This window comes from Dama dama, chromosome 32, assembly GCF_033118175.1.
Source record: "Dama dama isolate Ldn47 chromosome 32, ASM3311817v1, whole genome shotgun sequence".
Lineage (NCBI taxonomy): Eukaryota > Metazoa > Chordata > Mammalia > Artiodactyla > Cervidae > Dama > Dama dama.
The window spans coordinates 36430227-37583659 of NC_083712.1; the positions used below are offsets into that span (position 1 = coordinate 36430227).

The 1153433-nt window shown below is 40.3% G+C and overlaps 1 protein-coding gene and 1 non-coding gene across 3 annotated transcripts; one reads left to right on the forward strand and one right to left on the reverse strand.

Annotated features, from left to right (window-relative positions):
* Positions 1–10589: 10589 nt before the first annotated feature.
* TRNAC-GCA (transfer RNA cysteine (anticodon GCA)) lies at positions 10590–10662 on the reverse strand. The gene has a single exon. It is a non-coding gene; the product is annotated as a tRNA-Cys (tRNA).
* A 42258-nt stretch (positions 10663–52920) lies between these two features.
* On the forward strand, positions 52921–668561 carry UNC5D (unc-5 netrin receptor D). 2 transcript variants are annotated; one of them, XM_061134611.1, is made up of 17 exons: positions 52921–53310; positions 390236–390454; positions 406256–406399; positions 435570–435673; positions 546206–546386; positions 547264–547431; positions 549411–549575; positions 569693–569725; positions 587865–588050; positions 592241–592618; positions 597952–598036; positions 622661–622829; positions 624765–624992; positions 633704–633853; positions 641254–641418; positions 649102–649280; positions 662475–668561. In XM_061134611.1, exons 1-17 carry the CDS (start codon positions 53208–53210, stop codon positions 662677–662679), a joined length of 2862 nt encoding a protein of 953 aa, XP_060990594.1. In that variant the 5' UTR covers positions 52921–53207; the 3' UTR covers positions 662680–668561. The 2 variants fall into 2 exon arrangements, with proteins under 2 accessions (XP_060990594.1, XP_060990595.1); XM_061134612.1 differs by lacking the exons at positions 547264–547431; positions 569693–569725.
* The last annotated feature ends 484872 nt before the right edge of the window (positions 668562–1153433 follow it).

A 1153433-nucleotide genomic window follows, 5' to 3' on the forward strand; every position in this document is an offset into this window, starting at 1 on the left:
CACCAAGACCTATACATGTTTTTACTGTGAGATTTTGTTCTGATTTTTTTTATTCTTACATTTTATAGATGAATTGGTCATACTATTAACATACCATATAGTCTCAATAGATAATTACTACTTTAAAATGTATGTGATTATGCCTTTATACACATTTGAAAAAGAGAAAACCCTTGGTGAAAATTCATGGAGAGAAAATCATGCATTTTGAAATCTGTGTATTGTTACAGAGATCCATTGATATGGTATATTGGTATTTTCGTTTAATAAAAATAAAAAGGAAACTAATAGTCCTCCTGTAAATAGTGATTTTTGCATCAGTTAGGGGGCTAGATCTTGGGAAATACAAAGCATGTAATAAATAATGCTTACTTAAAGGAAATCACAATCCTATTTTTCGTAGCTTAAAACAAACATTTTTATTATCCCTCTTGGCTGTGAGAGTTGACTGGGCCTCATTGGATGGGTCTGCTTTTGGCCTCCCATGCTGTTGGAGTCTGGAGAAGGCAAAGGCACCCCACTGCAGTACTCTTGCCTGGAAAATCCCATGGATGGAGAAGTCTGGTGGGCTGCAGTCCATGGGGTCGCTAAGAGTCGGACAGGACTGAGCGACTTCACCTTCCCTTTTCACTTTCATGCATTGGAGAAGCACATAGCAACCCACTCCAGTGTTCTTGCCTGGAGAATCCCAGGGGCGGGGGAACCTGGTGGGCTGCCGTCTACGGGGTCACACAGAGTCGGACACGACTGAAGTGCTTTAGCAGCAGCAGCTGCAGCAGGAATCACATGGCCATGAGGCTGGAGTCCTCCAGAGGCTCCTTCCCTCCCCGGGTGGTGCCTGAGCTGGGTCTGCTGACGTGGCTGGGGGATGGCCGGGTGGTTGCCCTCAGCCTCATGCTTTCTGCACATGGCCTTCCACCTTGCCTCCTCTGCTGCATGGCCGAACTCTTGGTGTAGCCAAACTTCTCACATGGGCGCTGGCTTCCCCAAGGCAAGTGGACTGAGAGCTTAAAATCATTTTCCATGGGTAAAATGAAATAATAGTCATAGTTTAATGAACACCAATTCCCATGCCAGATATCATGGGTATATTTTATTCTATTCTCATAACAACCCAGACCCAGAGATCGAACCTGGGACGCCTACATTGCAGACAGGTTCTTTACCATCTGAGTCACCCAGGAAACCCTAAGAATCCAGGAAAGTATCACTATTCCTATATTAAAGATGAAGGAACGGAGACTCAGAATTGTTATCTAATTGCACCCCTGCACACAGCTGGAAAATGGGCAATTCAGGCTGTTTTATCCAAATCAAATCCAAGTTTGTTCTCTCTTTAAAACCCATCTTCTTTCTCCTCTGCTGAGCCACCTCTTATGAACCTAGGACAAGTTAAATGGCAATACAAGAGATAAAAAACAGTTCAATAAATGGGATGTCATGAATACGTAAGTTCTCTAGGACTTCAGCACAGGCGAAATTCCCTATGAACTAGGATTTCTGAGCTTTCTTACAAGGGAGTAAATGGTCTAAGTGCTGCAAAATTTTGTTCACAAACTGAATATAATTCTACAAGGTATACATTTTCTTCTTATCAGACATTTTTGCCTACTTCAAATTCTGTATCTTTCCCCCTCACACAGATATTAAAATTCCAGATCTGCTAAAGGCTGAGCAGATATAGTTTTCTTTAAGTAGCTTGGATAATAACTCTTGGTTATCTTGATATTTTTTGCTGATTTCCTTTTTGCTGTATTAGACTATACCTAGATGATATGAGCATTGTTATTTAAGCCTAAAAGAGAGTCCAATTCACTGATTAAAGCAGGAACAAAGGGCAATTCCGTTAGAAGAGGCAGTTGCTGAATTGATGGAGTATTTTCTCTGCTGGTTGCAGACAGAGAGAGATAGCCTTGTAAAATCCTAAAATGCACCTCAGACTTTGCCTTATGCCCACTGGATGTTACCACCAGGTTTAGAACTTCATGTCTAGTTGATTCTTATTTCCTACTATACCCCCATCTGGAGCAAGAGCCACATTGAGGGACTATTCTAGCAAGGACGGATTCCAAAGATGGGGAGAGAAATGGCACATACCCATATGGGACATGCAGCAGATTCATCTTCATGCTGATTTGTTGTTTTTCTGTTGCTCAGTCATGTCTGACTCTTTGCGATCCCATGGACTGCAGCACGGCAGGCTTCCCTGTCTTTTACCATCTTCAGGAGCTTGCTCCAACTCATGTCCATCAACATCATGTCCATGTCCATGGCCTCATGGACAGAAGCCATCCGACCATCTTGTCCTCTGTCAGCCTCTTCTTCTCCTGCCTTCAGTCTTTCCCAGCATCAGGGTCTAAAGAATCAGCTCCTCGCATCAGGTGGCCAAAGTATTGGAGCTTCCACCTCAGCATCATGCTGATTATATCACCCAAATCACAGAAAGTGGATCCTTGTCAAATTAGGCAGTGGAATCTTTGATGAGTTTGCAAGAGCTAATATCATTGGCTACATCTGAGGGAATTAAGGTGGCCTGGATAAAGGCTACACACAAGTTGTCCCAATCATTTTCTTTTCTCATGATGCTTTCTAATCCTAGGCTTGTTGTTGTTCAGTCGTTAAGTCGTGTCTGACTCTTTGTGATCGCATGGACTACAGCACACCAGCCTTCCCTGTCCTTCACCATCTCCCAGAATTTGCTCAAACTCATGTCCATTGACTCAATGATGCTTTCCAACTATCTCATCCTCTGTCACCCCCTTCTCCTCCTGCCCTCAATCTTTCCCAACATCAGGGTCTTTTCAAATGAGTCAGATCTTCTCATCAAGTGGCCAAAGTATTGGAGCTTCAGCATCAGTACTTCCAATGAATATCCAGGGTTGATTTCCTTTAGGATTGACTGATTTGATCTGCTTGTTGTCCAGGGGGCTTTCAGATATTTTAATATGTCTGTGCCACCATCCATAGTTTTTTGGTTTGGTAAAAAGAAGAATCCAATGATACTATCACACTTCTGGACTCTAAGTTACTAGAGGTAGGGATGTGGGCAAGACCACCAGATTCTTCTAGGCATCTGAGGTGGTGCTTGTACACATCATATTTTTATGTGACAATTATCTTTTGAAGGTCTGCCTGCTAAACACTTTACACTCAAGTGATACCAAACTCTTGTGTTGGCTTTACACCAAAGTTGGTCTCTGGAATTTGGTTGAGTTCTTTGCTCTGTCATTCTTTACTCCTCTTACTCCTGCCTAGCTTCAAGTTCTAGCTCAGATATCTTCTCCTCCAGGAAATTTTCCAAAGCCCCCTTCCAGGCCATGCACACTTCTGCATGTTCCTGAAATAGTCCACTGGAGGCATCTGTGTATCATTTCTGTCTCCATAAATCCATTAAGAATAAATACCATTTCTCACTCATCTTTGCACCCCAGTGCACACCTCCATGCCTGGCTTGTAGTTTGAGATCAGTAGGATTTGTTGAACTAAAGAATGAATGAGCAGGAGCTCAGTGAGGCAAACCAGAGAGCCATGTGTCCCAAGCACATGCACTGTTCTCTGTGTGGTTTAGAGAGGATCTCTTGCACAGGAATTCTAAGCAAGTTATTCCATGTTGCCTCACAGAAGCATAAATGCATTCTTTTAACCTTTAAATTTCAAAATTGCTGTGGAAAACACAATTGGGAAGTTCTAACAATTCACTGGGGGTTTCCCTAGTGGCTCAGTCAGTAAAGAATCCCCTTGCAATGCAGGAGACCTGGGTTTGATCCCTGGGTAGAGAAAATCCCCTGGAGAAGGAAATGGCAACCCGCTCCAGTATTCTTGCCTGGAGAATCCCCTGGACAGAGGAGCCTGGTGGGCTACAGTCCACAGGGTCACAAGAGTTGGACACAACTTAGTGACTAAACCACGACCAGCCAACAATTCATGGAGTCTATCCTGCTTCCCTTAGGAGTCATGGGAAGAACCAAGAAGAAAGAAGTAGAAACTGATGTAACCAACGTGGGAGTTTCTGATGATACCCAGACACGCACCAAGTCTGGGAAAGCAGACAGAACAGAGTGATACCAAAGTAAAGTGTCATGTTCTCCTGGCAGAGGGCAAGAGACAGCAAGCCAAAGGGGTCAGACAAATAGAAAGGGATTCAAGTTAATTTCCTAAAAGAACTGACACTATTTGAGACTTGCTTGCATGTGCCAAATTTTCAACAGCCACAGGCTGAATGGCTAATGATGCCGACTGCCTTGCTGCGCTTTCCAGAGATGGGCAGCATTCTCTGGCCAGCTCCATGGCAGATCGGAAATGAGGAACCCCGGGATGTTAGCTGTGAATGATCCCAGCGCCGACCCACCGGCAGATCACAGATTTATTTAAGACCAGCAGGAAATGAAGTGGGTATCATGGCCCCCTAAGGCTTTCTGATCAGCTTAGAAGGAAGGATGACAATGAGATACAGCAGACAGCCCTCCGAAATCAGTGAAGGGCTATTTGCATCTCTTTGGGGAATAAGAAATGGTGCTGATGGGGAAGGACAAGTGGTCATTTCTTTCACTGTCAAGCTGGGAAGCCCCTAGGAGCTTAATCCCAGCCTCACTTACTCCAATGCTGCTATTGGAATGAAATCTTCTGCAAAAGGCTGCTTTGGCAAAAGATGCTACTAATGTTTCTCTTTGAGTTTAAAGAAAGAGAGTCGAAGAATTGCTTTATCTCCCATAGCCTCTTCATCAGTGAATAGGATTCATGACCCTGGAGTGAGTGAGATTTGAGTTTCTTCAGGTCAAATACTATCCGTGAGAGCAGGCACCCGGGTCGCCCCAAGCTATCGAGAAATTCTTGTGGACAGAAGCAATGAACTGCAGTTCCCAGCTGCATACTGAATGTTTCCTATTAACTCACTATCCTTTGCAGTAAATCAACTTACTCTCCATTACAATAGATGGCAATAGTGTATTACTTGTCAGCAACAAGCTGCCATAATAAGGCTCTTTCAGACAGCCTCTCAGATACAGATTGTGATGTCTGGAGAAATAGAATTGCTTTTTTTAAAAAAGTGTGAGCCATGACTATGTAATGAGGTCAGATCCAGTATTTCAACAGGAGGGTCCCTGAATTTTCTTACATCACAACAAGAAATGGACTGCAGAGAGCATGATGAGCATTTATTACTTTAATTGAAGACTATTTATGAAATTGAGGTCCTATGAATTCAGCAACAGAAATATCTTGTCCAAAATGTTCAAAGCCTACAGAAACTACAAATTATCCAGTAGACTCTGGAAACAGCCAGAAGGCTTGGATTCATAGCTTGCCTCTGCAGCTTACCATCTGTGTGACCACAGGTAGGGTGAAAGTGAAAGTGAAAGTCGCTCAGTCGTGTCCAACTCTCTGTGACCCCATCGACTATACAGTCCATGGAATTCTCCAGGCCAGAATATGAGAGTGGGTAACCTTTCCCTTCTCCAGGGGATCTTCCCAACCCAAGGATTGAACCCAGGTGTCCTACATTGCAGGTGGATTCTTTACCAGCTAAGCCACCAGGGAAGCCCAAGAATACTGGAGTGAATAGCTTATCCCTTCTCCAGCAGATCTTCCTGACCCAGGAATCGAACTGGGGTCTCCTGCATTGCAGGCTGATTCCTTACCAGCTGAGCTACCAGGTTACTTGGACCCCATCCTTAACCTCCCAGGTCTTATGAAGGCAACAGTCATCCCTTCTATTGGAACACACGATTGTGGATTAAATGAGATGACATCCGTAATGTGCCTCCACAAATGCCTGTAACACAGGTATCTGATCAATGTCACTTAGTGTTGTCTTATGCCCAGTGTTTCTAAGTCTGCAGCATTGTACAGTCAGAAGCTCCTTTTAATTCAAGGAACCAGAAGATGCCTGCTCCTTATCTCTTGCCCTTCCCCTCATGCCAGCGCAGATTTGAACTCTCAGGAAATAGTCCATGGGGGTTGAATGTTGAGCTTCCCAAAGGAACAAATAAAGAGACCAAAGTCAGCTTGTCCCCACCGGGTTGGCATCTGACAAAGATTTGAAGTGGCTCTGAGGCATCACGGAGAATGGCTGCAAATCACGCTGTCAGCCCAAAGTGCGTCAAAGCCTTTCGCTGGCTTGAGCCACCCCAGGGAGTATCTCCGTTCAGCATCGTCCGCGCACAATCGTGCTGGGCCCGGCAGGACGGGGAGGAGCTCGCCATCCCATATGGCACCTAGTTTGTAGCAAGCACTTGACGAGGAAGAAATAATGACAGTAATAACCCTTCCTCACCCACAAACAGGACCCCTTTAGGGACATCTGTCACCATTAGCACCACTGACACAAAATCTGATATTACTTTGTGCTGCAGAAAATGGGAGGAAATGCACTTTGTAGCTAACGGGAGGTTCCCGTGCCTGAGGGGTGAACATGGAGAGCGTCCCCTGATGGCGAAGAGCATGGCCCGGCTCTCTGTGCATGTGTTGCTAATAGAAAGAAGAGCTGATACCTCCACTTGAAGTCATTTTGCTTATGCTTAGTTCTACTTTTCCAGCCACAATCTTCCTTATGATACCTTCGTAGAATCCTGATGCAGTGACATCCTTCTTTTTCCTCTTGTCTGGACAATGGATGCACCCCCTCCTATCAAAAAGGTCTCTGCAAACTTTGGGAGGAATTTCTGCCTAAGAGAACCATAACTGGTCCCTCCCTGCTCTCTGGGTATAAAAAGACCCTTCTGTCACACAAGTCTGGCTTCCCAAGTGGTTCAGTGTTAAAGAATCCACCTGCCAATGCAGGAGACCTGGGTTCAGTCCCTGGGTCAAGAAGATCCTCCTCAATCCCTGGAGGAGGAAATGGCAACCCACTGCAGTATTCTTGCCTGGAGAATCCCATGGACAGAGGAGCCTGGCAGGCTATAGTCCATAGAGTTGCAGAGTAGGACACGACTGAGCAACGGAGCAGGCACACACATCATACATCACATGAGCCTTGAATAAGTCAGCTTCTTAGTGACCAAGGGTAGACAGTGTCTCTGGATCAGTGGTTTGTAAGAAATATAAAACTATTTTCAATGTCCTTATAGGTTTAAGGCTGCGCTATTTCTGCGCAGAAGGAAGCAGGTTAGTAGCAGAAAGAGGCAGGTTTCCAACCTCTTGAGAATTTGACAAAGGTCAGCCCAATATGGAGCCAGTTTTTTTTCTTTCCTGATTTTTTAGCAGGTGTTGATATTCTGGTTAGCTAGGAGAAAATAAAATGTTCATGCCTGATTACTCCAAAGCAATGAGCAAGTCCAAGTCCAATGAAAGGTCTTCAAGTGGGACCAACATGATCCACAATGTACGTGATGTGTGATAAACCCCGTGTCCTGTTGCTTTGACACTGCTGTCTTTGGGTTGTACTTGGTGGTGTCTCCAGTTTGACCATCACACATTTTCCTGACATCCTCATCATTCTGCATAAAAGACTGGGCTAGTGGTACAATGATCTGAATTACAAAATCAGCTGGAAAGTTCTAAATTAGATCTTTCAGCTTGTCACTTCAAGCTATTAGCCTACATGAACCCAATTCCATAAAAAAAAAACAAAACTGCATGATGCAAGGTAATATATTTTACATTACATATGTTCTAAAGGGGTCTAAAGACAAATGTTCCAAAGGCCTGAAAATAATAGCTGGACCTTGGATGTTGTTGTTTATTTGCTCATTTGTGTCCAATTCTTTTGCAACCCCATGGACTGAAGCCTGTCAGGCTCCTCTCTCTATGGGATTTCCCAGGCAAAAATATTGGAGTTAGTCACCATTTTCTACTCCAGAGGATCTTCCTGACCCAAGGATCGAACCCACGTCTCCTGCATTGGCAGGCAGTTTCTTTACCACTGAGCCGCCAGAAAAGCCCAAGCCTTGTGTTGACTAGTAAGAGATTAAGTTCCATACTCTGCCTGTTGGTCAGGGGTGTCCTGCCATCTATCCCCCAAGTGACCTGATCCCTCTAAGCCTCCATTTTCATCTTCAAATGAGAATAATAATATTCCTGTTTCCTGGCGGTGGTGGTGGTTTAGTCGCTAAGTCGAGTCCATCTCTTGTGACTCTGTGGACTGTGGCCCACCAGGTTCCTCTGTCCATGGGATTCTCCAGGCAAGAACACTGGAGTCAGTTGCCATTTCCTTCTCCAGAGGATCTTCCTGGCCCAGGAACTGAACCCAGGTGTTCTGCATTGCAGGCAGATTCTTTACCAACTGAGCTAAGAGGGGAGCCCCTTCTATCCCCTAGAGTTGTAATAATGATTGAATGAGCTAATCTACAAATGGCACTTACCCTTGTGCCCACAGCAAAGGACGCCTTTATAAGCATCACCAATGACAATGGTGATGATTTCTACTTCACGTGGCATTTTACTGCACATTTCCATGTATGTGAGCGTGTGGGATCTTCTTCTCCTGACTGGCCCTGTCTCCAGGTACAGTCACATTGAGATTAGAACTTGAACATGTGAATTTCAGGCCAGCATAAATACTCAACCTGTAGCATATATCATTCTGCATGTAGATAGAAGTATTGAGAGAGAAATATATGGGTCTCTGCCCCAACATGTCCAATTCTGTGTGTTTTTAATGTTGTTCACCCTCTGGGAGTGATTCTGTCTGGGTCATTTTTGCAAACTTACACGGCTAATTTCCCATCAAAGGAAACACCATGCTAGGTTAGTAGTGGGCTCTGGACCCGCAAGAGTGGCTTTCTTGCATCCACTCAGCATGTGGTTTCTATAGGACCTATCTTATAGAAATATCCTTACATACAGTATAGCCTTACATACTGCTTATCTTATGACACCATCAATATACTGTAACTTTTAATATCTTGACTGATAGGGTGAGTGCAGTCTTGCATTTCTATTCCCACTGAGCTGACTGTAGCATTCACAGGCTGCTGGTTGAGAGTCTGTGCTGATGGGAATTTAATGTAACATTTCACTGTAGTGAGAACGAGCTGATTCAGAAACAGTGGATGGAAGCGACTGGACCCAAACCATGCACTGTGGACCCATCCTTCCAACTTTATCCCCCCAACAAGGCATCAGCTGACAAAGGAAGATATTTCCCCTTTTCTCTTTTCACTTAACATCTCCTGATGTGCACTCTCAGTGATCATGAACACTTGAAGAGATCCTCTTCATCAGGGCAATGAGCCACTTCTGTGAGAACTGTTGCATCTCCTTCCATTTATCTCCAGAGTTGCTCTTCAGGCTGATTCTTCTTCCCAGGGTTGTTTTACTCTAAGTCAGCAGGGGGCCCCCAAATCACCTCTACTTTCACAATTTTTTACATTGACTATATAAACACTTTTAGTAATTGTTTTTTTACTATTTATTTTTCTCAATCACCTTTCCAAAAGATATTCCAAGGTTTAAGTGATTTTGAAATAATGACATTTAAGGTGATCCCTTCCCTGCAGGACAGATTAAACCTTAAAGTGGTGTGGTTTTGTTTTGTTTTGTTTTTTCATTATTCCAGTTAGATAATGGATATATGACATCACTGCATATGCTTAAGATGTGCAACATGACAACTTGTTAAATGTATTGGGTTGGTCAAAAAGTTGGTTTGGGTTTCTATACAATGTTATGGAAAAACCAGAAAGAATGTTTTGGCCAACCCAATATATATTACAAAAAGATCATCACAATAGGTTTAGTTAATATCTATCACCTCTCACAGTTACAACTTTTTTTCTTGTGATGAGAAATTTTAAAAGATCTACAATCTTTGCAAACTTCGAATATAAATACAGTATTGTGAACTATAAACCCATGCATATATGGTGAACTAATATTTGACAATGTGAATCACAACAAACTAGAAAATTCTTAAAGAGATAGGAATACCACACCACCTTACCTTCTGCCTGAGAAACCTGTATGAAGGCCAAGAAGCAACAGTTAGAACCGGACATGGAACAATGACCTGGTTCAAAATTGGGAAAGGAGTACAAGGCTGTTATACTGTCACCCTGCTTATTTAACTTACATGCAGAGTACATCATGAGAAATCCTGGGCTGGATGAAACCAAGCTGGAATCAGAATTGCCAGAAGAAATATCAACAACTCAGATATGATACCACTCTAATGGCAGTAAAGGAAGAGGAACTAAAGAGCCTCTTGATGAGGGTGGAAAAGGATAGAGAAAAAGCTGGTTTAAAACTCAACATTCAGAAAACTAAGATCATGGCATCTGGTTCCATCACTTCATGGCAAACAGAAGGAGAAAAAGTGGAAGCAGTGACAGATTTTCTTTTTGTGGGCTCCAAAATCACTGCAGACAGTGACTGCAGCCATGAAACTAAAAGATTCTTGCTCCTCGAAAGGAAAGCTATGACAAACCTAGACAGCATATTAGAAAGCAGAGACATCACTTTGCTGACAAAGATTGGTATAGTCAAAGCTATGGTTTTTCCAGTAGTCACGTATGGATGTGAGAAAATGTTAGTCACTCAATCGGGCCCGACTTTTTGCAACCCAATGGACAGTATCTCACCTGGCTCCTCTGTCCATGGGATTCTTCAGGCAAGAATACTGGAGTGGAGTGCCATTTCCTTCTCCAGGGGATCTTCCTGACCCAGGGATTGAACCTGGGTCTCCTGCATTGCAGGCAGATTCTTTACCAACTGAGCCACCAGGAAAATCTTTGAGAGTTGCATCATAAATAAAGCTGAGTGCTGAAGAATTGACACTTCAAATTGCAGCACTGGAGAAGACTCTTGAGAGTCCCTTAGCTTGCAAAGAGATCAAACCAGTCAAATCCTAAAGGAAACCAATCCTGAATATTCATTGGAAGGACTGATGCTGAAACTCCAATACTTTGGCCACCTGAAGCAAAGATCCGGCTCCTTGGAAAAGATCCTGATGTTGGGAAAGACTGAAGGCAAAAGAAGGGGTCTGCAGAGGATGAGATGGTTAGGTGGCATCACAGACTCAATGGACATGAGTTTGAGCAAACTCTGGGAGATAGTGAAGGACAGGGCAGCCTGGTGTGCTGCAGTCCATGGGGTCGTGAGAAGTCAGACATGACCTACGAATTGAACAACAAATATTTGACAAGGGAGCCAAGAATACTTGATGGAGAAAAGAAAATGTCTTCAATAAATGGTGTCAGGAAAGCTGGATTTTCACATTGAAAAGAGTGAAACTAGACTCCTGTCTTATACAGCTCACAAAAACTCAACTCAAAATAGATTAAAGATTTAAATGTAAAACCTGAAACTATAAAACTCCTAGGAGAAAATATAGGAAAAATCCTTCTTGACATTGGTCTTGGCAATTATATTTTTTACATATGACATATAAAGCACTTGACACAAAAGCAAAAATAAAGAAGTTGGACTATTGCTTTGTAGATAATAATGATGATAGCTAATATGTACTTGTTCTTAGTATATGGTAATAATATGCTAATTAGTTAGCATGCCTTATAACATACAACCTTCATAACAGCTCAGTGAAGTATATGCCATTGTTATCATCATTATGTAGATGAAAAAATTTGAAGTTAAGAGGGTTTAATGACTTGCCATGTGACAGAGAGGAGAGATGGTAAAGTAAGGATTTGAACCTGGGTGGGTCCAAATTCCAGTCTCTGCTTGTAACCACTATGTTCAGATGATACCATGACCCCATATCTTTCTAGTCACAGTTTTTTTCTTCTATTGCTTTATTTCCTTTCCCTACATTGTATTAGGGCTGGTGGTTGTGATTCATTGTGGCGTAAGACATTCATGTGTTGAACAAATATTTATTATGGCCCACGAATGTGTAAAGGTGATTTCAGCTGGTAGAGAGGAAGTAAAGTGGATACATGAAGAATTATTTTCTAAATTCTCCCAGATAATTTCTTTCTCCACATCACATGTTAAGTACAGTTTCTCTATCCTACTTTCTCCTATAGAGACACTGCAGCTTTTTGTACTTAATTCCTATTTTACACTATGCGGTGCTGTGCAAAATAGTGTATAAGCTATTTTAAAGACCACCTTGGGTAACTTTCCTGTAATGTTTGAATCTGAAATATTTTCCCCTAAACCTTCAATTTTCCATATAGTCAAGCTGCTAAATTGCCTCTCTGAGAGGCAGAAATTACTCTGTTGATTTGATTTCCTTTGTTTTCTTAAGCAAGTATAAGATATAAGCAATTTCTTTTTAATCCCACCACTGGTGCCCTGTCTCTCTCTAGAGTTCTAAAACTCTAGACAATTTTGAACATTAAGTACTTGCAGGAATATTAACTTTTAACGAATGGGAAAAAAGTTGTGTGTTCTAATTTAATCAGCATCCTTAAACCTCTTTAAGGGTTTTCTAGCCCAGGTTCAAAACAAAAGTGAAGCCACAAACAAGCAATCATAACAACCAGGATTTGGCATCCTTGTCTTCTGTGCTACTGTGTCTATTGTTTCTCAAGCAACTATTATAAGGCTGCCTCAAAGATCTCCCTCAAGAACCAGAGGCAGCTGTTTTTGCTACTGTTTTTTCTTTTTTAAACTTCTCTATGTGGTAATGAGTCAATATGAAAAGATACAGACCTTTGTGTTTTGAAAATTTATCATAGAGGTGGCACTCCCTTTGGAAAAGATGCATTTGAACTCTTACTTTCTTTAGATCAAGGTTACTTAAAATTAGAAGCAAGCAAGCAAGCAGTTAATGACCAGTTCCTTCACTGAACCTGAATCATGATATAATTAAGTCAAGAGAATATCAAGTAGGGATCATTTCTCTTGGTTATAGAACAAGTGAAGTATTGTAAGGATTTATGCCACTTTAAATAACGGAATCTGATGATTTAAGAGCTCGAATTTGATTATGTGCTTGTGACTAGAATCTCAGCTCTGTACCTATTCTACTGACTATGGAGCACCTCCTATTATATTCTGCTTTAGTCAGAAGTTTCTCTATGGAATTTGGTCAGATTTTGAATGTCTGTTCACCTTCAATTTAAAACATTCTGCTTATTCAATCTCAGAGTGGGTTTGTGATGGAGGCCTATGTTGGCTTTGTTCTGTGCAGTCTGATTTGGGAAGTCTCAGAACCTCAAAGTAAGGATTTCATCAGTTGACATGAGACGTACAGTTGTGATTAAAAACCTGTGCACTTCTGTAAATAAAATCAAAGATTACTTGTAACAGAGAAGAACAAACCTGACTCCATATTGGATCTACCTATGCTCTGTTGCCTGTGCTGAGTCATGAGGTCTCTGCACCTTTTGTAAAAAGAATGTTGCCTATGGCCTGAAATATACAGGGTAGCCCAATCTCAAGGCACTGTTGCCTATGCTTGTCCTTTAAAACATAACACTTTTCCATTCACATAGAGATAAAAAGTCACAGAGCAGAAACCAAGTGTCCCATTGGAAGTTTATAGGAACACTGTGATCAGACCTGCCTGGATAGCTGCAAAAAGATTCCTGCACCAAGAAATTTGCCACAACCAGTCACACCCCTCCCCCTTTCAGTATAAAAGAAGTCTGGCGGCTCAGTGGTAAAGAATCTGCCTGCCAATGCAGGGGACATGGGTTTGACCCTTGGTCTGGGAAGATCCCACACGACATGGCGCAGCTAAGCCTGTGCACCACATCTACTCAGGCCACGCTCTAGAGCCCGTGTTCTGCGGTAAGAAGACACCATTGCAATGAGAAGTCCATGCACTATGATGGAGAGTAGCCCCTGCTTGCCACACCTGGAGAAAAACCTGCATGCAGCAATAAAGACCCAAGACAGCCAAAAATAAATCAATAAATGCAATTTAAAATAAAAGTCTGAATTCTACTAATAACTCTGGGAAGATAGTTCTTTGGGACACTAATCCACCACTTTCTCAGTCTGATAAATTTCAGGATAAAATCACTATTCCTCACCCCAACACCTAAGCCCTCAATGTATTGGACTTTTATGTGGTGAGAGGGACCAGCTGAGATGTGGCAACATATTTTAAAATTTCAGGCAAAACCACACATACATTTATATTACATAGGCATCCTAAACCTGAAATAAAAACAAATTTCACTGTCACACAGACACACACACACACACAACTTTGGATTTGTTCAGATTCAATTAGAAAGTACGAGAATATATTCTTCAAATAAAGTGATTCTTTTGAACCAAAATGTTTTCCCTCGTTTAAACATACCTGCAATGATTTTCATATTGAGATAAATCAGAGCACTTAACTAAAGAATGAATTGAGTATTATTGGCCATAATCTTTTATATAGAATTTTAAACTTTAGGTAATATTTATGTGGATGCTCATAACTATGAAAAATAGCCAGAGAAGTTCGTTTGTCCTTACATTATATCAAGCCTTTCTTCTTTATTACTGTGTAGGCTGAACAGAGTGGCGAATGACCTGTGGTTGATGGAGAGAGTTTTCAGTGGAGGCCAAAGTGCCAGACATGGGCAGACCCCCTACTCCGCCTCATGAATGTCTGCCATTTCTGTACCAATTCTTAACCCTGAGCCTTTCATCTTTCTTTTTTTTCTCCCAATCTTGTAAGGCCCAGAGGCTGAACCTGAAAAGGTGTGAAGTTTCCTTTTCTGTCATCTCTTAACTCATCTCTCCAAGTTCACGGAGGTGCCTGGACTGTGCAGATAAACTTTTATCTGTCTCTTGTTAACACTTTGAATGTCCCACAGGAGAGGTTCTAAATCCTTCCCAGAGTTACCTCCATCTGCCTAACGCTTAAGAGGTGACCTTTTCATTTTCTTCTTTACCTTGTTGAAAAGTGCCAGTGCATCTAGCATCAATTCCTAGTCTCCTTTCCACTTCAACTAACAACAAAGGCTTCCCATCATCTCAGGATCCACATGGATGCTGCCCTAATCTCACTTCCCTTCTGTCTCGGAGGACGAGACCTCTCTCTGTGTGTAGTCGTGATGCTGTGGTCTTTTGCATCTCTCACGCATTTCTTTCTTGAATTAAAAATTCTTTTTAAAACAATTAGTTCCTGGCTTTCTGTTGGCCTTTTTTTTCCTCCCTTTTGCTTTTTACGGTGTTCAAGTCTCCTCACTTATAACTAAAAACTAACCAATAAGAAACACACTAGTATGTACTTTTAAGAATATAAATTAGAATCTCCTCCTTTCCTCCTGGAAACTGTAGAAAGAAATAATGGGGGTGGGGGGGAGTGCAAGCAGAAAGTTTCACACACTCTGAAATGAAACAAAAATCTGGAAAGCTGACGGGGCAGGGGTGTAAGGGAGCTGGTATTTGACATCAAGAGTAGCAGTGAGTTGTGAAGGAAATGGTGAGGAATCTGAGTGTGGGAGACCCCATAGCACTGGTAACAGGATGCTTTCTGAGGATCAAGGGCATATTCCAAGGTACAATGGCTGAGAACAGAACTGAGCTTTATCCAGAAGCCCCAGTGAGCAGAGACGGCAAGAAAAGTGACAAGGGAGGCTAGGACAAGGCTTGGCTGATGTGAGAAATTATTTTATGAAATATCCCTGAAATAAATCCCATGGAAACAGCCTCCTGTGAGCCCAGAGCTGGTAGCAGAAACCCCTCCTGGACCAAATTAATTTTGGAAAAGGGTAGAAGCTTGTTGAGAAGTCACATAGAAAAACACAAGGAAACGTCATCCTGGAGTCCACAGTCTGTTTTGCAGGCTGCAGAAGATGGACCCTTGATTTGTAAGAGTTTTTTTCCTTGCGCCACGTAGCCCCAGTCCCACCCACCATGGAAAATTGCAAACAGCAGGTCTAGAAGCATCTAACCCATTTAACCTTGAGTCATAAAAGAACAGCGGCACAGAATCCATACAAAAATACTATTACAAAGGTGTAAAAAAGTAGTAAAGCTTTCCTACAAGAGAACAGTCACCAGAAAAATACTGCCAAGCTGCAGCTGAAGATTTAGCCAAAGATCCCCCCATTAAAATGAGTTATGAAGCAATCACGGTGAGAAGGGAGACAAGGCAGAAAAATAAGAACACGGGGGAAATGGGCACACGGCAGGCAGCGGCGAGCATCTGCAGACAGAATCCAGAGGAGAAAGGAGAAGGAAGACTCGCAGAAAGGAAGATTACAGGAAAGAGTACAAGAAAGATAGTTACTCTGGCTGTCAGGAGCCACTGCAGCACAGAGTAAAACAGAGAAAATAAAAGGAGTAAAATGAATGGAGAGTTAGAAGGGATACAGAGGACAGACGCGAAACGCAGGCAACCTCGTTATAGATGGAATTTTTAAAAAATTGAACTAGAGTTGATTAACAATGTTGTGTTAGTTTCAGGCGCACAGCAAAGTGATTCAGTTGTATATGTGCATTGGAATTCTTAAAAACAAACAAAAAAGCAAATATTTTAAAATGTAATTCGAAAGTCTTTTCTGGGAACTCCCCCGGTGATCCAGTGGTTAAGACTCAGTACTTCCACTGCAGGGGTCACAGGTCACAGAAAATAAAATAAAACAAGTATTTAAAAAAAACAAAAAACTTTTCTGAAAATAAAGAAACTTTGAACCTACATTTTGGTCCCCTGAAAAAAATGGGCCAGAATAGTCAACTCTATGTAAACTTTACAAGTAAAGTTTTTGAATGTTAAAGATAACAAAAGAATTTTTCCATATACGAGACACCAAAAAAGTTAATTCTAAGGGGAAAAAATACACTTTATATAATTAAACTAACATCAGACGTCTCTCTCAAACATGATACCTAGTGCCAGAACACAGTGAAGTAGCCCCTGAAAAATACTGAAGGTGGAAAGAGTGTGAGTCAAAGGTTTTCTGTCTAGCCAAGCTATCCTTTAAGCATATAAAAGATAAAAGCTATGTAAAATAACTACCAACTAACAGTTTATTTTATTATTTTTTAATTTTTTTTTTTTTTGCCATATCATGCAGCATATGGTATCTTAGTTCCAGGACCAGGGATCAAACTCTTACTCCCTGCAGTGGAATTATGCAGTCTTAACTACGGGATGCCATGGACGTCACCACTACAAGCTGTTGAAAATGGAAAAATTCAGAGAATACTTTTTCCGTAAGTTCTACTTGGAGAAAATAACTATAAACTTGGGAAAGGCTTAGCCGCAGACTAAATGGAGACTCTATTTTGCTACAATTAAACTTAAAACCAGGGTGCAAATAAGAGTAACAGAATCATTAGAAATATAAGGTGGCTTGAAAACAGAAAATAGCTAACATGAAGAAGAGAAGAAAGCAAGAGGGTGCAAGTAAAAACTTGCAGATGCCTCATCATTAGTAGCTAGGAGGCAGAAGATAGCCTTTAAAGCTGGCAAACCAAATAGTGGAAATATATGCATATTTAAGAGTACAGTGGTGTTGGAGAAGACTCTTGAGAGTCCCTTGGACTGTAAGGAGATCCAACCAGTCCATCCTAAAGGAAATCTGTCCTGAAAATTCATTGGAAGGACTGATGTTGAGGCTGAAACTCCAGTACTTTGGCCACCTGATGCGAAGAGCTGACTTATTTGAAAAGACCCTGATGCTGGGAAAGATTGAAGGCAGGAGGAAGAGAAGGGGACAACAGAGGATGAGATGGTTGGATGGCATCACCGACTTAACAGACATGAGATTGAGTAAACTCCAGGAGTTGGTGATGGACAGGGAGACCTGGCGTGCTGTGGTTCATGGGGTCGCAAAGAGTCAGACACAACTGAGCGACTGAACTGACTAACCGAAGAGTACCGTGGTGAACATGAAGGGAAAAGACTGTTAAGTCAATTAGGGGGACACTGCGGCAGAAAGGAGGAAGAGGAAGATAGATAAGGAATATAAAAGTATTAATTTATTTTTATGAATAGATACAAGATATGATTATAATGGTGACCACCTGAAAATGTAAACTTCTAAAATATTAGATGATGCACAGTTTTTGAAAAAAGAAAGAGTTGACATATGAGAGCTTGTCCTCAGAAGAAACTAGTAAACCAGAGCCTAACCTTCTGGGGTGTTAGCAGAGCTTACCTGACCTGGAGGAAAGCAGATACCAACTCCATCCAGCCAGCTCTTGCCATTTTGTTTCCTCTATACCCTCAACCCCTTTCCCAGGGAGTGTTTTGCAGTTTTTTTCTCTCCACTTGTGGGGAGAGAAGAAGCTAAGAAACATTTGTGACTTTCACAGTCCAGATACATAGATTCACGAACAGCGTGAAATCTGATCAATGACCATAGAGTACTTCTCCTTCCCTTCCACCTCACACCACGTGACAAAGAACCTATTTACAGTAGTAAAGACATCTATTCATAGTTGCTTATATCTGCATAAAGAAAAATTGGGAAGTATATTCAGGAAAATAATATACCTGCTAGAGCCAACAGGCAAAAGCCAAAATACATGAGGGTCTGCCTTAAAAGGAAATAGGACCTTTTTATGTTGGTTTCATTTTTTCCCTTACCAAAATGAATGCCTTACCTGCAAAAAAAAAAAAAGTATTTTTATTATTTAGAAGTTTAAAACTTAAACATCAACTATTTTAAAATAAAGTAAATTGCATTCCAACTGCAAAAATTTCATCAGAAAACTGTCCTTTTGGGAATTCCCTGGCGGTCCAGTGGTTAGGACTCTCCACTTCCACTGCAGGGGGCCTGGGTTTGATCCCTAGTTGGGGAACTAAGGTCCAGCAAGTTGCACTTACACAATCAAAAAAGAAAAGAAAAGAAAAAACTGTCTTTTGATCCTCTTGTTCCTTCACACTGCCATCCTACCTCTTTTTCATATACACACAGACTTGTTGAAAGAGTAATAAATATTATTTCAATCAAAGTGTAAGCAAATTACACCAGCTTTTTTCCACTTCCTCACCATCTGCTACTTACCACATAAATATTGCAGTTGACTTGACTTCCCAAGGCCATCCATGATCGTATATGGACAAAGCTATAAAAATTACTATCATTAATCAACCTACTTTTGGTGAATTGAGAATGCTAGAGAAGCTTGTTATTTAAAAGAAATCAGAAATGAATCTTTTTCTTAGTACATGATATTTAACTCCTAATTTGTTTTTTTCACATTGCAATTTTTGGTAATTTCAATGCTGTTAAAATAATCTCAGATGTAATGATTTTGATTCTTGAAATGAAACTTCAGGAAGAATATGACTTGTTGATTCCATTATTGTAAAAAGATCTGTGTATATAGTTAGGTGTGTAGTCACAAAATGTCCATACTCTAGTTGAGCAGTTCATGTATTCCAATTCAGCCACCCCAAGTACATACCACATAGTGTCCATTCATGGAAGCTCCTTCATTCTCCACTTCAGAGTCTCTTCTTAAATCTCCCCACCCACACACCCACCTGTTTTGAAAATGTTTATCAAATCCACAATTTCATTGGTATGTACTTGCTTCCTCTCGCTAATGCTAATTCCATTTTCCAGGCTTAGTGTGCTGTAAAAGAATCTGAAATTGCATTTTGTCTAAGGTACTTAAGGAGCACTCATTTTCATGACACAATTGAAAGGAAATGTGTTTTAAAAGTAAAAGAAGAACATATAGCCTGAAAAATGCCTTTGTTTTCCTCTCGGTGCCAGAGCTTACTTCATTATGTTAATTCCAGAGGGCCTGCAAAAGAAAACTGACTGCAGCTGAACAGTAATCCATAGTGAAATTGACTAATCCAGTTTCCACTTATTACCAACTCTGTTAAATGCAAAAGGTAGTACATTACACTGAAAATAAAAAAATAAAAAAAAAGCACACGCTGTCTCTAAATTGCTAATATATGGGAAAGTCAAGATCTTTTTTCATGGGGTGTGCATGAAGCAATAAAGGACGTGTGTGCAAGTGGGAATTTTGCAGCCTGTTCTTATAAACACCTGTAGGAAATTCTATCAGAATTCAAGAGTAATCTTCAACTCAGGCAAATCAAAGAAGCATTTTTATCTAGCAAAACCAGGCACAGAGAAGAGCAAGTAAAGAGAAATTAAGAATTTCATTAGGAAAAGCCATGAAACAATACAACTGTTCAGTATACTATGTAATGAATTTCAGCTTTGTATTTGCCAGATACCTCACATCCATACATTCCCTGCCCTTCACTGTGTGAAGCTTCTTAAGTACAGACACAAACGCAATTAAAGAAGCATTCTCAAAGATACAGAGAAGTCTGTATAGATTATCATGTTTTAAGGAACAAGGGAATATAAATACATGTGTGTATATGTATATATGTGTATACATCTGGGTATACAGGTATATACTTATAAATATAAATGTATTTGCTCATATTGTTAAGGGTACCCGTGGTAGGTAGGTGGGAATATGATAAAGGGAACAGAAATTGAAGCTAAACTTTTTTGACTATACTTTGCTTTAGAAATTAGACTTTGAAATCATGGACATGTATTATGTAATTCTAAAACAAAAATTTTTGAAAGAACTTAGAAATAAAAACTAAAATGAAATAAAAAATAACTGTGATTCAATTTTTGGCATAGCCAGTCAGATAGAAATATTTCAAGGGACTTTGAAACACGATAATTTGGCCGTACATCCACAGTGGAATAGATCCCAAAGGAAACGAACTACAAAATAAAAAATGTGGCTGTTTTTGCTAACCATATCATTGGTGGTAATGTGATATTATTCTTTGGAGAACTTTGTGTGTATAATGTGAGATGAGCAAATGAGTAATTACATTGGCATTATAGAGAACCAAGATTTGAGGCATGGGACAAATGAAATATTGACATAAGATCAATGGTATTAAGTAAAATCTCTATAGTCTTGATTTTTAATTGGAAAATCAGTATAAATTCAAAATGCATCTTATTTATTTTATTTTTTTTAATTAATTAATTAATTAGTTATTTTTGGCCATGCCACGCTGTATGCTAGCATACATAGCATTCCCTGGGCGGGTCTCAGTTCCCCGACCAGGGAATGGGACCTGCGCCCCCTGCAGGGGACGCCGGGAGTCGTCCTGAACCGCCAGGGAAGTCCCCTGTCCTGTTTTTTTAATGTGTGTTTTCTAGTTCTGCCTAAAAACAATGAATGACCAAAGAGTGGATAAAATCTCTAGGGCCTAACTGTGGTTTTGACACGCTAAAACCAAATGGAAAAAAAACAAAAACAAAAACAAAACAGGAGTCCTCAAAGAAATAGCTATTACCAGAAGGAAAGTGTCTTAGATACTTTTCAAAATAATCAAAGAGGGGGTGCCTTAGAAAGTGGATGGAGATATAAAGGAAACAAGATGAGCATTTCCACACCAGTAAACAAGGAAGCCATCGGAGAGGATCACACTGGGTCGAAAGAACTTAGGAACCAACCTGTTCAAAGATGAGCCAGTTTGAGCGTTGATCAAGAAAATAATTGCAGTGGCTTGAAAACTATTAAACCATTTAAATCCATGAGTTCATCATGTTACAAAAAAGTCAGTCATCATTTTTGGAAGATATTAAGACCAACTCATTATTTTGAAAACTCAGAGATGAAAGAAAATAGTCAAGCATTTAACCTTTAAGAGCTCTACCTTAGGGCAACCAAACTGTTGATGAAGACAAATTTCTCTTTATAGAAGTATTCACACTAATGATCGAAGAAAGAATGATAGATTAGCCTATCTCTAACCACTAATGAATTAATGCAAATAGTGATTTTTGGTTGCTATTACTATCATAATGAGTGGGAAAACAGGAAACTCTGTACCTTCTACCAGAGGGATACACTACCACCTGGGTATGAATTCGTCTGGAAAAAATCAAACTTGGATATGATAATTACCAATGCACATGAAACACAGAGAACAAGAGAGCATGTGAGTGTTATGGAGATGAACTCCACAACACAGTCTGCAAGAAATTCTACCAGAAAATGAAAATTCTATAACCACCACCAAAAAAAAGGTAAAAAAAAAGAAAAACAGAGGATGAATCCATAAGTCAGAAGACACTTAAGAAACACATTTCTGCAACTAACACGACATTATAAATCAACTCTATTCCAGTAAAAAATTTTTTTAAAATCTCTATACAATCCAAGGAATATATTTTGTATCTAAAATGTGGTATTAATTGAAATATGACTGGAGATATTTAGAAAATAAATTGAGCCTATTAAGAATTCTCATAGGATATCAAAATTTTCAAAGGAATGTATAAAAATATAATGTGAAATGACATTGCATAAACTTGAGGCAATTTATAAATACAATTTTTAAAGTTTCAAGCACTTAAAAAAAAAAAAAGAAGTTAACCAATCACAATGCATGGCTCTTGCTTGGCTCCCAATTCAATAAACAAAGAGTGAAATAATATAGAATTTGTGAAATGGGAGTGATGTATGGGATGCTGGCTGTGCCCCAGCAACTGTCTCTCAGTCTCCCCAAGAGATCAGAGTTTCTTGGGCTAGCCAGAATCTTCCTGAGTCTCTCTGGAGACAGGTCAGAAGTCCCAGGAGAGAACGCTCAACCTGTGAGATGTGACGGTGGATGAATGCCCAGTTTCCTTGACCTTCTGTGGCACAATTCTGACATGTGCCCCAGAGAGTGTCTCCCAGGGTCTCCAGGGGGAATGACTCCCTCCTCCCACGACAGTGCCTCGTCATTAGCACACTCTTTCTTGACTTCTGTCCCCTAGACTTGGCCACTTCCTCACACAAATCTGTGTTAGGGTCTAGTCTTTGGGGGACCCCAGGTTAAGACAAAGAGAATTTTGTAATAATAACATTTTTTCTTTGTCTGGAGTGTGATTTTAGTGTTGATGCTATGGTTTTATAAAGGAATTCTAGAGGTAATTTTTAAAATAATTGTGGATAAAATTATATAATGCTTAGACTTTGTTTCAAAATAATTTATGAGACAGTTGCTGGAAAAGTGGGTGGAGTTACAGACATGCAAAACTGCCTCTGATTTGATAACTGGCGAAGTTTTGTGATATGTTCATGGAGGTTTATTACACTTTTACCACTACTTTTTATAGATGTTTAATATTTTACATAGTAGAGCTTTATGAAATTACATCCACACCAAAGATATCTCTGGAAGGATTCAAAGAAAGTAGTAAAATTGGTTACATCTAATGAGGGGCAGTTGGGAGGGAGGGAAACAGGGTGGGAGGAAGATTTTTCAATGTATAATTTTTAAAAGCTCTTTGTTTTTATTTATATATGCTGCTTCTGGTCTTAGTGGTAGCATGTGGGATCTAGTTCCCTAACTGGGGATCGAACCTGCATCCCATGCATTGGGGGTGCAAAGTCTTAGCTACTGGACTACCAGGGAAGTGCCTGTGTAATATTTTTTAATCCTTTAAAGCTGGACCAATAGGAAGTTGACATTTTCAAAGAGTAGAAAAAATGTTGTACATAATAATAAAGGTACAGCAGTTAGAGGACAAAGTAAAATGCCGTATGATTGATCACAGCAGTTTCCTGCATAAAGCCTTTCAAATGTAACCCACTGACCTAAAGACAAGGACCAAAATCTTTTAACACATCCCCAAAGTCCCTACAGGATCTAGTCCATGTCCACCTGTCAAGTTTTAGCTCTTGAGTACTTGATTCGACATGCCCAAACATTTTTTTTTTCATTTTTGTTAATCTCTTTGTCTCCTCAAAACCTTTGCACAAGCAATTTCCTCTTCCTTAGTGCAGCATTCTCTAATCCCAAACTAAGTTCTCATTTCATGTACCTAAACAGTACCCTGTGTCACCAGTCATCACAACTGTGATTTCATTATTTTTATGTAATAATCTGTAGAAGAGTTGTGATTTTAGTCCACAAATCCAGCTATGTAAGAAAATAAACCTTTCTATAATGTCCTTTCTCCCCTGTTAGAACTTCATCTTAATGAGCACAGAAGCTCTTGGTCCCTTTGGAAATTCCAGAACATGGTAGGCAATCACTCAATATTTATTGAGCAGAGAATGATGAATGGATGGATGGATCGATGGGTGGATGGATGAATTGAAGAACAAATAAGTAAATGGATGGATGCATCCATGAGCAGAATCTTTTGAAGTCCAGCCGTCAGTTTTGTTGCCCAGTCAAAGATTTGAATTAACGTGTGGTTGATCTTTGTATGTCACTGTTTCTGAAATCTAATGAAAGCTTTGGTTTTATGCTGCAAATAAGGAGAAAAAGAATACCCTAACTGAAGCAGATGCCTCTACACTGGGGTTGCCCTAGTGGCTTAGATGGTAAAGAATCTGCCTACAGTGTGGGACACCTGGGTTCCATCCCTGGGTTGGGAAGATCCCCTGGAGGAGGGCATGGCAACCCACTCCAGTATTCTTGCCTGTAGAATCCCCATGGACAGAGGAGCCTGGTGGGCTACCGTCCGTGGGGTCGCAAAGAGTCGGACATGACTGAGTGACTCAGCTCAGCACACACCTCTACACTGAGGCCCCTGCACCCCCCTGTATCGTAGGAAAAATCACTTAAGTGTATTTAAACACTTAAATACAGCAGGCAGTGCGGAGGGAATTCCACCATAATATGAGAATCCTAAAACTTCTTTTCAGTATTATTATCAGTGTTGATAAATAATAATATATGTCAAACTGCTTTGCACATATCAAGGATTTTAAACTCTAAGTCTGTGCTAATGCATGGTCCAGGCTCCCTAGAGGCAGTCCCAGGTTTATTTCAAATAATCTTGCCGCTTGCATCATCTAAAGCAAAAACTAACATATCTGTTCAAATTCAGTCTGAGTTCAGTTCAGTTCAGTTGCTCAGTCGTGTCGGACCCTTTGTGACCCCATGAACCACAGCACGCCAGGCTTCCCTGTCCATCAGCAACTCTCAGAGTCCACCCAAACCCATGTCCATCGAGTCAATGATGCCATCCAGCCATCTCATCATCTGTTGTCCCCTTCTCCTCCTGCCCCCAGTCCCTCCCAGCATCAGGGTCTTTTCCAATGAGTCAGCTCTTCACATGAGGTGGCCAAAGTATTGGAGTTTCAGCTTCAGCATCAGTCCTTCCAGTGAACACCCAGGACTGATCTCCTTTAGGATGGACTGGTTGGATCTCCTTGCAGTCCAAGGGACTCTCAACAGTCTTCTCCAACACCACAGTGCAAAAGCATCAATTCTTCAGCACTCAGCTTTCTTTATAGTCCAACTCTCACATCCATACATGACCACTGGAAGAACCATAGCCTTGACTAGACGGACCTTTGTTGACAAAGTAATGTCTCTGCTTTTTAATATGCTGTCTAGGTTTTTACTCTGAGTAAGCAGGGATATTTAAGCGCACACAACCAAAAGTGGGACTACCTGCAAGACCAGTCAACTGAAAAATGTAAATTGACTGAAAAATAGACTTGAATAAGTAGATTCTTCCTAGACTTTCCTACTTTTGAATTCAATTAAACGGCTTCCCTGGTGGCTCAGACGGTAAAGCATCTGCCTACAATGTGGGAGACCCAGGTTCGATCCCTCGGTCAGGAAGATCTCCTGGAGAAGGAATTGGCAACCCACTCCAGTACTCTTGCCTGGAAAATCTCATGGACAGAGGAGCCTGGTGGGCTACAGTCCATGGGGTCGCAAAGAGTCGGACATGACTGAGTGACTTCACTTTCCTTTCTAAAGGGCTAACTTAAAAATCTCTAGTTTTAGTCATGCTCATATAACCCATTTTTCCATTTAAAAATATGTGTGTCTATACGGCCAAGAAGTACCCCCTCATTTCTTATTTTTAATATATTTTATCTATCTATCATCTATCTATCTATCTTGGCTGTGGCAGGTCTTTGCCGCTGCACATGGGCCTGCTCTAGTGCAGGGCATACTCCGCTCTTCGTTGTAGTGCTCTGTCTTCCCGCGGCGGTGGTTTCCCTTGTTGTAGAGCGAAGGGTCTAGGGTGCTCAGGCTTCAGGAGTTGCCATCAGGCTTAGTTGCCCTGTCGCATGTGTGTTCTTCCCCCATGATCAGCAAGGAAAATGGATGCTTCGACCCAGGATCTGGCCACGCTTCACTCCATTGATGTTGTAGAAGGTACACAGCTCTTGGTCAACCAGAGTTTTCAGCAAAAATGTCAACTCTTTACAGAAACAAAACTATCACCCAAATCACTGACTATTTTGAGCGTTGTCTCTGATGCTGTTGTACCATCGAAAATCATTGAAAACAAGGCCTTTTAATTTTGGTGCAAATTCTTTGTGGCAAGTCCTTGATGCTACAAGATATAATATATGCTCATGGAAACTATTTTCTTTTAATAAGCACTTAAGAAACTATTTCCTTTTAATTTCTTAAACCAGCAGAGCAGGTGCAAATTTATCCTCATGTACTGAAGTGTATTTTAAGTTAATTAAAAAACTTTCTAAAGAGATTGAATATGGTGATTCCCCTTTGAACTAGTTACAGTGACTCATAGACTCATTCTTCCTCCTTTTTCTTTGGTGCTCACCCATACATCTGACTCAGCCACAAAAATCAGTTGATTCATCAAGCTGAATTTCACTTTGAGATAATCCATAATCACTGTAGGAAGTTCTTCTTCATCTTAAGATGTTTATTTGGAGTTCCTAAGCTAGAATCTGTGCTTATGATGTTACTAATAGTTTGACCCTTGTAGCTATCTATTTTACTTGGTTATTGACACAAGGATTTTGATTGTATGCTTCAAATGGCTTCTTAAATTTAAATAACCTGCAACTTAGCTTATTCTCAATTCCTCAGCTTCAAGCCACGTTTTCTTGGGGAGCTTCCCTGGCGGTCTAGTGGTCGAGACTCCATGTTTTCACCGCAGGGGGCACAGATTTGATCTCTAGTTGGGGAACTAATATCCCACATACCACATGGTGTGGCCAAAAAACCATGTTTTCTTGGGTATTCAGGTATCAAGTTATGTCTGGTTTAACTCCTTGCCTTTTACTTGATTGTCCAGGAAGTATAAATAGGGTGAGATTGGTCTTTAAAACTTGAGTTGCCCAGGGCTCAATGTCATGGAATTCCATCTACCTTCATTATATGTGGAATAAACCCAGTTGATATTATATTTGAGGTTCTTCAACAGGACATATAGGAGCGATATTTCTGTGGTAACAACTGGAAGCCAGCATTAGCAAGACGATGTGAGCCAAATTCCAACAAGGCCCACTCACTCCCATATCCCTGGAATACAGGATGGAAAAGAACCTCACCATAGCCAAAAGGCAGATCTGTTTCACAGAAACACTACCATTTAACTCAGTTCAGCTCTCCACCACATAGGGATGATGGATCATTGTGACAACTTTTGCACCAGCAATTGTGACTGTTCACCAGAGAGTCTTGCACCCATGAATTATTCTGTCAGATCTTTGCTCTCAGGTCTTATATGGATCATAATAATGGGATTGTGAAGGAAAATACACTCAAAATGTCAGTTGGTACCGAGGCAGAAAGTCAGGGCTAAGTGAGGGTTAGTTTCTGTGGACATGTCTATATATCTATTACTTTTTTTAAGATTTTAAATATTTTGTTAATTGAAGTATAGTTAATTTACAATATTGTGTTAATTTCAGGTCCGAGGCAGAAAGTCAGGGCTAAGTGAGGGTTAGTTTGTGTGGACATGTCTATATATCTATTACTTTTTTTAAGATTTTAAATATTTTGTTAATTGAAGTATAGTTAATTTACAATATTGTGTTAATTTCAGGTCCGAGGCAGAAAGTCAGGGCTAAGTGAGGGTTAGTTTGTGTGGACATGTCTATATATCTGTTACTTTTTTAAAGATTTTAAATATTTTGTTAATTGAAGTATAGTTGATTTACAATATTGTGTTAATTTCAGGTATACAGAAAAATGATTGTTTATATACATATGTATATATTATTTTTCAGATTCTTTTCCTTTACAGGTTATTACATGATATTGAGTATAGTTCCTTGTGCTAGCTCTCCTGTAGGTCTTTCCTTATTACTTTTAGGTCCTAACTCAAGTTATTGCTCTCATAACACAAAGCCTATCACTTCCTCTATATCTAAAAAGTGAGAGAAGAAGAAAGCTAGATATACTTTTCTTCTTTCATATATATATCATATATATGTATATATATGTGCATGTACATATCATACACATATATCAATCACATGCATATATACATACATTATGGTGCTCCATCGCTCTGTCATGTCCAACTCTCTGCAATCCCATGGACTGTAGCCCACCAGGCTCCTCTGTCCATGCGATTTTTCAGGCAGGAATACTGGAGTGGGTTGCCATTTCTTTCCCCAACATACATTATACACACACACACACACATATACATAAGGACTGTCTGACTTCCAGTCAATACACTTGCATTTATTGAAATGTTTATTTCTAAAACTGAGCACCTTGATGCTTTACACCATTGAATTATATGCTAGTAATTACATAACTTTTTTCAGGGAGAAAAAAAAACATACCAAGCAGATGTCATATGCTCAAGGCATGTCATATTTATTTGACAGATAAAAACAACTGTACTAGTTAAAGTAGATATACATTTAGCACATTCTTCTCCATGCTGTGTTTGTGCTTTTTCTCAAACCATACCTATTCTATACCAGCAGTGTTTATCTATTTCAACCCTGAAAGCCTCTTCCACATTGTCAGGAAAGAGTGACCTGATTCCCCTGTCCATAGCATGATAAGTGAAGATCTGAAATGAACAAGTCACTTTCATAACCGGCATCCAACCATCTGTCCCTCTTTGTGTGTGTGTGTGTGTGGTTTGTAGTTCATACTTCTCAAGAAACAGAATCCTCTTATACTAATATTCTTGCATAATACAATTCATTCCATTGATTTTTACCAGATGGATTTGCCCTGACTTGTCAGTCTTTGCAATTCTACCTTGTTTACATTTATTTTTCTGAGTTTACTATGAGTCATGCTCATCATGAGGACCCCATAGATGAGAGAGAGACTTCCTGCCTTGTATTAAATAAAAACCAATTGGTTACATTGTCAAATACATTTTTCTATAATGTAGCAATAGCAACATTTATTGTGGCCAAGTTAATGCTGCAATACACAATTGTGTTCATTCTTTGATAGGATACACATACAATGTACAATAGAACTGCTTTAAGTTATAAGGCAATAACCATGTTGGCCCAACATAAACAACAGGAAAACAGACATAGTTCATTTTGAAATAAAATTAAGCATAATGTAATTGTATTAGATATTGTTTTGGCACAAACCTAATTGCATTTTGCTTTAATGTATGTAATGGATGCTAGTATATTGTTGTATCAAGTAATGTGACCTTAAGACTATAGAGGGAATCCCCATCTCCACCTAGGAATTTGGTTGTAAAGTTAGAAACTATTCTACCCTGACATTTTATTACCAAAGAATCAACAGATATTTTAGATTAGTCATTAAAAGAAATTTCTGTGCTCAATCGTTCAACTTATTGTGACCCCATGGACTGTAACCTGCCAGGCTCCTCTGTCCATGGAATTTTCCAGGCAAGAATACCCAAACGAGTTGCCATTTCTACTCCAGGGGATCTTTCTGATGCAGGGATCAAACCAGCGTTTCTTGCACCTCCTGGATTGCAGGCAGATTCTTTACCACGGGACTGCCAAATCTTTAAAAAGCAAGTAGATCAACTGGGATTGATGACATTTGGGATACCTTCAAAATTATTTTATATATACATTATTTGGTTATTGTCACAACACCAGAATATTTTGATGACTCAGCAGCAAGGAAAGGAAATCCATGAATTAATTTGACATTGTGTTTATGTATTTTCCAAAACACCCAGTGCAGAGGATGATTCTCTTGACCCTAAAATGAAGAATGGCAGTTTATGGTGAATGATAATGTGTCAGAGATGTCACAGGAGGCTCCCTCATCTTCAGTTCTGTGCCTTCCAATAACCACTGCCTACAGAGTGGGGGTTACTGATCAGAATTCTCCAACATACACACTGCGCACCACAGTCCCGCAGTAACGGTAGGATTATTTATTTAGATATTCCCATACATCGTAATAATTGAGCATTCTTGTCTGTCAGTTTCCTATGGGCTTGGAATTACAAAGCAGCCAAATCATTTCAGGTCAAACCACTGAGAATAAGTTCTGGAACCCATCCAGGTGAGACCAGACTTTGATTAGCAGTGACAAAAATGAAGTGCAGGTCATCCCTGTAGCCATGGTTTGAGTTGAATGCCAAGTTCTTTCTGTTCAATGTAGCAAAATTACTATTTTTTTTCACATGCCTAGTTAGTAAGCTGTTAATGGAAATACTTACAAATAACATGATTTTTTTTAAATAAAGCCAAGCAGATTTTAGTTTCTGTGTCATCAACTCACTTATTCTGAAACTGGCAGTATTCAGAAGTTTCCCTGATACTCTGTATTTCTTTATGATCATGATCATTATCAAAATCGTCCTCATCACATTTACGCAGACAACAGAATCCACTTGTGAAGACACAGGCAAAAAAGAAAAAATACTCACAAAGAAGTGCTTTCCTTTATAGCAGTGGAATCAAGACGTTCTTTTTTACCTCTAAGAGAATGACCATGAGTCTAAGGACTGGGGTAATTTACCCAATGATATAGCCTCAAAGATTAAAAAAAGTGTGTTTGGTGATAGAATGATGTTATTTACATAAAAAGAAATAAAATAAAATTTTGCAAATGAGTTTTAATAAAACTCATTTAAATAAAATTTATAATAAATTTATAATAAACCCTTAATAAAAATGTTAATTACCTATTAGACACAGTCTTTATTATTTTGTTTAGTGAGACTGACCTCCAGAGTTCAAGATTCTTGCACTGGAATTTACCAATGGGCTTCTGTCATGTGATGTGTTCTTTGAATATTCATACTTTTTAGATAGCTAGATAATTGGCTGTATCAAACCCTGAAGCACCTGTTTACCCTGTTAGAAAGGATGTAGTTGCTTCTTAGGACTTGTGGGGAGAATATTAGCTGTTGTGTCAAAGACATACATCTTTTAAAAAAGTTTTACCTCCATCTATTAACTCATATGACTATGCCAAAGCCTTTTGTGTGGAACACAGTAAACTGGAAAATTCTGAAAGAGATGGGAATACCAGACCACCTGACCTGCCTCTTGAGAAACCTGTATGCAGGTCAGGAAGCAACAGTTAGAACTGGACATGGAACAACAGGCTGGTTCCAAACAGTAAAAGGAGTACGTCAAGGCTGTATATTGTCATCCTGCTTATTTAACTTATATGCAGAGTACATCATGAGAAACTCTGGGCTGGAGGAAGTACAAGCTGGAATCAAGATTGTGGGGAGAAATATCAATAACCTCAGATATGCAGATGACACCACCCTTATGGCAGAAAGCAAAGAAGAAGAACGAAAGAGCCTCTTGATGAAAGTGAAAGAGGAGAGTGAAAAAGTTGGCTTAAAGCTTAACATTCAGAAAACTAAGATCATGGCATCTGATCCCATCACGTCATGGGAAATAGATGGGGAAACAGTGGAAATAGTGTCAAACTTCATTTTTTTGGGCTCCAAAATCACTGCAGATGGTGATTTCAGCCATGAAATTAAAAGACGTTTACTCCTTGGAAGGAAAATTATGATCAACCTAGATAGCATATTAAAAAGCAGAGACATTACTTTGCCAACAAAGGTCCATCTAGTCAAGGCTATGGTTTTTCCAGTGGTCATGTATGGATGTGAGAGTTGGACTATAAAGAAAGCTGAGCTCTGAAGAATTGATGCTTTTGAACTGTGGTGTTGGAGAAGACTCTTGAGAGTCCCTTGGACTGCAAGGAGATTCAACCAGTCCTAAAGGAGATCAGTCTTGGGTGTCCATTGGAAGGACTGATGCTGAAGCTGAAACTCCAATACTTTGGCCACCTCATGTGAAAAGATGACTCATTGGAAAAGACCCTGATGCTGGGAGGGATCTGGGGCAGAAGGAGAAGGGGACAGCAGAGGATGAGATGGCTGGATGGCATCACCGACTCAATGGACATGAGTTTGAGTAAACTCCGGGAGTTGGTGATGGATAAGAAGGCCTGGCGTGCTGCGATTCATGGGGTCGCAAAGAGTCTGACACAACTGAGTGACTGAACTGAACTGATTAACCCATAGGAAGTAAATCAGAGAAGGTGATCTTTTACAAAAATAAATACATAAGAATATGCCTATTATTCAAGTTTATGAATTCGTAGATTTGGGAAGCTGGAGTTTAATATATGTTTTATATTACTTTATATAATATCCTAGGATTCCCAGGTGGCACTAAAGAACCCTCCTGCCAATGCAGGAGACATAAGGGATGCGGGTTCAATCCCTGGGTCTGGGAGGTCCCCTAGAGGAGGGTATGGCAACCCACTCCAGTATTCTTGCCTGGAAAATCCCATGGACAGAGGAGCCTGGTAGGCTATAGTCAACAGAGTCACAACGAATCAGATACAACTGAAGCGACTTAGCATGTGCATACACACACAGACATACAAACACACACATACACAATATCCTATTACTAATCCCTCAGAATCTGAAGCACTGCATCTATTATTAAAATACCAACTTGAATTATTATCACTGGATTAGAAGCAAGAAACCAGTGTATACTCTGAGTCCAGAAAGGAAGGTTGTAACTGAGACTTAGAAAGATTTACCTGAAAAAAAAAAAAGAAAGATTTACCTGCCACTCATCGTAGGATTGGAGGGGAGAGAGAGACATGAGCAAAATCTTGCAGTGAAGATATGAACCTACTTGCAGGGCAAGAACAGAGACCCAGAGGTAGAGAAAGGACATGTGGACATGGTCGGGGGAGGGGAAGGTGGGATGACTGGAAGATAGATAACACTATATATATGTGTGTGTGTGTAAAACAGATCATTAGTGGGAAACTAAGGTATCGTGCAGGGAGCTCAGCTTGGCACTCTGTGATAACCTAAAGGGATGACAGGGGGAGGGGTTTGGGCAGGAGGTCTAAGAGGGAGGGAACATATGTATGCATATAGCTGATTCACTTTATGGTACAGCAGAAAGTAACACGACATTGTAAAGCAATTTTACTCCACTAAAAAGCAAGAAAAAGTGAGAGTGGTAGTCATTCAGTCGTGTCCGACTCTTTGCGACACCATGGACTGTAGCCCACCAGGCTCCCCTGTCCATGGGATTCTCCAGGCAAGAATGTGGAGTGGGTTACCATTCCTTTCTCCGGGGGGATCTTCCTGACCCAGGGATTGAACCCAGGTCTCCTGCATTGCAGGTAAGTCCTTTTACCGTCTGGGCCACCAGGGAAGCCAAAAGGTAATGAAAAAAGATCTGAGAGCTCAAACTAGTTGAGTTGTCTGAATAAAGCAAAAATAAAAACAAGAATGAAAAAGACATCATTAGTGATTTGTGCATCTTATATTGAAAATCAAAAAGGGAGTCTTTATTCAAGGCATAAACTATGAGAAATTCAAAAATGTGTAAAATTAAAACACATTCAAAATATAGAGTATTGGATATAGTTAAGGATATGGGCTCTGAAGTGAAGAAAATCACTTATTATATGGTTGAAGCTATTTACTGAGTTTTAAATTTTCATTGAAAGTGAAAGTCACTCAGTCATGTCCAACTCTTTGTGGCACTATGGACTACAGAGTCTGTGGAATTCTCCAGGCCAGAATACTGGAGTGGGTAGCCTTTCCCTTCTCCAGGGGATCTTCCCCACCCAGCGATCAAACCCAGGTCTCCTGCATTGCAGGTGGATTGTTTACCAGCTGAACCACAAGGGAAGCCCAAGAATACTGGAGTGGGTAGCCTATCCCTTCTCCAGCAGATCTTTGCAACCCAGGAATGAAACCCACGTCTCCTGCATTGCAGGCAGATTCTTTACCAACTGAGCTATTAGGAAAACCTGATAGTAAATTTACTAAATTTCATTAAATTTAGTAAATTTTCATTCAGTTGAGTTGAGTTCAGTTCAGTCACTCAGTCGTGTCTGATTCTTTGCGACCCCATTGACTGCAGCACACCAGGCTTCTCCGTCCATCACCAGCTCCAGGAGTTCACCCAAACTCATGTCCATTGAGTCAGTGATGCCATCCAACCATCTCATCCTCTGTCATCCCCTTCTCCTCCTGCCCTCAATCTTTCCCATCATCAGGGTCTTTTCAAATGAGTCAGCTCTTTGCATCAGGTGGCCAAAGTATTGGAATTTCAGCTTCAACATCAGTCCTTCCAATGAACACTCAGGACTGATCTCCTTTAGGATGGAATTTTCATTACTTAACATAAATTTCTAGAAATTCAATTTAGTACTTTTAAATGTATAACTTACAGAAGACAATATCCAGTTATTTTAAGTAAACCAGGCTTTTAAGAAAATGTATGAAGTGTTGTAATTATCATCACAATTCAGTTCTAGAACAACTCTTAACACCTCAAAGCATCACCACACATAGGTTTACAAGCAATTCTTGCTCCAACCCTGCCCTCCCAACCCGTAACCTCAAGAAAACACTGAAAAGCTTTGAGTGAAATTTCTAGATTAGATGGTAAGTGTATGCTAATCTTTTGAGAAAACTAGTGGTTTTCCAAAGCCACTGCATCCACCAGCAATGAGTGAGGGTTCCAGTTGTTGCATATTCTCAACCCATAGTTTTATAATGGTCTCTTGTTGTAGTTTTAACTTGCGTTTCTCTAATCACTAATAATGTTCAATGCATTTCTCTATGCCGTTGTTCATTCAGATATTTTCTCTGAAACTCTGAACATGAAAATGGACAAGGGCCTGACCATTCATGACAACTTCTGGAGCAGCAAGTCCAGGAAAGCCAAACAAAGACCTCTGGAGCAATTGGCCCAGAAAGGTCAGGAATTGGTAAATAACTGCCAGTTTTCCTTATTTTTGCTTCGGCTTTCAGCTCAGGATCAGAGGAGAGCTCTGTTCTTTTTTTCCTTTCATTTTGTTTTTAATCATCTTGCCTAGCCTTAAGCTGTGGAATCTGTCTCCTACTCACTGCAAGGGATGTTTCTGCTTAGTTTTTGATTTTTCCATTTCTTTTTTTTTTTTTTCTTTTGTCTGGCTCCCTAGGGCTTGCTCCTGTGTTTACATAGTTTAGTGGTTAGTCAATAATTTGCCAAGAGCTTATATTCAAACACCTGAAGCCCATAAGGCTGTCGTCCTAGGCAGTTAGATGTCTCTGTGGTTCCGGGAGCACATGCATATTTCGAGCCAGTTCCCACATCTCTGTCGCCTTTTACTTCTTGCTGGATTCTCTCAGGCCTACTTTGCTGTTGTGTGTAGATTCCCAGTCAGTCAGGTATATGCAAAGAGCCTCCTTCAGCACTTCCGGAGCTCTCGCCTTTGCAGAATCTCCCATTAATTTCTGCCTGGCTGCCTGCTTGCCACACTGGGCCCTCAGTCTTAGGGAAGCACGCTTGCAGGTGTTTCCCATTCATTTTCCATCGAGTTTGCCATTTACAGCTGACGGAGCTACACGATGGCACTCCTGCCCAACGTGAGTCTCCCACTCGCAGCAAATCTGCTCGGATTTGGGGCCAGTCTTAGCCTGGCAGACCTACAGTTCTCCGCAGTCAAACTGGGGAGAAAGGATAAGAGTGTCCTGAGGTCAGTGTCCCAGACTCCCACTGTTCTTGCTGCAGCTCTTCGCGCTCTGGCTCCTTGGTTTGTCTCACTTTCTCCCATTTCAGAGCCCGAAATGCCTCTTTTTATCCAGTTTTAAGGTTTCTTTTGGAGGGGAGGGCGGGGTAGGATTCACTGACACCCAGTGCTTCCACAGGCTGATGTTTGTCTTCTTTATCAACTTTGGAAGAGCCTGAACCAGCTGTATTCTACAGCACACCAAAGTTCAGTTAGATAAACCAATTTCTCTGTGGATTTTCTTCTCTTTTGCTTCTTAATGCTATTCATTTTTGGTTTCATACATTCTGCCCTGTCTTCAGTTTCTTTGGGGGCATCTATGTCAACCACAACCACGTAAGGAGAAACTCCTATCTACTAATTTTGTGCTGGATTGTAGTCATGTGGAGGAGACATTGAGGCACTCCTTGAAAGAGAATATCCTGCAACCCTCCTGAGGCAGGTGATCTATTTTGTCTCTTTTTCAAGTCTTTTTGTATGACGTTTTGGTCATTGCCCATGTTTTCAATTATTTTGCTTCACTAGGCAATGGCACCCCATGCCAGTACTCTTGCCTGGAGAATACCATGGACGGAGGAGCCTGGTAGGCTGCAGTGCATGGGGTCGCTAAGAGTGGGACATGACTGAGCAACTTCACTTTCACTTTTCACTTTCATGCATTGGAGAAGGAAATGGCAACCCACTCCAGTGTTCTTGCCTGGAGAATCCCAGGGACGGGGGAGCCTGGCGGGCTGCCGTCTATGGGGTTGCACAGAGTCGAACACGACTGATGTGACTTAGCAGCAGATACTATAAAAAGAGAATTATTTCCAATTTTATTTAAAAATTTCTGAATTCCTCAGTAACATGATTCTTTAGCTCGTTGATTCTGGTGATGCACTCCTTCTTTAAATTTTTATTTTATTTTTCAATTTTGGCTGCGTTAGTTCTTTCTCTACTTGCGGCGCTCGGGCTTCTCATTGTGGTGGCTTCTCTTGCTGTGAAGCGTGGGCCATAGGGCACTGAGGCTTCAGTAGTTGTGGTTCATGGGCTTAGCTCCCCCATGACATGTGGAATCTTCCCAGGCCAGAGATCGAACCCATGTTCCCTGCATTGGCAGGTGGATTCTTAACCACTGGACCACCAGGGAAGTCGCTGGTGGTACACCCTTATTGAGGCCGAATTCCTGCTATTCATCATGCAGAGTGTAAGTGCATATTTGTCTGGATTTTATAAAGGAAAATCCCTGTGTTCAAAGGTTTGTTCTCCAAACAAGACATCCTTTTCCTTGGCTGTATACCCTTGGGACACTACCCATCTTGCACAAGTTAATTTCATGGTTTCGACTTTCTGTAACCACATAGGTAATATATTTTTGACCCTGAAACCTATATTTAGAAAAGCCTCATTTAAAATTCTGAAAGACTCTTCTAACCTGGATCTTAGGCCAAGTCAGATGAGTCTTCTTGTGGCCTCTCTTCGTTAAGTGGATATTTCTGGTTCACATTTTCAGTTTTGTTGAAGTACTTTATGGGTTCCTGGTTTGTATACAGGTCTCACATCTAATTCCTCCCCTTCTGAAGTTCCAAGGATTAGTTTCATATGCCCAGAGTGAGCATTAAAATGCAATCCTATAGGCTGTAGACTTTGTTAAATTCCCCAGGACAACCCCAGCCTCAAAGTAAGCTTATCTTTCCAGATTTATTTCTGGCCTCTGCATCTTCTCCTTAATTTGAAGGGAACTTTGAACTAGAGAAGTATATGATATTTCATCCAGCATTTCTAGCTTTTTCGTTTGTTTGTTTTTCAGATGCCACAAGCAGAAATCTCCAGAGGGGTTTTAGTAATTTCTAGAATTTAGTTCTGGCATCTTCTAAGTAGGAAAATCATATATGTGTCAGAAATGTTTGTTCACTAGTCTCCTCTTGGCTCAGTAAAACTTTAAAATAATGTATTGCAATGGCTGAATCATCTTGAACATCGTTCGATACTGAGAGTGACAGCATTCTAGCTCATTCACAGTTTTAATGAGAATGACATGCACTTTGCTATATCACTTTGGGTCTGGCTTTGGAATAGTCAATCACAAGAGTGCCTTACTCTTCATAGTTTGATAATTTTTAGCCAGATTGTGTATGCAAAATGTCTCAGATGCCCTTTTATCCCCTCCTGAGGTGACGGCAAGGTTTCAAGTACTCAAATATTGTAATGTTTGTGTCGAGCAAGTGACAGCTATTATCACCCCCAGGGGAGGAGTCTTACTCCACCTGAAGCAACTTTCCCGCTGTTGCTCAGTCAGCTCTGCACTGCCAACTCACTCCATGGTTTGGGCTTGCTAGAAAGACAGGAGTCACAGAGATAGTACAGAGTAACAAGGCTTATTCCCCAACAGAACAGACAGAGCAACATCAGCTTCAATGGTGGGTGTTAGGCCCCCACCTCAAACTGACACTGGGTGATGGTCTTCATGCACCTCCTCTTTTTTTTTTGCAAGCAATGGACCCCAGCCCCTCCTCTGTGCAATCTGAGATACAGAAAGATGAGGGCATGCCTGAAGATCATATGATGCACACCATTAAGCTGAACGAAGGAGCGTATCTGGAACCTGGTAAGATACTCCTAAACTGGGTGATGTGCTCAGCACAGGGGGTGGGGCTCTTTATCTCTCAGAAATATCCCAGGCTCAAGGCTCTTATGGGGTCATGCAGGGGTCAAAAGACCACGTGCACAAAGGAGACAAACATCTTTCCCCAATTTTTTCATTGTTTACATAATATACATATATATGTAAATATATATATATATCATATATAGTCACATATATACATATACATATACAATGCAGTTGTTTTAGAGTTCTGTAATTATATTCATATAGAATTTATTTGGTATGAAGTTTCTGTCTCTGGTATATACTGTATATTTAAGTGTATGAATTATGTTAGTTTTATAATTGGAAAGGGATTTCTTTCTTAAATTTTCTTTGTTGAAATTTTAATCTTAAAGAAATAATGTTCATTTTGTCTAGTAGAAGAATACAAAGATGCATAAAATAAATTAGTAATCTCTTCCTACTCTCAAACTCTCCCCGCTTCATTTCCACATTTTTCTGTTCATCACAATACAACACGGTTTACATATTTATTTTTGGTTGTGTTTTTGGGTTTTGTTGGCTTGATTAAAATGGAATCCCTATGACTCATGATTTATTTTCCTAAATTATATTCAGGATCTTGTAATAACAGGCTTCCCTGGGGGCTCAGATGGTAAAGAATCTGCCTGCAATGTAGCTCAGTCATGTCTGACTCTTTGTGACCCCATGGACTGTAGACCACCAGGCTTTTCTGTCTGTGGAATTCTCTAGGCAAAAATACTGGAGTGAGTAGCCATTCCCTTCTCCAGGGGATCTGCCCGATCCAGGGATTGAACCCAGGTCTTCTACACTGCAGGCAGATTCTTTACTATCTGAGCCACCAGGGAAGCCCGTTATTACAAGATACTGAATATAATTCAGGAAAATAAATCATGAGTTGTAGGGATTCCATTTTAATCAAGCCAACAAAACCCCAAACAACAACCAAAAATAAAGACCGGGGTTCGATCCCTGGGTCGGGCAGATCCCCGGAGAAGGGAATGGCTACTCACTCTAGTACTCTTGCCTGGAGAATTCCACAGACAGAGGAGCCTGGTGGGCTACAGTCCATGGGGTCACAAAGAGTCAGACATGACTGAACGACTAACACACAGAAATACATCTTGTGGATGTACATATAGTGGAAAATAATCTGAGAAAAATGTGTATATACCTGATTCAATTTGCTGTATAGCCAAAACTAAGACAATATTGTAAATCAACTATACTTCAACTTTAAAAAGAAAAAAAAAAAGAAACAGTAATCTTATAAGTTTCAAAAATATTCCCCATTCTACTGTTTGTTTTTTGATGTTATACAATTAAGACATTTAGATATAGCTTTTAAAAATCACTTTAATGAAGTGTAACTTACATACAGAAAAATGAACAGATCATAATTGTACAGGTTAATGATTTATTACAGTGAACAAAGCCATAAAACCATCACCCAGATCAAGAAATGGGACAACATCTGCAGCTAAAAAATTCTCCCATTGTCCTCGTTTATTCACAATGCCTTTCCTCATTCCTCACTTTTAACAGATATGGATTTTGCCACTATTAAGATTTATATACGTACACATATTTTAAACACACTATGATTTTGTTTGATGTGATCAATTTTCATTTACCTAAAAATGTCACCTTTTTATTGCTTTTTTCTCTATTTTCATATTTTTTTCACATGATGTCACTGTCCTTCTGCCTGAAGGACTGTCCTTCTGCCCTTTAGCATGTTGATTTGCATCTGCTGATGATAAATTCCCTCATCTTTTATTTGTGGGAAAATGTTTACATGCTTTACCTTCATAAAGGTATTTTTACTGAATATGGAATTTAATGTGGAGGACTATACCAAGGTCACAGGTGTGGAGCCCTCTACCAAGATCACAGGACAAAAATCTTCAGAACTGACAAAGCTCCATAGCAACTGTTGCTATGTGTACCCCTGGCCTAAACCACCATCCCCTGACTCCATATTAGGTAAAATACCCACCTTATAGCACCATAACAAATCACCTAACACCACCCTTCCAGCAGGAATTTTCTTTGTCTTGAGGCTATAAAAATTGGACACCTTCCTAAAGGAATCGATCCTAAAGGAAACCAACCCTGAATATTCACTGGAAGGACTGATGCTGAAGCTGAAGCTCCAATAGTTTGACCACCTGATGTAAAGAGACAACTCATTGGAAAAGACCCTGATACTGGGGAAGATTGAAGGTGGAAGGAGAAGGGGATGACAGAGGATGAGATAGCTGGATGGCATCACCGACTTGATGGACATGAGTTTGAGCAAACTTCAGGAGATAGTGAAGGACAGAGGAGCCTGTTGTGCTGCTGTCCATGAGGTTGCAAAGAGACAAACATGACTTAGCGACTGAACAACAACATAAAAATTGGCTACTGACATATGATGGAACTCCAGTTGAGCTATTTCAAATCCTGGAAGATGATGCTGTGAAAGTGCTGCACTCAATATGCCAGCAAATTTGGAAAACTCAGCAGTGAGTTTTCCACAGGACTGAAAAAGGTCAGTTTTCATTCCAATCCCAAAAAAAGGCGATGCCAAAGAATGCTCAAACTACCGCACAATTGCATTCATCACAATTGCACGCTAGTAAAAGGAATGCTCAAAATTCTCCAAGCCAGGCTTCATCAGAATGTGAACCCTGAACTTCCAAATGTTCAAGCTGGTTTTAGAAAAGGCAAAGGAACAAGAGATCAAATTGCCAACAGCCGCTGAATCATCGAAAAAGCAGGAGTTCCAGAAAAACATCTGTTTCTGATTTACTGACTATGCCAAAGCCTTTGACTAGGTGGATCACAATAAACTGTGGAAAATTCTTCAAGAGTTGGGAATACCAGACCACCTGACCTGCCTCTTGAGAAACATGTATGCAAGTCAGGAAGCAACAGTTAGAACTGGACATGGAACAACAGGCTGGTTCCAAACAGTAAAAGGAGTATGTCAAGGCTGTATATTGTCACCCTGCTTATTTAACTTATATGCAGAGTACATCATGAGAAACTCTGGGCTGGAGGAAGCACAAGCTGGAATCAAGATTGCTGGGAGAAATATCAATAACCTCAGATATGCAGATGATACCACCCTTATGACAGAAAGTGAAGAAGAACGAAAGAGCCTCTTGATGAAAGTGAAAGAGGAGAGTGAAAAGGTTGGCTTAAAGCTCAACATTCAAAAAACTAAGATCATGGCATCTGCTCCCATCACTTCATGGGAAATAGATGGGGAAACAGTGGAAACAGTGTCAGACTTTATTTTTTTGGGCTCCAAAATCACTGCAGATGGTGATTGCAGCCATGAAATTAAAAGACGCTTACTCCTTGGAAGGAAAGTTATCACCAACCTAGACAACATATTAAAAAGCAGAGACATTACTTTGTCAACAAAGGTCCGTCTAGTCAAGACTATGGTTTTTCCAGTGGTCATGTATGGATGTGAGAGTTGGACTATAAGAAAGCTGAGCACTGAAGAATTGATGCTTTTGAACTGTGGTGTTGGAGAAGACTCTTGAGAGCCCCTTGGACTGCAAGGAGATCCACCCAGTCCATCCTGAAGGAGATCAGTCCTGGGTATTCATTGGTAGGACTGATGCTGAAGCTGAAACTCCAATAATTTGGCCACCTCATGTGAAGAGCTGACTCATTTGAAAAGACCCTGATGCTGGGAAAGATTAAGGGCAGGAGGAGAAGGGGATGACAGAGGATGAGATGTTTGGATGGCATCACCAACTCAATGGACATGGGTTTGGGTGGACTCCGGGAGTTGGTGATAGACAGGGAGGCCTGGCGTGCTGCAGTTCATGGGGTTACAAAGCGTCAGCTCGACTGAGCGACTGAACTGAACTAAACATATGAGAGGGGTTGGCTTTCCCTGGTCTGTCAAGAGGTTGACCTGTTGCTTTTGCATTGCCCTCCTTATCTCTGTTCTCTGCTCTTAATAAGGGCTTCCCTGATAGCTCAGTTGGTAAAGAATCCACCTGCAATGCAGAAGACCCTGGTTCGATTCCTGGGTCGGGAAGATCCACTGAAGAAGGGAAAAGCTACTCACTCAAGTATTCTGGCCTGAAGAATTCCACTGGACTCTATAGTCCATGGGGTTGCAAAGAGTCAGACACCACTGAGCGACTTACTCTCAATAAACTCATTCCCTTCTAAACTACTCTTGTGCTCTATTCTCCATTTATTTTTTTAGAATATATTTATTTTACTCCATTTATTTTTGTTGTTTTGTTTCTCAGTGCTTCATTCTGGGCATTTTCTTCTGATCTCTCTCTCATGTCACCAATTACCTCTTCATCTGTGTCTATTGCAATGTTACCCATCCCCAAAATTCCTAGTTTCAATGGCTCTTATCTTTAAATATGGAAATTTCAATGGATTATTTTGATTTCTTTTGTTCATTGCTGAACTTTTCCATATTTTCATGTAATTTATGAAAATAATAATCATATTGACATGTTAATCTGTACTTTATAAAGCCTCTTAATCTATTAAGTGTGAGAAATTCCTTTAAATGTTTTATACTATAAAGTCATCACATTTTACACCTATATTTATTTCACTGTAATAATCTGATGGTATTATTCTGTGGTCTTCAGCACAAATCTGCTTTTTTTCTACAAAATATTCTTTAATTTTAATACAGTCACTCAATCATTGGCATTCTATTATACCTTTGATATTCTATTCATTTATAAATCATTATAATGTCTTAGTGGGTTTATTTTTACATATTGTACTTAGTAATCTGGGTGTCATTTTCAGATGAATAATTATTTATACCTTTAATCCTAGAAAAATTTCATCTTGTAGCTCCTGAAAGGGCTTCCCTGATAGCTCAGGTGGTAAAGAATCCACGTGCAATGCCGGAGACCCTGGTTTGATTTATGGGTTGGGGCTGCCTGCATTGCAGGCAGATTCTTCACCAACTGAGAAATTATTTCCCCACCATTTCCTTTATGATCACTTTTTAAAATGTCTTATTAGTGGAGTATTTAAATCTGGGCTCAAAGTCTCTTAATTTCGCTTACATGTTTTAAATCATGCTTACATTTTTTTTCTATATCTGATGTCTCTTCAATATTATTTTTAAATTAACTAATTGCGTCTTCACTTTGCCAACCTTGAGCCCTGTGTTTTATTACTTTTCTTTCTTTAAAAAAAGTATTTATTTATTTTAACTGGAGAATAATTACTTTACAGTATTGTGATAGCTTTTGCCATACATCAACATGAATCAGTGATAGTTATACATATGTCCCCCTCATCTTGAACTCCCCTCTCCTCCCACCTCCCTCCTACCCCATTCCAAGAGTTATGTTTTCTTATCCACTAATATTGATTTATTTCAGCCTAACTTTAATTTTATATGATTTTTGTGATTTTATAATAAGTGTAGTTTTTCTTTTTATACTTTGGAGCTTTCCAAATAGAGATATTTGATGTCCTGTGATGTTTTTTTCATGAAGAGTAAATTAACATTCAAGTTGATTTTATTTTTATGTATTTTTAGCATTATATTATCTTTAAGTATTTTAGGATATTGGTTAGTATGATCATTTTAAGGCAGAGGATTCTTTTTCTGCTCCCCTCCCCCACTTCATCTCTTTTCAGTGATTACCATTCTGGATTTCAGATATGTGGCTATTTGTACCTAAAACCAAGTCCCTAAGTTTAAATTAGGTCTTATAAAAGTCATTCAGGACTTCTGAGTTATAGAATTATTGGGAGATGTGGCATTCAGCCAATATGAACCAATATATCAATATTAATATTAGGTTCACCTCCCAATGAGAGGTTTTTGTCTTTATAATTCATCTTTCCCTAAAGTAATTCATCTTAGATTGACTGAATTTGCCAGATGGGCTTTTCTTTTGAGTTGGAAAACTCTAACCCAGTTTCTTCAAGTTGCTCCAACTCTGATATCCCATGTAGCAAGAAACCATTGATTTCCTATTGCACTGGATTATTTGGACTCCCTCATACCACTTCCTGCTTTGGGAGCGAGAGACCAGAATGTGCATGGATTTAGCTTCACTCACCGTTTGTCAGTTCTGTTCTGTTGATGACCCATGAAGATATTCACCTTGGCTTTGAGCCAGGCATTTGTCTTCAGTGGTGGTTTTTTACTGTTGTTGCTTATCATTCCTATGTGTCTGAAGTAGAATAGGATTAAAGGATAAAATTACCAGGTCATCTTGGTCAGAACTCATTTCCTTTTCTTCACACACACCCATACCCACACCCACACATACACTCTAGGTATATGAACTAGTTCATTCATACACACACATACACACATATATATGTAGGCATATATCACATATGTGATGCATAGATGCATTTATATAGATGTGTATTAATTCACTCATTTATATATACACAAACACACTAACAATTCATTTGTACACATACACACACAGATCTTTGTCAACTTACCATGGGGGTTCTGTCCCATAAACCTATCATCACTGGAAATACTGTTAAGTTGAAAAGGCACTTACTACAGCCATAGAACATCCTAGCTTAGCCCAACCTACCTTAAAAGTGCTCAGAACACTTCCATTGGCCTAAAGCTGGTCAAAATCATTTAACACAAAGCCTATTTTAAAATAAAGCATCGAATATCATGTGTTGGTTGACTACTATATGGAAAGTGAAAAACAAATTGATTGATGGGTCCAGAATAGTTGTGTGTTCATTGTTCACCCTTGTGATGACAAGGCTGAGCTGTGACTATCAGCAGAGACCATCAGACTACCTTTCAATGGCTGTAGATCAGATTAGAATTCAAAATTGAAGCACAGTTTCTACAGAATGCATTGCATTTTCACATTATTCTCATAAAGTCAACAAATTATGTCAAACCACTGAAGTTGGGGACTGTCTACATAAATAAATGAACTGGCAAAACCACCTAGATGCCCAGTGTGTGTGTGTGTGTGTGTGTGTGTGTGTGTGTGTGTATACATGTGTAATTTGCTTCCTCTTCTCAACAGAGAAATATATTGTCAGTGACTGAGTGCAAGAGAGTAAAGGAATTCTACATTTATTTTGTTTTGATTAGTTTCTTATAAAAGCTCTAATAATGATCATTGCCCTCTAGTGATCCCCAAAATCTACTCTTGAACTAGACTGTCTCTCTAGGGAAGCTGATACTTGGTTCGGGATGAAGTCATCCTCATACCTGACAGGTTGAGTGGAATATGTGGTTGAATTAAATTGCAAATGGTACTCTTTTAAATTTTATTTTCGGTAAAATACCACTTAACATGTAAAGCAGATCTTTTCTCCTTCAGAATGCATGACAGCCATTTACTAATGAATGTTTTTAAATCTACTGCCTGAGCCTTAAGATATAACAAATTATAAATTCATAGTTTTTTCCCATAAAGATGGATAAAAGGAAGCAGGTATATAGTAGGATTTGGGTCAGAAAAGTCAAAGCCGTTTTTGAATATTGGAAATGATCCTGTGTGGTAAACTCGCATTTTCTCTTTGTACACCATTGATTAGAATCATGCAACAGTTACTTAAGTACTGCTTTGAAGGATCCAAACGAGTTGTCATCCCTCTCTTAGTGACAGGTAGTCATTTATGATGTTTTATTCCAGAAGGGAGGTCAAGGGAACTGAAGGAAAAAAGAAAGCGAGAGAAGAAAATTTAAAAAAAAATTAAAAGAAACCTTATTTTGCTTATTTCTTTTATTTTACTTCTCAGAGAAGCCATATTTTTCTTAGTGATTGGCATTTGTACAAGTGGCTTCTTAAGATCAAAGGCTCTTTGAGAAACTTCTTTGATAGCATAATCCACCCCCAAATGCATACACTACCATTCTGCTCATCATAATTTGTCCCAGAGGCCAGACTCCTTTTTCTTCTCTTGGTCCTGGTACTGCAAACAGGCACTATTGACCTTTCCAGTCTTCAACTTTGACAGATTGCATCCATCTATTCCTCAGCCCTTGTTTTTCAGGAAAACAGGCAACTTTAGTATGAAAAGAAAGCCACTGGCTCTGTTCATGGCTGCATACTGGAACCTGTGCATCTGACCTTACATTTCCCCAACAATTGGCTTTGGGTTCCAGGAAAACAAAGCAGCTCTGAATCTTGTAATATTAATGAGGGAATGGAGAGGTTAGAATATGAGTTTGTTCTGCTCGTCATATTTTTGGACTCTTGATTCTGTTCTTGACCAGAACCTGCAGGGCAGTCATCTCTTCATGGGTTCAGCAGTCTTCTATTTGGGGTGTGAAGGAAGAATGCCATCTACCAGGTCAGTAAACAAAGGCATCACGGTCATCATGCCATCAGTCACTGCCAGTACACCCTGAGGGGATTCAGGATGGAGAAGAGCAGGATACTGGCCCTAAATAGTTAACACGCACATCAAAGGATTGATTTCAATGAGCCCAGACTCTGCATCTCCCCATATATAGAAAAGCGCTAAGTTCATTGACTTGAGACATCTGATTTTTTTTTCTTTAATTAACAGTAATCTTTCAATGTTCCAGCTACCTGGTTTTTGTTACAAAAATTCCTAAATATACTGGCTCCTCACTCACCTCTTCAGAGCAGTCCGTCAGAGCTACCTGAGAGGCTGCTGCCTGGGCTTAAGTCCTCAGCAAGCCCGCTGAATAAAACCTCATTCTTGACTTCTAGATTCTGCTTTTTTTTTTTTTCAGTTGGCAGGAGACAGGTGTGTGGTGTAGTGAAGGTGACATGGCAGTCACGTCACCTGGAAATAGGCATTTACTTTATCTCTCGAAGTCTCTTCCCCTATTTTCTCTGTTCACCAGCAGGCATGTACCTACCAGCAAAGATCAAGAAGAAGAAATGAATGAATGAATGAATGAATGATGTCCCATGGCAACTTGTGGAAGGAATACACAGATACAACCTGGGCAGTAAAAACCTGTCACAGACACAGACTCCACAAAGGTTTGGTGGCATCTTCCACTCATCGGTTAAGAATCATAGCCTTTTCTCCCAACATGGAAAGATACCAGGCTCTCCCCGAGTTACCACAAGGTGCTGGGCTGAGAAACTGATGCTCCGTGCCAAGGTCAGGTAACTCAGGGGTTGCATGTTACACTGTCATCAGAGGCCACATCTTTTATGATTTAACACATCTCGTCTTTCTTCACCCAGTTTATTATTTTTTTAAAGAGCTAACACATTAATTTTACTGCCAAAGAATTGTGTTTCTTGTTATTATTTTTAAGTTCTTTCATTCATCTGTGTCAGCAGCTACAGCCCAAACTCCTAGATGCCTGATTCCAGGAAGAAAGTCCTGGAGTAGAAAACAAGGAAGGCATACTTGCAGTGTCAGGAAAAATGTGTTTAGAGTCTTATCTGAGTGCCCCACTGCCCTTCCTAAACAAATGCATTGGATTTCTGCACTTTATTGCTGCCTCGTAGCCCAATATCCAAAACAGACCTTCTCTAATTTTGTGTGTGTGAGACAGTCTCCTTAACAAACGATCCCATATTGCCTTTACCAGGGAAGGCTGTTAACCTGTATTATTGTACCCAGAGAGAACATCATATGGGGAGCACTCAAGCCTCCCCAGCTCTCAGCATCGTTTTCTCCCCCTGTTCCAGCAGTTTTCTGAATCATAAGCAGGTTGTGAGCCCATAGTGGTGAATGAAATCCTGTCTGCTCTCTGTAAGTCATGTGCATTTCTGAAATACACTGCTCTGATTGAACAAGACCTTTCTGGGGAAATGACTGACACCAAGGATTCCCAATAGCAATATTGCTTGCAGACTATCTCATTTAATTGTATTGCCAAGTTTACCCATTGCAGTCACCAGCTGTTGCTCTTTCTTCTGTTGATTTCAGGTCTTCCCCTATTAATGATCATAACTGTATGATGAATAGAGACAGGGGCTTTTATCAGAAACATCCGGCAGTAGCAGAGCTTAGAAACACGTGGGTCGAGAAATGAGAAATAGTAGTTAGGTTCCTGGAGGAGGAAAGCCACAAATGTGGGAAGACTGCCTCTCTATGGCGCATGCTTAGGAAAGGATCTGTGTGTAGCCTGCAAAGGCCCTAGAAACATTAAGAAAGAGTCTGACAGCAGTTGTAACTAAAGCTGCCTATTCAGTCCTGAAAGTAAAGCAAGAGGTACCACTATGTGGGGGAGTTCTTTCCTGCTCTTTTCCCCCTAAGTTTTCCCCTAATATTCCTAAACCCATCGTCTCCATCTCCTCAGCTACAGCTGAATTTTATTCCCAAAGGTCTTGATCTCACTGACTTCTGACACCTGGCTTTTGTTCAGATTTTCAGCAGGCACCTCATGCTCCTAAAATAATCCAGTACTATTGTTAGGGAGGCCCCGCAATGTCTCCAGACTTTCTGAAAGCTTCCTCATCTAAGGGCCTTCTTCTCTCTTCTGAGTGTGTTTTGTCTTTAGTAATTTAGATCCAAACTATAGTCCCTTTGCTCTTTTTCATAAAGAATACACTCGCCTCCATAACTTTCCTGATGATTTGGATCTCCCAGAAGAAAAGCCATGTGTTGGTAGGCATGGCTTTCCACTTACCCCTTGGCTTCTTTTTCCTTCTCCATCTCCTGGAACAAGTTCTTTCCCTTACTCTTGTTTTTTTTTTAAGATTATTATTATTGTGGTTTTTTTTTTTTTTGGAATGTGGACCATTTTTTAAAAAGTCTTTATTGAATTTATTACAATATTGCTTCTGCTTTATGTTTTGGTTTTTTGGCCACGAGGCATGTGATATCTTAACTCCCAGTCAGGGGTCCAACCCAATCCCCTGCATTGGGAGGTGAAATCTTAACCATTGGACCACCTGGGAAGTCCTACCTCTTACTCTTGCAGAATATCTCTACTTTATTTAATGTCCTTTGGAGTTTTACCACTTCTACCAAACAGGTGGGTTAGATCATTTAAAATGTTTTTTTTTTTTTTTCCCAGGCAAATACACAGGCTTTCCTAAGGAGTTATAATTAACACTTAAAAATCATTTATTATATTTGGAAGGGCATATCTTGCCATGCAAAATCTATTTTCTCCTCCAAATTACACTCAAATATTTTCTATTTTTTGAGACTAGTTTGGCTAGAGATAATCAAAAGGCTGCGAAGAAAGAAGGAACTCTTACCACTTGCAACAATAAGAATGGACCTGAAGGGCATTATGCTAAGTGAGGTAAGTCAGAAGGAGAAAAAGTACTGTATGTTCTCACTTAAATGTGTGATCCAAAACAAAAACAAAGAACAAAATGAACCAAACTCACACATACAGAGGACAGATTGGTATTTGCCAGAGGTAGGGGGTGGGGGCTAGGTGAAATAGGTGGACGGGATCAGAAGGTACACACTTCCAGTTATAAAATAAATAATTCCTGGGGATGTATGTATAGTATAGCATTGTGACTGTAGTTAAAAATACTGTTTTTCCTATGTGAAATTTGCTGAGAGTAGATCTTAAAAGTTCTTATCACAAGAAAAAAGATCGAACTATGTAAGGTGACAAATGTTGACTTATTGTGGTGATCATTTCATAATGCATACAAATATCAAATCATTGTTTTGTACACCTGAAACTCATATAATGTTATATGTCCATTATACTGCAATAAAACAGGCAATGGAAGTAGAAATACTCTACCTCTTGATCTCTAGGTATCAACTGCTAGAAAATAGTCATATTCAATTTAAGCAACAAAAATGGAGAAAAACATTTTCCTAAGCCTATTCACTAAATGAATATTCTTTGGTTATAGCTAATACTTATAGATCGGCTATGATCCAAAATAATTTCTCTAGAACACAACGCATTTTCTACATAATTGTCCCAGTTTCAGAAGAAGTGGCTTAATTTCCAACTTGATTGTACTGAGCATTCAAGATCACAATGTGCTACAGTTGAAAATGATGGATCTTCAGTAGGGTTGATCTTAAGCTCATCTAGTGAAATAGCCCCATTTTACAGATGAAGAAACTGACAACAGGGGCTGCTGACTTGCCTCCGGCCACACAGTCAGTCCCTGGCGGTGTCAGGGCCCAGCACCCTGGCGTCCTGATTCTCAGGTCAGGTCTTCCATGCTGCTCCTCAGCCAGAGGCAGTGATCTCAAGTAGTGACCGCTCCCTGTACTTCTCCCAATGGGTATGGGTGGTTCCCCAAATGGAACGGAGTATGATTCATGCATCTTATAAAGTAGCCAGGGTTAGATTAACAGAGGGTGTATTGAGATGTAGAACATGATTAATACAGGACCCAAAATGAATACATGGTCTGTGATGTGTCATTATACTGATGACCTCACCTTTCCCAACCCAACAGTCAAACAGTATTGAAGAAGATGAGGAGGAAGGTCTACGTCTGGTAAATCCGGCAGACTGAACACAACCTCAGACTTTATCTTGGGTTTAGAATTGTTCAAACTGATGCCTCATTCTTGATGGTCAGCCACTTGGTCATAGGAGTGAGTGAGTGAAAGTCGCTCAGTTGTGTCCGACTTTTTGTGACCCCATGGTCCATACAGTCCATGGAACTCTCCAGGCCAGAATACTGGAGTGGGTAGCCTTTTCCTTCCCCAGGGGATCTTCCCAACCCAGGGATTGAACCCAGGTCTCCTGCATTGCGGACCAATTCTTTGCCAGCTGAGTCACATTATTATGTGACCTTGAGCAAATCACTCTCTACTCAGCCTGACTATCTGCCCAACAGGGATAATAGTACCTGATTTCCAGAGTATGGCTCTTTTCTGAAACAACAAAACCAAAAATATATAACATATATTTATATACAACAAATATATATACATGTAATATATCCATGTCTGTATGTAATATACATATACTGAGTAGGGTATGCACTCAAAGATTCTTAGTTTCCCTCCTCTCTTAATTGTGATCCCAATTTAACTTGACTTATTAATCTCACCTGTTAACCTTATTAGCTCATCTATTTCCTAGATATTTTTTCAAAATAAAATTATTATACTTTTGCACCCCTTTGAAGTCAGTAGTACTTAAATACTATCTCAGAGAAACAGTCATTCCTTTTTCTTTTTTTTAAAGAAAATACTCATTTGTGATATACCTGTCACATAGTCTTGAAGAATAAGGAAAGTTGGAGGATGAATGACTATTTTCCAGGAGACAGGTAAAGCATAGTTGGTAGATTAATTCCCAATTCACCTTCTCAGAGGAAAAGGACAAAACCCTCATTTACCAAGATTCTAAAGAGATTTTCAGGCGAGTCCCTGGCCAGTCCCACATCAGTCTTTGTTCCAAAGCCTTCATTCCCCAGAGCTTGGTTTTCTTGACCGGGTCCCAAACCTTTTATTGAGCGGCAAGAAGACGTGAGGAAGAGATTGCTGACGGTCACGTGTCTGGTGGCGCTCCGGTGAGGAATGGTGTGCGTGCTTATCAAGGAATCAATCTTTCTGCCTATCATCCTCTTTTTCCTCGGAAGAAAGCTATTTATCGCAATTACCTCATCCAGAACAATTACCTCACTTTAAACTGTTTATTCTCCTGAGAAAGGTGTTTGGAAGCAGGTAACAACTTGACCAGAGAGATGGATTTTTTAAAAGTACTGTATCGATGTTGGATGTGGGCAGTGGGGAGCCGTTGGGAACTTTTTCTTTCAAACCAAGACTTCATTTTCTGTTGGGTCCACCAGGCAAAAGGGGACACATTCTGACTAGCTGAGTTTAGACACCATTCAGGGGGCTCAATACTGCAAGAGAATGCTATGCGCTGCCTATGGAGCCTTGAATTCAGGGCCAAACCCCCAGGGGCGTTCTTTGCTCTGAAACTGTGTGGCCTAAGGCAGTGTCTCTCAAATGACTTCTTCTGCAGTAGGGAGAATAAGAGGCAACCACAAGGTACTTTCAAAAGCAGTTAAATAAAGATTTGACAGTCTATTCAAAACAAACCACACTTTTAAGAGAAGTCTTCTTTCCCTCTTACAAAGCCCCAGCATGACTGCCTTTCCCTGATGCTTACGAGAAAGGCAATTGCCAGGGCCCAGATTAAAACAAAACAGGAGCTGTCAGAAACGAGGTAGCTTTCTGAAGAGTTGGGGGGATTCCAGGGTGATTAGAACCACAGACAAGGAAATTGGGGAGAAAAAAAAGAAAACTCGATCACATCATCCGGTTGCACCCAGGATCTCCCACCCCTTTCTGTACATCCTTGCATATTTCGCCTAGCTGCAATAATGGGTTTATTCCAGTGATTTTTTTTTTTCCCACTTGGCATTTGAGTCTTTTTTTTTTTGAATGCTTCAAGAGTGTTGCCTGATTTGATTTTAAAAAATGGAAGCTAGACAGGCAGGGCTGCGAAAGGGCTCAAAGTTGAACAAAACAGTGGTTTCCAGGAAGCAGGAGACTCAGGCTGCCGAGATGCCCACATCCTTCTGCACCGGGTTCGCCTCCAAGAGGCCCGCCGGCTCTGCGCACATCTTTGGAGGGCGCGTGACCTCCGCGAGCCCCGCTCAGGCCCGGCGTCCGCGCTCGCTGAGCGGAAGCTTTTTTTGCGGAACGTGCGGGAACCTGGGGCGGGGCGGGGGGGTGAGCGCAGCCGCCGCGGGGCTCACCTGCGCCTCCCGCCGCCCGCCCCACCCAGCGCCGCGCGGCCGGCCGCCCCCGCCCCGCCCGCCGCCCCGCCCCGGCCCGGCTCATTGGCTGCCGCTCGGAGGGGAGGAGAAGGGGCGGCCACGGGGGTCTCATTAGGGATGCGGGTTCCCTCCTTAGCTCCCTAGTCCGGATCCCGGCGCCGGCGGGAGAGCTGCTCGTGAGCGGTGCGGAGGGGAAGGCGGCCGACTCCGGCAGTGACCGTGGCGGCGTCGGTCGCCCCGCCGTGGGAGGCTATGGGGACGCGCGCATCCTCTGGGTGCCCAGCGCGCGGCGGCTCGGAGCGCCCTGCCCCGCTGCTGTAGGGAGCGGCCGTGGAGCAGTCACTCGCTGAAGACCCCTGGGACCCACTCTCCTCGGCCCCCCTGGCTCGCCGAACCTCTCCCGGGGCGCGGAAGAGGACCTGTTCTCCTGAGCGGGGCGAGCAGCATGGGGAGAGCGGCCGCCGCAGGAAGAGGCGCTGGAGGGGCGCGCCGGTGGCTCCCTTGGCTGGGGCTCTGCTTCTGGGCGGCGGGGGCTGCGGCTGCCCGAGGTAAGCGCGGGGCCGAGCGGGCGGCGGAGCCGGGCGGGGGCCGGGGGGGGACGCGACCGATGGGACCCTCACCTATGGCCTTGGCTTTCCAAGTTGCGCCGTGCACCTCCCCGCGCGCGCGGAGCGCAAGGGGTGGCTCTCGGGTGGAGGACCTCCGAGGGGACCACTGTCTCCCACCCCAAGTTTGCGATCAGCTGCAATCCTACAGGTTGTTGGGACCGCAGGGCCCCTACCCTGCCTTGATTCTCTTCGCTCGCTCCCTTTTCCGAGCCCTCCCCAATTGCTGCAGACTGGAGTCCCCCGTTCTGTCTACTCCAATCTCGTTCTCTCGAGTCCACTCCACTTCCTTCCGAAGCGAACCCGTTCTCGGGTGGGCGCCCCGAGGGGTGTCCGAGAGCTCCTGGGGAGAAGGGACCGGGTACTGGGAGACTCGGTAGGGTGGGCTTGAATGGAGATCGCGCCTTTTCCCTTTGGGGAGAAGCACCCACGTTGAGGTCCGCGAAGCTCGACACGCCTCGGTCGACACCAGCCCGAGTTCGTGGGCAGCACTGGGCTTTCTTTCGAGAAGGCCGCCGTGTGCCCGGGAAAGCTGCGTGCGCGGGCCGCGCGTAACTGCGCCTGCAGTGCCCACCCGGGTTCGCAGTTGGCCCGAGGCCGGTCACCCGGCGCCTCGTCTCCCAACCGGGTGCCCGCTCCTGCCCGGGAGCTCGCCAGCGCGGGGCCCCTGAGCGGCGGGGAAGCCGCTGCTTCTTTCTACTTAGGAACGTAGACCCCATTTTCCCTGGCTCCTCTGGACTCCAGCAGAGGGAAATTTCGCGACTGGTTTCAGCTCCACCTTGAGCGAGGACGGGGAGCATCAACTTAAAACCCGCGGACTTGTTTGAAGGTGATCAGAGGCAGTGTTACGCATAGCTTGAGGATTGTGCCTTTTACCTTTGAAATCACCAGGAAGCTTCTCCTTCCCGCTCTTCTTTACCTTTCTTTTTTTCCTGGGTGTCATCCATTAGGCTTAGAATTTGTAAATTACATTCAGTGATTTACCTAACGCTGGTCTGGCGAGAGGTGAAACTGACCTGCCCACCTCATTTCCCTGGAACATTCTGTGAGTAGCCGGGAGACAGAAAAGGGTGGAAAGGGTTGAGAATGATCATAAAAGAACCAGTATCATCTCATTTTTATAAAAGCTAACGGTGTGTTAAAAGCAGTCTTGCTGCCTGGAATGAAGAGTTAAAAAAAAAAAAGGTGGATAGAGGTTTTCCCCCTTTTATGATCCTGTTCAGTGACTATTTGCATTTCATTTCCTGAAAAGTTCCCCCCCCCCCCCCCCTTTTAATGGAGTAGGCTTTTTAAAAAGCAGGAAAGGCTTAAAAAATGAGCCCGTGATTGCACACACTGGTGGTGGGGAGCATAGTTCTTTTCCTTGCTGGAAGAAGCACAAGCTTCAGCCATTTAATTTACTACGGAGATTGCCTCCTTGCAAAGTCAGCTCTGAGTTGTCTTTAATACACTGTTCTGGGGGAAAGCGGGCCTTTTCTGTCCTGAATGTTGATTTTAAATGTCTGAGTTGCCACTTGCTATTCTATGCTGAGTACCTAAGAGTGACTGATGCCACATTACTGACTTTTGGAATTTGGTTGATGGGTCTGTCTTGAATCTAGCTTGAAACAAGAGGTGCGGACCTGCCAAAAAGCCTCTTGGATGGAGTTTTGCTGGCTGTGAAACTAAGGCTAGCACTTCTTGTCGGCAAGCTGTTCTTCGGAGGACTCCTGGAAAACACACTGTACACTCTGCAGGCTTATTTACAACAAATGTCTTGCGCAGATCATAGTAATGTTCGAGACACATGGGGTGGAGCTGTACATCTGCCTAATATTTCCCTTGTAATATTTTACTTGCTGGGGCAGCAAGCCCATTACCTTTAGCACTTGTCAGAGATTCCCCAAGAAATGAGCAGTAAACAGACTGCAAAATCTGCGGAGCCCCATGCGCCTGACTTGGGACAGGTGGACACAATTAAGAGTTTCTCAGAACAAAGGGTGGGTTTCAATGTTACTTCAGTTCTCCCAGCCCAGGAAGGTGCCGTTTCATTGAAAGCAAGATGAGGTCCTCCTGGGGACGTGTTTGCTAAGTGGTGATTATCTCTGGGGTTGGCCTCCTGTTTTTCTTACTTATCCAAGTAAATAGTTTTTTTGTTCTTTTCACATTGTTTTGAACTAAGCTACTCTGCTTTCCCTAAACAACATGCTGTTATTATTGACTATATAATACTATTGATTATTAGTAGCCATTTCTTTACAATTAGCTATCATTTATTTGTTTCCAAGATGATTGTACCAACTCCTTTCCCTCCCCTTTTCTTTCACTCCATATTTAAAGTAAAACTGTCTGAAAATTGGAATGAGATTTCAGGTGATTGGCTTTGAATGTCCTCAAAGAGGAAAATACTTGGGGCAGCAGACTGCCTGAAGAAACTATGTTCTGGTTCTGTTCTTTGTAAGCTAGACTGACTGCTTCAGATTTATGTTCCTGATGGATAGCATACTGTAAGGAAGGCACTTGGGTACCATGATTACTGTATATTTTAACACTTTCCAACTTAAAAGAAGGTGGTTTAAAAGTTATTCATGACCTGCCAAGTGCTAATTGAATCCCCATCATGCTGTCACACTGATTTGTTTTTGTTCTTTGAAAAAAAGGAGCACCGCTGTTGATCTGGTTGTAATTCCTCTGTTAGATACTGTACTTACGAGATCCCAGTCTGAAGGCAGGGAGGAAGATGATCTCAGATAGGCTAGGCTTTCATCCAGTTTCTTCTTTAAAAAATTTTTCTGGACAATGCAATCTTCCTTACCGTAACCATAGCAATGCATTAAGGGCAAGAGAAATACACGTCTACTTTATGGGCACAGTAGGTCATGTGGTTGGTGCATACTTAAATCCATTTACCTCCCTCATTCCTACAGTTTTAAATCTATATTCACTTTCTCCTTAATGAACATTATTACTGCCTCCCCCGCCCTACATTCTGCTGCTTTTTCCTCCCAAATCTGCCCCTCCACAGAGGGCTCTGAAAAAAGAGCCTTTTCTCCCAATTTCTTGATGGGCTTTTCTTTTTGTGACTCTTGGATTGTGCTCTTAGTTTGAGCAGTCCAGTGACACATTCTTTTTCTACCCAACAAAGGGTTCTGCTCAGGAAATCTCTTTAAGTATCTCAGTTGTTAAGAAATTTCATTGTTTTAACCTGGCCATATAATAGCAGCACCTGTCACCTTTTTTTTTTTTTAAATATTCTTACTAGGAAAATAGTAATGTCAGCCTTCCATTCTTCCTCACTCTTTGAATGACCTGTCTGTGGTTTTTTAAGTGGTACCCTGCAGGCTGGGAAAACCTGTGGAACCGCAGGAATCCTCAGTGAATTCCATCAAAACTCTCTAAGTGGGACTGGTAGGTCCATACCCTGCTCTCTCAGTAGTTGAGGAAACCCTTTCCTGTTGCCTCAATGACCCATAAACTTTTCACCATCCTCCTTCCACCAAATAAGAACCCAACTTAAAATATTGTCAGCTTTCAAGGTTTCTCAAGAAATAGCCTGTTCAGGAGTTGATGAAATTTGATATCACTTCCTTGGGTCTGTCTTCTTTTTTAAATATGGAGGTTGGGGACCCAGACCATAGGTGTTATAGTCTAATCCCAAAGACAGGTGGACCAAGAGAGATTTATTCCATGACATCCTCTTAAGGAAGGTGGTGGTGGTGTTACAGGATGTCTTCTTAGTGGGCAGACACAGGTGTGCACAGAGCCAGCACATGCCCCACTTCTTCTTACACCCTTGCCATGAATTCTGATTGTCCCTTTCACTAGGCGGTACCACTTGACTTAGTGCGTTATTGTCTGTTCTTCTGTCCTCCTCATTCAGCTGCCTTCATGAACAAGCAGCCTCGAATAACCAAAGGGGGCTTTCTCCTGTCATTCTTGGCCTCACGCTCTAGGTAAAGGCACTTACCTGCTCACCCACGAGTTGTCCAGTGCCCACCAGGCAGCAGACCTATCATTGTGTTGCTCCTACTCTTTATATCATGCCTGTTCTTTAAGAGAAGGTATTTTTGCAGTCTTGCTTGAATATTAAATAATACTAGTAGTGACTGTATTTACGGGCTTCCCTGGTGGCTCAGTGGGAAAGAATCCTCCTGCCAATGCAGGAGATGTGGGTTTGATCCCTGGGTCGGGGATGATCCCCTGGAGGAGGAAATGGCAACCCCCTCCAGTTTTCTTGGTCTGGACAATCCCATGGATAGAGGAGCCTGGTGGGCTACAGTCCATGGGGTCTCAAAGAGTTGGACACTAAGCAACAGAACACACATCCGCACATGTGTTAATTACTCTAAAGAGTTTTGCACGTGTTAACTCCTAGAATGCTTAAAATAACTCTCTGAGGTGAGCACTCGTAAGATTTTTCTGTCTAAGACAGGAGAACAACTTTACAGGGAGGTCAGATCCCTTGCTCAAGGCCACGGAGTTTAGTCTGTTGCGGTGGCTGGATTTGAACCCACGCAGTCCCGCTCCAGAGCCCACGGTAAAGAGGCTTTTCTAAACTGTGCCGAAAGCAAAACGGCTCTGATATTTTGGTGCCACGAGGGCTAAAATTATCTTTCTAACTATGAGATTTGCAGAAGAATTTAGAGGAGCTTAAATAAATCTATAAATGTATTCAGCTACATCTCAGAGATTTATGTTGTATGGAAACAGCCACCCTCTCACCATTCAGCTTAATATACTTTGGGATCAGATTCACACTTAAAATTCTGAGCGCCAGCTTCTAATGTGGTAGCTTGCCTGCCCCCCCCCCCCCCCAATTTTGAATTTCAGCACAAAATATTGCTCTGATTGAATACGCCATCCATGGAATGGCAGATCCCAAGAGACTATTTGTTGCCTGTCTTGTATTTTTAGCCTTGTTTGCCGGGGAAATGTGAAGCGTGAGATTGGAGACTAGATTGTTAACACCAGAGGTTGCTGTTTCTGCTGTTTTGGGTTCTCCTGCTGCTGCTTCTGCGAGGCAGATGGCTCGATTCATTTATAGAAGAGAGAGATTCGTTCTGTTTTGCATCTCCACTTTGAGAAGAACTTTTAATTGTTTTGTACCACATTGCGTTGTCTGCTCTTACTGTGCACGTAGACATGCCGTGCGTAGATAAGGTGCAGAAATTAGGTGGATGTTCCTGTATTCAGTTTGGACCACGTTAGAAATCCATGGCGCATTCCTTGTGCTTCTGGAGGATTTCTTTGAAAAGTGGATTTGTGCGCAGGACGGTGGGGACCACGTGTGTTGTGCTCCACACCCCCGCCCTCTCTGGACGTCCCTGGGCTAAGAAATTAGGGGCAGAAATATTAGGGTTGTGTTGATGGGGCTAAAGTAGAAACCAGAACGTGGAGTCCGCTTGTTGGCTTACGTCAGACCACGACAGGATGTAAAATGTTCCCTGATGTTTCAGGTTGTAAAATGTTTCGTAACACTGTTTTCAAGAGGGCAGGAGTTCAGGGCCGGCCTGTATTTTTCCTATATGATCAGTTTCTTCTGACAGTTTCCTTCCTAATTAAGGAAGCTGGAAGCCAAAAGCTGTCTTCCAAGTGAGGTCAGTTACAGCCTCACTTAAGGCAGGTATTGACTTTCTGCCCCCAGATTTCTGGTTCATAAAGTGCTAAAGAGCCTCTCTCCCCAGAATGAAAGACTTTGACACTCTATATGCTTCCGCTGGAACCTGGCTTGTAAGGATGGGAGGAAGCATATGGGGTAATTTCACTGCAACACCATGGAATTTGACCCAGGATGGGTTTTACAAGATGTGTTGTTTTACTTCCACTGAATGGTGTAACTTCTCAAATCAGGTAAGTCCAAGGGAAAATGACATTGCAGACATCCCCTGAAGGTAAGTGATTGGCAGACAGTCATAGGAAGGTGGAGATACTAGAGGTTAAAGCAAAGAAATCCTGGTGACTTCAGGGGCCCAACCTACATTGGGATGACTAGGCTTAACGTCATTCGTAGATTTTACTATAAAAGCAAGTGTATTTACTAAATACTGGATGAGAAGATTTGCCTCTATAACAAATTTGTGGCACACACTGTGGAGTTGTTTTCATGAGATTGGTGGTTCCTGCCTTGTCACAGTACTTGCTTAGTAGTTACGTCTTTATTTGAATTTAATTTAATAAAATCTCTTGGAAGAGGAAGGGAAACCAAATGATCACGGGTTATGAAAGCTAAGCTGGTAATATTTGAAACACACAAATCAGGACTTTTCAAATGTTAATGTATATTTGAATCACTGCACATCTTGGTAAAATGCACATTCGGATTCCGTAAATCTGGGGAGGGGCCCGAGTCTTCATTTTCTGACAAATTTCCAGATGACACTGTCTGACCACACTTTGAGTAGCAGATCATGGATGGTAGTAATTCAAGATTTGAAAAAAAATTTTTTTTTTTAATTTTCAGTATTGCTTTTCACTTGGAAGACAGTATGAAGTAGAGTCCTATGTAAGAGTATTGTAAAATGCCAATAAAAGAATAGGCAAAGACAAATGTCAGTTTTAACACAGAGAAATGTAGAACCACTTATAAAACATTCAGGGAGAGAGCCCCATTCTGATGGAATATCGTGTCTTGCTTCCAGCATTTGGAATGATGGGTGTAATATTTTCAAAGGCTCGGGTTTTGTTTTGAAGTAACGGAGGACTTATGTCTGTGCCTAGTTCATTTCTTTAGGAAGAAACTGAGTCCCTCAGAAGTTGAACAATTTGCCCAAAGTCAGAGTTTTGTTGAATAAGGACCTTTTCTACCTCCTTTCATCTTATCGTATCTCTTGACTTGCGCTATATTTAAAAATGATCCCGAGTGCAGAATATTGAAAGTGAGGCTGTACTGAAGGGAGAGGTCGAACAGAAACAGTTGGTTAAAAACAAAAGCGGAGGAATGTTCATATGGGGTACATGTGCTCCCCAAGCAACTGGATCCTGACATGATGTGGGAGTAGGTTTTGGGTCCTCCTTTGCTGTGTCTACTTGGCAATCGCCGTCTTGCTTAATGTTACTTAACCCAGCACTAGCAGGGCTGGTCCCGTAACACAGGCTAAACAATATTTTTACTTTAACCTTATTATGTTAAGGTATAAATAATAATAAAGATACCATTTCTAAAATTCACTCAATATTGCGATAAAACATTCAGGAAAAGTTAGTTGCCGTAAATAATTAAATAACTATAAGAGGGTTTTACACACACCACCCCCCACACACAACAGATTGTAAAGCCTACATTCCGGGATGGGTGCGTGCCTGCTAAATTGCTTCCGTCGTGTCCGACTCTTTGCAGCTCCGTGGACTGTAGCTCGTCAGGCTCCTCTGTCCATGGGATTCTCCAGGCAAGGATACTGGAGTGGGTTGCCGTGCCCTCCTCCAGGGGATCGTCCCAATCCAAGGATCAAACCTGCAGCTCCTGCGTTGCAGGCGGATTCTTTGCTGCCGAACCACCAGGGCAGCCTCACATTCCTGGATACATTATTCTAAAAAGATGATTAAGTGTAAGATGTGACACTATCACGGATGGCTGTTTTGAATAATTCATTTGCATGTAATTTGACATTTTTAGGTCCATTCACAGTTGGGATAGTTTTGTATTTTTACATCCACCGTGATATGGAACAGACGATGAAATTAAGGTTTATAGACTTTTTTTTCCCACCCAAGGCTGGACAGAGAGTCATAAATAGCACTAGGACCAGACGCCGAGTCTCCAAATGGTTTCTGGGACTTTCTGACTACCTCGTCAGTCTGTTCCATTTATTTTGGCCCCAAATAGGTTGGTTGCACTTAAGTTGGACCTTACAACATTCTGCTTGTACTACTTTTGAGACAGGACTGGGAGTCCACGAATAGGTGTGATAGAAGGAGAAATAAATGAGTAAAAATTTTCAGTGATACCTGTTGACTTCTTGGTTTATGTGGTGGTATGTTTCTCATGGTTATGAACATAAGTGTTCCCATCTGGGAAAGGGAACAAGTACAAAAGTGTCAGGAGTGATGGAGGCAAGTAAAATTGTGAATATATGAAAAGTGGTATACTGTGTACCGTAGTATGTGCTTCCCTGCTAGCTCAGCTGGTAAAGAATTTGCCTGCAATGGCAGGAGACCCCGCTTCAATTCCTGGGTCGGAAAGATCTCCTGGAGAAGGGATAGACTACCCGCTGTTGTATTCTTGGACTTCCCTGGTAACTCAGATGGTAAAGAATACCTGCTCAGATGGTAAAGAATCCTCCTGCAATGCAGGAGACCTGGATTTGATCCCTGAATTGGGAAGATCCCCTGGAGGAGGACATAGCAACCTATTCCAGTATTCTTGCCTGGAGAAGCCCCAGGGACCGAGGAGCCTGGGGGCCTACAGTCCATGGGGTCTCAAAGAGTTGGACACGACTGAGCGACTAAACACATGCACATATACTATAGTATGACCTCTGTGGTGTGTAAACTATCCGGAGGAATTTGCTAACTAAATTTCTTAAAGGGATTAAAATTTAGTTCATTAAAGTAACATCACAGTTTGTTCTTCTGCGGATTTATTTAAAGATTTATTTTATTTATTTATTTTATTTATTTTACAGGTATAAAGCCCTCTTTAGAAATACAGTACTGGCTTCTCAATCTGAATCTCTTTCTAAATATCTTGTGTTGTTTATTATTGGGTTGGCCAAAAGGTATGTTCATATTTTTCGAAGGAACCCTCCCTTGGGCCAACCCAATAATCTTGTGCTTTTTTCTCTCTGTGTACAGTGTTAAGATAAGATTAAAGTCTTTTGATTTGTACCTGGAAGTTATCTGGGAAGAGGAGAAGGGGATGACAGAGGATGAGATGGTTGGCTGGCATCACTGACCCAATGGACATGAGTTTGATTAATCTCCGGGAGTTGGTGATGGACAGGGAAGCCTGGCGTGCTGCAGTCCTTGAAGTCGCAGAGTTGGACACGACTGAGTGACTGAGCTGAACTGAACCGTGTATTTGGACTTCCAATAATAATTTTCATCAATGTCTCTTTAAGAATTATCCCCCCTATTTTTAAAAAAGAAATAGAAAAAAAATACCACAAAATAAAATTCTTTGCTGGAGAAATACATGTGTTGTAAACCTTTTGAAAGGAGCTGGGAAAACTGTAACTGTCCTTCATCCGAGTAGTCAACCCTTGTATCTCCCTCAGCCTAGGGACCTGCAGCTGCAGTGATTGTCAGAAACTTGCATCAGGAAACTTCCAAAGTTATCTCCCTTCAAAAAAAAAAAAAAGGCAATCAGGAGGTTCACAGGTTTTGTCAGTGTGAGGTGTGTGGGTGGGATGTAAGTGGGGGGTTTGCTTTAAAGGAAGAATGGTTTTAAAAATATTTGTCATTTTTTTTCACCTTGGAGCAAAGAGAAAATAAAAATAAAACCCCACCTGCCCATCCCAAATACAAAAATGAAAACTAAAACCCATTGGCTATTATCGCAAGTTTAGCAGACAGCTTGAAATGCACATCAATCTTGGAGAGCAATGTGAAAAGACAGCCCTCCCCTATCATATCCTGCAGCAGACAACACCATCACTTGTGCAGTCAATTATTAATAATTGTCAAGGGGATAAGTGCCTTAATGTGCAGATATCTGTATGTATGTATTATATATTAGTAGAATGTCATATATCATCATCATTGAAAACTTACATCATTAAAGTTCTATGCTATTAATTTAAATGCCATTAATAACACTTAAACTTGAGGTGGAGACACAGTTTTGACTTGGTCGCCAGGTTCTTAATTTGAATGCCCCCGTTTCTTGCTTTCTCCCTGATTTTTCCCATCCAACCCCCATCTGTCTCTTCTTGCTCCCTGTCTCCTCATCAAGTCAAAACTGCCTTCCTGGGACTTCCCTTGCGGTCCAGTGGTTAGGACTCAGTGCTTTCCACTGCAGAGGGCACGGGTTCGATCCCTAGTCAGGGAACTAAGATCTCAGATACCATGTGGCGTAGCCAAAAAAAAAAAAAAAAGTAGCTTTAAAAATAATAACAGAAAACAAAACAAAACCCTGCCTTCCTATTTAAGTGGTGTGGTCGGCTGCAAATTAAAGGCTGCATGTCCTGCAAAGGTCACTTTTTCCCTCTGGTTCTTTTATTTCTGAAATGAGACAACATTATCATCAAACTTCCTTCCTGCTCTAATATTATTGTATGATGTTACCTGGTTGTTTTCAGTACCATTTCTTCACAGTATTTTTGGCATATCAGGAGGCATTTCATGGTATTTTAAATGTGTCAAAACCTTCAATAACAAGTACTCTGAAAGAATTTTTAGGACAAGTTAGTAGGACTTTAGGAATGTTGTTGGTGAGCCTTGGCTCAAGTGTTTTCAAGAATCATCAGCCAAAGAAGTGTGATTTTTACATGTGAGTTTCTCTTAAATCAGTGGTTGTAAACTATTGCATGCATGTGCAGCTCCAGCAGCAGAAGTGGGGTGAGTGTGCAGAACGGCCGAGTGGGTTAGAATCCGTCCATGGCAGCCCATTGTTGCCCAGTTGGGCGCATGGGCCCACTGTTGGTAGGCTGACTTTTTATTTTTTAGCAGAAACCATCTCTATGCTGTTTCATGGTAAATTTCTAGATTTGAACCTTTCTCAGGTTATTTTAGTAAAACGCCTTTAATTCAAACAAAAGTCACAAGATATAGCACTCAACCTTCCAGTTTGTCTCAAGACAAGGACTTTTGCTGCCTTTTGTTAGATTTAAAGGGTCAGGGACTCGGTTGGTCCTCATTTTCAACGATGGTCTTTGAGCTCTGCTAATAAAGCTTTTTCAGCTTTGTGGAGGAGTAGTGTTGTTTATTGTCTTCCTTTCCGCTTGTGTTTTCTTGCAGTTTGATAACCATCTTTTAGTGTTTGGGATGCTTTTTCTTTTTGTGTGTGTGTATCCATTGTTGTTTTTAGGTTTGCTGTCCCTGTGAGGTTTTGATACAGCAATCTATATATTGGGTCGGCCAAAACGTTTGTTCGGGTTTTCCCATATCCGAACGTTTTGGCCAACCCAGTTTGTACAAGATTGGTCTTTTTCCTGTCTAGAGAAATTTCTTTAGCATTTGAGAAGCATTGTCTAAAAGCAGAAGATCGAAAGCATGTGAGTGGCCTTTTATTTAACACATGATAAACACTAATTTGATCAGTAAGTTTCTGTGTGCCGCTGCATCCCATTTGTAAAGAAGAAGCATAAAATTGTATTGCTGAAAATTTATAGGACCCTAAAATGTCTAGTGAGTGAGTGTCAGTTGCTCAAATGTGTCTGACTCTGTGTGACCCCATGAACTGTAGCCCGCCAGGCTCCTCTGTCTGGAATTCTCCAGGCAAGAATACTGGGGTGGGTTGCCATTTCCTTCTCCAGGGGATCTTCTTCACCCAGGGATTGAACCTGGGTCTCCTGCATTGCAGGCGGATTCTTTACCATCTGAGCCACCAGGGAAACCCCAAAATGTCTATGCTGAAGCTCAGATCTCTGCATAAGCAACTGAGGTATAAAGAAGCAGTGTAGATTGCTTGCCTTCTAGGAGGTCATTTCTATGAATGTTTGCCTATGAAACCAGATCTTCATTTTCTCAGTGTTCTTGCCTCTTCTCCTTTTTGGAACCATAATAGCAATCACAATGAATAGAGGTACCAAGGAATTCAAAAGAATGATACCCTGAGACTAAAACCTATTGATCATTTCACCCTGCTGTTAAAGGATGTTTCCCTTTTGTTTAAAATCTTTATGTTTATCTAAGTACCTTTGAAATAGGATAGATTTTTCATCTTTGGTGCTGTTCTGAATCATAGAACGATGAGGCTATGGTTTAAGGGGCTCATGTTGGTTTATCGTAGCAGAGCTAATGAATATTGCATTGTATTATTATCTATGTTACGTTATCTGTGTCTACATCATAGATTGGTTTTGTGTTTTTATGAAATTTAGGGTGAGTCAAGCTTTTGTTCCAATTACTTACCCTCTGCATCTTTGGTAAAAATTTTGTTCAGTCAGTATGAATTCACTAGGAGACCCTAAAAATGATCCAAATGTGGTTATTAAAAATTCTGTACATAGGATGAGAATAGTCACTTCTCTTCTGCTCAGACTGTGTGATGTTACTGCCATGAGTTAGAAGAGAAAACATTATGCTTTATCCAAGGAAATAATTTTAGTATTTATATTTGCCACACAACTCCTAATTCTTATCTGGATAAGGAAATTGCTTCCAGTTTCCATGTTTCCCTTTTAAATCTGGATATCCCTGTGTGGTGAGAAGGTCACACTTGGAATGGTGAGCTAGGTCCATTGTGATGTTAATTCAGATGGTGGTGGTAATTCAGATGGATTCGGAGGTTGGGCGCTTAGAGAACCACTAGATGGAGCAGATTCTCAATGTGCACAAGTGATAGACTTGTGGGCTTCCCAGCTGGCTCAGCTGGTAAAGAATCCACGTGCAGTGCAGGAGACCTGGGTTCGATCCCAGGGTCGGGAAGATCCCCTGGAGAAGGGCGTGGCAACCCACTCCAGTATTCTTGCCTGGAGAATCCCATGGACAGGGGAGCCTGGAGGGCAACTGTCCGTGGGGTTGAAAAGAGTCAGACACGACTGAGCAACTAAACAGAGCACAATTGACTTGCACTTCTTAGAAGAAAGCTTTCTGAGGCTGGCAGCAACTTGCCAGTGATACCCTCAAAAGGCCATGAATTTGGATCCAAAGAGAGTGACTGGATGTTATTTTGAAAGCCTCAATTTCTTCCCCTTCTTGCCGTCTCTGTTTTTTATTTTTGGCCACACACTGTGGCATGTGGAATTTTAGTTCCCTTACCAGGGATTGAATCCTCACCCCCTGCAATGGAATCTGAGTGCTAAACTGCTGGACCATGGTCAGGGAAGTTCCACTGATCTTTATCTTAAAGTGAATTCTGCATCTCTGATGGCCATGAAAACTTGCAAAAAAAAAACAATCCCTGTCGTTGAGCTGGAGCTTCTAAACTCCGGTGACTCTGTAATGATTATTCATGTTGAAGCTACCTTGTTGGGAAGGTGTTAGACATGGAGGGTGTGGAAAACTTCTGATTCTTGGAGATTAGGTGTCAAAATATTCAGGGTTTGGTTATTTTTAGCAGTTATCAGTGAAGGTTCTTGCTGCTGGAAATAATGATTAGGTTTTAAAGCTGCAAATTCCCAGCCAATCACCCAAAGGACCCCCTGCCAGCACCCCCCCCCCCCTTTTTTCCTCCCAAACTGGTAGAAATGCTGGCCTCTGTAATATTGTCATCCAGTTTAAGTGAAAAGATGACAGAGAAGTGCTTTGAATGTGTGTGCCTACCAGCTTTAAAGTTTGGAATTGATATTTAATATTAAACAGTTTCATTGAAACATAGTAGATTGAAAAAGGAGCGCCAAATGTTGAACGTCACCTCTATTTAGAGAGATACGTATGTGTGTAATTTAAATTTTGAAGAGAAAATTTAATCCTCCTGTTCTCAATCAGCTGATGCCAGGCCCTCCATCTCAGAAAAATTTACTCAGCATCTCAGGGGAGAGGATCCACTGATTACTGTTTTTAAGTTCCTCAGGTGAGTCTCAGTTTGGGAACCAAAGATTGGGAGCCACTGGTTTAATGGATGCATTGATTGTGAGCAAATGTAGAAACTGATACTGTTTTTTTTTTTTTTTTTTTCCCTTTGAAATTTAGAGAAGATATTTGACAATCCTGGTCATAGCAAAGTTTAAGGGATTAAAGTGGCCACCTAGGTTTCTCCTCCCCATTGAATCAAGCCTTAGATTTTCATGTTGGATCGCAAATAACTTGGATGACTGGCATTGGATAGTGGTACTCAGCATTTCAGTCTTTAGGAACTTGCCTCTTCCTGCTAGGATGGAGGAACTGAGGTATTGATCAAAAGGATGTGATTAAATAAGAAACATGATATAATAATGGAACAGAGTTTTAAGAACTCAGGGTTGGAGGTTGCACCATATGTTGCCCTTCTGACAAAAGCTCAAGGGCCCACAAAAGGAGATTCCTAGTAGCACCCATCTAACGTCTCCTAGGTCCAGGATATAAATGATAAGTGATCACATTTATGAGTGGGTTTATATCTATGTGCTCATCGTGGTGTTGGATGAAGGCCGCAGAGTTCCTCTTCCAGTGTTGGGCATGGCCCCATCGGCACTGTTGCTGTTGACCGAGTTGGGTGGGAACAGCTGGTATCTCTTTGCCAATTTAGGCACTATGACATAGCAATTCTTTCTAAAGCAAGTGTTTCTTATAGTTCTATCCTGCTCACAGCTGCCAGTGGTTCCTTCTTTGTCTGTGAAATCAAATAATCTCGTGACCAGTTGTTGCACATGAGTTTAGTTCAAAGAATCAACATGGGTATCTGTGCACCTCACCACCGTATTGATAGAACGTTATCAACCCTTGACTCATCTGTGTGTTTCCTTTATTCTCATCCTGCTGGTTCTCCTTCAGAAATAATATTACTTGAATTTTGTGCTTATCATATCCTGGTCTTTAAAACTATTTTAAACAAATATGTAGGTACTCCTAAACAGAGTTGACTTTTGCTTCTTTTTGATGTGTATTTATAGTCTTCAGGAATTGTTTTTTTTTCACCCAGTATTAGTTTTCAGCTATGTTCTGTTGAATCACTTCTCTCCTTTACAATATTTGGTGCTGTGACTGAACCATAATTGACTTATTTATTTTACTCTCAGTGATATTTGGCTTGTTTTCAGGTTGTTTTTTTCTATTATGAAAAGTGCTACTAGGACCATTCATGTACATGTCTAATGGCACCCACTTTTCAAGTGTTTCTCATCTAAGAGTAAATTAATAAGACCCAGAGCATGAATATGTTAGAATTTCCAGATAAGCCAAAGCATTTTTCAAAGATGAGTTCTCATCACTTCACATCAGCTAGCAGTTAATATTTCCAGGCCTAGAGATTTCTGCTAATTTAGTGGGTATAATATGATTATCTCTGAATGGACTTAATTTCCATATCCCTGATTACTAATGAAGTTAAACATTGTTTCATTTATTTCATTGCCATTTATATTTCTTCTATAAACACCTACTCAAGTCTTTTTGCTCATTTCTATTTGCCTTAATGAATTACAGGGGTTTTAAATGCACATATGTGTAAGTGTGTGTGCATACTAAGTCACTTCAGTTTCCTCCGACTCTTTGCGGCTCTCTGGACTGTAGCCGCCAGGCTCCTCTGTCCGTGGGGATTCTCCAGGCAAGAAGACTGGAGTGGGTTGCCATGCCCTCCTCCAGGAGATCTTCCTGACCCAGGGATGGAACCCACATTCTCCTGCACTGGCAGGCAAGTTCTTTACCACTAGCGCCACCGGGGAAGCCCATGTGTGTGTATGTATATATATTTTAATAAGCTTTAATATGTTATGTGGTTGGGATTTCTTCCAGTTTATTTTAACTTAATGGTATTTTCTGATGATTTGAATTTTTAATGTTCTTATGAACTCACTTTTAATTTTATGATAATCAATGTTGTCAATCGTTTTTTGCTCTTTTGTGTCATGTTTCGGAAATCCTTCCTGAATCTCTTGAAGTATATTCTTCTATAGTCTAAAATTTTATATTTTGGTCTTTCATATTTATGCCTTAATCCATCCAGAATAGATTTTTTTTTTCTGTGTAAAAGTTTGAGTTAGGGATTTAATTTCATTCTTTCATGTGAATAACCAGTTGTCACAGAACCATTGGTTGAGGGGGTCCCCCTCCTTTTTCTAATGATCTGTTGTGCCATCTTTGTAATGTACAAAAGTTGCATACATGCTCAGGGAGTTTTTTAGTCTGAGGTTAAGTGTTCTTCCAACGAACCTTTCTGGTTTCATTTCCCACTGCCCTTCCGTGTACCCCCTACTCATCCAGACTCCATGCTGTGCTTCAGAATTGTCTCATGATTTCCTTTGTCTTGTGCATTTTGTCCCTTTTCTTACATGTCTCACATCCTGCCTCATGCTGTTGTTTTTAGGTATATTTATTTCTCTTTTGCTTCATATTGTGTATCAGTTTTTGAAAGTAGGCTGTTTTGTTCACCTTTGATACTTGTGAGCAGAAGCTGGTGTCTTTTACTGAACAGCTATTTGATAAATGGTTGACCTAAATTGGGGTTTGGAATAGGAAGGATCTTAGAAATTATCCAGCCAGTCTCATTTTATTTGCCTACCTACCATCATTGGGATTTGCAGAGTTTAAATGCAGTGCCCAAGGTCATACAGCTTGGTTGGTCCCTGACTTTTTTTCCTTGAGCTTATTCTAGAACACCTTTCATTATCTGTTCTGTTAGCAAAGAACTACAGTATCAGACACTGTCCAGAAATAGGAACTAATCCTGAAAATCCTGGAAAACCAACATATGTGGTAGGTCCATGATCCCTTGGCTTGTTGCGTCAGTTTTGGACAGTGATATTCACACCACATCCAAATATTGAGCATTTCCCAAACATGCTGTACTGGCTTCCATCTCTGGGCCTTTGTCCATATTCCTTGTTCACCAGAACTGTTTTTATAGACCACTGTCCACGAGTCTTCTGTACTCCTAGAGGTTAATTTCTTGTTGAATGCTCTTTTTCCATACTGTGACGTCACTTCCGTTCCTCCACCAGTCAGACTGTATTTTAATTTACTTTTTTATTTTTAAATTTTTTTTTCTTGATTTTTGTCTCCTTAGAGGTGAGAGGCAATTTACTATTCTACCATGTCTTCTCAGAACCTGACCCGGGGCTGTGTCTGATCTAAGTTAGGGTTTTTTATATATAGTTTTTTAAAAAGTTTCTTTTCGGCTGAGCTGGGTCTTCGTTGGTGTGTGGGCTTTTCTCTAGTTACGGCAAGCAGACATGCCTCTCTAGGTGTGGTATGCAGTCTTCTCATGGCGCCTTCTCTTGGTGCGGAGCACAGGCTCTAGGGATTCCATAGTGGCGGCTCCGGGGCTCCAGCACAAGCTTGATCGTTGTGGCCCACGGGCTTAGTTTGTCCTTGGCATGTGGGATCTTCCCGGATCAGGGATTGAACCCCGAGGCTCCTACATTGGCAGGTGGAGTCTTCACCACTGAGCCACCAGGGAAGCCTTTAAGTTAGGTTTTTAAGATGTTCTATATGCAGAAATCAAACGAGCAAAAAAAAAAAAAAAAAAAAAGCAAAACCACAAAACCTTCAAGTGAGCTTATGAATATGTCCTGTCATTCCACCTTTAAGATGTGTAATTTGGGTAAAATCACGTTTTATTTAATTCACCTATTTAATGCTGGGAACTTCTGAGCAGGAGAACATCCAGAAATGGAGTCAGGGGGCTAGCAGGGGCTGACATGGGACGTCTAGGAGCTGACATACTCTTCTCCACTCTTTTAGTCACATGTGGGGTACGTGGTTAGAGTAACACAACTAATGAGCCTGGCGAGCTTTATCTGTACCTATTCCAAGTAGCTTTTTTGGGTGAAAGTTTTTTTTTTTTTTTTTTCTCTGACTTAGAAGGATGTTCTGTGCTCATTGTAAGAAGTTTGAAAATATGGGAAGGTACTAAAGAGGACAGAAATCCCCAACAGAGTGTTCAAAAATAGCCACCTTACGGGAGTTCTTATGGTGCCTCTGGTTGTTGGCAGATCTCTACTGGTCCCTCCTGTTCTTCATCTTTTGGAAGGAGAACCAGTAACCTCATTATTAAACTGGATACATTAGTTTAGCTGCCCTTGTCTTTTCAGAAAGTTCATATTGCGGTGGCAGACTTTGTGTCACTTTGCTGTATCTTCTGTGCTTTAGATAATGTGAAACGATCACATTGTTATTTTTTCTACAACTGACTGGAGCTAGTGTACACACCCTTTGTTGTGCCGGAGATCATGAGTAGCAACTTCTTTAGAAGAGTTACACAGTAGGGCTTTCTGTTAACTGAATCAAGATATACACTTGTTTTTTATCTCTCAGTATGAGAAAGGCAAAGTGATTGAAGTACTCCTTTGACATTCAGAGCAGAATTTAAAATTTTTTTTTTTAAACTCTTCAAACAGCTTTGAAGGATGGTTTTCTTATTCCCAGTATGTTACCATATACTGGTTTTATCTCAGCATCAGAATGAATCAAACTTTGGCCAGTATGAGTTCTGTCTACTGTAGACTTGGACAAACAGGGATACATTTATGGGAATATTTATTGTTTTGATGTGGTTGGGGCCTATCTCAGTTGTGGTAAAGTTGTATGTCTAGGTAGCCAAGAGCAGTGATCACATTACATATGCTCAAATTGCATTCTGCATTGTTTTATTTCTTGGACTTGAATAGGAGTTTTCCTAGGCAAAATTAATTAAGATTAGAGCAATTAGTCATTGCCAGGTCTCCTTCCCACCTTCTTACGCAAATTTATTAATAAAATGCATGTGAAGTGATTAAGATGTAGAAAATGAAAATCAGAAGACCGTATATTTTGGCACACCATGACTTAACATATTCTCAATTCATCCATCTCTCCATCACCTCCCTCCCTCATGGCCAAAGTACTTACCTCCAGAGTGAAAACATCAACAGTTCCTCACCTACAGAAGTGTTTCCTCTGTGTGTATGCGTAATGACATCAGAGTTCTGCAGCTGGTAGTGGTTTGGTAGTGAGCTGAATGTCTGTTTCCTCATTTGATACCTGATGACGGGCAGTTTGTTTTCTGAATCTTTGAATACTTGTTTGGCCCATTTTAGTAATTCAAGGAGTACAGGAAGAGTAGAATGGATGAATCATTAGCACCACAATGAGTATTTGCGTGTTAGTTGAGCTCCGACTTCTTGATAATTTTATGTTAATATGAATGTTTGCTATGTGTCACCCATCACACTAGAGGCTTAACATATATGTGCTTTAACTCCTACAACCACCTGTGAAGGTAGGCATTACTATCCGCTTTACAAATAAGGAAATTAAAAGTCAAGTATACTTAAGACCATACTACTGACAAGTATGAGTGTAGGGATTTGGCACAGGTCAGCTTTGGTCCAACACATGCATTCTTTCCTACTATCCTATCAGGATGCCTTCTAATTTTGACATGTGTGTGTGTATGTGTATATACATATATGTGTATACACACAATGGAATATTACTCAGCCATAAAAAAGAGTGAAATAATGCCATTTGTTGCAACATGGATATACCCGGAAATTATCATACTACGTGAAGTAAGTCAGAGAGAAAGAGAAATATTAGATGATACCACTAATATGTGGAATCTATAAAATAATACAAATGAATCTGTATACAAAACAGAAACAGTAACAATACAATTTTATGTTTATTGAAGGAGAAAGGCAGAGGGGAGGGATACATTAGGAGTGTGAAATTAACAGATACAAACTACTATACATAAAATAGATAAGCAGCAAGGATTTGTTGTATAGCATAGGGAACTGTGTTCAGTATCTTAATAACCTATATTGAAAAATAATCTGAAAACAGTAACTGCATATATTTTGTTGTACACCTGAAACTGACCCAATATTGTAGAAGTACTATGTGAGTAGTATGAAAAATACAATTTGTATCCTCCAAGCTAGGTTCTTGTCATTTTAATGCATGAAAGTAAATTTAAATTTTGTAAAATATGCCCTCTAACTTTGTAACGAAGATTCTCATGAGTGTCCAGGCTTCTTTGGATATCATACTCCTTTCAGAGCCAGCTATGGTTGGTTTTCCAAAGTAGCTTTCCTGAATTACTGTGCTGTCCAGATGAAACTAACACAGTATTGTAAATCAGTTGTACTTCAATAAATAACAATGGCAAAGAGCTTTCCCAGCCCCTTCTTAGTCCCCAGGTATGGTAGAGGTTTCCTAAGAAAACGTGTGTTGAAATCCAGCTTCTTGATTCTGTCTTTGGCTCCTGTCTCTGCTGTGAGCAGTTTATCAATTACAGTTCTTCCTAATGTGTAAGTGTCCTTGAATGTCAGTCTTGCTTTCCCCTTTGACAGTTTTAGCAATGAGCATGGATGTGACAGTGTGTGGCTCTCTGGGCCTGGCTGGATGACAGGCCCATTTTGCTGGTCTTATACTGGGGGAGACGGGACCCAGTTTCCATGCCATCCTCAGGGCCTGTCTGTGCTTCATATATATCCAAAAGAAGATTGCAACAGTAAGCCCCCTGCCATGGATATGGTATTATGTATGGCTGACCTTGCTTTGGGCAAAGAATATGCATGCGTTGATGTACAAACTAATAATAGTTGGCAATAGCAATTATAGGCCAAATGATTACCTCAGGTAAAATTGGCAACCTGCATTTTAACAGGGCTTTCATCGCCTGAAGTTCACTAATAGAATTAACCCCATTGGTGGGTACAGGGAATTCACATGTATTTAACACATCTGTGCATTGTGCTATCCAGATTATGGGACCTTTTAATTTTAGTTCTCAAAGGGAAGAAGCTGAGATTACAGAAAAGGAAATAAAATTGGAAGGTATTAGCTAGATTTTCCTGGGTCATTACAGGTTCTAAGTGACACATCTGAATATTAAAATCAAAGAAAAAAAACTCTTCCAAAAAACATTTATTGAGTATATTTAAGGTTCCCTGGTGGCTGAGACAGTGAAGAATCTCTCTGCAATGCAGGAGACCTGGGTTCGATCCCAGGGTTAGGAAGATCGCCTGGAGAAGGAAATGGCAACCCTCTCCAGTATTCTTGCTTGGAGAGTCCTGTGGACAGAGGAACCTGGCCAACTACAGTCCATGGGGTTGCGACTGAGTGACTAACATACAAGGTGTATAGATATTGTTTTTGAAAGAGGCAACGAAGAATATACTTACAAAGCACAGTCGCTACAATCAGACTGAGTGAGAATTTAGTTTTTAGCACTCATCAGCTGTGTGACCACAGGAAAATTAACTAACCTTTCTGTATGCTATCTCCTCATCTGTAAAATGGGGATAAGTAATAGTATCTGCTACTTAGGGATATTATGAGGATTAAGTAAATTCCCATATGCAAAGTACTTACAATTCTCATATGTAATATTTTTTCTATATTTGTCATTGTTACTTCCATATTGAATCACTGTGCAAGAGACTGGGATCTAGAAATAAAAGCTACTGTACCTGCTATCGAGGATCTTCCAGCCGAGTGAGGGAGATGCTGGAATCCACTCTACAAGGCATTGTGGGAAATTCAGGGAGGGAGTCGAACTTGGAACATGGGGTTTACTCCGAGGAAGTGTTAACCAGCCCAGCTGAGTGATGAATTTTGAGAAGGAAGGTTTGGGAGATAGAGGACATTCAAGGCAGGACAAGATCCCTACCCGCTAAGAAATGACTTCCTCTACTTACCCCAGCTGGCCAGGCATCTGACAAAATAGAAAACGTTATATTCCTTGGAGAGGTAAACATACAGATGTCCTTGGAAGAGGATTCCATTGACTCTCGTTCTGAGGTGTTAAGTCCTGAAATCCCACCCTCTTTATAAAGTAGTTTCTAATAGTGAGGTAGCAAGGGCAGACGGAAGCTGCAGCCATCCTTTCAAGACGAGACTTCTGACGGGAAGGAGAAGGCTCGCACCGAGGACCAGCCCCCAGGGAAGGGAGAGCCCGTGTTTGGCAGTGCTGGCTGGTGATCAGGATGGGAGAGGTCGGGAGTGGACCTTGGTTTTATGCAGGTGACAGTACAGTCCAGGGTGGAAATTAATGCAGGCTAGCCGCTCATCCTCATTGTAGCATGGAGAAGAGTTAATTCCATGAGAAACAGACCCCACAGACGTTTGAGAGCTGCCGATACCTCGTTTTGTTTTCCAGCCACGGACTCCGGGGGGCTATATATAATCACTCTAGATGCTGTAACTACTCCCCATCACATGGCTAGTTCATTTTTACCTTTTCCAAGTGAACACTTTAGGCAGACTTGATTTACTTTTTTCCTCCTCTCTGAAATAGAGAAGTGCTCTTTAGCACTTTTACCCTTTGAAAATATAAAATCACTCAAGGGCTTTCATATTTTCAAAGGGCAGAAGCAACTTTAGCGAGAGAGAAGAGTGCAAAAAGCCGACTGATCTTTTTTTTTTAAGTGCTATAATGAAAACATGTATAAGACATATCCTCCAGGCCTCTGTGTGTGGATGCTGGTAAGAGGTGGCCGAGGTAAAGAGGGGGAGAGGGCAGAGATGGATGCGGATCTGCAGGGTGAAGTGGCTTTCTCTGTGGCTGGGATTTTATTCTTTTCCTTTTTAACTTACTGGGGAAGAAACAGTCGTTACCATTTTCCCCAAAGCACATGCTAAGATCCGCCTGAGTGGTAGCCCTCCATATTTTTTGGGCTTCTTTGGATCTTAGTTCCCGACCAGGGATCACACTGACATCCTGGAAGTGAAAGGGCGAAGCCCCAACCACTGGACTGCCAAGGAAGTCTTCAGCCCTTCATATGTGCGGGGATCGGGATGGGGAATACGTGTAAATCCATGGCTGATTCATATCAATGTATGACAAAACCCACTGAAATGTTGTGAAGTGATTGGCCTCCAACTAATAAAAAAAAAATAAAATAAAAGATTTTTTCATATGGACCATTTTTAAAGTCTTTATTGAATTTGTTTACAGTATTGTTTTTGGTTTTAATTTTTTCTGGGGGGCCCTGGGGCATGTGGGATCATAGCCCCCACACCAGGGATCAAACCCACACCCCCTGCAAAATCCTAACCACTACCACCACGGAAGTCCTTGCCTTCCATATTTTAATTGAGAAAATGATGACTTCCTTCTTTGACATGGATTTGCCAAATCTCTGAACCCTGAGAATGAAATCATAACCATCGGGAACTTCGCTGTGTTATTCCTGAGTGAGTTTTGCCTTTGGCGTGACAGCTATAGTTATGTCTCCTCGAAGATGCAGAGAGAGCAGTTGACTTGTCAGGTAAGAAACGAATAACAGAACTACCAGCCAGGCCCATTATCTTAGCGCCGCACCACACCTGCGCACGGCAGACACCTCTAGAGCGGTCCATCATTCAAAAGGGCCATATTTTACCCAATGAGGTGCTTACTACGAACCGCTATAGAAATGATCTACTAACTCCAGCTTCGTTGGCAGTCCTGGATGAGGGCATTCTGTGTCTCTTTGCCTCCTCCCCAAATCACAGCAGAGTATTATCTGCAGGCAGGATTTTACTTATGTTTAGTATTAAATGTAAACATCAACAATGGCATAAGGCATTCCTGGCAGGTGTGTTTCTTCAATGCTGTTTGCCAGAAATGGGGTCCTCTGTTGGGGACCCCAGAGGTTACACCATTAACCAACAGGTCCTAGAATTGTCGCAGACTTTGTTCTAAGAAGATAGCCAGGACACTGCTGACTCTTTCCAGGTTGAGTTGGGTTAGAGTCTCTGCATGTCTGCTACGTCGCTTCAGTCATGTCCGACTCTTTGCGACCCTATGGGCCATAGCCTGCCAGGCTCCTCTGACCATGGGATTCTCTAGGCAAGAATACTGCAGTGGGTTGCCATTCCCTTCTCCAGGATTGGCGTTTACTGGAGTTTAAAGCCAGTGAAGGATACCTTTGCCATTTCCGAGACTCAAGGGTATTGTGATGACTTCTTTTCTTTTTAAGGCAGCCTGCACTGCTGAGGTCTGGAGACAGGGGGAATCTTCTGAATGGTGGAGTCCCACTCTTCCCTGGCTTTCCAGCAGCAAAGTGATTTAATTGTGAAACCATGTGAGAGTTTGTGATGTTACCTTAGAGAGACTTGCCCATCAAAGGGCAACTTAAAATTCATGCACAGTAGCCCCTGTGAAGGAATACCTAAGACTCATAAATAAAACAAACATACCTTAATTTATGGCCAGGACCTTCTCTACCCATTGAGCTATTCAGAACTCTGCACAATTGATGTTTCTTTCCTCCAGTTATTGCAGTAAAAAATGAACTCTATTTTATGCCATACAAGCATACTAATAAACCAGTGTTTTGCTGCTTATAAAGGCAAACTGTCACCTGTTAAAATATGTAACTGTCATAGAAAGATAAAAAAGGATCATTTAATAATGATGAACAATGTGCATGTGGCATAAATAGAATCCAAAAGGTAAACAGCAGTTTATTATGCCAGAGCCAGCCAGAGCTGTTCCTCAGTGTGGAGGGCTCTCCACTCATCTATGAGCTCTTCCTTTTAAGGGAAATATAACCTGGCTTAACAGTGATGCCTGTGTGTGTGTATTTAATGGAAGCTCATTGCTGGGGCAAAATCTGTACTGTTGCTCTCATGATGGAGGGGAAAAAGTGGCTTTCAGGCATATTTTCTTAACTGATGAGGAAAAGCTTCAGTGTTCCATTGTTTTCTCGAGCTTGATAATAGAGAGTGTTTAGAAGTTTCATTGTTCTGGTAGGTTTGGAAAGGAGGTTGTTTTTAATTAAGCTATTCAGCTGCTTCTCCGTATTTGAAGCCAAATATATCCCTAGCAAGAGTATATCTGATGTGACTAAATAAAGCCAGTGTTAGCAAAAAATAGAAGTGGGTTTATTGTAGCTGCCTGAGTTTCTTGATCTCTTTTTATCGACCCATACAAATAATCTGTCCAAGGTGTAGCATTGAAAACTCCAGATTGCCTTTATGATGTCAGGGGATGATTGTAGCCAGTGGATAGTATTAAAGTTGCATCCTTGTACACTGAATTTTAAGAGGCACTGAAGGGTTCCTTGGATTTGGTGCAGCGAACAAGAGATTGTAATGAAACTTTTTAAAATTAATGCATTCTTTAGTTGCAGTCTGTTCCACTTCAGGGATCTGGAAACCAGAAGGGTAGCCGCAAGAAGAGTTTCTTCTCTTCTGGAGTCATTTCTTCTCCCTGTTTCCGGTTAGCATGTATTTATATTGACTGAAGTCTTGGAAGTGACAATATGGTCGGCTCAATAAATATTGAATGTTTTAAAGATTTGTGTAAATATTTGCCCGGCAGACAGCTCTGCCTTCTTAAATATTTGGCATTTTATATTAGGTTTCGACGTGCAATGATTTAAAAGCTTATTCAACTGTTGAACAGAACCATACAGTTTTATTTATTTTTTTCATTAATTTTTATTAGCTGTAGGCTCATTACTTTACAATATTGTAGTGGTTTTTGCCATACATTGACATGAATCAGCCATGGATTTACATGTGTTCCCCATCCTGATCCCCCCTCCGGCTTCCCTTCCCATCCTATCCCCCTGGATCTTCCCAGTGCACCAGCCCTGAGCACTTGTCTCACGCATCCAACCTGGGCTGGTGATCTGTTTCACCCTTGATAGTATACTTGTTTCAATGCTATTCTCTCAGAACATCCCACCCTTGCCTTCTCCCACAGAGTCCCAAAATCTGTTCTGTACATCTGTGTCTTTTTTTCTGTTTTGCATATTGGGTTATCGTTACCATCTTTCTAAATTCCATATATATGCATTAGTATACTGTATTGGTCTTTATCTTTCTGGCTTACTTCACTCTGTATAATGGGCTCCAGTTTCATCCATTTCATTAGACTGATTCAAATGAATTCTTTGTAATGGCTGAATAATATTCCATGGTGTATATGTACCACAGCTTCCTTATCCATTCGTCTGCTGATAGGCATCTAGGTTGCTTCCATGTCCTGGCTATTATAAACAGTGCTGCGATGAACATTGGGGTGCACGTGTCTCTTTCAGAGCTGGTTTCCTCAGTGTGTATGCCCAGAAGTGGGATTGCTGGGTCATGTGGCAGTTCTATTTCCAGTTTTTTAAGGAATCTCCACACTGTTCTCCATAGCGGCTGTACTAGTTTGCATTCCCACCAACAGTGTAAGAGGGTTCCCTTTTCTCCACACCCTCTCCAGCATTTATTGCTTGTAGACTTTTGGATAGCAGCCATCCTGACTGGCGTGTAATGGTACCTCATTGTGGTTTTGATTTGCATTTCTCTAATAATGAGTGATGTTGAGCATCTTTTCATGTGTTTGTTAGCCATCTGTATGTCTTCTTTGGAGAAATGTCTGTTTAGTTCTTTGGCCCATTTTTTGATTGGGTCATTTATTTTTCTGGAATTGAGCTGCAGGAGTTGCTTGTATATGTTTGAGATTAATCCTTTGTCTGTTGCTTTGTTTGCTATTTTCTCCCAATCTGAAGGCTGTCTTTTCACCGTGCTTATAGTTTCCTTTGTTGTGCAAAAGCTTGTAAGTTTAATTAGTTCCCATTTGTTTATTTTTGCTTTTATTTCCAATATTCTGGGAGGTGGGTCATAGAGGATCCTGCTGTGATTTATGTGGGAGAGTGTTTTGCCTATGTTCTCCTCTAGGAGTTTTATAGTTTCTGGTCTTACATTTAGATCTTTAATCCATTTTGAGTTTATTTTTGTGTTTGGTATTAGAAAGTGTTCTAGTTTCATTCTTTTACAAGTGGTTGACGAGTTTTCCCAGCACCACTTGTTAAAGAGGTTGTCTTTTTTCCATTATATATCCTTGCCTCCTTTGTCAAAGACAAGGTGTCCATAGGTTCGTGGATTTATCTCTGGGCTTTCTATTCTGTTCCATTGATCTATATTTCTGTCTTTGTGCCAATACCATACTCTCTTGATGACTGTGGCTTTGTAGTAGAGCTTGAAGTCAGGCAGGTTGATTCCTCCAGTTCCATTCTTCTTTCTCAAGATTACTTTGGCTATTCAAGGTTTTTTGTATTTTCATACAAATTGTGAAATTATTTGCTCTAGTTCTGTGAAAAATACCATTGGTAGCGTGATAGGGATTGCATTGAATCTATAGATTGCTTTGGTAGTATAGTAATTTTCACAATATTTATTCTTCCAATCCATGAACACGGTATGTTTCTCCATCTGTTTGTGTCCTCTTTGATTTCTTTCATCAGTGTTTTATAGTTTTCTATATATAGGTCTTTCATTTCTTTAGGTAGATGTACTCCTAAGTATTCTTTTTGTTGCAGTGGTGAATGGTATTGTTTCCTCAATTTCTCTTTCTGTCTTCTCATTGCTAGTGTATAGGAATGCAAGGGATCTCTGTGTGTTAATTTTATATCCTGCAACATTACTGTATTCATTGATTAGCTCTAGTAATTTTCTGGTAGAGTCTTCAGGGTTTTCTATGCAGAGGATCATGTCATCTGCAAACAGTGAGAGTTTTACTTCTTCTTTTCCTTTTATTTCTTTTTCTGCTCTGATTGCTGTGCCAACACTTCCAAAACTATGTTGAATAGTAGTGGTGAGAGTGGGCACCCTTGTCTTGTTCCTGACTTTAAGGGACATGCTTTCAGTTTTTCACCATTGAGGATAATGTTTGCTGTGGGTTTATCGTATATAGTTGTTATGTTGAGGTATGGTCCTTCTATTCCTGCTTTCTGGAGAGTTTTTATCATAAATGGATGTTGAATTTTGTCAAAGGCTTTTTCTGCATCTATTGAGATAATCTTATATTTTTTATCTTTCAATTTGTTAATGTGATGTATTACATTGATTGATTAGCGGATATTAAAGAATCTTTGCCTTCCTGGGATAAAGCCCACTTGGTCATGATGTATGATCTTTTTAATATGTTGTTGGATTCTGTTTGCTAGAATTTTGTTAAGGATTTTTGCATCTATGTTCATCAGTGATGTTGGCCTGTAGTTTCCTTCTTTTGTGGCATCTTTATCTGGTTTTGGTATTAGGGTGATGGTGGCCTCATAGAATGAGTTTGGAAGTTTGCCTTCTTCTGCAATTTTCTGGAAGAGTTTGAGTAAGATAGGTGTTAGCTCTTCTCTAAATTTTTGGTAGAATTCAGCTGTGAAGCCATCTGGTCCTGGGCATTTGTTTGCTGGAAGATTTCTGATTACAGTTTCGATTTCCTTGCTTGTGATGGGTGTGTTAAGATCTTCTATTTCTTCCTGGTTCAGTTTTGGAAAGTCATACTTTTTAAGAATTTTTCCATTTCTTCCAAGTTGTCCATTTTATTGGCATAGAGCTGCTGGTGGTAGTCTCTTATGATCCTTGGTATTTCAGAGTTGTCTGTTGTGATCTCTCCATTTTCATTTCTAATTTTGTTGATTTGAGAACCATAACAGTTTAAAAAAGTCTTTTCAAGCCCAGTTAAATTTGAAAGTTAAATTTGGATTCAGTGAATAACAGATTTTCACAAATCAGAGCAGATAAGACAGTATTGAAAGGATTAAGAAGGGCTCCATTGGAGAGCAAGGGTGAACTAGTCTGGGATACGAATGACCGTTGCTTTGTGTCCCAGCTCCATACCCAGTGTCCGCTTCATTCCAAGATTTCTTGTCCTGGAAATTTCCCTTCTTAGCAAAATTCTTAAAATAACTGAGTTGTTTGCCACAGTGTCTTACAGACTTATAGCAAAACAATCAATTCATAAATTCAAGTTGGAATCCTGAATATTAGGTCCTAGGGCAAGATTTGGCTACCTTCTCATACCCCATGATCAAATGAATCTTTCAGTATCAGAAATCTTTCTTCAACCCTCATTTTTATTATTCTTACCAAATTGACAGCGGTTCTTTTTTGCCTTTATGATAAAGTACAGACTCCTTCATGCTGTAGTTTGGCCTCAGTCTACCCTTCTTTAATACAGATTTTTCTTAAGCCAATTCTTTATTTTTTTGGCCACACTCCTGGCATGTGGGACCGTAGTTCCCTGACCAGGGATTGATCTCATGCCCCCTGCTCCCCTGCAGTGAAAGCATGGAGTCTTAACCACTGGACCACCAGAGAAGTCCCTCAACTTAGTTTTCTAACTTCATGCCTCACCACTGTCCACTGTCTAGCTTACTCTTCACAAAGACGTACCATGAGCTTTTCACAGTCTGTACCTTTGCATATGACTATTTACCAAGACATCCATCTGCCTGACTTCTCTATCAGGCTGTTGAACACCTACTTAGTCTTCAAAGCCCATTTCAAAGATGACCACCCTGGAATTCTTCTAATAATTCCATTGTGCAGGACAAATCACTCCTCCCTGAACCCAGTACTTCAGATAGGGCATTGCTAGTGTTCAATGTCAGTTCGTAGTAAGTCTGTTGACATGTCATAGATACCTAATAAATTGGTATTCTTCTTTGTTATGAATAGTGGACTTTTTCATTCAACCTGGTGGTGGTGGAACTCCCTGTCTGTGGTTTTGTATCCGAACAGGATGGGTATATTTAGGCTTTCAAAGAACATTTGACTGTTAATCCTTGATCGCTGGATTGTTGGATGTGAGACTACAAACTGAATACGTCCTTAGCCCGTTAGCCTTGGGGCTGTCACCTAATTCCCTAGCCTGTAACTGTCTTATTTGACAAATAGGAATAAATAATAATATTCTTTCCCGCTGAACTGGATGCAGATTCTGAAGTGACAAAAAATTGACAGAAATTTACCTGAAAAGGATGTTCACATGTCAGTTTTTGGCTCTAATTAATACCAGTATTCATTTTAATACATTTCCTGGAAAAAAGCCATGTTTTTTTTTTTTTTTTTTTTTTGATGAAGCTTACATAGGTTGTCATTTATTTGGTCCAGGAACAAACATAATCAAACCAGGTTTTGTGATCTCTAAGATCTGGTGACATTTTGGAGAGTAAAAACTTGGGCTCATTTACATTCAGCCAAAGAATATACAGACCAGATTTACAGCATGACCTGTAGCTTATCAATTCATTGATCTATTTGCTCGGCACTGCAGATGGTATAAGTGCAAATGAATAGAGTGATAAAATTCCTCCACAAGCCTTTGAAGTGGAGCTTGCAGTATAATCTCTTGGGCTACAGAATATCTTTTTTGGTGAAATGTAGCCGATATAGAGAAAAACAAAGAGAATACTATATAGTGATTATCCCTATGGCTGTATGAAGCTTCATTAAATATCTACTTTGAATCTAGAAATAAATCTTAAAAATTAAGCTTTTTAAATATATAAACCACAAATTGATTCTTTTGCCCACTCAGCCTATAGGCAGGGCCATCCTGAGATGGAGGAGATAGCATGGAAGAGGTGGGATGACACAGTCCAAAGGGATTGCCGTGATGGTAAGTAATGTTCTGGTTTTCACTCATCTGCATGAAATGCAGACATTTACAAGATAGCTTGTAAATATTCCTGTGAACAAATATAAACAGTCCTAATAAGCACAGATGAAACTAGAAGAAAATGGCAGAGCTGTACTTCCCCAGATCTAAGCACAGATTCCCTGTCATCCAGGTTGGGAGGGAAAACAATAACAATCATACCAGGTTTGACAGAAAGTCAAATCATTTTATAGTGAGGTTATTTTGATCACAGTTAATAATAATTCCACCCCTTTGTGGTAAGACTGCCCCCTAATCATCAATTCAGTTCAGTTCCTCAGTTGTGTCCAACTCTTTGCGACCCCATGGACTCAGCATGCCAGGATTCCCTGTCCATCACCAACTCCCGGAGCTGGCTCATATTCATGTCCATCGAGTCAGTGATGCCATCCAGCCATCTCATCCTCTGTCGTCATCTCCTCTTTCCTTCAATCTTTCCCAGCAGCAGGGTCTTTTCAGAATGAGTCAGTTCTTCATATCAGGTGACCAAAGTATTGGAACTTCAGCATCAGTCCTTTCAATGAATATTGAGGACTGATTTCCTGTAGGATTGACTGGTTGGATCTCCTTGCAGTGCAAGGGACTCTAAGAGTCTTCTCCAACACCACAGTTGAAAAGCATCAATTCTTTGGTGCTCAGCTTTCTTTATGGTCCAACTCTCACATTCATACATGACTTCTGGAAAAACCATAGCTTTGACTAGACGGAGCTTCATAGTATGAAGCTAGTGTGATACCTAAATCATATCATACAGTATTTTAAGTATGGAGGTATAATAACTAGTAAGGCATTTTGTGTTACATCTTTTAAAAAAAAAATTTATTGGAGTATAGTTGATTTACAGTGTTGTGTTAGTTCTGGGTGTACAGCAAAGTGAACCAGTTATGCATATACACACATCCACTCTTTTTCAGATTCTTTTCCCATATATGTCATTACAGAGTATTGAGTAGAGTTCCCTGTGGTATACAGTGGGTTATTAGGGATCTATTTTATATATAGTATTATTTATGTTAATCCCAGTCTCCCAATTTATCCCTCCACCCTTTCACCTTGGTAACCATGTTTATCATTTTATTTCTGTTTTGCAGATAAATTAATTTGTACCATTTTTTTTAGATTCTACATAGAAGTGCTATCATATGATATTTGTCTTTGACTTTACTGAGTTTGACAATCTCTCCATTCATGCATGTTCCATTTTTTATTTTTTTAAAGATTCTGTATCTTTTAGAGAAGGATTGACATGCATTTTCTGAAAAAGGGCTAGATATTAAAAATTTTAGGCTTTGCCATAGGTTTTAGGCCACAGATTCACTACCACAACTACTTTGTTAATGAAAGCAACCAAAGACACCCCATTAATGAGATAAAATTAACATGTAGTGGCTGTGTTCCAATAAAAATTTATTTGTAATAGCAGGTAGCAGGCAGGATTTGACCTGGAGAATGTACTTCACTAACCTCTGTTAGAGATACATTATAGAAAGGCTTCTGGAAATATGATGTCTGGGATTAGGATCAAAATACTCTGGAAGTGTAGGGGAAGTTTATAGAGATATAAATGAAGAAAGCTGGACCATGTGGTGATAATTATTGAAGTTGGGTGATATATGAGGGTTAACGATGTATTTCTGACTATATATATTTAAATAATAAACCTCCAGAACATTAGGACAGACCTCATTTTTTTCCCTAGGATGTTTAAAAATCAAACTTTCGTCCAGTAACTTACAAAATTTCTCTGTTTTGGATGATAAATGCTCAGAAGCTTATTTCAGATTTCTTGAGACCAGAAGATAGTATGCCATATACCATTGGATGGAAAGTTTATTTCTTTTTCCTTGGTAAAAATGGCCAAAATAATGTGCTCCAAAGATTACAACATTCAATTGAAATGCATTCCTTTGTTGGCAAGTACTGTTGTAAAACAGATTGTAAATATACTGAAGACTTGAAGGAACAAGTATTAAAAGACACTGGACCACACGGGAAGCTGGCCAAAGAGTTAGATAAAAGTGCAGAAATTTCAACATCTCAGAGCTAATGTTTGTTAGAATATACTCCAGTAGTGATATATAGGAAGACCTATGTCAGTTCCTCTTATTATATAATGAACTTTACCAAATTTAATGACTTAAGACCACTGCTGTTTTATTATGCTCTTGGATTCTGTGGGTCAGGAATTCATTAGGGTTAATAGGGTGGCTTGTCCTCCACTGAAAGTTGGCTGGGGCTTTGGCAGGGAAGGCTTGAATGCCTGGAAATGAGGGGACTGGTTAGGACTGGAATCACTTGGTACTTGGTGTTTGCGTAGCCTCGGAGTCGTTGAGCTTCCTGCAGCGTGGCAGCTAGATTTTTTTTTTAGACTCACAATAACTTTTTATTTTTATTTACTTATTTATTTTTGTCCATAGCACATGGCATGTGGGGTCTTAGTTCCCTGACCAGGGATCGAACCTGCACACCCTGCCTTGGAAGCATGGAGTTTTAACCATTGGCCTGCCAGGGAAGTAGCTAGATGCTGAAAAGTAGCATCCCACATGGGGCGTCTGGAGAGTGAATGTTCCAAGGGAACAGACAGAAGACAGACTCTGATGCAGACTCTAATTTCAGAAATCACTTCTGTCAGTGTGGATGGAAGCCATCAGAAGCCCACCTAGATTAAAAAGCAGGGGCATAGACCCACGTCTAGATGGGAAGAGTGTCAAGGTATTAGGGGTCATATATTAACATAAAACTGGCTTCCCAGGTGGTGCTAGTGGTGAAGAACCAGCCTGAGACTTGGGTTTGATTCCTAGGTCTGGACGATCCCTTGGAGGAGAGCTCAGCAACCCACTTCAGTATTCTTGCCTGGAGAAGCCCATGGACAGAGGAGCCTGGTGGGCTACAGTTCATGAGGTCGCAGAGTCGGACACGACTGAAGTGATTGAGCCTGCACACACAAACTTTATAAATTTGCTGATTCTGGTTCTGACTGTATTGAGGTCCTTTTTGCCTTTTTCTTATGAATAACCCTAACAGCAACAACAATGATAATGATATAACAGACTGTCGTACTTAATTAGTTATTACGATCCATTGATGATTGTGTAATTGTCCTTAGGGGAGTGGTTGGTGTGATTTAGTGTATTCTTCAAATTAAAAGTAAAACCTTGTGTCCTGTCCGATCTTAAATTATAAGATCTAAGACAGAGCTGCACTGTTCATTTATATTTTTATGAACCTCTTCGCTTTGTACAAGTCTCCAGCAGACACCTGCTTCATGGCCATTTAAAACAGTGGCTCATAACATACAGTAAATTTATAGGCAGTCATTTCTTGCAGTTGCCAACTTATGGTACTGTACTTGTGACTGCAATAAAAAAAAAAATCACTATTTATTTCTTTAACTTTTCACATCGAAATGTGCCCCTAAGGTACATTATGGAGATACTACTGTGTCGCTGAGGATGGCCTCCTGCCATTTCTCATCAGTAGTACACATCTGTTTGGGTGAGCTTAATTTGTAAAATACACAAATGTCGCAGTAAACACCGGTGATCTCTTTTAAATTTTATATTGTAGTACAGTCTATTTACAGGGTTGTGTTAGTTTCAGATGTACAGCAAAGTGATTCGTTTATACACATACATATTCTTTTTCAGAATATTTTTTTCCCGTATGGTTTATTACAGAGTACGGGGTAGAGTTCCCTGTGCTCAACAATAGCTTCTTATTGATGAACTAGTTTATATATAGTAGAGACACCCCTGGTATTTTAAGAGAGTAATGAATTCTGAACTGTGCTTACAGGAAAGTCACTGATCCTAAAGAGAGTGTGAGAGCTGGGTTTCAGATTCTTTCATTCAAATACATGTATCAGGTGCCTCTAATTTTCTAGGTGCTTCTCTAGGCTTTGGGATAGATGGACAGATTTCTCCCCCCATGGGATTTCCCTTTGCCTGAATATGCTTAAAATGAGTTACAACTCTAAGGGATAGCTTTTTAGAAGCTTTTGTGTCTTCCTCTTTGACTTAGATAAAGATGAAAGCTCTTTTCAGCTACATTGTTCCGTGTGGCCATGGCTAGGTATAGTATATGGTCTGTCTACCCACCACGGAATTAAAAGTCCAGAAGACACAGCAGTGGTGGAGAGGAGTTATGGCTCTGGTGTTCTTGGAATTGTTGGATTTTCAACAAAGAAGTGATGTTGAATTGCTGAGTATTTGGGTAGCCCCAAACAAAACTGAAAATGATGTTTAAAAAAAATAAATGTTAAAGTATAATTTCAGTTGTCCAGCTGAGGAATGTGATCTTTGCTTCCACTTAAAACATTTTTCCTTTTAAGTGACCCTCATAGATTGGGTTCCCTGGGATGCAGGTACCAAGGATGCTACGGGGTGAGTGGGGGGAGTCGAAATGGAGGAAGGTGAAATTGACGGACATTGTAGCTGCAGCAGAGGTTGCAGAGATTCCATGGGCTCAGAGTGGAATGGGCCATTAGAATTGTCCCAAATGGAAGCCAGTGCCTATGACTTTAAGTACACCCCCATGGCCATCTTCTGTCCCTAAGAGTCCCCAGATCTGGCCTTCCCGTGGGGATGGGCAGGGCTTACTTTGAATGAGGAAGATTCTTGAGTGAGAAATTAACCCTGGGCTGGTCTCCAACGTCTACAGCTAAGTGCCCTCAGTTTCCCAGTGTATTCACAGGGACTCTGCTTGAACTACCAGGTCGAGATAATTCCCAGTTTCCACACTTTGTTGCTTTTTTCCTTTCAAATCCAGATTTTCAGCAGTCGGTATGAGCAAAAAAGTACCATATAAAAATCAATGCAAAGCAGAAAAGGAGGGTGGTGGTGTCCATTCTCCCAGGGCTTGAAATTAGAGTGCCCAATGGCTGCTAAGTGGTTAGGACTTCAGTACTTAGCAAGTTGTAAACAGTAGGTTGGGTGTCTCTTTAATTTGACTGTCATGAAGGACTCTCAGACGTTAGCAAGTTTGAGGAGCTCTGGCCTTAGAACAGTTGTTGGGAGAGAAGGGCTCAGCTGAAAGCTGTCAGCCACCAATGCTTCCAGCTGGGAGAAAAGGTGTTTTGTCCTGAAGCTGGAATCTGGATACAGCCTCTAGTGTTTATTACAGGGAATCAATATTGAGTAACCTCCTTGCCAGATACAAATCTTAAAAGTCAGACATAGCATCAAACCAAACACTACTTCTTCAGTTAATCTACAGGAGACGTTTAAAGCAATCATGAAAGGATGGAGAGGCGTGTGTCCTAAGATTCTCTGGTTGCCGTCCATCATGTTAACATGTACTTAACAATGAGGAAACATGTAGGCATTATCAAAATGGGATCAGGAGGTGTGATTTTAGTGCCCAAGTTCCTGGCTGCAACTTTGTGTTTTGGATCTTTATGTTGGATCTTGTTAGGTTGAAAAAGCGTATAGCCAAGCCTCTTTTGGACTTAAGGAATCCAACTTCCCTCAATGGGAGGGAGTTGAATTCTGAATTTTGCTGTGAAACATAGTGTTAAAGAGTTTCCTCTATGTTGGAAAGTTTCCCAAAATGTTGATTTCAGAAATATTTTTTTTCCCGACGGAAGTTAGAGAAAAAAAATAGCAAAAACATCCTCAATGTTGAGGTTTTAGTTTTACAACATTGCCCCTTCTGGTGTGTGTGTGTATGTGCTCAGTACTTAGTCATCTGTGACTCTTTGCAACCCCATGGACTGTAGCCCACCAGGCTCCTCTGTCCATGGAATTCTCCAGGCAAGAATACTGGAGTGGGTTGCCATGCCCTTCTCCAGGGCATCTTCCCAACTCAGGGATTGAACCCTTCTCTCCTGCATTGGCAGGCAAATTCTTTAGCAGTGAGCCACTTGGGAACCCTCTTCCAGGTGGATATATTTGAAAATCTCCTATGTGACAGTTACTATTGGTTTATGTAAATCCAGTTGTTCTTCCATTGTAGCTTGGATTAGAAAACTCTTACTAAGGGACTGCAGAGCCTGAGAAGTTTGTTAAATATAAATTTACCATCTTCCACATAAATTTTATTTATAACTCTGGGGAAAATACAAGCCTTAACAAATAAGGCATATCATTTTTCATAGGTTTCCTAGTATGATTTTTATGCCTATTATGGACTTTTAATCAATTTGTAATTTTTTTTTTTTACTTTTTTACTGATGGAGTATGTGTTTGTCTAATTCAATTGATTGAGCATAAATTGTGGTTTGAATGGTGCTCATGTTTACCACTGAGAATCCCAAATCTTGTCTCTTAAAGTTAAAAAGACCTTGCTCATTACCAGCTGGCATTTAAAGAGTAAAATCTTTTCTTAGTCATCATAATATATAGATTTCCTTTGATGGGGGTGTGATTATTATTATTTTTTTTAATTTTTGGCTGTTCTGGGTCTTCATTGCTGCATGGATTTTTTTTTTTCTCTAGTTGTAGCAAGAGGCGCCTACTCTAGTTGCAGTGGGCAGGCTTCTGATTGCAGTGGCTTCTCTTGTGAACCACAGGTTTCAGGACACCCAGACTCAGTAGTTGTGGTTCACTAGGCTTAGTTGCTCCCTGGTCTGTGAGGTCTTCCTGGACCAGGGATCGAACCCATGTCTCCTGCATTGACGGGGCGGTTCTTTACCACTGAGCCAGCAGGGAAGCCCCAAACACAAACTTTTTTAAAGACACCTTGGGAAAAAAAAAATAAAGACAGCACAGTGCAAAAGGGCTCTCAGAGTGAAAAGCTAAGAACAGATTGTTTCTTCAGATGATTTAGCGAATCTCTAGAGCAGGATTTTTCATAAGAACCTGTTGCCTAACTCAAGCACAGCAGTGGTCATGTCTTAAGAAGCTAAACTGCCTCTCAAGGGTCAGGGAGAAAACAACTCACTAGCCAAATTGAATTTGTCACCTGTAACTCATCCGGCTCATATCGGCAGAGGTCCAGGACCTCTGGGGTTCAGTGTGTGTGAGTCTGGGTGTGTACAGGCACACACGTGTCCAGCTTCCATGCCAGTGACTGGTGATTCATGACACGTCCTTTGATCAGCCTGGAAACTCCAGATCTCATTGCTTCGTGAGACACCCCATTTTGTCCTTTGGTGGCAGAGTTTGATATCAACTTTAGTTCGTTATATATCCCTTAAAAGAGGTGGGTGGTTAGCAGCAGCTTTATCACCTCAAAGTTTGTCTGTTTGTGTCTCAGACATTGAATATGTATATGAACCATAGGTGACAACAGCCAGAGGGAGTTTTAGTAGGCAAAACGCCTTAGTATAGTGTTAAAAGTATTTTATGTTTATCAATTCTAAAAATCTCTTTGATTACAATGAAATAGGAAGATAAATCTGTACATTTCTTCTGTCACTTTTGTTTCTCATTTTGCCTTTCAGATTTTCACCAAATTTCTCTTTATCCTTGTACTCTGGTTTCTGTTTTTGCTGCCAGGATTCTTCCCAAAGGCCCAGGGTAGAAGAAATCTAATATTTTGGATTAAAAGTTCATAACATATGTCACCATCTGTTATAAGTAAATTAGTGTGTTCTAATTTCAGGCAAAGTGTGTTGGACAAATAGTTTTATAAATTCAAATCAATATTATTGTGACAAAAAATGTGAGAAATCGTGTCTTTCATGCAGAAAAATGTGATCTGTGTTTCTTGTCTCTGGGGTAATATAATTGAAAATTGGTATTCCTGTTCTTGGGGCTTCCCTGGTAGCTCAGGGATCGCCAATGCAGGAGACCTGGGTTCAGTCCCTGGGTTGGGAAGATCCCCTGGAGAAGGAAATGGCAACCCACTCCAGTATTCTTGCCTGGGGAACCCCACAGACAGAGAAGCCTGGTGGGCTACAGTCCATGGGGTCACAAGAGATCAGATATGACTTAGCAACTAAACAACAATCTTCTTTTTCTTGGTGTATTTTTATTCATGTTTCATCTCCATGAAATTATACTTGTTTCATTTTATTTTCATTATTTTTGGAGTCAAGGTGACAAAAAGTATGAGCTCTCAAGATCTAATCTCATCTTTAACATTTTCTCTCTGTGTGACTTGGAGGACATCAGCGTGCCACGGTTTCCTCATCTGTAAAATGGGTATCACGATACTTCCTAGGGCTTGAGTCAGCTACTATATAATGTAACATTGCTTTGCCTCTAAGAGCTGCTTTGTTTGCATGGCCTACCTTTCACATACCTGTAGCTATCAACCAATCTGTATTCTAAATCGTTTTTATGTGTAGTTTAAATTTTTTCCCTAGTACTCAGACCTTTTGTGAACAAAATAGCGCAGAATTTCTAAAGGATTCGGGGCAGTATGGCCAGAGAACTGGAATCTGTGCAAAGTCTGATTTTTTTTTTTGGAAGACGGGATAGAGGTATAATACTTCCTTTGTGGTTTAATGTATGATCAATTTTGTTCGTGGTTTTATGGAAATCAGAAATACTGTAAAATTTGTTTTTGACAGTTTATATATGTTTCAGAGTATATCCATCTCATCGTGCCTTTTTGATTTATGTTTATTGGAATATAATTGCTTTATAATGTGTTAGTTTCTGCTGTACAGTGAAGTGAATCAGCTACATGTATACATATAACCCCCCCCTTGCTGAACTCCCTCCTCCCCACTACCCCATCTCACCCGTCTAGGTCACCAGAGAGTACCAAGCTGGGCTCCCTGTGCTATCCAGCATCTTTCCACTAGCTGCCTGTTTTACACGATAGTGCTTTGATGTCAAACCTAATTTCCCAGTTTATCCCACCCTCCCGTTCCCTCCTGTGTCCACACATTTTTTCTCTACATCTGCATTTCTATGCCATTTTTCAAGTCCTCTGCATAAGTTGTCAGAACAAGGGGTTATACTGATTGCTCCATAACAGCATGGTTATATTGGCAGTGAACTTGCTCTCTGAATGTCAAATATTGACATGTAACAGATCGAAGGTTAGATGTGGGGAAGGTTGCTTGGGTGGTGGTGGGGTTCAGAATTGCTTCTGGGCAGGCAGGTTTTGACTGAAAGTTGATTGATTAAATTAGCACAACTAATAAATAACCCATCAGAATGTTGGTCAGACTCCAATGCATAGACAAGTGAGGTCAAGAAGCCCCGCATGAACCCTGGTAATACAAGTACTCTTCAAGCTAGGGTGAGATTTTTGCCAGTGGATTCAAACATTTTTGAGCCATTACTGTAGCTGGGAGTATTTTGAGATGGCTGTATCCAGCTACGTTAAGCAGATACCATTAAAAATTTGATTATCCATCTTTTCCCACTTGTTTTGATTTCATATTCACTAAGCAGTTTTTTCTGAGTTATATAATTTCCCTTGTCATTCTGTATATAAGGAGGTGGAGGTGATTTTTGCTTGAAATAGTGCTTGGGATAGTTGTCTATCATTATTAATTAATACATAAGCATTGGAATGATTGGCCTGTCCACTGGCAGGAATAAATCTTTAGGATAGTATTTTAAAAATTGGTAAATAGATGGTGCATTTTCAGAGCTTTTTCTCAGTGAAGACGAGTTTTCAATTACTTTTTCCTTTAGTGATTCTTTTTTCTGTGTTTGCTCTGGTCTCTGTGTGGTATTCCTATAATGCATGTTGACTGTCCTATACCTGTGTTCCTGATCATTTAGCTTTTCCTTTTTGATCTTCATCTCTTTACCCTTCCCCTTGAGTCTTGAGAGACTTTCCTTGAGCTTTTTCCTTGACTGATTTGGGTTTTTCCACAGTTCAGACTGCTACTCTCTGCCTTAACTATGCTGTCTTAACTATGTAGGCTGGTCTTTCTGTTTTCCCCCTGTTCTTGACTGCCTCTTTTCATGATCCTCTCTTTTCAGAGATGCAGTGTCCTTTTGAGTTGTATTTAGAGAATACATTTAAAAGAAATTCTCCCATTTCTTATTGTCACGGTGTTTCTTAGGAAGATAGTCACTTTGTCTCTTCAGAATTTTGCTTCTGTGCAAGCAGAAACGTCTGTGCTTTTCAAAGATTGGCATTGGTAATGTATTCTTTCAGAGATGGTATTGAATACTTTCCAGTGTCTCGGTCTCTAATGAAAGTGTTCAGAGATGCAGCGGCAGAGGTGGGGATGACCCGAACCCCAGGCAGCTTGACCTGTTTGCCAGTTTCTCCATGTAGAGCAGTCTGTAGGAGTTCACTGGACTACTGCTTTCTTACTTGGCCTGGTCTGGTTCTTCCAATTAGCAGCCAACCAGGACCGTACTCCATTCTTCATGCCCAGGGAAAGCCAGGTTTAATCTGTCAGTGACTTCTGATCTCAGAGGGCTCTCCAGATACACTGGAGAAGTCACCTGTGCCTCATACCACACCCACGCTCATCACCAATCCTGCCACTGGTACCTAATGGGTGTTGGCAAAACTCATTTTCTGGGATCACTTCTGCGACCCTCCGAGGTAGCTAGTTCCTTTACATTTAAGATGTCTTCCTTTGGGTGTACTTTCCTTAATTTATTTCCATCTGTATTATATCTGTAAAGTCCTTGAAGTTTCTCGTGTAAAAACCATAAGCAGATTATTCTTTATTTTTTAAATAATCCAACTGATGGTCGTTTCAATGCATGTCTAAACTAGGGAATGGAGTTTCATGGGTTCGAGGAAATGTCTGCCTACTCCAGTATTCCAGCCTGGAAAATCTCATGGACAGAGGAGAGACTGATGGGCAGTTCATGTGGTTGCCAAAGAGCTGGGCGTGATGAATGACTGAGCATGCATGCATGCATTCTTTATTTTTAAAAAATCCAGTTGATGGTTATTTCAGTGTGTATCTGAATTAGAGAATGGAGTTTCATGGAATTTCTTTATATTACCTGGAGAAGTGTCTTTTCACAACAATCCCCTAAATGTTAATATTTTTTTGCTATTTTTATTGCTATTAATTTTTATTATTTTTTATTTTATTGGAGTATGGTTAATTTACAGTAATGTATTAGTTTCAGGTATATAGCATAGTCACTCAGTTATACATAGACATATGTTCTTATTCAGATTCTTTACTCATATAGGTTATTACAGAATATGATACAAATGTACTTATTTATAAAACAGAAACAGACATGCAGATTTTGAAAACAATCTTAAAGTTCCCCAAGGGGAAGTGGAGGGCTATAAATTAGGAGTTTGAGATTAACATGCATACATTCAGTTCAGTTCAGTCGCTCAGTCGTGTCTGACTCTTTGTGACCCCATGAACTGCAGCACGCCAGGCCTCCCTGTCCATCACCAACTCCCGGAGTCCACCCAAACCCATGTCTATCAAGTCGGTGATGCCATCCAATCATCTCATCCTCTGTCGTCCCCTTCTCCTCCTGCCCTCACTCTTTCCCAACATCAGGGTCTTTTCAAATGAGTTAGCTCTCGCATCAGGTGGCCAAAGTATTGGAACTTCAGCTTCAACATCAGTCCTTCCAGTGAACACCCAGGACTGATCTCCTTTAGGATGGACTGGTTGGATCTCCTTGCAGTCCACATTATTATATATAAAACAGACAACCAACAAGGACCTTACTGTATAGCACAGGGGACTCTACTACTCAAGAAATGTTAAGTTTTGTACACTGTGATAGGGTCTAGTTATTAGTACCAGTAGTGAGTGATTATCTTCCCTAAGAAAGATACAGGATTTACAGCCTTGGAGAAATCCAATTTCTGCTTTACGCCGGGCTCCCTGCTATGAGTCCAGGAGACTGCGGAGTCTGCCAGAATCTCCTGTACCCTGCTGAGATGCTCTGAGGAGGACCGGGGCATCTCCTGCATTCTAATGATGCCCTCCTTTCAATGCCTGTGTGCTCAGTCATTTTGTAAATAGCGACTCCTGCTTATAGACTTACAGCATTCCTTCTGCAAGAGGAAGATAAATAAACTCAAGAGGAATAGTTGGGACTTGACTCAATTGTCCGCCCACCGGCTACTCGGGGTGTCCATATTTACCTCGGGGAGAGATGGTGTTGGGAAATGAGGGCCAGCTGTTTTGTGAGATTTAATGATGGACTTGCAAACTATTCAGAGAACGTAAACACAGTATAAATTTTATGTGGGTGGCAAATTGCTCCCAAGCCGAATGACCCTTTGCAATGGAGCGGACATTTGTCAGCATCGTATTTGTGTTGTAGGTCACACGGGTGATTAATGAACATGGTTCCCGAATGTAAAATATGGAGAAGTGAGTCCTCCGTGGCCCGTTAATAACCAGGGCTCCTGCCGCAGTAAACCTCGAGGGGTTTTGGTGGCTGTTCCTTCTCACCTTCATTCCAGCTACCTCCACACACACACGTGTAAACGCTCTGGTGGTGAATGCTGCTGAAATGACCTTGCTTTGCTTCCAAAAGACTCTGGGGCTAGAGACAGACCGAGGCTGTGGGTAGATTGGGTTCTCCCATCGGCAAAATATCCTTGACTTCCAATTGGCTGCAGCAAATTGGAGTCAAGACCAATAGGAGGTTGACACTATACACCCCACCTTGTAAATCAAGAAAAATTCAGGATTCTGGGTGCTGCTATCATGGAAACGGAGCATTATCTTTTCAGTCATGCAGGTAAAGACCCAAACATACTAGTCCTCCCTCAGTGTCCCCGAGGGATTGTGTCCAAGACCCCCATGGATCCCAGTATCCTTGAGGGCCGAGTCCCTTGTCCGCTGAAATGGTAACATACTGTCAGTCCTCTGCAGCCGCAAATTCTGTATCTGCTGTTGGTTGAATGTATACATGTGGAAGCTGCAAATCCAGGGGAATGAATGTATCAATACTATCTATGAAGGAGTGGTACCTTCTGTGTAGAGGTTGAGCTACACTTTCCTCTGCTGGAGGAACTTTTTAGAGAAGACAGTAGTGAAGTCTTGATATTCAGTCATTTAGTGTTTAATGAGGGTCTGTGTCCTGTGTTCCATGTTAGATCTGAAGTTGACCTTCCTGATGATATGTTTTTTCAAAGCATCTGCTTTGATCTGTGAAATTGTGTCTGTTCCCACGTGCAGGTGGCAGGGGTGATTGTTAATGTGAGGATGTAGGTGGCGTCACAAGGAATGCATCTATTTCTTGTTGATGACTTTTCACCTGCCGTCAGCCATAACAGATCACACTGCTGTCTGTCAGTATTTGAAACACGCCTCTGCTTCTTATACAAATTGTATCTTTAGAAATCTGCGTTTTCTAATTTAGCATGGCCGCCTCATCCTTTGGACTTGACCAGGTGGTAAAGAACCTGCCTGCCCATGCAGGTTAGACATAAGAAATGTGGGTTCAATCCCTGGATTGGGGAGATCCCATAAAGGAGGGCACAGTCACCCACTCAGATATTCTTACCTGGAGAATTCCACGGGCGGAGGAGCCTGGCTGGCTGCGGTCCATGGGGTCATGGAGAGTCAGACACGACAAGTGACCGAGCATGCGCACACACTTCTTTTCCTTCCCCTTGCCATCCAGTTTCCTCTTTGCCCAGAGGCTGTCTGGAAGTGGACTCCTCTCCTTGATGCTCTCCTCCGTCAGTTCATTCTTTCCTGGGTTGCCAGGTTCATCTTCACGAGGTTCAACCCTGATCCTGTCTCTCCCTTCTCAAATTCCCTGGTTCCCCATTGCCTAGCAAATGAAGTTCCAGATGATATTTATTTAACGCATAAGCATGCCTGCCTCCCCACTCATTTTCGGATTCCTTTTGCCTGTCACTGCAAGCACAACGCCGCCTCCCTGTGCTTCCCCGGCCAGAGCTCACTCTTTTCTTTACCAGCTCCCCAGGTCTTTACGTGGCCTCAGATCTCTGCTCTGTGATCATGTGTCGGTGTACCCTCCTCCCTGTGGGCAAACTCCTCTCTGGGCTGAAGCCGTTGCTTGGCATCTTTCTTCTGACTCTGCCCTGATGAGACTGTACGTCTTTCCTGAACATCGCCACGTTTCCGCATTTTTGTCTTGGCTCTCAAAGCCCTGATTGAAGGAAGGAGAGATCCCTCCAGCATCACAGCTGAACGGGGCACCGTTCGTTGACGATCCATCCCTCTGTCACTGGGCGTCCATGTTTCTTGCACTGAGTCATTCTAGCTCTTTCCCTTTAACACTGTTTTTTGGCCAATGTTCTCTTCTTTCTGAAACTCTCTCATTGCTATACCCTCTAGCTAGAAGACACTCCTTCAAGTCACTTATGTGACTTTCTAATTTGTTTTTTGATTGGAGGAAAATTGCTTTTCAGTGTTGTGTTGATTTCTGCCATACAACATGAATCAACCATAAATGTACATACATTCCCTCCCTCTTGGATGTCCCACCCCTCTCAGTCATCACAGAGCCCGAGCTGAGCTCCCCGTGTTATAGAGCACGTTCCCACTGGCTATCTGCTTTACGCACGGTGGTGGGTATATGTCAGTGCTGCTCTAGCAGTTGGTTCCATTCTCTCCTTCCCCTGGTCTGTCCTCAAGTCCGTTCTCTACATCCGTGTCTGTATTCTTGCCCTGCAAATAGGTTCATCAGTACCAGTGTTCCCCTATGGGCCTGCCTGAGAACTGAGGTTTAGGATAACCCCCGTCCTCTGCCCCCTGTGACCTGCATCTCCATTATTACAGGAAATAAATCCTGCCATGCCTTGATTCTTCTCAGTGGATATTATTTTCCCATTTCTCGCCTACTTCCTTCATTTCATTTGGTGAATGGTGTTATGATAGTGTCTTAAATCTAGGTATCCTTCTCACTTTTATATTCTCTGTTTTATGAATTACTTTTATATCACTTCTTGAATACCCACATTTAATGACCTTTCCCCTCACATGGACTCAGTTATTCTTTTAGGTACTAAAATATTATATTATTTTCCGTCACTTAATGTCTGTCTAGGCAGGATTCTCTTGTAAAAACAGTTCTAAATCTCCAAAGGCTCAGAGCAATTTGCAGAGGCTGGAACTTGGTCTCAATTTTCTTTTGCTTTTCTTAAAATAAATAGGAGAAACAAACCTGGGCATAGTTGGTCTCTTTTTAAAATATCTTGTGAAATGGTGGCCAGTTTCTGAATACTGCTTTCTGTGTTACCAGAGCAGCCAACACTCAGAACACCATGCCCTGGGATTGCTGACTACCACCCCTTTTGAACAATTTTGACACAAAATTTTCTTTATGCCTGTTTATTGCTAATATATAGTTGTAAACTATGTAAAGATAGTAGATAGCCTACTCTTTTAGAAACCATCAGATCAGACTTGACTGTAAAACTCTATGACCCTCCTTGATATCAATTTTCATCCTTATTTTATGTGAATCATCAGAAATTTTGGTCACGTGTGAGCTGTCTTCAATAAGGAGGAGGGGTTGTCAGGGAGAGGGTAGGATTGCTGTATTTCTGTTCCATGTGTATGACTTTGTGTGAATACCTCTATGTTGCTGAAGGTGATGTACAAGAGAGTTTATGGAACTTGACTCAGCATCATCATTTCTGAGGAAAAGATGCCCCCAAGTTCTTTAAAATGTGTTATCTCTGCGCTTAACTGTATTTTGCTATTCTTAAAAGGTTGGAAAAACAACAGCAACATATTTCCTCCTGGGTGTGTCTTATGCTGGAGTAATAATTTCAATCAGTTAACTTAAACTCAATTACTTGAAATAATCCTCATGGAAGTTTAACTGTATTGGTGATGGACTTTCATTTTGGAAGTTTAGAGTGAAGCAGTTTATAAAGGAGTCCCTCTTTTTTTTTTTTTGGCAAATCTTTGACCATATGGAAACATTAGTGTGTTACTAGTAATAGACATTCAATCTTGACACATGCTCTTGATGTTTTATGAATTCTGTAGTTGGCTAAAACCGAAACTTTCAGTGTCCATGTGGCCTGTGTACATGCGTACTGAGTCACTTCAGTCATGTCTGACTCTTTGCCACTCTGTGGGCTGTAGCCCTCCAGACTCCTCTGCCATGAGATTGTTCAGGCAAGAATACTGGAGTGGGTAGCCTTTCCCTTCTCCAGGGGATCTTCCCAACCCAGGGATCGAACCCAGGTCTCCTGCCATTGCAGGCACATCCTTTACCAGCTGAGCCACAAGGGAAGCCCAAGAGTACTGGAGTGGGTAGCCTATCCCTTCTCCAGGGGATCTTCCTGACCCAGGAATTGAACCGGGGTCTCCTGCATTGCAGGCGGATTCTTTACCAACTGAGCTATCAGGGAAGCCCAGGATAGAGTACATACAAGTAATTTGTGTTCCTTTGATCTATAAAACCAATTTCCAAACAAAATTGAATTTCTAAATATAAGTTCAAAATATTTTAGTAAAAATGTTTCTGGAGATAGTTTTAATTTAATGCCTTAAAGCAAAACTACCACATCGTGTAAGGGAGAATAATTCTTGATAAAATATGCTTATATAGTCTTTATTTTTTTAATAGAGTATTGCCTGTTGGTGTCCCTTGGACCCTCTTTGTCCTCAGTATACAAAAAGAAGAGTTGATTTCTAACTATTCATAATAGAGTCACGGCTGCCCGTCAGCATTGAGTCTCCAGTTCATCTGTAATGATGTCTGGGATCCAAGATGAAGGGTTAAGTTACTCTGTTTCTGAGATACGCCCTTGTCAAGTCCCAAATTAGGCTGGGGCTGAGTTCTCAGATTTGGGTTGAAATCATTTGCGGAGGTTTGATTACTGATTCCCAGGCCCCAGCTTCAACGGTTCTCATTAAGTTATGCTAGAATGGGGCCCAGAATAAGGATTTCTTAAGAGTTCCCCAGACAATTCTAGTAGAACCAAGGTTGAGAACTACTTACATCAAGAATCATTCAAGCACCAAGACTCAAGAAAAGAAATCTTAAAACCTATTTTTTGGTCTTCAGTCAACCTTTTTTATTGGAGTATATTTGCTTTACAATGTTCTGTTAGTCTCTTCTATACAACAAAGCAAATCAACTGTATGTATCCATATAAACTGAAGTAATTTCTATAGGTGTAGAGAGGAAGTCTTATTGAGGATGAATTTCATTTAAAACTGAGAAACAATTTAGTGACAGAACCAACAGAAACTCTTGGCCTTGGCCAATTCTTTGAATAAACAGACAAAGACCACGTGAAACTACATCAGACTGTATTGTGCTTGTGTATACTTTTTGCTGAAATAATCATACTGAGTTTAGAAGTTATATGTACAAAGGAATGCTAGACTCATAGAAAGTATAAGCGACTTTTATTAAAAGTGAAGTCGCTCAGTCGTGTCCGACTCTTTGCGATCCCATGGACTGTAGCCCACCAGGCTCCTCCACCCATGGAAGTTTCTAGGCATGAGTACTGGAGTGGGTTGCCATTTCCTTCTTAGCAAATATTTCTCTCTTTAAAATATAGTTTATAAAACCTTCTTTTAACTGATTTTTTAAAAATTCACAACTTTTGGAACTTCCCAGGTGGTCCAGTGGTTAAGACTCTACTTTTCTGTTACAGGGGGCTCATGTTCTATCCCTGGTCAGGTAACTAAGAATCCACACGCTATGTGGCATGACCAAAAATTTTAAAAAAGCATTTGCTACTTTTGGTGATAGAGATTTTCTTTGCACAAGAATGGCAAAGTATCACCTCCCTTTGTTACCACCAGTACCATTCATCTAAACTCCAGGTTTGATGCAAGCACTTACAGATGATTACCTCCTGGCGATTTCAATTATATGTACCAGTTGTCACTGGTAAAGAAACCACCTTTGTTTTCCATGTAGCAGTAGAAAGTCTGGGGAAGTTATTTAAAAATATAATTTGTATTTTCTGTAAGTAAAACATTTCTATCTCTGAGTTAGATGTTGCAAAGTTATTTTAATCAGTTTGCATCCCCTGACCCCAGAGGGCATTCTTTCCTTTTTGATCCTCCCTGACCAGTGAGTTTAAAAATAGACTCTTTCTGGCTATTGAATGTGTTTGAATTCTTGGCCTTGAAATAATTATTAACACCTCAGTGATACACTCACTAAACAGTGACCTTTGTGTTTCTGATTTTTTTTTCTTTTACATTTATGGTGTCATATAGCACTAATATGACACATATATGGTGTCATATAGCACTAATGTATAATCATAAGACTTTCCCCTCTGTGTCTACAAACCGCAAACTGTACCCAGGTAGACGTGAAACTGTTTTAACAGTGTTGATAGCCTCATTTTCAGACTCAGATGAGGAAAAGTCCTGTGGGTTTCCCAGCTCCTCCTCCGCAGAAAAAGACCAATTCATCTTCAGGTGAACACCCTTGTGTGGGCCTTCCTAGGAAAATTAGAGCATTCATGCTAGAACATTCTGTACATAGGGGAGATAACCATTATATCTGAATGTTTGGCTCTAGTTTTGTTTAGAAGTAGTAACTGGTTTCAGATGAAGCTTTGAGTAAGTTGTGTGTTCTATGAATCTGTAAATAAAATTAAATTCTCTCCGTAGGAGATGATTGTTGAATCTGAGTGAGTTGCTGGGTAGCATTCATTTTGCTATTATATGAGACGAAGGTGAAAGGAAAAGAAAATCAAGCTCATAGGTCAATTACATTTCTTTAGGGATCTGGAGTAAGCAATTTGCTCTTTTGGTCCAAAGCACAGAATGGTTTAAAAAAAAAAAAAAGTCACTGTTCCATTTCAAATTAAGCTTCTTGTTGAGGAAACCTTACTGGGGTTAAGCTCTGCAAAAATTACCCCCACGGAGGGCTGACAAAGTCACAGATCTGTTTCCTCACTCATGATCTTGACAGTGAGGCTCCCAACATTGTCCAGAAATTTCACATCTGTTTCCCTCCAGTTTGGAGTTTCTAGGTCACAGAGGTAAGAATCTTAGGATGATTCACTTAGGAACTTTTATATGACAGTATATACTTAAAAAAAATAACATTAGAAACATAAGTCACAATTTAGTGTCTGTGTCATTTTTTAGGGAAAAAAATTCAAAGTGATAACTATTCATGGGGCCCCAAAGTTTTACGTAAAGATGAAAAGGCTTTTTGGGAGTTAAGAATTCCTATAGCCTTCTGTAAAATCTGTCTTGACAACTGTTAAAAGGCATTATCATCAGAAATAGGGCTGCATTTCACTGTCTGTCAAATATAACCCACATAGAGGACTTTTAGAAAGTATGACAAGAAGGTGTGTCAAAGCAATTGGAAGAAATCACCAAAGATCAGCTACTTCTGGCTACTTTTAGAAGAGACTTCAGAATAACCCCCCAAACCAGTGCCCAGGACCTTCAGTGGAAACTGGTTCAGAATGGGCATTCATGCACTGTGAGCAAAAAGGAGTGAAGGAATTTAAAACCACTTCTTTATCTTTGTACAAGTCAACCAACCAACCGTTCTAAAAATAAAGTACCTTAGAGGAAATGTCTCTCCAAGGTCATGTGATGTCCTTGGTGGTTTGGGAATAATTTGCAGCCCAAAGCTGGCATCTCCGGGGGTCTGGGAGCTGCTGGTGGGAAAGTAGACACGCTTTTGCACCAGAGAAATCTTTGAGCTGGGAAACTGAAGAATAGTAGTTTCTGGACTCAACTTCACTTGTCCCGGGGGTTGGCTCTTAGACACTTGGGTGACTTATGGTCTCTTGTTTCTTTTAATGCTTAAATGAGGTGGACAGCAGATTGCATGACCTTTAAGGCCATCTGACCACTGATAGGCCTTGAGTCTAAATTCCATTTCTTCCATTCCATTCTTCGGTCTTTACCTTTTATGTTACTGAACTTCAGCGAATCAGATAGAGGCATAGCTCACATTTTTTGTAATGATGAGGTTCAGTTAGAAGTCTAACTGGGTCCTTGTTTTATACTTAATTTCATCTAGTCAGAGCTATGGTTTCTCCAGTAGTCATGTATGGATGTGAGAGTTAGACTATAAAGAAAGCTGAGTGGTGAAGAATTGATGCTCTTGAGCTGTGGTGTTGAAGAAGACTCCTGAGAGTCCCTTGGACTGCAAGGAGATCCAACCAGTCCATCCTAAAGGAAATCAGTCCTGAATATTCATTGGAAGGACTGATGTTGAAGCTGAAACTCCAGTACTTTGGTCACCTGATGTGAAGAACTGACTCAATGGAAAAGACTCTGATGCTGGGAAAGATCGAAGGCAGGAGGAGAAGGGGATGACAGAGGATAAGATGGTTGGATAGTATCACCAACTTGATGGACATAAGTTTGAGCAAGCTCTGGGATTTGGTGATGGACAGGGAAGCCTGGCATGCTGCAATCCATGGGGTCACAAAGAGTTGGACATGACTGAGCCACTGAACTGAACTGAATTATGGAAAGATTTATGCAGCCATGTCTGGAAGGATATATTTTCCCTAAAACATTTATCCACTGCTTTTCATTTAGTTCCTGAGACCATCGATTGTCTTCATCATTTTGGCCACCTAACTGAATTTAGACTATTTCTAAAGTGGAGAGATTGTTGCATTGTAAGCTGGCCAGTTTCTTGGGAGTTTAGGAAGTCAAAATCGCTGGAAGGATATTAACAATTCTCTAGCCCCAAATCCCTTTATGACTGATACAGTTCCTATTTTCTCTTATTCTTTTTCTGATTTGTTTTATTTCCTCCCTTTGCTAATTTTCCATCTCTGAAGAAGGAACTAAAGTGTCCGAATTGCATGCAGGGCATTTAAAAAGAATTTGTTCTGCATCTCTAATTACCTTTATCTATTATGTTAGGATTTTACTCACTTTGCCAAATTGCACTGCTACAAAGCCCATTAGGGATTTTAAAAACCAGGATTAGTGCATACTGCATATTCAGAACTTTAGTTATTAATTCAGTTCTGGCAGAAAAATTTTGCTCTAATTATGGTAGCATTGCAATATTGGACATTGGTCAAAGCTTTCAGAGATGGTTATAAACAACTTGAATTTATTTTAAGATGAATTAGTCGATTATATTCTGGAGTCAAAAATAAGTATACCACACCAGATTCCCTCAGATCTCACACTGTATACTGTATTACCCACATTTTTAAGTCTAAGGGCATTCAGCAAGTAATGTCACGCCAATTTGTGATATTCAGAGTCACATAACAATATTGATATTAGTGGGTTCTTTAGAGTTGAAACTCCTATATGTGAAATTAATTCAGTTAAAAACACAAAAATATTTTGCTAGTCATGGTAAAAACCAATGTCTAGGTAATGACCATCCCTGGGAAACTTATGTTTGTCTTTATTCAGTTGAATCTACAGAGTTGACCCCAAACAGAGACGTGAAATTTTATCAGTAACTACTTCTATCTGACCATTTTTTAATGCCTCCTACAAAAATAAATGTTTTGTATCTCTCACTTTCCTTCTTTACTTAGGAAAAAATTCTCATAACTGGTCCTATTTTTAGTATATGTACTGCCGAAGTGAGCACTCCTAACTAGTCCTATAGAAACTTTTCGACTGTTGGATTAACTTTTACAAGAAAAGTTTACTCTAAATTGTGGCTCAATCACCCTTTCCATTTTCCAATAAGTTATAGGATCTAGATAGCAGAAAATTATTTCGGTAGAAGAGTGATTGTGCCTCTGAAATGATGTTGTGTCCAGTTACTGGGACCTTCCTTTTCAGTGATCTGCATAGCAGAGAATAGAAAGATTTAAATGATGGAATCACACCTCTTTAGGAGATGTGATCCCCTTAACAGGTTGGCTGAGGCCGCTTCGAGCAGAGGAACCTAGAATTCATGCCAGGAGGTCTCCTATCCCCCTACTAAGGACATTGTTCCAGTCTGTCCTCCCCAAGACCTAATCTTAACTCCATAGTTACTTTGGAGGACTTACTGATGAGGGGGCATAGAAGAGTTCCAGTCCTTGTTGCCCTAGCAATTAACGCTTTAAAACTATGACAGGAGTTCATTTTGTTCTCTAGCGCTCTGCTGTAAGATGTCTTTATTGTTTCCAGTTCTGCATCAGCAGATGCTGAGTACTTAGATCCCAGATTTATTAAAATTTGGCAGGGTCCTGTGACTTCCACTGGGTGGGTTCAAAAGTTAGGGGGCTGCTTTGGCGTCTGCAGCAGAGGGGATATGAGCCTGGGTTTCTTCTTGTCTGTATGAACAGCACGGGTAACTGGTATTCTTTTCCGTCTCAGATATCCTGCTGGTAGGGTTGCCTTTCCCATGGGTCTCCTTTGCCCACCACAGGCTTAGCCACAGGGGCCTCCTCTGCTGTTCTGGGAAGTTCAGCTCTATGGAGCGGCATCTGCCTTTGTCTCGAGCCCGTTCCCTCGATGGAGGCTCTGCCTGCCAGTGGAATCCAGCCTTTGTTACAGAAAGTGAAAGTGAAGTCGCTCAGCTGTGTCCAACTCTTTGCGACCCCATGAACTGTAGCCTACTAGGCTCCTCTGTCCACGGGATTTTCCAGGCCAAGGTACTGGAGTGGGGTGCCACAGAAACACCTCCCTGTCTCCTGGCTTCTTCCAAGGAAAGCCAGTCTTTCTTCTAGGTGGAGCCACTCTGGCCTTCTCTCCCTTCAGACATTCCCGATCCAGTTCACCCCTAAAGTTTGGTTCTGTGGCCTCTTTGAAGTTGTATTAAAAAACACACACACACACACACACAACTGTTAGTTCTCACTTGGGAATAGGAAAGGTCCATTTCTCTTACCTTGAAAAGCTTGTGTGTTCTTTTGAGAGTGTGTGTCGTGGAGACCAGCGGGTGGGAAGGGCTCCTGGGGTACCACAACAAGAGACACATTAATATCTCGGTAGAGGATACTGTTCCTTGACTCTTTGTCAGAATGAAGATTAATTGCTGAGACCTGTACAGAATGGCTATCATTGAAAACTCTGCAAATAATAGATGTTAGAGAGGGTGTGGAGAAAAGAGAACCCTCCGAAAGCTGTTGGTGGGAAGGTAAATCAGTGCAGCCATTATGCAAAACAATGTGGAAGTTTCTCAAGAAACTAAAAGTAGAGTTGCCTTGTGATCCAACAGTCCCATTCCTGGGCATGTGCCCAGGCAAAGCGTAATAAGAAAAGACGCATGCACCCCTGTATTCACAGCAGCAGTATTTATAATAGCCAAGACATGGAAACAGCCTAAATGTTTATCAACAGATGAATGGATAAAGAATATGTGGTTTTTTTAATATACAATGGAATGTTACTCAGTCATCAAAAAATGAAATAATGCCATTTGCAGTGGCATGGATGGACCTAGAGATTATCATACTTAGTGAAATAAGTCAAAGACAAATATTGTATGATATATCACTTATGTGTGGAATCTTAAATAGGAAACACATGAACATACCTATGAAACGAAAACAGGCCTACAGATAGAACAGACTTGTGGTTGCCAAGGATGTGGGGAGGAAGAACTGGGAGTTTGAGATAAGCAGATGCAGACTAATGTATATGGGATGAAGAAACAACACGGTCTTACTGTATAGCATGTGTGTGGGCATACTGAGTCACTCAGTCGTGTCCAAGTTTGTGACCCAATGGACTGCAGCCCTCCAGGCTCCTCTGTCCATGGAATTTTCCAGGCAAAAATACTAGAGCGGGTTGCTGTTTCCTCCTTCAGGGGATCTTCCTGACCCAGGGATTGAACCCACGTCTTTGGTTTCTCCTTCACTGGCAGATTCTTTGCCACTGTGCCCACCTGGGAAGCCCCTTACTGTATAGCATAGGGAAGTATATTTAATATCCTGTGATAAATGATGATGGAAATGAATCTGAAATGGTATATATATATATATATATTTGATACCCTGTGATAACCCATGATGGAAATGAACCTGAAAAATGAATAATGAGATCATTAGATTCATTTCCATCATGGGTTATCACAGGATATCAAATATATAAGTAACTGAATCAACTTTGTGCTACAGTGTAAATTAACACAATGTGAATCAACTATACTTCAATAAAAATTTTAAAACGTTGCTTAGACCTCTTATTTATTTGTCATCCTGAGGAAGTAATGGGAAATGCTCATGAAGTATATACAGGGTGTGGGGTTCAGACCTATCGATTCAGCAGCAGCAAGGGTTGCAGAATATCTGAATGAAAATAAAGCAAAGAAAATAGAGCACATTTCCATATATTGTCAGGAGGAAAAGCCTTGGAAGAACATGTGTTTGGTAGCCTTGGATGTAAGTATCAGTGTTTGTTCTTCCACAGTGAGTGTGTTAAGAGAAGTGGTACTTGAACGTTGATAAAACCGTTAGACTAGAAGAGCTCTGAGAAAGAGAAGTATGCTTTTGAATAAAGAGCAATGTTATTTGCATATCTTGTTTATTCATTTTCACCCATTTGAAAACTTGTGCACCTGCTGTATTGGCACTTCAGGGTTAAAGAAGATAATGTCCCCGTTGTCAAAGTGTGCAAAGAAACCAGATTTCCCTGGAGCCAAGCCTAGCACAGTTGGTTCAGTGCGGTCAAGATGGTGTCATTATAGTAGCCGAGGCAAGGAAACAGTCTAAATGTAGACCAACAGATGAGTGGATAAAGAAGATGTGGTACAATGGAATTTTATTTGCCATTAAAAGGAATGAAATAACACCATTTACAGTGACATGGATGGACCTCGAGATCCTCATACTAAGTGAAGTAAGTCAGACAGAGAAAGACAAGTACCATAGAATATCACTTATATGTGGAATCTAAAATATGACACAAATGAACTTATCTATGAAGCAGACAGCCTCATAGACGTGCAGAACAGATGTGAGTGGCCAAAGAGGAAGGGAGGTGGAGGAGGGATGGATTGCATTAGCAGATGCAAATTTACGTGTAGAATGGATAGATACAAAGTCCTACTATGTAGAATGGGGAACTATATTCAATATCCTATGATAAATCATAATGGAAAAGAATATGAAAAAGAATGTCTATGGGTGTTATAACTGAAATACTTTCCTGTGCATTAGAAATGAACACAGCATTGTAAATCAACGACACTTCAATAAAATAAAAAAGATGGTGTGAATAGAGAATTTCTAGAATGCTCTGTCAAATTAAACCTGTTCTGAGGAAGCGGGATTGACATTTGAGCTTGAAGGGTGAATTAGAACTAGGGCATATCTAGTAAGTGGGAGTGGGTAGACGTGTGGGATTGCAAGTGAAAAAAAGAGTGTGGGCGAAGCTTTGACAGTGTGCACAGATGCTGGAATGTTTGGGGAATGGCAAGTCCCCTGATGGAAGGAGCATCAAGAGACAGTTGCTGAAGTTGAGGCTAGCCTCAAAGCTACCTGGAGAGAGCCTTGTTGGCACTTCTAAGATGGGAGAGCTTTATTTCACAGACAGTAGGGAATTATCTATTATTTTTAAGCTGGAGAGATCTCTGTGTCAGTACTTTCTTCTTTCTTCCCTTCCTCTTTCTTCCTTGGAGAGGATTTTATGTGCTTTGTGGAGGGTGTGATAGAACAAAAATAAAAAAAATATGTGGAGCCTGGCACTGTCATACCGTGCTCCTGGGGATGCAAGCTGGTGCAGCCCTCCTGGAGGAAAAGTTGGTGATATGTGACGAAGCTACGTATGCACTCACTTTTTGTCTCAGAATCCCACAGCTAGGAATTGATGCAAAAGGCCCACCTCCAACAATGTAAAGATGTGTATTATATGAATAAGATTTCTTACTGTAGTATTTGTAAGCACAAAATACTAGGAACAACCTAAATTTCCATAGAGAAGTGTGATCGAATAAACTACAGCCATGCAATGGAGTACAATACAGCTGTAAAAAAGAGTAAGGATGATTTCTTTGAAGTGATTGCTATTGAGTAATTTCTAGGAATTACTTTTAAATAGAAACTCACAGTACAAAGGGTATCCTGAATGAAAGAGTACCTAGGAAAAAAAATATATAAAGGTATCTGCTAATTTGTGTCAAAGAAATATGGGAATAAAATCAGGAGCTAATGAGATTACCTATTGAAGAAAGGGAATGGGAATGAGGTAGTAGAGATGAGATGGAAACAAAACTTCTCTTTATATTTTTAGTTTGACTTTGCCTTTTAGAATCAGAGTAATGTTTCATATATTTTAAAAAATGAATAAAATTAACCAGAATGTGGATGGAACCCAAAGAGAATTCAAGTAATGATAAATGAATGTAATTGTATCATAAGTGACTTAAATAACCTTGTGAAGGGTGAAGAACTAACCTAAATAACTTTTAAGAACATTTTAACTGGATCGATGTTAACGTTTTAACTTAAAGACTAAAGTCAAAAGTGTACACAAAGGCCTTGATCTATTTAGTGAATTTATTTCCCACAGAGATATGGGTTAGTGGTTGTGAAAGTATTTTGAGTATTCTAGGACTGAACAAATAAGCAGATATTTTGTAGATAATGGAGAGCTGGATTTTTCATTATTGGAAAAAAAAATTGTAAAGAGTAGAACGAATGCTTTGGTGTTGTGTTGGAATTAGAGGTATCAACATGAGCACCATATTGGGGAATGGAAGGTAAAATTAATTTTACATTTTAATGTCATCTATATCAATCAAGGGCCTCTAAGGTGGGCCTAGTGGTAAAGAACCTGCCTGCCAGTGCAGGAGATGTAAGCGATGTGGGTTTGATCCCTGGATCAGAAAGATCCCCTAGAGGAGGGCATGGCAACCCACTCCAGTATTCTTGCCTGGGAAATCACATGGACAGAGGAGCCTGGTGGGCTGCAGTCCATGGGGTCGCACAGAGTTGGACATGACTCGAGTGATTTAGCACACATGCACTATCAGTCACAGCGAAGAAAAAATATTAGTGGTTTTGATAAATGTACAGATCGACACAGAAATACGGATGTGTGTGTGTGTGTGCATATGTATATTTATTAGCTGTGTTTGTTGAGAGGGAAAGACAGAACAGTGCTAGCTTAGTAACAATGAGCACCCACAGCACCTCGATCCTGGTTACTAAATACCATTTTCAGTAAAAGAAACTATATTTCCTTAAGAAACAATTCTAGAGCTTGAAGAAATATAAGATGAACTTGGACTATCTTATAGGGTCAGCAGGTCATTTTCAAAAAAAGAGGCATATGTTGAAAAGACAAAGGTGCCAACCTGAAAGAATTCCCAGTGGTCAAAGTCAGAACAACTTGAGCAAGTAAATGAATAAACAATGGCAATATTACATTATAACCCATAGGATAAATAAACATCCCCAAGTCCATCCTGATAGAAATATTTAAAAACTAAATGTGGGAGAAGGAACTTTTTCAGAGAATCCCATTTCGTAAATGTAGAAAGTGAGGGAAATAGAAAATTACCAGTGGGAACACAACACAGTAGTAATTGATGCAAGCTGGATTCAGCAGAGGAAGCTGAGGTTTGTGGGTGAAAAGCTTGAGTCGAAACAGGGCATTTGCAGCATCTCAAACTATCTCTTTCAAGGTATTCATTGTGTGACAGATGGAAAAAATAAAAAAAAAACAGTAGAACACACCCAAAGGCAGGTACTTTCACAAAGTGATTAAAGTTAACATCAGCAGTAATAAGGCATTCACATCACGTATCTCTTAATATGCACTGAAAAGAACCCAATGTCATTTTGTGCCATTCTTGTCAAAAATAGATAACCTCAAATCTAATCGTGGGACAACATCAGAGAAACTTGAGGCATATTCACAAAATTTTGCTTTTGTTTTTGGAAAAGTGTCAAGGACTTGAAGTGTAAGGGAAGCCTGAGAATTGTCTTTAACTATAAGAGACTAACAGAGAAGGCAATGGCACCCACTCCAGTACTCTTGCCTGGAGAATTCCATGGACGGAGGAGCCTGGTAGGGTGCAGTCCATGGGGTCATAAAGAGTCGGACACGACTGAGTGACTTCACTTTCACTTTTCACGTTCATGCCTTGGAGAAGGAAATGGCAGCCCACTCCAATATTCTTGCCTGGAGAATCCCAGGGACGGGGGAGCCTGGTGGGCTGCCGTCTATGGGGTCGCACAGAGTCGGACACAACTGAAGTGACTTAGCAGCAGCAGCAGTATAAGAGACTGAGCAGTTATGACCACTCAAGGCAACGGGGGGTCCTGAACTGGCTCCTAGAAAAATAAAGGACACCCATGGGGAAAAGAGTGAAATTTTGATAAGACCTATATTTTAGTAAATAGGGTTGTGCGTGTGTTACTGTCTTGGCTTTCGTAATTGTATAGTGGTTTTGTAAGATATTAACACTAGGGAAAGGAGAGTGGGGAGTGTAGAGAACCCCTTGGTGCAATGTAAGTTTCAATTTTGAAGAAGGACGGATGGGGAGAGAGAGACGGAGCCTGAGAGAAGAATTAAGAAATTCAGCGAAAATGAAGAAACATAAGAGTTTGAGAGGCCTAAAATGTGCCAGATTAAATGGGATGAAAGATAGTGGGGACTGAGGATGAGGCAAAGGGGTAGAATTTGACTCTAGTTAACCCAGGTTGGATAAATTCCACAGCTCACCGTTCTATGTGAAATATTTATTTGGCATTGAGCAGCTCAGCAGTGCCACTGGGTTTCAAAGAATTCAGAAACCCTGCCTCTCCAAGTGGAGATGGGCTGAGAGCCAGATCTAAATATCCTGTCTTGGGAGAAATTCAGTCTCTTTTTTGTTTCCTTTTCTTAGGATTCTGGATGTTTGCTGTGGTACAAAAGAGAAAAGTTAACCGAAATGCAATTGAAATGTGATGCAACCTCGTAACCTTACTACCAAGTGGGAGAATAACAGGGCTCGCTCTCTGCATATATTCTTTTCCTGAGATGTTGCACACTATGCAGCCTTTTAGAGGATTTTTAGAAGCTGCTTTAAAGAACTTTCTTTTCATGGTCAGATATAATAGTGTTAGCTATACATGTGTGAGTGTGTGTGTGTGTGTGAGAGAGAGAATACACATGGTAAAACAGAGTGGGAATTGTTTTTTGTTTTTTTTTAAGAGTGGGAATTTTAAAGAGATGCTGTATGAAGGCAGGATGGAAGATGAGATAACTTTTATTTATTTATTTATTTTTTTGAGATAACTTTAAAAAATTCTTTTACATCTTTGGAGAACACACATTAGGCATTCATGAAGATCTTATATTGCAAACTGTTAAGCAGAAAAAGATCATGGTCTAGGAAATTCAGGAATTCTGATAGTTTATTAAGATCTTAAGGCATAAATGTTGTTGTAATAAGTAAGCCTTCTTTACCTCGTAATAGAATTAATAAAAATTACCATTTGTTGAGTGGTATGCCAGATCCTGGTGGCTCAAATGGTAAAGAATCTGTCTGCAGTGCAGGAGACCTGGGTTCAATCCCTGGGTCTGGAAGATCGATCCCCTGGAGAAGGAACTGGCAACCCACTCCAATATTCTTGCCTGAAGAATTCCATGGACAGAAGAGCCTGGTAGGCTACAGTTCATGAAATCTCAGAGTTGGACATGACTGAGCAACTGACTTTCAGTTTTCATGCTAGACCCCAGGGAATATGCTTTATATTTGTGAATTTTAATTTTTACAAAACCCTGCAGTGTCATTCTTTACTATTTGATTGTTAAGGAATCTAAGATTTGAAGCAGCATCGCTCAGCAGAAACATAGTGTGGGGCACCAATGTAAGCCAAATACATAATTTTAATTTTAGTAGTGACTTTAAAGCAGGTAAAAAGAAACAGGGGAAAATGAGTTTAATAATATATATATATTACTTAGTTCATCCAACATGTCATTTCAATATGTAATCAATATACAAACATTATTAGTGAGATATGGTTTACATTTTTTATACTAAGTTTAAATTGGAACCTATTTTTGCAGAGAACATATCTCAATTTGGATGCTAGATTTTCATTGGAAATACTTGATCTGTATTTAGATCTTGTGAAATGTACAAATTTGCATACCTGAGTTGTTCCAACATGCTTAAAAGTTGTTCCAATAATTGAACTGAGTATCTGCTTTTAAATTTAATCAAAATGAAATAAAGCTGAAAATTCAGCCCCTGAGTCATATTTGCCACTTTTCAAGAGCTCTGTGGTAACCTTTGACTGACGTTACCTTTGAGTGGTAACCTTTTTGACTGACTAGCTTAGGGGATGGTGTAAGTTTAGAGAATTAAAATGAATTACCCCCAGCCTGTGAGCCCCTAAGTCCTGGAAACAGCAGTTATATCTAAGTTAGCGTGGCTCAGAATTCCATGCTCTTAACTCTGACTTCCAATATGAAAATATTGTTGCTTTGAATGAGAGTTTGCTTTATTGAATGTGTGTCTTCTCTCCTTTTAGATAATTCTACTTAAGCTGATGGGCCTGAATGCCTAAAATCAATTGTTCACTGTTAAAGCAGCTTGTTTATAAGCCGGAGGAAATGCCGGCCCTGAGAGCAGCAAGTACATTTCACATTTCAGCAAGGCCAAAATGCTAATGTATTTCTTAGTTATTCTCAGTCTTTGCCGCCATGAAATGGGGACTGAAATGCAAATGGTCAGCTGAAGCCATTTCGCTCTGGAGGCTAGCTTTGTATTTACCAACCTCCCTTAGTAGTTCTTCATTAACAGTCTGAGTTGTCTGTCCTTGTCACAGTGCTTTTATTTTGTTTTGTACATTTGGAGGGCTCTTTCATGTTAAAAAACAAAAGCCATTAGACTCCTTTTCTCATGAGAGTCACATTGTTCTCCCTAAAGAGGAGTTTTGGCTTCTAAAACAAGAAAAATCAAGACAGAGTCCTTTGATTGGCAGGGAACATTGCCATGATTTGATTTTTTTTTTTTCCCTTCAGCATCGCTAGAGAATTATTTTGATGCTTTCAAATTTTTGACTGATAATATATTAAGAAAACTGTAAACACAGTAGTTTCATTTCTTAGTGCTGGCCTGCTACAGACCTGGTTCCCGGGGAGGATGCTTGCTTGTTAGTGATTTGTATTTTTAAAGAGCGTGTTTTCCTCTGTTTGGAAAGCAGAAAACCCTGTTTCTTGACTTTGTCCATTCTTCAGATGGTGGATAATTGTTTTTGTACAGAGGGAAGGAAAAGAGTAAAAGAAGAGAAATTGAATGACATGCCAGCAATTTTAGTTAATTTCATAATAACTTAATCTATGTCAGACAAAGTAAAATGAATCACAACCTAAAAGGAAATGACTTTTTAATGAAAATTGTTCAGGCATGTCATTTATACTTTGTGTGTGTGTGTGTGCGCATGCCTGTTTCAGACAGAAAAGCCGTTAAAGAGAAAAAAGAAGAGTGAATATTAAGAGGCCGTAGTAATTTTGTAAGCCAGTGTTTTGTTTTCCTCTTTAGTTTTCTATGTGAAATGTTGGATGCAAATTATATGGGATAAAATAATTGTTCTCTCCCTGAACTATAGTCACAGTGTGACCTATTGGGTTTGCTCTATTTACTGTGTCTGCAGCGTAATTATGAAGACTTAGCTGCTCTCTCAAATAGTTACAGATGTGGGAGAAAAATAAATTACTTTTGCATGCTAGCCCTGGAAGTCGTGCTGTTGTAATATAATGTAATCGGCCATGAACAAAAGGAAGTTATTATATTCATTTATATTAGTTTGAAAGCCACAGAAATGTATTATATTATTTTAGGCTGAAGAATTGAAGCAGGGCCATTGATGGTATTTTTTACCCCTGATCATCCAGCTTTCCTCTGAAGGTCATTTTCATGAAATGTGATAATTTCAGCCTTTTCATTTTATTTTAAGACATAAGCAACCTACGAGACCTCGTCATCAAATGTTTGAAGATGTACGGAAGAAGCATATTTGGTGGGTATGGTTTCAGGTGGGGAGAAATAGTATCAGTGACAGGACAGATTTTAATTGAATATAAAGAAGAAATGATTGTGGACAGAACTGTCTAGAAGAGAGAATTGCATGAGAGATGGTGAGCTTCCAGAGTCTTTGGTCCTACTTACATGTTCCCTTCTCGGAGATGCTCTAGAATCAGATCAGTGGATCTTTTGAAAAAGCAAACAAAATCATCCAATGTTCTTTTCCTTCCAGCCCAGTGACCCAAGAAATCAAAACTCTAGGGGGAGCCTGGGTTTGTAGCCAAGTATTGCAGAAGTGTGAGTAACTCTTAAGTATCATGACCTTGGGGGAATTCTTCTTGTGACTATTTCAGAATTTACATATATGGAGAGGAATATGATACTTACCCCCTTTACATGCAGAAATATGATGAGGTTAACATGGCTTTCTGTGAGATGTATTGGTCTATTTACTGAAACTTAAATAAGTAAACCCTACTTCAGTATAAAGATAACTGTTTCATTTTTCACTAGAAGTGAAGAATAATAGTAAGTTGATTTACACTTGGGTGGAGAGGGCGGTGGGAGCGGGGATCGGGATGGGGAATACGTGTAAATCCATGGCTGATTCATATCAATGTATGACAAAACCCACTGAAATGTTGTGAAGTGATTGGCCTCCAACTAATAAAAAAAAAAAAAAAAGTTAGGCAAATATACACACACACACACAGAGACATATATATATATATATAATTATGAACTTTGAAATAGATGGCATATTTTTGCATGTATTTTTTTAATTTATTAGATTACTTACATGTTCTTACCTAAGGATCACCCTGTGACTTCCTTGTTTAAAAATGTCCCTTGAATTTTTTCTCAGTTTAACCAGTATATTGTCAGATTTGAAATCAAATTTTATAAGCAGAATTTTAGTTATTTCTTCAAGGGAGAGGCACTGTAAGTGGTGAGGTTTTCACCGGCATATGAAGAAAAATATTTATTCACACATGAACACACACACAGAATGGAGAACGGGGAGAACTATTCCTTCTAAGGGATTATTCTGAGTGAACTTTCTTCATTATTTAGGTTTTTAAATTCTTAATGAAATGCTAGTAACTCTTGTTACTAACCAGCCTATGAACTATCTCTGGAAGTGGAGGCTGTTTTAGATTTATGTAGGGGATTGGAGGAAGAAGCCCTTCTGTAATATGTCATCACCATAATGAGTTATCTCTTAAATTTGACATGGAGTTTTTTGGTTTTTTCTTCCAGAATGTATCTACTTAAGTTGGAATATACTTCTGGGATGAATAGACATTGTCCCAAGACAATATACTTCTGGGATGAGTAGACATTGTCTCAATGTTCCATTTATGTTTCCTGTGGTTTAAAATTGTTTAATTGTAAATTTGAAAACATTGTTGATTGCCTTCATTCTGTTGTCATTTTTGGTTATTTGAGATTTCTAGTTGAAAGGCAGTTTGGCAAATCTCAAATTTTGTTAGTACAAGGTATTCAAAGTTGGGCTGATAAAAATGGCGGTCAACATCGTAACGTAGAATTCAAACCCAGGTCTTACTTGGCGGTCATTGCATTGACTCATTACTACTAAGTGATTACAGATCATCTGGATAAGATTCCTTATCTGCCTGACGTTCTTTGATCTGGATTTTGCTTTCCCAAGGGACTCAGGTGAGAAGGCATCATTCATGTAAGCTGTAGGTGGTCTTCAGTATTCCATGAGATGGTTGTGACTCCATCATTTGCCTGGTTCAGTCCAGTTCAGTCACTCAGTTGTGTCTGACTCTCTGTGACCCCATGGACTGCAGCACTCCAGGCTTCCCTGTCCATCACCAACACCCGGAGCTTACTGAAACTCATGTCCATTGAGTCAGTGATGCCATCCAACCATCTCATCCTCTGTCATCCCCTTCTCCTGCCTTCAGTCTTTCCCAGCATCAGGGTCTTTTCCAGTGAGTCAGCTCTTCTCATCAGGTGACCAAAGCATTGGAGTTTCAGCTTCAGCATTAGTCCTTCCAGTGAATATTCAGGACTGATTTCCTTTAGAATGGACTGGTTTGATCTCCTTGCATGCAGTATAAGGGACTGTAATGGGACAGTCAGGATACCTAAAAGTTCTTCTTCAGTTAAATGAGAGGTTCAAGAGAGAATGAGATGAAGGGCTGAGTAGTGTAAAATCATGTAAATTCCCTTAGATTAAAATGATAGAGATTGAAATAGAAAAGGCAACACACCATCATCTGCTGGGTACCTGGCTAATTAACCTTGCATTTCTACTTGTGTGGTCTTTTGGGGAGGCCAGGAGAGAATGCTCTGGGATGAAATTGACCTTGCTTTTCCTCCACATGCATATGGAAATGCCGGGCAAGGGCTTTGCAATTAATATTGATTCCATGTCAGAAGCACAACATTGATTGCAATGAAAAAGCCTGACAGGGGTGTGTGGGGGGATCTCCTGAAGCTTTCATTTGGAACATGTAAAAGTGCAAGCCCACATTATTGACTTAGGTGGGGATATTGAGGGTATTTGCTGGGGCCTGTGATCACTTACTTCCCATCTGCTATGAAGGCAGCTTTTTTGTACCACTTCGATTATGCCTTACATATTTTGTACTCAAAAAGAAGGCCATGTTTGCAGTGGAAGCAGCAGAGTTACCTGCCTTAAGCCTTTTTACATAACGATGGAGTACATGCATCTATAAACTTAGAGGGCAGCTTTATTCCAGCCGATGAGTTTTGTGTATCATGCATGCATGGTCAGTTGTATGCAACTCTTTGTGACCCCGTGGATACCTGGCCCACCAGGTTCCTCTGTCCGTGGGATTTTCCAGGCAAGAATACTGGAGTGGGTTGCTGTTTCCTACTTAGAGGATCCTCCCAAGCCAGGGATGCACTTGGCATCGGCAGGCGGACTCTTCACCATTGAGCCACCTGAGAAGCCCTTTTCGTATCATGGGTCTCTACCAAAAGGACATTCTGTCAGCAAGTAATTAACAACGCCTCCCATTGAATAGATGGGACCAGATTCTGATTGGTTAATATAATGGCCGTATTCTCACCTGGGACCGCCTTTTGTGACACGAATCCAAGGACACTCTTCCAGTGAAACTATAGACGTGTTTTATGGCCAAACAGTCCTGGGTTAACAACTACCATAGGGAAGTCCAATTAACAGATCTATTCATTTGGGCCCTATTTGCACTTCTGCTGTCAAGTCTAATTACTTCTTTTTGAAATAAAAACTTTGGCCTTCGCTCGGGTCTCTGGTGCCTGTCAGTGAATGATCATCTGTTTGCATCTCCTCAGCTATATTCGCATTTCACAGGTCTGCCATCTGGTCATAGGAACCAAAGCTCCGTCAGTATTTATACACACAAAATGGAAATTCCTGAGAAAGGATGGTTTCAACTTAAGTGAACGCGTGGCTTAAAGTTGATACTAGAATTACACGTGGACACCATGCCTTGCCAGTCAGTAGCGATTATTCTATGCCATGGATGTTTTTTGTCTTTCATAGGAAAGAGCCATGGTGCTGCAAAACTTAGAGGACCTGAAATCTGTGCTTTTAGTGCTTGAAGAGGGGAGACGAGGAGGGAGAGAGCTGGGTTGGATAGATGACAGCCCCCGGCCACAGAGGGGTAGTAATGGCACGACAGCCTTGTCTGTACATCACTTGTTTCATGCTTGATGCTTCCAGAACAGCTGCTCTGCTGCAGGGACATGGGCTGAGAGCTGATCCCTGCTCAGCTGGGCCCTTCTTCCTCAACAGGAAATAATTCTGAGAACTTTGAGTATTTGGGAAGTTCCCCCATAATAATTACTGCTCTTGCAAGCCATCATATTTGCCAGTAAACGGAGCTCTGTTTCAACCTATAGATTTAGAAACTGAGGCGCGATGACCTTGCTACCCAGGATCGTATATTTTTAGGGTAGAAGGAATTGCAGTTAAAAGTCTTAAACACTCATGTTGCAGACAGGATGCTGAGTGCAGAGGAGTTAAGCTGATGGTTAGATGCCCTAGTCATTGCTTCCTTTGCTTGGGGACAAAACCCAGGATCACACTATTGCGTGTCGTGGTTTTGCCCATAGATCATTCAACTTCTTAGCCTTTGTGGGTATTTGACTATATTAAATGGGAAATGTGCATCTGGAAAAATAACTTTTTAAAAAACATTTTATTTTGTCTTGGGGTATAGCTGATTAACAATGTTGTGATGGTTTCAGGTGAAAGCTAAGGGACTCAGCCATGTGTATACAAGTATCCACTCTCCCCCAAACTCCGCTCCCATCCAGGCTGCCACATGACATTGAGCAGAGTTCTCTGTGCTATAGAGTAGGTCCTTGTTATCCATTTTAAATACAGCGGTGTGTCCCTGTTGTTCCCAAACTCCCTAACTACCCTTTCCCCCCATCCTTCCCCTGGCAACCATAAATTCATTCTCTAAGTCTGTCCATCTGTTTCTGTTGTGTAAGTAAGTTTATTTGTATCATTTCTTTTTAAATTCTCCATATAAGCAATGCCAAACAATATTTCATTGTCACTATAAACACTGTTTAATCATGAGTCCTGTTTGAAACAAACCAAGAACACTAAAATGTAAGTTTTATTCCAAAAGGTTAATTGTGGATACTTAGCAGTGACTTTTAAAAATTGTTTGGGACTGATAACAACCAGAATTCCTGTAAGTCATTTCTCTTACATTTTTGTCGATATAACATACAGTTTTTACCTAATAATTTAAAATGTTCTCAGACTTTAAAAGACATAAGCCCCTTCTATGGGCCTTACTGGAGATACAGACTCCACAGTACAGCCCGAAGAGATGATTTGAGTAATACTAGGGTCCAAGAAATCCCATGTTCAAAGATTCCAGGTGGGTGTGTTACATATAGATCATCAAAGGGTCCTCATCAATGAAGTGTGCTAATTTTGAATTCTGATTAATTTTTAATTTTAGTCATTGCTTTTTGAGAAATTATGTGTTATGGTATTGTCTTTGAATGCACTAAAGATAAGTGTTTCTATATTTTTCGTGCTAAAGAAGATTTTTCATGTCTCTGCTTCTGTTTTGATGACTTGACTTTTATACTTGGATACTTTATTCAAGTATTCCTTGAAAGTTACAAGTGTCTTTTTTTTTTTTTTTAGAAAGACCACCATGCCATAGCAATAAATAGTTTAACATTTTTTTACATAGTTTAGTTTATAATCCAATGTGAAAGTGGAATTCTATTTGTTTTTACATCTTTTTAAAGAAATTTGTCAATAAATAAAGTAAATCAAAGATAAGAAAACAGGGGGAGCCTGAATTGAATTTCAGCCTTAAATTACCTGAAACTGTTACATTTTCAAGAATTTACAGCTAATTTGCAGAGCTCTCTATGGCAAAAGATAGGCAGCAGTGAGAAGAGCATTTTTCAGAGTTAAAAAGAAAATTGAGAAAGAGAGGGAATGAAGAACTAAGTATGGGAGCAGAAAAAGGGAAAGGAAGGAAAATATTAATTATATACTGCAGATACATTTGCATAGAAGCTTGTCTCTCACTGTATATGGAGTATATCATGAATCTGTTTCTGATTTAATTTACTAAGTGTTTACAAGTGTCCTGTAAATGGGACAGATTTCCATGGATGTATTGCTTTGCTAGAGCTGCCATAACAAAATTCCACGGCTAGGCAGTTTAAACAATAGAACTTTATTTTCTCAAAGTCTGGGGGGCTGGAAGTTCAAGGTCAGGATGACTGCAGGGTTGGTGGTCCTGAAGCCTCTGTCCTTGACTTGTCTTTTCACTGCGTCCTCACATAAACTTTCCTCTCAGGGCCCACCCCGCACCCCTAGTAAGTCTCTGTGAATTCTGATCTTTTAAGGTCCAGTCAGGTTGGACTAGGACCATCCTTATGACCTCAAGTAACATTAATTACCTGTTTAAAGGCTCTATCTCCCAATCAGTCATATTGGGGGTTAGAAATTCAGCTTATGAATTTTTGATCATACACAATTCATTCTGTAACCAAGGATATAACGAGTAAGAGTAAGAGTTAGAGACACACAGTTTGATGGGCTAATTGGACTAATGGCAATGTCCATTCTAATAAATAAAGTGAAAAATGTAAACAGTGCTTGTAAAAGCCTGGGGAAGAATGATACTGTCCTTGAACCCAGTAGGAAAGGTTCATTGTGGGAATTATGTTTGATACTGGCCGATGAGCTGAACCCAGTTGTGAGAAAGGAGGGAAAAGTTGGGGGATTGAAGCAAGGTGTGTGGCAAATGGAAAGTGAGCATGTGAGCATGCATACAGGCAAGTCGTGAGTCATGAAACTGAAAGGTTATTTCAGGGAATATTAGGAAAAGGGTCAACTCTCTGCGCAGGAGGTGGGACCATAGATGCTAGCTGCTTTGTGCATGGGATAGTAGATCCTACAGTGATGATGGTCGGCGGTTCCAACTCAGATGCTGGGCAGGCTAGAGTTTGGTGTTATCTTGGTTCAAGAAATTACTGAACTTCAGGAAACTTTTGCTTCCTCATTTCTTAGACAGTGATAACAGTTTCCCCTTCTTCATCAGCCTGCTGAGAGAACTAACTACGATAATGCACGCAAAGTGCAAGCAAGCTATATCGAAAACACTCAACCCGTGCTGAGTGGGCAGTATTTGTTTCATTCCTCAAGTAACTCAGCAAATATACAGCATAGATTTGGTGCTGCAGCTGGGGTTTAACTGTGTATCAAAATGATGAAGACTGGGTAGAATTTAAGATAATAGGCGACAAGGTCCTATTGTATAGTATGGGGAGTTATATTCAGCATTCTGTGATAAACCATCATGGAAAAGAATATAAAAAAGGATGTGTGTGTATGTGTGTGTGTGTGTAACTGAAATACTTCGCCATACAGCAGAAATGAACACAACATCATAAATCAACTGTACTTCAATAAAATTTAAAAAATACAATACATTGTCACACCAACAGCACCAACATGCATGGCAAGTAGTTTGAGGCATGGGGGAGAGGAAGGCGTAGAGGGGGACTTCCCAGGTGGCGCAGTTGTAAGGAATCCGCCTGCCAATGTAGGAGACGCTTGTTCAATCCCTGGGTCAAGTTCCCGGAGGAGGAGATGGCAGCCCATTCCAGTACTCTGGCCTGCAAAATTCCATGGACAGAGGAGCCTGGTGGACTACAGTCCATGGGGTCACAAAGACAGCATCAGGAGTAGAGGGAGGGCTGGAAGCAAAGAACAGATCAAAGCGGCTTGAGAAGTATGAGGAAGAGAACCTTCCATCGGGTCCTGCAGGATTTGTGCGGTATGTTATTAACCTGTTGTACCTGAAATCCTTGCATCGGCACTCCTGACTTCACATCAGCATCATCGATTTCCATCTGTTTCCCAGTTCTTTTGTTTTATTAATTCCCTCATTCTTCTTAAAATTCTGGGCTTTTATGCTCATGCGTGCTCTGTTCAGTCAGTATTTCCTTCTCAGAGGTAAAGTCATGTTTCCCAAGCTAACATTGTTTTGCAATTAATTAAAATCAGTTAAGAACAATTTAATTGAATGCTGTCATCAGCGCCATAAATCATTGTGATGCTTGGCTGTCAGCACCCCGCTTTTGAAAACACCTCTTGTGGCAAGATCCAACACAGTGTATAGTTATATCCAAAATGTTTAACCAGGATGACATAATTGTCAAGTCTGTAATTGTGCTTTTACTGCCTGGAGCATTCACTCCTATTGGAAAATGTCAGGAATTGCTATTGCAGGCAAGTCAAATGTTGAGACATAGGTCCAGAAACGAATCCTCTGCCAATATTAAAAAGCATCATGATTCCTTGGTGACTTAAAGTTGAATGCCCTCGGTATCAGGAAATATCTTCTAGGGGTGTTCACATGACATTTCAAGTTTGGAGAGAATGCAGGGGAGTCTAGCCCTGTCTGTGCGACTAAGAATTATTAGGTGTGGAAATTGGATGCAAGGATCTTTCGAAGGGAGTAAGGATGGGTTTGTCATACTGGGTCATATTTTAAAATGAATTTTGACATGTTCAATAGGCTTCATCACACATGATTAGCATCTCCAAATACTTTATGGACTCCGGTGACACCCACTGTGTTAGCCGGGACATCAGATCAGAAGACAGATTCACGGATGTCAGAGGAAGTGTTGAATTGGTGTTGAATTTTCCCCTCTGTTTTAGCAACGAGTGTTTCAATTCAGGATGGCATTCCATGATATAAACTCCCACTAAATTGTCACTATTGTCTAGCCTTTATTTACTGTTTTCCTTTATAACCTAAATGGTCAAATTAGTAGCCCCCCCACCCCCAAACCAACTTCCTGCGCCCATTGGCAGAATGCCTAGCTATATCAACATGCACTCACTTGACAACTGTGTATCAGATGACAAGAGGGTTCTGTCAAGCGCTGGGTAACCACATTAAAATAATTCAGCAGGTCCTTTGAAAGGAACAATCAGTTCAAATTCAATGGAAATTTCCACTTAAAGGGGGTACAGCCATCACCACTGGAATAGATATTAGTCCACATTTATTTGATTAGAGCTCACCCATGATATGTCATTAGCATGAACCGTGCTTTTCTTAAACTACAAGGAGTGCAAGTCTCATGTCAATTGCAAATATGATGCAGCCTTTCAAATATTTATTTAGAAGGATATAGTTCATGGCAGTCGTTTCTTTGACATTGAGTATGATGCTCTTTAATATCATGGTGCTTTGTTCCTGTGATCTTGTATTTGACTGTGCCGAACTGCTGTACAGAAAACATTTGAGCAGATTGTAGACTGCTCATCAGCTTTTCTTTTAGATGACATGGAGCCATGTCGCATATGATAGGAAATTGCTATGATTATCCTGTCCCACGTGGAAGTTTTGTGATTATTTGCAGAAAGGAAACTGAAGAGCCTGTCAAGCCTGAGATGGGCAGGTTGTTTTGTTGGTCTTCCACTGACGTTTCTTCTAAATGGAAGAATGCAGATGGAGGGCTTGGTCAGTTACACCAGAGACTTATCGAGTTGGCTCTCTTTGTTGCTTTCCTCAGTAGTTAAGAGGATGGACACAGGATAGGGCTGCCCAGGGCCAGATTCTGTCTCTGTCACTTAGGAACTCTTGACTTTGGCAAGTTGCAACCTGTTTAGATGCACTTCTTCATCTGTTGCATAGATATAATAATAGTACATAGGATTGTTCTGAAGATTAAATGAGTTTATGTACCTAATAAGCTTAGAGCAGTGCCTGGCACCCAGTAAGAGCTGAGTAAATTTTAGCCATCACTGTTGTTATAACTTCTGTTGATTTGAGTTGATGTGTGGAAGTTCAGTATTGTTACATTTTTTGAGGCTTCATTGAGCACGAGAAAGATGTCATGAGAATGGAAAAATATTCTAATTTTCTAAATTGATGTAGCATTTGGATTTTGAAAATAATTGTTACAGTTTCTCCTTTGAAAAGTTCTGGTCAAAATTACCAAACAGATGGCTTTTGAGCACTCAGAAGAAACTTTGGTGGTCACTAATCATCATGATGTGTTAATTGTCATTCCCAACTAACCTGATATCATTTTTTGGAAAGAGGTACTAGGTTGTTGAAATATGAGATGCCCTGTCTGGATCTCTGCAAGCTATGTGGATTCATTAAATATTTGGATCAAAATGCGGAAATATAAGCTTAATCAACTGGAGTATTTCATGGATAGAATATCACAAAAGTGATTATTCTCAAGAGCGATATCTCAGGAGTTAAAGTACAGTTATTTGGTTCACCTCCATATTTATATCCGTGGTTTTTGAGAAGATTTGGAAAATATGCATCATATGTGAGTGATACATGTTTGGGAGAACTTAATGTTGGTGACAAATACAAGTTTCATAGCAGTTATATACTATATGTAGGATAAGCAAGGACTTACTGTATAGCACAGGAAACTATATTCAATATCTTGTAATTACCTATAGTGGAAAAGAATCTGAAAAAGAATACCCTGAATGTTCATCACAAGGACTGATGCTGAAGCTGAAGTTTCATTGCTTTGGCCTCCTGATGCGAAGAGATGATTCATTGGCAAAGACCCTACTCACTGGAGAAGACACTGATGCTGGGAAAGATTGACGGCAAAAGGAGAGGAGGGCGGCAGGAGAGAGATGGTTAGATAGCTTCACCAGCTCAGTCGACATGAATTTGAGCAAATTTTGGCAGATGGTAAAGGACAGGGAAGCCTGGCATGCTGCAGTCCATGGGGTCACAAAGAAGAGTCACATAGGACTTAGTGACTGAACAACAACAAAAACATAACTGAATCACTTTGCTGTACATTAAACAAATACAACATTGTAAACCATACTTCAATTAAAAAGTGTCTCAAAGAATAGCAGGCACAGTGGTTGAAACAAACAAGGTAACATTTAATAGAAATATGGTATATGTAAGGTCATATTAATATATTTTTAAAAACTCACAGTAGTAAAGTAGACTAGGCTTAACAAAAGTTTATTTAAACATATTTTGAACCTTGAAATACAAATAATTTTCTTTTGGGGCGTCAACTCTTATTGGTTAGATAAGGTTGACTGAAGCACCATGATAAGGAGGAATCTAAAGTAAAGCAACAGTTAATTTCCAATAGTGACACAGTCCCTACCCTTAAGTAGCTTATAAAATAGTGTTGGTGGTAAGTATATGAGTAACAGTTGTACAGTATGGAAATAGAGCAATGGAGTAAACATAGAGTTTACAGAATTCACAGAAGGAGCTTTTTTCTATTTAATGTCTTTTAATTGAAGTATATTTGCAATATTGCATTAGTTTCAGGTGTAAAGCAAAGTGATTCATACACACACACACACACATACATATATTAAAAAACCCTAACCCATATATAATATATATATGGTATGTATATACACACATATATTCCTTTTCAGATTCTTTTACATTTTAAGTATTAGAAGATATTGATTATATTAATAGTTCCCTGTGTTGTATAGTTGGTTCTTGTTGTTTACCTATTTGATATATAATAGTGTGCATCTGTGGAGAAGGAAATGGCAACCCACTCCAGTGTTCTTGCCTGGAGAATCCCAGGGACGGGGGAGCCTGGTGGGCTGCCGTCTCTGGGGTCGCACAGAGTCAGACGCGACTGAAGCGACTTAGCAGCAGCAGTGTGCATCTGTTAATCCCATACTCCTAATTTATCCCTCTCCCCGCTTTCCTCTTTGGTAACCATAAGATTGATTTCCATGTCTGTGAGTCTATTTCTGTTTTGTAAGTAAGTTCATTTGTATCAGAGACATTGAACACCACGTAATGATGGCAAGAAATGATCCTCCAAAGAAGATATAATTTAAACTAAGAGGACTAGGCCTTTGCCACCTGATGGTAGGGACAGTGGTATTCCAGGTTGCTAAATTACAGATGGGATGTGAGTCCATGTGTATTTCAGGATGGTTTCTATAGCAGTGATTCAAGTGGCAGTAGGAAGCAAGGCGGAGGCCACTGAGTTATAATAGCTAATGTTCATACATGCCTGAAACTTTTAAAAATGCTTTACCTATATTAACTCATTTAATCCTGTCATATCCATTAGCTTTTGCTGCATAACAAAACTCCTGTAACTTAGGGGCTCATAACAATTATTGTTACTCATGAGTCTAGGAATCAGAAGCTTCATTCTGCTGGAAGAGCCAGGCGTGGTCCATCATGGCTGGACTTTCTCATTTATTAGTTCTCAGGTGCTGGTTCATCTAGTCTGGATGATCTAGAATGGTCTTGCTCCCATGTTTGGCATGTGTTTTACTTCTGGTTGGGGCAGTGGAGATGACCTGACCCTTATCTGGTCATCCAGCAGGTCAGCCAGACTTGTTCATGTGATAGTCACAGGGACTCAAGATTAGCAAGATGACAAATCTCAGTGTTCAAGCACCTTCCAAGCCTCTGCTCAGGTTCAGAGCAAGTCATGTGGTCCACCCACAAGGTGTGAGAAGTGATTCCATGTCTTGAGAAGAGTGATAGCATGTGTGACCAATTTTGTCATCTGTACAACTTTAAAAATCTCAGTGAGAAAGGTACTGTTACTATAAACCTCAATTACCTCTTAGATACAGGGAGGTTTAACTTGGTCAAGATCACAGAGCCAATGAACAGCAGGTCTGCAATGAGACAGTCTGACTCTGTAGTCTGATTTTTTCCCTCTCTACTGGCTCCTTGGGGCAGGCATAATAAGATAGGTACTGACCTCGAGAAACACTGTGTGTCATTGTTGAAAGTTAGGATTTTATTTTGAGAGCCATGGAGAGCCAGTGAAGAATGATCAAAAGATTGACACGGTCAGCTCTACAGCTTAGGAAGCTCCCTTGAGCTGCATGATGGCGAATGAATTATAAGGAGGGCCATATTGGAAATTGATCAACTGATTATTGGGATGCTGATAAAAACACTGGTCTAGGGGAGTGGTAGTTGAATAGCTGTATAATTTTATCTAAACTAAGGAAACATATTACATTTTTTTTCATATAAACATGACAGTATTGACTAGGTGTCAATAGCTTGGGGAAACTAGTAACACATTTGAGCTTGTAACACATTTAGAGAAGTAGAATTACTTTGTCATTTGTTAGTCAGTAAAGAGTAATAGAGGGAGATGATGTTTGTTGATGTAAATAAATGATTGGAGTTGACAGCAGAGGTGCGAAAGGCATTTTAGGGCATGCATTTGCTAATTGGCGTGGTGAAGATGCTTGACCCCATTCTGTTTGTATAAGTGAAACATAGATGGTAGTTATCCAGTGAACACAAAACTCCTTTGTGATTGTCCATCTGCCAAATTAACTCACAAAGTGTGAAAAAAATATTTCTGCAGAATACTGACTGACTCAGCAGCTGAGAAAAATCAGATATGTCGCCCTATTTGAGGATGAAAGGAGGATTTTGTTATCTTATTTGATTGAGCGATTTCTGGCCTCTCGATTTCTGGAATGGTTCATGTGAGCCTGAATGAAAGTGATTACAGATTTAATCGAGAGTATAATTATTTAGGTTAAATTTTTATTGAGCCTGCATTTCGGTGTGATGAGTAGGTGAGGTCAGAGAGAATGCAGAGACTGTGCAGATTCCTTGTCTTCATGGCTTATATTACTTTGCATTTTTTAGGAAGCATACTGTCAGATGGGTTGTTGGGGGCTACAAGGACATTCATTTAATCATTGCGAATAGCCATGACAATCAAAAAGCCAGTCTTTGAAAGAAAGTGAAATTGTACAACATAAAGTAATTGTTCTGACTTTCAGAGGATAAACTAATACCTAAACTTGCAGTGGGAGAATATTAGAGCTTGCAGAATCCTTAGTATATATTTCAGTCCTCCATTTTGTGAATAAAGACATTGAGATTAGAACAGTTAAATTACATTTCCAAGGTTATGTAGCTAATTAGCAGAGTTGAGAAAATAAACCAACTTTCTAGTTCCTGTATAATACATCTTCTGTCACCATTTGTTGTTGCAGTGGTGCATAATAGTTATGAGTAATTCATCCCGAAATAGTATGTGTCAAAAGGGAATTGGTGTACCTGTTATTGCTAAAATTTACAAACAAACCTCTGTCCATTCACTGGTATAGAATGTCTGAAGATGTTTAAAAGAAAGGGGTTTTGGTTGTTCTGGTCACCAGCTAATGAACAGCTGACTCTGTTTACTACAATGGACATTATAACAATATCTTAGTAAATTTACCATGGCCAAAGGTATAATTTTTTAGCTTACCACCCAAAAATGAAATGATAACAGTATCAGGATGAACTCGGCTAAGGATGCTGAATCACATTAAAGTACTTGAAAGAGACTAATAGGTAGAAAGTAGATTTGTTGTTCAGTCGCTCAGTCGTGTCCGACTCTTTTGTGACCCCAAGGGCTGTAGCCCGCCAGGCTCCTCTTGCCATGGGATTTCCCAGGCGAGAATACTGGAGTGGGTTGCCATTTCCTTCTCCAGGGGATCTTCATGACCCAGGGATTGAACCTATGTCTTCATTGGTAGGCAGATTCTTTACCACTGAATCTACCTGGGAAGCCCCAGAAAGCAGATATGTGGTAATACCATCAGGATGAACTCAACTAAGGATGCTGAATCACGTTGAAGTACTTAAAAAGAGACTTTACAGATTCAAAGCACAGTGCCCAACAATTAGCAATGAGAAACACAACCATCTGTCAAAGTAGACATTCCTTTCAACCTGTTACATGTACTCTCTTGGTTCCACTGATGTGGGAAACCAGGTTACTTGGTGAGTTCGGGGTTAGACTGAGGGTAGGTTTAGGTAATTGACAAGTATTTTATGGTTCCAAGCTTATATTGCCTAGTGTGTCCATGTTCACTGTAGGAATTTCTTCTGCTGGGACCAGGCTCTTCAGGCTTGGGGTGAGTATGACACAGCTTCTGGTCAGTAGGGGGACTGGTCCTGCCTGAGCTTGTTCTGGTTTCTGTCTTCCCTTTTGTCAATTTCTGACTGTCCTCTCTTCTGATTAATACTCTCTCCTGGTAAAGAATCTGCCTGCAATTCAGGAGACCCGGGTTCGATCCCTGGGTAGGGAAGATCCCCTGGAGAAGGGAATGGCAACCCACTCCAGTATTCTTGCCTGGAGAATCCCACGGACAGAGGAGCCTGGTGGGCTGTAGTTCAAAGAGTCGGACATAACTGAGCGACTAACACTTTCACTTTTCCCGCATCCTGACTACCATATGTGTTAATATATTTTCAAGTTTTGTTGGGCATAAGAACTAGTCTTGTCTCTGAAAGGGGATTTTACATATGTCTGGTCTAATTTTACTATCTCGTTCTTAGAAGACAATGTGTTACTTTTTATTTTGTGATTCTTGGAAGACAATCACATCACCTCACTGTTACTCCCATGTTCTGCTCCCAGTCTGTAGGTTGGTGTCCAAATTCTACATTAATGTCAAAGTTCCTTGGCAGGGTTTAGATGGACTGATATAGAAAGAGTGGTCTTTTACCTGATACCCAGTCAAGAACCAGAATTACTAGTTCTCATTCCCCCATTAATAGTAATGAGATGGACAGATTACGTTGCTTGTAAGTGGTAGGACAAGTAGGCATATGATAAATGTAAGGATCTATAAGGTAGGATTACCAAGGATAGGGTTGGAAATCAGATTCAAGGTTTGAAGTGGGTCCCACTTCTTACCAGCTGTGTGGTCTAGGGCAGGTATTTTTGCGAATGATACTGTTTTATCATCTGACATTTTAATGATACACGTCTTTTACAGTTGTTTTAGGACTGAAAGTGGTTTTGTACACTTAAAGCTTTACAGATGCAGCTTCAATGTAGGTGTTTACTATTTGTGTATTTTCTCTTCCATCAGAGAACTGGAGATGGTTGATACTTCAAGACGGAGAAAGTCACTTCCCATTGGATAACACTTTAGTATTATCCAATAACACTTATTGTTATCCAATAAGCAAGTCAAAATAGCCTGAATCCAAATCCCAGTGTGGTATGTTGTCACTAAGAGCACAGATTTTGAGCAGTGACCTTTGTATTCCAAAGCTGCAGATGTGTGCGTTTCTGGAATAGCTATAACCTTTCCATTCAGAGTGAGTCTGAGTATCCTCAGAATGTACAGAAATGAATACTCAGAAGGTTCATGTAACAGAAAATCTACCCAAGTCATAGAATCTTAGAGAAGGATCTCACTAACTTTCACTGAAGAAGGTATCTACTCTTCCTTCAGGTCTTAGGGTGGAAAGAAAGGGATTCTGTGTTCTTCCTTGGTAGCATTTCATAATCATAACTCATATGCATGCAGTGCTTTAAGCTGAGGAGGCATCTTCAAGCTCACGTGCACGAGTTTGGTGACAAGTCTGGATTTTCCCCTTGTCTGAGACATACAATCACATTATAGCTTCCTATTAAAATACACCCTTCAGGCCAACTTAACTTCTCCTTTATGGAAACATGAGTCTATTTCCCTTTGCTGTGTGTGAGGCTGTTTGAATTCTTGATCCAGTGTGCACTTGGATAAAGGTCAGATTAATCTGTATTCCTTAATAGGATTGTCTCTTTTCCTGTGACATAAGAGGTTCTTGTCTCTTTGAAATGTGTATTCTGTTGAAGACCACTCCACAATCACTTACTTTCTGTGAGCTTCTGCATTTTTTTCTTTTAAAAGTGTCTAGCTAAGAGAATCCTTAGACTGAAATACACTGATTTCCGTTCCATAGTGAGGAAGGCAGAAAAGAACAAGATGCTTTTTTGACGATAAATTTCATGGGTGATCAAGACGAGCCACAAAATGTTCTACCATGATTTTCATGACCAAAGAGAAGTGAGGACTATATATTCTTGACATCACCATGTGCGTTTGTGAAGTTGGCTATAATGAGAGCAGTTCTTAGCAAATTCTGTTCAACATATGAATATTTGTTAGCAGCCCCAACCTGTCATGCTGCCTTTCCATACACTCATGTAGAACCTGATTGTGTCCTCATGACTGCAGCAGGCATTGGACATGAAGGGTGAACTCTGTAGCAGCTTCGTGAATATGCTGATCCACTGTACTACAACTAAGACATAGAACCAACCTAAATGTCAATCGGCAGATGAATGGATAAAGAAGATTGTTGTATGTATATACAATGGAATACTACTCACATAAAAAGAATGAAATAGTACCATTTGCAGCAACACAGATGGACCTGGATGTTATCAGACTAAGTAAATCGGAAAGAGAAAAGCAAATAGCATGTGGTTTCATTATATAGGACTTCCTTGGTGGCTTAGGCAGTAAAGAAACTGCCTGAAATTCAGGAGATCCAGGGTTCAGTCCCTGGGTTGGGAAGATCCCCTGGAGAAGGAAATAACAACCCATTCCAGTATCCTTACCTGGAGAATTTCACCGACAGAGAAGCCTGGTGGGTTACAGTCCATGGGGTCATAAAGAGTCGGTCATGACTGACTGCCACTTTACTTTACATTTATCACTTATATATGGAATCTAAAATACAACACAGATGAGCTTATCTACGAACAGAAACAGACTCACAGACATAGAGAACAGACTCGTGGTTACCTAGGGGAGAAGTGGGGGGCAGGGAAGGAGGGGAAAGAGGGCGTTTAAGGGTTGTACGTGCAAACTCTTATTTATGGAATGGATAAACAACAAGGTCCTACTGCAGAGCCCAGGAAACTGTTTTCAGTATCCTGTGAAAAACTATAATAGAAAAGAATATGTATAGTTGAATCACTTTGCCATATAGTAGAAATGAATATAATATTATAAATTAACTATACTTCAATAAAATAAATTTAAAAAAAGGAACATGCTCATCCCAGGGCCAGATACCCACGTAAGCAGACCAGGGACAAGAGTCTTCCTTGAAGCTGGGGGTCCCTGGGTAACCAGGGTTTCAGACTGCAAGTACTGCCTGACGTTATTAGGAGGCTGCTCACTATGTGTCTCATCACCTCTCCTTTCACCATCCCTTATGCTGGTTAACAAACACCGTGGTGCAGTTTAACAAAGCCTTTTGAAGTGCTCAGTGGATATTTTGATCCCCATTTTGTAGGCAGGAAATGAAAACCCACAGTACCTACTTCACAAGCTTCTAAAGAGGAAAACATTAGGAATGTGCATGTGAAATCCTCAGCCCAGTGCCTTCAACATCATAGATGTTACCTTTCATCATCCCCTGTGTAATCAGTGGCTTTCCAGGTGGCTCAGTGGCCACCTGCCAATCCTGGAGACACCGGAGACAGGGGTTTGATCCCTGGATCAGGAAGATCCCCTGGAGGAGGAAATGGCAACCAATTCCAGTATTCTTGCCTGGGAAAGCTCATGGATGGAGGAGCCTGGCAGGTCACAGTCCAAAAGGCTGCAAGGAGTCGGACAAGACTGAGGACACTCGTGCACACACATGAAATCAAGAATTGGTTTTTGGAGGGAAAGCATTTTTAATAACAACCATGAATGAAAGGCGTAATATCATTATGTAAGCAGATTCTGGTGTTGAGTTACCTATATGGAAGGGGTTATTTATTTTCTGCTGGGTGCAGGATTTAATTTTTCTTTTAAAGATGGCACACATTAATATTTATTACCTGCTCATTTCTTAGACATGCTGAATTGCAAATAATTAATGGTTTGTATTCCTCATGTAAAGAATTGGGGAAAAAAAATAGTTTTCTGTTTTTCCTTCCTTCTTTCCTTCCATTTTCCCTTCCTCCTTCCCACCTTCCCTGTCTGTTTTTCTTTTCCTTTACATTAGAAAACTGTTCTTCTGCCAGCATAGCTCATAAATTGGCTAAGAGAAAAACATGTGTAAATCTTCATTTTACAAACTCACCTTAGCTTCTTGGGATTAGCATCGGCTTTGGGTCCATCCCTTTCCCTGTGGTTTGATATGCCCTGTGTCAGCCTGTTGCTTGCACATAATATTGTTGAATTCCCCTGGGGGACTGAATGAAACAGGATGCTTTAATCCCCTCTCTGACACTGCCTTCTCAGGAGGATTTAATCCTGATAGGAATAGGGGATAAGTGTATGCGAATATCCCTCATTTGCAATGCATGTTGTGTCTGCCTCTTTAAATAAAGTAAAGGTTAATATGTTGATTTCCTATTTATAGGTAACTTAATGCTTCTAATTTTTTCTAATCATGGCACACGGTTTTGGCTCAGTACTATGATTTCTTAAATGATCTTTCTAAATCGCTGTAATGATATGATGAGTTTACTACTCTCTGAAGAGGTTGGATTGACAGGTTTAAAGAGACAAATCATCCAGGACTCTTTTTTTGCCACATAATATCTAGTTACAGCGGCAAGCCCTTCCGTTAAGCAAGCTGTATTTCTCGATGATGTATCTTTAGGCATTTTTTATTTTAGCCCAGGCGTTTCTGCTTTGGCAATCCAGATTTAACAGTAGGGCCAATATGATCTTCACATAGATCAGAAGAGAATCAGATAATATTAATCTAAAAACTGAACTAATACACTCCATCAGAGGAAGTGGATATTAATTCATTACATCATTTCCATTTTTGACACTTAAAAAAACAACTTGACATTTTGCTGTTTTTCTTTCTTCTTTCCCTTTATCCATGGATTAAACTTTACAAAAACCTTTCTTCAGTCAGTATGAGACCTGGGGCTACCTTAGAGAAGCGAACTTTGCCTCCACAGGCTAGCACATGTTCTCTGAAAGGGAATGGGCTGCCTAATTGGTGTCTCTATGTTTTTGTTGAGTCTGCTTGACACAACCTTTCCTTGGAGTCGCTTGGTTTCTAAGGAAATGCCATATACCATCTTTCATGAATTTCCAAATCACCTGTCTGCCCACCTTCCACTCTGTCCTTTACCATTTTTGAGTGATTCCAAAAACTATAAACTATGAAAAATAGACATTTCTTCCAAGTAGAAACAAGTCTAAAGGTTTATTCGTTTGACAAATAGCACATTATCAGTTCTTTGTGGAAAGCATTCTGTTGGGCACTGGAGATAGGACTGCTGCTAACTCAAAACATGTATATGGCACCTGTAGGGTACAGAGTACGGTTCTAAGCATTTTTACCTACATTAATATAGTTTTATTTGAAACACCTACATGTTATTATTATTATTATCCCATATTATTATGGGATAATTATCTTATTATTCCCATATTAGTGATGAATAAATTGAAGCCCAGAAAGTTTTCTTATTTGTCCAAGGTGTTTCTAAGAGGTGGAGTTGAATCTGTACCCAAGCAGGATTTATGCAAAACTGCTTAGTGGCTCAGTCATGTCTGACTCTTTGAGATCCCATGGATTGTAACCCACCAGACTCCTCTGTCCATGGGATTTCCCAGGCAAGAATACTGGAGTGGGTTGCCAGTTCTTCCCCCAGGGGATCTTCCTGACCCAGGGATCGAACGCACGTCTCTTCTTTCTCCTGCTTTGGCAGGTGGATCCTTTGCCACTGAGCCACCAGGGAAGCTTTGAGAACCAGGAGAGACTCACTCACATCCGTCTGGACTCCCTGAAGAGGCGGCTGGGCACAAGGGGCCTCTGCTGGTACCAAGGCCCCACAGCCTTGAGTTCAGACAGAGGAGAGGGATCTGCTCTGGTCCTTTCTTTGGTGTCTCTGGAATCGTCTATCAAATACAGTATGCATTTAACTACTTGTACAAAGATGATTGATAGCAAAGTCATTGACTTTCCCAGATTTCGTAGGTTGTCATTTTGTCCAGTTTTTGTTCAGAAAAGTCCCTGTTCAGTCTCTTAGGAGCATGTCGTGTGCACACAGGTTCTGGGCAAACATAATAATGGTGAGTCATTCCATCTATTCACCTAATGGGTGTTTATTGAGTACTTACTATGTACCAGGTACAATATGAGATGATGATGTTGTTTAGTTGCTAAGTTGTGTCCAATTCTCTTGCCCCATGGGTTGTAGCCCATCAGACTCTTCTGCCCATGGGCTTCTCCAAGTAAGAATACTGGAGTACCATGCCCTCCTCCAGGGGATCTTCCTGACCCAGGGATCAAACCTGCATCTCCTGCACTGTGGGTGGATTCTCTACTGCTGAGTCCCCAGGGAAGTCCACGATATAAGGTACTTGAAGACAAAAAGACGAATAATAAAAATTCTTTTCCCAATTTCCTATGCCATTTAAGTTGTCCCTTGCTTCATTTTCATCTTTTGTTTTCCTGCTGTTTTCAAGTATTTAAAATGGGTAATGTAGATATTAGAAAAGCACTTCATAAATTCTAAACTGCTGTGAAAGTATTCACTTTTATTTTTATCATTGCTTATTATATTGGATAAATTTCCATGTGCCTGCCTCATAGGTAACGTCAGCCATTTGTTAATTCCATTTGTATTCTAGCCGAATGATTCAACTTGGTGTTTGTGGTTACTGAGTAAAAGACACATAGTCAATTAAAATTTCAAAACTAATATTCAGCATGAGATGACCGAGTTGCTAAATGAAAATGAATATTATATGATGAAGGGAAGCTGCATATTTACTTAAGTTTTTCTATCAAATTAGCAACTTGCTTGTTACAGAGAGTGAATGCTAATTAGTTCTCTGAGCTACAGAAAGCAGCCCATGCCTGTCCCAGGATAGTGTTTGTTAAGCGGCCTCATTTCTTTGAGGTCTTGGCCCCCTTTTTTCTGATACTGACATAAGAGAAGGGCAGAGGACCATGTCATGTGCCAGGAACGGTGTCGAGTTATAACCACCCATCACCTCTTTAATCAGCATCTGAGATAGTCCTGTTTCTTTAAGTAGGAGCACACCTTGGAAACACTGGCGGATCTTCCCAGCCAGTGAAAAGCTGAAACTAATAAAGACCCAGAGATAGAAGACCCTTGGATTCAGGCCTAAAGCAAATGCGTAGACTCCAGTAGGGCAATGACAAAGCCATCTTGTCAGCCTTTGACGTTAATGATAAAGAAACTTCCTTCTTCAAACACATTCACTATACAAACATGCATAAAAAGGTTGGAGATGGAAAAACAAAATTTCTAGTGATTGTTTTAAAAGGATCTTACCTTGATCATGTTCCTTAAATGTTTCTAGGTTGAAAATCTGAGACCACCAGTGAAAATTTTAACAGGAACATCCATGATTTTGTAACAAAGGGAGACAGATTCAAGTGCCAGGACAAAGAATACAGGCAGAAAAGTATGATTGAAAAAACTTTGAGTGACGTGGCACGTGGGTTGGGGTGGAGAGGGGATTGAACCGGAGTCTGTGTTAAGTGATCAGGCTTGGTTCTAGTTTACACTAGCCTGAACACACGTGAGGCAATGCCTTCCATCTGGGTACCATGTTCAAAACAGAGTCATCTAAAAACAACAACAACAACAACAAAAAAGCAGAATCATCTAGAACATGTTCAAGGGAGAGTCACCACTAGTATTAAGAATTTGAAACCAAGAAGCCATTTAAGACCTCAAATGCATCTGAAACATTGAGTTTCATGTGGAAGGAGAAACAGAAGAGTAAGATCATCTACTTAATGTCCTCTGTGTTCTGATCCGTCCAAGGACCAGAAATCACCCCCAAATCATATTATGGTGGCCCAGTATGTAGTTGAGGCTGGGTCTTATGCATCAGCTTGTATAGCAATACCATGGTGTTACTAGAATCCTAACTTGGGTCTTTTGATCTTTAAAGCCCGTATTCCTTACTCTCCACTTTGTTCTCTCTTGAATGGTTACAATGAGATCAGTGAGTATAGACTTTAACAGTGATTTGGATTCAGTATGATGAAGACTTTTCTACTATAGTGTTTAATGGTAAACTAGGTTTTTGTAGGAGAAAGGAATTATTCAGGCCTCAGCAGGATGTCCTCTTGGCTGGAGTGCTGGCCTTTAAGATCCTTTTAAAAGTGTGTGTCTGTCTTTTTTTAAATTAGAGTTGCTTGCCCATGTTGCATTAGTTTCTAATATATAGTAAAGTGAGACAGCCACGTGTATACACATATCCCTGCTTCTGTGAATTTCCTGCCCATTGAGGTCACCAAAGAGCAGTGAGTACAGTTGCCCGTGCTATGCGGCAGGTTCTCATCAGTTATCTGTATTTATATAGTAGTGTACATACGGCAATCCCAGTCTCCCAGTTCATCCCACACCCCCTCATCCCATTGATATCCACGTTTGTTCTCTACATCTGTGTCTCTGTTTTTGCTTTGTAAAAAAAAGTGTATGCCATTTTCCTAGATTCCACATGTATGCATTAATGTATGAAAGTGTGTGCTTCTTGATCTTATGAATAAACCAACAGAATGTCAGAGTGTAGTAACACATCACTAAAGAGAATAAAGGCAGGCAGAGAAGGGACGTGTCATGGCAGGAGGTGAGAAGCCAGAAGACACACAGGGAGGGAAAGCCCCACTGGTAATTAAGAGGCAGCAGATCCAGAGGACCCCACAGACCAGGGTTTCAGTTTCAAGTGGAAAAGAAATAAGACGGAAGCCATCAGCACCCTGAGAACTGATCCTGAGGTGACGTTCTACAGAATCAGCCCCTCCTCCCCACCAGTGATAGGTACTGTAGCAGGGCATGTGTGGTCCAGGACCCTGGGTGATGACAGGTGTGTAAGTGTGGTCAGCTCCCAGAAGTTGCATCATTTTCATGTTTGTTTGTTTTAAAGATTCATCCTTAGTAGAGCTGTAATGGACATTGCATGGACAATGCAGTAGATTGACTTGTAGAGGGGGAAATTTGTCTGAATGAGTCAAGATGGTCAGATGTGTATTTCTAAGAACAGCAAAGCAACGAAGGTGCATTATTCCTAGAGCCTCAGCAGAGAGATGAAGGGAAGAAATGGCCATGAAAATCAGATGCCCACTGAGTTCTGAAACATACAGCCATAATGATACTTTCTAAACCATGTTTCCCAATGAGTATTGCTGTGGTGAGCATACAGCTCCATCACTTGAAACTATGTAAATCACACCAGGTAAGTTTCACCTGGACCAAATGGCCTTTCAAGATGATGGTGAGGATGCTCTTGACTCTGAAATGTCCTCTTTGCATGTGCTCCCACAGGGGTGTGTTTGCTGACCCATCTCCTACCAGTGACCTGGGCACACCATTGGTGTCAGGCCACCCCAGCATCCTAGAGAGAATTCCCGGCTGATGGAAATTGCCACATAGTCTGTATTTGGCAGGAAGACAGTTTCCCTTCATCCAGGCTCCTGTGATGACAAGTGGGGCTTGGCAGGGCTCCTTTGCCAAGCGAAGTGTATGAACTCTATCTTCTCCATGGGTTCTACTTATGTCTCCTTTGAACAAGAGGCTTCTCTGTTGGAGGAGGAGCGTGGGAAGCTGGTTCCCAACCTGTCTAATTGACTGCCACTGCTCTTTCTGAGTTTGGCGAGCTCCCCAGTTGGAGAGCTGTGATTCTCTTGCCATCCACAATGATGGATTGAAGGTGACAGCCCGAGTTAAAGTTCTAAGCTCCCAGCTGGCTAGTGGATTTCACAAGTACAGTGTTGCAAGAGTCATTTATCAGAAGTGTGAACCCAGAGATTTGGATGTTTGAGGTTGACAGCTGTTAGACACACTAGTTAGAGAAATAACTCACAGAAGATTAGGATAAGAAGGTCTTTGATTTTTTTTCATCCATGTGATTGGAAATTTGGAATAAGGAAAGGTCTCAATGGACACTTCTGCTGTTCAAGCACCAGGAAGAGATTTGGGTGACCTCACATTTCAGTGGAGGCAGCCTTCAAATAAGATGTGTGTGTGTTTGTAAATAAATTTAAAACCCTGGAAAAGATATCCTAGAAAACATTAAGAAAAAAAAAGATTTACTTTTGTGTATGAATCTAATGCTGTTATTAGTAGTGGGTAGATAATCCCTGAGCAAAGTCACAGAAAGTAGTGGGTCCAGTGTTTTTAGTCACAGATTGTAGAGTCCATGACAATTTTGCACTTCAGACAACGAATATGTTTATCCTCCACAGGGAAGTAAATGAAATCATCATTTGCAATGCTGTCTGTTTTGTTTTTTTTTTTATTGTCAAATCTAAACATCAGTGTTCAACGTAAGACATTCATTCATTTCCTGGCAGTGACCCAGATTCGGTTAATTCTTGGGAGTTAACAGCTTTGGTCAGGACAGAGGTTCGAGCTTTTTTCCTCCCCTTCCTGCTGTAAATAATTATCCAAATTCCATTTCAAAGATATGTCTATGGATCTCTCTTCTTGTAAAGTTTAGTGGATATTGGGCCTCTTGATGTAACATAGCAGTTCCCAAGGCAGACGAGACTCAGTTTTCAGAGAAAATTTTAACGTGCCAGCTTACACATCCCATATAAACTTAATAAAACCAGATTGGCCCACTGTGAAAACTCCTTCTAAGACAGGCTGTCTGTATCAGGAGCTGCCTTTATTCTTGGAGGCCACAGGGGTATCCTTCTGTATGTGACCCTTGAAGTGAATTGGTTTTTTCATAATACATTTTGGAAGGACTCTATTTCTGCTTCTTCCCAATCACACACCCACATGCTTATTACACTGTTTGTCCTTCTTTGTCTTTTTCACATCTCCTTGCCCCAAATCCCTGCTTTATGTATTTAATTTTTAAATTGGTTTTTATTGGACTATAGATGTTTTCCAATGCCGTGTTAGTTTCTGCGGTACAAAGTGACCCGTTCCTGCCCTGACCTCTTATCTCAACTTTATTTTCTGAGATACTGATGAGTGAGTCGATAGAGTTCCTTTACTCATAAGGTCAACTTTTTCTCCAGGTTTCCTTTTTTAATTTTGTGGATTAAGAGCCTTTAAAAAAAAAATCTCTTTTGTGTATTACATCCTCTAATCATCACTAGCCCCCATATAAGAGGTATGATTTCTCTCTTGTACAGGAAATTGGACTCAGAGTGCTTACGTCATTTGCTCAAAGTCAGAGCCAGAATTTGATTCTGGAGTTGTTGACTTCCCGTGTCCTGTGTTTTTATTTTCTATGCTGTAGTCTCCAGTGTGTTGGCCCATTTTCCCATCATATAGGAAGATTCCTTATTTCTTATCAAGAAAAAATAAGATAGACCTCTTTCAGCATATAGAAGTGATATAGGTAGAGAATATTCCGAATTTCTTGGTTTTTATAGGGGTGACTTATATCTGAAAAAAGAAACATGAGGTGACAATTCTTAAAACATTAGATTGGAGTTCTAATCAGACTGGAAAGTAAATAATCACCAGAAAAATGCTGAACATCATATGAAATTCTGTTAATAGTGCCTTATATCTTGCCTGTTATTTTTTTTTTTTAATGTTTACTGTATTTTTTTTCTTGGTTGTGCCATGCGGCCTACAGGATCTTAGTTTCCTGACCGCGAATTGAATCCGTGCCCCCTGCAGTAGAAGCGTGGAGTCTTGACCACCAGCATGCTTGGGAAATCCCCTGCCGATTATTTTAGCTGTCTTTCGATATTTCCTCATCCCTGACTCCTTCTCGTATATTAGGCCATGATTAAGTTTGCTACAAAACTGAATCAGTAAAAAATTAAGTAAAAGTTATAAAAACAAAAAGTCTGTACCTGGGGCCCAGCCTAGCTTGCCCAAGCGTGGCCTCTCCATCAGCAGAATCAGCAGCTTTGTTCCCGTTGCATGTGCCTCCAGGATTGAACTCACTCTTACTATTCACGTTTCCCTGAATATTTCTAGACTTGGATTTCTGGTACTTGAGCAGGTATGAGCAGTGCTTTCTTCAACTTGTAGTAATAATAATAGGTAACATGTACTTGATTCTGGGAAAGATTGAGGGCAGGGGAGAAGGGGGCGGCAGAGAATGAGATGGTTGGATGGCATTACTGGCTCATGGGGCAGGGGTTTGAGCAAACTCCAGGAGATAGTGAAAGACAGGGAAGCCTGCCGTACTGCGGTCCATGGGGTCACAAAGAGTCAGACATGACTGAGCAACTGAACCGACAGCAACAACATGTAATGAATCCTTAAATTCTGGGCACTGGACTGAGCATGTCAGTTGCATTATCTCACTGAATTGTCCATACTTACAAAGGAGAGAATGAAATCACGTTTGGAAATTTCGTAACTTCTGAACATTCACAGCTGCTAAGGCATTTGTTCAAAGCCACAGAGATGGTCAGTAGTGACCTTGGATTTAAAGCTTTAATTTTTCTGACTTCATTGACCAAGTCCTTCACCCTAGTTCATATTCGATTTCCATGATCCAATGCAGTATTTGTTACATACTAATTGCTCAACAAATGGTTCTTGCATTGCCAAATAAGATAGTCTCTATGCTGCTGAAACACACTAGACTAATAATTAGTAGATGAAAGATTCAGTTAGAAAGATGCTGCATTTGGCTTTGTGATCTCAACAGTTCACATTACCTGTCTGGACTATGGGTTTTCTTCATCTGTAAAATGAAGGGGAAATGGTAAAACGAGCCCTAAGATCTCTTCTATACTCCAGTGAATAAAACCACAAGTGGTGACTAGAAAAATAATTCAAAGCCACTCGCTGACACACCAGTTATTGGGCAAATAGCTATTGCATTATTCCAGTTGCTCTTCAGTTCAGCTGTAGTGGTATAATTCCATTTAGATCCAATCTAGATACGTTTTTGCAGGGCCTCTATCATTTTTCAGACTCTTTGAAAAACAAAATACATGTAGGCTTCAAACCCTGAGTTTGGAAATCTGAAATATACATAAGATGATATGAATGAGCCTGACTTTGATTATCATAGGGCAGCAGAGCTGGGGGCGATAATAAAAAAAACCTATAAAATTGAACTTGATCTGACCCATGGCAGGTCTTCTTAATGTGGGGATGCTTTGGCTTTCAAGTGGATTCTTTCACTGTATTATACCAAGTGTGGATAAAGTGATAACTAAGTTTAAAAGTGATTGTATAAAGTGAAGTGCACTGTCGCACAGGAAAGCATTTTGCCCCAGGGAGACCAAGAGTGTAACCTCATTTCCTTTCTTTTAAGGACTCTCTGGGTTGCTTGTGGCTGCCACAGTTGGGTGGGTTGGTTTGTTGTTTGCCAAGTTAAGATAATCTTTGCTATTTTTTTTTTTTTTTCTTTTTTGAGGAATTGTTATCCGAAAGGACTGTTTTAAGAGGCAGAAGAAAAAGGCAGAGAAACTGGGAAAGAGCCAGCAAAAAGGACCAGAGACAAAGATGTGTGTGTGTGTGTCTGAGAAAGATACATTAATTCATAAGCCTTTATAGATATTTGGAAAAACGACATAGGACAGTTATATTGGGGAGGCCACTGGGTTTGCTTGAAGGTCAATGATGCAAAAAAAATTAAAACGCAAAAGTTGATGGCTTCGGCAGCTGCCTTCTCTCAGAGTTTATAGACACTTCCCCACCCCAGCACTGACACAGTCCCTCCCCCAGCCGCTATGGCATGACTATTCAGCACAGATCCCCGTGGTCAGAAAGATCCCCTGGAGAAGGGAATGGCTGCCCTCTCCAGTAGTCTTGCCTGGAGATTTTCATGGACAGAGGAGCCTGGTGGGCTGCAATCTATGGGGTCGCAGAGAGTCAGACACTGCTGAGTGGCTAACACACCGGTTCTCCCTGCATATGGTAGAATGCTTCATCCGTGCAGGTGGCAGTGATCATGAAGGTCAGGGTGGCCTTTGGACTGATGGACAGGTGAGTGTTGTGCCACTTGTCTGACTTTCTCTCTCCTGTTGTTTGCACTGCTTGCCTGCTGGTTTGGTAGTTAAACAGAGACAATAAGCAGTGTGAGCTTGCACTACCAGTCAGGTTGGAAGCCATTGAACACGGTCCAGGCTTTACATATAAAGCATTCTCTTGTTTCCTTTGTAAACCAGTTGTTCTCCCAAAGAAGGATCCAGAAAGTGCACTGAACACAGTCAAACCACCTGATATAAGCCAGTAAGTTTGGGCTGTGGATTCAGCCTGCCCTCCTGCTTATATCACTATAAATTGTAGAACATTTGCCACCTACTTCTAACAGTTTGAAAATAAGATTTCCTTTGCCTGGATCTTAGGAAAGCTGGTGGCACAGGTGTAGTTCCCAGCATAAAGCACGTGTTCAGTGTTTGATGATCATTATTATGATTTTGATCCCTCTTGTTTTCTCTCTTCCCTGAGGTTAGTTGATTTCTACTGTAAGGATGCTGTCTGTTGACCTGTCTAATAGATGGTCAGGCTTCAGAATGACTTGATGAGTACCCTTTTGGAGGATAAAATCACAAGCTTTCTAATTTCAGGCAAAAAATATGCTAAAAATAAGGTGAATGCTAGTAGTATGCTCGGCTTCCCTTGTGGCTCAGCTGGTGAAGAATCCACCTCCAATGCAGGAGACCTGGGTTTGATCCCTGGGTTGGGAAGATCCCCTGGAGAAGGGAAAGGCTTACCCACTCCAGCATTCTGGCCTGGAGGCTTCCATGGACTGTCACATACAGCTGGGTCCAAACAGTTGGACATAACTGAGCAACTTTCACTTCACTTCTAGTAGTGTGCTAACCTAGCAGTGTTGTAAAATAATAATGTTAGATTAGTGTTTAGCGTTCAGTCTGAATCCATTTTGGAGACTTTTACTGTTCTCCTGCAAAGCAGCACAGCAGGTTTATGAAAATCTCACCTTCAGAGTTTTTGGTTTCATATTCTTGGAACTTCCCTGGTGGTCCAGTGGTTAAGACTTCGGCTTCCAATGCAGGGAGTGCAGGTTTGATCCCTGCTTGGGGAGCTAAGATAACCACATACCTCTTGGCCAAAAAACCAAAACATAAAACAGGAGCAATATTGTTACAAGTTCAAAAAAGACTAAAAATGGTCCACATTGAAGAAAAAAAAAAAAACACCCCCAAACAAAAAAGTTCTTGGTCTCATATTCTCAACTGCAAATCTTCAGGTTCATATAAGAATATTGGCGGTAACAACCCCAATGAGAAGCACTCTCTCCCTTTGTTTCTTAGGGAAACTTTGTCAAGTATTGTTTGAAAATGCAAAGATTTCATCTGAGTTCTTGTTGAATTTTGACAGCTCTTTTGTTCTCTCTCTTTTTTTTTTTTTTTAAGCTCTTTTGTTTTCTTTGCTATATTTGAATATGTTGGATTCTGATGACTGGTCAGAACATGGTTATCAGGAGAATTCTGTGGTTTTAAAACATAAAATATTGGCAGTTGAACATATAATTATAATCGTGCATGTGTGCTAAGTTGCTTCAGTAGTGTCCAGCTCTTTGCGACCCTACAGAGCATAGCCCGCCAGGCTCCTCTGTCCCTGGGATTCTCCAGACAAGCATACTGGAGTGGGTTGCCATGCCCTCCTCCAGGGCATCTTCCTGTCCTGCATTGGCAGGCAAGCTGTTGAGTACTGACGCCTCCTGGGAAGCTCATAATTATACCCAATCAACTATTAATTGGAGTTGGTGATGGACAGGGAGACCTGGCGTGCTGTGATTCATGGGGTCGCAAAGAGTCGGACATGACTGAGTGACTGAACTGAACTGAACTATTAATTGTAGAGAGGCAGGTTAGTCATGAGTAAGACCAAACAAGTTCTAGATACCTTATTTCTGGGCCAAGGCATTTGATAATTGGGCCATAGGTGATTAGTGCCACATGTTCACCTCTGTCCATCTTCACACAATAACTGCAGTGGTATCAGGAAGAGGAGGAAGTGAGTTTGACATCTGGGCAGCTGGAGTGTCCTCATTCTAGCATTAACTGAGCTGACACGCTCCCAGCCTGGATGATGCGTCTGAGTGGGGTTGATCCACAGTTCTAATCAAGCTCTGACTACATAATTCTCCAACCAGGCAGGCAAAAGAAGCTGTCCCAGGTCTCTGATGCTGTTATGAATAAGCTGCTCTGAGATCAGAAGTGCATTTCCCATGTAGTTAAAGCCATATAAGCTTTAAATCTCTTCCTTGTATGGGCCCCCTTCCAAATTCTACTTTGTGTCTGACTTGTAGGTCTCTCAGAACCTGGAACATTAGCATTTGCTTCAATCATGACTTCAGGGTAAATTTCTTCCTGCAAAACTAAAATTAGAACATGGGATGCTTTACTGCAATGTTTTAAAATGTTAATACCATAACTTGTGTTGGTTAATTGCCAATTACCCAGCATTCAGATCTTAGAAATTTTGGGAGGGTCTCAGATGCATCGCTAAGTACTCTAAATGAATTAACCGTCAATGTCAATAAAAATTCCTATAACAGAGCATTTTTCCTCCATAGAAAAGGTGTGGCAGAAGCCCTCCTTCAGAAGAGAACCTTTTTGATTTTTTTTTAACTTAATTTTATATGCAGTGGAAGCTTACCACTTTTATTTAACTTCACAACCCGAGGGATTGGAATAGCAGACAGTGGAGAAAATAGATTAAAAGAATAAGTTAAAAAAAAATCTTACCTAAACAAGCAAAAAGTAACAGTAAAGATCAGAGGCAGCTGGGAAAAGACAGAAGCTGCATGAAAGAAATCAGTAGGAATGTGGGGTCATTTAAAGTGTCCAGGCACATGGATCGAAACCAGCTTTGTCCTTAAGGATTTAATTTGCAGGCAGGTAACAAAATCACTAATTAGAACATCAGGCATCAAGTAGCCCTTTATATTCTATAGACTAAAGGTAGTGAAATTGCACTAAAGTAAAACTGGATTAAAGTCAGTACTCTCCCCTCCCATTCAGGATGCCGTATAACGCTGAGCAGAGTTCCCTGAGCTATACAATTGGTTCTTATTGGTTATCTATTTAAAATATGGCAGAACGTGCAAGTCCATCCCAAACTCCCTAACTGTCCTTTGGAGGGGAGTTTGGGGGAGAATGGGTACTTGTATATGTATGAGTTGCTGTGGTCTGTACCCGAAACTATCACAGCATTGTTAACTGGTTATTCTCCAATATAAAGTAAAATGTTTACAAAAAGTAAACTCAGCATTGTTTTTCTCAGTAGGACATTTTATAATATCTGAGGCCATATACTTTGGTGGTTAAGGGCACAGATTTTGGAGTTGGACTGCCAAGATTTTGAAATTTGGGTATAATCAATGTATAGTAAAGTCCACATCTTTAAAGTGTCCAATTGGATGAATTTTTGACCTGTATGGTGATGTGTGAACATCACCACAATTAAGATAATATGCCTAACCATCACCCCCATCATTTCTTCATTCCACTTATGAATGCATAGCTCCCTTTTCTGCATTCCCTTTCCACTGCAATCACTGATCTCCTTTGTATTACTATAAGCTTGCTTTTTCTAGAAAATTATATACATGGAATCATACTGTGTGTGTTCTTTTTTTGATCAAAATTCTTTCACTTGACTCAATTGATTTTAGATTCTTCTATGTTGTGTGTTTGTTACTTTTATGCCTCAGTAGTATACCATTGTGTATCTGTGTGACAGTGTTTATCCATTGGCCCACTGATGACATTTGGATTGTTTCCACTTTTTGGCTATCACAAGTAAAACTGTTAAGAACTCTCATGTGCAGAATCTTTGTGTGGACATGCTTTCAATTGCTTGAATAAATACCTCTGAGTGGAATGACTGGGTTATATGCTAGATATATGGTGATTATACTGGGCTTAAATCTGAGTTATATCATCAACTCGCTATGACATTGTGTTAGTCACTTAATCTGTTGGATGGTAACCAAGGCACCAGTTTATTGGAAGGATTAAATGAGATGATTCATGGAAAGCACTTAGTAAGCATTTACAGTTTTGCATAATTATTTCTTTTAAACTTTAACAATTTAAAAACAATTTAAAAATTTTATCAGTGCTGAAATTTATTTTTTTCTTCTCAGGAAGGTTCATTCATGTGAAAAATGATGATTCCATCATACTGCATCAGAAGGGTCTAAGTCTATTTTTATTATATTTCCTTAGGACATGAGCCGTGTGCATGGTTACCAGCTAACAACATACAGAGAATGATAGGCAATCGACCTTTGAAGTGATAGGTTCAAATGAGTAATTCCAGTTTCTGAAAGACTATTCATAAATTAAAATGCAGGGAAGGTGTAATCAGTCTAATAAGAGTTAGTAATAGATACCCATTTCTGTGTGGAGAGTCAATGATAAAAGAGCTAAGATAAAGGAAATGCAATTCTGAAGTGTCTCCTTTAGAGTGTGGTAAATTGAGGAGTGATCTTTAGATTGAGGGCTAAGACCACTTTTCTTATCAGTTGCGTTGCTTTGGGAACATCATTTAACCTCTCTGCTACTTCGAAGAATGAGCCTCCAGCTCAAAAATTTGTGAATCTGTGACATATGATGTGACGAGATACTTCCTTAACATTGCTGGCACTCCCTAAAATCTAAACATTGAGTTGAATCATGGTTAATTATGCCCATGGGGAGTTTTATAATTGCTTATGGAGAGGAGCAGTGTTTTAATGGATTTATGCAGGAGTCTTCACTGGTGTCTGGATTCAGTGTTGTGATCTCTTTTCCACGCTAGTGATGCTGAGGACTCGCCAAAGGTCACAGGTGATGCAGCTGAGCTCTCAGGCTATAGAGAGGGTCAGAGCTGATCCGCCATGCCCACCCATGTCTGCCTTCAAGTAGGCCAGACCTGGGTGGTACCGAGACCTCTTTCTTTTTCCCAAGAGTAATTGAAGAAGAGACTCTCTGCTAAGGATGCAGTTTTTCAGACACCAAGCCCAGATAGAGTCAGGGACGTGGTGGTTTTTCTTCGATTTTATGTTTAGTTTTACTGTTGTTTTGGATATTCTTTTCAGCACTGCCTTCTGTGAAATTAACTCTGATGCGGCACTGAAATTGACACCTGCTCTCTGTCTTCTCCGCGAACAGCTGGGTGAACAGATGCCTGTGAGCCACTCCTGTTCAGTAACCCCCCTGAACTATTTTGTCAGGACGATCACGTGCATTTTTCACACTTATTTATTTATAAGTTTAGATGCTTTTCTGTGAGTAACATTCAAAATGCTGACCCCATCATGGGAGAGTAATGATTGAGAAATTTTGCACTGGTTATAAATTCTGATACAGTACATCATGGGCTTCAACTGCTGAGTGATCTTAATGTTGTCTTTTTTAGATGTACGCTTGAGGAGACATCAGTGTCTTTAATACATTTCCATCTCCCTATCCTCTCATCTCAACATCACCACCTAGCAGTATGCAAGAGAGGGGTTTTGATAGGAGTTTCCATGGTTCATGCTAATGTCTTTTCAAGTAAAATTTGGTTGTTTTCTTGGAGGAATCCTCAGAGGCAGGAACAGCTTATTTGTCAGTATCTTATTTAGATCTTGCTTTTAGACAGAGTGCTTTCTGTCCATTCTGACATAAGGAAGGAATGTTTTGGGTCACTACTGACATTTTGCTTATTGTTGTTCAGTTACTAAGTCGTGTCTGACTTTTTGCTCTGCCCCATGGATTGCAGCATGCCAGGCCTCCCTGTCCTTCACTATCTCTTGGAGTTTGTTCAGATTCATGTCCATTGAGTTGGTGAGACTATCTGACCATCTCATCCTCTGCCTCCCCCTTCTTTCCCTTCAGTCTTTTCCAGCATATGGGTTATGTGTTTAGCTTATTCAGTGGGTCTGTGGGGTTGAAGTACATGTATTGACTTCAGTTTCCAATCATTGAGAAAGCAGTCAGCTTTTTCTACCAAGTTAGGAAAATCTGCCCAATTGTGGGCAGTTCCTCTTAGCATTCTGGTGTGTACACAGTACACATTGAATTTTGCTCCCTTCAGTAAGTTACTCGAATGCTTTCTCTCAAACAAACCTAACTTCTGATTATCTCTGTTGGAAAAGCTAGAAAAGCCTCATCCTATGCAAATATGGAAAAACTATTATCTTTACGTATTCCATGGGGGTAGTAAAAGCAAATCAGATAGCCAAGAAAGTCAACTGTTGATCTAATTTCAACATTTCCAGAGTGGTAATCATATTTTTAGTTATTACTGTCAGAATTATCAATTATTAAAGGTTTGTGTTTGTTATTTTTTTCACTCCTGCATTATCCAAATTGATTGGCATGCGGTAAAAATTTTATTTGCCTTTTATTTTCTCATTGTTGTAAAATGTTTACAGAATACAAATGATGGTATTAAAATTATTGTGCAGTATTCATAATCAGAGTTCTAAATTAAAGTTTTAAAAGGAAACGCGATGAAACTTCTCAATTTTGTGTGTGTGTGTGTGTGTATATATATATATTTTTTTTTTTTTCAATAGTTTATAATGACCTATAATGGAAAACAAAAGATTCAGTTTAACGTTGGAAAGCAAGGAAGGAAATCAACCCTGAATACTATTTGGAAGGACTGATGCCGAAGCTAAAGCTTCAGTACTTTGGCCACTTGATGGGAACAGCTGACTGATTGAAAAGACCCTGATGCTGGGAAAAATTGAAGGCAGGAGGAGAAGGGGATGACAGAGAACAAGATGGTTGGATGACATCACCAATTCAGTGGGCATGAACTTGGGTAAACTCTGGGAGATAGTGAAGGATAGGGAAGCCTAGAATGTTGTGTTCCATGGGGTCATGAAGAGTCAGACATGACTTGGCAACTGAACAACAACAAAAAAAAATGGAGAAGACTCTGAAGAAGGATGTGTGTGTGTGTGTGTGTGTGTGTGTGTGTGTGTGTGTGTGTAATCATATCACTTTATTATATACCTGAAACTAGCATTGTAAGTCAACTACAATTTTTAAAGAAAAGTACATGGAGAGTATAGGCGACCTGGGGCAGTTGTGAGCTGCTGGAGCAGAGAGTGAGTGACAGAGTTAGAACAATGGTCTTCCTGGACTGGAAGACCAGGATGGATGACTGACAGGGAGTTTTCCAACCTCCATTCCCACAAACACACATAAAGCACTTTATCCCAATAGAAAAGAGGACTTCTCTGTCTGACTAGAGGGATGAAGAAAGAAAAGAAAGTGAAGTCACTCAGTTGTGTCTGACACTTTACGACCCCATGGACTATAGCCTATCAGACTCCTCCGTCCATGGGGATTTTCCAAGCAAGAATACTGGAGTGGGTTGCTGTTTCCTTCTCCAGGGGATCTTCCCAACCTAGGGATTGAACCTGGGTCTCCCGCATTGCAGGGCAGAAGCTTTACCATTTGAGCCACCAGGGAAGTCCATTGATTAAAGGGATACGTGCTTCTAAATAAAAATATTCTTGGGAATGCCTTGGTGCTGAATACCCTGTACAAGGTCAAGAAAGAATACGGCAGTCCGTTGAATGACAGACACAGCAGTTAGTAAATGATTGTGTGTGGACTAGAGGAATTTTCACTCTGTGGATTTTTATTTCATAGCTATTTGATTTAAAACTAGTCACTTTACTTGCAGTGTGGTCACTAGTTTGATATGTTGGGGATTCTGCATGGGTGTTACAATGTGGGGGTGAAAAAATAAAGCAGCAGATGGGATTGGAGGAAGTGAAGATCCCTGCATGGTCCACGGGGTGCCCCGGGATCTTCCATTTGCAACTTACAGAGATTTATTCCGTGCTTTGTCTCTGGTTACCCAGGTCCCCTCTTCACAATATGTTTGGTCATTTGAGATGTACAATTGAGAGAAAAAAACTGAATTTGTGTATACTAGTATGCTGCCTGTTGGTAACAAGTAGCACTGATTTGGTAACCCCAGAGTTGAGGTTTACCTAACAACCACCCCAAGAGACATCAAACTTTGTTGATTCATTAGAACTTTGCAACTCACGGGCCAAAAATTCCCAGTTAGATGTTAGGTGGGCAAAAAGTATTTTGGTTAAAACTTTACTCTTGATACTCACTGTCCTAAGAGTAAAGTATAATTTCAGGGGAAGAGAATAGTTTTCTGAAATTAATATTCTATAGTTTAAAAATGGTTGATTTCAGAACCTGGGAACATACCTGACCTATGAATATTGTAATAGTGATTATAATTACACGCCTATTGTAACTATATTGACATAACTTAATCACAAAGATAACAATTTTTGGGAACACTCAGAGCAAAATCCTTAATATTTCTACTGTATAAATCATGTTGGAATAATACAGATTTTTTCCATTATAATCTAGACATTTTTATTTATGAGTACTCAAAAACTAATAATGGCTTTTAATTGGACATTTGCCACCCATTTTTGATCCATGCCTAAGGGGATGGAAAAGGTAAGGCATACTTGACAATTTTCTTTGAGTAGTATTGCATGTTACATGGATTTTAACCACTGGACCACCAGAGAAGTCCCTGGATTTTAATTCTTACTTGATCTATTACTCAAATAGCCTTCCACATAGATAGCAAACAGAGTAGCCAAAACCAAAATGGTGTGGTGGGGGTGATGAGGGAGAAATCTTTATTTTTAGAGGAGACACATTTGAAGTTGATGGAACTAAGGGCCATTGTATTTATTTCTTCCTCTTCTCTTTGCCATTTTAAAACATTTTTGGCCTGTCATCTTGATATAACCTTTATACAAGTACTCAGAAGAAAGTTGAGATGCTTAATAATCATGCAAATTAGGCAGAACAGACACGTCTTTGATAGGAGAATTAACTAAGAGCAAAACATGTTATTAACAAGTGGCCAGTGATGTGACAAATATTTTGTGTAAATGGAATTAATAGTGAAACTTGTGGCAGCCAGCTTTTATTTTAAAAATGAGAAAAATCATAGTTAATCCAGCTTTATGAGACAAACATATATTAAGCAGATGTTGTGTTGATGACTTAGGCAATAGCATGCAATTTTTTTCCATTTTTTTTTTTTTTTATGTTTGGAAAAAATAGGGCAAAATGTCAAACACTGCAGGTTTACAATAGCCTATTTCATGGTATCAATACTGCAGAGTATGGGTTTTATTTTCTACACCCCCCCCCCCCCCATTTTTAAGACTCTTGGCTATCAATCTTGTAACATGCTGAAAATTTTAACTTACCATTGATGTAGTGAAGTGATTTTTGCCCCTGATAATTTGCAGTCTAAACAGATCCATTCATGGAATTTTTAGGACTCAGTGGAGCTCAAGGATAGGAGTCTTGTAAATAATATAAAATTCAATGATCCAAGTGTGTGAGTTCTGACTTTTCCCTGTGACCTCAGTATCCCAAGTGTTTGGATTAGATGTTATCTCGTGGACGGACTGGAGAAGGACACGGCAACCCACTGCAGTATTCTTGCCTGGGAAATCCCATGGACAGAGGAGCCTGGTAGCTACAGTCCATAGCGTTTCAAGAGTTGGATAGGGCTTAGTGACTAAACCACCATGGAAGGCCAGACAGAAGGGAGGATGCTCTCATATCCCATTACTCATTCTTATTCATTGTGTGAGACTTGATCCTCTATTGAGTGACCACACACTGTGTTTATAAAATTGCTTGCTGTGTTGTGTTGCTTTCTGAATCAACAAATGTTGAATCCACATTGTAAAACAACTATACTTAAATCGAATTAAAACAAAAAATGCTGAGTATGATCTTCTGCCATATATGCAGAAATTTCCCAATTCATCCCATCCTCCCGTTCCCCCTTGGTATCTGTAAGTTTGTTCTCTACGTCTGTGTCTCTATTTCTGCTTTGCAAATCAGTTCCTCTGTACCATTTTTCTAGATTCTACATATAAGTGATCTTATATTTGTCTTTCCTCTTTCTGATGTACTTCACTCTGTATAACAGTGTCTAGGTCCATCCACATCTCTGCAGATGAGATTAGTGTTATCTTATAGTACTTCTTTTTCAGTTTGAGGGCTTTCCATGGGGATGGGATATCCAAGGAGGGAACTTCAAGGGCAGTGTGTGGCATTGTTATTATGTAGCTGATGCATCATGGTCTTCAAAGAAATAGGAAGACTGTACCCAGTCATCTGCTCACGTGAACATTCTCTGGCTAACCTTACTGGACCTGAGGGGCAGGTGGAAATGCCACAGTTAGTGCAAGGGATTTGGTGAACAAGCATCTGAGTCCAGGATGACTTGGAGAGTACCTGACAATCTTTCCCAGGGCAGGCCTGGGCTCCAGGGTCAGGGTAACCCGCTCCGGTTCTGTGTATCAACTTCCTTCCCTTCCCTGCATCCCCTTGATCATGCTGTACCTGAAGGTGTGTCATCATTCACGGTTTGGAGCTTCCTAGGAATGTGTCTTCGGAGAAGGCAACAGCAACCCACTCCAGTACTCTTGCCTGGGGAATCCCATGGATGGAGGAGCCTGGTAGGCTACAGTCCATGGGGTCACTACGAGTCAGACATGACTGAGCCACTTCACTTTCACTTTTCACTTTCATGCATTGGAGAAGGAAATGGCAACCCACTCCAGTGTTCTTGCCTGGAGAATCCCAGGGACGGGGGAGCCTGTTGGGCTGCCATCTATGGGGTCACACAGAGTTGGACATGACTGATATGATTTAGCAGCAGCAGCAGGAATGTGTCTCAGAGAAACCAACTTTCAGTTAAATCCCTGTCACGTGGATTGCTTTGGGGGTGAGGAGGAAAGACAACCGGTGCTGCTGAAATTTGAATACCACTGGGAAACTCAAGTGGACATCCAGGGAGCGTTTATGTAGTGACTTGGGCTTTCCATAATTTTTTGTCAGGTATACTTGTTTTATTAGCGATGAGTGTTCTTAAAAGAATTAGAAAATTCAGGTCACCCAAACCTAAATGTTTAAGTCATCCAGCAGCTAGAGGTAAAGGTGGCATAAAATCTTACACCGACACACATCCCTTGCTGTGACTCAGGGCCCATCCAGTTTCAGAGCAGCATTGTGTTCAAAAGAAACGTCCGTCAAAAGAAGGGAAAGTCAAACTAGCATGAATTCTTTAGTTTCTTGGGGTGTTTAAGGGTTAAGTATGTGAAACGTGGTCATCACCTCTAACGTATGGTTGCTTCTTCTTCACAGCCTTCAAATACTAGGGCAGCTCCCACATCTTCTTGTTTTTTCTTTTACATACAACTTCTCCCCAAATAAAGTGAACGTGAAGTCACTCAGTTGTGTCTGACTCTTTGTGACTCCATGGACTGTAGCCCACCAGGCTTCTCCATCCATGGGGTTTTCCAGGCAAGAATACTGGAGTGGGTTGCCATTTCCTTCCCCAAATAAAACTCCCAGTGAAAAAAGCCCACCCGTATCAGATTGGTGCCACTTATCTTCCACTTCCTTCCATTTTGTTCCTAAATTTACAGGACTTAGAAATCTTAAAAACACCTGCTTGACTTGCTGGTTCCCTCCTTAGAAGGCTTAGGAGAGAATCAATGCAGGAGTGGGTCCCCAGCCTTCCTTAGCAGTTCAGGGTGGGGCTGCAGATCTGAAGACGTTAATTAATAAATAATGTGTGTCCTGCTACAGAGATATTTAGACCATGCCTTAGTTTTCTTCGACAGTTTTTTTTTTTCACTTAGCAGTGCATTGTATAGTTTGTTCTTTAATAATTATGTATGCACAGTCATTTCTGTTGGATTTCACAGATTCAATTAAAGTATAATTTATTTGCCTAGTCTGTTATTTCTGAATATATATGATACTTCTATTTTTTTCTCCCATTATAAGTTGCTGTGTGTATATATTTACGTACTGACTTGCTACTTTCCTTAGGATCATTTACAGAAGTGAAATTACTAAGTCAGAGATTGCACTTTTCAAATCTTATGATAGACGTTGCCATTTTATCTTCCAGCAAAGTATGGGTATAGTGACTTTGCCAGGACCTCAAAAAACCAAGAGGTCAGTATTCTGTTTTCATCTTTGTCAGTAGATAGGCAAATAAATACATAAATAGCATCTTGTGAAACATCTGGTTTCCTTTTTCATTAATTGAATTTTATTTGGGTAACATTGGCATGTAACATTATGTAAGTTTCACGTGGACAACTTTTTATTTCTACTCTTTGTACACTATAACATGCTCAACCACCAAAAGTTTAGTTTCCATCTCTCCTCATATGGTTGATCCCCCTTACCTGTTTTGCCTTCCCTCCCAGCTACCCCCAGGACATTGGTAATCACTGCCCTGTTCTCTGTACTTATGTCTGTTTTTGTTTGGTTCAGTTTGTTTATTTAGTCGGTCTTTTAAATATTATACATATGAGTTAAATCATATATATGTGTCTTTCTTCCTCTGACTTATTTCTCTTAACATATAACTTCAAGATCCATCCATGTTGACACAAGTAGCAAGGTTTCATCTTTTTATGGCCAAATAGTGTGTGTGTGTGTGTGTGTGTGTGAGAGAGAGAGAGAGAGAGAGAGATACCATCTTTATCCGTTCATCCATTGATTGGCACTTAAGTTTGTTTCCATATCTTGGGTATTGTAAATAATGGTGCAGTAAAGATAAGGGTGTGTATATTTTTTGAATTAGTGTTTTCATATCTTTTTGGATAAATACTGAGAAGTGGAGGATCGCTAGATCATATGGTAGTTCTCTTCTTAATTTCTTCTGTATGTTACACAATCTTCTTTGCGTTCCATAAATTACTCTTCTATCTGCAGCCTACTTTTTCATTGAGGTTTTAGTCTTGATACTTTGTAAGCGTGCTTAATAGATAAAAGAAGTTATCTGTATATCTGGGAAATATTTCCTAGAGTGGTATTGTCTTTGTAAAACATAAATCTTTTACACTGGATACTTGAAGAATTATCATTTTAATGAACAAATCAGAAATCTTTGCTAAATGATTCCTTTTTACCTCATGGCCACCACAGGCATCCTTTCTTCAAGTCATAGCACATGTGGTATCATCTCTCCTGTGCTGGCCCTTTTACAGAGCTTCAGAAATGAGAAGCCACTTTATATAATTCTGTAGTGTCGCTGTGTTGAATATAAATGAATGTGTTTGCAAATTCCACTGAAGGATCGCTTTTATCATTCTCATGATTTAAAGTTATTATATTGCACGAGAATTTCATGAAGGATCCATCGGAAGATTATATTAGATTGCCTATCAAAATGGGTGTTACTGACAAATGCTGGAGGATTTCAGAGAAGACTGTGAGACCAGCATCAGCCTGGGCAGTTGCTTCTTGTGGGAGGCAGTGGCTTGAAATGGCTCTGCTGTGATTTCAGTAGGTAAAGAGATAGAAAAAGACATTGTGGGTCTTGTTCTTTTTTTTTTTTCTTTTTGTATAAGCAGGAAAGGCCTCTTCCAACACACAGCAAGTAAATAAAAATAAATGGCAATGTCAGTACGCGGGCCAGCTGCTCACCCACAATTGAATTGCCCAGGAGCAAGATTCAGCTGCTTGTGGAAGCGCAGATGACCTTCTGTGCTACTCTCCGCAAGCCAAGCACACAGTGGCCTTGAGTCTTGGGTCAGACTTGGCAGTGAAATTACATGATCTCTGTGCTTCTGCTTGGATGGAATTTTGTCCTGTTCTGTATCTTTATTTCAGGTTCACATGCATGGGCTCAGATAATCATACTGTGTAACTGTAGCAGACTGTAAGTGATATTCCTTGATATGCTGAATAACTGTGCAGGAATATAAATGATATTTATGAGGACGCTGGGAGTGCTTTAAATATTGTGAAAATGCTGACTTTGACACATTGGGGATAATGATGCAGAAACACTAGGCTCTTTGTAAACTGTTTAATGGCAACAATTTTCTAAATCAAAGCAATCTGCACGTCCCCATTTACAATTTCATCTCTAACTACTATAGTCTCATAAAGAGGTTTACTACACAAAAGTTTTGCCTTTGTGAATGGTTGTCCCATACTCTGATGTTTTAAACCATTTATATTTTGTCTTTTAAGGCAGAAATATTATGTGGGGTTAGAAGGATATGTCATTTTAGCTGAAATATGGTTTTGTCAATACATGCAGAATTTAAGGAGCACGGGTTTTAAACATGTGAGATGCTTTCCTTCTATAGTGTTTAATATCCTAGATAAATATCAGTACTTAAACCAGCGGGGTTGTGTGCCTACACAGAAATAATGCAATGGTAATGTACATATGTCTCTAACCTGTTGAGTAATGGGTGTGCGATGGTAAATGCCAGAAGGATTACATGGTGTGACTGAATTTCATTTAATTTTTCAAATATGGCAAAGTTTAATCTGTGTATTAACTTCTGTATTTGCTAAATTATAGACATTTTCCTTTAAAAGCACATTTTTCTCAATGTGTGAGCTGAAAAGAATTCTTATAATCTAATTATATTTGATTGTAGCCAGTGCTGTTTACATTTCATAATGCCTACACTTATTTCTGACCTGCTGTATCTTCATTTAATGAGTTTTCCTCTAGAATTTTCTATGACCCCCTTTGTTTGCAGCAGATGAAAAAAATAAGTTAATAAAAAAGACCAGAAGGCCGAGTGAAAAATACCCGCTGGAAGACACTGGAAGACTTGTAAAAGGAGCAGGAAAGCAGTTTCCTACTCTTGTGTTCTTTCTGTCATGTGGAACATTTCTAGAAATAAAGATTCTACTGTATTCTGTGCTGAGTACATTTGAATCACCCATCTCAATGTTAGTAACTTCCCTCTGATTCCACTTTTCATGTTCATTGGCACAGAGAGATTTCTTTCATTCGGCAAAGTAATTTTCATCTTCTCTGACGGTATAAGACATGGGAAGAAAAGTAAACCTAGCTTTGCGCTCAGAAACGCAATATGCTAGCCTTGTATCTCTGGGAGTTTGCTATAAACTTTTATTTTAAATGTTCTTCTGTGTGCTCACAAAAATTTAGAGGATATGAAACACATATTACATTTTTTTTTTTACCCTCAAACACTGAACAAAAACTCATGCATGAAAGTGCCTGATAACATGGATAATGTCCAAAGGAAGGAAGAAAGGTTTTATGATTCTGATACAGACCTGACAGAAGAAAATTAGGTTAAAAAGCAGGATAATCTCTTGGTGAGGAGTGTGACTAACCAGTGGAAAGATAGAGAAGATTTGTACATTTAATTTCTGGGGATCTTGACTCTGTATGATTTTACCCTGAACTTTAGGTTCATGGTATGTATATTCTCTGGAGGATTTCCATGTCATTTTTATGTTGGGATTCTTAAAAGAGAAAAAAAAAATTCTCTAAATTGAAAAACTTTGGCTTTACCTGACTCTCTTTTTCAATTTTCTATATGCTTTTGGGGAAAAAGAGGAAATGAACTTTAGCTGGGGGTATGGGAGGTAAAAAAACTGTTAGTGGAAGCCATGATATTATCATTATTTAGACTAGTAGGAACACACAGGTACTGTGTAGAAATAATTGTCTTTGTGTGGAGTTGCAAATCAGATTAGAGGCTTTCAATCATAATGACTAATTAAATATTTATTTATATAGAAAATAATGAAAACTCATTAGGACTGCAAAGAATTTTTTTTCCATAAATATGCTTAAGGAATCATTTTATTTTTTTTTCTTTTCATTTATTTTATTAGTTGGAGGCTAATTACTTTAGTGGAGGATCACAATTCTGAATATATATTTTTTTAAATTTAGAGTTACAAATGAGATACTGTGAGAGGGCAGGAAGACTTCACTACTCCTTCATTTGCCCAGTTGGTTGCCCCACATTGCACCTCTTCAGCATAACACAGTACATCACTGCAAACCAGAAAATTTATACATTAGAGGACAGTGTACACACCTTTAAAATTGCTTATGCAAATATATTAAAGCAAATGTAGTTCCTATATCATTGGTGGTGTTTTACCAAAATTAAAAAAAAAAAAACATTCTATATACATTAATTTGCCTTTTTCACTAAAGAAATATACCATGGAATGAACAAAGTGAGTACAAGTCATGTAATCAGAGCAAGTTTGGGAGTGTCTGGAATGTCATAAAGCACAGTTGGGAGAGAACCAAGTTCAGTGGTTACAATGACTATTGCTTGCTACAGGATAAGGTGGATATACCAAATACTAATTAATAAGTAAATATTAGCTTCTTTATTTCCTGTGATCACAGATACAGACATTCTAGTTGAAGCTTTAGATCAGCCTGGGAAAATCGGTGTGGCGTTACCATGTTGAGAAGTTCTCCTCTATTCATGAGAAAAAGAACTTTAGGACAGGAATGAATGCTGCTTCTCTGTGACAAATGATGAACATGAAAAATTCTGATAATTCCAAAATTTGGAGAGGATGAAAAGAAGATTAATACATATGCTGCTGGCAGTAAAAATTGGGAAATATTTGTTTATTATCTAATAAAGTTGAAGGTTATGTGTATCCAAATTCAGCATTTTCATTCTAGAAATATATCCGAGAACAGAAGTTCTCAAATGCTGCTGTTTTGTCACTAGAGTCTAAAACTTTACTAGGAGACCCAAAGAGCTTTTGCTTCTGTAGGTTTTACCTATTGATTTTTTCTTTTACATTTTGGCCGTGCCTCAAGGCTTGTGGGATTTTTGTTCTCTGACCAGGGATTGAATACTCGCTGCCTGAGGTAGAAATGCGGAGCCTTAGCCACTGGACCACCAGGGGAAATCCTATCTGTTGATCTTTACCAAACATAAGCATTAAATTTTAGAACATTTTAAGATGTTTATTACCATATCTAGAATAACAAAAATATACCCACCACATGTTAACATAAGCAGGAATTTTTATGAAAATGAGCTATGTTTTACAAAACAAAAATGAACTGAAAAACATGATGTTTTTCATCTTTGCAAATCTTTTTAATGCAAATCTTTTTAATAGGAAGCAACTCATATCTGCTTCTGGATTCAATCTGTTGTGGTATGTTGTTTTGGTCCCCATATATGAAGAAAATCTAGGCCCACATTGATGTAAACTTGATGAAGGAAGAGGTGTTTTAACAATCATTTTAGACATTTATAGGCATTCTTTTTGATACTATATAAAACTTGACCTATAGTAGTTTTGTAAAGTTTATGGCAATATAATAAAACAATATCAAAGAACTTTTACTCTGTGTTTCTGTTCTGGTCGCCTGCTTTTTGATTGGGTGTTTATCCACAATAATTTTGTGATATCATGCAACACTCATTTAGAAAATATTGATTCACTTAGTTCTAAAGACCTTCCAAAGGTGGACCCATTTCATAATGCAACAGAAAGATTACCTTCATTAATATTACTACTGATTTCGTCTGAATAGTCTTTGATTATTAGGAAGCTGTAACTTTACAGCAGCAGATTAAAGTTTTCAACAATTCTAATTGTCAAATGAAAGCGCACACTTTTGTCATTGTCCATGAGTATTGTCAGTTGTTTTGTTTGAAATGATAATTTCACTGTTTATTTTCAAGACAATTTCTGCTAAATACTCAAGTCTGGATAATAGTGTTTTCAGTCTTTCAGTGTAACAGTGTTCCATGAAAAAAAAGCTAGTTTAGCATATACATCGGTGACTTAAGAGTGTTTTTTTTACTTCAGTATGCAAGAGAAGAGCTTTATGCATACTTTTTGTTATTTAAAAAGCATGTGTTCAAGAGTAGAGACTGAATAAAATTAATGATTGTTATTACTTTGTTAATGTTCTGAGGCTGACACTTTGTATCACTTTTGCCTCCAGTTTACTCACCATTGGTTTTACACCATGAGTTCAGTGTCAGTGCAGTGAAAAAAGAAAATCACACTTTAATATTGTTAGTAAAATAGATTTTTCTTCCTGGTCATGTGGATGTTGTGAAGCCTCAGGATTCTATGGATCACATTTTGAGAATGATTTAAAAAATTTGCATGTCTTCACCGCATGATAGACACAAGTATGTGTATAGTTTCAGTTCAGTCTCTCAGTCGTGTCCGACTCTTTGCGACCCCATGAATCATGGCTCGCCAGACCTGTATAGTTTAGTTGTAATACAAAAATACCTGGAAATAACTCCAGCAGCCGTTAACTTGAGGATGGAGAAATAAGTTGTAGTGCAAAGGCATGAAACTGTGCCATTTGCGGAGATGTAGGTGGACAGAGAGACTGTCATACAGAGTGAAGTCAGAAAGACAGGAACAAATACCTTATATTAAGGCAAGTATACAGAATCTAGACAAATGGTACAGATGAATCTATTTGCAAAGCAGAAATAGAGACACTGACATAAAGAACAAACGCATGGACATCCAGGGGGAAAAGAGGGTGGTGGGATGAGTTAAAAGGTTGAGATGGACATGTATACACTACTATGTATAACAGATGACTAATGCGAACCGACCATATAGCACAAGGAACCCTGCTGCGTGCTCTGTGCTTACCTAAATGAGAAAGAAATCCAAAACAGGGATACGTGTATACAACTAGCTGTTTCACTTTGCTGTACAACAGAAAATAACACGACGCTTTAAGCAACTATACGCCAATAAAAATTTAAAACTAAATTGTCGTGCACACGCATACCTCACTTGACTGCACTAACCTTCATTGTGCGTGGCACATACTGCATTTTGTTTTCATTGAAGGTTTGTGGCAACCCTGCCTGAAGCAAGTCTGTGGTGCTGTTTTTCCAAGAGCACTTGCTCACTTCATGTTTCTGTGTCACGTTTATTGGTAATTCTCTTAGGATTTCAAGTGTTTTCATTATTGTTGTGTTTGTTATGGTGGTTTGTGATCAGTGATCTTTGATATTACTATTGTAATTGTTGGGGGGCTGACAAACCCTGAGAGGCCACATTTAATTGATAAATGCATGTGATCTAACTGCTCCACTAACCGGCTTTTTCCCTCTCCCCGTCTCCTCTGGCTTCTGTCTTTGGGGGTTGGAGAAATATTAAAATTAGGCCAATTAATAATCCTTCAATGGCCTCTCGAGTGTTCAGATGAAGAATCCCATGTCTCCCACTTTAGATCAAAAGAAACAAATGATTAAGCTTAGTAAGGAAGGCAAGACAGACTGAAAGCTAAGCCTCTTGTACCAGTTAGCCAAGTTGTAAATGCAAAGGAAAAGTTCTGGAAGGAGATTAAAAGTGCTACTTCAGTGAACATGTATGTGATAAGAAAGCAGGACAGCCGTATTGCTGATGTGGACAAAAGCGTGAGTGTTCTGGGTATGTCAGTGCAGCCACAGCATTCCCTAAAGCCAAAGTCTAATCTAGAGCCCAAAGCCCTATCTATCTTCAATTCTGTGAAGGCTGAGACAGGTGAGGAAGCTGGAGGAGAAAAGTTTGAAGCTGGCAGTAGTTGGTATAAGGAAAGAAGCCATATTCATAAAATAAAAGTACAAGTTGAAGCAGCAGTTGCTGATGTAGAAGCTGCAGCAAATTATCCAGAATATCTAGCTAAGATAATGACGATAATACAGATTTGTTATTGTTGTTGAGTCACTCAGTCATGTTCAACTCTTTGTGACCCCATGGACTGCACCACACCATTCTTCCCTGTCCTTCACCATCTCCTGGAACTTCCTTAAACCCAAGTCCATTGAGTTCACAGACAGGCTTCCCTGTCCTTCACCATCTCCTGGAGCTTGCTCAAACTCATGACCATTGAGTCAGTGATGCCATCCAACCATCTCGTCCTCTGTCATCCCCTTCTCCTCCTGCCTTCAGTCTTTCCCACCATCAGGGTCTTTTCCAGTGAGTCAGATCTTTGCATCAGGTGGCCAAAGTATTGGATCTTCAGCATCAGTCGGCTCCAATATACAGGACTGACCTCCTTTAGGATGGTCTGCTTGGAGCTCCTTGCAGCCCAAGGGACTTTGAAGAGTCTTCTCCAACACCACAGTTCAAGAGCATCAATTCTTCGGTGCTCAGCTTTCTTTATGGTCCAACTCTCACATCCATACATGACTACTGGAAAAACCATCACTTTGACTATGTGGTCCTTTTTCGGTAAAGTGATGTTCCTGCTTTTTAATATGCTGTCTAGGTTTGTTATAGCTTTTCCTTCCAAGGAGCAAGCATCTTTTAATTTCATGGCTGCAGTCTGCAGTGATTTTGCAGCCCAAGAAAATAAAGTCTGTCACCGTTTCCATTGTTCTCCAGTCTATTTGCCATGAAGTGACGGGACATGGTGCCATGATCTTCATTTTTTGAATGTTGAGTTTTAAGCCAGTTTTTTCACTCTCTTCTTTCACCTTCATTAAGAAGCTCTTTAGTTCCTCTCCACTTTCTGCCATACTGTAGTGACATCTGCATATCTGAGATTATTGATATTTTTCCCAGTCTTGATTTCAGCTTGTGCTTCATCCATCCTGGCATTTCATATGATATACGTCTGCATATAAGTTAAATAAGCAGGGTGACAATATACAGCCTTGACTCCTTTCCCAATTTTGAACCAGTCCATTGTTCCATGTCCAGTTCTAACTGTTTCTTTTTGACCTGCATACAGATTTCTCAGGAGGCAGATAAAGTGGTCTGGTATTCCCATCTCTTTCAGAATTTTCCACAGTTTGTTTTGATCCATGCTGTCAAAGGCTTTAGTGTAGTCAATGAAGCAGGTGTTCTTTTGGAATTCCTTTGCTTTCTCTCTGACCCAGTGGGTGTCGGCAGTTTGAACTTTGGTTCCTCTGGCTTTTCTAAATTCAGCTTGAACATCTGGAAGTTTCACAGTTCATGTACTGTTGAAGCCTAACTTGGAGAATTTTGAGCATTACTTTGCTAGCGTGTGAAATGAGTGCAATTGTGTGGTAGTTTGAACATTCTTTGGCATTGGAATGAAAACTGACGTTTTCCAGTTCTATGACCACTGCTGAGTTTTCCAAATTTGCTCGCATATTGAGTGCTTCACTTTACCAGCATCATCTTTTAGGATTTGAAATAGCTCAGCTGGAATTCCATCACTTCCACTAGCATTGTTCATAGTGATGCTCCAAACTCTCCACCACGACCCGTCCATCTTGGGTGGCCCTACCTGGCATGGTCAGAGTTTCATTGAGTTAGACAAGGCTGTTTTCCTTGTGATCAGTCTTAGATGATACAGTAGCAATGAATTTTTCAATGTAGACTAAGCAGCCTTCTGCTGGAAGAAAATACCATTTAGGACTTCCATAGCTAAAGAGGAGAAGTCAGTATTTGGCTTCAAAGGAGACAGGCCAAATCTCTTATTAGGTTCTTCTGTATTTGATGACCTTAAGTTGAAGCCTACAGTGGTTAAGCATCCACTTACCAATGTAGGAGACGTTAAGAGTGGGTGCAATCCCTAGGTTGAGAAGATCCCTTGGAGGAGGAAATGGCAACCCACTCCAGTGTTCTTGCCTAGAAAATTCCTTGGACAGAGGAACCTGGTGGGGTCCAGTGCATTGGGTCGCAGAGAGTCAGATATGACTGAGCACCAGCACCTCCAGCGCTCATTTACCATCCTGAAAATCCTAGGGCCTTTAAGAGTGATGCTGCATCTACTCTCTGCCTTTGCCCTATAAGTGGAACAACAAAGCTTGTATGACAGCACACCTCTTTACAACATGGTTTACTGAATATTTTAAGCCCATTTTGGAGACCTACTACTCAGGAAAAAAAAAAAAGATTTATTTCAGAATATTACTGCTTGTTGACAAAGCACCTGGTCATTTAAGAGTCTTGATGGAGATGTACAAAGAGATTTATGTTGTTTTCATGCCTGCTAGCACAGCATCATTTTGTAGCCCATGGATCAGGAGAAATTTTGAATTTCAAGTCCTATCATTAGAGAAATACATTTTGTAAAAACTCTCATTTTCAGAGATAGTGATTGCTCTGATGGATCTGGGCAAAATAAAGTAAAAATCTTCTGGAAAGTATTCAACATTCTAGATGCTATTAGGAACATTTGGACTATAAAGAAAGCTGAGTGGGGAAGAATTGATGCTTTTGAACTTTGGTGTTGGAGAAGACTCTTGAGAGTCCCTTGAACTGAAAGGAGATCCAACCAGTCCATCCTAAAGGAAATCAGTCCTCAATATTCATTGGAAGGACTGATGTTGAAGCTGAAACTCCAATACTTTGGCAACCTGATGTGAAGAACTGACTCATTTGAAAAGACACTGATGCTGGGAAATATTGAAGGCAGGAGGAGAGGGGGATGACAGAGGATGAGATGGTTTTGAATGGCATCACCGACTCAATGGATGTAAGTTTAAGTAAACCCTGGGAGTTGGTGATGGACAAGGAAGCCAGGTGTGCTGTAGTCCATGCGGTTGCAAAAAGTCAGATACAACTGAGCAACTGAACTGAGGAACATTTGTGATTGAAGAAAAGGGGTCAGAATATCAACATTAACAAAAGTTTGGGAGAAGGTGATTCCAACCTTCATGAATAACTTGGAGCGGTTCAGAATTTCAGAGGAGGAAGTAACTGCAAAGGTGGAGGAAATAGGGAGAGAACTAGAAGTGGAGCTGAAGATGTGACTGAATGCTTCAATCTCATGATAAAGCTTCAAAGAGTGAGAAATTGCATCTTACAGGTAAGCAGAGAAAGTGGTTTCTTGAAAGGGATTCTACACAGGCTGAAGATTCTGTGAAGACTGTTGGAACAACACAAAGGATTTAGAATATCACACAGACTTAGTTGATAAAGCAGCAGTAAGGTTTGAGCAGATTGACTTCAGCTTTGAAAGTTCTACTCTGGGTAAAATGCTATCAAACAGCATTGCATGCTACAGAGAAATTGTTCATCAAAGGAAGAGCCAATCAGTGTGCAAGCTTCATTGTTGTCTTCCTTTTAGAAATTCCCACAGCCTCCCCCAAATTCTGCAACTACCACTCTGATCAGTCAGCAGTCATCAACATCAAGGCAGGGCAGACCAAAAAAGATTATGACTTGCCAGAGGTTTAGATGATGATCAGCTTTTTGTAGCTATAAAGTATTTTAAAGTAACATACATTTTTTAGACATAATGCTATTATGACACATTAATAGACTACAGTATAATGTAAACATAACTTTTATATGCACTTAGAAACCAAAAAACTTGTGTGACTCACTTTATTGCAATATTTGCATTATGGTTGTCTGGAACTGAACCCAGAAAATCTTCAAGATATATAATAGAGTTCTATCTCAAGAGCATAACGTTAGATGAAAAGAGAAAAATGAAAAAAATTATAGCAGACCACTAAGTATGCCTCTACTAAAATATGATCACCACGAAATTGAGTGTCTTTATGTATTGAAATCATGTTTGGATCTCAAATAACCACAAATTCCTAGCAAATAACAGGTACTCAATATTTTCTAAATGAATAATTGCTATCAGTAAAACCCACGAGTATGCAAAACTCAGCAATATAATGTTTAGAGAACATCAATGGAAAAAAAACTCCTTCACCATTTTTGATTTCAAAACATTTCTAGCTTTAAAATGTACCCTGAAAGTGAGTTGACATTTTCTAGATAACTATTTTTGACGTAATTGCTTAGAAACAGTCAAATTTTCTAGCCTCCATTTTCATTCTAAGTACTTAGGGAAATGAGGTTTACAGTTTATTTAATAAACTAGGGGACAGGAGGAATTATGTTTACAAAAATGTTTAAGAACATTCTGTCTTCTGTTTCTGAGGTTGTTTTGATTTTCAGTCTGTACACCCTCTTCTTTTGTGACCTTCCAGTGCCTGCAGATCATTGTATTTGTTACAGTTTTTTTGTTGCTTTCAGCCCAATTCCCGTTATGCATTAAGTAGACAATGTCTGGGCTTCATGACGGCTCAGATGGTAAAGAATTTGGCTGCAATGCAGGAGACTCAGGTTTGATCCCTGGGAGAAGAGAATGACCACCCACTCCAGTGTTCTTGCCTGGAGAAGCCCATGGACAGAGGAGCCTGGAGAGCTACAGTACATGAGGTGGATGATGATGATTCGCAAAGAGTTGGACACAACTGAGCGACATAACACTTTCATTTTTCAGATAATGTTTCAATTTCATTTAATGGGAAAAGAAGGATTTTGAAAACTAATCTAAAAAGTTCTCTTAAATGGAAGCTTATGTCTTTAGATTTCTTATTATTCTAGGGAGGATATTTCTTCTGGTTTTAAAACAGGTGTGTGTGTGTGTGTGTGTTTAGTTAAACTTTATAAACTGCCAGATTGAAAACACTAGTATGAATATGCGTAAGCATTTGGCAGTTGAAAATTAGCTGCAGGAATCCACGTATGTGCAAGTACTTTTAACAAAGACCCCTATTCCAAAACCTTGAGATTCATTTTTTTCCCCAAAAGGTCATTGAAAATCCTTTTTATTTTTCTCTTGCTCACCAAGTCCCTATGTGACTCATGAAGCCTTTAAACGGTGATAAACTTTTAACAGTTATAACTGATCTTATAGAAGGTTTTCTAAAATATTCCTGATGGAGATATTTAAGGCACTTGAACTCATAGTATTAAATATATCTATACAGTTTGATTGTATTTTATAAAGGTAGACAGGTTGACATAGGTCAGTGTAAGTGTTTTTAAGTCTAAGAAATTATGGAAAATGGCACCATGTTCCTTGATAAATTACAGTCAGGACCATCCTCCCTCTGTTGTTTTTGAAGACTGTAGAATCAAACCACTGATCTGCACATAGAGACTAAGAATTGTTTCTCCTGGAAAATATGACATTAAATAAATATCATTTACAAAACATGAAATTTACTAATCTCATTACCCCCAAGGAACATCCACTGGGCCGTTGCCTAATATGAGATGTGGTTTGTGTTACTAGAATTATAAATGGTAAGACTTTAATTTTATTTAATATTATTAATAAAAATTCAGGTTGAAAGATGGAAGTGCTATTTTTCCCCTTTTAAGATTAAAAGAGCCTTAAAGGTCTAATAAAAGCTGGTGCTTATATCCTCAAAACATCTTTTTCTCATGACCAAAAGTTTGTATGTGTGCATGCTCAGTTGTGTCTGACTCTTTACAACCCCATGGACTCTGTCCTGCCAGGATCTCTGTTCATGGAATTTTCCAGGCCAAGAATACTGGAGTGGGTTACCATTTCCTAATCCAGGGGATCTTCCTGACCCAGCAGTCGAACCTATGTCTCCTGCATTGGCAGATAAATTCTTTACCACTGCACCACCTGGGAAGTCCAAAAATTTGTCTATCTTATCTTTTATCTCTGCATCTCTCCCTCACCACAGTCCAGACAACCACCAATATATTCTGTTTGTGTGAAATTCACTTTAAAAAAATATTCTTCATATAAGTAATAACATCCATTATGTGTCTCTCTTTCTGGCTTATATCCATTAGAATGATGCCCTGCATGTTCGTTCATGTTGTTGCAAATGGCAGGATTTCCTTATCTTTAATGGATGAATCATTACATGCATGTGTGTAGATATATATGTATGTGTATATTTATTACATTTTCTTCATCCTAGTTTATTTCCATATCTTGTCTATTATGAATAATGCTGCATTGTACTTGGAATTGAAGATATCTCTTTGAGATATTCATTCCCTCTGGATGTATACCCATAATTGGAATTGCTAGATCATATGGTAGCTCTATTTTTAACTTTTAGAGAAATTATTTGCTGTTTTCCATAGTGGCTGCACCAGTTTATATTTCCTGTAACAGTGAACAGTGGTTTCCTTTTCTTTGTATCTTTGCCAACACTTAATATTTCAAGTCTTGTTGATAATAGACATCCTAACAGATATGAAGTGATATCTCATTATGATTTTGCTAATCTTTTAAAATTTATTAAGACTTGTTTTGTCACCTAATCTATTATCTATCTAGGAAAATGTTCTGTGTGAGCTTGGGAAGAATGTGTATTCTGCTGCTGTGGGGTGGAATGATCTGACTATGTCTGTTAGGTATATTTATTTGGTTGAAAGTGTAGTTCAAGTCCATTGTTTCCTTATTGATTTTATGTGTGAATGATCTATCTATTGTTGAAAGTGGAGTATTGAAATCCCCTATTGTTATTGCATTGAGGTCTATTTTTATCTTCAGTTCTGTTGGCTAATAAACATCACTCATTATTAGTGAAATGCAAATCAAAACTTCAATGAGATATCACTTCACCCCAGACAGAATGACCATAATCAAAAAATCCCAAAACCACAGTTGCTGGAGAGGGTGTGGAGAAAAGGGAACCCTCCTACACTGCTGGTGGGAATGTAAATTGATACAGCCACTATGGAGGATATGATGGAGATTTCTGAAAAAACTAGGAATAAGGGATTAGATCTGATAGACAGAGTGCCTGAAGAACTATGAATGGAGGTTCATGACATTGCACAGCAGACAGGGATCAAGACCATCCCCAAGAAAAAGAAATGCAAAAAAGCAAAATGGCTGTCTGAGGAGGCCTTACAAATAGCTGTGAAAAGAAGAGAAGCAAAAAGCAAAGGAGAAAATGAAAGATACACCCATTTGAATGCAGAGTTCCAAAGAATAGCAAGGAGAGATAAGAAAGCCTTCCTCAGTGATCAGTGCAAAGAAATAGAGGAAAACAAACAGAATAGGAAAGACTGGAGATCTCTTCAAGATAGTTAGAGATACCAAGGGAACATTTCATGCAAAGATGGGCTCAGTAAAGGACAGAAATGGTATGGACCTAACAAAAGCAGAAGATATTAAGAAGAGGTAGCAAGAATACACAGAAGAACTGTACAAAAAAGATCTTCACGACCCAGATAATCAGGATAGTCTGATCACTCACCTAGAGCCAGACATCCTGGAATGTGAAGTCAAGTGGGCCTTAGAAAGCATCTTTATGAACAAAGCTAGTGGAGGTGATGGAATTCCAGTTGAGCTCTTTCAAATCCTAAAAGATGATGCTGTGAACGTGCTGCACCCAATATGCCAGCAAATCTGGAAAACTCAGCAGTGACCACAGGACTGGAAAAGGTCAATTTTCATTACAATCCCAAAGAAAGGCAATGCCAAAGAATGCTCAAACTGCCACACAACTGCACTCATCTCACACGCTAGTAAAGTGTTGCTCAAAATTCTCCAAGCCAGGCTTCAACAGTACATGAACCATGAACTTCCAGATGTTTAAGCTGGTTTTAGAAAAGGCAGAGGAAGCAGAGATCAAATTGCCAACATCCGTTGGATCATTGAAAAAGCAAGAGAGTTCCAGAAAAACATCTATTTCTGCTTTATTTACTTTGCCAAAGCCTTTGACTTTGTGGACCGCCACAAACTGTGGAACATTCTTAAAGAGATGGTAATACCAGACTACTTGACCTGCCTCTTGAGAAACCTGTATGCAGGTCAGGAAGCAACAGTTAGAACTGGACATGGAACAACAGACTGGTTCCAAATAGGAAAAGGAGTACGTCAAGGCTGTATATTGTCACCCTGCTTATTTAACTTATATGCAGAGTACATCATGAGAAATGCTGGGCTGTATGAAGCACAAGCTGGAATCAAGATTGCAGGGAGAAATATCAATAACCTCAGATATGCAGATGACACCACCCTTACAGCAGAAAGCGAAGAACTAAAGAGCCTCTTGATGAAAGTGAAAGAGGAGAGTGAAAAAGTTGGCTTAAAACTTGGCATTCAGAAAACTAAGATCATGGCATCTGGTCCCATAACTTCATAGCAAATAGTTGGGGAATCAGTGGAAAGAGTGACAGACTTTATTTTTGGGGGCTCCAAAATCACTGCAGATGGTGACTACAGCCATGAAATTAAAAGACACTTACTCCTTGGAAGGAAAGTTATGACCAACCTAGACAGCATATTGAAAAGCAGAGACATTACTTTGCCAACAAAGCCCGTCTTGTCAAGGCTATGGTTTTCTGGTAGTCATGTATGGATGTGAGAGTTGGACCATAAAGAAAGCTGAATGCCAAAGAATTGATGCTTTTGAACTGTGGTGTTGGGGAAGACTCTTGAGAGTCCCTTGGACTGCAAGGAGATCCAAGCAGTATATCCTGAAGGAAATCAGTCCTGAATATTCCTTGGAAGGACTGATGTTGAAGCTTGAAACTCCAATACTCTGGTCACCTGATGTGAAGAACTGACTCATTTGAAAAGACCTGATGCGGGAAAGATTGAAGGTGGGAGGAGAAGGGAACGACAGAGGATGAGATGATTGGATGGCATCACTGACTTTATGGACATGAGATTGAGTAAAATACGGGAGGTGGTAATGGGCAGAGAGGCCTGGTGTGCTACAGTCCATGGGATTGCAAAGAGTCGGACAGGACTGAGCAACTGAACTGAACTGAAAACCACTATATGACCCAGCAATATCACTTCTTGGCATATACCCTGAAGAAAGCAAAACTGAAAAGAGACACATGTACCCCAATGTTTATTGCAGCACTATTTACAATAGCCAAGACATGGAAGCAACCTAGATGTCTGTTGACAGATTGATGGATAAAGAAGGTGTGGTATACATATACAATGGAATAGTACTCAGCCATGAAAAGGAGTGCATTTGAATCAGTTCTAATGAGGTGGATGAACCTAGATCCTCTTATACAGAGTGAAGTTAAGTCAGAGAAGGAAAAACATATTATATCAACACATATATATATGGTTTCTAGAAGGATGGTACTGACGAATCTATTCTCAGAGCAGCAGTGGAGATGTGGACTCAGAAAACAGACTTATGGACAAGGTTGGGGGAGGAGAGGGAGAGGGTAAGATGAATGGAGAGAGTAGCTTGGGTGCATATACACTCACATATGTGAATAGGTAGCCAATGGGAATTTGTATATGACTCAGGAAACTCAATCAGGGGCTCTGTAATAAACTAGAGGGGTGGGAATGGGCAGAAGTGGGAGGGAGATTCAAGAGGGAGGGGACACATGTATACCTATGGTTAATTCATGTTGACCTATGATAGAAATCAAACCAATATTCTAAACCAATCATCAATAAATTAAACATTTTTTAAAAAGTTAAAAGTCAGTATCAGCTTTATACATAATAGCTAAAAACCAGTAAAAATTTGGATATCCTTGAACAGGTTAATGGTTACACTGTGATATGTCCACAGCTGGAAATATAACTCACCAATAGGAATGAATTAAAAAAAGTTTAATATGTTTAGATACTCCAATATTGGGTGTGTATATATTTACAGTTGTTACTTCCTCTTCATAAATTGACTCCTTTATAATTGTATAATGATCTTCTTTTAAAATTAAATTTACTGCTGCTAAATTTGCAGTATACTAGACTTACCTGTGTTCTCTTGTATGTGATTAGTCTTTTTTCTCTTGCTTGCTTTTGAAATTCTATTTTTTGTCTTTGATTTTGGAGAGTTTGATTATAATGTATTTATGTGAAGATCTCCTTGTGTTGAACCTATCTGGAGATCTTTGAGTCTCATGTACCTGTGTGGCTGTGTATTTCCAACAGATTTGGGAAGCTTTCAACTATTATTCCTTTAAATAAGTCTTCGTTTCCTTTCTTCTTCTTCTGGAACTCCTATCACACTAATACCGTTTTCTTTGATGATATGCCATAATTTATGTCAGTTTTCCTCTTTCATTCTTAGCTCTTTTTTCTTTGCTGTATATTGTTAAGAGATCTGTATTCACGTTCTTAGATTTTCTTTTCTTCTGTTTGATTGAGCCTGCTGTTGAAGCTCTCTCTGTCACGTTTCATGGTATTCATTATGTTCTTTACTTCTATAATTTCTGTTTAGTATTTTAAAAAAATCATTTATATCTCTGCTGAACGTCTCATTTTGTTCACACATTATTTTTCTGAGTTCTCTGACTTGTCTCTCTGTATTTTCTTGACCCTTGAGTTTCTTGAAAATAATTGTGTGAATTCTTTTTTCTGGCAACTCACAGGTGTCCATTTCTTTGAAGTCAGTCACTGAAAAATTATTATTTTCCATTCGTGGTGTCATGTTTTTTGCTTTCTCATGCTTCTCATGGCTTTGCATTTATACCTGTGAATTTAAGGGAGCAGTTGCCTCTTTCATCCTTTTATGAACTGACTTTGATGGGGAGAGACTTTCCTTGAAGCTGAATACAGAAGCACTAGCTGGGTGGAGTTCAGTGTCTCTTGGTTCTGGGATGCCACCGAGGCAGAGTCTCTTGAGTATCTCCCTCAGCTGAAATCTTCTGCTATAACTTCTGGAATTTTCTGTGGCCAAGACTGCAGCGGTTCTCTGAATGGCAGTGTCAGCTAGGGCTCATGTCATCCTCAGAGGTGAAGGCTGCTGGGGTTCTTTTGTTCTACTTTATTCCCTTGGGGAGGATATTTTATTTGAGGTTATCCTTCTTGGCCCCAGGTCTGGTGTGCTGGCTCTCCATACAGAAGTGGAGCTGTGGTTGTGGGATCAGGTTGTGGGATCAGCTACCGTAGCACCTGGGTCCTGGGACAGAGATGTAGTTTTTATGGTGGTGATGTTGGTGTCTGAGGTGCAGGCCTGTGCCCATCTCCTTTGGAACCAGGGTCTGCATCTCTGGGACTCAGGCCAGTGGTCTTGCCTGTGTGTGTGTGTGTGTGTCTGGGACTCAGGCCAGTGGTCTTGGCTGTGTGTGTGTGTGTGTCTGGGACTCAGGCCAGTGGTCTTGGCTGTGTGTGTGTGTGTGTCTGGGACTCAGGCCAGTGGTCTTGGCTGTGTGTGTGTGTGTGTGTGTGTGTTGGGAAGGCCAGCAGAGCAGCCTGGGACCCCAGGGGCTGGATACAGGGAAGCCCCAGTGCCCTCCCCCACCTGTGTGATGACACATCGGAGCCACAACTGGAAGCTTTGGGTTGGGGCACGCAGCTGCAGCAGCATAGCCCTGGCACAGCCATGATTTATGACCCACAGTGGGCAGTCACAGAACAGTAAGCAGCATGACCCTGGTGATGGTCCCATTAAAGCCTCATGTCAGGACCCAAAGGCGGAGAGACAGCAGCAGCCGTTCGGTCCCAGTGATGCAGGTCAAAGCAGTGACTTAGGATCTGGATCTGCAACTATGACAGTAATGCGTACGCATCGGCAGTGCCGCCCTGGTTACTGGGAGTCGAAGCCTGACTTGAGCCCCAGAGGGTTGATACAGAGCAGCAGCAGCTCTGGCCCCTGGAGGACCAGGAGGAGACACATTGGTATGGGCTCCGGGCAGCTCTATCAACTGTTTAAGACCGTGGGATCCTTGGTAGCAAATGCTGCTGAGGTTCATGACCTCTTTTTCCCCGCGTGGTGAAATCTCTCCCAGTGGATCTCTCCTGGTGCCAAGCTGCTTTGGACTCGGGAAGGTGCTGATGCAAGGAAGATGCTTCCTACATTTTTCTGTGCAGACATCCTTGGGTTTTGAGCTCTATAGGGTTTCTGCTGCTTTTCACCATAGTCCTGAGCTTTCCCAGAGCTATTTTTGTTGATTTGTAATTGTTTTCATACTGTTTTTGTGGAAGAGATGAGCATTGCAATCCTCTAGGCCTCCATCTTTCTGACATCATCATCTTAACAATTTTAAATGTAAAAAGTTGTCAACATCAAAAATTATAACTGAAATTCTATTGTCTTGTGAAAGCCAAGAAATTTCCCCAATGTTTCTTTTTAATTGCACTATAATTACATTGATTCAAATGTTGCTGAAAATAAATAACTCACTAAAAAGGATCTTAGAAAATTTTTATTCTATCAAGATTTTCTCGATGATAGTTCTTAATGACACTTGACTAATATCTTTTAGCAGGATATTGGACTCATTACAGCAAAATAGATAAACGAATAGTCTGTGCAAAAAAAAAACTATGACCCTAAATGCATAAACCATTGGGAAAAAGTCTGATAAATTCAACTGCATTAAGAAAATTGTCATCGTAATATCCTGATGAGCAAATTCAAAATATAATTTGGGAAAAAACTTTTCAAAACTCCTTCCAGAGCCAAAGTGATAGTTTCTTTAAAGAATCCCTGAAAATCAGTAGGAAATGGACCAATACCTCCTTGCAAGAGTAAACAAAGAATAAGAGCCAGTGACTTACAGAAGCGGAAGTGTAAATGGCTCTTAAACACAGATAATACATAAAAGAATTATAAAACACGCCGAAACACCAATTTTCACCTGTTAAATTACCAAAATCTAAACAGAAGTAATAAAATCATGTCTATGGATAAAATAAATCATTGACTTTGGTATTGTAACTTTATACAGTCTCTGTGTAGGCAAAATTGAGAGAAATTATCTAAATTATGAATCCATATACCCTCTTTCCCAGAACTCTTACATCCAGGAAATAAGTGTCCTGTGCGCTAGGAAATGAAGAGCCATTACAGCAGAGGAGCAAAAACTAGAGGCATCCTGATATTCATCCATAGGGTTCAGAGTAAATACAGCGCAGTGGGCTAGGCACCACTCTAAAACAAGATCTTTCCTTGTGTATTTTTAAAATTTTCAGTACTTGTATGATTCTTTTTTAAAATTTGTTTTTAATTGGAAAATAGTTGCCTTACAATGTGTTGATTTCTGCCATACAGCGACGTGAACGAGCCTAAGTATACATACACCCGCTCCGCCCCCATCCGCTCGTCTAGGTCATCACAGAGCATCGGGCTGAGCTCCCGGAGCTGCACGAGTTTCCACTAGCTCTCTGTTTCACACATGGTGGTTGTATGCATGTCATTGCTACTCTCTATATGTATTAATGTTGAAATATCTCCAAAATATGTACTGAGAATGGGAAGGTTCAGGAGAGTGTATAGTGATTGTGTAGAATAGGGGGAAAGTTATACACCTCTGTACATCCATACACCTATACATAATTTTTATATAAAATGTACCTATATATGTATATAGGTGTTTATATACAGTTATATGAAAGCATATGTGCTATCATTGAATGAAATATTTCTAGAAATATTACAGGAAACTGAATACACTTTTTATCTTCAGGGAAGGGTACTAGGTGGCTGAAGAGAGGGTTGGGAGGGTGACTTTTCTCTATTTACAGAGTTTGGAGTTTGGATAATGTAAATATATTACTTAGAAAATAAGTGAAATATGTATTTAAAATAGCATAGAAATAAAATATTAATGTGACTCCTACAGTTCATTTAGGTACGTTTGGTAGTTATTTGCCAAGTTGTGTTGAATACAAGAAAATTTATTGGACTCACAGAGCCCTATTATTTTTGTCTTGCCTTTTTTACAGACTGAATCGGGTGTTATACTGCAAATAGAATAAAATAAGTGGGTCATGTCTTTTGGTGTCAATATGTTTACTCTTTTTTTCACCTCTTCTTGTTTTTTCTCCTGATACATTAGGCAAGCAGGGGCAATGCTCAAATACATGAGTGACAGCTTGTCACTGGAAAAGTTCATTGTGGGAATTTTTATGAGTTTATGACATCTTTGTTAATAAGCACTTAAAATGAACATCTGACAAGATGTTAACAGAGGGATGCAGTGAACTCAAGTGCAACTGGAGCTATTTCATATGCATGTGTTTTCAAGGTAACTGAATATCTTCTGTATATTATGCAAAATGTATTTTGTTTTGCTTATTCCATGTAGTAATTCCTGTTATTGGTCTGGTCAGTTTTTATGCTGCCGCTGTGCTTTCGCCGAGGTGAAGGAGAGGTTCTCTTGAGACCAGAGAGACAACCTTTTTTTTACAGAGGATCCTAAAATGGTGGTTTTGCTTTCTTAGTTCACTGATAATTTCCTCCAAGATATTCTTTACTGCGTAACAGACCACCTCAAAGCTTCTTGGCTTAAACAAAGTTGTTTATATAGCTCATGATTTTCCGAGTAAGGATGTTAGCAAGGGCCGGCCTGTGTGGTTTGGTTTGGATCCAGAGCTGGGTCTGGAACATCCATTTCTAAGATGGTTTCCTCACTCACGTGTGTGGCGGCTCAGTTTTCTGTGGCCCCTCTCCCCCCATGCAGGGTCTTGTCCTAGCGGCTCTCTCTGTGGCTGTGATTCCCACAGTGTGTTGGTGTCCGAGTAGTCACTCTGCTCTGGCAGCTGATTTCCAAGAGACCGAAGTGAGAGCTACCTCTCTCCTTCAGGCTGGACCGGAAACTGGCAATGAGTCACTTCCGCCCGGTTCTGTTATCCAGTGTCTGCTTGGATTCAAGGGGAAGGAACACAGACCCGAGCTCTAGGTAAAGGGCGTGTCAAAGAGTTTTGAGGCCAATTCCTTTCTTTTGAAGAACTTGGACAAGATATTGAGGGATCTGTTGGGAACTTTTGAATGCCCTCATTAAGCTCAAACCCCAAAGGGTGCCTTCCTTCTTCCTTAGCAAGTAACCTGAGCTTCTGGGCCAAGTCAACGGGACTTAACTTAACTTCTTTCTTTAAAAAACAATTTTCTCGTGGTAAGGTTGGATGGCATCACCGACTCAATGGACATGAGTTTGAGTAAGCCCCGGGAGTTGGTGATGGTCAGGGACGCCTGGCGTGCTGCACTCTATGGGGTTGCAGAGAGTTGGACACGACTGAGCGACTCAACTGAGCTGAACTGAAAAGTCACATAATATAAAACATATTATTGTAACCGTCTATAACTGTACAGTGAATGCCCTAAGTAGATTCGCTGTTGTGCAACTTTCACTGTCTGAAACGGAAACTCCGTTAAGCACTTTACTCACCATTCTTCCTCCCCATCACCGCACCTGGTGCCTGTTAGGAAGTACCTGCCCAGATGAGAACTCTGAGCATTGTGAGTCAGTCTCTGTTCTTCCTCTCCATTCCCACAGTCTGTAACCTGACCCTCAGAATCAAAGCTGTGCTTTCTCTTTCCTGATAAAAAGCCTTTTAAAAATAGCTTCCTTGGTCTTCCATCTTGATATGCCAAGCAGATTGAAGTAGCCCCTGAGAACCTTGTAATGCAATGCCCTCATCAACAGGACCAGGAAGCTTGTTTCCAATTCCTTAGCAATCTTGTCACTTAGCCAGTGTATGAGTGTGCATAGGGTCTGGGTCTGTTTTCCCAGCACCGTGCAGCTCTGAGACCATGGTCAGTGCTGACTGTAATAGCTATGGAAATAGATGGTGATAAACAGTTTTTCTTTGTTTCAACTTCTATGATCCTAACCCACCTTTTTATCTCCTTTTCACTACATACTGCCTCTGACTTCCTTTATATCTTGTCGAGTTCATGCAAAGTCTCCTGCTTGTCTTTCCTGATACCAGTCTTGCCTGTCTTCTGGTCTGTTCTTCACATGCTTACCGAAATGAGCATCCTGATGTGAAAATCTGGATCTCCTCACTTGAATTTCTGTAATGACTCTGTTGTCACCAGAGTAAAGTCAAGTAACTTCCAAGCCTCTGAATGCTTGGCCCCACTTTCCTCGAGCCTCATCTTGATCGAGTTCACCTTCTCACCTGTGGTTCCAACTACAGGGTCTCCTTTTAGCCCTTAGAGTGTGCGTGCTAAGTCACTTCAGTTGTGTCCGACTCTGTGTGACCCCATGGGCCGTAGCCCTCCAGGCTTCTCTGTCCATGGGATTCTCCAGGAAAGAATACTGGAGTGGGTTGTCATGCCCTCTTCCAGGGGATCTTTCCAACCCGGGACTCGAACCCGCAAATCTTGTCTCTTGCATTGGCAGGTTGGTTCTTCACCAGTAGCATCACCTGCGAAGCCCTTAATATGTGCTGCTTATTCTTGACTGTAAGCTTTCCTCATGATGCTCTTCTGCCTGCAAGTCTCTCCCCTTCACTTGTTTTTTGTTTTTTCCTGTTTTTAACAGGAACGTTTTAACCCCGAATCATTCCATTTTGACTGAGTTTTAACCCTGAATCATTCCATTTTGACTATCATTTTCTTATGAAGCATTCTTACGTTTGTGATACACATGCTTACGTGCAGTGACAGTCATTCTTGCTGTCCTTTTAATAAAATTTTAGGAGCTGGTACTATTATCTATCTTTTGGTATTACTGTGGAGCTTATATCACTTTAAGCCTTTGTTGAGTTAAGTGGAAACTGGGTCTTTATATGAGTTAAAAACTAACCTGTTACAAATCATGATTGCTTATGAATATATAAGATACAGGTAGAAAATGGACCTAGGGATTGTAAGTCTCTTTAAGCAGAAACTTTATTTCGATTTGAATGCTTATATTTTTGTTTGCTTTTTACATTCTTGCTGTTACACTTAGTGAAGGTCTGAACATGTCTGGGATCCTCTTTTTTTTTTTTTTCTTCTTGCACTTGGGCTATCAATGTTCTCCAAACAGAAATTCTTTACACAGCTATCAGCTTCCATATTTTTGCCCAAAATCTCTTCTGAGTTTGTTGCCCCTTTAGAATGCACATCTCATTGAATGTATCTTCACTTGTGGACATTTACAGGGACTTCCCAGGTGGCATAGTGATAGAGAATCTGCCTGCCAATGCAGGAGACACAGGGAGATTCAGGTTCAGTCCCTGGATCGGGAAGATCCCCTGGAGAAGGGAATGGCAACCCACTCCAGTATTCTTGCCTGGAGAATTCCATATACAGAGAGAGGAGCATGGATGGTGGGCTACAGTCTATGGGATTGCGAACAGTCAGACACGACTTAGCAACTAAGCAACAGCAAAATTACTAAAGTCTTTGTGGGTCATGTGGCAATCATCTGTAAACTCTTTTTTGATATGAGATGTTCTGGTGAATTGATTTGTTACTATTTGTTATGTGGATTATCAAGTTTTTAAAAATACAGTACAGTATCACTAGGTCTCTCCTTTCTTTCAATTCCTACCTTATGGCCCTTATCTTTTCTGGTCCCTCAGCATTGAGTTCAGTAGCTTCTTCAAAGATGCCCTACATTACATTCATTAAGTGGATGTGTTTCTAATGATCTTCTGTGATGATTCAGAGAGTTAGGATGGGTTCTAAAATGATGAATACCAATTATCATATCATAAAAGCTTGGAAGTGAGGGTTAATGGAGAGTTTCTGTACATTAGCTGATTCTCTGATCACTTTCCCCTTTTTTTTCCCTGAGTTAGCTGAGATTATTCTAGTTCGTCTGCGAACTCAAATAATAACTGCATTACAAATGTGGTTTGTTCTAGGATTTTTGTGTGTGTGTGTGTATGTCCCTGCACCATTCCCAGCGTCTCACTCTGTCCTTGAAGTCTCTCTGCAGTGCATTTATCACGCCCAGGTCAGTGGCTGTGTTATCTCGTAAGGTCCCTATATCAGCATTGTCTCCTGTTTCCTCTGACATATAAATGTATCTATCCGTTCCAAACAGTAGTAGCATGTTTAATTCCTATAACTCACACCAGAAACTTTCTCTTTTGCTGGGAGTGCTTTAATTAGAGGCTCTCTTACCTTTTGTGGAATGCATCTTCCTTTAAAGTAGCTTTTGCCATCTTCGTTAAATCAGTCGGGGGAGATGTGGTCTCTGATACTGGGCTTTGCTGAACTGCTGATTGGTTTGATGTTCTCGGCATTTTCCCTGGAATGCTGAGTGTGTTGGAGGATTCTACAATCTGTCTTGTTTAGTGCCCTGTCTATAGGTTACCAGTTATTAGTCAGAAAGGAAATTGTCTTCTCTGCTCCACGTATCTGAATCTTAACCGCAACTCTGTTAGAAGTCAAGTATGTGCATTTCTGAATTCAATCTATTAATTTCTGCTCTCTTGAGTGTATATTTCAGGAGTCTGGGAGACTCTATGGCCATGGTAATAGATCTAAACTGTGGCTGTAGTCATATGAATATATGTTCTAAGAAAAGATTTGGAATTGACAATGTAGGCTTTTAAAACTCCAACTGAAGCTACTGACAATCATTTAAAACTCCTCATGTGTTTTCTTTTTTTTTTTTTTTTGCATATTCATTTTCTTTCTTTTTTTTTTTTTTCCTTTTTTTCTTTTTTAATTTTTATTATTATTATTTTTTTTTTCCCAGTGGGTTTTGTCATACATTGATATGAATCAGCCATGGATTTACATGTATTCCCAATCCCGATCCCCCCTCCCACCTCCCTCTCCACCCGATTCCTCTGGGTCTTCCCAGTGCACCAGGCCCGAGCACTTGTCTCATGCATCCCACCTGGGCTGGTGATCTGTTTCACCATAGAGAGTATACATGCTGTTCTTTTGAAATATCCCACCCTCACATTCTCCCACAAAGTTCAAAAGTCTGTTCTGTATTTCTGTGTCTCTTTTTCTGTTCTGCATATAGGGTTATCGTTATCACCTTTCTAAATTCCATATATATGTGTTAGTATGTTGTAATGTTCTTTATCTTTCTGGCTTACTTCACTCTGTATAATGGGCTCCAGCTTCATCCATCTCATTAGGACTGGTTCAAATGAATTCTTTTTAATGGCTGAGTAATATTCCATGGTGTATATGTACCACAGCTTCCTTATCCATTCATCTGCTGATGGGCATCTAGGTTGCTTCCATGTCCTGGCTATTATAAACAGTGCTGCGATGAACATTGGGGTGCACGTGTCTCTTTCAGATCTGGTTTCCTCAGTGTGTATGCCCAGAAGTGGGATTGCTGGGTCATATGGCAGTTCTATTTCCAGTTTTTTAAGAAATCTCCACACTGTTTTCCATAGCGGCTGTACTAGTTTGCATTCCCACCAACAGTGTAAGAGGGTTCCCTTTTCTCCACACCCTCTCCAGCATTTATTGCTTGTAGATTTTTGGATAGCAGCCATCCTGACTGGCGTGTAATGGTACCTCATTGTGGTTTTGATTTGCATTTCTCTAATAATGAGTGATGTTGAGCATCTTTTCATGTGTTTGTTAGCCATCTGTATGTCTTCTTTGGAGAAATGTCTGTTTAGTTCTTTGGCCCATTTTTTGATCCTCATGTGTTTTCTGATTGGTCTCCTCAGATGGCAGGCTTGTGATTGGGATACTGTTGCAGAATTGCTATTGCTTCAGACAGTTCTATTTTTCTACAAGTTGCCTTAAAAATATTTTAAAAAATAATACACTGTCAAACATCAGAAACACATTTGGACTCTTTTTTTTTTTTTCAAAAAGAAAGTAAGTTTAATGGATGTTCAAATATCTGAGAACTAGCAAGTTTGCCAGGATCGTGATAAATGGTATGTAGGTATTGGAGGAGTTTTGGGGTAGTTGCAAGTATTAAACAGGATTCAGTCCTTTACATAATGAAATGTAAAGAGTTTTGGACAAGGAGTTAAGGGACCTGGGTTCTGGTCTGGGCTCTGCTTGAGTGTTTCTCACTTTCTTTTTTTTTTATGTATTTTTGGTCATGCCAGCCCATGGGGGATCTTACTTCCCCAACTAAGAATCGAACCCAGGTCCCCTGCATTGGAAACACAGGGAAATCTGTTAATTTTTCTTTTTAATTGAAGTATAGTTGCTTTATAATGCAGTGTTAATTTCCAGTGTACACAACAGTGATTGAGATAAACATATGTGTATATATAGTCTGACTCTTTGGACCCCGTAGACTGTAGCCCACCAGTCTCCTCTATCCTTGGAATTTTCCAGGCAGGATACTGGAGTGAGTTGCCATTTCCTACTCCCGGGGATCTTCTCTAGCCAGGGATCGAACCTGCGCCTCCTGCATTGGCAGGCGGGTTCTTTACCACTGAGCACCTGGGAAGCTATATTTCAGATTCTTCTCCATTATATGTTATTACAAAATATTGAGTCTAGTTCCCTGTGGGATGCAGCAGGTCCTTGTCGGTTGTTGGTTTTATATTTAGTGGTGGTGCATGTGTTACTCCCGAACTCCTAATTTATCCCTCCCTCTTCTCCCCCTTTGGTAATCATACATTTGTTTTCTATATCTGTGGGTCTGTTTCTGTTTTGTAAAGAAGTTCATTTGTATCTTTTTCTCACTTCCTTTTCTTATGCAAATATTCTCATCTCTCCCTGCTTCTGTCTCCTTTGTGGTCTAAAGTAGCCAGAGTGGATGTTATCTGAGACCTAACTTATGAAACCCCATGGCTACCCTTGATTTTAACAGGGGCAGTAAGCAAATAAAGCAATAAATAGGGCAGTTGGATCTTATGTTATCAGACCATGTAACCTCTAGGGAGCAAGAAATGTTTAGGATAAAACTCACAAGAAATTCGCCACTTATCCCAATGTCTTCAAGATGCCAACTCTGAGTGTTAAGCAATCAGCCCAATGGACTGCTTTCTTTCAGGTGGGATAGTGAGTGTCATTGATATCAGGAGCAGAGAGCACAGAAATGCAGAGATGTGTGAAAGGATCAGTAGCTTGCAGCCTATGGCATCTATGCAGGAGGTAATTTGAGTTCTCAGAATGGCTTGTGCAAGCTTCTTTCCTTTCACAGAACTGAAATTTTCCAGTTTTGACCATCATTCCCAGTAGTATGAGTCTTAGTAACAGCTTTAACTAGCCATCTGGTTTAGTCATTTTTGTTTGTTGTTGTTGTTAAATTAGACCTGTGATGCCACTCTGCATAGAACAATCCAAAGTAGTAAAAGTTACTTCCAAAAATAGGAGATTATCATATGAAGTGAAGTCAGACAGAGGACAGATATCATATGATGTCACTTACATGTGAAATCTGCAAAAAAATGATCCAAATGAACTTATTTCCAAAAGAGAGATTTGGAATACAAACTCAAAGTTACCAAAGAGAAGGGTAGGCTGGGGATGAGGGCATATATTAGGAGTTTGTGATTAACATATGCATAGTACTGTATGTAATATAGATAAACAACAAATACCTATTGTATAGCACAGGTAGCTGTACTCAATATCGTATGATAACCTATGATGGAAAAGAATCTAAAATAGATTATATGTATAACAAACTCTCTTTGCTATACACTTGAAACACGACATTGTAAATTAACTATACTTCAGTTAAAACAGAAACCAAACAACTATATGCTGATCATATATTGAATATATATTATATATTTTATTCTATGGCATACATTTTAATCTCTGAATTTGAAATGTTTATTGTTGATGACATTTTCTAGTTAAAATGGGCAAAACATTTACCTTCAGGGGTAAGTAAAATATAGGTGCATCTTGCAATCAATGATAGCTTAGATTTGATGGATTATGGTATTAAACTTTATCCCCAGTCATGATATCAGTTCCTTTTTTCATGCAGCATTCATAGTGAGGTAGAGATAGAAAACCTTCATAAATGTATTTGGGATGTTGGGCGTGGAAGAATTTCACTAAACTTTTCACAGGTTGCAATTGAGAATTGAGTCACTATCGGAGGTTGGTCCTCTGTAGCCCTGTTTGCTTATTTTACTATCTACTAGAAAGTTTCTTTTTAATGGAATTAGAAATCTTGAAGTAAGTGGATTTCCCTTTTGCAAATGCACTCCTTTACAAGAGTAGGTGTAAAAGCACTTAGCCCAGAGCCCATAATGAATGGCAACCATAAAGCGCCTTCTGGGTAAGAGCGCTTTCTGGCTAAATGTATGGGTTTAGCATTTTCGCATTTAGTCTTCTGTGAGGGTGGCCATCTCTCACCAAAGGCAATGAAGGGCCACACTTCAGTGGATGAAACCAGGGAAGAATCTCTCTCTATCTTACAAATGACTGGACCACTGTGACAGTGGAAATAACTAGGCTCTGAGGTATAAGTTCTTTTTGAATTTTTCATTTTGAAATATTTTAAGATTCAGAGAAGAGTGACAAAAACAGATTTCCTGTAAACCCTGCTCTCAAATTCCCCAAGCTTATTAAAAAAAAAAGTGCAGCAATCTAAATCATGACATTAACTTTGATTCATGATTATTTTCTTTTAAAAATTTTTTTTCACCATTTTTTATTGGAGTTTATATTTAATTTAAAATATTGTGTTAGTTTCTGGTATACAGCAAAGTGATTCAGTTATAGATCTATGTGTATATATCTATTTTTTTAGATTCTTTTCCATTATAGGTTTTGTGGTTGTTCAGTCACCCATTCCTGTCCGACGCTTTGCGACCTCATGGACTGCAGCACGCTAAGCCTCCCTGTCCCTCACCATCCCCCAGAGTTTGCCCAAGTTCATGTTAATTGCATCAGTGATGCCATCAAACCCTCTCATCCTCTGATGCCCTCTTTTCCTTCTGCCCTTGATCTTTCCCAGCATCATTTTCCAATGAGTCATCTGTTTGCATCAGATGACCAAAATACTGGAGTTTCAGCTTCAGCATCAGTCGTTCCAGTGAGTATTCAGGGTTGCTTTCCCTTCAGATTGGCTGGTTTGATCTCTTTGCTGTCCAGGGGACTTTCAGGAGTCTTCTCCAGCATCACAGATCGAAGGCATCAATTCGTTGGTGTTTGCCTTGTTTATGGTCCATCTCTCACAACTGTATGTGACCACTGGGAAGACCGTAGCCTTGTCTATATGGACCTTTGTCAGCAGATGATGTCTCTGCTTTTCAACACACTGTCTAGGTTTGTCATTGCTTTCCTGCCAAGCAGCAGTCATCTTCTGATTTCGTGGCTGCAGTCACGGTCTGCAGTGATTTTGGAGCCCAAGAAGAGGAAATCTGTCACTACTTCCACCTTTTACCCTTCTATTTGCCATGCAGTAGTGGGGGTGGATGCCATGATCTTAGTTTTTTTATTGTTTAGTTTTAAGCTGGCTCTTGGACTCTCCTCCTTCACTGTCATCAAGAGGCTCTTTAGTCCCTCTTCACTTTCTCCCATTAGAGTGGTATCATCTGCATATATGAGGGTTTTGATATTTCACCTTCCTATCTTGATTCTGGCTTATACCTCATCCAGCCTGGCGTTTCTCATGTTGTCATCATATAGGTCAAACAAACAGGGTGACAGCAGGCAGCCCTGTTGTACTCCCTTCTAAATCTTGAACCAATCAGTTGTTCCATACAAGGTTCTAACTGTTCCTTCTTGACCCATATACAGATTTCTCAGGAGACAGGTAAGATGGTCTGGTATTCCCATCTCTCTAAGAACTTCCCACAGTTTGTCATGATCCATACAGTCTAAGGCTTTTGCATAGTCGATAGAAACAAAATTTTTCTGAAATTCCCTTGCTTTTTCTATAATCCAGTGAATGTTGGCAATTTGATCTCTAGTTCCTCTTCCTTTTCTAAACCCAGCTTGGACATCTTGAAATTCTTGGTTTGCATGATGGCAAAGCTTAGAATGTAAGATTTTAGCGTGACCTTACTAGCATGGGAGATGAGTGCAATTGTACCGTGATTAGCACATTCTTTGGTGCTGCCCTTTTTGGGAATTGGGATGAGGATTGACCTTTTCCAGTCCTGTGGCCACTGCTGGGTCTTCCAGATTTGTGGACATAATGAATGCAAAACCTTAATGGCATCATCCTTTAGGGATTTGAATGGTTCTGCTGGAATTTCATGGCATCCATTATTTTTATTAACAGCAGTGCTTCTTAAGGCCTACTTGAGTTCACACTCTAGTATGTCTGGCTCTGGGTGACTGACCACACCATTGTAGTAATCTGGTTCATTAAGATCGTTTTGTACAGTTCTTCCATGTATTCTTTTCATTTCTTCTTGATTTCTTCAGCATCTCCTAGGTCTCTACCAATTTTATTCATTATTTGCCCTCTTGGGGCAGAATGCTCCCTTGAGGTTTCCAGTTTTCCTGAAGAGATCGCTAGTCTTTCCCCTTTTGTTGTTTTCTTCTGTTGTTAAACAGTCTTTGATGAAGAAGGCCTTCTTGTCTCTTCCAGCTGTTCTTTGAAACTCTGTGTTTTTATTGGATGTACCTTTCCCTCTCTCCCTTGCTTTTTGCTTCTCTTTGTTCTTTTGCAATTTGCAAAGTCTCCTCAGATAACCACTTTGCCTTCTTGCTTTTCTTTTCCTTTGGGATTGTTTTGTTTGCCGCCTTGTATACAGTATTATGGACCTCTGTCCATAGTTCTTCAGGCACACTGCTACCTAGATCTAGTCCCTTGACTCTTTATTACCTCTATTGCAAATCCGCATGGGATTTGATTTAAGTCATACTTAACTGGCCTAATGTATTTCCCTGGTTTCTTTAGTTTAAGCTGGTGATCTGAGCCTCTGTCAGCTCCAGGTCTTGTTTTTGCTGACTATATTCAGCTTCTCCATCTTTGGCTACAAAGAATATGTATATAAATTGATTTGATTTTGGTATTGACCATTTGGTGATGTCCATGTCTCTTGTGTTGTTGATAAAGAGTATTTGCTATGACTAGTGCATTCTCTTGGCAGAATTCAGTTAGCCTTTGCCCTGCTTCATTTTCTTCTCCAAGGCCAGATTTGCCTGTTATCCCAGGTGTACCTTGACTTCCTACTTTTGCATTCCAATCCCCGATGATGAATAGAACATCTTTTTTTTTTTTGGTGTTAGTTCTAGGAGGTCTTCTGGGTCTTCATACAACTGATCAGCTTCTTCGGCATCGGTGGTAGGGGCATAGACTTGGATTACTGTGATGTTGAATGGCTTGCCCTGGAAACGAATCGAGATCATTCTGTCATTTTTGAGGTACTTGCACCCAAGTACTGTACTTTGAGCTCTTTTGTTGATGATGAGGGCTACTTTGTTTCTTCTATGGGATTCTTGCCCACAGTAGTAGATGTAATGGTCATCTGAATTAAATTCTCCCATTCCTGTCCATTTTAGTTCACTGATTGCTAAGATGTTGATGTTTATTCTTACTATCTCCTGCTTGGCCATGTCCAGTTTTGATTCATGAATCTAACAGTCCAGGTTCCTCTACAATACTGTTTTTTGTGGCATCGGATTTTACTTTTGTCAGCAGACACATTAACAAACTGGGCATCATATCCACTTTGGCCTAGTTGCTTCATTCATTCTGGGGCTATTGGTAATTCTCCTCTGCTCCCCAGTAGCATATTGGACACCTTCAGACCTGGGAGACTCATCTTTGGTGTCGTATCTTTTTGGCTTTTCATACAGTTCATGAGGTTCTCATGGCAAGTATACTGGGGTGGTTTGCACTCCCTCTTTCTGTGGATCACGTTTTGTCAGAACTCTCTGACAAATGACCATCTGTCTTGGGTGGCCCTGCGTGGCATGGCTCATAGCTTCATTGAATTATACAAGCCCTTTCACCACAAAAAGGCAGTGATCTGTGAAGGGGATAGGTTATTACAAGATGTTAAATATAGTTCCTGTGCTATACAGTGGGTCCTTTTTGTTTATATATTTTTTTAGATCCATGTTATATTCTAATATAGAGTTTATCATACTTTTTCTATTTTTTTTTTTTTTTGCATACAATTTCTGTTAGCAGCCCAAGAATAAATATTTTTTGCTTTCTTGGCTATAAGTTTCAGTAGCTACTACTCATCTCTTGTTGAACAAGAGCATCTGTAGATAATACTTAGATGAACGGTAATAGCTTTGTTTCAAAACTTTAATCATAAAAATAGGTGACCAGCTGGCCTTGGGCTTTCCCAGTAGCTCAGTTGGTAGAGAATCTGCCTGTAATGTAGGACACCCAGGTTTTAACCCTAGATTGGGAAGATCCCCTAGAGAAGGACATGGCAACCCACTCCAGTATTCTTGCCTGGAAAATCCCATGAACAGAGGATCCTGGTGGCCTACAGTTCATGGAGTCACAAAGAGTCGGACATGACTGAGTGACTATTAACTTTGCACTTCAGCCAGCCTTCATTGGCCAACCCATGAAATCCAGAGACCTTTTAAAAAATTTGACAATTTTCCCATGAATGATTTTTCTTTGGTACAGAGTCTAACCTCAGATCAGATGTTGCATGTAATTGTTATATCTCTTAAGTCTCTTTAATTTGGAACAGTTTATTGGTTTGATTTTGTATTAATAACCATAAAACTTTTGAAATATAATGATGAGTTATTTTGTAGTTTAGATATCAATCTGGGCTTTTGTGGTATTTTTTCCTGTTCATATTTGGCTTATACTTTTTTATTTTGGATCATGCCACACAGCTTGTGGGATCTTAGTTTCCCAACCAGGTTTTGAACCCAGGCCCTTGGCAGTGAAAGCATGGAGTTCAAACCACTGGACCCCCAGGGAATCCCTGGATTGTACCTTTTTTAGGAGCAACACAGAGGTAATAATTGTGACCTTTTCTATGCTTTATCTCAGAAGGCCCATTATGTCTGTTTATCCCATTATTGGTGATGCTAATATGGGGCATTTGGTTATTAGCATGCCATTTGCCACATTTTCCCACTGTAAGGTTATCCTTTTTCTATCTGTAATTGAAATGTTACCAGTTTCCCTTTGTACTGTTCATTTGAGACTGTACTCATAATACTTTCGCCCATCAGTTTTAGTGTTCATTAATGACTCCTTCCTTACACAATTATATTAATAATCTGTTGTGTACCAGGTGGTAGTTTTTAAAGTTTCATTATTTCTTCTACATTTGTCGGTTGAAATTTTATGGTAAGAATTTGCTTTACCCTCATCCCTTTTTTTGTTGTTGTTGGTTCATATTTTAATTTGAGCTGATGGACTCTTATTTCATACTTTGGAATGAGTTCCTTTGCTGTCATGATTTATGTCGTTTTTCAAAACTGCCCCAGATTTGACTGCTGGGAGGCCCCTGCAGTTAGTTGCTGTATCCTTTTGAATGTCCCTATCATTTCTTTACGGGCTTTCCTATGTTATGGCACCACAAGATGATCCTGGCTCATCTTTTGTTTTTGCTCTAGTCCTGGATTCAGGGCATTTTATCACAGAGTTCTGGTTCCTTTTTGTAAAAGAATAATATTCAGAGACCATGATCAAAAGAGTTAGGCACTGTATTGTCCTGGAGTGCCATTGACTCCAAGCCCTAGAGAGCTAGACAGTGAATGAGCAAAGTGTACATACACACACACATCTGTATTTATGTTTGTGTCTGTGTGTCTGTATCATTATATAAAAGTCCATGAGTTTATACCAATACCTCTTATATCGATCCAACGTAACAGAATTCATCTTTTCCTTATTCCTTATTTGTAACAACCTTCTTTTCCAGTGAGTAAGCTGTCTCTCATTATCCATGATATAGTTAATTATTTAATCAATCCTAGAATAACACAGAATAGATTCGAAATTGCTAGCCTATATCCTTGTGAAAATAAACCTGTTATTTTGGTGCAGTTCTTTGGTTTTTAAAAAATGATTGAAGTATAGTTGATTTACAATGTTGTGTTTATAATTAATTGCTGCCGTATAGCAAAATTATACATGTATATATGCTTTTTCATTTTTTTTCCTATCTTGGTTTAATCACAGGATTTGAATATAGTTGCCTGTGCTGTATCGTAGGACCTTGTTGTCTATCCATTGTATTTATATGAGAGTTTGCATCTGCTAATGCCAGACTCTCACTCCGTCCTTCCTCCACCCTTCTTGGCCCTTGGAAACCACAAGTCTGTTCTTCATATCTATGGGTCTGTTTTTGTTTTGTAAGTATGTTCATTTGTGTCGTATTTTAGATTCTCCTTGTAAATAATATCATATGGTATTTATCTTTCTTTTTCTCACTTACTTTCTTTAGTATGATAATCTCTAGTCCCATCCATGTTGCTACAAATGGCATCATTTCATTCTTTTTAATGGCTGCGTACGTTTATACACTCTGATATATCCAGCAAAAAAGAAATGTACATTTATAGATTATATACAAGAAATGCACATACATACATATTTATAGGGTATTTTTTGTATGTAGCTTTGTTTGTAATTGCGAAACAATGGAAACAGCCTCCATATGCCTACAGAGGAGAGAGACCAAATTAACCACTGTATATTGTACATTCACACCATGAAACTCTATGTAACCATAACATAAATGAAGACGATCTCTATGAACTGAGTTGGAGATAATTCTGAGACACATTGTTAACTAAAGGCAAAAATATACATAAGGAGTAGTTTTAAGAGAGGGTGTGAGCGGGAAGCCCCTCGAGTACGATGTGTCTCCAACACCATTCTTTCCCTAACATTTTTTTTGTCCAAAATTTTTCCTTCAGAGGATCCTCTTTAGCTTGTAGTTTTCATACAGATAATAAAAAGAGCAAATGTGAAGGGTGAAGTGATGATGCAATAACACAGTTACCAGTCACTCACAGTCCAGGAGATAAAGTGTTGGAGAATTGCCCTTGGTCAAAGAGGAAAGGAAAGATTCCTGCAGTACCCAGCTCTGAAGGCATGGGGAAGGGATCTCTGGTGGGAAATAGAGTTGTTGTATTGAGTTTTTCTTTCTAGACATCAGCTAGGTGTCGGCAATGCTTTGCATGTATTCTACTGAGTAAAATAAGACTTTAAAGGACAAGTAATAGTACAGATGCCTTGGCATAAAACTTGAAATGTTTCAACTGTAGTTTATATTAATTAGTCAGTGAAAGAACTATCCTCAGTTTAGGGGCAAGAAAATATAAGCATAGTAAAATATAATTGAATCTCTAGGCATAATAAGCCAGTGGAACAAGAACTGTATCATTTCACACTTTATTTGCTCCTCCCAAAATGTCATGCTTTTGGGTGGGGTGGGGAAGAAAAAAAGAGGAAAGAAGAGGTGACTCATACATGGGCTTCTAGGGCGCTTGACCAAAATGTACTCACGCTTGGAATTAAATCGCCTTTTAATTAACCGATTGCATTTTTTCTCCTGAAGCAGGCAGAGATCTAGTGTGTGGGAATGCATAGACTAGTACAGTAGACCATACCTGTGGGCTCCATGTCCATGGGCTCCTCGTCCATGGAGTCCAAGGGCCAACTGTGTTTTTTCTTGCTCTTGTTCCTCTTACTTTGCGCCTTCTTTGATGGAGCTGCCCATGAACTTCCACTTTTCTCTAGTGTTCCATTTCCCTCTGGCCTCATACTGATGCACATTACCTGTCTCCCTCCCCCCAGTGCACCCACGAAATCACTCCTATTGTGACTGATTCTTCTCAGTCTTCAGCTTTCACTTAGATGTCATTTCTCAGATAATTTTCCCCAAACCTCCAGAACTAGTGAGGTTTTTCTGTTATGTATTGTTTTGTCTGTTCTTCTAGAACTCCTCCTGTCTTTGCTTACATAAATGTCCATTTCCCCTTCCTCTAAGGTCTCTGAATACTAAAGCTCTGTCTGTCATCTTGCTTTGATTAAATCCCCCTAGAGCAGTATTTGGGCTTCCCTGGTGGCTCAGGAAAGGAAATGGCAACCCACTCCAGTATTCTTGCCTGGAGAATCCCATGGACAGAGGAGCCTGGCAGGCTCTAGTCAGTGGGGTTGCAAAGAGTTGGACACAACTCAGTGACTAACACGGGTGGCTCAGATAGTAAAGAATCCTCTTGCAATGCGGGATACCTGGGTTCGATCACTGGGTTGGGAAGATCCTCTGGAGGAGGTCACGGCAACCTACTCCAGTGTTCCTACCTGGAGAATCCCGTGGACAGAGGAGCCTGGTGGGCTACAATCTATGGGGTCACAAAAAGTATGGCATGACTGAGCAACTAAACATAGCGTAGAGCAATATTTACCACCCATCATATATTTACTAAGTGGAAGGATTCACTAATGGCCCAGCAATCCAAGATTTGAGGGAATGTAAACCATGAGTCCTCCTTCCCTTGAGTCGTTTAGAGTCTATAAATATAATGTATTGAAAAGCAGTTAATAAAAGACAACAGGGTTATTAAAGCATGATTACCATCATTTAAGATATAGTACATATTCTATTTTTCCCCCCGTGGTAGACAGCTTGGTAAAAAGCCTAATCACCTAAGATTAATGGAAATTATTTTCATAGCTCATGTCATAATAGAGATTATCATTAGCCTGGTGCAGTCTCCTTTTGTACAGCTCCAAGTGGAAAAAGATTAATAAAATAATTTGAAATGTAGAGCTGTTTGATGTGCCTATAGTGGCTCTAATTTAGTTAGTGGAAGTAACAACAGACTGCAGATCTATTGACTTAAAATGGTACTAGTAATTTTTTTTGCTGCATGACTTCTTAGAGCTTGTCATATCCTCCTCTTTACTGTGCATCTTGCAGAGAATATTTTTTTTATTTGTTTATTTATTGGGCTGCACCAGGCATTAGTGACTGTAATGGCATGTGGGATCTGATCCCCTGACCAGGGATTGAACCCAGGCCCTCTTCATTGGGAGCATGGAGTCTTAGCCACTGGACCACCAGGAAAGTCCCAAGAGAATGTATTATACAGCATTTCTATAAATGATCATGGAGCAGTTTTTTTCCTCCCTATAAATGAGCATCTTCTAGAATTAGTGATTATTACTATGTATCTATCATCTGTCAACTGATTATCAATCTACCCATCTACCTACCCATTAAGAGAATTATTATTGAATTCTTACTTGTTCCTTTCTCTCCCCATGTTTTTATGCCCTTCTGCAATTTCTTTCTGCCATTATACTTTTTCCCCCCTAACTTCTGATTTCTTCCCTATAGCAAAAGAGAAATAGTTCTCTTTTGGGGGGAAATAATTCATTATTTTTAAATTAATATTTATTGGAGTATAGTTGTTTTAAAATGATGCGCTTGTTTCTACTGCATAGCAAAATGAATCAGCCACACATATACCTACATCCACTCCCTTTTGCACTTCCTTCCTATTTAAGTCACTACAGCACACTAGTGAGTTCTGTGCGTTATACAGAAGGTTCTTGCTACTTATCTGTTTTATACATAGTATTAATAGTGTGTATGTATCAATCCCAACCTCCCAATTCCTTCCATTCTCCCTTCCCTTCCCCGTTAGTATCCATACATTTGTTGTCCACATCTGTGTCTCTCTTTTTGCTTTGCAAATAAGACAATCTATATCATTTTTCTAGATTCTACATATATATGTTAAGATATATTGTTTGTTTTTCTCTTAATGAAAAAAAGAATATTTCAGATACAGAGGGCTTTGTCCCTTACAACAGGAACCTCGCCCTCCCCAGCTGATAACCTGATCATAAATGGATCATGTTGGGGGCCCATGTGTGTGACAATATGTCCCTCTAACTTCCCCGGGGGGGATGCATTAATAATTATTAGAAATGTAATAAAACTGTTGAATGTTCACATCTCAACTATAAACTCTAAAATACGTCAGTTCTGATTCGATAGCAGTATAAAAGAGCGAATAGAAATATAGTGAAGTCAAAACTGAAAACAAAAATATATGGCATTAGTCCTATGACATCCATAAAACAAAGAGGCGAGAAGGGTGAATTTATAATGGCGGCACTTTGGGCCGTGGGAGCCTTGAAGTTTGCTTTCCTCGGCTTGTCCGACCAAATGAACCAAACCAGTTACTCTTTCTGTCGTGCGTTGTGACACAGAAGAGAAAAGTTGGTGGCTCTGGAGTCATTTGCAGCACCCCCTGCACCTTCCTCTCTCTGCCTTATTTGTTTCTCCCCTGTCTGTCTGTCTGCTTCTGTCCTTGCCTCTGCTTTTAATTTCTTAACAAGCAGATTATCCTGTAAAGTGTGCTGGTGCACACAGTTGCCGCCCTCTGCTTTTGCTTTTCACTGGAAGTAAAGGTTCTGTGATGTGGCAGGGCTTATGGAAGAACAGAACAGTCACCCTATGAACCTTCAAGTTGCAAACTTTCAAAGATGCAAGCGTGTGTTCACATGTCCAGTCACGGAAGTGAGTTCACGCATCTGGTGTACATCATCCCGTGTGTTCATCTCTACAAGTGGTTGTGATGTGTTCTTTGCCACATGGTACGGTATAGAGGACACTGGGGCAGTATCTTTGTCTCTAGCCCAGGATGTCTGGAAACAAGAATAAAAGCGTTGGGGATGTAGCTGGTTCTGCTAAGAAGCTCCAGCTATTGCACAATACTATGGTACTTTTCAAGGTACTGTACTGTAAGATTAGGAATGTTTTATGTATGTTTTTTTTATGTATTATCAATCTGTTAGTACAGTACTATATGCTCGATTGTGTTAGTTGGGCACTTAGGCTGACTTTGTTGAACCTCCACACAGGTTGGACTCACAAACACGCTCTTGGAATGGAGAGTGTTCATACATAGGGGATTTACTGCATTCCCTTAAGTAGTCAGGCCATAGGGCTTTTGAAAGAGATTTCGAGTATAGACACACTTGAGAGGATAGCGCTTTACAGTTAAGCGGAGAACCCTAATAGAGGCTATTTATGCAGAGGTTGGCAAGGACTCTCACTTCCTTGGATTTTTTTTCCCCCTCTGTCAGAGAAGGCCTTGTCCATATTAAGTGTGTACATGTAATGTCTGAAATGTTTCCACGTCTTAGTCCAGTGGTACTAGGAATTTGGCTGGCTGTGTCCATCCATAGATGGGTCCTGGCGAACTCTTCTTTCTCTTCTGGTTTGTTTCCATTGGTTGCAAACAGCTCCCCTAGAAACACGTGATGGTTGCTGCAGGATGGTATATATAGACAATTCCAATTTCCCCTCTATTTTTGTCTTCTTTATTTGCCTCATAATAAGCTATAATGAGCAGACCTAAGTCTCTGGCACTTCTGTTTAGTAAGGATTTCGTTAGGACTTTCTTGCCATGCTTTCAGTGTATGTTCAGTATTTATCATCAGTGCATAAGGATGCATTTTTCGGGTGGCAGTTTTGTATCTTTTTGCTTTATGTTTGGAATGTCTCTTCTTCCTTTTTGTTTCCGACTCTTAAAGTATTCTAGGTATGTTTCCCTTCCTTCATTTTTCTTAAAACTTGAGACCAATCTATTTTTTAAAACTTTTAAAAAAATTTTGTATTGGGGTATCAGGGGTTAACAATGATATGAGAGTTTCATGTGAGCAATGATGGGGACTCAGCAATACATGCACATGTATCCATTCTCCCCCAGTTGAGACCAGTTTAGAGAGAAACTTTTAATCCGGAGTTTCTAAGAGGCTAATGTTCCTTGGGAGGAAGAAACCTTTTTCTAGTTAAATTGTATCTGTGGTCTTCCTAAAATGACCTCGTGAAATATGACTCTGACATAATCTGTAGCACAGTATAAATACTCTATATCAACTATTCATTTCCAGAACGGTTTTCAAATCGAAAATTAAGAAAACAAAAAAGCTTGGGTTTCTGTCATGACATATGGCAGAATGCTAAGATAAATAAAAAATATAGTTTGTAGTAACAGATGGATTTGAACCGCACTTGGATCTGTTGAATACTTTTTAATATTTAATTTACAATGAATCTTTAATATAACATTTAACTAAATGTTCTGTCATATTCTTTTTAAACGTATGAGGTCTTTTCAATGTAATTGTGTCTAGAAAATTTCATAAGAATATTGAGTGTTGAAAATTAAAACTGTCTCTGAAGGGAAAAAAAAAAACAGTAATTTTCCTGAGATTTTTATGGCTCCCTTTTATTTGCGCTGCTCAGAATGTTGTATATTTTTTTAAACAGTCTGTCAGCCTCTTTATTTTCAGTTTGCTGAAAAAAATGGAACCAAACAATGAAAGTAACTTTTAGTCAAGAAAATCAAACACACATGCTGAGGCCATTGAATCCATTCTGTTTGTTGGGATGGAGCCAAATACTACAGTAGTTTTCTAGCAGAATTATGGTTGTGGTATAATCATGGTTACTATCCTTCATGGAGATAGTCTGAATAAATGAAATCACTAAGGAAGTGATAAAGCAACTTAATCAATCACATCTAAAGAAAGCCAATGAAAAATTCTATAGAGCTAACTTATAATGTTCCTTTTAGAACATTTCATACAAAATCTATTTTTATTTATTTTCCAAGAAGATTGTTGCAAAGACGGAAAGGGTCAGTAGCAGTTAAGATGTGTTCTGCTTTATACCTCATGCATTTGTGTTGATCAGTGAGTTTACTAGAGATTTTCCATAACATCTAATGGAAAAATCCGAATGAACTTTTTTGACCAACCCAGTACTTTCCATTGGACGGCTGTACCTCGGTCATGACTTTAACACCTTGGTCCCATTAATGTGGAAGTGGGGAATATAGAGCTGTGTTCCAGGCCAATACTTATTAAACACTTTCTTCCCTTGAATTTGATGATATTCTTTATTTGGGCATGTGTTAAGTTGACATTATCATTTAAAAAAAATTTAGGTGTTAAGGACATGCAAAGCGTATAGAGGAATATGTCTGGAACTCAAGTCTCTGTCTAGTAAACTCCTGTTATAAGAGGGAATAACCCTGATTGTGGATCTCTTCTTTCCTGGTTTGGTAAGTCAACCTTGAACCTCGTTCTGGTGTCTTGTGTCTTGGTAGCTGTTGTCACTGTAGAAACACATACTGGATGCGAAGGTTGGTCCAGGTCATAATTCTTGAAATCTGTGTCTCTGGATATTTTGTGTACATCCTTTTATAACTCTGGATCCTGGAGCTTTTTTGTTTATAGTTTTTTTTTTTTTCTTTTTCTTTCTTTTTTGCCCCACTGTGGTGGCACTAGTGGTATAGAGCCATCTGCCAATGCAGTAGACTGAGAGACAGGGGTTTGATCCCTGGGTCGGGTAGATTCCCTGGAGAAGGAAATGGCAACCCACTCCAGTATTCTTGCCTGGGAAATCCTGTGGACAGAGGAGCCCCAAGGGCAATAGTCTAGGGGTCACAAAGAATTGGACACAACTGAAGTGACTTAGCAGACACTGTATGTTATGGTATTTCTGCATAGCGTCCCATTAGGAAGCAGATGTTTAGAACTGAAAACAGTTCTAAAACCCTTCCTCCTAGCTATAACTTGTGGGCTTATGGTTCCTTTGAATGGGATGAACAAGGAAGAACAATGAATTGTTGTCTAACTGGGTGGGTGAGGAGGAATGAAGATGACCTAGTGATGATGACCTAGGAATGATGATGACTCTTCTGATCTTTTATCTTAGCCTCTGTTCTGAGTCTGCTATTTCTTTCATTCTTCCTGCCTTCCCAGACCATTTGATAATGACTATAATAAATCATGTAACACTTGCCTTGGTACATCACTTGTTTTTGACTTGTTGATATCACGTTAATCATGTCCATTTTTAAAGATATTTTTGATGTGGACCATTTTTAAAGTCTTTATTGAATTTGTTAGATTATAGCTTCTATTGTTTATGTCCTGGTTTTTGGGCAGGAAGACATATGGGATCTTACTCCCTGACCAGGGATTGAACCTGTACACCCTGCACTGGAAGGTGAAGTCTTAACCCCTGGACCACTAGGGAAGTCTCTTAGGTGTTAATACACTTAAACAGAGAAGCAGATGCGTTTTCCTACCCTAGCCATGGTTTGCTAGTTGATGCTGAAACTTCAAGATGGAAAAGAATACCTAAATGGGAAGGAAATCCAAAAGAGAGGGAGTACATGTATACATATGGCTGATTCACTTTGCTGTACCGTAGAAAACCCATCATTATAAAGCAACTGTACTCCAGTGACAATTTTTGAAAATATTTATGGCTGCGCTAGGTCTTTCTTGCTGCTCACAGGCTTTCTCTAGTTGCAGAGAGCGGGAGCTACTCTCTAGTTGCAGCGCTAGGGCTTCTGATTGTGGTGGCTTCTCATGTTGTGGCCCCAGGCTCTAGAGCACCGGCTCAGCAGTTGTGTATGGGCTTAGCTGCCCTGAAGCACACGGCCTCTTCCTAGATCAAGGATTGAACTGGGGCCCCCTGCATTATCGCAAGGTGGATTCGTAACCACTGGACCACCGGAGAAGCCCCTTCCAATAACAACTTTTTTAAAAAAGGAATACGTCCCCAATTTCATAGTGGGTCAGACGGGCTGAATATTTTCCGTTCACCCATCCCCCTCATATTTTCTTTGACTGAATTATTTCTTCCTCCACACCAGTGAATGCCCAAAGAGGTTTCATCCCAGCACCAAGGTTTTGTTTGTTTTATGTGCCAGGTAAGCAGTTCTCTCCGCCCTGTCCCCTCCCTTTCTCTTATATGGGCTAACTTACATAACTTTTCCAGAAGGATAACCTCTCCTCTTGTATTTCTTCAGTGGCTCCATGTGTGACAAAGAATAACTTCACTAGGAGGACCCAGACTGTTCTGATTCTCAGGAACATCAAATGGCAGTGTCGCATCTCAAAACAGTTGCACTTTTGAAACTAATAAGGGTCCAAAGTGAAATGAATTGTGAGTTATTCGTGCCCCACTGTTCAGCGACAATTAGCAAACCATATGGTGCTGTGTTGAATGATTCCAAACATACTGGGAAATGCTACCTACTCCACAGTACAATAGGCACTTCTTTAAAAAAATACATGTAGCAGTAAAGCCTGGGCATATTTATCCTTCTTTTCTCCTGTCAGGCATCTTTTTTATTTTTATTTTTTAGCACAGCTTTTATTTTCTAGTTAATAAGCATCCCAAATTATGAAGCAGCACATTTGTCCTGCTTGCACTGGGCTATCCACCTGAGCTAGTGAACGTTTCATGTCTCTCTCAAATGCAATAAAACTGACAGTTCATGCAGCCGGGGGTTGGGGGTGGGTGGTCCCCTGATAAGGCAGATAATGTTCTTATTTTGAATGTACCCTGTCCTGAGAATGTTGCCAGTGTTGCACTGAGGTTGCCTTATCGCAAAAGAGACTTTGAGGGTTGAGAGAGAAGAGATGAGAATCAACTCTTGGCAGCTGTACACTATTTGAAAGTTTAAACCCCAGGGTAGGGACTTTCCTGACAGTCCAGTGATTGAGTGTTTGCCTTCTAGTGCAGGGTGTGGGTTTGATTCCTGGTTGGGGAGCTAAAATTCCACATGCCTCGCAGCCAAAAAAATCAAGACATAAGACAGAAGCAATGTTGTAATAAGTTCAATAAAGGCTTTACAAGTGGTCCACATGAAGACATCTTTAAAAGAAGAGGAAAAACCCAGAGTTAACTCAGAATTCACGAGTGTAAAGTCATCTTCACTTTTATTATAGATATTATAGGAAAAAAAATTAACACTGATGAATACATCAGTACAGACTCACCTTTATCTCATTTAAGAGCCAGAATTCCAGAAATCAAACTGATTTTTTTTCTTTCTTCTATGTGCTTTATTTTTCAAAATGAGTTGGGGATTATTCTGTCTTAGGGGAAGGGATCAGCAAGTATGTGATAATGTAGATTTACAAAGCTGGACTTTTCTTAATGCTGTGTATTAGCTTCTAAAATACTATGAGCTTTCCAGAGAAATTGTGGGGTTTTTTTTGGTGACATACTCATCATTTTATGTACGTCTTCAATGTGTATTGATGATATTGCATTTCACTTGGAGAAATTACCACCACACCTATTCTTGGCTTCTACCATAAACCGTTCCTTTACTGTTCAGTAGAAGTAATTCAGTTCAGTGATGACAGAAAGTATATTTTTTAAATTGAGTTTGTCTGGTGTTCTGAGCCAGGTGTCCGAGAAGGATGATGTAATGTTTGGAATGGAAAGTTTCTCTTATCAAAAGAAGTTGTAAGAGAGAATTATAAGTGAGAATGATTCTGTGAAGGGTATTCTCCCATTTCTGGTTGAAATCTGTCTCCTGAGAGGTTCCAAGAAGGGGCTATGCAGCTCAAAGAAGACATAAAACTTTTATGTCTAAAGAATTGGCTAAGGATGGTAGAACTTGGTTGAGTCCATGAAGAGACCAAACCAGAAGGATGCTGTTAATAATTAACATCATTGGCCCCTCTCCACTTCCTTCTGCCCACATTCCCATTCCTGTTGAGCATCAGCAAACTCCCATATTTGTTACATCTCAAGAGGATATGCTGAATTCTCATTTCAGTTATACATAATTTTCCTCTACATTCTAATAGATTGCAGAGCTATACCAAAGTCTTCATTGGTTCAGACCCTTTGTGAGGGAAGTGGGGTTGGTGACAATTTTGGATTATAGAATTTAAAATACGGAACACAGTTATTGCTGTGTAATACATTGAGAATTAAATGCTCTCAGCTTTATCTGAGATTCTTGAGGCTCAACTTTAATAAGGAGGTAAGATGTGTTTTAATTAGCTTAGCGGATCAGATTTTCACTTAGAAATGAACCTCCTACAAAACAAGAGAAAATTTTATTTTACTCTAAGGAACTGATTGTTCTTTTTATAACCTTTTCTATATTGCTTATTTTCATCATTGAATTTTTTTATCATGTATACTGTAAAGGTGGAATTTAGCTAAAGATTGTATCTGAATTATTAGAAACTGTCATGAACAGTTCAAAGTAATGAGATTGTCTTATAGGGGAAGTAAGATAATCACAATGTAGAATGAAAAAAAAAAAAAGCTTTATTTACATGTGAGTTTAGACCATCTCTACCACCTTGAAGGAAAGTTATGACCAACCTAGATAGCATATTAAAAAGCAGAGACATTACTTTGCCAGCAAAGGTCCGTCTGATCAAAGCTATGGTTTTTCCATTGGTCATGTATGGATGTGAGAGTTGGACTGTGAGGAAAGCTGAGCACCAAAAAATTGATGCTTTTGAACTGTGGTGTTGGAGGAGACTCTTGAGAGTCCCTTGGACAGCAAGGAGATCCAACCAGTCCATCCTAAAGGAGATCAGTCCTTGGTGTTCATTGGAAGGACTGATGCTGAAGCTGAAACTCCAGTACTTTGGCCACCTCATGCGAAGAGTTGACTCATTGGAAAAGACCCTGATCCTGGGAGGGATTGGGGGCAGGAGGAGAAGGGGATGACAGAGGATGAGATGGCTGGATGGCATCACCGACTTGATGGGCATGAGTTTGAGTAAACTCCCGGAGCTGGTGATGGACAGGGAGGCCTTACGTGCTGCGATTCATGGGGTCTCAAAGAGTCGGACACCACTGAGCAACTGAACTGAACTGAACCACCTTGAAAGATGAGAGGAATCAAAGCTCTGAAATTTTGCTTTCTAGGCAGGACCGGGGACTTAGTGCAGAGTATTTAAGGTGAAAGATGTCTGTTACCTACACTCTTTAAAGGCACCAGAATATTAGTATGAGTCACTAAAGTGTGCCTTCCTAATGTTTCCTACCTTGATACACGCACTTGCTAGGTGCTGGTGAAGGAGAGATGAAGAAAAAAGTTCACGTGATGTGAAAGTATTAAATACAAAATAGCCTTGTAATGAGGGTACCATATCAGCCATTGAAAATGGAGGGAACAAGACTGGATGAAGAGATTTACAAATGAGAAATATATCAGCAGACAGATTTAATGGGCAGCTTGAATGGGGTTGCTTTTTTTTTTTTTTTCTTGTATAAATGCTAAGTTTTGTTAACAAAGAAAGGACACACAAAATACAATCCTTTAAATGTTAGTATGTGTGACCATGAAAACAAGAAAAGCCGTCTTATAACACTTACACTGTTAGCATAGCAGACACCATTGCTTCTGCTAACAGCCTCTGATAGCATGTGCCTACTCCCTTTCCTAGGTGTAAGGAACAATTTCCTCTAAGAAATACGAGTGCAGCATAACCCTTAAATAATATTTTATTTTTGAAGTTATTGGTACAACCTCCAGAGATAACTAGCACCTATAGAAATTAGAGATGGTCAAGAAACCCTTCTCCCACAGTTGAACTTTTAGCTAAGAGAAAACATGCACACAAAAAATAAACAACTTACAGTTGAGTCCGTGCGCAATGATGGCAAACCAGCCTTTATACAATAACAATTGTGACCAATAAGATTAATGGTAGTGGCTTTACAATCTATATTTAATTTTAACACTGGGAATTCCATTTGTTAGAAATCACCAACATTTTAAGGGAAAGCAATAGAATAAAGAAAGGTCATTGAGAATTTTCTTCTTTAATCCAAACTATTGATTCAGCGGAATTTCATGGAGTCGGCAGTTCCTCAAGCTATAGAAGAATGGCTGGGCCGTTGAATTTGTCCCATTAGTTCAATTGTGTTTTTGAAAAGAGGAATTATGTTTTTAATCCCTGTAAAAAAAAAGTAGGAGCTCAGGGTGGTATTTGGAATCCCAAATGCTGATCATTTTTAGATTCTCTTGCAATGTGAAAATTCCAGGTGAAACCACTTCTGTGTATGCTCCCATTTCCTGAAACTCAAAAGAAATGTGAAAAATTCCTCATAGTTGGTTTTTGCCAGTTATGGTCTGTATGCTGTTATGCTGAAGAAGTTTTTCGTTTGTACAGATTTTTCATCACAAAAAATCTGACCACTTTCTGTCTTAAGTAAAATTGAGATTACAAAAAATGAATTAAAATGTGCTGTTAGTGGAGCTGATTTCCTTGATGCCTCAAGTGATAAAGAATCTGCCCACAAGGCAGGGGACACAGGCCGTGTGGTTTCGATCCCTGGGTTGGGAAGATCCCCTGGAGAAGGAAATGGCAACCCACTCCAGTATTCTTGCCTGGGAAATCCCATGGACAGAGGAGCCTGGCGGGCTACAGTCCATGGGGTCATAGAGAGTGGAACATGACTGAGAATGTGCACACACATTAGTGGAGCTGAAAGTAATATATGCAGAGCATACTGACTACCGTTTTTGTGGGGGATTCCTTTGATTTGGGGTGATCACGGTACCGTGCACTTTCTCTTGGCACTAGGAAATATGTAGTTGCCGGTGATGGAGTGAAGATGGGCACATATGAATTTTAAGCCCCTCCTAAAAGCCCTCTGCTGAAAAAACTTTGCTTCTTATAACTCCATGAGAATGGGCCAGAGAGAGTTTCTGCAGAATGAAGTGTATTTGATGAAAATGACGTTGGCCCGTGAGATGTCCTTTGCAAGACAGAACAAATGTAGGGTGCTATCGTGAGTTAGACCCAAGGAGTGGTGGCTAGTGAGCTTAGCTGGGAAGAATTCTGGGCTAAGAAGTTCTGGTTAAATGTGCATGAGTAAGAGTGGCTATTTGGAGGGGAAGGAGGCAAGGTGTGTGCTTTTTGGCAAGTGTGTGCCACTGAGATAAAGAGGCCATTGATGGAAATAGGTGAAAAGACTTTTTTGGTTCTCCTTGGAAGTTATTCTTCAACTCCAAGCACTTTCAGAGACTCCTCAAACAGGGCTTGGGCTCTGTTCAAAGCCTTCTAAAGTGTGGTCCCAAGGTGCCTCTGCAGTATCCACTTGCTCTCCAGGGTGGTCTCTGGGTTCTATAACCAGCCACCCTCTTTATCAGTCTCTGTTGATAGTATTCCATCAGCCAGGAACACTCACTCCCACCCCACCATCAATCCTCATACTTGCCATCTTCTGTGGGCAGCCAAAACCATACCTTTCTCATAGAAATTTCTCAGCTGCCTCATTTCATAACACTTGTCTTCTTTTCTACATGACGTTGAATAAACTGAGGTCGCCATCCACTGAGTGCTTTGCTGTTCTGTTGCTAAGTTGTGTCTGACTCTTTACAACCCCATGGACTGCAGCTTGCCAGGCTTCCCTGTCCTTCACTATCTCCCAGAGTTCGCTCAAATTTATGTCCCTTGAGTCAGTGATGTCATCCAACCATCTCATCCTCTGTCACCCCCTTCTGCCCTTAGTCTTTCCCAGCATCAAGGTCTTTTTCAGTGAGTTGGCTCTTTGCATCAGATGGCCAAAGTATTGGAGCTTCAGCATCAGTCCTCCCAATGAGTATTCAGGATTGGTTTCTTGTAGGATTGACTGGTTTGGTCTCCTTAAAGTCCAAGGGACTCTCAGAAGTTGTCTCTAGCGCCACGACTCAAAAGCACCAGTTCTTTGATGGTCAGTCTTATGGTCCAGCTCTCGTATCTGTACATGACTACTGGAAAAACCATAGCCTTGACTAGACCGAGCTTTGCTGGCAAAGTGATGTCTCTGCTTTTGAATACACTGTCTAGTTTTATTGTAGCTTTCCTTCCAAGGAGGAGGGGCTTTTTAATTTCATGGCAGCAATGACCATCCACAGTGATTTTGGAGCCCAAGAAAATAAAATCTGCCACTGTTTCCATTTCCCCATCTATTTGACTGGATGCCATGATCTTCGTTTTTTGAATGTTGAGTTTTAAGCCAGCTTTTCTTTTTCTTTTCTTTTCTGCATGACCTTGGGTAAACTGAGGTTGCTATCCACTGAGTCTTCTGTTGTTGTTCAGTCGCTCAGTCCTGTCCGACTCTTTGTGACCCCAAGGACTGCAGCACGCCAGGTTTCCCTGTCCTTCACCATCTCCCAGAGTTTGCGCACACTCATGTCCATTGAGTCAGTGATGCCATCTAACCATTTCGTCTTCTGTCGTCCCCTTCTCCTGCTGCCTTCAGTCTTTCCTGGCACCAGGGTCTTTTCTAAAGAGTCGGCTCTTTGCATCAGGTGGCCAAAGTATTGGAGCTTCAGCCTCAGTCCTTCAGGGTTGATTTCCTTTAGGATTGACTGGTTTGATCTCCTTGCTGTCCCAGGAACTCTTTTACCTCTCCTTATATATTTCTTTGTGTGCCGGTCATTTTCTCCAGTGAGAGGTGAGGCTTTTCTGTAAAAGCACCACACACTGTATCATTTTGTCTTTTCCTGAGATCACCTGCTTCCTGATGCCTGATTGCCCAGCAGATACTTTTTGTTCAGCCACAGGGATCATCGCAGACCTTGATCACAGCACCCCTTTGAGGCATCCAGCCCGATCTGGGGCACAGGAGACCTTTGGAAGGGAGATGCTGTCAGACAGCCCCTGCCCAGACTCAGGCGTGGGGTGAATGTTGTCCTGTGCTGTGGAACTCAAGTGTCCTCTTTGCATTGGAAATGTTCCGGGAGCCAGTGAACCCAGCTCACAGTGAGAACAGCTTCCCGCTGAGCCCAGCGGGTATATGAGAGAGTGAGTGGTGTGCCTCTGTGGGTCCTGGCTTTGGGGTCATGAAAGCCAGAGTGTTTCTGTAATTGCAGCACCGCGGGAAAGCTCCCCGGGTCACCTTTCCTGGCTGGGAACCGCAGCCTCCTGCCAGGCAGCCTGGGACTACATTAGTAAACCTCTGTAGGACCACAGGGACGGCTGGAGTGCCTTTGATTCATCTGCCCTTGTGCCTCTGGTTTATCTGTGTTTACTGTAGAGAGGTGGTGATATTTACCGGCGGAGCTCCAGGTGGGCCGAGCAAAAGATAGTCCATATCTGTGGACACTGCAGGGTCCCTGGGACGTGGGGGGTCACTTTTCTGCAGGATTTAGCAACAAGGTCGCATCTGGCCTTTCTTTTTTTTTTTTTAAATGTGCTCTTCTTCTGAGCCTGTCCATTTGCTCTGAGCTTTGAGTTTTCCTCCTGAGAAAAGTTGTCTGTTTCTCTTACATATGCTTTATTTCTGTGTTCCTTTTTATGAGGTGCGTCCTTTATTTTCTCAGCATATTACAGACACTCCAGGGTCGCCCAGAGTGCCTGCTGCTTCTGTGTCGTCCTCGCCAGAGCTCCTTGTATCGTATTTGTTGCTTAGTGATTAGGTGATTAGGATCACTTCTAGCAGCTGCTGTCTCCTCATTCACTCCCTGTCCATCTCTACTCCAAAACATTTAGTGTGTTTTTAAAAAAAAACTTTACTGTGATGATCAACTGGCTGGCTTCCTAATCCTGTAATCACATACAGGATCCTTCATAATCCACATCTCCTTGCCTGTGATATCTTGTGACAGCCTTTCTACAAGGGCATACACATGTGGTCCTTAAATTGTTGTTGTTCAATCACCCAGTCTTGTCCCACACTTTGTGACCCCATGGACTGCAGCACACCAGGCCTCCCTGCCCCTCACCATCTCCCGGAGTTTGCCCAAGTTCATGTTCCTTGCATCGGGGATGCCATGCAGCCATCTCATTCTCTGATTCCCTCTTCTCCTCCTGCCCTCTATCTTTCCCCACATCAGGGACTTCTCCAAAGAGTCATCTGTTCGCATCAGATGACCAAAATACTGGAACTTTAGTCAACATCACTCCTTCCAATGAATATTCAGGGTTGATCTCCCTTAAGATGGACTGGTTTGATCTCCTTTCTGTCCAAGGGACTTTCAGGAGTCTTCTCCAGCACCACAGTTCGAAGGCATCAATTCTTTGGTGCCCTGCATTCTTTATGGTCCAGCTCTCACAACCGTACGTGACCACTAGGAAGACCATAGCCCTGACCATACGAACCTTTGTCAGCAGAGTAAAATCTCAGCTTTTCAACACACTGTCTAGGTTTGTCATCGCTTTCCTGCCAAGAAGCAGTCATCTTCTGATTTCACGGCTGCAGTCACTGTCTGCAGTGATTTTCAAGCCCAAGAAGAGGAAATCTGTCACTACTTCCACCTTTCCCCCTCTAGTTGCCATGCAGTAATGAGGGCTGATGCCGTGATCTTTAATATTTAGTCTTAAGCTGGCTCTTGCACTCTCCTCCTTCACTGTCATCAAGAGGCTCCTCACTTCCTCTTCCCTTTCCACCAGGAGAGTGGTATCATCCCCATGTCTGAGGTCCTCAAACACACCTCCTTAAATACAGAATGAGCTGCATGAGTGCTGTTTTCTGCCAAAACAAGGCCTTTTGCCTTGGGACTCTGTTTTCATTCGGTCCCAACCCCTTTGGGTCTCTTGTAGTATTTCCTTGAAGCTTTCAGCCTCCTGCACAGGCTCCAGGCAAAGCAAAAGGGTTTGAGGGAACTGACACAGCTCTGAAGAGCAAGGCCAGTCTTGGGTTTCATACGTCAGGCTGAAAGAGATGGGTCGCATCCCACTGGGAGTGGAGGCTCCTGGACTTAAGAATCCATGCTGTTTGCCGCCCGTTCTCTGGCCTGCCAATCTGGTGACCCCAACAGGTGCCTGTTCTTCCTGTAGGAGGCTGACTCCTGCGCCTGCCCTCCGAGCCCCATTGTGTCAAGAGATTCGTCCCCCCCAGTTTGCCCCATAACCAAACACTGCCCGACCCTGTGAGGGGGCCATTCAGAGTCTCCTGCTAAAAGTAGGGAGTGAACATCCCCCACCCTCGGTGTCCAGCCCCTGGTTTCCGGTTCTCAGCACTCCTGGAAAGCCCTGTGACCATCAGGGCAAGCCAGTCCCTAAGGGTTTCTCACTTTCTCCATTTATTTGTTTAATTAATTAAAGTAGGGTTGATTTACAGCATTGTGTTAATTTCTACTATACAGCAAAGTGATTCAATTTAATGTGATTCAGTGATATGTTTACATACACACACACACACACATACATACATACATATATTGGGTTAGTCGATATATATATATTGGGTTAGCCCAAAGGTTCATTCAGGTTTTTCCATACAATGCTATGCAACAATCCAAATGAATTTTTGGATCAATCCAATATATTCTTTTCTGTAGTCTTTTCCATTATGGTTTATCACAGGATATCGAATCTAGTTCCTTGTGTTCTACAGTAGAACCTTGTTTATCCATTCTCTACAGAGTAGTTTGTATTTGCTGATCCCACACTCCCAATCCATCCCCCTGTCCCCTCAGCAAACTGTTGCTAAGTCCCTTAGCTTTCGGACTCTTTCTGATCTATTGGCTGATGAGAGCTATAGAGAAAGTGGAGAAGTCCGGGTGTTTCTCTTCCACTCCTGGGTTGTAAAGGTGCTGTGGGATGGTGGAGCCCCGTGGAAGGAAGGCTGAGGAATGGATCAGGTGTGGCCTGGGATTGTAATGCTGGGCTGGGGGCTTCTGACCGTGGTCCTTGTCAGATTGCTTTATCATGGTGGGGGGCATTGGTAAAAGCAAAGGGCATCATCGTTGGTGGAGTCAGGTTGCAGATGTGGAGGGGCTCTTTGGATTTGCAGGGGAGAACCCTCGGGAAGAGGATAGAAGACTATTCTCCAGTCTTATTTTTCCAGCCAGCCATTCTCTCGTGTCCAGGAGAATAGATATTTCTTTTGATTTCCTATGTTGCTGATTGTGGAAATGGGAGTGATAACATGTGAGCTGTAGTCTGTCTCTTGAGCAGAGGAAAGGATGAAAGTCATCTAATTCAGCCTGCTCACTTGACAGGAGATAGGTGAGCCTGTGGGGATTTTCACGTCTGTTAGGGTCAAACAGCTGCTCTGTGAGGGCACCTGGCTTCCCCTCTGGTGACCCTCCTGTTGGCGGTGACATCACCCAGGTTGTTTGGCTCCATTTCAGCTTATTTCCCAGCAGCCTCCATTAAACAGTCCACCTTTCTCTTTTCTCCTTTGTGTCAATGACATCACACCAAATGGTTCATCCCCCACAATGAGGATCTGAACATCATCTTCACCCTCTTTACACCGTCAGCCACTAAGCCAGTGAATTCTATCATCTCTCCATCTGGTGTTATCTGTTCTGTTCCTTTCTTTCTCTTTGCTTTTATTTTAATATTTTTCAAAAATTATTTATTTATCTGGCTGCTCCCAGTCTTAGGTTTGGCATGTGGGACCTTTGATCTTCATTGTGGCATGCAAACTCTTAGCTGCGGCATGTGGGATCTAGTTCCCTGTCCAGGGATTGAACCCGGGGTCCTTGCATTGGGAGCGTGGAGTCTTAGCCATTGGACCACTAGGGGAGTCCCTCTCTTCTTCTCTCTGTATTCCGTGTACTTGGCACTTAGGTCTGCATGACCCTTTCCAGTCACGGCAGTGGTGGGTTTTCCCATCACTGCAGTCAGTGGGTTTTTCTGACTTTGGGGGCCTCTTGCCCTAAAATCCATCGCCAGGTTCACCTCTGGTTACATGACTGCAATCCCATCTGTGTCCTGCCTTACCTGCCGTCTGAGACCCTCTGACTCTCCATTGCCTAGGGTCTCCACCTGAGACCCCAGGTTACGGAAGCCAGTGACTTAATGAGAAGAAAGCAAGCCCTACAGCTCCCCTTTCACAAAGGCTGTGTGAGGAGGGACAAAAGGGGTATTGAGGCTTCATAAAGTTAAGGCTTCCTGTTTATATTGGCCCGAACAATATACACTTTGACATATTACATTATATACTTGTTTATATTAATAGATACGCTGAGTGTGCGATAAGTTGCTTCAGTTGCATCCGACTCTTTTTGACCCTATGGACTGTAGTCCGTCAGGCTCCTCTGTCCATGGGATTCTCCAGGCAAGAATACTGGAGTGGGTTTCCATACCTTCCTGCAAGGGATTTTCTTGACCCAGGGATCGAACCTGAGTCTCTTAAGTCTCCTGCATTGGCACGTGGTTTCTTTACCACTAGGGCCACCTGGGAAGCCCATGTATATATATGCATACACAGAAATATGTCTGAATATATTATAATATGGGGGACACGAACACTCCATCCTGTCTGAGCGAGTAATGCTGCTTTCTAAGTCCTGATCTTTTATTCAGTGGGATGTTGAAAGCTTTTGGAGAGGAATGCCACTGCAGGATTCCTTGGGTATGATTTTTATTCATAGTGATGATAATTTTTAATTATAATTTCATGCTTGTAAGAATCTGGCTTCTAGATTAGAAGGTTGAAAGGAAGGCTTACTTGAACTTGTAAAGCAGAGGAAGCCAAAAGTTTACTGTAAAATCTCAAGTCAGATGAGGAAGGAAGATTTGGGTTCTTAGGCAATTAAGGGTGATATCATCTGACAGTTACAGTTGTATGTTAGTTCATCAGAATATGTGGTGTGTAAACTGATAGTACATATGTGTTAATATTTGCATCATAGTTCTTATCTTAAGCCTAAAAGAGTTTTTTCATGACGATGTTGAAAAGAAATAAAGAATTCCTGAAGATGATTGGTGTGTTTAATACCACATTTGCCAGGACCTGCTTACCATCTTCTTGTTCTGACATTACCTTCCAATCAACCAAAAGATGTTTACTGGGGGAACTTCCCTGGTGGTCCAGTGGCTGAGACTCTGTGTTCCCAAAGCAGGGAGCCCGGGTTTGATCCCTGGTCAGGGACTAGATCCCACAGGCTGCAACTGAAATATCTTACATGCTGCAGTTAAGACCCAGCACAGCCAAATAAATAGATAAATTTTTTTTTTTTTGAAAAAGATGATCACTGGATAATGAGTAGAAGGAAAGTCCTGAGTTCAACTCTGTGGATAGACACAAAAGGCTGTGTGTGTGTATGCAAAAAAATTCTGCCAGAGAAATTACTGGTTTGCTTATGTAGAGTACCTTACAGGTAGTCAATTTGTATAATAATCAGCATTAAAAATTAACTTCCTAAATGTTCCGAATGACTGGAAGAGAGAACTCCTAGGAATCAGAATGAGATCTGTGTGCATTGACTGGGGTGATCGTGAGAGATTTTATGGAGCAAATGATACTTAAATTTTGCCCTCAGAGTCCAAATGATTTATCTTGTTCTTTTTAACCTCTCCAGGTACCAGGGCCCTAAATCCTAGGTGATTTATAGCTGCAGACATAGGAGCTGGCCAGCTGTCTGAACACGTGCCCCCAGCTATCCACCCCAAGCAAGTCACTCAGGGATTCAGTTTAGCGAGATCCTCACCGTATCACCAAATCAGCTACCCCATTGTCCACTGGCCTCAGCTCTGGGCCCTTGGGATGTTTTGAAACTATTATTATTTAGAATGAGTAATTTAATTCCAGAGAGAATGATCTGTATTCTTTTATTTAATTAAGTAGTCATTAGAATGCTTAGTTTCAGGCATCTTTTTGCATGGTCTGAAGCACCGTCATAAGTATAGATGGCACTTGTTAAAGTTTTAGCTCTGCCAAGCCATTGTTGTTCAGTCGCTCAGGTGTGTTTGACTCTCTGTGACGCCGTGGCCTCCAGCACACCAGGCTTCCCTGTCCTTCAGTATCACCCAGATTTTGTTCAAACTCCTGTGCATTCATTTGGTGATGCCACCCAACCATCTCATCCTCTGTCTTCCCCTTCTGCTCCTGCCTTCCATCTTTCCCAGCATCGGGGTCTTTTCCAATGAGTCAGCTCTTCTCATCAGGTGGCCAAGGTATTGGAGCTGCAACTTCAGCATCAGTCCTTCCAATGAATATGCAGGGTTGATTTCCTTTAGGATGGACTGGTTGGATCTCCTTGGATCTACAATTTGGTTGGATCTGCAGTCCAAGGGACTCTCAAGAATCTTCTCCAACACCACAGAAGATAACATGAAATATTGAAGTTTTGCTCCTTTGATTTTAGCCTTATCACAAAGCATATAAGTCACCCTGTGCCCCACACACCTGCCGGTGCTTGATTTAACAGAACCATCCCTTCCTTTCCTTTTCATGCTTTCTTGTTGCAGATATCCCCTGCTTTTTTGTGCTAAAGTTTTCATTTCATATTAAATCTGTATTAAAAGGTGAGTAGATGTGGTTCAGCCCCACTGGCAGGATCGCGTGTTTGAAGGTTGGTTGTGATATCAAAAATAGTGTTGCAGCACTTTGAGGGGATTCATTTGCCTTTGGGATTTTAATAGAACTTTGTAATTATGGATTATTTCAGTGCAAATACATTTTTAAGTAACAAGCTACTGCACATCTTAACACTGTAAGCCCAATATAAATCAATCATAAATAACCTTCAGGAGTTCTTCACAGCTCTGCACAGGCTAAGATAAAATCTGTCAAGGTGAATTGAAAGGCATCTAGAAGCTTCGAATTTTAGGTTCTGTGTTTTCCCCTACAGGAGCTGATGACATTTTTTGATATGTAACTCGGGTCAGACAACTGTATTTCTTATCCTCCTCTACGTGTCTCTGATGTCCTTAAACAGAAAAGAAAAAAACATTGGCGAGATTTTCAGAATTGCCTCAAGTCGCGTTTTCTAAGAGAAAACTGAGCTTGTTTGGGGTCCTTCACTTACACAGTTGTGAGAGATGCCCCTTTTTATTTTCTGATTAAACAATAAAATGTAACACTTCCCTTTGTTGATTTGGGATTTTATGGATCTATTATTTATGTAAAAATACAGTTTTTCACTCACCTTAGAGTTTACGTTTTAAAGTACTTTATCTTTTGTTTTGTCTTGAGACGGAGCTTTAATATTTTATTGGTAATAAATTCCAAAAGATGAACAGGAATTGCAAAGGAGGTTTTTGCTTTGTAGATTTATAGTGACTGTGACTAGACTTGGTTCCTACTGTCATGCCTCAAGGACATTCACACCTGCCAGCGAAAATGGAGCTTGTTCAGGGAGACCTGTATGCTGGGTTGCCTGTGCCCCCGGATTGTGGGCATGGCTTTGAAGTTTCTGTGAAAGTTTGTGTCTCACTCTTATATCCTTGATCATAACCCCTCTCTTAATTTGTAGATATTATAGGCATTTTGTTAATATTACATCATCTCCTTTTGACCGAAAGTGCCAGGAATTTGGAGCCATGAGACTGCACAAGCCCAGTAGCTTCAGATGTAGATGGAACCTTGCTTAGAATACTCCCCACTGGAAGGTACCAGGGAAGAATATGCATTTTGTGATGGTTTGGTAGCCCATTATCATTTTTATTTTTTAATTATTTTTCTTTGAAAGATAATTGTTCTACAACATTGTGTTGCCTTCTTCCATACGACACGACAAAGTGAATCAGCTGTAAGTACGTATGTGTCCCCTCCTTGAACCTCCGCCTCCACCCCATCCCACCCCTCCAAGCTGTCTCGGAGTACCTCGCTGAGCTCCTGCATTATACAGCCACTTCCCACTAGCTATCTGTTTTATAATTTGTCCCACCCTTTTCTTCCCTGGCTCTGCCTAAAGTCTCTTCTCCATGTCTCTATCTCTATTTCCTGCCCTGCAAAGAGTTTCGTCAGTACCATTTTCCTAGATTCCACATATATTCGTTAATACAAGATATCTGTTTTTCTCTTTCTGACTTACTTCACTCTGTATAGAGGCTCTAGGTCTCTCCACCTCTCTAGGACTGATTCAAATACATTGCTTTTTATTAGCCCATTATAATTTAAAGAACACTTCGTATCAATGATCAGATTTAAGCAATTCTGTAGTTTAATATCATCCTGATTTTCTGGACAAGGACCTAATCACAGGGGCATCACCAGCAGCTCACCCCCAAAGGAGCCAGGGCTCAGGTTACGACCCGAGCCTTTTAACTTAGGACTTGTGTTGCTTTCACTAATCTGGGCCATTTCCCGCAATGCCTGCCACAAGCAAGTCTTCCAGTTAAATGTCTTAGCTAAGGGTGGGGAAAATCTCTATATATATTATAGTCATTAGACCATGCCTTTGAAGAGCCTACCGTCAAAAAAGAAGGGGATGAAAATTACAAGGCAAGTTTGAGAAGTGCTGTTGGAATTAGGTAATTTTATATCTATTTCTTTGCATTCATAGAGGGAAAACTGACAGATGTTACCTTAGAGGTTTCTGGGAGAAAAAGTCTTTCCATCTCAACTTAAAGGATGAATAAGTAGGTAAAGCACATCTCGGGAAGTGGGTTGGTGTGGGTGTAGCGTGGCAGCCTGGATGAGTGTGGTCTGCCCTTGAGCATAGGCAGACCTGGAAAGAAGTAGAAACTGAGGCTGAACAGGGAGGATTTAACATGGGTTTCAGGGACTTCCCTGGTGGGCCAGTGGTTACTGCTCTGAGATTTCACTGTAGGGAGTGTGAGTTCGATACCTGGTCAGGGAACTTAAAATCCCACATACTGCCTGGTGTGGCCAAAATAAAACGTAAACTAAAGCTTGTCTTTCAGGTGGCAACCTTATTTTGTAGTTGCTGCTCAGTCGCTTCAGCCATGTCTGATTCTTTGCAACCCCGTGGAGCCTGTCAGGCTCCTCTGTCCAGGGATTTTCCAGGCAAGAATACTGGAGTGGATTGTCACGCCCTTCTTCAGGGGATCTTCCTGACCTGAAGATTGAACCTGCATCTCCTGCATTGCAGGTGGATTCTTTCCTGCTGAGCCATATAATTTTTTTTTTTTTAATATTTTTCTGGTAGGTCCTTGTTGGTTACCTATTTTAAGTAGAGCAGGGGGTACATGTCGATCCCAAATGTCCTGAATTTTTAATAAAGCTGAGTCCATCACATATACATGCGTGTGTGTCAACATAAAGTTCCAACCATTAGAATAATGTTGTCTAAGAAAAGTACGGGTGTGTTTATAAATGAGCTCTGTTTCCCGCTGTGATTTGGATAGACTGTGCAATAGAGAAGGGATTCAGTAAATACCTGATTTGAGAGATTTGGCATTGTCAGTGTAGGGACATCTATTTCTGTGCATTCAGACACGCCTTGCTTGTGTTCCAGTCTTTCTCTCCTTCCCCCTGATGTAGCTTGGAAGTACAGTAAGTACTGCCTTAGTAAGTAGGAAGTACCCCTACCTATGAACCTTCAAAGACTGGAATGTGCATTCCATCTGCATCAGAATTGAGTGAGATTGCAACCTGCCCTCGTCAGCCCCACCGTCTCCCACCTCCTCTCCCACCTCCTCTCAGTAACTCTCCTTGCCTGTTGATGCCAGTTCCTGTATGCCAACTGTTGTACTGTACCACTGTACTTTTCAAGGCGCTGTCCGTGAGATTGAAAATGTGTATTTTTGTGCTTTTTTTTTTTTACGTATTATTTGTAAGAAAAGTGTTGTAAGCCTATTACAATACCGTACTATATAGCCAGTTGTGTTAGTTGGGTACCCGGGCTAATTGTGTTGGAGCTACGAAGAGACTGAAATGACAAAGATGCTCTAGGAACAGAACCCGTTTGTATGTAGCGGCATTAATGTATTTTGTATCTTTCAAGTTCCTGTTGACAGAGTCAACTCTCTAAAAGCCCATTCTGTTGTTAATGCCTATTTATATGGTTGAGCTTTCTTTGGAATGAGTCTGCTTGTTCCTTCAGCACTTTGGGCTGCCTAATGAGATGCAGGGCTCTTCATCAGAGTTACAGTTGGTAGGGGCTGCACAAACCCAAACTGGGACAAAGGGAAGAAAGAGGTGAGCCATTGACCCACATTTATGGATTGTGCTACTTAATTAGCAGGTGAAAGTGGCATTCTATTTCTTTCTCATTTTTTAACTTGACAGGCTGAGCAGAGATATTCATGCCCCCCAAGGAAGGTTTTTTATCTCCCTACTGTAAATGCCACCCTGGAGTTTGGTCTGATTGGGGTTTACATTTTTTTTTAGGTCTGTGGATTGATAGTCTGCCAGGAGCTCAACCTGTCTAGATGCCCCAGAAGGCATGGATCTTCCCTTTGGAAGCTGAGGGAAAGGACAGTAAATTATGTGGGAGCCCTTTGGGAGAGGCAGTGTGTGTGGAAGACGCACCCCAAGTGGTCTCCTGAAAAGGCCAGTGTAAAATCAGAGCAGACCTCGGCCAGAAGCCACATCTCAGCATGCTGCTTCCCTGGTGAAATTGACTTAGTTTGCTAGTGCTGTGGAATCAGAAATTAAGATGGGAACGGTCTGTGCAGTTTCACCACCCCCTTCCCCACCTGCCAGTCTAAGGAATTGTTCCTTACAGTTGAGCCTCTAGTTCCTTGTCCAGTCCACTTTTAAACGATGCAAGTGATAAAGTATTGATCTTGCCCGGTGCTGAATTTCTTTGGATTTGTTCAAGCTGTCATTCTGCACACAAACTCATGTAACTCCTCGTTAAGATTCTTGCACCACCTGAAACCTACATGCCACAGATTTTCCAGCAGGGATGGTTACTCTATTAAACAGGGTCCATCTAGTTGTTGTTCTTTTTTTTTTTTTTTTATGTTTTGGCATCATTTTATTTGTTTTATTAATTTTCTAGCCTCAAAGTCATTCTCAGATGATTCCATTAAAAGGAGGTGGGATATTTGCCATTTTCCAGCACAAGAATGATAGATGGTTGGAAAGAGAGATTATTCATGCCTTGTTATGATCAATATGACTCCATTCTATAACTGCTTTTTGCAAAAAAAAAGTTATTTAATGTACTTTTTGGCTGTGCTGGGTCTTTGTCACGGCCTGTGGGCTTTCTCTAGTTGCAGGGAGCAGGGGCTACTCTCTACTTACTGTTGTGCATGCTTCTCGTTGTGTTTCTCGTGTTTCGAAGCAGAGGCTGTAGGCGCATGGGCTTTGTTAGTGGTGCACAGGCTTAGTTGCTTCGTGGTATGTGGGGTCTTTCCAGACCAGGGATCAAATCTGTATTCCCTGTGTTGGAAGTGGATTCTCAACCACTGGACCACCAGGGAAGTACAATGACTGCTTTTTGTGCACTTAAAAGTGATCTTGTACTTCTTAGTCGCTCAGTTGTGTCTGACTCTTTGTGGACTGTACCCATGGACTGTAGCCCGCCAGGCTCCTCTGTCTATGGAGATTCTCCAGGCAAGAAGACTGGCGTGGGTTGCCATTTCCTTCTCCAGGGAAAGTGAGCTTACACCCTAGTTATTTGTGCCCACATCCTTCTGTCTTCCTTTACTCAGCAAAGATAGTAGTTGGTATTCTCTTCAGCTTTCCTGTTCTATTGCTCTTGTCTCACCCCCTCACCAATACTGCGTTCTTTGGATGACTGTCCTTTTACACTAAGTCTTGAAACTGGGTCAAGTGTGTCCTCTAGCTTTGTTCTTTTCCAGAATTGTTGACTGTTGAGACTATTTGATGCCTTTGCCCTTCCATACAAATTTAAATTCAGCATGTCAATATCGACAGAAAAGTTACTGGGATTGGAATTCTGCTGAATCAATAAATACAAAGGAATGGTGTTCTTTCTAGCTGAAAATTTTTCTCATGTTTTACAAGAATTCCTGACGTCTCTGACTCTTTACAAGCAACAGTTTTGTATTTGTTTGTAGTAGATGGCCTCAGTTTCCTTTCTTGATTTGATGGTGTCTATAATTGGTTTATTTTACTAGCTTAGTTCTCAGGCATGTCTGAGGGCATGAAACAATTGTTGTATGTACTTAAAGTTGTAAAAGAGACTATTCTATATTTGAAATGTCAACATTCAGGCCTAATCTGACTTTAACTTCTTTCTCCCTAGTTTTCTTTTTTTCCAGTAAAAATTTGTAAGGAAGAGAAGAAAGTAGCTGTCACCTATTTTCAAACTATTTAATTTAAACTCTCTAAGAGCATGATGTGTTCAAATTTAAATATAGAAATTATTAACATTGTTAACTAAAAGCAGAAACAGAATACATCTTTCTTTAGACCCGCACGATTTGCATAGTGAAATCTCTCAGCTCCGAGAGCCTGTAAATCAATTGCTTGCCTTTCTAACAACAGTACCCCATTGTATTTTAACTGGAAGATTGGGTGATTTCTTCTGTTAATTATTTTTTTGTAAAAGGAGACTCCATGCTGTGAGGGGAAAATCGACAAAAAGCCTGAGGAGGGAAGAGAATCATCTAGGTTATAATTTTCGAAGTGCTCTGCTGTATTGTTAACCAAACTCTGGCTACACCGTATGCACTGAATCTCTAACCTATGAAAAATTGTGTGGATTCCCCCCATTTATCTTGTTTGAGCAGTAAAGAAAATATAATTGAAGAAATGGCATTGAAGTGTGTCCTGGGTTATTTGTTATCAAAAGTGACACTTGGGAGGCTTTTCACATGAAATTTCAACATAAAAAGTGGCTGAATCTGTGACAGTGGGGATGGGGCAATTTGAGTTTAGTTTTATTTTATTTTTTTTGGAAGTTTTGGTTGAAAATGATATGGGCAGGGCTTACTTTTTTTTTTCTCTTTTAACACTGACTCTTCTGAAGGTGATGTTGGTGAGGGGATAGTTACAGAATGACAATGAGAAGTCACCTCTGAAATGTGACTATTGTAATTTGCAGAAAGAACCTGCCTCATCCCGATAGCGGGGGCATCAGTACCCCCTGGTTGTCTGTTAGAAATGCAGAGTCTCAGGCCCTCTGGGTCAGTCTATTGCACGCTGATGGATAACAGCCTCAGGCTTGAGCAGTTTTCAGTGATAAGTCCCTTCTCTAGTCCGCTAATTTGCCTTCTTCACCTGCTCAAAACACTTCTGTTTGCTATCGTGGCAAAGTGCTTTAACACCAAATAAATAATTTCAGTAACTAAAAGATCATGGAGAGACGAACAGAACTGATATTCCATGTAAGGCTCCTTGAGCTGGGCCATGTGGTGGCTGTGCAACTCTGGATAACTTCCTCAACATCTCTGATCTTCAGTGTCTTCATGGGCAGGATGGGGATAATGCAGTGATCATTAGAGTGTTCATCTCAGTAGGTTTAGTGAGTACCTTTTTTAGAGAGGGTGACTGGCACCTGGTTAGTATGCAATAAAAGTTAGCTATTATTTTAATTATGACTAACACTAAAAATAATTTTTGAAGGGGTGCTCTGTGTATTTAGGATTATACAATTATGCAAATAAATGCTATCTGCTTCTTTTTTTTAAAAAAAATTATTTTTATTTAGTTATTTGTCTGTGCCCGGTGTTAGTTGCGGAACTTGGGATCTTATCAATAGTTGCAGCGTGTGGAATTTAGTTCCCTGACCAGGGATCGAACCCTCCTGCATTGGAAGCATGGAGTCTTAGCCACTGGATCGCTGGTTCTTTTTCTGAAAGCTGGCTATGAAAGGATAATCAGCTGGGAAGAGAAATAATACCAAAATTATTGTAATAATAATTAATACTGAATAAATAATATCAAGATTTCCAAGAGAGTAGCGCACACAACTATGTGATAAGGACCAAGAGTGGGTAAGGAATAACGCTGCAAGGGAATTTTCTTAGGTCATGTTCAAGAATCGGCTTTTTCTTAAGATGGAAGATTTGGAAATGGAAGCTCTTTCACAGCTTTTAAACTAGCCCCTTTCCCCAAAGATGTTGAGCACTGAACTTTCCATCTGCCATACTCTGAGCAGGTTCAATGTGTTTCCCTTGCTTACACAGCTTCAAAGGTTTAAATCAGAGTGTCCTACAGTCTTGGAATAGCAGCCTGAATGAAAGGGCTATAAGATCAAACAGATCCCTGGCAAGTGCATGGCGTGACTCTAGTGTTTTGATAGGGGGTGGACTCATAGCAATCTGTATGCATGTTTTCAGTGAATTCAGTTCAATGCAAACGTTCTCCCTATGTGTAATCCCCGTGTTCAGTGCTGTAGACACATGAAAGATACGTGAAAATTAGTCCCTACTATCAAAATTCTAACAGATTCTTTTCTGCAATGGCTGTCCTCTTTTGTTTGTCTGATTTTTCAATTGAGAGTTACTGATTGTTCTAGAATGTGTTTGAATGAACTATCTTTGGTGGTAAAAATTTAGGCATTGCCGAGAGAGTCAATATTTAGAAGTGAAAAAGCATGCTCTCATGTTGAAATCCTAAGATTTCCCAGCTTAGTAAAATGAGTAAGGCACTTTTTAAGAGAGATTTCAGTATTTCATGGGGTGACTGGCATGGTCCCTTTTACTGAATCCATTCATGGTTTATTTGGGTTGCTTTTATGTTTTTTCATGAACTTCAGAGTTGACAAGTAGACAGAGGAACATTGGGGTATATGTCATTATTTCTTAACTGAGTGGAAATAAGATTCTTTAAACTTTTACGTGTGGTTTTCAACGATAAAGACACGTCAGAACTATCTGTGTGGAGTTTTCTATAGAAATACAGAAGCTCAAGGTCCATTTGTGGAGATGCTGAATTTGTATGTCACGTTCCCCCAGGGTGTCTAATAGCAATTGAGTGTGTGTGTGCTAAATTGCTTCAGTTGTGTCCAACTCTTTGTGACCCTATGGACTGTAGCCTGCAAGGTTCCTCTGTCCATTGGATTTTCCAGGTAAAAATACTGGAGTGGGTTGCCATGCCCTCCTCCAGGGTATCTTCACAACCCAGGGACTGAACCCGTGTCTCTTATGTCTCCTGTGTTGGTAAGGCAGGTTCTTTACTAATAGTGCCACCTGGGAAGCCCCAGGATTGAGTAGCCTTGCCTTTTTCTTGATTCCTATTACTTCTGGCTTTTTCAAGCTGTAAGAGGAAAAAAAAAAAAAAAATGAGGGCTTTGCACTCAAAGTTTAATGTGCATGGTAGTCACCTGGGCATCTCATTAGAATGAGGAGGGGGCCTGGGGCTTTGCATTTCCAAGGAATTGGAGGTGATACAGATGCTATAGGTGTCTAGAAAGTAGAAAAGAACCAGATCAAGGTTTGTACTTTTGGACTTCCCTGGTGGTCCAGCAGTTGAGAATCCACCTGCCAATGCAGGGGACATGGGTTCGATCCCTGGTCCGGGAAGATCTCGCATACCTTGGGGCAACTGAGCCCGTGCACCCCAGCTACTAAGCCTGCGCTCTAGAACCTGTGCTCCACGACAAAGGAAGCTACCACAGTGAGAAGCCCAACCCTGCACCTAGAGAAAGCCCTCATGCAGCAAAGAAGACCCAACACAGCCAAAAAATAAAGTAAAGCAAAAAGAATTTGCACTTTGGCCACCATACTATGACTATAAATAAGAGAATCTGATACCCACTGTTTCACCTGCACCCCGCCATGTTCTTCCCCCACTTATTTTATAATCAACAGAAAAGAATGTTGTGACTTGCTAAGTGAGTTGCCCTTTCTACCTTTACAAGATTAAATATAGCTATTACCAATCCTGATAACTACTTTGTGGTATAGATAGAGTTTTGCAAGCACGGTTCACCTCCTTAATGGAATTCCAGAAGTTAATGTTCTGACTGATAAAAAAAAAGTCAGTCTTGTGGGGCAATATATAGAAGCAATGAGAAGTTACAGGAAATGAGAAAGAACGTGTGTGGACATCTAGATACAGTTATGTCTACATAATTATACTCATCATTGGCTATTAAAAGAAGGTACCTACTCATTATACCTACCTGTTAAGAGCATTTACTTCAAATAGGTTTGAGAAACTCACTGTGCATAGTAAATCCACAATAAATAGGAGGTTTATTTGCCAACATTACTATTGTTGTGGCTGGTGTTATTATCAGTGATGGCAGTGCTCATTTTTCACAAGATCCTTTTAAGAGAACTCTCTTGGTGTTGGGTACAATATAATGTAAAAATAATTTTGAAGACAAGAATTCTGAGAATCAGAATCTTTAAGGAAAGATTTAAGATCTAATTGAAATATGGAAAATATTTTTAAAGGAAAACAAAAGCAAAAATGCTGGTTTTGTTAAGTAAACGTGCAAAAGAAATATTTCTCCTGTTCATTGATGTAATATTCTGGCATATTATTAATCTTAGCAAAGTCTCTGTAAATGTACTGATCCATGTATTCCATTTTCAGATATCTTGTTAATTCATCTTTATGGATTGAATGGCCATGTTCTCTTGGGAAAACTGGGTTCCAACTGACAGATGTAACTTGGATGTAATGAATGATTACAACTCTTCATTGTCTTCTGTGCTGGTTGCACTAATGCATTGATCTCCTCTCCTCATTGTTACGAGAGAGTTAAAACACATACACACAAGAACAAAAATGCAAGATATTTCTCCTATTGCAGGGCCACATCTGCAGAGCCCCCTTTGCTATGTAAGGGTGTCATAGTCCCAGGTTCTGAGGATTAGGGTGACAGGTGAGGCCCATCTTGAGGGGTAGGCAGGTTGCATTATTTGGCCTACCACGTGGGAGATAGATTCCACAGATGGTGGGTCAACCTTGTCCACCTGCAGCTTTTGGCTACCAGAACCACCTCACGGGACAGATAATTCTTTGGTAATCTTTGGAACCTTTATTTATGTTCAAAAAGCAAGAATTATAGGGCTTCTTCTTGTAATAAGTTGGATGTCAATGGGATCTACTTGATAACATACATATAATGTTCTTTTTCTTCTTCATTTATTTGTATTTTGGTCTGTGCTGGGTTTTCTTCGTTACATGGGCTTTTCTCAAGTTGTGGCAGGCAGGGGCCCCTCTCTAGTTGCGTTGTGCAGGCTTCTCGTTGTGGTGGCTTCATTGTTGTGGAGCGTGGGTTCTAGGGGCTTCCGTAGTTTTGGCTCCTGGGCTCTCGATCACAGGTTCAATAGGTATGGCACACAGGCTTAGTTGCTTCTCAGCATGTGGGATCTTCCCAGATCAGGGATTGAACTCAGGGTCTCCTGTGTTGGCAGGCAGATTCTTTACCACTGAGTCACCAGGGAAGCCCCTGCCCCACCTTTTTTTTTTTTTTTTAAAGGAACTGCTATTCTTTTTATGCTCGTTAGCTCCAGCAGGACATAGAATACACTATTGATGCTTATGCAAATACAAATAAATATCGAATACCTATTCCTACCGTTTATTCTCTGTAATCGAATGACTCCCTTGATACAATGCTATTTCAGATGATCTTTGGAAGGAAATACTTGCATTTGGCTTTATATATCACGCTGTCATATAGGGCATTCTCAGCAATGCTTTCCATAAATTTAGGAATTTTTTTCTTTCAGGCACATTGCTAATAGTACTCCCCAAATTAAAGACCTCTACAAGTGTAGTCCTTGCGTGAGATGAAAAGCACTGAAGACATGCATGGATTTGAAAGCCTGACTTCAGTCAATGAAAATGAAGAGCACCTTGATTCAGGGGTGACTCTTTTCTGCCCCCTTTCATTATCTTAGGGTCTTTCAGCCATGGGTGCTATTCTCATTAAACCTGAAACCACCTCATGACTATTTTGGCTCTGAAGTAAAGAGAAGGAAAAAGAACTTGAGTTGTAACTTGTAGCTTTATAGAAGTTTTGCACTAGATTGAAATAAGCCACTGGAGAACTTAAACCAAGATGATCTCCGTTTCAACTTTCATGTGAGTAAAAGAATAAGTATACATCTGCTTTAGGAATTTCTTTTCCTTCTCTCTTTTCTCCTTTCCTCCTCCCTTTCTTTCTTCTTGTTTTCTCTTGCCCACTTCTCCTTTCTTTGTTCTCTTTCTCATTTTCCCGGATTTTTTTTTTTTTCTTAGCCCTACATGTTAAATGATGTCAGTGTGGTTTAAGCAAACCGCTTGACCACTCAGTCATGGAGCCAGTGAGGTTTGTCCCAGGACTAGTTCTCCCTATGCAGAAGAAAATTCTATGCTCAAGACTATTTATTTTATGATTCTTTACATGGTAAAAGAGCTTCCCTGGTGTCTCAGATGGTAAAGAATCCACCTGCAGTGCAGGAGATCTGGGTTCGATCCCTGGGTGGGGAAGATTTCTTGGAGAAGGGAATGGCCATCCACTCCAGTATTCTTGCCTGGAGAATTCCATGCACAGAGGAGCCTGGTGGGCTGCAGTCCATGGGGTCATGTACTTAACTGAGTGACTAACACACATGATGAAAAATTGGAAATTACCTAAATGTTCATGAAATACAGTTAAATAATTTATGAAAGCACTGCAATATAGGTGAATATATGCTGTCGTGGAAAGTTACAAAACCATAGAATCCAATTCGTGGTGTATTTATGTTTCTTCTTCTGGGAACTGGTTACAGAGTTTGTACTCTAACACAGTTTCTTCACTAATGACAAGTGACTTTTGTGTATATACAGTTCATTTGAAATAATATTCATAAAACCACTTAGTTCCATGTATGCTGAGAAGAATATGGAAGGATGTATTAGAAATTAAGAATAGTACTAAAATAGTTTGGAAGCTTTTATTTCCTGCTTTTTATACATCTAGATAATTTGAAATTTATGACCAGCATTTATTTTTGCTATCTAAAGAAGGAAATAAAAATTACAGAGACTGGTGAATTTGTGGTTTTATAAAGTAGACCTTCATAAAGCTTGAAGCAGAGATAAAAGCGAAAAGTATGATGCGATATTACTTCAAAAAACTGAGCCCAACTATTGCCAGCTTCTGTGTCATCAAGATGGTATGAACAGTAAAGAGATAGGAGAAGAATTTCTATATGACTATGAAGAGGTATTATTTCTCCCATTGCAAAAAATCTTGTCATTATATCTATTTTATATATAAGGTCATGTTAGTAGTGAGAAATGCACAAGGAACAATCTTGATCAAGGGTAATGTAAGTTGGGTTTCATATTCCTTTGTACCTCCAGAATATACATGAAAATCTAGCACCTCCCTCTAGTGCATTTGTTAGATGAATAGGTAGAGAAACGGAAATACCTTGGCCCACGCTCAGCTTTCTCTGACAAATATTCATTTGTTTTCCCTTTAAAATGTTTTAGATTTTCATATTTATAAACCAGACAAAACCCCCCAAATATAAGGGCTATTCTTTCTTCATAGAACTAGTGGGAAATTACATGGATAATATTTATGAGTATTCTGAGAACCTCAGGTCAGAAGGGAGACCTTTTATTCAAAGCAGTGATGCTCCAATGTGAACATCTTAAAAAACAGGGACTATTTCTGTTTTTATTGTTTTGTGTTAATATCTAGCACTCTGGTAAGTTGACTGTGTGGACAGTTCATAATGCTGCTTAATGATAAAAATGAAATAAATATCATTTTCTCCTAAAGATACAGCTATCAAAAAATAGAGGATTTAGCCCAGTAAAGTACTGGCAAATCTGATAGGGGTAAAAGACAACTTTCATTTGACCAACATCTTCAACATCCTTTAAAAGAAAAAAGGAATAAAGAAAGGTAGCCAGGAGAGATTGTGTGGGGTAGGGTCAAGGCTACAGTATAATTATATTGAAGTCTGGATTTGCTTTTGCCTTTGTTGCTATAATTATTATTCCGTATTTAAAGAAGATTTTTTTGAATAATGTATTTTGGAATATAATCCCAGAGAAATAATCATTTCAAATGCTTGGAGAGGTTATAAATAATCAACACACCATCCCCTAAATCTGCCCAATATTTACATCTCTGTGTTCAGTGCTTCCATCCAGAATAGATAGGTGATGGCTAATTCTATATTTTCACAAAGTAAGAAAGTACCTTTTAGTCAGAAAAAGAAGGAGATCCACAAGCACTTCCTGAACCTCTGGCATCAGCAGGTCCCAGCTTCTTTGTGTCACCATCACCAGGCATTCTGTGTGGCCCACAGCTGCAGAGTTAAACTTGATTCCTCTGCTTCGTGCAGAGATCAGGGCTCCGGAACACTGGGAAATTTACCCTGCATGTCAAGATGTTGTTACTGGTAACTTCTTATGATGACTTTATCTCCCCGAGGAAGGGAAAGAAAGGTCCAAGAACATGAACCATGTGAAGTTCCGTTTGGAGAGTGTGTAGCTTTGATAGTCACTAGATGAAGTGGTCCATGCAGTTGTATCTCTGAAGTATTTATCTTATGTTGTCCCCTCTCCCTTCTGAAATCTTTGTCTTGGCTATGTGATCATTGTGTCCGGGGTCTGCCCTGGGTTTAGGAGTCCCTAAGAGGACCCAGAGGACTCAGCGCGTGGTCATACTCACAGCTATGATGTGTTACGGTGAAATATACAGAGTGAAATAGGCAAAGCCAAAGGGGCATGGCGGACTCCAGGGCCGGCAGACATCAGCGTGCAAGAGTCTTCTTGCAGTGGGGTCACACCAGAGGCACGTAATCCCTCCAGAAACAAATTGTGACGACACATGTGAAGTGTCACCACTCAGGGAAGCTCGTTGGAGACTCAGTGGACAGGGTTTGCACTGAGGCTGGTAGGGTGGGTACCCTGTACCTGGCATGAACCACAATTCCAGACTTCCATAAGGAAAGCAGATGTTCCACATAAACCATGTTATTTACGTCAGCAGTCTAGTCCCAATGGATCATTGTATCAGTTCTAGGAATGGGGAAAACCCTCTTGAAATCCAAGTAGCCAGAGGCTAACTATGTTAACATTACTGTCCTTTTAAAAGAAGAGTAATCTGACCTGCTAGGCAAACCCTTTTCTACACAGTCTGTGTGTTAATATACAAACTTCTCTTGTGTCCCAGAGATATTGCCACCTGATACACAACAGGCACTTCTTGAAAAAATGTCAGGTGACACCTAACATCTTGCTAAAACTTAAGCTTTCCTTGCCTGCTCTTTCATCCCAACACACAGTCATCTAAAAGATACCTGGAGTCGGGACCTCCTGGTGGCCCGGTGATTAGGACTCTGCCCTTCCACTACAGAGGACCACCAGTTTGATCCCTGATCAAGGAACTAAGATCCCACATGCGGTGCGGTGTGACTAAAAAATAGAAAGAAAGAAAGAAAGATAACCAGAGTCCACCCAGCGTTGTTCTCTCTCTGCACTGTTCTCAGCTCAGTTCAGTTGCTCAGTCGTGTCCAACTCTGCGACCCCATGGACTGCAGCACGCCAGGCTTCCCTGTCCCTCACCAACTCCTGGAGCTTCCTCAAACTCATGTCCATCGAGTCGGTGATGCCATCCAACCATCTCATCCTCTGTCGTCCCCTTCTCCTCCCGCCTTCAATCTTTCCTAGCATCAGGGTCTTTTCCAAGGAGTCAGTTCTTCACATCAGGTGGCCACAGTATTGGAGTTTTCAGCTTTAGCATCAGACCTTCCAGCTCATGCCATTTTTATCTCTATATAAGATGGTCATGGTAACCTCCAGAGTGCCTCTCTGTTCCAAGATTGCCTTCTTCTAATCCATATACTAGCGGATTCCCTGGTGGCTCAGATGGTAAAGAATCCACCTGGCAATTCAGGAGACCGGGCTTGATCCCTGGGTCAGAAAGATCCCCTGGAGAAGGGAATGGCTACCCACTACAGTATTCTGGTCTGGAGAATCCCATGGACAGAGGAGCCTGGTGGGCTATAGTCAGACATGACTGAATGACTCACATTTTCACTTTTTCAACCCATACACTACAAGGCAGTCTGACACTGTTTTCTTGAAATGGGAGAACATTATTTCTTAAAATTCTCCCTTGACTTCACATTGTTCTTAAGGTGAACTCTGATGTCTGGAATATGACATCAGCTGGGAATGTGACCCATCTGGCTCCATCTAGAACTTCTCTCATTTTGCAGCTGCACAGGTCCTCTCTGATTTTATCAAATTCACCAAGCTTTCTGCATCCTGAGACTCTGAACAAGCTCATTCGGACACCAAGAACAGCTAGTGTTTCTCTCATTGTTAGGCTGTTGTTATTCAGTCACTAAGTCCTATCTGACTCTGCGACTCCATGGACTGTAGCCCGCCAGGGTGCTCTGTCCATGGAATTTTCCTGGCAGGAATACTGGAGTTGGTTACCATTTTCTTTTCCAGGGGATCCTCTGGGCCCAGGGATTGAACCCATGTCTCCTGCACTAGCAGTTGGATTACCACAGAGCCACCAGGGAAACCCATTGTTAGGCTGACACCTGTTAATTGTTAGAGTTTACCCTCAAATGTGGGCAGCCACATAGTTTATCATCCAAACCAGAACGCTTCACAGTAAAAAAGGGTGTTATTTATAATTATTCTGCATCAACAAGGGTAACCTTGGAGATATAACCATTCTGCTAATTGATCTCTCCCCTGGAGGGTCCTTTTTCAACCACATCCTTTTAAATTGGATCACTGTCTCTATAACAACCATTTTCCTTCATACTGCCCACCTCATAATCACTCATTTTATACTAATTTACATGATCATTTGCTTAACATCTTTTACCCCTACAATGGTATGAAGTTTTACAAATTCACAGGCAATATAACCAGCATTTGGCAATGCCAGCAGACCTTTTATAAATAGTCTCTAAATTCATAATTACATAATAGCACTGGTTCCAAACAGGCATGTTTTGATCTGTCTTTTCTTCATTCTACTTGCCTTTTTTTTTTTTTTTTCCTCACTGATGTTGTATTTGGGAAACTCTTCATTACATTCTTGGGTTTATCTTTCAGTTGCTGTCTTACTGAATGTGTAAAGAATTAATTCGGTTATGTGTTGGAATGTTTCACTTCTGCAAAAACTCTCAAGCATATTGGTTCACTAGTGATTTGTGTGTATTTTAAATCAAATGGGCATGCTGCAAATTTGATTCATTTTTTTAGAAAAAACAAGTACTATTTAATAAAGTTCTCTTTATATCAACTAATTCATCTCACCCTGTAAGAATGAATTTGCTCTGATCTTCTGGAAGTGGTCAAGCGAAAAATAGGTTTCTGTGAAGACCTTTCGGCATTTCCAGCCCTTTAGGTGGTGATAGAGACAACACCCGCCTTCTTCTTATTCTTCAAAGGCCTTAATAGTCAATAGCTCTTACAAGTTGTGGGTTAAGTTAACAATTTGGCTTGACTGCTATCATCCCACTAGTCTGATACCATATTCTCTAGAGAGTGAGCACTTCTATTTTGTTTCAGATTCAACCTGAAGTGAAGGATTTGCCCATCAATTTTCAAGCCACGTATTTTCTGCTGCCTTTGGGAATTTGTTTACACACTTACTTCTACATCTGGGCATCACAAATTTACATGCATACGTATGTCAAAAGTTAGTATATTTAACATCTGTGTCTGTTTAAAAGATAAGAAAAAAATGTGAGTTGGAACTGAGATTGCTTTAATTACAGAATAAAAGCATTTCATTGATCTTAATTCAATATAACAGATTTAAATTTTAATCCTCAAAGCTGGGTGTAGACACAGTTGATTGCCTTCCCAGTAGGGGTTCCTCTTTGGCAGCAGAGCTATCCTCAACTCTAGGGCTGAATGATGCAATGCTTTCTTCTTTTGAAGCCCCAACAGCCAGGGAAAAGGCATATCCACACAATGAGACCTGAGGGAAAGTCCAGCAATAGGGTCTGAGTGTAGACAGCTTGGGAACCACGAGACATGTTTTACTTATGGTCAAAACAGCTATGTGTGGAACAACTGTCTTTTTTCTATCTTTGGATATGATTAAAAGCATGTGATACCTGGGGCAATGGCAGCCCTCTTTTGACCATGAAAATTAAACCTGATGATAGACAAGCAGAAAGATGGAAAGAGATGGATCTTTAATGATACCACTGGGCAATTGTATTAGTGTTGGCAGCCACTGCTCCCTCCCTTTCTAATGTAAGATTATAATGTCCATGTAGTTTAAGCCATTTTTGGTTAAAATTTTGTTTCTTAAGGGAAAAAAAAAAAGCCAATACACTGGGAAAATTAAGCATCCAAATGCATTTATAATAAATTTACCTTTAAGATGTTCATTTTGAGTGTGTGCTTGTGTGCATACTCTGGTGAAGTATTCCAGCTAGTATCTGAATTGAGATAGCAAATATTTACCACTGGGCTTAACAATCAAGCTATTCATTGTCCTGGATTCTGCTAACCTCAATTAAGGCAAAATTTTGTTAACAAGATTCTTTCTCCTCCACTGGCCTTTTCTCTTCCTTCCTGATAGGCCTAACCAGAGGTGGAGTTTTCATTTTTTTGGTTCATAAAGAAAAACCCTACATTCATCTCTCCTAATTGTGTTTTCCTTTGGGTCATGAGAGCAACAGAAGTTGATGTGTTGGATTTTTATCAATGCAGGTGTCATTTGAGTAGTCAACGCAAACTTCCTAGACCAGCTTTTATGGATAGCGATACATTTGGACAGTTTTGTAAGCATTCTATCACCATCACCATCTCCCTGCACACTCAAAACTACAGTAATAGTTGTTTACAGCCCCTTCCTGTTCACTTTGAGGAGTGACGGAGAAAGTTAGGAGTCTGTGATTGTCATGGTTGCCATTATTTCTGGGTTATTTGCCTTCCTGAATCATGTATGCTTACACAGTGGAAGGGGTGTATGTATAAATGATATAAAATCTCTATTCATTAGCGCTAGGGGTCCCCAGGGTGAGTCAGCCCTACTGTTGTGTTGGCATCAGTAATGCAATTTACATTCTTAATATTCCCTAGAATTACCAGAAATGAACACCAGGATTACATCATCCTTAGGATGTTAGCTTAGATCAGTTCTTATAAAAGGGCTATGTTGTTGTTTAGTTGATAAGTTGTGTCCGACTCTTCTGTGACCCCATGGACTATAGCCCTCCAGGCTTTTCTGTCCATGGGATTTCCCAGGCAAGGATACTGGAGTGAGTTGCCATTTCCTTCTCCAGGGGATCTTCCCGACCCAAAGACTGAACCTGTGTCTCCTGCATTGGCAGGAAGATTCTTTACCTCTGAGCCACCTTGGAAGCCCTAAAGAGCATACCTTCTTATAAAAGAAGATAAAATACTCATAATTGAAAATAGAACATAGATTCAAACGATTATATAGAGAAAGGGTAAACAACAAGATCTTACTGTAGAGTACAATATCAGGTGCAGAATCACAGGATATTAAATAAATCAAACCAAAATAGAAAAGAACTTAAAAAGAATATATATATGTGTATAACTAATCACTTTGCTATACAGCAGAAATTAACACAGTAAAGCAACTATCCTTCAATTAGAAAATAAATTGAGCAAAGTCCACTTAACCATGACAAAGATACTGCTAAAACCATGGGGGGAAGAGGCCGAGAAATAGTAGATGTGATGGTTCTGAGATTAGAAGGAAAACTTATGTCTGCTTGCATATCTCTCATAAAGCCTTCCCACCATCAGAGATTTCCTTTAAAAAAAAAAATTGCAAGAGGGACAAACACATTCCTTGTTCCAATTTTTCTCTTTTCTTTTCCTTCCTGAAAGGTGGTACTGATGGCTTACGGTGAACAATGTTGGAGTCGACGTCTCCGAAGATGATGATTTAGCTTCAGGACCAGGGACCAGACTTGATCACTCAAGAGCTTTTGTGTAGCAGAGTTTTATTAAAGTGAAAGAGGACATAGAAAGCTTCTGACATAGACATCAGAAGGCGGACAGAGATTGCCCCACTCGCTAGTCTTAGCAAGGGAGCTATATACTTTTTAAATTGGTTATTACAATAAATCAAAAGAATGTCTCAAGGCTGTAAAGATTTTACTAGTCCCACTCCCACAATTTACATTTTAAAATAACAGGATTAGTTGCAAGGTTTTCAAGGAGGAGAAACTGGTCTCAAGCAGGGTACACTGTTGTTATATAATCCTTAGTAAAGAGTTTAAACTGAGTTATTTTGTTGTGTAATCATCAGCTCTGGACTTAAAGAAAAAAACATTTTATGTGACTAAGATTAAGGAATATAGGGAAAAAAAGTTTGTCCTTTTCTTCTCCTTGAGAACATCAGATCCCTACCTCCTCTTTGAGAGCCCTGGACCGCTCTCTTCTCCTCAGGGACCCCAGACTTCTTATCAACCTACCTAGAAATTGACTCTCTCATTTCCCCCTTTTAGGAGAATTACATTGTCAAGGGAAAGGGGTATCGTTTTCGTTCCATAACTACTTCCTGTTGTTGAGGGATGTCATCCCTAAATTGTTGAGCCAACATAAGTCTCCTAACTGTCATATTGAGGGTCTCTGATCCAGGGGCCCCAGGTAATAGTTGGAGGAGGCTGTGGCACTCGTGGAAGCCTGGACAACCAGTTGTAACTTAAAAGTTGTTAGGCGGTTAGAAGCAAATCACATTTTACAGTTACAGATGTAAGGCAAAATGGTCATTAAGCCAAGTTAAAACATAATCAAAAGGAAAAGTTACATTGTGTCCATAGTTACAGTACAGTAGATCCTGGCCCAGAAGGGAGTCTTACTAAATCCCTGTGCATGCTGAGATCATCACCTGAGTTCATATTCTAGAAGAAATTAAAGAGAAAACATGTCTGATATTTATGAGCCTTCTAGAATACTGCCTTGAATGAAAATAGATTGCCAGACCCTTTTGGAAACTTTGGAAAGAAACCAGCATAGTCGGCATTGTCCTTTGCAGATACTGCCATTCTTTATGCTTACTTTCAACTGTTAGGCTGTCCTCTTAGTGAAATGCGAGAAATATTGATCTTAATTTTGCCTCATAAATTATGGATTTGACTTGGACAGCTTTTGCACAGTTGCATACCTTGGCACTCTCTGATCAGTCTTTGTATGATTGCATTTCTGCCCCATTATTCTACTTCCAGGTGGGTCATCCAAAGGCTCCACATCTCTGAATGTTAAAATCTAATCTGCAAGGAATGTGGTCTGATAATGCCATGTTGAGAGGCTTACAGAAAATGGGATGTGTCTCTCAGTATCTCCTATCCTTCTTGGTTGGAATTTGAAATTTATGCAAACTCTCTGTTCTTATGAGACCCTAGGAGATTGGTTTTCTTAGGCTATCCACCCACCTGACCAGTTCATTTGTCTGGTAATGGCTTTCATCTTCAACCCTCCAAATGCAGGAGGCATTAGGATTCTCCATTAGAAGCCTGTGTGATTATCCTTCCTTTCTTCCTACCACTTACTCTTCCGTCTTTATTATCCTTAACTCTTCTTTGCCCACAAAGAATAGTGAGAGGTTGAGAACTGTAACTGTTAAGGCATTGGGGGGAGTTTGATGCCCCTCAAATGATTCCATCCTGTTCTTTGTTCACCTAGGAGTTCTGCATGAATGTGGTAGCCCTCTTGGATTTTAAGGATCCAATGCTCATTTCTAGTGTCACCCCAATCTTGGAAAGCCACACCCTCGTGAGCATTTATTTTGCCTCTTAAACCTGTTCTTTCTTCCCAGCGTCATCGTCAGATCTGCTAAGTCATTCCAAGACAGGCATTAACAGGTCCTCAGCAGCAGGGAATACGTGAGTTAACGTTTGTTAAGTGTTCACTGTTTCTGCTCTCTGTCACCTGTATTTATGAATCAGGCCGGGTCATCACATTCCACTGTGTAAATCACGGACGTGAAAGCATAAGTCATTTGTAATGCTGTCCCCCGATGCCGAAGCTCCTTGGTCAGCCAGCTCTCGTCACCATGTCACGTTTATATAAGCTGCATTCAGGCCACCTTCTCAGCAGAGATGCTGTGTGTTAACATGTTCGGGTTGCTGGGTGTTCTGGGCAGTCAGGACGGGTGGAGGAGGGGTGCTTCTGGATCCAGCCTGGAGCTTTATCCTTCTCTCCATTCCAAGGGCCACCATGTCGCATCTACTGTGAGTGACAATATAATAGTCACTGGAAACAGCCTTGAGAGTTACTGGATGCACAAGAAAGTGTAAATACTTCAGTGTCTGGAATTCAGCTACAGTAAGAACATTCTGCTGCTGATGTGGAGGATTATCTCAGAAAGGATAGTCATCACCATCTTCTTCAACCATCCCCAGAATGACTCAGTTCAGTTCAGTTGCTCAGTCATGTCCAGCTCTTTGCAACCCCGTGGACTGCAGCACGCCAGGCTTCCCTGTCCATCCCAGCTCCTAGAGCTTGCTCAAACTCATGTCATCGAGTCAGTGATGCCATCCAACTATCTCATCCTCAGTCGTCCCTTTCTTCTCCTCCTGTCTTCAGTCTTTCCCAGCATCAGGGTCTTTTCCAATGAGTGAGTTCTTCTCATCAAGTAGCCAGAGTGTGATTAGACCAAGCTAAATCCACATAATCACTCCTGGTGGGGCAGGGTGCCCTGTTCCTGGACCATCTTCCCCTCTGTTCCCTCCTCTAACTTTTCTCCGTATCCTCCCACCGAATCTAATCTGCTGCCAGCTCCCCGGTTTGCTTGCGTGGAGATGCCGTGTGGGTGTTGACATGTGCTGCTTGCGCTTGTTCTGCTAGGCTGAGGTCCTGCAGATGGTGTTTCCTCTCCAGGAGTGGCTCCCTAGGGCCTGAGACAGCCTGGGAGAGGACATGAAGTCCCCATAGCCTCTCTCATATTGAAAACCGAAAGATAGTCATTGCAATAAATGGCAACTTCTGGAAGGTCTATTAGAAAATGCAAGGGTTTGTGGAGATGCGGTGGAAGGGAGGGTTTGCCCAGCATGGTTAGAAATTTCTAAGGGGCTAGACCTCTTCATGGTTTGGGAAGAGGTTGGGAGAGGTGATGAAATTTGAGTCTCATATGTGAGGGACACACTCCCATCCTGATGCCCAGCAGTGGGTTTGAGAAGGAAGAGAAGAAATAGATACTGGTAACAAAGGGGGCAGGAGGAGAACGGGGAGACAGAGGCTGAGATGGTTGGATGGCATCACTGACTCAATGGACATGAGTTTGAGCAAATGTCAGGAGATGCTGAAGAATAGGGAAGCCTGGTGTGCTGTAGGTCATGGGGTTGGCTTAGTGGGCATGACTTAGTATCTGAGCAACAACCACATAAAGGGAGCAGGCTTCTGGGGTGCTTGGATTTGGGAGAAAACTGGGGTTGAAGAGTGTCTATACTTTTGCTCCTCACATTAGGACCTGGGAAGAGCAGATGTGATCACCTAGTGGGGTCTTAGAAATGCAGATTCCTAGTCCCTATCGCAGAACAGTATCAAATTAGAATCTGCACCAAAAAAGTTTTTATTGGCATATAGGTGATTTACAGTGGTGTTAGCTTCAGGTGTAGAGCAAAGTGCATCAGTTCTACATATACGTATATATGTGCACATATACATATCCTTGGTAAAAAAATTTAGAATCTGCATTTTAGCATGATTTCCCGAATGACCTTTAGACACTTTTAAATTTGATACACGCTGGTCTCTACTAATAGTGGCTAAAGTGACTTTATACATTAGGCTCTTGTGCCTTATGTTCTTACCTACAAAATGAGAATTATTGTAGCTGCTTTACTATTGTTATAAATACTTATAAAATAAAGCACTCATGCAACCAGAAACATTTTTGAAACCAATATGTGATCAGTGAGCTGTCAAGAGTTCAGAGACTTCCTCCAAAGAATCTCATTTTCAACCCCGGCAGCAATTCCAACCCAAGTGATGGTGGCGGCTGTCACCCAGGTGATGTTGAAAAGAGGAATCTTTGACTTCTAATAGATGTCAAAGATGGGAGCGAGGGGGTGGTGTGTGTATTAGAAATCAGGCAGTGTATGATAAGTGTGCATTGGTTCCCAATAAAAATGAGCCCTGAACTCTAATTGATATGTTGCATTGTTGTGAAATTTCAGCAATCTGATGGACCAGATCTCAGCAGTGCTTGTGGATTCATGCTGACTGTATGGTTTGACCCATTGACTTTAAGTTGCATGCGGGGACTTGGTGGTGGTCCAGTGGTTAAGGCTTTGACTTCCAATGCTGGGGGTGGAGGTTCCATCCCTGGTCAGGGAGCTAAAATCCCACCTGCCTTGTGGCCAACAAGCTAAACCATAAAACAGGAGAAATATTCTGACAAATTCAATAAATGCTTTGAAAATCGCCCACATCAAAAACATCTAGAAAAATATTACATAGAAAGGTGACCTGGCAATGGCAGTATATATTTGATGCTAATTGGAAATAACCAGTGTTCAATGTGCAAGGAGTTTTAAAAATATTTCCCTAAATATGTTATTTCCAGAAAGATGCATGTTTCTTTGGTAATGAAGGTTCCCCTAATGTTAAACTGTTTCCAGAAGTTGACATTCTCTGTTTACAATGTTTTTTTTTTACAGGTTCTGAAATCATATTATCACAGTTTATTCATTTTCTAATTTTCAACCTCATTTCTAGTTACAGCTCTGACCAGCTTTTAGCACTTCTTTCCTGTAGGAAAATATTATTACATGTGACTATATCTTTCCTTTTGGTGTGCTGAACTGGAGTATGTAAAAATAATATCTGTGTGAATATAATTTGCTGAATTTAGAATTCTGACATACGTAACTCAGAGTTTTAGTTGTATTCTAGGTTTGCAGCATTAAATAGACTGAAAAGATAAATATGAAATTAAATGTTTCTGAGCATTCTGTATTTATTAATATAGGATTCATTTGATTTAGTTATGGAGTACAAATTGGTTCAGGAGGTTTTATCTCTCCTTTCATTCTGTTGTATTTGACCTTTGTTAGAAAATAGTGCCTCTGATAGGACTAGAGATAACAAGTTGGTCCTCTAGGTTATAATTATTAATACCTTTTACTTCTTTAAAAAAGAGATCATCATACTAAGTGAAGTAAGTCAGACAGACACTATCATACAAAATCACTTGTAAGTATAATCTAAAAAAAAAACAAAAGCAATGATACAAATGCATTTATTTACAAAATGGAAAGAGATCCACAGACATAAAAAAAAAACTTATGGTAACCGAAGGGGAAAGGACAAGGAGGGATAAATTAGGTGTTTGGAATTAACAGCTATTAACTCTATGTAAAACAGATAAACAATAAGGACCTACTGTATAGCACAGGGAACTATATTCAGTGCCTTGTAATAATCTATAATGGAAAAAATATGTATATATACACATACATATATATTAGCTGGAATCACTGTGCTATACACCTGAAACAAACACAACATTGTAAATCAACTGTAATTAAAAGGAAAAAGAAAAAACCCCACTGACCCTTCAACACTGTAAGTTGTTGCTGCTGCTAAGTCGCTTCAGTCGTGTCCCCATAGACGACCCCATAGACGGCAGCCCACCAGGCTCCCCCATCCCTGGGATTCAGGCAAGAACACTGGAGTGGGTTGCCATTGCCTTCTCCAATGCATGAAGTGAAAAGTGAAAGTGAAGTCGCTCAGTCTTGTCCGACTCTTCGCGACCCCATGGACTTCAGCCTACCAGGCTCCTCCATCCATGGGATTTTCCAGGCAAGAGTACTGGAGTGGGGTACCATTGCCTTCTCAAAATGTAAGTTGAATGCTATACAAAAGAAGACAATAGTTGGTAAGCATTAATTATTTTTACATTGCATACTGGGGTATTGATAAATGATACATATTCTTAAGAATTCATGGGAAATATATATTTTCAAGGATATCTTTACAGTGATAATACTTAGTCATCCTAATTTTCTAAGACTGCGCTTTATCTGTCCTTTGAGCTGGTCCTGAAAGATCAGTGGAGAGTCACTTGGCATAGAAGAGTTTAAAGAGTAAAGGATACTCCTGCCTCGACTTTCAAAAATGCACTTTGCACAGAGTATTTGGTACTGAAGGAGGGGAGAGGAGCGGAAAGTGCTTCAGTTTCCTTGGAGGGCTTTGTGAAGACTTTGATAGGACTTGAGATGATCTTCTAGATTTAGGAAACAGAAGAGTAAGGAAAACACATGAGAAAAGTCCCACAGCAGGTCAGTGGCTGTGAGGATGCTCAGTTCAGTTCAGTCACTCAGTCGTATCTGACTCTTTGCAACCCCATGGACTGCGGCACGCCAGGCTTCCCTGTCCATCACCAAGTCCCGGAGATTGCTCAAAGTCATGTCCATCGAGTCAGTGATGCCATCCAACCGTCTCATCCTCTGTCAGCCCCTTCTTCTCCTTCCTTCAACCCTTTACAGCATCAGGGTCTTTTCCAAAGAGTCAGTTCTTTGCATCAGGTGGCCAACGATTGGAGATTCACCTTCGGCATAAGTCCTTCCATGAATATTCAAGACTGATTTCCTTTAGATTGGACTGGTTGGATCTCCTTGCAGTCCAAGGGCCTCTCAAGAGTCTTCTCCAACACCACAGTTCAAAAACATCAATTTTTCGGTGTTCAGCTTTCTTTATGGTCCAATTCTCAGACCCATACATGACTACTGGAAAAACCATAGCTTTGACTAGATGGACCTTTGTCAGCAAAGTAATGTCTCTTCTTTTTAACATGCTGTCTAGGTTGGTCATAGCTTTTCCTCCATGGAGCAAGTGTCTTTTAATTTCATGGCTGCAGTCACCACCTGTAGTGATTTTGGAGTCGAAGAAAAGAAAGTCTGTGCCTGTTTCCATCATTTCCCCATCTATTTGCCATGAAGTGATGGGACCAGATGCTATGATCTTATTTTTCTGAGTGTTGAGTTTTAAGCCAACTTTTTCACTCTCCTCTTTCACTTTCATCAAGAGGCTCTTTAGTTCTTCTTCGCTTTCTGCCGTAAGTGTGGTGTCATCTGCATATCTGAGGTTATTGATATTTCTCCCGGCAGTCTTGATTCCAGCTTGTGCTTCATCCAGCCTGGCATTTTGCATGATTTGCTCTGCACATACGTTAAATAAACAGGGTGAGAACATACAGCCTTGACATACTCCTTTCTTGATTTGGAACCAGTCTGTGGTTCCCTGTCCAGTTCTAACTGTTGTCTTGATCTGCAAACAGATTTCTCGGGAGGCAGATAAGGTGGTCTGGTATTCCCATCTCGTGAAGAATTTTCCACAGTTTGTTGTGATCAATGCAGTCAAAGGCTTTGGTGTAGTCAATGAAGCAGAAGTAGATGTTTTTTTGGAACTCTCTTGATTTTTCTATGATCCAGCGGATGTTGGGAATTTGATCTCTGGTTTCTCTGCCTTTTCTAAATCCAGCTTGAACATCTGAAAGTTCTCAGTTCATGTACTGTTAAAGCCTGGCTTGGAGAATTTTGAGTATTGCTTTGCTGGTGTGTGAGATGAATGCAATTGTGCAGTAGTTTGAACATTCTTTGGCATTGCCTTTGTTTGGGAATGGAATGAAAACTGACCTTTTCCTGTCCTGTGGCCACTGCTGAGTTTTCCAAATTTGCTGGCATATTGAGTGCAGCACTTTCACAGCATCATCTTTTAGGATTTGACATAGCTCAACTGGAATTTCATCACCTCCACTAGCTTTGTTCATTGTCATGCTTCCTAAGGCCCACTTGACTTCACATCCCAAGATGTCTGGCTCTAGGTGAGTGATCACACCATTGTGATTATCTGGGTCATGAAGATCTTTTTTGTATAGTTCTTCTTTGTATTCTTGCCACCTTTTCTTAATATCTTCTGCTTCTGTTAGGTCCATAGTGTTTCTATCCTTTATTTTGCCCACATTTGCAAGAAATGTTCCCTTGGTATCTCTAGTTTTCTTGAAGAGATCTCTCGTTTTCCCCATTCTATTGTTTTCTTCTATTTCTTTACAATGGAATAACAGGCAAGTTTGGCCTTCGAATAGAAAATGAAGCAGGGCAACTTCTAACAGTTTTGTATAACTAACATTCTCTTCCAGCAACACATGAGATGACTCTACACATGGACATCAGCAGATGGTCAATACTGAAATCAGATTGATTATATTCTTTTAAGCCAAAGATGGAGCTCTATACAGTTAGCAAAAACAAGACCAGGAGCTGACTGTGGCTCAGATCATGAACTCCTTATTGTCAAATTCAGACTTAAATTGAAGAAAGTAGTGAAAGCCACTAGACCATTCAGGTATGACCTAAATAAAATCCCTTATGATTATGTAGTGGAAGTGACAAATAGTTTCAAAGGATTAGATCTGATAGACAGACTGCCTGAAGAAGTATGGATGGAGGTTCTTGACATTTTGCAGGAGGCAGTAATCAAAACCATTCCCAAGGAAAAGAAATGCAAAAAGGCAAAATGGTTGTCTGAGGAGGCCTTACAAATAGATGAGAAAAGAAGAGAAGCAAAAGGCAAAGGAGAAAAGGAAAGATATATTCATCTGAATGCAGAGTTCCAACAAATAGCAAGGAGAAATAAGATAGTCTTACTAAGTATGTGTGTGTCTATGTGTGTATACACACATATGTGTGTATACACACACATAGACACACACACCCACATGTAAGTAAAAAACATTTCCTAGTAATATTTTGGGGCATAACTCTTTTTGATTGTTCGGTGATACACTTTCAGACAGACACAACACATACACACAAAGCATTATGCTGTATTTGATCACTTTCTGAGAAGAACCCCTAGACCACATGATAGAAATATAGGTTTTTAAAATGGAAGACTAAACTGTAATTATTCCTCTACTTTTAGATCATTTGGTGTCAACTGTTTACCTAGGAAAGTTTGTGATCGTTCATATCATTTTTGAGAAAAACTTTTAATGAAAGTATTTTAAAAATTGTTATTTGGAAAGAAACCGACAAGATTGGTTTCAAACGTTCAGATATAATGATTTGTTTTCAGTGTTTCTCTTTTTCTAGTTCACTCAGATTTTAAACATTAAAGAGCTGTTTTGTTCTCTTGCCTTCTTTGTAATTGCTTGTGTTCTTGATAATTTTAAAATTATATAATGTATAAATGACTATCTTGGAATGCACATCCTTATTTTGAAAATGGTAGAGTCTTAACTCGTCAGGCGAAAAGGACAGACTATCAAAGTCCATTCCAGTAACCAGCATCTTTGTGCATGTTTGTGTGTGGTCTTGTTACGCTGTGTTAAGCTACAATTACACGGCAAGTCAAATCTGGACAGTGAGCCCCAGCGTTACTGCCTTCTGCTCGTGTTTGCTCTTTCCTTTTACATGGCTGGTAGTGCATGGATGCAATGTGTTATTTAACAGAAAAATAAAGGAAAAGCAGAAAGAATATTTCTTGTATTAAATAGAAGTGCATACAACTGTTGAATCCTCCAATGCAGCCACCAATTAAAACTCACACTCACTTGCAAGAGTTTAGAATGTAACCAAACATTTAGATAAGTAGATAGATAGAGATAGAAATAGAGAAAAAAATATATATATATATATTTTCACAAAAACCCATGTGTTTAAGTTTCTTAAAATATATTTGTAAGTTAGTTAATGTATAGCTCAGGCCTCCTGGTCATGCCCAGAGTCATATAAGCACCGTCACATTCAAGATGCTAAGCAGTTCTGTTATCCCCAAAGGTCTCCCTCCTGCGACCACTTTGTCGTGAATCACTCACTCCACTCTTTATCTGTGGTATCCACTGATCTCTATCGTTCTGTGTTTTCCAAAATTTCCTGTTTAATTAATAGAGTAGGTAGCCTCGTAAGTGTAGTTTATTTCACTTACCATAACGCCTCTGTGTTTAGTCCATATTGTGATATATACTAGTAGTAGCTATTCCTTCTTATTTCTAAGCTGCATCCCATTGTATGGATGTACTGCAGTTTGTTTATCCAGTCATTTAAAGATATTTGAATTATGTACCATTTTGGACAACTGTGATTGGAAATGCTTTAAAAAGTCTCATACAGGTGTTTGTATGGACCTAAGTGCATTTTTCCTGGATAAATATATATCATTGGAAATGCTAGGTCTTATGGTAAGTATTTATGAACTTTATTTATACACAAACAGAAACTGCCACACTCTTCTCCAAACAAGCTATACCATTTTGCATTCTTGTCAGAGGTGTATGAGAAATCCAGTCTCTAGACCTAGAGAGGTCTATTGGTATTATTCCTTGGTATTGTCAGCTTTTGTTGTTGTTTTAATTCTTTATAAAAGCTAGCACTGATGTCTTATTATGGTTTTATGTTTTCCTGAAACATTTTTGATAATCTTTTTTTGGACATATTCATATCTTACTAGACATACATGTATCTTCTCTGGGGTTGTGTATGCTCACATCTTTCACCTATTTATAAATTGGGAGGTTTGTTTTCTTGTTTTGTGGAGTTTGGAGAATTTAAACATATATTTTCTGAATACAAGGTTGGTTTGTTTTTACTGGATATGCAAGCTGAAAACAGTTTTTCCCAGTCTGTGGCTTATCTTTTTTCCTTTTAGCACTGTTGGGAAAGTTCTCAACTGTAGCAACGTCTGATTTATTGAGTTTTTCTTCTGCAGTCATGCTTTTTATTTAATGTCATATCTAACATCAAAACTAGCTCACCAAACCCAGGGTTCAGTGTATTTTCTCTTAGGTTTTCTTCTCTGAAAGCTATAATTTTACATTCTTATATAGCTCTACAGTTCACTTTGAATTAATTTTTATACAAAGTATGATTTAGGAAGGTTCTTTTCTTTGTTCTTTTCTTCTTCTTCACCTTTTTCTTTCCCCACACAGACTATCCAGCTGCTAGAGCACCATTTGTTGAAAAAACTCTTTTCTCGATTGAATTGCCTTCATATTTTGTGAAAAATCAGTTGACTGTATTTGTGTGATTCTATTTCTTGGTTTTCTTTTATGTTCCATTGGCCTGTATCTCTATTCTTTCCCAAGTACCGTATTCTCTTGATTACTGTCATCTCATACTAAGTCTTGAAACTGGGTCGGGTGTGTCCAGCTTTGTTCTTTTAAGTACTATTGATTATTGAGTGCCTTTGCCTTTCCATAGAAATTTTAGATTCAGCATGTCAATATCTACAAAAGAAATGTTACCAAGACTGGGATTTTGTTGAATCAGTAAGTAAAATTGGGGAGAATTGACATTTTAAGAACAATGAGTGTTCCTGTCCATGAGCAGGGATAACCCTCCATTTGTTTAGCTCTTGGATTTACATTTCACTCGGGATTTATATCTAACTGTGCTTCAGAGACAACCTAGTTAACTCCAGAGAACAACTAGTGTCTAGTATGTTGTAAACATTCAGTATATATGTATTGGATAAAGTAGCAGCTTAGCAAAGATACAGTTGATTTTGCCTTTTCTCCTCATGCCCTTGAAAGAAGGGAAACCTTTAGGGGATGAAGGAAAGTGCACTTTTTTTTTTCTTAAAGACAGAAGAATCCTTTGGGAAAATCACTCCAAAACTTATTAAGCTCAGTAGCCAAATTAAGTTTTGGTATAATAATCATTATCATCATGGTAGTACCTTTTATCTTTTAAGATTTTTTGATGTGGAGTATCTTTTTTAAAGTCTTTTCTTGAATTTGTTACATTATTGCTTCTGTTTTATGTTTTTATTTTTTGACCACAAGGCATATGGGACCTTAGCTGCCCAACCAGGGGTTGAACCAGCATTGCTTGCATTGGAAAGTGAAGTCTTAACCACTGGGCCACCAGAGACGTCCCAATAGTACCTTTTACTTTTAAAAAGGAGAAGGTGGCAAGTGGCTTTGTAAGGCGGGGTAAGTTTGTTTTTCAAACCATTCCCTGCCCCTGCTCTCCACGTCCCTCAAGCCTGGGCAATGTTAGGAATCTCTGTATGGTGGAGTAGAAAGAGGCTTCAGTGACCGTCTCTTCCAGTGATTATCACGTTGTTTCATTTCATCAGGACACCTGTGTTTCCAGTGGAATCTTACCCAGACTTGCAGTCAGAACAGATAAAAGCAGAGCTGGTCAGGCTGAACTAGACTCCACAGAGAGATTTGAAAGCCACGTATCATGACTGCAATGATGAGAAAACTGAGCCTCAGTGAGATTATATAACTTCCCTAGGGTCAGACAACAGATTGTTTTTAAAGGGTAAATAGAGTTGCCATCTCCTGACTTTTAGGACAAGGCTCCAAACGACTGCCTTTTCAGATTTTCCTCAAACTAAAGTCCGTTTCTACGGGAACTATGTTTCTTATCTCCTTTGTCCTATGTCTATGTGACTAGACCTTAGTTAATTAATTTATTAATCTTAGCCTTAATGTTTGATTCAAGAGGAGGATGTTGGAGGCCCCTCCCCGCAGAGTGAAGACACCCTTGTCGATGGCTAAATATCTGCAATGAGTGTGTTACTATTTTATGTTTGTCTCCTGATGCAGGTGGAAAATACTGACAGACTTGGGAGAGAGATTCCTGGAAACTAGGTGTCAGGTTAGTTTAAGGACCCTTCCTGGAACAGGGCAGTGCTTTTCCGCCTGGGACCCCTGGCACCCCGGGCAACACTGCTGACGCCTCCGGGCTTCCAAAGTTTGTTTTCACTTTGGAGGGAATGGTCTCCTGCTATCTCTGAATGGAGGGAAGGTCATCCTAAGATTTAACAGTTGAGCTGTTTAAACTGGTTGCATTTGCAATTCTTTAATCACAACTAAAAAAAAAGAAAAAAGCACAGCCTAAAGTTGAAAATTATGTTTTATTTGGCAGTCTTAAGCCTGGAAAGCAGCCTGGCAGATCACGCTGAGGGACTGCTCTGAAGATGTCAGGGAGGAGCCAGGATGAATAGGAGTTTCTGCAACAAAATTCAGGGGGTCGGAGCATCAAAAGATGACTGTTAATGAAAGAAAACCAGATCGCCCAAGTTAATGAATTTAGCACTGCTTTATGGAAGGTGCTGGGCTCATTGAAATCATTCTTATGAAGTGCGCCTTAGCTAACTCGGGCCGATGTCCTGCTTTTCTCAGTCCAGAGGCCCCTCAGGGTATGCCCTTGTGGGCAGCTGCAGAGGCCGACAGCTTGGTGACAGGAGGCCTGTTTGTCTCTGTCCTGAGTCCCCTCCGGGCTCACCATCGGGGCAGAAGGAGTGGCCGATGGCTTGATGGCTGCAACATCCTTTGTTTGCTGATACTGCAGGTGGCCTTCCTTGTCTATAATATGAATTGGATTTTCTTGATATTTTATGAAGATAGAGAAAAACTGCAGACATACCTTGGATGAGTCTTATCTGAAATTGCAAATCCCGTTCCTGATTTCAGAGTAGCTGGTTATCTCTTTTCGACCCCTCCATGTCTCTTAGGGAGCAGAGGCTTTGCGAATGTCACTTGCTCATGTGCAGTGCTGGGCACATAATAGACAGTGACCACATTTTTCCTGAATTGAACGACTTGAGTGAATGGAATAGTTCTTATTGAGATCTCAGGTCGAACGCTACCTCTGTAGAGAAGTCCTCCCTGGCCACCTTACCTGGACAGAGACCCCCTGTCACCCTCAATTTCATTACCCAGCTTTACATCTCATCTTAGAAATAGCACTGACATTGTAGTCCATCTATGTTTACTTATTTATAGAATTTTATTTATTTATTTATGGCTGCGCTGGGTCTTCATGGCTGCATGAGGGCTATCTCTAGTTGCTGTGATGGGGCTGCCCTTCATTGTGGGGTGTGGGTTTCTCCCTGCAGTGACTCCCCTTGTTGCCAAGCAGGGGCTCTAGCATGCAGGCTTATTATCTGTGAGCATAGGCTTAGTTGTTCTGGGCCGTGTGGGATTTTTCCTGGACCCGGGATCGAACCTATATACCCTCCACTGGCAGACGGATTCTTAACCACAGGACCACCAAGCAAGTCCCTATATTTGTTTATTGTCTTTCTTCCTCCTCTAGGATATCATCTTGAGGAGGGCAAGGACTATGTCCATCTTGTTTACCAATGTGTATGCACAATACTTTGAAAAGTCCTTGGCGTCTTGTGTTACAAGTGTGTGCCGTAGGTGTTCCTTGATTGAATGAATGATGATTCTTACCTGCTTGGAATGATTCTACTCAAAATGAAAGAGGCGATCACATATCACTTAGGTCCTATTCTATCCCTGTGACACTAGGAAAATATTGAAGAGATGGGAAGGGGGCGGGCTTTCTCATTCCCAGAACATCTTTTATTGAGAACAGTTTGTTACGTGCTATAGTTTAACCTCCTTGTCTTTCCTGATGGTTTTTATATGTCTGTTACTTTATTGGTGTCTAAACAGCCTCTGGTAAATGTCGGTGTTCTATTTTACATCTACTTCAGTATAAATGCTTCAAGTGTACCTTGAACACAATATTGGCTCTTAGGTTTCCTGAGAGTCTGCCATGTCCTATTTTTAAAACTCTCCAATGGGCACCAGTGAGGAATATCCTGAAACTGTCCACACTGACAGTAATAGAGATAAAGTGCCCAGGTGGGTGGTCTTGCCTCTTCTGATTGGATCTTATGCTAAAAATATAAGCATTACTGGGTTAAGTGAAAACAAATGATTTGGCAGAAACTTCAGAGAGGTTCCCTGGGGCTAAGTTTTCAGTGCCTACATCCTCTGCTCTTTGCATGCAGTGACAGAAAAAAAAAAACATGTACTCCAAATCAGAATGAGCTGACATCTTATCCTAAACACCAAGGGTTCTTTATGACCAAAGGCAGCATATTTAACCTCTCATTGCCATGGTTTTATCATCTTTAATATGACAGAATGGAGTCTTTTTTTCCAGAATGAGAATCCTAAAAAATGAGTCAATCCATGCAGATAAAACACTCTGAGCATTTCAGAAAGAAAATTCTTACAGTAAGATAAGACATTGGTAGACTGGCCATTCCGTTCATTGTTCTGATGAGTATTTTCCTACTGGGTAGACTGCTTGTTATCTGGTTGGGGAAACTGCTCTGGTGTGTTCCTTCCTGTCTGCCTTGCACAACTAGTTGGATGTTTGTTCTAACTCCCAGGTCTAGTAATCTAGAAATAGAACCCAACTCTGATTCCACCAAGAGCCGCAGAAAATTCTTTGGAGAGGAAGGCAAGTATGCAGTCTACCGAGAAAGAGTTCTACAAGTCATGTGTGGGTCTCGCTGGATTTCTTTTCAGCATAGAAAATGACCTGGTTCTATTGAATTTCATTGTCAGGGTGGTTTCTTGTTTACCTTGAGCGGCAGCAAAGGCACCAGCTAGGGGATTGTGCCAGGAGCTGTATACAGAGTTTGGCAGTTCTGTTTTGTTTATTTCAAGGAGCAACCATGAATTAATCTGTGCAGTTAATGCAGAACAAATCTACATTAGCCGTGTTCCATGTCCCTGACTTCTAGTTTTCTGAATATATTCCTCTTAGGTTTCCTAATTAGGGATTTTGATTTCCAATGACCCCTTTTTTTGCTATCTTAGGCAAATTGAAGATGGACAGCTGGAGACTAGGATTTTAATAGACTTTGGGGAAAAAAATAAAACCCCAAGCCTTTCATCTGTTTGTCCCTTTCCTTCTGAAACTCATTAAGAATATAGTCAGAAGCCTGGTGCTACCTAGAGCTTTTTACAACATCATTTTAAGTGTAAAGATAGCAACTGGCACTGTCCCGATGACAGGCATTAAATGGGCTGGTGGTTGGTGGTGGTGGTGATGATAATGGTGATGATGATGGTTATCCTTTGGCTTTCTGCCATCAACTAAGTCACATGACAAAATGTAAAAGGAGACAATTTGATCCTGATGAAAGGGTCTCTCTGCCCAGGGAACTTGTAATCATGCTCCAAGCCTAAAATATCTAGAGTTCCTCGGATCATCCATTCAACTCAAGAGAATGGCTGAGGTCTTTTCTAATGCTATGTGAAAGTTGTGAGCCTGGCCTAATAAATCAGAAAACGTGGAACTACTTTAATCCATCTCTTAAATCAGTAGCAGAAGAGTTTTTCTTCCTAGTAGAACATTATAGCATTGAATTTCATAGAGCATAGATGTTACATCAGTGGGTCCTAATGCTGGCTGCGCATTAGGCTCATTTCAGGAGTTTTAAGAATTACCTGTGTCCTATAACGTCACGGGTCCTCAGATTCTTGATTGTGTTCAGACCCAGCTATGAGTATGTCATTTGTAAAGCTCCCCAGCTGGTTTTAAAGCACCATTAAGGTTGAGACCCACTTGTTGTGGCATTAACTTACTCTACAAGCTCAATTTCCCTCCATTTCTTTTATATTAATCTTACTGGAAGATCTGCAGTAAAGATATCACAGAAATCCAAAAGAGATCCAAGAACCTCTGATAAAATTATGTTTTTAAGTCACTCAGTGGTGGACATTGAGCCTTATGTCTTCCTTGTGATCTCTTGAATATTTACATTAAATGTTATAGAAGAGGAGATGCTTTTCTTCTATCTTTCTAGCTTCTTTGAGTTCAGTTCAGCTGCTCAGTTGTGTCTGACTCTTTGCGACTCCATGGACTGCAGCACATCAGGCCTCCCCATCCATCACCAACTCCTGGAGTTTACTCAAACAATCGAGTCAGTGATACCATCCAACCATCTCATCTTCTGTCTTCCCCTTCTCTTCCCACCTTCAATCTTTCCCAGCATCAGGGTCTTTTCAAATGAACAATTTCTTCGTATCAGATAGCCAAAATATTGGAGTTTCAGCTTCAGCATCAGTCCTTCCAATTCAGGTCTGATTTCCTTTAGGGTGGACTGGTTGGATCTCATTGCAGTTCAGGGGACTCTCAAGAGTCTTCTCCAACACCGCAGTTCAAAAGCATCAATTCTTCAGTTCTCAGCTTTCTTTGTAGTCCAACTCTCACATCCATACACGGCTACTGGGAAAACCATAACTTTGACTAGATGGACCTTTGTTGGCAAAGTAATGTCTCTGCTTTTTAATATGCTGTCATGGTTGGTCATAACTTTTCTTCCAAAGAGCAAGTTTCTTTTAATTTCATGGCTGAAGTCACCATCTGCAGTGATTTTGGAGCCCAAAATAATAAAGTCTCTCACTGTTTCCATTGTTTCCCCATCTATTTGCCATGAAGTGATGGGACCAAATGCCATGATCTTCGTTTTCTGAATGTTGAGCTTTAAGCCAACTTTTTCACTCTCCTCTTTCACTTTCATCAAGAGGCTCTTTAGTTCTTCTTTGCTTTCTGCCATAAGGGTGGTGTTATCTGCATATCTGAGGTTATTGATATTTCTCCCGATAGTCTTGATTCCAGCTTGTGCTTCATCCAGCCCAGAATTTCTCATGATGTACTCTGCATATAAGTTAAATAATCAGGGTAACAATGTACAGCCTTGACGTACTCCTTTCCCAATTTGGAACCTGTCTGTTGTTGCATGTCCAGCTCTAACTGTTGCTTCCTGATCTGTATACAGATTTCTCAGGAGGCAAGTCAGGTGGTCTGGTATTCCCATCTCTTTCAGAATTTTCCACGGTTTGTTGTGATCCACACAAAGGCTTTGGCATAGTCAATAAAGCAGAAATAGATGTTTTTCTGGAACTCTCTTGCTTTTTCGGTGATCCAGCGGATGTTGGGAATTTGATCTCTGGTTCCTCTACCGTTTCTAAATCCAGCTTGAACATCTGGAAGTTAACAGTTCATGTACTGTTGAAGCCTGGCTTGGAGAATTTTGAGCATTACTTTACCAGCGTGTGAGATGAATGCAATTGTGCGGTAGTTTGAGCATTCTTTGACATTGCCTTTGTTTGGGATTGGAACGAAAACTGACCTTTTCCAGTCCTGTGACCACTCCTGAGTTTTCCAAGTGTGCTGGCACATTGATTGCTACACTTTCACAGCATCCTGTTTCAGGATTTGAAATAGCTCAACTGGAATTCCATCACCTCCACTAGCTTTGTTCGTAGTGATGCTTCCTAAGGCCCACTTGACTTCACATTCCACGATGTCTGGCTCTAGGTGAGTGATCACACCATTGTGATAATCTGGTTCTAGCTTCTTTAGGCAAGTATAATAATTAAATGGACTTATGACAGTTTAGTGGGTGAAAGACGACTTTAATTACATGTGTATGAGGCCCCCCCCATAAGCGTCTGAGATCCACAGCCATCTGGTAGTTGAAGTTTATATGCCATCCTGAGCTAAGGAGAAGAGGGGCAGGGGTTTGGAGCTTTAAAGGGGGGAAGAAGGCAGTTCACATGGAGATGGAGATATTTGCCATGCTCTGTAGAGATCGTGGGACTTGGAGAAATTTGGGGAGGAAAAAAAAAAACAGGTGCACTGACCCCATACCTTGCCCACACTCTTGTAGTTATCATTGGTGATAGCTCTCTTCCTGGACCAATCTCCCTGTCTAAACTCTTTTAAAAGTGAAAGTGTTAGTCATTCAGTCTTGACTGACTCTTTGTGACCCCGTGGACTGTAGCGCATTAAGAGGCCGTCAAAAGCTCTTCCTGAGACTTTGGGGCCATAACTGTCTTGTAGGCAGAATAATCCACATGCTAGAGTGGCACATTTGGGGGAAGCTTATTCTGAACCCCTTCCATGTCTTAGCACAAGACTTTGGTTGTCATTAAAGTTTAGAATTTATGGTGATGCCTTTGTTGGAATGTAGCTATAACACATGATATCTTATCTGCATATATTATCAAAATGTAGTCTTTCTACCATTGATATTATTATTAATATAATTTTGTTACAGTCTTCATTTGTCTTATTTTAAAAAAAATCTTCTAGCCTTGTTGTTAGCCTAATGGAAGTCTTCCAGTTCCTTATTCACCACCCTAAAAGTTTGGAATGAAAACAAACACTATGATTTACTGTTATTCAGATTTCTTTTTTAAGAAGGGATAGTTAAGAACAAAAGCTTTAAAATGACCATATTGCAAAGGAAGTTGAGCTTCTTGAAAAATTATAAATTGTATTGTTTGTCCTATGTCTATGAAAGCTCTGACCTGTATGGAAATGTGCAGACTCTCACCTGTGAAGAAATTCTCTTGTCCATCACACTGGTGGTTTCATTTATTCCAGATTTTCCTCCAACCCCCAATCCCCACCCCAGCCATGCAGAGCAGCATGTGGTATCTTAGTTCCTGGGCCAGGAATTGAACCGATGCCTCCTGCAGTGAAAGTGCATAGGCTTAACCACTGGACCACCTGGGAAGTCCCCTCCAACTGTTTAAGTGTCAGTTTTTCAGATCACAATAAACTTGATGTCTTTTCCAATCTCAGTAGTGAACATGGAAATATGAGCTGGTCCCTGAACAGGAAGACTCATTATTTTTCGCTATCTCTTGTCACTTGTTAGAAAATATTCTCTGATAAACTGTCACTTAATGGAACTTAACTAGGACTGTGAATCCAACTTCTGTGGGGAATTTCTTCAAAGAACTTATGGCTAGACATTACCTCAGACCAACTAAATCAGAATTTTGTTTGGGGAGGGGAAGGTTTGGGAGTTAGATGAATGTATTAAAATTATCCAAGATACTCTGCTCAGAAAAAAAATTGCTTCTCCCAGTATTATTACAAAAATTATTATAAATTTTCTGGTGATAGTCTTGTAATTTATTTCTAAGTCTGTAATTGATCTTGACATAATTGTATAGGCTTACAATCTGACAGACTTCAGGATCTTGTTTTATTTATTTTTTTTCTAAATGGGTAGTCAAGTGAGTCAATATAAGTAGGTGATTCTGATGTGAAGTTAGGGTTGAGAAGTAAATTCCCAAACCCTCCTTGACCATGCAGTCCATCTGATTTGTTTTCCCTTCTAATTGTATTTATTTATATATTAAATAAGCAACAAATGCACATCATGAATTATTTACAGTCTGTTCACAGTGACACAGAGAGGAGAAAGTCTCCCTCCTCCCTTTCCTCTCCCCTCGTCTCTTAGTTTTCCTTTACCTCCCAAAGCAGTCACTCTCTGGTTTCTCAAATATTCTCCATCTGACTCCTTTTCAATGAGTCATCTATATATCAATACTTCTCTTACCCACAGATCTTGGAGAGTGCCTGTAGCACCCTCTCACTTGCTATTGGAGAATTTTCCAGGTCATTAGTTTGAATTTCCAGTTATCAATTGTTTCTGCTACTTCTATGATTTTTGTGTCCGCTTTTAGTTATATCATTTCAGCCTTAAGTATTTCAGAACATACACCATTAGTCATGCAGGCCGTGGTGGCTTCTCCTTTATACTCCCCAACTTTCCTCACCTCAACTGTGTAAGCCACATCAAATTTAAAATTATTTTATGGATCTAAAAAATGAATGACAAAGGAATAGGAAGACAACTGAGCTTATATTGAAGGATTTGGGTTTGATTTCTTTGGGAAATGCATTTTGTAAGTGGTAAAGTACTTAACAAAGTGGAGTTTCGTTATTGCCACTGCTGTTGGTATCACCCTTATCGGATGCAAGATTCCAGGATACCCGAAAGGGTTAGGCATAACTATAGGAAGACTGACTTGCTCTAGGGATTGTAAGTGCTGCCCACATTGTTAGATTAATCACTCAATCAGAAAAAGAAGAGCAGATTTTAGGCACAGAAAGGAAATATAGAGAGTAAGATTAAAAAGGAAACAGGTAACTCAGCCCCCTCCTGCCCCCCAAAAAAATTAGTTTCCTATTGTCTCTGAGTTTTTTGACTTAAAAATGACTAATTAAGAGCAAACTTGAATCTGGCATTTTTAAAATAAGTCTTTCATAAGCAAGTAGCTCTCTAAAGGCCTGGATGATGTAAATGTAAAAAATCAGTAGTTAGCCATAAAATAGAAAGTTGATGACAGCCCTCAAAATTTCTAATTAGGATAAATACATGAAGAAAACACAGGTGGCCTCACTGTATTTAGTTTTGTTGTTTTAGCAAGTATTTGAGTGTATGATGTTTCTTTTCTCATAATAGAATCAAGGCCTAAGTAACTGTTGTTATTTTTCCAACTGGGAGAGAAGATGTGTATGACCTTGATTTACAAGCGATGACATGCCATATTCAGATTTGTTTCAGTTGTAGGCAAGCTTCTTCTGAAAGACAGCAGATGAATATATTACTATAACAATAATTGTATAGGTTTCTTTAAGTGAGTTGTAAAAACTTGTTAAAGTATTATTGCTTTATAGTATTGTGTTAGTTTCAGATGTACAACATCGTGATTCAGTATTTTTGCCTATTATATTCTGTTATAAGTTGTTTTAGATAAGGGGGATAAATTCCTGTGTGATACAGTAAATCCTTATTGCTTATCCATTTTTTATATAATTGTTTGTATCTGTTCATCACATACCCCTAATTTCTCCCTCCCAACTTCCTTTTCCCCTTGGGTAACTAGTTTGCTTTCTGTGTCTGTGAGTCAAATTGGTGCAGCCACTATGGAAAACAGTATGGAAGCACCTTTAGGAACTAAAAATAGAACTAGCATATGACCCAGCAATTCCACTCCTGGTTGCATATCTGGAAAAAATGAAAATGCTGCTTTGAAAAGATACATGCACTCCCATGTTCTTAGCAGAACTATTTGCAATAGCCAGGTGACTCAGAAGATGAAGAACTTGACTGCAGTGTGGGAGACCTGGGATCGATCCCTGGGTCGGGAAGATCCCCTGGAGAAGGGAATGGCTACCCACACCAGTATTCTTGCCTGGAGAATCCCATGGGCAGAGGAGTCTGGTAGGCTACAGTCTATGGGGTCACAAAGAGTCGGACACAACTGAATGACTAACACACAAGATATGGATGTGCCTAAGTGCCCATCAACCGAAGATGTGGTATGTAATTATATAGTTTTTCAAGTCCATGATTATCATTGAGATGGAACTTGCTCATTTGAAAATTATTTAAAAGGAACTGAATGTGGGATAATACCCAGAACTCTGCTGAGGGAAGATGTGCTGGGTGATTTTTATTCAGTGGGGCAAGATGAATTCAGGTACTTGTATTAGGTTTGGATATACATTTTAAGTAGGATTGATGTGGCTGAGGAGTGGGCTGTACAAATGATTTATTTTCTCCAATAGAGCCATTTGGGGAAAAAAAAAAGTGTGCAGAAAAGCAATATAACATGAAATGGATCAGCCAGTATAGCACTCCTTCTTATTTTGCTTGAAGTAATAGGTCAAACATATATGATTTTTTTTTAATGACATAAGTCTAAGTGTTACACAAATAAATTTTCTCTTTTAAACATGCTAATGTCTTTTCATCTGCTTATTTATTATGACATGTGTTCACCTCTCAGTTATTAAATTTCCCTGTTGAAATGGAAACTGTCTCTTTATTTTAAAAGTGATTGCCAGAGAGATACCCCAGGCATGCTTATATTTCTGCTTTCGTATTTCTAAGTCACCCAACAAAAGAGTCATTATCTCAGATCCACAGATGTGAGGGTGTCCAAGGCAGCATATTTGTGTCACACTGTATGAGACTTTTGACTCTGATGTCTGGGTTCTAACTGTGCTCATTTCCAGCTCCAGTGAACGGCACTAGGTGAGGTAGTTTTAATCAGGTGAGTGCATTCGTTTCTTCTGGAAAGCCCGGAGCTCTCCTTTTTCCAGACCCTAAGCCTGCTGCTGAGAGTGTCGAGTTTTGAAAACAGAGTTGGGAATCAAACCGCTTTAAAGCTAATTGGTGTTATATATTATTTCTATTTAATTAAAAACAAGCCTGTCCTGTTCTTTTTGCTGCTCACTGCCCAGGGCTCACATCAGCAGTGTTCAGAACTAATCTCAGTGGTTTATTGTAGTCACCCATGCCCCCCTTAGTTTTCCAACAGCTATCTCGCAGCCTCTGGGGAGCAGTTGTTATCGGAAATTCAACCTGTTCCCTTCCAGGGCTGGAGAGTTGCTGCCAGAATTTCGTTTCATTTTTGTCCCATCTGCAGGTGCCAGAAGCTGGCTTCATACTTGACATGTAGTGGCATTTGGGGCATATTGTTCATTTCAATAGATATTAATGATGATTTTAAGTCCTTTATTGCCGACCGGCTTTTCCACATGCTGTAGACCCCCATTACAGGCTGGCTGAACACAGAAGTACCTCTGCTGAATTGAGCAAATGCTAAAAGCTTTTTATCTCCTGTCTTCACAGTATATGATAGAATGCCATTCACAGTCTGGGCAGGATTCCTGATTGTGATGCCAACAAATAAACAAACCAAAAAAGAAAATCAAGAAAAGGTGGGAATTCATAGGAACAAAAGCCGTCTCCCATTGCTATGCCATATCTCATCAATAGTACCAGTTTCTATATAAGACAACCATGGTATATGTAGAGGACAAACTTATGGTTGGCAGGGGGTAAGGCAGGGGGTGAGCTAAATTGGGAGACTAAGATTGACATATACTCATGACCTCATATAAAATGGGCTTCCCAGGTAGTGTCAGTGATAAACCTGCCTGCCAGTGTAGGAAACGTGGGTTCGGTCCTTGGGTTGGGAAGATCCCCTGGAGAAGGAAATGGCAATCCACTCTGGTATTCTTGCCTGGGAAATCCCATGGACAGAGGAGCCTGGTGGGCTACAGTTCATGGGGTCACAAAGATTCGGACACCTCGAAGTGACTTAGCATGCACATATAAAATAGAGAGCTAATAAGAACCATCTGGATGGCATTGGCAACTTGACTCAATACTCTTTAATGACCTATATGGGAAAATAATCTAAAAAAGAGTGGATATATGTATATGTATAATTAAATCACTTTTTTGTGTACCTGAAACTAACACAACATTGTAAATCAACTATAATAAAAATTAAAGCAAACCAAATCTAACATGTTAAATAAGCCTATTTTCACCAGCAGACTCTGAAATATTTGTCTTCCCTCTGTCTCTACAATGTCTTAAACATTATGTTTAAGAATACACATTGCTAGAATTTTCATGGTTGAGTCAAGGTGTTTGGAAGGATGAAGGTGTACAGGTGTTAATATTTTCATATTTGGTTTCATGTGGACGTAGCCTGAAAGCCCACAGGATGGTGGATGGTCACTGACTTCTGCTAGGCGTTGGGACTTTGAAAACGTGAACCCACTGTTTGGGTGCAGTGGCAGAAGCCGCCAGAAATCTTCAAGAATCACTTGTTAGTAGAAGAATTCACAGCTCTGCATGGTTCCCAAAATACACCCAAGAGTATCACAACAAACTGGCTCATTAGCACCTAGTTTTAAACTGCTGCACTTAAGCGACGTCACTGTCTTACAGCGAGGGTGATATGAATCACGTGTGAGTTTCTGTGTAGCCAGAATTCTCCAGCATCACAAGTCAGGCCAATTAAACAGCTGATCGGACTTCCTGCAGGGAGGAATCTCTTGCATCTCTGTGGCCAGGTAATGAAGGATCATTTCAGTAACTGTGTTTTTCCTTACCCCTCCTTTTTTTGTTTCATAAGGAAAGAATTTGAAATTAAAGAACCTTGTAGAAGCTGTGCAGGTTTTATAAATACTTATTTAATTTAATAGCTTTCACGAACCTGATAAGTAACTCACACACACCCTCTTGATTGGAGATTGAAGAACAAGATCTGACCTCCTAGGAAACTCCTCCTCAGAATCTACTGACACAGCATCTTCTCTTATTGTTTCTTTCCCCTGTACTGATGCTTTTCTGGCTGTTCATAAAGGTAGCCGCCCACGAGGTGCTGTGCCCGTTGCCTCATGTATGTCTCAAAGTACGATGTGAAAACGGAACCCAGGATGAAATGTCTGTTAGCTCCATCCATTTGAATACAATTAGTCTGGAGTCTGAGAAGCTACAACTCAAGAATAGATGACCACATGTATTTGTGAGGATATCAGATCCCCCTTAGGAAGCAGGAAGGAGATGCTTACTGTTTTCCACTTCCTCCCCTAATAGCCTACAGTTTAGGGTATAAGCGAGTGGAAAAGTAAAACTGATGTCCTATTAAAAAGATCCATTAATATGAGGAGTTTTTTCTGGAGAGGCTGCTATTTCAGTACGTTGGAAGGGAGTGTGTATTTCTCTCATGCCTTAGTATTGAAAGTGTAGACCTGGGAGAGCTATAGAAATCAGCATTCTATAAAGTGTCCGACAAGTCAAGTAGGATACAGGTCAGAAATAATGTGTGACTCCTTTGTTCTGGAATTACCTTGAGACTGACTTAAGTTAGAGCCTGGTCTCTGCTGTCTTTCTTTGCAAGGTTGGATCTGGGCTACATTGTGAAGGCACACAGTGTTCCCTTTTCCTACCCGCCAACCCCCGTCTAAGGACTGTTTGCCACAAAGGGCTACTTTATCCACCATCCCCCTTTCTTCTTCAGTAGAATTTGTTTTCAGGAAAAGTTATGACATTAATCGGAGTATGCGTCAATGTTTTATTCTCTCAAAAATACGGTAAGGGTAGGTGAGAGAGCTGTGGCGTTTGGGGACCGAGCGTGGCTTCTGTGTACATTTGAAGTGGCACAGGCTGAAATGCGGTGTCCTCCTTTGCTCTGTACCAGGATAGAAGACTTCTCCCAGCTCTGTTAGCCTTGCCCTGAGAGTTGGCTGTGGCATTGACCTCAAGACCTCACCTATTGACTGGGAAGGGGAGAAGATAATTACTAGTATTGGGGGATACACAGGATTTAGGAAGGGAGACACTTTGGTGTCTTTACACTTTGGTATAAAGAAAGCTGAGCGCCGAAGAATTGATGCTTTTGAACTGTGGTGTTGGAGAAGACTCTTGAGAGTCCCTTGGACTGCAAGGAGATCCACCCAGTCCATCCTAAAGGAAATCAGTCCTGAATATTCATTGGAAGGACTGATGCTGAAGTTGAAACTCTAATATTTTGGCCACCTGATGTGAAGGACTGACTCACTAGAAAAGACACTGATGCTGGGAAAGATCAAAGGCAGAAGGAGAAGGGGATGACAGAGGATGAGATGGTTGGATGGCATCACCGACTCAATGGACATGAGTTTGAGTAAACTCCGGGAGTTGGTGATGGACAGGGAGACCTGGCGTGCTGCAGTCCATGGGGTCGCAAAGAGTTGGACTCAACTGAGCAACTGAACTGAACACTTTGGTGACAAATATACATCAGATCTCCACTGCAGTGATTTGCGGAACAAGTACAGCTCTTGTTTTTAGAGACTTTTAAATTATGTTTTCACAGTGGGAATTTGTTGTCATTTATCCATTTATTTGGCAGCAGTGTTGTGTGCAAAGCAGTGTAATTTATATGCTTCAATATTGATTGGATTTTTCTTATAAGCATGTATTTTTACAGCCAAAAATATGTGTTTATCAGATATACATATATACATACATGTGTGTATCCAAATAATTCCACCATCCAGTTGTAGATTGCTTTTGAGTAATCTAAACTTTTCTGTATATTGTCATTTAGCTTTTAAATGGTGAAAAAAACCTTTTAACTCAGCATTTATATACACGCATGTATATATGTATACACACACACATCTCCACATACTCTGCAGTGGGCCTTTCTGAAAGACATTTTCCATGATGACCCATAAAAGACACAAGATAAAAATCAGACTTTTAATAGGGTAATGTACCTTCTGCCTTCTTCATGTCCACTAATAGAAGACTTGTTCAACACTGACTTTCTGGCTCTGTTTACCTCTGCCGAGGTTATTTGTGTGTAGTTGACTGAGATTGTTGGAGTTGTTTTAAGTGTAGAGGCACCCACCCCTTATGCTTTCCATGTCTCCGTCAGTTATAACAGACCTCATTGCCGCCCCTTTTTTGAAAGTGAATGGCTCAAGGCGACAGCTTCCGTTGGGCTGCTGATGGAACTCTATGGAAACTGTAAGACAGAAGAATATCCCATAGATATGTGTCACACTGCGTCTTGCTTAGAAAGAACTCAGGACTGGGTTGTGTTGGGAGATCATTCTCTCAGTTACTCTTTGTCTTGCTGAGCAGAGGGTGTTTGAATCGTTTCTGATGTGAGAGGGGGTCTGACTCTTCTCTGAAGAATCATCTTTTGGCAGTGATGTTCTAGAAACTTAGTTGCCATGCTTCGTGGGAGACCATTCATTGGACCCCAGCACTCATCAATGGATGAATCCCCTCCATAGTACACAGTGAAACATGATGACATGTCCCCATGAATGTTGCTCTTCTGTTGCCTTTAAATATCAGTATATAGGTACACAGAAAATTATTTGTTCATGTTTAACTAAAACCACTTCCAGTTTTGTGTGCCTGTAAATTTGGATGTGGCTTGATGTCACTTGGAATAATAATAATTGGAAGACAAGCCCTGTCAATAAATTTATTGAGTACCCTTTCCTGCTGGCTCAGATGGTAAAGAATCTGCCTGCAATGCAAGAGACCTGGGTTCAATCCCTGGGTCAGAAAATTGAAGGAAATGGCAACCCACTCCAGTATTCTTACTTGGGAAATCCCATGGACAGAGAAGCCTGGGGGGCTACAGTCCACAGGGTCACAAAGAGTTGGACTCAACTGAACGACTAACATGTACCTTACCTTTAAGCGCTTTATACAAATGACCCCATGTAAATTTCATAACAACCACCAGAGGTACACTGCATTTTCTGTCTTTTGACATTTAGAAACTGGGACTGAGAAGTAATGATTTACTCAACCATCTCCAGTGACCATGCTCATGCATGTCCTAGGAAATTCAAGTGGCAAAGAGCACAGATGTCTTACTACAGGCTCTCAAAGAAATACCCCACATGGTGGACACAAAGGTCTTATGTTTTTGTGGCTTGCTTTGGATTATATGGTTACTACTTAAATGCTGGTGCTGGCATCTGGGTCTTGTCACCTTTCTTTCACTACTGACCTCCAGGACTTCCCTGGCAGTCCAGTAGTTAAGACTCTGTGCTTCCACTGCAAGGGGCATGGGGAACTAAGATCCTACATGCTGAGCACTGCAGTTAAAAAACAAAGATGACCTCCATCAAGTGCAAATGATATTTTGCTTCTGGGAAGCAGCTGCAATGTGACTTAGCCAGTGGGTTGGTGGCCTAGTCCCTTTTGTGGCAGGAGGTAATTCCATCTACGTGGGGAACTGTGCTTATAGTTCCGTTGGTGGTGCAAGAACATAGTGGGTGATTGTCCTGAGCAGGGCGCCTCCTCAGATTGTTCTGAACCCCTCCGCTCACACACACATGAACCATTGTCACTGCTCGTGTGTCTTTAGGTACGTTCACGGGAGCCAGGCTGGCCAGGTCTTGCTCTCTAGGTGCCATCCTCCAGACCCTCCCTCTGGACATTTCTCCTCTCTGAAATATCCTCTCTCTTCCTGTCAGCTACTCCTACTCTTGATAATAGGGATCAACTCTTACACATGAGCAAAGGTCTTCTTTCCTGATAAAACTAACTTTATTCCCATTAGAAAGAAAACATATTTCTTTCCTTCTGTGGATTAATAGACCCATGGGCTTAGAAATTGACTCAGATTGTCATTGATGGGGTACGATACATAAGAAGGTGACAATTACTTGCGCTAACCTCAATTTCGGCAAGTAACGATTGATCACCCACTTTGTGATTATGACAAATTTTTAATAGGTGTCATGTTTTGGAGATAAAGCCATTGGCAAATGTCTCCTGAAAGATGGAAATCTAGGTAGGCTCTTTTCCACAGAAGCATGCAGGGTGACTACTCTTGGCTTTAATTGAAACTAAAGAGCTCAAAGAAGCTGCAGTCAGTTAAGACATAAAATAGCAGTAAGGGGTTTATAAACTGAAAGAAGTTAATAAAGAAGGTAGGAGTTCTGAGTGAGCTTGAGTGATTTCTTTCTGTTGTGCTTTTCTACGGATAATGAGCCAAGTGAGATAGTCAGTGACAAAGGATACACTTTGAAAATGTGTAAGTGTATAGGAATGTAAGAAATAATTAATACAGTGCCTATATAATGAGGTAATTAATACAGTACCAGGGCCAATATGTAATTTTTAATTTACCACATTAAAAAAAGGAATAAGGGAAAGTCATTTTAATGATATATTTTATTTAACAGGAAATATCCAAAATATTATCACTTCAACATGTAATCAATCTTTTAGGATCACTTTAGTACTAAGTTTGGGGACTCTTGTGTGTCTTTTACATGTGCAACAAATTTCAATTTTTTTTTTAACAGTAGAAATTGTTACTTGTATACGTATTTAATTCTCTACTACATGTAATTTAAATTTTAAATTTTTTTCTGCAGAAATTGTATTATCTTTTCATGAATCAGTTTTCCTGGGCATTTTTTTATCAAGTACTAGACTTCTGTACTATGTTTCAGTGTTCAGAAATTGCTTTGGTTATCTATTAAAATACCATTTTGGATTTCCAGCTATTTTTTTTGATCACACATACATTTTTCATAGACACAGTTCTGTTACAGAGTAGGAATTTTTCTTTCTAATTCTTTTTTACGTAATTTGAAACCTAGTTCGAAATTGCCAAAGCAATACAGTGAAATTCTAACTTAGATTTAATATTTGTTTATGTTTTTTCATTCCATTTTTAACAAATCTCAATTTGTATTAACCATCTTTCCAGGGCTCAGTAAGTCATGTGGTTACCATATTGGACCCAGCGGATACAGGGTATCTGTCTAGGAATGAGATAGAAAACCTGTGATTCTTGCATGAGCTGTAAAATCTATAAAGCTGTAAAAAACCATAAAGCTTTTTACAAAATAAGCTTTCCTAGGCTCCATTCATAGAGGTTTTGACTTGGTAAACCTGTTAATGAAGCTTTGCAGGTGACTTTAGCAGTGACTTTCAGGGTTAGCTTCGCCCACTAGCCTCCCAAGGGTGTCCTTTGGCCTCATGCCTCTCTCCCCTTCTAACTGCTCTGCTTTTTAGGAGGTAACTCAGCAGACAACAAACTTGTTTTTATATAAGTAAGGGATTAGCGTATTAGCTGCTGCAACTTAAACAGTGAATTTCTAAGAGTGCTAACGATTTCTCTCTGTTTAACCCTTGGTGATGAGAAGGTGGTTGGCGGGGCTGATTGAGAGGTGGGGTGCAAGCCTGCAGCGTGTGGGATCTTAGTTCCTCAACCAGGGATTGAACTCGTGCCCTCTGCAGCAGAAGCACAGAGTCTTAACCACTGGACCGCCAGAGCAGTCCCGAGGGGCTATTTGTTTAGAGTGCGGGTGGTCGAGTACAGAGTTGAAACCGCCACTCTTCTAGCAGAGCTGAGTGCCGGGGACGTGGTCTTCACTCTGCCTTCTGTCCCCTCGCATGTCCATGATTTCTTAACTCTCTGCAGAGAAACAGAGTTGGTAAAAAGGCAGGCCTCTGGTGAGGTTCTGTTTCAGCCTGTGGCTAAATGCATTTTTCTCTTAGCTACCCTTTTAAGCTTCTTGGTGCTTCTGTTTATCCAGCCACAAAACTTGGGAAATGCTGATGTGTATGCCCTCGGAGACCCCCAGGTTAAAACACGGCTGCGCTCAGTATGTGGCGTCACCTCAGGATGATGGTAAGCTCCATCGCATGCCCGGGAGTTAAGTAAGTGTTCATAGAAATTTGGACAAAGCTGTACTTGAGAAGGTCAAATTGACTTGCTCAAGGACAATACTTTTTTCTCTAGGGCTCTGACCGCTGCCTGAGAACCAATTGGCTTCCCCCTATTGACTGCTCTTCAAGTCATTGGCTTCCTTTTCTTCCCTGCCCCTGCTCACCGCTTCAGAGAGATTCGGCAGGCTGTGTGTATGTGAAGGTTTGCTTTCTGGTGACACTTCTGTGACCTGTTTTCTAACCCTCTCAGGGTTGGAAGAAACCTCAAAACCATTTGGTGAACCTCTAATATGATCTTTGCACATCTTTTTGACTCTCCTGACGCTTCACCCTTTCGTTTATTTCTTAGCTACACCAAGAATGGGCATTTCATCATCTCCTGAGGCAGTCCATTTCATGTCTAAACAGCTCACTTTCCCCTTTAATTTAAATGAAATGTTTATTTCTGTCATTTCCACCCTTTGAAGCTGTGTAGGTCATCTGAACAGGACAGCCCTTCAAGTGCTTGAAAATAATGGTCTTGGCTACGGCTCTTTCACCGTTCATCAAATAGTCCACCTGCCTTTTTAGGCTAATTCAGAGTTCTTCCAAGTATTCATGAGAAAATGTTCTCAATGTCTTTATTCTCCTCTGAATGGGCTTCAAGGACTGTATGTTAAGTGTGATACTTTAAACATAACCTGACCAACACAGATTTATAAAAGATGGATGAAATACAGAAAATAAAGGAGCAAATGAAAACTTATGTGAAGGTTTTCTTTTCTCCTGTGAGTGATCATAGAATTCACAATGTAGATGATAATCCTATATTTTCCATGTCTTACATGCTTTATGAAACCAAGTAGAACAGTGTGACCTTTCTTTTGCTCAATATTCCTTTCTAGTATTATACTAGGAGACTTGTTTTCAGGTTGATATAATAAGTTAACTACCCTATGATGGTCTTCTGTAAGCATCCATATGCTTGTGTTCATAAGTTGAAGGCATCTTTCTCTTATTTATATAGTGAGCAGCCTTAAAACTATTAAAAAGTTGCATTTTTAACTTCAGAGTTTTGTTGCCCCCACATACCCATTTCTAGTGTTTGAATTTAAGCAGCAGGGAGATTTAGGCTGAATGGTCCAGGACCATTAGAGTGAGCTAGACCTCTGAGATGCATTCAGCTGCGTAGTGCTAACAGACTACTTAATCCACATCATTGCCTGGCCTCTAGGGTGCGTGCCCAGTGGAAGGCATTTATTTACAAAATTAAAAGCACAGCAAGTAAAAGCCAAGGTTTTATTTAAGCCCATTTATTGACTCCTATTCTGCTACTATTTACTAAATTTCTCAGTGATGGAAGATGATGAGCAAGTTGATTCTTGCAATGACTTGGCTCCACTAAAAGTGGATACATCTTCCTTGATTTATTCCTTTTACATTGACAAAGCAGCTTTTTGTAGAATTGGAGGTTATCCAGCTGTTACTGGAGAGAGTATGTAGAATTCAAGGTTTGGTTTTTGTTTTTTCCTTTTGAATTCTTCTGTCAAGTCTGCTTAATGAAATCACCTATAGAGAGAGGCTGGCATGCTTGGGATTCAGTGCCTGTTTTCACCTCTGTTTATCTAAGTCCCTTCTTGCTCTTCCAGTGAATATTCTCATATTGTAGGTGCACACACACACACACACACACACACACACACACACGTACATGCACAGATGAACACAGATCTCCAAAAAAACCCCACCTGTGGTTACCTCTGGTAGCATCCACCTAGTCAGAAAACAGAATGAAAAGTCTAGGGATTCTTCAGACTACCACTGTGTTATGTGTTAAATTCTACTTGCTGAAATGTTTTTATCATCAAAGTTTCTCAACCTTTTTAGCAGGGTAGATGCCAAACAGAATTGGCTAGCTTTGTCCACTGTCAACCTTGAGAGAAAAAGGGATTTTTATACTGCTCTTTTTAAAAAATTTTGTTTTATTCAAGTAGAGTTGGTTTATAGTGTTGTGTTAATTTCTGCTGTAAAGCAAAGTGATTCAGTTACACACACACACACTTTTTTTCATATTGTTTTCCATTATGGCTTATGCCAATATATTAAATATATTATAGTTCCTGTGCTGTTTGGTAGGACTTTGCTTTTTATCCATATATAAACTATTATATTTAATAGATTGCATCTGCCAATTCTAGACTCCCAATCCATGCCCCCATCCCCCTTCCCCCTTGGCATATGCTGCTCTTTGAAAAGTGGGTAGACATTTTAGATCCAACAGTGATGAAATGTGGGTGATCTAGGGAGAAATTGTTTATGACAGATGATTTCAGTTAGTATCTTCCTGCAGCATAATTCTGCGCTATGATTTCTCAACTCTTCCCCTTTGCTGTGCACTGACCACACTGGATTAATTCATTCTTGGTTCTCTTTGACAGTTTTCCCCTCCCTGATAAAATCTCCAGTATGAAGTCAAATTGATCAAACCAAAGTTTTTTCTGGCATATTCATTCATAAGTCACGTGCTTCTGAGATACATTTGACTTTTCCTGCTAATAAAATTGTGAGACATTCTGTGCCAGGGCGACTTAGAGCTTTTGCATCTAAGACTCAGAGATACCCTGGGTCTGGTGAGTGTATCATAGAATTGTAGTTTACAAGTATTTTCAATAGCAAACTTTTGTTTTTCCAGACTGTATCTTTTCTGGAAACCCAATATTCGGTATAGATAAATGAATTAGTTCTCAGGTGGAATTGAGGATGAATAGTCCACAATCCCAAGGCATGATATACTGAGAAATTGGCTCATATGGTTTCTCTCTCATTCACTGACACAAGACTGAGAGACTCGAGGGTATGTCACATCATATTTTTAATCCTGCTTCTTGCAGAATAATGGATGATGCTCCTTCCTGGCATGCTTGGACCCCATCAGGACACATTTTGTGTTGTGCAATATAAGGAAACCATGCTGGTGTTCATAAACTATGACATCAATTCAGTCACTCAGTCGTGTCTGACTCTTTGCGACCCCATGAACTGCAGCACGCCAGGCTTCCCTGTCCTTCACCAACTCCCGGAGTTTACTCAAACTCATGTCCATTGAGTCAGTGATGCCATCCAACCATCTCACCCTCTGTCGTCCTCTTCTCCTCCTGCCTTCAATCTTTCCCAGCATCAGGGTCTTTTCCGATGAGTCAGTTCTTTGCATCAGGTGGCCAAAGTATTGGAGCTTCAACTTCAGCATCAGTCCTTCCAATGTATATTCAGGACTGATTTCCTTTAGGATGGACTGGTTTGATCTCCTTGCTGCCCAAGGGACTCTCAAGAGTCTTCTCCAACACCACAGTTCAAAAGCATCAATTCTTCACCCCTCAGCTTTCTTTATGGTCCAGCTCTCAGACCCAACATGATTACTGGAAAAACCATAGCTTGACTATGGTCAAACTATGACATGCACACATATATAGACCACACACACAGACACACAATAAATCCTTGTTGGATATCTATGTATTTCATTGGATGCCTGAGGTTAGTTAACAAGTGTTGAAATCTTGATCATCAAGGACTCAGCTATTAGAGTTTTCTGATGAGCTTAACTTGGGCAACACAAAAGAGAACAGAAACCTGCAGTAGTGAGAGATAGTTCACTCACGAAAAATGTTAACAACACTAGAAACCAACACTCACTAGGGAGGTGGTGGCTACATTTCTGACTATTGAAACTTTTTGTAAAAAGCTTTGATGTCTTCAAATAAGAAGTGAATAATCATTGGAAAAGTAGGCAGTTTACAAAGGAATCTAATATAGTAATTGATTTGTCATTGAGAGAGTGGGAGGTGTTGCTAAGCTGGAGTAAATCTCTTTGCCTCAGTTTGCTAGTTAAATGGAAAATGTGGTAGCAATGAAAGTGAAATCTTTTGGCTATTTTATGCTTCATTTACGTTTTATAAAACACACATCACAGTTGATTGTCAGTATGAATATGGACTATGTTTTTAAAAGCTATGTTTCCATGTTTTTTTTTTTTTAATCCCTTTCTTCTTTGGTGATGCAGAACTGAGGTGTATTGGGAGTTAGTGGCATTAAGAAGTCAAAAAGTGGTGTGCTAGAGATTTTTAACTATAATTTTTCATAGAGATGGCAATTATCTGAGGCTATAAATTGAGCAGTTAATTAGATTTTTCTCTATGTAACCTGTTCTTCTTAGATAAATATTTTAGCAGATAGTCAGTATTCTTGCCTGGAAAGTCCCAGGGACAGAGGAGCCTGGTGGGCTGCTGTCTGTGGGGTCGCACAGAGTCGGACACGACTGATGCAACTTAGCAGCAGCAGCAGCAGAGTACCACTGTCTTAGTATTTTATCTCTGTGGTGATGATCACGGTGAGTTTTTTTCTACCCAAATTGTTATTTACAATGTCAGTCTCAACATTTTAGATCTTTATGCCATAGCCTCTCTAATGCATTGAACTTGAACCCTTCCTCAATTTATTTTATGATAATACTGTTATTTTTTATTATTTAACTTTGCAGCTTGAAAATATTCCTTGGGGAAATGAGTTTCATAAGCTTATTCTACAAGTCGTAAAATAAAAATTTCCCCTTTTGTCGGTGTTATCACAGTATGGTTTGTTTGTTTGTTTTTTTTTTACAATAAACTATATCCATTTAAAGAATACTCTTTTATGAGTTTTGATACCACCACCATCAAGTACAGAATGTTTCTGTCATCTCCAAATGTTTCTTGGTGTTCCTTTCTGGTCTATTTCCTGTCCCAACCCTCGGCCTGTGACAACTACTGAAATTACTTTTTTTCACTAGACAGCCTAATATTGTGTTTGAATTTTAAAACTACCTTTAAAAATGTTGATAACCCAGCTTTTTGCTGTTGGCAGACAATGATAAAAAGAAAAATAGAGTAAAAATAATATCCTATTTGGCTTTTCATTTGGGAAGTATACAGATTCAGTTAATATAGTAGATTGTTTATAAAGAATTTGAAAATAAAACCTGAAAGGCTCTATTATGTCATCATTTAGAACTAACACACAGGCTTTATAAATTTATACAAATTTAAATAAGCTTATAAATTTATAAAAGGATTTTTTATGAGTAAAGTACAAGGATGGTGAACATCAGATAGTGAAAACAATTTTGCACTATTTTGAGATGGTGATACATTAGTTAAGGTTCACCCTACATTAAAAGCATTTTGGTTTCCAAACTTAACACAATGTAATATTCAATTAAAAGTAATTTATAAATTGTGCTTTATCTCAAATAAAGTAGTTACAATAAATTATTCTTAAAAGTGACATGGCGTGCATATATGTGTGTATGTACAGTCATGTCTGATTCTTTGTGACCCTATGGACTATAGCCCACCAGGTTCCTCTGTCCATGGAGTTCTCCAGACAAGAATGCTGGAGTGGGTTACCATTTCCTCTTCCAGAGCATCGTCCAGACCCAGGGATTGAACTCACGTCTTCTACGTCTCCTGCATTAGCAGGTGGATTCTTTACCACTAAGCCACCTGGGAAACCATGAAGTGGCCTGGATCACTTGTTAAATCGAACAGCATAAATAATTTTCTGTGCAACTTATGATTAACTTTAAATATATAGAGTATTAAAAGGAACTTTATGATATAATATTTTAAAACATTGATTATGATTTAAACTGTCTTCTATGTTACGTCACATAGGAATGATTAAAAGGATAGGTTCTAGAGTCAAGCTATCTAGCTTGGAATCCTGGATCTGTAATGTACCTGATGTATAACCTTGGGCAAATCATTTAATTTCAGTACACTTATCTATAAAATAGGGAAAGTAATGCCAACCTATCTTATAGTGTTGTTTGGAGTATCAAACAAGTTTAGCCATGTAAAATGTTTGAAATAGGACCAGACACCCAGAAAGACTTCTGTTATTATTATCCCTCCCCAAAATAGTTATTCTCGCAGTTTTGAAACAATAATATATTGTTATGTCATGGTTCTATAAATCAGAAAAGCTTGGGAAACACTCCATTGGAAGATCTCTAATCCTTATTCTCATATATACATATATGAATATATATTTATACACACATAAATCTATGTTTATATAATATATATATTATATATGGTTAAATGGATCTTTGTTGCAGTGCTGAGGTTCTTTATTGCAGCATGTGGACTTTTCCCTAGTTGCACCATGGCTTCTCCAGTTGTGGCCCACGGACTTAGTTGCCCCACAGAATGTGGGATCTTAGTTCTCCCACCAGGGATTAAACCTGTGTCCCCCCTGCACTGAAAGGCAGATTCTTAATCACTGGAACTGCAGAGAAGTCCCTCATTATCTTTTCTTATGAAATATTTCCTCCCTTTCTGACTTTATGGTACTGGCCAAGGTGCTGAAAAGGCCCTGTCTCTCTTTACTCTACTACCCTTTATCCTGAACACTTCAAACTAGAATCATTTGGGTTAGAGCATCCTGGAGTTAGTGCATAATTCTATGAAATCAATGTTGTCCACTTGGTAGAAGAAAAAAATGGAGGCGTGTTCGATGATAGAAAGATGTGGGAAAGTGGGTCACTTGTCAGTTAAATAACAAACCATCTCTTATGACACTTATATTGAAACCACATTGTGTATATTTTTTCATATTTACATGAGAGTAGCAGTTTCCAATTTCTCAGTTCAATTTGCCAAACAGTTGGCTGTCCTGCCTGAGTACTTTTGATCTGCAATCACTTTCAAGACCAAAGCAGCTTTGCCTAGTGCCAGGAACAATTAATTTCTCGAGATGCTAATAAAGGATGTTTCACTTGGTTGCACAAGTTAAATAGTGAGTTTGTAGTCAAACAAACAAATGTGTAACCAAATAGAACAGATACTCACAAATTATTTGATTTCTAGAGGTCAGTGTCTATGACTTATATGTTATTATATCCTTAACAATGAATAGTGTTGGCATATATTAGGCACAGAAATTCTTATGTAATTAAATGGACTACTTACTTGATTTCCAAAGCAGATTCTGAAAGCCGAAATTTATCTTCATTGACTGTCTTTTTCCTATGAAGAGCTTCGATGATAAAATTCTATTAGTATACCAAATTTCTCTAAAAATAGCAGTAATCAAATTGTAGGATGGATAACCTAATGTAGTGGTGAGAGCTCACAATGAGATCATTCTACCTGGTCAATAATATTTACAGGCACCTTGGAATTTCCTGTTTTATCTCAAAATGTATATGTCCTTCATTTATTTGTTAAGGATATAATATTGAGTCTTAAATTATTTATAATATTTTTCATATGGATTTTCTAAAATTTCTTTCTGGTTTATGATGTGAATAATATACAAGAAGAAAAAGTCACCAATTAACTCCTAGAGAAGGAAATAGTAGTTTATACATGTTTAAATGTGTAATTTTTATCAATCTCTCCCAACAGAAACAGTCATAAAAATTAATTCTTTTGTGAAAGACTAGTATTAAAAATAGTTATGTAATTGTGATGTCTCCAGGGGGTGCATATACTGAGTTTATTATTTCAAATGTCCTAGAGGCAGTGATCTCAGATATAATATGAGGTTCCCCCGAAGATACCAGTTCCTTTCACAGGATTTCTGTATATTCTAAATTTGTTCCCCTCATGGTACTGAAATATAGAAAGGAATTTAATACTATTTTAGTGAAAATGTAACAAGTTCTACTAGTAAGAATCTGTGGTTCAGTTTTGATTTTAAGAGCCATCAATTGTTGCCTTAGAATTATTCCAAAATGAAAATATCTTTCAGTAGTTGTGGAAAATTAAAAGGAGTAGTTTTAATATTATTTTAATTTTAAGCAAGAGCTGTGTAACAACAGAAATCATCTCTTTTTAACTTCTGAAATAAAAATGTGGAACAGTTACTTTTAGCTTTTTTAAATAATATGGGTTTTTTGAAAAGAAACTGTTTTCCCAGAAATAAAATTACCATTTTTCTTTCTCTAATTTCTTCTCCTCTTCCTCCTTGCATAATTGTGATTCTCTTGCTGTAAATCTTGGATGATTATCTACTAGTAATCTACTATCATACTTTTGCATGTGGCTGTTCAGTTTTCCCCACACCTTTCAGTGAAGAGACTATCCCTTCATCATTGTATACTCTTTCCTCCTTTGTTGTAAAGTAATTGGTCACAGATATGTGGGTTTATTTTATTACGGGAATCTCCTTTCTGTTTAATTGATTAATATGTCTGCTTTTCTGCTAATACCATACTGTTTTGATAACTATAGCTTTGAACTGTAGTTTAAAGTTAGGCTGCACAGTGCCACCAACTTTGTTCTACTTTGGGCTTCTCTGGTTGCCCAGGCAGTAAAAAATCTGCCTGCAATGCAGGAGACTCAAGTTTGATCCCTGGGTCTGGAAGATTCCCTGGAGAAGGGAGTGGCTACCCATTCTAGTATTCTTGCCTGGGAAAGCCTATGGACAGAGGAGCCTGGTGATCTGTAGTCTGTGGGGGTCACAAAGGGTCAAATAGGACTGAGTGGCTCACACTTTCACTTTCAATGTGTTCTTCTTTCTCAAGAATCCTTTGGCTATTTGGAATCATCTGTGGTTCCATACATGTTTTAGAAGTATTTGGTATATTTCTGTGAAAGAGGCTACTGGAACTTTGGTGGTGATTGCACTGAGTCTATACATTGCTTTGGGTAATATGAAAGCTTTAACACAATTAGTTTTTTAGTACATGAGCACAGAATACAGTTTTACTGATTTGTGTCTTTAGTTTCCTTAGCTAGTGTAAGTTTTCAGCATCTTGACCTTTTGCCTCCTTGGTTAAATTTATTGCTAGGTATTTTATTCTTATTGGTGAAATTGTAAATCGATAGTTTTCTCAATTTCTGTTTCTGGCAGTTTGTTGTTAGTGTATGGGAGTGCAATAGATTTTTGTATATTAATTTTGTATCCTGCAATTTACATGAATTCTTTTTTAGTACTAACAGTCTTTTGGTGAGATTATTTTGTTTTTCTTGAAGTGCAGTTAATTTACATTGTTGTGTTAATTTCTGGTATACAGCAGAGTGATTCAGTTTATATATATATATATATATATATATATATATATATATATATACACGCACACACACATATATAGTTTTTTCATCTAGGTTATTACAAGATATTGAATATAGTTCTCTGTGCTTTAGAGTAGGATCTTGTTTATCTATTTTATGTGTAGTAGTTTGTGTCTCCTAATCCCAAACTCCCAATTTGTCCCCCTGTCCTTTCTACTTTAGTAACTAAAAGTTAGTTTTCTATGTCTGTGATTCTCTTTCTGTTACGTAAATGAGCTCATTTTTGTTGTGTCTTAGATTCCATATGTAAGTAATATCATATGATATCTGTCCTTCTTTGACTTTATTTATAATAATCTCAAGGTCCATCCATGTTGCTGCAAATGGCATTGTTTCATTCCTTTTTGTGGCTGAGTCGTATTCCTTTTAAAACATTACTTCTTCATTCATTCATCTGTTGGTGGATGCTTGGCTGTTTCTATGTCTTTGTTATTGTTAATAGTGCTGCCTCAGATATGCAGATGATACCACCCTTACTGCAGAAATTGAAGAGGAGTCTTTTGATAAAGGGGAAAGAGGCGAGTGAAAAAGCTGGCTTAAAACTCAACGTTCAAAAAACTCAGATCATGGCATCTGGTCCCATAACTTCATAGCAAATAGATGGGGAAGCTATGGAAACATTGACAGACTTTATTTTCCTGGGCTCCAGAATCACTGCAGATGATGACTGTAGCCATGAAATTAAAAGACGCTTGCTCCTTGGAAGAAAAGCTATCACCAACCTAGACAGCATTTTAAAAAGCAGAGACATTACTTTGCCAACAAAGGTCTGTCTAGTCAAAGCTGTGGTTTTTCCAGTAGTCACGTATGGATGTGAGAGTTGGACTATAAAGAAAGCTGAGCACTGAAGAATTGATGCTTTTGAACTGTGGTGTTGGAGAAGACTCTTGAGAGTTCCTTGGACTGCAAGGAGATCCAACCAGTCTATCCTAAAGGAAATCAGCTCTGAATATTCACTGGAAGGACTGATGCTGAAACTCCAATACTTTGGCCACCTGTTGCGAAGAGCCGACTCTTTGGAAGGGACCCTGCTCTGGGAAAGAATGAAGGCAGGAAGAGAAGGGGATGACGGAGGATGAAATGGTTGGATGGCATCACTGACTCGATGGACATGAATTTGAGCAAGCTCTGGGAGATGGTGATGGACAGGAAAGCCTGGCATGCTACAGTCCATGGGGTTGCAAAAAGTCGGACACAACTGAGCAACTGAACTACCCTGAACATAGGCTTGCATGTATATTTTCAAATTAGAATTTTCTCCGGATACATGTCTATGAGTGGAATTGCTGGATCCTATGGTAGCTCTTTTTTTTTTTTTTTTCTTTCAGCTTTTTGAGGAACCTCCATACTGTTTCCCATAGTGCCTGCAAGTGAAACTATTTTTAATTGCATGTTTAATACCAATACTTGAATGTTGTTCAATTCCCTACTATCATTTACTATAACAGACTTCATTAAAAACATCTCATTTTTCATGCTTCATTATTCTAAGTGACAAAGCATGCCCTCATGGGATTAGGATGGATATTGCATATATAATTTTCATTATAAAAGTCTAAACATATGGCATGACTGTTAGGTATTTCCTAGAAAAATGTCACTTTTTGCTCATATCAGTGGCTTCTTGATTTAATATATTACATATCTTCTCTAACATTGAATAAATAGATGGTACATCTGTAAGATATAGATGCAATAAAAAGTAATCCTTTTGATCTGTGAAGAATGATGAGTGAAGTTCTTATCTGGCAATAGATAGACAAACAGGTAGTCTTCCTGATATCTATCAATGTTAAGGGAAATAAAACAATATTTATAGATGATTGCCTGATAAATACTCATTAAATGCTATAGACCATTAAATGTGCTAATAGCTGTTCTAGGGTTAAATTGAATCAAAATTCACATACCTGAATAGTATGTCATTAGCTTCCTCTCTTCTGATTTACGCCTTATAGTGGTGCCATTAGCCAATATCAAAAGATCCTATAGGAAAGAGACCTGTAAAAAAATTTCGAGTCTACTTTAAAGATGCTGTTATGATCTTTCTTCATGGGATTGCAGTGCCACTTTCATGAGTTCCTTTGAGGAGAGGTGGTTTACTGCTTTCTGAACTTTAATATCAAGAACAGTTGGATTTCTTCTGAGCAGTTGATTTTTTGTCTTCTAATGGATCCCTGGTTTGTAAACTGATTAGCTTTCTCTTATGGGAAGCCAAAATACTGAATTGCATGTTAACTCACTTGATATTACAGTTATATATGGCTTCTTTTAAGACCTTATTTCATGTTTCTCTACTTTCCCCCCTATTTCTTCAGATGTATGTTATCTTGGCATATTTTATTTTTTAAATTGAACTTTAGCAACATTTAAAAACTCATGTGAAAATGAAAAGATTAAATGAAGTTATTTTGTAGAGTGCCTTCACAATGCCTCAATAGTGCCCATGATTAGGAAAATCTTAAAATGTATCATTCAGAGCGAGTCTGCGTTGATGGTTAAATGGGGCACTATTAATAATCATTCCAGGACAGTCAGCGTGAAATCAGGTCTGTTGTAGGCAGAGATGTATGGTCACCTTGTATATAGGAAACTGTAAATGCCTTTACGCTCATGTATGCTATCAAGGATCTCTCTCTGTACATATATATATGTGTGTGTGTGTGTGTGTGTGTGTGTGTGTGTGCATATACTTAGTTGGTCGGTCGTATCCTACTCTTGTGACCGCACAGACTGTAACCCCCCAGGCTCCGCCGTCCATGGGATTCTGCAGGCAAGAATACTGGAGTGGGTTGCCATTTCCTACTCCAGGGGATCTTCCCGACACCCGGATTGAACCCAGGTCTCCCACATTGCAGTCAAACTCTTTACCGACTGTGCTATGAGGGAAGCCCATATATGTATATACATATGTAGACACACACACACACATTCACACACACACATATATTTAAAATTTTTCTTTTTGCTGAGACTATTTAACATAAGACAGTCAAACCACCTTTACTGGGAGATCTTCTTTGATCCTGGTTTTCACATAATCTGACTTGGCAAAGTCTTTAGCAAGTGGGAAGGTTTAAAGTACAAGGTTGAAGTTTAGGTTAAGACTTTAGTTAATTAACGATCAAGAACATAAAAGGTAGAGAGAGAATCAGAGTTAGAGAATTTGGGCTATCAGTTTCTCCAAGAGTAGGGAGCATTTATCAGAAACCTGTTGACCAGAATTAGGGCGTTAGGTTATACTCAAATGTCAAGAAATTCAGAGCTGAGGTCTGACTTTAGAGAAGGCAGGGCTGAGCTTGTATTTGGGACCTGAGAGAGCTCCATTTAAGGAGAAAAGGGAGGCAGAAACTGGAAATCTGAGCTGGTGAGTGAGACAGCCTGGGTTCATATATTGATTTTGCCAAGCTGAGTGACCACAGGCAAGTTAATTAAACCATCTGAGCCATCTTTCTAGATTGTATAATGTAGATAATAATACCTGCCTCACAAATTGCCCTAAAGATGTGAGAAGTACTTAAAATAGTGTCTGCTATCCAGTGGGATCTCAGTAAATAGAGATTGTCATCATGTTCCAACACAATGGCTATGTTCTCGGGCTGATCCTTTATGTGCCATGATGAATAAAATAGCACGGGGTAACCGTTTCTTAATTTGGAGGAAACCCAATGTGATTGGATTATTCTCAGTTGGCGGTTTCCCTGAGATCGATGTTTCCACCCTTTGGTGTTTACTACTGCTTCTCTGCCAGTGGGCGGCAATAGATGACAAAACAAACGGATGAACAGTATCAGGATTTCATACTCTTCTTCCCGAATCAAGACAGTCCAAGTGTTCCACCGTTTGGGTGAGTTTAAGAACCCATGCCTGGGTTAGAACCCTGTGTCTGGAACATGGTGATGTTTGTTTTAGCAGAAGTCTCTTGGGGCCATGGAAAAGCAGCTTCCTCAATCCCTGGGCTTTATTTTTTGCTGCCTGAACTGGGACTGGTTGGACAGAAGTGTATCTGAGATCCCTGTCATTTCCAGGAAGGGCAGGCATCATTTGCCAACTCTGAGAAGTCTTTTCCTAGGATAGTTATGCTAGAAAGCAAAAAAACCCCACAAAACATAAAAACTATAACTGTACTGAACTCCTCACTAGGTCAGAGTGTCAACATTCTCTCAGGCTGGCATAATTCACTTTACTAAGGTAATCAAAAGGAGGCAGGGAAATTATTTCCAGTTGGAAGAAGATAGATCCGGTGGTACAGTGCAGGGATACAGAAGGTCACAAGGCGGATATCTGCAGCTGAGGATGCTTTTCCTCCAGCTACTCACTAATTCTCACTGTTTTCTAACTACGCTTGTCCCCAAGTTTGCCTCTGTCACTCTGATGACCTGTATTGCTAAGAAGTAGCAATAGGCCCCAGGGGCCTCTAACGAACTCTATCGTTTCTCTTGGAGAAATGTTTCTTCATAGGTAAGAAACTAAGCATCGCCATCTGGGCTTATCCGAGATCCTAAAAGCCCTCTGAATGTGTGTTGATGGCCTTATTTTAAAGTCCCCAGTGCATCCTTGGAGCACATCACAGGGGCATAAATCACTCTTAGGATGTATCTTCTTCCAAACTCTGTCAGCCCATGTCTCTCAGAAAATACATTCACTTTCAGCAGCTGTTTATGAAGCCTCGCTTTATGAAAAAATAATAGTGAAAGGGGAGCTTAAAGCTTTCTGTATTCTCTCTCTCTCACTTTTTGTTTAATTTATATTTTCAGCTGGTATCCAGGCAAGCAGTCTAGTGACTGTGTCCATTGGTGGCTTCCTGGTGCATTCAAGGCTGTTGTTCAGTTTGAACCACACTGGACGTAGAAGCCCGCTGGATCTCACCTTCTCCATGTAGCCTTCCGTGGCTCCTCTTTGTATTTATTTATTTATTTTTTAAGATTGATTTATTTATTTTTCGGCTGTGGTGGTTCTTCACTGCTGCGTGTGGGCTTTCTCTAGTTGCAGCGGGCAGGGGCTGCTCTTCATTGTGATGTGTGGGCTTCTTCCTGCAGTGGCTGCTCTTGTGGAACATGAGCTCTAGGCCATGGGCCCAGCAGTTGTGATGCAAAGGCTTAGTTGCCCTGTGGCATGTGGGATCTTCCCTGACTGGGAATCAAACCAGTGTCCTCTGCATTGTGAGGCAGATTCTCAGCCACTGGACCACCAGGGAATCCCCCTTGGCTACTCTTGGTCTGATTAAAGACAAGGAATAGCGATGCTCATGGCGGTGCTATGCAGATTTAGTTGCTGTCAGCAGTTTTTATCTTTGCTAAACTACTCTGTCATAGAAAACATTTGTCACAGATTAATTTGCATATATTCTTTGATTAATGACTGCTGTGTTTGTCTTCCTAGTATTGTCCCTCATCCATGTATTTTGTAATAAATTGTTCGGGGATTCATACATGGTGATCTTATCACTATGGCTGCACTAGAAATGTTCTCAAATGAGGGCAAGGACCAGATTGTATCTGCTCTCTTAACTAATGTTTAATAAGGGTCTGCTGCTTAGATGTTTTCTGAAAATGTTGGCTGGCAGAAGATGGCGGCTCTTCAGGGCACGCAGTTTCCTCTTGGTATAACTAACTTCCCACTGTCGGCCATGAGCGTTTGGTTTTCTTGTACAAGAAGATCAGTGTCTTATTAATCACTTTATTGAGGTATGATAGACAAGTAAACAGTTGCACATATTTAATGTGCACAAGTCAGGGGTAGGTATGTGCCTGTGAAACCGTCTGACATCAAGGCCATAGATGTAGAATTAGTAGTACATGTTTACTGTCATTCCTTTATTGTTACTTTTTGTGTGTGTCTCTGTGTGTGGGTTTTTGTAAAGATTACCCACTTGGAAAATTGTAAGTATACAGTACAGTATTGTTAGCTCTAGACACTAGGCTGGGTAGTAACTAGGCCTAATTTATGGATCTTGTATAATTGTCACTCTGGACCCTTTCTTCATCTTTCCATTTCCCCCTCCCCTTAGCAACTGGTAAAACTTTGCTTTTATGAGATTAACTATTTTAGATTTCACGAGTACTTGAGATTGTGCTGTATTTGTCTTTCTATGTCTGGTTCATTTCACATAATGTCCTCCAGGTTCATCTATGATGTTGCAAAAGGCAGGATTTCCTTCTTTTTTAAGGCTGGATGTTACATGTGCAGTGAATTTCTTTATCCATTCATCCTTCAGTGAACATGTAGGCTGAATATATATCTTTGTTGTGAATCACACAGCAGTGAATGTGGGATTATAGATGTTTCTTTGAGATCCTGATTTCGATTCCTTTGAATAAATTCCCCAATGTGAAATGACTAGATGATGTGGTAGTTCCAGCTTTGATTTTTTGAGGATCCGCCACACTAATTTCCATAGTAACTGTGTCAATTTACTTTCACACCAACGGTGTACAAGAGTTCACTTTTCTCCACATCTTCTCCACACTTATTTTTTTATTTTTTAAAAAATAACCATCCTAACAGGTGTGAGGGTGTGGTTTTTATTTGCATTTCTCTGATGATTAATGGCATTGAGTACCCTTTCAAATACCTGTTGGCCATTTGCTTGTTCTCTTTAGAGAGGAAAGAAAATTGTTACCACTCAGTCATGTCCAACCCTTTGTGACCCCATGGACTATAACCCACCAGGCTCTTCTGTCCATGGGATTTCCCAGGCAAGAATACCGGAGTGGGTTGCCATTTCTGTCTCTACGGGATCTTCCTCACCCCGGGATCGAACCCATGTCTCCTGCATTGGCAGGTGGATTTTTTTTTTTTTTTTTTTTTACCACTAGTGCCACCTGGGGAGCCCTTAGTTATTAAAATCTTATGAAAGTGTGACTAGATTCAAGATTTTTTAAAAACCAGAGTTATGGTCCCATGTCTAAGGAAGTCTTCATACAACTTATTTACAGAAGAATATATTTAAATTTTCTTGCCTATCCATACTCTTTGAGGACCATAACATTTGCCAGTGAATACCCATTTCAGAAATAGTTTATGCTGTTTAATAAAAACCTATTTTGCTGATCAGAGATAAAGTGTTTGCAGTAGTTACTGTAGCTTTTAGATTATATGAGCCTGCACAATTCAAGCAATTGATTGTCTTTGTAAATGGAAACTGTTACACATTCAAACAGACACACACACATACACACACTATTTAAGTACTTTAAAGTGTATTACAGGCTTCCCTAATGGCTCAGTGGTAAAGAATTCGCCTGTAATGCAGGTGACACAGATTTGATCCCTGGATCAGTGAAGATCCCCTGGAGAAGAAAACAGCAACCCACCCCAATATTCTTGCCTGGGAAATTCTATGGACAGAATTGCCTGGTGGGCTACAGCCCAAAGGGTCAGATACGACTGCATGATGAAGTACACTCAGACATCATAATACCATTTTATAATAGGAGCCATTGGGCTCAGAGAGGTTAAGCAATTTGCCTTTGATTGAACAGCTAGTGTTGGGAAAGGAGAGCAATGACCCCGTGGCTTTGGACTCCATGTTCATACATAGTAGTAACTGTATTTTTTAAAGTTCCTTTGTGTGTGTGATTTTTTTGTTGAGTTTTTTTTTGGGGGGGGTGGTGCATTTTAAAAATACTTATTTTGCTGTGCCGGGTCTTAGTTGCCACACGTGGGACCTTCAGTCTTTGGTGTGGTGTGTGGGTCTTTAGTTGCGGCATGTGGGATCGAGTTCCCTGACCAGAGATCGAACTCAGGCCCCTTGCGTTGGGAGCGTGGAGTCTTTAGCCCCCGGACTACCAGGGGAAGTCCGTATACATGTTCTTCATGCCATACCTTACATTGTGAGCTGTTTCTTTCTCTGGGTACTAAAGACCAAAAGCTATTTATTTGACTGAGAACAACCTACTTCTATTTATCAAGGAGGAAATTCTAACAATGCTTGTAAAATATGTCCCTATGCATTTGCTTTCTTGGGGCACGTAGAGACTTCCGTATCCTTGAGTCAATTTGCTGTGTGTGGCAATGAGGGGCGCTCTCTAGGGGAAGGACGTGGAGGAGATTCAGCAGGGGTTGCAAACTCAACAGATTTCTAAATTACTGCAGCCACAGAAGCTGGCATGCTCAGACTCGAATAAATGGGAAAAAGGAAGATGAGATGGGAGTGTAAAAGCTCACAGCCAGACGTCTTCTCGCTCCATCGTGATGCAGCTTGGTAGCAGTGATGCTGGTGACTTTAGTTCTTTGGTGAGTCTCAAAATATAGATTATGGATTCCAATGGGAATGTGGTAAATATCCAGTGCTAATCAAGAAAGAAAACACTGCATTGTATCTGCTCCCGATCTTTGCCTGTTGATGGTAGTATTTTCACGCTATAAAGTATTCTCTATTCTATCAGATTTTGGTGAAAAACTACACTTTTTAAAAATGAATTGGTGCTTTCTGATGTTATTCCCTTGAGGTCTGATAGTTGCCATGAAGTCAACACCTGGAATGTAACACAGAATTTGATTTGCATATGAAAGTCTATATGTAAATGTACCTGAAGGTGATGTATCCGAAGTAGCTGATCATCTTTCATCATACTGGAGCTGTATGCCCTTTGTAGATTATCTTAGAATAGAAATACAAGAAATTAAAGGAAGCATTTTAAGTCAACTTTACTTCAGTAGAACTTTTTTTAAAGTTTTAATACAAGAAAAGAAAGGTCACATTCTTCACTGCTTCAAATATGGAAATTGATGGTATTGATGTATGTATTTTTTCCTTCCTCATTCTTTAAACACACATTTTATTGAAAAAAATGAAATTATTTGGCACAGCCTAATAAAATAATTTAATTTGTTAGTGTCTCTTATCCAGTGTTTAAAGGCATTTTAGAGGATTGTTTCTATTTTTTTTTTCAGTTTTTTCTTTTATTTGAAGAACATTTATAAGCTATTAAACAATTGTCCCTAAGAGGTTTATGAGTGCACACTCATAAACCCACTGGGGCTGATAATTATAGGAAGGGGAAGTCTTTTAACATTTCAGTTTCTTTAGAACTGAACATTTGAGGGGACCGTTTCCTAACCCATCTCTGAATGTTCATCTTCTTGCCAGAAAGTGAATGAGTTTGGAAGCATCATTGAAAGAAGTATCAATTTCCCCATTCTTCTTTCGGACCTGCTTAAGTACAGCTGTGTTCCAGGGCTTGCTTTTATGGTTAGCTTCATACCCTTCACATCATCTGCTACTTCTTCCTACTGAACCAAGTGGTAAACTCTTTAAGGGACTTGAGTAATTTCAGTTTGGAAGCACATTCCATCTGAGATTACTCAGAACATTCAAAGAATACACACCCTCTGAAAGTAATCAGTCTGTTGTAGCAGATTTCCCCCCAGTCTCCATAGAAGGACCTGATTTGTTTTCTTTTCCCCTCTCAAGTAATACGTAGAATGAGCATTCTCCCCAATTAATTCATCTTCTGAAATCAGATTAGAGGAGAAAACTTTTCTTGAATAATCTCAGCCTTAGGAAGATCAGTGGCAACAGAAATTATAGAATATGAGAGTATAGTGTATACATTTCTGACTTGTTCTAACCCTGAACCTAGGTCTCTGACTTCCAAATTTCTGTTCTATTGTAGGGTAGAAAATCTTTTCCTTTTTTCTTTTGTAGGTTCTTTTGTCCAATGATGAAATTGATTTAAGAGATTACTAGAAGAAAAATTTCTATGTATGGGAGCTTACAGAAGTATGAGACTCAAAGATTTGACCAAAGCGGGCAGCTGTTTTTAGACATTTTTAGACAAATAAACAATAAATGTCTGAAGTATTGGCATGAGAAAGAAGTGTGGCTTTGGAGTAGTAAATTAATAAGGAAGTAACGAAGTGTGTTAATACAGAGTTATCGGTCTTGAATTCCCTATTTCTGATGATAAGGATGTTTCTCTACCTTCTCCTATGGGAAGGGCACCTTTCACAGGGGAGATTTATTCCCAGCCTTCAGGGGGACAAAGGAGGGTCAGAGTGACCTTCTTGCATCAGCTGTTTCTTAAGTAACTTTAATTTGAAATAATCAGTATGCCATAGTGGAGTATTTAGGGTGGCCTGTCCTGAATCCCATCACCTTCAACTACGCCTTGCTTTCTCTGAGTTTATCAGAAACCCAAGTGCCCAAAGTAACAGAAAACTCATGAAAATTATCCTTTCTGACTATATAAAAAGAATAAGGAGTTTTTATTTGGTGATTTTTATGTCAAAGAATGGAGGGAGGTACTATACCTGGAAGTCTCATGTATGCCCATTAGCCCATTGTAACAATTCATATGACTGCCCTCTGCTCACTTTTTATTTTTAATTGGAGGATGATCGCTTTACAGTGTTGTTCCCGCTGTACACAGAAGTGAATGGGCTGTAAGTATGCATATATCCCCTCACTCTTTAGCCTCCCTCCCACCCACTCACAGAGCCAAGCTTTCTGTGCCTTATAGTAGCTTTCCCTAGCTAGCTGGTTTAGACATGGTAGTGTGTATATGTCAGTACCAGGGTACCAGTTTGTCCCACCCCCTCTTACCCCTGTGTCCACACATCTGTTCTTTACATCTGCATCTCTGTTTCTGCCCTGAAAATAGGCTCATTGGTACCATTTTTCTAGATTCCACATATAAGAGAAAAATAAATATCATATATTAATGCATGTATCTACTCACTTCTTAAAAATATTTTTAAATTTAATTTTCGTTAGGTATTGATTCATTTTTGGCTGCCCTGGGTCTTCACTGCTGTGTGTGGGCTTTTCTCTAGTTGCAGTGTGCAGACTTCTCGTTGCAGTGGCTTCTCTTGTTGCAGAGCACCGGCTCTAAGGCACTCCGCCTTCAGGAGCTGTAGCGTGCGGGCTCAGTAGTGGTGACGCACAGGCTTATTGCCCCGTGACATGTGGGATCTTCCCAGACCAGGGCTCAAACTCGCATCCACTGCATTGGCAGGTGGATTCTTAACCACTGGACCAGGAGGGAAGTCCCTCTGCTCACTTTCTACATGTCCCAGTTGGCACGAGAAATGATGAAGTCATGCTAGCTCTGGGTGATGTTTTCATCCTGGGGTGGCCCTGTATCCTGTGAGTTACATCTCACCGGACCCAGTGATGAGTCCATCAGTCCTTGCCTATTTCTTCCACTGACTTCAGAGCATAGCATCCCAGCTTTCTCTCCTTGTACCTCCGTCTAGCCCTTCATAGGTCCACTATTCACCTGGCCTTCCCTCTGACCTCATTCACTCCCTGCCCTTCAGTAAGGACAATTCTTTTGAAGAGTCTGAATGACTTTGTGTCAAGTAATTATGAAAGGATTAGAAAAATAGGCCTTATTAACAAATATGAGTACGTTCGAAAATGTGATAAAATTGTAAAAGCTATTACTTGACATTGTTAGTGAAATAGGAATAGTGATAGATTTACATTCCTACTAAAATAATGCATGTAACATTTACTCCATAATAAATGTTATTCTGAGTCTCTTACACCTGTTAATCCATTCAATTAATAAATGAAGGCTATAAATGTTAGCAATCCAGCAACAGTTTTGAGGGTTAGGTACTATTATGTAATCTCACTGTTTTTATTTTACAGTTGAAGGAACTGAAGTTCAGAGATTAAGTATGGTACTTTTATACACTTAGGAAGCATCAACACTGCGATTCAACCCTAAATAGTCTGGTTCAGAAGTCCATGATCTTACCTGTTAGCCAGTGTGGTCCCCAGAGTATAGGAACATTAGTGTCACTTGAGAAACTGCTAAATCAGAAACCTTTTGGATGGACCCCATTGGCAAACCCTACTGGTTATTCTGATGCCTTATGTAAAGTCTTTCATTGACTGGTCTCTCTGATCTCATGATTGTTCTTACTTTGCTTTTTAACAATAGCAACAAAAGTTTTAACAATTCTGTAATCGAGAGTTGATTTCAGAAATTTGGAAAGTATATAAAAATGTTTTTTTTTTTTTAAAGCTGAAATCTAAGTGGTAATCATGATTGTAATTTGTTGCTTAGTAGTTAAGTAATGTCTAATTTTTTTTGACCCCATGCACAGTAGCTTGCCAGGCTCCTTTGTCCATGAAATTTCCCAGGCAAGAATACTGGAGTGGGTTGCCATTTCCTTCTCCAGGGGATCTTCCTGTTGCAGAGATTGAACCCTCATCTCCTGCATTGGCAGATGGACTCTCTACCACTAATTTGCTTGCATTTATGTAGTACACTGTGAACATGTTTTCAGTCATTGACAATTTTAAAATACCATTGTAAGTAACTCCCTGCATTTTCAGTCTGCAGAAATTTTCCTTGTTTTTTGTTTTGATTCCTACATTTTTGAGAATTTTTTATTGGCATATATTTTGCATACCATATTACATTGTTTTTACACAAAAAAGAGTCTACAACTCAAAAACAGATAAGCATTCACTTAGAGTTTTGAGTAGCTGATTCATAAATTTGATGTTTACATTTAGTTCTTTAACCCCCCATGTTTCATTTTGATATTAGATAGAGAAGATCAAATTTTGAAAAGTTTAAAAAAAAAAACACAACAGAAAAAGTCAGTAATTACATTTATCCAATGTCCCTAATTGACATTCTTTTTTTTTTTTTTTTAATTCTTTTATAAAAGTCCCTCACAAAATACCTGCATCAACTCAGTAAATCTATGTGGAATTCATAAATAAATGAATGAGCCTCATTCGACGTCTGTGAATTTCAGGCATTTCTGATCTTAAAAATTTTATTTTTTTAGTTGAGTATAATTGTGTTAACAATGTTGTTTTTCTGCTGTGTAACAAAGTGAGTCAGCTATATGTTTACATATATTCTTTCCCTCTTGAACCTCACTCGCACCCATCTAGGCCATCACAGAGCCCTGAACTGAGTTCCCTATGCTACACAACAGCTTCCACTACTTATCTATTTTACACATGGTGATGTAAATATATCATTGCTAGTCTCTGGATTGTTCCCCCCCCCCACCATCCTCCCCTGTGTACACAAGTTCATTCTGTACGTCTGCATCTCTATTCATGTCCTGCAAATAGGTTCATCAGTACCATTTTTCTAGAAGGAATTTCTTTTTTAATGAAGATTTCTATTTCTTACCTCATTCCCTATCTTTGTAGAGTCTGCGGTCAGATACTTGTTGTTTAGCCACTCAGTCATGTCCAACCTTTGTGACCCCATGGACTCCAGCACACCAGGATTCCCTGTCCTTCACCAACTCCCAGAGTTTGCTCAAACTCATGTCCATGGAGTTGGTGATGCCATCCAACCATCTCATCCTCTGTTTTCCCCTTCTCCTCCTGCCTTCAGTCTTTTCCAGCATCAAGGTTTTTTTTTTTTTTTTTTCCGATCAGTCAGTTCTTCGCATCAGGTGGCCAAAGGATTGGAGTTTCAGCTTCAGCATCTAGTCCTTGCAATGAATATTCAGGACTGATTTCCTTTGGGATGGACTGGTTTGCTCTTCTTGAAGTCCAAGGGACTCTCAGGAGTCTTCTCCAACACCACAGCTCAAGAGCTTCAATTCTTCAGCATTCAGCCTTCTTTACAGTCCAGTTCTCACAGGAGTACTGGAAAAACCATAGCTTTGACTAGACAGACCCTTGTCAGCAAAGTAATGTCCCTGCTTTTTAATATGCTAGGTTGGTCATAGCTTTTCTTTCAAGGAGCAAGCTTCTTTTAATTTCATGGCTCAGTCACCATCTGCAGTGATTTTGGAGTCCAAGAAAATAGTCTCTCACTGTTTCCATTGTCTCCCCATCTATTTGCCATGAAGTCATGTGACCAGATGCCGTGATCTTCATTTTTTGAATGTTAAGTTTTAAGTCAACTTTTCACTCTCCTCTTTCACTTTCATCAAGAGGCTCTTTAGTTCCTCTTTGCTTTCTGCCATAAGGGTGCTGTCATCTGCATATCTGAGGTTATTGACATTTTTTTTGGCAACCTTGATTCCATTTTATCCATCCCAGCATTTCACATGATGTACTCTGCATATAAGTTAAATAAGCAGGGTGACAATATACAGCCTTGATGAACTTGATTCCCAATTTGGAAACAGTCCATTGTTCCATGTTCAGTTCTAACTGTTGCTTCTTGACCTGCACACAGATTTCTCAGGAGGCAGGTTAGGTGGTCTGTTATTCCCATCTCTAAGAATTTTCCAGTTTGTTGTGATCCACACAGTCAAAGGCTTTAGTGTAGTCAATAAAGCAGAAGGATATGTTTTCCTGTAATTCTCTTGCTGTTTCTATGATCCAACGGATGTTGGCAATTTGATCTCTGATTCCTCTGCCTTTTCTAAATCCAGCTTGAACATCTGGAAGTTCACGGTTCACATGCTGTTGAAGCCTTGCTTGGAGAATTTTGAGTATTTCTTTGCTACTGGTGAGATGAGTACAGTTGTGTGGTATTTTCAACATTGTTTGGCATCGCCTTTCTTTGGGGTTGGAATGAAAACTGCCCTTTTTCAGTCCTGTGGCCACTGCTGAGTTTTCAAATTTGCTGGCATATTGAGTGCAGCACTTTCACAGCATCATCTTTTAGGATTTGAAATAGCTCAGCTGGAATTCTGTCACCTCCACTAGCTTTGTTCATAATGATGCTTCCTAAGGCCCTCTTGACTTCACATTTCAGGATGTCTGGTTCTAGGTGAGTGATCACATCATCATGGTTATCTGGGTCATGAAGGTCTCTTTTGTATAATTCTTCTGTGTATTCTTGCCACCTCTTTCTTCTTAATATCTTCTGCCTCTGTTAGGTCCATACCATTTCTGTCCTTAATTGTGAACATCTTTGCATGAAATGTTCCCCTGGTATCTATAATTTTCTTGAAGAGATCTCTTGTCTTTCCCATTCTACTGTATTCTTCGTTCTTTGCATTGATCACTCAGGAAGCTTTCTTATCTTTCCTTGCTGTTCTTTGGAACTCTGCATTCACATGGTTCACATCCTCAGAGCTTTTCTCCTTTGCCTTTCACTTCTGTTCTTTTCTCAGCTATTTGTAAAGCCTTCTCAGACAACCATTTTGCCTTTCTGCATTTCTTTTTCTTGGGGATGGTTTCGATCACCGCCTCCTGTATAATGTTACGAACCTCCATCCAAAGTTCTTCAGGCACTCTACCAGATCTAATCCCTTGAATCTATTTGTCACTTATACTGTATAATTCTAAGGGATTTCATTTAGGTCGTCAGCTGGTAAAGAATCCTCCTGCAAAGCAGGAGACCCTGGTTTGATTCCTGGGTCAGGAAGCTCTGCTAGAGAAGTGGTAGACTACCCTCTCCAGTATTCTTGGGTTTCCCTGATGGCTCAGCTGGTAACGAATTTGCCTGCAAAGCAGGAGACCTGGGTTTGCTCCCTGGGTTGGGACGATCCCCTGGTGAAAGGAACGACTACCCACTCCAGTATTCTGTTGGAGAATTCCATGTGTATGTGCATAGTCCACATGATCGCAAAGAATTGGACATTACTGAACAACTTTCTCTTTCACTTTGATTGGCCTAGTTGTTTTCCCTACTTTCTTCAATTTAAGTCTGAATTTTGCAATAAGGATTTCATGATTTGAGCCACAGTCAGATATTTGTTGATGACAAAATCATTTAACTTACGCAGGAAGTCCAATTAGTTCTTCATATCTAATGCCTTCTTGTCTGAGACAGTGAATGAATAGTCCATTTTGGCTTGATCACTTCTTCCCTGACAGATTGCCATTGTTTGTAAACTTTACCTTGAAGATAAATGGGAAATACTCTTTGTGAACTATTCTGCTGTGTATGCTTTCACAAGCATGAGTCTCTTTTATTTTTGCACAGAGATATGGAGGTTTCTGGGCTGGTATTGGTGACACTTAGCACCATTACCATCACTTGTACTGTTACCGTTGTTACCATCATCCTCAGAGCTAAGAATGAACATTATGGTATGAATACTTTGTGTCAGCCAGGTAATTCTAAGTGCTATGTCATAGCTCATTGAATTTATGCGTGCACACACAGACGCACACACACATACTCTATGAAGTAAATATTCTTATTTTCACAATAGCACAAGGTGGAGAAAATTGAGGTCATATAACAAACAAGTGGAATTGCTAAGTGTTTAGTAGATATAAGTATTTAAAAAATGCTTATCTCAAAACGTACTAAATGCCTCCTAAATGCTTGATGAATCGATGAGCTTTCCTTCTATGTATGAAAAATGTAGCAGACAGAGAGGTTAAGTGATTTGCTCAAGGAGAAATCACTAGTTGTTTGGCAGAGAGCTTCAAGTTCAACCACGAGGTTCAGATTACAAAATTCTTATCATCTATGTAAAGGAATGGGTCTAGGAGTGCCCAAGTGTGACAGTTCAGGCTTTGGAACTGTGTTAGAATTCTTCTATTGGGTTGACATTTTTCCGTAAGATGTTACCAGAAAAACCCACATGAACTTTTTGGTCAACTCAATACTAACATGTATTCTTTTTTGATACTCAAGTCTTTCTAAACTTGTTACCTCATGTGCAAAATGGAGAAAATACTGATGTCTTTCTGGAGATATAATAAGGCTTAAATGATATTTAAAGTACTTGCAAATGTATCTTTTGGGCAATAATGTCCAATAAATGGGCAGTTGCAATTAAAACAGTAGGTGGTTTGGGTGAGCTGAGTTGTGGAGACTGACATGGCCGGGAGAGAAAAAAATTACCTTAGAGGATTAATTAATCACTCCCTCCGCTCCATCTAGATTTGAGATTTTTCAGAAAATCTAGTTCCGAGTCTTTTCTCTGCTTCTATAATTAGTCTTAAACCAGTTACAGGAGGACATCAGAAGATACGGAGGAAATTCAACAGTATCCTACCAGGAAATAATACTCCTCTGTCTGTAAGTGTCTGAAATTTTTTCCCTTTAAAAGTCCTCTCATGTTTAAAGCGCTTTTCCAGCATTATCCAAAATATCTTCCTCCTGCCTCTTCCTCTTTTGCTTGTTTCAGAAGTTTTTAGCTGTAACAGCAGCACATTTTGTTATCAGTTTAGCAAATTAGTTGAACCCAGGAAGGGCATTGGGGGGGAATCTCTTGAGGCGTTTCATCAGAAGTGCAGGTAACAATGTGTGTTTGCAATTGGCATCTGACGTGAGAGGCAGCCTTGTGGGATTGAGCCCTAACCTGTTGGACGCAATGCTGTTGCAGGGTATGTAGTTGTCAGAATTGTAAGACATCCAGCTGGTGCTGGAGAATTGCTTGGTGGTGTGGGGAGAAATCCACAGGCATTGGCTTGGTCCTGGAATCTTTTCTCTTTCTTCTCCACAATGCTTTGTTAGACCATCTTGACTCATGCCGATTTCTTTCTTATGAAATACCCTAGTCTGGCTATTATTCTGTGTTTTTCTGGAACTATTAACGACACATCTTTGTTGAGTTGTGTTACACTAGACATGATACCTCAGTTAAGATTTAAGCTCCTCGAGGGCAGAAAATGCAAATGTAACCTGTATAGCACTTAGTAAGATGTCTTGTAGATAAGTGCTGAATACATCTGGATTGATAAAATACACACTAGTGAACTCTGAGGGTGTGCTAAGAATGTCCTCCTTGTCACTTCTTGTTTTTTTAAGTCTTTATTGAATTTATTACATCGCTTCTGTTTTCTGTTTTGGTTTTTTGGCTATAAGGCATGTGGGATCTTAGTTCCTTGACCAGAGATTGAACCCACACCTTCTGCATTGGAAGGCAAAGTCTTAACCACTGGACCACCTGGAAAATCCCCTCCTTGGCACTTCTGATGACCATTTTTTACATGATTTGTGCCTTACCCAAAGTAGACTAGTGCTGTCCTCTACAAAGAAAGTAAACAATCCTCTGTAAGACAGCTGGCCATATACTTAATCTGAGATTTCCTCTTCTGGGTTTACTCTTACCAATTTATAACATCAGTACCTATAAGAACACCTCAGTTGGTTCTTTAGCTTAGAAATTAGAAAGGCAAAAATGCTTTTGAGTATGTCTAATGATAAAGTAATAATTCTTCTGATGCCTTATGAAACAGATACTATTATTATCTACATTCTCTAGGGAGAGCTACATACTGATATCAAATATCCTGACCAGCAAATGAAGATTAACTACTGTCGTTTCTGAAAGCAATCTGCCTTTCCTCAATAAGACATTGGTAATAATCTGTACCAACTAGGAGACTAAGTAAATAGTTCATTTATTAGCAGATCCTTCCTAAATAGTTTCTAGGTACTAGGCATCATTTTAAGTTCTTTAAATGCATGAAGATACTGTGTTTTGACCATAGTCCAAAGCGGTCGGCATTATTGCCATCTTAATTTTATAAATGAAGAAACAGGCACAGAGAGGCAAGAGGATGTGCCAAGGTCACATGGGAGGTTGAGCTAAATTCCAGCCCCAAGAGTAACCTCATACTCATTTTTTTTTTTTTTTTTTTTGGTATAGACTGAGTTGTTATTTTTTAAAACTTTATTGGAGTACGGTTGATTCATAGTGCTGTGTTAGTTTCTGCTATATAGCAAAGTGATGCCGTTACATATACATACTTTTTCATATTCTTTTCCATTACGGTTTATTATAGGATAATGAATGTATTCGGTTGACCAAAATATTAGTTCACGGTTTCCCGAACGGACTTTTTGGCCAACCAATCGCTCCGTACGCTGTGCCGTGGGCCCCTGTTCATCCCTCCTCACACTCTTAAGCGGTACGCTGCCGTGTAACGTTGTTCTTTCCGTGTTCTTGTCTGGGAGTCCCTGTGGGTCTGGGTCCTGTGATGATGCCTCTTTCTCTTCCCTCTTATTACCAAATATAGGTCACTATAAATCTGCACGTAGTGCTGGAACTCTCTAGATCCGTCCCTAAGAGTCCTGGGCCTTTCGTCTTCCTGATAGCTGAGTTCTCTCTCCAGGTGCGGCTGGCTCTACACACTGTGATATTAGGAGAAGAAACCTGAAGTGCCTTTGAATAAGGGAAAGCCACTTCCTGCTTGGCAGCCAACCAAGCTTGGCGCTTTCTTCGTGAAGCCTTTCCCACCCCCTGTGATCCCTTCTTCCTTTATCCCCACTCTCACTAGTTTAACACATTTGTTCAATTCAAGAGTTACAGAAGCTACTTCTCCCTCTGTGGTGAGTTGTTAATCAACATGATGGTTACCTACCCAATGCAAAGAGCAGTGTTCAGGGACTTTGCTGGTGGTCCAGCGGTTAAGACTTCTCCTTCCAACTGACGGGGGTGTAGATTTGATCCCTGGTTGGGGAGCTGGGATGCTGCATGCTTTCGGGCCAACAAAACATGAAACAGAAGCAATCTTGGAACAAGATTCAATAAAGACTTTAAAAATGGTCCACGTTGGAAAACCTTTAAAAACAAACAAATGAAGAAAACAAAGTTCAGTGTTCAGTGCCTGGCACAGGAAGTGAGAAGTGAAAGTCAAAGTCACTCAGTAGGGTCTGGCTCTTTGCGACCCCGTGGACCGTATGGTATTTTCCAAGCCAGAATACTGGAGTGGGTAGCCTTTCTCTTCTCCAGGGGATCTTCCCAACCCAGGGATTGAACCCAGGTCCTCCCGCATTTCTGGTGGATTCTTTACCAGCTGAGCCACAAGGGAAGCCCAAGAATACTGGTGTGCGTAGCCTATCCCTTCTCCAGCGGATCTTCCCAACCCAGGAATCGAACCAGGATCTCCTGCATTGCAGGTGGATTCTTTACCAGCTGAGCACAGAAAGAAAGGAAGTGGAGTCGCTTAGTTGTGTCCGACTCTTTGCGACCCTATGGACTGTAGCCTACCAGGTTCCTCCATCCATGGGATTTTCCAGGCAAGAATACTGGAGTGGGTTGCCCTTTCCTTCTCCAGGAGATCTTCCCGACCCAGGGATTGAACCTGGGTCTCCCGCATTGTAGGCAGACGCTTTACCGTCTGAGCCATCAGGGAAGTCCTGAGCACAGAGCAATCACTAAGTATTTATGTAATTGATGTCTGAACTGATGCTGTGAGTTACAGGGCCCTGTACGTATTTAACTTAGTTGCTTCCAGTTTCAGTTCGTTTGTGTGTGTGTGTGTGTGTGTGTGTGTGTGTAGAAGAGATTTCTAATTTCCTTTATTAACCAACATTTTCAAGCGCCTAATCCACATGATGCTATCCTAATTACCAACCAAAGTTAGATAAAAAGAGACATAGTAGTAGCTTTCTTTGATTTTTTTAGGATTTAAGGCTCAAAAAAAAAAAGTGTCACTGATGAATCTGCATAAGATATGCAGACAAAGAAGGGCATTACATAGAAAAATAAATGGATATTACTGTCCATGAGCTGCAGGTATTTATTGTCCAAATGGACTTGTATGAAAGGTTTCTAATGGAAAGATAACAGACTTATGGCCTCTTCAGATGGAGGCATTAGTATTCTGATCCAAGAGTTTCAGAGGCATTAGTTTACTTTGAATATTTTCATATCTTTTTACCATTGGGGCCTTTAATATTGGAACAAATTGATGTCTAGAGTCCAAAAAAAGCTGTTTAGTGTGTGATAGTGGAGAATTAAATAATGCATTTGTCCTGTGGGCTTCTGGCTCTTACACTTACACAAAATCAGAATACCCACAAGCCCCTTTTGTGAATCTGGATGTCTTCATTGGAAAGTGAGGAAATCTGTTTAATTACTGACCTGAAATGAATGGCATGAGGATGAAGTTGCATTTTTTTTCTATTTGAATTTCTGTTCCTGTCTCCAGTAGCATTTGCTGGTACAGAGAGCCGTGAATAATCATCCCAGAGTTTCAGAGTTCTTTTTGAATCATTACCAGTGGCATCCATTCTGTTGCATCCTATCTCCATCGAAATGGAGATTTGAGATTTGTAAAACAAATGGATTGTATCTTGTGGGCCTGGAAAAATGGGAGCATGACATAGGCAAAGTTAACTTGAAAGTGCCTGACATGGCCTGTGAAACTACCAATTTCTGGCCACCCCCAGTGAGAGCAATCTGCCTTTGTCTGATATAATAATCTGATAATTAGAATTTGCCGGATGTATGGGGACCATCTTGATGAAAGAGTCCTAAGGACAGTTAGGGGGAGAACAAATCAAACAAGAGAATAATTGTTTCTTTAATTGTAAAATTCTGTCGGAGAAACGGAGCAAAGAGAGGATCAAGTCCTCTGGCATTTTCTCAGTTAATTTCTTCTAATTGTGGTTGGCCTAGTTCTTTTTTTGTCTGTGTTCCCTCCTTGCAGGCCTCTTTGCTGCTTCGCATCTCATGGGGGTAGCACATTCAGGACTCCACTTTCCAATGTGTGTTTCTAAAAGGCAGAGTAAGACATCTGGCACCCACCCACTCTCCAGCCTACCAGGACATTCCTCATCCTTCTTTAGCTGCAGTGTAAAATTAACCTCCTGCCCACACTCAGTCCAAGGGGATGGCTTTGTTTTTTTGTGAGCTGTCTTTTCTTTCTTCCCTTCCCCCTGCCGTTTCTTCTAATGGCAGAAAAGTGCAGCATCGGAGAAATAGATGAAAGCTTAGAGGAAGGTGATGAATACTGAAATGGTTTCCCTATAATTACATAGCACATTTAATTGCACATGATACATTTGGATCATGGAGTCTTGGGTTTGTGACCTGCTATGTGATCTACCCACTTGACAGACCATCTCTCTTTTGCCTCAGTTTTTCATGTGATGTAAAACAGGGGTGGAAAGGAGAGGCCATAATGTTGCCACAGTTGTTCTTGAACCATTCCAGCCTGAAGAGGCAGGGTTCTAGATCTTTAAAGGGAATGCACACAGGAACACACAAGAGAATCAGCAAGGAGGAGCCTTTTCTCCACCCAGCTCAAAGATTCAGGTAAAGGGGTCAGAATGTTGTTGTTGCCCAGTCGTGTCCGAGTCTTTGCGACCCCATGGACTGCAGCACGCCAGGCCTCCCTGTCCCTCACAATCTCCTGGAGATTGCCCAAGTTCATGATCATTGCATTGGTAATGCTGTCCAGCCATCTCATCCTCTGTCGTCCCTTTCTCCTTCTGCCCCCAATCTTTCCCAGCATCAGGGACTTTTCCAGTGAGTCGTCTCTTTGCATCAGATGACCAGAATACTGGGGTTTCAGCTTCAACATCAGTCCATCTAGTGAATATTCAGTGTTGATCTCCCTTCAGATTGACTGGTTTGCTCTCCTTGCAGTCCAAGGGACCTTCAGGAGTCTTCTCCAGCATCACAGTTAAAAGGCATTGATTCTTTGGCATTCTGCCTTGTTTATGGTCCAGCTCTCACAACTGTACATGACCACTGGGAAGACCATAGCCTTGACTATACAGACCTTTGTCAGCAGAGTAACATCTGCTTTTCAACACACTGTCTAGGTTTGTCATCACTTTCCTGCCAAGAAGCAATTGTCTTCTGATTTCATGGCTGCAGTCACTGTCTGCAGTGATTTTGGAGCCCAAGAAGAGGAAATCTGTCACTACTTCCACCTTTTCCCCTTCTGTTTGCCATGAAGTAGTGGGGCCAGATGCCATGATCTCAGTTTTTTACTATTTAGTTTTAAGCTGGCTCTTGCACTCTCATCCTTCACCGTCATCAAGAGGCTCTTTCGTTCCTCTTCACTTTCTGCCATTAGAGTGGTATCATCCGCATATCTCAGGTGGTTGTTGTTTCTCTGCCTATCTTGATTCCAGCTTTTAATTCATCCAGGCTGGCCTTTCTTATGATGTGCTCAGCGTGTAGGTTAAACAGACAGAGTTACAGTAGACAGCCCTGTGATACTCGTTTCTAAATCTTGAACCAATCAGTTGTTCCGTGTAGGGTTCTAACTGTTGCTTCTTGACCCACATGCAGGTTTCTCAGGAGACAGGTAAGATGGTCTGGTATTCCCATCTCTCTAAGAGCTTTCCACAGGTTGTCATGATCCATACAGTCAAAGACTTTTGCATAATCGATGAAACAAAATTTTTCTGAAATTCCCTTGCTTTTTCTATAATCCAGCAAATGTTGGCAATTTGATCTCTAGTCCCTCTTCCTTTTCTAAACCCAGCTTGGACATCTGGAAGTTCTTGGTTCTTCACATAATCCTGAAGCCTAAAATGCAAGATTTTAAGCATAACCTTACGAGCATGGAAGATGAGTGCAAGTCCGATGGTTAGCACATTCTTTGGTGCTGCCCTTCTTGGGACTTGGGATGAGGATTGACCTTTTCCAGTCCTGTGGCCCCTGCTGGGTCTTGCAGATCTGCTGCTGACATAACAAATGCAGAACCTTGATCGCATCATCCTTTAGGGATTTGGATAGTTCTGCTGGAATTTCATCACAGAATATGGGGTCAGAATATGCCACCCCAAATATGCCACTTTGGCATAAGGATTATTTTGAACTGAAAGCAGTTGAGAAAAAGCAAAAGCAAGAAGAGTTCTGCCCTCCCCCTGTCTGCCTAAAAAAACAAAGCATCAATTTGCCTGTGTGAAGTCTTCTGTCTCCCCTCTACCAAACTAGGAGGGGAACCACCACTGTTATTACCAGAGATGGAACATCAGACCTGAGATAAGTCTGTACAGACATTATTTAAATTATCATTATCTTCCACTAGCTTCCCTATAACTTACCTTTTCACAGTTTACTGTCTCTAGAAACTCAAACCCTTTTTCCTTCATCTAGTCACTTCAAATACAATTTATCACGCTTTGTTAAAATGGTACATAAGCTCTCAAGCCTGACACCTTCTTTTTTCACTTCTTTTCTGTGAAGCCCCCATGCACATAAAAATTTAAAACATGAATAAGATTTGTTGATCTATTCTCCTGTTAAACTGGCTTTTTGTCAGTTTAATCCACTGATGCCAGTTTAGAATTTAAAAGTGTATAGGAAAAGTTTTTCCCTACCCTGGTGAAGAATCATTTCTCATTTGGCAGCTTCTCTTTTCTGACTCAGGAAACCTTCTCTACAGCTCATTTATAAGCCTGAGTCTCAAATGAAAAATATCCCACATCATGGATTTCATTCTTTCATTCCACAAACATTTACTGAGCACATTTATAAATAAAGCTTGCTTCTTACTCTTATATAGTTGACAAGGTAGCAGCGGCAAAATTTTAGGGTTCATAGAGACTTTAGATTTTCTCCAGTACAAATTACTGTAGAGATAAAAGGTCCCATGCATCAACCTGCTTTCTCTTTCTTTCCTTTCTTTCTATCATCTTAGCTTATCCTGATTTCATATATAATGTATTTTATAAAGTAGTAACAAATGTTTGACCTTCCTAAGCATAATTTTATTCCATAAAATAAAGTTTTTACATTAGAAATGGATAATCTAACATCATATAAAAAAATACAAGATGGCTTTTGAGAAACAAATGCACAAAACAGCCAGGCATTTAGAGACCAAATTTCCTAGCAGTTAAGGTAAATCCCCGATGGCCTGCATAATTCAGATAGATATATTTTTTATTTTAAGAAAGAGAATCTATTTGTCAAAATAGGCAAGCATATTTCTGATTCCATATTCTGGAAGGAATTTCCTTTGAATATTACCTAGCATTGTAATTCAATGGATATTCTGTCGCTACCCCATCTTATTTAGAAACCGGGCTATTAGACTGTTACTCTCATTTGGTTGGTGGTTTTCAGACCTGAGTATGTATCAAATACATGTGGAGGGCTTGTTAAACACAGATTGCTGGGTCCCATCCCAGGATTTTTGATTCTGTAGATCTAGGATGGAGCCAAGTATTAGCATTTCCAGGTGATGCTGAGGCCACTAGTTTAGGAAGCACAGTTGGAGATTCACTACTTAAGGACATAAGAAGTCAACAGTTATATAATTTTGGGTGAAATTAGCTCCTGTTTGTGGATCCCTGCAGGGTTTAGTATTCAGTTACAGATCTTCATTTTTATCTAACACTTAGCATTGTCTTCTTAAAGCACTGTAAGAATGAAGGGATCATGCTGCTTCAGAAAACTTTCAGTCTGACTTGTGATACCACTTTGCTTTAAAAGTACCAACTCCAATGAGCTTCCCAGGAGGCTCAGTGGTAAAGAATCCGCCTGCCAATGGAGGAGACATGGGTTCCACCCTTGGGTCAGAAGGATCCCCTGTCGAAGGAAATGGCAACCCACTCCAGTATTCTTGCCTGGAAAAATGCTATGGATAGAGGAGCCTGGTGGGCTGCAGTCCTTGGGGTCACAAAGGGTTGGACACGATTGAGTGACTGAGCAGGCAAGTATCAAAACCGCTGAGCCAGGTGAGGCAGGACCTGACCGCAGTGGGATGCTGGAGAAGGACTCACTGCTGGAATTGACAGAGTAACTGCAACTGCGATTACCATTGCTGCTGTAATTGTAGCCGTCAGAATATTTGTTAAGCATTGTTAAATTCAATAGTGCTTCGCTTCATTCCATAGAAATCTGGGCCTTAGGGACTTCCCTGGTGGTCCAGTGGTTAAGAATGAGTCTTGCAATGCAAGGCATGTCAGTTTAATCCCTGGTCGGGGAACTAAGGGAGAAGGCCATGGCACCCACTCCAGTGCCCTTGCCTGGAGAATCCCATGGGCGGAGGAGCCTGGTGGGCTGCAGTCCATGGGGTCGTGAAGAGGCGGACACGACTGAGCCACTTCACTTTCACTTTTCACTTTCATGCATTGGAGAAGGAAATGGCAACCCACTCCGGTGTTCCTGCCTGGAGAATCCCAGGGATGGGGGAGCCTGGTGGGCTGCTGTCTGTGGGGTCTCACAGAGTTGGACACGACTGACACGACTTAGAAGGGAACTGAGATCCCACATGCGTTAGAGTAACTAAGTCTGTGAACCACAACTGGGAGTCCACCCATGGCAATGAGAGACCCCACATGATGCCACAAATAGCCCCGTGCTGCAGCTAAGGCCCAGTGTACCCAAGTAAATAAACAAGATCTGGACCTTAACGCTGCAGTCCTTAGTAATGCTCTCTGGCTTGTTAGGAAAGGACAGTTACGGGGTGGTTATCAGACGACTCTCTGGGATGGTTGCACGATCACAACTGTAATGCATAAACTGTAATCCATAAAATGCTGCTACCTGTTCTACTAGTAGTTCATTTAGACAAGGTTTGGGGTCATGGCTCAGAGTTATTCAAGTATGTTCTTGAGCAAGTTGTCTTTCTCTGACTAGACCTCCTTTTCCTCTTCTGTTAAGGGCATAAGAATGTCCACTCTTAATTAGGGTTGCTCACAAGATTAAATGGCGCAGTTTTCAAAATGATTGGCTGGTAATAAACACTTAATTCTTCCCCTTTCTCTTTTCGTCATTTGCCTAGTAAATTTTTTTTTAATGAATTGACATTTTCTTTGTAGTCATAAGGGGAAAGGTTCTTGAGTCTTATGGTATTGCTATTTTATTCCAGCCTCAGACTGTGGAGGCTTTTCCAGTTTAAGAATTAGTAAACTTCAAATACTGACTTCTGACCTCTTCCTCCTTTTTTTTTTTTTTCTTTTTTTAAGTTTTTTTTTTGTGTGTGTGTGTGTGCACCATTTTTTTAAAGTCTTTATTGGATTTGTTACAGTATCGCTTCTTTTTTGTGCTTTGGTCTTTTGGGTGTGAGGCATGGGGATCTTTGTTCCCGGACTAGGGACTGAACCTGTACTGCCTGCATTGGAAGATGAAATCTTAACCACTGGACTACCTCTTCCTTCTTTAATTGTTTTTCCTTTTCTATCCCAACAGGATGACAATGGCCAAGGTCTAAACTGTTGATTCTTATCATTTAGCATTCCCACAGTAACAGGTTTGAATGTACCTTCACAGTTGTGATAAGTACAGATAGCTAATCAGGTTCTATTGGAGTAGACATAAACATTTCCCCTTTAAATCAATCTTTCAAGCTGCTTGAAATATATGCATCCCTTTTGGTTCAGGTGCTACCTGTAGGCAGGGATATGGAACCTGATTCTAAGTAGGTGAATTGGAGAGGGGTTGGAATAATGTCTAGGGCCCAAATCCATGGGCAAGGGTCATGTCTGAGGGCAGCTCTCTGCTGTTTTAATAAGTTTCTTGGATGTTTATCCTTTGAGTCTCTTAGGAGCCCAATGGAAAAAAACGAATCGACTTGAGAACATTGACTGGCTCATGTTTACTTTCTTACTCTCAGTACTTAACCCAGTGTCTGCACAGTATGAGCTCGGTCATTACTTTTGAATGGGAGAGCTTATTAAAATAGAACATCCTTGGAATTCCTACACCACCCCGAGTCATCCAGAAATCTCACGAAAGAAACATTGGCCCACAGTTTTTCCAGAGACCTATTCAAATTGGCAACAAAGCACAGAGCATCCAGTAAAGACCTTGTGAGGCTTTATTATTTGATGAGCTCTGTGGTGAACTGGGCATTGAGCCTTCTGGGGATTGCTAAAGCACATTGCTGCCTGCTCTGTGCCTTCACAAGGCAGCTGCAGGAGAGAGAGCCCGCTGGTACAGAACAGGAGGTCAGAGCAGGACCTTGGAGAATCCCCAGTGCAACCCCTCCACTGCATAGAAGAGGGAGCTCAGTGCCTTCCTGGGGAGACTGTTTCCTGGCACAGAAATGCCCACTGATCCCTTTCCCTACCTTGTAATGAACCCAGAAATGAGTTGTGTAATTGAGCACGAGTGATGTCAGGGTATGTTCCGCAGTGAAGCGTCGCTAATGGTGGTTATCGACCTTGTCAGTTGCTCGCTGCGGAGGGCGCACCGTGATTGGTAGTGGGGTAGGGCTGCTATTTCCTGAGGCCACCAGCACTGACCCGTTGGCCATGGGATTTGGTCCCTCTTCAGTCCAACATGGTATCTTTAATTAATAGTGTTTAGAGGAAAGCAAACAAGAGAACAAGGCTGGCATGGGAAGCCCTCACTTTATGCCACTAAGGAAAACCGTGATGCCCATTTTAAATAACAGGACACTTACAGATGGATAAAAACAGGTTTAGCAGGAGCAGAGCCCAGAGGTGTTGGGGCTGTTTGGTACTCACCCAGGGTCAGAGGCATGCTCCAAAAGGAAAGCAGTAGGATGAGACCGAACGAGGAGCCTTTTTTAAACCGAGGTACCTCGTGCAAGAGTTTCCCTGGTGGCTCAGTAGTAAAGCATCCACCTGCCAATGCAGAGAGACACAGGTTCCCTCCCTGGGTAGGGAAGATCCCCTGGAGAAGGAAATGGCAACCCATTCCAGTATTCTTGCCTGGAGAATCCCATGGACAGAGGAGCCTGGCGGGCTACCATCCATGAGTTTGAAAAGAGTTGGACACAACTTGGCAGCTGAAAAACAGCAACCTAGTACAAGCTTCACACTTTATTGGGTTTTCCTGTTATATCTTAACTCTTATCCAAACAAGTAGCAGTTTCATCATCTAAGTATAAAATCTTTTCTCCCTTCAGTTTTCTGTACTTTTTCCCTCTGCCCACCCCCCTCCTCTTGGCCTTTTCTTTCATGCATGTGGGGGCGAAAGATTTCAGAAAATCCATAAGCATTGGCAGGCAAATTCTTTAGCACTGGCCACTGGGGGAGCCCCCCATGAGTTGTAGAGTATCTCAATTGAAGTCATTGATTGATGTATTAATAATTCATTTTCATAGCTCTTTAGCAGGGTGGGACGATGAAATGAGAGATATCATTGGTGAGGTTAACTCATCTGATTTCACTGAGGCTAACTCATCTGGTTCCCTATGGATGACAACCTTTGGTTCCTTATGCGGACGAGACCCTGTACCATTCCTTCTTTGGGGAATCTTCCAGGGTTAGGCGAGGCTGGAGGATTTCAAGCAGCAATGCTGAGCCTCAAACCAGAAAGGATAGTGGTGCCACTAACAAGGAGAAGCAGGCTAATGACATTTCAATTTTTAAATTCTTGGCCGCATTTGTCTCTCATGCGGCAATGTTGTTGAAGTATAACTGCTTGTTGAACACACATTAATTCTGGAATCCGTGGTGAATCCAATCACACAGAGCTGAGTTTGCCGGGCTCGCTACACAAGCCTTTTGACATTTGAGGGCAGATGTTCAAATCACAAAGCTGAAGGTCGTGGCGTGTATTAGACAGGGAGGAATTAAGAAGATGCATGCCCTGACAATCTCTTGCAGAGTCTTTATAAACCTGTCACCATCACCAATGCATTATTTATCAGATTAGGTGAGGAAATGTTATCTTTTTAAAAAATAGGTCTTAGTTATGGGGGGGTTGGGGTCCACTTGTACTCACTGTCAAGTGGGAAAGCATCTTATTTCCATCCCAGACCCTTCCTGTTGCACTAATGAGCCTTCCTGTTTTGATTTCCAACACGTTGTTGCAGATATTTTTAGCTTGATTTTATGCCATTGGATGGTCTTTCTGTAACTGACAAACATTTGCATGAACATAGCTCTCATTAGGCATTTTTAAGTCTGCCATGGCCTTTAGACAAGTGTAACTAAATGGGCGGGTTCTATCCTGTAAGGTTCAGCTCAGTAACTCATCAATATTGGCAGTGGTGTTGGCATCCAGTTAAGTATCAGCCAGCTCATCTGAGCAGGAGAGCTGGTCCCTGAATAGTGTGGAAGTTTGGAGTGAAGTGAGAAGAAGAACAAGCTCTATTTTACATCCACAAACTGTGCATTTACAAAACTTGGACTGTTAAAGTGTTTTTACTCCCAGAAAAGTTAGGAGATTCTTAATTGGGCAGTAAGATGACGAATGCTGGCTCTGCCACTTTCGGAGCAACAAAGGAGGGAACATTCCCTTTTTCAAAATGTTCCTGAGGCTTACTTTCCCTAAAGGAGGTTATAATCCCCCCAGGGAGACTGACTTGACAGCTTGAGAGACACCAGATTCAAGATTCCTTGTGGAAATGTCGGTTAAAACAAACTCCCTATCAGGAAATAGTCCAGATGCTGCCGCATGCAATGCAAAGCCTGGACTTGTTAACGTGAAATTACACCAGGACCACAAAACCTCTGAAATACACATGGCTTCATCAAATTACTCCAAATCCCCCGGGGTAGATAAAGTTTAAACCAAGGAAATGCACTGGCTACAGTGCTACACCACAATGCCAATTAATTTTTATTCATTGATCTTTGAGGGTATGTTTTATTTATCACTCCTGCATTTTTCCTCTTCTTTATTTAGCATGTGATGCAGAACCTTTTAAAGGTCTGCAAGCTGCTTGAAACCTTTGCTCCCATATTGGACACAATGTTTTGTTTTTTTTCCTTATCGGTGTCTTAACCGGCTGTTTTTCTCTTCTTTCTTGCTCTGCTCTGTACTTATGCCCTTCAGACTAGCTTGGATCACCCTTCTCTCTTCTTCACATTTAGAAGGCTCGTTTGTCCTTACCCGCCAGCAGCCACAGTGATTTTTCCAGACTTTGACCATCTGGTGCTCTATGTAATTAGAAAGTGAAACAGGGAAGGTGGTCAGGATGAGTTTCACTATTGGTTCCTGGGCAGATCTATGCTTTATTATTATTATTATTATTCCACATTTGCATTTAGGTGCCAGTAAAACAAGCAGATTGGATTTCTGTGCATGGCGTTGCTGGATGTGGCACTGTGTTTTGAGTGTGAGATGTGGTTCTGAGAACAAGACCACCCCTCAGAGGCTACTGAAAGGCTGACATGGTTGATGTGATGAGTTCGTTACCTGGGTAGTCAGCAGAAAGTCCAAGTGCAGGGAGGCCTGGTGTGCTGCAGTCCATGGGGTCGCAAAGAGTTGGATACAACTTGGCTACTGAACAACAGCAGCAAAATGCACTATATACTCTTTGACAGGAGTGATGGTGGGTGAGTTGGGTAGAGCATGGATTTTGAATGGAGATTTGTTGGCCAGTTCTGTAAACCATTGTTTTTATAGATGAGCTGGAGAGTTTTAGTTGCAGAACTCCTGATCTCTGGGTTTATATTTCATGCTTCCATGTTGCCTTATCTTCTGAATCTCCTGCTTCTGTGCTGTGTCCTAATAAAGAGGAAGGACTGCTCAGGGTTTCATCTGGAAGGGGTCCATGAGCAGAAAGCAAAGCAGAGCTGAGTGAGGTGATTGACAAACCTACCCATCACTTGGAGGAGGTGCCAAAACTCTAATATACAGGACCAGGAATGGATCCTGACGCATAGAAATTCCATTCCTGCTGGAGGAGATGTGCCCTTTGGACATTGTTCACACATATTGTTTAGCATTTTAGGAACAAACAAGATTACAGAAAGTTATGAGCAAGTCTTAGAGAGATACAGTCACTACATGAATGAACAAACCATGTTTCATTTTTGCTCAGGACAGCCCCAGGGAACAGGTGCGGGGAAGTCTGTAACAACTTCCTTAAGGTCATAATCATGGTTCTGTGATAAGAACTGAAATGAGTCCTGGTTGCCCTTTGTAGAAGACCATGACCAACTATGAACCCATATGACCAAGTGAACAAACTAACAAACTTCCCAGCAGGCTGGACACAAACCTTCAGATGCTTGGAAGGGAGTTTAGAAGTTCTTTAATCCAGACCTTTCATAATGGATGAGGAAACAGACTTTCTGGGTAGTTCATGATGTCTGGGTGAGCTTTTTAGTGTTCTTAAACATGGCTTTAATGCTTAGAAAGATTATTTAAGGGCTACTTTCACTTTGAATAGTAATATTCAATTTATTAAAATTACAAATTCAAAAATGGAGTTCTTTCTTAAGCCTTTAAATTCAATTTACAAATCTCATTATTCTTTTACTAAATTCAGCAACTTTAGTAATTGCTTTGAAAGGGTTTCTTTTTTTACAACCTACTTAATGAAATCACTTAAATATTTTAAACTGCACTTATAAATTTAATATATTTGATTTTCTTTTTAAGTACTTAAATTGTCCAACAAATAAACTTCCCTGTGTGCTTAAATAACACTTGGAAATCTCATAAAGTTTTAAATATGGTAGATCTTAATTCTTTTGTGTGTTACAGTATTACTTGTAACTTTAGAAAAATTTTCTTAAGACTTACCAACTTCAGTTTACAATTTTAAAAGTTATTCAGTTAGGTACCATTTAAAGCTTAAAGATCATGAAGATGATCTCTTGTATATTCTACAATGTTGAATTCTCAAGCAATACAAGTTGTATATTTAAAATACAAATATGCACATAATAGTCTTAAATTTAACAAAAAAATAATAATGTGCTAAAAATATGTACTTTGTTATTTTTGTACTTTATTTCATATTTCCCTAGGATTAAATGATTCTTTCAACCAGTAAGAGAAAGAAAGTATCATACCAAGGTCAGCTGGATCCCTATCTTAGCATAGGTGACATATGGACCGAAAAGAACAGGATGGGAGAAGCAACTTGATTCTTGCCAGAGACATTGCTCTAATGATGGGTGCAGTAAAGTAGTGATTCCAGAACATGAAAAGAGATTCAATCTCATAGCTCAAATCTCAGATAATTTTTTGGTCTCTTCTCTCAACTTGTGTAGCTAACACTGGTGGCTTTTTCATTGTTGGCACTTTAAGACCTGGAATGTCTTTCCCCTCTGAAATACCACACCCTTATGTAATACTCAGGACTGAATAGATGTTGGATCTGGATTCTTGACAAATGTTTCCTTCCTGGCAGAACTACAGCTTACTGAGGTAGAGAGTAAAAGTATTTCCAACTGGATTTACGTCTGTCGTGGCGTTGCCTGAATGTGTTTCCAGAAACTGAAATGAAGTCCCATTTCTACCACAAAGCCTACCGTGTCTTCTGTGCTGTTGATTGAGGAGTCCTGGGAATTTTTCTTCATTTGTGTATCTATCAGCCTTGAAAAGAAAAATTAGTTACAAGGAAGTACAAAGGCAAATCCTTGCAGGAGAAATCTTGCTTGTAATCTTGCTTGGAGATTCCAATGGACAGAGGAGCCTGGCAGGCTACAGTCAATGGGGTTGCAAAGAGTCAGATTTGACTGAACATCTGAGCACATGATATGCAAATTTGGAAGGTGCCAAGGCCATTATGGAAATACAACTATTATAAAAATTTGTTAGCTACCACTCTTTTTCACACTAGGTACTCATTATATCATGTTTCCCTGGTGGCTCAGTGGTAAAGAAGCCGCCTATCAGTGTAGGAAACACGAATTCAGCCTCTGACTTGGGAAGATCTTCTGGAGAAGGAAATGGCTTCCCACTCCAGTATCCTTGCCTGGAAAATCCCATGGACGGAGGAGCCTGGCGGGCTACAGTCCATGGGGTCACACAGAGTTGGACATGACTGAGGAACTAAACAACAACAACTGACCTGCCGTGGTTACTCTGAAGCCAGATCTGACTTTGCCTCCTTCTCTGCCTCTCATGACCCTGTCAGCAATACCTGCTTCCAGTAACTCATCCAGAAAACAGTAACAAGACCTGCCTTAGAGGATTATTGGGTGGGTTAAATGCACTAGAATGGAGGCGTTACAAAGTTAGCCATTTTGTCTCGTTATTGATTTATTCTCAGCACCTGTAAGAGTGCCTGGATATTACATATGCTGAAAAAATTGTTTCACTAAATATAAAGTGCTTCAGACAGAGACTAGAATGTAGGAAATGTACAATACATGTTGACTCTTGCCTTTGATGACAACTTGCCCACAGTCACTTGCAGAATTTTAATTTTGTACTGATTTATTCATTGTTGACTAGTACTTCCCGTGAAGGTAGTTTCATAGCTGTGTTAACTTCTGATATTACTCTAACCCAAACAAAAGCCTTGGGAAATCGGAATGACTCCAGCACTTGGGTGCCCAGCTTATTTGTAATTTTCTGGGTTTGAAGGTCTTCTTTCTTATCTTCCTTAGCAGATGTGCACCTTTTATTTTGCCCTTTTTTTCTTCCTTAAGCGAGCTTGTCTTTACGTCCTCCTTGACACGCAACCTTTTCCCTGTGGGTTTTTTGTTCTGTTTTTGTTGCTGTTGTTGTTTTCTGTGTGTACACCCTTTAAGGGGAGGCAGTCTTTGAAGGGCTGTTTTTGACTGTTTATGTCTGTAATTCATCTACATTCCTGGCCAATCTCCTCGAGGTCTGTAGCTTTAAGTAAACCTCCCTTTATTCCTATCTCCGACTATCTCCTAAGTCAGAGACGCTCCACCTAAGAAACATCTGCTGTGTTCTCCAACTCTGACAATAATATTTTTATTACATTTGAAATTTGAATGATGTGGGACTCTTTGTTTCTCCTCTCCAGAACTCAGAGTATATTGAAAACTTTGTCTGTTCTTCCTTCACCCCATCAGTGTTAGTTGAGACCCATATCAGTAACCATGTGGGCTCTTTGATCCCCATCTTTCTGTCCTCCCCAAGCTGATAGGTGCCTTCTCCTTCTTATGGTCTTCTCCCACTGTGATTAAGTAGAATAATACCTTTCCTTTCCCCGGTTCCTAATCTCTGGAACCTATGGATCTGTTAGGATATGTGAACAGGAGGAATTAAGGTTGTGAGTACAATTGGAAGATGCTGATCAGCTGACGTTAAATTAGGGTGAGGTTCCGGGCTGGCTCAGGTGTGCGCAATGTAATCACAAGCGTCTTTACAAGCAGAAGAGGGAGGCGGAAGAGGGAGCTCGGGAGTGTGGCTGTAGGAGGAGGTCCAGGCGAATGGATGCGAGATGAGCTCCGTCCTGCGTTGCTGCTTTTGAAGATGGAGGAAGGGACCCTGAGCCAAGACGTGTGAGTAGTTTTCTGCGTCTGGAAATGGCCAAGAAACAGACTCTGTGCTACAGCCACTGGGAAGTCAAGCTGCCTTGCCAGCCCTTTGCTTTCGTCTAGTGGGACCCGTATCAGACTTCTTAACTAGAGACCTGTAAGATAATGAGTGTGAGTTTTAAGCCACTGAGTTTGTAGTAAGTAATTGATTACAGTAACATCAGGAAAGTAACACACCCACCTTCATGCTTTTACTCAAGTTGGTCATAATGTTGGGAATAAGCTGCTACTTCACGTGGACTTACCGAAGTCTAATAAACACTTCAAGGTCTAGTATAAATCTCTCCTCCTCTAAAACTTTCTAGGTTCTTACAGTCAAAATTCAGCTCTCTAACCCTGCTTATTTAAAACCTTATGTCCTGTATCAGCACTTTCTCTCTTTTACTAGATATGTGTGTCTCCCTCTTTCAACTTGGACTCTGGATATTCAGAAAATAAGACCCATATATTATTTATCTTTGGATCCCTCCATAAAAGCTTTACATTCAAGCCAGTGGTTTTTGAATCAAATTGTAAAAATGCAACATATTGGAAATGGTGCTGAATATGAGTCCTAAATGCCCACAAGATGGAGATACTCTCTTAATAGAAATGATCTCCATTATCCCATGAGATCATTTCTCTTTGACCCCTTTCAAAACCAGAAATTCAATCCTTTTTAGTTGAAAGTGAGAGTAAGAATTTCAGTCCTGTGTTAACAGTCATAATATGGGCTTTTTAAAGAAGTTTAATGAGAATGTCATTGACCATTTTAAAATAGAAATATATGCACATATATTAAGAAAAATCTTTTCCTAACAGCTTCTGTAAATAGCATAATCACGTTCACAGGTTCTGTGTTCACAGGTTTTGTGTCTTATTGAGCATAGTTGTATTTATGTACTAGTTTCCTGTGTTTCCTTTAGTTGAGAGGTCATGAGAAACTGTGGAAATTTCTTCCTTGCAGCCATCTAATTTCACTTTTTCAATTGGAATACAAATTGCAGTCAAGGATGCTCTCTCCTAGAAACTCTTTGACAAGGGGTGAAATTCCAGGTTGTGTGAACATGTAGGGCTATAATAAAATTAGCCTGTGAAGCCACTGAGGGTGTCTTCCAAAGCTGCTTCTGACAAGCAACTTCTGAATTTGTGAGTTCAGAAATTCATATCTTCTCATGAGTTCTTCCTTCAGATGCTTTCCTTAAAAATTGCTCCTAACTCAGGTGCTAGTTGTCTTTCCATTAAGTAATGGATGGCTGGTTCCTAATCCCGTGAGAATCCAGGTGAAACTACCTGTTCTTTTCTTTGCAGTACCCACTTGGTCATGGAACTGTGTTTGGAAAGAAGAGAAGAAAGATTGGGGAGGCGGATGGACACATGGAGTTAGTTGGTTTCAAAGAGGGTGGATTGACCGTTTGAAAGCACAGGTTAAGCTGTGAAGGCAGGGTAGATGGTAACTTACATCAGCTGGAACACATGAGATTGCTGGATTCATCCCCTTAGGTGAACAGTATTAATGTTCACAGTCATTTAGGGCCATTATCTTACATCTGAAAGCATCCCAGCTGTAAATGACACTATGACAGCCCTCACACCAGATAAAATATTTGTTAGAGTAACCTTTCAGTAGCCATCCGAATATTTAAAGAACTTGAGATAAGGGAGAAAATACATGCCCTTGAGTGTGGCATTTTAGGACAAAGCTAAAACTTACAGGCAGTTTTTGTTAGGAGGTAGAGTTCACTCACTATCACAAAGCATTGTCTTACAACAAGAGCTGTGTAATCACAGAGTAAGCTGCTGATAACCAAAGTCTTTCCCCTCAAAGTGGAATGATTCATTTTTAGCAAAATGTTGGGTGGCAAGTGGTATTTGGTGACATTTATTCTCTTTTTTTCCTACCAAATCTGAAATTCTGTGATGTTATCAAAAGGATTCACACACTAGATGAATTTGTATGCTTCTTTACAAGAAATCCAGAAATGTGCCAACTTATTCCTTAAGGATAATAACGCTAAATTAAAGTAGTATTAGAGCAGATCTGACCTGCTGGTGATTTTAATCCTCTGTTGCAAAATCAAGATGGCACCTCCAACTCAACAGGTGATGAAACCAACTTAACCTGGAGGCCCAGGATCTGTCACTGCTGGGGCGATGAATAATCACAGAGAACATGTGAAAATGAAGCCTTTGGTGAATGGAAATAGGCAGGAACTTCTGACCATCATCACCAGCTCTCTCTACCAGCCAGTTCTTCTCTTTATTCTGCCTGCTTTCTTTGGGAAGCCAAACTCAACCTTCAAGATGGATAAAATGACCCATTGTGGTAAATGTTGTTTCAGTGCTTTTTTTCTTGAAAAATGATTTTGGATTAATATAATCCAAATATCCAAATAAAATAATATATAGCCAATATAACAGATAATAAATATCCCATATAATATCCCAAAACTTGGATATTAAATGCTGAGTTCTCTTGCACAGCTTTGATCTCCATGTTGGAAATTCTGTTAACGTCTTTGGCCTCTGTTTCCTCTGTTTCCTGGAGGTCGGGCTTCTCCAGTCTTTCAAGTTAACGTCACCATCCAGAATGGTTGCCAGCACTCACTGACTTCTCACCTGGCCAGTGACAGCCAATCGCTCTGGGCCTTTTAGTCTTGCCAGAGTGACGAGAGAGTCCCGTTTTGCCATCATTCCCAGAGAGCAATACAGAGCGACTCTGAAACGCCTCCTGGCAAAGTAGGTATAATTTTCAGGAGACAGTGCTGAAGACTTTTTAATTAGGATTCTTCCCTTCAGCACGCTGCGTTCACAGGTGGGCTAGGAGAAAAGTGAGGGTGTAGGAGTGCTTGGGAAACGGGAGGGCCCTTGTTAATTGCAGTTAGAAATGGGGAAAACAGTGGCCAAAGAAGCCTCTGCAGAGAGAGAAAATACACGTGTCGTGTGCAAGGTGGGAGTTGCAGAGGGTGGTAGCTGATAATATGAAATAATCTATTATTACACCTTTCTCAGCAAGTTAAAAATGCTCCAGTGATGTGACAGGAGCTATTAGCTTATTATGATCAAAAAGAAAACAAGTTTTATGAACAACATTCATTTTCAGACTGGTAAAAAAATCTTCTGATTATCAGGATGACATATACTTGGTTAAAGTTTGGAGCCAACTGGATTTGACTTAAAACTTGGGCAATTCATTTAGGCTCCATGAGGCTCATTATCTTTAGGGAATAATACTTGCCTAAGTGTATTATCTAGCAAGTTAAGGTATATGAAATAATGCATAGAAAACACTTGGGCTAGTATCCATTTATAGGTAGTATTCAATGAATATTATTAAATAGTATTTCTCAGGACCCAAGCTGAGGAACCTATAAGTTACCAAAAATACTGTCATCTTTTACTGCAACAGCCAATATTGACTGCATGTGTATTTTTTTGAGTGAGGAGGTGGGAACTATGCAGGCTTGATTAAGTAACTCAGAATAATTTGACCTCAGATTACCTACTTGATATCATTTCTATGCATTAATTTCCCTACCATTCCAGGATCTTGATAGCATTCACTACTCCCTCATCGGGCAGAGAAGCCAGAAAGGTTAGATGGCATGAATCTGCCTAATATTTCCATTCAACCAAAAAAGGGCATGTGAAGGAAGCTATAATGCATTTTCCCAGGAAGACCTGAATGCTCAATATCAGGTTCTCAGCTCAAAATCAGATCTCCCAACCCCATTACTGCATTTATGCCCTACATACATCAGTTTTTGCACCTTAAGAAGTCTTCTCAAAAATATGATGGGAGAGATTTAGGAATATGGCAGAGGCATTTTCTGGAGGTGTGGAAATGGAGGAAAGAATGCTGAAACTTCTTGCCCTTCTCAAATGCGTGATGGCTGCCTAACTGCTCACCCATTCCTTCCTTGTCTTCTGGGTACCATTCATGAAGGATGCTGTTATGAAGATCACTGGTCCCAGTAAATACATTTTAGATTTGATTTTAAAATGACTTCTCAGCAGAATATTAAGTAAAATCATGAACAAATAGTCAGCCAGGAGCTAAGGACAAAAGAGTAAATATATATTAGTAGTAATCAAGAAGCAAACATCTATTCTAATAGTTCCAATTAACTGAGGCATACATTAATGCAGGCCTGCTTAAAATAATGTGGAAATACCACAGGTATGCAGGATCTTGGCAAAGACTCCTCCTTTTTAAACATGCCTTTATGCTGACACATAATGTATCTATGCAATTCTTTTCATAATACAGGAGGCATTTATTAAGCATCCTTTCTGCTATTTATGGCACTCTGTTGGCCTGAGGAAAATCGATTGTGGATTCTCATTAAGGAGGCAATGGTTTGGCTGGGTGAGGAAGACATACAGTTTGGGTAAAGAATTAGCATGTGGTTGGTAGGGCATTGGCTGGTGAGGTACAGCTTGGCAACACTGAAACCCATTTCTCCACCCCACCCCTCAGGGCCTTTTGTCTTCTCCATGTCCTTAAAACGTGCCTTTATAGAAATGATTGCACTTCAGTTTGCAGCCACTGTTTGGAGTTCTTGTCTTGAAACTTTTCTGAGTTAGTTTTTGTAGTTACAAGAAGATGGTTCAGTTCACACTGCAAGCTAACAGAGGTCCCAGCGCTTGAACCTGAATTTCCCGCTTCTAGTAGCATGGAGCCCAGCCCTTGATCACGGCTATCAACTCAACCCCCACACTGCCTTCAGAACTCTTGCTTGAAAAGGACTATTTGGTGGTCATTCTCTGTGGCTAGAACTGATAATGTTTAGCAGCTTACTACCTCACATTTATTTCAAAACTTCAATATCCTGGGAATGGCCATTCCAAGAGATTCCTTCTGTTAGCAAATCTTTCTTGACTTGTTTTTATGCTGTAGATGATTTGATTAAAGTGTTTCACCAGAAATAGAGAATTCTGGAATTAGACAAAGCGTCTTCCTGCCATCCCCATCCCTGAAAATGGAAAGGGTTGCATAAAATTCATTTTTTAGTTAAGCAGGAAGTTAAGCAAGGAAGTTAAGCAAGGAAGACTGTTATAATTAAAATGAATTGTAACCCCTTGCAACCTAGCGTGAAAAAAATTGATGAGAACCCTGCCTAGTTTTGTTTTGTTTTTTTTTTTAATTGTACTTAAGTTCCCTCCCTCTCTCTCATTCGTCACCAAGTCATGTCCGACTCTTGCAACCCCGTGGACTGTAGCCCACCAGGCTCCTCTGTCCATGGGATTCTCCAGGCAAGAATACTGGAGTGGGTTGCCGTTTCCTTCTCCAGGGGATCTTCCTGACCCAGGAATTGAACCCCGGTCTCTTGCATTGCAGGCAGAATCTTTACCAACTGCGCTATGAGGAAAGCCCATTTTAAATTCCCTAGTGGAACTTAAAGCAATTCATACCAAAAGAAGCACAGTAGAAACACCCAACTGATGCTTTATCATATAGTGTCTTATTACATCTTCCTGGTGTACACCCTGGTTTCCTCCGTCGTGATTAAGAATTAATATTCTGGGATCTAGGGATGTTATCTGAGATGCAGTAGACAACCACTTTTTAATGATTTACTTAATAAATGTATAATGGTGGACACATTTTTGCCTGTTGGCTTTGTTACAGTGTGGTTTGGTAATTATTTAAAGATCTATAGAGTTATTAAAAGAAGAAGCTGCCATTCCAGTAAGATATATTTATGCTTTATTGTAGATCACTGCCAACAACTTAATGGCTGTATAAATTAAAACAAGCCGACACTCAAGTGTTTGCTTTGTAATTCAGTGCTGGATGGACAAGGAAAGCTGTTACTTTCATTGTCTCTGTCTTTAGGGAGTTAAGACCACAAGAGCAAAGTGTAAAGAGACCGTAAGACAGACCTCAAGTATGTAGTGTTTAAATGAAGTTTTCCACTCAAGCAGAAACTAGGGATTGAGTCTACTATAAAGAAGCCAACGGGTCTTGAGATTTATGTAGTTGGCCAAAAAGATCACCTCAGGGAGTGCTTCACTCTTCCCACAGGTCGAGAGAAACTTCATGGGAAGCAGAGTCGGTGAGAAGGGCTAGGGAAGTAGTCAGAGAGAGGGCACCAATGCAGGAATAGGCAGTAGTAGCTTATTCCTTAAATTTTATTTTATTGGAGTATAGTTGATTTATAATGTTGTGTTATTTTCTGGTGTATGGCAAAGTGATTCATTTATTTATATATATATATACACACTCATTCTTTTTCATTTTCTTACCCATTATGGCTTATCACAGGATATTGAATATAGTTCCTTGTGCTATACAATAAGACCTTGTTGTTCATTCATTCTACATACAATAGTTGGGCAGCAGTAGTTTATTGCTTAATTTATTGAAGTATAGTTGAGCTACAGTGTTGTATTAATTTTTCCTATACAGCAAAGTGATTCAATTATAACACTGATATATTTTTCATTTTCTTTTCCATTACGGTTTATCACAGGATATTGAATATATTTCCCTGCACTGTAACAGTAGGATCTTGTTGTTTATCCATTCTATATGTGATAGTTGAACCGCAGTAGTTTAGAACCTGAACTAACAAGAGAGGGAGGGGTTTGGTGAATATTAGACCAGGCAAACAGTCCACAAAGGAGGGAATCAGTGTCATTCCTGGAGACGAGTAGAATGGTGAGTTTGGCAGTAAGTTGATAAGAGGTCTTAAGCTGAGATGGAGTGGGAGAAAGTTTAAAAAAGAACTATTAAAAGGGGGGGGGGGGGGAAACTTTGAGAAAAGTGTGAAGCTTTTGATCTGAATACAGAATACCCTGGTAAGCACCTTATGAACTATAACTGGTGTTTTTAATGAAAACAAAGACACAGACTAACAAGCGTGATAGTTTACTTATGGAAAGGGATGTAGGAAAGAGATCCTTCTGGGAAAATAAAAATAGAGCATGTGGTCTCCGTCACCATAAAGCCCCTTGGTAAATAATCGAGGGAGAAAATGTTCTTGGCTCAGAAAATGAATCAAGAATCCTCATGAAGCAAAAAATAGAAAAAAGTGCCTTGCTTAAATTAACAGAAGTTTTTAGTTGCCAAGATGAATATAAACTTAAGTTTCCTCTCCCTCTGGATCTTTCCATGACACCAGGATGGAAGGCATTGCGTGAAGGTAAGAGTGTTGGAAGTGGACTTTTCCACGTGGGTTCAGTGGCACGGGTGTGTGAGGAGCAAGCACAAATCATGGAGGTAAACCTGAGTTCTCATCCTATCAGGCAGACAGAACAATGAAGCAAGCAACGCATGATGTGAAAATAATATTCAAGTTGTCCGTTGTAGAATGTGGTGTTTTGTTCAGTGTGATCGCCCTGGCAGCTGGTGACAGGGCCTCCAAGAAACAAGTGCACCCATGACCTCAGTGACAGGGGACGTGTCAGCCTCAGCTGACAACGTGAGAAGGACAAGATGGTGAAGAACCTGGAAATGGACCTATGGGGCTCAGAAAAGGGAGATGAAAGGAAATGCCCGGCTAGAAAGACGTCTTATAAACAATGGAATCCAGATTTATTTTAGAAGGTAAATCCCATGAAGACAGGGGCTTTTGTAAGCTTTGGGCAACGCTGTATCAGCAAACTTTAGAATAGTGCCTGGCATATGGCGAGTGTTCAATATTTGTTGAATGATTGGGTGGATGGATGATGAGAAGATGGGTGGGTGATGGAGCATATTCAGATTCTTTTTTTTTTTTTTTTTCTGCCCCAAGCATTGACAGTAACAGGCACTCATCCAGAAGTTGAACGAGTTCCCTTCGCAAGCTCAGGAGCCCCATACAGCTCTTAAGAATGGCATGAAGGACATCTAAGCTTTTAAAGTCCTTACTCTCAACTAAAAACCCTGAATGGTGGAGAGTAGAAACCACCAAGATAATGATTAGATTCCATTTGCTTTAGAGTGTTAAGAACCTACCCTGTGTGCAAACGACTGACAGTATAAAAGTGTTTTGGCTACTTAGGGGTGTGTGTGTGTGTGTGTACACATATTTAAACCTAAGGAGATATACATTCGGATACAGGTTTGTGTCATCTGTTCATCAGACTTCCACCTGGACTTTTCCCCTTTATGTTCTCCTCATCCCTTTTCTGATTAATTACCACAGGTCACTTTACTTTTTTTCGATTATTTATTAACTCTTTATTTTATATTGGCGTATAGCTATTTAACAATGTTGTGATAGTTTCAGGTGAAACTATCCCTTCACTAAGGGACTCAGCCATACACATACACGTATCCACTCTCCCCCACACTCCCCTCCCATCCAGGCTGCCAAATAACATTGAGCAGAGTTCCCTATGCTGTACAGTAAGTCCTTGTTGGTTGTCTATCTTAAATACAGCAGTGTGTACATGATTGATCCTAACTATCCTTTCCACCTACGCTTTGTCCCTGTCCACCTTAAGTTCATTCTCTAAGTCTTTGAGTTTGTACTCCCACACTTCATTTTAAACTTGCCTGCATTCTTATCCTCAGTAGATGCATAAATGAGAATTTTTGATTTGACATTAGTTTGGTTTGATTTTTTTTTAAATGATATTCAACTTACCCACACAGCATCAGAACACCAGAGGAGAGTGTTGTCTAGCTCCCAAAACAGATGATACCTGTTGAGATATGGGTTGTGGGAATATGAGTAAAAGACCTTTTCAGATGTGATGTGTATGCTGCCTTTATATACAGATAATTTCTGCTATGTTAGAGTCTGTGCACACTGAGTATTCCACATGCTTCCTCGCTTTCACTGCCCCCTCTCACAGTTAGGGCAGAGCTGTGGGAATAGTTCTGGTCACTAAGAGGAATGTGATACCTTACTTCCAAGTGAAGGTAGTTAAAAGCCAGCACGGTGCCTCCTCACTTTCTCTGCCTCAGCAACCTTAAAGGCCACATGTTGAGACAGTGGCCTCACAAGATGGCAGTATCTTGGGTTCCTGAGTCCTGGATGGAGCATCATCCCCACTGACCTGCTTTGGATCTTATGGAAGCAAGGAAAAGCCCTTCGTTGTAGGAGGCCTATGAGATTTCATGGCTCGTTGCAGTGGCTAAGACATACTATCCCGACTCATAAAGTTTTGTATAAGGGTTTAGTGAGCTAAACTGCTTCACGGTGGTGGAAAGGAGGGCCACTAGAGGACTAAATCATAAAAATCCCCATAGGTGGGTGGAGTTGATAATCTGAGCCTCAGTAGGTGAGGTCATTCATTCTGTAAATTACTTAACACATGATTGACCTGAGACATATCAACACATTTTTAGAGACTGATAGAACTAACATCACCACGTGAAGTTGTAAGAGCTTAAAATTCATCAAGGGGTCATTATAAGACTTAGGATTGTCGTTATCATTCACATTTTGCTCCAATAAGGTTTTGTTTCAACCTTGTGTATATTATAAACATAAGTTTATTACCGTAAAATTTTCCAAAATGATGCATTGCAAAATTTTTGAGCGAAGAATTTTTCAGTGTATTTCATGCAGGTATTTTCTGTAGTCCAAGCAGTGTATTTACTGGTGTCTCAGAAAATGATTGTTCTTCAGAATATAGTTCTGATTTAGATGATGTGAATATTAGACCAACAAAAAGATAAAAAAAAAAAAACAACCTTAGTGATTGATTCTGATACAGAAAGTGGAAATGAAATGGTGCTGGAAAAGACTGTATAGATGTGCCAGATATAGCTATTGAATATAATAACCCGCCAAGTGTTAGTGAAATAATTTTTGGTTAGCCAAAATAAAAATGGCCCCTATAGTCTTTAGTTTCTGCAAAAATCCCGCAGTCAATAATGAGTTAAATCATAGGGGATTAAATGGTAGGAAAGAAACGGGCTGAGGCCTGTCCGCTGCTGTCACCGCCTCCCGCTGGAGTTCAGGAGGCTGAATCTGGACTTTCAACATTTGGAGGAATAAAAGAATATCCAGGGGAAAGGAGTAGAGTGTGTGTGGCTATATTTGTTTTTGTTTCATTTTTCCTGGGCATTGACAAAAGTGTTAAACAAAGGAGTTTAACTCAGGAGTCTGCCCTTGCTGTTGACAGTGACCAGCAAAATAAAGCACCCCAGTGAGACATTGGGCTTCCCTGGTGGTTCAGGTGTAAAGAATCTGCCCACAATGTGGGAGCCCCAAGCTCAATCTCTAGGTTGGAAAGATCCCCTGGAGAAGGGGAAGGCTACCCACACCAGTGTTCTTGCCTGGAGAATCCTGTGGGCAGAGGAGTATGGCGGGCTGCTGTCCATGGGGTCGCAGAGAGTCAGACGACTGAGTGACTAACATTTTTACTCTCACATTGAGACACAAGAGCATGACTCTGGTCGGTTGGGTTGCACGTGTAATTTTCTCCAAGGCCTGTCCCTTTTTGCTAGGTAGTCACATGGAGACCCAAAAGGTGACATAGAAGCAGTTATCGCAGTCCCCGAGCCTGGCCACCTCCTTCCCTCTTGCTGGCTCTGTAGTACCAGGAACTGAACTTCCTGCTTGGCTGTGCATCTGTCCTTTGAGTCTAGGATTTTCAGCCTTCTAAAGAGCTGCAGGCTTATCTTGAGACTATAACTTTGAACAGTGTCTCCCAAAGGACCCAACCATAGCCTCGTCCTGGCCTGTCTGAACAGGGGTGGAAGATGGGGTAGAGGGGCCCACTTGTCACCTTATTCTGGGATTTTGTTTGTTGTCTAGCTGCTAAGTCATGCCAGACTCTTTGTAATTCCATGGACTGTAGCCCGCCAGGCTCCTGTCCATGGGACTTTCCATGTGAGAATGCTGGAATGGGTTGCCATTTCCTTCTCCAGGGAATCATCCCTGACTCTGGGATCGAACCCACATCTCCTGCATTGGCAGGTAGATTCTTTACCACTGAGCTACCTGGGAAGCCCTCTTCCAGAATTGCTTGTCCTGAGAACCTTCTGACTGGTTTGCATTTTGTTTTGACAAGGAGTGGGGACAGATTGATCTTGGTCCTAATATCTTGTTCCTCAAGTTTTTAGAAATTGTGACATAGATATGTGCTGTTGACACTTTGCTTATGAGCAGACCCGTCCTCATTTCCATTTTGAGTATAGGTAGGGGGTTTGCACCCATGTTATGCTTGGAAAGGGATCCTTTCTTTCAACTGTGGAGCATGTGTTGAGCCCCAGTTGGCAGGTTCTAGCACCATCCTTTTCAACTTCTGTTTGTAGAGGGCTCATTGAATGCTTGACCTGAAATAAATGTGATTGCTGGAGGGAAAAGTGTTTGAGGGCAGTGCTTTTTCATCAGTGACGCTATCGTTGGACAATATCTTATACCCAGAAGGCTCAGCTGTCTCTTGTATTTGCTGTAAAGTGTTAATGTTGTGAGATCTGCCGTCGTCAGACCTTCGGGCTGATTCTTGCTGTTAAATTAGGACGTGCTGGTGGAATCACCTTTTAACTAGCCTCTGAATGTAATTGTTCAATAACTAAGTCGTGTCTGACTCTGTGCAACCCCATGGACTACAGCACACCAGGCTTCCCTGTCCTTCACTGTCTCTCCCAGAGCTTGCTCAAACTCACGTCCATTGAGTCGGTGATGCCATCCAAACATCTCATCTTCTGTTGCCCCCTTCTCCTCCTGCCCTCAATCTTTCTCAGCATCAGGATCTTTTCCAGTGAGTCGGCTCTTCACATCAGTTGTCCAAAGTATTGACGCTTCAGCTTCAGTCCTTCCAATGAATATTCAGCGTTGATTTCCTTTAGGATAGACTGGTTTGATCTCCTTGCTGTCCAAGGGCCTCTCAAGAGTCTTCTCCAGCACTGCAATTCAAAAGCCTCTGAATGACTCTGCTGCAGATGCAAGTTTTGAAAACCAGTGAGTTGGGCCATGACCTTTTGCAGGTATACTACAGTCACAGAATCCCCACCTCCAGGAAGCAATTCCTGCTCTCTAGTCCTGAGTCCACTGCAACATCAGCTAGACACCTCACCTCTCTTGGTATTAATATATTCATCTGGTCATAAAGGCGTCCTGCTAAACGCTTGCAGAATTTTCTTCCACCTCTAAAATTATGACTATCTGATCTTTCATTCATATCAGTATTCTCCCAGAAGTGTAACTTGAATGTGTGAAGTCAGATGGGAAAAAAGGTATCTCCTGTGACTGAGAACTGGAACATTCTCTGTCCTTAACTTGGAACCTCATCACAAGGGCTCAGAGCAGTGTCTGTCCTCAGCATCACCACTGATAAATGTCTGTCTTAGTTTATTCTCCAGGTCAGGTATCTTCTCTGTTTTCTCCTGACCTGCATTCTGCAAGACCTATTGTTGTAGGTGAGCCTCAACTGAAATTCGCACCTTTTCCTGAAAGTTAAGACAGCTCCCATCTGTAGAAGTTCCTTCCTGTTTATTTCTCTCTGCAGAACTCCGGCTGGAAAAATAAATGAAGGATTATACATATGTATCTTTTCATTGCTTTCAGGCTTCATAGCCCAGGGTCTGGATGCTTTGATCAGCTATTCTGGCATTAATATTGATTTCCATTCTGCTCTTCTTTTTTGTTATTATTTTTCATCCCTTTACTGCTAGAATTCAGCCTGTCTTTCCACTGTCTGCATTTCCTTCCTTCTGTGATCTTTCTAGCATGGCATTCATTTAAATGTTAATCATATCTACTGCACTGACCAGGCAGCCCCCTTGTGGGTCCTACTAGTTTACCTAACGTGCTGCAAGACACTCCTAATCTTTTAAGATAATTTTCTTTGAACTTTAAGATATTTGTCTGCTTTTGTGACTCATTTCACTTAATTTTGAACTTCTCTGAGGGCTTAATTGTAATGTGTTGAAATCTTAGGATGTAGCTTTTTTTCTCTTTCTCTTTGATTAGTTTTGAGTTTCCTTCTCACTTTGCATAATAATTATTCTTATTGTATATATTGCTTCTGTAAGCTGACATTCACTGTTATTTTGTCTTCTCTTTTGTCCTTTTCCTCTTTCTCATCCATTACATAGCATTTGGGTATTTACCTGGATAATTTCAAAGTCTGTATCACATTATTGAAAATCAACTCCTTTTCTCTTTCTTCAGATGATTTTTATGGTACCCATTGTTTAAAGATGCTGCTGCTAATGATGATGCTTTCTGCTCAGAAAGAATTATTCTTGAATTTGAGTATGGAGAAAATTTGAATGGAGCATTTCTGACATCCAATCAAAGATAATCATGGGTGGCTATTAAGCAACAGGGGAAGAAAAAAGTAGTAAAAATGAAAAACTAGATTTATTCAGAGTCTCATGGACCAGAAACTTAACATCATGTTATTCTTCAATACTTTTTACCAAGAATCCATTAATGAACACTCGGTGGTAACATCTGGATACACAGTGCAACTGATAAAAATCATACATTACTATGTCTTGACTGTTTGATCACACAGATGGAAGTAGTTAACCATTTTTATTGAGTTTCTGTTTATTTCTGTTCTCAAAAGCAGCAGTTTAAGTAGGAAGATAATCGTTGAACATGATCCTTGATAAATGAAAGTAAATATTCATAAGGAATTTTGAATTCCATGCCAGAGAGCTGACATCACTGATGAAGATGGATAAAAGGCTTTATTAAATCAATGGATACTTTCATTTTAAGAAGGCCCTGGATGCAAATGTCATAATTCATGCACTTAACAATGTTCTTCCCTGCCATGGCCGTTAGATAATGACATATCTTAGGGCAATAGTCAGAATCTTGAGTTTGGATTTTTGGCCTTATTTTATAATAATCAACACAGATGGGTTCACCACTTCAAAAGTTTTTAAATTTTTATTGAGCTGTTTTTCACAGTGTGACAGAAACGAAGTGGGCTGCCCTGAGGAAGCCAACACAGGGGCCTTAGCTTAAATGTTGATATACAGACTTTGTTTCGTTGTCAACTTAGAACGATCTGTAACCAGATTAACAGTCCAGATGTTAGAAGCACACATATGAAAGCCCCCTCTCCTTCAGCAGCTTTTACAGAAAATGACTTGTTGGCATAAAATTGTTGCAACCTTGTACTTTAATATTCTGATACAAACATACAAGCACACTTAGCCTTCAACATCTGTTCTAAGATTCTCATTTCAAAGGGCTGTATTTCTTAACCTTCACTAATTGCTGCTGTTATTTATCCATAAGGGAACCACAGTTCAAGCAGACGACCATGCTCGACATATAGACATGTGTCTGTCTTTGAAAGGAGAAGCCAACATTGGGTTTTCATCTTTAGTTTGGGTTTTCTTTTCAGTGTTTTTGCATGTCAGTTCTGAAGCTGATGGTATTGTGATGTGATAATGTTAAACATTCTATGCATTTTGATCAAGGGTGAATGATGTATCCGAGGAAGCAAAAAGTCAAGTACAACAGTTTTCTAACCTGCTTTTAATGAGATCATTAGGGAGTTAAGGCTCTATTGGTTGAATTACACTGCAGTCGTCCCTCTTCGCTACTGAGTTTATTTAAATTACGTTTCAAACTAGTCACTGTAGAAGAGTGTTTTGGAAAAGGAGTGAAATAAAGGGCAAGTCTTTCAAGAGTATGATGTCTTTTTAGATTGGGAGGTTTAGAGAAATGGTGTTTGTCTCTGGACCTCAGAAAGAGGAATGTTGTTGATAGAAATATCTTCAGTACTGGACTGCTGCATTTTCTTTCAAATCCAGACTTTGCTCTTGCAGGCTTTGAAAAGCTTTGTTTGTACCTTCTGATTTGGAGGATACAAACACACAAACCAGGTAAACCTGCTTTGCCCAAAACCTGGGGCAAAAAGTCACCTGGCATTTCTAATAAATGATTTCTTAGTCTTTGAGAGGCTTTGGTTTTTGATGAAGGTATTCCCTTTTGTTAGAGAAGGAGCACAAAGAAGTTGAAATCAGCTGATGGCTGGAGCCAAAGTGTCACTGTTATGAATGTGCAGGCTTCCATTAGCAGTGTGCACGTTGACTTTGTAGGGAATCCATCCCTCTTTGCTCTGGAAGACACTAGCTGTTGACTTGCCTGTTTTATGTTATGTTCTAAAAGTGATCCCTGACAAACTGTTACTGTCTCTTCCATGGTGCTCAGCGATTCAGTTGAGCCTGTCTTTTGCAGCCCCACAGACTGTAGCCCACTAGGCTCCTCTTTCCATGGGATTTCCCAAACAAGAATACTGGAGTTGGTTGCTATGTCCTTCTCCAAGGGAATCTTCCTGACCCAGGGATCTATCCTGGGTCTCTTGCTTGGCAGGCAGTTCTTTACTTGGGAAGCCCCAAGTTATCAATAATATGCTCAGTCTATTCAAGATCATTTCAGTTTTTAATATTGTATTTCAATAACAAATTAGTGATTTAAATGTAGAGTGTTGAACACATGATCTTTATAGACAGAGGGTTTCTTTATATTTGCTCTTAAAGGTACATGATAGCACTATCAAAACAATGTTTTTCCAAAGAATAGGGAAACTAACGTTACAGCAATACACATTCCGTCACTTAACAAATAAATTTTACCAAGTTAAGGAAGAAAATTGAAACCCAACAAAGCAACCCTGTGGCATTTTGGAATACGTGGAAGCAGAAAGGGTCTTTGTTCAAGTTTTCAGTGAGATTAAGAACTGAAACTAGATTTTGAAAATTATTTAGGCATCATAGGGATCTGATCCTTGTTCTTTGGTGTTCCCTAGGAAACGTCAGGAGGTTTCTTGGTAAAGAGAAAGACAGAAATCTTTTATCGTTCAGATTTTTCAATTCAGATTGATGTGATAAAACAGATCATCATTAAACAAAATTTATTGGCAGTTTCTTATGTTTGGGGATCTGTTCTAGAATGCTGGGATATGTCGGTGATTAGGTAAATACAGATCTCTGATCCTAGAGGGCTTACATTCTAGCAGGGGCAAGGCAGAAAATGTATAATAAACCTCATAACTAAGTGAATTGCAGAGAAGGACAGAGGGGATAAATGCTATTAAAAAAAAAAAAAAAACACAAAAGGACAGGGCACAAGATAAAGGAGATGAGAAGAGGCTGCTATTTGCTTTGAGTAGGTAGGGTGGTCCTTATTGAGAAGATAATGTTTGAACCTAAAGGGGAAAGTCAGCAAGGTGGATATTAAATGAGAAGACTCCAGGAAAAAGGAAAAGCCCACGCAGAGCCTCTACAGTGGGAGAAGCAGGGGGGGTTAAAGCAGAGTTCAAGTAGGGGGAGTAGATGGGAAAGAGGAGCTCGTTGGAAGGTTTTAAACCAAGTATGAAATAATGCAACTTACCTTTTCGAACCATCACTCTGGCTTCTGTCAAGACCGTTGATGCCCAAAGGAGAAAGCAGTGGGATTAGTTATGAGGCCATTACAATGATTTGTTCAAGCAAGAAATTATGATTGCTTTGATCAGGGTGGGAACAGTAGATATGCTAAGAAACGGGTCCAATTTGGGTATACCTTGAAGGGAGGGCCCACAGGGTTTCCTGATAATTGGATTTGAGATGTGAGAAAGCAGTCTACCAACAGTGACTCAAGGCAGCTTTTTAAAATTTCGTTTTTATTTTATATTGGAATATAACTGATTAACAGTCTCGTGTTTCAGGTGCCCAGCAAAGTGATTCAGTTATATATATATACACACACACATACACATCCATTCTTTTTCAGATTGTTTTCTCATATTGGTCATTACAGAATGTTGAGTAGAGTTTCCTGTGCTATACAGTGGGTCCTTGTTGATTATCTATTTATATATATGTATATGTTAATCCCACAATTCCTAATTTATATCCCCCTGCCACCATTTTCCCTTTTGGTAACCATAGATTTGATACAAGTTTGATTTTGAAGCTTGTGAGTCTGTTTCTTCTTTGTAGATACGTTCATTTGCATCAGGTTGGATGGAGAATCATGTTGCATCATGTTGGCTGGAGCGGGCAGGGGATCCAGTTGTGGATGTTGATAAGGTGACAGTTGGACTCCCAGATGGAGAAACGCCATGTAGGGAAGTGGTGTTATGTCAAAACACCTATAATTTTGGTGAACGGAGAGCACAAGAAGTTAATAAGACCTGCGACAAAGTTTCTTTGCTGATTCTGTGGATGAAATCATCTTTGTTGAAGCCAACTGACTTTATTTGCTTTTTAGCATGTAAAGCTGTGTGCATATTTTATCAGGCAAACATATCCTACCAGAAAAGGGAATTGACCTTTAACGCTGAATAAAGTGCTCACAGCCCATTTGACTGGCAGAGGATTAGGGAGCAGAAGGCAGGGAGTAATGTCATTCCTGTTATCAGAGCTGAGACAGTGTGTGTGTGCGCACGCGCATCATGCCTTCATGCTGTTAACACCACAATTTGTGTAATGAAAAACAGCCATGAAAACAAATATTAAAATCCCCATCTTATACAATAGATTTGTACTAGCCCTTCAACACCCACACACTTAGCAGTTTTCTGCATAATATGATATTAGATTCTAGAATAAATACTCTTCAGTGCCTGTATATTCTCATCTATCTGAATTCAAGTATAAATACAGAATAACTTTTTGAAAAGTATAATATTGAAAAATAGTTAAAACAATGGATTTTCATCACCTACTCAAAAACAACAAAAATGATTTTATTTAAAGAATGCTGCTTTTTAATTATCCTTCATATATATTTAGTATTGGGCTTCATGCTAATATGGATAGAATTTTGTTTGTGGGTTTTTAAAATTTAACCTTAGAATATGCTGGTCTTTTTGTTTGGTTGGGTTTTGGTTTGCTTTTAAATATCCCATTCCAACACCCTCCAATTTCCAAGATAACCAAATGTTAATAATCTGGTTGGTGTTTAGCCCATCACACATATATATATGGTGTTGGGTATATATGAGTTGACTCATTGGAAAAGACCCTGATGCTAGGAGGGATTGGGGGCAGGAGGAGAAGGGGACGACAGGATGAGATGGCTGGATGGCATCACCGACTCGATGGACGTGAGTTTGAGTAAACTCCGGGAGTTGGTGATGGACAGGGAGGCCTGGTGTGCTACAATTCATGGGGTCGCAAAGAGTCGGACACGACTGAGCGACTGAACTGAACTGATATGTGAGAAAAGTAGGTCAAAAGAATTTCCCGAAAATTTGGATTTGAGGTGCAGGACAAATGTGAAGGTAGGTAGAGTATTTACATAATTTGTGGTCCTTTCAAAATCGTGCTATCTAAATTTCTCTAGCTAGACTGAATATTGAATTTCTCTCCACACCAGAGATGCACATGTAATCATTGTTTTTATTACCTAGTATTCATATTTATTGTTATAATTGTTCCTCCATGGATGGACAGTCAAGATTTTTTTTTTCTTTCAGTACTAACTGTAGTGTTTATAAAGTACTTTATGCCTTATCTGGCACAAAGTCAGCACACTAAAAATGTTAGCTATTTTTATTGATCAATTTGCCATAGTAAGTGGTGGAGCTGCTGCGATTGGAACAGATTACCATTTAAGAAGACTGTCCTCTGACACTGTTACTACATCTCTCCTCCTGCTCCTTCTCTTTCCTTCTTTGTAACAGCTGTAACATTTACTGAGTTCTAAGTTTATCCTTGAATTGAAGACAAGTGACTCACCCTGAGACAGGGAAGTGGGTAGGGTAAAACCTTTAAAATGAAACAGCCTGAGGACATGACATAAACTGATTAGATCCAAGTAGGTCCAAGATGGCCACCAAGACAGTCCCAGGGTTGGCCATAAAGGTCAAAAGTGGGTGGTGGCCTAGTTCCTGGAAATCCCCACCCCTTCCCTAGAATAACTGGAATACTTCTCCCACTCATTAGCCTGTGAAGTTATCCACCCCATAGACATTGACAGTCCTAAACCTTGGGGCCCCTCTTGCCTTCCGAGATGGCCCACCACCGAGATGGTCTGTGGCGTGTGTTTCCTCCCTGATAACCCTTCTTTCCCTTCACTGTGACTCGCTCTTGAATTCTTTCCTGCGGGAACCCAAGAACCCGTACTTGGCAGCTGTCCCAGGGACTCAGACATGAGCTGGGACGTGATTGTCCTCTAAGGCCCACTCTCTTGCCTGCAACAACCTTATGGTGGATATTCCACAGTATTCACAGTACATCTATGATTTCAAGACCAGATTTGAGCTTTTCCTCCGAAGCTAGTTCTCCACCACATTTTAAAAGATTCTTTTGATATTTCCAATCTATGTCTACTCATTTGTGCCTAGAACTTGCTCATCCTCCTGCACCTTTTGACCTCTTGGTCTTCACATCCAGTTTATCACAAGAATAGGTGGATTAGATTCCTTCTGTGTCCCTCAAATCTTTTATTTCCCCCAATTCCTTGCTTTTAGCATCCTAGTTAAAATATGTATGATTTCAAACTTAATTCCATGCTTTTGTCTTCATCCCATTGAATATATCCTGTTTGTATGCCAAATGAAATGGTTAGAGTATGCTTTGTATATGTCACTGTCTAAAATAGTGACATCTTTTACCTACAGATCAAAAGATAACTGAGTCCTGGCATTTTAGGAGGAAGCAGTATTAGTTCAAGGCATCTTCTCTGTAGCATCTCAGGTGGCAATGATCTTTGAGCTACAGTTTGAATAATACACCTCCGAAAGGAATCTGTACCTCTTCCCAAGGAAGATGATGAATTTTCAGTTAATTCAGATTATGAGCATATTCTTCCTCAACTTGAGTTAATAATGCCTTTCATTGCTTTCCATACTTATTTTCCCTGGAAGTTTGCCTTTTGAAGTTCCAGAATAAATTTAATTTCTCTAAAATGTAACTTTCAATTCCATAAAGAACACTGCCACATTGCCATCTCATTCCTAGATGAAACTGCTGACTTTTATGCTGCTGGTATAACAATCTTTCTAGTTTACCAGTTCTGGGCACGCTAAAAGTTCTCTTAAAGTATGGACCTTAGACTTGATAAGAGTTGTTTAAATGAGGCCTGAGGAAGAATTTATTAATTTACCAGGATTTTTTTGTTTGTTTTCTTGGCATCTACTTAGTGCAAATTCAGTGCTATGTGTTGGTTAATGAAAGAAACAAACCTTAGGAAAGTTAGAGGCCACAGATAAAATTTACATCTAAAAATGAATGATTTACAAAGTGACTAAGAGATCCAGTTTTTTTAAGGCTACCACCAATCCTACAAGAATTAGGAAAGAGAGGCTGCTCATCTGGAGTCTTCGATCTTGGTGGACAGGCCTTGAAATCTGATTCGTGAGTTGACAGCACAGGACGATACAGATCTCCTCTAAGCATTGTGAAATAATTAGGTTCCAAAAGACCTGTCCTGAGTTCAGAAAGATATCTCACGTCCAAACCACTAGTGCTCTGAAGGTGACCAAATTAGGAGTATTTGTTTACCTGCTAAGTTTACCTACCATAAACGGATCAAGATATTCAGTCTTTATACACCCCCAGTCATCAACAGGAGATCTGTGTGTTGTGTGTGTGTCTCTGTGTCTGTCTGCCTGCCTGCCTGCCTGTCTCAGAGGTCACTAGCAGGCTAGTCTTCCTGAAGCATAGATTGGATTGGGTCACTCCAGAGGGGGGTTTTGTTGACAAACTTTGGCTTAAAAGATGGAAACTGATCCGAGAACTAGAGCATCTTAATTTATTTACCTCTACCTCTTAACAGCAATATTGTCCTTCCTTCAGTGTTGAACTCCCTACTAACAGCGTGACCCAAGAATGTTTATCCCACTATTAATTGTAATGAGTAAATTGGCACAAAGAAAAATTAAGAGGTTTTTTTTTGCTCTATTTTATTATTATTTTTTTAACCTACTTTCAACCTCCATGGATCCTAGGAGATATTGATTCATAAGCAGCATTCAGAGGAGCAGTGGTTAAATCAATACATTAGCCTAGGATGAGTCTCAGGAACAGATAAAAACATTGTAATTAATTTTGTCTTTAGGCAGTCACCTACTCTGGTTTTCTGACACCAGAGGCTCAGAGTATGGTTAACAGAGGGCAGCTGGAGTTGGGATTCTAGGCAGGAAACTTGTGCTGCATCCAAATGCTGGGAGGCGGGGAGGGGCCTGTGAACCAGCCAATCGATCGCTGCCTCCAGGGACCTGGCTTCAATTTACAATATAATCTTATCTAGATAATGACCCTTAAGGGGAAGCTGAGTTCCTTTATCTCTGCCTGTAATGAATTAAGCATATTTATATTCAATCACCAAGACATCAGTGTCAAGCTCCTTGTCAAAAGCCTGTTAAGAGGAAAGGAAGGGGAAAAAAAAGGAAAAACCCTGCAACCCCATGGAACGGCTCAGCTCTTGTTAAACCTTCCCATTGAGCTGAAACTTGATGCTGCTACAGCTCACTGCCTGGGCTTCCACTGGGGCAGCCTGACCAGCTCTTCAAGCCAGAGTCTCCAGTTACCCACATTTTCTCTTTCCTTCACTCTACCCCAGTCTATCAGTAAGCTTTATCACTTATGCTCTAAAATATGTTTTGGTTGCCTTTTTTGTTTTTTCATCCTTCTCACTGATTTCCTGTGCTGGGCACCATCTATTCGTTCCTGTCATTGAAGTAGCTTCTTGGTTTGCTGAGGGTCACCGGTAGACACTGCTGAGGGTCATTCGTCACCCAATAGAAAAGTGATCTGCTTAAAAGATTGGTGGGGTTGGGTCATTCTTCTGTGATGGCTTCTCCTGACTTTACAGTGAAAGGAGTCCCCTGTCTCTCAACTGCCTGCGTGATTTGGCTCCTTGTTTTTCAGTTGCTAAGTCATATCTGACTCTCTGCAACACCGCAGAATGCAGCACGCCAGGCTTCCATGTCCTTCACCATCTCCAGGAGTTTGCTCAAACTCATTTCCATTGAATCAGTGATGCCATCCAATCATCTCATCCTCTGTCACCCCCTTCTCCCCCTCTCAATCTTTCCCAGCGTCAGGGTCTTTCCAGTGAGTCAGCTCTTCGCATCAGGTGGCCAAAGTATTGGAGCTTCAGCATCAGTTCTTCCAATGAATGTTCAGGATTGATTTCCTTTAGGATGGACTGGTTGGATCTCCTTGCTGTCCAGGGGACTTTAGGGTACTAATATGGCCCCTCCTTGAGTCACTCTTTTTTGTTGCTTTGAAAACACTTCACCTCTCTCTCTCTCTCTCCAGTCTTAGGACCAGTGCCATTTCCTCTGCTTCATAGTTTCTTCCCTCCACTGTGTATAACAGTCTCCTTCTCTTTCAGATCTCAGTTGAAAGATTATCTATTCAGAGAGGCAGTCTTGACCATCCTATTCAAAATAGGTCCTCCCAGCAGTCTTCATGGCATTTGCATCTCTCTATCTAGTTTTCTTCACACTGTTCATCATACTAATTATTTGTGCTTTATGCACTTTTGGTCTTTCTTCCAGAATAAAATGTGTGTGTGTGTGTGTGTGTGTGTGTGTGTGTGTGTAATTCATGAAATCCGGGACCAAGTCAGTCTTAATTATTGTTTTCCCAATAAAATAAATGGCTTATTGGTAGACTTTTCAGTGCTCTTGTCTGCAGGTGGAGCCAGAGAGAAGAATGAATTTAACAATACCTCCCATGAGAAGGTAGGGCAGTTCCGTTTCCTGCCAGTGAATCTATAGCAGAATCCTAGGACAGTTCCTTATCTGGATGCATGTGCCCCATTTTGGACCGTGGTCTGTTTCATGATATATGGTGCTGGTAAAGGTACAAATTGGGCAAGTATCATCTTAGAGATCTTAAAGGTTCTCTTTGACTTAATTGACATGGAGTGTAGTATCACAGGGTCACTGGTGGCTTAGACAGTAAAGACTCTGCCTGCAGTGCTAGGCGACCCGGGTTTGATCCCTGGGTCAGGAAGAGCCCTGGAGAAGGAAATGGCAACCCACTCCAGTATTCTTGGCCTGGTAAATTCCACAGAGGAGCCTGCTGGGCTACAGTCCAGGGGGTTTGCAAAGAGTCAGAAAAGACTGAGCAACTAACACTTTAGTGTTACAGGAAGAAGAGCTAAAATGTATCAAGTATATATTATGTGCCTACCAGGATGCCAGGTATCGCTTGCATCGCTTGCTTAATACTTAAAACAACCCTTTGAGTACCGTGGACAATTCCATCAATGCTGATATAGCTAGCAAGACCTGAGTTATAAACTAGGTAGTCCAACTCTAATTCTCAATCTTTTAACAACACCCATAAATGCATTTGCCTTAAAGAGCCTCCTCTTAAATTGTTTTGTTTTTACTGAGGCAAAGATGGTATGATCACAGCACTCTTAAGTCACCCAAATAATACTTCATATAATTTCATTGGATATCTCTTGATCACTCTTTGATACAGCAGGAAAAATCCATAGATTCATGAGAAAAACCCTGAAAAGCTAAATGCACATAAAACAGTAGGTGGAGGGCAGTGACATAAAGACTGATACACTCTGTCTTTTGCCTTAAAATTCATTCTGGTACTGATGGTCAGAACCAATAATAGTTTCCCTACATCCCTAGGACTGAGCCAATATCTGTTTCTAGAATACCTTCAGGGTAATCTTTTGAGAGATGACAAATTGGCTAGACTATATTCCTCTTGAATGTGTTAATATTCTCAATTTAGAGGGTTGGGAAGAAACCATCTGGTTTATCATATTCTTACTGTGGATTAAACCCTAACTTGATGGGGAAAGTATCTCATTTAATTTCTGTAACATAAGCCAAGCAATTGTTACTCCATTATGTGGTGGTATAACCTGATGCATAGAAGGCTTTAAGTCATTTTATGTTTTAGATCCTGCACTAATGGCCAGTGTGTTGACCCACTCACCCTGCTCGTTTGTGATACCACCTGCCCAAATAGCTCTAATCTCCTAAGTAACATGCACAGTACAGGCATTAGAAAGAAAGGCTTTGAATTCAAACTATGCTTGTCTATCTTGGTTCCCCCGTTTCCTAGCAAGGAGTACCTGAGTACAGTTTTGATTTTGCTATGGTTTGGTTTTCTCATCTATAAAGTGGCAATAATCAGAATTTAAGAGTTGTTCCAAGAGTCAGATGAAATATTATATGTGAAACCATGGTGGACACAGGGGAGATGCTCAAATGATGGTTGTTCTCCATGGACCCCATTGTTGGCACCAATGTCTGAGGCATAAGCTGCACATGACCTGTCCCCAGCTCTGGCATCACCATGGGGCTGATTTCACTCAAGACTTCGGGCAGCTTGGAGATTGCTCAGGGGGCCAGCTGACTGTTTCTTAATACTTTAAATGTTGTACTGCTTTTTTTTTTTCCTTCTAGGCAGTAATTTACCTTTGACAGTGATGGATTATTATTCAGCTTTGATTCATAGCAGCGTTGCCATATAAGGAGAGAGTAGCATATCAATGAGGAGAGGTGCTGTTTTAAATATGGGAAATATTTTCAGTAATTTCCTAATTAGCATGAACAGAGAGGAAAGCCATTTGCTGAGCTCTGTGAGGGGGCACGTTCTAATTCCTGTTATGCATATGGAAGACTGAATTCCCTCTCCTATAGTGATTCATTCAATGCATGCTGTCTCATGGGATCCATCCCCCAAACACGCACCCAAGTGTGCCGAGTGGGGACAGGGAGCCAGAAGCGGCTCCATCCTGGTGCTGATGCTGAGTCGGAATGAGACCCGAGGAGATGTCAGAAATCTCACTCTGAGCTGCTGCTTCTGGTAAATGTGAGAATGATCTTTGACCTTCCCTACTCCAGGGGAAACTTACAAGGATTTGAATCCAAAAGGAACCCAGAGTTGATGTACAACAAGTGATTATTAACTTGGTTTTGTTCTAATCACCATCGTTGTCTGGTTTGTTCCATGAAATCAAAGCCAGTGGTAAGTCAGAATATTTGCGTTTTGTCACCAGGGAATCAGGAAAAGATACGTGATTGAATAATGTCTGTCTTAAAAAAAAAAAAACAACAAAATGAGTACCTACTTCAGTGGCTTTAGGATCATGATCATCCATATGAAAATATCATGCCTTTCCAATATGTAGCTCAAGGAGGTTTCCGGAGATGTTTGAAGGGGCTACCCTGAGTGTTGGGATTCCCTCGTAGCTCAGTTGGTTTAAAAAAAAAAAAAAATCTGCCTACAATGCAGGAGACTGGGGTTCGAGTCCTGAGTTGGGTATACCCCTGGAGAAGGAAATGGTAACCCACTTCACTGTTCTTGTCTGGAGAATCCCATGGACAGAGAATCCTGGACGACGACAGTCCGTGGGGTCCCAAGAGTCGGACACGACTAAGCGACTAAACCACCAGCATTCTGAGTGTTAGCATGATAGAGATGGAAGAAGTCCTAACTCTTCCATGCACCCTTTGAGCAGTTCAGGAAATGCAGGCTGAAAGATGTGAAGGGAACTTCTCTGGGTCGTAGAACTGAGTCTTAATGTTAGTCTTAATGAGTCAATGCCAGCCAAGATTCTTGCAGAAAATAATGATAGGACCCCAGGCCATATTATCTTAACTCTAAGATTCAGTGGATGGTTTTATTACGCTCAGTTCCTGAGAAATTTTAGTCCTGTTGCTCTTTGAATGTAGAGGATATCAGTCTTTAGAACCTGTCCATCACTGCTCATTTCATTATGGATCACAACACTCTACCTGACACATGTTGAAACACTCAACCTTACAAAGTTGAAACGATGCTTGGTGTCATGGATGATTTTGTGGTAACATGACTAGACCATGGTGCCCAGATATTTAATTCAACATAATTCTGAGTGTTTCTGTGAAGTTGTGTTTGTGTAATGAGATTAACGTTTAAATTCATAAGTTTTAGTAAAGGAGATTACCCTCCATAAAATAGGTGAACCTCATTCAATAAGTTGAAGGTCTTCATAGAAAAAAAAAGAAAAACACTGACCTCCTCTGAGCAAGAATGAATTCTGCCAGCAGACTGCTTTTGGACCCCAACTGCAGTCTGTCCCTGGGTCTTCAATTCACTGTTCATCCTTGCAGATTTGGGAAAACTACCCGAGAACAGATGTATATCCTGTTGATTCTGTTTCTCTCCTGAACCCTGATTAATACAGATTTTGATCCTGGGGAGTAGGGTCATTCTATACTCAGTGCCTAGGAATGTGGAAGTGTTTTTGGAACTGGGTGATTGGTAGAGGCTGGGAGAGTTTTTGAAGCACATATTAACTGAGAAGAAGCCTAGACTGCTTTGGAGAGACTGTTGGTAGAAATAAGAACATCAAAGAAAAGGATGACTCAAGTGGTGATTCATCACTTTCATGAGTCAGGACTCAGATGGAAATGAGGTGCATGCTATGGGAGGAAAGGCAGGCCTGGTTATAAAAATGCAAAGACCTTCGCTTGAGTTGTGTTCCAGCATTTTGTGGAAGGTAGAATTTGTAAGTGATGTTGGAAATTACTTGAGGAAATTTCTAATCACAGCATCGAAGGCATGATGTGGTTTTGCCCCAATTTAGGATAAAATGCCAGTAGAGAAAGTAAAGAATTGATGAGCAAAAAGAAACCAGGACTTGGATACTTGTAAAACTCTCAGTGTATCCATGTTGGAATAAAAGAAATGAGAACACATTTTCTGGAGACAACAGCAAGGGGGTGGCTGAGTAGTCATTTGATAAAGAGATTATAATGTGACTCATGGACCAATTAAGGTGTTGGCAGAAGACAGAAGTAGAAATGGGGTTGCACCAGCAGAAATACACCCAGCTTGGGCTATCGGGGGGACAGATCTGGGATAAAATGAAGGAAGACAGTCAGATTTCTGAGCCTTTAGTGAGTGAACAATACAGGTGTCTAGCTGTGGCCATGTCTTGTCCTTCAAGAAATGGGAAAGATAGAATACCCCAAAGGTGATTCAGAGATCGGCAAAGGTGCCTCTGCCACTGTGAGCATAGGCCCAAGGAGTGAGGCTGTTTCCTCCTTGATTTCAGAAGGCAGGGCTACCTCTTATGTTTCAGCAGATCAGCACTGCCAACCCAGTGCACCTGGAAGGTGGGACCACCGTCCTGGTGGTCCTAGACCTAAAAGCATCAAACCAAAGAGAATTATTCTCAAGCCTTAAAAATCAAGTGGAATTTGCCCTAGTAGGCTTTCAGACTTGCTGATGACCCTGATTTTGTTTGTTTGTTTTCCCTCTTTTTCTGATTCTTCACTTTGAAAAGGAAATATCTGTCTTCTGCCATCTCACCATTGTATTTTAAAAATAGATGATGAAGGAAAGTTACAAGGCTCAAAATAGCCTGGAGTTAAAACTCCCCTCCAAGTCCTCCCCACCATTCTATGCAAAACAAAGAACTCTCTCACCCAAAGAAGAAAAAAAAAATGGACCTTAAGGTTGATTACACCCAGCTCCCAACCGGTCCAGCCTCTGGCCGATCTCCAGAATTCTTTGCCCCAGCCGTTTAAGAAAATAACTACTCCGAACAACCTTGGAGAAGAATAGGCCCCCTTAAGACAGTAGATTTCCACATACATGCCTATATATACTTACTCTTTCCTTGGGTTAGTGCAGCAGCTCACGAATCTGACTGCTGCCCCTCCTCGCCTCACTAAAGGTGATCTATTCCTGTAAATTGCCAGTCTCCTCCTTTTTCCAAACTTCACCTTCTCTAACTCCCTTACTCTAGAGATAATGTGTCTGATTTCAAAGGTTCATAGCTGTAAGGAATTTTATCTCATGATGAATTATACCTTGAGTTGTTCCCACATTTGATTTAGATGAGAAAGTGAAAGTCATTCAGTTGTGTCCGACTCTTTGCGACCCCCTGGACTATACAGTCCATGGAATTCTCCAGAGCAGAATACTGGAGTGGGTAGCCTTTCTCTTCTCCAGGGGATCTTCCCAACCCAGGGATCGAACCCAGGTCTGCCACATTGCAGGAAGATTCTTTGCCAGCTGAGCCACAAGGGAAGCCCAAGAATGCTGGAGTGGGTAGCCTCTCCCTTCTTCAGGGGATCTTCCTAACCCAGGAATTGAACCAGGGTCTCCTGCATTGCTGGTGGATTCTTTACCAACTGAAAAACTATCAGGGAAGCCCTTCGATGAGATCAGACACTTAAATATGATGCTGACGTGGTTTAAAACTTTGGGAGTTGTCAGGATGGGCGAATTTATTTTGCACAGGAAGATGTGAAGCTTGGAGGGCAGAGTGTTCTGTTCTCAGCACCTCAGAATGTAACTATAATTGGAGACAGGACCTTTAGAAAGTGTGAAAGTGTTAGTTGCTCAGTAATGTCCAACTCTAGGCAACCCCATGGACTATAGCTGCCAGGCTCTTTGCGACCCCCTGGACTATACAGTCCATGGGATTCTCCAGGCAAGAACACTGGAGTGGGTTGCCATCTACTCCTCCAGGGGATATTACTGACCCAGGGATTGAACCCAGGTCTCCCACATTGCAGGCAGATTATTTACCGACTGAGCCAGAAGGTTAAGTTAAAATAAGGCCATTAGAATAGGGATGAGCAGTATAGAGAAAAGACCATGGTGTGAAACAGAGAGAAGGTGGCCATGTACAAGCCAAGAAGAGAGGTCTCAGGAGAAAGCACACCTGTTTATACTTTGTTCTGGGTCTGCTATTTTGTTACGGCAACCCTAGGAAACTAATACACTTGGAAACTTTCCCATTCTATAATTCTGGACTGTTCACTTGCTAGACTTGGTTGTATCTGTCACATCTGCTTCGACAGACATGATGCTTCATACTGCAAAAGTGGAACGTCGTGACCCGCAGTATTCCATCTACTCTGGAATCATGAGGTGTCGTCTGAGGCGAGTGCATGAAAGATTTATGCTTACTTGGAATCACATCCACGGCTTCCCAGGTGGCGCAGTGGTAAAGCAATCTGCCTGAAATGTGGGAGACCCAGCTTCCATCCCTGAGTTGAGAAGATCCCCTGGAGAAGAAAATGGCAACCCATTCCCAGTATTCTTGCCTGGGGAGCCTGGCAGGCTACAGTCCATGGGGTCGCAGAGTTGGATAAGACCTAGTGACTAAATAATAGCAAAATCACATCCAGCTTTGATTTTATGTGTATGTTTGTTGTTGTTGAAGACCATTTTTGAGTTTTTACAATTAGTAAATACTGTCCATTTGAAAGAGAGAGATCACTATTCATACATAAGTTGACTTCACTTAAATATAACCCCAGGGGAAAGGATCCATTATAAGGATACTATAGCATATTATAATAAGTTTTCTTAAAATTGTGAGTTGGTTGTTACAATAACGAGAGATTTTTGTTTTATTTAGCGATTTTCTTTTCTTTCTTTGGGTGGCCATCAGAAACAGGATTATAGAAGTGTGGTATCTGTTTGCCTTATTAAGGATTTTAGAGGCTTATGGAAGAGAAATATGTAGATAACCAAAGCTTCCTTTGTACCAAAACTGAAACACTTGGTGATCTTAGATAGAAATGTCTTTAAAGCGCATTATATGAATCCTTGGCTTGGTATGTTAGAGAGTCGCCCTGCCTTAGATGTTGTGGGTGATTTGGGGTTTCATTATGAACTTTATTCTTCTGGTCTCTGAAAGTGAAGCGGATGTTCAGAAGATATTAAAAGGTTTGGCGCTGCTTGTCATTTCATTAAATGGCTTCATGTGGCTCACTATACCTTGAGTTCTTAGGAATAGTTTTATCACATTTTTTTAAACAAAATTTTTAAACTATTTTCAGCTGTTTCTTTTCCTTTCCATTCACTTACCTATAGCATTCCTTACTTGATTTTTTTTTAAATGACTGTGTGCTTAAATAATTGACTACAGTTTGTAAAGTAAGCACATGTAGGCTATGATGATAGATTAATTTTAGTGCATAAATTTTATAGCATTAGTGTTAGTTATTAGGTTGCCAGTGCTTTCCATTTGCTTGTTTCATTCAGATGAGGCTGCTGAGTGAACTTTAGGTAAAGTAGTTTTTATAGTAAGTATCATCAAACAAGGACATCTTTCCAAAAAGTGTCTATGATGTTTGAAGCCTTTGTGGAAGTGAAATATAGATGCTCTGTTTTGAGAAGGTATGATCATTTATTTAACGTGTGTAATTTTTCAAAATAAACATGAACTGAATTAGGGAGATACTATTAAGAACATTAATATGACAGACTTGACTTTAAACAATGGGCTTATGGTTGATAAATTGTTTCACTTGCCATAAACAAGAGATTCATTATTTAAAGATACCTCAACTCTAGATCATTCCATCACCATGTTCTTCCATTTTAATTTTTAAAAACTAGATGTTTTATATGTTTATTTCCATAAAATAAGGAATTCCAACATTATCATCCTTGGTCCCTACTAACACAACATACTCAAATGTACTCCAAGAAAAGACAGCACTTAAGGAATTATTTCCCTAGAAGAGGAGTTCCACAACTCAATTATTTCTGTTTTCCAGCCTCAAGGCCTGGTATTTGGGGCTTAATAAAATTGTTACAGAACTCAGGGTCAAAAGCCAGTAATTGAGAGGCAAATGTTGGTAGAAAGGAAAGATTCGGAAAAGCCAACAATCTGGGGAGAAGGTAGACCCTTGTCCAGAGACCAACTCTGAAAATTCTGCTCAGCCATGATAATTTTTTAAGGGGAAATGAGCTCAGTTGATGATTAAGGTAGGAGGTCAGGTTCTTTGTTATTTTCCCACTGTGTGCAGACTGCCGGCTTCTCATCTTTCTTTGGACCCTGTCTTGCCTGCATAAATTAACTAGGGGGAAACTGAGGGTAGAGAGGCAGTCATTCTTTAACTACTTAATTCTTCATTTTTACTTCTTCTAACCAGGAAAAGATCAACAGGTTAGGCAAGTCATTGTGTATATCCTAAAAAGCAAACAAACAAACAAACAAAAAAAAGGTTAAATGAGACCTAGGGGTCTCATTGCTGTGATTAAGGTTTAAGGGGAGCAGTTTACATAAAGTTACTTTGTGACAAACGTATCCTTTGGCTTGATTTCTTCTCTCCCCTCAGTCTAGCATGTTTTGAATATTTAAATTTCTTTTTCTTATTTATTCTACACTCAAACCTTTATTTGCAGACACTAACTGTATATTGCTATCACTAGCTTTTGTGGGAATGCTTGTTAATCAGATCTCTTGTTCCTTCCCCTCCTTTTTTAAAAACACATTTCCCTTATCACTCTTGTAACCATATAAGGGGACAAGCTCTACAACTTCCTTTTGGTGGATGGCTTTGCATGAAGCAAGTACTTGGTAATCAATAATTAAATAATCACAAATATTTTGTTAGCTAATTTTCTTTATTTTCTGTTTTTCCTGAATGCTGCACTTTTCTTTTTTGCTTTCTTTCTAGAGTCTAAATATAAGTGTCTACTTTCTTGCCTTTGTTAAAGAATGAGCTTCAAGCTTAGGTCAAATGAGACATTGTTATGCTACTATTCTACCTCAGAGCTTCTTAATGTTCATCTCTTAGCTATAAGAAGATGTAAATTAGAAGAAATAACTTTATCAGGGTGCAAAAGGAGGGTGATATAAAGGGACTGCTATCATTTCCATCCTTAATCAAGAAAAAGCTCCTGTTGGTTGTCAGTGGTTAAGAACTTAGGGTCACAGAAGCTGTCATGTCCATGACGACGCTGAAAATTTCCTCTTATCTCCACTTTAATTTCACTAACGATTAAGTTTTGCTTCAACAAAGCCTGTGACCAAAAAACAAAACACACACATACACACACAAAAAAAATAATAGTTCACTTGACGGTTAAGCATATGTTCCGAGTCTTGAAAACAGGAATCCTGTTATGTGGTCCATTTCGCTGAAGGGGAGTGTCTAGGTTGTGTATGTTGTGTAATGTTGTGTTGTGTGTGTTATGGAAAGTTGTGTCACGGTGGCTGTAGAAGCCAAATGCTTTAAATCTCACTAGAATTGCCTTACGTTGTTGATCCTATGTTGACAATGACTGAATTTGCTTTCCCAGTTGACAAATAATTTCATGGTATCTGTAGGTTGTTTGAATCAAAAAACACAAGAAGACAAACCAACAAAATTCCAATCCCACAAATGTCATTAAAACAAAGAGTTGTTGGTATTATTAATAGGAAAGAAATTAATACTGAGATTTTTTATATTTTTAGAGTTAAACAAATTTCTGGACTTCCCTGGTGGCTTAGCAGTAAAATATCTGCCTGCAATGCATGAAATGCTGGAGACAGGGGTTTGATCCCTGGGTTGGGAAGATCCCCTGGAGCAGGAAATGGCAATCCACTCCAGTATTGGTGCCTGAAGAATCCCATGGACAGAGGAGCCCGGCAGGCTACAGTCCATGGGGTCGCAAAGAGCTGGACATGACTGAGCGTCTAAACAGCACTAAAGAGAATATTCAGTTACATTAAGTTTGGTTTGTAGTATTCTTTAGAAGGATGGTTTGAAGCAGACTTTTTTTTTTTTTAATTTATTTTTGGCCACACTGTGTGACTTGCGGGATCTTAATCCCCTGACCATGGATTGAACATGTGCCCTCGACAGTGGAAGTGTGGCGTCTTAACCATTGGACCACCAGGGAATTCCCTACATTTTCTTTCTTTAATTGATAAGCTTTCTATAATATTTCTATGAATAAGAGACTTGCCTTTCTAGGTTTTTCTAGACTATAGCAAGAAAAAAGTTACTGAAAATGATAGTGAATTTTTTCTTAAGCAAAAGGAACATCCATGAAAATATTTAGACATTAGCTTGATTTTAGTTATTTTGTTTTTTAATAACTAACATTTGAATACATAGATGATTTAAGTAATATATTACTTGTAGGTGGATCCCTTTCATAAAATGGATGCCAAGAGTCCAATTACCATCTCACTTTCTTTATCTTGTCTGTCTGTCCTTAATGTCTAAAGTGCCCCTTTGGTTGGTTTTCCCTTTCCTGAACTCTAAAGAAATATACAAACTACATTCTCTATGAGATTATTTGCATTTAGTATTATAAAGTTAAATATAAAATTATGCAGTTTCTAATGATAAGGAATCTAACTAAATCTTTGACGTCTCTTCAGAACAGCTCTGAAGACTTGAGTTCAGTATGTTTCTAAAGAAAATGAAATGATGTATTAAACATGCTTTTATACTCCAACAACACTTTACATTATAATAAATTTTTTGACATGCTAGATGTATTTACCTAATGGCTAAGTATGATATTTTTCCTAAACTCCTAGAAGTTCTACTTATACTGTAATATTTTGGTTACTCTTCAGAAAATCCTCTGAGAGAGCCAAGTATTATTATGTTTATTTTTCAGTGAGAAAATCTGTCATCTCTGGAAAGAATTGATTTGCTAAGAATTACAGATAGTGACTATGATAAAAAAAAATTTCTCCATTCACTATTTGCTATTCCAACCATTGGTACACCCTGGCAGAATTCTAATTTTTAAAGTGTGTGCCTTGTGCAAGTTGTGTCGAGTGGAATATTTTATTCAGATGTACTTGTCCAGGATAATTCTGACAGATCAGAATTTTGTCCCCATCTCCAACATCAAAATTGTCGGTTACATTTTTGTGATCTTAGTTCTGCATCTTTCACGTACATTTTTTAATAAAGGGACTTTCCTTTGTCCTGTTTTCATTGTATTTTTCAGCAATTTTCTTTTTAAAGTTTCTGACAGCAGAATCTTAGAGTGTGGTTTTGGCACTTTTCCTCTTTCTTGGAAAGACCATTTCAGATTTGTTTCTCTGTCTGGTCTCCAGGTTTTGTATTAGGGAGTGATATTCAAGGAGTGGGCCCAGTGAGGCTCAGAGTTGTGCCCAGGGCATAAAAAGAGGAACTGAGTTGGAACTAGACGCCTGACAGCTCACCATATTGCCCAGTGATGGTTGGGAGCTCATTTTTAATCACAGGAAAGAAACTGGCTGAGGACTCGGGCCATGCTGCAGGGGCTGTCAGACAGAAGCTCCTGGAGAAGTCGGTGTATGTAGAGATAAGGAAAGGATGTCAAAACATTTTTTCCTAGCAGAATTTCGGAGGAGTGTGAACATTTCTATTTGGCTGGCGGAGGCTCATTCTATTAAGTAGGAGAAAAGTCTTGATTTAGAGACAAGCTTGAAAGTAACTTCTGCCTGATATTTAGGGAGGTGGTACTTGGCCATATCTCCATCTGGCTGCTCCTCTCTGGGCCTTTGGGACCACCTCCACCTAGCTTGTTCATTTCAGTCCTCAGTTTACCTGGGTTCAGTAGAGATCAGGAAATTAGATTATTTCACAGGTGTATTAAGCATGGTGTGTCTATGAACATGTTAATTGAAATGCCAAAAGTAATGGTGGCCATCTCCTACTCGTCCTCTCGTCAAGAGAGGAATTTCTCATTCATTAATGAAGGTGATATTAGCTACTACTATCAGAAGCTATTCTTTGACCAAGTATTTACATTCAGGTACCAGTCCAGGTGCTAAAGTTAGAGTGGTGACCACATGGGCAAACACATCTCTTCTCCCTGCTCTCATGCAAATTCCACAAGTGGAAAACAGGGCAGATATCAACCCAAATCATCATAATGGTGGATGTTTAATTACAAAATGAAATTGGTTTTCTTTTTTGTTTTGTAATTTCTAAATGTATTTTATATTGAAATATAGTTGATTTTAAGTGTTGTGTTAGTTTCACGTGTATAGCAAAGTGATTCAGTTACACATAATACATATATGTTGTTTTCAGATTCTTTTCCCATATAGATCCTTACAGAGTATTGAGTTCCCTGTGCTATACAGCGGCTTCTTATTAATTATCTATTTTATATAAAGTAGTGTGTTTATGATAATCTCAGACTCCTAGTTTATCCCTTCCTATCTCTTTAGTAACCATAAGTTTCTTTCCTATATCTGTGAGTCTATTTCTGTCTTGTAAATAAGTTTATTTATATCACTTTTTAAATTACACATATAAATGATACCATATATTTGTCTTTTTCTTTCTGACTTACTTAGTATCATAGTTTCTAGGCCTATCCAGGTTGCTGCATATGGCATTATTTCATTCTTTTTTGTGGCTGAGTAATGTGGAATTAGTTTTCCAAAGACAGGAAGTGTGGTTCTATAAGGGGAGTGAGTGAAGTTGCTTAGTCGTGTCCGACTCTTTGCAACCCCATGGACTGTAGCCTGCCAGGCTCCTCCATCCGTGGGATTTTCCAGTAGCCAATGGTTAATTCCCCTCAAGCTGACTCTTGGATTGCTACCCAGAGGGGGAGATAGAATGGAGCAGATAAAGGAGGGGTGGAAGAACATAGCAGGTAGAAGCATGTAGCTGAGCCAGGAGGATGGAGGGAGGGAAAGACTGGTGTGAAAGGCTGGAGAAGGTTCAGATGGCCAGTCACGCTGGGTCTTTCAGGTCATTCAAGGCACATGATCTTTGTCTAAGGACTTTGGAAGTCCGTAAGGGATTTCTAAGCAGCAAAGATCTTTCTTGCCAAAGTGTGAAGAACAGTTTGATGTGGGTGTCAGAACTAAAGGGAGACACTGGTGGAAAAGTCTGTTGCAACAGTTGGGGGAAAGACGATGCTTATTTAAATTAGAGCACTATAGTCAGACATGAATGTATCAAGAAATATTTTAGTCTGATGGGTGGAATAGGTTGAAAATGGAGGTGAGAGAGAAAAGGAGGGGAAAACATAATTCCTACCTATATAAGTTTTTAAAATTGTTTTATAGAGATACAAATTACATGTCACAAAATTGATCCATTTTTAAGTGTACCACACAAAGTTTAGTCTGTTTTTAGAGTTGGACTGCCAACGTCACAGCCTGATTCTAAAATACTTCCATCACCCTAAAAAGAAACTTCATGCCCATATATAGTCACTCGTCATCCCTATCTCTGGCCCTCGGCAACAGCTAATCTGTATAGATTTGCCTTTTGTGGGCATTTTGTAAAAATGGAATCACACAATCTGTGTTCTTTTTGTCTGGCTTCTGTCACTCACCAAACTGTTTGAGGTGCATCCAGGTTGTGGCTTACCTATGCAATTAGAAACCTGGTCAGACCTTTCTTTTCCAGGGGCAGCACCAGAGAAGAGGCGGGGTTGGCAGTGAGGAGGAAGAGATGATGAGTTAGGTTTTGGACACATCAAGTGTCAGATGCCTTTTTGGTAATTAAAGCTCTGAGCATGGATAAAAAACACACGAGGAAAAATATGACTTGGGCAGGACCTCAGGGTATTCCAACCTTTTCATAATCAATCCAGGGACGAATCTGAAGGAAACCAAGAAGAAATATCCCTTGAAATGAAGGACAAACAAAAACAAAATAACATTTCAAGGAGAAGGGAGTTGTTAAATGTGTCAAATGATATAAATTTGTCAATTAAGCAGAGGTTGAAAATGTTCATTGGCGCTATCATCATGGAAACCATTGGTGATGTTGGTGGGATCTGTGTTGGCTGAATGTAGATTATGCAGGTTGAAGATTGAGTTGCAAGGAATAATAAATGTAGGTCACTCTTGTGAAGGAGGAGAAATGTAGTGGGGTGTAGATCTGTATACTGTTTCGATTAACACGATAGAGATTTAATCACAGGTAAATATTGACCAGAAGCAGCAGTACAGGAAAACTGAAAAGCTATATGTTATAGAAAGGAAAGGTGAACATGATAGGTGAGTATCCTGGACGAGCAGGAGGAGTTGGACCAGATGCACACTTGCAGGAAGAAGATGATGGGCCACCTCCAGTAGGAAGAAACTGGAGAGAGATGGGGGCAGATTGATGTTTGACTTTAGGACTTGTGTTTCAACTCTGTTGGCACATCTGTGTTGCTGCGGCTGAACTGTTTACTTTAAGGCAGTTGGCTGGATTTAGTCATTGGTTGTGACCACAAAGTCATGGTTGAGTGTGTACAGAGGATCAGCAAACCCAGCTTCATTAGCTTGAAACCCACAATCATTTTAGAAAGTGTGTGACTCACACATGACAACAACTAAAAGTTGTTGATTTGACTATTACTCTGAAGAGAATCTACTCTTTGACCAATTATTTACATTCAGGTACCAGCCTGGGTGCTCAAGATACAGTGGTGACCACAAGGACGAAAGTATATGTCAAACCCACTCTCCTGCAAATTCCATGGGTAGAAAAGGGGGGATGGGGTGTTAACGCACATCATCAGAGAGGCAGATGTTTAATTACAAAATGGGAAAAGGTTTCCTTTTGTTGCCGTTTTGTTTGTTTTTCTAATTTAGTTGGCAAAATTTCAGTTTTTATGAACTTTCCCTGTGTTTTCTCATTGCTTTCATCCCTTTTCTCTTCTTTCCTTGGATAAATCCTGCTCCCCCCGCCCCCTGCCCGAGCCCCCCCGCCCCCACTAGCTTCCAAGCATTCAGCAATTTTTTGAGACTCCTTGCTGGGAAATAGGAATTCAACCAGTTTAGTCTAAGGCAGGATGTGAATAACACTGCTGTAAGCACCTCAGTCGTTTGAATCAGCATTTGGCTCCTTCAAATCCGTTTACTTTAATCATGACAATTGATCTACAAATCAAGTTGAAGAAAGAGCTTGGGGATTGGTTCAGACAGATAGCTTCGGTAAATGAAATGTTTCTCCAGTTCACACACCGCAGGTCCAATTATGAGGAAGGCAGGATTCCGTTTCCTTCAATACTGTCCTCCCGTCACTTGCAAGTCCACATATTAGCATACAGTTCAGACCAGAGGCCTGATAAGCACTTGCCTTATGTCTATCATTGCACTGGGAAAGAATCTTGGTTTTTGTTATCCTTCGTGAAAACTGGGTATTAGCCTTGCTCTCCGTTAATTCACCCTCATGGAAGCTTGTCTCTTTGATTTATCATAACTTAACTGACCAAGATGACAAATCTCCCGACTAAACAAACCACACGTGATTCAGTGACCTCAGCTTACTGGTTGGGAAAACTTTGTGTTCTCTGGGCTGAAGACTTAAACCATTGTTGTAAATATATTTTAATTATATCTGTGCTGGCATCATCTAGCCAGAGGAAGCAATTTTTCAGAAGCCCATTTCATCTCCCTTGAAACTTTTGGTCTTAATGTTGAAAAGCTTTTGAGATAGGTAGCTTGGAGGGAGGGAGAAGGCAAGGGCACCCCACTCCAGTACTCTTGCCTGGAGAATCCCATGGACAGAGGAGCCTGGTGGGCTGCAGTCCATGGGGTTGCTAAGAGTCAGACACCACTGAGCGCCTTTACTTTCACTTTTCACTTTCATGCCTTGGAGAAGGCAATGGCACCCCACTCCAGTACTCTTGCCTGGAGAATCCCAGGGACAGAGAAGCCTGTTGGGCTGCTGTCTATGGGGTCGCACAGAGTCAGATACGACTGATGTGACTTAGCAGCAGCAGCAGCAGCTTGGAGGGAGAAATGGAGGAAAGCAGAAGCTACAGGAGCGAAGGAGCCGTTTATAAACAGCATGTCGAAGGCCTGCTTTCATTCCCAAGCAGCAGGGCATTATTAATATGTAACAGTTAATACCCTATATTGCTTCTCAGCTATGACTTATTAGTGGGAATATTGCATGATTTTGGAAAAAAAAAAAAATACGTGAATCATGGCAATGCAAACATCTCATTTTCTCATCCTCCTGCCCCCACCCTATGTTTCATAAATGTCCATGCTGGAAGGCCAGAATGTCTAATATTTCAACTGAATCTTTGTGCAAGTGAAAATATCAAATTGGGGAGGTGTAAACATTGTCTTGCCCCACTCAAACCCAAGATAACATTAAACAAGAGACACAAGTTAGTACTTCACCTTTCATTGTAAATCCGGTTGGTTGAATCCATGGGTGTGGATCTTGCAAATACAGAGGGATGACTCTGGGACTTGAGAATCTCCAAATTTTGGTATTCATAGTGGGTCCAGGAATCTGTGCCCCACAGATTGCAAGAATGGATGCATGCTAAGTTGCTTCAGTCCTGTCCAACTCTTTGTGACCCTATGGATCATAGTCTGCCAGGCTCCTCTGTTCAAGGGATTCTCCAGGCAAGAATACTACAGTGGGTTGCTATGCCCTCCTCCAGGGGATCTTTCCAACCCATAGATCAAATCCATTTCTCTAACGTCTCCCGGATTGGCAGACAGGTTCTTTACTTCGGGCACCACCCAGGACGCCTGCTGATCCCAAGGGATGACTCTAATTGACTGCATGTTTTGGTAGGGCATTAAGCTATGTATTCTAATATTAGTTTTCAGAGATACTTGTTTTTATCTCTTGTTGACTTATGTTAGGCTTGTAAGATGTGAAATGCTTCTATTAACCCCTTTATATTTCTAGTTCAGCATGAACCAATGACTTAACTCTTTCTTCTTCTGTGAAGCTATATTTAACATCTCTTTCTTGAACTTCCCATCGTTATACTCACTCACTGGAGGTTTCCATCTTGCCTACTAGGCTAAGAGCATCTTGAGGTCCGATGGTATCCTCAGGCTTAGCAAAAAAAGGAAAAAAATACCTGTATGCATATACCGTGGCTGCTCAGTAAAGGGTGATTGATCGAATGCATGCATGTGAAAATTAAACGATTGGGCCGAATCATTGTGAAATTGAACAGATATTGTCTGTTGGGGAGTGAAGATGGGTAAATATGACCTTTTAAAAATAGATAAAAAATAAAACCAGGAACTCTATAATAGGGGCTCATACAACTGTTATATAATAGGTGGTAGGACCAGAACAGTAGAGAGAAAGACTTCTTTAGGCATTCTTAGCTGCTCTGGGTGCTTTACCATAAGCTTGCTATCAGGGGATGTGTCTCATTTGTGTTCTGGTGCTTAGCACATTACCTGCTATTTGGTGGTTATTGTTCAGTCACCACGTCGTGTCCGACTCTTTGCCACACCATAGACTGCAGCACACCAGGCCTCCCTGTCCTTCACAATCTCCCGGAGTTTGCCCAAGTTCATGTCCATTGACGCGGTGATGCCATCCAACCATCTCATCCTCTGTCACCCTGTTCTTCTGCTTTCAGTCTTTCCCAGCATCAGGGTCTTTTCCAATGAGTTAGCTGTTCACATCAGGTGGACAAAGTATTGGAGTTTCAGCATCAGTCCTTCCAAAGGGTATTCAGGGTTGATTTCCTTTAGGATTGACTGGTTTGATCTCCTTGCAGTCCAGGGGAATCTCTAGAGTCTTCTCTAGACCACAGTTTGAAAGCATCAGTTCTTTGGTGCTCTGCCTTCTTTATGGTCCAACTCTCACACCTGTACATGACTATGGGAAAAGACCATAGCCTTTACTATATGGACCTTTGTCAGCAAAGTGATGTCTTTGCTTTTTAATACGCTGTCTAGGTTTGTCATAACTTTTCTCCCAAGAAGCAATCATCTAATTTCATGGCTGCAGTCACTGTCCACAGAGAGTGAAAAAGCTGGCTTAAAACTCAATATTTTAAAAAAACTAAAATCATGGTATTCAGCTCTATCACTTCATGGCAAATAGAAGGTAAAAAGGTAGAAGCAATGACAGGTTTCCTCTTCTTGGGGTCTAAGATCACTGCTATATGGTAGGTGCTCAATAAAAGTGATGTCTGATGGCTGGAAGCAGGCAGGCAGTCTGACATGAAAGTGCTCTATGGAAAAGTTTACAGGGATCACAAAATGTGATTGCCCAAGGCAGTCAAAATAAGTCCGTCTATGTAGAGGGGCTTAGTGTCAGGAATAAATTCTAAGGACTTCATCGCTTCTGGGCGCTGCCTGACGAAGGCTAAAAGCAAAAGTGCCCTCCCTGGCTAGCCTGCAGCCTGCTTGGCCCTGAGATGTTGCTTTTGTGCTGAGGGCTGCTTTCATTAAGTGTTTGTACAAGGGATCTCAAGAAGAGGAGAGCTCTCAAAGGCAGATCACAATGGGCTGAACCCCAGGTAGAGGCAACCGAGTGTGGTGTGGGAGAGAAAAATGAACTCCTTTTAGGAGGGAACCTCTCAAGTTATCCACAACCAAAGCTTCACAGCATTTGTCTTGATTTTTGAAGTTTCTGTGCAAGGGCAGATGGAAGACAAAAAAGAAGGTGAAAAGAAACATTTAAAGTCACCTCTCTCCTAATTCAGAATTAAACCATTTGGATTAAATTACCCCCACTCTTCCCATCATTAGAGTCTATTTCATGAACATAGACTATTCTCCTGAGCTTTATAGACTTCCTGATATTTTACCTATGAGCAGATAGCATCTTGTGCTTTATTTGATGTCTTAACAAAGAAAAACCTTGTGTTTGAGAGACTGATTCATGCTTATTCAATGTGATTTCCTTTCTTAACTTCAGCATTAAATAAGTGTGGGAGACATGATGATCTGTGATAACTCACATTCTACTTAATATTTAAAGTCTGACTGTTTTGTAAATATATACATAGATAAAATATGGGTTTAAATACAAAAGAGACTGCAATGGAATAAGGCTTTCTTCTCAGCTGGTGAGAGACAGCTACTACTGGTGTGTTATGAGTATATTAATCCTCATTGGTAGATATAAATGCATTGGTCTCCCATAGCCAATTATAAATGTTTTATGGGAAGTCCCCTCTCTCAATTTCTGCAGAGCCTCACTGAGGTAAAGATATCATAGCCTAGCTTACCTGAGGCACATAGAGAACTAGGTAAATGAAGAGAGTTCCAAAGTGGGGGTGAACTTGGAGATAAGGGCAGCCCATAAACTTATCATTCCTACAAGCCAAAGTCATTTTTATTCTTTTTATTTTTTAGCCTCACTGCACTGCATGTGAGATCTTAATTCCCTTTCCAGGGATTGAACCCGTGCCCCCCTGAAGTGGGAGCGTGGAGTTCTCATCCTTGGATAGCCAGTGTGCATGGTCGGTTGCTAAGTCATGGATGACCCTTTTTCGACCCCGTGGACTATAGCCCATCAGACTCCTCTGTCCATGGGATTTCCCAGGCAAGAATACTGGAGTGGGTTGCCATTTCCTTCTCCAGGGGATCTTCCTGGCCCAGGGATTGAACCTGAGTCTCCTTCATTGACAGGTAGATTCTTTACCACGGACCCACCTGGGAGGCCCTCTGGACCACCAGAGAAGTCGCCAAAGTCCTTTTTTTGAAGTTCAGAGACCTTGTGCTGTTCAGATCTAAGCAGAATTGTGACATGTGCTTGTGAGCAGGAACACATTTCAGGACTGGTCTTACCAGCCCGGATGAAAGGGAAAATCCCCTGAGCTGCAGTGCTCCTCATATTTAATGACTAGTCGTCTTAAACATACATGGTTGACCTTCAGACCGTGTGAGGAGCAGGGGAGTCCACTCTGTGCATGGTCAAAAATCTGCATATAACACAGTTGGCTGTTGGCATCCACAGATTCAACTGACCACAGATTGTGTAGATTGGTAGTATTTACCATTGAAAAATATCTGCATGTAAGTGGACCCTCACCGTTCAAACCCCTATTCTATTGTTCAAGGGTCGGCTTTGAAAAAAATGCAAGTGTTAGTCTCTCAGTCATGCCCAACTCTTTTCAACCCCGTGGACTATAGCCTGCCAGACTTCACTGTTCATGGAATTCGCCAGACAGGAATACTGTAGTGGGTTGCTGTGTTCTCTTCCCTAGGGGATCTTCCCAACCCCAAGGATTGAACCTGGGTCTCCTGCACTCTATAATGTAGATACCTATATTTTCATGTTTTTATATGTTTTTATTAAACTTTTAATTTTGTACTGAGATATAGCCGATTAAACATTTTTGTGATAGTTTTGGGTGAACAGTGAAGGGATTCAGCCATACTTATACACATAGCCGTTCTCTCCCAAACTCTCCTTCCTTCGTGTATTTTTTTTTTTTTTCTTTAACAGATGAGAAAACTGCTTAACCTCCTTCTCAAAATGGATCTGTAGGCCATGAGCATCAGCATTACTTTGGAATTTGTAGATAGAGAAAATGCCACGATTTTCCCCAGAATGACTTCATCAGAACCTGCATTTTCACTCCATCCTTCCAGATGGTATTCGTAGTAAAGAACCTGCCCGCAATGCAGGAGAAGCAGAAGACCCAGGTTCCATCCCTGGGTGGGGAAGATCCCCTTGAGGAGGGCATGGTAACCCACTCCAGTATTCTTGCCTGGAGCATCCCATGGACAGAGGAGCCGGGTGGGCCACAGTCGATGGGGTCACCCAGAGTCAGACACGACTGGAGTGTCCTAGCTTGTAGTACTGAGGCTGATCTGCAGAAGTGCCCATATTCACACAGATGAACAACATGGCAAAACCAGGACTCAAACAGAGGTAGAACTGGCCCCAGAATCTGCCCTTTGGTGAAGTGACCTGCCCAAGATCAGAGCCGGCAGATCTCAGAGGTAGGATTTGATCTCTCCTCACGAATTGGTGCTTTTCACTCTCTGTTAGAGCTGCATTCTCTGATGGAGAAATTAAGAGTAATGAGCAGCGTAAGTTTTTGTTAATTAGAATGCTTAAAGGCTGTGCTGGAAGTTTTCTTAATAGGAAGGGAGTTGGAATGTTAATTCCCACGCCCACCCGTGGTGTGCCTCCCTCTGAATCATCATTGCAGAAGAGTGTATATTAAAAATGCTTTCTTGTCTGATGCTATCTTGAGATCTAAGGAAAAAGGACAGTGAAAAGAACATTAAATATAGCTACCTATCATGCAGGCGAGCCGTGTGCCTGGCAGAGTGTTCATCAGCATGGAACATTTGTAATTTAAATTCAAGAAGCAAAACCATAAAGTAGGAAATATATTATCTCCTGTGATTTTTGACACATGAAATGGTTGCCATGTTCGAACGGCTGATCTTAATTAGCTTTAATTCTTGAAGGATGAATGAGAGGCAGATAGATAACAAAGATCTGAGGGTCTCCCAGGCTGGGGGAGTTGTAAGGTAAAGTTCAGAGGGAGGTTGTGTCACATGTTCACAGGAGTTTCTGGCTGGAAGGAAGCAATGATTATTGATAAATTCTCCCTTTCTTCTGGTGTTACAGCTGTTTGTTAACTTCTGGTGTTAACTGTTAAAGGGTATTGACTTTGGACCCAGATACCTAGGTTAAATCCTGGGTTAGCTGTAACCAGCTATGGGGCTTTGGGCAACATATAGTCTGCCTTTGTTATATGGAAAACTAGCAGTAAGTTAGCATTGTTGTTTAGTCGCTAAGTCATGTCTGACTTTTTATGACCCCATATAGCCTGCCAGGCTCCTCTGTCTGTGGGATTTCCAGGCAAGAGTACTGGAGTGGGTTGCCATTTCCTTCTGCAGGGGACCTTCCCAGAGATCAAAACCATCTCCTGCTTTGGCAGGTGGACCCTTTACCACCAAGCCACCAGGGAAGCCCAAGGTAGAATTATAAGGGTGGTTAAAGATGGTTAAACGGTGGTTAAAAGATAAAATATATCCTTGGTTGGGTGTTGCCATCACAGGGGGTCTGTCAATGCTAGCTAGCTCTTAGCTTTCAAGCCACTTTGGGGATACCAAGAAGTATTAGATATACTTGCTATAAAACCGTAGAGCTGAGGACTTAGGAATGGATGAAGAAATCCCGAAGTGGAACGAGTTGAGCGTAAGAACAAAGGAGTAGAAGATAAAGCAATTTGTCACAGGCTTAAGTATCATATGAAAGTCTTAGATACCATTCAGACCGTCTATTCTGTTGGCTCCTTTGATTTTGTCATTCTGAAGGAGTCTCTGATTTTCGTGTGTCTCAGAATCGCCTGGGGAATGGTTTCAGATGTGTACCGCTGAGTTCCGCCTCTCATATGTTGATGTGTTGAGCCTGCTGGAGGAGTCAGACATGTACATTCTGTTCGTCCCTCTTGCGGTCACGGTGGTTCTCTGCTGGCTCTTCCTCACAGTAAACCTTCGCCTCACCATTCAGCGACCTGTTTCCACCCTCAAGCGCCCTCTGCAAATAGAGGAACAGTTGAGCCAGACTTGCATGGGCACTTAGAGAGAAGAGCCATTGTTCTAGACTGGGTAAGGATGGGATTATATGAACTTATTCAGGATCCAGTTACTTGGGAATGATGGATAAGGATGTCAGAAAATTAGAGGAAAATTTAGAAGACAAAAAAAATAAATCCTAGTACAGTTGAATGGCCAGAATCTGTTCTGCCACTCTGGGTTAAAGAAACTAAATCAAGTGTTCAAAAAATAATTTCAAATCAGTTTAAAAGTTGAGGGTCAGAGCTGAGAGTCTGAGTCGCATGCAGCATTTTAAGTTAACAGACAGAAGGAAAACAGCTTTGAGAGTCAGGGTAGGTCAGGGCTCATTAGTGACAGTTTGGTGACAGCAGCGTAGACCATCGAGAAACCATTGGGAGGACTGTGGTGAGGGTCAGTGAGAAAAATCAACTCAGAGACAGAGATACGAGGGGATGAGATGAAGCAACTACAATGGTGAGGAGATTCTAGATACTGTCAGAAGCATATGAAATACATCATCATCATTGCAAAATTGCCAGCATATTTAAGTTCCTCCAACTGTACGTTAGGGACTGTCTGGATGACTTTATTTTTAAAGCTAAGCATATTATCCCCATATGAGATAGTGTATGTAAATAAGAAAAGATTTTTGCACAATGCTTGGCTCTGACCCAGATTGCCTATGTTCAAATGCCCCCATCCTACTCGCTGCTGAGTGAATTGAGCAGGTTATAATACCTCTCTGTGCTGTTCCCTAACAACCTGCAAGGACTGTTGTGATAGTCAAGTAAGCTTATATGCTGACATGTTTCAAATAATACTTTGAGACATTTATTGATGTTTGTTGTCCTAATATTCATTTAATATGCATTCTGCCATCTTTAAGTGGTAGGAAAAAGCCTAGACTTGGATGATCTAAACCAAAAGAATATATATTAGATGCAACTTAAATGATTAATTCAGATATTCAGTGAGGATGTCAGAAAACCAGGTACTTTGGAACGTTACACTGCATTAATCCTCAGTGATTTGCCTGTGTGCTCAGGCTGGCTGCACTCTTGGTAACAAGATAGCTAAAGCTGTTCCAGCCATCACATCCAGACACAACATCATGTGGTAGAAGAAAGATCCCTTCTTCCTGAGTGTATCTTTCTAAGTCCCCTAGCGTATTGTCATTCACATCTTAATGGTCAAAATTGTTTTCCATGCAGATTACTGGTAAGGCCAATACAATTGGAAGTATCTTGATTGGCATAAGAAATTGCAGAGCCTTGCAAAGGAGAGTACCAGATGGGGTTCCTTTTCAAAAAGAAGCAGCAGCTCCTAAGCAGTGGTATCCAAAAAAAAAGTTTGTCTAGTGCCACACAGAAAGTAACGGGCCAGGTTTTGATTTGAAAGCTCACAACGTAAAGATTGTAACTTACAACACAATTCAGAGACCTGTTTGCTTTGGGTCTAACACCCATCTGCTGAGGAGTCTGGGAGTGCCAATGAAGTCATTGCAGGGGATATGACGACGGGGGAGTTCAGAACAGGGCAGCTTTGGTCCGGCACAGACTAATGACTCTGTGCTCATCCAAGGTCTGAGATGGAAGGGACCTGTGGGTCCTGAGTGGGACAGGTATGCCTTTGGGGGTCAGCGTTGTTGGAAGAGGGCTCCCAACCTCCAGGAGTAAATGAGAGGTGCCATCATTACTGGTGCCATTAGCGGCAGTCTGGCCTTGACTGTGGAATTAAGAATGGCTTTGTGGACAGGGTGCCAGAGGGCAGTCTAGCAGATGGAGAAATTGTCACGGGTCTCTGTGATTGATAAAAGACAAATCAAGAGGGAAAATACATAGAAACCTTGCTTTTGGAACTGAGTCGGTCGCAAGGACTTCGATGGGAAAGTGTTGGGGCTGAAGTCAGAAGCCCTTGTTCTGTCGCTCCCTGGTTCTGAGATGGCAGATGGGGCACTTAGATTCTCCTAGTAAAATGAACTTGCGAATGACATCTCCCAGGACTGTTATTGGAGAAGGAAATGGGAACCCACTCCAATATTCTTGTCTGGAGAATCCCATGGACAGAGGAGCCTGGTGGGCTACAGTCCACGAGGTCGCAAAGAGTCGGGCACCACTGAGGATGCACACACATAGGGCTGTTACAAGGGACCAAGGGGTTAACACGTGGGAATGCTTTGAGAAATCGAAACTTCCATCCGGTAACTTCTTGACACCCTGATGCTCTTTCCTCAGCATGTCAACTCCAGTGCATTCATAATACTGTGACTTTGGAGGGTCTTTTGTTCCACTGAAAGTTGATGCTTATTTTCAGATGCAGCTGGGAAGAAAAGTTGAAACTCTGACTCAGGTCTAGATCGTTTCCATTGTTTTAATTATCCTCATCTGCATAGGGCCTGACATCCTGACTTGATCAGAGAGCACCAGGAGTTTCTTAATAAGAAAGATTATATTTCTTTTCAGAGAGCAGTCAGTGAGTGACAAAAACAGGGCGAGTTTATACCAAGCCACTGCCTCTGAGTGTTCTCCCGTAGTTACTAAACGGGCAAGTCAAGAGGGAGCCCTCCAAAAAGACGAACGGCACATTTTTTGAAGTCTCTCTGGGAAGGAGAAACTGGCTCGTGTCTCTTCCAACGCCCTCTCAAAAAAGAGGATTTTAGAGCGGAAAATAGCAGAAAACAAATTCTGGTAGATGGCCAGGTGGCCCCAGGGCAGGGGCTTTGCCTCTCAGAATGGCAGTGAAGCACTCAGCCCCTTAATTACACACACTGGTGATGAGCTTAGGCAGAGCAGAGAGGGAGAACGTTGGAGAATAAAGATGTAGGACTTCGTCTGCAGTCCTGCAGTGAACTGGAGGTAGCTGGCGGAATTCTGTCGCCTTCGGAAAATAAAATTCAGCAATGTGCATGCTTCAGATTTGATTCTGTAAGTATATTTTTAACACATAAACATAGCCTGCATTAATCATAGCTAACGTCTGATGAATACAGGATGACTTCTTTACTGACTCTACCACTCCTTAAGGTAGATATCATCGACTCCATTTTTCTAAAAGATTTTTTTTTGACGTGGACCATTTTTAATGTGTTTATAGAATTTGTTACTATATGGCTTCTGCTTTATGTTTTGGCTTTGTGGCCTCGAGGCATGTGGGGATTCTAGCTCCCCAACCAGGGATTGAACCCCCACCCACCTGCGTTAGAAAACAAAGGCTTAACCACTGGACCGCCAGGAAGTTCCCTAAACTCTTATTTTAATATGTTAGGAGGCTGTGATGGCTCAGGATGGCCAAGGGACTAAGATCATGCAATTCAGATGTGTCTGATGACACATTCTTTCCTGCCAGTTAATACTGTGTCATAGGATAAAAACCTATATACAGAGATTATGTTGACGCAAGGAAGCTCTATGGGACGGAATGTGAGACATGAGGGAGTAATCGATATCCTGGGGGTGGGGGTGGGGCAGGGGAGACAGCTTCATTTCTTGTGAGTTGATCAAGGAAAATAGACTTCTTATTGTGTCACAGTAGCAGGAATAAGGGCAAGTGGCCTGGCTGCAGCCCTTCGTGGGAAACAGGGTGATGCCCCAAGGCCAGGAAGTGGGAAGAGAGGTCCAGGAAAGGCTCCAGATGAGTTCGGCCCTGATGCCAGAGAGGGGACACAGAGCCTAATATGAACTCCATGTAGAGATCCTGAGTTTGTTTAGCTTGTTAGGGGCATTATGAATTCTTTATTTTATTTAAAAAAAAATTTGTATTGGTGTGTAATTGATTTGCTTCCAGGTTGCGCAGTGGTTAAGAATCCACATGCCAAGGCAGGAGATGTGGGTTCAGTTCCTGGGTCAGGAAGATCCCCTGGAGAAGGGAATTGCAACCCACTCCAATATTCTTGGCTGGAGAATCCCACGGACAGATGAACCTGGTGGGCTACAGTCCATAGGGTCACAAAGAGCTGGGATACAACTGAGAACACACACACAGTTGATTCAGTGTTGCGATGGTTTCACTTACACAGTACAGTGGAACATACACATGTATTCATTCTTTTTCAGATTCTTGTCTCATGTAAGTTATCACAGACATATTCATAGAGTTGCCTGTGCTCTATGCTAGATCCTTGTTGGTTATCTGTTACATATATATATTAAGAGTAGGATTTCTGTAAGTGAATCCCAAGCTCCTGATTTATCTCCCACACCATGCTTCCCCTATGGTAACCATACGTTTGCTTTCAGTATGTATAGGTCTATTTTATAAATACATATGTGTCATTTTTTTTTTAAAGATTAGATTCAGCATATGAGTGATATCATGATATTTGTCTTTCTGTTTTACTTACCTCACTTAGTATGAATGGATGGAATCTCTAGGCCCATCCATGTTGTTGCACATGGCATTACTTCATTCTTTTTTAAGGCTGAGTAGTATTCCATTGTACGTAATTGAGGCAGACGTGGTTCTTGGAGACAGTGGGCCATAGCACATGCTGGATTTCTTCTCTTGAATCCTCCCCCGCACTTTCCCCAGCCTTTCTCGTCAGCTCCTAAGTTAAAATAGGGGTCATTGGTTGTGTACCAGCTTGTTGCACACCTGTGACCAGCGGGCCCCTCCTGGCTCTGACTTGTTCATGGAAAATAAAGCTTCAATGTTGAGCTTGTGACAAAGAGCCTCTTAAAACCTCTGCACTAGGAGGTTGCCCTGGACCCAAGAAAGAGATTATTCAACACCACCATAGCCTCACTAGTGAACTCAAATGCAGACAGCTTGCCCAGCATCTCAGCTTGCCAAGATACATCATGTTTACAGTCTATAAATTGGAATCTGGCTCCTTTTTCTCTTTTTTCAGGAGGTAATTTTTGCACATTTTCTGGGTCCATGTGGTTCGTACAGTTCCTTCAAAAGTTCCTGCTAATGATCATGTCTGCTCTCTGCTTTTACCACATCAAGGACTTACCAGGAAAACTGATGTATATCAAAGATGACACTCATGCATCAGTGTCTGGTATTTCTATAATGTCACACTTAAATTATTCATTCACTCTTGACAGGGACAAATGTACAGTGAAATTTACTAATTGGGACTAATTGATAGAAAGGCCAATTATACAGCAAAGTCTCTGTTTGCTGGAATCTAACTAGCAAGACCCCAATCCATCAGTTGTTGGGTTTTCACGTCTAAGAGAATTCACAACTCTTAGGGAAATCAAGCTTTCAGGGACATTGCCTCTCCAAAGTGATGGCTAGATTATTCCTTAGGGTCAGTATACAAGTAGCACTACTTTGACTGAACTCTGACCTACCAGGCTTCCTGACATGCCTAGAAAATAGAGATGAGTTGTATAATTATAACTGTCATGATTTCTGCTTAATTCTCAGGAGCCCAGGACCAGTGTACAGAATGATGTTCATAACAATAGCAAAATGACCCTGGTTCCAATATCCTAAACACATTAATAAGCCTTTTATATGGTTTAAATTTTAATTTTGACATCCATCCTAGGAAGAACGTTCTAAGTTTACCGTATTTTATATATAAGAAAACGGAGATGTAGGGGTTAAATAACTGAAGGTCTCACAGGAGTAAGTGATATGGGGGTATCTGAATCCAGGCTCTCTGATTGGCAAAGCTGATTCACTTAACTGCTCCCAGAATCTTCTGGGCCCCTGACCCTTAGACAGAGAAGGAGACTGGCTTGAGAGGCAGAGCTTGCCTCCTTATCAGGTGTACATTGGCAGAAGATGGACAATGTGTTGATTTGGGAGTTCAGTATGTTGATTTGAGAGTTCAAACATCTAAAGGATATTGATGTAATTATATTTAAATTTTATATTTAAAGTTTATTCCAACTCAGAGATGCTGTCATTCTGAACAGAAAACAAACCTGACTGAAACGACTCACCCGCTTACAGTCTCAGTTTAAAGGTGCACTATGGTAAGACAAGTTAGAAACAAAAAGTATAAATGAAAAAGGAAGACGTTTGATAGCATTCTCATTTCATATGTGCACTCATGCATGCTTAGTTGTGTCTGACTCTGCAACCCCATGGACTGTAGCCCACCAGGGTCTTCTGTCCATGGAATTTCCCAGGCAAGAATACTGGAGTAGGTGGCCATGCTCTCCTCCAGGGGATCTTCCCAAGCAAGGGATTGGACCTGTAAGTCTCCTGCATTGACAGGTGGATTCTTTTACCACTGAGTCACCTGGGAAGCCTTACAGTGAAAAATAGCATTGAATTTGCTGGATAGATTACAAGTAGACTTACTTGGCCCTCATGTAGAACAGAGGCTTCTGAAGTCCTTGAAAAATAGGATTTTTAAACTAGTTTCAACAGTTTCTTCCCCCCGTATTATTTACATTTAGAAATTTTACTTAAAAAGAAATTTTATTTGGGAAACTCTCCTTTTAGAGGTGTTTCTAGCTAGTGTCATTTCTAACTAGTTCAGTTTCTAACTATATATCATTTCTAACTAGTTCAGTTCAGTCGCTCAGTTATGTCTGACTCTTTGCATCCCCATGGGTGCAGCATGCCAGGCTTCTCTGTCCATCACCAACTCCAAGAGCTTGCTCAAACTCTTGTCCATTGATTCAGTGATGCCATCCAACCATCTCATCCTCTGTCATCCCCTTCTCTTGCTTTCAATTTCTAACTAGGGCGTATGTTAAGAACACACTACTATAAAATGCATGTCTGTTAAATTACTGACTGTGGGAGCAGATTGCGGAAGTGTTTGTACTGTACCTCAGTTCACCATGCATTCTGAGGACTCATTACTCAAACACATACACTCACAAAGGAAATATGGATAAGGCAAGGAAATCTGTCTCTCCACTTACAAGAATGCTAAAAGAGTAATCAGGCCTGCAGTCACTTCATTAGTTACCTGGCTGCATTCTCCTTAGTCCTCAAAAAGTTTTGCCATTATCTAGTTTAAAAACTAATTGAATTCACTAAGAAGAATTTAAATTAACATTTCTTCCCTTGCGATTTAGGATTCTTATAGTCTGACCAAGAGCAATGTCTTGAACTTTGGAGGATATTGCAATCTTGAGGAAAAACACTGGCAAGTAAATCATCGTAGTTTCTTTCTTACTCATTTAAGGTGAGAACTCTCAACTTCATTCTACCCTTTCTCTTCACTCTCAGAAGCCTGGATGTTTAAGAACTACTCTTGTTTCTTAGTGCCTACTTTCCCCCAAATTTCCTTTTATCATTAAAAGTAGAGCAGCTTGGGACTTCCCTGGTGGTCCAGTGGTTAAGACATTGCCTTGTAAGTGGTGTGGCTTTGATCCCTGGTTGGGGAGCTACAACCTTACATGTCTCAGGGTCAAAAAACCAAGAATAAAACAGAAACAATGTTGTAACAAATTCAGTAAAGACTTAAAAAAAATGGTCCGCATCAAAAAATCTTATAACCGAGAAAGATGCATGTAGCCCAGTGTTCATAGCAGCACTATTTACGGTAGCTTGGACATGGAAACAAACTAGATAACAATGGAGAGATGAATGGATAAAGAGGTGGCATGTATATACAGTGGAATATCACTTGATGATTTAAAAAAAGGACAAATTTTAGTCAGTTCTACTGAGGTGGGTGAACCTAGAGCCTGTTATAACAGAGTGAAGTAAATCAGAAAGAGAAAAACAAATAGCATATGTTAACACTTATATATAGAATTTAGAAAAAATGGTATTGATGAATCTATTTGCAGGGAAGGAAAGGAGATGCAGATACAGGGAACAGACTTGTGCACACACTAGGGGAAGGGGAGAGTGGGGTGAATGGAGAAAGTAGCATCGACATGTATAAACTATCACGTGTAGAACAGATAACTGGCGAGCAGTGACTGTATAACACACAGGGAGCCTAGTCAGGCACTCTGTGATGATCTAGAGGGTTGGGATAGGCGGGGAGAGAGGCTCAAGAGGGAGGTGGTACATGTATAATTACGGCTGATTTGTGTTGTTGTACTGCAGAAAACATCACAACATTATAAAACAATTTTCCTTCAATTAAAAATAAATTTAAAAAATCCTAGAAACAAAATAGAACAGCTTTCTGGAGCAGTTTGGAAATCATCCTTAGCATCTTTAAGATCTGTTTTCATGCCTTAAGACAAAAAACAACATGTAAGTTTCACAGCCTCACTGAGCCAGGGCCTTGTCTGATGTTTGAGATTTGCCAATGACCTGGAAATAGGTCCTTGTGTCCCTGACATTCTAGTAGAGAAATAGGAAATAGACAACATGCTTTATAAATAAGAAAAAAGGTCTATAAACTTAAAAGGTGAAAGCACTATGAAAAAAGAAGCAGCAGGTTGGGGCATGGAAAATCGAGAGTGAAGGACACAGGTTGTCATCTTGAACAGAGCTCTCAGGGTTGGCCTCAGAAAAGGTAACATCTGCTGCTGCTGCTTCTAAGTTGCTTGAGTCATGTCCGACTCTGTGCGACCCCATAGACGGCAGCCCACCAGGATTCGCCATCCCTGGGATTCTCCAGGCAAAAACACCGGAGTGGGTTGCCATTTCCTTCTCCAATGCATGAAAGTGAAAGTGAAGGTGCTCAGTCGTGTCTGACTCTTCACGACCCCATGGACTGCACCCTACCAGGCTCCTCCGTCCATGGGACTTTCCAGGCAAGAGTACTGGAGTGGGTTGCCATGAGCTAATAATGGAGAAAGTGAGGGGACATCCCTGGTGGTCCAGTGGTTAAGACTTTACCTTCCGATGCAGAGGATGCAAGTTTGATCCCTGGTCAGGGAACTAAGACCTCACATGCTGTGGAGCAGCCTGCAGCCACTGAGCCCATGGGCACGGAGAGAGCCCACGTGTGAATCTGTTTGCCACAGTGATGGAGCCAAATAAGTAAATATTAAAAATGAAAACTTAAAACACAATAAACCCCCCCCCCTTTTTTTTTTTTTTTAAGAAAAGGGATATCATGACTCCAAAGGTTTGTCATCACCCTTAGATTCAGACGCAAAGTCCAGGGCCCTCAAGGGCCCCCGTGTGTGCTATCTCCTCTCTCTTCCTTATTCTCACCTCCCATCTCCTCCTCACTGCCCTTTGCCCCCTGCCTTCCCCCCATCTCTCCACATCTGCTTCCTCTGGTTCCTCTAGTATTAAAGTCATGCTTCCCACCTCAGGACCTTTGTACTTGTTATTCCCTCTGCTTTTGAACTGTGGTGTTGGAGAAGACTCTTGAGAGTCCCTTGGACTGCAAGGAGATCCACCCAGTCCATCCTAAAGGAGATCAGTCCTGGGTGTTCATTGGAAGGACTGATGCTGAAGCTAAAGCTCCAATAGTTTGCCCACCTGATGCGAAGAACTGACTCATTTGAAAAGACCCTGATGCTGGGAAAGATTGAAGAGGGGAGGATGAGGGGATGACAGAGGATGAGATGGTTGGATTGCATCACTGACTCAATGGACATGAGTTTGGGTAAACTCCAGGAGTTGGTGATGGACAGGGAGGCCTGGCGTGCTGCAGTCCATGGGGTCACAGAGAGTCGGACACGACTGAGAGACTGAACTGAGCTGATTCCCTGTGCTAGAAATGTTCTTTTCTAAATATGCATATGCAATGCTTCCCTACCTCTTTTGCCCTTTTCCTTTCTGAGCCCTTCTAGCCACACTACCGTCAATTATAATTCCCCCTTACCCAACAACCTATTTCCTGCTTTATTGTTTCCTATGGAATCTATCATCATCTAACATGCTATATATTTTTAGGTATGTCATAAATGTGAGGACTTCCCTGGTGGTCCAGTGGCTAAGGCTTTGCCTTCCAACGCAGGGAGTGTGGGTTTGATTCCTGGTTGGGCAGTTGAGATCCCACGTGTCTCACGACCAAAACACACAAACATAAATCAGAAGCAATGTTGTAACAAATTCAATCAGAAAATTTAAAAATGGTCCACATCAAAAAATATTTAAAGAAAATGTGTATATTGTCTGTCTCTCCCTGGCCCCAAGAATATCAGTTACTTGAAGGGGTTGGATTTTATCTCCTGATGATCGGTGAATATTTCACTCCCAGCATAGTGTCTGTCGCAGAGAAGGCATTGAATACGTTGTCCCGGACTGACTGACTGGAGTGTCTATAATGGTTGCTTGCCTGTTAAATAGGTTTTTTTTTTTTTTAAATACCTCTGAAAAGAGTTTGCTATTTAAAACTAAATAATGCATGCAATTGGTCGTTTTGTTTACCTCATTTGTTTAACATTTTTAAGCATTGGAGAAATACACTACATTGATGGATTGGGTAACATTCCAATTCGCTGAATTGGAATCCATTAGTTATCCTTATAAACATAGGCCACTTAAGAAAGCTATTGGTGAAAAGGATGTGGGGGCAGGAAGCGCCTCCAAATTAAACACAGTATACTGAATTAATTTGTTTGATGTTTGTTCAGTATGGTGTTTCAGTGGAACCTTCATTCCCCACCAATCCTGAAACTGGCTCCATTATGCATTTTAGCAGCCAGGTGACCTAAGAAGTGTAAGTCCCGCATAGGAAAGAATGGTTGGACACGTGCAGAGTTGAGGACCCAGAGTGCTGATACGCAGTCCCCTCTCCCTCATAATGTGCTGCAAATGCTTTTAGCTTTTCCCCTTGTCATCACATACCCGTCCGCCAAGCTTTTGCACAGTTAGGAAGTGAGCAAATAGAGCTTTTGAGAGAAGCTTTGAGAAGAAACGTTATCAGAATGCCAGAGTGATCCATCTCTGCATCACAGAGCAGATGGAAGTTGTTTCAACGAAGCAAGAAGAGTCAAGCCCGACATCCACTCTAGGCTGGCTTTGTGGACAGCATCCTAATCTGAGCAGATAAGCTCCTGTCTTCAGGAACCAGGTCATGGTAGAAAATGATCTTTGGGTCCTTGCATCCTGAGCTGGGAGATGGCTACTAACCAAGCTTTCAACTTGCCTTTATTTTGTTTGAATGTTGCATTTCGTGGGCTTTAAAAGTCTGAAAATATTTTCTCCTTCCTTGCGGCCATTCAAACGCAAAGCGGAATCAACATTTTAACATTCAGGTAAGCCAGAGTTCGTTTACAGTTCGAGATTGGGAGTGCACTGCTTTTGTGTGATAATATTGGAAATTTATTTCCACAAGTTATTGCACATTCATTCCTGAAGTTTTCATTGCAGAAAATTGCCAGAAGGAATGGATTTTGTCTTCTTCAGCTGGCAGAACAATTTTCCACCTGTCGCCCAAATATTTGATGAGAAGGATTATGTTGCCGGCTCAGAAGTTTATACTGTGGATCCTTCGGAAGTGAGAGGGTCTAATGAAACCACTGCCCTGATATCAGGTCTAGCTTGCTAAAGTGTCCATGAAGCTGTGGATGGATTTCTGATGCCTAGGGCAATTTCTGAAAGACTAGCTTCAATGATACATAAGCCTCACACATATACAACACAGAGTTCTCAACTTGCCACAAATGAGGTTTTTCATCTTTTTTGCTGTAACGGTATTCTTGTATTCAGCAAAACTCTTGTGTTGCCTTGCCAGAGATCTGGATTAATTGCCTGATATTATTGTTGTTCATCTTCCTGTTAAGTGGAACCAAAAAGAAGCACCAGTCCATGGGTATTGATGAAATTGTCATTTGATTTCAGGTTCAAGTAATTTATCGTCTCCAATGAGTTTTACATTCCTCTGTCGCTGGTGAAGTATACTCAGCATAGTACAATCAACAAAAACAGATTTCAACATTCCATGCATAATGGCAGCAACCTTTTAAACTGTCAGAATAAATATAAAACTGTTTTTCCCTTGTTTCTTCAATCGCTTTATGGACTTCATAAGTAATAATAATATTGCTGCTGTCAGGCAAATTTTTTCTGGAGCATAGATTTTATTGTGCCATATCAGGACTCCTCAGTTGCCTCAGAGGAAAGGCTAGAATTCTTGGGCTGGCATTCCTGTGCCTGGATAATGAGATTCTGACTTAGCTATTTTAGCTTATTTCCCACTTCCCCATGTACCTTCCAAGCCAGTGACAGCGGTCTATTCTTCATTGTGCGTTCTTTGTAGATTTCTTAATCCCGACACTTTTGTTTGTGCTGTTTCTCATCTTTCTTATTTTTCAAACTCAACTTTTACCTACCCATCATGACCTCCTCAAATTCTTCTCCCCTCCAAAAGCCTTCCATGAAACATGCAGCTGGAAATATTACCTTCTGAACTCAGACCTCTTCTTCATAGACGTTGTTTTTGAAGTTTTTCTGTTTCTTTATTTCCATCAGTAGCATACAAATCTTGAATAAGATAGATTTCATCATTAACAGCGTTTTGTTGTTTTGTCATTAATGTGAATATAATAGCCTTGCTCCAAATGGAATTGTGTATTTCTCCTCTGAAAATCTGCTCCAGTTTGTACGAGATGTTGGTACAGTTGATACTTGAACAAACAAACCTTCGAGCTGTGTGTGTTCCACTTCCCCAGATTTTTTTGATATTAAATACTGCAGTGTCTGAATTGGCAGATGTAGAAATGCAGATGTGGCGCAGATATTCCTATTGGTGGGCAGTGATACTTCTACATGGATGTTTGCTTTCACAAAGCGTGGGTGCCTGTAGCCCCATGTGGTTCAGGGTTCAACCATACCCCCCTCAGCTCATTAGTGTCAGCTCGATCATTGGCGTCAGGCCGCCACTAATAGAGCTTCAACAGTCTGCAAAAAGCCCTGTGTTGACCATAATCTTTCCCATATGATGTTTTCAACTGATGGGAACAACAGCATTCACACCAGGAGCACCCAAGACAGAACCGAAAAGCTGATCAGGTCTCTGCCTCACTCCTTCTCTGCTGCCCTCCCAAAGGTACCTGCCCAGACCATGCCCCTCCGACTCGGCCCCTGAGATGCTACTTTGCCCTCTGTGTGGGCACAGGTCCTGAGGAAGCCTTTGCTTTCTGCATCCCAGGAAGCGCTGTGCCATCCTGGGGCAGTGGTCATGTGCAAGTGTATCAGGGATCCCAGGTGGGATGTGCTGCATCTTTTAGTGTCAATTTTACTTAAATATTGGCTCAGCTGGTAAAGAATCTGCCTGCGATGTGGGAGACCTGGGTTCGATCCCTGGGTTGGGAAGATCCCCTGGAGAGGGAAAAGGCTACCCACCCCAGTATTCTGGCCTAGAGAATTCCATGGATTGTGTAGTCCATGCAGTCACAAAGAGTCAGACATGAGTGAGCAACTTTTTCACTTACTTAAAAATATGAAGTCATCCTTTTCTGCTTTGTTTTTTTAATGAGTTACATTATAAAGTGAAAATCAAAATGAGGCTGAATTTTAAGTGGCATTAGGTACCAGAGAGATGTCTTGTTTGTGGTCATGCTGTTGTTTTGCACCAACACTTCTCTAAGAAAGCTACATTCATTCTCCTCTGCCAGCAGGATGATTTCAGTATAATAATTTAAAACTTAGATGTCATCTAGCCTTTTTGGTGTTCAGTCGCTCAGTGGTGTCTGACTCTGTGACCCCATGGACTGCAGCACGCCAGGCTTCGTTGTCCTCCGCTATCTCCCGGAGTTTGCTCAGACTCATGTCCGTTGAGTTGACGATGCCATCCAACCATCTCATTCTTTGTCGTCCCCTTCCCCTCTTGCCCTTTATCTTTCCCAGCATCAGGAGCCTTTTGGTAGTTGATAGGTTTTTGTCCCCTCTCTGCCTCATTTTCTAAAATTTCCCCTTCACTTTTCTTCTCCCCAAACCTTTTCTGCCCCAACTTCAGAAACATGCCTGCTTTTATATCTCTGGTTGAGGCAGCTGAAAGGCTTATTAAGCGTCTAGACTGTCATGTTGTCAAGAGAACTGGGGATCCAGATGTATGAGTGAAAGAAAGTGGTAAGGGCAGGACCTGGTTCTTGCTGGTGTCAGGGCAGATCTTAACATGAGGGACAATTAAATACAGGCAGCCTTGCTGTTTCCATTCTCTTTTAAAGAGAGGAAAGTGAGGTTAGGAAAGGTGAGGCTTGTTTGTGTATAGAGTTGTGCTTCTCCAGGGCTGGGAGAGACGGAAGAGAAGGGTTTGCCTGGACTTTAACCTAGGGTCCTCGGACACTGCAGATTTCTAGAGCAACTGGGGACGTGACTATTTTCAGCAGTTCACACAGCATAATGAGACATGTACATTTACTCCCAATCTATTTGTCTGATTCAGGCTGTAGCTTTTGAAATCCAGTAGAATTATATTGGTAATCATGGATGAATAAAAAATTCTGACTATTGTTGTCCCTGAGAATTTTAAAAAATACTGAAAAACTGAACACTTGTATACCCATCTTTCACCCAGCTGTTTCTTAATTATTATTTATTACTAATCATAAGGGTATTATTTTCCAATCAGCCTGATAGATTTTTAACTGGAGAAATAAGTAGTACAGATAAAATTAAAGATAAATTAAAATTAAAGCTGCTTCTTCCAAACCCCTTTCCATCTTATTTCCCTTCACCATCTTCCCAAAGAGCAGCTTCTGTCTGTAAGTTAATAGCTTTCTATTTTATTTTCGTATTTTAGCATACATTTATATACTTGTGAGTACATAATTTTCACTGCATCGCTTTATGACTGTAATTTATAAAAGTTTGCAAAAATGGAATCCTACAGAACTGATCCTTCTGTAACATGTTTCTTTTTCGTTCTCATGTAACATAAATTGAAATTTATCTGTTGGTAGATGTTCACGGTCGTTTCTTACTACAAGATAGTAGTCTATTCCTTGAATACGCCTTATTTGATTAGTTCTACCCTTGTTACGTATATTGATTTTATGTTTTCTCTAGACAGCATCTAGAACATACTTGTGTGTGCTTATTTGGGCTCATGTCCTGATAGAAATTTCTGTATGTCTTTTTTTTTTTTTTAATATTTATTTGGCTGCATTGGGTCTTAAGTGCAGCAGGAAGGATCTTTGTTTTTGTCAGACATACTCTTGTTGTGGCACATGGGCTTATTGGCCCCACAGCATGTGGGATCTTAGTTTCCTGAAGAGTGATCAAATCCACATCCCTGCAGTGCAAGGCAGATTCTTAACCACTGGACCACCAGGGAAGTCACTACGTCTTTAATTACTAAACCGCAGTGGGAGAAATTATTTCACAAATGTCGTTAGCTAGGCAGAATCCTTTCAACCATGAACTCCAAAGGAAGAACTAGTCAAAGGAATTGGATGCCATTGATGTAGTGCACCTCTCTGCCCATGAAGAGGGCTAAATTTAAGTCATCTTAGAAATTTCCTCTATACCCTTTGAAAAAAATGCCAGAGTAGGAGTCCACGGATCCCTTTGGTGGTTTCATATTTTAGTTTCTCAGAGCGCTAGAGTTCAGAAGTTTTTCATAGCATTTGACCTAATTTCCTACTTCTGTCATTGAAACCCCCATTGCCTCTTGCTTTCTCCAGGAGTACTAAAGCCCAGGGACTTACCTCCACTCTTACAATAACCCTTTCTTTCCTGATAGGCTATTTGAAGTTCTTTTTTCCCTTAGCCCAGAGTGCGGTCTCTTTAAAAAATCCTCCTTCTTAGATTTCTTCCTCTAGATCATCTGTGTAGTTCTATTCCTGGCTTTTGGAAATTTATCCATATCTTTAGTTTTATAACATGTGTGTGTGTGTGTGCTGAGTTGCTCAGCTGTGTCCTTTTCTTTGTAACCCCATGGACTGTAGCCCACCAGGCTCCTCTGTCATGGGATTCCCTAGGCAAGAATACTAGAGTGGGTTGCCATGCCCTCCTCCAGGGCATCTTCCCAACCCAAAGATCAAACTCATGGCTGCTGAATCGCATGTATGGTCATTTTATTTTGTTTTTCTTTATTATTGAAAACAATCCTGCTATGAACTTTCTTTACACATCTTCTGGCATGCTCTAGTCACTTTTTTTTTTAATCAACTAAACAAATGCCTACATATTAAAATATATGGCTTTGTGCAACATATCAAAAGGCATAACTGGTCTAAAAGTTCACATGCTAAATATAATCTAGCCATGAAGTACTATCATTTTATGTGACTGTGTATACATGTGTGTTCTAAACATGTGAATCTTGCTAAGCAGAAGGAACACAATAGATCATTTCCCAAATAAGAGATAAAGAAAACCAAAATAAAATGGCCATTAACAGGAGAATGGATAAGTCATGATACATTCACACCATGGAATAGTCAGTGAAATGTGGGAACCCCAACCACATATATTGGCAATGATGACTTTTAAAAACAGTGTTGAGGCACTTCCTGGTAGTACATTGGATTCGAATCCACCTGCCAGTGCAGAGGACACAGGTTCGATCCCTGGTCCGGGAAGATTCCATGTGGCTCAGAGCAGTGAAGCCTGTGTGCTACAGCTGCTGAAGCCCAGGCACTAAAAGCCTGTGCTCCACAACAAGAAAAGTCACCGCAGTGGGAAGCTCTTGCACTGCAAGGAAGAGTGACCCCTGCTCACTGCAACTAGAGAAAGCCCAGGCACAGGAACAAAGACCCAGTGCAGCCTAAAATTAAAAAAAAAAAAAAAAGTGTTGAGAGGGGAAAAAAGCAAGAAGAGTAAGAATGGCCAATAAACATATGAAAAGAGGCCCAAAGCATGAGCCATTATGCAAATACAAATCACAATCATGAGATAACTACTTCATAATAACACTAGGATCAGTTCAGTCATGTCCGACTCTTTGCGACCCCATGGATTGCAGCACGCCAGGCCTCCCTGTCCATCACCAATTCCTGGAGCTTATTCAAGCTCATGTCCATTGAGTCAGTGATGCCATCCAACCATCTCACCCTCTGTCATTTCCTTCTCCTCCTGCCTTCAGTCTTTCCCAGCATCAGGGTCTTTTCCAATGAGTCAGTTCTTTGTATCAGGTGGGCAAGGTATTGGAGCTTCAGCATCAGCCCTTCCAATGAATATTCAGGACTGATTTCCTTTAGGAGGGACTGGTTGCATCTCCTTGCAGTCCAAGGGACTCTCAAGAGTCTTCTCCAACACCACAGTTCAAAAGCATCAATTCTTCAGCATTCAGCTTTCTTTATGGTCCAACTTTCACATCCATACATGACTACTGGAAAAACCATAGGCTTGACTAGACCGACCTTCGTTGCACTAGGATGGCTGTATTCAAAAAAGGATAATAACAAAGCTATATTCAATAACAAAGATAAGGGGACTTCCCTGGTGGTCCAGTGGTTAAGACTTAGCCCTACAGTGCTCAGGGTGTGAGTTGATCCATGGCCAGGGAGTTAAGATCCCACATGCCTCATGGCCAAAAGACAAAAGCATGATGTGTGCTCAGTCACTTCAGTCATGTCCGACTCTCTGTGACCCCGTGGACCACGGCCTGCCAGGCTCCTCTGTCCATGGGATTCTCCAAGACAAGAATACACAATATTGTAACATTCAATAAAAACTTTAAAAATAGTCCCCGTGAAATAATCTCTAAAAGTAATCTAAAAAAATAACAAAGATATTAAGAGGATATGGAGAAATTTTAATCTCTATACATTTTTTGGCAGAAGTCTACAGTCAGTGTAGAAAAGAGTTGTTCCAAGAGTTAAGTGTAGGGTAATCATGCAACCCACCAGTTTGACTCATAGATATACCTGAAAGAAACAAAAACACATGTCTGTGCAAAATCTTGTTTATAAATGTCCGTAGCAACATTACTTATAGTAGTGAATAGGTCCCAGATATCCATCAACTGATTAATAAACTATGATTTATCCATACAATGGAATGTTCCTTAATAAAAAGGAAGCCTAGAAATATGCTGCATGGATGTACTTTCAGAATAATACAAATGGTGGCATGTTGTGATTCCATTTCTATAAAATGTCCAGAATGGGCAAATTCACAGACACAGATTAATGATTGTCGAGGGCTAGGTTGGAGAAGGAAATGGCAACCCACTCCAGTGTTCTTGCCTGGAGAATCCCAGGGACAGGGGAGCCTGGTGGGCTGCCATCTATGGGGTCGCACAGAGTTGGACACGACTGAAGTGACTCAGCAGCAGCAGGGTGGAGGGAAGAAGAGGAGTAACTGTTCATGGGTACAAGATTTCTTTCGTGGGGTGACAGAAATATACTGAACTTAGTTTGTAATGAGTTACACAAATCTGTGAATTTACTAAGACATATTGGCTTCCCTGGTAGCTCAGCTGGTAAAGAATTCACCTGCAATGCAGGAGACCCCAGTTTGATTCCTGGGTTGGAAAGATCCCATGGAGAAGGGATAGGCTACCCACTCCAATATTCTTGGGCTTCCCTGTGGCTCAGATGGTTAAAAATTTGCCTGTGATGCAAGAGACCTGAGTTCAATCCCCAGGTTGGGAAGATCCTCTGGAGGTGAGCATGGCAACCCACTCCAATATTCTTGCCTAGAGAATCCCCACTCCAGTATTCTTGCCTGGAGAATTTTGGGAGAATCACCAAAAACAACAGTGTGGAGTGGTGGTCATCAGCCCCTGGGTTTCAGACAAGGAATCATATCGAGATTATAGACACATGGTGTTGGGAATATTCTGTTTTCTTAGGTTGGATAGTGTATTCCTTTTACTATCATCTTTCTTTCTGATGTTCCCATATATTGTTTTTAGTCAGTGTGTTTTATTGAAAACTTTATATGCACCAAGTACTTTATAGTAAAATTCTGAGTGCATCCTTTTCTGCCTTATAAAGGAGCTGTATTATTCCACTAATGTAAAGTGACTTATGTTTATACTACTCCTGTACCCTAAGACTAATAGGGTGGGGCTGAGGGTGACCATTCCCTCCCCCCTCCCCAAAAGGTGGCCCATTGCTTAGCCAGCACATTTATGAGCTTTTGGGTTATAAAAATCTGAGTTGTTTTGTGTTATAAAGTGGAGATGGAAGTTTTTTTTCCCCCTAAAGGTCAGTTTTGTTGTTTTGTTTTTTAAGAAGGACTAGGCAGAGGAGGACTAGGTAAGGGTGAGAAGTGAGAGAAAAACAAAACTACGTGGAGGAGTAGAGAAGTTGTTTTTATGAAAATAATGATCTGATACTGAGTTTAACTTATGTTTTCCTGAAATTGAAATTGAAATGCCATCCAGCTCCAGGGACATTGATATAATACTGTTGTCTAACAAAGACTTTGTATAAGTAAACTTCATTGAGCACTTAATGTTTTGGTTGTTTTCTAATTGAAATATACTTTACATATGACATATATTAATTTCAGTTGTACAACCTAACAATTTAATGTTTGTATATATAAAATGATCATAAGTCTAATTAACACCCATCACCATCATAGATACGGGTATTTTTTCTTGTGATGAGCACTTTTCAGATTTCCTCTGTTAGCAACTTTCAAGTATGCCGTAAATGTCATTAACTATAGTCACCATATGGTATGTTACTTCCCCAGTGTGTGTTTTATAACTGTACCTTTTGATCCCCTTCTTCCATTTCACCCATCTTTTACTTCCTGGCTCTGGTAAATGCCAGTGGATTCTCTATATTGATGAGCTCACTTTTTTGTCTATCTGCTTTGACTTTTGAGTTTCAACATACAAGGGAAATCCTAGAGTATTTCTATGTCTTTGACTTTTTTTTTCCACTTACTGTAATACCCTTAAGTTTCAACTATGTTGTCATAAATAGCAAGATGTCCTTCTTTGTGTTGGTGGAGTAGTATTCTATGTATACATGTTATATACATATCATGTTTTCTTTATCCATCTGTCCATCATTAGCCAGTTAGGCTGTTTCAATATACTGGCTGTTTTAAAACAGTACTTCAATGAAAAGCCTATCTTTTTGAGTTAGTGGTTTGTTTGTTTTTTTTTTCTCTTCAGGTAAATAGGCAAATATTGCTGGCTGTATTTTAAATTTTTGAGGAATCTCCATACTGTTTTCCATAGTGGTTGCACCGATTTATATTCCCACCAACAGTGCACAAAGTGTCCCTTTTCTTTGCATCCTCAGCAACACTTTTCATTTCTTGTCTTTGTAGTAATAGCCACTCTAACAGGTGGGAGGCGATAGCTTATTGTGGTGTTGATTTGCATTTCCCTGATGATTAGTGATGCTGAGCACTTTGTCATGTTCCTGTTGGCCATCTTTGTGTTCTTTGGAAAAATGTCTATTCAGGTCTTCTGTTCATTCTTAAATAGGATTTATTTTTTTGGTATTGAGTTGTATGAGTTCTTTGTACATACTGAATATTAGCCCCTTATCAGATATGTGATTTATAGCATTTTCTCCCATTTGATAGGTTCCATTTTTATCTTGTGGATGGTTACTTTTGCTATGCAGATTTTTAAAAGAAATAACTGGAAAAAGCCATGTTTTAGGACTAGTGATTGTGTCATAAGAGGAGTGGCATCACTGATTTAAAGAGATAGCTGATAAACTAATTTAGGGAGGAAGACAAAAGCTAAGAAAATGTTCATTCTTCCAACTTCTTGGATAGGTTCCATATAGAGAATAGGAATAGTTTATCCTGATGTTATGATTTCCAACCCCATAAATGCACTCAATTTGGTTGGTGAGAATCTCATTTGAAATCCTTTTTGAATCTTAAAAAAATAGTATATCTCTGGGTACAAGATTATTCTTCCATTTGAAGCATCCTTCTTGACTTCTTATATATGTCTTTCTGTTGTTATATGCTCACTTTTCAAAATTATAAAAGTTAAGTGACATTTTTAGTCGCTGCTCTAAAGTTATTACACACGAATCTAAATTGGGTCTCATCAGTACCTTAATGAACAAACTCCTTATAACCCGGCCTTAATCAAAATGTTTTTAAAAATTAGAGCAATGATCAGCTATCAGGCTCCAAGTGCTTCACTCAGATATTAAATTTCAGATCCCCCGAGGAACAATTCACATGACTGTTGGAGTACCCCAAGTCTTAAATAAATGCCCCATGTTTCCCATCCCCTGAAACACCGTACACAACACCCCCACTAATCCTAATATCCTCATATAATATCTGCTGATTATAATAATTATCATTTAATCATGTTTATTTCACTCTGAGTCTATTTTTAGAATAAATTCTGTGACAATGCTTTAGCTAACTGTCACAGTACTTGGATGCCTAAAATCAGATTCAAAGAATAACTTTTCTCATCAGTTTTGTACCCACTTGGCAATAATCTGATCCAGACTCAATTCTGGTAGTCTTTGATGAGCTCTCATGTGGAGCCAAATCTAAATTCCCTCAAAGAGAGATGTTTCGCTTGCCCGTTCTCTGATCAGTGGAGCCCTCACCGACCTCCAAGAGCTTTCTAAGATGGTTACAATGAGGGCTGCGATTGCAACCAATTCCTGAAATGCCTTGGGATATTTTTACCCTATATGCTGTTTATGCAAAAAGAGGAAGTTTCATCTAAAAGGAATGAAATAGTTCAAGGCAACTTTGGGTTTAAATGTCAGATTTTTTTTTTTTTCTTTTCATGTGAATCTCCATATTCTGTGGTAGAAAGAACTTCATTTATTAAGAGACATGTTTCCAGTTCCCTAATCTCGACTCTACCATTATGTAGGTTAGTGAACTTGGACAAATTACTTAGAGTCCATGACGGGCACTTTGTCTCTAAAATATAAGTTAAAATGGATGATTTCTAGAATGTCTTCTAGCATTAACATGCAATGTGTCCAAAGAAAGGTTTAGGACACTCTGCCCCTTTCTCTGTTTTTCTATAATAGACACCCCAACTATTCATCTAAGGGGCTTCCCTGGTGGCGCTAGTGGTAAGGAACCTGCCTCCCGATGCAGGAGACACAAGAGACACGGGTTCCATCCCTGGGTTGGGAAGATCCCCTGGAGGAGGGCATAGCAACCCGCTCCAGCATTCTTGCCTGGAAAATTCCATGGACAGAGGAGCCTGGCAGGCTACAGTCCATGGGACTGCAACTAGTTGAACATGACCAAGTGAATGAGCACGTTCATCTAAAGTCCCTTTTTTTTTTTTTTAACTTTATTTTGTATTGGAGCATAGCTGATTAACAAGGTTAGTTTCAGGTGAACGGCAAAGGGACTCGGCCATAGATACACGTGTATTCATTCTTTTTCTTAAAGGCCTTTTTTCAAAACACGATGTGATGACTTTTACCTTTGCTTTAAATCCTTGCTTATAGAAACTTAGTTGAGTGCATTTACCAAGTAATGATTATTTGACATCTACCAGCTTAACATAGTAAAGTATATCAAACAGGTCTAGGAACAGTTCCTTCCTCTACTTTTGTGATTCAAGGCCTACTTTTACTTATTACAATGGCATCATTGTTTTGGCTGATTTTAGAACATTAATTCACAATCAACAAAGCAAGTAGGAAGAAGTATATCATATCTGTATCAGTAGGTAAGTATATATAAATAGATAATTTGCAAGAAATGACAGAAATGCTTATTTATTTGAAGGATCCCATGGAAAAGATCAAGTTGGAGTATCAGAGCCACTTACAATCCCTTTTGAAACTCTTTAACTTGTTTTAATTGGGCAGAAAGGCAATGTGTTACTTCCAAAGTATTTAGTCATAGTAAAATCCAGTTCAGCTATTAAAAGAGAAAATCTTCTATTCTCTCCCTGCCCTAGAATGGTCATAAAGAGTCTACAAATATGGTCTTGCTTTGTGTGTGTCCCAAATATAACTGGCCTAATTTTGTCCCTGTTTGGCTCATTAAACATTACATTCTTCTGTGACTTGCTGCGTGACAGTGCCCATGAAATAGTGGCCTGTGAAACAAAACACAATTCCATTCTAGTAGTTTTACCTTCAAGTCTGTCGTTGGCAATTGAGAACATTGCTTTGAGGTATAATTAATCTCACCGAAGTCTAGTGTCTTCCACTTATTAATAGAAAACCCGTCATCTGCATTTGTGGCTAAGCCCAAACCTTCATCCAGACCCAGGGTCCACATTTATCTTGAGGGTTTGCCTTGTTGCCTGCAGTCATAGGGAGAGGAGTACATTCCTCAGAAAGTGGCTCTTTGAGACCTTGGACACTGGAGTTATAATAAGAGGGGGAACTTGCCTCATCAGTCTTGCCTGGTTCTGCGAAACGCACATGGCCTCAGGAGCATTTAGTACTTTGAAAGCCAAGTAGGTGTCTCGCCAGAGGAATATTCCACCTGAGTTGTTGAGGTTGTCATAGCTGTTTGATTTGGGATTTGTATAGGGTAGGTTGGGGACCTCAGACAGGGTGATGTAGATGATGAAGTCAGTTATTTTGGTTCTTTTGGAACGTTAATTTCATAATCTCTGAAGGGTTATCTCCAGGAATTTTAAATGTTGAGAGATGAAGAATTTGTTTTCTCATATATAGAAAATATGTCTACACTTTCTACCATGCAAGAAATGGAAATTAACCAGCAGAGAGAAATGCTTATCTTAAATATGTTGATATTTTTTGGAGTACTCAGTTGTCACTTCCCCAATTTTTTTTAATGACCTGTGAGTGCCCAGGTTACTCCAATAAGTGTTTGCTTATCAATATAACTCACCTTTCAACACCCACCATGATTGCCTCGGTTGGAGCCACGTGACCAGACACACTAGCTTTCTTCTTGACTCGGTCCCATTCTGAATGAGTAACTGATTGCTTTTATTCATCATCGGTCAGAAGTTTGTGTGCCTTCATTTCTGTGTTCATCACAGTTTATTATGGGGTTTCTCTCTTGTAATGGAATGTCACTTGGAAAAATAATGAAAGAAACACCTTGTAATCTGCACTCTAACAGATTGGGTAGTAAACAGTTGTTGGCTCCTTGGTTACTTTTTTTCTCCTTGTTGCAAATAGAAACTTTAAGGGGCTTCTCCTTTGCCTTTATTTTAAGGACCTCCAGAACCATTCCCTTGTCCTGCTCGTGGTGCTGTATAGAGCAGATGACCACAGTGGTGATGTTTTGATTTGAATCCCTCCTATGTGGTGATAGTCACTGTGCTTCAGGAGCTCTTACCCAAAAGATGGACAACATCCAATCAGGTTTCCTGGACCTCTGGAATCAAGGAGTCATTTTTAGAGTTGATTTTATCATCTATTCGGTGGAAAGAATCATTTCCACATAGGTTTCATGAAGCCATGTTCCCCACCCCCCTTAAACATCCTACATAGCCCCTACAAATCTAAGTACCCTTCTGTACTGCTAATTCTAAAAATTAACATTTGAAAATGTTTATTTGACCCTGAGATTCACGGTCAGATTTCCTTGTTCCATTTTCCATTCTAGGTGTTATGTGTTAGTGATGAAATGGTAACATAGCTCTTAACTAGGTTTTTTTTTTTTCCCCCCAATAAAGTATCATCCAATTTTTTCCAATTGTAGCATCGTCCTTGTCAGCTTCCTCCAGCATTGCTGTGCTGTGTGCATGTCATGCTGTCAGCTTGAAGCACCGTCTTGACTCTGAACTTTAATGTCTTGACATTGTTGTTTTCAGATGTAAGTTCGAAGTTTGCTTTATTTCTGTTTTGCAGCTACATTAAATCCTGACTCTAATTGACTGTAAACACTTTTGGCCTTCTGATTGTTAGCCTTTGTGTTGCTAGTTCTAGATGATTCTAGAATTTAATTGAAGTAGAGTTGATTTACAATGTCTTGTTAATTTCTGCTGTTTAGCAAAGCGATTCTGTTACAGACGTGCATACACGCTTTTTCATTTTCTTTTCCATTATGGTTTGTCACAAAGTACTTCATATCATTCCCTGTACTCCACAGTAGTTCTTGTTTATCCACTCTCTATATACGAGTCTGAATCTGCTAATCCCAGGCACTCATTTTATCCCTCCTCCATCTCTTCTCCCTCTTGGCAGCCAAAGTCTGTTCTCTCTCTGCAAGTCTGTTTCTGTTTTGTAGATAAGTTCATTTGTGTCATATTTTAGATTTCACATGTAAATGATACTATATGGTATTTGTCTTCTTCTCTGACATACTTTACTTTGTGTGATAATCTCTAGTTCTATCCATGTTGCTGCAAATGGCATTACTTTATTCTGTCTTTTATGGCTGAATAGTATTCCTTGGAAGGACTGATGTTGAAGCTGAAACTCCAGTATTTTGGCCACCTGATGTGAAGAGCTGACTCATTTGAAAAGACCCTGAAGTTGGGAAAGATTGAAGGCAGGAGGAGAAGGGGATGACAGAGGATGAGATGGTCAGATGGCATCAACGACTCAATGGACATGAGTTTGGGTAAACTCGGGGAGTTCGTGATGGACAGGGAGGCCTGGTGTGCTGCAGTTCATGGGATCACAAAGAGCTGGACACGACTGAGCAACTGAACTGAAGTATTCCTTGTATATATATTTGATCGATTTGCCTAAAAATTCATTCTAAATAAGTGTGAGTCACCTCATTTAGGTACATCTGATGGTTTAGGTATACCTGATACTATACCTGAAAATTATATGGTCCCATTTTTCATTGAAAATATCAAAAAATCTTTCCTTCCTATGATTTTGCAGTGCTATTGTTTCTCTGATTTAAAATTTGAAATGGTCACAGAAACTGTATGTGCCTAGGAGAAAACGGTTGATAAGCTTGTTTGAACATAATAAGGCTACAGAAAAGATTGAGAGAGTGTAATGTTATTGACCCCAGGGTTCTTCGCCTTCCTTAATCAAATAGAAACTGTTAAGAGGCCAGACAAAAAAATTTAGGCATGGCTTTATTTGCTGCAGAGGGGAGTGAAGACAAATGCCAGGTTCCCTCGTTGCTGGCTCCTTATACGGGGTGAGGGTAAGGGTGCATCCAGGGATCAGGCTGGAGGAGGGGCTTAGGCAGTTTGCCCACCCCTTCGGTGGTGTTGGTTGCAGGGGGCATGCACAGTACCCTGCTCTTGCTCCCAACACCCAGTTTTTGCTCCTAGATCTTCAGAAGTGGTGGTTGGGTTTTTGGTCTTTCTGTGTCTTCTGTAGTAAAGAACCCACCTGCCAATGAAGGAAATGTGAAAGAAGCAGTTTCAGTCCCTGGGTCGGGAAGATCCCCTGGAGGAGGGCATGGCAACCCACTCCAGTATGCTTGCCTAGAGAATCCCATGGACAGAGGAGCCTGGAGGGCTACAGTTCATAGACAGAGTCCAACGTGGCTGAAGTGACAGCATGCAGAGCAGCATGCCTGTCTCTAGTTTGCCCCAACTGTGCATGCGTAATTATCTTTAATCCCATGGAGTTTCTTTGTATTTTGTTGCTAGAGGAGTTACTTTTCCAGGTGCAGGTATTGCAGAGGGTTCCAGGTCCCAGCCTGTCTCGATGATATCAACATTTATTCTTGCCTCTTCCTTCCTAACCTCCCTAACAAGGACATGGTGTTGATCTCTGGACTGCCCACATCTTTGCCCTGTGCAAGTCACCTCTAAATGTTGGGGAAGGTCTCATTCCTTCCAGAGCATGTGGACCCGTTTAATTGATGGTGTAACCCCTGCCCCCAAAGTACCAACTCTAGGGTTGCTTGTTTCTTGTAGTTTCAAAATCTTTTCCATAGTCGCAAGGGTCATTACTGCTATCCTCACCCAGACCCTGGGAACTGACAAAATTAAATGCTTGCTAGAAGCGATAGGTGCCTGCAAGCTATCCATCTGTTGATGACAAATAGCAAACAAGAATAGCCTAACGATATTCACATGATTGATTAATATTCATTTATACATGGAGGAGGATGCTGAGACAGCTAAATAATTAAATCACATAATGCAATTAAACTTACTCTGTTCGAGTGCTCTTTTTCTCCCATTCTTCTTGCTGACAGTATGCATACTGGGCCTCACCCCAGTGCAGTTAAGCTGATTAGGTAATACTAAGCTGCTCGAGTATGTAGTAGGCTTTTTTGTTGTTGCTTTTTTTTTTTTCCATGAATTTTTTTATATCAAATGCCAGATTCTCAAGGTATAACTTCAGGTCTTTAAATGACGTCCATCAAGGTTTTGTCTGATGCATTCCAGCAGACACGAGTGACCTTAATCCTCTAAGAACACCCAGGCTCCCAGAATTGGTCACTGGATTTCGATCTTTAGATATTCCTTTGTAAAGCAAAAATATGTAAAACTTTCAGGCATTTCTTGAAATGCTGTTGAGTAGATTGGGCTCTTGCTCTGACAATTTCTTCCTCACAAAGAAAATAATCTACAGGATGAAAATCTACTTCTTGATCCTTTGCCCATCCCTCCATCCCTTAGTTTATATCTAATAATTAGCATAATCTGCTAACAATTTATATTATATATTGATTGCCTAATATATGCCTTATAATACCTTAAGAAACTCACTTTTCTCTACTTGAATGTACAGAATAGGCTTGTAATACTATATTATTTACTCTGTACAAGAAATGATTTGAAGGATAAAGTAGCTATCTGGCCTAAAATCATATAATTCACTAATAAGAAAACCTGGATTTGAATCTAGTTCTAACTCCAAAGTCCACATCAGTTTCCTTGCATCAAGCTGCCCCTTGATAAGAGATATCAGAAGGAACAGTATCTTGTGCTTCCAATACAGCTTGGTACAAATCTGTTTCTGACAGTGTTGAGCAGCTTGTCTAAGGAGGATGAAAAAAAGTAAGCCCCTTCTATTGTACACGTTCCACCTCCCCATCAGATAACTGTCACATCTAATCGGGACACAGCCTCTGTTGTTGGTCACCAGTGCCATTGGTGTATTGTCAGTCTTTGCTGAACCCCAGATCCCAGCAGGCTCAACTAAATCTGCGTATTAGGTAAAATAACAAAGGAATTAAAGGCTTTTACATGAGCATCAGAATTTCATCCTCCTATCAGTGTCTTAGGTGATTTTCAGAAGGACTTTGTTGTGCAAAGAAGGTCATTTTATTAAGCAATGAAAGACAAATCCTGTTGCTTTGGCTTTTCTTTATGAATCTTCTGCATAAAATACTGATTTTTTAGAAAAGATGTCAGGGTTTTCCTTTGTAAGACCTTTTTCGTGTGTGTAGAGCTAGCCATCCTTATCAAAATGTTGTTGTCTTTTAGAATAGTGAAACTGATCTCAACTGCTGTTATTACATATTGGAGATGAATGAAGAAATTAATGCATTGGAGGCAATAACAGAAAAATCAGGTGTTGTTAGTATTATTAAGCACTTAAAACAATAGAATCTATAAATTGTTTAGAATTGTTGTTTTAAAGATTATACAGCTATACTCTTAAAAAATCTAAAACAAAATAAAAATGATAAAAATAAATGAATATACAGTTCATAAAAAGTAAATGAAAATAGTTGGATATTCCTTAATATTTACCTTGACTAGTAATCAAAGTATGTTTTAAACAATATTTTATGCATCTATTAACAAATATCCCCAAAATATGTTTTGGTGATGAGGATAAAGAAAATTGGTAAACTCCTCTAAAGCTGGTGGTTGTGTCAATTTGCATGGTCCTTTAGAAAATAACTTTAGTCACGCGTGATAGGCACTTAGTTCATTTTTATTGCAAAGATCGTGGTCATAAACTTTTACCACCTTTTCATTTATCTATATACTTATTTACCCTTTTCCTTCATGGAACTTCAAGTCTAGAGGAAGATGCAACAATATATATGAATAACTGTGTATTAGTACATATCGTTATGTAAGGGCGAGGAAAAGGTGACCCAGAATCGGAATTTTTGTTGTTCCAGAAAGGCTTCATACATAATCAGTATCACCTAAGTGAAACCTGAAGGATAAGAATAGGCTATAAGCAAAGTGGGAGGGTGGTACTGGGGCAGAAGGGAAAACATGGGTGTGTTTCCAGGTGAAGATCATTTGACCCTTGAAAGAATTGAGGGAGAGTCTCTCTAGCCTCCTGGAGGTGAAGTGACTGGTCACAAAGCTAGAGATGTTATGTGTGGACCAGATCATGAAAAGTCTTGCTCCAAAGCCATGCCACAAAATAGGAGTCTTAGCCAAAGGATTGACAGGTTTTAAGACAGAATGACATGTTTGAATTTGCATTTGACAGAGTTCATTCTGCTTATAACATGGATGTAAGGAGGGTAAATAAGAATGATGGTGAAGACAGGACCAATTGTCATGATTGAGAGGAGTGATGGTGGTGGCTAGCTTAGTAGGAATAGAGATATAGGGCTAGTAGTGAATTTAGGAAGTAGAACCAGTAGGGCCTAGTGATGAATTGGATGTGGGGGTGAGCAAAGGAAAAGTAGGTCATGTCCGGGTTCTAGCTTAGGGAACTCAGTGAATGTTAGGTTTTCTTCTTTGTTTGTTTTTAGGGCAACTGAGCCAAATAGTGGATGTGAGGGGCTAAGCTATGCATTCTGTTTTAGGCATAAGGAGTCAGTGGGATCTATGGGAAATTTAGGTGAATCCACCAAGAGGCAGAGCTGCAGAGGGAGAACTCTGCTAGGGATATAAATTCATGTGTAATCAGGATATGGATGGTATAGATGAAATGTCAGTGCTATAAATCTAACATTTAGAAGTAACTAAATGGGGACTTCCCTAGCAGTCCAGTGGTTGAGATTCAGCTTTCCAGCACCGGGAATGTGGGTTCAATCCCTGGTCAGGGAACTAAGATCCCACATGCCATGTGGTGTGGCCAAAAATAATAAATTATAAAAGAAAACTCACTTGTAGTATTTAAAAAGAAATGATGAGATGTTAAATAGTGAAGAAATTAGCAAAAACAAAACTGATATATCTACTCTTAATCATTAAGAATTGGTTTAATGAAAAATTAACAAAACCATGACAAAATGAGATAACATCTTGAAATATATCTGAAATATATATGGGTTTGTATATGTATATACACATGTATACACACCCTATTCACAGAAAGCCAAAATATTAAATATATATTTGAAAGAGAAAGATCTGAAAATGAAATATACCAGATTAGTTTTGGGGAACTTGGTAACAACGGATGATGATGTCTTTTTAAAATACACATATTATTTGTACCTTTCTATAATTTGCATTTTATCAAAATAATAAGCCATGATTTTCAATACAAAATACATTATAAAATGTTAAAGATGTTTTTGCATTGTATTTGACTTTGCTAAAATACTTGCCAGTTACAATGTCCTCATAAAAGAAATTTTACAAGATTGTTTCCTCAGTAGAGTTTCTCAATAGACAGCAATGCAGAATGTAGTTGTAAATTTAATCTTTTGTGTCCCACCCAAACAAAAGCAGCATAGTATAATGGGGAAAATACTCTTTTAGAAGTCAATAAGAGAGATTTCCACCGAATCTGCTCCTTGGAGTTCTTTAGCAAGTTGTTTAACCTCTGAGGGCCTCGATTATTTGTAGGATAAGAGAGTTGGCCCAGATTTTATCTAAGGTGAGCTCCCACTCTGTTTTGCCAGGGTCCAGGTCACAGAAAAAAAAAATTATATCAAACTGTGTTCCAGTCAAATCAGCCCTTATTTATTCAGATATGTGCCTAAATGATCACAGTCTAAGTTGTTTCTTTGTTTAATGTGACCTGACATCTAATGGAAGTGTATTTATTTCAAAGGGAATTTAGTGTCTGTCCCTTATGTTTTTCTTTTTGTCCTACAAAGATTGAAAGTCCCTGCCATATTAATGTGCAGAACATAAAACACCAAGCTCTTCCTGAGAGGTAATTTTCCAAGAAAGAAAAATATGAGAATGGTGCTGGATTGTTTGCTTTTCTATCATTCAATGTTGTATTAAAACAACCATTTTTCCATAGCTATGAATGGCTTCACTCTTGAAAACTGTCAGTTACAAATGAAAAGTGATAGCACTCTGAAAGCAAAACCATTCCCAAATCGCACTAGTTTTTCACATGAATTTGAAGTTTAATCAGTGGCCCACATTCATACATAAACGTATCTATTGTGGGGTGAAAAATTAAGAAATGATCTTTAAACTTTATCTCAAACCTGGTTTTCAATAAAATATTACCCTTTTATGTTTACATTTTAAAATGAATTTTTATCAACCTGTCAATCAAATTCTTTCCATGTTTCCCCCAGGGACATATTTACCATTTATTTCTGCTCTGATGCATGAATTTCAACATACTAGGAGTTAGACACCATGAAGTTAAATCTAGACGTTGCCATAGTATAGTTTACTGAGACTTCCATACTCTTTCACTAGAACAGTGTGTATGTGTGTTTTCTAAGTGTTTATTTAAGAATGCATTTAAAAAATACTGAAAAAACAAAACACCTAATAAAAATTTAAATCATCAGTAATCCCATCACACATTGAAAACCACTGGGCTAAATTTGGCCTCCTTTTAGAGTCTCTTTGGACAGACTGTTATTATGGGAACAGGTGTCTCATGCTGAATCTGATTGCACATTGCCGGTTTCCATTAAGGGACAAGGCGCCATCAGAACTCGTGTAGAATGTCTGGCTTCATCCCAATTTCAGAAGTCAGTTTTGCAGATGACTCAAGCAAGAGCTAAAATAGTGGATGATTTAAAAACCAAAACAAAACAGAACAAAAACCTTCCCCTGTGGCCTTGGGAGAAATGTCATTTGTGTTAATGTGGCTGGAAAAAAAACAAAACAACTCCTTCCTCAGTATTGGAACAAGCATGGTTTCTTCCCCACTGAAAGCATGCACATGGAATGACTTCAGACTGGCCTGAGGGCTCATGCAATAAACTGAGACAGTTGTCTTTCTTGAATATGGTGATTACTCTGCGTCTGCATCTCAGAAAACTTAATGAAAGGCACATAGAAATAAGAGATGTTGGAGCCAAGTTGACCCAGTAGTTGAGTACCAATGTCAAAGTCACCTCTTTATAAACTGAATTGTAAGGAACACGATGCTTTGCTCTGCCTAACTCTTCAGTGCCCGTTCGTGGCACACATGGGCACCCACCATGCTCTCAGCTGGAACACCTTCCCCATATGTTGCCCATTTCAACTCCTACACGAAACTAGGCTGAAATGTAACCTTCCCACAATGGCTGCCACAGGCCCTCCTAAGGAAAGCTGGGCTTTCTCTTCTCTGTGCCTGGTGACGTTTTGTACATACTTCCAGTCTACTTTTGGCATGCTTGTCACTGTTCTGTAATTATTTGTCTCCAATTCAGTCAGAGACAGATAGTACTTTGGCCGTCTGATGCAAAGAGCCGACTCATTGGAAAAGACTTTGATGCTGGGAGAGATTGAGGGCAGGAGGATAAGGGGACAACAGAGGATGAGGTGGTTGGATGGCATCATTGACTCAACAGACTTGAGTTTGAGCAAACTCCGGGAGCTAGAGAAGGGCAGGGAAGGCTGGTGTGCTGCAGTTCGTGGGGTCGCAAAGAGTTGGACATGACTGAGCGACTGAACCTACAACAAATTCGACCAGGGAGCTCCTTGGGGAAATTGACTGTCTTAGTTATCTTTAGACTCAATGTCCAGTACCTAGACACTGCCTAACCTGAGTAAGGATGCACCCGTATGTCAGTTTAATAAAAAGATTGAATATATTAAGGCAAATTTTGGTAGTCTGTGGAATGATGAATGTGCTTTCACAACCTCTACTGAAATCTGAAGTTTCTTGTGTGAGGAACTGAGAAGGACTTTTCAGATTTCTCTGGATACATTGTCAGTGTTGTTTACCATCTACTCTGCAGAATTTAAAATCTGCTCAATGGAATAATATCTTAGACCATGTATAAGAATGACACAAGTGAGGTGAAGTATGCAAATGCAATGATATAAAACATTTCCATTTTTATTAGAGGTTGGGAAGAAGGCAGATCATTTCTGAGTTTAAAAAAAGAAAACTTTTATTGGAGCCTAGAGAAAGAGTCTGTTTCATAAATTGCATTAAATATTTGGTATGTAAAATTCCGGCTGTTGTTCTGCATTAAATGGATACAATGCACCCCTTACCTAATTAAGAAACCATATGGAGACAAGACACATTTACATAAACAAAAGCAGAGAAGCCATCTCTATTGTGTTGTCTTCGATTATGTAACTTGGTTTCCGTGATGTGGATTTGTTCTCTGGCTTAAATATTGCCATGGACCAAATAGTTTCCAGACATTGAATGAAATTTAAAGAGCTATTTCTACGGTGCCTTGACTTCATTTAAATATTGCAGTGAAAGGGACCCTGGAAGACTATGCAGTTTCCTACATTTAATAACTGCTTGCCTGTTCAAGCCAGTAGTTTTGGAATCTGGCCAACAGGAAATCCATTGTGTATTATTACATAGCTTTGCAGGATAACCATGTGCCTGGTGTATGGTTTAACCGTTTACTACGTGTTTGTTGAATAAATAAATGCCTCAGTGTGTTTTCAGAGTTGGTGACCTAACACAATTGCTCTAGCCTACATATGGGTAGCAAACAGTCAAGACATGGTATAAACAGTTTGTATCATGACGAGCACTGGGATGAAAATAATAACCATCACAAAACAAATATAAATATTGGGGTAATATGTTTGGAGTGGAAGTCTAAATCATAGTTATAATTCTTTCTCTTTTGTTTGACAGTCTTTATCCAGTCAGTGATACTGATGGCAGTCAGAGGTGGCTAATTAAATGCATGTAACATTTTATTACTTACTGTATGTTATCACATATATTATCTCACTTTACCATCACAGAGTACCCATTTTATGGATGAGAAAAATGAAACCTCAGAATTAAGTTCTTCACCCAAGGTCACAAAATTAAACCAGACTTTAAATCAGGTTATTTGATTCTGAAAGATCTTTTGTTTTACCAAATTTAGTCTTTGCTTTATGGCAGAGTTATTGGTGGAATTTGCAAACACAAATGCATATTTTGTTGCAGCGAGAAGTGTTCTTTGGAGATAGAAGAGAAAAAAATGAAATGTATTTCAAAATAGTCTTGGGGAAAAGGTATGAAAATAATTTAGAATTTCTCAAAATATGTTAAAGCTCAACTTTGTTTTTACTCTAACCCCATGAAATGCCAGCACCCTTCACTGATCGTCCAGGGTTTTTATGAATCCCAGTTTGGAATGACTTTTCCTCTGCTGTGCCCAGTCCTGTTATAGATTTCACATTTCAAACAGTCCAACATTGGCAGTTTTACCTGGTTAAATATGTTAAAATGACAAAAGCCCTGGTTCCAGTCCCTTTATTTTTACTGACGTTCACTGCATCTTGGTATATTCCTTGTATTTTAATTGGAGTTTTAGTTGTTAAATATTCCTGCTTAGAAGAAGGGAAACTATTTCTAAAGGAAACATTGCAAAATCCTTCTCATTATTTTATTCTCAACCATGCTTGTTCTATGACTGCTTTGTCTGTTGCTGACTTTAGTGAAGATGCCTAGTCAGTTGACTGTAATTAGTTGAATGCTTACTGTACTGTTCTCTCAAATATTTTCTCGAGACCTTTCCTGGGTGTGTCCATAACACACTCATACAGAACTGGAATTACAGTCCAGCCAAGGGATCACTGAGTGACCTTTAAGATGGATGTAATGTAAGTAGGTGAGGAACCACACAGATCCTTTAGCTTCTCATATTTTGGTTTTTTGAACTGTGTATCATTGACTTCTCTGGTGGCTCAGACGGTCTGGTAGGCCATCCGTGGGGTCGCAAAGAGTCAGACACGACTGAGCGACTTCACCTTCCCTTTTTCATTGTTGCCATAATGTAGGCACTCACTAAATGACCCTAATCAGACTTCTAAGGGTCCATTCACTTGAACTGAAATGGAATTGTGAGGCTTTTGAGTCAGATTTGCATTCAAATTCAGTCCCCACTTACTAGCTACATAACTTTAGATAAGACACATATTTGAAGCATTTTCTCAAATGCAGAAAGTGGTACTCAACAAGCCGCCACTTAGAGAGATGCTGTAAAACTGAAATGACTTAATCCATGTAGAAGGCTTATTACCATCACCTATAACCATTCAATACATGGCAGCTCTTATTTTTTACTCTCTGCTAATGTAGTTCCCTGGTAGCTCAGATGGTAGAGAATCTTCCTGCAATGTAAGATACTTAGGTTCGATCCCTGCGTTGGTAAGATCCTGACCACTTGGAAATGGCTACGCACTCCAGTATTCTCTCCTGCAGAATACCATAGACAGAGTACCCTGGCAGGCTACAGTTCATGGGATCACAAAGAGTTGGACACAACTGAGCAAGAACAACAGCAACAACCTAGTTTCCATGTTCTGTTTCATTTTTTGCTTCTCCAAATACTTGACACACTGTGAGCATTGGGATTTGATAGAGTGAAGCTTCACACTCTGGCTTTAAAACAGAAGATCTTGAGTATCAGTGAGTGTTTTCTGCAGAAGCAACAGAAAAAAAAACTGAGTTTGAGTTGCTTCACTAAGCAGGGATTAAAAATAATAATAATAACAAATTCTTTGGAGGTGAATGCCTCCTGATGTGTGTGCAGCCTCTGTGTTGTCAGAGCTGGCCCTCTGCCCTTTTTCCCTTTTCCCTTGTGCCCTTCCCCAGGTATAACAGGAACAAAAGATAGAAAGGTAGATGCCCACCACATGTATCCCTTCTATCAGGAAAGTAAAAGCTTTCTCAGAAACGTCTGTTTATGATTCATTTGCCATCGATGGGTGTCACGTGGCCATTCCCGCCTGGGAAGAAGTAAACTCAGTCTGTGACTTTTCATCAGCATTTGTGGTTGGCATCAGCATTTGTCACACCGAGTTTAAAAGTACAATCTGAGTTATAAAGCAGTGGTCAGTGTACTGAGATTCCAAGTTAATTTACCTTGAAGTCTAAAATACCCATGCGGTCTTCCATATGCTCATTTATTAAAGTAAGTCATCCCCGCGCCACCCTCCTCCCCCGCCAACTCGCCTCCAGGCCTAGGATTTGTCAGTTCAGTTCAGTCACTCAGTCGTGTCCAACTCCTTGTGGACCCCATGGACTGCAGGACGCCAGCCCTCCCTGTCCATCACCAACTCCTGGAATTTATTCAAACTCCTGTCCATTGAGTCGGTGATGCCATCCAACCATCTCATCCTCTGTCGTCCCCTTCTCCTCCTGCCTTCAGGCTTTCCCAGCATCAGGGTCTTTTCCAGTTAGTCAATTCTTCACATCAGGTGGCCAAAGTACTGGGATTTCAGTTCAGCATCAGTCCTTCCAATGAATATTCATGACCGATTTCCTTTAGGATGGACTGGTTGGATCTCCTTGCAGTCCAAGGGACTCTCAAGAGTCTTCTCCAACACCACAGTTCAAAAGCATCAATTCTTCAGATTTGTCAGTAACATGTGTTTAATGTTATTTACATGTAGTTGATTTATGCTGTTGTGTTTATTTCTGTTGTATAGCAAAGTGTTTCAGTTTAACATATATATATATATACACACACACACACACACACAGATTTTTTTTTTATATTCTTTTCTATTACGGTTGTCAGCAGCTTCTAGGCCCCAGCTTGGAACTTCTATTGGTGACTTCCTAGTCCAGTGGGCTAGGAAGGGGTTGTCTTCCAGGGGAGCAGCCTTTGCTTTATGAGGGGAATATCTGAAGGGCAGGGTGCTGCTGCCCTGGGAATTCAAGCCTGAGCCCAGAGAGGGTCCTCAGGAGGGGAAGCCAGAGATAATCAGTGTCAGAGAAGCACCGCCCCCAACACCTTACTATGCATGCAAAGCAAACCGGGGAGAAAAAGGAAAATATGTAACTCTTCCGTGTGCCTGCTAAGTAGCTTCAGTCTGTCCGATGCTTTGTGACTATTCTCCAGGCAAGAATACTGGAGTGGGTTGCCATGCCCTTCTCCAGGGGATCTTCCCGACCCAGAAATTGAACCTGTAGTCTTTTTAAGTTTCCTGTGTTCCCAGGCAGGGTTTTTTTGTTTTTGTTTTTTAATCACTAGCACCCTTCCATTTTCACTTACTTCCTTTCTTTGTCAGAAGGTTGCAAAGAAATGGTAATATGTATACAAATGTATATCTACAATCTCTTACCTTTCCACTCTCAGGGGCATAAATTGACTTTTTGTTGTTGCTTTTTGTTTTCCTGGAACCTGGCCTCTTCCCTAAATATACATGATATCTATGTGGCTTCAATAATAGTTAAGATAGAAAGTTACATTCAGCCTTTTTTTTCCTCCTCTGAATGTTGAGATGGATCCTTTTAATTTTTTCCTTTTTTTAAATATTGAAGTTTAGTTAGTGTTGTGTTAGTTTCAAGTGTACAACAAAGTGATTCAGTTATACGTGTGTGTGTGTGTGTGTGTGTGTACACATACATATTATTACCCTGTACCGAGATTCTTTGCCATTCTAGGTTAGTTGTTAAAAGGTTCCCTTCCCTGTGCTGTTCTATAGGTCCTTATTGTTTACCTGTTTTTTAAATAGTAGTGTATATCCATTAATCCTAAACTCTTAGTTTATACCCTGCCATATCCCCTTTGATAAACATAACTTTGTTACCTCGGTCTGTGAGTCTATTTCTATTTTATAATTAAGATTGATTGATTCTTTATGGACATCCTTGGAACCGCCAGGACACTTAGAGCAGACATTCCCATTCCACTCTTCTACTCTCTGAAGACTGAACTATTTTATCAAAAGGGGCTTTATTAAAATAGCAGGAAGGTATCCTAATTGCATTCAGATCCCTGTGTTTTGGGACTCAGATGGTTAAAGCTTGATTTATCTTATATTCCAGTCATTTTACTTAGGCTGGTTTACTATTGTCTGTTTACTTAGAAACTGTTTTCTGTGACCACTTACTCCATTTCAGTAGTTTCCGCTCACATTTATGCATTGTTATTAGTACTAATTAAACAACAAAGTGTCATGTCCACCTGTGTTCACTTGCGCTACCGCTTTGGGGCTCTGTATTTGTTCTTTATCGGGTGACCCTTTTCTATAACAGTGAATTACTTTGGACAAAACTCAAACCCCTGATGGGAGTGTGAGCTGTTTGATGCCCATATAAAATCTTTTAATACCTTTGTCATTTCCTCGAATGCATGGATTTACAGAAGCCTGAGGAGACTTGGTATGTATTGAAGATGGAAATTGCCTTGAGCAGTCAGTAACAAAATGAATTAACATGTGACATATTTTTGTGAAGCCCATTGTAAATATAATTTAAAACATTAAAAAAAAAACCACTTCTCAGAATCTCTCCTGAAACCCTTCTTTTTCCATGTGATAGATACATATTTTATTTTTTAAAGGAGTTTATCAAACTTTTATGACTTAAACTATTTGCTCTCTCATTATTTGGAATATTGGCTTTAGTGATGGTTTTTTCATCTTGTGAGTTAACTTTTCTATTAACATGAGTTAACTTTTCTATTACAAATGTATTTGAAAACATAAATCTCAAGCTCTTTAATATGTGAGCCCCCCACCACCTTGATTTGATACATTTAATGAAAAAATAGTTTGTGTTTATTTCAGTGGCGTAGTACTTATGTATTCCTGTTGGTGAACAGTCTTTCCCATAACTCAATGTCTTTTATTTTTTCTTTACACAGACACAAAATTATAGGCAGTCATTCCTCCTATGTCCTTTTGTCATTGATGATTCCCCCTACAGACTCTTTAAAAGGACATTCCACCTAATATTGTGAGTTTTGTTTACCCTTGACAGTGCTTAGTCATTTAGCTTAATGATTTCAGTGTATACAAATGTCTGTGTTTCTTCAGAATTACAATGATGACACCCAAAAAGCCAGGTTAGGACACAGACACCTCCTGGTCTCCAGACTTTCTCCTGATGACCTGGATTTTGTTCTGCTGGTTTCATGAGGTCCCTTTTTCCAGCTAGTCATAAAGACTGGTTTGCTTTGAATGGGAAGAGCCCTCTCTGGGGCATAGTTGATCTTGGTGTTGAAGATCAGTACCAGTACTTGGTATTTGCTTACTTTGTTCTTTCTCCGGAATGCCATGGGAAGGCACAAAATAGGGTTCTTCTTGTTTATGCTCCACATTGCTCAGTAGTTACATGTTTCTTCCCCTGACTGTGTGCCCATTTCCTGGGGCTCAAGTCCTTGCTAAATAGAGTAAAGCAGCAATGGAACAAAGTCTTGGCTCCTGCTTTTTCCTTTCCGTATTATTTCTCTCCACTCATCACTTCCCTATACTTGGGGAGACATATTTATTTCTTCACTTTGAGCAAATGTTACTATAGGTCTTAAACTATAGCTTGTCAGGGATTTGTTTTGGTTCCTAGCCGTCGAAATGAAGTCATCTTTGGGCAGAAATGTTGGGGCAGGGAATGATGGTTTAAAACAAGCAGAAGAAATGCACATTCCGTTTAGAAGGTTTGGTAAGTTTGGAAAAGAAACTATATCCAAGGTTGAACACCAGTCTCCAAGGTTCACAGGTAAAGAAAGTGGACAGTTGCCAATCCTTTGGACATGTCTTATGACCGGCTATTCTCCACCAACATCACCATTATTCATACTCATGTATGGGAGATTCAGATCTATTCCTTTCATTATTTCAGCATTTTGAGGCATCTGGGGGCCCTCATTGAATACTTCGAGGTAACCACTCACCAGGCTGGATCTCAGCCACAGATATCTCTCTCAGTTCTCTCAACGAAAATATAAAGATTAAAAGCTGTAGTTTGAGGAATACTCCTATTCATTACCTTCACTTGTCCAATAACCCTGGATGTGTGTTGGGCTAAAGGTACCCTGTCATGCTAATTCAGTCTCTAGACACTAATTCATCTGCACAGGCCTTACAGGCCTGCTGGTTAGGATTCAGAGTTTTCCAGTACAGATTCTTAGAGCAGGTTGTGGTTTTGGCCTTGATGCAGGTGCTGCCAGTGTAGACTGTGTTCTAACACCTTCTTCCATTTCGCAGGAACCGACAATGGTGAAGTCCTCCCTGATTCCATCCCATCAGCTCCTGGGACGCTGCCTCATTTCATAGAGGAGCCAGATGATGCTTATATCATCAAGAGCAACCCCATTGCACTGAGGTGCAAAGCAAGGCCAGCCATGCAGATATTCTTCAAATGCAATGGCGAGTGGGTCCATCAGAATGAGCATGTCTCTGAGGAGAGTCTGGATGAGAGTTCAGGTAAGAATGGGAAGTGATAGAAGAATCTATGGTAGCTTCTCAGATTTTTAGGTCAATATGACTGGGGAAACCTGTGTTCAGTCACACACCTTATTTGAGTGAAGTCACATTAACAGTATCCCAGGAATATAAGAGGGAGTCATGTCTTGAAATGACTCCACAGCTCTCCTGCTAGTCTACTCCAATATGGTAGAGGAGCATTTTTTATTTTCCTGCTCTATATCACGTTAAGACCTAATTTTGTATAAAAGTTAATATTCTCCTTGGAAATAAAATCAGGCAGTCCCTGTTTTCATTTTCTGAATTCTGAATATTTTTTCATGACATGAATCTTTCAAGAAGCACCCTTTTAAGTAGCCTAAATTCAGTTGCTCTAATCTTTCTTCCTGGATATTATTCTTGTATGCTTCATTCTCCACAGCTGATGGTTTCTGAGTCGTCTGAGCTCTTTTGATTACTGTGTAATGATAAAGAAGTTCAAATTAGAAGACCAGATTTGAATAGGATCTCCTGTATAAAAGAATTTCAGGACTGTCTTTATTAGCTGGCTAATTTGGCTGATAAGGGGTGATGATGAGAATAGTGATCATATTAGCTAATATTTGTTGAGCACTTACTATATAACCAGACCTTATCTAAGCTTCTGATACACATTATCCTACTGTCTTTTCAACTGCTCTCTGGGATAAATAATGCTGTCATTGCCTTCTTATAAATAAGGAAACAGAGCCTCAAAGAGATTAAGTAAACTGTGGGCTTGTGCTGGATATCTCAATAAGATCATTTGACTCAAAACTTTCAAAATGTATTACTTTTATATTTTAGCATATAATAGAAACAGTATATGCTTTTGAACTTTGGCTCCTCAGACTAACAGAAAATTTAGCCTCATCCTAAATCCAATTTGATGTTACTCTATATTATTGATTTTTATTAGTTCTAAACTTACTAGATGTCAGATTTTGAATAAAGTCATGAATAATTAGGAAGTTGTGTCAGCTTAATTTATTAATTAATATACCAGTGCTGTTTAGTACATTAGGCTAAATCTTTCAGAGTATTTCAGGAAAGGGAGGAGGCAAACTCTGATCTAGACCTTCATACCTGCTAATAAGTTTATGACCAGTATAAGTGCAAATGAAGTTACAATAAATGTCTACAGAGAGGTAGATGGTGCTAGAGAGGATTTAAAAAAATCATGTCTGACTGGGACTCTCAGGAAAGGTGTGGAAGCAACAGCATTTGAAAGGAGCATTGAATATGTGTTTCAATTAAGCATAATTGATGATACACTCTATTGAAGAGAGACAGGTCTCAGTGGTCAACATTAGCAAATGAAAGAAAGCTGAGTGTGTGTTCCACTTAGCCTGCTTTGGTTCAAATATAAAATTGATACAGGAGATAGCAGCTGATGGCTGGAAAACAGCTCAATCCGTGGCATGAGAGACCTCAAATATCAGAGCAAGATGTTGTTTACTCAGTTTTATGGATATTTTTTGTTAATGGTAGGGATTGATTATATTGACATATGGGAATCCAATGGCTTTGAAACTATACTTCAGAAGATGAATATGGAGCAAGTCTTCGGGATGGTAAGGAGAAGCAGGAATGGAGAAGTTAAGAGACTTGAGTAATTCAGCTGAGAAAGTAAGATCTGCTTCTTGAGGAATGGCCATAGAAATAGGAATAGATAGCTGATGTGAGAAGCAGTGTCACAAATCAGACTTAATAGCTGAATGATTTGAATGAATGGAGAAATAAAAACAAATCCCTTAACAGAAGGAAAAGGGGTATGCAATTAATATTAGTAATCACATTAGCAAGGAGAAAAGTCTGAGGTCATTGTTTGAACAAACTACACTTGAAATACGGGAGAATGAAGAGATGTAGATCTGGAACTAAGGTAGTCATCAGTAAAAAGTGAAGCCATGCAGATGGAGGAGTTGTCAAGAAAGAATGGGCAATATGACAAGAAAATGAAACTAGAGATACAGACACACCTCCTTAGGAGTCATGAAGAGGAACATTAGCATCCAACAAAGAAGTAAGCAGGGTATGCTGTATTCCAAAGCAAGGGAGGAAAATTATTTCATAAAGATCTTAAGATATTACTCTTATCTCTGCCTAGGAACAATGAAGGAGGCAAAGAACTGAACATATATATCAACAGTGCTAATGATTATGCAGTTTTGAGCTAATTTGGGTTTGTAGCATAAATGCATCAAAAGGTAGAGAATCACAATTCCCTAATCATTCCACTTTGGAATTAGAATGAGGAAGAAAGCAGAAGTGCTTGTTTTAGATATACTATTCTTCAGACCAAAAGCATGCTTAGAATTCCAGTTTCTAAATGTGAGAATGGGAAGGGATCTCAGTGGTAAACATAACAGCTCTGTTTTGTTTATTAAAATAAAAGGTTCCAAGAAATACAAGTAGTTCATGGCATAGCTATTGCTAGAACCCCTATCTCCTGATCTTCATATGGATATATTTCCTTGATACTATAAAGGACCATACAGATTCCTGTGGTCTCCTTCCCAATCAAAATATTGAAAAATTTTCCTTACTGGCATCAGGATGTGTTTCATCACCTGTCTCAGCATTTTCTATCATCAACCTGTTTAATGTTTAATTTCTCAAATATAATCCTTATCGCTACTCCATTGGAGTTTGTCTGTTCCTTATCATCTCGCCAAGGGCTAATCCCTTATTCTATGTTGTGTTTATAGCACTGATAGAAGTTTGTAACAATTAATGGTATAGAGACATTTCCAGGCTTCCAGCGATAGTTTCCTTCCTTGAAGAAGGGTTTGGCAAAAACCGAAACAAATGAAGAGAACAAACTGAATCTTTGTTTTGGGAAAGTTTTTGCTTCTGTGTTACAAAGATTGGGATCATGGAGACCTGGGTGAATAGATTTGGTGTTGAGAGAGTTTGAGTCACAAACAGTAGCAATCTCATTTACCTTTGCATGAAGACTTTCAAGAAAACTCTTGATTTTTGGGTAGAGAGCAGCAAAGGGAACAGCATTATCCCCAGGACAAAAGCCTATAGAACAATGTGAAATATGAAAGGTATATGTCTCTTAAACTCAGCTAGCCTAACTGGAGAAGAACTCAGATACTAGTGGCTCCATAGGGTTGTGTATTTTTTCCTCAGACATTTCTGTCCTGGATTTTGCCCAGTAATGAACTGAAAACAGCAGAAAACCTTTGGGTAAACTGCTGCAAGTAAAAGATAGGAAGAACATTGAAAAATGGTCAGCTATTTTTTTTATACTACTGCTAGAAAATCCTATATCCATTCTCATTTAAAGACCTCTTGATAAATATTGCAAGCCCATTTAACACTCTACCCTCTTGTAATTTCACAACATTCAGTTTTGTTATTGCTTCCTCCTTTTAATTCCTTTCTCATTGCTAGGCAACTCCATGTCTTGAAGACAGCAGCGTTGATTACATTCTCTGCCTCCATCTAAAAGTCTCTGCCTTTGCTTCCTTTAAAAAACATATAAAAATAAAAAAGACCATTAAAAGTCACAAATTTCAAAGGAACTGGGAAGAACAAAAAAAAATCATAAATGAAAAAATCTGAAGAGATTATACACTGATTTTGAAAAACAAGCTGTTGAGAAAGAACTTAAATTTTAACAACTACCTTTTGAAAAGAATTTAATAAGCACAACCCTTTCTTCCAAGTTATTTTGATTGAATCAACAGAAAAGAAATGTCTCTCCCTAAAACTGTTTTTTCTTCTGTGTGCTTAATGAAAATCGCTGTCTACCACACACTGCAATTATGTTTTCCTAAGTTCTGTATCCATAGTGGAAAAGTGGACACTGGCGCAAGATGAGTGGAGATATTAGACCCCAAACTAATGCATAAGTGCAATTAAGGTTGGAAACAAAATGGCCTCAGGTATTGAAAAATAGATGCATTACCTCCCCTGGGTTTCTTCATTGTGGAGCTGGAGCACAGGAATTGGCTACCTTACAGCCTTAATGGCTTTTGATGGGGTCTGAAAAATAGTTCCTGCAAAGTCCAGGGGGAGTGAATGACACCAGGAGACCCAGAACAGTGGGACCACATTTGACCAGGGGTAGAGAATTATCCGTGCTGTTAAGAAGCTGAAAAGTATCTGCTTCAGTATCTTTGGCCAACACAGTCTCCATTTTTAAATCCCAGAGAACTTTGGTATCTTTTTTACTTACAGGTTTTCTTTCTTCACCAAACTAATGGGAAATGCATAGGACCTGGGAGTGTTGGGAGTCAACACAGTCAACACAGGATCTTTTGTATTTCCAAATTGGAAGCAATAAGTCCTTTCCGTTGTTAAAGCCTGCAAACTGCCTTTGGTCTTTTCCGGTAATTTGGCCCCGTCATCTAACAGTTCAAATAAGAAGAAAAAGGACTGTGTGTTTTCATGCAATTTAGCTTGGAAAACCCAGAGCAAGAGTTCTTTCCTGCAGAAAGCACAATTTATTTGACATGAGTTACTGTGTTTGCACAGACATGGCTATACCTCTTAGTAATGTACACTTTTAGTTCTCTGCACAAGCCGAGCGGTCCTCTTTCATTTGTTCTGCCTCATTTCATTTGGAAATATGGGAAGTCTTCTTCCTTGTATTTTTCTTCTGTTAACATCTGGAGTTGAGAGGCAATCCCAATTCAGGCATCATGCCCGTGAGAAAAGGGTGGATTGTTCCAATAACCCAGAAATTAAGAGTTTTAATATAATAAGCAAGTACGTGTGCACACACACACACATACACAGAGAGAAAACCAACAATAACCAGGAAAACTCACTCTTGGCAATCAGGATAATGTAGCCTGTGGGAAGTTTGGGCTATCAATAAGCTTAGCTACTTCTTTATTGTTCAATAATAATGGAGTTCCCTTAACAAGCCTCCCTGGTTCTTATTCTGCCTTGGAGATATCGAACTCTAATGAGTGAAATAATGTGTATTTCAATGCATCATGGGAAAAGTCTCAACTCCAGTAAACTAATATTTTTCTTCTTAAAGAATATCATTTCAGGGATTTCACTGTGTGATTTCCTTATTAAAGAACTAGAGTCACTCTCTGGGGAGAAGAGGTTAATGGATTGTGTTGAGAAAAGGGAGAAGAACAGAAATAAAAATGTGTTAAATCTTTAAAATTTATATCTAAGAACTTTGCTATGCTGGTGATGGGGATTTGGATATAGTATCTTCCAGAAAACCATTAGTTTGAAGTTACCTTCAGTGTTCACAAATCACCAGGGTACATTTGGGAAGCATATATTTGAGACCACGGAACACAGAAAAATCCATCTCTCAAGTGTTCCATTGCCAGTTTGTTGGTTTAAAACTCACATTTATAGAAACAGTCTTCCACCCCACCCAGGTTTTATCTTGTTCATTACTCTGCTTCTCAGAGAGGACCGAGCTATTCTAAAAAGGTGTTCAGGAAAATATTATAAATTCCTTCCCCAAATTTGTGACAGAACATGCAGAGCTTGTCTTGTGTGTCTGATTTAAACCTGTCCTACAAAAAAAAAAAAAAAAAACCAAAAAACTGTTTAATATCATTTCATTCATAGCAAAGACAGAAGGCAGCTAACCATCTTGTATAATTTAATGTCAATTCATGATATCTGCCTGATATTTGTTCTAAACCCTAAATTCTTAAGCAGTGTCTTTGGACTTTTGTAGTCTTTTCTGTTCATACAGCATTTAGAAGTGTGTTTCTTTATGTGAAGTGGGAATTATAAAGATATTTTAAAAACTGAGGATAGTCCAGTGGTTAAGAATGTCAATATTAGTGCAATAGGACACCTACCATGTTTGAGATCTGTTTATCTATTTACAGACTTTCTTCAGGTAGATATGTTACTTAGTGTCCTTTGACCTCAGCTTTCCCTTGTATAAAATGGCAGTTATAATTGTATCTACTCTGGGAACTATAGTGGGGGTGGTAGAACCTAATATGTGTGACATATTTAGCTCAGGGTCTGGTATATAGTAAATTCCCAATCGAGGTTAGCCTTCAAAATGATAAATATAAAACTGCTAAATTTGTTGTGTTATTTTGTCTTTTCAGTTATAAAACATTTTATTGTGTTTCACAGTATCACCAATGTATAAACAGACAGCAGTAATGGTTTCTACGCTTCTAAAAACAAATAGAAAATGATGAACTTTTACAGTTCCAAAAAGCACTAGTATGTTGTTGTCATTCATTCACGAAGTCATGTCTGACTCTTTGTGACCCCATGAATTGCAGCATGTGAGGCTTCCCTGTCCTTCACCATCTCCCAGAGCTTGCTCAAACTCATGTCCTTTGAGTCAGTGATGCCATCCAACTATCTCATCCTCTGCTGCCCCCTTCTCCTATCCTCAGTCTTTTCCAGCATCTGTATCATTAATAGGTAAAGAGTTGTCTGTCGTGGAATGACATCTCATGTGCCTAGGATTCACTCCATTGATTTATATTTTGTCTTGGTGATTCCCAGAGCCCCTGGTATCACCGAGGGAGATAGAATTGGTGGGGTGATCTCAGGATGATTTACTACCAGGAGGTTGTTGTGGTGTCTGCAGGAATGAAAAGCCATTGACTGGGACAACAGGGTTGGAAATCATGAGTGGGTTACCCACAAGCTGTGAGTGTGAGGTCCCAGTAATTCATTCAGGGATCCTGTCCTCTAAATAACTCTCCCATCCCTACTCCAGCCTCTTAAGTTTCTCTTCTGTCTGTTACCAGACCACGCTATCAAGTTAATTTGCTTTCCTCTGCCAGACACCTCTGTGATGATTAATTCTTATCTCCAGTGAGGATGAAACTGGAGAGCTTGGGTGTATTCTTAGTTTCTGTACTTAAGACTGAACTTGCCATACTTCTGAGGGATATGTGGAGTGGTTATTATCCAGGGGAAACTAAAGAGTATTCATTAGGCATAGTGCACTTTCAAAGGAGGATGGGTATTTTTTATCAAAATACATTTTAATCTTGTTGCTAGGATGAAGTGGCAAAAGACATTTAGCCCTAATTAAGCATCTGCCAGTAAAATGAAATATGGATCTACCTTTCAATTATCTCCATTTAATTTGCTACTTTCAGTAGCATGTTGGCCTGAAGACATGTAAGCTCCCTTAAGAAATGGAAGCACAGTTCCATCAAAAGGCTTCCTTGTATCTCAGAGTTTTAAAACTTCAAATATGGATCCGATTCATGTGTCTTTACCAGAGCCTTGCCCTAGACCCTGAGCTAAATACTGGGTGAGGACAGAGCCTTCAAGTTGTAGGTAGGATGGTGCCCACCCTAGAAGCTTTTGTTGATGCTATAGAGAGATTAGAAGCCCATCTTGTGAGATCTTTGGCAACCTATGCTTCTCCTGTTGCAGAATTTGTCCCACTTCAATGTTGGGGCAGGTTGAAGTGTCTCCCCCTCTATCCTGCAAGCTCCTTGAGAACAAGAATCTTCATCATTTGCTTTGTCACAGTATCTTCAGCGCCTGGCAAAGTGGCAAGCACATCTGAGGCCTCAATACAATGTTTTAAAAATAATGTATGTTGTCAACTGTGTGTTGGATCTGTTTCTTATGATATGGGACCGTCAGCAAAATAATAGGAATAGTAATAGCACAGTTTTAAGATAATGGATATGATGACATTAATAAAAGTAAAGGGACATACAAATGATATAATGATTAGTCAAGAAGGATAATATGTTCTTCAAAATTTGGAGAAACTTACTGTTTGAGTCTACTTTGTAGGCTGCAAACCTTGGCTTGTTGTTGTTCAGTCACCCATCACGTCCAGTTCTTTGCAGCCCCGTGGATCACAGCATGTTCGTCTTTCCTCTCCTTCACTGTGTCCTGCAGTGTGCCCAAATTCATGTCCGTTGCGTTGGTGATGCCATCTAACCATCTCATTCTCCATCGCCCGGTTCTCCTCCTGCCCTCAGTCTTTCCAGGCATCAAGGTGTTTTCCAAAGAGTGGGCTCTTCGAATCAGGTGGCTGAAGTATTGGAGTCTCAGCATCAATCCTTCCAATGAATATTCAGGGTTGATTTCCTTGAGGATTGACTAGTCTGATCTCCTTGGGGCTCTCAAGAGTCTTCTCCAGCACCACAATTCAGAAGCGTTCTTTGGCGCTCAGCTTTCTTTATGGTCCAGCTCTCACATCTGTAACGTGATGACTGGAAAAACCGTAGCTTTCGCTACCTTTGTTGGCAGAATGATATCTCTGTTTTTAAATTTTAATTAATCTTTGCTGTCTAGGTTTGTCATAGCTTTCCTTCAAAGGAGCAAGCATCTTTTAACTTTATGGCTGCAGTCACTGTCCACCATGATTTTGGAGCCCAACAAAATAAAATCTGTCGCTGCTTCCACTTCCTTCCCTTCTATTTGCCATGAAGTGGTGGTACTAGGTACTACATTCCATAATCTTAGTTTTTCTAATGTTGAGTTTCAAGCCAGCTTCTTCACTCTTCTACTACCTGGACTAGTAAGAGACAAATGGAAAATGGCCCCTCGTATACATGGCGGATTCACTTCTTCAAGCGAAATGGGCTGTTTTCCATCTTCCTAGTAGACAGTGGAATGAGATGGGGCTGTGTCAGAGCAAAGTATACGCATCAGAGGGACTGGGGGATCTAAGGAGATGCTGGTCTGTTAAAGGAGGTTCTTGAATAAGAGGTGGTTACTTCTCATGGGGAGTTTGATTTTTTTTTTTTCTCTCGCCCCAAATTGAGCAAGGTCCCATGCTACCCATGAAGTATTAGAATAGTTCTTTGGAGCTTTATCTGTGGAAGCTAACTCAATAGAATCCTTCTCTGGGTTAATTCCCAATCATGAAGCTGTACAGTGTAGAAAACCAGGCATGGAATAGGCATGACCCTGGGCTAAGACAGTCCAGGGAAATGGGCACAGAAATTAGGGTAGAAAACAGTTCACCAAACTCTAGTCGCTAGCCTCTTAACTACTTTTGTGTGGTTTGAAAATATTACAGGAGGAAGAGGGACGCTCCTTTTTTTCCCTTGAATCCAGTTATTTTGTTATCTGAGTATCCTACTACAGAGAACTTCCAAAGATTGAACGTCCAGTTGTGGTGACGTGTTTAGCCTCAGAGAACCATGGGAAACCCTCCCCATGCCCCCATCCCCAGGTACATCTGAGAACTGGTTTGCAGCAAAAACCATGGCAGGATGGTATTGATGGGCTTCGTGGAAGTCTGATAATAATCAGAAGATGAAAGGCAGGGGGACAGCTGTTAGGTACTGGCTGCAGCTGGCATGGTGCTGAATGTTAAGTACTACTCTAGAACCCATTTCTAAAGAACAAGTTAAGACTAAAGCTAGAGCCCTCTTGTTAAAAGTGGATCAGAAATAAATACTCGGTATCATCTTAGGGAAAAACTCAAATGGGCTTTTTGGTCAACCCAATAATTTTCAGCCTTTTTCTCTATGTTTCCTCCTTTCTTCTATATTTCTCTTCTCTGAACAGTGAAGCATATACTTCAATTAGTTTGAAAATTCCCTAACTTTTATTCTCCCAACAGGATTAGACCTGCTAAGAGTAACTAGTGTTTCCTATCTGATAAATAAGGGGATTATAGCAATAACTGCTGTCAGCATTTTTCTCATTTAAACAAATAAAGGTGACAAATGATGAAGTTCTGTGCAGCTCTGTTATGTTTAGTACATGCGGAGCAATTACTCATCCGCTGCCAACATTCGTCTCTCTACAACTAAACCATCCACAGCGTCGAAAGCTTATTAGCATTTCAGTTCCATAGTCATATTTTTATCTTCCGTAAGACTCTCCTCCATAACAAAGGCTGATGGTTATAATTTGCACAATAATTTAAAGGGTTGGACTTTTCCGTGCCTATTAGACTTGCACAAGTTATCAGGTACCATGCTCGTCTTATTTATGACATGCCAGCTTCTATTTGCCTGGGATTTTTGTTCCCCTGTAGCACTTCCTCTGAACAAGTTAGCTGCCATCTCTGGAGATGGAGAAGTAGATGATGATCTCTGCAACAGTACTGGATGAACTTCAGTGCAGGGACTGGGGGGGTGAGTAAAGGTGTCCCAAAATAGAGCTGCTTTAGATGAAGGTTTCTCAGATGTGCTTTCTCACGTATATATGTAAATGCACACATTTATATATGTATGCATATACATTTATTAATGCATACGCACATTGTGCTCAGTCGTGTCTGACTTTGTGACCCCATGGACTGTAGTCTGCTAGGCTCCTCTGTCCATGGGATTTCCCAGACAAGAATACTGCAGGGGATCTTCTGGACCCGGGGGTCAAACCCTCATCTCTTCCGCCTCCTGCATCGGCAGGTGGATCCTTTACCTTTGCGCCACCTGTGTGAGTGCTATGCTTAGTCACTCAGTCCTGTCCGACTCTCTGCGACCCCATGGACTGTCAGGCTCCTCTGTCCATGGGGATTCTCCAGGCAAGAATACTGGAATGGGTTGCCGCTGTCTCCTCCAGGCGATCTCCCCAACCCAAGAATCAAACCCAGGTCTCCCTCATTGCAGGCAGATTCTTTACCATCTGAGCCACAGGGGAAGCCTGTACCACCTGGGAAGCACTTTATTAATGCATATAACACACGCACGCACACACACGCACGCACACACACATGTAATATAGCACTCAAAGAACAATAGTGAAGATTTACGAGAGTATGTACTATTTAATTTTTTATTTTTATGAAATGTTTTTTCTTATGGTGGAGGAAAGTATAAGAGACAAACTGTGATTTCCCGAGGGTTTTCCTGGAGGGTATGGTTGACAAGGCTAAATAGTTCATGTTAGAAGAAAAAGGCCTGGTATGAAGGGCACACTATACTTTTTGGGAGAGGGGAGGTTAGCTGATTCACGTGTGGCCTTCTTTTTTAATTTGAATATGACTGTTTTCCAACGCTGTTAGTTTCTGCTGTTTGATAAGTGAGTCAGCCGTAAGTAGACATGTATCCCCTCTCTCTTGGACCTCCCTCCCACTCCACCCCCTCCCGCCCCTCGAAGGTCCTCGTAGAGAACCCAGTTGAGCTTCCTGTGTTATATAGCAGCTTCCCTATCTATTGTACATGTGATAGTGTAAATATGAAAATGCTACTCTCTCAATTCAGACCCCCCTCCCCTTACCCGCTTGTCCATGTGTCCATTCTCTATATCTGTGTCTCTATTCCTGCTTTGGAATTAGGTTCCTTGGTACCATTTTTTCTAGGTTTCATATATATATGCATTAGTATACAGTATTTGTTTTTCTCTTTCTGACTTACTTCACTCTATAGGACAGACTCTGGGTCCATCCATGTCTGTACAAATAACTCTCTTTCATTCATTTTACTGGCTGAGTAATATTCCATTGTATACATGTCCCACATCTTTATCCATTCATCCATCATTGGACATTTAGGTTGTTTGCATGTCCTAACTGTTATAAACAGTCCTGCAGTGAACGCTGAGGGTACATGTGTCCTTTTGAATTATAGTTTCCTCAGGGTATATCCCCACCTGTGCGGGTAGGATTGCTGAGTCATATGGTAGTTTTATTTTTAGTTTTCCTAGAGGGGATGCTCTCACACAAGGCTAAAGACCTCATGTTAGGATAAAAAAGGCCTAAGCCAGAGAGATGCTATACTAATTTTGGGGGCGAGGGGGTGGTGTGTAGATTGCAAAGTTACTTATAGCTTTTTAAAGAATCCTGACACCCCTGATGCTACCTTCCGAAGCATACTGTGTTTGGAAATAGTTGGTTGATACTCATTCCACTTCTCCAAACCCACGGGGAGCCTCTTTGAAGGACTTGAAACCAAGGCATTGTAATGCTGAAACTATGACTTCAGCCTTCCCCTTTCAGCTGTGGTTAGTCTGAATGAGAGGTTGCAAGACTTCCTGACATGAATGGGGTGAGATCAATTATGACCTTCACTGTGGGGGTCTGTGGCCGACTGTCTGTGCTTTCCAAAACAAACGTATGGCTGTCCATGTGTAATAACTATGTTTTTCAAGGTTTAGTGTTTGATTCTCTGACATCTCGGGGTCTTGCTGACTTTCAAGGGACTGTCTTACCCAGGGATAGCTCATTCCTAGAGGTGCAAACGACTTACCTGTGAGCACGTCCTTCATAAGCAAACCAACAGATACAGAGCTTTGACCCCAAATATTCCTTTTATTAAACTCTTATTCTCCTGCCCTAACCTGGGACCAGGTGCCAGACAGCTAGCCACAGCCATTCTCTCCCCGAGTCCACTGAAGTGAAGCAAACTCGTCCACTCTAAATCTTTTTACCTTGCCTCTCCAGTTCTTCCCAAGGAAACTGCAGTAAAGTCTCCTGCCCGTGTCTCCCGACACCTCTGCCTCCTGACAGACCCTGGTGCTTCCCCGTGTAGCCCTGGGCGAGGTGCCTCCTGTTTCTAGGGATCTGTGAGTGTAAACTTACTCCGTGTCTGAGTGTTTTCCTCTGTCTCACTCACTAACACAGGCCCCAGGTACCCTTTAAGCACCACAATGCCTAGGTTAACTCATAGCATGTTTTAAGGTTTGGATAGGGAATTCTCTGCTTCATAAACATGATGACCTTGAACCATTTTGAGATAGTGTTTATCTTCATTTGCAGCCTGGAGGAAGCTGATGGGTTTAGATATTCTTAAAAGACAGAGAAAGTAAAAATAAGTGTGTGTGTAATACACACACAAATATATATTTGTGTGTGTGTGTATGTATATATAATGTTATATATATATAATGTTATATATATAAAACTTTATATATATATATATATATAAAAACTTTGGGCTTCTCAGGTGACACAGTGGTAAAGAATCTGCCTGCCAATCCAGGAGACACAAGAGACACAGGTTTAATCCATGGATTGCGAAGATCCCCTGGAGAATGGCAACTCACTCCAGTATTCTTGCCTGGGAAATCCCATAGACAGAGAAGCCTAGCAGGCTAAAGTCTATGGTGTTGCAAAGAGTCAGACACGACTAAGCGCATACACACAATGATGATTTATAATTTGTGTATGTGTGTATTTCTCTCTCTATATGTGTGTGTGTGTATACACATACATATATATATATATATATATGGGCTTCCCTGGTAGCTCAGTTGGTAAAGAATCCCCCTGCAATGCAGGAGACCCCAGTTTGATTCCTGGGTCAGAAAGATCTGCTGGAGAAGGGATAGGCTTCTGGATACCCACTGGATACTGGGGTATCTGGATACCCACTCCTGTATTCTTGGGCTTCCCTTGTGGCTCAGCTGGTAAAGAATCCGCCTGCAATGCAGGAGACCTGGGTATATCAATTCCTTATTAGTCTGGACAGATTTTTGACTTATTGAATGCTTCTTCAGTGAGAGCTGATTGCCAAATGTCTGTCTCTGAGTCTCCTCATTCCATGACAGGGGAATTTGGGCATGTCAGTTAGCCACCTCACACCTGGACATGCTGATTTGGCGTTCTCTCTCTTCCCCTGCACAGTTCAAAGTAGATCATCCACCACTCGTCTCAAATCAGACCCAGGAAATATAAGGCCTCTTCTCCGCAGCCTAGTTCTTTATTTTTGTTTATTCAGCCTAACTTTCAAATCCCCAGTATGAATGGCACACTCCAGTATGCTTTCTGTCCTCAAACTCTTTTGTAAGCTTACTTTCTTTTCTCCTTCTCTTCACCTGCTAGCTCTGCCTTCTCCTTGCCCTGATCCGTTCATTCCCACTTCTTTTATTTAAGTGCAAATTAAAGAAAAGTAGCGACCCAATAACAATAAAAATCCCTCTAAGGCTTCTTTCCTGTTCAATGTAGAAGATGGCTTTCAGGACTTAGATCTCTGATAAGGTAGAAGGTGTGCTTCTGCGCCCTGTGCAGAGATGTGAATTATCAACTGTACTCAAGATGTTTTTCTATGCATGGTACCTCCCCAAAACTCAGAAAGTCTTACTCAGATTGTGTACATGCTGAATGATGTGACCCTAAAGCGCTCTCATCACACACTATAAATAACATGTCATCAGTTGAGTGGAAGGCAGTGTTTCCCCAGAATGACTAGTCCACCTCCATTCTTGTTCTTTAAATCCTACCAGCACCCAGGATATAATCAAATTCCACCTCCTCCACCAAGAGTCCTTGGCTCCTTTGGACTGTTATTGTTCTGTCCCCTGAATTTCTTTTGAACATAAAGGAAAAAGCCTAGTTATGCACCCAGATTTTCTTTAAATATACCATGTATCAGTCTTATTTCCATAATTAAGGTAAGTACCTGAAATACGAGGACTGAGTTGAATTTGGATGAGGGGAGTGTGCAGAGTCCTGGTTTGGGTCAAATCCTGGATCTTCCATCTCCAGACTGTGTGATTGCAGACAAATGACTCTTAAGTCCGTTCTTTGGTCTGCAGAGTGAGGCTTCAGCAGCCTCAGCAGTGTCAGGGCACTGCGGAAACGTAAAGAGGGAACAGATGAAAGGCTTATAGTGATGCTGGGCACTTAGGTGGGATTCAGTAGGCTTTTTTTCTCCCATGCCGCCTATACCAGGGCAGAGCACAGACTTGGCAGATGCCGCTGGCTGCAGAGAGCATGCTGACTCTAAAGGCTGCTCGCCTGCTTGTAATGGTTTACCTGATGCTAGTGAAGAAGGTGTCCTTTTCCCCTCTGCACTTCATGCAAAGTGGCTGTCCTTCCCCCCAAAAAGAAAGGTTGATAGTCCTTGGATAGAGGTTTGGAAGAAATTCACACTCCCCAATAAGATGCATCAGGCAAACTTTTTGACTATTAGATGGAGTATACAAAGATACAGTATTGAAAAAATGACAAGGTCGAGGTTTTAGTTTATCCCATTTCCTAAATGTAGTCTTCACCCCTCTTTCTATAAAAGCTTCTCTTTTTCTTTACTTCCTCATTCTGTTGCACCAAGAACCTTTCTTCCTGGGTTCTCAAGAAGCGATTCAAGGATTTAAGATCAACTTAGTTCAGCTTGTCTGCATTCCTTGTGTTGTCTGGAGTTTTTGGCTTTTCCTTGGAGTCCTGGACTCTTCACCATGCACGACCTCTGTCCCCTCCTTATTCTAAGCTGCATGGCTACAGTGACCCTCTCCTGCCATACCCAGAGGTGGGGCATTTAGAACCACCTGGAACTGTGTCCTGGCGTTGGTTTGTTGAGACTTCTTTAGTCTCTAGAATCCCAGCAATTAATTCAGTGCTACATTCTTCATGGCAGATTTTACATCAAGAGAGATAGAGTGGAAGGGGGAGAATAACTTGGGAGATTGGGATTGATATATGCATACTCCGGTATACAAAATAGATAACTATTTTGTTATAACAGATCCTCCTATATAGCACAGGGAACTCTATTCAATACTCTGCAATGACCTATGTGGGAGTAGAATCTAAAAAAGAGTGGATGTATGTATACGTATAACTGATTCACTTTTCTATGCACCTGAAACTAACACAACATTGTAAATCAACTGTACACTAATAAAAAAATTTCTTGAAGCAAAAGAAAAAAAAAAGAATGTTTATAAGAGCTGGGAAAAAAAGAAAGCATGGTGTCAAGGGAGTGTGAAAACGATTCTATTGTATGGGAACCACATTGGTTAATATTTTACACTTGTTCTTTTCAGCCTACTCAGCTGTTGGAATTTAATTAGCAGTAATATATTATTGTCAAAGTAATTAAAACCTCGCCTTGATTAAAAACGGAATGGTTTTAATTAACAGGAAGAGGTTGGGCTGGCCTTAACTTTCTCGTCGAGGAATACACCGGCCTCAGTGGATTGGCTCTGTCTCCTCTGCAGGCTTGAAGGTCCGGGAGGTGTTCATCAATGTCACCAGGCAGCAGGTGGAAGACTTCCACGGGCCCGAGGACTACTGGTGTCAGTGTGTGGCATGGAGCCACCTGGGGACCTCCAAAAGCAGAAAGGCCTCCGTGCGCATCGCCTGTGAGTATATTCAGGGTGACCCTCTGTCCTGCATGGGCACAGACTAGCCTTTCATAGAGGGGCTCGGGACAGGCCAGGTGCTTCTATAGCAGGGAAATGAGGGGCTGGCGAGAAACCATCAGAATTCTCTCCACCGCGAATCAGTCCCCTCTTATAAAATTGTGTTTTTAATGTTTGAGAATTCCCTCTGGAAGACAATCAGCCAGTGAGCTGGGCTAAGGTTCTGCCTAGGTTGTCAAAATGCAGGTGCCTCCACAATACCAGGAGAAATGGTTCCCCCCCAAAAAAGAAAAGAGAAAAAGTCACGCAAATGGATTCTGCTCTTCATCACCAGTGACACAGTTCAGGGTGCATTGATGGAAAATGTTGAGCAGTGACAGTTTACTGTACTTTGCCAGCAAATCTACAAAAATAAGACATTAAAGATTAAGGGAGTTTTATAGCCTCCTGTTAAACCTCTTCCCTCTGAATCTTAAAACATGGAAATGGGTTTTAAAACTGCATTTGTTTGACCCAAGTAGGACTGACAAAAAGGCTCTTGAGGAAAAAAAAAAAAAAAAAGATTGCCTTTCAGAAGAGCCTAAGGTTTCTTCATCACGTTTAGCATCAGTGTTTTTATCATCTCAAACATGTTTAGACATACACAAACTTCCTCTCTCTTCCTTAAATGTCTTCATCCCTTCCACCCCAATGAGTCTGCATGAAATCTCCTGTGCCAAGGAGTATAAAAGCCTACCCCACAGCCCCTCAAAAGAGGAGGCCAGAAATGGTTACTCTTGTTGTTATTGTATTAATACCTTTTTGAATGCTGCTTTTGAGAGTGCCGTGAAGAATACAGGACAAGGACCATTTATCTGAGGACTCAAGGAGTTCTTTGTAGCAAATGTGGATGTTTTGGGGATTGAGAATAAGAATAAATTGTGCATTGCAGAGACATTTCTGTTTCTGGGGAAATGAAATCTCCCTCTCAGCACAGGCCCATCACCTTCACTGTCCTCACACTTGGGGAAGCTCATGGTTGCATGTTGACTGGGCCCTTGGAGGCCAAGGAGGAGGTCATCTTGTAAGCTGTGCTTTATGTAAGAGCTGTGGGAAACATTTCCCCTGTACCTGTAGGTATTTAATTTTAGCCCACAAATAACTTTACGACTGGTCAGCTGAGACAGGGAATGTTTGATTTTATTCTTCCTTAAGATGTCCACCTCTGTGCTCCTAGCGTAGCCTTGGTCAGCCTCACCAAGGTGTTTGACCCTAGTCTAGTCAGGGTGAAGCAGATTATCCTCTAGAGCTCAAAGAGAAGAGATGCAAAACCGAGTAGGGAACTTCAACACAAGTCCCCTCCATTTCCTTTGTGTCTTCCATATCGCCTGTCCCCTTGTTTTTACTACTTCCTCTTGAGCCCCACATGTATGATATCCTATATATAGCATCTCATGAATCTGTCCATCTCCAAACTCTGTCACCTCCATACTTACTCATTCATTCCTGGCTATTACGTGCCTGCTGGAAACCGCCAAAGGTTTCCCCCTCCTTAGAAAATTTGGCAGAGAATGACTCAAACCCATCTTTTGTTAACTTCCGCAACCTTTCATTGTATACACTGTACGCTGTCCTTCTAAACACATTACCCGTATGCTCATCACCCTCACTTCTCGGACATGTGCCTTTGCTCCGAGAGTTTCCCGTTTCAGGAATGTGTATCCTGGTGACTGAGAACTCAGATACTGGAGTCCTGTTGGTTTCCACTTACTAAGTCCACTGCTTAGCGTTGCGATGGGGGCCAATTGATTCTTATCTCTGCATCTAATGTTATGATAAAAGGCTGCTGACTTCATAGGGTTATTATAAGAGTTAGAGGTATTGACAACTATAGTGTCTAAAATCATACCTCACACAGAGTTAACGCTTATCAATCATCACTTATTATGACATATTTGGTCCTACATATTTGTATCTCCAGCATCATTATCCAGGAACTGTGTTAATACTTAAACTAATTGAACTCAGTTACATTTCTAGTGCCTTAGTAATTTTTCTGTGGGTTATGGCTATGTAGACTCTAAAACTCCATTTGAGGCCAGCCCTAAGTACCCAATTCTCAAAAGTAGGATAGGATTAAAGAATGTTTTAAAAATGGAAAACACTTTTCTTTTCACTGCCTACTTTTTAGAGTCAGCAGATACTTTTTTGATAATAATCTTGCAAATCTCTTTAGGGATTAAAAAATCACTTGGTCATTCTTGTATAGGATATGCACACATGACTATAATAAAGATGTGATTTTTAAGTAAAAAAGAAAATCTTTAAAGCCCATGTTATGCACTTAGCTTAATATAATTAAACATATTTTGAATCTCTTCCTATGTAGCAAGTGACAGATTCTTTCATTTATTTAAAATTATTTATGCAAGTCAAGACATGATTTATCATTAAATATTGCATTTGACTTGGGAACCAGTGTACATTAAAATGTAAATTGAAACTTAACTATGTTTAATAGTATCAAAAGTGGAGGGAAAAGCTGTATTTAGGACCTTGCTTAGAATTTTTTTGATTTACTTACAGAGGGTTAAAAAAAAAAAAGACAGTTCTTATTTTTTTTTTTTTATAATTTTCATGTTTTGTTGAAATAAGGAATTTCTGCATGCTATTTGCAAGCATTTCCCAGCAAACAACACATTGCACATGAGGATAGTTTTTATTCCCAATAAATGAAAAGCCAAATTGGATATAATTGTCACTATATTTCTTCTTTTTAAGATTGGTTTTTGAAGTGCTAAAGGCCTCTTCATGTGCTAAATAAAGATTCTGATATATGAATGTATCTCATGAATCTGATGACAGTTGTCTCGAGGGGACTTTGCAAAATTAGGACCATTTTTGTATGATTGATTAAATTATTGTAGTTCAACATCAGAGCTTCTTATGCTTCCTGCATCTAACCAATGATCCATTAAAACTTTAGCAGTTTCAAAACTGCAGTGGGCAAAACCTTCATGGCATCTGAGCCATTCAACTGAGAGATGGCTTGTCATGATCATGTTAGCTTATCTCTATAAAAACACCAGGAAGCTTGCCGGCATGCTATCACTTAGAGATCATCTGATTCTCAAGGGAAAAAATATTGACACTATTATTTTATTCATGTCACTCATTTCATTTCATTGAAATGGTCCCACCTGGGGAATCAGTTAACTATGCAGATTCCTGGCTTCTACCCCAGCCCTGAGAATGAACCAGGGAAGCTGTGTTTGTATGAGGTTATCTAAGTGAGTCTATGATTGTATAACCTTGGGACAGCGTACCCAGGAACAGGGCTTCTCAAACTTTTAACATGCATGCAAGTCAGCTGAATTCCTATTAAAATGTAGACGATTCAGTTAAGAAGAGTCAATATGTCCAGCCCAAGGTCTGAGATTCTGCCATTTCTAAGTCCCAGATCATGCCAATGTCGCCAGTTGGTCTGTGGACCCTACTTTAATGTGGGAAGACCCTGAAACCTAGAACACCTTAGGAAGCACTGTTTAAGAAGTAGTTGGCACTTAATAGCTGAGAAAATGACATTCAGAAAAAGGTTAGATGGCTTGACCAGAGGTCTCCCAGGAAATAGATGGAAGGCATGGAACCAGATCTTAAATCCATCCATTCATCCTTCTGTTCTTGCTACTAAGCCCTGTTGATTGCATTCTTCTGTCAAATGGGAATTCGAGAACCATCATAAAAACACAAGTTCATGTGCATGTGAGTGTTTCCTTGAGGGAAGCAATGGTTGCTTTCTTACTCTGTTTCTGAATAAATAGAGTTCTTTCATTTGGTCAAATTGTATACACACACACACACACACACACACAATACGTATATGTGAATATATATATATGCACATGGGCTTCCCTGGTGGCTCAGTGGTAAAGAATCTGCCTATAATGCAGGAGACTCAGGTTCTATCCCGAGGTCAGGAAGATCCTCTGGATAAGGAAATGGCAACCCACTCCAGTATTTTTGCCTGGGAAATCCTGTGGTCAGAGGAGCCGGGCGGCCTACAACCCATGGGGCCATGAAGAGTCCAACATGACTGAGCAGTTTAACAACAGTATATGCACACATGTAAAACATATGTGGCTTCCCTGGTTTCAGATGGCAAAGAATCTGCCTACAGTGCAAGCGGCCCAGGTTTGATCCCTGGGTCAGGAAGATCCCCTGGCAAAGGGAATGGCAACCTATGCCAGTATTCTTACCTAGAGAATTCCATGGACAGAGGAGCCTGGTAGGCTACAGTCCCTGGGGTCTCGAAGATTCAGACACAACTGAACAACTAACACACACAGAATACATATATATATATTTATACTTATTATATATAAATGCATTATATATAGTTACATAAAATCATGAGCTATTCCTTAGTGGCCAATAAGATTTTGTTTTAGTAGCTGAAGTGCCCATCGTCTTAAACCGTTGCATTTTCCTTCATCATCCCGCCCCATGCCAGAGAGATGCTGGCTGCCCATCCAGCTGCCTGGGGCTGGAAATAACTGAAGCTCCATTTCAAAGTGATTTTCTAAAGGTAAATAAGTAAACACAGCCCAGCCACATTCCCCCCACCAGGTTGGCAGAAGTCCATCTCCAGGGAGCATCTCCCACGGGCCTCCTCTCGTTTGTCTGACTCAGTCGAGCTGGAGGTAGTCGGACCGCGGTGGCATCTGTTACTTCTGCTGCTGGACGGTTGTCAAAACGAGAAATATTCAGTTATTCGTAGTTGTTTATTTTCATGGGTGAACATTTGGCTGCTTAGCCATTGCTCTTCCTTCCCATTTTTCTTCCTCTTCTTCATCTGCTTACAACATGTTTGTCCTCTGTCATTAACCCTTTGGCTAGGCAAACTCTTCTTGACACCCAAACTACTTCTGCTATATGGGAATTGGGGGTTGAGAGAAACATTGGCCTGTTACAGTCACATAGCAAGTTGGCAACTTGAGATAAACTGAAGCAGGAACCCATTGTTCTGTTGATTATTTTTTGAAAGAGGAATCTATAAAATATGCATCCTGACTATTACTTAAATAGCTTATTGGAGACACTTCTCCTAAAATATCTATGCAGTTGTGCCAAGAATGAGTGAAAAACTTAGACGAGAATCCCTTTTAAAAGCTTTGAAACTCCCTACCTCATTTCACAGCCCCATAGCAAAAGCGGTATTATTTTTATTTGCTTTGGTGGGAGAGGGTGTTATCTTTTAAAAAAAAATTATTTTTGTTTACATATTTAGTTTTGGTTGTGCTGGGTCTTCATTGCTGTGCCTGGGCTTTCTCTAGTTGCAGCAAAAAGGAGCTACTCCTGTTGCAGGGCATGGTCTCAAGGGTTCACAGGCTTCAGTAGTTGAGGTTTGCAGGCTCAGTAGTTGTGGCACATGGGTTTAGCTACCCCGTGGCATGGGAGATCTTCCCGGACCAGGAATCAAACCCATGTTCCCTGCATTGGCAGGCAGATTCTTAACCACTGGACTGTCAAGGAAGTCCAAGAGGGTGGCATTTTTCTGAAAACTTAGAGGAGATATCCAATTAAACCTGTTATGAATCTTGGCTTCATGGCTTTGATGAAAATTTCGCATGCTAAAAGTGGTCCATAGCCCTCTCTTGATGGCAAAATTAAATATAAACCAAACATCTTCATGTTTATCTGGTGCTTAGAGCATCTAGCTAAGGAAGGGGATGGGCTTTGAAATGCAGCCTGCACCCCACCAGGCAGGAATGCACCCCAGAACGTGGTTGCAACCACATGAGTGAAGGGGCTGGGTTTCCTTGTGGCCGTTTTATAGCCAAGACCTTGTTCTCGTAGGTGTCCAATTTACACCAAAGTGCCCCCATAGGCTTGTGGCAGCAGAACTGGGTGCAAAATTTGTGATGCTGAGTGCAAAATGAAAATGTGGGTCCTTCATTCAAAAATCAAGTTTCAAGCCATCAGTATTAGAGCAATAAATCAACCATTGTGGTTCACATCCATGAAGATAGCCGTGATGGCAGTAATGGTGATGACTCAGGAAATCACTTTGTATGTGTAATGGTTTTATAAAAAGGGGCTAACTGGCCTCAGGGCTAGGGACACATTCCAAATGGCTCCATATGGAACTGGAGACAAGATTATTCTGTTTTTGCTGCAAAGCCAGAGGCCACATCACGGGAGCTAAGTTTTAAGATAGCATATTTGGGGTCAAGCCAGCAACTAGAAATGTGCATATACCGGAGCATTCTTCCTGGACTACATTCTCCTGCAAACTGTACATAGGCAAGCGAGGGCTGTGTGTCTGCTGGTGGTGATACTGGTAGAAGGAATTACTGCCTTGGGTGAGGAGGTGACTTATAGGGGTTTCTTTTAGAAAATGTATTGTGACATAGTTCAGACTTTTAAGAAAGTTGCAGTGTAGTACAAAAAAAAAAAAAATTCCATTAAGTTCTTTACTCACAACCTTCAAATGTTATCATTTGACCATACTGGCTTTGACATCATGTCTTTCTGTGTTTATCAGTGGATTTATTTGTAATTAGACAATGATGGTTTGTGTTTTGACTTACGATTAAGTTGCAAACATGATTCTCCCTTTGCCCTAAATACATTTCCCCTAAATGTTTTAAATACTGTATGTTTGTAAAAAACACATTCTTTGACAGGACTGTAGTATATTTATCAAGAAATTCACATTGATACAATTCTTGTTGTCCAGTCTAAAGACCTTATTCATCTTTTATCAGTTGTTCTGGAAAGTCCTTTATAACAATAACAAAAATCCTAGATCATGGCTTTCATTCAGTTGCAAGGTCTCTTTAGCCTTCTTTAATCCAAATAATTGCATAGTCTTTCTTTGTTGTTCATTACATTGAATTTTTACAAGTGTAAAGTTCAGTTATTTTGTGTAGTGTTCCTCAAATTGAACTTGTAAAAAAAGAAATAGTCACCTCGAAAGGACTTTGACAGGTCACATCTGGGACAATTTGAGTCTCAAAAGAGATCATAGTAAAGGTTATAACTTATTAGATAAGAATCCTTGAATCTACACTGATATATTTTTAAAAGAATACAAAAATAAATGGAAGGAGACAACTCGTTTATAATAGAATAAATGAATAAATGTAGAAGGATTGATGGAAATGGAAAGTCATTTAGCACCTGTCATAACACTCATTGATTTAGACAAGTGTCATGGAGGCTGAAATCAGTGGCTGAAAGTTTTAGAAGGTAAAGAATGTTTGTAGAACTGAACATGAGAGTGTTTCTCCACAAGTCACTGACTAATCACAAGGCGGGGGTTAGTAACTTAGCAGTAGGGATTCCCACCATACACCCCCTTATCAGGTGACATCACCAGCAGTGGGACAAGTCCATGGATCACTCCTGATGAGTTAGACTGAGGAGATAGCATCACTTCAGTGATAGTCCTTCCAAATATAGCTCATCTGCATTTAACCCTAGGGAAGCTGGACAAGGCTAAACGGAGGAACATTTTACATAATCGGTCATTTTTAACTACAGATATCTCGAAATTCTAGCCTGGTGTAGGAATGGGGATGGGGTGTCCTGGGGATATAAGGTACTACAAGATAGACTTGGTCCATCTTTCTGAAATATCAGTTGTATTTCCCTTCAGATAAGTAAAATATAAACATGAACACAAATACAGAAAAAAACTTTCTTGAATTGTGGAGATGCAGCTAGAAATGTCAAAGCCCTTTTGGGCATGCCACATCTTTCTAGGCTCTATCTGTAAATGCCTTGGGGATGTGACTTTATTTTCCTCTGCCAGTAGGTGTATTTAGTAGAAAGTGTGAGTAACACTGAATTGGAGGAAATTGTGATTCTGGGAGTAGAGTAGGGTGATTTCTATGGAATTGTTGTAAACTGTGCTACTTCTGCTTAATGTGTACATAACTGAGTACATCGACCTTAAAGATGGGAACTTCTGGGTAGCAGTGTGTGACTTCATAATGTTTCCTACTGTGGATGATGAAAAAAAAAAATCCCCCAATCAAATAACATTCCTTCATGTCATTGATTGCCAAGTATTATTTTATGGAGAAGAATTTGCAGAAATAGGGCCACCACCTTTTTTAGGAAATCACAATTCAGTCTGCCATTCTGGCGAAATAAACCTTAAACTTCCTAGAAAATGGCCATTTCTCTAAAAGGCCATTTCTCATAGAGCTTTAAGAGGAAGAGGATATAGATTTTGCTTCAATTCAGCTCTCATTTTCTTCACTGAAGAAACCTTCTGACAGATAGTCTGAACAGATGATAAGCAAACAAAAGAAAACCAAAAAACCTGCAAACAAAAACACGACTTATCTTTGTCCATCTCTAAGGACTTTTTGAGCCTGGTGATATGATTGTTAAATTAGTTCAGTATCCTTCTACCAGAATAAGTAAGGACAAGGAAGTGCATTCTAGAAATTTGTTGAGTGTCAAAGAAAAACTAACCAAGGTGTGAAAGTGCTGGATAGCCATGAATAATTGTCTACCTATGCTAGATATCACCACAATAAATAAAATTCCATTCCTTCCTTTGAAGAGTTTATACTCTAGTATAGTGAATAACATAGACTTATAAACAAGTCTTTTTCAAGGGAGTGTGGCTAGAGTAAGCACAGTGTGTTTTAATTTACTAATCCTCAAGTCCTGTGATACATTTTCTGGGCTAATTGCTTAGGAAGGAGGAGGGTTAATTTGAAAACCCCATGTTCAGGTTACGGAGAGAGCTTGAGTTGCAAGCCCATGCAGCATGGAAACTGCATGGAACTCTGTGGGAAACAAGGAGTCGGGGCTCTCGGGAGAGGTAGGCAGGTCAGATTGTGGAAGATGTTTGGATTCTCTGCTAAGAGTTCAGAGTCATCCATGACGTGTTCCAGGCCACTGCAGTGTCATGATCAGGCAGTGATACGGTCATACCTGCGAACCCCTGCCCCACCTGTTCAGCCACAGAGATTTAAAGGGGAGCAAAGCTCAGGACATAGCTTGCGCTAAGCTATGGGACTGCTGATGGGGCTTGAACTTTGCTGGATGGTATACTTTAAAGGGGGAGGGGAAAATGGAGATTCCAAGAACATGAAATGACCAAGGCTCTGTGGCTACTTGGATGCAGCGGTGAGGAGGAGTTAAAGTAGACATTGAGGAATTAATCCCAGATTTGGGTCTGTCTTGATTTGGGGTTAAAGTGACTGAATGAATGGTGACTTCCTGAAGTGAGATCATGAATAGAGTAGAAGAAATTAGTGTGGAGAACAAGATGATGAGTCTGGCTTTTGATCAAGTTATGTGGGAACTACCCATGGAATATATATGCACGGAATATACCCATGGAATATAGGATGAACCAGTCCATTCTAAAGAAGATCCATCCTGAATATTCATTGGAAGGACTGATGCTGAAGCTGAAACTCCAATACTTTGGCCACCTGATGTGAAGAACTGACTCCTTGGAAAAGACCCCGATGCTGGGAAAGATTGAAGGCAGAAAGATTGAGGAGAAGGGGACGACAGAGGATGAGATGGTTGGACGGCATCACCGACGCCAATGGACATGAGTTTGAGTAGGCTCCAGGAGGTGGTGATGGACAGGGAGACCTGGCGTGCTGTAGTCTGTGGGGTTGCAAAGAGTCAGAGCAACTGAATGAAACTGAACCCATGGAATGTTCAATGAATTGTCTTTATCAAGCAGTTGGGGTTATGAGCCTGAAGCCCAGGGATCAGCATCAAACATTATAATTTGGCAAGTAAGTTGGTCTTTAGGGTAGTAATGATCTTGTCCATCAGAAAGATAGGAGGAGCAGGTTTTTATCTGAAATACTTAAGATGGTGTGACTTGGACTTCCCTGGTGGTCCAGTGGGTAAAGACTTTGCCTTTCAGTGAAAAGGGTGTAGGTTAGATTCCCTGGTCGGGGAGCTAAGATGTCATGTGCCTTGCAGCCAAAGAGCCAAAATATGAAACAAAAGCAATACTGTAACAAATTCAGTAGAGACTTTAAAAAATAGCCCACATCAAAATTAAAAAGTCTTAAATGATATTGACTAAGAAAGATGCACAACCTGAAAATTGAGAGTTATGTTTTATTCAGCAGAAACTTTTTAGGACTCTAAGCCCAGGGCACAGCATCAAAGATAATGCCCAAAAATCTATTCTGAAGAGACAAGGGGAGAAGCCAGGATATATAAAAGTTTTTGCAACAAAGTACCAGGTAATCAGAATATCAAGGATTCAGTTCAGTTCAGTCGCTCAGTCGTGTCTGACTCTTTGTGACCCCATGAACCGCAGCACGCCAGGCCTCCCTATCCAACACCAACTCCCGGGGTTTACCCAAACTCATGCCCATTGAGTCGGTGATGCCATCCAGCCATCTCATCCTCTGTCGTCCCCTTCTGCTCCTGCCCTCAATCTTTCGCAGGATCAGGGTCTTTTGAACTGAGTCAGCTCTTCGCATCAGTTGGCCAAAGTACTGGAGTTTCAGTTTCAACATCTGTCCTTCCAATGAACACCCAGGACTGATCTCCTTTAGGATGGACTGGTTGGATCTCCTTGCAGTCAGGTCCGAGGGACTCTCAGGAGTCTTTTCCAACACCACAGTTCAAAAGCATCAATTCTTGAAAGCTCAGCTTTCTTTATAGTCCAACTCTCACATCCATACATAACTACTGGAAAAACCATAGCCTTGACTAGATGGACCTTTGTTGGCAAAGTAATGTCTCTGCTTTTTAATATGCTGTCTAGGTTGGACATAACTTTCCTTCCAAGGAGTAAGTGTCTTTTAATTTCATGGCTGCAATCACCATCTGCAGTGATTTTTGAGCCCCCAAAAAAATAAAGTCAGCCACTGTTTCCCCATCTATTTGCCATGAAGTGATGGGACCGGATGCCATGATCTTAGGATTACTGTTAACCAAAAGAAAACCCGAGGGAGGTAGGAAGAAGGTTCTAGAGGAAGGGGTATACTTATGACTGACTCACGTTGATGCATGGCAGAAACGAATGCAATATTGTAAGTAATTATCCTCTAATTAAAAAAGAAATCCCAGTATTTCAAGTTAAGGAATTTAGTGCTTTTCTCTGTATGAAAAGTGAAAATGTTAGTCTCTCAGTTGTGTCCAGCTCTTTACCACCCCACAGACTGTAGGCCCCTCTGTCCATGGGATTCTCTAGACAAGAATACTGGAGAGGGTAGCCATTCCCCTCTCCAGGGGATCTTCCTGACCCACGGATAGAACCCAGGTCTCCTGCACTGTAGACGGATTCTCTTCCGTCTGAGCCAGGAGGGAAGCCCTTTCTTCGTATGGGAAGATGCATGAGTCTGGGGTCATTGAAACCATTCCTTTGATACGCTCCTCAGCTACCTGGGGCCCATGTCCTGCTCTTTCTCATCCAGAGATTCCTCAGGTGCACTGTCGGGGGTGGCTGCCTTGGTTGATGCTAGATGGGCTTGGCAGCGGGCAGCCCTTTGTTTCCATCCTGAGTTCCCTCAGGGCTCACCATTCAGGCAGCTGTAATGTGATGGTTTGATGGCTGCCGTATCCTTTGGTTACTGATAGGCAGGCGGTATTTTAGTTCTCAATGGTTTCCCACACTACGCATTTTCCGTCCTACTCCCCAAATCCCCAAGTGCTGGGAGACCATGAGTAGACCATGAGTAGAATTCTCTATGTGGTTAAGAAGTGGACAGAGGGGAGCCATGGAGGAAACAGAGAAGGAAAAAAAAATTGACAAGTCACTGAGAAATCCACGAGTGGAGATTTTTCTTTCTTTTTTTTTTTTAATTATGAAAGTATGATAGCACATTTACAGGAGACTTGGAAAATTGCAAAACAAAACTGCATATAGTTCCATTATAGATTACAGTTATTTTTAAGTAGATAAATTAAAAGCTTTAGTTGGAGTTTCAGTATCAAAGGAAGAGTGGAGATTTTGATGAAGGAAGAAATGGCTCATGGTGTCAGTGTGCTCACCAGGTTAAAGTAAGACATAGGAGGGGTCAGTTTATTTGCTCCGTTGACTGGGACAAAGCAGTGTAATGAGACAAGGGTGTCAGGAGGTGCTCGTAGGTCCAGGAATCAGTGGAAGATGAGAAAATGGAGATGGTATGGATGCCCCTATCCAAAAAGTTGACCGCAGATGAAAAATCTAGAGCATTAGCTGGAGTTAGCCATTTGAGGAATAGATGCATCCTACTACAACCATGACATTTAGACTCATTTTAAAAAGTCAGAAGAGCTGGGTTTGAGTTCTGGCATCAACTACCCAGCTTTGTCCTCTAGTCGAGTGTCTCTTAAAACTTGCAGCCTACAAGGAGAAGCATACAGGGAGCTCTTAAAAAAAATTAAGGCTACTGGGCTTTGTTCAAGATCTGTTGAATCATAACCTCTAGGAGTAAGGTCCAGGAACGCTTTTGTGATTTTGCTGTCTTCCCACTGTCCACAAGTCCAGTTTTCTATGCAGCCTCCTCCTTCTCTTCCCATTTCTAAGTATGGTAATACCCTAAAGTCTCTCCTTCGCCCACAGGTTTTCCCTAGGTGAAATCTCTCACTCCATAGCGCCAGTACTGTCTGTCTGTTGTTGTTTACTCACTAAGTTGCATCTGACTCTTAGGCAACACCATATGGACTGTAGCCCACCAGGCTCCTCTATCCATGGGGTTTACCAGACAAGAATACTGGAGTGGGCCACCATTTCCTTCTCCAGGGGATCTTCCCCACTCAGAGATCAAACCCACATCTCCTGCATCACAGGGAGATCCTTTACCAACTGAGCCACCACACAATTAAGTGTCTCTTGATACATTGGTTTTTCTCGGCCCTGACCTTGCACCTCATCTCCTGATGACTTCATTGAGTGCCTCCCTGATATATTCATTCAGATATCTAGTCGGCATCTCAACATAACATGTCCCGGAGAAAACTGTCTTGGTTTTCGCCCCATCAGCGCTGCTGCAAACCTTTGTTTATCCCCACGTTTTCCAGTTCAGTAATGGTGCCTCAGGGCTCACGGCAAGACCTGGGTGTCATCCTGGACTCTTCTCTTTCCTTCAGTCACATCCCATCGAGCAACAGGCCTCGCCCCATCTGTATCCACAGCACATCCTGAATTGGCCCACTTCCCCCCATCTGGTTATTTCTTTACTGCCATAATCTCACTGCTCACTTTCTTGCCATCTTCAAATCCATTCTCCACACAGCAGCCAGAAAGATAAACAACAAAACATACAAGTCATATCATGTTCTTCCCTTGGCTGGACTTCTCCCATTGGATTTCCAGATCCCGTGATACTGGCCCCATAGGAAGAGCCAGCCCCTGCTTAGCTCACCTTGCTCCAAAATGCTCCCCTTTCCCTACATCAGCCCAGGTGACTTCTTTTATTACTCAAGTACCCCTAGTTGTCACTACTTCAGGCCTATTGTCATTCCTTTTTCCTAGCAAGAGTGCTCCAGACCTCTGAGTAGTTTGTGCTTACTTGCAAGCTTTAGTTTTATCTGCATTATTGGTTAGTCTCTTTGTCAGACTTAAGGTGAAATATAGAGTTTGCTACCAAAAAAAGTGAACAACTTCTGTCTGGAGTGATCTCTTAGATCCTTCCTGTTCGGGCAAGATTTATTTAAGGTCAGGCAAAATGCCACTCTAATTTCTTCCACTCACTTGGGCCGAGCAGAAAGCAGAGTGTTAGCTGGTTAGTGGCTTATTGCAGCGTTTAAGACAGGCTTAAGACGCATGGCCACATCTTGTCCCGATCGACCTTGCAGGCCTCAGGGAGAACTAGGGAAAGGGGAGAATCAAAATGCTAAAAATGCAGGATAAAAAATGTATTTCTTCTTGCTGCTAGGTTGACGTTTTCTTTTTTACTCTTTCTCCCTTCTATTTTTCTGCCCCCCACCCACCCCGCCCCTCCATCTCTCTGTAGTACTAGTACTGAATTACAATGAGATGGTGAGTATTGAAAGCATTAAGGTTCTTTTTAAGTCATGTCATCTTAAACTCTGCTAGTTCATATCCCTCTCATTTCTGGGGGAGGGCTGGGAGGGCACCCGGGAAAGTCAGGAAAGATTCTTCTGTGTGTGCTGTTCTTAAAACTCTGTCCCATCGACCTTGGAGTTTGGTGTTCACGTGCTCATCAGGGTGCTGGGCTGAAGATAAGCTCTAGTGCTGCTTGTAGGGGATGAGAGGTTTAGGCAGCACTGCAGGTGGAGAATCCTGACCATAGAAGGATAAGGAGTGCCACTTTGCTATCTACTCCTTGAGAACTGAGCAGGTGAGTCTAGTCAATGGCTCCTAGGATTGCATTGCTTTTTTCTCCATCAAAAACACTTCTGTTCAAGATTTGTGGTTACCAAGGGGAAGCGGGTGGGGGAAAAATGGTTTGGAAGATTGGGGTTAGCAGATTCAAACCATTATATATAGGATAAACAACAAGGTCTTACTATATAGCACAGGCAACTATATTCAATATCCTGTGATATACCATAATGGAAAATAATTTCTTTAAGTCACATATATATGTATGTATGTATATATAACTGAATCACCTTGCTGTCTAGCAGAAATAAACATAACATTGTAAATCAACCATGCTTCAACTTTTTAAAAAAGCACTTGTTTCAGTGGCTATTCCTGCATTCACCTAAAGCTCAATTTCCCCATTAGACTACCAGGAGAACAATAGTATTCTCAAACAGAAAGAAGGTGGAACTTACCAGTATTTTGTCCCCATAGCTGTCAGTAGAATGTGATGTAAAGATACAGACTGTGAGGTGTTAACTTTGTTTTAATTTGATTTAATACCTTGAAAACCAAGAAGCAGAGAATTCCTATGTTTTCACCTGATAGCTTTTGTTCAGATGTGCTACTTAGGTCTTGCTTCAGCTGTCCTTTGTGTATTGACATAGCCCAAATCAGTATAATCAATCCACAGAAATCACCTTTTATGGAACCTGGAGATAAAGCAAACCTTTGAAATTTTCCATAGATATAATTGCCTTATGGAGTCCCCGCCTATGGTCCTGCTAAGAGAAGTGGTACTGAGAGCCTTCTTAAGCACAGATGGCTATGCTCTGTAGCTCATAAATCTACTGTCGTGTCCACTGGACCAGGAATGCACACCTGGGCAGGTTAGCTGCTATAAGTAGACTCAAAATGAAAGACTTACGCAAGAAGGGTAAAGTGATTTTGTACTTGTGGATTCTGGCTCTTCTGAATTTGACTTGATCCTCAAAGAGAAGCAAGAGGTGATAGAGGCACCAGAAAGGGAAACATAACAGTTAAAGAAGCAGGCAATAGTGATCCTGAGATACCAGAGAGTGAAGTGAAAGTGTAAACCATTCAGTTGTGTCTGACTCTTTGTGACCCTGTGGACTGTAGCCCACCAGACTCCTCTGTCCTTGGGGTTCTTGTCCAAAGGCAAGAATACTGGAATGGGTCGCCCTTCCCTTCTCCAGGGCATCTTCTGACTCATGGATCGAACCCAAGCCTCTGCATTGCAAGTGAATTCTTTACCATCTGAGCCACCAGGGAAGCCAAGATGTGATTAAATACAGTTAATGGATAAGCAGCAGCCAATAAGACAGAACAGAGGGACTTCCCTGGTGATCCAGTGATTAAGAATCTGCCTTACAATGCAGGGGACTCAGGTTCAATTCCTGGTCAGGAAACTAAGATCCCATATGCTGCAGGGCAGCTAAGCCCCCGAGCCAAAACTGCTGAGCCTGGGCACTGCAACAGAAGAACCTGCATGATGCAACCAAGACTGGATGCAGCTAAAATTTATGTATATATATATATGTATATATATATATATATATATTTTTTTTTTTTTTTTTAAGCAGAATGAAAAGCAGTTGGTTAGGAGGGACACAACATCTGTGCTAAAAGGAGTATGAAATAACCCTGTTAACAGAATTGCATTGACTCTCTTTACCCCCTTGCTTGGCCATATTCCAGTCTGTTTATCTGCTTACTTTGTGATCTATATTCCGTCCTCCAAGCCTGGTGTGCGGTCTTTCTTGGTTTCCAGGGAGTCTTGGACGCAACATTGAGTCTTCCGCATATTCAGTTAATCCTCACATTTTGATGGAATCTGAATGGATGTTCGTGTGTCCTTGTAAACAAAAGAAGCCAAACACAATGGTATGCGTGGAGTTGGGAATGGCTCAATAGAGAGCAGGTTAAATTAGTACTCAAAGCGTTTTGTGAGCCTGCAGCTGTTTCTTCTCACCATAATGTGTCCCTGCTGTAGGATGCTGCCTTCCAACACCACTGTTGCCTGACAGACTATGCTACTTGTTGTGAAAGGGATAATGACACACCGTGCTAGTTATAAAACGATTTATTGACAATGGCAATTTAACAGCAGAGGAATTGCAGAGCACAGGGGAGCTAACGAAGCCCCAACGTTATTCTGTGGCTCAGAAAAGCAGTCTTCAGTATCCTCTGCACAAGAGGACCCCTGGCATCATCCGGACCCCTTGATGTCCCAATAAACAGACCCTGTGCATTGCACAGCACCAAGGTGGGATCAGAGGGAACATGGAAATGTTCACACCATCCAGCTTTCATCTAAGCTGTCCCTCCTTCCCTCTTGCTGCCAGATTTACTCAACAGTAGTTAAGGTTGTGGGCTTTGCTGGTGGCTCAGTGGTAAAGAATCCTGCCTACCAATGCTGGAGATGCAGGTTCAGTCCCTGAGTCAGGAAGATCCCCTGCAGAAGCAAATGGCAACCGACTCAAGTGTTCTCGCCTGGGAAATCCCATGGACAGAGGAGCCTGGAGGAGCTATAGTCCATGGCTTGCAGATGTGTTGTACATGACTTAGCAACCAAAGAATAAGTTAAGGCACACCTTTCAGAAATCTTAGGACAGAGAAATCTCCATGTGGAATTGTCCTTTAGGGTTGGCTGTCCTTCAGAAAGACCACAACGTCAGAACCAGACGATTCACAGCCAGGGCATGAAATGACAGCAAGGAGCCGCTTGGCATCAACATGGATTAGTGTGTTAAGGATGGGCAGAATTCACAGATGTAAGTAAGCCAGAGAGTTTAAGCCAGGCTGGCAAGAGAAGCATCTGTAAGTGTACCAAAATACAAGGAGATTATCACCAAAGAAAGAATTGACCTGACAGGAAGCCTTTTCTGTGCTTCCTTTGGGAACTGGAGTTAGGAATTGACTTCTCAGGTCATAACCTTCAGGGGCTGGAGCATTGAGGGCACCAAGCCTTGACTTTCCTTTTGCTGGCCTCCATCTGTTCTGCGTTTGAACTGGCCCTTTTATTACAGCAAATGATCTGTATTTGGCTAAGTTACAAATTCCTTTTATGTATGACAAATGTGGTTTGTTGTTCCTTTAGTAAAATATGGGTGGGAAAGATGTGGAGCTGATTTGAATGCCAGTGTGTTCGGCACTAATGGGACTTTATACCATCCTCCTGCAATCTTAACAAATGACTATGACTATTAAAAAAAAAAAAGACTATGATTTTTCACTGGCTGATTTGGTTTGAATGAGTAAATTATTTTTATTTCATTGCATTAACTGCCAGAACATTGAATGAGCCGATAACTCCCTGGTGTTTCTGAGCTGCAAAGAACTATTATTCGGAATTGAATTTTTATTGATTTTTCTGTGCTACAATGACTTTTCTAACATAGTAGCATGAAAGGAAAATGAGAAAAAGGCCAAATAGGGCAGAAGGTGAGGAAAGGGAGGCGGCTGCTTCCCATGGCCTGGCCGCAGATGGACCGCTTCTTGGCGAGTACTGCGGCCTGCTTGGTCTTGTTGCTGATTGTGTGATTTACAGGTTAGCCAAATACCTGGCTTCATCACCTCTCCCTCCTCTTCCCTGCCTTGGTTCCAGCCATTGTGTGCCTTCTTGGCATTCTGCTGAGGAACTGAACAGGGGACAGGGTGAAGAGGCAGCAGAAACAGTGATGCTCCACATTGATCAGCTCTGATGTTTGCTAGTATCCTTCACACTAGCTATGAAGATGAGAATGAGCATGCGTTACTTTAACAGCATTGTAGTACATTTATCTATTGGAGACGTATGTGGTATATTAATATATAATAATCACTCAGATGAGTTGACATGGAAACTCACTGGTCGGTTTATCCATTCAACAAATATTTATTTAGTGACTACTGTATACCCACCCAGGTACTGAAGGGAGGCAATGAACCAAACAGATGAAAGATCTCTTTATCTGCAGAGATTTCCATAAGTAAAATCACATTAGGATGACTATCTCAGCATGTACTAAAGACTGAAAAATATGGTCCTTCTTGCTTCCTTCTTTAATGGATGTCGTAGGAGTGAAACTTGGTACAATAAAATGAAACAAAATGTACTTCTTCCCTGGCTTCTGATTCAGTTTGGTCTAGTTTAAAGAATCTTTTGACAACTTGTAGGAAAGAGGGGCTTTTTTTGGACCTTTTTTTTTTTTTTTTTCTGGCTGTAAAAGAAATCCACATTCATCACAGAAAAATTTAGAAAATGCAGAAACAGATGAAGAGTATAATGAATATTCCCATAATTATCCAGTAGCAAATCTTTGAAATGCTGAGTGATTTCTCTTTAGGGCTTTTCCTATGACATATATAGCAATCCCATACCAGTTGATATTTAAACATTTTTAAATCTTCAGTCTTGATATGTGTGTGTGTCTGCTGCTTGGTTCAGTTCCCGTCTACAAAATAATAGGAAAATTATTATTTTTTCTTTCCATAGACGATATGAGTGTCAGTGAGATCAGAAGGTGGAAATCTATTTATATTCCATCCTTTCAATATTATATATGGACAGAAGACCCAAGTCTAAGAGAGGAGTGTCCTTATGGGATGTGCTAACTTATGGAAAGGGAGGTAGCTATGCAGGCATTTTGCAGAGACTTGTAAGAAAGAAACCAGAGAGCATGTATATATAAAACAATGTTTTAAGCAAGTAAAAGTCTGATGGAAATAGTAAATGAGGTATAGTGTGTCCGGCAAAGGCCTGTGAGATGCTCTGCCTCTTCCTACCTAGACCTTGCTTTGAAAAACTTTCCTCTAATGATTAAGGTACATCCTACTGTAATATAGTTTTATGGAACTTCCTACTTCTCTATTTCAACGCTCATCTCTTGAGTGTGTGCTAAGTTGCCTCAGTCATGTCTGACTCTTTGTGACCCTATAGACTGTTGCTCACCAGGCTCCTCTGTCCAAGGGATTCTCCAGGCAAGAATACTGGAGTGGGTTGCCATTTCCTTCTCCAGGGGATCTTCCCGACCCAGGGATTGAACCTGCAGCTCCTGCATCGTGGGCGGAATCTTTACTGCAGAGCCATCAGGCTTGTTTATTATCTATCCTCCCTGCTGGAGTGTATGCTATAGGAAGGCTGGAATGGTCTGGGTCAAGTTCAGTAATGTACCCCTGCTGCCTGGCACAGTGTCTGGCCATGACCAACAGTATGAGTGAATTCTGAATAAGGCTGTTACACATTTATGGAAAACCTGGAAGCAAATTAAGAGAAGGGTTACTCACTGAAACAAGTTTCTAAAGCAAATGTACCTACTTTCATTTAGATATAAACGCATTCTATAAAATGATAATTTTTACGTTTGGAGGAGTATCATCCTTATATATTAAAAAATAGATAAAAGAGATCACTCACTGAATACCATTTTATCTTACTTAGTAATTTATTCAAGCATTTACTTGTAATTTAAAATATCCTTTGAGCTTTTTTTTTTAAAGTTGGCATAGTATTACATTATATGAATGAACAAAAAGATATTAACCATTCCCATATGATTAAATATTTAGATTATTAGCAATCATTCAGCATTGTAAATGATGATTTGAAGAATATCACTATGCTACATATTTCTATATAGCTCTTTAATAGTTTTCTTAGAAAATTTTAGTAGTGGAATTACTTAATCATATAAATGAACTCTTTTTAATAATAGCTCTACTGAGATTTAATCCATATGACTTGGCAATTAATTCATCTATTTAAAGCATATGATTTAATAGTGTTTAGTTTGCTCTCAGAATTGTGTGATTATCATTGTTGTTTAGTTGCTAAGTAGTGTCCAATTCTTTGTGACCCCATGGACTATAGCCTGCCAGGCTTCTCTATCAATGGCTTTTCCAGGCAAGAATACTGGAGTGGGTTGCCATTTTTTTCTCCAAGGGGCCTTGCTAGACCAGGGATTGAACCCACATCTCCTGCATTGGCAGCCAGATTCTTTACCACTGAGCCACCAAGGATGCCCTGTGCAATTATAACCAGAGTCCAGTTGAGAATACTTTTAGCACATAAAATAGAAGCATTCCCAGCCCTTCCCCCCACCTCACCTGCAGCCCTAATTAAATGCTTATCAACTTTCTGACTATATGTATTTACCTATTTTGGACATTTTTTTTTTTTTTTAAACAAATGGAATCATACTATATATGGTCTTTTCTAACTCATTTTTTTCATTTAGCATTGTGTTTTCAAGATTCCTCTACATCATAGCATGTACCCATTCTTTATTTTTATTGCCAAATAATATTTGGTTTTATGAATATACCAGTATTTATTTATTAGATAATGAACTCCTAAATTAACTTTTAAGGACATTTGGTACATATTATAGGTTTCTTGTTTAACCGTTTTCAGTTCTCCTAGCAATGTTTAAGGCTATTCAGTTCTCTTAGTCAGTCAGTTCAGTCGCTCAGTCGTGTCTGACTCTTTGCGACCCCATGGACTGCAGTACGCTAGGCTTGCCTGTCCCTCACCAACTCCCAGAGCTTGCCATCAAACTCATGTCCATCGAGTCAGTGATGCCATCCAACCGTCTCATCCTCTGTCATCCTCTTCTCCTCCTGCCTTCAGTCCTTCCCAGCATCAAGGTCTTTTCCAATGAGTCAACTCTTCGCATGAGGTGGCCAAAGTATTGGAGTTTCAGCTTCAGCATCAGTCCTTCCAATGAACATTCAGGACTGATTTCCTTTAGGATGGACTGGTCGGATCTCCTTGCAGACCAAGGGGCTCTCAAGAGTCTTCTCCAACACCACAGTTCAAAAGCATCAGTTCTTCGGTGCTCAGCTTTCTTTATAGTCCAACTCTCACATCCATACATGTCTACTGGAAAAACCATAGCCTTGACTAGAAGGACCTTTGTTGACAAAGTAATGTCTATACTTTTTAATATGCTGTCTAGGTTGGTCATAACTTACTCCAAGGGGTAAGCGTCTTTAATATCATGGCTGCAATCACCATCTGCAGTGATTTGGGAGTCCAAAAAAATAAAGTCTGTCACTGTTTCCACTGTTTCCCCATCTATTTGCCATGAAGTGATGGGACTAGATGCCATGATCTTAGTTTTCTGAATGTTGAGTTTTAAGCCAACTTTTTCACTCTCCACTTTCACTTTCAAGAGGCTCTTTTCATTCAGTTCTCTGTACTCTTTCTAAAACTGGAAGCTATCCTTTAAAACAAAGAAACAAAACAGAGACTGCTTGGAAGAGTAAAGAGACATACTGATGCTTTTTAAATTAGTATTTCAGTAACAATTAGTGATATTGACACTTAAATATATTATTCATTTGTGTCCTTCTTTTGTAAGTTATGTTTTCATTTTATTTTAGGGTATTATCCTTCTCACTTTGTTCCAAATGTGCCCTTTATAATATATTAAGACTGTTAAACCTCTGCCTATAATTTTTCTTGTAGTGTTTTAAGTGAAAACAGGTCTCAGTTTTGACAAAACAGTATCTGCTGATCATTTCCTAAGGTATTCTTCCTCCAATTTTGGGTTTATAAAAGGCTTTCCTAACTTAAGATCCAATAAGTATTTTATTACTGCTGTGGCTTTGTAGATAATATTTTTATTAAGATGGGATTTATTTTGGTATGAAATAAGACATAGATCTCACTTTATCTTTTTATCCAAAAGGCCATCCTAATTTGTATATTTTATATTTAGTATATATCATATACTGCTGCTGCTGCTAAGTTGCTAACTTATGTTTTCATTTGAGTGCCTTTGAAATTGTAGTTTATTAAACAATTTGTATATTGATTAATGCCAAGGTCTTTTAATAATCATGGCTCTATAATAGGATATAATAATAGATGTGACCTTAATTAAGTCCTGTTATGTACACAGTGCTCTTAAAAGGATTGTACACATATTAGCATTTCATTCAGACCCAACTATATGTGATAGAAATTAGTATGTTCATTTTCCAGATGAGGAATCTGAGGCAAAGAGAAATAAAGGTACTTATCAAGTCAAGGTGCTAGTAAGTGGCAGACCAACAATTCAGACAGATACAGGCATACCTCATTTCACTGTGCTTTGCTTTATTAAAGGCATGAAAACAGAATTAATATTGTGCATCTCCATTAGAACTCTTGGATGACCAGGTACATTGTCAACAAAATCTCAACAATGGTCTTAAAATAGTCAGCAAATCAGGTTGTAGACAGATGAGTTATTATCCAGGCTTTGTTGTTCTGTTATAGAACACTGGCAGAGTAAATTTAGCATCCTTCTTAAGGGCCATCAATTTTCAGAATGGTAAATAAGCTCTGGCTTAACTGAAAGTCATTAGCTGCATTAGCCCCTAACAAGAGCTGATATTGGCCATTCTAATAGGAGTGGGTTGGATTTGATTTTTGCATTTCTTTATTTAGTGATGTTGAACACCTTGTCATGTACACACTGGCCATTTGCATATCTTCTTTGGAAAAATGTCTGTTTGGGTCCTTTGCTCATTTTTGATTTGGATTGGATTATTTTGTTTTTACTATTGAGTTGAATGAATTCCCTGTGTGTTTTGGATATAATCCCCTATCAGATACATAGTTTGAAAATATTTTCTCTCATTCCTCAGGTTGCCTTTCACATTGATCATTTCTTTTGCTGCACATAAGTCTTTTAATTTTATATAGTCGTTGTTGCTTGTGATTTTGGTGTCATATACAAAAATGTGATTGGCAAGGGCTGTTTTTCACCTCTGTTTTCCTGTAGGAATTTCACAGTTTCAGGTTTTATGTGTAAGTCTTTGATCCAGTTCAAGTTAACTTTTGTGTGTGATGTAAGGGAAAGGTTCTTCTCTTTCACATTTCATTCTTTTACATTTGCATATATCCAAATTTTCCAGCACCACTAGTGAAGAGACTGTCTTTTTCCCATTTGGTACACTTGTATCTTGTTTCAATTGTTACTTAGCTCTATATATGAAGGTTTATTTCTGAGCTCTTGATTCTATTTCTTTCATCTATTTGCCTGTTTTTATACCTGTACCATGCTGTTTGATTACTGTTGCTTTGTGGTGTAGTATGAAATCAGGAAATGTCATGCGCCCAGCTGTGTTCTTTTTTCTCAAGATTGTTGTGGCTCTTAAGTGTCTCTTGTGGTTCCATGCTAAATTTAGAATTTCTTCTCTTTTTCCATGAAAATGACAGTGGGATTTTGATAGGGATTGCATTGAATCTATAGCTGGCTTTGCATAAAAGACATTTTAACAATATTAATCCTTCATGAAAATTTTAGTTACTTCTGTTTATTTATTGTAAAATACTTGTAAAATTATTTTTTACAGTTTTAAAAATTTTGTTACAAATTTCAACTATGATATACCTAGAACAGTTTTTCTTTTTCCAAATTATTTTGCCTTGTATCTAGTGAGCTCTTTTGCAAACTCAAGTTTTTTCTCAACTCAGAGAAGACTTAATTTTATCATTATTAATTTAATTATCATTTATTTTCTTTACACTTACTGTCTCCTTCTAAACTAACTATTGTATTTAAATTGTATTTCTCTAACTCAGCATTTTCTTTTGTTATTTATTTCATCCTTTTTCTGGCAAACTCATTTATCATTTTGTCATTTCCTCCTAGCTCATGTGTTCAGCTTATGTTTATTGATACTAAGAACCTTTCCTATATCAGTAGGCACTGGGACTATAAGAATGAATATCTCAGACATAAAGCCCATACTCATTGAACTGATGATCGAGTGAGGAAAAGAGATATAGAATATATAATTATTAGAGTTCTCCTGGAGGACATTTCTTAAACTAGGGTCTGCTGGATACTAAGCTACTGCCATCTCTAACACAAATGGTTTGTATTTTGCCAAGCTAGGGATAGGACTCCCTTGCTAGACCCTAGCTCCCTGTAAGGTTCCACCAATAGGGGGCGCCAGAGAAGCCCACAGAGTGAAAGGAAGGGAAGGCTACTACTTTCTGTTCATTTTCTGTCTCTGTCAACATCATCCCAGCAGAATTTCTGTATAGAAGTGGCAGCAGCTTCTTGTTTCCCACGTACTTTTTAAAAGCAATTCCAGATCCAGCTTTATTACGTGCTGCACCCCATCCCTCTCCTCCAAGAGATGCCAGCACCACCAGCCCTTCTTCAGAGATCGAGGTCTTAAGTCCTGGGTTCCTCTTCCAAGTTCCTGAGATGCCAGCACGCTGTGCCCTCTCCTTGGAGAGTAGAGCCCTCTCTAAGCTTCAAGTTCTGTAACCTCAGTCTCTTCCTTTGGTTCCCTCACCCCCCATCCCTGGGATGGGAACAGCTCCTAGGAGTTCCCCTTTTGCCTATTTAGCCCTTCAATTTTTACATTAGTATTTTCTGTTAAAACAACTGTGTCTTGACTGGATCCTGACAAATCTGTCTTCTGTTTTACTATTCAATTTTCAGCAATCTTCAGTATGCTGTTTACTGTCTCCATGACATATAGTTCTAATTCAGCAGTTATGTTGTTGTTTTTTTTTTTATGCATAGTGGCAGTTTTCTTGATCTCAGATGTTATCCTATTTATAAATCCCTACTCTAGATTCTCAGTTACTATTTCCTTTTGATTCTAAATAAATTAGAAGCTCTCCAAAAGTGCCTCTTGTTTCCAGTCTTAGAGGAAGCCATTTCAGTTCTATGGTTTGTCTCCTTCATTTGTAGTCTAATTCTTTTCACAAGACTGGGGATGTTTTTCTTACTGTTGGAATTGACACAATTTTCTCTGTGAACCTTTCACGCCTTGGAACTAGCATAGGTGATAAAAGTATCTAGTTTGCTAATTCAGAAGTTGTCTGGAATTCCCTGGTGGTCCAGTGGTTAGGATTGTATGTTTTTCACTGCCAGGAGCCTGGGTTCAATCCCTGGTCGGGAACTAATATCCTGCAAGCTGCCTGGCAGGGTCAAGAAAAATACAAAATCAAAAACAAAAAGCCTAAACAAACAAACAGCAAAACTAGATTGAGTGGCCTATGGTGAGAATCATAGGTAGAGCTGAAATCATTTATTTCCATGTCTAAGAATTTATTTGTATAAATTTTGGTATCTTTAGTAGCAATCTGGAATTAGTCTGGTATGTTTGTCCTCCTGGGAATCGAAAGTACCAGAGTTCCTGCCACTAGTATTAGGCACAAACCAGAACTCGGACACTTGGGTTTCTTATTCATTGTGATACCTGGTCTGTGATGGGCTGCCTTTGATGAGTTGGATCCATGTTTATGACACCACAGTTGTTGCCTGACCCTCTGTCTTCTGCTTTTAACCTTCCTATCTCCACATTTAGAAGTGGATATATACTTCTTGTTGGAAAACTTCAACAGTGATTGCCAATGTCAATTGGAAAGATCAGGGCGTTGTGTGGGTCCTTTCTTCAATCTGATCCTGATTGTATGAGATCAAAAAGAAATTTCTCCTAGCTTCTTGCTTATAGACAATACTCTTTCCTATATCCCAGTGTCAATACAGGATTTTCCTTCCTTTTTTTTTTTTTTAAAGATTTATTTAACTGGCTGCTCCAGGTCTCCATTGCAGCACGTGGAATCTTTCAGTTGCGGGACATGGGATCTAGTTCCCTGACCAGGGATTGAACCAGACCCCCTGCTTTGGGAGCACCAATTCTTAGCCACTGGAACACTAGAGAAATCCTCAGGGTTTCCTTTCTTTATATTTGCTTACCTACTTCCTTAAGCAGGTGGGAGTGTGGAGGGAAAATGACTTCACTCTAGTTTCTTCTCATTCGCTGATGGGTGGAAATACCCAAAAACTCTGCATTTTGTTACCATTTCCATTTCAAGTGAGCAAAGAAAGGAAATAGAAGACAAAATAGAAATAGTATAAGATAAAATAGAAATTCCCATTGTCTGTTTTCTGTGCTTCATTGGGTTGAATGCAGATTATTTGCTGTTGTCAAAACTGCAATCATTGTGTAGCAGCCCTGGGTAAGAGTTCCTTTTTGAAAACAAAACAATCAAAGAAGAGGAAAAAGTGGCAAACAAACCCAACAGAATTAGGCACAAAAATACCACTGTTTCTTTCCTTTAGCAAACTGATGTGTCATGTAAGAGTCACCCACACTCTGCAACAGGCTCATTTCAGTACAGAGTCATCTCTTTTATCTGTGGCTTCAGTTACCCACAGTCAACCTTAGTCTGAAAATATTCAATGGAAAATTTCAGAAATAAACATTTCACAAGCTTTAAGTCATGTGCTGTGCCTAGCAGCAGGATGAAATCTCCTGCCATCCACCTGCATCCTGCCCGGGAAGTGAATCATCTCTCCGTCCAGCGTGTCCTGTGCATTAATCTTAGTAGCTGTCTTGGTTATCGGATCAACTGACCTGGTGTGACAGTACTTGTGTTCAAGTAACCCTTGTTTTAATTAATAATGGACCCAACACATAAGGATAGTGATGCTGGAAATTCAGGGACACCAAAGAAATGCTGAAAAGTGCTTTCTTTAAGTGAAAAAGTGGAAGTTCTTAATAAGGGCTTAGTAAGGAAAGAGAAAAAAATTATATGCTGAGCTTCTTAAGATCTGTGGTCAGCATGAATCTTCTCTCCATAAAATTGTGAAGAAGGGAAAAGAAATCCGTGTTGGTTTTACTGTCGCCCCTCAAACAAAAGCATTAGAGCCACCACACTGAAGTGCTTAGTTAAGATGGAAAAGTGTTCCATTTGTCCAGTAAGATATTTTGAGAGAGACTATATTCATGTAACATTTATTACAGTATACTGTTATAATTGTTCTATTTTAGTCTTAGTAGTGTTGATCTCTTACTGGGCCTGCTTTATAAATTGAACTTTATCATAGGGATTGTATGCATAGGAAAAAAAAACCCAGGATATATAGGATTTGGTACTGTCTGTGGTTTCAGGCATCCACTGGGTTCTTGGACTATATCCCCCATGAATAAGGGGGTTGACTGTAGCCTTGATGAGTAAATTAGTCATAAGGAATGAGGATTTTTTAAACATTTATTGATTGATTTGTTTGGCTGCATCAGGCCTCAGTTGTGGCACATAGGATCTTCTTTGCATTCTGTGAGACCCTTTGTTTTGGTGTGCAGGCTCAGTAGTCGTAGTCCACCTGCTTAGTTTTCCCATGGCATGCGGGATCTTAGTTCCCCAACCAGGGATTGAACCCACATCCTCTGCATTGCAGCACAGATTCTAAACCACTGGACCACCAGGGACATTCCTGGAAAGAGGTTTGACTCCGTGATCCTTTCTGGGAGAGCAAAGGAGAATGAGTGGTCCAATTATGCAGGAAGCATGAGATTTTTCATTCCAGGGCTTATTCACATCCCCATAACTCATAGTTTTGTTATCAATTATGTGAACTTCCTCAAACTTGGAATTAGAAATCCTGAGTCGTAAAGACTGTGGCAATTTGCAGATCTGCAGTGACAATTTACAGATCTCTAATAGAAGGAAGCTTGGTTTTATGATTTGGGAGGACAGCAGAGAGACGGGAAAATAGATCCTGCCACCTGCCTACAGTGTGAGTCCTTGTAAGATCCTTGGTTTCACATACACTCACGATGATCTCCAAGTAGACAGCCTAGCTGACAAAAGACATCAGTCGCCTCTGGGAGGGAAAACATGAAGAGTAAAATTCCAAAGAAAGTGAATACATGGATTGCTGGGCTTGTTATTCATGGCGTGTTTCTGACTTGCTAAAAGCAAGTTTAATGTATTTATACCGTTTATACAGATGTAACTGATTCTGAAGTTCTGCTCTTTACAGAGAACATATTTCATGTTATTGTAAGCACTAAAGAAAATTAAATCAATAAATCCACAGCCTGTAATTTGAGATCCTCGGTTGAAGAAAAATACATTTTCCGGGAGGGAGGGGGAGGTCTTGAGGAAGGCTTGTCAAACTGTCTTCACTCCACTATCCCAGGCTTTCAAATGACAGCAGAAATAAGCTTGTGAGGTTAAATTATCAAAGTGTTGTTATGACACCTCCAAAAGAAGTAGAGGCCAACTCCCACTCTTGTTAATGAAGCATATGCTTAAGTAGAAAGCCATGCAAATGATAGTCTTTCTCTTTCTCAACTGTCCCTGTGTGTGTCCTTTTCCCTGAAAAAGATTTGTTGGTGAGTACTCAGAGACTAATGTCTGGACACACGGTAAATTCTTCCCCATCCCTGGCGTTGATATTCTCTGTGACCGCTGGCAAGCCAATTAACCCCTCCAAGGGTCACCCATCTACGTGTAAAAGGTTAATGGTGCAGCTTGTTTGCAAACAGCCTGGAGTCTTCCAAGAAAGACACTACATGGATGCCCAGTGTTGTTGCTGGACTGGAGGGCGTTGTATTTTTTAATTATATGTTTGGTTGGATAGGTTATAGATTTTGTTGTGGTTGAATGTTGCCTCTTCTCCCTGGTTACAAATAAAAGACTAATAGGTAATCACACTCTTATTACCATCTTCTAGAGCTCCCTAGAGGCGAAGGGATGCAGAGGTTACAAATTAATAATGCATTCTTTAGTTAATAAAAAAAAAATCACGTGTACCTCAGCTGCATAATAGCTGTGGATGGCAATTTATTAGACCAAGTGTTTTATCAGATGCTAAGTAGATAATGCTAGCGAAGACTCATGAAGTAATGAGTTTTTTTCTTTCCTGCTCTCCTAGTAAATCTTCTATCCATCATATCAGTAGAGAACATTAGGGACAGTTTGATTAAGGCTTATTTGAAATGTGTTTGTGAATATTCAGGAAAAGGATTCTTAACTCCTGAAACCAGGGTGGGTGTGTGTGTGTGTGTGTGTGTGTGTGTGTCTAGATTGTGACATTAAGCTCACTGTTTTATCATCTTTGGAGCAAATGTGGATTTTCCTGGCCCCAGAGCAAAGTGTCATATCTTTCCCACTCTTTGCAGATTTACGGAAGAACTTTGAGCAAGACCCACAGGGAAGGGAGGTACCCATTGAAGGCATGATTGTGCTACACTGCCGGCCGCCGGAGGGAGTTCCTGCTGCGGAGGTAAGACCAGGCCAGTTCCCAAGAGCAGGGACTGAGTCCTCTGTGTTCACAGGAGACATAAGCCAGCCTGGGCCAGGCCTTCTCGCTGCCTGGACACAACCACTAAAGATGGTGACGCGGCTGATGGAAATAAGCTGGAAGAGGAAATTGTCTCTCCTCTAATTTCTTAAGCTCTTGCCAGCCAATCTGGGTGGAAATTGTTCTGTGCCCTTCCTGCTGGGGACCTCGGTGATGCACGCGCATGCTCTGTGCTCTCCATCCGTCACCCTGGGCTCTCTGCTTTGTACGTTGGTTTCTAGATCCATCTAACAGGCAAAGTCAAGTGAGAAAAGTGTAGAAAGGAGGAGGTCGGGCTCCAGTGCCAAGTTTCACGGGTGTTTGCACTTTTCCTTCATTTGCTTACGAAACAGACATTCCTAGAGTATTTGTTATATTTCAGGCGCTGCTCTGGCGTGGGGGACACACAGTGTTGGAGGTCCCAGATCTCTGATCAGTTACCTGTTGTTCACAGTGAGGTGGTCGGAATCCAGAGTCGTCATAGTTTTTGCTCCTTGCTGGTTTTCTAGAAGCTTCTCTCATACGCTTAGACTATAATTGTCATTAATAACACACTGTGCTGATAAGGGATGGTGTTCTTTAAGTCACTGATAAAAGAGGTTCTGATAGGCTAGTAATATCGGTATCAAGATAATACTGTGGGGTCTATTCAGAAGTACAAAGATTGCTTGGTCAAGTCCTGTTTTGGGGTTGGCCGAAAACTTCATTTGGGTTTTCCTGTATAAGTGGATGGAAAAACCTGAACAAATGTTTTAGCCAACCCAGTACATATGCAAACGTAGGTCTGAGTCAAACAGTAGAGAGGCCAGCTGTGATTCTGCTCTGAGCAGCTAGGGGAAGGTCCTAAGAGTCGTGGTTTCCTAATTGAGAAGTAGAGATATTAAAACAACAGGAAACTTTGTTGTGCATTGCTGTGGGATTTTGCCTTTGGAGGGGAAGAGGAGTAAAAAGTATCAAGGGGAACCGAAAACAGACAGACTTGCTGATCCAGGCAAGAAGCCTGCAGGGTGGATTCTATTCAAAGCTCCCAAACTTCCCTGAAATGAAGTAAACGGACTTGAAAATTAAAGTGAACTCTCCATGCGTGATGTGAAATGATGAGAAAGGAAAATGCTTATTTTTAGATGTGTATTTAATGGGAAGCAAACACATATTTGATCTCCTTTGGCCACTGCCTTGTTCTGTGCAGAGAGTGCCCTGGATTGCCGAGACGGGGAACAGGTGGCTGGGTGTTAGAGGGCCGGGTGAATGTTGGTATCATTGAGGACACCCCACGTGTTCCTGGGGGACTCACTCAGGTCCCAGGCATTTGCTATAATCACACCATCTTTCATAACCAGGCTCCCTTCCAAGCCTGGGTCACTGTGTCAACTTTGAAGCACCAGAGAGCAGTGAAGATGGGCAGAAGGTCATGGTTTTATTATCTGTTCTGTGGGAACCGAACATTCTCTAGATGTCTAAAAATCAATTTTTACACCTAGAAAAGAACTTAGATATTTACTTGGCATGGCCTTTCCATTTTAGGGGCAAGAAAACTGATACTCAGATCAATGACCCACCAAAGGTCTTGCACCCATTTAAGTCATAACTCTATTCAGTCTTCCCAAAGTTCCTCAGAACACTCAGAGAAAAGTCCTCTTTTCATGCCTTATGTGGTCCAGGATAATCTAGCCTGCTCTTACCTCTGACCTCATCTGCTGCTGTTCAATTTCCAGCCCTGCTTGTAGCCACATTAGCCTCCTCACTCTTCAACAGCTGCACCAGCCATATGCCTGCCTCAGGACCTTTGCACATGCTGACCCCTCTGCTGGAACACTCTTCCCCAGTTACTCCATTGTTTCTTCCCTTCCTTCAGGGCTTGCTCAGAGACCTCCTGCTCAGTGAGACCTGTTAAGGGCACTCTGATGACAATGTTGCTTCCTTACCCTACATGTATACTTTCAAGCCCCTTTCTCTGCATGTATTAACTCTTTAGCTCTTAGCACAACCATACTGTATTTATTCAACTTATTTTCTATTAGAATTTAAGCTATACAAGGAGAATTTTGTTTGTTTGGCCATGCTACACGGAACGTGTTTGACCAGGGATCAAACCTGGCGTCCTTTGCTTTAGAAGCACAGAGTCTTAAGATCAATGAACCTCCATGGAAGTCCGATGTTTATTTTTTTATCGCTTTGTCCCCAGAACAGAAAAGAGTGCTTCTCACATCCAGGTGTCCAATAAATATCTGTTGAATATGAATGAAAAGTAGTTTCCTGCTTTTATTCCTGAATATTGGAGGTAGTACTAGGACTCAGCCCAGACAAAACTGTGAAATACACTAGACTCTTGTTTTTGTTTTTTCTCCTGAGTGTTAGAAAATGGGTATAAGTCATTCTTCACTTGGTCTTTGAAGACACAAGTAAAAATAAAGAACAGAGATGAGAAAGGTAAGCAATGTGTAGCCTGGTAGGGTAAGAATCAAAAGGGAAAATATGCCTTGATATATAAAAGTGTCCATGAGTTTGTACACGTGCACACACACACATTGAAGTGTCTTCCCAGAGAGCTCAGGGATTTAGGAATTATAAGGACTCCAAGGCTCTTTGGGGCCATGGTTGGGAGGGAGGATTCTTGTTGAGAAAGCATTAGCCTCTAGGAAGCAAGCAGCATTCCTAGCTGGTCAACTGTGGGGTTGGCCAAAAGATTCATTCAGATTTTCCATACCATTTGGAAAAACCCAAATTAATCTTTTGGCCAACTCAATACCTGGGAAAGGCTGAACTTGGGTTGAATTTGGAAGCAGCTCTTGAAACATCCCTCCACCTTTCTTGCCCCAACACTGTCCTTGAAAGAAAATGAGTTGTCTTTATTGGCTCAGTTCCTTTTTCCATCTTTATATGTTTCTTTTTTTTATTTGTTATTGGAGTATAGGGCTTCCCAGGAGGCTCCGTGGTAAAGATTCTGCCTGCCAATGCAGGAGACACAGGAGATGCGGGTTTGATCCCCGAGTAGGGAAGATACCCTGAAAAAGAGAATGGCAACCCACTCCAGTATTCTTGTCTGGAGAATCCCATGGACAGAGGAGCCTGGTGGACTACCGTCCATGGGTTCGCAAAGAGCAGGACACGACTCAGCACGCATGCATAGTGGCTTTACGATGTTGTATTACTTTTTGCTATATCACAAATACCTGTTGAGCTATTAGATGGTAAAGAATCTGCCTGCAATACAGGAAACCTGGGCTTGATCCCTGGGTTGGAAAGATCCCCTGGAGAAGGGCATGGCAACCCACTCCAGTATTCCTGCCTAGAGAATTCCCATAAACAGAGGAGCCTGGTAGGCTACAGTCCATGGGGACACAGTTGGACACAGCTGGGCAACTAAGCGTGTGTGTGTGTGTGTGTGTGTGTGTGTATTTATATATGTCCCCTTTCTCTTGGGCCTCCCTCCTCCCCCGTCACTCCCCACCCCATTCTGATGTGATTTTCAGCTGTAACCACAGGAACCGAACAGTATGTGAAAAACTTCCAGTTGTCACACACCCTGATGTCAATGCAAACAGTATTTGGGAGAGTTCTTGGCCAGGGGAAGAAGGAACACAATAAGTACAAACTTCTCAGTAAGAAAGTGTATTTTCTTTTCTGGTGCTTCCCCTCCTGCCAGATTTCTACACTGGTAGGTATTTACTTCCTGGATTAGTTTCCTGGGGCTGCTGTGACAAATGACTACATACTGGGACTTCAAACAGTCAAACTGAATTCTCTCACAGTTCTGGAGGCGAGAAGTCTGAAGTAGGGTGCAGGCAGGGTTAGTTTTCCTGGGGGCTCTGGAAAATGAGCTTGTCTCTTAGATTCTGGTGGTTTCTGACAATCCTTGCTGCCCTTGGTGTGTAGATACATCACTACAGACTCTGCCTCCATCTTCAAATAGGTGTTATTCTCTCTGTATCTTTTTTTATCACTTTCTTTTTTAATATTTATTTATTTGACTGTGCAGTGTCTTAGATGCAGCATCAGGACCTCTGATTTTGGTGGTGGTATGGGAGATTTTGGGGGATCTTTAGTTGTGTCATGCAAACTCTTAGGTGGGGCATGTGGAATCTAGTTCAACACTGAGGATCAAACCCGGGCCCCCTGCGTTGGGAGCATGGAGTCTTAGCCACTGGACCACCAGGGAAGTCTCTCTCTCTCTTCGATATGTGTGAATTTTCCTCTTACAAGAACATGAATCACTGGATGAGGGTCAACCTCAATCCAGTAATGCCTTGTGTTAATCTTCTTGGTCACAGTACTGCTACAGTGACCCTATTTCCAAATAAGGTCACATGCACAGGTTATGTGTGGGCTTGAAATTTGGACTCTTGAACTCAGTCCACTTCCCACTCCCCCTTGACATATTAATACTCTTTTATTTTTAAGCACATAGGCGTCATTAGAAATAAATTTCAGAGCCAGGCTGGCTGAAAGAGGGCCATTTCAAGGAACAGCTGTGACTGTAATTTGGTTTAAAACAGAAATTCTGAGCTGAAGAGGGGAAGCTTTGTTTTCTTCCTTTTGTATTATGGATGAATATGGAGAATGTTTCAGCTGCACTGTGGGTTAATGGCTGGTGTGGGGCCCTAACAAGCTTTTATAGCATCTTCTTAAGGTGGGAAAGCATCTGGGTTCCAAACACTTGGGTTACTTTGAAATTTCACTTATTTATGAGATGGATACTACCTATATCTGTGCACTGATATTTATAGCTCTATAGTTTCAGCAATAGCTTACACACTAGTTATTACCACCAACATTTGTGTTTTTGTTGATGTGCAGGTCAATCTAGAGAAGAAAGCTGTGAGAGAGATGGATACAGATAGGGAAGGAAGGTGAAGATGTTCATACCTTCCGTGGTCAGGGTCTCTTGGTGAGGTCGGGAGGGGAATGTCTGCCAGTGCCTGTCATGGGGCCTTCAGATTGCAGAGTATTTTTGTGCTTACTGACCTCTTAGTCATGTGAGTATCCTAATGTTAATGACTCTTCAGAATGGCGGTAACCGGAAACTGTGCTTGGAAATTGATCAGTTACGTAATCGTCACTGTGAAATATCATCAGTCAAAGTTACCTTCTCTGAGCAGGATATATTCCACCCACTCCACTGCACCACTGGTTCCCATCTTGCCCACCTCCTGTGGGGCCCCAGAGGTCGTCACTAGAAGGAGTTGTGACTGGTGGGTCCAGTCACAGCTGGTGATTGGTCCAGGCACAACCAACTGATGTACCAGCTGGTTTTGTCCTGCAGTGGAATAGGAGGTCTCCTGCTTGGCACATTGAAAGGAACCTTGGGAGCAAGTCTTATTTTCACAAGACACCTCTGTCTTCTCTCTGTAAGATAGAACATACTTGGCAACTAACTCCATCTAGATGACCGGACAAGGTGCTTTGCATAAGAATAGAAAGAGTGCCTCTGTGTGCCAGGCACTGTGTTAAGTAGTCTTTTCTGCTTTTAATTTAATTTGCAGAAGATGGCTAGGAGATGCTGGAAAGCTCTTGGTAGTTTCATGTCCATCTTACAGGAACTTGTCCAAGCTTTCGGATCAAGGAGTCAGTCAAACCTTAAAGCTTAGACTTTTCCTCTCTGTGCTACTTGATGTTTCTTAGTGAGATGGTAGGGTTGGTTAGCTTCTGCAAAGCCTTTTTGGAAGCTTGGGACCCCTAGGCCAGTAAAAACATATCTTTTTGTTCTGCTGCCTCACAGTCTACCCTGAGAAATAGTTTTTTTCTTTGAAATCTCTTCCAGGTGATATGCTAATCCTAAAGTTTTTGTAATTGCTGTGTTTCTTCGTTTGAAATAGGTCATCTGGTGATAAAACTTATGAACACTGAGGGAATAGAGACTCTGGGGGCCAGGCAGTCCTGGAGCCCCTATGCTCCCAGGGACCAGGAGCCTGGGTTGGATGCGGTCTTAGGAAACAGGAAGTACTGAACGTCTTCAGTTGCGGAGAGGGTGCCTCAGAGGGGAAGGAAAGGGGGCGTATGAAGAGGAGAGAATACAGGTAGTCTCCACCCTTATTAAACTCTCCCCACATTTGGCCACGACCCCAAAAGATCTCATTGTTATAAAGGGCCCCGGTTATATCCTCGTAAGTGCATAATGATGTCTGGATCACCGGGTTCTCTCTCCTAGGATATAGTCATGGAGTCTGGAAATGGTAGAGAACTGAGGATTCTTAGTGTGGCATAATGAAGGGAAAGTAAGAATTTTGGAGTCAAACTGTGGCCCGACCCTGACTAGCACCTCCTAACACTATGACCTGTGGCAAATACTGGCCACCCTGAACCTCGGAGTCCTCATCTGAAAATAGGAACAACGCTTTTCCTGTAGGATTGCTCCAGCCAAAGATGAAGAAAACCCAAGAATATGCAAGACATCTAGCACAGTTTCTAATACTAAATAAATAGTAGTGAGGATTGTGGCTTCAGTTCTTCCTTCTCATTTTCTTCTTTTATAAAAGCATCCTGAACGTTGGTTCTCAGAGGAAGATGTAGGGTTCCATTACAGTTGAGGATCCAGATTGAAATTGAAAACGCTTGAGATTTGTAACACACTTTCAGCCCCATGGAGAAGGATGCTGCTAGGACCACCCCCTCCTCTCCCCGGGCAGCCCATGAGATCTTCCTCCTAGCCTGTGCCTTTTTCATGCCTTTCAAGTTCATCAGAGGATGAAGGCACCAGAATGCTTCCTGCCTTTCTCTCTTGTTATCTAGTACATATAATCTTTTATGGGCTTCCTTAGTGATTCAGTGGTAAAGAATCTGCCTATGAATGCAGGAGATAAGGTTTCCATCCCTGGGTCAGGAAGACCCCTGGAGAAGGAAACGGCAGCACAGTCCAGTATTCTTTTCTGGAGAAACCCATAGAAAGAGGAGCCTGGCAGGCTGCAATCCATGGAGTCACAAAAGAGTTGGATATGCCTTAGCATCTGAGCACACATGATCTAGTGCGTGGAGGAAATAAATGGTTATTTTGCGTATTTACAGAAGCTGGTAACTATCTGTGGTTTTACCGTATCCCTTGGAGAATCTTATGAATAGCATTCAGTTCAGTTCCATCACTCAGTCGTGTCTGACTCTTTGTGACCCCATGGACTGCAGCATGCGAGGCCTCCCTGTCCATCACCAACTCCTAGAGCTTACTCAAACTCATCTCCATTGAGTTGGTGCTTCCATCCAACCATCTCATCCTCTGTCATCCCCTTCTCCTCCCACCTTCAGTCTTTCCCAGCATCAGGGTATTTTCCAATGAGTTAGTTCTTCACATCAGGTGGCCAAAGTATTGGAGTTCCGGCTTCAACATCAGTCCTTCCAGTGGACACCCAGGACTGATCTCCTTTAGGATGGACTGGTTGGATCTCCTCGCAGTCCAAGAGACTCTCAAGAGTCTTCTCCAACACCACAGTTCAAAAGCATCAATTCTTTGGCACTCAGCTTTCTTTATAGTCCAACTTTCACATCCATACGTGACTACTGGAAAAACCATAGCCTTGACTAGACAGACCTTTGTTGACAAAGTAATGTCTCTGTTTTTTAACAAGCTGTCTATGTTAGTCATAGCTTTTCTTCCAAGGAGCAAGTGTCTTTTAATTTTATGGCAGCAGTCACCATCTGCGGTGATTTTCAGTTCAATTCAGTTCAGTCGTTCAGTCGTGTCCGAATCTTTGTGACCCCATGAATCGCAGCACACCAGGCCTCCCTGTCCGTCACCAACTCCCGGAGTTTACTCAAACTCATGTCCATCGAGTCGGTGATGCCATCCAGCCATTTCATCCTCTGTCGTCCCCTTCTCCTGCCCCCAATCCCTCCCAGCATCAGGGTCTTTTCCAATGAGTCAACTCTTTGCATGAGGTGGCCAAAGTATTGGAGTTTCAGCAGTGATTTTGGACCCCCCCCAAATAAATTCTCTCACCGTTCCCATTGTTTCCCCATCTATTTGCCGTTAAGTGATGGGACTGGATGCCATGATCTACATTTTCTGAATGTTGAATTTTAAGCCAACTTTTTCACTCTCCTCTTTCACTTTCATCAAGAGGTTCTTTAGTTCTTCGCTTTTGGATAAGGGTGATGCCATATGCATATCTGTGTTTCTGAGAAATGTTCATATTTCTTCCAGCAATCTTGATTGCAGCATGTACCTTATCCAGCCTGGCATTTCACATGATGTACTCTGAAAATAAGTTAAATAAGCGGAGTTACAATATACAGCCTTGATGTACTCCTTCCCCAATTTAGAACCAGTCTGTTGTTCCATGTCCGATTCTAACGGTTTTTTCCTGACCTGGATACAGATTTCTCGGGAGGCAGGTCAGGTGGTCTCATATTTCCATCTCTTTAAGAATTTTCCACAGTTTGTTGCGATTCACACAGTCAAAGGCTTTGGCGTAGTCCATAGGGAGAAGTAGATGTGTTTCTCGAACTCTCTTGCTTTTCGATGATCCAACAGATGTTGGCAATTGATCCCTGGCTCCTCTGCCTTTTGTAAACCCGACTTGAACATCTGGAAGTTCATGGTTTACATAATGTTGAAGCCTGGCTTAGAGAATTTTAAGCATTGCTTTGCTAGAGTGTGAGATGAGTGCAATTGTGTGGTCATTTGAGCATTCTTTGGCATTGCCTTTCTTTGGGACTGGAATGAAAACTGCCCTTTCCAGTCCTGTGGCCACTGTGGAGTTTTTCAAATTTGCTGGCGTGTTGAGTGCATCACTTTCACAGCATCATCTTTAGTATTTGAAACAGCTCAACTGTAATTCCATCACCTACATTAGCTTTGTTCATAGTGATGCTTCATAAGTCCCACTTGACTTACATTCCAGGATGTCTGGCTCTAGGTGAGGGGTCATGCCATTGTGGCTATCTGGGTCATGAAGATCTTTTTTTATATAATTCTTCTGTATATTGTTGCCACCTCTTCTTAATATCTTCTGCTTCTGTTAGGTCCATACCATTTCTGTCCTTTATTGTGCCTATCTTTGCATGAAATATTCCCTTGGTATCTCTAATTTTCTTGAAGAGATCTCTAATCTTTCCCATTCTATTGTTTTCCTCTATATTTTTGCACTGATCACTGAGGAAGGCTTTCTTATCTCTCCTTGCTATTCTTTGGAACTCTGCATTCAAATGGGTATATCTTTCCGTTTCTTCTTTGCCTTTAGCTTCTCTTCTTTTCACAGCTATTTATAAGGCCTCCTCAGACAACCATTTTGCCTTTTTGCATTTCTTTTTCTTGGGGATGGTCTTGATCACAGCCTCCTGTACAATGTCACAAACCTCCGTCCGTAGTTCTTCAGGCACTCTGTCTATCAGATCTAATCCCTTGAATCTATTTGCCACTTCCATTGTATAATCAGAAGGGATTTGATTTAGATCATACCTGAATGGTCTAGTGGTTTTCCCTTTCTTTAAGTCTGAATTTGGCAATAAGGAGTTCATGATCTGAGCCACAGTCAGCTCCCAGTCTTTTTGTTTGCTGACTGTATAGAGCTGCTCCATTTTCGACTGCCAAGAATATAATCATTCTGATTTCGGTATTGACCATCTGGTGATGCCCATGTGTAGAGTCTTCTCTTGTGTTGTTGGGAGCGGGTATTTACTATGACCAGTGCATTCTCTTGGCAAAACTCTGTTAGCCTTTGCTCTGCTTCATTTTGTACTCCAAGGCCAAATTAGCCTGTTACTCCGGGTATCTCTTGACTTCCTACTTTTGCATTCCAGTCCCCTATAATGAAAAGGGACATCTTTTTTGGGTGTTAGTTCTCAAAGGTCTTGTAGGTCTTCATAGAACTGTTCAGCTTCAGCTTCTTCAGCATTACTGTTTGGGGAACTATGAAACTATGAGCCATGCCATGTAGGGCCACCCAAGATGGACGGGTCATGGTGGAGAGTTCTGACAAAACGTGGTCCACTGGAGAAGGGAATGGCAAACCACTTCAGTATTCTTGCCTTGAGAACCACATGAACAGTATGAAAAGGAAAAAAGATAGGACACTGAAAGATAAACTCCCCAGGTCAGTAGATGCCCAATAGGCTACTGGAGATCAGTGGATAAAAAACTCCAGAAAGAATGAAGAGACGGAGCCAAAGCAAAAACAACACCCAGTTGTGGATGTGACTGGTGATGGAAGTAAAGTCCGATGCTGTAAAGAGCAATATTGCATAAGAACCTGGAATGGTAGGTCCATGAATCAAAGTAATTTGGAAGTGGTCAAACAGGAGATGGCAAGAGTGAACATCAACATCTTAGGAATCAGTAAACTAAAATGGACTGGAATGGGTGAATTTAACTCAAATGACCATTATATCTACCTCTGTGGGTAAGAATCCCTTAGAAGAAATGGAGTAGCCCTTATAAGCAACAAACGAGTCTGAAATGCAGTACTTGGATGCAATCTCAAAAATGACAGAATGATCTCTGTTTGTTTCCAAGGCAAACCATTCAGTATCACAGTAATCCAAGTTTATGCCCTAATCAGTATTGAATGGCATTTTGTTACTAAAAACATTTTGGTATATAAACTTTTTTTTATCACCCAAAGTCCATAGTTTACATTAGGGTTCCATTTAAGTGTTTTACATTCAGTGGATTTGGACAAATTAATAATGACATTTATACATCACCTGCTTCCCAGGTGTCACTAGTGGTAAAGAAACCGCCTGACAATGCAGAAGACATTAAGAGACTTGGGTTCGATCCCTGGGTCGGGCAGATCCCCTGGAGGAGGGCGGTGTCAACCCACTCCAGTATTCTTGCCTGGAGAATTCCCATGGACAGGGGATTCTGGCAGGCTACAGTCCATAGGGTCACAAAGAGCTGGACGGGACTGAAGCAACTCAGCACACACTCATGCATGTATCCACCTTTATAGTATCATAGAGTCATTTCACTGCCCTGAAAATCCTCTGTGCTCGTTCTGTTCATCCCTCTCTCCCCACAACGTCTGATTTTTTTTTTTTAACTGTCTTCATGGTTTTTCCTTTTACAGAATGTCATATAGTTGAAATCATACAGCATGTAGCCTTTTCAGATTGGTGTCTTTCACTTATTAATATGTGTTTGGCCTTCCCCTACATCTTTTCATGACTTAATAGCTTATTTCTTTTGTAGGACTGGATGACATTCCATTGTTTGGATGTACTTGGTTTATTTATTCATTCACCTACTGAAGGACATCAAGGTTGTTTCCAAAATTTGGTAATTCTGAATAAAGCTGATATAAATATCCATGTTTGGGGTTTTGTGTGGCCGTAAATTTTCAGCTTATTTGGGTAAACATCAAGGAGCATTACTGCTGGATCATGTGCTGAAAGTGTGTTTCGTTTTGTAGGAAGCTTCCAAACAAAAATATGAACTCGTGTGTCATTGTTGCACAAGGCCATGCTAATCTTCTCTGAATCATTCCAGTTTCAGTATGCATGCATGCGTGCTGAGTCACTTCAGTTGTGTCTGACGTTTTGCAACGCTATGGACTGTAGCCTGCCAGACTTCTCTGTCCATGGGGATTCTCCAGGCAAGAATCCTGAAGTGGGTTGTCATGCCCTCCCCCAGGGGATCTGCCCAACATGGGGATCGAACCTGCGTCTCTTAGGTCTCTTGCATTGGCAGGTACCACTAGCGCTACCTCCAAAGCAAGCGTGGTATATAAACTTGAAGGCACTCACCAGGCAGCAGACATAGGTTTAAATGAAATAATTAGTTGTACGCTTTTCTGAAAATACCTGAAATGTGAATGGATGATAATTCAGCGTTTTCTAAATGCCGTGAGCTCATCCCATTGTGAGATGTATTAGAATGCATTTGTCACTACAGTTGCTTTTAACCTCAACCTTAGGGCAGTTCTAACTAAAGATGACCACTTTTTAGTGTTTGACACCGTTGTTTAGCTAAAACCAATTTGCTCCTTTCAAAACAATTTGTTATCCCACACTGCACTTTTTTATACTCCCCAATTAAATGCAAAATCTATCTTTCATAAAAGTTAGAAATTATGTCCAATGAAAATCCGACATTTTAATGGTTTTCCACAGATTAAAATTGTAGAGTTCTCAATAAACCCTGATTTACTGATGTTGGTTGTAAAATGGTTATTGCTGTTAATAAAGCCTGTAAATCTTAACAGGTTATATTTGCCTTGGACAATAAAACTTGCCATAAAGGCTTAGTGTCTAAGGCTAATTCTGCACACATCAAGGTAAACAACCTCCTCAAAATAATTCAATATCTGAGAATTAAAAGCCCAAAGCCAAGCAACTAACAGATTGTAGCCTTGAGCCACTGCATGCTGGGCAATCTTATTGTTTTTATGTCACCGAGGAATCAAGATGGTGCTAGAATTAGAAAGGTCAAGGTCAAGGGGCCATGTCTTGGCTATTACGAATAGTGCTGCCGTGAATATGGGGACGCTTGTACGTTTTTGCATTATAGTTTTCTCCAGATATATTGGAGTGAGTGAGATTGCTGGATCGTATGGCACCTCTATTTACTTTTGGCAAACCTCCATGCTGTTTTACATTGTGAATGGATTACATATGTACAACGGACTACTACTCAGCCATAAAAAGAGTGAAATAATGCCATTGGCAGCAACTTGGATGGACCTAGAGATGATCATACTAAGTGAAGATGTGATATCACTTATATGTGGAGTCTAAAATATGACACAAATGAATTTTATCTACAGAACAGAAACTGACTCACAGACATAGAGAACAGACCTGTGGTTGCCGTGGGGGAGGGAAGGATTGGGAGCTTGGGGTTTGCAGATGCAAACTATTACATTTAGAATGGATAAACAACTACTGCATAGTACAGGAAGCTATATTCTGTGTCCTGTGATAAACTATAATGGAAAAGAACATGAAAAAAGAATACGCGTGTGTGTGTATATACACACACACACACACACATATATATATAACTGAATTACTTTGCTATAAAGCAGAAATCAATTATACTTCCAATTAAAAAAAATAATTAGAAAAAAAGGTCAAGGGCCGTAGTCAATGAAGTGTATTTTGGAGAATCTCCCCTTCTCTCTGTTGACTGATCAGTAGGTTGGCCTGCTTGTGTAACAAGGTGAAGTCCCAGGAACAGAATGAAAGAATGCACTTTTTGACTTATTAAGGATGTCAGAGTCACACCTGTTTTTGAAGCCAAATTACTGGTGAGGGTTGGGGCAGGAGGGTGGATTTAGGCAAAGTGTTAGTTACTCAGTCGTGTCCGACTCTTTGGGACCCTGTGGACTATAGCCCACCAGGCTCCTCTGTCCGTGGAATTCTCCAGGCAAGATTACTGGAGTGGGTTGCCATCTCCTTCTCCAGGGGGAGTTGGGGAAAGGAGGTCGTTTTTTCCTTCCAGATGCCCACGTGGAAATCAGAGGTTTTTAAAGAAGCTCTGTTAGTCTTGGTAAACTTGATGAACATTTGTCCTACTTTCTGATGTTTAGGGAATTTCTTTTAAAGTCTCACCTCCCTAAGGTAAAAGCTGAAAAGCTTATTTCCAAGTCTGTGGTTAGGCCCACTCATCGGGTGTTCTCACCCAAGGTGGGATGGAGAATTGAGCAACATGACGAGGTACTGGTATGGACATCCCTCTCTGGAGAGGATGGCGGTGGAGATGCCTGCCAGCAGAATTGGCGAGTCTTATAGTTGGGAGTCATGTCAATGTCATGAGTTTTAAACTGCGAGGACGCTGCCCAGTGACTCCCCCGTTCCCTATGATGTGGTGGCTCATTGTTCTGTTTGGCTGCCCATTATGTATCTTTGACTTTACTGGAGACTCTGGACACGTCTGTGTGTGTGTGTCTGTGTATGTGAGTCGCTTCAATCATGTCTGACTCTTTGGGACTCTATGGACTGTAGCCGGCCAGGCTCCTCTGTCCATGGGGATTCTCCAGGCAAGAATACTGCAGTGGGTTGCCATGCCTACCTCCAGGTGTGTCTGTGGCACAATCGTAAGCACGGTTGGCTTTTACCCTAGAAGTTGGTGGTTCGAGCCCACCCAGGGACGTTTCCTAACCTTTTGGGCTTCCCTTGTGGCTGAAGTGGTAAAGAATCTGCCTGCAATGCGGGAGACCTGGGTTTTATCGCTGGGTTGGGAAGATGCCCTGGAGAAGGGAAAGGCTACCCACTCCCAATTTTCTGGCCTGGAGAGTTCCATGGACTATATATAGTCCACGGGGTCACAAAGAGTCAGACATGACTGAGCGACTTTCACTTCACTTCACTTCTTCCTGGGAATCTGCCTGACCCAGGGATTGAACCTGCATCTCTTAGGTCTCTTGCATTGGCAGGCAGATTCTTTAAAACTAGCACCACCTGGGAAGCCCTGGAAGAACTTTATTAGAGATACAGTCTTTAATAAAGTCCTTTTCTACCTCAACAAGCCAGAGCAGAGTTGGTTGATTGCAATGAAGAATCGTGAGTATGACTCTATGTATGCCCTCTCTTACTGCTTCAAGGGTGCCTTTGATGAGTACCTGAAAGTGTCCCTTAGAACCAAGCAAGTCACAATGAGCTAAAGGCTCTTTGAGGGCTGTTGATCTCTTTTTCTTTATCTGTAAAATAAGGAAGGGGGCTGGAAACTCCTAAGGCCCCTTTTGTATCTCCAATTATTCCTGTTGTATAAATAGTAAAATCTGCATACTATCTGATTTGTTTTAATAACTCTGTTAGACTGGTGCAGACAGTTTTTAAGTCAGAAGTCCTTTTCCCTTCTCCCCTGTGAGAATATTCTTAATGAAAGGTTCATTTATTTCAAATTTGTTCATTGCCATAAAACCCAGGAGAGAATCTTATGACATTGAACTGTTTTGTACAAGAATCACTAGACTATTGTGTTTAACCTCAATCAAACAGACTAGGAAATGAGGATTTTATTTTAAAAAAGATTCTTAATAATCCACTGGAGAAACATTGAGATGCCCAAGTTCTGAAGCGGTGGACCTTAGGTATAAATAATTAATTTGGTGCAACCAAAGCAGAGAGAGAATGTCTGATAGTCCAGATAAACTTTGCTTTGAGGAGACTGACAATGAAGACCTTTGCAGAAAGCGACATTTGATTAGAATGTATAATATTGTAATAGAAACCTAATGGACTCTTAGAAAAGGGAATGTTGAATTGGTTAAATACTAGTAATTAAGTGCCAGTAAATTACTTCTCTAAAAACATTCCTGTGAAAAGAAATTTGCTATCGTAAGAAAGATGGGAAAATGAGGTTAGTATAAGTTATTTAAAAAGTGAATGTCTGCAGCCCGAATACCCTCATCATTAATACGGGTCCTTAAGTCAATCTTATTAATGGACTGACTTTTACCACAGCCTTATCTGAGAAGTTCTGGTTCCTCACTGAGGAAGAAAAGAAGCCATCTAAAGCTCCTGATTCATATTTCTTTTCTTTTTTTTTTTCTTGTTCTGTATTCCAGGAGGGGGTGAAATATGGAAGATAGAATTACATTTTTCAAAACCAAGGGTAGAGACCCATGATGAAGTGACAAAGGCAGTGTCTTGCCTCTTTTCCTTTTTTTTTTTTTTTTCCTTTTTCTGCATTCTTCTAAGTCGGCCCTATACACTCAGCTTCCTTTCTTTCTTACTACTTTCTGGCTGTATTATTTACAGCCCCATCTCTGTGTTCCCCCATTTTTCTTTGTCTGGAAGGTCCTTGACATCCCCATCTATCTGCCCTTTACACAGTCTGGGAGAAGCTCTTTTAACCCAGCAAAGTCAGACTTCCTCCCTGGCCATCCCAGGTGACACTGACTTTGCTTTCTTAGAAATATCTACTTTAATCAGTGTTGCCTGGTTAAGGGCTGCAGTTTCTCCTTTCCTCTAAACACTTTTGATTTTTTAATGTTTATTGGCATATTGTTGATTTACAATGTTGTGTTAGTTTCAGGTATATAGCCAGGTGAATTAGTTATACACATATCCACTCGTTTTTAGGTTCTTTTCCAACACAGGTCATTGCATAGTGTTGAGTAGAGTTCCCTGTACTACACAGCAGGTTCTTATTCATTGTCTGTTTTATGTATAGTAGTGTGTATGTTTATAAGCATAACGCTGTGAACATTTTTTTTTGTTTGTTTCTCTTTCTTGCCCTACTTCTTGTATTAACGTCTTATGACCTTATGTCATATTTCCTTGAGCCAGCTCCCTTCAGGATAGGAAATGCAAATGATGCTTTTCAGTATCCTTTTATACTCTACCCCTCCCAGCCCCATCCTCCCCATCCCTTTCACTCCCACCCTCCCACTCCCCTCACCCTTACCTTAGCAGATAACACTCGGCTTCTGGGAATAGTCTGGAAGCCTCTGTGACTTAGTGGATGAATATTCACACGACTGCTTTTTGGTATGTGTATGTGCGTGCTAAGTCGCTTCAGTTACGTTAGACTCTTTGCCACCCAAAGCTTCAAGCCCACCAGGCTTCTCTGTCTATGGGATTTCCCAGGCAAGAATACGGGAGTCGGTTGCCATGCCCTCCTCTAGGGAAATCGTCCCAACCCAGGGATTGAACCTGCATCTCCTATTGCTCCTGCATTGCAGGCAGATTCTTTACCGCTGAGCCTCTGGGGAAGCTCTTTGATATACATAATAATAAACTCTTAAATTCAAATGATCACTTTCAAATTTACAAAGATATTTCACGTATATTGACTCATTTGATCCTTAAAGCTACTATCTGTGGGAAGGCAAATACAGGAATATCTCTGTTTTATGGAATCGTTGATTCTGTGGATAATTTCATGGAAAAACTACTCTATCGCCATCATTCATTATATATGCACTCAATGCCAGGTACTCGTCACTAAATCCTTCCAGCAACTTTCTGGGATAGGTGACAGTTACATGCCAGTGGTATAAATAAAGAAACCGAGGCACAGAATGATTAAACAGCTTACTGAATGAGTCAGCCACTCATTGAATCCGGAAAGCCTGGATGCTGAGGCTGTTCTCTCTCTCTCTCTCTCTTTTTTTTTTTTTTTTCATTTATTTTTATTAGTTGGAGGCCAATTACTTTACAATATTGTAGTGGTTTTTGTCATACATTGACATGAATCAGCCATGGAGTTACATGTATTCCCCATCCCGATCCCCCCTCCCACCTCCCGCTCCACCCGATTCCTCTGGGTCTTCCCAGTGCACCAGGCCCGAGCACTTGTCTCATGCATCCAGCCTGGGCTGGTGATCTGTTTCACCCTAGATAATATACATGTTTTGATGCTGTTCCCTCGAAACATCCCACCCTTGCCTTCTCCCACAGCAGCAGACGAATGGATAAGGAAGCTGTGGTACATATACACCATGGAATATTACTCAGCCATTAAAAAGAATTCATTTGAATCAGTTCTAATGAGATGGATGAAACTGGAGCCCATTATACAGAGTGAAGTAAGCCAGAAAGATAAAGACCAATACAGCATACTAACGCATATATATGGAATTTAGAAGGATGGTAACGATAACCCTATATGCAAAACAGAAAAAGAGGCTGTTCTCTTAAACTCAACCTGATGAAGCTTCTTTATTTGCTGGATGTTGTGTGCTGAGCGTGAGCTGAGTAAGATAAGAAGGCTGTTGTTTTCTCACCCACCATCTTATTTCATGTGTGTGCTACTAAAAGTATGAATGCAAGATTAAGACATATGTGAACCTATATGTGTGTGTGCATACATGCCAGCCTTCTGCTTTTTCTTTTCCTCCATTTCTGTTTTTTTTTTAAATTTATTTCATTGAAGTATAATTGATTTACAACGTTGTGTTACTTTCTGCGGTACAGATGGTGGTTTCATGTATATACATATATGTGTACCATAGATATATTCTTTTTCATATTATTTTCCATTATGGTTTATCACAGGATATTGAAGGATATTCCTGTGCTCCACACCAGGACCTTGAGGTTTATTCATCCTAAATATAATAGTTTTGCACCTGCTTTTCTCAAACCCCCGCTTTATCCCTCCCTCACCACCTTCCTCTTGGCAACCACAAATCTGTTCTTCATGTCTGTGAGTCTGTTTCATAGATAGGTTCATTCATGTCATGTTTTAGATTACATGTCTAAGTGACATCATATGGTTTCCTCCATTTCTTTACTCTTGGCTATGATTCCATGGCTGAGTCTTACTATTCCCCCACTGCAGTGAAACTCCATCATTCAATGGCCTTGAAATCTGCCCTGTTTTCAAGATCCAGGGGGGCACTGGCAGAGTTGCTCAGTGCCAGTAACCACTTAGAATAAACTTTGAATGGAGAAGCAGTTGACAAAATATCTCTTTATCCTCCTCCCTCTCTTCCCCTCTTTCTTTTTTCCCCCGGGTGGGAAATTGCATCCTTTATCCTTTCAGAATTTTCATAGTATGCTTAAGGTTTCTCAAATTGGGAGAAGAAGCAAATGGATCAAGAGGAAAGGCAGTTTGGAGGGAAACAGGAGGTCAGCAGTTAATCAATCGATAGTAAACTCTGAAAGGAAAGCACAGACACAAAGGAAATGCGTGATTTCTGAGTTAACAGAATGAAGGTGTGGAGCGATTTCTCTATCCTTCGCCTTCTTATGCAGTTGAGCAGCCATAAACAGTCTTTATATCTTGAATTATGCAGAAGTAAAAGCAGTTTGGGAGGCTTCCCCATAAAGAGCTGCGGTTCTGTAATTCAGCAGTAATGCTCCACGGGCATGAATCAAGAGCTCCGTCCCCATCCTGCTGAGACAGCATGGATTTTAATGCTTCTCTGAAGCATGCCACACGCCATCCTGACTCACTTAGCCAATGTAGACTGCCTTTGTTTTTTAGGCAGAACTTTTTCAAATGTCAAACAGAAACCACCAACCACAGCCATCACAGCTTCTCCTGGAACTCTTTTGCCATGATTCCCAAATCCTAATTGTCATCTGGTCTCTTGGAGGAGAGAGCCAAGGGGTCTCTTTCTTTAGAGAAATGCCACCATCTGTAATACATTTTGTTTTTTGTATTAATTTTTTATTGGAGTAAAGTGGCTTTACAATGCTGCATTAGTTTCTCGCCATGCAGCAAAGTAAATCAGCTATGTGTATACATATATCCTCTCATTTTTAGATTTCCTTCCCAGTGGAGTCACCACAGAACATCAGGCAGAGTTCCCTGTGCCATAGAGCCTGTTCTCATTTGTTGTTGTTGTTTAGTCACTAAGATGTGCCCAACTCTTTTGTGACCTCATGGACTGCAGCCCACCAGGCTCCTCTGTCCATGGGATTCACCAGGCAAGAGTACTGGAGTGGTTTGCCTTTCCCTTCTCCAGGGGATCTTCCCAACCCAGGGATCGAACCTGGATCTCCTGCATTGGCAGGCAGATTCTTTACCACTGAGCCATCAGGGAACCCCTGTTCTCATTAGTTATGTGTTTTATACATGTGTGTTAGTTGCTCAGTCGTGTCCGACTCTTTGTGACCCCATGGACCGTAGCCCGCCAGGCTCCTCTGTCCATGGGATTCTCCAGGCAAGAATACTGGAGTGGGTTGCCATGCCTTTCTCTGAGGTTTTACACATAGTGGTGTGTGTATATATATATATATGTCAGTCTCAATCTCCCAGTCATCCCACCCGTCCACATGATTTTTGTTTTTAGTTAACTGCGGCTACTGAGAAAGTACACGAGTGCCCTGTGTGGTTTTTCACATAACTGCTAGTCATATAGAACCTGCGCGTTTCTCCTTCATGGGGTTCTTACAGACCCACAGAATAAGCACCTGCCCCCGGGTACTGTGGAGATACGCCCAGCTGATCTTACAACAGTTGTGCTTCAGATCCACAATCCGTGGTTGCTGCAAGAACCCTCGATGGCCTCTTTCATCGCCCTGTGTAGCTCTCACTCTTCTCCACTCTGTTCAGCGTTGAGGAGCCGTGATCTTCCCACAGAGCCGTCTCAGGATCGGCGCAGTCAGTAACCGAGTGCGCGGTCGAATTCATGAAACTCCCCAAGCCTCGGCTGGTGCAAGTCATGGTGGCTTCCACATTGCAGATGACAGGCCCGCTGCCCTAGCTTAGCACGGCTCACATCTGCACATGACTCCGCTTCACTTGGCCTTGTCAGTTAAGCCTCCAAGAAAAAACATCCAGCATTCAGAGCCGAGCAGCTCATCATCCCCTGCTGCAGTGAATTTTGATTTAAGTGTAACCGAGTCTCTCTTGGCTCTGGCTTAACTGAATTGGAACTGTTCTTTTAATTGTTGATTCAGTCTCGCCTTACAGATCTGGCTGTCAGTTCTCCCATCAGAATCTTTCTTGATGTGCTTATTCATCGTGCACAAGGATGCTCATCCTCTGTGGACACCAGCTCCGGCCCTTGCTAGTCACACCTGATGGTTTAAATGTTGATTTCTGTGTGCAGGAATCACATGGGTGATTCGAGGGCCAGCTCCATAGTAGCATTTGGAGATCACCTTTGCGGCGACAGCATCCCCTTTAGTAGAAGGGCTAGCCTAGTGACTCAGAGGGTAAAGAATCTGCCTGCAATGCAGGAGACCCAGGTTCTATCCCTGGGTGGAGATTCCCTGGAGAAGGGAATGGCTTCCCTGGTGGTGCTAGTGGTAAAGACCCTGCCTGCCAATGCAGGAGACATAAGAGACGTGGGTTCTGTCCCTGGATTGGGAAGATCCCCAGGAGGAGGGCATGGCAACCCACTCCAGTATTCTTGCCTGCAGAACTCCAGGGACAGAGGATCCTGGTGGGCTACAGTCCTTGGGGTCACAACGAGTCAGACACGACTGAGCGATCAACACTTTCCCTTTGGGAGGTAGCTGTGGAGTGTCACGGCAGGGGAACACAAGAACAGATCTGTCTAGTACCACCCCAGTTTAACAGGAGCAGTCACTGGGACATCAGTTCTGTATCATGAGCCTATCAGTGTGATCTTTCCTTGTCATCTATGTAGTGCTTGAAATAGTAATTACCTTAGTTACAATATCTGTATATGTTTAGAAGGAGTAAAGTGTTACGTGGTAATGAACATCCTACATTTGCTTGGGAAAATGTCTCCTTGATAGGCAGAGAAGTCATATTCTTATTTTTAATTATTCAAATATAACAATAGGCGATAGGATTTGGTGCTGTAGAGGCATGATGGTAATGACTGATCAAGGGAAACGATAACGGAGCTCATGGGAAGAAAAACCCTCAAGGGAAATGGAAGCTGACAAGTGCTAGATGATATGCATATGTCATTTCACTCAATGCCATGATCCTTCAAGATGTTAAATCCCCACAAACGACTGTGGCTGTTAGTTACCGTATGCTGAGGACCACGGGCCAGGCTCTCTGCTAGGCACTTGCCATGTGTCATCCTGTTTCATTCTCACAGCCAAGTTAGGTCCTGTGGTTGTCTTCATTTTATAGATGTCATAATTGAAGCTGACATTAAGTAACTTTCCCGAAATTTCTCTGACAGTGAGGGGCCGAGTTCTCTTTGGTTTCAAAGCCCAAATCTTGAGACAGCCCGATAGTTCTTGTTTTTTACCACACATCATGTGCTTGCTAAGTGAGGAAGCAGTGACTCCAGCAGGGGTGTATCCCATTCCAATACTGGATCCTTTCTGTTCCATCACAGGAGCCGCCCACGAGTGCTGGGTCAGCTTCGTTGTACTTGACATCAGAGTGTGATTTAAAGACAATTTGTGGGCAGTCTCTTGTTTGGTCTAATAAGCTTTCATCTCTTACTAGTTCCGTAGATGGCTTCTTTGCCTCAAGGAATGAGATCCAGTCTGTATTGCTAACAAGCCCAAGCATCCATCGAATGAAAGGAATATATAGATAACTATCTCAAGCAGAGTGTCCGGCCTATTACAATGTAACAGTGATAAAACAGAAGGGACATGACTATTTCTGTCAGCCAGAGTGGTCAACCAAGATGATGCCAAGTATAACTCCCATAGAGGTTTTGAAGGAAGAATAAGAGGTCACCATGGTGGAAAGTTACACATACTCAGGGTGTAGGATCAGCTTGGTTAAAAGCAGGCACATGTCAAAGAGCATGGTTGGACAGGAAGTACAGTGAGTTTTGTTTTGAGAAAGCCTGAAGGATATGGGGGAGCCTCAGTGGAGTGGAGACTCATGGAAAGCCGGGTTGGACATTGGAAAAATGTTGATTTTTTTTCCTTAAGTTTTCTAAAAAATTCTATTGAAGTGTCGTTGACTTAAAATATTGGATTAGTTACAGATGTACAGCAAAATGATTTGGTCATATGTATTTGTGTATATGTCTGTATTTTCCCCGTCCTTTTGCATTATACTTTATTACAAGGTACTGAGTATCGTTCCCTTGTGTTATACGGTAAATCCTTGTTGTTTAGAGAAACTTTGACTCTTGCTCACTAGTGACAGGGAGCCAGTGAAGGATTTGAATCAGAAGTAAGATGCTAGATTTATGTGTCTGTTTTTTCAATGTCCTGCTGCATTTAGTTCAAGGACCCAATAGTCAGACCACGACAGGGAAGCACATAGGAAGTTGTGAATGTATGTTCTCTGTGTCATCACTGGAAGTGACTTTTTTTTTAAGCTATTGATTTGTAAATAAATAACTTCAAACTTGCAGAAAAATCCCAAAGACAGACCCAGAAATCCACAGAGGAGCCCACTTTCAATAATGCCCTGCCAAGTGCTGGGAACACCATGCCCCCACTGTCTGGGCAAGAGCAGGCCTGTCTTTCCAAGCCCTCTTGGCATTTCTGCTGCAGGGGTTGCTTGGAGCCAGCGGGAGGAAGCGTTCAGGATGTAGACATCTGTGGTCACCAGCCTTGATGCTGCGGCCTTTGGAGCACGATGGCCTTGACTCACTCCATTCACTCTGCCCAGCTCACCTCTTGGGCGCCCTTCTCCCCTCTGCTCAGAACAAAAGTGGCAGCAGAAGAGAGGGGCCAGGCAGCCTCGGGTCCTTCAACGCCCTGCACCAGCCCTTCACCTCTGCATTCAGTGAGGACTTCCCGAACGACGTGACAGCACCTTTGAAGGTATCCTTTGCCTCCTTTGTACCTTGCTCCTCACTTTCCTTGAAACGGCCTGAGATCCTGCTATTTCCCAGAGACTCTGAGTCCATTACAAGCAGGCGTGAAGCTCGGGATTGTCAGGCTTCCCCAGTTGTGAGAGTGCTTCACGAAAGCCTGGGTTCTGGGCTGACAAAGGACAGTGGATGTTGTCATCATTGTTTCTGCGAGGCAGGAGCTTTTCAGCCAGACAGTGTAGGTATCCTCTCAAAGGCTCTTGGGTACCACGGCTCTGGAGAGAGCTTTTGTTTTCTCCCGTCTCACCTCTGCGACCAACTCATCTTGTGAAGTGAGCATCTCCTTGCACCCTCCCCCCACCATTTTCTCAGTTACCCTTGGTATCTGCTTTTACCCTGTACGCACTTGTTCCATGGGCCTCATCAGGTAAGCCTCCCTGATGCTATTCCAGCTTCCCTGATCTCCTGCATACGAAGTGCTATGGCTATTATTCCTTTCATTTGCCTGCTTTCAAGTCTGTAATTTCGCTCACATTCACTTCTGTACCTGGACCTAGTCATGCTCTTGTTATGAGCTTTTCATCCCTGAGTTTCCCAGTTTCTCTTGCCTTCCTGGTTTCCAGTAGCGACTCTGCACCCCTGAAGAAATTGAGGACAGCTTCTGTCAAAGCTAATCCTCTTCCCTTTTGTGATACTGGGCAGTCCTTACTTAGGCTCCACGGGGCATAAGACAGAGCTGGGATTCTCAACCTCAACACATCTGGGGCTGGATCTGCCTTTGCTGTGAGGGTCTATCCTGCTCCGTGTAGGATGTTTATAGCAATCTACCAGATGATATTAGCATCTCACACCTCATTTTGTGGCATCCAAAAATGTCTCCAGACATTGCCAAATTTGCCTGGTTGAGATTCCCTGATCAGTGTGTTGGTTCTAGTTTCAGTTCCGTTCAGTTGCTCAGTCGTGTCCGACTCTTTGTGACCCCATGGACTGCAGCACATCAGGCTTCCCTGTCTATCACCAACTTGCGGAGCCTACTCAAACTCATGTCCATTGAGTCGGTGATGCCATCCAACCATCTCATCCTCTGTTGCCTGTTCTCCTCCCACCTTCAGTCTTTTCCAGCATCAGGGTCTTTTCCAATGAGTCAGTTCTTCATATCAGGTGGCCAAAGTATTGGAGCTTCAGCATCAGTCCTTCCAGTGAATATTCAGGACTGATTTCCTTTAGGATTGACTGGTTAGATCTCCTTGCATCTCACTAAGATGCTACTCACAGTGTCTAAGAGAGTGGCTGCCCCAAAGTGGGTGCTCAAAATTTTTTTCTGACTTGAGCCCAGCATCAACAGATAGTTGTTAACATATGCACACTGACCTGGGATCATACTGTAGGTAGAGGAAACCATGGTGTATTCATCTCTTTATAGCCAGCCCTGAGTTGAGTACCTGGCATAGGCTAGACACTCATAAAACATCTGTTGAAGCAGTGTTTAAAGGAAAAGAGGAAGCAAAAAGTCCCAAGAAAAATGACTGTTAGGGTCTGCAGATGCATCAGGGAGTTCTGTGTGTTGGGTGGGTGTGCCCTGAACTGTGAAGGGTGTGACGAAGCCATATCAGAAGAGCTGGATAAAGAGGAAACCAGTGTGAGTGGCATAGTGAGTCAGGCAGCTGGAAGTTCGGTTCTCCGAAGAGATTGTCCTTGTCTACACTCTGTTACGTCTCAAGTAGCCCAAGTTACTCCACATGAAAAAATAAGAGCCACATTGCACAGGCCTTGCACCTATCAAAAATGCACGTCATGGATTAATCACATGTGGCCACTACCCTGCTGGGGAAATCATCTCAAGTAGGATGGTGGTACAACGTATTCCTGAAGGTTGCCTCATTCTCTGCTAGGGCAAACCCAAGATGGACATACTTATCCCATAGCTTCACTGGACATGACTATAGAGGAAATGTGACATGTTAAATGTGGGAGGGAGACCTGGGTTTCAGACCCCTTTCTCAGCCTCATAATTAGGAAAGCTAAAATCCATTGTTTTGTTTTAATGACATCATTGCCTTTTCTACTTGAAAGGCAGGAGGCTAGGGAAAAGCAATCTTTGGGGGACCCTTGAAATCCCAGCGAGGCATTGTTTACTAAATCACTATATTTAAAAGCATAGATCTCAGAATAAATCATAAGTCAGATAAGAGTTCAACCCAAGCATCTCCTTTTATTAGCTGTTTGGTCTTAGGTTAATTCTGTAAGCTTTCTGAACTTCCAAGTTTTCATGGCAAAGTGGGATAATAAGACCTCACAGGGATGCTGTGAAGACTCATTCAACTGAGATCATATCATTAGAACATTTACCTGAGTTCCTGGCACTTAGCACAGTCAATGGTTATTACTAATAGGAGTTGTGTTTAGACGATAAACTCCATTCGCATTTCACTGCTTTATTTTACTATTTCTCCGTAGTGTACGACTGGGGAGCCAGATCTGCCTCTGTCGTGTTCTCACGGTGTGAATATGCTGTTGACGGGAAGCCTTGTTTAAGTTTGCATCTGCTCGTCTCTCTTCCTAAATCGTGTGATTCCATTTCATCCCCACCCCAATTAACTTGTTCTCATCAGAATCCCAACTAGGCCAATGCATATTTTCCAAATGGTGGTGATCTCCCTCAGTTTTCAGGATGCAGAGACAGTGGGAATCATGTGTTCTCGGTGGCAAATTCATTTACTTTTCAAAGCAAAACAATGAAGCATGTGAACAACTTGATTTTGTCATTGGAAGTGCTCTGTACCAGTCAAGGTGGGAGATCAGGATCAATATGATGAATGGATCTGAGCTCCAAGTGGTAGAATCAGCAGAGAGGATAAATTATCACCTCCCTCCTGCCTCTTGGATGGTAATTTCTTCTCACTGTCTCATCTGTGATGGCCAACGTTGTGTTTGCCACAGCGGCTGTCAGACCAATCACAAACCACACCTGGGAAGCATTTGGTCAATACATCCAGTGTTTCAAGTTCGGAGTCATTTTTATGTTTGTTTGTTCCCCTTATTACTTTCTCTGGCTGAGTAAAATCTCTATTACTTTGGGTTCAGGAACAGAGAATGGACTGTGAACACCCGAGGCGTACATTTTATTTTATTTTTATTCTTTTTTGTGATGACTTCATTATTCCCTTATGCCTGAGTTTTTCCCAAAATTGTTATTCTTTTTCCCCTTTTTCTTTCTTCAGTATCGTCTTCTTTGGCTTGCCCATTTATTGAGTCCAGCTGCATGGAAGTGACCTGATGCCAGGGCTTGGCCTTTGTTCTTCAGAACAGCAAAGGACTCCCAGACTTCTGGATTTCATAGACAGTGTTAATCCCCTCCCGTCTCTGTGAGAGAATGGACTAGCTGAGTGTTGGTGCCTTTTTATTTTTTCCAAGAAAGGATGTTAAGACATAAGAACCTTTTTCTTTTTTGGCTGCACTGCACAGCATGTGGGATCTTAGCTCCTTGACCAGGGATCAGACCCCCACCCCCTACATTGGAAGAGTGGACTCTTAACCACTGGACCACAAGGAAAGTCCCAAGAGCTATTTTCTATAACTATTACTTCATTTAGAAAAAAAAAGCATTTCACAGAAACATACAGTCACAGAATTATACATTTTATTTTTTTTCACTGAAATATTTACAGTATTGTGTTAATTTCTAGTATACAGCAAAGCGATTCAGATATATATATATATACATACACATACATATACATATATGTATATATATATACACACACACACATGTTCTTTTCCATTATGGCTTATTATAGGATATTGAATATAGTGTAATGTGCTATACAGTAGGTCCTTGTTGTTTATTTTATATGTATTAGTAGTAGTGTGTATCTGTTAATCCCAAATACCTAATTTATCCCTTTCCCACCCACTTTCCTCTTTGGTCATCTTAAATTGTTTTTTCTGTGTCTGTGGATCTGTTTGTGTTTTGTATATAAGTTCATTTGCGTTGTATTTTTTAGATGCCACATGTAAGCAATATCGTATGGTGGTTTAGTCTCTCAGTCATGTCCAGCTCTTTGCGAACCATGGACTGTAGCCTTCTAGGCTCCTCCTCCTATGGGATTTTTCTAGGCAAGCGGTTTGCCATTTCCTTCTCCAGGGAATCCTCCCAACCCAAGGATTGAACCCAGGTCTCCTGCACTGCGGGCAGATTCTTTACTGACTGGGCTCCAGGGAAGCCAATATCAATATGAGTTCATCTTTGGCTCACGTCACTTAGTATGATCATCTCTCTGTCCATCCATGTTGCTGCGAATGGCATTATTTCATTCAGAATTATACATTTTAAATAAACTTAGCTTTACAAACCAATTTTTAAAATTATTTATTTTTTTAAATTGAAGGCTAATTATTTTACAGTATTGTGGGTTTTGCCATACATTGACGTGAATCAGCCATGGGTGTACATGTGTCCCCCTCCCTCCCCATCCCATCCCTCAGGGTCATCCCAGTGCACCAGCCCTGAGCACCCTGTCTCATGCATCCAACCTGGACTGGTGATCTGTTTCACATATGGCAATATACACATGTTTCAATGCTGTTCTCTCAAATCATCCCACCCTCGCCTTCTCCCACAGAGTCCAAGCGTCTGTTCTTTATGTCTCTTTTGCTGACTCACATATAGTCTCATTGTTACCATCTTTCTAAATTCCATATATATGCGTTAATATACTGTATTGGTGTTTTTCTTCCTGACTTACTTCACTCTGTATAATAGGCTCCAGTTTCATCCACCTCATTACAAACCAATTTTTATTGTTTTCATTTGTCCTCTGTAAGACTGAAAGTCAAATAGCCCTTGCATTTTGTGAATGAGTGGTGTATGGCACCTGTCACCTTCCTGCAGGCAGCAGTGGTAGATTAGAATTAAGAATACTGCTCAAGGCTAGCTATAATGGAAGGAGCAATTAAAAATCTCTTTAGTTCTTTAATCAATCCCTCTGTGTTATTCTTATTTTCAGGAATGCCTTTCTTCACACTGTGTCCATGTTTTTGCTATGAAATCAGTACTGCCTAGAAGAGAGATGAGCTTACATTTCTCTTAAAAGATACAGTAGTGATCATAGCATGCGAGTCTGTGCAGATATTTACTAGAACATGAAGAAAGAGCCAGACCCCGTGTTGCCTACAGGTTCTTCATGAACAAACGTGATGGGCCTTGAAAATTGATGTCATATATCATCCTCCACAACGTGCATGACCCATGATGATGGTTTTAGTTTTGTGTTTGATTTGCACCTTCGTGCACAAAAGGCCTGAGCTCTGGAATCAACAGCTGGGAGTTCAGACCCTGCTTCTATCAATCACTGGCTGTATGATCTTATACAACTTCTTCCTCCTAAACTCATTTTCTCACTTATAAAAACAAGTGTTGCCAATGCCCACCTCTGGAGAGTCCTGTGATATAAATGAAAGGATGGAGTTAACAATGATAGGTACACTGCTTGGCACATAACCTTTGGGGATATAAAGGCACGTCCTTATTCTTTTGTCATTGTAACTCCCTTTTAAAGGGAATAACACCTAAACAGGGAATTTCAATACCATTCGCTGCTGGGTCATATGGTATAGAGTCAGCCTGCAATGCAGGAAACCCAGGTTCGATTCCTGGATCAGGAAGATCCCCTGGAGAAGGAAATGGCAACCCACTCCAGTATTCTTGCCTGGAGAATTCCGTGGACAGAGGAGCCTGGTGGGCTGCAGTCAATGGGGTTGCAAAGAGTCAGACACAATTCAGTCTCGCTCTAAATTAACTAATTGCTATGATTCTTCCCCCTTCTCCACAGCCAGCTGTTTTGAGTCATGTTCTATATATATAGTTGCCTACATACTCCTCCTTATTAATTTATTCTTTAAAATAGGGCTCTTTTCAATTACAGGAATGTTAATTACTATTTTTCACCCTTAATTATTGTAATCTGCTACAGACTTACTTTGAGTGTGCGTGCGTGCGTGCGTGCGTGTGTGTGTGTGTGTGTGTGTGTGTGTGTGTTTTAACCCAGTAGTCTCTGAACTTCAGCAATCTCTCCTAGCCTTTTATCTGTTTTCCAACAACAGCGTTTCATTCCCAGCCCTGACAGGGCATTCCGCAGTGATGAGCTATATAGCTGCTTTCCTGAGAAACATAAACTTCCCTTGATTTTTGAGTGTTCTGCAGAGGTTGGTACAGTATTATAAAATATCTTTAAAACTCTATCACTTGCAAAAAAATGTTAGAAATGTGCCTTACAGATTCTCTTTTATCAAATGTTTAACATAGAGTCTGGCACTTTGATGGGCTCCCTTCGATGTTCTCGTGGATATCTACATAAACCCTGATGGTTTATTTACTACTGTAGCTTTTAATGGAAATGTAAAATAATTTCTCTTCTGGGCAGTACCGAGTTTCATTGAAAACCCATCCACCAAATGTGAAATTCACATAAAATGCCAAGTTGCACGTATCGCCATAGCTGGGACTCGTTGCTGCCTATTGTTGATGGGCTGGTGTATTTACGGTTCTTGTACACATACTGTAAAATGTAATGTGGCAGGATTGCTGTATTGTAATAAAACAACATGGTGCCCAAGGAATGAGAGAAAGGGGCTGGTGAATTACAGCCGTCATTGTACCTTGTTTCCCATTACTGAAAATGGAGTATGATTATTAAATGCGTGCAGTGTGCATTTTACACACTTGGTGATACATCTTGCTTTTTATGTGTGCCTCGAACATCAATATTTGCTTTACTTTTAGGGAACATTAGTTACAAATACAATAAGTGTGTTTCATTTTTCATTGAAGACATATGGGCTTCAGTTCTCAAGGCAGAGTGTGCAATCTCTGTCCCAATGATTATTGATCTAGAGACTCTGTTGAAAGTAAGCAAGACTGGTTTTTTTCATAAGCCAGCATGGGTGTTGCTGCTGCTCACTGAGACACACGAAAGTGGAGTGACTAGCAATGAATAAGAGTTTAACTAAATTGCTCCTTGGCAGATAGTGGGACTGTTTCTCAGCTTTGGTTTAGAACCTTTGGGGTCTCTTTTTCCCTTTGATGTATATCTGGTCTTCTCCTCAGTACTAATGGGAACTGTGAACTGACCCTGTGACCCATTGAGTCTGCCAAATACCATGTGGATTTTTCTGCCTTGGGCTACTCAATTTTTTTTTAACGTAAAGAAAGAATCAAAAGTCTCCATGTACAAGGAAGTGTCAAGGTACTCTCAGAGTATCTTATAAATGGTAAAATAATCACAATTTATTAGAAGCCCATAAAAGATCCATATGTGCTTTGAGTAGGACTTCGTTTCAGATTGTAATTACAACTGAAAGATTAAAGCATACCCTCCTCTTAGAATTTAATTCTCTGATGAGCTATATGCATGGACGTGACTATGGTGCTTGGTAAACCATGGAAACCGTGCTCCTAAGCTAGAAATGAGTGAACAAGATTAATTACATTCTGTATGGTGTTGCGTTGATAGCAGGGCACACGTAGCCTTCAGCTCATTTGGATTCAAAGCTGTATGAAAGATACGAGTGCTTGAAAATGATTAAAGTCAAGCTAGCATGGTACAATTTCCACTCGCTGTGTTACTGTTACTTTCCCTAGAGCACAGGCTGGGAATATGTATCATGCAGGCATCCTCAGTGCTCTTGCGAAAGAGACGTTTCATTATTTCTCTGTATGAGTTCAAACATACTCTGGGTAATACGATCAGGCAAACCTACATGTCCATGTAAGGACCAAATCTATTTATGAAACTGCCTTGCTGGTTTGTAATTGCTTGTGTTTTCTCCCAGACTTCGAATTTGTTGGTCCTGGCGATTAATTTGTTTAGTAAAGCTCTAGACTGGCTCTGAGCACATTGGGAAACAGTGCTCCTAACCAAGTATGTGTTAGCTCTACTAGTCTGTAGAAACTGGAGCCCCATGCCCACAGACCCCTCAGCACCCATCAATTGATATTATATTAAGAAATGGTTACAAAGGCAGCAACTTCATTTATCTTTCTAAATGGAGCACAGATGTAAATAAAATGTATTTAGGGATTTCTTTTCTCTTTATTTTTTAATTGAGGTATAGTTGATTTGCAATGTATTGCTTTTCAAGGGTACAGTAGAGTGTTATGCATATAATGCAGCTATTCTTTTTCAGATTCTTTTTAATAAGCTTTTTATATTAGAGTATATCAATTGGCAGTGTGATCGTTTCAGGTGGATAGCAAAAGGACTCAGCCATACATATGCATGTGTCTGTTCTCTCCCAAACTCCCCTCCCATCCAGCCTACCGCATGACATTGAGCAGAGTTCCCTCTGCTATACGGAAGGTCCTTGTTGATGATCTGTTGACATTTTATATATAGTAGTATGTATATGTCAATCCCAAGCTCCTAATTTCTAACCTCTCCCTCCCCCTTGTACAGTAGCCTTTTTTCTTTTTTTTTTTCTTGACCGTGCTGCACAACTTTTGGGATCTTAGTTCCCTGACCAGGATCTTAGTGCCCATAGCAGAGAGAGTACAAAGTCCCAACCACTGGACTGCCAGGGAAACCTCCAGGAATTTTAAAAAGTAAAACAGAAGCAAATTTTAAAAAAGCTTATCATGGAGTCCATCATATCAACCTCTTCCCCTTTTTCTTATCAGTTTTATGCACACTCTCTAGAGTGAAACCCGATGACCTTTAAGGTAGAGTAATGAGTTCCAAAAAAATAACATTCAGACATGATCACCTGGTTTAATTAATTTAGTAAATTCTGCCCTATTTGTTTGATTCATCATCTTATGATGACAGAGGAGCTGGCGGAGGGGGGAAGGTGCTTAGCACACTCAGGGCACCTTTATTATATTAATTTGTCACCATTCCCTTCATAGAAAAGCATGCAGTCTTTTCCCTGGTGGATAATTTATAGTCTGTGGGTCTTCTGTATGAGAAGGCAGTCATCTTTACTGAGCAAAATCTAGCCCTCCTGTTGTTGTAGAAAGTAACCCAGGATTTTCAAATAGTCACCATGGCAAGAAATTCCAAATGCCATTCTCCAGTTGATAACACTTTATTCAAAAAAACAAGGTGGGGTGGGTGGTTCTTTTTTCGCTCTTTTTGTACTTACTGCACGGTCTGTCTTTTGTTGTTGTCATAGGAAGAAAGTTGTGAGTTTGGTGTCCAGGTGACAGACAGTACTGCATTTCCTAGACTTTAAGACACCATCGATTGTAAGCATAACCATCACTTTATATGCCACTAAAAAAGGCCACTTTTTAATCATAAGATGTTATCAACTGTAAACATAACCAGATTTCCAAAATGTCAGTGTGCGAAGTGTGTATGTATATAAATATATATATGTATGTACATATATATGGTTTTTAGCTGTGCTGGCTCTTTGTTGCTGTATGCAAGCTTTCTCTAGCTGCAGTGAGTGAGGGCTGCTCTCTAGTTGCAATGTGCAGGCTCCTCATTACGGCGGCTTCTCTTGTTGCGGAGGACAGGCTCTAGGTGAATGGACTCAGTAGTTGCGGCCCGAAGGCTCTCAAGCACAGGCTCATAGTTGTGGCGCCCAGGCTTAGTTGTCCCATCGTATGTGGAATCTTCCCGGACCAGGGATGGAACCCTTGCCACTGGACCACCAGGGAAGTCCTGCAAGTATATCTTAGAATCAGAGAAATACTTCTGTCCTTCTTTCTTTCCTTTTCCTTAATACTGCACTTTAGAAACTTTACAACTCAGCAAGCAATTGTCTTTTTTAAAAACACTCGGAACTTAATGTTTTCAGAAATGGATTAGGTATCAAATGACTAGGTCCTGCATAACCTAGAGGGATCGGTTTTATGGGTTCACACAGAAGTGAGGTTTATGAAGGGGAAAAAGAACAAGCTTGTTGTCACAAGCGCTATGAGGAGCTGGCTTACTGCTGTATCACAGTATGAGACTCATTCTTGATGATATAATAATTAGAGGTTTCCCACCAGGTGGCCCCTTCCAGAAAATATCACTATGTAGTATCACAGAATTATCGATTGTTAAATCTGGAGAGAATCGCAATGCTAATCTAGACTTGTCCAACCCCTGTTTATGCAGATGAGGAAATCAACCTCAGAATTCAAACATGGTCAGATTCCAGACTGGTGCCACCCCCTTCTGTAGATATTCTTGTGGGTTTGCTTGCTGCAGAGATGGGCAGAAGATCCAGGGTATAGTTGACATCCAAAGCTTCTATCCACTTGCCTTTTGCGTTTGCCATTTTTCTTTCAAACTCCTAGTACTGTTTCTACAACAAGCCTATTTTTCCCTTAAATAATGGTGGTCATATTTTCTGTTGTTTTGACTCAAAGAGTGGATACGTGCTTAAATATGGGCACTTTTTAAATCACTCTGTCATCTCGTAAATAGGAAGGGGTATGCTTTAGTTTCATGAAAAGAAAGTGAAAGCATTAGTAGCTCATTCATATGTGACTCTGTAGCCTGTCAGGCTCCTCTGTCCATGGGATTTTCCAGGCAAGAATACTGGAGTGGGTTGTCATTTCCTTCTCCAGGGGATCTTCCTGACCCAGGGATCAAACCCGGGTCTCCCGCATTGTGGGCAGATTCTTTACCACTGAGCCACCAGGGAAGCCCTAGTTTCACAAAAGTACATACAGATTTTTTAGCACACAACTGTAATTTCTTCAAAGTCATGAAAGTGTTGAGATCATTATAAATGAGGTCATCTCTATGATGCTTAGATACTTTTATAATTTGGGGATCATCACTAGATTTTTATTTTCCTAACTATTTTTATTTTCGTTTCTTATTGGATTATTTGAATCCCTTCTTAAACCTGGCAACTTTCTTGAAATTTTACCTTGAAAAAAATAAACTCGGGAAGATAGTGAAGGACGGGAACCCTGGCGTCCATGGGATCACAGAGAGTCAGACACGACTGAGCAGCTGAGCAACAATAAATAGATACTTACATGTGGAAAAGGCTTTAATTTTGTCCTTTATTTTCTGGGTTGAATTTGATGAATCCAATGAAATAAATGTAATGTATTGCTTCCATGACAGCAGATGAACTCTGGATGTTTTATACTGGACTTGACTTACAGGGAAGAGTGTTAAAATATTGGAATTAGTGCTAAAGCAATTTCAGCAACTTGGAACATTTATGGACACTCTTGGATTCATTGATCCATACTCTTCCCCCCTCCCACCCTGCTTGCAATTACTTTGATCAGTATATGATCAAGGATTAATAGGCCCTCATTTAAATCTGAGCAGTCCTCATCTCATAAAATAAGGCTAACTCAGGGATAGTTTACTTTTTTTCTGACACTGGCTGAGTCACCCAGACTGGTTATACAAGGAGCAGAGGAAAACCAAAGCTAAGTCTTATCTACTCCTAAGAAGCAAGAGGTTTCTGTGCCATCAAGCCAGGAATATCATGGCAGCTAAGTGCATTGAGAATGGTCTGGCTCTCTCTAGGGACCACCTTGCAAACTCTTGTAGAATTTCTCAGAATTTTCTCTGTAATTTTGGGACTGTGCCATCTGATCCAGTTTTTCTCTTTCATTTAGTGATTCTTAGGGGTGGGGGCTAAGGCTAGTTGAATCTTCACAATCTTCCCCATCTAATTCTGTTAACTGGTTTAAAATGCTACCAAAGATATAATTCAGAGCCAGTTTACAGGGGGGGAAAAATCTACCAGATGCCGCCAACTTCATCCCTAATTTAAGCCAGGTGTCTCCCAAGGGCATCATTTTGGGTCTCAAGGATTTAAGACAGCACCTGGATATCTCTGTGCTCAGCAGTCCTCATTTGTGAATGACAGCAGTTTCTCTGGATGGTGGGTCGCTGATCTCCGCTTTGTGAAAATGAAGCCTATTTGAGCTGGAAGAAAGGAACCTAGGAAGTAGTTTGACTGACTGCCTCACCTCAGGGAAGGTGAAATGAGATCCAGAGATGCGGAGAGGGCCGGTGATTGACTCAAAGTCAGCCAGCTAGTTGGTGCCATGGCAGCTGCCCCACACAGCTCTTCTGACTCCGGCGAGTACTTCAATGATTTGCTCCACACGCCGCTGGATGGCTCCACCGTCCATGGTTGATAAGTTGTTGACCCTGTTCCTGCAGTTCATTCAGCATGCAGCCTCATTCGTCTTTGTCACCCCAGCACATGTGTGGACTAGGGGAATTCGAGTTTCCTGAAGCAGAAAAGTGCCCAAAATGTTCACATCTATGGCCAGTAGTCTGAACAGGGCAGATGGAGAGGAACTTACTCTGATTCTGCTTAGATCTCTTATTCAGCATACTTTACCTCCCTGAGACTCAGTTTCTTTACCTATAGTAGGAAGATATTGACGACGATCACCCTTACGTCTGACCTTATAAGGTGATGTGCAGGGATTAGGTAATAGCTGTGACAGCTTTGAGATCTACAGCCCCTCATTCTGGCACTTTTTTCTGAGCCTGTTTTAACATGACTAACTTCTTTTCCTATTTAATATGATTTTAAATTAACCAAAAAAAGAATTTTTCTGCATCATTTATCCAATTTTCCAAGGACAAGATGAGTTCCTAACTCGGGTCCAGGTAGGCATTTGCACTCGGCATGTGTCTAACATCACCCACTTTTTCCAGGTGGTGCTGGTGGAAAAGAACCTGCCTGCCAATGAAGGAGACGTAGAGATGTGGGTTTGATCCCTAGGTGGAGAAGATCCCCTGGAGGGAGGGCATGGCAACCCACTCTAGTATTCTTCCCTGGAGAATCCCATGGACAGAGGAGCCGGCAGGCTACGGTCCACAGGGTCACAAAGAGTTGGACATGACTGAAGTGACTTTGCACGCAGTTTTCCATCAGGCTAATGGTCAGAGCCTGGCCACTCTTCCCAGGATCAAGCACAGAAATCAACTGCATTGCCACAGAGCAATCAGGATCTCCTTGCACTTAAAACCAAGACCCAGTTATAACCAGACTGCTGTCTCTGAGATGAAACCAGCAGTAAATCTGTAACCCTGCCCTGCATCTGCATTCATTGTGGACAGAGAAGTTTCTGTTTCCCCTATTTGCAGTGAAATTTAGTGTCTTTAGTGTCATGCTTTCTTCGTAAGATGTAAGGAATGCCTACATCTTTTGGGAAACAAATTTCTAACATGGCATTGATCCCCTCCATAACTTGGAGCTGAAAGACCAGCTATTTCGTTTTATCCATTTTATGGAATGCCATAGAAATCTTTTCCTGGTGACCTCGGGGGTTATGAAGGCTGAGTGTCATTTGACTTCAGATCCATCTGTTTGTCCTCTGGTCCAGGTGACCTTTATCTGAGGAGATGAGAGAACCAGCCAGTCGCCGTGGTCTCTGCTGCTCTGGCTGTCACATTCAGAGATAGGAGGAGACGTGAAATTCTTCTCTGAAGGTCACATCCTTGAAGCCAGGGCTTGCTCCTTGTTTGCTGTCTTGTCCATTGTAGGACAGCATACAAGATCAATCCAAGGTCACACCTCAAGTTTATGCTGGGGTCCTCAGATTCACGGAGGACGCCTTGTCCCTCCCAGGTGTGACCACCTTCAGGCCAGAAGGGCTCACATAGGTGTAGGCTGACTCACCCTCTCCTGCCAGGTGAGTGGGTCCTCAGGTGCTCCAGGAGCCCTCCCAGTTCTCAGCAACAGACTGGGATTCCTTTAGAGCCCCTTTTCCTGGTCCAAAACTTGCCCTTGACATCCCACGTCTCTACAAACTGTCTGTCGATGAACTCTCACCTCTTTTCTTTGCACTCTAGCTTTTATTTTTTTTTTATAAATAATTTTTAAAGGTTGCTTTCCATTTGCAGCTAGTACAAAGTATCGTTGCTATTCCCCATGTTGTGCAATATATCCTTGAGCCTGTCTTACACCCAGTAGCTTGGACCTTCCACTCCCCCACCCCCGACCCTGACTAGTTTGTTCTCTGTGTCTGTGAGTTGGCTTCTGTTTGGTGTATTCACTAGTTTGCTGTATATTTTAGATTCCACATATAAGTGATGCCGTACAGTATTGGTCTTTCTCTAATTTCATTTAGCATCATGCCCTCCAAGTGCATTCATGTTGCTGCAGATGGCAAAGTTCTGTTTTATGGCCAAACAGTCCATGGTATATGTGTGTGTATATATCACATCCTCTGATCCATCTGTCTGTAGGCACTTAGGTCACTTCCTTATCTTGGTATTGCAAATAATGCTGCCATGAACATAGGGGACCATGTATCATTTCAAATTAGTGTTTGGGGGTTTTTAGAATATATAGATTCAAGGGTGGAATCACGGGCTTGTATGGTAGTTTCCAAGTGGGAAACTATTTTTGGTGTTTTGAGAAAGCTCCATGCTATTTCTCACAGCGGCTGCACCAGTGGAATCTAGCTCTAATAATTGGCTCCTTCCTTATAGAAGAGAGGTTGGTTCTCATCTACCAACTTGCAGTTCAGATAGCCTGGGTCCCAGTTAATTTTCACCGAGTCAGTGTGACTGAGGTCTCCTCTGTAGGGCTCTCCACCTCCCTTCAACAGCGCCGTTGACTCGAGGGCCTGCAGCCCTGACACCTGCAATATTCCTTGACATTCTCTGCTCCCCTGGGAATATGACTCTGTGCAAAAAGCTGGAATCACAATGCCAGTGTTTAGGTAAAGCAATTGTCTGGCCTTGTTGTTCAGTCACTACGTCATGCCCGACTCTGCAACCCCGTGGACTGCAGCATGCCAGGCTTTATATGCTTGTTAACTGGCTGCCAGGTTTAAAATCTAAATCCTTCCTTGTCGGTGGTCCCACTGTTTTCTGATTTACATTTTTTTTTTCTAAACTATAGTCCGTAATTTTAAGTGTACATTATTTAGCATGTACCTTCTGGCCCAATACTGAGCAATTTATTTTTTATTTTTTTTTTTGAGCAATTTGTTTTATCCTCTTTTTGTTTCTTGAGATGAAGAATTATTTTCTGCTTTGATCCCAGGTATAGCCTTTAAAATATCTAGTCTAAAATGACTAGACCTGCATTTTCTGGTGTTCAGTACATATTTGTCAAGTGAAGGCCCATAGCAGTGAGTCCAGGAAGCAATGTGTGTCCTAGGGCTGAGTTAGGAATGAGTCAGGGTCACTTATCCATGGGTGGGAATCCTTAAAAACGGTCAGGTGGAAGGTAGATTCTCAACAAGAAGCCAGATCAAAGCCTGGTGGTTGGTCCAAACCAGTTATCCACTGGAATGTACAGAGAAGAGCACAGGTTTTGTTAAAAAACAAAAAACTAGCATTTTATTTTAACTCTGCCACTCATTCATTGACTTTTGTGATCTTAAGATTTCTGGAATCTCAGCCCAGATAGTATCTGTCTCCCTATGTTATTATTAACATTTTAAATCAAGATTATTTGGCAAATGGTTTATAAACTCATGCGTGAATGCTAAGTTGCTTCAGTTGTGTCCAGCTCTTTACGACCGTAGTCTGCCAGGCTCCTCTATCCATGGAATTTTCCAGGCAAAAGTACTGGAGCAGGTTGCCATTTCCTTCTGCAGGGGATATTCCCAATTCAGGGATCAAGCCTGCGTCTCCTGTGCCTCCTGCATTGACAGGCAAATTCTTCACCACTGTAAACTTACAAATGAGATGAAAACAAACAAAAAAATCAGCCATTTTATTTATGTTGTGATCCTAAGCATTTTTCCAGAATCACAGAGAATTTCCATTCAATCAAGGCCTGTAAGCATGGTGTTTATTTTCCCCAAGAACCAAAAGGCTTGCTTATTTTTACTTCTGTGTTAAACTGTAAACTAAAGAAGGCAACACACACAGAAGTAGCAAAGGTTACAGCACAGAAATGCTGCAAAACACATCCCTCCTAATGGGAGCGCTGAAATGAGAAAGACCTCCATCCCCAGGTTCTCTGACAGGCACTAGAGAGCTCCTGATAGAGCCGTGTGAATTCATTTCCGACGCCATGGGTGACCTAAATGGATCTATTTGAGAGAATTAAGAGCATTAGAAGAAGAATACTGAGTTCCAGGGTATATAGAGACAAGTTATTTCATTTTGAAAGGTTACACACACCGATTCAGGGGAAGAAAAAAAAAAGTGATAGCATACATTGATTTTGAAGTGACTTTTGTGCAATTATATAGTAAATAAAGGAAGAATTCTTATATTCTGTCCCCCCCCTGGGTTTTTCTGCACGCTAATTCTCTTCAGTCATGTCTGACTCTTGGCGAACCCAAGGACTGTAGCCCACCAGGCTCCTGTGTCCATGGGATTTTCCAGGCAGGAATACCGGAGTGGGTTGCCATTTCTTTCTCCAAGGGATCCTCCCAACCCAGGGATCGAACCCGCGTCTCCTGCACTGGCAAGCAGGTTATTAACCACCTGGGAAGATTTCTGCAGAGTTGTACAAAACAGGTACAGGCTTCTTAGAAGAGTCCAGTAGGGCTTTATTTTTGTCCTGCTATCCTTTGGCACCAGAATCTACATCCCATTGTAGGGAGTGTATACCACCTCATTCTCTTCGGTCCTCCAAACTCTCCCCTCCCTGCCTTAGTCCCACGGTGTCACATTGCTAGTATTTACACATAGGTGTGTCCTTTGGGTTCCCAAGAGGCAGCTACAGAGTGATACTTCAGTTGCTATCACTTACCACATCCATACACAACAAAATATTATGACTTTGAAAGGGATGCACAAGTCATCTGAACTCATGAAGTGTGTGGCTTCCACTTTACCTGTCATTCATCCAGGGTCTACGCCCCTACCCAGAAGCCCACTCCAGCACTATGGCTGTTCAGCTCTTAATGAAGTCAAGCAGAAGTTATAATAAGTCACTGCCTTGCCTGCTTGGAAAACATGATAATGCTCCTCAGTTGTAAGAAATCATTTTAACAACAGTGACTGGTGGCAGTTCATTGATGAAGGCTCTGTGAAACGTGCTGTATGCACATGATGCATGTAGAAAAGGGTTCTTCTGTGTGGCATTTATTTATTTGTAATTTATACCCTGCCGACTTTCACAAAAGAATTTGAGCTGGCTGACAATAAAAGACACATATACAATAAGATTGTTATGTGTATAGAAAGGGGAAATCCAAAAACCACATGGAGAGGAGAGACGACAAGAGTTTCATTTGTCGGGTTTTCTTCCACATCAAGCGATAGGAGATTATGGTCTCAGCCTTCCCTCTCTCCAACTCACTGAAGTTCCCTGAAGAGGAAACATGCAATTCAGTGGTCAGAGAAATAAACCCAGTAAAATTATGATGGTGGACATAGCAGAGGAAATTATATTTAGAAAGAAATTAAGTAGAAATCTTCAATAAGCAAAATCTACATAGTGATTATATTTTCCCTAATCACTTAAGAGTTCTGATACCTGCTGCCCAATTCTATATTACACTTGCCTGGGATTATGCAGGACCTATTGATCTACAGTCATTTGTGCGGATCGATTTCATGGAGTAGGGGACAGAAAGCTGAGTCTCCCAGTAGGTTTTATATCTACAGGTAATAGTTTTTAGTGCCTGATCATCTGTCTCAAAGGAAATGGTAGATGACCTAAAATTAAACAAGTAAATGATACATTCTTGTGTGTGTGTGGGTGTGTGTGTGTGATTTGATGTCACCTTTTATTTCTTTTTCTTAATTTTTAATTTTATATTGAAATACAGTTAATTTACAGTGTTAGTCTCAGGCTTACAGCAAAATGATTCAGGTATTCTTATATCCAATTTTTTTCATATTCTTTGCCCTTCTAGGTTATTTTAGAATACTGAGGAGAGTTCCCTGTGCTAAACAGTCGGTCCTCATTGTTTATTTTATATTTATTAGTGCTCATGTGTTAATCCCAAACTCGTAATTTAACCTCCACACACATCTTTTCTCTTTGGTAACCATGAGTTTGTTTTCTGAGTCTGTGGATCTCTTTCTGTTTCGTAAATAAGTTCATGGATATCAAGGATGCATTCATTTGATTGAGGCTGGGTTTCCTGAACCTCAGCACTGTTGACATTTGGGTCCCAATGATGTTTGTCACTGGGGGGGATTGTGGGAAGTTCAGTAGCATCCCTGGGCTCCACCCACTCAGTGTCAGTAGAAACCTCCTCCCACCTCCGTTGAGCCAATCCGCAATGACTCCAGATGTTGACTGGTGGAAAAATTGCCCCCAGAACATCAGTTTAGGTAAAGACCTGTACAGAGACTGCCTCCATAGAGCAGGTAACACTGCAGAATCCTTCCTTAGCTCTCTCATTCCCAGTGAGAGAATCCCATAGCCAAGGAAAGTACCTGAAGATGTGAGGATTCCCAACAGGCCCCTAAAAGGATCTTCTTTAATCCTCTTCTCATGAGGCCTTTGTGTATCTTGCCCATCCAAACATTTGAGAGACCCTGACTGCACTCTTGCTAATTCAGCAGGTGCAAGTAACCCCAGTACCATTGCAGACAACCCCGGCTACATCCTGCGTGTTGAGTCTGGCAGTCAATAAATCCCAAGTCGTCTTCACCAGCTCTATTCCCTAATGGGAGCAGCTCTACGTGTCTGCCTGAGGTCTGCTCCTGCACTCATTCTGACTTCCTGTGGGGAAAATGCTAGTAAATCCTCTCCCATCCAACCAGTAGGGAAGAAATGTTTGAAACATAGAAAGTTGGTTTTTTAATAGGATCGTGCCCAAGTGTATCACAAATGAGTTGCTGGTTCCTAATATGTAGCACACTCTTTAAGGTACTTTTTAAAGTTAATTCATTTTTGGCTGTGCTGGGTCCTCACTGCTGGGGGGGGCGGGGCTTTCTCTAATTGTGGTGAGCAGGGACTACCCATTGATTGCGGTGTCCAGACGTCTCATTCCAGTGGCTTCTCTTGTTGCAGAGCACACACTCTAGACGTGTGAGCTCAGTGGTTGTGGCGCATGGACTTAGTTGCCCCCGAGTCATGTGGAATCTTTCCAGACTAGGCACCGAACTCCTGTCCCCTGCATTGGCAGGCTGATTCTTAAACACTGGACCTCCCAGGGAAGTCCACGTATTTTGTTTTTATATCAAGTCCTCAAACAGAATTGTACTCTGAAAGAGTTTACCTGTTTTGTCTTATTTGCTATAAACAAACGTTTTCTTCTTGATTGAATCACAGATATATTCTAGCCCAACTCAGGTCCAACTGTCACACCAAACGTTGTCTTATTTAGATGTCATATGGAGGTCAAGTTTCCCAGGTGCATAGAATAAATGAGTTTTTATGTAGTTCTGCCTCACCTTCCATCTAAAATCCCCAAAGCACTTTGTGGAGTAGTGCTTTTATCTTTATAATAATCTGGAAAATTGAGAGGGAGCTGGTGATAATGAGCCCATTGTAGAGATGGATGTGGCCAATGGGATTAGGGTTCCCGTTTTCATAGTCCTAATTGGTTTGGGAGAGTCAGGATTGGACTGTATCAGTATATTGAACCCTGATAATGAAATCAAAACGTGGTTATCATAGCTTAACAGAAGAATTCAGCCTACTCTGTTGGCATTGGTGTCTGTTGGTGCTAATTGGAATTTTTCACAAGTTTAAGTCAAAGGGATGGGGGCAAATGGTGTGCTCCGTTTCCCAGGCGAGAGATTTTTCACTCTTGCCTGGTAATGAGGATGCTTTTGAGAGACACTCACCCTGTGATACTATTTAAGAGTTGCTTTTTGAACTGAGTTTTGCTGACCTGTACTTTATTCTGCATGCACCAACCAACTGATATACAATAACCAACATACAACATGGTGGACCAAGTTCCTTCATTTTGCTTCTGATTCAGGACTGGCTGTCATTCGTGGCCTCTCCACTCTACGGTATCTCTGAGACAGTGCTCTCTGAGCCTTATAAAGGATGGGAAGGAAAAAATGAAAAAATCTTGTAGTATATCCTTGTGCAGTTTTTCTTCATATTTTTTTATTCCAAGAACTACATGTGTACCAATTTGAGGTTTTTCACACTTCTCTCATGTTTAAAAAAAAGACAGTTATTTGCTTTTTAATCCACAACAGTGAAGGAAGATATTTCACCTACATTTCCGCACATATTTTTGTTGTGAGAACAAATAGTTTTTCCATAGTAATTAAACCATAAGGCAGAGAAGCATCAATGCTCGGCTTTGAAAAAGATTCTAATGGGAATGAGCTAAGATAGGTTCAGTGTCTGCATGAGAAGGCCAGTTTGAGTACAGAAAGAGATTCCTGAGTAAGGATTCAATGCCTGCAAATGGTATCCAGCACGTAGTAGGTACTTAATTTGACTAAATGGATGACAACTGCAAGAATGGACTATGTCCTCTGTGTCTTGATTTTGTTATGGCTTGTTGTTTGTCCTCTAAGAAGGAAAGGATGAAAGTTTAATGTAGTGTACTTGAAACTAGCCTCAATCACAGCATCATGAGGAAGTGAAGAGTACTGAAATGAACATTCTTTTTTTTTTTTTCAAAAAAAATTATTGAAATATAGTTTATTTACAATGATACATTAATTTCTGCTATAGCAACAAAGTGATTCAGTTATACACACACACACAAATATATATTCTTTTTCATATTATTTTCCATTACGATTTAATCACAAGATATTGAATATAATTCCCTGTGCTATATAATATGACCTTATTGTTTATCCATCCTATATATAATAGTTTGCATTCCATAATACCAAACTCTGAATCAGTCCCTTCCCTACCACACTCCTTTTGGCAACCACATGTCTGTTCTCTTATGTCTGTGAGTTTGTAGAATGAACACTCTTAATATGGAAATGTATTGTAGTTAACAAAGAGTAAAAGCATTCAAGGGTATGTAAGTTACACCTACTTTGGTTTATTTCATTTTTTCCTGCTAACATTTGTTAAGTCCTCTGTAGGTCAGATTCAGGAAAAATGCTGTCGATATCATAATAAAGACAGTCTTCTCACTTTGAATTGCATACCCAAAGCAAACTTCTAAATGTAAGGGGACAATAAAAAATTTGCAAACACGTACTGGATCCAACATGAGAGATTGGTGAATGGAACTCAGAGAATGATGGTGAATGAAATCTCAGGACCATCACTAAGGAAATGATCTGGGCAGCAGGCCCAGAGGCAAGTAACCCTGGTTGGCATTGAGGGATGGGGAGAACCAAAAGAGTGTCTCGGAGAAGAAAATGAAATTGTAGCTTACTGTTAGGAAGGAAGAAAATTTCCTTCCACCCTTCTAGCTTCCTATGGCTGGTTGAAGAATTAAATTGACATGAGACAGATTAACAGGAAGAAACCAAATTTCATTGTGTAAGTCTGGGAGCCTCACATACATGAGAGGTTCAGAGACAGAAGCCTAAAATGAGGTCTGTATGCCATCCCGAGCTAAGGAATAGACTAGAGGCATGGGGATTCCAAGGACGGGAGAGTCATTCACAGGACGAGGACAAGAAGAAGAACAGATGTTTGGAAATTAGATGTTTGCCCTGCCATGGAGATGGAACCACTTAGATAAAATCTATATCTTCTGATGACTGTTCTCTGGGAAAAATCTCCAATTTAAAATCTTCCAGGGAGTTACAGGAGGGTGGTAATTTCTCTTGAACCCATAGGGTCTCTATTGCCTTTAGCTCAAAATAATCCTTATGCAAAATAACAACATTTAGGGGAGGCTTGTTCTGAACCTTTACATCACCTAATTCATTTGTACATATTGAAAGGTTTACAGTTCTTTGGGAACTGAATTTGGAAGAAAAATTGCCTGCATCAAAAATTAATGGAATTATTAACTCCAGGGGGAGGAAAGTGTCAGGAAAGAAAAGTAATCACAGCAAATTAAGTAACTTAAGTGCAAGCGGTGCTAAATATTTCCAATACTGTAAATCTTGAATGTTAATTTAATCAAATGTGTAATATATTTATTATATGGGTGAGCTGGTGATTGAGAAATGTTTTGCTGAGGGATAGTATCATACTAAATCCTCATCTTCAACAGCAAGAAGCAAATAATGACTACAGTCTATTTAAAATGGATAACAACAGGGACCTAGTGTATAGTACAGGGAACTCTGTTCAATGTTGTGCGGCAGCCAGGATGGGAGGGGAGTTTGGAGGAGCATGGATACGCGTATGTATATGACTGAGTCCCTTCACCGTTCACCTGAAACTGTCATACACTGTTAATCGGCTCTACCCCAGTACAAAATACAAAGTTTAGAAAATCCAGTTAGTAGTCAGAAAAGCACGTTATTTTTACCTAGTGATACAAATACTAGAAGATAAAACACAAATTTAGAGAGGAGTTGGGGAGGGAAACCAGTCTTTTTCTTTAAGTCATATAAAATCTTTTGAATTTGAAAACTATGTACATGGTGCATTTTCTTCTTTTGAAAATGATTTAAGATATTGCATGCAATTCATAAAATTTAAAAAAATAAATTGTAAATAGTGTTATATGAATTATATAAGCCTAGTTCTCACTTACACTGTAATTTCTATTTTGTACATAATGAGGCTAAACAAGCTAGGCCAAATATTTTCCAGCACTCAATGTTCCTTGGTTACACGAAATTGAGGATTCATTCACTCCCTGGCTGTTAATTTTTATATCCTGACCTATTTATGATCTCTGTACCCAGGATTGTGGAGTAAATCACATAGCCCTTCTAGAATTCATGTGCCCCAAAGAAAGTAACTGGAAATTAACACGCAGTCAGACTACTTTTGCTCTATGAGTAGCTTAAATTCAGATTCCAGACTTTGATCTTTGGAGGATTATGTAAAGCTGTCATGAGTGACTCTACATGCGCAAGAAGGCCTAGTTTTAAAAATGTTAGACATCTTAGATTATCACAGACCTGCCTGAAGAAGGATGACTTAGAAGGATTCAGTACTCAAAGATGAAACTAAAATACTGCTCATTCCAAATAATTATATCTTCCAAAGTCTAGAATCCCTGGAAGTTCAGATGTTTTCACACTTGTTGTTAACTGTCATGCCTCTTACATTCTTTCTTTTTTTTCTTTCAGGGTAAACGTCTTTCTATTAGAAGTGGTTTTTTTTTTTTTTTTAATTGTTTATTTTAATGATCTATGAACATTTCCTATTTCATAGAATTACGAATTTGAAAATATGTCAGAATCTCTCTTTATGAGTAAAGGAATATTTTCTATAGATATTTTAGACATTTTTCCTGTTAGTTGTCTTTAATCCCTTATATCTAACTCTCTGAATGCCCCCCTCCTTCTGCTCATTCTCTCTCTAATAATTCTTCAAACTGTAACTTTAACCTCCTGGATCTTGTCTTTCTTTGGGCTTCTTTTTATGTGTAAGATGGCCTTTTTGAGATATGAAAATGGTATTTGGGGCCAATATAAGCCTGGAGCTATAAGTTATTTAATATAGACATTCAGAAAGTATAGGTTAGGGTTTAGAAAGTTTCTCAAAGAGACAAATATCTCACACTTCTAGGGAAAAAAAAAAAATATATATATATATACACACACACATGCATATAATTGACATATATATCTGTAATATTTCTATATGACTATGACCATATGACATATGGTATCTGTATGACTAATGAGCAGAATTTTTTATATTCACTTCTTCATCTGATATGAAAGCAAACTCTATTAAGCAATATTTATGGCTGCTAAAATCTTCTAATCATGCTCTTCCTTTTCAGTTTTACAGGAGGATTGTGGCAGTATGATGTATTTTATAACTGGGGGTGGGGCCATAAGGTGGGAAGTGTGAAAGAAAATACAACATTTGGAAGTCAGCGGTCACTGGAATGGAGGCCTGACCAGATCTTGGCCAGTTGTTTAAGTCAATGGCCTGAAAGCGAAAAGTGAAAGTGTTTGTCGCTCAGTCATGTCCAAGTCTTGCGACCCCATGGACTGTAGCCCGCCAGGTTCCTCTGTCCATGGAATTCTCCAGCCAAGAATACTGGAGTCGGTAGCCATTCCCTTCTCCAGGGGATCTTCCCAACCCGGGGATTGAACCTGGGTCTCCCGCATTGCAGGCAGATTCTTTACCATCTGAGCCACCGGGGAAGCCCAGTCAGATCTTCACCAGCTGTTTAAGTCAGTGGCCTGCAGGGGCATAATTAGGTCTTCCTTTGTGAGAACACATAGAACCCTTATTTTAAAAGAAATGCTAGCCTTCATTACAGATTGTCCTTTACTGTTATTTGCAATGGCTTGTGGCGGTATAACACATTTTGTATTATTTCATAAAAGCAAGGGAGAAGTTAGGACTCAGATTCTTGGGGTTCATTCACAGAGCCAATGCAAAAATAGTACTATTTCAAGGTTACTTGGGAACATTGGAGTGACCTCTAAGGAGACAGACCTTGAAAACAATATTGTTTATCTGAAACTCTAGGCTAACAGATCTCAATTCCAAATGCTTTCTAAGATTTTTATAATGTAAATATAAAAGTGCAGGCACAGTCTCCTCGGGAACTTCTCCAGATCCTTTCCTGGGTACATAAGGTGGCATCATTTCATATTTTAATACCTTGAAAATCCTCTCACATACTGCAAGGCACATGGTCAAAGCAAGGAGCTGGGACATCTCTATAAAGCCCAATCCCATTAGTTTATATTTTCTGCCTGAGATTTTTTTTTTTAACATTTTAAAACATTTCATTTTTTATTGGAATATAATCGCTTTACAATGTCGTGTTTCTGCTGTACAGTGAAGTGAATCAGTTCTATGTATACACATATTCCCTCTCTCTTGGACCTCCTGCCCTCACACCCTCCCCACCCCCATCCCCCTGGTCATCCCAGAGCACTGAACAAGCACTCCCTGTGCTATATAGCAACTCCCCACTAGCTATTTTCTACACGGTGGTATATGGTAGTGTATATATGTCAATCTTACGCTCTCAATTCATTCCACCTTCTCCTTCCCTCTCTGTGTCCATGTGTTCATTCTTTACGTCTGCATCTCTCTTCTTGCCCTGGAAATAGGGTCAATTGTAGAGACATGGACAGACTTAAAGTCTGTCATACAAGTCAGAAAGAAAATAAATACCATATATTAATACATATGTATGAAATCTAGAAAAATGGCACAGATATCCGAGGCTTTTAACTTTTCCCTGACTCACTGGCCACAGAAAACTTCTCTGGGTGAGACTCACCTGACCACTCCTAGAGTTGATTTTACTCTTGCAGAACCATAGAAATGGTAGATCTCGGTAAGATTGTTGTTCAGTTGCTCAGTCATGTCCGAGCCTTTGTGACCCCATGAACTGCAGCATGTCAGGCTTCCCTGTCATTCAATTTCTCCTGAAGTTTGTTAAAACTCATGTCTGTTGAGTTGGTGATGCATCCAACCATCTCATCCTCTGTCACCCACTTCTTTTCCTGCCCTCAATCTTTCCCAGCATCAGGGTCTTTTTCAATGAGTCACCTCTTCACATCAGGTGGCTAAGGTATTGGAGTTTGAGCTTCAGCATCAGTCCTTCTAATGAATATTTAGGGTTGATTGCCTTTAGGATGGACTGGTTTGATCTCCTTGCAGTCCAAGGGACTCTCAGGAGTCCTCTCCAGCACCACAGTTCAAAAGCATCAATTCTGCAGCACTCAGCCTTCTTTATGGACCAACTCTCACACCCGTACATGACTACTGGAAAAACCATAACTTTGACTATGCGGAGCTTTGTTGGCAAAGTGATGTTTCTGCTTTTTAATACGTTGTCTCAGTTCATCATAGCTTTTCTTCCAAGGAGAGGGAGTCTTTTAATTTAAAAAAAGGTAAAATTTAAAGACGCCTAATATGATAGGCTCCCAATAATATAGCAAGAATTAATAGGAGTGCTATGGCCTCGCCTCATTCCATGACTATTAAATACTTAATCTGTGGGACCTGGATATTACTGAAAGCAATGTTAGAACCCAGGTCCTGGGATCAAGATTTTATTTTCTGGTATCTTTACATTTTTTCCATATTTTACTAACAGTAATAGATCATAATATTGAACTTTCATAGCTCTCTTATCATAAAAAGCAGTAGAAACAACATGAGGTACTATATTTTTAGAGGCTTTTTCTTCCTTCTCCCTTACCCCACTTCTTTCCATGGGCAAATCATAATTGTCCACCTAGCCTGACACTTGGCTTCAACCATTGAGCCTGTATTTTCTCTGATAAACCAAGTGACCCTGGCTAATAGTGTTCCTCTGGACTCAACCAAGTCAAAGTCAGTTCGGTCTACCCATCAAATCTGTTAAGAGAGGAGTTATACCAACAGATTGCTTTCCTAGCTGGGTTGCTGGCTACTCGCAAAGCATTTGCTAAATTTAATTAGTACGTACTCCACAGATTACTAGAAAGTACTGGTTTTTGGCAGGTACAGATTTAATTTTAATGAGGCGTTAAGCACCTAGAAGACATCTTAATGATGAACTAACCTCATAGAAGATATATCTTTGCATAATTACAAGTGACTTTCCCTACTCTCTTTAGTTACAGGGATTTTTTTTTTCCTTCTCCCTGTCCCATTCCAAATCTGCTAAAGTATGTGTGCTTTGTCGACCTAGTTTAACACCCAGGTTCAGTATCTCTCATTGAGAAAGATGCTAGCAAGGCATCCTTAATGGTAGAGATGCTTTGCTTCTGGCCATCCTGCTAATTCTTGTCTATGGAAAAGTGTGAACTTTTAAGACTCCCTAGTTCAGTGTTTCTGAAGCTCCGCACTGTTGACATTTGGGGTCAGATCATTCTGCTGGTTGGGGAGGATGGTTCTCTGTGAACACTTAGTAGGATGTTTAATAGCATCCCTGGCTTCTGTCCAATAGATGGTACGAGTACTTCCCTTCGGCTGTGACAACTAAAAATGTCTCCACACATTATCAAGTCCCATGGTGAGGGTGGGGGACAATTGTCAGTTGAAGAAACACTGTCCTAATTCTATCCTTTTCTCTTGACTTCTTGTCACAATTCCCATCTCTGTTTTAAAAGCCCTACAGTTGAGACCTTTGAAGCAGAGCGGTCCTTAAATGACTTGAGAATCACTGAATGGCTCCTATGTGACTAAAAATGTTTTGAAATGCTGATGGGCCAGGAAGGAGACTGGGGATGAGAATGAAGTCTGGAGAGGCTGTTTCTTCATTTTAATTTAGCTGTAGCAGCAAAATTGAAATGCGATAAGGGCTAAAGCCCTGGTCTTTATCAGTCTAATAATATCCTGAGCCCTTCATCATTTCCCTTGTAATACCTACAGAAACAAGGGGGCGATGATAAAGCTGTCCCAGGTGCTGGGCCATCTGCTGTGTTTGTCATAGCCACTGAAAGATTCTCTCCTACCCACAGCTCCACGGTGCACATTTCAAATCAGAAATTGTATCAAGGGCATTTGTAATCACTAATGAATTATCACAAATCCAACTTCTGCTGGGTTGACACTGAGGTTTGCATAGCATCAACGCTTTTGACCTCCTGATGCTTTTCAGTAAGAATAGGAACCAAGGATTGAGATATAAATGGTTAACAGAGAAAGGGTGATGGGGCTTTCTGTTGGGTCTGTTGTAGACATGTCTGTGGACATTTTCTGAGCATTTAAAGAAAACTCTTATTTCTCATCAGCATCTTTGATATCAGTCATCCATCCACAGGAAACCAAGAAATTTGTCTTCACCTAGCTGTATTGATTTATGCTGATTCTACATCTTCTTTCTCCCTTGCTCCACCTCCCTCGTTATGTTTAAGACCTTGAGAATTAAAGTTGATTAAAGGCTTCAGAAGGGAAAGCATCACATCACCCGCAGCTCCTGGGCCCACAATCTAGATCACTTTTGAGCACTTTTAAAGCTCTCTGGGCTAATTTCTCAGACTGAAAATGACTCAGTGAGCAGACTGTGAGCTCATGCCATAACCCGCACTCGGGTGGTCTACCTGCTACCAACCTATTTCTGCCCTTCACTGATGGAGACCACCTAAGCTTCTAGTTCAAGACAGTAGAGCATTTTCTCACTTCCTGTTAAAGTTCTTCTTGAATCCTATTAAAGGGTTATGGTTAATTACATTTCTGCCCAGCTAGCAGAAATGCATGTAAACTGCAAGACTCCTTGAGCCCACTTCACAACATTTCTCCGTTAAAAGAAATATATTTAAGTGAATTTTCACTCATTTCTAGTACTGTCCCTCTTCTTTTGAGTCTTTATAATCTAAGAGAGGTGAATCACTCAAGAGTCAGACGTTCTACACCTGTCATTTCCCTTGACATAGACACCTATCAAGCAGAGAGACTTGTAACTAGTGGAATTCTGGACATTGATACTTTTGGGAATAGCTGATATAAATATAATAATATCTAGGGTCTATAAATAAAGGTCTTTGGACCTAAAAAAAAGGTCCAATCCATGGATCTGGTTGAACAATTTAATAATCCGAGTAGACAATCAAAATGACTTTGAGGCAGGGTAGTTACAATATCCTCAACTGTGTTTAATGCGTCCCATGTGTGATATGATGAGAGTTCACACACACACACACACACACACACACACACACACACACACTGCAGCCTACACAAAGCCCCACCTCTTATTTGTACACAAATCTGATCTTGCTTTCTTAATATAAATATCTCTTGAAGACACCTTGGAACCCTTGAACAAGCTTCCCTAAGATAGCTGTAGAGAGGAATTTCCTCTGGGTGGGTGAGCCCTTATTTGGGCTTAATTTACTATTCTGGAGGAAGCTGAAGCAGCAGCTTGGTCTCGCTAATTAATCAATTATTGAATCCTTTGGGCATGCTTTGTGTGCTGTGAAAAAGATGCACTCATGCTGCCTGGTTTGCAGTTTTAGCCTCCAGGTGACCCTTTAACAACAATGAAAGAAAGTGGAGGAGGAAACACATGCAAATCATAAGATTCGTTGAAAAATGAAAGTTAGTCGCTCAGTCCTGTCCGACTCTTTATGATCCCATGGACTGTAGCCCACCAGGCTCATCCATGGAATTCTCCAGGCAAGAATACTGGAGTGGGTTGCCATTTCCTTCTCCAGGGGATCTTCCCCACCCAGGGATCAAACCCAGGTCTCCTGCATTGCACACGTGGACTCTTTACCGACTAAGCCACCAGGGAACCCATGTGCAATGCTTCTCTCTCAAAAAAGTAGGTGAATTCTCATTGGCTTTTAGTATTCCTACTCCTCGTTCAGCATATGTCATCTAAAGGGAATGTTTTTCCTGGACAAAAAACCTGGAATCTTACTTACTTGCAGGAGTATTAAGTGAGACTCTGAACTAGGACATCTCCAAGTAGCCATGAGTGTCCCTCAGAAAATTCATAGTGACCAGGCAGACGAATGGCATTATTCTCTTGAAACTTTTATTTTCATTTCTGCCCTCCTAGACTCTTGCTGGTCAAGGTCAAGACAGATGAGATATTGATAAGACTTAGACCTAGCTCCTTCTTGTCTTTAGCCCACAGGTCCTTGATAAAGAGTGAGGACTGTATTCTTCCAGGACTTGAATTCCTTAAAAGCTTTTTACATTTTAGAGTTTCATTTTTAAGAATATCTGTATATGTGTGTATGTATTTCCTTGACTCAAGCATTTCCAGATTAAATTAATAGTATCTTCTCTCTGGAGTTCAGTAGAGACTGTTGACCCAGGTAATGTAAATGATATGAGAACAGGTAGGGAGAAATAATTACAGTAATATTAAGTAAAGTTTTTATTTAAGGCAGGGCATTAGCTTACAATTTAGCAAATTTAATACTTTTTGAGCACTTACTATGTGTCAGATATCATGCTGGGTTTAGCAAAGGTAGATGAAACAAAATCTATACTTTAAATTCTCAGATGGCTAGGGGATAAATGAAGTTTAGAAATAGTTTGAATCAAGAAAGACTCTGGAATGAGGCACAGAGAGAACACTGGAAAGTGGCCAGGAGCCAATTAAAATCAGCCCATCATTGTCTCTGTTTTCTCCTTGATGTGCTCGTTAGTTTGGACAGTATTACTAACACACTGCTTCAACCCAGTCACTGCTTCAACCCAGTCATTTAAATAATTGGGGTTGTAAAATTTTGGACACTCTGTCACAGTTGATATACGTCAGTAATGCACTGAGAGAAGGGCTGGAATTAAACGATGGCATTTTTAAAATACTAATACTTCTAAATGTACATATACATCTGCTGCAAGAATGGGTACATATGTACATATAAATGAGTTTGTGTATCTGTCATAAGAAATAGCATAGACCCCAAAATTAAAACAGTGGTTATCATTGAATGATGAGATCATTGATGATGATTATTTATCCTTTACTTTCTGCATTTTTAATAAGAAACATGTTACCAGTGAAAAAGAGTAGTGTGAATTTTAAAGCAGTAACTCTGACTTAATAAATATCTTTAACGTAGCAATATAAATGTGTATTTGCTCAGGTAAAAATGGAATGTTGCCATTGATGTACTGTATTTTTCTAACATTTCAGACACAGTGCTTGCTTCTAGTTAGTATTCATCCAGCCCTACCATCTAAATGTAACACATTTGTTAACCAATAATTGTATTTCTTCAAACATAGATGTAGCGTTGAGTTCAAACACTTATTCCCAGTGCAAATAGGAAGATGATTCATTAGCAGATCTTAATGATGTTTCTATCTGTCTGACTTCACCTGAATCTTATAAACAAACAAAAAACATACCCTTTGAAGGTAACTGTTTATCAAGAGCGAGTGTCTTCTATCTGTGCCTTCCTGGTTAGCTGTAACTCTGAACATAATCACATGTCGACTCTATTGCTTTTATACGCTGTGCAGAAATATTCAAGTTGCTGCGGTAATCAAAAATAAGAACCACACAGGCCAGCAGTGGAAAATAATTTATTTATTGAGACCATGGTACATTTATCAAGATGCTTCATTATCATTAAAAATCCTGCTTTTGAGTTACTGTGGTATGTGTGAGAGAGAGTGTGTGTGTGTTTGTATACATTCAATGATGTGCCTTTAGGAACCTCCAACGTTATACAAGTATTTCATCTTGTCCTAAATTTTATTCAGTGTTTTTAGTATTTAATCTTCATGTTAAGGGGAAGGAGACCTGCAAGGAGATGTTTACTGTTTTCTATGATTATTGTCTGGATCCTAATCTTTGAAATGAGTGCTGTAGAGACAAGTGCCCTCTTTGTAGATTACATATAAAATAGAATTGCCACATTCTTATCTGTGGTTTTGACCTGGCTTATCTATTGGCAGTATGCAGGCACTTCCTGGTTAAGTTGAAATTAAGGCCAAGTTGAAATAAATATAGAGTATTGGTTTGAACTTCATCTTTTACTCTGGATTCAAGAAATCTGCTTACCTAAGCACTGTAGAGACCAAGGCTTCGTGTTTCTCTGCATCTTTACTTCCCAAGTTAGCAGGATAAAGTAATATCCCAAACACAACTCAGGGAATTTGCTGTTCTCATTCCCACTAACTATAGTAAAGGGATCCTGAGTTTCTGCATTAGTCAGGTCATTTATTCTTTACTAGAAAATAATTGAAATCAACTGATACACATGTTGTCCATCACTTTGGAGTGTATCACATACACCTTCTGAACCATCTGGAGTCTCTTCTACCAACAATGAATCATAAGACAACATCTCCAGAAAGGAAAGAATGAGTAGGTATTCCAGTTTTTTTTTAAGTACCAAATAATTCCAATTTAAAGCTCCAAATAATTCCAATTAATAAAAAAGAGTCAATAGCTCTTCTTTATAGACCATGATCTTGCCATTTGATTATAGCCATTTGATCTCGTCTTTAAAGTACAAAATTATTATGTAGTTCAGTTCAGTAGCTCAGTCGTATCTGACTCTTTGCAACACCATGGACTGCAGCATGCCAGGCTTCCCTGTCTATCACCAACTCCCAGAGTTTACTCAAACTCATGTCCATTGAGCCGGTGATGCCATCCAACCATCTCATCCTCTGTTGGCCCCTTCTCCTTCCGCCTCCATTCTTTCCCAGCATCAGGGTCTTTTCAAATCAGTCAGTGTGTTGCATCAGGTGGCCAAACTATTGGAGTTTCAGCTTCAGCATCAGTCTTTCCAATGAATACTCAGGACTGATTTCCTTTAGGATGGACTGGTTGGATCTCCTTGCTGTCCAAGGGACTCTGAAAAATCTTCTCCAACACCACAGTTCAAAAGCATCAATTCTTCAGTGCTCAGCTTTCTTTATAGTCCAGTTCTCAGATCCATACATGACTACCGGAAAAACCATTGCTTTGACTAGACAGACCTTTGTTGGCAAAGTAATGTCTCTGCCTTTTAATATGCTGTCTAGGTTGGTCATAATGATCTTCCATTAGCCATTTGATCTTATCTTTAAAGTACAAAATTATTATGTAGTGATGTTGGCTAAATCTAGAACTTGATTTTAGGATTATTAACCATCTTTAACAAGTAGGACATGGTTACCTGTTCCCACAGTGTCCCCATAGGTCTAAATTCTTAATGGACATTAAAGATCCTCAGCTCCTTCTAAAAAGTCATTAGTGAGAGAAGTTGCAGAGAGCAAGAATTAAGATAACTTTGGGAAATATTCAAATCAGGCTCTGATAATGTAAAGTTATGTCATTGACGAATTGAGTTCATTATATTATGGCATGATGTTGTGCCAAGGAAATCTACTGAACAAGGTGAATGATGCCTCTCTAGTTAATACTGTAGATTACAATCTAAACTTTACAGCATGCATGTAGAGTACAAGCGACTCTCTTAGATTCTCATGAGGCAATGTACTGTCAAGAATTATCAGACAGGGATCACTTTGCATTCTTGTCACGCACTAAGTTCTGGCTGATCTTTGAGATTATGTTGTTTGAGAAAGAACAAAGGAAAGGGATCTTGTCACATTTTCATAATCACATTTAGACATCAGATTTTTAGAACTGTCAAATGAGATTATTTCTGGAATGGGGACAAGTTCTCATTATAGAACTATCGTGATAAACAGGGAAAAGAAGTTGCAAACTTTCAACTCAGACCACGAAGACTGAGTTTAAATAAAGCAACCATTGAACCCAGATCTTAAAATTAATTCCATAGCGTCAGGAAATTGGGATATAGACTAGTTAATGATTAAGACTCAAGATTGCCAGGAGAAATATCAATAACCTCAGATATGCAAACAGCACCACCCTTATGACAGAAAGCAAAGAAGAACTAAACAGCCTCTTGATGAAAGTGAAAGAGAAGAGTGAAAATGGTGGCTTAAAAGTCAATATTCCGAAAACTAAGATCGTGGCATCCAGTCCCCTCACTTCATGGCAAATAGATGGGGAAACAGTGGCAGACTTTATTTTTTTTTTTTTGGCTCCAAAATCACTGCAGATGATGACTGCAGCAGTGACATTAAAAGACACTTGCTCCTTGGAAGAAAAGTTATGACCAACCTAGACAGCATATTAAAAAGCAGACATGTTACTTTGCCAACAAAGATCTGTCTAGTCAAAGCAATGGTTTTTCCAGTGGTCATGTATGGATGTGAGAGTTGGACTATAAAGAAAGCTGAGTGCTGAAGAGTTGATGCTTTCGAACTCTGGTGTTGGAGAAGACTCTTGAGAGTCCCTTAGACAGCAAGGAGATCCAACCAGTCCATCCTAAAGGAAATCAGTTCTGAATATTCATTGCAAGGACTGATGTTGAAGCTGAAACTCCAATAGTTTGGCCACCTGATGTGAAGAACTGACTGATTTGAAAAGACCCTGATGCTGGGAAAGAATGAAGGCGGGAGGAGAAGGGGATGACAGAGGATGAGATGGTTGGATGGCATTACCGACTCAATGGACATGAGTTTGAGTAAACTCTGGGAGTTGGTGATGGACAGGGAGGCCTGGCGTGCTGCAGTCCATGGTGTTGCAAAGAGTCGGACACAACTGAGTGACTGAAGTCTTAGAAAAATGAACATAGTATGTTAACACATAGATATATGAAGTCTAGAAAAATGGTCCTGATGAACCCATCTGCAGGGCAGCAGTGGAGACACAGACGTAGAGAACAGACCTGTGGACACAGTGAGGCAGGAGAGGATGGTTACGAGAGGAGAAAGTAGCGTGGAAAGATGTATTACCGTGTGTAAAACAGATAGCCGGCGGGAATTTGCTGTGTGTTTCAGGGAGCTCAGACCAGTGCTCTGACACTCTAGAGGGGTAGGAGGTGGGAGGGAGTTTTAAGGAGGAGGGGACATATGAATACCTATGGCTGATTCATGTTGATGTATGGCAGAAATCAACACAATATTGAAAAGTAGTTATCCTCCAGTTAAAAATAAATAAACAAATTAAAAATAAATCTCCGGCTTCTGCTCTGTTACTGATTTAATGTGAGCCTCGTGGTCACTTAGCCCTCTGACAGTCTTTTCTCTGAGGGAATGTTAACTTACAGTGGGTGTCAGAGGCTCCCATTACCTTTGATGAAGCAGTTTCTGATACGATAGATTGTTGACAGCAGGAGTATTTTTATTCTTCATTAATAATCATGGTGCTAGATTACAAAGAGAAAAGACACCGTGGAAAAAGATGGCTCTGTTTTGATGCAGTTCTGGGGGATGGCAGTTGCAGCAAAGAAGCCAGAAAACTAGAATTTGCATTGCTTAATACTCATCATGAACATCTTTACAAATCATGATTTTCAATGAGAATGAAATGCCTTGTCAAAATATAGGTTTTTAAGGGACTTCCCCGGTGGTCTGGTGGATAAGAATCTACCTTCTAATGCAGGGGACATAGGTTTGATTCCCTGGTTGAGGAATTTCAATCCCACATGCTGTGGGGCAATTAGAGAAGCCTACACACCACAACCAAGGCCTAGTGCAACCAAAAAGAAAAACATGTTTTTGAACAAATCTGTTCCTTTCAATTTCTTCAAGATCTTATATTTTCAGCCTGTCAGGATTTTGGCTCTGTGGTCATATGACAGGTCTGCTCAGAGAACCTTCCTTCACTCTTTGGGATAATGGGATATTCCTGTGGTCTATCTAGCCTCTGTGGTACTATTCAACACACAAAGCCAACATCATTTAGAGAGTGGTCCGAGGAAGGGGGTAAAAATACACAGTTTTTGTGTTTCTGGTATCTGTGTATGAGTTGGGCCAATGCAGGTAGGATTTTCCATAGAAACAGTGCATGTGGCCAGGACCTCCGGCCGCCTGCCAGAACCGGGAGGTTCTGTGTCAGTATCAGGGACCAAAGAAGAAGAAAAGCATGGACTGGAGGGACTCAAGGTTAGAAGCGAAGGGTCGACATACAAGATGCACGACGGACAGCAAGAGTGATGGAAGCAGGCAATGGAGAGAAAGTGACGAGAACCCGGTCAAGGGCACTTCCCTGGTGGTGCGGTGGTTAAGATTTTGCCTTCCAATACAAGGGGTGCGGGTTTGATCTCTGGTCAGGAAGCTGAGATCCCACCTGCCACAAAGCCGAAAAACCAAACCATAAAACAGGCAATATTGTAATAAATTCAATAAAGATTTTTAAAATGGTCCACATCAAAAAATTTTTTTCTTTCTTTTTTTTTTTTTTAAGAGAACATGGTCAAGAACAGATCTGGGATCTAGGTTTGGAGAGGCTGAGACCAAACAGTTTGAGAAATCAAATTCTAGTTACGTGGCATGAATCAGGCTGTGCTTTACTTGGGAAATATTAAAGAGTATATGTCATTTATAGTTTTAGCTTGTTGAGTTTTAGCTTTGCTGTTATTGTTCAGTCGCTAAGTCGTGTCCGACTCTTTGGAACCCATGGACTGCAGCGTGCCAGGCTTCCCTGTCCTTCATGATCTCCCAGAGTTTGCTCAAAGTCATGTCCATTGAGTAGGTGATGCCATCCAACCATCTCATCCTCTATTGTCCCCTTCTCCTCTTCCCCTCAGTCTTTCCCAGCATCAGAGTCTTTTCCATCGAATTGACTCTGCATCAGGTGGCCAAAGTACTGGAGCGTCAGCTTCAGCATTAGTCCTTCCAAGGAAAGTTTTGCTTAAATAAGAAAAAAAAATTCTTATTCCTAAACAGTTTAAAAAGTGAAACCCTACTTGGCAGACAACTCACCCTTTCTCTAGCCACTAAAGACTGCTCACCCTTTCTCTACCCACTAAAGACCGCTCACCCTTTCTCTACCCACTAAAGATTAATTATATTTTGATATTTGGGCCACTCATTTCTTTCCTTTTCTTTTTTCTTTTTTTTCTGTTTTACCTAGAAGAGACATCCATAAATGATACATTAGTTTTTTCTAGTTTTGAATTCTGCATAAGTGAAATAGTACTCTTCTACATCTTATTCAATGTCATTTTAAATGACTGAAATGCACCCATGTTGATGTGTATAATTCTTGTTCATTCATTCTCACTGCTGGTATATGGTTTTCCTGTATGAATATGTCACAGTTTATTTAGTCATTCTCCTACTTAAGAACCTTTGGATTGTATCCAGGTTTTAGATACATGCAAACAATGTTATTATCCCCACTCCTGACAGGCTTCCTGTGCAGATGTGCTAGAGTTTCTCTAGGGTACAGATGTAGGAATAAGCTGGATAATACAGCTTGTGCATATCCAACTTTGCCAGGCAATGCCAAATTATTTTTAAGAGTGGTTATGTAAAAGTCAACACTCACAAGCTACCCCTGATCCTTATGGCCCCACATAATCAATGCCACCTCATAGCTCACGTTTATTTAGAGTCAATTAGTTTAAGAAAGCTTGCTATAAAGTAAACCATTTCCATTGCTCCTCAGTGTTGATGACTTATAACCATTTTGGATTTTTTTTTTTTTTTTTGCTTTTTCCACTCATGTTTCTGTTCCTATGTCTTGATTTCTCATGTGGAGATAATACTGTCTTACTCATAGAAAAGGAGGATTTAGCTTTTTCTTCTCTTTTGATCTTTATTAAGTACTTTCCAGTCCCTTTCGTCTCAATATAGTTACACTGTACTTTTCATCAAATCATCTTATGATAATTTGTATGAGTTGCTCTTTCTGTTTAGTTGCCAGCAGTCACGTCCAACTCTTTTGTGACCCCAAGGACTGTAGCTCGCCTGGCTCCTCTGTCCATGGGTTTTCCCAGGCAAGAATACTGGGGTGGGTAGCCGTTCCCTTCTCCAGGGTCTCTACCTGACCCAGGGATCAACCCAATGTCTCCTGCTTGGCAGATGAATTCTTTACCATTGAGCCACCTGGGAAGCCCACAATTGATATGAGTCTATAAAAACTATTTGCAGAAGTCCAAGTTATTACAACATGAGGACTTTTATTATTCATTATCATGTTTTCCCTGGAGAGTAATGGCTAGATTATTGTGTCATTCTCTTAGTTTTCTACATGGTTTATCAGCTCTCCATGACCTCCAGCAAATCTTTTCCAGGTATGAAAATTTTCTTTTCATATATTCAAGTATATTAGGTATTGAATGTTCAGCAAATGTTACCAACTTGAAGAAATCTTTCCTCTAGCCTTATCTGCTTTTAAATGATCTCTCTCTGGACTACATTGGATTCTTTTTTTTTTTTGATGTGGACGATTTTAAAAGTCTTCATTGAATTTGATACAATATTGCTTCTCTTTTCTATGGTTTGGTTTCTTGGCCATGAGGCATGTAGGATCTTGGCTCCCCAACCAGGAATTTAGCCGGCACTCCCTGCGCTGAAGGCAGACTCTTAACCGCTGGATGGCCAAGGAAGTCCCTAGACCGTATGCTTGAGATCTCCTATGACCCTAAATTGAATTTTGTCACTGACTGTTTTTTTAAGATCTTCTTATTGTCTTTCTTCATTGTCACCATATGTGAGCATTTTATTTTTATTTATCCCGTTAGGGATCCATTGACTTTCTTGAGTATGAGGATTGGTATTATTTATTAATTTAATAAATTTTGAGCTGTTATTTTTGCAATGTTACCACTCCAATATTTTAGGTGTTGCCTGTTAGATTAGAGCTATATTAGGCCAGTGCTGCTCAAATTTAGCTTACAAAAAAGTTCATCTGAATGACTTGCAGAACAATTCCTGACACATGGTGAGTGCACTGTGTTTTGAGAATGTGCAGGAAAGGATGCTGTTAGTCTGTGGGCCATACTTGGAATCAGCTCTGGTAGAATCTCTTTCTCTTTTCCCATGCCTCTTAACCACTTGATCATATATGCCACATTTTTTCTCTCAGTGCTACTTTGCTTGTCATTTCTGGATATGCATGTGACAGTTTTACAGAGTTTTTCCTCCAACTATGTCACATTTTTTATTTTGAGTTTTATTCATTTGTTTTAAACTTGAATATTTTTAAGCCCCATAAATTCCATTTGTTACTATTTCAGTATTTGCTGATCAATTTTAATAGACTCGTTTTATTTGAGTAGATTGGGACTATTTTACATCCTGTACCTGTTAATTTACATGGCATCCCTCTTGAAAATCTGATAGTTCTTTTTATTGTTTCTACAGATTCATTTATAAGACTTGTTTGCTCATGTGCTTAGAAATACTTTTTTATCATGAATGTGTGTTTCAAGCTTGGGATTTCATCGAAAGGGATTTTTTGTGACCTATGCTTAGAATAGGACTTTGCTGGTGACTCAAATGGTAAAGAATCTGTGTGTAATGCGGGAGACCTGGGTTCGATCCCTGGGTCGGGAAGATCCCCTGGAGAAGGAAATGGCAACGCACTCCAGTATTCTTGCTAGGAGAATTCCATGGACAGAGGAGCCTGGTGGGCCTCAGTCCATGGGGTTGCAAAGAGTCAGACCCGGCTATGCAACTAACACACACATGCTTAGAATATGTTTCTCTAGACAGGATTTGGAAATTGTCTCTGCTAGGTACTTTAAGACACTGATTATTTGATAAATGTTTTTTTCCTTGAGATTTTTCTCCTAGGGATCCTGGCCTCACTGTTTGGAAAATGAACTCTGGGTGAGAACCTCTCAAGAGACTTTTTTCTCCCCTTTTCCACTATGTGTCAGTTACAAGAAAAGCCAAGTTTTCTGTGGACACGCATTTTCCTAGTGCATCTTCTCTGAGATGTTGCCGTCTGTTGGTACCTTTTTCTATGCTGGGTCTCTGATGAACTCCTACGCAGATGTCAGGCTCTGTGCCTGTCCTGTGTTTGTATTTCACTACCCAAGGGATTGGCATGCTGTTGGAAAATGCCCTCTTCTAGCTCACTTACCCAGAAAACACCTTGAGGTTTCTGGCCTCTAATTTTTATCTTACTTTATTGCCAGCCTAGACATGCTTTTAAAGAGCTTTCCCCCCCGAACATGCTACTAAGCATCTTATTTATTCTGTGCTAGTAAGAATGTCTCTGCACATCTGTTCTGTCTTGTTTACAGAAAGACTATTTCCAACCTTTTTTTGTGGGGGAAGGGGGCAGATCTTGGTATACCTTTCCGTGCTGTGAGTGTCTAACTTAACATATGCCAGAAATTACAGACTGGTTGTATAATTTCAAGTAACTTGCATCACTCCTTTTCCCCTGGGTTTCTCAGATCACAAGGGAATTGAGCTAGAACAATTCTTTGTCTCTAAAATCCTGTGACTTGATGGTGATGAAAATGATGCACAAAATCTGCTTCCTAATGTCCTGGCACATTCAGCAGAAACTAGTGGCCACGTATAATATGCTTGCTTATGAAACTGATGTCTTCGATTGTTCTTTTTTCTAATAAGAAAAACAGAAATAAAATTAGAAACGTTTCTTCCAGGCTACTTCATCTAGTCATTTTTCTAAGAGTTCATTGGCTCATCAGTTGTTTCATATGGATCCTAAAAATGTTCAAACTACCATGCTTTCCATAATTAAGTTTTTCGTATTCATCTGGTTTTAGCCAATTATCACATGGACATCAGCCAAAAATATATTGTCATCTTCTTTTATTGAGATGAAAGTCTCCTGGTTACGTACCAAGCATTCAGATGCGTTGCTTTCTCAGTTGGTGATATTGGGTGAGTGCCCACTTCCTTAGGGTATTTAATTGGTATCTAAGGAGTCATACATAGAAATAATGGACTTTACAACTCTTTAACTCCTTGTGTATTCCAGCTCCTCTATTGAAAAAGACATTGATCATTTCTGCACTTATTCAGGAAAATAAGCCTTGTGGTCATCATTTTAATAGTGACTACTTCATAGTAAACACAGCTAGACATCATGGATCCCCAGAGATCGATTTTATTCCTTTTAAGAAGTTTCTGATTTTGTTGAGGAGACAGAATTTATGAAAAGGTAATTATTAATAATAGATAGGCAGTTTGGGATGGACATGTACACTCTGCTATATTTAAAGTGGATAACCATCACAGACCTACTGTATAGAACAGGGAACTCTGCTCAATGTCATGTGGCAGAGTGAATGGGAGGTGTGTTTGGGGGAGAATGAATACATGAATATGTATGGCTGAGGCTCTTCACTGCTCACCTGAAAGTTTCACAACATTGTTGACTGATTGTACATCCCATAAAAAAGAAAGTTTTAAAAATTTTTTTGTGAAAGAAGATAGAAGATACTAAACCCCAGTTTGGGATATAGGACAGAAAGTGCTCTAGCAATGTTGAAGAGGAAGGTAAAATAGTCTGATGCAGATAAATAAGCCATTATGAGGGAAAATTGTCCCTCTTGATAGTATCATATAAATAAGAAAAGAAAAGGTGCCAACAGTCAGATTATAATAAACAGCTACAACGTGCAGTCTTTTGCCTAGAATTCACAGATTTCTCTAGGTGTAACTTTATATTCTCGGAGAAGGCAATGGCACCCCACTCCAGTACTCTTGCCTGGAAAATCCCATGGACGGAGGAGCTTGGTAGGCTGCAGTCCATGGGGTCGCTAAGAGTCGGACACAACTGAGCGACTTCACTTTCACTTTTCACTTTCATGCCTTGGAGAAGGAAATGGCAACCCACTCCAGTGTTCTTGCCTGGAGAATCCCAGGGATGGGGGAGCCTGGTGGGCTGCCGTATGGGGTCGCACAGAGTCAGACACGACTGAAGTGACTTAGCAGCGACTTTATATTCTAAATTGGAATAGTTAAAGATGGACCCAACTTTAGTTATGTATTTATATAAAATGCTCCCAACTTGAGTCGTATGTTTATATAAAATGCTATGTGAATTTGTGTGGGAATAATACTCATCTTGGGTACTATTGATATTAACCCGTGCAGCATTCAGCAGAAGGAACAGTTACTGTTTTAAGTTACATTAAGGAGACCCATGCATCAGCCTCCCCACTGGGTCACCTCCTTATTTCCTTGGGAGAGCCAGGATCTGTCTCATAGTCACTCCTGAGCCGTCTGCCTCTCAGCTGATATTGGGGTGCTGTGAACTCCTGCTCCCCACTCCCTTCTGATTCCTTGCTTGGCCCCTGCCCTCCTGAACTTGTCACACTACAGTCAACTTCAGGGCGGAGGATATGGGTTTAGCAGGACACACCTGATTTCACTGTCTCCAACCTTTACTCCTCCCAGTATCAGCAGACGAAGCTATAAGGCATGTCAAGGTTTACTGAGACATTGAAAGTTAATGCAAAGGGAATTCTAGCCTAGAAAGCTAAAAATTGAATACACTAGATGAAATAGGGTATTCCTCATCTTTTAAGGGAAAAAGCATGGAGTTAAACACATCACGGGGTTTCCCTTCTGGGATATACCCCACTTCCTCTTTCCTTGTTTTCCTTCCTTCCTCTCCATCAGTTCAGTTCAGCCGCTCAGTCTTGTCCAATTCTGTAACCTCATGGACTGCAGCACGCCAGGCTTCCCTGTCCATCATAAACTCCCAGAGCTTGCTCAAACTCACATCCATCAAATCAGTGATGCCATCCAACCATCTAATCCACAGTCATCCCCTTCTCCTCCTGCCCTCGATCTTTCCCAGCATCAGGGTCTTTTCTAAAGAGTCAGTACTTCACATCAGGTGGCCAAAGTATTGAAACGTCAGCTTCAGCATCAGTCCTTCCAGTGAATATTCAGGCTGATTTCCTTTAGGATAGACTGGTTGGATGTCCTTGCAGTCCAAGGGACTCTCAAGAGTCTTTTCCAACACCACAGTTTATTTATTTATTTTTTTTTCTTCAAAAAGTCAATTTTATTTATTTATTTTTTGGGGGGTTTCTTTTTTTTTTTCCATCTATTTTATTTTATTTTTATTTTATTTTTTTTTATTAGTTGGAGGCTAATTACTTCACAACATTTCAGTGGGTTTTGTCATACATTGATATGAATCAGCCATGGATTTACACGTATTCCCCATCCCGATCCCCCCTCCCACCTCCCTCTCCACCCGATTCCTCTGGGTCCTCCCAGTGCACCAGACCCGAGCACTTGTCTCATGCATCCCACCTGGGCTGGTGATCTGTTTCACCATAGAGAGTATACATGCTGTTCTTTTGAAATATCCCACCCTCACATTCTCCCACAGGGTTCAAAACTCTGTTCTGTATTTCTGTGTCTCTTTTTCTGTTTTGCATATAGGGTTATCATTACCATCTTTCTAAATTCCATATACATGTGTTAGTATGCTGTAATGTTCTTTATCTTTCTGGCTTACTTCACTCTGTATAAGGGGCTCCAGCTTCATCCATCTCATTAGGACTGGTTCAAATGAATTCTTTTTAATGGCTGAGTAATATTCCATGGTGTATATGTACCACAGCTTCTTTATCCATTCATCTGCTGATGGGCATCTAGGTTGCTTCCATGACCTGGCTATTATAAACAGTGCGGCGATGAACATTGGGGTGCACGTGTCTCTTTCAGATCTGGTTTCCTCAGTGTGTATGCCCAGAAGTGGGATTGCTGGGTCATATGGCAGTTCTATTTCCAGTTTTTTAAGAAATCTCCACACTGTTTTCCATAGCGGCTGTACTAGTTTGCATTCCCACCAACAGTGTAAGAGGGTTCCCTTTTCTCCACACCCTCTCCAGCATTTATTGCTTGTAGACTTTTGGATAGCAGCCATCCTGACTGGCGTGTAATGGTACCTCATTGTGGTTTTGATTTGCATTTCTCTAATAATGAGTGATGTGGAGCATCTTTTCATGTGTTTGTTAGCCATCTGTATGTCTTCTTTGGAGAAATGTCTGTTTAGTTCTTTGGCCCATTTATTGATTGGGTCATTTATTTTTCTGGAATTGAGCTGCAGGAGTTGCTTGTATATTTTTGAGATTAATCCTTTGTCTGTTTCTTCATTTGCTATTATTTTCTCCCAATCTGAGGGCTGTCTTTTCACCTTACTTATAGTTTCCTTTGTAGTGCAAAAGCTTTTAAGTTTCTTTAGGTCCCATTTGTTTAGTTTTGCTTTTATTTCCAATATTCTGGGAGGTGGGTCATAGAGGATCTTGCTTTGATTTATGTCGGAGAGTGTTTTGCCTATGTTCTCCTCTAGGAGTTTTATAGTTTCTGGTCTTACATTTAGATCTTTAATCCATTTTGAGTTTATTTTTGTGTATGGTGTGAGAAAGTGTTCTAGTTTCATTCTTTTACAAGTGGTTGACCAGTTTTCCCAGCACCACTTGTTAAAGAGGTTGTCTTTTTTCCATTGTATATCCTTGCCTCCTTTGTCAAAGATAAGGTGTCCATAGGTTCGTGGATTTATCTCTGGGCTTTCTATTCTGTTCCATTGATCTATATTTCTGTCTTTGTGCCAGTACCATACTGTCTTGATGACTGTGGCTTTGTAGTAGAGTCTGAAGTCAGGCAGGTTGATTCCTCCAGTTCCATTCTTCTTTCTCAAGATTACTTTGGCTATTCGAGGTTTTTTGTATTTCCATACAAATTGTGAAATTCTTTGGTCTAGTTCTGTGAAAAATACCGTTGGTAGCTTGATAGGGATTGCATTGAATCTATAGACTGCTTTGGGTAGAATAGCCATTTTGACAATATTAATTCTTCCAATCCATGAACACGGTATGTTTCTCCATCTGTTTGTGTCCTCTTTGATTTCTTTCATCAGTGTTTTATAGTTTTCTATGTATAGGTCTTTTGTTTCTTTAGGTAGATATACTCCTAAGTATTTTATTCTTTTTGTTGCAATGGTGAATGGTATTGTTTCCTTAATTTCTCTTTCTGTTTTTTCATTGTTAGTATATAGGAATGCTTCTGTGTGTTAATTTTATATCCTGCAACTTTACTATATTCATTGATTAGCTCTAGTAATTTTCTGGTAGAGTCTTTAGGGTTTTCTATGTAGAGGATCATGTCATCTGCAAACAGTGAGAGTTTCACTTCTTCTTTTCCTATCTGGATTCCTTTTACTTCTTTTTCTGCTCTGATTGCTGTGGCCAAAACTTCCAACACTATGTTGAATAGTAGTGGTGAGAGTGGACACCCTTGTCTTGTTCCTGATTTCAGGGGAAATGCTTTCAATTTTTCACCATTGAGGGTGATGCTTGCTGTGGGTTTGTCATATATAGCTTTTATTATGTTGAGGTATGTTCCTTCTATTCCTGCTTTTTGGAGAGTTTTAATCATAAATGAGTGTTGAATTTTGTCAAAGGCTTTCTCTGCATCTATTGAGATAATCATATGGTTTTTATCTTTCAATTTGTTAATGTGGTGTATTACATTGATTGATTTGCAGATATTAAAGAATCCTTGCATTCCTGGGATAAAGCCCACTTGGTCATGGTGTATGATTTTTTTAATATGTTGTTGGATTCTGTTTGCTAGAATTTTGTTAAGGATTTTTGCATCTATGTTCATCAGTGATATTGGCCTGTAGTTTTCTTTTTTTGTGGCATCTTTGTCTGGTTTTGGAATTAGGGTGATGGTGGCCTCATAGAATGAGTTTGGAAGCTTACCTTCTTCTGCAATTTTCTGGAAGAGTTTGAGTAAGATAGGTGTTAGCTCTTCTCTAAATTTTTGGTAGAATTCAGCTGTGAAGCCATCTGGTCCTGGGCTTTTGTTTGCTGGAAGATTTTTGATGACAGTTTCGATTTCCTTGCTTGTGATGGGTCTGTTAAGATCTTCTATTTCTTCCTGGTTCAGTTTTGGAAAGTTATACTTTTCTAAGAATTTGTCCATTTCATCCAAGTTGTCCATTTTATTGGCATAGAGCTGCTGGTAGTAGTCTCTTATGATCCTTTGTATTTCAGTGTTGTCTGTTGTGATCTCTCCATTTTCATTTCTAATTTTGTTAATTTGGTTCTTCTCTCTTTGTTTCTTAATGAGTCTTGCTAATGGTTTGTCAATTTTGTTTATTTTTTCAAAAAACCAGCTTTTAGCTTTGTTGATTTTTGCTATGGTCTCTTTAGTTTCTTTTGCATTTATTTCTGCCCTGATTTTTAAGATTTCTTTCCTTCTGCTAACCCTGGGGTTCTTCATTTCTTCCTTCTCTAATTGCTTTAGGTGTAGAGTCAGGTTATTTATTTGGTTTTTATCTTGTTTCTTGATGTAAGCCTGTAATGCTATGAACCTTCCGCTTAGGCACTGCTTTTACAGTGTCCCATAGGTTTTGGGTTGTTGTGTTTTCATTTTCATTCATTTCTATACATATTTTGATTTCTTTTTTGATTTCTTCTATGATTTGTTGGTTATTCAGAAGCGTGTTATTTAGCCTCCATATGTTTGAAGTTTTAACAATTTTTTTCCTGTAATTGAGATCTAATCTTACTGCACTGTGGTCAGAAAAGATGACTGGAATGATTTCAACTTTTTTGAATTTTCCAAGACCAGATTTATGGCCCAGGATGTGATCTATTCTGGAGAAGGTTCCGTGTGCACTTGAGAAAAAGGTGAAGTTGATTGTTTTGGGGTGAAATGTCCTATAGATATCAATTAGGTCTAGCTGGTCCATTGTGTCATTTAAGGTTGTGTTTCCTTGTTAATTTTCTGTTTAGTTGATCTATCCATAGTTGTGAGTGGGGTATTAAAGTCTCCCACTATTATTGTGTTACTATTAATTTCCTCTTTCATACTCGTTAGTGTTTGCCATACATATTGCAGTGCTCCTATGTTGGGTGCATATATATTTATAATTGTTATATCTTCTTCTTCGGTTGATCCTTTGATCATTATGTAGTGTCCTTCTTTGTCTCTTTTCACATCCTTTATTTGAAAGTCTATTTTATCTGATATGAGTATTGCGACTCCTGCTTTCTTTTGGTCTCCGTTTGCGTGAATTATTTTTTTCCAGCCCTTCACTTTTAGTCTGTATGTGTCTCTTGCTTTGAGGTGGGTCTCTTGTAGACAGCATATATAGGGGTCTTGTTTTTGTATCCATTCAGCCAATCTTTGTCTTTTGGTTGGGGCATTCAACCCATTTACATTTAGGGTAATTATTGATAGGTGTGGTCCCATTGCCATTTACTTTGTTGTTTTGGGTTCACGTTTATACAACCTTTCTGCATTTCCTGTCTAGAGAAGATCCTTTAGCATTTGTTGAAGAGCTGGTTTGGTGGTGCTGAATTCTCTCAGCTTTTGCTTATCTGTAAAGCTTTTGAATTCTCCTTCATATCTGAATGAGATCCTTGCTGGATACAGTAATCTAGGTTGTAGGTTATTCTCTTTCATTACTTTCAGTACGTCCTGCCATTCCCTTCTGGCCTGGAGGGTTTCTATTGATAGATCAGCTGTTATCCTTATGGGAATCCCTTTGTGTGTTATTTGTTGTTTTTCCCTTGCTGCTTTTAATATTTGTTCTTTGTGTTTGATCTTTGTTAATTTGATTAATATGTGTCTTGGGGTGTTTCGCCTTGGGTTTATCCTGTTTGGGACTCTCTGGGTTTCTTGGACTTGGGTGGCTATTTCCTTCCCCATTTTAGGGAAGTTTTCAGCTATTATCTCCTTGAGTATTTTCTCATGGCCTTTCTTTTTGTCTTCTTCTTCTGGAACTCCTATGATTCGAATGTTGGGGCGTTTCACAGTGTCCCAGAGGTCCCTGAGGTTGTCCTCATTTCTTTTGATCCTTTTTTCTTTTTTCCTCTCTGCTTCATTTATTTCCACCATTTTATCTTCTACCTCACTTATCCTATCTTCTGCCTCCGTTATTCTACTCTTGGTTCCCTCCAAAGTGTTTTTGATCTCATTCATTGCATTATTCATTTGTAATTGACTCTTTTTTATTTCTTCTAGGTCTTTATTAAACATTTCTTGTATCTTTTCAATCTTTGTTTCCAGGCTATTTATCTGTAACTCCATTTTGTTTTCAAGATTTTGGATCATTTTTATTATCATTATTCTAAATTTTCAGGTAGATTCCCTATCTCCTCCTCTTTTGTTTGACTTGGTGGGCATTTTTCATGTTCCTTTACCTGTTGGGTATTTCTTTGCCTTTTCATCTTGTTTAGATTGCTGTATCTGGAGTGGGCTTTCTGTATTCTGGAGGTCTGTGGTTCCTTTTTATTGTGGAGGATTAACCCAGTGGGTGGGGTTAGACGATTGGCTTGTCAAGGTTTCCTGGTTAGGGAAGCTTGCGTCAGTGTTCTGGTGCGTGGAACTTGATTTCTTCTCTTTGGAGAGCAATGGAGTGCCCAGTAATGAGTTTTGAGATGGGTCTATGTGTTAGGTGTGACCTTGGGCAGCCTGTATGTTGATGTTCAGGGCTATGTTCCTGCGTTGCTGGAGAATTTGTGTGGTATGTCTTGCTCTAAAACTTATTGGCTCTTGGGTGGTGGTTGGTTTCAGTGTAGGTATGAAGGCTTTTGGACAGTCACTTATTACTTAAAGTTCCATGTAGTCAGGAGTTTTCTGGTGTTCTCAGGTTTTGGGCTTAAGTCTCCTGCCTCTGGATTTCAGTTTTATTCTTCCTGTAGTCTCAGGACTTCTCCAACTATACAGCCCTGATAAGAAAACTTCTAGGTTAATGGCTAAAAGATTCTCCCCCGTTAGGGACACCCAGAGAGGTTCACAGAGTTACATGAAGAAGAGGAGAGGGAGGAGGGAGATAGAGATGAGCAGGAGGAGAAAAAGGGGGACTCAAGAGGAGAGAGACAGATCTACGCAGTTGTCTGTTCCCAGAGTGTTCTCCGTAGCCCAGTCACCTACAAAGATTCACAGAATTGGATTGGGAAGAGAAGGGGAAAGGAGGAAATAGAGGTGTTCTGAGGTAGAAAAAGGAGAGTCAAGATTGGGAGGGAATAATCTTCAGTTTAAAAATAGGGCTTCTCTTCTTTTTTTTTTTTGTAAGGTTATAGTGTATTGAAAATGAAAATTAAGGAGTAGTAGAGGAGTACTAGAGGACTTTAAAAGAAATAAGAGAAAAAGAAAAATAGAAAATAGAAGAGAAAAAGGAAAGAAAAATAAAGAAGAAGAAAAAAAAAAAAGATAGCGAAAGAAAAAAAAATTTTTTTTCCCTAATTAAAAAAATCGTAAAAATCTATGGAAATGAAAGTTAAGGAGTAATGGGGGAGTAATAGGGGATTTTAAAGGAAAATAGAAAAACTAAAAAAGAAAAAAGAAGAAAAGAAAAAAAAAAGGGAAAAAAGTAAAATTATATCTAGGAGTTTCTCTGGAGCTGTTGCGGTCAGTGTGGGTTCAGCTCAGTTTCAGATAGCTCCTCGTTCCAGCTTACACTTCTCGATATCTACAGGCCCCTTCCGGTGTAGTCGGTGTTTTCTACAGGGATTTTAATCTGTTGCACCAGTCCCTTCTGAAGCGGTTCCCTTTGTTTATTTGGCTTCTGTTTGCCGGTCCCTTCAGAGCCTCAGTTCCTCCCTGACACAGGCGGGCGGAGGTGGACTCTTATTCAGGTAGCTAGTTCCGTCGCTCTGCGGAGAGGGGCTTGCGCCGCGGGGATGGGCTGGGGCTGCCGGGAGGGGCTGACGCTGCTTTCTCCGTCTGCGCTGCTCAGGCTCCCGGCTGCTCTATATGGAGCGCACCCCGCGCTGCGCGAGGTTCCAGCCTTCGGGTGTTCCACAAAAGCGCGGAAGGAAAAGCTGCGCCTGCTCTCTGTGCCCTCGCCGTCAGAGCGGTCCAGGCAGCCAGGGGCTCGGTGGGCGCACTCTCCCCAGGTGTGGCGCGCCCCCTCCCTTCCGCGGACCCAGTCTCAGTTTCCGCTGCGCCAGTCGGGTGCGCGCGCCTTCTGCCCTCCGCGTCCCCAGCCCCAGTCCCCGCCCGCGCCGGTCGGGTGCCTGCGCCCTGTGTCTCGCCGCGACCTTCCCCTCCCCCCTGCCTCCTGCCTCCGGCGGGGCTGGGCCGGTCCGCAGCCTGCGAGCTCCTCTCTGGACCCTCTCGGTCTCTTTGTTCTGCGAACGGCCGGCACTGTGTTCGGGCCGGTTAATTTACTCTCTCTCCTTTGGTCTCCCACAGTTCAAGTTGGCAACTCACAGAAGCTCCCTCCGATTGTCCTCAGGGCACTCAGGCCGGGACCCTACCCCAAGCAATGCCGCCTAAGACTCCCTTCCCGGGACGGATCTCCGTCCTTAGCTCTTTTGTCTCACTTTTTATCTTTTATATTTTGTCCTACCTCCTTTCGAAGACAATGGGCTGCTTTTCTGGGCGCCTGATGACCTCAGCTAGCGATCAGAAGTTGTTTTGCGAAGTTTGCTCTGCGTTCAGTTATTCTGTTGATGAATCTGTGGGAGAGAAAGTGGTCTCCCCGTCCTACTCCTCCGCCATCTTGGCTCCTCCTTTCCAACACCACAGTTTAAAAGCATCAATTCTTCATCAGTCAGCTTTCTTTAATGTTCAACTCTCACATCCATACATGACTACTGGAAAAACCATGGCTTTGACTAGATGGACCTTTGTCAGCAGGGTAATGTCTCTGCTTTTTAATATCCTGTCTAGGTTGGTCATAACATTTCTTCCAAGGAACAAGCATCTTTTAATTTCATGGCTGCAGTGATTTTGGAGCCCAAGAAAATAAAATCTGTCACTGTTTCCATTATTTCACCATCTATTTGTCATTAAGTGATGGGGATGCCATGATCTTAGTTTTCTGAATGTTGAGTTTTAAGACAACTTTTTCACTCTCCTCTTTCACTTTCATCAAGAGGCTCTTCAGTTCCTCTTCACTTTCTGCCAAGAGGATGGTGTCATCTGCATATCTGAGGTTATTGCTATTTCTCCCAGCAATCTTGCTTCCAGCTTGTGCTTCATCCAGCCTGGCATTCTGCATGATGTTCTCTGCATAGAAGTTAAATAAGCAGGGTGACAATATACAGCCTTGATGTACTCCTTTCCCAATGTGGAACCAGTCAATTGTTCCATGTCTGGTTCTAACTGTTGCTTATTGAACTGCATACAGATTTCTGGGGAGGCAGGTGAGGTGGTCTGGTATTCCCATCTCTTTAAGAATTTTCCACAGTTTGTTGTGATCTACCCAGTCAGCAAAGGCTTTGGTGTAATCAACAAAGCAGAAGTAGATGTGTTTCTGGAACTGTCTTCTTTTCCTATGATCCAGAAGATGTTGGCAATTTGATCTCTGTTTTCCTCTTTTCTGAATCCAGCTTGAACATCTGGAAGTTCTCAGTTCACGTACTGTTGGAACCTCGCTTGGAGAATTTTGAGCATTACTTTGCTAGCAAGTGAGATGAGTGCAATTGTGCCATAGCTTGAACATTCTTTGGCATTGCCTTTCTTTGAGATTATCAAGTCAGACCATAGAGAGACTCAACTTCTTGAACTTCCATAATGCAAATGTTAACCATCTTTGGGGATCTCCATCTTCGAAGCTCTCCAGAGTTTCACCACTGTAAGCTTGAGTCTTAGTCAGAATCTGCTTCCTTCCCTTTGCTGTGCAGTCCCAGCGGCACTAGTACCAGGAACAACACAGTCCCTGAGGTCTGAGCTCTTCACTCTGGACTCCACACTGGGACGCTGCACAGCTCAGAATGGAATTTGGTGTCAAAGTTTGTCAATTTTTATGAAGAGTAAAGTGTGCATATACCTCCTCATTTTTCCTAGCTTCTAGCAGTTTTTTTTTTTTTTAAATAATAAAACAAACAGCCAGATACACAAAGACACAAAATGCTCGTCCCATTCTTCTTAGGTAGATTAGTCTAGAACCATGTTCAGCACTGTATCATGATGCCGTATGTAATTTTTATTGAGGTATAGTTGATTTACAATGCTGTGTGAGTTTCCGGTCTACAGCAAAGTGATTACATATATTGGAGAAGGCCATGGCAACCCACTCCAGTATTCTTGCCTGTAGCATCCCATGGACCGAGGAGCCTGGCAGGCCACAGTCCATGGAGTTATGAGTTGTACGCGACGGAGCGAAGTATAGTGGATTTACAATGCTGAGTTGGTTTCAGATTACAGCGAGGTGGTGTGCTGATGTTGAGTCACGAAGGTGCGTCCAACTCTTTGTGACCTCCTAGACCCCAGCCTGCCAGGCTCCTCTGTCCTCCACTGTCCCCCCAGAGTTTTCCCAAATTCATGTCCATTGAGTCAGTGATGCTATCGAACCATCTCATCCACTGCCGCCACCTTCTCTTGCCTTCAATCTTTCCCAGCATCAGGATCTTTTCCAAAGAGTCAACGCTACACACACACACATGTATACACACACATATATAATTCTTTTTATATTCTTTTCCATTATATGTTACTAGAAAATATTGAGTTTAGTTCCCCATGTTATACATACATATATATTTTTTTCTTTTTTTTTCCTGATTCTTTTCCATTATAGTTTACTACAAAATATTGAGTTTAGTTCCTCATGTTATACATACGTATGCATTTTTTTCTTTTTTTTCCTGATTCTTTTCCATTATAGTTTACTACAATATATTGAATCTAGTGCCCTGTGCTGTAAAGTAGGATCTTGTTGTTTTTTATTTTCTGTGTGGCAGTGTGCATCTGTTGGGCTTCCCAGGGGGCTCAAACACTAAAGAATCCACCTACATTGCAGGATACTCAGGTTTGATCCCTGGATTGGGACGAACCCCTCGAAGGGAATGGCTACCCACTCCTGTATCATTGCCTGGAGAATTCCATGGACAGAGTTGTCTGGTAGGCTACAGTCCATGGGGTTGCAAAGAGTCAGAAATGATGAGTGACTAACACACCCACACACATACCCCCGCCCCACACACACACTGTGTATCTGTTCATCCCATTCTCCCAGTTTATTCCTACTCTTCTCTTCCCTTTTGGTAACTGTAAGACATGCTTTTTATGTCTATGTTTACTTCTGTTTGTAAGTTCATTTGTACTGTTGTTAGATTCCATATATAAGTGATACCATTATAATATTTGCCTTTCTCTGTCTGGCTTACTTCACTTAGTATGAGCATCTCTAGGGTCATCCATTTCCATGTTGTTGCAAATGGCATTATTTCATTCTCTTTTATGATTGAATAATATTCCATTGTGAGTGTATGTATACCACAGATGATACCATACTTAAAAAAATAATAATAGAATCAGTTGCTCTTTCATGCCCATTCTCTGTCTACACAGAGATCTGGCTGAAAGTTTGAAATTCCTGGGAATTTTGTGTTGATTCTGTGCACCTTAGGTCAGATTAGATTTGCAGGTACAGTAGGTACTTAAACTAATCTCCATATGCAATGAATGGCCATATAAAGGTTTATAGTCCTTATCCAAGAAACCCAAAGGGCTAAGTAATTGTTATACACTGTAATTCTTGAATATTTCTAGAATTTTGCCTGTAATTGTGATTATTTTTTACAGTACTTTAAAATTAGCAGAACTTCTATAAATTTGACATCAAGAAAGGGGAAATTTTCATCTTTCAAGAATTATTAAATCAACCAGGCATTCTTTTATGACTTCATAAGTAAAATGGAAATTTAAATGATCTTGGAAAGCCAGGCATCAAGCCAAGAGAGGCTGGAAATAAAATGCTCTGTAATCTGTTACCCTCAAAGACATATGACTACATACATGCGACATAGGAAGATATCTCAACATTTTATGTGAGTTAGCAAATGTGTTTTGTTTTTTCCAATATCTTCCTAATCTTTAATAATCCCTGGTGGCTAAATGGTGAAGAATCTGCTTGCCAATGCAGGAGACATGGTTTTGATCCCTGGTCAGGAAGATCCCCTGGAGAAAGAAAAGGCAACCCACTCCAGTATTCTTGCCTAAGAAATCCATGGACAGAGAAGCCTGGCAGGCTACAGTTCATGCGGTCACAAAAAGTCAGACATGACTTTAGCAACTAAACAACAATAACAATCTTTAATAGAATTTGCATCTTCTAAAGTTGACTTGATTTTTTTTTTTTTTTTTTTTTTTATGTAGCTGAAGCATGACCTGGCCTTAATAGATTAAGGATTTTTTAGGGTTAAAATATTAACAACTTCATTTTGTCTGTCCAGGAAATTATTACTTTTAAAACTGTTTTAAATGATAATTAGAAGAATATTACATCCATCATATTACATCCATCTTTATAAAGGTAGTTTATAAGTGATGTCTGTTCATCATAGGCATGTCAGCATATATATAGCAATGTATAGAAAAATCAGTTTATTTGAGATTAAAATTAGGGTCTTTTTTTCCCCCAAAAATGTATTGCCTCATCATTGAAGCTAGGGAATATATCTTACTCTTTCTCATCCCGTTGAACATTGGATCACGTATAGGACACCCAGTAGATGCTCTGTAAACAGATATGTCAATGGTCTGAGAGTACTCAGATGTTACATGATGTTATAAAAAAGGAATATCTGATGCGATTAGATGGGGGGAAAATTAGGAAGTGACCTTTTGGAAATATTCATGAGCAAAATAGTTTTTAAGTGTCTGATTGCACAGAAAAATAGAAGTCAGCGTGATAGCCCATGTTGACAGCATGAACCAGGCTGAATCAACCATAGAATAAGTGGAGTGGCACGGTGGCCTTCTCTGAATGGCTGAAATTATGCAGTGCATTTTTATCACACTTTGTTGCTGTTTTTCTTCCTCGGGTCTTAGAAGCAGAAGTAGAAGCTGATTTATGAGTTGAGAGTCAGTGCCGAGTGTCAGATTTCTATAATGAGATTATATATTAAATCTAATGAAGGGAAAATATGCTTACCCAAACCAAATGACAACACCGTGATTAAACGACTCCAGTCCCGCGGTGGACTTGTTTAGACGATACAGCAGGTAAAGTGACCTCGCCTTCTCCTAGGTTTGTGATCAATGCTGTGAAATGAAGATGTATGTCCTTTATTATTCCGATGACATAACAATATCATAGAAGCACACAGGAACAAGATGGAAGTGGTAAAAACCAAGTGATGTGTTGTGGGTATTGGGAAGGTTTGGGTAGATTAATCACCTACGTTCTATTTGATGGCAACTGCTGACTTCTGCAAAATTGTTTGGTTATGAGCCTCTGTTTAATCCATGTACCTTTAATTCATGGAGTTCATGGTACATTTCTGTAAGCATGTGTGTGCTTGGATGCCTGCACACCCACATACATACCCATTCAGAGAAACTGGAGCTCATGCTTTATCTGGAAGGAGATGGTAATTACATGGGTATTGTCTTCACCGCAACTACAAGTTCAACAAGAATAGTTAGTGCTTCTGCATCGTACCTCCACATTACTGGAGCGATGGAAGAGGTTTGGGAAAGGTTTTAGTAGTAACTGGATTTTAATTTTTTTAATTTATTTTTTGGCCACACCATGTGTCATATGGACTCATTAGTTTCCTCACTAGGGATCGAACTTATACCCCCTGCATTGGAAGTGCAAAGTCTTAACCACCAGATGACCAGAAAAGTCCCCTAAGTGGACTTTTAAAGGGTCAATACTTGAAAACTTTAGTAAATCTAAGCTCTAATTACCCAACCACCACCACTTAAAAGAAAAAAAAATTATTCTTGAAAAAAAAATAAATGGAGTTAGACTAAAAGTCAGCCCTGTGGAAAGTAACTTTCATGAATGAAGGAAACCATTTACATGGAATGATTTAAATAAGATTTCATTTCCCAAAATGTCCATCCGTTTTCAGCTTACCTTCATCTTCTCATTCTTGCCTGTAATTTCACTATTAGAGAGTTATTTCTTAGATTAAACTTTTTGTTCTAATGAAAATGCAAATCTCCGAGGCTATGACATTTATGTACTTTCCGAATATTTAGTGTTCGATTTGGGATTAAGATATACATTCTACTCTATATGGGGAACTGTACTCAATATCTTATATTAATAATAATGTATAATGGAAAAGAATTCTATATACATTTTATACCACTGGCACCACGTGCTAGTGGTAAAGAACCCACCTGTCAATGCAGGAGATGTAAGAGACATGGGTTAGATTCCTGGGGCAGAAAAATCCCCTGGAGGAGGACGTGGCAGCCCACTCCAGTATTCTTGCCTGGAGAATCCCATGGACAGAGGAGCCTGGCCAGCTGCAGTCCGTGAGTTGCAAAGAGTTGGACACAACTGCAGAGACCTAGGGAGCATGAGTGTGTGCACACACATGCACGCACACACACATATTTTATATATATATAAAACTGAGTCACTTTGGTATACACCTGAAGCTAACCCAACATTGTAAATCAACTATACCTCAATAAAAATTTTAAAATAATTATTTTCAGAACCTATCTCTGTGGGCAGAACATGAGAGAAATGGATCAGTTAAAGAGCATAAAAAGAGAGAAAGGATGAAGCAATGTATCTAGAAGGAAAGGTTTTATCTATATTATACTTTTGCCTAGAGCCGACTGTGTGAAAGGAAGTTAGCCTGATGAATGTAGTTTTCTCTTGGAAGCTTCCTCCACCCACTTTCAGTTGCTCCACTGCAGTTTTCTTCTTTAATATTCATGCATTGGAGGTCTGTGATCTGTAACCGAGACATCATGGTATTTAGCATGGCCACATGCAGATATTTTTAAGAGCAACTCCATTAAAGATCGTTTTCTCCAGGAGCATTCTGTGCTCTCTGGTGGTGTTTATCACCCAGCGTTCAGCTTTGATCCCCGTAATGTATGCAGAGCCAAAGACACCCTTCATCACTCTGTGTCTGTTGGGAGTTGGTTTATGTTGTAAAACGGGGGGCATGGGAAAGAAGGAAGCAGAGTTGCATATATACAGTAATCGACTGAGATAAAATAACACCATGAGATTAGGCGATTAGAGAGGAGAGTGGGAGTAGATGGATTCTGTCTCTCCAGAGCTGTCTGTTTACAATAATTTCTGGCTAACAGCAACCTGCTGCCTACTGCCTGCCTCTGCTGGTTCTCACTTCTCTTATTCCATGAACTGAGTTTAGACCAAGCCACCATTCCCTTCCCCCACAAAATTTCAGGCCTAAGCTGTGTATTTTGGAGTTCCGATCACTTGGGAACAGCCCTTGGTAAGTAAGGATGACTTGTAAATCCTCTGCCATTCTTCTCAGGTTAAGTGTGGCAAGGCATGGCATTCTGCACATAGAGGTTGCCTCAGACAAGAAATGCTTGTGAGAATCATTGTTGTAGAGAAGAGCTGGTGTTTGAATGGTCCTGGCTTACTGGACCCCTTGCTCATTTCTAATGGTTGAAATACTGATACCTTCTTTGATGAGACTAGAGAAAACTCAGAATCTTGAATCTAAATTTTGGGTTAGGCTTGCCAGTTCTAATGTCTTCTTCTTTGCCTATGCTTTACTTTTAAATTTTTTTTTTTTAAATATTCTAGTGCAATTTTTTTATTGAATATAGTTAATTTACAATGTTCTACTAATTTCTACACCCAGAGACTATCATGCTAAGTAAAGTAAATAAAAGAGAAAGACAAATACCATGTGCCATCACTTATATGTGGAATCTAAAATATGACGCAAATGAACCTATCTATGAAACAGAAATAGAATCACACACATAAAGAAGAGACTGAAAAAAGGAAGAGACTGGTAGTTGCCAAGGGGGTGGGGGTGGGGGTAGGGGAGGGATGGAGTGAGAGCTTCGGGTTAGCAGTTGTGAGCTTTTATATATAGCTTATTTTTTTTTATTGAAGTATGGTTGATTTATAATGCTGGTTTCAGGTATATAGGAAAGTGACTCAGTTATGCATGCATATATATCTATTTTTTTAGATTCTTTTTCCTTACAGGTTATTACATAAAGGTTGAGCATAGTTCCTTGTGAAATACAGTAGGTTATTGTTGGTTATCTATTTCATATGGGGTAGTATCAATGGCACCCCACTCCAGTACTCTTGCCTGGAAAATCCCATGGATGGAGGAGCCTGGTAGGCTGCAGTCCATGGGGTCGCAAAGAGTTGGACACGACTGAGCGACTTCAATTTCACGTTTCACTTTCATGGAGAAGGAAATGGCAGCCCACTCCAGTATTCTTGCCTGGAGAATCCCAGGGATGGGAGCCTAGTGGGCTGCCGTCTATGGGGTCGCACAGAGTTGGGCATGACTGACGTGACTTAGCAGCAGCAGTGTGCATCTGTTAATCTCAAATACCTAACATTGCTGTCTAGTTTAATGTTTAATTTCTGTGTTTCTGGTTCAAAATCCCCAGGGAGGATTTGTGGCCAGGAAGGGAAGGCTTGGGAGTGGGCCCTGATTGGCTGAGTATAAAGGAAAGAAACCATCCAAAGAGAGGATCTCCTAGTGTGACACTTGTATCTGCAATGACTAGCTTTTCTTCCTGCCTTTATACTGCTTTTGACTGAATGCTCAGGACCCTTACCCCCACTTCTAGGTTGATCTTTGCATCAGGTTCTAGAAATAGTCCTCACAGACAGCCAATAGGCACATGAAAAGATACTCAACATCACTAATTATTAGAGAAATGCATATCAAAACTACAATGAAGTACCAGCTCACACTGGTCGGAATAACCACCATTAAAACATCTACAGATAATAAATGCTGGAGAAAGTGTGGTGAAAGGGAACCCTCCTACCCTCTTGGCGGACCTGTAATTTGATATACTCACTATGGAGAGCAGTATGGAGGTTTCTCAGAAATCTAAAAATAGAGCTATCATATGACCCAGCAATCCCACTCCTGGGCATATGCCCTCTATGTTCATAGTAGCACTATTCACCATAGCCAAGACATGAAAACAAGCTTAATGTCCATGGACAGATGAATGGACAAAGAATTTCTGGGCAGTGTGTGTGTGTATACATACATACACACACTCATACACAGTGGAACATAACTCAGCCATAAAAAAGAATGAAATAAGGCCATTTGCAGCAACATGGATGCAACTGGTGGTTGCTAAGGGGGACCAAGAAAGAGATTATCATCCTGAGTCAGAAAGAGAAAAACAAACGCAATATGACATCCTTTATTCGTGAAATTTAAAATATAACACAAATGAACCTATCTGTGAAACAGAAATAAAATGATGGACATGAAGGACAAACTGGGGGTTGCCAGGGGAGGCAGGGGGTGAGGGAGGGATGGAGTGGGCAGTTGGGGTTAGCAGCTGTGAGCTTTTGTATAGAGAGTGGATAAACAACAAGATCCCACACTGTAGAGCATGGGCAACTATATTCAATAGCCTGTGATAAACCATACTGGAAAAGGGAAAAAATAGAAGCAGATCTCTGCCCGGTTGGGGAAGTCTGAGGAGCCCTGGCCAGTCCACGAGACGCACGGCGCACTTTCTGCCCATCAGCGCAGAATGCAGCCTAACTCCGCATCCCCGTTCCTGTCTTACCACAGTGATTGCTGGCCTACAACCACCCTCAGTCCCAAGTTGGCATACAAATAATTTCATAAGCAAACGATCAAAGCAGTATCTGTATTTTGTTAATGATTTTCTCATTCTAGAAGGTTCTAGTGTGGGACTCCTGAGCGTCCCCCAGCAATGAAACCTGATGCTATCCTGCCCAAGGGGAGGGGCGTGCACTCATTTCCCAGCTCCAAGTACTTTCTTTCTGCTTTCCCACATTCCCTGGCTGGGGACCTAGCATTATTCTGCCAGCATTATCTTCTCCTAGGAAAAAGGACAGTGGGCTGCGGGACACGTTCTCTGCTGCCAGGCCTGAGGAGTCTCATAAACGTGTATCAATTCCAGCATTTCGTCTCTGTATGAACTGCCTAAGAGGCGTGCTTCCTTGTGTTGGATGCTTTTAGCTGAGCCAAAAAGGAACAAAACCCAAGCTTGGAGGGGGAAAAAAAACAACAACTTGCGCCCTGTAGCTTACACTGAGTTAAGTGAAATCTGGCTCTGTAATAAGATGTGTTCCAGCAGCCCCATCTGTGGTTAAGAGTTCCACACTAAAAAAAAAAAAAAGAGTTCCCATACTAGCCAGGTGGAGTGAAGGCAGGCCCTGCGCTTTACTGAAGCTGCAGTTCATGGAGCAGACGATGCCCCCTGGTGATGCTGCAGTTGACGGGGATGCCAAGGTCGATGCGGGCAGCAGATATATGTGAGGATGCGCGAGGGAACAACTCCACCCCGCCTGTGATTTGTGTAAGAAATACGAGCTTGTAAGAGAGGAGTCTTGCTTTAAAGCAAAATAAATACTTCCAGGGGAAAGGAAAGGGTTGTATAGCTCCAGGATCCTGAGGTGGGGAATGGACGGGAACGCAGAACCCAGAGCAGGTTACACCAAGCCCGCTCTCCGTAAATCTGTCACACCCCTGCTCACATTTCCACACAAGCAAATCCAGGCTAAAAATGAGCTGCTCTGAAAAGGAAAAGAAGTCATAAACGGTCAATCTGCAGTCACAGGTTTGCTGGAAGAGGAGAGACTATTACCATGCATCTCCTTTAGGGCGTCATTATGGGGATTTACTTATTACCAGCCAGCGTGTATAGATACATCAATGAATAAATGGACTTGAGCTACTTGATGTGTGCCTATTCGGAGCTCAGAGGGGAGGAAAAACAGCTGACACATTCCTCATCTTTAGACGGCCCAGATCCCAGCAGAAAATGATCTTTTTAGCACCTGCTGGCCAAACCCTCACCATTCTATCCTTTTTTTCAACTCATTGTAGTCTAAAGACAGATCCAATCAGCTTGCATTATTGCTGGTCTTAAACAGCAGACAGATTGACACTATTGATTGCAATGGCAGCCATAGCGTATTTGATGGTTTGGGCCATTTGGCCTAAAGGTACAATAAAATGAGTATTCATGACAAGCTAAAAATCCATAGGCAAATGAGAGAGGCGTCCCCTTTCAGGAATCTCGTATGTAAGTCTGTCTAGTGATGGTGGCATTCATCTCACTCGGATGAGGAGGGTGATGTGTAGGAATGAGGGCGATTTTTGCAGATGTTGGGGAGAGACAGAGAAAGACCAAGACGGGGAGAGAGGATGTTTTCACACTGGAGGAAAGAATTTTTGATGATAATTATTCTCAAACAGAATAGCCTCATTTCTATCTCAGGTACTATGCACTTTGTAAGATGAGTAAAAGAGGCAGTTGTTTTATTCAGCTGTGTCCTACTTACATTAGAAAATGCAGATGAGAAGTGGTTGGTTGAGAAATAAAGAACCTTCTACGAATTTGTATTTTTTAAAATAAGATGGTGATTTATAAACTGAAAAGAACAGGCTCTAAGAAAATGCCATGTGACTATCAGCCAGCTGCTGACCTTTTTTTTAATATTAAAGTGGTTCCAGTTTTATCTTGCACTCAGAGATTGATTGTTTTCTTCAAGTGTGCTGGTATTCCGGATGCAGTGTATCTTCACTCAAGTATTGTAGGTATTTTATAGTTTTGACCTATTAAATGATCACCACCGACCTTAAGTCTGCAAACAAACCTTATTTTCATTGATGAGGACTCTACAGTACCTAGTATAAAAATGTGCTTCATCCTCAAACTAGAGACACTGGCAGTTGCGTGTTTCGAGGATGTCTGTTTTGCTGGGTGAGTCCAGTTGCTTACGTCAATTATCCATTCTTGAAAGCATCCCACAGCACCTTACGAATAACATGTACAAAACAGGTATTTGAATTTGAAACTGTGGGGCCCCTTGTCTTAGTTAAGGGTACCAGTTGCCCAAGCTGGGAACTTGTGAGTTATACATGTTTCTTCAATTCCTTCATTCACCCTTCCTCTCATTTTTCAATTATTACTACTTATCAGTTCTATCCATTCTGATTTATGTCTTCTCTATCTTCACTGCTTTATTCATCATTTCTCATCATTTCCCTCCTTAATGGAGTAATGACTTTCTATCTTTCTATCTTACTGGAGTAATGACTTTCTAATCCCCAGTGTCACCAGATACCTTCCACATAGATGCCAGAATGATTTTTCTCCAGCAAAATTCCTTTAGTTAAAATCCATCACTCAGCCATAAAAAAGAAGGAAATAATGCCATTCATAGTAACACAGATGGATGTAGAGATGATCATACTAAGTGAGGCAAAGACAAATATCATATGGTATCACTCATATGTGGAATTGAATTTTTAAAAGATAGAAATGAATTTAATTCAAAACAGAAACAGACTTACCGTTATTGAAAAAACAAAAACCTTCGAGTTACCAAAGGGAAAACATGGCAGTAGTGGGAAGGGTTAAATCAGGAGGTTTGGATGAACATATATACACTACTATATGCAAGATAGGTAACCAGCAAGGACCTTCCATGTAGCCCAGGGAACTGACTCCAGTCAGTATTCTATGATAACCTATAAGAGAAAAGAATCGGAAAAAGAATGAATATATGTATATGTATAACTGAATCACTTTATACCTGAAAACACAGCGTTGCAAATCAGCCATGTTCCAATAAAATTAAAAATTAAAGGCAAAAATTGGAAAAAAAAAAAAAAAAAAGTCTGTCCATGTCAGTTTAGTGCCTTCAGGGTTGAGATCAAACTCTGAGTGGCATGCAGAACCCACGTCCAAGCTGCAGTTGTTCTGGTCTCCTCTTTTTGAACTGTTGACTCTGCATCACAAGTGAAACCACAGGAAATGATGTGTTTCTAGAACCTGCTCCCAGTCAGCGCTGTCAGTGTTGAGACGTGTCCAACTGCTTGTGACTCCATGGACTGTGTGGAGCCCGCAAGGCTCCTCTGCCCATGGAATTTTCCAAGCAAGAATGCTGGAGTGGGGTGTCATTTCCTCCTCCAAGGGATCTTCCCAACCCAGAGGTTGAACCTGCATCTCTTGCATCTCCTGCATTGGCAGGAAGATTCTTTCCCACTAGTGCCACCTGGGAAGCCCCAGAATCTGCTGCCACATTACATTAATTTATTGCTTCACTCTTCCACAAAAGTCCCTCCATTCAGATTCATGTTTAACCTCCCCAACTCCCCGTGAGGTAGAGAAAAGAAGGTACTTTTCTTTCTCATTTTACAGAAGAATAGGGCATTAACTCTATGCTGACATAATAATAAGTACTATGCAGAAGTGATTCTTGAAAATTCTTATGTAGATTATAGAATTTTTGAATTATAGGTGGAGAAAGTGCAATGTAAGCTTTTACCATCCAGCAGACTACTGGTCTTCTGCAGCTAACATTCAGCTGATTTTTTTAAAATTTATTTTATTGAAGTATAGTTGATTTACAGTGTTAATTACTGTTACATAGCAATGTGATTCAGTTATGCATATATATACACATTTTTTCATTTTCTTTTCCATTATGGCTTATCACAGAATATTGAACAGTATTCCATGTACTGTATAGTAGGACCTTGTGGTTTATCCATTCTGTGTATAATAGTTTGTATCTGCTAATCCCACTCCATCCCTCTACTTCCCTCCTCCCCTTTGACAACTGCAAGCCTATACTCTATGTCTATGAGTCTGTATTTGTTTCATAAATAAGTTCATTTGTACCATATTTTAGATTCCCCATATAAGTGATATATGATACTTGTCTTTCTCTGTCTGACTTCACTTAATATGATAATCTCTAGGTCCATCCATGTTATTGCAAATGGCATTATGTTATTCTTTTTTATGGCTGAGTAATATTCCATTGTGGGCTTCCCAGGTGGCACTGGTGGTAAAGAACCCCCCTGCCAATGCAGGAGATTTAAGAAACCAGGGTTCAATTCCTGGGTTGGGAAGATCCCCTGGAGGAGAGCATGGCAACCCACTTCAGTATTGTTGCCTGGAGAATCCTGTGGACAGAGCAGCCTGGCAGGCTACAGTCCATAGGGTTGCAAAGAGTTGGACACAACTGAAGTGACTTAGCACGCAGGATTCCATTGTAGACATGTACTATATGTCCTTTTTATCCATTTATCTGTTGATGGATATTTTGGTGGTTTTTATGTCTTGGCTATTGTACATAGTGCTGTTGTGAATATAAAGGTGCATGTATCTTTTTGAATTATAGAGTTGTCTGGATGTGTGTTCAGAAGTGAGATTGCTGTATCATATGGCAACTCTATTTCTACCTTTTTGAGGACCCTCCCTACTGGTTTTCATAGTGACTGTACCAATTTACTTACAGCTGATTTTTAATGAGGTATATACCCATTTATGATACACATATGTACATTTATTTTTTCCAAAATAAATAATCAAATATTTAATTCCCAAGAATATGTACTTTTTATCTTTTGACAGTTTTGATCATGACTTTCCTTTGTTGAGTGTGTTAATATAATTGACTCTCCCAGTATTCTGAGATGAACCTAGGTTCACCACCTTTTTCCCAACAACAGTTTATGATACACCAAGGCTTGCAGGGTAATTTTAATTTTTTGTAAATATATGTCCACAAAGCAGTGAGTAATACGGAAAGGTGGATTTTTTTAAGGCAAATAAACTGCTAAATATACTATATACAGGCATTGTAAAGTGATAGAACAATGAAGGATAGAAGCAGAGAGAATTGCAGACTAATCTCTACATTGTGCAGGAAACAAGTGTCTCCCCTAGTGATATTAATGGAATATTGTAAGCTCATTTCAGTACCAAAATTTAAATTAAAAAGGGAGGAGGAGGTTATGGAGTAAAAGCTGTTGAAAAATCTCATTTTCAGCAAGTTTGAAAAAAAAGTCATGAAGCAATTTAGTTTATTTTTTAAACATTCCCTGTAGTGTTGTGAAGACCAAACAGCAGGTTTGAGCTAGTTCATAAAAACCAGAATGCAAAGACGAGGAGGGGAAACTCAAGAGAAAACAAATAGGAAACTGTCCAACTTAATTGACCCGGCTGATTAAAATGAGAAACATAAACACCCTCCCCAAATGAGAAAATGTTAGATGTATAAAGTCACTTCTTTTTCGATTCCCCTTAGAATGTTTGTAATCCATGAAACTATTCGTGTTATTTAAAAAATAAAAACAAATGAAAAACTCAATTCTTTTAATGAAATTGTATAGGCAACTGAAGTTAAATATGACATGTGAAAGTAATATAATTTCATTTAAATGTCCCTCCATGAATTTAGAGCTTCAAGTTTTAACACAGTGACTCATTATCCATGATCTACACATTGCAAGATTATGCAGAAGTCATGAAGTTGTCTAAAATAGCTAGGTAAGGATAGCTATGAAGATAAAATACGACATGGGACAGTCACTTAGTCTTCTAGCCATCTAGAAACAGATTGTTTTTCTTGTTAATGTATTAGTTTATGGAGAAGAAAGATGCCATTTAAGACAATTTGTTTCATATCTTAGAGACTAGGAGTATTAGAAACCTTTTGGGAACATATATTTGTTTGTTCAATGAAAATAAGCTTTTTTTCCTGTTTAAAAACATAATACAGATGGTAAAAAATAGGGTAAACTAGATTACACTAAAGTAACAAGCAACCTGGAAATCTCAGTGGCTTTAAAGTAACAAAGATGTATTTATCACTCATATTACATGTCCATCACATGTCAGCTGGACATAATTAATATTTATTTAATATTTATACATTTATTTATTTATGGACACTCCTACTGCAGTTCCAAGGTTGATGGACTAGCCATTCTCCAAAAACTTGCGAGCTGTTATGGCAGAGGGAGAAAGAGAAAAGACAAGAGTATCTCAATGCAGGAAATTAAATACTCAGGCCTGGAACCGAGAAGTCACTTGCACTAACAATGCATTGGCCAGAACTAGTCAGATTAACCCAACAAACCAAAAAGGAACCAGGAAGTACAGCCATCCTTGTAAAGGAGATGGCCAGATATATTTGGTGAGTAGCTCATACTGAAAATTAAGTCAATCTAGGAATCACTAAAGAAAACCTTGATCACTGAAAATTCCACTACCCAAACAACAGTTGGTGAACTGCCTTCCAGATAGTTATGTGTCTTTGAATATAAAGATAATAAAAATATGGTTTTATGATCTACTTTTAACAATAATGCATCATGGAGATATTTTCCATTTTATTAAGAAATAAATTCATCATTCTTTTTGATGGTTGCATAGTATACTACCAAGTAAATGTGCATAATTGATCTGTTAATGAAAATTTAGATTGTTTAGTTTCTTCATTATATACGAGGCTGAAATTAACATCTTAGCACACTATTTCTGGATTTTTAGTGATGATTATTCAATTGGATGCATACTCAGTCATGTCCAACTCTTTCTGACCCTTTGGACTGTAGTCTACCAGGCTCCTCTGTCCATGGGATTTTCAGACAGGAATACTAGAGTAGGTTGCCATTTCCTCCTCCAGGGCATCATCCTGACCCAGGGATCAAGCCCATGTCTTCTGCATTGCAGGTGGATTCTTTACCTACTGAGCCATCCAGGAAGCCCTTTTCAGTTGCAACCAGTGGGAATTTGCATTAGATGATACAGTATTTTCAGTTTAGGTAAAAATGACAACATTAACCTGCAAAAGGGATATACTAATTGTACTATTTTATTCTGTAACCTAAAGTCACTGAAAACATCTATTTTTTTACACTTTTGCCAACCCTATATAATTTCAGTATTCACCAAAGTAATAGGCTAATATCTCACTTTCATATTCATTATTTGTTGTTGTTCAGTCTCTCAGTCATGTCTGACTCTTTGCAACCCCACAAACTGCAGCATGCCAGGCTTCCCTGTCCTTCACTAACTCCCAGAGTTTGCTCAAACTCATGTCAATGGTTGGAGATGCCCTGCACCTATCTCATCCTCTTGTCTCCTCCTCCTCCTGCCCTCAGTCCTTCCCAACATCAGGGTCTTTTCCAGTGAGTCAGCTCTTCACATCAGATGTCCAGAGTATTAAGAGCTTCAGCATCAGTCCTTCCAATGGATATTCAGGGTTGATTTACTTAAGGATTGATGGATTTGATCTCCTTGCTGTCCAAGGGACTCTCAAGAGTCTTCTCCAGCACCACAGTTTGAAAGCACCAATTCTTTGGCACTCAGCCTTCTTTAAGATCCAGTTATCACATCTGTACATGACTACTGGAAAAAAAACTGTATCTTTGACTATATGGGCCTTTGTCAGCAAAGTGATATCTCTGCTTTTTAATGCACTGTCTAGGTTTGTCATAGCCTTTCTTCCAAGAAGTAAACATCTTTTAATTTCGTGGCTGCATTTACCATTCACAGTGATTTTTAGAACCCAAGAAAATAAAATCAGTTACTGTTTCCACTTTTTCCTTCATCTGTTTGTAATGAAGTAATGGGACCAAAGGCCATGATCTTAGTTGTTGAATGTTGAGTTTTAAACCAGCTTTTTCACTCTCCTCATTCACTCTCATCAAGAGGCTCTTTACTTCCTCTTCACTTTCTGCCATTAGAGTGCTGTCATCTGCATATCTGAGGTGGTTGATATTTCTCCCTTATTAGAACAGTTGAAAAACTTTTCATATATTAGCCCTCTATTTGTATTTTTCTCCTCTAAATAATCTACTTGAGCTCACCTCATTTTCTATTGGAATGCTTGTTTCCTATTGATTTTAGCATGATCTTTGTATGTTAAAAAGCAGACTGGTATTCATTCAGTACCTTCTGGTAGAACACACTAACCAGCATCTATTTGTATTGGGTTGGCATCACAGTGTACAAAAGTTGCAAAATGTATTTAATATCTCCCTTGATCTTACGATAATAATACTTTGTCATATGTTACAAACGTTTTTCATATTTATCCTTGTGTATGCCATTTTGGGGTATATAGAACTTTTGCATTTTAGTAGTCAATCTTTATGGTTTTGGCTCTTGTGCAATGCAAAAATCCTTCTCCACTCTAAAATCACGAAAATATTATCCCATGCTTTCTTATGGTATTTCTGTGGCTGTACTCACTGTGTTTTTTAATATTTTATATGCCTGAAGTATGTTTTGCTGTAAGGAGTCAGTCAGAGATACCACTTTATTTTTCAAGTGGCCCACTGACTTTGGAGAAGTTTCAGTGAATATCACAGAAACTGAACAGAGGAGGACAGTGTAGGTTTATTATTATTATTTACATTTAAAATAACAAAGAGTGAAGTCCTTTAATTAGCATGCTGTAGAAGGAACTTCATGTTCATATGGAGCCTGGGTCTTAACTTATATTTGCCTTTTACTCCAGTGGTAGTTTTTAAGTTCTTAAATATTTTTCTTTCTTGACTTCCATGACACATACATTTCTTGTTTCTCCCTTGCCTCAACCTCAGCAGTGTATTTCTGCAGCCTCTTCTTTCCTCCCCTGCCACTTTTCTTCAGCATTTATCTTAAACTTTTTTATCCCCTATCTTACTTCCTGCATGATTTATGTGTACCTATAACCTTGGATACAAATTGTGCTGAAGACTGTGGAATAAATATGCCCCAAAAGGTGTTGACTATATAAGTGTGGCACTGGAGAGAGAGCTGGGTTGAATGTTTATTTCAATGTCTTATGTACATCATGTGACTGTGAGTGAAAGTCGCTCAGTCATGTTAGACAGTTTGCAACCCCATGGAATAGTCCATGGAATTCTCCAGGCCAGAATACTAGAGTGGGTAGCCGTTCCTTTCTCCAGGAGATCTACCCAACCTAGGGATCGAACCCAGGTCTCCCACACTCCAGGCAGATTCTTTACCAGCTGAGCCACTGGAGAATATAAATAAAGGCATCACTGAGTTAATTATTTGAGTACTTAGCCTATTTTTCCACTGCCATCCTTATTTGGTTTTTCTTTCTCTTTTGTTCTTTTAGTTTCAGACTGCTCCTTTTATATTAGGGACTAAGGGGAGGTTCACTCAGCCAATATCAGTGCAGCATCCGAAAATGACCTTTTCACCTGATATTCTCTCTGTCCCTTCTGCAAGTCAGATATATGTGCGCCAAATTTTGATTGCCCTCTCTTTAAATCTTAGTCAGTTAGTTCAGTCGCTCAGTCGTGTCCGACTCTTTTCAACTCCATGGACTGTAGCACACCAGGCTTCCCTGTCCTTCACTATCCTGGAGTTTACCCAAGTTCATGTCCACTGAATTGGTGATGCCATCCAACCATCTCATCCTCTGTCATCCCCTTTTCCTCCTGCCTTCAGTCTTTCCCAGCATCAGGGTCTTTTGAAATGAGTCAGCTCTTCGCATCAGGTGGTCAAAGTATTGGAGTTTCAGCTTCAGCATCAGTCCTTCCAATGAACACCCAGGACTGATCTCCTTTAGGATGGACTGGTTGGATCTCCTTGCAGTCCAAGGGACTCTCAAGAGTCTTCTCCAACACCACAGTTCAAAAGCATTCGTTCTTCCGCATTCAACTTTCTTTATAGTCCAACTGTCACATCCATACATGACTACTGGAAAAACCATAGCTTTGACCAGATGAACCTTTGTTGGCAAAGTAATATTCTCTGTTTTTTTAATATGCTGTCTAAGTTAAATCTTAAATCAATCACAAATTTCTATTCATTCTATGTTACCCTTTAACTTATTGTTAAGTCTCTCTATTGTACAGACATACCTCATTTTATTGAGCTCCACCTTATTGCAGATAATGGGTTACGGGGTTTTTTGTTTTATTGTGATTTTTTTTTTTTTGCAAATTGAATCTTAGTGGCAATCCTGTTTGGTCATATAATGGTTGTTGTTTTTTAGCAATAAAGTATCTTTTAACTAAGCTGTGTATACTGTTCCCTTATACATAATGCTGTTGCACACTAACAGTCCACAGTGTAATGTTCACTTTTATATGCACTGGGAAACCAAAAAATGTGTGTGACTCACTTTATTGTGAAATTTGCTTTATTGAGGTGGTCTGCAGCCAAACCCACAGTATCTCCAAGGTATGCTTGTATACCCATTATAACTTTGTAGTTCATCCCATCACAGCCTCTCAGTGATCTTTCTGCTCCTTGCTTTCCCTGTCCCCCCATCCCACATATTCTATACATCATATCAGTTAAGTTCAGTTCAGTCGCTCAGTCATGTCTGACTTTTGTGACCCCATGGACTGCAGCATGCCAGGTTTCCCTGTCTATCACCATCTCCCAGAGCTGGCTCATACTCATGTCCATTGAGTCGGAGATGCCATCCAACCATATCATCCTCTATCATCCCCTTCTCCTCCTGACTTCAGTCTTTCCCAGCATCAGGGTCTTTTCCAATGAGTCAGTTCTTCACATCAGAAGGGTAAAGTATTGGTACATCAAATCAAGTCTTCTTTTTAAATTTATTTTTAAATTAAATTTAATTTAATAAAATAACAGGTGCAGTTATGTCACCTGTCGTCAAATCTTTTTCAGTGAACCCCTATCTTCAGATGATGAGATTCAGATATTTTAGTGTCAGTCAGGTAAGGAAATCTATCTTTCTATAACATCTGCATGAAGAAATTCAAAAGCTAATTCCATCTGTTGAACTTGAAAAGCACATATGAATCTTACAAAGGTAGGTGCAAAGTAGATGGCTAAGTATGAGACTAAGGTCAGGTCTCTGAACTGAACATAATTTGGGAATGTTCTTGGGGCCCCAGGAAGTATATGCTTCATGTTTGGATAGAGAAGAAGCCAACGAAAAAGAGCATGAGTGGGCAGAGGACTGCAAAGAGAAAACAGGTGGTATCATCAGAACCAATGGAGGAGACAGTCCAAAAATGACTCTTCCTACATGTATGAATGTGAGAGTTGGACTATAAAGAAAGCTGAGTGCTGAAGAATTGATGCTTTTGAACTGTGGTATTGGAGAAGACTCTTGAGAGTCCCTTGGACTGCAAGGAGATCCAACCAGTCCATCCTAAAGGAGATCAGTCCTGGGTGTTCATTGGAAGGACTGATGCTGAAGCTGGAACTCCACCTCATGCGAAGAGTTGACTTACTGGAAAAGACCCTGATGCCGGGAGGGACTGGGGGCAGGAGGAGAAGGGGACGACGAGAGGATGAGATGGCTGGATGGCATCACCGACTCGATGGACACGGGTTTGGGTAAACTCTGGGAGTTGGTGATGGACAGGGAGGCCTGGCGTGCTATGATTCATGGGGTGGCAAAGAGTTGGACACAACTGAGCGGCTGAACTGAACCCCTGAAGGACAAGGAAGAATACAAAACAGTTTGCACTAAATGTAGTGATATGGGGAACATCAGTGAAATCAGCAAGAGTGATTTCAGTGAGTTGACGGGGTGAAAGTCAGACTGAAAGGTAATAATGAGGGGTGACTAATTGCTAAAAAATCCAAGAGAGATTCCTGTAAAGCAGAGAAAGGAAGGGTATTGTTTGCTTACTTGTTTAAGATGGCAGAATCTTGATCATGGTCAAATATTTCATTCAGTTCTTTCCTGGTGGGTATTTTCTTAACTGTAAAGAAATAGTTAACAATGCCCACTTTACCAAGTGGTTTAAGATGTGAAAGAACCCAAAATAGCATCTGACGCATAGCAGACCATTAATATAAATATGTTAATCTCTCTTCTCTTCTCTTCTTCCCCTAGTTCAGCTCCACTGGGCCTTATCCTTGTATGCAAAGTAAAATCCAATGCAGTTAGTTACAGTAGAAATCCTTCATCTTTCTTACTAACCTGCCATCTCTTGAGTATCTCTTTTTCTTTTCTTTTTTTAAAGTACAGTTGGTTTACAATGTTGCGTTAGTTTCAGGTATACGGGAAAGTGATTCAGTTATGCATATATAATCTTTTCAGATTCTTTTCTGTTACAGGTTATTGATAGATACTGAATATAATTCCCTGTGCTATATACAGTGGGCTTCCCAGGTGGCTCAGATGGTGAAATGTCTGCCTGCGATGCAAGAGACCCAGGTTTGATCCCTGAGTCGGGAAGATCCCCTGGAGAAGGAAATGGAAACCCAGTACTCTTGCCTGGAGAATTCCATGCATGGAGGAGCCTGGTACGCTCCAGTCCATGGGGTCACAAAGAGTTGGTCATTGTTTAATTTATATATAGTAGTGCATATCAGCTAATCCCCAAAAGTGAAAGTGTTAATCGCTCTGTCGTGTCCAACGTTTTGCAACCCCATGGACTGTAGCCTGCCAGGCTCCTCTGTCCATGGAACTCTATAGGCAAGAATACTGGAGTGGGTGGCCATTCCCTTCTCCAGGGGATCTTCCCGACCCAGGGATCAAACTCATGTCTCCTGTGTTGGCAGGTAGATTCTTTAGCCCTGAGTCACCAGGGAAGCCCCAAAGCAGGGGTAGGAAGGGATAAATTGGGAGTTTGGGGTTAGCATGGGCTTTCCCAGTGGCACAGATAGTAAAGAACCTGCCTGCAATTCAGGAGACCCGGGTACAATCCCTGAGTCGGAAAGATTCCCTGGAGAAGGGAATGGCCACCCAGTCTAGTATTTTTGCCTGGGAAATCCCACAGACAGAGGAGCCTGATGGGCTGCAGTCCATGGGGTCACAGAAGAGTTGGATGTGACCTAGCAACTAAACAGCCACAAGCCCTCCCTTTTACCTTCTGTTACTATGGCTTGTTTTTCTATGTTTGTATGTTTCTCTTTTACAAATAGTTCAGTCTCTTTTAGAAATAGTTCATTTTTTTTTTCATTTTTTTTAGATTTTGCAAATAAGTTATCACTTATGATAACTTACCGTATGATGTTTTTAATCTGACCGACTTCACTTAGTATAATAATCTCTAGATCTATTCATGTTGCTGTGCATGGCATTATTTCATTCTTTTTTATAGCTGAGTGATATTCCTCTTTAATGTCTGTTTTCCTAGGTGCTGGGCACATTGTATTGTATACAAGTATAATCTTGACTCATTATGCTGAATTGCCTTTTCACAAACATTTGGAGAATAAATTCATTGCTTCCTGTGCAAAATATATTTGACTCTCCTGGCCTCTTTCCAGGTTGGCAAGGGTTAACCAGGCAGCAGGTTCTATTAATAACAGAAAAGCAACATGGAAACAATAGAAATAGCAGTGGGGTTACCTTTGCAAAGGAGGGACATTACATTTGTGCACAAAGAACTTTTGTTTGAAGCAGGTAATGACAGGCTTACTCCTTGTTTTATTCCTAATCAATATTTTGGAGAGAACACAGGAGGTGATGTTAATCACTGTCTGCAATGTGAAAGCACTATCTGAACCACTGATCTAGAGAAATTATCCATACAAGACTTCAGAGTTTGAATTTGGCTATTTTGCACTTGAGTTATTATGCTAAGCATGACCTTTTTTTTTTTTTTTGGTACTGCATGTATTTTTTCCTCTTTCATGGTGGCTTTGTGTCTGTCAGGTAAAAGGAGACTTATATGGAGTGTACAGTCATCAAAGGGATACAAGATGAATCAGCAGACAGCTTTTTTTTTTTTTTTTAAAGCACCATTAACTCAGTGGCATCTACCTGGGCCGTAGATGCACTTAGCTGATTTCATTTTGATAATGCTGTAAGCTGGGCTCTGATAATTGCCTTCTGTAATTGGAACAAATTTATGATTATGCTAATTCATTCTCAGCCAACCCAGTATATGGAAGCTCAGCTCATCCATATCTGTCCCTGCATTTCCTTTGTAGATCATTACATGATTAGCCTTTCAATGTGGCTGATGGAAATATTTTTATTCTGAACAGATCTGGTTTCTCCAGTGGTGTGTGTCTATGTATGTGTCAGTGATCTGCGTTTGCATTTCCAAATTGCATGTAACTCTGATACCAGCTTTTAAAACCAGTGATGATGTGAACGTTTTGAGTCTTTAATGCTTTAATCCTTACTAAGATGGCTATTTTCTCAGCACTTGAGTATATAGTACCTGGTAGTAAGGAACAGGAAAGGGGAACTGTTAATTAAGATCCCCTCACCACCACTTTAAAACCTGATGTACATACCAGAAATTGGTATGGAAGGAAATGTGAATGCAGAGACTGCTTTGAGTCTCTCTGAAAGCCAACTCTTTGTTGGGGCTTTTTTGTTTGTTTGTTTGTTTTGTTTTTTTTATGGCTGTTTTGGGTCTTTGTTGCTGCGTGCGAACTTTCTTTAGTTGTGGCGCGTGTTCGGGGACACGTGCTTCTCACTGTGTTGGCTTCTCTTGTTGCAGAGCATGGGCTCTAGGCACGCAGGTTTTCAGTAGTTGTGGCACGCACGACATGTGGGATCTTCCCAGACCAGGGATCCAACCCGTGGCCCCTGCATTGGCAGGCGGATTCCTAACCACTGGACCACCAGGAGAGTTCCTGAAGGCCAACTCTTTGTAATCTTGTTAAAGAGTTCTTCCCATCCTAAAAATAATCCTTTAAAATGAAGAGGCAAATGCTACTATGTTTTAGGTCACTCGTTCAGATAGCCAATGCAGTTTTCAAAGCTTAAGAAGCTTTGGAAGCATCTCCAAGGTATTGCTTTATCAAAGGTTCAAAACCAGAATTCCTTTTCCCCTAGCAGGTGAGAGAGAGCAAATGTAGAATTAGCAACGAACGAGATCCATTCCACGAGGGAGAGCCTAGCTGAAAAGCTAATGGTAGCACACACCTCCTTTATGAATCATCTTTTGATTGCACATCTCTTCCCATTCTCATTTTTATGCTTCATCTGTTCAATGTTGTCTTTTCCCTCTGTTCATCACTCGTGTAAATGCTTTACATTAATGTAAACATGTCTCATTTCTCACTCATGACAATGTTACAGTTTCAATAAACAGTTGATCAGGGTGTTTACTTTCCCAGAGACCATTTACCTGTCAAAATGAATTTTTTAAAAAATAACATGAGGCTGCACTTGACTTTCATGACTGAAACAGGGAAGTTAAAGGACAACACTGATCTGACTAGAGACATAGAGTGTCGGAACATAACATTCTCTAATCAGAATTCAGGCTTCTACAGAGGAACTCTTGTCTGTCATTTCATTCAGCATCCGTGAGGGTGATTCTGTCTTTGATCATTAGGTTTCTCTCACTTCACAATTAAGCTGAATTTCTACCGCCTTTTGTGATGCATAATCAGATAAGTGTAGCTAAATGGCAGAAAGTGCAGAGTAGGAGGCTTTAAAGTCGATCTATCCAGTCTGGAAAGAAAAGGAAGACAAAAAGGGGAAACATGAGAGTACTGTTATAAATAACTTGAAGGAAATCATATCAAGGAGAGAGGGGAGGACAGGTGACATCTAATCTGAAAGTAGCAAAACAAGTGATGGCCTAAACTAAGATGAGAAGGTAATTGGCTCCGTTCTGAGTAGAGGCATGTCACTCTATTGTAATAGTTAAGTCCCAGGTAAGACTTACTTTAGGATGCCAAGCCGAATCACAGGAAACGTTAAGGAGCGAGCCTTCGTGTGATCAGCAAGACAAGAAAATGGCTGATGCTCTGTGGCAGGAAACTGATTTGAAAGCTACAACTCCTAAGTGTACCATTTCCCAAGTGTGTTGCTTTAGGTGAATCATGTAGTCTGTAAAATGGGAAGAATAAGATATTTTTTACCTGCCTTGGAACTGTCATGAAGATCAAATGAGATAAAGTACTGGGTAGCAGTGTGTTTGCTTTCAAGTATAAAGACAGTGACCATCACCTCTGTGAGTTCATTTGTCTTTTCTTCACGGTCATAAGATGGCTGCCTTAGCTTCACAATTGCATCCATGCCTAACCAAATAAAAGACCTGAAACACCTATCCCTTTTCTTAGGAAAGCTATTTGCTAAATATTACAAGTTAATTTCCTCATTATTTATTTCCTATAAGTCACCCAACAGATCACTGGCCTTCTGAAGTATTTTAAGACTGCAGGCTGTTATCACAAAGATTTTATGGATTGTTTTCATTCATTTCTGCTCATTGCCCCAAAGCAAAACCAAACACCTGATAACTGGGAGAGGACTTCCATAAATTCTGAATAGTTACATAGGGACAAATATTAAGTTTGAATAAGTTTTATATGTTAAAATAGTTCTGGCTACATTCTGAACATTTTGACATGTTAATATAACCAGAATGTGTGCATTCAAATAAGAGCTGGCCTTTAAAATAACCGTCTGGGAGACAATGTATGTATTCAACAATGTTGCTTTTGTCAAGATATTTTTTGCATCCCCCTGTCCTTAGGGATGATCATAAAATTCCCAAATATGTTTTTAAAATTATCTTCAGTGGTGTCAGTCCTCTGTATTTCAATGTAATTGTGCAAATAGCATGGGGTCATTCCACCCAAATCTGGAAAATAAGATGGATGACTAAACACAGTGGTTAAAAGCAAGACTTAGAGTCAAAACTTAGATTTAAATTCTGGTTCTACCATTAAAAAAAAAATACACACACACACACACACACACACACACACACATACATGTATACTTGGGCAAAGTACTTAATATCCTTGTTGTTTACAAAATGGAGATGGTAAAAATGGTGTCCACCTCATAGACACATTTTAACAGTGAAATTAATGAACATACATACAGTGTTTAAAAGAGTACTTGGCATGTGTGTGTGTGAAGTTGCTTCCGTCATGTCTAACTCTTTGTGATCCCATGGCCAGGCTCATCTGTCTATGGGATTCTCCAGGCAGGAATACTGGAGTGGGTTGCCATGCCCTCCTCCAGGGGATCTTCCCAACCCAGGAGTCAAACCCATATCTGTTTATGTCTCTTGCATTGGCAGGCAGGTTCTTTACACTTGCGCCACCTGGGAAGCCCCCTTGGCACAGAGTATACAAGAAATGCTAGGTCTCATTGTTTTAGGCTGGGAAATATTCATTTGATCAAAACTCATGATGTGACTCATGATGTAAATGAGAAATGTAGTGGTTAGACCAGTATGCTAGGTGTGGGAGTCAAGGGCTCCCCCGGGGTCCTCTGGAGCCCCCTCTTCACTTCTGCCGGGCCCCCTCCTCTCCACCCCTGTGTCCTTGGGTGCCATATCCCGTTTACCTTGCCCCCCCCGACCCCCCCACAACTGGAATACATGCTCCAGCCTTCTCATCTTCTCATTTTCTCACAGAAATCCAATCATACTTGTTACTTGGTAGGATGACAACTTACCAAAACATTTGAGAGGTTATATAGGGAATGCCCATATTGCGAATGACTGTGACTTTCCAGTGTTTGCCTGGCTGGACCTCTCATCCCCACTGGTGGGCTGTCTGTCAGACAAGGTTGCCTTCATAAGCCATCCTTAGTTGTAGTGGGGAGAAAAACCATTTTTTACTCTTATATAACTCATACCTTGAGCAAATACATGAAATTCAATATGAGACCCTATGGAGCCATTATGAAATATTAGTGGTTCCCCGAATATATTTAAGAACAACTACACTCAAAATGTCTCTCTTCCATTTCATATCTAGACTCCACTCTGGGATTTAAAGCAAAAACTAATATCCCCTTCCTAGGCCCAATCCCTGAAATACAGTTTGAAGTTGTATGTGTGTATGTATAATCACACCAGTCTCTAAACTTGCATATATGTTAATTCAGACTAAAAGCTCTATTCAACAGATACTATTGAATATCCTCAAAAGAAGGTTGTATGCAAGTTATAGGAAGATTTAAAATATTGTTTTTGTTCTTAAGGAACTTGCCACTTAAGATGACCCCCAGGCAACGAGTAGATGAATTAAGAAGCTTCTAAAATCAGAAATCTGAGATTACATCTTTAAGAGCAGCTCAATTTTACATTTCCTTTAGCAAATCCCAAGAGGACTGGAACTGGGGGGATAAGAACACTTGGTGAAACTGAACGTGTTTGTCGCAGTTGTATCCAACTCTTTGCGACCCCATAGACTGTAACCCACCCGGCTCCTCTGTGCATAGAGTTCTCCCAGCAAGAATACCAGAGTGGGTAAGCTATTCCCTTCTCCAGGGAATCTTCCCTACCGAGGGGTCAAACCTGGGGCTCCTGCATTGTAGGTGGATTCTTTACCATCTGAGACACCAGGGAAGCTGAGGGGATAAGAACACTTGGTAGATGACACCAGCTCATGGCCTCCATTGGCATTTTCTATGGAATGTGAAGGAAGAGAGTGTTCCAGGTTGATACTCTCTAGGACTCAAAGGACAACAGGCTTCGGATCCTGCATAGGAAGAGAGCTGGCCTGTTAACGTGCCTTTCTCTTTCTAGTCTAGATTTTACACTTTTAAGTGATTAATAACAGCACTCGCCTTCTCATGCTCTTATGGAATATTAAGAACAAGAACAGGAGCATTAGAATCTGACACGCTTTCTGATGGAAATAAACCTTTGGGTGTAAAGTTTATCTGTATAGATATACAGGATGTCTGACAAAAGGTCAGAAGAGGCAAAATGTCAAGACTCATGCAAACATTTTCAAATGTGACCCAGCTCTCAGATAAGCTGATCACCCATGAAACATCAATCCATCCCTTTTCCAAAGGAGGCAGCCTCCCCATTCAATTACACTATGCTGCCTATTGTTGCAGAAATCTATAGGGTTGTCAGTTATGTACCTTCTCTCCCCAGCTAACCAGAATGACAGATCAGGAACTCGCTGTCTGGCATGAAATCTTAAGTGTCTTTGAAGGTCTGTTTATCCAGATTTGTTTATAAACTGGAAACATCTACAAACTGCAGTCCATCTGCACATAACACTATGTTAATGAACTCATGTGTCCGGCAAATCCATAAGCTCATTACCTCTAAGTAACTGGTTTCTTCACACACTCCTAACTGGGATTATCCATCTAAGCTAAATAAGTAGAAACCAGATGAAAAAAAAAAAATTTTTTTTTCCTCTGAAGATGTGAACACCTTGCACCTTCCAAAATGTTAAGTCTTTCTGTCAAAGAGCTGACCTATTAGCGTGAGATCATTTGGATCAGTGATTAAAAAAAAAAAAATGTCCATTAGCCTCAGGGTGGTCAATGTATTGATCCCATACAGCTAATTTGAAAATGTGTATTGCTTTCTGTTAAGAGCTTAATTAGGGCTTTGTTGGCAACTTCTTGTAAAATAATTTCTGAATTTAATACTGATGCCCTTATGATACTTGCAGAATACTGTACAGAAGTTCAAAAATTCTTAGATGCTTGGCAGTCATTTTTATGAAAAAGCATTGACAGTAGCCCATGGTACATATGAACCAGAACATTCTTGAATGATGCGGGAAGCCGATTTGCTGAAAGGAACTAACTTCAGTGAAGTCTTCTTTGTGGTGGAGCTCCCAAGAGGCCAGACAGCGCTTATGTTGAGGTATCTGGAAAAGAGAGAATGAATAGTAAATCCCCATGCAGCTTATGGATGTGTTTTGTTTGATCCTCACAATGTATTTTGTAATGTGTGAGTCATCATGTTAGAATCAAGAAATAGTCCATTAAAATACACAGCCCTGGCTTCTCAAGAAAGACGGAATATCTGGTTACTTGGAGAGCAAGGAGATCAGACCAGTCAATCCTAAAGGAAATTGACCCTGAATACTTATCGGAAGGACTGATGCTGAAGCTCCAATATTTTGGCCATCTGGTGTGAAGAGCCGACTCATTGGAAAAGACCTGATGCTGGGAAAGATTTAAAGCAAAAGAAGGTTTTTTGAAAAAATAAACAAAATTGACAAACCATTAGCAAGACTCATTAAGAAACAAAGAGAGAAGAACCAAATTAACAAAATTAGAAATGAAAATGGAGAGATCACAACAGACAACACTGAAATACAAAGGATCATAAGAGACTACTACCAGCAGCTCTATGCCAATAAAATGGACAACTTGGATGAAATGGACAAATTCTTAGAAAAGTATAACTTTCCAAAACTGAACCAGGAAGAAATAGAAGATCTTAACAGACCCATCACAAGCAAGGAAATCGAAACTGTCATCAAAAATCTTCCAGCAAACAAAAGCCCAGGACCAGATGGCTTCACAGCTGAATTCTACCAAAAATTTAGAGAAGAGCTAACACCTATCTTACTCAAACTCTTCCAGAAAATTGCAGAAGAAGGTAAGCTTCCAAACTCATTCTATGAGGCCACCATCACCCTAATTCCAAAACCAGACAAAGATGCCACAAAAAAAGAAAACTACAGGCCAATATCACTGATGAACATAGATGCAAAAATCCTTAACAAAATTCTAGCAAACAGAATCCAACAACATATTAAAAAAATCATACACCATGACCAAGTGGGCTTTATCCCAGGAATGCAAGGATTCTTTAATATCTGCAAATCAATCAATGTAATACACCACATTAACAAATTGAAAGATAAAAACCATATGATTATCTCAATAGATGCAGAGAAAGCCTTTGACAAAATTCAACACTCATTTATGATTAAAACTCTCCAAAAAGCAGGAAGAGAAGGAACATACCTCAACATAATAAAAGCTATATATGACAAACCCACAGCAAGCATCACCCTCAATGGTGAAAAATTGAAGGCATTTCCCCTGAAATCAGGAACAAGACAAGGGTGCCCACTCTCACCACTACTATTCAACATAGTGTTGGAAGTTCTGGCCACAGCAATCAGAGCAGAAAAAGAAGTAAAAGGAATCCAGATAGGAAAAGAAGAAGTGAAACTCTCACTGTTTGCAGATGACATGATCCTCTACATAGAAAACCCTAAAGACTCTACCAGAAAATTACTAGAGCTAATCAATGAATATAGTAAAGTTGCAGGATATAAAATTAACACACAGAAATCCCTTGCATTCCTATATACTAACAATGAAAAAACAGAAAGAGAAATTAAGGAAACAATACCATTCACCATTGCAACAAAAAGAATAAAATACTTAGGAGTATATCTACCTAAAGAAACAAAAGACCTATACATAGAAAACTATAAAACACTGATGAAAGAAATCAAAGAGGACACAAACAGATGGAGAAACATACCGTGTTCATGGATTGGAAGAATCAATATTGTCAAAATGGCTATTCTACCCAAAGCAGTCTATAGATTCAATGCAATCCCTATCAAGCTACCAACGGTATTTTTCACAGAAGTAGACCAAAGAATTTCACAACTTGTATGGAAATACAAAAAACCTCGAATAGCCAATAATCTTGAGAAAGAAGAATGGAACTGGAGGAATCAACCTGCCTGACTTCAGACTCTACTACAAAGCCACAGTCATCAAGACAGTATGGTACTGGCACAAAGACAGAAATATAGATCAATGGAACAGAATAGAAAGCCCAGAGATAAATCCACGAACCTATGGACACCTTATCTTCGACAAAGGAGGCAAGGATATACAATGGGAAAAAGACAACCTCTTTAACAAGTGGTGCTGGGAAAACTGGTCAACCACTTGTAAAAGAATGAAACTAGAACACTTTCTCACACCATACACAAAAATAAACTCAAAATGGATTAAAGATCTAAATGTAAGACCAGAAACTATAAAACTCCTAGAGGAGAACATAGGCAAAACACTCTCCGACATAAATCACAGCAAGATCCTCTATGACCCACCTCCCAGAATATTGGAAATAAAAGCAAAACTAAACAAATGGGACCTAAAGAAACTTAAAAGCTTTTGCACTACAAAGGAAACTATAAGTAAGGTGAAAAGACAGCCCTCAGATTGGGAGAAAATAATAGCAAATGAAGAAACAGACAAAGGATTAATCTCAAAAATATACAAGCAACTCCTGCAGCTCAATTCCAGAAAAATAAATGACCCAATCAAAAAATGGGCCAAAGAACTAAACAGACATTTCTCCAAAGAAGACATATAGATGGCTAACAAACACATGAAAAGATGCTCCACATCACTCATTATTAGAGAAATGCAAATCAAAACCACAATGAGGTACCATTACACGCCAGTCAGGATGGCTGCTATCCAAAAGTCTACAAGCAATAAATGCTGGAGAGGGTGTGGAGAAAAGGGAACCCTCTTACACTGTTGGTGGGAATGCAAACTAGTACAGCCGCTATGGAAAACAGTGTGGAGATTTCTTAAAAAACTGGAAATAGAACTGCCATATGACCCAGCAATCCCACTTCTGGGCATACACACTGAGGAAACCAGATCTGAAAGAGACACGTGTACCCCAATGTTCATCGCAGCACTGTTTATAATAGCCAGGACATGGAAGCAACCTAGATGCCCATCAGCAGATGAATGGATAAGGAAGCTGTGGTACATATACACCATGGAATATTACTCAGCCATTAAAAAGAATTCATTTGAACCAGTCCTAATGAGATGGATGAAGCTGGAGCCCCTTATACAGAGTGAAGTAAGCCAGAAAGATAAAGAACATTACAGCATACTGACACATGTATATGGAATTTAGAAAGGTGATAACAATAACCCTATATGCAGAACAGAAAAAGAGACACAGAAATACAGAACAGACTTTTGAACTTTGTGGGAGAATGTGAGGGTGGGATATTTGAAAAGAACAGCATGTATACTATCTATGGTGAAACAGATCACCAGCCCAGGTGGGATGCACGAGACAAGTGCTCCGGCCTGGTGCACTGGGAAGACCCAGAGGAATCGGGTGGAGAGGGAGGTGGGAGGGGGGATCGGGATTGGGAATACATGTAAATCCATGGCTGATTCATATCAATGTATGACAAAACCCACTGGAAAAAAAATAATAATAATAAAAATTAAAAAAAAAATTAATTAATTAAAAAAAATCAAAAGGAGAAGAGGGCAACAGAGGATGAAATGGTTGGATGGCATCACTGACTCAATGGACATGAACTTGGGGGAACTCCAGGTGGTAAGGGACAGGGAGGCCTGGCGTTCTGTAGTCCATGGGGTGGCAAACTGTCAGACACAGCTTAGCAAATGAACAACTGGTTACACTGGTCACCATAGTCTGAACCTACCTGGTGGCTGCCTTTTTTGTACAAATCATGGAATCTGTGTTTTTTCACCGGCAGCACCGGGTCCCCATACATCTTGACACTGAAGCTATGTACTCCATAAATGTGAAGTCCACTGTGATGCATTGAAAGCAAAAAAGATTTTAAAGCAAAAATGAGTTCACAGTCATTTTTCATTGCACTATCATTGTTAATTTTTTAAAATACTCATGTCTCTATCTAAAGTGGGAAAAGACAAAAGGAGACAGAAAAGTGATAACATGTTTTAAGAAAAATGAGAGTGAGCTCACCTCTTCAAGGGAATGAAGAATAGGCCCTTGTCTTTAATATGCAAACAACGCGCGTGGATGTCTTGCACCCAGCGCCTCATCAGTAATTTATGTTACTTCTCTGGCCTTCAGGAACATCGAGTTTGCAACTGCTGCTGTAGGAAATGCTTTTTTTCTATTATCTTATTTATTAAACTATTCTGCATTAGGAGCACTTAGCTCATCAAAAATGTTTTAACATTTCTCTAAGTGACAAAAGCATAAATCCAAGAGCAATTCGTCACTTTTATAAGCCCAGAAAATACCAGACTGATTTTCTCATAAAGATCCTGCCATCAGTTAAATGGATAAACGATTAGTGTACGAATAAAAAACAGCCCTGCAGTTAGTGGTAGTAACGTGCCCATTGTTTGTAGACATAATTGGATTGATGGACCTCAGTCATGACACTGTAAACACCAGTTATGCCAGAATGTATATATCCTAAGATACCTCATTTGTCCTAGGTATGTTTTTTGGTTTTCAAGCTGTGTTCTGGGGAAACCCAAGTAGCAGACCGTTGTACAAGTTCACAGTGCATGTGGGTGGATGGGGGTAGATTGTATGGCAAGGATCAACTTATAACTTACGGCCCAGGTGTGCTGAACATTTCCATGGGGTCTGTTTTTTTTTTTTTTAATTTATTTATTTATTTTTTTTTGCCATGCTGAGGTCTTCATTGCTGTGTGCAGACTTTCTCTGGTTGTGGCGGGCAGGGGCTTCTCTCTAGTTGCTGTGCATGGGCTTCTCATTGTGGTGGCTTCTCTTGCTACAGAGCACAGGCTATAAGCATGCAAGCTATACATAAACACACAATATTATTTTTCAGATTATTTTCCCTAATAGGTCATTATACGATATTGAGTATAATCCCCTAAGGTATACAGGTTTTTTGTTTTTGTTTTTTTTTATGTCGCCAGTCATGTCTGACTCTTTGTGACCCCATGAACTATTTATTATATATATATAGATAGAAAGATACAGATATATATAGTGCGTGTGTATCTGTTATTCCCAAACTCCTGATTTGTCCATTCCCCCCTTTCCCATTTAGTAACCCTAAGTTTGTTTTCTGTGTCTGTGAGTCTATTTCTCTTTTGTATATAAAGTTCATTTGTATCTTTTTTTAAAAATTTCTACATGTGAGTGATATCATAAGATATATATATATATACATATGATCACATATCATATACCATGTGATCAGATAAGCTTTAATTTGAGGAAACAGTCTATGGCTAAATAGAAATTTGAATACTACTGTGCTATGCAAGTAAAAGACTTTTAGAAGCTACCGTAGTTGTTTTTCAGATTAATAAAGACCTTTTCCTTTATGTGCCACAGTTAACCACCAGGAGGATAAAAAAACAGCTGCCCCAAGTCTTTTTTCAAAACCTCTGCAGCATATTGCATTTTCTTCCAGTCATTTTTAAAGAATATGTATGTTTGTGATTTCTTTTTTTGTTGTTTTTACAAATTTATGATTGCACTAAACACACAGTTTTGCAGGTTGACTCTTTCATGCATTATGAGCATTTTCAGTATTTTCACTAGTTGAAATCATGACCTTTAGTGCCGTACAATATTAAATTGAATTATTGAATCATGATTTATTTAAATAGAGCTCTGCCATACTTTTTTCCTCTTTCTTTTTTGCAACTAAAAATAGTTTATTGTGTTTAAATCCTTGTTTGTAGCCCTGATAATTTTCTTCGTCAAATTCTTGAGATCACAATTACAAGAGCAAAAGACTTACTATCTTTAAGCCTGTTAGATGGAGATAATATTAGGAAGAAAATTAAAACAGGACACAGGCAGTGAGGGGACCTTGCTATATTAGAGAAGGATTGTCAGGCAAGACCTCTCTAAGGAGGCAGCATTTGATTAGAGACCTGAATGAAAGGTGGAGTTGAGCCTTAGGGACACTCGCAGGCGAGGTCTCCCTGGCAGAAAGCAGAGGAAGCAGCAGGTGTTAAGGCCCTGAGGTAGGACCTTGCTTTGAGTTTTCTAGAATAGGAAGGAGCCCAGCAGGGCTGGAGTAGAGTGCGCAGAGGTTACTTGGGGAATCTAAGGTGGGAAGTTAACTAGGGGGCAGACCAAGAAGGACTTTCTTAGCCATGGTAAGGATGTGCAGTTTTGTTCCTAGTGGAGTTCAAAGCTGTAGAAGGATTTGGACCCAGAAAAGGATATGACCTAATCCCTTCGTGGAGAATCCACGATGGAGGCAGGAATGGAAGCGCCAGACAGACCATAGTTGAGAGGCTCTTAGTGTCTTCCAGAAAGGAGATGATCATAGAGCAGCAATAGCAGAAATGCCTGGTACTCTGTAAGTTCAGTTAAAAACATACTGTATGTGTGTGTGTGCCTGTGTACATTGGTGAAATTTTTGTCGTCACTTTTTGGGAAGGAACAATGTCATTATATTGTTGTTCACCTTTTTTTTTTAGTGGTATAGAATATTTATTGAGTTGTCTAATTAGCGTGTGTTTTTTCCATCTTATTTTGGATGACATTTTATCATCAACTGATACGAGAGCATGAGTGATTCAGATTGTAACCCTCAGATCATCAGATTATTACCGTTTTATATGTCAAATCTGTGGCAACTATTTTCTTGGTGTGTTGACCACATCATTTTGTGCATGAGGCATTTTTATATAAGTTTTTAATTTAGAACCAGACCTCTGCTTAATGATTGTGGCTTTAATTTCCTCTGGGCCCAGATTTGCTTTGGAAAGCTTTCTTTGATTTCCAGGTGCTGGGCCTACTTTGGTTTCTGTTTCGAGGGCCACTGCTCCCAGGGTCATTTCCTCACTAGGAGTGATTTACTTATGGACTATGGCCAGACTTTCCCAACTTCCTGACCAGCTGTTTGTGGGGGAAGGATGGAAAAGGATGACTTAAGGTGGAGACAGGAAGGAATGGCTTTGTAGGCGCTAGAAATGGAAAAGGTAGGATATTAACAATTAGAAAACCAAACAGTTTGCACTCAGAATTTCTGGACCAGGAGGGGAGTGGAGTGGAACCAGAGTTCCCCAGACCCACTTTAAGCTGACCGATTCGTTCTCTCCAGTGACACAGCAGTGATGGTGGTTTAAAAAACCCAATCCAGTTGGCTTAACATAAATAAATGTTTTATCACAGATATTGGCGACAACTCTTACTTTCTGGTGGCAATGTGGATTTACTTATTTTCTTATAAATTTATTTGTTTGGAGATTCTGGGTCTTAGTTGCGGCATACAGGATCTTTTTAGCTGCATCATGTGGGATCTAGTTCCCCGACCAAAGATAGAACCCAGGCCCCCTGCATGGGGAGCACAGAGTCTTAGCCACTGGACCACCAGGGAAGTCCCTAGATTTACTTGTTTCCATCTTAACCATTAAATGTAAGGTCTGTGGAAGAAGAGGTCATGCTGGGTTTGTTTATCTCACTTTATTCAACTCTCTGATGTTCAGTAAATGTTGGAATATTTATCAGTTGAATGAATGAATGGCTGGAAAATATGCAGAGTTACTGGGGAGTGGAGGATATTTTGTAATGGACTTGTGGTCAGATGGTTTTAAAATTGGCTCCACTGTCCTGCTTCATTAAGCAGAGCAGTGCTTTTGGACATCATTAGTTCTTATACCCAAGGCTGGCACATGGTGATGCCTTGAGGATCTGCTGGGGTTGGTAGTCAAGCTTGCCTCCTTACTTCATGGTCCTGCATCATGTTGCTTTTTCAGCTCTTGTACATGTTTTAAAGCAGTTCTCAGATCTCTTTTGGCTATTTTGGCATCATTTTCTTTTCTAAAAATCTGCCTCATCTTGGATTGATTTTGGATTGACTGATGACTTTTGGTATTCTATACTCATTCTTGGGATGGTTCTTGGGATAAATATTAAAGTATCAGTACAAGTTTTCTTCTAGTAAATAAATCCCTTTTAATGGAAGCCAAAAATATTTATTAAACCAAATTGCTAACAGGTGTCACTTGATTATTGGAGATAAATTATAATTGTTTACATTTAAAGATGAAATGAGACATCTTCTAAAGCCAACTTTCAATTATCTATGTTAGTGGTGGGCAGGGTATGTGAAAAGAACCAGATGCATGTACTTCCATGTGTGGTCTTTTTGGTATAATGACTGCTTTCTTGGTTAAGTTACAGTTTTTATATGTCTGTTAAATTCCTGTGTATAACACATAATAACTAGAGCTAAATGGTTCTTGTCAAACAGGAGCTGTGTATGGTGCTACCAAGATGGCACGAGGCAGTGGAGATGTTGTTTAGATGTAGAAGCAGAGGACAGCATGGGGAAGGCAGGCAGCTGGATGGCCCCGGGAAGCCAGGTCTGCTTGATGAATTAGGGGATATAGGGACGGTGTGCCCCAGCTTCCGGGAGGATGAAGATCCAGGGAGCAGAAGGTCCCATCTGTGGCTTCCTCATGTGTCCAGGGAAAGAGTACTTTCGGCCAAGGATAGGTTTAAGGTGGAACTGGAAAGAGAGAAATAGATACTCTAGGAGCAAGCTAGAGGAAACAAACCGGAGATGGGACTAGTCTATACTCAGAGGACGTGAAAAGTGAGGTCCTTTGGAAGGAAGGCTGGGGCTTAAATGTGTCGGGTATCTGATCTGACCTAAACATCTGTTGAATCATTAAAGGAGTAACATAAACAATCACCAAAGGAACATGTCCCTGAAACCAGGGAGCGTTGAGATCTGAGTTCTGATCTGACCTAAACATCTGTTGAATCACTAAAGGAGTAACATAAACGATCACCAAAGGAACATGTCCCTGAAACCAGGGAGCGTTGAGATCTGAGTTTCATTTCTGTGTTTCTGAGTACCCAAATCTATGTTGTTGTTTAAATGCAAACAATATCAGCTTCAAACCTTGTCTGACAACATAATATCCTCTCTGCACAAAGTCCAAGCTCTACCTACATGTGTTGCTTTTTCTGATCTCCATTTTGGGCCAGTTACTGGAGTATCATCATCATCATCATCAGAGTTGTAACACGATGAAATATAATGAAATGACCTAATTACAGTCTTTTCTCTCTTCTATTGCATTTTTAGAAAATAGGTCAAAGTCGATAGGATGCTTATATTCTCTTCCCACCTCCAGTTTATTAACTGGAGTATTCATGTCCTGAATATACCAAATGAATGAAAAGGATGGTGTATGGGATAAAGATTAAAAAGATACCGTTCGTGTTGCCATTCTGTGTGTTATGTACATCTCTGTCCCATATGCTCTAACCACTCATCTTCCGATTCCAGAAAAGTATGTGTGTGTGTGCGTGTGTGTGTGTGTGCGCGCTCGCGTGCATGTTAATGACTTATAATCATTCCTGACTTCTGATAGGTGGAATGGCTGAAAAACGAGGAGCCCATAGACTCTGAACAAGATGAGCACATCGACACCAGAGCAGACCACAACCTCATCATCCGGCAGGCGCGGCTCTCGGACTCCGGGAATTACACTTGCATGGCGGCCAACATCGTAGCCAAGAGGAGGAGCCTGTCGGCCACAGTGGTGGTTTATGGTAAGACCAGCCCAAAGGCCCGGAGTGGATAGAGAGGATAGAAAGCAGAGGGGTAGAGGGAGGTGCATTTCCTTGGAACTTTCTGTATGTAGCACTGAAGGGACTCCGGCGCGTTTCCATTATAGCACCATCTCCTGCCTCAGCCCTTTGGCAGGTGACGCAGACCCTTATAGCTGGGAATGTGTTTGCTCTTTCATCCAAGATTGGACTTCTGGGGGACAGTGAGTGACATTTTCAATCTATTTTCAAAAGAATTTTAAAAGGCATTTCTTTGCCTCCATTGTGTTTACATTTGAAAAGAATTGAGGTGGGCGACTTCCACTTCCCACTCTTCCCAAACCCAACATTCACCCCATCCTCCCCAGACCTGCTATTCACAGTTCCTCTTCTGGCATATGAAATTCACCAAAAACAAACATGACTATTTGCTGAATAGCTCAGCTAATGGATAAGTGAAATTCCCAGCTATTGAAGTAAGCACTCCCTTCCACAATAGAAGAGCCCTGGGATTTACGTTTGAAGCACTGAAAGTTAATAGAAATTCAGATGCTGTTATTTTCTTCTTCTACTCTGGAATTTCAAGTGCTGTAGAGATATGTTGATGAGTTCTTCCTCTGGTTCATCATTTCCTTGCAAAGCAAATTCTCTGTATCCCTCCTATGGTCTACAGAAGAGTAGATCAAGAGATGGAGACTAGATCAGCCCCACCATGGCCACACAGTGGGGCAGCTGGTGAGGGTCCCCGCTGGTCTCTTGGTCCCTGGATGCCCAACTCACAACACCTGGCAAGTGGCTTGCACATAGTAGGCAATCAGTAAAAACGTCTTTCCTTTCTTTTTTTTTTTTTTCTTCTCCCCTCCCCATTTTTCTCTCTCAGTGAATGGAGGCTGGTCTTCCTGGACAGAGTGGTCAGCCTGCAATGTTCCCTGTGGGAGAGGATGGCAGAAACGTTCCCGGACCTGCACCAACCCAGCTCCTCTCAATGGTGGAGCCTTTTGTGAGGGAATGTCAGTGCAGAAAATAACCTGCACTGCTCTCTGTCCCGGTGAGATATGCGTAGATTTCCTTTTCCCTTCTCATCCACCACCACGATTGAGCTGGTGTGAAGCTTTCAGTAGAACCTACCTGCCCAAAGTCAACATCTTCCAGGTTCTTGGAACAGAGCGTTTGTCCAGAGTTCTGACGTGGAACTCATTGTACTAGCAAGAACATGGGTGAAATACCTCTATATGGGGGCATAGTTTTTCTCTTCATACTCAGATTACCCTAGATACTCAACATCAATAAGCCAAATGTTTTTATGTATTTTTATACTATCAGTGTTTGGTTGGGCTAAGCCATACCCTTCTCTCTTTGGGTTCCCCCACTATATAGTGTTCATCTGTTTAATAGGGTGTAGTGAAATGCCTTTGAGCACAAAACAGGTACCAAGTACTTGCCCTTTTATCATCAGTCACCATTCAACTAACCTCATCACGTTTGCCTTTGCATTTAAGACAATGCAATTGGCAGAGATTGCATCACAGCCATTTCTGTTTTGCATTTGGGCTATGATTGCCTTCCTTTCTGAATAGAGGCTTCATTTACCAAATATGGCTTTTTACAAGTTCTTTTGCTCATCTTACTGGCTGTAACCCAATTTATACAATGAGAAATAGATGAGCCAGAAGATGACTTTCTGAATGGGAAGCATATCCTCCCACTGAGAAATAAATGAATCCTGGGTCTCACACGCATGATCGAACATTAAGTCCAAGGATGCTGGACCAGAGACTTGTGTCTTTAAAATTGCAAATCTAGTGCCACTCAAAGCTAAGGCGAGGCTTTTGCCTGTGCTTGGAGTTTCATTTTGAATTTGTATTCAGTACACATTTATTGAGTGCTTACTATGTGCGGGTACTATGCAAGATACATTTACACAAACAATGTCCTTTAGTTTTGTGTTGTGAGTTTTATGATTCCCCAGTTGACAGAAATGGTAAAGTCAGGCTAAGTGCTTGCTTAGGGGTTGCTCAGCCAAAAAGTTGACAGAACCAAGACAGGGACTCAGATATTTTGATTCAAATTTAGTATTTTTATTTTACCCTACACTGGGCTTCCCAGGTGGTTCAGTGGTAGAGAATCTGCCTGCCGATGCAGAAGACACAGGTTCAATCCCTGGATCAGGAAGATCCCCTGGAGAAGGAAATGGCAACCCACTCCAGTATTCTTGCCTGGGAAATCTCATGGACAGAGGAGCCTGGTGAGCTACAGTCCGTGGGGTCACAAAGAGTCAGGCACAACTGAGTGGCTGAGCATGCACATGCACTTGACTAGTCGCTCTGGATTAAAAATGGCAATATCTTCAATAACCCACATAAGCATGGTTGGCCTATTCCTAGGAGGTAGTGGAACAATTGCTTCCAACAGCTGCCATAATCTCTAGGGTTGTTTTTTAGTGGAATTAAGTTCAGTTTTTTCGTTTCTACATACAGCAGCAATCCATGACCCAAGAAATTCTATTTATGTAAGTCTTGGTATCTTGGGGCTTGGCTGACCTGTTTTATTTTAACACTATCAATATATATGGGTTTAACTTTTTATTATTGAGGGATTTTTAGGACTTAAAGAACATTTATTCTACTTTCTGTTCTAAACTATCAACCCGTAAGGAAGTAGTGATTACCAGTGGTTCTTGCACAGAGTGTATCTGTCCATCTAAGATGCACTTGGGCATAAAAGACGGGGAAAGAATGGATAATGACATGATTAGCTAACCTGAGGGCATGGGTAATTCACATGTTTGCCCAAATTCAGTAATTGGTCTCATCCTGCAATAGCAAGAGAATTATACCACTGCTGTTGTTCACCTGTCTCTTTAGGAAAGAAACCATGGAGAGAAGATAAACGGATATATTATTTTGTTTCTGTGGTGGTGGTGATTTCTTTGAAATCCAGCTCTAAGAACCACAGTGGCCTTGGGGTGAGTCTCCTGACAGCTGTCAGATGCAGTCTAACGATGGCTCCTTCTGTTTCCCTTTGAAGTGGACGGGAGCTGGGAAGTGTGGAGTGAGTGGTCGGTCTGCAGCCCAGAATGCGAGCATCTGCGGATCCGAGAATGCACAGCCCCTGCCCCGAGAAACGGGGGCAAATTCTGTGAAGGTCTAAGCCAGGAATCCGAGAACTGCACAGACGGCCTTTGCATCCTAGGTAAGACTTTACGGTACACATCTTCTGTGTCTGTCCATCACAGGAAAAGATGCTATGATAACGCCAGGACCATTGATTCAGTGAAACCAGTTCCCAGAAAACAAAATCCCCCAGAGCAAAAATAAAATGGGTGGAAAGTGTCAAAGAGCAGACAAATAGGCCATTTTAAACATCGTTACCGCTGTCAGTTCCACCCATGCGTGTATTTACTGTGAACGTAACTAGATATGCTTGGGAGAGAAATGATGCAGGCAAATGTGTTAGACTTTGGGGCTTAGCAGTTCTTCTCAAAGGGGCCAGTGTTTTTAGGTTTGGTGAAATTCTGATGTGGATCAATGTAGGCTTATATTTCTCCAAAGAATTTTACCAGACTCTAAAGCACTTTGTAATCCTCAGAGACCATGGGACATGCAGTGTGACCAAGGGATGTGCGTTGTGACTGTTACCTTACAGATGGGGGGAAATACAACACTGAGGAGGTGGCTGGGTTTGTCTCAAATTGGTCTGGCATGGCCCAAATTAGAATGCCCATTTCAGAACTTCCAAGACTTTGTGTTATTCCTGAGGTTATGTTATAACTTCTTCAAGTGACTGTCTGCCTGGGTATAAAACCATGGGAGGATTAAATAGAACCACACAGAGGTGAGTTTTAATTTGGTGGTGTCCCTTACTAGCTTTGTGATCTAGGGTAAGTCACTCAACTGCTTAACTTCTCTGAATTGTACCAAGAGTACCCAAAAAGTGCCTATTTTTGGTTATTGTCTGGGCCCAATATTAAAAGAATATATTTTGAATATTTCATGGCACAGAATAGGTGCTCGATAAATAGCAATCCCTTCTCCGCTTGCCCACTCAGATGTGCTAAGGGTATATTGATTTTTCTTAGATCCTTCAAAAACAGGAGATTCGAGGCGTACCTATTCTTTAGAACCAGGTTGCCTTCTAGGATGATATCCAGCAGAAAATAGTGTAGTTCAATAATTTGTCATCTTTTCAGGAATATGTATCACTTTTTATTTAGGAAGATTATAGCATGAAGGAGACATGTAAGTTGTATTTATTTTTCTGTGTCAATATGACTAGCTATGCTTGAAAGCAAGACTCTACAAACAGTTATATTTTCAAAATAAGTTGAAATGGTTAATGCATTAGTTAAAAGATTCAATACATTGAAACAAGTGCTATCTCATAGCCCCATAATTCCTTTATTTGCTCAGTTCAAGTACTGAGTAATCTGCATACGTCAGACAGAATACAAAGGTCTGTAATTAAAGAGAACCAAGTCTTGGGCATCCCTGTTGGCTCAGATGGTAAAAGAATCTGCCTACAAGACAGAAGACCTGGGTTCAGTCCCTGGGTCAGGAAGATCCCCTGAGGAAGGGAATGACTACTCCCTATAGTATTCTTGCCTGGAGAATCCCGTGGACGGAGGAGCCTGGCAGACTGCAGTCCATAGGGTTGCAAAGGTTCAGAGAAGACTAAGCGACTAACACTTTCACTTTTCACCCACCAGTCTCAGTGGTGAAAGTAAATATGCCATCACAGTCAAGATAGACAACGTTTCCATTCATCCCCAAAGTTTGCTTGCAGTCTTTTGCAGTCATTTCTTTCCCCTACCCCTAACCACCACTTTTCAGCTTTCTTTCAGTTGTCATAATGTGTTTGACATTCCTTCATTCTGCTACACCTATCAGTAATTCATTTTTTATTTTTGTTAAGTAGTGTTCCATTTTATGGATCTACGGCAATGTGTTCATCCTTTCACCGGGTGATAGACATAGGATTGTTTTCATTTGGGGGTGGTTATGAACAAAGCTGCTATGAACCCTTGTGTACAGACCTTGTGTGGACATTTATTTTCATTTCTTTTGGGTAAATACCTAGAAATGGGATTAGTGGTCCATATGGTAATTAGGTATTTAATGGTATAAGAAATTTTCTGAAATAACTAATCATTTTAATTTTTACCACTAGGATGTAACTGTGCTGGTTGTTTCACATCTTTGCCAACACTTACTATTGGTCATTTTAAATTAAGTCATTCTAATGAATTTGTAGATTGTTTTTTTTTATTGTAACTTGCACTTCTATAATGGCTAATGATATTGAGCAAATTTTCATTTGTTAATTGGTCATTCCTCTGTGTTTGTTGATGAAATGTCTATTCCATTCTTTTCAAAAATAAGGAGACAACACAAACTCATTAGCAAGAGGTTTAAGGAAATGTGTTTCTGGCTACCCTTGACCACCACCAGATATATCTGAAATATACCTTTTAAGTTGTGACTATTTCTTGACATGTTTCTTAACATTGACTAGGACTATAGTTAAGACAATAATTTCATATATCTTCTAAAAAGTCCTTGAGGGTGTAACTGTGTGGCTTACTAGTTATAGTTTAGATGATCATTAGACACTTTTGAAATATTAGAAATAAAAAATAGAAATAAGAGAATACTGATTGAAGTATTATAGTACTATTATAGTACATAGTAATCACCTTCCCTGCCTGCCTACTCAGGTGCTTCAGTGATGTCCAACTCTTTGCGATCCCATGGACTGCAACCCACCAGGCTCCTGTCCTAGAATCCTGTCCATGGGATTCTCCGGGCAAGAGTACTGGAGAGGGTTCCATGCCTCCCTCCAGGGAATCTTCCCAACCCAGGGATCAAACCTACGTCTCTTATGTCTCCTGCATCGGCAGGCGGGTTCTTTACCACTAGCACCATCTAACAACCACCAGTTGGACTTGAGCTTAGGGAAAATTCTATGAATATCAAGCTTCAACCTTAGTTGACTGAAATTTAAGAGTTACTGATTGAAGACAGGCAATGGTTAGCTCCAAATGTGAGAAAAAATTATCAAATATGTGAATATTATTTATTTGTACTTGTATTGTTAGTTGAGTAAGAGGGTACTGACCAGTCCAGACCCCAGTTTTAAAATCTGAGATATTGTATTCATCAGGGTTCTCCAGAGAAACAGAATCAATATGATACATATGAAGATACAGGATATACACACATATATATATATAAAGAGATTCTTTATAAGAAATTGGCTCATATTATTATAGAAGCTGGCAAATCCAGAGTCTGTAGAACAAATGTCCCAGTTCAGAAACTGTCAGGCAGGAGAAGAGTCTCTTACCTGGGAAGGATCAGGCATTCAAATGGTTAGATGTGGCCCAACCACAGTGTGGAGGGCAATTTGCTTTTTTCAGCCTATTGTAACATTGGTCTCATCTGAAAACACCCTCATAGACTAATGTTTGACCAAATATTTGGGTACCTGATGGCCTGGTCAGGTTGACACATGAAATTAACCATCCCAGATGTACATATACTTGTGACGTTCCAAAGCCTAGCTCCTGCCTTATAAAGGCAATCAAGCCAAGGATCAGGCAGTTACTTTGTTACTGAGTGAAACCCTCCTATGAACCTTGGCCATGTGTGGTTTTCTGTCTCACATGTGCAATTTAGTGAGTATTCTGTTTCCATTTTCCAGTAGTGGAAATAGAATGAACAGAACAGTGAGCTTTAGAATATGCTCAGCATTAGAGGTTGAGAGCTCTGTTAAATCCCCACATGAGTTTAAAACACTATGTAAGCCTTTTCTCTCTGTTCAATCTCTTCATTCCCCTATTCCCTTTTCTACTTAAGAATGGGTTTGTCTAGCATTCTTTGCCTCTGTCGTATGCATATTAAGATGTCTGTCAAACATGATCAGAGACTCTTGATGGTTACAATGACTAAGCTTTTTGATGGAAAAATTGAAGCCTGTGAAATCAGAGACGTGAATGAGATGTATTTATACATCAGTGGGAAAGGAGTGTGTTTCTAGGAGCCCAACACCAGGATACAGTCTGCCCTTTAAGAGACAGAGTGGGTCCCATGTCAGCAAAGATGAAGCGCATTTGACTGTGTCTGCAGGAATCAATGAACAGCAATCTGGTTAGATGGTGCCAGCATTACTCTCTGCTTCTGGTTGGTACTCTGCTGAAGTGTTCTTGGTGAAACTAGCTGTGCTCTCGGGATGGAGATCCAATGAAGGCTGGGTTTGATTAAAATAACATTTGGCAACAGCTTTATGGAGCAGTCACTTTGTGAAAGATCTGGGTCATGTTCCAGTTGAGGAATTTCCTTCATTTGATTTTTTTTCTTCCCCTTTATGCCAGACATGACCCTGAAGCAAGTCCTCAATTCCCCAACTTCTCTTGGCAGTTTCACAGTGACATTGCTTGGCTCTTGGATGACCTACAATTCTTTAATTTTTACTTAGCTCTCAACAAAGCATCTAGATTTCCTTTGTTGTCCCTGAGGGCTGCATTTCTCCTAGAGATGGAGCTGCCAGCTCTGAACGATCGCTTTAATATTGGGGTATGATTGTTGCTTGGTCAGTTGTGACTGAAGCACAGGACCTTAGTGTTATGCTAGCACAGATGGCCACACCTAAATGCTCCCAACAAGGAAATAAATGCCCCAAGACTGGTGAGGTTAGGCAATTGATGCCAATAGCAGTGAATGTGAGGTTCCAAATTGCAAGCATAAACTAAACATCCATTGCTTTTATGCTGGAACTGTTCTTTTCCAGGAAGACAATTATATGGAATGCCTGTCGAGAGATGGGAACTTGTGGATGCGTGTTTTCTAATCTTTAACCTCAGAATCAGGTAGCTTTCTAACTGCTGTTTTTTCCACTTGCTGAACTTAGCTACCTCTGTGCTTGAAGGATCACTGAAATGTACATGTAAGTGACATGTACATTTCCTCATTGGCAGGAACAGTAGGGTGAACATGGTGGGGTGCTTAGTTTGAATCTGGGAAGTAAGGGGAACCTGTTCCCCACACTTGTTATTTCAGCAGATAGAAAACTAAAGGCTTTGCCTTCAGAGGATTAAGTGAATTCACGTCAGAGAGGATTAGTGCCCAGATGGGCAGTGATGATGAAGCCAGAGAAATTCTACAGGGTCCTGAAAGAGAAGCTTCGTGGCTGAGCTACCTAATGGCTAGTCCGTCCTTCTTGTCAGGATGTGAGATAGGTCAGTTCAACATTGACAGTTCAGAAACAGAAAGAGCGGTTACGCGGTGCTTTGTTTTCATTTCTGATGGATACACTGATAAGAAAAGTTGGAGTTGACGGCTTGGAAACCTCATCAAGGATAAACACATCCCATACAATAGCAGGTTCAAATAAACATCCCCAAGCTGCATCTCCAATCTAACCACATTGTCTGTTGAGCTACCTACTTAAATGACCTAAAAGGAGCACCTGAAAAGGTGAATCTGTAATCACATCCAAGGAAAGGTTTCCTTGGTAAGCATTTTCTCTTGGATCATTCTAAACCTCATTGTTATCTATTACAGTAATTACCTGGGTTCCTTCCCTGTATTTTCTAGGGCACTGAATAAGAAAATTTTCATTCCAGAGTTCGCTGAGTGCATCTGAAACAACTCTTAGTTTTTGCTGGTGTTTTACTGAATGTCTGCTTTGTATATGGGATTATAACAGATGGGTGTCCCTTTATTAAAACAAAATCCACACATCCTTCCTTTGGACAAAGAGTCAGGACTCACACAGGACTCATTCTTCAACTTTTTATTGGATAAGTTCATGTTTCAGGGCCCACTGTACTACAAAATTGCCTAATTGTAGTATCGTAAAATTGTAGTATCACAAAAAAATTAAAATGGCATCAGCGAGATAACATGCTAGCCAATGCATTAAGTTGTCATGAAGTTTCCTGCTGCTTGCTAATTCTCCCAAGGAGTTTTAATATTAAAAACCCATTTCCACTCCATTTATAGTATATTGTAGGTATCCCTTTTTACATAAAGATTTCTCCTAGAAATACCCAACAACTGCCTCTCTGCATAACAAACAATTGATTAATTCAGAGTTGCCTTTATGTATACTGAATAGAAAATGCAGATATAATATTGCAGACCCGCAGGAGTAATAAGAATGTCGATCTGGACACATATGGTATCATTAGCAGCTTAGCCACAGCCTTCCCCCGAAGCCCCAGTAAAAACTCTCCCATGATGAGACCCAGTAAGAAGACCAGTGAATAACATTCTTTAACGAGAGAGACTGAAGTGGCTCATAACGGAAGTTTCCCATGTGCTTAATTAAAAAAGAAAATAGAGATAGCTTAATACTCATGTGTCTTAGTGAAGGCATTTTTAAAAAATTCTACAAGGCTAAAACTGTTCCATTTGTACCTCATGATAAGAGGACCTGAACTCAAATACCACATCCTACGTGGAACTGAGCATAAAAAAAGGCAAAAGAATGAACCATATACAAACAAATCACTGTAAAATATCTCTGCTTTGTTTTCCACCCCCTGTGGATTTTCTCCATTTATGCCTTGTTAACAAGAAGAAAAAGACATCTGATTGTCTTTTTGAGCATAATCCCCCCTTCCAAATAAGGATTGACCTTCATCGGCTGGCCAATTATTGATATGTATTTAGTAAACTATTAAAACAAAAAACAACCTGACCTCAGGTGTAGAAAAAGAATGTATGATTACCAATGGGGAAAGTGGAAGAGGGGTAAATAGGAGTTTGAGATTAACATATACACACTACTGTATATCAAATAGATAAATAACACAACCTACTGTGTAGCACAGAGAAATATAGTCAATATTTTGTAATTACCTATAAGGGAAAGAATCTGAAGAAGAATATGTATATATATGTATAGATAGATAGATAGATAGATTCAATCAACTAACAAAACATTGTAAATCAACTATACTTCAATTAAAAAAAAAAACAACTGTGGCCTTTCTTACCAACCAGTTCTGAAACAAGTACTTAAAATGCTTTTTGTATGCAGGAAATTTTCATTCTGTCATTACCTTTACTTTATTCCTTCATAAACCTGTGCCACACATGCAGAGTCATGAAATAACCCACTTAAGAACTTCTTTCACAGCTAATATGAATCAGTGCAGTTGTTTCATTTCTTTCTTCTACTTTTTCCTATTCCTATCAACTACCCCCCCCCAAAACATATTTTAATATGAACTTTTACACTGTGCTTACATTCCTCGAATGCATTTGGAGAGGAAGTACTTTGTCATGCGACAGAAGCATTTCTAGAAGATTGTTTATTTGACACATCTTGTTAACTTTGTTCACTTTATGGGAGGAATTGAAATAAAACACTTCCACTGTAAATAGGAAGGACTTTTGAATTAAATTTGGGCAGCTGGAGAGCAGGATACATTCCTTCCAAGATCACATTACTCAGGGTATACATATCACCAAGAAAACTCAATAGACAAACAAGAAGGGATCCCCATGACAGTGTAAACTGGCGGCAGAAAACCCAATAGAAAGCTTAAAGACATTTCTCCAGGAAGTGAAATTTTAGCCACAGTCAGTAGGAATACAAATTTATGACAAAGAAAGAAGAAATACTTGGTAGATGGCATCCCTAGGAAGCACAGAGAAGGCACTGGCTCTGAACTCGGGATGTCAGAAGGTACAGAGGTTGCGTTTCCATGAGGGCTGGCCAGGGTGGACCTCGGTTGAGCTGGCGGCGTTGAGAGCAAAGACTGCAGGCACTTCAGTGTCCTCTGTGGTTCTGAGTTGAGATGAGTTCTCTTTCTGAAAAGTGAGATATGAACATGAACCTAGAATTGAAAGAAATGAGGGAACTGAGCCTATAGAATTTGAACATTCATCCTCTAGGTAACAATCAGGTCCAAGAACCTGGGCTCTGGGGTCAGATTGCTTGAGTTTGAGTTTTGGTTGCTATGCTATGAGAAAATTTCTTCATTTCTCTAAGCCTAAATATACTCAACTAGAAAATAAAAGTTAAAGTAATGCCTATTGGGACTTCCCTGGCAGTCCATTGGTTGGAACTCTGAGTTTCCAATGCAGGGGGCACAGGTTTGATCCTTGGTGATAGAACTAAGATCCCACATGCCCCATGGTTCAGCCAAACAAATAAATAATAAAACCTTCCTTTAAAAATAAAAAAGTATTAGTGCCTATTACAAAGAGTTCTTTTGAGGAGGAAATGACTTAATCCATGCAAAGTATTGGATATCTACAGTAAGCACTCCATTTGTGTAAATAATAATGTGTATGTGTGTGTTCATATTATTATTCTAGTAATGGGATTCTTCTTGTTGCAGAAAAAGTAGGTTTTCCATTTTCTCCAGAAGTATTGACAAATGACATTGTAGATATTTTGTTAAAATCTTTCCTAATACACCTGACTGATATTTCTTTGTAGCAACTAGTTCTGAGTGGTAATTTGAGACATACTGTAGGGAAACAGTTTACAAGGACCCTAACAACCTGGCATCAAACCAAAGGGTCAGCATCCTTTCCAAGAAACATCTCATGAGTATTGGGTTGACCAAAAGATTGGTGGAACCTTTTGGCCAACCCAATAGCTTAATGAACAGCTCTTAATTTTCCAGTCTTCCTTTGCAGGTGGGATTTAGTTCTAAGGAGAAGACAGACCAGGTGATCTATGAGGTCCTGAGTCCTAAATTCTGTGATTCTAATTAAAAATAACTCAAGGTGAATGCCCAGGAGAAAGGTCTCAATGATCCCCAAGTGAGAAAATCATTCCACATTATACTGAGAGTTTCCCTCGTATTAAGAAATAGATGTGTCCTAACAATTGTGTTAGAAAATAAATTTTTATAAAGCAGATTCTAAGTTGCCAACACACACTTAAAAATCCTTTCTCATTGGGGGAAAATAAGTCCACCATACACACTAGTGGAGTAAACAGCAATCTACAGATTCCAGGGTTATCCTCCTGGTGCCAGCCATTCTGGATTAGTGATATTTGTTAGCAGTCAGCATTGCCCTTGTTTCTTATGCCCCCAGCCCACAAATTAGCAGTTTTTCCATGTTTTTTGTTGTTTCAAAAATATGAAGTAGAAGGACTTCCCTGGCAGTCCAGTGATTAAGAATTCGCCTTCCAGTGCAGGTGTTACCATGGGTTCCATCTCCGTCGGGGAGGTGAGATCCCACACGCCTCGTGGCCAAAAATCCAAAACATAAAACAGATTTGCAATATTGTAGCAAATTCAATAAAGACTTTAACAGTTTTCAAGATCAAAAAGAAAAAAAAAAACCTTTTTTTAAAAAGTTCATCTAAAATATATAGATCATATTTTTCAGGAACTAATGCTACCCAGAGTCCCTTATGGTCAGGAAGTTTCCAAAATTTAGGCTTCTGTCCTATCAAACAAACTCTCTCCACTTCATTAGTTCTATGTATTCCAGACCCTACCTCTCTCTGCAGTATATTTATTTAATCAGGGCTCAACAAAACTCTAAGTAAGAAATATTATAGTCTGGACTGGAGAAAGATTTAATGGCTGAGATCATAGAGTGGACCAACCGTAAAAGAAATGGCAAGAACCCAATCAGGGAAGTGATTTAAAACAGAGTAGTCTACTCTTGTAGGGAATTCAGTGCCCTCTGGGGTGTGCTGAGCAAAGTGAATTAATACAGAGGAAATGTCTTTGTTTTGATCCTAACTTTCCTCCTTAAAGTGGCAAATTAAATCCATATGTGTCTTCAAGAGCATTGAGACGTGTGATCCAGAAAATGACGGTGGCATGAACATCACCAGGATGCTTTATCATTAACCCTGGCCTTTCCCTTTCTCTGGAGAAGTGACAATATCATCCTGAGAAGAGCCCTGGGCCTACCCCCTAACCCCTATCCCTAACCCTAGCGTGCAGGGTTAGCTTGCAGTGGAATAGAAAATTACCGTAATCATTTAGAACGGGCCAAATGATCATGGGGTAGCAAAAAGGGCTCTGAACTTGGAGTCAGGAGTCCTAAGTCTTACTTATTTCGTTAAGTAGCTTGTGGCTTTGACAGACCTCTCTCCACCCCTTGACTTGCGTCCATAACTATCAAACAGATGTGGGGCGGGGGTTCGGGGTGGATTTTGAGCTGGGTGATCTCTAAGATTGATTTCAATATGCAAACTTGGTTCTAATTTTCCATCTTAAATGTAGCTTTCCTATACATATGTATATATATCTGTATGTAAATGAATTTCATCTTGTATACATGTATTTGCATTTTATATATCTGTGTGTATAAGATGATAAATACCACTGGCAGGTCAGTGCTGTCAGATATTTGCTTTTTACCAGTTTTGAGGAGATAGTCTAGTTCAGTCACACCTAAGATTAACCATTTGGATGATGAATATGCAGGGTGATGAGGGAACATCTTTTAGATCTGAAATCAAGGTAACCCCTCTCCTATCCACAGGAAAGTGGATAGCCAAATTGATGGCCTCTTCCAGGAACTGAGTCATCAAAGCAGGTCTCTAGCATCTACTGCATTCTCTTCAGTAAGAAGCTACAATGTCCTAGGAAATCATGCAGGAATTGGGAAATTTAGAGACCCTCACTTTGTAATGCTTGTAACTGAAAGTCCATACAAGGCTGAGTAGCACTCATCTATTCAATAAATATTTATTGAGTACCTACCATATTCCCTGCCTCAGATGGTAAAGAATCTGCCTGCAATGCATGAGACCTGGGTTCAATCCCTGTGTGAGGAAGATCCCCGGGAGAAGGGAATGGCAACCAGTATTGCCATTCTGGATGGAATTCCAATACTGGAAGGGAATACCTCTCCAGTATTCTTGCCTGGAGAATCCCATGGACAGAGGAGCCTTGTGGGCTACAGTCCATGGGGTCGCAAGGGGTCGGACCCAACTGAGCAAATAAAACTTTCACTTTCACCATATTCCCTTTACTGGTCAAGGCACTGGGGCAGAAATAGATGGAAAATACAGACTCAAGGTGCAAGTAACTTAGACTATGGGCTTCCAGGTGACTCAGTGGTAGAGATTCCACCTACCAACGCAGGAGACACAGGATGTGGGTTCAATCCCTGGGTTGGGACGATCCCTTGGAGGAGGAAATGGCAACCCTCTCCAGTATTCTTACATGGAAAATCCCACGGACAGAGGAGCTGTTGGGCTACAATCCATAGGGTTGCAAAGAGTCGGACACAGCTGAGCATACAGGCAATTAGAGGGTCACAGCAGGTGCCTGTATGGCTGGCGGAAGGACTGAGGAAGCGTGAAAGTGAACGTCACTCAGTCATGTCCCACTCTTTGCGACCCCATGGACTGTACAGTCCATGGAATTCTCTAGGCCAGAATACTGGAGTGGGTAGCCTTTCCCTTCTCCATGAGATCTTCCCAACCCAGGGATCGAACCCAGGTCTCCCGAATTGCAGGCGGATTCTTTACCAGCTGAGCCACAAGAGAAGCCCTGAGGAAGCTTAGAATAAATCTACTAGTAAAAATTCTCAGTTCACAACTTCTTTTCCAGCTTTTTTTTTTCTTAAGAGAGGACTGACGGCCTATGTATGTCAGTTGCTAAGTATTTCTTTAGCAATTAGTGAATAGTCATCATAATAAACACCCTCCCAAATCTTACCACCACCCCTAATCCATTCCCTACACTGACCTCCCTGTGACCCAGCAACTAAAGGGACCAACCCAGACATACCATGACCCTATGTCAGGGCTGGTACTTACACTGATGGGATGCCTTCAAATGATTTTTTAAATAATTTGAATATTATTCTCGCCTTAAGGAAAATGGTCACCGTGAGATTAATCAATAATTTATTCCCTTAAGCTTGAATTACATACTCTGAACATTTTTGTTTAGTTTTCAGTGAATGCTTGTGTGTGTGTACACATGCATATTTTTTCTGTCGTGGATGGAAGGGAGGGAGTCAAAGCAAAACAATTTATAGGATGGAAAAAGGATTTTAATATGCATCTTCCCTTGGAGCAGAGTTCAAAATATCACCCTTGATCACTTTGAGGCCAACTGCTGATAAGAAAGTGTAGACACGTGCTTAAACGTCTTTGCAGTGACCTCAAAGCATGCTGTACTCTGTATATCCAGCACGGAAACACACTAACTCACACAGAATCAGTGGGAATGGATAGGACTTTATAACAGAGGTGGTAGGAAATTTAGAAACTGAAATGATTTAGTTCAAAAATGAAATATGCAAACGCTCCCTGGAAGTACGGTCATTATGGATACTTATTTGTCTGAGTTTAGGAAATACAAAAGACATTCCTTAAAGAGATAAATTTGAAAAAAGAAAGAGGGAAGAAGACAATCACTCATGCATATGAATCTTTTGCTTCAGCCGAGGGGCGATTCTGGAAGGTCACTGTCATCAGAAGTCGCATCCATGAACTGTTTCTTAGAGTACTCAACTGACTTCCCCAAATTAATATGATGAGATCGTGAACAGTCCTTTGGTGGAAAATATCAATAGAGCTGATGTTCATTCATTCATGTACATCTCAAATCTTACAGGGTTTTATTCAGGTGAGCGTTTTTGCCATTCCAGTCCTGGACTTTCTCTAATTACCCAGCTATCTCTGAGGAAGCCAGCAATTCCTCTAACAAGACATAACCACTGGGACACCCTGTGAGGTCTCTCTCAAAACCTCTTATTCTCTACACTTGTCCTACCCAGATGGATGTGCTCAGAATTCACTTTTTAAATTTTTTTTTTATTTTTTTAAATTTTTATTTTATATTGGAGTAGATTTGGTTAACAATGTCGTATTAGTTTCAGGTGTACAACACAGTGATCCGGTTTTATATATCCATGTATCTTTTCTTTTCCAGATTCTTTTCCCATAGGGAGGGATAAATTAAGAGGTTGGGATTGACATATACACTATTTGTAAGACAGATAACCAAAAGGACCTACTGTATAGCGCAGAGAACTCTGCTCAAGAGTTCATTTTAAAAGGGGCAGTAGATCTTATGATGGCATGTACAGGCTGGAAAGTGGGGAAAAGAAGCAAGAATCAAACTAACTGAACTAACACATGGGGTAAATATGGTCACTGAGGAGTGCTTTCTGAGCAGGACCTTACAAAAAAGAAAACCACGACGTGGAAATTAAGAAGCGAAAAGAGTAAAAAGAGAGATGTGCTGTATTTTACACTCTTGTATGTTGCTGTGTTTCCCATCACCGGAAGAGTTTCAGGGTGTTTACAAGAACTGGGGGTGTGTTCCTGCATGTCCTAGAGCCTTAGTGAACTTCCACCATCCACGGGAGAATAAAACAGAATCTCTGCTTGTCATTTTCAGGGTCTGCCCTGACACACTCAGTCGTGGCGATGTTGCCAATGCCGAGCAGACCTTGTGTTTACCCAATTATCCGCCGGTGCTAATAACAAAGCAGGTCTGCCAGATCCTGGGATTTCCTGCAACTTCAGAGAACATTCAGAGAGCGTAACGCTGCTGCTTAATTAATTCTGTCTTTGAGGGAGACAGAAAGCATGTGGAAATGAAGCACAGTGATAATCAATAACTTCTTTTCTTCCAATCAGTAAATAATCAAGCAAAAAGCATGTTAAAAAATTTCCCAGCATTCTATTATGAATATATTCAAACACATAAGCGTCTGTATCACCTAGATTCTACAATTAGCATTTGCTGTATTGCTTTGGGCTTCTCAGATGGCACTAGTGCTAAGAACCTGCCTAACAACGCAGAAAACGTTAAGAGACTTGGGTTCAAACCCTGGGTCGGGAAGATCCCCTGGAGAAAGGCATGGCAACCCACTCCAGTATTCTTGCCTAGAGAATCCCATGGACAGAGGAGCCGGGCGAGCTACAGTCCATGGGGTGGCAAAGAGTCGAACATTACTGAAGTGACTTAGCATGCACACATGCATATTGCTTTATCATATACCTGCACCTCTACCAACCCATCTTATTTTTGATACATTTCCAAATAGATTGTAGACATCAGTACACTTCACTCTTAAAACACTTCTGCAAGCATACAACTGATTAGAGTTCAATATTTGTTTCAGATTCTTTCTGTATAACTTCTTATTTCATATTGGAGTATAGCTGATTAACAATGATGTGATAGTTTCAGATGGACAGCAAAGGGACTCAGCCACACATATACATGTATTCATTCTCTCACGAACTATTTTCCCAACCAGGCTGCCACAAAACATTGAGCAGAGTTCCTGTGCTATACAGTAGGACCTTGTTGGTTATCTGTTTTAAATATAGCAGTGTGTCCACGGCCATCCCTAACTATCCCTCCCCTCCACCCATCCCCCCCTGGAAACCAGAAGTTTGTTCTCTAAGTCTGTGAGTCTGTTTCTGCTTTGTGAATAAGTTCATTTGTATCATTTTTTGTAGATTCTGCATAGAAGCAATATCACATAATATTTGTCTCTCTCTGACTTACTTCACTTAGTATGATAATCTCTAGGCCCATCCAGGTTGCTGCAAATGGCATGATTTCATTCTTTTCAATAGGATTTTCCTGTTCAGAACCCATAACTAATGGTGATGATAAAAGTAGAAAATCAAATGAACACTTATGAAGTACTACATTTTGAAAAACCTGTGCTTTGTATTTTAGTGACATTAAGTAAGATAAACTGCCTACTGAAGGGAGAGATGCCTTTGAACAGAGTAGTCGTCACCAAAGATTTCATGAAGGAAGCAGGAACTGATCTATGCATTGGAGAGAGGACATGTTTATGTAGAAGGCTTGGAGGGAGGAGGGCATCCAGAGAGAGGCAGCAGCTTGGGCAGAAGCACTGAGATTCATGGATTGATCAGATGAGATCATGGATTTTTCTTGAGGTGCAGTGGAAACTGAGTCATATTTGGTGGGGTGGGAACAGTTAATAGAAGACCTTAATGTTAGGTAAATTGGCCACAATTTGGAGGCAATGTAGATTCATGGTAGATTCCTGCTCGATGGTGCTAGAAAACTATTCCAGCAAATAAGGAGCTAGCCAGAGAGAATGGACAGAGAAGACTGACTCTTCCACAGACTTTAGAGTTAGCTCTAAATAATTTGTGATTACAAAGATTGGAGGGTCAATTAAAATAAAATTGAATTCAAGACATATGTTGGGGAGGGGGTTGGTGAAAAAGGCTCCAAAGTCTTCATAAATCCACATGGTCGATGAAGAAGGAAATAATAAAAGTGGTTTTTGAAGACGAAAACACGGGGCATGTCTGGTTTAGGGAGAAGAATGGTGATCATGAGTTCCAATGACATGTGTCAACTGTTGCCCTGAGGAGAGAGCTATGCAAGGGTCTGTCCTGGTGGGTATTTGGTCCACACAGAGTGACTTTGATGGCTGAATCTCAAGAAATGTGTGTGTTTGGTATACAAAACCCATAGGAGCCAATTTCAAATAATCACAAGGCACAAGTTTTGAGGGCAGCCCCTTGCCCAGTCTGTGGGTTGGAGGCTGAACACTCCATCCGCATCTGTCATCTTGCGACATCTCCACAGTGTAATGGTCCGCAAACCCACTCTACACACACGGCATCTCTCCTCAGTCTTGCTTTCTCTGATCTGCAGCATGTGGGCTGCACATAGCTGGCCATGTCTGTTCCCTGGCAGAGAAAGGATAAGACTGGATGTGGGTGGGTAGGTAGGTGGGAAGGTAGGAATGCAACCATAAATAGCTTGTAAGAACAATGGATGCCATGGAAATGCTTTGGGAGCATCCTGTATAACAAAGGAAGCCAAAAATTAAAGAAAGGTGGGAAAGAAATGAATAACCACCAAAAATAAAGAGGTAGATTGTTCTCTCTCCCTCTCTCTGCCTCTGTGTCTCTCTCTCCCCTTCCCTTCCTTTCTCTTATGTATAAATATACACCTCTACACACATATACTCTCACCACACATGTGGTGAGACACGAAGCAATATTTGCAATACAGCACTGAGACAAAAGCAGACTGCAGAACAATATATAAAAGACAGTTCTATGTCTTTGAGGGTAAAATGATCAATTACTGTCAATCAATTTCATATAGTTTTCTGCTAATATATGTAGAAGTATCTATGTGTGCATATCATCTTATACATATAAGATCACAAGGGAAAAAAGAGCTTAGACTTGTATATATCATTTAGCATAATGGTGGTTATCTCTTGGTGGTGGAATTATGCAGGGTTTTTTTGCACTTATCTATTTTTTTTGATACAATAACTGCAGTAACTATAAATAATAAAAATGACTTTTAAAGAAAGCATAACAATTTAAAACCCTATTAAGAAACACTTTTTTTGCATCTTTAGCGAAATCATTAGAAGACTGAGTTATAATTCCTTATTATCAATTTCCATTTACCCAGAAGATACTCTTGGTGTATATGTATATGTAGACCCTGTGAAAACTGGTAGGATTTCCCCAAAAACAGATCAGCTGCCACTGGCTCAGAATTACATTTCTCTGCCTCTAAGATCCTTCTGGACCCATCTGTACACTCCAGCTGCCCGAGATCCTCTTAAAGAGGCAGAGAGGAACTGAAGTTGAGTACACAGAGCCCCGGATTTGTTGTTAGGAAGTGGGGGTGCCCTCAATAATCACAAATACACAAATCCCAATTAATTAGAAGTTCTTGGAGGATGGCCCAGGCATGGGTATTAAAAAACAATAAAACCAGGAAAAAACCTCCCAGATAATTGTAATGGGCAGCCCATGTGAAGAACCATCGCTTTCATGGATTAATTTACTAAAGGGGTCATTTGAACATGGCCTTGGAGAGAGGTGAAATTAAAACAGGATTTGGTTGACCAAGGCCAATAGCTGCGTGGCCCTGAGCCTTGTGAGAAAATGATTATGCAAACAGAATGAACGGATATGAACCATGAGGTGGGCTGTTCTTCCACAACACTGTGAGGTCTGGGGGCGGATGGGGGGAGCCCTCTCTCAAGATCATGGGAAAACAGTCTCTAATCAGACATTTCAAGCTAGGAAAATGGTCTCTGAGAGCAGCTTGCTGACGAGATACTGGTATTTCACAAAGTACAGCAGAACCCAATTTTGATGCCAATGCCGGGGAACTAAAGTCCTCGTGGGCACCAGTGACTTCCAGCCTTTCCCATGAGAAGATGCAGGCACACACACGTGCCGGATCTTAGCGTTGTCACCAATGATAGAGAAGCAGCCGTTTGAACACTAGTTACTCTGTTTCTGAAATTCATTTTATGTGGATTTCTATGGAATGTCTTTTCTAAAGATTTATAGGGGTGAAAGCTGGGGCCCATGGAGGTCTTCTCATCCCTGTCCTTCTTTTTATGTATCAGAGTAAAGTGGCACTTGCGTTTGGTGCCAGCAAGCAGAGGCCAGGAGTCGGCACACATTTCTTTTGTGTTTGGGGGTTTTTTGGCTGCGCTGGGTCTTAGTTGTGGCATGTAGGGTCTTCGTTGCAGCATGCGGAATCTTTAATTGGGGCGTGTTGGATCTGAGTTCCCTGACTGAACACTGAACCCGGGATCCCTGCATTGGGAGCGCAGAGTCTTAACCACTGGACCACCAGGGAAGTCGTCAGGCACATGTTTCTTGACTCCCATTCAAATACCCCTGAAATTCACTAGAGTTTCTGGCCTGGAGCTGTGACTGGTGTCCATGCAGCAGCATGTGGGTCATTTTTGTCCTCTGAACGAGTATGAGGATCATATTCATAACATGTGAAAGTTACAGTATTACTTATCAACTACTGTTTATCAATGCTGAACGTGTGCTAGCCCTTTGCTTCATGGCTTCTGGGTTCAATTCCCAGAACCAACATTTAAGAACCTTATTGCTCCCACTTTACTGTGGGGAACATTGAGGTCACAGAGATAGATGAAGACAGTCTGAGACTTCTGATCCGAGAGTCCGCACGAATCCCACTGCCAACGATGACAACCCTAGAGCTAGCTGGAGGTCAGAGGGCAAAATGCCTTCCTCTTCTGCTCCATGCATCCATGTGGTCCTCTGTCTGGGGTCCTTAGCCTTGGAATTTTCAGCCCCAACCTCTCTCTTCATTTTTCAGAACTGTACCAGGTAGAATCCCCGTTTTTGTTTTTACAGCTATATTCAATGTATTTTTCCGAGGAGTGGTTATATATCTCACCTGTTTTTAATCAAGTTTTATTTTGCTACCCAGAATAATCTTCATTCCTGTGGTTTAGAGAGAAGAAAATACAGTTCAGCGCAGCCAGAGCTCCGAACAGCTGTTCTGCGTGTCTCTCTGTGTGGTCCTAGCAATGCCTCACTTTCAGATGTCTCAGCCTTGGCCTGCCAGCAGGGCTGTGCCCATGCCAAATGCTTTCAGATAGCGTGCGATAAGCAAAAACTGAAGTCAGGTTAAAACCACCAAAGCCGTTTTCTTCTAATTCTTGAGTGCATTAGCATCTGGACCTTGGGAGTTTCCACCTGCTCTCAGGAAAACTAATATGGCATTGAATCTGTGCAGTCAGGGAAATGCAAGCTTTGGGCTTAAAGAAACCTGACTGTGTAAGAATCTGATCATATCAATTTGAACAAATTATCTTTTGTGGGGGTGTTTTTTTTCGAGATTTTTTTTGAATGGGCCCTTTTTAAAGTCTTTATTGAATTTGTGACAGTATGGTTTCTGTTTTATGTTTTGGGTTTTTTTTTTTTTTTTGGCCATGAGACATGTGGGATCTTAGCTCTCTCACCAGGAATCAAACCCACACCCGCTTCCCTGGGAGGTGAAGTCCTAACCGCTGGACCACCAGAGAAGATCCAGGACTTCCTTTTTAAAGAAAGATTGGCCAGAAATCACCCTTAGTCAGTGAACTTTCCCCTTACTGTAAAAAAAAAAACAAAAAACAATGGTGGCCCATTTGCAGAAGTATGATTTACACACAACTTTTAAAAGTCACTTCCATCACAAAACAGATGACAAAATACACAAGAGTTGTGCCTGATGCACATGGCAAGGATTTTCTGTCAAAATCAGCCTTTAGTGCAGAAGCGGGTTAGGGTAAGAGATCCTCCGTGAAGGATTTGGAGCCTCGCTATGCCTGTCTGCCTGGGAGGGGTTAAGGTGCAGTCAGCCAGATAATATTTACGAAGTTCTCAGATGTGTACTGTGTGAGATTTGATTCCGTTCAAAACATAATCCAGAATGACAGTGTCTCACCCCGCTTGGCTTGCCTTCAGGCTAAGGGGAAGGAGCGTACCCAGGGTGACCTTTCAAGGTCCGCTCCTTTATGGCACTCTCTGAATGTTAGCAACAGCCCCCGTGCTTGCCGCCTGATGGTGTTCCATCGACACCCTGAGAAGGCATCAATGAGAGGGCTGGCGCGCCCTGCAGATCCTCTGGAATTTGACAGAGAGTCTGAAGCAGAGTCATCCCGGGTTTCTGCCTGGTGGTAGAGTCGTGTTGGCCTGGGATAGGACCGAGGGCAGGGCAGTGGTCAGTGGAAGGACTGTGGTGTAAGGCAGACAGAGTCCCAGGTACCGTGTCTCCAAGTGATTTGCAAGATGATTGCAGAATTATTTAGTGATGGAAGATGGCAGGAGGATGGTGGATGAAGGGACATGAAAAGAATGGATAAAAATGTCTCGCTCACTTTAGAAAAGATTTGAGTGTCTCTTCTCTGTATCCATCTCAGCTGACCGCTGCCCTGCTCAATACCAGGATCAGAAGGACACCTTTCCATTAAGATCATCCGCATTTTAACAGATAATTGAGATCTGAAACCAGAAAGCATAATTTCTTAAAAACAAACCTTCAACACACTATCCTGCATCTATACCCAACAAGAACAGGAGAAAAAACAAAAAAACAAAACAGCAGAGTTTGGAACCATTTACCCAGGCCATGATAACTGCAAACCAATGCAGGATCCCTTTAAATATTTATTCATGGATCATTTTTCCACCATCATATGTAGTGAAATAGCATTCCTTACTTGAGCAGACTTCTGGCTGGATATAAAACAGGGCAGGCTGCAAGCTCACTGCTCTCATCATGCTGATAAGAATCTGGCAAATGCTACAGAGAGAAACTCTAGTAAGCCTGAGGGAATTTTACTTTAAAAGAATGAAGCAATCATCCTAGAAAAAATACTGCCAAAGAGAAAAAATTTTTTTAAATTAGAATGAAAAGGAAAAATAGGAACAACATAATCCATAGTGTCTGCAGAAAGAAAGTGTTTCCTTTATAGAGGTAGACATGAAGGAATGTAGAATATCTGCTCCGTGTGAATTTATTAAATGCAACTTTCTTTTTTTTTCTTTCTCTTTCTTTCTTTTAGATAAAAAACCTCTTCATGAAATAAAACCCCAAAGTAAGTTATTTTTCCTCTTGCGGATATCATTTGTTCTCATATTTGCTGCTTTACTGTTATATTTGTTTAGGAGCCAAACGGAATTGCAGTTCTTACGAAAGATCCAGGGCTCTTGGGGGGAGGTTTCTTCTTGTTGGGTTTGGAGTCACATATCAGAGGTTAAAATGGAAAAGAAATATGCACGCCCCTCCCCTCCTTCAGATTAAATCTCTGCTTTGATTCCGTCTGGCGGTAGCAGTCCATTTCTGTACAGCTGTCATCCAGGACTCTTATTTCTGAGATTTATCTCATTAAAATTTATAAATATTTGTCAGTATAGGCTTTCACAAGAGCAACCTTGGGCAGTAGCCTGATTATAGAACTTTCCATCAAGGAGTGGGAGGGGGCGCCTGAGAGATGAACCCTGAAATCCATGGCAACTGATTAGATTAAGAGCCACAGTGAAATGGCCAGGAACTGAACCTAACGGGGGTGGATGCTGGCTGGAGCTCTCTGTCTACTGGCTTGCTTCCTGGCGAGGCCTTTGCCTTCCCTTCTTCTTGGGCATCCACCAGATTTGGGGAAAGAAGCCCAGCTCAGATGATTGGCAGCTCCTCCTTCAGCCTCATGGTGCTCAAACCTGGCTGAACTTGGGGGCCACCTGGAAGCCTTTTATAAATCCCAGTTCCTGGGCTGTTACTCCAGAGAAATCACATGAGAAGAAGAGACTTAGAACCCAGGAATCCTCAGTTTTAAAAGCTCCTTAGGGGATTTCAATGTGAAGCTCAGATTGAGAACCAGTGTCTTAGAAAAATATTCTCAAAACTTAGATAAGCAACCACATGCATCAGAATCTTGGGATATGGTGGAAGCTGGTTAAATATGACGCTGCAAAAAAAATAGAACAAATTAATCTGAATCCCCGGTACAGGGGCAGGGAGAGCTCTGGAGAATCTACATTTTAATATGTTCCCCCAGTGACTCTCAGAAATATGTAAAGTATGTCAGGGTGTCATATAGATGCCAAAGTCCGCATGGAAGGGCCTCAGCCGTGTAGCTCTAAGCAATAGGAGAGTTTGGTTTGTAAAGCTTGTAAAAGACATTCTTGACTAGTATCTCCCATTTTAGTCTAAACCGAATGGCTTTTGATCTTTTAAATCCTAGGGTATTAAAATTCAAATAGCTTGGGAGACTTAACAGCTTTTATTAGCCACCTTCTTTGAAAGAATTAAGACCCTGTGAAGATGGACAGAAATTGGTATCTGGGGAACAAGGGTCCGGAGGCATGAGAGAAAAAGATACAGCAAAGCTGTGATGTTCCTGCTTCAGATGTTGCTTCAGGCAGGCTTGAGATAGAAGGATGCCTTGACTTCCAGAGTCTGAGAACTTCCCGAACAACAGAAACAAGCTATCTTAATTTGTTTCCCTGCCGTCTGCTGCCCATAAAGTCATCATTGGGGGTTAGGCAGCGGCTTTCAAGTCCTGCATGATGGATTTGGAACTCCATAGGAAGATAGACGATGGGGAAACCTGGTTGTGTGTTGTTTGTGTGTGTGTGTGTGTATGCGTGTGCGCACATGCGGAGAGAGGGAGAAGGAGCAGGTCGATGAGTGTCCATCTGTTCAAGACCCCAGGGTTTCCCTGGAGTAAGTGGGGTCCCCGCCACCCCCCGCCCGAGTGCCTCCTGATCATAGATCCCCCACCCCCACCCCGCCCCATCCCCTGGTCCCCGTGTGTAGCACAAGCAAAATTATGGGTAGCCATGTGGCAGCCAATATGTGTGCATGTTTTTAAATATATTTTTATTTTATTTATTTCTTGGTTGTGCTGGGTCTTCTCCAGTTGCCCGTGAGCCGGGACTACTTTCTAGTTGCCGTGAGCGGGCTTCTCATTGCGGTGGCTTCTCTTGTTGTGGAGCAAGGCCTGTGCGGCGAAAGGGCTTCCGTCGTTGCGGCTTCCGGGCTCTAGAGCACAGGCTCAGCAGTGCGCGTGCACAGGCTGAGTTGCTCCGCGGCATATGGGATCTTCCCAGACGAGGGATCGAACCTGTGGCTCCTACACTGGCCGGTGTCTTCTTCACCACTGAGCCACCAGGGAACCCTGCATGTGTGTTTTTTAAAAATTAATTTCACGCTTAGTTTGTGAGTCCAGTGCTGTTCTAATTTGGTTACATCTGTACATCCAGCCGTAAAGCCCCCAGTAGCTATTTCTGGTCCTCGGAGACTTCCTGAATGAGTTTTTGCTTGGGGTTCTCACTCCTGCACACCGTGCTTAATTGGTGGATACTGCTGCAGACTCGCTTAAACTGTTTTAATTTGTGATTTTCTAAAAATAAAACCTTAACAGAATCAATGTGATTGCAGAAGGCTCCCGGAGGCATCCGATCAGGGTTCTGGAGGCTGCATGGATAGGAGTGCATCATACGGAGGCCGGCTGCAGTTTTGTTCAGTGAAAGGGGGGCTTCGTTGAAGACTCCATGAATCATCACTGATGCAAAATCAAAGTCAATTATGAAGATAATTGAGAAACAACCTTTCCCTATATATAGCCGTGCACGTGATCCTCTGCACGGCGGGGCGGGTGGAACCCATCTCTCAGAGCCTCCCGCACAGATTCGTGTGAGGCGGGCTGAGGAACCGGCTCTGAGTCGTGGGGAGGTGTGAAAAGAAAGTGAAGTCTGAAGGTATCTGTTGGCAAATCATAATGACAAACGGGGGGAAATCTGTGCTCGGCATCGCTCATGAAAGCACTTATTGTAAATGAGATAATTTAATCAATTACATTTCCTAATGTACTAAACCGAATGTTTCATTTTCTGCTTCTGCACATCTTAAATTATCTTCAGGTGCTTTATGAGATTTAATCATAGTTAATAGAAACTTCATTACCATCAAATGTGCTTTCAATAAATGTTGTGTAACAATGTCAGGAAGTGCAGTAAAATATAGTAGGTTCTGAATGGCAAACACGCACCCCCGGAGTCAGGCTGAAAAATGGTCGCGTGTAGACAGACTCCCGGAGGCTTGGGAATGAGGCTTTGCCTAGAGGCTCCCCAAGGAGCGGCTGTTTCAGCAAGTTCACCTTAGGGATGAAAAGGATTCAGGTACCCCCTAGAAAATAGCTCAGAAGGTATTCTTTCTCCATCTCCTTCCCACGTAGTTTGGTAACTAACAGAAACACACACTAAGCACAAATCCCATTCACTGGGCCAGAGTCAATTACCTCCGGGACTTCGCCAGTTGAATGTCTCCCAGTTACCCGGATCTCAGCTTTTTCAAAACAGAATGCATCCTTCTCTGCCTCTGTTTTTAACCCAGGCCTCCTCCCATCTTCTCTCATTCAGGGAATGCTATGCCTTCAGCTCAGTAGGGTCCCACACTCGCAAAGCCTCCTAGACTGCTGTCTTTTTCCTCTCTCTTCTCCAGCTCAGTACTCAAAGAATCACCACCATCTAACCATTCTGCCATGCAGATAGATCAAGTTCACCAACTCACTCCATCTTCTCTCTTCCATACCCCTCCCTCCATTCGGCATCTTTTTATTGAGTATATCCCATGGGCGTGGACATGTTTTAGGTGGTGGAGAATCAGTACAGTACTGAGCCTGCCAGATACAGTTTCTGCTCCCGTGAAGCCTGCAGATCCAGTGAGGGAGGTGGGGGAAAAGCACAGAAAATTATATATAGAGGGCTGAGTGCCATGGAGGTGGTGACAAGTGTCATTAAGAGAAATAAAGCAAAAGAGGCTCAGATAGGGATGGAGGGAAAGTTGCTTTTTTGTGTAAGGTGTTTAGAGAAGGTCTCTGTGGTAAAGTCACCTTTAAGAAGACACCTGAAGAAAAGCAAGGGAACAGACATTCTGGAGATCTGGGAGGAGTACATCCAGGGCAAGGGAAGAGTGGGATGCCAAGGCCGTGTGATGGGAGCCTGCTGCGGTATCCAAGGAACAATTAGGCTGGGTATCTGAGCAGAGTGGCAATGGGAAGAGGCATAATAGCTCAGGTCAAAGAAGTGGGGCATGGGGGAAAAGTACCAAGTGTATTATAGGCCATGGTAACGACTTTGACCTTGACTGTGAGTGAGATGGAAAGCTATTGAAGGTGTTCATTCATGGTAATATGACCTAATATTTTCAAAGATAAACTCTACCCACTGCGTGGAATATAAACATATAGGGAACCAGAGCAGAAACAAGGAGATCTGTTACAATGATCTATTATAACAAGAGTCTATTCCAATAATCTAGGCTATTACAATATAACTTTTATAATAACCTAGATTCAAGATGACTGTGGCTTGGGCCAGATAGAGAGCATTGAAAATTGTAGAAAAGGTCCAGAATCTGAATATCTTTGGAAGGCAGAGTCAAAAGGAGTTGCCGATGGATTGGATACAGAGTATGAGAGAAAGAAAAGCATTAGAGATGATTCCAAAACTTGTATGCAACGTGAAGGATGGGCTTGCCATTACTGATCTGGGGCAAACTTGGTTTAGCATATCTGGAGGGAGGCTCAAGAGTTCGTTGTTATAAATGCTACATTTAAAATACTTCTTAAACAGGCAGTTGAATATATGAGTCTGGAAGTCAGAGGAGAATCCTGGCAGTGACATAAATCTGGGGCTTGTCAGTGTCCAGATGATATTTAAAACCAATAGGTTGAATGAGGTCACTGGATAATGAGTGTGAACAGAGAACATATCTGAGGACTCAGCCCTGTAAGACATCCACACTGAGATATAGGGCAGGTCAGAAGTTACTGCACAGGAGACAGAAAAGTAGCAGCCAGCGTAGTGATCGAAAAGCCAAGTAAAAGGAAAATGATGTCCGAGACAAAACCTGAGCATTCAGGACATCTTTCTCCCTAACCGGGATTTCTATCATTGCTTCCTGTATCTGGAGTTGGCTGACATCAGTTTATCTGATCTTTAAAAAAAAAAACATCAATTCTGGTCACCTCACTTCCGTGTTTAAACCTTTTCAAGAGCTGACCATTATTTTTAAGATAAAGTACAAGGTACTTAAACTGTCTATGGGATCTGGTCTCAGATGGCATTGTTGAGTCATATCAGCTTCTCTCAAGCTGCTTAATTATTAGGTGTTTCCCTTTCTACCCGATCAACTTCCTATATTCTTCCACCTAAGAAAGCTTCTTAGTTTTCTGAACACCCTGGGTCCATTTGGGCAGGTAGTTCTTTATATGTTGTTAATGTCAGCCAGAAAATTTTCCCTCCACCTAGTGTTACCCTGTTGAATGAATCCTTCCTTCAGGCTTCAGTCTTGCCTCTGCAAAGCCCCTAAAGTCTGAGTTAGTTACTCCTCTTATTGACTGATTGTCAAGCAGTTTCCTTATTTCTATCCTGTATGTTCACTGCGTTTCTCCCAGGCCAAATTCCCTCTCTGATAGACATCCTTCCGGCCATCTGCTAGACAGTATAGGGTCTGTTCACCCTTATGCTTGTGACATTTACCACCGTCCCCACATGGCACAGTGGTAAAGAACCTGCCTGCCAGTGCAGGAGATACAAGAGACATGGTTTCAGTCCCTGGATCGGGAAGATCCCCTGGAGGAGGGCATGGCAGCCCACTCCAGTAATCTTGCCTGGAAGATCCCATGAACAGAGGAGCCTGTTGGGCCATAGTCCCTGGGGTCACAAAAGAGTCAGACATGACTTAACAACTGAGCATGCACGCAGTAGTATGTATTAGATGTTCAATTCATACTTGTTATTATGGTCTTACATCTTCCGGCTAACTCCTCACTGAGTCTTTTATTGTTAAGGTGAAAATAAAGACTTTGCTTTTATGTATTTATTTTAACTCATTCGTGTAGTAGATATTTATTGCACAATTATTCTGTATAAATAGTCTTGGCCCTGTGAAGCGTGAAGGAAACAATAAGAAATGTTTCTTCCCTACAACTTCAGTACAAAGTAGAAGATGACAAATGATTTGAGAAGAGGGGAAGTAAGGAGGCAGTTTTTAATAATCATCTATTCAGTGCCCGGTGCTAGGTGAAAGTCCAAATGGGAAGTTTCCCAGAATCGTTTCTGTCAAAGAATGACCCCAATGTGTCCTTGTGAGTTAATTGCTCAGTCGTGTCTGACTCTCTGCGACTCCATGGACTGTAGCCCACCAGGCTTCTCTGTCCGTGGAATTCTCCAGGCAGGAATACTGGAGTGGGTTGCCATTTCCTTCTCCAGCGTATCCTTACAGTCTACAAATTAGGTGTTTCTCCTCGCCTTATTGACACTTAATCCATTCTACATCTTTTCCCCCAAGTACACTGTTTTCATCCATAGTGGAATCATGTGGATTCTCGGAATACACGTTCTTAGGTTAGAGAACTCCTCAAAAGATGCAGAGTCCACACTGGCAGGTTGGACATTCTTTTTCAGGCTGTATAGACCTGAATGGTACCTTGAACACATAGAACTATCTGCGACCTTGAACCATGCAGGTGTGCTTGCTTAGTCAATCAGTCATGTCCAACTCTTCGTCACCCTTTAGACTGTAGCCCACCAGGCTCCTCCGTCCATGGGATTTTCCAGGCAAGAATACTGGAGCAGGTTGCCATTTCCTCCTCCAGAGAATCTTCCTGACCCAGGATCAAACCCACATCTCCTGTGGCTCCTGCGCTGGCAGGCAGATTCTTTACCACTGAGGCACCTGGGAAGCCTACATTGAACCATAGTATCTTTAAAATCTCAGTAGACTTCTAAGTCTTTAAGCTAACATTAGGTGACTGGCATCAGTGCTAATCTTCTAGCCATGGTTTACAGGATAATTCTTTTTCTATTTTACCCATCATTTTTCTTCATCTCCTGCTGATTATTTTCCATTACATAAATATAGCATTTTCCCAAATTGCATGACTTGTTTGTCCTTCAGAATCATTCCTACTGTGAATCAGTTCAACTCGAGCATATGTGCAACATTTGAAATGTTCTTACTGCTTGTAATCTTTTTACTAACTAATTGTTATTCCATCATAAATGTATGCCTTTTCGTATGACCATGTTTAAGAATGTCATTGACCTTACTGGACACGATGAAGTTTCCTCCATTAAATACCTTGGAACTAATCTCAGGCACAGTGAATAAGTGATAGAACGAAATGTTCTTCAGCAGCAGAGTAACTCAGGGGACTTGCTAAAAATGTGAATTCACAGGTCCCATCTCCCCACGTATTACTATATTCAAAGTTAGAACTTATATCTTGAATTCCCAGAGTAGAAAATGAAAGTGAAGTCATTTTCTCAAGGGCTGGATTTCAGATCCTGCTTTTTGACTCTCTCCATTTTACCTTGGTCTTCCTGATGGGGAAAAAGACAGTTCTTTTGCAATCCAGAGGTATAATTACCAGATAAAATAGAGAACCCTTGGTTATATTTGAATTTCACATCAGCAGTGAATACATTTTTGACATAAGCGTGTCCCAAATATGGCATGAGAAATATTTCTACTCAAGTTATACATTCTTGATCAGAAATTCAAATTTAACTGTGTCATATTTGTAGTTGCTTAATCTGGCAACTTTACTGAAAAGAATAAAACATGTCTGAATGTGCATTCTCAAGAAACATTTTATTAAATAGATTATCTGTACTGTCAATCTTGGGAGAATGGTTAGAATTAAAACATATTGGAGGAGGGAGCCTTTCAGTAAAAGCAAAACATCTGAACAAAAAAAAAAGAAAGAAATCTACTGAAGTACAAAGTCTACTTGAAGAAAATGGATCTGGGCAATCCTCATTTTATTGTGCTTTGCAGATACCGTTTTTTTTTTTTTTTTTTAACAAGTTGGGATTTGTGGCAGCTCTGCATTGTCAGATGATAGCTACCATTTTTTAGCAATAAAGTATTTTCTAGTTAAGGTATAGCCATTGTTTTATTTAGATATAATACTATTGCACACTTCACAGACTACAGTATAATATAAACATAACTTCTGTATGCACCAGAAAACCAAACAAGTTGTGCCTGTCTATGTGATATTTGCTCTTTGCAGTGGTCTGAAAGTGAACCCATAATATCTTTGAGTTATGTCTATAATCAGATTCACTTAAAGAGTAGGACCCATGTTGTTCTTCAGTTGCTAAGTTGTGTCCAATTCTTTGTGACCCCATGGACTGCACCACGCCAGGCTTCTCTGTCCTTCACTATCTCCAGAGTTTGCTCAAATTCATGGCCATTGAGTTGGTGATGCCATCCAAGCATCTCATCCTCTGTCACCCCCTTCTCCTGCCCTCAATCTTTCTCAGCTTCAGGCTCTTTTCCAGTGAGTTGACTCTTCGCATCAGGTGGCCAAAATATTGGAGCTTCAGCATCAGCCCTTCCAATAAATATTAAGGGTTGATTTCCTGTAAGATTGACTGGTTTGATCTCCTTGCTGTCCAAGGGACTCTCAGGAGTCTTTTCCAACATCACAGTTTAAAAGCACTAATTTTTTTGTGCTCAGCCTTCTTTATGGTCCAGCTCTCACATCCATACATGACTACTGAAAAAACCATAAATTTGACTATACAGACCTTTGCTGGCCAAATGATGTCTCTGCTTTTTTACACACTGTCTAGATTTGTTATAACTTTCCTTCCAAGGAGCAGGAGTCTTTTAATTTCATGGCTGCCATCACTGTCCACAGTGATTTTGGAGCTCAAGAAGGTAAAGTCTGTCACTGTTTCCGTTGTTTCCCCATCTATTCACCATGAAGTGATGGGACCGGATGCCATGATCTTTGCTTTCTGAATGTCGAGTTTTAAGCCAGCTTTTTCACTCATCTCTTTCACTTTCATCAAGAGGCTCTTTAGTTCCTCTTTGCTTTCTGCTATAAGGGTGGTGTCATCTGCATATCTGAGGTTATTGATATTTCTCCCTGCAGTCTTGATTCTAGCTTGTGCTTTATCCAGCCTGGCATTTCACATAATGTACTCTGTATAGAAGTTAAATAAGCAGGGTGGCAATATGTAACTTTGGCATATTCCTTTCCCAATTTGAACCAGTCCATTGTTCCACGTCCAGTTCTGACTGTTGCTTCTTGACTGGCATAGGTTTCTCAGGAAGCAGGTAAGGTAGCCTGGTATTCCCGTCTCTTAAGAATTTCCCACAGTTGGTTGTGATCCACACAGTCAAAGGCTTTAGCATAGTCAATGAAGCAGAAGTTGAAGAGTCCATATAGAGGAGAAACGAGCAAAAATAGCTGAAAACTAGGATGGGGCAAAGCAGAAAGTATCTTGAGCCATAAGGGAAGTCCCTGTTAGAGTGAACTCGACGCCTACTCAAGAGTCATTGATAGGTTTTGAAGTGGCAGGACCAGAACTGTGTTTGGGGAGAGTAACCCACGGGTTTAACAGTTCAGAATGAACAGAGACTGGAGCCTGGGTACCAGGGTAGATGAGGCTGTGCGGAGTGGGTGCCTCCTATCCAAAGTGAGATGTGAGAGGCACTGGGGATGTTTCGGTAAGGCGTGTGAGTCATTTGGGGAAGGGGTCGATGGGCAGAAAAGGAAAGGAGACTCTTCAGGCTCAAGCCTGGTCCCTGATGATGTCATTACTAGAAAAAGGGAATTCAAGAAAATACTTGAAGAGATGAGAACGGTGACCATATAAATCAGCTGGCAAATTTGAGATGTTAGCACAACGCACAGTGGTGTGGTGGTTTTTATCCATTGAGCAGGAGGAAATATAGGATGAGGACTTCAGACAGGAGTCAAGGCAAGAGATCCTGATTCAAGACTGTTTGTCATCAAGGTAGTTAGCACTGTCTGATAGAGTGGTTGTGAACAATCTTGAAGAGGAAACAGTGGTTTGGGCAAAAGTCAGAATTTAATAGCATAAAAGAGCAGTGAAATGTATAGAAATAGTGAACAAGTTAAATCATGATAGAGCCTGGCAGTGGGCTGAGCCCATGTGAAAAGAAGTAAAGCATGTCTGTACGTTCTGACAGGAATGATCTACAAGGTGTTGTACACAGTGGGGAAAAAAGGCAACATAATAAAGGAAATCATGGAAATATAATAATGATTATATAACTTTTAGAGTAAGGATGGTAAAAAAAAAAAAAAAAAAACAACATGGAAATTTACATTTTTTTCCCGAAAGATCTCAACTATACTATCAACAGTGGTTACTTTTTTTTTAATTTTGTGTATTTTTTTATTGAAGTATAATTCATTTACAATGTTGCATTAGTTAGGTGCACAGCAAAGTGAGTTTGTTTTTCAGATTCTTTTCCCTTCTAGGTTATTACAAAATATTAAGTATAGTTCCCTGTGCTATACCATAGGTCCTTGTTGGTTATCTGTTTTATATATGGTAGTGTGTATATGTTAATCTCAAACTCCTAATTTATCCCACCCCCTCCCTTTTCCCCTTTCATAACCATAAGTTTGTTTTCTATGTCTATGGATCTATTTTGTATATAAGTTCATTTGTATCATTTTTTATTCCACATGTATGCAATATCATATATATTGGCTTAGTTGAAGGATAAATTTTTTCTTGGTGTAGTATAAGTTTTTATAGTTCCTAAAACACTTCCTCATCCTGTGTGTATTTTCTGTTTATCCTTTTATTTCAACAGGATAAAGGTTAACTGGTTAGGGAAATTATGATCAAGAAAGGTTTAATGTTTTAAAAAGTGCTTTTTGTAGGTCTTTTCAACAAAGAGCTTAGAATTTCATGGATATGAAAAAAGACTGCCTCTTTCAGAGATCTATCAGAGAGTAAGTCAGGAGAAGGATTGGGGTAGCAGTGATTAGGGAGACCAGGCCGTGGTTTGGAGGCCAGAAGGCAAGGCTCAGGTGTGGAGGCAAAGTTGAACGATGCGAGACCGAAAGGGAATAATGAATGAGGCCAGGTCCCTGCGGAGGCAGGAGAGGGCGGATCAGAGCTGGCCTGACACAGAGGAGCAGCAGCTGTTGGGGGAACAGGGAAAGGGAAAGGGAAAGGAAAGCACGGATGGAGCAGAGGAATTTTGAGTTGCAGGGGAGGGTGTGTGTGCGCTGGAGGGAAGGGGACTCACATGGAAAAACGGGCAGTGAGAAAGCAGAGGTGACGAAGAAAGCAAGCCAAGTTCAGAGTAACTGTGTTGATGAAGAGCTGTTCTTGGTCATGGGACATGGATACAATAATTATTAGGCTGCAAAGAAGGCCCAGGTGGGTTTGCAGAGCACTGGGTTTTTGATGATCCCCGCCAGTCTAGTTGGTGGGTTCCTCCAGCAGGGCTGGTTGACCCAGTGAGGGAGAAGAGGATGGTTACACCATTGGGAGTGAAGACAAGTGGGTGTCCAAACCCCACATTTGCCATTTTCTCATGAAGAAGCCTCTACCCTATCTGAACCTGTGCCGTCATCTGTAAAAGAAGACGTAGAATACTTCTATGGCAAACAGATTTGGTTGTGAGCATGAGAATATGATCACACCCGCAGTTCTCAGAGAAGCAGACACGAGCTTAAGGCTCCATTACTGGGTTACCCTTGCCATCAAGAGGTTTTTTTGCTGAAATTCAGCCTCCTTACAGTAAGTCCCCCACATACAAACGAGTTCTGTTCCAAGAGCATGTCTGTAAGTCCACTTTGTTCGTAAGTCTGACAAAGTTAGCCTAGGTACCCAGCTAATACAATTGGCTATATAGTACTCTACTGTAATAGGTTTATAATATTTTTCACACAAATAGTACATAAAAAAACAAGTACCAAAAATAAAGAGAGTATTTGTTTTAATCTTTCAGTACAGTACCTTAGAAAGTACTAATACAGTATTACAGTGCAATAGCTGGCATACGGGGCACATTTGCATCTTTGAAATTTCATACCTTGAAGGCTCATATGTTGGGACTTACTGTATGCTGGATTAAATCTCATAGGCAGAGTTTTGGGTGAAATAGAAAAAGCTTTATTTCTTTGCCAGGCAAAGGGGGCCACAGTGGGCTAATACTTTCACGTCTGCATGCCCCGCCCTGGAGAGGGTAGTGAGGAGTTGTATAGTCATGGTTCAAAGAATACATGTAAATCCACGGCTGATTCATATCAATGTATGACAAAACCCACTGGAAAAAAAAAATAATAATAATAATAATAAAAAATAAAAAAAAAAAACAAAGAGGACGTGATCAGCTCATGGACATTCTTCTGATTGGCCGGTGGTGAGGTGAGAAGGAAACAGCATCATCAACTTAATGGTTCCAGCTGGTCTGGGGCCTGTGTTCTTGTGGTCAGCAGTTTTCATCTGGGGTGGGGGGCGCGCTGCTTCCCGCATGTCAGCTACTTATCTGTATCTTTTAGGGAACGGGTAGTGCGGCGAGTCTGCCAGGTGGCAGATTCAGAGTCTAAATTGTTAGCAGTTCCCCAGCCCAGCAGCCATTTTTTGTTTCTACGTCTTCATGCTTCCCAGTCGTTAACTTCTGAGTCGGCCTCTTACTGCAGAAGACGAGGACACAGGGGCTTGTGCCCGCTTTCAGTATCAGGCGGTGCAACCAGGGCAGAGGTTCACACTGGGATAGGCAGTGAGCCGGGGAATCGATTCTGGAGTCACGCTGCCTCAGATTGAATCCCAGCTCTGCTACTTATCAGTCATGAGGCTTTGGGCAAGACAAGTGATTTTCTGGCCTCAGTTTAGATATTTAAATTGGCGCCTTTTTACAAGTTTGTTGGAAGGATTAAAATGAGTTAATCAGTGTAAATAAAAGACTAGAACAGTGCCTGGCGTATGGTAAGTGCTATTGAAGAGTGTGCAGCTGTCGTTGTTAATGACAACAAGGAGGTTTTGGAGGATGGCAAGGTGGAAAAGTCAAGATGCCGACTGATGATGGGATTATGAGATTCCAGGCAATGCAAGTATCATCAGAACTGCTGACCATGGTTGACCGGAGCTGACCACTTAAAAGCTATTTTCTGATTTTTTTTTTTTTTTTTTTCAAGAAAAAATATGGTTTCTCAATGACAAGTATGAACAGTTTGAACAATAACTTCTGTTATGTGTTAGCTTGCAGTTAAATGTTTTGGCACATCCCTCAATGTCTACAGCCCTCAGACAGCCCTGTCTGTACCTCTGGGCCAGGATGAGGAGGGGCTGGGCTAGAGACTGGGCTGTTTCCTGGGAGTCCAGCAGAGCAGCTAATTCTTATGTCTTCCACTCCTTTTGTCTCTCTCAGCCTTCTCTTTGTGAATCTCTGTTGTGTGAATTCCTTAGTAATTCACTGCCTTATGTACATCAAGTCAAGTCGCTGAGTTTTTTCCTCCTAAAACAAGAGCAGTGGTCATTCTACAGTATCTAATAAGATAAAAACAGAATACTGTATGTTTTTCTTGACTTTTTCTTTTATAGTGCAGTATAGTTGATTTACATCATTGTGATAGTTTCAGGTGTACCTCGAAGTGATTCAGTTATGCATATGCATGCATCTGTTCTTTTCAAATTCTTTTCTCATTTCAGTTGTTAACATGACATTGAGCAGAGTTCCCTGTGCTGGACAGTAGGTCTTTGTTGGCCTGTTTTAAATCTAGCCATGTGTACATGTCAGTCCCACATTCTCTAACTGTATGTTTTGAAAGGCATTTTCTTGTGCTCCTTTATTCATTTTGTGTAGCTATCTGATCCTATAAAATAGATTCTAATCTGATAGTTAAACTCATGGGAATGAGCCAAATTTCCGTGAATAAGTGGCATTAATATGTCTTTTAAGTGAGAGTCCTATGAAGAGAGGAAGGCAAACTAAATAAACAGCCCTTAAATTTAGTCCTTGGGGTACATGAGTCACTATGAATGACTAGGTATGGTTATAATTCATAAGTACAGGAGCTTGTGAATACTTAGTTCTTGAACTCTGAAGTTCGAAAGGACTTTGAAAATCACTTAGCCTTTCTCACCAGCTTTGACCAAAAATATAATAACTGCAGACTATTGTCAAGTCATGCTGGTTTTGAGAAACTCTAGAGGAGATTTCACAAGCTTCCTCAGAAATATAGTGCAGTTTTTTTTTTTTTTAACAACCTTCCTTGTAGAAAAGGTCATTTTAATATCTAACAGAGTCCCAATTGCTATAATAAAAGGCCAGGTCCTCCTCTTCAGCCCTTGTTAGAGTGGGTGACAAGCTGGTTTCTAGCTTCATCATAAATGAAGGTTCATTGGGCACCTACTGTGAGCTTCTTTTTAGAACCACGCTTTATGCATTAAAGATCCCCACAAGCCACTTTATAGTTCTCTTTTCTCCAGGCCAAATGAACCCATAAACATTTCCTTTCCAGGGTCCTAGTTTCCAACTATTAATCTTTGCAGCCTTTCTCTGTAGATATTTCACACTCCTTCCAGCAATGAACAGATCCCTCTGTAGTTTCTGACTAATTTGAAATATAAGAGATTTCCCCATCTTTTTTATTTTTGTTTTCTTTAGCCTATAGATCATGCACAGTTTTTTATATCACATGTTGCATCCTTCTAAACTTGGCCTAAAGCTTTCACGGTGCTTGGAGAGAGGAAACAGGGGTGGAAACCCAGGAAAGACATCAATCACACATAGATATGTACAACAGAAATCCAGAAAGAAAAAACAAAACAAAACAAAACACCCTATGCCCACAAAGGCAGAATAGCCTGATCAAAGCTTTTTGTTCAGAATGAGTTGGAGAAAACAAACCAGCCCCAGATGTGAGAGTGGGCAGACAGATGTAAATATGCGTGTGTAGCTGCAAGGAAAAGAGGGTCTCTTTGGCAGGGGTTCTGCAGTCTCCCTCAGGCTGGTCTGAGTCCAGGGAGCAATCAACAAATAGTTGTACAGGATGACTCACACATTTCTGGGGGAAATGACAGAGAAGTGCTTGTGCCAAGTGTCAAGCGGGTAGGACGCCTTGGCATTCAGGTCATTAACCATCAAAAGATCCAAAAAGAGTTCTAGGAACCATAAGTGATGTCAGAGTTTAGAGAACCAGGGGTTGGCAGGGTTGGTGGACTAGCCAAGGCACAGTCCAGCTGTCTCAGAGGAGGGGGCCCTGTGCTGACAGATGGGTAGATAGGGTTGGGTAGGGCTTAGATGCCTAGAGGGATGGGGGGTATATGACAAGGACCCATCGTTATAATCTGAAAGGGGCACAGGGCCTTTGGCTAGCAGGTGGGAGCAGTGACTTCTGGTGTTCTTCCAATGAGAGCTGAGCGTGAGCACACATACACGCGTGCACATGTGGAGGGGTTCTGCTATAGCACCCTTCCAAGTGCCCATGTGCTCGCAGACACATACATCCAGCCTAAACCTCAGGTTCTCCTGGGGCCAGTCCTGGACACACATGAAAAGGGAATCAATTACACTGGTAAGGACACAGGAATCTTACAGGGAAACCTCCTCTACTGTCCTGGAGAAAAAAAGATTAGCAAATCGTGGGGCAGGGGGAAAAAAAGGAAGAATGAGATGAAATAAAAGCAGGTAAATAGAGAAGAGAAAAAGAGGAAGAAGAAGGAAGTAGGTGACTCAACTTTAGAAGACTGAGCTCTAAGGATGACTGAGATCTTTTGAGATGCGCACGTGTGGGCTTGAGGATTCTACCTCTGTAGAATCTACCTCTGTAGCTGTGTCTACCTCTGTAGCAGCACTTGGATACCGGGGTCCCATCACAACCTTGTCTTTTAGACAAGAAACAACCGAGAATGTGGACCACATGTTAATTCAACCAGATGTCCTCATTTCCTCTGAGCAGTTGACCCGTCACAAGTGTATGTTGAATGAATGAGATCATTAGATGCAGAAACTTCAAATTCCCAGGACAGATTGTTCTTGTAAAAGTGAATCCCATGGACTTCTGAGTCTGGGTCAAACTGTCCCACCAGGTGCTAGGGTGAGCCTCCTAGGGAAGCAGTGATCCCTGTCCAAGTCTCTCTCCCTTCTTTCCCTACCCTAACCCCAAAGTCCCCATATTCATTTCTAAACATTCTGTAATTCAGTATTAAGAGGTTCTGCACATATTCCTGGGAGAGCAAGCACAATGAGCTATATCCAACGTTGATACCTTCGTCTGAAGGCGGAGGGTCCTTTCCTAAAATAGAACTTGTATCCTGAGAACAGAGAATTCTGGTTACCTGGGTAGCAAGAGTGGATGCCATAAACAGCAAGATAGGAATCCAGGGGAACAAAGACAGTGTGTTCCTGCTGCTGAGTTTGGTGTCAGGATTTCAGGTCCAGTGAGGTCCATTTTCAGCAGAAGTACTTTTACGCTGGTCATGCTCTGGCTCCTAGTCCTTCCTATTTTCGTACCTGGGAAGCTAAAGATGTCTTTGGTCTACTTTGCCAGCTCGGTGACAGAGCGGCTGCATGCAGGACACGGCCGGGCTCTTTCTCTGTGTGTTCAGTTGCCGAGCAGGTGTATTCTCTCCAGACACACCTTTTAAGATGATGGAGCCATCAGTGAACTGCGCCCAAGGAGCTGGAAGGAAGAAGGGGGAAGGCCCATTGGTTTCAGTCCAGTTCTCTCCCTTTTCCTGGCATCCTGGCTTGCTGTGCCTGTTGTGGTCTGTCTTCTCTCTCCTCTAATGACTCCCTCCAAGGAACGTAGGAGGAGGGTGAGACTGAATGGGGTGATGACTCCCCTTCTTTATCCCCACATGACCTAGATGGACCCTGGAACTTCGGTGGTGGCATCAGTCTTCACCCCTGTGTATCTGGGGGGCTGGGGAAGACCACCACTGATACCCCACCATCCCTAGCCCTCCCCCATTTGGACCACCATGAAGCTGAACTACAGCCCAGATCACACTGTTTCTCAACACCTCCCAGGTTGCTGTTATGAAAAGCATCTGATCACCCTCTGACCTTTCCGATACTGTTCTTTGAGATGACAGTGTTTTTCTCCCCCCATGAATTATGTGTTGGCCGCCCTATTACTGAACTGGTTCTGCCTGATTTCCTTGTTCCTGCTTTCATTTGGCGGCACCTTATTTTATAGTCCACTAACTTTGTTGAAAATAAATTTAGTAGTGTGGTTAGTCTTACTCACTTGATAACGTAAGTACCATATTAGGGTGCGGTGAACGTAGGCTAAGGGCTGTGCAATTACAAGGTAAATATATCATGGGTTTATTTTATCTGCTAAACCCAGCAGGGGTGACAGAATAATTACTTTTGGACCTGTTTAGTATGCCTACCACATAGTCTGTAAGATCAGTTAGGTAGTGAAAACTTGCCACCTCCCATTGTTAACACACTTCAAGACTTACATGTTCTTGGGTAGATGTCATGCTGAATTGCACTGGCCATTCTGAGGCTCCTCAGGAATCAACCGCACCCCGAGGACCTCTAGCGAAAGGGTTGGGAAGCAGCTACAGTGTTATATCTTGGGGGATGGGGAGACACCCGCCACATCTAAATTCCAACTAACGCTTTTATTTTTGCTTTGCCCATGCGCTCAATAGGATGGCGTAGGAGAGGTACGGGAGAAACAGCATGTGCCCTTAGAGGCCAGCCCTCTTCCGCAGAAACACCTCCAGAGTCAAGCATCCAGCCGGTGCCAGGGAACATTCACCACGAGCATACGAGTGCCCGGGGCCGGGTGCTTTTCACCTCTCACAACAGAGAGTCACTCATAACGATTGTAAATACCCTGATGACTGTCAGCATTCTGATGAAGTGAGTGGCGTGGGCCAAAGCTCAAGTTCATACTCCTGAGCTCTGGTCTCTTGACTCATAGACCACGCCTTATCACCCAAGAATGCTCCCTGTGAATGCATGCGCCCAGGCCGTAGACAAGCAGAGCGGTTCACCCGTATTTTGTCATTGTACGTGGGTCTCATGTCTTCCAACAAAAATGAAATATATATATATTAAAAAAAAAAAAAAAAAACTTTGCAGGGCAATAAGACTTCCTAAAACAAGCAAATTAAGCAGTTGCCTGTTTTTCCTTGAAAAATCGTATATTCTTTGCAAAATTGCTTCTGTTGCAGATTCCATTACATGGTAAGCTACCTTAATGCAGTTAAGTTATTTAACTAGCATCCCTTTGATTTATACAAGGTCTTCTAGAAACATGATTATTGTTGGAGAGTCCAACTCGCGACTAGCCACATCTATCATTTCGCCTGATCCGTAGCTCCAAAAATTCCAATAGTGTTTCATTCTGTGTCCCGGGGTGGCTCTTTGGCTCTGAGCCCATGTTGGCCATTGAGGATTGCTCTTGTGTCTTTCAGGCATCGAGAATGCCAGCGACATCGCCTTGTACTCGGGCTTGGGTGCTGCGGTGGTAGCCGTTGCAGTGCTGGTCATCGGCATCACCCTGTACAGACGCAGCCAGAGTGACTATGGTGTGGACGTCATCGACTCTTCTGCATTGACAGGTGGCTTCCAGACCTTCAACTTCAAAACAGTGCGTCAAGGTCAGCGGCGTAGGGCCCCCAACAGCACGTCCTCAAGACCGTAGACCACACTCACGCAGGACCCTTGTGTTCTTTGATCCTGTGTGAGGGTGGCTCTCGGCACTGGGAGCTGCTCCAAAGTTGTCTTCACACCTTAGGATGCCAGGTTTGATGGAGGAGTCTGTCTGAGTTCTTGGCTGCAGTGAGGACCAATGGGTCTCAATTGACTATTGTTGTTTAGTCGCTCAGTCGTGTCTGACTATTCTGCAACCCTTGGACTGTACCCCACCAGGCTCCTCCGTCCGTGAGATTTCCCAGTCAAGAATACTGGAGTGGGTTAACATTTCCTTCTCTTGGGGATCTTTCCAACCCAGGGTTGGAACCTGAGTCTCCTGCATTGCAGGCAAATGCTTTACCACTAAGTCAGCATGGAAGCTCCTCATTTTACCATTACCCACATTTTAAATATGGCGTGTCCATCTTTGATATGTAGTCAGTGTCTCAGGTCACCCAACTTTCTATTTTAACCAGCCTGCTTTGGGAATGTATATTTAGTTAACTAAAATATTGATTATTCAAAGCTACAAACCAATGACTCTACCAGGCATATTTATTACACTATTTATTAGATGGAGTTATTTTATTCAGTGGAGTTATTTCTATTTTAAATAAGTAAAAGGATTTTAGAGGATGTATGATGGGCCAGTTAACCAGAGAAAAAATGAAATTCTCTGCCTTTGCCACCTTGAAGCAGTCCTCTGTTGTAGGGGAAGGAAAATTCATCATGTCAAACAATAGCACTATTTCATTTTTAAAACAGAAGAGTCATTTGATTTTCTCCTGCCAACTAACTCTGTTCCTGATTGGGAGATGGGGATGAGACATAAATGGCTTTTATTTTAGAAAAAAATGGAACTGTCTCACTTCCATGGATGAAGTTTTCTACCTTGACTCTTGTGGTCAATATTGTCCCTTTTATTTCTGTTGATTGCCTGTCAGTAATACCTACAGTACAGGAGAAGAAGTCTTACTGCCTGGCAGTGATGGAGTTAGGGACAGGATGGTGCAGTGGAAACCCAAGCAGGCTAGAATGGGGAGACAGTGGGAGAGACAGGCGACTTGACTGCTTACCAGTCACTTTTGACACCTCGTGGCTCAGATGGTAAAGAATCTGCCTTCTATGTGGGGGACCGAGTTTCAATCCCTGGGCTGGGAAGATCCCCTGGAGAAGGGCATGGCAACCCACTCCAGTATTCTTGCCTGGGGAATCTCACGGACAGAGGAGCCTGGTGGGCTACAGTCCATGGGGTCCCAAGAGTTGGATACAATTAAGCGACTAACACTTTGAATTTCCGGCACCTTGGCTTCCGGTCTAAGTCTGGTTGATCTCAGATAAGAACACATCACCTCAACGTGGGTCTAGAGCTTAGTCTATGTGACTTACGTTGGCTGCGCTGGGTCCTCACTGCTGTGTGCAGACTTTTTTTTCTAGTTGCAGCAAGTGGGGGCTATTCTCAAGTTGTGGTGCCCAAGCTTCTCATCGTGGTGGCTTCTCTTGCGGCAGAGCATGAGCTCTAGGGCCTTCTGGCTTCAGTAATTGCCGCTCACGGGCTCTAGAGCACAGACTCAATAGTTATGGCTCACAGGCTTGATTGTTCTACAACATGTGGGATTTTCTCAGACCAGAGATCAGACTCCTGTCTCCTGTATTGGCAGGCAGATTCTTTACCACTGAGCCACCAGGGAAGTTCCAGTATACATGATTTAATAGGAAGTACATCCAGTGAACTGGTCTTGCAACTGTGTAAGAAACTAGACCTATATCTTCATCTATCTCATCATAAGATATCACTGTCTCAGACCTTAACCGTTGAAAACAGAATACACAGGAGTGTGAGTGGCAGCTTGGTGTGTAAATTCAGAGGCTCTGAAGTCAGATTTGAATCCAAAATTGCTGTAAAACCTAGTAATTCAGTTATTCTCTGTCTCAATTTTTACAGCTGTAAAATGGACATACTAACATCTATCTCAGGGGGGCCTTGTGAGGGTGAAACCACCTGGAATAACATGGCTTGTAATACCTTGGCTTAAGTAGGGTACTCAGTCGATGTAGAGAGTATCCTTCTAGAGGCTGGCTGTCTCCTCATACCGTCACGGAGGACACCAGTGACTTCCGCAGAGCAGCCGGTAGTGGGTGAGAGGGGCGGTTCCCTGATCTGAGCATCTGGGGAAAGCTGACTTGGATAAGCTGATACATATCATTACCACGAGGCGTCTCAAAATGTAGGAAGCTTATACTGCGAATCTCTGAGAGTATGTAGCCTTTCCAAACTAAATTTTACCATTTTCTTTAACCAAGAACTCACAGAACTAGTGATACCAACAGTAGCCCCTATCCAAATTCTATTCTCCCCTATATTCACGGTGAAGCTATGCCTTACATGGATGCCCTGTTGTCTTCATGACATCCCTTCTTGAGCAAATATGGTTGGAACCCCAGTAGGGTGAACAGTGAGACTTAATAGAATGCCATACATAGAGTAGATCAGGGCCTTGAAAAGGACATCCAGAGAGAAACTTGCGGTCACTGGGGGATTATCTTCAATCAGACTTAAATCAAGTTGACCACCAACTTTATATGTGTATGTGTGTGTGTATTTTTCATACACACACACACACACATGTGTGTGTGTGTGTAGTGATAGGCAATTAAGACTTAAGTCTAACTCTAGGAAATGTTTTTGCTTCTTGACTTTACATAAGATAGCAGGGTCTTCTAACAGTAGCCAGAAATTAAACGTTAGAAGGTGAGGGCTTGAGAGAAAACAGCCATGAGACTCAGAGAGATGCTTTTTTCAGGTATCAGAGGAAACTTCTGCTCCAAACTCTTCAGATGTGAGATGGTCCTTCCATCCTGCTTCTTGCTTCATAACCCAGAGTAAGGCTGGTATCTGTAGAGTTCAGTGTAGTTCTGTTAAAAAACTCAGCTCCTTATAATATAAAAAGATCCTCAAACATGGAAAAAATGCCTTATCAAGGTGCTTTTACATCTATAAGGTATTTCATCTCATTTTGAACCTGCTCCTCTGTGATTTGGGATTCTTAGAGCGTTAGAACAAAGAGGTGGGGAAAGTCAGGGTTATAGATTTCCTGCTGGTGTTGTTACAAATTATGAAAATGGAAAAACAATAGAAGCTAATAGGATATGGCCTGAAATTGCAACATTTTCCAAAATATCACATGTGAAACATTTTTGTCAGGCCCCAAAGGAAAATGGTTTAATATGGTTTGGGTTTCAATTTGAGATGTCACATTGATGGACTGATATGGGCAGGAAGTTTGGAACTGAGGGTTATTTTGTTATTTACTAATAAATGAGATTACTTCATCACAAGAAAATATCACAGCATTTCTTTTTAATATTTGGGCATAGCAAAAAAATTGGTAAGTCCCAGCCGATGAGAAAGTCCAATTTCTCATGTTTTTGTAAGGATTATTTTTCTCCATTTGTTTTGAGTCGGAAAGAAGCAATTCTCAGCTGCTGCCTTTGTGGAAGCTGGGACCCTCTGTGCCTCTCAGAGTGACATCCGTGTTATTAGAGCGAATTGGCTGCTCAGACATGGAGCAGTTCGTGACGCCCCCTGACCCTTTTGCTCTGAGGACACAACATTTCCTCTCCCAGAAACTGCCCAGAATTCCACGGGAGACGTGTTGGCACCCACGCCATCTCGGTTATAAACAGCACCACCTCGTCATCATGCTGTGTCATCTCTTTGCCATTTAAATGGAACAGATGTTATTTTTGCTCCAAACTGGATTGCAAAACATCTTTCTTTCCTCTTTTATTTTTTTTAGAAGCTCCTCTTTGCCAGTTAACATAATCCCGTAAACAATCATACCTGAGTAAGTTGCCTGGTGGAGTGCCAGAAATACTTGTTTTGAAAAGATAGCACATAAAGAACTCGAAAAAAGGATGAGTTAGGTGGGCGGCATTGGGAATTGACTGCAAAGCCAGAGCTGCTGATTCCGAGGCTCGGGATGCTATTGATCAGCCTGTTAGAGATACTTCAGATGCCCAGGGTGGGTCTGAGGGGTCAGCCGTGACCTGGGCAGCTGGTGAGCACATGCTGGGTAGTTTGTAGAAGCAGATGTGAAGGAGTAACTGGGATGCCTTACAGCTTCTGAGTGACAGATCCATCTTCTCCGACCAGGTAACTCCCTGCTCTTGAACCCCTCCATGCAACCAGACCTGACAGTGAGCCGAACCTACAGTGGGCCCATCTGTCTACAAGACCCCCTGGACAAGGAGCTCATGACGGAGTCCTCACTCTTTAACCCTTTGTCGGACATCAAAGTCAAAGTGCAGAGCTCCTTCATGGTCTCCCTGGGAGTGTCCGAGCGAGCCGAGTACCATGGCAAGAATCATTCTGGGACTTTCCCCCACGGAAACAACCGCAGCTTCACAACAGTACATCCCAGAAATAAGACGCCCTACATCCAGAACCTGTCATCACTCCCTACACGGACCGAACTGAGGACCACGGGTGTCTTTGGCCATTTGGGAGGACGCTTGGTAATGCCAAATACAGGTGGGTGGTAAGTGTGCGTTTGTGTATCTTCTCGTGTTTGAACGTATTATATTTACATGACGATGTCCTGTAAGATCCATTTTTAAGATGTTGACTCGTCTGGTGTCAGAGTGAACGCCACCATAGCTCCAGAAGTTGGCTTGATTTACACGGCAACCAGAAGCAGCGCTGACATTACATTTTGCATCTCAGCATGGACCGTACACGCCATCAGATGCCCTGTTAGGGCTGACAGGCATGCTGGCTCAGAAGGTTTGGGTGGTCCCTAGAGTTTAAGACCCCTGGAAATATATTTGCTAGAACATGATCAGGAAGCACAGAAAACATACTTTGATATGACTGCCGAATACCATGTTTATAGTGAAGCATGGTTTACAAACAAGTTGCTAGATTAGTGAAATGACACTCAGATTCAAACGTCCTCAGTAACTGACCTAATGAATACAGTCAGCGTCCATCACCCTTGCTATCATGTTGCTTTATGATGAGCAGTGATGGGGGTTCCTTTTGGGGTTGCTCTTTTGAATTCAAGCTTGGCTCCTTGGCTATATAGTTCTTAAGAGTGTTTTCCTCCTTTTGGTTGGAAGATTTTCATGTTGTTTCGATGTGTATGGCCCAGATAGCTTTGACTCTACCTATGCGTTAGTCTTCAGAGCTGCCATCTAAGACCCAGCATGGAGGAAGAGAGCAATCCCCACCCCTAGTTTCTGATTAATAAGATTTAGGGAGTGCTCTAAATCATCACTGTCAGCTTAGAGGAAAGGGAAAATACCAGATCTGCCATTGTTGTTAAAGAACTGGATAGCACTGAGCTGGGATCGGCAGGGCCTTAGCAGATTTCTCTGTAGGGTAGAACAAACCCACCTAAATTATCAAGCATTTTATCTTGTACAGTGAATTCTGTAGTAGGACTAGCCAGACGCTACTATTCTACAGCCTGACCTTCTAAGTAGATTAGTGACTTGTGCCTGCCGTTTGTCCCAAGTTGATGATTGATTTTCCTATATCCTTTGCTTCATTAAAAACTTAATTTCAGGGAAATAGCCCTCCAATGCAGAACCAATGATGATGGTGTATTCTAAATTTGCAATTCTCTAAATCTTCTTGGATGAGTAGAACATGGTAAGAATCTTTTTATATATATGTATGATGCCCTCCTCCTGGTGAGATATGACAGACAGGAGGTCCATGTGTAGGGAGCAGGTGGCCATATTTACCAGGTACCTTTCTTCTTGTTTACTTCCGTGGCAGTAAGGAGTCTGCCTGCAACGTGGGAGACCCGGGTTCGATCCCTGGGTTGGGAAGATCCCCTGGAGAGGGAAATGGTTACCCACTCCAGTATTATTGCCTGGAAAATCCCATAAACAGAGGAGACTGGCAGGCTACAGTCCATGGGATCCCAAAGAGACGCGACTGAGCGGCTTCATCTCTTGTTGTTTAGTTGCTGAGTCATGTCCAACTCTTTTGCGACCCCATGGAATAAGAATCTGTAAATTGCACATGCGGGGTCTAGAAAAGGAAAAAATGCAGACCCTGCCCTTTTGAAGAGAAGAGTATGTGTATACATCAGAATTATGAATTTGCATGTTGAGTTTTTGTACTTTTATATTTTTTCTACTTTCTTACCTGATGGTTGCCACTTAGGTGGCTCTGAATAGTTTCTGGTTGAGTAGATGGGTCCACACTTGTCTTCCCATCCTCATCTGTGTGTGTGGGTACATTTACACAGCTGTGGAGGAATTGCCAAGATCCATCCATGTATAACCTGTGTTTAATATTCATCATAGAACATGAAATGAAATAATGATGGCAGATTTTTTTCTTGCTTCCCTTCTGTCTTGAGAAGCATTTAGGTTGACACCCCAAAGTTCCAGTAGCGTTATCTATGATTCCCAAACAACTCTGTGAAGGGGCGTTTTCAGAGCTCTGCATGAGAAGCCCTAGACCAGACTGAAGCTGTTCACTGGGAATGAATTTGAGGAAAAATAAGTGCAGGGAATTGAAACATATGCTCTGTTATTTGCAGAACATAAATGTAAAATATGCCCTGGGGAGCTAAAGTCTAAAGAAGCGAGGCACAGAAATTAAATTGTTCTCATGCTACCCATCCCAAGTTATTGTGGGGTGCCTGGCAATGGTTTGTGAGAAAGGTTGGCAGCAGTCTCCACACTCTAAAAATCATTTATTATGCAAAATAGGAACCAAAAAACTCAGGTGGTTCTGTTGTGCTATCAAATAAAAGGCTCTCAGGGTAGATAGAGTTTGGGGGAGAGTATATTAATCAGAAAAAGCTTGTGAATGACATGTTGGAAATGGATACATCTTTAGGGGACCACAAGTGTGAAGAGTTCCTACAGAGCCATCATTCTTCATAACATATAACTTGCCACCAGCACCATCAGCTCCATGACCTTTGCCTCTGGTGTTTGACCATCTTCAGTTTCCGCATACAATTTAGATAATTAAATTGGGGGAGGGAAGTATGTTTAAAGGATCATCATACAAGTTCTGATGGAAGGAAAGACGGGATCGTTTAAAGCTCCAGTGATCCTACACATTCAGGTTGAATTTCGCTGTATTATGAATAATATTTCAATCTAAACACAAGGAATTAAGCTGACTTGAAAGAAATGCGATATGATCTGCTCTGCAAACAGCCCTTCCTCAAAAGTCCACACATTTATTCTGATTCGATTTGGGAGTGGACTGTCAGGCCCTGATGATCTGCAGAACACTGCACATCTCAAAGCCTGGCTGCTGGTTTTTTTTTCCCTCTTTACTGAAAGTTTTCAATCCTGTTCATTTACTCATATATTCATGTTTATTTTCTGAGAGCTTACTCTCTGCCAGGCATTGTGCCACGTGTTACAGATGTAACAAACCATTAGTGTGTGTTTTTTTTAAACACACTGTATGATTTTATTTGAAAATTTAGAAAAGACTAATCAACATGTCAGAAAGCAAAGAAATGATCGTCTGGGTTGGCAATCGAACTGACTACTAAAGGGTGCAAGGGTGCTTTTTGTGGCAGGGAAATGTTCTATCTTGATTGTGATGGTAACATGAGCATATACACTTGCCCCAAAATTTGTTGTTAATTTGTATAACTTAAGCGTGTGAATTATACCTTAATCAGGGAAAAGAGAAAAATGGGAGCACAACAGAACTCTTTTGGGTTAATTGCTCAGATGGCATTATTTCTTGATGGTGACTTTCTGTGCTCTATCTCTAAATAAGGTCTAAATGTCTCCGTTATCATCATAGTGTAAAACAGAGGCAACAAAGTGCGATGGCAAGCTAAGAATACAGAATGTCTAGGGTTGTGTATTTGGTTTGACATTTGCGCACGCTGAATATCACGCATATAATCATTTCTGCTCCCCAGCAGGGAAGGATGTAATGGAGCCCACTTCATTTGGCAGCTCCATTTAAGGAAGGATGGGCAATTAGAGGAGGAGACTGATCAGAGGCCACTGAATATGGCAATTACTGTTCTACTGTTGACATTAGGGTCTAGAATATAAATAGATACCCTAGCTGAAAAGCTGTGAGCAAGATGTAAAAGGGCCTCATTTTTAGTGAAAGATACTGATGATAACTAATGTGTCACTGAAAAATGTTCATGAATGTGAACCACACAACTTGTTTTGCCATGAGTCTTCCATGTCTCGATTCTATAGCAGCGAACAGGAACACAGAAGGATATCAGTAAAGCCTGCCATCTCTAGATTTAAACTTAGCAGCAGCAGCCCGAAAGCTTCCTGTGTAATTACATTAGCTGTAATGAAAGGAGAAAAGGTGAGTGCTGCATTATTCAAAGGATAGAAGGATACCCTGAGATTTTACTTTGTCAAGATCTCAACTGTGTCTCTATTTTTTTATAAACAAGAAGCTACTTTAAAGAGACTCTCTGCCCTCTCTAGATTCTTCTCTTTTGGCCAAAGTGAAATATTTACTGCATAACATTCAGGAGAAAAGAGAGGAATTTCCCAGTGTGGCACCCCACCTTCGTTACATGATGTTCCTGAAGTGAGTTTTCTTTCAATTGGACATTGATATGAATACGGCTAAGTCACCTTTAGCCTTAATCTTTTCTAGCTTCTGTTTGGAAATACAGAGCCAAATAGTGGCCACACAAGTTCCTAAGCTTATCCACAAGTTTTCCCTCCTTCAGTTCTCTTGACAAAATACACCGCTCCATCAGTCACCTCCCTAAGCTGACTTTAAGATGAAGCCTTTAGAAGACAGTTACACACCAGGCTCTAGCAAAAATGTTACATGGCTCACTCATCATCCTAGATACCTTTTCAGGAAATGAATGGATAGAAACAAAGCAGAGAAATACCTTTTAAATTTTAGAGCCGACTAACTGATATACTGAAATTCTTAGTCTCAGATATGTATGATAGTGCCGGGTGTCAGGATACCTAATCTTATAAATAAGAGACTTTTTACAATGCCAGGAAGGCTTTAATTATTGAAATTTCTATTTATTTCTATTTACACTGTTCGTGTCAAGTTCTGCTGAACAGCAAAGAGATTCCACTGTGTGTTTGTGTATATATACACATACACTCTTTATCGTTAGGGTTTAGCCCAGCATAGCAAATGTAGCTCCCTGTTCTATTCAGTAGGACCTTGTTATTTATCCATTCTATACATAATAGTTTGCATTTGTTAATCCCAAATCATCCTTCCCTGCCCCATTCCCCCTTAGCAACCACACGTCTGTTCTCTATGTCTGTGAGTCTGTTTACTTTGCAGGTAAGTCCGTTTGTGCCATGTATTAGCTTCCACATGTAAGTGATACCATATGTTTCTCTCTCTCTCACTTGTCTAATAATGTCTAGGTCCATACATATTGCTGTACATGGCACTATTTGATTTTTTTATGGCTGAGTAATATTCCAGTGTGTGTACACACACCCCACATCTTCTTTATCCGTTCATGTATTGATGCCCATTAGGTTGGTTCCAAGTCTTGGCTACTGTCCATAGTGCTGCTCTGGACATCTGCCCAGGAGTGAGATTGCTGGATTTTATGATAGCGCTCTCTACTTTAGTTTTCTGAGGCACCTCCATACTGTGGTCCATGATAGCTGTATCAATTTACATTAGGAAGACTTTAAGTAAAAATCTAAGTATACACTTGAATGATATGCCTTTCTGTATGTCACTGAAGGAAACAATATTTTCTTATTTTGGACTTTGTGGAACTCTTATAAATTGCTGTGAGGTGGTCCATCTTTGAGAGCATCTGTAAGTTATTCAGCTGAGGTGCTTCCGGATAACTGGAGAATCTACAAGTAACTTCTTGGCTTTTTCTATTTCAGGGGTGAGTTTGCTGATACCACACGGTGCCATCCCAGAGGAGAATTCCTGGGAAATTTACATGTCCATCAACCAAGGTGAACCCAGGTAAGAGACAGAGAAGGATGGCATATTAATGAGATCTTAAGTATGAAATGGAACTTCTGCAGAAAATCTGAAGTTATTAAGATAATGTGACATAGAGGTATGTGGGGGAGAGTGTTCCTACATGACTGGTAAGGGGGAAAAAGCAATTGCAAACCTGTTGGCTTTCCACTTGTAGACTGCTAGCAAGCCAAGTCACCAACATCTAGACACCAAAATCAGTAGCTGTCCTAAGTTGCTTCGGTCATGTCCAACTCTCTTGGGACCCCATGGACTGTAGCCCACCAGGCTCCTCTGCCCATGGGATTCTCCAGGCGAGAATACTGGAGTGGGTTGCCATTTCCTCCTCCAGGGGATCTTCCTGACCCAGGGATCAAACCTGTGTCTCTAAGGTCTCCTGCACTGGTTCTTTACCAATGGCACCACTATCAGTAGGGTCTCCCCACAAAGAGTCACTGTCTCAAAGAACCCTCCTCTCAAAAGAAAAACATATCCTCCTGGGGGTACTCTTTGGTTTTACACATTATGAAAAATGCAGAGAATAACTGATTTGTGACCTTTTAGCATCAGCAGAACTCCTGCCCTATAGCCGAGAGACAGTTTCTTAAGCAGTTTTTCTCAAAGAAAGAAAGAGTCTACACTTCAGTAGCTTTCAGATCTGACAAATTTCAGCAGCATTAAATTCAATTACATGAACAAATACAAATCTTGCCTCATACTTTTTTAATGAAAGTAGCTGGTTATTTTCCTAGTGCAACTATGGTGTTTGTAGAAAGGTTGCCTTCCTCCACATAAGATAAACCAAACTCCTCTTTAGAAAGCAATTTCTCTTATCAGCTAGATCTGTATACCTCTGGCATTTTCAGCCGTAACATCTTGGTTGGTTTAGAATAGATTTTGTTGTTAGCAAAAAAAAAAAAAAATACACGAAAGAGAAACAGATGGTTTGAACAAACTTTGATAGCTATCTCCATAAGAGGATTTGTTAGTATCCAGTGGTTTTCAGTTTCTGCTCTATGGGATTTGAGAAAAATGGAAGAAAAGGCTCTGCTAGTTGGCTGTTGGGGAGGATTGCTTGTAAGCCATGCTATGTTGGGCTCTTGTGTTATCTGCTCAGTTCTGTAGACTGATGTCCTTTAGCTGGGCACCTGGAGACATTCCAGTGTTTTAAGTATCTGCACTTGGCAAAAGGCAAACCAAGAAACTGAAGTTTTATTCAAAATCTCAACTAAGCAGACCTCACAACAAACTTCTCTGGAATAGTCACCGTGTTTTTCTCTCTTGGGATAGATTTATGGAAGCAACTCTACCTGTTCAAAATTGAGGTCATGGTCAATTACACATAAGCTTCTAAATGCATCATCCTTCAAAAATCAAATTTGAGGTAGAATCCAGGCAACCTTGCCTGAAAATCATGGCCTCTTGCAAACCCTCCTCCACTCTGCATCCTGTTCCCTTTGTGGTAATGAGTCTACAGAGCCTGTGTTCAGCTCTTTCTTCACAAACCCATCCCTACTTTCTTCTACCACATTATGCGAGAACCAGCCTAGGAGTCTTTCACAAATTCAAAGGCACCTAATGCACAACTCACCTCAATCCTCACCTTTTAGACCCTTCTTCTTAGGAGGGCAGAGCTAGATTGCATCCGAAGACATCAAATATGCAAGGACTTAAATAAAAAGGCTCAAAAGTGGGGGAACTAGCTCTTGGGACATCCTGAATTTGAAAGAAATACATAAAAATTTGCCAGGGCCCAAGGCTTTGAAAGATGCATTTGGCCTCCTGGGATCACACCCTGCTAAGCTTTGCAAGTTTCAGGTTTATCAATTTGGTTTACCCATCTGTAGCTAAGGTGTAAGTTCATTGCTGCCTTTCCGGAAGTTGGACAGAAATAGGAATGATGTCCAGAACTTCCCATCTATGAGGTGAGCATGTAACAGAGGATGGAGTAAAATTATAGGAAGCACACATTTCCATTTGCCAAAACCTTCCCAGCTGTTCCTGCCTCTCAAGGAAATAACTGGTCACTAAACTGCAGCCCACTTACCCTTCCTTGGCTGTTCTCACTCCTTTTTAAGGAGCTCCAAGCTACATACTGAAAAAAAAACACTAAAAATAGGAAATGCCTTTTAGTTCCTCTGTTTTTAAAGCTCAGGTAAATTTTTTCCATCCTTGCTAAGGGGCTGCTCCAATCTGAGTTCTGCTTTTAATCCTGTGATTAATCAGGAGACCACTGACTTACCTATTTAGTGTCCTCTCTTTTCTTTGTAAGATCACTTGAAAACCCATTTTCATCTTATGCTGTCTGTCATTCTGATCTTGATGAGCTCAGATTAAGACCCATTTCCCCAAGTTCGTAAAGCTGGAACAGCACTGCTCTGACTTTTAGTTCAGTGTGTGAATTGGACTTTCTGACTGCCCATCTTGATTCTGTGTTTAAGGCTGTTCCATTCTCCTATTGATGATACATTTCTGTTACTCTTTCCTGAGTTACATCCCTGGTGCAGCAGGGTGATGACTTAGTGGAACTGTAATGGATGGCACAGATGCAAATTCTTTAGCAGATACCCAGGGTTGTAGCTGTGTGGAGTGAACCACAGACTCAGAACAAACCCCTGTATTCAAATAGTCTCAGATGGATATACTTAACATTTTGCTAAGTTTGAAGTGAGGTTGTTCTTTGTCTGAATTGAATGTGCCCTATCTCTCTTAGAACATCCTACTTGCATACCTGGGAAATTTCCAAGAGGGGATTGTATTGAATTAGCCAAAAATTTCATTCAGATGTTACAGAAAATCCAAACAAACTTTCTGACCAACCCAATACTTTCTGTTAGGTGGAATGATGTCACTTTCCTTCCTCAATGTTCCTGCTTTGTCTATACTCTCAGACTTGAACCACCATCCTAATGAAGCTTTTCTAACTACCTCTTCTATCAGTCTGGACCTTTGGTTGGTCATAATGCAGAGGAAATAAACTCTGCTGACTTTGCACGCATATAGGTACACATTAAATAGTTTGCTAGGAGGAGACCTTGCATCCTTGGAAAAATACTTACTTACCTCTGTCTCAGTATAACTTGCAAGGTGTTTAAGTCATTTAATCTCCCCAGTAAAAAGAAAAGGGGGGGGGGTAGTTTGTACAGATTTTGCAATGAGTAAAAAGATGAAGTTTCCAAGAAAGGAAGATGCTCCGCAAGGATGTATTACTTACCAGCTGATTTGGAATTTGACTTCAGGACATCTGACTCCAATTCCATGGCTCATAGACTAAAGGATGCCACCTCTCCTTGACATCAGAGACTTTAACAGCTTTCTGACCTTGCATTATAAGGCTTAGACCCTGGAATTGCTCTGTAAAAGAAGCAGACAGAATCAAGTTGAACATTCCTTAGACATCTACAGTGGTAAATTGCTGTTGTTATGTTATAGCTGAGAGAAGAAAGGCTGGAAACAGGTGTCACATCAGTGCTGAAACTTAGTGGACATGATGTACAGAGACTTTTGAACTCGGTGGCTAAGAGTGTGAGCTCAGGCATCTGAGCCCTGGGTTCAGACTCACTGCTCTTATTCATGTGACTCTAGGTAAGATAATGAAACTCTTTGACTGTGGGTATATAGTGGGTACCTATCTATTAGGGATTTTTATAGGATTATATGATATATACAGTGATACTATAATTTTAAAGATGATAAAGTAAATCCTAATTAATACATTGTATTTGATAAAATATTTTACCTATTAATACTTTAGATAGGTTATATGTCCTTTAATCTTCTCATCCCTCCTGTATAGTAAACAATAATTATTCTTCTAATTTTGTAGATTTGAAAATTAAGACCAAGAAAATTTAGTACATTAGCCTTAGGTGGTAGTGGGATTGGGCACCAAAACAAAAGTTTTTGACTAATAATGTATTTTTTAGACTGTGTCCCACTTTAAGGCATATTATTCTTAAGTATGGTAAGATGTGTTTGATGAGACACAGGGCTTATGCCTAACAATGGGAATACCATGAAGCATACAGAGAGGGTTCCAGATTTGTGGAAGACAATGGTAACGTGATAATTCAATGTGGAATTGTGGTGCAATAGAGAATTTCAGAGAGATCAGTGGGAAAATGGAGGAGACCTTAAGTCTATTCTAAGGATGGATTTACAGAGGGGGTAGCAGGGAAGATGGCTGAAAGATCAGCAGAACTTAGCCAGACAAGAACAGTGTAAGGGTTATAAAACCCAGGGATTTCTAGCTCCAAGATACATTTTCCAGTATTTATACCCAGTAGAAGGTAGGAAGGGGGTGTTTAGGAGTAGATAAATCCAGGCTCTATTACTGTTGTTATTCAGGTGTAGTTGCTTTACAGTGTTACTTTCTGCTGGATGAAGAAATGAATCAGCCATAAGTATACAACTTCTTGGACCTCCCTCCATCCCCGATCCCACCCCTCTAGGTCATCCGAGCACCAAGCTGAGCTTCCCACCAGCTGTTTTATACAGAGTCGTGCAGATCTGTCAGTCCTAATCTCCCAATTCATTTCATACCTCTTCCCCTCCTACCAGTGTCCACACATCCCTTCTCTGCATCTACATCTCTATTCCTGCCCTGCAAATAGTTTGCCATTCTTTATAAATTCCACATATATGTGTAAATATATGATATTTGCCTTTCTGTGTCTGACTGACTTCACTCTGTATAACAGTCTCTAGGTCCGTCCACATCTCTACAGATGACCCAGTTGGGTTGCTTTTCACGGCTGAGTAATATTCTATTATATATGTGTACCTCATCTTCTTTATCCATTTATCTTTCAGTGGATATCTAGGTTGCTTAGCCATGGTAAATAGTGCTGAAATGAACACTGGGGTGCATGTCTTTGTGAATTATGGTTTTCTCAGGGTATATGCTAGAAATGGCAACCCACTCCAGTATTCTTGCCTAGAGAATCCCCTGGACGGAGGAGTCTAGAAGGCTATAGTCAATGGGGTCGCAAGAGTTGACATGACTTAGTGACTAAACCCGGAGAAGGCAATGGTACCCCACTCCAGCACTCTTGCCTGGAAAATCCCATGGATGGAGGACCCTGGTGGGCTGCCGTCTATGGGGTCACACAGAGTCGGACACGGCTGAAGTGACTAAACCACCCCCCCCACCACAAGGTATATGCCCAGTAGTGGGACTGCTGGATCAGAGGGTAGTTCTGTTGTTTTTTAAGGAACCTCCATACTGTTCAGGTGTACAGCCAAGTAATTCAGTTTTTTTTTTTTCCAGATTCTTTTCCATCATAGGTTACAAGGTATTAAATATAATTCCATGTGCTATATAATAAATCCTTGTCATTTATCTATTAATCCCAAGTTCCTAATTTATCTCTCCCCCTCACTTTCCCTTTTGGTAACCATAAATTTGTTTTCTATGTCTTTGTGAGTCTTTTTCGTAGATTATTTGCATTATTTTAGATTGCATGTATAAGTAATGTTTATTTTTATCTGACTGACTCCCTTTGCTCAGTCTCTTATGGGCTCACTGCTCCTTTCTCCTGGGTCCCTGGTGTGCACAAGGTTTTGTTTGTGCCCTCCAAGACTCTGTTTTCCCAGACTTTCCTGTGGAAGTTCTGTAATCAAATCCCACGGGCCTTCAAAGTCAAATTCCCTGGGGGTTCTTAGTCCCTTTGCTGGATCCTCATGTTGGGAAACCTGTTGTGGGCCCTAGAACTTTTGCAACAATGCGAGAACTTCTTTGGTCTAATCCTCCAGCCTTGTGGGTCATCTGCTCTGTGACTGTATAGTGGAGCTAATGGCGACCTCCTCCAAGAGGACTTATGCCACACGCCGCATCTCCCAGGACTGCTGCATCCAGAACCCCTGTCCCCACCTCAGGCCACTGCTGACCCGTGCCTCCACAGCAGACTCTGAAACACTCACAGACAGGTCTGACTCAGTCTCTTTGGGGATCACTTCTCCTTTCCCTGGGTCCTGGTGTGCACAAGGTTTTGTTTGCACCCTTCAAGCATTTCTGGTGGGTATGAGATTTGATTTTAAACACGATTGAACCTATCCTACCGTCTTGTTGGGGCTTCTCCTTTCCCCTTGGACTTGGGATATCTTTTTTTGGTGGGATCCAACATTCTCCTTTCAATGGTTGTTCAGCAGCTAGTTGTGATTTTGGTCTTCTCACAGGAGAAGATGACTGCACATCCTACTCCGTCATCTTCCATTAGCATGATCATATCTAGGTCCATCCATGTTACAGATGGTAAGATTTCTTTCCTTTTCATGGCTGAGTAATATTCCATTGCATATATGTGCCATATACTCTGTCCATCTGTCTGTTGGTGGACACTTAAGTTGCTTCTGTGTCTTGGCTGCTGTACATAGTGCTGCTAGGAACATTGGGGAGGAGGTATCAAATCTTGTTTCCCACCCCCCCCACACCACTTTAAAGTCACTTTGATGCCAAAATATTGCCTTAAGCAGCTTCCTTCCAATTCTACTCCAGGCCTAGGCACAGACAGAAGGATTAGGTTTTATGCACTGCTTCACTCACAAAATAAGAGAGAATGCTTCCTGATGTCACAGGAGCTAGAATAGCCTCACAGAAAGGCAAAAGCACGAACTTGGATCTGCCAGAAGTACTTGCAGGTGAGAGGCGCTTGGGATTCTCCTGATACAAGGGTATTTAAGCAGCTAAGTCAATGCCGAACATAGCTGCCCGTATCTAGTAGGCTGCTTTGGAGGGCAGGAAACCAGCAATGACCACTTTTAACAAGCTTGTCTCTTTTCCCAAACTTTAATTCAAAAGAATTGGGGTCTTTTCTTTCTAACGTTTTTTCAGGAGCTTTTTTTGGGGGGGGGGGTGGATTTTTCATCTTCTTTAAGAAAGTTTTGATAACTTTTATTAAATAAGGGTGTTTAATAGAGCTACCCTATGACCCAGCAATCTCACTCCTAGGCATATATCCAGAGAAAACCATACTTTGAAAAGATACATGCACCTTAATGTTCACCGCAGCACTACTTACAAGAGCCAAGAAATGGAAGCAGCCTAGATGCCCATCAGCAGAGGAGTTGAGAAAGAATATGTGGTGCATATATACAATGAAATGGAATATATACTCAGCTATTTAAAAAAAAATGAAATAATGCCATTTGCTGCAACCTGGATGAACCCAAGATGATTGTAGTAAGTGAAGTCAGACAGACAAATATATAATACCCTATCATGTGGCATCAACACAAAGGTACAGATGAATTTATTCATAAAACAGAAATAGAGTCAAAGATGTAGACAACAAACTTATGGTTCCTGGAGGGAAGGAAGGGAGGATAAAGTGGGAGGTCGAGATTGACAATATACACAGTACTGTGTATAAAATAGATAACCACTGTAGGACAAACAGGGCACTCGACTCAATACTCTGTAATGAAGTATAGGGGGAAAGAATCTAAAGAATAGATATATTTTATGTCTAAATGATTCACTTTGCTGTACATCTGAAACTAATACAACATTGTAAAACAACTATACACCAGTCAATTCTTTTTTTAAAACATAAAGGTTTTTAAATAAAAGTGTTTTAAAAATCCGTTATTTCAGAGCTTCCCCCACATATATACAGAAAATGGTACAGATGTAGCACAGTCATCTCACTACCCTGTCCCAGCTCTCATTTTCTACCCGCCCCCCCCCCAATCCCATGGGCTTCCCTCTTGCTCAGCTGGCAAAGAATCCACCTGCAATGCGGGAGACCTGGGTTCAATCCCTGGGTTGGGAAGATCCCCTGGAGAAGGGAAAGGCTACCCAGTCCAGTATTCTGGCCTGGAGAATTCCATGGACTGTATAGCCCATGGGGTTGCAGAGTTGGACACAACTGAGCAACTTTCACTTTTTTCCCCTGCCCCATAGTTGGTACGTAGAGAAATGGACCAGAGCATTACTATGTGGAACTTTCTTCTGAGAAGCAATAAAATAAAATCAAAGGCAAATATTCATTTCTCTTTCCAATTACACTATCATGTGGATATTCCTGACCAAATGCTTAGACTAGAGTTGGAAATGTCAATAATCTTCCTGAAGAGTTTACAAAAGGACACATATTTGGAATTAGGGCTTAACCCAGATGGAATATTTTCTCTCAGATGGTATGGTCTTCCCACTGGGACCTCTTGGGGTGAGGATTGGGAAGGCAGAAATGGTGGTGTTAGGAAATATTAACTTTGGGGGGATGCCTTGATAATGGTGCAATAGCTTTGATAGCAAACCATGAAATAAGACCAAATGTAAGACTGGGCAGAAAGTAGGTCTGGATGGAATAAAGCAGACAATCCGTTTTCTCGTAATAACTCATGATTCAGCACTGCAGTGTAGCTGCTTCTGCAGAATGACTTCATGTAGCTTTTTCTCCACAGTTGCCAGAACAACACACACAAAAACAAAATTATAAACAATGACTTGATCACATAGCCAGCCTAATAGAGGATACAAGCACTCAGATATGTCCTTAGGCTGTTTGGGAGGATGTCATCTCTAGAAGACGAAAAAGAAAACCCAGATATCTATGGCCATTTCACTTGTAAAAATGGTGCTAATGAAATGAATCTGTTTCTAGTAAACTACTCTTTATGTCAAAGCAGACATTTGAGGCCGTTTTAAAACCACTCATCCAAGTAAAATATGAAACTGCATACACTTTTCCCGGGGCAGATGATTTCACAGAAGCTAAGAAACCCCTATCATCAGACTATTGCAGTTAGTGTAGTGGTCCCAGTCAGAACCTTACCTCTTGAGTGCAAGGTAAGAGCACCTGTCTTTGGCTCTACCCCAACACAGGTGACTGGTCAGGTCATTACTGCAGGGAGAAAGTGTCCGTCACTCAGTCGTGTCCGACTCTTTGCGACCCCATGGACTACAGCCCGCCAGGCCTCCCTGTCCATGGGATTCTCCAGTCAAGAATACTGCCTGGAGTTCTTCCCAACCCAGGGATACTGGAGTGGGTTGCCATTCCCTCCTCCAGGGGATCTTCCTGACCCAGGGATCAAACCCAGGTCTTCTGCATTGCAGGCGGATTCTTTACCATCTGAGCTACTAGGGAAGGCAAACCTGGCCTAAAATCTCTGGGTCGATTTGCATCTCTGTCTGCATTCTGCAGGTAGGATGACTTACCCACCAGGTTGTATTTCAAGCCGTCCTACGGCAGCTCAGGCAAAGAAAACACCGTGCCTTCTCACTGCAAGAGTTATGACGTTCACTGGAATATTTCCCACAATTGGTCTTATGAGCTCAGTTCAGTCAATGACAAGGGCCAGAGGTACTCAGTACTGTAAACCAGGAACAACAGGACCCCTCATATATGGAAAGAGGTTGTTTCCGGTGGAGGTGTTGGTTGGAGGACAGAGGTTGTGTATATGTATCAAGATGATGTTTGGGGACATGGGGGACTTGTTCTATATTCCTGAAATTGACAAACCTCAGAACTGATTTAGAGAAAAAGAACTAAGTACCCCCAACAGTCTAAATTCACAGATCTCACCAGCTATAATGTCAGGGCTAATTTTGCCACCTCCTGCGTAACCTGCTAAGAAGCATCATTTCATCAGAATGGGCACCACCCACCCATGTACAATCCTGCCTTATCCCTGCCTGTTGACATAAAAATGGGACATGGAGAGAGAAAAAGAGAAGACACATTTTGGGGAAGTATGCGGATCAAAAATGGCTGTCCCCAACCTCACCAAAACCGAAGCAAGATGAGAATGATTCATAAAATTCAGGTCAGCTGCGGGAAGTGGATATTGATACCTGATTTTCTTATTGTCTAATTTACAAAGATACAAAGTCCATGCAATTTGCTTGAGCTGTGTCGTGGTTGTACCAAGTCCTTCCCGTCTAACTGCTACCACACTCCGAGATAAGTTAAGTGTTAACCATTACCACATTGGTAAACTGTCCTAGAAGACAGTTTAATTCAGTGATAGCAAACATGTGAAGTGTTCAGTGCTACCAGGAAACAAGGGAAAAAATAAAAGCTTTGAGAAGAGACATCATGCTGCAAATGCCAAGGAGAAAGGGACAAAGAGCTCTCCCATAACTTCCAGGTCCCCATATTTCCAAGAGGTAGAGAAGATGAACCCAGCCCAGGAGGTATGAGCCAGAAAGGGTAGATGAGATCGAAAACAGGTTTGCCAGGGGCCACTTCAGGGTGAGGAAAAGAGGCTCAGAGAGCAGGTCGAGATACTGCCAACTGGGGGCCAGCTGCGTGTGTACCTGAAACACACAAGGAACAACAGATGCTTAGGGCTAGCTGTTTGCAATCCAGCGCCCTCTGTCAGTGAGGCCTTTTGGAGTCATCCTCTATTTATACTGAATCCATTAAGGAGTATCGTAAGCCATCCGAGGAAAATATGCCACAGTTAGTTAAGTAAGAGATGGTGTATATCTCCCTTCTCTCAGTGCCACGGAGATAAGCTCATGGAAGAAGAAATGTACCCGGGAGCGGGTTGTCTGCCCCAGACCCAGCATCTAGAGCCTTGTAATGTGCTTAGTCGCTCAGTTGTGTCCGACTCTGCGACCCCGGGGACTGTGGCCCGCCAGGCTCCTCTGTCCGTGGGGATTCTCCAGGCAAAATACTGGAGTGGGTTGAAATGCCCGTCTCCAGGGGATCTTCCCAATCCAGGGACCAAACCCAGGTCTCCCACATTGCAGGTGGATTCTTTACTATCTGAGCCACCAAGGAAGCCCTAGAACACTAGAACCTTATGTTTCTGCAAATACCCATGAGTGTGTACACAGGTGTGTGCATGGGTACTTGGGGCGGCGTGGCGGGGGGTGGGGGTGGGCAATGTGGAATTCTGAATCAGGTGTAAGATTACAGTTTTTAAATGAACAAAAATCAGCCCCCAAAACAGTTTGAATGATTCAATCCTGAAAAGTTATAGAATTAAACATCTTCAAGGTAGCTTGCTACCATGGACAGTTCCATTAGGCACAGCTGTGAGAATGACTGCTAGGAAAACTAGAACCACTTAATACCACAATAGATGAAACCCAGTAACTCAAGTGAATGATATTTTGCTACATGTGGTGACAGACACCCAAATTTAACCAGGAGTGAAGGGATGAACCTTGGTTAAAGGCTCAAGGTGGGTTCCAGAGAGGAAGTGACAGCTGACTTAAAACCTGAGTGAAAGGTCTTCCAGGGGATAGACTGTGCAACAGCATAGACGTATAACAGCATCACTTATTTTGGAACTGAGCAAGTCAGAACAAAATAAGAAAAGTAGAGTGATAAGGAATGAGGCTGAGAAAATAAAGATTTGACTGTGTACAACATTGTTTGTTAGACTAAGGGAAACTGAAATGTACCTGGTGGGTAGGGATGGCTGAGGCTTACTTACACTTGGTATGTATTATCTCCTGCTTCATCTCCATTGCCACTTCCCACGTTCAAGTCTTTATTATTCCAGTATCCTTCTGAGTACAGTAAAAAGACGCCTCATTTTGCTAGTGCAGATATTAATAGTCCTCCTTTTCACACTCAGAATCTCTCAGTTTGGACAATAAATGATAGTCACTCTACTTTTGAGTGTCCTTGTCTCTAGCTGTGGACGTTTTAAATCCTTTCTCTTATTCCCACATTGCTCCCAGTGGGGAGTTTTGAGAAAGAGAGAGAGAGACTTGGGGAAGAGGAACTCAGCAAGATCTGATGTGTGTGCATGTGTGTGGGGGGGTTAATGTGGAGTGAGAGAGATGAAGGACTTGAAGATAATTCACAGAATTCTGGCTTGGGAACTGACGATTAATTAGAAGAGAGAGGTTTGCCAGCTGAAGTCACCTGAGAGTTTGTGATAACAGTTGCTTTGGGAGCAACTCTGGATTTTTTTTCTGGAACAAATACAGCTCTTTCTCTTATAAGAAAAGAGGTAGGGAGAAAACTGATTACAGAATAAATAAAATACAAAAATCATATGTATATTCATGAAAAAATAAAGACACCTGCTGAATTGAAATCCCATGGCAGTTGTTTGGGCTTCCCTGGTGGCTCAGGAGTAAAGAATCTGCTGAATGCAGAAGACACAGGAGAGGTGGGTTCGATCCCCAGGTCAGGAAGTTCCCGTGGAGAAGGGCAGGGCAATCCCCGCTCCAGTATTCCTGCCTGGAGAATGCCATGGGCAGAGGAGCCTGGCAGGCTACAGTCTGTGGGGTCGCATAGTTGAACACGACTGAAGTGACTTAGCATGCATGCCCGCACGTCACTCATTTGGCTGGAGCATGGGACAACAGTGCTGCTCCCAGCAAAGTATTACGATACTGGATGCAGACTGGGTCTGCGTGCCTCATGCCCAGTGGAATCTTCTGCCTTCCTTTGTTTTCTTTCCTTCCTAGCTAGGTAAGAATCTGCCAACCCTGGAGTAAATGAATGACATACAGAACATATCAGGAAAGTAGTACAGACTTAGGCATTAACATTGCATGAAAATTGAAGAGTTATTAAAAATGAGATGACATAGCTGAGGACCGCAAAGGACCCAGAAACCCTGAGTTCCAATCCCCTTTGCCACGTCCAGCCTGGGCAGCTTTGAGCTAGTCATTTTCTTTCTCTAAACCTCAATCTGTAAATTTTGTGTTTTATTAACTGAATTCCAGGATTTGGACAGTAGAGTGACTTTAAATATGACAAGTCCTGTGCAAATTACATGCTACACTTTGTCTATCTGTTTTTTTTTTTTTTTAATTAAAAAGTTGGAAAAGCACATGGAATTTTCTTGAGCTCTGTCTCAGTGATATTGAGTCCTTCCCTTTTAACTACTAATGCACTCCTAGACTCAGAGGAAAGTTCAGTTCAGTGACATCAAACATAGTAAGTGTTCACTCTAAAATCAAGAGCCTTGTCTTAAGACTAGAGTTGCCATATGATCCACAGGCACACTCCTAGGCATACACCCAGATGGAACTGTAATTCAAAATGATACATTCACCCCTGTGTTCATGGCAGTACTACTTTCAATGGCCAAGATGTGGAAGCATCCTAAATGTCCAACAACATAAGTAAGCATGGATAAACAAAATGAGGTACACATAGACAGTGGAATATTAGTCACAATAAGTAACAAATAATGCCATTGGCAGCAACATGGATGCAACTAGAGATTATACTAAGGGAAGTCAGACAGAAAGACAAATACCATATGGTGTCACTTATACGTAGCATTGTAAAATATGACACAAATGCACCTCTCTGTGAAACAGACAGACTCACAGAGAACAGACTTGTGGTTGCCAAGGCAGAGGGGTGTAGAGGAGGGAAGAATTGGGAGTTTGGGATTGGTAGATGCAGACTATTACATATAGGATGGATAAACAACAGGGTCTTACTGGATAGCACAGGGAGCTATATTCAATCTTCTGGTATCAACTAATGGAAGAGAATCTAAAAAAATTTTTAAATTTTAAATAAAAATTAAAGAGCCTTGTGATGATACAAAAGACACCCCACATCAGTTCTTTCATCTGCCTCTGTTTCTGATAGCATCCTTGCCTCTTGATTGATGCCTTAGAGGTATACTCTATGGGTCCAAACAAGGGGTTCTGGGTGGACTGGTGTTTAGATGAGGAGGTCAGCATCAAGCTGGGGCAGGTGCTTATGCCAACTTGAGTAGGCTTTGTCCCTGTCCACTTTGCCAGGCTTTCCTTGCTGGAGAGTGATGGATATAAATGACACTATTTGTTTACTGGTCAGTCACGGATTTGAATTTGGTTTGTTGCTTTCAGTTTTCAACATTTCTATTGGAATAATCACACTGATGGTATCTAGCTATCCCTTTGAGGAGATGTGGTGTTAATTCTGTAACAGCCATAGGGACCCATTGAGGAGAAGAGGTGCTCCAAAATAACAAACAGAGTCGCCGCCTGTGCCCCAGAGAGGGGAGTAAATGGCTACCACTTGGGAAGCACATCAATTCCTCCAGGCTACCAGGGCCAGGCAGTGTCATAAAAGGGGCAATTTATCAAATGGTACCTTAATGGCTTAGAAGGGTTAATGCACCTTGATCTGAAGTCTTTTCTGCAGTGAAATCACAATGGTTTCTTCACAGAGTCATTTAGGTTAGAGTATAAAGCCATTAACCCCCAAAATGAGGTGGAGAACAGAAAAACAGTGAAAGAAAGCAAGAAAGAAAAGGGAGGATTCTCACTTTGTCATTTTATGATTGCTCTTTTTGGAAAAGAGAACTTCCCCGTACCACGCTCCTTACCCATCCCCTCCACCTCACATCCCCTTGGTCCACACACAAACTGCATGCATGAAAATTGCCATCATTTTCATCAAAGTGCATTCGAAGCCCACAGGAGCTCACAATGTGAAGTGATTAGAGTGGTCCAGCGGAGTCTTTTAATTAAAGATGCCATTGACAAGATAACAATGGTCTGTGAATGTGGTTAATAGGTCTGAATGGAGGGGGCATCTTAATTCAGTAAGAGGAAAGTCACTGGTTTGTGAGTTTGATTGTGCATTGTAAAGAAACAGCGCATACTGTAATTATTTTTATTTGTATGTGCCGTCTCTTTTATTGCCCATGCTGGAAGTAGAAATAACCTATCCTATTAAGATATTTAATATATATCATCCTTTCCATTTCACTTGGTTATAGCTTAATAAATATGCCAGGAGAAGATGCCAACCCACACTGGGGTTGCCCTCGTGCTTACTAAAGCAAGCCCTTCAAACACCTGCATGATCAACTGCCTCCCTCCCTTGGTTACAGTCTTTAAGACAAACCATAACAATTTCCCAGGACCTCATAAAGTCAGAGGCAGATAGGGAGCTTCACTCTGCACATGAACTTCAGCTGAAGCATGAAGATAACCCAAAGGTCAACCGACCCCCTCAAAGATTGTGTGGTGTCCAGGAAACAGCAGGGGGTCAGGAGGCAGCAGCAAAGGGGTCTTGAGGTCCTAAATTTAAAGTGGACAAGCCATGAAAAGGCCAGTGGTAGACAGAAGAATGGCATCCCAAAGATGTCCATACCCTCATCCCTGGCACCTTACATGGCGAAAGGGACCTGGCAAATGGGATGAAAGGTTAAGGACATTGAGAAAGAAAGATCATCTGGATTATGCAGTCAGCCCACAGAAGGATCCTTCTAAGAGGAGATAGGAGTGTCCGTCAGATAATGAGACTGGAGGATGTTATAAGGCTCACCAATGGAAGAAGGGCTTTCCACCCAAAGAATGCCAGTGACCTCTAGAAGCTGGGAAAGCCCAGGAAACAGATCCTTCTCCATAACCTTGAGCAGGAATCCTGCCCTGCTGACACCTTCATTTTAGCTCCCTGGGGACTTCTATTACAGTTACATAACTGTAACTTAAACTTGTGTTGTTTTGATACAGTAAGTCTATGAAAGTTTAGTCACTCAGTCATGTCCCACTCTGCGACCCCATGGACTGTAGCCCACCAGGCGGCTCTATCCATGGAATTCTCCAGGCAAGAATGCTGGAGTGGGTCCCTATTCTCTCCTCCAGGGGATCATCCTGACCCAGGGATAGAACCTGGGTCTCCCGCATTGCAGGCAGGTTCTTTACCGCCTGAGCCACCAGGGCAGGTAAGATGCAGTAAGCCTACGGAACAGCAGTAATAGGGAACCAACACAAGTGTCTGTGGTGGCCACACTACACTCCTCAAAGTGCTGTGTTTTCCTTTCTCCAGTGTCTGTGAATACCATCTTACCAATTCTCATGCCAGCATTGCACCTTCAAGGTTCAAGGTTCAGAGACCACGTCCCAGGGAACATCTGTCTCCTCTAATGCTGGTACCCCCATCCCACACCACAGGACCCCCACCACTAACAGGAGATTCTGACCCCAGCTCTGTCACAAGGGGGTGTGACTTCGGCCACGTCCCTCCTCCCCGTGCCACACCCTTCTGTCTCCTTGATGGTGTTGACCTGATTACTCCTGTGTCCTGTCCCTGCCCCACCCCCACCCAAATGAAGTGCTTCTCTGACACTGGATTCAGGTTCCTCCAGAGAAGGCTGTTTTCCCCATCCAGAATGGCAATGAGGAAACAACTTAGCAGATAATAAAACCTGTCATAGCAGCGTACCACCTAGATCCCCTCTTCTCCCCTCTCTCTGGTTCACTTTAAAGCACTCTACCTAAGCCATCATTATTCCACTTCTCCTAGTAAACAAAGCTAAACGCCGACACTGCATGAAAGATGAGGTTTAAATTGTGTCTAGGAACTGGTGATTTACACATGATTTGTGATTCCTTTAGTATATTAATTGGTAAACACCCAATGAATGTGTGTGTAAACTAAAGCCGCTGAACATATGCAGACAGTTGACTCTCTCAGTGGGGGTGTTGCTTACATTTCAGCAAAGTCAAATCCTGATTGCAGCCTGTGTGTAACTGGCCCCCCCCAACCCCAAATCCCATGTGCCAAGTCCCCACCCATGATCCTATATCAGATAACACAAAGTGGGCGGCACTGATCTTTAAGCCTTTTAATAGTAAAGCCATATGCTTCCATCCTCTGCAAACGGTGCCCGTTGCTTGTTATAATCCACTGTTCTAACTGCTCCTCTCCTGCCCCAACTAATGGCATAGAATGGTGTGAAGAGCTGTGAAATCATTTCCAGTGACTGCTCGTCACCTCCCCAACCAGGCAGCCTTCTGTATGAATACACGTGCTATTTAGAGAAAGGCGATGAAGGAACTGACCCTGTGTATTTGCATTTTTGAACCGTAGTAGCCTCATCCAAAGCCTTCATAGTGAGCATTTCAACTTGGCCAGCATGTAAGTTCCATTTCAGAAGCCTGCTTGATCTGTATCTGACAGACCACTCTGCCCCCACTGTGTAAGGTATGGCTTCAGATGCTTTCTCAAGAATCACTCAAGTTTTCAAGAACCACACTTTTCTCCAACAGTAGTGCCTAGCTAATGTGCAAACAGACGGTGCAAGTGAAAAGTACAAGTTGCTGGTCCCTATCTCAGAAATACTTAATCAGAATCATCATGGGTGGTGTCCAGGAATATAATTTTAAACAAGATACCCAAGGACTTCAGAACCACATTACAGTTTTACAGCTACTTAAAGACTGAAAGAGGAATCTACTGTGATAAAGAGATTTTGTTCAACATTTTTTCCCCTCTATTCTGCCCTTAATCACCCATCCTCTCTTTCTAGAAGTCTATTTTGTTAAATCGTATTTAAGGTACTTCCCTGGTGGTCCAGTGGTTAAGAATCCGCCTGCCAATGCAGGAGACATGGGTTTGATCCCTGGTCTGGGAAGATTCCACTTGCCACGAAGCAGCTAAGCCCATGCACCACAACTACAGAATTCACACTCTAGAGTCCAAGAGCCTCAACTCCTGAGGCCCAAACACCTAGAGCCTGTGCTCTGCAACAAGAGATGCCACCACAATGACAAGCCTGTGCGCCGCAACAGAGAATAGCTCCCACTTGCTCCAAACCGAGAAAGCCACGAGCAGTACTGAAAACCCAGCACGTGCATGCTCAGTCACTGCACTCATGTTCGACTCTTTGCGACCCCAGGGACTGTAGCCCACCAGGCTCCTCTGTCCAAGGAATTCTCCGGGCAAGAGTACTGGAGTGGGTTGCATTTCCTTCTCCAGAGGATCTTCCCCGAACCAGGGATCAAACCCAAGTCTCCTGCATTGCAGGCAGATTCTTTACCACTGAGCCGCCAGGGAAGCCCCAAGACCCAGCACAGCCATAAATAAATAAATCTTTACAATATAAATCCTATTTACAGAGCAGTTGTTGGTTAGTCGCTCAGTCATGTTCGACTCAGCGACCCCATGGACTGTAGCCCGCCAGGCTCCTCTGTCCATGGAATTCTCCAGGCAAGAATACTGGAGTGGATTGCCATGCCCTTCTCCAGGGGATCTTCCCCACCCTGGAACTGAACCCGGGTCTTCCTGCACTGCAGGCAGATTCTTACCATCTGAGCCATCAGGGAAGCCCACTGGAGTTAAGTCCCCCAGGAGACCTAGTCACTGTTGGGGTTGACTGATGCGCCATGCTGGCTTTCGAAAGGGCCTGTCTCTCTGAGAGATCCTGAAATGGTGTTTCCTACCGATCTCAAAAATTTGGTCAGAGGTGTGTAGTGACACAGGCATCACACTCGAGTAAAACAAGAGAAATCATAAACCTCAAACCGTGATTTTTATCCACAGCAATGTTACCACTGTTGGTCAGTATGAGGATTTCAGGGAAAAGAGAAAAAGAATAATAATAGTTAAAACTCTGTATCATCTCAGGTAGAAAACTGTAGGAGGCTGGAGCCAGCTAAGTATAGCTTTCATCTATCAGCTTTTTTATGTCTATTCCATTAAAATATGATTTAATTATGGATCGACCCAGGGTCTGGCATAGTAAAACTATCATTACCCCCGCATTCCTGAGTGATGCTCTGGGTAAAGGTGATCAAAAACCTACATTCATCTGTAATGTAGACCATAAGTAGGAAAGGAGAGGGTGATGATTACCAAGCACAGCATGGCAGATGACAACAGTCAAACCCCATCTTTAAAAACGGAGCTGAGTGTTTTGTTTGAAAAGAGTGACACGCTGCAAGCCTAGAATCAGGTCAATAGATGTTGAGAACAAGAGCCAAATGTGCCCGGATGCAGCTCCAGACCTGCCATGGGCAGCACTTGCCGCCTTGCAGCTGACCTTCACAGTGACCTTCTGTTGACCTTGGTGGGCAGATGGTGCTGCAGAATGTGAGTCCCCACGTGGCAAGGTCTGGACCACAACCTTGCCAGCACCAAGTTCAGAACCACGATCACACATTCTGTGCAGTTGTCAGTGACCCTAGTGATTTCATTGTAGGAATTCTAGCCCTGATCCCCTCTTCATTAGTGTCTGTCTGTTTCAGCAGAATTTCAAATTTAAGGAAAAGCTGCAAGAATAGTACAGGTGACTCTTGAACAACATGGCTTTGAACTGGATGGGTTCACTTTTCAATAGTCAATAATTACAAGCTGTGTTTGGTTGGATCCACAGGTGTGGAGCCACAGATACGGAGAATCATGGAAGTTGAAGGATAATCATAAGTTATGCATGGGTTTTTGACTTAGTAGAGAGTGTTGGTGCCCGTAAACTCCCAAGTGGTCAAGGATCCTCTGTATAGAGTTCCCAGCCTTCCCACACCCAGATTCACAAACGTTAACATTTTAGTATGTTTTCTGTGTTCTGCTGGTTCTTTCTCCATCTGTGTAAGTACTGGGTTAGCCAAGAAGTTTGTTCCAATTTTTCCATGTTAGAGGCAAACTTTTGACCAATCCAATAAAATACACACAGTTTTTAACCATCGTGAACAAGATATTCCTTTGCCCCCAGATACTTCATTGTGTGTATCCTAAACACAAATTCTTACATGACCAAAGCAAATGATCAAAATCAGGAAAAACTTAGATACAATACTATTATTTACTTCACAGACTTTATTCATATATCACCTGTTATCCAAATAATGTCCTTTATGGCAATGAAAATTCAGGTCCATTCACTACATTCTGTTATCATGCACCTTTTTTGGTCTCTTTTAATCTAGTGCAGTTCCTGAGTCTGTTGCTAGTTCATTATATTGACGGTTTTCAAGAGTGCAGATCAGTTAGTTTGTAAATATCCTTTACGTTGGGCTGATATTTGTCTAATAAGTTCTTATGATTAGTGTCAGTATAAGTATTATTGGCAGGAATGTTACAGAAGTGATGCTGAGTTCCTTTTGCTTTTTCATATCAAGAAGTATGTTCTGAAAATTAATCCCTTTACTGGCAAGATTAACTGAGAACTTGGGTTAGGTGGTATCTGCCAAGGTTCTCAAGTACAAAGTCATGTCAATCCTTTGTAATTAATAAGTACCTTGTGGAAAGATACTTTGAAGCCATGCAAATAGTCTCTTATTCTTCAAACTTTCACCAGAGTATATAGCATCCTATTCATAATCCTTAACTGAGTCAATTATTAATATGATTAGTTGTCAAATGATGACTTTCTACACTTACTAGTTGACTTCTTACTGCATGGACTTCCCTGGTGGCTCAGGTGATAAAGAATCTGCCTGCAGTGCAGATCTGGGTTCAATCCCTGTGTTGGGAAGAATCCCCTGGAGAAGGGAATGGCTTCCCACTCCAGTATTCTTGCCTGGAGAATTCCATAGACAGAGGAGCCTGGCGGGCTATGACTGAGCAACTAACACAACATGGTTGTTTGCTACTGTATAGAAGAGTTTTTCCCTTCCCATTCATATCTGTATCTTTCCTGGTTCCTTATTTTATTCAATGGGTTATCATCCTTTACTACCATTATTCACTTTGATGCTGAAAATGTTCCAGACTTGGTCACTGGAAACCACTGGTTCCTATGCTTTCTTCGTAATTATTTTGAGTGCTTGTGGTCTCTATTGGGCATTGGAAGGCAATGAGTATGAAATAAAAGGAAAACAAAGATCAGCTTTCAGGGTGAGAATGTTGCAGTGACATCACTCAGGCATGACTGGGGAAATGCCTTGTTAGTTATTGAAGGAAAGGGAGCAAAGGTCTGTGGGGTACGAGGGAGTGAGATGTGGGGACATCTGAAGGAAGGTTCCAGAGCAGGAGAAAAGCTACAGTTCCTTAAGTGGGGGGAAGAGGGCAAGATGTTGGCATTTTCAGTGGGATTCCTCAGACTGCTGAGTTGAGAAGTGACCATGATGGAAATACGAAAGCACTGCCAAGGTGCCTCCAATTCCCATAGTATTCATCCTCAGGCACTGGAAATCCCCTTAAAGCACGTGTGTTGAGGTAAGGGCAATCTATTGAATATAAGTTTGGAGTAGGAAATGGCAATCCACTTCAGTAGCCTTGCCAGGAAAATCCCATGGACAGAGGAGCCTGGTGGGTGACAGTCCATGGGGTTGCAAAGAATCAGACATGACTGAGCATGCATGCACACATTAAATAAAGCAGCCATCCAAAAGCACAGCTTCTGTAGAAATAAGACTCATAAAAAGGCAGGAGAGATGGGAATTGAGGATTGAGAAGCAGAACCCTCCTGCATGGAGCACATACTAGGTGCTCTTTAGGCTTTACTTCTTTTAACTCCAGAACAATCTTGGAGTGTAATATATATATATTTTTGACCATATTGCATATCATGCAGGATCTTAAGTTCTCTGACCAGGGATCGAACCCACAACCTTTGCATTGGAAGCGCAGGGTCTTGACCACTGACCTCCCAGGGAAGTCCTCGAGTAGAGGTTATGTGTTATGGGAGGCAAGTGAGGCTCCACAGGGCTTTCCCTTCTTCCACCCTCACTGGTTTTCTTGACACAGAAAAGGTCAGTGGAGGGATGTGGTATCAGAGACAGTGCCGTGAAGCCCACAGATAGGACACGATCAAGTTCTTTTCCACTACTTTTGTGTTCTCTGCCGCTCCTCTGCTACTCTGGGTTCTCTCGCTGGTAACTCACCAGGGTTAGCCATGGGGGCTTTCTGTCTTGCCAGACTTCCAGACAAGAGGCCTCATGCCCTTTACTAGCACCCTCTCCTGCCAAGTATATTTATTTGGTGGTTGGGGACATCACAGCTAAAGAGATGGCAAAAATTTCCCCAGAACTCTCAGCTGCACTACAAGAGCAGAAATTTGAATTCACAACCAAGTTTCCATACAGTTGATCAATAAAGCCACCTGCTTACACAGACCTGGCTCTTAAATTATGATATCTTTTTATATCAGCATTCATAAACATGTACAGCATATATATGGAGAAAAGGCAGGGTCTGGTAACAAAATGAAAAAATTAAATAGCAAACATCTCATACAACCAGACTTTTCATACACGAGTGTGTGTGATGCACAGAGAGACTGTTCATATTATGGTCCAGAAAATCACTGCTGTTCTTATTTCCCACTTATTGGGAGCTCACAGCAATTTTAGAAGAATGTGTTGCCCTTTTTTAAACCCCTAGCAAGAGCATGAATACTTCCTTGGTGTATGTAATACTGGATTGGCCGAAAAGTTCATGGGGTTTCCCATAACATCCTATGGAAAAACCCAAACGGACTTTGCTGAGCTCAATATGATGTTGGCAAACTTAAATGCCATCCACACTTGCCTTACAAATCTTTGGTTTTGCCCAGTTATGAGCTTCTTCCCTCAGCCCTGTTGCCCCCAGATGTCCTAGGTCTGTATCCATGACCCTACTTGGATGACATTTTTTCCTGCATCTTCATTTGGGACAGAGGGCCAGCCATCTCCTAGCACCAACAGATAAACACAGTGCATCTAGCCACAGGGCTCAGAAGCTCCAGAAGTCAGAAATTTGGGGTGACTTTGCCACCATCTCTTTGACTGACTCCCTGCGACCTTATGTTGTTAATACCTGCGCGCACAGGTGTGTGGAGCGCTTTAATTAATATTTGTAAATCTCCCTGATTGCCCCAGATAGAAGGTGGCAGAAAAGGGCAAATCATTATTAATCACAGGGGGAAGAAAAACGGAGAGATTAAGTTTTGTTCCTTCACCAGAGACAGACCTACACATACGGACACTGTTTTCACAGTAGGAGAATTAGACAGAAATCTTACTTCCTTTGCGCTTCCAGAAATGTCCAATGTCTGCTTAACGTGAAGTCCCATCCCACGTCCCACCTAGGTGTCTACGTGCACCCCTTCCAACTCCTAATGATGTTTTAAGTTATTACTGAAAGGCGCCTTCTATTCACAAGTGTGAGAGTTCATCTAATGAGCTGCTTTCAGTTCATTTGGCATTAAATAATTCCCCCAATTCCCATATGTTTGAACAATATGCTCAACAAGGGGGAATGCTTCTCTGAAAGCTATTCAAGTGCTTTTAGGATCTTGTCCTTGGTCACTCACATGCACACCAGCTATCCCTGTCTGTGAGGACGCAAGCAGCAATTACCCGGAAAACATTCTAATGGCCACTGGCAGGCATCCACGCGCAGACTGCTGCCTCATGCTGGCTAGAGCCCTCCTCACATTCGATTCACACCTCAAGTAGAGCATTCTAGGCTGTTCACAGAACATTCGTGATTACTAAAACCTGACTTTCCAGACCCACCCACCACCACCACCCCCAACCCCGACTTGGCCTGCCCTACTTAGAGACGTAAATGCATAAAAGGCATATTTTCCATTTTGCCTATGCTTTGCCTGGAAAGGAAGAGCCGTAACTTTGGTTGCCTACGTGGAAGGCTGACTTTGGGGAAGGCAGCTTCTTGGGGAGGGAGGAAGAGCCTGTGATCGTGTTCAGGTCTGCTTTAGGTCCTGGAGATATGAGATGCTCCTCCTTGCTTATCTGCCTTGACTTTTGTTGCGGCAGCAAATTATAGATAATGAGCTAAAGGGTGACCATGACCAACCAGAGAAGCAAACAAGCAGTGTCCACAAACGCAATTCAGAAATTAACACGTTAGATGTGCTCGTGGAAAACCCGGTTGTTTATACAAGACCACAGAAAAGGCAGTATCTTTTAGTACTAACTTCATCTAGCTCTTTTGATCAGGGATGACATTCTTAGATGCCCTTCCTCGGTGAGATGAGAGAAAACTTAGGCAATAATATCAATCCTAGCTCTCACGTCGCATTGTTCATCTGAGGTTCCTGAATTGCTTTACAGACTATATTCTGAATCAGTCTATTTCTTACAAGTGAAAATACCGAAAAAAAAAAAAATCAATTAGCTTTTTCTAAAACACATAGCAGCTGGGGAAAATGGGTAGACCTCTGGGTTCTCATTGATTGCTGTCCTATAACCCACTCCATCTTACTGTTTAAGGGCAGAGATTAAAAACAAAAGCCACAAAAACGGAACAGGAAGGCATTCAGTCAGGTGGTATTATTTCCTTTTAGTCAAATTTCTTTGATCTGTTTCATGGCTGTGCCTTTTCGTTGTAAATTATTCACAATACAGGAAAATCTAAACACCAGGTTTAGGTAGAATGATTTTAAATTTATAGCTAAAATAGGAAAAAGATGAAAGATATATATTCATGTATTTGATTATGCAGTTTATAACTGTCTACTCACTATCACTATAAAACTTGTGTATTTGCACATTGGCAGAAAATAAATGTTTTCAAAACCAGAAGAGACATTCAGTCTGGATTCATTTAAAGTGTTGCTTTGTTTACAAAAGTAATTTGTTTTGTTGCTGACTAGCATTAAACGTATTTGTAGGATGTGTTCTTGGGATTACCAGATTGGTCACTTCTATGACAATTTTGGCTTTGGTCATTGATAATATTATCAACAAGAATAAGGATTCAGCAGCTGGTGTGTGACATGCCAGCTAGGTCTTTCTTTCTACTGCTCTGCCCTGTCTTTCTCAAGAAGCTTTTGTCATTTTGTTTCTTAAAATCTACATATGAAATCTAGGCTCACCTTTAGAAGAACCAAATTAACAAAACTAGTCTGTATGCTTGAGTGGTTCAAGACAGATGTCTGTAGTCCTGCCCAGGCACCCTCCAAGAGGTGGTATTCCTCAGGAGGGTGTCCCAGAGAGGGTTTTGCTAATAACCCCTGTAACTAAATTCTCATCCAGGTATGCCCCCCCACTCCTTTACATGTTTCTCTCTTTATTCTTTCCCAACCGTACAGCCTCCAGTCGGATGGATCCGAGGTGCTCCTGAGTCCAGAAGTCACCTGTGGTCCCCCCGACATGATCGTCACCACTCCCTTCGCCCTGACCATCCCACACTGTGCGGATGTCAGCTCTGAGCACTGGAACATCCATTTAAAGAAGAGGACCCAGCAGGGCAACTGGGAGGTGAGACCCGAGAGCCTTCCTTAAAAAAAAAAAAAAAATACAGCTGTACGGAGTTTGGAATGGACAGTACATGTGTACACACCCACCGCTATATGTAAAGTGGATACCCAACAAGGACCTCCTCTATGGCACAGGGAACTCGGCTCTGTGTTATATGGAGCCTGGATGGGAGGGGAGTCTGGGGGAGAATGGATACGTGTATGTGTATGGCTGAGTCCCTTCCCTGCTCACCTGAAGCTATCACAATATTGTTAATCGGCTCTGCTCCACTACAAAATAAACAGCTTTAAAAAAAAAAAAAACAGGGCTTAGGTTCCACCTGTGGAATGGAATTAACTTTCCCTTCTCTTCACACAAGCCAGCTATGAAATTGGTGAGCATTTGCTTGTTTTTCAGGGGGTTGGTGGCCAGTATTTACAGCATCCTCAAGGTATTGGCTAGCTGTGTGTATGTGTCACGGGTGTCATAATGGGAAAAAGAAGCCAGAGAGGATATGAAGCTTTTTCTTTTGATTTTAGAATACACTTGTAATCACCCCCACAGGCATGTACCCTTGTGCACCTGCCTTTCGTACTTGAGACCGTGACTTCTGCCTTGGTTCCCAGGCCATTTCCCTGCCCCAGCTGACTTTCCCTGTGGCCTCTGTGGGAATTAGGGAAGAGGCCCAGGGTAAGCCAGCTGTATTCATAAAAGGAATCACTACCTGGTTTTGCCAAAATAGGGATTGTAACAAATTTATATGGAAGTATTCAGGAACAGAGTAGCTGCTAGGTAGATGTGGCTGAATTAATGAAGGCCTTGGAAATCATTCTGTCTTTCCCTGTGTATGTGAATGAATGTAAGAAACAGTACAAGGAGAGAAGGAAAGAGACAAGCTGAGAATCCACAAGAGAAAAGTGAGGACAAGAGAGCCGGTCACGACAAAGAAAGATTGCAGGGGGCTGGTTATTTTAAGCGAAACCTGATTTATCTGTCTGATGGGGATTCCTTTGATGTCTGTCTGGGGTCAGTTTGCCTGAAAGCAGATGAATTATCTTGTTGGAACACGATGACCTCTTCCAGCTAGCCCTGGGATCTTACCTCCCAGGAGATGCTTCAGGAGAAGGAAGTAAAAGGAAAGTCATGTTTCTTGAGGAGAAGAAAATTCCCAGTTGCTTCAGTGGTTACAGTTACCCTGCCCAGTTCTGTCTTGAAACTAGTCCCTCTTCTTTGTTGAAAATGCATTCTGTTATTTATTCAGTTGTGATACAACCACAGGGGAATTTCCAGGGGTGTGAGGTTCCATAGGTTTCATAAAGGGGCCGGATTTGGAGCTCTTTTTCATTACATCTTGCTTTGCCTGGATTTTTACCACATTAGTTTTCCTTCCCAGCGCTTCCTCACAGTCATTTACATCCAGATGGTGTTCGATTTACTCTCTATCAAATCGGTCACACATACCTTAGCAGGGAGGGTGAAATACTCTGATACATCTTATTCAAACCATTTATTGGATGGTCCCTCATGCATGATTTTGATGGAGTGAAAAGAGGATAAAATATTTGAAAGAAAGTAAACATTACCTTAAGGATATTGGAAGAGGTTTTCAGAAATAGACCTTTATAAAAAACATAAAATTTTCTCATTGATGTTAAGGTTCAAGGCTGTTTTTGTTTTCTTTAATTTGGCCTTGAACAAATTAACCGAAAATTTTAGAGCTTTGAAAGTGATGTTTGTTATAACCTACTAAATCAAATTCCAACTCTACACTGAATATAGCCGTTCCTTCAGCTCCTGATGTCAGCAGTTATTTTGATAAAAGAAAAACATTTAACACCAAGAAAATGAGTTCAATAAAAGTATTCTGGAAAAAAGATGTTATATCCTTGCAAAGTGACTGTTAAATTACATTGTGTTTCCCAAGCTGAGAGAATTCAAGACGTCTTTTCCCAACAGGAAGTGATGTCGGTGGAGGATGAATCCACATCCTGCTACTGCCTTTTGGACCCTTTTGCATGTCACGTGCTCCTAGACAGCTTTGGGACGTATGCCCTCACCGGGGAACCCATCACAGACTGTGCCGTGAAGCAGCTCAAGGTGGCGGTTTTTGGCTGCATGTCCTGTAACTCTCTAGACTACAACTTGAGGGTCTACTGTGTGGACAACACCCCTTGGGCATTTCAGGTCAGCCCTTTCTCTAGTTCCTCTTGTGGTGTCATGAGAACATGGGGTTTCCTAAAGATCGGTGTCAATAGAGAATCTGATCTCAAAGGGCGGGTCTGGACAATGAACCTACATCACTGGCTCGATGGGGATCCCCGTCTCGAAACAAGAGCTGTGTTACTGTGTGCCCATTGATGTGCTGAAGGTCCGATGAGGTACTTGGCACTCAAGAAGAGAGGAGGGGTAAACTAACACACAACTTTGTGTGCTAAATGAGAAAACTGACTAGAAGGATAGTCGTAATTCAGGAAGCAGAGGCCCAGTCGTGAGAGAGAAGTCTTTGAGGATCCTTTGGAAACCTTCTTGGAGGAATGAGATCTGAGACCTAAAGAGGAAGGGATACCATGTCCAGAGAGGAGAATGGCGTGAACCACAGGAACAAGAGTTATTTGATGTGTGGTTGAGCAATGAGACGCGTGGTTGGATCACCTGAAGGTCACAGTTCAGGGACAGTTATAAATCATCCCTCTCAGTAGGTAGTCCCATGACATCCTGAACACACAGTCTGTTAATTTTTAAGTTTATTAGGGCAGAGATGGTTCCTTTCCGTTTTTGCTCCTTTTAATCACGTATGATCCTTTTTGAATTAACACCTCTCAGAGAGTACAGGTTTATTAATAGCAGCAAAAATAATGCAGAAGTGCCTATGTAAGCCCTGCCCGTATATAAATAGCATAGCTCTCCTGATACACCTCATCCCAGGTCCCAGCTATTCCAGTTCTGAATCATTAAGCCCATTATGCTTTTCCTCAGTAACTAGCTTTTAAGACACTGAGCTGGAAATCTCATGTTTACCAATGGAAGAGAGAAGATGACTTGAATCCTGAATTTAAACCAGTAAAGGTGACACAGTGCCAGCTTATGTGCCCACATTTTCCCTCTCTCTTAAGTAGCACAGGCCATTATAAAGGGCGCACTTCAGCATCTGACTGGTCACAAGAGAACTTTCTCATGAGGGGTGCCATTTTGTCAAGAACATCAGTGTAAGCAGTTAAACCTCACCCTATGAATGCCATTTTAAACTCGTCCTCTGCTTTTGAGACCCTGTAATAAGAGGATTTCTCCAAGATAAAATTACCTAACAGACATTGAATAATCAAAAATCGACTGACATATGATATCACTTATATGTGTAATCTAAAAACACGACACAAATGACCTCATCTATGAAATGGAAACAGACAAGGAGAACAGACTTGAGGCTGCCAGGGGGATGGGAGGGGAGAGATTAGGAGTTTGGGGTGAGCTGACACAAACTATTACATATAGGATGGATAAACAACAAGGTCTGCCTGCATGGCATAGGAAGCTGTATTCCATGTCCTGTGATAAATCACAGTAGAAAGTGAAAGTCACTCAGTCGTGTCCGACTCTTTGTGACCCCATGGACTATATAGTCCGTGGAATTCTCCAGGCCAGAATAATGGAGTGGGTAGCCTTTCCCTTCTCCAGGGGATCTTCCCAACTCTGGGATCAAACCCAGGTCTCTCTCATTGCAGGTGGATTCTTTACCAGCTGAGCCACAAGGGAAGCCCAAGAATACTGGAGTGGGTAGCCTAAAACCACAATAGGGAAGACTATAAAGAAGAATGTATCTATGTATATATCTGAAGAACTGTGCATCAGAGCAGAAATGAACCTGACATTGTAAATCAGCTACACTTCAAACAGAAAATTAACTGAGGTTACTACCACCACTGAATAGTTGTAAAACGTGCCATCACACTAGTTGGTTGTTTAGTAACTCAGGCAGATTTTGAGATCTCAGTAAACATGGAGGGCTGGGGTAGATTTCCAATCTCCTGTGTCACATGGGTAACCCACTGCTAACTAGGGTTACCCTGAGGATCTGTTCATGACAACCGCCTTGGAATTAAGACCTCATAACTGGTTTGGATTTTGCTTTGAATAACACTCTCACTGCTAATGCATATACCAGCAAGTTAGACATTTGCCCAAGGAATTTCTAAGTGACTTGCAGATAATGTATTTTCATTCCTACTGATTGCTACCAGATTCTAGAACAGCTCAGCTGTTCACAGATGAATTGCCGTGGGAATCATGAAAATGAAGCTCAAACCACAGCTTTTCAAACCACTATCCATTCCTGTGGGTAGCAGATCCTTTTTAATCAATGCTTGAGAAACTGGCATGCTCCCTCTAATTGAATATAAATGTCTTTATTTCATCGAGAGAGACTTCCTAAAATTATTTAATTTTGCTGTAGAGAAATGTTTTCCAGTGGAGATACCTCTGACCCGTTTGCCGGAATCTATTTACTACCAGTGATTCCTTCTCTCTCCTATTATGTCAAATAAACCTGATTTTAGAGTTGAGTTGGGTTGTACTTGCTATTGACAGGATGTATGTGACAGCTGTCATGAGCAGCAAAGGCCATGCTCTTCCCCTGGGGTTCTGAGAGATCACCAGGCTTGGCTGAAGAACATTTCTGGCCTGAATTTGGAAAGATTAAAACATAACTCGTAGCTTTTCTGAACACAACCATTCACTGCCTGGTCTTAGTCTGAGTTTTGTGCAAGAAAGGAATCTTGCTTTCTGGGTGTTTATCTTGCTAAGAGAACATGTTCACAACCTTCTTCCTGAGTTCATTTAAACTACCTTGGTATCCCAAATCATCTATGTCATATTTTTCATGACTTCATGTGCAGTATTTAGTTAGAGGGAAATATATAATTACAAAGCCATTAAAATAATTCCACTTGAAGAAAGCCATAGCAACAGTCTAAAAGACTTCACACATTATTAATAGCTCCCCCCAACTTTAGTGGTGTGAGCTGAGCATCTTGTATGCAGTGATGAGTCACCTGCTAAAACTCTAATAGAATCCTAACTTCTTAGTCAAAATTCACAGGTAGTTTTTTCATAAAGCATTTCTGCAGAAATTGCCTACCCTGGAATTTGCCTCAGTTATCACTATAATGAACATGTTTGTCATGATTTGGAAAGAGAGGCCAGCATGGCTGTGACACTTACTGTCTTTACTGTAGTGCATCTTTCATAGCTCAAAGAAGTCAAAAAATCTTAGCCCGGCCAGAACTGGGCTTGTAACCAAGAAGGAAACCTCGTTAAAGGGCATGGTTGCATTTTCACATCCCTTGCATCTCCCTGGGAAATTGTTGTTGTCCAGTCACTAAGTCGTGTCCGACTCTTTGCGACCCCATGGATTGCAGCATGCCAGGCTTCCCTGTCCTTCGCTGTCTCCTGGAGTTTGCTCAGACTCGTGTCCACTGAGTTAGTAATGCCATCCGTTATGTCCCCCAATTGTGTAAACGCTCACCCTCTTACTGGAAATCCTTGGAAGAAGGGCAGCTTCTAGACCCAACTCTCCTGTCCTCATAGAACTAGGTGGGTACCTGGCCAGATAGTGGCCCCACCAAAAAAAAATATTCCTCTAGAGGATTTTAATCAAACACACACTCTTCATTTTCAGCCAGGCCCTCCTTCTCTTCAGGGCTTCCCCAGAAGCTCAGTGGTAAAGAATCTGCCTGCCAGTGCAGAAGACAGGGGTTCAATCTAGGTTGGGAAGATCCCCTGGAGAAGGAAATGGCAATCACTCCAGTATTCCTGCCTGGGAAATGCTATGGACCAAGGAGCCTAGCTACATACAGCCCATGGGGTCGCAAGGAGTCAGACATGACTTGGCAACTAAGCAACAACAAACACCTTCTCCTCTGCCCCCTGCAAGGCTGCTAAGCTTGCTTCCCATTTGCTCTGAGGATATTTCATCTGTATCCTTGTAGCAATTTCTTTGAATGACAAAAACAAGATACCTCATGTACGTTGGTAAGACATAATTTAGTTCCAGATATTTGAAGATATTTTAAATAAATCTAAAACCATCTCTACAGAAAATTAAATCAGCTCAGATAGGCTTTATTTAGAAAAATAATAATAACAACAAATGCCATCTGCCCGAAGGTGAGAAAGGGACCAATGACTTCCTGCTCCTGTATTTCTGTAATAATTAGAGCTGCAATATTATGTTTGTGTGTTTGACATTGCTGCTTTTGATGAATTCAAACCAAAGGTTGCAGAATGGTGATTTATTTTCAAAGCTTTATATGCTAAGACCTAAGTTTCTGTTATCGCGTTTGTATTACGTTCTCTCTCTCTCTCTCTCTCCACATACACAAGTTCAAACAAACCTTGACATAGGGAAAGCAAGGAATTAAGCACTTGCCATATCTTAGGGGGAAAAAAAAAACGAAAAGAAAAACCAACTAACGTTTTTCTCCGTTGCTTCCAGCACTCCTATGCAGTACCCCTTGGTCCTCATTACTTACTTGGTATTAATGTGGATTTAGAATCTAATTTCAAAGGATTTCCTCCAGATATAGTTCTTGTGTTTATCAATAATGCAACCTTGGGAAATATTGTTCACATACAGTATTTAAAGGAAAACACCACAGCGACATAATTTCCGTATGTGTATGTGCGTGCTTAAGTTTTGTCTTATAAATATGTAAATTCAGCCTGCCTGTTTTAGTATCCCTGAAGCTCACCTGAATATTGCTGCCTGTCTCATTAAATCAACACAAACGGCTCAGTGAGACCCACAGCACAAGTTTCTCCTGGCCACAGCTCCCAGCCCTGGATGACTAGCAACCCCCAATGTGAAATGATGGACTAGAGGAGGTAGAGAAATCTCCAGCCACAGCCTTTAGCTACATTTTATATACAAGCAACCAGCCAGACCCTACTTTCTAACACAGGTCTCAATTTAACAGTAGACCCCCAGAGATGTAACAAAAAATCCTCGTCATATAGGAGGCAGATAGGAAAGAATCGGATGGATATCAGACTCCGCTCGTGGGGTGATTCTGCCGTGTGAATGATTCAGAAGTAGCTCAGTACAGCTGTGAGTACCACTGATTCCCAAACCTGGCTGGATATGGGCGGCGTCTGAGAAGTATTTAAAAATACAGATGTCTAGGCCCAGCCGCCAAGTAAAACACAATATAGGTTAAAGGGGTATAATGGGGAATTCTGGGTTAAGTACAATATCTCCTGTTTGGAGAGGGTTTTAAAGCTTGTGCTCTGAAGCCATTGTGCCTTTACAGATACATCAACACAGTGATTAGTTCATTATTGGGCTTCTTTGTTTTAATAATTGTTTTGTTACACAATAGCTTATAATTGCTTAATATTTTATACAAGATTACAAGATGCTTAATTATATGTAGTTGGTTCTTACTAAGGGGTTCAATATGGGGAGATTAAAGTAAGCAAGCTAAAAAACAAAAGCAAACATAAATCATGGTTGTATTTAAATAGGGGCCCTAAAGCAGAAATCTTTAAGGGGAATCATTTTCCTCAGTGATAATTATAAATGGATATCCATTTTAAATGGGTTCCCAGGTGGCGCTAGGGATAGAGAATCCACCTGCCAATGAAGGAGATGCAAGAGATGAAAGTTTGGTCCCTGGGGGTTGGGAAGATCCCCTGGAGAAGGAACTGGCAACCCACTCAAGTATTCTTGCCTGGAGAATTCCATGCATAGAGAAGCCAGGTGGGCTACAGTCCATGGGGCCAGAAACAGTCAGGCATGGCTGAGCAACTAAGCCCATCCATTTAAAAAATTGTTAATATCCTCCATTCTGCATCTCAGGAATGGCTTAGATAGTATAAATAACCCCAGGACAAAAACAGACTGACTTAGGTCATCTTTACATGTGTCTCACACCAATGAAAAATTACTTCTGGGACAGTGTTAATAGCCATCTGACCTTCATGTGACTCTTAAAAAATCAAGTATAGTATAGGAAAATGCAGGGAAATCTAACAGAAAAAATACTAGACCATATAACCAACAAGGACCTACTATAACACAGAGAACTCTGCTCAGAGTTGAGGGGCAGCCTGGCTGGGAGGGGAGTTTGGGGGAGAATGGATATGTGTATGGCTGAGTCCCTTTGCTAGCCACTATCACAATATTGTTAACTGGCTATATTCCAATATAAAATAAAAATGTAAAATACTAGACCATGAACAAGTATTACATACAGTGGTTCTGTCACTGGCCCATGTGACTAGAGGCAAATCACTTTCCTGAGGGTGCATGTCCATGTTTCCCTCTGTAAATAATCAAGTTTTAAATCACTAAGCACCTTAAATTCCCTTCAAGTGGGATAATGCTATGTTGTTTTAAATATTATATTTAAATATTAAAATAACCTAGCTCTACACCAAGTAATTCATGACCTTGAACAAGCCACTTCATCTCCTGACCTTGGGTTATTTCTCTGTACTTTCAGGCATTAAAGAACAGGGTACACCTCAGAGAGCCTAGTCAAATAGATCAGTACTTTGACAAGTCAACACTGTTGTTACTTCATGACTTTAATATGATTTGAATAAGCAAATTTCATATTTGCCCCTGATTCTAATCTTGCACTAGAGTGGCAAAAAGAAGTCCATCTGTTACCATGCTAATGATTTTGTTTGGCTGTAAATAAGCCCAAGTGAAAAACTGAAGCTTAAGGATTAAGTGACTTGCCGAAGGCTACACAGAAATGTGATTAAACGTCTGTGCCTTCCATTTTTGGTTTACAAGATGAATGCTGTCTTGAGTATATGTACCCCCCAGAAGATTCCCATGCTCCCTTAAACCCAATGACATTAAACAAAAATACAAGTCCTTAGCGTGGTAAGGGAGAATTCATGACTTGGCTCCTACCTTCTATTTTCCATCATCGCCAGCCATACACTGTCCACCGTAACCTTCTATCCCAGCGTACCTTTGTGGAGAGTCCACTCAGTGTCTGGAATACACTCTCCCTCCCTTTCCCATGAGTAGCCCCTATGTTCACTTCTAGGTTCAGTTCAAATGTCACTTCCTCTATTAATTTCCCGATTCATTCCCTGGCCCCTCTGCCCATGTGGGTTAGGCACCTTCTCTCCTGCCTTAACCTTTGGGAATATACATATTGTAATACTCAGAAACTATATTATACTCATATGCTCACAGTTCTAACCCTCTCTCTAGACTATGAGCTCCTTGGTGTTTCACTTCTGTCCACCCAGTGCCCAGCTCAGGCATCACTCTGCTGGACATTCATTAAATCTCCAAAGAGGGGACAGAGACCAGCATCTGTAAAGACCTAAAGTCAGCATCTGGCATTAATTCTGTTTCCTCCCACCCTGCCTCTTTCCTTCCACTGTTTGCAGCCCTCATTAGACACTGGACACTCTTGTTATTATGTCCAATGCTTAGACCCACAACATAATGAATGACCTAGTACTGCCCGGTCCAGGGTAGTATTTGCCAACCACATGTGCATATCTACATTTAAATTAATTAAAATCAAACATTTAGTTACTTAGTCACTGTAACCACTCTGGCTAGTGGATACCATATTTGAACACACAGATGTGAACCTTTTCCATCACTGCAGAAAGTTCAGTGCTGGCTTAGGGCCCCAAGACACATCCCTCCCATCCCAGAAGAGCTGGTGAAGATGACACTGGAATGGACCAATTTAGTCCTGAGAAAAGATACTGGCAACCTATTAATAATTTATGTGTACATGAAGGATAAAAGCGGAAAAGCTGCTTCTTAGAAACATTTTTATTAATGTTAAATCTATACACAGAAAGAGATGGGAAAGATAACTTCTAAAGCTGTTTTCACTCGCTGATAATTGAAATGTAAGTTTTATTGTATTTATAAGCCTAGCTGCCTTGCTTCTTACAATCTTTTTTAGACTCTGGGAAGATTATAGGCCATAATTAAAGGATTTCAGTTTTCCTATTTAGCCTAGCTCTGTAAGGAAATTTTAAGTCAATTAATGGTGATTTTTAAAATGAGGATTTAGGAAAATCTCTTATCTCCAGGAACGCTGAGAACCTCACCTCCCCCGCCCCACAGTAGTTTAACATTTTGTACAGTTCTTATCTGTTCTGTTACTTCACTTGTCTTATCGATAGGATTCTGAACACCACAAATTTGGAACCAATTAAATGGTTTCCTTAGAATGTATGTGAATTGTATTTATATGAGATATAATTATAAAGATTTCTCAGTAAAAGATAAAGGAATATTTATCTCAGCAATTTGATTTTTTTCCTGAGATGAAGCTGACTTGACTACTTATTTTTTCTTGGCCTTTTGGCATAACTTCCATGAATGTTACTACAAATAAACATGATACATGCACTCTGCATTTATTTTGAGCTAAAGGATACATACTGGTTGATGCCTGTGTTGGTTACAAACAAGGGAACCATAGTGGAGAGGGGCTGTGTCTCCCTTTCTCCTGAAATAGCATGCTGGGTCAGGTTAAATACAAATACATCCCTTGATTATGATGATAGCAGGATGAAATTCACACAATGGTGGAAACTCAACAGTATTACAGTTTGCATGGGGCAAAGGAGGTCTTCTAGTTTTAAAGACAATATATATAAAAGCCTCAACAATACAATAATGAAGAACAATTGTTTCTTTGTGACCAGACCCTTATTTCTCAGCAGCCTGTAGCCCTTAGCCCTGACCTTGCAAGGATAGAAGGGTATAAAAGTAGTGTGTGTCCATCATGCTGTTGCCTATTTCTGGGAGACACCTGGGAGGGAGCGTACCTATCCGTGGGAGGAATATGTGGAGGAAATTGTGTGCTTTATTGTTGTGCCTCTTTTCTTTTCTTGTCCTATAGGAAGTGGTTTCAGATGAAAGGCATCAAGGTGGACAACTCCTGGAAGAACCAAAGTTGCTGCATTTCAAAGGGAATACTTTCAGTCTTCAGATCTCTGTCCTTGATATCCCCCCATTCCTCTGGAGAATTAAACCATTCACTGCCTGCCAGGTACTGGCCAAGTGGGTTTCCAATAGAAATAGCTTTGCTTTAACCAGCAGGCATATCACACACCCTAGAGTAAGGGTGCTCCTGACTTTCCTCCTCCTTTAAAACTATGGATTTCGTTTCAAAACTGTCACAGATGTGTAACTGTTTGGACTACACCCAGGGAAACCTATTGTCATAAATCCATGGATTCCTAATAGGTGGGGGGAAAGGTGCTTGCATATCAGTAATATGACATTTATCCTCTCTCCTGTTTAAATCGCCACTCAGGATAGGTTGGAGACAGTCATCTAACAACTTAGAGCAAGATTTCTTTGTGGGTTTGTTTTAATTCATATCAGTTCATTATGAGACACTGTTTTAATCCTGTTCACCTATAGAATGAACTGGATATTAGGGAGAAACCTTTTAAGGGTGATCATTTTGAGTTGTAGAGAGCTCTGACCAGCCAGGTGGGATCAAGAGATTTTGTCCTAAATAGATGAAATGCTTGCTGCCAAATGAATTGAGCAAGATGGGAAGAAGAAATCACAAATTGAGAAACAAAGAAATATTAATGCCTCTTAGAATATTTGTATGTAAAAATATTTATGTCATCACTCACATACCTCATTATTAGAGACTTAAAAAAATTTCAGGATGACTTAAGAGTCTCTTTGGATCATGTTAAGGAATTTTTGAATAGTTGCTTAGCATGGAAAGATATCAACTCATGACCTTGTCACTGAATTCTATGAAAATTTTCAGTGATAAGCAGTGTCATCAGAAGCAGCCAACTGGTCAACCATTGTTTCTTAAGCCAGAGTCATCTGGAGCTTCTGAGAGACTGATACTGATCTGGACTCACAGGAGGCTTTCACACTTCTCTGTTCTGCCCATCAGCATAACCTGCAGAGCCCTGTGGGTTTTTTTAACCTTTCTATCTTTACAGCGTTCATTTTTTTAAAAAACATGCACAAGATATACCAGCTTGTCAGAATGGAAATAAGTCAAATCTCAAAGAGAAAAACCTTGGCCATGCCATGAGAGAAGAAAGTTGCACCATCACTGCTTTCTACTTCCAACATTCAGAATTTTCTAATCAAATAAGGCCATATTTTTCTGTTTACTTTTCAGACCTGTATTTACCTCAGGAGCTGCTCACTCTGTGTATAGTTTTAGTGCATTCAAACAAGTATCTCTCTCAGGGCCCTGAAAAGTTTTTTTGGATATTTAACATATTTTCTTATGAAGAGAGGTTTTCTATGAATAAATGTATTATTTATGATGTTCTAGACCTAGATGTCTCTGTTTCCCAGAAAGCAGTATTCAAAGTTTGCAGTCCAAATTGAACTTCAGGGTATTGTTAAAACACTCCTGATAGTCATGCAAATTCCTCTGTTTTAATCTTTATTTAAGGGCATTGCTTCCCTGGTTCTAATGCAAGTGACTCAGTCCAAAGTAACTATGAAGTTTAATGCTTGCAGATAAAAAAAAAAAATCAGATAAAGAATCATAACGTCTCAGGAACACTTAAACAACAATTCCAACACCAGGGATTCCAGTGAGAGCCTCAGGTAGAAAAGACTTGGAGGAGGCTAATGCCTGCTCACCCCGGAGGATTCAACAGGGCCAGCCAAAGCCAAAGGGCCCTGGCTGGCAAGGAAACCCAACAAGCTTTACTGTCAGGATGGGTTGGATTGCATAGAGGTTGTGAACATGTATAAATATTTGACTTCTGTAATTGAGCATAATTTGAAAGAGCCTTGGAAGGCTGAAAAACAATTTAACTTTCTCTGCATCAGGCGGCTTGCCACTGAGGTTTCATTTCCACTTCATTTTTCTTTTCCACAAATGGCTTTCTGCCCTATTCTTCCTTTCTTTTCACCACCCTACCACCAATTTCTTTACTCCCGTGATCACTGAACTCCCCCAGTATGTGTGACTACATATTGTGCTTGTCATAATGGCCAGGTTGTGTCTGCTCCAGGTATCAGATGCATACACTTTGGGGAGGCTTTGGGTTCAGCCTGCTTGAACCTCATGGAGAGAGCATCGTGTGTGCTGACAAACTGGGTGTGGATAGTAGAGAATGGCTTTTGATTTGGCTTAGTGGACAAGAACTCACAGAGCTCTACTGCAGAGACAGAAAACCCCACTACTGCTGACGTCACTTACAGGTCTCTCCTTCACCTGGTAAACGTCCCCATCATCTTCCAAGTCAGTGGATGGAAGGGTTAGAGTTATTGGTATTCCCGGTATCCCTGTCTTCTTATTCCTCTCTCCCTTTAACTTCAAAGCAGCAATCTAGGAATTGACGTTTTCCAATTGGTACCCGAAGCTGACTCTCTAAGAAACCTTCCTTTTTTCTTTCCAATCTGGGCAAGGTGGAATTTCCCAGGAAGGGTGGTATCCAGTGCATAAAACATTAATAGCTGCCCTATGAGACACCAACTAAGAAAGATTCTTAGAATGATGTGAGGTCTGGGTTAGGTTTAGAGCTACGTGATGAGAGCCTAGCTATAGGAGGATCAACTAGATTTTAAATCTTGCTGGTTTCGATTCTGGAGGATGACAGTTTATGAAATGCTAGGGTACAAACCTTATTGCTTATGAAACAAGGTAGGATGGGTGAAAGGGAGGGGCAGGTGAGGTTACAGGAGTTCTTAAGAGACCTGGTTACCATAGCACCCACTAACCTTGATTCAAAGAAAGCAAGGGCCCCACAATGCTAGTCCTTCCAAAATAAACAATTATTCATAAGACTCTACCACAACAAGTGATATGCTGTTGTCCCCTTAGAAGACTCAACAACCTTCCTCTGCATGGAAGTAACTCTGCTCTCAGTAGGTTACTGGGGCCTGAGAGCTACTGAATCATCGTATCCCCTCTTCTTTGCTGACTGTGGGGGTAGAGAAGCTGTAAAAATATTGTAAAGCTGAATCTAATAAAATATTAATTTATTTTTTTAAATCCTACAGAACACCAAGCCAGGCTGTCACCTCCGTAGTATGAAAGCAGCTGTCTTACAGCATGCTGTGTATCTTGGAGAACCCAGTGTCTGTCTCCTGCTAGGATACGATTTACATTCTCTCCATCTGCTAGGAGACTAATTATAATGGGACTCAAAAAGAAAACATTTCCGGAATTCTTTAAACACCCATAACTTTGCTACACTTTGTCCTCTAATATTACTTTCCCCAGAATTCCTCTCAGCTCAATGAGCATCTTGGTGTTTTGTTGTGTATTTTTTTTTGGGGGGGGTGGCGGGGGAGGAGAATAAATGAAAGCAAAGATGATTGCCCTGGAAACACACTAATCGCAGTGCTTTTATTATTTTTAAATGTTTTGTTGAGCACCGTTGGCAGCTGCTACTCAAGTCAACAACAACAAAAATATTCTTTTGACACAGTCTTAAAATCAGATTTTTTAAATGTTTTGATGGTGTGCAGTGCAATGGAAAGAAAAGCAAGAGGCATTTTTGTTTGTTTGTTTGCCAGTTCTCGTGTCTTTCTGCAAGAAAAGATTATGTCTGCACTGGGTTCTTCCAGTGTTCTCAGGAGGAAATACACAAAATTTAGCAAGCGACACCACTTTTCAACACATCATCAGTGCCATCCATTTTTTTTTTCTTTTTTTTAATGTAGGTAGTATTACCAAAGATTCAAAGCCACTGCAGGAAATGTAGGTTTGTTGAAGAGCTGGACCTTGAATTCAGCTCTATCTTGTTCTGAAGTCCAAACATTTATATTACACTGTAATGACTCAAAATTTCAGTTTTAGAAATCAAAGACCTCTGTAGTTAGCGTAGTTAGGCAAAAACACCTTATTTAGGCAAAAGAATCAATGAACCATGGAGCCCTCTGTTATACTTATTTTCACTGAAGGGGATGATATTGAGTGAGTATAAAAATGTAACATACATTCACCACCATGCATTAAATAGACAGACAGTGGGAAGCTGCAACTGTACTCTAATAAATTTTTAAAATGCACTGGTCTGGAGAAGAGTGCATTTCAGGGCTAGAAGATTGAGGCTGGGCAGAGGGAGGATGGGGTAAGAGGACAGAAGCCCTTGATGGCCTGGCAGGGGGCTGTGTTGACGACGGCAGGCATCCTGGGGCCATTCTGGTCCCCCAGGCGGAGGGATCGTGTGATGAAAGCAGAGCGTCCAGGTGATGTGGTGACACCAGTGATTCCATTCATGATTACAGGCTCTTCCCTGAAAAATACCAGTCAACTGCGTTCTGCTTCTTCCCCAGTCAGGCCCCAGTCCTCTCATTAATTCTGTGTCGTAGAGACAAGAGACAGGAGGCTTGGTGAGCGGGCTACTCCAGTTAGCTATGATGAGACTAGAGAAGAGGCTCATACATGGAGACAGAAAAATTGGGGAATGACAGTGAGAGAGATGGTGATAATCCGTTCATAAAAGGTAGACTTGGGACTGCCCTGGTGGTCCAGTGGTCAAGACACCACACTCCCAAGGCAGGGGGCATGGGTTCAGTTCCTGGTCAGGGAATAGTCCACATGCTGCATGGTGTCCCCTCCCCACCCCACCCCCAAAAAATGGTAGACTCGTTTGAGAAAGGAAAGGCCAACTAAAATTATTTGTATTGATTGGGGTATAATGTCATAATGAAATAAAAGCCAGGACTCCAGCTGCTAGAGTCCTCCAGAGAAATGGCAATTGGGCGTACATGAGCAGATGAGGATTTGAAGAGCTCAGTCGATGGAGAGAGAAGAGCTGAAGGCTGAGATGGGAAGTCAGAGTTACCCTGGTTTACTGAACCGGGACGCAGCATGAGTCAGATTAGACAGCAAGGAGAAATGGCGGACAGTGTATAGCATAGAAGTATCTGGGATAGAATTTGGTGCAGGTGGACAGTCATTTTAGAGTGTTTTAGGGAATGACTTCCTCTCAAGTTTGCTGACAGGCCCACCAATCAGGCTTCCCTGGTGGCTCAGAGGGTAAAGGGTCTGCCTGCAATGCCAGAGACCCGGGTTTGATCCCTGGGTTGGGAAGATCCCCTGGAAAAGCAAATGGCAACCCACTCCAGTACTCTTGCGTGGAAAATCCCATGGACTGAGAAGCCTGGAGGGCTCCAGTCCATGGGGTCACAAAGAGTCGGACACGACTGAGCAACTTCACTTTCACCACCAATCAGCAGTGCCCTCCACTGCTAAGAGGGAAAGAGAAGAAGAGCTCATAAGTAAGTCTCTGTTCAGGAAGAAAGTGGGAAAAAGGTACCATTCACTGGTTCTGTGCTGCTCTCTTGCTGGTATATGAGCAAGCTATGCCCCAGACATGGGTTTCCTTGGTGACCATTAGCTTCATGCTTCTCCCAGCATTTGCCCTGGACAGCAGCCTCTCTGTGGGAACCCACTAGTGAACCTTCCAGCATACCCAGCTCATCTTAGTTTCTCAAAAGACTACTTCCAACCCACTGGCGTTTCATTAGAGAATGGTTTGGGTCAAGAAAAAAATATTTTAATCAAGGGATTGCTGTGCTTATAAAACCTTTGGAAAACCGGGGAGAGTCAAGGTCAGAGAAAGCCCCCAGAGATATGAGGAAATCAGCAAGTTCCGTGATTTTGGTAAACCACCACAGCCGTGAAGCAGATGGTTCTCAGAAGCCCCTGCAAACCTCACATATGCAATCAGCTGAACCCTTGAGGTTTGCTTGCTGGGACCAGAGGAACAGAAACCATTTCTGCTCCTTCCCTTCCAAGTTTAAAACAAGTATTTCTCATTGGCAGAATGGAAATGTGAACTCCATGCTGGCGAGGGCCGTGAAATGTAGTTTTCAGGCTTCTGGTTCTTTCTGTGCAGGGGAACACTGAGGATGGGAGAGAGTTGCCTTCTTCCTAATAGCCCACATTCTGCACAGAGATAAAGTCAGTGAATGGCTGCAGTGTCAACATATAGGCCTTCTCTGAGTCCTTAGTCCATTGCCTTTCCCTTGGTTCATGTTTAAGAACAAATGAAACAACACCCTTGCATCCCTTGCTGGGATGTGTGGTAGCTGTTAATGCCTGATTTCTTTCCCTTGTGTTTCCCAAAACTGGCTCTCCTGTACTCAAGTCTTCAGCAATCTAAACTCCATCTCTGCCTGCTGATCCCCTACAGCCAGTACCCAGAAATCAGGATCTTTGAGACTTCCTGCAGAGAAAAATGAAGAAACCTGCAAGTGTATAGCTTGAAACTCAGGGATAACCAGGGAACTCTTGGTTCCTTAAAGTGGGTAAATTGAATTCTAAACATGGCTCATAGTCTTGTAACACCTGCTGACACCATCACCAGTCACATTTCAGAGAATCAAAGTTCCAGACTTGATCCATCTGTTGCCACCTTTCAGCATCAGTATTGGAGAAAATTGTGTTTGTAGCAACGGGTAAAGAGCAAATTGAATGAGTCAAGGAAAAGAGAAAGAAGTGAGATGCAGATTACTATAGGCTGGGAATATGAGGTCATTGCCAAGAACCACAGCCTGATTCCAGTAGGAGGGAAAGACTTTCTGGTAGATGGAAGAATATCAGTGACTGACTGATCTCCACTTCACATAAATATAAACCCACATGCCCGAGACAATTGGTGGCCAGCACTGGCTGGTCATGGGGAAAAGGAGAATGTAGGTTTTATAACTACCCCCGCCCCAACCCTCATTTAGTGAAATGGCTTTTGCCACTCGATTGTAAGTCCCTTTAAAGTGGAGACCAGACCTAAATTCTTACTATTCCTTTACTGTTTATCTAGTACAATGTCTGGTTATTAGAAGGCATTGTACATATAACTGTAGAGTGGATGAACTGAGTGAATGAGGAATTGACAAACTAGATTGTTCTGGGCTAACCTGTTGTGTTTGGTCTCTCTCGTGTGTGTGTGTGATCCTGCAGTAGGTATAATTTTTATGCTGGATACATAGCAATGTTATGGTTATACAGTTCAGCATGAGGCTGTGGTATGGGCATAAGTTCTGGCCAGTCACTTCTTCATAATTTTCATGTGCATGAGATGATAACATCCTACCCTGGGCTTAGGTAGCAAAGAGCAGGCGTCTACTAGGAAGCCTCCCATAGGAGTCTTCTAAAGAATCTTTCTGTCGTGGAAAAAACGTGGTGATTAACTTTTGATGGTCTTTCTCCTTGTGTGTGTCACCAAGTGAAATCTGAGTTCTTGCAGCATGGTTTTGGAATTCGAATGTTATCAATTGGAATTGACATTAATTACTTTTGTGCTGCCTGGCATATGCTAGGGCATTATTTCTGCAACAATTCCACCAGAGTCACTCAGGCAATTATCTCTGCTGCCATCACCGTCATCATGGTCATCCTAATTACTGTATTAGGTCTGTCCTGCGCTCCGCTCATCTCAGCCGGGCTCGGCACACCCCAGCCCGCTCCTCTCCCCTCTGTCTCCCCCGCAGGAAGTCCCGTTCTCCCGCGTGTGGTGCAGTAACCGGCAGCCCCTGCACTGTGCCTTCTCCCTGGAGCGCTACACGCCCACCACCACCCAGCTGTCCTGCAAGATCTGCATCCGGCAGCTCAAAGGCCATGAACAGATCCTCCAAGTGCAGACGTCAATCCTCGAGGTGAGTCCTTGGTCTCCAGGTCACTTGACCTCGTTTCTAAAGCCCATTAAGAGTTATATACCTATCTTAGTTGTGCTATATGTATAGCATGAAAGAGATTCAAAACACACTCACTCTTTTAACCCTCATTACTGATAACAGCAAAATCAACTTTTTCGCAGGCTGAAGATTTGAACTGGACCTGGAAACGTAACCAATCAGAGCGTAGGCTCTGCGGAGGGACCTTTGGGGAAGGAACTGGTCCAGGGTGTTTTATACACAAAACCACAACCAATCGAACAGTTCATGGTAGACCTGGAATCAGCTGAGATTCATTGCTGAATTGAGACACATACCATAAGAAAACACAAGGTCACCACTGGGCTGCTTTTCTGCCAGTTCTGACGAGTTTCCAGAAGTCAGTTTCCCCCTCTGTGTTATTTCATCTTCAAGGCTTTGTTTCCTTACTGTCTTAACAATTTTTTGATACCCTCCAGGATCAGGGTTCTACACATCCCCATCTCCATGAAGCCCAGATTTCATCAGTACAATAAGAGATAGGATGGATAATAATCTCTCTCTCCAAAGGGCATAGTGCAAAAAGGGATAAGACCTTGTCCAAGGTCACATGACTACTCAAGGGCAGAGTTAGAATGGAGTCAGAGGAGAAGTCACTCGGGAACGTGCATGGTGCCATGGCTTTGATTGGCCCTAATGACTGAATGACTCCATGGCTCTGAGCTTCAGCTTATCGAGTAGACTCTGGCCTTTCCTCCTGAATGGTTATTTCAGCAGGGGAGAGTAGCTGAGGGTCGGAATCAGGGGAGCTGATGATGCCTTATTTAGCAATTTCAAGGCAATCCCTGGCTAGTTTAGAAACACACGCACACTGTTTTGTTCATCTTAGAACATGTATGTGTATATATACATATGGGCTTCCCTCGTGGCTGTGTTAAAGAGTCCACCTGCCAATGCAGGAGATGCAGGCTCGATCCCTGGGGTCAGAAAGATCCCCTGGAGAAAGGAAATGGCAACCCGCTCCAGTATTCTTGCCTGGGAAACCCCATGGACAGAGGAGCCTGGTGAGCTACTGTCCAGGGGATTGCAGAGTCAGACAGGACTTAGTGACTAAACATCAACATGTATACATACATACACTTACACCTTTGTGTTTGCATATAGAAATAAGACATATTCATTCGTTCACGCTTAGCAGAAGGTTTAACACCTTTTGTATCCATACCACTCAATTTCAGGCTTTGATTTTTCTCAAAACATGTAGTCTGCATAGCATCACCACTTCTCTCCATTCTCACTGCACTTCATTGTTTATGCAAAATGAGCATTGCCAATTCCCTCAAATAGTTTTCTCTGAAGTGCGGATGGCTTTCCAAAGGAGTGTGCCTCAAAATTGATAGCTGTCTTAACTGACATGTTTCTACCGTATTTGCATTCGTTATTGCCAATTAGCATTATGCGCTAAGGTAGTCCTGATTGGAAACGTAGATGCAGAAACCTCAGGCAAGATATATTTAGAGTCTCTCTTTTTTCAACAGTCATGGCATTTTTTTTTTTTTTTTTTGTCATGGCATTTTTAACACAATACCTTTCAAAGTAAAATACAAATCGTATGGGAGTTAGTTGTAAAATAAAAAGCAAATCTGAGAAGAGCTGCATTTCAAAATGAAAAGTGAAAAGGCAGGACATAAAGTGCCACTGATGAAAATTTCCATAAATATCTGTTAACAGGTCAGCAAAAGAATTCCAGGTTTAAAAGGTTTTTTACTTTCTAAGGCACCCAGATACTGAAAATCAGTTTCCGCTATTACAAGATGTTTGTGTAAAAGGAATGTAATAAGGTTGATACTACATCCTGGTACCTTTGCATCTTGCTTAAATAAACTCTACAAGTTCACGGAGAGAAAATGAGCTAATAAACTTAATCTTCTTGACTCTCCAGTTCTGATGCTTCACAAAGTTTACCGTCACTTTGGAAAGCCTTAAAGAACATGACATCACCATCTTTCTTGATAAAAGGAGGCAAAAGTATAAGAATAATATTTAGATATTCAGTGTTGGACTACAGTGATCTGATTTGTAGGCTGCTGCACTTTAGAAGTTTTATTAGCTTGTTTGATCCTATAAGGATCATTTCATTAATAGCTTTAAGTGTCCCTGCTGAATTTTGGCCCAGTTCATCCCCATTTCTTTCTACCAAACTATTTCTTAGGCAGATCTCACTGACCATCATTTTCAATGTCAGAAGAAAATTAATTTTTAAAACCCACTATATGTCAGGTCCTATTTCATATGCTTTCATGTATAATCATCAGAATTCTATAGGTTAGTATTATACCATCACAATTTAAAACAATCTCAAGGAAGTCAGCCTTCTTATCCAAGATCATAGAGCGAACTGGATGAGTAGCCAGAGTTCCCAGCTGAGACACTTGACTTTAAGATCAAAGTCTGGCTTTCTATTCAATACTACATCTGGATCCCAATCAAGGGGTCTAATTTCTTAGTCCTAACCATGGGCCTTGTCCAGAATACAAGCCCCCTCTTTAAGGGCTCAGGCAGTAGTGACAAACATCACAACATCAGCATTTTTCCCTAAGTCTTAAAAGTAGATGAAAATTAGAAAATTCTTTCCTCACGACTGAAGAAGAATGAAATGCATCTGTTTGTTTGTTTGGCTGGAATTAAGTATTCATTCTGCTGATCTTCAGGAACAGAATTGATTCCCTATATAGTAGTCTGTTTGCCAAAGGATGTCTTGACTGAATGATCACTCAAGGTCCTTCCAACCCTGGGAACTGTCTCATTGCTGGGAAAACACACATCTGGTGGTATATCTGGGATTAAAAAACATCCTCTTCTCCCTAAGAATGACTTGGTTTTTATGGTAGATGGTTCAAAGAAAACAAAGATAAAGTTCTGAGAAAGCTGGGATTACTTGGAGAGAGGTAGGATATATTTAAGACATGGGTCTATATCAATCAGTGAGGCAACAATAATAGATAAATTATTAAAATGCATCATATTTCATGGTCACTACACTAATGCAGAAAGATTCTGTGTTAGTTATTACTAACTTTTAATAAGTTAGTAATAGGCTATCATTGATTAGTAATAATAATAGAACTAAAACTTTGAAGCTTCCAATAGATGTCTTTGAAATATGTACTTAAATATCCACTCCCCCCAAAAAAATTCCCACATATCTAGGCTCAGAGCTCCTCCTTCCTACCCTAATTTACAATGGAACCATGAGCGATAAAAGATACATATATATGTGTGTACATGTGTGTATGTGTGTATATATATGTATATATAAACATTGATTTTAAATTAATTAATGCAGTGAGCATCTTCATTGAAGGCATTTGGTTCTTTCTGCTCAGCCCCACATCCATCATGTCACTTCGTGCCTCTTATCTAAATGGCTTTCCAAATATAATCATTCATATCACTCAAATTTAAAAAGTATTACAGTGATTAAGGTAATATATCTTTTCTGTTCTTTAGAGTGGCCATTATTATGTCAGTCTTTAGAAGCAGGTTGGTTCTCCTTAAATTAACCCAACTAAATTACCTAGTGATGATCACTAATTGATACTCAATAAAGCAACAGTATTGCCGATCTAAGAACTGGTGTGTGCTGTGTGTGCTTAGACACTCAGTCGTGTCTGACTCTCTGCAATCCGGTGGACTGTAGCCCGCCAGGCTCCTCTGTCCATGGGGTTTCTCCAGGCAAGAATACTGGAGTGGGTTGCCATGCCCTCCTCCAGGGCATCTTCCTGACCCAGGGATCGAACCCAGGTTTCCCACATTGCAGGTGGATTCTTTACCATCTGAACCACCAGGGAAGCCCCGTGGACTGAAGCGAAATAATTTTGCTAATATTGAACAGAAGGGAAGACTCCCCAAGTCATTTATTTCCTCATTCCTTATTAATGTAACAATATTAAAGAATCTATCTTTTGGTAGAAACAACTTAAAATGGGAATCTTGCATGTTAAAATTTTCCCTTCAAGCAATGCTCTTATCTTTCTTGCAAAAGTGGTGGGGGATGATTTGTCTGTTACAGAGTCGACAGAATATTTGGAATTCCTCCCTGATTTACAGCTCCTGCATTAACCAGGTAGCAGCAGCTTATCTCTTATGTGCAGAGCATGAAAATCTACTGTTCTTCTGCATATTTAATTTAAACCATCAGAAGATGTGATGCAGCCACCGGATTCTTCTTAGCTGGCCCAGATGTCTTTTAGAATGCATCATAAATGTTTTGTAAAGTATCATCCTTACACTTGGGAAATATTTACATTTCGAAACTTTGAGGGACACGGGGGCCCATTTATTAAAGTGTACTAAGCAGAAAAAAACACTTATTTTTAGAAGTCTCATGTAATATTTTATTCACCCTCAAATCATACCACTCTGTCCATTTTTTTCTGAAGACTTTATGCATTGAGGTGGTCTTTCTTCTGCCAACAGGAAAGACAGAGCTTGATTGAGTTTGTCCAAACATAGATGCCATGAGGGCATCTGTCTCTTGTCATTTTCTGGCATGGATACCCAGTGCCATTGACAAGCCACCTTTTCACATGTTATCACTCTTTGGTGCCATTTTTACAGTGACAACTACCATATTATCTTATGTAGAATTCCTTTTATTCTCTCTCTGGTTTTTACTATTCATTTTAAGGACATTTTCCTGCCTTAAGTCAGGAAATATTTAAAGAAACTACTCCCACTTGATTTGCATTATTAAACACCAAAAGAAATTTTACATACCATGATAAAAAATGATATATCTTACAACCTGTTTTATGCAGTAAGAAGTCTGAGGTAGTTTATGTTATAAACAACTTATATATCAGAAAGGAACTGGCTACTCTGCCAGAAATAAGCACTTATCCAGTGAATTTCTGTTCATTCAACAGCTGCCCATCTTTCAAGGTCAACTCAAATGCCTCCTCCATGAAGTCCTCCTACTCTTTTTTTTAATCTTTATATTTTAAATCTTTTAATTTAAACATTCTATTTTATATTGGAGTATAGCCAATTAACAATGTTGTGATGGTTTCAGGTGAACAGAGAAGGGACTCAGGCATACATATATCCATTCTCCCCTAAACTCCCCTCCTATCCAGGCTGCCACATCACGTTGAGCAGAGTTCCCTGTGCTATACAGTAGGTCCTTATTGGTTATCCATTTTAATTATCGCAGTGTGTACATGTCCATCCCAAACTCCCTAACTATCTCTTCCCCCCATTCTTCCCCCTAGCAACCATAAATTCATTCTCTGAGTCTCTTTTCTGTTCTGTAAATAAGTTCCTAAAGTCCTACTTTTAATTCTTGAAGTATAATGCTAATATCACTCAGAGCATTTTTCTGAACCACTCTGCCCTGTGGGTTCTTGGTAGATGTTTTGATGCAGGGTGGTGTAGTGAAGTAAATCCTGGTAAAGGTGTTAAGGTATCAGAATTCTAGTTTCAGATCTGGTAACATCTATCTGGGTGACTTCTACCAAAGTTTATAACCTCTGTGGAGTCTATTAAAAAAAATGCCAGAAGACTGATTAGGAAATTGAGCCTGAGGGAAGTCCTGTAGCACCCAAGGTCACTGAGCTAGAAAATGGAAACTTGTACTCCAAAGCAAGACCTTTTTGACTCTGAAAACCACACTTTTTCTGTTTATGCTAACTCAAAAACTGGAAGAATTTGGATGAGCATTGTTCTATAATAGTCCAGGGATTAAAACTAAAACCAGTAAGTAGAATCTGTTGAATCTGGCAACATGTATTTTTAATTTCCAAGATCCAGATATAGTATGTCGCATTTTTCAGATGTATTTGACCATGGGACTGCTCTTTCTTAGAACATCTTCTGAGATGCCCTGTGGGAATGCTGGGTTAAGGCACTGGATTCCAAAACACAGCCCCCCAAAGGTTACTGTCCGAAATGGTTACAGAAGAACAAAAAAAAAAAATAATCATTCTTTAATAAGACCTTTGCATGAACAAGTTTCCTCAATTAACAGATTTTTGAAGATATAAAACTCCCCAAGTCTGAAGTCATATAGCTGGGTGAGCCTGGACACCAGCAGGGAAGTGCTACCGTGGCTGTGGTGTCCACAGTAGGAAGATGTGTAAGGGTCAGAAAAAGCGTCAGGGGGAGGTCACGGGGCAGTTCAGGAAGGGCATGGAAGGACAGCACAAGCTGACAAGTTCCTAATGCAAAGGAGAGTTTCTTGGGGTTTAAACAGTGCTAACTAGCCCCTTTACCCAACCTCAGATTTGTGTTTTCATTTCCCTTTGTATTAGTTTTCTTTCATTGCATAACAAATTACCACACATTTCTCAGAAGAAAAAAAAACACCCATTTATTGCCCAACATTTTTTGTAGGGCAGAAGTCTAGGCATGGCTTAACTGGTTTCTCTGATCAGGATCTCACAAGGCTGAGGTCAAGGTAGTGGTGGGAACATATTCTCATCTAGAGCTTAGAGGGTTTTTTCTAAGTTTATTAGGGTTGTTGACAAATTCAGGTCCTTTGGGCTGTAGGACTGAAGTCCCCCTTTTCTCACTGGCTGTTAGACAGGGTTCAATCACAGCTCCTAGGGAACACTAGCCACATATCCCCAGCCCCAACTCCCAACCATAGGAAGTTCACAGCATGGCTGTTTGCTTTCTTCCAAGCCACCAGGAGAGATACCTTCCAGATAAGAGCTGTATCTTTTCTCTCTTAAGGGCTACTTGATTAGGTCAGGTCCACCCAGGAAAATCTCTTAGTCAATTCACAATCAACTGATTAGGGACGTTAGTCATATCTGAAGAATTCCCTTTGTCTTGTAATCCATCATAATCATGGGAGTGATTCAAAATACTTTTCAGGCCTTAAAATTCTGTTAGTCCATATAAAACTTTCAGCAGCTATGCCAATGTGATGGATAGATGTGTAATGTCACATTGGATATGATGAACTAACTGCCGTGATGCACTGAAATAGCAACTCCTCCCTGGACAGGTCTAAGTCAGAAGAGTGGGCATTCCTGCAAGCGGGAGCTCTGCAGCCTGGACCACTCCACCAGCTAATGCACATCTTGTCACTGACTCATGGCTGCCTCCTATTTTACCAAAGCAATTTCGTTCTGAAACAAGACCAAAATATTTACTATAGAATCACACGTTAGGATTGGGAGAAACGCAAACTTGAAAATGATCAACATACAATCAGTTCCCCTTTGTAGCTTTCCTGACATGTGGCTTCCCAGCCAGCTCCTTTGATCAGCCCATTCTTCTCTGACTCTCAGAAGGTCTCCTTACAATGAACTGAAACCTGTCACTGGGTACCTTCTTCCGACTGATTCTAGATTTTTTTTTTTTTACATTGAGAATATTTTTAAAAATCTAATTCTGCTCTCAGCTAAGACCTCCTTGGATATAGGAAGCTGAAGGTTGTGACTCCCCTGAGTGGAAGAGGCTGCTGTAAATCACCAGTCAACGATTTGCTAAGCTACTAGAGACATTATTTACTATGTTAGAAGAGAGAGAGCTTGTCCATATATTTTATAGACTCCATCACAATGGGCAAGCATTTTTTGCATGTGTGTTAACACAGCTTTTCTCAAAAAAACAAGAGTGTTGGTCAGTAATGCTGCTACTTAGCTCTGATTCTGTTTTCTTTGTTTTGTTTAATAGAGTGAAAGAGAGACCATCACTTTCTTTGCACAAGAGGACAGCACTTTTCCTGCACAGACTGGCCCCAAAGCCTTCAAAATTCCCTACTCCATCAGACAGCGGATTTGTGCTACATTTGACACCCCCAATGCTAAAGGCAAGGACTGGCAGATGTTAGCACAGAAAAACAGCATCAACAGGTAATGGGGGGCAGTGCTAAAAGAGGATTTTACTAAATGAGCTTGAAAAATGGAGTGGGTTGGGTATATCCATGTAGTTTCCAGGCCCTGATATCTGTATGGATTCCTCTGGCCATATTTCATGTGACGCCTGGCCAAGGAAGTGGGAGAAGAGCAGAAATATGACAAGTGTGTGTGACCTTTCCTGCCACCACACTCCACCTTTGGGGATATCATGGGAAAGTCTTACTTTTGTTCTGATCCCATCTACAAGTTCGCTAACTGGGCTGCCATAATGGGGGTTTAGACTGTGTCATCTTGGTACTGCTGAGGGATCTCAGAGTCTTGAAAAGAAACAGAAAAGCAGGTTTCTCACACCTCCTCTCCCCGCTAGGGTAACCTTAAGCATTATTTAACTCCTAATAAGGATATCTCAGGCTTCCCTGGAGGCTCAGTGGTAAAGAATCTGCCTGCCAATGCAGGAGACCCGAGTTCAATCCCTGGGGTCAGGAAGATCCCCTGGAGAAGGAAATGGCAATCCACTCCAGTATTCTTGTCTGGGAAATCCCATGGACAGAGGAGCCTGGCAGGCTACGTCCATGGGTTGCAAAAGAGCCAGGCGTGACTTAGCAACTAAGCAATAACAAAGGATATGCTCAGCCTGAAGAACTGGGTGCCTGAATATAAAAAAGGATGTCTGAGATGATACTTCCCAGGTCTGAAGGCAGAGGGCTTTAAAACAAGCAAAAGATTATGTAGGCCCCACCTGTGAGTTTGCTGCTTAAACCAACCATTAATTGTTACTGTGCTAATGTTGTGGTTAAGTTGAAAGCAGACTACAGAGCTTCATTAATGGACTGTCTTACTTGATGAGAAAAAGCAGGGGTGAGTCTATTCAGAGCAACACTGATGAGGCAGCAGCTTTGGGCTCAGCTTGAGGAATGGTAGGGAAAAGGCATTGACGAGTTGCATATCCTGTCTCGCAGGCCCCAGAATGAAAAGAGAACAAGTTTTGCCAGCGCCATTTGTTTTCCCATTCCTTTGTTTCCCTCCCCCCACCAACTTTGGAGACAAAGCCTTATTTTTCTCACTGTTTGGCTTACTCTGTCATTTCCATTTTTTTTTCTTTGTTTTTACAGACATCTCACCTGCCTCTCTCTTCTCTGAAAGGCAGGTAGATGTCTGCCAAGAAGGGATAGAGGGCCATTCCCTGTTTCAAAGGGATCCAGAATCCAAGAATGAAGGGGCCAACTAGAGAGCAGTCAGAGAGGAAAGTCAGGAGAAAACGGAATTGACAGAGACAGGCCCGAAAAGAGCACATTCTTAAAAAGGCAGATATTGAAAATGAGAGAATACAAAAATGCATGCATGTACAGGAGAAAAACAAATTAAGTTGAATTTTTCCCAGCAACTTTGATAAAGGATGAGATGTGTCATGTATAACTCATGAACACCATGACTATGACAGTTTCACTTTCTGATCAACATGGGGACAAGAATGAAAAACTTACCCAGAGAATAGAATGTGGTCTAAAAAAAGAGAAAGGAACTTTGGGCAGGGACTCAAACGTTCTGTATAGCAATCCTGGTTCCACAGCTAATACAAGTCTGCCCCCACCCATCACTGACCACCCCTATAATACTTTTTCTACAGATGCAATTCATAGAATTCAAACTACATTAACTCTCTAACCCATTCTGGCAATAAGGGTTTATGATTTTTAATTCAGCATTTACAAGAAAATAATTGCCACAAAATATCTACATGCCCATGGATGCTATCATCAATTTGCTAAATGAGCACATGCATGTCCCTGCCTTGTTCATTTTTTTCTCCGCTTAAGAGTAAACACATGAGAACTACAAGGACTTCCTCCAAAGTCATCATTTTCTGACCTTGTACAGCAGGGAAAATGCATCTCAAACGGGGAGACTAAGGTGGACATCCTTTTGTGTCTGGGCTATAATGAGCAGTAAACAGCTACATGGGCATGCTAATGTCAGGGTCAAAACACAAGAACATTTGATGTGCCAGTTTGGTTTTTGTTTGCTTCTGTTTCTCCTTGAAACCCCTTCTCTAGGAAAGCCTAAATGTCCTTAACATCCAAAATTCAAACAACCTACTCTATGGAAACTCTCTAACATAGTTTCAAGAAAACCTCCATTTTCAGTCAATTTTAGTAAGTAAGTAAGTGTTAGTCATTCAGTCATGTCCAACTCTTTGCAACCCCACAGACCATATAACACACCAGGCTCTTGTCTCCATGGAATTCTCTAGGCAAGAATACTGGAGTGGGTTGCCATTTCCTTCTCCAGGGGATCTTCCCTACCCAGGGATCAAAACCAGGTCTCCTGCATTGCAGGTGGATTCTTTACCACCATCTGAGTCTCCAGGGAAGCCTGAATATATATATGTACATGTGTGTGTATATATGTGTGTGTGTGTGAATATATGTGTGTGTGTGTATATATACATACACATATGTGCACACATGTATATACACATGTATACACACACACACACATATATATCTCCTCCAGCATGGGAAGAAACATATGACAGAGGTGAAGGATATTTTCAGATGTCATTTTTTACAACTTCTTATTGCATAATCTGAAATCGCTGATCTTGTTCTCTTAGGGTTACAAATAATAGAGTCCTTATTGCATTACATAATCATTCATGATGATCATATTCCAGAAACCCTTGTGAAAACACAGCAGCTTGACCAAGTTGCTAGTGTGATCATTAATGTGTGTTGAAACACAGAAATCTGACATTGTCGACATGCCAATATTATTGGGTAAGAAAGCTGTTCCGTAGCTTGAGATTTCATCAGCCCTGGTATCACAAAAGATGATCACAGAGTCACTCTTCTATTAGGGAATTCGCCTACCTCTATCTTGTGACAGCATCTTGACCTGACTCTCCCCTTCCTTTCAATTTCCAAAAGTGAAAAGCTAGTAAAGCAACAGCCCTCAAACCATAAAGGAAGCATTTCAAACGGAGTGGGGAGAAACAGTGGCTGTTATCACGTTGCCAGTGAAAACATTCTCCTTTTGGTAAATGCAAATGTCACTGATGATAATTTGCCTTTTTGTCAAACAAGTGTCTACTTAGATCTGAATAGGAAAGAAGGTACATGAACTAGTAAGTTAAAGGCTTAGACTGTGAGACATGTCGGTGGGGGTGGGGAGGGGCGTGCTGAAAGACAGCAACACAGGTGGCCTTGCAACTTGCCTGGCATATAGATCACAATAAATAAGCCACACAGCCTAGCAAAGGATGTCATAGTTAACAGCTTCCATTACAGATTCTGTGAGCAAACTGTTGCTCAGAGTCCATACTTACTGCATTTTCAGAGCTGAGGTTGCACTTTTATTCCACAAATCCAGCTGCAATAATTCCCCACTTAAGTGATCTTGGCCACAGCTGATTGGTAGGTGGGTGGGACTAATAAAGAATTGATCACATAGGAGTAGAGGGTAGAGACCTTTGCTGAGAACTCAACAAATTAAGTAATATCAGAAACTAACTGCTTCAGCTAGAAAGACTCACCCATATTTAAATTTCCATAGCATTTTGTATTTTTATGATATAGTTAGATATGATATGATACAGTTAGATATTTTTAGGATACAGTTAGATATACCTAGATAGTGCTATCTACTTCTGGGAAAATCAAGAAATTTGCCCTGAATGAATGACACGAACTTTTTCTTTAGATAGTATCCTGTGCTGTGCTTAGTCGTTCAGTCATGTCCGACTCTGCAACCCCATGGACTGTAGCCCGCCAGGCTCCTCTATCCATGAGGGTTCTCCAGGCGAGAATACGGGAGTGGGTTGCCATGCCTTTCTCCAGGAGATTTTCCCAACCCGGGGATTGAACCAGGGTCTCTGCATTGCAGGCGGGTTCTTTACCAGCTGAGCTACCAGGGAAGCCCTTGGATAGTATACTTGACCTTAAAATCTTGCCTAATAGAATTGATATGAATAAGCATCAAAGGATTTTGAAAAGTTAGTCTCAAAAGAGAATTTGGCTGATATTATGGAAGACTCCTGTCTTTCGCCTCAGTACCTGAAATTCTACTATTAGGTCATTTTTCTTTAAGACTTCATGATGATCATATTCCAGAAACCCTTGTGAAAACACAGCAGCTTGACCAAGTTGCTATGGGAACAGATGCTGGATAAAGTGCATGAGATACAAAGGGTGAGGAGAAGGGAAGTGGCCAGAATGGAAGAAAGGATTCCAAGATGGAATGGAGCAGATAAATTACACTTTATTAATAGTTTCTCATAATAGCATATTTCTTTGAAGTACTGCTGGAGAAAACGTACTGCTCATCGGTCAGCCGCGTGTTCAGTTGTACTTTGGATGTTAATGTTTTTGGATGATGGCGTAGAAACTGCGAGCAAATGACATTTCTCAAGCCTCATGGCCAATCAGTGGTGCTATGATAACTTGTTTTTTCCACCAGATCTTTTAACAGGACCTCTAATGAGAAGCAGAATCTTCTCACGTTGAGGTCACATCCTTTTATTCCCTCTGCCCACCCTGTTAATTGGATGCACAGGAGCAGTGAAATGGCCAGAGGGCAGTGGGGAAGGACAGAGGAATGTCACAAGACAGCTTATTAATCTATCTCTGAATAACTTGAGAATTCACTAAAAGTGGAACAGGCCCAGTGCCAGCTTTCTTTTTGGGGGTAAAGAAAGGAGGAGGAGAAAAGAGAAAGTGATTACAAAATATATACAGAATGCCTGCCTCACAGCAGACTACCAAGTACAGTCACTCAAGGACCCGTGAGACTTTATTTTCACTCTTGTGTTGGGGGATTTGCTAGGATTCCACCAAATGAAACTGTCTGGGCTTTGCAGACTAGCGGTTAGAAAACACATCCTTAACCTTTAAATCATAAAGACAGTGTGAGGCTGCCATTTCCAAAAATAAAAAAGCAATCCTCATGACTCTAAGGAGAATTAATACATGGGGAGATAGCATTCATGACACAGGTCCTTGGAGGCAAAATATGATAAACCTCAAATCACATTCTCTGGTTCTGGCCCAATAGACTTTTGCCGAGTCTGAATTTGAAGAGCTCTCAGTGTGAAGCCAGAGAGACCCAACACAGCCAAGTGGTGGGTGTTTAGGCTTCATCCCAGTTAAGGCAATAACTCATGAAACTGCCTACTAATACGAATCTGAAAACAGCCTGGGGCCAGTTTAGCCATGAACAAACCATACACCATTTGTAGGTGGCAGGTTTTTCTTCTAAGGGCAGTATGCAGGAGGAGCTGTTTCTGCCCCTCCCAGAGAACCAGAGTTTGCTTCCACTGTAAGATGCAGGAGTGGTAACAGGGCCATCGCCTTCCTTTTAAGCAAGGGGTGAGTCTGCACTGGTCTTTGAAGGACTAAGTGACTAAAGAAACAAGGGAAACTAAGTCGTGTCTGACTCTTTTGTGACCTCAGGGACTGTGGCCCACCAGGCTCCTCTGTTCATGGGACCTTCCAGGCAATAATACTGGAGTGGGTTGCCATTCCCTTCTCCAGGGGATCTTCCCGACCCAGGGATTGAACCCACATCTCCTGCATTGGCAGGTGGGTTCTGTACCACTGAGCCACCAGGAAAGCCCTTCCCTTAAGTTAATGTAATTTTCAGAAAAGATGGACATGCCTAAGTGCCTTTATAGTGGAAATAATTATCTTCGTGGGTTCATCTCAAGCAGTAGTACAAATGCTGACAAAGTCAGAATCCCTGGATTTGACTGTTTTCTTAATTGGAGAAAATGAAATTATGGGGAGGATTTTCCTAATTCATTAAAGAATCCTTTAATAAAGTCCTTAACTATTTCTTTTTTTTTTTTTTCTTTTTTTCTTCTTTTTGTCTTTATTTACACGTATTCCCCATCCCGATCCCCGCTCCCACCTCCCTTCAGTATATGTCAAGATTTATTTAAACACATTGAGTATTTTTCAAACAGAAAAGTATCAATATTTCTCCCTCCCCCCTCCTTTCAGGATTAGTACCGTGGTCTTTTATCTTGGAACAAATAGTGGTCTTTCTCCTCTATCCTCAGGATTCTTGAAAATATCTCAATGTTATTGAAGAGGAACTTTAAATGAGACATATTTTTCCATGCTATATCTCCATTCAAAGAAATTTGAGATTTGCTTTTGCAGTTTTCACTGCCTTTCATTGCCAAAAATGAGAAATTGTCAGAGGTTTATCAGGAATGAAACTGGAGAGCTGAAAACAGAGTCTACAACTGGCTTTATTCCTTTTGGCAGCTCACTGGGGGTCCTGAAGGCTCCAAGGCTTAAATTCATTTTCTAAAGAAGGAAGAATCCTTGCTAGTCCCTTTCAGGAGCCAGATAATGGAATAAGCAATAGGAAGAACTATTAATATTAATTTTATTGCCAAATTAATTGGCCCAAAATAATTAATGCACCACCCTTAGGGCACACAGAGTGGAACTCAGCATGTTTTCAGCTGCCTTTATGTTTTCCTCTTGGGTTCCCCGTACCAGCTTCCTTTCATTTGAAGGCAAGAGGTGGAGGGGGACAGTGGGAGGGGGGAAGAGGCAGAGGTGACATAATGATGAGCATCTTTTGCTTATTCTTTAGGAAGTGAAACAGGCTTGGTTTATCCTAAAAGCTGCTCTGCTGTTTGAGTGGCCAGTGAGGATGAATTTGGGGGATGAAAGCTTGATGAACTGACCAAATGCTTATGCTGTGTCCAATTACTATTATTCAGTATAAATGGTTTTTCTCTTCTATTTGCATTTAAAGAACCATATGGAGGGTTGGTTTTGGTCACATAAGAGGTTTTCATTAAATGAGACAATTAGGATGATAGCAGGGATATTAATTTTTTTTTCATTATGACTATGTTTCAGTTCCCTGTTTGGTACTATATAGTAGGATTATGCACCATTCTTGTAATGATGTCTCCCAATTTATTATAGGCAGCTTAACTTAGTTTTCACTTTGTATGCTGCCAACCTACTCAGAAAGAAGATATTTTTTAGAAAAAGTTGACATAGGTACAAATGGCAATGGTTTATAGAATATAAACAAATTTGTTGCCTCAATGTTACAGGTGCAAGTGGTTCCCTTCTACTTGGAAGTGTTGAACGACACCCTAAATTTTGCATGAAAGTATTGCATGTGCCTGCGATGAGGCATCTTCTGTGCTAAAGATGTAAAGCTGCAGCTCAGATGTGGTCCCCTGCTAGATTCATTCATTCTCACAATTAGTTACAAAGAAGAGCTTACAGCTTTCAAATAGGCATATCAGCCCCCTAGTAGCAAGGTTCTGAGTAACTAAGATAGAGGCTTTATTATCTGGAATTCACAATGAAAGAAGTCCCTTATAGGTCACACATAGTCAGATAGAACTAAGATGCTAAGACAGGCAGACTCCAGCTTTAGGGACACGTGCCCTGGGTAGCTCTTTCTGCCTGTGTGTCCCCAGGGCTCAGATGGAGCCTCAGACCTGCGCCTCCTCCATTACTGTTATCTGATCTTTCTGTTAACTGACTGAGGATTTAGATGTTACTATTCCCTAAGAAGTTTGTATTTGAATACTTCTTTCAAGTACTAAAGAAAGGGTGGTATCTTTCAATTCACACCAGATGCCTAGACACTTTTCCTTTTCATAAAATGAGCCCTGGGTTGCAACAGTAAATGGCAGAATTTTATCATTAGGTCCTCAATTCTCTCCTCCTCTCTGTACCCAAAAATGGGAACAGAAGGCGCAGTATCTATTTCCAAAAATTCTCAAATCTAACCTAATTTCCAACTAACATGGTCATTAGTTTGAGGCTGTATTTTGAAAACTGAGATTGCTATATTAAAATTTGGTCGTTGACCCATATACACCATTATAAGTTGGCCTGTGTCTCACTAGTGAAATTGCTAAAGATTTATGTTCCCAATTCTGCCCTGGTTTCCACATAAAGAATGGAATTTTAATTGGGGATGGGGGACAACAGGGTAAGGAAGACTCAGGAAGGTGAAATAAATCATAGTAATAAAACAACTCCTCAGGAGCTCAGGTGAATAGAAAGCTTGTAGGGGCAACAAAATTAAATAAACTATTACTACTTAATGAATGTATGTGGATAAATCTATCTAGGTGTCTTAGCATGTGGTTTTTACAGTTTATCTGGATTCTTTCAGTGAGAGTTCCAAAGGAAAAGATGAGGTCATTGAGTTTACAGGATTTAGGACAAATTAATTGAAGACATAGGGTGATTCTAAAGTAAATTCCTAAGATTTAGGGTAGATCATTTTATCTACACAGTATTCAAGGCTTCCCTGATAGCTCAGTTGGTAAAGAATCCACCTGCAATGCAGGAGACCCCAGTTCGATTCCTGGTTCAGGAAGATGCACTCAGAAGGGTTGGCTACTCACTCCAGTATTCTTGGGTTTCCCTTGTGGCTTAGCTGGTAAAGAATCCGCCTACAATGTGGGAGACCTGGGTTCGATCCCTAGCTTGAGAAGATCCCCTGGAGAAGGGAAAGGCTACCCACTCCAGCATTCTGGCCTGGAGAATTCCAGGGACTGTATAGTCCATAGGGTCACAAAGAGTCAAACACAACTGAGTGACTTTCACTTTCACACAGTATGCAGCATCTTTATGACACCACAAAAAAAAATAAATCTTATTTTTTCAGAATTACCTTAGTCGATCAGAATTTGAAAAGCCTATGACAAAAGGTTCAGTGCATAAAAAAATAACAATTTGAAGTATCTAAGACCAGCATAATAAACACTTGCGTCTTTAAACATTTTGCAAAGAGAAAGGAAACAATTGTTTTGTTTGGAGCCATCTACCTGAATTTCAAGATGACTGTTTTTGCCAAATGTTCCTTTTTCATTCCCTCCCCCCCAAAAAAAGAAAAACAAAGACACTCAGGAAATCAACTGTTGCTATGAATTCTATTTTCTAGTATTAGCAACATTTCCTGAATCACGTGTGGATTTACCTGCTGGTGTTCAAATGTACCCGCATTATAATGAAGAGAAATGGGTCACACAGAGTGGGATCAAAATAATTTCAAAAGGGAAGTAGGAAGATAACCAAACAGATATATGGTAATACCCACTTTCAAAAAAATCATAATGCATTTGCACATATGTAAGTGCTAAAATGGGGCTTCCGTAGTGGCTCAGATGGTAAAGAATTTGCCTGCAATGCAGGAGAACTGAGTTCCATCCCTGGGTCAGGAAGATCCCCTGGAGAAGGAAATGGCAACCCACTCTAATATTCTTGCCTGGGAAATCCTGTGGACAGAGGAGCCTGGTGGATTACAGTCCATGGGGTCACAAAGAGTTGGACATAACTGAGCAACCAACATTTAACTTAAGCAGTAAAATAATCCAGCTATCTTTGAGAAGTAGTCTGTAGGTCCCCAATCTTTTTGGCACCAGAGACCGGTTTCATGGAAGATCATTTTTCCACGGATTGGGGACAAGGGGCAGGGGATCGTTTCGAGGAGATTCAAGCGCATTACATTTATTGTGCACTTTGTTTCTATTAATATTACATCAGCTCCATCTCAGATCATCTGGCCTCAAATCCCAGAGGTTGGGGACTCCTGGCCTATAGCAGTAGCACTCTAGGGTCTTTTGTCTATTAATTATCCTGGGGTAGACAGGTAAGAATAGTTTAATAGGATGTCTCTTTATCACAAAGCTGACTGAATCATTTTTTAATAAGGCTGATATGCTGCTACATGTATCTACTAAAATTAAGTGGAGTTTGAGATTTGTGTGTATTGCCGAGTGTACTTGTATAAATTGAGAGCGTCAATCTGAAACATGCTTTGGGGAGCACATTTTCCTTGCTACAATATGTTCAGAGATCCGCGCCAAGGGAGAGTTCTATTTCTGCCTCTTTGATCATTTAGCTTCCTGTAGCCCTGGGTGCCTAGTCTGCACATCGGGGCACGTGCAGGACTTCTCAGAACCCAGAGCCTGACAAGACTCATCCTGCAGGCAGGTGTGCTTAGAACACCTTCGCACCACAGCAGCATCTGTGAATATTCTGAATGGTTTGTTGGGAGAAGGATTAATCCCACCCTCCAAAACATATTTTTTATGCCTCTCCTAAAGTTTTGTTTTTACATTTTCATGCCCAGATCATCTTCTCATGTCAAATGTCAAAGCTCCCCCAGCAGTTACCAAGGATAAAGATCTCAGAGTGGTTGGAACAGGACATGTAGCTCCGGGACCCCCGCAACTTCAACCCTCTAGGGCTTGTTTTCAGCACCAGATGAATATTCAGTTTCGTCTTCTCTCAAATGGCTACTGCATCTGGAAGTCTAGTTTGGGTTAAAAGACACCATGGGACGTGATTGGCACTGTGACCTACAGACTAAATCTGGCCCAACACCTGCTTTTCTAGCCCCAGAGCTAGAATGGTTTCAGGAGAATATGCAAGAATGATAGGGTGTGACATGTGAAAACTATGACATTCAAATTTCAGTGTTTCTATAAAGTTTTAATTGGAACACAGTCACGCCCTTTCACTTACACTTACATATTGTCAATAGCTACTTTCCCACTGCCATGGCAAAGTTGAGTAGCTGTTGTAGAGACCAGATGTGGTCCCTACAGTCAAAAATATTTCCTCTCTGGGCCTTTAAAGAAATAGTTTGTCACCCATGGTATAGAATAACAGGTAGCTGTGGGGCTAATAGGATCACGAGGATTCCAGTCACTCCCCCAGACCTGAGTTCATTATTCATCAGTAGCAAATACAAAATATAAACCCTCAGTAATATGAGAAATTTGTACTTCTTTTTGTGGTGCTTGCCAGCATTCATTTTCTTTTGAAATGACAATGGAGAGCATAAAGAATTATTTCCCCCATGTCAGGAACAAATGTGTGTCAATGGTCATTATTCTCATAAATTACATAGATAAAAATTATTACACAGCCCACCCAGAATCCAGTCACACCTAGTCTCTCAGTTTTTGCCTCTTTTTCAGCTATTTCTCCAGTGTGTATTCTGCTTGAACACTGGGTGGGATGTGCCTGTTTATGTATAGACCTGGAGATATAGCACCTTTCCCCACAAACAGCTCCCTACAAGGAGGAGGAAGTGGCAGCATTAAAAGCAATGTTTTGAGTAAAAGGAACCAGGATCCCTTCAACTACGGAAACAATATTTGCTTTGCTATTTCTATTAGTGTAGAAATAACTATACTGGATTCCAGGGCCAACTATGGCGGTGGGGGGGGGGGGGGGGCGTGCCAGGGAGGGCAGTGGTAGGAAGAAGGAAGGAAAGAGAAGATAAAAGGAAAAGAAAGTAGAGAGAATAATTTTTTAATCTGGGCTTCTACCTCTCTCAAACTAAGATTTGGATGTATTGGAAAGTGTCTATCATATCAGGATATTTGTGCTATTTGGCAATCAACCAGCTTTAAGTAGTCTGTTAAGACTTTAGAACAAAATAGAACTTTATTCACTCAAAATTACTGTGCATGCACTGCTTGTAAATGATAATGTGCCCTTAAAAACTTGTCTTCTCTTCCAACTGCTCTTGGCTATGAGAGTCTACTTTGTGATTACACGCTGTGTCTGATGATCGAAAGTCATACCATCCTCAAGATAGACAAATCTTGGTTGACTTTGGGAAATCTTTTCAATTCATCAGAATTTTACCCTGACATTTCTATCCCTGCTGTAAATGTACCTCTGAAAAACTATGACCTTTAATCCTTTGTGTGGTCTCAGTCTTCATCGTAGCAAAGTTATTGTCCAAAAGGTTATCATTTGTTTTCACTGAAAATCTCATATCATCTGAAACAAGCTCCAAGCAATCAATTACTCAGTCAATAGATATTGAATAAATACCTGTCACAGTATTACGATAAGTGTTGTTGCAGAATCAGAAAAGGATTAGCTATGGCCCTTCCAAGTGTCTGCAATCACACTAGAAGGCAGAGCTCACAAACATGGAATATACATATACATACATACATATATATATATATATATATATATGAATGTTACTCACGTGAAAATTTAAGCAGAAGCATAAAGAGAAAAAAATAATCATTTTGAGCAAAGAGATGAGAATTTTTTTTATTATCTATGTTACTGAAAAACCTGAATGAACCTTCTGGCCAACCCAGCACAGTCTGGGCCTTGTAGGAGTGTAGGATCTTCATAAACAGAGGGGAAAGAGGGAAAGTGGGCATTTCCTAGCAACAGAATTCCCTGAATGAAGGCAAGGAGAAAAGCATTCCCTAAGTCAGCTCAAAGGAAAAAAGAATATGGAGGGAAAATACATATGTAGCCATAGCTAGGATGAGTCCAGACCAAGGCAAGCAGTGAAAACAGGTAGATACCTGGTGATTGAGGAAACAAAATGCAGGAGATGTTAGAGAGTTTGGAGCTATAATGAGCTGGAAGGTGTATGCTATGATTCAGCTATAAAAATAATAGAGCATAAAAAATGAAGCTGCTGAGTTTGTCAGAAAGAAATAAAGAGAAGACGCAAAAATAAATGTCCTAGTGAGAGAGATTAGAAGAATAGCTGTAGTTACTGGGATTCTTTTTTTTTTTTTTTGTCTTGTTTGATTCCTTTTTTAATTGGTAGGATATTTGTTATGAGAATGGGGGCCAGTGGGAGGCATGGAGATTATACTGATTCCTGATCACTGAGTCTGAGGAGGAGGATTGATATCTAATTGGAGCAGTCCTTCGGTCATTTAACCTAGAAGACAGGAGGTGCAGATAGACACTGTCCACTTGGTGTTGATGACTAGTCCATTTGGTATGTGAGCCCCAGGAATTACAGATTAATTCTTGACAGCCCTTAACGTTTACTGTGGAGGCATAAAGATATTTTGAGAAAAAAAAAAAATAGGAGTGAGTTATATCATCACATAAGCTAGTAGAATAGAGCTTTTTAAGAGGGTGTTCAAGAAACATGCACATACACAGACACACACAACTCGAGGAAGGTGAGGACTAATAAGACACTTACGGGAAAAGGTCATTGGAAACCCTCCAGAGCAGTTTCACTTGAGTGATCTGATACAAACTGGACCATCCCCAGGTCTACTTTAGTGGAGCTCCTTAGTCCTATCAAAATAATAGCTATTACAATTCATTTCTACTTCCCTTATAACTATTTGTATTTGTTGTTTTTATTTTTGTCTTGTCATTTTGTTTCTTCAACTCTGTCTAGGAATTTGTCTTATTTTGCTACACAAAGTAGCCCATCTGCTGTCATTTTGAACCTGTGGGAAGCTCGTCATCAGCACGATGGTGACCTTGACTCCCTGGCCTGTGCCCTTGAAGAGATTGGGAGGACACACACGAAACTCTCGAACATTACGGAATCCCAGCTCGATGAAGCCGACTTCAACTACAGCAGGCAAAACGGACTCTAGTCCACTTCCTCTCCTGAGAGGGTGACGGCCAGCTTTGGGACATCTGCTTTCAATGGGAAAGAAAGAGGCAGCTTTCTGCCCAGTGGCATTGGGGAGTTCAGCCTTCATTTATAATCAGTCAACATCCCCGATTGAAGGAACTGAATTTGATATAGGTAAAATATATTGGTAGGGAAAAGTACAAGCTCTCTTAAACATAAGACGGTTCTACAGTCTCCTCTGAACCCATACTTGGGTTCACACTTGAGGGACTGCTCAGATTTGGAGTGACAAGGATAATGTGAGGGCTTATCTGGTAGAAGTAACTATGGGGAAAGATGAGCCGTAGAAAAGCTGGGAAGACCGAGATCAAATCAATGCATGTTGTGAAACATTTTTAATGATGTATCCCCAAAGGACCAGCTGATGCTGGGACCAGACTGTCAAGAGTTTTCTAACCAACTGGCATGGGAGATGTTGGCAATCATTGTAAACTGGCTTTTAGAACTGAGACAGGGTTGCCAACTCATTTGTAGACTTCAACGGTGTCAAGAGGGGCATTTAGAATTTCAAATCTGAGTACACCACACCAGCACCAATTCCCTATCTATCCCAGCCACTTAATAGGTCGAGAGGTAAGAGAGACCACACACTAGTCTTGCAGCATACCTATCCCACCTTCATTTTCTCCAAGGACAAATCTATCCACATTCTTTCTTCCCCTTACACTAGGGAAGAAGTTCCAAGGAACATAGACTTTTCAGTATGGGGATTTATTTTTTCTAGCCCAACTTAACAGAACCATCTTTATTCTCAGCTAAGCCACTGAAGTTGCAAAGGCTATTAGAACACAACTTATGCACAGATTTAGAGACAGGAGAGGTCAAATCAGATCCAAGGAAACATGAATTGCAGATGCCACAGGCCTCAAGCTGTCATTCTGGGGTGCAGGTGTTGATTTAGTTCCCCAGCATGGTGGCTATGAAGGGATGAGGAGTTTCATGGTCCCTTTCAATCCATTTCTTGAATTTTCCAGCCTTTGGGGACTGTGTTCACACAAAATCTCTCCATAGAGGCCTCTCCATAGAGGTCATAGGCCTATGACCTATAGGTGATCCTCGTTTTGCCTCTTAAGAAATTAGCAGATGGTCTTTGCTCTAAATGTTTCCCAACTACATAGACATGAGGAATTCTTCTACCACAGTGTCTCAGAAACTACACGCATTGTTCAGACAGCCATCACGCTCCAATAATTCAACCTCCCTGAGTATGCTTTAAGGACCATTAACATAGTGTACTATGTTTTACATGAAACGCAACAATGTTGTGGAGAATTGAAATCCACAGATAATACATGACCCCCATCTTAACACTTCACTCCATCTTTTATCCTGTTTAATTATTTTTGACAAAATGTCCTGGTAGACTAAAGATGAACAGATTTGCTCCTGCTCATCTTTTGATGGATGTTTTATTTAGCTGTCCAGAATCAGGACAACCAAAGTCAAGGACCTAGATTAACCACAGGTTGGACAGCTACTTAGAAGTTGACTCCATTAGAATAAAAATAGCCAGGGAATGGGGGAGATGAAGAATACTTGGCAGTAAAGATGCAGTCAATTTTTTAAACATAGGTCACATGTTTAAAAAAATGAATCTCCACCTAAGTGAAAAATGACCTAAAGTAAGTTGAATTTACAATACCCTGGGTAACGCTTTGAAGAACTCTTCAATGTGTTGGCCATTTTCTCTAATGAATGTGTGGTATATAAAGGTCCCCTGTATTTGATAGAAGGCTTTGCTACATGAAATTCAAAAGCATCTTGCTTTTCTCAGGAACCAAAGGTATATTGTATAGAACAAGTCCTCTTAGAACTGTTGAGCGTATTTTCAAAATACCATACCTCCATCAGGAAAACACCTTTTTGCTAGTGTACTCAAGTTGTTTATTCCTTCCCGGGAGCAAAACAGACAAAGTGCAAAACTGTAAATCATTTGCTACCCCTGATATGATTTGAGATAGAAGTGGAAATTGATGGTCAGTCTCCCAAAATAAACCTGAGGGTTGATTGGCATGGGTGGTATGCAGAAAGAATCTGCATTGAACTGCTGAATACGGACTTAAAACACAGTGTAGAGTATTGTTATCCATCTTGGATGGATTTTTGTTTTAAATATCCTACCCATTTTTCCTCTTCTCTTCTAATTGGCCTTATAATTGTTTTATCTATTCTGTGAATCCACACAGATCTTTTTTAGATTTTTGATACACTTTTTATATTTTAAAACAGATGCAAAATGTCAATGTTTTCCCTAGAATCTATCTAGATTGTTTTAAGAATTTATTATCAATCCCTGACTGTCTAGAATTTCCTCCCATGTATTTCCTCTTTTTTTTTTTTTTTTTTGGCCTGGATTTTATAAATGTGATAAAAGGAAGCAAAAGAACATAATCCACCTCAAATTTCAGCCCAAAGTTCAAGCCCACCTTTCAGTCCATTTTGTTTCCTCTTTCCATTTCTCATTTCTTCCAGGATCCCATGTAGGATTTCTACAGGTTTCCTACGGTAGGAGATTCTGTGGCCATTGCAGGTCAGGATTGTACAGTATTTTATAACAGAATTCCAAAGAGAACCCATGTTGTTGAGATTTACAGACCAAGATGTGTTTGTGTGTGGCAGAAGAGTCTGAAACCAGACATCAGACAGACTTAGCTGGTACTTGAACTTGTACTCACTGCAGCCTAAACCCTGGTTTGATTTTAATACTTTCCTATCATATTGCCTTTCTTGAAAGGGATTCACTCAGTCTAAGCACTTACATTCAAAGTCTGATTGTCCTAGAGCAAAATGAAACAATAAGTTAAAGGTGGTCTTTCATACTTGGTAGGCGACTTAAAATTTTTACAGGGTAGCCCATTTAATGCCAAATCTTTCAATCCTCAAATGCATTTAAGTCTATTAGTCCAGCTTCAAACATGACTTAAAATGAGCCACCAAAACACTCCTGTTCCCAGCTTCACCAGACTGCAGCCCCATAAAGGTAATTTACAGTTTTTACAGCATTGCTTGTGCAGTCTTCCAGGCTTACGGTAAAAATCCTTTAAGCCAAAAGGAAGCTCACTCTATGGATTTAAATGCAAACTTCATTTACCGGTGCAGGAAGTCTCATAAAACTCAGATGTACTCCCACAAAAATTTTATTGGCCTTTTTCTAAGAGATGAATAGGAATTGACAGAGTTCTCTTTAAAGAGGGGAACTTCTCTCTTTTCTGTTATTTTATTTCCAACTGCAGGTGTTCTCCTTTGCCACAGTCCCTGTTATTTTCTTTTCAGTTGACTTTGAGAGAAGTTATAAAGTCAAATCACTAAACAGGGTTCTCTTTGGATTGAAAAGTTCTGGGTGTATTATAACAGTCTCCGTTGATAGAAATTCTCAACATCAGGATTGATGAGAATATTAAAAAGAATAGAACTGATTGAAGATGGTATTGTTCACTTTGCAAACATCTGGCCAATCTACCTGTGAATTTCAACATGTTACAGAATCTTTTGATGTGCTTTGGGTTTTCTTTTTTTGCCATCTTCCCTTCAATTTCTTAATCCGTCTGTAAAGGTGTTGAGTCAGATATGTTAAAGGTGAAGTTCTCTCAGAGGGTCTTTGTTCCAGATCCGTGAAGGTCACAGGAACCGTGGAGAAGCTGAGAAACGTGCTTTTCTGGCCCACTGTGTGGCCCATTTTCATTCATTTTCCTCATGAAACATTGCAGAGTTCTGAATCCTTGGTGACTCCCATTGACTGGACCAGAGGTGACATCCACAGCAAATGGGAGAACAAAATCTTGTCCTACAGATAGTGACACATTCTATGATCCCTTTGGTGTTAGTTGCCATAGTGCTGTATTTACAAAAATCGATGCTTTAGCCAAACGCTGAATGGCCACTGTTTCCGCCGTTTCCACTGTTTTGTCTGCATAGAACTTTCCTGAACTACAAGCAAAAATGTATTTTGTCAAATGTCACAAAGTGAAAATGTTACTAATCTTAGGTGTGTTGCATATTTTGTGTTTTTACTTTCCAAACTTCTTTCAAAAGCTGCAGTTATAAAGCTGTTTGGCTGTGTTGACAGCATGTGGTGTTTTTGCAAAAGCAATTCTAGAAGAGCCAGTGTCTACCATGGACTCCTCACATCCCCAACTCCAGGCTTGTCAACAAAACCAAGATGGCAATTCGTGTGCTGTTATTTTCTTCAAGAAAGAAAAGGGGATGGAAATCAGACCTGGCTGTTAGTCACTAGTGTGTAGTACTGTGATCTGAAGTAGGAAATTTAACTCACATAGAATAATTGTGGTTTTTGAAGCAGCTACTTTGATTTTTCCTTTTGCTGTGAAGATCATGGATTTGGAATGTCCTCACGAGGTGGGCCTAAGACAGTGACACTAAACATCAGGTCTTGGAACCCACCCTCCATCTGAACCCAAAGATTAAAAAGGCAGTAAGCTTCATGTTTAGGCCAGAGATACAAAAGTTCCTCTCCCATCCCTAACATTGAGTTTGGCAAGGGGTACTTTTTTTTTCCAAGAAGTTAAATGAGAAAATATATCACTAAATTTGGTAATGTAGTTCTTTGCATGAATGGAAATGTGTGTTAAATCATTTTACGAAAGGCGTGATAATAATGAAAATGTCCTTTGGCTTCAAATTGTGCTCACCCGCCAAAAGTATTTCCCTATCTGAAGCATTATTTACATCCAAATTCCCAAATTGGACAAATTATATAATCCTATTAAAATTGGATGTAGAGTGTAGATAGAAACCTGACTGGGGTTCTGTTGAATCATGAAAAGGAAAGGTGATATTGGAGAATTTGTGGACAGAATATCATGCCTTCTGACCCCATTACTGAAACAGATATTACAACCAGAAATAGATCTAATAATTCTAGTATTCCTCCATTAGCAGCTCTGATGATACATAAGGGGAAGTCACCTCTTACCAGGAGACTTCCATTTAAGCCTCATCAGAGGGGGACTAAAATATTTCAATCGGAAACACCTTCCAAGGCCTGTCCTAAATTATGTTGACCACTCTCATTCAAACCTTCTCTGTAAGAAGGTGGAAAACACTCCATCTGTGGAAATTTTCTGGCCAGGAAAACAGTTTCCTCCTTTTCTAAACTGGAATAAAGGCCAACTTAACATTTCCCATTCTTCAGAACTGTATCTGATTGGTGCATGCAATCCAGTAATTCTCAACCTAGAAATATTGCAAATATAAGCAGTTAGAGGAAAACTGGCTAATTCTTCCTGACTCAAACTAAAAGAAAAAGAAAAAAGGTATATATATATATATATATATATAAGTAATGGTTTACCTCCATTTCTTTATGGAAGAACTTTTAAGACAGATTTCATTTTGTTCTATTTTGGGAAAGTGTGTGTGCGTGTATGTGTGTGTGTCGGGATGGGGAGGGTGGTTCTTTCAAGTGACTCATATCTCAAACCCATTCCACTCCCAACATTCATTTGATGTATTCAAAGCCGGAAAAAAAAAAAAAGCAGAACTGAATACTTAATTTGACATGAAGCTGAAGGAGTGAACAAGCCAGAGGAGAGAGTTTGAATAAAGCATGGCCTTGGCTTCATCCCACACTTTTTGTGCCTTGTACTCTCAGTGTAAATTCTGAATGTTGTGCAGTAAATACTTGGATGGACTTCTTAGAAAAGGCTGCACTGGCTTCTTTTTCAGCACATGTACATATCTATAAATATATATACATATATATTTGGTAATGCCAAACAGCTGTGTTATATTGTATTGAACAAAAATGGACGGTTTGGATGTTTTCTGTAGAGTTTGCAAAAACTGGATGGTTACTGACTTTTCGAGATAAATGTACAGACATAAATTCCTGCATATCAGTTATTTATGAATAAAGAGTCTTTTATTGACATTTTAGGATACTCCGTGAGTGGAACTTTGAACTCTCAATGAGAATCCCTTCTACATACTTCCTGACACATCCATGCTGGGGCTGGAATGCCTTCCATATCAGGGACAGTTTCCAGTACATTGAACCTAATTAATATGTTGAACCTAATGTCTCCAGTCCTCAAGAAGAAGATCAAATGAGGCACATGGAAGCAGAGATGAGATGATTTTTTTGTTTTTTTGAGATGATCTCCTAAATATTTCTAGACTACTTCAACACACATTATAGTTTTATACAGTCTTAAGATACCTGCCACAGCCTAACTGGGATACCATTTCCATTATTCCTCAAAATGTTTGCATTATTTTCACAGACACTCTAGAAAATGTTCTGCCGCTCCATGGGAAAACGGTACACTTCAAATACATCTTGACTGACTGAATCTGTTTTGAATGATTTTTAACACATTATTGACCGGGAGATTTTTGCAGGAACTAATGCCTGTGGCTGGCGATTTGTTATGTACGTGAATATTGAAATATCTCCAGTCAATAATGTTCAGGGAACAAAAGATGTATTATTATGCCTCTGGTCAATAAGCTGTTAAAATGCTGAAAGTTCCCAAGAATTTAATAACTACTTTCAACTAGTTGGAGCCATTTTCAACAGTATGATTTACTAGAAGATGGTTTCCAATCTACTTCAATGAGTTGGTTGTCAATGAAAAGGTCAAAAATTGGCTTGAACCAGTGCTTTTTAAAACTTGGTTTTTTAAACCAAGTTTTAGAAAAGATTTTAGATAACAGGTTTTGTCCCAAAATTAAGTTGGAAATTTATAGGATAAAATGTTCTCTAGATTTCTGAAAATCTTTCTGTGTACGATGGATCTAGTGTATATGATGGAGCTCTGAGAGGAGTATAGGTAACATTTCCTCAACTTTTGGGGGTCTTGTGGGTCTAATGGAGAAGGCAATGGCACCCCACTCCAGTATTCTTGCCTGGAAAATCCCATGGATGGAGGAGCCTGGTAGGCTGTGGTCCATGGGGTTGTTAAGAGTCGGACACGACTGAGCAACTTCACTTTCACGTCTCACTTTCATGCATTGGAGAAGGACATGGCAACCCACTCTAGTGTTCTTGCCTGGAGAATCCCAGGGGCGGGGGAGCCTGATGGGCTGCCGTCTGTGGGATCACATGGAGTCGGACACGACTGAAGTGACTTAGCAGCAGCAGCAGTGGGTCTAATAGGAATGGGTGTGAATATTCACCAAGTGCCTGGGAGTTGTTTCAGCTCTCCTTTCTGACCACTTTAAGGTAGATAGCACTTTAAAGCTAATTAAAATGCATTTAAGTTACTGCTGGAATGATGGTTGATTCTAATTAACTTAATCTAGGTAAATTAGTATGATTAGGTACTAATTGTTTCAGTTGTTCCTAATTGCTCAGTTGTTTCCGTTGTGTCCGACTCTTTGTGACCCCAAGAACTGTAGCCCACCAGGCTCCTCTGTCCATGGGATTTTCTCAGCAGGAATACTGGAGTGTGTTGCTATGCCCTCCTCCGTGGGATCCCTGACCCAGGGATCGAACCCATACCTGCTTCATCTCCTGCTTTGCAGGCAGAATTTGTTTACTGCTGAGTCACCAGGGAAGCCCATGATTAGGTAGAACCACCACCAATTTCAGAATTACTTGAAATCATTACAGCAAATAAATCCAGCTTGAGTTGGTCAGAACAGATTTTAACTAGAGAAAGTCTGTGTGGACTGACACAAAGGTCCATATATAACTAGCTCATTCTGATGGGAACTTAATAGATCAATTTGAACTGTTATAAATCATTTTTATAAATTATTAACATTTTAATTGTTAAAAAATTATTTTGAATAGTTTTATAAAATTTTAAACTCTTCAGAATAATTTTTTAAAATGTTTTATCTAGTTAAGAACCAATTCTGAGTGGATTAAGCTACTTTGGGCTAATCTAGGTATGTTCTATGTAGCCAACATTTGTTAGAATTTCAAACTTATTCTGATAGGGATTACCCATTCATTTAACAGACTTATTTAGCATTTACTCAATAATAACTCAGTCTGGGTTCAAATTCTCCCTTTGCCTTTTAGCATTGATAATCAGGCAAAGAAATGGCAATCCACTCCAGTATTCTTCCCTGGAGAATTTCATGAACAGAGGAGCCTGGCAGGCCACAGTCCATGGGATTGCAAAGAGTCAAACAGGACTGAGTGACTATCACTCACTCACTCACTCAGACAAGACACTTAATGGGCTTCCCCAGTGGCTTAGCATTAAGGAATCCGCCTGCAATGCAGGAGCCGCAGTTTCGATCCCTGGCTCAGAAAGATCCCTCGGAGGAGGGCACAGCAACTCATCCCAGTATTCTTGCCTGGAGAATCCCATGGACAGAGGAGCTTGGTAGCCTATAGTCCATAGCGTTGCCAAGAGTCAGACACAACTGAAGCGACTTAGCACACATGCACACAACACCAAGACACTTTACATTTCTACTTTATTTCTAATACAGGGACGATCATAGAAATTGAGACTCTTTCCAATGTCCAGAGATTAAATGAAAAAGAATACAGATAAAGACCTTAGCACACTGCATAGTACTTAGTAAGCAACAGTGAGTATTAGCTTTTGTCTTATTTTAGAGAGACAGTATGCAGAGCAGTCAACAAAATGTATAAGATCAGCAAAGGCTGGGGGAGTAATTGGAGTCTGCCATTCTCTGGATATATGAGCTTGGTCAAGAAACTATCTTTAAAAGGAGATAATCATATCAAACTCTCTGGACACAAAGTAAATGTTCTAGAAATAGTGTAATGCCTGAACACGTCTCCAGCTGTCTCTGGTTCTCCGAGATGTTCTAGAACAGTGGTCCCCAACCCCTGGGCCATGGACTGTTAGGAACCAGGCCACGCAGCAGAAGGTGAGCAGCAGGCAAGCAGTCAAAGCTCCCTCTGCCGCTCCCCATCTCTGGCATTGCAGTGAACCATCTCTCCCCATCCACTCTCCATCTGTGGAAAAACTGTCTTCCACGAAATCAGTCCCTGATGCCAAAAAGGTTGGCGACCACTGTTTTAGAGTGTTCATTTTACAGTTATCCCTCACGATGGGACTGGTTCCAGAACCCCTAGAGATATCAATCAAACCCTACAGATGCTCAAGAGGCATATAGAAGACAGCACAGTATGTGCATGTAACCTATGCCCACTTTCCTGTATACTTTTTTAAACAGTCTCAAGTCTTTATTGAATTTGTGACAATATTGCTTCTGTTTTTTATGATTCGGTTTTTTGGCCTCAGAGCATGTGGGATCTCAGCTCCCCGACCAGGGATGAGACCTGCATCTCCTGCACAGGAAGGCGAAGTCTTACCCACTGGACCACAGGGGAAGTCCCCTCTCCTGAATACTCTAAGTCATCTTTAGCTTACTTATAGCTAATAGAGTTGATGCTTGAACAATATGGGTTTGTACTGTGCAGGCCCCGCTTAATGCATGGGTTTTTTTCAGTAGTAAATACTACAGTGCTAAAGGATCCATGATTGAACCCTCAAATGCAGAGGTAGCATGTATGCAGAGGATCAGCTCTAAGTTATATGTGGATTTTTCAAGTGAGTCCCTAAGCCCTTCATTATGCAAGGGTCAACTGCACAGTATAAATGTGTTATGTAAATAGTTGCTGGTGTGGAGCCAATTCAAATTGTTTTTTGGAGCTTTTTGGAATTTTAAAATATTTTCAATCTTTGGTGGACTGAATTCAGATGGGGGACCCACAGTGCAGAGGACCAACTGTAGAAACATAGTAAACTTCCAGGGCCAAAGATGTACTCAACTTCAGTGTCTTTCTGATACCTGAAAACTATTTTAAAACAAAAAGCATGTCTTACTACCCATGAAATAAGGAAAAAGAAATTTGCTTTCCAATATAAAAGGTTAATGCTTAATACAGGCTTAAAAAATACCTAGTTCCCATTTTCTACCCACATAGAATGGTTTGAGGAGCGAATGAGGCAAATGATGAGGCAAGTTCTTATTAAAAAGGTAACTCTCAGGAAGACAAATAACACTTTGTTTAAAATGACAGTAATCTGGCATAGAACAGGTGCTCCAGCGAGATGACCCATTTTCTGATTTTTGGACGAGGGCTTTAAAACATGACAATGTTCACAATTTAAACATCACAGAGCCGCCTGGGCACCATCCCCTGTCTGTGCCAGGCCCTCTCTGCTACAAGTCAGGCATTCATAAATAAGACTGACTCGTCCTTCAAGAAGCTCACACTCTGATAATCCAGAATCCCAGGAGTCACAGGAGACATGGGTTCTATCCCTGGGTCAGGATGATCCCCTGGAGAAGGAAATGGCAACTCAGTATTCTTGCTTGAAAACTCCCACGGACAGAGGAGTCTGGCGGGCTACAGTCCAAAGGGTCACAAACAGTCAGACAAGACTGACTGAGCAAATAAACAAACCAAACAAACCTGATAAGCCAGAAGATTATCATGCCATCAAACAAGAGCTATGAGGGCAGACTACTAAGGGAGGATGGGGGAGTAGACCAGGGTGTGTTGTGTGAGGGAAGGTTACATGGTCAAGTTGCCACCAGGCTAAGATTTAAAAATGGTATATTAATAACATTTTGTAAAACCCTATAATCGGTGGCTTAAAATAACCATTTCTTATTCTTAGACATGTATGGGTCAGCTGAGGGGGTCCACTGATCTGATCCTGGCTTGGCTGATCTTTGCCAGACTCATCCATGTATGTGCAGGGACCGGGGAGGTTAGCTGGGTTGGTTCTTAAAGATGAGGCTCTTCACAAACTGCTCCACGTGTTTCATTATCTAGTAGGTTAGGCTGATTATGTTATCATGGTAAAGGCAGAGGAAGAGAAGCATGTCAAGTCTTTTGAGACCCCGTCTTGCAACACCACCATTTCTTTAATATTCTAATAGCCAACGTAACTTGCAAGACCAGCCCATTCCAGAGATGAGAAATGAGAAAATAGAATCCACCTCTTGAGGAGAACCAGTGCAAAGAATGTGGATACAGAAAGGGATAGAGAATGTCCGTGGTAGTTTCAGTTTCTCCATCAGAGCTAAGAACTTATCAGACAAAAAAATAAAGGAGGGATACAATACTCAAGACACAGGAGCAAACTAGATGTCCATCAATAGCAGAATAGATAAAGATGTGGTACGCATACACAATAGAGTATTACTCAGCCATAAAAAAGAATGAAATAAAGCATTTGTAGCAACATGGGTGGACCTAGAGATTCTCATACTAAGTAAGCCAGGCAAAGGACAAATATGATATCACTGGAATAGGTGGAATAAAATCCAGATGAACTTATTTACAAAACATAAAGAGACTCACATAGAAAAACTTATGGTTACCAAATGTGAAAGGTGTGGGTGTGTGTGTCGGGGAGGGGAGGTGTTAAATCAGAAGGTGGGAGTTTATATACACACACTGCTATATATAAAATAGATAATAAGGACCTACTGTATATATAAAATAGATAATAAGGACCTACTGTATAGCACAGGGAACTATACTCAATATTTTGTAATAACCTATAAGGAAAAAGAATCTGAAATATATATATATGTAAATATATATCTGAATCATTGTGCTGTATGCCTGAAACTAACACAATATTGTAAATTGACTATACTTCAATAAAATATAAAAGAAAATACAGGAGGGAGAACATTCAAAGAGGAAGGTTAGCACTGATAAATATATTAATAAGTATGTCATTCAGGAGAGGTGGCCATACTGTTTTTCATGCCTCTAGGACCACTGGATTTTCTACAACAGGATTTTCCAAACTTCTATGATGTTTTTAGGTACTGACCCTATGGTTAGCCATGTTTGGGAAAAACTGAGTTTAATCACATTTAGAAGGTTCCTTACTGTGAGTCCTCTCAAAGGTTTTTGCATAATAAGAGTAATCAACACTTTCTGAATAGTTTAATGTGCTAGGCACTTTACATGGAATCAAACATTTCATCCCCTAGCAACTGATGAGGTTTTATTCACATTTTTTGTAAGCAGGGAACTTCAAGAAGAAGGTATGCTAATATGCATTTTTAATCACTCAACCAAAGTTATTGTCCACACCATTTTCCAAATATCTATTACTACTAATTCCCATTTAATGAGCATGTAGTAACATCTTGCAGTTCATTTTGGGATTCACTTTTCTAAAGAAATTTAAGAAATAAATTAGGTCCTCCATCTTAATTTAGTCCAGATTAACATTTCTTTCTCATCTACCAACCCATTTCTTAGCACTTTGCAGAATCTCTTATCTCCAAGCCCATGACAACCTTAACATTTTCATTCTTGCCTGTGAATGTTTGATTTAATCACATTCCCCTATAACTAATTAAAAATACACCCTTAAAACTGATGGGGATGTGTTATTTTGTTCAATCTTATAAAGACCACTTTTAAAAGCTGGAGGCACCTTTACAATTAAGTGATCTGTATCAAATAACCTTGCTGTCTTTAAGCTCAGAGAAAAATTCAATCTATCCTTCCTTTCAAAAAGGTAAGTGTTGGGACTTTGCTGGTGGTACAGTGGTTAAGCATCCGCCTGCCAATTCAGGGAACATGGGTTCGATCCCTGGTCCAGGAAGGTCCCACATGCCACAGGGCAACCGACCCCATGCTGAGCCCACTTGCCCTAGAGCCCCATACTTGCAACAAGAGAAGCCACCACAAAGAGAAATTCTCACACCTCAAGTAGAGAGTAGCCTCCACTCACTGCAACTAGGGAAAACCCGCACTCAGCAGAGACCCAACTTAGCCAAAATATAAATAATTTTTTAAAAGGTAAGTGTTGGGTATCCAGCCATAGATGAGATGCTGTGAGGTTAGATAAAAAGAGCCCAGAGTAGATTAAGAAGAAAGTGCATGACATTGTAAATCAACTATGTATGCTCAGTCACTTCAGTCATGTCCGACTCTGTGCTTCCCTATGGACTGTAGCCCATCAGGCTCCTCTGTTCCTGGGATTCTCCAAGGCAAGAATGCCCTCCTCCAGGAGATCTTGCCAACCCAGGGATCGGACCCACAACATCTCCTGCAACGCAGGTGGATTCTTTACCACTGAGCCACACGGGAAGCTGAATCAACTATACTTCAATTAAAAAAAAAAAAAGCTCCAAGGAAAGTTCTAATTGTAGCTCTCAGGCCTATCCGTGGGATATCAGACAATTCATTTTACTTCTGGAGTCTCAATTTTCACATGTGTAAAGTCAGCATCATGAATATCCTGTCCCACTTTTCATATTTGTTTACAATAGGGATCCAAAGAAACATTACACGTAAAAAATAACTTTATATTCTAGTAAATGCCCTGTAAGTATTTTAACCAAATGAGAACTGTACACTTACTGACAATGATAAAGGATCTGAAATTAATTTTTTAGACCAAATTACTGTCAGACATGCAAGTAAAAAAGTGACCCATACTTCTTCCTTCATCTTCACTGAGACCTAGGGTTAAATAATTTGGTTTAAATGTCCAGAAAAACAGAGATGGTCTCTTCTCCTAGCATCATAGCTCTCAAAACCCAAATACTTTGGAAGAGATTATCAATATGAGTATGTTTTTGACTACATCATAAATGAAAAATTACATGAAATACTAATATCAACTATATGTTTATTATCACTGAAAGATGTTAATACTTCTTTTATGGGCCCACACTATCATTTCTTTTTATCATCCTTTACAATCTTGGCAAAAAAGGAATACAACTTACCATTTAATTTTGTGTTCTACTGGCTCACAGCTTTACCCAAATGTTGGATTTATTTAAAAAATATTTAAAGTATTTATTGATTGCCTACTATCAGGGAAACACTTGTCTACTACAAATTGGCATTTGCCATCTACCTCTACAAGGATTAAATCATGTGCTGCTGCTGATTTTCAACACCCCCTGAAAGGAGTTCAGGGTGGAGAGCAGAAATGAGGCTCTCTGTGCTCTGGGAAAAACTGGCAGAACAGGTCTTCAGATAGTTAGACATTTTTGGAGCTGATTTTATGAGCCAAAAATCCTTATGTTTTTCTCCTTATATATAGAAAAGCACCAAAATCCTTCATGGTGACATCTGCACCTCATGACTAAGCAGGAACCTTCTGCAAAAAAAAAAAAAAAAAAATGGTGCTTGATTGTCTATGTTCCTTCTTCACCAAAATCACTTGTGTACCAAGCATCTCCTACCTCTTGGGCTTCCCAGGTGGTTCAGACAGTAAAGAATCTGCCTTCAATGTGAGAGAGACTTGGGTTCGATCCGTAGGTTGGGAAGATCTCCTGAAGAAAGTAATGGCTACCCACTCCAGTATTCTGGCCTGGAGAATTCCATGCACAGAGGAGCCTGGGACTTCCCTCATAGCTCAGTCAGTAAAGAATCTGCCTGCAATGCAGAAGACCCAGGTTTGATTCCTGGATCGGGAAGATCCCTGGGAGAAGGAAATGGCAACCCACTCCAGTGTTCTTGCCTGGAGAATCTCAAGAGGAGCCTGACAGGATGGTGTTGCGAGACTCGGACATGACTTAGCAACTAAACCATCACCACCCCTACATCACACCCATACACCACCACCACACCATCAGCGCTACCTGAAAAGCTGTCTGCTGGACTGTAGTTCCCATTTTTGCCCCAAATAAATCTTAACTCACAACTGTCAAGTTGTGCTTTTTTTTTTCAGTCAGCACACTCTATTAAGCAGTGGAATGCAGCAATAATTTCAAGCAAAAGAACCCCACTCTTCCAGAGATTTCATTCTTCTGGCAGGGGATATGGAGGCAAAGAATAAAAACTAAATATAGACTAAGTTACACACAGGAAAGAGGAATAGGATTTCTGGGGGTGTGACTGAGTTGTATTTTAAATAAGGTTGTCAGGCAAGGTCTCACTGAGAAAGTGACTTTTGACTGAAAAGCTGAAGGAGATGACAAGTGATTCGAGATCATCCCTGAAAGAAGAGGACTAAAGACAAGGGAAACATCCATTCCAAAGTCTTGAGGTGGAAGTGCACTGGTCTATTCAGGGAACAGCAAGGAGGGCCCTGTGGCTGGAGCGCTAAGAAAGGAGGAGATGAGCTCAGAGAAGAAAGCGGGGTGAGGATGGGTCAAATATTATCTTAGAAGGTCCAGACTTGTAGTCATGTGACTTGAGAAGATACTTGAGGGATTCAAGAAGTATTGGCATGGATCACATTGGTGGCTTGAAAATATGCAAGCCATACTGAGAATAGCTGCTAGGCAATTAGCACTTAGCAGTGGAGGGTGGAGATGACTGTGGGTTGGTTCAAAGTGGTTGCAGAAGGGGTGATGAGAAGTGTTTGGATTATGGATATATTCTGAAGGTACAGCTGGCAGAATTTGCTTATATACTGGATGGTTGTTGGGAAAGGAAGAAAGCAATGATGACCCCAACGTTCTGTTCTGAGCAACCATGTTAAAATGTACATTTTTGTCATTGCTTAGTCACTAAATTGTGTCCGACTCTTTTTGCGACCCCACCAGGCTCCTCTGTCCATGGGATTACCCAGGCAAGAATACAAGTGGGTTGCCATTTCCATCTCCGAGGGATCTTCCCAACCCAAGGATCGAAACTGTATCTCCTGCATTGGAGGTAGATTCTTTACCACTGAGCCACTAAGGAAGCCCTAAAATGTGCATAGGGACATTTTAATATTAAAAGTTTATAGGTACTGAGTTTGAAACCAGGGTGCAACTTAAATTTGTTTTCTTGATCTAGGCAATTTACCAGTATTTTTTAAAGCATGAGGCCTCTGAAGCAGAAATAGAGTGCTTATTAAAAATGTAATTTTCTGAGTTTTACACCTCAGATTTTCACAATCAGACTAGAATGAGTACTAGAGATTAATAATCATACTAATCCTGCATTTCCACAACCTTACCTGGAGACCTTTAGGAGCAGTAAAATCTAAAACTCACTGCATTAAAGCAAATAGTATGTGGGCTCCTAGAAAGACTTACTCTACATTTCACCACAAAGAAAGGACCAGTTATTTTTTCACTGAAGGACAGAAAATGATTGGCAGGCCTGTATCCCTTCTTTGTCACCAGCATCAATAACTCAAGATCTGAAGCCACCAGGGCAAAATAGAAGTTGTGTGGCTTCTCCTATCTCCATCCTTGTCTAAATCTAACCAGTTGCCAATCCTGAATTTGTTTGAGGATTGTTTTTCATAGTTATTATAAAGTGGTAGGCCTGTGGTGGGGAGGGGGTAAAAAAAAAAAATGTCTGTTTCAATATATGAGGCTTCGTTCATCACTGACATCCACAATTCCATTTCTTTTCTTTCTCTCCCATTTTTCCTTCCATTTTCAATATAATTAGACTCAGGAGGACTTGAGATTTGTCTTCAAATATTTGAAAGTCTGTCATATGGAAGAGGGATTAGACTTGTGCTATCTGGCCCCAAGTGGTAGAAACAGGATAATTTCTGCAGAAAATACAGGGCGACTTTCTTTTGTCGGGGAGAGGTATTCCTTATGTGAATACAGTGAATTTCTTATAGGTATTCCTTAGAGTTTTCATAGAGCTGTTTAACTTTGGGATGAATTTTTTAAGATTTTTTTTAAATTTTTAGAGTCTTTATTGAATTTGTTACAATACTACTTTTGCTCTAGGCCTTGGCTTCTTGACCACGAGGCATGTGGAATCCTATCTCCCTGATCAGGGATCAAACTGGTACCCCCTGCATCAGACCACCAGGGAAGTCCCTTGTGATGAGATTTTATAACAACTTCATCTTTCATTGAAACATGCAAATAGTGTCATGCTCTCTTTGTTGACACTTATTTTTGGTTTTGGGTAAGTCCTTACCTCTCATTGCACCACTCAGATTTTTTTCCTGTTTTCCTTTAGATCAGATTTTTGACTCCTCCCATTAATCAGGTCTTTATTCCCCAATTTAAGAATGAGCAAACCATCCTGGTAAATCTGAGTGTAAACACTAGGTTTCATCAGCTACAAGGTCTTTGCTGAAAGTAATCAACTCTGCCACTGTAGCAGGAAAGTAGACAAAGACCATGTTTAAACAAGTGAGTGTGGTGATGTTGCAATAAAACTATGGACACTGAAACTTGATTTTCATATCATTTTTATGTGTCACAACCATTTAAAAATTTAAAAACTATTCTTACTATTCTTGTGCTCAATATCACTAATTAGAGAAATGCAAATCAAAACTACAATGAGGTACCACCTCACATGGGTCAAAATGGCCATTTTAAAAAGTCTACTGATAACAAATGCTGATAGGGGTATGGAGAAAAGGGAACCTGTGCTGTTGGTGGGAATGTAAACTGGTGCAGCCACCATGGAAATCAGTTTGGAGAGTCCTCAGAAATCTAAAACTAGAGCTGCCATGTGACCTAGCAATCCCACACCTGGACATATATCAAGGAACAAAACACTAATTCAGAAAGATACATGCACCCCTACATTCATAGCAGCACTATTCACAACAGCCAAGAGATGGAAGGAAACTTAATGTTCAAGAGATGAATGGATAAAGACCATGTGGTACATATACATAAGGGCTACTGCTCAGTCGCAGCAAATGTAAGAAAGCCATTCGCCACACATGGATGGACCTCGATTATTTTACTAAGTCAGACAGAGAAAGACAAATACCATAGGGTATCACTTATATGTGGAATCTAAACTATGACACAAATGAAGTTATCTACAAAACAGAAACAGACTCAGACATGGGAACAGACTTCTGGTTGACAAGGAGCAGGGGAGCAGGGGAAGGATGGATTTGGAGTTAGCAGATACAGACTGTTATATATATAGTGGACAAGTAAGGCCCTACGATATTGGGAACTATGTGTGTGTATATATATATGTACATATATATAACTGAATCACATTACTGTACAGCAGAGATTGTAATTATTTATTTAAATTACACAGCTCAGTTCAGTCACTCAGTCGTATCTGACTATTTGTGACCCCATGAATCACAGCACACCAGGCCTCCCTGTCCATCACCAACTCCCGGAGTTTACTCAGACTCATGTCCATTGAGTCGGTGATGCCATCCAGCCATCTCATCCTCTGTCATCCCCTTCTCCTCCTGCCCCCAATCCCTCCCAGCATCAGAGTCTTTTCCAATGAGTCAGCTCTTCGCATGAGGTGGCCAAAGTATTGGAGCTTCAGCTTCAGCATCAGTCCTTCCAATGAACACCCAGGACTGATCTCCTTTAGGATGAACTGGTTGGATCACCTTGCAGTCCAAGGGACTCTCAAGAGTCTTCTCCAATACCACAGTTCAAAAGCATCAGTTTTTCAGTACTTAGCTTTCTTCATAGTCCAACTCTCACATCCATACATGATCACTGGAAAAACCATAGCCTTGACCAGACGGACCTTTGTTGGCAAAGTAATGTCTCTGCTTTTTAATATGCTATCTAGGTTGGTCATAACTTTCCTTCCAAGGAGTAAGCGTCTTTTAATTTCATGGCTGCAGTCACCATCTGCAGTGATTTTGGAGCCCCCAAAAATAAAGTCTGACACTTTCCACTGTCTCCCCATTTATTTCCCATGAGATGATGGGACCAGATGCCATGATCTTAGTTTTCTGAATGTTAAGCTTTAAGGCAACTTTTTCATTCTCCTCTTTCACTTTCATCAAGAGGCTCTTTAGTTCCTCTTCACTTTCTGCCATAAGGGTGGTGTCATCTGCATATCTGAGGTTATTGATATTTCTCCTGGCAATCTTGATTCCAGCTTGTGCTTCTTCCAGCCCAGGGTTTCTCATGATGTACTCTGCATATAAGTTAAGTGAGCAGGGTGACAATATACAGCCTTGACGTACTCCTTTTCTCCTATTTGGAACCAGTCTGTTGTTCCATGTCCATTTCTAACTGTTGCTTCCTGACCTGCATACAGGTTTCTCAAGAGACAGGTCAGGTGGTCTGGTATTCCCATCTCTTTCTGAATTTTCCACAGTTTATTGTGATCCACACAGTCAAAGGCTTTCGCGTAGTTAATAAAGCAGAAATAGATGTTTTTCTTGAACTCACTTGCTTTTTTGATGATCCAGAGGATATTGGCAATTTGATCTCTGGTTCCTCTGCCTTTTCTAAATCTAGCTTGAACATCTGGAAGTTCATGGTTCACATATTGCTGAAGCCTGGCTTGGAGAATTTTTAGCATTACCTTACTAGCGTGTGAGGTGAGTGCAATTGTGTGGTAGTTTGAGCATTCTTTGGGATTGCCTTTCTTTGGGATTAGAATGAAAACTGACCTTTTCCAGTCCTGTGGCCACTGCTGAGTTTTCCAAATTTGCTGGCATATTGAGTGCAGCACTTTCACAGCATCATCTTTCAGGATTTGGAATAGCTCAACTGGAATTCCGTCACATCCACTAGCTTTGTTCGTAGTGATGCTTCCTAAGACCCACTTGACTTCACATTCCAGGATGTCTGGCTCTAGGTCAGTGATCACACCATTGTGATTATCTGGGTTGTGAAGATCTTTTTTGTACAGTTTTTCTGTGTATTCTTGCCACCTCTTCTTAATATCTTCTGCTTCTGTTAGGTCCATACCATTTCTGTCCTTTATCGAACTCATCTTTGCACGAAATGTCCCCTTGGTATCTCTAATTTTCTTGAAGAGATCTCTAGTCTTTCCCATTCTGTTGTTTTCCTCTATTTCTTCTCATTGATCGCTGAGGAAGGCTTTCTTATCTCTCCTGCCTATTTCTTTGGAACTCTGCATTCAAATGGGAATATCTTTCCTTATCTCCTTTGCTTTTCATTTCTCTTCTTTTCACAGCTATTTGTAAGGCCTCTTCAAACAACCATTTTGCCTTTTTGCATTTCTTTTCCATGGGGATGGTCTTGATCCCTGTCTCCTGTACAATGTCACGAACCTCCATCCATAGTTCATAAGGCACTCTGTCTATCAGATCTAGTCCCTTAAATCTATTTCTCACTTCCACTGTATAATCATAAGGGATTTGATTTAGGTCATATCTGAATGGTCTAGTGTAATTACACAGCTAGTACTTCAATAAAAAATGTTTATTGTACTTCAATAAAATAAATGTTTAAATCTTAGAAAATGAAAATAAAAGCTATTCTTAGTTCACAAGTTATAAACAGGTAGCCAGTTGGATTTGACCCAAGTGCTACAGTTTACACCTGCTGCCTTAGCTTCTCATTATAGACCCTTAGGAGGGACAATGTGTCCAAAGGACACAATCAGATGCATTAAGATCTGAAAGGAGAACCTACATGTTAAGAATCTGTCAAGAGCTGGGGGATGGGAGTGGTTCTTGTGCTAAATCAGAAGTCTTTATATGTCCATGTTTTTATCTAAGTGGGTAATTTTTAAAGAGGTTTCATCTGAAGACATGATAGATGTGCATGCTTTGAACACAAAACCTGGAATAAAAGTCAGAAACTCTAGTAGGGAACTAAGAAAGCAGAACTAAAGCTGTTAACAAAACTTTGAGACTGATCACACCTCTAGAGGGGTAACAGTTCTACATTTGTCAGAGAGAGCTTTTGAGCTAAACTGCACTGTAGTCTCGCTCATAATAAAGTTTGACTGCTCAGACACGACATTACTGTCTTGTAAAACCAGAGCATCTCCTGTTATTACCCATTTCAGGCTTAAAGTATAATAGATGACAATAAAGACTCTTTATATGTTTAAAGATTATTTCCCAGCCCATTTGGTAACACTTAATACCATCAAAGTCTCCAAAAGGGAGGAACAAAGAATTTCAATAATGCTTACAAGATTTCCTCAAAGGGAGGTTCTGGTGACAGCTTTTAATTTTGGAGCAACTGGTGGAGAGAGAACTCTAAGGTAGTTATCGCCACATTTACCGGTTTCAATGTGTGAGGCCTTATCTATCACTGACATGTACCAATTTCCTTCCTTTTCTTCCTCTTCTTTTTTTCACTTTCAATATAATTAGGCTCAAGGAGACTTGATATTTGTCTTCAAATATTTCAAAGTCTGTCAAATGGAAGAGGGATTAGATTTGTTCTGCTTGGTCCCAAGTGGTAGAAATAGGACCAATTCTGTAGAAACTCCAGGGAGAGTTGATATTTTTATTCCTTATAGGAAGCATAATTTTTACAGAGGTATTTAAAACTATGATGAACTCAGAATTTCAAGGCACTGAAGGTGTTCATATGGAAGCTAGAATACTACTTGGAAGGAGTTTTGTAAAAAGAACTGTTTGAACTATGGGGTCCAAGATTCAGTCAGTGAATTGTTGGTCTTCATATAATAGCAGCTGCATTATTTGACTACTTAATGTTGTAAAATACTGTACTGAAACCTACATACTTAATACCTACAATGACAATTTGTATACTATTTAGTATTTAAACTTTACAAATGATGATACCAAAATCGAAGGGGCTAAGTAGCTTGCCCTAAATTATACAGCTAGTAAATAAACTGCAGATTGGAACCCAGATTTACTTGACACCAAGGCCCAGGCTCTTAAAACTATGCTATTTCTTGGCAGTGGAGGAATGCAATGAGCTTTAAGGACTTGATATGTACTATATGATAGCTTTTAATCTAAGACAAAAGTAAAAGATACAGAACCTATGCATGGATGCCTTACAGCTGTTAGAATGACAGCTATATTCATCTAGCTACATACAAACTATATACATCACAAAAATATGTTGAGTGAAAAAAAAATTGTATGGAACAACACATACAGTATATGACACTGCTAACACACACTTTCAAACAAAACAAAACTGCAAATTACTTAGTGAGATATACATGGACATTAAGATATAAACATGGATGAGAATAAGTTATACCAAATGAACTACCTCTGAAGAGTGAGGAAAAAGATTGAAATTGAAGAATGTTGAGAGACTTTAACTATCTCTCTCTGTGATATTTTGGTTCTTCATAAGTAAGATAGGGAGAGAGAGAAATCCAAACCAAAGATGATTACTATAAGACTTTTCTAAAGTGTGGACATGTATGTTATTTTCTATACTTTTTATCAATGCTTGAAAAGTTTTGTTTAAATATATATGTATATATATAATTATGACAAAATTAAAGCAGAAAATGTATGTATCTATGTGGCAGATTAGATATGTATTACTCTGCATCTCTCTTATCCTCAATGCCTACAAAATGATAGCAAAGGAATTTACAGGCCATAAACCCACAAAGACAGGAAGAACAAAAGATTAAAAAACAGGAAAAGTTAATCTAGGTAGAAAAGTGGTAATTGAAGTAGTCTGAGAAACTAAACTCTAGAAATATTTGTAGTTTCAACCTAATGGTTGAGAAACTATCGAATCTCAAATAAAATAAATTAGGTGAGAAAATACAGATAGATACATAAGCAATTAAAATTGGAAATTAGTATCCAAAGAAAAGCAATTCCAGAGAAAGCAGATAAAACACTAAAAAAGAACCGTCAAAGGAATGAAGGGAAAAAAAAACTCAAATGGCAGACCAGGAAGTAAATTGAGAAGACCTATGAATCACTCTGAGATTTGACGCACCTTAAATGGAAGTTCTGAGATTTTCCCAGACAAAGTAAAAAAGACAAAAGAACATCAGAAAGGAATTCACTGGACAGGTCCACCATGGAGGAAATGATTTATAACCTTACAACCTGGAATTTTATACTTAGCCAAGGTATCAACTAGAGGATACTCAATTTTTAAAGAAGTAAATAAATAAAGTAAATAAAGACAAAGACATTTCAGATAGAAAATGTCTCAAAATCTCCCATTCTTAGGAAAATCCAGGGAAATATTCACATTAAAAATAAGAAAACTAGAAAAAGTGAAGTCTAGAATCTAGAAAACAAAACAAAGATCTAAAGAGAGGCGGAAGACCCAGGTTGATCAAAGTTACAGGATGACTGCTGTGCTTCAGTCACATCAAAAGAATTAAATACCTAGGAATAAACCTACCTAAGGAGGCAAAGACCTGCAGTCTGAAAACTGTAAAACACTGTTGAAAGAAACTGAAGATGACACAAACAGATAGAAAAACACACTATGTTCTTGCACTTGAAGAATCAATATCATTACAGTGAACATACTCAAGTTAAACTACATATTCACTGCAATCCCTATGAAAATATCAAAGGCATCTTCCACAGAACTAGATCAAATAATTCTAAAATTTGAAATGAAAACACAAAAGGCCCTGAATTGCCAAAGCAATCTTGACAAAGAATAACAGAGCTGGAGGAATCATGCTCCCTGATTTCATGTGAGTGCCTGTTAAGTCGCTTCAGTAATGTGTGACTCTTTGAGACCGCAACGGACGGTAGCCTACCAGGCTCCTCTGTCCATGGCATTCTCCAGGCAAGAATATGGAACTGGGTTGCCATGCCCTCCTCCAGGGGATCTTCCTGACTCAAGGATCGAACCCACGTCTCTGTCATCTCCAGCACTGGCAGGTGGGTTCTTTACCACTAGGGCCACCACTAAAATGCTACAATAATCAAAAAAGCCCCTGGTGGCTCAGATGGTAAAGATCTGCCTGCAATGCAAGAGACCCAGGTTCAATCCCTGGGTTGGGAATATCCCCTGGAGAAGGGAATGGCAACCCACTCCAGTATTCTTGCCTGGAAAATCCCATGAACAGAGGAGCCTGGCAGGCTACAGTCCCTGGGGTTGCAAAGAGTCAGACACAACTGAGTGACTAACACTTTTACTTTCAATCAAAACAATATAGTAGTGGCATAAAAAAAGACACACAGATCAATGGAACAGATGAGAGCCTAGAAATAAACCCATGTACTTATGATTAATCTACTACTGCTACTACAGGCAAGAAACCCTTAGAAGAAATGGAGTAGCCCTCATAGACAATAGAAGAGTCCAAAATGTAGTACTTGTGTGCAATCTCAGAAATGACAGAATGGTCTCTGTTCATTTCCAAGGCAAAGCATTCAGTATTACAGTACTCCAAGTCTATGCCCCAATCACAAATGCCAAAGAAGCTGAAGTTGAACAGTGCCCTGAGGACCTACAAGCCCTTCTAGAACACACACCAAAAAAAAAAAAAAAAATGTCCTTTTCATCATAGGGGAATGGAATGCAAAAGTAGGAAGTCAGGAGACACCTGGAGTAACAGGAAAGCTTGGCCTTGGAGTACAAAATGAAACAGGGCAAAGGCTAACAGAATTTTGCCAAGAGAATGCACTGGTTATAGCAAACACCCTCTTCCAACAACACAAGAGATGACTCACACATGGACATCACCAGACGGTCAATACCAAAATCAGACTGATTATATTCTTTGCTGCTGAACACAGAGAAGCTCTATTCAGTCAGCAAAAACCAGGCTGGGAGCTGACTGTGGCTCAGATCATGAACACCTTATTGCGAAATTCAGACTTACAGTGAAGAAAGTAGGGAAAACCACTAGACCATTCAGGTATGACCTAAATCAAATACCTTATGATCATATCATGGAAGTGACAAATAGATTCAAGGGATTAGATCTGACAGACAGAGTGCCTACAGAACTATGGACAGAGATTCGTGACATCATACAGGAGGTGGTGATCAAAATCATCCCTAAGAAAAATTCAGGAAGGGAAAAAGGCTGTCTAGGAGGCCTTACAAATAGCTGAGAAAAGAAGAGAAGCAAAAGGGAAAGGAGAAAAGAAAAGATAAACCCATCTGAATGCGGAGTGCCAAAGAATAGCAAGGAGAGATAAGAAAGCCTTCCTCAGTGATCAGTGCAAAGAAATAGAGGAAAACAAACAGAATAGGAAAGACTAGAGATCTCTTCAAGATAGTTAGAGATACCAAGGGAACATTTCATGCAAAGATGGGCTCAATAAAGGACAGAAATGGTATGGACCTAACAAGCAGAAGATATTAAGAAGAGGTGGCAAGTATACATAGGAGAAGTATACAAAAAAGATCTTCATGACCCAGATAATCATGATGGTGTGATCACTCACCTAGAGCCAGACATCCTGGAGTATGAAGTCAAGTGGGCCTTAGGAAGCATCACTACGAACAAAGCTAGTGGAGGTGATGGAATTCCAGCTGAGCTATTTCAAATCCTAAAAGATGATGCTGTGAAAGTGCTGCACTCAATATGCCAGCAAACTTGGAAAACTCAGCAGTGGCCACAGGGCTGGAAAAGGTCAGTTTTCATTCTAATCCCAAAGAAAGGCAATGCCAAAGTATGTTCAAACTACCACACAATTAATCTCATTTCACATGCTAGCAAAGTAATGCTCAAAATTAAAATTCTTCAAGCTAGGTTTCAACAGTACATGAACCATGAACTTCCAGATGTTCAAGCTCGTTTTAGAAAAGGCAGAGGAAGCAAAGATCAAATTGCCAACATCCACTGGATCATTGAAAAAGCAAGAGAATTCCAGAAAAACATCTACTTCTGCTTCATTGACTATGCTAAAATCTTTGACTGTGTGGATCACAACACACTGAAAAATACTTAGAGATGGGAATACCAGACCACCTGACCTGCCTCCTGAGAAATCTGTAGGCAGGTCAGGAAGCAACAGTTAGAACTGGATGTGGAACAACAGACTGGTTCCAAATTGGAAAAGGAATAGTTCAAGGCTGTATATTATCCCCCTGCTTATTTAACTTATATGCAGAGTACATCATGTGAAATGCTGGACTTTATGAAAGAATCAAGATTGCAGGGAAAAATATCAACCTCAGATATGCAGATGATACCACCCTTATGGCAGAAAGTGAAGAGGAACTAAAGAGCCTTTGATAAAAATGAAAGAGAAGAATGAAAAAGTTGGCTTAAAACTCAGCATTCAGAAAACTAAGATCATGGTATCTGGTCCCATCATTTCATTGCAAATAGATGGGGAAACAATGGAAACAGTGACAGACTATCTCCTTGGATTCCAAAATCACTGCAGATGGTGACTACAGCCATGAAATTAAAAGACGCTTGCTCCTTGGAAGAAAAGCTATGACCAACCTAGGCAGCATATTAAAAAGAAGAGACATTATTTTGCTGACAAATATCAGTCTAGTCAAAGCTATGGTTTCTCCAGTAGTCATGTATGGATGTGAGAGTTGGATCATTAAGAAAGCTAAGCACCAAGGAACTGATGCTTTTGAACTGTGGTGTTGGAGAAGACTCTTCAGAGTCTCTTGGACTGCAAGGAGATCAAACAGAAATCAACCCCAAATATTCATTGGAAGGACTGATGTTGAAGCTGCAGCTCCAATCCTTTGGCCACCTGATGCGAAGAACTGACTCATTCGAAAAGATCTTGATGCTGGGAAAGATTAAAGGTGGGAAGAGAAGGGGACTACAGAGTATGAGATTGTTGGATGGCATCACCAACTAAATGGACATGAATTTGATCAAGCTCTGAGAGTTGGTGATGGACAGGGAAGCCTGGCGTGCTGCAGTCCTTGGAGTTATAAAGGGTCAGACACAACTGGGCGACCGAACTGACTGAACTGAATCTATAACGATGATGGCAAGAATAATACAATGAAGAAGTTTGTTGAAGTGGTACTGGGAAAACTGTACAGCTATGTGGAAAAGAATAACTTTCTCTAATACAACATACAAATATCAAAATAAATATGTAAATATAAGACAAGGAATCCATTAGATTCCTAGAAGAGAAAATAGGCAGAACACTCTGACATAAACTATAGCAATATTTTTTAGGATCTGTCTCTTACCCCAAGGAAACAAAAGCAAAAATAAACATGTGGGACCTAATTTACTTAAAAGCTTTTGCACAGCAAAGAAATCATCAACAAAACAAAAAGACAATCCAATGAATGAGAAAATACTTAAGTGATGTGACTGATAAGGGGTTAATATCAAAATATATAAATAACTCCTACATTTCAATATCTAAAAACAACCTGATTAAAACATGGGCAGGAGAGCTGAATGGACATTTTTTCATAGAAGACACATGAAAAGATGCTCAACATTGCTAATCAGAGAAATGCAATCAAAACCACAATATCATCTCATACCTGTCAGAATGATTATCATCAAAAGAACAAATAACTAAGGTTGGTGAGAATGTGGAGGAAAAAAAAGGAACTCTTGTACACTGTTGGTGGGAATGTACATTGGTCAGACCACTATGGAAAACAGTATGGAAATTCCCCAAAAAACTAATAGAGCCACTGTATCATTGAGCAATTCCACCGCTGGATATATATCCAAATAAAAGTACTAATTAAAACAGATACATGCATGTAATATTCGCAACATTTTAATAGCCAAGATATGGAAGCAACCTAAGTACCCATCTACAGATGAATGGATAAAGACGTGATGTATATGTATGATGTGTATATGTATACACACATACATTCATACACAATGAGATGTTACTCAGCTATAAAAACTAATGCAATTTTGCCATTTGCAACAACATGAATGGACCTGGAGGGTATTATGTTAAGCGAAGTAAGTCAGAGAAAGCTAAATGCTGTATGTTATTACTTATATGTGGAATCTAAAAAATAAATGAATGATTATAGCAAAACAGAAACAGACTAACAGATACAGAGAACAAACAAACTAGTGGTTAGCTGTGGGAAAGGGAATGGGGAAGGGGCACGATAAGGCTAGGAGATAAAGAGATATAAACCACTATGTATAAAATAAGTTACAAGGATAAACTGTACAAGGCAGGGAAGACAGTATTTTATACATAACTTTAAATGGCGTACCATGTATAAACATTTTGAATCACTATGTTGTACACTTGACACTAATATCACATTGTGAGTCAACTATATCTCAATTTAAAAAACAAAAAAATGGAGGAGATCTGTGAGTTCCAGAAGCAATAACTGCAGTCAGAAGACAAAACAGATGAAAACTACCTAATATATCTGAGTGTATTTAGGGGATATCATCAAATCTGTTAGAGACTTAAGGGATAAACTGGTGACGGATGCAGAAATAACTTAAGCAAAATAAATAATAAAAATTAAAATAATTTAAGGAAAATTAAATTGTGATAATGAGGGGATCTCAAGAAGGACTTACTCTCCAAGAAAGTAAATGTGACTGAGGTACTTACACTGCTCTGTTATGTTCATAGTCTTAATATAAACATATAATACAGATCTAACAAAAAATGTGATATAAGTAACTGGAAGAATAGGATAATTATAGACAGAATAGTTTATGAGTGAATGTGATTGCATGCTATGTGCATATCATTTTTTATGTGTGAGAGTGGGTGTGTTAAGTAGTTAAGAGAACTAGTTTCTCATCCTTCCCACTAGGTATCCAATGGAAAACATAAAACTTTAAAAAATTCAAGAAAAAATAGTATAAAAACAGCATTCGCAAATACAGAAGCAAATATAAAAGAACAGCTTAAAAAGTTGAAAAGAGGTTTCCTAAGGGGAGCAAGAATTAGGCGTGAATAAGGATGGAAAAGAAAAACTTTTCAATAAATGTTTAGAAGTACCATTTAACATTTTAAAATGTATATTTATATTATATTGTGTAAATAAAGAGGAGAAAAGTGAAGAACTAATACTCAACTAGACAGTGAGACATTTTCATCGAAAGACAAAAGATTTACATGGCAAAGACAATTCACGGTAGCAGGAAAGAATGAGTGCCTAATTGAAGTGGAAGTGTATTTGTTCTCTTTAAACTAAAGAAAGGGGCGGAGGGGGGAGCTTTCCAATCATGCCAATACACTTAACAAACTTGATTGAGCAGAGCAGAAACCAGCATGCAACCAGAGATTAACTGCATGATCATCTTTGCTCTGAAGTTTTATAAGTTTCTCTCAGCACACTATGCCAAGCACACTTTTAGAGATGCAATTAAAATAAGAATTATCCCCAACCTACATTATGTTCTTAGGATTTGTTAGATACATTAAAAAATATTCTGTTTTACTTTTCATCAATGTACTCTAGATTTGGAGTGTATTTCCCTTCTCTTTAACTTTTAATTTGGGAGGCAATGACCACATTAATGACCTAATACCTACCAGTTACCACAAGGTAAAAGGATCTGTCAATATTGTTTTAGTTTTAACTTTCCTCTAGCACAACAGTGATATTTTTATTTTAAAGTCATCTCCCTAGTAAAATCATTTCTCATGGCAAACATGCTCATTTCTCTGTGCTTTTTTTGGACAGAATAGTCTATCCAAGTCAAATTAATAATGCAATATTACTTTCAGCTGTGGGAGCTAATAGGTCAGAGTTGGAGCAGCAGTAGAAAAATACATTGCCTAACTCACATAGAGCTATAAACCAGAAACAACCAAGTATCCCATCACACAAACATCCCTCTGTTCCAAATTATTTTTAAAATGTATTTCAAGACCCAGAAGGTGAATGCTCAGGTAGTCGAATCAAGAGAAAATGAGCTATACAAGAAATTAAGATCATACAACAAAAAGCACCTATATTCTTCCCACTTGTGCTAGGTCCTCTGAAATACAGAGGAGAGATTAAGATATGGTTCTTGCCCTCAAGTAGAATGCAGTCCAGCTGGAGACACACAAGTAGCACATGTGAAATGCAAAGAAAGGATCTGGAAATTCTTACAATGAATAATAGGTAACTGAAGTCAAAGGCGAGCGACGTGGGTGACACAGGGCTCAGAGAAAGGGAATAAGCAGAAAGAGGATTCTTAGAAAAGGTTGCTTTGTGTGAGGCTTTGAGGAGGGGCAGGAATTTGGGCCAGTGGCTGGAAGAGGTTTGAATCCTTTGTAGTTTAGAAACTGGAATTTGTAGTCTAGAAATTGGAAGCAACACATTGGGTTGGGGCGAGCTTTGGGAAAACAGGAACGAGGTCAGAGCTGAGTGTATTGTGGTTTACTTTTTGTCAATTTACTCTGAATTTGGAGTGTATTTCCCTTCCTTTTCTTTAACTTTTAATTTGGGAGACGATGATCACATTAATGATCTAATAGCCACCAGCTGCCACAGGTGAAAGCATTTGTCAATGTTTTAGTTTTAACTTTCCTTTAGTACAACAGTGATATTTTTATTTTAAAGTCATCTCCCTAGTAAAATCAGTGCTCACTGCAAATACTCTCATTTCTCTGTATCCACAAGGAGTTGGTTCCAGGGCCTCCCAGGTATACAAAAATCCACAAACATTCAAATTTCATAGTTGGCCCTCTGTATCTATGGATTCCGCACCTGGGAATTCAACCAACCATGGGTGAAATTTTCCTTTCGTGGTTGGTGGGATTCATGGATTCAAAGCCCACAAATATGGAGGACCAACTACATATTTATTGAAAAAAAAAATCCGAGTATGAGTGGACCCACACAGTTCACATCTTTGTTGTTCAAGGATCGAAACTGTATAGGCTTGAGCACATCATTGAGTGGTTCATCTAGGAGAAGCTGGGGGTCAGAAAGTGATCAGTCATTAATTTTAAACAAAACAGATGGAAACTGGGCTTCCCAGGTGGCGCTAGTGATAAGGAACCTGCCTGCCAATGCAGGAGACATAAGGGAGACAGGTTCAATCCCTGGGTCAGGAAGATCCCCTGGAGGAGGAAATGGCAACCCACTCCAGTATCTTGCCTGGAGAATCCCATGGACAGAGGAGACTGGCGGGCTACAGTCCATAGGTTCGCAAAGATTCAGGCATGACTGAAGTGACAGTAACACATGAAGATGGAAACTAACCGCAGCTTGGGAATGTCAATTCTCCAAAAATCAAGTTATTTCCATTGGCAACATGTGCACTAATTTCTTCTAGTGGTCTTGGGGGATTATTCTGTAGAAGCTAGATCTTTGAGACCTTTCCAGGCATCAGTGAACCATCATGACATCTCCCAGATTCCAATCACTGCTCACCTTTGCAGAAAACTGGAAGAAACCTCACTTCTGATAGAAGTAAATCATGGACAGTGCTAATCTCAGATTAATCTTAAAACCTGAGTTAAGAGAGGAAAGATGGATCTTTCTCTGAACCATTCAATCCACTTGTTCTTTGATTCTGTGTGTGTTTTCCCTTTAATATTTATTTCTTTGGCTGAGCAGCATGTTAGTTGCAGCCTGAGATCTTCACTGCAGCGTGTGGGATCTAGTTCTCTGATCAGGGATCAAACCTGGGCTCCCTGCACTAGGAGCGCAGAGTCCTAACCTCTGGACCACCAGTGAAGTCCTGTGCTGTTGTTTGAAACATCTACACACTTAGTTAGGAGTGCGTGGTAGCTAAATAGGGGGAAAACAAAGATACATTTCTACTAATCTGCTGGTGAAAGTTGCTCAGTAGTATCCAACTCTTTGCGACCCCATGGACCATACTGTCCATAGAATTCTCCAAGCCAGAAATCTGGAGTGGGTAGCCTTTCCCTTCTCCAGGGGATCTTCCCCACCCAGGGATAGAACCCAGGTCTCCCGCATTGCGGGCAGGTTCTTTACCAGCTGAGCCAGAAGGGAAGACCTAGGATTAGCACGTGCAAACTATTATATATAGAATGAATAAACAATGTCCTATTGTAGAGCGCAGGGAACTAACTATATTCAATATTCTATGATAAACCATACTAAAACAAAATATGAGAGAGAATATATGTATAACAGTCAATTTTCTGTACAGAAGAAACCTCCACAACATTGTAAATCAACCGTACTTCAGCAAATCCTTTAACATTTCAGGCAAAAACTCATACCTAAAAGGGGAAGTTGTATACACGGAGTTTCTTTTAATGTGAACCTGGAAATTCTTATGATATGATGAAGATGACCGTTTTAATGACAAAATTCAGTAGTGCTGAAAGAAACCTGGGGTAGTAGGGGAACACAGTGGTTTTCCAAAGAATTTAAAACTGCCGCACGGTAGGCAAAATCCAGCAGCACAAGCAATCTAAGCAAGAGTGACCAACAGAAGAACCCCAATATTAAGCAAACGATGATCATTCACAAAATACTGCAGAAAATACACCATACAGAAAGTGCTGCAACACCCAATAAAGAGGGATATTCAGTTGTGACAGCCATACCAGTGTGTGGGTGTTTCCCCACTCTACCAAGCAATTCTCTGATAGCCGGCTGAGAGTCCGCCTATTTACCTCAAGTCTGAACCCACAGCTTAAGGGCTCAGTCCTACAAGACCCCCACCCTGACCCCCACCCCAAACCCCACTCCCTGCAACCCCACAGACACTTCAAATGCCAACCACAAACCCCAACTGTCACCTGGGGTTCTGACCAACTGGCTATAGTTGAGTGGTTCCCTGGATCCCCTCCTTGAGGTTTATTAAGTTTCTAGAACAACTCACAGAACTTAGAGAAATATTCTTCTTACCTGATCTTTGTTATAAAGAGGAACAGTCGAATGGAAGCGATACACACGGCGAGCTCTGGGATAAGCGTGCAGGACTCCCGTGCTCTCTGAGTTGACCTTTCTCCCCCGGTCTCTAAGTTGGCCTCAAGATGGAGGCTCCTGTTTTGAGGTTTTTAATGGATGTTTTATTACGTGGTCCTGATTGATGACGTCATTGGCCAACAGTGATTGAACTCCAATTTTCTGTTGATGGGCAGGCTGTGTTCCCAGCTGGAAGGAATGATGCTGAAGCTGAAGCTCCAATATTTAGGTCACCTGATGCAAAGAGCCAACTCATTGGAAAAGTCCCTGATGCTAGGAAAGATTGAGGACAGAAGGAGAACAGGGCATCAGAGGATGAAATGGCTGGCTGGCATCACCAATGAAATGGACATGAACTTGGGCAAACTTTGGGAGTTGGTGAGGGACAGGGAAGCCTGGCATGCTTCAGTCCATGGGGTTGCAAAGAGTCAGACATGACTGGGCAACTGAGCAATGACAACAAGGACTGAGTATTAATAATGTATTTTTGAAAAGATCTGAAAACACATGGGCTACTGAGCGCAGCTGCAAGCATTGATACTAGGATGATATAGACAAAAATAAGTAAATACACTTTATGGAAAGTCTACTGTTTATCAGATACTATGAAAAACATTTAGGGACATCATTAGAGGATCTGAGACAACCATATAATATACACAGAAGTTAATTTCTGATTACTAGAAGAAATGTAGTATATATATAACACATGATAATTTAAAAAAGGAACTCTACAGACCTCATAAAACAGAATCATTTACACAGTATATTGTTTGGATTTCTCTGTCTTCAGGAAAATGTCATTCTTCTGTTCCAGATGGTTGATGATGCCTGAAATCTGATTTTCTGATAAGAGAGGCATTACACCATTGTTTTTATGATTAATACTGATACTTAATGAGTTGGATTATAACGAGGTGGATTTCTTGTATATCTTCAGTGTTAAGTTTTATTTTATATTTGGACAGTTTCGGTCTATCAGGCTGTCTGTCTCCATCTGCCTATTTTATTTCAACCTGTGTTGTCAGAGATTTTAACAACTTGAAAACTATCCAAGTAGTTCTGGAAAAAACAGAAGCAGGTTACAAATCCCTATTCCAGGGCTGCAGTGCACACACAATTAAAAGAATAGGAAGGAAATTCCTCAACATGCTGATACCATTAATAGTGTCTTCTCTGGGTGGTGGGATCCTAGTGATCTTTATACACTACCTGATACTCTTCAATATTTTCCAAAATGTTTACAATAAATATGCATTATTACTCACTCTTGAGCCTGTTGTCAAAATTCTATTTTACATCTGGTAACCATCAAGCATACCTTCAAGTTAGCACCCACTGTTTACAATGAGTCTCTGAAAGGTGGCTTTCACAAGGACGGCACAGCAGTTGCTCCTCAGCATGTGAGATCTTAGTTGCCTGACCAGGGATTGAACCTGCAGCAAATTCTTAACCACTCGACCACCAGGGAAATCCCCTACCATAGAATTCTTTGCTTTTTGAAGCAACAAGCAAAGGAAAGAGCATTAGCCAGGTTTGAGACAGTGACATTTATGGCGCCTCATTCCCTGAAAGGCACAATAAAATGGATTTTGACTTTAAAGGCCACAATTATTAGTCTCATCTCTCTTTGAAGATTTATCTTCATGGTTGAATGTTGATGACTCATGCACACAAGCATACACACACGAAACAAATACAGTCATACATGCACACACAAACACACCTCCACACACACAGAGCCACACAGAAGAGAGTTTAAATAAACAAAGGGTCTTGATTTTGGTTGTTAAGTAAGAATTCATTCTGTATTCTGTCTTCCTCCTCCTATGGCAGTGTTGTTTCCAGTAGTGATGGAATAGAATGAAAAAGCTGAAAGTCTAACATGAAAATGGTTTTGCTTTCCTGGCATCCACATAGATAGGTACCTTTAGACACATAAAACAGAGTTGGAACTGCAGGTGAAAAGAAATAACTTGTATTTTCTTTGGTCGCGTTTTTTGTTGCTGTTGTTAAATTTGACAAATTTGAGAATACAACATTTCCATGGTTGATACAGATATGATCGTTAGGTTAAGGTTTACTATTGCACAACTGACGTGACCACATTTCCCCTTGTTCAGCTTGGATCTTAATATATCATTTAGTGACTGGCCAGATAAAACATTTAATTTCAGGGCTAGCTACTTCTAGCCACACTAGCTGTGTCTGCTTTGCCTCTAGGCGTTCTCCTCATCTAGTAATGGTTCCAGCTGGACACAGCTCAATCTAGGATATGCAAGAATGTGGACTTAAGAAAACATTAACCCTCACCCCTAAGAATGGGCTCCCTGGTGGGCTGCAATACCGAAGACCTGTGTTCAATCCCTGGGTCGGGAAGATCCCCGGAAGAAGGAAATGGCAACCCACTCCAGTTTCTTGCCTGGAGAATTCCATGGACAGAGGAGCCTGGGGCCTGGCAGGCTACTGTCCATGGGGTCACAGAGAGTCGGACACGACTGAGCAACTAACATACACACACACCCCGAAGAATAACCCAATACATGATTTGCTGTAGTCAAAGAACAAATGGGTAAGAATGTAAACCCTGGGACTTCCCTGGCAGTCCAGTGGCTAAGACTCTGTGCTCCCAATACAGAGGGCCTAGGTTCAATCTCTAGTTAGGGAACTAGATTCCACATGCCACAGTTAAGACCCAGCACATCCAAGTAAAAAAAAAAAAAAAAGAATATAAACCCTACAACTGGGATTCAGTATAGTATAGATAGTTATGAGAAATTCAATAGAACCTGATAGAAATCAGATTGCAGGGAGGAACTACAGGGCTCGGAGGATAAAACATCAACATAAAGAAGGAATGAGCCTGGCCCAATAATAGGGAACACAACATGGAGGGAAGGGTATTTCTGAGTACACTACACTGGAAAGCATCTCAATTCAGCCCCTTGAAGGTGACTCAGCTCCCTTGGAAGGAGAGGTCTATGTGTTGAACTTCGGGTTGCATCCTTTGTGGATGTTGGCAAGCACCTGTGCTGGAAGATCCCCTCCTGCCATAACCATCTCCCTACATCCTAAGTGAAAAATGATGGTGCTAGAAAAGAAAGAAGTTGCTTATATAAGCCAGAGGGAGGTGAACATTAGATGTATAGCAAAAAGAGGTAAAAATTCCAACCAGTAAACAGATCACCGCAGAAAGCCAGAGGTCTGTGAAAAGGATGTGTAAAGAGGAATGGGAGGGTGGAAAGCCAGAAGACTGACATCACCATTTTGAGCTGGTGTAGGTGGTATCAGGCTTCCCCGGCGGCTCAGTGGCAAAGAATCGACCTGCCGATGCAGGAGACACAGGTTCGATCCCTGGGTCAGGAAGATACCCTGGAGAAGGAAATGACAGCCCACTTCAGTATCCTTGCCTGGGAAATCCAATGGACAGAGGAGCCTGGCAGGCTACAGTTCATGGCGTTGCCAAGGGCAGGACATGACTTACTAACTCAACAACAACAAGGCGCTATCACCTGGGCCAGGCACTAAAGCACAGTCGACTGATGAGAAGAGCCAAGGGATAGTCCAGGGCCCAAATAAATGCACAACAAATTCCATATCCTATTTACAACTTTGTCTTTGAACACCTGGAGAAATACAACAAACAGCTACTCAGCAGAAGGAGATTATCAATATTATGAATATAGGGTCTGATGACTACAAGAATGTGATTTAGGACTAATAAGCTGGTGAGCTTAGGGGGCATTAAAGAGTTTTATATATTACTTATACCTACACACAAGCAAATAAACTTGTTACATAAATATCATTTACAATAAAAGCTATACAACTTTATATATGAGCCTCATCTAAAACAAAGGTGAACGTTTGCTTTACAATTAAAAGAAAAACCATAGGAATCTGAGAAATGGTACTTAATATGTGCACACAAATGTCAAATATATTACCTTTCTTTGACAAATGAATTATGTTCAAGAGGAAACCAAAAGCATGTACAATAGAAAATGGCAGTGATACTCGTTCTCTGATAGCATTCATATTGTATGATTTTTTAAAAAGATTTACTTATTTGTATTTATTTATTTTGACTGCACTGGGTCTTCACTGTGGCCTGCAGGATCTAGTTCCCTGACCAGGGATGGTACCCAAGCCGCCTGCATTGGAAGCGCAGAGTCTTAGCCACTGGACCGCCAGGGAAGTCCCATATCCTTATTTTTAGAGTTAATACTGAAATGGAGAATCTTGTCAAGGGCCCCCTCCTTCTGACTCCCCTGAGGCCAGACTGGCTTTAGGCCTCTTTGACGTAGAGCTCCTGCCATAAGCTGCTAGGGAAATGGTGTTATTTCCATTTCAATGAAGTGAATACAAAGAACCAACAAACACTGTGAAAGCCTCCAGTTCATTAGCTTCCTATCACATTTGGGTCGCATGCTTGAACTCTAGGGTCCCCTCCCAGGCACAGTCTTGAGATCTGAGGCCTGCTAATTGTTCCCCCAGGGCTGTGTTCAGGCGACAATGCCACCCAGAACTGGAAAGAGCCCGGCTTCCTTGTCTTCTGCATCTCCTCTTTGTGCTAATAATTGGGTGCATCTTGAGGAAAGCTGGAAACCCCTGGTGACAGCTACCCCCTTCCCTTTTGGTGAGATAACCAGCTCATTAAATCTAAATGTGAAAGGCATTTTATTCTGAAGAGTCACATCCAAAGATTTACTCGCCCATTTTTCACCTGAGTCCCCCCTCCTGCTTGTGCCTTTGTATTCACTAATGGCCTTTCTCTAAGTTATATAATCCTGTCACGGGTATAAAAATATCACTCGGAGGCTGCTCGTTGGGGCTAAATCACTCAGCCGTTAGCGGTGACAGGGCGAGTGTCTGAGCCACACCAGAGGCAGGAGGACAGCTGTCCCCTCTCTCGCCGATGTCACTGGGCTGAGGAATGCTGAGGTTTTAATAAGATCATAAAGCTGAGTGCCACGGACTGGCAGGACAGGTAGATTTCATTAGCATTCAGAATGCCTGGGATAATAAACTAGAGCAATTGAGCAGAAATGGGCAATTTGATCATTCAACATTTTTTAACACCAGCCCAGCAGCTGGACCCGGAGAGGTTCCACTGACTTCTCCACAGGCGAGCCCACTGGTGACGCACAGGTGAACACACAGCCATCATTTTCTCCCACCCACACTCCGGGCGTGAGAGCGTTGATGGCGACTTACAGGCCTGGTGAGTGTAAATTGATGACCAGGAGGAGGAAGTCTTCATATATCTTTGCAGTGGAGGTAGCGGCCTTTGGTGGCTGACTTTCTTTTATGGCAAAGGGCCAATGGTGATTGAAGGAGCCCTGGTGCAATGAGAGGAGCCCCCAACACACACAGTACTCTCTCCATGTACGTGGTTTTCCTGTAGACACTCTAATCCAATGTGAGACTAGCCTTTAATGAAGTTATTCTAATGGGCTGAGGAACATCTTTTCCAGAACTGTCATCAAACCAAACATCATCAAAACAAACACTATTTTAATAATATAAAAACATAATATATAAAATTTATATTGTATGAATTCAAACCTTGTATACAAATTGACAAGATAGGACACCATCATAAGCAATCATGGAATTTTATATTTAATAAGACACCGAGTCATTTGAACTACTATACAATTTTTTTGTCTTTGCTTTTTTGTTTGTTTTTAGTTCAGTTTTGTTTTTTATTTTGAATGCCCTGGGTCTTCCTTGCTTTCTCTATTTGTAGCATGCAGACATCTCTTGTTGCAACACTCAGACATACTTGCCCCATAGCATTTGGGATTTTAGTTCCCTGACCAGGGATCAAACCCACATCCCCTGCATTGGAAGGTAGATTCTTAACCCCTGGACCACCAGAGAAGTCCCAAACCACTATAGAGTTCTTACTATTCATTTGTGCTTGTTTTTTAAACTGATAGTCCAATAAAAATAATTTTAAATTTAAACCGCTTCTTAATAAGGTGAATGAAGACTTTATCAGAGCTGATAAATGGAGAATGGCTTACTTAGATATTTATCCAGGTGTTTTTGAGGAAGTTCGATGTTGTATTCAGAGCCACATCATAGCCTTATGAGCATCTGACTGACCAAGTTCTGTTTTGAGATCTTACTGTCTTTCTACTTTGCTGTATCCTGCAGCAAAACCATGTATTAGACATCATGTTGGTTCTCTGGCTTTTGAACAGAATGCCCTTTAGTTTTCTCGATTTGTCATCTCATTTACGTTAGGTACTTGGCCTCACACCTTGTTTCATGGAGGGATCTCGTGTGTGTGTGCATACATGCTTGCGTGCGCAGTCATGTCCAGTCTGTGACACCATGGACTGTAACCTGCCAGGCTCCTCTGTCCATGAGATTCTCCAGGCAGGAAGACTGGAGTGGGTTGCATTTCATCCTCCAGGGGATCTTCCCCACCCAGGGATCTAACCCACATCTCCTGTGTCTCCTGCTTTGGCAAGTGGATTCTTTACCACTGACACACCTGGGAAACCTGAGGGAGCTCATATTTTCAGCTTAAATAGTAAAACAAACAAACAAACAAATCCCAAATATTCACTGCTGAAATTGATTCTGATATCATAACTTTAAAAACTTATCAGTTCAACCATAGAGACTTTATGTATTGATGTATAATGGGGGATTATCATCATCCTTCAGTGTCTTTTGGGGTAAGGCATGAGTATATATTTGTACATCGGGGTGTGGATACATATATATATATATATATATATATATATATATATATATGTATAACCTATCCTTGCTCCAGTGGATCTTCCCAACCCAGGAAACGAACCAGGGTCTCCTGCATCACAGGTGGATTCTTTTCCAACTGACTTATCAGAGAAGCCCATAAATACATAAACATACATATATATATTATGCATTTACACACAAATTGATTTCACCTTTCATGTAGTTTAATTGAGAAACTACCCACTCAGTGTACCCACTACCTACCCAATGACCACGTAAACGCATTTTGGAACCGCTCTTCACAGATGTCTTAATAGTCATACTATTAAAATGAGTATTATTACTGTCAGAGAGTATTCTATTGCAAACAAATATTTGTTTTCTATTTTTCTCCTCTTCTCCTTATTTCTTTTCTTTAATTCTGCTTCCTTTCACTCTCAGTTCTTCAGTCAATGGCCTCAAGAACTCACAGAATGTATGTACTGGAGTAGAAAGAATACCAAAAGAGAATTAAGAAGAACCTAAGAAATGAGGGCTGGGGAGTGGCAGACCCTGAGGGTCCTGGGGTTGTGAAATGAAGAAACTTACAGGGCAACTGATGGGCTCTGAAATTCAGAATCAAGTTCAAGTTCGGATTCTAATTAGAATACTCATAGTAGTTTGACTCTTGACTAGCTTGACCTCTGAACAATAGTTGAGTTATCTATAAAGTAGGGTTAAAAATTTAGTGATATTAGGGGATTGAAAGAGGAGAGTGAAAAAGTTGGCTTAAAGCTTAACACTCAGAAAACTAAGATCATGGCATCTGGTCCCATCACCTCATGGGAGATAGATGGGAAGACAGTAGAAACAGTGTCAGACTTTATTTTTTGGGCCTCCAAAATCACTGCGGATGGTGACTGCAGCCATGAAATTAAAAGATGCTTACTCCTTGGAAGGAAAGTTATGAACAACCTAGATAGCATATTAAAAAGCAGAGACATTACTTTGCCAACAAAGGTCCGTCTGGTCAAGGCTATGGTTTTTCCAGTGGTCATGTGTGGATGTGAGAGTTGGACTATAAAGAAAGCTGAGCGCTGAAAAACTGATGGTTTTGAACTGTGGTGTTGGAGAAGATTCTTGAGAGTCCCTTCGACTGCAAGGAGATCCAACCAGTCCATCCTAAAGGAGATCAGTCCTGGGTGTTCATTGGAAGGACTGATGCTGAAGCTGAAACTCCAATACTTTGACCACCTCATGCGAAGAGTTGACTCATTGGAAAAGACCCTGATGCTGGGAGGGAGCAGGGGCAGGAGGAGAAGCGGATGACAGAGGATGAGATGGCTGGATGGCATCACCGACTCGATGGACGTGAGTTTGAGTAAACTCCGGGAGTTGGTGATGGACAGGGAGGCCTGGCGTGCCGCGATTCATGGGGTCGCAAAGAGTCGGACACGACTGAGTGACTGAACTGAACTGAACTGAACTGAAGGGGATTATTTACGAGGATGAATTATGGGTGAAGCTCTGAATGTGGCCAGACCTGGTACTTTATGACAATCTAAGGGGTGGGATGGAGTGAGAGTTGGGAGGAAGGTTCAAGAGGGACGGGACATATGTATACCTATGGCTGATTCATATTAATGTATGGCAGAAACCAAGAAAACACTGTAAACCAATGATCCTCCAATTGAAAAATAAAATAATAAAATATAAAAGTGGCCAGGGTGCAGTGTTTAGATCTGTTCTCTCCTCTATCTACTGTAAGTCCCCTCATGGTCTTGGATAGGCTCAAGACTTCAAATATCATCCATATGCCAACAACTCCCAATTTATCTCTCTAATACAGGGCTCACCCTGAACTTCAGATCTGTATACTGAACTACTAGACACTTCTTGGATGTTCAACAAGCATGTACAATTTAACGTATCGCAAGTTGAGTTCTTTATCTTTATCCTTCATCAACCTCTTTTCTCTTGTGGTCAGCCTCATTTGGGATAAGTCTGCCGTCCCATTCCTCAGGTCAGCATCCTTGGAGGCATCTTGGACTCCTCACTTTCCTCCAAACAGATCCAACTCATCTGTAATCATGTGGGGTCTAACTTCAAAATAATTCCAGAACCCCATCACTTCTCAGTATCTCCTCTGCTAACAATCAACTTGTTATGGCTGACATTTATAGAATACTTCCCCAAACAATAGAAGATGCTTTTCTATTGCTCTTGAAGCATTTACCAAAGTAGACCATGTATTGGGACATAAAACACATCTCAACCATCATTAACTTAAGCCTAAGGCCCTAGCTAGCTTCCCTTCACCCCTCCTGGTCCACTATCTACCTCACCTTCTGTCGTGTTACCCTGAAGGCAAATTGGTGGGGGTGATCAGCGGTCAACAAACCTTGTCTGCAAAGAGCTGGGTGGTAAATGTTTAAGGCTTTGTAGGCTGCAGTCACACTGTGAAAGCAGTTGTAGATATTAATAATAAGAAGAAGAATGTGCATGGCTGTGCTTCAATAAAACTTCCTTTATGAAAACCAGTGCTAGGCCAGATTGCGACAATGCTTGGACATAACAGGGATTCCCCTTGGACTACACCAACGGATTCCACTGGGTTTGGTCAGTGGGGAAACATTGGCAAGAAATAAGGGTGAATGAAGAGAAGGTTAGCATCTGTGTTCTCCAACCACCTGCAGAGTCATATTATCCTGGCTACATCCCTCCATCTAAGGCTCAGCTGACATCAAGCATCTCTCTCCAGACACCACTCTCTGTCTCTGGATACTTCTGACAACTCTCTCCCTCATCCCTTCAAGCCGAGGGTAGCAACAAAAAATGCTCTGTCCCTTGCGGTGTCCCCACATCCAGCCTGTTGTTCTAGAATAGTCCCTTGACTAAACTGTTCAAATAACCCACTTGGGTGTGATGTGGTGTCCCCTAGGACCCTGACTGCTGCACGTAGATTAGAGCAGTAGCCCTGTGCCCCTGCCTCCCTCTCTCAGTCTGCTTTTAGCAGAGCAGCTATGGTGATCCTGCTAAGGCAGGTACCATCTGTCCATGCCATTCATCTGCTCCAACCTCCAGGGGCTCCCACACCCTCAGAGTCAACACCAGAGGCCCTGCAGTGGTCTGCGGGTTCTGTAAGACCTGCCCTCTGCTATCCATTCTCTCTCCCCTCATTTCCTTCCATCCTCCCCTCACTCTGTCTCAGGCTCCTGACTTCTTCATGGACCCTGCAGCCCATCAGGAGTACTCCTGCCACAGGCCCCTTGCACTGGCCATGCCTCCTGTCAGATATTCTCCCAAATATCCAGAGGGTTTCCTCCCTCACCCTTTGGCTTACTCCTCCACCTTTGCTCAAAAACCAGTGAGACTCCCACTTAAGACTTCATATCTCCCTTCTTCCTTTACTCCCAAGCCTGCTTTCCCAGCTATTTTATCTTACAGAACACCAGGTTCTGACTTAACTATACAACTTACTATCGCTTATTATCTCTTTCCCCATTATACTTAAGCCCCAGGGGGGCAGGGATTTTGGTCTCTGGATACCTACAACAACATAGACATTCAGCGCATGCTTATTGAATGAATACTTGTTATTTGTGAAAAGCATTTTGGACTTAACAGTTGGCGAACCTGGTCTAGAATCCAATTTCTGCTTCATTTTTCCATCATTCATTTCTCCCTCCCTTCACCTCCCACTTACTTCTTCCATTCTTTCTCTGATAGCCCTTGATAAAAATGTTTGTTTTTATAATTACACAGAAAAAATAAGAGAAATCTGCATGTATCAAAATCAAATACAATTCTCACCTCCTCAAACTTTCCATAGTGATCTCAATATCCAAGGTTCCTTTCCAACTGTTATTGATAGGCAAATACAATCTTAAAATCATGAACATAACGTAGGTATTATTTTTATGTTTCACTGTTTGACTTAATTTTTCCAAAATGAAACTGGCTCCTTTCTCTCCCGTAACCACTATGTTTCTTGAAAAATAAATGAACAGTGCATATAATATGAAAAGAAAAATAAGAGATATTAAAATCTCACCACCTGGGTTACCACCATCAGCATTTTGATGATCACCCTTATGTATATATCATTATGCATTTGTATATGTTTGTATGTGTGTGTATGTGTCTGTGTTAATGTTGCTCAGTCATGTCTCTCTCTTTGCAATCCTATGGACTGGAGCCCTCCAGGCTCCTCTGTCCTTGGGATTCTCCAGGCAAGAATACTAGAGTGGGTTGCCATGCCCTCCTCCAGGGGATCTTCCTGACCCAGGGATCGAACCCAAGTCTCCCGCATTGCGGGCAAATTCTTATCATCTGAGCCACCAGGGAAGCCCAAGAATACTGGAGTGGGTAGCCTATCCCTTCTCCAGGGGAACTTCCTGACCCAGGAATTGAACCGGAATTTCCTGCATTGCAGGCGAATTTCTTAAAAACTGAGCTACTCAGGAAGCCCACTTGAGTGGGTCTCCCGCATTGCAGACAGATTCTTTATCGCCTGAGCCACCAGGGAAGCCCATGTGTGTGTATAACACATATTATATCATTTTTTACAGAAAGAGGATGGCGTGATAAATTTTATCTTTATTACTGAATCTATTTAAAAAATGTAAATAAAAATGTGACTTCTCTAAGCAGGCAATAATATATATATATATATTACACTCACATATATATATAATATATAATATCAGGGTATTAATACATATTATATATAAAATATGTGATACCAGGGTATTAATATATATATATACATATATATATATATATATGTATATATATTAAACATGTGCATGCTAAGTCACTTCAGTTGTGTCTGACTGTTTGTGACCTTATGGACTGTAGCCTGCCAGGCTCCTCTGTCCAGGGATTCTCCAGGCAAGAATACTGGAGTGGGTTGCCATGCCCTCCTCCAGGGGATCTTCCTGACCCAGGGCCCGAACCCATGTCTCTTATGTATTCTGCATTGGCAGGCAGGTTCTTTACCAATAGTGCCACCTGGGAAGCCCCATATTATAATGTACACTGGTGTATAAAATAAAAGTTTACCCATAACATTCTTCAGTTCGCTTCATTTTCAAGTTGAGATTCCAGTGCTTTTTTCCCCCAAAATGAAGAAGTACAAGCTCTCTCAAACTTGAGTATTATCAACCTATTTTAAAGTAAAAATACAATTATTGTAAATCCTGAGTACTGACTTTAGTGATTTTGTTAAAATGTGACTTAATATATACTAATGTACAACTTAATAGGTTTCTTATGTTTATGATTTGCATGTAAAACCAAAGAAAGTTGATAAATTAAATATAGAAACAACACTGTAAAATCAATAATATTCAAATTAATAACATTAATTTAATATGATTCATGGTGCTGTTTTGATGAAACTAAATTGCTAACATTTGGTTTAATGATTGAATGATATAGCCTCAAGTTGGAGCCTAAATTTAATCTCTCTCAGTGTTTTCACTTCAATAATACAAAAATGTTCATTTGTAATTGTATTTTACAAATGAGTATTAATACCTTTAAGGCATTGTTGGCTAGCTCAAGTTAATCAGACCACATACTTAATCAAAACTGCCACCAATCAATTCATGATTGTAAATTTTAATGGAATTTCATTCTGTAGAGTTGTCTTATTCAATTACAGATCCCGGTAATCTTAGCATTGCTGCATTATTGAAATCTATTTTCAAAGAATCAATTTTTGCAAGGATTAGACACAGAAATAGTCACCATTTCATTTTTACTACTACCTTACCGTTACTGTGCTGGTACACACAGATGGGCATGTTTGCACGATGTTTGCTGACCATTTGCCTGTAGTCTGGACAGCTTTGCTACAGCTTCGGGTGTGTGATTTTGTAAGGCTTGAGATGGCTGCATTTATTACTCATTTTCCTATTTAAATCAAAGTAAAACACTAATTTGTAAGGTGTTCCCTGACACTATTTGGCTATCACTTGGCAGGAATAGGGCTTCCCTGGTAGCTCAGACGGTAAAGCGTCTGCCTACAATGTGGAGACCTGGGTTCGATCCCTGGGTGGGGAAGATCCCCTGGAGAAGGAAATGGCAACCCACTCCAGTATTCTTGCCTGGAAAATCCCATGGACTGAGGATCCTGGTAGGCTACAGTCCATGGGGTCACAAAGAGTCGGACACGACTGAGCGACTTAGGTTACATGGCAACGTTTGGTTAGAAGATGGTCAACATGGTGATAGAAAGTGCTATGTTTCATCACATAGATGATCACTATAACTAGGGGCTTCCCTGGTGGTTCAGTGATAAAGTATCCGCTAACTAAACCCCAACTTAATGAATTTTATTGAAGGTTTCACTGACCTGAGGGAATAGGAATTCTGCATCTTAGATTAGAAAACACAGATATAAGGAGGTTTTAGAGTCTACATGGGCTTCCCTGGTGGCTCAGTCAGTAAAGAATCTGCCTGCAGTGCAGGAGACACGGGTTTGATCCCTGGGACAAGAAGATCCCATGGAGAAGGGAATGGCTACCCGCTCCAGTATTCTTGCCTGGAGAATTCCATGGACAGAAAAGCCTAGTGGGCTACAGCTCACGGGGTTGCAAAGAGTCAGAAATGACTGAGTGACTAATGCTTTCTAAAGCTTACAGAGTTCTGGCTCAAAAAATAGTTCTGCAAACATGGGTAATTTACTCAACATTTCTGAACCTCTTTTTTCTTATTTGTAAAATGATGACCATTCTCACTGTTCATGGGAGAAAATCTGCACTGTGGAGTTTGTGGTGAGAACTTAATGAATTGAAACAGACCGAGTCCCTGGCCAGATCTCAGTGCTATGAAACTCTCAGTTGCCTTTACAAGCAGTGCATGGCTCAGCCTCTCACCCCAGGGACAAAGCCTCAACATTTAGGTTTACCAAGTTCCTAAATCACTGCCCTGAGTGGGCGATTATAGACTTAAGCACCAGCCAGATATTAAGACCCAATTTCACAACCACAACATTATATAACTTTCCAACAAGCGAGGGGATAATCTTTTTGCATAGGACCAGTCCCTGATCTAATAAAAGCATTTCTCTTCTCTAAGGTTAAGACCCACACTCAGTCCAGAGACAGCAGGCCAGTTAAATACTCATTCAAATGAGCTGCAACTCTCTTAAGAAGCAGTATTCAGGGCAAAGGGGGATACAAGGCAATTAAAAAACTTTTGTGGATGATTAAATGTTCACACACATGCTGTGAGCCACTTTCCATATCCGAAGGTAGTAAAAATAAGGACTAGGGTTGATTGGGATGGCTTATATATACATACACGCAGACATCTAAAGAGATTTTTCAATTAAAAAAAATTGTTGGCGTGTAGTCGCTTTACAGTGTTACGTTAGTTTCTGCTGGAGAGCAGAGTGAATCAACTCTATGTATATATGGATCCCCTCTTTTTGGATTTCCTTTCCATTTAGGTCACTATAGAGCATTGAGTAGAGCTCCCTGTGCTATACAATAGACTCTCTTTAGTTACCAACTCAATGGACATGGGTTTGGGTGGACTCCGGGAGTTGGTGATGGACAGGGAGGCCTGGCGTGCTGTGGTTCATGGGGTCGCAAAGAGTCGGACGCGACTGAACTGAACTGAACTGAATGTATATATGTCATCCCCAACCTCTCAATTCATCCCACCCCCACTCCCCCTCCTCGGTGTTCATTCGCTTGTTCTCTACATCTGTGTCTCTATTTCTGCTTTGCAAGTAGGTTCCTCTGCACCATTTTTCTAGATTCCACATATATGCATTCATATACAACACTTCTTTTTCTCCTTCTGACTTCCTTCATTCTACATGATACATATCAATATACACAATGCAATATCAGACATAAAAAGGAATGAAATTGTGCCATTTACAGGAATGTGGATGGACCTAGACACTGTCATACAAAGATTCTTTTAAAGCATCCAGTAGATATTTATTCAGACCCATATTTTTAAAAAATCCCAAGCACTTGGAACTCCCTGGAGGAGATGGTAACATGGGAGAAAGAAACATGCATAGATACGTGAGTACAATACAACAGGAGATGTGCTAGCTTGTGGATATTTACTAAATGCTGCGGAGGGGTTGAGACTTAAAACACATTTAAATCTTTTAATTTATTTTTGGCAGCACTGGGTCTTCATTCATGCACGAGGGCTTTCTCTAGTTGGGGTGAGTGGGGGTCCCTCTCCAGGGGTAGTGCCCAACTTCCCATTGCAGTGGCTTCTCTTGTTGCAGAGCACAGGCTCTAGGGCATGTGAGCTTCAGTACTTGTGGTACATGGGCTTAGTCGCTCTGTGGCATGTGGAATCTTCCAGGAGCAGGGATCAACCTGTGTCCCCTTCATTGGCAGGTGGATTCTTAACCACTGGGCCACCAGGGAAGTCGCTTAAAACGCATCTTGATAGATGAAGCAGGCTTTCTTTCATTTTAATTTTTTCCCCTATATACTTTGGGAAATATATTGCATTTACTGCCTTCCTGGAGCACTTGTGTTTTCTCTAGGGTCACAAATAAGGTGAATAATTGCTTTATGTTCAAGGCCTTCCAGACGTCCAGTAACATTTCCCTGGGGGCCAGGGGACTGTAAGTCAAAGAGCGATGGCGGCCTGGATGTAACGAGGAGCTAGGAGAGCATCCGCTCTCTTTCCTACAAGTCACCTGCAAGTTCACTTTTGTCTTAGAACATACATTTCCTGAGTCAGTGCAGGGAATGAGCCAGCTTTAAAAAAGCACTGAGTTGGTGGATTAAAGGAAAAAAAAAATAGAAGGAGGGTGAGAGAGCTGAATGCAAATTGCCAAGGGAAGCTAGAAACCAAGCACTGACACTGACTATGTTATCCGTGTAGTAACAGGGCCTGTGAGCCTGGCACCGACTGCCAGGAGCGTGCTGTAAGCCAGGGATTAGATCCAGTGCCAGGGCAAAGAAGTATTCCTTTTTCTCCCCACTGGAGCTCTGGCCACCTACAGTCCTTATTTCCATTATCTCTTCTTCCATGAAGCCACCTGGCCACTGCCAAGCTCTTCTCGGCTGAATGTCAATGATTGTGTTTATTCAAAGTCCTCTGCGTGTCTCGCTCTCCCTCAGCGTTGCCCCCACTGGGCCGTGCGGGGCTGTGGAGCTTTAGAAACCTGCTTTTCAACAGCTGGCAGCTACAAATTAACTTTTTGACTTCATTAGGCTAATATGCTGAATTATCCCCAATTTGGAGCACCTGATGCCCTCCCTGCCACTTCCCTCTCCCCCGCCCACCTCCACCCACCTCCTCTCATCAATCAGGGCCTGAGGAGCAGGCAAGCAGCATGTGGAGCAGCCGGCAGGCTCGGTCAGAGCCCTGAGTGTGTTTGTCCAGCCCTGCAGGACCACGGAGGGCTTGGACCGTTCTGACCAACGCAGCAACCAGGGCTGGTGTGAGTGCAAGATGCCGTGGCAGTCATGAAAAGAGTGAATGTGATTGGAGAGCTCAATCACCCTCCATCTTTGGACCACCTGCTTCCTCAGCCAGCAGTTTCCACGCTGGACAGTCTGGTGGAGAGCTGCCTTTGGGTACCACTGCCTTTGATTTTCTCCAGCATTTCTGGGAAATCAGACTAAGTGAGATAGCATCAACTTTCAACCCCTCCTCATTTTCCCATCAACCAGAAGACCAAAAGCTTTCACTTCACTTATGTAGTCAGTGAGAAACAAAAAAAGAAAGAAAAAAATCCCTCTACCCCTATGTTTTATTATCTTTTTTTTTTTTTTGGCTGAACCACATGGCATAATGAGATCTTAGTTTCCCAACCAGGGATTGAACCCCTGTCCCCACATTGGAAGCACAGAGTTTTAACCACTGGACCACCAGGGAAGTCCTTTATCATCTTTTCTTGAATCACACCTGACTGGGGCTCCCTTCCAGCTAGATTTCCTTAAAGCCCCCAAATAGTTCAACACAATCTATAAGGTTGAACAAAGATCTTCCCACTATCCTGTCAGGTTCAAGTACTAATTTTCATCCAAGAGAGTTTTCCCCAGAGGGCACTGAAGGAAAACCAGCACAAACACAACTCTTAAAAAAATCTCTTTCAGATCCATGGTGCCTGCTTCCCACAGCTTCCGTGGATAAAGTTCTTTTTATTTCATGGTTCTCCTGGAATCTCCCCTCCCTAAAAGCCTGGAGAATCAGGTTGGGGAGACAGAAAAGGCAGATAAACCGGATTTGCAGAAACAAAAACGCTAAAACATCCTTGGCTTAAATCTTATAAGGGGAGTTATACTTTGTAAAAGCAATTCAAATGCACTTTGTACATGGAGCGGTGGTGAAAATAGTTTCTTAGAGATAGAGTTGGAGAATGTGAACATCCATGCCAGAACCTTCAATAGGATATTTCTTGATTTTGTCCCCCATAGGTTTGTTTTCTGTAAGCTTTTATTTTTATAGTTTGTAGTTCTGGCAGCCATATGTCCTTATTTTCCTAGGACAATGCTTGTTCACACCTGTTATCCTGATATAATTTAGTAAAGTGCTTTCTTCTATTTTCAAATGTATTCGAATCAAATCATACTAAGCAAAGTAAGTGAGAAAGACAAATACCATATGATACCACTTGTGGGTAGAATCTAAAATATGACACAAATGAACTTATCTATGAAACAGAAAAAGACTCACAGACATAGAGAGCAGACTTGTAATTGCCAAGGAGGAGGGAAAATGGGGGAGGGATGGCTAGGGAGTTTGCAGTTAGCAGATGCAAACTATTATCTATAGAGTGGATGAACACCAAGGTCCCACTGTGTAGCACAGGAAGCAAGGACCCGCTGTGCTGCTCAGGGAACTCTGCTCAATGTTATGCGGCAGCCTGGTTGGGAGAGGGGTTTGGGGGAGAGTGGACACATGTGTGTGTGGCTTTGACTGAGTGGCTTCGCTCTGCACCTGAAACTATCACACTGTTAACCGACTATATTCCAAAATGAAATAAAAAGATAAAGAATCAAGATTGAAATGAGGACTCTGTTTATATGGTGAATGATTTTTGTCAATATATACATATGTATATAAAATCTATAATATATACATACATACATATATATATATATATATATATATATATATATAAGCTACTGCTTTGATGACAAATTATATGTTATTGACTTGCAAAATTTTAAGATTTACTGAGTTATCTTTTATCTCCACTTCAGGAAAAATAGATAAGAGAAATTAAAAATAAGTTACTCTTTCCATTAAAAACAAAAACAAAAAGGAGCACAGAAAGGAAATGTGTTTATACATATGTATCTGTATATATGTGTATGTGTGTATATGTATATAACTGAATCACTTTGCTACACAGAAGAATTTCACACATTGTAAATCAACTATACTTCAATAAAATAAAAAATCCAACCAAAATGAACACAGCATTCTAAGTCAACTATAGTTGAATAAAATAAATTTTAATATATTCTAATCAGGACAATAAGTTATAAGGTCATCCTATTTGCTGTGAACTCTCCAATGACTATATGTTCAATCTCTCAACCTCAAAACAATAGGCATTTCAAGTACCCTGTCTTTTCTGTTACCTTTTCCCCACATTTGGAGCAAAAAGTGATGGAGAAGTTGTGTGTTCAAAAGAGTATACAATTTGGAATGATACAGGTTTGGGTTTTAATTCCCTTGCTAAGTCTTGCTGTAACATTGGTCCAGTTAATTTAACTCTTCTTGTTCCTCACTGTCTTCTTCTAAAACAAAGAAGCTGATTAGAACTATCTTAAAAGATGATTGAAAGGATTACGTAAAGAAACTATGAGTGGATGCTAGCCTGGTGACTGGGAGTGGCATCTGGCGGAGGCTGCAAGAGCTACGGCAGAAGGTCAGCTGCAGCTGCACTAGTCACAGGTGGAGCAGTGTCAGGGTAGTGGAGAAAACAGCCCTGGATTTGTGTTCAGCTATTTCTCTGTAACAAAACAGCTCTGTAACCTTGGACAAGCAAGTGAATTTCCTCCCCTGAGTTTAGGTCTTACCTAAATTGCAATTTCTTTCTCCTGATTGTAAAATGAAATGATGTTTATGAAAAACTTTATAGACAATAAGTTGATAGGGACCTCAATCATTCTCTGGATGCTCTCTCTAGCAGTGCCGTTTGGGAGAGGATTCCTACATGTTCTGAGAAGGTGTTTGATGTTATAGTTTAAGGAACAGAAGTGTGCTAGATAGACTGGAGGATGAGGGTCCTGTTTTCTGAAGCTCCAGTGTCTGCCAGGAGCAAACTGTGAGCTCAAGTTAATGGGTGAAGGCGTACAGAGGTAAACCAGTTGTCCATGGAGGAAAGACCTTCCTAACAATCCAAGTGGTTGAAGATGAGATGTCGACTCTATGTGGCTGACACAAGAGCCCCCTTCTCTTATTTTCTCCTAGCAGGCTCCTGATTTTTAAGGTGGAAGAAGCCCTCTATCCTAGTGGAAGCAGCGCTGTTCCCTAGTCCTGGGAATGAACCATGCTGGGTCTAAGTCAAGCATGACAATCCCATTCCCTGGTGTCGGTGATCATCCCAGGTATGGACTCAAAGTCCATTTCTGGCCAAGGAGACTTAGAGTGTGGTGTGGAAGAATGGATGGGGGAGGGGAACTTAACTTCCAGGATAAAAAGACAGACCCTTCCCAGGAGTATGCCTTCCCTAGTTCCTATGTCCTGCCTTGACTTCACTGTGGAAAGTGTTTGGTAGCTGTCATGCAGTCAAGAGATGACATACATGAGTCTGAGTAGCCAGAATGGCAAAGACAATTCCATTGTGCCTAGTGAACTATTAATCAGCCCAGGAGTGTCTACCACTCATCAACTTAAAGGAGATCACATAGTATATAAATTGCTTATTCCACTCTTAGATCTATGGACAGAAGCATTCCCAAGTGACATATCTCCATAAGTTGGAGTTAGATCAATGAATCCAAAGACCATTTTTCTTGCTGTTGTTGTTGCTAAGTCATGTCTGACTCATTTGCGACCCATAGACTGTAGCCTGCCAGGCTCCTCTGTCCATGGATTTCCCAGCCAAGAATATTTGAGTGGGTTGCCATGTCCTCTCCAGGGGATCTTCTCAACCCAGGGATCAAACATGTCTCCTGCATTGCAGGCAGATTTTTTTTTTTTTTTAACCACTGAACCACTTGGAATGCTCAAAGACTATTTTAGAGTTTCTTTTTTTCAGTGTTTTCTTTCAATGTCTTTTGTGATTAATAGTTTGACTAAATATCATGCTTGGGTCATACAAAGAAGAAAAAATATCAGTTATAGATGGGTGTATCTTTGTGTATTTCTATTTCTTTCTTATTTGCAAGAATAAATGTGAAAATTACGGGGCAGCAAAAGTATGTTGTTCTCTAAAAGGAAGGGATTTTTAGACTCCCAATCCGTACATGCATAAAATCGTGCTGTGATTAAACCATGAAATGTAACTCACTCTATTGGTCTGAACATTTCTAATTTGTATTTTTGGATTCTGGCATCCTTTAATGTCTCCAGATCACATGATATGCTTATAAAAACTAAGAGTTAAAAATAATAAAAATATGATTTTAAAAACCACACTGGGCTTCCCTGTCAGCAGTGGTTCCATTTTTATGTGTCAGGATTAATATTTCTCACATACTAGCTCATTAAAATAAGTAACCTTGGAACACAGTGTCAGGTGGAGATTTTTTTTTTTTTAAGATGTGTTGGAAATTATGCAGCCATAAAGAGCATTCCCACTAATTATCTTGGCACTCATGTTATGCTGACCGGTTTGTCACCAAGTTGGGGGTGGCAAAGTAGAGAACCCCTTCCAGGCTGTCTCATGCATTGCTTTGCTGCATTTTCTCTCAAACTCATTTCCCTGATGCTCATATTTATGCAAAAGAGGGTAATGAGGTAGCCAAAGGTTATAGGGGGTGCAAAGGGCTTTGGGATGATGAGAATATTGGAAACTAGGGAGGCTAGCCTCAGGCCATCTGAAATTGAAATCTGGGGTTAAATTAATAACTCACACTGAACCCATGCCATTTTACAGTAAGTCTGTCTCCTCTAGGGTTGAAACTATGTAGTTTGACGTTAAAGGATCTCCAGACATGACACAAAAAATGTTTGAGACTATTCCACTGCAAGTAGCACCTCATGGTAGGGGACAGAAAACAAGGGGTTGGTGAGACACCCACTATTCAAACTTGCCCTAGAACATATTTGCATATTTCAGTCCATAGAATGTGTGTGCCTGTGTGTTGTCTTAAAGATTAATAATTGATCTTGCACATATTTGTACGTGCAAACAGGCATTTGTTCTATAGTCATGTCCTCATAATTCCCAGGCAAGTCAGTGTCAGCTGGGGTCTAAGAAAGCTCAGGAGCAGAGCAAGCTGCTAACTGGACTTGTGACTGTGTTTTCCTTTTACTTTATTTCTCTGCATTTGGGGACCAGGAACATTGAGATAACCTCTCAAAGTCAAGTTAAAGATATGGTTGACTATCTGTATTTTTCAGTGTAGGTGTGTTAAAGGAATGCTCCCGGGGGGAAAAAATGTCAAAGAACAACAGTGAGAATGATGCCTAGGAGACATAACAGATTTACCCCTTGTAAACACGAGCCTGGAACTGTGGGGTAGACCAAAAGACGATGAGATAGGTTAGCTTGAAAAGAGAAAACAGGATCTGACATTTCTCCCAAGCCATGCTTGCTTTGATGGACAGGAAAGCCCAGCGTGCTGCATTCCATGGGTGACAAAGAGTAGGACAGAACTGAGTGGCTGAACTGACTGACTGATGCTTGCCTTTCCAGGATTGGATGATGTGCTTGATTATGTTTCAAACTAGATATAACCTCTTAATAGGATTAAGAGAAGGACCCTGAATTGATTAGAAGAATTAAAAGTTGCTCTATCATGGCCAGTGAATATTCTTTGAACTGTGTATTTTAGAAAGTCATGGCTAAAACATGACTGACTGGAGGTAGCACTAGGGATAAAGGGGTGATTTAGCAACATTTGAAATTTAAAGTACTCAAAGCTGGACAAATCAAAGGATTCGTTTGTACAAATGAAGAAGACAGGATTTAAGTGATCTTTCTTCACGCCCTACAGAAGGTACTCCAAAACCCTGGGCCAGTGATACAGGTTGCAGTGTATTTTCACTTCCCAGCAGAGCCTTGTGAGCTGGGATATGAAGACAATGAATGAAACAGTCTCTAAGTTCTGTCCCAGCTGTTGTTGATGGTACCATCTGATCATCTGTGATGATGGGCCATGGATAATGGCCCACTGACGATGCAGAGATTGTGAGGTACACTTTTTCAACAAGAGGTACTTGTGATTTCCTTCCTTCCAAGAGCTTCTCTCTAGTCTCGAAGCAGCATAGAGTGAAACAAGAACTTTTGCTCTCCCTTAGCACAACCAAGATGAATAAAGGAGTCAAGGGTGGGGGTGGGGTGGGGTGGTGGTAAGAATCTCCCTTATTTAAATTTAAAAAAGAAAATGTAGTTTTTTCTGAGAAGTTCCTTTCCTGATTCTTCTCCAATAAGGTAATCAGAAGCTGTAGGGCAGGCTTGCTGAGACTTGTAATCACTGCCCCTATAATTTGGCCCTGATTTCTCCTCCAATTTGATTTTCCACAACTCAAACCCTGAGCCAAGCTGAACTGCATTTTTCTTTCCGCAAATGCCCACTGTCATGCTCTCCAATCCTCTGACAGTTTTCCCTTTCTCTAATGTTCAGTTTTACCATCAGGAAATGTCTGGTCTCCAAGTTGCCAGGGAGAAAAACCACACCTCAGCTTACTGCTGGTGAAACCTCAAAACCTTATGCTCAGGCTCACCTTCTTTAGCTTTTCTGTTTTTGTTTTTCTGTTTTTTGGTTTTTTAATCTAAGGTCATCCACATTTTTCAGACAGAAAACCCTTCTATGTTTTATGGGACATTATCCTGTAGTTGCTTGCTCTTTTATTTGTATCTTAACTTGATCCTCTAGATTCTTGCTATCAGGATTAGAACCACTTACATTTGATCCGTTATAAAATATTCCTTCTCCCTATCTCACTCTCCTGGTAAGCAGAACATTTCTCTTATGTACAATATTGAATACCTTTAAAATTATAGGTAGATAATAGGCTTCCCACGTGGCACTAGTGGTAAAGAAACCACCAACCAAGGCCAGACACATAGGAGATGGGGATTTGATACCTGGGAGGATCTCCTGGAGAAGAAAATGCCAACCCACTCCAGTAAGTCTTCTTGCTTGGAGAATCCCATAGACAGAGGAGCCTGGTGGGCTATAGTCCTTAGAGTCACAAAGAATCAGACACAACTGAAGCAAGTAAGTATGCAATAATTATAGAATTAGTTAAATGATGTTTTTCTTTTCTTTTAGTAAAAGTCTTACAGAGCAAGAACTGAGTTTATTTAACTCATTACTGAATATCTAGTGCCTAGCACTAGGTTGTAGGGAGCACTCATTGTAGAGAGGTATTCAATATTTTTTTATTGAAGTTCATTTATAATGTATTAATTTCTGCTGTAGAGCAAAGTAGTTCAGTTATATATATATATATATATATATATACATTATTTTTCATTTTCTTTTCCATTACCATTCATCACAGGATATTGAATAAAGTTCCCTATGCTACACGGTAGGATCTTGTTGTGTATCCATCCTATATATAATAGTTTGCATGTGCTAACCCTCAAATCCCAGTTCATCCCTCCCTGTACCCACTTCCTTCCTGGCAACTACAAATCTGTTCTCTATGTCTGTGAGTCTATTTTTCTGTTTCGTGGATAAGTTCATTTGTGTCATATTTTAGATTCCACATGTAAGTGATATCACATGGTATTTGTCTTTCTCACTTAGTTCACTCAGCATGATAATTTCTAGGCCCACCCATGTTGCTGTTTCATTCCCTTTTAGGACTGAGTAGTATTCTATTGTATATATCAACTGGAAAACTAAAAAATGGAAAGTGAAGTGAAGAAGTAAAGTCGCTCAGTCGTGTCCGACTCTTTGCAACCCCATGGACTGTAGCCCACCAGGCTCCTCTGTCCATGGGATTCTCCAAGCAAGAATACTGGAGTGTGTTGCCATTTCCTTCTCCAGGGGATCTTCCCCACCCAGGGATTGAACCCAGGTCTCCCGCATTGTAGGCAGACGTTTTAACCTCTGAAAAAATGGAGCTAAATACATAACTATCCAGCAAACACATGAAAAGATGCTCAGCATCACTCATATTAGAGAAATGCAAATCAAAACTACAATGAGATACCACCTCACACTAGTCAGAATGACTGTCATCAAAAAAGCTACAAACAATGAATGCTGGATAGGATGTGGAGAAAAGGAAACCCTCTTGCATTGCAGGTGGGAATGTAAATTGATACAGCCACTATGGAAGATGGTATGGAGATTCCTTAAAAAACTAGGAATAAAACCACCAAATGACCCAGCAATCCCACTCCTAGGCATATACCCTGAGGAAATCAAAACTGAAAAACACACATGTACCCCAATGTTCATTGCAGCACTATTTACAATAGCTAGATCATAGAAGTGAGCTAGATGTCCATGAACAGATAAATGGATAAAGCAGCTGTAGTACATATATACAATGGAATACTACTCAACCATAAAAAGGAACACATTTGAGTCAGTTCTAATGAGGTGGATGAACCTAGAGCCTATTATACAAAGTGAAGTAAGTCAGAAAGAGAAATATAAACATTGTATACTGACACATATATATGGAATCTAGAAAGATGGTACTGAAGAATTTATTTTCACGGCAGCAGTGGAGAAACAGACGTAGAAAACAGACTTAAGGACGTGGGTGGGGGAGGGAGAGGGTGAAATGTATGGAGGGAGGAACATGGAAATTTACAATACCATATGAAAACTAGATAGCCAATGGGAATTTGCAGTGTGATGCAGGGAACTCAAACAGGGCCTCTGTGACAATCTAGAAGGGTGGGATGGGTAGGGAGATGGAGGGGAGTTTGGGGAGGGAGGGGACATGGGTGTACCTATGGCTGATTCTTGTTGATGTGTGACAGAAAGCCACAAAATTCTGTAAAGCAAATATCCTTCAATTTAAAAAATTAAGTGTCAAAAAAAACCCCACATAGCTATCAATAATTACCTTAAATGTTAACGGACTAAATGCTCTAATCAAAAGACTCAGAGTGGCAGATTGGATCTAAAAAAAAAAACAACCAAGAACCTTCAATAATTTTTTGATGACTGATTATTAAGAATAATAATTGCATATTATGAATGAATGAATGAATGTTTGAATAATATTCTTCCTTTGGCTCTTTGTTTCTATCATTCCTTCTCTGTAATGAGAATGCCCTTCCCAGCCTCCTCCTTTTCTTATCCAAATCAGTTGGCTAATATCATCAGCTGATATTCAAATGAACTGTATCATATCACCCACCTTCTCCCACACCAGAAGACTCTTCAGTGCCTCCAAATGAAAATAATTGCTCCCTCCTCAGAGCTCTCATCATTAGAAACTTTTGGTGTCTTACACTCTAGTAACTCGAGTGCATGACTCTTCTCCAGGAAAATGCTGAGTGTTTATTGAGGATTGTTCAAGGAGAATAGTACAGGAGTCCTCCACAAGAACACAGCTTCATACAGGGGAAGGGTTCAAGAAGTGCCAAGCTAATCCAATCACTCATTTGTTCATTCACTTAACTATTTATTGAACCTCCACTAAGGTCCAGGCAGCTCTTCTAGGAATAAAATGGTGTGCAAGACACAGTCTCTGTCTTTACAAAACCTACAGTAAATGACACAGAAGAATTAACCAGCAATCATGTTAGGATGATAGGTATTCTGGTAACGTGCAGCAAAGGGGCACCAATGGCAGGCTTGCTGAATTCAGGAAAGGCTTCTTAGTCAAAGCAGGTACTTATGCGGAGTCCTAAAGATGACCTGGAGCTGACTGTGGCTCAGATCATCAGCTTCTCATAGCAACATTCAGGCTTAAACAAGAGAAATGGGGGAAACCACTAGGCCAGCCAGGTACAACTTAAATCAAATCTCCTAAGAACATACAGCGGAGGTGACAAATAGATTCAAGGCATTAGATCTAGTAAACAGAGGGCCTGAAGAACTATGGACAGAGGTCCGTAGCACCGTACAGGAGGTGCAAACAAAACCATCCCAAAGCAACAAGGCAAAGTGGTTGTCTGGGGAGGCTTTACAAATAGCTGAAGAAAGAAGAGAAGCTGAGGCTCCAATACTTTGGCTACCTGATGTGAATAGGTGACTCACTGGAAAAGACCCTGATGCTGGAAAAGATTGAAGACAGAAGATGAGGGCAACAGAGGATGAGATGGTTGGATGGCATCACCAATGCAGTGAACATGAGCTTGGGCAAACTCCGGGAGGTGGTGAGGGGCAGGGAAGCCTGGCATTCTGCAGTCCACGGGGTCGCAATGAGTAGGACATGACTAGGTAACTGAACAACAACAAAGATGAGTAGAAAGAGTCGGACACGACTGAGCGACTGAACTGAACTAAAGTGAACTGAAGGAAGCAGAGGAAAAGCTTGTAAAAATGCTCAAAGGGGATCCAGAGAATGACAGACTTGGGGAACAGAAAGGGTTAGGTGTGGAGGAGAGTAACTGGCAGGTGGAGGGGAGGCCAGAGCTACATTTTCACTTTAAAGGCAAAGTGGGGAACTTCCGCGGTAGTCCAGTGTGTAACACTTCGTGCCCCCAATGCAGGGGCCTGGGTTCGACTCCTGGTCAGAGAACTAGATCCCACATGCCACCACTAAAGATCCTGTGTGTCGCAACTAAAACCTGGCACAGCCAAATAAATAAGTAAATATTAAAAAGTACATATATAGGCGAAGGGAAACCACTGGATTGGAGAATTACATGACTGGATTTGTATTTTAGAAAATTCTGTTTTGTAGATAAGTTCATTTGTACCGTATTTTCTAGGTTGCTCATATAAGCAATATCATGTAATATTTGTCTTTCTCTGTCTGACTTGTTTCACTTGGTATGATAATCTCGAGGTCCATCCATGTTGCCACAAATAGAAATAGACCCCCATACATAAAAAACAAACTTAAGGTTTATCGAAGGGGAAAGGGGTGGCAGGGATACATTGGACGTTTGGGACTGGCATATACACTGTGCTATATTTAAAATATATAACAAAGAAGGTCTACTGTATAGCACAGGGTACATTGCTCAATATTCTGTAACAATATAAATGGGAGAAGAATTTGAAAAAGAATAAATACATGTAAAAATAAAGTCAATTAGACCATTTTAAAAAAAGGAAGTTCCCTCTGGCTAGAAAAATGAAAGCGCAAATAAATGAAAATAAAAGAGGATTTCCATGTGAAAGTTAAACTCTCTCACCTTGCATTTCTCCCTCTGTGTGTATATTTCCTGAGATTTACCATTTGTCCCCAAGGTAAAGCATATTGAGAATCTTGTCCTTTGGTCAATTTTTTTTTTCTATGAGACTTTAATAGTCTTCTCAGGTTGTTTAGAATTAATGAGGCAAATGTCCTCAATCAAGAAGCAATTTAAGAACATGCTGCTAATTTCAATGAGTTCTGTAAGTGAACTAATTTAATACCAGTTGACCTTTTTATTTAGGGAGAATGATTTGTGGCTGTATTTTCCTGATTTGTGCCTATAAGCCTTGGCAGTCTGAATGAGCATTTTGAGCCCAGGGGTAAACATTAATCATGGTACAAGGATGGTATATTTTCAAGTGGAGCATGGAACATTCACTTCAGTAAGTGGAAGCTTGTATTTGAAAAGAAAGGTCTTGACTGACTTTATTAAAATAGAAAGCTTTAATAGAAAAAAGAATACTATGTAACTGTCTCTGGGTATCCTCAGGAAATTGGTTCCAGGGCCCCTGTGGATACCAAAATCCATGGGATGCTCAAGTCTCTTATACAAAATGGCATAGTATTTGCACATAGCCTATGCACATCCTCTCATATTTTAAATTATCTGTAGATTACTTATAATGCCTCATACAATGTAAATGCTATGTAAATAGTTACCAGAGTATGGCAAATTCAAGTTTTGCTTTTTGGAACTTTCTGGATTTATCCTCTTATGCGCCCCCCCACCCCACCAAGTATTTTTGATTCCAGCTTTGGTTGAATCCATTGTACTTCTTTGGTGATAATGAGCAGGTAGACAAATGCTGAATCAGAATATGAGATTTTAAACATATCCTAGAGATTTTGCTACCCTATCTTAAAAAAATTGTTTTTAACCTCTTAAGAGCTGGGATGGTACCAGTTTCTTTTTTAATTCTTTAGCATAAATGAAAATCTCGCTTCCTGAATCTCAAGCACACTGAATGATACTTTAAGGATGCTGTCATTTCTTCTGTCTTTTACCACTTTGTCTAGCAAAGAGCCAATGATTCTGTAGAATTTTCTCTAAGATTAAGCTATCAGTAGGAATGTATCTTTAACTGATGAGTTTTGTATGAAGGGCTTTGCCTTAAGCCAGCAAATCTGCAGATCTATAAGCAATGAGAACATTTGACAATACCATCATACCAATAAAAGGAGAAAATATTATTTCTGCCACTGAAACAGTTCCCATTTAATGGGAAGTATTGTTATAAGTGTGGTTTAGCGCTGTTGAATTCAGGCTGAATCAGCAGCTTTCAAGCCCCTGGTAGACTCAGTCTCTTGAGAGACTGAACTGAGAAATGAACTGAAAAAATCAGGATGAGGTAGAATTTCTTTGAAAAGAGGTAAAAAGCACTAGCCATAATGAGGAGTTAATAAAATGACTACATTCACATTATGAACTCCTATTCATAAAAGGATACCATCAACAGAGCAAAAAACAAGACTTGGAGTGGGCAAAATAGAATATTGGTGAGTGGAAAAAGATGGAGGAGTAGGTGGAGTACATCCCTCTCAAAGGATACATCAGGAATACACCTTCAGACTCAGAAGTGCATGCAGAACATCAGGGCGGGAGAGCAGACAGGAGTATCTGACCAGCGGAAAATAAAATGCAGACCCACACAAAACTCGGTAGGACAAGGAACTAGAGGGAAAAACAGGAGTGTTAGTAGGACTGGACCTGCCCTCAGCAGGTGGGGGAACTGAACCAGGGGTCCAATCCCCACATGAGGGCAATTGTCTGAGTCAGAAGAGAAATATTTAAGGCTGGGAGTGAAACAGCTGATCTGTGTCAGCCTAAAAGAATGAGCATCATACAGTCCTTGCCACAGCCATACATATCCTGGACAGGGATGCAGGTCCCCTGGAAGGCACAGCAGCCAGGAGCTGGAAATTAGGGATTGTGGAGCAATCCGAGGGCGAGGGTTGCTGTTAACTGTGGAGAGACAGATAGAGGGGGTGTGAGGAAGGAGATTGTGATGCGAAATACCTGTGGAGCAAAGCCAAGTGGCCATGGAAGCAAGGTGATGCTGCTGAGTCATGCTTGGGGGTGGAGCCTTCACCATAGCCTCTCTCTCCCCACAGGCCAGCATCTACAGCTGAACAGAGAGGCTGGCCCTGCAAAGGCCTGACGCACTGAATATAGAGTTGGACCCCACTCAGGGTGCCTGACTGGCTGATCTACAGAGTAGAACCCAGCCAAGGGAGCCCTCTAAATGCCTGAAAGGCAGAGCTACGGAGAAAGTCAAAGAGGCCTCTGATCGCCAGCTACAAGAGGCTCGAAAAAAGCCTCAGAAAGGGCCATAACTCCTGGGGCAGAGGCAGTCCATGTCTCTGCACACTTTGCGCCGCCACAAGCCAAGCAGCGACACCACACTCACGCTCAACTCTCACTGGGGCAGAGCTGCCACAGGCAAAAATAATCTTGCATCTATGCATGCAGGGGTGCTTCATGTCCAACTCTTTCCGACCCTGTAGACTGTGGCCTGCCAGGCTTCTCTGCCAGGGGACTTCTCCAGGCAAGAATACTGGAGCGTACTGGCCAATACTGGCTGCCATACCCTTCCAGAGCACTCTATTTCCTGCTGCCCGAGCTGCCAACTCCCCTGAGGACCCGGTGCTGCCAGAGCCCCTGCAACCCAAGCAGCTGCACCACCTCCACGCCTGGCCCTCACTGGGCAGACCCGAGTCCTCCAGGGCAGCCTCAGGAGCAGACCCCAGTGGACTAGCCACATGCAGAGGTGGAAAGAAAACCACAGCTGAAACCCAGGGGCAGTGTGGCTAAGGAGAAGACCCAAACCCCTCCCACCTGCCGTACAAGCTGCAGATTAGATCCACACGATCCACTAGGCAGACTCTGTGTCTATGAAACATACATGAAAGGACACCGAGAGCTCCCACAAAAGAAAACGCACCGGTTCTGACAGCTGTGGACACTGGAGGCAAGAACACACAGGAGCAGGAGCAGATTAGAATCTGAGCTGCCCCCACAGCGGGTCCGGAGACCAGCACAGTGTTGGAGGGCATCCTAGGGAGGGGAGGTGGGCTGTGACTCCCAGCGAGGGAAAGGGCTCTGACAGCAGTGATGCGAGAAAAACTTTCATTATTCTTTTATTTTAACTTGTTCTGTAGATTCTTTGGGATTTGTTTTTTCTTTTTCTTTTTCCCTCTCTGTTGTAGTTGTTGATTTTATTGGCACCATGAAATCTAATTAAGCTTTTGAAACTTTATTTTTTTCCTCAGTAACATTTTTTTATTGTTGTTATAATCTCTGCCTCTACATTGGGCTTTTGTGGAGTTCTGCGGAGTTTTCCTTTTTTTCTCTCTTTTTTTTAATGTAATTTTTAATACCTATTATTATTTTTGATACATTCATTCCTTTGTTTGCTTTTCCTTCTCTTCTTTTCCCCTTGTAGTTAATCTTTAATGTATATAAATCTTCTTTATCTACCTCTATTTAACTTTGCATATCTATTCTTTCTTTCTTTCCTTTCCTCTCAACATATTTGTTAGGTTTATTTTCATTGCTTTATTCCCCAGTTGGCACCTTGCTTTAGTTCTGCTTTCCAGTTTGTGCTTTAGTTAGTTTTGTTCTTAACTAGTAGATATAATTTTTAGTTTCCTTTGTTCGGCAGGTCAATCTATTGTACTTTATTTTTGTTGGACTGTTTTTATTTTGTTTATGGATGTATATGTATACATGTATATTCAATCACAATTTTTATTGTTGTCATAAACATCTGCTTCTATGTTGGGCTTTGCAGTTCTGTGGAATTTACCTTTTTTTTTTTTCTCTTTTTTAAATTTTTTAAATCTATTATTATTTTTTCTATATTTATTCCTTTGTTTGCTTTTCCTACTGTTCTTTTTCCCTTGCAGTTAACCTTTAATGTATATAAATTTTCTTTATATACCTCTATTTAACTTTCTTTCTTTCCTTTCCTCTCAACATATTTGTTAGTTTTGTTTTCATTGCTTTATTCCCCAATTGGCACCTCACTTTAGTTTTGTTTTCCAGTATGTGCTTTAGTTTTGTTCTTAACTGGTAGATATAATTTTTGGTTTCCCTTGTTCACTGGCTCAATCTATTGTATTTTATTTTTGTTGGACTGTTTTGATTTTGCTTATGGGTGTATATTATGTATATATATAATACTTTTTATCAGTCACACTTTTTATTGTTGTTATATACATCTGCCTATCCATTAGGCTTTTGCAGTTCTGTGGAGTTTTTGTTTTTTTCATTTCCTCTTTCTTTTTCCTTTTTTTTCTTTTCTCTTTTTTATAATTTTAATTTTTAATCTTTCAAAACCTATTATATTTTTTCTAGATTTATTCCTTTGTTTGCCTTTCCTACTGTTCTTTTCCCCTTGCATTAATCTTTAATGTATATAATATAAACATATATGTATATGTGTATATTCAATTTTTTAAAATTATTGTTTGCCTGATTTTGTAACTGCCATTTGTCTGGGGTTCATCTTTGGTTTCTTGTTTTGGGGTATTTGTTTTAATCTCACTTAATGCCATAACAAACAATTTGTGGAATCTTCATTCCTGACCAGAGATCAAGACCTGAACCTTTGGAGTGGAGCATTGACTCCAAGATCCTAGACTACCAGAGAACTAACCCTAGGGAGTATCAAATAGTGAGAATACACACAAAGGAAACCACTCAAATACAAGATCCAGCATCACCCAACCACCAGTAGCATTCTGCACAACAAAACAACAAACAAACAAAACAAAAATACAAAACCAATCATCAGCAGACAGGATTACCACCTCAACTCAGCCTTGCCCATCAGAGGAAAACCAAGGAAACAAACAAAAACTCAGCACAAATCTCACCCTATACTAAGCTTACACAAACCACTGGACCAAACTTAGGAGGGCAGATACCAAAAGGAAGAAAGAATTCAATCTTGAAGCCAGGGAAAAGGAGACCTCAAGCACAATAAGTTTTTTAAAAAAATGAAAAGGCAGAGAAATACTACACAAATGGAAGAACAAGCTAGATACAGAAGACCAAATAAATGAAGGGGAAGTAGGCAAACTACCTGAAAAAGAATTCAGAATAAGGATAGTAAATATGACCAGAAACCTTGAAAACAAAATGGAGAAAATGCAAGAATCAATTAACAAAGCCCTAGAAGAATTAAAGAATAAACATCCAGAGACAAACAACACAATTACTGAAATTAAAAATACTCTGGAAGGAATCAATAGCAGAATATCTGAAGCAGAAGAACCAATCAGTGAGCTGAAAGATAAAATGGTGGAAATAACTTCTGAAGAGCAGAATAAAGTATAAAGAATGAAAAGAACTGAGGATAGTCTCAGAGACCTCTGGGACAATATCAGATGCACCAACATTCGAATTATAGGGGTCCCTGAAGAAGAAGAAAAAAAGAAAGGGTATGAGAAACTTTTTGAAGAGAGTATAGTTGGAAATTTCCCCAGCATGGAAAAGGAAATATTCAGTCAAGTCCAAGAGGCACAAAGAGTCCCATACAGGATAAACCCAAGGAGAAACACACCAAGACACGTACTAATCAAACTAACAAAGACTAAACACAAAGAAAGAATATTAAAAGCAGCAAGGGAGAAGCAATAAGTAACATGCAAGGGAAACCCCATATGCTCAACAGCTGATCTCTCAGCAGAAACTCTGCAGGCCAGAAGGGAATGGCAGGATATATTTAAAGTACTGAAAGGGAAAAATCTGCAACCAAGATTACTGTACCCAGCAAGGATTTCATTCAAAACTGATGGAGAAATTAAAAGCTTTTCAGACAAGCAAAAGTTAAGAGAATTCAGTACCACCAAGCCAGCTTTGCAACAAACGTTAAAGGGACTTATATAGCCAAGAAATACAAGAGAAGGAAAAAGATCTACAAAATCAACTCCAAACAATTAAGAAAATGGCAATAGGAACATACATATCAATAATTACCTTAAATGTGGATGGATTAAATGCTCCAACCAAAAGACACAGACTTCCTGAATGGATACAAAAATAAGACCCATATATATGTTGTCTATAAGAAACCCACTTCAGACCTCAAGACACATACAGATTGAAAGTGAGAGGATGGAAAAATATATTTCATGCAAATAGGAAGCAAAAGAAAGCTGGAATAGCAATCCTCATATCAGACAAAATAGTTCTTAAAATAAAGAAGATTACAAGAAATAAGGAAAGACACTACACAATGCTCAGGGGATCAATCCAAGAGGAAGACATAACAATTGTAGATATCTATGCACCCATCATAGGAGCACCTCAATACATAAGACAAACATGAACAGACATAAAAGGAGAAATTGATAGTAACACAATAATAATAGGAGACTTTAACACTCCACTCACACCAATGGACAGATCATCAAAACAGGAAATAAGGAAACACAAGTCTTAATGATACATTAGATTAAATGGATCTCCTTGATGTCTTCAGGACAGTCCATTCAAATGCAGAAGAACACACCTTCTTTTCAAGTGCACATGGAACATTCACCAGGATAGACTACATCTTGGGTCACAAGTGAAACCTCAGTAAATTTAAGAAAATTGAAATTGTATGAAGCATCTTCTCCAACCACAATACTATGAGACTAGATATCAATTACAAAGAAAAAAAAACTGTAAGAAACACAAACACATGGAGTTTAAATAATACATTTCTAAATAACTGGCAGGTTACTGAAGAAATCAAAAAGGAAATCAAAAAATTTCTAGAAACAAATGACAATGAACACACAACTCAAAACCTATGGGATGCAGGAAAAGCAGTTCTAAGAGGGAAGTTTATAGCTATACAATCCTACCTCAAGAAACAAGAAAACATCATGTGGATAACCTAACTTTATACCTAAAACAACTGGAAAAAGAAGAACAATAAAACCCCAAAATTAGTAGAAGGAAAGAAATTATAAATATCCAAGCAGAAATAAATGAAAAAGAAATGAAAGAGACAACAGTAAAGATTAATAAAACTAAAAGTTGGTTCTTTGAGAAATAAACAAAATTGACAAATCTTTGGCCAGACTCATCAATAAAAAAAGAGAGAAGAATGAAATCAACAAAATTAGAAGTGAAAAATGAGAGGTTACAACAGACAATGCAGAAACACAAAGGACTATAAGAGACTATAATGAACAACTACATTGCAATAAAATGGATAACCTGGAAGAAATGGACAGATTCTTAGAAAAGATCAATCTTCCAAGACTGAACCAGGAAGAAAAACAAATTATGAACAACCCAAATACAAGCACTGAAATTGAAGCTGTGATAAAAAATCTCCCAAAAAACAAAAGCCAAGAACCAGATGGCTTCACAGGAGCATTCTATCAAATATTAAGAGAAGCGCTAATGCCTATCCTTCTAAAACTCTTTTAAAAAACTGCAGAGGAAGGAACACTGCCAAACTCATTCTATGAGGCCACCATCACCCTGATACCAAAATCAGACAAAGATAACACACAAAAAGAAAATTTACAGGCCAATATCACTGATGAATATAGATGTAAAAATCCTTAACAAAATTTTAGCAAACAGAATTCAGCAACACATCAAAAAGCTCATACACCATGATCAAGTTGGGTTTATTCCAGGTATGCAAGGATTCTTCATTATACTCAAATCAATCAGTGTGATACACCATATTAACAAATTGAAAGATAAAAATGATATGATCATCTCAACATATGCAGAAAAAGCCTTTGACAAAATTCAGCACCCATTTATGATTAAAACTCTTCAAAAAATGGGCATAGAAGGAACCTACCTCAACATAGTAATGGCCATATATGATAAGCCTATGGCAAACATTATTCTCAATGGTGAAAAAATGAAAGCATTCCCCCTAAGATCAGGAACAAGACAAGGGTGTCCACTTTCACCACTATTATTCAACATAGTTCTCAAAGTCCTAGCTACAGCAAACAGAAAAGAAAAAGAAATAAGGAATCCAGATCAGAAATGAAGAAGTAAAGCTCTCATTGTTTGCAGATGACATGACACTGTACATAGGAAACCCTAAAGATAGTATCAGAAAATTACCAAAGCTAATAAGTGAATTTAGCAAAGTTACAGATTACAAAATCAAAACACAGAAATCAGTTGCATTTCTATATACTAACAATGAAAACTCAGAAAGAGAAATTAAGGAATCAATCCCATTCACCACTGCAACAAAAGAATTAAATATCTAGGAATAAACTTACCTAAGGAGACAAAAGAACTGTACACAGAAAATTGTGACACTAATGAAAGAAATCAAAGACAATATAAAGAGATAGAGAGATACTCCAAGTTCCTGGGTAGGAAGAATCAATTTTGTGAAAATGACTATACTACCAAATGCAATCTACAGATTCAATGCAATCCCTATCAAATTACCAATGACATTTTTCACAGAACTAGAACAAAAAATTTCGCAATTCATATGGAAACACAGAAGATCCCGAAGAGTCAAAGCAGTCCTGAGAAAGAAGAAAGAAGCTGGAGCAATCAACCTTCCTGACTTCAGATTATACTACAAAGCTACAGTTACCAGGACAGTATTGTACTGGCCCAAAAACAGAAATATAGATCAATGGAACAAGATAGAAAGTACAGAAATAAACCTATGCACCTATGGGTAACTTATTTTTGACAAAGGAGGCAAGAATATACAATGGAGTAAAGACAGCCTCTTCAGTAAATGATGTTGGGAAAACTGGACAGCTACATGTAAAAGAATGAAATTAGAACACTGCCTAACACCACACACAAAGATAAATTCAAAATGGATTAAAGACTTCAATGTAATACCAGAAACTATAAAACTCTTAGAGGAAAACATAGGCAGAACCCTCAATGACATAAAGTAAGATCCACTATGACCCACCTCCTGTAGTAATGGAAATAAAAACAAAAGTAAACAAGTGGGACCTGATTAAACCTAAAAGCTTTTGCATAGCAAAGGAAACTATAAGCAAGGTGAAAAGACAGCCCTCAGAATGGGAGAAAATAATAGCAAATGAAACAACTGACAAAGGATTAATTTCCAAAATATACAAGCAGCTCACACAACTCATACCAGAAAAACAAACAACCCAATCAAAATGTGGGGAAAAGATCTAAACAGACATTTCTCCAAAGAAGACATACAGATGGCTAGCAAACACATGAAAAGATGCTCAACATTGCTCATTATTAGAGAAATACAAATCAAAACCACAATGAGATATCACCTCACACCAGTCAGAATGACCATCATCAAAAAGTCTACAAACAATAAATGCTGGAGAGGGTGTGGAGAAAAGGGAATGCTCTTGTACTATTGGTGGGAAGGTAAATTGATACAGTCACTATGGAAGATGATACAGAGAGTCCTTAAAAAACTAGGAATAAAACCACCATATGACCCAGCAATCCCACTCCTAGGCATATACCCTGAGGAAACCAAAATTTAAAAAGACACATGTATCCCATGGTTCATTGCAGCACTATTTACAATAGCTAGATCATGGAAGCAACCTAGATGTCCATCAACAGATGAATGGATAAAGAAGTTGTGGTACATACACACAATGGAATATTATTCAGCCATAACAAGGAACACCTTTGAGTCAGTTCTAATGAGGTGGATGAACCCAGAACCTATTATACAGAGTTAAATAAGTCAGAGAGATAAAGATAAATATCATATTCTAATGTATATATATAGAATCTAGAAAAATGGTACTGAAGAATTTACTCACAGGGCAGCAATGGAGAAACAGACATAGAGAATAGACTTGGGGACATGGGGAGAGGGTGAGATGTATGGAAAGAGTAACATGGAAACTTACATTACCATTTGCAAAATAGATAGCCAATGGGAATTTGCTATATGGCTCAGAAAAGTCAAACGGGGGCTCTGTATCAACCTAGACGGTTGGGATGGAGAGGGAGATGGGAGGGAAGTTCAAAAGAAAGGGGATATATGTATACCTATGACTGATTCATGTTAAGGTTTGACAGAAAACAACAAAATTCTGTAAAGCAATTATCCTTCAATTAAAAAAAAAAAAAAGAATTTTGGCCACATCCAAAACTACCAAAGGGCTTGTGTTAAGAATAAAAACAGAACAACTGCCATATTGTAGAAAAATGGCCAAAAAGCTTGAGTAAGCATTTTGGGAAAGAGAAAAGTCCAGTGGTCAATGATATTTGAGAAGGAGCTCATACCCCTGAGCCATCAAGGCAATGCAAATTAAACTATTAGATGTCATTATGTGCCCACCAGATTGGCACAAACTAACAAATTGAACAATACCATCTTGTTTTGCCCAAACCAAGAGAAACAGGAACTCGTGCTGGTGGTAGGAGTACAACTGTTAAAAAAACGTTGAAAAACAACTTGGCATCACCTAGGAAAGCTGATGATATATGTAGTCTGTGACTCAGGATTTCCACCCCAAAGTGAGAAAGTCACGCACATAGATTGCTCATATGTTGCTTCAATTAAAAAATCTGGAAGAGAGCTGTGTTTTGTTTTGTTTGGATGTGAGGGAGTCTGGAGCAAATGTCGGGTGGAGAATTAAGGAGGGAATAAAGGGACTTGTGCACAAAGAGATAGAAAGGAAGGAGAGGGTGAAGGAAAGATTCAGGAAAGATGGAGAGAAGAAAGGAAGGAAGGATGGACAAGAGGAGGCAGCAGGGGTTGCGCAGGAAGGGACCTTGTCTGTGAGGCTCTTTGCAAAATGAACTCTCCTTGAAGAAACTGAAAAATGTTTTGATTTTGATGCTCTGCAAACCAGATAATTTTCTTTCATTTTTATGAGATACTACCTGGACTAAAGAAACCATTTCTTAAATTAGATGCTGTGGTCTTTTTAAAAAAAAAAAATTTGAAGAGCAGTTGATTGACAGTGTTTCAAGTGTTCAGAAAAATGATTCATATATATATATATTTTCAGATTCTTTTCCACTATAGGTTATTATAAGATATTGAATATAGTTCCCTGTGCTATACTGTAGGTCCTTCTTGTTTATCTATTTTATATATAGTTATATGTATCTCGTAATCCCAAATTCCCAGTTTATCTCTCCCCCACCCCTTCCCCTTTGGTAACCATAAGGTTTTTTTTTTATGTCTATGAGTCTGTTTTGTAAATAAGATAATTTTTCAGGGGGCTTCCTCAATGGCGCAGTGGTAAAGAATCCACTTGCCAATGCAGGAAATGAAAGAGACATGGGTTTGATCCCTGGGTCAGGAAGATCCCCTGGAATTGGAAATGACAACCCATTCCAGTATTCTTGCCTGGAAAATTCCATGCACAGAGGAGCCAGTGGGTTACAGTCCATGGGGTCACAAAAGAGTCAGACTCGACTGTGACACAGAGCACACACACACACTCACACATCATTTTTTCAGATTCCACTTATAAGATGCTGTGACCTTATAAGCTCATGTTGCCCCAAATCTGGGAAAGAATAGATGGAACCCTCATCCATCTTGGATTATAGGAAAAGAAAAGCCATTATTTGTCTAACACCTAGGTTCTCTGCATGGTACAAAACCCTCTTCATGTAAAAATCTGATTTAATCACCATATTATATTATATAAATTCTCAACACAACTCCAAATTTAACTCTAAACCTAAACTCTGTAAACTATTATCCATATTTTACAAAAACCTACTGTTATGAAAGGCAAAGTTGTCCAGGATTATAAAATTTGTAAGAGGTAGATCTGGAATTCAAATTCAGGTTCATGGTTCCTAAATAAAACATATAAGTGTACACAGACTTTCTGCCTTTGAGCCAGAGGCCAAAGCCACATGTTAAAGAGAAACTGAGCTGAAACCCTTTAAAATCCAGCACTGTGCCCTCCCGCCCCTCACCCCCCCCCAAAATCAGAAAAATGTCTTTTCTTGTTTGTTTCTTGCAAAAGTAATATCTCTTAGGCTTTACCACCCCTCCCCTCTCTTCTGTTTCATGATTTTAGGGGAAATGCACTCTTTTTTGCCATGGAGAATAAGGAGCACCTTGTTCTGCCCTGTCTCCCTTTTCTATGAGTTTTCCTTTCATTCTATTACTTTCTCAGGTGGTTCTCCAGGTAGGGCAGAAACACAGGAGGAATTCATCATTGTCAAGGTGAGACCCTTACCTTCAGGCATTGAGGTTACTTACTGAAAGGTAAAGGCTTCCTAGGTGGCGCTAGTGGTAAAGAACACACCTGCCAATGCACAAGATGTAAAACACGCTGTTTCAACCCTGGATTAGGAAGATCCCCTGGAGGAAGGCATGGCAACCCACTCTAGTATTCTTGCCTAGAGAATCCCATGGACAGAGGAGCCTGGTGGGCTACAGTCCATGAGGTCGCAAGGAGTTAGACACTACATGAGCACACATACATGTATATCTATACCTCCTAAATATGTATAAACATATATCTCCTAAATGTATATATAAAGATATACATCCGAGATAGATATACCCTTATCATATATACGCTTGTATATATGTATCTATATCTATGTATCTGTTAGAGCCCCAGAATCTTCTTCACTTATGCCCATGACTTCTGGGTTGGCTTTTCCACTTTTGTTAGTTTCTTCTTAGTCCTACATGCACTTTACATTGTATAGTCACAGAAAACCCTATATTTAGCCACAGTTCTCTGATGCCAGGCTGGAACCCATAGCCCCTGGTGAGGGATGACTTCTGTCTCTGTCCGTTGATGAAATCCTATCCTCACCTGTGTCAAACATCCAGAAGAAAAACATTTTTTTTTCTTGCTTTAATGTAAAAAAATTAACAAGTTCATTGGATGCATTGACTCTGCTCTTTTACCCATATTCTCTCATTCCAAACTCATTCAAAACCCTGGGCTGGGTCTTAGCAAGGTGGAGATACAGGAAAGACAATGGTTTCCGCCTTTTGGAAGCACTCAGAAGGGGAGGTCACTAAAGCATTTTTGACACTAGGTTAAGGAGATGAACACAGGAAGGAAGATCTTTGCACACCAAAAGCCAACTTTGGGAAGGATGAAAAATTTACACACTAAGCACCACTTTAATTGCCTCCAAGTTTTTTTCTTTTCCTTCTTCTTTTGCTTTTGGCAATTCATCTATCTTTAAAGTAACACATATCACTCAAACTAAAAGCAGTAATGGTCGTCAGTGACAGAAAGTTGGTAGCAACATCTTTTTCCTTATTTTTGGCTGCAAGGCACAGCGTGAAGTGAAAGTCAAAGTTAGTTATTCAGTTGTGTCCGACCCTTTGTGACCCCATGGACTGTAGCTTGCCCGGCTCCTCTGTCCCCAAGTTTCTCCAGGCAAGAATACTGGAGAGGGTTGCCATTTCCTTCTCCAGAAGACCTTCCTGACTCTGGGATCAAACCTGGGTCTCCCACGTTTCAGGCAGATTCTTTACCGAATTCCCTGGCAGGGAATCAAATACATGTCCCCTGCATTGGAAGCGCAGAGCCTTAACCACTGGATGGCCAGAAAGTTCCTGTTTATTTGTTTGTTTTTTTTTTTTGGTTTTGTTTTGTTTTCTTGCAACATAATTTTAAGTACTTGATACAACCATGGGAAATGTATATACCAGTGAAATCTAATGCATGCCCTTTATCAAGAAGTGTGTGCCACGTGGGTTATCTGAAGACATGTTTTACTTCCTCGGTAGCATGAATGGAAACTTTTCAAGATAATCCATCTAGCCCCTCTGTCTTAATAAGCGCCAATTTTTCTCCTACTCAGTGGGAGAAATATCTCAGTTCCTTGTGCTCACCCATCTTAAGCAAAGTGTCACAAGTGCATGTAGCCCAGAGTTCATAACATATAGAACAAAAGGCAAAGGAGAGCATTGGCGTATAAAAATGAAAAGTATAAAGCCTGTTTTGTTCCAGGATCTTCAGTGTTGGGGCCTGACACTGAACTTTCTTTGAATGGTGATTTCAAAAAGAAGATGGAAAATATTGGTGACTTTATTATTTTATTTTAACCCGTATTTAAAGTTAAGATTTCTAAGGTTCAAGTGATTTTTGTTCCCTCAAATTCTTTTTTTTTCTCTTGTCCTGGCTACTTTTAGCCCTGAACTTGATCTCTACATGTCTCATTGGTCTACATTAGACAGAAATAAAGAGTAATATCCAGTTTTATTGTTTCCAAAGGAAATTGTTATGACTATCAATAATGTAATAGAATTACATCAATAAACTAATACGCTGAGCTCTTTAGGAAAAAAAAGTATTTTACACGCAGTCTTTGCTTTTCTATAGATTTAAATGTGGATGATACGCTTATCTAAAAATGCTTACAACACACTTATATTTAGTATTCATTGCAGCATCCCGTCCTTTTTTGTTTTTTTTTAAAACATGGGGGATAAACTAAGTGAACACTTGGCTGTGGAAGGCCACCTGGTGTCAATGGAGAGTAACTACGGGCTTATGTGGAAGTTCAGGAAATGTGTTTCCTGCCTCATTGAACTTCTTGGTGTGTGTTTTACAAAAGGCTCTACATATCCAGACAACTCTGTTCAGCCTGTCTTTTCTTATCTCTGCAAACTGGAGGCAGTGACAGTACCCTTTTGGTGCTTTTTTCATTATTTTATGGTAACATTTTTATAGGCTTTAAATTGCCTTCAGAATGCTTGAACAACGTTTCACTATGGATACATCTGATGATTAGAGATTTTATCAGAAGTTCTGACTCAGAAGACTCTAGTACTGTTGTTCCATTCCCCCCTTCCCACATCCTTGTGTTCTTCCCTTCTGCTCCATTTTGTGTAGCTCAGAAATGTCTTGACCTCTTCCAACTCCTTTTGGAAAAATGTAAGGCCTCAGTTTTTAAAAAGGAACAAAGTGTCTGCTTTTTCCGGTGATGAAACAAGTATCCTAATGCAGTACTTATGGGAGATAAGTTGCAGGAGCCAATATCATAGTTATTTTTTATATTTTAATATGGTCAATATGGTAGACATACAACAGATAAAAGAAAGTCATCCTTCAACCTTGGTGAAAAGTTTTAAAAATAAAAATTTCAGAAATGGTAATGGTAGAACTTACCATATTCTGTTGTTTAAAGTAGGGGCAAATGGACTCATTCGGTTGCTCTTATCATCTCAATTGTTTGCTTAGAAACCCAGAAGGACTCACTCTGGATAGATTTCCATAAAGAAGTAACTCAGAATTTAAATAGACCTGAAATTAACGTTATTCTCTTTGTCCATTTCCTTCTCTCATGTGGTATAATGGATGATGCTGTCAATGAGTCATTCAGTTTTGGGAAATAACTTATGTCACCTAAACTATTCTTTTCAGTGCTTTATGGTTCTCGATGATGAATAGTGAAAGGATCATGGAGATGCCTAGTTATAAGGCGCTGAGCTTAAGGGCATCCCTCTTCTGTTCTTTGTCCTCCTGTGGAGGATTCTGGAAACTTGAGTGGGTCCATTTCCTGTGAATACTCTAAGATACTTTAAACTTTCAACACTCTTTTTAGGGACAGACAACAATCGTGAGAATCAAGGGCCTGGCCTCTCCCTTTTTGGGTGATCTCATATTTCTTAATGCCTCAGATTTACCTATGAATCAGAAGGGAAAATGGGAAGTGAGAAAATGATAAAAAATATTAAAAAAAAAAATTGTGTCTACTCTCTAATGGCTGATGCTGCTAGAAGTGAAGCATTTTGCTTTGAAAATGGATGGGATGCTTTCTGCCTTGCTGGAATGTCAGGAAGTATAATTCATTAGTGGTTTGAAAAGTGCTTTGAGCTAATGGAAAAAAAGGCACTGAAAAAATTCAGACTAATATTATTAAAAATGAAAAATTGCAACAGAGAAACAGATTTCCCCCAGAACACAGACATCAATATTACATCTACTATTACCCAGACAACCAGTTTGAGAAGGGAAAACTCCACTCATCTGGACATTTCATCCACATGTCTTGACCAATTTGACTGATTTTATCTTCCTACTGAATTGTATAAATTCAGCTGTTCTCTGAGAGCCTAGATTCTAGCTCCTATTTAGGGAGCAAAAATACAATAGTATTCTTAGGTATTAATACAATAGTATTTCAATTGAGTATTAAAATCTATACATATTACTTGGTATACTTACTCACTTACACTACTTGTTTTTGTTTTCCTTCAGTGATTCTACCTTAACATTTAAGGTCCTATATATTCCCCCCACTTTTCCCCATACAACTCTGGAAAATCATATTTCAAACCAATGCCTATCCTCATCTTTAGAGACTGTTGCCTTTATTATACTGCCACAGTAATTAAGATGGGACATTCCGAAGTAAATTTAATGGATGGCAGCATTTGTGCAGGTTTCTGAGAATATGAGGCATCTTATTGCTTTGTTCACATTTAGTTTTCCCACAGTAATGTTGGGCTGGGAATTAATGAACACAATTAGGGCTCTCTTTTGATATGGCAAACCTTTGAAACTCTTCATTATTGTGTTAACAGAACCTTGCTAATTTTCTCCGGAATGAATGCATACCTGTTGTGATGTAGATTATATTTTATAATGCAATTCATTAGGTTTTCACTTTTCTCCCTTTGTTTGTTGATTTCAGTTTCTTTGTTCATGGTATCATTCAGGTGAGTAATAATCTAGAAAAACTTTCAATACTCTTTTTTTAGGGAAGGAGTATAATTTATCTTAATGATAATTGTTTACTACTGCATCTTTCTTTTAATGTATGATTCAAATGCAAAGACCAAACAAATTAATAATAGGTATTTTTCAGTGCGCCTTCTTAGGTCCTTTTGAAGTAGTCAAGATGGTCCTAAGGCTTTCCTTCCTTTGAAACTTCATGTCCTCTGTCAAGACTTTGAACACAACTAATATTTTGTCATTACTTTGTAATGCAATGGAAACTGCCGGCAGCAACCAGAGAAAGTGAACATTAGGGAACAGAGACATATATTATGTTGATGCTTCTAGCCTAATTACTAAATAACTCTACACGGGGAACGGAAGGGAGCATAGGTTAAGTGTTTGCCTTTCAAAAAATTTTAAACTTAGTGAACTACTCCAAGCTTTAATGCAAAGGAAGGGTTGGCTCATGATAATTCACAAATATGTATGTTAACAGTATTATTTTATTTCTCAGCTGCAGAGAGAGGGAACATCTTTCTCATTAATAGCACTGAAAATCAGAATTGGAGTGAACTCAGGAAATGAATGACGGCTTATCTTTTCCTTTCTAAGGTGATGCATTAAATTTAACCCTTAAAAGAGATATTTCCTTTGCTCTCATCTCACTCTTAATTTTTTTTTTTTTTTTTTTTTTGCCACACAGCTCAGTAGGCCTGTGTGATCTTAGTTCCCCAACCAGGGATCAAACCTGTGTCCCCTGCATCAGAAGTGCAGAGTCTTAACCATTGGAACACCAGGGAAGTCCCTTCACTCTTGAATTTTTTAAAATTCTGTTGTTTACTCATTGGTCATTTTCATTCCTTCCTTATTCTCTCACTTTGTCTTCCTTCCTCTTTCCCTCCCTCCCTCCTTTCTCCCTCCCATCTTTTCTTCTTGGGTGAGAAAAAATAAAAGACAACAAAATTTTCTGCCAGATGAGAACCACATAAATGCAGAAGGTCAAAACTACCAAGTTCAGACCTGGACAATGCTTTGCAAGGCTTTCAAACAGCTCAGTTTTGTGTGTGTGTATGTGAGTGTCCATCCATTTTAGACAGCTTTAATGTCTCAGGATCTCTTTTGCCTAATCAAATTGGAGTTCGGTCTAATAGAAAAGTCTGCAGAGGATTAAGTTTAATGCACTATAATAGGTAACTGAGATTTTGTTAGTGCACATTTTATAAATGTGACTCTTAGTAAGGACCCAGAAAATTAGGTTTACAAGCATCTTGGACTGCTTCTGATGGCCTTTTTGCATCCTTCCTTTTATGTGATGATCTCCAAAGAGACCATATGAATGTTGGAAATGCCAAGTGAAGAGTCAGAGAAAGGAGGAAATGAGAAAGACCTTGAAGCCTGGTGTTTGGAAACCATTGTTTCAGGAGGCTGATGGTGAGATTAAATTGAATTGATTTACACAAACAATTGGATACAGAGTACCAAGTAAAATGTCAAATGCAAAGGAAGAATTACAAAATCTGTAAGCATAACAATTATGCAAAAGAGTAGTAATGGTTTTCACAGCAAGGGGCTAAGTGTGTCTGACTTTAGCTTATTTACCTCTGTGGCAGAGCAGAAATTAAGGACCAGGAAGCAAGCTGATCTCCTCATATTGTATTTGAGGACCCAAGAAACCTGCTACTGCTAGTGAGAAAAGAAGCCAATAGCTTACGGAAATCATACAATGACTACCCCAATGTGCTTAGAGTTTTACATTTTCAGAGTATTTCCACTTCCATGTTTTTAATGAATGTTCCCAATTATTTTGAAATGCAGATGACGCTGGTATCCCATTTTAAGAGATGAGTATACTAACATCTAGCCAATCACTGAAACAAGGGCAATTTTCATCCATTTCACTAACACAACTGAGTAACTATCTTACTCAACCTACATTCACTTACTGTTCATGAATTTGAAGTTTATATGAAGTTTACCATTACTCAGGCAATGGTAACCACTGATGATTTCAGAGTAAAGAAATAAGATTTAGAGTTGTGTTTAGGGAAATATCCACAGTGGGTGTATAACAGAGGAGTGGGGTGGTCCCCAGGAAGGACAGGAGATGGAACTAGTGGGATATTGGATGAAGAGAAAAGAATGGTTTTGACAGTAAATGAGAAATCTCAAAAGTGCTGGAGAAGAACCTGCTTGGGACATGGAAGGGCTTGGCCCTGGGAACTGTAGAGTGAACTCCCCCAACAGTGGCAGAAATAAGTTGGTTGGTTTTACAGGCATCTTCATTTTTCAAACTCATTTTTCATAAGTTTGGAGAGTAATTACATGAGTAATTGCCATGATGGAATCTGAACTCTTTTTCTCCAGAAACAAATCATCCCAGCGATGGAATAACTACTTTACTAACGTCTATTTTTTACTAATTTGAAGTCTGTGATCACTTGAAGAGGGTCTGCTAGTTAGAAATTTCTGTACCATCTGTAGAAAATAATTACCCGTTAGGCAAATTACTAATAAAGACAGGCTAGCATTGTCTTCAAAAAGTATCTCAAGGAAATTAATTGTTTTCACATATTCTGAAGCCACTAGAACACCAGTCACTGGCATATTATTAATTTAAAAAGTGCAGAAGTTTCATTAATATTACAACTACAGTGTTTCACAGCTTCCCATTGGAAATAGTTTAATTATATGTTATTGTTACTCTTCAGTTGCTAAGTTGTATGCGACTCTGTAACCCCATGGACTGCAGCCTGCCAGGCTCCTGTGTCTTTCACTATCTCCTGGAGTTGGCTCAAATTCATGTCCATTGAGCTGGTGATGCCATCTAATCATCTCACCATCTGCCACACCTTCTCCTTTTGCCTTCAATCTTTTCCAGCATCAGAGTCTTTTTCAATGAATCAGTTCTTTGCATCAGGTGGGCAAAGTACTTGAGTGTCAGCTTCAGCAACAGTCCTTTCAATGAATATTCAGGGTTGATTTCCTTTTGGACTGGTTTGATCTTGCAGTCCAAGGGATTCTCAAGAGTCTTCTCCAGCACCATAACTGGAAAGGATCAATTCCTTGGCATTCAGTCTTCCTTATGGTCCAAAAAATAATGTGTTAATTATATAACATATTATGTGCATGTGCTTGAAAAATGTGAACATTTCTGTATTCTGGATATTTCACTTCTGCCTAATTATTCTAAATTAATGTTAAGAATGTTTAGAGTTTACTGACATTGCAAATCTATAGATCAAATCCATAAAATATTTTTATTTTTCCTAGCATTCCACATACTCAAGGAGTCCTATGTTTAAACAAAGTTAAGCAAGTTTAAACAAGTTCAGACTAGTTCCAGAAAGTTTACACTGACTCTAATTTGGTTAGATATGTTTTATATTATGGAATGATATGAAAAGAAAGTAAAGCAAGCTGTTGATTTTCAAGGTTGTTGAGTTAATTTAAGCATAGCTAATTCTGCTCCCCAAATAAAAGGGCATTCCTGTTCAATTCTAAGGCGTTGTGATTTGCTCCACCATGAGACCGGGTCATAATCATAGACTAGAGAGGCTCAGCCACCAATCACCATGACCCCACTCATTTATGAATGACTTCCTCCTGAATTCCTGTTTGTATGCATGTGAAATTAAGTTGAAACAAACATCAACCACGTTTTTGTTTGGTGATGCTGCCAGGGTACAGGGGCTAATTCTATATATATGTTAAAAAAAGGAGCTTGAAAGCCATTCTTTCTTCCAGTGATTCCCAAGGTTGTGGCCCTAAATCACTTTGCCCATTATATATGCACTCTTAATTGAACAGTCTCTGATCTCTGCTAGTTGTATTGAATACTTGATGCAACTGATTTCTGTTATAACAATTTGGTTGCAAGAGGGGTGGGCCATTCTGTATTAAAATAATCAATTCACTTGATTCTTCATATGCATAACCTGCTTTTTGAAGAAATGTCATTCTTATACAGAGGAAATATCCAACACCTGCTTTCTAAGACATTGGAGAATGCCTTTATTTTCTCATGTATTTATTTTAGGCTTTGTTTTTTGGTCTGATTCTGACAACCTGTTGCACATATGAGCATGTGAATGTTCACATTTGATGCCTGTTGTTTCTCGGAGAGTTAAAAATGGAATTATCCATTCCTTTGGCTTAGCTTTTGCCTTATTTTAATTGTACCCAGGAATTTCTATGAAACCAAGTCATGTTGTCAGCAGTGGCCTCCCCATAGAACTTTGCCTTGTCAAAATAATTTTATCATTCATAAATATTTCAGTGAAAACCAAAGATGGCTCATAAATGATTGATTTTGTAGAGTTCACTGACCTTTTCTGTGAAGCCTTTTATTAAAATTAGTATAACCCATTCGAAATTTGACCATTAATTGTTAATAATGGGCTGACTAAAACCTAGGTTTCTTTAAAACATGAGAAATTGTATAGGTAGTTATAATGATGTATTAAAATTAAGGAGAAAAATTATTGTTCAAAGTTCGTTCTCAAACTTAGCAATATAGTAAAGTGTATTCTGATTTCTAATTAAATCAGGCAAGCTTTGCAATTGGAAGTCTTCTATACTATCTAGAGGGATCCAGAAGCAACAAGGTAAAGACTACCTTAGAGGCTGAAAATGAACATGGATGGGTTATTTATATGTTTAATCTAACCATTTCTTTGTTGAAATATGGCATTATTATTTTAGGTAGACATATAAAAATAATTATTACTTAACCAAAGACTACATGGCCTGAGAATTGAAATATTCTCATATTAGACATATTGGGTCATGGATATAGGGCTAAATTAGATTTTAAGGAGTCTTAAAATAGATAATGGACCTACAGGGAACTCAATACTCTGTAATGACTTACAAGAGAAAAGAATTTTACAGAGTGGATATATATAGACTGAATCACTTAATCACTTTGTATAGCAGAATCTAACACAGCATTGTAAATCAACTATACTCCAATAAAAATTTTTCAAAAAAGAAGACAGTTTTCTTGCTTTCATCATCACAAGAAAAGTAGATTTAAAAAATGACTTTTTCAGACTTTCCATATTCTCTAAAAAAGCACATACTGCTTTTATGAAAACAAAAGTTAAAAATAAAAGAAAGCAAAAGCAAACCCAGAAAACAATTCCACCAGCCATAGGTTCCATTTTAAAGAGCATATTTCCTTTTCAGTGTTTTTTAATACTTAAATTTTTTTACAATATATTCAAGGCAACAAGTATTTGAGATACATTATTATTATGTGCTATGCCTTGAGAATAAAATAGACTAGTAAGACAAAGGCCATGTTTTGCAGAAACTTACAGTATAACTGTAAGTTATAGGAAGACCAGTCATTCATTGCCTTACAGAAGCAAAAAGTGTGCCATAAATTCTGAATGGAAAGTAGAGACAATACTGTCATTGGAAGAGTTTGAAGAAGATAAAGATGCTTGACTGTGGTACTTAGGAGACCCCTGATGGAAACACTAGGTCCCCCGCCCCCAACCAGGGTCTCCTAGATTAATACAATAAACTGCAAGTTGGGTACCTAACACATCACAGGGCCGTCAAATACTACCATAAGAGATATGACTTCCTCTGCAGCAAATGCTCTCTACATCTGCACACATCCCCTGTTCTCACCATTTCCATGCAGACTGGCTGACTTACAAGGGTTAGTTTATAATGGCGGTAACTAATCACTAATTAATAGCACCCTTTTAATAGGATTTGTCCTTCTCCTCTCTCTCCTCCTTGTAACTTTATGAGTTTTCCTGGAATAACCTCCCAACTAAACAACTTCTATTTGAATCTCTGACTACAGCTTAGCTCTGGGGAACCCAAACAAAGACAACAATTTTACCAACTTCCTGTGCTGTGTTTAGTCACTCAGTTCTGTTCAACTGTTTGTAACCCCATGGACTATAGCCTGATAGGCTTCTCTGTCCATGGGGATTCTCCAGGCAAGAATACTGGAGTGGGTTGCCATGCCTTCCTCCAGGGGACTTTTCCCAACCCAGAGATAGAACCCAGGTCTCCTGCATTGCAGGCAGATTCTTTACCATCTGAGTGACCAGGGAAGCCCATGAATACTGGAATGGGTAGCCTATCCCTTCTCCAGGGGATCTTCCTGACCCAGGAATCGAACCAGGGTCTCCTGAATTGCAGGTGAATTCTTTACCAGCTGAGCTACCAGGCTTCTAAAACTTACTGTAGAAAATTCTAAAGATGCAGTACAAGATCATTCAGTAATATTCCTGTCTGCTAAGTAAGCTGTCAGGATTGAAGGCATGTTAGAAGTCATCTAATTCAATTTCCTTAGAGCAGATGCTCTAAGGTAACCTGCCTGCATCTCCTTGGCCCACTCTAGAGGCAGTTTTCTTATGCTCAGATGATTTCCTGCTGCTCTCTGATGGAAGCATGATTGGTCCATGTGGGATAAGACTAAGTGTCCCAGGAGCAAGTGGCAAGCAATAAAGGATGGGTGTTGATGAATAAACACCCTGGTGAAAAATTCTGAAATGTGACCATCTCAGAAGGTCTCTAGCAGGAGAGAGACCTTTTTAATTCTTTTTTAATGCCATTCAAAATTCTTTTTTACCCCTACTTTATGACCACACCATGCAGCATGCAGGATCTTAGTTTCCCAACCAACCTGCCCCTTGCAGTGGAACCATGGAGTCTTAACCACTGGACCACCAGGGAAGTCCTTCTCCAGCAGACTTTATTGCTAGTTTTCTACAGAGTCAACTCACAACTTATTGGTTAGCATGATTTTTATTTTCTGAGTCTCACTTTTTCACTTTTCACTGTGCTTCTTGGAGCCACAGCACTAATAAACTACTTGTATTCAAATCCTCGATCGGGGTGTGCTCTGGAGGAACTCAAACCTGGACACCTATTATTATAAAAAATAGGAAACTGGTCATACAACTCAATAACAAAAAAACAAACAACTCAACCATAAAATGGGCTGAAGACTTTATTAGACATTTCTCCAAAGAAGAAATACAAATGGACAATAAGCACATGAAAAGATGCTCAACATTGCTAATTATTAGAGAAATGCAAATCACAGCTACAGTGAGGTAACACCTCAGACAGATCAGAATGGCCATCATTGAAAAGTCTACAAATAGCAAATTCTGGAGAGGGTGTGGAGAAAAGGGAACCCTCTCAGACTGTTGGTGGAAATGTAAGTTGGAGCAGACACTATGAAAAACAGTATGGAGGTTCCTAAAAATCTAAAACAAGAATTGCCACATGACCCAGCAATCCCACGCCTGGGCACTTATCTGGAAAAAAACACTAATTGCAAAAGATACGTGCACCCCTGTTTTCACAGCAGCACTATTTACAATAGCCAAGACACGGAAGAAACCTAAATGTCCGTTGACATGTGAATGGATGAAGAAGATGTGGTACATATAAACAATGGAATACTACTGATCCATAAAAGGAATGAAATAATGCCATTTACAGCAACATGGATGGACCCAAGATGATCATACTAACAGAAGTCAAAAAGAGAAAGACAAATACCAAATACCACATAGTACCACCTGTGTGTGGAATCTAAAACATGACACAGATGAACCTATCTATGAAACAAACATAATCACGGACAGAGGGAACAGACTGGTCATTGCTAATGAGGAGGGGTTTGGGAAAAGCATGAAGTGGGAGGTTGGAATTAGCAGATGCAAACTGTTATACATAGAATGGATAAACAACAAGGTCTAACCATCAAGCACAGAGAACTATATTTAACATTCTATGATAAACCATAAGCAAAAGAATATTAAAAATGTATGTATGTATAGGTATAACTGAACTAGTTTGCAGTAGAGCAGAAACTAACGCAACATTGCAAATCAACTGTACTTCAATAAAAAATATTAAAACTTAAAAAAGGAAACTGAGACCAAGAAACTTGCATACAGGCCTAGGAAGTTTGTTAAGTAAAAGTGAAAGTCACTCAGTCATGTCCAACCCTTTGTGACGCCATGGACTGTATAGTCCATGGAATTCTCTAGGCCAGAATACTGGAGCGGGTAGCCTTTCCCTTCTCCAGGGCATCTTCCCAACCTAGGGATCGAACGATTATGGTACAAATGCAGTTTCTATCATGCTTTCCTATTTATGTAATACTTGAATTTAAGCATCCATATATATGTTATAATAGTCCATGATGTAAAAGAATCACAACTTACTTAACTAGTCCATAATGTTGGGCATTTGAGTTCAAGCATCTATTGAAGGAATCTTGGAAACTCATTGAGGAAAAAGAATTATTTTTTCAGAGAATCTACTGATTCCACCTGAACTGGAGGTATTTTCGCTTGCATTTATAAATGTCAGCGTCCACCCTCCTCTGTTTGTATTTATGAATACCAGATGGGCTCTTTTTGAATGATAGCACAGTAAACTAATGGCAACCCATTAAGGTCATTAAGGGAAGATGGTGTGGAATTTATGATCAGTGGGCTGTCATTTACGCAACCAACTAGGATCCATAAACTACAAGACAGTCTGACAAGGATTTGATTTCTGATCTGAATGAATGCATAGGAACCTCTACATCTGGAGACACACAGTGTTTTCCAAGCTCTTTTCCAATGCTGTCCATTTTTTGTCCCATTGATTATCGTTTTCACTGCATTATTCAGGAATAAAATTAATTGCTAACTGCTAGGTTTCCTGAGCACAGTCAGTTAATGCATAAGCTTGTTTACTGTGTGCCAGATGGTCCCACAGTTACTTGGGGATGGATGGATATTGACAAAACAGAGTCTTTGGTGCAAACTGATGCCCCCAAATAGTTTTATATGATGGACATCTGTAGCTGGGGGACTTGGAAAAAAGACAAGCTTTCTAAGTAGCTGCAGGTTCTTCCTGTCTCTGAAAAATAATCAGCCTTGCAAATGTCTTATTCTTTAACCCCAAAGCTCTGCATAACAAAGGATAGATTTCTTGGATATCTTTAACAGGGGTCCTACCCTCATGCTGCTGTTAAGATGGAAGATGAGGGGTAAGGGGATGGTGCAAGGAAGTTTGCAACGTGAGGAAGGGTCAGAAAATGGCAAATGAACCCTTAAGATATATGTTCTTAGCCCTGGAAATTTTGAAATTTTTGTTTTAGGACACTCAGAGAATGCTTGCTCTTCTGAATCCGCTTCCCCTGGAATTAATAACTACTGAAGGTGCTTTTCCTCATTTGGGTTGGGGCATCATCCACCCTTCATCAGATGTAGTGACTGAGAGGCACTCTCTTGGCAGGGCTGTCAGAGTAACAAATCCATCCAGACTTTGCCAGCTGTGCCGCCCAGGGAGGCTGTGTTGGTCCAGAGGCTGTCACCTGAACGGTGTGCTTCTGCAGCTCCAGGTGGGCTCGCCATTGCAGAATCATTTTGAAGAGCTGGGTATTGATTTTTTTTTTTTTTTTTATTTCAGGAAAAAAAGAGGTGGAATGAAGTTGCTCTTCCTGCAAGTGGCTGGATACAAAATGGTCTGTGAGTTAGCCCTGAACTCTATTAAAATCGGCAAATACCATCTTGAGGATGTTAGTTTTCTCCTTGATATTAAAGCCCCCGAAGCTCAAGAAAACATCCAAGTATGGAAGCCTGTTGCCTGGGAGGGGACCATATGAAACTCTTGTAAACTGTTAACACATGTGAGAAATGAGATTATTACAATCACATGAGCAATGCAGTAAGCTATTTGAGGGGACAGGAAGAGAAGCAGAGGCATTTGGCAAGCTCATAGCGAACTCTGAGTAGTAGTGGGTGGGTGGGTGGGGGGTGTTGCCCTACACCTTGTGGGGGCAAGGGGAGGGGGTCCCCAAGGGCACCCTTTACTTCCTGCTTAATACTGCCTCTACAGGGACGATTCTTTCTGCAGCACCAACAGGGCACTGTTCAGTGTCTTGCAAATTACAGATGTGTCCATGAATATTGATGAAGAATGATGAAGCAGGTATAAAATGTTACAGGGTCTCTGGAGAAATTCAAAGAGCCATTTCTTGATCAGATTAGGAAATAGAATGCCCATTAACATTATCACTTTGGAATTACCTCGTAGACAAAACATTAGCATTTAGTTCAAATTAAAGTTATATTTCTGCCTTTAGAATTTGAATAAACCTGTACAGTTCAGGGAAGAGAAGAAAATGTGTCATCTTTCAGCCACCCAATAAGGAAATGATGATAGGTGTACCTTATAACATCCTAACAGTCTTCATAATAGTTCTGCTTATCTCAGCACTGGAAATCCAACCATCTATATTCAAAGGATTGATGGCAGAGCGTTAATTTCATCAATATAGGCCCAACGGTTTAAAAAGAGGGTTGGATTAAACATTACATGGGGCTTGTCAGTTCTGACACTTGACAACCTAATGAAATACAAACAGAAGGAAAGTTTCTCCCTTTCTTTTCTGTCTCACTCTCTCTTGCTTTTTTTTTTCCTTCCCTTACTCAACTTCCCCCTCCTTCCTTCTCTCATCTTTTCTGCCTCCCTCCCTTCCTTCTGAGGCCAGGTTGGTGGAAAGGAAAGTTTGCTTTATTTTGGATGCTGGCATCAGGGAGGCAAGAGGGGACAGGATCACGGATGCCTGCCCAAAAGCCAGCTCCCCCCACTGACAATCGGGGGGCAAGAGCTTTCACAGGTGGAGGAAGGGGGCTACATGCAGAAACAGCAGTCAACTCTGACAGTCGTCTTGATTGAAATTGGTCACCAGTGATCTGACCAGCAGCATCGTGATTGTTTTAAGTACAGTTAATCTTCAGAGTCCGTCTGTTCCCATTTCCTTGAGGTCAGTTCTCAGAATTGTGGCTGCTTATATATCGTGGCTATAGTCTGGTCATCATGCAGTTAAATTCTCCACCTGGCGGGGGTTTCAGAATCTACAAGACAGCTCACAGGATATGCTCAGAATATTACCTATAGTCTCTGAGAAACAACTAAAGGTCCTTGACTTTGCTTAATGACTGCATTATTATTATTTGGTCTCCTCTGACTGTTTTCCTTTATTTCTGCGTGTTCTCACTTCTCTGATTAAACTTACTCATCGGTTAAATTTTCCCACAGACAAAAGGTAGGCAGACGACACGGAGGGCAAGAACCACAGGTTCCTCCTTTCTTTGCCTTCCTTCCTTCTGATGACAAGTTGTACCTTTTCATGACACACAAGCTTTCCTTTCAGTTGAATGATTTTCCCTGCTTCCTCATACATACAACTTCTTTCTGAAGGAAGATGGAGGACAGAGGATTTGTGTGATAATCAGAAATGACTACTTAGAAAAACTGACTACTCTTTTCTTCTGAGTTCAGTCATATATGTATGTATTGTACCTAACTTGGTATTGTTTAGGTGTTATCTTTAAGAAAAAAACTTCATTCCAGGAAAAAAAATCCACTGAGAAAAATCAATCTGCTGGGTCCACAGATTTGACTGGAAAACAAAAATAAACCTTGACGCTTAGGAAGGAAGGTGCTATTCTCCAAGTTTGACTAATGAGAGTTGAACCAGATAAACAGTGTTTATTGCTTTCTGGTTTTTATTGCATTTCAGGATCCCTGAAAATCAGCAAGTTCTGTCTGTTGTGGCTTTGGTTGCAGAGAAGTCCAATTAGTACAAGCCATACACGATAACCCCAGGCTCCTTTCCACACTATTCTCTGCGATTTTACAGAGGCTGGTAATTCAGAAGTGGAAGTTTCTCCAATCAGGTGCTTCCCCAAAAATGTGCCAGAGTGTTAAGCTTCATATGAATGTTCTAATTTAAGTATAGGGCAAAACAGTAGCATATGAGACTAATTTCTATAAAACTAAGTCAGTAGATTTTATAACCTCTGAGAGCTTCCATTTCTTTTTCTTTTTAAAAAAATTTTAGTACATGGTTGCTGTTCTTGGACTTGGAGAAGTAGATTCTTGCTCTTCAGTGTTAGACTTACTTCAACTAAATAACTGTCAAAGCTGTGTTAGTTGTAATGTTGAGGAACCTTAGCTCAGACAATCACAAACCGTGTCCTGATGATTACATTTACCCTGATGAGCTGGACACAGTATATAAAGGCAGCCTTGTGGATACTCAGAGAAAAGTTCTGGCCTTGAGATTCAAGAATGAAGCACATTTCAGCCCTTAAATTGGTCAAAAATCAGAGGATAAATATGCTGATGGAGAGTTCAATCTTTGGATTATGAGGTTTAAAAAATTACCTGCAGTTTTAATAGCACTCATCTATAGCACAAGTATTTAATTTTGATACCAATGGTGAAAAATGCAAAATAAGGTTTATAAAGATATCTAGGAGTCAGTAATTTCTTAGACAGAAGAAACTTCAAGTTTAGCAATATTGAAAAGCTTGAACCAAGTAACAAGGATTGGTTGTGAATACAGATCATGTCTCCAGCAGCTAGTTGTTTAATTCTAGGAAGCTTAGAGAGGCAAAAGAGGAGAAACAAATTATTTTCCTAAGAGCTATTAATATATTGTTAAAAACTATTCTACCACTAGAAGAAATTTCATGTTACGCCATTGTTAGTTTCCTTGAGCTCCGGAATTCTGTTATGATGTTTAAGACCCTAAGTCTTAAATATATTTATTAATGTTATATTTTTAGGGGGGAAAGGGGAGATAGTATTTATTGAATATGCTGCCTGGAACTTTAAAATAACAAATGAATTCTGATAGCAGTACCTTATCATTGGCATCACCCCCAGGATCTTACAGATGAGGAGAAACCAAGGCTCAGAAAGCTTCCATGCGACAGAGCTAAGATGTGAAGCCCTGATATCATTCCATTCCGCTGCAGGGAGAGAGTTAACTGACCATCCAAGATACTGAGGGGAGAACCATCTCCGTAGCTTCATTGCTCTAATGATTGTGTTGAGAGTGAAAAATGAGGATGTGCTCCACAGCCAATGCAGAGAGGACAAACAGATCCAGAGGACAGACATTCCTTGGCAACCTGTGAAACTACTAAAGATTCAGGACATCTGTCCAGGACTTTCTAAGGCAGACAAAGAGATGCTTAAATAATCAGGTGGATGGTTAGGCTAGTCTTCTGGGATAGCAGATCACAACTGGTTTGAATTGTGGGTACCAGGTGGGACATCAAACCCTCCCGATATGGTTCCGCTCCCCCCATATGGCTGTTTTAGTCCTTTAGCTCTGGAAGGCTCGGAGCCAGAAAGAAACTTAAAAATATATCCCTGGAGTATATTAAATGTGTTCAGAAGAAAGCAAGGAACTTGCATAGAGCTGAGGCCTCTGAGCATTTCCATGGGGGACAGTACACAGACCCGACAATCTAAGGAAGTGGAAGCAAAAGGATTTCAGGTACAAACCAACTTTGTATTGTGCTCCTTGTTAAATTGTGCTATCAGATTATTGTAGAAAACAAAATAAATGTGTTTGAACATTATTAACTTTCCCAGTTGATTTACTATGTGTTGTGGACATGTTTTTTCAGATCTCTGGTCTGAAGGGAGTGAACAAATAAACACACACTGTCTTATTACCATGATAAAAATTCTTTGAGTGTGAGACATAATTACCAGAACCTACACAATGGTGAGGTCTATCAACCTTTTCTAGACTGACCTGAGAAACTCGGTGAAAGATCTAAATATTTGTGGTAGGTGACCGTCTTCCTCTGTTGCCTTAGAAAAGCAAGAAGAAAGGAGATGTGCTGTTATCATGTTACAGATCGTGTCTGACATGGAGAATGCGGTCCCACAACACAGCCATTAAGCGCTGGGGTCAGAGGCAAGATTCATATATTCTGCAAAATGGCTTAGTTCAGTCATTCAGAGTCAACACATTCCCTTAAGACACAGAACAGTTGGCAGATGAAGGAGGCTCTTTGCTGCTGTCTTTGCCTGAAGCACTCAGGGTAATCTCGTCAACATGGTGAGTGTGACAAATTGCATCTGCTTATTTTTGCTGTTTTCTAGAGGTGGGAGAAGAGATTTAACTCGAGAGCCATCCTCATGTTTTTGCTCAGCCTGCCAGCCCTTTCTGTAATTCTTAGATCAGGGTACTCATTGAAGGTCTTGAGCACTGCAAAACATGCTGGGCAAAGAAATCAGTTCTCTTGGAAGAGAGCACTGGTGAAAAACAAACACTAGCAAACAACATACAAACATTGATTCCTTCCGATGGGCAAAGCAATTTGTTTGGGCGTTTCTTTCTTTATATCACTCTTTGCTTTCAGTGTATATGTGCGCACAAATGGGGCATGTGTGTGTGTGTGAGTGAGTGAGAGAGAGGCTGTGTGTGCGTGAAACGTTAGCATTAAAAAATTAACTCCTCCCTGACCCCTGCTAAGACCTCCAGTCAATTTTAAATATCATACGACTTCCCTCAAAATCAAAGGTAGCTTCTGGCTCCCAAATTTGAAGACAGATATGAAGGGAAGGAGAGCTGGGTCAGAAAGAAGGCAGGAGGTAGGAACATTTTAATCTGTCAGTAGGAAGTTTTTGAAAAAAATTCTAGAGTAAGAAATGAAAAATCTTGTGGGAAAAGAAACAGCCACAATAAAAGGTAGGAGTAGGTATTTCCAACAGCAACATATCCAAGAAGAAGGGGGTGGGAATTTAGGGGCACTCAAGGGCCTTCCTGTATTTTGATGCAAACAGCTGACTCATTGGCAAAGTCCCTGATGCTGGAGAAGATTGAGGGCAGAAGGAGAAGAGGACGACAGAAGTTGAGATGGCTGGATGGCATCATCAGTGCAATGGACGTGAACTTGGGCAAACTCCAGGAGATGGTGAGGGACGGAGAAACCTGGTATGCTGCAGTCCATGAGGTCGCCAAGAGTCAGACACAACTGGGTGACTGAATACAAGTGCCTTCCCAACTGAAAAGCTGCCTACTGGCCTTTGCCAGAAAGAAATCGGAGGAAATCTGTGTGAAAGCTCTGGACTGTTTTGACTGTATGCATGGACGTCTGAGGGAGAGACAAGCTCGGAAGTAATGGTGACTTGTTATGACAGCAATTCAGGTGTGTGTGTGTTTGTGTGTGCATGTCCATGTGCGTGAGTGAAAGTGAGAAAGAGAGAGAGAGAAAGAGAGAGAGAGAGCACAAGCTAAAAAGAGACAAAGAGAGGGTGAGAGAATAGACGGTCAAAAATGGACACTGCAGAATGCCTGGAGATAGTCTGGAGATGCATGATGTGAAAATATTCCCTGGGTACCAACTGATGATTTTCCTTCTCAACCCTTTAGCAATGCAGATGGTCCCTGACTTTTTGACTTAAAATTTTCACCACTATGATGATGTGAAAGCGATCGGCATTCAGTAGAAAGTATACTTGGGATTTTGATCCTTTTTTGGGTAAGCCTTTGAGGTACAATCCTCTCTGGTGTTTCTGGGCAGGGCAGCCTCAGCTCCCAGGCAGGCCACTGGGAGTTGATCATGAGGGTGAGCAACTGACATGCTCACAACCATTCCACACGCACAGAGCCCCTCAGTTTTTTTTACTTTCAGTGCAGTATTCAATCCATTAAATGAGATACCCAAGACTTCTCTATAAAACAAGGTTTGTGTTCAATGCTTTTGCCCAACTCTAGGCTAGCAGAAGTGTTCTGTGCACATTTAAGTTAGGCCAGGTCAAGCTATGATGTTCAATAACTTAGTCATATCAAATGTGTTTTTGACTTAATGGTATTTTCAACTTGCAATGGGTTTATTGGTTTGTAAAGTGACAGTCACTCAGTCGTGTCTGACACTTTGTGATCCCATGGACTGTAGCCCACTCTGTCCATGGAATTCTCCAGGCAAGAAGACTGGAGTGGGTTGCCATTATTTTCTCTAGGGAATCTTCCCGACCCAGGGATCGAACCCAGGTCTCTCTCATTGCAGGTGAATTCTTTGCTATCTGGGCCACCAGGGAAGCACCATACTTCATGGTAAACTGAGGAAGATCTGTGTGATCCGCAGTTCTCAATCCCAGCAGCCATTAGAATCAAGTGGAGGGTTTGCTTAAACACAGATTGCTGTGTTCCCAGAGCTTCTGTTCCCAGAGCTTCTGACTCAGGCGGCCTGCGGTGAAGCCAGGAGTTTACATTTCTCTCAAGTTCACAGGGAACGCTGATTCTGCATGCTGATCTAAGCCCCGTGCAGCAGCGTTCTACTGTATGTGTTTATTTTCTCTCACATTTCATAGATGAGGAAACAGCAGCCTCCATACAATGAGCAGATCCAGGTGTTGTGACTTCAATTCCAGGCTACACAATACAAATCAAAGTGATGTTTAGAAAGCAGATCTCTCTTAAGATTGGCCCTCATTGGTCTGTCAGTCATTTACAGCTAACCAAAACTTGGGTCAAATGTATTTCAGTCCAGAGACACCGTCATCCCAGGATCTGATGAACAGATCTTTCATATTGATGTTTTTCGCCACACAGCTCTCTTGAGCGTGCTGAGAAGCTTGTTATATTAGCCAGTTTTTCCTCACATTTTAATCATTTAAAATATCAGCTTTTTCTCATTTTAAAAATATCATTTGTGCATGTAGAAAATACAGTAATTGTGTAATGAAGAAAATAACAACTTTTAGTTTTCTCTCCTGGAAGTAATCATGGTCAATGTTTTAAAGATTTTGAGGTTAAGTTTTTAATAGAGTTGTATAAGCTTTTTTCTTTCCTTAAGTCTTTTTCTATTTTTTAAAGCAGACTTATTGATTCATATATTCAGATGAATATAAAATTCACATACCATATAATTCACCCATTTAAAATGTACAATTCAATTGTTTTTCATGTAGTCACAAAGCTGTGGAAGTATCACCACAATTAATTTGGGAACATTTTTATCACCCTAAAAGAAGCCATCACTCCCACCCCCTCTCCCCTCCCACCCAATCCTCCAGCCATGGAAACTACTAATATACTTTCTATCTCCATGGATTTGCCTATTCTGGTTAACTGGAATCATATGATACATGTTCTTGTGACTGGCTTCTTTTACTTAACCTGTCTTTTTTCAAGGTTCATCTATGTTGTAGCATATACTGGTACTTTAATACTGCTTACTGTTGAATAATATTACATTGTATGAATATACTATGTTTATCTATCCATCAGTGGACTATGTGGCTTGTTTTCACCTCTTGAATACTGTGAATAATGCTTTTGACATTTGTGTACACGTTTCTGTGTGGATGTATGTTTTCTATTCTCTTGGGTGTGGTGTGTGTGTGTGTGTGTGTGTGTGTGCGTGCATGTGTAAGAGAGAGAGAGAGCAAGCGAGGAGTGAAATTCCTGTAGTACACAGTTGCTCTGTTTTTAACTTTCTCAGAAGCTGCCAAACAATTTTCAAAGTTGCACCATTTTACATCACTAAGAGCAATGTATGAGGGTTTTAATTTCTCCCCATCCTTGCCACCACTTGTAATCAGACTTTTTAACTGGACACATCCTACTGGCTGTGAAGTGGTATCATATGGTGGTTTTGCTTTCCATTTCCTTAATAACTAATGATGTTAAGTATCAGTTCATATGCTAGCTGATGATTTGTGTAGCTTCTTTGCAGAAATGTCCATTCAGATCCCTTGCCTCTTTTAAAATTTGTTTCTGCATCATTTTGTGAATAAATTGTAAAAGTTCTTTATATATTCTGGATATAATTCCTTTATCAGATAAATGATTTGCAAGTATTCATCCCCATGTTATGGGCTTTTTACTATCTTGAAAGTTGTCTCCACTTCCTTTGAAGCACAGATGATTTTTTTCTTGTGATGAAATTCAGATAATTTTCTTCTTTTTTCACTTGAGCTTTTAGAGTCACATCTAAGAAGGTTTTGCCTAATCTAAGATCATGAAAACTGACTCCTATATTTCCTCCTTAAAGTTTAAAAGTTTTAGCTCTCACATTTTGGTCTATGATCCATTTTGAGTCAGCATTTTCTTATGATGTAAGAAAAGGGCCCAACTTCATTCTTTATCCTTTGTATATAAATATCCAGTTGACCCAGCACACATTAAAGAAACGATTCCTTTCCTCATTTACTTGTGTATATTTTCTATCATACATTTATACACATGGAATTTTCCAGGACATTTCTCTATTGCTTTAGGTATATTCCCCAATCTATTTTAAATGACAAGTTATTATCCTTTGGTAAATGTATCTTCCTACCTGCACATAGGAATTAATTTGGGAAACTGCCTGGCCTGAACTAGACGTCCTGTACTGACCACGTGACTTCATATCTCTTGATCATATCTAATTCACTGAGGTGTTGGGGTTACAGGGAGGTATCCACTCCACAAGTGCAGAATCCTTGGAAAGATAGAATCAGGAAAAGGCAGATGTTAGCTTTATTATTGATAAGGAGATTGGAAAACATGACTCAAGAACATTGGTCAAAATAGTTTTGTAACATTCTATCATCTTTGTCCAAAATCTAGATCTTGGGGAAGCCAACCTGCATGAAATATTGGTTCAATAAAGCAAGACATTTCACAGATCCAAAGTGGAAAGAAAAGCAAAGGGGAGAGTCACCTGGTTCTTACCATCCCACCTGAGAAATAGGACAATGCCAAAGCCTTCGACTGTGTGAATCACAATAAACTGTGGAAAATTCTGAAAGAGATGGGAATACCAGACCACCTGACCTGCCTCTTGAGAAACCTGTATGCAGGTCAGGAAGCAACAGTTAGAACTGGACATGGAACAACAGACTGGTTCCAAATAGGAAAAGGAGTATGTTAAGGCTGTATATTGTCACCCTACTTATTTAATTTATATGCAGAGTACATCAGGAGAAACGCTGGGCTGGAAGAAGCACAAGCTGGAATCAAGATTGTTGGGAGAAATATCAATAATCTCAGATATGCAGATGACACCACCCTTATGGCAGAAAGTGAAGAGGAACTAAAGAGCCTCTTGATGAAAATGAAAGAGGAGAGTGAAAAAGTTGGCTTAAAGCTCAACACTCAGAAAACTAAGATCATGGCATCTGGTCCCATCACTTCATGGGAAATAGATGGGGAGACAGTGGAAATAGTGTCGGACTTTATTTTTTTGAGCTCCAAAAAATCACTGCAGATGGTGATTTGCAGCCATGAAATTAAAAGATGCTTACTCCTTGGAAGGAAAGTTATGACCAACCTAGATAGCATATTAAAAAGCAGAGACATTACTTTGCCAACAAAGGTTCCTTTGGTCAAGGCTATGGTTTTTCCAGTGGTCATGTATGGATGTGAGAGTTGGACTATAAAGAAAGCTGAGCGCTGAAAAATTGATGCTTTTGAACTATGGTGTTGGAGAAGACTCTTGAGAGTCCCTTGGACTGCAAGGAGATCCAACCAGTCCATCCTAAAGGAGACCAGTCCTGGGTGTTCATTGGAAGGACTGATGCTGAAGCTGAAACTCCAGTACTTTGGCCACCTCATGCGAAGGGTTGACTCATTGGAAAAGACCCTGATGCTGAGAGGGATTGGGGGCAGGAGGAGAAGGGGATGACAGAGGATGAGATGGCTGGATGGCATCACCGATCTTAATGGACATGGATTTGAGTAAACTCTGGGAGTTGGTGATGGACAGGGAGGCCTGGCATGCTGCGATTCATGGGGTCACAAAGAGTTGAACACGACTGAACGACTGTACTAACTGAACTGCACCATCACCTCCATAGGGAAATATAGCCAGAAGGAAGAAACCAGGACTGTAACTCTAGTGCACTGTTTTTCAAATTTTAGCATGCATTAGAATCCACTGGAGGGATTGCTACAGTCATTTATTATTTTCATTTTGAAATAATTTTAGACAAAGAAAAGTAGCAAAAACAGTTTCCATATACTCTTCACCTAGTTATCCATAATCAGAGCACAGTTATCAACACCCAGAAACTACATTGACACAGTCATATTGCCAACCTATAGACCTTATTCAAATCTCACCAATTTTCCCAGTTATAGTCCTCCCCCCACCAACATTCCCAGGATATAATTCAATGTTTCACATTTCGATTTAATTGGTATACTCCTTAGAACCCTCCAACTCTGTGAGAGTTCTTCATTCATTCCCTAATTTTGTACAACCTTGGCACTTTAGAACAGTACTGTTCAGGTATTTTATTGAATGTTCCTGACTTGCAAATACAGATATTTTTACTTGTTAACCCTCTTCCTTATGCCCCTATTTGTTTCTCTTGTCTAATTGAATTGGCTACTATTGCAAATACAACTTGAATAACAGCAAAAGTAGCCTCCTTGACTTGTTTCTGAATCTAGTGGAAATGCCTCTAGTGTTTGCCCATTAAGTAAAATAGTGGCTTTCGGATGAGTTATGCATACTTTATGATTTTATTAAAGTAGCCTTCAATCTCTATTTTCTTGAATGTTTTTATTGTAGGTGGATATCAAATTTTGTAAAAGGTTTCAGCATATGTGGAAATATCATATAATTGTTTCCTTAGATATATTAATAGATGATGTCAATGGATTTCCTAATAGTAAACCTAAATTGCATTCCTGGAATACATTCCACTTGGTGACACTGTATTACATTCTCATTGTGATGTTGAATCTGTCTGCTAATATTTTACCCTAGTAAAATTTACTAGTTTTTCCTTAATATTCATAAGTGATATTGGTCTTTTTCTTTTATACTGTCTTTTATACTGTTTTATAGGTTTTCTTTTTTACTGTCTATTTTATACTGCTTTATAGGTTTAGGTATTGATATTATCCTTGCTTCATAAGAATAGCTAGAAAGTTTATCTTGACTTCAAATGCTCTTAAACTAAAGAACCCTGGAATGATCTGTCATCAGAAAGAAGGAAGGAAGTAAAATAGAGTAGGATCCTACCAGGTAGAGAAGTTAACTATATGACCTAGCGATTATCAGTCTAAGTGAAGTAAGTCATAAAGGGAAAGACAAGTACCATATGATATTACTTATATGTGGAATCTAAAATATGATACAAATCAATATATCTATGAATCAAAAAAAGATACAGAGAACAAGCTTGTGATTTTACCCAAGGCGGAGAGGGGGTAGTGGAGGGAAGGAATTGGAGTTAGCAAATGCAAACTATCATATATAGGATGAATTAAACAATAAGATCATACCATACAGCAAAAGAACTATATTCAATATTCTATGACAAACCATAATGGAAAAGAAAGTGAAAAAGTATACACACACACACACATAACTGAGTCACTTTGCTGTACAGAAAAATCAACACAACATTGTAAATCAAGTACACTTCAATAAAATTAAACTAAACAAATTATCTTTCTGCAGATGTTTAGATAGCAAACAGTCTTAGAAGATAGAGTGTCTAGACCCCTCTGGAGCAAAGGCAGGTTTGATTAAAGCTTAAAATCATAAAGCAAGCATTTTCCTCCAGAACAACAGGAAATACAATTACGCCCATTGTAGAAGATTGGGTTCCTAAAGCTCTGCAATCCACGGCATGTGAAGATACTCATGCTCCGCTTAGTAGCACCTGGTAGGGATAAAGCCTTAGGTAACTAAAAAAAATGCTATTACTCTGACTAGGGCTATTACTTTGAATAACAAACCATCCTTTGTCTCTGATTAGTGATCTCTTGTCTTCTGCTAACAACCATGAAGGCAGCAGTCTAGCTTATTTTTAAACTTGCAAGTAAAGTAAAATTTCAGACCGTTCATACTTATAGAGAGGGCCATGTATAAAAGCGTGACATTTGGAGCCACTACAGTCAGAACCCAAGCATTTTGCTAGCATATGAGCTGATTCACACCTGGAAGAAGGAGGGGCGGGCATGTAACACTTGAGATGTAAGAAAGGCAACAATAGGACCATCTTCTGGCTCAGCCCTTCTTGCAGCCTATTGCACAAACCTTAGATCCGCTTCAAGATGATGTTAAAGGTCTTAGCTTTTTTTAATGGGAGGACTTAGCATATTTAAGGGCATTCAGCCTCCTCAGAGAGACTCTCCTGAGAGAGACAAAACCCTATGGAACACCAAGGATAAAGCAGTGAATGATACTTGGGGTCTTGCTGCCCCAGAATGAGTTTTAATGCAGAAGAAAGTGAGCATTCTCCCATTAGAGAATGAGAAACTGCCCCACCCCCTGCAAAGTTCAGACACATTATTGTAATTAGCCCCATTGCCCTAGAAAGCACCTTTAATCCTTATGCTGAAATCAGACAAAAATTTACAAGGTGTCATTATGTCAATGGGGCAGCAAATGCTCTGGATTAAGGTGGACTCCTTAACAAAATGTGCTACTGGGGCATTGAGCAGATCAATAGACTAGAATCAAAAAGCCAGAAATAAACCTTTCCATTTATGGTCAGTTGCTTTTCAAGAGGCATACTGAGACAGTTCAAAGAAAAAAAGCATAGTCTTTTAGCAAAGTGCTAGAACTGATAGCCATATGTAAGAGAATGGAATCAGATCCTTTCCTTATACACAAAACTTAACTCACAGGAAGTCACCATTTAGAGTTTTGAAACTTTTAGAAGAAATCACAGTAGGCAAAGACTTCTTTTTAAAAAATCATGTATTTATTTGGTTGCACTGAGTCTTAGCTGAAGCACTCAGGATCTTTAGGTGCAGCATGTGGGATCTAGTTCGCTGATCAGTAATCAAACCCAGGCCCCCTGCATTGGGAGCTCAGGGTCTTAGCCCCTGGACTACCAGGGAAGTCCCAAAGACTTCTTTAATGTGAGAACAAGAAAAGAAGATAAATTGGACTCCATCGAAATTAAAATCTGTTGAATATCAAAGGACATCAAGAAAATAAAAGAACAACTCATAGGATGAGGTAAAATATTTGTAAATCAAATGCTTGATAAGGGCTTTGCATCTAGAATATACAAGTAATGTCTGAATCTCAATAATAACAGGATAAACACTTCAGTTACAAAGGATATAAATGGACATTTCTCCAAAGAAGATATAGAATCACATAAATAAGCCCATGAAATAATGATCAATATCATCAGTCATTTGGAAAATGCAAATTAGAACCACAATAGGATATGATTTCACACTCACTAGGACAGCTATAACCAAAAGGTCAGATAACAACAAGAATTTGGTAAAAATAGAGAAATTAGGACCCTCATGAGTTTCCCTGGTGGCTCAGATGGTGAAGAATCTGTCTGCAATGCAAAAGACCCAGGTTTGATATGTGGGTTGGGAAGATACCCTAGAGAACAGAATGGCTACCCACTCCAGCATTCTTGCCTGGAGAATTCCATGGACAAAGGGGCCTGGCAGGCTATGGTCCATGGGGGTCACAAAGAGTCAGACATGACTGAGTGACCAACACTTTCACTTTTTTCACTTTCAAATTGTTGATGGGGTTGTATTCTTACCTGATTTGGAAAATGGATTGCTTGCTCCTTCAAGAGTTAAGCATTAAAGTTACCATATGACCCAACAATTCCATACCTAGTTACCCAATATTTAACCCAAGAATGTTGACAACATATGTCTGCACAAAAACTACTACACAGATGTTAATAGTAGCCTTATTTATAGTAGTTAAACAGTAGAAAGGCCTGAAATGTCCATTAGCTAATGAAAGGATAAACAAACTATGGTATTAACAGAATGGAACATTCAGTGATAAAGAGGAGTGGAGTGCTGAGACAAGAGAAGGTGTAACAGATGAATCTTGTCAAGGAAGGAAGGGAATAAGGAATTGGGAGTCTTGCTAACAAGTGTACACTTTCCCTTTGGGGTGATGGAAATGTTCTGGAGTTAGATAGTAGTGATGGATGCACAACACTGCAATTACACTAAAAACCACTGAATCATACAGTTTAAAATGGTGAATTTTATGATGTGTGAATTATATCTTGATAATAAAAAAAAAAACTGTGTGCAAAAAAATACATGGCTGAACCTTGAAATCATTATGCTAAGTGAAAGATGCCAGACACCAAAGGCCACATATTGTACAATTCTGTTTATATGAAATGTCCAAAACTGTCAAATCCATAAAAACAAGAAGTAGGAGGGTGGTTGGCAGTGCTGGTGCGGATGGTGGTAAATGGGTAGTGACTGCTGATGAGTATGACAGTGCTTTTAGGGGTGAAAAAAAGTTTTAAAATTGATTGTGTTGATGGCTGCATAACTCTATGACAATAAGAAAAACCACTGAATTGTATACTTTAAAAAGATAAATTTTATGGCATGTGAATTATATCTCAATAAAAGTGCTATAAAAAGGACAACAATTTTACTTACTTAAGAAGTAGAAAGTTATGCAGTACCCATAAATAATGAAACAATTTAATAAATCTTTATAGCCTATATTATTTTAAAAAGGTGCTATAATATCGTGCGAGTCAAGGCCAAGTCCACAAAAAACTGTAAACCCTGTGATCCCAGACAAACAATAATGTGCCTGTGTTTGCTGAGTCAGAGAATTCCCAAAACTGAAATAGACAGGCTTTGGACAGATGAAAATATATTGGAATTTAATTTGGTTGAGACATAAGAAGGCACCATATTGCTCAAGACTGAAAGTAAACATATTTTGTGATTGGTGCCACCTGATTCCTCCCTCCTCTGCTATTCCAATTTCCATCACTTTAAGAAAATGGTCAAAGATGGGACTGATGTCTCCATGTCCCCAAAGACTACCAAAAGTCGTATATACCAGAATAAACTTGCTGCGAAACTTCTAGGAGGAAAGGGACTTAAGCTTTCATGGTTCTGTTGGATACAGGCATCCAAGTCTTCATCCTACACAATCTTGTGAGGGAAGAGGCACCTAAATTCCACCCATGGGTCTTAGTGGGAAAGGAAAGGCAACATGACCTTGTGGGTAGGGCCTTGGGCAGATCCCATGTACTGAGGTTGCTTCTACACCTGATGTAAAGAAAGAATTGACTCATTTATGCTTTCAATTCTCTGGCCTATAAATACATGATTATTCTGATCAGAAATTGTTGCATGTCAAGAAGTAACCATGCCTTTGGGGTCCTTAATTCTGAAGACCACTTTCAACTACAAGTCCATATGATTTAGGATTTTACCAGTTAGAACCTCTGGCAAAGGGAGCTAGCCTCTACCTGGAAGTGTTTATTGGGATTTTAGATATCGTATCTCCCATTCATTTGAAAAGCAGCTATTAGCTTGCTCTTGGGCTTTTCTCAACATTGAACCCTGAACTCATGGAGGATTTGATAGAGCCTATTGCCTGGTATTTCTATTTTGGAGTGGATTAATTTCTACTTTTTGACTGACAAGGTGGGTGTGGCCCAATAAGATGCTTTGCAATTGGAAATGGCATAGTCAACAATGAAGAGGGCCTGGCTCCAGCAGTATCTCAGTTTTCTGACAAAGTGATCACTGCAGATGATGACTGCAACCATGAAATTAAAAGACGCTTACTCCTTGGAAGGAAAGTTATGACCAACCTAGACATCATATTAAAAAGCAGAGACACTACTTTGCCAACAGAGGTCCATCTAGTCAAGGCTATGGTTTTTCCAGTAGTCATGTATGGATGTGAGAGTTGGACTATAAAGAAAGCTGAGCGCTGAAAAATTGATGCTTTTGAACTGTGGTGCTGGAGAAGACTCTTGAGAGTCCCTTGGACTGCAAGGAGATCCAACCAGTACATCATAAAGGAGATCAGTCCTGAGTGTTCATTGGAAGGACTGATGTTGAAGCTGAAACTACAAAACTTTGGCCACCTGATGCGAAGAGCTGACTCACTGGAAAAGACCCTGATGCTGGGAAAGATTGAAGGCAGGAGGAGAAGGGGATGACAGAGGATGAGATGGTTGGGTGGCATCACCGACTCAATGGACATGAGTTTGAGTAAACTCCGGGAGTTGGTGATGGACAGGGAGGTCTGGTGTGCTGCGGTCCATGAGGTCGCAGAGAGTCGGACATGACTAAGCTGAACTGAACTGAGTCTACTTGGGGGGAACTTCATCCTAAACTCCAGCCTATGGCAGAGTCACTGGCTCAGTGGAACTCTTGATTTCCAGAGGTTCTCCTGGATGCTGGGACCTGGTCATCAGATGGTTTGGCCAAACTGCTGTTTGATGACTTGCACTGTGCCGCTGAGTCAGCTACGTAGCTGTGACAATGGATGTGGTTGTGCCGATCCACAGACAGATTGTTCTCATAGCTCTGGCCAAAACCAGCCTTCCTAAACTTTGTCTTATTTTTTACTGATTCTTGAGCTGCTGCCAATAGTCTGGCTGTTTGGTCTGTCAGAAAACCAAAGGCAAGCAGATTAAAGACACACTTTGGGGCAAATTAAAGGTGCGTTTTGAAGCAGATTAAAGGCACTTTGGGAGTTGCTGATTGAACCATCTGTGTCACTCACAAAGATGTCCATGGTAAGGTCTGTTTTCTGATAAGACCAACTGTAATCTAGCTGCTCATGGAGCCTGAACTCCACAGATACACACATCTGCCTGGCTCCATCATCATACCATATGCAGTCACACACCAGCCTCCCGAGACGGGGCACCAGGGACTTTATGCTCTGATGCTGGCGGCCACGTTGTATGCCAGTCCAATCAGCCAACTCTGGCCATACTAGGTGGACTTTAAAAACTATAAGGTTGGTGCAAAAGTAATTGCTGTTTTGCATTGTTTAAATTTGCCGTTTGGTATTGGAATACATTCTTAAATAAATGTGGTTATGTTATACATCATTATAAGGTACATTTCTTGGTTTATGTTTTCTATGAATGAGTTATTACTTGTTTATTTTATATGCATTTTAGACTATGGCTATGATGTTAGACAAAAAGTAAATTTGAGTGATTTTTTTTTTTTATTCAATTTCAAAATGGGTCACAAAGTGGCAGTGACAACTTGAAACATCAACAATGCATTTGGCCCAGGAACTGCTAGTGAATGTACAGTGCAATGGTGATTCAAAAAGTTATGCAAAGGAGACGAAAACCCTGAAGATGAGAAGTGTACTGGTCAGCCACTGGAAGTTGACAATGACCCACTGAGAATATCATTGAAACTGATCCTCTTAAAACTATACAAGAAGTTTCCCAAGAACTCAGTATCGATCAATCTATGGTTGTTTGGCATTTGAAGCAAATTGGAAACGTGAGAAAGCTCAATAAGTGGGTGACTCATAAGTTGACCACAAATCAAAAAAATTGCTTTGAAGTGTCATCTTCTCTTATTCTATGCAACAATGAACCATTTCTCAGTTGGATTGTGACATGAGACAAAAAGTGGATTTTATAAGACACAGTGACAACCGACTCAGTGACTGGACTGAGAAGAAGCCCCAAAGCACGTCCCAAAGCCAAACTTGCACCAAAAAAATAGCTGTCACGGTCATCGTTTGATAGTCTGCTGCTGGTCTGATCCACAACAACTTTCTGAATCCCAGTGAAAACATTACATCTGAGAAGTATGCTCAGCAAATCGATGAGATGCACTGAAAACCACAACACCTGCAGTTGGCACTGGTCAACAGAAAGGGCCCAATTCTTCTCTGCAACTACACACGACTGCATGTTGCACAACCAACACTTCAAAGGTTGAATGAATTAGGCCATGAAGCTTTGCCTCATCTGCCACATTCACCTGACCACCAACTACCACTTCAAGCATCTTGACAACTTTTTGCAGGGAAAACACTTTCAACCAGCAGGAAGCAGAAAATGTTTTCCAAGAGTTCATTAAATCCCAAAGCATGGGTCTTTGTTTTTTTGTTTTTTTTGCTACAGGAATGAACCAACTTATTTCTCATTGGCAAAAATATGTTGATTGTAACAATTCCTATTTTGATTAATAAAGATTTTTTTAAAAAAGCCTAGTTATAAAGATTTAAATTTCAGGGTCTGAAACCACTATTACTTTTGCATCAACCAACTGTGTTGTGTTTTCAGCTTTCCAGATCATTCTCAGACTGAAAATGTGGTGCAGTGTTCCACACTGTATTGCAACAACCACTCAACAGTGGTACAGAAAGGATATTTGACAGACTTCCCATAGTCCTTGTTTTACACATGCACCTGCTATTATCCAGCATGGAATGGCTCCTCAAAACTTGCCTGAAAAAGAGTTCTGACGCTATCTCCTTAATCTACTCTACACTTTAGTAAGGCAGTTTGGTCCTTGAATGAGTTCTTCCCAGAGAGAGATCATCTTCTCTTAACTACTTCCTATCCTTAAGATGAAAGAAGTAGAAAATAATGCAGACCTCTTCTGTAGATCTGGAATTCCTCCCTGTTCTTTTTAAATTAATTTTTGGCTGTGCACAGGTTTTCTCTAGTTGCAGTGAGAGGGGGTTACTCTTCATTGCAATATGCGGGCTTTTCATTGTGGTGGCCTCTCTTGTTGTGGAGCGTGGGCTCTAGGGCCCTGGGGTTCAGTAGTTGTGGCACATGGGCTTAGTTGCTCTGGGGCATGTGGAGTCTCCCTGGACCAGGGATCAAACTCATGTCCCCTGCATTGGCAGGCAGATTCTTTACCACTGAGTTGCCAGGGAAGTCCCCTCTGTGATTAATTCCTGGGCATGACATTTTTCCTTTTTTCTAATGACAGCCCCAGGTCAGCCCTGTTGGCACATACGCTGAATGACAGACCAGCCTAAAAGGGTCCTAGGAGACTGAAACTTAATTCTGGTTCAGGTTTTGGAGTCTCTTGTTTGACTGACAGGGTTTAAGATCTTTACAGATAATAAATTACCTCTTGATTGGCTGTACTGCTAGCAGAATCCCTGATGGAGGTCCATCTGGGCCAAAATTTGCCACATAATGAGTCTCTGTGAGATTTATAAAAATTTGCTTTTCCCTCATGCACTCGGCTCTCCCAGACATAAGTTCTGAGTGCAAGTGGGGACCAGTCCACGTTTGTGGCGGTGGAATGAGAACAACAATCTCAGGGGGAGGGAACACATTAGATCCTGGGAAATATGGCAGCTCTCAGATATTAATGATCTGTCTTCCAGAGTTACCTTTGGAGATTTTCTGCAAAAAATGCCCTGTTGCATCTCTCCCAAGTGATTGCAAGTACCTCAAATTTAACCCAGTGTTGGGTCTACCATTCCTGACCAGTCCTAACCATGATTTGATCATATCCCCTCTTAACCCAGAGGAGGAAATGGCAACCCACTCCACTACTCTTGCCTAGGAAATCCCATGGACCGAGGAGCCTGGTGGGCTACAGTCCATGGGACTACAAAGAGTCAGACACAACTGAGCAACTAACACTTTCTTTTTCTTTCCTCTTAACCTGCTGACAAGTAACAGGGGATGGCCCCATTGTCTACCTGTCGTCACCTTCTGAGGTCTTCCCTACCCCATTCTTGGTCATCCCGCAAGGCAGGCAAATACAACCGTGTATGGTGTGATAAATATGACAGACTAGATGAATTGTACTTTGGAAGCCCAGGACAATTATTCAACCTGAGCTTGAAAACCTAAGACCTTCCATCTGACTAGGAGGCCATACTAAAGGTTCTGCCAACCTCTGCCATAAGACTGATGTGGGCTCTACTTGGCAGGCCCCAGCAATTATAAATTCTTTCAAGCAGTACCATGTATGCCCTCACGGCTGCATTGTGAGCAAGTCTCACATTCATTAACTTGTCTCTCTCTATAAATATGGTGACTTGTACTTTATAGATGTTCATAAGAGATCCTCAAGTATTTAAGGAAGTGCCAACAATAAATCACGTAGCCCTTGTATGACTACAACATGTCTCTGAAATAAAGCTACTCTTAGATATTGGTAAAGCTACTCTTAGATGCATAAGTCATTATTTATGCTCACTCTGTAGACATTTATCCATACAACATAGAGTCATCCATATGACAAGTGCCATGCAGTTAGAAAAATTGGTAAGAAATTTGTCTTTCACATGGGCTGATGTCATCAATGATGCAAACTTTACTCTAGAAAGCAAGCAATTAGCTCCAGTTCACTGGCCACTATTCCTCTTATGGCCCAAGGCACAGAGTCTGGGCAAATGCTAATATATCCTGCTGTGGCTGGATGTCTCAAGGACCTTCTAAAGTAGACCCTGATGGCTCATGTGGTAGGTTCAGCTGCCTGGATCTGGGATCCTGGGAGGAATAGTTGAGATTCCTACCACATGTTGACATTATCCTGCTTGGAGTCCTCTTCATTGTAGATTTTATTAAATGCTATATGTTACAAATTGAATGGACTTTGTCCCAGCTTCTATTGGTCAGATTAACCAGAGTAGCACTGGCAGGGGATACTAATGGCCAAATTCACCAGAAGCAGGGATGGCATAGAAATGAGGGGTGGACATTGTTGGGGAACAATTCTCCATGGGCCACTTACATTTCTGCACAATTTAGGAAGCAAGCCCTTAATTCTAGACTTGCACAGCAAACATTCTTGGAAGGCAAAGAGGTTGTATTTCCCTCTCCAGCAAAGGCCAGACTGACTTACAGTCTTGGAAGACAGTGATAGTGTCTCTCTCTGGAGCAAAGGGTGTGTATGCCTGCTTCCTGATCATTATCAAAGATTCCAGTGCCCTAAGCTCAAAGTTCCTCTTTTCGAATGGGACCTACTGAATGTGAATGGTTCATTTGTCCCTCTTCTTGTCTCTGTGTGAGGGAACCAGCATCGATGCTAAAATGCTAATATTCTGTCACTTGCTGTTGCTGGGAGTAGTAAATGTCCTTTGCCTCTGACATAAGAGTCTTATGTTTTCTATCAGCAAATCCATGAAAATGTGGCAGGCTAACTTGTTAGCTTGCAAGTAATGCTTCATAGTTCTTGATACTGTTTGGAGGAGCTACATGCCAGAATTAGAAATAGCACACCTAAGACTGATGACACTAAAGATGCTCAGACCTCGGCATGTATTTCTCTTGCTGGGGTGGGAGGGACAGGAATTCGGAGGGGGCAATGTGGAGCAAACCGATAGAGCAAACAGGAAGTCCACTGAGCTCGTTGGGCTGGCACCAAAGAGACTGGCATGAGGTAACAGTGGGAGAAACTTATGAAGATCATGAGGGCAGAAAAGGTTTGAAGAAAGCAGTTTGTTAAGGTGCATTCATCTGTTAGCATTTTGTAAAATGGACTGTGAGTCAACGAAACAAATTCAATTCAATATATTGAATATATGGAACACTTTCCAGGTGCAAAGCCGCTATGCTGAGCTCCACAAACAATGCAGAGATGACTGAGAGGAGACATAAGAGGCAGCTTATAATTTGGGTGGGAAATGTTTTGTATCAGATCATATTGTGAGTGTGGATAAAGTAAGCTAAATAAATTGCATAAATGCTATAAAAATAAAGAGGTGCAAGTAATAAGGGATTAGAAATTTTGGAGGAGGGAAGTTATGTGTGTAAATGGTTTTCCCACAGCTCCATCTGTGTTGAGTTCTGCATCTCTGGTTAGTCTGCATGTTTCATGCCCAGTGAAAAGTTCCTGAAGAAGCCTCTATCTGAAGGAAGGTCAGAGTGGAGATCTTGAGAGAGCATTCATTATGGGATCTAAATACCACCAAATCGTCATGGCACTGGCCTGGATTTACCTGATTTGGGTCTTAGAGTTGGGAGCACTCATCATTCATTGAGCTAAATACTACAGGAGATGGTGGACTGAAGGGGAAAAGGAGACATACAAAGAAAAGCATCCTTCATCTTCTACGTAGGGGTCTCCTTATGTGCTTATTTATAGACACGGAGAGACCAAAGCCCTGCTTCCATCTCTACCATTACTCACGGCAACACAAAGGTATCTCAGAGCAATCCTGTCACTAGCACATACCGTGATGCTTTCTCTCAAGCATCTGTGCACATAGATTGTGCAAAGTCAGCCTAGGATACAGTGATTCTTTAAAAGGTTTATACTTTTGAATAAAACACTTGAAGAGGGAGCTTTCTCTGCTGGAAAATTTTAAACACACAATTTATAGTTTTACTCCAGCAATAAACTCCTTTGGGACCACTTAGGGTGGTTGTAAGGATTAACCAGAGTTAATATATGTGAAAAACACTTGATAAACAGTAAAATGGCAGACACATTTATGAATATATCTATTTATTCATTCTAAGTCTTGGTCCAGAAAGAAGTTAAGGCCTATTATTTATGTTTCTATTCATAGTAGGTCATCTACCTTTTGGATAGCAGCAAATTAACTGAGATACTATTTTTAAAATATTTATTCGTTCTATTATATTTCTCCAGAGTTCCTTGCTGGAAAACTCCTTCCTTCAGAGGACAGATGTGCCTATGGGAAGACTGAAAAAATAGTATATATATGTATGTATATATATATATACACTTTCCCTCTGATAAGATACTTCTGTATTAGAATATTTAGAAAAGAAAGCTGGAAATATGAAAATTACCCTTGTAGATGATCATTGTTGACATTATTATACATATTTCAAATCATTTTTCTAAAGATCATACTTATTATTTGAGAATCTAGAAGTTATTTTTCCCAGTTAACAATATATTGTGATATTTTCTCATGTTTATAATATTCCTCAGAATCATCACTTTTAATTACAAATTTTCACATAGTGGTCCATTTGGAAGCAGCATCATTAATTTGCTTAACTATTGTTTTTTGCTTAGATAGTGTGAGAATTTTCTCTTAGTGAGTTAAACATACACCATGGACTTCCCAGGTGGTGCTAGTGATAAAGTACCCACCTGCCAATGCAGAAGATGTAAGAGATACAGGTTTGATCCTTGGGTCTGGAAGACCCCCTGGAGAAGGGAAGGGCTATCCACTCCATTATTCTTTCCTGGAGAACCCATGGACAGAGGAGCCTGGTGGGCTACAGTCCCTGGGGTCGCAAAGAGTTGGATGCGACTGAAGTGATTTAGCATGCACACCCACACCACGTAAGACAGCCATCCTATTCCTTAGATATTTAGCCAAGATAAGTGAAACATCTCTCCACACAGAGACTTACATGTATCAGATATTCATAGCAGCTTTAGTAATACTCCAAACTGAAAATAACCCAAATGTCCATCAACAGGGGAATGAATACACAAACTGTGGTATATACATACACAGAGATACTACTTAGCAATAAAAAGGAAAGAACTTCTGGAACATACAGGAACATGAATGAATCTCAAAACCACTGTGTGGACTGGAATAATCCACACACAAAATAATACATGCCATTTGATCCCATTTACATAAAAGTCTATAAAGTACCCTAGAGTGACGGCAGATACTTGAGGACAATAATAAAGGGAGGGAGGGATTTCTAAGGGACATGAGAGGACTTTTGGAGGTGATGGAGATATTCAGTGTCCTGATTTATCTGATTGGTTCACACATGAAAACATTAAAATTCATTTGGCTGCACACTTTAAATATGTGCTGTTCAGTGTACATTAATGGGATACTGCCATAAAGCAATTTAAAAACTCGACAGTGTGGGATGTAGGGAATGGACAAGTGGACACAGGGTGGAAAGTGGAGGATGGGATGGGCCGAGAGATTAGGACTGACATATATACCCGACCAGGTGTAAAACAGCCGCTAGTAGGCACCTGCTGCATAGCCCAGGGAGCTCCACTGAGTTCTCTGTGCTAACCTAGAGGGGTGGGATGGGGGGCACTGGGAGGGAGGGCCAAGAAGGCGGGGTGTGTGTATACATACAGCTGATTCAAGTGGTTGTACAGCAGAAATGGACACGTTTTAAAGCAATTATACTCCAGTTAAAAAAAAAAAAATAACCTCCACAGTTTGGTATGGACACAGAATGTTGACATCGATGACCGAGAGAATTCATAAACTGACTTTTACAAAACTGCTTCCTTTAACATGTTCTTAGAGGCTATTTTCCTGGGGAAAATGATAAGAACTTTTTAGAGAGTTGGGCACACACTGCATAGATGCCCTCCCAATGATCTTATTATCTACAGCCCCACTAGGGCCTAAATGTGTGCTTGTTTTCTGACAACTGGGAAGCTGCGTTTCCTCTGTGCATCCTTTATACCAGTATAAACTTACTCAGTAGCCTATACAGTTCTTTCCTGCGTAAATTAGTAGACAGAACACAACTAATTCATTCCCAAATTAGACAAGTGTCTGCTTCTAGAAATTAGAGTTTATGGGAATGGAGAGAAGAGAAAGGATTCATATGCAGAGCTATCTATTATTCATCATTGGTCAGATCCTGCCCAACAGAATCTTCTTCGAGTTCTCTAAACCATTATCTGACACAAGCTGCCTGGTCTCACGTGGAAGTCAGGAACTTGAACCAATCCACAGAGCACAGGAAGTTGGCCATGGAGATGGAGAGGGCCCACGTGGGGTCTCACTGTTAAGATGGCTCATTACTTTGACCTCACAAACAAAGAATAAAATCACAGTGATCCTTGAGACTGACCAAATTGCCCAGACAACATTCTGCTTTCTCACTGGTGCCTACCTTCTCAAAGCTACGAGACCACCAGATTCCAGACCTCTGGCTAGTGACCACAGGACTCAACTACAGGGTAAAAATTAACCATGCCTTCAGAGAATTTTTCATTGGTGGGTTATAAGAAAGACCCCGTTAGAAAGGGAGGACCCTGGTGCTCCTTAAGGGCCAGTCACCCTCTCTTTTCCCTCTAATACATTTTCCTATCCTTGCCTGACTGCCCGGCTCTCTTTCTTTTTCTCTGCACTTGCCTTACAGAGATCAGGACAGGAATCTCATTTGCACTCGATCATATAATGAAACCGAGAATCACAGTCTGGGCTAAGAACCCAGCAGACAGTTCCCACCTGACTCTCCCTACTGCTGAACTCAGGAACATCGCATGGGAAAAGGGAAAGTGAAGTTGCTAAGTCGTGTCCAACTCTTGGTGACCCCATGGACTGTAGCCCTCCAGGCTCCTCTGTCCATGGGGATTCTCCAGGCAAGAATACTGGAGTGGGTTGCCGTTTCCTTCTCCAGGGGATCTTCTTGACCCAGGGATCGAAACTGGGTCTCCCGCATTGTAGATAGATGCTTTACCATCTGAGTCACCAGGGAAGTCCTCGCTACATGGGAGGAACACTTAAATACCAATATCCTGTGGCAGCAACCTTTTTTTTGTTCCTACAGAAATATTTGTTACAAATATTAGTCTGCATGATTTAGTGGAGGGAGCACAGGTGTTTGAGCTGGCTTGGATGTGGGATAAGTTACATCATTTGATTTAAGTAAAATTTATTTTGAAAGGTTGTTGGGAGTCGAAATTATACAGAGTGAAGTAAGCCAGAAAGCTAAAGAACATTACAGCATACTAACACATATATATGGAATTTAGAAAGATGGTAACGATAACCCTATATGCAAAACAGAAAAAGAGACACAGAAGTACAGAACAGACTTTTGAACTCTGTGGGAGAAGGCGAGGGTGGGATGTTTCAAAAGAATAGCATGTGTACTATCTATGGTGAAACAGATCACCAGCCCAGGTGGGATGCATGAGACAAGTGCTCGGGCCTGGTGCACTGGGAAGACCCAGAGGAATCGGGTGGAGAGGGAGGTGGGAGGAGGGATCGGGATGGGGAATACGTGTAAATCTATGGCTGATTCATATCAATGTATGACAAAACCCCCCCCCAAAAAAATAGAATATATATTTATAAATTTACAATAAATAAATATAATATGGCAGTTCTATTTCCAGTTTTTAAAGAAATCTCCACACTGTTTTCCATAGCGGCTGTACTAGTTTGCATTCCCACCAACAGTGTAAGAGGGTTCCCTTTTCTCCACACCCTCTCCAGCATTTATTGCTTGTAGACTTTTGGATAGCAGCCATCCTGACTGGCGTGTAATGGTACCTCATTGTGGTTTTGATTTGCATTTCTCTAATAATGAGTGATGTGGAGCATCTTTTCATGTGTTTGTTAGCCATCTGTATGTCTTCTTTGGAGAAATGTCTGTTTAGTTCTTTGGCCCATTTTTTGATTGGGTCATTTATTTTTCTGGAATTGAGCTGCAGGAGTTGCTTGTATATTTTTGAGATTAATCCTTTGTCTGTTTCTTCATTTGCTATTATTTTCTCCCAATCTGAGGGCTGTCTTTTCACCTTACTTATAGTTTCCTTTGTAGTGCAAAAGCTTTTAAGTTTCATTAGGTCCCATTTGTTTAGTTTTGCTTTTATTTCCAATATTCTGGGAGGTGGGTCATAGAGGATCTTGCTGTGATTTATGTCGGAGAGTGTTTTGCCTATGTTCTCCTCTAGGAGTTTTATAGTGTCTGGTCTTACATTTAGATCTTTAATCCATTTTGAGTTTATTTTTGTGTATGGTGTTAGAAAGTGTTCTAGTTTCATTCTTTTACAAGTGGTTGACCAGTTTTCCCAGCACCACTTGTTAAAGAGGTTGTCTTTTTTCCATTGTATATCCTTGCCTCCTTTGTCAAAGATAAGGTGTCCATAGGTTCGTGGATTTATCTCTGGGCTTTCTATTCTGTTCCATTGATCTATATTTCTGTCTTTGTGCCAGTACCATACTGTCTTGATGACTGTGGCTTTGTAGTAGAGTCTGAAGTCAGGCAGGTTGATTCCTCCAGTTCCATTCTTCTTTCTCAAGATGACTTTGGCTATTCGAGGTTTTTTGTATTTCCATACAAATTGTGAAATTCTTTGGTCTAGTTCTGTGAAAAATACCGTTGGTAGCTTGATAGGGATTGCATTGAATCTATAGACTGCTTTGGGTAGAATAGCCATTTTGACAATATTAATTCTTCCAATCCATGAACACGGTATGTTTCTCCATCTGTTTGTGTCCTCTTTGATTTCTTTCATCAGTGTTTTATAGTTTTCTATGTATAGGTCCTTTGTTTCTTTAGGTAGATATACTCCTAAGTATTTTATTCTTTTTGTTGCAATGGTGAATGGTATTGTTTCCTTAATTTCTCTTTCTGTTTTTTCATTGTTAGTATATAGGAATGCAAGGGATTTCTGTGTGTTAATTTTATATCCTGCAACTTTACTATATTCATTGATTAGCTCTAGTAATTTTCTGGTAGAGTCTTTAGGGTTTTCTATGTAGAGGATCATGCCATCTGCAAACAGCGAGAGTTTCACTTCTTCTTTTCCTATCTGGATTCCTTTTACTTCTTTTTCTGCTCTGATTGCTGTGGCCAGAACTTCCAACACTATGTTGAATAGTAGTGGTGAGCAGCAATCCCACTTCTGGGCATACACACTCAGGAAACCAGATCTGAAAGAGATACATGCACCCCAATGTTCATCGCAGCACTGTTTATAATAGCCAGGACATGGAAGCAACCTAGATGCCCATCAGCAGATGAATGGATAAGGAAGCTGTGGTACATATACACCATGGAATATTACTCAGCCATTAAAAAGAATTCATTTGAACCAGTCCTAATGAGATGGATGAAGCTGGAGCCCATTATACAGAGTGAAGTAAGCCAGAAAGATAAAGAACATTATAGCATACTGACACATGTATATGGAATTTAGAAAGGTGATAACGATAACCCTATATGCAGAACAGAAAAAGAGACACAGAAATACAGAACAGACTTTTGAACTCTCTGGGAGAATGTGAGGGTGGGATATTTCAAAAGAACAGCATGTATACTATCTATGGTGAAACAGATCACCAGCCCAGGTGGGATGCACGAGACAAGTGCTCCGGCCTGGTGCACTGGGAAGACCCAGAGGAATCGGGTGGAGAGGGAGGTGGGAGGGGGGATCGGGATTGGGAATACATGTAAATCCATGGCTGATTCATAGCAATGTATGACAAAACCCACTGGAAAAAAAAAAAATAATAAAAAATTAAAAAAAAAAAAATAAATAAAAAAAAAAAATAAATAAAAAAAAATAAATAAAATAAAAAAAAAAAAAAAAAAAAAAAGAAAACCAGGCTTGAATAAAAGCATTTTCTTACCCTTGATAACAAGGTCTATGTTGATAGCCACTGTGAAGTTGGAACAGCTGACCTGCTGTTAGCAAAATGCTTACATGGACTGCAAGGCTGGGAAGAAAACCAGAGAGCCTGTTTCCTAAGAGGGCGATGAGCATGCCGACACGCGCTCTCCAAACCTTCTGACAGCTTGGGAAATCTCCGAAGTTACCTTGTATTTTTGGAAAGTGAGAAGCCAAAAAAAAAAAAAAAAAATCCTGGGAAGTCATCCAAGTTTTAAAAACATCTTTTCTCTCCATGGTCCTCCTGCTGTGATTTCAACTCTTTGCAGAGAAGGACAATCAATAGTTATTTTTAGATATTTAACACACCATGAGATTGGTAATTAACCAAGGCGATGTTCCTGAGAACAGTTTGCTTCTATATATGAAGGTAATATTTGCATAAGGGTTTTTCTCCCCTACAGCAAATGTCTGTTAGCTCATTGAAGACTTTAATTCCTGCCACCCACGTACAAAGGTCATGATTATCTGTCTTGCTGCAAATTGTTTTTCTCCCTTGTACCCAACCCCAAATGGCAGAATGGAAGGGAAGGGATCAGAAATCTTCAGCAAATAGAGTGGCAAAGAAAAGGTGTCTGAGAGCACCAGATCATAGTCTTCCTCTTTCGGAATAAAAAGAAAAACGATGTTAACATAAAAAATAAGAAATACATAGAGGAGAAAAGATAATAGTCGGTAAGGCAGTTCTATTAGCAGGTAAAAGAAAAGTCAGAATATTATGGGCCATTGTGTTTCTAAATAATACAAAAGAAGGAACACTCAGTCAAGAAAATTGCACTTATTTTATTCTAAACAAGCATACAGGAAATAACAAAGATGATTACCCTATGTTTAATAAGCAGCAAACTGACTCCTTGTCTCCATCCTCTTTGAAAACACAGTTTTTTAAATTAGGGTTTTTTTTTTTTTTTTCCCCATTGAAAGCAGGAGGCAGGCTCTCTGCAGCTCTCCACGTTCTCTGCCGGAGCTACGTCATTTTCTTATAATTGCAAGATGTGCCTTAGAGGCATGAAGAGATGCCAGGACATTAGCACATTGTGAACATCTGACCTCTGATTTGAGGAAATGATGAAAAATTAATGGGTGCAGATGTGCCCATCCGGCAGTGGACAGATGCTCTCTTTACACACCATTTAGAATTCCCCGGTGTGTTTGACTACACGATGATGAATATAGTGGCTAAATGAGATGAGGATCAGCAAGAGGGCTAAGAAAACAAAAGTTTATGCTAGAGGATAGCCACGTTGTTCCCCCAGTAACTGGCACTGGTGTAACCAAAGCATCCTGCTGGGAGGGAGATGGTTTCACTTGGGGGCAGATGGCCCACTCACACTGCCTCGAACATTGTGACTCACACCCTGATTTCTGTGCTTTGATATGTCCAGCCAGAGTCCAGGACAGGAGAGAGTCAAGTAGTTACGTATTTAATTTGGTGACCTCTGGTTTCATACCATTGACATTTATCAAATACTTTTTTATTGTCAGACTAGGCTATATTTCTGGTACTACCTCTATTTTTTTTTCCAGAAGATATAAGATACAAATAATAAGTAATATCTTTTTTCCAATAAACATGAATAAAAATATATTTTTTGGTATAATCTTTACAAATGAATTTATGTGAAAACAACTTCCAAGCAGAAAAACATCTTCTGTGAAATTTGAACCCATTTATTTAGACTCAAACTAGGGTATCATGTGAGAGTTGGACTATAAAGAAAGTGGAGCACTGAAGAATTGATGCTTTTGAACTGTGGTATTGGAGAAGACTCTTGAGAGTCCCTTGGACTGCAAGGCAATCCAACCAGTCCATCCTAAAGGAAATCAGTCCTGAATATTCATTGGAAGGCCTGATGCTGAAGCTGAAACTCCGATACTTTGGCCACCTGATGCGAAGAACCTACTCATTGGAAAAGATCCTAATTCTGCGAAAGATTGAAGGTTGGAGAAGAAGGGGATGACAGAGGATGAGATGGTTGGATGGCATCACCAATGTGATGGACATGAGTTTGATCAGGCTCTGGGTATGGACAGGGAGGCCTGGCATACCACAGCCCACAGGGTCGCAAAGAGTCAGACGCGGCCGAGCAACTGAACCGAACTGAACTGAGGGTATCAGAATAAGGTGTAACAGTGTAAATATATTTTGCTGAAATATAATTGACATACAGTATTATTCCCCAGTGACTCAGTGGTAAAGAATCTGCCAGCGATGCAGGAGACGCAGGTTTGATCCTTGGGTTGGAAAGATCCCCTGCGGGAAGAAATGGCAACCTACTCCAGTAATCTTGCATAGAAAGTCTCATGGACAGAGGAGCCAGGTGGGTTACAGTCCATGGGGTCACAAAGAGTCAAACATGAATAGGAGACTGAGCATGCATGAACAATACTATTGAGTTTCAGGTGGACGGCATAATGATTTGGCATTTGCATGCTTTATGAGATGGTCACCATTTTACTAGTGGTCATACATTAAAAAAAAAAAATTTATTTGGTTGCACTGGCTCTTAGTTGTGGCACACAAACTCTTAGTTGCAGCATGTGGGATCTAGTTCCTTGACCAGGGATGGAACCTGGGCCCCCTGCATTGGGAGTTGGAGTCTCAGCCACTGGAGCGCCAGGGAAGTACCTGATCACTCATCTTAATGCTGCATTATATCCCCATGCCGGATTTGTTTTGTAACTGGAGCTCTGCACCTCAATCTCCTTCACCTGTTTTCACCCCCTCCCCAACTTCCTCCACTCTGGCAACCACCTGTTTGTTCTCTGTATCTAAAAGTCAATTTTGTTTGATAAATTGAAAATCTTTATTAATCAATAAGTATTTGGTGGCTACATACCATAGGCCACAGAATGTACCACGGAGAATATTATACATAATGTGCAACATCTCATACATAATGCATAATATAATTTATAGTAATATGGTTAATTATTATTATTATTATTAATTTATTTATTTTTATTTTTGGTTGTGTCAGGTCTTAGCTGCAACTTCCTGGTGTGTGCATGGCAGGGTGGGCTTAGTCACCCTGCAGCATGTGGGATCTTAGTTCCCTGACCAGGGGGTTTAACCTGCATCTCCTGCATTGGAAGGCAGATTCTTAACCACTGGACTACCAGGAAAATTCCATGTATTATTATCTAAACTTGGATTTTGGTGTATTTCATATATAGTTATATGTATGGTGTTTGTATATTATCTGGATCTTCATAAATTCTGTTATGTAACAGAATTTACATTGTTATACATGAAATGTTCTGAAAGCAGATTTGGATAATAATCACAATAGGATCTCAGAAAGATGGAGGAAAATATAGTCTGAAACAAACAAGACTGACTTCATGGTAGAGTATAGATAGAGATCCAGGGTTAAAAAGGGTCTGAGAAATGAGCTTTGGTCTAAGCGGAGACACAGCTCTGTATGTGAAGCAAGCTCTGGAATTAAGACTGGCCTCATGGCCATTTGGAGGTCAGGGGAACATAGTATCTTAGGCAAGAAGAGGCCACTGGACTTTTGAACAGTGACATGAAATGATGAAGCAGGTCTTAGGGAATCACTTCCCACACTCAAACTTCAATCTGTTGGTATCATTGTTGTTTAGTCACTTCTTGTTGTTTAGTCACTACGTCATGTCTGACTCTTTTGCAATCCCATGGACTGTAGCCCACCAGGCTCCTCTGTCCATGGGATTCTCCAGGCAAGAATGCTGGAGTGGGGTGCCATTTCCTTCTCCAGGCGATCTTCCCAACCAGGGATTGAAATCATATCTCCTGCCCTGGCAGGAGGATTCTTTACCACTGAGCCACCAGGGAAGCCTGTTAGTATCATGTGTCCCCCTTTTTTGGATTCCATTTCCATTTAGGTCATCACAGAGCATTGACTAGAGTTCCCTGTGCTATAAAAGAGGGGGCATGTCTCTGTGAATACCTGATTCTCTTTGCCGTGCTGCAGAAACTATACAATATGGTAAAGCAGCTACACTCCAATAAAAAGTAGTGAAAACAGATCTTAGTGTCGTATCAAGGGAGGCACACAGATTAAATGAAGCATAGAGAAGAGCTCTGTTACAGGTGGCCCTGAACATAATCTGCACCCTTGGATTAGGCAGTGATTTGAGTCCATCTCCAAGTTGCTGAGCTTTGAGTTTGGATCAAGAACTCCACTACGTTCCCCAAATGGAGCACTCATACAGTAAGACGGGGAACTTGAGATGTCTCAAGAGAGGTCACTTGAACAAAACCAAAGTTTGGAAAATAGTAACAATATCTAAAGTTTAAATAAATATTTGAAGAAGTCTTGTTACTGAGATAATAGCTGTTTTTAGGTCCCCTACTAAAACTGGTAAACCCAGATAGATGTTTAAATTAAGCAATGAGGAAATTGGATCAAAGTAAAAACGTCACGACTAAAGACACTTAGAGCCCTAGAATAGTATAAAATGATATTTGGAATCTGCTTCCTTTAAAATAGAACAGACATCCTTCTACAAGAAAGATTTATGAGCCAAACTATTTAAAGAAAGAGAATTAGAATGAATTGAAGGAGACTTCCCTGGTAGTCCAGTGGCTAAACCTCTGCCCTCTCAATGCAGGGGTTTGATACCTGGTCAGGGAACTATATACCACATGCTGTAAGTAAGACCCAGCACAGTCAAATAAATAAAAATACAAATACATAAAAATAAAAATAAATAAAGTATTTTAAAATTGATTAGAATGAATTAAAGATGTCTGGAGATTCCTTCCAGAAATGAGATTCTTATGACACAAAGGAACCAAGGGCTCCAGAAAAATCCATAACATAGTTACTTCTTACATTTCTTCCCTGATCACACAGTCTAAACTTTTCTCTCCCACCATTCCTCGACATTCGATAAAATCTCCGTTGTTTCTTTCATAGTTTTAAGTGCTAATCTGAAATCATCTGGTTTATTTGGTTTAGTTAGTATAGCACTTCTTCCCCCATAAGGATGTATCAGAGAACAAACATATGGTTGCTAGGGGTAAGGAAGAGGGTAAGGGAGAGTCAGGTAGTTTGGGATAGCCATGAACACACTGCTGTATTTAAAATGGATAACCAACAAGGACCTACTGTTTGTTTTAGCACAGGAAACTCTGCTCAATGTTATGTGGCAGCCTGAATGGGAGGGAAATTTGGGGGAGGATACATGTATATGTATGGCTAAGTCCCTTTGTGGTCCAGCTGAGACTATCACAACATTATTAATCGGCTATACTCAAAAGCAAAATGAAGTTTTAAAAAAAGAATGTATGATCCATGAAGGCAGAGACCTGGCTATTACCTCCCCAGCACACAGTGCCTTGTTTTATATATAGTAGGTGCTCAATAAATATTTGTGGAAAATTGAGTTACATATATACCTGCTAAAGTGATGGGGTGAATGAGGCAGGGTGAGATAAGAAAATAGGATCCTCTCTCTCAGCACTTAAACTATTTACTTCAGAAAAGGCTTTCTGGAATTGCTTCAATTCTCTGCTTTTTGTAATGAGTGGGAGGGCAGAGTGGCAGCATAAGCTCCTCTGATTGAAAACTCAGGCTCCATGCAGCCTTAGCCCTTTCCTGGGTTTCTTGAAGATCGTTAGGTACCTCCTGGCCTGATCCCTTTTGCTCGAGGACTTGGCCGCCTTTCCTGAAATTATTATTTTTTTCTCTTCTATTATGCTTGTCCGATGTGGCACTTATACTTTAATGCCTAATAGATAAAATGGTCTCTGTCAGCCTGTACTTCTCATGCCTGGAGAAAGTTTTACTGCTTCATAAAATCCTGTAATGCCCCAGTGTTTAAAAAAGATCTATCACTCTATCAGTGGGTCTTTATGGGCTCTGTGTACATTTTTTTGCAATGCAAGGTTGGTTCCTGAAGCAAAAAGGGGACAGAGATAAATGGATCTCTGTGTGCTAACGAATGTCAAGAATTTGGCTCAAATTTATACTGAGGCGGTGTTAAGTAGTGAAAGCAACGTGTAGAAAACTCACTTGCAATAGCATTAAGCATTATGAAGGAATGGTAATGTAAGATTTTTCCCTTAGTAAGTGGCTACAGTAAGAGGACTTTTTTTTACTGGTTTGGGCTAGAGAGTCTTGATGGTTACTGTTTCCATTTTTCCCTCCTGACAGAGGCTCAAGGCCTAATGCCTGTTGAGTCTTGCTGGTGGACAGGGGACATTGGACACAATGCATCTCCGCCACCTGTTCTGCAGCAGCCATCAATGTATGGCCTGTAAAGTCTCTGAAAGGCATCTTTATCAAGGTGTAAGCTGGAGGAGGATTGGTCCCATCTCAGGCACACAATATATCTCCTGACTCTTGTTGGAGGGCTGCCTTAGTCGTAAGTTGCCTGGTCTCTGTCAAGCGGCTCCTCGTGTGTGTGATCACGCGCACTTGTGTGTGTGATCACGCACACAGACACTTGGTACTGGGGCTGTGTCTGCCCCTATGCAGGTGACCAGAGACACCTGGAGGAAATGCGTGTCAGCCAGGGTGCTGGGAACCCTCAAGCGGCTTCCTTGCTCTGCGGGGCTGCTGAGTCACTTCTGGCTGTGTCATGGGTGTGGGCACTCAGTTGTTCCCTCCTCATTCCAGCATCTGCAGGGAGAAGATGAACTCAGCCATCCCCTGCCCTGTGGCCAGGTGGTGGGAATGACCTGATTCCCTGTTGGTGGACACTTGGGACAAGGAGGTTTGTGACTCCCCTTCCCAGCCCTCTACCAAATAGCTCCTTCTCTTCTCATCCCTCTATCATGGGGCACTGAACCTTGTTGCTCAGAAACTCTCAGAGAGTAAATGAGCATCTGATTCCACACAGCTGAACACTTCTCTGTGTGTGTGTGTTAGTTTCAGAAAGCATTTGCTAAACAATTTGTTTATGCTCTACACTTTGATACAACTACGGTGCAAAACACATAGCCACAGTAACTGGAAATGGGACCCGATGCAGGGGTACTTGGCTAATTTAAATACTGTAAACAGATTAACACAGAAAGTTAAGAAAAAGGAAGCAGACAGCTCCTCCACGGATATGTCTTTTAAATCTTATCCACTGCACAAACTTTCTGCATCTCTGCAGCTGGACAAGTAGATACTGAGCAAATGCAAACGGAGTGCCTACTTCTTGTCCTACCCAGGATAGAGGATCAAAAACACACAGCATAAAACACAAAAGCCTGCCACCAAAGAGTTTATTTTTTATCTTCAAAGATGTGATTTTAAAAAGGAAAGCAAAGGAATGATCTGTTAGGGTTGAGATGGTCAGAAGCACCCCTCCCATTCCATTAGAACAACTTAAAAGGGCAGGTGATAATGCTATGAATAAGCTACAAGTCAAAAAATTGGACAACCTGGAAGAAATGGACACATTTCTAGGAACAGAAGATTTTCCAAGATGGAATCATGAAGAAATAGATAATCTGAACAAACTGATCATTAGTACCAAAGATAAATGGATAATAAATTAACTCCCAGCAAATGAAAGTCCAGGCTGATACAACTTCACAGAGGAATTCTACCAAACATATAGAGCATGGCTAATACCTATCCTTCTCAAACTATTCCAAAACAATGGACATTCTCAAATTCATTCTGAGTCCACCATTACTGATACCAAACCAACAACAACAGAAAAGAAGATTATAGGCCATCATGCCTGATAAATTTATATGCAGAAATCCTCAATAAAATATTAGACCAATGAATTTAATGATATGTAAAAAAGGGTCATTCTCCATGATAAATTGGGATTTATTCCAGGGATGCAAGGATGGTTCAATATTTGGAAACCAATCAATATGATATACCACATTAATGAAAGGAAGGGTTAAAATCACATGACCATTTTAATAGACACAGAAAAAGCACTCGATAATATACAACATGCGGGCTTCCCTGTTGGCTCAGGTGGTAAAGAATGCACCTGCAATGCAGGAGACCTGAGTTAATGCTGGGTTGGGAAGATCCCCTGGAGGAGGGCATGGAAACCCACTCCAGTATTCTTGCCTGGAGAATCCCCATGGACAGAGGAGCCTGGCGGCTACAGTCCACGGGGTCGCAAAGAGTTGGACGTGACTGACCAACTAAGCATAGCACATCTACTCATGATAAAAATGCTAATCAACATGGGTATAGAGGGAACATATTTCAACAAAATAAAGGCCATTTATCACAAACTCACAGTTAATGTCATTCTCTAATGCCATATACAAAAACAAACTTAAAATGAATTAAGTACCTAAATGTAAAGTTGAATAATGTAAAGCTTCTCAAGGAAAACACAGGAAGAACACCCTTTGACATAAATCACAGTAATGTTTTCAGATCCATCCCCTAAAATAAAGGAACTAAAAGCAACAATAAACAAATGAGACTGAATTAAATGTAAAATCATTTGCATAGAAAAGGAAACCATTGACAGAATGAAAAGAAAACCTACTGAATGGGAGAAGATATTTGCAAATGATAAGACCTTTATGTGATTAAAGTCCAGCACATATAAACAGCTCATGTAGTACATTCCTGGTGGTCCAGTGGTTAAGAATCCACCTGACAATGCGGGGAACATGAGTTTCATTCGTGGTCCAGGAAGATTCCACATGCTGTGGGGCAACTAGGCCCGTGGGCCACAAATACTGAGCCTGCACTCCAAAGTGCATGCTTCACAACAAGAAAGCCAGTGCAATGAGACATCCATGCCCTGCAACTAGAATACTCCCTGCTCACAACCAGAGAAAAACTGTGCCCATCAATGAAGACCCGGCACAGCAACACACACACACACACAACCCAACCCATGCAACTCAATATCAAAAAATAGTAACAGAAACAAGCACAGCCTGATTAAAAAATGGGCACAAGAACTAAATAGACATATTTTCCCCAAAGAGTAAAGGCAGATAGCTAACAGGCACAGAAAAGATGTTCAGCTAATCATCAGGGAAATGCAAATAAAAACCACAATGAGATTACACAGCCCACCTGTCAGAATGGCTTTCACCAAAAAGAACATAAATATCAAATGTTGGCAAGGATATAGAGAAAATGGAACCCTCCTACATGGTTGGTGGGGATGTAAATTGGTGCAGCCACTCTGGAAAACAGTACAGAGGGTTCTCAAAATTCTAAAAACATCAATTCCACATATCTGAAAGAAACAAAACCACTAGTTGAAAAGATATGTGCACCCCAATGTTGAGAGCGGTATTATTTACCATAACCAAGATAGGGAGGCAACCCAAGTGTCCAGTAACAGGTGAATGGATAAAGATTGTGGTATATATATACAATGTAGAATTACTCATCCATAAAAAAGAATGAAATTCCACCCTTCGCAACAACACAGGTAGACCTAGAGGGTGTTAACACTTGGTGAAATAAGTCAGACAGCAAAAGACAAATTCCTTATGTTATCACTTGTATGTGGAATCTGAATGTATGCAAATAATACATACATGAATGAATGTATGTATATACATATATAAATTCATATATACAAATGAATGTATATAACAAGGTAAAGCAGAAATAGATTCAAATATAGATACCCTGCTGTGGTTACCAGTGGAGAGAGGGAAGGGCTGAATAGGTGTAGGGGATTAATGGGTAAAACCTATTTACAAAATAAATAAGCAACAAGATATACTATACAGATAACAGGTAATATATCTGTGTGGTTTATTTATTTTATGTGTAGTCACTTGTTTCATTAACATCTTGACGTCAGAAGTGATAATTTGCCAAACTCTTTATAGAGCTTTTAGCCAGTATCTTTGAAAAGATATTTAAAATTTTTTAGGTAATGAGTGAGTACAGACCTTTAAGACTGAGGATATCCTTACGCATCTAAGTTTGATGTCATGGAAGATGATGATTTTCTCTCTATACTGAGCCTGATGCAACTGTCAAAGATGTGATCTTAGTTGGATGAACCATAGAAAGAATCAGGGTTGAAGTTTACTGTTTTTTAAACATTTTTTTTCAGCACCATTTTAATAACCTGTGAACTTGATCATAATCTTTCAAGTGGCAAAAGGTTTAACTTTTTATGAGTAAAATTTGTCACCCTGCTTATTTAACTTATATGCAGAGTACATCATGAGAAATATTGGGCTGGAGGAAGCACAAGCTGGAATCAAGATTGCCGGGAGAAATATCAATAACCTCAGACATGCAGATGACACCACCCTTACAGCAGAAAGTGAAGAACTAAAGAGCCTTTTGATGAAAGTGAAAGAGGAGAGTGAAAAAGTTGGCTTAAAACTCAACATTCAGAAAACTAAGATCATGGCATCTGGTCCCATCACTTCATGGCAAATAGATGAGGAAACAGTGGAAACAGTGGCTGACTTTATTTTTCTGGGCTCCAAAATCACTGCAGATGGTGATTTCAGCCATGAAATTAAAAGATGCTTACTCCTTGGAAAGAAAGTTATGACCAACATAGACAGCATATTAAAAAGCAGAGATATTACTTTGTCAACAAAGGTCCATCTAGTCAAGGCTATGGTTTTTCCAGTGGTCATGTATGGATGTGACAGTTGGACTATAAAGAAAGCTGAGTGCTGAAGAATTGATGCCTTTGAATTGTGGTGTTGGAGAAGACTCTTGAGAGTCCCTTGGACTGCAAGGAGATCCAACCAGTCCATCCTAAAGATCAATCCTGAATATTCATTGGAAGAACTGATGCTGAAGCTGAAACTCCAATACTTTGGCCACCTGATGCAAAGAGCTGACTCTTTTGAAAAGACCCTGATGCTGGGAAAGATTGAGGGCAGGAGGAGAAGGGGGTGACAGAGGATGAGATGGCTGGATGGCATCACAGACTCAATGGACATGGGTTTGGGTAGACTCCAGGAGTTGGTGATGGACAGGGAGGTCTGGCGTGCTGCGATTCATGGGGTCGCAAAGAGTCGGACACGACTGAGAGACTGAACTGAACTGAACTGTCAAAACATACTAAAGCCCCATCTTGTTGAGCAAAAGCAAATTGTTTACATTAATTCATCTGGTTAGTTCCTCAAATATGCTTCTAAATTTCCTAGAAATAAACACGTGCTATGTGCTGTGCTTAGTCGCTCAGTCACGTCTGACTCTTTGTGACCACATGGACTGCAGCCCGCCAGCTCCTCTGTCCATGCAGATTCTCCAGGCAAGAATACTGGAGTAGTTTGCTGTGCCCTCCTCCAAGGGATCTTCCCAACTCAGGGATCGAACCTAGGTCTCTTGCATTGCAGGAGGATTTTTTACTGAGTGGGTCACCAGGGAAGCCAGAAATAAACATGGTCAGTGAATTTTTTTTAGCTGTAAATCTCTAGCATCTGTGTAGATCTGAAGATTCTAGGAGATCAACAGCTGTTTGTTGGGTTGAAATTCCAACATTAAAAAAAAAAAATCACAGAAATAAACATGATCAGTGAATATTTTTTAGTGTTGGAATTTCAACCCAACAAACAACTGTTGATCTCCTAGAATCTTCAGGTCTACACAGATGCTAGAAACTTAGAGCTAAATAAGTCAGGACCCCTTTAGACATGTAGAATCTTAAAACTAGAGAAAATACTCAGAACTGGTTTTTCATATGCTGCCACTGAGTGAGTTTCTGATTTTCTTTAAAGAGATCTGGAAGTACAGAGTCGATGTCACAGGCTCTTGAGGCAATTTTATTAAATTCCTCATCTCTAGCTCCTAGTCTTCACATCATGAAATGCATGTACCACCGCCTTAGGAATTCTTTCCAGTCAAAAGACCTGAGTTGCCATAGTTGCTGTTAAAAGCATGTTGGTTGAATTGTATTCTTGTCTGGAGTGAGGTGGGTAGGAGAGTTTGGGATTTAGGAAGCAGAGAGGATAAGAACAGTTCTCTGCAAGCGAAGGAAGGAAGGAAGGCAGGGAGGGAGGGAGTGAGGAGGAGGTAGATAAGCTAGATATTCTGTACACTGCACAGATTTTGGGTGCTGGCAATGTTTAATGAGAACAACCTTCAGAACTTCTTGGCAAAAGTCACTGTAGATGATAATCATAAAGTTGAATGTCTAAATTAGAAAAGTAATCTAGTGTCAAGAACAAGATATACTAACAATGTTGAAACAGTTAAATTAGCATCTAAAATGTTGTGACAAACAGTGTCAGATCTCAGTAACATACGGAATCTTTTAAAACAAAAAATCCCAAACCAAGCTCATAGATGTAGACAATAGATTGGTGATTGCCAGGGGCAGGGGGCTTCAGGTGGGCAAATGGGTGAAGGGGGACAAGAGGTACAAATTTCCAGTTATAAAATAAATAAAGGGACAATATAAGTACAGTATGGTTGTTGTTTAGTCACTAAGTTGTATCCAGCTCTTTGAGGCCCCATTAACTGCAATATGGCAGCATGGTGGCTGTATTATTGAGTAAAAGTTACTGAGAGTAGATTTTAATATCTCATCATATGAAAAAAAATTTTTGTAATTATGTTTGGTGACAAATATTAACTAGACTTACTGTGGCGATCATTTCACAATGCATGCAAATACCAAATTATATTGGACACCTGAAACTAATATAACTCAATTATGCTTTCATTAAAAAAATGATTAGTTGTCAATAAAATAAAATAAAATGTTGTGAATGCATTTCCTAGTTTAAAATATGGTAGCAGGAAATGTATATTTACAACAGAGACTAACCTGCATAAAAGGGAGCTCTGCGAAGTACCTGGTAAAAACTAGCTGTCCTGAATTTTATTTAAGATTCAGGAGGTCTCAAAATAATATATGTTGGAATTTAGTAAAATGGACTAGATCTTTAAAATTAGGTATGATATGATAAATAGTAAAATTATCATTAACACAAGAGAAAAATGGTGAATGGGGAAGTGATCAGAGATAGGACTGTTGATTAAACATTCCTAGGATCTCTGTGCTAGTTCCGGTACATAAATTATTGAAACAATAGCTCAGAATCCTCTTTGTCTCCTAGGGCTGTACTAAACTTAGCCAGGAGAGGAAAAAGGAGAATTTCCGCAGGTAGCACTCTACCTATAGCTTGGAAGGAAATTGGAGAGACCTAGAGTCTATTTTCTAGATAGACTGAAGGAAAGGGCGTTCATACTGTTACCACTAAGAGTAATTCCTAGAGTCACTACCTGCTCTAAAATTCTAAGTGGCAATAGCTGACGTTATCTTTTTTTTTTTTTTAAACACTGAAGAAGTGCACTTTCCTAAAATAAATAGCTGGTTGGGGAAAGAACTACTTATGGCCAGTTCAGTGCCTTTTGCACTCCACCTGCTGCCTTGTGGACATGCAAGGTTTACTCACAGATGCTGAAAATTATTTCTTGAGAACCAGTTTAAAGTCCAGGTATAGCTGGTTTAGAAAAGTCATTTTGGGGTCAGGTAGGTCTCAGGAGGAGGAAATGTTGATCTATTTTACATGTACTCTATTTTGTTTCGGAAGAAGGGTGGAGATGAATTCTATGCAACTTGAGAATCGGGGTGTCCTATTTTGATGTAAAATCAGAATCTCTCTTATTCCTTCCCCCACTCCTGGGCCACACCAGAAGAAAAGTGTGACAGCCAGCACAGGGGTATGAATGCCTAGGCTTTTGATTTAGAAGGACCACCACAGGTTCAAAGCTCCAAACTAAGTGCTAATGTGGGAATGACCTGGAGTGATTTGCTTAACTAAGGTCTTGCTTGCATGTCTCTAAATGAAGTTCATAGTCTCAATCTCATAGGAATATTGCAAAGATGAAATGAAATAGTGTATGTGAAGGAAATCTAATGACAAACCTACATAGTGTATTAAAACACGGAGACACTACTTTGTCAACTAAGGTCCATACAGTCAAAGCTATGATTTTTCCAGTAGTCATGTATGAATGTGAGTTGGACCATAAAGAAGGCTGAGTGCTGAAGAATTGATGCTTTTGAACTGTGGTGTTGGAGAAGACTCTTGAGAGTCCCTTGGACTGCAAGAAGATCAAACCAGTCCATCCTAAAGGAGATCAGTCCTGAATATTCATTGGAAGGACTGGTGCTGAAGCTGAAGCTCCCATATTTTGACCATCTGATGCAAAGAACCAACTCATTGGAAAAGACCCCGATGCTGGGAAAGATTGAAGGCAGGAGGAGAAGGGGGTGACAGAGGATGAGATGGTTTAATAGCATCACCAGCTCAATGGACATGAGGTTGAACAAACTCTGGGAGATAGTGAAGGATGGGGAAGCTTGGCGTGCTGCAGTCCATGGGGTCTCAAAGAGTCAAATACAATTTAGCAACTGAACAAATGTGGCACCCTGGGATAAATGACTGACTCACTGAGGAAATCTTTAATAAGTGAAATCTTCCATATCTTATTTTCTAACGTGAAAAAGTATTAACTGCCTGGAGGACTTTTTTTTTTTAACAGATTGATGAGTGTCTTTTGGTTTTGTGTGAGGTTTATCATAAGGAGAAACCAATTTTGACACATATTTTCTTACACACAACTGTTTGTATCACAAACTAATCTATGAAAAGAACAGGGATGTCAACAGGGCCGAGAGGACACTTTCATCAGCTTTGTCACTAAAAGTACCAGGGACACAGTCTGTCTCACTCTGCAGGGGCCCAGAGTCAGGCCCCAAAACACCCAACAGTGCCAGTGCTGGCTGAAGGGGCTCAATCAACATTAATCTTTGAATATTACTTACAGAGTTTATGAGGAAGAAAATGTGATTAATCCACACAAAAAGAAAAAAAAAAAACCCATTTCTCAAGTGAAGGGGAAAATTCCTTTGAGCATAAACAGATTGCACTATTTATACATGAAATATTTTCTGTATCTATAAAGTTACCATGCTCAAGTATTCTAATTAATCGTGGTAGTTGCCAGGGAAACCAAACTAACTCAATGATAGGTCTGCAGGGAGGTGCTGTGTATTTGTGACTATGAAGCAGGTACTTCTGTGCTAAAACTGAGCAGATGCGTAAAGAGTTTAAGTGTTCTAGAGAACACAGTGTTATCTGGATGGATTTCCTTAAACAACATCTTGATTTCCTTTCTTTATAACAACTTGGTTTGATACATGGACTAACTGTAAGTGTGATAGATTAAGAAGAAGTAGTATTTAGGAACACGATCACCTGAAAAATCCCATGAACAGAGGAGGCTGGCGGACTCCATGTCTGTGGGATTGCAAAAGAGTCAGCCATGACTTAGTGACTAAACAAAAACAAATGATTGAATTAGGAGGCTGTGATTCCCACGGAGAGTCTTAATTCTATATACAGTTTGTGTTCGGCTACCTTATTATGAGAAGTAAGAGGGAAGCAGCTGGCAGTGAGAACATCATTTTAAAAATCCCATAAAATCAATAAATTTAGCTAAGTGACTGTTAGAGGAAATGGTGGGAAATTGATGGTATTTGGCTAGAGGACAAAGGATTGCCCACATTTTTCCTATTAACAGCCTGCTTTCCTATGAAGATACCGAAAAGATATACACGAAGAGCTAGGGGTAAATAAATAGAAGGTGAGAAGGCACGTTTAATCAGGTTTGAGGAAGTTTCTAACATGCTGTACTCATTAAGTCAAGTTTCTACAATTACTTAAATCTATTGTTTATTTTTATAACTCAGATGCCTCTTGCATTTCTTCACTGAGGTGGTGCATTATTGCATCTATAATTAGAGTTTAAAAGTCTACAACTATGTAATTACTGTCCAGAAATAGTATAATCTTATCTACCATGTAGACAATAGGTAATGCTGTCCTGATACCCAGCCTGACCACCCACCCATCCATCACATCTATACACTTATTTGGTTAAAAATCACTTTATGAGTTCCTACTCTGTGCTCAGATCTATCAGTATACAATAATGAATAGAATTTCTACCCTTAGTAAGACAAATCATGAACTGGTAATGGTAGAATCAAATGTTTAATAAATTACAACATTGTGAACTCTTTGAAAAGCTTGCCAGGAGCTCCAAGTTCAATCTATTTTCTATCTTCTTAAAAAAATCCAGCCTCTGGGTAAATTGCCACTTTTATCATTAGTTTCATGATCTATAGTAACATCCCTTGCTTTAAGTCCACTTTTTTATAGATCTGCTCTAGTTATTTTTTAGTTACTGTTATAATATTTCTCTCTGTGCATATATATATATGTGTATATATATATTAAATTTAAGGTATATCTCTGATCAGTAGCATGTGATTAAATGTATGTAAAAAATCTAGCCTGGTAATAGTAGGTTTTAAATTGGAAAGTTTGTTCTATTTAAATTTATTGTAATTACCTATGTATTTGGCTTTAAACCTACTATTTTATGTTTGCTTTTATCTCACCCATTCCTTTCTTCTCTCTCTCACATCTTTCTTGGATCAATTATTCTTATTATTATTTAATTTTTTATTGGAGGATAGTTATTATTTAATTTTTCTACTTTATTAGTTTGCAAGTTATATATTTAAAAATTTTTCATCTTCTGTTGTTTCAGAGATGACAAAACAAATTCATGGTTTATTAAATCTGGTATAAATTGGAATATTTAGCAATTCCTAGATGAAGCAGGGACCTAAGAATCCTTACTTCTCTTTGCTCTTCTTACCTTTTGTACCATTTTGTCATATTTATATTTCACCTATATTCCACCCCAGAAGACTCACTTCAGATAATTAGTATTTATACATATTTATTCACATATCTATTAACACTCTTCCAGTCGCTCTTCATTTTTCCAGCAATTTTTTTGTTTTCGTCTAGGACTGTTTTCCTCTGACCTGAAGTACTCAATTTAATAGTTCTTTTCATGCGAGTCTACCAGTAAAAAACACTTGGTTCTCGTTTTTCAAAAACATTTTTTTTTTTTGGTATTCATTGTTGAAGTATACTTTTCCTGGATATAGCATTCTATGTTGATAGTTGTAATTTCCTCCATCCTTTTAAAAATACTCCTTTCCATTGCCTTACTTCTTTAAAGGCTATATCTTTTTTACTTTGCTGCTTAGAAAAATTTCCCTTGTTTTATTTTGTCCTCAGGAGGAGTTTAATTATACTGTGGTTGGGTATGACTTCTTAAAACTAACACACATGTGGAGAGTAAAGCACTTTTTGCTTCAGTGGGCTGATTTTTTAAAATCAGTTTTGAAAAAATCTTGGTTGATAAATTGTTTTCTCCCTGCTTTCCTCTCTGACTACACATATATCCTAATTTTTCATTTTGTCCAAAGTGTCTTAAATTCTTTTCTTCTTTTTCCTAGGTGGTGCGCCTGTTCCCTCAAGTTCACTCTTCTGTTGTGTTTAATCTATTTTAAACACATAAGTTCTACGTTTCAATTTTTTTCAGATCTTGAATTTCTATGAGTTATTTTATAGATTCCAGTTTTCTGGTGAAATTCTTCTATTATCCTGAAGCTATTAATAACAACTATTTTATATCTCATACCTGATAAATGTAATACCTGGATCACCTAAGAATCTGCTTGTATTGAATATTTTTTGACCTTGCTTTCAGTCATTTGGCATTTATTCTGGGCATATCTAATAATTTTTGACTGACTGCTAGATATCATTATGAAAAATTGTGTAGATGTCTTGAGACTCTGGCTTTGGCTGTCCTTTTCCTGAGAAGAGTCACTTTTGTCTTGGGGCAGGTAGTTTGAATTTGGGACTGTGCTTTTGCGAGTGAAAGTTTTAGAATCTGTGATACTGGGTCTGTTTGGGTGCTCTTACTCCTAGGATGTAGCCTTTCTGGGTCTTAACTAGCAGCCTGTGATGTTTACCAGGGCCCATACAACTGATGTGAAGAGCTGATTTATTGTAAAAGACCCCTAATGCTGGGAAAGATTGAAGGCAGGAGGAGAAGGGGATGACAGAGGGCGAGATGGTTGGATGGCATCACCGACTCAATGGACATGAGTTTAAGCAAGCTCTGGGAGATGGTGAAGGACAGGGAAACCTGGCGTGCCGCAGTTCATGGGGTTGCAAAGAGTTGAATCAACTGGACAACATACAACTTAGTATACAACTTGTGATGTTTACGAAGACTCATACAACTTGGGCTTCCCAAGTGGCTCAGGAATCCGCCTGCCAGTGCAGGAGAGGCAAGAGACCTGGGTTCAATCCCTGGGTCAAGAAGATTCCCTGGAGTAGGAAATGGTAACCCACTCCAGTATTCTTGCCTGGAAATTTTCTTGGATGGAGGAACCTGGCAGGTTACAAGCCCGTGGGGTCACAAAGAGTCAGATACAGCTGAGCACACATGCACTCATACAACTTGCTGGGCTCTGAAGTATGTTTTTGTTATTCTATTCCCATGAGGTTGGCAAAAGTTCTGTTAAGTTTCCTAACCTCTTAACTGTTGCTATTTGCTGGTATTTCCTTAGCTTCTTTGTCTTTTTGCCCCAGATCCTTGATAAATGCCTGAAGGAAAAATACTTTTCCTTGGAAACCCAGGCCTTCAGGTCCTGGCTGCCATGGTAATGCCATAATACTTCCAAACACAACTTTAAAATTTTCCCTAGCTTTTCTAGTTTTTATTAGACATGTAGTTCGTTTGCAACAAATGCCTCCACCGCCAGAAGGGGGAATTCTTTATCATACTATTTTCCTAACATGCCACATTTATTTAAGCTTCACTGACAGGTCAGGATCATACACATTTTTTTCCCTAATGTTTTCACTTTCAGGAGAAGCCACAGCCTACTGTGTTTTTTTGGATTCATCAAGATTCATCATTCATTAATCTGTTGGCAAAAACATTTTTGTCTTTATTCAGCATCTACTAAGGTAACTTTTTGATCGTCTCCATAGTGAGACTAGGTCACTGAACTGAAAAATAATTTTGGTTCTAGCTTTTACGTGAACATCTCAAGTAATTTAAAGATTGTTTTTCTCCTGGTGGATTAAGCTACCTTTGTGCTGGAGCATGTTAACTATTTCTGCTCTCATGTAAGTAAATCATTGCAGACTCACTTCTTGACAAACACTTGAATCTACCTACTTGCAAGGCAGTTTTCTATGGTGTAGCTGCTTCACCTGAAAAATAAATTATTTGCTCGCTCACTAGGGAAAATTTTTAAAAAATGAGTTTTAGCTACTTCTGCAGAGCTTGACTCTCTGGATCTTCCAGAAGAGTGTCTTTGGTGAATTATTTTAAAGGAAGAGAGAGAAAAATGAATCCTAGACACTGCTGGTATGCTGGGAGACAGTGGAGTTCCTACGAGATCCTCCTTATTTCAGGAGCACTGTCCAGAGAGGAGACGGTTCTGCACCATTTGAATGGGCTGGCTTGTCAGCACATCACACAGTGCCGCTGATGGCACCAAGGACTGGAAAATGGAACTGCAACTACCAGGCATCGAGCTATGTTTTAACATTTAGTTATAAAGGCCATGTCATGCCCTCAGAGATGAAGCAGGAATATTAGGCCTGGCATTTTGAATTTCACATGCAAATTGGAAAATCCAACCTAAAGTAAGAAAGGACAATGTGAGTAAATGGACTAAGTTCAGGATTCTGAAATAGCTCCTGGGTTAGGCTAATCAAACTTCCCAGAGGCTCCTGTTTTACTCTATCACTGGCATAATCAAAGAAAAATGCCAAATAATACATCTGAATAATAGCTGAAGAGTACTCCCTGAGTATCTTATTTCATAGAGATTAGTAATAAAATGTATCCAGGTGATACAAGTCAATATTATGCCACAGTAATGTAGTTTGTTTCACAACTAGATTATCACACAGATTTTTAAAAAACTTAATGGTGTTCAAAACCTCCCAATAATGGTACCCTTATTGAATAGATTTATATTTTCCAAAGCTCTTAAGTTAGCCTTTCTTCACCATTTTCCAAAGTAGTTAACTGGCTTGCCCTAAAGCAAATTTTGAGGAAGCATTTGGGCCTGGAACCTGTCTGATTTTCATTTCACTGATTTTGCTCCCACTTCCACACATTGTATGCCACCTACAAACTAGTTATGATGAGAAACAGAGAAAACACATAGTTCTGTTGAAATAGGAACCCATTCTTTTTTATTATTCTAAATATTTAAAAAATCTAGTTAATACAATTCCATCAATGATTTTTTGTACAAAATTTGAATCAATTAGTATGTATAAAATAAAGGGATATAAATATAAAACAATTTATACTGCTGTAGTCAAGAACACAGCTACCCATGTGTGACCTTGGAAAAAATAGATACCCTAATGAAACACATCCGGACCCTTTAGTCCTTCCCTACCATGTCCTCCACCCGCCTTTTGTCTGTGGAAACGCTTTAGCCAAAGAATACGTTTCATCAGAGAAGTGAAAAAATACAAAAGCAAAGGAAAACAGTCAAACAGGACAAAACAGTAACAGTTTAGTCAGTGAGCAAAGTCAAGGGCCTTTAGCCCTTTCTCAAGGGCTATCGAACATATTCCGAGCCATGTCCTGTGAGCTGTCTTGTAAATACTGAAACCCCCCACCAGGTGGAAGGTGGCCAGACTGTAGCCATGCATGAGTCCATTCTTTTTCCTTTAATAAGCACAGGTGTGTGTACAGGAGGTAAGAACTGACTAAGAATGCATAGCTTTCACAGTGGGCCTTAGGCACTAGAAATATACTATATATATACAGTATTCAAAAACACACATTTGAAGTTCCTTTCCTTACATGCCTTTTAGCCATTAAAGCCCTTGAATGGATCCTCTGTGCCTCAAATAGAATCTAACTTCCACAGCTCAGCCTTCATCTGCCTGTCCCCATCTTCTCCCTTATTGCAATTCCTAGATTCTTCATGCCCTCTTCACACCTGGCCCTAAATCTTGAGAACTCTCTTTCTCTGCTGACCTTTGCCAGTCTAATTCCTTTCATTCTTCTGGCTTGCCATGGTTGCCACTTCCTCTAAGAAACATTTTCCATGGCCCAGATATCAATGAGATTCCCCTCCTAGGTTTTCAAGCACCCAATATTTACTTTATCAAAGGCATCACAATGGGCATTGGAATTGCCTATTTGTTGGTCTTTATTATCCACTATTCTCTATGCATGCTGTGTGTAGGATCTGTGTCAGTCTTGCTCTTCATTTTATTTCAGGCATTTAGCACCCTGCCTGGCAATAGCAGACACTCCATATATCTGAAGAATGAATGAATAAAAAATCATCCTGACTCTCTGAGCAAGGCCTTCAATGGGCGAAGACCTTCACAAGGACAAATATCACACTGATTTATTATCTAATACATACAACCATTTTCTGTACATGATCTCTGAGTTAATCTTTTTACGGAAAAAAAGTAAGAAAACAGCAAATATCTTGTGATAGATTGTTTTCTTGGCCAAGATTTCCGTGGTCCCTTTTGAGAATATTGCCCTAGTGAACTCACTCAGGGTCATGTAAAATGGAAACAGAAATGGCAAGTATGACTTTGGTGCAGTAGCTTAAAAGCCATGCATTGTGGCTTGCCACGTCATTGATCACTGATATGTTTCAAAAAGAAGCTTCTTTTAACTGAAACCTCAGATACTGTGGAACAAGCCCCAGCTAACTTGAACAGGGTGAGGAATAGAAATGTTTGTTATTTTAAGCCACTGAGATTAACACATAAATAGTATACTGTAGTCTACCCTGACTGCTGGAGATCCATTCAGCTGAGTTCAAATGAAGGGGAGTTTAGTGAAAAGATTCAACAGGGAATTTCTGGCACATCATAAACTAGAACCAAGAACATTCAGGTTTCATTGGAACAAGACATTAAAATGCCAGAAACTGGAGCTAATTTGTTCATATCTTAGAAGCAGCCTCACATTTCTGCTTCCCAAAGCTTACCTACTATTTTTTTCTTCCTCCCTCAATAAATTCTATATATGTAGCAGTTATAAATTTGACCCAAATGAAGATGATCTTAGGCCCTTGTTTCTACATGATCTTCCAGCTTGGAACCCACTACCAATTGCCACCTCTCTCTGAGTCTCTTGGTCTATATTATTGAGAGAGAGATTTATGATTAGATTTATGATTTTAGTGAATCTTTTTGAACCAGGTTAAAAGTCAGAAGTCGCTGGCTGGTCAGTATTACTGGTCACTAAAGTTTGTCCATCAGTTTGTGTATCTATGTGAGTATAGTGTGTGAGTGTGAGTGTGTGAGGGTGGTTGTAGTTCAGTAAGAAGCATGTGCTACAAAACATAGCTATTTGGAATAGCAAAGACTGTGATTGGGTTCTGTGTCTTAAAAGTATATAGGAAGAAGAGATATCTTAAAATATGTCAATTTGCCATGTTGGTTTTTTGAGGAAAGAAGTATTATTACTATTATTAGTATTATAAAATTTCAGATTATAAAACTAAGAACAGGTAGGTAATCTGGCTAAAGTTGCATACTAATAAGTAAAGGGCAGAGCAGATTTAAATTTTAAACTTTGGTATGTTTAGCTGACCCCAAATTTCATGCTCTGCAATATAGTAAATCACCTCAAAGATTGGAACTGTCTGCATCAGTGAAACAAGAATGAATAACTTTATTGCAAAAATGAAATAAAAATTACTTAAAAGTATAACACATGGGATTACTTTTGAGGGGAAGAAGCAATAATTGGTATACACCATGGGGAAGAAAAGGTTTCACAGCCCCCAAAATGTTTTATTCCCAACCCATTTTTCCAATATTTCATTGTAAAAAGTTTAAATGTGCAGAGCTTGGAGTAAATAGCCACATATCCACCTAGCTCTTAAAACTGAAATCAACATGTACACACCACTCTATTTAAAATGGATAACCAACAAGGATCAACTGTATAGCACAAGGAACTCTGCTCAATGTTATGTGCCAGCCTGGATGGGAGGGGAGTTTTGGGAAGAATAGATGCATGTATATGTATGCCTGAGTCCCTTTGCTGTCTGCGTGAAACTATCATAACATCCTTAATCAGTTACTTCAATATAAAATAAAAAATGAAAAGTTTTATTTTGATATATTCTTGCCTTACCACATATTTATGCAGCCATCCATCAAGCTATCTTATTTTTGATGCACTTCCAATTGAGTCGCTTGGCATCCTATCTTCAAAGACTTCATTAGTTTGTTGGAGTCTGGCAAAAATATCCTTAAAAGCACTCTAAGTCCTTGCTACTCAAAGTATGTCCCATGGCCACCAGCAGCACTGGCGTCACCTGAGACCTTGTTAGAAATGCGGACTCTTAGGACCTTCTCTAGATCTACTGAACCCCATCATCTGCATTTCACTAAGATCCAGGTGATTTGCATGTACAGTAAATGTTGAAAGGGACTGATACGGATGACCCTGATGAGAAACAAGGGTTGAGAAGTACTAAAAAGTAGTTTCATTACATGTTTCTTCCACTTACCAACACTATGGTCTCAATTTGAATCTTGGGGTTTTTAAATCTCTGTTGTGGGGAGAACACTTCACTTTCAGTAAGAAGGCTCGTATGTGATCATTACTAGAGCAGAGCCTAGACATAGGGTACCTGTCGTTTTCTCAGGAACAGACACAGCAGTGGCATCCAATTCGAATCCTCCCAATGGTGTTCTATTGTTACTCAGTTCTGTAGATAACAAAGGAGAAAATAATCTAGGTAGGATCCAAAGAGAACAAACGGATGGAACAGGTTTTTGAATTCAGTTAGATACAAACCTATTAAAGGCCTAGATGGTTTGAAGTAGGGGTCAGGGCTGCAGGGAGAAAAGCAGTTTGGAGGCTCAAAAGAAGTGAGAAATGATAAAGAGAAGTGAGAAAGAACAATTTCTTAGTCATTCATAGTTAAAGGTTAACTGGGATGGGGAAGGATGATATGGTAGAGGCACCGATTCAGAGAGGCCAAGAATTCATTAAAAGGGTGAAAAAGGGCCTGAGTAGATTGGCAGTGAGTTTACTGAAAATTAGTAAACATTTATTAACTCATGGTAGTCATTACACTGAGCATAAGTTCTTTGCTGATTAAAAAAAGGTATAGAGAAAAAAAAAATCATACATCCAGAAAGAGATAAAAGTGGCACGCTCCAGTCATGAGAGAAAACAGACACAGATCACACAACCCTAGCTCTCAGGACAGAAAGAAAAGTGAGCTACCCTGCAGAGTAATGGAATTTCAGAAGCAAGACAAAACAGCCTTCTAAGCATTTCCATGGCAAACTATGCGTCTCCAGATCACCAGAGAGTACCACCACATTCAATAGCCCCAAACAAAATCCCTAGAGATCTCAAGTCTTACTACTCAATTCTGTCATGCCAGCATCCTCTATGTCTGAAGAACTATTTCAGCCTCCCTCCAGAAGTGAGCCAGCATCCTTCCAGTGACTATCCTATTACCCAACCTCCAGGTGGAGTCACCGGTTCCCCTTTCTGTGTGAGTATGTGTCTGTATGTCTCTTTAAGTTCCCTAAAGTAAAAGTGGCTTCCCAAGCGGCTCAGTGGTGAAGAATCTGCCTGCCAAGCAGGAGACACATGTCTGATCCCTGGGTCAGGAAGATCCCCTGGAGAAGGAAATGAATAGCCACTCTGGTATTCTCACTGGGAAATTTTCATGGACAGAGGAGCCTGGCATGGAGTTGCAAAGAGTCAGACATGACTTCGTGACTAAACAACAAAGTAAATGCACAGTCAAGAAAGGGGAAGCCTTTCATAGGTAGAAAGTCCCAATACAACAGGATAAAAGGTTAAGACCATTTACAATATACCCTCAACATCATGAGTGATGGGAAACTTTTGTTTCCTGTCCCACCTTCTTAGGGGTATTGTATATTGGTACGGTTACGATGTCCTAAATGAACTGAGCACTTTCTCAAAAGTGTCACCTGATAAATGCCTTCTCTCCACCAGATGTTCCTCTTTCTCATCAGCAGTTATGGATGCTATTTTTAGCCAGGGCTGTGAGTTTTATCTTTCCAAGTAGGACTGTTGCTTCAGCTCCTTTTATTTTACTTTGCTTCCATTTTTTTTTTAAAGGCTCATTTCAAAAACTTTCTAAAGAAGCTTTCAGCAAATTTCAATGCTTTTTCTTTCTAGACACCTAAATAGAACAGGCCAAAGAATGTAGCCTTTAGACATTCTCTTAAAGGTTAGTACTTGATTTGCTGAAAACAATCTCAACTGTAGTGATTTAAAGTAAAATAATCCAAATCATCCAAGGATTGAATATTTTTATTTTGAAAGGGAAGAAACAAGTGATCTACAGGCAAAAGTCTGAAATACAAAGTTTCTGATGTAGATAAAATTTGCCTTCCATAGAAAAGGTGTCCTAACTCCAAAGAATAGTTTTGTTCAATCCCATCCCATAAAACATTGTAAGTGACAGAGGATAACAGGAGGTGTGCAGGATATTTTCCATTTTCCTTTCCAGATTCACTTTCCAACATATCCCACCTGCTCTGTGCTCAGGCCCTGACTGTTCAGGGCTATATTAACAGCCTTCCTGGTCCAGGACCTGCAGTTGGGTTTGGCCAATGGAAGGCATCAGCAGGATACATGAGGCAACAGGAGGCAGGGTTCTGGGTATTTATCTTCCAGGCTCCTTTCCTACTGGGTGTCCTCTGATTGTCTGCATCCCAAATGAAGTCCACAACTGCTGGGCGGATTTGTCTTTTCGAAAAATTTTTATTTATATGTTTGTTGACTGCGCTGGGTCTTTGTTGCTAGCACAAGGGCTTTCTCTAGCTGTGGAGAGCAGGGGATCCTCTCTAGTTTCGGTGTGCGGGCTTCTTATTGTGGTGGCTTCTCTTACTGCTGAACATAGGCTCGAGGCCACCCACACTTCAGTAGCTGTGTGGCATGGGCTCAGTAGTCGTGGTCAGTGGGCTTATGTGCCCCAGCATGCGGGATCTTCCTAGACCAGGGATCGAAAGGACCCATGTCCTCTGCATTAGCAGGTAGATTCTTAACTTTTGGACCACTAGGGAAGCCCCTTCCCACCCCAAATTCGTCTTACAGGTTCTCTCTTCTTATTCCTGCACCTGATTCCTGCCCTTACTCTGTGAGATGCAGAGATAACCACACCGCACCACCCACAAAAACACCCCCACCGTCTTTGGCTTTTGGGTATTTCACCATCCTAATTGTTTCCTTCCATTTTCTAAATACCTCCTTCTTTAAACTTACCTAAATTTCCCCATTTGAATTTTCCACATGCTTCCTGCTGGTGCCCTGACTGATACTAACAAAGTGGACCTTAGTTATACTAATTCATTCATTCATTTACTCATTCATCTAATCCTTTATTGATGCATTTATTCAACACATACGGAGTTATCTACTCTGGGCTCTGTGCACTATGCTCTTCCGTGCCTTAGGGAAATAAACACTGCGAGAAAACCCAGCAGGTAATCTCCACCCTTATGGAGCTTAGGTCTCCTCAGGGGAGGCAGACACTATCTAAAAGAAGCAACTGAATTAGAATATGTTAGAAAGTGGAAAGTGTTATGAAGATTTATGGAGGGAAAAGAGTAGGAAGCGTGTGTGTGGGAAGGGACAGGGTGTGATTTTAGATAATGTGGTTAGGGAAGGTTTCACTAAGAAGGTGGCATTTGGTTAAAGATTTAGGAGAAGAGAAATAAAAATCAAAGTAGATATATGAGGGAAGCATTCTAGGCTGAGGAAATTGCATCTGCAAAGGCCTGAAGGCAGGGAATTCATGGATGTTTGAGGACAGTGTGGCTGGGATAAAATGAGAGAGCAGGAGCATCCTGGGAGCTGAGTTCATGGAGAGAAGGGGATGTCAGAATGCATAGGCAGATAAACTCCAAGGCCTCCATTGGAGTAATTCAGGGAGCCCTTGCAAATTACTGAGCAGAAGAATGATCTATGAAGCTTGTTTTAAGGTGATTATTCCGGAACTTGTACTGAGAACAGGTGCTAAAGGAGTGAGTGTGGAATCAGGGAAGCCAATTAGGATACTGAAGCAATCATTAGGTGGAGAGGTTTTGGTAGCTTGGAGCAGGGAGGTATTAGAGGAGAGAAGTGGTCAGCTTCTCAATACACCCTGAAAAAAACAACTGATAGATTTACTGATAGATTGGATACAGTGTGTTGTCCAGGCTGAACATTTGTGCCTCCCTGAAACTCATATTTTGAAATCCTAACCCCAACGTAATGGTGTTGGTAGGTGATTAAGTATGGAGGGTGGAGGCTTCGTAAATGGGATTTGTGCCCTTATAGAAGATACCCCTGAGAGCTCCCTGACCCCTTCTAGCAGATGAGGACACGGGCAGAAGATGGGTATCTGTGCACCAGTAAGCACGCTCTCACCAGCCACTGACTCTACCATGATCTCAAAATTCTCAGCGACCAGAACTGTAAGAAATAAATTTCTGTTGTTTATAAACCATTCAATCTAAGGTAGTTTCTTACAGCAGCCAGAATGAACTAAGACAGGGTATAAAGGAGTGCATTCCAGAATAACCCCAGGGGTTTTAGATTAAGAAAACAGGAAGAGAGAGTAGTGGTTAAACTGAGGCGGAAGAGACTGTAGCAGGGGAAGGTTTGGGAGTGAAGAACTGGATTTCAAGTTTGGGCCTAGTAAGCTTGAGACGTCTATTAGACATTCATGTGCAAAATTTGCAAAGGTAATTGGATATATGTTTGGAATCCAGAGGAAATTCCTGGGTAGAAAGTATAGATATGGCTATCATTAGCTATTATATTGTTTGGGGGACCATACAAGTGAATTTATCAGAGGAATCCTCAATAGAGAAGTCTAAACAATGAATTTTTGGGTACTCCAACAACAAGATATTATGAAGATGGGGAGGAATTGGTAGTAGAGACTGAGACTGAGAAAGTAGTGAAGTAAAACTGGATAGTATGAAAACTTAGAAACGAAGAGAATACTGTGTTTCAAGAAAGACAGTGCTTAACTGTGTCAATTCTTTCTTACCAGACAAAGAATGAGAATTGTCTATTGGATTTAGTAACATGGTAGTCATTGGAATGAGCTCCGGATTATTACAATGTGTAAGACTCTTTATTGCCAGTAAAGATTCTTGCTCTTCTGCTAGTCTTGACAATCTGAGAGACTATATTGTGAACCTCCTGTGGGAGGGAACTATACATGATCTCTACTAGTTGAGGGTGGCCTCTGGCTGATAACAACAAAGCTGAAGCTCTCACACCTACAGTTTCAAGGAGATAAAATCCTGTCAACAACCTCAGTGTAGCCTGGAAGCTGATTCTTCTCCAGTCAAGCCAGGGGCGAGCTAACATTTAACAGAAAGGCATGGGTCATGTCTGCAGTCCCAGAATGTTCAGAGAAATCTGGACATTCGAAATTTTCAAATGCCCATATGTTCTCATTTCATCTCAGAGTCACATTACTTACCAATCAAGGCCTTAACCTTAGCATCACAGACTTGCCAGGTTTCAGAATTAAATCTTATATGATACTCCACTACCAATTAAGTCCTGGACCTGATCTTTGGCTTTCTTTTTTCCCTGCTGCAGCAGATGAGCTTCTTTGCCTGCTGCCAAAGAAGCTTTCATTGTTTGCCTTAAATTGATGATTTATTACCCTTGACCTTTCCTTATCTTTCTACCATGCTTAACAAACCTCCAGTAACAGCTCTTCAATTCTATAGTCTTGTAATTAGTATTTCCTATAGCTCTGAATGCTTGAGACAGTGGGTCTTTCAGGGTACTCTCTTCCATGGGTACACCCCGTCAAAGGTAGTCTAACAATGGCAGCATGACAACATGCTCAGGACCCGTTACAACTCCATTTCCCACCTGTGATGCTGTCCTTCATACCAACTTGGAGACTGATGCTGCAGTTCCAAAAGCTGACTGTAGAATCTGCCCTCTAGTGTCACTTATCATACTATGTGTTTAAGTTTCCGTCTCTGCTAAGCAGACTCTGAGATAAAGATGTGTGCAGGTGTTTTCTGTGGTACCAGTGGGAGTAAGGGGAGTAGGGCAAAGGGAGAAGTTGAAATGCAAAGCGTTTGTAACAGAGCAGAGTCCTTAGCTGATCTCACTGGGACAACAGAGTTGGGACTTCCATTCAGAGATGTCTCTGATTGAGGCAAAAAATAAATAAATAAAAAAATCCCGGATCTTTGTATCCCTACATCGATCAGTCACTGGCTGTAAAAACCTAGGGACAAGGTATAATCTTGGTCAAGTCAGCTGTCTCTGGTGGAGGGAAATTCCTGTGAGGAGCAACTCAACTGTGAGCCAAGAACAGCCAGCCATGGTAGCAGCTAGGTGACTAGACGCCTGTGCCCTGAAGTAGTGACCTGGACACCACGCTAGAGCAGAAAAAGGTAATGCTGGAGAGAATGAGGTTACTCAGAGAGACCATGGAGTTCAGACAGTTGATGAGGAGGTAGATCAGAGGATCATAGATCCTAATGATGTCTGTGGATTGTTGGAGTCAGCAAACCAGAGGTGACAAACTTCAATAACAAGAGATGGCATTTGGAGTGTGGGATGATTATAATTGAGATTTTGAAAAGCTTCATGCTCAGAACCTTACATGACCATTTATTCTAAAGATTGAATCATTCAATCAGAAAGTCTGGTCATATATCAAACTACTTGCCAAATGAAAGCTTACCTATATATACCAGTGTACAGTTCTATTAGAATTGTATGCCTTTAGACACGCCCACATATACAATCTTAAGAGTGTGGAAGGCTACAATCATCTTTGCTCCAGTGCTGGTGACAAATTACATTGAAAAGTTTGGTGACAACTAGTTTGGCAGTTTTCAAATTACCTCAGTGGAAGTAAATGGTGTTTTTGCATCAGAAGCAACTATCACTGTTTTTCCCCCAAAGCTAGTTAAAAAGTGGATATTAAAACACAAATTACCAAATATTCTTATTTGTCTATACTACAAAAGCCAATTCTCTTAGTTTCTGGTCTCTGAAACTCTTTATCACAATTGAAATGTAGAGATTCCTTGACAAGGAAAGTTTGTCTTTTTTCTAAATTGAAGTTTAGCTGATTTGCAAAGTTGTATTCATTTCAGGTGTACGGTAAAGTGATTCAGAGACACACATATAAAAGTATACTTTTTCAGATCTTTTTCAGAAATATATAAATGTATAGTATGTATACATATACACACACATATACTTCTTCAGATTCTTTTATAGGTTATCACAAAACATTGAATATAGTTACTTGTGCTATATAGTAGGTCCTTGTTGTTTATATTTTTTATATATAGTAGCATGTATTGTTAATTCCAAACTCCTAATTTATCCTCTCCCTTTCTCCTTCAGTAACCATAAGTTTGATTTCTATGTCTGTGGGTCTGTTTATGTTTTTTTTTTTTTAAATTAAGCTCATTTGTAATATTTTTTAATTTTTAGATTCTACATGTAAACAGTATCATATGTTTTGTGTTTCTCTGTCTAGCTTACTTTACTCAGTATGATAATCTCTAGGTTCGTGGCAAGGAAAGCTTTGCACAAGAAACAGAAGTTTGTAGATTTCACATGCCAAAGAAAAGTCTGCAGACTTTTAAACTCCAATTAGAATATGCTTCATTGGGAACTTCAATTTTTCATCCATTTCCAGCAGAAACTCACCATCCTCCACTAAATTTTGAAGGCTGCTGGAATAATTCAGGATGAAATGGCTACCTGCACACAGACATGAGGCAATGATGTGAACTTAATCAAAATTAGAGATTGAAAAGGATATTTGAACTATTCCTTCCTGAGAGGTAGATATTTCCTACAGTCCAATAAACTTTTATTAAAAAAATTCTACCTCTGATTCTATAGCTGTACTTACACAGGCAGGCATATATTTGCATATGAACAACTCTATTCTGGATAAAATCAGGTAACCAGCGGTCCCCAACATCTTTGGCACCAGGGACCGGTTTTGTGGAAGACAGTTTTTCCATGGATGAGGGGTGGTTGGGGTGTTATTCAAGAGCATTACATTTATTGGACACTTTATTGCTATTATTTTATTAGCATCACCTCAGATCATTAGGCATTAGATCCCAGAGTTCAGGGGGGACCCCTGAGGTAAACTCCCACTGCTTGACTTCTTTGAGAGCACCATGAATGCTTTCCCTTAATATTCATGATTGATTTTTCCATTTGCGTTGAGAAAGTATTGTGTATCCTAAAGCCAGGGTCCCAAATGGCATGAACAGGAAGGGCAGATAATCTCACAAACGTGTGTAGAATATTGAGCAGACAAGAGGGATAAAAAGAGAAAGAATTTATATAAACACAAAGTCAAGAGTGAGAAAATAGAACAAATTAATGATTTGACATCTATTTTATCATCTACTTTTCTGAAAACGCTGTTCTCATTCCTTTTTTTTTTTTTTTTCCCCCATTCTAATCTTAATCTTTCTTTCAGAGTTTTTGAGACTACTTGACAAAAGATAGCTGAATGGTTTGGATCAGTATGAATATTCAATCAGATCACTTTCGGGCAGCCTTCAGGATTATCTTTGCTCCTTCCCTCCATCACAGATAATAGAATGCTCTAAGGCTATTCAGTAATTTGAATGGAATCTGACTAAACCAGCATATGAAAGATATTTTTCATGAAAAAAACTGATGCACAATGGACAAAAAGAAACTATAAACCGATCTTGCTTTCATGGAAGAAAGATAAACTTATATACAGTTAGGAAGCTATAAAATCCTAATGAATATTTCCTGTAGCTCCTCTAGAGAGGCCAGGATTGGGAAAAGTGTACAACTGCATCATTCTAGTTATTTAAAAACTTCAAAAGGAAATACATTACATTATTGATACAATACTCGATAATATTAGTTGTGGCTACATGGATTTCTGTGTGTATCTTGGAATACATGTATATTATAATCTTCCTTTTTCTGTATGTTTGCAGTGTTTCATAGTAAAATACTATAGAAGAAACTTAGGGAAAAATTATAATATTAAAGTTGAACTGTATGGAATTTGTTGTCTTCAATTGTGTTTGCCCCAGGAAAATAGCAATTTCCTATGGTTCAAGATAATAGCATAGACACTTGAAATAGCTTCTTCCTAAAACCACTCATGGAACACATTTTTTTGGAAATTTAGTATTTTAGTTAGTGTGGCCCAGAAAAGGAAAACATGCTTAAAAGGTACAGTAATAGATAATTATTTCAGAAATACAGTTTCTCTAGAGTCAATGTTTATTTTGTAACCAGTGATGTTACTAGTGCATCCATATTATAGAAAATCTCTTTTTGTTGCAATGGTGAATGGTATTGTTTCCTTAATTTCTCTTTCTGTTTTTTCATTGTTAGTATATAGGAATGCAAGGGATTTCTGTGTGTTAATTTTATATCCTGCAACTTTACTATATTCATTGATTAGCTCTAGTAATTTTCCGGTAGAGTCTTTAGGGTTTTCTAGAGGATCATGTAGATCAGGTAGAGGATCATGTCATCTGCAAACAGTGAGAGTTTCACTTCTTCTTTTCCTATCTGGATTCCTTTTACTTCTTTTTCTGCTCTGATTGCTGTGGCCAAAACTTCCAACACTATGTTGAATAGTAGTGGTGAGAGTGGACACCCTTGTCTTGTTCCTGATTTCAGGGGAAATGCTTTCAATTTTTCACCATTGAGGGTGATGCTTGCTGTGGGTTCCGACATAAATCACAGCAAGATCCTCTATGACCCACCTCCCAGAATATTGGAAATAAAAGCAAAACTAAACAAATGGGACCTAATGAAACTTAAAAGCTTTTGCACTACAAAGGAAACTATAAGTAAGGTGAAAAGACAGCCCTCAGATTGGGAGAAAATAATAGCAAATGAAGAAACAGACAAAGGATTAATCTCAAAAATATACAAGCAACTCCTGAAGCTCAATTCCAGAAAAATAAATGACCCAATCAAAAAATGGGCCAAAGAACTAAACAGACATTTCTCCAAAGAAGACATACAGATGGCTAACAAACACATGAAAAGATGCTCAACATCACTCATTATTAGAGAAATGCAAATCAAAACCACAATGAGGTACCATTACATGCCAGTCAGGATGGCTGCTATCCAAAAGACTACAAGCAATAAATGCTGGAGAGGGTGTGGAGAAAAGGGAACCCTATTACACTGTTGGTGGGAATGCAAACTAGTACAGCCGCTATGGAAAACAGTGTGGAGATTTCTTAAAAAACTGGAAATAGAACTGCCATATGACCCAGCAATCCCACTTCTGGGCATACACACTGAGGAAACCAGATCTGAAAGAGACACGTGCACCCCAGTGTTCATCGCAGCACTGTTTATAATAGCCAGGACATGGAAGCAACCTAGATGCCCATCAGCAGACGAATGGATAAGGAAGCTGTGGTACATATACACCATGGACTATTACTCAGCCATTAAAAAGAATCCATTTGAACCAGTCCTAATGAGATGGATAAAGCTGGAGCCCATTATACAGAGTGAAGTAAGCCAGAAAGATAAAGAACATTACAGTATACTAACACATATATATGGAATTTAGAAAGATGGTAACGATAACCCTATATGCAAAACAGAAAAAGAGACACAGAAATACAGAACAGACTTTTGAACTCTGTGGGAGAATGTGAGGGTGGGATATTTCAAAAGAACAGCATGTGTACTATCTATGGTGAAACAGATCACCAGCCCAGGTGGGATGCATGAGACAAGTGCTCCAGCCTGGTGCACTGGGAAGACCCAGAGGAATCGGGTGGAGAGGGAGGTGGGAGGGGGGATCGGGATTGGGAATACATGTAAATCCATGGCTGATTCATATCAATGTATGACAAAACCCACTGAAATGTTGTGAAGTAATTAGCCTCCAACTAATAAAAAAAAAAAAAAAAGAAAATCTCATAAAATGTTAATTCTATTCCTGAACATCAATGTAAAATATCAATGTAAAACAAGAAGGGTGGCTTTAATATGATTGTTTTCTTGGGTGAAATTAGGAATTTTTAGGCTATTCTAAACAGAGCAAATGAAAATTATTTGATGTGTATGAGAAATTGAATATTGGGTTTCTAAATGTCCTAATTTTATGAACCTGTGACTATGCCACCTTACATAGCAAGAGAAATTTTGCAGATGTGACTAAGTATCTTGAGGCAATTAGCTGGATTATCTGGATGAGTCCAAGGTATTCACAAGGGTCTTAATAAGAGGGAGGCAGGTGGGTCAGAGTCGGAGACACCTTTTGGATGGAAGCAGAGAGAGAAAAGGAGATGTGATGATGAAAGCAGTGGTCAGAGTGATGTGGACCCATGAGATTCTAGAATCTGGAAAAGGCAAGGAAATAGATTCTCCTCTAGAACTGCCAGAAAGAACACATTTCTGCTGACCCATTTTAGGTCTCTGGCCTCCAAAACTTTAAGAAAATAGGTTTGTATTGTTTTAAACCACTAGACTTGTAACAACATGTTACAGTGGCAAGAGAGAATTAATGTGCAAAGCATTTTTTAAAAGGAAGAATTTCTGGGTTTCCCTGGGTTTCCCTGCCTGCCAATGCAGGAGACACAGGTTTGGTCCCTGGTCCAAGAGGATGCCACATGCTATGCAGTAATTAAGCCCACGCACTACAACTGCTCAGCCTGTGCTTTAGAGTCCGGGAACCACAACTACTGCAGACTGTGAGCCCTAGAGCCTGTGCTCCGCAAAAAGAGAAGCCACTGCTGTGAGAAGCCCGTGCCCCATAGTCAGAGAGTGGTCCCCCACTTGCTGCAACTAGAGAAAAGCTCATGTAGCAGGCAAGACCCAACATGCCAGAAACAAATAAATAAAATTATTTAAAAAAAGGAAGAATTTCCTTTACCTTTTTAGTTCTCATGTGCTCAGTGGCATATGCACATATTAAAAATATTTCTGTTAGATTCATTTCTGGAAGTTTAGGTTTAAAGTTCTATCAAAGGCTTTTTGAAGTAACACACCTTTTAGTGCTTGTAGCAACCCACTGCAGTGTTCTTGCCTGAAAAAAATCCCATGGACAGAGGAACCTGGTAGGCTACAGTCCACAGGGTTCCAAAGAGTTGGACACAACTGAGCACTTGTTTTTTTTTTTTTTTTTTTTCCTTCAGTGCTTGAATTAAATTTCTTCATCCTTATGTACTGCTGAGGATAGCAAATCCAAATATTTGGGTGAGTTTCCTCAGATGTATGAAAAATATCTTTCTCTCTAGGGGTTTCTCCCATTGATCTTAGTTCTACCTTTTGAGTCTACACTAAATAAGGCCAACACCTGTCTTACAGTGTAGTTCACTAAAATGTTGGAAGACAACTATTAGGCCCTTCTTCTCTGTAACATCACAAAAAATACTTCCATTTACTGGCTCAACAATCATTTCCCCCAGTGTTATTTAGATATTGGAGTGCATCATATTCAAGAATTTCTCAGTTTCTGGAAACAAATCATAGTTGTTCCAAGCTTGTCATGGGTTGCTTTTTTCTCTTGTACCATAGATTATTCCTAGGCAGTTATCTAGGCCTGTTCTAACAACGGCACAATACAGGGTATTCTGCTATTTTTTTCTCAGTTAAAAAAAAAAAAAATCAAATGAAGAGAAAGTTATTTTGATTTGGACATCAGTTTGGAAAGAGATAACATAGCAGCCATCTTGCAACCTTGAGGGGTCAAACCACAGAATAAAACGCAGAAAGTTGAGGATAACGGAGCAGAATGATAGAATGAATTTAGGCCTTTGATAATATCATTTAAGAACTGAACTGATACTTGAAGCACCAACTTCTAGACTTCTTGGTTTATGAGATAATAACATATCATATCATTGTTTTAGTCAGCCTGGTCTGCTATTAAAAAAAAAATACCACAGACAGGGTGGCTCAACCATAAAAACTCCTTGTCACATAGTTCTGGAGGCTGGAAGTATGAAACTGGGGGGCCAGCAAGGTTTGGCTCTGGTGAGGTTCCTCTTCCTAATTTGCAGATGACACCTCTCGCTGTTTCTGTAATGTGGTGGAGGGAGAGCAAGTGAGCTCTGGCCTCTTCCTTTTCTTACAAGGACACCAATTCCATCATGAAGCCTCCATCCTTATGACCGTGTCCAAATGTGATTACTTCCCAAAGGCCCAACTCCAAGGACCATCACACTGGGGAAAGGTGGGGGGCGGACGGTTAGGACTCCAACATATGAATTTGGGGGATACAAACATTCAGTCTGTGACAATTCTTTAAACCCCTTTTGGTTGAGTGTTCTATTACTTTCAGGCAAAAGAACCCTAACTCTGACATTTCTACTCCAGTTCCTTCAATACTGTCTATTTAAATTGGGTACAAAACTTTTCATACCCTTGGTTAATGTACATTGTTTCTCTTACACGTATCTATATCTCTTTTCAAGAGTGAGGGAATGGGCAGCGGCCTTGGTCCTGGTTTAGCCCGACAAGACAGAAAGTGATATTAGGTTATCAGTAATTTTAGATTTTATGGTTCTATTACGGCTTCCCAGTGGCGCTAGTGGTAAAGAGTCCATCTGCTGATGCAGGAGACATAGGAGTCTCAGGTTTGATCCCTGCATTGGGAAGATCCCCTGGAGGAGGAAATGGCAACCCACTCCAGTATTCTGGCCTGGAGAATTCCATGGACAGACGAACCCGGTGGGCAGCAGTCTCTGGGACCAGAGAGTTGGACAAGACTGAGTGACTTATCATGCACACATAGTTCTATTAGATTATGATTTCACAGTTTCTTCAGAAGCCTCAGCCTTTTGTTGACTCCAAATGAGTTCACCAGTGATTCTCTAGCATTTGCTAATCTATGTCTCATCTGTGATGTAATTAATTACACAGTTGACTTTAGGGACTCAAGTAGATGATCTTAGTCCTGTTGATTTTAGGCCTTTTGGATCTTTTGAAGATTTCTTATTTTCTATTGGGTTATAGTAGTCTTGGATTTTGATTTAAATTATTCCGAATTTACAAACTCCTAGCCAGTCACAGATGATCCACAGATGTGTTGAATGTTGTGTGTGTGTTTTTTTAAATCAACTTATTGTAGAAGACAGAGGCTTATGTGATTCCATGTGAATTTCCCTGAAGTCCATAAAGGCTCAGTCATCCAATTGTTTACAAATGTCAATCGCTGCTCAAGAATCCCTTTTAGACAGTGATTCCCTTTAAAGCAGGGACCAGGACTTATTCATCTTTTCCAGGTATTGGGGATGCAGAGCATCTGGTTCTCAGTAGGAATCCACAGGATGTTTAATGAACTGGTCCTCCGCTCTTGCCTGCCTATTAGCAGAGCCTGCGAAGACTTTATAATATACCGGTGCCTCACATTACTCCAGCAGAATCAGATATTTTAAGTGTTAGGCCCAGGTACTGATATTTCCAAAAAGCTCCTCAGGTAATTACAATGTATTCTTATTGTTCCAAACCACTGACATATTGAATCATTATTCTGTGACTCTGACTCAAATTCTTTTATTATGTCTGTAAATTTATCATATGCTAAGTATACTTTTTGTAATTTTTTTCTCCATCACATTTTGTTTTGATTTATAACGCATGTAACTATCTGCCTGTCTTCTTAGATGGTAAATTGCTTAGGATCTCAGACCCTAGTTTGCTTTATGTTACAAACAGTACAGTATCTTTCACGTAGTAGCTGTTCAATAGAGGCTTAAATAGAACTAAAGAATGATGTTTATGAACAAATATTGGAAGTGATTTGCCTGTTCTTGGAAGAGGTTGCTGAATGCTGTACTGTTTTTATTTTGCTTTCAGTGACAGTACGCTCCTTTTGGAATTTATTTCCTTGGTGGTTTTTTAGATGGCCTTCTATTAGAGTTTTTTGTTTTGTTTTTGGCATGTTTGTTAGCTTGTGTTCCTAGGCTCTTGCTAAAACAGTGGGTTTTAAACAGAGACCAGCCAGTATTTGGCAGAAGCATTTTGAAGATAGAAAATTTCACCATGTGTTTGACATATGCATGCTTGGTGTTTATGTAGTGGATATTTGATGTAAGGACCAAGATTATGTACGTGCTGTGAACCCTTCTTGGCCATGGAAATTGTGAATATCAGGGTATTTGAAGGCATACAGGAAAGTAAGGAATGCTACAGGAATGTATCAGAATGCTACAGTGACTTAGAATCGGGCAAGTCCAGAGTGAATTTTTTTCAGTAATTGAGTCATACATACTTGATACGCTCATTGCTCCCTCTGCTTTGTTATTACTGACTCAAGCATCTGATTATTATGCTTAGATGCTCTTGGATAACCTGACCACAAAATAGGGAGTAAGAAAACTCTACATGTTAGTATTTCTGACAATCAGTTGAAAATTACCCTCATGTAGGAACCAAATAAGTTTTCTATATAAAGGGCTTGCTTTGTATCTATTGAAGAATGTGATGTCATCAAGCTTGATTTCCTGGATTCATGCACTGAGAGATTTTTATTTTACCTTAAAAGACCAGAATAATAATGTTGAAATCTCTCTTATCCTAATTTTCCTGATTAAAATGAAGGAATCCAACTAGGTGAATGACTTTCCAAGGTTATATACCTCCTTAAAAGCACTGTTAGAGTTGAATCTGGGTTTTTATACTTTCTTTCCGTCCACTTGATTTGGTTGCTTTAGAAAAGAGAACAGACATTAAAAGGACATATATAATGCTCTGTTAGTTTATGAAATCCTCTTACAATGCTATATTGAATATCTATCTTTTCCTACTTTCCCAGATTTGATATTTGATTAACTTTTGAAATTATTGAAAATATCCTTATCTCCAGCATGAAAAATTATATCATACAATCACTCACATGGACAAGACTTTGTTTTGTCTATTGCTGGGGATTCTATCAAAATTAAATGGCAGTGGGTTTTTGAATGGCATGCTTTGGGGTCATAAAGTCATGACAACCTCTGTTTTGCATAAGGTTCACAGACAGAGTAAACAGCCAAAAAACTTTTAAAAATCACTATCAGATGATACTTGAGCTTTAATCAATCATAATAAGAAAAGTTGTAATTATTTAGTACAAAGCACATATGCTGGCTGAAAGTTTCATGCCTCTTCCCAATAATAGAAATGAAATGGTGAAAATCTGATTTGAACCAAAGTTATGTTTATCTTGGAGGCAGCATGATTCATTAGAAAGGCTAAGAAATTTGAAGCCAAACTGGGCTTCAGGATCCAATCTGAATACTGTCACTTTCCAGCTATGTGACTTTGGAATAGTTCCTTAACTTTTCCAAGATCCACTTACCTCATCTGCTAGATGAGAACAACACTGTCAGGGTTATATTTCAAGTTAAAAGAATATATATAAAAATACTATGCATGTAGAAGTCACATGTTTCCCCAGAGAGAGTTGAGAGATTCATATTAATTATAAACAACTTCTAGGAAAACAGCTAACATCAGGTTCTGATAAGATCTACGCAGTTTCCATGAATGTCTTACATTTAGCAGGCCCAAGAATTAATTTTCTCAGTGAAACAGTTGTTTCTTCTTGCCCGCTCAAAAGTTGAAAGAATGAGTTGTCTAATTGCAACCTTACTCATCTTTTGCGCATGCTCATCCTATGTCATACTAAGGCTTGCTGCCACAACAAACTTCTGTGACTAAGAGAAGGCAGGGAAAGGATTGGCTAATGCTTTCTAAAGCTTAGTCCTCTTTCTATGAAACTAGGCTGACTGAAAACGTATTTTACTTTTAAGAAAATAGAGAAGAAAGCACCTTAAGAATTACTGACATTTCAACAGTGACACCTAACTCAAACAATATAGTCACTAATATATTCCACCACTACTTATGATGGAGTTACTTAAGCAATCTGAAAATGCACCAAGAGAGAATATCTGAGTTTCCTAAGTGTTGGCTTAGTATGTGAGAAAGTGAAGTGTTGGTCATTCAGTCATGTCCGACTCTTTGTGACCCTGTGGACTGCAACCTGCCAGGCTCCTCTGTCCATGAACTTCCAGGCAAGAACACTGGAGTGGGTTTCCATTTCCTTCTCCAGAGGATCTTCCTGATCCAAGAATCGAACCAGCATCTCCTGCATTGGCAAGCAGATTCTTTACCATATGAGTCACACAGACATTGATGATAGAGCCATTTATACTGGTGAAGAGAGACAGGACTCTAGGAAAGTTCAAGCCACGGACAAAACTTAAAGTTATATATGCAGTAGGAAAAAACCTCATCTTCATTTTCTGAACTATTTTTTTGACAATGAAGAATAAAATAAATATATATTACTAAAAATGCCACATGCCAAAGATTTCTGCTTCTGGCCAAGATGGAGCTACAGGAACCAGGTTGACCCTCCTGCCTGAATCAGTCAGGAAATGAGCAAAAATATATGATGAGATGAACATTACAATTGCCTGAGATCATTGCTTGGAAAAGGTTTCCAGGCCAAGGTGCTCTAGGAAGAACCCAGATGGAGCCTGGGAAAATCCCTGAGTTGAGGAAAGAGACCTGCTGGGGAGACCAAAGCAACGGGGGTCCACAGGACAGAGTTCCAGAGAGATGAAAACTGCACAGGAAAGTAATTCCAAAGAGCTGTAAAGGGTTCATCTCAAGCATTCAGTGGAATACTAATAAACATTTGTTTGACAAAACTACTTAAGTTTGGGGAAAGACCTACCTGAAATGATTAGAGATAATAGAATCTCAAACATAACCAGAAATAATGCTTACTTTCAGAAGCCAGTTTGGAAAACATCTTCATAATCCCTGGGGCAGTGAGGAAAATACACAAGAGTCTAGCCTCAGTCATGGAGCATAAATTGCCCTATACTAAGCACTGCTCTTAGCCTTATAAATCTTAAAATCAAGACGGAAAGTATCACACCAATTCCAAGGATATTAAATGCATTTTAGAACAAAGCTTTAAAATATCTGTAGAAATACAAAAACATTCAGCATATAAAATATATGATGTCTGGCTTCTGATAAAAATTTAAGGCATGCAAAGAAGCAGGAAAATATAAAGAGATAAAAATAAAAATCAACCCCATGCAAACACAAATGTTAGAATTAACAAAACAGAACATTAAAACAGTCATTATAATTTTATTCCATATGTTCAAACAGTTCAGTAGAGTCATGGAAAATACATTTAAGTCCTGTAATGAATTTCCAAAGACTGAAAACTTTAATGCATAAGATAAAAAATATGTAAGATAGGATTAATGGCCAATTAGACATCACAGAAGGAAATATTAGTAAATACATAGTGATAGAATATACTAACATTGAAACACAGAAAAGAGAATAATAAAATAGAAAATAAACAGAGCATCAGTTAGCTGTGAGACAACTTCAAGCAGCCTAATAGTCAGGTAATAAAAATTCCCTAAAGAGAGACAGGTGGGTTGGTGGATAAGCAATGAAGAAATAATTGAATAATGAGTAAAATTTTCAAAATTTTATAAAAGCTATAGACTTATAAATCCAAGAAGCTTAATTAATGCCCAGAAAAGAAACAAGAATAAAACTATACCCAGACTATTAACAGCAAAAACCAGCGAGAAAGATAAAATTATAAAACAAATCAGAGTAAAAAGATGTTACATACAAAGTAATAAAGATATTCACTTGCAAACAGTGTGAGACAACAGTGAATCAATAAATCATATATCTGGTAAGGGATTAAAATCCACAATATATAAACAATTCATACAACTCAATAACAAAAATCCCCAAACTAATTTTTTTCAAATGGGCAAGTACCAGAATAACCATTTTCCCAAAGAAGACATAACGATGGTCAACAGGCATGAGAAGGTGCTCAACATCTAATCATGAGGGAAATGCAAATAAAAACTACAATGAAATCTTACCTCACACCTATTAGAGTGGCTACTTTCAAAAAGTCAGGAACTAAAAAGTGTTGGTGAGGATGTGGAAAAAAGTGAACTGTTACACACCAGTGATGGGAATGTAAATTGGTGCAGCAGTAATAAAAAACAGTATGGAAGTTCCTCAAAAGATTAAAAAATATAATTACCACATGATCTAGGAGTCTCACTCTTAGGTATATATCGAAATGAAATGAAAGCAGTATATTGAAGAGATATCTACATTTCCATGTTCACTGAAGCATTATTCACCATAACCAAGATATGAAAGCAACCTGTCTGTCCATGGATGAATGGATAAAGGAAATGTGGTATATATACAAGTGAAATATTATTGAGCCAGGAGAAATAAGGACATCCTACCATTTGCAGCCATGTGGATGATCTTGAGGGCATTATGCTAAGTGAAATAATCCAGATAGAGGATGACAAATACTGCATGGTATCACTTATATATGTTTAAAAAGTCAAACTCATAGAAGCGGAGTAGAAGAGTGGTTGCAGGAGGTTGGGGTGGGAGTGGTTAGGAGAGGGGAGAGGTTGGTAAAAGGATACAAAAGTTCATCTATGATATGAACAAGGCCTGAGGATCTAATGCAGAGAATGGTGACTACAAATGATAACATTGTAATGAATAAATGAAACTTGTTAAGAGAGTAGAACTTAAATGTTCTCACCAAAAAACAAACAAAAAAGTGTGAGGTGCTTGATGTACTAATTAATCAGATGGAAGGAATCCTTTCCCAGTATATATGTATGTCAAATCACCATGATGTACACTTTAAATATCTTACAATTTTATATGTCAGTTAAACTGCAATAAAGCTGAAATGAATAATATATACTATAAACCCTATAAAATAACTAAAAATGATTTATAATAAGCCAACAATGCAATGGAGATAAAATGAAAAAAAAAATCCAAAAGGAGACAGGAACAAAAGGAAAAAGAGAAACGAAGAACAGAGGGGATAAGGAGAAAACAAAAAGCAAGATACTAGTTTTAAACTCATACATAAAATCACATTAAACATAAGTGGTCAAATTAAAGGGCAGAGATTATCACATAGAATTTAAAAATGCAAGATCCAACTCCATGCTGTCTAGAAGAAATGCACTTCAAATATAAAGACACAAATAACAATAAAGGATAGAAAAAAAATTTACCATTTAAATAGTAATAAAAAAAAAAACTGGAGTGGCCACACTTAAACAAAGCAAGAAGACTTCAGAGCATATAATACTTCCAAGGACAAAGTTTATTTCATAATAATAAAGATGTCAATTCTCAAGAAGATATAGTCTTAAATGTTTATTCATTGAATAACTTAGCTCCAAAATATGCAAAGCAAAACCTGACACAATCTTAAGGAGAAAGAGAAGAATTCACAATTACAGTGGGAGATTTTAATACCTCTCCTGATAAACTACCAGCCAAGTAGACAAAAAAAAAAAAAAAATCCATAGAGATGTAGATTTGAATAACTCCATGCAATATATGTTCCAGTGTCCAGAAAACATTTATCAAAGTAAACCATAAGCTGGTCAATAAAACAAATCTCAACAAATTTAAAATAATTCAAGTCAAACAAATTGTGCACTTTTATCAAAGCAGAGTTAAGTCACAAATCACATAAGATAATTTCTGGACTCTAAAGTTCATATGGAATTGCAAAAGATTTAGAGTTGCCAGAATAACTTGAGAGAAAATAAAGGTGGAAAATTAATACTGCATGATTTTAAGACTTATTGTAAACCTATAATCATAAAAAAGTGATGTTGGTGTAAAGATAGACACATAACAATACAACAGAATAGACATTTGTAAAATAGACCTGCACATTTAAGGATAGCTAATTTTCAACAAGTTTAAGTGTTAGTCACTCAGCCATGTCCGACTCTTCGTGACCCCATGGATTGTAGCCCACCAGACTCCCCTGACCATGGGATTCTCCAGACGAAATATTGGAGTGGGTTGCCACTTCCTTCTCCAGGAGACCTTCCCAACCCTGGATTTGAACCTGTGTATTCCAGGCAGATTCTTTACCGTCTGAGCCACCAGAGAAGGCACACAAATAATCCAGTAGAGAAACTATTTTCAACACATAATGCTGACACTACTGATATCTATTTGAAAGAAAGGAGAAAAGGAAGAAAGAAAGATAATGGAGAACACTGAATCATACTTCACATTGTGTACGAAAAGTAACTAAAAATGAATCATAAATCTAGATATAATACCTAAATGACAGAATTTTTAGAAGAAAACAGAGGAAAAATTTTATGACCTAGGGCTAGGCAAATATTTTTCAGATATGATACCAAAGCCTGATTCATAAAATAATAAGTTTATATAATGGATTGTTTATATACAATTTATTAACTTGACTTTAAATACAGGGCTTGCCTGGTGGCAGTAAAGTATCTGCCTTCAATGCAGGAGACCCGGTTCAATCCCTGGGTCGGGAAGATACCCTGGAGATGGGTGGCTACCCACTCCAGTATTCTTGCTTGGAGAATTCCATGGACAGAGGAGCCTGGCGGGCTACAGCCCAGGGGTTGCAAAGAGTTGGACACAACTGAGAAACTGACACTTTATACTATACTTTTTATGCTGAAGTGCATCAGCATTTAAGCTTCTGCACTGTGAAAGCCACTGTTTACAGAATGCAAAGACAACCTACAAACTTGTAGAAATATTTGCAAACCACATTTGATGAAGGATCTGTATCCAAAATATAATACATAAAGAACTCTTAAAACTTAATAACATAAACCTGATTATAGAATAGGGGAAAGATATGAACAAATGTTTCAAAGACCACATAGAGCTGGTGAATAATCTTATGAAAACTTACTAGTGTTTGGGGACATGCAAATTAGAACCACAATGATATTTCACTCCTAGAATGGCTAAAAGCATAGACTGGCTATAGCAAATGCTGGCAATAATGTGGAAGGGTTAGAAATTACTATACATCATTGGTGGTAATGTGAAACAGGATAGCCACTTTGGAAAAGTTGGGTATTTTCTTCAGAAAGGTAGGCATATACTTATCGTTAATTCAGCCATTCCACTCCTAATTACTTCCCTAAGACAAATGAAAGTATATGTTCATAGCAACTTTATCCATAATAGAGAAAAAAACTGGACATAATTCTGATGTCCCTCAACATGTAACTGGATAAACTGTGGTATCTACATATAATGAAATGGTAAATGATAAAAAAAAGACCTACTGATAACCACAAAACATGGATGAGTCTCAAAAGTAATTATGCTGAAAGGAGTCAAAGAATATATATAGTATTATTCTATTTATATAAAATTCTAGAAACTTCAAACTAATCTACAGTGATTGCCATCCTCCCATACTTGTTTGGAAGAAAGCAAGACAGGAAGGGATAAAGGGAAAAGAAGCTGTATGTGGTGGGCATGTGCTCACTATCTTGATGTGATAATTATTTCAGAGATTTATACAAAGGTCAAAATTGACCACATTGTATACTTTAAACATATGTAGGTCATCTCCAATTAAACAAACAAACAAACAAAATTAAAACAACCCACTACACTACACATTCTTCTTTAACCAAAGAGCAAATGCCTACACACTACAACAGCATCATTGTTTTATTTCTACAGTTATTTCTATAGCTTTCATTATAGAAAGTACACAGAAGCTCACAACAGCTTCATATGTTTCATTAAATCTTCAAAATAGGTCAATGAGATTCTGTACATCAAGTTTCCAACTCTTTCCCCTATCCTAAATCCCACAAATGTATACCAAACTTGGAAATAAGATATTCCTCTGAGGTGTATCTTTAAAATCAGCATACAATCAAAGCAAAGGTCTGCAAAATCTCCACTCAGGGTCAAGAATGTTTCTAGGTAGAATCATCTGATTGCACTTTAAATGTCAACCTGATTGAATTTCCTAAGGAAAGAATATACCAATTGTGAAGGGATTTGCCACCAACAATAGAAGCCTAGGTAAAGGAGAATTTTTCAGGCCTCCTTTGTCCACAACTACTAAACAGTATCCAGCCCAAGAACTTGACCAATCCAATTTTGGGGACAACTATATGATTGGTATGAGGCTAGGTTCACAGATCTGAGTGTATGCACTTAAATATCTAGACTTTAGATAATTAAATATACTGTATCTTCAGAAAGCATCCTTTCAATAATAATCCAGCTTCTGAAAGACTCTGTCTTCAGGCAGATAGTGGGCTGGTCAGAGAATCCCAGTGCCCCGTGGTAGTTATAGTTTCAACTTAAATGAAATACAGGCTTTCAGAATTTACGCCCTCATCTCTGTGTGCATGGCTAATACGTAGTTTCACTGGGAAGATTGTCCTTCTGTCCTTCTCTTTGTCACTGCGGCTGCAAGATGGAGATGGAGAATGAGTCTTTGTAACACTCATCATGACAATGCCAGTTCATGGGGACCTGGCTGCAGCTGTCTATTTTCTATGAAATCTTTCTTTGATTATATTCCCATTTTTGGGATTTCTCCAATGAGGTATTGTTATTAGCCATTTCACAGATGAAAAAACTGAAGCTCAGCGATGTTGTTTTTCTTCTTCAAGTTCACCCAGTAGTAAAAGAAGCAGCTTAGGATCCTACTCAGTACTTCTGACCTTGACTGCAAACTCCCTTTGCTGCTTTCTGCTAATAAAATGTGGTCACCGTTAAAAGATTTATCTTTGTGATATCTGTAGGTGCTGGTAGAAGGCTGGGGGTGGGGGATCTGATGATCAGGTGATGGAGGTGGAACAGAGAGGAACCATTTCTTAAAAGGTATCTACAAAACACATAAAGGCGCTAATGTCTTACACTGTCCACCTAAACCCTGCCTTTCTGATAGCAAGAGCATCCAATGCCAAGATCAACTTCATAGCATTTACTGACTTGTTCAAACTCTGTGGGTCTCTGCTTTGACTCAGGAATAATGTGTGTGCATGTGTGTGCTCCATCTGTTTCATGAATGCAAACAGGCATGACTAGGTGAGTGGTTGTGGTTCTCTTTAGACATGGTTGCTAATTGGAAATGATACTGCTTCAGCATCAGATGCTGAGCTGGGATCTGATTGGGAATGAGTCTATGCTTCACTGCAGGAAAAACCTGAAGGGCTGGGATTATCAGCCTTAGTTTAGCAGCGAGCTCCATTACAGTTCATTATATGTGACCAGATGTCTCAGGGGACCTGGACGGCCCTGCTAACGCATTCAGGATATATCAGCCTGAGTGGCTTATATGTAAAAAGAGAGGAGTGAGGCATTTTTTTTCTCCCACTGGGCAAAAGTTGAGGTGATTAAAGTTGACGGAGCTAATCTGTTGTTGGGATCAGGATGACAGTTGGTTATTTCTGCATATTTCAGGATGACAGCCTCACCTCAGACTGTCTACTTCCCAAATGGAAGCGTCAGCATTTACCTGTCTTGCTTAGTAAAATGCAGCGTACAGATCTACCATCGACCCGCTGTCCGAGGGGGAGGTGAGGGTCTGGTCTTTCGTAAGGAATGAGAACTAGAATGTTAAGGCCTTCAGTGAAAAAAAATCAACTCTCAAAATAATTGGTGAAAAATGGTATGGATGAATTCATTTCCAACACAGAAATAGAGACACAGACGCAGAGAACAAACATATGGATACGAAGGGGGCAAGGGGAAGGTGAGATGGATTGGCAGGGTGGGACCGACATACACACAGTGCTATGTATAAAACAGATAACTAATGATAAAACAGATAACCAACTAAAAAACTTTTTTTAAATCTAGTAGCAATAAAAAACTTGGCTTTTACTATGGAATTAGGGTTCAAATTTCTTGAGGGCAAAAACTGTATTTTTTCTTTAGTTTTTGTACCACAGAAGAATAACTGGCATATAGTAGGTACTCAAAAAATATTTACCAGAGAAGGCAATGGCACCCCACTCCAGTACTCTTGCCTGGAAAATCCCATGGACAGAGGAGCCTGGTAGGCTACAGTCCACGGGGTTGCTAAGAGTCAGACACGACTGAGCAACTTCACTTTCACTTTTTCACTTTCATGCATTGGAGAAGGAAATGGCAACTCCAGTGTTCTTGCCTGGAGAATCCCAGGGACGGGGGAGCCTGGTGGGCTGCCGTCTATGGGATCGCACAGACTCGGACACGACTGAAGTGACTTAGCAGCAAAAAATATTTACAGTATTTCACTGAATCATGATTTCAAAAAGGAAGCCAAATCACAATTCAGAGTTGTAAGAACTTTGTTCCATTGATTTGTTTCAATATTTTCTGATTCAATCCCACCTCCCTGTGATTCATTACCCAACAGGGTTGAATTTACAATGGAAAGCTTGTTCTGGGTGGATCTGTCTACTTATACACATTTATTTGTAATATATTTTATTTGTATATTTTAAGCATTTTATTTATATAAATGTAAGTTTATATATTAATTCATAAATATTTATTTATATTGCATTTATTAATATAAAGTATGAGGGAAGCAGTGCCAATCAAAAAGGAAGTCTGCCTTAGGAGGATATTATGGTGGAAATGATTTCTAGTTTCTCAAGAAGCCTGGCAGACTATACAATGATTACAAGTTAGCTGGATTAGTTTTAACTTTATTTGTTTAGTTTTTGGCTGTACTGGGTTTTTGTTGTTGCACAGGCTTTTCTCTGGTTGCAGCAAGCAGGGGCTACCCTCTAGTTGAGGTATGTGGGCTTCTAATTGTGGTGGCTCAGCTGGTAAAGAATCCTCCTGCAATGCTGGAGACCTGGGTTCGATCCCTGGGTTGGGAAGATCCCCTGGAGGAGGAAATGACTAACCACCCCAGCATTCTGGCCTGGAGAATTCCATGGACTGCATAGTCCATGGGGTCATGAAGAGTCGGGCACGACTGAGCCACTTTCACTTTCACTCTTGCTGGGAGCACAGGCTCTAGCGTGCACAGGCTTCAGTGGCTGTGGCACACGGGCTTAGCAGTTGTGGCTCTCGGGCTCTAGAACACAGGCTCAGAGCTGTGGCACATGGACTTTGTCCGCGGCATGTGGGATCTTCCCAGATCAGGGATGGAATCATGTCTCCCTCATTGGCAGGTGGACTCTTATCCATCGAGTCATGAGGAAAGACCTGAATTTGTTTTAAATCTTTAAGACCATACCACTGGGTCTCTAGACTTTGGCTTTATTTCAAAATTCTGTAAAATATACAAATAAAATGTAGTGTCCTAGCCTTAACTATGTGGCTTAGATTTTGTACATATCTATTAGTTTTCTACAGATTTTTTATTCTTATATTTTATGCCATTTTTTATAACATTTTGGTATCACAGTTAAATTGATACTTTAACAATTCTTACTAGGTGAGTTATTTTACTTGAGCATTTATCTTCTAATATTTTTATATTCTTGAACTGATTATAACTATTATATATGTTATATAACTGCATTTCATTATAATTATGTTGAATCTATGTGACTCTAGTATTTTGTCATAATTTAAAGTATTTACAAATTAAGTCACTTGTGATGCCTTAAATAATGATATTATAAGTGATATATGTACACAAGTGTATGTAATACATACGTATATTCAACTTTAAAAATTTAATCTGTGCAAACTAATGACATGAGCATTGTTATAAAACTTTGAATATGGGATTTCACTGGCAAAGAATACTTAACAAAAAGTAAAGTATATGGCAAAACAATAAAATTTGCCTGACCCTTCAGAGATAGAGAAGTCTAGTTCATTTTTGATTCCATGCTGATAGTAGCTAATAGCTTTGACTCTAGGTCTGAATTGTTGAAAAGTGAAAGGAATGTATCAGTTGTTTCTATACACATATTTTCACCTGGAAGCAATACAAATAATCTCTGAAAAAGGAAAGTCTTAATTTGTCTCCAAATTAATTCAACCATCAATACATTTATCAATGCCAACTATGTATTCAATAGAATTCATTATGGTAGGCAGAAAGGAAAACACAAAAATAAATGGCATATTACCTGTCCTCACAGAGTTAATAGTTAATTTGGGGGAAAGAAGTTCAAGTATGTACTTTTTTGTTCTGTTTTACACTGCCATGTAGAATGTGTTGATGGCTATAAATAAGATTAAAACACAAACCTTAACTCAAGAGACTTATGGTATAGTAGGAAAGATAAAGCAAGCATATAAACACATTTAGTGATGGAGTATGAAATTTATTATTAAAAAGATCTAAATAAAGTGCAATGGAATTTGAAAAGAAAAGTGAACAGATGTAATATCAGTGGTTTCATTGACCAGGTGGCCTTTCAAATAAAGTTTGACAGACATGAAATACCAACAGCTTTCTAGTTACATTCAATATTTCTAAGACACCTAGGAGAGTTTGACAGTCTATCAATTTCTCTTAATAGTTATAATTCCAGATAGCTCAGGTGAGAAGTTATGACAGAATGTGACGTGTGTGTCTGTGTGTGTGACATTATAGGATAATGATAGATGATGTCTACTTTTTCAATCTCTTCCATGTCCATTAATTTAAATAAGCACATATTTATCATTGAATACCTGACCTATCTTTAGGCCAGCACTTTCCTCTGAGTTTTTAGTCTCACAAACCAAGTGCCAATTTAACAATTAGATATTTTAATACCCACTCAAGTATTCTTGCCTAGAAAATTCCATGGACAGAGGAGCCAGAGGATCTACAGTCCATGGGGTAGCAAAGAGTCAAACATGACTGAGCATGTATGCACAAACACACACAAACTCAGCATGTCTACAATTACACTCTTGATCTTCCCTTTAGTCCTGGCGGTGGTGGTTCAGTAGTTAAGTCATATTGATTCTTTCTGACCCCATGGACTATAGCCCTCCAGGCGTCTCTGTCCATGGGAGTTTCCAGGCAAGAATACTGGAGTGGGTTGCCTTTTTGCTGAGTATCTTCTTTCTGGTATATTGTAATTTTTTTTTTTTTTTTGGCTGGGAGGATGGTAGTTAAGGAATGGGCTGTATTGAAGAAAATTAAAATTTACAGGGCCAAGATAGTCAGAAAAAAGGCACAAAGCCTCCACTCTCTCATCATGTCATGAAGAGGAGACTAAATGCCAGAGTGTAGTGGGTCTCAGTAAAGAGAACATACCCAAACAATTCCTCTCTTTATAGTGTAGACATGAAGGAACAGTCTTGTCAGTGGGGCTACACAAGCTGTGGAGCAATTGGCCATTTGGATTTGGGGTGCCATTGGTTCACGGGAGCTATCTAGGATGGCCAGCTGCCCAGGGAATGTTACAGAGACACCAGCCTCATGAGAACCTAGTTTGGGTGCAGCCCCCTATTTTTGAAGGGACGGGGAACCCTCAGACCCAGCTAGCTCATTCCCCATGCAACCCTCAGACATGTCTAACTCTTTTGTGACCCCATGGACTACAGCTGCCAGGCTCCTTTGTCCATGGAATTCTCCAGGCAAGAATACTGGAGTGGGTTGTCATTCCCTTCTCCAGGAGATCTTCCCAACCCAGGGATCGAACTTCAGTTTCCTGCATTGCAGGCAAATGTTTTACCGTCTGAGCCACCAGAGAAGCCCTCCAGGCAACCCAGAATGAACTATTAAGATCATAATCTGACAGTTCTGCTCATTTTGTGCAGGGGCTAGACTGGGTTTAGCAAACTTTTTCTGCAAAGGGCCAAATAGAAAAGAATTTTGGCTTTGTTAAGCTGTATGGTTTCTATTGCAACTAAATAATTCTGCTCTTGTAGCAGCCAAAGACAGTATGTAAACAGTATATAAACAAACAAGTATATCTGCAACTGTCACAATATACTTTCAGAACATTTTCAATACCTCCAAAACAAACTCCATATACATCAGTCGTTATTTTGTTTCCACTTACAGGAATCCCTACCTCCAACTCCAGGTGACCAATAGACTATTCTCTATCTTAGAACCTCTGTTATCTACATCATTAATAAGTGGAAAATGCTTGCTTTTGAAGTGTAACTCAGCTGATAGATTCATTGGTCTTCTTCTAGTGTTGTCTTTATAAATGGCACCCATCAACACAAAAATCAGAAACATAGAAGTTACTCATGATACTATTTAACCTCATTCCCCAATTCAGCTAAACTATAGCTCCTATGACCTTTATTTTCTGGATATTTCTTGGATTTGTCTATTTCTTTCCCTCTCCATTGCTACCACTACAGTTCAAGATACTAACTTCACTTTGTTGTACTTTTGCTAGTGTTTTAAAATTCCTGACAGATATTAAACTTCAGGATTTAGGAATGAGAAATCAGAATTTCTTTGGAATTCTTTGGAAATCTTAAAGTGAAAAATTACTCTTTATTTTTCATAACAATTTATGTGTTTTTTGGTAAGGAAGTTGTAATAATATATTTTAATAACATTCACATCTACTTAAAAGTAATGAATGGTTATAATAAAGCATGCATCATTTTTCTTTGATAGGACTGTACTAAAAGTTTCAGAGATTTCCTACAAAAAGTAATAATAAATGCATGCTTTATAATTTTTATAACCAATATATTGTGACAAGATCCTCAGTCAGTTCAGTTCAGTTGCTCAGTTGTGTCTGACTCTTTGCGACTCCACGAATCACAGCAAGCCAGGCCTCCCTGTTCATCATCAACTCCCAGAGTCCACCCAAATCCATGTCCATCAAGTCGATGATGCCATCCAACCATCTCATCCTCTGTCATCCCCTTCTCCTCCTACCCTCAATCTTTCCCAGCTTCAGGGTCTTTTCCAATGAGTCAGCTTTTCTCATCAAGTGGCCAAAGTATTGGAGTTTCAGCTTCAACATCAGTCCTTCCAATGAACACTCAGGACTGATTTCCTTTAGGATAGACTGGTTGGATCTCCCTGCAGTCCAAAGGACTCTCAAGAGTCTTCTCCAACACCACAGTTCAAAAGCATCAATTCTTCGGCACTCAGCTTTCTTTATAGTCCAACTCTCACATCCATACATGACCACTGGAAAAACCATAGCCTTGACTAGACAGACCTTTGTTGGCAAAGTACTGTCTCTGCTTTTTAATATGCTGTCTAGATTGGTCATAACTTTCCTTTTAAGGAGTAAGCGTCTTTTAATTTCATGGCTGCAATCACCATCTGCAGTGATTTTGGAGCCCAGAAAAATAAAGTCAGCCACTGTTTCCACTGTTTCCCCATCTATCTGCCATGAAGTGATGGGAACAGATGCCAATATCTTAGTTTTCTGAATGTTGAGCTTCAAGTCAACTTTTTCACTCTCCTCTGTCACTTTCATCAAGAAGCTCTTTAGTTCTTCTTCACTTTCTGCCGTAAGGGTGGTGTCATCTGCATATCTGAGGTTATTGATATTTCTCTTGGCAATCTTAATTCCAGCTTGTGCTGCCTCCAGCCCAGCATTTCTCATGATGTACTCTGCATATAAGTTAAATAAGCAGGGTGACAATATGCAGCCTTGATGTACTCCTTTTCCTATTTGGAACCAGTCTGTTGTTCCATGTCCAGTTCTAACTGTTGCTTCTTGACCTGCATACGGGTTTCTCAAGAGGCAGGCAGGTGGTCTGGTATGCCCATCTCTTTCAGAATTTTCCACAGTTTATTGTGATCCACACAGTCAAAGGCTTTGGCATAGTCAATAAAGCAGAAATAAAGCAGAATAAATAAATAAGTAAAGCAGAAAGTGATAAGATCCTACATTTCAATAATATATAAAATTCATCTCTATTTGATAAAAAGACATTTAGTAACAGAAAACATTAAATAAAGGGAATATTATTACAAATTAAATGCCAAATAAAAATCATTTAGAAGTTGAAGTATGAGATAATTAAGCTATTTTTAAAGTGAAATTTACAAGTAACAAAAGCATTAATTGCCCTACTAGCCTAGATATTTGTCTCATGACAAATATTGCAGATGTAGAAAATTTTCTTACTTTGTTCACTGGTAGTCAAATTTTTAAGAGTTTGCTCAGAAGAATTTTAAGGTGGGCATTAAGGTACTTGTTACTTCATATGACCTAATTTTCTTTAATCAATATTCTGTTGCTTGGCCCAGCTTTGGTTTTGCCATGAAATCCATATTGTTTTTGCTAGTTCAGACTTTAGACTAGTTTCTAATTTTGTACTGAAGTACCTACAACAATATCCTCTTCTCTTTACACAGGCTCTGTTAGAGTGCTTACACTGAACTGTAACCCACAGTAAACTTCAAACACTAGTGAATAATTTATTGCAAAGTGTTAAAATAACATGACTTTAGACCTCCTAGCAAGCTTACTACTACTGCTTGGAATAATCATATGTCAAAATTGCCAAGTTAAGGATTTACATCCAAAACTTGTTATTTTTTCAGAACATTAAACATAGGATTTGCATGAAGTATACTGTATGAATAAATGTATTAACTGTTTTTATTTGTAAGAACAACTCTCTCTTATCAGCACACAGGGCCACAGATACATGTTTGCAATGTGACAAGAGCTACAAGACGAGAATGGTGGATTAGATCCTGACCACCTCTCTCCTATGTTTTCCCGTCTCAGTTCCTTCCACTCTGCCTGTCCTTGTCAGCGTTTCCTGCACTGGCTTTATCACTTGATGTCAGTGCATGTCTTCAACTCAGCAGTCCCCAGGTGGATCATGGAGCTTTAATTCTATCAGTAGGATTATGTTACTTTTCCCTGTTTTTCTGAACTCTTGACTGATTATTCTTGGGATTCAGAAAAAACAAATGTCCCACATGGAGAAATTCCCACATGGAGATCCTAACTCTTACAATAGTCCCTGTGTATCCTTTCTAGCTCACCTTTCATCCTTTATCATATTCAGATTTCCTAAAAACACAAACCTGGTGAGGGCATTCTCATGCTGAAATGTCTTTAATGGCTTCTCCATTGCTCTTAGGCTAAAAACCAAACCCTTAAAATGGTCTGAAAGGCACCTGGAAACCTCTCTGGGCTCTTCTTACACCATTCTTCATTTCATCATCTGTGTTACACTTGAACTACCAAGGGCTCCTTTTAACTCTGTGCTCTTCCCATCGTGGGACTTTTGCATGTACTGTTTCCTGCATCTGAAAATCCTTCTCCGTACTCATCCTTCTGATCTCAGATCAAATGACATTTCTTTAATTAAGTTTTCTCTACCTCCAGTTATGTCCAGTTTATTTGTTAAGTGTTCTCTAACTCTAACTTCTTTCCTACAAAACATTTGGCTCAATTTATAATTATTCTGCAATCTGTGTGGGGTTATCTGTCAAAGAGCATTCACAGAACATAGACGGCACTCAGAAGCATACGTTGAATGAATGTTGAATGAGTAAAATCATGGTTGAGGAAGAAGCAGGACAGTATATGTAAACTGTCTCTGGCAGATCACAGTTTTTTTAAAAAGTGGCCCATAATCACCTTTCAACAGTATAATGGAATAGCGATTATATACCAAGCACAATGTTAATTTCTGGAATACAAGAGTGAACAAACTGACAACCAAGATCCCCATCCTCATTGGAGCTTATGTATTCTCATGGGAGGAAACAAGGTGCAAAACAAGTACGTACACAAAACATGCTAGGTAGTGAAGGTACTATGGAGAAAAATAAATCATGGAGGTGGACACATGTTCAGGGGGTGGGAATTACACAGTTAAAACCGATGTCAAGTAAAGCCTCACTGAAACTGACAAGTGTGTGAAGACCTGAGAAAGAAGGACAGAAATAACCAACTATATGTCAATAAAAATTTAAATAAAAATAGAAAGGGACAAGAAGAGTGAAAGGACTATTAAATTCTGTGATTTCACAGCCAGTCACTTCCTGGAGTGTCAGGAGAGCACAGGTACTCAGTCAGGGAGGAATACTGGGTGGGGGACTGTTCAGTTCAGTTCAGTGGCTCAGTCGTGTCCAACTCTTTGCAATCCCATGAACCGCAGCACGCCAGGCCTCCCTGTCCATCACCAACTCCCAGAGTTAACTCAAACTCAAGTCCATCGCGTCGGTGATGCCATCCAACCATCTCATCCTCTGTTGTCCCCTTCTCCTCCCGCCTTCAATCTTTTGCAGCATCAGGGTCTTTTCCAAGGAGTTAGTTCTTCACATCAGGTGGCCAAAGTATTGGAGTTTCATCTTCAGCATCAATCTTTCCAATGAATATTCAGGACTGATTTCCTTTAGGATGGATTGGTTAGATCTCCTTGCAGTCCAAGGGACTCTCAAGAGTCTTCTCCAACACCACAGTTTAAAGGCACCAGTTTTTTGGTGCTTGGCTTTCTTTATAGTCCAACTCTCACATCCATACATGACCACTGGAAAAACCATAGCCTTGACTAGACAGACCTTTGTTGGCAAAGTACTGTCTCTGCTTTTTAATATGCTGTCTAGGTTGGTCACTGGGCAGCGGGTTTATGGAGAAGGATCATTCCACAGTAAATATACCTTGTTGTTGTTCAGTTGCTCAGTTGTGTCTGACTCTTTGAGACCCCATGGACTGCAGCATGCCAGGCTTCTCTGTGCTTCACTATCTGCTGGAGTTTGCTCAAATTCATGTACATTGAATAGGTGATGCCATCCAACCATCTCATCCTCCGTTGCCCCCTTCTCCTCCTGCCCTCAATCTTTCCCAGCAACAAGGTCCTATCCAAGTGGCCATTAGAACTACTAGGGATGACAACTAACAGTTACATATGCTGCCTACCTTCGATATACAGTTACCCCATTTTGTTTGTGTTACTGACCTCATTTTAAGGAGAAGGAAAGTCAAACTTAACATTTTAGTAACTGATCAAGCTCATTCAGGGGGGAAAAAAACAGAGTTGGTTATAGACTCTAGGAAAGGCTTACACTTTTTCTTTCAGAGCTGATTTTTTTTAGAAGAATAATATTAAAAGGATAAAAATGCAAACTTGATGCTTGACAACTGAATAAGCACAGTAATTTAGGAATACATAAACATTTCTTGTAGAACAGTCACTGAAAATATGTTGCAAGTGCAAGGCCAGCTTTGGCTGGCAGCAAAACAACAGTAAAAGCCATTTAGGAAAAGGGTACAGTACCATCAAGGCCTTTCTGATATTTAACACTTATTTGACTCCTTCAGGAGAACAGAGCAGTGAGAGAGCTTAGAGTGAATGAAAATGTTTTATTCACAAGCAGATGAAATGTCTTGGGCTTAGAGCAAAAAAAAAAAAAAAAAAAAAAAAATCTGTTGAATTTTTTCAGATGCCTAAAATTAACTTGCTCAATTTTCTTTCCACCCCCTGTATTCTTCATCATCTACAAAATGAAAGCTTTTGACCAAATAATCTCTGTTTCTTTCCAGCTTTTAAATTTCATGACTCTATTCAATTTGTTAGTTAACGGGGGAAAAGAGAGACTGTAAATTTAGTAGAAAAATACTATTTCATCCAAAAGATAAAATAACATGCCCTTGACTTAGTAATTCTTCACATAAAATAGCTTCCTCATTGTACTTTATCCTTAACACATCAGTAAAAAGAGATTTAAAAAAAATTCACTTTAAGCCTGATAGAGGTGGAAGGATCATAACTAAGAAAGAAAACACATTTACTCTCAGAATTCTAATCCCAGGTTGGAAGGATTCTCAAACATATTTTAAAATTAAGAACCAATGAAAATTTCTACATAATGAAAATAATAAAAATTCATCATCTTGAATGATTATTTAATTTGGATATTCTAGTAGTAAGTTTAATGTGTGAATGGCTAATTGTGTTGCAGAATTAAGAGAATGATAATGTCAAAACTATAAGTACATTTCAGAGACATTTTGAGTAGAGGTTTAAAATCATGTAAATATTTTAATAACAATATGTACTAGTATCTGGGGGCTTCCCTGGCGGCTCAGATGGTAAGGAGTCCGTCAGAAATGCAGGAGACCTGGGTCCAATCACTGGGTTGGGAAGATACCCTGGAGAAGGGAAAGGCTATCCACTCCAGTATTCTGGCCTGGAGAATTCCATGGACAGAGGAGCCTGGTGAGCTACAGTCTATGGGGTAGCAGAGTCAGACATGACTGAGTGACCAAGCGTGCGCGTGCGCGCGCACACACACACACACACACACACACACACGTATCTAGATATGAAAAGTCAAAGACAAGCTCATCATGTGAAATGCGAGGACTTGGGGTCTCTCAATTCTTGAGTTTGTCAAAATATCTTATCCTTTATAGGAGGTAATATAACCCCTATTAAGCTACAAAAATTTGAGAGAGGTATGTTCATAGGACTCCATTACTAGAGCAAAGTGAAGTGTGTTATTGATAATATCATCAGGTTAATCAAGAATTATTAGTAATAAGAAAATAGGTACTTTTAACATTCTGACACCACTGAAAACAGATCTATCAGCTGCCGCTTCAACAATACAAAATAACCTTAATGCGACAAGTTTTAAAAATCTAATGTTGCTACATTGCATAAATCAGGTAAGTTCTTTGGGACTTAATTTCTTCGTTTGTAAAAGAAGCTTGGGTTGGATGAATCCTTTCAGACCATGAGAGCACTTGATAAAAGTAAATGTTTACTGGACATTAACTGTGTGTCGGGAATTTTTCTAAGTGTATTTGCATATGTAAATTCATCTAGTTTGAAAAAAAAAACCAGCTTACTGTTTACTATTGTCAACTTGGTTTTATAGGGTGAAAAATAGAGAGTTTCAATCATTTGCTTAAGATATAATATCTACTGAGTGGCAAGACTGAGACCTGAAGCCAGGTCATCTGGCACCAGAGTTCAGAGTCTTAACCATAGTGCAATACTGCTGGTTTTTCAAATAACATGTGCTACTAGGCTCTCCCCTCTCTTGCTGGAGAACATTATCATTAGTGGGCAGAATAATCTCTTCCTTCCTAAAAAAGTATCTAGTTCCTAATCCCTGAAATGATTGGAAATGTTAGCTAATGTTGAAAAAGAGATTTCAGAGATACGATTAAGGTTAGGATTTTTAAATGGGCAGATTATCCTGGGTTATCTAGGTGAGCCAATGTAAACTTAGGGTCTTTACAAGAGGGAAGCAAGAATGTCACAGTCAGAAAAAGGGGAGGCCCAACGGATGTCATTACTAGAAGCCCAGGAATGCAGGCTGGGTAGCCTCTAGAAGCTGGAAGAAGGAACAGATTCTCCCCCTGGAGTCTCCAGGAGGAATGCAGTACTGTCAACATCTTGATCTTTAGTTCTGTGAGACTCATTTCAGCCCCTGATGTATGAACTGTAATATAATAGGTGTGTGCTATTTTCAGACACTAAATGCAACTAATACTCTACCATGGTGAGTTTCTGTTGATGGTCAGTGTGCTTCTCAGGTATGGTGAGTGGCATAAACACCATAAACCCATGGACTAGACAATCTCTAAGGTCTGTTTGGTTCTAAGATTGTATACATGTGTATGATACATGTGTAGCTACACGTGGTAAATCCCTGGCTTAACAGTTAGCCTTTAAAGAATATACAGTGGGAAAAGGACAGTCTCTTCATCAGGTGGTGGTGGGAAAGTTGGACAGCCAATGTAAATCAATGAAGTTAGAACACACTTCGGTAAAGAATCCGCTGGCAATGCAGGAGACCTAGGTTCGATCCCTGGGTCAGGAAGATCTCCTGGAGAAGGAAATGGCAACCCACTCCAGTAATCTTGCCTGAAGAATTCCAGAGACAGAGGAGCCTTGGAGGCTATAGTCCAAAGGGTCGCAAAAAGTCATACATGACTGAGCCACTAACACTTTCACATCATGCACAAAAATAAACTCAAAATGGCTTAAAGATTTAAACATAAGACATGAGACCATAAAACTAGAAGAGATCATAGGCAAAACATTCTCTGACATAACTTGTACCAATGTTTTCTTAGGGGAGTCTTCCAAGGCAATAGAAATAAAAATAAAAACAAATGGAACCTAATCAAACTTATAGGCTTTTACACAACAAAGGAAATCATAAGCAAAATGAAAAGCCTACAGAATGGGAGAAAATATTTGCAAATGATGTGACTGACAAGGGCTAAATTTCCACAATATTCAAGTAGCTCATACAATTCAACAAGGAAAAAAACCAAACAACCCAACTGAAAAATGGGGAGAAGACCTAGCAAACATTGCTCCAAAGAAGAAATACAGATGGCGAATAGGCACATGAAAAGATACTCAACATTGCTAATTATTAGAGAAATGCAAATCAAAATTACAGTGAATTACCACTTTACACCAGTCAGAATGTCCATCATTAAAAAGTCTACAAAAAACAAATGCTGGAGAGGGCGTGGAGAAAAGGGAACCTTCCTACACTGTTTGTGGGAATGTAAACTGGTCCAGTCACTATGTAAAACAGTATGGAGGTTACTCAGAAGACTAAAAATAAGGTTACCATACTATGCAGCAATCTGACTCCTGAGCATATATCCAGACAAAAATGTATTTCAGAAAGATACATATAGTCCTATGTTCATAACAGCATTATTCCCAATAGCCAAGACATGGAAAGAACCTAAATGTCCACAAATAGATGACTGGATAAAGGCAATGTGGTGTATATAAACAATGGAATACTACTCAGCCACAAAAAAGCATGAAATAGTGTCCTCTGCAATGACATGGCTGCAACTAGAGAGTATCCTACTAAGTGGAGTAGGTCAGAAAGAGAAAGACAAATACTATATGATACCACTTATGTCTGTGTCACTCAGTCACGTCCAACTCTTGGTGACGCCACGGACTGTAGCCTGCCAGGCTCCTCCATCTAAGGAATTCTCCTGGCAAGAATACTGGAGTTGGTAGCCACTCCATTCTCCAGGGGATCTTCCCGAGCCTGGAACTGAACCCGGGCCTCCCGCATTGCAGGCAGATTCTTTACCGTCTGAATCACCAGGGAAGCCCCAATACCACTTACATGTGGAATCTAAAATATGACACAAATCACCCTATCTAGAAACAGAAGCAGAGTCATGGACACAGAGGGCAGACTTGTGGCTGCCAAGGGGAAGGATGCTGGGGGCGGGATGGGTGGGGTTTGGGGTTAGTAGATGTCAGCTCTCACGTATGGTGCCTTGCCTGATGGCCAGGCAGGTAAAGAATCCACCTGCAACGCAGGAGACACAGGAGACAAGCACCTACTGTACCGCACAGGGAACCACACTCAATGTCTTGAGATAAACTGTAATGGAAAAGAATATTTTAAAATGAATATATATATATATATGTATAACTGGACCATTTTGCTGTATAGTAGGCATTAACACATTGTAAATCAATGACACTTCAATTAAAAAATACCCCTCAAAACAAACAACCCCCATTAAAAAAAACAGTAAGCTTTTAAGATGGTGCTTTAGTAATGACTCTGATAAAAATAGTAGTAACAGATTCCAACTCTATGTATGGGTCAATACCAGGAACTTAGAGTAAAATTAAGGTGATATATAGGTTCAGTATTTTTCTTAGTGCTTCATATATTCACCCAAATTATTTAAAACACTAAATTAATAAATGTTTCAACATAAAGTAACATATTAATGTGCCTCTTTAATTTCTTTATGGGAAAAAGAAATATCTAGTTGAGTTTATTTATGAATAAGCTCAATAAAAGAGTTTAATGAACTCTGAATTAGAATCAGATGATTAAATGACAGTCCTAATTCAACATATGAATGCAGTCAAGAAACCTTTTGCTCTCGTTTTATATACTAACTTTTTTACTCCAAGAAGAGTTAGTCACAAGCTCTAATATTCATAACTCAGTATTTAGACGTTTTGTGTTCAGGAGTATATTAATCTAAGACTGATTGCTACTAAAGCAGCCATAATGATATCAAAGTTAAGGTGAGAGAGATGAAGATGAGCTGATTAAGATAGTTTCAATCTCTCCCAATCCTAAGCAAAATCTGAGTCATGCTATTATAAGAAGGTTAATTTTAAAAAAGAGGATTATGTAAAATTCACAGACGGAAAATCTATGTGCATAATTCTTCATACCATCACTTGATGAACCTAACATTCCAAAATATCAGAAAACTCAGAGCTGCTCTGAAGACAATATTTAGCTGACACAACTAATTTTGATATTGTTTTATACTCAGGGTACATAGGAAGGAATTTTTATCAGTTACCTTCAGGGATATCAGAAGCAGGTTCTGAAATGAACTAATTGGTGAGCATTTTAAGAGGCACTTGCTCAGGAACATATAAATTACAGTGTTTTATAATGCCTTACACAACACTGAAATAATTTAGAGCATCATGGCAAGAAGCTAAATCTCAGTGGAGCTTTAAAAAAAAAACTTTTTTTAACATCTAAGGATTTCCAGTCCATGTAGAAAAGTGGATTCTATTTCCTAAAGAGAATGTAATAAGTATGTGAGTATCAGAACAGAGTTGCTTGTGTAAGCTCAGCTGGTTTTACCTGGAAGTTATTACTGAATAAATTGAAAATGATTGTATGCATTTTACCAAAACATTGTGCTGTCCTGATGCAGCATCTTCCATCAGCTGTGCGGGGTTAGGGAGGTCATCTGGGTTCGCAGTTGTTTCCAAAGCAGAGATTTATAAAGTACATGTTGCATAATTACAAAGGGGCAAAAGAATGGCTCCAAAAGAGGAAAGAATATGGGTTCTCAAGGATCTATTTACACAGAAATGACACAAATATATGAGCAAGATGGAGAAAAATAGAACACACAAACAAACACACAGTGATGTAACATGGGCTGTGACCAGGAGTGCTGAGGAAAGTAAAAATGAGGAAGGTCAATGTAAGTTTCGATTAGTGAGGAAAGGCTACTGTAGGAGACTAGTCTTGATCAGGTAAGTGCAGTTAACTCAGGATTTAGATGGTCTGAGGCAATAAAATAGAAGAATGCCATGAAGATGAGGATGAAGAAAATCATGCACAGCTCATTCATTTGTTAAAAAAAAAACCAAACAAACACTGAATGATGCCTATGTGGCAAAAGCTAATAATACAGTGAATAAAGCAATAAAAAAAATCACTTCCTTTCTATTTCACACTCCACAAAAGTAAGTAAAATGAGTGGTTTGTTAGATAAGTGCTATGGAGAAAATAAAGCAGAAAAGATGACCTGGGACTATTGTGAAGGCACAGTTAGGGTAGGTCCCACACAGATTGATACCTGAGTAAGATCTGAAGGTGGTGAGAGGGCAAATCCTACGGCAAATCTAAGCACAGAGTATTGAGGCAGGGGAGTCAGGCCCTGGGGTAAAATCCTGCCTGGCATGTGGGAGCAAGATTTGGCAGGGTATGTGGCTGAAGCACAATGACAAAAGGGAGAACTCTGGCAGGTGAGATAGACTGGTGTAGGCTCATGGGGTCATTTTAAGGTGCTGGCTTTTACTCAATGCGAGATGAGATAAGGAGTCATTGGAAGGTTACAACGCAAGAATGGTATGAACTTGTTTCTGTTTGACAGTATTTCTCTGGATGATGTGCTGAGAAGAGACTTCAGAGGGCAGGAGTGGAGGGAAACCACAGCCATGTAGTTAGCAGCTTCGAGCACCTAGGAGACAGCAAGGGGTGGCTTGGCTCACGACGGTAGCTGTGAAGTTTGTAAAAAGTGGTCAAATTCTGAATGTAGTTTGTAGGCTACTGTTGTTGTTCAGTCACTAAGTTGGGTCTGACTCTTTGTGACCCCAGGAACTGCAGCACGCCAGGCTTGCAGCACACCCACATTTTGCCAACAGATTGAGAATGTAGGAAGGAGGAGGAAGGAAATGAGGGAAGGAGAAGGAGAGAGAATATGAATGAGAATGCGTTCTGAGCGACCAGAAGGGTGGAGTTGCCATGAAATGGAGAAGGTTGGGAAGAGAGTACGTTTGAGGTAGAAGATCCAATGCTCTGTTTAGCACAAGTTGAGTAGATGATTCTTGTCAGATACTGAATGCGGATGGGTTGTGAATGAGTCTAGAGTTGAGGGGTTGCATGAGGGGTTTGCATGTTGTATTTTAAGACTTGGAGTTGCATGTTTCCAAAGCACGGAGTGGATTTAAAAAAAAAAAAAAGGAGCTACAAAGCAAGAACTCTAGGCCTCCAATGTTATGAGGTTGGTGAGATAAGGGTTGAAAGCAAGGAGCTAGATATAGGAAGGAAGAAATGCAGGGGGGTATGATGTCCTGCAAGCCCAAAGAAGAAACTGAAGGAGTAAGGAGAGCAATCCACGATGCCCAAGGTCACTGAAAGGTTAAGTAAGATAAAGACTGAGATTTGTTCATTAGATTCAGCTATGTAGAGCTTACTGGCAGCTGAAAGCCTTGGCAAATTCTGATTATGTTAATGTAGTCATCATTTTCCTATGCCATCGCTCCCTAGGGGTACAATATAGTTTCAATATCAATTATAAAACAGTTTCCAGCTTCTGGTGGTTTAAAGATATGATGAGCAATTCTTTGATATATTCTCCTTCAAAATATGGGGCTTAATACCCTTCCTCTTGAGTAGGGGGGGCTGCATTTAATGACTTGTTTCTTGCCTATGTGACAGAAATGAAAACCTGTGATGTCAATTAGGATGTTAAATACTGTGGCTTCCTCCTGGACTTAACTGCTATCTCATGAGATACCATGAGTGAGAATCACATAGCTAATTCCATTCCTGAATTTACCATTCACAGAAACTGAGATAATGACTGTTTATTAAGATTTGGGATAACATGTTATGGTGAAATAGATAACAAAAACAGATTTTAGTACCTGGAAGTGAGCTGTGATCATAAATGCCAAAAAAAATGTGAAGTGACTTTGCAACAAAGTCCAGAAGCTAGAAAAAACTTTGAAAGGATGTTCATGAACACTTATGTACCTTAAACAGACAATTGTAGAAGTTGAGACTGTCAAAGAGGCTCAAAGGAAAGCAAGTATCTTCCAAAAAGTATCTTTTTGGAAACTGAAAGGAAGGATCCTTGTTAAGCAGTGTTAGGGAGGTTAGCGACACTGTCACCAACAATAACACGGAAAGTAGAAAATGACTTAATGAACTGAGTGAACAAGGGAAAGCAATTTCTAGAGGGAATATTGAAGGTGCTACTTTCTTTCTTTCTACTTAGAGTAACATGTGAGAGGAGAGACATAAATTTATGCAAGGTCTGCCAAACCAAAAGAAGCTACGGTTTTGGCTTAAAAACTTCCCAGCCTCTCCAGATGGTGAAAGATGCTAAAATGAAGAAATAGCTTCTGTAAAAATACGGAACCGAGAACTCTGCCAGGTCTGATGTTGAAGCTGAGGATGTGGCTATAAAATCTCTTATTAAGATTTCAGGAGGATCAATGGTGCTGCCTCAGAATACCATTTAGTCAGAAAAAAGGGCCCCCCGCAGACCCGTATATCTCATAACTCCCCTCAATCAAATAATATGACTTCTAAGAACCTTAAGGGCTTTGTCCCTCAGCAGAAGCCCTAGATAGAGAAGAGTTTATCTCAATTTATAGGTGTAGATTTATCTAACGAATTGGAGCCCAAAAACATTCACAGGAGACCCACAAATTTTAAAGAATTACATCAGCAGAAACGTTGTCAGCCTGGACTGAGACAGAGATAGTGCTAAATAAAAAGAGATCTTTGAGCACCTCCCCACCCCCTAATTCAACTAACAGGAATCAGACTCAGAAAGCTACTCAGCTATAAACACATGTTGCCTTTTATTAAAAAGGAAAGACAACTTAGAAGGCAAAAACAATACTTCTCTATGACTCCTGGGGCCAAGAACCATGGAGAATTATTCCCAGGCTTTGAGTCCCAATCAAGAAATTGCCAACCTCTGCTAGACTGGACTTCAGAATGGTGTGGACCAGTGACTCCTGGGTATCTTCCATGTCTATAGGAGTGATCCTGTGTCTATCCCACAATTGAGTATTGGGCAAAGGGTGGGGAGTGGTAAAGAATCCCCCTGCCAATGCAGGAAATGCAAGAGATGTGGGTTTGATCCCTGGGTTGGGAAGAGCCCCTGGAGTAGGAAATGGCGACCCACTCCAGTATTCTTGCCTGGAAAATCCCATGAACAGAGGAACCTACAGTTCATGGGGTCACAAAGCATCAAACACAGCTGAATGACTGAGCACACGGGGAGAGAGGGACAGCTTGTTTCTTTAGTCTGCAGGTCTTCAGTCCAAAGGAACTGTACTCCAGGATCTATACTTACAGCATGGTATCTGCGAACCTGCCTTTCTGCCTCAATCTCATTTCTATGACATCATCTTGGATTTTAAGCTAACACTCCATTGGGGTTCTTGGGAGGGGATTGGTAAATGTATTCTGCATGTGGGACAAATGATATACAAGTTATGGTCAGAGTACAAAGAGTGGTGGTTTTAAAACATGTCTATAGATTGTTAGTATGCCTCTCTTTAAGAGGTAGAGCTTAATACTCTTCCCCCTTGGGTGTGGTTGGACTTAGCGACTCATTTCAAATGAATCGAGTTAGGTGTGAATGACAGAGCAGGACTTCCATGATGAGGATATAAAAGGCATTGTGGCTTTCTCCTTTTTCTCTCTCTCGGATTGCTTGCCTGGGGAAAGGCAACTGCCATACATAAGGACACTCAAGCAGCTTTATGAAGTGAGAACTGAGGCCTCCAGGCAAATATCACTGAGTGAGCTTGGAAGCAGGTCACCCAGCTCTAGTCAAGATTTCAGATGGCTGGAGCCCCAAGGGACATTTCCATTTCCGCCTCATGAGAGACCTTGAGCCAGAACCACTCAAATTCACGATCCGCAGAAACTGTGGACTAATAAATGTTTGCTGTTTTATGTCACAAAGTTTTAGGGCAAATACACAGCAACAGATAACCAAGATGAGACTCATTACCCTCTAGAAGGATCCCTGGAAACTTGACCTCTGAATTCTGCTTTAGGGGTATGTGAGTGTGTGGGAGGGGACAGGGCAGGATTACATGGCTCATGAATGGTACTGTTTCTTCTTTTTTCATCTGACTTTCCTCTCATGGTGGCAGGAGGCCTCGTTCTCTGCCATACCCCATATGCTGCTGTCATAGTCATCATTTTATTTTGCTCCAGTACTCATCACACTGAGAAGGAGAAAGTTTCTTCATTCCCACCTGTGTTATAGTCTATGACTAAAGCCATGAGAGATAAATTTTTAATGTGTTTAATTTCTAGCCTGGGCTCTAAGAAGGTTACTTTTACTTGCCCTGCTTTTGGTTTCAGCCCCTTCTTTCCTAGGAAGCTGCTAACAGTTTGTCCTTGAAGGGTGAGGCTGAAACAGTCAGAGAGACAACATACCCTAAGGAATTCATATCCTCTTTACCCTCTGCTTACAGACCACTGACCAAGGCAGGTGCCTGTATATCGTCTCCCTCTGAATATTCCAGTTAAGTGTGTGTTATCCACAAGCTTAATACATGTACAACAACGTGACTATGATGGGAAAGAGGGTTTTTTTTTATGTTTAAGAACTTAATAAATGGATAGTGTGATATGATCTAAAATATCTTACCAGATGACTACTTTGTAAGGTTCGTAAAGTTTAGGATTGCCATAAATGGTTATTTATAAGGATATAAAGTGTATTTCCTCACTAGAAACTGTCCTGAAGGGACCAGTAGGCTGACAGGCGCTTGGAGTTGCATAGACAGCTGTTTAACACAATCTCTGAGCCGTGAGAACAAAATGACAACCTCAGATCTCCTTGGCAAAATGACCGAAGGGACCTGCTCCCACATATGTTGTTTAACTTTGAGCCACTTGACTCTGCCACATGAACTACCAAGGGTTAAGTGCTGGGTTGAAATTCTGCCACGAGAGATCATCTCCAGCAGTCTGTGAGGTGGCTAGATATGAAAAGTCTACTCAGTAGGGCTGGTCTATCTAGACAATGACAGCATTTTCTAAGAGAAGATTGAATTTTATCAGTTATATCCGAGACATGTAGGAAGACTGTAATATGCTAAAAGAAACACACAGATTTGGAAAGAGTGGAAAGAGGAATGTTGGATTCTTCAGACAAGCACTTGGGCACCGCGGAGTGAAAGCGGAGCAGCGTATGAAGTTGGGCAAAAATGGATGGTTAGACTCTGTGCAGATCCTGGGCCCCCGGGATGTCTGAAAATCCCAAGTCTCCATGAGACCCTATTGCACCACCAGTGAGACTGGTTACCCTCTGTTTTTACTTCCGGTGTGACTTTACACTACATTCCTTCCACTAGAGAGAGCCTGATTATTTGGTTCTTTACATCAGGGGTCCCCCAGCCTCTGGGATCTAATGCCTGATAATCTGAGGTAGAGCTGATGTGATAATAATTGAAATAAATTGCCCAATAAATGTAATGCACTTGAATCACCCTGAAATCATCCCCTCAACCCTTGGTTCAGGAAAAAAAATGTCTCCCATGAAACTGATCCCAAGTGCCAAAAGAAATGGGGATTGCTGCTTTAGAGGACCATTATCAGACACAGCAGTCTGAGTTTTTAGGGCCAGCTGTTAACCTCTTTGAGCTTCCCAGGTGGCTCAGTGGTAAAGAATCCACCCACCAATGCAAGAGATGCGGAGTCAGCCCCGGGTTGGAATGTTCCCCTAGAGAAGAAGTGACAACCCACTCCAGTATTCTTGCCTGGGAAATCCCATGGACAGGGGAGACTGACAGGCTACACAGTACATGGGGTCACAAAGAGTCAGACATGACTAAGCACACACATGAACAAATGATTAACTTCATTATGTCCAGTTTGTCTTCCCATGAGCTTCCTCATGTCGACATAAAAATGACCTCTGACTGTCCAATCCTCTCTACCTCCACATCCAAATAACACTAAGGGTTGCCCTTTATTAGGTGAGGCATTGTCTGTAACACATACTGTTCCCAGTCCTCATACTAACCTGGGAATTTCACTCCCTGAATCAACAAATATTTATTATAGGACTTAGGATTCCCATTTTAAAATGAGGAACTTGAACCTCAAAATATTGAAGACTAGCCCACAATCACACAGGTAATCGTTGTCAGACTTGGGATTCACATCAAGTACTTTCTGGCTTCAAAGTTTCATCCACTGATCCAATAGTTTCCAAACCTGGCTCCGGACAAGAGTTTATTCATTCAACTAGTAAATACTGAACAACCAATGTATGTCAGTCACTGGTCAGGACACTTCAGATTTAGCAGTAAACAAAAGAGATGAAAACAATCTATATCCTAAGAGATAGGAACACGTAAAATGGTTAACTGGAGGGCTTAAAAAACAAAGATTCCCAGGTGTTAGCCACCCCAAATCACACTTTTGTAGGTTAGGAGGTAGAGCTTCGGTATATATATTTTTAACATGGATCCCAGATCATGTTTCAGTACTCAGTCTTGACCACACTTCACAAAATAACACTGATTCCTTCAAACCACGTTTTAATTTATTTTGGTTATTCTGTTCAAGTCCTTGATATTCAGGAATATTAAGAAGTATTCTTGAATATATCTTACATAGTGTTTTCTTAAAGGTAAATTTTAGGAGAAATGATAGGATTTTCTTAAAACTAGAGATTAACTTTAGGTAGTGCAATGTTTGCCAACTGATTATAGGGATCCTATAATGCATATATTTCTAAAAGTCTGATTAGGACTGGAGAGAGATTTAGAGAGCCTTTTGGATCCACTAGCAAAGAAAGCACTGATTTTACAGGTATACTCACAGGGCTTTTTTAATTATTGTTTTTAAAACAAAAATGTATCTCTGTTGAGGTTATTGATGATTACTTTAGAAGTTTGAGGGGTTTTTCCAACTTTTTAAAAATTAATTTATATTACAGTACAGTTGCTTTAAAATGTTGTGTTGGCTTTTACTGTGTAGCAAAATGAATCAGTCATGCATTTACATATATCTCCTGCCTTTTGGATTTCCCTTCCATTGAGGACACCACCATGCATTAAGTAGAGTCCCCTGTGCTTACAGTGTGTTCCCATAACTGACTATTTTATACATAGTATCAATAATATATACGTGTCAATCCCAATCTCAATTTTTCACACTCTACCTGAGAAGTTTGCCTCTTACAGATGTAGTACCTAAACAAAAAATAATGAAATTCGGAGGCCTGACCCCTGGAAATTCTAAGTCTTCAGATAAGGCATGAGATAAGGGGAGAGAGGTTTGAAACCTTCCACTAGGGTGGAAGGCATGTGGGAGGGGGGCAGGCAGGACAAGTGGGAACATTTGTTCCAGGCCTCAAGATGCTGACACGTGCTTTGATTTCATATGGGAAGTGATGGGGAGGTATTTCACTCCAAGCCGGGAAGGAGGAAATAGGCAATTAGAGCAATGTCTGGTCTGGGGAGAGGAAGAGCTACTGCCAAATTGATTCATTTGTTCAGGGAACAAGGAACTGCTGGTGAGTCACCAGCCCTAAGACAGGCTCCCTTTGTGGTCAAGAGATCATTCTAAAGCCCAGCATTGAAGGCATGAGACTTTTAAAATGACTTCACCCATCCTTTCATATCTTTCTTTAAATTTCTGCATCTCCGGCCTTCCCTGAGTGGCCTGAAGTTATGGGAAGTGAGCTTAGACTGTTTTAACAATGGCCTGCCTATGAGGTGTAGCACCGCCATGCTCAAATTAGGTTAGTGCCATGGAGGGAACATTCTCAAAGCCAGATACTAAAAGACAAGCTGTATTTCTCACTGTTTCCCTCTCCTTCAGCCAGGACTCTAGAGCACATGTTGAATAATCACCATGCAAGAAATTACCAGCATGAGTCAGCCTTATTACAGATGAACAGTTCATCGCTAATGTATTTAACTCAAGCTCTTGTTCTAATGAATTAACTGCACTTAAGTGGCCTCTTGCAGCTGAGAACTTGTTTGGGGATAACAGCTCAGATGCAAATCCCATCTGTAAACACCCCTTTAAAACATTTAATACTTGTACAACATTTGAATCAAGGATTCTTCCCAGATCTATTCTCAGAACATCTTAAAAGAAATGTAAACATCTTGTGATTTAAAAAAAAAAAATTCCAGCAATATGAAATGCATGCAGATGACCATTAGGGAGAAGTAAAAACAAATGTAGAAGGCCCTATAATTGAGATCTCTTTTCCCCTTGTGGCTGTGAATGTATACTCCCGTGAATGTTATTTCAGGGCAGTTTAACTATTTTACCAGAGAAAATTTCAGCTGATGACTGTATCGACAAGGCACAGAATCCTATTGTGGATCAGCTCTAAATCCTGTGAAGTCAAACAACCATTATTTGATTTATCCACAGTTTTGAGAAAGAAGATACACATGTCTAAAGTGATTCTTGGGAGTTAATATCATAAGTGCCAGAAGATCATCTAACCTGCAGTTCATCATGCAGTGATTTGAACAGCATTTGGGAGCCTCATGTCACTTCATTGAAGAAGAGTCTATAAATAAACACTGCTTAAAGTCCTTTGCCGATGAGCTAACAATGTCAGTGATACCTAGAGAGCCTGAGTTTCTCTAAGAACCCACAGCAGCTTCCTTAGTCAGTGACCATAGACAAAGTTCTCACGTGCATTATTCAGGTTTGAAAAGGGCTAAGCCAGCCTATACTGACCCTGAGCATGTAAAGGACTCATTGTCAATGACTCAAGTTTTAATAAGACACAGAAACTGAGATGCTATTCAAAGTTGGCCAAGACCTTAACAGAACATTGCACCAATTTAATGTCTGGAAATTGGATGGAGTCCAGAGGCAACAACAAGAGCGATGATTAGATGGTAGGGAAAAATAATAGTTCCTAGAAAAGCCTGAAGTCTAAAAAGATTGGGATTTTTTTTCTTTTTTTATTCTGAGGGAACTGGTAGCTGGAAAGTTTTTTTAAAATCATCTTTTTTATGACAAAATATTATAAAGGTAGATTGAGAAGTTGTACATGGAGATAGTACACAATATATATGAGTTTAGATAGAGTGTAAGGAAAATGTATTCTCTGGTTTGAAAGTTTTTCAAATGCCTTCTTGCTGAGGGTGATAAGGATGCCCTTTCCCCCCCCTGAGTGTTTGAGAATCAGTGGTCTCAGAGGCAGGACTGGCATTCCCTGGTCATCTCCACAATTAACTTTTGGCCTCTTTCAGTCTTGGTATAATTTCCTCTGGATACTTATTCATGGTTCTTACCAGACTCTTAGGGCTTCCCTGGTGGCTCAGATGGGAAAGAATCTGCCTGCAATACAGGAGACCCTGGTTCGATTGGCAAGATTCCCTGAAGAAGGGAATGGCAACTCACTCCAGTATTCTTTCTGGGAAATCCCAGGGACAGAGGAGCCTGATGGGATCACAAAGCATTGGCCATTACTGAGTGACTAATATCAGACTCTTATTGATTATAAGTTTTCTCTATTCTGGCATAAGGAAATATTATTTTTACTAATTTTTCAACTACCTATCTAGTTAGGTTTAAAATATTTGATGGAGCTTTACAAAGTATGGAGTCTGACATCTATTTTTGTACAGTCCAAACATACATTTATAAACAACGAGCTCCCTCATTTTATATATGGCAGACAAGTAACAGAAGTATCTTTAACTTACTGGCCAACTACATTCCCTTTCTGACTATTCTTGCTAAGGAAATGGCTGCAGACTGTAAAAGTATTAGTGATTAATTCTGCGTATCCTACCTAATTGAAGTCTCACATAGGTAAAGGTCTTTTGACAAAACCATTATATATTGTAATTAGTCAAATAGCTTTATAAATGGAGAATGAAAGAGATTAATGTATCTCTTTGACTGAATGAAAGATGTGTCTAGATCACTCTGAATAAAGGATATATATGTACTTATAAAACATTTTTTGAATGAATGAATGGATTGTATTTTAAAGGTAGTATCTTAAATATACAAATTACTCTCAAATTACACACTGGTGAAAAGTTCATACTGGCCATTGTCCTGATATTTGTCTTTTCTCAGGTAGATCATTTTGAGTTCAGTAAAGATATGTTTCTCCATCTTAAATTGATAATCACCTCCACCTTCCCTCTATCCATAACCATGAGCCATGGCAGTCAAAAATATATACCTACCATTGAAAAATCACTGCATAGCCACAGCTCAAGTGATTCCATAAATAATAAATCTAAGGCTCCCACCGTATCTCCTGTACCTTATTGAATCATCGCACACTTTAAACTGCTCCGTGGTGTGTTTAACAAATCTTTCACCATGTCCCAAAGTATTACTCATCATTTAGTCTGAAACACTTAGCAATTTCATAAAGTTTTGTATTCTAGCTCTAATGCGAGGCTTTAGAACAGAGCTGAAATGTTAAATGTGTTTTATGTAAGTAGAAGTGATGTGAATTCATACATTACTAAATGCTTTTACACTTCTTTCCATTTCACCATTAATGCTTTCCTCCTGCACGGCCATTAATTTTTGTTGTAGCCAACAGATTTTAAGCCTCTTCCTGCTCACTTGTAATGGAGCCCATAGACATGACAGAAAATAGAAGGTTTTAGACAGGCCTATTGGGTGTCCTGAAATGGCTGAATGTTACTGTGAATCATTTTGCCAGGGCAGGACTCAACGTGAAGGACACTGCAGGGTCACGGCCTGCTCCTAGGCAGGCTCTCCCATGCTGGTTCAAAGAGGGTAAATGGCAGAAGCCATCATGAATTCAGGGTCTCTCAAGCAGCCATGAAGCTTACTGTCTCCTCTCCATTTGTTTCCCATTCTACCCCTTTCTTCTTATTCTCAGCATCCTCAACAAACTTCACTTAGTCTTTTACCCCACCCGCTCCTTGCCCAGCTTCCTTTCCTGAAGGGTTGACTGTCAGCAAATCCAGTCCCTCTGACTGGACACACCTGTTCCCTTTGTTTCTCCACAGCAGACAAGTTGGCTCAAGAGGAGAAGTGATGAGAGTTACAATCGAGATGAGTTCCATTGCTCTATAGCCAGCTACAAAACAGCTTGCTTCTGGCACCCTAGAGTCTTAACTTAGAAAGCATTTAGTGTAAGCGAATACAAGTTTAAGGCAAAAAGAAATATTTCAAAGCTTAAAAAAAAAAAAAAAAAAAGAACCTTAGGGGACTTCCCTGGTGGTCTGGTGACTAAGACTCCACACTCCCAATGCAGAGGGCAGAGTTAGATCCCAGGCTCCAGAACTATTAATAGATTTTGCAAGCTGAAAACAAGAGTTCTCACACCACAACTAAAGATCCTGCATGCTATGTAAATATTTTTCAAAACAAATAAAAACAGAATCTTATATTAGGTTTAGAAAACCACTTTAGCCTCTTAACATAATATACTAAATGTGGTACATTACCAATATTTTCTACTGCTGTGCAGCTTATGTTTCTCTGTTTCCACCGATAAGGAGTCTGGGTCTCCCATCCTCTGCTCAGGATGCCACAGGGCTCCAATAAGGGCTCAGTCAAAGGCCCGCATCCGACAAGCAGCTTGAGGCCTCTTCTTAGTGCTATGGTGATTAGCAGAATTCATGTCCTCCTGTTTGTAGGAAGATGGTCCTTACCTGCTAAATTAGCCTATGGCCGCACCCCCTGCAAAACTCATTGGCTGATCGGAATGTCATCACGAGGCTTCTGGCTTCTCAATGGCCAGCAAGAGACCATTCCCCTGGCTTCTCCCGCACCTGATCTTTAGAGCCTCGTTTAATGGCTCACCTGAAAAGTCAGGCTCACCCAGAATAATCTTCTTCTTAATTAACTTGAAGTCAGCTAATTAGGGGTGTTAACTGCATCTGTAAAATCCCTCATCTGTGCCATATGACTTAACGGAATCACCAGAGTGATATCCCAACACCTTTGTGTGTTTTTTCTGTTTTTGGTTAGAAGAAATTTTAGGTTCCAACTATACTCAAGTGAAGGGTTGTCTCCCTGGGAAAGAGGGAGAATGAGTGAAATTAGCATACAAAAGGGGAAAAAAGTAAATATTTGTGATCAAGACACCGATGTTTTACTTATTTAAAATGTGCCCAGGAAATAGGAGAGAAAATGAATTCTGTAATTTTCACAAGTAGCTTTAAGAATCACTGTGTCATGTGCCTATTTGTCCCTTTACTTCTCCCTGACGACAGGGATGTCTTAGGTGAGGGTTGCTTTTTCAGCCTGAGGCTTGGAATGAAGAAAACTGGGAGAGATGTAGCCAAGTGCACTGAACATTCATGTGAGTGAAATAGAACCTGTGTTGAGATTTTGCTGTTTGTCATAGCATCCTGTAATGAACCCTGACTCACATACTCCCTGTGTGTCTTTAACTGTGATGCTTTATTTTTCTGAGACTCTGTTCTTATCATTCTTTGTGTCCTTATTTCATAAATATCATTTAAGATTTAGGTTAGGAAGTTTTCTATGGCTTCCCAAGCTGGGAGAAAAGCTTCTGTAGGCCTTGAAGCCCAAGTGTACGCCTTGACTGTAAAACTCACCACGTGATATGAAAATTGTCAGGTATGCCAAGACAGGAAGGATGGTCTGAATCTTCTCAGTATGCCCACAAGTAGCACAATGCCTGCGATGGTTTGGGGCTGTGTCCACTTGGCTAGACCGAACCACCTTTTCCAGAATTTGCTTTCTTGTGTATTTCTTGTTAGGATGGGCCACAAGGGAGGGAGATTCTTGGGAGGTTTGGAAGGCAGAAGAGAAGCAGCAACCACTTTGTAGCTTACACACATTGCTGATCTCCTGGCCTGCCTTCTTGGCAGGAAGCGGCGGCTGGGCCTGGTCTATCTTCCCCTGGACCCTCCACAGCTGCTTAGACTCCAGGCCAGGTATGTGTGTGACAATGTCTGTGTGTGTGTGTCTCCACAACCTGCTTAACTTCTGTCCTTTCTTACAAAATCAGGCAAATCACCACTTTTGATTGTTTAGATGGGCAACTTAGTAAATTTTGGGACACATGAGAAATTTGTTACTGTCCCCCAATACACACTGACATTACAAAATTAATTCTTTATGAAACTTTCTAGGAAGCACCTCTCCTGGATTTAAATTCAGGTCATTGACTGGATTCTTAGATTTAAATTCAATTAATTCCTCTCTTGGATTTAAATTCAGATTTTCATGCAACTGTTAAAATTTAGCTATTGTTTATTACCACATTCTCATATATGAACTTTTTGTGGAGGAGAATATAAGGAATTGAGCTTAGAGTTTGTTTTTATTGTTCAGTCTCTAAGTCATGTCCAACTTTTTATGACCCCATGCACTACAGCACACCAGGCTCCCTTGTCCTTCACTATCTCCTAGAGTGTGCTCAGATTCATGTCCATGAGTTGGTGATGCTATCTAACCATCTCATCCTCTGCCGCCCCCTTCTGCTTTTGCCTTCAATCTTTCCCAGCATCAGGGTCTTTTCCAGTCAGTCAGCTCTTCACATCAGGATGGCCAAAGTACTGGAGCTTCAGCTTCAGCAACAGTCCTTCCAATGAGTATTTAGGGTTGATTTCTTTTAGGATTGACTGGATTGATCTTCTTGCAGTCCAAGGGACTCTCAAGAGTTTTCTCCAAGTACCACAATTCAAAAGCATCAATTCTTTGGTACTCAGCCTTTTTTAAGGTCCAGTTCTCACAAACCACATAAATGACAATATGTAAAATACTCTGACACGAACAAAGTGATTGGTGATTTGCATTTCCCTACACTTTTGTATGCCTCTTGAGGAGAGGATGATGATTTTGTTATTCACTCCTGTGTTCTGAAAGCACACAGTGACGCTCACCGTTCCTTGTTTTGCACACGATAGATATTCAATAAATCTTTGGCATACTCAGTTGATTTCCAGTGTAGTACGTCTTACAGTCTTCATTTGTCTTTATTTGCTTCCTGTTCATTTTTTGCCTCCCACGAATAGAAGGAAAGGTCCATGAAGAAAGCAAGCTTATCTGACTTGTTTATAGCTATATCATTTTTTAAAAAGATTTTTTGATGTGGATCATTTTTAAAGTCTTTATTGAAATTGTTACAATATTGTTGCTGGTTTGTGTTTTGGTTTTTTGGCTTCAAGGCAAGTGGGATTTTAACTCCCTGACCAGGGATTGAACCTGTACCTGCTACATTGGAAAGTGAAGTCTTAACCACTGGACCACTGCTGAAGTCCCCAGATATTTATTAAATGCATAAATAGCATGTGTAAAAATATCTGGCATTTAGTAGGTGCTCAAGAATTTAAAAATACATTGTTTGGATATGGGCTAGTTAAAAATGAAACAAATTCAATTTCCCTTCAAATCAGCTTCTCTTCCCATGTATAGAGAAGAAAGTTCTATGCAAGAAAAATATATTTCAGGAGTTGAGACGCATCCTTCAGAAAAGTTGCATAGACATCATTATTTCTCTGGCCTTTTACAAAATCTAATGCAGCAAGAAAAAATGTCTTGCTGAATGACACAAAGCATTATCCAAAGCACAGGGGGTGTCTTAGAAGGTAGGTTTAGTCATACCATAATACGATTACATTGTTTTGAAGTTTCATTACTTTTTCATCTGAATGAATATGAAACCTAGAATATTAATACAATGAAGATTGGCAGTTGATGACCCTGCAGAGGCTGCTCCAAGTTGCTGATCAAACATGGACGGAGGTACCTTCAAATCTCAGAGTCATTTGTAGGTGTCTTGTCTGTAATCAGGATTTGCGAGTGATGGTGCATGAAGTATTCTCTGGTTATTGTTATTCAACACCATCACCTACCCTTGTCTGAGATCTTAAATGGGCTGTCTCATCTATCAAACCTCTCCCCATCCTATCCCCGCAGTATCTGAGATCAACAAAGCATGTAAAATTAGCACTTCACTCAGTCCTTGAGAGGGTGCTGCTTCTGACACGTGAGCCTTCTTCCTTTCCCCACCAATCTACAGCCCATTCTGCATTTGACTTTTACAAATACCTTCCCCCAGATATAATGAGGCCCCCCGGGGTTGAAAGGCGAAAGGGGTTCTGAGTGATGCCATTTCCTTTTCTGATGCCTTCGTGCCTGAGTGCCATGTGAAAGGTTTAATACCAACTCTATTCCTCTGATGCATATGACAATATAATATCCTCTAATTGCATCTGTTATGTCTTTGTACAAGGAGGAAAAATATTCTTTATGGTGGGACTACAAAATTACACATATTACAGCTGAATATTCAGGTATTAAAATAGGCTTTCCTGCTTGTTAGGGAAAAGAAGAAGCTGGAAATTGTTTTTATTTTTATTTTGCATTTCATGTACCATGGGCCTGACAGAGCTGCACTGGGTCATTTTACAGGTGTTTTAAAATACACAGCTCCTGTGTATTTCATAGGAATGCCTCCGGATAATGATGCAAACGTTTCTTTAGGTAAACAAGAAGTAAATCCAAGTTATATCATTTTTTAAGTGCTCTTAAGGGGAAAATTAAAGGGTGATTGATTGCCTTTTCTTAAAACAAATTCTATTTTGCTTTCTATTGCTTTTATTCAACCAGAATTGACCAGCTGACCAATTCAGGTAGTATTTAGTTAAGTGCATGTCCTAAGTATACGAAACTCTCTGGCTGCTTATGTGTCCAAATGCAACCATTTTCATGAACAAGCCCGGGTAAGGTAGAGTCCACACATTCTTTTCTTTTCCTAAACAAGGTGCCAAACATTTTGCATCTGGTTACCAAAAAAATCTATTAACTTGTATCTCTGAATAAACACACAAATGCACACACATAAACAATAACTTAGAAAAAGTTGCTTTCTCACTAGCTTTGCTATTGTCTTTACTCTCACTCTTTAGATCTACACAGAAACAAAACGTTTGGGAAGAAATACAGTTCTACTTGTTTGTATATTCTTGGTCCTGACCATGCTTATCAGTAACAGTGTATGGAGCTCTGAATAGATTTCTCTTGGTCTTGAGATGAAGCCTTAGGATGTAACTAAGTGACAGAAAAGAATGTCAAATGTAACAATTTTGTTGTTGTTGTTGTTTAGTTGACAAGTTACCTCCCACTCTTTTTGACCCCATGGGCTGTAGCCCACCAGGCTCCTTGCATGGAATTCTCCAGACAAGAATACTGGAGGGGGTTGCCATGCCATCCTGCATGTGATCTTCCTCAACCAGGAATCAAACCAGGGTCTCTTGTGTCTCCTGCATTGGCAGGCAGATTCTTTACCGGTGAGCCACCTGGGAAGCCCAAAGGGAAGGATAATAGCCCTTTTTTAAAGATGAAGAAACTGAAGCCCTGAAGTTCGTCCTATAAGGTCTGATTAGGGTAAATGAAGCAATCTGTGCTAATAGACTGCCTACACGCAGGTAGCTTAACAAATAAAATATTCACACTCACACAGAGTTCACTGGACACGTCTGCCATCAGGGAGAGGTATTCCATGTGGCCCTGCAGGGACCCAGCATCCTTCCGTCGTGATGTTGCACCCCTCTCCAGGCGATCTGCACTGTGTCTCCCTCATTTGGCCAGTAGATAGGGAAAGAGAAAGTTCATTTTTATGGGCCAGGCATGGAAATGACAAATATCACTTTGACTCACATTCCATGATTCTGTGGGCCAGTGCTCAGCAATATGGCCACTTTAAACAGCAAAAGAATATGGTAAATGTAGTCTATTTTGTGCCCAACAGGGAAATGAGGCCAGTTTTGGCAAGCACATGGCAGTTTCTGCCACAATCAGTAGTGAATCACAGAGCATGCCACCATTTGCGTGCTCTTTACATTGGACTATTCACTCTTGACAGTAATCACTCCTTGCCCCAATTTTAGATTTAGTTTGTTCAATTCCTCAACATAGGGAACATCCCATGAAGAGAGGGCATGTTTATAAATTCCATTTATTTCCATTATTCCACCAAGTCACTCAAAAAGTCACAGCTTCTCTCTAGAGGAGTTCAGAAACAGCCAGATAACAGAGAAGCAAAAAATGAGCTTTGACCATATCTGGGAATTTGAGTTCTGATGGGGACACCTCAATGCCATAGTCTGTCATTCCTGTTTTAGGTTTTGTGATAATAATTTAATACAAACTCTAGCAAGGTGTTTGCGCAGTTCTGTGATTTTTGCAGATAGGAGCTCCAGCAGGTGAAGGGGGAAAAAGCCACCCCCACGCCCCACCTTTTGCTATTTTCATCCCAGTACTGACTCGCTGCTAGGAAAGTTCAGAGAACCCACGACGGGAGCCCTGGAGCCTGGGGTCACACTGTTTCTCACTTTCCCTGGGTTTCTGTGTTCCCTGCGCTTCCCCCAAACTAGACTGCTTCCTCCTGATGGTCGCTCACCTGCTTTCCAATTTCAGGTCTCATGCAGGTGTGTGTAATTTTACCCAAGGCTTTCTCCAAACAGAATCTGTTCCTAATGTGTGGCTTGGCCAACTCTGTGTTTCCTTTTCACTGGCTTTTGAAGAACCCTGGCACTCAAAGAATGAAAGTAGGGTATTCAGATGAGGAACAGGGTAGCAAGCCACAGGGAGAGAGTTCACATGTATCTTTTAGGCGTTTTTCAGAAGGAACCAGCTTGTTTTTACCATTGGTGAGGACCATTTCAATTTTCACTCACCTTGGGCATCTGGGCAAGTGATTATCTGCAAAGTCAGGTAAGATTTAAGGAATCCGGCCTTTTCTCTCTCTCTCTCTCTCTCTTTCTTTGCTGCAGAGCCATGGGCCCTGCTCTAGTGCTAATTTTCTGATATAAAGGTGAAGGACGAGAGATGTTTCCCCCAGTCACCATGTGCAAAGCAAAGGAAGTCTCCATCTGCTCCTGAAACTCTGCTTTTTATGGTGTCTGTCAGGCTGCTTCAGCTTTGATGGACTTAAATGATAACATTCTTCCTTTTTTATTATTATTAGAAACAACAACACTCTCAAATCTTTCTCATTATTTTTTCATACGGTCTAGGATTTAGTCTTATTGCCACAGCCTCTGATGTTAAAATAATATTTACCCTGAAGCTTTCATCATACTTTCAGAGCATCTCTATTATTTTTAACCCATCACCAGCGCCATCTCCTTTGGCTTGCCGTGTTGAGGCTGGAGCAAGAAAATTATCAGTACTTACAGGTGGGGTGCAATCTTACCATCTACCCTCTCACCCCAAATTAGGAGGAATGGACTGCTGGACACTGGGAGCTAAAGAAGCAACCTTGACACCTTCACACTTAAAGTGATGCTTTTTCTGCTTGCTGTTCATTTCTAACTGGCTAGGGACAGATTTGTGAAGTAGAGAAGATTCATCTTTGGTTTTTTGGTCTTCGTCCTCACTGTGTTAAAGGGCCCCTAGGCGGTCTTTGTGTTGTTCACACTTCTCCCTACAATCCGTTTCTCAATTCCTTCAAACTCAGCCTGTCCTCTCCCTGAAGCATCAGTTTTCATCCATTCAGTGGCCTATATTGATCCCTCACTGTAAGGCAGGCAGGCTTTTTTGTACTTGAGATGTAAAGATGTGATCTCTATCACCCCTAACTTTCAAGACCTGGAAGTCTAGGAAGAGGAAGGGCAAACTTTGCAAGGATTTTGTGCAAGGCATCAGAAGTTAACTTCATGGTTTGAGGAGAATACAGAAGCTGGTACAAATGCTTGGTAGCCTGGAGCTGGCATCCCAGAATGAAGACGACTGAGCCAGGCACTTAAAGGTGAATCAGAAAAGTCGAAAAGGACTTCCCAGATGAGGGAATAGCGTGTGTACACAAAGAGGATGAGATACTCAGGGGAAAAATCTAAGACTCTGTTTTCTAACAACCCCCACTCAACCCAGAATACATGTTCTTCAGTAGACTGGTGGTTTTTAATACTACTTTATAGCCCTGACATACCTGAGATATGACAGCTGTCATTGGTAAAAGTTACTCTGAGACTCATAGCATATCAGAGGACCTGCATCTCTGCGGGGAGACAAATCAAGGGCTACGGTTCAGAAAAATTTTCAACAGTGATTTTGAGAGACTCTGGTTAAGACTCATGGGCACAGATGCTTCCAGGCCAGGGAGAACAGTCTATCATCTTTCCTTGGTAAACTGATAATTAAAAAAACAAAACAAAACAAAACCTGTAATAAAATAGAAATTAAAGTGTCAAAACAATAAAAAAGGAGAAATATTTTCAAGAGATAAAGGAATGGGGCTAGGTAGTTTTCATGGCGTATTTAAAACTCACCCTCACAGGGACTTCTCTGGGGGTCCAGTGGTTAAGAATCTGCCTGCCAGTGGAGGGGACGTGGGTTCGATCCCTGGTCGGGGAAGATCCCACATGCCTCCGGGCAGCTAAGCTGGTGGCCAGTCACTGAGCGTGCACTCTGGAGCGTCTGAGCTGCAGCTACTGAGGCCTGTGCTCCCCAGAGCCTGTGCTCTGAAGCAAGAGAAGTTATCACATGAGAAACCCATCCACCCCAACGAGAGCATAGCCCCATGCAGAAACGAAGACCCAGTGCGGCCAAAACCAAATAAACAGATCAGTAAAATGTACTCGTATAGACCTACTGTATAGCACAGGGAACTATACTTCATATTTTGCAATAACCTATAGGGGAAAAGAATCTGAAAAAGAATATGTATGTACATATAATTCAGATATATACATATATATCTGATGTATCAGGTATATATACATATATGTATATCAGATATATATACATATATCTGATATATACGTATATATCTGATATATCAGATATATATACATATATATACATATGTGTATATCAGATATATACATATATATACATATAATTCAGATATATATACTCAGGAGAAAAACTCTAAAACTCTTGTTTTCTAGCAAGAATCACTTTGCTGTACACCCAAAACTAACACAACATTGTAAATCAACTATGATTCAATAAAATAAAACATGCCCTTATAAATAAACAATGCCTCTATTGGCAGTGCCTATAAAGATTTATTTATTTAGAGATCTGTCTTCAAAATGCAGTTTTGGAGAGCACCCTTACGAAACTATAGTATAAACAGTTGGAGATTAGAGATATTTTAAGGTAAACATTATTTCCTAATCAACTAACAGATAAAGCAGAACATTTATACCAGAGGATTCAGCTTGGTATCAGTCTCAGTTGGCATGAAGGGTTTTTCTCTTATTTGCTTCAAATTTGTATTTTTAAAAATGATGCCTTCCCCAGGAGATTCGTTACCATATGGAAGAGTTGGAGCAGAGGGAACAGTCAGAGCCGGATAGATAAAGATGTTCCAAAATATGAAGGTCTCTGGAACAGGCCATTTTATGTTGTCTCATGGTGTGATGAGTGTAGGAGCTACAAAGTGATCAGATAGTAAATTTAGGGCCAATAAAAAGGAGACACTTCACAGGGCATGTTGTAGCTTGCTTGTAAGAATCTGACATGGAAGGTCAAGGAATTAAATAGTGGAGTTGGATTTATACTATAGCTGACTGTTTTTATGGCTAATACAACATTTATTGGTATGCTAAGATAAAGTTAATCAAGTCTTGTGCTTCAAGGTGGGGAAGTAAAGATTACCTCTTGAGAGTTCGGAATGAAGCTCTCCCAGAACCCTTCAGCATACACACTCACACAATCATTTAGTTTTCTCTCCTTGCTGGAAGCTATTGGAAGTTCAGGAATATTTGATGAACCTATGGCTTTAAAGGAAAGACAAGCATTACTCTGAAGCTGTCACATTCTCTGGGGTGCACTGCCCAAGCATTTTTCATCCTTAATTTCTCACAAGGCAGAACTTAAACCTTAATTCTATAGTTATATCTTTGCATAGTCGATGGCCAATATCCTAAATTCTCTGGCTTCTTTAAAATTAGGCTGTCCTACATTTTAGAGGTAGATGGATGGTTGGATTAGGCTAAGTCTTATCATCTGTTGTTCTTGAGATATATCCTCTAATCCAGTTCTCAGTGATCCATGATCATTTTATCTTTTTATTTTTTAAAAATAGCTTTGATCAAATGATACTTTAATTTAAAAAAAGTTTTTTTGGCAGGTCCACCTGGTATGTGGGATCTTAGTTCCCTGACGAGGGATTGACCCTGTGACCCCTACATTGGAAGCCTGAAGTCTTAACCCCTGGAAGGCCAGGGAAATCCCCATGACCATTCTGGATGATATGGTACTATGTCAAGCTGACAATCTGAAACACTGATAGCTCAGTATTTGGGGAAGGCACAAGAATTTACGATTTGGATTTTCCTAAAGACATAAAAAGGTCTCCTCACACGGTTAATTGCTCGTGATTTTGAGCCCTGTGTTTCACACCTTGAGTTAACTGGATTAGAAATGGTTGAAAGTTGAAGGCTAGAGAGAAGGAGGGTAGACACTATGAGTAGATTAATGTTATGGAAAAAATAACTAGGGTTCAAACCCAGGCTTTGTCACTTTGTCTCTGTGACCTTGACCAGTGATTCTTACTTTGATCTTAGCATCTTTCTTTATGAAGTGGGGATATTAAACATTAATTTGGATTGTTGTATATAGTTTAGATTTAACACATGGTGCTCAGTTGTGACCATTTTGTCCCCCAGGGAGGATTTGATGATGTTTGGATATGTTTTCGGTGATCACTACAAAGGACAAGGTAGGCAGATGCTACTGGCATCTAATGGTTGATACTGGCATCAGCAGGGGATGATTCTAAACATCCTACAATGCTCAGGGAAGTCTCCTGTCCAACCCCCACAAAGAATTATCAAGACCAAAATGTCACTATTGCTGAAGTGGAGAAACTGTGGACTTAACTTATGTAAAGCAAGTAGAGTCATGTCTGGCAGAAGTAAAGGCTGGGAACTGTAAACAGCCTGAATTGTGTCCGCCTAGACTTACATACTTCAGAAAAGGCAATGGAACCCCACTCCAGTACTCTTGCCTGAAAAATTCCATGGATGGAGGAGCCTGGTAGGCTGCAGTTCATGGGGTCTCAAAGAGTTGGACATGGCTGAGAGACTTCACTTTCACTTTTCACTTTTATGCATTGGAGAAGGAAATGGCAAGCCACTCCAGTGTCCTTGCCTGGAGAATCCCAGGGATGGGGTTGCACAGAGTCGGACACGACTGAAGTGACTTAGCAGTAGCAGGCTTACATACTGGAGCCCTAGACCCCTGTACTAAGATACAATTGTATAGTAATTCCTCCATATCCGAATGAGTTCTGTTCTGAGAAGGTAAGTCCAATTTTTTCAAAGTTAGCCAAGGTACCCAGCTGGCTAACACAACTGGCTGTACACTGCTGTTTCTGTGTTTGCTTCTGGACATCCTCGGCTTGAAACAAAGATACTGCACTACTGTACTCTATCCAGTACTGTGCAGGGAAGTGCACGAAAGCACAGCCCCGGTGGAGGACGCACACGTGACATGTGAACTAACTCACATGGTTGGACATGCAAATGTATGTACGCATGCTTGAAAGCTTACAACGTGAAGCTTTGTATGTAGGGGACTTACTGTATTTGGGAAGAAGGTGTTTTAAGTGGTGATTAAGTTAAAATGAGGTCTTTAAGGTGATCCTTCATCCAACATGACAAGGTTAGGGCCAGAGAGAGACCAGGACCACTTGCTCACAAGGATCACGTGAGGACACAGTGAGAAGATGACTATCTGCCATCTGTGGAGAGGGGCCTCGGAAGAAACCAAACCTGCTGACACCTTGATCTTGGACTTCTAGCCTCTAAAACTGAAAGAAAATAGATTTCTGTGGTTTAACCACATGTTCTATGATATTTTATTATGGAGTCCCAGCAGAATTATACATTAACAGCTAATATTATCCTTATTATTTAAAAAGTAAGCATTTGATTTGGAAAAATTTTACCACAAAACTCAGGACTAGAATACCAACTCCATACTGCTATTTTAATAGTGCATAGCCCCTTTAGAAAAACAGTCACTTGAAATGGTTAAAGCAAATTCAGAAACGGAAATGCTCGGCTCATGGATGTGGCAAAGTGTACTATTAGCAGGAATTGTCCCAGATGACTCAGTAGGTAAAGAATCTGCCTGCAACGCAGGAGACTGTCTGCAATGCAGGAGACCCAGGTTCGACCCCTGGGTTGGGAAGATCCCCTGGAGAAGAAAATGGCAACCCACTCCAGTATTTTTGCCTGGGAAATCCTGTGGACAGAGGAGCCTGGTGGGTACAGTCCATGGGGTCACAAAGAGTTGCACATGACTGAGTGACTAAACCACTGTCAAAACAGTAAGACCTGACCCAAGCAGAGTTCATAATGCTCTTTAAAGACTTATTTCTATTACTTAGTCCAAACTGACCAGCATCTGATGCCATGAACCTTGTAGGCATCTGCTGTTGTCATGGATTCCTGAGTGAGATCTGTACAGGGTGCAGAGATAGCAAGTGAGTCTTCTAATGAAAAACTGATTTTCTGGTCCTAAGCACTATATGGGACCCCAGTCTGGAGCCAAACCTGAGCATCTGCTGGAAATGAGGATTCTTTGTGCCTTGGGATGCTCTTCATGATCTTGTCCCCCACTCACACCTTCATTTGGAATGTTAAGGTCTTACCGCTCTGATGATAGAAGCCAGAAAAGGCGCCAAGGCAAGAGTGTTTCTCCCCAAGCTGAGGGCAGAAGTTGCCCAACCAATGTTTTCCTAAACATCCCCATCAGCCCTTCTCTTGGCTTGTTCCTTCCGAAGGGGAGTTGATCTCAGACATCAGGGAGAAGAGGGGAGGACGTCACTAACAATTAGTGAACATTAGGTGATGCTTTTATGAGGATGAAGCATGGCTGTTGTCACATGTGCTTGTACTCAATTAGAAGGAAGTGGTAATTACATGAATCCACAGTTCAAGAGGAGAACATAAACCATGTACCGGGAGTGAGATACTAGAGACAGTGAGCAGAGATCATTAAGGATGGTGCAGAGGCTAGACAAATCGGAAATTTATGAGAATTAGGAAAAGGCATGCCTTTTGGAAGTCACATGGAACACTCATATTTTTGTGAAAGCCTGACTCTGAAAAGTTTGGAAAAGATTGCATTTGATTCTGGCAAGCAGAGCCCAGCAAGGCAGGCTGGTTGAATTGCAGCCCTAGAAGTTCCTTCCTCCAGGTGTCCGAAGGCCACGGGTCAGAATGTAGGAATAGTTTATAGCCAAAGCTGCTTACAGCTCTTTACACTCTTTGGTCATTAGTGGAGAAATTGAGGTCTAGACAATAAAGTGATGCACCAACTTCAAACAGTTAGTTGTGCCAGGGGCCTCAGGTTTCAAGTGTTCTGATTTCCAGGACACTTTACCATGTGCAAGGCACTCATCCAAGGCAGAGTCAAGATATGAGGAAGCACTGAAATTGCACATCTATTCTAGAATATTCACTATCTTTTTGTTCCCATCCTCCTAATTATATCTACTTATCTTTTGGACCCTTCACTCCCACCACCTCCAGACTCTGGTATATTCATGAAGCTTAGATAATAGCCAAGAAATATTTTCAGTATGAAATAAATTCATAGTATAAAAGACTATTTAGGTTTTACTTAAGACTAAAGTGTTTAGTTTCAGTTTTTACCAACTCCAGCAACTCTCAAATTTCCTTTTAAATAAGAGAACACTGGAATAAATTGTATGGTTGCAGTACTACAGTTAAATGAGATTTTGAAAAGAGACGAGGGATCAAAGATTCTAGAATTTGAGAACAGAATTTGACAGAATTTGTTAACTGTGAAAACTGAAAAAACATATCAAATAGGAATACAAAAAGTAAAGATTTTAGGGTCTACATATCTTGGACCAACTCAGAGTAGGTTTGTTTATTATGTATGATCTTGGGCAAGCTACTTAGTCTCTTTAAACTGTGTTTTTTCCCCCCAATTCTAAAATGATATTTAATTTACTGCGTCCTTGTAAAAATTGGCGACAAGGTATGCAAGGTACCCTGTGTGTCTTATGTAGTACTGAGCAGTGAGGTAGCTTGACAAAAATGCCCCTCTGTATCAACAGCAGTTGGGAGGTAGCTTTGCTGTGGTCATCCAGGACTTCTCTGGTGGCTCAGCTGGTAAAGAATCTGCATGCAATGCAGGAGACTCGGGTTTGATCTCTGGATGGAGAAGATCCCCTGGAGAAGGGCATGGCAACCCACTCCAATATTCTTGCCTGGAGAACTCCATGGACAGAGGAGCCTGGTGGGCTACAGATCATAGGGTCACAAAGAGTTGGACACGACTGATCGAGTAACACCTTCACTTTTCACTTTGCCGTGGTCCTATCAAACCATGAGTTTAATTCTCCACATGGTGAATTGAGCCTCTGTCTCTGATTTGCTTTAGGTTGACAGTTATCACAGCAGTTCTGAATCAAGGCCCCTGTTTGCTTTCTTGGACTCTTGCAACTACATGTAAACATGCCTGGGCAAGCCTTCTGGAAGACAACAGACACATAATTCAGTCACCAGCATCACTCCATCCAACAGCCAGACAACCCCAGTAGCAGCACTGTCTAGCTAACAAGCATTCGACTGCACAGGGAGGCCTGCCAGGAGACCAGGAGATGAAAAGGCTTACATTTTCAACCTGCGGGACTGTGAACTAAATGAAGGAGTGTTGTTTTAACCCACTGTGTTGTGGGATGATCTATCAGACAGCAATAATGAACTAATACAAAGTAGTATTTTTCTTAGAGTGTTGAAATGATCAAGGACATTACCAGCTCCAGATAGTGTAAGGAGATCTTCAGAATTTTTTTTTTCAGAGTATAGAAGCACCTTCCAAAAATTTTTAATTTGTCTCTGAAAGTATTGTTGTTCTTTAGTTGCTAAGTCGTGTTGAACTTTTTTGTGACCCTATGGACTGTAGCCAGGCTTCTCTGTCCATGGGATTTCCCAGGCAAAAATACTGGAATGGGGTACCATTTCTTTCTCCATCTGAAAGTATTATTTTTGTCCAAAATGTCAGGTGGTAGCATCAATAAATAACTATAGCAAAGAGCAGATATTAATGATAGGAATATAGACTGGTAAAACATGGTCGTTTCTTGCAAAAGTTGCTCTTTAAAAAGAAAGGTAAGGAAGGAAGGACTTGAAAGAGCAGAGGAATTATTGGAGAATGATTTGATGATAGTTAGCAGATGATAGCAGATATTAATTACTTACTCATATCCAGTCTAACCACCCCCCCACACACACACCGCCCCCCACCCCCACCCCCCCCCCCACACACACAGAATCACTCCCCTTGTAAGAGCTTTTCCAAGGGCAGCCGGTAGATCACAGAACCCTTTACCCTCCTTTTCAGGAAACAGTATTAGCCTCAGGCCACCCATTGTCCCCAACTGTTTTCTGTTTATTTCTGGTGTCAGAAACAAGTCCATGTATCCCACCGGACAGTGACCTCTGCATCTTCAGATGCATTCTGACAGGGTACAGCTTGGCCCCTATCTCAGACTGAGGCTCCAGGAGGAAGCTGTGCTGGATCCCCAAGCCAGATGTCTGCCTAATGGGCAAATAAGGCAGGGTTTGCAAACAGAGATGGAGACTCCTGAAAGCAGTTTGCTTTGGCTCTCACTGGGAAACCAGGGTCCAGACTTCACAGAAGACTGAAAAATCAGGTCACATATGATGGGAACTTGAACAGAAGCAACTGTTGTTTTTTAAAATCTGTGTTTATAGATGTTTTTTTCCTGTATAAATATCTGTCAAGAGCAGCAGGCAAGAGGAAGTTTGGCAGACGAGAAAGTTTCTTCTTTTCAGCAAATTGTTCTTGGATACATCTTCGGCTGAACGATGGACCAAAAGCACCTGGCAGTTTCACCTTAGGTTTTGACAAAGAAATTGAGTTATGAAAGCGAGTCTGGAATTGTAGATCATCTCAAACTCAAATCAAAGTAATCTATAAAGCAAGAACAAAGAGAAAAATTCTAACTATTCTACATAGTCATGAAGATTTCACAAAAATTAAATTATATTTACTATGAGGGGGCAAAAGATCAGAGAATTGGAGCATTTTAGATATTCAACATGCCTTAAAGAGCCCAACATTTTACAGATTAAGAAACTGAAATTCATATATTTGAAGCTGCCAAGCAAGTACTTTCCCCCCCAAAAGCAGGTCAAGTTAGAGATCTGGGGATGCCCAAAGTTACTTGTGCAAATTAGAACCCAGCAGATTAATTTCTCAAGAATTTTCTTAGAGAAATTAGCAAATACAATTTCTGAGTTGTAGAAATCACATCTCAGTTTTCTGCCCTCACCAACTTTTCATTTCTAGCAACAGTACCTGAATATTCTGAAAATTCACCAAGTTAACTAATAGTCTATTTATTGCAGAAACCAACCCTCCACTCCATAAACTAAATTCTACCTGTGTGTTTGTACTTGTGTCTCACTAGTCACTGCCCTCAGGCTCCAACATCAAAATTCTTATTAGAGAGATTATTTCATCTATGACTTTCAATACCATCAGTTCCTTCAATGCTATACAAAGCTAGGCATGGCAGCTTCCTTTCAAGCCTATGGAATGGCTAATAATTAAGATCTTTCCCAGAACTGATCTTCCCAGTGGTCTGTGAGATCCTGTGTAATCTAGCCTTGGCCAATGTCTCCAACCTTCCTCCTCACCACTGACAGAAGCGCCTCCAGTCTTGTTTCCTTTTCTGGGGTCCAGGAAGCTCAAGACTCAGGGCCATTGCACTTGCCATTCCTACAACCTAGAAGGCTCTTCCCCACCTGCATCAGAAGACTGGCTTCTTCTGATTCTTCATGTGTCAGCTTGAAAACCTCCTCCTCAGAGCGACTCTCACAGACAGCCCTATTTAAATCTTCCCTGCCTAATATTTTCTACCATAACAAACTGTTATTTTACCATGGAGCCCTGACAGAGCCTGTTCTCAAGTGGGAGTGATCTTGCCCTCCAGAACAGACTTGGCGATGTCTGGTGACAGTTTTCCTTGGGAAGGGAGGGCTTCCTACTGGTATCCAGTGGGTGGAGGCCAGGGATGCTGCTAAACATCCTGCCACGCACAGAACAGCCCCACAACAAAGCCAGCAATGCCCGTATCAGCGCCAATGATGAGAAACCCTGGCGGCGCGGCAGGTTATTGACGGGACATGACCGCAGGTTGACCTGCGAGCTGGATCCAGGCAATCGGCGGTCTGTTGGCTCCTCCCCGTCCTTGAAATTTACCATCTGCCCTCCATTCCCACAGTGGGAGCCATTTTTTAGGAGGCAGTCATCAAAGACCAACGTGTTGTGGGTCCGTTCGGATGGTGGACGTGACTGAACCCCGCTGAAGCCTCTAAAGATACTTAAGAGACTCTGGCCGGAGGGTTCGGAAACCTGTCTGGCGGTACCCAAACAAGCCGTGGACGTAAGTTCCCTTGCTGAGTAAACCTGCCGCCCACCTATCTGAGCGGCTGCTTCTTTCTTCCGTCTCTGCCTGCTCTTCTGTTCCGGGGACCGAATTCAGATTTCACGGGGAAGGCTCCTAGGAAGTTGGGGACCAGCAGTTTATGCGCCAGCCAGGAGACCGAAGAAATGGGCTTTTGGGAAAGAGGCATCCTGTCCCCTCTGTGCAGACAGGGATGACCCTTTGTGAGATGTCTGTGGTTCAACAGGTGATTTGGGGGATGCCCCGAGGATGCCGGCTGCTTGAATGTGCTTATTTGAGGGATGGCCCTTGTGCAGTGTGACACAGAGGAGGCTGTGGCAGGTCGTTAATAAGTATTTGTTGTAGGAAAGTATGACCCAGTCATGTTTAAGGACAATGGCTGACAGCCTTTTCAGGCAAAACTAGGAAAAGACTATAGAGAAAAGATACATTGTAAATTTAGCAGGAGGCAGTTTTGTATGGCATTAGTGAAACGGTTCTTCTCATTGAAATCAAGAGGTTTCCTCATGGTTTGAAATATAATCCATTCTAGGTCAGGAGAAGACCTGTGAACAAAGTGTCAACAGATCAGTACTGATTGAAGAGACAGATTAGCCAAGGTGGTTCAGTCCCCAGTGCCAGTGTACCTGCTGGTGGCGGTGATTTAGTCGCAAAGTCACGTCCGGCTCTTGTGATCCAATGGACTGGCGTAGGTTGCCATTTCCTTCTCCAGGGGATCTTCTCAACCCATAGATTCTTTACTATCAAGCCACCAGTGTACCTGGAGTGATCACTAGACACAGAAAAGGAACTACAATATCATTGCTTGCAGTTGTAGCATGCAAACTTTTTGATCATGGACCCCTGTGCATACAGTTTTTTGAATATGCACCATGATAAGTGTATACATATTTATTCATAAATTATATGCATGTGCATATAATACAGGCATTAATATATGTATTAATAAGAAACCTAATTCACTCAAGTTGGAATTCATTAAGAAGCACAGCTAATGACATCCATTGATAGTGGATATAAATCCATATTTTAAAAGCTTTTCTTAGTAATTTCTAAAAAATTTTGGGAACTTTTTGGGAGCCCTCATTGCATTTGATTGTTTTCCCCTTGTAAAATTTACAATGAGAATATGCAAAAAAGATAGAATGTCAACTCTATCAATTTTTGTTTTCCCTTATACTTGCAGTATTGTCTTTAGTCAGCAGTGTTTTCACTCAGGAGTATATTAAGCAAGTTGTGTATACTTTTTTTAAGAATAGGGAATTTAAAAAAATGTTTTATTTTTATTTGGCTGCATTGGGATCTCAGTTGCAGCATGCAGGTCATTCATTGCGGTATGTGGACTCAGTGGCCCTGGGACATGTGGGATCTTAGTTTTGTGACCCACTTCCCTGTATTGGAAGGCAGATTCTTAACCACTGGACCACAAGGGAAGTCCCTCCAGTTGTATATTTCTAAGGGATGAAAGTGAAAGTTGCTCAGTTGTGTCCAACTCTTTGCAACCCTGTGGACTATAGAGTCCATGGAATTCTCCAGGCCAGAATACTGGAGTGGGTAGCCAGTTCCCTTGTCCAGGGGATCTTCCCAACCCAAGGATGGAACCCAAGGTTGTTGCATTGCAGGAGGATTCTTTACCAGCTGAGCCACCAGGGAAGCCCACGAATACTGGAGTGGGTAGCCTATCCCTTCTCCAGCGGATCTTCCCGAGTCAGGCATCGAACTGGGGTCTTCTGCATTGCGGGCAGATTCTTTACCAGCTGAGCTACCAGGGAAGCCCTTTGAAGGGATAGTTTAGTTAAAACTACACGATATCATGCATAAATCCATATGGAGTAAATTAAGTGGGCAAATGTAGACTGTGCAGTACTGTGACACTGAAAGCAAAGGGAATGCTTCCGTGGAACCGTCTGCATGGCAGGCTCCTCCTCTCTCTTCTGGGCACTTCATACACCATCTGATCCCTTTGAAAGCATGAAAAAAGTGAGAACGAGCTAATGTGATTCTCTACATAATTTCTTTCCCCTCCCCACATAAAAAAACTTTTAAGGGAAGTTCTCATATTTTCTTCCCATACTCCAGGTGATCATCTTACACAGCGGAGGAGCTGTGCATGCTTTCTTTGGACCTCATTGACTTAGAGGACAAGAAATACGACTGCTGTGTCCTTTGACCAAGAGTGGAGCAGGCAGACCCGAGAAGGCACGGTCTTGGGTTTGTGTGGAATGCCTTACCCCGTCTTCTTTCAGCTCTGGGTAAGGAAACTGATCTGTTTCTTTCTGAGACTGCAAACCGGCCCCAAAGGATCTCAATTGATACTCCTTATAGGAATGAATACATAAATGACCACACAGAGAGAAAAATGTGTTGTATAAATAGTCTCACCAAAAGAGGAAAAGAAACAAAACTATCTCACTTGGGGGTAGTGAAACCTAGTATGATGATCATTGGGTGTCAGAAACAAGTACTGGGATCCGTAGCCAGTGACTTTTGAGACTCAGGAAGTAATACACATCCCCTCAAAAGAAAAGTACAGATCATGTAGGAAGAAACGAAGAAGCCCCACAGCTATTCTTCTGGTTTGATATATTTATACCTACCCATCTCTGCTCATATATATATATGGCTTCCATAAATCTAATAGACCCACTCACACAGGAAGTGAGGAAAAAAATTGAGAAGTATTATTAATGCCTTCATGAACCACGAGAACTATGTAGCAGAATAACAGCAAGCAATAAATTATATGTTAAATAGCCTTGTTATTTCAAGTAAATTCTGGCCTCACAATGTTTTTATTTTTAGAATTATTATTTTTTTTTTTTCTTTTTTTTTTTTTTTTTTTAGGTTGCTTCCATGTTCCAGCTATTGTAAATAGTGCTGCATTGACTGTGTCTTCTTAATATATTAACAGTGAACCAATAACTAAGTTCTTGTTCTTCTTAAGGGTACATAAATCAATCAATATTCAAGCCTCTCTTCTGAGTTTAACACTCCTGGGAAAGATGGGCCAGGGGCCTGGCACACCTGTTTTGGGTGGACAGGTTCAGGGCCAGAAAAACAGAACTGAGTGCACGCTAAGTTACTCCAGTCGTGTCTGACTGTTTGCAGCTCTAGGGACCATAGCCCACCAGGCTCTTCTGTCCATGGGATTCTCCAGGCAAGAATACTGGAGTGGGTTGCCATGCCCTCCTCCAGGGCATCTTCCCAACCCAAGGATCAAACCTGTATCTCTTACATCTTGTGCATTGGCAGGCGCATTCTTGACGACTAGCACCACCTGGGAAGCCGGAGAACTAAGTATCAAGTCATAAATGGAACCTCTATGATTAGCATAACCACATTCTTCTTATTCACACAGTACCTTAGATTCTGACTTTTTTTTAGGAAGGCTCTCCAAAAATACGACACAATCGTGCAACTGTCAAGATGGATTAGAAATTCTTCAATCTATCACCAGCCGTATCTGTCTTAGAGAAAACATATGATTTCATCAGCAACTTGTCCTAGGGCAGCACTGGAGAAGGAGAATATGTAATTGGTGGTACTTCACCTTTGCCACTGCTATCCTCAAGTAAGGTCCTTTTCCTTGATGTGAGAACCTAGTGTAAAGAGTACTCAGTGGACAGGCCAGTGTTGATGAGGTTGGAGGGATCAGATATGCCGTCCACTCTCTTTTGTCACTCATTCAAGGCCATTGGGGCATTATGTAAACTGTTAAATAGATCTGCATTTGAAGTACCAGAGTAATGCTTTTTTCCCCCTCCTTTGTTTAAAAGACTTAATTTCTGCTCTTTGGTCAGATCTCACAATCAAGAACTCCTTTATGTATTTTAAGACAGAATTTCCTTGCCAATAGAGGTCCTACTATCTGAAGGCCCTATAGTGGTGCACATTCAGGGGCTGCTGCAAAACTGCCATCCTGGCAGAAGAATTACTATTTAGAACCAGAACAGACCTGTCATGGCACTGCTTATGTCCCTCGAGCACCTTACTTATGTATAGGAATTGCACATAATATATGTGTGTGTGTGTGTGTGTATGTGTGTGTGTGTGTGTGTGTGTGTGTGTTTCACAGCCTCATGGGAAATGATCAGTCCAGTTGGTAGCACCTGTATTATGCACAAAAGACTTACACTTTTGATCAATGAAGTATCCACAGATGCTCTGAAATTCTGTACTCAGTAGGTGATTCCTCATGTCCTCTACAAATAGAATTTGTCAAACACAAGATCATTAAAATATATAAAAGATTTGATTCAGTGAACAACCACCTGGAGGAATCGGAATGTGTGTTTGGGAGGTGGGCGAGAGTGGGGAGACAGTCAGGTAGAAATTCTTAAATATAAGAAAATGACAGCAATTTCTGTCTTAACCTCTTCAGCTCTGGTTGCTAAGTTACCATGGCATACCACTGTGTGTGCTTTTCAGTTTTTGGTTTTGGGCCTGACAGTTTGATTAATTCTCTGGAGTGTAAAATCTGCACAGTGAATATTTAAAAATTACACATGCATGCACACACACACACACCTACTCACCCAGCACCCCATTATTGCTTCTGATTTATAAAAATCTGTTTTATAATTAAATTGACATATGTAGGTGGAAACCTGAAATGACGCTTCATTTTGGGGAGAGAAAATTCTGTACTGTGTGATGTTTCTTGAGTTTTTTTCTTCAACTGTACCACCCAGTTCACACTTCCCAAATAGCAGGCATTTTTTTTTCTCCTTTAATGTTCATTTAACCCTTAACTTCATTCCTAAGAAAAGTGGAAAAATAAGACAAGTGTTATTTAAGAGTTGCCATTGCTTTTCCTTCTTCTGTGTGTCTTACTTGCTATGTGATTGAGTTCAAAGGTGTCCATAAATATTACTGTAAGCTGATGGACTAGTGGGCTGTGGGTTGTCAGACATAGTTATAGGAAGACATGTCAGTGTCAGCTAGCTAGACCAGTGGTGGTTCAAAATCCCAGGCATAGCATTAATGACAATGTAATGTAATTCAGTGTAAAAAATGTTTTTTAAACAATCATACCAAAAATGGCTTCCAAGCCAGGCTCTTTTCCTGTTCTGCAGTATTTTGTTGCAGGGATTCTATCCTCAAGATATAATGCCTTTCTCTCTCAGTCTGTGTACCACCCAGTTTTTACAGTTTTGAAGCAAAAGTGACAACTTGAGATCCTTATCACTAAAACATGGTGAGTCTTCTTAAAATCGATGAGAGGATTCATAGCAGCAGGTGTACAATAAGTGACTATATGCAGGTGAAGCTATTCTAGACGCTGAACAAAACTGACCTTTTATGAGCACTGCTGCGTTGTTACCCAAATGGGCATCTGACCTCCTGAGAGTGGCTAGAAAAGTCAGAATCTCAGACTCTGCCAATCAGGTAGCCAGGAGAAAATCTGGTTGGTTTAGTCTTTGGCATTATGCCTTTTTTTTTTTTGAGAATTGGGACTTAGTTGCTCTAAGTTGATCAAGGATGAGCTGGTAAAGGCTGGAATTGTTTTATTAACTAGAAACTCACCTGTGACCATTCTTCTTTAGTCTTCCTGCTACAGTTGCTCAAGCAAGATCCGTAAAAGCATCTCTTATTGTGTCTGTACTTAGTATCCTATCTCCAAACGAATGATAAGCCATATTGACTCTACATCTGAAATTTATTTCAGATGTGTTCCCTTCCTTTTGTTTGTTTGTTTTGGCTATGCTACCAGGCATGTGGGATCTTAGTTCCCGGACCAGGGATGGAACCTGCACCCCTCACCTTGGAAGTGAGGAGTCAACCTTTGGACTGAAATGTGTCCCGTTCTGGGTGGAGATTGTAATTGTGAAAATGGTCTTATTGCTTCTAGTCTTTTTCTACATCTTCTCCATTTCCTGTTCCAGAATCAGGTTTTTAAAATGTATCACATTATTCCCCACTTAAAATGTCAGGTAACTGTCAAAAATCCTTCAGTGGTTTTAGAATTTATCCCATATTCTTTATCTTCAAAATCTGTATGTTCTAGTTTATGCCAGAACCTCTCCAAATCTCATGTGATGAATCCATCCACAGTATCCTCTAAACACTCTCCTTATTTATGCTTCTGGTGCTTCCCACTTACAATTCTGCCCAGAACACAGATTGTCATCCTTACACAACTTCACAAAACTGGCTGCTTATCACTGTTCTCAACTTAAAAGGAAAAGGAGTCTGCTGCTGCCTTACTTCAAGTACTCCCTTGTGCATTCATTGCCTTAGCTCACTCTTCATCATAACGTAACTTTTTAATAAGTATTTCATTATCTGTTTATTTCCTGTTTACTGGCTTTCTTCTCCTTAGACTATATGTTCTGTGAGAACAAGGACTATTCTTGTATTATCCACAGTATATCTCCAGTGCCTACCTCAGAGCAAGGGAGATAACATTTGTGAAACAAGTGAATGAATGAATGTTGTTACAGATAGACATGGAAAAACACTGGGGAGGTGAAAGGGACGTGAAGTGACAGGAATCAGCTTGCAGCAAGAGTTTTAGTTGAACAGTGAGCCTCTCTTTTATATCTTCTGCTGAAGCAACACTTGATCACTTATGATTGTGGATACAGGCCCATTTCTCTAGGAGGAAGACATACTACTACTGCAAATAGAATCCGTACAAATAGATGCATTTGCTTGACTTGGCCTCTTACACCACTATGTGCGGCAAAGTTAAGCATTTGTCTCAAATAACTTCCCTGGTGGCTCAGATGGTAATTAGTCTGCCTGCAATGCGGGAGACCCAGGTTCAATCCCTGGGTCGGGAAGATCCTCTGGAGAAAGAAATGGCCACCCACTCCAGTATTCTTGCCTGGAAAATCCCATGGATGGAGGAGCCTGGCAGGATGTTGCAAAGAGTTGGACACAACTGAGCAACTAACACTACACTACATTGTTGTTGTTAAGTTGCTAAGTCGTGTCTGACTCTTTGCAACTTCATGACCTGCAGCACACCAGGCTTCCCTGTCCTTCAGTGTCTCCCAGAGTTTGCTCAGACTCATGTCCGTTGAGTCAGTGATGCCATCCAAACATCTCATCTTCTGTCATCCCCTTTTCCTCTTGCCCTCAATCTTTCCCAGCATCAGCATCATCTTGCCCTCAATCTTTCCCAGCAGTGAGTCGGCTCTTCACATCAGGAGGCCAGAGTATCGGAGCTTCAGCTTCAGCAGCAGTCCTTCTGTTATCATTGAGGAAAAAAGTGCATGTTTTCAACAGTACAGACTCATGGTCTGGTCCTAGACCCTAGGATATGCCATATTTAGTGGGGAATTTCCATGCATCACAGGTCAGGTGAAATCCTAAGGCAGGATGATGAACCACACGGAGAAAAAGTTGTTCAAGTGTTTAATCCATCACATCCCGTGTACCTGCACCTCAGGGAGGAGTGGTCTTCCATTTTCAAAAGGAAGAAAACCAGCTTCTGTTGAGCAGGGGTGCTTCTCGTCTTTTGCAATTATTCTGCCAAACACTGTTCTATATGAGACATAATTTATGTCTGTGGTGGGAAGGGCATGATGTGTTACAAGTTACGTTTCAAGTTTTTAAGGCTGCAAGTTACAGAATGATATTCAGAGAGCTGAATTTTTTCACTTATCATTTTTGATAAGTGAAGAACCACAGATTGCTTCAGACTATACAGATTAAACTCTGTTCCTAGTAGAAAGGTAATCAAGCCAAATAGAAAAGACTGTTCAGGCCGGCCACTCTCAATGAAAGGCTGAATAACACATTGGCAACTGGGTCTTGTTTAGCTTTCCTGCTTGTGGTTTGAGAGGAGGAGTCAGGAAGCCATGAATAATGAGAACCAACCACAATGTACTCTCTGGCTTAGGTGAATGGATCTGTCTTTCCTCAAGAAGGATGGAAGCAATGAAGAAACAGAAGAAGGAAAACAAATAAGATGAAGTCCATAAAAATCATTTGCAATACAAATGAGAATTTAAGCTGCAGACGAAAGCATGCTTCCAAAAATTATTCATCATTGGATATAAAAGTAAATTTCATTAAGTAGGTGGTTTGTATGCTCAAGAATATTCATAAAAAGAGACTCCAAAATAAGAGATGAGAGTTGACAGAAAATAATAACACTGGAATTTAACAGATGTTGACTGAGAGGCAGGGAATTGGTGGAGAGGGTGCAGGAAGAGTAAGAAAATGCTGCTTTTCTAATATTTATAGACAGGAAGCAATAAATTATGTCCTTTGTTACACCAGTGAGTTGAGAAAGTATATGATTCTTGATATCTGAGAGTACATACTCTTAAAATATGACATATATTTCCTAACTTATTAGGAAAATAGTAAAAGCAAACACCATTTTTTAAACACCATATTTATAATTTATAATAAACACATTTATTAAACACCATATAATAAACAAAAGGAAGCATAAAAACTAAAAGCATAAGAAATATTTAGGATATTTTTCCTTTTAGAGGCCAAAGGCTCATATTAGTTAAAACAACCAAAACATAGCATTTATATAGTTTTTATAAGAAGTACAACTATAAGAGAATTTCAATTAGTTAAAAATTGGGACAAAGATATATCGGGCAATACCAAGGAAAATAACTCCAGAACTGCTGGATATAATCAAAATAGAATCAATTCCAAAAGCAGTGTGGACAGATGCTGATTTTATTTTTATGGAAAACTCCTTCATGAAGATATAATAGTTCTAAATCTTGATATGCCAAATAAGGTCAAATGTAAATATATCCAATAAATGCCTTTAAATATGCAAGGAACAGTCAATCTAAGTATAGTGGTGAGGGATTTTTAACACATCTTTTAGTTTTTGAGAGATCATTTAGAGAAAAAGAATAAATGGGAATAATTATTTCCTATTTCTTAATATGTTTGGCATTGTGCCAGGTTTTAATGATGCAATCATATAAAAGAAATACAGTCCTTGCACTTTGGAGTTTAGTGTATACAGAAAATCTTATTCATGAAGATGCATGTATTGAAAGATGCATGTATATATTGAAAAATATATATTAAGAACGTGTATTAAGTATACATGTATATACTTCTATCTTCTGGAGAATATATTACCTTATAAATTATTCATGGAAAATTATTTAAAATGATACATGAGAAAAAGAAGAACTTTTCAGTTAATATATAGGTAAGATGCTATCACTATCATATTCTAAAAATAGAAATCGAGTACAAAAAATTAAAGAGACAAAGCTTTACTGAGTGGAAAAAAATCAGATCTCCTAAATAACTAAAGTATGATCATTGCAGCCTCAGAGTATTTAGGAGCTGAGGACAAGAAGAGCTTTATATTTGTATGATCATGAATAGTATATGGTCAAATCTGTGCTCAGAGATATATACATATTCTGAAATGCCTATCGAAAATGCATTAGTCAGGACTTCCTTGGGGGTCCATTGGTTAAGTATCCACTTGCCAGTGCAGGGGACATGGGTTCAGTTCCTGTTCCGGGAAGATTCCACATGCCTCAGGGCAGCTCAGCCCACGTGCCACAGCTACTAAAACTCGCCTTCTAGAGCCTGCGGGCCATAACTACGGAAGCCCACACACCACAACTGCTGAAGCCCACCCACCCTAGAGCCTGTGCTCCACAACGAGAGAAGCCCCCACAATGAGACCCCTGGGCACCCCGGCTAGAGGGTAGCGTGCGCTTGCTGCCACTGGATAAAGTCTACATGCAGCAGCGAAGACCCAGTGCAGCCAAAAAGTAAGTAAACAAAATTTAAAAAATGAATTAGTCAATCATTTTATTCTTAATACTAGAAAGAGATGAAGAAAAAATACCAGAGAATTGAAAGCTAAAAATAGATATTAGTGTGCCACATCTTCTTTTTCCCTTCATCTGTCAGTGGACATCTAGGCTGCTTCCATGTCCTGGCTGTTGTGAATAGTGCTGCAGTGAACGTTGGGGTGCATGTGTCTGAATTTGGCTTTCTCAGGGTGTAGGCCCAGAAGTGGGATGGCTGGTCATATGGTAGCTCTGATTTTAGTTTTTTAAGAAACCTCCATACTGTTCTGCATATTGGCTGTTTCAATTTACAGTACCACCAACAATGCAAGAGGGTTCCCACTTCTTTACATCCTCTCCAGCATTTATTTGTGGTTGTTTTATGATGGCCATTCTGACCCATGTGAGGCGATTGTAAACCCAGTATTGACTGATGTGTACATTGCTGGGGTCTTTGGCTGGAGAACACTGATACCTACAGCCATAATAAAATTAAAATGGTGCTTTTGTTCTTAGATCTAGGAACAAACTGATGAGAAGAGTGCACTGTAATATCATTTAAATTTTATTCTGTTTGTAGGTGTCAGTGTCCTCCAGCCAAAGACCCAGCAATGCCCACATCAGTCCACACTGGGCTTACAAGCCACTGAATCATGGGAGATTGCATACCATGGGGGACAAGGAAGAGGGGAGTCAGAAAGAGGGTGTTGTAAAGGACCTGCTATTAGAGTGGGGCTTTGATTAGGTGGTTTGTGGGAAGGTCTGAGAAAAAGGAGGTTTGTTGTGAATTGAATGCTATCAGAAAATGGGGACAGTTCTGTAACTGAGTATCTTAGCAAATCTTAGCTAGAAGGAGGGCAGGCGAGAGAGAGACAAAAGCTGTGACTGTCAAGAGAAAAAAGCAGCATTCACTCATATCAGCCAGGAGAGGGGGATGCTCAGTATTTTGTGGATGTTTCGGTGACAGTGAGTCCGTTTAGACCATGTAATAGTGTTCTCGTTTCGACTCTTTTTTTTTTATCATTGTTTCACAGCAGCTTGGTCTGAAGTTGCTGTTCTGTAAGATTATTTATGTCCAGCAGGAGAATGGCATAGCCCAGCTTTGAGTGACGGGTTTACCTGTAAAAACTCTCAGGTCTCCTTGTAATTGTCAGGTCAGTTTCTGGATCTCAGAGGCTGCTTTTTCTCACTGTCTTGTGTGCACGCATGCTAAGTCACTTCAGTCGTGTCCGGCTCTTTGTGACCCTATAGACTGTAGCCCACCAGGCTCCTCCGTCCACAGGATTCTCCAGGCAAGAATATTGGAGTGGGTTGCCATGCCCCTCCTCCAGGGGATCTTCCCGACTCAGGGATCAGATCTGCATCTCTTTTGCATCATGCATTCGCAGACAGTTTCTTTTCCACTAGCACCACCTGGGAAACCCATCTCACTATCTTATTTGGACTTAGTAGAAACATCTTATTTTTCCTATTTTAAAATTATTTTTAAAGATTTTCTTGTTTTTCTTTTTTCCTCTTGACTTTTACTTGAAGCTATGTAACTTGTTTCTATTCCTAGTGGTTACTCTCAAACATTTTTAAACAAATTTTAAAATTCCCCCTAAATTCTAGTTAGCCAATATCTCTGTCCTCTTGTAGATTGGCATATTCCAATATCTCTATCCTCTTGTAGAATGGCATATTAGCTTTGGAATTTTTTAACTCTGACATACTTCCATTCCCTATGCTATTGCTTCTATTTTAGTTTCATCTCATTTTTAAACAACAAATTGCATCGTTAGTAGTATTGTGAGTAGGTAGTCCATATTTAAATTCTGCTAACTTGGTGGCTTGGTGGTAAAGAATCTGCTTGCAATGAAGGAGACCCGGTTTCAATCCCTGGGTCGGGAAGATCCCCTGGAGGAGGGCATAGCAACCCACTCCAGTATGCTTGCCTGGAGAATCCCATGGACAGAGGAGCTCATGGACAGAGGGTCCTGGCAGGCTGCAGTCCATAGGGTTGCACAGAGTCAGACACGACTGAAGTGATTAAAAATCAGCAGCAGCATACAAACCAAACCAAAAACATGCTAAAAAAAAAAATCTTTTTCACATTTACTTTTTATATCCCCCTGCTTTTTTCCTGATTCCATTTTCTTTCCTATGAAATGGAATAGGTTTTCAAAGTTCTGTTCCTATTGTTTGTAATCTATAGATTATCTCAGTTCTTTTGTTTGTCAGAAAATATTTTTACTTTGTTCCCCACTCTTGTACAAAATTTCAGATTGAAAGCAACTTTGTTTCCTTGGCAAAATATTTCTTGGAGATAGTGTTCTATTGGCTTTGAGAATCTATTGGTGCTGATGTGAAGTCTGCTGTGTGGAAAAAGTCACATCATTTGGTTGCATTTAAGAATTTTTGAAATCGTTGATAATTTATTATTCCTTTCTATGAGTGTTTTAACATCTGTAAACCCTGCAGGTTTTGTAATATGCTAGCAAACCTGGTGACATTCCCCTTGATTGCTCATTTACTTGTTCACCAAATATTTACCGAAAGTACATTATTTGCCAGGCAGTATTTCTATGCGTTTTGGTTGTTGCTGTTGTTCAGTCTGACTCTTGGACTACAGCATGCCGGGCTCCCTTCTCCTTCACTGTCTCCTGGAGTTTGCTCAGATTCATGTATTGAGTGGGTGATGCTATCTAACCATCTCATCCTCTGTCGCCCCCTCCCCTTTTGCTTCAATCTTTCCCTGAATCAGGGTCTTTTCCAATGAGTCAGCTCTTCACATCAGGTGGCCAAAGTATTGGAGCTCCAGCTTCAGCATCAGTCCTTCCAGTGAATATTCAGGGTTGGTTTTCGTTTGGGGTTGACTGGTTTGATCTCCTTGCAGTCCAAGGGACTGTCAAGAGCCTCTTCCAGCACCACAATTCAAAAGCATCAATTCTTTGGCACTCAGCCTTCTTTATGGTCAAACTCACATCTGTACATGACTATTGGAAAAACCATAGCTTAGACGATACAGACCTTTGTCGGCAAAGTGATGTCTTTGCTTTTTAATATAATGTCTGGGTTTGTCATAGCACTTTGACTACATGCTAACAAGTGTCTTATGCATAAGCTATTGTATATGAAACAGGTTAGCCAAAGAGACTTTTCCTACTTTCTAGTTGTTTGGCCTCAAAAAGCTGAGAACAATAGCTGTCAGATAACCTATGCAAGATATACTAAAAGTTTGGAAGACTGTTTCATGACTACTAGCTTATTGATTATCTCCAACTTTTATAAAATAAGGCTATTAATTCATTGGAAGATTGGAAATAGGCAAAGAGTATATCTTTAGAGAGTTCTCAGAGTTCTTGAGGTCGTGGAAGGGAAGCTCACGAAAAGCTCTCAGAGAAATCAACATCTGTCCCCTGAAATCTGAGGGATTCAGAGAATAATGGTTCACACCTGTAAAATCTTTAAAAATTAGCAACTAGATGGTATAAACTTACTGCATGGTGAGAAGACAGAGGCTATAAGGAAAGTAAGCTGAACTTTCCCTGACAGTAGGGACAAGGAAGTGTAGTGTCTGTGGGCCAGTTGGGAGACCAGTGAAAGAATCTGTACTCAACCCTATAAGGCAGTATTGTCTTCTTTCTTGTACCTTGCATAGTTTAGTGAAGGTCTAAGGACTTGCTGCTGGTCCCAAGTAGTTCCTGTCCAAAATGAAGTAATAGTGCCTCAATTTGCCTTCTATCCTGAAACAACAAAGAACAGGCAAAACATATAGATTTTGAAGCACAAAATATCACATCATAAAGGACTATGATCCCTGAGAATTAAGGAAACAAATGGAGTGAGCCTTATAGTGGTCCCTACTGATTGCCTGGAGACAGGCTGTGTGTGGATGGGGCTCTCCATTTCTCTGGCTAAATGGGAGATATAGGAGCCCACCGAGGGTGAGGAGGCAGAGATCACAGGGCAGAGGTCCATTTCTCTGGCTAAATGGGAGATATAGGAGCCCACCGAGGGTGAGGAGGCAGAGATCACAGGGCAGAGGAGCAGGAGGAGAATGAATCAGAGAGAACCAGTCTGGAGATCTACAGAGGATCTCCTCCTGCTCTTCAGCTGACATCTGATCATTTCATGCATGTCAGAAGGTGTTTAATATCAGTGAGACAAATGCCTCCAGGTTTAGAGGAAGTGGTCCCCATAACGCAGTCAGGGTCGGGAATAGTTTCATTTGCACCAAAGTGGAAAGCTTCATGTGTGTGCTAAATTGCTTCAGTTGTGTCCAACTCTGTGTGACCCTGAGGACTGTAGACCCCCATGGCGCCTTTGTCCATGGGAATTCTCCAGGCAAGAATGCTGGAGTGGGTTGCCATGCCCTCCTCCAGGGAGGGGGTCTTCCCTTGGAGGAAAACTTCATGGTTCATGGGTCATAAATAGAGTACTCAGAAGGGTCTTTCCTAAGCAGTGGTGCAAATTTAGTTCTAGAACCCACCCAAATCAAACTGTTTTAAATACATCTCTGAATAAAGCTTAAATTATTTATTATAAAATAAATATGTCTAGTACTCAGTAAGGCAAGACTTACAAAGTCTGATATTGAATAATAAATTAACAGGCATGAAAACAAACAGAAAAATATGACACATAATTAAAGTAAAAATTGTTCCATTAAAACACATCTAGAAATCACATTGATGATAGAACTAATACAAGGGGACATCAAACCAATTATTGTAATTGTCTTCTGTATTTTTAAGAAGCTCTACTTTCAAGTTTCTGCTTTAAGTATGTTTAAAAATTACAAAAATAAAATCAAACTTTTGGAGATGGAAATGATAATATATGAGATTAAAAATATGCTCAATCAAGAGAATCAGAAGACAAGCCATACACTGGGAGAAAGTATTTGCTAAAGACATAAAGGATTGTTATTTATAATATACAAAAACCTCTTAAAACTCAAATGGACCAATGACCTTAGCAGGTACGTCACCAAAGAAGATATACATTATGTATCATTAGTCACTTGCAATCTTAGCAGCAATGAAATGAGATTATGTACACACCTATTAGAATCATCAAAATCTGAAACACTGGCAACACAATATTGCTCATGAGGCTGTGGAGGAATGGAAACTCTTATTCAGTGTTTCTGGGAATGCAGGATAGCACAGCCAGTTTGGAAGACAGTTTGACGGTTTCTTACAAAACTCAACCTACTCTTACCATATGACCCAGCAATAAATGTAAAATTTAAAAACCTCTATTAAATTTTCTTCCTTTTATGAGCTATTAGAGATAAATGGATATTTGGTATTCCTATAGTTTTGTGTTCTACAATAAAAAGAATTCAGGTAAATTTTATGCTGCATGATAACCATGCAAAAATGAAAATGTATGGAGCTTTTATAATTTTTATTTGTTGCATTATTGATTATATTCCTGTTTGACTAGAAATAATGGGAGCTAAATTCCCTGCTTGTGATTTTGCATGTCAGATGATTGAAAGAATTTTTATATAGATGAGCTTCTAGCTACATATTTGCAAATCTTGTTTTTCCTTCACTACTCACAGATTTCTGTGCCAGGTGTTGTAAGACACTTTCATATTGTGATACAGCCTCTATTTTTGCATCTTAATGCCACAGTGATGGTTGAGTCAGCACACTGGCCAGAAATAGAATCCCCAAAGCCATTTTTAATGGAATAAATAACAGTAAATTAACTTTACTGAGAAATACTTATAAACAGCTTAAATAAATCCCACTAAACCTAATGAATGCCCAGTCACTCCATTTCTACTCCATTCTAAGAGAAAATATGACAGAGGGGAAGTTGCAGTGGAAAGAGACATTTTTCTTACTTTTGCAAATTTACAAACACAAGTGACCTTGTGCATAGATTTCTTGGGCTCCTGCCAGGGTCTTGAAAGGAGCTCATACAAGCGAGGTTCCCTGCAGTATGAGATTCATGAGTTCATAGTAAATCCATCTTTGCCATCTGTCTTCTGTCTAAACTAGCACTGTGGTTAGGGTCCTCTACATCTTGACACCTGTTGGGTAAGGGACAGTTCATCTTCAGCAAGAGCTAAAATGCTTTTATTGAGTAGAAACCCAGAGTAACTTTTGGGTTGCTTAGCTTCTCAAGTCAATTATTTTCAAGCTATTTCGACATACTCGACATGGAACAAAGATAGGATTTAGGACGTAAGGAACTGGATACCTTTCTTTTGTTTTCTAGCCATGTGGCTGCTTGGAGAACCCAATAGGTCTCCTTGAAGGAAGACCTTAACTTATATATGATCTTCACAAAGATGATTCATTGATCATCCCACTAGCATATGAGCAATTTTGACTTGAGATAAGTAGTATGATTAACCAAAGACAGAAATAATTCATAATAGAAAAAAAAGGAAATGATTTCCATGACAATTACTATCATTTTTTTGAGCATTTATTTATTAAAAGCAAGGCAGTATATTTAACGATGCTGTGTATAATATCAGTTTGAGTCCCTGTAGGAAAGAGATGGCATGCCTACATAGGGTAACTCAGGAGAGTTTAATAAAGGAACGACTTAGATGAGGATGTGTTTAAGAGAAACTAATGAAAAATGGTAGGGTACCCTGGGACTGCCAATCTCAGAGAGCTATTAGCATACCTAGACTTGAAGGGGCTTACAGTGTGAGTGGAATTCATTGGAATTCTCCTGTAGGAGAAGGCTACCTGAGAAGAGCGATGGAATTCATTGGAGGAATGTAATTGCTGGCCAAACCATAATCTGGGAGCGAGGATGCTGGGGAATGAATTTCCCAACCACACCCTTCTCCTGCCGTGTGATCTATTGCTTGTCCCATTTGAATTAATTGAAGGCCAGATAGCAAGACAGCTGTTTGCATAGCTCTGTCTTTTAGGACACAGAATAGAGTCTGTCAAAATTTGTAGAGTGGGTCTGGAAGGGCAAATGAATATCAACAAATGTACTAGGCTGAAGTATATGAAACTGCCACCGTTTGACAGTGTTGAACCTGTAACAACAGTGTGTGTAGATCAGTCTACTATTAATACTATTTGGGCTTCCCTGGTGGCTCAGCTGGTAAAGGGTATGCCTCCAATGTGAGAGACCTGGGTTCGATCCCTGGGTTGGGAAGATCCCCTAGAGAAGGGAACAGCTACCCACTCCAGTAATCTGGCCTGAAGAATTCCATGGACTGTACAGTCTATGGGGTCACAAAGAATCAGACACAACTGAGTGACTTTCACGTTAATACCTTTAAACTTCACAACACACTTGCAAAATCTGTATTGTGACCCTCACTGTCTAGGGACAAAAGTGAGGCTCAGAGATGTTGAGTTTGAGATAAAAGGAAAATTCCAAAGAAGAAATTCTCAAACATTATTGAAAAATATTATCTATGCTGTCACCTAACTTATTTATTTTGTTTATAAAGAATAGACGTTTCAGAGCTCTTTTCCAAGTATTATCCCACTTAAAATTCACACACAAAAGAAAATGGTATGGTAATGTCTCAAAAAATTAAATATAGAATTGTTATAAAAGTCAGCAATCCCATTCTGGGTATATCAAAAAAGGTGAAAACAGGAATTTGAATAGATATTTGTACACCCATGTTCTCAGCAACCTAATTTACAATGGCCAAAAGGTGGAATCCAGCTAAGTGTTTGTGAACAGATGAATGGATGAATAAAATAGAGTATAAAATATACAATGGAATATTATTCAAACTTTAAAAGGAAGGAAATTTTGACACATGCTACAGCATGGCTGAGCCTTGACAACACGAGCCAAGTGAAACAAGTCCAGTCACAAAAGGAAAGATATTATACGGTACCTCTTATGTGAGGTTCCTAGAGTAGTCAGATTTATTCAGAGAGAGTAGAATGGTGGTTTCTAGGGACGGGCTGGGGGACAGAGGGGAGTTCTTGTTTTTGAGAACAGAGTTTCAGTTTGGGAAGATGAAAAGTTTCTGGAGGTGGCTGGTGCTGATGCCTGCACAACAGTGTGAACGCGCTTATTGCCACATATCTGTGCAATTGAAAGGAAGTTAACAAGGTCAATTTTGTTTTTTCACCACAATAAAATATACTTAAAAAAAATCACAAAAGTCTGGTCAAATTTATAGAGCAGTTAGTATTGTTAATAGCATCTAAACATAGGGATATGCCAAGACACAGAGAAGTTAAATATCTTGTACAGTATTATAGAATTACTGAATCTAGGAACTCAGATTCAACCCCATTAAAGGTTTTATGATCAAAAATTTAGTTTATTTTCTAGAAACAAACAGGCCATTTTACAAACCCACTCCAGGGCCCAGGCTAGTCCCAGGTTTATCATTTCTAGGGTCACTGAATAAGGCAGCTGTTGGTTTGGTGAAGAAAATCAAATCCATTTATGAATAAATAATGTGTTTGTCCAGAAGTTGTTAATTGGTAAAATCTGTAATTCTCAAAGGTAACTATTAATGATCTGATGCATAATATTTGATTCTCGTTAAACACTGTTGTTATTTTTGTGGTTTGATCTTCACAGTGTTTGTTCTCAGGGCTGAGGTCTGCAGTTTTGGGTGTCTCATCCATCACTGCCAAAAGTACAGAATCATAGAGGAATTTCTTGGTGTTTTTGTTGTTGTTGTTGCTGTCTTTCAACTTTATTTTCTGTTTAAAACAGTGGATGGGATTTAATAAATAAATATGTTTGTGTGTATGTGTGTGTGTGGGTGTGGGTTAGTGGGTGTGGAGAGAGAAAGAAGGAAAGAAAAAAAAAGAGGAAGGGTGAGTAATTGGGTCAATTTTGGTTTGCGAGTTTCCTTCTGAAAACATAAGCTTTTTACTGGTGGCTCAGGTGGATAAAGAATCAACCTGCCAATGCAGGAGATATGGGTTCAGTCCCTGGGTCAGGAAGATCCCCTGGAGAAGGGAATGGCAACTCACTCCAGTATTCTTGCCTGGGAATTCCCGTGGACAGAGGAGCCTAGCAGGGCTGTAGTCCATGGAGTCGCAAAGACTTGGACACAACTCAGCGACTAAAACACGATAAAGTTTGAGAAACACTGACAAGCAAGTTCTCAGCAAGAAAGAGAAATAAAAACAAAACAAAACAGATTATGTTAATACTTCAATATTGTAGGAATAGAATTCTGATTTTAATTGTAAATTAACATGTCGTTAATAAAAAATGAGCTAGATGGTACAGGCTGGATGACTGGGTGTCTTTACCTTTCAGATACCTGTGTAGAAAACCTCATTTAACAAAGGACACAGCAGAACACAATCTAAGGCTAAGTATTCTTGTTGAAATAAAGAACTATCCTTGTTAGGGATCGAGTTTATATATCTATTCGCAAAATTACCAAACACTTTTCTTTAATGCAGACATTAACTTGTATATAAACTAATTATGATATTGTCCAATCTTATTATGCAAAATAGACAAAAAAGGAAATCAGATCTAGACAAATCAGTTAGCAATATGGAACCACAGGGAGTGGCTATCAGTGAAGACTATGGGCTTATCACCTTTAAGTAATATATTTAGTGTTCTTTTAGGGTCTTAGCCTTAGGCTCCTTCGGTTTTGTGGGGGTAGAATAGGACCCAGAGATCGTGAAGATCCAAGGACTGAATCTAGATTTTATTCAAATTGAGAATTTTGATGTGGATCCTACAGTTACTCTTAAGGTCAGAGACTTGGTTATTTTTTCTTTCTTACCTAAATAGACGATACATATTTGGAAGGAAACAAAGAACAGGGATTAAACTCTAAAGCTGAGCGATTTGTTGGTGTGAGAAGGGAAAATCAAGGCAGGTCAAGATAATGCAGAGCAATAAATAGATACAAGCCAATAAGCTGTGGCATATGTAGAGATTCAGAACACATACTGGGGAAATTAAGGTTCAGGGACAAAATCCAGTCACTGGCATTCAAGAGTCCAAGGCACCAATTTAATCACTGTAAGTGAGGAACATGGCAAGAATTTGGTTATTGGGAACCTTATTATCAAGAACAAAAAGACCTGATAGTGAGACTAACCTTGAGGTTGAACTAGTGAATTATTGCCATATTTGAGCGATTCTTTTATGTCCCTCTTTGGGGGTGAAGATTAGTCCCAGGATTTGTGTGGAAGCTGGCTCTCTTGGCAGGAATCCAGAAAGCCCACTGAGGTTATGGTAGAAGTGGAGGGCTGGGTGGAAATCACAAAGTCCAGAGAAGAAGAGGAGCCCATTCTCAGGTGATCTAAGTAGGTCGTGGCTTGGTTTGTGATTTTTTAATTTCCAAACTTCCAAGTGTGAACTTGGGCCTTTTCAGAGTGCTTGTTGTGGATTTTAGCTGCTATAGGGGAGGGAGTTTTCAGCTTTAGGGAGCCATCTTTGAAGACTGGAGGGCACATTTGTCTAGGGCAAAATAAGGGAGACATATCTGTAGGTATTAATTTTTGAAACTGAGAATATTTGGATGCCTGATTCCTTGAGTGACTCTTAATTTTCCCTGGCTTCTCTCAAGTACTTATTTCTACCCCAAATGCCTCATCTCACATCTTCCAGCTTGGCTCTACATGTTTCAACAGTTCACATAAGCCACTGAACTTGTGGTTATTTATCCAGATCTGGTATTTGGAAGTTTGCTCACAAGTCCCTTTCACTGAAATCTTCTTTTCTGGGCACTGATTTGGGCTGAAAGTGAAAACTGACTCTTGGATCAGAGATGCCGGGCTGAGTCTGATAAAAGATTTACTGCAGAGTATTTAGAATCACTGAGCTTTGTTATGGAATTATTATAGACTTTCCCACTGGGATGCAGTGATTTATAACCTATGGATAGACAAAAGTGTTTAACTCTGTTCCCATTAATTGATTGAACAGTTTGCTTTCTGCTTTGTGCTCACACCTGCTCTTGATCAAAGCTGGTTCCTATTCTGCTCTTGGCTATTGCATGATGCTGTATTAATGGTTTATTGGTTCCACTGTGCCTATAACATGGCAGTTTATGATGTTTAATAAAATGACAAGTCTAAATAGTCTCTTGGCTTTAGACTGTCTTCTTAGCAAATTAGCATCATGATGTGGGTTTTCTTTGTACTTCAGAATTGCCGGTTTCTGCAAAAGTCTGCCACATAACACTTTAAATATTTTAAAAGATTCCTGCAATATATGAGAGGAACACCTCTTTTATAACAAGTATTTTCTTGATAGTTGGTATTGTTAGCCATTTGCTTCTGTCAGCTAGGGGACATCAGTAGGAGCCTCTTGGGAGAGAGGATCTGGATGAATGAAGGCAATTTTAAGCATGCTTTGTATCTCCTTCTCCTTGAAATCACATATTTTTGGGAGACTGAAAGGTGCCTAAGAAGTACACTGGGGAAGGTGATGACTTCTTTCTGAAATAGGGGAGGTCAGAAAACCTGTGATGTATTCAGCAAAACGGAAGTCCCATGATGGCTGAGTTAGGTTGACCTGTTTGATGTGCAGACCTTGGTGAGTTGGAATATTTTTTCTCAGTGTTATTTATTAGAGCTGCAAGGGAGGTAGGAATGTACACTTATTGAATGTGTACTCTTTACACTATGCTATTCCACCTCCAGTAATGAAAATGAAAGTCACTCAGTCGTGTCTGACTCTTTGCAACCCCTTGGACTGTAGCCATGGCTACAGGCTCCTCTGTCCATGGAAGTCTCCAGCCAGAAGACTGCGGTGGGTAGCTGTTCCCTTCTCCAGGGGATCTTTCTGACCCAGGGATTGAACCCAGGTCTCCTGCATTGCAGGCAGATTCATTACTGTCTGAGCTACCAGGGAATAACAAACCTTTGGTAATAACAAACCTTATTAAAGTCTTTCTACAGACCATGAATTAACAGCATGAGTTCTAGAGTCAGGATACTTGGGGAAAGTTCCAACTGAACAATTCTGAGATAGGCCAAGCCTCAGATTCCTCTGTAAATTGGGTAAAATATTATCTAGTCTATGTTTTAAGATTTAAATGAGCTAAAGTTAGTAAAGCCCTTAGTATGTGTGTGTAAATTGGTTCAGTCATGTCCAACTCTGCGATCCTATGGACTATAGCCTGCCAAGCTCCTTTGTTCATGGGATTCTCCAGGCAGGAATACTGGAGTGGACTGCTATGCCCTCCTCCAGGGGATCTTCCCGACTCAGGGATCAAACCTGCATCTCTTATGTCTCTTGCGTTGGCAGGTGGGTTTTTTTTTTTTACCACTAGCACCACCTGGGTATTAAATGAGCTAAAGTTAGCAAAGCTGTTGGCACAGTACTTGGCATTTAATAAACACTCTACAAATATTAGCAGTTATTATCATAATAATCTTAAGTTATAGTTATTTTAACTCTGTTTTACAGTTAAAAGGCAAAATAGCTGGTATGTAGAAGGAAGGAAAATGGAAGAAATGAATTTATAGCTGTGGTAGTTTTCCTTGACAGTGCCAATTTAATATATTGCCTTGTTTTTAGCTAAATGCTCAACAAATGGTAGTAACTGTCATGAAAAGGCCTTAATTTTTTGCAACAGCTATTTTTCTCTGCCCAAGGTTCATAAGAGGTCAGTCAGCCAGGTTATGTGGCCAGAGATTACGATCCCAATCTCAGTCGAAAGCTCTGGAAATGTGGGCTTGCAGGAGAGAGCAAGGAGGCAAGGTCATCACCACTGGAAAAACAAACCATGGAAACACAGACTCTGCTAATGAAAACGGTGCTTGCCTACAAAGAGCTTCATGATTTTTAATTGTAAGCATGGAGTGTCAAATCAAACAAGCCTAAAATAAGAATGAATAATGTCAAGCACATGTTTTTCCTCCTTCCTGGAGTGTTCTTATTCTCCAAATGCCTGGCTCTTCTTTATCCTCAACTTAAATGTCACTTCATCAAAGTGGTCTTATCTGACTTTCTTTTCAAAGTCACCTCCCCTTTGGAGGGCCTCGGCTCATCCACATGGTGTCTTTGGCCAAACTGGCAAAAAGCACTCCTTCCTTAAGACTGTTTACTTACATTGTGAGAAAATGATCTTAATACACCAGTTTACTTGAAAAAGACATTTTACTGCCATCTGCCGGGAAATTTTTGCAATAAATATACAAATCTGCTCTGCCCTGACACCGACGGTTCCTCCTAAGGTTGTGTTGTGTAAAACTGTACACAATATTCCTACAACCCTTTGTCCTTTATAACAACATCAAATACATGTCTGTAATTCACAGTATATATTATAGTCTGAAATTATTTGCAGTTTATTTATGTCTTGTTCCTCCACTAATTTAAAAGCTCCAGGAAGGCATGGACCATGTCTATCTTATTCACTGCTCTATCATCAGTACACAAAAGAGTGCCTATTTTGTTGGTGCTCAAAATGCGTTTGTTAAGTGAACATGATTAGATGAATGCTTATATCTATTTAATCTATTAGTCCAGTTTATCTATTCATACAGCTTAATGCAGCATATAGTATGATGTGTGTGTGTTTGTGTGTGTGCACGCATGCACTCAGTTATGTCCAACTCTTTGTGACCCCATGGACTGTAGCCCACCAGTCTCCTCTGTCCATGGGATTTCCCTGGCCAGAACACTGGAGCGGGTTGTCATTTACTTCTCCAGGGGATCTTCCCAACTCAGGGACTGAACTCCTGTCTCCTGCTTTGGCAGGCAGATTTTTTTTTATCATTGTGCCACCTGGGAAGCCATATAGCATGAAATCTGATTTAAATCTTGGTTAGCTATAGAAGTACAAAACATGTTGTATTGAATATAGTACAAAATTAATATCTATGCATTGACTGAAATTGAAAGCCTTGTTCTAGGATTTGCAAGGATTATAAATCACATAAAACAAGGATTTTGCCATCATAAAATTAAAATCTAACATGAATGATCATAACAGTAACTTAATTCTCTTTGGCTTTAGGATAACAAAAAGGATATTGGAGGTAAATAAAAGAGTAGTTTTGAAGTCTTGCTTTGATGGCGGTATGAAGACAAGAGTTACAAGAGTTTTGAGCCAATGCTTTGGCCACAGACAGGCCTTCTCATCTTTTTGGGTCTCAGTTTGTGCTTTTATAAAATATCACTATGAGAATTCTCAGCATGTTTTAGATTAAATGCCTAAACAGCATCCCTGTGTTGAAAATCCTGTTCAAGGTGATCACTTTAAGCTTCCTTAGACCATGAGAGTCTATGAATTTGATACCTTGTTGTGATACCTTTTTGTATCTGTTATTTTTTGTATCCATTAAAGGGAAGTGATATGGCATGTTTTTCTCTATCTTGTTATGAGTTTGGTAGATATACATGATGACATGCTAGTGCATGCTAAGCAGTCTTGAGCTTCTCTGGCTAATTTAACTAACAGAGTAATTTCCAGAGTCACGATCTGTTAACTATGTCAAATAAGAGTGTTGCCCTCCTACTCCTTGTGACATTAATGAAATAATCAACCTATACTTGTGCAAGTAAAATAAGCTTATAAATTGTAATTTGAAACATGACTAGTTATAGTAGTTGGGATCAATTTATCAAACAGTGTTTCAGGGATTTAGAGGAGATAAACTTAAATGCAGTTAATTGGTTATGTATATGATACCACCAAAAAGAGATGTCCTTTTCATCATGGGGGACTAGAATGCAAAAGTAGGAAGTCAAGAGATACAGAGAATAACAGGCAGGTTTGGCCTTGGAGTAGAAAATTGAGAAGGGCAAAGGCTAACAGAGTTTTGTTAAGAGAACATGCTGGTCATACCAAACACCCTCTTCTAACAGCACAGGACATCAAGGATATCATGTATACATAGACATCACCAGATGGTCAATACCCAAGTCAGATTTATTATATTTGCAGCCAAAGATGAAGAAGCTCTATACAGTGCGCAAAGACAAGACTTGGAGCTGACTGTGACTCAGATCATGAGCTCCTTATTGCAAAACTCAGACTTAAATTGAAGAAAGTAGGGAAAAACCACTGGGTCATTCAGGTATGACCTAAATCAAATCCCTTATGATTATACAGTAGAGATGACAAATAGATTCAAGGGATTAGATCTGATAGACAGAGTGCCTGAAGAACTATGGACAGAGGTTCATAACACTGTACAGGAGATGGTGGCCAAAATCATCCCAAAGAAAAAGAAATACAAGAAGGCAAAGTGGTTGTCTTAGGAGGCTTTACAAATAGCTGAGAAAAGAAGAGAAGTGAAAAGCAAGGGAGAAAGGTAAAGATATACCCATCTGAATGCAGAGTTCCAAAAAATAGCAGGGAGAGATAAGAAAGCTTTCTTAAGTGAACAGTACAAAAAAAAAAAAAAAAAGAGGAAAACAACAGAAAGGGAAAGCCTAGAGATCTATTCAAGAAAGTTGGAAATATCAAAGGAACATTTCATGCAAGGATGGGTACTATAAAGGACAGAAATGGTAAGGACCTAATAGAAGTAAAAGAGATTAACAGGTGGCAAGATACACAGAATTATTAAAAAAAAAAAAAAAAAAAAAGATCTTGATGACCCAGATAACCATGATGGTGTGGTCACTCACCTAGAGCTGGATATCCTGGAGTGTGAGGTCAAGAGGGCCTTCAGTTCAGTCCAGTTCAGTTCAGTCAGTCAGTCGTGTCTGACTCTTTGCAACCCCATGAATTGCAGCATGCCAGGCCTCCCTGTCCATCACCAACTCCCAGAGTCTACCCAAACCCATGTCCATTGAATCGGTGATGCCATCCAGCCATCTCATCCTCTGTCATCCCCTTCTCCTCCCTCCCCCAATCCTTCCCAGCATTAGGGTCTTTTCCAATGAGTCAACTCTTCGCATGAGGTGGCCAAAGTATTGGAGCTTTAGCTTCAGCATCAATCCTTCCAATGAACACCCGGGGCTGATCTCCTTTAGGATGGACTGGTTGGATCTCCTTGCAGTCCAAGGGACTCTCAAGAGTCTTCTCCAACACCACAGTTCAAAAGCATCAATTCTTTGGCATTCAGCTTTCTTCACCATCCAACTCTCACATCCATATATGACTACTGGAAAAACCATAACCTTGACTAGATGGACCTTTGTTGGCAAAGTAATATCTCTGCCTTTAAATATGCTATCTAGGTTGGTCATAACTTTCCTTCCAAGGAGTAAGCATCTTTTAATTTCATGGCTGCAATCACCTTAGGAAGCATTATTATGAACAAAGCTAGTGGAGGTGATGGAAATTCTAGCTGAGTTTTTACAATCCTAAAAGATGATGCTATTAAAGTGCTGCACTCAATATGTCAGCAAATTTGGAAAGCTCAACAGTGGTCACAGGTCTGGAAAAGATTTTCATTCTAATACCAAAGAAGGGCAATGCCAAAGAATGTTCAAACTACCATAGTGACACTCGTTTTGTATGCTAGTAAGGTTATGCTCAAAATCCTTCAAACCAGGCGTCAGTAGTATGTGAACTGAGAAATTCAAATGTACAAGCTGGGTTTGAAATAGGCAGAGGGGAGATCAAATTGCCAACATTTGTTGGATCAAAGAGAAAGCAAAGAAATTCCAGAAAAACATCTACCTGCTTCATTGACTATGCTAAAGCCTTTGACTTTCCACAGCAAACTGGAAAATTCTTAAAGAGATAGGAATACCAGACTACCTTATCTGTCTTTTGAGAAACCTGTATGCAGATCAAGAGGCAACAGTTAGAAACAGACGTGGAATAACAGACTGCTTCCAAATTGGGAGAGGAGTATGTCAAGGCTGTATATTTATTGTCACCATGCTTATTTAACTTCTATGCAGAGTACATCATGTGAAATGCTGGGCTGGTTGAAGCACAAGCTGGAATCAAGAATGTAGGAGAAATATCAACAACCTCAGATATACAGATGATACCATTCTAATTGCAGAAAGCAAAGAGGAAATAAAGAGCCTCTTGATGAAAGTCAAAGAGGAGAGTGAAAAGGCTGGCTTAAAACTCAACATTAAAAAAACTAAGATTGTGGCATCTGGTTCCATCACTTCATGGCAAATAGATGGGGAAATAATGGAAACAGTGAGACTATTTTCTTGAGTTCCAAAATCACTGCAGATGGTGACTGCAGCCATGAAGAAGGAAAACTGTGACAAACATAGACACCATATTAAAAAGCAGAGACGTTACTTTTCTGACAAAGGTCCATCTAGTCAAAGCTGTGGTTTTTCCAGTAGTCATGTATGGATGTGAGATTTGGACCATAAAGAAAGCTGAGCGCCAGAGAATTGAAGCTTTTGAACTGTGGTATTGGAGAAGGCTCTTGAGAGTCACTTGGACTTCAAGGAGATCCAACCAGTCCATCCTAAAGGAAATCAGTCTTGAATATTCATTGGAAGGACTGATGCTGAAGCTCCAGCTCCAATACTTTGGCCACCTGATGTGAAGAACTGACTCCTTGGAAAAGACCCTGATTCTGGGAAAGACTGAAGGTGGGAGGAGAAGGGGATGACAGAGGGTGACATGGTTGGATGGCATCACTGACTAGATGGACATGAGTTTGAGTGATCTCCAGAAGTTGGTGATGGACAGGGAGGGCTGGCACTTTCTCTTTGTTCCCCTTGCAGTTCATGGGGTCACAAAGAGTCAGACACAACTGAGAGACTGAACTGAACTGAACTGAACCATAGGTTCCAAACTCCAAACTTAGTGTTAATGTGGGAATGACCTAGAGTGATTTGCTTGACTGACTAAGGCCTCTGCTTGCATGTCTCTAAAGGGGACCGCAGAGGATGAGAAGGTTAGATAGCATCACTGGCTCAATGAACATGAATTTGAGCAAACTTTCAGAGATACTGCAGAATAGAGGAACCTGGCATGCTGCATTCCATGGGATCAAAATGAGTCAGACACAACCTAGCAACTGAACAACAGTGAAAATCATAGAAGAACTGAAAAGACAAAAACTGGCAGGAAGCCATTCAGAAGGACAAAAGGTGGGGCAGAAGTAGAAGCTGTCATTATTGAAGCAAGGAGTCGGGAGGTTCTTGCAGTAGCCACAACCATGAAGAGTAAGTTAAACAGAAGTTAGAACAATGAAAGAAAATGAAGCTCCTTTTATTTTCCCAATTCTATTGAGATATAATTTACATATAACATTGTGTAAGGATAGGTGTAATGTGATGATCTGATACACTTACAAAATATGAAATGACCACAATAGGGTTAGTTAACACTTCCATCACATCATATAATTGCCATTTATAAATGCTCAGAACATTTAAGATCTGCTCTCTTAGAAAGTTCCAAATATCTAATACAGTATTATTAAGTATAGGCACCAGGCTGTATATTAGATTCCTAGAACTTTTTCATCGTATAACTGCAAGTTTATACCTTTTGGCAGATATCTCCTCCTTTCTCCCAATCTCTAGCCCCTGGAAATCACCATTCTACTATATGTTTCTATGAATTCACCTTTTATAGTTTCCTCACATATAAGTGAGGTCATACAGCACTTGTTTTTCAGTGTTTGACTTCCTTCAGTTAGTGTAATGCCCTCAAATTTCATTAATATTTTCACAAATGGCAAAATTTCCTTGTTTCTTTGGCTGATTAATATTAAATTTTTATATGGTATCTCTCTATATCTATATAGATATAAAGATAAAGATATAGGTATATATCACATCTTCTTTATCCATTCTTCTTTTTCCACTTACCTAGGTTATTTCCATATGCTGGCTATTGTGAATAATGCTGCTGTAAACCTGGGGATGTAGATATCTTTTTGAAATTCTGATTTCATTAGCTCTGGATAAATACCCATTATGTGGTAGTTCTGTTTAATTTTTTTTTCCCTGAGGAACCTCCATACTGTTTTTCATAGTAGTTGCACCAATTTACATTCCCACCCACAGTGCAGAAGGTTGTCATTTCTCCACAACCTCATCAACACTTGTTATGCCTCCTTTATTTGTTGGTGAAAAAAGGCATTTTCTTCATGTTTTCTTCTAGGAGTTTTATTGTTCCAGGTCTTTTATTGTTTCAGGTTTAAGTTTTCAATCCATTTACAGTTAGTTTTTGTGAGTGGTATAAGAGAAGAGTCCAGTTTAATTCTTCTGCATATGGTTATCCAGTTTGTGCAATACCATTTATTAAAAAGACTGTCTTTTCCACATTTGGTATTCTTGGCTCCCTTGTCATATATTATATGAGCATATATATGAGGGTTTATTTCTGGGCTGTGGCTTTTGTTCCGTTGGACTATATGTCTGTATTTATGCCAGTACCACACTGCTTTGATTGCTGCAGCTTTGCAATATACCATGAAATCAGAACATGTGATACCTTAGCTTTTTCTATGTTTCAGGGTTGTTTTGGCCATTCAGGGCATTCCAAACAAATTTTAGGATTTTTTTTTCTATTTCTGTAAAAAAGTACATTTGAATTCTGATAAGGATTGCATTGAATCTATATGGATTTTTTAGTGTGGGCATTTTAACAATTTAATTCTTCCAGTCCATAATCACAGAATATATTTCCATATATGTGTGTTTTCTTCAGTTTCTTTTATCCAAGTCTTGCAGTGTGCAAATCCACCTGCACCTGCTTGGTTACATTTATTCTTGGTTAAATATATTCTTTTTATACTATTTCATTAATTTATCTTTCTGATAGCTTATTATTATAGTGTATAGAAATGCAGCTGAGTTTTATATATTGATTTTGTATCCACACAGCTGGGGAAGCTAGACACTGACGAGATGCTCTCTGACTTTCCTCCACAGGAGATATCACTAGAAGGACCGTCTTGGTCCTGAACTCTGCTGCCTTGAGGCAGAGGTTATGCAGTTGAAGTTCAGCTGTTCCTTTTACCCTCTTCTTTGAGTCCAAGTTTGGATTTTATTTTTGCTCTAGTGGCATGCTGGACTATTTCTCCTGGATTCCAGGACTCCAATAAAGGTTTTTCATCCATGGGTGACTAAATTTAGTGTCCTCAGAGGGCTCCCAGCTGCAGCTGTGAGGGGCTAGAGCCAGTTCATGGGCCACTTCAGGGTCCTCAGTTGGAACTGAGGTCTCTGTGCCTTTTACCTGACATATGAGTGGATGAGACTCTTCCTGGATCCCTAAACATAACATGTTGGGTCACACAAGCCCCTAGAAAGGCACTTTTGTCCATGGATGGTGTTCAGTTGTTGAGAGGGGACCACCGTGAAGGGTGTCTTATTCAGTCATCTCGCTAATGTCACTTGAAGCTGCACCTAAAGATGCTGCTTGAAGGAGAAAGAGGTCGAGGGGACCTGGTATTCTCTTCTTACCATGTTTCAATCTTTTACCAGGATCTCCTGCTGATAAAAAAAAGCAGCTGGAAATAGGCTTTCTGCATTTTTCTGCAATACAGGGTAAAGCAGAGGAGGCACATAAAATGGATTTGAGGGCAAATAACTCTGGGAAAGCCATAAATATCTCTCATCATTATCGATAAAGAAACATCCCAGCATGTAGGAAATTCATAAAGAATGAACTTTGTCTCAAATACTGCAAAGTATATTTCTCTAATTTCTCATTTAATTGTGATTACACTTAACACCAAAGCTAACAATCAAAATAGATAAACCTTTATATATGATCCATTTTGACTCTTAACTGTGATCAATATTACTGAATCTTTACACTTTCAACTCAGTCAATTACTACATGGCTAATCACTGAGAATGTTAAAAATATGAAATTGATCATGCTATAGTTGGTTTATACCATCATATAGCCTGGGTGTAAATTGCAACTAGTGCTAAGAATCTGAATGATAAGAGAAAAAGTCAAAATAACCTTGAAAATACTAAGATGGAGTTTAATGACAAAAAGTACAATTCTGAGATAAGCACAAAAAATGAGACTAGAATGAGAGACATTCTAACAACAACAAAATGATATTGTGATGGAGGAGGGGAGTTGAAATCACCTGATCTAGAAGGAAATTGAAGCAAAAACAATGTATCATTTTATGGACTATCATCTCTTTGAATATAAAGTGAAAATGAGAATTGAAACAAACAGCCTTGGAATACTACCTTACCTTGGCTTTGTCTTCAGCAGATGAAATTTTACTTAACTTTCAGGGTCTGTTTCAGTACTAACCTCCTATGGGATTTCTTTCTTCCAACTTCCAGTTGGATATTATTCTTTAGTAATTAGTTTGTGTATATCACATAGGCATTTATTATATCAGACCTTTTAAATAATTCTATTATTATGGGTTCATAATCTTGTATATTGTGAGCCACTGGAGTGGATTTAAGAGATTTTAATCACTTCATTTTGATATCCATCATTTGTACAGAAGGTTTTCCATAAATTTCTGATTGTCTAATTGACTACGAAGTTATTCATTCATTTCATAGGTATTTAAACATTTACAAATGCTCCCAATACTCAGTACTCTATACAGAGTTTTGGAATAACTTTTAGCTTAAAGTTCTTGAGTCACTTAAGTTTTATTCAACTTTTAATTTAAATGTACATGCAGAGAAGAGCCCATATTATGTATATTCAGTTTTTTAAAAAATCATGGTAGATTTTTAATTTTGTGAGTTTTTCTTCCTTCTTTTATCTGGATGATCCTATGATTATCTCATTTTTTTTTCTGTTAATGCAGTAAATTAAATAGATTACTTTTTGAACTTTAAAGCAAACTTGAATTAGAATACACAAGTTGGCTATGGTGTATTGTCTTTTAAAGATTTATTTATATAGCAATGAGTTTAATTTAAATTGCTAGTATTTGTTAATGATTTTTGCATCCATAATTATGTGAGATACTGATTTATAATTTTTCTTTTGTGTAATATTCTTTAAAAATTTTTAGAATCAACATTATGTTAGCCTTATTAATAGAGGCAGAGTATTCAGTCTTTTTTACTTTTTCTGGAAGAGTTTGTACAATTTGGTATAATTTATTCCTTAAATGTTTGGAAGAATTCACCAGGGAAGCCATCCTCACACCACCAGCATTTAGCAAGTGTTTCAGAGGGAAAACTGATCAGGCATTTTTGTTCCTTCTAATTCCCCAATTTAGACCACAACACAATCTCTCCAAAATTGTACTGATTTTTCATTCCTCCCAAAGAGTGTCTTAGCAAGTGCTATCACCAGGAAGAAATATGAACAGGTCACCTTGGAAATAGTCCATCTCTCAGAGTTTTAGATCCTCATTACTTTCACAGCTCTCTGATCCCTTAAAATGTAGGGTCTGGTAATGTCTATGACTTTTTCTGGTTATTATTGTATAAGTGCTGGCCTGCCAGTATGTACTGGATTCTACCTATATGTGTAAGTATAGGCTGCCTTACTTTTTCAGACAGATGATAGTTTTTCACTTTTCTGGAGAAAAGATTTTGGAAAGCTCAAAAGAGTTTTTTAATGTTTATGAATCCTTTTAATGTTTATGAATGTCACTCACTCATTGTTTGTTTTTATTCACAAAATAGTACCTGCTGATTTTAGCTATGAGATAGTCATTGTGGTCTTAAAAATTCCCAAACTGGTTTGGAATAAGAATTGCCTTTGTTCCTGTTTAAAACACATATTAAAGGGCCTCAGTTCTGGAAATTCTCTCAATGATTGGATCAGAGCCTAGGAATCTGTAATTTTAATATACTTTCTAGGCAATTTTGATTTAGTCCATCCACACAAAGGCATTTGGAAACCACTGAACTGGGAAAGAAGTGATTAAAAAGTAATGTTCTGAGTCACTATTTTTATGATGGAATGCAGGAAATTTCATGGACTGTGAATAGGGGGGAGATCAATTTTCAGTTCCCACTCCTAGTAGGTATGGAAATACAGATCTCTAAAAGAAGCTCAAAACCTTTTCCCAACATCACAGTACATAAAAGAAAGTAGAGTTGATGAAAAATTGCAAAGGTCCAAACTAAAAATTCTGATTCTGCAGGTAGAGCAGTGTCTCTCACCTGAGACTGTAGCAAGTTGTCCTGGAGGCTGAAAGCTATTTCTAGGATTATTTAGGAACAACCAAGAACTCTGGGTGATTAGTTAATAAGGACCCTGAAATAAGATGCAAAAACTTCCAAGCAGAGCAGGTTATGTGAGACAAGAATAATGCATGTCACACAGAAGTGCCCACCCTGGACCAAAACTGCTTTTGTAGCCCTTTTTAGGGAAAAGGAACGAGAATTTGATGTTAAAACCTTAATTGTTTCTTGTAAGTAATTATAGAGTAGAAATCTGTTTATATGAGATCTCATTTCAGAATAAACATTAGGTTATTTTATACAATAGTTTATTTTTAACACAAATCATCGTGTTGTCTTTTAATAGTTACAAATCTTTTTAAAGTATTATTATAAATGGTACACCTACTTGGTGATGCACCCTACCTATTGAGATCAGGAATTTGGCACTGAGAAATGAAAAAGGAGGTAAGGGCTCTTTAAATGAAGCCAGTCTATATGCGTCAGACTTTAGGTCACACTCCAGATCAGCAGTCACGCATTCAAAGAGCTCAGATGTATGACTGATATGATGTAACAAGTATGACTGTGAATTTATACCTGGGACACTGAGTACAGAAAAGTAAGTGCCCCATTTTTTTGGTTGAAGGAAGTTGAGCCAAGGAAGCTCCAGCAAGATGATCTTTAATGCATTTTAAAGGTTAAGCATGAGTAAGATAGGTGGGTAAATGTGCATAAAGGACTTTGGGCATGGGAAACAACATAATTGAGTAGAACATGTCCCCATATAATAATGAGGTGTGCTCTGAAGAAGCTTGGTAGCCATTAGGACAGACATATTGGGTATTAGTTAAAGTACAGATGGGGAATGGGGTTGGATAGTTCAAGAGATACTTGACTTCAAGTGACATTTTATTCTTTTAAAGAATTTTTTAAATTGCTAGCTTTTATTTATTTATTTAAGATGTCTTTATTTGGCCATGCCACACAGCATGTGGGATCTTAGTTCCCTGACCAAGGATTGAACCTGCACCCTCTGCAGTGGAAGCACAGTCCTAAACAATGGACCTCCAGGCAAGTTCCTCAACGGACATTTAAACAAGGCTAATAAGTTTGGATTTTATTCTGAAGGTGAATTGTCGTCATTGAAAGATTTTAAACAAAAAAAGTAGCATGAACAACAGATCATTTGGGCAGTATGCCATATGGTTTAGGAAAGGGAGATCCTAAAATCAGAATAAAAATCACAGTTATTTTCCAAGACCGCAATTCTGAGTAAGTAGAGGAAGACACGGATTTGTAGAAACATAGTGAAGACATAATTTATAAAACTTGGTCACTGATTTGCTGAGACACAGTGCAAAAGTGAACATTGGAGAATGGCCCTCTGTTCAGATTTCATTAGCATTACATTAGAAATAACCAAGATGGAAACTATATGAGGAAAATCATATTTGTAGGAAAAAACTAAACTCAGATATAAACTTGAGATGTTTTGAGTTGTTTGAAATGGAGACCTGATTCCTGGAGATGGAGCAGCCATCTTGGACTACAGGACGGTCCTGTGAATGGGGTCCTGCTGGCAGAGCCTGCATCCAGGAAGCCTGAGTCCCCAGAGACTTCATGAAGCAACTCTGCCATGCTGTCCCTGCACTGTCTGTGTTAAGACTGTATCTGGAGTAAGAAATACATTTCTGTATGATTTATGCCTTTTAATGCTATGATATGGTGCTACTTACTGATGCCTTATCAATGGTGTGAGCTCATTGGTGACTTTTGTTCAAGTACACTTCATGAAATAACAAGGCTTAACTCCATCGTTCTACATCATGCAGTAAGTGATATATGATTAAGTAATGTAATGTAGTAGGTGACGTCTACCCTTTCAAGAAACTCAACGGTAAGACCATGGTACAGCTTCTTTAAACTGTGAAGAAATTTCAAATGATGCCTCAGTAGTACAATAACAAGGCAAATTGCTTATGATTAAGCATTTTTAGAAAAGCAGGAGGCAAAATTGCATGTACTACATGAATACAATAACCCTATTCAGTGGTGCTGGGGAAGACCTAAAAGAATACATCAGCCCATTAAAAATGGTGGTTTGTGAGGAAAGGGACTAGTTGTGGTGTTTCTTTTTTTCACAGTATTTTATGCCAGACTTTACTTGATAAAATTAATTTTATTAAAATGGAATAGCTAAAAAAAATAAAATGGAATAGCTGTTGAAGGCATTGGGAGAGAGAACACTAAAGAAGACACAAAATAAAGGTTTTTTTAATAAAGAGATAATAACAATTTCTAATACAGAAAAAGATTGGCTGACAGTTGAGGCATGAATGTTTAGTGCCACCGACCTACAAATAGTGGCATCGTCTCCAGTATCATTCTTCAGCCCTCATGTAGGAACAGAGAAATTAGGAGGCTGGAATGCCAAGACCCAAGGTTTTTGGGAAGAGAGTAGAAGAGGAAAGGGATGAGGAAGTTGTGACTGAGAGGATGGACTTTTGGTATCGACCAGGAAAGGAGGGTAGGGAAGCAGGTAGACTGATTACTTCCTGGGGACTCCAGCCCCTCCAAGGAGGCCAAGATCAGGTATAATGTAGGTGAAGAAAGCAAGAGCTGAAAGGGTTGACATGATAAGGTGCGTGTGTGCTCACTCAGTTGTGTCTGACTCTTCTGTGATCCCATGGACTACAGCTTGCCAGGCTCCTCTGTCCATGAGAGTTTCCAGGCAAGAATACTGGAGTGACTTGCCATTTCCTCCTCCAGGGGATCTTCTTGACCCAGGGATCAAACCTGTGTCTCTTGCATCAGCAGGCAGATTCTTTACCACTGAGCCACCTGGGAAGCCCTTGATAAGAGGGTAGGTATTCAGATTTAAGATCTTAAAGGTAATACAAGTGATTACACTTTGCAGTTATGACTTTGGACTGGGCTACTGCAGTGGAGTGCTGTGTTCAAGTCCATGGAGATCTGTGAAGTTCATTAACTCAATAGTTAGTCATAATGTTTCAATAAGGCTTACCAATTCTTTAAGTTGTAATTATAAAAAAAAAAAAGAAAATTAAATTTAAATTGATTTAGTTTCTTCAAATTAAATTATTGATTGAAATGGAAAAAGAACCTGCAATTATGAAAAGTCTTTAAAAAATAAAGCTGAGAAAGTGTTTCTAAGAGGAAATACAAGATGCATAAGAAAGAAGATGTTAAAATTCCACTTCAGAAATTTCATTTATACCCTTGATCAGCCTAGTTTCACTTCTGAAATTTCCTAGCAACTGCAATTTTGTATGTACTATAAATGAAATTTATTTATCTCTTAAATTGTGAAATTCTTGACTTCATAGACTTTGATTTTGTACTGTGCAGTGTTTGGCACATTATGGGAATTCCATGTATTCTTTTATATGACTGCTTTTCTCCTGTTGTTGTTTAGTCACTGAGTTGTGTCTGACTCTTTTGTGCCCCATGGACTGTCACCCACCAAGCTCCTATGTCCATGGGATTGTCCAGGAAAAAATACTGGAGTGGGTTGCCATTTCCTTCTCCAGGGGGGTCTTCCCAACCCAGGGATTGAACCCATGTCTTCTGCATTGGTAGGCAGATTCTTTCCCACTGACCCATTACCCTTTCTGCTGGGAAGCCTATTTTTTTTCTTGACATGATGCTAAAAATCTATATGCTTACAGCTGGTAGTATGAGAGTTGGCCATTCAAAATGAATGTTCTTAGATTTCCAATCATGGAATTTTTTAAAGTATGAATAGAGTGCTTACTACTTGGGGATCGAAAGGGCACACTGACAACAGGTGGAATATTAAATGGTTCTATATGTTCCTTTCAAGCTTATGGATCCCGTGAGTCTTAACAATTAGTTGTTTGTTTCTCTTCATGTATTCATATGGTCATGGATCCCATCTCCTTTCACTGTACATTATAGAGCTGGAAAACTTACCAATTACCAGTAGTACATCTTATAACACAATTACAGAACCTCAGGGTTCAAAGAGAAATTAAATGTCAACTCATCCAAGAGCCCATCTGTTGGAAAACCTTCTGGTTACCTGAGAGAGAGTTTAGACACAAGGCAGAGAAAGAAAACTACTATTCAGTTCCCTCACTTCTTTTTCAGTATCATTATCTATCTTCCTTACAAATGACTCTTTTTTATCCATTCCTGAGTTTGTAAGGCATTGAAACATAAAGCAGTACACAAACAGAGATAAAAATGGTAATATTGCTTATTGGAGGGAGTAGTTTTAGATGTGTGGCCATAGTGGACATCATGTTGTTTAGTTGGTAAGTCATGTACAACTCTTTTGCAACCCCATGGACTGTAGGAGATGGTTAGATAGCATCACTGACTTGGTGGGCATGAATTTGAGCAAATTCTAGGAGATAGTAGAGACAGAGAAGCCTGGTGTGCTGCAATCCATGGGGTCACAAAGAGTTGGACATGGCTTAGCGACTGAACATCAGCAAGGACATCCTGTTACTCACCCCTGAATTTAACTGCTGCCCCCGCCCCCAGAAGGAAAGGCTTTGCCTGTTGAAGGCAGAGTCTTAATTTATAAATTCATCCCATGGTGGCAAACACACCAAGATACATTGTCTCTGCAGGAAGGGTGAAGTTAGTATGCCCTTGGTCTTCTAAATACACTGATTACATAAGTGACTCCTCTTCTTTGAGGAAGGCAGTGAGAAAAAGTTCTTGTCTTATTTTCTTTTGTGGAGAGTAGAGTAGAAATCTCCTCCATCTGCAAGTACCATTCTCTCTTTTCACAACACCCAATGCCCAATATGATCCTAAGTAACACAGGGGATGTTCACAAGATCACCCTCTTTGCTAAAAATTTCTGATGGTTTCCCCTCTTCCCTCTCTTGTTCCCCATTTCCTATGGCTCTGCTCTACATGCCAACAGGAACAATTGATCTGTATTTTCGATAGTGTGTTTCATCCTTCCTAAATAAGGTGTTGAATTGGACCTCTGAAGATCTTCCAAGACTTTACAAAAGACGTTAGGTGAGACACTTAGGGAGAAGTGATTCATAATAAGTGCCCTCAGATCACACATCAAGACAGAGAGTTGTATTGCAGAGTCAACCCCACCAGGTCTTTCAGCCACCAACCTAGCTTAGCTGTGATACATTATTATGAACACACTTTTTTTCAAAGATGATCTTCTTCGCCACAAACACAAGATATTCTGTTTGGGAACTGGGGTTCCTACAGCCCATTCATACAACCTCATCTCATCCATGATCGCCAGGTTCATCATATTTGCTTTATGTAGCTTGAAATCCCTAAATCTGAGGTTATATACTCAAATACCTATAGAGGCCAGGTAAACAGTGTAAATGAGCAAAGTAGAAAGGTGTAGTTGGTGAGAAAATAGCGGGTAGTGTGGCAAATAGAAAGTACTAGCCCCAGTTTAAACACACAACTGCTCTTCCACACTAAAAGTGTGTCATGATTTTACATGGTAAACTAGCTGCCTTTCTGTCTTGCAGTTTTTAAAAGGAAGCTGAGAAACTCAGACTTCTCTGTGAAGTCCCTTGAATGTGAGGTATTTATGTACACATGTGGCTGATTCACTTTGCTGTGTCGCAGAAACTAACACAACATTGTAAAGCAACTATACCCCAATGGGGAAAAAAAACGAATGTCAAGTAAAAAACAATGTGCCCCACACTAGGACAAGACAAAAACAAACTAAAACCACTAATGCTCAGCCTGGATGTGGCCCATGCGCTACACCCTTACAGCTGTGCTGCTGTGTTAAATCATTTGCTCTTGACCCACCCACCCTTCTTCGTAACACATGGGGTCTCTGCATGCCGCCTCCCCGCGGGTCCACTCTGCTTGACCCCCATGTTGTAGCCCCTGCCTCGTTACTGGAATTGTACTCTCAGAGCGAAGCTGAGCAAATAAATTTTCATAATGTGAGCCATGGGAAGTCATTTTCAGACGTGCTGCTTTTTCATTGGACCTGGCACCATCAGAGTGGGAAGGATTCAGGTTGGTTTGGGGAGTTGCGTGATTTAGTGAGCAAGTCGTGAGTAACCGTCTGGTAAATAGAGCTCCTAATTCTGGCTCTGTCATTTCTTAGCAGTGTGCACTTACTCAAGTCCTGCAGCTCTGCCGAATTTTCATTTTCCCATGTGCAAAGTGGAGACACTAATAAAGGAGTGTTACAAGGATTGAATGGGATAGTTTATAAGAAAGTACCAAGAACACCATTAAGTTTATTGAAACATGGGGCCTTATTATGATTGATGCTTTTAATATTTAAATCTGAACTTGCCTTGGATTTCTTTTGTTTTATTGAAATTGTTTCTTTTTTTTTTTTTCCTTATAGAGTGTAATTAACAAAAGGTTGTATTAAAAAAAGGGAATAACTAATCTCAAAGCAGGGTTAAGATTTAATGGTATATATTGATCTGATACAATATTGTCCTCAATATTTCATCCTTAGAACAGATATTTACTGAGCGCCTACTACAGGCCAGACTTTGTTCTGGGTACTGGGTATTCAGGGATGAACAAACAGGAAGGGCTCTGCCCTTATGGAACTTCAATTTCTAGTTATGGAGACTATCGTGAAGACTTAGGCAAATAAATACACAGTTGGATGTGGTTTAGGTGCTTTAGGGTAAGATAAAGCAGGATATGGAAATAAAAAGTGACAACAGGAGAAAGAGGAGCTCTTTTCAATCACATGGTCAGGGAAAGCCTCTCAGAGCAAGCGACAGCTGAACAGGGATGTCACTGACTTGCAGGAGAAGCCATGCGAGTGTCTGGGGAAAAAGTATTCCCGGCAGAGGAAGTGACAGATTCAGATCATCAAAGGCAGGAATGAGCTTGGTGTATTCAATGAGCAGAAGAAGAGACACCGGTGTTAACAGAACAAAGTGAGGGAAGAGCAGGGGGTAGGAGTTAAAGTGTGAGCTCGGAAGGGTGGATCATGCAGAGCCCTGTGGATCCCAGGATGGATAACAGTAGAGTCTGTGGATTTTGTTCTAAATGGTATTAAGTTTGAACTGGAGTGGGATCACCTTTCGTTGCTACAGTGAAGGAGAATTGATTTAAGTGGACAGGAGTGGAAGGGGGAATGCAGTCTAGGAGAGAAGTGATGCTGGCTATACCTGGAGTTGTAGCAGGTGGCGTGGAGTGAAGCGCTAAGATTCAGAGTATGTAGTGAAGCGGGAACCAAGAGCCCGAGCTGGTGGGTTCTGTGTGAGTGTGAGGAAAGGAGAAGTGTCCCGGTAAGTCCCGGGTGTGGGCCTGACTTACTCATTGTTGCTGTTTAATGAGATGGCAGTGACTAGAGGAAAAGCAGGTAGGGTAGAGATGAGGGATGAAAATATAAAAGTCTGTTTCAGATGTGGTATGTTAAATGTGAGATTCCTAGGAAGCAACCAGGTGGGGAGGTATCAAGTAGGAAGCTGATGTTTGCATCAGGAGCTGAGGAGTCAGGTGTGGGCTGGTGATGTAGAGGACATTTAGAGCGACAGGACTGGAAGGCATTATACAGGGAGACTGCTCAGAGGAGAGCACAGAGACAGAGAGCATGGCATCATGAAGCAGTCAGGAAGACGAGGAAGACCCAGCAAAGGAGACAGGAGAGGAGCAGCCGTGTGGGAGAAAAACAAATGAAAAGGTCGGCTGTCGTAGAAGCAAAAAGATAAGTAAGGAGCAATCAAATATGTCTGCTGCTTCTCCTGGGTAAAGTAAGACAGAGCCGGAGAATTAACCCTACTTGGGCAGAATGAAGGTGGTGGGAGCCCTTCAAAGAAGGGTTTTCACTAAGTGCTGGGCAAAGTCCTATGGGGAGAAAGATGGTGACCGTGGCTCTACACCACTTGTGGCCAGCTTTTTGTCCCCTGCTGTAAATACAAGCACAGAAATAGGCAGTACTCAGGAGGTTAAGTGGGGTCCGTGGTTAGTTTCTATAATATAGAGAGTGAATAAAGTGGCCGGGACAGGAAACTAAGTCAAGGATATGATGAAATCGGGGAGCAAGAATTATGACAAATTTTAGAACACATGAGTCACAGTTTCACAGGTTTCAAAGGTGTTTTGAATCTGACTGTGTATATAAGCAAGGTGATCTATCCTGAAAAACACCTAAATGGAATGTTTGAGTGCTTCCTTCACGATCAGGGGTCTGCATGAGGATCAGTTATGTGAGGTTTCTTTAAATCCTTCCTTGTTTCTGAATTTAGAGGAAAAGAATTCGGTCCTTCACCACTAAACATAAGGTTACCTGTGGTTTTTTGTAGATGGCCTTTTTCAGGTTCTATCATTAGCTTCCTCATAGATTTTTATCTTGAGGATGTGTTGGATTTTGTTAAATGCTTTTCATTCACCTATTGTGATAATTGTATGCTGCTTAATTTTACTCTTTAAATTTTAATATGGTGAATACGTCGATTGATTTTTCAAATGTTAAAGCAACCTTGTATTCCTGAAATAAACCCCATTTGGACATAAGTGTGTTATCTTTTTAATGTCTTGAATTGGATATGCTTAAATTTTGTTAAGCAATTTTTACTTTGTGTTTATGAAAGCTATTGGTAGGCAGTTTTGTTTTTTTTTTGTAGTTAGAAACTATTTTTCCTTTAATTTTTTTCTGAAAACTTTTATGTAGAACTAGTATTACCTATCTCTTAAACATTTGAGAGAATTCCTAAGTGAAGCTATTTGGGTCTGGAGTTTAGTATGTGAGGAAATTTTTAAGCAATTTGTTTGACAGCTACAGAGTTATTGAAATTATTCATTTCTTCTTCAGTCAACTTTTCTGGTTTATAGCTTTCCAGGCATTTGCTATTTCACCTAAATTGTCAGAATAATTGGCATATTATTTATCATATTCTCTTAGCATCCTCTAAATATCTGAAGAATCTGTAGTAATGTCAGCTTTCTCATTACAGATATTGACAACTTGTATCTTTTCTCTTTTTTCTGATCAATTTGGCTCGAAGTTAATCACGTTTATGGATCTTCTTACATAAGCAGATTTTAGTTTCATGCTTTTTCTCTAATATTCTGCTGTATTATGTTACACTGGTTTTTGTTCAGACCTTTATTATTTCCTTTATTATTAAATTAGGTTTAATTTGCTCTTTTCAATATTTTTATTATTTATTATGTTACACTGGTTTTTGTTCAGACCTTTATTATTTCCTTTATTATTAAATTAGGTTTAATTTGCTCTTTTCAATATTTTTATAATTGTGGAAACTGAGACCTTAGATTGAAGCATTCTTCTTTCCTGAAACAGCTGTTCAGTTCAGTCGCTCAGTCGTGTCCAACTCTTTGCGACCCTGTGGACTGCAGCATGCCAGGCTTCCCTGTCTAGCACCAACTCCCGCAGCTTACTCAAACTCATGTCCATCGAGTTGGTGATGCCATCCAGCCACCTCATCCTCTGTCGTCCCCTCCTCCTCCTGCCCCCAATCCCTCCCAGCATCAGGGTCTTTTCCAATGAGACAACTTTTCGCATGAGGTGGCCAAAGTATTGGAGTTTCAGTTTCAGCATCGGTCCTTCTAATGAACACCCAGGGCTTATCTCCTTCAGGATGGACTGGTTGGATCTCCTTGCAGTTCAAGGGACTCTCAAGAGTCTTCTCCAACACCACAGTTCAAAAGCATCAATTTTTCATCACTCAGCTTTCTTCACAGTCCAACTCTCATATCCATACATGACCACTGGAAAAACCATAGCCTTGACCAGACGGACCTTTGTTGGCAAAGTAATGTCTCTGCTTTTTAATATGCTGTCTAGGTTGGTCATAACTTTCCTTCCAAGGAGGAAGCATCTTTTAATTTCATGGCTGCAGTCACCATCTGCAGTGATTTTGCAGCCCAAGAAAATAAAGTCTTTCACTGTTTCTATTTTTCCCCATCTGTTTGCCATGAAGTGATGGGACTGGATGCTATGATCTTAGTTTTCTGAATGTTGAGTTTTAAGCCAACTTTTTCACTTTCCTCTTTCACTTTCATCAAGAGGCTCTTTAGTTCTTCTCTTTCTGCCATATGGGTGGTGTCACCTGCATATCTGAGGTTACTGATATTTCTCCCACCAAACTTGATTCCAGCTTTTGTTTCATCCAGCCTGGCGTTTCTCATGATGTACTCTGCATGTAAATAAAATAAACAAGGTGACAAAATACAGCCTTGGCGTACTTCTTTCCCGATTTGGAACCACTCTGTTGTTCCATGTCCAGTTCTAACTGCTGCTTAATGACCTGCATACAGATTTCTCAAGAGGCAGGTCAGGTGGTCTTGTATTCCCATCTCTTTCAGAATTTTCCATAGCTTGTTGTGATCCACACAGTCAAAGGCTTTGGCATAGTCAATAAAGCAGAAGTAGATGTTTTTCTGGAACTCTCTTGCTTTTTTGATGATTCAACAGATGTAGGCAATTTGATCTCTGGTTCCTTTGCCTTTTCTAAATCCAGCTTGAAGTTCTCGGTTCATGTACTATTGAAGCCTGGCTTGGAGAATTTTGAGCATTATTTTGCTAGTGTGTGAGATGAGTGTAATTGTGTGGTAGTTTGAACATTCCTTGGCATTTCCTTTCTTTGGGATTAGAATGAAAACTGACTTTTTCCTGTCCTGTGGCCACTGCTGAGTTTTCCAAATTTGCTGGCATATTGAGTGCAGCACTTTCACAGCATCATCTTTTAGGATTTGAAATAGCTCAACTGGAATTCCATCACCTCCACTAGCTTTGTTCAAGTGATGCTTCCTAAGGCCCACTTGACTTCATATTCCAGGATGTCTGGCTCTAGGTGTGTCATCATACCATCATGGTTATCTGGGTCATGAAGATCTTTTTTGTATAATTATGTGTATTCTTGCCACCTCTTCTTACTATCTTCTACTTCTGTCCATACCATTTCTGTCCTTTATTGTGCCCATCTTTGCATGAAATGTTGCCTTGGATCTCTAATTTTCTTGAAGAGATCTCTAGTCTTTCCCATTCTATTATTTTCCTTTATTTATTTATTTTTTTGCATTGATCACTGAGGGAGGCTTTCTTATCTCTCCTTGCTATTTGGTACTCTGCATTCAAATGGGTGTATCTTTCCTTTTCTCCTTAGACTTTAGCTTCTCTTATTTTCACAGCTATTTGTAATGCCTCCTCAGACAATGATTTTGCCTTTTTGCATTTCTTTTGTCAGGGATGGTTTTGATCACTGCCTCCTATACAATGTCACAAACCTCTGTCCATAGTTCTTCAGCCACTCTATCAGGTCTTATACCTTGAATTTATTTGTCACATCCACTGTATAATCATAAGGGATTTGATTTAGATCATACTTGAATGGTCTAGGGGTTTTCCCTACTTTCTTCAATTTAAGTCTCAATTTGGCAATAAGGAGTTCACAATTTGAGCCGCAGTCAGCTCCCAGTCTTGTTTTTGCTGACTGTATAGAGCTTTTCCATCTTCAGCTGCAAAGAATATAATCAATCTGATTTCAGTATTGACCATCTGGTGATGTCCATGTGTTGTTGGAAGTGGGTGTTTGCTATAACCTATGTGTTTTCTCGGCAAAATTCTGTTACCCTTTGCCTTGCTTCATTTTGTACTCCAAGGCCAAATTTGCCTGTTTTTCCAGGTACCTCTTGACTTTTTACTTTTTCATTCCAGTCCCCTATAATAAAAAGGACATCTTTTTTGGGTGTTATTTCTAGAAGGTTGTTAGGTCTTCATAGAACTGTTCAACTTCAACTTCTTCAGCATTACTGGTTGGGGCATAGAGTTGGATTACTGTGATACTGAATGGTTTGCTTTGGAAATGAACAGAGATAATTCTGTTGTTTTTGAGATTGCATCCAAGTACTGCATTTCATACTCTTTGTTTACAATGATGGCTAATCTATTTCTTTTAAGGGATTCTTGCCCAAAATAGTAGATATAATGGTCATCTGTGTTAAATTCACCCATTCCAGTTCCTTTTAGTTCACTGATCCCAAAAATGTCTATGTTCACTCTTGCCATCTCCTGTTTGACCACTTCCAATTTGCCTTGATTGATGGACCTAACATTCCAGGTTCCTATGCAATATTGCTCTTTATAGCATCGGACTTTACTTCCATTACCCATCACATCCACAACTGGGTGTTGTTTTTGCTTTGGCTCCGTCTCTTCATTCTTTCTGGAGTTATTTCTCCACTGATCTCCCATAGCATACTGGGTGCCTACCAACCTGGGAAGTTCATCTTTCAGTGTCCTGTCTTTTTGCCTTTTTATGTTGTTCATGGGGTTCTCAAGGCAAGAATACTGAAGTGATTTGCCATGCCCTTCTCCAGTGGACCATGTTTTGTCAGAACTCTCCACCATGACCCGTCCATCTTGGGTAGCCCTACATGGCATGGCTTATGGTTTTGTTGAGTTAAACAAAGCTGTGGTCCATGTGATCAGTTTGGTTAGTATTCTGTGATTGTGGTTTTCATTCTGTCTGTCCTCTGATGGATAAGGATAAGAGGCTTATAGATGCTTCCAGATGGGAGAGACTGACTGAGGGTTAAGCTGGGTCTTGTTCTGATGGGTAGGGCCATGCTCAGTAAATCTCTTATCCAATTTTCTGTTGATGGGTGGGGCTGTATTCCCTCTCTGTTGTTTGACCTGAGGCCAGACTATGGTGAAGGTAATGAAGATAGTGGTGACCCCCTTCAAAAGGTCCCGTGCAGTGCAGTAGTCAGTGCCCCTGACCCTTCAGCAGGCCACTGTCGACCCACACCTCCACCAGAGACTCCTGGACACTCATGCGCAAGTCTGGTTCAGTCTCTTGTGGGGTAATTGCTCCTTTCTCCTGGGTCCTGGTGTGCACAAGGTTCTGTTTGTGCCCTCCAAGAGTCTGTTTTCCCAGTCCTGTGTAAGTTCTGGAGGCTCTGTGGTGGGGTTAACGGCAACCTCCTCCAAGAGGGCTTATGCCATACCCAGGTCTGCTGCACCCAGAGGGCCCGCCCCCCGCGCGTGGCAGGCCACTGCTGAACTGTACCTTCGCAGGAGACACTGAAGCATAGTTCTGGCTGTCTCTGTGGGGTCTCTGGGTCCTGGTGCTCACAAGGTTGGTTTGAGCCCACTGGGCATCTCTGGGGGGAAGGGGTTTGATTCTAAACATGAATTCACCCCTCCTACTGTCTCGCTGGGGCTTCTCTTTTGCTGTTGGAAATAGCTGTAAAGCTATCAATTTCCTTGTAAGTACTGTTTTGTATGAACCCCACAGATTTTGATATATTGTGTTATCTTTTTGACTCAGGGACAGATACCATCTAATTCCTCAATTCCTTGTTTGATTAACAAACAACCATTTTCCAAATATTTGTGTGTTTTTCAGGTAACTTTCTGTCATTTATTTCTGATTTAATCCCATTTTGGTTTGCTCCATTTTGTAAGGAAGTTACCCCAGGATGTGCTCTGTGTCTTTCTTTTGTCCCTGCAGATCTGTTCTCTGCTCTCTACTTTGATTTCTTCCTTAGGAGGCTTTCTGTAGGGTTGCAGCTATGCGCTCTCTTTTGCTTTTGCATTTGTCTTTGCTTTTTTCCCCCCCACATTTTCCCAGTTTCACAGTTCCTGAGCTCTGTCAGGAACCAGAGGGAAGGAGGTGAGGCATATGTAGGCAGGGTGCTGACTCCTCTCCTACTCTCTTTGCATGCATATGTGCTCAGTCACTCAGTTGTGTCTGACTCTTTGCGACCCCCATGGACTGTAGCACCCCAGGCTCCTCTGTATTTGAGATTTACCTGGCACGCATACTGGAGTGGGTTGCCATTTCCTACTCCAGGGGATCTTCCTGATCCAGGGATCAATCCCGTCTCCTGCGCCTCCTGCATTGGCAGGTGGATAGGGTGACTCAGTTGGTGAAGAATCCACCTACAGTGCAGGAGACCCAGGTTTGATCCCTGGGTTCAGAAGATCTCCTGAAGAAGGAAATGGTAACCCACTCCAGTATTCTTGCCTGGGAAATCCCATGGACTATAGCCCACCAGTCTTCTCTGTCCATGGGACTCTCCAGGCAAGAATACTGGAGTGGGTTGCTGTGCCTCCCTCTCCTTAGAGGGGCCCTAATCCTAGATTCTCCCCTTGAAGAAAGATCAGCCAAGATGCACCAAAAAGCTTCCTCTTCTTCTGACTTATGATGACTGCTCTGCATTTTTGCCTTTTAGGACTAGTCAAGGAATAAACACTACAATTAGTAATCCCTGAATACTGCACTATCCCTTAGGGGTTGTAAATATCCTCTTTACTAAATTTCCTCAAATTACCCCAGTTTGAATGTACCATTTGCTTTCTCCAGGACCTGAACTGTTACAGAGGATACTTTGAAGGGTAGAAGAGACGTTCTCAAGAAGTTAGTAGGGGAGACAAGCCATATATTCTACAGCCTGTTGTGAATGGTCGTTAATGGATCTGTAAGTGTCAAATGAGTAAGAGATATCATTGGCTACAGGCAGTCCAACATGGGAAGAAGAATTCCAAATAATAAGTCCATTCTAAGTTCTTGTACAAGTTTGGAATACTTTTTTTTTTTTCTCAGCAAACAAAACTCTAATCCAAATTGTGAACTAAGAAATTTTCCATAATATTGTAGACTTCAGCGAGGCAACTGAAACATAGGGTATATTTGAAAAGGCAGAGATGTGGCATGAATTAACTTTTTTCCAGTTTAATGCTAAACTTGATTGTTCTTTAATTATTTAATATATATGCTTTGTTTCTCTGCGCCTATACATTTTCTGAAAAGACTTACAATAGCACTGTGTGACTCATTCCTGCCATCAAATAATGAATAAGATTATTGGGAAAACCAGCCACTTAAATTAGTGCTAGGGTAAGATTCTTTGGCCCTGATTCTAGGGAAAGAGATCAAAATTTTCCTGAGAAGTTGGATGGGAACAAAGAGAAATTACAGTTACAGCTGACACAGAGTCAGGTAGTTGAGCAGTGATAGCAGCCTTATATTTGAAAGGAGAATTTGAATCATCTGATAAGAAAGATTGTGTTTAGCCAAAGGCAGAGAATATTGGTGATATATTGGGAAGTAGAGTAGAGGGTAGCAAGAATGAAAAGAATTCAGGTAATATGTTGTGAGAAAAGAAACACTTTGTGAGTACTTATTACTACTGAGTACTGTCCAAGAGGCCTTGAAGTGATCCTTAAATAAATATCAGCAAAGTAGGTGAAGGAATAAGGTTAAGGTAGGTGAAGGTTAAGTGGATGCTTCCATAGACAACATGTAAATTTCTACACAGCAGCATTTATGGGCTGAAATGAATTAATGTGCTCAGGCTCCCAGGTGTTGAGACTACAGAGGGTTAAGGTTCAAGGGTGAAGAGGTAAACACATATGTGAATGTGTGTTTTGTTTTTGTTTCTTGAAAATGGATTGAAATGTGGACCCAAGCAAATGAGTCCTGACTTTGTTAACCATTGTGAAGCAAAAGCAGACGAAAACATATGAATACTTTGGGTAAGTTAATACTTTTGAATCCTTTAAAACTGGTTGACTTTTTTTTTTTTTTTTTTTTTGGAGAAGAAAAGGTGAGTACTATTTCTGCTTTATTGACTATGCCAAAGCCTTCAACTGTGTGGATCACAATAAACTGTGGAAAATTCTGAAGGAGATGGGAATACCAGACCACCTGACCTGCCTCTTGAGAAACCTGTATGCAGGTCAGGAAGCAACAGTTAGAACTGGACATGGAACAACAGACTGGTTCCAAATAGGAAAAGGAGTATGTCAAGGCTGTATATTGTCACCCTGCTTATTTAACTTATATGCAGAGTACATCATGAGAAATGCTGGGCTGGAGGAAGCACAAGCTGGAATTAAGATTGCCAGGAGAAATAAAAATAACCTCAGATATGCAGATAACACCACCCTTATGGCAGAAAGTGAAGAGGAACTAAAAAGCCTCTTGATGAAAATGAAAGAGGAAAGTGAAAAAGTTGGCTTAAAACTCAACATTCGGAAAACTAAGATCATGGCATTTGGTCCCATCACCTCATGGGAAATAGATGGGGAGACAGGGAAACAGTGTCAGACTTTATTTTCTTGGGCTACAAAATCACTGCAGATGGTGACTGCAGCCATGAAATTAAAAGACGTTTACTCCTTGGAAGGAAAGTTATGACCAACCTAGACAGCATATTAAAAAGCAGAGACATTACTTTGCCAACAAAGGTCCGTCTGGTCAAGGCTATGGTTTTTCCAGTGGTCATGTATGGATGTGAGAGTTGGACTGTGAAGAAAGCTGAGCGATGAAAAATTGATGCTTTTGAACTGTGGTGTTGGAGAAGACTCTTGAGAGTCCCTTGAACTGCAAGGAGATCCAACCAGTCCATCCTGAAGGAGATAAGCCCTGGGTGTTCATTGGAAGGACCGATGCTGAAACTGAAACTCCAATACTTTGGCCACCTCATGCGAAGAGTTGTCTCATTGGAAAAGACCCTGATGCTGGGAGGGATTGGGGGCAGGAGGAGGAGGGGATGACAGAGGATGAGGTGGCTGGATGGCATCACCGACTCGATGGGCATGAGTTTGAGTAAACTCTGGGAGTTTGTGATGGACAGGGAGGCCTGGTGTGCTGCGATTCATGGGGTGGCAAAGAGTTGGACACGACTGAGCGACTGAACTGAACTGAACTGAGCTGTGAGGGGGAGTGGCCTAGAAAGAGGATGGGTGGAATTAGACTTAGCTTTTCCTTTTTGTATCATGAAGTTCACCTTTGGTCTCATATAGCTTCTCCCTCTCAACCATCCAAAAGTTTCCAGTTAATCAGCCCCATCCTTCTTTTAAAGGGAATTAAGGACTAACTGTTGTTATCCAGGCGTGTCCCTTAGAGATCTTCATATAGACCCCTTATACACTCAGAATCATTTAAAAAAGAAAGATTTCCAGGTGCCTGTTATTGATGAAGATAAGTCTGAGAGCTTTGAAATATTACTTTAATAAATACCATTGATTATATAAATTAAACTACTTTCTACTTACAAACATTGTAACAATTTTTCTAGTTCCATTTTAATAATAATCTCCCTTTTCACATTGATCTGCTATGCTACTTGTATGATCTTTCAAAATTACATGTGTGTTGGTCTTTTTATGGGTTTTCTAATCTTAGCATTTGTGAGTTTGTTTACTTTTGCTTTAATACACTCTTGTCTTACCTAATGAAGTTTCATCATAAATCCTGATATATGCTGAGATAAACTCTTTCTTGGCTGTCTTTAGACATGTCCTGATTATTGTTGACTTTTTATACTCCCATAGAAGTTTAAAAATCAGCCTCATTCCAAGTCTGGATAAGTCTTTGATTGGAGTTGCATTGAGTCTATAAGCAATTTGGGATGAATTGACTTCTCTGTATGTTTCTATCACAAACATGATGTCAAGTCTTTCTTGAATGTTTCTCAGTGGAATTTTAATTTATTTGTTAATAGGGTTTTTTTTTTTTTTTTTTTAAATTATTTGACTGCACCAGGTCTCAGTTGCAGTATGTGGGATCTAGGTCCCTGACCAAGGATGGAACTTGAGCCCTCTGCATTGGGAGCACAGAGTCTTAGACACTGGACCGCCTCAGAGGAATTTTGTGATTATTTTTTGCTCTTAGGCCTTATACCTCTTTGGTTAGATTTATTCCTAAATATTTTACAGTGTTACTTGCTATGTTAATATCTTTATTTAAAAAATTGCATTTTCTTATTATTTGCTAATATATAGAAATACAGGGCCTTTCCAGGTGGTGCTAGTGGAAAAGAACCTTCCTGCCAATGCAGGAGACATAAGACCCAGGATTGATCCCTGGGTCAGGAAGATCCCTTGAAGAAGGGCATGGCAACCCATTCCAGTATTCTTGCCTGGAGAATCCCATGGACAGAGGAACCTAGCGGACTACAGTCCATAGGGTTGCAAAGAGTAGGACATGACTGAAGCGACTTACCATGGAGGACATAGAAATACAATAGAATTTTATATTTTGCACTTTTAAAACTGGTCAATTCTCTTTTTATAATAATTATATTTTTATATATTTTATAATATATTTTATAATAATTTTGATTCTTTTGGATTTTCCATGTGAACAATCATATTGTATGTAAATAAGAACAGTTTTTTCCTTCCTCTCAAACCTAGTCTTACACCTTACTTCTTTTTCTGTTATTATTCCACTGGCTAGGAAGTTGAATATATGTTTCTCACCATACCAAACAAACAACCTCAGATGCTCTGAAGACTCAAATATTAAATGGTAAAATTTTCTTAGATAATAGAGGTGATACAGGGGTAGGAAACATTTTATTCCACAGGATATCAAAACTACTAACCATAAAGGAAAAGACAGATCAATTTTAAAATGAGAACTTCTGGTAATCAAAAGATAGCTTGATGAAAGTGTAAAAAAAAAGCTATAAATAGGAAAAGAGTATATTGTCATACAAGCAATTGACAAAAGAGAGTCACTATCTCCTTAGTGGATGAAGAGCTTTTACAATATTAAAATGGGAAAACAGGCATTTCACAGAAGAAAAGATATTCATGACCAGTAACCATATTCTGTGATAATCAGCTTCATCAGTGAGGAAGGAAATGCAAAATAAGACCATAATGACATAACACATTTTGCTGATTTCATTGATTAAAATTTTACATGTCTAAAGATACCAAGTATTGAGTATGCAGATCAATAAGAATGCCTGTAAGTTGCTGATAGTGTAAACTGGTATAACATTGGGAAAATAAGGTATTGTCTTAGAAAGCTGAACACTTACACGTTTAATAAATGAGCAATTCAACTTTTTGGTGTATACCCAAGAGAAATAGTTGCACAAGATCAATATGACATAAATAAAAACTTTCACATCATCATAGTTTATAATAGTAAAAATCTGAGAGCAGCCTTAAGAGCTATAGTAATTAAATCAAAGCATATTCAAGTAATGAATTAGAGTAGTGAACTGAATCAGGGGTTTCCCAGGTGGTGCTAGTGGTAAAGAACCTGCCTGTCAATGCAGGAGACATAAAAGATGTGGGTTCAATCTCTGGGTTGGGAAGATCCCCTGGGGAAGGGCATGGCAATCCACTCCAGTATTCTTGCCTGGAGAATCACATGGACAGAGGAGTCTGGCAGGCCATAGTCCATAGGGATGCAAAGAGTTGCACATGACTGAAATGACTTAGCACGCACACATGTACTGAATCAACCTCATGTAGTAACTAAAATATGAATGAATCTAATGGAAATGAAAAAATACCAAATCCCAAAAGATTGTACACAGCCTAATATTCTTCTACAAAATTAAAAAACATGTAAAACTATGTAATATATTGTTAAACATACATATGTATTTCTAAAACCATTAAATATTAAAGGGAATAATTAGTACAAAAGCTGGGATTATATTTGATGTAGAAGGAGAGGCAGGAGAGCAGGATTGGGGAGAGCATATAGATAAACCTATTGTCAGAGTTTTACTTTATTGGGATGCATGGGACACTCTTGAATGTTTATTTTATTACTAAAATTCATAAATGAAATAAATTAATTAGTGTCATGTGTGGGATCACTGAAGATTATCATGACCTGAGGATTATAACTAATCTAATTCTGCACACATGAGGTTCTTTTAAATCATATACAACAAGAACACTTATGAGCTGCACTTAATTACTCTGCACAACCTCTCAGGGAGAAGAGTGTAAGGATAAGAGAAGCACTTTAGTGAAAATGCACTGTTGCCCAGATAAATAAACTCTTTCCCAAGAAAACTATAGATTGTGTCTTTCTTCATCATTGTTATGCAGAGATTAGCCAAAATTATTTACTTCCTATTCAGGGGATCACAGAATTTGATATTAATATGGACTGTAGACTTCATCCAACTCTGATGATTAAAAAGATTCTCTGATTATTTTTTAAATAGCTGCTTCAATTATGTAACCTTTTCTTTTAACCTAGCTATTATAATGCTCTTTTCTTAGACTCATCTTCTCTCTCTCTCTGTTTTTTCAGAGTTTTAGTCTTATGGCAATATATAATTTATATTTCCACTTAAGAATGTGATGATACTACCTTATAGCTTCCCTGATTTCTTTTATTAATAAGGCTCTGCTGCTGCTGCTGCTAAGTCGCTTCAGTCGTGTCCAACTCTCTGTGACCCCACAGATGGCAGCCCATCAGGCTCTGCTATCCCTGGGATTCTCCAGGCAAGAACACAGGACTGGGTTGCCATTGCCTTCTCCAATGCATGAAAGTGAAAAGTGAAAGTGAAGTCACTCAGTCGTGTCCAACTCTTCGCCACCCCATGGACTGCAGCCTACCAGGCTCCTCCGTCCATGGGATTTTCCAGGCAAGAGTACCGGAGTGGGTTGCCATTGCCTTCTCTGAGTAAGGCTCTAGTGTGTATATTTTCCTGGTTAAAGTATAAGCCTCAGCCCCTTTTTTTCTGAAGCATCTGTCAGAGCCCTAGGACAGGGGTTCCCAACCGCAGGGATCTAATACATGATGATCTGAGGTGGAGCTGAAGTAATAATAGAAATAAAGTGCACAGTAAATGTAGTGCACTTGAATCATCCCAAAACCATCCCCTCCACTCGGGTCTCTGGAAAAACTGCCTTCCATGAAACTGTTCCCTGGTGCCAGAAAGGTTGGGGATGGCTGCCCTAAAGCACTTGTCAAAATCACATTGGTGGGTAGGGGAAGGGGAGGGCTAGGGAAGGGGACAAGGCATAACAGAGAGAGTAAGGGGTGCTGAGGTGGAAAGTTATGAATGAAAAGAATTGAAGCAGAGAGAAAACGGTTGCCTTAAATCACTCAGTTGATTGACTGATTGATTCAAAGGAATACTTGTGGTGGCGAGAAACAGGCTAGCCAGAGACCATTTCTCCAGGATTTGGGCAAAATGCGCTTCCTATTTCATCCTACTGCTCTTCACCAGGTATTTGGGCCCAGACAGGGAGCCAGTTTTTTTTTTTTTTTTTTTTTCCTCTTGTTTTATTTATAGCTAGAAGTTAAAAGTTTCTTAATGCCTCCCCTCTTTATACCTGAGATTCCACTCCACAGGAGAGATGTCGGGTCACTTCTGACAGAGTTGTTGAGGACTTCTCACCACACAAAAGACCAGTACATCGGGAGGCAAGTTTCTGGGGCAGGAAAAATGACTTTAATCAGAAAGCCATCAGCCTGAGAGGTCAGGGGACTCATGCCTCAAAGAAACAGCTTTCCCCAGTCAGAGTTCCGGTTCCTTTTATACAGAGGATGAGGAAGGGGAGGGCAATCACTGTGATGCTGACCATCCATTGGCCGAGCCTGCTGCTAATGGCCCCGCCCTAACGGCCACCCTGGTGGCCCCGCCTTAATGGCCGCACCTTAACGGTTCCTGTGATAGCCCCGCCCCTAGGCCAGAGTCTCTTCACAGCGAGAAAGGAAGTGGTATCTGGCTTCTTGTTGCCAATGGACGCCAGAAAGATTATCACCGGGTGCTGTACTCAGGGTGCTCACGAAGCTCTCAGAGCCACCAGCGTCACTGCCAGTGTTGGAAGGAGGGGGCTGTGGCAGGTGAAATATGGGGGAGAGGTGGTAGACAGAAAACAGAACTGTTAATGAATTTGTGTAGACAGAACACAGTTTTTTTTTTAATCTCCCCCACCAAGCCTTTAAATTTTTTTCCCCCCAAAACAGTTTTGTTTAGAGAAAATCCTCTGTGGAATTCTCCAGGCAAGAATACTGGAGTGGGTTGCCATTCTCTTCTCCAGGGGATCTTCCCAACCCAGGGATGCAACCCTGGTCTCCTGCGTTGCAGGCGGCTTCTTTACCGTCTGAGTCACCAGGGAAGCCCCAAGAAAAACCCCAGTGCCCCGCATTTGTGACAGAATCACCTCCTAGGACAGATGCCAGGAGAAAACGGTGAGATCCAGAATTCTTACCACCAGCAGAATTTTCTGAAATATAAACAGTTTATCAGATGTAATGCATTTAGAAGAAAAATGCAATTGTTTTAAGAACTTAATTTCAAAAGACTGAAAGAGCCCGAAGTCTGAGCAGAAAACAGTGTCTGCTAACAGCACCAGATCGGGTCAGGCTGTGGGCACAGGAGACCGTTTTCACCAGGAGTTGATGGTGGTGGCGCTTTCTTTTCCCAAGCTGCCCACCCACACCACTGTGGGTTCCTGGCCACACCTCACAGTGGGTTCCTGGTCACAGTCAGGAAGCACTCCCCCAAGAATCCGCAACTGTTACCAGTGTGTTCCCTCCTCCAAGCACTTTCCCCACCTCTAGTGCCGCCCTGCTCCCCACGACCCCAGGATGAACCTATTCCTTCCCCTTTAACCTAAGATTCATCTAAGAAACGGATTACCTAGAATGTTTAATCTTATCATGTAGTCCCTGGAACTTGTTTTCTTTGAACTGTGTCTGAACCGTTGGTTTCTTTGCAGTCTGCCTTTTAATTAGATTCCTACTGTATCTATGAAAGCACCCCCCCTTCCTCCAGACTGACTAATCAAGTGCACCAGGAAACTGAAATTCCATCATAAAACAGTTACTAATGTGTGGGAGTGGGAGGGGGAGATGACTCAATTGCTGTTTTATTACCCAAATTGACAAAGATCTGTGATGGAGAGTGTGCGCACTGGTGTCGCGTGGCAACACGCTCGTCTAATTAATGAAGTGACAGCCTTATGCTGTGAAGTAGCAAAAGGACTTGACAAGACTCATGGCTTTTCTCATTGACTGAAACAGCTGGAATGGTGTTTCCTAATGTTTTCACAAGATTTGGCAGTAATGTATTACCCTTGTCACTCTTGAAGAGGAGGGAGGGATGAGTAAATTTTTTCCTCACTGTCATGTAGCCCAACAGGGAGACAGAGATGAGTTCTGACCACCCCACCCCACCTGCCCCACCATCTACCTGCCAATGCCCACCCCACCCACCATTCACACTACTGTCGAGATATCTCCATTGTCAGTCTTGCCTTTTGTGGTATCTTTTCTGGGAGAAAGATGGAGAAATCAACTGGGAACTCACATTAATTTTTCCAGGGAGAAAAAGAAATCAAAACATAAGGCCCTGATGCACAGTTTGTTAGTGATTCTGAATTCTTAAACGGAAGGGATCAAAAACAGAAAACTGGGACTTACTGTGAATTAATCACATATGAATAATATTGATGAATATTTTCAGTGACTAAGGACTGTGTCTTTATCAGAAGAGAAAGCATGTGATTTAATCTTTTTCAGATTTTTTTTTTTTGAGTATCTGTTGCCTGGCTACTTCTGTTGTTTGGCCAAATATTTGGGCCTCTGTGTGTTTGATTCTGCTCAGATAAGCAAAGGGGACCAGATGGATTTGAGAACTGTGTCTCTCATGAGTCTGGAGAGTCCTCTGGAGATCAGATGAAAAACAGCCTGCTCATTTGTGGGATTGCAAAGTTCCAGGAAAACAGGTCACATGGTACTACAAAGGCAATCATACTTCTGATATTTCAGATGTTTAATTCTTTTCATATTTCCCCTCCAAATATCCTCTTAAAAAGGGGAGGGGAGCTGTCTTTCTCTTATATGTTTCCTTGCTTGACACAGGTAGGTCCAGATTCAGGTCTAAAGCAGGTCTAATCCCAAGGTTACATGTGTGAAGTTTAGTCCTGAAAACTAACACTTTGGGGGAAGGTAAATGATTATAAATGTAAATTTCAACTCCCATTGGAGCTACTTGGTTGGGAAGGATTTCTGGGGTTGGCACAGCTCAGCGGTAATTATCGAGACTTGAACATAGTTTTTGTTTCAAGGGGAAAGACGTTTGGCAGCAGATCCCGCAGTCTCTAAAAGGCCACATCATTTTTTTCCCAGGGATGCCAAAACCTCTAATTTCCATACTTAAAATGTTAATGCTCTTCATTCACCCATATCCTGGTCCCCACTGGCTTTGTGGAACAGGTATGGCTTTTTCTGGATCGCTCTCATTACGGGAAACCACAGAGGCTTCAACATGGCAGGATTTCCCTGGGTGCCAATGTATCATTTAGGCCAGTCCATGTCGGACGGCTTTCAAATCTCCACAGCCAAACTCGTGTTTCACTTGAAGGGATAAAACAGAGCTATTCAAACAAATGGTATCTAAGCTTTTCGTACAATTCACAGAAAAGATTCATCACCTTTTTTTCTTGAGAAGCAACAAAAACAGTATATTTAATCATCAAATATGTGCCAAGTGTTTTGCTAACCAATGCAGAGAGAACCTGAACTGGAAGACACAGCTCTTGACTTTTAAAGGTGTGAGATTCCTTTGGATAATAATAATACATGTTCAAAACAAGCAGGGTGTGATCCTAAGGCTCTACCAGAGCTATCTAAATTGTGTATGTGAATACACACACACACACACACACACACACACACATTTTCAGAGAGAATTATAGTGCATTCATTCTTTCAACAAACTCTGTGCTGGTATCGAAGGGAAAAGGGGAGGAGGGATAAATTAGGAGTTTGGGATTAACACACTACTATATAAAATAAAAAAAATCTATAAAATACCATATATAAAATAGGGGGCTTCCCAGGTGGCTCAGTGGTAAAGAATAGCCTGCTAATGCAGGAGACTCAGGAGACGTGGGCTCGATCCTGGATTGGGAAGAATCCCCTGGAGAAAGAAATGGCAGCCCACTCCAGTATTCTTGCCTGGGAAATCCTATGGACAGAGGAGCCTGGCAGACTACAGTCCATGGAGTCACAGAAGGGTCAGACATGACTTAGTGACTAAAACAACAACCACAAAGATGACTGATATACTGTCTTCATCCTCACGGAGCACACAGACAATGCAGAAAGCATTAAACACACAGATCATTTTTTAGCAAATATTTATTGAGTAATTATTATCAGCCAGGCCCTATGCTGTCTGATGGAGATGGAAGACTATGACACTTATTATGGATCTTGCCTTTTATGGAGTTTGCAGTCATGCAATCATTTATAAGAACAATTAAGAATGTTAAGTACACAGGTAAAATGTAAAATCAACTATGTTCAAATCTTAGTTTTTCAATGTACTACCAATAAGTCTAGACACGTTTATTCTTTTTTCTCTAACATTTTTAATGTGGACTATTTTTGAAGTCTTTATTGAATTTGCTTCAGTATTGTTTCTGTTTTACGCTCTGGTTTTTTGGCCTTGAGGCATGTGGGCTCTTAACTCCCCAACCAGAGGCTGAATCCAATACCCCTTCATTGGAAGGCAAAGTGTTAACCACTGGACCACCAGGGAAGTTCCCTAGGCACATTTCTAAACCCCTCTGAGCCTTGCTTTCTTCTTCTGGAAAATAGGGGTAACAGTACATACCACATACATTTTGTAGTGATTAAAATAAGGAAAACAAGTCCCACAGTTAATTTCAGTGTCTTCAATATCACAGATGTTCAATTAATAGTGGTTATTTGTGGCTATAAATGAGTTTCTTTTAAAGGCAAGTGATGGTAGTATGTAGGTGGGGCAGCCAAGCCAGATGAGGGGTGCAGATGACCTGAACTGCACGTGAAGGATGAGAGGAATTAGGGACTCCCCTGGCAGTCCAGTGGTTAAGACTCTATGCATCCACTACAGGGTCTACAGGTTCAATCCCTGGTCAGGAAACTAAGATCCCATTTCCTTCACGCCATGTAGCACAACCAAAAAAAAAAAAAAAAAAAAAAGAGGAGTTAAGGGGAGGAAGAGGAGTTATGCAAAAGCACATGGGTCTGAGGAAGCAGCATGTTGCCCTAGGCCTGGAGGATAGAGTGCCCAGGGTGGGGAAAGTAGTGGTGAAGAATTAGGTTGAATAGGAAAGCCAAGATCTGACCATGAGGACCACGAATGTCTTAGTAAGAAGAGTGAATTTGTATACTGAAGACAATGAGAAATCGTTGGATAGAAATTAGAGGAACATTTCTCAAAGGAAAAGTTGCTTGAACTAAGCACTGGTTGACGGGTAGGATTCAAACGAATGGAAACAGAGGCTTGGGACACAGGGAGGGGAGAAGCAGGAATACAGATCTCAGGGGTAGAAGTGAGCTCAATGCTTAGAGGACTCATTCAGCTGCCACGTGCTTCCAAGCAACCTTAGGAGACTGTTGTCTTAACTGATGATTCCAGATGGGGTTTAGGGTTAGGGCAACTAAGAGTGTGGATGGCATAAATCCTCGTATATTACCTTCTTTAGATTGTTTATAGTCACATGGCTGTCTATCTTTAGGTTTTTTCTCTTAGTTTTGGAAATAGGGAATATGATCCCTTTCTCATTATTATCATATAGAGATGTTCCATATTTCCCTGCAGAGTCATTGATGCTTTTATACGTTACACTGAGCATGTCTTTTTGACAACTCCTGCCCAGCACTGAGTATAGATACAGTGTTTCCTAAATTCAAAATCTATCACATGATTTGGTCTTGCAGGCTGGAGATCAGTGTGGATGGTCCAACCATACATCCCTTGACTGATGTGTGTATGTTTCCACAGGGTGTCACTGTCTGGGGAAGACATGGATGGACTCAGCTGCTCCTGACTTGATTCTTCAAAACCGCCATCTCTGCAGTGGAACAGTTTCCCTTGTAATTTACTCCAAAAGTAAGTCTGTTCTAAAAGAACTTTTAAACTATCATTATTACAGTTTATTTGGTTTATTTTGTGCAAAGTTGTCTCTATCTCTCTAAAGACTGTTATATACCTTAAAAAACAATTTTGCTTTCCATTTGATTCCTTTTCCTATTTGACTTGGTCTCTATTTTTTATAATAGTGGTGAGATCTTAGATATGAATTGTTAGCATCATGTTGGCAAGGATGTCAGGATGTCAAAGTTTACATTTTTTGACTTTCAATTAATCCAGCTGTTTAACCTCACTTCCCGCCATGGTCACTCCAGGTGTTCTCCAGTTCCTGAGCCGTGCCTGTGTCGCCCACATGGGTCTGCTTGCTGCTTGTTGCTTTATTTTTCTAATCACCCAGGATCCACCTTTCGCTGCTGTATGAAGACAGTCACTTCTCAGTCACTATTTTCCATCTTCTGAATAATCTTTGACCTCCAGCTCTTTGTCATTGTGGGTTTATGACTTAATGGATTCCAGGAGGGAGAAGACATACGTGCGTTTGTTCAATTTACCTTTTTAAAGTAGAAGGGTGTGATTGTTTTAAAGATTTATAGATGTTTGGATTTAAAATAATAAAATAATTTGTTGATTACGAGTAAAGATAGTCTGAGACTGGTACACTGTGTTTAAACTTTTAAAACCTGGAGGTGAAGAAAATGTGAACATCTGAGATGTGCTGAGAATGTGCTCTCTATGGTTTGGAAGGCATAATGGAAGTTTATCTTTAGAACAATCTCTTTGTTCTGGGGTAGAGTCATCTTGGTTGTATTTCGTGATTCATTTTGTTGTGCTTAGGGTTACTCTAAGTGGTTTTGAAGCAAACAAAAAAGCAAATGCTTTTATTCATTTATTCGTTCATTCCCAACTTGGTGATTCATTCATCTGTTGGTTTACTTATACAACAAATACTTATTGAACCCTCATTCAGTGCCTTGCCTGGATTATAGGGAGGGAGGCAGACATCAGAGCTGTGTGCTTGTTATCAGGTTTCATAATGTGAAAAGCTGTGTCGAGAGGTTGGAGGGTGAGGAGAGCTGTGAAACGGTGGTTCTCCGCCAAGTCTGGTATCCCAACCCGGAAGCATCAGCCACAGCTTCCAGCATCTGGAGATTTGTTGGAACTGCCAGTACTTAGAGCCCACCCCAGACACACTGCGTCTGAGACTGTGTGGCTGATCACAGAAGCCTGGTTCAACTTCATGTGAGCTTCATGTGATTCCAGTGCATTCTAACATGTAAGAAGCACTATTCTAAAAAAGAAAAACAGCTTTAATTTAAAAAAGGTCAGTTTCGATATGTGAACCGGGAAGTAAAGCTGTGTAATATTCTGGGTCCACAAAAAGGGGAGAGGAGATGGTGAAAAAGAGCTCCGAGACAATGGGAATTTCCAAAGTCCATTAAAAAAATCCATCCTATATTCAGACTTGATTTTTCTATTTAAATAGGGATATGCTACTGTGTATCTGTTGAAGATTTCTGGGATTATTTTTCAGTTCATTTTATTGTGCTTTGGCACCCATTTGCTGGTTGGATATGGTAATCGGATCCTTATTTCATGGTATTTATGTTAAAACCATAGGTACCCCTGATGTTGATGGAGCCAAGGGATCAGCTGTGAAGGTTGTCCCATCACTGTCTGTCTTGCCGATGTCATGCTCATGGACAATGCTACTCTCAGCGTCACTCAGATATTCTCCTGACGTTCATCTTGTAGCTTTTACTTTTCTGGGGTTGTGAGCATCAGTTAATAAGAACTGGATTGTCTTAGTGATCCTGGGATTTTGCTCCTTTCAATGATGGTTGAACATGGATGAATATTGAATATACCTCCACTGTTCTCTTCCTTTGGTCATTTTTTCCCCCCAGAAGGCTTCTTCTAAGCTCATGCATGTAGATACCTAGGGAACTTGTCCCCAGCCCTTCATTCATGTCCAGATATGCCCCTGTGTTTAGGTTACAGCCATCGCTCTGTTACAGGCATCACTCAGTTGGGTCTGTTAATTGTGTGCAACGACATCAGCTATATTTGATGGTGTTCCTTCCTCTGGTGTCTGGGCAGACAACATAGCGTAAGGCAAAGAGACCTGGACTTAGCGTCAGAGCTGCATCTAACATCTCCAGATTCCCACAAAGCCATGTGGCCTAGGAAAAAATGTCCATCTCCCGTTGCCATATTTGCAAAATTTTGTCATCTTATGTCTAAGGATCTTCCCTTTCTAACACCCTATGATTCTAGGTACACGGGTCACAATCTGTATAAAAACATTACTTGGGCTTTTAGCCATGAATATCATACTGATTGGAAAATCAGAAGTATCAGTGGGTTTGGAGTATTGTGAGGATGTTAGAAGTGGGGGATTTAATGTCTGTTCTTTACCCCTCCAAATCCCAGAAGCTTTTGTAGAAATCCATTTCCTAGAAACAAACAGGAGGCATCAGGGTCTCACTGCAAGCTCACTGTTATGTGGGCAGGTTTGGGTTTCTCTGTTGTCACTGGTCTATGGCAAATTCAAATACATCTTCAACCATTAAGATTTTTGTGATCAAAACAACTCTTTCATTTCCTTCCTGCCATTCTTCAAATGCAAACCACTCCGTATCACTTATGGCTGTAAACATATTCTTAAAAATAATGATTATGTGTGTACTGGCCTTATGATGCTTATTATACTGGAGATCTGGTCCTAGGAATCAAGCCTTATTCATGTGGGAGACTGTGTTCAGCGCGATGTGTGACATATATGAGGTACGTGTATGGAAGTTTCGCTTAATTAATAAATGTCTGAGTGTCACGTGGATAGTGGTCTGTGGGCTGGTCTCAGTCCATGAACTTTTTGTTGCCAATCCATGATGAGAGAAGTATAACATTTGAGGATAAGTGATAGAAACGTTTATAATAATTTGACATTGCTGCACCAGCAAAATATGTGATCAATACACTTATTTCACTGAATAGAGCACACAATGTATTTTGTACATTGACCTTTTATCCTACAAAATTGATAAAATCACTTATCTCCTCTAGTTTCTTTTTGGTAGATTCATTGGAATTCTTTGTACTCAGTCATGTCATTGGCAAATAAAGAAAGTTTTATTTCTTCCTTTTCAATCTGTGTGTCTTTTGTGTTTCTTTCTCTTTTCACTAAGACCTCAAGGATAATGTTGAATAAAACTGATGATAAGATGGAATATTCTTGCCTCAGTCACCATCTAGAGAGAAAGCATTCAACCTTTCACCAGTAATTATGTTAGCTAAGACTTTTACCATAGATATCCATAATCAGATTGAGGACGTTTCCTCCGATTCCAGGTTTACTGAGAAATATTATTGTGAATGGATATTGAATTTTGTCCAGTGCTTTTCCTTGAAATCATCATGTGGTTGTTCTTTTTTGATTGTCAACATAGTAAGTTGCTTGACTGGTTTTCAAATATCAAAACAACTTTGCATTCCTGGGATCAGCCCTAGATGGTGATGATACAGATATTTCTGGATTTGATTTGCCAAAAGTATGTCATGGATTTTTGCATCTATGTTCGTGAGGGATATTGGTTTGTAGTTTCTCTTATTATATATCTTTGCCTTTTTTTTGAAATTGGGGTAATTCAGACCTCATAAAATCAGTTGGGGAGTGTTTATTTTCTTCTGTGTTCTGGAAGAGTTTTTGTGTAATTGGTAGTATTTTTTTCCTTAAATGTTAATTAAAATTTAGAGTCTGGAGTTTTCTCTGTGGAATTTTTCAGCTTATGATTTTAGCTTTTAAGACTAAGAATAAGACTATTCATATTTCTTATTTCACGAGCTTTGGCAGTTTGTGATTTTTAAGAGACACTTGTTCCTTGGAAGAAAAGTTATGACCAACCTAGACAGCATATTAAAAAGCGGATATACTACTTTGCCAACAAAGGTCTATCTAGTCAAAGCTATGGTTTTTCTAGTAGTCATGTATGGATGTGAGAGTTGGACTATAAAGAAAGCTGAGCACTGAAGAATTGATGCTTTTGAACTATGGTGTTGGAGAAGACTCTTGAGAGTCCTTTGGACTGCAAGGAGAGCCAACCAGTCCATCCTGAAGGAAATCAGTCCTGAATATTCATTGGAAGGACTGATGCTGAAGCTGAGGCTCCAATACTTTGGCTGCCTGATGTGAAGAACTGACTCATTTGAATAGACCCTGATGCTGGGAAAGATTGAAGGTAGGAGGAGAAGGGGACAATAGAGGATGAGATGGTTGGATGGCATCACCAACTCAATGGACATGAGATTGAGTAAACTCCAGGAGTTGGTGATGAACAGGGAGGCCTGGCGTGCTGCAGTCCACGGGGTTGCAAAGAGCCAGATACGACTGAGCGACTGAACTGAGCTGAACTGAACTGATTTTTCAGAATTTTCAGTTCAGTTCAGTTCTGTCACTCAGGCTTGTCTGACTCTTTGTGACCCCATGGACTGCAGCATGCCAGGCTTCCCTGTCCATCACCATCTGACAGAGCTTGCTCAAACTCATGTCCATCGAGTTGGTGATGCCATCCAACCATCTCATTCTCTTTTGTCCCCTTCTCCTCTGACACTCATCATCAATTATGTCTGTTTTTTCATAAAGTTATGATGAGTCCCTTACTATATTTTATAAAATATGTTTTGAATATTTTGAGGATCTTATTGATGGTCTCTCTTGTATACTTAATTTTGATTATTCATCTTATCCCTTTTTTCTTGGTTTGTCTGGCTCTTGTTTTCAGTTTCTTAAAAAAATAACCTATGGTTTAATTGATATCATTATTGTCCCTGTGTTTTCTATTTCATTGACTTTCTACTATTATCTTTCTTATTTCCTTTTTCTGGTCTTATTTGCTATACCTCTATTTATTTTTAGTGGTTGCTCTAGTGTTTGCAATGTATATCTTGAACTTATCACAGTCTATTTTCAAGTAAAATTATGCCACTTCATGTATAATCAAAAACCTTAAAATTATGAACTTCTATGTACTCTATGTTTTAATATACACATGTATAAATCCCATGATCTATTGTTATTTTCATTTAAGTGGTCAGTTACCTTTCAAAGAGATTTAAAGTTTTGAGAATTTTATTTTTATATTAACCTATATTTCTGGAGCTCTGTTTCTTTGAGTAGATCCAAATTTATATCTAATATTATTTTCCTTTCATCTGAAGAAATTTCTGTATCATTTCTTTTAGTGTAGGCTTAGAAACTGTCACTGGGCATAAGTTGGGTCAATCATAGAACTCACGTCTCTTCATTTTGCTTTTTTCAGAGGTCAGCTTCTGTCCTGCCTCTTTTCCAGTGCCTAATATCTCAAAATATATTTCTTGTGTTTTCCCAGCATTCTAGTTGTTTAAGACCAAAGAGTAAATATCATTCCTGTCATCCCACTGTAGCCTGAAGAGAAATTTCTGAATAGAGTACAGATCAAAAAGAATCTGTGATAGATTGGGAAAACAAAACAAGCACCACCTCAACAAAAACTGGACCTTCCCTATAGAAGAACATTGTTCAATAAAAATTTCTGAGTTGATGGAAATGTTCTGTATGTGTGTGTGCGTGTTTGAGTCACTCAGTCATGTCTGACTCTTTGTGACCCCATGGATGGTAGCCCGCCAGACTCCTCTGTCCATGGAATTCTCTAGGCAAGAATACTGGAGTGGGTTGCCATTCCCCTTCTCCAGGAGATCCTCTCATTCTTGATCTGCGTTATTCTCTACAGTAGCCATCAGCAAACATGTGGCTATTTCACGACTGAGAACTTGAAATGTGTAAGAATGTGTAAGAAATGTGAGTACTTGAGGTGTGTAAGAAATGTGTAAGTACTTAAAGTGTGTAAGAAAATTACATAGTAAAAACTTAATGGCCATTCTATTGAACAATTTATATCTAGAACCTTGAGAAAAATGTTGGCAAAACTGGAACAGGAAGAGTGTCAGCAAAGGAGAACAAAGCTTGATTGAGGTCAGGAGGTAGATGTTTATCTTTTTAGGTGGAACAGAGTTGAGTGATGTGTGCTTAAGGCTTGTGCTGCAGAAGAAGATAGGAAAATCAGAGAAGACACAATGAAATAATACAGTAAGGGTTAAATTAACTAATGTTTCAAAAAACACTTTGGATGGGTGTACCTGCCATTGCTGCTGATGTTATTTCCCTAGTGATCTGAAATTCCCTGGTGGGTCCAGCAGTTAGGATTCTGTGCTTTCAGTGCCAAGAGCCTAGGTTCAATCCCTGTTCTGGAAACTAGGATCCTGCCAGCCATGCAGCATGGCCAAAAAACAAAAAGAAAGAAATAAAGAAAAGAAACCACTTTAGAAAACTCTGAGGAATATACTGAGGTGTGGTTAAATTGTGGATGATTACACATTTCTACTTTATCCTTTCAGTATTTTTCAAATGCTTTCCATGAATGCTTTCCAATTCATCATAATAAAATCACAGTAATTTTTATAAATAAGGCCTTATAAATAAATAACTCCACCAGGTAGTAAAAAGTGGTGACACTGACGAAGTGCTTAACAATTCTGGTGAGAGGTTAGGAAGCTCAGAAAGAAAATTTTTAAATAAAATATCAGAACCCTAAAAAAATATATTATTTCCCTAGTGATTGAAGGTCAAGGTGAGCAGTTGTGTAACAGGCATGACAAATGAGTTAGGGACATGTGCCTCAGTTCAAGCTTTCCCTGCCACTTGGCACTCTGGGGATTTCTGACCCCTGTGAGGACAGTTTATGATGTCTGTACTGTGCCCCAAGGTACATAAGGAGGTAGCAACTAAATTAATAAAGGCTATCACCTCTTCCAGGATGTTGAGAAACCTGGCATTTTTCTGATGGGGAGCATAGAAGACAAGGGGTAGCTGCTATTGTCTTTCACAGGTATCTGATATCCAGAGTGATCATCCATAATAGCATCAATTTTTGGACGCTGTATTCCTGAAGTTCAAATATTGAAAGGCTGACTTGTCAGGAACTGTCTTGCGTGCAGTCTTCATGATAATTGATAGCCTGTGCATGTGGAAATATACGAGGGTCCTCCCAGTATGGTGGACAAGTCTGCAGGTCACGCATGAGTACTCAGTCGTGTCTATCTCTTGGCAGCCCCATGGACTGTGGCCTGCCAGGCTCCTCTGTCCCTGGGATTTTCTGGACAAGCATATTTGAGTGTCTGTAGTGACTTCAGGCTAAATCAGAGTTGAAGGGTCTGTTTTTCCCTTTGGATGCTTAATTACATTTGAGTGTCTGTATGGAAGTTTGATTGCGAGGTTATCATTTCAAGAAGGCCTTTTCATGATTGACCTATTTTTATGGGTCAAAGCATTAAAGAAAATAAGAGATAAATTGCATTGTTTTCCATCTGTGTCTGCAGTACCGCATATGTAATTCACTGGAAGATACATAAACACACAAACTTCTATTAGTCACTGTCAGGATATCTAAGAGCGTTCCTTGCTTGTACCTAGTCCACCATTAGTTTTAATCAGAAATATGGTGTGCTTGTGTTTTTCTTTGAAAAGTGCTTATCTTTAACACGTAATAAGCCAGCCTGTAGACATCAGTTACTGGATTGTAAGAGCACATTAGAGATTCTAAAGTGACTCAGGTAGGTCACAGAGGTACCTAGGGGTAGGACAAAATACCACACTGAGTTCATCCACAGAAAGAATATGAAAAAAAAAAATCACACATGAAACATCTTAAATAAGAAAGCTGGGAAAGGAGACTGGGCAGAACTGACTGGTGCAGAGTAGAAGACTGTGCTTGGAGGTGGAAAATGGGGTCTTTCCCAAGTTTTGTGGGAAGCCCAGTGCCAGGAGCATGAGCTCAGCTTGGATGCTCAGTCATTTCAGTCGTGTCTGACTCTTGACAATCCTATGGACAATAGCCCACCAGGCTCCTCTGTCCATTGGGTTCTCCAGGCAAGAATACTGGAATGGGTTGCCATGCCCTACTCCTGGGGACCTTCCCACCCAAGGATCGAATCTGCGTCTCTTACATCTACTGCATTGGTAGGCAGATTCTTTACCTCTGCCCCACGTGGGAAGCCCCTGTGACTTCAGACAGAGGGTCAACTCCTAGCTCTAATTCCCAAGTTACTGGTTCTGGGACTTTGAGCTGGCATCTGTCACAGAGAAGCAATACTTCCTACTTGTAACAGTTTTATAAAAATCATGAGAGTTAGAGAACCATGCTCAATATTTTGTAAGGGACAACATTATGAAAAAAATAGATATATATGAATAATTGAATCATTTTGCCATATACCTGAAACTAACACAACATTGAAAATCAACTATACTTCAATTTTAAAATAATAGTAGAAACCCAGTTTTTTTTTCTTTTAAAAAAAAAGATCACTTGAGTTAAAGTTTGTGTAAACATGAGCCTGAACATTCAGGTTAGCGTTTGGATATGTCTTATGGGGCAGTCCTGCCGCAGGACTGTGTGTGTGCGTGTGTGTGTGTGTGTGTGTTTGTGTGTGTGCGTGTGTGCGACATGGCATACAGGAGTTAGTTCCCTGACCAGGAATCAAACCTGGGCCCCGAGCCTTGAGAGCGTGGACTCAGCCACTGGACCACCAGGGAGGTCCCAGACCTTTCTGGCTGCAGACAGACACAAAGAGTTGGACACAACTGAGTGACTTTCACTTTCACTGGGCTTGCCTGGTGACAGCTGGTAAAGAATCTGCCTGCAATGCATGAGACCTGGGTTCGATGCCTGGGTTGGGAAGATCCCCTGGAGAAGGGAAAGGCTACCCACCCCAGTATTCTGGCCTGGAGAATTCCATGGACTGTATAATCCATGAGGTCACAAAGAGTTGGACATGACTGAGCAACTTTCACTTTCACTTTCTGTCCAAACCTTGGCGACAGGGTTGGGGCAGGGCAATGATACACATTCTGAGGCAAGGGAGGTGCTTCGATGACTATTTTTGTTTAAAAACACATTGGAATTTTTTTTTTTTTTGGCTGTAAAGGTTTTTTTTTTGTTTGTTTGTTTACTCTTTTTAAAAAATCACTATATTTAAGTAAAAAATAAAGGTCAGCAATTAAAAAAAAAAAACAAAAACACTATGGGAGTGTCGGAGGACAGGTGTGATTTCAGGACCATTCACTGTTTGTCTGTTTCTGAGCCTCAGGAGATGGACTGCAATGAACAAAGGAAAGCCTAGTTTCACTGGATCATTTCTGAGAGGAGCAGACCTGCTTTGTTGTGACTAAGTGTTGTCCTTGTGCCAATGAACGGCATTTCCTCCTTCTGGATTTCTACTGGAGCGTGATGCAATGTAAAAAAAAACATAGCAGCTTGATTGGTAAGGCGCACCCAACCTTACGTGGAAACATCAGAAAGATGCCATGCTGTGCTGGCTTCACAGTCTGCGTCATGTTAGCTAAGCTGCTGCTGCTGCTGCTGCTCCTGCTAAGTCGCTTCAGTCGTGTCCGACTCTGTGCGACCCCATAGACGGCAGCCCACCAGGTTCCGTTGTCCCTGGGATTCTCCAGGCAAGAACACTGGAGTGGGTTGCCATTGCCTTCTCCAATGCATGAAAGTGAAAAGTGAAAGTGAAGTCGCTCAGTCGTGTCCGACTCCTAGCGACCCCATGGACTGCAGCCTACCAGGCTCCTCCGTCCATGGGATTTTCCAGGCAAGCGTACTGGAGTGGGGTGCCATTGCCTTCTCCGGTTAGCTAAGCTAGTGGTCGTAAAAGAACGTTTCCAGTACCTAAGGAAGAGGGAATTCCCTGGGAGGTTAGTAGTTAAGACTGCATTTCCACTGCAGGGAGCACAGGTTTGATCCCTGGACAGGGAAACTATGATCCTGTATGCCACATGGTGCGGCCAGAAAAATAATAATAAATAAAAATGAAAAAAATAAAAAAACTAAAGAGAAGAGGAAAATGATGGCCATCACAGCTGTGAAGGTGTTCATATGGTAGAGTGAGATATCCCTATAAGATGTTCAAAATTGCTTTAGGGTGTGGGATTTTTGAGGGCACCTGGGTTTACCATTATGGAGGGAAAGGGCACTTCCTTTCCCCAGGTTTTAGACCTAGATTGGTGAAGCCTGAAGGATGTGAGGACTCAATAATTGTAATCTCTTTTCTCCTCTTCCTGGAGACACTTACACACTGGCAGCAAAGACAAAGATTTCTTTGCTCTAATTCCTATTCTACTGCTTCAGTTACCAACCCCCCCCCGCCCCAAGATGTCCCCGCAAGAAATTTTAAGCAGTTCCTCTCATTTAGGAATTTGCCAGATTGAAACACATCAGTGAGCCACAGCAGCTGAGGAAATCTGGTGAGGACAGTAAAGCGGAGTTGGGAGTCTTCTGAGTCTGTTTTCTGCTTCTGTCTCTATCTAATTATATGGCCTCAAGCAAATTATTTAATCTTTCAGGGCTCAGTTTTCCTGTTTGTAAAAGAGGGTGCTACATGACCTCTAAGCTCCTTTCTCTCTCTGACTTTCTGGGAGTTGCTCCACCTTTTAACTTCTCCGATTGAGGGTCAGGGGTCCCTCAATAAGTGTCAGAAGAAGCTACCATGAAGGTTGTAGTGGTCCCAGTAGTCTACTTAGACTGTATGGGAAATAGATGGGATGCTGGAGTGCTCAGTGGGTACTAAGGACACCTGTTTGAAATTCAGTGTTCTTTGGGGGTACTGGGAAGAGACAAGACAAAATGCGGCCTAAGATGCAATGGTGAAATCTCTCCCCAGCTTCATTTTCAGATTTATCTGAGTTGGGACTGGGGCTCATTCCTAGAAATCTGCCTACTACTGTCAGGCAAAGCAAGCCAATGATGATATGTGTTTTACTTTTGTGCATAGTAGATGGTTAGCATTCCTACAGAATAGTAATAATTACCTTTTACTGAGTGCTTGCCTAGTGTTGACCTAAAATAAATAGACTGCCTGTAAAATTGGGTTTATTTGGGATCAGTAGAGAATTACGGTTTGATGTCTGCAACCTTGGGGAGCCACATGCAAATCCCTGCATAGCAAGGGAAGAAGAACATTTTAATAGAGGGGGAAAGGAAGTTGGAGGGGATGGCTACAGTATATACAGAGTCCATGGTTTGTCAGTGGCTGAGTCCTTGCCTGGAAAGAAGAGGTGTCTTTCCTTTTCCTGTCTAGCTCAGCTCTCTTTGCAGGGCCTGTGAGCTCTCCCTTCTGGGCCCCCAGCTCTGTTTAACTGAGGTTTGTGTTTACAGTAAGTCTCCTACAGATGACCCTGCAAGTTATGAACTTTCAAAGATGTGAACACATTATAAACCTATTACAATATGATACTCTATAGCCGTTCTTTGGATACTTAGACCAACTTCGTTAGACTTACAAATTGGACTTAGGAATGTGCTCTCGGAATGGAACTCATTTGTATGTAAGGGACTTCCTGCATTAATTTTTTTTATACCAAATTAGTCATAAGTCCAAAATGCTTTACATTCATTTTTCTTATTTAGTTCTCATGATACCCTGTGAAGTCAGATTCATTTTATAAATGGTAAAACCACAGTTCAGGGATGTTTGCTGCCAACATTCACATAACTGGCATAGAGCCAAGGTTTGAATCTGCATCTGTTTTGACCCTCACTCAATGCTGGGCTTTTCTGTCGATTCCGTTAAGTCTGTGTCTGTGTAGCTCACATGCTGACAAGCCTCTCAGTGCAAAACATATCCACATCTTTGGGCAGTTTAATGGTAAATGAATTAATCAAAAATAATTAAACATCTCAAGCATATTAAATACAAAATAACTAGGACATGGTTGGCTCTCCACATGAATTCCTCCTGATGAAGCACTTTCTGCTGTGACAGAAATAAAATAAGGTCTCTTGGTAATTTGAAACATATATAGCAAATAATTCTACATTTATATGGTCTTTTTTTAAAAGAATTTGTATTTTAATTTTTAAGGTGCCATTTTAATATCTGTGCTGTAACTGATAATTATTTTGGGAAGGGGGCAGCTGGGGGGATTTCAGTAGCAGCACAAATAATTCTTTAATGCAACAGCTGAAAGGCTTAAGTCAACCCTGTACTTGTCAGAGAGAAGCTAGTCTGTAGATGTGCCTCCTGCTGCAAGGTCATTGGTTTGGGTCTAGTCAAAGTTGATCATGGAGGAAGGTCACCTTCACTCGATAGCTCCTTGGTGGCCTCCATAAATGAGATAGTGGACTTTATGCAATTTCCTCCTGGGCAATCACCCAGGACTAATTCTGAAGGCTCTCACCACAAATGGGAGGACCTTTCCGGGTGTAGACACTTATCATTGTGTCCTTTCAAGGTCTAGACTGCGGCTAATTCTGATAGTGATTAGTATTGTTATTATTATTATATAGTCACTCAGAGGCACCCAGCAGAATACCTGTTTGGATAAAAAGCACATTAACGTTAGTTGCTGTTAGTCATGATGGCTAGAGGTGAGCATGGGAATGAGCTTGAGGTTCATTGCTCCTCCACCCATCTCCTACCACACTTCAAAGTCCATCCCAGATCCCATCCCATCTCAAAGCTGTTTAGGACCAGCAGCCCATGATGCCCCAGGAATTCCCGTTGTCTCCGCTGTCTGTGGATATCTTATGGCTCATTGTCATTCATGACTTCAAATTATTATGCACTCTCATTTTGGATGCTCCAGTGGGAAATAGCAGTTAGGACATTAAAATCTTTCCTAGGTTTGTTTACTCATAAACCTTGGCTTAACTTAAGCCTTCCAATATCCTAATTTGCACAACTGTGTTCCTCCAAGGAATCCTTCATTGAGACCTTTTTTAATGTATCAAGTCCTGAAGTCACATACAGTAGCCACACCCCACCTTCTTCCTTACTGTTAGCATATATGAAACATCATATATTGAGGTGGGTATGCATTCTCTCAGTCTGCCTCCTTAATTATCCTACTCTGCTTACACCTTAAAATTCTTATGTTCCTTTGAGAAATAGGTGGAACAATGATTAGTTAACTAAATAGCTTAATATTTAAATCTGTAATCTCCTAAATCTCCTGAAAGGTCATATAGTGAAAGCTATGGTTTTTCCAGTAGTCATGTAAGGATCTGAGAGTTGGATTACAAAGAAAGCTGAGCACCAAAAAATTGATGCTGTCGAATTGTGGTGCTAGAGAAGACTCTTGAGAGTCCCTTGGACTGCAAGGAGATCAAATAGGTCAATCCTAAGGAAATCAATCCTGAGTATTCTTTGGAAGGACTGATGATGAAGCTGAAGCTCTAATATTTTGACCACCTGATGTGAAGAGCTGACTCATTAGAAAAAACCCCGATGCTGGGAAAGATTGAAGCAAAAGGAGAAGGGGGCAGCAGAGGATGAGATGGTTAGATAGCATCACTGATTCAATGGATGTGAATCTGAGCAAACTCCTGGAGATAGTGAAGAACAGGGAAGCCTGGTGCGCTGCAGTCCATGGGGTCACGAAGAGTCAGACACAACTTAGCAACTCAGCAACAACAAGTTTCCCACCATGGCCCTCTTTGATCTTTTAATCCTGAATACTTGTTTTCTTTTAATTATTGTGACTTCAGTTCCTTTGTTTCAGTGTTTTTGTCTCAGATATGAATCCCTGGCTCCGTGTCTGTAGTGATGTCCTGTTTTACCTGAACTAAAAGCCTCTCCTGCTTAAATATTTATCCCACAGGTGAAATAATGTGTATTTGTACCACAGAGCTGGGCATAGCCTATGGAGTCGATAGGCAAGAGAGGAAGTTATAATAACACAGCCATGGAAGAGTTAGTGGTGCTTATTTATAAATATACATGGAATCCACTGAATAAATGAATTCTCTAATAGCACCTCTGTGAGCAATTCCCTCCATTCCTTCCCACTGGGCACACTCAGCCCAGAGGGAATCCAGGCCACTGAGAACTCTGACCTCATGTGCTCACTGAAGGGGATAAAACCTCCTGATTCAACTGGTTGATCCTAGACTCAGCTCCCACCTGTGTACCAGTTACTTTAGTGATGTAAACAGAATTTCCTAGGTGCTTGCATGGCAGGCCTGAATTTCTCTCTCTTCACCTAGCTGTAAGAAATGCTGCATTGTTTAATTTTTCTAAATCAAATTAGTTCTGAGTTTATGCCCACGCTAGTCGTGCTTGGGGGGAAAAATCAAACTCAGTAATAATTTTGGAGAAAGGTAGCTTACGTGAGTGTCTGTCAACTGAAGAAATGCTCTCTAGCTTTTCTTGTGGTTGGCTCTGATATGCACACGTCTCAAGGCCACATGATCCATGCACCATAGGCAGACGTGTTATGCTGCCACCTTGGGTGCAGGGATCATGATGTAGCTCAGATCTTTAGCATCTGGAATCCAACCTCAGAAGACAAACCAGGTAGGTCCAGGGTGCGGTGAGGGAATTGGCCACAACTCTGTTTCCTTCTGCTTCTCAGGTCATGGAGTGGTGAATAATCTGTCTGCCAGTTCAGAAGACACAAGAGACGTGGGTTCGTTCCCTGGGTCAGGAAGATCCACTAGAGAAGGAAATGGCAACTCACTCCAGCATTCTTGTCTGAGAATTCCATGGACAGAGGAGCCTAGCGGGCTACAGTCCATGGGTCTAAAAGAGTCAGGCACAACTGAGCATACATGCACAACTGTTTCCTTCCCAGACTTTACATATTTCATCCTTCTCTAAACCAGGACACTTCCAAAAGTAAAAGAGAGCATGAATAAAAACCACACCAGGAAAAGAGGCATTAACCAGGGTGTATGATTATCCTATGTGAGGTCTTCCTAAATGAATCTTTAGAAACACAATGTTGATTTCTTTATCTTGGAGGTGATGACAGGGAAAGATGTTGCCACTGGTCGGATCTTTCTACCAACTCATCCTATTACATATGTGTGCCCTGGATCAAAAACCAACCCTCTTTCTGGGAAGGTTATTTTCCCTGGAAATGCATGGAAACAGAGAGGGAAAATGGCAACACTCTCCTGATCAGCAAGATCCACCAAAACTACTTTCAAGGATGTTGGCATAAAGGGTCTGAGACGAGATTACTAAGGAGCAAAATGGCTAGAGGCCTGAAAGGCCAATTTATCTTGCCTAGAGGCTGTCATCGGAGAAGGCAATGGCACCCCACTCCAGTACTCTTGACTGGAAAACCCCATGGACGGAGGAGCCTGGTAGGCTGCAGTCCATGGGGTCGTGAAGAGTCGGACATGACTGAGCGACTTCACTTTCACTTTTCACTTTTATGCATTGGAGAAGGAAATGGCAGCCCATTCCAGTGTTCTTGCCTGGAGAATCCCAGGGATGGGGTTGCACAGAGTCAGACACGACTGAAGTGACTTAGCAGCAATAGCAGTAGAGGCTGTCATTGCCCTTTGCTTCATGCTATGCGTAGGGAGTTAGCGGCTCCTGCATTGGGCAGTGAAGTTGCTGCAGAGCAGCCTTTTCCTGTCCTCCTGTCATCCCGTGGACAGCCCAGCACCCACTGTTTGCTGCAGGAGCCCAGTCTCTCCCCAGCGGACAGTTAGACGATTTGAGTGTGGAGAATGTCAGTCTTTAATCGAAAGAAATTAAAGAGAAACCTGATTATCCTACAAAGAGAATGTAAGGAAAAGTCAGCACCCACCACAGTCTTCCACAGGTTTATAGAGAAGAGTTTCTTTTTTTTTTTTTTAATTATTTTATTCAAGTATAGTTGATTTACAATGTTGTGCTAATTTCTGTTGTACAGCAAAGTGATCCAGTTATACATATATATGTTTCATATTCTGTTCCATTGTGGTTTATCACAGGATATTGAATATAGTTCCCTGTGTTATACTGTAGCTCCTTATTGTTTATCCATTTTATGTATAATAAAGGATACAAACTATCTTCTAACTCAGAAGTCCCCACCCACTCCTCCCCCCACCCCCTCTCCCTCTTGTCAGCCACAAGTCTGTTTACAGAACAGTTTCTGGATCATGCTGGTGACACTTTTGAGGTGAAGAGTTGATTCAGATGCTTTTGCAAATCTAGAATATTTTTTATTTTTTAGAGCTCTGAAAATATGTCTGTATTTCTTTTGTTTACAGGCTGAAAAAAAATGAGATTTTCTCCTGTATTGCCTGAGAGATGAAAAATATATTTTCTTTTTGCTTTTAATGTCCAAAGTGAAAAGTTAGTCAGTCAGTTGTGTTCGACTCTTTGTGACCCCGTGGACTGTAGCCCACCAGGCTCCTCTGTCCATGGAATTCTCCAGGCGAGAATACTGGAGTGGTTGCCATTTCCTTCTCCAAGGGATCTTCCCGACCCAGGGATCCAACCTAGGTCGCCTGCATTGCAGGCAGATTCTTTACCAACTGAGCCATTAGGGAAGCCACTTTTAATATCCAGGCCTCCGAAAAATCACATATTCTCAGATTCTTATTTGGGGCTTCCTTTTATTTTCTCCTCGTCCCCAACAGAGGAGACATTTGCACATTAGGAGGAAAATTTTACTTCATCATAATTAAATATATTCAAGAGGAATTTTCTGTATTTCAAGGAAAGAATGTTAAATGTGAGCTCAGGGAGGGTGTTGGTAGTGCTGGGTTTTATTTCCCTAGCCTGTAACAAGGAGTATGAAAAATATTGATTTGTTCCTGAGAGATGCTGGAGAACTTAATTAAAGTTGTTTAAGTACTTTGGGATATTTTGATAGAAAGAAGCATATGAAAGTGCAATGTGCTTTCATTTAATGTGAACTTTTCAGAAACCAGAAGGAAGCCTTCCCACACCCCACCCCATTTCAAAACAATATACCGGCGAAGATATCTTTTCAATATCCAGGTCTATTTGGTTGTGATAAATATAGTCTCTGACCTTTAACAGATGTAAAAGGGAAAACAGAGAAATTGGACATGCTGTGATGGCTATTGCCTGTTTTGCAGAGCTTCTCAGCATATTGATCGGCTGGCAGATGCTTCCAAGAGCTGGTCTACAACTTAGAAATCCACCACATTGGGGGACGAGAGTGTGGGCTTCTAAGACTGTACACAAGATAAGTCAAAGGGAACCAAGACTGCACAACTTCACTCTGTGACAAAAGGCCAGCAGGAAGCCTTGGCCGACTTTTGGCAGGGGGCAGACAATTTCCTCTCCATGGTTTTTTACACAGTGCAAAGCATATGTATCCCCACCTCATAACAGTATATGTGATGCCGAAGCGAGCACTCCCCACCTCATAACAGGCTCGGGGGGGACATTCTTAGCTGATGCCTCCAGGAACATGCTAATCTTCTGCTAAGAAAGTCAGTATGGAATTGGACTGACAAGACCTTGACTTCTTTCCATCACCCTGTCAAGGACTTGATGGATGCACTTTCTCCTCTTCCATTTCCCGGAGTTCTTTCATTGGCATGTGTCTGCTTAATGAAGTTGTTGAAGCACTGTCTCCTAACCTTCACCCATGGGAGACCTGGACATAGTTCCATACTCATAGAAAAATTCCTTTCTGGCAAGTCAGGCCCTGATGATGACTTCTTGATTGGGTTATAGTAGAAAGCTGTGCTTGGAGTTTTTGCAAGGGGCTTGGCAGGTGGCACTAAGTGGTAGGAACCTGCCTGCCAATGCAGGAGACCTAAGAGTCATGTTTGATCCCTGGGTTGGGAGGATTCCCCGGAGAAGGACATGGCGGCCCGCTGCAGTATTCTTGCCTGGAGAATCCCATGGACAGAGTAGCCTGGTGGGTTGTGGTTCATAGGGTTGCAAAGAGTCAGACATGGCTGAAGTGACTTGGCTGTAAGCAGTCTTAGAGCCTGCTTCCTGTAAGACTCCCTGTGTGATCACAGCGTGAGCTGTGCTTTCAGGGGACGATGGAGTAGGGGCTCTAGCAGGGAAGAGGAAGATTTACATGTGCTTCATGGCCTTGAGTTCACCTGAGGGGGCTGTAGGAATATAGTCACACACTGGACTGAAGGCGGAATAAGGGAAGTGAATTCTATCATTCTTGGGTGACCTCCGCTTCTTCCTTGGTTTATCTCCTAATGAAGGGAAACTTCAGCTGTAGGCTCAACCACCCCGTTTGTTGTTTTTGAGGCAGTCTCATTAGGCTTCAGTTTCCTGTATGGTGGGATTGGCTCAGTTCATGGCGATTTAAACTGGCCTGGACCACCTTCATGGTGGTTGCATATTGGTCATTGCAACTGTAATCAGCCAGCTTTGTCACTTTTACTACAGTTGTGGCCTTACCCTCATTGTGGAATTTCAGCTGGGATTTTTAGTGTTTGAATCTTGGCTTTTCCCACTGAAAGGGATTTGGTTATTCCTCTAGCCTCAGTTGGAGTAGGTAATGGCATCCCCTTCCAGTATTCTTGCCTGGAGAGTCCTATGGACAGAGGAGCCTGGCGGGCTCCAGTCTGTGGGGCCACAAAGAGTCGGACACGACAGAGCAACTTAGTGTGCTAGCCTTAGTGCCTCTGGGCATCTCCCGTGAGTATTTTGTGCCCACTTTTGCTCATGGAACCCCGAACGCACGTCCAACCCCGAACTAACCTCCCAGTGGGCCATCTGGGCAATTCCCTGTTGAAAAGAACTTTTGTGAACAAAAAAAGGAACTTTTTTGAGATTTGGGGTTCCTGGGGTTCTGATAGATTCTGGGCACTTAAGTGCTCATGTAGTACATTTTTCTCTCACTTTCTGCCATGATTGTTGAGGTCATGCAACGGCTAGCATTTCAGTTCCCTAAGCTGCAGGCACCTAGAGTTCTGAACTTTTGTCAGCCTGCTTCCTACAGGAATAGATTCTTCTAATCCTTTTTCTTTTCGAGGCTGAGTGGTTTCTGATTTAAGTTAGTGTTCTTGTACTTTTTCTGCTGCTGAAGAGTATTGCATATTATAGACATATCACAACTTGTCTTTCCATTGATGTGTTGTTTCTGATTTTGTTGTATTAAGAACCTCTCCATCCATGCATTTTTGTGCACTGTTTCAGTGGAATACATACCTGGAGTCATAGGGTATGAATAGTGTGACAGATAAGTGCTGAATGGCCTTCTTAACAGGCTACAGTCAGTAAAGCTGCCCAAGAAACTCTCAGAAGAATCTGAAAGACACTTGCTGTTTCATTGCTTGCACTGCTTTCCCTCTATGTGAGGTTAAGCTGCTTCCTTTGTATCCCGTGGATCTTAACTGAAATGTGACCTCCCTAAGGCACGTTTCCTGACCCCCACCTTGCCTCCATCACTCTCTTTCATGTCAACATGCCTTACTTTCCCCACAGGAATATTAATACACTGGACTTGAAATGGTCTAACTAGGTTACTTATTTTTACGTGCATGTTTTCCTCTCTTTCCATCCAGTAGAAAGCATACTTCCTAAGAGAATTCTGCCCTGTGTCCTCCGCACCTTGATAGGGGCCAGCACATAGGAGGTGTTCAGAAAATAACTGAGGAATGATTCATTTCTCCATGCCCTTCCTGACATGAGTTTTATTTCTTTCCAAACATGTTAAGAGCATTTACTATTGATTAGGTACTGTTTTACGCACATTACACATACTAACTAATTTAATGGCCATGACAACCTTGTGAAGTAGTTACGATCTCCATTATACAAATGAGAAAATAGACCGGGAGAGGCTAAGTACTTTGTGCAGGATTTGGAGGCTAATCAGCTATGAAGCGGGAATCCAGACTCAGGCAGAACCACTCTGATGTCTCTGCATGTAGCGTTACTGTCCTGCCTGTTTACTTGAAGAAAAGTGGTATCTCATCATTGTTTTATTTTTAATTCTCCTGCTTACTGATAATGCTGAAGCTCATTTCATGTCTTTATGAACCATTTATAAATCCCTGTTTTGTGAACTGGTTTTTTTTGTGTGTGTGCTGTTTGTTGATATTACTATTATTATTTTTAACTTCCTTTTTCCTCTGTCTCTCCCTCCATCCCTCCCTTCTTCCCATTTGTTATCCTTGTTGTATAGGGAAAGAAACTTTTGAATAATTCTATTTATTAAATATATGTATGTAAATATATATATATATTTCAAGTGTACCACATGATAATGTGGCATATATATATATGTGATTATTATGAAGTTTATTAATATATCATCTCCTCACATAATTACCACCTTTTGGTGATTAGTGTGCCTGAAATCTGCTCTCCTAATACAATATTTGTCTTTCCCTCTCTGGCTTATTTTACTTACACGGACATGAATCAGCCACGGGTGCACAAGTGTCCCCCATCCTGATCCCCCCTCCCACCGCCCTCCCCACCCCATCCCTCTGGGTTGTCCCAGAGCACCCGCTTTGAGTGTCCTGCTCCATACATCAAACTTGTGTTGGTCATCTCTTTCACATATGGTAATATACATGCTTCAGTGCTATTCTCTCAAATCATCCCACCCTTGCCTTCTCCCACAGAGTCCAAAAGTCTGTTCTTTACATTTGTGTCTCTTTTGCTGTCTTGCATATAGGGCCATTGTTACCATCTTTCTAAATTCCATATGTATCAGCTAGTATACTGTATTGGTATTTCTCTTTCTGACTGACTTCACTCTGTGTAATAGGCTTCAGTTTCATCCACCTTATTAGAACTGACTCAGATATGTTCTTTTTTTATAGCTGAGTAATATTCCCTTGTGTATATGTACACAACTTCCTTTTCCATTCATCTGCCAATGGACAGCTAGGTTGCTTCCATGAGCTAGTAGCACGAAGTCTTTCAGTTCATCTACATCGTCACAAATGGCAGGAGTTCCTTCTTTCTCATGACTGAATAACATTCCATGTGTATTCTTCTTTATGCATTCTTGCCCCAACAGACACTTGAGTTGTTTCTATATCTTTCTAGTGCATAGGAATGAATATGTGGGTTGACTTTGACTCTGATAGGTAAAATAAATAAACACAAACTTGGGGGTAGGTTCTTCCAGCAAATGTGCTCAGTCCTGATGGTGTAATCTTTAACTAGATATCTGTTGCTATTTAAGCCATAATTAAATTTTATTTTTGCAGGATTGTTCTATTTTTACCACAGTTAATAAGTAAATACAACCAATTATTATCTCCTTGGATTTAAAATTGATGAACTAAAGTATTAGGCTTACTTTGAATTAAAAAAAGAAAACAAACAAATTCAGGAACTTTCAGATGAGCCAAAAGGATTTTATTTGTATGCAGTTGGTAATTTGATTTTCAAGACAAAGAAGCCAGTTATTTGGAGAAAAAGTAGGCAATTATCAGTAGTAAAAATACATACAAACATTTCTGTTATTACATACTGTAGGGCAAATGTATCTGCAAATTTGATTTATCTTAAATTTCATCCACTTAGATTTATGCACACCTGTTTATTGAGTATAGCCTGCTTAGCATGTGCTATGCATATGCCCAGAATACAAAAATATGTAGACATTTAGAGTATATGAATTTCAGTTCACAAATCCAGGTGGATAAGAAATTGAACACTTTTAATTTTCTTTGAACCAATTTAATATCTGGCTTGAGTCCTGTCCCTGATGTATTGATAAGAAATTCAAGGTTAGTATGCCTGGGATTTCCCTCATTCTGCTCCCATGGGTCACGCCATACGCAATTCCGAGGCATCTATAATGAAGGGATGCTGGAGGGAGCCTCCAATTATTAGGTCTATCTATGTGGTGAGAGAGATCTCTTCCCTGTTTGCATGGCGCTGTTAGGTCCTTCCCCCCTCGCACGGGAGGAAAGACTCTTAGGAGGCTGGAGACACTGGTGCCTAAGTGGTTGTCTTGGACTTTGCTGCCAGCCCTCTCTGGGGACCCCGGTCCCACAGCTCTGTAAGCCACAGACAGACTTTTGTCCCTCTTCCGAATAGTCGGGGGAACACCTTAGTCTGGAGAAGTATCTCTCTGCCTCTTGCTTCTTCTTACATACCCTGCTAGCCCATCCCATTTCCTTGCTGCAAACTATAAGGTATTCTCTAGGGCTAGGCTATTGAAAAGAAAAGTGAAGATGTAGGGTGCCTCTGTTTTTGGCCCAGCCAACACCTCCCTTGAGGCAATGATAAGGATCCCTTCTTTATCTACCTGTGGACCTAGTTGAGATCAGCACAGTATTTCAGGAACTGTTGTAATTACTTTCTCTCTGGTCCCATTTCATTCTCTCTCTCCTTGTCCTCTAAGTCTAACCATCTCATCCATAGCTGCAAAATTACTCTTCCCAAAGATTATCTTCAACTTTTTGATCTCTGGTTCCAAAATCTTTCATATTTTCTAATTAATAATAAAATTAAGTCCTTACACATCAAATATTTGAAATCTCCCATGTAACCCTTACATGGCTGTTAAAATTAAAATGTTCCTTCCCATGTGTTTCCTTTATGTCCCTTATGCTCCAGCCAACTGAAAAGCAACTTAACATATATGCCTTCCCCTTTTATGTCTTGGTTTTCAGTGTTCCTTTCGTAAGAAAGGCCCTTTTCCTTTCATGCTGCTTTCCTTTTTAAAATTAATTTAAAAAACTGAACTATAGTTGATTTATGATATTGTGTTAGTTTCAGGAGTACAGAAAAGTGATTCATATATATATGAATCACCCAGTCGTGTCCAACTCTTTGTGACGCCATGCACTGCAGCCCGCCAAGCTCCTCTGTCCCTAGAATTCTCCAGGCCATTCCCTTCTCCAGGGGATCTTCTCAACCCAGGGATTGAACCTGGGTCTCCTGCATTGAAGGCAGATTCTTTACTGCCTGAGCCACCAGGCAAGCCCACATCCTTCTTTAATGAAGTGGAACAACTTCTCCAACCACCAGCTTGTGAGCAACTATGATTTGTTCTATAAATGAGATATTTGGGGTAGATCTGAGCCCAGACAAAATAATAAAAAAAATCACTATTGTCAATTAAAATATTTATCTGTTTTAACGTGTGTTTTATCTATTGGTCCTTCCTCTAACAGGGACAGTTTACCTATTCATAAAAGGAAACCTAGTCCCAAATCATTTAGATAAATAGTACTTCTGCAAGCATTGTGCTCACATAACCTCTCATGGGGCTTTCCGGGTAGCTCAACTGGTGAAAGAATTTGCCTGCAATGCTGGACACCCCGGTTCGATTCCTGGGTTGGGAAGTTCCTCTGGACAAGGGATAAGTTACCCACTCCAGTTTTCGTGGACTTCCCTGGTAACTCAGATGGTAAAGAATCCACCTGCAATGTGGAAGACCTGGGTTCAATTCCTGGGTTGGGAAGATCCCCTGGAAGAGGCATGGCAACCTCCAGTATTCTTGTCTGGAGAATCCCTGTGGACAAGAGGAGCTTCTGGTGATCTTCTGTGGTTGGCCAAGACTGAGTGGCTAAGCACAGCAGAGCCTCCCATGGAAAGCCTTGAAAACGCATTTTTAGAAATTTCTCCTTTCTCCCATGGCACCGTGAAGTGCACTGAGATTTAAATTTTCTTTCATTCTGTCACTTTTAAAATAAAATCTTTTTTTTTTTTTTCCCCTACTGAAGAATAAACTGTTCGATTGCTTTTGGACAACCTGGATTATAATAGTTTTCACAGGTCATTAGTGTATCTGACTGAATTAAATATTGAATGTGTCAATCCTTTTATGTTCTTCCTTCTGTCAATACTTTATAACTCTCCTGCCCTGTCTGGAAGGGCTAAAGGAATTGGAGAGACTTGAAGTAAAGAATGGTCCAGTAATACACTGTTGCTTCCCAGTCTTCTCTTTGTCTAAATGCTCCATTGATTGTAGCACTTGAAGTGTTGCCGCATTTAGCAATACAGGCTTCACATGATTTGCTATTTAACTTGCAGGAAAAGAGCCCAGCTCTTTCTCTCTCCTTTCCTTCTTGTGTGTTGACTGAAATAGCAAGTGTCATAACCAACTTGTCTGTTTACTTTCAGCCCATTGTTTTGGGAAGAATGGGGCGAAAACTGACTAGCATTCAGAAACAGCAGTCAGGAAAAGCACACATATGTTTTTCTTCTTATATATCAACTTGTTTAATCAGAGCATTTGTACTTTGATGTATTATTATTATTTCTCTCTATGGGAATTGATTTGTAATGTTACCTAATCAGTGTGGTTCCAATTTTAATCTTGGAGCTGGGTAATAAATATAAGACATTAATTTCCATAAACCATATATATTTGAAGGCTTCATTTACATAGTGAGCAATTTAGGCCTATAAATTCTAATGTATTTCTCTTCCTTTTGGGTTTCTGTTTGCATAACCTTTTTATAGCTCTGGAAAACCATAATGCTGCTCAATGCTGACAAATTTCTTGCTGTTGTCCATTGCATAAAAATGTGTTGTAAGTAACTCTGTAACACTCCCTCTGTAATTTTTCTTCTTTCTTTCTCATTCTCCATTGAGGATAATTTCCTTTTAAGGAGCTGAAAAATTCCATTTCTTTTCCCTACCAATTTCAGCATCTCACTTGGCAGTTTTCTATAGCCTAGTCTATGGTTCTGGTAGAGCTGGTAGCAATATAACTCCATTTATACCAAGCAGGACAATTCAGCTGTAAGAAAGGTGCTGGCTCAGCAGCTGTAATTGACATGACCTTTTTCTGTAAGAGATTAGGAGCATGGGACTGGATATAATTGAGAATTTGTTGTTCAGTGGCCAAGTTCTGTCTGACTCTTTGAGACCCCATGGACTGTGGCACTCCAGGCTTCCCTGTCCTCCAGTATCTTCCGGGGTTTGCTCAGATTCAAGTCCATTGGGTCAGTGATGCTATCTAACCATCTCATCCTCTGCCTCTCTCTTCTCTTTTTGCTTCAATCTTTCCCAGCATCAGGTTCTTTTCCAGTAACTTGGCTCTTCACGTCAGGTGGCCAAAAGTAGTGGAACATGTAAACTGAGTTTCTCAAGATAATGTTAGGATGGATTAAAGATGTTAAAATGGAACATCTCATTTCAGTGGAAAAAAAGAGAGAGAGAGATTTAACACATAGAAAATAGAATAAACTTCTGACCATTCATCTTCCACAGTTTCTACGTTCTTATAGTTTCAAATACTTAGACTTTTTTTGCTTTTTATAGACAACTGCCTTGAGCCTACTCTCACCCTAGTTTTTAGTGCACTTTCCTGTCCATTATCATGTATGATCTTTACAATATTTCCATAAGGTGTTGCTGTATTCATTCCTCATGCATCAGGAATTTCAGGACCAGAGATTCTTAGTATTGCATTGTTACTGGCATGATGGAAGTATTTATTGGGTTTATCTGGGGTATAGGAAGCACTGAAATATAAACCTGCTTATGCACAGTCATTAAGATATTAACACCTTTTAATAAGAGCACAGTAAATGTTTCTCTGGCTCCCCAAGCCTTTTGAACTTGAGGGAAGATGAATTACAGCCAAGACAGAAGTGGGCTGGCTCCGGCCACACTGTCTTCTCCTGTGATTCTCCTGAATGTAGTCCAGGTGGGTAGTGAACCAGAGTCATTAGCTGCTGTTTCACAAACAAGGTGAAATAAATCAGGGGTCTCAGCTCAGTCCTGCAAAACAAGAGTCAATTTCACCCTGCCTACCTCTGTTAGGCAGTCTCAGTGGTCAAAGATTAATTGGTACAAGAGAAGAGTGTTTACCCCTCTCGATCGAGTCAGACGGGTGCTGAAGAGGAGGCCGGCTCCATGTTGTAGCTCAGAGCAGAGCATAGCAGAGCTCAGAGGTGAAAATATAGCTTTACGATGAGGATGCTGAGCGGCGGTTCTGCCCCGGGGTACAGCTTACCTTACCGTTGACGCAGTGTTTCTCTGCAAGGACTGTGGGGACGGTGGGGGAGAGTCAGGCACACCCCCTGGGTTGCAGTCTTTGCTGCTCCGCTGGCAGCATTGGGGGCCAGGGTGTGTTGCTTCAACCCTTGGAGCCTCAGCATGGAGAATTATTGGGTATATGCGTGTATTAACGTTCTGCTGTATATAACACATTACCACCAATTTAACACCCATTTGTTACTCTCCAGTTCCTGTAGATCAGAAATCCAGGCACTGAGGGGTTGGCCTCCCTGCTAAGGGTTTCACAGGACTGTGTTGGCCAAGGACTACAGTTTTCATCTGGCACTCAAGATCTTCAAAGCTCACAGGCTATGAACAGAATTCATTTTTTTTTACCGAAGTAGCACTGAGGTCCGCATTTTCCTGCTAGCTTTTGGCCGGGAACTGTTCTCAGCAACTGGAAGCTGCCTGCAGTTCCTTGCCATGTGGTCCCCCATGGGCACTTCACGAGAGGGGCATTTGCAGTTTTTCAGGCCAGATGGATCACATCTCTCTGATTTCCTCTTCTGCTACTAGCCAGAGAAAAGTCTCTGCTCTTAAATTGGTCCTTGCATTTAGATTACGCCCACCTGGATAACTGAAATTCGCCTCACTCCAGGCAAATACTTGGCATGCAGTAAATGGTGATTCCTGTGTAAAATGAGGTGAAGATTTGATATTTTAAAGGATGTGCTGTTTCCAGTAACTTTTATGCATTTGTCTCCATTAAGAGAAATATCCTATGTAAATTCCAGTTGTTTTGTCAACCACAATGCCTAGCTTACCACCAAGCACATCTGTGCTTGGTACAGACTTGTTTAAATGGTATGGGCTATGGACAAGTAAATGATCCTTTCACACTAAAAAATCACTTTCACATTTTGAAGTCTGTAGTCTGTGATTCAGGATTCTCTCAAGGCATTCACATATCCATCCTCAGAGTTTTAACCAATATTCATTCATTAACAACTCACACATTTTAATTTATAAGCCAGGCTACTGGCAGTTCTTAGACCTCTATTTATAACTGCATGCTGGTCATTTCAACTTGTGTGTTACACAAACATCCCAAAGTTAAACACGTACCAATGGAATGTCACCACACCCACCCCACAGCCAAAATAATTTCCTTCTTTCAGAACTTCTGTCTCAATGAATGTATCATGTTCTCCTTGAGCTCCAAAGTCAGAAACATGAGAATTATTCGTGTTAGAGTCTTTTCCCTCTTAGTCCCTTCATGCAACTGGTCAAATTATGGCAATTCTACCTCCTGACTATATTAATGATTCCCTTGTTGTTGTTATTGTCTGCACCCTGGCCCTCATCATGTCCTGCCTGGGCTACAACGACAGCTTTCTAATCAGGTTTCCTGTTCTCAGGTTCTCCAGTCCATTCCGCAGACAAGTATCAGGTCATGTTTCAAAAGCACACATCTGATGCTGCTTCTCACCAGCTTTCAATGACTCAACTGACTGCCATGAAAAAGGTCTGGCCACCCAGCTCTGCCTCCACTACCTAGCTCTGCATGAATCTCTACAGATGATCTTTTTTTTTTTCCCATTTATTTTTATTAGTTGGAGGCTAATTACTTTACAATATTATAGTGGTTTTTGCCATACATTGACATGAATCAGCCATGGATTTACATGTGTTCCCCTTCCTGATCCCTCCTCCCGCCTCCCTCCCCATCCCATCCCTCTGGGTCTTCCCAGTGCACCAGCCCTGAGCACTTGTCTTATGCATCCAACCTGGGCTGGTGATCTGTTTCATCTTTGATAGTATACTTGCTTCAATGCTATTCTCTCAGAACATTCCACCCTCGCCTTCTCCCACAGAGTCTAAAAGTCTGTTCTGTACTTCTGTGTCTCTTTTTTTGTTTTGCATATAGGGTTATCATTACCATCTTTCTAAATTCCATATATATGTGTTAGTATACTGTATTGGTCTTTATCTTTCTGGCTTACTTCATGCTGTATAATGCGCTCCAGTTTCATCCATCTCATTAGGATTGATTCAAATGAATTCTTTTTAACGGCTGAGTAATATTCCATGGTGTATATGTACCACAGCTTCCTTATCCGTTTGTCTGCTGATGGGCATCTAGGTTGCTTCCATGTCCTGGCTATTATAAACAGTGCTGCGATGAACATTGGGGTGCACGTGTCTCTTTCAGATCTGGTTTCCTCGGTGTGTTTGCCCAGGAGTGGGATTGCTGGGTCCTATGGCAGTTCTATTTCCAGTTTTTTAAGGAATCTCCACACTGTTCTCCATAGTGGCTGTATTAGTTTGCATTCCCACCAGATGATCTTTTAAACATATTTTTGAGGCATACTTCACATATGATAAAACACATAGATACTGTATCTCTTTTGATGAGTTTAGATAAATATATGTTATTTGTGAAACTACCATCCAAGTAAGATATAAAACATGAGACTTGTCTTTTTCAAACATAAATCGTAGTATTTTACTTGTCCTAACTCTCAAAACCTTCCCCAGCACAGAATGGATTTCAGTTTCGCTTCTCACCTAGATCATCACACAGGAGGGAGCTGCCCACTTCTCCAGCCTTCCCTCCAGCCATCCACTCCTTCCCTCACACCTCATGCCTTGTGGTCTTTCCTCGTTGTCCCAAATATCCAGCCTCATCCCTGGCTCTACTTAGAGCATTCCTATGGTCTTCCTCTCACTTCGGGTCTCTTAAAGACGACTTTGTCATTAAACCCTTGTTTAAAGATTTGTGCTTTGGAGAGTTCCCTCGATCACCCTGTTTAAAACGGCACTCACATCTCCATGCTTTCCCTTACAGGTGTCACCATCTGACACAATTTTATACATTTTTGTATGTGTTTGCACTATAATGTGAGGACTTTAGATGTCCTGTTTACTGCCATATTCTCAATATTTGAAGTGTTGTCTGGGACTAGGTCTCAACTGACATTTATGAATGGAGGGGATGAAATCTAAACTTTATAGCCTGACATAAAACATGATCCTTCATGATCTGGCCTTTGCTTTATTTTTTACTTATAGTTTCCACTTCCCATCACTGTCTAGCCTTCAGTCAGTTTCATCTATGTCCCGTTCCCTAAAGCCACCGGATTTCCTTTCACCACTGAGCACATAGTCTCAGAGTTCTTAGAATGTCTGCTTCCTTCGTTTACCTTTCAACTGTTGGTCCTGTGAATGAAAAACGTTGCCTACCATATAAATAAACAAAGACTGCTGCAGCCATCAGACCATCACATCACAGCCACCCCAACTATGCACCCTGAAGAGACTCGAGATGAGAAAGCACAGAACACTTGCCCTAAATAGCTGAGGTGCATATCAAAGGAATGGTTTCAGTGAGCCCAGACTCTTGCATCTTCCCATACTTAGGAAAGCACTAAATTCCTTAACTTGATGTGTCCGATTTTCATTAATTAACAGTGACTTCTGGTGTTCTGAATACCTGGTCTTTGCTGCAAAAAATCCTTTAGTTTATCCTGCCTCCTCCCTTACCTCTTTGGAGCAGTCCCTCAGAACTCTCTGAGAGGCTGTTTCCTGGGCTTGAAGCTCAGGAATGTCTGCCGAATAGAACACAATCCTCAACTTTTAAGTTGTGCAGTTTTTTCCCGTTGACAGACCCTTTTCAGCTTGAGTTTCTTCCTCTGAGTGTCGCGCTGACACCTCAACACACTTAGGTCTCCCTGCTCCAGTTTTCTGTTTCAAATACTCTTCTTAAAATAGCTCCTAGAGTGTCCAGTAAACATTCATACTTCAGCAGTGTTGTTCTACTAGTACCTCAGCTCTTTTAGGATACTGACATGTCTTTTAATCTTTGTTTCACCAACACTTAGCCAGCTTAATGTGCCATTTGAACTCAACTGAGTTTGTTAAAAGGAGATAGAAAACAAAAGAGGTAGGTAGGAAGAGAAGAAGAAAGGACAACAAAATAGATATTTAGATCATGAAATGTGAGGATGTGAATTCAGTCCCTCAAAGGCAGAGTTCAGGGTCTCAGGAAAATAATCGAGTTAATGCATCCTATTTTCATTTATTAAATCTAGGACTTATTTACATTTAGGATTTCTGAATTCTTCTTACATCTAGTGTACATTTGTGTGTGTATTTGTGGCTGTGTTTCTGAAGGGAAAGAAGATTGTACAGAAGATTTATCAAGTAGTGTTTTGCATGTACACCCACAACACCTTTGCACGTGTGCTCAGTTGTGTCCAACCTTGAGTGATCCCATGGACTGTTGCCTGCCAGTCTCCTCTGTCCACAGGATTTTCCAGGCAAGAATACTGGAGTGGGTTGTCATTTCCTCCTCCAGCAGATGTTCCTGACCCAGGGATCGAGCTGCATCTCCTGCATTGGCAGGCGGATTCTTTACCACTGAGCGCCTGGGAAGCCCCTAGCAAATGGTATCACACATCAGTGTGATGCTCATTGTACATGTAACTAGTTCTCTAATGTTTTTTGTAAATGTGGGCAACATAGTCCAATGGGAAAGCAATCATTTTTTATGTAGGACACCCAATAAAACCCTGATTTTTCCTCATTTCAGTTTAAAAGTTCCTCCCTCGATCAGGCTTTCCTCTTGAAATTAAACAGACCAAGAAGAGTAGAGGAAAAGCTTTAGGGATGGTTGTATTAATCATGTATTTTTGTTTTGTGTATTTTATAATGCTTTGACATCTTGGTACCTTGGCTGGGGAGAGATTTTCCCTTCCACAGGTACCTAATTCCAGGAGAGAAGATGATTCTTGGATCAGCACAACTTTCAAATGCGAACCAACTAATTGAATGCCTACACAGCCTACCATACAGCCCTACCACCTCCTTCATTTAACTCTCATGTACTTGGTCAATACTTCCCTGCCGTAAATCACCGAGGACTGGGTGCCAGGTACCTGGACACCACCCCTGTAGCCCAGAGCCTGCTGAAATGATTTGAACTGTCCAGTCCTAAACTTATTCAAACTTGCCTACCCTGTCCGTTCCTTCCCAGGAAGTAAGGCTCTGGCCACACTTTGTTATTCCTTCTGCCTCCTAACCTGCCAGGGGGCTTCCCCACATAGACCAGCATAATGTGGCCTGTCTCCTTCCCTTGGGAACTGTGAGTACTGAAGGCTCTGTCAATGGCACTGACCTCTCTGCCATCATCTCTAGAGAGTCTCTGTAAGTTAATTTAGGCCACAGTGGACACAATGGCTCAGTGTAGATGAAACAAGAGCTAGTAATGAATCCTTTTATAGTTTGATTAATTCTAATTATCAATATTCTGCATTCCCCTTCCTCTAAGAATTGCCTGTCATAGTAATCATACCAGAAAAATCAAGAATTGCCCATGGTATTAATCACCCTAGAATGCAAGGAGCTGTGAGGAGAAGAAATGGAGGAATTCCCTGGGAAATACATGATCACACCATTCTCTGGAACAGCACTTCGAACAATCCATTTCACTTGTTCTCAGCCATCAGAACTGTTTTCCTGAATCATAAAATTCCCATTATGAAATAAACCCTGACATCAACTTGATTAGTGTGATCATAAATCTTAACAGCAGCATGCATGCTTTAAACTGCAGTTTTTTGGGCCACAATTATGGATTCTATTATTTCCCCTACCTACTGCAGTAATTAGATATTATTTCAATGAACAGCCAATTGTTGGCAGTATATTTTTAATGCATGTAAAATAATCATTGGTTTAAAGCCAAGGTTTTTGAGAGCTCAATGGAAATATATATTAAATAGTATTTTTATCAATTAATTTTGGATTAAATTAAAAAGGAACCAAATTATCCATAGTCTTTGCTTATAGAGTTTATATATATTCCCCCTTATATATAACTTTCTTTGAACCTTTACACATATTGGCACATCTATATATAGATCATTAGTTATTTTATTTGGATATTTTTCAAAGGGAGCTTTCAATTCTGAATTGAAAGCTTTGTAATAAGACTTTTCTTTGGACATTTATGTAAATGATACTGTTAATTTATGCAAATTTATATTTAATGCAAATTTACATAAATTAAAATAGCCCTGATGCTAAATGGGCCGCTGCTGCAGGATACTTTATGTACTTCAGTGCAGAAATGGAGGTTTGGAATTTGAGGCTCTGTAACTGGCTTGGTCATATTTTTGAAGGTAAAGGAGCTTCCAACAGATGACCAGACACAGTATCAATTCTTAGAATTTCCATTCACAATGAAACTCACTTCCAGGAGGTCGACTTTGCCCCTGAGTTTGGATTTCAGCTTTAGCATTATTTGTGAGCAAGGGCTTCCCAGGTGGCTCGGCAGTAAAAAATCTGCCTGCAGTGCAGGAGACGTGGGTTCTATCCCTGGATCGAGAAGATCCCCTGGGGAAGGAAATGGCAACCCACCACAGTGTTCTTGCCTGGGAAATCCCATGGACATAGGAGCCTGGTGGGCTACAATCCAGCAGGTCACAAGGAGTCAGACGTGACTGAGGGACTAAACAACAACAGCAACAGTTGTGAGCAAACTTGGGTCCGTTACTTGACCTTTGTTATCCTTAGCTTTATCATCTGTAAAGAGAGAGATTAAAATGAATGGTCACCAAAGTCTTCTCACCTGCCGACCTAAGAAACATAAGGAATTAAGGGACTGCATAACATAAACATCTAGGCTGTCCATGTATAGAAAGATAGAGAAGGTAACTGTATCATTTACTGCCTTATTAAGACACATTCATTCAGTAATATTTTACTAATAAACTAATTTTTTATTATATATTAGATCTGAAAGAAACATAAGATGGGCTCTTTGCTTCAAGGATGACCTCTATCTATCTCCCCATCTGAGGGTCATGAAAGAAATTCTAGTTTAGTCTTTGTTGTGGCCAAGTTATTTGATTTAAATTATGGCTCAGCAGCCAATATACAAAAAGAAATTATTGAATAGCCAGTCAGCTCGGTGATATTAGAAAAGCTGTTAATTCGTGTTAGTATTATCTTTCAGTTTTTGTTGTTCAACTTAATTTCCTTGGAAGAATGGCCATGAAAACAAATTAAAAAAATTTTTTTTCTGTAGAATTGTTTTTTATGATGGATATGACTAAAAAACTGAGTGGAATTCCAAGCTAAATGATCAAAACATTTATTGAAGTTTGGGTTTTCAGTGGTCTGAAAGGTTGTGAATGATTCTCATAGAGGCTATTAATACAAATCAAATAATCATGCTAACATGATAATAAGTGATAACAGTAATAATACAGAACCAGGCTCCTCAATGACAGGCATACCACAATCCTAAATCAGTTCAAAGATATGACCATCTAAAAATGAATAGGAGTAGGAAGAAAAACCATCTTATTTATGGACCACAAGCACAGAACCTCAGAAACTCCACTGTCCCCCTCTGAGAAGATATATCTGTGAGTGAGTCTCTTAAATGATTAAAAATCAAAGCGGAAATAACATGACACCAACCTTGTTGCTTGTCCTTCTTCTCTTGCGTTCCTTGACTGTTTATACACACACACAACATAAAATAAGGTACAGATAAAGCAGAGAGTGGTTCATTGTTGCCCATTAACAGATGACGGAGGCCTGCGGCAGAACGCCCAGTGGAAGGAAATCTAAGCTCACTAACTAAATATTCAATGTGCTCCCAAATCCTGATTATCAGGAAAAGAGCTAGAATAGCAAACGTACAAGCAGGCTCAATTAACCCTAATTAGTTCAGAGTCAGGCTACAAAAGACTTAATTAGCAGTTATTAGGTGCTGCTCAGAAGAGGAGCATAAATAATGGTTGGTAGCAAGCTGTGTTTAAGAGTCTCCTGGCTGAGTGACACCAAAAAAAAAAAAAAAAAGGTAAAAGCATGTTCCTCCACTGAGAATTAATTGTGAAATGATAATATGGGTCTTGACTTAAAGTTCATTTATTCAGAGTGGATTGTTGATATAGTGGTTTTTTTCTGGACAACTCAGATGCTTCAGGAGAGGAGTTTGAAAGTTGAATTCTAATGGTGTGATGGTTATTCTCTACCACACAGAGATGAACATCTGCTTTTGGGATGGTGAGTGGCTAATAGGGTTCAGAGGAATAGATGAAAGGTTTTCTTTGAACATTTCAGAAGTCAGTCTTTGGAGGGTCTTGCATTAAGGAGGTCCAGGGAGGAATGGTTGATGTGCAGAGGGCTGAGTTATAAGGGGCATAAAGATGAGCTGGAGACTGGGGCCTGCTTTGATTGGTCCAAGCCTGAGTTCGAGCTGTACATCAACTGGGTCCAGAACAAAGCCTCTTTCCTCTTTTCCTGCGCTGTCTACTCACCAATATGTGGCTCATAGGAGCTGGAAGTTAAGGACCCGTGTTTGACTTCAGAGTAAAATAATTTTCATCAAAAAGACACAATGTCCAGATTAAGATAAGAATCAGAAACAAGGGAATGTGATACACCTTCTCCATCAGTTTTGCTTTCTCTTGCTCTTTCTTTCTCTGACACTTTTATGGATTAAGTATGACCCTCAGAGAGGTAGAAAATTGTAATGTTCCTCTTAAGTTTTATAGCATCCTGCACAAAATATGGGCTTGGCATGAATGGAGTCAGGAATTAGTTGTAGAACACTCAGTTGTCTTATGTTTTATTGCATATTTGATTATCTGTATTTAGGTCAGTTCAGTTCAGTTGCTCAGCTGTATCTGACTCTTTGCAACACCATGGACTGCAGTATGCCAGGCTTCCCTGTCCCTCACCAACTCCTGGAGCTTGCTCAAACTCATGCTCTTTGAGCCGGTGATGCCATCCAACCATCTTATCTTCTGTCATCTCCTTCTCCTCCTGCCTTCAATCTTTCCCAGCATCAGGGTCTTTTCCAATGAGTCAGTTCTTCTCATCAGGTGGCCAAAATATTGGAGCTTCAGCTTCAGCATCAGTCCTTCCAATGAACACCCAGGACTGATCTCCTTTAGGATGGACTGGTTGGATCTCCTTGCAGTCCAAGGGACTCTCAAGAGTCTTCTCCAACACCACAGTTCAAAAGCATCAATTCTTTGGCATTCAGCCTTCTTTATGGTCCAACTCTCATATCCATACATGACTACTGGAAAAGACCATAGCCTTGACTAGACAGGCCTTTGTTGACAAAGTAATGTCTCTGCTGTTTAATATGCTGTCTGGGTTGATCATAGCTTTTCTTCCCAGGAGCAAGCATCTTCTAATTTTGTGGCTGCAGTCACCATCTGCAGTGAGTTTGGAGCCCAAGAAAATAAACTCTTTCACTGTTTTCCATTGTTTCCCCATCTGTTTGCCATGAAGTGATGGGACCAGATGCCATGATCTTAGTTTTCTGAATGTTGAGTTTTAAGCCAACTTTTTCACTCTCCTATTTCACTTTCATCAAGAGGCTTTTTAGTTCTTCACTTTCTGCCATAAGGGTGGTGTCATCTGCATATCTGAGGTTACTGATATTTCTCCCAGCAACCTTGATTCCAGCTCGTGCTTCATCCAGCCCAGCGTTTCTCATGATGTACTCTGCATACAAGTTAAAGAAGCAGGGTGACAATATATAGCCTTGATGGACTGCTTTCCCAATTTGGAACTAGTCTGTTGTTCCATGTCCAGGTCTAACTGTGCTGCTTGACCTGCATACAGATTTCTCAGGAGGCAGGTCAGGTGGTCTGGTATTCCCATCTCGTTAAGAAGTTTTCACAGTTTGTTGTGATCTACACCATCAAAAGCTTTGGCATTATCAATAAAACAGAAGTAGATTTTTCTGGAATTCTCTTGCTTTTTCTGTGATCCAGTGGATGTAGGCAATTTGATCTCTGGTTCCTCTGCCTTTTCTAAATCTGTATTTAATATAACTATAAATGTTATCATTCATAAAACTCTTTAAGCCTGGTCATATATTATTTCACAGACCAATACTGTTCGTTCAGTTCAGTTCAGTTCAGTCGCTTAGTCGTGTCTGACTCTTTGCAACCCCAAGAACCGCAGCACACCAGACCTCCCTGTCCATTACCAACTCCCAGAGTTTACCCAAACTCATGTCCACTGAGTCAGTGATGCCATCCAACCATCTCATCCTCTGTCATGCCCTTCTCTTCCTGCCCTCAATCTTTCCCAGCATCAGGCTCTTTTCAAATGAGTCAGTTCTTCACATCAGGTGGCCAAAGTATTAGAGTTTCAATTTCACCATCAGGCCTTCCAGAGAATATTCAGGACTGATTTCCTTTAGGATGGACTGGTTGGATCTCCTTGCAGTCCAAGGGACTCTCAAGAGTCTTCTCCAGCACCACAGTTCAAAAGCATCAATTCTTCGGCTCTCTTTGTTCCCAGAACTCCCACCCTGCAGCCCCTACTTTCATTCCTTCAAGTCCTGCTTTATCTTATATGCAGCAATGATACACCAGGTCCTTCTCACACTTTGAATATCTAAATTCTCCTTCTGTTCCCAACTGGAGAAAACTCATTGCTTTTACAAGTCCCATGTGATTAGTGTTGGACACACTAAAATAACCCCTCTTTAGAGTGACTTTGCTTAGTAACCTTGATTATCTCTCAGAATCCCTCTTGTCATGTAGCATAACATAATCCCAGGTACCATATGTCACATGTTTATAGTTTTAGAGATTATAGCTCAACCTTCCCTGCATCTACAACCTAGGACCCTCCTGGGGACAGAGGGTGGCAGTGGTCACTGGGCAGGAACTGGAGAGGGAGGCTACCAGGGTGCCAGCAGCCTGAGGTGGAGAGTGGGTGGCTGGGGTGTCTGAGTCCATGTCCTAGATACCTGGGGGGCAGAGGAGGAGACTTTACACATGGGCTGGGACTCCAAGCCTTCAGCACATTCTCCACTGTCCAAGAGATTCAAAGATAAGATTAGAAAGAATTTCAGATGGCAACTAGGAAATAATAAACCCCATTTGGGGTTTCCTGTCTTGAGTGTGAGAGCCTGTGAGACTGAGCTGACCACATACTCATGAAGCTATCTCTGAAAACAGACAATTTGTAAATATTTGCTATTATTATTTTCTACTGATAGTGATTTTGTGGACACTAGACTCTAGACAAAATACTCAGTTGCTTCAAAATACTTGTCTAATTTTTTTACAAATGGCTTTAAGTCAGTACTGATACAGAGGCATCTTGTATTCAGTGAGGCTCTTCCAAAGGACTGTCTTTAAGGACTCCAATTCTTGTTCTTGTTGTTTAGTTGCTAAGTCGTGTCTGACTCTTTGCGACCCCGTGGACTGAAGCCTGCCCGGTTCCTCTGTTCATGGACTCTAAACCCTTGACTGAAAGTAACTCTTCTCATGGCAGAGTTGGTAGTGACATTTCACAGGGAATATGCGCAACTCCTTTCTTTTTATTTTTCAGTTTTTTTTCTCTTGTTCTGGGTATTGTAACTCCCAAGCTAGAAATCTGACTTGTTTTACAATCACTGAAATTAATTAAAAATAAATAAACTTGAACATTTACTTTAAGTATTTCCTTGTTTCTTTTTTTTTAAGCTGATCGTACAATTCAATTCAAAGTCCCTTCTACAGAATAACAGAATAAGTTATGAAAATTTCAAAGTTTTGCCTTTTTTTCTTCTTTTGCTATCAGAGCTACAATAGATGGTAAAAGCTTAATCCCAAGGAAACGAATAAAGTGAATTGTTCACGCAATTACATATTATTTTTCTGTTATGTACAATTCTCTCAAGGGCCTGATGCTCCATGATTGACTGATCTATGAAGCCAGAGTCATGTCTGGTTTTGACCTCTAAGTATTCAACCACCTCTAAATTTTTGACGAGGTTGCTTAAAGACTGATGTGATTGAATCATAAGACTACTCAAAATCTACAACATACGCTTTGTTCTGTGTGGGGAAAAAATTCCCATCATCCATAGAAAGAGGAAGGGAAAATATAACAAATTCTTTAAGAGTGGTGAGCTGAGCCAAAAATGATACATACTGGAGAGAGATGCATCTGGGCTCTTGACTAATATAAAAAGGAGAATCAAAGTGCAGCAGCGACAGCAGACAGTGGGTCTAATTATCTCCAGAGGGGGGCATTAGGATTTCCGGACTCCAGCTGTCAAGCAGCTGTAAACTTCTCCAGGCTAGCATTTGAATTTTCAGAGTAAAACATCAGACCTCAGTTGCATCAAGAGACTTACAGGGTCAGGGCAGAGCCAAGCCAATCCTAACTCTTCAGATGCTGGGGGACTTGCTTAAACAAATCTGCTCACCTTTCCAGATGCATGGCTATGCCACAAAACTTGAAATACTCATAGTGATACCTTTGAGACTTCCAGACAGTAAGTGGGTTCTGATCCTAATATTTGTGAGATAGTTGAGCAACAAAATTTAATTTAATTCTAGTAATGTTTATAGAGCACTTTACATGGGGAAAGCCTTATGCCATGGAGACAGTATTGTTTGTGGTCAATGGCTGGACTTGTCCATTTGTGTAACCTGAAACAAGTAGGCTGATCTCTCTAAGTAAGGAGGTTCTCATGTGTATCCTGGCAAGAATAATTATATAGATCTTGGTCGTCTCTTTTTCTGCTTCCCTGGAAACAGACCCCCAAATGTGGACTGAGAAAAGATAGTTGACTTGCAAGGTGATCCCAGAAACACTGGTTAGGGAACAAAGTGGGGAAAGGAAAGAGAAAGCAAGCAATGAAGAACAGACCACAAAGTAAGTCATCACTGACACCTGGAGCAGCGACAGATTCTCAAATTATGGTTCAAGGTTGGCCAGAGTCACTCGAACACTGGTTAGAAATGTGGATTCTCAGGTCCCACTCCAGACCTCCTGAATTAGAAACCATGCAGCCTGGTCCAATAAACCCTGCAGGGAATTTTGTGGCTCCCTCAAGTCTAAAATCTGGTGAACTAGAGAGCATGGGCAAAACACTTGGCTCAGAGTGATTCCATGGCTGGTGGAAGGCAACTGGGCCATTGATACACCAACACCCTAAGTCATGATGGAGGGCTGTCAGAGAGAGGGTGTTGGAAATAAACCATAATTCTCCAGCACTTTCTCCCATGATGCCCTTGGGCAGAATGGACTCCAGAGTAAGCTCTTGGCAAAGAGATGTTGGCCCTGGCAGCTAGAAGTCCCAGGAACCTTACAATTCCTAGACCCAAGGACACATGGTTAGGGCACCAACAGCTATGACCAACAGCTACTGTGGTTTCTGAAGGATTGAGATAATATGCTAAAGGGCATACTGCAGCGTCTATCACATAATCCATTATATATGCACATCTAAGGATTAACAAGCTGTAATCCTTGCCCTCAGAGAGCAGAGCGTTTCTGAAGAGAGCTAGGATGTAGACTCATAAGAATAATCTAAGGCGGGGTGCAATAGATGCCACAGGTGATGGAATTGTAGGCGGGAGAGAACATACCTGATTTGAAGAGGAAGAAAGGCGTTCATGAATCAGTGGCATCTGAGATAGGAGGGGTAGGCTTCCGGGCTTGCTGAGATGAAACAAGAAGGGTGATAGAACTGTGAAGAAGGACTCAGGTCGCTGTATCAACTGCCAATGGGACGCAAGTGCCTCTTGTATCTGGATGTCTGAGCTGCACATATTCATTTACCAGATGGAAGTAATTTCTGTAGGCTAAAAATTTGAAATGTAAGGGTGCTAAGGTTAGTATTTCTTTGCCATTCACATCTCCAACTAGTGATTTTCTGTGAAAGAATTAAGGCTAACTGGTTTGAAAAAAACAGAAACAGATATTTCAAGCAGCTGCACAGATGTGTGGCTTCACTGGGACTCATATGGAAATGAGAAAGTGCTGACTTAATTTTTTCAGTAGCATTGTTACCACTATAACATAACTTTAATAGTCTTAGGCAGAACTGCCAATATTTACTGTGAGAATTTTGTACATATATGCTAAAACATCAGTTCTGAAGAGAAGGGTGGAGTGGAGAGAGGAAATAAGTCGAGTAGAATGAATATAGAATTCCATATTTTTGAGAGCTTTTAAACTGGGATCCCATTCCTCACAGCAAAATATATCCCTTGCTCTGCCACATCCTTCCTTGGTGTCCCTATTTCCTTGCTGGCCACTTCTTCTAAAGCCACTGCTGTAGACTGAATGTTTGTGCCCTCCACCACCCCCGCTCATATATTGAAGCTCTAGCCCTCAGTGTGAAGGTATTTGGGACCTTAGGAAGTAGTTGGGTCATGAGGGTGGAGTCCTCATAAATGGGATTAGTGCCCTTGTAGGAGGAGACATGAGGGAGATGATATCTCTCTGTCACCTGACAGCAAATCAGGAAGAGGATTCTCACCAGGCACCTTAGTCTTGGACCTTGTAGCATCCAAGGCTGTGAGAAATAAATGTCTCTGTTTAAGCCACCTGGTCTATTGTATTTTTGCTATAGCAGCTCAAGCAGACTAAGGCAGCTCTCAATCCCCGAGGTTTCAGTTCCTCATCAAACACATCACATCCCTAATGCCTCCCTCTCTTTCTCATCAACAGGCTCAGTGGAGAATGGTCCACAATTTTCCAGATATTGGGAGTCTCTTACCTTATAATAAAGGGGACTTTTGTTCTTACTTTATTTTTTTCCTGAGTTCTTGAGGATATTTGTGAAAATAAGCCTAGAGGAGAGGAAAGAGGGATTCGTAATGAGGTGCTTACATGAAGGGGAGTAGAAGAAGCTTAAAGTATTTAAAGGGTGAAGAAGGAGACTTCACTGCCAGCTGGGCTCTCCTCTTTTTTTAAATTGTAGTTTCTAGGTCTACTGTGGAAAGCAATGTATGAGTGTGTGTGTGTGTGTGTGTGTGTGTGTGTGTGTGTGTGTGAGTCACTCACAGTATGAAATCTATTAGTAGAACTTGCTGAGATAGTTGAAGACCCCCTGAGAGGTTTCCTGTTCCAGAGTTTTGTGTGTTAAAGTGTTGGTATTTAGTGGTGGTGAATCTCCTGGTGTGGTTAAGTGATAATCTGTGGTATGGAGAGCAACAATCTGCGCTGTATCCCGTTTTAGATGATGGGCTTGTCAGCACCATGTGCTCCGAAGTCTCCAAATAATGGACAGATAAACATTCTTATTCAGATAAACAAGATAAACATTCTTCTGTAGACCGAGAAGCAAAGTTCTAGAAATAATTTAGAAGATGTCACAAAACATCTTCTCCTTTAGTTTAAAGTTAAACATTATGGTAAGACTTTAAGCATGTAAATAAATGTCAAGTGCTTGACTCACTGGTCACCTCTTATGCTGATTCAGTATTTTATGAAGGTTTATACTTGGTACATGACTTTGTTCATTGTTTCCCCAGTGTTTTCCTTTAAGGGAAGACTTCACCACAGATAAAACACTGGGGTATTGAGTCGTTGTTGTCGTTGTTTGTCGCTCAGTCGTGTCCGACTCTTTGCGACCCCATGAACTGTAGCTAGCCCGGTTCCTCTGTTCACAGACTTCTCCAGGCAAGAATACTAGAGTGGGTTCAGTTCAGTTCAGTCACACAGTCATATCTGACTCTTTACGACCCCATGGACTGCAGCACGCCAAGCTTTCCCATCCATCACCAACTCCTGGAGCTTGCTCAATCTCATGTCCATTGAGTTGGTGATGCCATCCAACTATCTCATCCTCTGTCATTCCCTTCTCCTCCCACCCTCAATCTTTCCCAGCATCAGGGTCTTTTCCAGTGAGTCAGCTCTTCGCATCAGGTGGCCAAAGTATTGGAGTTTCAGCTTCAATTCAGTCCTTGCAATGAATATTCAGGACTGATTTCCTTTAGGATGGACTGGTTGGATCTCCTTGCAGTCCAAGGGACTCTCAAGAGTCTCCTCCAACACCACAGTTCAAAAGCATCAATTCTTTGGTGCTCAGCTTTTTTTATAGTCCAACTTTCACATCCATACTTGACTACTGGAAAAATCATAGCTTTGACTAGATGGACCTTTGTCAGAAAAGTAATGTCTCTGCTTTTTAATAAGCTGTCTAGGTTGGTCATAGCTTTTCTTCCAAGGAGCAAGCATCTTTTAATTCATGGCTGCAGTCACCATCTGCAGTGATTTTGGAGTCCCCCAAAATAAAGTACATCACTGTTTCCCCATCTATTTCCCATGAAGTGATGGGACCAGATGCCATGATCTTAGTATTTCTAAGAATACTGGAGTGGGTAGCCCTTACCTTCTCCAGGGGATCTTCCTGCACATCCTACATTGGCAGGCAGTTTGTTTACTGCTGAGCCACTGGGGAAGCCTGGGGTATTGAGTGTCTGTTACTTAAGTCAAGCCAAAAGGTGAGCTGAGAGTAGTGGGCCTGGCAGTGATCATGGTTCTATCATGGATTTTAAATCAGAGCTTGTTTGTGAAGAAGTCAGTCCATTGTATAGACTGAATAGAATTGGAGAATAGAGTGTAGACTGCAGCAGACAAATCAGAGGTTGAAGATAAAGCAATTAAAATGTATCAGCTATGCTATATGTATCTCAGTCTGGAAAACAAAATAAGGTATCTTTCCAGCCATGCAATTATCCCATTCCTTCATTTCGATAAACATCTCTTAAATAATTTCTAATATATTAATCCAGGTACTATCAGGGATACAAAAGGAAGTTAAGAAATGACCTTTTCTGGAGGTCATCAAAATAGCAACATTGAAGACCCCTACCTTTTCCCCCTCAGTGAAGATCAGCAATTAGATAGCTATCCATGAACAAAAACAGCCCTGGGAGTGCTCTGGATTCTGCTTAAGAGATTTTGCCAACACAATGGATCAAAAACCTGAGAATAACTATGGAAGGAGGGAAGGCAATAGCTTCATTTTGTTTGTATCATCCCCACCCACTGCTCCAACCCCAAGTCAGCATTGCTCAGCTCCAAACTGCAACTTCTCAGCTACAACGAGTTTCTCTCACCGGGAGAGGAACATTGAGAAGAGCCACGAGCTTTCCCACCCTCTTGAGGCTCCGAACTAAGGTCCTGATTTAGTTTCACCTGAAGCAGGCTGCGGAGCTGAGATGTTACAGAGATGCAGGGGCAGGAAAGAACACCTGGGCTGCCAAGAGCAGCCATTAGCAAGAGAAGTTGCATTCCCAGTGGTCTGTTCTGCAGGCAAACCCAGCAGATTTTGTCTCCAAAGCAACTAAAAGGCCAGTACAGCCTCCTTGGAGCCCCTGCCGTTTTCACCAGCTTGCGCTCCATGGGTATCCATAGTCACTAGTGCCAGCTCACTCCCACGTCTGCCAGAACTCAGGAACGGTAGCCAGCTCAGCCGTCCATGTCTGCCTGAATACAGGACACCAGCCTAGACCCTTGCAGCTGTCCCCACTGCCATGCACATGCTCAGGGGTGAGCTCCAGCTGTGTACAGGCACGGAACCAGCCTCTGCTGCCGCACGCATGCCAGGGGAGATGGCGTGACCATCGGAGAGCCCGTGCGTGTGGCTCGAATCAGACCCTGTCTTCTCTCACCGGCCCGCACCACTGTGCTCACCTACAGCCAGCCTCTCCGGCTGCGCTTGTGCCTGCCCCCAGCCTGCCCCTGTCATCACACGCCCATGGCAGTGTGCCTGCCAAAAGAGAGATTGGGCAGCTCCAGGAGAGCAGGCTGACAGTCGGGGCTCCCAGAGCTGCCAGTGAGCCTGTGGTTGGCCCCAGTCCGTCCTGCCTGCCCTGGCCCACGCCACTCTGTTGTTGTATGAAGCCAGCCCCGGCCACTACACGGGCACCTGCAACTGGCCCCCGCTGCCGAGTGTGTTCACACCGCTGGCTCCAGCCACCACTGCTGCCTGCCCTGGTCTCTAGCAGGTAGATCCGAGGTGCCACTGAGGATCCCAGCAGCCTTGCAACCGCTGCTACCCTCCCTCCCCATCTTGGTACTTACCAAGGACCACACAGTTGTTGATGCCATGAGCCGCAACAGCCTGAGTGGAAGAGACATCATACGCCCCGGCCCCCACCCAAAGCCACTACCTGCCTCCACACTAAGTGCCATGTACTTCTAGACTCAGGGACCCAGTAAGCTCCAGCGTGTCCCCAACCTTGAGTGAAAGCCTTCCCTTACTGTAGTTAATCTGTAAAGTCTGGGAGAAATGACTGCCTCCCCAAATGCACAAATACCTTTTCAAGGCTAAAGGAATCATGAAGAATTTACAGTATTCCTTTACCAAAGGGAATATAGTAAATCTCCAGTAATTGGCCCCAAGGAAATGGAGGTCCAAGAATTTCTTGGGGGACAAAGAATTCACAACAATTGCTCAGCGAGCTGCAGGAGAACACAGAGAAACTTCTTAACAGTAATAGGAAAAACATATGAGATTAAATTGAGAAGCTCAACAAAGATACAGAAAACATTAAAAAGAACCAAAGATGAATTTTTTGGAGCCAGAGAATACAACTGGACTAAAAAATTCAATAGAAATTTTTAATAGCAGATTTGTCCAAACAGAAGAGAAGAGTACAACTGAGAAGACAGAGCAACTGAAGTTAATCAGAGGAGCAAAAAGAATGAAGAGGAATGAAGAAAGCCCGTGCGACTGGTGGAATGACATCAGGAGAAAGTGATGTGTGCACATTGGAGTCCCAGAAGGACAGGAAAGGGGAAAGGAGACAGAAAGCTTATTTAAGGACTGAAAACTTCTCAAACCTGGGGATATATTTGGAAGTCTAACTTCATAAAACTAATCAATAACAAAAAATTTCAATCCAAAACTAACTTTTCCAAGATCCGCTAAAATGAAGCTTTCTAAAACAAAGACAGAATTTTAAAAGTGGCAAGAGAAAAAGGAGGTTCTCAAACCACTAAAGTGGATTTGTACAGATCAGCACAGATCTTGTGGTCCAGCAAAGAACGGGATGATAAATTCAAAGTGATGAAGGAAATAAAATGCCAACCGAGAATACTTTATCCAACAATGAAAATGCTGTCTTTCAGAGATAAAGGTGAAATAAAGACTTTTCCTAACAAATGAAGCCTGAGGAGTTTACCACCACTAAGCCTGTCTTATAAGAAATGCTGAAAAGAATTCTTTAAGCTGGCATGAAAGGATGCTAATTAGTAACATGAAAACATATGAAAATATACAACATACTAGTAAAGTTAATTATATGGTCAGATTCAGACTTGGTAACAAATAGTGCTGAAATATGGTTGTCTATTAACTACTTAACTGTAGTATAAAGGTTAAAGACAAAATACTAAAACACAGCTATACTACAATAACTTGTTAATGGATACACAATTTCAATAAAATATGTAAATTGTGGCATTGGAAACATAAAAAAGGGGTAAAAGGGTAGTTTTTGTGTGCAAAGTTAAATTATCAGTGTAAATAGTGCATTATGTTTAGTGTTTTATGTAAGCCTCACATTAACGACAAAGCAAACACCTACAGTAGATTCACAAATAATATAGAACAGGAACAAAAGGATAGCATTATGGAAAATAGGAAAAGCTATAGTAATCAAAATAATATGGTCCTGGCATAAAAACAAAGAGACCAATGGAACACAGTTGAGAGTTCAGACGTAACCCTAAAATACAGTCAGTGAATGTTTGACAGTGGAACCTACCATACTAATGAGGAAAGGATAGTTCTTTCCGTAAATAGTGCTGAGAAAACTAAGTAAGCACTCAACAAGGAAATTTGACACCTACTTTACACCACTCACAGAAATTAACTCAAAATGGGTTAAAGACTTAAACATAAGAACTGAACATGTAAAATTTCAAGATGAAAACATGGGGCTAAATCTCCTTAATATTAGTCTTGGCAGCAACTTTTTTGCAATACTGCACCAAAAGTACAGGCAACAAAAGTAAAAATTAACCACCAGAACTATATCAAACTAAAAGCATCTCACAGCAAAAAAAAAAAAAAAAAAAAAAAAATCCATAAAATAAAAAGGCAACCTATGGAATGAGAGAAATGTTTTCAAATTGAAATCATTTATCTGCTGAGGAGTTAATATTCAAGATATATAAAGAATTAATACAATTCAGCAGCAAAAAAAAAAAAAATCAATCTGATTGAAAAATGGTGAGAGGCACTGACTAGACATTTGTCTAAAGAAGACCTACAAATAGACAATAGGTATGTGAAAACGTGATGGACATCACTAAATATCAGGAAAGTGATGCAAGTCAAAACCATGAGGTATCACCTCCTACCTGTCATAATGGCTGTTATCAACAAGGCAAAAGATAGCAAGTGTTAGCAAAACTGGAAAAAAGGGAACCTGTTCTGCAAAGGCACTTTGTTGGGATGCAGGTTGGTGCAGCCCCCATAGAAGAGTGTCGAGGCTTCTCAGAGTATTAAAACTATGTCCACCACATGATCCAGCAAGTCCACTTCCAGGTATAGTCAAAGCCATTGGAATCAGGACCTTGATGAGATACATGCACTTTGTATAGGTACATGTATATCTATCTCTATCAGTCTATCATGGAAATACTGTCCAGCCTTGCGAAAGGAAGGACATTCTGTCATGTATAACAACACGGATGAAAAAAAAAATTAATTGTAAAATAAAAATTGTTCAGGGTCAGGAATCTGACAAATGTTAGGCTAAATAAAATCAACCAGGTGGACTTACAGAGTATCTCAGGGAAGGTCCTAGTGTGGATGGTGGATTATGTGTGTATCTGGTTTCATGAAGAGGCTGATTCACATGATACAAATCTTCACAGCTTTCCAGAAGCAGTACCAGTCAACGTTTAGTCACTTTTTTAAGGTTGTATTAGGAACTGATCTACTTAATGTACAGTGTAACTCAAGTTATAAAATTTTAAACAGGATACAAATTTTATCCTTTTTTTTCCTTTCATGGATACTCATAAAAATATTCCTTGTACTGTTAATGAAATTTCTAACTCCACTGAAATATGCAATATGCCACATTGCCTTCTATGCAAATTTAGTTTTTATACTCATAATAAGAGCACTTAGAGTCCACATTTAAGCAACAGTAATGTGTTACTAAAGCTAAGAAAAGGAAATGAATTATACATAGATTTTACCACCTCCCTTAGCTGATTGTATTACCTTTAGGCGCCATGACATATGTTCAGCATATGCCATACTTTTAAACCCTGACCTATTGTTGCAATTAGCGCTTGCTATATAATAAACTGCCTCAAGATGTAGTGACTTAAAACAACAATGCATTATTGTTGCTCACCGTTTTGTGAGTGGCTGTGCTTATGTGGGCTCTTCTTGTCTGAGGTCATCCATATGGTTGCAGTCAGATGGCAGATGTGTCCCAGCTGAAGGCTCATTAGGCTGGATGTCCGTGATAGCTTTCCACTCCCAAGTCTTGTGCCTCATCTGGAAGGCCCAGGACAGTTAGGGGTTGACTGGACATTTCTATCTATCCACAGAGCCTCTCCATTTGACTAGCTACTTTGGATTCCCTTACAGCACAAAGGTCTCAGTATAGACTGTGTGGTGTCTGGTTTTCCCTTGAATACATATTTCAAGAGACCAAGGCAGAAACTCCATTCTCAAATGATTCAGTTTCAAAATTATATTGTATATTAATGCATATATGTGGAATCTAGAAAAATGGTACAGATGATCTTATTTGCAAAGCAGAAATAGAGACACAGACATAGGGAACAAACATGTGGATACCAAGGGGAGCAGGAGGGTGGAGGGATGAACTGGGAGGTGGGGATTGACACATATACGTTATTGATACTGTGTATAAAATGGATAACTAATGAGAACTTACTGTATAGCACAGGGAACTATACTAGGTGCTCTGTAGAGTTGTAATAAGTTCTCTGTAGTGACTTAAATGGGAAGGAAATCCAAAACAGAGGGAACATATATATATATATATACATATAGCTGAATCACTTTGATGTACAGCAGAAATGGACCCAGCAGTGTAAAGTAACTATACTCCATTAAACAAAATAAACATGAAAAAATGAAACTAAAAAACTCCAAAATTCATGAAAAATCACTATGCACGGAAGGTGATTACTGGAAAGTGTGGTTCACTGGAGAATCCATCTTGGAAGACAAATGACCACATTGCTAATGTATGTGTTATGGAAATATGGTGATATCCAGCTTTGATAGACTCTTTGTTGTACCCAAATATTTAGTCGGCAAGTATTACAAATCCACGCTCAGAAACATCCCTAGAATAATCACTGAAAATCTGCTTGAGTTTATAGCAGTTTAACAAATGATTTCATTAATGATTATTAACTGTCTGTGATGTGCCAGAGGCTGTGCTGGACACTGATGACTCCTAAATGGGTGGGGTAGACTCACGAGGACACTGGGGCTCAGAAAGCATGAAGGGAAGTAGGATTGTCTTCTCCTAAAGCAGCAGAGTCAGGCACTCATACAAGTGCAGGGGCCCTGGGAATACTTGCTGAGGTAGGAAAGAAGACAGACAGGAGCAAAACAATATATTAGACTGATTTTATAAATAAAATTTAAGGTGTCTGCTATAATGTGCTCTGAAGATTGACCTTGGATATTTGAAAGATGTGTCTGTAATGTGTAATAAAAAAAATCCTTTATAGTGTCTCTTAAAATACACCTCAACCAAAAACACATTAAGTGAGTATCATGCTGCATGGAAATGGTTCTTAAGTTTTAGAGAAGCTCAGCATCAACTGGAGGGGTGGTGAAAACCTGATGCTCGCCCCATCCCCAGAGTTTCTGCTTCAGAAGGTCTTTCCATCTAGTTCTCAGGCCATATGGATGATGCTTGTAAGTGGATCACACTTAAAAGAGAATCACTGATGTGTGGTTATCCACATATAGAACAGTGGTTAAAAGCATAGATGTCGAGTCATAGAAAAGACACAGCGATGCATCTTAAACATGTTACCTAATCTTTCTGGCTTGATTTGCCAGGTTTTATAAGGAAGATACTTAATGGTAGCTACCTCTTTGGATTGTTGTTCAGAAGAAATGGTATGTAGAAAGAGTTCAATAAATGTTAATCACCCTGATAATTATAATTATAGAAGAAATATGTCCTATTCTCATATATCTTACCCAAGGCATTGTATGATTGTGCAATGGTGCACCTGTTTGCTCTGCAATCATCTTCCAGACTATTTAAGTGATGACTGGGAACTTTATGCCTTTCCTGCCTCCTTTGGAAAAGAAGAAATAACAAAACTTTCTGATTATCTGTTTTCTTCCTTATACAGTACATAAAATCTAACAACTAAATTTTAAAAAATAATCTACAGACTCAAAAATAAATCTTACTGTTTTCAAGTTAAACTCCTCCTGGGATTGGTATTAAAGGGGAATTAGGTTTGCATTAGTTGAGCTTTGCAGGATGCCCAGATAATGCCTCAGCAATCAAAATGTAATTATAAAATAGGAGTTTCAAATGCAAATATTTTTTCTTTTCAGTGTGAACTATAACAGTCAAGCATGTGGTTGCATTAAGGTGAAGATAACAGATTAAGTTCAAGATCTTATCAAGCTGTGTGGTCAAACAGAGAGCAGTAGTCAACAACAGCAATCCAATAATAAATAAAATGTATTTCCTTGACTATCAATAAATGTCATAACTCTTGCTTCTCCAGTGAAATGGTCTCCCTCATGAGGCTGCTGGGGGTGCATAGGATGAAATATGTCTTCCTGCCCTTGTTTTCCTTGTGTAATTACTTTATCCATGGGCTCCCACGCCATTCATTTCTGTGCCTCAGTTTACTTATCCAAACTGGATTTACATTTTTCAGTGTATTGTTTGTAGAACACTAGTCAGATGCTCAGTAGAAAAAGTTGTCAAAAAACTTCTAGAAGTGTGTTAAGCTTTATCTTCTTCTTCAAGAGTCAAGACCCATTTTAACACTAGAAAAACTCTAAGAATCCCTATTCTAAAAAAGAAAATCCATTTTTCAGCTATAATAGACCATGGATATTTCATAGCAGCTGAATATCTGAAAGATATAATTTTTTGGTTCCCCCCACAGTCAGTTGCCCCCACAGCCAGTCTCTCCCATTAGGAAGCTCCCATAAGCCTCTTATTCTTATTCATCAGAGGGGCAGACAGAATGAAAACCACAATCACAGAAAACTAACCAAACTGATCACATGGACCACAGCCTTGTCTAAACTCAATGAAACTATGAGCCATGCCGTGTAGGGCGACCCAAGACAGACAGGTCTTGGTGGAGAGTTCAGACAAAATGTGGTTCGCTGGAGAAGGGAATGGCAAACCACTTCAGTATTCTTACCATTAGGACCCCCATGAACAGTACGATAAGGCAAAAAGATATGACACTGAAAGATGAACTCCCCAGGTCGGTAGGCACCCAATATGATACTGGAGATCAGTGGAGAAATAACTCCAGAAAAAATGAAGAGACGGAGCCAAAGCAAAAACAACGCCCAGTTATGGATGTGACTGATGATGGAAATAAGGTAGGATGCTATAAAGAGCAATATTGCATAGGAACCTGGAATGTTAGGTCCATTAATTGAGGTAAATTGGAAGTGGTCAACAGCAGATGGCAAGAATCAACATAGACATTTTAGGAATCAGTGAAGTAAAATGGACTGGAATGGGTGAATTTAATTCAGATGACCATTGTATCTACTACTGTGGGCAAGAATTCCTTAGAAGAAATGGAGTAGCCCTCACAGTCAACAAAAGAGTACAAAATGCAGTACTTGCATGCAATCTCAAAAATGACAGAATGATCTGTTTCCAAGGCAAACCATTAAGTATCACAGTAATACAAGTCTGTGCCCCAAGCACTAATGCTGAAGAAGATTAAGTTGAACAGTTATATGAAGCCCTACAAGAACTTCTAGAACTAATATCAAAAAAAGATGTCCTTTTCATCATAGGGAACTGGAATGCAAAAGTAGGAAATCAAGTAATACCTGGAGTAACAGGCAAGTTTGGCCTTGGGGTACAAAATGAAGCAGGGCAAAGGCTAACAGAGTTTTGCCAAAAGAACACACTGGTCATAGCAAACACCCGCTTTCAACAACACAAGAAATGATCTACACCTGGACATCACCTAATGGTCAATACTGAAATCAGATTGATAGCATTCTTTGAAGCTGAAGATGGAGAAGCTCTATACAGTCAGCAAAACAAGACTGGGAACTGTTGCTCAAATCATGAAAACCTTATTGCCAAATTCAGACTTAAACTGAAGAAAGTAGGGAAACCACTAGACCATTCAGGTATGACCTAAATCAAATCCCTTATGATTATACAGTGGAAGTGACAAATAGATTCAAGGGATTTGATATGATAGAGTGCCTGAAGAATTATGGAAGGAGTTTCATGACATTGTACAGGAGGCAGTTATCAAGACCATCCCCAAGAAAAAGGAATGCAAAAAGGCAAAATGGTTGTCTGAGGAGGCCTTACAAATAGCTGAGAAAAGAAGAAAAGCAAAAGGCAAAGGAGAAAGGGAAAGATATACCCATTTGAATGCAAAGTTCAAAAGAATAGCAAGGAGAGATAAGAAAGCCTTCCTCAGTGATCAATGCAAAGAAATAGAGGAAAACAATAGAATGGGAAAGACTAGAGATCTCTTCAAGAAAGTTAGAGCTACCAAGGGAACATTTCATGCAAAAATGGGCACAATAAAGGCCAGAAATGGTATGGACCTAACCGAAGAAGAAGATGTTAAGAAGAGGTGGCAAGAATACACAGAAAAACTATACAGAAAAGATCTTCATGACCCAGTTAACCACGATGGTGTGATCACTCACCTAGAGCCAGACATCCTGGAATGCAAAGTCAAGTGGGCCTTATGAAGTATCACTATGAACAAAGTTCGTGGAGGTGATGGAATTCCAGTTGAGCTATTTCAGATCCTAAAAGATGATGCTATTAAAGTGCTGCACACTATATGCCAGCAAATTTGGAAAACTCAGCAGTGGCCACAGGACTGGAAAAAGTCAGTTTTCATTCTAATTCCAAAGAAAGGCAATGCCAAAGAATGTTCAAACTACTGCACAATTGCGCTCATCTCACATGCTAGCAAAGTAATGCTCAAAATTTTCCAAGCCAGGTTTCAACAGTACATGAACTGTGAACTTCCAGATGTTCAAGCTGGATTTAGAAAAGGCAGAGGAACCAGAGATCAAGTTGCCAACATCTGCTTGATCACTGAAAAAGCAAGAGAGTTCCAGAAAAACATCTACTTCTGCTTTATTGAGTATGCCAAAGCCTTTGACTGTGTGGATCACAACAAAGTGTGGAAAATTCTTAAAGAGATGGGAATACCAGGCCACCTGACCTGCCTCCTGAGAAATCTGTATGCAGGTCAGGAAGCAACAGTTAGAACCAAACATGGAATTATGGACTGGTCCCAAATTGGGAAAGGAGTATGTCAAGGCTGTTATTGTCACCCTGTTTATTTAGCTTGTATGCAGAGTACATCATGCAAAATGCTGGGCTGGATGAAGCACAAGCTGGAGAAAGACTGCCAGGAGAAATATCAATAACCTCAGATATGCAGATGACACCACCCTTATGGCAGAAAGCAAAGAGGAACAAAAGAGTCTTTTAACGAAAGTGAAAGAAGAGAGTGAAAAAGCTGGCTTAAAACTCAACATTCAAAAAATGATATGGTCCTATCATTTCATGGCAAGTAGATGGGGAAAGTGATAGACCTTCTTTTCTTGGGCTCCAAAATTACTGCAGATGGTGACTGCACTCTTGAAATTAAAAGATCCTTGCTTCTTGAAATAAAAGCTCTAACCAACCTAGACAGAATATTAAAAAGCAGAGACATTACTTTGCCACCAAAAGTCCGTCTAGTCAAGGCTATGGTTTTTCTAGTAGTCATGTATGGATGTGAGAGTTGGATTGTAAAGAAAGCTGAGCGCTGAAGAATTGATGCTTTTGAACTGTGGTGTTGGAGAAGACTCTTGAGAGTCCCTTGGACTGTAAGGAGATCAAACTAGTCAATCCTGAAGGAAATCAGTTCTAAATATTCATTAGAAGGACTGATGCTGAAGCTGAAACTCCAATACTTTGGCCACCTGATTCGAAGAACTGACTTCTTGGAAAAGACCCTGATGCTGGGAAAGATTGAAGGCAAGGGAAGGGGATGACAGAAGATGAGATGGTTGGATGGCATCACCAACTGAATGGACATGAGTTTAAGCAAGCTCCGGGAGTTGGTGATGGACAGGGAAGCTTGGTGTGCTGCAGTGCTGGGGTACAATTAATCGTAGATGACTGAGCGGCTGTACTGAACTGATTGATACTTCTTTGGAGTATCCTATGCCAAGCTATAATTGTCTCACACTTAGTGGATAGTAAATTCATAAACTGTCAATCAGTGATACTTTATCTAGCAAAACTATTCTTTGGAAATATGTGGAAAATATGTGGACATTCATAGATAAATAATAACTGGGAGAAGTCTAGGCTACCTGTCCTAGAAGAATGTCCTTTACGCTGCAAGGAAATGACACTCAATGTGAAACCAAATACGCAAGAAAGAATGAAGAGTAGATTTCGGGTAAGAAATTTAGATTTTGGGTAAATAAAAATTACTCTCACCATATATTTTTGTTTTCTCTTGATTTCTTAGAAATACCCATCAGATTGTTTAAAGCAATGGTTATAAGATTATTACAGCATTCGGTTGTAGATACAATAACATGACAATAATAGCACAAAGAGGGGAATGGAGCTGTATCTTAGAAGAATTAGGTCAGTAGAATCTGAAGTGGATAGTGATATATTGAGATCAGAAGATGGGGTAAGTGGGGAGATGTTGGCCAGAGGTTGCAAATCTGCAGTTATGTAGGGTGAATAAGTCTAGAGATCTAACATGTAGTAGTGTTCAATAGAGTACAGTAAGTCCCCTACTTATGAACCTTCAAGCTGAGAACTTTCAAAGATTCCAAAGCGCGTTCGCATGTCCAGTCACGTACATTAGCTCACGTCTGGTGTACATTGTCACGTGTGTGCGTCCTCTGTAAGTGTTTGTGCGTTTGTGTTCCTTACTGTTCAGTACTGTGCCGGGGGCAGGAGGACTGCACCTCTCCCCTCCTCTCTCTCCTGCAGTCAGCAACACTTCTTGCCTGTTCGCTTGGTGTCAGCGCCTGTTTGCCAGCTGTTGTGTCCTAGGACTGTACTTTTCTAGGTACTGTACTGTAAGATTAAAAATGTTTTCTTTATTGTTTGCTTGTTTTTAATGTATTATTTGTGTGAAAAGTGTTACAAACCTATTACAGTACAGTACTGCATAGCCAATTGTGTTAGTTGAGTACATAGGCTGACTTTGTTAGACTTATGAATGAATTGGACTTAAAAACACACTCTCGAAATGGAACCCTTTGGTATGTACGAGACTTATTGTATAATATTACATTGCATCCTGGAAATTTGCTAAGAGAGTAGATCTCAGGTGCCCTCAGGATACACAAAAACTTGTAACTGTACAAAGGTGGATATATTACTTACCTTGACTGTAGTAATCACTATCTTCTATATATATATATATAATATATATATATATATATATACAGAGACATCATACTTTACACCTTAAACACATACAATTTTTATTTTTAAAGAAGATGTATGTTGTGATGTCTAGTGTACGCCACTTTGAAAGTTAAATTTAAAAAATTAGAATAATATTTCAACAGTAATTAAATGGTTTATGAAAAAATGTTGGTTTAACACAAAAAGAGGTGGTAAAGAGAAAAAATACATGAAACATACAGAAAACAAGTTGCAAAATGACAGATGTAAATCCAACAATATCAATATTATATTAAGTATGAATGCACTAAAGACTTCAATCAAACATATAAATGATCAGTCTAGATAAGAAAAGACAAGATTTAATGATACTTACTATATGCCTGAGTCTACAACAACATTGTAAATCAACTATACTTCAATAAAAAAAGATTTAATGATAATCTTCTGTACAATAGACTTAGTTTAGAGTCAGAGGTACAGACAGGTTGGAATTTTAAGAAAGGAACAAAATGTACCATACAAACAGTAACCAGAAGAGACCTGAAGTGCCTATATTTAATAAATAATACAAGCATTTAATATAAAAATCTAAAAGTAAATAAATAAATGAAAATCTCTATCTAGAAAATACTAAAAAATATTTTTTGCAAACATGTGAACATATTATTGAAAATCTAGATATACTTTTAAACTGTTCAAGGGGACACAGTATATTTTTAAAATTTACCTATGAGGCTGTGGAAGTAAAAATGTTTGAAGCCTGCTCTTGTACACAAATTTTGGCATGGTACTGAAAATAAATTAATTTTCATGGAGTTCTGACTTAACCAAAATCATATACTTTTCGCGAAGTCAATATTAAAAGCTGTATTCTCTTTTTCAATCCTGAATGTCTTCTTTATTTTGAAGAACAACCATAGGAAAATCATTAAGTTCATAGATTCTGGAACGTCATTTAGAAAAGTCTAATTCAAAAAAAAAATTCTAATTCCAACAACAAAAAACTCTTAATTCCAACTCTTGTCTACTGTGTGACCCTATAGAGAGTTCTCAACTTCTCTGTGCCTCAATGACTTTATCTGTAAAGTGGGGATAATAAGGATATATATCTCATAGGAATTTTGTGAGTTAAATCATGTGGAAGATTTAGAACAATACCTGCTACAAGGAAAGTACTCTACAAATGTGAGTTATTTTTATTCAGGGTTTTGTCATATTCCAGTAAATGTGCTGGAGATAAACCATTATCACAGCTCCCAGCACATTTCCACAATGCTGGCACAGATTTTAGAGATCCTGACTCAGACGTTGAATCTACATCTGGACCTCCAGCCATTTTAGCAGTCAGCATTAGAGAGATTGAGTTGCAAAGAGGTAGCGGTGAAGGGAAAACCTTGCTAACAAGATAATATGTGCTGAACTTAGCAGGTTTGTGTGTTACTGCTGATGAAGGGGAGACAGTGCAAAATGTGAGACGTGGGACCCTCCGAAGAAAGTTGGTTATCTTGTGTATAATTTATTGCTTGCTGGAAGGCGAGAAGCAGAACACTGGGTCAGCAGGATGGCCAAGTGGCAACTCACCGACCTTAGACATTCATAAAGAACAGCTTTCTTTCCTCTGCTCCCCACTTCCCTTCCTGAACTCCGTGCCTGGCTCCCCCTCCCCGAGACACAAGCAATGGTCTCTAACCCTGTGTCTTTGTTCACAGGGGTCAATTTTTTCTGGAATATATCCCTCCCACTTGGTCCTTTTCCTTTCTCTACTTTGCCACCTGCTTCATTCAACTGAGAACTTACTATGTCCTAAAAACTGGGATGAGCACTGAGGATACAAATTCATACAATTTTAGAATCAAGCGTGAGTGAGGGCCCCATCACACTTTATTATGGTTGTGTACAGTCAGCGTTGGCATAGGTGTTCTGTGAGTGCAGACAGGATATCTTACCTAGCCTGAGGATGACCAGCAACCACCGCCTGAATGGTTTAGTGAATTGTAGTCAATTGTATAGATACAGAGAAGAAACGAAAGCAAGAAACACATGGATAGGTCAGAGGGGAGAGTGTGCTTGCTCCTTAAGGCTGAGGAATAGGGCACTTGGTGGGGAAGTGAAGAAGAGTGAAGCCGGGAACGTAGAAAATGCTCAGACCAAGAAGGAGCTTGGAATGATGAATGCCTTGCTGAGGACTTGGCCTTCACTGTGGCCATCATGGGAAGAGGCCTTCAGGTAGTATTGTGCTTTAGACAGGTTTGTATTTTTCAGAAAGAGAGCCCTGAAGGAAGTATGAAGACTGGGTGGATTTTTAAAAGTGTGGACAAGAATGGAGTCATCCATCTATTTAGGGGACTATTGAAAAACATCAATAAGGAGAAGATGAGGACCCACACTAAGTCACCGATGATGAGAAAGAGCAAAAGGATCGATCTGAAAGACTCTTGGAGAAACATCAATCAGTGTTCCTTCAGATCTAATTGGATATGTGAAGTGAGGTAGAACAGAGATACAGGGTGATGCTCAGATTTTTTACTTTGGTACCTGTGCGGATGGTGGTACCACTTTCCTGAGAGGGTATATAGGAAGTGAGGAAAGGGGGTAAGACTATATTTGAACACATGCCCTTTAGATTCAATTATTTATGTGTTTAAAAATATTTGCAGAGAAGCTACTTCCTGGGTGCCAAAGGCACCAGACATATAGCAGTGAATAAAACAAACATTAATTCCTGCCCTTATACCTAGAGGGTAACTGTGAGCAGCCCAGGAGGTGATTGAATTGGTGCTGGAGCTTAGATGAAAGATTTGGTCTAGAAATGTCGATCCAAAGGAAAGCAGCTTATAGCTAAGAATTGAAACTATCACTGAAGTTTCTATACTTTAAAAGACTCTTAGCTTAAAGAAAAAGAAGAATTTATGCAAATGTGGGTCAGAAATATAATCATCAAAAAGACTGATGCCAAAATATGTTGCATAAGTGGATATAAAGCATTTGAATTCAGGAAGTGATAATGTACCTCTGTACCTAAAGAAGACTCTGTACCACACTCTAAATGGGATGTACGACATTTACAGAAGAGTGACAGTGAGGGGGAACGATCTCAAATGATGTCTAATGAGGAATGATTGCATCAAATGGAGATGGTTAGCCTGGAGAAAGTGATCACAATTGTCTTCATAGAGTTAATTCTGTTAGAACTCCAAGAGGGATAACTAGTATCAGTGGGAGGACATTATGGGGAGAAAATCAGTCATAAGATTTGAAAACTGGCAACTCCCAGGATCTTCAGGGTGAGTCAGCAAGCCAGAGAACCAGAAGAACTGATGGTCTAGTTCCAGTCTGGAGGCCAGCGGGCTCAAAACCCAGGCAGGGAGAGCTGATCTTTCAATTCAAGCAAAGGCAAGAAAAATGCTGATGTCCTAGTCTGAAGGCCATCAGACAGAAAAGATATTTCTCTTACTTACAGGAGGATTTCCCATTATGTTCTATTCAGGACTTCAGCTAATTGGATGTTGTCCACTCATATTAGAAAGGCCATCTGCTTTATTCAGCTTCCCTGTTTAAACCTAATGGAAATACCGAGAATAGTGGTACAACAAATAACGGCACGCTGTGACCCAATCAGGACAACACAGAAACTTAACCGTTACAAGTGAGAACTGTTTCTATCCGGGGATTGGTTAACCTCCATCTCAGAGTAGACACATGGTCAGGATTTTTAGTCCCACTAAACAAGTGTACTTTTGGATGTTTATTCAAAGCTTAGTTCAAACAGACTCCACATTCTTGAAAATTAAAAAAAAATAAAATCACTCCACACTCATCAGTCCCTCTGTTCTCAGCGCGCAAAGCCTAGACAGCTGTGCATTGGTCAAGGTTAGCAGTGGCTCGTTGCCTTTCACAAGCACTGTCTAACCCACTTCTCAAACCAAGAACATCAGCAAAAGGCAAGTCCTCCTCTCATCAGTTCAGAATTGTTTGCCGTATTTGCCTTTCCTATTGTTTCTCCTCAAGGACCAGACTCATAAAACTTAAGAGAAAGGAGAATGAGAGCACTTCAAAAGTATTTTTAATTAGAGGACTTTTGTCTGACCCAATGCACTGTAAAACTCCAAGCTCTGACAGTGCCCTAGTTCCCATTTAATCTTCATTTCCCTGTTTCCCGTCAGCTGTGTGTGCAGATGCTAAAATCGTGTTTGTTTATCACGGGGCCGGGAAGATTGATGGTTGGGTGCCTGGTGGGCTGCCTTCCCTGCTCTCTTGGCATGGCTCCTGAGCTTCACAGCACGGGAGACTCTTAAACACGCTTAATGGGGGAGTTGGTCCCACATGTTCCTGTAACTGTCATCTGCTGATTTTTCAGCTTATGCTTTGGTTGAAGTTAAGGTAATTACAAAGTTATTATTTGTCATTTCCATTGTCTTTGGGGTCAGAAAGACATCTGTTGAAAGTTAGCATCATCTGTCATTTACGCCAGCCTGTGGTCAGCACCTGAGTGAACATACAAAATGAGGGAAGGAGATTGGTGCAGCCTCTATGGAGAACAGAGAGAAGGTTCATTAAAAAAAAAAAAAAAAATGTTACACTATGATCCTGTGGTTCCACTTCTGGGCATATATCTGGAGAAGATTCTAACTTGAAAAGATACATGCATCTCAGGGTTTATGGCAGCACTATTTACAGTAGCCAAGATATGGAAGCAACTTAAGTGTCCGCTGACAGATGAATGGGTAAAGAAGATGTGGTACATGTACACAGTGGAATATTACTCAGCCATTAAAATGGATGAAATAATGCCATTTACAGCAACATAGATGGACCCACAGATTATCATACTAAGTGAAATAAGTCAGACAAAGAATGACAAACACCATGTGACATCACTTATATGTGGGATCTTAAAAAAATACAAATGAGCTTATTTACAAAATGGAAATGGATTTACGGACACAGAAAACAAACTTACAGTTTACCAAAGTAGATACCTAGAGGTGAGAGAGATTCCCCCCCCCCCCCCCCCCCCCCGCCCAGTGGCTAGTGGTAATAAAAGTGTGGCAAACCCATACATGTGCACAAGTATGCACACATACAAAAAAACCTGACCTTACTGTGAAGTTTCACGAAGGCTGTGCCTCCTTGCAACACTCGCAGTGATGAACTGGAAGGGAACATGGGATGTTGTTGTCCAGGGTAGTCCCAGGATTTTTAAGATGCTAAAGTGGAGAAAAGTAATGGAGTCAGATGAACTATTCAGAGTCCTTTCTGCTGGGCTATTTTATTCCCTAACATGCTGCACATAATTTTCTTTACAAAATCAAAATGAGATGCTGTATTACCTACCCAGTGAAGAAAAATGTGGTGTATATGATCAGTGCTGGCGTTTTGAGCCCACTAATACTTTAATGTTTTTAAATCCAAAGTCCTAGGTTGATTTTTCAGTTCAGAGTTAGAAAACTTCTTTAGGAAAGTATCAGATGGGAATAATTTAGACTTTTGGGGTCATGTGATCTTTATCTAGACTAGACTCATCACTGGAGTTATGTCTGACTCTTTGCAACCCATGTGATCCCCATGTGATCTTTATCTAGACTAGACTCATCACTGGAGTTATGTCTGACTCTTTGCAACCCAATGGACTGTAGCCCACCAGTCTCCTTTGTCCATGGGATTCTCCAAGCAAGAATACTGGAATGGGTTACCACTTCCTCCTCCAAGGGATCTTCCCAACCCAGGGATTGAACCAGAGTCTCTTATGTCTCCTGTATATGGCAGGCGGGTTCTTTACCACTAGTGCCACGTGGGAAGCCCTTGATAAGTTTAGGGGATCTTATTCTCTTCTTATAGAGGGTTTCCCAGGTGACATAGTAGTAAAGAATCCGCCTGCCAATTCAAGAGACACAAGAGACATAGGTTTGATCCCTGTGTCAGGAAGATGCCCTGGAGGAGGAATTGGCATCCTGCTCCAGTATTGCTACCTGGAAAATTCCATGGACAGCGGAGCATGGCAGGCTCCAGTCCATAGAGTCTCAAAGAGTATGCGACACACACACGCATGAGAGAGTCATTTCCTAGGCAGGTTGATAAGAAGTCTAGGGGTCCCCAAGGAGAGAGGTCTGGAATACTCAAGGAGGAAGAAAGGACAAACTTTTTACTTTTTTTTCCCCTCTACATTCCTTAGGATTATATAACAATAATGTATCCTGCTTGAGGACACTCTCTGGATTAAACTCTCTGGCTAATTCTGTTATCTTAAAACATAAATTATGGGAGTAGGTCTGGTCTTTACAAGGATGTATCCTGCCTGAGGACAGTCTCTGGATTAAACCTCCTGGCTAATTCTGTTATCTTAAATTGTAAATTACGGAAGTAGGTCTGGTGAGGTCTTTACAATCTCCAGACATTCTGTGGATTCATTGGAGAGTATATAACTCCATTGCTAACACTAGCAAGGGGGTACTCTTTCTACCCGCTTCTGATGTCTATGTCAGAAGCTTTCTCTATCTCCTTTATACTTTAATAAAACTTTATTACACAAAAGCTCTGAGCGTTCCAGCCTCGTCTCTGGCCCCGGATCGAATTCTTCTCCTCTGGAGGCCAAGAACCCCAGCGTCTTTGCGTGATTCAGCAACAATCTTTCTCACACACACACACACACACACACACACACACACACACTCCACATACTCTCTCTCTCTCTCTTTCTCCCCTTTTATGCAGTTGTTCTACCAAAGAAGTTCTTAAAAAGAGTAGGAAGACAGGACCAATTTGAACTTTCATAAGGAAATTAAACTAAAATCAAAGATACTTACTTGGATATTTAAAAGCATGGGGAAGAATTAAGAAAAGTGTTAAAGTTTGCCAAAATTCAAGAATAAATTAAGTAAGGCCCACTTTTAGTATATGGGTTTTTTTTTCCCCCCACCGAGAAATTAATTCTGAGAAACTTTCTCTTCCTCTAAGGGTAGAAAGCAGGGAGTTTGAGAGACTTATGGTAAGATGCAGTGTTCATTACTTGAATACCAGCCTGCATGTATGTCAAGTTCAACCAGGTTTTTCAGGTATATGGTTGAAGGTTTATGCAGACTAGCTGGAAGAGTTCCCTTCATGTGCTAATATATATCTGCTACTTTCTAAACACAGCTACTCATTATAAAGGTTGTGGAGAGACTAAAAACGGTTGTGAAGGTAATAGCAATCCTTGTCCATTTGAAATAGGGGATAAATTGCTTCAGATAGGATATACATTGATGCAATTTACATGAATCAGGAAAAAAGATGAAATATGTCTATTTTGGCATCTAAAAAGCTCTGTGAAGATATTGCCTTTAATATTGATTAACTTTAGTACGAACTTAAAATGACAAAAATGTAATGACTTACTATTATAAGTCTTAGCTATATCTGTTTTCTTTCAGATAGTGTTCCAGTAAATTATATACATAGATATGAGTTAATATACATGAGTTATATACATGCAAGTATTAATATAAATGTAAGTAAAAATGTGGTTATTCTAACTGCTAAGTGAGACTTTTGCTGCATTCAGCATTTGATACAAGCAATTGATTGATTGCTACAGGACCAGTAATTGGTATAAACATCATACATTTGTGTTAATTGCAACAACATAAAAATATCATTTAAAATAAAATTAAAAATAATAAAATGTAGAAAGTCCTGACATTTTAGAACATGAACAATGTATATGAATTTCAAAAGTGTGTTAAATACTTTTTCATGTAATAAGTTAGAATAATTAATAAAATTACTTTTAAAGTTGTGTATTTAAATTATAGTCTGAAACAGTGGCCGATTTTATTTTCTTGGACTCCAAAATCACTGTGGACGGTGACTGAAGTCATGAAATTAAAAGACGCTTGCTGCTTGGAAGAAAAGCTATGACAAAACTAAACAGTTTTAAAAAGCAGAGATATCACTTTGCCGACAAAGGTCCATCCAGTCAAAGCTATGGTTTTTCCAGTAGTCACGTACTGATGTGAGAGTTGGACTATAAAGAAAGCTGAGTACTAAAGAAGTGATGCTTTTGAACTGTGGTGTTGGAGAAGACTGTTGAGAGTCCCTTGAACTGCAAGGTGATCCTACCAGTCCATCCTAAAGGAAATCATTTCTGAATATTCATTGGAAGGACTGATGCTGAAGCTGAAGCTCCAATACTTTAGCCACCTGATGCAAAGAGCTGCTTCACTGGAAAAGACCCTGATGCTAGGAAAGATTGAGTACAGGAGGAGAAGGGGGAAGCAGATGATGAGATCGTTGGATGGCATCACCGACTCAATGGACATGAGTTTGAGCAAACTGTGGGAGATGGTGAAGGACAGGGAACCTTGGCATGCTGCAGTCCATGGGGCTGCAAAGAGTCAGGCATGACTGAGCAGCTGAACAACAGCAACTTCACTTTAGGAGAAAAATAATGCTCGAGTGGTTTAGGCCTTCTTTACTATTGAGAATGATCAAGATGGTCAACAAGTGTAAACATTCAAGAAAATGGTACCTCAGAGGTATTATCACTACTTCTTTCCTTATGAGCTAAATAGGTAGGAAGTCTTCATGGAGTCATGGGCAAAGTTGTTAGTTTACAGAGTTAAGGTTTGTTCAGTTCAGTTCAGTTCAGTCACTCAGTCATGTCTGACTCTTTGCGACCCCATGAATTGCAGCATGCCAGGCCTCCCTGTCCATCACCAACTCCCGGAGTTTACTCAAACTCATGCCCATTGAGTCAGTGATGCCATCCAGCCATCTCATCCTCTATCATCCCCTTCTCCTCCTGCCCCCAATCCCTCCCAGCATCAGGGTCTTTTCCAATGAGTCAACTTTTCGCATGAGGTGGTCAAAGTATTGGAGTTTTAGCTTCAGCATCAGTCCTTCCAATGAATACCCAGGACTGATCTCCTTTAGGATGGACTGGTTGGATCTCCTTGCAGTTCAAGGGACTCTCAAGAGTCTTCTCCAACACCACAGTTCAAAGCATCAATTTTTCAGCACTCAGCTTTCTTCACAGTCCAACTCTCACATCCATACATGACCACTGGAAAAACCATAGCCTTGACCAGACGGACCTTTGTTGGCAAAGTAATGTCTCTGCTTTTTAATATGCTGTCTAGGTTGGTCATAACTTTCCTTCCAAGGAATAAGTGTGTTTTAATTTCATGGCTGCAGTCACCATCTGCAGTGATTTTGGAGCCCCCAAAAATAAAGGCTGACACTGTTTCCACTGTCTCCCCATCTATTTTCCATAAGGTGATGGGACCAGATGCCATGATCTTAGTTTTCTGAATGTTGAGCTTTAAGCCAACTTTTTCACTCTCCCCTTTCATGTTCATCAAGAGGCTTTTTAGTTCCTCTTCACTTTCTGCCATAAGGGTGGTGTCATCTGCATATCTGAGGTTATTGATATTTCTCCCGGCAATCTTGATTCCAGCTTGTGCTTCTTCCAGCCCAGCGTTTCTCATGATGTACTCTGCATATAAGTTAAATAAGCAGGGTGACAATATACAGCCTTGACATACTCCTTTTCCTATTTAGAACCAGTCTGTTGGTCCATGTCCAGTTCTAACTGTTGCTTCCTGACCTGCATACAGGCTTCTCAAGAGGCAGGCCAGGTGGTCTGGTATTCCCATCTCTTTCAGAATTTTCCATAGTTTGTGATGATCCACACAGTCGAAGGCTTTGGCATAGTCAATAAAGCAGAAATAGATGTTTTTCTGGAACTCGCTTGCTTTTTCAATGATCCAGCGGATATTGGCAATTTGATCTCTGGTTCCTCTGCCTTTTCTAAATCCAGTTTGAACATCTGGAAGTTCACGGTTCACATACTATTAAAGCCTGGCTTGGAGAATTTTGAGCATTACTTTACTAGCATGTGAGATGAGTGCAAGTGTGCGGTAGTTTGAGCATTCTTTGGGATTGCCTTTCTTTGGGATTAGAATGAAAACTGACCTTTTCCAGTCCTGTGGCCACTGCTGAGTTTTCCAAATTTGCTGGCATATTGAGTGCAGCACTTTCACAGCATCATCTTTCAGGATTTGAAATAGCTCAGCTGGAATTCCATCACATCCACTAGCTTTGTTCGTAGTGATGCTTTCTAAGGCCCACTTGACTTCACATTCTAGGATGTCTGGCTCTAGGTGAGTGATCACACCATCATGATTATCTGGGTCATGAAATCTCTTTTGTACAGTTCTTCTGTGTATTCTTGCCACCTCTTCTTAGTATCTTCTGCTTCTGTTAGGTCCATACCATTTCTGTCCTTTATTGAGCCCATCTTTGTGTGAAATGTTCCCTTGGTATCTCTAATTTTCTTGAAGAGATCTCTAGTCTTTCCCATTCTGTTGTTTTCTGTTAAGGTTTGTTAGTTGTTAGTAAATAACAACTTGCTGGTTACAAGTCATTAGTAACTAAGTTACAAGTTGTTAGTTTACAAATATTTAATGATTATTAAAGAGCTTTTCTAACCCAGAAGCTGCATTGTTGACCCATTTCAGTGTAAATACTTTATTTGAAACAATATCAGTGAAAACCCCTAAAGCCCATTAGTTTATGGATTGACTATTAATTTGCTAAATAATGGTTATTTCCTTAATTCCTATTGTGTACAGTGTATTGTACTAGGAACTGTAGAGGTCAGCAGTAAAATTTATGTTAGGATACCGTTTTATCAATAGGACTGGGCCTTATTGATCTTTGCATCTCCCATAATGGTGGAACAGTCTTAGTAAATAACTAGCAGTAGTTATCAACATTACTATTTATTGAATGCATGGAATCTACTGGGAACACATCATGTATAGATAAAAAAGAAATATGCCTACGGCACTAATATTAAAATGATCTACAGACTTTGAAAATGTAAATTGGGCTACACGATATATAGTGTATAATAAGATAACAGGAGATGTGTTCTATGCTCATGCTCTGCTACCAAAGAAGATGGTCAAAGTTTTTGATAATGCTTTATGTACTAAATTGTGTACCTCACAAAGGCCATAGGAAAAAACGTGCTACATATTTCCCCCAAAGGGGACAATACACACTACTCTTTAAAAATTTTATAACAGATTTCAAATGTCCAACCTAAAGGGCATTTTTGCCCTTCATAGATCTGTGCACAAGTATACACACTCTGGATTTGCGTGGCTTTAAGGGCACATGTCTAAAAGGGGTGTGACAAACTAGTGGAGGTCTTGAAGTGATAAGCCGTGTGCACAAATATATCACACAGTGGATTTTCTGGGCATAAAAGATACAACTGATTCTCTATGCAATCTAAACCTTACTCTTCTTGGGGAAATGACCCTTCGTTTATCCCTTTGTCATTATTAAGATAACTATTTCCCTTGCTTTCATTTTCTTTTTCATGGAAGGCTTCAAAAGCCCACATAAATAAAGAGGTGTGTAACTGCAGGACACTTGGAATGTCTAGACCACAGGAAGCCAGGTCATATTCTTTCATTTATATCCTCATGAAGGCTGCATGTCCTGAAATATGACAGGACAGGCAGAGTTGTGTCAGTGGCAAGATTAGTGACTCAGGCATGAAGATACTGGTGTTCCAGTGTTAGTTTTGCAGCTAGTCACCTTTGGACATTGAGAAAATCCCTTAAATTCTCTGAGCTTCAGTTATGTAATCTAGAAAATTAAATTTTTGCTAGTCTCATATCACGGTTTCTAATACCAATCTCCAATGAAAGGAGCCAGTGCTACTTAGAAAAAGTTCGATATCAGGACTGAGGTAGGAAATAGTGCCAGAAAGTCAGAAAGACCTAAAAAAAGTGATATGCCACAGAAGTCAACTGGAAGTACTCCCAATGACCAAAACTAGAGCAATTAAAGCCACAAAATATATAATGTGGTATAGGAATATAACTCAGAGCATAACCCAAAGGTTATACTGTCCATAAATTTGTATGATATAAATCAATAATTGAATAAATAAATTGGGAATAAAAGACAAATCATGCATATAGAAGAATTCTAAATGATTTGTATGAATTCTCCCCCCTCAAGGAGGTGGGACCTGACTCCTTACCCCTTAAATGCGGGATACACTTTGTAACTTGCTTCCAAAGATTACACTATGAAAAGTGGAACATAAACGTAACTTTCGAGTGGAGAAACCTTCCAGACACTACTAGTTATGATCAAGGTTAAGATTATCATGGATGAGTCATGTTGGTACCAACATCAAGTCATGTTGATACCCTTGATATGATGTGATGTGAGGGCACTTTACCTTGTTGTCTTCCAAAACCTCTCAAGAAAAACCCAAATTGAGAGACATACTACAAAATACCTTAGCCAGTATTCCTCAAAACTATCAGGGTCATGAAAAAGGAGAAACTGTCATAATCAAGAAGAGCATGAGGCAACATAAATAAAGATAATGTGATAATTAGGTGGGATCTTGAAACAGAAGAAGGAGGTTAGAGAAACATTAATGCAATTCAAAAAAAAATGGAAGTTAGTGAAAAAAATGAGGGTTGGTTCATTATTTGTGAAAATGGGCTATAGTAAGATGTTAACAATAGGGTAAGGTTAAATGCAGGGTATAGGGAAACTCTGTAGACTATTATTGAATCTTTTCTGTAAATACAACACTATCTAAAATAAAACATTTCTTTACATGGAAAAATGACATGGTTGGGTTTGGTGCTATGTAATAGGTTTTTGTTGTTGTTCTATGATATTAATACCTGGGGGTTGAAGTATTATTTCTTTTGTGAGTTTGGGCCAGAAGAAACCTGCTTATATTAGCTTAGTTTATTATAGAGGGTGCTGAGCCCTCCTTATGTCCCTTTCAACCCACACCTACTTTCTTAGCTCCAAACACAAAATTCTCAATACATGTTGATAACATGGAAAAAAGAAGATCGTGACTTTCTCCTCCCTGATAAACAAGTAGAAAGGAATCTTCATTCAGGAATGAAAACCAGTCTTTTTTTCTTTTTTTTAAAGTAGTCTTTTAATTCATAAGATATCCAAAAACAAACAAGTGCAAATTTTAAAATGGATATGCATACACCCAAGGAGATCCAACCAGTCCATCCGAAAGAAGATCAGTCCTGGGTGTTCATTGGAAGGACTGATGTTGAAGCTGAAACTCCAATACTTTGGCCATCTGATGCGAAGAGCTGACTCATTTGAAAAGACCCTGATGCTGGGAAAGATTGAGGGCAGGAGGAGAAGGGGACAACAGAGGACGAGATGGTGGGATGGCATCACTTACTCAATGTACATGAGTTTGAGTAAACTCCGGGAGTTGATGATGGACAGGGAGGCCTGGCGTCCTGCAGTCCATGGGGTCGCAAAGGGTCGGACACGACTGAGCGACTGAACTGAACTGATACACCCACATATATGTCTGTTAAAATCTTTGCATGACATAGGTGCTTATCAATACTCTATAATTCTTACTAATTTGCAGTGTCAAAAAGTGAGCAGAATCATTGTTGTTGCCCATGCCTTGGCACTTAAGTAGCTCAGCCCAGAAAACTGTCCTTTGTAAGCTGTGAATTTTCTGCAAGTCCTGGTGCCAGGATTATTTACTTTAAGGGTTAAATGAGGCTATGTCTGTGGTCTCAGAAAGGAATCAGCCTGCTTCCTTAAAGGCAAGAATTCAAGAAAGGCAAAGGGCTTTTTAGACACCTTCAAGAAAACTCGAATAACAAATTAAAAATGATACAGTATGAATCTCCCTTTATATTCCTAAATGATTCTGGGGATTTTAGAGGCAATATATTCATTATTTTTTTCATATTTTTTTCTTTTTTTTTTTTTTTGGCCGTATCACATGGCTGTGGTATCTTGGTTCCCAGACCAGGGATTGAACCTGACCCCTGCAGTGAAAGTACTGAGTTCTAACAACTGGACCACTAGGAAATTCCCTAGAAGTATAACTTTGACTTTGGAAATATGTCAGCATTTCTGACTCTATGGTGGCTTTGCTTCATGATGTTCCATTGTGCTGTCTTTCCCCACCATCTTTATCCACATGGGTCTCTACTCTCTCTAGTCAAGACATTATTAGTCAAACCCCCTCTTCTCTCCTGAAGTGTTGTGTGGATGAGTGAGGAACCATCAGGGGCCTTGCGAGAGATATGATCTTTTTAAATGCAAGGATAAGCTGAGCACTGAAGAACTGATGTTTTGAACTGCAGTGTTGGAGACAACTCTGGAGAGTCCCTTGGGCAGCAAGGAGCTCAAACCAGTCCATTCTAAAGGAAGTCAGTCCTGAATGTTCATTGGAAGGACTGATGCTGAAGCTGAAGCTCCAATACTTTGGCCACCTGATGCAAGGAGCTGACTCAGTGGAAAAGACCTTGATGCTGGCAAAGATTGAAGGCAGGAGGAGAAGCGGGTAACAGAGGATGAGATGGTTGGATGGCATCGCTGACTCGATGGATGTGAGTTTGAGTAAGCTCCGGGAGTTCGTGTTGGGCAGGGAAGAATGGCGTGCTACAGTCCATGGGGTCACAAAGAGTCAGACATGACTCAACGACTGACTGAACTGAACTGATATTGTTAAAGTCATCACCACCTGGTTGGCAAAAGGCAAAATCTTAGAGCAGCAACCATATTTGGCAGACCTGTCAGAGAAATTGAAATATTATGTCCAGTGAAGCAGGCGCTTGAGGGCAAGAAAAGGAGGAAAAAGGGAAGCATTTCCCAACTGATTTTGAAAGCAATACTATATTATGTTGAAAAGATAAAAATGATGTTTAAGGTACATATTTGTACATTCTATTATTTGATTACTCTTTCTATCCTGGGATTTCCTGTAATCAAATTTTTTGTTTTGTTTTGAGTTAATACTTTTCTTTGGCAAATTTGTTAAATCATACTAAACTGATGCAGAATTGCTGGCAAATGGAATAAATCTAGCTCTAATTTACTTCATATTACCTTATGTTTTGTATTTGCTTTAAAACATTTATATATATAATATATATATATATATAAACATATATAATATGTTTATTAAATGGTATCAAAAGCTCCAAAAACTATTTAAAAGAATAAACTTTTGTAAGGAGTATAAATGCTTTTGAAACTTCTATTACTAATCTTAATTTCAGTTTGTTGCTGTGAATTACTTAAACTTCAGATTTTCACTTTGCCCCTCTAATCCAAATTGTTGTATGTTCTAACACATAATAAAATTGGATCAATTTGAAAATACCTTAAAAGTCAACCTTTTAAATTCTTCAAACTCACCTTGTCCCAAAGTATTTGTATTTGCTTGTTTTGCATGCATCTGTGTATTCTGATTGTTTTGTGCTCTAATGAGTTAGCCAGAAAAGTTTTACTTCAACTGAGACTTTTAAAGGATGGAGTTTTCATCCTTTTTCCTGCTTGAGAACCCAGCCTGCCTGATGTCCTCACTTGATTTCCAGAAATTGTTTGTGTTAGTCAAAGAAAGTGTTAAAGCAACAGCTGGGTTTCTAAAGATGAGCCCTTAAGGGGTCGTAATAATAGAAGGAAGATCTTAGTGATCACCTGCCTCTTCATTTTAGGCTTCCCTGGTGGCTCAGATGGTAAAGAATCTGCCTACAACATAGGAGACCTGGGTTTCATCCCTGGGTTGGGAAGATCCCCTGGAGGAAAGCATGTCCACCCACTCCAGTATTCTTGCCTGGAAAAGCCCCATGGACAGAGAAGCCTGGTGGGCGACAGTCCATGGGGTTGAAAAGAGTCAGACATGACTAAGTGACTAAGCATGCACATCTCTTCATTTTACTGACTAGAAAAGCAAGGCTCAAAAAACCCAAAAAACAAAGGACTCCTCCAGCAAGTCTAGTGGAAGCAGTCAGGTCAGTCTGAACCCAGGTTTCCCCAAAACACACCTCGTGTGTTCTCGGTGCATCTCACAGACCCTGTGTGGGGGCCGTCCCCAGGGTCTTCCTTAGTGTTCAGGCTCATCACACTGGGTCACTGTAAGTTCCCTGCCAAGGGAAGGTTTCTCTCAGAAAAGAATACCTCTCTCTCTGAAGTCTCTTATTTTTTCGTATGTATGTTCACAGCAGTATCATTCCCAATAGCCAAAACACAACATTTAGAAACAACACAAATATCTGTAAATGGCCGAACAGATAAACTGTGGCATGTCCATGCAGAAGAATGTGACTGAATCATAGAAAGGAACAAAGGACTAGCGCGTGCTCTAACACCGAAGAACTTTCAAAACAATTAAGATGTCAGATGTCAGAAAAGATAACATATTATATGATTCCATTTACACGAAATGTACAGAATAGGGAAGTCCATAGCGACAGAATGGAGTCTCTCTTTTTTTTTAAGATTAATTTTTACTGGAGTATAGTTTACACTTTACACTTATACTTTACACTGCTGTGTCGGTTTCTGCTGCACAACAAAGTGAATCAGCGCTATATATATGTGTGTGTGTGTGTGTGTGTGTGTATACACACGATTTCCCTCATTTTTGAATCTCCTTCCCATTTAGGTCCCCACAGAGCACTCAGTAGAGTTCCCTGTGCTGTTAAGTAAGTTCTCCTTTGTTGTCTATTTTATATTGATATATGGTATCGATGGTGAATATATATTTCAACCAATCTCCTGGTTCATCCCCACCCCTTTTCTTCCTTGGTGTCCACACATTTGTTCTCTCTGGAGTCTTTGAATGGAGTGAGGAGTTCTGTTATTTAATATTAGGAAACTCAATTCATTTAAGTTGACCTCCCACCTGGACTGAGCTCATGCCAAGTCATAACTGTTATTTCTGCCCCCAGGCATTTGTATGGAGCCGGTCTCATGGGACTACTTCAGTTTTTGGCAAAACTCTTTCATCTTCAAGGGAGGAGCAGAAATAGGAGAGAAATCTTCAAAGCACATGCATATCAAACCGTTGTTTTCAATTAAGTCCTGTCCTCACTTGGCCCATTGAAAGAAATAGGTCAGAAGATATGGAGTTCAAAATCTGTCTCTCTTCCTTTATGAGACACAGTAAAGACTGAGACCTCACTTCTCTCTTTGCTCCTTTTAACATTGAGGAGACTAAGGTCCAGAGAGTTGAGGTCACTTTTAATACATCTCTGCTGTTGTGAGGAAAGTTTCTCTTTACCTTACTTTAAAAAGATGAGTTTTTAATCTCTGAGATTAAACTATAAGAAATATTGGTGTCTTAGAAAAACTTATTTTTTTCCATTTATTTTTATTAGTTGGAGTCTAATTACTTTACAATATTGTAGTGGTTTTTGCCATACATTGACATGAATCAGCCATGGATTTACATGTGTTCCCCTTCCCGATCCCCCCTCCTGCCTCTCTCTCCATCCCATCCCTCTGGGTCTTCCCAGTGCACCAGCCCTGAGCACTTGTCTCATGCATCCAACCTGCGCTGCTGATCTGTTTGACCCTTGATAGTATACTTGTTTCAATGCTGTTCTCTCTGAACATCCCACCCTCGCCTTCTCCCACAGAGTCTAAAAGTTTGTTCTGTACATCTGTGTCTCTTTTTCTGTTTTGCATATAGGGTTATTGTTACCATCTTTTAAAATTCCATATATAGGCATTAGTATACTCTATTGGTCTTTATCTTTCTGGCTTACTTCACTCTGTATAATGGGCTCCAGTTTCATCCATCTCATTAGAACTGATTCAAATGAATTCTTTTTAATGGCTGAGTAATATTCCATGGTATACATGTACCACAGCTTCCTTATCCATTCGTCTGCTGATGGGCATCTAGGTTGCTTCCATGTCCTGGCTATTATAAAAGTGCTGCGATGAACATTGGGGTGCACGTGTCTCTTTCAGATCTGGTTTCCTCAGTGTGCATGCCCAGAAGTGGGATTGCTGGGTCCTATGGCAGTTCTATTTCCAAGAAAAACTTATTTTTAAAGGATATCATCAAACTGCTCTAATTGAGACTACACTGATGATTAAAATCTGGGTTTTAAAAACAAAGAATCTACAGATACAGGGGTATTCTATTATGGCTGTGTTGCCAGATGTGATTTGCTCAAATTACTCAGAGAACCTCTATCTTCTTTTATTAATTCTCCATGTGTTGCCCTCCCAGAGTTGAGAGCTTGATCAAAGAGGATGGGGCTTTTCTTTATGGAGAAAAACTATATGTAGTTAGGAATATAAATGCATTTTCAATTTCCTTCTAAAGCCTGCCCATCAACAGCAAAATGCCATTTATTGAAGTTCGTAGGAAGCAAATTAGAGCTGAGAACTTTTGAGATCTATAGTAATATATTCAGTTCTCGTTTACATGTGGTAAACTTAGAAGACTTTGATAACCAATAGGAGATAATTCTATTAGAAACATAGGACTAATTTTGTAACAGCATACTTTACCCAGCAACTTTTGTTTTTCTTTCCCATAGGCGGCATATCATGGTGTTACTCTAATACTGCCAAGTAAATGCTCCTCAAACATCATGCAAGTTTATGCCCAGGGTACCAACTACATTCCCAGCTGTTTAGCAATGCAGTGTTTTATAGTAGTTCTGAGAGTGTACCCTGTGGTCCTGTGTGTGTGCTGAACGGGCATCTTTATCACCTTTTAAGTGGAATAAAGATTAAAAAATGTTGATGTACATAGCAGGATGGCTCCCAGATAAAGCAGCAAAATACACCCATCATTGGTGTGACTCTTTAAGTTTATAGGCTATGAGTATCAGACCCTTGTCCTAACTTAGTAAAGACATCATCAGTGACATTGATGCTAATAGCACAGGGTTAAAGAAAAATTAAATCTTGACCATCACTCTAACCATAAGTGTATGCCCAAATATTCCTATAGGGAGAATAATATTTTGGAAATACTTTATCAGTTAGCAATTCATGCTTTTCTTTCTTCTGTTATTATTTCTCCACCATTAAAGCTAGATCATGAAGACTATCGTCCCAGGGAAATAAATAAATATTTTTTAAAGGGCTACCATTGGGGAAAATGATAATATGACAGAACTAGAGGTCTGGGCACAGAAAGAGGGAAATAGAACTTTTTGGTGAGGGGGGAAATGGGGAAAGACAGCACAAAAGTAAGAGGACAGAGGAGTTCTCTGACTTCCCTCTGAGATCAAAATTCCTTTGGAGAAAAGAGGGTAGAACATCCAGGTTGTCCCGAGAGAGGCCCCATGGATGATTAAACTTCTGTCTTTTCAGGGTATGTAGGAGAGAGAGTAAGATGAAATCAATCATATTCTATAAAGAAAGGGTTATCATCATCATCATTGACTTACATTCATATATTTATGTGAGTTTAATCTCCCTACCTTCCTACAGTTAATAAAGACAAAAAAACATAGCTAATAGCTTTAGGCTAATGTCTCATTTAGGTATTAGCAACAACTCTTTAGTTTATTTCATACACAATTTAAAAAAATATGTATCCACTTTTTCCTCCTCAAAAACTATTCAGGTACTTACAAATGAAGGAGATATGACAAATTAATAAATAACAAAACTGAAACTTTTAACTTGATGATACGATCTTTTTTTTTTCTTTTCTCTTTATCTTATTGAAGTGCTTGCCATTTTTCAAAGTTCTAATGAACATGTGAACTGAAAGCTAAGTATATAAAAGTACTTTTAAATGAATATACCTCTTATGGAGAGAAGCCAAGGGAGGGAGTCCACAAGGATATGTCTTTATAGCCCAAGGCTCTGCCCAAGGGGGAGGCTGACGTTTTGTTGATGCTTTGATGTCTGTTCATCCCCTGGTTGACTTGGCACTACCCCACATTGGGGAAGGAGTAGCCAGGAGGTGGGGGACGGGGTGCTTGGGGAGACATGGGGGCTCTGGTGGGTGATGGGGGCAGGCACTGGCAAGTGGGAGGATATAAGAGAGCGCAGACACCCCTCAGCGAGTCACTGGTCCCATCAGTTCATCTGCCTGCTAGAGGGGTGGGGAGGGGTACTTTGAATCAGCTATGACAATAATGGTTTTTTAAAAAAGAAGTATGGTTATATTATAACCAAACATAATTGGAGATTATGAAATCAGCCTCTATTTTCACAAAGAAAACCTTTTATTCTTCAAGAAGTGGGGTGAGAGGTCAGCAGAGGAGAGTTGAGAGTAGTTAGCAGAAAAACAAAACATTTCCTTGTTTCATGATGATTTGAATCCTGTTCCTATTTGAAAGCCGCTGTACTTATTGACAAGGTTAAACCTTTGTCCATGAGTCTTTGTTCAGTGTTAATTGACTAAGAAAAAACATGCTTTCATAGGAGTGTCCATTAAACTCCAACCCAACTCATACTTCATTTTAAATTCCTGTGAGTGGGATCTGAAATTATGAAGGTTTCCTGGGAAGCCATACAAAAACCTAAACTCAAACCAGAATAAAATAGTTCACCATCAAATTCTAAGTGACAGTTTTAACTGGATGTTTTGTCCATTTAGCTGTGCAACAGACTAGACCTGTAATAATTCTCCCAAGCAGTGGACATAAAAAAGGAAAAAAAAAAAAAAACAAACACCCTCTATAATTTAATTTCCTCCTGCCTCTCGCCCTTTCCTGTGCTCAATGAATAAGCGAATTAAGTGTACGAAAATCCTCATCACAGTTTCCTCCCCGCCCTGTGAACACAGGTTTGGCTACTCTCAGAAATAATTGCCTTCCTCCTTTTACATGCATCAATAAACCGAGCTGCTGTGAACTGACATTGGTGAGAGAGGAGGAAAACTTAAGGTTCAGAGGTTTAAAAAAAAAAGAGCAATGAAATGTCGCTGCTTATATAAGCTTTAAAGAGACATTACCTGAGCTGCATACTTGGCAAGCTAGTCTTGGCAAGAAGGGCTTTGCAAACTGAATCTATTATGATGTATTGTAACTTCCCAGACCAAGAACATTGGCCCCTGACTGACATTCTTTGATGTCTGAAGGACTTTGCTTAAAGGCTGCAGCCTAAGACTGACCCTTCAGGTGCAGAAAGGGCTTGTCAAGGGCATTGATCATCAAGGCTTTTTTCCTGTTTCAATGTGGATGCTGTATAAATATTCAGTTGATTCTAGGGGAAATTCAGCTGCTTTTTAGTTCAGATAAATGTGACCTAAATGTTTTCACTTAGAAGAAATAAAGAAAGGAAGAAGGGAGGAAAGAACACTGGCTTAACATCCATTATGTCCTTGGTAAAACTGAATAGAGGACTTTTCAAAACTCCATCACCCTTCTCTGGTCTTTTGGTTTAACTCAGATCAGTAAGTGTTAGGAGGTGTGTTAGCTGCTAAGAGGAACAAGACAAGGAACATGGAACATAGGGTGTAATTGCTGTTTCTGTTAAGATACAAGGTGACGCGAAGAGTGACTGGACAGAAAATACTGACATCTGAAGATGAATTCTAGATGGACTTCATGTGAACTGGGAAGAGGACCGATTTCAAAAGCTTTCAGTATTAGATCCTGGAACAGGAAAAAAAAAAAAAAAAAAAGGACATTAATAGAAAAACAGGCAAAATTAAAGTAAAACCTGAAAGTGAAAGTTGCTCAGTTGTGTCTGACTCTTTGCTACCCCATGGACTATACAGTCCGTGGAATTCTCAGGCCAGAATACTGGAGTGGGTAGCATTTCCCTTCTCCAGGGGATCTTCCCATTCCAGGGACTGAACCCATGTCTCGCACATTGCAGGCAGATTCTTCACCAGCTGGGCCACAAGGGAACACCTGGGGCTCAGTTCGTGCATTAGTGGTGTTCTTCATTCACTAAGTTGTGCCCAGCTCTTTGAGACCCCAGGGACTGCCGCACGCCAGGCTTCCCTGTCCTCACTATCTCCCGCGTTAGTATTTGGTCCGCGGTTTTGACAACTGTACCACAGGGATGTACTGTACCGGGGCTGTCTGTACTATCTTTGCGACTTTCCTACAAATCTAAAACTATCACCAATAAAATGTTTACTCCAAGTATTGCAAATAAATACTCCATGAAAAAAATAAAAGCCTCCAGACATGGTTACACAGTCTCCTTCCATGCTGAAGCTCCAGGGCTCTTTGAAGTCCTGTCTTGCAATGGTGATGCTTAGGAATCTGTTGTATGTGTGTGTTAGTCGCTCAGTCGTGACCGAATCTTTGTGACCCCACGGACTGTAGCCCGCCAAGCTTCTCTGTCCATGGGATTCTCCAGGCAAGAATACTGGACTGGGTTGCCATTTCCTTCTCCAGGAAGGGGTCTGTTAGATCCTTAAATGAGTGGACTGGGCAGAAAGCCTGACCTTTTATTTTGTTTGCAAATGAGAGCAGGAAATCTGTGTCAGTCTAAAGATGTGCATCAGAAGCCTGCCTCTTGCAGTGGGGATGGCTAGAGACTAGGGCGTTTGTCAGTGGAGACTTTGTCCTTGGGACTGGATCCTGAGACCATCATCTTCCAGTTAGTGAGGCAGAGATACTGGAAAGTTGGGACTCTGGGAACCAACCTGCTGGAATCCTAGTGGCAGGGGAGCCTTTGGGTTCGGACAGTCAGCTTGAATTAAGAAAGCTGCTGAGATTCTAGGGCACAAGACTAGACTATCCCGTGCCTCAGTTTCCCCAGCCACAAAGGAGAAGAGGGTAGGTTGCCCAAAGATGTTTTCAGAATAAAGTGAAAGTGAAAGTCCCTCAGTCATGTCTGACTCTTTGTGACCCCATGGACTGTACAGTCCATGGAATTCTCTAGACCAAAATACTGAAGTTCAGTTCAGTTCAGTCGCTCAGTCGTGTCCAACTGTCTGTGACCCCATGAACCACAGCACGCCAGGCCTCCCTGTCCATCACCAACTCCCGGAGTTTACCCAAACCCGTGTCCATTGAGTCAGTGATGCCATCCAACCATCTCATCCTCTGTTGTCCCCTTCTCCTCCTGCCCTCAATCTTTCCCAGAATCAGGGTCTTTTCATGTGAGTCAGTTCTTTGCATCATGTGTCCAAAGTATTGGAGTTTCAGCTTCAACATCAGTCCTTCCAATGAACACCCAGGACTGATCTCCTTTAGGATGGACTGGTTGCATCTCCTTGCAGTCCAAGGGACTCTCAAGAGTCTTCTCCAGCACCACAGTTCAAAAGCATCAATTCTTCAGCGCTTAGCTTTCTTTATAGTCCAACTCTCACATCCATACATGACTACTCGAAAAACCATAGCCTTGACTAGACAGACCTTTGTTGACAAAGTAATGTCTCTGCTTTTTAATATGCTGTCTAGGTTGGTCATAACTTTCCTTCCAAGGAGTAAGCACCTTTTAATTTCATGGCTGCAATCACCATCTGCTAGCCTTTAAAGAGATGCCTGGAATAACAGGCAAATTTGGCCTTGGAGTACAAAATGAAGCAGGGAAAAGGCTAACAGAGTTTTGCCAAAATGCACTGGTCGTAGCAAACACCCTCTTCCAACAACACAAGAGAAGACTCTACACATGGACATCACCAGATGGTCAATATAATCAGATGGTCAGTATAATCAGATTGATTATATTTGTTGCAGCCAAAGATGAGGAGCTCTATACAGGCAGCAAAAACAAGAGCAGGAGCTGACTGTGGCTCAGATCGTGAACTCCTTATTGCTAAATTCAGACTTAAATTGAAGAAAGTAGGGAAAACCACTAGACCATCCAGGTAAGACCTAAATCAAATCCCTCATGATTACACAGTGGAAGTGACCAAATAGATTCAAGGGATTAGATCTGATAGAGAGAGTGCCTGAAAAACTATGGACGGAGGTTCATGACATTGTACAGGAGGCAGTGATCAAGACCATCCCCAAGAAAAAGAAATACAAAAAGGCAAAATGGTTGTCTGAGGAGACTTTACAAATAGCTGAGACAAGAAGAGAGGCTAAAGGCAAAGGAGAAAAGGAAAGATATACCGATTTGAATGCAGAGTACCAAATAGCAAGGAGAGAAAAGAAAGCCTTCCTCAGTGATAAGTGCAAAGAAATAGAGGGAAACAATAGAATGGGAAAGACTAGAGATCTCTTCAAGAAAATTAGAGATACCAAGGGGACATTTCATGCAAAGATGGACTCAATAAAGGACAGAAATGGTATGGACCTAACAAAAGTAGAAGATATTAAGAAGAAGTGGCAAAAATACACAGGAGAACTATACAAAAATGATCTTCATGACCCATGATCACACGGTGTGCTCACTCACCTAGAGCCTGACATCCTGGAATGCGAAGTCAAGAGGGCCTTAGGAAACATCACTAAGAACAAATCTAGTGAAGGTGATGGAATTCCAGTTGAGCTATTTCAAATCCTGAAAGATGATGCTGTGAAAATGCTGCACTCAATATGCCAGCAAATTTGGATAACTCAGCAGTGGCCACAGGGATGGAAAAGGTCCATTTTCATTCCAATCCCAAAGAAAGGCAATGCCAAAGAATGTTCAAACTACTACACAATTACACTCATCTCACATACTAGCAAAGTAAAGCTCAAAATTCTCCAAGCCAGTCTTCAGCAGTACGTGAACTGAGAAATTCCAGATGTCCAAGCTGGGTTTAGAAAAGGCAGAGGAACCAGAGATTAAATTGCCAACATCCACTGGATCATCGAAAAAGCAAGAGAGTTCCAGAGAAACATCTACTTCTGCTTTATTGACTACACCAAAGCCTTTGACTCTGTGGATCACAACAAACTGTGGCAAATTCTTCAAGAGATGGGAGTACCAGACCATCAGACCTGCCTCCTGAGAAATCTGTATACAGGCCAAGAAGCAGCAATTAGAACTAGACATGGAACAACAGAGTGGTTCCAAATTGGGAAAGGAGTATGTCAAGGCTGTATATTGTCATTCTGCTTATTTAACTTATATGTGGAATACATCATGAGAATTACCAGGCCGGATGAAGCACAAGCTGGAATCAAGATTGCTGGAAGAAATATCAATAACCTCAGATATGCATATGACACCACCCTTATGGCAGAAAGAGAAGAACTAAAGAGCCTCTTGATGAAAGTGAAAGAGGAGAGTGAAAAAGTTGGCTTAAAACTCAACATTCAGAAAACTAAGATCATGGCATCCAGTCCCATCATTTCATGGCATCCAGTTCCATCATTTCATGGCAAATAAATGGGGAAACAATGGAAACCGTGAGAGACCTTATTTTGGGGGGCTCCAAAATCACTTCAGATGGTGCCTGTAGTCATGAAATGAAAAGACGCTTGCTCCTTGGAAGGAAAACTATGATCAACCTAGACAGCATATTAGAAAGCAGAGACATGACTTTGCCAAGAAGGGTCTGTCTAGTCAAAGCTACGGTTTTTCCAGTAGTCATGTATGGATGTGAGAGTTGGACTATAAAGAAATCTGAGCACTGAAGAATGGATGCTTTTGAACTGTGGTGTTGGAGAAGACTCTTGAGAGTCCCTTGGACTGCAAGGAGATGCAACCAGTCCATCCTAAAGGAGATCAGTCCTGGGTGTTCATTGGAAGGACTGATGCTGAAGCTGAAGCTCCAATACTTTGGCCACCTGATGTGAAGAACTGACTCACTAGAGAAGACCCTGATGCCGGGAAAGATTGAAGTCAGGAGGAGGAGGGGCTGACAGAGGATGAGATGGTTGAATGGCATCACTGCCTTGATGGACATGAGTTTGAGTAAGCTCCGGGAGGTGAGGAATGGCAGGGAAGAGTGGTGTGCTGCAGTCCATGGGGTCACAAAGAGTTGGCCACGACTGAGCGACTGAACTGAACTGAGCTGAACTAGCGCTCCGCTTCTCCAGGGGATCTTCCCAACCGAGTGATCGAACCCAGGTCTCCAGTATTGCATGCGGATTCTTTACCAGCTGAGCCAGTTTTCAGAATAAGAACTAGTTAAACAAGCTGTGCTCCCTGTGGCGGACATGACCTCCTCAATGTCACCCGCCTGCCATCCAGATGCTGAGACAGGCCAGCCTCCAGAGCAAGGCTTGCATTGTCTGGAGATAGAACGGGCGATTACCCACACAAGGTGATCTGGGGAAAGGCATGAGGCCAGGCAGTTCAGAAGCACTCTTCTCTTAAAGCTGAAAAGGACTTGTAATTCTCATTACTCACTCTGTTTAGTTAGGGTAGATTCTGGAAAGCATCTTTTAAAATGCTGCCTCAATGAAACGGTATGTCAGCAAACACACCATCTATGTCCCATTAATAGGGCAAGATTAAGAAAGACTAAGAATCTCAAACCACCTTGCCTTCAGGGGGACTAGGAAAGGGAAAAACCTGAAGCTAAGAGCACTCATGTCTCATTCCTTGTCTACCTTTCCTGAGTCCTACTTCTTCACTCCCTCTGACCTTAGGACATACCCAGCTCTCATCCACTGCCAGTTTGGGCTTAAGAACAGAGACTATTTGTGGTAAGGTCTAGTCGCAGAAAATTCCTGCATAATGTCTGAAGGTGGAACATTAGAACTGATAAGTGTGTGATGCCAAATGAGACAGTGAGGATGGGCTCAGACCTCTTTCCAAAAATGGATCTCATTTTTCTTGCGAGGGACTTTTCTCTCCAACTACCACACAGACAAGAAACAGCAACAGAGGACAACGAGACTTGGAGTCTAAATCAGTGAGGACGTCGTTGTTCTCTTCCTGAGTTGTCCTCACCGTCTGTCAGGGAAGGAAAGACCTTCAACTTCAAGACAGGGTCCGAAAGTGGTTAATTAGAATACGTGTATGTCTAATTAAAAATGAGAATGACTCCTAATTATCGATTTCATTAGTCTTAATTATTATTTCAAGTGGATAACCATAGATTATTGAATAGACTAAAGTGCATCGTAAGGTCAATTCATAAAGATATTTTTTTCTTGCACAAAAGCACAGAGAAGGCTCACTATTGGGACCCAACCTATTCAGGGCCCCCACTTAAAATTAAAATATCCTACCTGCAGTGAAATAATTGTAAAATTCCAATACCTTTCCCAAGGGCAGAATATTGATGTTTTCCTCTCTTAGAAAGACATGCTTCGCCCTGGGAGTGCTTTACAAATGTTACCTAAATTAGCTGGCTTCATAATGAAGCTGACAGTCAGAATTGATCACCCTGAACAGTTACTATAAGTAACAATGACAATTTTGATCTTCTCCTATAGTTTTCTCATGGAGTGACAGCATTGCCCTCTACCTCAAATTTGAAAATACCAATAAATAATCAACCAGCTATCAAGGGCCTTCCAAAAAGAAAAGGGATAAAAAATGTTCTCAATTTTGATCTAGCTGGTAGTTGTGAAAATATATGTTATATGTAAAAATTCACTGTGTGGTAAATTAAGTTTTATGTGGCTTAATATAACTGTGTTATATTTTACAAATGTGAAGGCTCAGTGAGAATGTAAGAGTACAAGGGGCGCACAGAAACTAGAGCATTCTTTTAAGAGTTTAAATTTAAATATGTCCATCTTGTTTACTGAATTTCAAAATACTGATATATTGATTTCTTTTACTTTAAATAATAACTATTGGTGGAACATGTGAATTTCATAGGTTGCTGAAATATGAATATGTTCTCTGCTTTATCTTTAGCCCTTCATTTGATAATTTTTCCTGAATCTTTAATGTTCTGTTCCTTTATTACCCTGTATATTCACCAGTTACATCATATATCACACTATGTTGCAGTTACTAAAATTGTTCTATATCTCTTCAACTAGACTACCGAAGAAGGGATGATGGATTTTTTTGCTCTGATATCTAGCACAAGGCCTGGAATGTAAGGAATGCTTGATTTTCATAACTTAAAAAAAATTAGTTTTATGAAGGTAGAATTTATATACCATAAAAATCACCAGTGTTAAGAGTTCAGTTCAATTCAGTCACTCAGTTGTGTCCGACTCTGCGACCCCATGGACTGCAACATGCCAGGCTTCCCTGTCCCTCACCAACTCTCGGAGCTTGCTCAAATTCATGTCCAGGGATAGTGATGCCATCCAACATCCCTTCTCCTCTTGCCCTCAGTCTTTCCCAGCATCAGGGTCTTTTCCAATGACTTGGCTCTTCACATCAGGTCACAAAGTATTGGAGCTTTAGCTTCAGCATCAGCCTTCCAATGAATATGCAGGACTGATTTCCTTTAGGATTGACTGGTTTGATCTCCTTGCCATCCAAGGGACTCTCAAGAGTCTTCTCCAACACCGCAATTCAAAAGCATCAATTATTTGGCACTCAGCTTTCTTTATAGTCCAACTCTAACATTCATACATGACTACTGGAAAAAATCATAGCTTTGACTAGATGGACCTTTGTCGGCAAAGTAAAGCCTCTGCTTTTTAATATGCTGTCCAGGTTGGTCATAGCTTTTCTTCCAAGGAGCGAGCGTTTTTTAATTTCATGGCTGCAGTCACCATCTGCAGTGATTTTAAGAGTGCTGTATGGTAAATTTGATAACTCTTTTAGACTTATAAGCTTAAACTCCCAGCAAGATAAAGAAGCGTTCCATTCCTTTAAAAAAGGGTGCCCTGTATAGTCAATTGCTTCTACCATAACTCTCATCACTCTAGCAACCAGGGATCTGTTTTCTATAACAAAATGTTAGCTTTTCTAGCATGTCATTTAAATAGAATCATGAAGTATGTAAATTCTCTCCCATGTCTTCTTTCATTTAGAATGATGCTTTTTGAGATTCATTCATGTTGCTGAATGTGTTAGTCGTTTATTTTTTATTACTTATTTTGTATTTCATTGTATGGATATACCACAATTACTTTGTCCACACAACAGTGATAGACATTTGGAGTTTTTTTAAAGTTACTAATGAACAAACAAGTCTATAAGGATATACATATGTTTTCATTTCTTTGATAAACTTCATTAGAATGTGATCGTTGTATTGAATGGTGTGAGTATGCTTAAATTTCTTAAATTTTTAAGAAACTGTCAACTGTTGTCCAAAATGGCTCTGCCATTTTGCATCCCCTTCAGCACCATGTGAGAATTCAAGTTACTGTACTCCTTAAACCTCACTGGTATTTAGCCATTCTAAACAGTGTTAAGAAAGCCGAGTGCCGAAGAATTGATGCTTTTGAACTATGGTGTTGGAGAAGACTCTTGAGAGTCCCTTGGACTGCAAGGAGATCCAACCAGTCCATCCTAAAGGAGATCAGTCCTGGGTGTTCATTGGAAGGACTGATGCTGAAGCTGAAACTCCAGTACTTTGGCCACCTGATGTGAAGAGTTGACTCATTGGAAAAGACCCTGATGCTGGGAAAGATTGAGGGCAGGAGAAGAAGGGAATGACAGAGGATGAGATGGCTGGATGGCATCACCGACTCAACGGACATGAGTTTGAGTAAACTCCGGGAGTTTGTGATGGACAGGGAGGCCTGGCGTGCTGTGATTCATGGGGTCGCAAAGAGTCAGACACGACTGAGCGACTGAACTGAACTGAAACAGTGTGGAGGGTCCTTAACCTGTGTTTTACTTTCATTGCTTTACATTTTGAGTAAACTTTCATTTCCCTAATGAGGAGTGAGGATGAACTTTTTTGGTGTTTTCTGTCATTTGTATACCTTCATTGGTAACAGGTCTATTCAAATCATTGCCCACTTTAAAATTTGAGGCGTTCATCTTATTACTGAGTTGTAAAAGTTTCTTTGTGCATTCGGAATAGAAGTCCTTGGTCAGATAAATGTTCTGTAAATATTTTCTTCTAGTCTGTGGTTTGCTTCTTAATTCTTTTAACAATGTCTTCCAAAATGGATTTTTAAAAAAATTTTGATGTTTAATTTATAATATTTTATGATTCATGCTTTTTCATAGCTATCATATTGCTATTTGTTTCTATTTGCCCTATTGTTCTTTGCTTCCTTTTCATTCTATTCTGCCTTCTGTTGGAAACTTGAGTATTTTGTGTGGTTTCATTTTATTTCCACTATTGTCTTATTAGCTATACTATTTTGTTCTGTTTTTCCATTGTTGCTTCGTGATTTACAAGTTGCATTTTTAACTTAATCATGGCTAAAGGGACTATATTTGAAAAATAGTAAATGCAAGAAAGAACTCTTTTTTTGCGATTGCCTTTGACTAAAAGCAGAGACTTCAGCTAATGAAGTTGTCATAAATCCTTTCTCCAAGGGTTCTTCATAGGCAGGTAGGCAATCAGCCACTTGCGCTGGGATGAGATATTTTATAAACAAACATTATCACAAACTCTCCTATCTTCCCTTTGTCTTTCCTGAGCCACTTTCCAATGGAATCTCTTTCTCTGTCTTCCCTTTTCCCTGTGACGTTGGCAGAGAACCCCGGCCTCTGCCTGTTTTAGCAGCACGTTTCATCCCAGTGATCCCATGTGTATGAGCAGATAAATCCTGCCTTTCTTCTCTGTCCTCAGTTGATTTGTAGCTTCCCAACCACTGGGCCTAAGTTGGCAGAGGAGCTTTTCCCTCTCAATACAGCCCATCCTCTCATAATGCCGTAGCACTTTACAAATAGTGTGAGAATCTTTAAATAGGTTGTCCTTTCCCTCTTCTCTACTTTGTGCTATTGTCCTGCATTTCACATTTTATCAACTTACAACAGCATATTTCAATTAGGCCTGCCCAAAGCAGACAGTTTTCTTTTAAAAATATTTTAAAATGAGAAAAATGTATGTTTATGCAGCTCATTTCTGTTAATGGCAATCTGCATTGCTTTGTGTATATGATTCCATCTGAAAAATTTCCTTAACATTTCAGAGGAACTCTGTTAATAACTACATTTCTAAGCTTTTGTGTGTCTGAAAGTATTTTTGTGTGTCTGAAAGTATTTCATTTTCTTCTTTTTAGTATGTTCTGATGGGGTGATACTATATGTGATTTTTTAAAATTATTGTTTTTCTTTTCTATTTAATTAAGTATAGTTGGTTTACAAAGGGAAGGATAAATTAGGCACTTGGGGTTAACCTAGACACACTATTATATATGAAATAGATAAACACCAAGGAAGTACAGGAAACTATATTCAATACCTTATAATAACATAATGGGAAAGAATGTGAAAAAATATATATATGTAAACTTTCATATATATATTTATCACTTTGCTGTACTCCTAAAACTAATACAACATTGTAAATCATCTCAAAATGTTTTGTTTTCATTTTCAAAAAACATATTCACTAGATATAAAGCTCTAGGTTGACAGGTTTATTTTTCCTTAAAAAAATATTTTAAAATTTCCTCCATTTCCCCTGGCTTAAATAGTTTCTTATGGGCAGTATGTCATTATTCTTACTTCTTAAACTTTATGCACATGTGTGCTAAGTTGCTTGATTAGTGTCCAACTCTTTGTGACCCTAGGGACTGTAGCCCGCCAGGCTCCCCTGTTCATGGATTCTCCAGGCAAGAATACTGGAGTGGGTTGCCATGCCCTCCTCCAGGGGATCTTCCCAACCCCGGGGATCAAACCTGAAGCTCCTGCGGTGCCTGCAATGCTGTCGGATTCTTTACTGCTTAGCCACTGGGGGAGCCCATCTTAAACTTTATACATGATATGTATTTTCTCCTCTGTTTTTAACATTTCTCTTTTTATTACTGGTTTTGACAATTTCATTTTGATATGCTCTGATGTTGTTTTCTGTATGTTTATTCCTCATGGAATTTATGGAGTTTTTTGGATCTGTGAATTTATGTTTTTTTTTTTTTTTTAAATCAGATTTGGAATATTTTAACATTTATTTCTGTAAATATCTTTATCTGCCCCCGCCCCCCAGAAATCATATTACACATATGTTAAATGTTCTGGCATTGTCCCATAGTCATTGATGCCTTTTCATTATTTAGCACTATTTCCTTTTCCCTCTGTGTTCCATTTTGTACAGTTTCTATTGCTGTGTCTTAAGGTTTACCCATCTTTTCTTCTATATTATTGAATCTGTCATAAAATACATCAAGTATATGATCTGCTATTAATCCTACTCAGTGTATTTTTCACTTCGAATATTGTGTTTCCCATCTCCAGAGGTTTAATTTGGGCCTTTCTGTTGTCTGTCATTTATGTCTCTCCCAATCATATTCACATGTTCTATTCTTGAACATGTTCAGCATATTTATGATAGCTTTTAATATCTGCATCTACTAAATTTATTACCTGTTATTTCTAAATCAGTTTATATTGATTGATTTTTCTACTGAATCATATTTTCCTACTTATTGGAACACCTAGTAATTTTCTGTTGGTTGTCAGTGTGATATTGTGATTCATAAGAATATACATATTTCTCATGTATTTGGTCTTTGTCCACAGTTTCTGACTCATAGCTCCTAGAACACTTGGAATTTCCTGAGTGACAAGAGCAATTGGAGCAGCTTTTAAAAAAATAACATTTGGTCCTTTGTCCTCAGTTCCTGAAAAAACTTCAGAGTCATAAATGTGAAATGTGTTACTTGTCACTCATAACAAGCTCCTTTCCACCATAACTGGGTTTATGTTGATGGGCTGACTTTTGGAAAGCACCTAAGGAAGGGGACTGGTTGCCAGGGAAACCAACCTTGACTAGAGGGATGGAATATTTCTCTTCCCCCTGATCTCCAGGGAGAGGAGATGGGCCAGAGGATGAATCAGTCACCAGTGACTAATGATTTAATTAGCCATGCTAATGTGATGTAGCCTCCATAAAAACCCAAAAGGAAGAGGTTCAGAGCGCTTCCAGTTTAGGGAAGCAGAGTGCTTCCACATGCTTCCACGCAAGGACCCACGCTCCACAATGACAGAAGCTCCTTTGGAACCTCTCCCAATGTGTCTTTTTCGTCTGGCTGCTGATTCAGACAGATCCTTTGTAATAAACCAGCAATCCAGTTAGTAAAGGGCTTCCTAGGTGGCTCAGTGGTAAAGAATATGCTTGCCAAGGCAGGAGATGCCAGAGACTCAGGTTTGTTTCCTGGGAAGATCCCCTAGAGTAGGAAATGGCACCCCCTTCCAGTATTCCTGCCTGGAAAATTTCATGGACAGAGGCACCTGGTGGGCTACAGTAGTCCACGGGGTCGCAAAGAGTCAGACATGACTGAGCGACTGAGTACCCATGCAGTCGTCAGTAAACAGGTTTCTGGAGTTCCATGAGCCACGCTAATAAGTTAATTGGACCCGAGGAGGAAGTCTTGAAAACCTCTGATTTACGACCAGTAGATCAGAAGCACAGGTAACAACCTGGGCTTGCAGTAGACTTCTGTGGGACCGAGTCCTTCACCTGTGGAATTTGATGTTGTCACTGGGAAGACTGTGTCAGAACTGAGTTGAGTTGTAGGACACACAACTGGTGTTTGGAGACCTGCTTGTTGAATGGAACACTCTTCCTCTCCCACCCCCCCACACCAACACACTCCATTATTAAAATGGAGTGAAGATACAAAAAGAAAAAAAACGGTTATTTCATGTGAAAATTATGCAAATTTAAGGGAAATAGCAAGAAGTTGAACAGTGGAATCAGTATTCAGGAATATCCTATCGCAATAAAAATAAGAAGTGGAAATTATACCAGTTAATATCAATGCCAGCATTAGGCTCAATTAAATTAATTGTTCAGATGCAAATGGAAAGGGAAGTGAGGCATGGGAGTTCTGGTTTAATAGCAGTTTATGCAAAAATATCTCAGGGCTCTTGATAATTTTAGAAAAGTTCTGTGCAGGGTGACTTATCAAGGAGATTATTTTTTTAAATGTGATCCTTCAAGAAAAGACCTTCATAGAAATGTGTATCCAGATTAAAGAAGTTATGACTAAATCACTGTGTAATTCTCTACTGCTTTGTTTAGAATCCACTTTTATAAATGTGTTCTGTTACCTTTAAGTGGGGGCATTTATAAGCTAGATGTTCCTGGAAGAGGGAAATCATGGTGTACAATAATCGGCTCATATAGTGATATTTTTCTGCATCTGGCAGTGATTCAGAAATCAGAGTTTTAGCATCTCACGTGGTCTGGGTTCCATCCCTTTTGCTGAAACAGGAGCTGGGTTCTGTTTCGTTCTCTCCACATCCTGATTTTCCTTCACTTCAAGTCATTACGAATCTGAGATCATTTATGTGATCTTAGATAGTTTTGTCTAGAAATTACTGATCAGAAGCACTTGAAAAGAGAAAGGGAGACAATGGTCGGTATAAAGAAATCTTTAGTTTTAAGTGACAGAAACCCAGTTTAAACAAACATTGAGAAAATGAAAATGAAGTAACCATCATTGTATGTATCGGATGACTCTATATTTTTAAGATGGCAGTTCCTTTCAAATTGATCTATAGACTCAACACAATCCCTATCAAAATTCCAGCAATTTTTTTGATAGAAATTGTAGCTTCATGTACATGTATATGTATGTACATGTATACACATACACACACACACACAAACATGAAATGAACTTAGATTCACCACAAACAAAAATCAATTAAAATGGATCATACACCTACATGTGAAAGCTAAACCATGAGATTTTTAGGCAAAAACAAAGGAGAAAATATCTGACACTTTGGATTAGGCAAGGTTTTTTGAATGTGTCGTTACAAACACGATCCAAAGGAAACAGTTGATAGGCTGGACTTCATCAAAATAAAAATCTCTTGCCTTTCAAAAGAAGCCGTTATAATAATGGAAAAACAAACCTCAAAGTCTAAGAAAACATTTGCAAATTATATATCTGATAAAGGACTTCTGTTTAGAATCTGCAGTGTACTCTTATTGCAATCTAGTAAAAGACCAACAGTCCAGGTGGGATGCAGGAGACAAGTGCTCGGGCCTGGTGCACTGGGAAGACCCAGAGGAATAGGGTGGAGAGGGAGGTGGGAGGGGGGATCGGGATGGGGAATACGTGTAAATCCATGGCTGATTCATATCAATGTATGACAAAACCCACTGAAAAAAAAATAAATAAATAAAGGAAAAAACAAAAAACAAACTATGGGCCAAATTTTTGAAAAGACACTTCTCCAAAGAGATACATGAATGACTAATAAGCATAAATAAAAGAAACTCGGCATCATTCCTCACTAGGGAAATGCTAATTAAAACCATGGTGAAGTACCCCTACATGTGTTCCCAACAGAATGGCTATAATAAAGTTTGACAATATCAAGCACTGTCTTGGTTGTGGCCAAACATTGTTGACAGAGATGTAAAGTAATAGACTCACCTTGGAAACAGGTTTGTTTCTTAAACATTGAAACATAAATTCACAACACAACCTAGCAATTCTCCTCCAAGTCCTACCCAACAGAAATTAAGTGAAAACCTGGACTTGCCTAGTGGTCTGGTAGTAAAGGATCTGCCTGCCGATACAGGGGTCACGGGCTGAATCCCGGGTCTGGGAAGATCCCGCATGCCACAGGGCAGCTTAGCCGCTACACCAAAATTATTGAAGCCCTTGCACTCTAGAGCCTGTGTTCTACAGTCAGAAAAGCCATCACTCGCTGCAACTAGCGAAAACCTGTGTTCAGCAACAAAGATTCAATGCAGCCAAAGATGCATAAATAAATAAATAGAATAAGTGAAAACTTGTCCATGCAAAGATTTCTGTGCAAACTTTTTTAGCAGTATTACTTGTAGTACTCTGAACTGGAAACAATCCAAATTCTTATTACCAGGTGAAAGAATAAACACAATGTGATATATTCATATGTGTATGCGTGCTATCTTGCTTCAGTCTTGTCCAACTCTGTGCAACCCTATGGACTATGGTAGAATATTATTTTGCAATTATAATAGTGAACTATTGATACATGCCTCTACATGAAAGAACCTGAAGAACATTATAGTGATTAAAATAAGCCAGACTCAAAAGACTAGAGATTGTAAGATTCTATTTGTATAATCTTTGTAACAAAAAAGCCAAACTGTAGAGACAGAAAACAGATCAGCGGTTGTTTGACACTTAAATAGGAATGAAGATTGACCTTCAGTCATCACAAGAAACCTTTTTCGGAGTGATAGAAATAGTCTAAATTGAGTAATGTTGATGGTTGCATAGCTCTAAAAATTTACCAAAGATTATTGGATTATATATTAAAAACAGGTCTGTTTTAGGATATGTAGCTTACATCTCAATAAAATTGTGAAAATTACAATGACAAGGAGAGGTCATTCAGTCAAACACAAGTGGGACATGGACACAACTAGTTTTCTGGAATCGGACAGTAACCCTTGACTTAAATACCATGAATCAGTCTGTCTCAACCTCTGTGTCTCCGTGTGTGTGCTTGTGCGTACATTTGATTTATAATCACTTACCTTCATGTCAGAAAGCATAGATTGTTGGCTTACAGTTAAAAGCATCTTTAGTGGAGAGGGGTTGAAACTAACCCTCTTTTTGGTTAAAAACTCCAGGAAAGAACACTGATTTTTAAAAATTGAAGTACAGCTGATTTACAATGTGAAAATTTCTGCTCTACAGCAAAGTGATTCGGTTGTACATATGTATACATTCTATTTTATATTCTTTTCCATTATGTTTTATCACAATATGTTGAATATAGTCCCTGTGCTATATAGTATGACCATGCTGTCAGTCCATTATGTATGTAACACTTTGCATCTATGAAACCCAAACTCCCGATCCATTCCTCTCCATCCCCCTTGGCAGCCACAGGTCTGTTTGTCTGTGAGGCCGTTTCTGTTTCATGGTGGTGGTGGGTTAGTCACTAAGTTGTGTCTGACTCTTTGCAACTCCATGGACTGTACCCCACCAGGCTCCTCTGTCCATGGAATTTTCCAGGCAAGAATACCGGAGTGGATTGCCATTTCCTTCTCCAGTTGCTATTTCATAGGCATGTTCATTTGTGTCATATTTTAGGTTCCACATACAAGTGATATCATATGATATTTGTCTTTCTTATTCTGTCTCACCTCAGTATGATAATCTGTAGGTCAGTTCATGTTGATGCACATGACATTGTTTCATTCCTTTTTATGGCTGAGTAGAACACTGGTTTCCAGTGCTCCTTTGCAGTCAATGATCAATGGCATTTAGAAGGTCAGGCTCTCTCTGCTTTATTGTATATGTGCGTGTGTGCTCATAATTACACACACACACATACCCACGTGAAATGTCTTCTTCTATTTAATCTTAGTTAATCCTTAGGATAATTCTATGATGTAGATGTCAATATTTCCATTTCACAGATAGGGATATTGACATGTAGAGATGTTAAAATATGTCATGAAAGTCATATGACTAAAATGTTGGTGCTAGACTTTGAACCAAGCATATCAAACCTTTCTTCCTTTCCCTAAATAACACCTCTTCTTTGATCATTTCCTATCCTAAGAACTTGAGTGCTGCATGACTCCTATATCTTATATGTGTTAGATTGCCTTTAATTTTTCTAGATAAAACATTGTTGTGTGAACCCCTCTTAAACACATTCGTCTCTGAAATCTGAATAAGTGGATATTCTCTCTCAAATCTGGGGCTTTCATTATCACATTTTATGTGTTAGCTCCTTTTTGCTCCACACCACTGGTTCTCTGCTTTTCTGCAGGCGTTCTAATGTCTAATTTTCAACAGTTTCCCTCCAAATGAAAATTACTATTGGTATGGTAAGCATTTGGAGTTTTATTATTGATTTATGCCTTGGGTGAAGAGGTTAATTAAATGTGAATTTTAAGCCAACAACATGATTAGGAGAGTGAAGCAACTGGAATTCATGAATACTCCCAGAGCCATTAAAACTATTTAAAATGAACAATGACTGAAGGGGGGGAGTGGGGGTGGGTGGGAAGATGGGCTAGCCCTCTGTTACTTGTGACAGGATTAGTGAAATTCTGAAGAATAACACAATCTTTTCAAGGCTTTTTATTTTGCATTTATATTGACATTAGCATGGAATAGAATACATTCCTAATAAACCACTCTTCCGTATTCTCTTTGTTTCTTTTATTTCCAATTGCATCATAGAGGCTGAGCTCACCAAATCAACAGACCATACTAGAAGAAAGGGGGGGGATTTATGGGTTACCGGCTCTTAAAGGGTTCTCAGGATGACTTGTAAAGCTTGACAGGGAGATTCAGACTCAGCATCTTCATTCTTCCTGCCTTTCAAGATCTTTTAGAAGTCACAGTTTGAAAACATGAATCAAAAGTGGATCTTATCTCAAAAAGTTGCAGTATTTGCTGTTGCGAAATGAGGAATCTGGATTTGTTTTAAACTACGTTATAATTTCCATAAATTCAAATAATGGTGGGTTTTATATGGCTTTTGTATCTGAATCTCCCTCTAAATTTCAGGTGTGAGGGGACAGTCAGCCGATTCTGGTTAACGATGATGGTGTTCTATGACCCTAGGAGATTTCAAAAATTGGATGGCAGAGTTATATAAACATGATTGTTGACATGAACAACATAGGTAAAGTTTTTAAATTGAGTTCTTATTAAGAAAACTGAAGAATTACAAAAGACAGGATACATATATATTGAATAATTACATGGTTAGAGAAAAGGCATCTGTTTTAGAAACAAAGCAAATTGCTTATGACACTACAGTGCTGTTGCAAAAATATATTCTAAACATTGTAATAATATTTGTTGCTGTTGTTGTATAGTCATCAAGTCATGTCGGACCCTTCTGGGACCTCATAGACTATAGCCCACCAGACTCTTCATCCATGGGATTTTCCAGGCAATAATACTAGAGTCGGTTTCCCTTTCCTTCTCCAGGGGATCTTCCTGACCATGGGATTGAACCTGTGTCTCCTGCATTGGAAGTGGGTTCTTTACTGAGCCACTAGGGAAGCTCCATGATAGTATTTATCACATTTTAGTTTGTCTTTGGCATAGCCCTGTTTGGACATCTCCGGTGGCTTAGATGGTAAATAATCTGCCTACAGTGCAGGAGACCTGGTTTTGATCCCTGGGTTGGGAAGATCCCCTGGGGAAGAGAATGGCTACCCACTCCAGTATTCTTGCCTGGAGAATTCCATGTTCAGAGCAGCCTGGTGGGCTATAGTCCACGGGGTCGCAAAGAGTCAGACACAACTGAGTGACTAACCCTGTTAACAAATAGCCCTGTTAACAAATAGATCAGTAGCTGTAATGCAGCTACTGCATTGGAGAAATGATGCAGCATGCCAAATGGTGCAGGGGCACTTGAGAATCAATCTTAGAGCGCTGAAGAAAGCTACTGTTACTGTTTTCATCCTAGCAAATACCTACTGTGCTGAGATAACAGAAAATATATAGACACATATACTGGCTTGGAATCAAAGGCTCAGCAAAATGGAAGTTAAAAATCAGCCTAGGAATCAGATCTCTCAGATGAAAAGGATTAAAAATCCTGAGGAACAACTCAACAAATCCCTAGATCAGGCTGAAGAAGGGAAGAAGGAAACACTTCCTGCTTAGAGACTGTAATGCCATACGCTGAAGCGTTGCAGAAGCTCATGTGTTGCATTTGTGCAGGGCGATAGTAACAGCTGGGCTCTGGACAGTGAAGTGCTGACTTTTGTCTTAAAAGCTGCAGCTGATCAAGACAGAGGCGGCAACGTCCAAGCCAAGGCTGCCTGCTTCAGGGTGGTGCAGGACTCTACAAAGCTGGGAATCGTTTTTCTGTCCGGAGGGGCACACTGGTGGAACTTAGTACTTCTCAGGATCATGGGAATGATAACAGGACCTGGATCTCCCTTTCATGTTGACCTCTATTCCACTGTGTCCACAGGGAAGGTCATCGCTTCTGCTGTGGTCCCAGCCTCGCCTCCAGCCATTTTTTTTTACTTGGCTCCAGGTCGCCAGTCTGGACTTTACCCATGGCTCACTGTCTGCACAGGCTTCCCTGGTGGCTCAGTGGTAAAGAATCCACCTGCCAATGCAGGAGATGTGGGTTCGATCCCAGGGTCTGGAAGATCCACTGGAGAAGGAAATGGCAACCCACTCCAGTATTCTTGCCTGAAAAGACCCCCATGGAGAGAGGAGCCTGGTGGTCTACAGTCCCTGGGGTCGCAAAAGTGTTGGACGCGACTTAGTGACTAAACAACAGCAACAGTCTGCAGCTCCTACAGGTTGCAGGCAGCAGACCTAACCTTAGAGGAGGGTTTCTTAGCCTCAACACCATTGCCATCTGGGGCCAGGTAATTCTTTGTTTTGAGGGGGGCTGTCCCTGTGTGTTGTAGGATGTCTACCGTCATCACTGGCCTCTACCCATTACACCCCACTAGCACCTCGAATTATAACAATAAGAATGTCTGCACACATTTCTGAGTGTCCCCTGGAGGGACACGGATGGCTTGCCTTGTCTGAGAACCTCGGCTTTAAAGGTTTCTGCCTTTAATAAACAGGCCTTGGGAATTCAGCTCTCAGTCTAGATTGCTCACTCACCAAGACAGTGAAGGACAGTTTAAGATGAGAGAAGATTCTAATGCAGAAAACATTTCAGCTGATGACAAGATGGAGCTGTTAGAACCCCAAAGGCCACCCCTTTGAGTCTCTGAAGGGGTCCTCTCCAGCTGATCACAGACCAGCCTGCTTGCCCAGTTTGAGGACTGCCATGTCCCAGGGCTCTCCACCACCCACAAGTATGTTTGCGTGTTTCTCTGCTTCTGACAGACTAGTCTCAGGGGGGGTCAGGATCTGAGAAAACTCCCTAGGTTGTGTCATAAATCTTTTTTTCCCCCCAGGCTCTGATTCACTTCAGGGAAGTTGGCCATCTGAATATGCTCCCTTCTAGGGAAACCCTACACTCTACCCATGTGTGTGGGCGTGTTCTGTGCCCTTAATAGAAACTTACTTCAGAACATAAAAGCACAAAACTACACATCAAGCAGCAAGTGGGCAGCTTTTTCCTATCTCTTCCTTCTGAATGATATAAATAAGTGGTAACTGTTTAAAAAATTTGTGACATTTGCCAAAAATTTTCCCAGTAGAGCAGTTAAATTACATGGTAACCAAGGTCCATATGGGACAAAGGATGGGACTTTGAGATGAGAGATTTCATGTCAGTAGATGGAAGACGATTCTGATGTTTGGAGTCACTCAAGGTGGAGGCAATGTTTCAAATCCCTTTGGATACTTCAACCAGAAGCTGAAAAGTATTGTCAAGGAAAACCTGTGATTGTTCAAATGATCCTTTGGTTGTATGACTCTGTGGACACTGAAAGATAATGCAAACATCACAGAGTCCAGCAAGTCAAAATTTCAAGACTTTACCCTCAAAAATGCCCTACTTTTTTGATTCAGCTGAGTAGCAGATGCTACTTGAATGATATTCAGATTCATTAACAAGTATGAAGAGACTGATTAGTGCCTTATTCTGGTATGGGTGTGTGTTTGTGGGTGTGGGTGTGTGTGTGTGTGTGACAGAGAGAGAGAGAGAGAGAGAGTGAAGTACATTCATCAGGGTAATTAAGCAGTTTGGAATCATGATTAATTTAAAAAATATTAGAATTACTATGAAAATCACTCAGTTGTGTCAGACTCTTGGCGACCCCGTGGACTATACGGTCCATGGAGTTACCCAGGCTGGAATGCTGGAGTGGGTAGCCACTTCACTTCTCAAGGGGATCTTCCCAACCCAGGGATCGAACCCAGTTCTCCCACATTGCAGGCGGATTCTCTACCAGCTGAGTCACCAGGGAAGCTAGAATTACTACAGTGAGCTTATAAAAATGGTCAGATCACAAAAATCCATGGCTATACAAAAGTAAGGATGTGCTTTAGTTTGGAGAAGAGTAAAGCTCACTTAACATCTTTCACAGTCTGCCCTCCGCTCCGGGAAGGCTCCTGCTCCCCACCAGTCAGGACTCTGAGAATAGCATCTCTTTCCTCTGCCAGCAGGCTGCCCAGAGAGAGCAAAAGAAGAAGAACCGAGTCACTAAGTCGTGCCCGTCTCTTGTGACCCCATGGACTGTAGCCCGCCAGGTTCTTCTGTCCATGGGATTCTCCAGGCTAGAATACTGGAGTGGGTTGCCATTTCCTTCTCCAAGAGAGAGCAAAGGTAAGCCCTTAAGTCACTTGCTCAGTGCACACTTTAAATCCCTAAGGAGGCTGTGAGGGTGAAAGATTTGAGTAAAAGAGAGAGGGAAGTGGTGGGGGAGGGGGGCGCGGTGCAGGCAGCTCAGAGCTTATAATGAAGGAGGAATAGGTATAGAAGACGAGGAAAGACAGCAGTAGGACTTCATTTATATTTGGTTTAGTTCTTGTCTTAAGTTAATAGCCGAGAGGTAGAAGTGTTTACTACATTATTTTTCCAACTTTTCCTCCTGCCTCACCTCCAGCTCCTCTTTCTTCAACTCTAAGCCCAGGAATGAGCTTGGCTTACTGGAGCTCTATCTGCAAATCTTGACAACAATGCACCATGGAAATCAGCAATAAAATGTTACTTTCTCTCCTTGCCCTGGGAGTGAGTGGGTGGTTGGAAGTCACAGAAGAGTAGCTGCCTAAATGGTCTCCTACCTATAAAATACTATTGATATTTGTTTTCTGGAATAGTGGAAAGCAATGTGTTTTTTTGGTTTTGTTGATTTCTGAGCCTGTAGAATATTTATCTATTGAAAGGTTAGATTTAGAAAGAGCGAATCTTCCTAAGTAGCTGCTTGCAAGATGACTGGCAAGAAGCACAGAAACTTCTCACAACAGATTAATAATCAGAATTTGAAAGCCTTGAGAGGAAAAACGAAGATGCAGAATCATTTTTGTGTCCTTCTTTTTGTCTACACTGTACCTTGGAACTCTTCATTTTGCCGCTGTTTTACAGTACCAAACAAAGAGATATTGTGCTGACACATAGTTTTGGAGAGCCCAGTTGAATGTTTCGGGCTTCAAACTCCACCTGTGTGCCTGAATTATTGAATTCTTCACAATGGATTTCTTTCTCAACAAACAACTAGATAATTACTAAATGTCTCTAGATTTTTGGCTCATAAACAAACGTGCGTTTGCTGAATTGGATTAACTGAAGTCAGAGGAAATAGTTAGCCGGCAGTTGCTTGAAATGTGCTGTGGATAAAGAAAAGGCTGATTTGAAAGGTCTCTTTTTCTCCCTGTGCTCATAAGAAAAGTGAGGCTGGTCCTGAGGAAATATAATTTGCTTAATAGTTATCAACAGTGAACTTGTCTTAGCTTAGCCTGCAGTGACTGGAAGAGTTTATATTTCAGGTAAGGGCTGCACCTCCTATGAAGTCTGATCTTCTGGCAAAGGCCTGGGACCCTTTCCAGACATCACCAGCAACTCAGGTCGTTCATTCAAAATACATTACTGGATAGCCACATGTTTTTGACTCCGATTTTTAAATTTTCAGCAGAGATTGTGAGAAGGTGTTTTGAAAATTCTCAAATATGATTGTTCTGAATGATTTTTCTCATTTCTAAATAAAGAAAAGTTATCCTCAAAAAATGAAATCTAAATTTGGTAACTAAGGTGGGAATTCAAGCTACTTTTAGCCCGGGTTTACCATGAGGTAATAAGAGCCATTGTTTCAGCCAGGATGCAGTAGATGAAACTAGATATTCTCTTGACCCAGTTAGTTTCAAATTACTAGGGAGGAAGAATTGTATTACTGCATTTTTCATATATTTTTCTTTTCCCCCAACTTTGTAACTGAGACCTAGAAGGTGCTCAGTAAATATGTCATTAATTAATTTCATCATGGCTCTAAAGGAAATTCTAAAGAGGCATTCTAAAAATATTAAAAAATTTTTTAAGGATTAGTGTCAATCGTGGAATAAATTTAAGGCTATATAAACTTCTGTAAAACTTTTATGTACATTATCTGTACCTATAAAATAAACTTTTTGATTTCACTTATCTGCTAAGTCAGTCTTCATTTTTTTGGTCACATCTTCTATGATGTATTTTAATAATAGAAACAAATATATTCTTTGGTATATTTAATCAGCTCCTTGGGAATTAGCAGCTCAAAACTGAATTCAAATTTGAGAGTTCTGTCACTCACTAGTTGTAGAAACTTGGCCATGTTACTTACCCTGCCCAAATCTCAGTTTTCTCATCTGTAAAAAGGAGATGTTAAATACTCTTTGGAATTAAGTTAAAGGAGGTTTTATATATATATATATATATAATATATTTTTATATTTATATTTAATATTTTATATTAAAATATATATGATATATATATATATAAAATCAAATACAGGTCTCAACATTTAGTAATAACCACATGAATCCTAGCTCCTTATCTTACTTCATATCAAAATGCATTTTAAAGACATGCCATTTTATTTCTGTGAGAACTGAAGGTTATTAGAACCAATTCATCTCATCTCTTTATTATAATAGAACTGCTCATCCTTCTAACTGAAAACAAAGTTACTGTATGCAGTTAGCAAAGTTATTGTATGCAGCTGAAAGTAATAAAACTGTATTTGCCTTTCAAATAGCCATAATTTTGGCTTTTGTATGCATTTTAGTTTGGCCTCTATATGTCTAATATTTTCTGTGTAATTTCATGTCATTTGTTGCTACCATATTTTACTATGCCATTTATTCACCCCTAATTTTTCAGAATTGAGGAGGTTTTCTAAAATTAGAATGGAAACTCTCTGAGGTCTTCTGTTTGCTTGGTCAGTATCTTATTCATGGGCCACTCCATGAAACATGACAGAATAATAATTCTGGCAGCAGCTGGCAATGCAGAGATAGAATGCTGAGCTGAGCTCTGCAGTTTAAAATGTATATCCTGAGTTGTCAAGGTTGTTAGATTTAAAGTGTTTGACTTTGGAAAGAATTTGGACAGAATTTGATAGACAACTACTAACCCGGGCCTGGAACTCAATTCACCTCTGAAATGAGAAAGGTCCCACTTCTTTTCTGGTCCCTCCCCCGGCCCCTCTTCCTCAATCTCCTTCCTCCACGTGGTCCAAGGAACAATCACCCCGTGGACAGAAGGTGCATTGAGAATGTGTGCAGGGTGAGCTGACTCAGGAGAAATGCCTCCCCACCTCTCCAGTGGAGGGGTGCCTTCTCTTCCATTTCAAGCTGGACTAGAAATCAATATGTCATTATAAACATATATGGTGCAGGGAGAGACAGGAAGTGGATACATACCCAGGATAAAGTAATTTGGAAGCATTAGTTACTTTGAAATGTGCCGCACACCGAGGAGACTTGAACATTTCACAGTGGATTTCTTTGCCTCAATCAATGTCCTTTTTTCCCTCACTTGAAGCAGTTTTATAGACAAGCATGGTTACTTGCTTGGGAAAAGTTCAAATTCCAGTAACATTTTCTGACTGCTTGTCTAGTGCCCAACCTCTAATTGTGTACTTTTAACTGCAACCCGCATCATTTGCCTTGGGGAGAAAATTCTTGGTAAATTTAAAAAGGGGGGGGAAAGGAAATGTATGCTTCAGAGCATCCTGCAAGCAATGGTGTTTTGCACTCAATTGTTTTTCAGTAGCATACTATCTGGAGAGTAAACCCTTTGATAATGTTCCTGTTCCTCCCTCAAAAAAATGCAGTAAGTTAGTATGACAAGCATGCAATGATACATTAAATAGAGAAAGGGGCCAGAGCAGGATTTACAAAATTCTTCTCTAGCTTTTCATACTCTTCAGCCTTTTATAGATCTCCCTCAAAATATTTTTTCTCTTTCTGTTAAACTCCTTTGAACCATCCCAACCCAACTCAACTCCCAAGCTTCCTTTTGGGACACAGCTATCCTGCTCCCTGTTCCCCTGTAGAAAAGTCTTTTTTTTTTTTTTTTTTTTTTAATTTTTCTGCTCCAAGATTTCTCCAATCTTTCATCTTCAAACCTGCCCCAAATTTAATGAATTGTGTTTTGATAACTGCATGGCTATTCTGAACCTCTTTAAAAGTACTTTGGTTTATTTTCCAAGAATGAGGATACATTTGTACTGATGCAGCTTCACCCTCTCCTTTGACTAAGGACTGGGGTTTAGTCTTTGGAATGTGAATGGAGTCCAGCCAACTGGTCAATGTGGAGGTGGAATATATAACCCTGGCCTCGTTAACATGTTTCAGCTAATTGATTGACCTGGTCTTAATCCAAGTTAGCCCCATTCTACATTCTACTCCAAGTCCCACTTCTAATATATTTTTAAGGACTTAGTGGGTGATTATATTTAGGTACTTTATGGAAAATATATACTAAGAAGAAATGCAGATATTTGCTGAAACTGCTTTTAAATGATGTGAATTAAGAATGCTTGTTGAAACACTTCCAACCTAAGGTTGCCAGTCCTTTGGCCTGAACAGTGAAACAAACATTAAAAACATGAATTTGGGTAGTAAAGTTTAGCTTGAGCTCAGACTTCCCAACCCTTTATCCTTGTTAGTTGTTACAGTTGCTTGCTATCTCAATTCTGTCAAATATGAGAAAGAGACTGTGGTTATCCAGATAGATCTAATACTAAATGCAAAATTTAAGACATGCTATGTTATTTTGTTTGCCTATTTTTACCAACTTTATAAGTCCATATATTTTAAAGAATTTCACTGCTTGGCAAAAAAGTGTCAGAGACAAATACTGTATAATATCACTTATATGTGGAATCTAAAAAATTGAACTGGTGGATATAACAAAGAAAGAAACAGACTGATGGATTTAGAAAACAAAGTAGTGTTTACCAGTTGGGAGAAAGAAGAGGAGAGGAATAAGACAGGAGCAGGGGATTAAGAAGTAAAATATATCCATGTGAAAGTCGCTCAGTTGTGTCAGACTTTTTGTGACCCCATGGACTATTTATTTAGTCCATGGAATTCTCCAGGCCAGAATCCTGGAGTGGTAGCCAGTTCCCTTCTCCAGCAGATTTTCCTGACCCAGGAATCAAACTGGGGTCTCCTGCATTGCAGGCAGATTCTACACCAGCTGAGCTACCAGGAAAGCCCCCAAGAAGTAAAATACTATGTCTAAAATAAGTTACAAGGAGATACTATACAGCACAGGGATTATAGCCAAAATTTTATAGTAACTATAAATGGAGTATAACCTTTAAAAATTGTGAGTCACTGTGTCATACACCTGAAACTTATATGAATTATAAATCAACTCTACCTTAATAAAAACAAAAATGACTACTTAGCAAATTTCCAAAAATTGGTTTTTAACTTCAGTTTACTCTTGCATCTTTATACTCACTTATTCATTCATTCATTATTTATTGGATAATTGCAATGTGGATGAAAATAGGCTGAGAATTGTGTGAAGACCTGGTGTTTCCATTAGATTGAGATATATGCAAAGAGCTGTAACAGACAGAATATGAGACATGTCACCATAAAGGCATGGAGGACTGTGAACATTCATATATGAAAAAAGGAAAGTAGTTGAGCAAGAATGACTCCATGGAGTAGACTGTCTTGCCCATAATGTAAAGAAAAAGAGTTGAGGCATACCCAAAAGGAAGGAAACGGAGGGAAACTATATGAATAAGTCAAAGAGCAGAAGTCTCTGGTATGAATGGGACCCACTGGTTTGGTTGCGGAATAGTACAGAGAGAAGGGATCCGAGATAAAACTGAAAATGAGCACATGATTAATGAGTCTTGAAAGTCAGGTGAGGTTTTCTTTAGGTGGTAATAAAGAACAATTAAAAATTTGATATTATTGGCTTTATTTGCTTTTTTACCAAGAAAATAATCTATATTGGGATCAAAACAAAACCTAGACTTTGTTAGCCTCAAAAAGGCTCTTAAATCAGTTGAGGTAAAAAGTAAAGAGGTTCTGAATGAAGTAGCACAGGAAGGAAGAACAAATTAAAACAGGGTGTAATTGAAATTGTGAAGACAGCATAGACAGCTTTCAGAGGGATCGGGTTCAAAAACGAGACAAGTTTCATATTGTTTCTAGCACAGCACAGAGAAAAAACAGAAATATGTCAAAGAAAATTAGTTTAAATGCTCTCTCATTCACATAATTCTCCAATAGAGGTCTGTTCTTGGATCATTCAAATGTATTAAATTGCTTTCAAGTCAAAGGCCATTGACTCTGAAGTCTGATTGCTTCCATATGAAAACTGACCATCCATTGGAGCAAGAGATGTCCACCTGGTCCCCAGGGCAAACTTTGATAAAGGTCAGTCAGAGGCACTCATGTTTTCAGCTTCACAGCAACGATCAGTGTTGGCTCGTGGGCTTTACAGAGCTGGATATTTCATAAATCGCATTTATCCACGAACTCTACACACAAGTCATGTACTTGATGACAGCCTCAGCCTTCAGGAAACTCACTGACCTGTGAGGAGAAAGAGACCCTCTCTCCTCCATTTTATTTTACTTCCTTGCTACCTAATCAGTCCCTAATCCTTTATAATCTGATTTTCATCCACACTCTTTAGCTAAAACACCTACTTTAATTTATGTCAACATAGTCACTACATTGAGTAGCTTCTACTGGATTCTCATTCATGTCCCTCCAATCTGTGGTATTTGAAATTACTGATCACCTTCCTGGCCTCACATGTACTTTCTCCCTGACTTAACCACCTTCTGCCAGCATTTTAAGTGCAGACAGACACAGAACAAGCACACACTTCTTTTTTTTCTCTTTTACTCTTTCATTTATCTCTGTGGCATTTTACTAGCTTTTCTGATGAGTATTTTCCTCTACCGTTCTGTTTCTGGTCTTCCAGAGAAATCTGATTTTCTGCTAGATTATTTTTCCAGTCTTTTTGTCTCTTTTTAAGTGGTCTTTTCTTTGTTGACTTCATCTACCCTTACATCCGTATGCCTAGCTTTATTGAGATATAATTGACATATAACATTATGTAAGTTTTAGGTGTACCATGTGGTGATTTGATACATGTATATATTGTAAAATTATTACTACCAGAAGGTTAGTTAACACATCTATCAATGCACATAATTACCCTGTTTTCGTTGCTGTTTTTGTGGTGAGAACGTTTAAGAGCTAATCTCTCAGCATCTTCCAAGTATACAATACAGTATTGTTAACTGTAGTCACCAGATTCAGTTATTAAACATCTTACACAAACAAAGGAACACTCAGAGCTCTTGGCAATTATAAGTGATGAGTGAAAGACTGACTGTGAGAGGGAAGATTGAGAGAATAGGCAAGGCCAGACCCTGGGAGCACTTCTGTCAGAGTGAAAACGTAGACTGTATCCTCTAGGCAAAGGAGACCAATTGGAACTTTTTCAGTAGAGTGACGACAGCCTTACATTCGTTTCTTTTAGAAGGACCACACTGTAGCATAGTGGAGAATATTCGAAGCCAGGATGACAAATGGTTTCCAACTGACCATTCATTGGCACTGTGTTGAGGAAGATTCTGAGGCTATATTCAGGCCAAGCTAGAAGAAGGCCATAATTATGTACCCAGGTATGGCTGTTATTCCAGGGAAAACTTCCAAAAAAACATGTCTTCTTATCACTGCATCACTTCCTATATATATATATACATATATGTATGTATGTATGTATGTACACATACATATGTATGTATCTGACTTCTCCATTTAATGTCTATGAAATGTAAGGTGTTTTGAGGACTTACTGTAAGTGGAAGTCTGGGGAAGATTCAGCTTCCAAAAGAAACAAGATTTTTCTTCACTGTTAAAAGTGACTGTGGCTGTCAAGGGCACTGTGGTGGAGAAATGTGGATAATGTGTTCTGTATTTGCCATCAAAGAGCTGGGGAGTGAAGCCCCACCAGCAGAACGATGGGAGAAGCAGTTAGGAGGCTGCTGCTGAAACCGAAAATAGAAATGATGAGGTTCTGCATTAAGTGCATGTCAGTAGGACTGGAGAGAAGAGGAGGGATTTGGATGGCATTAAGGATGTAGTTGAAATCACTGACAGAACCATGGGATCACAATCATTTCATTGGCAGATGGGAGAAGAGCTCATTAGGAAAACTGAGAAGGAGGGTCGTGCCTAGAGACCTGAGAAAAAGAGACCGTGGTGTCTCCGGAGGCCAAGTCCAGTTCAGGAAGAAGTAAAAACAAACAACGACAACAAAAAAATACCACATTGCAGAGAGGTGAGGTAGGAAGTGGCTGAAAGTTGTCCATCGAATTTAGCTGCTAGGATGATTGACGCTGAAAAGAACGTTTTCAGTCTACAAGTGGGAGAGGAAGCCGCGTTAAGTGTTTTATTTCCTCACCTCCCACTCACCCTTTTCAAAAAGCTAAGCTGTAAAAGCGTGGAAAGTGAAGACACAGCACACTTCAGGTCATATCCCCTTTTTGTGGTGTTTTTGAGGGGGGAAAGGTTTGAGCATGTTTCTAAAGTAGAGACATAGGTGGCAGGGGGTGGGGATTAGAAGGAGAAAAGTGCCTGAACTCAGAAAGAAGTGATAGAATCTTGGAAAGGGAATTTTGGCTGAAAAATGTTGCCTGTCACATCAGTAAACAACAGATGTGGTGGCCTTTACCATCAGCCACTGTGGCCACCTGCCCTGTACTCTGCGCCCTGGGAGGATTCAGGATGGAGACAAGCAGGATGCTGGCCCTCCATAGTTAAGGTGCACGTCAAAGAAGTGATTTCAATGAGCCCAGATGCTTGAATCTTCCCATATATAGAAAAGTGCTAAATTCATTACCTTGACAGGTCTGGTTTTTCTTTAACGAACAGTCGTTTTTTGATATTCCGACTACCTGGTTTTTGTCCCCAAACCTCCCATGTGTCCTGACTCCTCCCTTACCTTTTTGGAGCAATCCCTCAGAGCTTTCTGAGAGGCTGCCTCCTGGGCTTAAGTCCGTAGCAAGTCCACCAAATAGAACACGATTCTCAACTTTTAGGTTGTGCATTTTCCCCAGTTGACAAAGGAAGGAAATGGGAAAGTGGGTGTGGATGCAGATTCACCTGTAGATGTTGGGGAGGAAGCTGAGGGAATTCATATATTGTCAATTCATCTTGTTTGGTCAACTGGGTTCATTTCCTGAGGCAGAGATGGGGCACAGGACCTCAGAATAATCATGATATTTGTACTGAATGTTATGGTGAGTTAGGGGCAGGTGACTAGCAACAAGTGAAAGATCATCTGAGAATTCCTGAAACTGAACTGTGTTTTTCAAATGAAATTCTTCCTTAGTACTTCTCTTAGTATAAAACGTCCTGTATCTGGCTGTTTGGGACAATGCTAGAAAGGGAAGTCTGGTTCTTGGGCTTGTTGCCTCTGTGGAGATGGAGGTGGGATGAAACCCAGGGCATCAGGTGAGCTGATTATTTCTCAATGAATCCTTGAAGCAAGTCTTGAGAAAATAGTCCATGATGTTGGTTCTTCTAGCTCTACATAATTCTGACAGCTCATCTAACTATCCTACCAGATCCCTGTAGAGCCTCCTTAGGAGGTGTCCTCCACTGGCTGAGTGGCATCCAATCTTATGACCAGCTTGGCACTTCTATTTAATTCTGTGAGGCTATATTTTTTTTTTTTCCCTAGGTACCTCTGGACTAAGAGCTTCAATCTTTAGGTTGATCCTGTTCTCATTGACCACACAGATCTTTCCCCAGGAAAAAAAATCCATGAGTTTCCCCCTAAACTGATTAATAACAGTGAGCAACTCTCCCCCAGGACAGAAAGCCTATAGGCCATTTCTAATAACTGACTCGGCATGGTCTGTTTTAGATGTGATGAGACAGCCTGCTTGACTCTATAAGCAGTTGAACCACAGCTGTGGTTTACAGATACCAAACGGCAGGGTGGTACCAGTGATTGGAAAGTTTGTGTTTGATAGCCTTGAAAAGTCACACCTGGGAATCTATGATGACTTTTTTTCTCTTATGGAATGGAGCTGGTTGATTCTTTAAGGTATAAGTCCCAAAGGGTTGGCATTTTAATTGTACGCGCGCGCGCGCACACACACACACACACACACACGTGTGTGTGTGTGTGTATAAACTCATACAATAATTAATTAAAATTTTGGAAAACAGATTAGCTCTTGCCTTCAGAGGTAAGGGAACCAGATTTAGGCTGAGATGAGAGGGTGGTCTAAGCAGTATGAATACTGTCAGCTTCACAGGGGCCACTGCCTATTGACGACCATGAATGGATTATGATACTAAATTTGGTTTGATGAAGACTTGACTTAGTGTAGATCCACATGCTGTTATCAATGATTGTGAAGTTCCAAATATCCTGAAAATCAAAAGTGGTTTTATAAATATGAGCAAATTCATTTGTTGTTGGCCAAACTTGACTTTAGTAGATGTGATTTTATCAAGTTTTGATTTTTCTCACTTAATGTGTTTTCCTGCAGAAATACTAGTTTTGTGGTTACAGGATGCTCTATTCCCACACCCTGATCACCAATTTATGCATTATATGTGTGTGTGTGCTCAGTCACTGAGTCATGTCCGACCATTTGAGACCTCATGGACTGTAGTCGCCAGGCTCACTGTTCATGGGATTTCCCAAGCAAGAATACTGGAGTGTGTTGCCATTTTCTTCTCCTGGGGATCTTACTGATCCAGTGATCAAACCCGAGTCTACTGTGTCTTCCTGCATTGGCCGGTGGATTCTTTACCACTGTGCCACTTGGGAAGCCCTCCATGTTATATGTACTGTGTAACTTATGAAATCTGGAAAATTCTGGATAGTAAGATACTTTCATCCCCAAGGATTTCAGATCAGGTATTGAGAGGCAATACTTGCGTCTATCCTGTCATAATGTAACTGCTATTGCCCACATATTTAGTGACATTTTGACGGTCTTTTCACCTTTATTTCCTGTAGCTCAGTGACTTGCAAAAGTTGCACATTGGAATCACCTGGAGAACTTTAAAAACTACTGAAGTCCGTCTCCTACCCTGAGACATTCTGATTTAATTAAGGTGGGTATGACCTTGATGTCGGCATTAAGAACTGTTCAGGTGATTCCAGTGTGCAGTGAAGTTTGGCGCTCAGTGGTGAGTTATTTCTGAGGACATGAATGTCAGTGGAGCAAGGCCGGGGCGTCCTGTGATGCTTCGTGACACTTAAGCTAAATTGGACTGAGGAGACGCAATTTGTGTTAGAGCCCCAGAGGATGTTTTGCTATGTGATGGGTTTTGTTTTTGTTTAGAGGTTCAGATGATAAAGAATTCACCTGCAATGCAGGAGACCTGAATTTGATCTCTGGGTTGGGAAGATCCCCTGGAGAAGGGAATGGCTACCCACTCCAGTACTCTTGCCTGGAGAATCCCATGGACAGAGGAGCCTGGTGGGCTGCAGTCCTTGGGGCTGCAAAGAGTCAGACACGACTGAGCGACTGACACTTTTACTTTCTTTGGTACTGGAGTCACAACATCATCATATTATATCACCGCCGCACAAAGACCCATGGTTTTCCAACCTCAGTATACACTGGATACTTGTGTCACTTGTGAAAACTAGTATGATAGTTAGAGTTACTTACACAGAGCCTCCAAAATAATCTTCTGACAAACAACTGATTTAATTATGTAACAACTGATTTTTGTCCTCAAAATTAAATGACCATTATGAAAGGAGCACGTTTTAAAAAATGTTTCCCCATTAGTGTCCTGGCTATTTACCAACAAAGGATATATTCTTTTCTAAAATATCCTAAGACCAACTGCACTCATTCTGGGTTGTGAGCCCTTACAAATAAGAAAAAAGTAATAAATGGAAGAATTTCCAGAAAATATGGGAGTTAGTTGGACTTCCAGTTGGTTCTTGAGTGTGTCTCTGATTTATTCACTTGTACAAATTTAATGATTTTAGAGTTATTAAGTTATGTTACCTATGTCAACTTTATAAGGATAAGGGTAGATTTATTTGATTAAAAGAAGTGTCTAGAGCAGACTAGACTTCAAGAATGAAAGGAACTATGTTTGCAGGGTTAAAAATGGGAATATAAAAGCACACATTTTATATTGTGAAGATCCTCGAAACATTTTGAATGTTTTCCAACTGATGCGGAAGGCAAATTCTCCTAGTTGGTGATTGAGTTATAATGTCACAAACTCACTTCCGCCTAGGGAAAATATGTTTTTATTGTTAAAGAAGGCAAATGAATTAATGATAAGCTTTGTCAGCAGGGAGCCCATGGCAGTCATTTTCCCCCCCGAGGGAAAAATGACTAAAAAGTGTATATTTAGTATTTGTCACAACTTCAAAGAAAACAACTAGCTTTTGCCACTGACTATGCTAGTTCTGTTACTGAGAGCTTCAAAACCAGAATTTGTTTTTATAGGCAGGTGCTGTTTTTCTCAGTATTTTGCATTGCTAGCCATCCAAATAGCAATTAAGGCCCAGCCAGCTTTAGAACTTGTGAAGCCAAACAGTGAGAATCGCTCCTTTAGTAAGTCAGTGTTCTCCAAGAGGTGTTTTTTAAAACCTTGTTTTGCTTACCTGGAAACGGGAATTCTGACTGCCATTGTCAATTGGAGGCAACCAAGAAAAGAGAAAATCTTCTACTGACTAAGGAGGATCTTTTATTGGGGATATCATCATAAGTGGGCAAGACCCATTCCTCCTGTGGAGTGAACTATTAATTATAAAGTGAACTAAAGAATAAACATCTTTACAGCTGCAAATGGTATGCTTGTGTTTCCAGTGTTAGTATCCAATCCTGCCTCACTTAGAAATGGAATTTACACTCTGGGATTACTTGGACACTCTTTTATTTATGTATGTTTATAATTTTTAAAGAAGAAATATAGTTGATTTACAATGTTGTGTTAATTTCTTCCTTATCGCAGTGTAATTCAGTTGTACATATATCGACATTCTTTTTAAGATTCCTTTCCATTATGGCTTATGCCAGAATACTGAATATAGTTCCCTGCGCTATACGGTGGGATCTGTTGTTTTTGAGCCTCCTTTGTTTTAAATCATCTTCATCTCCTTGGGCTCTCTGCGGGTTCTCCTCTGTGCCCTAAACTTGCCTGCGCTGAAATAATCGTTTTCTTGTATGGAGGCTTCTGGACCATTTTCACAGAGGTCTTTCTCTGCAGTTTCTCCTAATGCACACAACATCAACTACTTCTGTATCTATAGCTACTGCTGATTCTAATGATCCAGGCAACGCTGATAGCTTCAGCTTTTTCCTCTGTGTGCCCAGTCTGCTATCCTGGGGATGACTTCTTTCTGTCCATAGTGTGCTATACTTCTAAGGGCTTGTCCATCACCCCCCCAGACCCTGGCCCCCGCCACCCCCACCCCATCTGCCATGGGCTGACTACAATGGCCTGCAAACATTTTTACTTCTCACATCACTGAGGGAGATGTGTGAGGCGTGGCTTGGGGGAAGATTGGAAGGTGCTCCTCTCTGTTGGATATTTTTGGTAAGGCTGTCTTACTGTCCACAGTATAGCACTCTCAAATATAATTCCACCCTCCATGTTTCTCCATGCTGGCACATGACAAACCCAATAGAATCAAATCTCAGCAGTTCAGGACTTGATATTTGTTGATATAAAAATTTCCCTCTGCCTCTGAGTGAGGAACAATCAAACAGACAATAGGTGCTGAAGGTGGAAAAACCTCACTATCCAGGTGTGATTATGCAGGGGTTGGTGATTCGCTCCCACTGCTATTCATTCAGGAAATCTTGATAACGTCTCTTTTCGAACCAGTTCCTGGTAGTTAAAGGTGACCACGATTCTTTCCCTGTGTCTCGCTCAGAGGTCCATACTCGAATTTGATTACAGCTCACATTGCAGTGATATGCCTTCTGTGGTTCAATGGTAAAGAATCTGCCTGACTGGTGTGTAATGGTACCTCATTGTGGTTTTGATTTGCATTTCTCTGGTAATGAGTGATGTTGAGCATCTTTTCATGTGTTTGTTAGCCATCTGTATGTCTTCTTTGGAGAAATGTCTATTTAGTTCTTTGGCCCATTTTTTGATTGAGTCATTTATTTTTCTGGAATTGAGCTTCAGGAGTTGTTTGTATATTTTTGAGATTAACCCTTTGTCTGTTTCTTCAATTGCTATTATTTTCTCCCAATTTGAGGGCTGTCTTTTCACCTTGCTTATAGTTTCCTTTGTTGTGCAAAAGCTTTTAAGTTTCATTAGGTCCCATTTGTTTATTTTTGCTTTTATTTCCAATATTCTGGGAGGTGGGTCATAGAGGATCCTGCTGTGATTTATGTCGGAGAGTGTTTTGCCTATGTTCTCCTCTAGGAGTTTTATAGTTTCTGGTCTTACATTTAGATCTTTAATCCATTTTGAGTTTATTTTTGTGTATGGTGTTAGAAAGTGTTCGAGAAAAGGGAACCCTCTTACACTGTTGGTGGGAATGCAAACTAGTACAGCCACTATGGAAAACAGTGTGGAGATTCCTTAAAAAACTGGAAATAGAACTGCCATATGACCCAGCAATCCCACTTCTGGGCATGCACACTGAGGAAACCAGATCTGAAAGAGACACGTGCACCCCAGTGTTCATCGCAGCACTGTTTATAATAGCCAGGACATGGAAGCAACCTAGATGCCCATCAGCAGACGAATGGATAAGGAAGCTGTGGTACATATACACCATGGAATATTACTCAGCCATTAAAAAGAATTCATTTGAATCAGTTCTAATGAGATGGATGAAACTGGAGCCCATTATACAGAGTGAAGTAAGCCAGAAAGATAAAGAACATTACAGCATACTAACACATATATATGAAATTTAGAAAGATGGTAATGATAACCCTATATGCAAAACAGAAAAAGAGACACAGAAGTACAGAACAGACTTTTGGACTCTGTGGGAGAAGATGAGGGTGGGATGTTTTGAAAGAACAGCATGTATATTATCTATAGTGAAACAGATCACCAGCCCAGGTGGGATGCATGAGACAAGTGCTCGGGCCTGGTGCACTGGGAAGACCCAGAGGAATCGAGTGGAGAGGGAGGTGGGAGGGGGGATCGGGATGGGGAATACATGTAACTCCATGGCTGATTCATGTCAATGTATGACAAAACCCACTGAAATGTTGTGAAGTAATTAGCCTCCAACTAAAATAAATAAATAAATAAATAAAAATAAAGATTAGAACAAGAGAAAAAAAAAAAAAGAATCTGCCTGCCAATGCAGGAGACAGAGGAGTCTCAGGTTCAATCCCTGGGCTGGGAAGATCCCCTGGGGAGGAAATGGAACCCGCTCCAGTATTCTTGCCTGGAAAATCTCATAGACAGAGGAGCCTGGTGAGCTATAGTCCATGGGGTTGCAAAGAGTTGGACACGACTGAGTGACTGAGCACACCTGAAAGCGTGCATTCTTGTGTCCAGTCTAGTCCAGTCCAGTCCAGTCCAGTAGCCCAGTTGTGTCCAACTCTTTGCGACCCCATGGACTTGCAGCACACCAGGCTTCCCTGTCCATCACCAACTCCCGGAGCTTGCTCAAACTCATGTCCTTCGAGTCAGTGATGCCATCCAACTATCTCATCCTCTGTCATCCCCCTCTCCTCCTGCCTTCAATCTTTCCCAATATCAGGGTCTTTTTCCAAGGAGTCAGTTCTTTGCATCAGGTGGCCAAAGTATTGGAGTTTCAGCTTCAACACCAGTCCTTCCAATGAGTATTCAGGACTGATTTCCTTTAGGAATGACTTGTTTGATCTCCTTGCAGTCCAAGGGACTCTCACGAGTCTTCTCCAACACCACAGTTCAAAAGCATCAATTCTTCGGTGCTCAGCTTTCTTTATAGTTCAGTTCTCACATCCATACATGAATACTGGAAAAACCACAGCTATGACTAGATGGACCTTTCTTGGCAAAGTCATGTCTCTGGTTTTTAATATGCTGTCTAGGTTGGTCATGACTTTTCTTCCAAGGAGTAAGTGTTCTTTAATTTCATGGCAGCAGCCACCATCTGCAGTGATTTTGGAGCCCCTAAAATAAAGTCTGTCACTGTTTCCATTGTTTCCCCATCTATTTGCCATGAAGTGATGGGACCAGATGCCGTGATCTTAGTTTTCTGAATGTTGAGTTTTAAGCCAGCCTTCTCACTCTCCTCTTTCACTTTCATCAATAGACTCTTTAGTTCTTCGCTTTCTGCCATAAGGGTGGTGTCATCTGCGAATCTGAGGTTGTTGATATTTCTCCTGGCAGGCTTGATTCCAGCTTGTGCTTCATCCAGCCTGGCGTTTGGCATGATGCACTCTGCATATGAATTAAACAAGCATGGTGGCAGTGTACAGCCTTGACGCACTCATACAGCCTTCTTATGTAGTCATATCAAATTCTCTTCCCTGCAGAGTATCATAATCAAGGGTGTCTATCACTTGGCCGTGGTGCAGCTTCCTTGGAACCTAAAACTCCCATATATTTAATGGGGTTACCATTTCCAAATTATTGGGCCCCAGGTCCCTGGGAAAATGACACCAAATCATTCATCCAAGGAAAAGTGGGTTTCCTCTATTACTTTGGGAGCCATTTGTAATAAGAAAGAAATCTGACGAGGCAGGCAATTTGGCAGTACTCTTTGTCTTAAAAGTAAGCGAAGGAACTAGAGAAAACATGAGAAACGTTGTGTAAACCACAATGCTGTGCATGGTGGTCACATAACAGATGCTGAGTTAAACTGGGCTGAATGGACACCTGAGTGGAACTGTGTTCACTGCAGAGAGCGCTCACACAGAGAGCAGAGCAGGTTAACTGGTAATAAGTATTTCCTTCTGGATGTTCTTGATCATATTGAGCTGTTTACTCACTCCCTCCTGAACATTTAAACCTTTCTGGCTAGATAATATAGTTGCAAGACCAGATCCATGAATGGTCAGTGTTATTACTGGATGTTTGTAACAATATTTCATTCCCTATCTTACCCAGACTGTGGAAACATCCAAGAGAGATCTTGGCAATAGAGCTAGAAATTGGTAATAAAAGATAGGAATGCTGGTGTCCAGGCTCATTATAACCCGAGATCTCACTGCAGGCTTTCCTCAGGGCTGGGGGAAGTGTACGTGTGAAATAGACTTGGCAGTGGTGTCTGTCTGATTCTAATTCTTCTCAGCTACATAAAAATGCCCTCAATTCTGAACGCTGTACGGTAAAAGGCAGGAAAAATGAAAATAGAGGTTTTTATTTTACCTTGAGTTTTGTGTAATCTTAACAGTGAAAACTCTAAACCAAAGCATGTCCTTGGGATTTAATGACTAGATAGGCTTAATAGAGGATGAATAGACCAGATAGTGATAAATACACCAGGATCGTAATGGATTAAATGTTATCCTATAAAATTAGGAAATATCAAGCATTTATGTTCAGAACTGTGTGTCTGACAGGAAGCTGATTCAACACATTAACTAATACATTACTGAAAACTCTACAGCAGGACAGGGATTACCATGATTGTGGTGGAGTCAGAATATCTAATTAATTAATCCCTATTACTAGAGCAGCATGGCTCTTAACCAGGAATGCCTTTTCCACCTCATCTCTTTCTACTATTCTACTCCACCAGAAGTTAAACAAAAGTTCTTAATAAAGTTCAAACTTCTTTCATCAATCAGGTTAGAAGCACAGAATCCCTGTTCCCTGCTCCTCTGTTAGTTTTCTAGGGTTGTTGTAACAAAATACTGCAGCCTACTGCTTAAACAACATAGCATTTTCTCAGCACGCACCCCCCCCCCCACCCCCCCCAAGTCCTGGAGGTCAGAAGTCTGAGGTCAAGGTAATGTCAGTCGGGCTGCTGTCTTCTAGGGGCTGTGATGGGAATCTGCTCCATGCCTCCTTCCAGCTTCCAGTGGTTTTCTGGGAATCTTTGGAGTTCCTTGCCCTGCAGACACATTACCCTGACCTCTGCCTTCTGTTGACTTGGTCTTCTCTCTGTGTCTGTCTCTGTCCACATCGATCATTTTTATAAGGATACCAGTCATATTGGGTTCAGACCCCACTAGTGACCTAATTTGATTTTATTTGTAAAAGCCCTATTAAAAAAAATAAATAAGATCACATTCTGAGATACCAAGCTTAGAATTTCAACACATTTTACTGGTTGGAACAAAGTTTAACCCATAACACCATGATTCCACCAAACTGGGTCTCCTATCTGATCTGACTGATGTTAGGTCATAGGCAGAGTATCAGTGTAAATTGCTAGATCCTCTGGATTTCTGGGGGAACAGGGACTTGGTGACGGTATATGCTTTCTCCTTTGCTCTCATCAGGCAAGACCATCCCCAGAAGATGTGTTGCCCAGGACAAAGCAGTAGTTGATCTCTTTCCTAGATGGTGCTTATACATGTATGTGGGCATATATAACATCCCCCCCCCCACACACACACCCCTAAGAAATCTGTAAAAATAAATATTGAAAACAAACTCTAAAAAGAAATAGAAAGAAACAGTGACATACTACACATTCTATAGAGTAGTTGCCACTCATCAACGGGGAGATACGTCCCAAGACGCCACTGAATTTCTGAAACTGTGGACAGTACTGAACCCTATATATACTATGCTTCCTCTGATATATACATACCTGTGATAAAGTTTAATGTATAAGTCAAGCACAGTAAGAGATTAACAATAGTAAGAATAAGAGAGCAGTTATAACAATATACCATAATAAACATTATGTGAATGTGGTCTCTTTCTTAAAATATCTTATGGTACAAAGTTAATGTATTTTCCATCTTCATTAAGTACTTACCAACACTGTGGCTGTAACTTCTGCAGCTTGAGATGCCGCAGCAAAACTAGCATGACTTATTCCCTCTTCACAATTCGATGGACAGAAGATTTGTTCTTACCGTAGAGCTTGGTAACTTTTTTTTTTCATTTATTTTTATTAGTTGGAGGCTAATTACTTTACAATATTGTAGTGGTTTTTGTCATACATTGACATGAATCAGCCATGGATTTACATGTATTCCCCATCCCGATCCCCACTCCCACCTCCTTTTTTTTCTTTTTTTATCAGGTCAAGAACTTTATGACTTCTCTTTGGCTTATCTGCATTGCCAACATTACTTTTCTTGCCCTTTGGGGCCATTGTGATGTACAATAAGTGTTCCTTGATACCCTGTGATACCGCGGCAGCTGATCCAGATCCGATAACCAGGATGGGTACTAAGAGAATATGGGGCTGGACAACGGGATGAGTCACATCCTTGGTGGGACAAAGTGAGATGGTGTGAGATTTCTTCACTCTACTCAGAATGAATGGCATGCCATTTAAAACTCATGGATTTCTTTTTTATTTCTGGAACTTTCCACGTCTTATCTTTGGACTACAGTTGATGGTGGGGAAAAGGAAATCAGGGAGAAAGGGGGACTACTTATAAAAAGTAAAAATTCCTTGCCAGGAGGGCCTAGTTATTGTGTAAGTTATGCATGCAGGCAGGCCTCATTTTATTGTGCTTCACAGATTTTTTTTTTTTTTACAAGTTGAAGGCCTGTGGGGACTTTGCAACAGCATTTGCTCATTTAGTATCACTGTGTCATGTTATGTTTCCAACTTTTTTGTTATTATTTTATTGGTCATGATGACCTATGATCAGTCATCTTTGATGTTACTATGATGACTCACAGACAGCTCAGATGATGGTTAGCATAGTTGAGCAAAAAATTATTTTAAAATTAAAGTATGCACATTGTTTTCTGGATGCTTAATAGACAGTACAGTGTAAACATAACTTTTATGTACACTGAGAACCCGAAACATTTGTGTGAATCGATTTTTTTTCCATATTTACTTTGTTTTGAGTGTTAGAGCCAAACCCATGATACTTCCAAGGTCTGCTTATAGCTGAAAGCCTGTGTCTTTTTGTACCCAAGCTGGTAGATTCATCTCCTTCTCCTCCATGGACTGTCTAGCCCTCATGATCTAGCCCAGGGTGCATCTTGAGAAAACCTCCAGTTTATTGAATCCACAACGTAATTACTTGTGGTTATGACAAACTTCTTCAAGTTGACAGTTTGGGGCAAGCTGCATCAATGCCTATGGCTCTGATGCAGCGATTAGAAAGGTGGAAAGAACAGCAGGGCAAACACTCAATTATTTTTGCTGATTTGGTTTGCTTTCAAGTTCCAGTGGATAAATCTTTAAGGATACCAAAAATCTACTAATAAGCCACCTACGTACCAATGGCAAGGAGTGTAATACGCATGGAAATTAAGTTTTTCCTGAGGTGGAAATTACATTTTCAAAGAAGAGCTGGTAATCCTTTATAAGTAATGATCCATGAGCTATCTTTTCAAAAGGTATGTTCTTTGAGATGGTTTTGCCCACGTTGTACACACAGAGGGAAGAAGCTTTTGAAGGTGTATCTTTGCTGTCTTTGCTCCGGTTTGTAACAAGCCCTGCAGTCCTCGACAGTAGGTGGGCTTTCTCTGCGTGGTACCTGCTTTGGCTTAGCTACATCCTCATCTCTTACAAGGATGCTGTTGAAAATGGCTGAACCTGAGGAGACACCTGGTGGAGACAGAAAGCATTCTTCTCTCATTCTTTATACTTATTTCTTCTTTTCCAGTAACATTTCAGATGATATGAGCCCAAGGTAATGTCACAGAGTCTTTGTATTTTCTTCTTAGCAGTCTAGAGATGTGAAGCAAGTATACAAGCAGTAAAAAAATAAGATGCTATGTGAATTTAACCTCCTTATAGTATAGCTTAGATGCTATGAGTTTTTTTATTTATTCACTAACCTGCTTGTTCATAGGTGCATTAGGGAAGCAAAGGTCTTGGTCCTATGGGAAGCTCTTATATTGAGCTATGGAGGCAGAACATACAGTCATCAAGAGAAAGGATTAAAGATGTAATTGCAGGGGACTGAGACCACATGTAAATGTGAAATGCAGGGGACTGGGAAAGACGTCATAAATGGGTGGAGTGGTAGAAGTGGGGTGTTAAGCAAGTAGAAGATTTGACAACAAGGTCCAACTGTGTAGCACAGAAAACTGTGCCCAGTATCCTGTCCTAAACCATAATGGGAAAGAATATGGAAAATGATATATATATGATATATAATATATATATATTTATATGGGGGGATGTGTGTGAAACACTTTGTTGTATAGCAGAGATGAACACAACATTGTAAATCGGCCACATTTCAGTAACATCTTTTAAGAAGTAGAAGATTTGGTTGAACAGAGAGGGAGAAGTTGCCATTAGGCTGAGGGTGTATTTCTCTAAAGATAAGATGCATGAATGGCAGGTGGGAAGGACTCTGACTTGTCTGTAGCAGCGAATACATTAGGAAATAATGAGAGAGAAGTCAAACTAGCTTGGCAAGGCATAGCTTACTCAAAGATAGCTCCTTAGCCTCAGAAATGAAAAGCTTTCTAGCCTCACATGGTATATGCAGTAGGCCATCTGACATAATGGAATCTAAGTGGTTTGGAGTCAAGACCTTTTGAGGCTGAGACATAGAATTGGGATACCATTGCCTCCCTTTTTTTCAGTTGGCAAGTAATAAAGACAAAGTCAGACTCCAGGGGTGTAAATAATCTCCACTCCTAAAAAAAAAAAAAAAAAATCTTTTGGCTACTCTACTTGCTCTGCTTGACATGTGGGATCTTAGTTCCCCAACTGGGGGATTGAACCTGCGTTCCCTGCATTGGAACAGAGAGTCTTAACCACCGGACCACTAGGGAAGTCCCAGTTTCTACTCTGATAGAGCAACGTAAAGTCATGTATCAAAGCGGATTGCTACAGGCAATGGTGAGAAATGTAGCTAATGATGCAGTGTACCACAAGTAATTCCCTTAAATGCCCAGCCGTGTTGTCCTCATCTCTAAAGTAGAGGGACAGTGCCTGTCCCTTCACCGCAAGATAAATACAATAATTCATATCTGTATAAATTTTTATTCAGCAGTAAAGCACGATGCGAAGAAAAGGGCAATTATTTTGCACCTGCTTCTGTTCTTTCCCTCTAATGAGAACAGAAAATCCCTTCAACAGCCACCTTCCCCCCAACCTCCAGTGGCACCTTCTTACTCTGGACTGAGCTCTGTGTAGAAGAATGTCTTCGCAATAAGTGCTTCCCGAAGAAATGTGGGATGAAAGATTCTGCAGTGACTTTGGATGTATCCAGAAGAATGATTGGAAAAATGAAAGTCTTGCAAGTTGCTGATGCTTTCTTCCTAGATGTTCGGGTGATGCAGGAGATACGTTATCCATCAGAAAAGTTCTCTTGAACGCTACTCTCCCTGGAGCGACAGTGTTCTTCCACTGCCCACCTCCACGCGTTCTTGTCCCTTCTCCTTTATGCCAAAGTGGCAATAGGTATGACTGTGGGCTTGGGTTCCCGGTGTGGACAAGAGGAAGCAGATAAACTAGGACTGACGTTGAATGTTCCTCTTTTTAGCATTAAGCTCTAGTTAAAAGTGAGTTAACCTCCCAGACACATTCAGAATGTTGTTCAGAGTTATTCATGCACATGTTCAAAGTTATTAATTCATTCAAAACATATTGACTCTCGAGGGCAAAAAGTATAGAACTCAGCGTTATTTAGGATATAAGATAATATGTTACTTTCACATTTGAGCAGCTTCAACTCCAGGGCATGAAAGATATTTCTTAGGAAAGCAGGTTAGGAGATGTCAGTGGTATTTAGTCATCTGGATTAATTCAAGAGGGGAGGATGAGTTTTCCTGATTGTCTGCAGCAAGGCATAAGTTCATAAATGACTCAGTTTAATCAAGGTTGACTTTGAAAGGAACTGGGGCTGTTCCAGCTAACAGTTGGCTATTTCAATGGGGACAGTGGTGAAGGGAACCGAGTTTCACATATCTGTGCTATGAATTCCAGTTCCTAACTTCACAGCTAATCCTCCAGTTTTGGGGGCAGAGACTTAAACTGGGGGAGCCATGAATATTAATATAATCTGAGATTTCATAGATGAAAGATGTGACTAAGCTTATTCAGAATTGAAGTCTGTACAAAACCCAGGCCACGTGGAAAAGTTCAGGCACGAGAATAAAGAAACAGCAACCAGAAAGACTCACATTTTGCCACTTGCCGTGATTCTTTTCCACTCCTCGTGACCAAATCTAAAGGCATTTCCACATTAAGTTAAGCTTCAGAATGGTGTTTGTCTGTTGTAAAACTGAGCTAAATTCCTTTAAAGGCAGAGGCACTATGCAGGTTGCTCAAGTGTTTTGATTGGATTAAAACACAAACTTCTGGAAACAAATCTATTTGGAATCCTTCATATGTATGTGATTTTTCTCTCTCTCAAATTCCCTTTTTTTCTTTGCAAGGCAATGCCTTGCAGCTCCTTTTCCCAAGATAGAAAAAAATCAATGATTACCGACAATGGTCCAGCACTCAAAAACAACTCAGAAATAGCAAATCAGTCTGTGTGTGTGACAGAAGAGGACAGTGTACGTGGTGATAGAAGGAGCTACTGTTTCAGGCTTCCTCAGGGCACTTACAAGGATCAGTGCAGACAGCACGATTGGAAAAGGGGAGGCACCAGTTTCACCGAGAGTTATGAAGACCCTGGAACTTTCCTTCAGCCGACTTGCCTCCGCTCACTCTTTGTGGCCAGATATGATGTCTTCCTCATCTTTAGACACTGAGTGGATCCCCTGGACTCTTACTAGACCATGGGGCAGGATCAGCCAGCTAAGAGAAGAGGCAGTCACAGCAGGTGCCTGACGTGGAGTTCTTCCAGTATGAGTGGCTAGAAGCTTTCATTTTATAGCCAACAGCAAAATATAAAAGTCTAGACTTGGAAGTCAAATGGTTGTGTTTTATTATTTTAACTATCTTGAGATATGCTTGATAGACAAAAAGTTGTATGTATTTGATGTGTAAAACTCATTGAGTTTGGGGATAAACATGCATGCATGAAATTATCATTACAGTCTATGCCATAAATGTATTCATCACCTTCAAAAGTATCCTTCCACCTTTATTTCTTCTCATTTGTGCATGTGTGATAAGAACACTTAATGTAAGATTTACTTCTTAGCAAACTTTTAAGTATTCAATATGGTACTAATAACTATAGTATCTATGCTGTATAGTAGGTCTCTAGGATTAGTTCACCTTGCATAGTTGAAACTTTGTAGCTGTGATTGATCTCTCCAAGGGAGAGTGAAGGACAGAGGATCCTGGCGTGCTGCAGTTCATGGGGTTGCAAAGACAAAGTCACGCACTAAGGCATGACTTAGTGACTGAACAACATCGACAAGCTGTGATTTATAATCCAGGCTTCCTAACATGGCCTTAAACCAGTGACAGTGTCAGTTCTTGAGGTAAAATTCTCCTGGTTATGTAACAAGTGTCTTATGAATTTATATCAAAGAATAACAATGTGTCATTTTAACCACCTCAGGGGTGCAGTTACATACAGGTATTCATTGGAGAATGCTCTAGGTCTAGCGGAGATTAGAGGATCCTTGAGGATAAGATGCCTAAGGAAAATTAGGAGTAATTCTCTGGCAAATCTGGGAAGAGGAAACTACAATGGCTATGGGGAGAGGAAAGGAGAGGTGACTTTGCAAAAAAAAGAAAAAAGAAAAAAAGGAATTGTGGTTTCCCTGGTGTCTTTAATATGAGGGAAATGAGAAAAACATGGGAGACAAAGGTAACACAGGAGACGGGGAAACGGTGGCAGCCAAGATGGACTTGTGGACACGGAGTTGGGGGAAGGAGAGCGTGCAGTGGCTTGGGGAAGTGGCTCTGATATACGAACACTACCATGTGTGAGATAGCTAGTGTGTGGGAAGCTTCAAGCATAGCACAGGGAGCCCAGCGTGGTGCTCTGAGATGTCCTAGATGAGTGGGGTGGGGTGATACATGCATAGGTATATCTGATTCATGTTGTTGTCCAGCGGAAACCAATACAGCATTGTAATTATACTCCAATTTAAAAAATTAAAAAAATAAAAATTCCTTGCTAATATAAAAACAATAATTCCATATCACTATGGATGTATTTTCCATTGTTACTTAAGTGTTTCCCAAGCAGATACAACCTGGGGTCCTAAATTGGCTGAAACTCCAGGTAGACCAGGGAAGTATATCCTGGAGACTTTTGTTCTACTTCATCTTCCCTGACTCTTCTGGACTCAGTTGCATTTTCACAGGGCTTTCTTTTTGTGCTCCCACTGTGGCTGCCAGCAACTTTGGCCTGCCATGCCTCCTCACTTACATGAGCCTTTCACCTCAGTAATCTGGACAAAGTCCCCCAGGTTCATTCCAACAAGACAGGCCTGGGTCACATGCCCACTCCTGAACCAATCACCGGGCCCAGTGGGTGGAGGCTTTGAATGGCTTCAGTTAGGTGTGTTTTTCTCATATGCATCAACTGATGGGAGAACTGAATCCCATGTGATCATGTGGACCAACAAACGGGAAGATTTGGGGAAGTTTGGAAGGGTATGGATGCCAGGGAAGCAACAAGAAATTGGCTGTTGAAATACAATTAATTTACACACTAGTTGAGTTACGAGCATGCAAGCTTTGGTGACCATCAAAACATCTGCTCTATACTTGTTCCCCTGTTAGCCCAGAGTACGGGATTAGATGGCAGTTTATCCTACACTGGGTTCAGGAGAAGGTAAAGAGGCTGCATAGTCAGTCAGTCTGACCCCTCATTTCTGCTCTATACACTTTGGCTAATTCTCAATAATCTGGATATTGAACTTAGAAATACTATTCCTGTCTTCATCTGTGTTCACAGTGCTTGACACCAAATAGACCATCATTCAACAAATGTTTGCAAAATGGAGATGACTGTCTGACTGTACTAGACACACCGATTTTGATGTTTGGGTTTAATTCTCCTGTTTCCTAGATCATTCTCACCTGGATAGCTAAAGTCCTGCCCAGACACTCTGTGCCTAGAGTCTCCTATCTACAGATTCTCACATAAGACCTGGTCCCTGCTTCCTGGTCTCCCCACTTCTGTTTCCATCTGCGACCACCAACCTCTGCGCTGTCTGTATCAGGGCTCCTCAGTGAATGTCCTAGGACTGCCGACTCTAGGAGTGCATGTGGTGCAGAGGGTGGGTCAGTTGTGTTTATGGAGAGGGATTGCAGAAAGAAGAAATGTTTGGTTTAAAGAATCTTGACCTGTGGTTGGAAACCGCTGACCAGAAAAATTAGTGAGATAAAATGAAAAGTAAAAATAAGAAGTGTGTGGTGTGGGTCTGGACATTTCTCCCATCTAACTTCTAAATTCCATCGTCAGTGTTAGGGATGGCTTCTAGGAAAGCATTAAACATTTGCTCAGTGAAATAGATGGGGTTATTAAATTGGTGGCTTCATTCAACAAAAGCAAGGTTGACCAGGTGCAAGCAGTTAGTTAAGACACAGAGCTTGAACGTTCCACTCAGAAAACAGGTCCAGACACTGGTCCCCAGAGACCAGACACCATATACAATGGGGCTAAACCATAGGAAGCAATCTGAAGACGAGATGGGCAGATTGGATTTTGAGGTGGAACTTGGGACAAAAGATAGAAGAAACTGTAATAGAGTGTGACCATAGAAATATCAAGATATCTTTTGTACTCCTCAGATATCGGTTTTTCCAGAACAGAGTAGCAAAACCAAAGAAACAAACTACTTCTTTCATCAGTGAGGTTTAGAAATGAGAGCCCTGGGTACCATGTGAGGATGGTCTCCACTCGTTACAGAGAGGTTTGGGGTTGGATGCTCATTGCAGACGACTAGGAAGGGTCAGACTGATGCCCGAATCACACTTTTGGTTCAGCCCAGTCACCCATTCAGACAGTAACCATGACTCCCAGGGGCTCAGCAGGTGCTGTTTTGGACTGCACAGTGTTCCCACTGCCCCCTCCCACTGCCCGCTCACTGTGTTGTTTTGTCTGCCATGAATCAGAGAACTGAGTTCTACATCTTGAGTTGCTCAGAATGCTACAGATGTTTCCCATCCTCCTTCCAAATTCTCCCTCTTTTTCAGCCTGTAGGCAAAGGCCAAAGGGCAACATCAAAAGCAGCAATGTCTCTGCTGTCTGATCGCCTCTTAGTCTCTGGCTTTTCTTGGACTTTTCACAACAGTTTGGATCCCGCCTCATTGCTTCTTTACAATTCTGTTCAGGGAGCTGCTATGCGTTTGAATGGAGCTTAGTACTTGGAACACACAGGGATTGAAACCACATCCAAAGACATTGGCAGTCAGAGTCCTCATTCTTCAGTACATTCCAAAAGCCTCTGCGTTTCCTACTGACTCAGATGTTTATTTACCACCCCCCCATCCCATATTTCCTCACAACTCTGCTCTACTATCCCACCGTTAGTGGGACCTCTTTTGGGGGGGCCTCTTCTTTGAGGCATGTACCTCCTCCATTACCATCATGGCCACCCACATTATTGCCTAGATGAGAATGACCAAATCCAGGGAGATTAAGTGATTTTTCTAGGGTCACACGACTAGTAAGTGGCAGAGTCTGATGAAGCCTTTTAGTGCTAATTGTTCATACAAAATAAAAGGACAGTTATTGTTACAATAATCACTTAAATCCAGCACATGCTGATTACTTCAAGCAATACTCAAAATAACTTTCAAATCCACAACTTGGCGCTGTGCAGGAGACTGGTAAGATATTTGTCAAAATGATACAAAACAAGAGAGGGTTGATGATCTATTATCTTGAGCATTTGCCTTTCAGGGAAATTGTCATGAAGTCAGAAAATTACATAAACATTATGAGAATGTGACTCAAAGTATTTCCCCTTAAACTTAATAATGAAACAATCAATTAGGCATCTCTGGATTCTCATTTGTTTTCTTGCTGCAAGGACAAAGTGAATAATACATCTTCGGGGAAATGTTCTCTATTAGGCCTGATTGACAAAAGTTTCCCAGTGAGTGAGCTGGTCCCAGTATAAAGATGTTCTGACGTAAAGAAATGAATGTTAATGAAGAGAGAGCCTCCTTGCCTGACCATTTTAACAAGATGACAAATATTAAGGAAATGTTTTCTGATCCCAAATTTAGTATTTAGAAGTTGAGATCCTCCTAATTTTTATTCCAGGAATGATAGTCACCTGCAAACTTCTAAGATATCTTATTGGAGAGATCAGAAAGTGACCTCTTCAAACTGAATTGGTTTTATTCAAGTTCAGTACTGGAAAAATGGTTTAGATGAAGTAATGGCCCTGGATAATTACGACATTTCGCTCTACGCTGATTCCATCACATTTTTTCAGATAAGGACTTATCTTTGGGAGCTTATCAGAATCACTCGAATCTTTTTTCCCCCTTCACTTGGGACTGTAAGTGTTCTCAGCGGATTGTACAATGCCGTTAATTAGCCGATTTTTAGTGATTCTTAAAGTTGTGACTTGAAAGATTACCATCTTTCAAGTAATGCTAGCATAATGCTGCCATGAGTTTAACAGAAGAAAAATTAAGTCAAAACACTTTACTGTGGCTTTTTCTAGAATACTGTTTTTTTTTTCCCCACTTTGGCAAAGCTTTTCAAGTCCTTTGCTTCAAGCTGATCTTGGTAATTAAAAGAATGATTTTAAGAAAACCTCTCAAAAAGGGATTCTGCATAATAAAATTCATTAAAATGCAATATTCACAAAATAAGATGTTTTATCATAACTATATGGAGAGGAAAATGGGAAGGAAATTAGGTGCTTCCTCCATATCTATTGCCCATGTGTTTACTGCAGTTTAATTGTGTAACTGAGAACTTGACACATTAACAAGCAGTTACCAGTTAGAGCTATTAACAAGTAGGGCTATTAGCTCGATTTCTCTTTAGAGCCTTGAGAAAGGGAGGGAAGAATGAAACTAGGAAGGAAGAAAATTCCTACTTGCTAAGTTGTCCATCGGAAGAGCAGCCTTTTCATTCTCATGAAAGTGCCTGGTGAAAACAGCTAGTGCACTGGTGAGGAAGACTGGTTCATTGACATAATACAGTACAAAAACCCACTTATCTCAGAAATAAGGAAGATATCTAAGCTTAGAAGAAGCTGTTGTAATCAAGCAGATGGGGTAGTCATTCACAGAACTCACTGGGCATTATGGAAATACAGCAACCGGATAACTAATGGACTATCCCCCAGGCTGGGCTGTTGTCATGGATACACAAGCAAAGTGAGCCTTGCAGTAAGCCTGGCTAAGCCAGGCTGCGGAAGCCCAAGTGCCACCTGTCTGTAGCCAGCCCTGGGCGTTGGTCAGACAGGTGAGAAATTCTCACTGTGATCTATTTCAGAAAAACCCTGGACAAAAGTAATTGTGAGAGGAAGGAGGAATTAAGAAGAGTTGTTACATGCATTCCAAGATATCTGATTTATTAAAAAAAAATGTTACAGGATAGGTGGCAAGTTATGTAATGCAGTAATGTAAACCGAACACTTTCAGAATCCAGTGGTCATTTCTCCTAGTTAATATTAGCAATATTTTTTTTTAATAAACAGATTATTGCTTCAGTCTGAAAATGCCACTTGGATTCAAAAGAGAACCATTTAATCATGTCCTAGCTTGTAACATATCTTAAGTACTTTGCCTTAATAAATGAGATTTTTGTGTTGTCGTTTAATATTTTTTTGCTATCGATAGCTTGCCTTTCCAAATTGGCTAATATCATCTAAAGGATAAGAGATTCCATATGATCCTGCTTTTACCCACAGTCCATCTAATTCTCCTACTTTAGAGGCTTAGTAGATACTTTCTGACTTATTTGGGTTTAACTTCATGGGGCATTTTGGACATCTCTGTAGAGTAGATTCCCCCTTTCGGGCACACACTTCTGATCATCCTCTTGTCTCAGCTGCCTTCAGGTTGAGGACCTTCCGGCCTCCCACCACTCGCTGCTGGATGACTTGGGCCTGGTCCAGACCCCAGCCTCGTGACTGGGTGCCTGCTGCCTGTTCACAAATTTGCTGATAGTAATACTAACCCTGAGTCACCTGTTTTTCTTCCACTCTCTGGATTCCTCCAATAAACATTCCTTCCTTTGGAATGGCTCTCTGGTCTTAAGTTTTCTCAAATCAGGCTCATCTGCTGGGGGCGTTTACCTGTTTCTGCCCCTTGTATGGTGCCAGGGTCTGGTTCAAGAACTGGCCTCATCCACACAGGCCTACATCTGCTGGAAGTCATAGGACCTGGCTTCATTTAGCACCACGGAGAAGACAAATGGCTTATCCAGTCATTCATGAAAAGGGGGTAGGATGAAAATATTTATAAGGGGGGATCATTTCTAAACTGCCTGCATTCCTGGGTGCCTACTGATGCCCCTGCAGTGAGGAGACATCAGGAGTTTACGACAGAAGGCAGTTGAAGCTACTTTCAGGTGATTGGGTGGATCTGGGACTAACTCCATCCCTTGGAAAACTTTGTCCAAGCCAGCCCAAATGTTCTCAGTTCACACGAAATGCTGCTTTTGGCAATACAGCGATATTCAAGAGCAAGCTTTACAATGCTCCATTTCTTCTTAATTATTAACTGGTTTGCCTCAAGGCATGTGGGGCTTCCCTGGTGGCTCAGAGGTTAAAGGGTCTGCCTGCGATGCAGGAGACCTGGGTTCGATCCCTGGGTTGGGAAGATCCCCTAGAGAAGGAAATGGCAACCCACTCCAGTACTCTTGTCTGGAAAATCCCATGGACGGAGGAGCCTGGTGGCCTATAGTCCACAGGGTCGCAAAGAGTCCGACACGACTTCACTTTCACTTTCAAGGCATGTGATAGAAACCCATCCTGTAAAAATATCATTGATAAAATGTTTCCAGATAAAATTTTTCTTCATTAGAATCTCTGGGTGCACGCATGCATGTTGTGTGTTGGGGGAGCTTCCAAAGACATGAACCAATTATTGAGTTAGATCATCATGGTATCTGGTAAGGCATCAGTTTAAAAACAGTGAGAAGTAGTCACCGTATTTACTCTTTATTTTTTGTAAATGTTTATATCTTTCACTTAAAAAGTGCTGAGGGACTGGACCTTGGGATGTACAGACACCAATTAACAAGTCCTTATCACCCGTGAAATGAGTAGAAACTCCTTAGTGGCTCTAGGGTGTCCCTCCATCTCGAGCCTCAAAGACTTCTTCAGCCTTGTTCACAGCCATCCTCTTGCCTGCACTCCATGTTTTACATTTCCGAGCTTCCTGAGGTTCTTAGAAAGCCAGCTTTTAGCACATTTTGCCTTCATGTGGGTGGTTTTGCTTTTTCTCAGATTTTCTTTGTTATAACTTGTAGATATTCACCCTCAATACTTAGCACACAGTTCTCCTCCTCTCTGAAATCTTCTCTTCACAACTGAGATCAGGTTGGGTAAGTGGAGAGCAGGAAGCACACGCTCTGAACCTGGCGTGTACACTAGCTGTGTGGACCCAGGCAGGCCACCTCACCTCCTTGGGTCTCTGTCCTCAGTATCATGATCACTTCCGTCATTCAGAGGACAGTCACGGTGGGGAGATACTAAGGTGACTGAGAGCTCAGGAAGATCACGGAGTTTGCCATTTATTGGTTATAAGTTCACCCAACATGGGCTTTCCTTGTGGCTCAGATGGTAAAGAACCTGCCCACAACGAAGGAGACCCAGGTTTGATATCTGGGTCTGGAAGATCCCCTGGAGAAGAGAATGGCAACCTACTCCACTATTCTTGCCTGGAGAATTCCATGGACAGAGGAGCCTGGTGGGCTATATAGTTAATGGGATTGCAAAGAGTTGGGCATGACTGAGTGACTTAACCCTTTCATCCAAGATACTTCTTTTTCTTTTTTTTTGCATTTGGAACCACATACCTTTGTAGGCCTTGGGATGCAATTCACTTCTTAAACCATGAGGAAGTACTCCCACAGAATCCTCCCTCTTGAAAGTGAACATTCACAAGGCTTGAGGGAGCACAGACCCCAGAGACTGGAGAGGAAGCTTATGTCTTATGTCCCTGGCCAGGGAGAATAGGAATTTGGCAAGAGCAGAATAGAAAGATGACAGATTTGGAGCTGTGAGCCGGAGTGCTGAGTGCCCATGGGGAATACACAGTAGCATATTGCCTGTGTACACTTTCTGAAGCAGTCGCTGCCAGCCCGGGCAGACACAGCCTATTTATTGAAGAGCGTTGTTTCAGTTTCCCTAAAGCCCCATCAGAAAGGGCAGTGTTTCTCTGAGTCCACATAAAGCTATCGGCTCGGGGAGAATGGTGGTCTGCAGCCTTCAATCCACGTTCTTTTTAGAACATGGAAAGACAAAACACAAAAGAGTCTTGCAGAATAACCTCTGGTAAAACGTGACTGAATTCTGCATCGAGTCACTGAGCGTGGGGCTTCTTATTGCAAGTTGGATGGATGCTGGGTACCTGGTGACAAGGCTAGAGGAAACGATGTGAGAGGTAACATTTTGTGATTAGGCAAACCTCTATATTCAGCTCGGCAGGAGGTAATGTTAAAACGGCTTGTGAATTTTACAAAGCATGCTGTAATATCTTTCATTAACATTCCCTTTAGCTTTAATGGTAGGTAGTAACTGCTGACAGGTGACAGCCATTGTGGGTGCTGCTAATACAGCTTTTCCGTGGAAGACAGAATAAATGTGAGAACCCATTCCACTTGAAGAGGATACCTGGGGAGAATCAAGTTGGTGGGCAAAACATGAACTCTAGAAGCTTGTCGCTCACTGCTCCCTTATATTTTGCTGTGAAGAACGTAGGTTTTAGTAAATCGATGAAATAGGTTTCTGGGAACTGGCATTCTTTCAAGTCCCTTAGGCTGCAATATCAAAGCAGTCAATCCTAAGGGAAACCAGTCCTGAATATTCACTGGAAGGACTGATGCTGAAGCTGAAGCTCCAATACTCTGGCCATTGGAAAAGACCCTGATGCTGGCAAAGGTTGAGGGCAAGAAAAGGGGAGGACAGAGGATGAGAGGGTTGGATGGCATCACTGACTCAATGGACATAAGGTTGAGCAAACTCTGGGAGACAGTGAAGGACAGGGAAGCCTGCTTTGCTGCAGTTCGTGGGATTGAAAAGACTTGAACATGACTTAGTAACTGGACACTCTTTCAATAATTGTGATATCCCTGTGATCACTAGGGATACGGGGAAGACAGAGACTCTGACTTGCAGCATCTCTTAAAGCATTCTGACATCATGGAACATGCTCGCATCTTTAGAGCAGGAAAACTGACGGCTCAACCAGTTCCAGTGAATGTATCACAAAAATTAGTATCACCCACATCCTTTTCCGTTAGTCTTATTATGGAAGACGTTAGTCTTATTGTTCTTCCAGGTCATCTCTTTCCTCTGCCATCATAGTAAACAAGGCACTAGAAAGTGTGAGCCAAGAGAGCAAGACCTTGCCCGCCTAGCTTTCTGCCTAGTGACCAGCAGAGTCCATGGCCCGTTAGTGAGGTTTTGTAAATATCCATTGGCTGAAAGAGTATCCCGTGTAGTCAGCAATTTGGCCCTCTAAGTAGATAGACATGGGGAAGCAAGTCTGGAGAGATCTTCCTCTCAATTTGAAGGTATTTGACTTAATTCTCCCATCCAGTGATGAAGTTTTTATTTTTAAAGATTTTTTTCGATGTGGACCATTTTTAAAGGCTTTATCAAATTTATGGCAATGTTGTTTCTGCTTTTTGTTATGGTGTTTTGCCCACAAGGCATGTGGGGTCTTAGCTTCCTAACCAGGGATCGAAGCCTAACCCCCAGCATTGGAAGGTGCCGTCTTAACCACTGGACCACCAGGGAAGTTCCCATTGATGAGGTCTTTTTCCTCTCTCTTCTAGCCTGTTAGATCCATATTTTCACTGGACATAATTCTCAGAATCATATGTGTCCTTCCTAAATTCATTTCCACATGTTCAATAAGCTGACCCAAGCATATAGAAAAACCTACATGAAGATTTTGAAAGTGCTTATGTTTGGGGAGAAGGTTTTGTGATGCCTGCTAAAGAAACATGTGACCTTGACCCGATTTCCAGCCATTTGGTTCTTTCACATCCTATTTGAGAACAATGTCTTTTAACTTCCTGGAATATAATAAAAACAAAGAAAGCAGCAACAATATTTTGATTTAAAATGAAAAATTTGCATCAGGCAAAGAAGGTCTATTGGATGAATGTGTATCTGGAAATAAAGTAAAATTTGGGAAGTCCAATAGCCTTATTGAGTAGATATTATTTGGTTTGAGTTGGAGCGTATAGGTTACCAAATTTTAAAAGCATTGCAGCACTCTGAGCTTCGATTAGATTATGGACCAGATGTTGGTTAATTTCAAGCTGTAAGTGTGATCAGAACAAGAGCAACTGATCCATCCTCCCAGTTTGCTTTTCTTTAGTTTGGGACATAACCCTCTGGAGGGCAAGACGTAAACCCTCTGAAACTCAAGATGAGCAGATGGGCAGGGCAAGGAGTGGGCAGGACAGAATTCATCTTCCAGGTTCTGGGGCCAGTTTATCTTTGCAGAGGCCTGGCCTGAATATATGGTGCTGCCAGCCTGGGTCTCCCAGTGAGAGATATAATTTTCGTATTCTGAAACCATCTTATTTTTCATCGTGAAAATTTGACCACAGACAGAATGTACCAGGGTCCTGAGACAAATGAAGGAAAATCATGTCTATGTTCCTGGTAGGTGACATTAGCCACAGACAACAAAATGACTCCATCTGTAGCTCTCCTCAGTCTCCTCGAAATTCAGTCCTAATGGTTTATGCTTTTTGGAGCAGCTCTTCAAATTAGAAGGAACAAGAAATAATCGACTGAGCATCCTTTCTGCTCCTTACCTGTTGTCTGCCTTTGTTACAACTAGGCTAACTTTTGTTTTCCAGTTGTGATAATAATGGAAAAAGCAGAAAATGATCCCTCAGACTGGAGACAAGCCAGGAATAAACTGAGGCCCCAAACTTTGTGATTCTTCCCTCTACTGGCCAGCCTCTTAGAAAATGATTCTGATGAGCAGCATTAAGAAAGAAAGAGGTGGCTAGTGGTAAAAATCACAGCCTTCTATGACATGTAATGGAGGCTTGATCCGAAGCAGGGATCCTTACACTCTGTTGTGCAAAAGAATCACCCGGGGCCTTTGAAAATACAGACTCTGATTCAGCAGCTCTTGGGTGGGGGCCCAAGAGTCTATGGTTCACAGACATCCTTTAATTAAGAAGAGTCTAGAGACTCCTTCCGTCACTTACTTGTGACTGAGTTAGTGACTTAAACTCTGGGAACATCAAGTTTATTTATTTCTCAGTTGGGGTTAATACTATTAGTTACATGCATAACTATCTCATAAGGATATTATAAGACATAAAGTAAGATCCATATGTTTAGTTTACATGTGTATATATATATATATATATATATATATATACACACATATCATACATTGTGATCATACAGATCATACATACAGATCATACATTGTGATGCTTCATATAAGTAGATTATTGAATCATCACCAGTCCACATGTATTCTTTTTTAAAGAATTTAAAAAATTAAAATATTAAATTAAAATTAAAAACTTAAAATTAAATTAAAAATTAAAATATTTTTTAATTTGACTGCATGAGGTCTTAATTGCAGCCTATGACCTTCTCTAGTTTTGGTGCACAGGCTTAGCTGCCCCATGGAATGTGGTAACTTAATTCCCCCCCCCAGCATTCTAACCCATGTCCCCTGCATTGGGAGGCAGATTCTTAACCACTGGACCACCAGGGAAGTCCCAACATATATTCTATATTACTGCCATTATTATGACAGAATAAATGGGAACCCTTCTCACTGCTAAGCTTTCACGATTTCTTTTTCTCTGTAAAACAGCCTCTACTATTCACATTCATGGGATTTCACCTGATTGAAAAATCCAGGAGGAAAGGGAGGGGTAAATAAGAGCCACTGGACACAAATAGACTTGCCCTGGCCACGAAGGCCATTGCCCTTCATGTGGGGAATCTCAAAATGCGAGGCTCTTGGGAAATCTTCACCTCAGTACTGTTCAGATTGCCATTTGATTGTTACTGCAAAGGAATGACTAGATAAGAAAGTCAGGAGATTTTAAAACCAGTTTGGAAGCAAAAGAAAGTGCAATGAAGTAGCACTCTCTTGGGAGAAGGGTGTAATGAGCTGAGATTTGTGCTTCCATGTGGCAGGCCCTCCCCACCCTCCTCACTCACACACACACACACACACACACACACAAACACACACACACACACAGAGTCAGGAACATAAACTTAAAAAAGGAGTATGTTTCTATTTTTTTTTTTTTGGTGGTAAAAAAACACTTTTTTTTTTTTTTTGTGGGTTTTGTCATACATTGATATGAATCAGCCATGGATTTACACGCATTCCCCATCCCGATCCCCGCTCCCACCTCCCTCTCCACCCGATTCCCCCGAGTCCTCCCAGTGCACCAGGCTGGAGCACTTGTCTCATGCATCCCACCTGGGCTGGTGATCTGTTTCACCATAGATAGTATACATGCTGTTCTTTTGAAATATCCCACCCTCACATTCTCCCACAGAGTTCAAAAGTCTGTTCTGTATTTCTGTGTCTCTTTTTCTGTTTTGCATATAGGGTTATCATTACCATCTTTCTAAATTCCATATACATGTGTCAGTATGCTGTAATGTTCTTTATCTTTCTGGCTTACTTCACTCTGTATAAGGGGCTCCAGCTTCATCCATCTCATTAGGACTGGTTCAAATGAATTCTTTTTAACAGCTGAGTAATATTCCATGGTGTATATGTACCACAGCTTCCTTATCCATTCATCTGCTGATGGGCATCTAGGTTGCTTCCATGTCCTGGCTATTATAAACAGTGCCACGATGAACATTGGGGTGCATGTGTCTCTTTCAGATCTGGTTTCCTCAGTGTGTATGCCCAGAAGTGGGATTGCTGGGTCATATGGCAGTTCTATTTCCAGTTTTTTAAGAAATCTCCACACTGTTTTCCATAGTGGCTGTACTAGTTTGCATTCCCACCAACAGTGTAAGAGGGTTCCCTTTTCTCCACACCCTCTCCAGCATTTATTGCTTGTAGACTTTTGGATAGCAGCCATCCTGACTGGCGTGTAATGGTACCTCATTGTGGTTTTGATTTGCATTTCTCTAATAATGAGTGATGTTGAGCATCTTTTCATGTGTTTGTTAGCCATCTGTATGTCTTCTTTGGAGAAATGTCTGTTTAGTTCTTTGGCCCATTTTTTGATTGGGTCTTTTATTTTTCTGGAATTGAGCTTCAGGAGTTGCTTGTATATTTTTGAGAGTAATCCTTTGTCTGTTTCTTCATTTGCTATTATTTTTTCCCAATCTGAGGGCTGTCTTTTCACCTTACTTATAGTTTGCTTTGTAGTGCAAAAGCTTTTAAGTTTCATTAGGTCCCATTTGTTTAGTTTTGCTTTTATTTCCAATATTCTGGGAGGTGGGTCATAGAGGATCTTGCTGTGGTTTATGTCGGAGAGTGTTTAAAAGAATGAAACTAGAACACTTTCTAACACCATACACAAAAATAAACTCAAAATGGATTAAAGATCTAAATGTAAGACCAGAAACTATAAAACTCCTAGAGGAGAACATAGGCAAAACACTCTCCGACAGGAGTATGTTTCTAAACAGCTAGCTTCAAGCCAAAACTGATTGTGAGTCACTGTTTTTAGAAATGGTCTCATTGCAGACTTGGCTTATCTTATGAGTAGAGGAAGTCATTTGTCCCTGTGATCAAAAGGAAGCCAGAGGTCGTATACAATTTAAGAGAAAATATTTTTCCTTTATGTGTGCTCCTTTCTGTAGATCTTTATGTAGGAAACTGTGACTAACTGTGTGTTCTGTTGCAATTAACCAGGGCAGGGCATGGGCCAGCCTGGCTGTCACCAGCTGGATGGCACCAGAATATAACTTTGTGATACACAGCCTCTTGAAGACAACAAAAGGTGAAAAGGTGCTTTACTTGCAGGTGAGAGGAACAGATTCTAGCTAATTTTCTAAAAAAGGGGGATCCATAGGAAAGGCAAGATGGGATATGTGAGATTGAAAGGGGGCCCCAGAATCAAGCTTGAAAGAGATAGGAACAAGGAGGCTTCAGGTGGTCTACCAGCAGTAGCAGCTCCAGAATTTCCCCAGTAGCTTGAGTAAGTGCCAAGATTTCTATCCTTCCCCTGAGAAATCAGTCCCTAATAAAAGTGTGATGAGCCACAGCTTGAGTGAAGGAGCCTTGAGAGCGAGTTTTGGACAAGAAGTCTTGAAGAACCACCTTCATGTCCGTAGCAGGAGGGCAGGCTCCAGATTTAATACTCCAGGAGTTGTTAGGAAGTGCTGATGACCAACAAAACAAAGCAAACAAGCAAAATGCCATTAAAGGGGGAAAGTCCAGTAGAGAAATGGAATTTCTTCCCTTCAAACCCCCATGTTGACTTTGTCTAGACCCCATGCTGGTATCTGATTTCTCTCTATGTAGACCAGAAGCTGGGTGCTTTAAGTCTTTAGGGTGGTGGCTTGGATTCTCGGCCATGGCATAGAGACAGGCAGTCTCCCCTGCATGGTTGTAGGACACAAATCTTGGTGACACCAGCTAGCAGTGGCCTCTGTATATGTGCTGAGTCAGAATTGGTTTGACAGTCTGGAACTGAAAACAACAAAAAGCTAAAAAAAAAACAACCTACGTGGACTCAGTAAAAATGGGAGTCAAGATAAGAAGCTTAATTATTGATAGATAAAAAATAATGTTCAAAGTAGAAGAGGGTAGGACTTTCCTGGTGTCCAGTGGCTAAGACGCCATGCTTCCAATGCACGGGGCATGGGTTCGATTCCTGCTTGGGGAACTAGGATTCTTTGTGTTACATGGCATGGTCAAAATTAAAAAAAAAAAAAATGTAAAATGGGGGGATGAGAAACAGGAGGGCAGCTCCCTGAGCAGCTTTGTGTTCAGTTCAAATGGTATGTTTGATCTTGAACTTTAAGACAAGTCTCAGAGGAATATACACACAGAACACGCTAATCTTTCCAATGACCAAAGATTAGTATGGACCCAAACTCAAGAGCCATAGGCTGATAAATAAGTAATTCAGGATCAATAGCAGCTTGTGGCAAACAAGGACATCAAGGGTATCCAGGAGAACAGGAGAGGTGGGGAAAGGTACCATCTTTTCTAATCACAGAACAAATCATCATGGCAAATCATGTCTAATTTTGACTATCATTATTATTAAGAAGTGTGATCTTAAGACCAGAAATCTCTGTACAGTAGTCACATGAGAATTCTGCTCTGGTAAAGGGTTTTGTTTCTATATGGACTTGATAATATTCAAGGGCCAGCACTTAAATTGCATTACAGGGATGACCAGCCCCTGTGGAAGAGCTGAAACAAAGCTACACAAATCATCAGGTGTCCCTGAGCAGAATCAGGTTCTGAAATCATGGTCACCCATCCAAGTTTCTGATTGGTTCTCTGATTTCTTGAAACTGGACACCTGGTGTAGGGATTCAGTAAAGGTTTCAGGGTTGTAGGCATGCCTTTGTCAGTCTTTACTGCCTATTCTTCTTCTAATCAAATGTGTTTAGCATCTCACTGAAAACCTTTTGTCTAAGCAAGCAGGATGTAGAGTTGAAAGAAATTCTGAGTCCTTATTTTCAGTTTCAAGGACACAAAATATTTTCCCTTCCATTATCAGATCTTTAAGAAAACTTCGATACTATTGGAAGCTGGGCAAGTACTGATAATAAAACAAACAGGCAAAAACTTGAATGTGAGCAGACGAGAGGAGAGGCCAACAAAGTTCCACAAACAATGGTGAGCTTTATACACTGTCATTCAGGAGAATATATTTGGAGATGTAGTGAACAAGTTTGAACCCCTAAGGAATGACGTTAGCCTGTTAATCTGTGTCATGTTTTAGGATAAAAACTTTAAGAATGGGGATTCTTCTGAATCCATGCGACTATAGAACTAAATGGAAGCCACCTGTGTCAACCTGACAACTCTGACTCAGAAAGATTAGGCTCTAAAGCAATACAAAATTTCACTGTTTGCTTCAAGGAATTTCTACAAATCAATTTATGGGAGCAAACAGTTTGCTCATGTGGGTAAATAACTCTTCTATGAGGATAAATAAATTGTTCTCTTGGACAAACAGCTCACTTATCCAACAAAGAATTTCCTTATCAAGATTGGCTTTAAGACTGACACCTCAAGGTGTCTGTTCACCAATCTTAAAGCATCATGTAAAGAAAAAATATGTGAAAAAAAAAAAAAATGTGAATCCAACCAGCTCCTTTCCTTGAATGACAACACCCTTCAAATGTCTTCCCCTGAACACTCTCTTCTAAGACACTGCTTAGGCACTGCCAGGGCTGTATCCTCCCCGACTGCAGTGAGCCAGATCAACTCAGGTTTGCTTCCTCAGTATGTTTTCTGGTGTTTTTTGGGGAGTCCAGAGTTGACTTGCCCCCTATTCCTCCACGAGCTGCTTACTGACACCATCTTGGGAGACTTCTGTCCTCTGCAGAGAATCTCCAAGACAGCTAGACGAGGCAAAAGACCAAGTATAATGAACTGAGGATGGACTGGGGTGGCCTCATCCTGTTAGTCTTGTCAGCTTTCTTTGTGAAGAAAATCTGTCTCAGAGAGAGGGAGAGATGGTCTCCTCAATTTATTTTCAAGGCAACTCAGATAAGTAATCCATTTAAATAATACGGGGACTTTACATAGAATAGAAATTTCTGTCTTCTTCTTTTTTTTTAATGGAATTGGCAGGAAAAGCCAAAGAAGCCCAGCGCATTAGATCCCTAAATATTTAGCCATGCCTACTGTAAATTCAGAGAGCCCACCCTGCCTGTTGGGCCAGCATGTCAGCGGAAGCTTGTCAGTGCTACCCTGGGCCCAGAGAGGACTGTGATCTCTGAGCCTGACACAAGCTTGAGGAACAGGCATTCCTGTTTCTGACACAGAAGTGAAAGCCAAGCACTGGAATAACTAAATTAGCTCATTCTGACACTATTGTTTTCAAGAGCTGTGACCGTCATTGACATTTCCATGGCATTTAAAGGCACTCCACAAATACCTTATAAATACTACCTAATGCAAAGCCTGACCTTCCCCTTAAAATATAGCTACTTATGAGATTTATTTTCTTCTCCACATTTTCATTTTCTTTTGTGTTGTCCATGGATGGTTATTTATTTATACCACCTCTACTTCCGCCAAAATGATTTGAGGCTGCTTACAATAGAAGTAAAAATAAAATGAGGCCAAACTGTGCATCCCATTAAGAGTAAAATACAGGTTGCATACACTTTTCATAAAAAAGTTAGCATTATTTACTGTTTCTCAGCCCTCCAGTTCAGTGTGCTCAGCATTTAATTGCAAAGTTTCCTTCTAAGAACATTCTGCAGGGTTGGAGGAAATCCTGAATCCAAATTTCCAAATCCAAGGAAGCAAAACTTTTTTCCTTCACTTGTCAGTTTTCAGAGAACTTCAGTTCCATTGACAGTATCAGACTGTTAATGACCTTGATTCAAAATGTGCATATCGCACACACACACACACACACACACACACACACACACATACACTCACTCAATCAACAGATCCATCCAACTTGCTTCTCCCCTATTTCCGCTTGGAAAAGATTATTTAAATTACGGTGTGGCAGACTTTTCTTCAGAGAAATAAATATTTCTTCAGAGAGTAAATATTTTTGGCTTTGGATCTCCATTGTAACTACTCAGCTCTGCTGTTGTAAAATCAGCCATAGAAAATATGTAGTGAATGGACAAGACTGTTCCAATAAAACTTTACTTGCAAAAACAGGCTGGGGGCTGGCTTTGATTGATTGATCATAGTATACTGACTCTTTTTCTAATGCTTTCCATTACTCCAGTCTAGGTTTAGAGTAAAAAGTCAAGTTGAGGAAATGAAATTAGCAATAAGTATTTAAAGTGATCAGAAGACAGTTTTTGGCTCTATTGCTCTACCTTTCTTTCCCTGTTTTGTTTTTTGTTTTGTTTTCTGTTTGTTTGGTTGGTTTGTTTTTTGCTAGACTGTATTACCACTATTCCTGTGTAGTGGAATGAATAGTAGCCCCCAAAAGCTGTCCCTACTAATCCATGGAACCTGTGAATGTTATCTTATTTGGAAAAAGGGCGTTTCCAGATATGCGTAAGTTAAGGGTATTGATATAGGGATATCATCCTAGAAGATCTGGATAGACACTAAATTCCATCACAAGTGGCCTTAAAAGAGAGAAGCAGGACTTCCTTGGTGGTCCAGTGGTTAAGATTCCGTGCTTCCAATGGAGGAGGCATGAATTTGATCCCTGGTTGGCATCTCACATGTCCTCACTGTATGGCCTAAAAAAAATAAAAAAAATACTAAAGAGAGAAGCAGAGGGAGATTAGACATACACACAAAGGAGATGGTGATGCAGTGATGGAGGCAGAAATTGGAGTGATGTGGCTACAAGCCAAGGAATGCCAGTAACTAGAAGAGGCAAGGAACAGTTTTCCCCTGATCCTCGAGAGAAAGGGCAGCCCTTTGAAAGTGATTCAGTCCAGTGAAGCGTGTTGAGATCTGGCCTCCCAGACTGTGAGAGAATAAACTTCCATTGTTCTTAGCTATCCAGTTTGTGGTGACGTATTGTAGCATCCGTAGAAATGTAATGTACCTATATCTCCTTTCTCTGGACTGGAAAATTATTCTCTTTCTGTTCACTCAGCCCTTATCTTTAAAATGCTTATTTGACCTACGAGTGTATAATTTTAACCAACAGTTCTATTTTCTACTGGAATCATACAGGGAAACAAAAACACTTTAATTTCAAACATGCCATTTCCAATTCCAAGCCACTGTTATCCACTATTTCTATTCTCTAAATTTATTCTTAATGTTACAATAGTATTATTTTCTTTTTTTTTGCAATTAATGATTGTTTACCTACCTCAGTATATTTACTAATTTTACCAATTTATTTGCTTATTATTAGTTCTAGTTAAGCTTTGGGATTTAATTTTCTTTTTACCTCATGCATTCTTTAGAAGATCATTTAATGAAAGTCTGTAGAGGAAAATTCTCTTACTCTTTGTTTTATAGAAAGAAGAAAGCAGTTTGAAATTTGTCTTTATTGTGCTGAATGCTAAGTTACTTCAGTCATGTCCAACTCTTTGTGACCTCATGGACTCTGTAGCCTGCCAGGCTCCTCTGTCCATGGGATTCTCCAGGCAAGAATACTGGAGTGGGTTGCCATTTCCTTATCCAATGGATCTTCCCGACCCAGGGATTGAACCCACATCTCTTATGTCTCGTGCACTGGCAGGCGGATTCTTTACCACTGGCACCACCTGGGAAAGCCCCAAATGACAGCTTATTAAAAAGCAGAGACATCACTTTGCAGACAGAGGTCATAGAGTCAAAGCTATGGTTTTTTCCAGTCATGTACGGATATGAGAATTGGACCATAAGGAAGGCTGAGTGCCAAAGAGTTGATGCTTTTGAACTGCGGTGCTGGAGAAGACTCTTGAGAGTCCCTTGGACTGCAAGGAGATCAAACCAGTCCATCTGAAAGGAAATGCGCCCTAAATATTCACTGGAAGGACTGATGCTGGGGCTGAAGCTCCAATCCTTGGGCCACCTGACGCCAAGAACTGACTCATTGGAAAAGACCTTGATGCTGGGAAAGACTGAGGGCAAGAGGACAAGGGGGAGGCAGAGGATGAGATGCTTGGATGGCATCACTGACTCAAAGGACATATGTTTGAGCAAACTCTGAGAGGTGGTGACGGACAGGGAAGCCTGGCGTGCTGCAGTCCATGGGGTTGCCAAGAGTTGAACATGACTTAATGACTCAACAGCAAATGATAGTTGAGCTGGATATAGACAATTGCAATACTACATCTCTACATAGACAATTATTTCTTCTAGCACACTGAGGATATCATTTCATTATCTTCTTAGTTTTACTGTGCTGGGAAGGAATCTACTGCTAGTCAAATGTGTTCTTCTTTTGTAGGTAATTAGCTTTTTTCCCTTTTGGTTGCTTTTATGTCCTTTTTTATTTTTGTTCTGCCTGTAGTCCGAGTCCCCGGTCGGGAAAGAAGACTCCTCGAAACAATGCAACTTGCAATAGGGGAATTTATTACTAACTCGAGCCAGGGCCTCCCGCCCTCACCAGGTGTGTGAGGACGAAAGGCCCCAAGCCCCAGTTCTCTCGGGTATTTATTAGGTCAAAAAAAGCAGCAGATAGTTGGGGCAAGCAGATTGGTTACACAGTAGGTAGTTGGCGCAAGCGGATTGGTTACACAGTTGCATGGTAATTTTTGTTGGCCCAATGTGGGGCTTTCAGCTTTCCCCTGATAGGTTCCCTTTTTCTTGCTAGGCATATGTTGATTGGCTAGCTCCAGGAGGCCTGATAATTATGTTACCCTAGGAAACCAGGCCTTCTCCTAATCTAGGCTGCCTGTCATGGCGTTAGCCATGACAGCCTCACAATTTTCTTTGCTCTTCTGTAGGGTTTTTGACTCAGAAATTCTTGAGTTTCATCAATCTCAAATTCTGTGTGTATCTTCCATTCTTGAAAGTTTTCAATTTTTATTTCTTTAAATATTGTATTTCCTTCATTTTCTATCTTTTTTGAATGTCTAAAATCTTAAAGGTGTATATGCTAAAATCCTTATTTTATCCTTCATGTCTCTTAATCTCAGTTTTCTATTTTTAATATATTTTTCCTCTGGGCTGAGTTATCAGCAATTTCCTCATTCTTCCCCTCTTCTGGTTAGTTAATACTCTATCAAATCTTTTTTTTTTTTAATTCATCCATTGAGTCATTACATTTGTTTTCATTATTAGTTTTATTTTCTTCTTTTGAAAGTCTCCCTTTTTTCCATAATGTCCTGTTTTCATTGTGATTTTAATTTTTTTCTCCTTGCCCTTTAATATTTTTAAATAAACTTATAGTCTCTTCTAGGTTGTTCTAGTATACCTTGTGATTTCTATGTGTCAAGTCACAGGCAAGGTAGGACATTTCCTCAAGAAAATATAATGTCTTATTATGAGCTCATATTCAGTGGGCGTTGACTTTTTTGTGTGAGATCTGTGCACTGTGACTTTTTAGATTTCCAAGTGGAGTGCTGTGGCTTGATTTTCTACCACAGAGCAGCAATTTGCTGTTCTGAATTCAGTTTATATCTTAATTTGTCAGATTGGGATACCTGTGGCATGAGGGGTATTAATTAAGGTTTCACATCTGTTCATGCTGCAGTGTTGGGGTTTTGATTTTCATAAGAAATTTTTCTTACCTCTGAGAGGTCCTGGAGAATGATATGTTTTCTTATTGTCCATAGCAGTGAGTGGAATTTTTCTACCCCCTTGTCTTTGAGAAGATGAGCCTTCAAGAGACTTCAGTTGGTGCATTGTTCTCAGTTTTGGCTTTCTTCTCATGCAGTCTCCGAGGAAAGTGCTGTTTTCCTAGATAGATGTTAAATCAGAACTAAAGTGTTCAGGTCTAAAGCTAGGTCTATTACCCTCTAGATCACCACTGAGTCAGCCTGTAGAATACTGCCTTGGTTATGAATTCTCTATTTCTGAGAAAGTGATTTTTGCCATCTTTAAAACCTGACTGTATATGCTTCTGATTTTTTACAGGTCCAGGATAACTATGTGTTTGGACCTATAACAGAGGTCCATGTTAGTTTAAGTCTTCCACATTGCTGAAGATGTTTCTAAGAAAAAAGAAACATTAAAAAAGCCAAGAACTAAAGAATGTCTCTCAGCTAATGTTCAGACACAAGGTGTGAATCACAGGAAAGATAAGGATAAGGTCTGGATGGCTACCCATTCCAGTATGCTTGCCTGGAGAATTCCATGGACAAAAGAGCCTGACAGTCCAGGGGGTCACAAAAGAGCTGGACATGACCTAGTGAACGAAACAATGACAAGCCAATAAGCGCATCACTTACATGCTCTCCTCACACCTCTGGTACTTTACTTACCTTATTCTGTGCTTAGTAGCCAAGTCCTGTGCAGCTCTTTGTGAACCCATGGACCGTGTAGCCCATCAAGCTCCTCTGTCCATGGGATTTTCCAGGCAGAATACTGGAGGATGTTGCCATTTTCTTCTCCAGGGGATCTTCCCAACACAGGGATTGAAACCGCATCTCCTGCTTGGCAGGTGTATTCTTTACCACTTCACTAACTAGGAAGCCCATTTTACTTACCTTATTCTATATCGATGCAGTTTTAGGACTCTTTTATTCCCATTAGACTATAAGTCCCTTCGAAGCAGAGGTAGTAACTTTTTAAAAAATTTTTTTTCATTTATGCCCCCAATAGGTAGCACAGGGCCTGGTATAGAACATATATGTGCTCAATGCATGTTTATCTGTATGGGTAAAGTTGAGTTCAACAGATACCAAATTCTGATAACTGTCCCCCTTAACATTGTTCTCTTGTTAACTAATTTTTGAATGTCAAATGATTGGTTCCTTTTCCACCTATTGGATCAGAGGGCGTACCTCGTCTTTCCCTGAAGTGCAGCAAAATGGAGTTTGACTTGGAACTGATGTATGAAGTTCAGCCATTTAATCTTTACTTTGCGTGGGAACTGCATGCTAATTAGTAAGGATGCCCCCCCCCCCCCCCGCCCCGACCCCACTCCCTGCCCCAGCCCTGGGCTCCAGCTGAATGTCTCTCCCTTTAGAGAGTCTGGAGGTGCTGTCCATAATCTACTCTAATGGAGCCAGAACCACAGCCTCTCTGCCTTCCCCTCTCAGCCACAGCTTGAATCCGTTGTGCTCTTTTCTGCTACTGAATTTGAAGAAAGGGCATTTTACAGACCAAACATGAGGAAATAGTTTCTAAGATATGGTTGTGGGGGAGGCGCTTTCCCTCTCTACTCCTCTTGAATTCTTGTGGCTAGATGAATCATAAAACGGATGCAAAACGGGTTAACAGGAGAAAAAAACCCAGATCTTAATTTTTGCACATGGCGATCTCATAGAAGTAAGACCTAAGAAGTAGCCAAAGCAGGCAGCCTTTATACTTTTTAGACCAAAGGAAACAAACAAACAAACAAAAGCCAATATATTTTCAAGGAACTGACAGGACAGAGAAACTTCGGTTTTGTGTGCTCAATTAGTGAAGAATCTAAACAGAATTTGGACTTGGGATAGTAAATGAAAGAAGTAACAAGCTTTATTTAAATAGACTTCTTGGCCTGAATTCCATATCTTTGGTGGTAAGAGTGTCCTTCTACCTCTAGATACAGAATGCATGAGAGATTTCTTTCCTGTCTTCAGGGAGACAGGAGGGAGGGTCAGAGTGTCCCTCTTGTGTGGGCCATGTCTTAAATAACTTTAATTCAAAATAACCTATATGCCATTGTGACATACTTTGGGCAGCCCACCCTGAGCCCCCCATCATATTGTATGGGAGTAGCGGGGCTGAGGTGGACCTCTGAACCAGTTGACCTGGGTCTGCTTCCCACCTCTGCCATGAAACTAGCCTTGAAGGCTCTTTCCATCTCTGCAGACCCACTGCTGCCACCTTCTGGTGAGAGGAATGGACAATCTCTAAAACTGAGACCGAGTTGTACATTGTTTGCTAGATGTGTGTAGTTTTCAAAAATGTGTTTGATGTAAAGACCCAGAAGGTCTCAAACTACAAAATCAAATTCTAGTGACTGCGTTTTTGTGCTAAAAAAAAAAGAGCCAATGGGAATAAAAGTCATTGACTTGGACTTTTAGGTCAGGTCTATTAGGTTGCATGATGCAGAACCCAGATTTTTCCAAACAATGCATCTCCTGCTGGTCTTGATGAGAATATCCTGGTAGTATTCCACAACTGTGCGCTAGAATCTCAGTTCCCCTTGCCTCCGAATCATGAGAGTCTGACACTGGTAACTAACCTGCTGCAGGCTCTATTGAAAAATAGACTCTCTTTTTGATTTTTGTAATTTTACTCATTTGCAAGAGCAGAAGCCAGTCACGAATTCAAAGTTTTCAGTTTGCAGTCTCCTAAAGAGAAGCTTTACTTAGTTTCAAATTTTGAGATTGGCAAAGAGATTAATTATAATTTTTCTTTCCTTACACAAGTCTATGAAAGGCTTAATACAACAACAGATCCCTATCTTAGATCATTATTCGTGAAACCCTATGGATCATGGTGAGGGGGGAATCTCTTTTTGTTTATTAATATAGGGGAAAAAACGACAAATTTTCAATAGCATTCCACAGGCATGATTAAATACTCTTAAGAATGTGAACCGAGGTGATTTCTATCATCTTTGAAGCGCTACAAAGGAAAGAAATAAGAAGACTTGAAGCTTGGAAGAAAACTGAAGATCAGATGCAAAATCGGTAAGGGTAGAGGGAGGAGAGAAACTGGCTGGGGTGGATTTGATACTTTGGAGTTGTTTTTTAGGTTGTGCTGAACAACTTCTCAGAATGTTCAAGATAGACCTGAGGAGACAGGAGACAGACTGTTTCATGATTATATATTTATGTTTGTGAATGTGTCCTACGTATATATCTTCTCTCTTCCTTTATCTTTTCCATGCTATTTTGACATTTAACATCTTCCTGTGCAAACTATTTGCTTCTCTTTGTTGATTCATTTTCTTCCAATTACCCTTTCATTTTTCTGTTTTTGTCCTCATAGTCTACCAGCCACATTATAGACTAGAAACTATATTTTAAAGCATTTATTCAATAAACCTTTACTTTGCCATTTTGTAGTATGGGTTAATATTTTATAATATGTATGTCACATGGTAGAAATTTAGTAGCTAGCTTATATGTTTTTTTATTCTTTGTCAGTGACCCTACGTAAAATAGTTTCCTATTTCTATAATATAAGAGAATTTATCTAGAATTCCATCCTTGCTAAGGAAATATCTTTCATGATCACTGGTCCTATATTTAATAGATTGCAGAATAGGAAGAAACATAAATAAATGTTGTTGTTGGCATGTCCTGCTGTATGGATGATATTTGTTTTCATAAACTCCTGCAACACTTGAAACTCTTTCACCAAAAAATGTATTGTGGAGAACTGAGGACAGATTGGGAGATTCTCCAGAATTTCTTAAAGACTGAGTTCATGGTACTACGCAGTGTTAGAGCTGGAAGTAAGTTTAAAGCTCATCTAGTCTACAGAGCTCATCTTTCAATCATGGGGCAGCCCTTCCTCCAGTCTTGCATTTGAAGTTAAACCCAGAGAGACCAGGGTGGTGTTTGTCAAATATCACAGAGCACTAGTTGGTACAGTTGTTGGAGCCTGAGCTTAGAACTGTTGAATTCCTTGATCAGGGATTGTTTCTATAACAGAGATCTTGGAATTCTCAGATATGTCTCTCAGATATATAATTGTAAATTCATTGACTTAAAATATTTTTATTTTATTAACCATTTTTTTACTAAAATTAATAATTGTCATGTACACACAAGAAGATAAACATAGTAAGAAATGAATAATGAGGGAGAGGAGTAAGAGGTACAAACTATTAGATATAAAATAAGCTACAAGGATGTATCATGTAACATGGGTAATAGAGCAAATACTTTATATTAACTATAAATGGAGGATGATCTTTAAAAATTGTGAATCACATTATTATACACTGGTAACTTATAATATTGTAGAGCAACTGCACTTCAATTTTAAAAAATGAAATGAATAATATAACAAATGTAACATCCAGATAAAAATGAAACTTGCCAACAACACTTCCCACTCCGTGATACAGCTATCGTAAATTTTTTGTAACACATCACATATATTTATATAAAGAAAATGTGTATTATACATAAAATATTTATTTAAAATTACTATAAATATATATATCAAATATATTACATATGTAAATATATAAACTATATATGAACTCGTCCTTAATATGGTTAATGTAATAGTTATAGTTAATAGAAGAGCCTGACAAATTTTTAAACTTTATACAAATAGTATTTAATGCATGTATTCTTCTGGGACTTGCTTTTTTCATTCCTTTTCATATTCTTAAAATTAACAAGGAAACACAAACCTTAAATGACACAATGGACCAGCTAGACCTAATTGATATCTATAGGACATTTCACCCCAAAACAATCAACTTTGCCTTTTTCTCAAGTGCACACGGAACCTTCTCCAGAATAGATCACATCCTGGGCCATAAATCTGGTCTTGGAAAATTCAAAAAAATTGAAATCATTCCAGTCATCTTTTCTGACCACAGTGCAGTAAGATTAGATCTCAATTACAGGAAAAAATTGTTAAAACTTCAAACATATGGAGGCTAAATAACACGCTTCTGAATAACCAACAAATCATAGAAGAAATCAAAAAAGAAATCAAAATATGTATAGAAATGAATAAAAATGAAAACACAACAACCCAAAACCTATGGGACATTGTAAAAGCAGTGCTAAGGGGAAGGTTCATAGCATTACAGGCTTACATCAAGAAACAAGAAAAAAAAACAAATAAATAACCTAACTCTACACCTAAAGCAATTAGAGAAGGAAGAAACGAAGAACCCCAGGGTTAGCAGAAGGAAAGAAATCTTAAAAATCAGGGCAGAAATAAATGCAAAAGAAACTAAAGAGACCATAGCAAAAATCAACAAAGCTAAAAGCTGGTTTTTTGAAAAAATAAACAAAATTGACAAACCATTAGCAAGACCCATTAAGAAACAAAGAGAGAAGAACCAAATTAACAAAATTAGAAATGAAAATGGAGAGATCACAACAGACAACACTGAAATACAAAGGATCATAAGAGACTACTACCAGCAGCTCTATGCCAATAAAATGGACAACTTGGATGAAATGGACAAATTCTTAGAAAAGTATAACTTTCCAAAACTGAACCAGGAAGAAATAGAAGATCTTAACAGACCCATCACAAGCAAGGAAATCGAAACTGTAATCAAAACTCTTCCAGCAAACAAAAGCCCAGGACCAGATGGCTTCACAGCTGAATTCTACCAAAAATTTAGAGAAGAGCTAACACCTATCTTACTCAAACTCTTCCAGAAAATTGCAGATGAAGGTAAGCTTCCAAACTCATTCTATGAGGCCACCATCACCCTAATTCCAAAACCAGACAAAGATGCCACAAAAAAAGAAAACTACAGGCCAATATCACTGATGAACATAGATGCAAAAATCCTTAACAAAATTCTAGCAAACAGAATCCAACAACATATTAAAAAAATCATACACCATGACCAAGTGGGCTTTATCCCAGGAATGCAAGGATTCTTTAATATCCGCAAATCAATCAATGTAATACACCACATTAACAAATTGAAAGATAAAAACCATATGATTATCTCAATAGATGCAGAGAAAGTCTTTGACAAAATTCAACACTCATTTATGATTAAAACTCTCCAAAAAGCAGGAATAGAAGGAACATACCTCAACATAATAAAAGCTATATATGACAAACCCACAGCAAGCATCACCCTCAATGGTGAAAAATTGAAAGCATTTCCCCTGAAATCAGGAACAAGACAAGGGTGCCCACTCTCACCACTACTATTCAACATAGTGTTGGAAGTTTTGGCCACAGCAATCAGAGCAGAAAAAGAAGTAAAAGGAATCCAGATAGGAAAAGAAGAAGTAAAACTCTCACTGTTTGCAGATGACATGATCCTCTACATAGAAGACCCTAAAGACTCTACCAGAAAATTACTAGAGCTAATCAATGAATATAGTAAAGTTGCAGGATATAAAATTAACACACAGAAATCCCTTGCATTCCTATATACTAACAATGAAGCAACAGAAAGAGAAATTAAGGAAACAACACCATTCACCATTGCAACAAAAAGAATAAAATACTTAGGAGTATATCTACCTAAAGAAACAAAAGACCTATACATAGAAAACTATAAAACACTGATGAAAGAAATCAAAGAGGACACAAACAGATGGAGAAACATACCGTGTTCATGGATTGGAAGAATCAATATTGTCAAAATGGCTATTCTACCCAAAGCAATCTATAGATTCAATGCAATCCCTATCAAGCTACCAACGGTATTTTTCACAGAACTAGACCAAAGAATTTCACAATTTGTATGGAAATACAAAAAACCTCGAATAGCCAAAGTAATCTTGAGAAAGAAGAATGGAACTGGAGGAATCAACCTGCCTGACTTCAGACTCTACTACAAAGCCACAGTCATCAAGACAGTATGGTACTGGCACAAAGACAGAAATATAGATCAATGGAACAGAATAGAAAGCCCAGAGATAATTCCACGGACCTACGGACACCTTATCTTCGACAAAGGAGGCAAGGATATACAATGGAAAAAAGACAACCTCTTTAACAAGTGGTGCTGGGAAAACTGGTCAACCACTTGTAAAAGAATGAAACTAGAACACTTTCTAACACCATACACAAAAATAAACTCAAAATGGATTAAAGATCTAAATGTAAGACCAGAAACTATAAAACTCCTAGAGGAGAACATAGGCAAAACACTCTCCGACATAAATCACAGCAAGATCCTCTATGACCCACCTCCCAGAATATTGGAAATAAAAGCAAAACTAAACAAATGGGACCTAATGAAACTTAAAAGCTTTTGCACTACAAAGGAAACTATAAGTAAGGTGAAAAGACAGCCCTCAGATTGGGAGAAAATAATAGCAAATGAAGAAACAGACAAAGGATTAATCTCAAAAATATACAAGCAACTCCTGCAGCTCAATTCCAGAAAAATAAATGACCCAATCAAAAAATGGGCCAAAGAACTAAACAGACATTTCTCCAAAGAAGACATACAGATGGCTAACAAACACATGAAAAGATGCTCCACATCACTCATTATTAGAGAAATGCAAATCAAAACCACAATGAGGTACCATTACACGCCAGTCAGGATGGCTGCTATCCAAAAGTCTACAAGCAATAAATGCTGGAGAGGGTGTGGAGAAAAGGGAACCCTCTTACACTGTTGGTGGGAATGCAAACTAGTACAGCCGCTATGGAAAACAGTGTGGAGATTTCTTAAAAAACTGGAAATAGAACTGCCATATGACCCAGCAATCCCACTTCTGGGCATACACACTGAGGAAACCAGATCTGAAAGAGACACATGCACCCCAATGTTCATTGCAGCACTGTTTATAATAGCCAGGACATGGAAATAACCTAGATGCCCATCAGCAGAAGAATGGATAAGGAAGCTGTGGTACATATACGCCATGGAATATTACTCAGCCATTAAAAAGAATTCATTTGAACCAGTCCTAATGAGATGGATGAAGCTGGAGCCCCTTATACAGAGTGAAGTAAGCCAGAAAGATAAAGAACATTACAGCATACTAACACATGTATATGGAATTTAGAAAGATGGTAATGATAACCCTATATGCAAAACAGAAAAAGAGACACAGAAATACAGAACAGACTTTTGAACTCTGTGGGAGAATGTGAGGGTGGGATATTTCAAAAGAACAGCATGTATATTATCTATGGTGAAACAGATCACCAGCCCAGGTGGGATGCATGCGACAAGTGCTCCGGCCTGGTGCACTGGGAAGACCCAGAGGAATCGGGTGGAGAGGGAGATGGGAGCGGGGATCGGGATGGGGAAGACGTGTAAATCCATGGCTGATTCATATCAATGTATGACAAAACCCACTGAAATGTTGTGAAGTAATTAGCCTACAACTAATAAAAAAAAAAAGAAAAAAAAAAGATTTAGTTATTGAAATGTATACACACTTATGTGTCTATTTCTAGCTCCTTATGTGTGTGCTCAATAATATATCAGTATATAGATATTTAACTGTTTATTTGTTCATACTCTTGTTTATGGACATCTGATTTGTCTCCAGTTTTTTGCTACTATCTTCTGGTACACCACTACAAGTTATTATCCCACATGTAGAGCTAGCAGCTAAGTTTTTGTCTTATGGAGTATGTGTGTGTTCATATTGTTTTCCTACAAGTGTATGAGTTTTTATTTTTTACTATTTTACAACTTTGCCAAGAATTCATGTTGTCAAATTTAAAAATTCATATTAGTCTTGTAAACGATGCTTTTTTTGTTATGACACTTTAGTTTTTATTTCTCTGATTACTGGCAAAGTTTAAGTGGCCATCCTAATATTCTTTAGCTGACAAGTAGTAGAGCTAAGATTCCAGCCCATGTTTGACTGGTTCTAAATGTTTATGTTTTTTCCTTCTTTACTGTATCTGTTTTTCATCTTGATGATATACAATACATTATTAAGCCTAAAATACTTTAGAAGATATTAAGCATTGAATAATAAATATTCACTACACATACATGCTTTGTGTACATGCATGTACGAAGTTGAGGACAGGAGACAAAAATATGAGTTGATTTTATGTGAATTAGATTTATATCCAGGCGAAGAATTACCTCACAGCAATTGGGGGAACTGAAATGTGGCCTATATTACTCCATTAACAGTAGGGTCATAAGTAATGGGTATTTATACTGTACTGATATTCCTTAAGTTGGTCTGTTTTCCTAGCTGATCGATATCTCAGAGAAACAAGTGTCTAGTTCCAAGATCTCAGTTCTTTTCTATTATTATGTCTTTAATAGAATGATTAAATGTATAAAATTGGTACAGTAAAGAGATACTTATGTAAGGAGATCTCAGTTCAGTTCAGTTGCTCAGTCGTGTCCGACTCTTTGTGACCCCATGGACTGCAGCACGCCAGGGCTCCCTGTCCATCACCAATTCCCAGAGTTTACTCAAACTCATGTCCATTGAGTCGGTGATGCCATCCAACCATCTCATCCTCTGCCATCCCCTTCTCCACCTGCCTTCAATCTTTCCCAGCATCAGGGTCTTTTCCAATGAGTCAGCTGTTCCCATCAGGTAGCCAGAGTATTGGAGTTTCAGCTTCAGCATCAGTCTTTCCAATGAATATTCAGGACTGATTTCCTTTAGGATGGACTGGTTGGATCTCCTTGCAGTCCAAGGGACTCTCAAGAGTCTTCTCCAACACCACAGTTCAAAAGCATAAATTCTTCGGTGCTCAGCTTTCTTTATACCATATCTTATATTCATTTATTTGAAAATGACTGCCATTCACAAGTTGTTCATAGATATGAGTATGCTTCACACCTTGGTAGGATACTCCATATCTTAATACAGAATATAGGGGGAAATGTAAAACTGGTTAGGGGAAGTCTCATGTGTCCTGAGTTCCTATATTGGGCCGGGTTCTCCAAGCAATAGAGCCTATAGGATCAATATAGATATAGATATATAAAGGTATAGATATAAAGATAGGAGATAGATGATAGATAGGTATAGTGATAGATAGTTCTGCAGATAGATAAGGAATTGGCTCACGTGATTATAGAGACTGAAATGTCCCAAGATCTGCATTCAAATGCTCGAGGATCAGTAGAGCTAAGGGTGTGAGTTTGAGTCTGAAGGCAGAAGAACACTGATGTCCCCATTCAAAGCCTGTCAGGCAAAGAGAATGAATTTTCTCTTTGCTCAGCCTTCTATACTTTTCAGACTTTCCATGGATGGGATGAGGTCCCCTACATGGGCGAAGTCAGTCTGCTTTACTCAGCCTTCTGATTCAACTTTCAGTCTCATCCCGAATCATCCTCACAGACACATCCTGAATAGCATTTAATCAGATATATAGGCACCTTGTAGTCCAGTTCAGGTGACACATAAAATTAACCATTATGGTCCTTTTTATAAGGAAAAGTGTCAAGGTTTGGGTAGCATAGATGTTTAATATGTGAAAGAGAAGTGAAGGTACTAGATACATGTGCAGATTCTTAGGTTCAACATCCTGGGTTAAGCCTGACTCTGTCATTACTATCCATATGATCTTGAGTGACTCAGCTAAATGTTCTGTTACTTTATCCATGAAACTGATGTAATAAAAGGGATGGCTTCATGGGGTTGCATGAATTAAGTCAGTTTATTCTTATCAAAGTCTTGAAAGAGAGCCTGCCACATTATATTTGTTGTTGTTCAGTTGCTCAGTTGTGTCCGGGTCTTTGCAACACCATGGACTGCAGCACGCCAGGCTTCCCTGTCCTTCATCTCTTGGAGCTTACTCAAACTCATGCCCATTGAGTTGGTGATGCCATCCAGCCATCTCATCCTCTGTTGTCATCCCCATCTCCTCCTGCCTTCAATCTTTCCCAATATCAGGGTCTTTTCCAATGAGTGGGCTCTTTCCTTCAGGTAACCACAGTATTGGAGCTTCAGCTTTAGCATCAGTCCTTCCAATGAATAGTCAGGGTTCTAAATGCTTGACATTTAAATGCCACATTCTAAATGCTTGACAAATCTTAGTTATTTCTATTATTTATGCTCCAAGCTAGGGAACAAGACATTTTTCCTTCTAGTCAGAAACACTGATGTTGGCATCTAGAAGCATATTTTAGGTGAGAATAAGGCTGAGCAATGATGGTGACAATAAGCAGTGTAGTTATCTGCCTCCATGAGGAGATGTAAATGTATGTAGAGGAGGAAGACAGTGAGCACAAGAGATCCAAATTTTTAAAAGCAAATTTATTAAAAATCACCTGTAATGATCTTGTGTCCTGGCCACATTCCTTTAAAGTGCCTTAAAACATCATTAAGTATTTATCCTCAGAATGCACCATGGAGTGGGTGTTTATGTGTGCTGTAGAATGACATAAAACTGTGTTTACTCTGAAAGCCAATTTAGACTAATAGGAGAGGTTGATTTAAATTAGCAAAAAATCTAAACTATAGACTACTTTTAGCAGCATTCATTTACATTAAGTTTATTTAACCGACTTCACATATTTGAAAATGATGAAGTATAGCTTAGTAAATAGCCCTTGGGGACCAACTTTAAAGACTAGATAAGAACATTTTATTTTTACATAATTTGCTGTATATTTCAACTGTAATTAAGGTAGGTGCATAAATAGCATTTGATTTCTTAAACATATTAAAAATCCTTCCTAAAGTTTCCACCACGTTTTTAAGTAGGTTTTGCTGAGTAAAGGTAAACACAATGCTGATCGTTAGCAGAATTGTCACAAATACTGAATCGAGCTTGAGTTAGTGAGATAAAAATCTATTTGTATAGTCCTTTTCCTTAGGCCCTACCGTGTCTTGAACACTTGAAACCTGAGATGAAATTCAGAGTCTCTAGAGCTGCCTTAAGGTTCAAATTTCTGGACTTCCATAATTACATATTTTGGTGAAAATGTGTATATAATTTGTATGGAAGAGGTTATTAATTCTTAAATAATCTAGAAGGTCAGTGATGAGAGGGCCAGAATCTGAGAGGGTAGATCTAAGCGTCCAGTTTTCACTTCTTTGGAAATTCCCAAAGCATTGTCAGCAGATGAGTAGGAAGGGAGTGAACATCAAACATGGTGTACTGAGTTGGGCATCGTAAGTATCACCCGTCTCTCTGATAGTGTCACTGTCATTGGCTCAGTTTAACTGACCAGGAAATTGAGTGTCTGAACTGCTATTAACAGCTAGTATGTGCTGAACACAGGATTCGAATTTCAATCCGCCTGACTCCACAGCCCTTTGGACCGTATGATTCCATTTCCATACTCGGTCAGTTTCCGTCAGCTGCTGCATCCTTCACGAGTGCACCCTGCAAATCTTGTCTGCTAAATCCCAAGCCCCATTGTTATGGACTGAATGTTACTGATCCCCCAGATTCATATGTTGGAGCCCCAGCCCCTAATGTGATGATATTTAGAGGGTCAGCGTTTTCCATTTTCATGAAGTCATGGAGGTGGGGTCCCTGTGATGGGATTAGTATCCTATCACGAATTAGTCACTCTCTCGCCATGGAAGGCTAGAGTGGGAAGATGCTCATTTGAAAGCCAGGAAGAAAGCTTCACTAGGAAGCGAGTACGCCAGCACCTTGATCTTGGAGTTCTTAACCTCCAGGAACTATTATAAATCAATGTCTGTTGCAGTATTTTGTTATAGCAGCTGAAGCTAGGTAATCTACTCATTCTCCCAGAGATGGTTCCTATTGTTGCCAAATAATCAGTTTTCAAAAAGTGAGAAACATAATTCTTATACTCTTATAAGCTGAAAGTGAAAGTTACTCAGTCATGTCCGACTCTTTGCGACCCCATGGACTCCATGGAATTCTCCAAACCAGAATACTGGAGTGTGTAGCCTTTCCCTTCTCCAGGGGATCTTTCCAACACAGGGATCAAACCCAGGTCTCCCACATTGCAGGTAGATTCTTTACCAGCTGAGCCACAAGAGAATCCCAAGAATACTGGAGTGGGTAGCCTATCCCTTCTCCAGGGGATCTTCCCGACCCAGGAATCGAATCAGGGTCTCCTGCATTGCAGGAGGATTCTTTACCAACTGAGCTACCAGGGACTGAACATGCATCAGAGATTTCATCCAATTATCCAACAATGATAAGCTGCTAACCTGTTTCAAAGAGCATTTTGAGAAACAGGGTATATAGTCCACTAGATAAGGCATTTTAAAATAAATTTGCTGAATTAGAGACACAATTGGTTAAAATAAAATGGTTCAAGTCCTGTGGCACAATAAAATCTGATGGGTAGCATCTCTTCCAGACAGAAATCTATGAGTTAACGTGTAACTTCATGAAGTCTGAGCTCCCAGTAGTAAATAGCAAAGTCAAACAGGCACATTCCCTGAAATAACTGTACAATCCATGTTAAATGATATTCCAATGGGACATTGAAAAGACATGCCACCCACCTTTTTGCTTTAGGCCCAAGTTTAAAAGAAATTTTCTCCTAACGTTCTGTTACTATTTACTCTCCTAGCACCTACTTACCTTTTTATAAGATTTATGACAGTTTATATCACGGTTTACCTTTGTCATCTCATCCTCTTTTAACTTCAATCTCTTTGAAGGTAGGGGCAGTGTCTCTCTTCTCTTCATGGTAGATTCAGCACTTGGGTAGCGCAGAGCACAGTGCCTGTGATGGAACACATGCTGGATGCACTTTCATTGAATAAATAAATGAATTTGAATTACGTTTTGCGTGTTCATGAGTGGGCTGCTCAGGTGGTTTTCTGATGGACAGAAATCCCAGTAGCAACAGAGGCATCAGCCTTTGCTGTCAGCAGCAGTGACACTTTTCCCAAAACCCTGACATCCAACCTTCCAAACTCCTATAGGCTCTTCTCCTGGGTTCACCTCATTTCTTAGGTAGCAGCTTCCTTATATCTAGGACGAAATCCTCAGGTCCCTCGGCAGCTGGGAAGTTCAGTTTCATCCTCTCAATGTCGCTTCCTTAGGACTTTTCACAGCAGAGCTCATGAGACTTTTTGAGTGCCATGTAGCTTTCTCGGGAAATTTATGCAACAACTCTGAGGACAGGATTGAAGGGAACAAGCCTCAGTCTGAGAATGAGTTCCTTCCTCATGTTCCCTCTTGCTGTGCTCAGCTTGTCTTGCCCTGTCTGTCACGAGCAGAACTTGCTGCTGTTGTTGGTCTCCTTATGCTCCATAGGGCATCAGTGGTATGAACAGCCCTCAAGACGGTGCTCCTATCAGAATCACCAGGGGCAAGGATGAGATTTGCAACTGTCTAGACAAGCACAGATCTCCGTTTATACAGCAGAGAGCTTACCATCTTGCCATGTTCAAACTCTTGCAACATGAACTTCAAAACACTGTCTTGGTCCAATCTTTCCCTCTGGTTCCTTAGCCTCTGGTTTTCCCTCTTCCCTTCTGCCATTAAAGTGTTCTCTGCTGTGGCTTCCATTCTTCTTTGGGGGCTTAAAATGTCTATGTGTTGAAATTCCCAAATCATGTGTTTGTATTTTAATAAGAGACACTATTTATCTGCTAAGACTTAATGTAAGCCAAGTGGGCAACTGCAGGGTTGGGATTTTAGGCACTGAGTAATAAGCTCATGATGTTAAAACTCATTTCTGTCACAGACTTCTACTCTTGCTACCCATAGGATGGCTTTGTCATCCTAAACCATGTCTATCTCCTAACACTCAGCGCCAGGAAAGATTTAATTAATGTAAAACATTTGTAGCCTTCCAGACATACTCTGCTAGGCAATCATCCTTATGGAAAAGATAGTGTTAGTACCATGAAATGTATTCCTTAGAAGTCAGTATGATAAACGTCCAGCTCTTTCTTCATTTGCACACTGATGTTTTGGATGATATTTTCTGAGGACTGAACTTGGTAAATTTTCTAGGATCTAATTTTGAGGATCTTACGCCTTTTTGGTTTCCTGAAAAATATACCATTGGACTTTTTTTTTTTTCCTCTTTTTTCTTTTTGCCTCCCTTGAAGTCATCAGGAATTTTGTAGATTTTTCCAATGTCTCACTTAAGTAGTTTTTCTTATTTGGCTGCATGCAAGGCACGTGGGATCTTAGTTCACTGACCAAGGATTAATCCCATGCCTCCTGCAGTGGAAGGGCAGAGTCCTAACCACTGGACCACCAGGGAAGTACCTCACGTTAGTCATTTTTCACTGGTCAGTGTTCAGGTGTACTTAGTATATTACAGCGTTATAGTCAAATCTTTTATGGCAGCACTGGAAAAATTGTCTAAAATATTCTCTTATCTTCAGCATCAGCATTTTTTCATTATTTCATCATAAATTAAATTTACATAGACAACTAAATGAACTAGCAATCTATAAGGCATAAAGCATGACACAATATTAATAAAAACTGTGCAAAGTATTTTTATGCCTTGAGAAATTGATCTTTAAAAAAATACAGGAAAGCCAGTGGAGTGTTTGTTAAATGATGAAGCATTTAAAGAAGGTTGTTATACACATATCTAATAGGACTAGCTTAGATACCAACTGTATATTTAGTATTGTCTATGTGAAACTTGAAAATAAATCTGCCAAAAGTTACTACTTTTAAATTATGGGAGATAGTGTTTAGATAGTGTGTATTTTACCAATTTGTATTGTTCTGTGTGCTTGAAAACTTCATAATTAAAAGTGAATCAAGTTGAAGAGTCACTTGTGTAACAGAAGCCAGTTTTGGTGAACAAACATCCTTGTACAAATTTTATGTGTGTGTAATGCACGGGAGGCTGTGGAAAAGCACACTTCTGATCATTAACCCCCTGGGTTGGGAGAGAAGAATGTAGATGAGAGGAGAAAGAAAAAATTTCATAATTTGTACATATTTGCATATGTTGAATAAATTGTTTCACTGGTTGCAAAGAAAATGCCTAGGTTTAGTAATTAAAGAATTTAATGAAGACAGTTTGATGAAAAATGAGTAGATAGTATGAAGAAGTAATTCACAACAGAATCAATATGGATAACAGAATATTGGAAAAGAATGTTAATCCTTATAGTTGAAAAGTTCATATTGAAATGAGAATAAATTGCATCCTGTCACCCCCAACTGATTGGAGAAATTAAAAAAGGACATGGGAAAAAAGACATCACCAATAAGAATATAAATTGGCCTAACCTTTCCTGTCTAGAAATATATATATACAAATATTTTAAGGAAAACATTTAATAAGCCTTTAAAATGCTTTATTAGGAAATTAGTCATCATGTGTGCAATACAAAGAAAAATGGAAGCAATCTTAATGTCTTTTGATAGGAAGTAAAAAAACCAAATCATTGCATCTAAGCAAAAATTTGATATGTAGCTATTAAAAATTACAATGTAAATAACAATGTGTTTATTTATGAAAAAGAATGACAGTGTTACATTGCTAAGTGGAAAAATAAGCCTAAAAATATTGGCTTGCAGAATTCTACTTTGTAAAAAAATTAATCAATTCAATAAAATGTATGAGTGCTTACATTAATAAAAATTCTTAACAAAAAGTTAACTCTTAAATGTATGCTAAATATTATTTTTATCTTAGTCTTTTTTGCATGTTCTCCAGGTTCTTCACAATGAGAATAATAAATTTCTTTTATTATCGGAAAGTTTAATAAAAGCCCAAAGTTCAATGAGAAATACAAATATCTATCCAGAGTAAAGCAGACATAATTAGAGATCAATCAATTCATTATTATTGACATGAAAGATAAATTGGAAGAATATTTTCAAAGTTGGGGGAAAATATAGAAAGTATGAGAGAAATGTAATCAAATATGCAGTGATTTTGAAGACCAAGAAAATAAAGTCTGCCACTGTTTCCTCATCTTTTTGCTATGAGATGATGGGACTGGATGCCATAATCTTAGTTTTTTTGAATGTTGAGTTTTAAGCCAGCTTTTCACTCTCTTCTTTCACCTTCATCAAGAGACTCTTTAGTTCCTCTTCACTTTCTGCCATAAGGGTGATTATCATCTGCATATCTGTTGTGTAGATATTTTTCCTGGCAGTCTTGATTCCAGCTTGTGCTTCATCCAGCCTGGAATTTTGCATCATGTAGTCTGCATGTAAGTTAAATAGCAGGTTGACAATATATAGCCTTGACACACTCCTTTCCAATATTGAACCGGTTTTTCTTTGATGTCCGGTTCTACCTGTTGCTTCTTGACCTGCACACAGGTTTCTCAGCAGGCAGGTAAGGTGGTCTGGTATTTCCATCTATTTAAGAATTTCCACAGTTTGTTGTGATCCACATAGTCAAAGGGTTTAGCATGGTCAATGAAGCGGAAGTCAATGTTTTTCTGGAATTACCTTCTTTCTCTATGATCCAGTAGATGTTGGCAATTTGGTTTCTTGTTTTTCTGCCTTTTCTAAATCCAGGTTGTATATCTGGAAGTTCTTGGTTCATGTACCGTTGAAGCCTAGCTTGAAGGATTTTGAGCATTATTACCTTGCTAGCATGTGAAATGAGCACAATTGTGTGGTAGCTTGAACATTCTTTGACATTGCCTTTCTTTGGGATTGGAATGAAAACTGATCTTTTCCAGTCCTGTTGCCACTGTTGATTTCCCAATTTGCTGGTATATTGAGTGCAGCCCTTTAACAGCATCATCTTTTAGGAAATGACATAGCTCAGTTGGAATTCCATCAACTCTACTGGCTTGTTCCATATTAATGGAAATGTGTGTATATACACATTACATGCACACATATATATACACATACATATACCTATGGATAGCAATAAGTACATCTAACCCCTAAATTTGGTATTATTTAAATATCATTTTTCCAATAAAAATACAACTATGTTCCTTGGAGAGTTGGCTGATTCCAGAGCTTGAACAGGGAGCATGCAAAATGAGCTTATATTATCCTCTTGTGCAGAAAAGTAAGGAAGTGCTAAAAAAATAACTGATACATGTCAACAGGACATAGAAATAGGCCTGAAGAGACTCTTGGTGGACAAATGAGGACAAGTTTAAGCATCAAAATAAAGGATCATAATAGATAATACATTGATTAAGTCAAGTGGGCCTTAGGAAGCCTCACTACTAACAAAGCTAGTGGAGGTGATGGAATTCCAGTTGAGCTATTTCAAATCCTAAAAGATGATGCTTTGAAAGTGCTGCACTCAATATGCCAGCAAATTTGGAAAACTCAGCAGTGACCACAGGACTAGAAAAAGTCAGCTTTCACTCCAATCCCAAGGAAAGGCAATGCTAAAGAATGCTCAAACTACTGCACAATTGCACTCATCTCACACGCTAGTAAAGTATTGCTCAAAATTCTCCAAGCCAGGCTTCAATAATATGTGAACCGTGAACTTCCAGATGTTCAATTTGGATTTAGAAAAGGCAGAGGAACCAGAGATCAAATTGCCAACATCTGATGGGTCATTAAAAAAGCAAGAGAGTTCCAGAAAAACATCTACTTCTGCTTTATTGACTATGCCAAAGCCTTTGACTGTGTGGATCATCACAAACTGTGGAAAATTCTGAAAGAGATGGGAATACCAGACCACCTGACCTGCCTCTTGAGAAATCTGTATGCAGGTCAGGAAGCAACAGTTAGAACTGGACATGGAACAAATGACTGGTTCCAGATAGGGAAAGGAGTTCGTCAAGGCTGTACATTGTCACCCTGCTTATTTAACTTATTTGCAGAGTACATCATGAGAAATGGTAGACTGGATGAACACAAGCTGGAATCAAGATTGCTGGAAAAAATATCAATAAGCTCAGATATGCAAATGACACCACCCTTATGGCAGAAAGTGAAGAACTAAAGAGCCTCTTGATGAAAGTGAAAGAGAAGAGTGAAAAAGTTGGCTTAAAGCTCAACATTCAGAAAACAAAGATCATGGCATCCGATCCCATCACTTCATGGGAAATATATGGGGAAACAGTGGAAACAGTGACAGACTTTATTTTTTTGGACTCCCAAATCACTGCAGATGGTGATTGCAGCCATGAAATTAAAAGATGCTCATTCCTTGTGAGAAAGGTTATGACCAACCTAGACAACATGTTAAAAAGCAGAGACATTACTTTGCCAGCAAAGGCCTGTCTAGTTAAAGCTATGGTTTTTCCAGTGGTCATGTATGGATGTGAGAGTTGGATGATAAAGGAAGCTGAGTGCAGAAGAATTGATGCCTTTGAACTGTGGTGTTGGAGAAGACTCTTGAGAGTCCCTTGGACTGCAAAGAGATCTAACCAGTCCATCCTAAAGGAAATCATTTCTGAATATTCATTGGAAGGACTGATGCTGAAGCTGAAACTTCAATACTTTGGCCACCTGATGCAAAGAACTGACTCACTAGAAAAGACCCTGATGCTGGGAAAGATTGAAGGTTGGAGGCAAAGGGAATGAAAGAGGATAAGATGGCTGGATGGCATCACTGACTCAATGGACATGGGTTTGAGTAAACTCCTGGAGCAGGTGATGGGCAGGGAGACCTGGCACGCTGCAGTCCATGGGGTCACAAAGAGTTGGACACAACTGAGTGACTGAACTGAACTGAACTGAAAATCGAAAACCATGAATTCATAAGCTTTCAAAATGAAAAAATTGGAATTTTGTGAAGAGCAGAATATTTACATTTTATATATTTTCAAAGAACCCCTGGCCTAAATACTTATTATTCCATATAGATATGTGTGTATGAGTGTGTGCACATGGACGTGCATATTGTAATTCTGTATGCACATATGCATATGATCAAATAGTTAAAAAGTGTTGGAAGAATACACAGTACGCTACTGCAAATGGCCAGCTCTAAGGAGAAGGATTCTGAGAAAAATAGGGGACATGGTACCTTGACTTATAATCCTTCTTCGTATTTGGATATTTTTACATGGCATGTGTTTTAAAAATATGATGATGGTAATAAGGTAAAATTTTGAAAAAGTAGAGGAAGAATGGAAAAAGATTTACTCAATTGGAGGAAAATGATCGGAGATAATAACCAGTGACAGCTTTCGGCTCAATCACATGCTATCAAGGGCTGCGATGCTAGTTACCTCTGTAAGATTAGGAAGGATGTGAAGTGCAGGTGACCAGAATGGGGAAGTGAAACGTAGGAAGATACAGGGTTTTGAAAGTTCAGTATCTCATTTCACTCTTCACTTTAGCTTTTCATACAATAAGAAATTATTGCTCCCCATGGAATGATAGATTTATACTTTACCCCCAATGCTTCAGCAAACACTTAATCTTTACTTCTGCTCTGCTCAGCTAGCTTTATTCTTTCAAGAAATAGAAAAGCCCATAATGTACATAAATCCAATCTGGACCTCCCTCCCAGGAAATTGTGGAGCCCAGTTAAGAAAGAAATTCCTTAAAATTACAGAACCAAATCAGCTGGGCAGGTTGCTCTGTTTGTTTCCATGGGAACGAGTGAGCCTTTCTTCCTGACCACTTTTCCTCATTTCTACTTCCCAGGCACACACACTTGCTAATGAATTTCACACTGGGTACTTTTCCTGAACAAGGTAATATTTCTTCACAAAAAGAGCTCCTGGAGCTTCCTTACTTTTCTTGAAGCCGGTCATATTACTGAGTCACAGATCACCCGTGCCAATTAGACAGGAGGATTCAGCCACACTTTCCACTAGCATCCTGATGCATTCATTTTAATGAGAACTTGAGGTTGTTAACACACTCACTGAAGACTCACTAAGTAGCTAAAGTCAGGGCCCAACCTCCACATTCCCTCATGCATCCCCAACTCAGAGCTGACAACAGTCCGGACAGTCAGCATTCAAACCAGTAATTAGGGATCCTCTCAGGCAAAATAAATGGCCATCAATGCCATTAAGAATGTGAGTTCTCAAAGCTCAGGCAGAATTCAATGTGCACCCACAGGGTCAGGCTTCAGCGAAGGTGGGTAAGGGGGACAGTGGTACCCTGACAGCAGTGAGCATTTACTGAATATTCTCTATGTGTCAGAAACTCTTCCTGAGAAGAGGAGCTTCTTTTCCTAAATCTATCTTTCTCTCCTGCCACAGTCATAATTTCAGTGCCTAAGTTTTTATGAGAAGATCCTCTAAATGTCAAATCAGAGTTATGGCTCCCAGACCTAACACATCTGTGTGTAATTGTTTGGTTTCTTTGATGTGATTATGGAGAGGAAGTCAAAGGGCTGGAGAATTAAAGCTGCTGTCAATACTGAATTAGGGTTGCACACCTCACATAGATTAATGTATAGTATGATTTCTAGAAAACTCAAGCTCCTGCACACACATACACATTCCAGTAAAATACAGACTTCATCTGAGCCACCTGGTGCCTCGTTCCTGTTGCCATTTTCAGTATATAGAGGTGGACCACACTCTCCACCTCACCTCTCTTCTGACCTGACTTTGAACCTGGATTTCACCTGTGTCTTACTCTAAACATCTCAGCCACACTTTGTAATTCAAGCATGGGATTACTTGGAGGGCTTCACGGAGATGCTAAAATCTATTAGAAATCCATGTTAGCAGAGACCTGGAGCTTTTTGCGATATATACAAATATCAAATCATTATGTTGTATGCCTGAAATTAATATAGTGTTATATGCTGATTATATCTCAATTAAAAATCTTTAAAAAATTACTCTTCTTTCCTTGCCCACATTCTTTCACTGAGTGTAGTGGGCTTCTTAGACACTATAATATTCTGGATATGTATGGATGTGTTTATTTGCATAATGTACAGAAATGGCCTATTTTCCATAGTGAGTAAAAGAATTCTAAATCTTAATATGTGCAATTATGTTGTCTGCAAATGTGACAGTTCTGGATACTTAGCACACTGCAAAACCGAGTTGTGACATTGAAATCATAATGGCCATAGCTATTCTAATTAGTATGTTTATTTGTGATTTATTTCCAGCACAAACTATCCCTGGATAACATTAGTTAGTACACTTGTGGACCAAGGGGCTGATTTATCACAGGCTCGTGATCTATAAACTCCAGTGGAGAGGTTGGGGACAAGAAAGGGAAGAGAGTAGGAGAGAAAGGGAGGGAGGAGGGAAGGGACAGAGAGAGGGAGAGAGAGGGGGAGGGAGACCGAGAGGATGGGACAGGGAAGGAAGGGATGAGGAAAGAAATAGAGGAGGGAGGGAGGAGGGAGGGAGGAGGGAGGAGGGGAAGAAGAAATCAAAGAAAGGGGAGAAATGTTGGAGTGAAGTGAGAAGGAATGCCAAAAGGCTAATACTGATAATTTATAGGAGCTTTTTCATAAACAACTTACCTTCTCCATCTACATTTAGATATCTGAATAACTATGTTGTAAAATGTTTTAACACCAACCACAGGTGGTCCAATGTAATTTTAAGTGTCAGCATCTTGGATTTCTGTAAACTGATAAGAGAATAAGACGTTGCTATTTCTCTAGTACTGTACATATTAGGTGCCAACTCAGTGAACAAGTTGTACCAGCCAGACCAAGAGTGGGAATTCCTCACCCATGCACAACAGTGCATTGGAGTAGTAACTAGTTGCTGTGAATCTACAAAAGTTTCTTGTGTGGCCCTCTGAGGTTGGGCAAAAACAGTGAGCATCAAAAAATGCCACGGTCTTACTTACATCTTCACATTTTCTGTTAATATCCCATCGCTACAAAAAGAAAAGATGGTATCAACAATATGTAATTTTCACCTTGAAAAATAAATTGGTCTCAGTAGCTCCCTGCCATCTGTCTACCATATGTGAAGACTTTCTAATAAAAGAAAATCTCTCCTCTCCCAATTACTCTTTGTTAACTTATTTTCTTTTACATAAAATTATTTTTATGACTATAGAATTAATACATATTTGAGGTTGAAAATCTTGAAAATTATAAACAAGAAAATGAACTCTGTCCATAATCCCAGCACTCAGTCAATTTAAAAACATGTATGTAATAATATACCCCAGGACTTTTTAAGAAAAAAATTGTTGGGGAATATTAATTACCTATGTCTGGATTAATGATAAATGATGATTTAATTATTAATGATGAATTCATTTATGATTAAATGGTAATTAAATAGATGAAAATGAACACTCTTGTTCACTTTTGAACAATATAAGTACTTGATCACTCAGATCAATGTAAGTACTTACCCATATAAAATATTTTTATTGAAGTATAATAGACACCCAGAAAAGAGCACTAATCATAGGTGTTTAGCTTTATGTATTTTTCATGAGCCTAAGTGTGTGTACTGATCAAGAATTAAAAGAGCCCCAGAATATAGATACTTATGCTCCTATCTTCCTCCAGTCATGACCCTCACCTACTATTCTGACTTCTAATATATATCAGAAATTACTTTTGTGGGACTTCCTTGGAGATTCAGTTGTTAAGACTCCATGCTTCCACTATGGGGGAAGTGGGTTTGATTCCTGATTTGGGAAGTTTGAATACTGCCAAAAAAGAAAATACAACTTATTAAAAAAAAAAAAAAAAAGAAAGAAAGAAATGGCTTTTGTTTGTTTTAGGACATCATATAAATGAAATTCATACAGGTTTCTTCTTTGGAGTCTGGCTTTATTCCATTGGCATTATAATTACAAGATATCCATTGCTTTCTTCTATATGTGTTTTTGTGTGTATTAAGATATTACATGTAACTTTAGTTCCGATATTATTAATGTTTTAAATTCATTTGTTAAAAAAATAATTTTGAAATTGCTTAAGCTGACCCATAAGAAACAGTGAGCTGTTAATTTAGAAATCAAGTATTAAGATCTTCAAGGATGCCCTTCCCTGATAAAGGCAAATGTAATGCACTCAGCCTTGTGTTTTTTGGTCTTCTTTGCTTTGGTCTTATTGTTACAAACTCTGTTTATCTCTTTAAATTACAGTGGAGAGAAGAGTTATTTTTAACATTAAGTCCTTGTCAAGAGTTCAGTGGAGACAGGAGAGTAATAAAGAAGTCCATCCTATATCATAATATTTCAGGGCTAGAAGAGAACGTAGGCATTACGTCTAACCTCTCTGGGCTAGAGGCTTAGACAAAGTAAATAACTTACTGATGTTGTACAGCTAGTTATTGGCAAAGGCCTTCCCCAGTATTCTTTGTAATATGCCTTGATATATCACAGTTTTAGTTTGGGTAGATTGTGGAACTCTTGCTAAGAAAAATATAACAGCCTTACATTTGGCAGTTTCTCCACACTTCTTATTTAGCTTAATGGTCATCTTTCTTCCACTCTGTATGAAAGGATGACTGGCCCGAGGATGAATTAAATGTTATAGAATCATGCCATGTTGAACTGTAAGGTCACAGTTTTTATATAAGTCAGCACATTTTTCAGATGAGGAAAATGAGACTCAAAGGTTAAATTCTAGTTGGGCAAATTTGGCACTAGAAACCAGATGTTTCTGTTCCTCTTTCAGGGCTTTCCATTTCATGCTAGTAACTGCTCATCTGTTAGGGTTGGAAGCAAATTCCGGGTTAGTCACTTCCTCTTAGTACTGTTCTTGGCACACGGTGGCGCTTCCTCTGGGTAGATGTTACTCCCCTTCTCACTGGTTTCAGGACCCCACTACCACTTCTCGGCAAGATTAGACATGGATGGTAACCTGGAGGTGGCGAACTTACCAGGAGTTTGTCTACAGGGTGTGTTTCTGGAACACAGTTCAGGGAATACACACATGTCTGAGAGGGAACAGTTTTTAGAGAATAGAACAAGTTCTGTCAAAGACATTTTTCCGACAGCATCGGGCTCCGAAGATATAGTCTGCTAATCTGTAACGCAGGGTGTCCAACAGTAGCCCAGGGAGTCTTCTAAAGAACTCAACGAGCTGGGCAAGCACAAGCCATGCTCATCCCCCGTCTTTCTTACTAGCTTCCTACTGTAGAATTCGAAGATGCCGGATCTGCTTGCCGTGTTTCTTAGAGGTAGCATTTGAAGCAAAGTCTAGCTATACTTTCTTTTATAAAAAGAAAAATGTATCTGAGGAGTGACCAGCCCGTATGCCTTTCTTTCTTCTTGAGATGCGTTAAGGTATAATTAAGATGGGTGCACGATGTAGGACATGCAGTGTTCATTTTGCTTGCTTTAAAGTTATTCATGATTATTCCTGATTAACATCATATGATAATGTGGAACTTGGTGCTCACACAGCCGTGTTGTGACCAACAGAGGAGACACTGTCTACTGGGTGAAGAAGAGCTAAAGGATAGGATAAGCCAGACTTTGCGCTAAGGACTCTAGTAAATGTCTGCATTATTTACTTTATTATTTGTTGGTTATTCTGCTATTTCAGCTGATACCGCACTGCCTTATTCTTAATGAAATGTGTTGACTGAGGGCTTCCTGCTGGCTCAGCTGGTAAAGAATCTGCAATGTGGGAGACCTGAGTTCGATCCCTGGGTTGGGAAGATCCCCTGGAGCAGGGCATGGTGACAGAGAGTAGAGAAGGATGCTTCATGCTTCTTTTGGTACAGAGCATCACTGCGGTGCCTTGAGGATACCAGGTGACACTTGGGAAGATTTTGGATTTGTGAGCTTGGGAGGTAGCACACTTAGGGCTGATTAGCTCAGTCCTGGTGGACGATGCATACAGTGAAAGTGGAAGGTGCGCTTAAGAATTTTCAATGAGACATCATCCAGGGATCCTGGGGCAGGGCAGGACCAATACAACAGAATGAATGTTTAAGAACTCCTACAGACTGGAAGACTTCCAGAAATAACTGAATAAAATCTAGAAGAGCACTGGATATCCTGCACAGGCAAGCAAAAGCTACAGCCGTTGAAACAGGTGGCTCATCTTGTAAGACCTGGAGAAATTCAGGTTGTACAACTACTTTTGGTGATTTACTTGTTTTGCAATTAACCAACTGTAAGATAGATCACTTGGAAATTTGGCTTTGACTCTAGAAGTTCTTCAGTTCAGTTCAGTCGCTCAGTCGTGTCCAACTCTTTGCGATCCCATGGACTGCAGCATGCTGCGCTTCCTTGTCCATAATACATGCTTTTCATGACTTTTAATTTAAGATTCCTCATTTTAATTTTTTTATTATTTATTTGTTTGGCTGCACCTGGTCTTCACTGTGGTATGCAGAATCTTTGATCTTAATTTGGGCATAAAGGATTTTTAAATTGCAACATGAAGGCTCTTTCAGTTGCAGCGGGAATCTAGTTCCATGACCAGGGATTGAACCAGGCCCCCTGCACTGGGAACACAGAGTCTCAGCCACTGGACCACCAGGGAAACCTCTAAATTCCTCATTTCAGAAATGACAAAAGCAAGGTCAGAGGATTGGATTAGTTTGTCTCTAAATTTCTTTGGGCTATAATATTCTCTATCAATGCAGTTCTGTCCCCGGTGTAAATGAGTTATCCCCTTACTTGGGCCACCCACAGGGGAACCAAGGCATCCTAAACAGCAAGAGACCAAGAACTGACAGTTTAGCTTAGAATCATCCTGACAAATCACGCTCCTGGTTGAATAGAACTTCAGAATTAAACAGAGTTTCTTTTCCCTAAACACACATTGAAATGGCTAATCAGCAAAATAAACGGGTTTTACCAAATGTTCAGAGACTGTAAATTGTAGTTAGCACTCATCAACAAATTAAAGCATTTCTGGGGGACCGTCCTCCCAGCATCCTTTCTCCCTCTGCCAAAGATAAATTCTTGCAGTGAGCTTTCTCTGATGCTTTCCATTTATTATGCATCTTTATATAGGGGTTAATTTCAGGAGGTTGATGTTGAGGTCATTATTTATAAGATGGTGACTCCAATCCCAACAGCGGCATCTGTAGGAAATTTGGCTAATGGTAGACTAGCGCGGCCTGAAACAGAATCCAGTTTTTCATTTAAAAATCAAAAGAAATAATAGCCTGTCAGTCATACCAGATTCAGTAGTTAAATTTGTAGACTTATTCAATGGTATACCAGTAAGAAATACAATCAAATACAATTCTATTTGTAAGTGTACTGATAGTTTTATTTTAAAAAGCAAGATACTATGCTAATCCCTACAGGGGCTACTGAAGCTGAGTTAAACATTGTTTAAGCTGCTCAGAAGTATATAATGTGCTGGTGGTGTGTGTGTGTGTGTGTGTGTGTGTGTGTGTGTGTGTGTGTAAAACACAGAAATACAACCACACAAAGTTATATCTTTAAGCAAAGAGGAATAAAGATCATCAAAGAAACAATGTCCATGAAAAATAAGAGAATGTATCAACTGTTGAGGAAATCCAAATGGCTTCATTGGTTATGTCTTCTTATAATGGGGTTTTAAACCACTTGCAGGATTTAAATGATCAGAAATGGTAGAAAATCCAATATATGGAATTCTTAATTACTTGAGCTAAGATGTGAACACAGCAGTGTGTGGACAAGGTCAGGGGAGTACACATAACAATGTATTTGAACTTGTAAAGTTAAGCTGGGACCATGATACTGATTTTTATGGTAGCTAATGTGAGATAAATTCAGAATGCAGCAGAACTGTTTTGTTCACATACCATTCCAATAGCCCTTGAATCTATCATAGCTAATGTTTCTTTTATTTCTAAATTGCCCCACATCTTCTAAGATTGCTTGTCGTAAGGCAACAAGTGATTATTAAGGTATTTGTTAAGAAATTAAACTTAACTGTGGTCATTTCTATGACTTGGTTAATTGCTGAAGATTCATAAAATCTAGATGTTTCATACTATTCATAGTACTATTAGCATTCAGAAAACATAATCATTAAAATTTTGAAATAAAGAATTGTTAGCTTGTGAATTAAACATATTTATAATTCATGTTTCTCAGTCAGTGATCAGTTGGCTTCAAATCCATCCATCATTTGTCACCATATACTCTTAAAATAGTCTTCAATTATAATTGTGATTTCTAAATGGAGTAGGGAAAACACAGGGGAGTTTTCTCCTCTTATAAGACTTTTTAAATGATGGTAAAAAGTTTTAAGTGAATACATACTCATGGTCAAACATAGAAGGGGGGATTTAAGAGCCAAAGAAGTTGTGAGGAAGCCCATGAGATTGGCTAGAGATGGAATTGGATTGAAGAATCATTGGAGGCTAATAACTAAACATGGAGGTGTGTTTAGGAAAGTTTCATAAAGTTGAGAGTAGCGTGTTCTAATAACAACAAAAAAAGTAATTTTAAGTGAATAGAATGGCAGGCAAAAGTGAAAGTAAGAACATAGGTGCACAAATGTTACAATTTTAATTGTATCACTTGGTTAAAGAAATGATTTACTTTTACAATCTAGGACAAAGATTGTAAATTGGATCAACATTGGAAGCAAGGTAGACACTAGAGGTGGATGTATAGAGACAGCAATTAAAACAAATTTTCTGGGAAAATGTCAATGGAAGTAGTTGTGCTGTATTAAAAACACTTTTTAGAACAATAGAAATAAAATAAGTTTTAAAACAGTATAGAAAAATAGTGGAATAAAAGACATCTAATATATCCAGTAAAAGGCAGAAGAAAGAAAACAAGAGGACGCATAATAAGTAAAGTCTTAAGAAACAACAAAAAGAATTAGTCCAGAAATATTAGTGATCACAGTAACTGTGACTAATTTAAGCTAATCTACTGAAATTTTCAGGAGAAGGCAATGGCACCCCACTTCAGTACTCTTGCCTGGAAAATCCCATGGACAGAGGAGCCTGATATGCTGTGGTCCATGGGGTCGCTAAAAGTCGGACACGACTGAGCGACTTCACATTCACTTTTCACTTTCATGCATTGGAGAAGGAAATGGCAACCCACTCCAGTGTTCTTGCCTGGAGAATCCCAGGGATGGGGGAGCCTGGTGGGCTGCCGTCTATGGGGTTGCACAGAGTCAGACGTGATTGAAGTGACTCAGCAGCAGCAGCAACTGAAATTTTTGGTCTGTGATAAAAGCAAAGCCATCCAAATCCTGCCATTGTTTACGTTATAAAAGACACTAGATGATCAGTTAAGAAAAACCTGTAAATACTCATTTAGACTCATGCCAGACATAATTCCAATCCTCACAACAATGCCAGGAAACATACCTATTTTTATTTTTGTTTTACAGACAGGGAAGTTAGGGCACAGAGGGGTTACTCACCTTACTTACACTCACCCAGGTAGTAAGTGGCAGGGCCAGGTTTTGAACCAAGACAAAGACAAATTCTGGCTTCAGAATCTTGCCCTCAATGTTTTAAATAGTATTATGGTGAAAATAATAAAAATTAATCATGTGCAGTAGTGTTACCAGAGAAGACAAATTTAAGTTGAAAATCTTAAAAAAAAGGAAAAATAAAAAATTTCCTAACTATGAACACAATAACTTATCAAGAAGATGTAATATTAATGATTATGAAGCAAGTGTGCCTTTTGCAACATTTCTTTGAAATGGATAAAGGAAAATTAATGCAATGACAAGAAGATGTAGTCCCACAATTAAACTGTATGACTTTAAAACACTTCTGTCACAAATGGGACATATCAAGCAGAAATAGAAAATGAGGTATATTGGGCTAGGGTATGCTTTTTATGTTAGAGCTTATTATTGTCAAAATATGCACTGCATTCCCTTTTAGCTCTTCCCTGTGAGGAGCACCCTAATGAAAGTTTAATTCTTTCTACATCATTGATACCAAGTTTGGCTACACAGTGTATCCTTTGGCTTAAGCAATGTGAGTGCAGGTGACATGATCCACTTCTAGGCACAAGCTTTAAGAAGCATCATGTGCCGCAGCATCTCTGTGGCTCCCTCTGCCATAGCATCAAGAGTGTGTGAGAGGCCATGCTCCTTTATCCTGGGTCCTAGAGCAAAATCTGAAGCCCACCATGGGTTATATCACATAAACAAAAAGTCATTGTTGCTATGAGCCATCACAGTTATGAGGTTGTTTTGACAGTATAAATTGGCTGCAGTTGATTGATGGAACATTATACTAACAAATAATCCTCAAATCTCAAGGCTTAAAAAAGAAAGGCTATTTTTCACAGAATCTCAGTGCCCTAGTGACTCAGCAGGGGAGCCCTGCTCTGTAGAGTCAGACTTCAGGGATCCGGCTGGGAGAGGCTACACCTCCTTTTCATGCTACCATCTCAAAGTGAAGCTCCAGAGACCGCAGCTACAAAGGACAGCACGGGAAATTGCGTCCCTGGCTGTTTCTTGCTTCCACGAGGAGTAACACATGTCACTTCCACTCACATTCTATTCTCTCAAGCAAGCAACAGGGCCATGGCTGAGTCAAAGGGGGCAGGGAAATAGAAACTTTCAGTGTACCAAGGAGGAGTGGAGACTTAGGTATATTGGCGGTTGTTCCGATACTGATATGATGTCTACCAACCTTGACAAGACAGAACACATATTTTCAGGAACACATGGGACACTTGAAAAACTTGAGCACATCTTGGGAAGAAAGGGAGTCTCAACAAATTCTAAAGTATTGGTATCACATAGAGTACACATCATAAATAGAATTCACCCACAAAAGATATCCTAAAATTTTTATTATTTAAAATATTTAAAACCCTATTTTACATGATTTAAGTATTGAGCAGTAAGTAGAAATTAACAAATACTTGGAAGTGGACAAGGAATGTAAAATTGTAGAATGAGCAATACTCTAAAGAAAAATGCATACCATTCAATGATTTTTTAATGAAAAGGGAGAATAAATATGTAATAACCTTTAGTTTGCAAAAGCTTATTGAAACAAACTCAAAGAAGGAAAATTGTAAATGTAAAAGCAAAAGTTAAGCAAACAGCAGTGAGACTATATCAGTAGAAACAACTATTTTTTTTAAAAAAAGACTAATAAATACTTGAAAAATATTCACAAGAAAAACAAAAAGAAGAACAAAGGAAAACAACAGCAAAAATAGAAACATGGCTATATGCAAACAGCAAATATTGCAATATATAAGAATATTAGACTTCACTTTCACTAGTTGGTATAGTCAGTCTTTTTATTCTTAGATCATGTCTTTCAAATAAATTTAAATGGTAGTGAAAGATCTACCTTTCAAAAGGCACCAAACATTCATAATTTACAGAAGAATTCTGCATAATAACATCAAAGAACAGAGGAACAGATAATTCCAAGTTTTACAATTATTCCAAAAAATATAAAAGGATGGATTACTACCCAACTCATTTTACAAGCTAGGATAACCCTAATTCTAAAACAAGAAAGAAAATTAAAATGTAGGCCAGAGTAGGTTAAAATTTATTACAGACAATATAATTATCTACCTTGAAACTTCAAAAGAACTGACACATATTAGATAATATGTGGACTGATACATAATCAACACACAAAAACCAATAGGTTGGTATATTCCTGCAACAACTAATTCAAAATAGTAGAAAAGAAATAATACTCACTGAAGCTGCAAAAATAACACAGTATGTCAAAATTAACAAAATGTATTATGTCTTTATTCCTTATGGAGAAATATTAAATTTACTGAAGGAGTTAGATATTAATAAAAGGAGCAAGAAAAATCATAGTTCAATATTCAATATTATGATAAAAGTGGCACTTCAGATCAGTGGAGAGAAAATTATTCTATAAATGTTCCTAAGAAAATTTAAAATGCTATAAAAATAGATTTATATATCACATCATTCAAAACAATAAATTTCATAAAGATTAAGGACATAAACATAAAAAGGAAACAATTCTAAAGATTCGAAAGAAAAGATAGAAAACTATATGTCTCTGTATAGGGAAGGCCTAAAACAAGTCATAGAAAGGAAAAATCACACAAGAGAAGCAAATATTTTGTGATTAGACAGACTTCTTTTGATGCTGATGATTATTAAATTTTAATACTGTGCTAACTTGCACTCTTTTAAGGGCCAGAAAAGTGAAAATGAAAGTTGCTCAATCGTGTCTGACTCTTTGTGACCCCATGGACTGCAGCACGCCAGGCCTCCCTGTCCATCACCAACTCCCGAAGTTTACTCAAACTCATGTCCATCGAGTCGGTGATGCCATCCAACCATCTCATCCCCTGTCGTCTGCTTCTCCCTCCTTCAATCTTTAATTAAGACAAGGCTCTTAAATATGCTCAAATGGTCTTACATTTATTGTGAATGTACACTGACATGATATTTTCACTTCAGCTGGTTTAGATCAGAGGTGGACAAATCCAACCCACTGTCTTCACAAATAAAATTTAGTAGAACACAACCATATTCATTCCTTTTCCTGTTATGTATGGATGCTTGCTGCTACAATGACAGTGGAAGAGCTGTGATAGGGATCTTATGGTCCTTAGACCCTAGAACATTTATTCTGTGACCCTTTGTGGAATAAGTTTGACAATCTTTGCTTTCTATCACCATCTCCCTCTGCGTGAACCTTCTCTCTGTTACATTTGCTTCTGTGTCAGGAGGCACTGGATTGGCCAGGAACGATTTTTGGGGTTTGGCTAAAGAAGTGTTGGGGCTTTCCTGGTGGTTCAGATGGTAAAGAATCTGCCTGCAATGCAGGAGGCATGGATTCGATCCCTGGGTCGGGAAGATCCCCTGGAGAAGGGCATGGCAACCCACTCCAATATTCTTGCCTGGAGACTCCCACGGACAGAGGAGCCTGGCGGCCTACAGAGTCCATGAGGTCGCAAAGCATTGGTTACCGCTAACGAACTAACACTTCTACACACATAGAGACGTGTCAAGTGAGGGAATACACTCAATTTAGATTTAGTTGCATATATTTAGGTGATTTACAATAAACTATGTGGGTGAAAGTAAAACATCCTTGAAATTAAGGAGTAAGCAGCTATGTATTTTTTTCTATATGTTATATTTATTTATTAATTCTTCCACATGGCAGATACAAAAAATTTATAGAGGATTTGCTTTTTCTCAATGGTTAGTTAAAAATGGAAGTTCTCTCCAGTTGGAAATGTATTTATTAATGCAGTATTATACTTATGAATGCAACACACATTAAAAAAAATTTTCCCTTGGGAATTCAGTGAAGTAAAATTTTATCACTATTCCTATGCTTGTAGAGCCCCCAAAATTTGTAACACTGCTGCAAACATTTGAGTACATTTGTGGGTAAAGTCTCAAGTTTTATATATATCCATTTTAATAATAATAAAGGATAAATGTAATCAAACTATAGAAATAACTATATTAACTTTTATCCTCTCTATAGAAAGTGTTACAAAATCCTTGATACATGACAAAATCATCAGAAGTTTGGGATACTTATAGTATTTATCATCTGTTCTATATTTGTAGTCTGTTGCAATTTCTTTTCTCATCTGAAATATTTACTTTGACATTTTAAATTAATTTTATAATTGTTCTTCTTTTTAATGAGAATTTTGGAAATTGTAAACCTTTTTGACCCCAAAATCATGGATCTGACTCTCATATATGAAAAGAAAAATTCCATAGACTAGGTTAAAAGATAAATGGCAAACTTAAAAAGTGCATTGTAACATATATTACAGAATTAACATCAAGGTAGGCAGACAAATTTACACAGCCAAACAAATACATTTTAAAAAGCTTTCCAAACAGGAAGAAAAAGAGTAACTGCTTTTATCATTTTTGGCATTGCAAACAAAAGAATGGACCCAAACTGGGTTAAACAATGAGAAGTTCAACATAAATTCTCCTCCGATCCAATTTTTCTAGGCTCTGACTACTTTGCTTCTCATTTTTCATGATCCCAGACCTTGGGTTGGCTTTTCTCATGGGTTCAATGATTGCCAAGAGTATCTGGGGTGACCCGATTCTTTACTCAACATGTCTTTACACAGAAGTCCTGACCTTTGTGCTGACTAAAATATCTGTGAATTAAGCCTCTCTGCACAGGAGACTAGCAAATACTGATTGGTTTAAATCTGTGTCACCTGAATCAATTATTGTCACATGAGGGATGGAATTGCTTTAACTGGCTTCTGTTAATCCCCTTGGATAGTTAATTCTGTCTAAACTGCTTTACATGTGTGCAAAAAGTGAAATGAGTATTAGGGAGACCATAACAGCACATTGGATAATTTACAAAGAGTATAAACAGATAAGTCCCCCAAAAGAGGTACACATATGCAGTAAACTTCAGCAGAAAGCTGGGTGATGGCCACATAATGATTTATGATACTATTCTATTCAGTTTGGTAAATATTTGAATATTTCCAACAATACTATTTAAAAATTTCCTACCAGGATTGTGGATTTTTATATTTTCCCTTTATCTTTCAATTTTTGTTTTACATATGTGATGCTATGGAATTAAATAAATAAGTATTTAGACCTATGATGCCCTTAAGATAAATTGAACTTTTTATGATTATACTGTGAATTGCTTTTCTCCAATAATGGTTTTAAAGTCTATTTTGTCAAATATTAATATATTTCACATTTTCCCTTTCTGAATAGTATTTACTTGGTATTTATGTTCCATCATTTGGGTTTATATCATCTGCATTCATATGCTTTAATTCTATTATAAACAATATAAAATTTGAGATGAATTTAATAAACTTTGTCTTTTACTTAGTAAATTTAGTCAATTTACATTTATTGTTGAAAAATAGAGAAAAGCATTCCCTTATATCCAAAGCTGGCCAGGCAATGAGATGGGCCTTGGTGTTTCTATGAGCTGGCCTGGACTCACTGCTGGGTTACAGTGTTCTCCTGTGAAACATAAACAGTTCCAGAGAACATGAACATCATATAAGGTCTAGATGTGACTATGATGGAAAAGACACAAACAAGAACTCTATTAATCACGTTGCAGCACAAACAAAAACATTGTCCAAACCAGGAAAAAAAAAAAAAAAAAAAACAAGTAATTCTCTTGTCTGATTAACACTCGTAACTCCTGCTTCTGTACTAATTACGGATTTAGCCCCATTTCATTTCTCCTGCCTCTTAGATAAAATTCATTAAGATACATATTCACAGAGTTTTCCTGCTTCCTAACAATACTCAGTCCTAAGCAAATCAAATCCTTAAACTCTCCCTCAGACACTCAACATGACCAAATCTTATTATAAATTCTTCTAAAATCTCTTGAGCTATGCTGTGATCTCCCATGGTACACCTAGAGTCAAAGATGGCTGGGTTTATTGCCTCATTGTTACAGGAAGAGAGCCTACCATCTTTAACTATAGGTGTCTCTCTGATGGGCTTCCCAGGTGGTGCTAGTGGTAAAGAAACTGCCTGCCAGTGAAAAATGATATTGAAATAATACTAAATTTGGGTGCTGGGTGTGATTATTGCTATGCACAGGTATGCGTGCGTGTGTGCTAAGTTGATTCGGTCATGTCTGATTCTTTAGAATCTCTTCCTCTCTATGCACAAAGTAGGCATTATTATAATAATTCAGTCCATATGTGTTGAGTTGTGTCTAGATATTTATCATTACCTTTGTTCACCATTCATTTATTAAATATCGACCTTCTACTTGGGTTCATCTGTTTAAAGCACATTCTTTCAGTTTGACATGTGTTTCATAATTATTATTTCATATTTCCTCTTGAAAGATATTTCACTTAGTACTTAGAGACTGTAGACTGCCTTTCCTTTCTCTGATATTGTCTGAAGGCTAAAAGGGAGCTAAAAGACAGTTGACAGGTGTTCTTCAGGGTGTTAGGTAATTGGTCTTTTTTATTTCCATAATTTTTTTTTTTTAGAATTTTCTGGTTTTCTTTGGTACTTTTCAGCTTCACTTTAACGTGTCAAGGTTTGAATTTCTTTTTATTCATCTGGCTTGGAATATGCCAGAATTTTTGAAAGACATCAGCATTTATATCTAAGACACTAGCATTTAGATCTCAATTCTGGTGTTTTTCCAACAGTTTGGAAAATTTCAAGCGTTTTATCTTTAGATATTCCTTCTCCATTTTGTTATCTTCCTATGAACTATGATAGTATTTTAGAACTTCTGTTGCTTTTTTTTTGTCTCTATCTCCCTTCATATATTTAGTCTATTGACTGTACTCTGGATTTCTCCTCCACATCCACCATCCAAAGCATGTGTTATTTTGTACATACCGCACCTTATTTCTGCTGGATCCTCTTCATGGTGACTTTTATCCTGACCTGTTTTATGATTTAGCACTGTAAAATGCTGTTTTACTTGGAACTCTGTTCTAAGCCTGAATGAACTTTGAGTTCTTCCAAAGAGAATTTGCATTTCTTTCTGCCAACAACTGTAATGATTACCAACTGAGACCACTTTAACCAAAGTTCTATATTTGAAGTTTTTCAAACCATAATGGTAACCATGGAACTTTCCTGGTGGCTCAGTGTTAAAAATCTACCTGCATTGCAGGATCCTTGTGTCAGGAAGATCCCCTAGAGATGGAAATGGCAACCCACTCCAGTATTCTTGTCTGGAGAATTCCATGGACAGAGGAGAATGATGGGTTACAGTCCATGGGGTTGCAAAAGTGTCAGAGACAACTTAGCAACTAAACAACAACAATGACAATGCTAACCATAGTTTCAGACTGCAATCCTGTGTGAGGCTTAGCATATAAAATGACTCCTCAGGGCTTAATTCTAATCTCTCTGTCCAGCACTAAAGAATCCAAATGGCAACTTAACCTTTCTGTCTCTTTTTGTGTGAGGCTTTATTATTTTTTTATGCTAAAGTTGAGGATAGGGCTCTTTGCTTTCCCAGCTTTATTCATGAATTTTTCTATTGAATTTCATACCTATGTTGGAACCAACAAAATCATCCAAAGAAGCTTTAAGGTCTCTAGAGTGTTGCTAGAAACATTCATATCAAAACCTATGTTGACATTGGCTTACCTCCCAGGGTTCGGTGGATATCTTATTTTGTGTCAACTCAATACTATATTTTAAACTTAATTTATCTGTAAGTTTAGCTATTTTAAGTAGACAGTTCCTTCAGTATGCCTAATCTGTCATACTGCTGGATTCAGAACCCACTTAATGTCTTTAAGCTTAAGTTTCCTCATTTGATCCGTAAAGGACCAAATTACATGATGTGCATAAAAGGTGGCCTCTCAACATTAAGTTATGATCAGGATTCTTGGGTAGGTAACAACAAACATCTTACTGATAAGTCCACGATGTCTCCTATCAAACTATATTCTTTGGACTGTAGTATCAGGGGCTTCCCTGATAGTTTAGTTGGTAAAGAATCCTCCTGCAATGCAGGAGACCCCAGTTCAGTTCCTGGGTCAGGAAGATCTCCTGGAGAAGGCATAGGCTACCCAACTCCAGTATTCTTGGGCTTCCCTTGTGGTTCAGCTGGTAAAGAATCCGCCTGCCATGCGGGAGACCTGGGTTTGATCCCTCAGTTGGGAAGATCCCTTGGAGAAGGGAAAGGCTACCCACTCCAGTATTCTGGCCTGGAAAATTTCATGGACTGTATAGTCCATGGGGTTGCAAAGAGTCGGACATGATTGAGCAACTTTCACTTTCACTTTATCAAAGAACCGATTTTTTATTGAAGAGCAATGTTATCCATAGAACATAGTTTGGGAAATGCTGGTACAGGGGAATGTGATCATTAATTTGTCTCTGCTTTGAAGAAACAAATATAGTTTCTTAACATGAAGGGGCATGTCATGTATGGGAAAATCATGGAAGAAAAGGTGCTAAGGTACATGCGAAAGTTCAGTGGAACAGGAGAGGAATTACTGTTCTGTAATGTTTAAAAATGTAGAGCTATTTAGCCATAGGTGCCTCTAAGGTGACCTAGGAGATCACATTGAAAAGTTCAGAAATAACTTACATCCAGAGGGAAAGAAAGGCAAACATACAAATGGAAAAAAAAAGTCAAAGAAATTCAGACTGGTGAATATGCTTTGTATGATCGAATATTTCTTTATCTCTTTGTGCAGTGATTAAGAATTTGAATGATAAACCTAGAAGATGTGGGTTTTGGTTCTGGCTCCGTCTCTCAGCTTACCCTCTGTCTATTTACCTCATTTCCACAACCATCAAATAAGCTGATACTCTCCTGTCCAACCTGCCTCTGTTCTATAATAATCCAAGGAGATGTACATTCATTACTGCACCCCAGGGCTAACTGGGGTCCTTGATTTGAGTTAATCCACACATGGATAATTCATCAGGAAGCACCCATGACCTTTTATGTAAGAGTGTAAAGAAGTACGTTGTGGGAGGAGAGAAGGGATATAGCTGGCAGGTGTCAGCAACTCCTTCCATGCCATTTCTTCTCGGGAGTAAGAGCTTCCATGAGTGTACGGTGGGTAGGAACCCCTGAGAGGTGAGAGATTGTGGAGAAGTGACAGAAAGTTAGAGGCTAGGGAAAGCTCCCCTTGAGGAGACGGATGGGGTTTGAGGCAGGTCCCAAGAACAAAAATATTGGCACGACTCCTCCTCTCAGCACTAAAATGCCCTTCAAAGTGAAAACGTGCATAGACAGTGGAGGGTAAGAGCTGATAGTAACCAGTATGCTGAGTGTCTTCAAGTTACATTTGGGCTAGAGATTGAGTACAATCGTGGCCAACGAGCAACAAACGCCAGGTTGAACCCAAAGTTAAGTTCTTATCCAGTCCTTGGGAGTCAAGAAAACCCCAATCATGGAAACTGAATAGCAAATTTCTGACCATGTGGAAAAGTCATTTTTGAAAAGAGCTGTAGCCATTCACAGCCCTGCATGTTGTGGTGGAGTGTAACTCATACCATCTACAGCAGTTGTAAACACATTTGGATCAGTTATGGCAAAATTAGACTGAAAGAATGGGCTTCCCAGGTGGCGCAGTGGGAGAGAAGCTGCCTGCCACTGCAGGAGATACAGGAGACGTGTGTTTGACCCCTGGATTGGGAAGATCCCTTGGAGAAGGCAGTGGCTGCCCACTCCAGTATTTTTGCCTGGAAAATTCCATGGACAGAGGAGTCTGGCGAGTTATAGTCCATAGGGCTGCAAAGAGTCGGCCATGACTGAGCGCACACACACACACACACACAGAGACTGAAAGAACATTCTAAACAGCAACAGGAGCCAAAAGATGACATGATTTTATCTTCTGATAAGTTATAAGCCTGCTATTAGCCTGTTGTGTAAAATTGCATTTCTCCTTTTAGCTTTTCCCCCTTGCTTTTTAGTTTTTTTCTACAAACCCACCACTCTCTAACATTATGTACAATTCACTAATTCAATTTGCTCCTTGTTTATTTCCCCCAACTGGAATGTAAGCTACCCAAGGGCAGAGATCTTTGTCTATTTTTTTCCATTATTTTATCCCCAGTGCCTGGAAGATGGTCTGGATTGTCTGATATTTGGTAGGATTTGACATTTGATGAATAAAAAAAAAAAAAAAACATCTTATAGGAACATAACTTCACAGTCTGTGAGACAAGGGAGCATTTGGCTTTGTTTTCCAGATAAATAAAATGGCCAAGCTTGTTTTAGGCACAAGCAGTATATATACAACTCTTATATCAATTTAGGTGAATATAGCAAAATTCCTCAGAGGTACAAAAACCCAGGTAAACAGAAACAACACCTTTCCGCTTTTCTCCTTTACACTGCACACTGTTAACACAGTAAATCTCCTGTAGCTCAGATTTCATGAAAAAGTGCAAAAGAAGGGGCAGACAGTCCAAACAAACTGAGCAAAGAGAAACAACCTGGCCAACTTTTATTTTCGTCTACTATACGTCAAACTGAATTGGGCTCTGTGTATTGTTTTAATTAAAAAATAATCCTCTTGAGTACAAGTGAGAATGAAAAATGTAATCATTGGCCAACCTGTAAATTACTTCAAATAGTGTTTCTGGAACCTTAACGCTGATGGCATATTCTGTTTGTTAATAGTCCCCTATTTCATAGAAAATTACTCTTTGTCATTTGCTTAATTTGCCACACTGTACACATTGACTTATTTAGATTGAATGGTGTGGGGTAGAATATGAACTTTGAGCTTTTTCCAATTACATTCCTAATATTCCTTTTTCGGCAAGTTGTGTTCTTAAGAAAATACAGCTTTTTTCCCCCCAGCATTCTTTTCTGTAAGACACACACACACATTTGGATAATATGTTTTTCTACAAGTTTTATATTCACAGGTAATTACATACTGTAAGATTTTAGTTTAGTTTTAGATTTTTAATCTTAGCCGTTTGCTGAAAACGATTATTTATGAAAAAACATTACGGCATCATCTTAATTGTCCTACTTTCATGAAAAATTTTAAACCGACAACTTTGAATTGTAGACTCTTTAAAAGCCAGGTAATGCAAGAGTTATTCTACATTCTATCCTTGCTGATTTCTGATGAGGAAGAGGAGGCAGCAGCAGTCCTTGGGAAGGAAGAAAGCCCTCTAAATCAAGGTTTTCAAATTTTCAGAAGTAAAATAATTACAAAATAACTGCCACATGCCTGACAAGTTATGCAGCTGAATAAAATCGACTAGTATTAAAGATTTCTCACCATCTGGGATTACTGTGCTCGCAATATCTCTGATAAATACTATCCATGTTATGCAGTAGTCAATCCATATTTGCTATTTAGTATTTGGTTCATTGGTCCTAGTTAATCAGTAGATCTTAGAAAATAGATAACATGTTTCATCAAAAAGACTAGCATGATCAAATAAAATATGTTTATTACCTAAACTTATATATGCGAATTCTTTCTGCTGTCAAATTAAAAAGTTCATGTTAGTCTTGTAAATGACTGTTTGTCAAAGGCTTTGGTGTAGTCAATAAAGATGAAGTAGATGTTTTCCTGGAACTCTCTTGCTTTTTCGATGATCCAACAAATGTTGGTAATTTGATTTCTGCTTCCTCTGCCTTTTCTAAATCCAGCTTGAACTTTGGGAAGTTCACGGTTCACATACTGTTAAAGCCTGGTTTGGAGAATTTTGAGCATTACTTTACTAGCCTGTGAGATGAGTGCAATTGTGCGGTAATTTGAACATTCTTTGGCATTGCGTTTCTTTGGGATTGGAATGAAAGCTGACCTTTACCAACCAAGTGGCCACTGCTGAGTTTTCCAAATTTGCTGGCATATTGTGTGCACCACTTTCACAGCATCATCTTTTAGGATTTGAAATAACTCAACTGGAATTCCATCACCTCCACTAGCTTTGTTCATAGTGATGCTTCCTAAGGCCCACTTGACTTGCATTCCACAATGTCTGGCTCTAGGTGAGTGATCACACCATCGTGGTTATCTGGGTAATGAAGATCTTTTCTGTATAGTTCTTATGTGTATTCTTGCCACATCTTCTTAGTATCTACTGCTTCTGTTAGGTCCATACTGTTTCTGTCCTTTATTGTGCCCATCTTTGCATGAAATGTTCCCTTGGTATCTCTAATTTTCTTGAAGAGATCTCTAGTCTTTCCCATTCTATTGTTTCCCTCTGTTTCTTTGCACTGATCCCTGAGGAAGGCTCTCTTATCTCTCCTTGCTGTTCTTTGGAACTCTGCATTCAGATGGGAATATCTTTCCTTTTCTCCGTTGCCTTTCACTTCTCTTCTGTTCTCAGGTGTTTGTAAGGCCTCCTCAGACAAGCATTTTGTCTTTTTGCATTTCTTTTTCTTGGAGATGGTTTTGATCACCACCTCCTGTACAATGTCATGAACCTCCATCCAGAGTTCTTCAGGCACTCTGTCTATCAGATCTAATCAATTGAATCTATTTGTCACTTCCACTGTATAATCATAAGGGATTTGATTTAGGTCATACCTGAATGGTCGAGTGGTTTTCCCTACTTTCTTCAGTTTAAGTCTGAATTTGGCAATAAGGAGTCCATGATCTGATCTGAGCCACAGTCAGCTCCCAGTCTTGTTTTTGCTGACTGTATAGAGATTCTCCATCTTTGGCTGCAAAGAATATAATGATTTCAGAATTGACCATCTGGTGATGTCCATATGTAGTCTTCTCTTGTGTTGTTGGAAGAGGGTGTTTGCTATGACCAGTGCGTTCTCATGGCAAAACTCCATTAACCTTTGCCCTGCTTCATTTTGTACTATGGTTTACTGACTATGCCAAAGCCTTTGACAGTGTGCATCACAACAAACTGTGGAAAATTCTTCAAGAGATGAGAATACCAGACCACCTGAAGTACCTCCTGAGAAATTTGTATGCAGGTCAGGAAGTAACAGTTAGAACTGAACATGGAATAGCAGACTGGTTCCACATTAGGAAAGGAGTCCATCAAGGCTGTATATTGTCACCCTGCTTACTTAACTTATTCTTTTTTTTTTTTTTTTTGTAGGTTCTTATTAATGTCCCCCATTTTTTTCTTTTTTTGTATTTTTTTTAATTTATTTTTTTGGGGGGTTTTTTCATACATTGATATGAATCAGCCATAGAGTTACAAGTATTCCCCATCCCGATCCCCCCTCCCAGCTCCCTCTCCACCGGATTCCTCTGGGTCTTCCCAGTGCACCAGGCCCGAGCACTTGTCTCATGCATCCCACCTGGGCTGGTGACCTGTTTCACCATAGATAATATACATGCTGTTCTTTCGAAACATCCCACCCTCACCTTCTCCCACAGAGTTCAAAAGTCTGTTCTGTACTTCTGTGTCTCTTTTTCTGTTTTGCATATAGGGTTATCGTTACCATCTTTCTAAATTCCATATATATGTGTTAGTATGCTGTAATGTTCTTTATCTTTCTGGCTTACTTCACTCTGTATAATGGGCTCCAGTTTCATCCATCTCATTAGAACTGATTCAAATGAATTCTTTTTAACGGCTGGGTAATATTCCATGGTGTATATGTACCACAGCTTCCTTATCCATTCATCTGCTGATCACCCTGCTTATTTAACTTATATACAGAGTACATCATTCCAAATGCCAGGCTGAATGAAGCACAAGCTGGAATCAAGACTTCTGGGAGAAATATCAATAACCTCAGATATGCAGATGGCACCACCCTCATGGCCGAAAGTGAAGAAGAAAAGAGCCTCTTGATGAAAGTGAAAGAGGAGAGTGAAAAAGTTGACTTAAAACTCAACATTCAGAAAACTAAGATCATGGCATCTGGTCCCATTACCTCATGGAAAATATATGGGGAAACAATGGAAACAGTGAAAGACTTTATTTTAGGGGGCTCCAGAATCACTGCAGATGGTGACTGCAGCCATGAAATTAAAAGACACTTGCTCCTTGGAAGAAAAGCTATGACCAACATAGACAGCATATTAAAAAGCAGAGACATTACTTTGCCAACAAAGATCCATCTAGTCAAAGCTATGGATTTTCCTGTAGTCACGTATGGATATGAGATTTGGACTATAAAGAAAGCTGAGTGCCGAAGAATTGATGCTTTTGAACTTTGGTTGGAAAAGACTCTTGAGAGTCCCTTAGACTGCAAGGAGATCAAACCATTCAATCCTAAAGGAAATCAGTTCTAAATATTCATTGGGAAGACTGATGCTGAAGCTGAAACTCCAATTCTTTGGCCACATGATGCGAAGAACTGGCTCATTTGAAAAGACTGATGCTGGGAAAGATTGAAGGCAGAAGGAGTAGGGGATGACAGAGGGTGAGATGGTTGGATGGCATCACCAACTCGATGGACAGGAGTTTGAGCAAGCTCCAGTAGCTGGTGATTGACAGCAAAGCCTAGAATGCTGCAGTCCATGGGGTCACAAAGGGTCAGACACAACTGAGCGACTGAACTGAATTGAATTGAATACTGTGTGTACTAAAATCAATCCAGACGGAAGAGGGAGTAGAAGGATATGCCTCTAGTAGATTGAAGGACTCAATGTTTTTCTCAAATATTACTTAAAGCAATAAATTCCAATTTACACCTAATAAAATTAGCTACACTTTAAATGAAAAGTATGTGGAAAGACACTTGGTTGAGAAATTACCAAATTCTGAGAACTGAAATCTGATAAATTTGTTTGGAACAGAGAAATGAATAAGTCAATTTACACTGAATAAAACAGATAAGAGTGATATCTAGAAATATTAATTGCATGGTGAGTGTACACTTTACTTCTGTAGGAAATAGAAGATTGACTAAATTGCAGTCATCTTTGAAATTCAGTTTGTATCTGCTTTTCAATAAAAAATAATTTATATTGCTTTGCTAACACCGATGGTGTCTAAATTGAGACATTGGGACCTGGCTGTACCACAACATGATGGCTGATTGTCATCATTTTGGAGTCCTTCTTCTAGCCTGTTAGTGCTGGGGACTTACTTGTCAACTAATCAATTGATACCAATGCCAGGAACCCACAGGCCAAGCATCCAGTCACATGGGGATCCAGTCATGCCTATCGGTGGGCCAGCTTTAGCTGAATCCCCTTCTGAACAGTCAGCCAGTTGTCCTGGGACCCAGCACTGCCCCCCAGTGGGCCCAGTACCTGGCCCTGCTCATCAGGAAGTCAACACCAGCCCCTAACCCTCTGTTCCTTGTAACCAGCTGGCCTGGGACTAGGCCCGGCCCACCACTGGCCTGTACCAGCTTCAGGATCTCCTGGGTCCCAAAGCCAACTGCCTTGAGACACCCCAGACCATACTGCCAGTGATGCCAGAACCAGGCTTGGCCCACGAGTACATTGGGATTCTGTAAGTCCTGCCGCCAGCCACCCCAGTACCACCCAGCCCACCCATGGGAGAGTACCAGGCCCAGGACTTCGCAGGCCAAAGATTCAGCGATGCCAGGAGCCAGTCCCACTCACCGATGGCCAGCAGCTTCTGCATGCAGCAGGGCCCGACAGCCAGACAGTCTGAAGACCAGCCGCACCTACCAGTGTGCCCACTGTCGTCAGCCCTGCCACAACAGGAAGGCCCATGAAGCCCATAGCAGGGAAGCCCCAGAGCATACAGCTCTGGTGAGCAGAGGGGAGTGTGCTGCTGGGCCCCATAGGAAAGCTCTTACATCAGGCCACTTTTCCAAGATGGTGAAATGCAGACAGCCTGCCTAATACATGGAAGTAAAAACAGGAGAAAGATTTAGGCAAAATGAGGTGACCAAAGAATATGTTCCGAATGAAGGAACATGGTAAATTCCAGAGGAAGAACTAAACAAAGGGGAGATAATCAATCCACTTGATAAACATTTCAAACTAATGATCATAAAGAAGCTCATGAACTTGGGAATTGAATGGATGAGCAGAGTGAGAAGTTTAACAAGGAGTTAGAAACTAGTTGTGTTGAAGAATACAGTAATTGAAATAAAAAATACACTTGATCAACAGTACAGTAGATGATAAGAAGAATGGGTCAGCAAACTGAAAGATAGACTAGTGAGAATGATTCAAGCTGAACAGAAAAGAGAAAAAAAAAAAAAAGAATTTAGCAAAATGAAAACATCTTAAGAGACCTCTAGAACAACCTCAAGCATACTACCATTCACATTATCGGGTTCTAGAAGAAGAACAGAGAACAACTCGGTTAAAAAATAGCAAAGAACCTGAAATAGACATTTTCCCAAGGAAAACATACAGATGGCAAACAGATACGTGAAAAAAGGTTCAACGTCACTAATCATTAGGGAAATACAAATCAAAATCACAATGATTATCATCTCCCATCTGTCAGAATGGCTATTATCAAAAGATAACAAATAACAAGTGTTGGTGAGGATGTAGAGAGGAGGGAAGCTTCATGCACTGGAGTTGGTGATCCAAACTGGTGCAGTTTGGAGATTCCTCAGAAAATTAAAAAAATAGATACATATGATCTAGCAAGTCCACTTCTGGATATTTTTCTGAAGAAAACAAAATACTAATTTGAAAAGATATATGCACCCCTAGTTTGTTCCAGAATATTTACAGTGGCCAAGATATGGAAGCAGCCTTATGAACAGATAAGGAAGATGTGGTGTAAGTACACAATGAGCTATTACTCAGAAGTAAAATGAGTGAAATCTCAACATTTGTGACAATGTGACTAGATCTGCAGGGTATTATGCTAAATGAAATAAGTCAGATGGTAAAGTACAAATGTATGATTTCACTTATATGTGGAATCTGAAAAACAAAACAAATGAGAAAACATGACAACAGAAACAGAGTCATAGATGCAGAGGACAGACGGGCGAGGAAGACGGGTAAGGTGGGAGTGGCTGCGTGAAACCAGTGAGAGGGATTAACTTCCAGTTACACTATGCAGTGACTTGAATTCTCATCCCTGTGATCCAAATTAATGAAAACCATACCATTAAATTAATAGACAGGCATCTTTTGTTTTCAATACACTTTTATAAAGTGTATTTTATGCTATTTATGATACTTCCACTTATTCATAAAATTAAATGTGCAGGTTTGTATATTTTATTCCTCCAAACCCAAGGATCAGATGAGTAGAAAAGAATAGTCAATTATTTCTCAATAAATGTGGGGGGAAAAAGCAAAAAAATTATGATTAAAAAATAACTTAATTTGGGTAGCATGACCTTCTGGAAAATATCATCAACTTTGTAGCAGTTGTTGTCCAGTTGCTAAGTCATGTCTGACTCTTTTGTACTCCATGCACTAGAGCCCATCAGGCTCCTCTCTCCCTGAGATTTCCCAGGCAAGAATACTGAAATGGGTTGACATTTCCTTCTCCAGGGGATCTTTCCAACCCAGGAATCGAACCACTTCTCCTGCATTCACAGATGGATTCATTACCACTGGGCTACCTTGGAAGCCCAACTTTGTAGTTATATGAGACAAAAATCAAATGGTTTCATGATTGAAACAGCTAATTTTGTGTAATGATAAACCACACACACATATTTATTAAAGACCTTAGGAATTATATTTGGGCTGGAGACTTCTCAGATCTTGACAAAAACTGGGTGCATCCAAATGGGGAAGGACAGAGGAATTATGTGAAGCATCTCAGACCTATCTTCCCTCTGCCTGCATCTCCTGATTGTGTTCTTGGAAATTATTAGTTAAGTTTGACACTGAGTAGAATCTCTGATTCTTTTCAGTTCGACAATGTGACTGTTGTGTTATCTTGAGATTTAAGCCGAAAGAAGAATCTCTACAAGTGGAGTTTTAGATATTAAGATTCCTTCTTAGAGCCATGGCAAGTATGTAATTCAATTGAATGTCAGCTTTTCTGTATACTTGGAATATAGTTCTGGTCTCTAATAAGACCAGGAAATATCTGTAAGTGTTCCTGAGTATTAATTACTGTCATCAGAGTTCCAAGATGAGAAGTAAATGGAAGGACATAAGAAGAGAAATAAAGTGAAAGTGGTGGCTATAATAAGAAAAAAAAGAAAAGGAAAATGAAAGGAAAACAATGAGGAGGGGAAGAAAAATAATGAAAAGAATGCCCTATGTTGGAAAATACTAAGACCTTCTAATTGCTGTAGGTGCTGTTGACTCCAGCTCAAAGGTTGCTTGCTGCTGACCTGGAGCGGAGGAACCAAATGCCAACCTGCCAAGCTTCTCATGAGCCATCAAGTCGAAGCCAACCAATGTAAGGAAAATAGGTTTACTCAAGGAGAAAGCATGACATTATTTCAAATGTTGGGAAATAAACTGCCTTGAACTAATGTGAATAATAGCAATAAATAAAGATGGATAGAAATGAATATTGCATTTGGTTTTGGTCACCAAACTTACACAAGGATAAAAACGGACCTGAGGAGAATAATCAGAAGATTCAATCCTATGTCAGGTCAAGACCCAGTATCTAAATATTTTAGAGATTTACCAGGGGGAAAATACATGAACGGTTTTTGTTAGAAAAAAAACTTGTACTGTGAATACACTGGAAACATAATGGTGAAGGGTTGAGGAAAACAGATTTTGTTTGCAAACGGGAAATAGTATTTTGACAAAAAGTAACATATAAGAATCTAATGAAAAATCTTGGCAGGGGCGATTTCCTTGACATTTTATGTCTCAGCAGAGATGTTACAGATTAAGGATCAGAAAAATGAGGTAATATAATACATGTTGTTTACTTCTAATTCGTAATATCTGTTATTTTATGGCACACATTGGGTGCCTTATGTTCTCGGATGGTTCCAGTTTCAACATAACATGAAGCTTTTACCATGGTCAACGCGGCCCTCTGAGATCTTCCTCTTGTTATTATTTGACTGTGTTTCCTACTACTCTTCATCATTCACTCTGATCCAGTCCTGTAAACCTTATTAAAATTTTTAAGAAATGCCTGCTTTCTCACCTTCTGTTCCCTTTTCCTGGGACATTGTGTCCCTGGCTATCCAAGTTCACACGGCTCACTTTCTGACTTCAGTGAAGTCTCTGCTCCGATGTCGTCTCACAGGAAAGGTTTCCAGGACCCTGCTACCTAAAATAGCACTTTGTTCTCTACCTTCTTATTCTGTGTTGCTGTCTTTATAGATGTTTTTGCCATCTTCTATTAGTATTTATTTACTTTTTTCCACCACCTAGAATGTAAGTTCTATAACAGAAGGGACTATGGTTCGATTACTACTTTATCTTCAGAGCTTAGAATAGTAACCTCAGATCAATAGTAACTATCAGATCAATAACTCTACCACGTTTGGCATTCTCAAAAGAGTACCTCTGAATAGTTTGATTATTTTAATACTTCTTGATAAAAACAAAAAGGGTGAGTGTGTGTGCATGTCTGAGCACACATGCATTGCATGTGTTTGTCTAAAGCTCCAGTATCCACTTCACATTTGATGTGTTTAGTCTACCACGGAGACATGTGCAAAACACAGTTGGAGACAGAGGGAACTGAGGATAGTGGCACAGATATCTTTGTTCGCCTTCTGAAACTTACGTTTCAGGAAAAAAGATTAAAAATTATAAACATTTCAAATGAATGTAATTTATGCTAGGCTCACTTCAAGAAAGAAAAGAGAACACAAATGTCAGTGATGAGTCTTGAATGATTCATGTAAACTTTTCTTGGAAGAATTTACATTGATGAAACTTTTTAAAGCCCAAGGGCTAGACTGGAACTAAAGATAGCCTAGAGACTCATTAAATATCTTGCACTGTTTATCATGTGACTACATTTTGTCTAGTGTATGCTTCCACTACTTGGAAAATGATGAAGTGTACCTGCTTCTACAAGTTTCCATTTTATAGGAGGAGAAATGAAGGCTGAGTGGCTTGTCCAGCTCCAAATAGCAAACTAAACCCAGAGCATGGCCACCATCCCCCATTCCCCTTTCCTTGTAGACTGTGTATGTACAATTCTAAACTATAGAAGCTGAAGCAATTTGAATATATTTAGAGATGCTTTCACATGAATGCCTCCTTTTCCACATGTGGCAAGCTCCAACTAGTAGCTTTACAATCTGGAAACCCTAGAAAGCAGAAGCTTCAGAACAAGCTGTTATCACTTTGATAGCAGCTGAAGACTCAGTGTATGTCAGCCTACTCTGAGAACAACTACTTGTCAAAACAGCCTAAAAAATACAAAGGCAATAGAAGTTCACACCGGAAGTAGAGAAGGCATTCCCAGGCCTCTTATCAGGATAACTCACTTTCAAGAAAGATGGCTAAAAATCAAGAAAGTAGAATCACGGATACTTCCAGCATCATGCCTTGTGTACTCGTCCTGTGAAGAAGAAATAGAAGGAGAGATCTGTAGATGGATGGATAGATAGCTAGATAGATACAGAGGAAAGAAGAGAGGGATGACGGAGGGAGGGAGGAGGACAGGGAGGAAGGAGGTAAGAGGTTCATGCCATCTGTTGTTCCCATAAAGAGCTTTTCTAAGAGTTCTTCCCTGTGACTTCTACCTGCGCTTCACTAACCATGGTCACATGAACACTGGGTCACATGGTATCACATGAGCACTTCCTGTTTCAAGGGACAGACGCTGTTTGTCTGTGTGTTTCTTTTCTCTTTGCTTTTAAGCTGACTTTGTGCCATCCTAAATAAGATTAAAATTCTGTTAAGAAAAAGGGACGAGAACGCATATCAGGAGAACCACTAGCATTAGTTGTTTCTGCCACAAGGACAAGATCTAAATTCTCACAAGTCTGATTTTTATTTTACAAAGGAAGAAAGAAAGTGCCTCTTTTTTGGGAAAAAGATAAATATTCCAGGCAATTATGTGCATTTGTGAATCACTGTAATTTCAGCTTCAATATTCAGTTGAGTGGCAGGACTCAACTATCTATGTTTCACTAAAATATGTTTCTCTTGATTCCTTTCCCCAATAAAACATCTGGCTCCATACTAGAATTTTCATTAAAGGAGCACAGGGAGCTTCAACATAATTCATCTATAAGTCTTTTTCTGGCAAGTCCTTGTATAAAACCATCTTCCCTTTAATAGGAATCTGATACTCTTTTTTTCTGGCATAAAAGTTACATTCATCTAGTATAATGAAGGTTTGTTTTTCAAGAGAGGTTCTTTTTGCCAATAAAATGAGAAATAACGTGGGGAGGATGGATGTTATGTTGTTATGGGATGATATATTATTATTTTCAAAGCTCTTGAGGAGAGAGACTCAACCTTGTCAGCCTTGATTTATGTTTGTTCATTCTGTGATTCAGTTGGAAGGTCAGGTGAGCTTTACTGAAATGTTTTGTTATGTACTTTTTTTTTTTACTTAGTGGAATGAAAAGCATCCAGTACCCCTGACCTCACTCCCCATTTCCATTGTTAAAAGCTGAGCTTTTATTGATTGGATGCTGCATACTTCTACGACTAAAAAAAGTTATTTAAGCATAAATAAATAAATGTGTGTGTGTGTGTGTGTGTGTGTGTGTGTGTGTAGTCACTCAATCATGTCCGACTTTTTGTGACCCCAGGGACTGCAGCCTGCCAGGCTCCTCTGTCCGTGGTATTCTCCAGGCAAAAATACTGAAATGGGTGCCATGCCCTCCTCCAGGGGATCTTCCCAACCGAGGAATCGAACCAGGGTGGCAGGTGGATTCTTTATGTACCTAACTCAAAATAACCTTTCCAGAGCTCCTTGAGATTATTTTATTAATGGGGAGATTAGGGTATAGGTTTGGAAAAATTTTAAAGCTCACTTATAGAGTAGCTTAAGTTGTGAACAAAACTCCCCAGTATTTTCTTTTTTGTAAACATTTTCCCACATGAATCACAGCATTGATTTAACAGAAAATATAGAGGCATAGCCTACTTGAGAATGTAAAAATAAGTCCTGAAATGTTACTGTATTATTTCAGTGTCACTTGCATTTTTAAAGGTGTGGGGCAGTAACAAAAGATGTAATTTTTTTTTTTTTTAAGTCCACAAAGGGTTTCTAATACATATGGGAAGAGAGCATATGATAACAATATTGCTTAGTAAAAAAAGAAGATGAAATTGTTGAAAAAATGGTGTTGGAACAATAGTTTAGTTATAAGGAAAAATAAAACTAGATATGCAATTTATACAAAAGATAGTTCTATGAGCATTGATTATATGTTTGATAATGTTCAAGGCAGTGGAGTCTTCTTAATCAGGACATTCAACTAAGTACAATGAAGTGTAAAATTAATACATTTGATGGTGTAAAATGTCTGTTTTTTTTTTCTTTTTTTAGTGTGTGTACATGTATGTGAGTCTATATTACATTCCCTTATTGTAAGGCCTTATTGTAAGGCTTTTTCCTTTCTTTGTAGTCATTTTTTAAATGAACAAGAGTTCTGAATTTTAATAAGTTAAATTATCAAAGTTATGCTTTATGTTCAATTCTTTTATATCCTATTTGAAAGCTTTATTGCTTACTCAAAGGCCATGAGGGTAATATTCTTTGTTATTTTGTAGAATCTTTTATCATTTTACATTAGATCTATGATCTACCTTGAATAAAAGTGTGATTAATTACTTCCATGATAATCCAATTGATCTAATAACTTTTATTGGAAAGATTATTCTTTGTTCATCACGTTTACACGTCGCATAGTTACATATTAAGGGATAATGTATATGTGGGTCTATTATAGGCTTTCACTCTATTTCCTTACTCTTTTTAATTAGGATATCAACACTACATTGTAATTTTCTTGCTTTATTTCTCTGCCTTTAGAACTTCCAGCATAATATTGAATAGAAATGGTGATAGCATGACTGCTTGTTTAATTGCTAACCATAGTAGAAAGGTTTCAATATTTCATAATTAGATGTATTTTTAAAATTTATATAAATGAAGTTTTTAATCAGATTAAGAAAGTTTCAAACTTCATTGCATCTTTAAAATTATTTTGGATATTTTTGGACCATTATACTTTCATATGCATTTTAGAATTAGCTTGTTAATTTTTACTTAAAAAAATTAGGATGTTGAAGCAATTGTTTTGAAACTTTAGGTCAAAATAGAATTCAGATCTTTACCATATTGAGTTTTCTTATCCATGAACATGGTATGACCCTTCATTTATTTAAGTCTTAAAGTTTATTTCAATCATATATATCTGTGTATATATAGATGGATATATAAGAGGAAATCAGTCCTGAATATTCTTTGGAAGGACAGATAGTGAAGCTAAAGCTCCAATACTTTGGCCACCTGATGTGAAGAACTGGTTCACTAGAAAAGACCCAGATGCTGGGAAATATTGAAGGCAGGAGGAGAAGGGGATGACAAAGGATGGGATGGTTGGATGGCATCACCGACTCAACAGACTTGAGTTTGAGTAAGCTCTGGGAGCTGGTGATGGACAGGGAAGCCTGGCGTGTTGCAGTCCATGGGATCACAAAGACCTGGACACAAATGAGCGACTGAATTGGACTGAACTAAGTTTAGTGTTATGTGAAAGAATCTGGTTGATATTTTATTATACTTATTTCTGAAAGAGAACTTCTAGAGTATTGTTTCCTTGAGAGTTATATAAGTCCTATCAGTTATGTTTTACTTTTCTAAAATCTTTACTGAATACCTGTGTTCCCAAAGGAGGTTCTCTACTTTGGCTGGTGGTAAAACTCTGGAGATTCTCAGGTATGCATAAGCCCGGGAAATTGTTTGACTGATGCAGTTCCCAGTAATTTGCTTTTCCTAATATTGTTATTTGCCTGGATTCTTGGAGTTTTCCCCCAGAGAAAAGAGACTGCATTCAACAAGTGATTCAAGGTGTCTCTTTTACAGATTTGTGGAGCTCTTTCTCAGCCTAGCTCCCTCCTCTGTGAAGCTCTGAAGGGCAAACTCTAGCTTTTTGAGCCTTCCTGAATTCATTACCTGTCTCTTCTATTCAGTGACATCCCTGAGCTCCGAGTCCTCCTTCCTTCATCACAGACCAGAGGCTGATTTCAAGAAAAAAGACAGGGCGATTGTAAGGCATGCTTCATTGTCTCCATTGTTTTTCAAATCATAGGCCTTTGCTGCTTTTATTCAGTGTCTGAAAAGCTTTTTCTAGTTTTTTCTCCAATTTTCAAGTTGTTTAAGACTTTAAAGACTATGCTGTAGTAGTCACACTTCATGATCAGAAATGGGAATCTTTTGTCTGCATGTTTTAATCTCGGTTTTCATGCATTTGGTCCTCTCTTCTGCTACCTCTGTTAACATTTTATTCTGTGCTGGTTATTGTGTATAAAAATCTTGAGGTTCCATGGTGTTTTGTTTCTCTAGAGAAGATTTGATGACTTGGTCACTAGAAGTAAAGGCAAATTATAACCAGTATTTTCACATATTATAAAGCAAATTATATCATATCTATAAAATGGAATATTATAGAACTTTTAAAATATAAAATAGATCTATATGTGCTAATATGTGTGACCCCATGGACTGTAGCCCACCAGGCTCCTCTGTCCATGCAGTTCTCCAGGCAAGAATACTGGAGGGGGTTGCCATTCCTTTCTCCAAAAGATATTTATAACATATGATATTAATTTGTTAGGGCTGCCATAACAAAGTACAACAGACTGGATGATTTTGTTGTTGTTCAGTCGTAAAGTTGTGCACAACTCTTTGTGACCCCAAGGACTGAAGCATGCCAGGCTTTCCTGTCCTTCACCACTTCCTGGAGTTTGCTCAGAACTCATGTCCATGAGTCAGTGATGCCATCCAACTATCTCATCCTCTGTCATCCCCTTCTCCTCCTGCCCTCAATCTTTCCCAGCACCAGGGTCTTTTCCAATGAGTTGACTGTTAACATCAAGGGGCCAAAGTACTGATACTTTGGCTTCAGTATCAGTCCTTCCAGTGAATATTTAGGGTTGATTTCCTTTAGGATTCACTGGCTTGATCTCCTTGCTGTCCAAGGGACACTCAAGAGTCTTCTCCAGCACTTTTATAGTAATAAAAGAAAGCATAAGTTTACAAATGCTCTCATTTTACTGATAAGTAAATCAAGGGCCAAATTCACCTAGGGCTACTCAATTTATTTTTTTGAGATGGACCATTTTTAAAGTCTTTATTGAATTTGTTACAATATTGCTTCTGTTTTGTTTTGGTTTCTTTGACCATGAGGAATGTGGGATCTTTGCTCCCCAACCAGGGATTGAACTCACACCCCCTGCATTGAAAGGTGGAGTCTTAACCACTGGACCTCCAGGAAAGTCCCACATACAAGTTTTATAACTGCTGAATCAATGATATTTTTATGCTTGTCAGAAACACTGGGCTGGAGGAAGCACAAGCTGGAATCAAGATTGCTGGGAGAAATATCATTAACCTCAGATGACACCAGATGCAGATGACACCACCCTTATGGCAGAAAGTGAAGAAGAACTAAAGAGCCTCTTGATAAAAGTGAAAGAGGAGAGTGAAAAAGTTGGCTTAAAGCTCACATTCAGAAAACTAAGATCATGGCATCCGGTCCCATCACTTCATGGAAAATAGATGGGGAAACAGTGGAAACAGTGTCAGGCTTTATTATTCTGGGCTCCAAAATCACTGCAGATGGTGATTGCAGCCATGAAATTAAAAGACGCTTACTCCTTGGAAGGAAAGTTATGACCAACCTAGACAGCATATTAAAAAGCAGAGGCATTACTTTGTCAACAAAGGTCCATCTAGTCAAGGCTATGGTTTTTCCAGTAGTCATGTATGGATGTGAGAGTTGGACCATAAAGAAAGCTGAGCGCAGAAGAATTGATGCTTTTGAACTGTGGTGTTGGAGAAGACTCTTGAGAGTCCCTTAGACTGCAAGGAGATCCAACCAGTCCATCCTAAAGGAGATCAGTCCTGAGTGTTCATTGGAAGGACTGATGCTGAAGCTGAAACTCCAATACTCTAGCCACCTGATGCGAAGAGCTGACTCACTGGAAAAGACCCTGATGCTGGGAAAGATTGAAGGCAGGAGGAGAGGGGATGACAGAGGATGAGATGGTTGGATGGCATCACCAACTCAATGGACATGGGTTTGGGTGGACTCCGGGAGTTGGTGATGGACAGGGAGGCCTGGCGTGCTGCAATTGAGGGGGTTGCAAAGAGTCGGACACGACTGAGGGACTGGACTGAAATGAACTGAACTGAACAGGTCGCCATTCTGCTTAATGTGGTAATTGGCTGTATAGGTCTTAGCTTTCCATTTCACTGCTACTGCTGCTGCTTACGTAAGAATCTACTACGGTTATCTGAATCACATGATAACCATTTAGAGTATGTTATACCAAGAACTTAGTTATGTTTTTATGTTTAGATTTCATTGATTTTCAACATAATTATTTTCTGTTTTCAGATGTAAGTTTAATAGGACTATTTTAAGAGGAAGAGCCTTACAGTGCAATAGTTAATTCTGTTCTGAATTTTCAGCTCCTTCCCCAAATGTCACATCACCATCTTTCTTTGCTCTGGGTACCTTGGCATCTCTAGGCCTCCCTGACCTTTGAGTATCTCAGTAAAGCCCCTTGTTCATTCACCTTCCAACTTAGTAACAGGTCTAAATCTCAACACACTTCTTTTATTACCTGGCACTGCTTTAACCTTTGTCACTAATTGTCTTCCATGATCAGGCCTCCATTGACATCCTGGAATGGACCAGCCTCCATTCTGTCTCACCAGGTGATCCCCAGAAATATAAGTGAGACTTCCTGACCCTTCACATGGTGTTTTCTCTGTTGAACAGAGTTGAGAAAATGCAGTCGCGAATACTACTCTCCTGTGAGAGGCTCTGTAATTCACTATGAGCAGTCAAATGTCACTTCATTACAAGGATCTCCACTTTAAACACTCTTCTTTGGCTAGAATTGGACAGGACCTGATGTGGCAGAAGCAGCAGCAGGGTTTCAAAGAGCTCTGCTTTTCGGTGGCTGGGACAATTTGTTCTGAAACTGCACATGGTTTTGAATTTATTCTCTATTAAGTGACTCTCTCATCTGGTTCTGTGAAGATGGAAGACTCAATTAAGAAACCACTCTGTGGCGGTCAGAACCAGGTCATTTATGCTGCTCAGTATGGAGGGGAAAAAAAAGACTCCCCAGAACAAAATGTACCATGGCCGTTTCACTTGACCTTTCTTTACTGACTAGGCTCAAAGTTTGTTTCTTTTTCTTTTTGTTAAAGGAGGAAACATAAAAGGCATTAAATGGCTTAGTTGTTTCCTTTTAAGCACAGGGACTGTGGAGGGAAGAGGTCATTATGCCAAGGGCAGTCAGAAAACAGATACCCTGTCTATTATACCCCTAGGAGGTTGCCAAAGGTTTGTCTTTTCTTCACTACACTGCTCCATCCCCTCTCACCCAAACTCACTGGTCTTAACCTGGTTTTACCAGCAGAGTTAAAAAAAAATTGAGAAATCTACCTGATGTCCTCTGTTAAATAAATCTATGTACAGATCTCCAAAGTGGGAATACTAAGTGTGTAAGATGACCATTTGGGATGCTGAAATAAAATACTAAAACTTCTACTTATGTTTATTTTCACCTAAAAATAACAACAAAATGAATCTTCTAATTAGTTTATAAGTTGACATCTGTGCCCTCCTATCACAGTTCCAATAAGGAGAGCAGATGTCTGGAGGGACAGGGGAGAGAATGTGGTAGGGTTGAAAGTGGCAATCTTTCTAGTCCGTTTGTGTTTAGCTATTGTGTTAGCATAGCGTATATACGTGTGAAATGAAGTGTTAGTGAAGTGTTAGTTGCTCAGTTGTGTCTGACTCTTTTCAACCCCGTGGAATATAGTCCACCAGGCTCCTCTGTCCATGAAATTCTCCAGGCAAGAATACTGGAGTGGGTTGCCATTCCCTTCTCCAGGGCATCTTTTCTACCCAGGGATCTAACCTGGGTCTCCTACATTGCGGACAGATTCTCTATAGTCTGAGCCACCCAGGAAACCCAAATATGTGTGATACCTTCACTTTTGATTGCATTAACCAAATTTAACTAACCCAATCATCACAGGTGGCTTGGTACAATTTCTGCAAATTAGAGACAGAGAAAATATGGAACAAAAATGCAACACGAGAAAATGCCAAGAAAACAGAGGAGTTAGCACTTTTAATCTTAGAATGAGCTTTTTATCATCTATATTGAAAATTAAAGACAAAAATGATATAATTATGTCCACCACCTTCAGTCAGATTTCTGCTAGTTTAAAACACCATCAATAATATATTCATGAGAACACAGTGGGTTTTGTCCTATTAATTAACTTATTAGATAATTTTTTAAATTTTAAATTCAATTTATTTTATTCTTTTATTTAATTTTTTTTCTTACTTTTTTGGCTGCACCTTGTGACAAATGAGATCTTAGTTCCTTGAACCAGGAATTGAACCCACACCCCCTGCATTGGAAAGTGGAGCCTTAACCACTAGACCACCGGAGAAGCCCCTATCCCTTTAAATGTTTCATTTTCAGGAGGTTTTTATAGTATGCATCATAGCAGTACATGTACATGGGGTATAACAAAATAGTCATACAACTGTTGGGGCTACATTTCAAACATTTATTGGTAGAGCCTGGCATCAAAATAATGTGGAGACCACTGGTGAGGTATGTGCTTCCCTCTGACCAGAGGAAGAAAATCATTGTGTTTTGAGCCAAGGAAAAGCCTTTCTAGTCATGACTGGAGCCAAAGACACGCCTTCTGAATGTACGCAAACTGATGCCATGTGCTGTGGGTCATGCATATTTGGATGAGCAAGGGCAGAAGACAACTCAGGGGGAGCTGAAGATCTTTCCAAAGTTGTTTTGGGATCATACTTGAACATTCAAATTTTTCAAGGACTAGGACATTTCATCTAGGTACATAAAGGCTATATTACAAATATACCCAGGATTACAAATATCCTAGGTAAGGTCTAAAAATGGTCTCACATCCATTACCTCCATCACCATTCCCACCTTGGCCCCAGCAAAAAACAAGGAGAAAATGCCACACACATCACACTCATTCATTAGTACATCAGACCAAAGCTCCATTCAAGGAGGGAGAATGCCGCTCACAGCCTCCATCTTTCATAGATAAGGAAACTCTTTCTCAAGAAGGAGGTGATGCTTTGCTTTTGGGGTAATTGTGCGTCTCACAACTCATGGTTAACTTTGTGATGCTGTGGATTTCTAATAGATATTGAGGAGGGCCAGCTCCCGTGGAAAGGCTAGCAAACTTTGTATGAGCAGATAGCTCTCATTAGCAAATACTTCCTATAGTTCTCCAAGACAGGACTACAGAAGGTGAGGCCTCATTCTTTCTGTTCTGCTGCCCACAGCTTTGGGTCAATGCACTGACTGCCCTTTCCTGAGGTTTCTGTAACGTCAGGCTTCCATAAGGCTGCTCTAGAGCTTCCTTAGTTTTGCTATACATCTCTATCACAAAACGCTCAAAGACTTTACTTCTGACAGCTACTTGTATGTTCATGAATAAAAATCTACTAGACTGCAAGATTTCAGTTTTATAGCATCTGCCTGGATTGTACTTACTTAGGTGGAATGAAATCAAGCATGACTGTATTTAAAAAAAAAAACAACAGTGTGACTTTCTTTTTATATATTCAAGCTACACTTCATATTATGCTAAGAAAAAGAAAGTGCACATATGTGAATGGGAAGTAGAGTTCTTCTGAAACTAAACATGTTTCATGAGAACTAGTTTAAGTTACTCTTAATTCCTACAATTGGCATGAATATTTTTCCAGGTCAGGAAGCAAGAGATGGCATTGGTCCATCGATGTTTTGTCTAAAATACGGGATCAAGAAAGCCATGAACAATCTACTTGTAAAACTAGCTACTCAAACTAACCTTTGGGAGAACTTTATGTCCTTGAGCTGCTATTTTCTGTGAGCAGGTTAGCAAGATTCACTCAGATTTATCGTTATTAAAATTCTTTCTCATCACTACCAGCGTCATTATCATCCCCAGGTGGACATAGCACTTTTCTTTCCAGATGCTTAAGTTGCTTTACTTATATTACTGTAGTCATTTTAAAATATGCTTAAAATATCAACCCACACACTTATCCACACAACACCTCCCGATGGAGAAAAAGGAAAAATAAAATTATTTAAATTGGCATTTTCCCCATAGTCTTTGGCCAGAGAAGCCAATAGCCATTCCAAAGCCACAGCACTTCATTTATTCTTATAGTATTCCAGTGAGATAAGGATATTCATTATTCATCTAATAAGAAATGAAATAGAGGTACAGAATATAAAAAGGATTTGTCCAGGGACACATTCTGAGTTAGCAACATTGCACATAAGTTAGCTAAAGCCTTCTGATCTTTGCATCTGTCTTCTTCATGCTCAAATATGCAAATTCAATGATACAGATTTTATTGAGATGTGCTCTAAGTCAGAGGCTTTGAACTCCTGCAGATATGATGACCACATACCTCAGGAATGGTAAATAGGGCAAGCACACACATGCATGAATTGCTGGGTCTATATGAAAAGAAAACAGAGTTTAGAAGAAGTTAAAGTGGATTTGAAGCTGTCTTCTCAAGATAGTTCTTAGTAGCTCAAAGATCTAGGGTAACTTTTAAAATTTCTTTGGTACTGAGGTTCTTCATCCAGAATAAGAATGTAACATTAAATGAGATTAGCACTTTAATTTATGGATTACAGCTGATGCTTTTGTTACTATTGTTACTATTACTATTATTATTTTAACAATACTGAGCCCTTTTATTTGGCAATGTGAAGACTCTTTTAAGACTTTTTAAAAATAAAAAGTGCATATATTTAAGATGTACAACATGGTGTTTTGATATCAATATACACAGTGAAATGATTACTGCTTTCAAGCTAATTACCATATCCATCTTCTCACATACTTGCCATTTTGTTTTTTTCCAAGATCTATTCTTTTAGCTGGAGAAGGCAATGGCAACCCACTCCAGTACTCTTGCCTGGAAAATCCCATGAATGGAGGAGCCTGGTAGACTGCAGTCTGTGGGGTCGCTAAGAGTCGGACACGACTGAGCGACTTCACTTTCCCTTTTCACTTTCATGCATTGGAGAAGGAAATGGCAACCCACTCCAGTGTTCTTACCTGGAGAATCCCAGGGACGGGGGAGCCTGGTGGGCTGCTGTCTATGGGGTCGCAAAGAGTCGGACACGACTGAAGCGACTTAGCAGCAGCATCTTTTAGCAATTTTTCAGTGTACGATACAGTATTGTCAACTACATTCATCATGCTGTACATTAGATCTTTAGAGCTTATTCATCTAATATAACTGACATTTTGTACCCTTTGACCAACACTTACCAATGTCCTCCACCTCCCCACCACTGGTAACCAGTGTTCTATTCTCTATGTCTACGTATTCAGTATATTTAGATTACATATGTAAGTGAAATCATACATTTTTTAAATTTCCATAATTTTGGGACGGAGGAGACCTGACATTCCCTGGGGCTGATGCAGCATGATGATGGTCCTCAGCTCCTTCTCCCAGCTTCTCACAGACAGCATATTAGTAAATAAAGTTGGAGAATGGAAAAATAATAACAGTTATAAAAATAAACAATGGACTTATTTCACTTAACATAATGTCATCCAGGTTCATTCATGTTAAAAGTGGCAGGATCTCTTCTTTTCAAAGCCAAATAATATTCCTTTGTCTGTATACACTGCAATTTCTTTATCTGTTCATCCACACACAGATATTTTGGTTATTGCTGTATCTTGGCTTTTGTGAGCATTGCTGGAGTGCAAAGACTCTTGAATATCAGTTATAATTGGGAGGTCTTGGTAAGTCCTGTGTGAAAGATTTGTATACCACCTGGTTCTACACGTCTTCCTTACTCAGCTTGGACTCAACCTTCAAGTTTGGGTTCAGCTCCAACCCAGACCCTGGATATCCACAGTCAGCAGGACTTTGGTGAACACTAGTAGGTCAGTTGCATCAACACCAACTCTTCCTGTCTGTGAATACTTTTCTGTAGTAAGCTCTTTTTTCGTAACTAACCCCTTGCCTTGGGACCAGATCGCGATCTGGAAATACACCTGGCTTCCATGTTTGCCTTTTTCACTGACACAGTCACCAAGGTCCCACACACACAGGACTCAGAGCCTTGCTAATTAGTTTTCACAATTCTAAAGTCTACTTCACACCTGAGTCCATGAATGGTCCCTGATCCCTGGCTGGGGGTGCTCCTTTCAATGAACCTGCGTGTTCTCTGCCTAGGACTCCCTAAGAGCACCTCTGTAATTAAGGGACAGCTTCATCTGCTGGGCTGCAAGTATCCGCCCAGCGTCAGAACCTCATGACTGTCCCCAGATCTTCTGAGGAGGGCAGCCATCTGTCTGCATGTGCTTCCTCCCAGTATATGGAATCCTGATCCACTGATGCTTAACCCACACCAATCAGCATGTTGGAGTGTCAGATCCTCCCCTATCCTGCTCACCTCTGGCTTAACTTTTCTTAACACCACTTCTTCCATCTAAGGAGATTACATTCCAATAGGGAGGGGAATTCCTTAGAAATTTTATATCCAAACGAGATTTATGGCCAACATTGGTATCTTGGAAAATCAAGATTATATTGACTATCAGTGGGAGATTGACACTGAAAGAAGTCACTAGATGGAAGTCTGAGTGATGTTCTGGAAGAGCTAAACTTGATCATGGGCATGTGGATTGGGTTGGCTACATGGGTAGTGTAAGCTCCCAGTAAGCCCAGTACTTCAGGTCACTTTATACCAATTCTCTGAGACATCACCTTCTTCCTTTTCGTCCTTGATAAGATTATACCTTTTCAGTAACAGTTCTGTGGCCTCAGCAGCATCACCATTTAATTGATGGATCAAATTTAACTTTAAATTGCCACAATTTAAAATATATTATGAATTTTCATAGGACTATATGGCTTTATGTAGACAAAAGAACAGGTAGACTTTTTCAGTGTAAACTGTATCTCTGTTTTTTTTCTTTTCTCCTGGATCTGGAATAAATTGCTTGGTTGTATTTCATACTCCATTTTGTTAGGATGAATGCCTGGAAATAAATTAATAGCAAAAATAAGAAATGGTTCAAAGAGTGAACAGCATCAAAACATGTGAAAAGAAGCTCCCTGGCCCTCCACCATACCACTGACAAGAGTGAAGGGGGAATCCCTGGACTCTGCTCGGGCTGACAAGCCCCTTGTCTCCCGACACCCTGACTCTCATCACCGCTGCTTATCTTGTGACCATCAAGATGATTATCATTACGTCCTTTACCTTTTTTGACATCATCTCTCATCTCTTGCTGCTAAAATATGGGACGAAAGCGATCCCCCACTTACTGACCCCACTCAGACCTTTCCTGTCATCTTTCCAGCCTTTATTTCATCAATGACACTTATTATCATTCTTTGAACTTGAAACATTATGGATTTCAATGCAATAGAGGTCTGCTAAGACTGGCTATTGAAGGGAAATCAAATCTAGCAACATGTGAGAAAAGTTATACACCAACAGTAAATAAAATTTATTCTGGGAATGCAAGCTTGGTTTAATGTATTAGAATCAAACAGTATAATAGACTAAATTAATAAGATAAAGGACAAAAATCACATAATATACTCAGAAATAAAAAGCGCCTGACAAAAATTCAACACTCATGCATGAAAAAAGGACTCAATCAAATAAGCATAGAACTGAAGTTTGTCTACTTATAAAGTGAAAGTGAAGTTGTGTCCGACTCTTTGCGACCCCATGGACTGTAGCCTACCGGGTTCCATTGTCCATGGGATTTTCCAGGCAAGAGTACTGGAGTGGGTTGCGATTTCCTTCTAAAAACTAAAACTAAAAGCATGAGACAAAACCAGTGAACTTCATATTTAAGGACTGAATGTTTTCCCTCAATTTGTATATCTTCTTTGTAAATATACCTATTTAAATCTTTTTTCAAGTTTTAAGTGAATTTTTATTCTTTTATTATTGAGTTGTAAGAATATATATTACAGATACATGTCCCTTATCAGACATAAAATTTTCAGATATTTTCTCCTATGCTATCAGGATGGTTGATTTCAGGTCTGGGGCAGAAAAACTATAAAGAACATCTCATGGCCCAGAAAGCAAGTAAGTTCTCAAAGACTAAGAAGAGCATGTACAAAAAACACCAGGATCTGGCTTGGATAAACTGCCAATGGCCAGTTCTGGGACAGTTTAAACAAGTCTATAATATAAAAGAAGTAACAAGTCATTAAATAAAAGAAATCAATGGAATAGTAGTGATATAAAGAAAAGGGAGAGTGATGGAGGAAAAACAAAACAAGCTTCAGTTCAGTTCTATTGCTCAGTTATGTCCAACTCTTTGTGACCCCAAGGACTGTGGCATACCAGGCTTCCCTGTCCATCATCGACTCCCAGAGATCGCTCAAACTCATGTCCATCAAGTCGGTAATGCCATCCAACCATCTCATCCTCTGTTATCCCCTTCTCCTCCCGCCTTCAATCTTTCCCAACATCAGGGTCTTTTCCAATGAGTCAGTTCTTCACATCAGGTGGCCAAAGTACTGGAGTTTCAGCTTCAGTATCAGTTCTTCCTATGAATATTCAGGACTGATTTCCTGATTCTTTGTTTCATCAGAACAAGACCTAGTTTCCCTTACAGTCAGTCTCTCCCGAGAGGAAACTTCCATAAGCTTCTTATCCTTGTCCATCAGAGGGCAGACAGAATGAAAACCACAGTCACAGAAAACTAATCAAATGGATCACAGCCTTGTTTAACTCAATGAAACTATGAGCCACGCTATGTAGGGCCACCCAAGACGGACAGGTCATGGTGGAGAGTTCAGACAAAAATGTGGTCCACTGGAGAAGGGAATGGCAAGCCACTTCAGTATTCTTACCTTGAGAACCCCATGAACAGTATGAAAAGATGAAAGTCAAGTTTATCTGTTCCCAGTAAATATAAGTATCACGTCATCAACTTATTTTTAAATTTAGGACTAAAAGGGAAAGAGTTAAGCATTTAGACTTCCTATTTAGGAAATATCTCGTTAATGGATGAAATCTTCTTTTCTATAGAAGATGGCTAGACTACACATGTAGAAATAATAAAATAAATACATTTTTTAAAATCACCATTTTACAACTCACATAGAAATAATTGATTCGGGCAAGAATGTCTAAACTTCACTCAAAGATTGCTGAATAACACCTTGGATGCAAGGGTATTAGTTACCCCACAGACTATTTGCTAGTTGAATATTAATAAAAATTGACTTCACAATGAAGAGTTCTAGCTTTCATCAACAAAGCTGAGCATTATAAATAGTAAGGCAATCTAGTATGGTGTGTCTTCTAATGTAGTGTTTTATGAAGTTCACGGGATCACTCGTAAATGATTCTTGTAAAAAAAAAAAGTTTAACCTGAATCTAAGCTTTCAGATCTAATTTTTAACATATAGTATTTTCAAAAGCTGGGTAAACAGGTTAAGTACAATCAAAAGCAAACAGTTAAACCCAAAAAAGAATGTGATGTATTTTGTAAGTAAACTGACCTATTCTCCTCAACAAAGTCAATGACAGGAGAGGGAAATAGGAGGACTATTATAGAATAAAACAAATTGAAGAGATATAGCAACAAAATGCAACAGAGAGACCTTGACTGGATCTTGTTCAAACAAAGAACAAAAACAGCTAAGGACAGCTAAGGTGGTGTTAGTGGTGAAGAACCCGTCTGCCAGTGCAGGAGATATGAGACATGGGTTTGATTCCTGAGTCGGGAAGATCCCCTAGATGAGGAAAGGGCAACCCACTCCAGTATACTTGCCTGGAGAGTTCCACGGACAGAGGAGCCTGGTGGGGTACAGTCCAGGTGTCGCAAAGGGTCGGATATGACTGAAGCGACCTAGCATAGTGTGCATATGATAATAAAATAATTATTATGTATGAAAATATACTTATTTTTAGGAGTGTCATGCTGAAATATTCCTAAATGTCATATCTGGAGAATGCCTTAAACCTTCAGCAAATACACTAACCTAGAGAACTGAACAACTATGAGATATTAATATTTGTTGCATCTCTATTGTGAGTATGTGGGTTTTATAGGGCCATTCTTTCAACTTTTATCCATGTTTATATCTTTTATCATAAAAAAATTGAAAAATAGCATCTTTTTCGGGCTTTGACTTTTTAGAATATTCAGTTTTACTGATAGGTGTAAAACTTAACCTCATTAAGAAACATGATATTAAAATGAATTAAATGTTAATGCTTAATGTTTCTAGTAAACTTTGTGTTTAACTTTAGATAAATAATTCCTAAATTATTATTTATATTTTGGAGGAAATAGCATTAATCTAAATTATTGTGTCTGTTAAAATGAGAACTGCTGAATAATAAATACCTCTAGATAGTGGTATTGTGTGTAATTTTATTTCCTACTTGCTGCATTTTCTAATTATTTAATAATAACAGTAGTTAATTAGTTAACCTTGATTAAATACTTGTTCTGTTAGGCACCATGCTAAGGTCTTCATACACAGTTTCTGATTTATTCCTTACAAAAACATTGAAACTTCTAAGAAAGGTAGGAGTGAAGGAAAAGGAGATAAATTAAGTGGAATTAAAAAAAAAAAAGGTTTTGAGCCACCACTGTTACTATTCAAGAGAGACCTATTCTAGCGTATATAATAGGGTTTTCATATATGATCAAAAATTTAGCTGAGGGTGGAGCCAGAAGGTTCCCTCATAAAATATAGGGACTCTAGTCTGTGCAATAGTGTTCTTTCTTTCTTACCTTAGCATAGCCCATATATGTAGCAGCAGAGAGAGTAGGTGGGTAGGTTGCTCCAAAAGTGGATTTGGCAGGGCAAATGCAATAATGGGAATCAGAAAATGTGAATTTGATCATGCTGGCAAAAAAAGTGTGATTAAAGTAACGTACCACACAATCCAGCGAGGCAATGAATCCTCAGTTGGGTGGTGCAGGTCAAGGGCTGAGGGTGATGTGTACACAGGAGCCGTGCCCGACAGAGCAGTCATTTCTGTCCAGGCAAGGACGCTAACCAAAGTCAGAATCTGCTTATCAGGACGTTCTCAAATGCATAAACAACTAGCTGCAGACAAGCAGAATTTTGAAGTGACACAGTATTTACATTCTCAGACCTATCCACTTAGAGAAAGAATCCTTTGTGTAGGAAAGTGTTGGAAAACCGAGAGGACTGGTCTTCTGAAGATGTGTGAGAAGCTAGGGAAACGAAGATTTGATGTGATTCTGCCCTAGAATACAGAAATTCATCTGGTTTCCAGATGGATCTAAGCTGGGAAACCAGAAACAGTAGCTCATAAACATAGGACTCGTGACATTTGTGAGATAAAAAACATCTCACATCCTAGGTATAGATAGTATATTTATTACCGTCTTCCTTCCTTTATTTACTCTTAAAGATTAGAGATAAAACTTTCAATGAACAGGTCAATGTGTTATATTTTTAAGGAGGCAGCAAAGAAGAAATTTTTCTTTAACTTTTAGGGGAAGAACCTGGAGAAACAAGAATCAAGGAAGGGCTTCTTTTGTTTTGTTTCTTTTTTTGTTTTTTGATTACTACAACTTAACACTCATCATTTCCTATAGATTCAAAATTAAAGAAATAGAAAGCCATGACTTGTTCCTTATGATGAGGACTATAAGGAACTGCTCTCTTAACAACTTTATATAACATACAGTGGTGTTAAATATATTATGTTGCACATTGTATCCCTAATATTTATTTATCCAGTAACTTGAAATGTGTGATCTTTTGATTGCCTTCCAATCCTCCTCCCTCACCTCTCATCTCTGGTAACCACAAATTTGATCTCCTCCTCTTTTTCTATGAGCTTGTTTTTGAAGTATAATTGACCTACAACACTGTGTTAGTTCCTGGTATACAACATGGTGATTCAATATTTCTATACCTTTCAAAATTATAGCCAAGATAAATCTAGTTACCATTTGTCACCATACAAGGCTAGCTATTGACTAAATTCCCAACGCTGTACATTTTAGACACACGACTCATTTATTTTGTAGCTGAAACTTTGTACTTTAATCTCCCTCACCCATTTCTCTCCTCCCCTTACTGCTCTCCCCTCTGGCAACCACTTGCTTGTTTTATGTATCTGTGACTCTGTTTTTTGTTTAGTTGTTTGATTTGCTTTTTATATTCCACATAAAAGTGAAATCATATAGTATTTTTCTTTCTTTATCTGACTTTTTTCACTAAGTATAATATCCTCTGTATCTATCCATGTTGTAGCAAATGGCAAAATTCTGTTATTTTTATGGCTGAGTAATAATAATCCATTGTATATATGTATATACATATATCCAAAGATGTGGGATATATATATATATATGTATATGTATATACATATATATGCACACATATCCGTTCATCTTTGTCTGTTCATCTGTTGATGGACATTTAAGTTGATTCCATTACTTAGCTGTTGTAAATAATGTTGCACTGAAAAAAAGGGTGCGTATATGTTTACAAAGGTCCATCTAGTCAAAGCTATGGCTTTTCCAGTGGTCATGTATGGATGTGAGAATTGGCCTATAAAGAAAGCTAAGCACCGAAGAATTGATGCTTTTGAACTGTGGTGTTGGAGAAGACTCCTGAGAGTCCCTTGGACTGCAAGGAGATCCAACCAGTCCATCCTAAAGGAAATCAATCCTGAATATTCATTGGAAGGACTCATGTTGAAGCTGAAACTCCAATACTTAGGCCACCTGATGTGAAGAGCTGACTCAATGGAAAAGACCCTGATGCTGGGAAAGATTGAAGGCAGGAGGAGAAGGAAATGACAGAGGATGAGATGGTTGGATGGCATCACCGACTTAATGGACATGAGTTTGAGCAAGCTCTGAGAGTTGGTGAAACCTGGCGTGCAGCAGTCCATGGGGTTGCAAAGAGCTGGACACGACTGAGCGACTGAACTGAACTGATATCTTTACAAATTAATGTCTTTGTTCTCTTTGGATAAGTACCCAGCAATGGAGTTGCTGGATGGTATGGTGGTAGCTCAGTGTAAAGAATCCTCTTGTCAATATAGGAGGTGTGGATTTGATCCCTGGATTGGGAAGATCCCCTGGAGAAGGAAATTGTACCCCACTCCAGTATTCTTGCCTGGGAAATCTCATGGACAGAGAAGCCTGGCAGGCTACAGTCCATGGGGTCGATAAAGAATAGGACACATCTTAGAACACAACTATGCTCAGTCATACTGTGATCTTTCTGTGACTCTTTTGCGAGCCCACCAGGCTCCTCTGTCCATGGGATTTCCCAGGCAAGAATATTGGAGAAGCAGAATGTTTCTTTCTCCAGGGTATCTTCCCGACTCAGGGATCGAACCTGCATTGCTTGCATCTTCTCCATTGGCAGGGGAATTCATTTCCACTGCGCCACCTGTAGAGCCCAAATCGGATGGTATTATAGTACTATTTAAAATGTTTTCAGGGACCTCCATACTGTTCCCATAGTGGTTGAATCAGTTTACATTCCCACCACTGTGCATGAGGGTTCCCTTTTCTTCACATCCTCACCAACATTTGTTATTTGCTGTTTTTTTGATAATAGCCATTCAGACATATGTGAGATGATATCTCATTGTGGTTTTGATTTGCATTTCCCTGAGGATTGGTGATGTTGAGCATCTTTTCATGTGCCTGTTGGCCTTCCATATGTCTTCTTTAAAAAAAAAAAAGAGTCTATTCAGATCTTCTGCCCATTTTCAGTAAGGTTGTTTGGTTTTTTAAATATTAAGATGAGTTCTGTGTGTATTTTTGATATGAGCTCCTTATGTAATACATTGTTTGCACACATCTTCTCCATTCGGTCGGTGACCTTCTCATGTTGCTGATGGTTTCCTTCACTGTGCGAAAGCTGTTTAATTCAAGTAGCCCATTTGTTTCTTTTTGCCTTTTGTTTTCCTTCCTTTAAGAGACATATCCAAAAAAATAGTGCTAAGATGGCTGTCAGAGAATTTACTTCCTATGTTTTCTTCTAGGAGTTTTACAGTTTTAGATTTTACGTGTAAGTCTTTAACCCATTTTGAGTTTATTTTTTGCACATGGTAAAAGAAAGTTGTCCAGTTTTATTCTTTTGCATGTATCTGTCCATTTCACTTAACACTATTTACTGAAGGGACTATCTTTTCAGGCAGGACTGCTGGGGTGGGTAGCCTTTCCCTTCTCCAGGAGATCTTCCCAACCTAGGGATCGAATCCAGGTTTCCGGCATTGCAGGCAGATTCTTTACCAGCTGAGCCACAAGAGAAGCTCAAGGATACTGGAGTGGGTAGCCTATCCTTTCTCTAGTGGATCTTCCTGACCCAGGAATCAAACCGGGGTCTCCTGCATTGCAGGCAGATTCTTTACCAACTAAACTATCAGAAAAGTCTTTTTTAGGAAAAAAAAAAAAAGAAGACAAATCAGTTCCTGCATCTCATGAAAATGAGGGAAGGCAAAGCAGAGGAGTAGAGGCATGACATTTGGTGACTAAGAGGCCGATAGACCCTTTATTGCTTTCCCAGCCACACATGGTGTTAGTTCAGCTGCCTCTATTTATGACTTCTGTGAAAATGGCAGTTCTCCTTTTTTCTGTCCCCCTTCTCTAATTGAAGATCAGATTAAGTATAACTGATTGATGTCTATATACTTTAAAACATGATGCCTTGCATTGGGTAAGGTGCTATAAGGAATGTCAAAAAGGCACAAAGTATGCTGCCTTCTCAAAAGACACTTACAAATTAGATGCCAAGAGAAGATTTACACTTGGGAACCAAATAATGAAGAGCTGCTGTGAACAGACATTTGAGTATAAATATAAACTGATAAACAATGGAGGAGACAGTCATTGAAGTTGATGAAAGTTTAATAAAGTCTTCAAGTGCATTTTGAATGAAGCACTAGATCGATTGGTAGATGTTGGGAACAGTTACTGGTTTAGGAAATTGTAACTTGATTAAAATCGCTGTGGTTTATTTGCCTGTAATGGTGGGGGAGGGAGCCAGGGAGAAGAATATTTATAAATTGAACAGCCATAGCTGGGTACAATTAAAGTTTTTAAATATTTACTAAGTACCTAAATAAGGTGGCTCAGATGGTAAAGAAACTGCCTTCAGTGTAGGAGACCTCAGTTTCATCTCTGGGTCAGGAAGATCCCCTGGAGAAGGGAATGGCAACCCACTCCAGTATTCTTGCCTGGAGAGTTTCATGGACAGAGGAGCCTGGCTGCTATTCTAGTCCATGGGGTCATAAAAAGTCCGATATGACTGAGCAACTCATACTTCAAGTACAAAATACTTCATTGGGCGTAAAGACAGAAGGAGAATTCCTTTCAGGAGAAGATATATAATAGTATTGCTAGAAATATGGTTGGATAATCAAAGCTAGATGTGACAAAGGTGATTTTTAATCAGTGTAAAGGAATATTAAAAATTTCAGATACTCTACAAAAAAAGAGAAATATGTAGTATTTTATAAACTAAAATATGAAAAGACTGAAATTGTGCCATATTCACAATTCCATTGATGTTCTTCCTTAGCTGTCATTAAACTTCTTTGCCTTCATCTTCTTAGTAATGAAATGAAAGACCAGGTCATCTTTGTTATTTGAGTACATGAATCTGTCAGCTTCCCTTCTTAGGGCTGCTTTAACTACACTGTAAAGTTGTAGCTACTGTAGAATCTTCACAAAAAATGTTTTGCATCCACAGCCTTTATATAGTGGATCTGACCCAAGTATATAATCAGTAAATACATTTTTGGACACCAAAGAAACTTTTCCAGATTCTAGGCAGGCTGGATGTCACTGTCTTACTACCAACAGCAAGGGTCACCAAAGTGAGCCTTTAAAACCCTTCAAAAAACACATCACTCTAAAGGAGCAGAGGCAAAGCCAGAGTAGAAAAGTCAGAGAGAGAGAGAGAGAGAGACAGGTGGGGCGGGGGAAGGAGAGAGAGAGAAGAGAAGCCACCCCAGAGACTCCAAACCTCGAAGACCAACCAAGTCAGGAAAGACACTTCCCTTCATCATACCTGCCACCAGCACCCACCCCCGCCACACCCTGAGGAGAATACATTGGGAGGCATCACAAAATCAAACCTGTGACTTTTTATGCTGCATTTTAAATATGTCTGTGTTCGTGTCAACTGCTGAGGATAGCGCATGACTTTTGTACTCTAGTACAGCCTCAGGTTTTATTAACTGAACTTCTTGTCACTACTAAGGTCTTAAAATAAAAGTTCCAGTTTATTTAGAAGTAGAGTTTTCTACCAACAACTTCAGTCAAGAGACTTCTATTTATACCTGAGCAAAGCCTCCTTATAGAACATGCCTGGGCAAAGTTTATAGCTGTCTGGGTCCTTTTGTTTAACAGCTTTTGTTGTTTCATCACTAAGTTGTGTCCAACTCTTTGGACCCCATGGACTGCAGCATGCCAGGCTCCTCTGTCCCTCACTATCTCCTGGAGTTTGCGCAAATTCATGTCCATTGAGTTGGTAATGCTATCTGACCATCTCATTCTCTGCCACCCCCTTCTTTTGCCTTCAATCTTTCCCAGCAACGTGGTCTTTTCCAACGAGTCAGCAATTATAAACCGCTATTTGAAGCAATTAAATGAGATATTTGTGAAATTGGAGCATACAATGAACCACTGATCTTCCCTGTATTAGTTATCTATTGCGGATCATATTACTCCAAAACTTAGCAGTTTAAAACAAATATTTATTATCTCACACAATTTCTAACAGTAAGAAACCCAGGAGCAGTTTATCTGAGTCATTCCAATTTAGGGCCTTTCGTGGGTCAAGTTGTTGCCAGGGTTGCAGTCGCCTGGAGGGACTGAAGAACCAGGCTCCAGCTCACTCACATGGCTGGCAGCAGGTGGTTCAGTTCTTTGCCACCCGGACCTCTCCATAGGGCTGCCCAGTCCAGGGCAGTGAGAGAGGAGAGAGAGAGGGGTCAGGAGGGCAGGGGAGGTAAGCCTGGGTCAGAAGCCAGGCTTCCACGACCTTGTGTTGGAAGTGACATGCCACGCCTTCACTTCTGCATCCTGTTGGCCGCAGAGACCAGCCCTGGTGCACCGTGGAAGGGACTGCACCGGGTGTGAACACCAGGCAGTGGGGGCTACGGAGAGCCATCCCGCAGGCTTCTCACCACTTGACCTTATGGCGCCAGCCTTGTAGATGTGGATATAGACCATAGGAAAGTAAACACATGAATGACAGTAAAGTTACAGAAGAACCGGGGATGACTTAGGCAGAGACCTATAGGGTGAGAAGGAGCTATTCACACCACGTGAATAACCAGACCCCACCTTTACATGGCTTCCCAGGTGGCGCAGTGGTGAAGAATCCGCCTGCCAATGCAGGAGATGCAGATTCTACCCCTGAGTCAGGAAGATCCCCTGGAGAAGGAAATGGGAACCCATTCCAGTGCTCTTGCTAGAAGAATTCCACAGACAGATGAGCCTGGCTGGGCTGTAGTCCTTGAGGTCACAAAGGGTCAGACACAACTGAACATGCACACAGACAACTTTATATGTGATATTACCTTCTTGAGAATAATGTGAAGTCAAATAGAGTTAGAAATGTAGGCATGGTTCTTCTAAGAATGGAGTATGGATCCTGTGTAGATTCCAGCAGATGTAAAGACATCTGACAGTCTGGCTGAACACCTAGGTTACCAAGCCAAAAAGAAACAGTGAGTTTTTTCTTCTCTCTTTTTTTTTTCCATTTATTTTTATTAGTTGGAGGCTAATTACTTTACAATATTGTAGTCGTAACAGTGCATTTACAAGGTTTTCATCTTACAATGTATATATATGTATATATATACACACACACAAATGTATATATACATATATGTATTTCATTTTAATTGGAAGATAATTGCTTTGCAATATTGTGTTGGTTTCTCCTGTACAACATGAATCAGTCATAACTATATACATGTGTATGAATATGTATATAAATATATATATATTTATATTTCCCCTCCCTTTTGAACCTTCCTCCCAACTCCTCCAATCCCACCACTCTAGGTCATCACAGAACACCAGGCTGGGCTCCCTGTGTTATATAGCAGCTTCCAGCTAGCTATCTGGTTTATACGTGGTAGTGTATATATGTCAACACTACTCTATCAATTTGCCCCACCCTCTCCTTTCCAGCTGTGTCCACAAGTTTGTTCTTTATGTCTGCATCTCCATTTCTTCCCTGCAGAAAAGTTTATCAGTATCATTTTTCTAGGTTCCATATATATATGTATGACTATATGATATTTGATTTTCTCTTTCTGACTTACTTCACTCTGCATAACAGGCTCTAGGTTCATCCACCTCACTACAACAGACTGAATTTCGTTCATTTTTATGGCTGAGTAATATTCCATTGTATACATGTACCACAACTTCTTTATCCACTCATCTGTTGATGGACATCTAGGTTGCTTCCATGTCCTGGCTGTTGTGTATAGCGCTACAATGAACATTGGAGTGCGTGTGGCTCTTTGAATTGTGGTTTTCTCAGGGTAAATGCCCAGCAGTGGGATTGCTAGGTTATGGTAGTTTTATTCCTAGTTTTTTAAGGAATCCCCATACTGTTCTCTATAGTGGCTGTATCAGTTTACTTTCCCACCAACAGTGCAAAAGGGTTCCCGTTTCTCCATACTCTCTCCAACATTTATTGTTTATAGATTTTTTGATTATGGCCGTTCTGATTCATGTGAGATGATACTTCCTTGTAGTTTTGCTTTAAGAGTGAGCTTTTGTAACCAACTGAGTCACAAGTACAAGGCAATTGGACTAGAGATTTCCCTGCTTTTGGTAATTATGTCTCTGTATGTCTAACGCCCCAGGTTGGGATCCCGGAATGAGCTCAAAGAGGAAAAAATCTAGAGAAAAGAATTGCAAAGCCTTGTCATGGTTCTAGCACATTTAGAAATGAAGGTGTGGACAGATCACAATTTACGATTCCCTCCACGCCCTCTCCATACCAATCAGGGATGGGTCGATAATGCATCCCTCCAGAAGACAAACGCCGCTTCTCTTTGCTTAAAAAATGTTTTTAATTTAATCACCTCTCTTGCTGGCTCTGCTTCAGGCCTCCTAATCAACAAAAACACTCTCCCCGCATTGAGTTAAACCTGACGCCAGTGCTTGCCAGATCTGCTGACTGCTCTCTCCAAAGAAGCAAACGCTATCTGCAGCACTTGGAGAAACATCAGTCAGCCTGTCATTGGCATATTGTTTTCCATTTGTAAGAAATGGAAATTGAAAAGGCCGGTCATGTTTAGAAAGACTACTGTGGCCCAGGTTGCCACCTTCAGGTTCGTTATTTAAAAGATGTTTTGAGCCCACCTCCTGCCCAGCGCTCATAACAGATCTGAAGGACGGGTACCAATCATTTGAGTATAGATAGCGTGCTTTGCCCGTAGACAAGAGTGCCATTTATCCTGATGAATAAATCAGTTCAGTTCAATTCAGTTGCTCAGTCGTATCTGACTCTTTGTGACCCCATGAATCACAGCACGCCAGGCCTCCCTGTCCATCACCAACTTCCGGAGTTTACTCAAACTCATGTCCATCGAGTCAGTGATGCCATCCAGCCATCTCATCCTCTGTTGTCCCCTTCTCCTCTTGCCCCCAATCCCTCCCAGCATCAGGGTCTTTTCCAATGAGTCAACTCTTCGCATGAGGTGGCCAAAGTATTGGAGTTTCAGCTTCAGCATCAGTCCTTCCAATGAATACCCAGGACTGATCTCCTTTAGGATGGACTGGTTGGATCTCCTTGCAGTCCAAGGGACTCTCAGGAGTCTTCTCCAACACCACAGTTCAAAAGCATCAATTCTTTGGCACTCAGCTTTCTTCATAGTCCAACTCTCACATCCATACATGACCACTGGAAAAACCATAGCCTTGACCAGACGGACCTTTGTTGTCAAAGTAATGTATCTGCCTTTTATTTTGCTATCTAGGTTGATCATAACTTTTCTTCCAAGGAGTAAGCGCTTTTAATTTCATGGCTACAATCATCATCTGCAGTGATTTTGGAGCCCCCCAAAATAAAGTCTGACACTGTTTCCACTGTTTCCCCATCTACTTCCCATGAAGTGATGGGACTAGGTGCCATGATCTTAGTTTTCTGAATGTTGAGCTTTAAGCCAACTTTTTCACTCTCCTCCTTCACTTTCATCAAGAGGCTTTTTAGTTCCTCTTCACTTTCTGCCATAAGGGTGGTGTCATGTGCATATCTGAGGTTATTGATATTTCTCCTGGTAATCTTGATTCCAGCTTGTGCTTCTTCCAGCCCAGCGTTTCTCATGATGTACTTTGCATATAAGTTAAATAAGCAGGGTGACAATATACAGCCTTGACGTACTCCTTTTCCTGTTTGGAACCAGTCTGTTGTTCCATCCTCAGGTCTAACTATTGTTTCCTGACCTGCATATAGGTTTCTCAAGGGGCAGGTCAGGTCGTCTGGTATTCCCATCTCCTTCAGAATTTTCCACAGTATATTGTGATCCACACAGTCAAAGGCTTTGGCATAGTCAATAAAGCAGAAATAGATGTTTTTCTGGAACTCGCTTGCTTTTTTGATGACCCATCAGATGTTGGCAATTTGATCTCTGGTTCCTCTGCCTTTTCTAAATCCAGCTTGAACATCTGGAAGTTCACGGTTCATATATTGCTGAAGCCTGGCATGGAGAATTTTGAGCATTACTTTACTAGCGTGTGAGATGAGTGCAATTGTGCGGTAGTTTGAGCATTCTTTGGCATTGCCTTTCTTTGGGATTGGAATGAAAACTGACATTTTCCAGTCCTGTGGCCACTGCTGAGTTTTCCAAATTTGCTGGCATATTGAGTGCAGCACTTACACAGCATCACCTTTTAGAATTTGAAATAGCTCAACTGGAATTCCATCACATCCACTAGCTTTGTTCGTAGTGATGCTTTCTAAGGCCCGCTTGACTTCACATTCCAGGATGTCTGGCTCTAGGTGAGTGATCACGCCATTGTGATTATCTGGGTCATGAAGATCTTTTTTGTATAGTTCTTCTGTGTATTCTTGCCACCTCTTCTTAATATCTTCTGCTTCTGTGAGGTCCATACCATTTCTATCCTTTACCGAGTCCATCTTTACATGAAATGTTCCCTTGGTATCTCTAATTTTCTTGAAGAGACCTCTAGTCTTTCCTATTCTGTTGTTTTCCTCTATTTCTTTGCATTGATTGCTGAGGAAGGCTTTCTTATCTCTTCTTGCTGTTCTTTGGAACTCTGCATTCAAATGGGAATATTTTTCCTTTTCTCCATTGCTTTCTGCTTCTCTTCTTTTCACAGCTATTTGTAAAGCCTCCTCAGACAGCCATTTTGCTTTTTTGCATTTCTTTTCCATGGGGATGGTCTTGATCCCTGTCTCCTGTACAATGTCATGACCCTCTGTCCATTGCTCATCAGGCACTCTATCAGATCTAGTCCCTTAAATCTATTTCTCACTTCCACTGTATAGTCATAAGGGATTTGATTTAGGTCATACCTGAATGGTCTAGTGGTTTTCCCTACTTTCTTCAATTTAAGTCTGAATTCGGCAATAAGGAGTTCATGATCTGAGCCACAGTCAGCTCCCAGTCTTGTTTTTGCTGACAATATAGAGCTTCTCCATCTTTGGCTGCAAATAATATAATCAACCTGATTTTGGTGTTGACCATCTGGTGATGTCCATGTGTAGAGTCTTCTCTTGTGTTGTTGAAGAGGGTGTTTGCTATGACCAGTGCTTTCTCTTGGCAAAACTCTATTAGCCTTTGTCCTGCTTCATTCCGTACTCCAAGGCCAAATTTGCCTGTTACTCCAGGTGTTTCTTGGCTTCCTGCTTTTGCATTCCAGTCCCCTATAACGAAAAGGACCTCTTTTTTGGATGTTAGTTCTAAAAGGTCTTCTAGGTCTTCATAGAACCATTCAACTTCAGCTTCTTCAGCATTACCAGTTGGGGCATAGGCTTGGATTACCATGATATTGAATGGTTTGCCTTGGAAACGCACAGAGATCATTCTGTCGTTTTTGAGAGTGCATCCAAGTACTGTATTTCGGTCTCTTTTGTTGACCATGATGGCTACTCCATTTCTTCTAAGGGATTCCTGCCCACAGTAGTAGATATAATGGTCATCTGAGTTAAATTCACCCATTTTAGTTCACTGATTCCTAGACTGTCGACGTTCACTCTTGCCATGTCTTGTTTGACCACTTCCAATTTGCCTTGATTCATGGACCTAACACTCCAGGTTCCTATGCAATATTGCTCTTTACAGCATCACACCTTGCTTCTATCACCAGTCACATCCACAACTGGGTATTGTTTTTGCTTTGGCTCCATCCCTTCATTCTTTCTAGAGTTATTTCTCCACTGATCTCCAGTAGCATATTGGGCACCTACCGACCTGGGGAGTTCCTCTTTCAGTGTCCTATCATTTTGCCTTTTCATACTGTTCATGGGGTTCTCAAGGCAAGAATACTGAAGTGGTTTGCCATTCCCTTCTCCAGTGGACCACACTCTGTCAGACCTCTCCACCATGACCCGTCCGTCTTGGGTGGCCTCCACACGGCATGGCTTAGTTTCATTGAGTTAGACAAGGCTGTGGTCCATGTGATCAGATTGGCTAGTTTTCTGTGATAGTTCCCTATTAACTGTACTGTGCAAATACAATGAGCAATAGAATGTGAAAATGAAAACCTTGGGAGTTTCAGCCAACCAGCAACGCGCGGTACATTTTGGAGGGCAGAAGGGAAAAGCTCATCCACAGCTCTCGACCATCACCGACGTCTTCCCGCCAGGTTGGGGGAGCCGAGTCCTCCTGTCATTCTCTCAATGCCTCTTGCGCTTGTGTATTTAATGACTTCCTCTTATTCACATCACAGGCACGTACACATGCACACACGTGAGATGGCGCCAGCTAACTCTGACCTTTTATTTTGCTTTTTAAAAATTTTATCTATTTATTTATTTTGACTGCAGTGGGTCTTCATTACTATGTGTGGGGCTACTCTCTAGTTGTGGTGCATGGGCTTCTGGTTGCAGTGGTCTTTCCTATTGTGGAGCACAGGCTCTACAGCGCGCGGGTTTCAGCAGTTGAAGCACATGGCCTCAGTAACTGGGCTCCTGGGCTCTAGGGTACAGGCTCAGTAGTCGTGGAGCATGGGCCCAGCCACTCGGCGGCATATGGGATCTTCCCGGACCAGGGATCGAACCTGTGACACCTGGATTGGCAGGAGGACTCTCAACCACTGGACCACCAGGGAAGTCCTGACCTTTTAAACTAAGCAGAAACTCAGTCTTTAATTAACAATGTTCATGAATACCACGTGCTCAGGTCCTTGTTGTAACAGGTGTGGCCCAAACTTCCTGTTCAGAGTTCAAGTGAATTGCACCCAATAGCTGTTTTTGCAACACGTAAGTGCAGCCTCAGAATTTAACGTTGTTCTTAACTGAAAATGACCACCAGTGTCTAAGGTTCCTGTGTTCATGGCGATGGCACCAGAACGTGACATTGGAACCATGAAATGTTCAGCTTACTGAATCCTTTAATTAATTAAGGCTCAGTTTCTGGAGACTACTGCTTAATTCAGGTTCATCCCCGTTGTTTAGTTACCCTGAGGAAGTTTGTATTACGAGGCTACCATATGTTCACACAGCTTAGGTGTAGGTTTAACCATCAAAACAAAGTACCCCGTTATTCAATATTTGTGTTTTTTGCATTTTCTATTAGAAAGGTTTTCTTTCCTCTCAGGGCCATAGTCCATGCATTTGAAGTTTCTTTTCAGTGAAAAGTAGTGTACTTATTCATTCCACAAAGTCAAAGCTGGGTTGTTCCTGTGTCATCAAACTCAGTGAAGCAGCTGAGTTATTATATTGGTGAAATTAATTACTGAAATGAAGACATGCTTTGTTCTGCATTAAAAAGGAAGATAAAAGCCTGAACAATTAAAAATGGTTTTCTGTTACAGCTAATATGCAGTATGGATTCTAACATAATTAGTTGAATTTGGAAAATTATTTTTTATATTATCAATGCCTTATTTTAATACATGTATTCATTCATTCAAAAATATTGAGTGTCTTCTGGGTGCCAACCTTTGTGAAGGAAAATGAAATACAAATATAAATAAAACATAGGTCCTATCATTTGAAAGCCCTTTACTTACTGGATCTGTGCAATCCCCTGGCACTGGGGCATCTGCATAGTGTCAAATGGACCTTCTGTGGTGCTCCCTCCCAAAACTTGATGTTTTTCTGAGAAGTATGTTATACTCATGCATTCTCTATTTTGCCTTGGCTACAGCCCAAAATTCTTTTATAAAGTTTAATTTTACTTCATTGAGATGCTCCTTCTGGCATTTAGGGTGCTATAATGAGCACACATCTATTTATTTAAACCAGAGCCAACTCAATACTTTGTTTTTGTTGTTGCTGTTTTTTTCATAGCTCTGTTGCATTTTTGTTAGCATTAGTAGGAACAGGTTCTATTTAAAAATAAATTGTAAAAACATTCCCTTTCAATTATACTTAAGAAAAGAGAGAAAATTGATGGTCTATGGTATAGGGCAATACACCTAATAAATCTCAGCTTGTTGGATGCTTTATTCCATTTTCTATAAATTGACTCTCGGCTCGGAACTCCCCCTAATGACAATAGTCTCCAGTAAGTAACACCTTCATAGACTAAGAAACAGGGCAGTCGTGGTTTTCATGGAAAGTTAAATATGTCTCGCTTTGTTTCAGGATGGCATTTCTAACAAAGAGTAATTGCTTGGAAATGAATAGGATAGAAAATATCAGCTCAAAAGATGAAATGTAAAGAAATCTCACAGTGATGTATATCTGATGTGTGTACCTTCCATTAGGCTCTTTCTGGTTCCTTTCTTAAAGTCCAAGCCTGAGGCTAACCCAATCACAGTATCAGGATGCCGTATGCTTCCTTCTGTCTTTTCTTGTCATCACCCTCTCAGCTCAACTGGTGAAGAACTCAGGTGTTTTGTGAAAAAGTTAACACAGAATGCATCAGTAGGAATAAATCCAATTCTTTCACAGCAGACTTGGAATCCATAACCAAACTCAAGTCTGTCTGGTCTCATAAAGCTATCAAAATATTTGCTCTCTCCTCTTCTCTTTCCCTTCAATAATTTTGACTGATTTTTTTTCCTCCTCTCCCTTGCTTTATTAAATTAATCCACAAGACTTTAAGGTTCTGTAAACCTTATAGAATCTTTGCAAAAAATGCCTATAATTTGAACAATAATTTACATATTCAAAGCATGTTGGTGTGTTCTAGCTTATTGGCTGTTGTTTATTCATTTAGTCGTTCATCAGTTAGGTTGCAAACTAGTACTGAGCTACCAGTAGTAGGAGAGTTAATAACTGGGTGACTCCCACAGCAGGGCAGTGAGTATCCCTAGTGATCAGGTCTCAGTTTCCAAATGCCAATTTCATCTAAAATAATCTAGGGCTTCTGGGAGAAATAACCGATTCTAGGCACAATTTGAAGAAAACGTTTGGGCATCTTTCCATGGTTCCAGAAAGCAAGGAGGTCTCCAAAAGGTGCTGAATTGTATCAAGGGAACACAGCAGCTCATTGGAAGGGCTCACTGTGGTTATATAGAGGATAACTTGACAATTAAAAAAACTCACACCATCGGTAATGAATTATAATGCATTTGTCATCATCATCAAATACTTAAGAACTTAACAATTAGGGAAGAAAAAAGATGAATAAATGTTCTCCATTGTAGAAAAGTGCCAGATAATCATGGCAGAAGGCATTATAGAATTAGGAAATCACCATTTTTAAACTTCCAACTTAATAAATTCATTTATAGAAGAACCATTAATGGAAGTTGTAGCCATTATGCATAGTAGTGTGGAGAAAACACGTATTTATACAGTCTCAAGGTGTCACTCTCCAAATTATTTACTAATTCATGGAAAATTATGTCTTCACGATAGAGTGATGGCGGTCTACTGGAACCACTACATAATCAAACTCAGCATTACTGATAGTGGTGATGTGATGCAATAAAAATATGAACCATAACAGGTGATGTTTTCTTATTAAAAATTTTTGACCTGAATCTAATGATTAAAAATTTACTAATACATGGGCAGAATAATGGGCCACCTTACAAGACAACTGATCAGGTCTCTTCATAAAACTCACTGTCTAAAAAAAGTATGTTTATTGAAGATGGTGTGGTGGTGGGGCGGGGATTTGTGGTAAAACTTTATTGGAAACCAGACTGGGGGATGAAACTGATTGTCCTGGCCAGAAAAAGGACCTCTCAAAGAAATCCATGTCCTAATTTCCGGAACCTGTTAGTAAGGAAGCAGGAATTAAGGTGTCCACTGCATCCACAGGTCTCTTAAGAGGAACAGGAGGCATCCAGCCGTGATGTAATGCTCTGTATCTTTTTTTTTTTTATTAATTTTTTAATGGTGTATAGTTGATTTACAAAGTTGTGTTAGTTTCTGCGATATGGCAGAGTAAATCAGTTGTGCATATATCCGCTCTTTTATAGATTCTTTTCCCGTATAGGTCCTTAACAGGGCATTGAATAAAGTTCCCTGTCCTTTGCAGCAGGTTCTTATTAGTTATCTTTTATATATAGTAGTATGTATATGTCAGTATCAGTCTCCTAATCTCACCCCCTCCACCCCCTTTCCTCCTTGGTAACCATGAGATTGTCTTCTGTGTCTGTGACTCAGTCTCTGTTTTGTAAACAAGTTCATTTGTACCATGTTTTAGATTCCACATATAAGCAGTATCATATGATGTTTGTCTTTGTCTGACTTATTTCACTCAGTATGACAAGCTCTAAAGTATATCCATGTTCCTGCAAATGGCATTATCTTGTTCCTTTTTATGACTGAGTAATATTCCATGGTATGTATGTACCACACTTTGTTTATCCATGGAATCTTCTGTATCTCAATGGTGTCAATGTCATCCTCTGGTGGGGATATTACACTAGAATTTTGCATGTTGCTGCCATCGGGGGAAACTAAGGAGCACTGTATCATTTCTTAGAACCCAATGCGAGTCTACACTTATCTCAAAATAAAAAGTTTTATAATAAAAAAGCAGAGAGATTGTGTCAAAGTGATGTGATGTAAGAAAGGCCATTGCTTTCTTTGAAGACGAAAGAGGGTCAAAAGTCAAGGTATCTGGGCACCTCTTGAATTGCAAAAGATTTTAAAAGTGGATGTTCCCCTCAAGTCTTCAGAAAGGAACCCAGCCCTGCTGACATCTTAATTTTAAAGAGTTAAACCCATTTTGGACTTCTGACCTCTGGATTATGGGGCAATAAATTTGTGTTTTTAGGACACTTAAGCTTGTGTTAATTGGTTACAACAGTTACAGGAACCATACCTATAAAGATCATTCTAGGCACAATTGGGTAAAACCGAATCTCTATGTTTAATGATATTATGGAATGATTGTTAATTTTATTAGATGTGTTAATATTGTGATTTTATTGGAAAATGGCTTTATTCTGGAGCATATATGATGGAGATTGAAGAGTAAATGACCATGATGTTTACAGTTTTTCTTAAAGTAGAGCTGCAAAAAAAAAAAAAAAAAATCCACATAGACATGCACAGAGATAGAGACAGTGAGAGAATGAGAGAGTGAGAAATCAGATCTGGTAAAATACTAACAATTAGCAATCCCAGGTGAAGCATATGCATATTTTTATCATACAGTCCATTGACCTTCTCACTGGGGTGTGAATTTTTTCAAAATAAAATGTTGGAAGAAAAAATATTTGAGTTATCCTAGAAAATGTATAACCTGACATTTTTTTTTCTTTCTTGATTCTTGTCAATTAAGAATGCAAAGTAGTAAATGATGAAGTGTCAAGATGAATGGTACTGAGCAGTGGTAAAGATTCATAGACGAGCACAGTGTGGCCCCGAGCGCTGATGAAGGCCTTTTGGAGGAGGAGACGCAGAAGCTGAATCTTGAAGAATGGGTAGGGGGATGCAGAGGCTCTTTCCATAAAAATGACCCAGCATGAGCAGCACTGGAGAATGGAAGGACGAGAGAAGGGCTGGCATGGGAGAGATCGTGATGGCATGGGCCACACCAGAATATGGAGGAATAGTCAATGGAGTAGAGTTTATTCTCCAAACTAAGACAGCTTTGGGAGGAAAGTGAGGGGGAAACAGACATAAACCAGAACAGGGCAGGGCCAACCAATTTGTATGATCACCCTTCTTGAAACAGATAGATCTAGAATGACAGGCACTGCTAATGCGGGAACAGGAATAATGTTTCCAAAGGGGAGCAGCGGAAGGAAAGCAGAGATGTAACATTTACAAGGGAATTTAGGAAGATCTGTCAAGGAACATGGAGAGTGTCAAGCAGATTTGAAGGTGTCTTGATTACAGACACAGAAAGCAGTTGGGATGTCCTAGCCATGGGTGCAAGGTCACAGGTGCCTTCCCTAGAGTGGCAGGAATGAGAAGGAAAGGTCTTGGGAGTGTTTTTGTTTGTGTGTTTGCTTTATTAAATACTCCAAGGATCTATCTCCCTCACTAGTTGACTTGCTCATGTGCTCATGTTTACTTTGCTGGCAGAGTGTTTGAGATTCTCACAGAGAAAGCAACATAACACAGCAAACTTTTAAAACAAGTATTTCAATTCTTAAAGATATATTTTTAAATTTTAAAAATGTATCATGAAATGTCTTTTTAAGAATCAGCTGCACGTCTGAGCTGACAGGACCTTATTCCTAGGACATCAGTGTTTCTCTTTCACAATAAATTTTGAAGATTAGCAGTTTAAAATTCAACATTCAAGAAAAATGAAGACCATGGCATCCGATCCCATCACCTCATAGCAAATAGAAGGGGGAAAAGTGGAAACAGTAACAGAATATGTTTTCTTGGGCTCCAAAATCACTGTACACAGTGAACTGCAGCCACAAAATTAAAAGATGTTTGCTCCCTGGAAGAAAAGCTATGACCAACCTAGACAGCATATTAAAAAGCAGAGACATTACTTTGCCAACAAAGGTTTGTATAGTCAAAGCTTTGGTTTTTCCAGTAGTCACATTCGGAGATGAGAGTTGGACCATAAAAAAGGCTGAGCACTGAAGAATTGATGCTTTGAACTGTGGTGTTGGATAAGACTCTTGAGAGTCCCTTGGACTGCAAGGAGATCCAGCCAATCAATCCTAAAGGAAATCAGTCCTGAATATTCATTGGAAGGACTGATGCTGAAGCTGAGCTAAAACTCCAATAACTTTGGCCACCTGATGCAAAGAGCCTACTCATTGGAAAAAACCCTGATGCTGGGAAAGATTGAGGGCAGGAGAAGAAGCGGGCAACAGAAGATGAGATGGTTGGATGACATCACTGCCTCAATGGACATGAGTTTGAGCAAACTCCAGGAAATCGTGAAGGGCAGGGAAGCCTGGCATGCTGCAGTCCATGGGGTCACAGAGAGTCAGACCTGACTCAGTGATTGAACTACAAACAGCAACAACCCTTTTTGAGGCAGTAGGGTATGTCTTAATTTACTTATACCCACTTAATGTTTCGTGTGGCTGCTAAGGACTCTCCTCTCTTCCAAACCTTTGTGGTTTAAGACTTTCTAATTGAGGTCCTGTTGGCATAAATATTCCAGCATTTGTTTAAAACAGAGAACAAAGCCCAGGAAATGTGACACCTAGGAGATCCCTTGGTGGTTTGGAGGTTAGGAGTTGGTGAATGTGTTGACAGAAAATCTTAGAGCTTTCAGAGAATTTGTAGCTCAGAAATATATGAACAAACACAAAAAACCAAAAATGAGTCAAGGAAATGATTACCCTCTGAAAAAGGGAAGGTGACAATCCAACTTTCTTCTTCTGTGCATCCTGCCTAACAAGGCTTCCTGTTAAATCACAGCCCGTGGGACCCCATGTACTATCGGTGAGAATGTAAACTGGTGCAGCCACGATGGTGAACAATACGGAGGTTCCTTAAAAAACCGAAAAGTACAACTACCACATGATCCAGCAATCCCACTGCTGGGCATAAATCCAGAAAAAACTAATTCAAAAAGATGCATGCCCACCAGTGTTCAGAACAGCAGTGTTATGAATATTTAGACCTGGGTTCGATCCCTGGGTTGGGAAGATCCCCTGGAGAAGGGAAAGGCTACCCACTCCAGTATTCTGGCCTGGAGAATTCCATGGACCATATAGTCCATGGGGTTGCAAAGTTGTGTCTGACTTAGCGACTTTCACTTACTCACTTAAAATATTTATTATACATTATTCTAAGGTTGGTGGGATGATAGTTCAGAATACTATCATGTGTTTTTTTATCCTTTTCCATTATGTTCCTTGTTCTTTCTGCTTTCAGTCAGCAAGAGTAGCCTTCATTTAATGCCTCAGAGATGGGATGATGAACAGAAGACACAGGAAGAAAGGAATTGATGTCCGGCTTTTGATTTTCAGGAATTCACCCCTCTGGAGGAAAAGGCAGAGGACTTGA

Coding starts and splice junctions, on each gene's coding strand:
- UNC5D (XM_061134611.1), top strand. CDS start 53,208: ATGGGGAGAGCGGCCGCCGCAGGAAGAGGCGCTGGAGGGGCGCGCCGG. Junction 592,619..597,951: donor CTTGGTAATGCCAAATACAG/GTGGGTGGTAAG, acceptor TTTCTATTTCAG/GGGTGAGTTTGCTGATACCA. Junction 633,854..641,253: donor AACCATTCACTGCCTGCCAG/GTACTGGCCAAG, acceptor TCTCCCCCGCAG/GAAGTCCCGTTCTCCCGCGT.